This window comes from Acomys russatus, chromosome 3 (assembly GCF_903995435.1).
Source record: "Acomys russatus chromosome 3, mAcoRus1.1, whole genome shotgun sequence".
NCBI classification, from domain to species: Eukaryota; Metazoa; Chordata; class Mammalia; order Rodentia; family Muridae; genus Acomys; species Acomys russatus.
In genome coordinates this window covers 5,849,194-6,984,523 of record NC_067139.1, presented here as the reverse complement: position 1 = coordinate 6,984,523, position 1,135,330 = coordinate 5,849,194, and the positions used below count along the sequence as shown (strand labels likewise).

General features: G+C 42.9%; 6 protein-coding genes, 1 non-coding gene and 1 pseudogene across 14 annotated transcripts in view; 3 read left to right on the top strand and 5 right to left on the bottom strand.

Annotated features, from left to right (window-relative positions):
* Aoah (acyloxyacyl hydrolase) overlaps positions 1–85,569 on the bottom strand; it is a 193,287-nt gene extending 107,718 nt beyond the window's left edge. The window contains exons 1-8 of the mRNA XM_051168326.1: positions 85,292–85,569; positions 61,511–61,606; positions 45,584–45,650; positions 35,472–35,571; positions 11,867–11,926; positions 6,179–6,249; positions 1,213–1,273; positions 113–183 (exon numbers count right to left, since the gene is read on the bottom strand). Of these exons, the coding sequence (XP_051024283.1) occupies positions 113–183; positions 1,213–1,273; positions 6,179–6,249; positions 11,867–11,926; positions 35,472–35,571; positions 45,584–45,650; positions 61,511–61,606; positions 85,292–85,418 (653 nt within the window). The 5' untranslated portion in view covers positions 85,419–85,569. The remainder of the gene's footprint in view (positions 1–112; positions 184–1,212; positions 1,274–6,178; positions 6,250–11,866; positions 11,927–35,471; positions 35,572–45,583; positions 45,651–61,510; positions 61,607–85,291) is intronic.
* Positions 85,570–210,728: 125,159 nt separating this feature from the next.
* Positions 210,729–721,334, bottom strand: Elmo1 (engulfment and cell motility 1). Of its 8 annotated transcripts, none has more exons than XM_051168294.1 (23): positions 721,164–721,334; positions 653,653–653,821; positions 621,001–621,151; positions 598,840–598,880; positions 597,677–597,749; positions 567,662–567,712; positions 557,794–557,963; positions 548,839–548,874; positions 535,819–535,918; positions 527,672–527,823; positions 525,096–525,174; positions 521,213–521,263; positions 519,921–520,043; positions 517,815–517,946; positions 468,104–468,208; positions 435,745–435,853; positions 358,892–359,028; positions 250,934–251,097; positions 243,138–243,250; positions 233,934–234,041; positions 226,114–226,196; positions 216,352–216,429; positions 210,730–211,060 (listed from the first exon to the last, which is right to left on the bottom strand). In XM_051168294.1, exons 3-23 carry the CDS (start codon positions 621,076–621,078, stop codon positions 210,860–210,862), a joined length of 2,184 nt encoding a protein of 727 aa, XP_051024251.1. In that variant the 5' UTR covers positions 621,079–621,151; positions 653,653–653,821; positions 721,164–721,334; the 3' UTR covers positions 210,730–210,859. The 8 variants fall into 8 exon arrangements, with proteins under 8 accessions (XP_051024267.1, XP_051024251.1, XP_051024231.1 ...); XM_051168274.1 differs by lacking the exon at positions 721,164–721,334 and adding an exon at positions 720,987–721,148; XM_051168265.1 differs by lacking the exon at positions 653,653–653,821.
* Positions 530,836–530,965, bottom strand: LOC127187277 (small nucleolar RNA SNORA17). The gene has a single exon (XR_007830437.1). It is a non-coding gene; the product is annotated as a small nucleolar RNA SNORA17 (small nucleolar RNA).
* A 224,623-nt stretch (positions 721,335–945,957) lies between the features above and the next one.
* Positions 945,958–950,120, bottom strand: LOC127186907 (26S proteasome non-ATPase regulatory subunit 14-like; annotated as a pseudogene).
* A 47,199-nt stretch (positions 950,121–997,319) lies between these two features.
* LOC127186980 (probable G-protein coupled receptor 141) lies at positions 997,320–998,479 on the top strand. The gene has a single exon (XM_051143241.1). The coding sequence runs from the start codon at positions 997,460–997,462 to the stop codon at positions 998,375–998,377; it is 918 nt and encodes a 305-aa protein (XP_050999198.1). The 5' UTR covers positions 997,320–997,459; the 3' UTR covers positions 998,378–998,479.
* A 33,360-nt stretch (positions 998,480–1,031,839) lies between these two features.
* LOC127186978 (probable G-protein coupled receptor 141) lies at positions 1,031,840–1,033,029 on the top strand. The gene has a single exon (XM_051143240.1). The coding sequence runs from the start codon at positions 1,031,841–1,031,843 to the stop codon at positions 1,032,738–1,032,740; it is 900 nt and encodes a 299-aa protein (XP_050999197.1). The 5' UTR covers position 1,031,840; the 3' UTR covers positions 1,032,741–1,033,029.
* Positions 1,033,030–1,061,406: 28,377 nt separating this feature from the next.
* Nme8 (NME/NM23 family member 8) lies at positions 1,061,407–1,098,315 on the top strand. Its single transcript, XM_051143188.1, has 15 exons — positions 1,061,407–1,061,439; positions 1,061,520–1,061,577; positions 1,061,776–1,061,882; positions 1,063,329–1,063,400; positions 1,066,527–1,066,643; positions 1,067,215–1,067,281; positions 1,068,433–1,068,506; positions 1,072,232–1,072,324; positions 1,074,637–1,074,830; positions 1,075,855–1,076,030; positions 1,091,306–1,091,450; positions 1,092,149–1,092,256; positions 1,092,908–1,093,059; positions 1,096,791–1,096,935; positions 1,098,087–1,098,315. The coding sequence occupies exons 1-15, from the start codon at positions 1,061,407–1,061,409 to the stop codon at positions 1,098,313–1,098,315; spliced, it is 1,770 nt and encodes a 589-aa protein (XP_050999145.1).
* Positions 1,098,316–1,121,698: 23,383 nt separating this feature from the next.
* On the bottom strand, positions 1,121,699–1,132,000 carry Sfrp4 (secreted frizzled related protein 4). Its single transcript, XM_051143239.1, has 6 exons — positions 1,131,196–1,132,000; positions 1,129,890–1,129,970; positions 1,129,160–1,129,225; positions 1,127,111–1,127,309; positions 1,124,257–1,124,320; positions 1,121,699–1,122,089 (listed from the first exon to the last, which is right to left on the bottom strand). The coding sequence occupies exons 1-6, from the start codon at positions 1,131,638–1,131,640 to the stop codon at positions 1,121,898–1,121,900; spliced, it is 1,047 nt and encodes a 348-aa protein (XP_050999196.1). The 5' UTR covers positions 1,131,641–1,132,000; the 3' UTR covers positions 1,121,699–1,121,897.
* Between the last annotated feature and the right edge of the window lie 3,330 nt (positions 1,132,001–1,135,330).

The following is a 1,135,330-nucleotide window of genomic DNA, read 5'->3' as shown; positions in this document are numbered from 1 at the left end:
TTGGTAACCATATTCAGACAAACAACTGTGCGCATGAATAAATGCAGGACTCTTTTTCTGCAACTGGGGTTCCCATGCTGGGGAAGCTGTTGTTCACTCCAATAAGAGTTACCTTCTGCCCGGGTACACTGTCTTGTCACTGTCATTACAGTCTCTCCCTCGCCAGTGGTATCCCCGCAGCGTCTGAAATTGAAGAGCACGCACAGGAGGAGGTTAGCCCTGCTATGATGCTGCCCACAGCGAAGGTTAATCAGGGCTGTCTAAGGGATATTGACGTCTGCGGATTTTAACTCAAATATTGAAGATCAGTATGGAAATTAAGATTGCTATAAGACAAGCTGTGTGAGGGAAAATGTAACATAACACCAAACTCAGAAAAGGGCGGGAATGTATGTATAAGTGAATGTGTGTTTATGGGTGACATTAGGTGTGTGCCTGTGTCTGGAGGTGTTAGAGTGTGTGTATATACATGTATTTACATGTGTGTGTGTCTATATGTATGTGTGTGTGTGTGTGTGTGCCCTTGCATGTGTGTGTGTGGCAGGTGTATGTGTGTGCGATCATATGTCTGTGGATGTCTCTCTCTATATATGTATTAATGTTCATGCGTACTCTAAGAAACAGCAGGACTATCAAAGTGCCCAAGTTATTCTGTTAATCAAGTCTTCTCAGAGTATGAAATATTTCATCCATTTGGCCAGTGATGAATTTTTTTGTTGGATAATTTAAAATTAAGTCTATGCAAACTGCCAGTCACTTGGATTCCTATGTTGCTGAAACAACCAGAAATCAAAATTCCATCAGAAAATGTTTCTTCCCAAGTTTCTCATCCTGTGGGGGGAGGGGTCAGGACAGACCCTTTGTTTGTTTGCTTTCCCAGAAACCTCGTTGGCATCATAACAACTCTAAACCCTACCGTCACGTGCACACAAGTTACCTAGTAAGCTCAAGCAGGCACCTGAGTTTCCAAAAAAAGTCACACCACCCTTTTAGATGGAGACAGTTCCTATGGAGAGCTGCAGCTGGGAATGGCAAGAGGAGGAAACAGAATGTCTGGGTCTATGGTTTACTTTTATGGGTGCTGTTTTTATGAAGTTGAAAAAGTCCTTAAAATTGTGAACCGACGTATGCGCATGAATGAAATTCAGGAGAGGAATTTGTAGGTGAAATATAATATGCAGCGAACACCTGTTCATTCACAGCAATACTCACTGGGAAGACACTGTATTTGTCTGAATCTACATCTTTGAATGGCACAGCCTTCTTTAAAGACCTAGAAAGGAAAACAAAACACCTGGTGAGCCAAGGGGGGAAAAAAAAAAAAGAAAAAAAGAAATGATGTTTGTGAAAATAGGCACATTCGGAGGCAGGATGTTTATGTAACAGAAGTTGATCTAAAAATAAAACCTGGAGTCTGTAGGCGTATGAGAGCATCAGCTATACTTCGCCAATCACTGCTCTTTATTCAACAGAACCATTTTTCTCTATTGTGTAACTTGAGCCATTTGGGGAGGTAAAATGAATGGATTAGAGTTGTAGGGGACATGGGATAGTGATGCTATGACACCCAGGAAACAGGAGACTCCATGTTGCGTCTAGTCAATGAACCCCAGCACTCCTGAAGTGGCTTGACTGAGAATGGCCCCCATAGGCTCATATATTTAAATGCTTGGTCGTTAGGGAGTGGTGATACTTGACAGAGACTAGGCAGTGTGGTCTAGGTGGAGAAAGTATGTCTCTGGGGGGTGGACTTTGGCATTTCAGAAGGTGAAGCTAGGTGGAATGTCTTTCTCTCTTCTTGCTGCCTGTGGATCCAGATGTAGAACCCTCGGTGTCTTCAGCGCCATGCATGTCAGCCCTCTCCTTCTTGTGATCCTGGAAGTAAGCCCCAGCTAAATGCTTTTCTCTGTTAGAGTTGCTATGGCCATGCTGTTCTTCACAGCAATAGATCACCAACTAAGATCACTCCAATTGTCTGTGTACCCTTTGCACACTCTGTTAAGAAAATTCTTGCATTTAACCACTCACTGTAGGAATCTCAGGCACTTAATGGACATTAGCTGGTAACTTATACTCTTCCTTATGAGACTGAGTGGCCAAGGCCACAGACATGATGGCCAACATAAACCAGATCAAAGTTATGGATACTCTGAATGGAAGGGCATTCCTGTGCCTTGCTACCAGATGCTTCCTTCTTCAAATGGCAGCACTGGTCCTCCATCTGTTTTGGGGGGGAATCAGACATAGAAGAGCAGAAGAATGCAGTCATGGGGGCAGGAGGAGGCTGTGCCTAGATTCTGAAGTTTAGGGTTAGTAACAGGGGATTGTCTGGGATTTTGTAATGGTCTTCTGAATCCAGGGCATCTCTTGAGATCCTTGAGGCAAATGAATGGAGTTCAACATAAGTGGGGTGGGCATTTATAATCTAGTCATTCACCTAAAGAAGAGGACTAGGAGTCTAGAGGGCCAGAAAGAGAAGAGGTTGAGCCCAACTCTCAGATTCGTCCTTTGCCACATGTGTGGCCACTGGAGAGTAACTTTACTTGTCTGAAAGGGGACAGTAATAGTGTCTACCTCATCGTATACAGTGGTCTTTGATGCATAGAAATCACAGCTAGTTTTGTTATGACAATGATTACTGAGCCACACGTTGGTTTAAAGAGCAAAGAAGGTTGCACTTATGTGTAGTTTGTAGGTTGTAAATTACCAAATACTTTATGGTATGGTGTAAATTATAATTGAAGCACAAAGATTTTTTTAAAGACTAAAACATGCCGATTTTACTTTTATTGTAAAGGAATAATTTCCTTTTTAAAGTTGGGCCAAGAAAATCCATGGCCCAGATGCTCCTGAATTCAAGCTTTCAAAGGTGATTTCATTACAGAGTTGTCACTTGAATGTCATGGGAAACTTCAATGGTGCCTTTAAAGAAGAGATGTGGGTCCCACTCCAGCAGGGAACGATGCAAGGATTGGACACCTGGGAATCTGACTGCACCCCAGCCTTGAAGCATCTTTTTTCACGTCTTACGGTCCCTTCTTCTCATAAGCTGAGGCTCCCTGCACCTACGTGGAGCTACTGGTTCTGGGATCCAGGCCAGCTGGCTGCCAGGGTTTTTTGGCAGATGAGCTAGAAAAAGTTTGTAACTCTTAAGAGACCCTGAATGTGGGTCAGATTATATCTGCCACCTCCTTTCTCCAGCTATGCTAATAGTGATCTAGAGACCTTCAGCAAATGTAGTCCCCAAGAAGCTCAAGAGATGATGATGGTGCAACATGGGAAAACTTTCATTATGGCTTAAATTATATTCATTGAAAATGTAAGTTAAAGTTTTACCTCCCAGAAACAGTGAGCCTGGATTTAATCTACATGGGTCTTTGCAGATGTAATCAGGTTAATGTGAGTCCTTCATCAAATATGACTGGCAGGTTATAAGAGGTAAAACAATCACCCAGGGGCAGGGGGAATGATCCTATGAGAATTGAAGGTGGAGATTGGAGGGTTGCAGCTATAAAGATTGATGGCTGCCACAGCATCCAGGAAAACGCAAGAAGGACTCTACCCAGAGCGTTGTCAGAGACGCATTGTAGGGAGAATTTTGGTTTCTTAAAAAAAAACCCATTATGTTATGTGAATATGTTTTTTGTTTTAATACCAAGTGTGGGATAGGGTCTGCTTCAGATTGTCCACAGCCGCTAACTAGGCTTTGTCTTGTGCTATAGGAGGGGCATGATTTTTGCCAGCTGCAGATAGTTTGGAATATGAGGATTCTTGGGAGAGTATAAATATGAGAGCCCTGAGAAGGCCTATGGTGGCTGCTGTGCCCCCTCTTGCTGCTTTTGCTATTGCTAGATTGCTGGTTCCTGGATTGCTGGTATTCTGACAATGAAAAATTGAATTTGCCCCAAGGAATTTGATTCCTCTAACCAGGGAGAAATAGTCTAAATAGGTTTATGCCCCCTTTCCCCTCTAGCCTTCTTTATCACCTGCCTAGTGTTGGGGGGATGGAAGGGGTGGGGGTATAGAAGTGTGGTAGGTAAAAGAACCCATTAAAGTAGCCAAAAAGCCTGGTAACAGAGCATAGCCCCGATGTCCTTGGTTTTGAATTTAGTTTCCAGGCCTAAGACAGCATACATTGTGACATATTTTTATAGCAGCAGCACAAAACTTATAACAGCCCCTGAGAGAGCACCTGAAGCCTGAGACTTGTGAGCATCCCACGTCTCCCCTTCTCTTCCTATGACAGCTGGAGCAGCATGGAATAAAGTAACAGGAGCTTCCACAGTAAATCAAGAGAAACAGATGCCAGGGCAGATGTAGTTATGGCCTAAATGAATAGCTCACATCCATAAAAGCATTGCTTGTACATGTAATATATTAGCTCTGTCTTCTGAACTGCAGGCAATTGTTGGACATAGACAGCCAGGGGTCAGATTTCGGGACATATTGTCCAAGACTCACCTGGAGAATGCTTGGGAAAATGTAGTGCTCTCTCACTAGGGCGGGGGGTCAAGAAATCTGGCTTTTAAAGTTCTTAGGTGGTTTTGAGGTAGCAAGGATTCAATTTACAGTTTGATTTTAGATAAAAGAAAACACACTCAAAGACATTAAGTGGCTCAAGTCCTTTAAATCAATTCAAGAAAAAAAAATAATCTCTGAAAGAGAGTAAAAAGGATGTAGGGAACTAAATATACTCGGGGAGTGTAGGTGGTGGTGGGGTGCTGGGGGAAGTACTTCTTTAAGGGTTGGTGTTGTGCTGTAGACACAAAATGTCCCCAGAGGCTTCTGTGTAGAAGGCTTGGGTGCCAGCTGCTGGCGTTGTTAAAGGCTGAGTGGATGGGGCCTCATCAGAGTTGGCCTTTGAAAGGTGTTTATTTTCCCTAGAGTGGTCTCCTCTTCTCACTAATGGAGAGAAAAAAAAAAGCTAAACTATTTTGTTTCTCAAGTTACTATTTGTCTTACTGTTGGGAATATTAATTCTACGATTTTTCATTTAAGCACAGACAGAGAGCGGAGCTAAGACCCAGCATGGTTTTGCTGCTGTCATTTCCAACAGTGGAGACTGAACCCAGGCCTCGATGCTAGCTAAGATAATGGACTAATATTGAGCTTCATCTCTCAGCCTGGAAAATGGCATTGATGTGAGTGTGTCGGGGCTAGGGGTTATGGAATTTGGGGCAGTGTCTTTCAGTGGTTACAGCCATGACCAGGGTTGACGGTGGGGCTTGGAGGGACACCCGAGTGAGAGGAGTCCTGAGTAAATGTGTGCTGCTGTCATGGGCTCAGCCGTGCAAAAGGCCATAGCCTCAGACTCATGGGAAAATGGCAGAGCCTTCTCCCTGGGGTGAGGCTTACAGAGAGAGAGAGAGAGTAAAGCCTTTCTTTGGTCATGTGCAAATATTGATTGATAGTGTGTGCAGATGTATCATCCTTTCCTCCACCTTGACATTTACTGCTGAAGGCTGCTACCTTTCACCCCCTGCTCCTACAGAGATCCACTAAACCTGTCTTCTTGATCCACCTGTACACCAAAAACTGCCTCCTTGTTTCACTGTATGCATTCACACCTCTTCCCTGTTCAGCTGTATAATGCAATAGCACACCTCCCTGTTCAACTCTGTATAATGATCACACTGAGCTGTAGGGGTCCTGAGTTTTCTCCACCAGAGAGCCAGGTCTACTCGACCCCAGCTTCTCTGTCTTTCTATCTCTCTGTCTCTCTCTTTGTCTCTCTGTTTCTCTGTGTCTCTGTCTCTGTCTGTCTGTCTGTCTGTCTGTCTGTCTGTCTGTCTCTGTGTGTGTGTGTGTACCTGTTTGTTTTTCTTCATTCCTTCACCACCCCAGTCAGGTAAAATCCCCCCACTGTGCTAGAATGTGGCAGCCTACCTCATCCACATGTCACGCAGCAAGAAGGGGCTTTCCCCAAGTGTCAAACAATGGTTGTTGGAATGCCTACTGGGACGAGCTTGCTCGTGCTGAGATTGCCCGTGATATACTTCTGAAATTATTTTGTTTAAAGAAGGTTTGTCTTTTAGTTTTTATATAAATCATGTTTTGATAAAAAAAAATGATCAATTTTAGGATGACGTCTTTTAAATATGAACAGTGGTTTAGTCCCTCCAAAGCAATGACAAACAAAGAGATATCATATCTGATTGAACATTAGAAATATACGTACAATTCAACTTTCTGGCAGATCTTGGACAAAAATGGCAGTGAGCAAATATTTGCGCCACTTCTAGGATATTTCTGAGGAGATAAAAAAGACAACAAAAAGAGAGTTGGTTAACTCAAGGTACGGCTCCCACCCAAAGACTCCTCTGAAGTCTGCATGGCTGGACCTGGATCTGATTCCTTTTGTTTATCCAGATGTAGTTCTTACCATTGCTTCTACATTGCAAGCTCATTCTGCCTTCTGTACAGAGCCCCATACTGTTTCCTGGGACTGGAATCCAGTTTTCCCCTTCACCCAGCCATCTGCTCCCATCTTCATAATCACCCCCAGGTTTCTTCCCAAATGTGTCTTGCCTGCTTTGGTCAGGTACTTATGCATTTCTCTTCTCGAATGCTTTGAAAATAGGCTAAAAAACACTTTCAAATAAAATAATTCTACCCTATTGGGGCAGACAGGGAGAAACAGTTGCTTCCCCACCATTCCAGAATCCTTCAGGTGGCTATGAGGTGTACCTGTGGGCAATCACGTTATTTTAACTCTGACCAAGAAGAAGTATTAAAACTTTCATAATATAGATGAGGGATCGTAAGGGTCTCTGCAATACCTTCCCAGTGTTCTAGGAATAGAGGAGTAACCTTGATGAGAGACCCCTCCCCCCGAGGTCTGTGCATAGCAGAGATGTCTTTAGGTCACCGTGGGGGTGAGGGTCCAAAGCAGAGGCTCTGAGAGGGCTCTTTGGGAAGCCTATCAGGGAATGCCAATGGCTTAGAGAGGAGATGGTGGAAAGTAAGGCAGAAATGCAGGAGGCTTTATAACTCAGGGTACAGCCTCTAGCCTATCTGATATACACATCTTCATCCTGGATGTGCTGAATTTGGCACCCCAGGGTGGATCCTGGCGATCTGTCCTTCCTCATGTTTTTATGCAATCTTCATGCCCGCTCTCTTGGGTCAGTCTTCTGAACATTAAGGCCTGAGAAACACTATTCCAGGTCCTAGCCACTCAACGTATGGCCATCATGTCAGTGTCACCTGGAGCCCTGAAGAAATGCACAGCTCTCCTTCCAACATATTGTAAGACAGTCCATATTTCAACAAGATGCTCCACGTCCACACCAAAGCTTAAGAAGTCTCAATCCTGACTCAGGAGGCATGCTGCCCCATGCTGTGGACCTATGTAAAGGGTTGGCATATTAGGGGATGATAAAACATTTCAGAGTTCTGGAGCATTGGGATCCACAGAACTCCATGAACTAGGCAAGAAATAATACATTATGACATCTTAGACTGCATCTTCCTATCACCCTGAGGACCGTGAATAATTCTTGAAGGAGTCAGGCAGGGGACTATATTTGTGTCTCATAAGATATCTTGGGATGCTTTGCCTAGAGGAGGAAGAAGGGGAAGAGTTTATAGGAGATGCGAGTCTGGGCTTCCTAACCTTTGGCTGCCTTGTATGCTATGTGACAGCCTCTGCTTGCTAGATGCCAGCAGCACAAATCAATCTGTAGGCTCTACCAAGTGTCCCCTATAATGGACTGGCAGTGAGGAACAAAACTATACCAGTTAGGAACCACATTGATGTGAAATGTGGTACAAGGCAGTAGCAGAGAAAGAATGGGCTCTTTAGAAGGTTAAATTCAAACACTGATTGAGATTAGAACTGTAGGCATATAATAAAGCAAATATGAGCATGACCTTATCCAAATCATTGGTGGAAGCATAGAAACATTTCGAGACTTAAGTCAGTTGCATCCAGATGTTGGAGCTAGTTCTCTTCGTATTTACTTTAGTCTGAAAGCCTGCCTAATTATTCTAATGACAAAGTAGAGCTCAACATCGGTGAGCACCAACACATAAAAATTATATGAACAGTCTTATAATTACCACACAAGAGGTACAATAGAATAAAATTTTATAATTGTACAACTGTTCATTGTCAAAAATCCAGCTGGAAGGCTGCAGCTGCCTTTGAAATTCATTGAGGAGACACCGGGATCAGGAAGGATGCACGGGATCAGGAAGGATGCATGGGATCAGGAAGGATGCACGGGATGGGGAAGGATGCAGTAGACAGCGCAGCACGTCCAGAGTTCTCCTGCTTCTTCTGTCCAGACACAGCTGTTCTTATCTGACCTTTGGCCCCAAGAAAGACCCATCACATTAGCTCCCATCACTCTGCCTCTCTGTTGTGGGTATTGAGCCTGCACCCACCATGTTGAGGCTTTTGGGCTTGCCAGAGCTCAGAACACAGCATTAGGAGTTCAGGCAGCTCTGGATGTGTTGCCAGTTTGATTTAGACAGGAGACTCCCAGCTGCAAGCACCTGGCTCCATGGACAGAGCTGGTGTACATGGCTCTGTTGGTTTTCTTGTGGAGCTCTTGTCACCTCTAGGTCCTTTTATCCTTCTCCTCCACTCTCCAGATTTTTAAACAGATAATTCTTTTTTTTTTTACTCTTTTTTATTATGCTTCTTTTTAATGTATACATTTATATTATTACACACAAATAAAATAAACTGCACACAGCAGGAGGAACCACAAGATAATCAGGAATTATATAAATGTTACATTCATAGGGATTTGGCTATTTGTATTTGGCAAACTTGAAGTAAACATCTTTCCTATCTTATTGGGTCTAAATTTCTGAATGAAGATCAATATCTATCATATCTCATCTCTATTAACTTAAAACATCTATCTTGATCTAAAAACATCTTAACCCCTAACCTACTAAGCTTAATTGTAAGACTAAACTATCTGGTCTTCAACCCCATCAGAGATTTGAGAAGGAATAAAAGTTAAATACTCAAGTGAACTGGAAGTGCAGGTTAGCAGCTTCCAAAATGAAAAAGTGACCGAGACATTTTACTGCCTGAACAGTCAGCCAACACTCTCTATAACATTGGAGCATCATCTTTGGCCTTCTGGCCCAATATATCTGACAGACATATTTGCAAGGCAGGAACTATTGAGGACTTGCTTACCCTGTCTTGGCAAAGTTTGGCTGTCGACTCTGCCTGCATCTAAGCTTGCCCATTTTTAGGCAGAATTCTGTCTATAGCAGAAAGGAGCACATTTTGCCCAGTGTCTGGTTTGCCACATTTCAAGCCAACTCCATAAGGAGGTTCTTTGATGTTCATCATCTTCTTTGAGACAGGATGGATGTTGCCAGGAGTTAACTTATCTTATTATGAAAGAATCTTTAAAATAATAAAAAACATCTTTAAATGCCATATTCTGTAGGTCCTGAGGCTTTTGAAGACCTTATTTAACTATTTTACCTTATATATCCATAGAATCATATCTAACTATTAGACCTAGAATATATATTCTTGTGATAAAATTAGACTAGTATTTGACATGACCATGATTTGCATCAATATACAAAATCCAATACCATTGAATTAAAAATAACATTATTTGTGAGTAAAAATTAAGGCCTTGAGATGAGGAGTAGATTCAATAATCTACCTTTTTTTCTACCCTCTCTCTCTATTTCTATATCCCCCCTTCTTTTCAGCTCCTATCTCCTTACCTACAAAAGAAAGATAAGGAAAAAGAGAGATGTTCCTGAGTCCAACCTAGTTTTCTCTATATATAAGACCAATAATAACTTATAACCAACTCCCAATGAAAATAAGCAAAACAATTTTTTTAGTAAAGATTTAGTAAATCTATGTTTGGGTTTGTACTTGAGAGTGCAATTCCCTCAGAGGCCAGAAGAGGTCGTTAGAGTCCCTGGAGCTGGAGTTACAGGGCATTATAAGGCGGGACTGAGTTCTGGTCCTCTGCAGGAGCAGTGCATCCTGCTCTTCACCCCTGAGCCTTGTCTTCAGCTCCTTCCTGGCCAGGCTGCCACAGGAGAAGGCTGGGAAGGACAGATAATGCCATTTGCTGCACATCACTAGGTGGGGCGGAGCTCACAGGCTCACAGGTCCCAGTCACGCTGGCCAGCAGTTACAGCCAGTATCTCCTGAGCAGACTGTCAAAGACACTCACATTTTTTCTCCTTGGTAATTTTAATGTGGAGTGGAAATACGTTGGGAGAAGCTTCTGCAGAAGATTTCTTCTGTTTTCTTAATTGTTGTAACATTCAATAGGATTTTTTTTTCCTTTTTTCTTTTTCTTTCTTTCTTTTTCTATTCTTTTTTCTGGCTCTGTGAAATTAGAACTGTGCCTCACTAATTATGCTTTCAAGTCTAGTGACAGAAATTTTAAAAAAAATTGTAAAATCCTAATTAGCCTTTGAGTTCGTGCCAAAGCAGTTTGTGCCAGTAAAATAAACAATGCCTTAAAATAAGTCTTAAACTCTTGCTGAGAGGAACAAAAGACAAATTGTATTGTCCTCTGTTCTGCTCAGATTTCTGAAGGTTCTGCTCATGGAGGTTGTGTGGTGCTCAACTTCTTACCTAACATATTAAGCAGACCAGATGAACTGGCTACTATCAACCTTTAATGGTTCTGTGAATTAAGCAATAGGTGGTGAGGCTGACATCAAGATGCATTAGTTAATTACGTAGAAATATCTCAGTGTTATCATCTCACCTGGATTGGCCTTGGACACCAAAACGGCAGGACCCCTGTAGGTTTCCACATGAAATTATTGTTATAGGGTACACAGTTGTATAAGTCGATCGATTGTTTATTATTTAAATTTAACTGGACTTCCTATAATTTTACTTGCTGAGTCTGGTTAGCCTTGAGATAAGTGATTTCCCTTTCCTTTGTTTCTATGTTGCTAAATCAATAATACTTAGACACATTGCGCGGTGGTGAGTGATGAGGTAAGCCAGCCGGGAGGAGACAAAGCGAGGTCTGTGCACCCCGACTGCTGGGGAATGTATCCGTACTGTCACCGTCCTCAGCATCCAGCCTACTTTCCCGCTTCCCTCTCAACTGGCACCCTCTCAACTTGCCCCACTTACAAGAATTGAAAGTGTAATTGCTGAGGCAGGATCCCAACAATACCTTAGCAAAGGAGCCTCAGTCAAACACTTCACTGGCTGATTTGAGCTAAGCATTCTCTCTGTTCAGAAAGAGTCATTATGAAGAGGGCAAGTGGAGCTGAGCAGCAGAGGTGGTGGTTCCTAGGTCCTCAGGCCTCGGCAGGGTAGCAGGTGCTTTGAATATATAAGTCGATTAGTCCTTTTACAGAGAATATTACCACTGTCCTACTCCCACAGCCGGGAACGCAGAGGTTCAGCCAAGTGAGACCCTACCTGACACTGTGCTTTAGAAAGTGGAGGAGGGGTGCCGCTAGTTTCCCTATAATAGTCTGTCAGAAAGTAGGGGTTCTCTGCTTGGCCGTGTCATGAGACATCTCTGGTCATCTCAGCGGGGGAGGGAGGGATAGTGCTGCTGGCACGCCGTGGGTAGACACTAGAGACAGTGTTTGAGATAGCACAGAACACGTGACAGCTCCTACCGAAGGGGCAGCCCTAAATGTCAGAGTACAGGGGGTGAGGTGGGGTGAGGGGTGGGGGCGGAGTGCGGTGCTGATATAGCTGCCACAGAGTGAAGACAGGAGGGCAAGAGGAAAACTGGAAAGGAGCTCATATTCTCCTACTTCTGTCCAAAGAGGCTGCGGCGTTGCTGGGCTTTGTCCAGAGAAGCCTCTGGCTTTTGGAGTGTGAGCGCAGGAGAGCACACAGAGTTTGAAAAGGCTGGCCTGCTCCCAGCTGATTGCTTACCGTGGTGGAGGACCTCTTGAGGATTTGTCTCGCCTTCTCCAGTGTAAACTTCCAGGCCTCCTATGGAAGCAGAATAACTTTTATTTCACCCATGATTTACATGTCTTTTCTAAAATTAGATTCAAAGCCTACACATATGCAATAAATTCATCGCTCCACTAATTTTGATAACATAATTTAGAGAAAGGCAATTTCTTGGTACTAGCTTTAAGACTTTACTCCATGTGCGATGCTAATGACTTTGCAGACATTACCTTATGCAGTTTTACAACAGCCCTGAGAGGCGGGACCATGGCAGTGGATGAAGAAGGCAAATGCATCAAAGCAAAGAAGCTGGCTCCACATCAGTAAGCAGGGACTGGCAGACAGTCACTCTGAACCTCTGCTCCTTGACAGCCATGGTGCAGTGATATCCCTGGGTGTGGGGCCCCTCTGTAAATCCTGTCCTCACCAGAGCATCAACAGCCCTGTAGAACCTTGCAGCCCTGCAGGCACAACTAGCGCCCAGTGAACTCCGTCTATCTCTCACCTTCCTACTCTTCTCTATACCTGCTGTTGTCTTCCATCCATCCCTAGAGTATTTAACCGCATCTTAGAAGTATACATACATTGCAAAGATAAAGCATTAACTAATTGCCAGTAAAGATGGTTATGAAAAAGTTCCAAAGGACCACTGTATTTGTGACAGGCAGAGACACACAACTTGAGGTGTGTGTGTGTGTGTGTGTGTGTGTGTGTGTGTATCTCCATCCACTGCTTCCCAACACTAGTATTCCACACTCAGTATACATGTGCCAGTCCCCCTGTTCTCATCCTTGGTCTGCCGCTGGGCAGCTCTGAAATTTGCTCAGGAACTGACATATTCACTGTAAAACCCCATTTCTTACTCTCACTTGTATCTCATCTGAAACTGGCGTTGGGGTTAAGTGCCAGCTCCGGGTCTCTTGATAAGGTCATCACTGTCTTGAAGCAGTGACCATACATGGAGGGAGGAGAATTCTGAGATGGCAGCAAGAGCAAGAGCAAGCCTCATGGGAGATGCGGGCCTTAGCGTTTTAACAGACATTCAGGACAAGGGGCACTGTTTGACTTTGGTCTGTTGTTCCCATGAACTCCTTTCCTTCTTTGTGGGCCTGGGTGGGGTGGGGGGGGGCAGGAGGAGAGGAGGAGTAGAACAACTTCCCAATTTGAACTGGAGTCAGAGGGAACCTTCCAGAAGGAGCTGCCACAAAGAAGCCAGCTCCACTCATCCTCCATGGGTGGACGATGAACCCTGACCCTTACCCGCATCCCAGAGTGTCTTCCCGAAATCATGCTCCTTTGGCTCAAGTTCAGAGAACAGCAAACATGTGCCTGGGGCCAGAGGCAAGAGGCTGGTGGGTGACAAAGAGTGCACAGGATTGACCTAAAGAAAGATGACCTTCTACAGCTGGTCTTGGTGGCCGGGGTAGCTGGTACAAGGTGTGCTTCTTAGAAAACTAAAATGCCACTGTGCAGAAAATCCAACCCTACAATACCAAGGCACTGAGCATGGTCTGTGCTATTCCTATGGCCACCTAGCCTCCATCCTAACCTCCTTGTGAGAGGTCAGGTAAGGCCTTAGCATGATGGAACCATATAGTAGGCCTCTCTAGGAAGCAGGCCAATGCTATACTCACTGTTCTTTTGTGTCTGTTGGCAACAGGGGCAATAGAAATGATAATCACCCTCACTTTTAAAACATGATCCCTCTGGGATGGCCCACTAAAAACTAACCTTACTGAATTACCTTGGGCAGCCTTTTTGTGGAAATTCTGGAAAACCCTGGAAACTGTACCCTTGTTTAAAGTAATCCTCTCGGATGTGGCCAGCATGATAGACAGCAGATCTGCACGGCTTCTTTTTTTTGGCCACTCTTGTTAGCCTCCAGCGCGTTCTCTCCATGTGATGCTTCCAGGCCATGCCCAACCTTCTGCATGTGCCCAGATTTTCTCTGGGATGGATTCCTTTGCATGCTGAGAACCATTTAAACATCTCCATGGCCCAAACACAACGTCTCATTCACATGGCAGGTGTTCAAGAGATAGTGAAATAGAAACCCAAGGAAAACATTTATGTGGACTGTATGCTCAGTAACAGAGAGGTGAAGGGGAAAGGGATACAGAGAGGGAGGGAGGGGGGAGAAAGAGGGAGGCAGAGAGAGAGAGAGTGAGGGAAAGAGAAAGGATAAGGGAGGGAGAGGGAGGGAAAGAAGAGGGAGGAAAGGAAAGGAAAGGGAGACGGGAGGAAGTGGAGAGGGAGAGGAGAAAGTATATCGAAGTGAAAATGAGGGAGAATCTCTACCTTTGGCAGCTTCCGAGGAAGGAAAGACACCTCAGGAAAACCCCAGCACATGACCAGAGCAGCCTGGAGACATCATACTGTTTGATTTAAAGCTCTCTATTATTTGATAGTGTCATAGTTTTACATATTACATTTTACTCTTTTTTTACCCCCATTTCCCTCTTACCTGCTCCCTTCCCTGATAAATCTCTTCTTCCCAGTAAGTCCCTTCCTACTTTCATGGTTTCTTCTTCTGCTTTCTTTCTTCTAATTTGACCCTCTTAATTTAATTAGAGTTTCTTGACTGCTCATGGGTGGGAGGTTATTGACTGACAAGGGTAACTTATCAGTGGCTACAGCACTGAAGAAAATCAAGCCCTCACCCCAACAGTCATTAACATTTCACAGCCCTTCTCACTAGCTCCAGGTTCTTATGCTATTTCTATTTCCTCCATAATTAAGGAAGTGAAAGACCTTTATAATGAAAACTTTAAACTACCAAAGGAAAACCAGAAGACACTAAAAGGTGGAAAGATCTCCAGTGACCATAGATTGGAGTAACTAATATTGTGAAAGTTGCTGTACTGCCAAAAAAAAAAAAAAAAAAAAAAAAAAAAAAAAAAAATACTCTGTAGGTTCAATGAAATCTCCATCAAAATCCCAAAGTTTCTATCTTCAAAAATAAGGAGTTTTAAAAAAATTTATATTGAAACACAAAAGATCCCTGATAATATAGTGATAACGAGCAAAAATACTACTGTTAGAGGTATCACCATGCCTGATCTCAAGTTATTCTGCAACAATAACAACAACAACAACAACAAAGCTGGTGCTGGAAGAAAACATAATGGAATAGAAGTCTCAGATTAAGTCTATGTAGGCACAACCACCGGATTTTGACAAGGACACCTGAAAAGATGCATTGGAGAAAAGACTGCTACATCAGCAAATGGTTCTGGGACAGTTATCTACATGTAGATACATGCAGAAGAAATTAAAGTAGGCACAGATCTCTTACCCTGTACAAAAATCAACTGCAGCTGGCTCAAAGACCTTAATGCAACAGTGGTAACTTCTAAATCATTAGAGGAAAAAAATAGGTGAAACTCTTCAAGATACGGACACAGGCAAGTACTTTCTGAATGTAGTCTGATTGCCTAAGAAATAAGGCCAATAATTGATAAAGTCTGCGTGAAACTGAAAAGTTTCTGTACAGCACAGAGAGACAGCCTGCAGCATGTGGGAGAGTTTTTTCTAGCTTTTAATCTGATACAGACTATGTAGAATGTACAGAGCACTCAAAAACTCAGGCAGGAAGAAGGCAAGCCACTCAGTCACCAACAGGCTAAAAGTATGAACTGGGAGTTAAAAAGGAAGAAAGAAAGAAAAAACTACAAATGGCCAATAAATGCTTTTTAACAGTGTTCAATATCCTTTACCACTGGGAAAATGGAAATTAAAACTGCATTGATATCCTGTCTCACCAATGTCAAAATGAGAGTCACTAAGAAAACACATGAAAAGCATTGACAAGGATCTGTGCAAAAGGAGTCCCTTCTACACTGCTGGTGTGGGATGACAAGCTAGTCCTGCCACCTTGGAGCTCCATATAGAAATTCAGCAGAAAATTCAAAGCAGGCATTTTGTATGACCTAGCTGTACCAGTTTGGGTACCAGGCCAATACCTCACGGAGATCTGGAGTATCTACTGCAGCACTGTCAGCAACAGCTAAGCTATGGAAACAGTCCACTAGCCATCAGAGCACTGGATAAAGAAAGAAATATTTAGGATTTGTCAGTCACGGAGCAGTAAAGTTATATTATTTGCAGGATGATGGATGCAACTGGAGATAGCAAGTGGCTCCTAGATTTTAAGTAGGTACATAAATCATGTATAGATGGCATGACTATGTAGGGAACAAAGGGGACTAAGGGAAGGATACAGGGACATAGGGGAGAAAATGTGTCCAACGTGCTGTACATACTCATGTTAAAATGCCCTTAAGCCACATATTACAGTGTACAATTAATGTATACTATTAAAAATTTTTATTTAAGAAAGTATCACTCTTATGTTAAGCAAGAAAAATAGAGTTCCTGATTTTACATATACAGAAAATCAATACCACAATAATGGTGGGGTTAGCATTCTGGTTTTTTTTTTTTTTTTTAAGATTTATTTATTATTATGTATACAGTGCTCTGCCACCTGCAGGCCAGAAGAGGGCACCAGATTCATTATAGATGGCTGTGAGCCACCATGTGGTTGCTGGGAATTGAACTCAGGACCTCTGGAAGAGCAGCCAGTGCTCTTAACCACTGAGCCATCTCTCCTGCCCCTCTTTCTTTTGTTCTTTTTTGTGCTTTCTAACTTTAAGAATGAGGACCATTCTATCAATACACGTTTATTATCATTGTTGTTGTCCCTATGTATGGCATGGCAGGTGCTGCATCAACGGCCCCAATTCCAGAGAGTTCTGTGCTGATTCTGTGATCCTCCCATGAGGCCAAGGGCAAGTTCATCAGGACGTGGTTGCATGGGGTGACAGGGGAAGGTGAGATAAGGGGACGCAGGGAGTGGGAGTTGGGCTGTAGGCATAGGCACCAGCTTTTTCTAAGGAGGGCGTGAGAACATCCAAGAATAGACAGATACAGACTCTAATTTGCCCACTTGCTTAGTACCCACTTCAAGCTTCTAGCTACATGGACCAGAAGGGAAGCCCACATTTCTTCCGAAAATTGGGAAAGGGTAGGCTCCAGAAATTAGACATTTGACGCATTCCTTTGAGACATGGGCTGAGTAACACCGTAATGATGCAAAGAGGGAAGGGTCTAGCTTTCAACACCTTTATGGGGAATAAGAGAAGGGATTTAGGCTTGAACCCCATAGGCATCCTAGGTTCAGGTGTGCATAGAGGGCATTGGGTACAAGCTTCAGTGCTACAGTGATGTGGAGACAGAGCCTCTGATTAAGTCTTCTGGGCCATGGGCACGGTTGCAATCATGCTGCCTCTTGACAGAGACTGCCTCTGGAATTCCTGGGGGACCACTGTGACTAACAGCTCTGATAGATGTTTCTGCATGAGGTCCAGACAGCGGTGAGCTACTTCATTCAGCAATGAAGAGTGTGGGGAAGCTTCAGAAGATGCTCTGGATCCCACCCCTGAGCATCACCCAAGGACAGAGAAGGCCTCTCCTGAGAATTTGAGGCACAGATAAGGGCCCTAACTAAAGGTCAGGCAGTGCACGAACAAGTAAATCTGCCATTTGTTCTAGGGATAGGGCAGCTGTGTGTAACACTTGGGAGCCAGGAAGTGCAGAGACTGTTTACATTATTATACTGTGGGCTTGAGGAGGCTTCCCAGTGGTCTGCAGGTGAAGATGGGCTCTTGCTCAAATCTCTCATCATTCCCAGAAAGTACCATCATATATTTTTTGAAATTTTTATTAATTTATTCATATTACATCTCAATGGTTATCCCATCCCTTGTATCTGCCCATTCCTCCCTCCCTCCCATTTTCCCCTTACTCCCCTTCCCTATGACTGTGACTAAGGGGAATCTCCTCCCTTTTAATATGATCATAGGGTATCAAATCTCTTCTTGGTAGCCTGCTATCCTTCCTCTGAGTACCACCAGGTCTCCCCATCCAGCTATTCCACTCCTTGGAATATACCCAGAAGATGCTCCAGCACACAACAAGAAAACTGGCTCAACCATGTTCATAGCAGCCTTATTCATAATAGCCAGATCATGGAAACAGCGTAAGTGTCCCTCAGTACCATCATATCTGATTCACAGTGTGGTACACTCTCAAGGGCAGGCATCTTTTCTAGGGTTACAAAGCTCATAGGCTGTCTGGCAACGGAAGAGCCCAGAGCTTTCAGACCTCAAAGCCTAGTTACACTTTCACTATTGTACAGTGCTACTAATGATGACAAAACCCCAAGTCTCTGGATTTTGAAGGAAAAATCATAGATTCAGGATACACCTAGAACTCATTCTGGAGGGTACCCCCTATTGGACTGATGTCTCCTACCTTTGATGGCTCAGAGCTACCATGTTGGGTCTCCACTGACGTCACTAATAGTAGGGCAGCAACAAAGACATGTTGACATGAATTCTGAGTTGACTGAGATGAGGACTCCTGAATGGAGACTGGGAACTCGGGGTACATTGCAGGTGTCTACTCTTCCCACTATCCAGCCAGTGCTACTGCTTCCAAGGCACCACAGAAGATGCCAAGCTAGGACTGCATGGTTGGAGAGCTGTGTGGGAAAAGCTGTTACCTCCTCACCTATTTGAATTTTGACATTTAGTTGGGGAATAAGACATGCACACACTGCAGTGTGTTACAATTAGGGAAATAAAGGAAACCAGAAAGGATGTTTCTACTGGGGAAAAAGGAATGCTGAACTGGCTTCCGGAAGAAGCAGTCTTGCCCTGTGTTTTCACAGGTGGAAGTAGGTGGAAAGACAGTGAGTATTTTAGTTGTCAGGAATGTCACAAGGGTCCAGAGATATAGTATATAGGTTAGTAAGCTGAATAATACAGACATTTGGCTACAAAAGAAACCTGGACAAGTGGATGACAGAAGATTGAGAGTAGAAGATGTTGGGGCATAATTGCTCGTGCCTTTAATCCCAGCACTGGGGAAGCAGAGGCAGGCAGATTGCCATGAGTTCAAGGCCAGCATGAACAGCAGGGATACACAGTGAGACCTTGTCTTTATTCTTGAGTTAGACATTGGTGTTTGAGAGCTTTAAGAAAGGCTCTTCTTCTAGTCCTCTTTCTTACTTCCCACCTTGACACAAGTGATCTGATAGGAAAAATGGGAAAAGGAGGTGCTCTTCAGGGAAGAGGGAGGGAGGTAAAAACAAAAACAAAACAAAACAAAACAGGATATAAGGAGGAATGGCAAGATACAAGGGATCTGATGGTGAAATGGGAAACCAGGGGTCCTTTAGGGGAGGAAGAAGGAGATCAGCACAGATGAAGGGAGGTGGGAAACATAACAATAAGAATGGCTGGAAAAACCCACAAGGAAGCAAACTATTAACTATTTACCAAAACAAACTACTAAAAACTATAATGTATGCAATTCTGTGTGTGAATATAAATATAGCATTAGTAACTGTCCTCATCTGAATGGCTCGTACTCCCTCCAAGAGCCAAGGACCACGTAGCAAATAGTGCAACACCAGACATGAGAACATACGGCCTAGTGCTGTTGCCTTTGATTACCCCCCAGTAGTGGAGGGGAAGTATCATTGCTGAAGACAATCGTACTTCAGAAACAGGGCCCAGAGACTTGTAGCTTGAAGTGACCTTGAAAGCCCCTCCCTGAGGACTACCTAGCCACTCAGTGCTAGCGAAATGACAGTCACTGGAGGAGACTCTGCAAGCACTAATTCACTAACCAGGCACACTTTCTGAAAACAACCTGTAAACGCTTGTCCTTATGCCCACAGAAGGTGAAGTCCCCACCCGTCAGCAAGGAAACTTCTCTTTGCAACAAAGACCATTACAGAAACCCACAACCAATGAAAATGCAGAGTTGTGGAGCCCAGCCCCAGTAGATACACCCACAAAACATTCCTACCCCCAAGGCTCGGGGAACATGGTAGAAGGGATCATGAAGTTTGCTGTGTCTCCTAATAATATCAAAAGCTACACTCAGACGATTTCATCAATGTGAATGCTCGGAAGTGAGCTAAACAAGAATGACACGAACGGACATGCCAAACTCGATGGAGAAAACCCCACGAGGTCTCAGACTTACACAAAGAACTATAGACAATGGAGGAAAAGTGGGAGCAGGAGAGGTGGTCTCCTACAGGAAGGAGCACACCAGCTGCTTGTCCAGTGTCAAGTGGTCAACCTTGACATACATATGAGTAACATTATACATACTTAGTAGGTTATATTTAGGAATGCATATGTATATACCAATACATACATCCACGCAATAACAATGAGTGAAAAAGAGGCCATGAATTTTAAAAAGAGCAAGGGAGGAAATATGAGAGGGTTCATAGGAGGAAAGTGAAGGGAGACATGTCCTAATTAAATTCTAACTTCAAAAATCAATCAATCATGGAAATAAAAAATAATATATCAGATTTAATGATAAACCCAAGTTAAAATTAAAAATCGGGGCTGGAGATGGCATGGCAGTTAAGGCACTGAATGTTCTTCCAGAGGCCTTTGTTAAGTCCTCACTGTCTACATGGTACCCTATGTGGTGCACAGACATACAAAATACCCATACATATAAAATAAAATATTAAAAATATTACTAGAAATTAGAAATGAAGAAAGATCAAGCTGCCATAGTCTCTCATATTTACTAATTAAAATTGAACTTTTGCCAAAATAAAGCAGAAAATTTAAAATAAAATTTTTCACCCAGAGGAAAAAATGATGTGAAAAGTTACAGACATTTAGGGAAGTATCCTGGTTTATTTCTCCTAATGACAAGCACAGTATAAGTAAAGATAAAAACAACTAGGAGCTTAGGGTCATTACCATCAGTTTCATGGGCAAAGGGTGACATGATGGGACTCTGACCAGCCACAGATGGAAAGGAGCAGAAGGGAAAGCAAATGGAACACTCTTTAAGCCCTGAGGTGACAAAATGTCCATCTTCAGTGCAGTCCAAAGCACCATGCTGATAAGAGGCCATGATTCCATTGCTTTTTGCCTCTTACCATGAATATGCAACAGACAGTGTTTTTAAGTTTGAGACTCATCACACTGGCCAGTTGTGGAACGTTGGACAAGTAACTCTAGCATCTTGTCCTCCATTCTTTTCCTCTGTATGATGGAGATAGTAACAACAAGATAGTAAACATGACATTAGTCTGGCATCAGTGCTAATGACAGCCGTGGCTCTTATTTGCAGTTGTTATGACACCAATATACAACTGGAAGAATGACAATGATTATGTCAATGTATGTAAACTCATGCTGGTTTTTTTCAATGCTCCTAAAGCTACTTAGAAACCAGTATTATAGCCTGTGTTTTAAATGAGTAAAAAGAGACACAAAAGATTTTAAAATTTAATGAGTATCTTTCTGTAGGAAGAGGCAAGATTGACACTCAGGTTTCTATAGCCCAGCATCTTTCCCACCACTACCATACTGTTTCTCAAGAATACAATTTTAGCTGACATTTTAACTCTAGCATGAAAACAGAACCCATGGTGAATGTCAAGTGCAACTCCTAGGGAGTAAGAATGGTCTAGAGCAAAGAGCAGAGAGGCAAGGGAGAAGCTCGGTTTCCTTTGTCAAGAAGCCATGCCCATGGGTAGAAATTCATGTGACCCAAATGGCAGCTAGCACGTGGATGAGGGTGAAAGGAAGGCAGCTCTCTTCATTTCTTATATACTCACTCACTCCATTCACCCATCTCATAGATACTCATTGAATACCTGTGCTATGTTGTAGCATGAACTATTTCTTGGTGCCATAATGAGGCATCTAAGATTTTGTAATATGGGGGAGAGATTGACTGTAGACTGCCATTCGAATACACTATGGTGCGTGGTAAGCAGTAGTGTTAGTATTTCTATTTTATAATGAGGGAAGCTGAGACTTAGAGTGAATAAAAGCTTTATCCAAAGGCATGGAGATGATGAACAGCACAGTCAAATCCTATTTGGACTTGCTTTGTGTTCACCTCATTCTTTCCACGTTGCTTTGGGAGATGTTAATAGGTCAGCTAAGAAAGAAAAGAAAAGACAGTTTAGGAACTCTGGGAACTAGATCCTCTTCCTAGAGCGATCGCGTATGCTAACATGTTCATGGTCTTGCATTGCTTTGTGGGAATAGATATTATAGGAGTTGAGCATTTCCCCAACTGGAAGGTTCATCCGGGAGCACTAGGCCACATCAACTGTGATGGGAACATATAGAGAGAGGACAGTGAACAGGGCGTCTTAGGCATCTGTGCTGCACTCCTCCACATGGCAAAAGCATCGATGCATTAGACAAGATGAGGTCTCCAACTCATTTTTCTTCTCTTCCATGATGTCAGAGGACTAGACTCCAGGATATGAGAGAGAAGGAAGTAAAGACAAACAGGGCTGTTAGGCACAAGTTTCCTCAATTTGAAGTGACTTAGTTCTGTGCGATCAATTATAGCAGCAGTAGATTTGAAAAGTACCCAAAGTGCCTTTTGTTCACTTCATGCCTTTGACAGCAGTGACAGATTTCCACAGAGGAGAAAGCCCCTGGGAAGGGAAGTGATGGTGATTGAGATGGATGATTGTTTTTTTTTTTTTTAATTGTCAAGAGCATACTGCAAAGAAGAGATTTTGAGGTGGGGAATGATCACTCATTTACTCTGAATGTTATTATTTTCTAAAAGCCTATGAGAACAGGTTGTTCCTTACATCCAAGTTAAATGTACTAGTTTACCTTTAAAGCAGTGCAACACTTAGAAGATGCTATATCTTGGGTGATCATGGTTCCCTCGAGGAGAGAGATGAGCACACGGATGACTATGGCATAACGCAGCTTGGCATACGGAATGCTTGCACGTTCTCTGCTCTAACCCACAGGTTGAAACTGTCCTTCCACTTTGGAGATTTAACCCACAGGTTGAAACTGTTCTTCCACTTTGGAGACAGAGCTCTGTGGCTGTGATTAAGTCACAACACTGCAGCTGACATGGAGATATGTGACCCAAGAAGACATTTAGTTGTGGTGGCTCTCACCTGTAGTCCCAGCACTTAGGTGGTAGATGAGGCAGGATCCTGAGTTTGAGGCCAGCCTGGGCTACACAGGGAGATCTTATCTTCAAAGAAGAACACCAAATAAACAATGTTGGAGAGGATTCTGTCAAGCTACATTTCTCTCCCCAACATGATGATGCAGCAAGGATCTGCATGGTTAAGACCCAGCCCTTCTGAGCTGGCATCTTGATACAGGACTTGCGGATCCCATAACTAAGAAGTAGATTTCTGTAATTTATAATGGATGATGACCTGTAAATGATAGTTTTAGTTAATCATTTGAAAACTTTATACTTATATGCAATCACAATTTGTTTCTATCCTAAATGGCAACCCAAAAATGATTAAGACAGACGGAGGAGAAACAGCCAACCAACAAAGCTCAAAAAAATGGCTTTGAGGTGATTTCCGCTAAGTAGAAATACAAAGGCAAGGCATTACATACTTGTGAGTTTCAGTCACGCATGGGCAACCTGGCTTTTGTGCAGAATTTGCAGGTGTACTTACACCTGTGTGTATTTGCCAACAGCTAGGTAGGATTTAACGTCAGCAAAGCCCAGTTCCATGTTCTGACATTTTCCAGCTCAGATAGACATTTATAGCTTTAAGATAAATAGAAAGAGGAGAGTCAACTTTGTGTTGTTTTCATCCAGGATAAAGAAACACAAAAGACAAAAGGCCACTTCTTTTAAAATGTATTCTCTTCATCCCACAATGCCTTGTCTTCATACAAATGTCATCAACGCCCACGCTTGCTTCTTTCCTGCCCGTGTTGTACTGTACAGCTAGTTATGCGTACCACTGGCATATTTAGCCATGGCTATTGCTTTCTTTCCTTAAGCAATGCCTTAAAAACTATTTTAATTATTATGTGTAGTGTTTTGCCTGCATGTATGTCTGCCCCCCAGGAGAGGACACCAGATCTCATTATAGATGACAATGAGTTGCTGGGAATTGAACTCAAGACCTTCAGAAGAGCAGCTAGTGCTCTTAACCCCTGAGGCACCTCTCCCAGCCTTGCTGTATGTAGTTTATTGTATTTATGTGTAATAATGTGAATGTATATGTAAAAGATAATAACATTTTAAAATCTATTTTACTTAGCACTCTATCTACCCTACTCATTTTTAATTATTCATTGACTGCATCACTATTACCTCTGTGATGGGTAATCTATAGTGTCTACCTGGCTGTTTGTAGAATTGCCCAGAAGAACATCTCCGTGTGTCTATGAGGAACCTTCTTCAGAGGTATAACAGAGGAGTAAAGATTTGCCATTTTATTGGCTAGCCTCCCAGACTAAATGAAATAGGGGAAGGGAACAGCCTAATAATGAACAGCATTCATCTCTCTCTCTCTCTCTCTCTCTCTCTCTCTCTCTCTCTCTCTCTTCTCCTCCTCCTCCTCTCTCCCTCCCTCCTCTCCTCTCTCTCTCCTCCCTCCTCTCTCTCTCCTCCTCTCGCCTCCCTCCTCCCCCTGTTCCTCCATCCCTATCTCCTTCCCTCCTTCTCTCTCTCTCTCTCTGCCTCCTGATTGCTAACAAAATCAAAAGCTCCCTCATGCTCCCCAAAGCCATGTCTTCCCTGCCACAACAGGACAAAGCTTACCAAGCCATGGACCAAAAGAACCCCCTCCTTTCTTAAAGAGGAGCTTAGAAATGAGAAAAGTGAGTGACAGAACTGCCAGTCCAGTTGATTTCAACTTTGCCATAGACTGCCTTCCCCACTTTTATGACTCTAGAACAATGTTTATTTTAAATTCTATGTGTAGTGTGTGTGTGTGTGTGTGTGTGTGTGTGTGTGTGTGTGTGTGTGTGTGTTATTTGTATGTGAGTGTGAGCATGTGCATGTGTGGAGGTCAGAGGAGAACTTTTGGGAGTTGGTTTTCTCCTTCCACCATGAATTCTCGCGGTCGAGCTCAGGTCACTGGGCCTGCATAGCAGACATTCTTATCCACAGAGCCATTGTCCAGGCCCTGCTTCCAGTTCTGTTACAAACATGGCATGCATTTTATCACTAAACTTTGTGTTAACTTGGCAAAGGCAGAAGAAACAATTCTCAGCCCCACTTTGCAGATGAGACCGTGAGGACCCACTGCGGCCCAGGGGATTGTCAAAGGCTCTGCAGGCAACAATCTCTGTGTCCTTTGGCTCCTGCTCCAGTGGCTGGGAGTGCAGACAGCTCCTCCGTGTGATTCCAAGGTCTAGCCATATGTCTAGGATGCTGGTATGTTCCTCAGACAAATGATTTCTGGTTAATAAATGGGTTAGTCAGATTGTGAATGTGTTCTATCATGGTTTCATAAGAGGATTATTATTTTATTATTATTATTATTATTATTATTATTATTATTTTATACCATTTTCTATTTGCCCTCAATTTGTTAAACAAATCTTTCACAGTGTTACACAGCTAAGCTGTTTGTGCTCATATTCTTTTCTTATTAACGAGGTTCACATGTACAGTTCAGAGGAAAACTTGCTGGAGTCAGTTCACCTCTCCCATCACGTGGGTCCTGCGGATAATCAGGCTGGAGGCCTGCAGCAAGCACCTTTCCCTGCTGAGCCATCTCCCTGGTGGTGTAGTCTTTAAAAAAAAAATTGTAACAAATTATTTAACTTATTCTGTTGCTGTCCCTGAGGTCAGAAGTCCAGGCTAAGTTAGGGCATCAGCAAGGCAAGTAAGTAAGCGAATAACTACCCAGGAAGAATGTTTTCTTTTCATCTTCCTGTTATTATTGTTGACATCTTTTTGTCGGATGGCCTTGTCACTTCATTCCCTCCCTCTATTGTCACTTTTCCCTTCCCTTCCCTATTCTCCCTCTCTTTTCTTTTATTTTCTTGTGTGTGTGTATGTGTATATGTATCTGTGTGTGCCTGTTCATGTGTCTGTGCGTGTAGAGGCTGAGGACAACCTTGGTCCTCAGGAGTGTCTGCTTTGGTGTCTCAGTGGATGGGACTCATGATTATGCTGGGCTTCCTGGCCAGTGAGCGCCAGGGAATCCTTGTTCCTGCCTCTGCAGTGTCAGGATTGCAGGCACACACCACTGTACCTGGTTTACATGCATTCTCAGGCTCTCACTTTTATGTGGTAAACATTTTCCCAACTCCGCCACCTCTGCAATCCCTATAGTTAGAGCTACTTTTCCTGCTCTGATCCTAATGTTTGTCGCTTGTAAGGATCCTGTGATTACATGGGACTCACACAGATAATCCACACACTGTGTTGAGATCAGTTTCACAAGCATTTTCACACCTCAACTATTTATGGAGAAGTTTAATTTAGCGGCCATTGGTATTTCTGTGATAACTTATTGCTTAGTGACCAGCAAAGTCTTTTATGGCAGCAAATACATGAGAAATACAGAGAATCTCATTTAAAATTTTGCCTTTTTAATGATGAAAAAGGTGAATCTTTACTCCTGTTTGGTTTCTTTGACTTTTTTTCTTCTTCCTGTAAATGACCTGGTCCTTAGTCAATGTTTTTCTTGTTGATTTTTAAATAGTGCTTTGAATCTTAGGAAAAATGATTCTTTGTGTGGTCTATTAGAAAAACATCTTTCAAGTTTTCCATTTGCCTTTTGGCTTTGTGTACATGGTAGATATATTAATATTTTCCTTCCAGACTTCTTGGTCATAAAATATATGTAAAACTATTTAGGTTTTTTTCTTTTGTTTGTGGTATGGCCCCAATCTTTAATTCAAAGTGTAGCTTGTCTGAAGTTTGTTTTGATGTCATGAACAAGTAAACATCTACGTCTAGTTGAACACCCCCCAACACACACACACACACACACACACACACACACACACACACACACACACACACTACATCTAGGTCTAAAACGTAAGTGACGTATCCATGTTTTATCACTGACTTCAAATGCCATTTTAATAAAGAGTAAGATGTCCAAAACATATTCAAGTTTAGTTCTTGACACCATATTCTGTTCCATTTTAGGCTGACCTTCTGCTTGTAAATGCCATTCTTTTGTCTATTACACTGTTTAAAAATCCTTGGGTGTTTAAGCAGGAAGTTTTAAATATTGTCAATTAAATCATTCAGCAAACAACTTTCTCATCCTTTCCTTGTATATAAAATTAGGATATTGGAAACCATATGGAAGATTTTGGTGAGCCACGGCTGTCTTGTCTCTTATTACTGACCCCTAATGTGTACCTCTCATGAAGTAACAGCTTTGGAAACCTGTGTTGTATGAATAAAATATGACTGCCTATATCTTGAAACCTGTCAGCTTCTTCCAATATGCTTCTGATTAGTATTTTTTCTGGTCTTGGTACCCAAAGGCCTAGTGATCATTCAGGCAAAGCCATAGATTTAGTTAATTAGGTTTAATTTAATTTTAAGAACTTTGACTCATCTAGAATATTAAGGTACCAAAATGAAGTCTAAGAGTAGTAAATTGTTCTTTTTTTTTCTTTCAGAAAGAACATTGAATTTCTTAATATTTTGCCAACAGTAGTGATCAGCTGCTATTCACAGAGGAAACTTTTCTGACTCTAGCACTGATGGTAACATCCGTAGCTTTCCCCTCATTTAATACTGTATATGCTCATCGTTTAGATGCATAAAAAATCCTGCTCAGACACTACACACAGTTTAGGCCAAGCAAACACAAGCCAGGGAGGGCCACCAAATAGCAAATGGACAGACAAAATGCTTCTTTGTACTTTGAGGTTGCAACTATTATCTTCTAAAATTGTGGGAGGAGGCTCCAGTGAGATGCTGATGATAGGAGTGATTCAGTTTCCTTGACACAGGGATTCTGTTAACCTGAGAGCATTTAATGCTCTTTTTTTGCTCAGTACCCATCACAAAAATGGTGAGCCTTGATTGCAGTGATGAAGAGACATATGCAAACTCAAGAGCGACGTGGGTCTTAGAAGACACAAGTTAGAGAAACACAGCAACACACACACACAATAAAATTGATTTTGGGGTGGGAGATGGGCTTTCTTCATAAAGAATAAGGGACAGCTGCTGAGGGCTTGAAGAGTCTTTGGTTGTGAATAGCCAGAAATGTATAAGCCAATCCTCTTCCAATTTCATTTTACTTTTTTTTTTTTTTTTTTTAACTCTTAACCCATGGATTCATTTCTTCATCCACCATTTATCGAATACCTATTTGATTCCAAGCGCTACTGTAGGTCTGAGAATAACGCCCTCAGAGGGTTCTCGTTCAAGTGCTGGACTCCTAGTGCACTGGCTGTCACAACAGGGAATTAGCTAGGACATCCATTCCCAAGGTGTGACAGTGGCTTGGGTCAGAAAGGCTTATAGGGAAGAATGGGTGCTCACAATGAATCTTCTGGGAGCTTCGCAGCAGTAAGGCACAAATAAACAACATGGACAAAACATTTCCTGGGCCACACTGAGTCTATGAAAATGAAGGACTGGTGCCGGGAGGGTAAATGGTGTCGGGGAGGGGGCAGTTAGTAATAGACGGGGGAGAACAGACAGGTCTTTCTTTCTTTTTTTCTTTCTTTCTTTCTTTTTTTTTTTTTTTTTTTTTTTTTTTTTTTTGGTGATTTTATTTATTTATTTTTAAAATTAATTTATTCATATTACATCTTGATTGTTAGCCCTTCCCCTGTTTCCTCCCATTCTTCCCTCCCTCCCACTTCCCCTCTTCTCCCCTCTCCTATGTCTGTGACTGAGGGAGACCTCCTCCCCCTATATATGCTCTTAGAATATCGAGTCTCTTCTTGGTAACTTTCTATCCTTCCTCTGAGTGCCACCAGGCGCTCCCTGTCCAGGGGACATGGTCAGAGAAGGGGCACCAGGGTTCGTGTGAGAGTCAGATCTCACTCTTCACTCAACGGTGGAGAATATCATGTTCCAGACAGGTCTTTCAACAGAGAGTTCAGGGAGGAAAAGGGGGCATGTAGAGGAAGGGTGAGCTCTCCAGAGAGAGTAGGAGATCAGGCTGCTAGGTTCTCCTACAGGGAGCCAGGAATCTTAAAAGGAGAGTAAGAGTTGCCCTCTACCTCCCCCACCCACCTAACCTGCTATAGTACCTGAGTGTGTGATGGCACGGGCAGTGCTTTATCTAGAAATCTCTTGCTCCCAGCTTAGCAGACACTGTGTTCTGTAGCTGTGTGCTACCCCACCACACCACCTGTTTAGGAAAAAAATCTAATTCTTTCCCTCCACAATTTGCATCTCTATGGCTTGCCACATCTGTTGGAAAACTGCTCTACATAATTCCTTTTCCATCAATAATTTTTGGCTGCAGTAAAGGAAAAAATTATTTTTTTTAGACATTAAGAGACTTTAGGGAAATCTTTATTTATGAAACAGAAATCATATCTGTCCTGTGTACTGGTGATGGTAAAAAGGTACCTGGATCACCATCCAGGCATGTGGTAAGTTCTTAAGAAATGTCCCTTGATGCATTACTAAGGGGAGGAAAGGCTGTGTAGACTCATAGTACTGAGCCTTAGTGCACTTGGGTAAGATCACTAAAAAATGAGCTCTTCTGTACATTTCCTGATAACTGAAGCTAAAGTTGCCTCTGGCTCTGAGCAGCCATCACTCTGAATGTGCTCCCGTCAATGCTAGACAAGGCAGGCTGGCTTCACTTCCTACTTGCAAGTCATGTTTCTTGAATCAAGACTTTCAGTCTCAACTGTGAAATATGATTGGAAATAAATTCCTATAAGATTGGCCCTGTGAAACCGGATTTAAATTGTAGAGAGTGGTATGAATTCAAATATACACACAGGAACACACATGTGAAAGACAGATAGAAACAGACCATTGTGGTTTTGTGCGAATTTCTGATCTATTCCTTGGCACCCCACTGAGAAGGGCTAGAAGCAAAGGACAGATTATGTGTCCAGATCTTGGCTTCTAAATATCATTGTGAAAGAAAGAAAGAAAGAAAGAAAGAAAGAAAGAAAGAAAGAAAGAAAGAAAGAAAGAAAGAAAGAAAAGAGAAAGAAGCTAAAGTTTCTTGATAGAAATGGCTGGTTCTAAGGGGCATGTAATGCCAATCTCTGCTCATCTGAAGGAACCAGAAGGAAGGGAATGTTAATACATGCATGATGTACTGTGGTCATCACTTTCTTCCCACTGCCCTCTTTTCTGTTATCCCCATGGATCCCCCTTCCCATTCCCAATAGTCCTCTTTCTATATCTGTGTCTCAAATATACACCACATATATTATTAACTTAGAATTCTAGATTAGTTTTACCATCTTCCAATGAGTATATAGGCAACACAAATTGGATTTGGTGGCTTTTGGGGGTGTGTGTGCAAGGATGGGAGGGTGAACCTGGGAGGAATGGGAAGTGGGTGTGGTCGGGGTTCATTGTTCAAAATCCCCCAAATAATTAATAAAATTATTATGTTGGGTAAAATGATTGGAAAAAGTGATTATGGCCAAAAAAAAAAAAAAAAAAAAAAAAAGGGAAGACATGCAAAGGGATATAGGTGCCAATCCAAAGAGTTCAAAATGATGGCAAAACTAAAAAAATTGAGCCGTAAAACACATAATCCAGATTTAGACAGTAACACAGAGTATAAAATACAAATACAGCAGTCTACACTTATAAATAAATGGTTTGCTGAATTAGGAGGAAGAGACGTTTCTTTCCAGAAGAATTTCAAACAATATAACAGGTGATTTTGTTTTCCCACAAGGCTAGGCTTGGTCTTCCTTGGTTGCCTTGAGTATAGGCTAAACTGACTTCTAAATAATGGAACAAGAGGAATAGGGAAGTCATGGCCATACACTGGGGACAATTGGCCAACAGCACCAATCCAAGTGATATGGCATCAGGCACCCCTCACAGGATGTGAGAAGAGGGTCATTTACCATCTGCTATTTTCTTTTAGAAAACCTATATCCCTGTCTACCAAGAGAAAAACATCAAACATATCCAATTTGAGTGAGGTGCATGTCACAAATGTCTCAAAACTGTCAAGGCTATAAAAAGCACAGAAAGACTAAGAAGTTGTCACCAACCAAAGGACACTATGGAGACATGAGAACTGTCTTAGTTACTGTTCTATAGCAGTGAAGAGATAAGACCAAGGCAAGCTGTATGAAAGAAAGCATTTAAACTGCTTAGAGCTTCAGAGATTTAGTCCACTATCATCATGATGGGGAGCTTCATGGGTGCTGCAATAGTAGCTGAGAGCTATGTTTTGGTCTGGAGAGAGAGAGAGAGAGAGAGAGAGAGAGAGAGAGAGAGAGAGAGAGAGAGAGAGAGAGAGAGAGAGAGAGAGAGAAACTAGCTTTGCTTGAGCTTTTAAAGCCTCAGAGCCCACCACTAGTGGCACACTCTTCCTCCAACATGACCACACCTCCTAATCCTTCTAATCCTTTCAAGTAGTGCCACTCCCTGGTAACCAGGCATTCAAACATGTGAGTTTATGGGAGATAGTCTTATTCAAACCACCTTAAGAATTAAGTGCAATGTGTATCAAGAACAGATCCTGCCATAGGATGCTAGTGGGAAAAAAAACTGATGATCTCCCTAATCAAAGCTGGAATTTAGCTAATAGTCATGCAAATAAAGTAGTATAGTGATGTTTTCTTTAGTTTTGACTAAGTGATAATATGCTTACACTGGAGAGAATGAATTCAGGTGAGAAGTGGCTCATCTGTGTTATTTTAGCAACTCTTTGTAAATTTGATATTGTTACTGGAAATTTTGACAAGACCCACCTGGATTTCCATACATTACCAAGAAAATTGAGGGCTTTTAGTCTTGTTAACCAAATAATTTGAGAACTAATTTAGAACAAAGTTTGAGGAAAAAAATTGTATTAAAGTTAAAAAAAGAGCCTAGGTCACAAAAGCTGTAAATCTCAGTAGCTGCCTAGAGGATGGAGATGAGGAAGAGATAAAGTCAGTAAGCAAACAGGCAGATATGTGGCAAAGGAGCGGGGGAACTTCAGAAAAAGAGGGAGGGAACCCAGAGTATCTGGGAAAGTATGCCCAAGCTTTGCCAAGTATTTAAGAGAAGAAAAAAGAAATAAAAAATATTAATTTTCTGAGTAATTCAGAACAGCTAGCTGGCAGGCTTAACCCAGCCACGTGGATGATTCCCGCTCTATAAGTGATGGCAAGAGGTGTGAGGTTTCTGGGAAGGAAATGTTTGTTATCTCATTAAAGGTATAATTATTCCTCCCATTTCACCTTAGCACAGCTTAATATGCATCAAACTTCCTGAGGAATATTCTCTTAATCAGGTGCTTGACCAGTTCAGTTGGATAAATGCTGATGTTTTGGTTAGCTTGGCCTGTTAGAGCTCCATCCAGACCAGAGAAATATATTTTCCTTAATAGGCTTCCAGAGAGATCTAAACATAACTACTGTAACAAAACTGTTAAAAAATAGAAAGCTGGTTAAGAAAAGAAGAGCTTGAGGAAGAGCAGATATTAACATCTGAAAGTGTGGCTTGGCCTTACAGGATAAGGGCAGCACTGTGAGCAGAAGGGCCCTGTCACCTGCATAGGACAGAAGCTACTAAGGAACAAATCTCAGAAAGAGTTCTGCTTTTGTCCTTGAAATTTTACCCTAAATCTGTGCTGCTGAAGACCTTGAATTAGAAGAGATGGCAGATTTTTTTTTTTTACATAAACTAAAGTCTTAAAGCAACTTGTTTATTTTCCAGCCACACAAGAATTTGTCACGTGTCACGTTCATATAATTAAAGTTCAGAACCACTGTGCCCCATAGCCATGTATGCCAGCTCTCTAGGAACCAGATCCCAGCACACATGCCTCCTCTCATGCCAGAGAGCTTCTGGCTGTTATGGAACTGGATCCCCATGGCAGCTTCTTTGAAGTCTGCCTGCTTCCTAAGAGTGGTCTTCCTCCAGGCAGATTTGGTGTCTTGGAAGCCTGAAAGAATGAGAAGGACCTAGCTCCATGGAATGTACTATTTAAACACAATTTTCTTTCAGTATGGATTGGAGTCGGGGGACAGGGGCAAACAATCTCGCATGCACCCTTGGGGTGCTGGTAAACATGGAAGGTATCTGTGAGCCCTAATTAGTTTCATATTGTAATCTGATCTACAATGTGTGAACAGAATTATGTCAACATTTACAGCCTTGTCTGACCATAATTGAGCTAAAAATTACCCAAAAAGAGATGACAGAGGAGATTTTTAAAAACCACCTCAAGTAATCATGATGCTGACAATAATCTTATTAGATGTCATTTTACTGATACTTTGAATGTATTAAAGTGTGTGTATGTGTATTGTAGGTATTATGTTAGTAGTTACATATATATTTGCTTGCCTTGCTTAACAAGCTTGTGAGGAGCCAAGAGTGGTGGTGGCCCACGTCTGCAATCCCAGCACTCAGGGAGACAGAGGCAGGCAGCTTTCTGTGAGTTGGAGGTCAGCCTGGTCTACAAAGTGAGTCCAGGACAACCAAGACTACGCAGGGAAACATTGTCTCAGAAAAAAAAGAAGCTTGTGAAGGTGATATTTTATTATATTCATCTTCTGGGCAAGGGCAGACAAGCTTAGATGAAAGCAACCAGCTGACCAGATGTTCTTAGCATGTGGGAGCTTTAGTGCTGATCCCTGAGATGCTCTGGATGTGTTGAGATGTGTTGCTGTTCCTGTGATTGCAACTCATTCGATTTTTGAGGGGTAGAGGCAGATGTGAACCCCCGACTTCCCTATTTATTTGGTTCTCCTCTCCATCTCAAAATTGTTGTTACTAGTAGAACAACCTAGACCTTCTCTCCATGGGAAGAGGGATCAAGGGTGAACTAAAGCAGTATCCTTTTAATTGAAAATATCATCTAATAAGCACTTTTAAATATCAGTAGCTTTTATATGGAGCAGAGACAACGCATACTGAAAAAAGAAAACAGCAAAACAGTCCCATTCACAATACCCACAAAAGTAAAAAGAAAATACCTGGGAATAAATCTAGTCAAGGAAATGATAAAGCTTTCCAACGAATACTTAAAGACATCAAAGAAATTGAAGAAGACACTAGAAGATAGTAAGACATCCCCCTCTCTACCACACTCACGGGTTAGAAGGATCAATAGTATGAAAATGGCTCTCCTACAGATTTGATGTCATCTCAAGCAAGATCCCAGATAGGTGTAAGTTCTATATGAAAATACAGAAGACCCAGGATATCTAGAGCAATCCTGAACAAAAGAACACTTGCCGTGCTTATTGCCATATCTAATTTCAAATTATGCTACAGACGCAGAGCAGTGAAACCAGCACGATGCTGGCACAGACACAGATATTTAGATCAATGATATACAATAGTTACCCAGAAATGAATCCTCACGACAATAGGTATCTTAGGAATGGGAGGATGCAAGGGATGGGATAAACATTGAGATGTAACAAGAATAAATTAATAAAAAAAATAATGTTAAAAAAAATAAATAAAATAAAAATTAAAAAAAAAAAAAGAAAAGAAAAAAAAAAAGATTCCAAAAATATACTTTGGAGAAGATAGCATCCTTAACAAATGGTTTTGGGAAACCTGGGCATTGACATTTAAAAGAATGAAATGTAATCCCTATATTTCACCCTGCAAAAAACTTAATTAAAAATGAATTAAATTCTTCAGTGAAGGATTTGATTCCCAAAAATTGCTAGCAGGGGAAGTAGGGGATGAAATTCAGTATGTATGTATAGGTAAGAAATTTCTAAATAGGACTCTGGTAGCATAGGGAAAAAATGAACAATTGACAAATGGGATCTCATTAAACTAAAAAGGTTCTGCACAACAAAGGAAACTGCTACGTGAAGATGCAACTCGTAGAAGAAACTATTTGTCAGCTGTACATATAATAAAAGATTAGTAACTAGAATATACCAGGGAAAAAGAAGCTTCCAAGAAATAAACAGCCTAACTTGAAGAAGGATATGAAACTAAATAGTTCTCAAAAGAAATTCCTGAGGAACATTGTAAAAAGTGTTCACTATCCTTTGCCACCACAGGACTTCGGAGCAAAACTGCTTTAAGATCCTACCTCACCTCAGTCAGAACAAAAGGGTACAAATGGCAACAAATGCCAGCATGATGTGAAAAGAAGGGGACCTTATACACTTCTGGCAGTACTGTAATCTAGTGCATCCACTTTGGAAATCACTCTAGATGGTCCGCAGAACACTAGAATTAGTTCTAGCACATGACTCAGGCATTACTCTTGGATGTATGCTCAAAGGACCTGAGACCCTACTACAGAGACATCTGCACGTCCGTGGTCACTGCTGCTCTATGTACAATAGCTAGGGAACAGAAACATTCTCGACATCCATCAACTAATGGATGGATATGGAAAACATGGTACATATATAAAACAGAGACTTATTCACCTATAAAAAACTAAATTGTAAAATTTACAGGAAAAATATACTGAGTGGGGATAACCTAGGCTCAGAAGGATAAATCCAGCATATTTTCTTACACATGCAGTTTCTTGACTCATCAGTTTCCAGTCCACAAACCGCTGAGCAAATGAAGCTGAGTCTCCCTTTATAACATCTCCAGAGCGCCTAAAGGCTCCTGGAAAGTGACATTCAGAGCAGAACCCACTCACCTGGGGAAGTGGGTAGAGATGGCACTGTGATTGGACAGCATCCTGCTTGCAAAATTCCAGAGCATGGCATACCACATCAGCATTCATGGCTTCATCGAGTCTGGCAGGAAATGGAGCAAAGCGAAAGCCATTAAGATCTCTCTGGCATTAGGAAGCAGAAGCTCTATCAAAGAAAGTTAACCCCCCAGGATTCTGATGCTCTTGCTACCGGGCCTTAGAGCTTCACTTGGTACAGCTACTGGACTGTGATTTCCTACTGTACTTATCCCTCCTGCCTCTTGTCTAAGGTCCTGAGAACAGGATAGCAGACACAATCCCTGAGCTATGACTTAGCCTCTCAGAAGAACTCCCTAGTGTTTGGAGAAGAAGCCACTAAAACAGCTGGTAAAAGGGAAAAAATATGATTAGATGGAAATAATATTTAAAGTTTACAGAAGCTAATAGAAAAAAACCTACTTTACTATATATAGTTTTACACACTAAAATTATTTTCTTAGATATAGTCCAAATCACCTCTTTTCTTTTAATTAAACATATATCTCATTATTGTGGAAGAAAAACATTATTGTTGATTTGATTCTTTTCTGGGAGATGTTATAAAGACAGTGATCTTCAAATACTGTGGTTGTGTCTGGATTCGAAGGAGGTGAAACAAAGTGTGATGGTTCATCTTCATTGTCAAGCTTATAGCCTTAAAATTATCTAGGAGAAGCATCCGCCATGAGGCCATTCACAGAGAGGTTGCAGAGTGGTGCTGTCTGATGGGCTGGTGGTCAAGACTTAACGAGAAAGGCAAAGGGAGAAAGCGTGTGAGCACTAACAGCCCCCACCTCTCTCTGCCTAATACCCAAAAATGCAACATGACCTTGACTTATGCTTTCACTACAGTTACTAACTGTATCCCTCCAAACCATGAGCCAAAGTCATTCCTTCTCCCTTAAGTTGCTTCTGCCCAGGTATCTGGGCAGAGCAACAAGAAAAGTAACTAAAACAGAAAAAATTGTTATGGAGAAGTGGGTTCATTACTGTGACTTCCTGACCGTGTAGCTCATAGGCCTTCTGAACTTGTTTATAGGAGAAATGAACAAGAGTTAGAGCTGTGGGATAGAGGGAACAGAGAGTAATAGGTAACTCTCACGCAAGTGTGGATGACAAGAAGGCTTATAGAAATGGAGTGAGTCAGAAAAGACTAGTTGTAAGGCATCAAAGAGGAGTAAGAACTACATGAAGTCAGGTTAAAAGTCATTTATAGTATATTCTAACAAATAATCTGGCTGGGTTTTTGTCCATCCCCTACAATATGAGTCAGGCTGAATTCGAAAGTAATGAAATAAATTGTCTGGTGGAGGAAATGTCGTTATTTCATTCAGGCTGTGGTGCGGTTATTGCTCTCCGCGTTTAGTGAGGTTTAGAGTTCAAAGCAGAATGATGAAAATATTCAGGTTGATGAAGGAAGGAATGTGAGAAAGCTTACAGTTGAAGTAAAGCTGGTTGTGGACAAAGCATCTTTAATTGTTAGAATAGCATTAAATATGAGTTTATTTTCAGGAAAGGTGTCAAGAGTCCATCTATTAAAAGCTCCAGGGTATAACAATGCAAATTCATTTTAAAAGAAGTCTTCTGACAATATAGAGACTTCAGGTTATTATTCTGAAAACAAGGGCAGCCTAGGGAAGTCTTTTTCTAGGTTCACCCATCTACTATACATTGCTGCGGCTGTGGTCCAAGGGGGCTAGGTTACATTTTAAACTGCGGCTGTGGTCCAAGGGGGCTAGGTTACATTTTAAACTGTGGCTGTGGTCCAAGGGGGCTAGGTTACATTTTAAACTGGCAACAGAACTTGGTGTTGTTTGCATGCACAACACACTAGCTATGGAGTCATAAAACCTTGTACCAAGATCCTAGAAAGGCACCAAGGTCAGACAACAAATAGAAGGGTCAGATGACTAACATAGACTCATGAATAAGCTGTGTATGATACGGTGAAAGCTAATTTGTGATGGAGTCTCCAGGATATGGGAAAGACCAATATGGTACCTATGACACTTGCCAAGGAAATGAGCAGGCATTGAGGAGAGGCTGGTCTAAGTGAGAGGTCACAGTTGCCCCAGGCAATGGGCCTTGAAGGTAATGGGAGTGAGTCTAGCCAATTCCACTGGATCACCGACGATATTTAAGAATTGTTTGCTTTAGATCTTCCTTAAAGTTTTGGTAGAATTTAACGTGAATCTGTCTAGTTCTAGGATTTTCTTTTGGGGAGACTTTTAGTAGCTGCCTAGTCTTGCTATGGATCGCCTATGATGTTTCTTCTTTCTGTGTGTTCCACTTGGGTTTGGTTTCTAATTTTTCTAGCGCCTTGAAGTATATCATTAGATTATTTTTGAGATCTCTCTGATTTTTAAGAAATATAATAATTTAGAGGCACAGACTCTTGTATGTATCCCAGAGGATCTGGTAGGCTGTACTTGCATTTTCATCTAATTTAGAAATTTAAAAAATTTCTTCCCTGGTTTTCTTCCATAGCATATGGTTCATTTAAAATGGTAGTGTTCAGTCTTCAGGTATTTATGTACTGCCTGAGACTGGCAATGCTATTGCTTTCCAGTTTTATTCCACTGTGGTTTTGTAAGATACCAGTAATTATTTCAGTTATTATGTGTAGCATAAGGCTTGCTTTTGAAGATTCTATTGTGAACAGTTTGGAGAGTTGTCTATGTGTCCGTGAGAAAAATGTTTAGTCCCTATTACTGTGAAGAATGCTTATTTCCTACTCATTGCAAGGCATGTTCTATAGATATTTAAATTTTGTTGATGTGTGGTATACTTAGTTATAAAGCTTATTTTCTAGTTTTTTAATTTTAAAGACATATCTAGATGTGAGAGTGAGGTATTTGAAGCCTTCACTTATTACTGTGTTACAACACACGCTTATGCCCTTTAGTGTTCAATTGAAAGACAATGGGTCCCCAGGAGTGGGTGCAAACATATTTATAGTGACCATACCATCTTAATGAATTGTTCCTTTTACTAATATGCCATAGTCATCTTCTCTCTAAACTAGCTTTGGTTTACAGACTACTCTATTAGACATGAGAATCAGAACAGCTTAGATTCAGCTTCTATTTGTTTGGTAGGCTGTTTTCCAACCTTTAATTCTCAATTTTTGGATATCTTGCTTAGTTTTGTGAGTTTCAAGGATAAAACTATTGGTTGTATCCAGTCCATAATTCATATAAGGCCATTTACATTAAAGGTTATTATTAAGCTGTTGCTATTATTGGGTCAATGCGCCACTCAATTTTAGTAATAGAAGCTTCTTGGAGTAGATGGAAATTAACCTAGAGACCCACAACCAGACAACATGAAGACCATGAGAGACCTTGGAGCACTCAATTCTACATGGAATATCTTTATTAAAACCTTCTTCTCAAGGCTAGGGAACCTCTGCAGAAGAGATGACAGAAATAATGTAAGATCCAGAGGTAAAGTATGATGTCTAAAAGAGACCTTACCTGAGCCCACTAGTGGGGGAAAATAGGGCTGAGGAAGGATCCTACCTCTGTAGCGCCTATTTTATCAATATGGCTTAATAATGTTTATTATTAGGCATATAATTATTATTACGGCGGTATTTTCTAACCTGCTCGCAGTCAATGAAGACACACACACCTGTTATATTTTAAAATAGCCTTACTTAACTTGGAGCAGGGTGGATATTAATCCCCTAAACTACAATCCCGTATTTGGGCAGGTATGGGAGACCTGCCCCAATCCCATGCCATCTGGTTCTAACAGTTTCTATCAAGCTACCTCCCATCTATAATCCCAAATACTTGCTAGTGTTCTTCATCTGAGCCAAATCCTCCATCCATGCCGGCCATGTGCTTCTTCCTTTTTCTAACTTACAGTGTGACCTTCTCCTTCCTCCCTTTCTCCAGTCTCCTCTCCTTCCCAAAATTCGCTCTGTCTTCCCAAGCCTTGGAAACTTAGCCACGCCTATCCTATTTGCCCTGCCCAGGTATGATGGCCCTTTATTGGTCAGACAGGAAGTTCCTTAGGCAACATTACATAGCAGTCTTGGGGCACAGAGACAGCAAGCAGTAATTAGCATCAAATCCTCATTTGGAAGATTCAGCTTCACCTTTTCTTCCTTTCTTTCTTTCTTTCTTTTTTTTTTTTTTTTTAATGTTTATTGATTCTTTGTGACCTTGACATCATGCATTCCAGTCTCACTCATTTCCCCATCCCTCTGTATCTGCCCTCTATACTTACAACCTCCCCCCAAAAGGAAACAAAAAGAAGATAGAATAATAATGTGTTTTTTTAAATCTTGGCATGGAAGCTATAGTGTGTCATAATGTGTCACACGATATACCCTTTTGTCCACATATCTTTACTTGCAACGGTTCATTGTAATGAGTCATTGGTCCGGTCCAAGGCCTCTGGCTTCTGCTACACTGCCAATACTGGATCCTCACCAGGACTCCTCTTGGACATCTTGTTGTTGCCCTGGGTCATGAAGGTCCTGCAACTTTGGATCTTCAGGACTGGCCCTTTCACATGCTTTAGCAGATCATAAATGGGTTGGATCTTGCTGTTGGCCAGCTTATTTTCTGGATCTGGACCTAGGCAGTAGCTGAGTTGGTTAGCCTACCAGCTCTCTTGTACCCCTACTACCAGGTTGAGCTTTTTAGCACTGTTCCAGCTAGCTCATCCAATGCCATAGCTGGCCAGCTATACTGTGGTGCCCAAGTAAAGGGCAGGGCCTGCTCTCCCGCTTTCATGATCTCTGGGCCAGCTCTCCACCTGCTGCAGGCAGTGAGGGGTGAGGGAGGGACAGTATCTCTCCCTTGCCCATGCTACCCGCCCCCAGCAGACAAGGGACAGGATCAGTTCTCCCGAGGCCATCCCTTGTGGTTGGTTTACCTGCACCTCTGCGACCAAGGTCAGCTTTACTGCACTGCCCAGGGGAGGTGCAGGGGCTGCTCTTCCAAGTTTGCAGCCAGTGAGGGACAAGGAGACCTCTCCTGCTCTCATAGTCTCAGGGACAGCTCTCTTGCCTGCCACAGGTGGTGAGGGACTCAGGGAGGCATTTCTCTCTCATCCAAGCCACCCCATAGCAGTCTAGGGGTGGGGCCAGCTGTCTTGAGCTCAGACTCTGGGGCTGGTTCATGCATATCCTGCCATTGGGTTATCTCTACTGTGCTGCCCAGGTGAAGGGTAGGGCCATCTCAGTACAGTGCCTCAGGGAGCACTCCAGACCAAGGACACCTGCGTGGCCTTTGGTGGTAACACTGACCTTGGACATGAGCATAGACCCCAGCTGCCATAGGACCACAGACCCAGACATGGCCCCCAGTATCAGCAAGGGCCCAGATGTCCCCATACCCTTAGGTGACACAGGCCACTCACATCAGTGTGTCCCCCATAGGCAGCATGGCCCTCAGCTACCCTTATAGTCTCTGGTGGCAGCCCAGACCATTGACATCCACTTGGCTTTTGGTGGTAACTTGGGCCACAGACATTGACACAGACCCCAGCTGCAGCAGGATCACAGATCCAAAGACAGTCCTTGGTGGCAGGCAGGGCCAGCACTTTACCATGGTCTCCTCATAGCTGGCTGTTCCTCACTACCTCAAGTCTCCAGTTCCACCTTTCTTCATAGCATATGAGCTCACATCTCTCTACCACATACTCTGTTTTCCCATCTCTCCATCACACATTCATTCATCATAGTGATGCCTGCAGCAGGCTCTTGAGCGTCTTTCTTCTGTGGCAGGTGCTTGGGTATATTTCTTCAGATAGCCTAAACAGCATGATTGGGCTGGATGCTTAGATGTCTTTCTTCAGGCTACCATGGGCTGGCCTGCCAGGGTCTTTATGAGTCTTTATTGTGAATCTTTGATTTTTTTGTGTGTGTGTTTTAAAAAATTGTTTGTTTGTTTTTATAACAGGGACATGGTAAACACATCGCTCCACTTTCACAAATTATGCAATTGGCTTTCTCACATTTGAGGAAACCTCAGGGCTGAGCACATCCACATTACAGTTGGTGAATGGCACTCTGGGAAAATTGTCTTCATGATCATGGCCTCTCCCTATCTGGGAAATATTGTGGGTTTTTTTTTTCCTTTTTCTCATTGTGTAATCCTAGTTGACCTGGAACTTGATATGTAGACCAGGCTAGCCCTGAACTCACAGAAGGAGCTTTCCTTACCCTGTAGGAGCTAGAATACATGTGTGAGCCACTACACCTGGTTTGAATCTAATCAACTCTGTAATCACTTTGTGAAGAACATAGTTAAAATGCTTTGTATTTTTTATGTCAACAAAAGGCATTATGTTTAAGCTATACCATAGTTATTATAATTTCTGGTTTTTAGTCTTCTTACTAAGACATTGTGCTTTCCTGGTCTCTGAGGATTACCGGACCTGGGATAAAGGGATTTGTGATTTACAGGGATGCAACAGTAAGTACCAGGAAGCAGGATGAGACTAAGATGGCCCACAGTTTCTGAAGCAGCGTTGTGAAAGTGGAGGTCAGGACCAGATAGGGGACGTTGCACCTGGATCCTGCCTATGACGGATTTCTACCTAGATAGCCTCTTCTTGCATCCCACGGCCTCACACTTGCTCCTCCAACACTTCCATGTTAAATCTGATCTTCATGAAGCATCCTGAGAAGTAGGACACTTTGGGGCTCATCTTCTAAATGGCATCAGTCCCTGTTAGAGAGGAGGCCCAAGGAACTGCTTTGCTCATTTTATCTCAAGAATTTACACCCTCCCCTCCCCAAAAAAAACTCACTAAAAAGCAGTATCTGTGAAGCCAAGAGCGGACCGTATCAGACATCTAACCTGCTGGTGCCTTGATGTTGTAGTCCAAGCCTCCAGATCCATGTGGGGGAAAGTGATATTGTTTTAAAATTTTTCCAGTATCAGGTTTTCTCTTTTAAAATAAAATTTCAAATAGATCAAGACACCAAGTGGCAAGTTTTGGAGGAAATGTCTTATTTCATGGGTTCCTTCTTTCTTTACAGAATCCTATTGGCTATTTCTGTGGATAGAAAATGTAATTGCTCCATAATTAGTCCATGAATTATTAAGAACTGACTCATATGAGATAATAGGAAGAATGCCCTCCAGGTCAGGGAATGCATTTAATATTGGAAGGCAGCTATTCAGGTAAAATTAAATCATGGGGTTGTCATTTTTCAGGGACTGAATCAACTCAAAGCTCTTTCTGACAGTTTAAAAGAAGGTGCAAGATGAGGATGCCTGTAAGGAGAGATCCCTGTCGGCATGGAGCTGACAGGGCACTGGCACTGACAGGATGCTGCTGCTGACAGCTCGCTGGCACTGACAGCACCGCTCGCATGGATAGGACCCTGGAGCTGACAGGTGCTAGTGCTGACACAGTGCTAGTGAGAGCAGGGTGCTGGCACTGACAGGGTGCTAAGGCTTTTGTGGGCAAACAAGTGGTGGACAGAACCATTCGTTTTGTCTGTCTTTCTGTAAAATCGCCTATCCATCTTTGCTTCCTTCCCTCCCCCCACCCCATTTCCACCCTTCCTTTGACAGACAGTCCAGATTTTGCTGAATATCTTGAAATACACATAGAGTGAAATGTAGCCCTAGGATTTTGAAAGCTGTCAACTTAGCAGGGACAGTAGAGTGGTAATTAAATTACAAGCACATGTCCGAGGTGCTGTTCTAGCAGTTGGCACAGCATGCTGTTTGTGTATCTGTGAGTGTGTGTGAGTGTATGTGTGTGTGTGTGTATGTGTGTGTGTGTGTGTGTATTTGCTTATTTGTGGTAGAAGTGAATGTCCATATTCGCTTGCAGAGGATCAGGGAAACTTCTAGAAGAACTGACTGGGAGCTAGGGTCCTAAATAGTAGGGTGATGTGTCTGGGATAGGATTTAGATGTATGAAACACAGGAAACAAACTATAAAAGTCTTTAGGCAAAACCCACCCGTGGTGTGAACAAGCCACTGTGGCGTGTGGTGCGCTGTGAGGTAGCAATGGATGATGAGTTTGAAGGGCTGTTAGGATGTCAGGGCCAGTTCATGGAGAATCTTGCGTATGAGGCCAGACTCTGAGAAGAAAGCGTGTGTCTGGGAAAATGTTATGTAAGAGGATATCACAGTTAGGTTTGAATGCAAATAACACTATTTTTTCCCCCTGGAAATTGGTAAAATTTGAAATTTAAGGACAGCTAGCAAGCCCACAGGCCTGACTTTAATTCATAGGCCATGAGAATAATTGGAGCACTGTGTAAAAGATAGGGTCCCTGCCACACTTATAGTCAGAGTCCAGAACAAACCACTTCGGGTAACAGATAAGCTCAGCATCAATATAGACAGGCACACAAGCAGCACCGCTTATCCCCCAGGTCTGTGTAGTTTTAAATTTCTCTGGCTCTAGGCTACGCTATTGTAGAGGGCGTCGCTGTCTTTCTAGCATCTCCATTATGCATCCAACCCTCAGGCTAATGACACATTCATTATAGGAATATTCAGGAGACTCCTACATACAAGGAAGGATCCAGAAAACAACCTGCATGGCCATTACTGGGAGAGGACATGCCCAATATCACACAGTTCGAGTGACTGTGCTATATGACAAGGTGAGTTTATGAGTATATGAGATGGTATATAAAATGTGAAACCATGTAAAGAACTAAAATATGTATTTTAAAGATTATACGTAATACATATTATGTCATATATGTATACATATGGTCATTATTATTATCTATGTGTGCGTGATGAGGGGTTTGTGCCATGGCACAGGTATGGAGGTCAAAAGACAAGTTTATGGGATCAGTTCTCTCCTTCAACCTTTACGTGGGTCCCAGGAATTTGGGTATTCTGGCTTATGTGGTAACTATCTTTATCGGCTAAGCCATCTTCCTGGCATGTAGATACACACCACACACACACACACACACACACACACACACACACACACACACACACACCGTAAAAGTGCATTGAGCAAAGGATGAATACAGAATCTGGGATGATGTTCATGGAAGTGGGCAAGATAAAAGAATCTGTAAGTTTAGACTCAGTTGGTCATCAACGGGGCGTGGTTTTTGGTGCACGCTATATAATTCAAAGTGAGTAAATAACTAAGTCACAAACATAAGAAAACTATATATGGATGTAAACCGGCCGAAATGAAGCTACTTTAAAGGAACACTTGTGTCCTTCAATATGACCAGTAGACTACTAAAAAGATGCGTCCCAGTGATGGGAATTTCCCCAGGAATCCGATTCTGGGAGGAGGAAAAGACTGGTAGCTTGGCTGTAGTGAGAGGAGACCCTTGTTTCCTGGAAAAGAGATGCCACAGTTCTCAGCACTTGTTAGAATGCTGCACAGAATGAGACTGACACCCAAATAGTGATGGGTCAATGGCTGGGCCAACTGTGGCCAGCGTAGACATTCATATCATTGGCCCTCTATTTTAAGTTTCTTCTCACTTCAGAGCAGAAGATGAACTGGACAAACCTCCCTTTCTACATTTTACTGTTAATATGGCCATGTACTTGGTTTCCTGGGGGCAGATGGCCTGGACCAGTGACTGCACCTGGCTTTCTAGCGTGAAGATTGTGATCTCAAGTTGGGTACTATGGACCATTGTCGAGAGAGTGTGATAACCATGAATGTGACTGCTTCTATCCAGTGCCACAAAGAGTGGTCAAAGCAGAGAAAAACAAGAGTGAGAAAGAAAACAAGGAAACAGATGGTGATGACACAGAGGGGGCTAGATAGCAATAGGCCAGGGACCCTGGAGCACAGAGAACTGGAGTCAGAGTCAATCACGCGTCAGTGGACAGTATAGAGTTGTAAATATGTGGAAAGTGCTTGGGAAGAAATGAAGCCAGGTTCCCACATCACACTTCTAGAGGAGCCTCTCTCTATCAGAGGGAGTGACAGCATCAGAATCTGGTGTCAGTCTCCCTCTGCTAGTGGTGACAGGAAAGCAAGACAAAACCTTCTCATTAAGTACAGTAGGCAGAAAGCTGCCCTCTGCCCTCTGCCCTGTGCCCTGCGCCCTCTGCCCTGTGCCAGCAAGTGAGTCAGAAGCGTTCACTATACTCACAGTTTTATGATGTCTGATCCAAATGTCTCAACCAAGAAATAGCAGGAGGTTTTCAAGAACAGCTTTTCTAAGAAAAATAAAAAGGTGAATAGGATACATTTTGCTATCACAGCTTAGAACAGAAGAGTTTGTCTCTACAAAGAACTAAGGCCCAATGGTTAGCTAAGGATTGAGTGCTAGTTTTAAGGGTTCAATAATTTTAAAGTAGCCATGGCTATTAAAAGATCACTTCTAGGGGTCAAAGCAGTGGCTCTAGAGGACTTGAGTTAAATTCCCAGAATCCACATTGTGACTTACAATCAGCTGTAACTCCAGAGCCAGGGGATCAGATGCCCACTTCTGGACTCCTTAAGCGCCAGGCACACAAGTGATACGCATGCACGCAGGCAAAACACTCCTGCCTATAAAAAATAACCTTTCCCACACAAGACCATGGGAATACCATTTTTCTGCAGATGTTTGAAGATCATTAGTTTGTTATAAAGGTATAGGTTTCATTTTCTTTTATTTACAGCAAGGATTATTAGAATGCTGGCTAGAATCTCTTTTGTTGAATGACAAACATATTGAGAAAGGGTCAGATAAACTACTTTTTGCAACAGTCTCAGAAAATGAAATCTCTTGAGATAACACTGGCCATGCAAGTGTAAACTTAAAGACACTAAAAAAAAGAAACTGAAAAATACACCAGAAGATGGAAAGATCTCCCTTGCTTGGTATATTGTGAAAATGGCCATCCTACCAAAATCAATCTATGACTTCAATACAATCCTCATAAAAAATTCCAACACAATTCCAACAAGTTCACAGAAAATTTTTTTTTTATTAATTTATTCTTGTTACATCTCAATGTTTATCCCATCCCTTGTATCCTCCCATTCCTCCCCCCCCCCCCCGCCCCATTTTCCCATTATTCCCCTCCCCTATGACTGTTCCTGAGGGGGATTACGTCCCCCTATATATTCTCATAGGGTATCAAGTCTCTTCTTGGCTACCTGCTGTCCTTCCTCTGAGTGCCACCAGGTCTCCCCCTCCAGGGGACATGGTCAAATGTGAGGCACCAGAGTACGTGAGAAAGTCGTATCACACTCTCCACTCAACTGTGGAGAATATTCTGACCATTGGCTAGATCTGGGAAGGGGTTTAAAGTTTACCTCCTGTATTGTCCTTGGCTGGTGCCTTAGTTTGAGCGGGACCCCTGGGCCCAAATCTGCCTATCATATTTTTAAAAAGCTTCAACTTCATATGGAAACACAAAAAACTATAGGATAGGTAAAACAGTCCTGAATAAGAAAAAAACTGTTGGAGGTATCACCCCCCTCAATTCCAAGTTATACTATAGAGCTATAGTAATAAAAACAGCATGGTAGTGCATAAAAACAGAAATATTGATCAATAGAGTTGAATTGAAGACTGAGATGTAATTCCACACACAAATAGAAAAAAAATCATGTTGAGGAAAAAATGGCATTGTCAAAAAATGATGCTGATAAGAATTATAGCTGCATGTGCAAAATGCAAATAGACACATATCTTTCACTTTGCAGAAAAGTCAACCCCAAATGGATCAAAGACCTCAACATAAGACCAGATACCCCAAACTTGATAGAGGAGAAGGGAATACACTTGGACTTATTGTCACAGGAAAGGACTTTCTGAACAAAACATGGATAGCACAAGTATTATGTCCAACAATTAATACATGGGACCTCATGAAGTAAAAAATTCTGTACAGCAAAGGACTTTATGATTAGATCAAAATGGCAGCCTGCAGAATGGGGAAAATCTTTACTAATTATTCATCTGATAAAGAATTAGGATCTAGAAAATACAAAGTTCTTAGGTCCTGAATATCAAGAAAGCAACCTACTTTTAAAATGGGGTATAGAACTAAACAGAGTACTCAAAAAATAAAACACAAATGGCCAAGAAACAAAAGATGTTCCACATCTTTAGCCACCAGGAAAATGCATATTAAAACTACTTGATATTTCATGTTATCCCAGTCAGAAAGACCAAGATCAATGAGACCATCAGTGATGGTGAGGATATAGGGAAAGGGCGACATTTATTCGTTGTTAGTGGGAGTGCAAATGGTTGTTGCCATTATGGGAATCAATGTGGCGGTTATTTAAAAAGCTGAAAATTGATATGACACTGAATGAGAGATAAACATGTTTTTGTTTAGATCTCAAGTGTGGGATGAGGAACAGACTTGTGAGAGAGCAGGTGATGTTTATCCCCTTAGAAGTTGAACCATCTTGTGGGGGAGATTGGTTGTTACCAGATGAAAAACATCCTTGAACAAATTCCTAGAGGTGCTATAAATGTGAGCCAATGACAGGAGGCAGGGCCTTTGGAGACATGGGATAGTTTTGGCTGTTCATTGCTCCACTTGGAGATGCTCCTAGAGAGGGAAGGCTTCAGGGCTCCAGGCTCTGGCTGAGGCTCCAGGTTCCAGCTGCTCCAGGTTCCAGCAGAAGAAATCCTGCTGACTATGCCAGGAGAATCATTCCTAGGAACTGATACCCAGTTCTTGTGTTCTTTAATCTCCTTTTCCTTTTGTTTAGATTAGTCAGGTTATAAGTGAGGTATGCTCGGTTAATAAGTTCATAATGAAAAATAATTGTTAATAAAATTGAGCCTACATGATATAAGATCCAGCTATGCCATTCTTAGGTAATAAACCTAAAAGACTGCACCATGCAACAGAAATACTTGCTCACCCACATTCATTGCTGCTCTACTCATAATAGCCAGAAATTCGAAATACCCTAGATATTCATCAACTGATGAATGGATAATGAAAATGTGGCCCATTTGTACAATGATATATTATTCAGTTATTAAGAAAAACTAAATTATCAATTTTTCAGATAAATGATGGAGCTAGAAACAATTATCTTGAGGGACATAACCTAAACTCAAAAAAAGACAAATATTGGATGTTTTATTTTATATGTGGATGTCAGCCTTCTAACTTTAGATATGTGTGTTTCAATTTCAATAACCACAGATGTTAGGTAGCTGGTAAGGGACTAGGAAGGAGGAGGAGAGGATCTTCCAAGGAGGGGGTAATGAGTTGAGTGTTACAAGCAGGCAAAGGGGAAAGTAGACAGGAAGATTAAACACAACGAGGATGGGAGGGCACGATACAGCAGGAAATATAGGGAAGGAATAACATAACACTAAAGCTTATTTTTGAAAACCTGCATGGAAACATACACTGTAGAAGCCTCCTAAAAATATACATATTTGAAAAGAAAACAAATGGAGTCACCATATAGTAGAGGGAACAACTAGTTATCTTTTGCCACCAAGTAAAATTTTCAGTACCAGGGATGGGTTATATTTTATTGGGTTGTTAGCTAACGGGATCCCATAGATGTCTTATTCAAACATCATGGGTTATTTTCAAGGTTACTAGTTATCCTCCAAAATCTGAAGGTAAGACCCTATTGGCGAAGACACAACTTACTTACGTCATCAAACATGGAGAAATTGAGCTGGTCCCCAGTTAGGAGCGTAACCACTACTTGGTTGCAGGAAAAGTAAATAACTTTTCTCAGCTGAGAATCCTGTGACCTACAACAGTGACCTGCCTGCAAGATATACTGGTGCAATAGTGGCACATATGTCATAGGAGTAACCAGCCAATTTTAGGTCAGATGTAAGGCACATTCTATATGCTGAATCTCATATATGATGCTACTAAAGTGGCCAAGAAGCTGACACTACATAGAACACGGGCCTAGGGGGAAACCAATATTATTATTCTGCTCAATAAACATAGAAGAAAATTAATACTAGTCGCGTACTGCTATGTACATAGACAGCATCAGTCAGTACTTATCAGAGAAGCTTCTTGCAGTAGAGGATAATTATCACAGATAGCCACAACCTGGCAATGTGTAGAGAGTCAGAGACCTTGGAACGCATCACAGCAAAGACAAGGGAAAACAAAGTCCCAGCCCTAAGCAAGAAACTATTTGTAATTGCTGCCTGTTGGGAAAGGAAGTATCAGCTTACTCCACTGAAGTTTCACTTGGAAGTTTAGCCCTTGGGAAAGACTTGTACCCAGGAGTAGCTGGCCAATACAAACCAGACTTGAGTGTGTGTGTGTGTGTGTGTGTGTGTGTGTGTGTGTGTGTGTGTATACTTAAAAAGTTTTTTTATCTTACTGATTTTCTTTTTGTTTTAAGTGTCCTAATCATCCTTTTTTGAGTTTTCATTGTTGCAGGGTTTTTCCTGGTTTTTGTTTTGTTTTGAGAATGAACTTGAAATTGCATGGGTAGGTAAGATAGGGAGGATCTGGGAGGGGTTTGGGGAGGAGAAATAAGAAAATCAAAATGCACTGTATGAAAAAATTAAATAAAATTTTAAAAAGATATCTTTTAGAGTTAAAAAGAAGCACAGCTTGTACTTCTTTTTGCTGCTCATTTGAAGGATGAGTTGAACTTGGCTGATTAGTTTTTTACTATAGAGCAAAAGAAGACTCTGCTATGGTTATTATTTTACTTTTAACAAAACTGTGTTTGTTTCTCTGTTTCTCTTATAACCCAGATATCACACAAATAATTGAGACTGTATTATTTTATTCAAACAAGCTTCACAGAACAAGGACTGAGCAGTTATTAACTCTATTCCTTTAACCCTGTAAGATAATTTGGCTTCTCTCCTGGGCCTCTCCCACGGCTGAATCCCCTTCTTCCTCCTCCCCTGGCTGGCAGGAAGTCCAGCCCTATTCTTTCACCTGCTCAGTGGGTGGCTGTAAGCTGATTTATTGGCCTATCAGGGGGCAACTGGAGAGCAGTGTTTATACAACGTTGAGACAGGAAATTATCAGAACAAGGATTACAGCCAGATATGGGAGTGTGTACAAAAATCAGCACTGGAATTACAGAGTAACCTTATGCCTACAAGACCCACTTTTATAGGTGCTGCTGAACTACATCAATGTTTAAGAACCCAGACAGCAGATACACAAGCCCATGATACCCTCTGTGCTGGCTTTTTTGTTGTTGTTTCTTGTCAACTTGCCATGTTAGAATCATCTTACAGGAAGGACCCATGGCTGAGAAAATGCCTCCATCATATTTGCCTTTATTGAACCCTATAGAACACTCACTGGATTAATGATTGACATAGAAGAGCTCAGATCATGGCGGGTGGGGCCATGCCTGGGTAGGTGTCCCTGGGGTATGTAAGAAAGCGGACTGAGCAAGCCAGTGGTCCTCCATTGCTTCTGTCCTGGTCCTGACTCCAGGTTCCTGCTGTGACTTCCTGTCCTGACTTCCTTTAATGATCGACTGTGCCATGGAATTGTAAGCCACATCAAGCCTTTATTCCCATGTAGCCCTTGCACATATTGGTTTATTGCAGCATTAGAGACCATAAGACAACCTCATCCTGCCTTCTGAGAACTCAGTGGAGTTTGGTGCACAACGTAACATGTTAAGTCCATGTCTCTACCTTGTGGGCCTACAGTGGAACCCTAGTGGTTCAGCTTAGGATCTGAGGATATCTACGGACAGGCTTGCTGTCCTTAGAAGAAACTGAATCCTCACATAAAACTTTATTTTGCCAAATTAGATCTTAAACTAGGTGACCTAGGCCTAGCGGGGAGGGTGAGGTAATAACAGAATAAAAGTGGGAAACTCTCCCTAGTATTTCCATTTTCTTGGTAAATAAGGTTAAAATCTTCTATTAAAATAATTATGCCAGTCATGTTTTTTATTTTACAACAAGGCATAAGACTTCAAACATGCTGTTCTCTTGAAGAGAGCAGTTAGAACCACATCCCACATCGACACTGAGCTTAATGAAGCAAAGAATTACATGGCAGCAGCAGAGCAAAAAATAGATAGAGTAGAAAGATCCCCAGAAAGACATAAGAAACCAAATTGGACTTGAGACTAAGTGGACATACAGCACATAGAGAGACTGAAACAGTCATCTAAAGCTTCTCCAAAGAAACTCTCAAAGGATGAGGAAGGACCACCTGTACATCCCAACTCAGCACAGCTCTGAGAATATTTTTTTAAATTTTATTAATTTATTCATATTACATCTCAATTGTTAGCCCTTCCCCTGTTTCCTCCCATTCTTCCCTCCCTCCCGTTTCTCTCCTTCTCCCCTCCCCTATGTCTGTGACTGAGGGAGACCTCCTCCCCCTATATATGCTCTTAGAATATCAAGTCTCTTCTTGGTAACTAGCTATCCTTCCTCTGAATGCCACCAGGTCTCCCCATCCAGGGGACATGGTCAGAAAAGGGGCATCAGAGTTCGTGTGAGAGTCAGATCTCACTGTCCACTCAACGGTGGAGAATATCCTACACGATGGAATACTACTCAGCTATTAAAAACAAGGAATTCCCAAAATTTGTGGACAAATGGATTGATCTAGAAATTATCATAATGAGTGAGTTCACCCAGAAGCAAAAAGAGACAAACGGTATATACTCACTTATATCAAAACACTAGTCCAAGGGATATGTACCATGAAAATCTTTACTTACCAAGAAAGTGGGTCAGAGGAGAGGACATCTGATTGAGACTTTAGGCAAGAGTAGCATGGAAGAAAGAGGAAATAGTAGGACCCACAGGGTCCTGGAAACCTACAAGAAGAACTTTATGACAGGCAGATCTGGATCCTGGGGTCCTCCTCAAACTAAGGCACCAGCCAAGGAGAATATAGGCAGTAAGCTTCGAACCCCTACCAAGACCTAGCCGACGAACAGAGAATATTTCTTAACTTATTCTGTGAGACTAGTATTAAAATACATCATCTCTTCAAAAACTATATCCCCCACATCTCTTATAAATATAACCCCAAAGATCCTCAGCAAAACGATACAAATCAAACACAGCAATGGGTAAAAGAGTTGTACTTTGACCAAGTGAGATTTGTCCCAAGGTGTAACATTTGGACTCATCTGTCGTATCACACCACATCAATAAAGAACAGGACTCAGATGATCATCTAATAGACAAAGAAGATATTGATGGGGAACTATTCCCATGCTTGATACCGCCACACCCTGCAAGAGAAGCCCACCGAACCCTAACGAGTTATTAAAGGAAAAGTCTTCAATTCGATAAAGGCTATTCACAGCACTCCCAGACTTACATGACATCTAATGACAAAAGCCAGGACACTTTTCCCATAAGATAAGAAAAAGGAGAATGTCTGCATCACTATTTGTTTTCAGCATTACAGTGGCAATAGCAGCCAGAATAATGAGTTAACTAAAAGACATGCAAGGAATTCAAATTAGAATGAACAAAAGAAGCCTTTACACAGATGATATGAACATAAAGGTAGCCAACCCTAAGGAACTCATTAATAAACTATGAGAATGAATGAATGAATTTATTGACATTGCATGATAAAAAATCAATAATGCAAAATTAATTGTTTTTCTATGAAGCAGAAATGAGCAAATAAGAATGAAATTAAGAAAACTATTTTGTTTATGATAGCATCAAAAAGAATTAAATACTTAGAAATAAATTGGACAAAATAAAGGAATTTGACAATAAAACAAAATAAAACCAAGCAGTCCGGTGTGGAGCCCACACCTCTAACTCCAGCACACGAAGGAAGGAGCACCACAGTTCTGAAGCCCAATGTGAGCTACATAGTGAGTTCCAGGCTGCCTGGGCTACAGTGCGAGATGCTTTCTTAAAAACATGCAGATATATTCTTTGAAATGATATTACTAAAAGAAGTTAAAGAAGGCCTGACAGCACTCAGAGGAAGGATAGCAGGCTACCAAGAAGAGACTTGATACCCTATGAGCATATACAGGGGGAGGAGGTCCCCCTCAGGAACAGTCATAGGGGAGGGGCATAAGGAGAAAATGGGAGGGAGGGAGGAATGGGAGGATACAAGGGATGGGATAACCATTGAGATGTAACAAGAATAAATTAATAAAATATATTTTAAAAAGAAGACTCAAATAGGCGTGGTGGCACACGCCTTTAATTCCAGCACTCGGGAGGCAGAGGCAGGTGGATTTCTGTGAGTTCACGCCAGCCTGGTCTACAAAACAAGTCCAGGACAGGCAAGGCTAACACAGAGAGATCTTGTCTTGAAAAACAAAAAACAAACAAAGACAAAAACAAAAACAAAAAGAAAGAAAGAAAGAAAGAGAAAGAAAGAAAGATGTTGATAGTAATTCGAAATTCTACATGGCACCAGAATACAGGTTCAAACACTGATGGTGACATTGTTTATTCCAGTCCCTCAACTGCTCATGAACTAACAGGCTGATAACCAAAATACTGATGTGCATTCACTGGAAAATTCGGCTATAAAAAATAATGAAGCTCTGATGCATGTGACATGAATTTAATACTAAAAGCATGTTTAAAGTTATGCAAAGTGAAACCTCTGTGCTAGGCAAAAGACGTCAATCACAAAAGAGCAAACACCGTCGTATCATTTAGTTTATATAAAATATTTAGTTTATATAAAATATCTGTAATAGATTAACATGAAAGACAGGACGTGGATGGGTCAGTCAATTTGAAGTGTCAGGGAGGCTAGGTGCTGGAGCATGGTAGCTAAGGAGTGTGGAGTTTATAGTTGTGGTGGTTTGGATATAAATGGCCCATAGGCTTATAGAGCTGAGTGCTTAGTCACCAGGGAGCCAACTGTTTGATAAGGGTTAGAAGGACTAGGAGGGCGTGGTCATGCTGGAGTAGCGTGGCTCTGTGCAGAAAGTGTGTCCCTGGAGGTGGGCTTTGAGGTCTCAAAATCTCATTGACAGGCCCCGTCTCCTTTGTCTGTCTGTCTGTCTGTCTGTCTGTCTGTCTGTCTGTCTGTCTCTCTCTCTCTCTCTCTCTCTCTCTCTCTCACACACACACACACACACACACACACACACACACACACACACCCCCCTCCTGCCTGCAGAACAGGATGTAAAACTTAACAGTTCCTGCTGTAGTGCCATCCCTGTCTGCTGAACTAAACCTCTGAAACTGTAAGTAAGGCCCCAGTTAAATGCCATCCTTCACGAGCTTTGCCGTGGTCACAGTGCCTCGTCACAGCAACAGAACAACAACCAAGACATTACTATAAAGAAAATGTTCCGAAACCATGGTGGTGGACTACAACTCTGAACACATGGAAAGCCACTGTGATTACACCTCTAATCAATGACTTGGAATACTGTCAATTTTATCTCAATACAGTGGTCAAAACCCATGTTCCTCCCCGCTATGCTGCTCCTTTTGAGGGTTACTACTGTGGAGAGAGGGTCAAGACATTCTGACGTCACTGGACTCAAGAGACTTGGATTCTAGCAGCAGCTCACTGACCTTGGCCTGGGGTAAGTGTCTTTCGTTCCAGGGACTTTGCCTTCTTTTCTGACAATATGGCTGTGCCAGGCATTGCGGCACACCCTTTAATTTTACTGCTCAGAGGCAGATGGAACTCTATGATTTCAGGTCAGCCTGTCCTACATAGCAAGCTCCAAAACAGCTAAGGCTAAACAGAGAACCCCTGTCTGAAGAAAAAGAAAGGAAAGAAAAAGAATTAATAATTAAACAAATAAATGAAAATGGGACCATGGCATTAGGTTGTTTTCGCTGCCTCATCATACGGTTTAACGAATTTTTAAAGAGAAGTTTGTAATTAAGTGAGGATGGAGGCATCTTGGAAATGTTTAAAGTAATGCTAATGCTGCAGTCGCTCCGCCTGGAGCAGAGCAATTTTAAAAATGACATTAGTGTGTTCTTTGATTAACTTGCATTACCGGCTGAGAGGCAGAGAAAATCCATCTTCCTTTGGTTTGATGAGAATCATCGTGAGCGTGTTTCCGTGATTGCTTTGCTCCACTCAAAGCGAAGGGCTGCAGGGTCCTCGTTGGGAGCAGGCCCCGCTGCAATCTCTTTCTTCAGCTGGATTCTGTGACACTAAATCACGAGGCTGCTGGAGCGCTGGTGGATGTGGGCAAAGTGAGGGCGATCCCAGAGCTAAAGTGTAAGCTCAGCATGGGAAAATAAGGCGCAGGGACACAGAACACCTCTGGGAAAGAGAGAGATATACCCAGGAAACTGCAATTAGATCGCAGCCCAACTGCCACTGCGGCCCGAGTGGTGACAGGCCCAGGAGTTTTGATAGGAATCAGCTATGGTTCTAATGTGTCCTTGAAGTTCCTGTGTCAGGAAGTTAGTCCTCGTGCCACAGGGTTGGGATCTGGGGCCTAATAAGAGGTTATTGCCCCTGCGAATGGATTCCTTTTACAGGATGATGCAGCAGGAAACATGGCACTCAGCTCATCCACTTGGACTGTAGGCCTCCAGGACTCTAAGACAAATACACTTCTGCTTATTATAGCCTGTATTGTTTTGTTTTTGGTATCACCAGATAGCGGAGGACGCTTTAGGCAAGTACTGTGAGGCGTGCGTGCGTGCGTGTGTGTTTACTAGGCCCAAACCCAGGACCTCATGCATGCTAGGCAAATTTTTCTCTCATTGAGCAACAGTCCCAGCTCTGAAAACAGGTCTAAAGCAGAACCCTTGCTATTGGATCATTCTTGTGAGCTGGCAGGTGCAAGAATATTTCTACAGATCAAGAGGATGGAGGCTTGGAATAGCACATGGATAATAGAAAATATAGCCACTGTAAAGGGGAAAGAAGGGTTTTTTTTTTTCCCTCATCAGACTCATCTAAGCTGGTGAGTGGCTTTACCCTGCCTCTGTAAGCAGGAACACCAAGGGTGAGAGAGGCAAGGCCATAGGAGTAGTCAACAGATCAGCTGACGCTAAAGACTTTTCCTTTCCTAAAGGCCTTTCTAAAGATTCTGAAAGCCAATGTTATTTGTAATATACATTTCAATATGCTGAGGACATTTTATTTGTCGCCCTAGCTACCTCAGGCAGAGCAGGTATTGTTAAACACTAACTGTTAATGAGTGCCTTGAAACACAGAGAGACCAATTAGCCGTGTTGCTAGCTCCGTGGCTGTGTATTCCAGGGTGTGCGTGCTGCTTTCCTCTTTCTAAGACTACTCAAGTCATTAACTATCATATTTAATGGAGATAGATTTCTGAATGGATGAACAGAGAAATGAAGTCCTCGTATGACACTCAGAGTGTGAGATTCTGTTGCCTGCTGGCCACAATGATTCCATTAACCATTAACCAATTGATGATTATGAGATTATTCTGGTGTTTACTAATGAGAATCATGTTAGGTTTCAAACCTGGGACAAATGGCTGACGTGCCTATTTAATATATCAAAGAGGACCTGGTTTTCAGACCTTCGCAGCATCCCCCAGTCCCTACCTGTTACAGGGCCGTCCTGGCTGCCATAACCTACCTCCTAACCTGAACTCTCCAGTCCAGGGGCCTGGGCTGCTCTTCCCTACATAGTCTAACAGTTTTGGTAATTCACCCTGTTTGTGCCTTTGGGCCTCCTGGCTTCTGTGACCACTTCCGCTGCTCTCCTTTCTCCCTTTCCTGCCCCCTGTCCCCACATGGCTCAGCTCAGTCTGGTCATGCGCACTCCGGACTGTCTGTCCCAGATGCCCCTGCCTTTGGCTGTGCTCTCCCTCCTATCTAGAATAAGCTTTCTCCTCCACCCTACCTAGGACCAACCGTGTTCCTTTTTCTTTTATTCTTTTATTTATTTTCTTTTCAATCAGATCATAGGTAAGAGCTAGGGTGGAAGTGGACATCAGAAACATGTTTCACAATTTGAAAACATTGATCTTCTCAGGCCTTGAAAGGGCAGTGTGACCTAGCCAGAGATCATTCTCTGGAGCGTAGCTAACAGGCAGTGTCCACTGAGACTTAGGATTTTGTGCTTGTTTAGCTTTATGGGAAAAAAGAATACTTGGAAATGATTTTTAATGAATGTTTGTGTACACAATTTCATCTCCCTCTCTCTATTCCTTCTGCTGCACAAAAGTAACAAAGACGGCGCTCTGAGCATTCAGAAACACCCTCCTGTGCCACCTCTTTCTATGAGTTTTTGAAGACTAATTTCACAAGAAAATTAAGCAACAGAAATGTATCTAGGTCAACTCCCATACAAAGCTATTATAATAAGAAATAACATTCTACAGATAGTAAAAGCATGCTGGAAATCATGCCAAAAGAACAGAGGAAAATTGTATCAAAATGAGAGAAGTTGTTAATAAAATAATACTAGACATGAAAGAAAAGAAGAAATCCAACTTAGGAAAATTCTAGTGTGGGATAAAAGAAATCAGGGAAGAATAGAAATTATAAAAGAAATGAAGTTTAAACTGGAATGAACACAGAACAAACAGAAAGAATGGACAATGTCTTCAGAGAAATCAGGGATGAACGGAGGGAGGAATTTAACGAGGAGACATGAAGAAAATAGTGGCTACAGCTCAGTGAGAGCACTTGGCTAGTGTATATGGCATCCTGGGTTCCACCCTAGCATTCAGCACGCCCACAAAGAGAGAGACAGAAGGGGATTCAAGAGGGAGGTAAAGTATTAGACAGGCAATGAAGAGTCAACATATGGATAAGAGAAAATCCCTGAAGAAACCCAAACCAAGGAAATAGAAGAAATAAAAAGTCCTTTCTTCAATTAGTTAAAAACATACTTGAAACTACAGCATGCTTGAGAACATGAATATTCAGTAATGAACATAGAAACATTTTCTGCTTAGATAACTAGCCAGATCATAGAAAACTATTCATTGAAATGCTTGGCAAACATACGAGGTGGCTTGCAAGAAGAAAAAAGAAAAACAAAACTACACCGACATATTTATTTTCCTTTTTGTGTATGAGTGTTTTGCCATGTGTATGTACCATGTGTGTGCCTGGTGCCCGGGGAACTGGAGTTACAGACAGTTATGACCTGCCCGGTACAGGCTGAGAACCAAGCCTGGGAGGACTGCAAGAGCAGCAAGTGCTCTGACTGCCGGGCCACCCCTCCAGCCACACGCTAGGCTCTTTTGTAATTAAGAGTTTCATGGAAATAAATTGTATACCAGGAGTTTTAGTGTATATATGTATGTGGGGGCATGTACGGATAGGCATGTGCTTTCTATCCCTGGCCACAGAGAAGGCTTAGAAAGATTGACCGCGCAGGATAATTAAGATTCCCAAGCACCCAGGCTTTAGTTTTAATATAGGACCTGTCACAAAACAACAACAACAACAACAACAACAACAACAACAACCTACCAAATGACAACAAAACCCAGATTCCCAAGAAAAATGACTTATTTCAAGCCTCAGGAATGTACAAGCCATGGCTGGAATACCTGGCTATTCCAGTTACTGAGGAAGCCCTGTGAGGTTAGTTGAGCTCACGGTGAAATTGAAGAGGAGGTTCTGACCTTCTGGTCCAAGGAGGGGTTATTTGACTTCAATAGGGTGACGGTCACAATTGGCTGGAATATCTCTGGTATGCTTTAATCATGACTTGGTAGCATTTTAAAGAAAAGGATTACTTTGGGATGATAATAGAAAACGAATGCACTCACTTGAAAACTCTTGAATAAAGAAAAAGACTAATTTGTCCTGATTTTTAAAAATTGAACTAGGTACTATAGGAAAATATTTAAATAAGAGATGAGCGAATGGGTCAAATATACTTCAATTAAGAAATGCCGAGGCAGGAGATATCCATGGGCGGTATCTCCTTCTCTGAGGAAAACGGGAAGGGGCATGTGGGGGGAGTGTAGGGGAGAGGGAAGAACTGGGAGGGGAGGACAGAGGGGGAGCTTTGACTGGATGTAAAGGAAATATATTAATTAATGAAAAAAATGATCAGTTGAAATGTTCCAGTGATGACTTTCACATGAACTCTGGTGCCCCATATTTGGTCATGTCCCCTTGATGGGGAGGCCCGAAGGCACTCAGAGGGAGGATAGCAGACTACCAAGAAGAGACTTGATACCCTAACATCATATTCAGGGGGAGGAGGTCCCCCTTAGTCACAGTCATAGGGAAGAGGAATGGGGTGAAAGCGGTAGGGAGGGAGGAATGGGAGAAAGCACGGGGTGGGATAGCAATTAAGATGTAATAGGAATGATTTTATTTTTCAATTAAAAAAAAAAACAGGAAAAAAAGAAATGTTCCAGTGATATACCATTCAATAAGGTCCATGAAGCATCATCAACTATAATATCAGAGAAAGGAAAGTAGAGGGGACTGAGGGAATTGGGGGGAGAGAATATCATGTATCATTTTGGCCAAAGGAATCAAGCTGCCGTGTCCCAGCCTCTGGACCTAGGTCCCAATATTGAGAAACTGTAGCACTGAGGGCAAGAATGGTCAATTACACTGTAGGTTTTCACCAAGTCAGTAAATCCCAGGCTGTGGAAAACATTACGGGACAAATTTTCACAGCTAAATTTTATGACAAAGGAAAAGATGAAAGGCTAAGTTGTAGATTGGAATAGACCCGAGGGACACATCAGAAGTGTAAAACGAGGGCAAGAAGATAGCCATGCTAAAACTGTTTAAAAAAGAATGAAGCTGGAGAGATAGCTCAGAGGTTAAGACCACTGACTGCTCTTCCAAAGGTCATGAGTTCAATTCCCAGCAACCACATGTTGGCTCACAACCATCTATAACAAAGTCTGTATACAGAATAAAATAAATAAATCTTTTTTTAAAATGGAGAAACAATTACTACAAAGTTTAGATGTTTTTCTTTGCAGGTAGGTAGAGGGGCCATGACTGTACGGAACATGTGGGTGGGACCTCTGCAGAGGCTGATTATCTGTCCTTTCCAACTATTTACACAAGGAGCTTACCTTTCAGAAACAGAAAACTACATACTCACCTTACATGGTCTCTACATCTGCTTTGTTGTTGTTGTTGTTCAGAAAATGGCTTTAAAAATTGGTATCAAAATAACTGTAGTTTACTCACAGATTCATACGAGTGAATGTGTAAATATTAAATCCTGCAAAACCCGATACTCACGAAGTTCATTTCTCCTTCTAGGGAGTTGGTGGAAAATAAAACTGGGGCAGACAAAGCCAGAAGGTGTTTCAAGTTTATCTGCCATGATTTAATTTTACTAAAGACTTGAAATAAATACACGGAGATCTTAACAATGATCCATCTGGGACGTTATAAGCAGGTGTGTATATGCTATTCTCTCCAGGTCTTTCTTTTTGAGTTCCAAATGTTTTACTATGTAAATGGATATTATGAACAATACAATTCTTGGGAAATGATATTTTTTTGCTATTGACGGGGGGGGTGATACTAAAGAAATCAAAGATATAATCATTGTTAGTCTCGATGTTATACTTCACAGAGAAAAAAAGAGTGTCAGCCTTCTTAATGAATTAGTTACTACTATGAGAAAAAAATTGATTCTCCAATACACAACTATTGTGTATACAGAAAATAGAGTAAATATTTTCCTTCTGCTGAGTCTGAAAAACAAACACACAGCTTTCCAAAAGCACTTATCGGTTCCTTGGTTTGCAGGGTGAGTGAGAAAGTGAACCGAGATTCAGGAGAAATGAATGGGGTGTCCTGGATATCTCCCTACTGCGGTTTCAAGGTGAGGAATCCTCCCAGCCTAATGTCTGTATTAGTAGAACTATGTGCATCTGTGAATGTGTGTACAAGTAAACATAATTGTTCACTATTTTGACTTCTTAATATCTAAGATGATTATTATTGGGTGGGAAAATCATTATTATTGTAGCACGCTAATAATAACCATTCACCATTTTCTCCCTACATGGACACAGTGATGTCTTCCATGAGAGAGTATGTCAGACAGAAACTACCTTGAGAGGACATTTATTTCATTTATATTCTATAAATACAATGAGAATATAAACCCATGGAACACACAGCCAAATTTTGCTCTGTAAGACTCCACAGGGAGCGAACTACATCTTGGTGACTCAAGGAGGAGACAAGCAGACACAGAGCCCCGGGCCCTTGCAGACTTACCAGGAAGGTAGCTGCAGAGTCTCTCCATAGCCACTTGGACCGAAGAGTTGTGAACTTCAGCCAGCTGCTCAATCACAGATATCACCACCACACACCCTGTGGGAAGCAGAAGAGCACGTCAGCAGGCCACCCGGGGCCGGAGGGGCTAGGGAAGGAACGTGGAAAAGTTGGGTGTTTCCGGACACCGAGCATGGCACAAAACTTCCTTTCCTTTAGTCCTTAAATGTCTGTCGCACACCTAAACCTACTAGCCTTGGGGGAAGTAGTTCATCTGGCTTATTCTCCAGAGAAACTAAGAGAAAGGAATGTTGTTTAAAGGAGGTAGGGAGAGGAAAGTTGCACATAACACAAAGGCACTAGCTTCTCAGTTCTGTACTTGCTCCTCAGCAGTAGGTGTCTTTATTATCAGTGGATCCTTCCTATCTCTCGAAATCCGGGCCTGTGACTTAGAGTCAGATTTCTAATTTTGGAACAGTAGTGGAAATTTCCCAGAAGACCTAGGATTGAGTCCTGACTTTAGAACCTTGGACTCAATATCTTCCCTCTTTAAGTCTTGGTTTCCTTATAACAAAGGAAATAAGACTTTTTTTTTTTTTTTTTTTTTTTAATATTGAAACTGGGAGGCTTAATTAGGAAGCTGATGCAGCTGAGTCTGCCTTTGAACTAGAACACCCTGTGAAGCGTCATAGGCTGCACAGCTACTCCTACAAAGTACGGAGCAAATATGCTACATGTCCAGAAGAAAATTTGAGCATGTTAGGAATGTATTTTCTCCCTTACTTTGATACGAGATAAATATGACTCCCCTGGGTCACTAAGTTCACAGTTCTAGAAGGTTCTATCACTTGTCTCAATCCCCCCAAGCTGCTGGAGGTATAGAAACATCCCTTTCCTAAAAGACATGTAAATGGTTGAGAAGTTGCTAGACTTCCTTCCCGTAAGAAAAGTGGGCACGTGTTAGCAGATTTGTAGCACAGATGTCCCACATGAAGAGGCTGACTAGAAGTCAGAAGAAGAAGATGACTAAGCAGAGCCACAGCATTCTAGTGTCATTAAAGCCAAATTCTCACCATGGCTGCTGCTTGAAGGTGAACAATGTCACCAGGAACTTCTAAACAGAAAGAAGTAAAACCTTCCCTAAAATTAGAGGAAGAAACGAGAGGCATCACCTCTGGATATTGAAGTGCGAATAGCACTTGGCTTACAGTTGCTCTGTCTCCTCAGGGGGAGGTGAGGACCACTAGACTTGAGATACTGAGGCCTGAGCACCTGACATCTCCCTGGGCTGCTAGCACCTATTTGCTGCTATGTTTGGTAGCATCAACCATCAAGATTGACTGGCTGTATTATCTAATGAATTCATCACCTTTGAGGATTTTCTTAAGTTGCCATGAATTTAGTAGCTAATACTGATGAACATTCTACGGCCTACAAAGCATTCTCATGTCTATTTGTTCTGTTTTTAAAATATAAACACAATGTAATCTCATTTTAGAAAACAGTTAGGATATGAAAGAAGATAGCAAGATAATAAACCACTCGACTTACCTGGAATGACCAATTGAACTTTCATTTTGAGTGTATAAAGTATATTAAAAATTTTAAACTGAAAATGGAAAATAATAAGTCCCACAGTGTAGTAAGAGGCTGCAGTGCAGTTGAAAAGGAAAAGTCTTCGAACAAAACAAATCAGAAATACTAGTTTAAATCCCGCATTAGCCATTAGCAGATGCTGTGACGTTGAGCTGTCTACCTTTCAGAACTCCAGTCTTGAGTTTAGAGTGGACTCTTCATTCCTTAACAATGGAGGAGGGGTCTCCCTCGCTTTGTGACTGGCACAGTGCCTATTTATACCATAGAGGCCAGAGTTCTTTACTGGCCTGAAGTGAAGTGAAGAGCTTGTGTGTTTTGCTGGGCAGTGGTTAGTGGTTCTTTCTACAGCGGTTGCCAGCTCCACTAGCTTACTGGTGATTTCAGTTCCATTTCTGGACAGCTGGTGGCATCCCCTGAGCCAAAGAGCACATTCCACTGGAAACATACACATTGTGCAGCTCCCAATAAGCCAGCATGAGGTAGAACATGCTCTGAATCACCTCCTGAGGCATCCCATCAGTGGGCTGCATTGACTGACGCTCAGAATGGACTAAAAGCAGGGTGCACATGGGCATCTGGCAGTGTTACTAGGAGGCCTGGTACTGGTGCCAAGCCGAGATTTCATGGGGTAGGGGAGGAGTTGTTTCCAATACTCAGACTGTTGCTATTATAATTCCAGATACCTTAACAGCAACAAAATTCTCTTACCTCCAAATAATTTGCTATAGGGTTCATGAAAAACATTTTCAGTCAGAACCCATAAGCAGATGACAAAGGAGCATGGGAGATATTCATGACTAAAGTGGGCTAGGAGTATTTAGAAGTTAGACTAGACCCACTGTGAGGGTAAGGATTAATGATAAGAACCATCTTAGTATGATAGAATTTTTTTGTTAAAAACAAGATGAAAAAAGAGCATAAAATATTTGGGAGTTGTCATGTTGCCTTGGTTTTCCTTAAGACACCATTTTTTGAAATATTGAATCTTTTTTTCTTCTTTTTGTTTTTTGTTTTGTTTTGTTTTGTTTTTTTCAAGACAGGGTTTTTTGTATAGCCTTGGCTGTCCTGGACTTGCTTTGTAGAACAGGCTGGCCTCAAACTCACAGCAATCCACCTGCCTCTGTGTCCCGAGTGCTGGGATTAAAGGCGTGCGCCACCACACCCAATTCAATATATTGAATCTTAAGAGGGATCCGAAATTAGCACATTACCCCCCTCTAATACATCTATATCATGATGTAAGCTCATTTTAGCCCTACTCCTTCCTCAAAAGGCTCTGGTTTCATAAGCTGTTTCCCCTCCCTTCCCTTGTTGATGGTCACGTCCTCTTCTCTGCGCACTCAGTCTCTTCTCCCTTATCTCAGAACTCTATACAGACATCTGTCTTATCTGTGATAGACACACTCTAGAACGCCACTAGGGTACCAAAATCTGTAGGTGCTCAAGACCCTTAACCTATATATACTGTCCTAGATCCTTTACGTTACCACTTGGTTATTTATAACGGCTAATGCGATGTGTACAGCTTCCAAATAGTTGTTATACCTCATTGCTCAGGAAATTGACAAGAGAAATCGTCTGTATCTATTCAAGGCAGACAATTACAACACATTGTGATCAGAGGTTGGCTGGATACACAGGACTGAGCCAGGGACATACAGGGCCCACTGTACTAGTGACCTTGGACTGGCATTAGGTATCAGCTGCCTAGAGAGCAGAGTCGGTTATGTTTTTCTTCCACTCCAGGGACAGCACCCTTCGAAAGCACCACACATGTTTACTAAGAAAGTGAGGGAAAAAAAACAGTCTTAGGAAACATCTTCTACCCTGTGGGGTGAGGGGCTCCCTCTCCAAGGAGACCCCTACATCATGCCGTTTTGCAGCTAGAAACATTAGCTCACTGCCTCCTTTTTCCAAGTACTGGTCGGGCAGGAGAGGGAAGATGACAAAACTCTGCATATAGTTTCTCCCAAATGAGAGGAGTCTTGTAACACTGGCTTTTTAACAAAGGAATCACGCATTCAACTGCTGATATGCTCCCAGGTAAACAGCAGTATGATCCCTGTCTCTGGGGCGTTCACAATTTACTTCCCCAGTGTCTACCAACTCAATGGTTATTAGCAGCTGAAGGATTACTAGGTGACTTTGCAGGAGACAGCACAGAGCATTCTCAGCAGAGAAACAAGACCTGCACCCGAGAGAGCATGGTAGAAGGGTCCATACTTTTCACAATTTAATTAGCAGCAAGTTTTCTTTCTCTGCTATAACTACAAATTATGGTTTGTTACAACTAATGGCCTAATAGCCAGGCTAGGACGAAAGGTGTGGACACCAGACGTTCACTTAGCTCTGCAGGAATGTTGGGGGAACTTGGGACATAAAGAGGTGCTTCTTGGAGTCTGATTTTTCAGAACGTCCATTCTTGTGGACCGTGGATTGGGATTTCTCTCTCTTGAAAAATCCACTCTACTGCTTACTTGCATTTGTTCTAAACCATGGCTTAAAGGGAGGCATGCAAAGCGCCCTGGGCTCCTGGAGACCAGTCTGCTTCTTTGTAGTCCAGGTACCAGCTTTCCTTCTGACTTTGACTCAGAGAAAGCCCATTAAAGCTGAGAATTGCAGTCCCGTCCCACTGGTGGCTAAAATTGGAAAATCCATTAGCTAGATAAAAAGGGGCCAGGCCCTGGAGATGGGGAGAAAAAAGACAGAGACAGAGAAAAACCAGTTGTCGATGAAGACCAAGTGTACCCTCCCTCTCTCATCCCTTTGCTCTGTGAGAAGGTATGATCAAAGGGACCCCACAGATGTGCAGGTAATGGAGTGTGAAGCACTGAACACCTTGCTGGGAACAGCTTTGATGTGGGGACCAACTTTACCTCCATCCAGTAGGCTGCACTCCCCTTCAATTGAATTGTTAATCAGCATTTGCAGTGGGATGTGCATTGCATTCTTCAGCAGCAGGAATAAAGGGATGGGAGTTTGTCCATGCTCCAGTGAGTCTGTGGGCAACACCAATTGGGCCCGGTGCACTTTGAATAGGGTCACACGGGTGAGAAGGTGGATCCGGAAGTAATGGAAAGCAAGTGTGACCAGGGCACATTGTTCGAAATTTCCAAATAATCAATAAGATATTATGTTGGGAAAAGAAGGACGGAGGGATCCTCTACAGTTTAACAAGAGTGTTCCCTGCCTTGACAAGCTAACAATTGCTTTCTGGGGAGAGCTGAGAGCTGAGTAATCCCTCCCAATACAGATAACTCTCTGGCCACTAATAAAATGCCTGGTTTTTTCAAAGTGTGTTTGTCCAAGCAGGTGTTGAATTTAGCATTGAGGACAGGGGAGGACTATGCATTTTTTCCCCTGTGTCACTATCTGAGATCCCATATATGGGAAATCCCTTCATACCTGGAGTCTGAAAATAGTGCGTGCAGTAGAAGCAGACCCCCTGATCTCATGACGAGAGACGCAAATGGGCCTGGGTGTAACTGCCTGCCACAGGGACCCACTTCTGGCCATACACCTTGGGTAGACTGCTCACTGCGGCCTGGAACTCTTCCTGTGTGGGACAGTAAAAATGCTGACCAGAGCTATAAACATATCTGCTTTTCATGAGGGGTGGAATTTCTTTCACATCCCTTTGGAATGTTCAAGAAGTGGCAACTGCTTGGGATGAAACCCACCCCTCAAGAGGCTTGGTGGCTCTTGATGACATTTGATTTCTTTTAGGTGGCAGCCATGAGTGCGAGTTAACATGCTGGCAGGGAAATCAAGGCACCCCAACCTGAGACCGGCCAGCTAACAGTTTTATGAATGAGGCCGTTCTGTATTCTGCATCATTCATTCCTGCCACGTCCCCATCTACCAGCTGTGTACAGCTGCCCAAGTGGGCCCAGGGTGTTTCAGCTGCAGGCATCCAATGGGACCCAGCCCACAGAATCCTGAGCAAGCAAATGATCCCAGCGTGTTTGTAAGATAGAGTGTCAGGGCTACAGTGATGCAGCCAATACACAAACACGGTGCCTGCAGCAGAGACACATTTAACAAATGTTACTTCCCCTCTCACCTACTAGGGCATTCACAGAGGGCAGACAGACAGACAGACAGACAGACAGACTTTTCATGAACACTTTTGGAGACCAAAGTTTCATCTTATCTATGAAAAATGTGTGGTATTGAGAATGCTTTTACTTTCCTAGGGCTGAAATTACGTTTGTTGCAGATATCTAATATTTTTCTACATTTGGGAAGATTCTAAGGCTCCGTGTCCCAACCCAACTGCCACTTGGAATATTGCCTTTGATGAGAAAATGCTCAGCAAATTCCAAACTGACAACTGTTCCTCGAACACTGGAAATAAGAGAGCATCATATTAGGTAGTTACTGGTGAAAACAAGAGCTTTGGGCGTGGAAGAGCAAGAAAAGGCCAAGCAAGGCAATGAGAAAACTCAGGTCACGCTGAGAGACACAGGGCAATGCTGTAATAAGTTACGAAGGCTCAAACTATTGCACTAACGAAAGACAATACAAGTAGTAAACACTGAATCTGTACTCTGATCTAGCCAATGGACAGGACATTCTTCACAGTTATGTGAAGAGCAGGGACTAACTCTGACATGAACTCTGGTGCTCCATGTTTGACGACCTCCCCTTGGTGGGGAGCCCTGGTGGCATTCAAAGAAAGAATAGACAGGCTACCAAGATGAGACTTGATAGCCTATGACCATAAAGTAGGGGAGGAGATCTTCCTCAATCATGGACGTAGGGGAGAGGAATACGGTGGGGGTGGGAGGGAGGGAGGAACGGGTGGATACAAGTGATGGGAGAACAATGAGTTGTAATCGCAATAAATTAATTAATAAAAAAGTGAGTCATAAAGACATGAAGTTAAGACACTACGCACCATCACCCCCTTACATACATAACACACACAGAGTACCTGCACAATGTGCTCACAGCCTAGAGAATATGTGACTGAGTGAAGCTTATGCATCTATGTTTATAAAATAACATTCTGTTAATTTCTTACTTTGTGACATCTGTTGGATTTGACACTGGGTCAAACTGGGATGTATTTCTTTCCTTTTGATTTTATGAAATTACATTTATTGGAATTATTTCCTTCTTAATATTTTATGAGACTCACTAGTAAGACCGTCCAGCCTTTGAGATTTTCTGTGTTTGGGTGAGTATTATCCCCTAAACGCATGCTCTCCCCAGAGGCGTGGGGCTGAGAAAGAAGAGTGTGACTCACGGTGAGCATTCAGGGAAAGGAGTGAGAAGAGTTAGGTGGGCAGGTGGGGAAGAGTTTCGGGCCTAAGGTAGAACACATTTTATTGATATTAAAAATTACTAGCGTAGCTGTCAATGTAATTAGTTGCAAAGTATGTGATTCAGGACAGATTGTAAATATGGTATCAGAACTGTGAAACTAATCTTTCAAGTGGGTGTAAATAAACATGAACATCAGTGGCTTGTGCTTATGCACATTCACTTAAAAATATACAACTAAGCTCTCCTTTGCTGGCAATTCTTTATCTTGGATTCTATTTAAATCAGTTCTCCTTCCATTATATATTTTATCCCGATGAAATATGTTTTAATGGTAAAAAACTTTATTGATCTCATTATTATAATTTTTACATTAAATTTTTGTAAATTTAAATAAAAATTTTAATAAATATGACTTAAAATTGTTCTAGATTGTGTTTCTTTATTAGTAAAGCTAACATATAAACAAAATGCATTCCCAATATACTAGAAATTATCGAATGTTAAGGTAAACTTTTATTATAATTATATATCCTAATGAAATGGGTGGGTCACCTGAATTAATACCTATATGCATTAATCAATATTATTTATCTACAGAGAAAATTTATCATAACTTTTGTTTCTGTGCTTTTATCTTTACACATGCAAGTGCAGAGAAAGATATTTACATAAATAGATGGGAATGGTTATATTTTTTATACAGAAAAATCAGTCAGTCCTTTGATCTTCCTCTGAGTTAAATACCAAAATTCTAGAATGATCTATCATTGAAAATTATTTGGAATGATTTATAACCTGACAAATTTATTGTCTTCTCTAGTTTTTCTGAAGGAGCTAAAAGTCAACCGACTTGAAAAACTGTGTTGTTAATCGATAGAGTCTTCCACTTTTTTTTGTTTTGGGTAAATATATCCTTAAATTAACCAACACCTAGATTTTACTATATTTACTATTATTTTGCTTACCCCTGTTAAAACTAAAAAAAAAAAAAAAAAAAAAATTAGTTGGATATTCCCTCAATCTCTGTTCTATTTATCCTATCTTTATTCCTGCATGTCTTGTAGGCAGGGTGAGTTTTGGGTTGAAGTTTTTGTGGGTGTTGGTGTTCCCCTCCCTCAACTAGGAGGGTGCTCTCTTCGACCCCTGGTACTATGAGTCTTTGCTAGAGTTCCCCTCATATCCTCCCAGGATCCTACCCTGACTTAGGTCTCCAGCTTGTCACAGAGATGCTCCCATAGACAGTTTCTCTTTTCTCTACAGGTCTTCTGTCCCCGCACCCCTGCTTTCCCCAAGACCCACCCCATGGGAGAGAGCCAACCCCTAACACTACTGAAGATACTCAACTATGCTTGCAGACAGGAGCCTAGCAGAGTTATCTTCTGAGGTGCTCCACCCAGCAGCGCTTTGAAACAGATGCTGAGACTCACAGCCAAGCCTTGGGCAATGCATAGGAAAAAGTGGGCAAAGGGGGGCAGGGGGAGGGGGCGTGTATGGACTGGAGCAGACAAAAACACCACAAGAAGACCAACAGAGCCAACTAACCAGGGCCCAGAGGGATTTGCTGAGATTGAAGGACCATTCATGGACTGAAATTAGGCTTCCTATAAAGATGTAGCTGATGGGCAGCTCAGGCTTCATGTGGGTCGTCTAGTAAGGGGAAGAGGGGCTTTCTCTGACATTGGTTCTGTTGCCAGCTTTTTGATCACTTGTCCCTGGTGGGACTGCCTTGTCAGGCTACAGCGAGAGAGAAGGCGTTCAGTCCTGGATGCAACTTGATGAGCAGGAATGGATTGGAAGTGGGGCTCCCCTGTTTTGAGGAATAGGGAGAAGGTGGGACTGGGAGGTGAGGAGGGATGGAACTATGATCAGGATGTAGAGTGAATAAATACATTAATTAAAAAAAACAGCAAATATTTATGTTTTCCATTCATTTTTACCTATGACTTTAACAAGCGTTTTTCATGTGTGTGTCATTGGGGATGGTGTGTGTGTTGGGGGCGGGGGAGATGTTAGCTTGCTCCTGACCTTGGAAGGAAATATAGTTAAATCTGCAGTGAACATTAGAGTTTTCATAGATGTCTTTTATCAAGTCGGTGGAACCCATTTTTCTTTCATAATTTGTTGATCTATCTTAATGGATCTTATCAAATAATTCATATGTCTGCTGGACTGACAATTTAATTATACCCTTTACTTTGTTAATTTGGTGCATTCTATTAATCAACATTTAGACCATGAGTCAGCCAAGTATGTCTAGCAAAGAGACCATTTGGTCATAGGGCATCACTCATTTAATTTTATAAATTGCTGGATTTATTTTGTATTTTAAGAGATTTTTAATCCATGTTCATAGCATAATGTTCTGTTAACTTCTTTCTAGTGATGTCTATCTGGATTTAACACTGGGGCAAAATATAACACAAGCTGGGATATATTCCTTTCTCTTATATTTTATGAAAGGAATTACATTTCATTGAAATTATTTCCTTCTTAACATTTTATGGGACTCATTAGTGAGAACAGTTGGTCTTGAGATGTCATGAACTTGGCTAGTATTTCCTAACTGCATGTTCTTCTTGGAGTTTGATCATATGCCTTATTTGGAAATGGGGGTATTAGTGCTGTAATTAATGGAGATAAGATCATGCTAGCACAGAGCAGGCCCATAGTCAATATAGAAAGCATTCTTACAAGAAGAGGCAACCATATATACAGAGGAAACCACATGACCACAAACTCACAATTACACAGCTATAAGACAAAGAACAGGATGACACTTTGCAACCTCAGAACCCTGGAGACAAACATAGGCAACTTTAGACCCTGACTCCAGAATTGTAAGAGAATCCATTCTGGTGGTTGTCACCTGTCTAGTTTTGTTTTGTTTTTGTCTGTAGCCCAAAATCACTAATTCAACTTCTAATTATTAATATGAGTTTTGACTTGATACAGGTCTATTCAAGCCTTTTATTTCATTCATTTTTCAGTATTCTGGTCCTGTACAATTTTCCATTGCATCTCAAATTCTTGACTTTCATGACACAAAGTTGTCCATAATATCTTATTATAATCACTTTAATTTCTTTTTGTGTTATGTTTTTCTTGAAATTTATAGAATTTCATTTACTCACTTTAAATGGTAAGGTCACCTTAAAGTCCATTGATTTTGTTCATTTTCTCTAAGAATAGTACCTGGCTTTCATTAGTGCACTTGTTTTTATTTTATTATTCTTTCTGATATTTATATTCTTTCTTTTCACTTAGTTGGATTCTTGAAGCAGAATTCAAGGTACTGATTTAAAATATTTTTTCTAAAAATTACACAATTTTCTTCAAGTATGATTTATCTGGCATCATAAGCCAGCTTCTTTCATCATGTTTTAGAAATAAAATGTTATTTTGCTTTCACGTTTTCTCATTATTGAATTTTAATTTGATAGATAAGTATATTATTTTAATCTTTTTAAATAAATTTATGCTTGCTTTACTGAATAACCTGTGCTTTATCACGGGAATGTCCCTAACAGTACCATCAGCAACAGCCTCAAACTGTATCCCAGAAGAAATCTAACGAAGAGAATGCAGTAAAAACTTTAAGCTATTGAGAAAAGAAGATGAAAAGATGTAAACCCTCTCCTACTCATGGATTGGTAGGATTAATACGAAAATGGCCATCCTACTAAAACCATCTACAGATTCAATGGAGTCCTCCTCAAGACTCCAATGAAGGTCTTCACATAAATTGAAAGCATAATCTTAAATTTAATATAGAATTACAAAGTTCTAGGATGGCCAAAACAATCTTAAACATCAACGCACAAAACATCCAAAAGACTATAGGAAGTATCACCATTCCAGATTTCACGTTATCCTAGAGTTATAGTGATGAAACTTGCATGGCAATGGTATAAACACGGACACACAGATCAATGGAGTAGAATGAAGGACACATGTATGTAAGTCCACAGTACCATAGCCACTTCATCTTGGCAGAGCCAACACTACATATCGGAGGAAAGAGAACATCCTTAACATATCATGGTGGTAAGCCTGAAGACTTACATGTAGAATAAAGAAGCTAGGTACTCATCTCTCATCCTGCACAAAATTCATCTCCGAGGGCATCAAGGACCTCAACATAAGACCTGATACTTTAAATCTAACAGAGAAGAAAGTAGACAATATTTGTTTGCTCACTGACATGGGAAAGAACTTTCTGAATAGCATCCTCATAGCACAAACTTTAAGACCAACTGCTAAAAATTGGAACTTTGTGGAACTAAAAAGCTTCTGTACACAAAGGAAACTGTCGTTTCAATAAGAGGCAACTTACAAAATGGGAAAAAAACTTTACCAGATAAATATGATAGAGGGTTTGTATCTAAACTATACAAAACCAAAACCCAAAATAAATAAGCAAACAAGGAAAACAACCCAAGAAACTAAATATCAAGAAAGCAAAGAGTCCAATTTAAAACTGGGGCATAGAACTAAGCAGAGTTTTCAAACGAAGGACTGCAAACTGCTGAGAAACATTTTTGAAAATGTTTGGCATCCTTATCTCTTGAAAGAATGAGAATTAAAACTACTTTGTGATCTTATCTTTCTCCAGTCAGAATGCTAAGATCAAAGACAAATGATGACAAAAGCTGACACGGATGGAGTGGACAGGGAGCACTTATTCCCTATGGGCGGGGATGCGAACTGCTGCAGCCAATATGGCAACCAGTGTAGAGGTGTCTCAATAAGCTAGAAATGCATCTACGCCACGGTCTGTCTATACCACGGTCTGTCTATACCACAGTCTGTCTATACCATGGTCTGTCTATACCACGGTCTGTCTATACCACACAGTACGCAAAGGGGTCCATGTTCTACTCTAGAGATTGCGGTGCGTCCACGTTCATTGGTGCGCCAATACATAATAGTCAGGAAATTGAAACAGGCTAGATGTCCATCAGCTGATGAGTGAACTATGAAAATGTGGTATATTTACACAATGAAATGTCAGTCATCTTTTAATAAAAATGAAATTGTAGACTCCTGAGGTAAACAAATGGAGCTGGGAACAATCATTATGCATGAGGCAAGCCAGGCTCAGAAAGACTACTCTTACATATATTCCCTCATGGTGGATGCTAGCTTTGAACCTTCAAATATGTGTGTTTTGTTTTAAATACCCATATATGTTAGGAAAATCATAACCCTGAAAGGTTGCATGGAAGGGCTTTCAAGAACAAGGATGTAAAACACAGTGGCATAAAGTGTGAGAAAGAAATAGTGGAATAGAAAGGCTGGGTTGGGAGGAGAGCAAGGTAGAGAAGAAAATATAGGGAGGGATAAATAACACGAGAGACTTTTCAAAAAGTCATATGAGGGCTGGAGAGATGGCTCAGAGGTTAAGAGCACTGTCTGTTCCTCCAGAGGTCCTGAGTTCAATTCCCAGTAACCACATGGTGGCTCACAACCATCCATGAAGCGATTTGATCCCTCTTCTGCCCTGCAGGTGTATATGCAGGCAGAACACTGTATACATAATAAATTAAAAAAGTCATATGAAAATGTACTACTGTAGAAGCTTCCATATGTATGCAGGTACAGGCACACATACACACACATATATATGTGAATTTAAATTTTAAGATAGAGTTACCTTATAAATGGGCAACATTGCTGCTACTAGACACCAGAGACTAACAACTAAAAAGCCCAGTGCTGAGAATGGGCTATGTCTTTTGATAGAGCTGTTGGCCAATGAGGTTCCCTAGACCCAAACTTCACATGTTATTGCCAATGTACTTGCTTATCCTCCAGAACATAATGGTAAGACTGTGTTTCTGAAGTCACTGCATAGAACATGGAGAAATCAAGCGGTTATAAGCTGGTAAGTTTCATCCCTTCTGGGACACAGGGACAAAAGACAGAGAGACCAGGGGGAGAAGAGGGAGGGGCCTATGATTGGGATGTAAAGTGAATATACAAATTAAAAATACATTTAAAAACAAAACAAAACAAAATTGACTATACACAGTAGCTTTGAGCCAGAATAAACATACCTTTCTTAAGTTACATTTACCAGGTATTTTTATAATAAAAATGAGAAAGGTAGTTAATATAATTATCTGTCTAGTTAAGTATGTCTTTATTAAAAAAATATATGGTCATGCTTAAAACTTAACAACAGGCCCAAAGCTTTCTGAAGGCATTACACTTAAAATCTATAGGAAGTTATAAAACTACTTAGCCTTCTGATTTGCATTGTCATCTTCAAACTATTAAAACTCTAAGTTCTCTAAAAATATTTTTCAGGGATCCATATGGAGTATTTTATATCAGTAGGTTTTTAAAATATTTTTATTGGAAATTTTTATACAATACATTCTGATTTATTTTTAGGACAGGGTTTCATTCCAGGATGGACTGGAAGTTTTTATGTAGGCTGAGCTGGCCAGCAACTCACAGCTATCCATCTCCCTCTACTTCCTGAGAGCTGGGATTAAAGCGATTTACTATCATGCCCAGTTTAGGGATTCATGCAAAATTTTACATTTTTTTTTAATCTTATCACATTTTTTCACTGATTCTATTTTTAAGTTAATTTGTTTTTATAGGCACATGTTAATCATATCAAAATATTAAATAAATATTATAGCTAATTGTTGAATTTCAGTCCCTGTATTATGTATAAAGCATTAATAAGAACATAAAATTATCTTAAAGTAATTGACATTTTTTCATTTATAAACTTATAATAATAAATGTACAAACTTACAGGCCCATTATTACCAGGAGCAGAGACGAACTTCTTAATGATAGGTCACCATCTATTTTTATATAAAATCTAGAATGCTTAAGCATAACTAAAGAGCTATGCATGGAACTGTATAAAACGCTGCTTTAATCATACTTTCTTCTGAGTAGAACAGTTGCCACTTAATGCAACAGTATAAATCAGAATAGATATAAATCAGATCAGATGTAAAATAAAGGAAAGCAAAGGGCCAGAGAAGAAACAATAAAAGAAGCCTAAGGGAGGAGGTTGTACAGACACCCACGCAGTGACCTTCAATATCAGTGAGATCACTGAGCATAGGCTTCCCCCAAAAGTATCAGAGCAAAATTAAACTTCCAAAAGGACTTTGTGTGCCTTGGATACAATTTATTAAAACCCAAGAGTTGGGTTTTAACCAATAAATTATTTTTAAGTGCACATTATTAAAAACAAGGAGTATATAGCTATGTTTTAATTTAGTTAGATTTCATTCTTCCAGAAACCCGATTGTTCATTTCTGCCAAGCCATAGAGTCCCTATAAGTTAAATAATGATTATAAGAGAAATAGAACAATAATCTTGGAACTTAAAAAAGAAGTTATTAAGGAACTAATGATAACTTTTAGAGTTCAAAATGGGACTGGAAGATGATTAGCTTGGTAAAGTGCTCTCTGTGTTAGCATGCTGTCCTGAGGTTGATTCCTGGAACCTATATTATAAATAAGTACATAGCCTGTCCTGAACCGTGCCTACTTTGCTGTTATTAGGTGAAGTACTCTGAGAGATTAGCAAGTTCTTTTGTATTGTCCAGATTCTTATTTACTCACTTTTGTCTAGTTCTACCTTTTAAGATGTAAGCAATGTTCGAACCTTGTTACAAAATTGCATAATCTTGTTTCTAGTTCTGTAACTGTTTGTTTCTTATATTTAAAGCTCTTTTTTTTTTTTTACATAGGAACAATACAATGTGCAAGAGTAATATATAACGACTTACCTCTTGTTCCTATAATGGTTCCCATATCATTATAAAACATAATTCTTTGTTTTTATACTTCTCCATAGTTTAAAGCACCTGCGTCTCACAGTAAGAAGCCTTGGAGTTCCTCTTCCTTTGTCAGATATTTCTTCATCCTTTTATTTTCAACGTAGGTAAGCCTTTAGATGTAGGTATGCTTTTGAGTATATAGAACGTAGTTGGATTTTACTTTAGAAAGAGCAATATCACTCTGATTATCTTGGCTTTTGAGTGGCTTGTGTGGTCCCTGCAGAGAATGTTCCTGATCTTTCTGTTTGCCTGTGATACTCACTCGCGCTCTTGTTTGGTCTTCTGTCTTTGCTGCTTTCCCACCGTTTTGTGCTTGAAAACAAGTGTCTTTTAGTATTATTTTATCTCTTGCAACTTTTTATTGGTGTTTTACTTGAATATTTGCCTTCCCTGAGGTCCCTGAATTGTAATGTGCAGCTCCAATCTATCAAAATTAATATGAGACTAGTAGCAATTTTCATAAGCTTACGACTTTGTTCCTACACTGGTTCATTTCCTCCCCTCTCCTTTGGGCTAGTGCTCTCATGTTGTAGACCAAACCATGCAGTGCTTTAATTACTGTTTTACCATTTGCATCGCACATACTCAGAAATGTATTTGTGTATATAATTGTATCTCCTTTCATATGTACCATGGTCCATGCTTTCCATCTCTTCCTATAACTCTAAGTTATGACCTAGTATGCTTTCTTTCTGAAAGGTTTCTCTCCTAGTCCTTTTAAATTTTAATATATATCTGTATGTATATTATATATGTGTGTGTGAGTATATGGTGCATGAGTATTTTCATATATGTAGAAAATGTGCATATAAGGTTGAATATGTACATGTATGTATCCATGTGTGCACGCACACATGCAGGGGCCAGAGGTTGACCTTGGGTAGCTACTTTGATGGTGCTCCATATTTCATGTTGAAGTAGGGCCTCTCTTATAAACCTAGAGTTCAAGGATTTCGCTCAAGTAGGTAATTGATTTGCTCTGGGGATCTGAGGCAGGCCACCACACTTGCCCAATATCTACGCAGGTACTAGAGATGAATTATGGTCTGGGCATGTGTGTGTCAAGAGCTTTACTCACTGAGCCATCTCTTCAGCCATTATAGCACTTCTTCCTATCTTTTTAGAATGACTTATTTTTATTTTTACCTGTTTTGCCTGCATGTGTGTATGTACAGTATATGTGTGCCTGGTGTCTATATGTTGTGAACCACCATCTGGGTGCTGAAAATTGAACTTGGGCCCTCTGCAAAAGCAGTAAGTGTTCTTAACCACTGAGCCATCTTTCCAGGTCCCTTTTAGTACTTCTTAGATGACAAACTTACTAGCAGTGCTTCTCTGTTTTATTCAGCAGGAAATTCGTTTATATTTTATGTCCATCTTAAGTTATAGTTTAATATGGCATGGAATTCTGAGTTAATAGCTTTTTGCCCCCTCTCAGCACCTTATGTTGTTCTACCACCTTCTGCCTGCACAGCTCGGAAGTGAGGCAAGACACCAGCTATACTGCATGCCTGTAGAGAATATGTCATGTTTCTGTTGTTGTGTTCAAAGGATTTACGTTATATTTGGTTTCAGAAGACTGGCTATGAGGTGTCAGGATTTGTATTTATTCTTCTTGAAGTTTGTGAAGAGTATTGGATTAGTAGGCTAACATTCTTCTCCATTTTTGAGGCAGTGTTGGCTTTTATCTTTTTCTCCGGTAGCTTTACAAACTTCCTCTTTCCTTCCTCTCCTCTTAGTATACCCATTTCACAGATGTTGAGATACTGGACATTGTAGCACACATTTCTAAGGCTTGGATTATTTTCCTTCAAGTCCAGTTTTCCTCTAGCATTGTTTTGAATAATTTCCATTGATCTGTGTTCAAATTTGTGGCTTTTTTTCCTCCTTTAAATTCAAATCTGCCCAACCTATCTAGTGATAATAACTGTTATTGGTTTTTCAAGTCTAGACTTCTCATTTGGCCCTTTATTATCGCCTTATATGTCTGTTCAAAGTCTGTTTGCTAAACATTGGCAAAATGTGTTCAATTTAGTTCTTTCCTATGGTTTTCTGTGATTAGTTTGCAGTCCTTGCTAAAGCTGGTCCAAGATAAGGTAATTGGCCTCTGGACCCGAAACCTTCCAATCTCTCCACAGTGCTGAACTTCTAATCAATCTGTGGCTGCATTCACAGCCTCTTTCTTTGAGTTTTGCTCATACCCTGAGAGTTGTAAAACAGTAAGCTTTTCTCAGTAAAAAGGCTTTGGCATTGGAGCAATGTGTTTTTCTTTCCACATTTGCAGCATGAAGTTAATGAGTAAAAGCTTAAACATAAAACTCTCTGTCTTAGTAAGGGTTGCATTGTTGCAACAGATACCGTGACCAAAAAGCAAGTTGGGCGAGAAGGGTTTATTCAGCTTACAACTTTCATAGTGCTGTACATTATGGAAGAAAGTCAGGATAGGAACTCAATCAGGGCAGGAACCCAGAGGCAGGAGCTGATGCAGAAGTCATGGAGGGGTGCTGCTTACTGGTTTGCTCCACATAGATTGCTCAGCCTAATTTCTTATAGAACCCAGGACTACCAGCTCAAGGACAGCACCACCCACAGTGGGCTGGCCTCTCTGCCACTGATCACTAATTGAGAAAATGCCTTACAGCTGGATTTCATGGAGGCATTTCCTCAACTGAGGTTCTTTCCTCTCTGCTGGCTGTAGCTTGTGTCAAGTTGACATGCAAAACCAGCCAGCACAGTCTACAAAACTGAAAAAAAAAAAACAAAAACATAAAATACACAAAAATCTCACCAGACAGAAATAATTTTCTCTGTACTCTACTGATCTCTGTTACATGTGCCAGGCTATTCATGACTATTTGGAAAATGAATTTGGGCATAAGTCAGGGATGCTTTTATAGGATATGAACACAGGCTTCCATTTGGTGGCCTTTCCCTTTCCTTTTGAGCATTTCAATGTCCGTTAGGCAGAATGATAAGGCCTGTTGGTCCTGGTGTGGTCCTCTGGTGTGTGTGTGTGTGTGTGTGTGTGTGTGTGTGTGTGTGTGTGTGTGTGACATTTGATGTTACTTGGCCCACAATAACAAAGGAATTGTGTATGTAATTGGGATGTTAACCAATTTACTTTGACTTACTATTTTTTCCTGAGTGGGCCTGAAATACTAATCAGCAAATCCTCTGAAATGCAGAGCTTTCTCTAGATGGCGCTGCACAGAAGAGAAACACTATGCTGCTGACTTCTTTTGCTGAACAACAGCTCATAGTAAGCAAAGGGCCCCTGATCCTGCAAATGGAAGGTGCTGAATACTGTCTACAACCAGTGAAAGTTAGGACCTGAGTCCTAAGTGAGAGATCACTTCTGCAGTGGTTTGAATTAGAATGCTCCAGAAGATTCATAAATTTGGATTTTTGGTAGCAAAGATTAGGAGGGGTGTGGCCTTTTTTTAGGGGAGGTGTGTCCCAAGGGGTGGGCTTTGAAGTTACAAAAGCCTATACCACAACCAGTAGTCCTTTCTTTCTGCCTCCGCTTGCAGATCAGAATGTAAGCTCTCATCTACCGCTCCAGGGACATGCCTTCCTGCCTGCTGCCGTGTTCCCTGCCTTGAAAGTCCTGACTCACCCTGTGAAAGTGTAAGGAGGTCTCCAGTCAAATGCTCTTTTTAAAAATATACATTGCTATGGTCACGGTGTTTCTTCACAGCAATAGAACAGTATCTAAGACAAGACTTGTCTCACATCTCAACTTCAACCCTTTCAATTCTGAGCGAAGAACCCAATTACATCACATCCAGACTTCTGGTATACAGAAACGGAGACTACAAATACGTGTAAATTTGAGCTTATTGGTGGCTTGTAGAAAGCCATGCTGTGAAATCACTTCACTATTTATTTTTAATTTTTCTTAGTGTATATTCATTGGACATAGTACTGTGTTATGTCGGTACATTTTTATACCATAGCCTGTGTACAGAGGTCAGAGGAAAACGTGGGTGAATCAATTCTTTCTTTCCAGCATGTGGGTCCTGAGGATCAGACTACAGGTTACTCCTCCTCCCCCATCACACACACAGGTTCTTTTTAAAACATCTTCTGCCCACCATTTCTGCTGAGTACCTAGGGGAGATGAGGCTACCAGATCAGCTTCTGTCTTCCATTGTCCTTCTTTTCTATTTAAAACATTGCCGCTGGGAGTCTCCTAAGGGCTTTCTGAGGCGCTGTCCTAAGTGGCTCTGGTCATTTCCTCTCACTGGGATGGGGAAGAGCCTTGGAGAGGCTGAACGGCGGGGTGGGGCTGCAGCGCTGCTGTTCCAACTCCAGAGCCTGACTGCAGCTCTAGCATCTGAGGACTGAGCTCTGAGCCCACCTTAAAGTCTGGGATCTGTGACTCGTGGGGTGATTTGAGAACTAAAGCAATTATGAGAGAGGAAGAAAGGTAGAGGAGGACCCCTGCTCCCCATAGGGAACCCGAATCGGAAGAAGTCATCGGAAATGCTTCCCGCTACCCGCAGAAAAGGTGTCTATGAACTATTGCCCAGTTACAGAGGAACAGACTGAAATCTGGGTGTATCTGAATGAGGACCATGTCCCTGCACGCTTCCCTGCCACCTCTGTCCGAACCTTCCCTGCTTCTGTTAAGGACACTCTTTCCCGTTCACACAGCTTTGAGACCACAGAAGCACTTTGGTCTCTTATTCCAAGCAGAGTTTGCAAGCACCCCGCGGTGTGTGCAGGAGGGGAGAGGGCCTGCTCTGAGGGCGCGCTTACTTAAGACGTAAATGAGCATGAGTGAAGCTGTAAAACCCTTAACTGGCTTCATCAGCGTCAAGCGGTACCTTATCATCCACGAAACTCAATGAATTAGTTTAAGTGTCAATGAAGAAGCATAAGGACTCTCTGGCCTGTAACTCATTCTGTACTGAAATTGCTGTTTCACACATCGGAACCTGGCTCTTTACTGATTTCATAACCTTGGAAAGTTGACACACAGTCCAGTGAGCACTTGTTCAGAGCGCAGATGGGACAGCTAGGGAATTGCAAATGACATGGAATTCCCATAGCTTTCCGACTCAGGTTGAGGTCAAGACCCGTTCGTTTCTCAGGCTTAGAGTTCAGTTCCCCAACTCAAGGCTCCTGGTTGGGAGCCAGGATTGTTCGCTTGCAATGGGATGTTGCTTAGTAACCTGGCACCTTCTGTGCGCGGTCCTTTTGGAAGTGTCTTCTCAGTTGCAGCAACTGTGTCTACACCGAGGGATGGCTTTCCTGACTGCCGCTTGCCTCCTGTTCAGTGGTGTGGTGACAGCCCGGGTCCTCTCTGCCATAAAACTGGGATTGGCAACCAGATGGAGGACCCAGAAATCTGTGAGCTCTACCACCACACAAAGGTGACCGAAGCTCAGAAATCAATGAAGCCAGCTCATCTGCAGGACAGAATTAGAGCCAGGACTGAGAGGCCAGAAGAGAGGCTACCCCAGCTTCCTGGAGCTTACCGTTTCCTGATGCCTGGCTGGAGTTTTAGGATTTACTGTTTCTCTGACTTTTGAGTCTAAACTTCATTCCTTGACTTATCCTAAGAAAGTTTTCTCCTTTTCATAGTCCTCTTAAATCAGTTGTATTCCTATTTATTTATTTATTTATTTGGGGCAGTGGGAACTGAATCTAGGGCTACACACCTGCAAACATGCATCTGGGCCCTGAACTTGTCTCAGGCCTAATTTGACTCTTCTCACCTGCAATCTTAGTAGGGATTTCATACCCTGTCACCATATGCTGCTTAGGGATTCGGTGTCTGGGAAATAAGAAAAAGGAATGCATATGCAGAAAATAGAGTGATATACTAACAACAGCAACAATTGGATATGACCCCAGAAGCACAAGAAATAAAAGTCATAGAGGCTCATCAAATAAAAAAGAATTTCTTGTAGAGGGGACACAGTTATGAAAGTGAAGAAAAACTCACAGAATAGGAAAAAAAATTAGCCAGACATAGATTTGACATGGGATCTGTATCTAGGGAACACACACACACACACACACACACACACACACACACACACACACACACACACACTATAAACTCAAAAAGAAAAAGAAAACTGTGTTGAAAATCATAAAATTTGGGGGTAAATGGATGGAACTAGAACATATTATTCTGACTGGAATACCCCAGACTCAGAAAAACAAACATTGAAGGTTCTTACTTGTGATTTTGAGCTCCAAATCTATAGATGCAAACATGAAAACTCAAGTAGCCACTGGAACTAGGAAAGTAAAAAGGGACAAAGAAGGGGGAAGTTGTAAAGTGGGGAACATCAGACCATAGGTGACAGGAAGGGGGAAACAGGGAAGTCGGGGAGGGGGGCAGACTTTAACTGGGAGGGAGAATAGAGGGCAATACAGAAGGAGAGGGAAGAAGGACAGATAAATACATTAAGGATCCTGGAAAAAAAGACACCAGGAATCCTAATTTATATTTACAAAATCACATATGTTACACACATATAGTACATGTAGAGTACATATATTTGGTGAAGTGCTGGGGAGTTGCAAACTATGGCTGCAGAACAAGATCAGTGTCTAGCTTTTTCTCTAAATTTTGTGATAACCTCTCTAAAGACAGATACTTCTAAGATCAATAACACAAATGAAATCACGTGCTGGTGAGGATGTGCCACAAGGGGGGGGGGGGTGCCAACTTGTAGTCACTATAGAATTCAATGTGGCAGTTCCTCAGAAAATTGGTAATCAATCTACCTCAAGATCCACCTAGACCACTCTTGGGCACACACCCAAAGAATGCTCCATCCTACCACAAGGACAAGTGCTCAACTATGTTCATAAAGTCTTTATGAATAATAGCCAGAAACTAGAAACAACCTGGATGTCCCTTAGCTGTATAAGGGAAAGGTGGTACGTTTATACAATGGAGTATTATTCAGTGGTTTTAAAAACAATGACATCAAGAAATTTGCAGGCAGATAGATGGAACTAGAAAAAAAAAATATCTGGAGTGAGGTAACGTAGACCCAGAAAGACAAATATGGTATTATTCGCTTATAATTGGATATTACCTGTTAAATAAATGGTATTCAGGCTACATTCCACAGACCCAGAGGGGCTAGGAAAAGAGGAAGGATCTAGCAGGAATGCATGGACACCCCCCCCCCCCACCACATCCATGGAAAGGGAAATAAAATGGATTTTTGAAGTGGACTGAGAGTGAGCGGGGAGGGAGAAGCTACCTTAGTATCGGGCCCATCAACCCACCATTTTGAGATCACCTATCAACCTAGTTAATCCTACATAGAACAGAAAATTACCATCGAGGCTCTGTCCACATTCCTTACCTAGAAAATCATGCTGCAACAAAATGGTTGTTATTTTCATTTGCTCTGCGTGAGTAGATAAATCTCTGGGATTCTCTTAATATCGCTTTCAACTTCCCCTATCCTTGCTTGGGACCTGTTGGGGGAAAAAACCAGGAAGCTTGGGTCCATTCTATTGGTGTGAAGCCTCGGGGAGCTCGTGGTAGACAGTTGGACTAAACCCAGGAAGCTCTTTTGCAGCCTCCCTGGAACTGACTCTCGGGAGCTTTTCCCTGACAGGTTTCTGGGTTTGCTGTGAGAAAATGGAATGACAGTAAGTCGTGATTTTAGGCAACTAAACACCAAGTAAAGCTGACGCCTCACCCTCCTAGATCTGGTCACAAAGGAAACAATGAATCTAGTTCTTTGGGTTTTATTTTTGAAAAGGAGTCTTTGGGTCCAGAGATGTGTTCCCTGGTGGTCATCCTTAATAAGATTGTGGCTTTGGCAAAGCATGCCTGACTAATCCAGACTTTCAGATTGACCTCCACACAGAATTCCTACATGTCAGACCATGTTCCCAGGTAGTCTGTGTGTAGTATAGGCCTAGTGTTATTTTTGGCCAGGATTCCATATTGACGTCTGTTTACTGATAATTGTTTCTTAATTCCGAGTCTATGTGGTTCCACTGCCCATGCCATCTCAGCTTCCTCTTCTGATACACGCTCCATGCATACTATGAATATGGAAGGTGTCCTAGCTAGGGTTACTGTTGCTGTGATGAAACACCATGACCAAAGCAACTCGAGGTGGAAAGGGTTTAATTCACTCCATATTCCACTTCACCCCTATTCCAGGTGACAGTACATCACTGAGGGAAGTCATGGCAGGATTTCAAACAAGGCAGGAACCTGGAGGCAGGAACTGATGCAGAGGTCATGGAAGGGTGCTGCTTACTGACTTGCTCCTCATAGCTTCCTCAGCCCAGCACCTGACCACAATGAACCAGCCTCTCCTCCATCAATCCCTAATTAAGAAAATGTCCTACAGGCTTTCCAAGTTCATGGAGGCATTTTTCTTAATTGAGGTTCTCTCCTCTCAGATGATTTCAGTGTGTGTCAAGTTGACAGAAAACTGGCCAGCATAGAAGGTCTCATCTTATTCCCTACTGTCCTCATGAGACACAAAGCAAAGACAAAGAGAACATGGAAATAAAATGTTCATATGAAGGAGGAGTCACAAAACTGTATGTCAGCCAGAGGTCAGAGTTTCTGCTTGGCCGCCATAGCTAAATTCCCTAAAGAATGAAGATAGTTGAGGGGCTGAACCCTCACTGTGTACAGATGTCACAGACATACATGAATAATCTTAGTTCTCAGTTTCCCAGTGAAGTATGTTATTAGCCCTGCCCACTAAGATGAATACAAAGGTAGGGAGAGGGCTAGGTAAGAGCCAGTACCAGGTCAGGGAGAGGAGGAGGAGGACGAGGAGGAGCAGGGCAGCAAGTCAAGCCAGATGTCTGAAGTCAGCACCATGAAGAGAAGTGAGGATTTCAGACTATTAGGGGAGCTGACCCAGAAGAAAACCTTTCCAATCACAGAAGAAGGCTCTTTGTTTGCTTTTGAGGCAGGGTCTCAGTAATCAGGCCAGGCCATCTTCCGTCTGGGAGATATGCCCTTATGCACCAGGAGTACAAACAGGTCCATGCTACCACATCTAACGCTGAGATTGAGGAATCATTGTGCAAGCAAAGTGTCAGACCCCATTGTTATGAACAGATAAGAAAAAAAAAAGGTACGTACCTACACAGCTGTGGGCATCGGAGTAGCTGGCACCTGGCTGGTTCTCATAGGGCACAGAGGCCAGTGAGTGAGACAGCAGGAGGAGAAACAGAAGGGTGGCCTGGAGGACTTTCCAGGGGGCTGTCATCCTGAGCTGTGTGCCAGGGGCCACGAACTTGGTCCACACGATCACTCTACTTCTCAACCCTCTTTGGCCCCTCAGCAGTTACCACACCCCAATGCACACTGCCATAAACAGACTTTGCAGAAAGTGTGATGCAAGAGCATGTGAACACACACACACACACACACAAACACACACACACACACCCGGGGGGGGGGGAGGGAGGCTCAGATGTCCAGGTCTGAGAAGAGCTGGAAAAGTCTTTGGTGAGCAGTCCCTCTAAGCAAAGACTTCAGGAAAAAGAAATACCCGAGTTGCACAGTGACAGCAACGGCACTTCCGGCATCTGGCTGGAGTCAGTGACCATAAACCGCGTGAACCTTGAGGTTTGCCCAAAGCATGCTGTTGAGTTGGAAGAGAGAGGCCCTTCCCCTTTCATTCTTGTAAAACAAAATAAAATGAAAACTAAAACCAGACATCACATCACTGGCACACAGCCCTTCAGCAATCTGATCAGCAGATGCCCATTGTGAAGAAGTTATTGCTAAAGAGTAACTATGGTCATAAGATATAATGCAGAATTATATTTAAATGTATTCAGCTTTCTTTTAAACAGCTGTATATTCAAGGATGGGCTTCTTGCTTTGTCAGGGAACCTTCTGGTCAGTGGTAACTTTCCACTGGCAAGGAGAAACTATTCCTTGTGGGGCCCAGCTCTCCTAAAACCCTTTATTTGGTATGCAGAAAACAATGAGCTGTCAGCAGGGCTAGCTCTTAAATCTAATAAGAAAAAAGATGTGAGAGCTAGCTACTTCGTATTTACTTGCCTGGGCAGGTGGCATTGTTTTCCCTCAGATTTTGAGGATGTGTTTGTTTTCCACCTGTGGGGGATTTTTTCACTTTTAAGAGACTGATTTTTCTGCTTTGAAAGTGAGGATTCGGCACTGGTTTTTTTGTTTTTGTTTTTTTGGGTTTTTTTTTTGTTTTTTGTTTTTTGTTTTTTTTTTTTTTGAGAAAGCAAAATGAAAGATATGTAGTCTGAATGCTATGGTATTAAAAAAACAGGAACAGCAAAGTTGTACGCAACACTCAGACAAGCTCAGAGGCTAAAGTGCCTTCATCTAGATAAGGGTGAAAGGTTATATGACCATTTCTTCTTGCTTTGGCTCTGAGGAAAAAAAGAACTTATTACTGACTTAGAGCTACATAAATTAAATTGGTTAGCAATTTTTGTTTAATAGAATAGCCATAGCTTTTTTTTTTTTTTTTTTTTTTTTTTACAATTTCACACATGTATTCAATGCACTGTGACCATATCGAGCCTCAATCCTCCAACACGCACACACACACACACACAGTGGCCACCTACTACCATGTCCTCTTCTCACCTTCCTTTCCTCTCCTGAAGACAATTAGCACTGCCTGTTGAATGCTGATTTGACCTTGTGTGCAGGTGTTTTGTTTGACCAAGGTGCAGTTGCTTTGACCTCGTGGTCAAGGGAAGTTTTAGATAGAGTGACAAAGTGAATGAACAACAGAGGGCAATGCTTGGCTTTCACATCTACCATTATGTGAGGAATGTATCAGGCGAGTGAGCCAACTTCCACCCTCCAGTTTCCTCAGTTACCCTGGGTAATGGTAATGGCAGAATTGCCTCATAGGGTTTCTGCAAGGATCCACGTGTGGTTGACCCCAAAGTACCATGCCAGGCCAGAAGTAAATTTGTAGTAAATTAAAGCGTTGGCTGTGTTCCAGGTGAAGATACAACCATATCTGTAGCCCAGGCCAAGCTTAGAGAGAATTCCAAGGCCCGTGATAGTTACAGGGCAACATGTAATGTCTGGGGAAAAGTCAAAACCACAAAAAGACAGAATTTACTGAACATTTATTCAGGGCCAGTCCATTCTCTTCAAGAGTACAAAATCAGGCCTGTCTGGTGCAGAGACTGAAGACATGTTGCAGAAAAGCTTTTAGAGTAGCCTTAAGGCCTCAATGCGCAGCTGCATGCAGGCACGGACAACCCCTCAGGGTCAGGGGCTCTGTGAGTTATAAATGCTTCATCACCCACGTGTGATCCAGTCAACTCCACTCACAACCATCCCAGCTTTGAACACGTCTAGTGGGCTCAGGCTTAGACCTGGCAAATAACTGACCCTGACTTATCTCTTCAGCTGTGAGCAAGACCCTTACCCTCTCAGTGGGTGGCATGCCTTTGCTAAAAAAAGGAGTTAAGATGATTTCTTTCAGAGAGGTATGGCTGAGTAGTATCTACTATATGGCAGGCATCCTATACATGACAGTGCTTTTCCCACGTGACAGCTGGGTTCTTAGTGGGCAACGCCAAAGGAACTCAGAAATGGGTGAGTGATGTTACCAAGTGATACTAGAAGCAACATATACACGCACACACCATCACTAACGAAACCTCAGAGGTCCTCCTCACAAAAGTGGCGCCTCTCAGACTGGTGGCATCATCTCCTACAAGGATTTGGGATCCTGAAAAGCAAATCAGTGATTCAGGCTTGTGCAGTATGAATCCCCTTTCTGATTACATCTGACCTTTATTGGCCTCTGCCTCTCACTCATAGCAAGGTCTTCATCAGGTAAAGAAATATAAAAAGATGGGGTAAAGAAAAACAGGATAGAAGCTGGCGTTGCTATTAGGCACTCCTGGCCTTGGCCTTCTCCCTCTGTGCCCAAGGTCATACTGCCCTCTCCTTGGTCTGGTTCCAGACTTGGCCGTGCTGCTTGGCTAGACTGAGAACTTTCTCCCCTAGAATGAGCCCCATTCTGTACCATGTCTGCTCTGTTCAGGAACTAGTAAATAATCTTGACAAGGAAGCATGTGGATAACTACGCACCCCAAGACAATCTATTTATTAACTATAAAAATTTATGCATTCATATTTTATGTATATGAGTGTGTGCCTGCATATATGTCTGTGCACCACATGTAGGCCAGAAGAGGGTGTTGGATGCCCTGGAGTCTCAGGTGGCTGTTATCTAGCAGGTATGGATGCTGGGAACCAAACCTTGGCGTGCTAGAGCAGCAAATGCTCTTACAGAGTCATCTTTCCAGCCCTTTATTTAACTATAAAATGCTGTTTATCATGCCACTATTACAGTAAATTATGAGCATTAAGAGAGTATATTTATTCTAAAAAGCTAAAATTTAATGCTGGATAATATAAAGCTACCAACAAAAAGATGAGAAAAACCTGAGATGATATATATGCCAGCTACCAGGATGTGGTCATCACACATCATAAACCCATATTGAAATGTCACTTGACACCCTAAAAGCATATGCAAATTGCTATGCATCAATTAAAAAGTATTATTTTAAAATGTAGAGCTGACAGCGAATCGGCATTGCCTTTCTCCAGTGATATACTGAATTTTAATATCTCACTTGCACATTAACTCAGGCCATTTCAAAATCTTTGTGTTGATAATATAGGCACAAAATCACAATGTATAACAGGAATTCAGAAAAACCCAGAGAAATGTGTTTCCAGTAAGTGAGAGTTATCCTCTTGCTTGACAGGTGAGTTCTTATTGACAAGTTCATGGCTGTCAACTGTGGGTACTCTTACTGGGGGAAGTGTGGAGACCAGCGCACCCCGCTCTTATGAGGCACACCAGTGGCTTATTGGGAAGAGCCAGCTACCAGAAATGAGCCAGGGCTCCTCCATGCCTTGTGAATGTTGCAGTAGTCTTCAGGCCCTGCAAACTAGCCAATAGGATTTTTGCTCTGATCCTCCTGTCCTGTCCCACCCTCCAACTTACTACTCACCTACTCATTCACTATGAGATTTTAGAGATTTAGAAAAAGAGGTGCATCTACTTAAAAATGGAGGTTTTATGATGCTTCAATCAGTTTTCAGAAACATGTACATCAGAGGGAGCTGGGGACATGGCTCAGTGGGTAAGAGTGCTTGCCATGAAAGCATGAGGACCTAAGTTCAAATCCACAGCACATACATAAGGTCTGGGCATAATTATGCTTTCCCAGAAGCCCAGCATTGGGGGACAGATGGAGATAACCAGCTGGTGCTGGGAGATCAATGGCCAGCCTCCCTGGCCAACCGGCAGGGCCTGTCGGAGGAGCTTCAGCTTCACTGAGAAAGGCTAGAGTGTAGATAGAGAAAGACAGTTGATATCTTCCTCCGTGTGTGTGTGTGTGTGTGTGTGTGTGTGTGTGTGTGTGTGCACCCTCTCACCTCCCTGGAAATATGCCTTTGAGAAAAGTGTGTCATTTATAACAACACTGCCTCTAAGGAGGATCAATTCAATTAAGTAGAAACTTTTTCATCTTCTGGCCACTAGTTTAAGGAAAAGGGGCTGAGGTAGAATGGAGAGAGGGGAGCAAGGATGGAGGACACACTGTTGTTGTGCTCTTGACTAGATGGAGTTTGCATGGTCGTGCTTGAAGGTGAATTTGCCAAAGTCAGTGCTAACGGCAGCCTGCTGGATATGTGGTGTTACTTTGTGTGTGTTAGAGAGATGGTGAGGTGCCTAGGCCTTGTGTGCAGTGTGTGGAAATTGCTGAGTAGCTGACTTTCCTGTTTGGGACAGAGCAAGACAGAGCTAAGGGTGACTAGCAGAAGCAAATCTAGAGGTGGGCAAGCTATGCAAACACAGGCCTCAGGGGTTACACAGATTATCTTAGGAGGACTTCAGAGTCTCATAAGTGACACATCAAGACTAGTTCGGTTGAAACCACCTTTACCTGGACCTCTGGGCTATAAAGGAAAGTGTGAATGCTCATAATTAAATAAAATAAACACAGCTTCACTGAGAATGAAGTTCATTCAATCCACTTCAGATAAAGGAAATCCAGAAGTTATCCTATTACCCTAGGACTGGCTTTTGTCCTCAGGAGTAGCTCACAGCTTTAAATGACTGCTAACACCCCCGCCACCCTGATTATGTTGCAGGCCAGCAGCAGCAGCAGCAGAAAGCAGAGTAAAGAGTGATATCATATGTTCCCTTACGAAAAAGATCTCTTTTAACGTTTCTGCTTACATTTCACTGGGCACATCTGGTTGCAAAGGATGCTAGGAAATGGAGTAACGTCTTTACTCACAACTGCAAGGGAAGTGGGCATGAGTGATCTTTAGACTGTGGATAATGTGGTCGGAAAGCATCAGGCTTTGAAAATGTGATATTTGTACTCAACTGCACCATATGAACCATATGTAAGTATATGGTTCATTTCTGAATTATATTTGTATTATTTTTTCCTATAAGTTTTAGGAAGTTGAGTGGAAACATAGTTTTGCCTATTTTTTATACAGTTTTAATACTGATTTTTATTTTAACAATGATTAGATATTGACGCTCCCTGGAAGCATTTTAACCCACATCCTGGGTTGTTCACAGAAATGAAGCTGTCAAGAGCCCCGGTGAAAACCTCAGCTCAGGCTAGGCTGCTGAGGCTCACCTGGGTGGGGCCATGTGTGTAAACACACCCCTGACTTACTGAGGGTTTTCATCTACATTTCAAAAAATAAACCTGAGGATCAGCTACATGCTTTGCGGCCATTCACAGAAAAAGCTGCAAAATGAGGACGAACGGAATGCTACAACATCCTTTGTGTTTCCGGTAGATGACAAAGAACCTGCAGTTGTGTGGGAGCCTTAAATTACTTGACCAAAGTAGTGATGGTCAGGAGGTCTGTGCAGTCCAGCATCTAGACAGATGGAGAAATGTCTGCACTCCAGGGGACATTGACTATGTCACTTCGTCTGCCCGAATGCTAATGTGAGCTTGGACTAGTGGGCCACAGGCTGCTTCCCTGGTTTTTTACAAGTCCTTGTGATTGGATTTAGACAAGGTAAGATGGTCACAAAACTGCTTTGCAAGGTGGATAACAGAGAACAGGTGGCCACAAGGCAGAAATCAAGTCCGTGTCTGTGCACCTGGGAGGAAATGTTGAAGGAAGTGGGGGTAGGTACGATAAACTCATAGGACTGGGAAAGTCTATATCCTTTATGGAGACCTCCCCACATGCTCTCCTGCTGGGGCAATACAGGCTCTGGGAGAAAGAGAGCCACGGGAACACAACCAAAGACGAAACTGGAGTGAAAGAAAAATGGGCATTTCAGCCTAAAGGACCTGCCGCACAGCCCGTTGTTTCAGACCTTAGTTCCCTGGTGCTCCTCTCGTCAGCAGTGGAGGTTTCAGACAGTCCTCCGTGTCATTCAGAGCCTGCTTACGTCCCCACTCACTCTTCTAATCACTTTTCTCTTGAATTTTGCTTTCTCGTCGTACTGAGTTATGTGTGATGCCCGAGACGGGACCAGATAGCCATGCCCCACTGACTGTGCGTGTGCCGCCTCTGGCTGCAGTATGCCTGTCCTGGTCTTGCAGGCTGCTCCTGTCCCTTCAATGTCATTTTTTAAGAAGGGCTCCCTATGCTTTGTCAATCGTACTTTGCTCCACTCTCAGTGTTCCCCAGACACTTTGGCCTCAGTGCACATCTGTATTTCCTGGTGGCTGCAGGTTCCTGGATGGCAGGGTATTTGGTACCACCCCTAAAGAGTGTATATTTGACTCTAGGCAGATACTCAGGGACTATTAGTGGGACAAAAGTGAGCAAAATAAAGAATGTATATTAGATTTTATAATCAGCAAAGTAGGGGAAATAGACTTTTTTGTTGCTGCTTTGGGGTGTATTATGTAAAAGAAAAACATTTGAGGCAGTAAAGTTGGGCCTCTGAACTAAAGCTTAGAGTCAATGCTGAGAAAAAGGTCAGCATTGGAGGCAGAACTGGCTAAGCATCAAGCGGGGATTCCAGAGGCAGCCCCGGGACTGTGCAAAGAGAAAACAGGAAGCCAGAGGGCAGTGCCTCTGGCCGTAAAATCCTCACTTATGTAATTTCCTGCAGGTCTGTCACACTTTTTGTATCAAGACTGCAACATTCAGGGGTGGGGGTGGGACGGGGGACTGGGGTTGGGGTTTGGGGGTTGCGGGGTGTCAAAGTGGACACACACACACACACACACACACACACACACACACACACACACACAGACACACAGGTGGAACCCAGGGCCTTGTACATGCTTGGCAAGTGCTCTGTCACTGCCTACACCTCTAGCCATGGACTAATGTATTTTAAAAAGAGAATAAGGGAAGTCAGAGGACGAAGATGAGGGATGGCAGAGGCAGGGAAGTGAAAAATTGCCAAAGGGACAGGAGTCCAGTTCACATGGAGTCCATCTACTATGTACACTAAAACGAAACAAATCCTCCAGGCAGCCTTGCTCTTTCCTAGCAGGCACCTACTTAAGGGAGCTAGTACATAGTTAAGGCCGCCCTGTGGATGAAGCTTTGAGCTGTCAGTCTGTGCTACCGTTGGCTTAAGCCTTTAGGCCAAGATGTAGGTGTGACATGGGTCTCAGAGGAACCTGGTTATCTTTGGTAAAGAACAGAATCTGTCACCATGTGTGTTCCTGTTAAGAATTCGCTATTCAAAAAAAATTAAAAAAAAAAAAAAAAAAAAAGAATTCGCTATTCCACTCCTTGGAATATACCCAGAAGATGCTCCAGCACTCAACAAGAAAATTTGCTCAACCATGTTCATAGCAGCCTTATTCATAATAGCCAGAACATGGAAACAGCCTAAGTGTCCCTCAGTAGAAGAGTGGATAAAGAAACTGTGGTACATATACACTATGGAATACTACTCAGCTATTAAAAACAAGGAATTCCCGAAATTTGTGGATAAATGGATTGAGCTAGAAATGATCATAATGAATGAGTTAACCCAGAAGCAGAAAGAATCAAATGGTATATACTCACTTATATCTGCATACTAGCCCAAGGGGCATGCCCCACGAAAGCCTTCACTTACCAGGAAACTGGGACAGAGGGGAAGGCATCCTATTGGGACTCTAAATGAGAGACACATGGGAGAATAGCAAAATAAAAGGATACAGAGGGTCCTAGAAATCTACAAGTAGAACAATATTATAGGCAGATTAGGGCCCAGGGGTTCCGCTCAAACTAAGGCACCAGCCAAGGACAGTACAGGAGGTAAACTTTAAACCCCTTCCCAGATCTAGCCAATGGTCAGAATATTCTCCACACTTGAGTGGAGAGTGTGATATGACTTTCTCACGTACTCTGGTGCCTCACATTTGACCATGTCCCCTGGAGGGGGAGACCTGGTGGCACTCAGAGGAAGGACAGCAAGTAGCCAAGAAAAGACTTGATACCCTATGAGAATATATAGGGGGACGTAATCCCCCTCAGGAACAGTCATAGGGGAGGGGAATAATGGGAAAATGGGGGAGGGAGGAATGGGAGGATACAAGGGATGGGATAAACATTGAGATGTAACAAGAATAAATTAATTAAAAAAAAAAAAGAATTCGCCTTGTTTCATGGTCCTTCTTGCTGTATGTAGTTTATTGTATATATGTGTAATAATATAAATGTATATGTAAAAGTAAAAAAAAAACTGTGAGTCAAAATTTTCTAAAATGCTCAACATACTTAGTCATCAGTGAAATACAAATCAAAACAACTGTGAGATTCCATCTTAAAAAAAAAAGAATTCGCCTTTCCCCAAGTCTGGCCAGGGCAGTGACCAAATGCCTAAGTTTGTGCAAGGCCTCACCTTTGATATTTTTCCCATGGAGAGCTAAAACATTTATTTTTAATTAGATAATTAATTAGTTAAATTTGCATTACATCCTGATCATAGCCCCCTCCCTCCTCTCCTCCTGGTCCCACCCTCCCTCCTTTTTCTCCCTATACCCCTCCCCTACTGGTCAGAAAAGGGGAGGGCCCCCAATCCATATGGTCTCTGAAATAGACAGACTTTATATACAAAATCTGGACTCCCAAACATCAAGATGAAGGCTTCTACATCTCTTAAAGATGAGGCCTCCCATCAATGCACTCAGAGACCATATGGACTCTGAAGTGGCAGGAAAAAGGAGAAAGCCCTGCTGGCCTGACCTCTCAGCAATGCCTGCAAAGGAATCTGGTGTGTGACTGAATTCTGCCTTTGACTCCCACCACCACCAGCACCAGAGAGAATCCATTTCTGACTCTGTTTTGACTGACTGAGTTGCCAGGACATACCATTCAGGTCCCTAGTTAATTCTAATAGGATCCAAGAATCGTGCAGTTGAGCTCAGGTAACACAATACAGTGTAAAACTCGCACTTGTTTTATTTCCTTGTCTTCTGGGAACATTTGTGTATAACAACAGATAATGAGCACGGGGTGCAGCCTTGGCATCAGGTAGGGTTTGCCAGTCTGTGCCACATCCCGATTATTAAGGTTTTTACTCAGTCAGGCCTGTTTCTTCAATGCTGCGCTAAAAAGGGAGCACTAATGTGATTCATTTAATTAAGCCAATCTCAAAACACAGGCTATGTCTAGTAATCAGAGGTGACCTTGCACGTCCCAAAGAGATAATAAGCCAGACTCAGGAAAGAATTGTATGTATAGATCTCCAAAGACAAACATTGTCAAACAGATCTCTCACCCTTCCAGACTCCTGATAGCACTGCTATTGCTTGCCATTGCCAGGAAGGGAAGGAGGAAGGTCACAAGGTCACGTGACCGGGGCTCTTCAGCGGGTTGCAGCTGGAGCGGAAACTGACAGTTACCTACAATCGCACAGTGATGGTGATGTCCCACCCCCACGTTGGCAAGGGAGCCGTATGCCTTGACTCCGTTCTCTGCAGGGCTCAAGGAGACCACGACTCCAGACTCCAGACATGCGCAGGCTGCTGCAGGAGCGGATTTGAGAGAGTTTGCGGTGATGGCCTGGGGCCCCAGCACAGGCTGGAAGCCCTGTGTCGGATTCCGAAGCCAGGGTCACTCTGCTGTGTCCTTTCATGTTCCTTCAAGAACTCTCACTTCCCACTCTTTGCAAAAGACCAATAAGATATTAGTCATTCACATCTCAATTGAATAAATGTTTTGCAAAAGCATGTAAAAGTAAGATCGAAATTGTTGGATGAATAGAAATCCCGTTCCAAATTATAATCAGAATGAAATAAGTTTTTAAAAAAAATCTACATGACTGTTAAATGTCACAATTTGGAAAGTCATTCTTGTGATATGCCTTGCTAAAACAACTGCCAATTCATTTTCTTTCTTTGACTTCTATATATGTAGGCTGGGATTTTTACCACTAGGTATAGGTCAAGGTTTGGCTATCCTCATCTGTTAGACAGAGGTAGAAAAGGCGTCCCCAAGGCCCTCATCTGATACATCCCGGAGCAGGAGGGCATGCCAGCTTAGTCATGCTAGAGAGGTCTGAACTCAGCACCTGGGTATGACTGCTTCATCTCTGGCCAAACAGGTCCAACCCTCCTTTTAGTAGGTCTCTACCGCCATCAAACTCTCGTCCTTTCTTATGAAGCTAGGACGGCTACCCTCTGCCTCAAGTGTTGTGGGAGTCTCATTGGAGGGGCCTGACCTCTCAAACCACATCTTCCTGCACGCTTATCTTTTCATGTGTTCTACTTTGCTTTCTGTTGACGCGATGAATACCATGAGCAAGCCCCCCTGAAAGCAACTTGGAGGAGGGAAGGTTTCTTTAACTTTTAGGTTCTAGTCCTTCACCAAGGGAAGCCAAAGCCGGAACTCAAGGTAAGAGCCTGATGCACAAAATGGGGAGAAACACTGCTTCCTGGCTCACCTGGGGGGTGATACTGTGCCCAGCCCAGGTGATGCTGTGCCCAGTGGGATGGGCACCCGTGCATCAATTAGCAAGAAAAAATGTCCCACAGACATGACCACAGGGCAGTCTGAGCTACGTAATTCTTAACTGAGACTCCTTCAGATAATGCTTGGCTGTGATGGAGTCTACCTCAGCAGCAGTATTGAGGTGATCTCTACTTTGTCCCCTTGGGCTTATGATCTTAATTTTCACAGCTGAAGTCCAGGTGATACCTGGATTCCCTTCCCCCTTTTATTCCAGCTCATACTATCTGAGTTAGGATGTCGCAAAAACTGGAGTCACCCCAAGTTGTAGACATAACTTGGGGTTTTGTAGTGAAGTCTCAACAGTCAGCCAGTGTTTTGCTTATGACGCGGTAGGTCAGGCTAACGGCAGCAGCACTTTGCTGGAACACTGTCAAGCTGCTGTTCCTGGCCAACGCCATGGCTTCTGTGACTTCACTCTCCCTAGATCAGGAAAAGATGACCGCTCATTTGATGTTTTCCAGAGAGGGACTCTTAGGAAGATGTCCCCTTGCAAACGGAGCGGTGTGAGTGAAAACGCCCAACCAGATATTCTGTTCAGATATTTGAGGTTTCTCTTCTGTCCCGGTGAAGAATGCCTGCAGCATCAGCCTTAAAATACGAAATCTTATTTGGCGTTTAGAAGGTTTTCTGCCGTTCTTTGATACGAGGAATTGCTTAGATTTCAAAAAACATAGATTGGAAGGCTGCTTTCTGGAGGGGCCCGCATGAAGATCCGCGTGTAAAAGCGGTCTATACCAGCTTATACCAACCACCCAAGAGGCCAAATCAGAATAGCTTTCAGAGCTCAACACTGATGTGACGAGACGCCTAAGAGTGGCGCACTGAAACAAAGTATTTCAGCTTTTAGACTTTGAATATTAAAATTATTATGTGTAAAAGTGTAATTTTCTGTTTGATGTCAGTATATATACTTATAAGATATATATACACATAAGTATAATATATGTAAATGTCATATATCCCTTATATATTTTATATACATATAGGTATAGATGTATTTATATATACATATATGCCTTATATAAAAATATAATATACATACTAATGGGAATAGAAACTGAAAAGCGGCGCTAACTTACTTGGCTCAATAGTCTTCACCGGGGGCTAGACAACTGCATAGATTCATCTATCCAATGCACATTTATTGATTATCACCAGGCAGGCAACGTTACAACATGGAAGTTTAAGAAAATTTGCCTAGATTTCTGCCATTATTGCTGACTACCGGTGCCATGTGGCAAATTGATTGATTTAAATATAGTCGAAGCCCTTTGGCATTTTGTCACTACTTAGCCACACGATCAGAGCTGGCAGATACATGCAAATCCTGACCAGGGAACACTGGGGAGTCCACACTGCCATAGACAGCAAGCTGAATTTGGACTGCATGATCTTCTGCTGTGGCTGGGGCAGGCCTCCAGCACCTGGGCACAGGGGGATTCCTGTGCTGATTGCAGCATGTGCTAGAATGAAACACGAGAGCCTCTTGCAAAAAACTAATCACAAGGCATTTTAATCTGTTCATAATTATTCATAAAAAGCATTTTATATTTTAGAGTCACAAACCACTCTGACAATATTATGAAAGCTATCTGTCTTTTTTTCTGGAAAAATGAGTATAATATAAGCACATTAAATTTTAAAATAATTTAAAATTATCCTTTGATAATTTCACATATGTATATAAACATTATAGTAATTTATTATATTTTGTTTATATTCACTGAATATTTCCTTTTTTCTCTCTCTCTTTCCTACTCTCACTGGAGGCCTCCTTTCAACACATTTTGCCTCCCACTTTTGTGTCTTTTCACCCATAGACTTTAGTTTCTAGCAAGTGCCTGTCTCGTGTGGTTATTTACTAGATTACGGGCAGCGTGCCAGTGGCTACACCTCTGAAGTAAAATTCTTTCCCCTTCCCTGCCTGTTACTCACTGCAATAGCTACTCAGCTGAGGGGATGGCCTCACCTGCCCTCCCCCATCGATGATGGACCATGGATGGGCATCTCCTGCAGATCGCCACAGCTGCCGTGAGGTCATGAGCGTGATGACCGCGAATCCTCTAGCAGACAGCGTTCCATGTCGCACTTCTCTGTCCTCCGGCTCTTACACTCTTTCCTCCTCCTCTTCCGTGATGTTTCCCAGGTGTTGGGGTGAGTTAGGGCTGAGCATTCAACAGTCACTTCTCATCATTCCACCGGGTATGAGTCCCTGCATCAACTGCTATCAACTGAGAAGAGCATCTTCTCGGCATGGCAGATGCAGTATTATCTAAGGCTAACATTAAATATTTAGAAGGCAATTGATGACATTTTTGTCCATCACAACAACAGATGTACACTTTTCCATACAGCCTATAACTTTCCCAGCCATAGCTCTTGGACAGATTTATAGTGCCAGGCATGAGTGAACCCTACTCAAACTCAAGCAAGTTTCTCCTGTAAGCTTCAAATCCAAATGGAAAATGTCTGGTTACTCCCATAACATCCATGCTACTATTTAATTGTAGACATCTTGCCCAGTACGTAAACACTGTAGCATTCTGGCATTTGGGGTCCACTACTGAGGAAGCTCACAGGTGAGTTTCTTCCTTCGTGGCCTACATAGCACCTCCCTGCACAGTGAAAGCTACCAGCAAGGAGGAAGTGGCCAGGTCATTTCCAGTTTGCTTTCTGTATGTCTTGAAACCAAAGTTACACACAAATTTTAAAATCTTAACTTCTAAGGCAGTCGTTCTTAGCTCTCCTAGTGCTGTGTGGCCCTTTAATATGGTTGCTCATGTAACGGTGACCCCAATCATAAAATTATTTTGTTGCTACTTCACAACTGTATCTTGTTAATTTCATGAATCATAAAGTAGTCTCTGATATGCAGGATTCTGACTTGTGATCCCTGAGGGGGTTTCAACCCACAGAATGAGACCCACTGTCTAAGCGTTCAGGGACCTCACCTAGCCGAAAACTGTTGTCCCGGGAGGCTTAAGTACCTTTCCTCTACGTCACAGATGTGAAACGTCCATGAATTAAATTCTCTCTCTTATAAGTTAGGAATTTGGGTGAAGACATTGTGTGAAATCCCTTGGCATGCTGTTAGGTTGTGAAATATGCTTTTCTTGTTAAGCAAGATCACCGGAGCGTAAGCACACGGTGATGCCTGCATTGATGAGATGGTTTGATGTGCAGGCCCTGCCACCCAAGTGCTGGTTTTTGTTTTGCAAGCTAGATGCCCTGCACTTGGATTCACTTCATCTCTTCTTTCTCGGTTTGGGCAATATAAACCATGTTCCTCTCTATATTTATTTCACATACTGAACATACTCTTCTGTGAAAGCTTATATTCCTCTTTTTGGTTTTGAGGAAGGCTTGTGGCTGCCTACCACTGTAGGCTGTCTCAGTTTCCAAGGCTGTTGTGCAATACTTTCTTGGGGTGGAATGGTGACAAGAACTTAGAACTGGTTATGGAAGTTATTTGCCAATGTGATAACCTTATATCGGCTCCCTAAAGATGTTTATGTACTAACCGGGAATCTACAAACATTTTTGCTTCTCTGGCAAAAAAAAAAAAAAAAAAAAAAAAAAAAAGGCTTATTTGTTGATTTTAGGTTGATATCTGTCTTGAAGTCAGGAGACTATCCTGGACCTATGATTTTCAAGTGTTATTGTTTCAGCAGTTCTGGGAATTGAACACAGGACCATGGGTGTGTTAAGTAGGAGTTCCACCCCTGAGCCACATCAGTGGCACAAATGGCATCAACAAAGAGGCCGAAGAGCCTCAGTAAAAGTAGGAGATGAGGTCAGGAGAACAGAACTTGGAACATGGAGAAGAAGGCTCTGTGAGCCAACAAATACGAGTGGCCTCTGGAAGCTGGAAAAGCAGTATAGTCCTTCCCCTAACCTCCCAGGGGAACACAGACCTGCCAATACTTTGATTTTGGTCTTCAAGACCCTTTCATATTTCAGACATCCAAATGTGTAAGATAAGATATTTTAGTTTTAGCATAATTTTGTAATTTATTGTGGCAACACTCATATGGTCACTAATGATCTAATTTTGGAAGGCTAACATGTTAAACTAGAAGATTCAATGTGCAGGCTGCCTGATAGGTATCATTTCCTCATTTCATGGATGAAGAGACAGATTGGCCCGCAAGAACACAGGGGCAGGATTCAAACCCATGGATGCAAGATTCTCAAGGCTGTTCACTACCTACCGGGCATCTGGGCTCCTCCTCCCCCCAGGCCTGGCTGCTATGTGGATCATGTTCAATTAGTATTGACTAAGTAAATGATGAATGAACGTGTGAAGAAATTGCTATAAAAAAGCCTACAAGAGCTTTACTTAATATATGCCTAACAAACAGCAGTGTCCAGCAAAGCTTCCATAGTGACTTGTAATAACAAGTGTTATTATGTCCCATTTATACGCGTACCCTTCACGCAGGCTGCCTACAAGAGGAAAGAAAGACTATTATCACCGGCAGGAAATAAAGAAGCCACATCTTACTAACCTGAGCACCCAGGCCATTTATAGGATTTCTGAGCTCAGAAGCAAAAACTAGGTATCCAGAACGGATAAGCCCTGCCCTCAAGCCTCATCTCTTGGTTAGATTTCCGAGTCACTGAGTCTAGAGGGATGAGGCTCCTGACAGAAACCCACAAAGAAAGACAGGAACAAGGAACCGGAAGAGGCTGTTTAACTCAAGAACTGTGAGCAGGGGGAAACCCACAGAGGATGACTGGGTTACTCAGCAAGGAGCATGCTCAGATGTTAAGGATGTGAGGGTTACCTAAGCATAAAACCAAGTGCAGACGTCTGGAGCCTTTTCCAGGCAGGCTACCAGCAAGTTACAGAAACATTGTTTCAGGAAAATCTAAGTCTAAGTGGAAAAACGGCACACAAACTCATGGTTTCTAAGAACAGAGAGACCATTAGGTTGGGTGGGCACGTGGGCGCCTAATGAAGGTGCAAGACCGGAGTTGTCCAAGATCAGTGTGGTCGTTAACCTGCTATGAGTGCAGACAGCAGCTTGTGGGCTGGGGTCCAGGGCAGAGTACAACTGAAGAAACAAGCAGAGCAGCAGTGTTCTCTCGTTGAATGCACGTGCAACGGGACCGCGGGTCTCAGATCACTGCTGCTCCAGGTAGAGCCATTCTTTCAAGGACACCTTTTCCTCCACAACGACAGACTGTTCCCTTAAACTGTGAGCCACAACGACACCTTCTTCCTAAAGTTTCCTTTGTCGTATTTTGTCTCAGCAATGAGAAAAGTAACTGATACAGAAAATTGGTACCAAGGAGCCGCCATCTTTGTACTAAGCCTCAGTGTGTGCGGCTCACAAGCCCTTCGAGCTGCCTTTGAGGCAGGGGAGGCGGTTTGGAAGAATTTGAAACTGTGGGCTGGAGAAGCCTGCGTGCTGTAAACAGATGTAAATGTCCATTCTGGTAGGGATTTGAACTGCCAGGACTGGACAGACAAGCAGAGGACTGTTTCTTGAAGTTTTAGAGGGGATGAGGACTTGGGAACTGAGCTAAAATCCATTTAGATTACATTCTAGTTACACTGCCAGCTGGACTTTGACCATGTCCTGAAATTTTGATTGAGACTAAATTCAAAAATAATGGACTAAGTTGTTGGCAGAAGAAATGTCAAGAAAATAGTATGCAAGCTGCAACGTGGTTATTGCTGACTGCTCTCGGTCATAGTTACAAAGAGAAGAAGCACAAATATTAAAAAAAAAAAAATACTTTTTTTATTTAATAGGGTGTTTGAGCAAGTTTAAAGTTGCAGATAAGGCAAGTGAAGAGAAACCTGATGTAATTATTTAAAAGATTAGCATATATTAGGTAATGAATTTCCTCTAAATTAAAATATCCACTCCTAGAGGGAAAGGGGGAGGCCAATCACACTTAGGAAGTTTAAAAAAAAAAAAAAGGAAGAAAGAAAGAAAGAAAGAAAGAAAGAAAGAAAGAAAGAAAAGAAAAGAAAAAGAAAAAAATAAAACCAAATAAACCTCGCAGGCTTCAGGAGTTTAGTGACACTTACAAAATTCACAAAGCCCTTTTCCAAGGCTGTGCAAGCATTTAACTGTCACTGAGGGGAGAAGACGCTCAGCCAAGCTGTCTGCAAATCCTGCCAGGATCTCCAGGGATGTAGTGCTCACAAGTGTTATCACCAATACGGGGCGGGCATCCCAGTGGTACAGCTATCTTTGAGCCATCCGTGCTCCTGTAAGTATCCCTCACCCATGCTCTGAACGTGAGCCCGGGAGCTCACTGGCTTGCCGATTTAGACTTGGTAGAAGCATGACTTTGCTCTATTGTTAGTGCCACATCTGGATAAATAGACATTTGTTCAGGTTTCCCCAAGGAAAGTCACACAACAGTATCATTAATGGAACTCTTTGTGGTCTGCACTGGGATACAAATAAGGACCCCTAAGGGCAAGCCGACCACCCTTCAAAGGCTCCGTGTCAAGTCTATTCGACCACAGAGAGAACGCTACTGAAGGGACTCCGCGCTCAAAACAACAGCTTCGGGAATGTTTTTGACATTCAGCTAGTAAGACACTCAGGGGTCAGCATGGCTGTTGCAGAAGGGAACTGGAGAACATTCTGGAATAGCACCAGCCTTACAGTTCTGCAGGTGTGCAAAACGTAGGAGATGCAAACTCATCGAGGCTTGGACTAAGCTAAGGACGCCATAGAGGCTAGGAAATGTGTAGCTGGGTTGTGTTTTTTGCAGGAAGGCTCCGTGGGGCTAGTGCACAAATGTGTAAAGTGAACCCTAAATTGCAATGGAGACCGCAAAGATATTGAAGATGTTAGGACCCAAACAGGTCTGTTAAGGAAAGCTGCAGACACCAACTGCAGTTGGCTCCAAAGGAGACTATACGTACTGCAGGGAGCAGATCCGGAGGATCAGGGACTGCCAAGCCCAGTGGAGTCCAGACATGGCCACCATAAGCAGTCAGTATTGCACATGGACTGAAGAGTTTGGCATTTCCTCTACTGGTTCAATATTGATTTAGTCTGATATTCTCTCTCTCTCTCTCTCTTTCTCTCTCTCTCTTTCTCTCTCTCTCTTTCTCGCTCTCTTTTCCTGGCCCTCCTTTTTTTTTTAATGGTCTATTATGTTCCAATATATATTAGAAGTACATGATTTTTAAATTGTATTTTATACGGGATCACAGTTAGGGGCTCTCAGGAGAGACTTTGGACTTTTGAGCGGCATTGGAACATTTAGACCGGGGATTCTCAAACTGCGGCTTTTATCTTCTGGAGCAGGGAGAGGAGTCACGAGACCTTTTCCCAGGGGTCACCTAAGACCATCCAGCATATCAAATATTTAATTAATATTTATAACAGTAGCAAAATCACAATTATGAAGTAGCAATAAAAATAATTTTATGGTTGGGGTCACCACAACATGAGAAACTGTATTAAAGGGTCACAGCATCAGTGAGGCTGAGAACCACTATTTGAGACAGTGCATGAAAAGTTTGATTGGAATAAAAACATTTTTCATGTATGAGATGGCCATGAGACTATGGGAGCAGGAGTGAGATACAAAGGTTTAAAAATTATGTGTTTGGGTGTAAACAAAGAGCTTGCTTGTGATGGTTGTTATTCATTGTCAACATGACTAAATTTTAGATACACCCAGGAGACATACCTCTGGGTATGTGTGTGTGGCTATTTCCAGAGAAGTCTAATTGAGGAGAGAAAACTCTCAAGCCAAATGTGGGTGACACCAGGGGTTCCAGACTAGAGAAACAGAAAACAGAGGGCTGAGTAGAAACGTTTCTCTCTTTTGGCTTCTCTTTGACAGTGGGTGCAATGTGAACAGCTGCCCAGGTTCCTGTCAACAGACCTAATACACGAGGCCATGATCCAGAATAGAGCCTGTGTTCCTTACCTTGATTTTTCAGAATATGTTACCACAACACTAGGCAAAGAAACCAGCTCAAAGAAAGTCCTCTGTGGTGTCTTCTGACCTTCTGCTTTGTTTTTCTCTTAGACTTTGAACTATCTAGTGCTTTGAGCCACAGTAGCTTGTAAGTTTGCATGTTTCAGGGCCAACATTTTCCATCTTAGTTTACATTTCTCAAAAAGAGATTGGCTGGCCTCTGCCACACTGATCAGCTCTGGACAGGAGAAAGGGGGAGTCAAGACCACATGTCTGCTTTCGAAGCCACACTATAAGAGTGTTTGGGGTGTGAGTAAGGCAGTCTGTGCTCCTTCCCCAGGACGCTCGAAGGGGCTGGCATCCTCCACAGAGCATTAGACAAATTCTAGAGAGAAAGGAGGAGAGGGAATGGGGATAAGTAGAAGAAATTCAGGATCTTCTTCTTGGTCTTGAACTCGGGAGAGCTGAGTCAGCACTCTCCTGGCTGGTTAGTCAAGAAACAGAGCTGCAGCAGGAGGGGCAGCTTGGCTCACTGAGCGCCATCCTCTCACACTTTCATTATATTGCTGTATGTAAATTAAGGAAAAATGGCAAGGAAAAAGACAACAAATGGTGGAGGTATTACTCAAAAGCAGAAAATTGGTTAACCATTCCACTGGGATTTCACAACAGGTGGCCATACTGATTTCTTCTCATCTCCTTAATGAGTCTTAGGGGAGCAATTATTATTTTAATGTGGTTTTGATTGCCTTATTCTCAGGTCAGCTTGAGAATTTTCTTATGCTATTAAATTATTCCGGTTCTTTAAGAAACACATATGAATAGAAGTGAAGTACCTAAGGGTCTATTGTGGCATTTAAATATCTCAGGGGAGGGGAAAGGAGAAGGTGACAATAAAGCAAAGAGGACACATGGCTAGATAGAGAGGCTTTCATCAGCTCCTGGATCATGACATTGCAGAGAGCTGACCTCAAGTGACCTGGGCGCTTTGGCACACTCATCAGCACCCTTCTGCCAAGACCACCCAGACCATAGCTGTGGTCCACAATGCAAGACCCATTAGCATAGCTGCAAGGCACACTGCACACCTTGGGAGCCCAGGGCCTTTCCAAAGGAAGGAGCAGGCAAGTGCTGTACAGCTGGGGGTGGGGTGGGGGTGTGTGTGTTGGTGCTAATTGGCACAGTTTGGCCAAGTTTTGTAAGTTGGGGGATTTCTGGAACGCAAGAAATCCTGTCTTTGAGACAATGGCTTTGTGAAGTAGCCACTGGATCAACTACTCTTGGGTCCTATCTTGGGACACATGGGTCTACAAGGGCTGGCATTTAAGCACCTGGGGATGTAGATTGCCTATCGTGCTCACCATGGGATGGTCTGCATAACTCTTCTGGTTTGTGAGTTGTGTGGGCTTATATTTTCAAAAGTGTAGCTTCAGCTTCATCAAGCCCTCATTCTCAGCTCTCATAAGCCCATTACTCCAGGCTAGCTGCCACATGGTCTGTTTTTACTACTTAGTCACCATTTTGTCATTGTTCTTGTTCTGGATAATTGGCTATGGTCATTCTTCTGAAATCCCACATGGGTTGCACAAGTGTCTCTAAAGTCTCGTAGCATCCTTCTGTAATTTTCTCATTCAGAAATGCCTAGCACTCAGTAAGTCACCTTATTATCTCCTTCCAAGTTCTGCACTGGAGCTGTGCATGACAGAGGTTCTTAGTTCTGACAAACAGTGCAGCTCAACAGATGACAATATCAAAAACATAGGATGAACTCCAAGGATCACTCTCGCTCACCTCCACTCCACTCAGACTCTTTCTGGAGGTCCAGCCAGGGCACCAGCAGGGCAGGCTGCTTCCCGGGAGTGTGTCCTGTGGCGTGGGAGTCACCCAAGGAGTCAGGGGAACAACACTACCATGCACCCATTGCCAGGATTGATACTCTAAAAAGACACAAAAACAAAAAGCAAAACAAACAAACAAACAAAAACCCCACAGCCATTGGAAATGATTTGAAGGAATTGGAGCCACTGTAAACTGTTTGGGAAGAATGCAAAGTGGCTGCTAATGAAAACAGTGTGGCTGCTCTTCAAAAATCACGAGTAAAATTGGCGCATGGCCGAACAGCAGCATTCTGAGTTTTCGGAAACAGAGCTGAGGTGGGATCTTGAAGAGATACGTTCTCATTCACACTAACAGTAAATAGTTCCACTATCCAACAGCCAAACAGTGGGCAAAGGAGGGTTGGTTTTTGAATAGATCAACAAAGTGCAGAATAGCCGTACAGGGGAAGTCCAGTCACTTCAACAAGGGAGTGGGGATATTGCAGCATATAGGCACCTTGAGGACATTGTGCTAAGTGAGATGAGCCAGTTGCAAAAGACAAATATGTGAGCTTACATAAAGGAGGCACACAGGACAGGTGAATGCCCAGGCAGAGAGAATGGTGATTGCCAGGGCCAAGGAAGGGGAGACAAGAGCGTTATGATCAGGTGCAGAATTTCATTTGTTGAAGATGTCCTTGAGATGAAAGCTGATGATGGCTGGGCAATAATGAGCAATACTTCATGACAACAGGCTGGAGACCAAAGAACAGTAAACATGGTAACTTTCATGCTATCTGCCTTTCACCGTCAGTGTAAAGCTTAACAGAAACAAGCTGCACATGGTGGCACACACCTGTAATTCTGTCCCCTCAGGCGGCTGAGTCAGGGGAATTGCAACTTCAACCACTACCTGAGCAAGAGTAAGTTCAAGGGTTCAAGGATACTCTGGGAAACTAGTGAGACCCTGTCTCAAAAATAAGTGTTTGGTGGACATAGCTCACTGGAGATCACTTTCTTAGCATGCATCGAGACCTGAGTTCAATTTCCAATACTGAAAACAAAACAAACAAACAAAAAAAAAAATCCACGAAGTCCAGCTGAGGAACTGCAATTACCAGAAGAAGATGATGAGTACCCGGGGGCTGAGGAAACCACATTTGTATGCCAGGTCAAGGAACATCACTAAAAGTGCTAGAATAAAGTAATTTAAGGGGTGCTTCTCTAAGGGATGCTTCTCTGGGGGGCAGCTAAAGCTGCTGTAGAGTTGGGGGGTAGTCAGTGTGAAGGACAGAAAAATCAAACAGGTAAAAGTCAACTTTCTCCTCTTTTCACCTTCAAGAATGTTCAGTGAACTTGAGTGTATTGGATACTGTATCTAAGGGGCAGAGTGAAGAAATGCTGAAATGGCCACTCCATTCTTGTGAGTGTGCTGATATGGATAAGGGAGGGAAAACAGAGCGTATCTGGGCTCTGGAGGCTGGTACGGAAGAGCGCAGACAGAGAGAAAGAGAAATGGGCTGGACATGGCTGGGGCTATGCAAGCAAGGACAGCAGAGAATAGCAAGAGATAGCAAGAGAGAGAAGCATAGCGAGACGGTGAGAGAGCAAGAGAGTGAATAGTGGAGAATCCTGAGTTATAAGAAGGATGGGTAGCTGAGGAGGGGGTGAATCTGTGAGCTGGAACAGGCTCTGGAGTTTAGGTAAGGGGTAGGAGTCAAAGGAGCCATGATGCTCCCATGGGAGCTTTGACGTATATACCAAGCATGCTGCTCCTGAGGAGCCTGGAGGCCAGTATAGACTTTGATATAAAACCACAGGTATGTCAGTTGAGAGCCATATGTCCCTTTTTCCGGAGGCAAGGAAAGTTACTCCTTTTGGAGAATAGAGACCTGCTTCATGAGTTCCTGAGGAATGCTGGGTCGTATCTAATAAAAATTCCAGAGTATTTCTATAGTCCAGCTTGAGCTCACTTATGTATACATGGACTGCCTGAGACCTGCTAGCCACGTTTCTGTTGCTGGGATAAAACACCAGGACCAAAAGCAACTTAAGGAAGAAAGGGCTTATTATGACTCCCAGTTCCACAGGGGCAGAGTCTGTCATGGTGGGAAAGAGTGCCTTGGCAGCAGGACAGGAAGCCGGCGTATCACATTCTCAGCCTCACAAGAAACAGAGAGAGGACAGGAAGTAGGGTGGGGTTATAAAGCCTTTCTACAGTGACTTAGTTCATCCCATAAGACTACTCCTCATAAAGGCCCCACAAGCTCCCTAAACACCACCAACCAGGTAGCAAGTGTTTAAATATGTGACTTTTGGGGACATGTCTTGCACATACCATAACAGTAGCTATAGGAAATGAAGTCAGTATATTAACATGCAATCTATGCTTCCATATCCACTGCACCATTAATCACCAGGTCCAAGCTATGACAACAATCCAAATGTCCATCGATGGATAAATACCACCTAATGGGACTGTGGTATCCATACTTAATGGCCTTACTATAGCCTTTTGAGGGGAGAAGCCTGTTGTTTGTGACAACATAGACGAACCTGAAGGACATAACCTAAGTAAAGCAAGCATCAAGGCACATTCTACGTGATTCCATACATGGAATTCAACAAAGTTAAGCTGAGACGAGGAAGGAGTAGAGAGTGGCGGTCACCAAGAGCCGAGACAAGAGGGCGGAAGTGGTGATCACAGAGTCCACGGGTGCATCTGGACGAGAACAGGTTTTCACAGAAAGACATTAGTTAATAAGGGACTATCATTTATTTCAAACTAACTAGAACAGATTTCAAATGCCTCAAGGTAAAAAGTAATAGGTGAGATGATTGATACATTAGCTTGTTTTAATAACAAAAATGAACTGAAACACAGCTTATAGGTTTAAGTTTGTTAGTTTGTAATGATGTCACATGAAAAGTTTTATGCTCTGGGGAGGGGGAAAAAAAAAAGAATGTTCAGTGAAGATTTTACACAGGCTACAGTTCTCCAGTAACATGGACTGAGAGGTTATCGGTTGTGCACTCCTAGTGGATCTCAACCTTCCTAACACTGTGACCCTTTAAGATAGTTGCTCAATGTTGTGGTGACCCCCAACCATAAAGTTACTTTCACTGCTACTTCATAACTGTAACCCTGCTAATGTTATGAATCATCATACAAATATCTGATATGCAGGATGTCTGATTTGCGACCTCATTGGTTGAGGACCACTGCTCGAGGCTCCTTCGGCTTCCCCCCCCCCCACACACACACACACACTGAGCAGTGGGAGGTGGAAGTGAGCTTGTGTGAAGAGGAAGCTACTGGAAAGGCTGTATCAGCTGATGGATCAAAGTTGTGATACTAATGTTATTCTCATTTTATGTTTCTCTTCAGTATTATTTCTTTGAGACACTTCTCCCTTTCTTTTTGGATGAATAAGTAGCTTACATGTTATAGTTACAAATTCGGTTAGTCCTTAAGCTATACGCTCATTTATTATTCTTTTACTGACTATGAGAAGCAAGACTTTTCAACCTTAAGAATGTTGAACTTTTGAGCCAGGGGACTATGTTGTGAGGGCCACTGTGTGTCCTATAGCATGTAAAGCAATTCCTCTACCTCTACCCAGTAAGCGCCCTCTGCAGTCTCACTGCTCCTTCCACCCACCACTAAATGTGACAGTTGCAGTCTGTAAACATTTTAAAACAACCCTTGAAGAGCAAATGTGCCCTTGAGAGCTATTGATTGTGATATACATTAATTCCTACTTATGTCACTTTTTATCTGATACAAGGACATTTTACTTTACTAACCCAATTTTGCCTCTCCTTCCTCTTGTTCTTGTCGCAGGGACATTCATTAAATGCTGCATTATATTAAATTATATATATAATTATACGTATATATAATACTGAGTATTATACATTGGCATTAGTTTAAGCAACATTCACTGAGGTGACCCTGAGTGCAGCTTTATTAATATGAAATCATTTTTACTCTGCCTGAAGGTTTACCCTTAATACATGTCAACTTGCTCATGTTGAATTCTACCAGGTTTTACCAATGTTATTGTAATCTCTATTTTGAAGGAAATCTCCTGCCAGTTATTTTCTTCTTTTTTTTTTTTTTTTTTTTTTCTTTTTTTCTTAAAGATCTATTTATTACATATACAGTGTTTTTCTTGCATGTATGTCTGCACACCAGAAGAGGGCACCAAATATCATTATAGATGATTATGAGCCACCATGTGGTTGCTGGGAATTGAACTCAGGACCTCTGGAAGAGCAGTCAGTGCTCTTAACCTCTGAGCCATCTCTCCAGCCCCGGTGCTCAGTTATTTTCTTGTGGATTTTTAAAGATATTGTCCAAGCGTGTTTTGAGTTCCAGCTTCTATTGAAAATAGCTACAGACTAGTTGTAATTCACTTGGAATCAAGGCCTCTTTTATTCTTGACTGTTTTGAAGATTTTTGCTATGTCTGCGATATCCCACAGTTTATATGTGTGGGTATGGGCCTGGGTTTTGTTGTGTCGATCCTACTTGGGGGCTGCTGGACTTTACAAAGCTAATTTTATTTTTTAAATTCATTTTGTTGTTGTTTTTGTTGTTTGATTTTTTTTTTTTCAAATCACCAATTTTGGGAAATGGTTTTAGCAAAGCCTTCAAATATCCTATCTGCTCATTTTATCGCTCAGTGTTTGGCATCAGTTATACATGTCCTGAGGGTAGTTTTCTAGGTTTTATTTCCCCTTTCCTCCTTCTTGTCCTTTTCAATTTGGGTATTTTCTGCTGACCAGCTTCCTGGTATCTGCTTCCTTCTTTTGTTCCTGCTATGTTTCTAAACTCTTAGCAGAGCCCATGTTTTCCAATCCTAAGATTTCCACTTGAATTTTCCTGTACATTCTAATACTGTGAGAAAATTCTCCACGTTTCCTTTTTTCCCGTTTCTTCTCCTTCTTCTTCTTCTTTTTAAAGATTTATTTATTAGCACATATACACTTCTCTACCTGCAGGCCAGAAGAGGGGATTAGATCACATTATAGATGGTTGTGAGCCACCAGGTGGTTGCTGGGAATTGAACTCAGGACCTCTGGAAGAGCAAGCAGCTGTGTTAACCTCTGAGCCATCTCTCCAGCCGCTTCTTCTTATGTAGTCTCACACTTTAAGGGCAGTCAATGTCTTGAGGGATGTTTTTGCAAAGAAAGGCTTTCCCTCATCTAGAGCCAAGGAAACTCAGCTTCCTTGACATCTCTCCAACATCTTCAGGTGAGCTATTTTCTTCTGCTCAGTCTTTGTAATTATTTTCAGAGGATTGTTCATCAGCAATCAACCGCTCCATCACAGTCAGAAGCGAAAGTTTCCCTGCACTTGTAATTGAATCAATATAGTAGACTTAGAAATGCATTAAAGATTTTAAGCAAAAAGTAAGGATACTTTGTGTCATTTGTACACATGTTCTTGTCTGCCTTCACATTTCTGAGTTATGTTGTACATAGCAAAATGTGTAGATCTTAAATTAATTTTTGACAGATGTGTGTACTCATGTAAATATTTCACTTTAATTTTAAAGGAATTTTCTTTGTGTTAATTAACTTATTCAACACTAAAATAGCTTAGTATCATAGTCAAATTCACAAAATAAAAAAAAAAATCATACATTGGATTTTATGCTCTTTACTTAAGCAATTGTGAGTCGCCATCTTAACCCAAATTTATATGCCTGGCTTTTGATCAGGAGAATAAATGTTTTTTAGATTTAAGCCCATTTCTGACTTTATTTTTAAATTAAGTCTCTCAAGTCTTTGCTTTCAGTAATGACTCTAAATCTGGAAATTTTGTGTATTTTTTAAACTTCTTTTTACCATATAGTAAATCATTTGATTGTTCACAAAATAAAGAAAAACATAGTCAGAATGTCCTCAGATATCTTCATCAGTAAGTCTATTCTGAAAATAACCAATATTTACAGATCAACATGTTCTTCTTGATACTTTTTATGCATATAGTTTTTAAACATAAAAATAGTTTCATAAATGTGTATAAACTATTGTCTCTTAAAGTTTTCCATTAATAATTTCTCTCATGTCAAAACTATATTTCTAATTTAAATGAGAATTTAAATTCAAGAATCGTACTAGTGTTTTCTTTAAGAGTACTCTGGTTTTTAAAATGTGTATTATTTCCAGTAATTGGGTTGTCCATTTCCAAACTGAAAACAAAACAAAACAAAACAAAACCTCTGGTTCTACTGTTTCTTAAGACATGTGTCTGTGGGACTGCTTAGTCAAGAATATGTATACTTATCTTTTAAATCATGAAGGTTGAACTTCGCCAAAAAATTTAAGCAGTGATTCATATGACCATGTGTTCTCTTTTCAACCTGTTCAAACGATCACTCATATTGGTTGAGTTTTTTCTAATATGGAAATAGGTTTATTTCCATACAATAAGCTAGGTTTAACTATGCTATATGATTCTACATTCTGTTGAATATAATTTTATAAGAACTTATTGAATCATATGTCTGTAATCTTGAGTGATACTGGTGGGTCGTTTTTTTTTTCTTTTTGTGATCTTGTTTTGAGTATAATAGACATAAACACTTTAAAAGACTTTTTTGTTTTTATATTTGGAGGTTACTTATGAGAAATTCTTTGCCAGTTAGTACTACTTAGCTTGTAGGAAAGGTTTTATTTTCTTCCTCATTCCATCAACACAGTCATAAAATATTCCATCACTGTTGTCTTTACTGTTGAGGTTGGGTCTCTTTTTCTTTTCTTTTCTTTTTGTTTATTTTTACCTCATATGTATGCAGATATACTTCAAAAGATTTGAATGCCTGCTTGTGTCTTTTATGCATTTTGGAAGCCCATGGTTTTAATTTGTCAAAACACTTTCTATATTCAGATTTAAAAGTTCATGCTCACTACAGACACCATTTCCTGATGGTCATTTGTCTTCTCAGGTTGCATGACATAGCCATAACAGCTCCAGTGGGCCTAGGCACTCAGCTGAAGAGTTGTCTCAGGCCAGCCCACCTAAGCGCTGGCTGCTCACACAAAGTACTGCAGATGTTTTACTGATCAGAGAGTGGAGCCTTTGAGTTCTACTGGCTGACAAGAAGTATGTGAGAGAAAAGTGTGACACCCATGGACAATGTCAAGGAGCCTGGCCTAGGCCCTGTGCTGACTCCTGGTGCCCTGAAATGAGCATGAATTTCCATGTGAAAGTTGCTGGGCACAGTCCCTGAGACCTAGTTAGCTGTCAAGTAAAAACTGAAACAAATTTTTAAAAATCAAAAGGATTCTCCAACCAGACCCCACTAGGTACTGTTCTCCTCCTTTCCTTTTGGATATCTGACTGAGGGGTTTGTAGTTGGTTGGGTTCCTGTGATCCCAGAAAGCGGCACTCAGTTATTGTCAACAAAGGGTGAGATGCTCATGAAGGAATTGTTTTGAGCTTAGGTGAATGATGCAGCTGCTAGGGATGGACCACTCTGATTGGCATTGAAGTTAGACCCCGTGACTACACAGGAGGATGTGGGGGGTGCTCCACAGAATCCAGCTTAAAGTTAGTGGGCAAGAGACTCTGAAAGTTATAAGAAAACAAAGGCAGGGCTGTCGTGGGGTGGGAGTAGCTGGAGTGACGCCAAGGAAGAACCTCAACAGAAAACTCAGAGGAAAAACTTCGTCTCCATCCTGTCATTCCCAATCCTCAGAGCTATTAAAAAGTTCACATTTGACTAATTTCACAAGTCATTAATCACCCACTATGGACTCTATTGGAAGTGTGGTCACATGAGAGCCCCACAAGCTATTAAAATTCCTCCCTCTTGTGTAGCAAGGCCTGCAAACATGGCCATAAGCCTGAAGTAGCTGGCCCATGTAGGCCAAGCTGCTGTACTCGCGCTGCACATGCAATCCCTAAGATGCACGCCCATGTTGATCTCTATCTACCCTTCCCCTTCTATCTACCCCTGCAAAGAGCTGAAGATCTTACACATCCTGATAAAACTGTTCTGGTTCCTTAGAGGCTGAGTAAGGAAGTATTATGAGCTGCCCAAAAGCAAATGTTTGCAGCCCCCATTTTTCACACCGCTCCTTCTTTTTTTATTCATACTCAAACCATTATCAGGAGCCTTATTCAGGGTTCACCTTACCAAACCTGGGTAATTACAAAGTGAAGGAAGCCAGCCTTTGCTCAGGAGAAGCCAAACTGGCACTTCTATCATAATGTAAAAGTGGATGCTGTTGTTGTGATACAGACATATCTACTGACCGAAGTCCTGCGAGGCCACACAAGAGGATGCCCATAAGTGCACTGGGGCACCGCAAGGGGCTTTGCAGAACTGTCCGCAGGATTTTCAGCAGTAGTCAAGTCTGAAAGGATGCTGGGAAATGGGGAACAAGAGGATGTACAGAGGTACACCGGGATCCTGAGTTCGTGGCTGGAACCAAAGCTTCCTAGCATGAAAGCACAGAGCTGAGGCTAGCTGTGGGGGAAGAAACAGTTTGAGAAGTCAGGACGCACGCGTGTATGGAGTTTTAATTGAAAATCCCAGATCATTCTATTTTACCAATAAAGACTTGGGAGCCAGATGCTGGGGTGAAAACTTGCTAGCTCAGAGAGGCAGAGAGAAAGCACCCAGCTGATCTTCCTACTCAGCTCATGTCTCGATGGAGAAGATCCAAAAGGCTCACTAGTTCAGCTGACAGCTCAGGAAGAAAGGCCAAAAGACCTAAGGCCAAAGGCTTGCTAGCTCAAAGCCCAAAAAGCCAAAGGCCAAGGAGCTGAGGAGCTCAAGAGCTAGAGAGCTAAGAGCCAAAGAGCTAAAGAGCTCAAGCTAAAACCCCAAGTCTAAAGAGCTAAAGCGCTGAAAGCCCCTTCTACTTGCTCATGCTGTCTTAGATACCCTCAACCCAAAGTCCTTCCTACTCTTTAATTCCTGTCAGCTGGTTTCTTGCTCTGCCTCTTGACCTAGGGTTAACTTTATTAAATCCTGTGTACAAATAGCTCTTGGATTAAAGGTGTGTGTAAGGCTGGCTGAGCCACACCATAATCACCTACTTACAATAAACAAAAAGTTCTTGGATTAAAAGTGTCAGAGCTCAACCACAAGAAACAGGGTTGACAGTTCGATCTCATTGATCACATTGAGATCCAATATCCTGCAACATGTGTATTTTCTTCTACAGAAAAGCAGGGCTCCTCCGGTTATACTGCCTTGTAGGACAGAACCGGAATATAGGATAAGGAAGTACGCTGGGGACCTCAGGTTCACAATCTTAAATTCCATTTCATTAGGTAACATCAGATGATTCTGCTCAACCAATTCACAGTGCCTTTCGCTTACACTCAGACACAGGGTAGACGCTTTCAAACTTATCCACAAGGCTTTGGGATGTTCTTTCATTGTGATGACATCTTACTGCATTGGCCTTTACAATATATTTGACCGTGACTCAATGTAGGAAACATGCTTTGTGCTTCATCCAGACACCATACAGTAACTGTGCTGAGAAGTTATAACAGGATACTATCATATCCTATTATATCCTATTTATCCAAAAAGGTTAGTCACTGGCCCTTCTAAATTGATTTCACGCCCCACGTTGGACTGAAATTTCCTCTCTACCATGTACTTGAGGGGAAGATGTAGCTGAAAGCATGAGATTACAGCAGGGGCGACATGGCAGGTGTGCCTGTGGAGGAAGGCAGTGTAGCCCAAAGGAAATTCCTGAACACACAGCGAGACAAGATGAGCAAGGAGCATCACTAAGAAAGGAAAATTGATCTGCCCCAAATTATAAAGAAAAACAGTGTCTAGTAAAAGTATAAAATAGTACAGATGAAACTGTTACATAAGAGATTCTGAAATAACAATAAATACTCCTTTAGATTGTTGAGTAGCAAAATCAAGTCTGAAGTATGCTAAAAATTGTGTTCCCAGTATAGATTGAAATTAATATTTACTGACTGTTGCATAGTAACAGAATCAGCTTGCCTCTCTCCTTCCTTTGAGACAAATTCTTACTTTGTAGGCCAAGCTGTCCTGGAACTCAGTATGTAGCTGTCTTAGTTATGGTTTTGTTGCTATGATGAAACACGATGACCAGAGCAACTCGGGGAGAAAATGGTTTACTCGGCTTACTCTTCAACATCATAGTTCATCAACAAAGGAAGTCAAAGTAAGGATTCAAGCAGGGCAGGAACCAGGAGGCAGGAGTTGATGCACAGGCCATGGAGGGTGCTGCTTATTGGCTTTACCATGACTTGCCCAGCTTGCTTTCTCAGTACAACCAGTTCAGGGGTGTTCTCACCCACAATGGCCCGGTCCTTCCCCCATAAATCACTAATTAAGAAACTGCTCTACAGGTATGTCCACATCCAGATCTCATGAAGGCATTTTCTCAAATGAGAGTTTGTCTTCTCTGACTACTCAAGCTTGTGTCAAGTTGACATAAACCCAGCAAGTCCTGTAGCCTAGGTCCCCTGGAAAGTGGGACTCAAGTCTAGCAGGAAAGTGACTGGCTACTCCATGACATTTATGTAATTGTTGCACCATTGGACATATCTTGCCATACCTGTCAGTGTTGTAGATCACAGGTTTCTCAGCGAGGCAAGACAGGTTAATTCCTTTCTCCCTCCAGCAGCAGGTCTAGTACTTTCCTGCATTGTGGAAGCTAGCTAATAGCTTCTGAGTGAGCACTGGCTTGATTCCATTGATTTCATGGTGTTCAGTGTTTCAGAGGTGTGGTGTGTCCCATTATAGGATCTTAATGTCAAGTCCTGGAAAGCAACTGCCAATAGACTGGACTGTTTGTGGACCTGTGGGGCCATGGACCAACAGTTTCAAAGGAGCTAATCAATTTTTGGCACTGAAGTTTATATGTCTTAGTCATATTGTCTACTAGGAACATTGTTACCCTGTTAAAGAGTAACTCAATTTAAAATTATACACACACACACACACACACACACACACACACACACACACACACACACATATATAGTTTAAGAACATTATGCAGCAGTAGGTTTCCACACAACCTTTTCAAAAGGTCTTTAGTGTTAGTTGTCCCTTGCCATAATTCCTCTTCTACCCTGCCCTTCCATCCCCTTCCTCATTAAACCCTTCCTGTACCATTTTTTTTTCCTTTTGCTACTATATATCACTGTGTTTTAACTCCCCTCCCTTGAAATTCCTCCACTGGAGCCCCTTTGTAATTTTGTGGTCTCCGTGGGTATACCTAACGGAACACACAGATCTGAAGACTCGAGGCTAACATCCACGAATGAAGGAAAGCACTCAACGTTTGCCATTCTGGGATTAGGGTGCTTTGTTCACTTGACACTGTAGCGCCCGTCCATTGCCTCACAATTCCATTTCAGTAAGAGCCGAACAGCATTCCACTGTGCAAATGTGCTACATTTTATTATCTGCTTAGCGGCTGATAGGCATTTAGGTTGCTTCCATTTCCTATCATTGTGACGAGAGTAGTGATGAGCAGAGGTGAGCAGGCATCTCACCTGCAGAGGATGTGGAGTCCTTTGGTTTATGCTCATAGTGGTGCGGCTAGATCTCATAGCAGATTTATTCCTAGCTTTTCTGAGAAAATTTCACACTGGTTTCCACGGTTTTTGTACCAGTTTGCACTCCCATGACCAGTGAATACGTGCTCCTGTTACCCCACAACCATGACACATTTATCACTTGTATTTTGGATCTTAAACATTCTGGTTGGATTAAGATGGTATCTCAAATTAGTTTTTAATTTGCATTTCCCTGACAGGTAGGGGATGTTGAACATTTTCAAAAGCATTTCTCAGCAATTTGTATTTTATCGTTTGAAAACAGTTTCATGACATGCTTTAGTTATTTGTTTCCTTGATGTTGAGTTGTTTTGGTTTGTATGTCGAGACACTAACCCTCTGCCAGATGTTTAGATAGTAAAGATATTCCTCCCATTCTGTGGGCTGCCTCTTCACTTTACTATGTAGATTTTTAGTTTCATACATTTCCATTTATTAATGGTTGGTCTTAATGACTACGTCACTAGGATCCTATTCAGAAAGTCCTTTTCTGTGTCAATTGGTTCAAATGTATTCCTTGCTTTCTCTTCTATGAGATTCAGGGCATCAGGTCTTATGTTAAAGTCCTTGATCCATTTGGAGTTGAGCTTTGGGCAGGGTGATAAATACGAATCTGTTTGCATTCTTTTACATGAAGCCGTCCATTGACCAGCATTGTTTGTTGAAGACGCTGTCTTTTTACATGCATTGTTCATGTCTTAGTAAAAGATGAGGTAACTGCATTCGTGTGGGCTTTACATGTGCGTCCTCAATTTTATTTCATCAGACACACTGGTCTGTAATTTTATCTATTTTTTGTTGGTTACTTACCTAATTATGGTATCAGGATTATCTTGTCTTTGTAGAGAGAAATTAAAATGTGCCTTCATTTTTTTAATTTATTTTGTTAAATAATTTGAGGGGTATTGGTTTTCTTCTTTGACAATCTGGCAGAATTCTGTGCTGAATTCATCTGGCCTGGGGCTTTTCTAGTTTGGAAATTTAAAATTACTTCTCCTATTTCGCTGGATGTCACAAGTCTATTTAAGTTGCTTGGTTTATCTCAATTTACCTTTGAAAGGCGTGTTGGCTAGGTTTTATGTCAAATTGGAAAAATCTGGGGTCATCTAGAAAGAAGGACTATTAATTGAAAAAAAATGACTTTATAGAATGGCTTGTCAGTAAGGGCATTTTTAAAGTTGATGTTTGGAAGAGCCCAGCATATGGTGGGCAGCGCTACTCCTGAGTTGGTGGTCCTGTGTCCTATGAAGAAGCAGGCTGAGCAAGCCACGAGGAGCACACAAGCAAGCAGCACTCCTCTGTGGCTCCTGCAACTGTTTCCGTCTTGAGTTCCTGGCCTGCCTTCTCTAGATGATGAATTACAAGCCGTAAAATAAGATGAACCTTTTACTTCCCAAGTTGCTTTTGGCGGTGTTTGGGGGTATCGCTTGGTTGGTACCAAGTCATGGAGTATTGCTGTCATAGACCTGACCATTTGTTTTGGTGGCATTTGAAATTTGGGCTGGGAAATCTGTTACACGCTCAGAGTTTAATGAGTTGTTTTGTGGGGGCTTAGAAAATAATCCTGAAAGCACTGCACATGACATAGTCGGGGGTTTTTAAAAATTTCAATGATAAGTAAATACTCTACTATTTGCCTTTTTTGTAATATTTTGAATTAAGAAGTTGTGGTCCAGGCCAGCTGGGGCTGAAGAAATGGTTGTGATTAACAAGAAGCCAGCACTATTGAAGAAAAACCTTTGCTTTGCTGCAACAACTGATGTTGGCCATCGAGGGCCAGAGAATAAGCACTAATTAAGGAGAAGCCTACATCATTAAGGCAGGCTCTTTGGGGCATTATTTCATCAATGTCAATACATAAAAGCTGTAATCCAGAGGAAGCTGACTCCTGCCCTCTAGACTTTGAAAACACTATTCTTTTGGTCTATAGATGCCACCCTGGGTACCCCTGAAGAAAGTTTTTATAAGCTTCTAAGATAATGTAATCCTTATTACCTGTGGAACATGGCACTTTTCTTTTATATGTTAGCACATATCTGTGATGTAATTATGTTTGGAAGTTTATTGAAAACACACATATGCAGACATATATGTTTATGTCCATGTGGAATGTTTTGAGAACTATAGAGCTCTTGGTATACAATAACTCAGACTCAACTTCTATATAAGACACACCAAACAGTAGTTTGGCTTCTAGTATTATTATACAGAGGCCCCCAGAGAAGACCACTTAGACACAGTTTATAGACAATTCAGAATCCTTAATCCAGCCAGCTAGGACTTAAGTGTAGCACAGAGTTTAGAGGAAAGAGCTTTTAAAGGCAGAAAAGCAAATAAACAAACAAAACACCTGGTAGTTGCAAGGGGAGGTTTTGTGCAAACAAGCAGCTTAGTGGAAGCTAAGATAAGCAGTTAGCTTGATTTGAGGGTTGCATAAGCAGGCAGTTTAACAGAAGCCAAGATATGTTATTTGGGGCATCTTGACCTCAGGTTCCAAGAGTAGGGTTGAGGAACTTTTCATGAAACTTTTCATCAAGGAGATCAAATTCTAGTCAAACTGAAAATGGCCCCAGAAAGAATACAAGATGAAGGAACCTCTGCACTGTCTTGCCCTGTGACAATATCTATCTGCCCAGTACCACTTAGCTTTTCTGTAAATTCCTGCTAGGGGAAGCTCAGAGTCACTGAGAAAATTTACTTCCTGCTCTGATGAAACTTTCAGCTGTGATCCTCCTTTCTTAGAACACTTTGTGGGAAGAGCTTCAATGTGTGCACCCTACAGGTTCAGCATGAGGACCATGGTTAATAAATGGAGTGACATACTCAGGTTTTCTACCTCATGAGAAGATTGATCGTACCAAAATTAAAATAGGCAATATGATTGCTATTACTTTATTTCATCATCTTAACATTTTATATACATAAATATACATATGTATCTCATAAGATCATATAGATATTCAGTATGTACAATACATGTATTGAAAAGATAAGAATAACAAAGAGGGAAAAAAAATAAAGACCTTACATTTGTGGCTTTAAATCCCCTGCAATGCTGGAAAAATCACTTCAGGACCTGAGAGACATTTCTTTGAAAAGTGCTCATCAGGAAAGATAGTGCTCTCTGCAGCCTTAGTAGAACATTAGAGTTCTAACTTTCACAATTGCCAGCTCAGGGACATCGCTTCTTAGTAGCATTTCATTGACCAACCTGTTGCGATGTTTGCTTCCCTCTACACTGAGCCTCTGTTTGCCCTGCTCTCTATGCGTTCACTCTTCCCTTTAAGGAGGCCATCCATCCATGGAAATCCATGTGGCGCTCAGCTCATTCTCTACAGTAGTAGTTCCTGAATACAATGTTTCTGCATTTTAACAAATGTCCAGTTGAGTTAGACAATACTTTCTTAGATAATAGGCATACACACTTGTATTTGAATATCTGTGGTATACACATGACTTTACAGAAGACCAGAAAAGAGAAAGCAAACCCACCTAAGGGGGACTGAGAGGATTTATTGGGGTTCCATGCAAAGGATGTCAGGTAGCAAAGAACTAAGGAGAAAAAAAAATACATACATGCTGATAATTAAATTCCTTAAGGAAATAAGCCAGCTTGTTTTGTGAGGCAGATCATCTTGATGAGACACTACGATCCACCAGGACAAATAATCAACTGTAGTGATTCAAGGAGGAAGTAATTCTTCTGCTAGCAATTGGAAATGGTTTCTGTTTTCAAAGGCCATTCAAGAAAGAAGTGAGGTAAACAGGAACAGGCTGAGTCCCTAAGAAGAGGCCTGCAGTGAGGCTTCAAAAAGGTCAGAAGGCTAAGAGAAAAGTACCCAGCGACAGATTGGATCAAAGCTCCTAAACAGCAGAGATCAATCACTTCTCCTGAAGTTCACTGTTGTATGAGAATCCTAGCCCCGAATATGAAAGTTGTAACCTGTCTGCCAGTGTCCCTGCTTCTGCATATATTTTTGTCCCTCATGAGGCCTAAAACATGACTCAGCAATGAGTCACATCCCCCAACCCCCAAAGGAAAGCTGAGGCACAAAAACACCTTCAGCTTCAGTGGAAGACTGTGAAAAGGATTTTGCATTAAGCAGAGCTTTCATTAACCCCCTCCTCAGCACCTCCTTCCCCCCCTTTTCACAGACCTTACTTACATGCTCTGTCTGCTGCTGACAGGATGTTGAATGGCTTTTCCTGGGCAGACACAAATAGGCATCCATTCATCCCAGATAGGGTACAAATAACAGACCAAAGGAACAATTTTACCAAGGTCCTACTTGATGAGTCAATGAGTTTATTGGGGCTATTTACAGTAGTATGGGGTGAGGGGTTACTAACTGGAATATAGATGACTCAAAGGTAGCTGCGTCATTGAAAAGTCCACTCCAGCACTGGGGATGACTTATGAAAGCTACATCCTTAAAGCCCTCTGCATGACTTCCAGGCATCTCCAAAAGGCAGAAAGTCTCCTACCCACAGCAATTCTTACTGTTTATGTGACCTTAATAAAGAAGGGTCCTTGTAAGTCTGGTAAGTTTCAGGACTTCCTAAGACTTGTGAATTGTTCACTTCATGTGCTAGTTAGTTTTTGTCAAAAACTAGAATTAAATGGTGAGAAGTGTCAGTTGAGAAACTGTATCCATCAGACTGGTTTGTGGGGCATCTTCTTATTTGGGGCTTGATGTACAGATTTCTGTAAGTGCTGCCAATCTTGGGCAAGTAAGCCTGAAGTATACAAGAAATGTAGCTTAGCAAGCCAGAAGATCAAGCTAAAAAAGAATACGTCACCTTATAACTAGACAGGACTCCTAGTGGAGGGAGGGAAACACCAACCTACACACAAATCTTCTATCTAAAATTTACCCTGCATACAAGATGTGTAGGGATTAAATATAGAGCAGAGATTGAGGAATGTCCAACCAATGCCTGGCCCAACCTGAGACCCACCCCATGGGAGAGAGCCAACCCCTGACACTAAAATGATACTCTGCAATGCTCACAGACATAGAGCCTAGAATAGCTATCATCTGAGAGGCTCCACCCAGCAGCAGATCAAAACAGATGCTGAGACTAACAGCCAACCATTGGCTGGAGTGCAAGGAAGCCTTTGGAAGAGTGAGGGGAAGGATAGAAGGGAGGAGACAGGAGCTCCACAAGAGGACCAACAGAGCCAACTAACCACAGCCCAGAGGAGCATACAGAGACTGAAGTACCAACCAAGGACCTTGCATGAAGTGGACCTAGTCCTCCCCCTCCACAAATATAGCCAATGGGTAGTGTAGTAGAGTTTTAGTTTCTATAAAAATCTAAGTTATGAAATATAAACAGGGTTTTGTTGTAATCCCAAGTATGGAATATGGAGCTTCTTTTAGTTTGTCCATAGCTAATAGCCTCATATGACTCAGAGAGGGGTGTGGTATGGTCTTTGCCAGCTGAAGATAGTTTAACTCTGAGGACTCTGAAAGGATATAAATACCAGAACCAAGAGAAAGGAAGGACACTTGGGGTGGGGGTGGGAGAGAGAGAGAGAGAGAGAGAGAGAGAGAGAGAGAGAGAGAGAGAGAGAGAGAGAGAGAGAGAGAAGGAGAGAGAGAGGAGGACTCTTCAAGCTCCAAGAAGAAAGAAGGCTGCTGCTGTGTTTGGTTAGCTGGATTGCTGGATATCCTGACAATTGAGGTTGATATTTTACCAAAGAACTCAGCAATCCTAATCAGCCAGGGGAAGCAGATACACTCATTCCTGAAGCAACATGATGTGCTGGGGTGAGCTAGGAGGGGGGCTCTCCTTTTCTGAGGAGTAGGGGAGGGGGAAGACGGGAAAAGGGGGAAGGATAGGACCTGAAAGAGAGGAGGGAGGGGGCTACAATCAGAATGTAAAGTGAATTTTAAAAAAATTTCCCCATGGTCTCTGCTTCAATTCTTACCTCCAAGTTCCCTGCACTAACTTATGAAATCAGCCCTTTCACTCCCACTTTGCTTTTGGTCAGTGATTTTCATGGCAAAAGAAAGCAAACTAGGACACTCCCTAAATTTTAATGAGCTTGCTTACAAGATACATGGTTCAGTTCAATTCAGGAGAAGTTGCTACCCAACTTAGAAGAGAGGTGAGAGGTGTCACCTTCTATAACCTGTGCAGTCACATAGAGATTGCAGCTCAAGAAGCCACTATGGGAGACTTAGGGTTGCCATTGTATGCTCTTAAAATTATGAATAATTTTGATTTTGAGCACTGTTTTATGAGTAAGGTCTATGGGATCCTCAAGAACGTGTAGTCACATGGAGGATACATGTGACATGAACGTGCTCTGTTTTTTTCCTTAACATCACACAGCGTGGCAATACATCACCAGCACAGCATGCCAGGGACTCATTCTGTGGGAGTTTAGTAAGACTCAGAGTGAGGGCAAAGGAGGAATGTCACAGTGACCACTGAACAAGCAAAGCACTCATGGTGCCACTTTCCAGTCACACCTGAGCTTATATTCAACACAGAAAAAGTCAGCAAAGCTCTGAGAAACACCAGTGACAAAGATTACTGTAAGCTTCCCTAGAAACCAGATGTTAGTTGGTGTGTCAGTGAGCCAAGAAGCCTAGCTATAAGTATGACAGTATTTCAGCCTTTGAAGTCAGATGTCAAGGAGGCTGCAACTTGCTGAAGGACACCTGGGTTACGACTGTGTCATCATTCCCAGATTGAGAGTGAGTGACCGTTGTTAGAAATCAGTCCATGAGCGTAATAAATGTTTATTTATTCCTGAGGTAGAGCCCACACAAAGTGATCCTTACCATCAGTAAGTGGCTCTCCATGTGGTGATGGAAGAATCTAGATGGCTTCCTTCCCACAGCCTCTACTCCATGGCATTCTGGTAGGTTTCAGGATTTGCTGGCACCTAAAATCTAGGAAAAGAAGAGCTTGGAGCACTTGAGGTGGGAGGTCCAGGTGAGCCAGAGAGTTCTGCTACTCACATTCTATGGACTGGAACTCGGTCACGTGGCCACCCCAATAGCTGGGGGGCTTGAAAACACGCTCTTTTCTGTGTAGCCTAGAAGATGAAATCGGTTAGACAAACAACAGTCAGTGAAGAGTAGAAGGAAAATCCAAGCAGTTCCAATGTGGAAAGCAGCGTGGCAAAGGATGCAAAGTGGGGGATTCAGTGGTGTAGGCAGGAACTATGTAGGAAAGGAGAGGTGTAGACAGAACGTCATAGTGCTCTGTCCCCCTCCCTAGTATGAGACCAGCAATGGCTGGAACATTTAATGAAAAAGAGGAAAATAAAAGCATGTATGAGCTGTTAATTAGTGATGTCTTATGTAGCAACCAGCCACATACAGGAGGCTGGTCCCACGGGATTATAGCAGAGCTGGAAATTCCTGGCACCTAGTGATATTACAGCTGCCCCGTGATCACAGCATAACATCCCATACATGTGTCGGTGATGGCTGTGAAAACAAACCCACCCCGGAAGCCGCTATATAGAAGTATTGTGTTGTACATAATGCTGGATAATAATCACAAATGACCGTTTATTTAGAATATATTCCCACTTATAGAAAAGGTTTATGGTAAAAATAATCTGTTGTTCTATGCTGCTGGCAAGCTCGTGTGTGTGTATCTGTGTGTGTGTGTGTGTGTGTGTGTGTGTGTATCTGTGTGTGTGTGTGTGTGTAATGTTTGCTACACCTCTTGATTGCTTCAGAGGTCCACATTGAGTGACTGGCCTAAGCCATCCATGTTAGTGTCAGTGCTCTCATGGTCATACGCTGAAACTGTATGACACAATGCTCAGGATGCAGTTTCATCCTAAATGACACTTGGCTGTGTATGTGGGGGAAGGGTGGGGTCTGTCCTTTCCCTTTTCCCCTTCTGCTTTCAAACTATGAAGATGAGAAAGAGAGTGCTGTTGAGGAGGGTTCCTCCCTTCCCCGAGCTCCCAGAATAATGACTCATGAGACTCAAAATATTTTTTACAAATACCTAGGCCATATAGCTAGGTTTTTCTCTGACTAGTTTATAATTTAATAACCCACCTATATCGACATTTTGCCACATGGTTGGTTACCTGTGCTTGGGTATCATGCATCTGTTCTCACATCTTGCTGCCTGAATTTCCCATGTCTGGATCTATCCCAGAATCCCTTCCACCTGCCGGATGTCCCACCTTCTATTTCCTGCCATAGAATTTAGCCATTTTTAAATTGACAGGTGTTGCATCCATACAATACACAAGCTATTTCTCCTACAGAGTGGGAGCAGGGAACAGGAGGCCTGGAACAGAGGGCAGACTGTCGCTAAGTCTCTGTCTGCATGCTTTCTAGCAGCTCAGCCCTGCAGACACTCAGAATGGGAGTTGGCCCTCCAGGTGTGAAGAATCAACAGGCAATGGAGTGTTCTTTGTGTTCATCTCTTTATGTGCACTGGCAGATGTAGCGTTTGTGACTGGCCAGGAAATGGCAGCAGGATTCCCACTTTAGCATGATGCCCAGCAGGCACGTTACTAACCTAACTGTTCATCCAGTCACACTCAGCCCCTGTCAGTGTGTTTCACGGCACTGTCTAATCTCTTCTTCAAAATGCCTAAAGAAAGAGCCCAGGGCCTTCTGCTGAAACAGTGGCATCCTCCTGGGAGTGCGAGGTGTATTAAAGGGTAAAGGAACTAGCCATCTGCATTAACTAAGTCTAGCTAAGGAAATCGTTTCTGTCTGCCCAGGCTTGACAAATCAATTGATCTATTGTATCATTCCTTGGGTTTCCTGGGAGCAAGCGTGTCAGCTTTTCTGCAGAAATGCATTCCTGTATTGAGCCTGAGTAATCGACATGAGGTTCTCAAGTGATCATAAGAGAAGTCTCTCTCCAGCATTACTTCTTAGATGAAATTGCTCTACCCCAAGCTAATGGGGGGAAACTAATCTTTACAGGAGCTTCCCTCAGTTTGTCTTGCTGTCCTTTATTGTTCCTTGCAGCCTGTCCGACGTGCACTGCAAACGGACACTGGCTAATGCCACCCTCCTGACTGATTTCCTCCTTTCTGCAAACCCTTTATAATGTTCACATGACTTCTGAACCTCCTCATATCGGGGCTCAAGTGTCTTAAAGCCCCGTGAACTGAAGTCTGTCTGTCCATGGGCACTGTCTGCCTGTCTAATGGACAGTTCCCAGCAAAAAAAGAAAAACATGGGGAGGAGAAAGAAAATGTATCATTAAAATTCTACAATGAGGGCTGGGTGGTGGTGGTGCACGCCTTTAATCTCAGCACTGGAGACAGAGGCAGGTAGATTTCCATGAGTTCAAGGCCAGCTTGGACTACAGAGGGAGTTCCAGAACAGCCAGAGCTGTTGTACAAAGAAACCCTGTCTTGAAAAAAACAAAACAACAAAAACACAATCTAATGAAAGCCTTTTTTTCTTCTATAGTTTATCTTCTGTCTTGTTAGCATTTTTGAAAAATTTGTTTGTTTAGTATTATTCTAAAGCTAAATAAATATTAAAGTTTTCCATTGTTACCTTGAGTTTTTGCCATCTGTATTTGTTTATGTAATAAATCTTTAAATGTAATTATAAGATGCAAATGCTAATAGAAGAACATGCTTAAGTTTATGGAATCTCCAAAATTATAATCCAAGCTTCATAGTATATACTTGCATAGATCCTGCTTTCCTGACACACTGCACAACAGAAACAAAGAAAAAAACTGTTTTTATTCTGCTTCTTAAAAAGCATGTTCCACCAGCATCATCCCCCAATCTACTGGCAAAGAAGGCAAGACTAAAAAGAAAGAGGACTCTTGTCTTACTGTCCCCTTCCTTTTGAGGTCACCATCTTTCAGCATGTGATCATCTACGGTAGGAAAATACAGAGGGCAGGAAAATGTTGACAGAGCCCCTGGGCTATTCATATTTCTTAGAAAGTCATTGTCTTCTTTCTCTTTCATAGCAAGCTCTGAGTGGAAGGGGAGCATGCTCTCCTGAGGCTGTCTGCATCTCATCCACTCAGCTGTACACACAGCCCTTACCCTGTACTCCCTTCTGTCTGATGCCTCCCCAAGCATGTGGAACCTCTAGGAGTCTCTGTTCATGGTGCACCTCAGAAGCCTCTACACTGTGTTTACTGCCCATGCTCCAGTGTACCACTAGGTGTGCAAAACACAAGTTCAGAAAAAAATATTAAGCAATTCAGGATGGCTATAGCAGAGCAGGAGACAAAGTGTGGGTCTTTCTGGACTTGGCTCTTGGCTGTCTGCCAGGGAAGTCAGCCCTGCTGGTGGAGCATGCCCAGACAGAAAGAGGCTCCATGCAGAGCCATTCCTGTGTGCTTGCTTTTCCTGAGCTGCAGTTGGGGTGTTTATATATCTCACATTACCTAGCTTCTTTCTTAAACCGTAGTGTGTTTATTAAACGCATTAGTGATTAACTCCGAGTCATCAATAATGCATCTGTGTTGCACTGAGTGAGGGAAGAAAAGAAAAAGGAACACCTCCCCCTCAGACTGGTTTAACCAAGAGAGTCAAGATTTTAATTCTCCAATTCATGCTTCCTGTGTCTTCTGTTCTCCACGTGTCCTTTGCTGAAGTCTGAATCTGCTCCTGCCTAGAGGCTGTCTTGTAAATCTGTCCCTGTATCCCTATGTATCTCTCTGTCCCTCTCCCTCTCCTTCCCTCCCTCCCTCCCCCCCCCCTCTCTCTGTGTGTGTGTGTGTATTGCTACCAAAGTCCTTTTCTCTGTCTTTATTAAACAGAACAGGGGTCATCACATGGGAAGGAATAAGGGCTACTTTACAGAAATATTTAACAGAGTTTTACAAGGGATTAAGTCTTTGACTGCACCTGACCCCAAATGACCCAGATAACAAACAGTACTACAAACGTTGTTGTTTCTCAAGCAGTATATTCAACATTTGTGAATGTAACATGTATGGCAGATACTTACTTTAGAAGGCGCTTTCAACCTCGGCATTTGCTGCTTTCAGCATTATAAGTGCTGGAAGTACATTATAAGATTACAGCCATGCATTAACTTAGGTTGTAAAAGCTGATTATAAGGGAACCACAAGACAAGTGTGGTTGGCTGTTACATTGTTATCTTATAAAGCAGGTTAAACAAAAAAGGCCTGATACTCAGTAGGCTAGCAGTCTTATGTTTCAAGTGACCTCAAGGTATACTGTTATCTCTGGCTGTGAGGTCCAGCCAAAATTCCAGTCTCTTAGAATGTAATCAATATTTTTATCTTAATGCATTGCCATACTGTTGGATTTAGTGGATACAATAAAAGCAAAGCAATGAAAATAACATACAGTTATGTCGTTGTAACGTAGACATCATTGTGCTCAATACTTTTTTTAGAAGACCATTAATATAACTTTAATATTCATTTCACTGAAGAACTGGTGAAAATCCATAGTCTAGCATTACCAGGGGGATGATGTGGTCTGTTACAAATGGTCTTTGGTCTCTAAGGTCAAATTCTGTCCTTGTTTCAAAACAGTTACTGGCAGACTAACCGTCCATTGATCAAGACCGCACATTTCCCCTCTGTTCCTCTTGCATACTGGTTCATTTTCCAGGACTCAACAGTTAAACATGCTTCACTTATGGAAGCTGAGGTTTTATAAGAACGTAAAAGAGAATTAATTCTTGGGCAGAAGTTGGATTTGGAGGGAAGACTTTGAGGCTACTATAGAACCATGTATAAAATATTCTTGATATCCAACATGGTTCTGACTAACTCAAGCACAAGAAGAGTGATAATATCTCAGGAGGCGGGTGATCACCAAACTTTGCAAAGTCTAAGGGTGTAGTATGCCTGCAGATTTCATAGGTGGGACTTGAAAAAGGAATTGTTTGGGTAGTGCCAATGTCTTCTATACTGTCCTCTCTCTCTCTCTCTCTCTCTCTCTCTCTCTCTCTCTCTCTCTCTCTCTCTCTCTCTCTCTGTGTGTGTGTGTGTGTGTGTGTGTGTGTGTGTGAGAGAGAGAGAGAGAGAGAGAGAGAGAGAGAGAGAGAGAGAGAGAGAGACACTTTGAGTGGAGCTATAGGCTTATCTTAGGGATACCATGGTGTGGATTTAGCCATGCCACACTTACAGGGAAAAGTTTAATGACTTTTTTTCATTGAAAATAGATTTTATTTATACAATATGTTCAGATTATGGTTTTACATCCCTGAACTCCTCCAAGCCAAAGCATTGTGAAACAAAACCCTCCAAAACAATCAAGGCATTTGTTTTGTGTGGAGCTTGGCATGGGGCTTCTCTTAAGTGTTATTTGTATATCCAGAAGAGTCCATTGGAGAAAGCTAGTTCTTCCTTGGTGAGCGGTCATCAGTCGGAGATAGCCCCTGGGTTAGTGATGGGGCTGTGTCTCCTTTCCCTCTCAGCACTGGAACCCCGTCTAAGGTCCCCTTTTTGTCACCAGCCTGCTATAACAAGACAGCAGACTCTGAGTTGTTTAAACAACAGATATTTCTTTGCCCAGCATCAGAGTTGGCAGTTTGCTTTCTTCCATGCAAGTGACCAGCTGCCCTCTTACTACTCTGACACAGCCCGTCCTCTATGCCTGTGTCCCTCTTATTTCCTTTAAGGACATCAGCTGTAGTGAGTTAGAGTTCCACCCTCATTACCTCATTTATTACCTCGTTACCTCACATTGGGAAGAAATGTGTTAACCTGCAAACCTGGAGGGGGCACAATTAAATCCATAATGTTCTCTAGGTAACATATGCCATCATCTCTAAATGAAGAGCAGGACTTGCCAGGCAGGCGAGAGCGGTAGGTACCTTTTATCGTGTTTCCATAGCTGTCATGATAGGCACAAAGGTTCTTGTCTCACCTGTGCCCTTATATTATTGGCAGCTTTTTGTTTTCCTGTCATATGTATATTCAGTTTGTGAGAGGTAGCAAACTGCAGGAGTGATGTCTTTCCAAGGACTTCCATCCTGTTTGCTCCCCATGTGTACCCCTCCCCAGACTATCAGCTGAGCAAAGGGGAAGGAGACATCGAGAAAAATGGGACCAGAAGAACACTTGGGGGGAAAGAGAACTCAGAATAATTTCACTGGCCGTGTGGCCCACTTCAATGCTGGTCAGATTCCTTCAGTGCCTCCTCGGCTTAACTCCAGTGCAGTTGTCTAGAAACAAGCCACACGAGTCCTGCGTCTCTCCCCTAAACTAAATGTCTCCTGGTGCTTCCTTCATTTTCTCCTCTTTGCCCTTTTTTTTTCTAACTCCCAGAACAACTAGAAAATAAGGGCTATAACTCTAGCTCATCATAAAGTCCTTGTGCATGACTCTCTTTGCCTACCAACCATTCACCAGTTTTATTCAGCATTACATATTTATGGACTACCTACTGTGTGTCAGTCACTGATCTAGGCCCTTTGGAAGTGTCTGGGAACAAAATGAGTAAGTAGGTCTGTACTAGGAAGGCAAGCTTTCCATATGAGAGACAGGGAGACGATGCAGCATGGCATAGACAAACACAGACTGGTTACATTTGCAGATAAGTGTCCATGAATGTCCTAGGGAGGTAGAGCCAATGAGGTTGGGGAGTGACAGAGTGCTCAGGGGCAACCTCTTGGAGGAAGATGTACCGATCACTTCTTTTGGTACCTCCAGACCTATCTGGTCTCCACATGCACACATTACACACACACACACACACACACACATACACACACACACACACGTAGTGAGAATAATTTTGGTGTCTTAAAAAACCCAGTTATGTTTTGTAAACATGTTTTTGTCTTAATCCCAGGTGTGAGTTATGGGGCTGCTTCAGATTGTCTATGTCAGCAGACTATTTGCCTCTGGTGTGCTCTGGCAGGGGTGTGATTCTGCCACCTGAAGACAGAGTCTCCAGTTCTGGGGACTCTAGAGAGGGTATAAAAAGACCAGAGGCCAAAGAGAGGGGACACCGCTGTTCCTCCTGCTGTCTCCTGCTCCTGTGCTTGCTGCTGTTGCTGGCTTGTCAATTGTTCATGAGCAGAAAGACAAGAAGAAGCTGGAGACGTCCTGATGATGAAGATTTGGACTTGCCCCTGGGGAACTCAACACCCCTCATAGGCAGGAAGTAGCCTATAGAGGTCCATACACCCTTTCCCCTCTAACCTTTCTAACCTTCCACTAGTGTGGGGATGTTGGAAGGGATTGGGGTAGATATAAGAACCCCAATAAAGTAAATAAAGTAACAAACAAATGTGCCAACACACACACACACACACACACACACACACACACACACACACCTGAACAAAAACAATAAAAGATAGTAGCACACTAAAATCAGGGTGTTAACTCTAGTGTAAATACACTCCTGTCACTAAGTTATTTCCTTGATAGGCCACAGGTAGGGCAATGGATACAATCCCTAGCGAGGGCTACAAAGCTTTCTGAGCTCCAGTAATTTTTCCCTCAGCTCCATTGATGTTGACCACATGGCACTTCTCCAACCTTTATTGGTTTTCTTTAAGTGTACTATTATTTGTAAAATTTCCTTTTGTGAAACACTCAGATTACCATTTGAACAGACTACCTGCTTCCCACTGGACTCATCATGTATACAGTGGTTAGTCCTGTGTAGAATGGCCCTAGAATATAACATTCCTCCAGTACTAGGGTACCTACTTTGGGAGGCGAGAAGACATGGAGCTACCATGATTTCTCCACATGTGATGTTCATGGTGTGTTTCTCTGTTACATTTATTGTGACCAGAATACTCAAGAACAACTTAGATGGAGAAAATGTTATTTGACTTACATTATCAGAGGTGTTGTCTTGAAGGCCTGTCATCACAGAAAAAAAAATTATAGCATTGAAACCAGGAAACAGAGAAGACATGGGTCTGGGGGGTCTGGGAACTCGGTATAACAATCAAAAGTATGCCTCCTGTCACTGCTTCCTTTAGCTAGGACTGTGTCCTCAAATACCCACCACCTCCTAAGCTAGGTTTATCAGCTGGGGTCCAGATATTCCTGATGTGGCTCCTGAGGGGCATTTCCTGCTCAAGCCCAACAGCATGATAAGGTACTGAATTTTACTGGGTTCTTGTGCTTTCCTTACTTCTACACTCAGATCAACACAACCCGAAGAGTGTCACACCATAGTTCAACAATGGACAGCAATGACTTTACCTCAGATTAGTCATTACAACTTCCTGTTGTTATTTCTTTTTATGCCTCCATGAAAAAGCATGCTTTTGCCACATGCGGTTTGTCCTTGTGGTTATTTACAACTTGAACTCATGAGAAATCTACACAGGTGAACTTTCTCAACCCTCAGTGTCTAAACTGTCTGATACTCTAAATAAATTGACTGTTTCATGAGACTTTAGTCCACCTCATTTTTAGGTTCAGTTCTCCCATTCTAGAGCAGTAAACAGCAGAGTCCTCACTTCGTGCCCCATGCCGAGGAATAGAACTTGTAGCTATGCAAAGACCCAAACAGAAGTTCCAAATCAGTATGAGATCTCTAGAGACACTGAAATGGATTAGTCCACCACTGGGGGCCGGAGACAGGCCAAGACGAATATTCTCTCCACAACCCGATCCCACTTTTCGTTTGGCTGCTACAAAAGGCAGCTGGGTCTCTGAGAATAGCTGAGGATTGTCCCAGGCTTAACTCGGTGATTACAGCAACCACAGCTGAGGCTTTGCATATAATAATGTCATTGGAGCAAATTAAAATCCAGTTCTGTCACCTGGTCTTCAACTATTGGTTTGGGAACATTCTCAAAAAAAAAAAACAAAAACAAAACAAAACAGGCAGGATATGGGACTCTCAGCCAGCTCCCTTTCTCAGCCCCAGTGGTGTTTGTTTAACAAGGCACAACTACAGTGGCCAAAGATACAAAGATGAAGGCTTGATATGGAATTTTTCTCCTTGCAGCCAGTTGGCTAGAACCACTGTTCACTGTCCAGCATCCCAATAGCTGAGACCAACTGTCTCTAATAAAACACCATTCCATGAAGTAGGACAATTTGTTCTCATGAAAAGAAATCGTATCATAAATACGCATTTTTCAATGCTTAAAATTATTTTTCTTAAGGTCAGTTGCTTCTTTAAAGTGTGTGTTTGTGTGTGGGGGGGGGGAGAGAAAGAGAGAGAGAGAGAGAGAGAGAGAGAGAGAGAGAGAGAGAGAGAGAGAGAGAGAGAGAGAGAGATATGCATGAGGGTTCTATCAAGGCCCGAGGAGGATGTTTGGTCCCTAGATCTGGAGTTAGAGTCAGTTGTGAGCTGCCATGAGAGTGCTGGCAGCTGAAGTCGGACATTCTCCAAGGATGACAAGCATTGTTAACCTTTGCTCCATCTGTCTATCCCTTCTCAGAAGTCTTAGACAATCATTTCTGCTTGTGAACCTACAAATGGGTTATCCTTTGATGTGGTTACAGGATGCTGTGACCGTCTAAGCCTCTGATATGGTGGTGAAAGTGGTAATGCTTTTTTTAACTTGTAGCATTGACTGTTCTCTTCTAACTCCCTGGAGCTGATCATTGGAACAGCCTGCTGAAGAGAACTCATATAAACTTATGACTTGTACCAGCAGGCAACATCTAGCATACAAGGTGTATAATACAAGAGAAATAAGAGAGGTTGGGTTAATGTTTGATGTAGTAAGAGTTAAGCCTACTTCTAGGCCATATGGAGGCTCCTCATGTCACTGAACTGACAAAGAGGCTGATGGTCTATGTTGGCCAGACTGGACAATACAATGAAGTCATTAAACTTCTGAATAATACTATAAGTCAACAACCAACTGAAAAATACATTTAAATAAAGCATAGTCATCAATGTATCAGAAAAAGAGGTTGTTGAAGGTAAAGGTACATTTTATCATCTGTGATTTCTCCTTCAAAGAAGTAGAGGACAAACATCCTAAGAGTTAGTAAATAATTACTTTACTCCATCTCTTCCAAGGGCAGCTTCTGCCAAGATGGTCTTCCATCTTGGCCCTTGTTCTTTAGAATCTGTAAGGCTTCCATAGTCATCTCTGTAATTTGTTTTTCATATTCTACATAATCTTTATTCATAGTCACATCAGGGTTTCATGATTGGTCCATAAAGAAAACTCAAGCCAAAAATCATATATGCTTTAGCCAAGACTAAAACAATTGCCAAGGCGTTTTTGTTTGAGGAAGTAGGCGTTCTTTTCTATTTGCCACACTTTTTCACTGCAGTCTATTTCAGGATGCTTTAAACACCATGATGTTGCACTAACACAATGTTGACTTGACAATTAACAAAAATCACCGCCAAATTCTCCATCCTATTGGGTCCTCCAGATATACCATGGCCACAGTTCAATCGTGTCAATATCATAGGGTCAGGAGTGGTAGAGTTGGAATGGCAAAGCAGTGATGTGATTGGATTGCTGCATTTTTATCCATTGCCAAAGCCAGAGGGCTTGGCAAGAGGGACGTCCAGCTGCCCTTTTTCTGAGGGTAAAGACCGGCATCCAGGAAACCTGCAAAGCTACACTAGAAACCAAGGGCAAAAGAGGTGTGTGATTATGTCAGCTGGACTGACCTTCAGCTGCAGGCTGTAGTGGCTGGAGGGCTACTGCTAGTTTTAAGATGGTGCTATACCTGTTCAGCTTTGTCCTCATTGGTCAGATCCTATGAGTTTAAATGGTCTTCACTAGTTTTTTCCTTCCTACAAAGGCAGTATTGCTAGTTGTTTAGTGCTTTAAAGTGCATACCACTTATTCTGGCTTCTGTTAGCTATGCTGCCATCTTAGGTCTATTGCTGCAATAAACACCATGACCAGTACTAACCTGGGGAGAAATGAGTTTAGTTGGCTTATGTATCTGAGATCGCTGTCCACTGAGGAAAACTAAGGCAGGAACTCAAGCAGGGCAGGAACCTGGAGGCAGGAACTTAAGGAGAGGCAACGGAGGAGGGTTGCTATGTTCTCTGAGAGGCTCCACCTGAAAGTGGAGTGAAACAGATGCTGAGACTCAGAGACAAACATTGGGCAGAATCCAGGGAGTCTTATGGAAGAATGGGCAAAGGGACAGAAGGACCTGGAGGTGAAGGGAGCTCCACAAGAAAACCAACAGAGCCACCTAACTAGGTCCCAGAAGGGCTTGCAGAGACTGAAACACCAACCAAGGACCATGAATGGACTGGACCTAGGCCCCTTACACAGATGTAGCCAATGGGCATCTTGGTCTCCAAATGGGTCCTCTAGTAAGGAGAGCAGGAACTGTCTCTACCATGGACTCTGCTACCTGCTTTTGAACATCACTTCCCCTCACCAGGCCACAGGGGAAGCGGATGCACTCAGTCCTGATGCGATTTGATGTGCTAGGGTGATTTGGTGGTGGTAGGGTCTCCCTTTTAATGAAATGGTAGGGGAGGGGATTAAGGGAAAGAGGGAGGGAGGGTGGGACTGGGAGGACAAGAGGAAGGAAGCTGTGATCAAGATGTAAATTAAAACAAACAAGCAAGCAAGCAAGCAAGCAAAAATAATAAATTATAAGCCAAATGGAAAAAAAAAATTCCCTTGAATATAAACTCTGGATCTTACGTGCTTCAAACACAAAGTAGGACAGCAAAGTTCAACTTTTGTAGTTGATTCAGGTGGATGCGGCTGCAGACATCTTGCAAATGTTGGATCACCCCCTCTCTTCTCTCTCATCATCTCTACCTCATGCACAGCTTTAGAGTTCTCAGTAGGATTGCATGTATTTTTTACTTGAGCCAATAACATTTAGTACAAAAGTCTGTTCTCCAGATATATTAAAGATTAATTTCTATATTCCTTGGTCAAGACCCATATACTTAAATCCTATCTTTCTCTTTCAAATCTTTTTCACTATGAGGGCTTCATCATCATTATCATCATCTCTGCCATCACCATCGAGTGTCTGGTTTTCTGGATAAGTGCCATTTGCAGGTACTGACATGTGACGTGGCCGTCTCAGAGGCCTTCACTCTGCAGGCCCTCGCCAGGAATCGGAAATGCTTCTGTGAGGGTTTGGATCTCACATGCTCTCCCAAAGGCCCACATGCTAATGGCTCCATTGGCAGCTTGTGCATAGACAGGGTGGAGCCTTTAGATGTTAAAGCCTAGACTGAAGCAGCTGTTAGGATGCAAGCTTCTCCTCACTCCGTCTCTCTCCTGATGCCCTGGACCAGCAGCCTTCTTCCCTCATGGTCTTGCTATGATGTTCTTGGCTACCACAGTCCCTAAGCAGTGTGGCCAAGTGCCCTGAATGAAACCCTTAAACCAAAGTCAATCTTTCTACTTTCACCCAAGGACTCCTCCTTGGCACGTGGCAGAGCTGGACATTGATCCCGGACTTCTGATTCTAGGCCTCCTTTTCTCCTACTCTGACATTTTTCTCTATTTTTTTCTGTTTTCCTCATGTTGGGATATTTGCCCAAGGACTCTTCATGACTTTCTAGTGTTTTGCAGCATTTCTTTCTGTTTCAATAAACATAATCTCACTTTGAATGACTGAGATCCACCAAGATGGCTCAGAGTACTTGCCACCAAACCTGATGACCTAAGTTCAAACCTCAGAAATTGTATCATAGAAATAGAGTCTGGAGAGGTGGCTCAGAGGTTAAGGGCACTGGCTGTTCTTCCAAAGATTTTGAGTTCAATTCCCAACAACCACACGGTGGCTCACAACCATCTATAATGAGATTTGGTGCTGGCTTCTGGCCTGCAGGCACACATGTAGGCATGATACTGTATAAACAATAAATACATAAGTAAATAGAATCTTTTAGGCCTCACTACCTTCAAATATGTATTGTGGCAGAGGTATGTCAACACTTACACAGACAAAACAAATACAAACATTAAATAAATGTTTAAAATAGAAGATTTCAGAGATCAGTTGGCTCATATACCATGAAGGAGGTAGTGGCATCAGGCAACAGCTGGGCAAATGGCTTTGCGTTCTCATTAGAAAGGCCTCTTCATCCCTTCTCCTGCCTCTTTCTGGCCTCTGACCTCTTTTAATATTGGCAGATTGCTTCCACGGTGAAAGCAAGAGTGGCCGGAAACAGACTCCATCCACAACTCCACATGTACTGCTCCAGAGCAAAAGAGAGAAAGTCACTTCCTACATCTGAATGTATGAAAGTAGATCTGTTTGTCAGTTCAAGGGACCAAGCACCAATCAGGGTCCACTCAAAGATCTGTTTCTTTAACCAGTAGGAAAGTTTCCATGTCTGGCTCCTCTCAAGGTCAGGTAGTCGGAATGGGGGATACCTATGTCAAACCTTAAGGAAGGGGATGCCAGAGAGCAAAACAGAGCAGACCAAGAGCCCAGAGATTTGCCCACCAACCGGCTATTCTCAATTGTCACAGATGACTCAAGTTCCAATTTAAAACCACAGAGGGATTTTTCTGAATTTTCACAAGGTTTTATTCTTCACAGTAAAGAGATTATTCACTGAAAATTCATGTGATTTAATATCCCTAAAAACCTTTATATAAAAATAAATTAGAACTTGTGAGAGAAAGTATTTGTCAGACCACACATCCTGATTTAGAGCTCAGAAAATGTGGTCGTTGTCATAGGTAAAGACAGCCGGCCACAGGCAGCTGGGTGTCTGTCATCTATCCACCTGCCCACCTACAGGGCTCTGCTTCTTGGCAGAAAAGGCAGCCTGCTTGAGCACTCATGAATATATGTTTAATGATGCAACATTTATATGATGCCAAGGAGACTTTGAAATGACTAAATTTAAAATAAATCTTAATACCTACAGCAAGAAGGGAAGCAGAAAGGAGTGAAGACTGTTGTGTGAGTTGGTTAAGCAGACAAATTGTGAAAAAGCAAAAACCAAGTATGTCAAGACCCCTGTCTCTCTCCCCTCTGTGCAGTGAGAGCAGGTCACAGCCATTTTAGACTTCCAGCTTAAGGGAGGAGAAAACGAAAAGATTTAGACCATACCATTTGTGATTAGGCAAATAAACTGCATACTCTACCATGTTGCTGTTACTAAACTGAAGGAAATTTTTCTTGTTATTTGGACAAGACCAATAGAAAAGAGTGAATTGGACACTGGGGGACATTTTGTCACAGTATGAGAGGAAGAACTGATTAGGTTTCTAGTGGATGTCATGTAACATAAATTGAAACATTATCTTTAAATTAATGTGATGTCATTAATAAGTGACAGATTTAGGACTGGAGAAGTGACTAAGTGGTAAAATACAGGGCAAGTGTGAAGACCCGGGTTCAAATCCTCAGAAACCATATAGAGCTGGGCACAGAAATTCTAGGCTATAGTCTCACTCTTTCTAGGCAACAGGAGAAGTAAGTGCAGGAGAAACTACCAGATAGCCTGCAAACACAGTGGGAGAGCCAAAACAGGGACCTTGTATCACACAAGGAAAGGACCGACACTTCAGGTGGCCCTTTGATTTTCACCTGTGTGCACTGTATATGACCACACACACGTGTATGTACACACACACAGACACACACACACATGCACACACACACTTCACTCACTCACACAGGGTGGCTATTTCAAAGATATAAGATACCTAATCAGAAGTAATAATCTGTTGAAGTGGTGGCGCATGTAAGATGCATTTTGCTATAATGCTGGCTCTTGGAAAATTGAAGAAAAAGAAAAATTCAGTGAAATTTAGAGCTCTTTAGGAAGTCCACATGGTTTCATGTTCACCTGCTTGTGGGGATGTGTTGACTCTGATTCCTTAAGGATTCTATTTTATTAGGAATTTATTAAAGGCATGTACCTCCCTTACAACCTGACTACCCTAAATAGGAGGGAAAGGGGATTAAGGAGAACAAGAATGAAACCTTCTGGGTATCACTTCCACAGGGCAAATTCCCTGGTGTAATTCTCAGGAGTCTAGCAGATCCCCTATCCGACAGAAGAAGCTGTACTGTCCACAGGCAGAACCTGGAGGAATCCACTGAGCTGGCTGCCAGGCACCAAATCCTCCAACACCCTGCGCCTTGGCCAGGAATCTCTGATCGCTCTCACCCTTGTCCCTCTCTCTCTTTCCTGCTTCCTCCTTTGGCTTCCTATTCCTAAATGATGGTCCTTTTGCAATACAATACCTAGGGCAGAGTTGCCAGGTAGAGCCTGCCTTTTTTTTTTTTTTAATTGAAAAATGAAATCATTCATATTACATCTCATTTACTATTCCATCCCTTGTATCCTCCCATTCCTCCCTCCCTCCCATTTTCCCCTTACTCTCCTCCCCTATGACTGTGGCTGAGGGGGAACTTCTCCCCCTGTATATGTGCATAGGGTATCAAGTCTCTTCTTGGTAGCCTGCTATCCTTCCTCTGAGTGCCATCGGGCCTCCCCATCAAGGGGACATGGCCAAATATGGGGCACCAGAGTTTGTGTGAAAGTCAATCCCCAGTCTCCACTCAACTGTGGAGAATATTCTCTCCCTTGGCTAGATATGGGTAAGGGTTTGATGCTGACTGCACTTATTGTCCTTGGTTGGTGCCATAGATTGAGCAGAACCCTGGGTCCAGATCTGCCCTTCATAGTGTTCTTCTTGTAGGTTTCTAGGACCCTCTGGATCCATCTATTTCCCCATTCTCCTATATTTCTCTCACCTAGAGTCCCATTAGGATGTCCTCACCTCTATCCCACTTTCCTGGTAGGTGAAGACTTTCATGAGACATGCCCCTTGGGCTAGTGTCCAGTTATAAGTGAGTATATACCATGTGAGACTCTCTGCTTCTGGGTTAGCTCACTCATTATGATCATTTCTAGTTCAATCCATTTGTCCACAAATTTCAGAAATTCCTTGTTTTTAATAGCTGAGTAGTATTCCATAGTGTAAATGTACCACAGTTTCTTTATCCATTCTTCTACTGAGGGATACTTAGGCTATTTCCATGTTCTAGCTATTATGAATAAGGCTGCTATAACATGGTTGAGCATATGTCCCTATTGTATGCTGGAGCATCTTCTACAGCATGGTACTAGCACAGCAATAGGCTGGTTGATTAATGGAATTGAATTGAAGACCCAGATATGAATCCACACACATATAGTCACCTGATTTTTGACAAAGAAGCCAAATCTATTCAATGGAAAAAGGATAGCATCTTCAACAAATGGTGCTGGTCTAACTGGATTTCTACATGTAGAAAAATGCAACTAGACCCATACTTGTCACCATGCACAAAACTCAAGTCCAAGTGGATTAAAGACCTCAACATAAAACCAGAGACACTAAATCGGTTAGAAGAAAAAGTGGGGAAGGGCCTGGAACACATTGGCACAGGAGACAACTTCCTGAACAGAACATCAACAGCCTAGGCCTTAAGGTCAACAATTAATAAATGGGACTTCATGAGGCTGAGAAGCTTCTGTAAGGCAGGAGACACTGTCAACAGAACAAAGTAACAGCCTACAGACTGGGAAAAGATCTTCACCAACCCTGCATCTGACAAAGGTCTAATATCCAAACTGTATAAAGAACTCAAGAAATTAAACACCATCAAACCAAATAATCCAAATGAGAAATGGGGCTCAGAATTAAACAGAGAATTCTCAACAAAGGAATATCAAATGGATGAAAAACACTTAAAAATGCTCAACGTCTTTAGTCATCAGAGAAACGCAAATCAAAACAACTCTGAGATTCCATCGTACACCCATCAGAATGGCTAAGATCAAAAATTAAAGCGACACCACATGCTGGAGAGGATGTAGAAAAAGAGGAACATTACTTCATTGCTGGTGGGAATGCAAACTAATGCAGGCACTCTGGAAATCTGTCTGGCACTATCTCAGAAAACTGGGAATAAGGCTTCCTCAAGACCCATCTATTCCACTCCTTAGAGCCGGACTTTTGTCTTGGGCTGAAACTTCCTCTCTCTCTGAGTCTAAGATCTTGATCAGTTTGTAGAGACAAAGTCTCAGTGGAGTCAAGCCACCCAAGACTGCTTTCACCTTGGGCCCAGCCTAAGGCAAGGTCACATTCTCTTCACAAGGATGGAGGTAGAAAGAACAGTTAGGGGGCGGGATCCTAATGGTCCTGAGCAAAAAAGGGTGAATAAAAGTGGCATTCACCAAGACATCAAATACAAATGGGAACATAAGTGTTGTATAAAAGGAAAAGCTACCGAGTCAATTAATTTTCCCCCTTTGAGCTGCAGAGAAGTATCATCTTGAGATACAAAAGGGAGCATGCCCAAGATGGCAGTTATCCCTGAAACACTGTTACTATCAAGTGAGCGAAACAAGCATAACAACACACTGCAGAAGAAAAAGAAGGGAAGTTGGAGACTTTGAAGACAATGGGGCATCACATGTGAAGGCCAGAGCTGACAGAGACACAGCAGTAAGGAGGAACAGACAGAAGTCCGGCCTCCATGGGCTCCAGCACCTCACTTTAGTCTTTGCTCGGTCACTTCTTTTTTTTTAATCATGTTTTGGATTTTTTTCTGAGGGGTTGTTTCATACAACAATAAGAATCTAGACTGACAGATTTCTTTCTGTTCATCTATGCTCTGTCATTCCCTTTGGTAATTCAAACAGGCGGGAATTAAAAAAAAAAAAAAAAAAAAAAAAAAAAGATCAGATCCTGTCTTTAATTTGTAGATTTTAAAATTCGTATCATTTTTGCTACCTAGGTTTCTTACTTTGTCATTTACTGCTTATTCATTTTTCCTTTTCTTCACTATCTGAGCTATGAGCCTCTGCTTCTAATCCTTGGCTGAATTACAGTGTACGGATAGTCTGAAGGGTCGGTATCCATTGATATTTCCCTTTTCTTGAGATTGTACCATTTCTTTTGACTATTGGCATGGTTTTGATAACTTTGCATTGCATCCTAGACACGGTGACTTTAAAATTACGGAGTCTATGATTTGCTATCAGCACCAGGGAAGGAAACACCCAGTGGGGCAGCTAACCTTTGCTACCTACCCATCCTGTCTCCGTTCCCCAGCGCCTTCTCATCCACACCACGCATGCGTGGCTCAGGACTCAGACAGAGCCTAGGGTTCCGCACTTGGGATGCGCTCTGATCCTTTTCCTTCCAGCATCCCCGCCCTCCCCAGTAGCTTTGATTCATTTGGATCTAGCTTCAAGGACTGTAATTTTTCTTTCTGCTCATGTTCAGCTATCCTGTGGGTCGCATTGAACGCGATAGACTGAAAATGTAGTAAATTCTGTTCCTCTGCTCATCCAAATCTGCCCATTTTGCTTCTTCTCGAATGACTAAAAGGGGCTGGTTTTGGTATTTTCTCTGAAGCGTATCCTTATTATATTCAGAAAGGTCAGTCTGGAGAGGATCAATAAAGTCTTTGCTAGCAGCAAGTTAAAAAAAAATTCATTGACATGAGATGTATTCGAACCAGGAATCAGCCTCACAGAAGAGGGGGAAAGGAAGTAAGGGACCCAGCACTGCCTACTTCACATCTTCCAACCTTTCCAAAGACTCCGCTCTTTTCTTACAGTCTCTGTGGGCAGGCTCAGACTTCTCTCCTCATACAGCTGAGATCGCTGAACTGCACAGAATGTTAATTTGCTAAATCTCACATAGCTGGATGTGTGGAGTACTCGAATGTAAGAGTGCAGCTCTCCAAATTTATTTTGCTTCCTTGGCACCACACTGCACGCCACTCTTCACAAACCTATAAACGCACCAGTCTAAATTGGAATGGCTTCTTTTTTTTCCCCCTGAAATATAAAAATTGAAACTTTTCCAATGAAAATTATATTCCTGAAGAGTAGTCAAACTACCTTGGCCAAGTCTTTTAAATTTTTCTATTATAGGTTTTCCTGTTTTGCTAGGAAGAAATATTTAAAATCCTACACATATCAGATTTAATTAAGCCAAGAAAGCAGGGAACCAGAAAAGTATAGGAAATAAAATTCGTATTTCTTTATTATGGAAATAAAACTGAAACGCAGAAGGAGGAGCAAGGCTAAGATGGTATTTTCCAAGTACTGCCTCACATTGCTTTTCCACTGAAACACTGCAGGGTATGGTGCCTCCTCATGTGTGCTCACCATCATGCCTAAGAATAATGGTCCAAGGCTACACTTAAGTTTCTCTTGAAATATCTGTGCAGTTCACCTTACTCTCTGGGCCTCTAGCAAGAACAGAAAAGAAACCAAAAGAAGACTATATCCCAGGCAGTCGAGAAACACTAAGGAGGACAGATTGTCACTGAGACAGTGACAGGTCAAAATAGTCATGAACTTCTAGCCGAGTCACTTGTTTTGTGAAGAGCGCACTATTGACTGTGGTCACCAGAGAGCACCCAGGGAAGGGAGTCCCAAGCCGTGTTGGAGTTATATGCTTCAGGAAGAATGAAGCAAACTTCAGAGAGTGCCATCTTTATTGTCTGCAGGGCTCAACTTTTGTCACTTTTGCTTCTCGGCCCACTGATGTCGTTTGGATATGGATTGTGTCTCCCAGCATCCCATTGTTAAAGACTTGGTTGATAAAGTTGTGCCCTATGGTGGAAGGTTTAGGAGGTGGAGTCTAATGGAATGTCTTTCTGAAAGCATGTCCTCCAAAATGATTTTGAGGTCCCTGTCTCTTCCTGCTTCCTGGCTTATGATGTCAGGGTCTTAATCTAGCACAAGCTCCTGCCATATCTTGCTTTTATAAGTGATCCAAAGCAATGGGGCCCCTCTATCTCGACTTGAACCTCTGAAAAAGTTAGCAAGCCTTTTCTCCTTGTAAGTAAATAGCCTCACATACTTACAGTTACACAAAACTGCCTGAGACAATTGATTCTGCTTTCACGTCCCTTTCCCTACAGATCTTTACACTTCGTGGCAGCTTGAGGCTCTGTTGGTAGTTTAGTCTCCAGGAGTCCTGCCTTCCCTCCCTCATCACACAAACAAGAGACATAATGCTACCACGAGTTGCCACTTACATGGTGCCTACTCTGTGCCACTCACTGTTCCAAGTGCTTTGCATAAGTAAGTCTTTTAATTAGTCATTTGGATGTGAGCCTGGGGACAGGAACTTGTTATTCCTTCCTCACATTGTAACCTGAGCACTTCCCACAGCTTTAGACACACAGAAGCTGCTCTTTAAATACATATTTTTTGAAATATATGTGTCTCTGGTATATTTTGAATGGAAATTTCCAGTCATTTTAATTAACCTCATTGCCACTCACATGGCAACACCCATTACTAGCTGGGGTTTTTCTGTAAAGCCACTCTCTGAGCCTCAGGCCAGAAGTCGAGATTGGATTTTTTTTTTTCCCAGTGACCCTCTGGATTGCTGGGCTGTGATCACATTAATGTGGCAAGATTACAAAACAGATATGACCTACAATTTCTTGGACAGAAACTGACAGTGGCATGAATAATGCAATGGGGGACGGCAACCAAGCACATATCTACTCTCGGTCTTATTTATGAATGGCATAACACTTACATGGCTCATAGGTGAGTATGAACAAAATCAGAAAAGATTTTATATCTCCATGTTGTTGTTAGTACTCATGAGGGGGAAAAAGCATTAATTAATGTTAACTAATGATGAAGGATTAATGCTGCAGAATGTGGGGAACAGGTTCTTCCTACTAGAATAATCCAGCTTCCACAGAGGCACTGAGATGGGATGCATTCCTTCAGATTCAGTAAACACTGTAATCCCAGCGTTTCGGTGGGTTCCCTCCCTATTAACTCCGAGACGTAAATAAGGAAGGTAGGAGACGCTTGCATCCATAGCACCGAAAAGATCCAGGCATGCCAATGATTCTGCAACGGAACCTGGGAGTAGTTAGGAAGAAATCTTTTAAAGTGTCATTTCAAATGAGGAATTCTAGAAAGAGTCTACGTCTCTAGTGGCAGGGAGTTGGATAGAAAAGCCATGAAAAATTCATACAATCAAGTGTTTTTCAGAAATAAAAAATGATAGGTAGAGGTGGGCAATTACCTGGAAAGATATTAAAACACATTGTTAAATGAAAACAGTGAGTTATAAAATGTACATTTGATTAGCTTTCCCCTAGAAAATATCCACCTTTCATCTTCTCCCCTGCTAGGACATCAATCATGTGTCAGTTCAGGTCTGCATAGGCAACTGCAAACCCTGATTATCTCAGTATGCCAAGAGTATGGGCCATTTTAGGTTTTATTCTCCTTTTCCTTTGTAATCTTGTCTTATCTTTATTCCCTTTATCCATCTTTCTTAATATATATATATATATATGTATATGTATATACACATATATATGTGCATGTGTATACGTGTGTGTGTGTGTGTGCCCTGTTGAACGTGTTGTACTTTTAGAGAAAAAAAAATAGAATGAATCCTAATGAGCTAGAGTGAGGTGGAGAGAGAGATTTCTGGGAAGAGAATTTCATTCTGACACCCAGAGTCGCCACGAAAGTAATCCCACAGAACTAAAGTAGTGCAAACCTGTGTCTTCATAGATTTGGCTATCGGGTTCTTCAAACTGCCTTGTCATCGGAAACCAGCATGTGTCTATGTCATAGTACTGCTCAGAACCCCCACCTTTTAAAACCAAGCCACTGGGACAGGGCAACAGAAGCAGGTAGCTGATGGTCTCTCTTTCCACCCTCCTGCTTCTCCTGACGGAATCCTGGGGAACAGCACCCAGGAAGTGCCCCAGAAGGATGCAAAGCCCCAGGGCCAGGATGGATGGGAGGTGAACGGAGGGAGGACAGCAAAAGGGGAAATAAAGAGGGAACGATGGGCCTGTTCAGCTTATTCATTCATGGATCGTTTCCCAGAGACTGCTATGTCCCAGACACTAAGGAGCGATGTGCTTGATTCAACAAGCTCTGCTTGGGGTTTGTAAGATCAGTCAGGCAAGGCCCTCAAGGCAGCGTCTTCTTTCTGGAGAATATTCTTTCTATTTACAGCGTTTCAATAGCGGCAGCTCTGTGTGGATTAGACTGCTGGTGAGGGTGACTACATCTTGCATCTGCTCGCTGCTCTGCATAATGGAGCACTCTGGAAAGCCTGACCTACAGAAGGGCACAAATCCTTATAATTAAACCTGGGGTAAAAACACAGATGAATTTTAGAACTTTACATAAGGGGCTTCTTTACGTTCTTTGTTGGCAGAAATAAGACGTGACACAGGAGAGGTGACAGGAGGCAGGGACAAACACAAATAGCTTAATGAGCTCTTCAAAAGAAAATTCACAAACTGCTTCCTGAAGCCTTACTTGAAAGATGGAGGCAATCAAGCAATTGAGTGGAGAACAAGAATTATTTCTGCGACTTGGGGTGTGGACAGAGGCAATAGATTACCGAAGACAGAACAATTGGAGGTCAAGGATTCCAGAACATGCTTGGTAATTCTGAGAGTGTCCTAACGCAGCCACTCTGTAGAGTCCAGGTGAAGTTCATGTGTGTAAAAGGAATTAGTTATTCCATACATATATTAATTAATTGCAGGAAATTATTATAGCAAAAGTTACCCCTAAACCAGCTGAACTGATGGTAAAACACGTTCCCTTAAGTAGCCAAAAACATATGGACTGGACACTGTGAAGGGAATACATATATGTGGTTTTTCTGATTGTTTTACAATTGATCTCACTGCATGTAATATATATCTGAGCCTTTTACTGGACTAAAACGGAGAGATCTTGGAGGAGAGAGAGTCTTGTGCACTGTATTCTCAGATGCTGATATCACTGCCCTGAGATCTGGGTACCACCCTGCCATGGGCATTGTTATGTATGTTGATTCATCTCCTGTATCCATTTGATATAAGGGACACTCCCCAATTATCCCTGATAATGCTGAAGCCTGTGACTGGGCAGAAGAGAGGTAGTTGGGGCTGAGGTTCATGGGAGCTTGGAGGCTGAGAAAAACCACTAGAGGAATAGAAGGAGGAGGACGTGGGGGTGGGGGGGGGACAGGAGGGACAGGAGGTAGCTGTGGGGATAACCAGGAGCACGTGGCCAAAAGCAGCTTGCTCTGAGGACTAGCCTGATGAAAGGGAAGCAGCCCAAATGGAACATGTATTTGTGATTTTGCATGGGAAGCAGACTAGACACTGTGGAGGGTAAATATCTGGCCAGATCTAGTGCTTTAAGGCTTATCATAAATCTAACAAGTTTCTGTGTCTTTTAATGGGAAAATAGCTGGTTTAAGAATAACTGCTGCCATAATAATTTCCTGCAAACATTACTGTTATTAATCATTTTACACATGTGTTTTTCCCTCTTCTCTTCTCTGGCCACATTAAAGGTCATTTTCGTGCTCAGATATGTAGCTTTCTTTAGAGGTCAAGCAGAGGATTTTGAATAACAGTAGTGTGTCCTTTGGCCCACAGCAGGTTAGCTCCTTTAGTGCTTTGAGTGTGTTAGTATTTCTAATCAAATGCATAAGGCTGGGAATCTGGGACATTTGTTTTCTGTGTAAACTTTGAGCAAAGTCAGTTTCTTTTTCAGGACCTTAATTTTCTCCTCTGTGACATGGGAGTAGTGGGACAGAACAGAGAAGGCTTGAGGAAGTCATTGACTGTGAAGTCACGGAGAAACACCTGCATCTGTCTTGGACCACACAGCAGCATGCTCTTCTAGATGCCCTAAGATCTCTTGTCAGCTTTCTGGGGAACTCAGAAAGGAGGCGCAGCTCCCCACTGTAACACTCAGCTGCCTGAGGAGTCTCCCTTGATGCTTAGGGACCTTGACTCAGACCAAACATAAAGAAGACTCTTGGGAGTATCCTGTTGACAAAGCAAAGATGGTGTTTAGTAAAGACATTTTTATACTGGCTTAAGCACAAGAGTCAAGGCAAAGGGTCAGCACATAGAGTGAAGAGTGTGGGTGTGGACTTCCCAAGCAAGAGTCACGGAAAGTAAGACATACCTAAGTGTGGGCACAGGTTGATAGTTTTTAACAATAATCATATATAGGATGTGAGTGGGGTTTGAAGTTTAAAGGCAAGATTATAAATGATAAGACTCCCAAGACACAGAAAGGCAGTTTTTTTTTTTTACTATAACAACATTAAAACTGCTGTTTATAGTCATAGGTATGTGTGTGTTGGGAGGGAAAAGGCCCTCCCTCAAGGTCATATGCTTTGAGGCCTCGAACCTGGTTCACTGTTGCTCTAACATAAAGTAAGTCTATGTGGAAGGAATATGTGGTCATATAGTGAATACTGCCACTCTGAAACTTGCTTCTCAGCTGGTGAGAAGCTTCACCAGACTCCCAGGCGAGGGTCTCTTTTCCTCCTGCGCAGTAGTTGCCCATTCTCTCTATCCTATCCTCTCTCCTCTATCTTTGTCCTCTCTCTATCTCTATGACTCCTAACAGAACAGCACAAATCAAATCCCCGCGAGACTAGACAAGCTCTAATTTAAATGAAGCTGCTGTAACTTTCACTGAAACAGGTTTCAGAATAGTCCCATGTCCTTGAGTTACCAGTGACAGTGTCATTGCTAATCCCAGGCTTAACTGCTCACTCTCTCCTCAGTTGTGATGATCTATAGACAAATAAGCAACAGCTTGATGAAGAGAAACACCAACAGATATTTCAGAAGCATTGGAGTTTAGAAGACCACTTTTGGGCTAGTGCCCAATTATAAATGAGTACATACCATGTGAGTCTTTCTGCTTCTGGGTTAACTCACTCAGCATGATCATTTCTAGTCCCATCCATTTGTCCACAAATTTTGGGATTTCCTTGTTTTTATTAGCTGAGTAGTATTCCATAGTGTAAATGTACCACAGTTTCTTTATCCATTCTTCTACTGAGGGACACTTAGGCTGTTTCCAGGTTCTGGCTATTATGAATAAGGTTACTATGAACATGGCTGAGCATATGTCCTTGTTGTGTGGTGTACCATCTTCTGGGTATATTCCAAGGAGTGGAATAGCTTGGTCTTGAGGAAGCCCTATTCCCAGTTTTCTGAGAATGTACCAGATAGATTTCCAAAATGGTTGTACAAGTTTGCATTCCCACCAGCAATGAAGGAGTATTCCGCTTTCTCTATATCCTCACCAACATGTGGTGTCAGTTGAATTTTTGATCTTAGCCATTCTGATGGGTGTAAGATGGAATTTCAGAGTTGTTTTGATTTGCATTTCTCTGATGACTAAGGAGGTTGAGCATTTCTTTAAGTGTTTCTCAGCCATTCAATATTCTTCTGCTGAGAATTCTCTGTTTAGTTCTGAACCCTATTTCTCAATTGGGTCATTTGGTTTGGTGGTGTTTAGTTTCTTAAGTTCTTTATATATTTTGCATATTAGACCTTTGTCAGATGTAGGGTTGGTGAAGATCTTTTCCCAGTCATGTCCCATGAAAGTTTTCACTTACCAGGAGGTTGGGATATATGTGAGGACCTCCCACTGGGTCCCTAGGTAAGACAAATATAGGAGATGTGGAAATAGAAGTACCCAGAGAGTCCTAGAAACCTACAAGAAGAACATCATGATGGGTGGATCAGGACCCAGAGGGGTCTGCTCAAGCTATTGCACTATCCAAGGACAATACAAGTAGTAAACATCGTACCCCTACTCTGATCTACCCAATGGACAGGACATTCTCCACAGTTATGTGCAGAGCATGAACTGACTTTGACATGAACTCTGGTGCCCCATATTTGAGCACCTCCCCTTGGTGGGGAGGCCTGATGACACTCAAAGAAAGAATAAGCAGGCTACCAAGATGAGACCTGATAGCCTATGACCATATAGTGGAGGAGGAGGTCCCCCTTGGTTATAGACCTAGGGGAGGGGAATAGGGTGAAAGCAGGAAGGAGGGAGGAATGAGGGGATATAAGTGATGGCATAACAATTGAGTTGTAATCTGAATAAGTTAATAGAAAAGAAGACTACTTTTTTTTTATGTTGTACAGAGTTTATTAAATGAGCATTGGGGGAGAGGAAAGGGGGCAGGGGGCACCCCAGAGAGAGAGAGAGGAAGAGAGAGAGAGAAGGAGGGTGGTAGAGGAGATAAAGAGAGGAGAGGAAGTAGAGAAGTAAGAGAGCAAGAAGACCACTTTTATAGTGTGAATATGTATGTCTTATTAATCTACATAACTAAGCTACATATTTAATATTTGGTTTGCCATGGCATGAAAAGGGTTTACAGCATGACTGTATCAAGACTTCCCTGGTAGATCTTCCTTTGACTTACCTTTCCAAAGAACTTCTGAGATGATGAAAATACTTTTATTCTTGGGCCACATCTGACTATTGATCGCTTGAAATGTGGCTAATCCAACTGAGGAACACATTTCAAGTCTCATTTTATTTTAACTAATTTGAATGTAAATTAATTTTGGACAGCACATGCTTAGAGAGTCAGCACTATTCCCATTAGAATCAGAAAATCCAGTCTGCTTTCTAAACAAGATTTTTAAAAAATGTTTTATCGATAATTTCATGCGTGTATGTGATGAATTTCAAACATTGTCATCCCCCATTATCCTCCCTCATCCCGTCTCTCTCCTCCTGAAACCCTTCTTCTTTCCAGCAAGTTCCCCTCAGTCTTAGTCACTGTTCCATTGTTCTGAAAACACCATGACCAAGACTGCTTATGGAAGAAAGCATGATTAGGGGCTTCTTACATTTTCATAGGGTGAGTCTGTGGTCATCATGGCAGGGTGCATGGCAGCAGGCAGTCAACCATGGTGCATAGCTGAGGGATTCTATCTGATCCACAGATGCGGGGGGGCGGGTGGGGGGAGAGAGACAGATAGACAGACAGACAGACACAGAGTGACAGATGGAGACAGAGAGACAGAGACAGACAGAAGGAGACAGAGAGATGAGACAGAGAGATAGACAGAGACGGAGTAACAGAGGGAGGCAAAGAGACAGAGACAGAGAGAAAGAGACAGATACTGAGCCTGGCATGGGCTTTTGAAACCTCAAAGCCTGCACCCAGGGATACAACTCCTCCAATCAGATACCCCCTAATCTTTCCTAAACAGTTCCAACAGCTGAGAATCAAACAGTCAAATATATGAATCTATGGGGATGCATTCTTGTCCACATCATCACACTCTGCTGCTCCCTGTCACCTTAGGCTTGGTAGCCATATCACAATGCAAAATGCATTCAGTCTAACTTCAAAATCCCCCATAGTCCTTCACAGTCTCAACATTGTTTAAAATCCCAAGGTCCTTTCTGAAACTCAAGGCAATCTCTTAACTTTAACCTACTATAAAATCAAAATCAAATCACATACGTCCAATCTACAATGGGATAATATATATCTATAGCTACGTAGATATACCTATAGATATAAAACCTTCCAAAAGAGAGGAGAGAGGGCACAATGTAGAAACACGGGGCCAAAGCAAGACTGGAATACAGCACAGCAAACTCCAAATCCCAAGTTAGTTGGCTCTTTTGATCTCCCATTCCACCCAGCTTTGTTGATTACAACACACTTCCTTCTCTTGTGCTGGTTCCACACTTTGTCTGCATCTCTCCTTGGAAGGTATCCATGACTCTGGCATCTCCGGCATCATGGGAGGACCAACACAATACAGGCTTCATTATCACAGCTTCACACAATGGCCTCTGCAGACCTCCATGTCAATGCTACATGTCTGGTATCCACAGCTTTCCTTAAACATGGAGGAATGTTCCATGTCCCCTTTACTCCCGTATCCTTGACTTTAAAGCAGAACAATGTGGAGGAAACTTCCTAATTCTTCTGCTGGAGCTGATCTTCTTCATAATTTAGATTTGCACAAGCTTTGACTTGTTGATGGTTTCCTTTGTTAAGTTAGCAGGGCTGAGGTCTTGCCCTGATGGCACTATTCCTTTATTCCATTTTGAGTCAGGCCTTTCTTTAAACTTATTTTTTTTAATCTCCTTCAGCAAAGGCATTGATTCCAAGAACACATTTCTTGGTTCTCTTCATCTCTTTAAACTGAACATTTTGTGTTTCTCTTTGCCTAGCTTGCTCCATTTCACTGTAGATCTGCATAAGAGTGATCGCTAATAGCCACATGTCAGAATCTACATTAAGCTGTCTTGAAATCTCCTCTGCTAATGACCTTAGTCCAACACCCTTTGACTTAACCTCTAAGAGATGTTTTGGACAAAGACAGAAAACAGAGACATACTTTGCCAAAATGTAACAAATATGGTCTCTAGTTTACTTTCTCTGTAAAACCTCTTGAGCTGTACTGTCACAGTCCACATTGCTCTCCACACTACTGTTTTCCAAACTTCTACAAGAACTGCCCATTAAGCCCCACTAACAATCTTCAGCCATGTTTCTAGTCCAGAGTCCCAAAATCTTCTACACTCCTCCCCCAAACAGCATAGTCAGGCCCATCACAGCAACATACCAGTCCTTGGTACCAATTTCTGTCTTAGTCACTGTTTTATTGCTATGAAAAGACACCATGACCAACGCCAACTCTTACAAGAGAAAGAATTTAGTTGAGAGCTTGCTTACACTTTCAGAAATTTAGTTCATTATCATGAAAATGGGGAGCATTGGCAGCAAGTAGGCTGGAGCCTACACAGATATAATCTGATCCATAGTCAGAGAGAGAGAGAGAGAGACAGACAGACAGACAGACAGACAGGCAGGCAGACAGAGACACACAGAGAGACAGAGACACAGAGATGACAGAGGCAGAGAGACACAGAGAGAAAGAAAGCACACAGAGACATACTTCCAAAGTAGAAAGGGGCTATGGACTTCAAAGCTCAAGTCTGTCTGGCAAAGCCAAAATTGGCTTTATGTTTGGTGATAAGAATGACTTCCTTTCCCCCCTAGAACTGGCTGTAACTGGTGATTTGAACAATCATAGGGAATTGGAAAATACACCCAAAAAATAGGTGGGGAATTGTCATACAGTCTAGAAATGATATAGTCTAGGGGTCTTGGTTAGGTTTGTTTTCTCTGCCAGTTAAAGAATGAAAAGGTGGGAAAATCTGAAGTGCAACAGGGAGCAGCAGAGAAATCTCACACCTAGCGGGCAGAATTGGCGGGTAAGAAAGGCAGTTACTAGGGATGGGTAAACACGTACATGAAGCAGACACAGAAAAAAGATCCTTCAAGAGGCAGAATTGGAGACTCAGGAAGACAAAGAATCCAGTCTCTTCTCAATGGCTGGGGTTTTTTAAGCTCCTGAAGAGTATTCACCCTCTAACTTAGGGATGGTCGGAAAGAAGGTTGGATGATGAAATGGCCTAGATGCTGCACCTAGAACAGGCCTTGAACTTGTTGAGCCAGCTGGTGAGAGACGGAAGACTACAAAGTTTCTGCCAGGCTTCTGTCTCGAGTCAGGAGGATGACAAGGAAGCTGCCATCATGGAGATTCATCACCTTTATTACCTAACCATGGTCACTCTTCCTATCTGTCTGCCTACCAGAGAGTCTGTTGAATTCCTAGTCCCTCAGGTCTCACCACAGGAGTCATCTCCTCATTGTGGGAGATTTGAAAGTTTCATCAAACAGTTCCCACAGTGGAAAAGCCCACCAAGCCTGGAGTAGGCCATCTTAGAAGTATAAATGAAGAAAACACCAACCCACCGACTGCCTGCTTCCCCGTCTCTACTGGGGCACTGTATGACTCTTGCGCCCTGGTTTGCACTTGAAGTAACTCTGGCAAGCTATTTGCTATAGAAGTAAGTGAGACTAAATTAGTCTGTTAGTGTGAGTTCTAAAATGAGAGAAATGGGGTCTCCTACCTTTCTCAGAGTGAGCTGCGTGAGAGTTTGCAAGTTGGTTAGTGCTTTGTTTTTCAGCTTTTTCACATATAACAGGAATGATTACAGTAAAAAGAGATGTTTGGAATTAAATACAGCAACATCTATAAAATGCTTACCTTTTATTAGTAACAATGATAAGGATAGTAATAATAACATGCTACTTTATTCATTACCTCAATTATTATTAAATATGGTTTTGTTGATAATTAATTTATTTGATGAATAAAATATGATGATGCTCACATCTTCTGCCCAATGTAGGCTTGGTGAATGGGAAAAAAAAAGATAACTGTATACAGAGAAATATTTCCACACACAAATAGTATCATGCTTTTACTATGTGTCTTAGGGCTCCAGGCATGTTGTGTTGTCTAGTTTTATGATTACTTAACACAGACTTTAGCCATTGTGTAGGAAAGAACCTCAACTGAGAAAATATTCCCACTAGATTGGCCTGTGGGGAAAGCCTATTTTCTTAATTGATGATTGATGTGGGAGGACCTAGCCCACTATGGTAAGTACCATCCCTGGACTGGTGGTCCTGGGTATTACAGGAAAGCAGGCAGAATGAAATACCTTGGGAGGAAAGCTGTAAGCATCACTCCTCCAGCACCTCTCAGTTCCTAACCTCTGAGTTCTATCTTGACTCCTTTCAGTGAGAGTGACCTCAGAGTTGTAGGATAAAATAAACCCTTCCTTTCCCAAGTTGCTATTGGCCATAGTGTTTCATCACAGCAATAGAAGCCCTAACTAAGACAGAAACTGATACCAGAAGTGAGGTATTGCTGTGACAGACCTAGCCATGTCTTGGGAGGATTATAGAAGGACTTTGAAATTTTGGCCTAGAAAGCCACTGAGTGTTTAGAGATGAATGGGTTACTGTGGGAACTTGGAAGATGAACACGGTAAGAGCAATTCAGATGATGAGGGCCTGCACTGTGACATTTCAGAAGGATGGTTGAGAGTCTCTTAAAAATTTACAAAAGGGCAATTCCTGTAATGTTTTGAGTTGAAAGCCTTTAAAGCACAATCTTTGCTTTACTGGGACAATTAATGGTTTTCTGTGGCCAAAAAATTAGTAGTGGGTAAGAAGAACCTTGCATCATTGAGGTGAAATCTTCTGGGGGTATTTCATCAGAGTTTGCACAGCAAAGCTATGCTTCAGACTGAGTCAGGTCTGCATCTAATGTTTGCAGCTGAACTAGTAATATGTAAGAGTCTCCTAAGAGGTCCTTGTTTTGAAGGCTGGGAGGAGTCATAAAGAGCAGCTCAGGCTTGACATTGTAGAGTCTCTGAAAAGAGATTGGAAGAAGTGATTGTTAAAGGCACAGCCACAGCTTCAGTAGAAGTCTCAGGATTGAAAGAATGATGAGAAAGTTGAGGCTTAGCATCAAGTAGCAGGACTGGAGTCCCTGAAAAAAGCCCAGGAGAGGCTATTGTTGAAGATTTAAAAAAAGTACATTGGTTTTGGAAAAGCCAGTGTCACATGAGACATGAAAGACAGCAGTAGCCATGGAGTAGAGTTGGCCTAAGCCTAGAAGACAAGCTGTATGTACCATGAATGGCAGAATCAGAGATCTGGCCAGTCCTTTGGAGCCTCGAGGTTCACGAGTGACTCTAAGATGTCTGTTAGAGTTTGGCTTGGCTTTGCTTTGATTGTGATTGTGCTCTGGCTCTTCTTCCTTGGAGTAAGAAAACATTTAACTCATTTTTTTTTATTTAGAGGAGCCCATAGTTAAGAGACTTTATAATTTTAGAAACTTGAAGCTTTACCAAAATTTGGAGATTTGAGAGAGACTATGGATATTTTAGGGACTGGGTATTTTAGGGGCTTTTGATAATTTAGACAAAATGGATATTTTAAAGAGTCTTGAACTTTGAATCTTTAAAGAGAATGAACTTACAAAGTGCTTGAATTTTTAAATACTATGAGACTTTTAAAAGTTGGAATATCTTCCTGGGGATAAAAAAAAAAGGAAAGGTTATGGTCTAATAGCAATGTGTGTATCAAGCTGACAAGATATCAACTGTGCTACACAGTTTTACATCAACTTGAAACAAACCAGAGTCAATAGGGAAGATGAAACTTTAATTGAGAAAATATTCCCCCCATATCCCCAAATTACCTTATAGGGAAGGCTTATTGATGTGGGAAACCTATCTCCCTGTGCATAATGCAATCTCTAAGCTGGTGGTTCTAGTAGCTGTAAGAAAGTAGGTTGAGCAAGCTATAGGTGCAAGCCAGTAAGACGTACTTCTCTATGGCCTCTGCATCAGCTCCTCACATCAGGTTTCTGCCCTGCTTGAGTTCCTGCCCTGATTTCCCTCTGTGATGACTGTTCTGTAGAACTATAAGATAAAATAAACACTTTGCTCTCCAAGTTTCTTTTGGTAATGGTGTTTTAATCACAGCAATAGAAACCCTAAAATAGGTTTTTTTAAATATAGTAACCAGGTGAATTTTATATAGTAATCAGGGCTCGACACAACCATAAAGAGATAATGGAAAGGTATGAAAGACAGGGAAGCCACAATCCAAGATCCAGGGCCTGACATGCTAAATCCAGGAGTTCCTACGGAGGTCCATGATCCTTCTAAAGTCTCATTTGCTCAGGTACCTACATACAGAGCCATCTCAGCAGGATGAGAGCTGCTATTCCTGTGCATCCTTGGATGTCTCTGACTGACCTACGGTAAGGAGACCTGTGTGGGGTAGGTAGAGATGCTGAATTAATATAGGAGAGTCATCCAGTCACCAAACTGTAGGTGGGAAGGTGGTACACGGGAAAGGCTCTATCACAGATGGAACCTTCAGCACCAGTGGGTACCAGTTGGCAAGCTGTTTTGCCTCTTGGGTTCTTTGATTATCAATATCAAACAAAGTAACCATTGTTAAATGTTTCTCACACCAGAAGCACAGTGAAGACTTGTCTAGCATTGTTCTTATACCTCCACTCATAAATACATAGTATTTATTGAAATTTGTAATAGAACAACTGGACATATTTATAGGATACAGTGTACTATTTCAATGGGTGTATCAAACATTTATTTTGAGCACTAGCTGTTCTCCAAGCTCTTTGACGTTTTCATGAAAATGGTTTTGGTGGAGCTGAAATTGCTTGATGCCCCTTGATGTTCACACTTTTTTAAAACCACAATATCAAAAAGTCTTATGATGGCCCAAGTGAAGGCATTTCTGCCCTCTTGAGCCTAGATATGGTGATTACCTGTAGCTGTGAATGGAGAGGATGCCTATACATCTAGGTCTCACCTGTTATAGGAAACAGGCCTGTGTTGCCCTTCCACTGTCTCCTTCCTCATGGCTGGAATGGGTCATGTTGCTGAGAACTGTTTTAGATCACAAGTTGATTGTCATAAAGGAACTGGGCTCTTTGTCCCCCTAGACTGAAAGTTCAGTCATGAGGGCATGGCCTCACATCATGAGGTAAAGAGAAATAAACTGTGTTTGCTTGCAACCCCCGACATCTATTTTGCTGCCCAGCAGCTTGGCTTGCCTTCTAATTTGTGCCATTGGATTCAGAACCTCCTACAGAATTTCTCAATTATGCTATTAAAGCATCTTATTGCAGGGGTGTGAAAGTGAGCTTGAGGCAGATTTCAAGTCAGAAAGGCCAAGTTCCCACCCAGCTGGCTAATTTTAGTTTGAAAGACAGGGATTGAAAGTGGTGGGTGAGCCAAACAAGAATAAGAGTGGGGAGAGGCCTGATTGTCAGACACCAGCTGTTGGGGGATATTCCACAGGAGAAGCAAGCAGCTTTGGAATGGAGCAGGGTAACTTGCCCAGGCTTAAAGGAGGGATGATGAGAAATGCTTCAGATGCAGAAGGCAGTGGCATTTCTTGGCTTTCGTGAGCAGTGCTAGTATTAAAGGCAAACAAAGTTGACAAATGGAGCAATACTTCCCACAGCCGATTCCAGGGCGATCGCTTGTGTTCAGCAGAGCTGTGTGCATGCTTCCATCAATAACCATAATTTAAAGATTCCAAGCCATAAAGGCATCATGCTGAAATATCTGTCTACCTTGAGTGCAGACACATAGAACTATAGAACTAGAAGGCTCTGCCACCATCATTGGGGTCCCAGCATGCATGTTTACTGCTGCATTTCCTGCTCCACCAACTCATCAATTGAATGGATGTTCTTCCTTTGGACTGTGAGACACTATAAATTATTTGTCTTTACACTTTCTGCTCTTAGGATAACCAATAAATATTTAAATGAGCGAATCTAGTCCAGCTTCTTCACTTTGCAGTGAATCGTTCAAAGTCAGAATTAATTAACAGTAGGGGAAAGCTACTGCTTGTTTGTCTTGTGAGCTGAAAGGTTTATTTTTCCTAGGCCCTAGTTGTAAAGCAAAATGGTTTATTAGGAGCTTTGTAACCCAGAGCTACATTAAACACATAAATATACATACATAAAACACATACATAAATGCACAAACACATGCTTAGATATGCAAAAGTGCTCAAGAAAACACAGAACACATGTAACCTATACACACAACATACACAAACATAATCTCACACATTAAAACTTCATATGACAATGAATAATTATTTGACATGTAAATCATCTCTGAATATGGTACATATGGTATGTACATATACTAAAAGGATTGTTTGGGGCAGGGAGATGGCTCAGTCAGTAAGGTGATTTCTGCATAAGGATGAGAACCTGAGGTCAAGACTCCAGTACCCATAGAAGAGGTCAGGCATGGCAGCACATGCCTGTAATCCCAGCACTGTGCAACAGACAAGAGGTCCCCTGCGATTTGTCAGCCAGACAGTCTAGCTAATCGGTGAGGCTCAAGTTCAGGGAGAGACTCTATCCAAAAAACATAAGGTGGAGAAGCAGTTAAGGAGGACACTGATGTCAAACTCCGGCCTCTATATGCACTTACATGCATACATATAGAGGAACATGCATGCCTGCATGTGTCTACACCACACATGAACACACACACAGAGCTACTGGATAGTTATTACATAAAAGCCCAGTTTAGCCATGCAGCCTGCATTTTTTTCCTTTGCTATATTTGCCAGCTATTATGCAAACACACATTCAAAGATCAGCAGAAATGTAAGATTATGAATTCAAATATAGACATAAATACATGCTCAAAGTATAGATTTTTTGAACATCCTGCCATTACCAAAGTATTCATTAGAATATTAGTTCCTGCTTCACATCAGACAGCTGGGGAAATTCCTAGGAGGGATGAAGGAAACAGGGGATGATGTGGTTGGAAATGGATGCAGAAGCCTCCGTTTCCCGTGGCCCTGTGTTGTAGAGAAAAACAGCTCAATTCTGCAGTGACATGAGTAGTTACTCTAAGAAGAACACCCCCACCCGACACACACACAAACCACAGACTTTGCAATCATTAGCATTAGTAGGAATAGGCTTTTTTTTCCCCCCCCACATGGTTTTGTAAAGATATCTGGACTTCACCCAGCAAGCTTCATTCTCTAAAAATCAGATGTGAAGTTTACAAATACCCTTGGCGAATGATGATGTATTAACCAACGTTTCCTAGAGAAACAGACCAATAAACAAATGTACATACTTACGTACGTACATACATACGTACATACATACATACACACACACACATCCAGAAACGCATGCACGTAAAGAATATATACATATTCGTGCATGTAGGATGTATCCAGTGTGTGTGTGTGTGTGTGTGTGTGTGTGTGTGTGTGTGTGTGTATTGAATCTGCTTATGTTAAAATAGCAGCAATAGCTGAGTCACACCTGAGAAGCTCAGGATGCAGTAGTTGCTCGGTCCACAAGGCTGGATGCTTCAGCAATCCCAGGCTAACCCTGAAAGCCTGGACGCTTCCTAGAAAGCTGATGGTCCTCAGGCTGGGACCTCTATGCTGTTGCTTCATCATCAAAGGAGGAAGCAGCATCAGGTAAGGAAGGCTAGTGAGCAAAGGGAGTATTTTATCATGTCTTTCTTCTTCCATACCCTTTTTATCTGACAGCTGCTACCTGAGCGTGCAGCCCACAATCAGGGTGGCTCTTCCAGATAAATGGAAGCAATCAGGACAGTGCTTCCTTTGAGGATCCCTGCTCACGTGATACTAATTCATAATGAGTCCTTATTAGAACCAACAATAATAGATGGAATGCGGTAGTTTAACATCCCGCTTATCCCTTTACGTGGATTCTTGAGTTTCCTTTCTTTTGCTATGCCTCTTACCTTATGATCATCATATGCCTGTCAATGTCCCTTTAGATCATAACAAAAGTTCTTAGACATGCTTGCTAAGTTGCTTTTGGTAAATGGTCGTTCATGGCCCCTTACCTGGATGTTCACCTCATTTGTATTGTCTCACACAAAATCTATCAAATAGCTCATTATTTGAGGAATTTCTAGAATGAGACACTTTACCACCAGAACTCATTTGGGCTGTAGTCTCCATCTTTCTGCCTTCTGTAGTCATTCTAGTCTACCTGAGTTATTTTCCCCACACCACCCAGCCACTTCCATAGCTCGGCTTTCCTCACACCACTCTCTATGCAGGAAGCGTTCTCCTCTTTCCCTGACTAGTGAATTAATTATCCTTCAGATCTACTTCAAATATACTCTCTGACCTCATCTCTCACTGCCCTCCAGCCATGTAGAATTAATCACGCCTCCTCTGTGCATCCCTGGCACTTTGCATACAGTGAATTCTCTCTTATCATCATAGTAATTTATTGACATTTGTGAGACTCTTAACAAACTCGTGACCCCTTCTGGGGCAGGGTTAAACTCTTATTCTTACGTATAGACATCCTAGACTCCCACACCGAAGAGAGTGGGTACCACTTGGCAAGATGTTACTGGCAGAGTGTTAATGCTGGTCTTTTGCACTGCAGTTAATAGCTGGGGTTTTTCAATAAAAAAAAAAAAATCAGTGTTCAAATCTAGAAAAATTCTACTTACCATTTCCAAGTTTGTAATTATTCTCTGGTAGGCAAAAGAATACTGTAGGCTTAACTTTTTCAAACCTACTTTATTTGGGGTTCTTTAATGCGTATAGCTCCCTTCCAACCCACCTACTCTAGATAGGAGAGAAAAGAGGTTAATGGGAACAGGAGAAGTAGACCTTTTTTAGACTCGGTTCCTTGAAGTGAGTTCACTGGTGTAGCCAAGATTCCAGCAGATCTGTTTACACAACAACACCAGCAATTCAGCAAAGGTGACTGCAATCGCAGCGGCCGGAACCTGGAGCAGCAGCAGCAGCAGCAGCAGGAACCTCAAAGCTTTCTTTGGAGGGGTTCTTCCTCCTAAGAGTGCCTCCAAGCAGAAAGATGAAGAACCAAACAATAAGAAACGATACCAAGACCAAAAAGCCTAAAAAGCAAAAACTATTGTTTTGGGATATATATCCTATCAGAGTGCATATTAGGATGTCCATCAACAAATGAATGAGTAAAAAATATGTGAGAGGACAAGTTTAGCTTTACCCCTCATCAAGGAAACTTCTTTTTGCAGCAGACAGAGCCCTGACAGGGCCCCACAGCCAATCAAATCGCAGGACTATGGAGCATAATCCCAACTAATGCATCTACAACACAACTCTTGAACCTAGGCCACCGGGATCATTGCATAATGTGGGGTGGGATTAAGAACAAGAGAAACTTGAAACTTGCTGTGAGACTGTGTCTACCGGAACTGTTCAAAGATGCACCCCTGAAGTTTAACCAACACGGCTGCCTAAAAAATGATCGGAACAAGGATAGCACCAAAACTAACTTGGGAAAACAGAAAACTCATGAGGCCTCAACTCTAGACAAAGTTTAAACAACTATAAACAACCAAGGAAAGCTAAAAGCAGGAGACATAGTCTTACCCCGGGAAGAGCTCATCAATTGGTCATCTGATACCAAGTGGTTAGCCTTGAAAATATGTACACACAAGTAACATTACACGAACAAAGTAGATCTTCAGCAATAGAAACTTAACCTCAACTTCTGGGAGGCAAGAAAGGGCAACAGCAATAGTGTGTATTGTTTTAGGAGTCCCTTGGATTAGCCTGACCTACAACTTGGAATATATATATATACATATATATATATATATATTCATATGAGAATGAGAATGAGAAAAAAAGGGACAACCAGTAGTAGAGCAGAGGAATAGTAAAGGACAATGAGGAAGGTAAATACAACTAAAATAAGAAATATATGTATGAAAATCTCATATCAAAACTCATTGTTTTATATAATACATATATGCTATCCCTCCCTTTCAAAGGTCTGTTTGTAGTATCTTTTTTCCAGTGTTACTTTATTTTTAATTTAAATTTATTTTTTACATTTATTCACTTTACATTCCAATCATATCTCCCTCCCTTGTATCCTCCCAGTCCCACCTTCCCTCCCTCTTTCTCACTGTACCCCTCCGCTAGTCCTCAGAAAGGAGGAACCCTTCTCCCCTGACCTCAGCCTATAATGCCTCATTAGGACTGCCTGATATGATATCCCTCTGTTGAGAATTCTTTGTTTAGTTCTATTTTTAACCCATTTTTATTGGGTTATTAGGTTTGCTGGTGTTTAATTTTTTGAGTTTGTTTTAATATTTTGGATATTAGCCCTCAGTCAGATGCAGGGTTGATGAAGATTTTTCCCAGTCTGTAAGCTGTCATTTTGTTCTGTTGACAATGTTTTTTGCTTTAGAGAAGCTTTTTAGTTTCATGTGGTTCCATTTATTAACTGTTGATCTTAGGGTCTGAGCTGAAGGCGTGGTACCAGGAGAGTCCAGGAGAGGCTGCTGGTGAAGGTACAGCCTCAGTTGCGGTGGAAACCCCAAGATTGAAGGGGCCATGGAGAGTGCCTGAGATTTGGAAGTATATGTCAGGATGAGAGACGCAGAACGAGATACTAGGAGCCCATTGATGAAGGAGCAGTATGTGGAGACCTGTCTTAGTTAGGGTTACTATTACTATGAGGAAATACCATGAGGAAGAAAGGGTTTAGTCAGCTTACACTTCCATGCTGCTGCTCATCTCCAAAGAAGTCAGGACAGGAACTCAAGCAGGGCAGGAACCTGGAAGCAGGAACTGATTCAAAGGCTTTTGTAAATAGTGCTGCAGTGGGCATGTATATGCAAGTACGTGTGTATGCTGACTTAGAGTCCTTCAAGTATGCAGTCATAAGTGGGATAGCTGTATCATATGGTAGCTGGAAAGTCACATTTTGTTTTTGTCTTGTTTGGTTGCTTTTGCTTTTGCTTTTGTTTTTTGTTTTGAGAAAAAAAACTCACTATATAACCCTGGTTAGTCTTGAACTTTCTATGTATCTTAGTATGGCCTCAAACTGCCCTTGCCTCTCAAGTGCTGGGGACACAGGCATGCACCACCACACAGAGATAATGGTTTTCTGGAAGAAAAAAAAAAACCTCCCATACTGATATACTGATTTTCAGGCTTTAGTTTTATACATATCAAATCTGAACTTTGAATTGTAGGCACCATCACAATAGTTCTATTGTGACACATTGCTGTAGGACATGAGGATCGGCTCTGTGCTCATCCAATAAGAAACTGTTAATTTTCTCTCTTGCTATGCACACCCCCGTCAAGCCCATGTTTACAATGATGAGAGAGAGACAGAGAGAGAGAGAGAGAGAGAGAGACAGAGACAGAGAGACAGAGAGACAGAGAGAGACAGAGGGACAGAGAGACAGAGAGAGACAGAGACAGAGAGACAGAGAGACAGAGATAGTTTCTTTTTACTCAATACTAGTATACAGAATTATGGCTGCACAGCTGTTAGATATCTGCAACGCATGGGTAATCATATGAACTTGTAACTCATAGAATGAAGAGCCATTCATTGACTCTCAATGATTTTTCTTCTATAAACATTTTACTAGTAAAATTTTGTCTCTTTTCTTTTAAGAATATTTAGACTTTTGCATAGAACATGAATCAAGAGTCTCATAATAGTGGAGGAGCTTGAAGCCATCATTTCAGTGAGAGATTCTGTGAATGTTGAATAATAATGGGCCACATTATTATTATAGTTACCATTGCTCCACAGGAATTGAAATATGTGTTCAGGGAAATAAGCTACATTCCATTAGCCAGCTTACCCATCATGTACTTGAAATAAACTTAGAGTGCACTGTCGTAATATGACTTCTGAGGTTAAAAGTCTTTGCCAAAGTCAATGCCATCAGAAAACAGATAAACATCCTCCTGAAATATCTATTTCATTACAGTTGCAAATTAGGATTTTTTTTTTTAATCCTTGACTCTACACGTATCCTAACTTGTAACTGCACAAGCACACCACGTGCCAACCTTTAGACATGGCTCTGGTGGCCAGAGACATTTATGCTATAATAAAGGTCACAAAAACCCTTAACTGAATGTTTCGTGCTGTGGTAAGCTCCCATTCTACCAGTTCATTAGTTGTCTGATAAAGCCATAGAAAGCTTTCTTAAATCCAGGCTTTGCATCTTTTCTCACGATCTGTCTCAGTCTCATTTGGATGTGCCATGGAACAACAGAGTGGCCAAAGGAAACAAGAAAAAGAAGCAGTGAGGGAGCTGGGAGGAGTGTGTGGGCCGGAAGGGGATAACTGTGGGTCATACTCACTCTTGGAAAATGTTAACAGCCTGAAAGCTCTTTCATAGTGGAACACTATATTAGTTACTTTATTGTGATAACATACCTGACGGAAATAATTTAAGAGAAAAAGAATTTATCTGTCTCATTATTTTTGCCCATCACAGCAGAGAAGGCACTGTGGGGTTAATTCATAGTGGTAGGAATATGTGTTGAAGGCTGTTCACATCTTGGTGAACCGGAAAGCAGAACACTGAAAGGGGACTAGCCACAGGTCTGAGCTTTCACTGAGCTCCTTGTAACCCATTTCTTGGAGCCAGGCTCCACAACATCCCAAAACAGTGATGCCAGATAGGGACCAGCCATTAAACATGAACCTGTGAAGATCATTTCAGATTCAAGCCCCACAGGAAGGAAACGCCTTTTTAAGTTTTAGAATGATTGTGTTCATCGCTGGGTTAGTTACTGCTAAGTTGTTGTGATAATACAGCATGACCAAAAGCAGCTAATGGGCAAAGGGGTTTATTTTAGCTTACAGTTCCAGAGGGCAATTTCATAAACCCGGGGGAGGCATGGCAGCAGATGACGGAAGCAGGAAGTTAAAATGATCACATCTCCAACCACAGTCAGAAAACAGAGTGAGCTGGGAGGCCGATGATGCTATAAATTCTTAAAGCCCGTTTTCAGTGACAGACTTTCTACATCAAGGCTCCACATCCAAAAGGCTCTACAACCACCAAAGCATCACTGCCAATCGAAGATAAAGTATCCAAACAGATGGGCCCATGAGGGGCACTTTTCATTCCAGCCACCACAATCACTCTATATCCAGACAGACAGAGAGACACACACATGCGCCCACACACACCTCTGACTTGGGGGGGGGGGCGTGGAGGGAGATCAAATGACTTGAAACAGTGGTACAGACAGCAATGGAGTTGAGTAAGGGTACCAAGGCTGCCTGAAGTGCGAAGCCCTTTATATGCAAACCCACAGCAAACCCACAACTGGGTAACTACACACTGGACACTCACAGACACCTACATTGCAACATGGGGAGCTAGGGTATGAGGGGATCTTTCCATGACATAATGGCTTCACTCACAATGCGCAGGGTTCTGGGTGCATCTGCAAGAGTAGAGCTGGCTGATTGTGGAAAGAAATAGAGAGTTTCAGAAGTGAAGCCATGACCTGTACTTCTGCTCCCTCCCGCCCTGCGTCTTTCACTTAACACACATTCCAACTAGAATGTGACAGTTCTGCACCACCAAGCCCACAACTTTGCTGACTAAGTCTTGATTACAACTTCTTTGCAGTCATTCCCAGCAGGTCTCATGTAGTACATACAAGATTAGGGCTCAGAAAGCTCACTGAGATTCTATGCCTCAGTACACATTTGTATGCTACAGCTACAATCACTGAATAAGCAAGAAATATACAAAGAAGGTGTAATTGAAAAACACCACTTCAGAAATCATGAGCAAGTCAACAGTTTTGCATTATACACCTGAGAATGACTTAAAATACAGGAAATAAGGCTGCCAATGGCTCTTTGCCTGGGACTTCCTGAGTTAATTTTCAAGGAGGAAATGAAAAATATGAATAGCACAATAAATCTCAAGCATTTTCTCAAATATGTATATATCATTTTTCATTAATAGAGTTCAGTCCTGAAAAACTAAAGTAAAAACACATGTGAGATTCAAAATTCTGCATACTATTGGTTTTATTATTCATTCATTTGTTTATTGGGCTTTTTGTGTGTATATACCCTTGTGTGTGTGTGTGTGTGTGTGTGTGTGTGTGTGTGTGTGTCAGAAGTCAACTTATAGGAGTCAATTGTCCACTCCACCATCCACCCCAGGAGCTGAAATAAGGTCATCAAGCTTGTCATTAAGTTTCTTTACCTGCTGAGCTATCTCATTAGCCCATGACTATTATTATCTTTTTAATAAGCAGATGAATCACCAAAAATGTCACAAAATCACATCTGAGATTTTGATGATAATTTCAGATGTGAGTATGCACCTGTCCATATCTACTCTTAAAAGTATGTTATAGAATTATTTTCTTATGCCTTTCAGAAAATGGTTTCCTTGTATTTTTTATTAAGTCTTCAGAATTTTATGTTTGTATTGTATTTTCCATATTGATAGTATTGTCTATTTTCAGAAAGGCTAGGTGTTTTTATTAGTATTCATAACTGCTCTACTAAATTTTCATATTTTTATTGATTCCTATGGTTTTTCCAAAGTGGTAAGTATAGTTTATGAAAATAATGTTTTGTTTACTCCAATCATCAATTTATACTTATTTTTCTATCAAGTTAGATTACTCTGCACTCAAAGAACAAGGTTTGCTAACAGAGGCCGTTGAGTTGTAAAGGAAGAACATCAACACCTCATAAAAACTTCAACCCAAATCTTACCTTGCCTACAAGACATGCAGGGATAAAGACAGAACAGATAGAGCAGAGATTGAGGGAATGAGTGTTCAACCAATGCCTGACCCAACCAAAGACCTAGTCCCCTGAAGAGAACCAACCCCTGACACTATTAATGATACTCTGTTATGCTTGCAGACAGGAGCCTAGCAGAGTTGTCCTCTGAGAAGCTCCACCCAGCAGCAGTTCAAAACAGATGCTGAGACTCACAGTCAAATATTGGGTGAAGTAGGGGAATGGAAAAGTCGGGGGCGGGATAAAAGGGCCTAGAGGTGACAAGAGCTCTACAAGAAGACCAATAGAGTCAACTAACCAGGTCCTATAGGAGCTTATAGAGTCTGAAGCACCAATCAAGGACCATGCACCAACTGTTGGTCCTAGGTCATCTACATGGATGTAGCCGATGGACAGCTCAGGTTTCACGTGGGTCCTCTAGTAAGGGGAACAGGAGCTGTCTCTGACATGTACTCTGTTGCCTGCTTTTTAATCACTTTGCCCAGGTGAGACTGCCTTGCCAGGCCACAGGGAGAAAGGACATGCTCAATCATGACACAATCCAATGAGTGGGGCTCCCCTTTTCTGAAGAAAAGAGTAGGGGGGATGAGGGAGAGAGGGTGAGACTGGGAGGATAGGAGAGAAGGAGCTACAACTAGGATATAAAATGAATAAATAAATTAATTAATAGAAAAAGAAAAGGTTGACAAATTCTCAAGACTGAGCCCTGGCTTTCCTTTCATGATTCTTTCACATATTCCTATGGGGAGACTAGGGCATCTCAACGTATGACTCACACAAGACTGTGGCAATGTATGGATACATTTCCAGATCAGTGTTTTTATTAATTAGTTAGTTGTAGTTAAGGGAAATACTTCATTTACTTATTTATGCCTTGCTTCTTTAATAATGAAAGCATTAAATGCTATGAATTTCCCCTAAGGACAGTTTTCACTAGAAAGTATTATAATTAATATTTTCGAAGTAGCTTATAACTGCAATTTGATTCATTCGTTAATTCTGGCTATTTTGTAGAAATAATTTTTAGATCCACAGGCTTAAAAGAGGAGTTTTAAATTTTAATTTTCCCCAAAAGTTTAACTTTTTTTTCTGCCTTCATTATCAGTATTTAGCATACTGCTTGGCAACTGATAGTTTCCCTTATTTTTAAAAAAAAAAATTTTTTATTAATTGTTACATCTCAATGGTTATCCCATCCCTTGTGTCCTCCCATTCTTCCCTCCCTCCCATTTTCCCCTTATTCCCCTCCCCTATGACTGTTACCTCCCCCTGTATATGCTCACAGGGTATCAAGTCTCTTCTTGGTAACCTGCTGTCCTTCCTCTGAGTGCCACCAGGTCTCCCCATCCAGGGGACATGGTCAAATGTGAGGCATCAGAGTATGTGAGAAAGTCATATCCCACTCTCCACTCAACTGTGGAGAATGTTCTGACCATTGACTAGATCTGGGTAGAGGTTTGAAGTTTACTGCCTGTATTGTCCTTGGCTGGTGCCATAGTTTGAGCGGGACCACTGGGCCCAAATCTGCCTATCATAATGTTCTACTTGTAGGTTTCTAGGACCCTCTGGATCCTTCTACTTTGCTATTCTCCCATGCTTCTCTCATCTAGAGTCCCAATAGGATGTCCTCCCCTCTGTCCCAGTTTCCTGGTAAGTGAAGACTTTCACGGGACATGCCCCTTGGGCTAGTATGCAGATATAAGTGAGTATATACCATTTGAGTCTTTCTGCTTCTGGGTTAACTCACTCATTATGATAATTTCTAGCTCAATCCATTTATCCACAAATTTCAGGAATTTCTTGTTTTTAATAGCTGCGTGAATCAGACAGAAGAGAGCTCATAGAATTTCAACTTTTAAATTTATTAATGTTATATTTGTGCCTCGCTTTGGTTCACTTTTGTGTTTCAGAAATAATTTTAGAAATGATTTCATAAATAATTTTAATAGAGCACTTTTTAATATGACAAAGAGCCCGATCTTTATTTATTTATCAGAATAGTGTGTTTCAGAGCCTCTAAACTGGTATGTGATTTTGCCTACTTGGTCTTCACAAGTTTACGGAGAAACCTATTTTACAATCTTCCCTTATGTTTTAAATCTTGCTAAAAATGAGACGTTGTTTCTTTGAGCTGGTTGTTATTTTGAGTCTTCTAAAAGTAATAAGATGAATGTGGGCAGCCTCAAAACACAGAATGCAACCAACACAAGCCTAATGGATATTCACATGTTACCCCGAGTGTTCTCATCCTTCTGCTAAGGAGAGAGATTTGGTGAGTTTCTTTCTTCCTGCTTCCATGTGTTTCCGAGGTTTCACGTTTGTCAGGTTTTCCTTGAGTCCAAGGGGGACTTAGAGAAGTCTGCTGTGGATGAAGGACTACCGGCTGGGTTGGTGGGGTCTACCCGGCAGCTGGCTCTGAGGGAGCATGGCATGCTTTCTTTTCCTCTTCCTCCTGATGTGGAGCTAGAGCATCCAAAGATACCAGCAAGTCCTATGCTGTTACATTTGAAATGCAAAGGGACGGGCTTGATTTGTTTGTTTGTTCTTTGTCTCAGGAAGAAACATCAAACAGCAAGCAAGCGTCATTTCCACACAGAGAGAGTGCTTGAAGGCGTTCTGTTAGCATTTCATGGTCTCTCTGGGAAGGAATATGAGATTTGGAAGCGCTGCTACAGTTTATTAGTTCCATTTGTTTTCAAAGAGCATGTTGGGTTGTTTTACATGGCAATGCTAAAGAGCCTAGCTAAAACAAAAGCAAAAGCAAAAACAAAGTTTTGCCAGTGTTTCCCTATGGCTATCACATTGTCGGTGCTTTGTGTGTGTTTGTTCTGTTTTCTTTCTTTCTAGAACATGTAAAGTGCGTACGTGCCTGTTATATTTCCATTGTAAATTCTATTCTTGTTCATTAAAAAAAAAAACTTCTTTATTTAATGCATTCATACCTGATTAAACATATGTCTCCCTCTAGCTCTTTACATATTTTTCTTTCCTTAGCTAATCTCTGACTCACTGTTTCATTCCAATCTTTCTGGTTATTTGGTATTAGATGTGTTTCTTGTAAAAAAACAAACAAAAGCAAACTTACATGACCCGATGGCTGTTGTCCGTAGCTGAGAATGTAATCTGTGCTCTGCCTATAACCTCCTCCTTATCCTCGCCAATAAATGTAACTTTTTCTTTTTCCACAGTCATAGGTGCTTCTCTTTCTTAATATATATTTATATATTTATGTTCCATCTTTTTATTTTAGCCTTGTCAAAAATTAAAACTCTTTCTTTTGCAAAGTTATAAATTGCAATGTCTATGTCTATTGTGCATTCTCTTGTTAAAAAGCATAAACCATACATTTTAGTTTTTTATGAATTATCTTTTTTGTTTTAACTAAACTTTTTTTTTTTAAATGGGAACCAAAGATACAGTTACAATTACAGTACTCTCACCACATCCTATTGACTTACCCTTCATTTTGCCAGTTTCTCTTTTGTCTTAATAATTCCAATCTATTGGAAGTAATCAGCCACAAAATCAATCGTAACATTCTCACCCAAGCCGTGCACAAAGATGGTATTGACGTCTGAATAATCTTGTTTGGAATTGTGATGTGTTCCTTGATCTAGAGGCCAGCCAGACTTACTGAAGCCATCATGGCCACTTCTGCCCATGCCACCTCCACCTCTGTGGCCTTTGGGTTCATAGCCACTTCTGCTGTGGTTGCTGTCACCTCCATCAGGCCCTATCCACACCCCTGCTATCCTGCTGGTGTCACCTGTAGCCACACCCACTGGTACTCTGGTCTTGATTGCCCTTACTACTACTGTAACTACTACTGTAACTACAAGGAATACTCTTGGCCATAGTTGCCTCCATCACTTTCTTCCACTGTTACTGTTGTGCTGCTTCTGCTGCCTACAACCCTAAAGCAGGATACAGGAGCTTTACTGCCACCCATAACTTTGTTGCTGTCTGTTCGCCTTGGACTGTTGGTCATAGCCTCGACTCCAGGGCTGTCCACAGGCCCTGCTCTTAGAACTGCCATCATAACTTTCCCGGGATGCTGGTTAGATCTGGCTGTTGGCCATAGACAGGGTAAGAGGACTGCTTTCCTGCCCATAAAATTAGGGAACTTAAGGTGCTGCCATAGTTTCCAATGGAGTCATGTTCTGGGGGGCTGACTATTATAGCCGTGTTCTGTGTCTGTCCATAAGAAGCGTAGGTGCTCTACCTCTACTGTAGCTCTACTGGCCAAAGGGCCGGCTGGCTGCTGTGTTGGGGATAGCCCTGCCTGGGCTGGGTAGGACAGGACGCATAGCTAGCTTTCAGCTACTTGTTGGGTATAATTGTTTGAAGCCACACCTGCACACCTATGCTCAGGCTTCCAAGCTACAAAATTCCAGACAACAGTGAGCTGATACAATAAGGACTGAGCTATGAAGTTTTTTTCCTATAATTATTTAGATGTGAGGTTCATGTTTGAGGTGATAACCGCTCTCTCAGGCATCCTTATCTCTGTTGTTAATTTCTTACTTGATTCTATTGCTTAGCAATTTTTTTTTCAGTTTGTAAATAACTGTTTTTAAAAGCCAGTATGTTGATAAGTTGCCATTTTTTTGAGATATTTGGTTGATGTTATAATTCTTTTGGAATTATTGAGATCTGTTTTTCTAGCCTAAGAAATTGGCTTTCAAAAATAAATTATTATGGATGACTTTAATAATTGTAACTCAGAACAGCTAGCTAGCTTGAGATATGAAGTTATTAAGGACATTAATTTTAAAAATCTATTCTAATTTATTTTTCTATATCAAAGTTCACTATTAATGCTTTATTTGAAATCAACTTCTCCTGTTTCTAATAGGTTCTTTAATATTTTAATGTTATGTGATTCTGTAGATAGATCCAACATCACTTAAGACTATTTTATATTTATTGTAGTTGTGTTCAAAAACATAAAGCAATTGTTTATCACACTTGGTACTTCTCTGTATTTCAGCCTTACTTGAGATATTACTCTTATTGCCATCTCTACTCTGTTTTTATGTTTAGTGAATCTTCATTATCGCTTTGTTTTGTTTTGTTTTGTTTTCTTGCTTTTTACTTCTCTTTCGATCCACCTTATTATTTTTTAACTTTTATCAATTTTAGTTGAGTTTCTGAAAAGTAATCATATATAATTGTGATTTGTTTAATAAAGATGTATTTTTCATTTCTAATGCTTAAGTTCATTTACTAGCATTCATTTAATAATTAATTGAGTTCACTCTGATTTTGTCTATTTATTATATACTTAAAATATTTTATGCTTTATACTTCATATATAAAGTATATGCTATATACTTTAATACATTTCATACTTATAAACATTTTCCTAATCTTTCCTAGTTTATTGTACTTTTTTAAATTACCTTGGTAAATTATTCTGATGCTTTCCTGATTATTTTTGGAAATTGAATTTTCATTTGTCAATGATAATCTGGGAAACCTCTCATGTTTTTAAAATGTCTTTCTAAATACAAGGAATTTAACAAATCCGTACTTCTGTCTTCCTTCCTTTGTCCTATATTTCAATTCCCTTCATGTTTTACCAATAAACATTGGACTTTTGTTTGGATCACTAATAGTAGGGATTCTTTTTATGTTGTGAACATTAACTTTACTTTAAAACTAATGAGAGCTATTCAATCAAGTTTCTCTTTAAGTTAATATTAGTTGCTTATACCAATGTGCTCATTCTAACAGGATCACTATTAATTCTTTAGCTGATGTGGTTTGGATGTGTTTCCTTCCCCACAGTGTTGGATTCATGCTTAAAGATTGATGCTCAGTGTGGAAGTCCTCAAGTGGGGAACCTTTAAGTTGTAGGATCTACAAATTCATAAAGACAAAACCATCACATTCCTTATCATATGCAGATTCTGGCCTGTGGGGTGTGTGTGTGTGTGTGTGTGTGTGTGTGTGTGTGAGTGTGTGTGTGTGTGTAGATGTGGGTTTAGCCTGAAAAACTAGAAAGGAGACCAACAGGATAACAAAAAGGTGAGGTGTTGGAAGACCGTGCTGTTTTACATCATAGTCCACCATGTCTGGACAGCTCTCCTGAGCTCCACTCAGAATGGAGGCCTCCCTTTCTCAAAAACGAGCTTCTTTCTATCTGCTTGAATCCATCTGGAGAGTGTCTCTAAGTGCAATCCTCACCCTGTGGGAAATCAAGAAGCCCATGGCCAAAATGCACATCCCTTTCTTCCAATAAGAAAGTATCTGGAATGCCCGGAATGTGAATAAAGCATCCCCAGCACCTCAAGCCCCTGCCAATAGTATACAGCTACCCAGGGGACCCTCCACCCGTCCCCACGAACTATACAACACTTGTCCATGCTGAATAAAATTGAGCCCTCTCACTGAAGCTGGTCCCAAAGAGTTATTTTGTCATATTCGGATGCCATCCACCCTCCATCAGTCACTTCTGCTCCTCTTTCCCCTTGTCCTCATGGACTGACTTTAGCCAACAATGGAGGAGAGGGCGCGGGGCACAGTGATGAGGAAGAAGGGAGTGTGAGGGAGGACACATAGGACATGAGAGAGGAAATGAGATTTGGCAGGGGTGGGGGGTACAAGGGGAGACTAGGGGCAGTAGGAGGATGGACTAGAAGAGGATGGAGAATTTACAACATCAATTTGTTCAAACATGCCACAATGATAAATAATATTCTGTATCTTTATTTACAACAAATAATTCTTTTAAGTCAGTCTAACAGAAGAGAATGGGGTCATTAGGGTTTCTGCTCATAAGAAGGTGTTAATTTAGTGCTGTGACAGTCTGCTTTTTCAGGGGAACCAGCTCTTCCTAGCTATCAAGTCTCATCTGGGTAGCCTGCTTATTCTTCCTTTGAGTGCCATCAGGTCTCTCTTATATTATCCTTCCATGATGGTATTTTCTTTTCAACTGCAATGGTACTTCTTTTTAAATCTTGGCATTGGATCTTTTTTAATTCTTCTGTCAAATGAGCTAATTTATACTCAGAAAATCCTTAGTTTTAATTTCTAGATGTGTATAAGATTTTCTTTCATATCTTTTGGGCTTGCCTTGTGAATCTAGGGACTGGAGTCCAATCTTCAGAATCCATATTTTAAAACCTGGGTATGGCCTTTGTAATTCCAGTGCTAAGAAACAGAGATGGGCAGATCATTGGGTCTTCCCAGCTGGTCTTTCTAGGGTTGGTTTTTTTTGTTTTTTTTTTTTTTTTTTTTTTTTTTTTTTTTTTTTTTGAGAACTCCAGGCCAGTGAGAGACCCTGCCTCAAAAAAAAAAAAAAAAAAAAAAGTGGATAAAAATGACACCTGAGATTGTCCTTTGGCCTCCATATAGATATGCACACAGCTGTTCACTAACTTGACAATTCCTATGTACACACACACACACACACACACACACACACACACACACAAGTGGACATATTGTAGTACTTTATCTGAGCATTCACATGCATAAAATAAATACATGCTTTTGTTTTTCCATTATTTGTAAGGAAACTTTCTGCTCATACTATTTGTTAAATTTACTTTCTTCATTCAGCAGTAGATCATTGAGGTCATTCCTTGATAGCTTATGTTTCCTGGGAAACAGCAGCTGAGATGGAGATTTGAGAGTATAAGGCTTATTGCCCCCTGAATTTTGAAATAACATGTGTGGAAGGTAAGACCAATTGCAATGCTCACAAAAAGAGCTTCAGCCACCTCATGAAGATGGCGGATGCCTTCAGACATATTTTATATGGACACACATACCTCTTTGTTCCTATGTGGATTTTAGAAACTGAATTGTAAAGTGCTGGTGTGGAAAGGTCATGACGTCACACAAGGTATCCCCTTGGCCAAGGTCTGTTTTGGGACCTCAGGAGAAAGCCTCCTGGGGAAATCTCTCTTTCTTAAAGGGACACATACAGCAAAGCACCCAGTACCCAGTATCCATAGACCTCATGGTATAGAATTTATATATGATAATTTTCAGAACAGAAGATTCAAAAACTGTGCCATAGTAGCTGCCTGTGTGGAGCAGGGTATCAGATGGTGAATATGATGTCCGTCATCCATCCCTTAGGTGCCATGATACAATGTGAAAAATATTATTTGACTGTTTTCATGCATTCTCAACTTTTAATGTGTACAGTAGACTACCAAGCGAAGCCCTATAATTACATATTGTGTCAGCTTCTCTTTTGAATACAATGCAGACTTTCTCACTCCAGAGCCACACTCAGTAACTTTGATTCTGTAGTTCTGCCTCCTCCAGCCCCTCAAAATGGCCAGTTTAGGTATCTGCTGTCTACCTACCTCATGGTAGGAGTTCTGTTTGTGCTAGCAGAATATTGCCTGCTTAACTCACCCCCACTGTTCCACATGCTCTACACAGACACCAATGTGGTCATCTGTCAGTCAAAGTGACCCTGTGGCCCTGGACTTGTGTTACTTCACGTATCCCCCCAGGAAAAGCTGTCTGTCTCAGTCCCTTGCCTTTTCTTTCTCTTTGATCCTTACTGGTTGGCTGAACAATCACATTTTAGACAGCTGAGCTTCTTTTGTCTTCACGGCACATTACTGCTGTCTCACTAATCCATGGTAGCGTGCTGCCATTGCTGTTTCGTGTATCTCGTTAATGCCCCCTACTCTCACCTGGCTGACTCGCTCTGAACCTTCATCCTTAGACCTCTCATGGACAATGGCCATCTGTGTAGGAAGAAACAGGATGTTTAAGGCAAGAGTCATAGGAACATCTGCCTGTAAAACAAGCTCCTCCAGAGGGATCAGGGTCATGGTTGAACACTTGGACACCTATGACCATCAAGAGCATATCAGGATGAAAGAACCTCAAAAACAACTTAGAGAAAAAAATACACTCCCTTAGTACTAGCACCTAGATTCAACAATAATCAAGTTTTATGTAATATTTAAGAAACATTGTTCCTTTTGTTTTTGTTTGATATACTTTAAAGTACTCTCAGACATTCTATAAATTTTACCCTTAAATTCTGAAGTCTGGGTGTCTAAAATAAGTGGGAGTTTCTTACATTGCCGCCATGCCACCATCAGACCTAATAAACCTGACAAAAGATTGTTGGTATCAGAGAATATTCAAAGTTCTGATCTGGCTCTTCCGAATATTTCTAAAAGTCTCTTCTGCCACCTTCCCATGTGGTCATTCTTCTCACAATACTCAGTCCGGGTGTCCTCACAGCCTCCTGGCCTTTTGCTTTATGACACCTGGCAGCCTTATAAATGTCTGTACTCGGTTTTGCAGCCTTTTATCTGCTAGCTAATCATCCTGCTTCCTGCTCTATAAACGGTTAGCTCTAAAGGGCCAAACCGATGTTCACTCACCATTTATGGCACATACATCAGGCGGGGCTGCAAGCCTCCCACTGGGAGCATCCGCATGGGTGGTTGTGAACAGCACTATAGAGGCACTCCTGCCCTGGCTAACACAGTGGTTCCACTGCTGGAGCTATTGTCAGTCTGAGATGGCCCTTCACAGAGTCTCTGTTTGAAAGTGATGATAACAATTGCCCACCATCACCCAAATCAGCTCATATGCGAGAACTCCACTAACCAGAAGTTTTCATGGCTAAGGAACCCTTTTTGCTTACTGTCTGGATTGCTTTTCAAGGTGCAGAATTTTCTTCAGCCCCATTAAGACTCCAAGCATGCTTTTCAAATATGCTATCTGTATTTGGTCTTTGTCAGACTCTTCTATAGGGAGAGATTCCTCCTATAAATTTCTATTTTGAACCACAAAGATGTATTGACTGACTGGATTTGTTTTTCACTTGCTTACTCGAACCAAGACAAGTACATCTTTTCAGCTTTGTCTCTTATGTGAAAGATAGACACACATGACAGGGATAAGACTTACGGTTAAAGCATGAGCAGGCTAAATTCAAACTGTTCACAGGCTGAGGGTGTCTCCTCCGGATAGACTCTGGGGACAGCCCTGGCTTCCAGCTCCTCACTCCTGAGACTGTGGGAGCCTCAGGGGCTTGTGTGGGGAGGTCAGGTTAGTGTAGAGATGGGTTTGAGTTCACCCTCTCCACCAGCAAGATGATTTCCTCATATTTATTTTGTTGTCATCAAAATTAGGGAAGGAGCAAGCTTAAACATGAAGTCTTCCATATACTTTTTCAAGTCTTAAAGGTTAGACAAGAAAACATCATTTACACAAATGTGAGGCAATTTGTAAGCTGTGCCTTTGGCTACAGGGGCATGCAGTACCACAATCAGAATATGGGTCAAAAGAGCAAAACCATCTGGGGTACAGTAAGTTCTGTTGTTAACTTAGCCATTTAAATGTCTTGTAAACATTGACTCATTCATCTTTTTCATTCCTCCCCTCCCACCCCCCATTTCAGGCTCTGCTGGGGTTTTTCGCATTCTTTCCCCGTTGTAGCAAGATGAACATTCACTGAGGAGCAGGGGTCTTCACTAAGTCCTTTATATATTTCCGTTCATCACTGTCGTAGGTTGAATATAAATGCCCCCATAGGTTCATGGAGTTGAATGTTTGGTCACCAGGGAGTGGCACTGTTAGGAGGTGTGGCCTTGGAGCAGGTGTGGCTTTCTTTGTTGGAGGGCGTGTGTGGTTAAGAGGTTGGACTTTGATGTCTCTGAAGCGTGAGCCACGCCTCCGAGCCACGCCTCTTCCTGCTGCCTGCAGGTGGAGAAGTACAACTCTCAGTTCCCTCCCGGGCACCATGTCTGCCTGCTTCCTGCCATGATGATAATGGACTAAATCTCTGAACTGTAAGCCAGCCCCAATTAAATGTTTTCCTTTGTAAGAGTTGCAGTGGCCATGGTGTCTCTTCACAGCAATAAAACCCAAACTAAGACATTCACGAAGCTGTAAAATCTTTAGCAGTTCTAGTCTTCCTCCCAGAAGTGGCATCCTTTGGGAGGGACCAGAAGGCTCACTTCTTGGCTGAGGTTCCTCCCTGTCTCTTTCTTAGTGATGTCTAAATACCCTTAAAGTACCTTTTGTTTTACTTGCTTCTTCTGTGGCACTAGCTATCAAATCCTAGACCTAAAGTTTTCCAGAAAACATTCTACAATTTATGTACAACTATAGCCCTAAGCATCCTATTATGTAAAACAAATGCCTATTTCCAATAGCTCCTGATGTAGATTCTATTTCATATTAGTAATCACACAACCTGTCAATTAAAAGACAACCTGCCTACCTAATAGTCATGAGACATCCTTGAACCACTGAGGAGAGGGAAACAGAGATTTCACCAGGGTAAGCCTCTGATTCCCGGCTCCCCATCACAGTACAGTGCCTGGAAAATACTCTGCTTTGGGTCTTGTTCTCCTGAGGGCCCCCCCCCATAAAGCTATTTAATTTCAACTCCTGGTACCTACTTCAGAAAGTCCCATCATCATGTTATTTCACAGTGTGAATGTGGTTGGTGGATACACAAATCAAGAAGTTGTGGGGCCAACCACTCTGTGCTCAATCAAAGCTGGGCATGCACCAACCCCCAAGGAGAAGAGATGTGCAAGGAAACCTATTTAAAACTCCTGCTGGAGGGTGAACTTGAGAAATGGAAGCTGAGTGAGCTTGGCATCAATCTTCTTCTCCTATTTCAGCTTTGCTGAGTCTCCGGTTTCTCATTTATAGAGTGATAATAACAATATCGCTCTGGGTGTTACAGAAGAGTCACAGCTAAATGTTCACCCAAATCCCCACACCGCAGTACCTCTCAAAGTTTCTCCTTTGCAAATCATTTGTTAGAATCTGCCTTTCCACTGTGAAACTGGATCAGAAGAGTAACTGTGAGCGCATGGTAAAGTTGTACTTTAAGGACTTTCCATTACTGTGCTGATGCTGTGACAAGCTCGTGAAGCTGGCATTATTATCTTGTACAGCTTAATGGAGCCCCTCCACACTCAGCCTACTCAGGGGCCACTATAGCAAGAGTTTCTGCTGGTGGGCGGAGACACAAAGGCACACAAGAAGGGGGAAGCTGTAGATGAGGCAGCTTCTGGTGTTGGGCTGGATTGGAAAAACAGATGGCGGTCTATACGGGTGACTTGTTTCGGTGTGTTTGCTTTTCTCGGGCTGTTCTGAGGCGGAGGGTAGCTGAGGCAGTGCCACTTACTGTCCATGGTCTGTCATGTGCATTTCCTACAGAGTTTTTGTTAATCCTGTGATTGGCCAGAAAAAAAACCAACTCTACTATCTTGGGCCAAACTTAAAGCAAGCATTTATTAAATATTGAATACTGACCAAGGGATGGACTTTGAGCAGGACCATCCCAGATAGAGTGACCCTGATTCATGTGTTGCAGGGTGTCATAAGGACAAACTTGTAGGCCTTCTTCGTACCTTCCTATGACGCTTTATTATTTCCCAAGAACAATTCCCAGCATTCCAGGAAGTTACCTGGTTCCTGGGAAAGTGAGGCTTAGAGATTAATTTTGGAAATTACAGATTGACTTTCTACGTTGGTTGTCAGGGAGCTGGAGAGTCAGCACCCCCGTGTCATATTCTGTCTGGCCATGCCCATTTTATCTCTCATTCCCTGTAATGCTGCGTGTGCCTCAGCGCCTTCCACAGCAGTGGTGAGGATGGCAGACTTCCTCAGTGGCTTCAGACCCAGTGATCCAAATACAGCTGGAGTATCCACTCGGATGGCAGATGATGCTCTCTGACCTCATCTTCCACTGCCTTCCCTTGCTGAGTGTAGCAACCACATCAAGGGCCTTTGCCCCTCTGCCACTATGCCCGAATCTAAAAGGAAAACAGCAATGAGAAGACAAAAGCCAGTTCTCTGACAGAGCCTTTCTAGGAGCCAAGCAGATAAGGCCTGTAATGGGCCTGGCACAGACAAGACCTACTGAATATGGATTTTATGTCTTTAGAGAGAACAAGCCCTGTACCTTGTAAACAAAGGCCACATATGGAAGGCTAGGAGCTCGTGGCTGGACATCTAGCTGGTGATTTATGTCCCCGTATCTTTTTGTTGTTGTTTGCTTTTGACAAGGGGGTTGGAGATACTTGCCTGAAACGTCTCCAAGGCAGCTAGCTGTCTTCTGAGTGAGGTGTTACGGGTGTATCTGCTCCCTCCTAATTATAGGAAAGTGTCTGAAGCCTTGTACATTATTTCTCCAATTTCTTTTCTTTGAGATTGCTACAGCTCCAAGTCCTTTCTGCTGTTTTCCTTCTCCTGGCAGCCCCTACAGTGGCATCTGCTTTCTATTTACAGAGCCAAGCCCACAGACAGTTAGCTGGTCTGATTAATCAGAAATTGCCATAGGAGGATACACTGCCCCCCGCCAGCCCCCTGTGCCTCATCCCTGAACACAACAGTGAAGCTTTTATACTCAGCTCACGTCCCCCAAATGAAAGCATTTGGCCTTCACAGTCAGTGCATTTTAGGCCCACTCAGAAGCTGATAGCGTGGCTGATGGCGTTCCTGGTCACTGGTGTGTTTTCCCGGATTATGTTGGGGTGTGGCTGGCCCAAACCCAATTTTCAAGGAGGAGTAGGCCAATGGGAACACTGGAATAAAGGTGCCTTTGAGTGATATTCCCAAGGAAGCTGCACCAGCTTGGAAGGTTGGAGACCTCTGGGGAATAAAGGCTGAAACTCAGCATGTTACTCAGAAGAGCGATCTGGCACTGCACGCACCTTCCGTGCAAACTACGAATGGTTCCAGCTTTGGAGAGGACATTGCTCAGTCACTGGGGTTCCACTGTTTAAAGGAAAAACAAATATGAATTGTACTGGTAAGACTCTAGCCATCCTGCTTTTTTCCCCTAACCAATGTCCTAGCCAGCAGTGCAAGGATCTCATAGCTGTGATGCGTTAGAGCCAGGATCGTAGATGTAGCTTAATCATTGTCAAAACTCTGGTCTTGAGACTCTAGGGATCATGCTGCTGACCCCAGCTGCTTCTGTTCTGAAGCTCTCCAACACGGGGTCTTCCCATCCTCATGGTGTCTGGGCAGGAGGCTGAGTGAGTTGTGTGCGCTTGAGGCTGTTCCCCAGGTTTTTTGTTTGTTTGTTTGGTTTGGTTGTTGTTGTTTGTTTTTGTTGTCTTACAGTCTCATTTGTTACGGTCTGCGGGGTTTAGAGGCAGGGAATTGCCTAGGTTTCAACGTGAACTTAGAACAACTCTCTAAGCCTGTGGTCTGTGGCACACTGGCCTTGGGAGTAATCATCTGACCAAACCATCAAGAATGAAAATAATGTGTTTTCTCGTTTGTGTCCTCCAATTCTTACCACCACCCAAGAGTGACCCTCCCCAGTCAAGCAATCAAATGGCAGGACATATAGCCAGGTCTGGCTTGTCTCCAGAGCAACTGTATCTCCTTCTATTTTATTTTTTTAATTTATTTACTTTACATCCTAATTGGAGCCCCTCCCTTGCAACTGTATCTCTTAACTACCTCACGTGGAACGGAGACCTAAAACGAGAGACTCAGTCTGCTCAGAATCCATGAACCCCTGATGGGACTGCCTTGCCAGGCCACAGGGGAAGAGGATGTGCTCAGTCCTGATGCAACTTGACAAGCTGGGGTGGGTGGGTAGGGCATCCCCTTTTCTGAGGTATAGGGGAGGGAATAGCGGGGGGGAAACGAAGGGAGGGTGGGATTGCGAGGAGAGAAGGGAGGGGGCTATAAGCAGAATGTAAAATGAATAAATTAATTTTTAAAAAAGAAAGAAAGAGAAGGGAAACCAAAAAAAAAAAAGTACTTGGCACTGAAACATAAGTAGTTGCTGACACACTACCTACAGAAGAAATAAAAATACTGAGTATCAAAAAAAAAAAAAAAAAAAAAAGTCTTGGCTATAGTAGTTCTCAAGGAGAGGAGCTGGCAGGGGTGGGGCTGGCAGGGGTGGGGCTGGCAGGGGTGGGGCTGGCAGGGGTGGGGCACTGGCAGAAAGCTCTTTTGTTGACCCTTATTGAATTATCTTTTATTATGTCACTATTAAGCCTCCACATATCACTTCCTATTTTGCAGCACCTGAGAGCTCTTGAGCACAGGGATGTCCATTTTCTTCTTAAAGATCGGGGCAGGAGGTCTACACATAACATGTTTCTCGTGTAGGAATTCAGATGTTTGTGCAAAGAGATCTCCTCCTAAAGGAAAGCTGGCAAGTTGTTCCCAAGCGGTCTTACACAGCTTATCTTGTCCCACCTCGAAACTCCTTAGCTCCTCGCCTAACCTTGGACATGACAGGGGCAACCACGAACAGGGTATCCGAGCAGCCTTTCCCTTCAAGTAAATGTCTTACTCCACAAATCCACATGGCTTATTCCTTCATCTTCAAGTCTTAATTTAAATATTGACTTATTTTTTAAATGTTTTTACATTATTTATCTTCACATTTTGTGTATGTGCATGCGTGCACGCGTGCATGTGTGCGTGTGTCATTTCTTTCCTTTTACTAGGTGAGTACTGGGGAGTGAACTCTTGTCTTCAGGCCCTGTTGCCTGCTGAGCCACCTCACCATCCCTAAAGGTTAGCTCCATGTAATTTCCATGGCCTTTGATATATCCAAGCATAGTGTCAAAGAGGACTCGCACGACCTCCTTAACTTACCTCTCCCAATCCACATGTGTAACAATTTACGTTACTCTATTATTTCCCATGACACCTTGTAAAGCAAAAGTTCTTATTTGTAACAGTCACAGATTATTATGATTTCTCCCTTTCTCATTAAACAAAAAATTCCCAAAGGAAAGAATTTCAGTCTGTTTGCTCACTTTACAAATTCTGTACCCCAAACAATATCTGTAGTAAATGCTCAAATATTTAGTCAATTGATTGACTAAATACATTGGCACAGCCTTTGGGATTGCTCTCAAGTTCTACCTCCATTTTTGACATAAGGCATGACATTTAGTCAGCAGATACCACACTCATAAAATATAGAGGGCAGACTATTTGGAAATATGAAAAGTAGCCCATGAACTTTGCATAAGCTGACCACATGACTGCCAGCCTGGTTCAGTTAGGAGAGGCGGGGCTCTTGGAAAGGAGTCCATTTGTGCCCTCCTTGGTGCTTCACACTAGATGTATAAATTGACAACATTAGCATTACATGGTATGGGTAAAAGGAAGGTTTTCTGTTTTGTTTTGTTTTGATTTGAATTTTCAGATAGAAGAGAGAGAAAGAGAAAACAGAGGCATCTGGAAGAATCCAAAGAAGAGGGAGAAAGAAGGGAGAACATAGCCAGCAGGCTGGACACGGCCAGGGTTATCTGTAAGAGAGGGGAGAATAGCAAGGATTGAAAATAGAGAAAAAGAGAAACAGGAGTACACAAACACACACACACACACACACACACACACAGAGAGAGAGAGAGAGAGAGAGAGAGAAGATAATGAGAGACAGAGAGGACAATGGGATAGGAGAGAGCCAGGAGATACGAGAGACAAGACATCCAGAGAGACAGAGCCAGAGATAGGACGAGAGAGAGAGGAGAGAGAGATGAGAGAGAGAGGAGCGAGAGAGAAGGAGGGGAGCGAGAGAGAGAGAGAGAGAGGAGAGAGAGAGGAGAGTGAGAGAGAGAGAGGAGAGGGAGAGAGCCGGAGATGGGGGGAGAGAGAGAGAGAGAGAGAGTTGGGTTATAAGGAGAATGAATAGTTGGGGGAGAGAAATCTATGAGCTGCTAAGGGCTAGGATGCTAGCAGGGACCCTGAAATATGTAAAGATACTTGTGATAGAGAGAGCCTGGAGGCCAGTATGGGCTTTGCTAGGCTAATAGGCAGCCCAGGGTAGCCACGCGTCCCTTCTGCCAGAGGTAAGGGACCTGACTCCTCTTGATAGAGGGGAACTGACTTCACAAGTTCCTGAGGAATGCTGGCTTTTTTCTAACCACCAGATCCTCTTATAATCCAGGTTGAGCCCATTTCTGGATATTTGGCCTGCCTTTTAGAGTTTGGGGAATTGGAGTTTCATTCAAACCTAACAAATTCAGTGTTCTTTTTTGTTAGATTTTGAAGTTGTTAGTTTGGTTTCTTTGTTTATTTGTTTGTTTGTTTGTTTTTGCAAGTATACCTTTAAATTTCACGAAGGTTAGAAAAATGTATCTTTTTCTGTTTTTTGTTCATTTGTTTGTTTAGTTTTGTTTTTTCGAGACAGGGTTTCTCTGTGTAGCCTTGGCTGTCCTAGACTCACTTTGTAGACCAGGCTGGCCTCAAACTCACAGTGTGTACAGAACAGCAGAAAGAACAGATTTCTGCATCAGACTTGAATCCAAAGTCCAAAGATGCTACTCACTAGTTGTGTGATATCATGGTACAAAACTTCAGCTTTTCCATGTAAAATGGTTTGCCACTGCTCAGTATTTTCCAAAAAAACATTCAGTAAAAACTGTTTTCTGACAGGTGATCCTTGAAAAATGTATTTCCTGGCTACAGAGACGGTTTGGCCTTTAAGAGTGCTTAGTAGTGCTCTGTTTGCATTCTTTAACTTTCTTTCTTATAATTTGAATTAACATGTAGCACTAGTATTTAGTGTGCCAGGGCACTCAAGTTTGGGTCCTAGCATCTACAAAACGCAGCTCCCAAATGCCTATAATTCCAGGAGATCTAAGGCCTTTTTCTGGCTTCCACAGATACCTGCACACACACACACACACACACACACACACACACAAATACTATAAAATATTTTTCAAAAAAAGGAAAGATAAATATAATAGATATCTGCATTTAGAGAAATGTGGATTGAACAAAATCACACAGGTTTCTTTATCTGTAGGATCTTAGAGGCATTAATATATTTACCCCTACTGCCCACTATCAATATGGTGCAGTATTTCCCATATGTAATTGACTGTTGAATATTTATTTTCATTACAATATTTCTTTCATTACAATATTTCCATTTGGAAAACTACTTTTAATGGTTTTTAAAACTATTGTACTATTTAAATGTTTGTTTTCATTTTTGACAGAGAGACAAATACTATACTATCTCACATGAGACTCTATTAAAACTGAACATTTAAAAGTAAAAAGCGAGCTTGGTCTGGTCACAAAGGCCTTTAGTCCCAGGTACTTGGGAGGCTAAAGCAGAGAGTAAAATGTAAGGCTTGTGTGGCCTGTGAAGTGAGTTCAAGGTTGACCTGGGGAACTTAATGACACCCTATTGCAAAGTAAAAAGTAAAAGAGGGCTAGGGATTTATCTCAGCGCTAGAGTACCTTCATGAGCTCGTGGGTTCAAACCCCCAGTAGTGAAGTAAACACACCTCATGGAAATTTGAATGTACCAAGGAGGGATTAGAGAAATACTGGTCAATGGATACAAAATATAACTTAAACAGGAGTAATTTGTAGAGATCGATTGTACAATAACTAAGTTTAGTAACAGTCCATTGCACACTCTACCTCCTTATGATTCTAACTGATACAGTTTCTACTTAGAAAAATGCCAAGAGGAGATTTCTGGTGTTTTCACTACAAAACATATAGTAAATGTATAAAGTCATATCTATTTTAAGTACCTAAATTTTCCTATGTCATAATATATATATACACCCAAAATAACAAGTTGTTCAAGTTTTATTTTAAAGGAAAGACACAAAGAAGGAAGAAAGGAAGGAAGAAAGGGAGGAGAGAAAAGGAAAATGTTTTAGAACTACTAAATAATTGGAATGAATCAAGAAAGAACAATATATATTTTTAAACTTTATTTTATGGCCAAATACCTAGAAATGAATCAAAACACTACACATAATTTGTTCTTAAAATGCTACTGAAAGGCAAAGAAATGAGCTGTTTGATCAGTAAAATTGACAAACCATTATCTAAATTGAGCAAGAAAAGAGACAATACAGTAGTTACTAAAATTATGAAAGAAAGCAGTGATACAAATTCATACAAAGAAAAGGGACTAGAAGATAATATCATGAGCAATTATAGGAATCACAGGAGACTGTGAACAACTCTATGCCAAAAAGTAAAATTGTGCTAAAGAAATGGACAAGTTCCTAAAAACACACAGACTTACAAAGCTGACTCAAGAAGACAAAGAAAATTATGAATAGATGTAAGGAAAGCAACTCCATTTACCATTTAAAAACTTCCCACAGAGGGAAGACCAGGTTGGCAAGATCTTTCTAGTGAGTTCTAGTTAATGATAAATAATAATAATAATAATAATAATAATAATAATAATAATAATAGTGAGTCCAGTTCTAAAACTGCTCCAGAAAGATGAGAAAGGAACATGTTCTAACCCATTCTATTTATCTAGCTCTGCATTGGTACCAAAACACAGATGTTATATGAAAAAAAAAAAAAATAGAATGACAATCTAGTACACTTTATGAATTTAAATGCAAAAACCTCAACAAAATACTAGTAAATCAGGTTCAGTAGTATATTAAGAAGATCACAGGCTCATGACAAAATGTTAATTCTTCTGATGACACAAGGATAACTAAACATAGGGAAATCAATATGATATACTATATTAGGAGAATAGAAAAATCCATACATAGAAAAATAATTGAAAAAATACGGAACTCTGGCATGGTTAAAAAAAGCACTAAACACATTAGAAACATGGTCTTAAAAAAAAAAAAAAGTCCTAAAGAAGTCATAATGATAACAAATTAAAGATACTGGAAAGATGGTTCAGTAAGTAAAGCACTTGGCACAGGAGTGTGGAGACCTGACTTCAAATCCCCAGAACCCATGTGCGGTGCATGTCTGTGACTCCAGAACCTCTACAGTGACCTGAGAGACTGGAGAACCCCAGGAAGCTCAGGGGCCAGGCAGATCTGTCTTTTCAGGAGCAAACACTAGCAGCAACACCAAGTGGGCAGGCTTGCTTGGGCTTGAAGATGGACTGCAAACAGCGCACACATGCCCCATCTTCCGTACTCCTTTTATTCCTACAGTCCACCCTTGGATATGTGTTCCCATTTTCTACAAAACCAATGATATTACTGCTTTGCCATGGTTTTTAATTCTCTTTCTTCATTCTCATATCCCCAACAATGAATACATTACTTGCTCCCTAACATGATTGGTACTTGAGGAGTGACAGTTCTGTAGTTGAGTACTGCTCTATTTTCATGTTAGTCTACTGTGGGCTTTGATTTTTCACAAACCTACTTCATTTAGGGTTGTTAAACACCTTTACCTCCCTTCCAACCTCCCAACTCTTGGAAAGAGAGGAAAAAGGTTAGAGAGAAGGAAACAGGGGACATAGTCCTCTTTACTTCTTCTGGGTGGGTAGTGGTGTTGGCTTCTTTTGAGGTATTGCCAATCTTATCTGTCAGCAGCGAAGCAGCAGGCAGTCCTCCAGTGGTCTCCTCCAAACCGCCACCTTCTCGCTTTATGCTCTCTCATTTATACCCCCTCAGAGTCCTCAGAATCCAACTAACTCCAGCTGGCAAAGACCACGCCCCTCATGAGACAATTATCAGCTGTGGACAAGCTAAAGCCCCAACTAAATCCCACACTTGGGATTAAAACAGAAACATATTTACATGACTGAGCTTACAAAGAAACCAAAACTTTCATTATGGTATACTTTTTGAAAATGACTCTTATTTCAGATAGTACTCTGCTCTTAGGAGGAACGCTAGAACTAGAGCCTGGCGCTATGGTAAAGTCTAACAGAAGAAATGATGGGCAAAACCTACTACAACCTCGGCCGTCCTGCACACTACAAATATTTCCACTGTAAAAGACGACAAATGAAAAGGAAGTTCACTAATGGTCTAACTCCAGATACGCACATCCTAATGAAAATGCACAGCAACCATGAAAAGCCAAGATAGGACATATCACTTCCGAATTACCAGTCTAGTATTAACAGTGCACTATGCGAGTGTCTTAGGTGAAATTTCAGACAAAAATTTCCAAAGAATTATAAAGATATTAAAAAGAAATTAAATTATGATGGGACATCTGGGCCCAGGGGTTATCCACAAACTATGGCACCAACCAAGGATAATATGTGCAGTAAACATTGAACCTCTACCCAGATCTAGCCAAGGGACAGGACATTCTCCACAGCTGAGTGGAGAGTGGGGACTGACTTTCACATGAACTCTGGTGCCCCATATTTGACCATGTCCCCTGGATGAGGAAGCCTGGAGGAAGGATAGCAGGTTACCAAGAAGAGATGTGATACCATATACAGGGAGAGGAGGTCCCCCTCAGTCACAGTCATAAAGGAAGGGAGTAAGGGGAAAGCAGGAGGGAGGGAGGAATGGGAGGATACAATGGATGGGATAACAATTGAGGTATAATACGAATGAATTAATAAGTAAAATAAATAAATAAATCTTTAAAAAAAGAAATGAAAAGCGAACAAAATATTTTTTAAAGATTTATTTATTATGTATACAATGTTCTACCCACATGCCAGAACAGGGCACCAGATCTCATTACAGATGGCTGTGAGCCACCATGTGGTTGCTGGGAATTGAACTCAGGACATTTTGGAGGAACAGACAGTGCTCTTAACCTCTGAGCCATCTCTTCAGCCCTCAAAATCTTAAATACACAAAAGAGCTTACTAAAATAAAGAAGTCAACGCCTGATATGAAATTGGAATTAAAGAGACAGATAGTGAAGAAAAGCCAAACTGAAATCTGGAAAACTTAGTGAGTTATGCACGAACCTCAGTGAAAACCCCCACCAATACAATGGATTGTGGAAAGGACAGAATTTATTTTTATAATTATGACACTACATATTAAAACAAAAAGCAACCAAAGAAAGCATATTGAAAGCTGCAAGAACAAAACACAGAGTCATATATCAAGGCGGTTGCATCAGAATAACAACTGATTTCTCAACAGAAACATTTAAAGCCAAAGAGCTTGGAACAACATATTTTAGCTTTTCAAAGACTCCAACTTCCAAGCCAGGCTATCTTGTGCAGCAAAACTGTCTGCCATGATTGAAGGAAAAAAGAAAAACTTTGCACAATAAAAGCAGACTTAAGTAATTTATGACTATGAAGTTTGCTCTATAGTGATTACTGGAAAGAACTCCTCAGGTTGAAAATAATAAATAAATCCAAAAGGCTACTGAGGGAAAAAAAGCAAGAGATTCTAGAAGGGAATTTAAAGAAGCAAGGATTAGCAAAACTCTAGACACTATAAAATCAGCAAACTGACATGCCTTTTGATAATAACTCTGAATATTAGCGGTCCTAATTTCCCAATAAAACGATACAGACCAGCTAATTGGCTCAAAAAACAAGGTCCACTTATTTGCTCCCTTCAAGAAACATGTCTCACCAGCAAAGAGAATACCTTATAGTGCAAGAATGGAAAAATGTATTTCAAGCAAATGGGATCAGGAAACAAATGCACATCATTATAACATCTGACAAAATAGATGGTAGACAGGAGCAATTTAGAAGAAATAAAGAGTCTCACGTCATATTGACTAAGGGAACAACCATCAAGAACACAGCATAATTATAAATATATACTCACCCATCATAGGTGTGTCCAATTAGATAAAAGAAATACTTCTACATATAAAGGAAGATTAACCCAAAACAGTAGTGAGTGGCTTTACTCTCTGATCCTTGCCAATAGACAGCTCATCGTGTCAAAAATGTTAGAGAAGCATTGGAGCTGAATGGCATCATATATGTGCTGCCCCTTAAAAGGGCACATTCCATTCTCACACTGTAGGATATGCCTTCTCAGTAGCCTTAGCCCTTTCTCTAAAAGCGATCATGTAACAGGGCAGAAAAGCAAGTCTCAACAAACACAAGGAAATTGAAGTAACTTCTTATATCCTACGTGATCACAACTGAATAATGCTAGACGTGTTGTCACACATACACACACACACACACACACAGAGAGAGAGAGAGAGAGAGACAGACAGACAGACAGACAGACAGACAGACAGAGACACAGAGACAGAGACAGAGAGATGGAGAGACAGAGACAGACAACAGAGACACAGAGAGAGACACAGAGAGAGAGAGAGACTGTGTACTTTATGTATATTAAACAGCACATGTTAGGACAATGGATCGGGTAATTTAAAAATCAAGAAAGGGCTGCCGTTTTCTAAAGTAAAAATATTTCAGTGCACATTTCATCGGCTCAACTTTATAATAATTACAGATCTGTTTTAAAATTTTAAAATCAAGAAGTGGCTAAAAATTCTTAGTATTGAATGAAAATGGAAAAGCAACAACAGCATAAGGAAACCCGATACCTACAACAATCAGAGATCTCAGAGACACAACTTGAGGATGTCCCTTAGAGCACGGGGTAAGAACAAGCCAAACCAAGAACAGTGAGATCAAGAACAGCTGCGTCCCTTCTCTGCGTAGCTGTTAAATACAGTGCTTGAAGTCTTAGCTAGAGCAGTAAGAGAAGAGAGGGAAATACAAAGATATAAACGGGAAAGGAAAAAGTCAAAGTGTCTTCATTGGTGGATGATATAATTCCATAGTAAGAGACATCGTGGAAGAGCAGTGACTCTCAGCCTGTGGGTTGTGATCCAGCCTGTGGGAGTTACAGAGGTTTTCAAGGCAACTCTTATAAGAGAAAGCATTAATTGGGCCTTGGTAACAGTTTCAAATGTTTAGTCCGTTATCACCATGGCAAGGAAGATGGCAACATTCAGGCAGGCATTGGAGCAGCAGTTGAGAGCTACATCCCAATCAGAAGGCAGAGAGAGAGCCTGGGTCTGACATGGGTTTTTGAAACCTCAAATCCCACACTCCCAGTGACATATTGCCTTCCAAAGAGATCACAGCTTGCAATACCTCTAATCCTTCCAAATAGTGCCACTTCTTGGTAACTAAGCACTCAAATATAGGAGCCTATAGGAACCATTCTTATTCAAACCACGACAATAGTTAGAACAATATTAAGAAAAAGAGAATTGCTGGAGGCATCACTGTACCTGACTTCAAGGTACCTTACAAAGCCATAGTAATAAAGGCAGCTTTATTCACTTACCTGCATATTTCACTTTTCTTATAGCTGAATACATTTTCATTGTATGCCCTTTGCATTTTCATTATCCTGTCATCAGCCAATGAACATCTAGGCTGATTCCATTTCCAGCTCCTGTGAATCCAGCTGCAATGAACATGGATGTACAAATGTCTCTTTAGAAGAATCTAAAGTCCTTTGGGTATATGTTCACGTGGTATAGCTGGATCACATGGGAATCCTAGTCTATCTTTTAAAAGAATGTTCACACTGATTTCCATAGTGTGCGTGCCTGTTTACACTCCCACAACAGTGAATAAGGATAGGGAGATGAGAGGTAGCAGTGAGGACATGGAAAGACATATTCACTGTTGAAACAGTGGAAAGTCTGTTATGAGAGTAACCATGTAAAAAACTGTTTGGTTTCCTAAATTGGACTCGAGACCCTTCCAACGGGATGCTATTCACATCTGGAATATAGATCTAGTCAAATGTCTATGACTATTAAAGTCATAAGTCCTAATGGGGAAGTTTTAGCAAATAGACATGTGCCCATCAAATCGCCTTCCAAAGAATTATGTTAGGTCCACAGACTAGATTGGTTTTGCTGTCAGTTTTGGTCAACGAACCTTCTTTTAGCTATGAGCAGTAGTGGTGGCAGATATTAATAACTGATCAAAATGATTTTAAAAACCCAAGTGAATGTTGAATGTTCATCCATAAATGTTTAGACTCCATGAGCTTCTCCCATGAGTTTTTTTTTAGCATGTCTGTTGGTGTCATTCTTGCTCAGGTCGTGTTTAGGCAGTCACAGTGATGGGACTTTGACATTTCTAGGAGACACAATCTCACTGCAAATTGCATAAGTGATAAGGTGATATTTATTTGTTTTGTTTTGGTTTGGCTTTTTGAGACAGGGTTTTTCTGTATAGCCATGGCTGTCCTGAACTCACTTTGTAGACCACGTTGGCCTCGAACTCACAGCGATCTGCTGCCTCTGCCTCCCGAGTGCTGGGATTAAAGGCGTGCGCCACCATGCCCGGCCTCGATAATGTGATATTTATAAGAAGACGTTTCAGAGGCTCTGCCGGTTCTTATCATCCTGTTAACCGCTTGAGCCACTGCTCCAGAGGCAGCTGTGTCCCTAACAGTGTCTCAGAGAGGCGGACACTGAGATAAATCACAGCAGCAGCACAGAGAAGCTCTTGAATGAGTCCTGATATCACCGTATGTTCTTCAGAAATGGCAGTCCCTTCTGACCATAATCTCGTGTGAGATGCAGAGGAACAGGCATCTAGACATCCCTGAGTCTCAGACCCTCAGAAACTGAGAAAAGAAAGTATTGGCTTCACCTGGTAAGCGTTAGAGTCATTTATCACAAGGAATTGGGCAACTAGGACAGCATTCTGACTTCACAGTAGAAATGTCTGTCTCCGCACCTTGTAGTGTAGCAATGCTTTGGTCAGTTTAAAGTATAGCATTTATTAAAATATTGGTCTTTAATTTTCAATCGTATTTTTGTCACTGTCTCTCATTATTGCCACAAATACAAAATCACCAAGAGCGTGTGGCCCTGTTTTTAGGCTTCAAGAGCAGAGCAGTGAACCAGTGGCAAAGTTCATACCTCATGCAGGGTTCAGGCAGACTGCAAGTTCATGGACGCTTGTATTTGGTGATAACTTTGAAGCAATAAATAAACGATTGGTCTGCATGAGTGTAACTAGTTGTGAGACTACAGCAAAGTAACATCTCCTCCATGTGGGTCAAGAAGGCCTCTGTGAGGAATGGCATGTGAGTTGTTGTCTGCAAGGGAAGAGTCCATGGTGCGAAGTCTGTGCAGATGAGAGCAGGGCAAAGCCCTAAGGTGGCAAAGCAAACCAGAAAGGAGCTGTTTCAAGGAGCTACTGTGCCAGCCCTCTGCCTCCTTCCTGGCACTTCCAGGGTCCTGGTGGGCAGGTGGGCAGCTGTGCCTCGAACAGGGAATTCACCCAGTCTTGTAGCCTTGCTATCCTCCCTCTGCCTTCAACATCTCTCACCCCTTTTTTGAAAAGCAATAGAAAATACTCCTGCAAATTAACTTGTTGAAATGTTACATGGTCTAGGAGAGATATATTAGGTAATAATTGAGAAATCCTTAGTCTTTCATAAGTGATAGCTTTTTAATATGCATCTCTTATCATCTTTGCTCCTTATCTGCCAGTTTCTGCTGAATCCTAAGAAAGTCATGCTGCGGCGGGGGCGGGGGATGAGGAGATCAAAACATGTTTCATCACATCTTCCTGGACCATTCTCCAACCCAAGAGTATAGGACAGTGATCTAAGGTCCTCAGTCTCACAATCTCATACCTGCGGTGTGGATTTTGGAGTGCTTCTGGGGCTTTTTTGACTGTTTCCCACAGTCCTAATCCTCCAAGCAACCATGTCTTTGTGGGATTTGCCATGATCCTTAATAGAGTGTGTTACAAAAGCCCCCCAAAAAGCTTCCATAGTGAAGATATGTTGATGCTGTGCTCCACAGGGCATGGGCCTCTCTGCTGCTCTGCTGCTCTGAGCACCCACCAAGAGATCCTTCTCCCATCACCTTGTTGTAACTGCTTAAAGCTTCTGTTTCAAAGAAATTAATAATAAATCAATAATTAACAATAGCAGAGTCAGTTACCACTGTCAGTCTGATGTCAGTACTGTGTGTACTGGGTTGAGCTATGAAAGGCATTGTGACCCTTGAATAAGGGATGACATGTGAGCGAGCCCTTCTGTTTCATACGACAGTGCAAAGCCATTGAAAAGCTGGCTAATTTCTATTTCCTGTCCCCTGGACTCTCTACCACATAAATTATGATGCTGTATTGTCACCAGATTGGTAATTGTAAGAACACTTGGCAGCTTCAGATGGGGCAATAAATCTAGCTGAACATTGCAAACTGCCCTTCCCAGAAAGCTCCTTGCTCCTGCCTGGACCAGTTACAAACTGAGTCATGAAGTGTGATTTCTCCTTCTATGAAAAGACAGAGATTAATGAATCAAAAACTAATTGTTGCCGCAAAGAGGCTGTTCCCCAGCTGGGGAGGAAGCCGAGGCATAAGGCGGGTGCTAGTTGAGATGACTGGATAATGTTTCCTTAAACACAGCATCAGAGAGGGCTCTGTAGAGGCCTGAGGGAGCTGACATTCTGCACGAGAGGAAATAGCTCTTTGCTTTTATTTTCTCAAAACAGCAAACTCGTGATCGGAGGAGGAAAATTTTCTTAAATGAAGCATTTTTAAAAAAAATCATTAATCATAATAGGGAAACTGATAAGATGGGCTGCATTCAAATTGAGGATCATTTCAGAAGATAATATTGAGAGGATACGTGGGCGATGGCACAATAAAATACATTTGTAACATATATACCACCCCCACATGACTCAGATCTGGGGTATATGAAATTCTACAAATTAATTGGGATGAACAACCTACTTTGAATGAACACCGCGGGAATAGTGGGCTTCCAAAGGACAGCAGCTATGTGAAAACGTGCTGAGCATAAGTAGTCACTAGGTAAATACTTTCTCACTGCAAAGCTGGTAGGAAACTTACCCTAGAATAGCTAACTTGAAATAGCCAAGCAGACCTTAATGCTGGTGATGATGGAACTGTGTCACATATGCATTGCTGAGGAGAAAGTCATAATTTTTTTTTTTTGAAACTATCATCAGTAGCTACTCAACCGAGCATAGGAATTAGTTAAGGGTTAATGATTTTACTCCCATACAAACATTTAAAAATGTGTATATAGTCACTGAGTGACATATAGGAGAATTCAGAGTGACACCAGTAAGAATACCTTTAAAAAAATAAAACCAAATATTCATCAACAGTTGATGGTGAAAGTCTGGGGCGCACAATATAAACCAGAGAGCACCGAAATAGAATTGGCCACAGCTACACAAGCCAATAATGATCTCACATGTGTGGAGCAGAGCAAAGAAACTGAGTGCAAAGGACCACAAAACCCGCGGCTCCATCTGTAAAAGACTTCGCAAAGGTCAAGACTGACACAGCATTAGAAGCGATTGTCGCTGAAGAATGGCAAGAGACTAAAAGAGGGCTCTGCGGGCTGTGAGCAGTCTGCGAACATCCTGTGTCTGGATTTGGGTGCTGGGGACTCTCTTGGCAAAGATTCTACAAGAGATGAATTTATGACTGACATTCTTTTCTGCACGAATTCTATACTTTAAAACTTGGACTAAAAATACTCATGGCTGGAGAGATGGCTCAGTGGTTAAGAGCACTTGCTCCTCGTGTAGGAGACCCAGGTTCTGTTCCCAACACCTATGTGGCAGTTATTCCTAACTCTAGTTCCTGGTGATCTTTTTCTCTCTTTTGGCCTCCGCATGTGCTATTCTTCCATATGCATAGGCAAATATTTATACACATACACATATGATGTGTATATGAGAAAATCACTTTTTAAAAATCTCTGTGGCTTGAGATGTAGCTCAGTTAGTGGAGAGCTTGCCCAACGTGTGTGCATCCCTGTGCTTCTCCCCAGCATCAACATGAACTGAACGTGGTAGCACTGGCTACATCCCAGCACTCTTGACGTGGAGGCAGGAGATTGAAATTTCAAGATCATCTTTAGCTCCCTGGTACTGAGAGTGACTGGTAATGGCAATAAAGTTTCCTTGTGGAGATGATCAAAATATTCTGGAGTTAGATAATGGTGATGGTTTACAACATTGTTGGTATCCTAAAAACCATTGAATTGTCCTTATGAAAGAGTATAAATTGAAACAATTTATAAAAGTCTTTTCTAGTGCTAGAGGCTACAGTATTTACATTTAAAGCCTTGCTTTTCCACAACCATCAAGACATGGATTTTTTTATCAGTTGGCATAGGCTAGATCATATAGATTAGATGTACAGATTTGTTTAGGTATCCTGGGTCAAAAATAATCATCTTTTACACTGAGCATGGCTTTGCCTCCTAAAGCTCTGTCAACCAGCAGTGAGCAAATACTTTAAAACAGACTAAGCCACTATGTTTGGGGTAAATGGACTTTAATATACATTATAGAATATTAAAGCTCCCCTGTTCTTTAATAGTGTCGCTAAACGCATGTCTGTTTCAGAAAATTTGTCTATAGTAGGCCTTTCATTAGGGAAAAGCTAATATTTGCCAAATGAATGGACATGAATCAATGATCTCATGTTCTTGGACCTAGCAATGCATTTATGCTGTTTATATAGGTAAGTTATAAATGGTTGATTCATCCCAGTGAAACAAAGGTGTGCAAAGGATGAGAGTGTGGAAACAGGGAATCACTGAGCACAGAGGTGACCCTGGTACAGAATCTAGGGGTGTTAGCTTACCCTTCTAGAACGTTCCTGGAGAACAGAAAAGTATTGATAATGGGATAGTATAAAACTAAACCATATCTAACAAAGCCAGCACTCCAGGTGGTCTGTTGCTCCCATGAGTGCACTTTCCCCTGTCTCATCCCTTTTCTTCTCTCATCTCTGTTCATCTTTCTGTACTTCCTCTTGGTGCGCAGAGCCTGACTCTAGATAAAAATCCCAAGAGAGAACACTGTTCAGTGTACGACCTTGACCAATTGAAATTGTCTAGGGAGGTTGGATCTGGGAAACCTCTCTCTAAGTGGTGTGGGGCTGCATAAATAGACTTGGAAAGTAGGACAAAGCAAACAGTCGGACTGTTAAAACAAGGCCATCCTCACTCACTTGCACCACCGAGTTCTCTCCAAAACGTCTGCTCTATCCTGTAAATTTGCTAGCAAAGAGACAGGAGGGATGAGGGAGAGAAACTGGGCCACTTTGCCCCTCGTTGATTACCTATCAATTCTTTGGAGAGGAACATGGCGAGCAAGAACAGGTGTTTTTCCTTTAGTGGAATTCCACATAATTAGCTTCTGTCTTAATGCAGTGGGAGACAGCCTCAGTGTTTAGAGCTTGTGTTCTTATAACTTGTTCTTTCTGACTTAAAGTCCAAAGAGATTCAGGCATAACAGGAAAATATCTACGGAAGTTGCATAATAACGCTTAAAGTCATTTCCTATTAGAAGAAATAGCAGAGGTTTGGCACTCCTGACCCTAAATCTTGTCCCCAGGACAAGCACTCATGATAACTTCAATTCTTTTACATTTGCATAGAAGAATAGGCAGACATACTTAAGTACAGTGGAGCAGTTGTTCTCAAACTGGATTACTCAGTCCTAAAATGCTTGTCCGAAATGCAGATGGAACACTGGTTTTTGTTTGACAGACATAATGATGAGGTGTTGGCTCTGTTTCTTAGCAATTAAACTTTAACATACAACCCAACTAGCTTACACAAAAGGGAAAAAAGGTTAAAGGGAAACAAGAGTGAACCTTCCAGTATCTGGTCCATGGGACAGGTCCCTAGGTGTCTCTGGTCCGGCCTGTTCGCTGATCCTCTTCCCCATCCACATACGCTCAATCTCTGTCTGAAACTGCTGCTCTCCACATGCCTGTCTCTCATGTGCATGGGGCGGTCGCCCTCTCCCATTGAGGGTCGATTAGAAACACAATAATCCAGGTGGAGTCCCTTGGTCCCCTTCCTGAATTCCAGGCCCAGGATGGCTCCACCCAGTCTATCTCAAGGTTAATCTCAGGGAGTATCCATGGGGTGTCCGAGGGCAAAGCCTGCCAAGACTGCTTTCACCTGTGACAAAGCTTGCAATCCTTCCCACAATGAGGTTTGTTGCAGAACAGTCTCCCAGTTGCCCATGTGGCTGTCCACGTCTCTCATTCCCAGTGATGCATGCCCTGTGGTTCCCTTCCCATCATGAACAGGGCTGCCTTTTATAACCAGCAGAAAAGACAGATGCCATTACTGAACCTTCTACATTGTATGCCCTTGGATTTTTCTCTGGACAAAGTCAGCTGTCATGCCCTGGGGACACTCAGGAATTTTATAGATCCCTATTGAAAGAAGCTGAGGACCCTCACCAACAGTAAGTATAGGTTGTCAGTCTCATGAATGAGCCACATGGGAGGTTGTTCCTGGGCCCCAGTCAAACCCATGGATGGCAGTAGCCCCATCTTATGTGTGGTGTTCAGCTCCCACTACATTGCTGCCCCCCTAGAGACTTTGAAATATCAAATGTGGTCATTTGAGGGGGAATAACAGATAAACCATGAGAATACGACTCTGAAACATACTATTGCTCCCACTGGCCACTCTTTCAAAACAGTCCAGTGTCTCACACTGGAACACAGGTTGACACTGCAGATAGTCTATTGGCAGCATCGATATATAAAAAGCAGACGTTTAATTATTTTTTTATACAATGTTCTGCCTGCATGTACACCTGCACACCAGAAGAGGGTATTAGATCGCAGTATAGATGGTGATACCCTATGAGAACATATAGGGGGAGGAAATCCCCCTCAGGAACAGTCATAGGGGAGGGGAATAATGGAAAAATGGGGGGGGGGGTAGGAATGGGAGGATACAAGGGATGGGATAAACGTTGAGATGTAACAAGAATAAATTAATTAAAAAAATGTTAACAACAACAACAACAAAAGCAGAAGTTTCACTTAGTAAAGTGTACTAAGCATTAACAAAATAGAAAGATGACTTCTGCTAACCATGCTATATACTTAAACATAGATCTCCTCATAACCCTCAGTGGTTTTCTTGAGTCTCCTTATGAAAAAAAAAATGTTTATGGTTCTAGGGATACACCCCGGGGCTTCCTACATGCACAGCACATTCTGTACCACTGACTATATGCCTTGGGCAAGTTTGTTTTTAAGTCAGCAACAGGGCAAACATCTTTAGATAAGTAATTCACTCCACATCAAATCTCCAAATGAAACTATAGCTCAGAGAAGTGGATCAAACAAACACCTGCACACTGCTTAGGCACAGGTTTTTTTGTTTGGTTGGTTTTTGTTTTTGTTTTTCGAGACAGGGTTTCTCTGTGTAGCCTTGGCTGTCCTGGACTCACTTTGTAGACCAGGCTGGCCTTGAACTCACAGTGATCGCCTGCCTCTACCTCCTGAGTGCTGGGATTAAAGGCGTGTGCCAGCACCACCTATTTTAGGCACAGTTTTTATCGACTTTGACTTATTCTTGTGGCCACAGGCCACTGCAATGCTCTCTCTATGAATACAGCAACCATATGGTTGGGAATTATTTTTGAGTACTTGCTGGATGCCAGGCACAAAGTTGAGCCCTGGGTCGTTTCAAGTGGAGCAGTGAACCTGGGCTGTGCTTTTACAAACACATTAGCTGAATTACCCACAGCTTATCCTTATTTATTTATTTATTTATTTATTTATTTGGTTAAAAATCAGAAAAGCTAAAAAAAAAAAACAAAAACAAAAACCTGTTGGAGAAGATACCTGGTACTTGCAAACAGTGAGTTCAGAAGGTGTTTTTAGTAGCATAAATAGTACTTAGAACACATCTAGGCCATCTATCTCCTTTTCTAGAAGAATCCAAGGTTCACAAAGCAATAGCTAATGAAAAATAAGTTGAACCTACACCTACGTGAGAAACAGAAGCCAGAGCTTTCCCCCATATAGTAAAATAGCTTCTCAGATCCTGAGACTTGTGACTTAAGATTATCCCTAATATTTAATATTTAACTGGCTGCTTACCTCAGCCTGCTGCCACACTGGGGTCGGAAGCAAACTTTAACCCTGAAATAAAAGAGGCTTTGCCTCGTGGGGTAAGAAGTGTGACTGTACTATTGGGCTTCATTTCTACAACCCTATGGGGAAAAGCTACTGATGACATCACAGAGAAACCAAGTGACCAGTAAAAGGTGAAAGACGTCTATTCTGTCCTCATGCTGGAACTGGGTAAATGACAGCCAGAACTTTTATTCAAAATGCTAATTGTTATAGTTTGTCATGTGACCTGAGAGTGAAAATGCTGTAACAGTACGCTTTTTCCATATTTTTATAGAAAGCCATATTTTTTAGTGGCTTTTTCGTTCTTTCTTTCTTTCTTTCTTTCTTTCTTTTTTAAGAGAGAAAGAATGTGGACTTGAGTGGGGAAGATATGGGAAGAGCTGGGAAACATAAAAGAGTATGCAGAAGTATATAAAATTATCAAAGAATACATTTTAAAAAGGGTACAAAAATTGAAAATATAGGAGGTTGAAGAATGAATGGAGACATACTTCAGTAAGAAGACATCTTATAGCAGGAAAATAAAAATGAACAAAAACTAATTAATAAATTAAATCAAAAGGATAAAACTCATTAAGATGTAAACTTGAAATATTAAAAAGAATGATAATGGTGAAAGTCATTTTTTAAAAAAAAAAAATGCCATTGTTTACAAAGGCCATGGAAACTTCTGAGTCTGGATGGTTCTTCAAGGGCCAAAACTGAGGTCCTTTCCTGAGCTTGGAGGTCAAGGCCACAGCTCAGCCACTTTCCCAGAACTTAAAGGTGGGTCTACAAGTAGAGAGCTGAACACAGGAGCTTGCTCTCAAGCTCCCTACTTCCTATGCTGCCAAGCATCCTATTGTATGCCTGGCTTGTTCCTTTTCCTTATAGGCCATTCTACGGCTTGGGTTTGGCTTATCCCCAAAGGTCCCTATGCTGAGAGCTTGTTCTCTGTGGTGTCACTGCAATGGTAGAACTTTTAAGAGGCAGGTCCTATGTCACTGTACTATCCCATAACTTGGTGCCGTCACTGGAGCATTTTAGACAGTAGAAAGTGGCTGGCCGTTCCTTCCACTGGTTGACATGGGTCTACAGAGGCCAGACTTCACAAATGCTGTCTTGCTTAACACATGTTTTATTCAAAGAAAGGCTGGACGATCTGAGACAGAGTGGAAGGCTTTAGGGCCAAGAGGCTACTTAATAATCCTTGTCAATCCCTCTCTGCCTTTATCCCTCCGCAAGGGAGCAGAGCAAGCCATACAGTACTTTTATTAATACAGGAGAGTTTCAGTCAAGGGAGCTCAGGCCCTGGCCCCGAAGCCTTTTCTCTCACTAATCTCATTAGATGCTCAGTCTTCTGTTGCCATCTTGACGCCGGCCAGCACTAAAATGCGCAGTGTTTCTGGGCTCTTGAGAGATGCACTAGGGTTTTCCTTGCATCAAAGCATTTTGAGCTTAACACGCTGTGAACTGACAGTTCTGGATGGGCTTACCAAGGTGGGGCAGGAGACGTGTCTGCAGAGACCTCTGGCAGCAGGCTCTGCCCTGGCATTCCTGGGACCATCACTGGTGCTTGTGTGAAAGCAGCTTCAAGTGGATGCCTTGCTGACAGTAATCAGATTTAAAATTAGCCCTAATGCGCTTTCATCAAGGAAGACATAATTGCAGAGCCCAATCAGCACGCGAAATACTCCAATGACAATTTTGCTGACAGTATAATTTTAAACAAACTGGTGGATTTCGACACGTGGGTAAAATCTTCTCTGTGGAAGCACTGAGTTTTTGTTGTCACATAAGCCTGCTTTCATTTATGCCCATCTCCTCCTGCTCTAAGCTTTCTGTTCTAAGTTGTATACACCGAGAACTGGTGAGCTATGCCTACCCCATGGCAATATCTTTCTGGATGGATAGACCATTGTAGAGGAAAGGACATCAGTTTGCTTGCTATGTGATGGATCTGGGAGAAGACTCATTTTCTCTGAGCACCAGTTTCCACACCTTTAATGAGAGGGAACAAGGCTGACCTTCAGAGATTGTCAAGAGGACTAGGTTGTAAGTTATGCTCCATCTGTATTTCCTGTCTTCCCAGAACCAGAGAAAGCTGTGCCTCTGAGCTCTAGCCTTCTCAAAAATGCTGCCGACATGCCTGTGATTTGCGTGGCTTGCCTGTCTAGTTGAATGGCTCTCAACTTGAGGTGATTCTTGCCTCTCCAGGGACAACTGGCAATGTTGAGAGTCATTTTAATGATCACAACTAAAGGACGAAGGGCTAGTGGTACCAGCATGGTGGGTGGAGGGCCTGGATGCTGCCAAACATCCTTGAGGTACTGGCTATCTTCTCATCTACATTAACCCAGTGAAGACAGTTCCTCACAGGCATGCCCACTCCATTTTTAGACTCCCTTCCTAGGTGATTTCATATGTGTCAAGTGGACAATCAGGAGCAACCATCAAGGAAGCATCAAGAAGACAGATACAACTTCAGCCCAATTCAGGTTCTAAATAAATTCACTCCTTCTTTCCAAATGGGGGTGCACCCTGCATTCTCTCAGCTCCTTTGGACTCAGAGCCTTTCATTCACATTTCCCTCATGTAACACACAGCCTTTACTAATTTTGATATTCTTCTCATATGTCAATACTAAATGTTGACACATGAGATACTTTGCATGTGAAGGTGAGTTTTCAGAAGGACCCGGTGCATGGTCTTGTGGAAGGAGGTCTGGAGGCAACTCGCTAAGGTCACTGCTGTCATCCCAGGACATTTGTTTAAAGAAGGCCATTGTGATGCCTTTCAGTTGGTGACACAAACACATAAAAATATAGACTGTGGTCTCAACTTGAAACCCCAGGAAGGAGAATATATTAAAATATTAAATGATATCTTAATTTCAAGCAAGTCTTCTGTGGGTGTCTGTTTTTAGATTCTCCAAAATCTTGAGGTTTAAATAAATATTAAAGTGCAATGGGCACTTTAAAAAGGGAATTAAAGAGCCATTTCTTCTATATCTTCTTGGATTTTTTTTTTTTTTCTTCTGAAGATTTCGCCTCAAGAGTGGCAGGTTAGGTGTTGGCAAGCTGCTGCTAAGAGATAAATTGCACTCCTACCCCCCCCCCCCCAGCTGCGATGCTCGTCTGGTAACAGCTGCTTCGATAATGACTTTATTTGTGATAGATGGCTTCTTGCTTTCCCGATGCTGAAATAACTTGGACCAAATGCAATTGCGTGTTTGACTGTTCATTTCTCCTCTTTCTACTCACAGCAGGTGCCAGGATAGATGGCCATGGGACAGGTAGGAGGATGAGGTGACATTGTTTTCCTCTTCACACAGGCAAAGTCAGTCAGCCATGGGCTCCTGGAGAGCCCTGTGTATGGATGACCAATTCACAGCGGCAGTACCGCCCACCTAGCAGCATGTAAGGTGAAGGCTGAAGCCTGATCACACCCCTTGCACTCTTTGTCTTTGCATTTTGTTGATATAACAGTTAGAAATCTAGTCCTGAGAAAGACTGTTCTCACCTGGAAAAGAGTTACTAGTTAGCAGTAGGGGAAATGGAGAGAATTATTTAAGAACTCTATATATTCTTTGTCACAATGGAATGACTGGGGGGGGGGGCACTTACTCTATTTTGGAATTATAACTTTTATATTCACTTATCTACATTTATCATCTATTTACCACCTATCTATCATCTATCTATCTATCTATTATCTATCATCTATCATCAAATCTATCTTATCTATTATTTATTTATCATCTATTATCTATCATTTATCTCATCTATCATTTATATCTAGTATTTATAATCTATCGTTATCTTCTGTCTGCCTGATCTATCCATCCATTTATAAATCTATCAATCACCTCTTATGAGTTACTTTATTTTTAATTCTGTGTATATGTGTGTGGGTGTGTGTGGATTAGGATGAATTCAAGTGCATGAGGATGGCAGAGGCATCAGAGAGCCCTGGAGCTGCAGTCAGTTGTGAGCCACCTGATAGAGGTACTCAACAAGGGTAGCACATATACCTGAGCATATATTTTTTGACTCTAACTGTATAAGAAAGCTTATAGACATCCATAAACTGCAACGATCCCAAAGAGGGTGGAGAAGTGCCTAGAGAAATTATCCAAGGGAGACAGGACAGCAGCACCAAGAAGAGAAGAGTTGAGAGAACAGAATATATCAAGATTTGTACGAGATAGAATGGTGAGCAGATGAGGCATAGAGCCAAGGTGTTAGCTATCTAGGGGGTCTTTTTTGGGTTCCTTTTCTCTAACAGTTGAAGAATTAAAAGGCAGGGAGATTATTGAGTGCCACAGGTAGCAGTGGAGGCATCTCAAAGGCTGCACACAGGAGCAGTAGACTCATCAGTTGAAAAAAAGACTTTTATTGCAGGTGAGGAAACACATAGGCATCGGACACTCAGAGAAAAAAAGCCCACTGCAAAGGAGGGGCAGGGGGGGGGTGGCTTGCGAAGCTGAACACTCCAGCTTTTTCTTGAGGGCTAGAGTTTTTAGGTTTCTGAAGGGTCTTCCTCCGCTCATTTAGGGTTGGTCAGTTTGAAGAAAGACAGGGTAGCTGATTGGCCAAGAATTGCCGTGTACCAATTGAGCCAATCCATCCAGCAGGGAACCTGTTGGCTGGAGAAAAAGCCCACAGGTCATAGATCTAGAGAGAAGAAAGCAGCTATGTTGGAAGTCAACCATCTTTATTATGTAGTCAGGGCCCCTCTGTCTATCTGTCTGTCTATCAAGGGATAACTCCTAGTGCTACTAGAACTAGTGGCAGAGCTCAACACCCATCACAATCTCATGTCCAACAAAGGTGAGCTGTCAAGATTTTACAACTGCTTTTGGCAGCGGATAGAGTACCCTGTAGACACTATCTATATTGTCTTTTCTGGTTCTGTTTGACCTTTGTACATTGACTCAGTTTACGTATTTAGCTTTATCTTTGCAGATTGGACCACTGATCCTGTTTTTTCAGGTCACATCCAAAGCCTGACCCACCTGTTTGACACATGACAGGATGATACTATCCATAAGAGGACGGGGATAAGAATTAGATAGGGAAACAAGACTTTAATTCATACTTGCAAGAACGAATAGGATTTTATCTTAGTCTCAAATTCATAAGAACTTCAAAGTGGACATGTGCCTGTCTTTGGACATCAGAAAGGTCTAACTGAAAATATCTAGTATGAATTATTTACTGAATATTTACTGTATGTCAAACATTATCCACGGTGACTAATAAATGAATAAATGTGATATAATCTAATCATTAAACATCCTGTCGTTTTAAAATGATTGTACAGAAGTTATTTGAGAATTTCATAGAATTTTGGTTCTACCTTCCCACTCCTCTCAGACCCACTGACACCTCCTATCCCAGTCCCAATGTCACCTCCTCCTTTTCTTTTGAATTACCTATCAAGTCCAATGTGCGCTATCCATAGCTGACCTATCAAGGACCACACGACTCTCCCTGTCCCCAAAACCATCAACTTAAAGGTTGACATGTACCGTTTTTTTATAAATGTTTTATTAATTTATTCTTGTTACATCTCAATGGTTATCCCATCCCTTGTATCCTCCCATTCTTCCCTCCCTCCCATTTTGACATGTACCCTTAAAGGCTTGGTTTAATGAAAGCCACTAAATGTAATGAATGTTTTTATGTCCTTGTATATATTTGGATTCATCTGTAAATAAAGGAAACATTTTGGTGAGTGCCGGAGTTTTGGGAGCTATGGTTCTAGCCACAGCTGACTTAAGAATGATTTTTTTTTTTTGCATGTGGATGGTGATTTAAATTAATGATAACTCAGAGTATATTAAAATAATTATACTAGGGACTGAGTGACTGCTCAGAGAGGGTAGGAGGAAGAAAAAGAGAGCACAGCTGAGACCAGCAGAACTTAAGGGGAGTAACTAGGTTTAGCTGTGGGTGGTGGTCAACCTAGGCCTGAGGACTGGGAGACAGCATGGAGCAGGAGGCGCCAGTGCTGAGGAAGACAGGTAATCTATTGGCCAAGGGCTCATCTTCCTGTTTTGTCATGTTTTTATATTTTCTTTTATTGAAAATAGATTTGGGGGGGCATATGCAGTATATACTGATTATAGTTTCCAGTCCCCCTTCTCCTCTCAGTCCCTCCTTAACTTCTTTCTTGTCTGGATCTATACCCTTTCTGATTGAGGAGTGTAAAGGCGATGCAGGCAGAGGCCCTGGAGAGTTGGCTCAGTGACTGGGAGTGCTTGCTGCACAATCATGAGGACCTGAGTTCAAATCCCAGCACCTACTTACACAACTGCGCATGGCTTCGCAGGCCTATAACCCCAAGGCTGCAGCCGGGAGAGGCAGGAGGAGTTAAAGAACTGTAGTCATTTTCCCCTCTGTCACCTGACTGTATTCTGATGATTCTTCTGAATGAAAAAAATAAGCCTTGGGCTCTAAGCAATTATTTTACATAGCCACACTCAGCAGACAAGAAATTACATAACAATTCTTAGGTCTAATTATATCTTCATATAGGGCACTCATCCTTCTCTCCTGAACTTAGTTTACATTGTAGCTTTATTGTTTTATCTCAGATCTTTCGTTAATAGGTTGAGTGGTAATTTTCCATTTTTTTCCTCTCTCCTCCTCATAAAAACAGCCTGGATTGGTTAAAAACACGTCATTTAGCTCAGCCGTGATAAAGACCCTGGACTCAGACTGTTATGCATAACAAAAGAGGGAGACCTGGAAGGGAGGCTACTTCTTGAGTCCTGATGGTTTGCAGACATCTCATTTATGCTCCCAGTAGATGAGAATTCCACTTTAAAAGTGAAGTAAGAGACTCACAATGGCTAAGTGACTTGCCCCAGATCTTATTTTTCTGCTTGGAGAAGACAACAAATCCAACTATTTCATTATCTCATTTCATTGTCCCTTCCTAAGATCTGCCTTTCCACTGTTCCTCTTGATTTTAGATATGGGCCCAGCACTGCTTCCTGCTTACTCATGCATTATTCCAGAAGCCCAGGAGTCCTCTGCACTTTCTCTCCATCACTCCCTGCTTAATTAAGTCTCCGCTTCCCGCTCACGCTGCCTCTTTGATGACTTCATCCTTCTCCCCATTCCAATTGCAGATCTGAGCGTCTGGGCCCAAAAGGTTCTTGCTGGGGACTATTTCAATAACATCTTTGCTCTTATGTCTGCTTCCAATTCCTCTGACTCTAATCTTTTTCTGACATAGCTGTTTTATGATATTTCTGAATGCTAAAATGGACAACATCACTCCTAATGCATTTTCTTTTGTCCTCAAGTAGAAGGGCCTTGCCAACTCTCTGCCACTGAATTCTCGCTCCATGCCTTTCTTTGGCTATAGTATTAGAGCCTTTTGCTCTGTCCTACCCACCAGGCACAGAGAGGCTTGAAGATTCCTGAGTGGCCACAGCTGTTCCTGCCTCCCGACTCTATACTCTTTGTTTTACCGAGCAGATTCATTTCTTCCACAATGAATATCTTTTCTCATGGTGACTATCTTCAGTATAAAACCTAAATTGATTTTCTACCACTCACTTTCCATTACCACAGTATTTGATTTTTTTTTTTTTTTTTTTAACATTTTGATATAGGGTCTCACTACGTAGTCCAGGCTGACCTTGAATGTGGGCTTCTCATCTCTGTAGGCCTGGCTGGGTGGAGCTCACTATGCAGACCACACTAGGCTTGATCTCATGGAGATCAGCCTGCCTCCCTCCTGAATGCTGGGATTTGAGACATGTGCCACCATGTGACAATTGAGCATGTTCTGTAATATTGCTTCACCTTAAACAGAGTCCAGAATTTCACTGACTGCACTGGGCTGGAACTTTCTGGATTTATGACTAAATAACTTACAAAAGTTATGTCATTGCTAGTTGGAAGACTTGCAGAGGTTGAGGGAACATTTAGGGATTGTACATTTTTGGTTGGAGTAACCATTGGCATTTCCTGCTCTCAAATGTGATCACGGAGATTACTATGGCAAGTAAAATATTAGCAAATTCAGATGAAATATTTTCTTTCACGTGAAGCTGGATTGAAGAACTTGAATTTCATGAGAAACAGGTTCTTGTTTCTTTTCTGCATTACATGGACCTTGCTTGCTTGGGCTTAGAGAGCTGAGGCTAGAAAGACTCAAGTTGAGGTACTGGGCTCATTGTAGGTGAGAAACGCCTTCAGCAGCCTCAGGAGAGGTGAGATGGCGGATATGCACAAAAACCCTTTCCCACTGTGTCTCAAAGTAGACAAAGAACAATGACAGTGTGTTTTTAAGATGCTGTCAGTCTGCGGAGGTATGTCCTGAGTCTGTACAAAAACACAAAGGCTTACAGGAGAAACCTGCAAAGGCTAGGTGCTGTGGCTCCGACTGCAGGGTCCACCAACAGGTGTGGTAGTGTAGACAACAATCCATTGTCTACACATCCATAAAAAGATAAAATCCAGTTACTTTTTTTTTTTCCCCCAGTTACTTTCAACACCGTGGATGGAACTGAGAGACATTAAATGAAATAAGATCAAGGGCAGAAAGCAAAACATCTCCTGAAATCCAGAAGCTCCTGAGAGAATGGTGAGTAAATATTGGAGGCTGGAGGGAGTAGAAGGCAGCGTATAGAATATGGATTGATCAGTGGGCACAATGACAGCTTGAAATATCCTGGGGTTACAGCCCAGGAGTGCAGCTACAGTTCACGAGGTGTCATATATCCCGAGCTCACTAGAAGAGAGGATTTCCAGTGTATTCACGATAAAGACAGGATAACAAGTTACAGCAACAGAGAAGCTTTCTCAATATGCAGTGTAACATGAATCAAAACACTGTAGTGCACCACAAATATGCAGTTATTATATATCAACAGAAAAGAAAAGTCCCCCCAAATTTCTAATTAATAACCCAACATAGGAATACCAGAAGATGAACTCTCCTCAGCCAGGCCACAGGACAGGTGGCTCTCTTAAACCTCGAAGTAGAAAGTGGTTTGCCTCTATCCACTTTCTTCTGCCTGACTTATCACACAGCAGGTAGAACAAACAGATGACCCTGGCAGCAAGGACAGGCATGTTAATAAGACTCACGCCTACGGATGGAAAAAATGTCAACCTGACACTCAGGTGTGGGCACTCTGGTGGAAAGAATGACCCCCGAGAATGCCGACTATGGATTTTGCAATTCATGGTGTGCTCTGGACTGTGTCACTCGAGAGCCCAGGCCAATCTGTAATTGACCATCTTGACAGGCACAAAGAGCAGTCCCCTGCGTGCACCTACAGCTCGGCTGCCAGTTCAGAGTGGCTTAGCTGCATTGCACTGAGTCTGACAGCCTTCCCAACCCTTAGAGTTTATGATCCATATGACATTTGCAGGGAAGCTGACCTAAGAAGAGGCCCCGTTGTGCTCTGACCATAACTTATGAATTCACAGCTAGATTGGTTTCGGCATAACTGATTTCAGGTGTGTGGGTTTATAGTCCTTTTCCATGGTTAAACATGTTCCCTTGGTGTCAGTAGCATCTTTAATTGGACTGGCTCTGTAAATCATGAAAAGGTAAGGACGACACAATGGGGAAGTATGCTGAGGAGGCAGCAATATAAAAAAAATAGATTATAGTTTTGTACAGTTGAGTCTCATTTCCTTGGGGAGTTGGGATGCGCTTCCTAGAAATGATATCAGCAATGCTTAGAGCTGACGATCGGTGCTTCCCAAATTAACACGTACTCAGACATCCCAGCGCAGAAGTCTGGAGGGGCTGTCTGATCTTGCATCCCTAACAAGTTCCCACCCAGGTGATGCTAATGACTGAGTAGCAAGCACCCACATTACTAAATCAAAACACCAGCTCCCCAACTCATCACATTTAATTTTATTCCACAGCATGTTTAAGGGAATGTTATTTTCAGGAAGATGTTTGGGATTAAAATAATTAAAAAAAAAAAACTGGAAAGTACACACATTTAACACATTTATGTATCTCTTCTTTTCATTAAATATATATCTGTTTGGCAAAAAAATGTTAGACTCTTTTATACAAAAACAAAGCCAACAAAACAAAATAACCCCAAACCCTTGTAAATTTGTAAAGACCTATAATAATTACAACGATGTAAACTTAGATGTCTGACAGCTTGACCACCCTGGAGAACCTGGGTTGTAGTAAGAGCCCCAGGGAGAAGGTGACACAGAACCGCTGGATAGCGACAGCCGCCTTAGAGGCGGTTAGCTTTAGTCCACTAGAGATGGAGCAGGGCTATGACTTCACTTGTGCTTTCTGCTAAGGGCTGGGAGCTTGAAGAAACAGAGAACGCAGGTCTGAGCTGGGGCAAAGAGACAAAGCCTGCAACTAGATAGTGTGAAGGAGAGGTTGGTCATGGTCAGGGTCACAGTGCAGACAAGGAGCAGGCATGTGGGCTGTTTGGGAGATCTGTTGCTGTAGAGGACTATAGTGAGGCTGCTGCTGCTGCTGCTGCTGCTGCTGCTGCTGCTGCTGCTGCTGCTGCTACACATGGGGCCAGAGTGGACCAGAGCAAGGCCAAGGCAGGGAATGGAGGGAGAGGAGCTGTGAAAATGATCTCAACTCACATAGAGCTGATGATGAGAGATGAGCCTAGAGAAAAAGAGGGTAGGAGGTGGTGGCCTTTGGTCTTCCAGAGCTTTCTTACCCAACCCTGGTCTTTAGGCAATTCTCTCGAGTTGGTAAGTAAATTTGGGGCTAACTGGCTGTCCTACCCCAGGGTAGGAGGAAGGAACAAATGCCTGCAGCAGGTTAGAATGAGGGGACCCTTTGACTTTCTTACTAGTGGCCACTTTTGCTCATGATCTATTACTGAGCTGTAGCAGTGGGAATTGATCTAAAATACTGAGTCAGGAAGTAGTTTCGAGGAGATGGTAAGATGCCAAGAAATGGTAAAAAAAAAAAAAAAAAAGAAAAAAAGAAAGAAAAGAAAAGAAAAAACAAAACCAACAACAACAACAACAAAACCCTAGGGCTTAAAAGGAGGCCAAAGGAAGGGTTGGCCCGCAGCTTCCCTCCACTGAAGGACAGTCCCAACATGTGGGTGTGTTTGCACTCCTCTCTACTGATAGCTACATCTTCCAGTTTGGGAGGAATGTGTCCGGGCCCAGCCACTTCAGTTACAGTCATAGACGAAGTCATAGTTGCTGGGCTCCTTCGGGATGGGCGGAGGCGCATCTGGGATCTGGATGTTTTCCAGGTCCAACAGGCGGAGCTTGATCTCCATGCTCAGCAGGGTGTCCAGGTCATTCCGGGTCAGGTCACTCATCATGTCCTTCCCAAGCAGTGCATTCAGGCCGTCTGTCCAGATGCAATACTGGTGGCAAAAGAGGTGGCAGTGAACATCGCTGATGATGATGATGACAGGGATAGCAACTATGGGAATTTTGTACACAGCACATGTGCAAGGCTGCCCTAGGTGTTCATTAGTACCCACACCCTCTCTATACCTTCTATCTAACAGAGGCAGAGGCTTCCGGTAACACATGTTTTTCAAGTTAAGAAAACCAAAGCACAGAGGATGGAGTGACATAGGAGAAGGTGGAGTGGGTAGGATTGGAAATTGGGCAACCTGATTCTAGAAGCTTGCTCTTACGTGTAAGAATGTTTCCCTATGGGACACAAAAAACTAGATTTCCTTGACTCTACAGTATGATATTGCTAATTAAGATACTGTGGGATGCATCCCAATAGTTATACACTTAGCAGCAGGCCAAGCTTTCCTTTTCTTGACGCCCACCACAGTTCCCTGCTACCGTGTATCTATTATAAAGCATAGACACTGACAGCTCAGTTTCACCTTAAAGCCAAGGTGGCCTTTGTGTTTTGTAGTAAAACAAGAGCTGGACAGTAGCCTTCAGTTGCTGAGTGTTTGATAAGCAGAAGGTCTAACACCATTGGTCATCATAGGAAGATGTAGTTGACTGCCTGTCTGGACCTCCTGTGTCCCGGGATCTAATGCCCAAGGCTTCTGGTGATTGGTCCCTAGGGATATCATCTCTTTTGGAAAATATCCTAGAGGACATTATTAAGCAGACTTTTTTTCTTTTTAAAATGAATGATAGTCTTTGCCTTTTCAGTAGACTATGAAGTTCTGGGGACAAGAATTTATGTCTCATTTATCTGAAGTCGTATAGTGTTCTTGGCCAATTCCTCTTCAGAAGGTAAGAGCTCTGATCTAACTTCAAAGGAGAAGCTCTGGCACCTAGAAAAAGAGCCAAGATCTCAGAAAACTGCCTGTATATTGGATGCTGCTCATTCACCTGTTAAGTGGTTCCTGGGCCTATACAGGACTCTATGCTGACAATGTGTTTTGCCCCTTGCTGGCTTGGAATTCCTCCTAACATTTTGTTCTGGATTCCATGCTTTCTAGATTCCATCCTTTCCTGTACTCTCTGGGTCAAGTTTTAATTCCAGACCCCAATGAGCCTAAGCACTGCATTTGTGGTCACCTAGGGTGTGCTCTATGGTGTGTGGGAAGATTTCATCAGGAGCAATAGCTACCTACGACTACTGTGATGCAAAGAAAACCTACAACACACGTCAACGCACAGGTGTGTGCCATGCCTGAAGAGAGCAGCGTTGGGCTGTAAAGACTTCTTTCTACCTCAGCGATATGATCTTAGCCAAAACATGTAGCCCAGCCTGTCAAAACTCACGTGTGGTGCTAAAACATTTCTGGAATCGTAAGTGGGCTCATGAAAGTCTCAACCATTTTCTGACCACATCCAACCAGCAGTCTGCTCACAAATAAAGGGTAGAAGTAGGGACCTAGTTCGCAGTCTGGAGAGAACTGATGGTGTTGGGCAGAGGTTGGAGACTTTGTTTGCAAGAGTTTCCCAGGTGGTTCTGACAAACACCCAGGTATGGGCACTACTGAGTGCTGCGCTCCAGAAGGCCTTCCCAGCTCTGGCAGCACGTCATAGTGATCCCATGTCCCAGTCCTTTGAACAAAGCCTTCCCAGCCTTGGCCAACTTCCTGGCACAGATTAACCTACAGGAACATTGCTTTTGAGAATCAGCAGGCAGTGACCTTTTCATCAAAAATTACATTGACCAATAAAACAAAACTCTTGTACTACTGAATTGGAGTTGAAATTCTCGGCACTAATACATGATAGATTTTATGGTAAAAAAAAAATCTCACTTTTAGCTCTGTTTTCTGAAAAGCCTAAATATTATAACCAAATTGCAATAAGTTTTATCAATATTCTGGTTATTAATTAATTAATTCCTATTAAAAGTAAGTAGGCTTGATAGAAAAAAATACGCGGGAAACATACAAGCTGAACCTGGACTTTCCTATCCTACCAGAAAGCCAGGAAGTCATTAAAGGCATGGGACTGTGTCATTAGGATTCATAAGCCAACTTGATGATGCACTTATTATCCAGGATCGGGTAATCTGGATACTAGTAAAGATGACAACAACCTATGACGACACATGTATTTTTAAATTCTGACTTCATAATGATATTTAAACACCAAACACATCTTCTTTATCTTCTCTAGGACATGCTTATCATTTTTAAAAATTTGGCAAAGGAATCAAGTATTTGTCCTGCCATCATGTATTCCAACTTTAGGAATATAAGCAATTGTTAAGACTTGCTTCTGTTTATCTCAATAATAAATAAAAATGAGATGATGGAATTGAAGCAAAGCCTTTCTCAAACTCTAGTGGATTCACAGTTTAGACAGAAATCAGCCATCCGTGGATGCTAACTTTTAAACAAGTGGCAAAGTGACAAAAAAGAAAACGTCGCTAGGGTTACTTGAAAGCTGAATTTGAAGTAGATTCGACTTCTGGCTACCAGTTATAGGAACTCTTGGGAAAGAAAGATGCCACAATGATTGTTAGGACTCTGCTTCAGTCCGCCTACCTGTGACATCACTGCTTACCTGCCACAGGGGCGTGGCCCTGCCTAGGGCCATATAAAAGACAGAGCCTCCATGTGGCTCCTTCTCTACCTCTCTCCACTCTCTCTCTCTTTCTACTCTCCCTCTCTCCCCTTTCTCTTTCTACTCTTTCTCTCTCTGGGGTACCCCTTGCCCCTTTCCTCCTCTCATGCTCATTTAATAAACGCTGTATAACATAATATCTGCCTGGTACCTTGTATTCTATCATCTGTCTTTAATTTGGATATATAACAATGATGCTGCAGTTTAGGGTAGACAGAAAACTTTCCTGTAAACCATATTTCTACTCCAGGACCCAGGGACAAGGCTATTGTCTATTGACCACAACAGAGAGAGATTATTTTGATTATCTGGGTGACCCAATATAATTCCAATGGTCTTCAATGTCAGAGAGAGGGGAAAGGTCAGAAGGCAATGATTTCACTGTGGAACAGGATGTGACAATGGTCTGCAGAGAGAGCTAAACTTGTCATTGATGAAACCCATGGAGGCCAAGGCTGCTGCTGATCTCTGAGATGGAATGCAGCCCGCTGCCATGTTGATGGTACGCTAGGGAGACTCATATTAGACAGCCACTCTCCAGAATGACTGTAAGTTTGTAGAGTCCTTAACTGGGCCAGATATAGAGTAGGGCAAGTTAGTTACAATTATCCTGTGTGTGTGTGTGCACACATGTGTGCATGCGTGCGTGCATGTACATATGTGTGTACCACAGGGTGGAAATATCAGTCTTCATCTTGCTTTTTGTTTGAGACAGGGACTGTTTTTTGCTGTCCACTGCCTTGCACGCCAGGCTAGCTGGCCCATGAACTTCTGTAAAAACTTCCTCACAGTCAGGTTTCCAGGTTTGGGAGGCCTCTTTCCCTCTACTTGCTAAAGGAGGCTATCTGCACAAGAATCTTCTATTTTGATAGCAATTATGAAAATAAAATGATACTACTTGAAGAAATTGAAAGTTCTCATAAGCATATATATAGTCTATAAGAAGCGGCAGCTATGTTCAAAAGAAAAAAGAAAAACCTTGGCAGTGCCAGAGCATTTAGCCTTATCTGGAATTAATGCACACACTGGGGAAAATAGCTTGGCACTGACTTAAGTAACAGTTCAACTCCTATTTTTGGTCGTTTTCTGTCTCTTGTATATCTTGGATATGTTGGCCTGTTCATAACCACAACGCTATTTAAAAAACAGAAATAGGAGGATATGCTATCTATTTTCAGAGAGATGAAGACAAAGTCTTACCCCTCTGCAAACTAAATGTCAAGTGACACAGAATTATATTTAAGCACCATTCTAAATGCAGGATTTGTGTCTAATCTTTTCTCTTTCTTTAGGATGGATAATTTTATTCAAACCCTTCAAACCAGTGAAAACCAGACACTAAGTACCTTTTAAACTAACTGAATCTCCTCGGGGAAATGAGAACAAAAGTCAGATTTTATTAAAATGTTCCCTTCCTCCTAAATGCTGTTTGTGCAGTTACATGAAAAACAAAATTTGAATGGTATTATCTAAAAATAAAGTTGCAAGCATGACGTTGGGGCCTGATTTACAAGAGAAAAAGTTAAATCAGCCATAACCGCTACTTTATTTTACAAATGCATTTTCCTAGACTTATGCTAAATATTTTAAATATAGCTGACAGTGTGCTTCAAGAAGAGGAGCAAATTATACATATAACAAGATGTCAAAAAGGAATGAAAGCATCTTGGAAATAAGATTCCAACAGCAGAGGCAGCCCTAAACTTCTTAAAATAGCTTCAGGAGACTTGGTGGAGAAACTACTTCATCAGACAGTCCCACGAATAAGAGAGAGAGATACCAGTTTATCTGGGGGAAGCTCTAGAACAAAAATTAAATATTCAGTATGCATCAAGGCCCTAGCCAGGGCTGCCTCTTTCTCCAGATTAGTTAAGCCTTTGCTGAGCCTGAGTCATTGGCACATCAACACTTTCTGTCTTTTGACCATTCTACAGTTTAGACTCTGACTATCCTCCAAAGGCCGTGTGAATGGAGAACTCTTGGGAGATGCTGGATGTTTCAGGAGGTGGGCCCAGTGGAAAGAGTCTTTGGAGGGTATATCCTAATGAGGAATACTTAAAACACTGGCCCATTCCCCTCTGCATCCTTGTTGCTAAGAAGCAAGCAGGCTCCTCCTCCATTTGCACCTGGTACTCATCTATAGGCAACTGACCATAAATTCAAGCTTCTGAAAAAAGGAGTCAGATGTAAACCGCTATTCTAAATGGCTGCAGGCATTTCATTATAGTAGAGGAAATGAGGGCAGAACACACGGCTGCTAAGACGTGTGGGTTGTAGCTGGTGGGTGCTTAGGAGGCTTCTGTTCCATGTCAACAAGACATCATTCTTTTTCTTCTTCTTTTTTAAAAAAGATTTATTATTTATTATTATGTATAGTGTCCTGCCTGCATGTACACCTGCAGTCCAGAAGAGGGCATCAGATCACGTTATAGACAGTTGTGAGCCACCATGTGGTTGCTGGGAATTGAACTCAGGACCTTTGGAGGAGCAGGTGGTGCTCTTAACCTCTGAGCCATCTATCTCTCCAGCCCCGACATCATTATTTTTTAAAAGCAGGTTTCTACAAGAAGTGACATTTCTTCTTTTCTACGACATGTCCTTCTTGTTTTTATCTTATCACTTAACCCTTACCAAGACCCTAACTTACCTCATGCTTGTCAGGAGCGATAAAATTCAGTTGACAATTTGAGTCATATAAGATGGAGAACGCAAGTTCAAGCACCTCCTAGGAGAGAGCAGAGAAAACACCACGTGAAACGAGATCACCGTTTGGAGAACGGGAACACCTGCGAGGTTGGCAAAAGGAAGGGGTTCACCAGCATGAGTCTTCTTCTTCATCCAGCACAGGCCTGCTCGAACCATCTCAATGTCATGAGATCAGGGCACCAGCCTTATCATTGCTTTTTATGGGGCAGGGTTTGGAGAGATTGATGGGGCATGGCCAAAGCTGTGTATCTCCCTTCCAAGAAGGCGGGGAGGTGGTAAGCCCTTCAGTCAGCAGCACTGAGGGCTGATCAATCTTAGTCACTTCTAGCAGACAGAATCCCATAGAGATATGGACTCCCCAAAATATACATGCTATTCAGAGGTAATGAGACATCTGGGTAGGCCTATATCTTGATATCTATCCTTGGATCTTTGTACCACTGTCAGCAAAGGATACATACATCCAAGACTTATCCAGTAGAGGATATAGGATGCAGAAGAGAAGCACAGATGCCAGTGTCAGAAGACAGACTCGATCATTGGTGTGAACTTACTGAGTGCAGACAATGGGCCAGTGCCACAGTGCCAAGGGCCAAAGGACACTTTCATTTCACTGTGCCTGGATACAGTTGGCTGAAATACCTAGTGCCATATCTAATGCATAGGTTATAAAACACTTATCAGAGGGTGTGCCATACCCATATTGGGTACCACAGTCACTCTACTGGTTTGAGAAGTCAGCAGAGTAGAGCACCTGGAAGCTAACAACCAATAGCCCACATTAGAACCCCCCCTGGCTCCTAATCTGGACAGGAAGAGTCAAGTTCATCCATACCAGTATCCTGTACTGTGATAATGCATGCCCTAGCATACCTTCTTTGCACTTTTATTAGGTACCACTGATTGCAACCTCTGCCCTATTATGAACTGGGAACAGCATTGCTGAGAAACTGACCACAAAACACTTTTCTTCTAGGAAGCCAAACCTCTCCATATCATTTCCTACCTCGATATCTGAGAGGATTTGCCTTTGGCAAGTGACTCATCACAATGCCCCAGAAAGAATATTTCATATGAATTAAAGAATTCTTCCAAAACAAACCCCGAAGACCTTGTGTTAGCTGGCCCCACTCTGAACACAGCTTACTGCTGAGCTATTCTGGCTCCTGTGGGGTTCTCTGTCTGGCTCACCTCCAATTGTCCTCTCACTAGGAGGGGCAGCTGCGCTCTGAGGCTAGGCTGCGATGCAGCTCACACTCAAAGGGTCCCCTCACTCTGCCAGAAATAGAAACCCTGGAAGGAAAGGATGCTGAGTCATGGATGCTCGCCTGCATAAACTCGTCTCTTCACTTCTTATTCACTTTCTTCCTCAGCCCCCCCATTCAAGCTTCAGTGAAGTTATGCAACAATCAAGCAAGTAAGAAAGTACATTTTCCTAGGAGTTTGGCACTTGTTTTCATAACACTGTCTCAAGGCCTTTAGATTTATAATCAAATGGCAATAGTTATACTAGTGTTACCGTAAATTTATGTCATCTTTTTTAAAAAGTCAATAAAACAACATATATCAGCAACCATGAATTCCACTCCTGGGAGTATTTTAAAAAATCCCCAAGTAAGCCAAAGCTACACATTATTACTTGTAAGAAAGTTATGAAATATTAAATCTCTCCCGCTCCCTTGAGTATTAAAAACAATCACAAATAGTTAAGATGATCATGAAGGAGAGTCTAATGTTACATGAAGGAAAAAAAACCCAGGAGAAATGTTCCTATTGATCACACTTGTGATAATGCAGCCTGTAGACACTGGAAATTAGCACATAAAGGGAGAATTAGTAGGTGCTAGCTATGGGTCATTATTTGGCCTTAAAATAGGTTTCTGATAAAATTCTTCTTAGACAGAAATGACATTTTCCTTTTTGATGTGAGAGTCATTCAATTGGAGGACTCTGACTCATTCTTGAAAGAGTGGAGGAGAAGGAGGGGTGGCTTTGCTTTGGAACTCTAGCTACAAGGAGGTCCCTTCCCAAATTGACAGGATGAGGTGAATTTCACCAAGGTCTTTCTGCCCTACCTACCCCTGTGACAACAGCTGGTGTGAGCAGCACCTAGCCAAGACCCATGCCCTTGACAAGGTGCTGCAGCCATCGGCAATGGGGCTGTTGGAACTGAGATGTTGTCTCTGCTGCAGAGAGCCGGAGGGCAGACAGGAAGGAGCACGGTGACCTTGGGCTTTGCCCTCCTTTGGCTCACACTTCTCAGGACATGAAGGATCTGAGCTGTCGTGACCTAGATTCCTGATAAATACAGGCAGGAAATGGGAAATTTGTGAGAATGTCAATTCCCACTCTAATCTCACCAGGGCTGCCTGGGAGGGGTGGGAGGAATTAATTCTCTGAGCTGCATGCCTGCATGAAAGGGTGCTATCATTTTTAATGGGTTTTATTGACATCCCTGGCTTGCTGTCACTGAGTCATCTGGTGAAGGTCGTCTCTCCAGCACTTCAAGAAGGGAGGATGTGGAGCTGGGAGCAATGGCATGCTTCAGGCCAACTCTCCAGAAACTGCCACCTGTCCAAACTGCCCATAAGGAAGACAGGCTCCAGGTGGCAGCTGAATAGGCTGACACACACACACACACACACACACACACACACACACACACACACACACACACACACACACCACTCACAGATAGCTAACACCTCGAGGCTTTGTTGCTCGATGTTGAAAGTCTGTTCTTTCTGGATTTAATTACATGGAAAACTAGATCTCATAGCAGCCCATCTCCATCTTGCTCCACTGAGTGCCTCTTTGTCCTGTCCAGGAAGGCTTTGAACAGGCCTTGCTGTGGGGAAAGAGGGACCAGGAGAAGCCAAACTTTCTCCACCCACTTAGGCCTCTGAACTCATAAGCTCACACTCAGTGCTCTAGCTCTGAGACTTGTCCCAAGACGGGCAGAGTGAGGAGACACTCAGAAAGAGTGCTTAGCATTAGGAGGCATTTGAGTATGCATTCTGCCATGGGTAAATGATGGGCTTACAATATGAGAGTACAGTTTTACACAACGTATCTTTAGTGTACAGCGTTGGCTGCCATCTTTCATATTGTTTTGGGTAACAACACATTGGCCATTTTCACCAGAGCTCATTTAACTATGTGAGTTCTCCATCGATCCAGTCACATTAAGGGTGGAATGTTTGTATGAAAGATACATGATATAGTTTGGCATATATGTAGATGTTAAATATGACCATAGATATAGGCAGCAGATTTCACAGCATCGCATCTACACACCTCGGAACCTGAGTTTCTATTTTTTTTTTTTTTTTTTTTTGAGACAAGGTTTCTCTGTGTAGCCTTGGCTGGCCTCGAGCTCACAGGGATCCACCTGCCTCTGCCTCCCGAGTGCTGGGATTAAAGGCATGTGCCACTACGCCCGGCCTGAGTTTCTATTTTAAAAGGAAAAAGACTGTCTCTTATTCATGTAGCGCAGAGCCTGCCCCCTTCACAAAGATAGACCTCTCAAACCTTCTGGCTGCAGCGTATCTGAACATCTCAAGAGTTCAGTTGTCTAGCTGTGCTGTGAACTCTTCCTCAGGCAGAGCAGCCCCTCCCATAAGCACATGCACCTCAGCCTCTTCGTGTCCCCTTCACCTGGAAGGCCAGCTCAGGTGCCATTCGCTCTTGACCTCGTCTCAGCTTTCCCTTGGTAACATATGTGTTTCCTTTTTGTTAAGATGTATGATAAATAATAACTATGTTTATCCATAAATCTTAGTTCACTGGATACCCAGAACTTGGGAATGGACCATACTAACCTCTGTACTTCTGGTGCCTGGCAACAAAGGAGAGGCTCAGTACACTCAATGAATGGATCATGATGAATGAAGTCAACCAAATGGCAGGAATTTTAGTTAAGATAAGAGCTTTTTAAATGATACATTGAGTTCTAGCAGAATCTGCCTCTTATCTTGGTTAGAGAGTCTCGTGGCAAGACAGAAGCTGAGCTCTGTAAAGCAGTAAAGGAGACACTGGTAGACACAGGAAGTAGAACAGGCCACTGCAATGGTGGCTTCCTATTCCCACGAGACACTGCAAAGGGAAATGGTGGGAAGGCATGGAAGTGGCTATTTAAATAGGACAAATAGGGGAAAGGGGAGGGGATGAAGAAGCCTCATAAAATACCCAAGCCAGTGTTCACTTGCTGGCCTCCCAGCCTCAGGATCTGCTCATCGTGACGGGACAAAGCAGCGACTTTCCCTTTCTCCATAACATGGTCCTCTGTCTTTGTCCAAGCCAGACAATGAATGCAGTAACCCCCTAGACTACCAACAGCCCCACTTCATTACTTTCTGAGCATGGCAATGAGGTAGCGTCTCTTACCAGAAATGCGTTCTATCTGAACCTGTAGGAGCCACCGAAGTCTATCTTTTGGTAACGTTGGTGGCAGAACTCCAAGCCCCTTGTCTAGGGAGACAAGCCCCAGGGATACCTGACCAAAACACACAGCAAACTACCACAGACTTTCACAGTTACAGAAAATGAACTTAGAAATCCCATACCTTTAAAATCAAGTCTTGCATTGAGTTTTTTTTCCCCACCTGTGGTAATTCGACTGTCAGGAAACTTCTGTACTATGAAGAACCACCTACTTCTTGTCTCCACAGACATTTTCCTGTTGTCCTGACCTCTGTTAAATGTTTCAGACTCTCACTCAGTGGTTCTCAACCTGTGGTCCACAAACCTTTTGGCAATTCTCTAGCTCCAAAAACATTTGCAATATGATTCATAACAGTAGCAAAATTACAGTTATGAAGTAGCAAGGAAAATAACCTTATGGCCTGGGGTCACCACAACACGAGGAACTGCACTAATGGGTCGCAGCACTGGGAAGTTTGGGAACCACTGCTCGAGGGCAAGAGGTTGGGCCACATCTGCCCTGGCCACCACTCTTTGCTAGAGCCCATCAGATCTCTGATGCTTAGTGCTGACTGACCGAATGCACAGACACCTCAAGGGAAGGAGCAACTCCCTTGACATTTCCATGCTATGCCTTGGGTTATGCCAGACACCAGCAAATGCTAAATGCATGACAAGACTAAGTCACTAGCAGTTTTCTATGAGCAAAGCTTCCTACTTCTTCATGCTGATAAATAAGATGGCCTTGTCCAGCAGTTAAGCTCACAGAGAACCCTGCTGCACAAAATCTCAGAAGCTGCTCATTAGCTGTAAAAACTGTCTGAAAGGCATGTGGCCTGAAAGAAGAAGGCGAACTCGTCTCCACGGCTGTGCCCACGTTGGCGATTGGGATTTTCACCCTCTCTCTCTTTCCGTCAAGCTACATAGTCAATTTTCTTCATCTTTTTAACTTGGGTTTTGTTGAGTCCTCTCCCATTTTCAGTTTTATTATCTTTAATTTCTATTGATTTATTTCTTACTGAGTCTCTCCTCTTTTCTAGTGTTTTATGATAGGGACATCAATGATTCAGTGCTTGCTTCTCTTCTAAGCACCTAATATAAATTTCCTTATAAACGATGCTTTCACTGCATCCAACATAAGCTGTTGGTTTAAAAAAAAATTTTATTTAGCCTGAGACACATAATTCCTCTTATGACTTCTTTAAATTATCAGTTATTTAGAAGTGTGTTGTTAAATTTTCAAATATTTGCATTTTTGCTGTTGGTTTCTGTTTTAAATTTGTTGTGAACCAAGAACATGCTTTCAAGATTACTGTTATGAAAAAATAAAACATCTTATTTTTGTCACGATGAAAACTGAACAAAACGGTTTTATGGACCAATGTATGTCTTGGTGAATGTTTCTGTGAGCCCAAGAAGAACATGTATTGTGCTGGCTGGCTGGATTATTCTATTGAGGTCAATTAGATCAAGCTGATTGGTGGCGCTGTTCATACCACTGGAATCCATTTGACTGTCCATTGGCTGATTTCTATTGGTTACCAAGGAGGGATGCTGAGGTCCCTTTTTGCTCTAGTAGTTTCTGGACGCATGTATTTTGATGCTTCTTGTCAAATTCACATGTGCGTCAGGGAAGGTTGTTGTGCCTTCTGGAAAAAATAGTTCCTTGATAATTTCCTCTCTTCTGAGGTCTGGTTTGTATAAGGTTAATAGAGGGACCCCCAGCTTTCCTTTGATTGGAATTAACATATGATCCTTCACTTAACGACTATGAGTTTGTAGTTGCTGTGTACTGCCCATGTTCCTGTTGCCATGGCAGCTGCTTGGGGATGGCTTCCCCGAATCACTACGCAGACACTGCCAGCATCCACAAATGGGGTGCCACCTGGGACCCTGTGGGCAAAAGCCCACAACAGGCGCTGATGCCCCTCAGACTGTCTAGTGATAAGGGAGTTTCTGGGCTCTCTGAATCAGACAACCTTTCCAAATGGACAGGGGCCATCTGTAGAGCACATGCCAGCTGTGAAGAGCTGAGGTATAAACTCTCTCTAGAGTTCTCCATATGCTATCTTTATAATCACCCGGTGTTCCCCACTCCCCATCTCAGACATCCGGGGCAACATCTGCCTGGACATCCTCAAGGTTAAGTGGTCTGCCCTGTATGGGGTCAGGCGCATTTTGATCTTTATCCAGAACCTGCTAGGAGAACCCAACACAGCACTTAGAACATAATGCTCCCGAGCCGTAGTAAACTCCCACAGCAAAGAGCCTGGACCCCAGCCATCCAGTCTCTCTCCTGTGTCGTCATCATTGTCGTTTTCCTTAGATGGTCCATCCTTTATTTCTGTATAGGTTTCTGTTTCTTGAGCTGTAGTGCTATTTTTGTTTTATTTCTTAAAAACCAAACCAAACCGTTTGCTTGAGCTTTTACAATGCATTGTTAAAACGTATACTTTCGTCATTTTTGTGTAAGAAATCAGTTTGGAAACGGTTGTCTCTTAATTGCTGTGCTTAGACTGTTTATACTGAAAGTGATCGGTGATGCGTTTAGATAAACATGACCATGTTGGGGACAGTACCTACTTGTTCTGTCCCTTTCCTTCCACTCCTCTTTTGCCTTCTTTTCAAATGTGAGCATGGTAATTACTCCTTCCTGTCTCTTTAATGTAGCTTCCATTTGCTCCACTCGTCCAGTTGCTTTAACCACTCAACACACTCTTACTACCATGGTCGTCAGCAACACATAGCAAGCTTTTGCATGGCTGACTAAAAAACTAATATTTGCATTTTATCTGCGCCTTTTCTTTCTCTGATACTACTCCTGCTTTCTTTCTTTCTTTCTTTTTTTTTTTTCTATTTTTTGATCTAAGCGTCTAGTCCTTATCGTTTCTACTCTGACAGAACCAATTCATTTGAACACTTCTCGTATAATGTTGACTTTTCCTATTGTAGCCCATAACATTTGAAATCACAGTTATTACTTTCCAATCCGACAAGCTCTATATCTGTGTCATTCTGGTAAAAGGCAAATGATTTACACAATTTACAGAGAAACCAGAGCCTTGGTTCTGATGATTGTTTTGTAGGCTTTTCCACCTCACCCTCCTTTTCAGGGTAAGAGGAGGTGTGCCTCTAATTTCCTTGGAACATATTAGTAATAAGAAATGAGTTAGTCAGGTCGAGATTGATAATTTATGTTAATATAACAAGAGAATTGGGCTATGGTTTTTCTTGCATGAAAGTGTGTGTGTGTGTGTGTGTGTGTGTGTGTGTGTGTGTGTGAGAGAGAGAGAGAGAGAGAGAGAAATGTATGAGTATCTGTGAATGTATAAGTGTTCACATGTTTGGGCTCACATGTGTGTACATGTGAGTATCCATGCATGTGTGTCCCCATGCGTCTGTAGGCTCAAAGTTGACATCAGTTATCTTTCTAGATCACTTTCTATTTCATTTACTGCTACAGGGTCTCTTGCCAAACCTGCCATTTTGTTCAGCTCAGGAAGAGAGTGACAGTTCTCAAGACCTTCACGTGCTGGGGGGAGACAGGAAACCTCTGAAAATATTTTTCAGAATTTCCAGTGCCTAGTCAGCATACTCAAATCCCAGCAGACTGCTCTCCTGCCAGCCAACCCTCCTAGTTGAGCCCTCTGGGTTAGACTCTTATGCTGTCAATTTCTTCACATGGCTTCCTGCTCAGCTCAAGTGTTATCTAAGCAGGAACCTCTGTGGAGCTGAGCTGAGCCTGTGCGCCCCGAGACTGCAGAGGGAACACCTGACATGTGGAACATATGGCGATCCCTGCTGGTGTTGAAGGAAGTCGGCACCGTAAGAGGCAAAGCATGAAGGCTGGCATTCGTTGCCACAGCTTACAATGCTCCTTGGAGTTTATGAGCAGCACAGCCCTTGTCTCTCTGACATGGAAGCTCCCACAGGGGTTATACAACAGGTTACCCAGATTGTAGTCTTCCCAACATTCCTCTGTAGGATTATGCCTGTCGTGGAATGCTCTAGAGGCTAGTGCTGTGGCTCGCTTAGCAATGACGGAATGCATGTGGATTTGAGTTGAATTGTAGCCATGTAACACAAGGAGCAAGCATCTTGCAAACAGCATCCTTGCCTGTTCTTTCCCTTCTGACATTTTGAACCATACCTCCACAGTACCTTTTGTTTTCCTGGAGCATAGTCGTAGGGCAATGACCTTTTATCTTTATTTAGAATCAGGAAACAGGGATTATTTATGGTAACCCTGACTGATGAGCAAGATATCTGAAGGTTTATTTTTTCTGTTCGTCTTAGACACTATTTTTAGAATCAAAGAAATAAATTATTGATTCATGTGACATCTGGCACATGTCTACAGCAGCCAGGTAAATCTAAACTTTTTTTTTTTTTTTTTTTTTTTTTTTTTTTATACAGGATCTTGATATGTAGGCCATGCTGTCTCATGATTTTCTTGCCTCTTCCTCCTTTATGTTAGGGTTACATGTACAATAACCACATACAGCCAAAACACGTTGTTGATGTACGGTATATAACACAGAATACCAAGGGGTATAAGCAAGGAACTGGCTCCTTAACGTACCCTCTGACCCAGAAACGGAGGAGACTTTCATTCTTTCTAAATCATGTTACCATTTTGTTTCCTCATAAAACAACATAGGAACCTAGTTAGTAAACTGTAAAGGCATGGAGAGAAATGCATTGTTCATGGGTACCTAAACATGTACTTCTGGGCATTGCTTTCCTTAAGCTGCATTTGGATACGTAGTAGTCTCTTTTCTATGATGCTGAAGGGTATGGGGCCCTTAATGCTTTCTAATATTCTTTGACTCAGCTGGTGTTTGCCTGTGTTAGGCTTCACTGAGACTCTAGTGAGGCTGCGTAGGGGAGGGGATCCCACGAACACGAGGTGAGAAGAGGTCTGTAGAATGGATGGCGATGAGTAGAGGAAGACATACAAAGACAGAGGGAGAACAGCCATTGTAGTTTCCAGGGTTAGAAGCAGACACAGAGTGGGAGAACAAGAGACAGCGAGCACTAGAAAAGTGGCCATGTAGAGAAAGAGTAAAGGCATTAGAAAAGGAAAGAAATGGATCAGGAAGGAGGAAAGGAAAGTGGAGATGCTCTCTACATAAAATGCACACATCTCCCTACTCTACATAAAATATCCATTGGTTCCACAGTGAGCCCTCCAACGCACGCATAAGTGAAAGCTATCACCACCATGGTGGCGCTCTGCATTGTACAGACACAACCATTTACAATGAGCTAGAAGCCATACCTTGTTTTGTTTAAGGGCACCTTTTTCTTTCATATGAGGGCAGTCCTTTCCCGTCACCACTGCTTTGATATCTGCCACCGGCACTGCAATTCATAAAAACAATGAACGTTACTACACCGTTGAAAGGTTTAATGTCAATAAAGCAGCAAAGGTACTCGTTGAGTGTGCTACTGTGGCTGGCACTGCCTGAAGCCTCAACACGAAGAAGAGGAGGAGGAGGAGGAGGGACAAGAGGAAGACAAGCCGGGTAGTGTTCAGAAAGTAGACACTAACACACATTATATTCTGATGAAAAGTATCTCTAGCATGCTAGTTCCACAAATATAATTTGGTTCGCTAAAACCTACAATAATACCCATCACAGTGCTGTTACAAGTGATGGTATTATAATAGATGCCCAGTAGGTAACAGTAGTTATGGCAAGATAGGTGATTCTACTGCTAACACTGTAAGGGCTTCTGTGTGCCAGGAGCAATGCCGAGTGCTTTAGATGTGTTGATACCCCCAGCATTTGCATCTATGTTGTTTGTTTCTGAGTGTTGCATAAACAGAATAAGCAGATCCGGCTCTGACTCCAAACAGCTCTGAACTCTCCTCCAGAACCTCTCCCTTTCCCACACCATTAATTCTCACAACAATTCTGTAAGGTGGATTTGGCTCTCCCTGTTCAATGGGAAATGGAAATAAACTCAATAAAATAAACGACACTCTCCTTTCTGATAGAGCCTTTGGAAAGTAATGCTGCTCCACAGAATGATGCTATCGTGTGCTTTGTTCAGGCGTAGGGAGGAGATAAGAAACAGAAAGGGCTCTGCATTCAAAATTTTCTTTAAGAGCAGATGCGAGAGACAAGGGCAAGTGGCCTGGCTCAGAACCTTGATATAAAAACAAAAATAAACTCTAAGATATTTATCCTTCTTCAATACCAATTCATCCAGTCCCACAAAGGATTGCGAATCTAGCTGCACATGCTGACTAGCTTGGCTTTGTCAAAGGACGGTTGGAAGCCATCACTTCCTTACACTTTCCTGAACGTGAGGGCAGCTTTCATAGTTAAAGCCTGCAGATTTCCACAGAAGAAACTGACTGCAGTGTTGATAAGGACAAAATTATGAATTTATGATATATTAAAACAATAGTATAAAAGCTAAGCTCCCGAGAATACTAAGCCTCTGCCTGTCTGGTAACATGCCCTGAGCTCTCAAGCCCAGAGAAGTGTGTGTGTGTGTTTGTGTGTGTGTGTGTGTGTGTGTGTGTGTGTGTGTGTGTGTATGTGTGTCTGATGAGCTCCAATCTCTGCAGGATTCCCTGCCATCTACTTCCCAGTCTCTGCTCCTCCACCACACAGTCCTGATTCTAGTACACTCTGTCCAGAGTCCTTGTATTCGATTTCAATATCAACATCTGGCTTCTCATTCTGGGCACAAGGAGACTACGCTTCCCAGCAACCTTTGCAGTTAGCTGGAGTCTTGTAACTAGCTCTGGCCAGTGAAATGTAAGAGAAAGTACTTATCCAGACCAAGGTGCTAAAGTGTGTCCCTGTCTGCCATTTTTTCCTCCCATGTTCCACCCAGATGAAACAGGTATGTATGACAAAGGAGAAATTAGCTTGTGGCTCTAAGTGACTGGAGCAGTCCTTCATCAACGTAATGGGGTAAGAAACCTTTTGCTGTGCTAAGCTACTAGCTGTGGGGCTGCTTGCTTGTGCACCTCGGTGTAGCACCTCGGCCTCTCCCTACTGGCTCAGCCCTGTATCTCAGAGTCCTTCTCTTTCTGGCCCTCTCCTGGTCTCCTTTGATTGGGAATCCTGTAAGTGGACACTATGGTTCCTGAGTCTATCTGTGAGACCTGAAGTCAGTCCTTGAACACTGATCTTAGATCTCACCAAGGCCTGGCCTTGCTGCCTTGGTGTCCGGTCTGTCTGCAGAGCATAGCTCAACACTTGGAGAAGTTGGTTACTTTTGCAACGGAGACACTGAAGGGAATTTTTAAATCGAATTAGAAAAGCAATTTTAAAAAACCTCCTAATGCTGGGTGTGGTGGCACACACCTTTAATCCCAGCACTTGGGACGCAGACGCAGGGGGACCCCTGTTAGTTCGAGGCCAGCCTGCTCTCCAAAGCTAGTCCAGGACAGTCAAGGCTTGACTGTCTTGAAAAACCAAAAGGAAAAGCAAAGCAAAGCAAACCAAAAACCTCCTAAGGTTTAGCCCAGCTTTTGAGTCACAAGTACATTGTAGAGATGTGAAATGTTTAATGAACTCCACAGTGTCTTTCTTCTACAAAATTAAGTCACCCCCTGGCTTTGAAAACATGTAGAATGGAACTGCCAGGATCAGTCTTTTGAACCTTAATACAAAGGCTTCACAGGAGAAAATCTCTTTTCACTAGATATTGTGGCTATCCATATTTTATTTTTAAATATCCATTGTCCATATGAGGGAGATAAGCTGCTGTGTCGCTCATGAGATTATGACTAAAAAGAAAACACAAAATTCTAAAAATACAGTCATTTTGAAAAGCTGTTTTCTTTTCTTTTTCATTTTTTCCCCCATAGCTTTTCCTCTGGATATACTGGAAGATTAGACCTGGGGAGAACTTAAAGCAGGGCCCTCTCCAGTCCAGGGCAGAAACAGAGGGGGCCATGCTCACACAGTGGGGAGCGCCCCAGGATAGCAAAGCCAAGCTAACTTTTTGATTTGTTCTTTTTTACACGGGAGAATAAAGCAGTGGGCCACACAGCTGGGAGAAGCAGGAGGTGACCAGAGAAAGAAGTGATGCCCTTACTCTGGGGCACATCTTCATCCCTCACAGTTGCTCGGGTAAAAAGGGTCTGTATGATTTAGTTCAACACCGCCATCCTGCGGATGGCAAGCCTAAGCTTCAAGAGGAAGAATCCCTTATACATCATCACACAGCTGGCCAGGGGCACATGTGGTCTTAGTGCCATGCTTCCTTTGTAGGCTCTGCCCCTTTGTGTTTGGAAGGTATCAGTACCTACATCATAATAAGAACATCCACAAATGTGGTCTTCACTCCAAACACAGTTAGGACACTCATTGCTAGTATTTTGGAAGAAACTTTAATTATGATTTAAATGAAAAATATTATTAAAAACCAACTGTGGCCACTAAACACTTTTAGCTCCCCCCCGCCCTGGGTGGGGAGGCAAGGCAAGGCAAGGCAAGGCAAGGCAAGGCAAGGCAAGGCAAGGCAAGGCAAAACACCTCAAGGAAGTGGCTCTGTGCCTTGAGTCTGTGTTGTTTACAGACACTGCTGTGTGCAGATATTGCCAGTAGAAGCTTCAGAGGCAGGAGGCAGGCTGCTCCAACAGTTAGGACAGAGTTCTGCTCTCCCTAACCCAGCACGTCCACTTCACAGCACTGAGTGATGGGCCGTACTGTGTCTTTGGAACCAGAAACTAAGTCTTTGTGGGCTTGGTCAATGTCTTGTTCTACCGCTTTGGGCTTGTCCCAGATCATTTTTAGCCCAGGCAGAAAAATAGTGAATTAAAATTGGTCCCAAAGCTGATTTGGCTGCCTGCAAGTACCTCTGTCTTACTGTTTACGAACCCATAACTGTCAACTAGTTATACTTAATGCGTCTCTACTTCGCTTTTCTTAGCTATAAAATATGGATGGAATGCACCTTCATGTTGCACAGCAGATAACTTATATAAGCTCTGAGCACAGTGCCAAGCATACCTTATGCACTTAGCAACTGCCTCCTGCCATTATTCTCATTACTAATAATCTGCATTAATTCTCTCAGTGGATGGAAGCACCTGCATTTTTCACTGTGCTTCCATGACCCAAATCCCTCATTTTGTCTGGCCATCAGCTGCTCTCTCCATCCTCTATAATAGGCTTAATCTTTGAGCGGGGGCATCGGCTTGTGCTTTCCTCCCTGTCCCTCTGATGTGGGGGAGCGAAGAAAACTGGCCTAGATTCTTTCAAACAGAGGCCTTGAGGGGCACTGGGCATGACTGAAAAGCAAATGAGTCTCCTGTTTGATAGGGGTGATGGCGATGAGAGCCTGAAGCCCTGGGACGGAAGCCGAGTGGAAGGAGATGCAAGGGAATGCGGGTTTTTCCTTTCTGATTTCCTGGCAATCAGAATGGATATGAAAAGCAAGAGCTCACAGAAGACGAAGCGTCCTTCAAGCCTCACTAGTACCTGCTGCGGCAAAGGGCGCAGTTAAACTGTGGTTCACCAACACCTGACTGTTCAGCCCTGGTTAACTCAAGACAGTCCCCCTGGCCTCAAGAGAGGACAGAAATTTGTGGCAAGGCAATGACTCTTACCACTGATTAAGGGTAACTCCTTTTTCTGTCATTGAAGCATAACATTTTTTTAATAAGACATATCTTGACTATAGCTTCCCCTCCCTCTACCCATCCCAGTTCATCCCCACCTCCCCTCTTATCTGGATCCATCCCTTTTCTTTCTCTCATTAGAAAGCAAATGGGCATCTAAAGAATGAAAACGAAATGAAATAAAGCAAAAACAGATACATTGGGATAGGATAAAACAAACAGAAACAAAAGAGTCCAAGAAAAGGCACAAGAGACAGATTTAAACACAGAGACCCATCATTTATACACGCAGGATCCTATAAAAAAACAAAACAAGAAGCCACAATAGATACACAGGAGACCTAAGTGGGCGAGGGGTGGGGAGGGAAGATGGGATTGTAAAAGACAAGAAAAGGAAAAGTCCTGACATAATATTATCGAGACAAGGACCCGTCAAAGATGACATCGAATTAATTTTCAATTGGCCATCTACTGCTGGGCATGCAGCCTAGCCCCAGTTAGGCTCCCTTGGAGAAAAGTAACATTTCATTTGCAAACGGTTGTCATTTGGAGATGGCTTCTGGGTTAGGGGTGGGAGCATTGTCCACTCTTTTCAGCTCTAGGACCCCATCAGTCTCCGTGAGATCATATACACTTTGGCTCTGTTGTGTTTAGAAGGCCTTGTTTCTTTGGTGTCATCCATCTCCTCTGGCTCATACTCTTTTCTCTTCCTCTTTTGCAGGGTTCCCTGAGCCCTGAGGGGAGGGGTATGGTGGAGATTTCCCTTTTAGGGCCGAATGTTTCAAGATCTCTCTCTCTCTCTCTCTCTCTCTCTCTCTCTCTCTCTCTCTCTCTCTCACTTTTTCTAGTGGAATACATTTTCTGCTTCTAAGACCCCAGGCAGAATATAGACTTGGAACAGAAGGTAAGCTAGGCATGTGCTTGAAGCTCCAAACTGCAGTTTCCTGAACAGCGCAGTGCCTTCTTAGGTACTCAGTTTCATTTCACGTTATTATATGAGTGTGCCCCCTTCTCCGATTCTCTGCACAGATAGATGCAGTCTCATCAACACACACTCCGCACTCCCATTCTTAAAATCATAAGATGTCTACCTATCTTGCAAGGGATAAAGTGCGAGATGGCCTTAGAAATTCTGCATCCCTGGACCTTAAGGCTGCAGAGGAAAAGGAGGGACAAGACCCCTAGAATCATCTTCAGGAGGAAGAATGCTGCTTTCTCCCAGAACCAGTGTCAGCCACGGCCACTGCCTAACCCAGTGTGGAGGACGGAGACACCACCACTCTGTCTGTGGTCTTCTGTGACCACACAGGCCAGGTACTCTCCCTGCATGCCTACTTTTCTCTGGAGCTTTGGAGGTGATGGCGCAGTGTATTGTGGAAAAGGCCAGCAACTGCCCTTTTTAGGGCTTGGGTGCTAGTCATCCTCCACACCTTTTTTCTCTTGCAGGGCTGCTAATTTCCTAGGCAATCGGGCATACCGCACGTAAAACTGACCAACTGGCAGTTACATGCCTGCGCTCACGTTGAGAAGTGGATTAGACATCTGTAGGGATGAGGATAAATGATGCACTCCGTAAGAGAGAGCAGATTCTCGGGGTGGGGTCAGGAGTGTGGGGATTCTCCTGCACAGTTCACTTTCTCCATCTCTTGGCCAGGTGAAGAAGGTTCTGGGAGATGAACCCTGTGTGTGTGTGTGTGTGTGTGTGTGTGTGTGTGTGTGTGTGTGTGTGTGAGAGAGAGAGAGAGAGAGAGAGAGAGAGAGAGAGAGAGAGAGAGGGAAGACCAAGAATATTTTCCTGTATAAAACAACAGTGATACTAAATATTAGTTAATTTCTATTTCTGTAACAATCTTTTTTCCAAAAATTACAAATTGACAGCATATTCTCACTTCATGTTTAAAAAGAACTTTTTTGTAAAAGCCATGTTTGTAAAATACCATGGAGTGTTTAGCGATATCCACACTAACATTTCTAAAACTTGAGAGTACACCTGCGTCACCGAGGCTCCAGTTCTTACCCCAGGGTTTCTGATTTATGAGGTCTGAGGTGGCCACCTGAATTCCAACTAACTCCTTTCCTTCCCACCTCCTTCTCTCCCTTCCTCCCCCTCTCTTCCTCTCCCCTCTTTCTGCTTCTTTTCCTTTTTTCTTTCTTTTTAGACAGGGTTTCTTGGTGTGGCCCTGGCTGTCCTGGAACTCACTCTGTAGAACAGGTTGGCCTTGAACTCAGAGATCTCCTGCCTCTGCCTCCCTAGTGGTGCAGTTAAAGTTGTGCACCACCACCACCTGGCTCTGAGTTTCAGTTTTACACAGCTGGAATCCCATGTGTGTGTGTATGTGTGTAGGGGAGTGTGGGGAGTGCCTAGGCACAACCTCCAGCTTTGAGTTTCACATCAGCACATTACTTTTTCCTGCTATGGGCTGTCAATAATACATGCTGGCAAAGCAGTTCTCCTATAGCCAGGAATGAACTATGACACTACAAAGACCAGGCTGTCCCATTTTTAAACTGGAGGAAGAGAAACTGTTGTAGGCTCTCTGCCTGAGATGTCAACGCAGAGCCTGAAAGTGTCAGGAAGTTTCCTGCTCATGGTTTGTGTTTGCTTCCTGTGGTCCTGAGTTGTATAGCAAGCAGTCCAGATCTGACTTTCATGGGCCCTGGGGTGAAGGGAGCCAGATGTGAGACGGCAGGGGGTAGGAGGTCGAAGAAACTGCCTGGGATGTGGTTATCTAAACGCAGCAGGACCAACGTTACTTTCAAAGGTTATTTAAGCATGTCCTGACAACTAGCCCCTGGTTGCTTTCTCTGACTGGAGTGTCCTCCAAGGATGTATTACTTCTGTCTCATTTCTCTTTCAATTTAATTCACCATCCTGGCATCTTTTCAATGTTGTTCTACTAATTTTTAGACTCGACACTTAGCACTGCTCCCTGTACTTGGTACCTGGCTTGGTATTTGGTTAAAAGGATCTCTTCAGAATCATGTGTTAGAACAAAGCCCATGAAAAGGGCAAATATAAGAAAGAATACATATCTTGCAGGCCTATTGAGTTCCTGGAAAGTCATTTATCATAAGTTCCCAAGTTTCTGAGTCCGCAGAAGCGGTACTTGATTCTTTCACTAAGCCTGTGCTCTGATTCCAGAGCGCATTGAACCATATGTGGTGGGGTTTGTCGCACATGTTATTGGAGAATAAATTGATAGAATCAGGGTTACATATGGTTCTAGGTCTTAAAAATAGCTCTAGTTTAAAGCAGGCACTTGAGCTCCTACGTTCCTCCTCCAGGCAAGGTATCGAAGCATCACTAGACTTCCGCCCTGAGCATCCCTGAGCCTCACATTCTTCCAGGCTGTACACTTGATGGGGATGCACTGGTTAAAATTGCAGGAAGAGTCAAGTTCAAAGGGTTTATTTAAGCGAATAGTTTCCTGTACCATATGCTATGAATAAGAAGTAACTAACCAACCAAGACCCATGTGTCCTACACAAGGAAGGAAGCCACTTACATTTGTCCTGCAGGGAATCGTGGGGCACTTCTCCTTGGGGACTCTCTTCCAAGTCGCCATAATGTAAGACCTTGTGATTTGGTGAAAGCCGGCAATACCAAAACTTGTCTGAAGAGAAAAACCATATGTTTAAAAGGTTAATGATCCTGTTCTTCACAAACATTGCCATGTTGTTTCTTAGCAGTGCTTCCCCGAGGAGGAAAGCCACTCATTTTATTTAGACAGTGGTTCTCAGCTTTCCTAGTGCTGTGGCCCTTTAATAGGTTGCCAAAGGGGTCGTGAACCACATGTTGAGAACCACTGGTGTGGACCTTAAGAAATAATGGATTTTCATGTCCTGGTGGTAACAATCTTATACAATAAAAGATCCTCAGGGGGAATCTCCATATCTGATCTCAAGCTGTACTATAGAGCAATAGTAATTAAAACAGCATGGTACTGGCACAGAAATAGGCTGGTTGATCAGTGGAATCGAATTGAAGACCCAGATATGAATCCACACACATATAGTCACCTGATTTTTGACATAGAAGCCAAATCTATTCAATGGAAAAAGGATAGCATCTTCAACAAATGGTGCTGGTCTAACTGGATGTCTACATGTAGAAAAATGCAATTGGACCCATATTTATCACCATGCACAAAACTCACGTCCAAGTGAATTAAAGACCTCAAAATAAAACCAGACACTAAATTGGTTAGAAGAAAAAGTAGGGAAGAGCCTGGAACACATTGGCACAGGAGACAACTTCCTGAACAGAACCCTCCTTCTGATTTTGGTAGTTCAGTATCACTCACCCTGCTCTTCAACATTAGTGACCACTGGGAATGTCACTGGAAAAGTATTTTCTAAGAGGGTGGTTTCCATGGATATTCCGTGAGTGTCTGTAATAACCACAGGGGCTAGTCCTTTAGCCACAAAAGCTTGACAAAGTGGGAGAGAGGTGAAGGAAGGATCGCTGCTGGAGCCTTGAGGTGCTGCCATTCTGGTTCAGCCTGCTTGGACACTGCACACAAGGCCATGCTTCTTTCAGCACACACAGTTGTCCTTCAATGCTAACAGATCACATGCATGATCTGTGAGTAAACTATCGGGGCATTGGTGATAGTCACAGCAGTGGGATCCAGGAGAAATCATCTGAATAATTCAGGAATCAGTGAAAGAGTAAAGAAACGCACAAGCGTTCCTAACCCCTTCAGTCTGGGCCTGAGTGGAAATGACTAAGCCTGAGGGTTATTCTTACACTGGCCTCCCATGATTTTGTCCCTCCAGCTCCGAAGTGTGATGAGAAGATGTGAGCAAGTCTGAGGCAGGGAGAAGGAGGCAAGTGACCCTTGTAGACCTATAGATTCACAGACTTGGAAGTTGACTGCAGTGTTTGTACAGCTATGAAGGTTCAATTAGATGGTGGCTTCCCCAGAAAGGCTTCTTTGCTCTCAATTATGACCAGACCGTCTCCAGAAATTATCTGCACCACTCACAACGTGGCCCGACCTTATTGCTATATACACATTAACCATCTTAATGTTCCCTACTGTAAAATCCAAGGGAAGCAGCCTTCCCTAGTGGTTGTACCATGAACAGTTGCTGATCAGACAAGAGAGTCTGGGGTCTTCATTAGTCTGGACAGTGTGTGGAAGCCAGCCAACTGTCTTCACAACAGCTATGGTCCCAATGCCTTGGTACAGTGCCGGATGGTGAATGTTTGCACAGTTGGTGCTGGCTAAACTGGAAAATGAAGATTTAAGGAGATTTTGTTGATGCACATCTGCCATACAGCAGCTGTGCCCTCCAGCCCCTTGGTACTTTCATGCACCTGGTCTCCCCTCTGGTCTTGGTTGAGTAACCTCTATTGTACCCGCAGTCCAAAATTGTTTTTAAAACTACTCTGGCCAAACTCCATTACAATTTAATAAAAGGAGTTTTTAAACCTAAAATTGCTCTCACTGGGAAAAAACACCACTTAACCATAATTCATTTAATCAACAGAAAGCTTTAAGAATGGAAGTAAAAGCCACATATTGAACAATGAAAATGCCCGACTTGACCCACAAGAGGAAATTGTGCCTGTGACTCTTGTCTTCCTAGTGTATAAGAGAATTTTAGAATTGTTCGAGAAATCCTGGCCATCCATGAGAAGGATGCATTTGGGGAAACAAAGCTGGAATTACAATAGGAATTGTCAAGTCTAGAGGGTATCAGTGTTCTAAGCACCACAGAACTGTTAGGGGCTTGAAATAACAGGACATGGTGGCCCTCCCTGCACACAAGGACGACATGTTGCCAATGGTTGTCTGTAAAGTGTGCTATCTCTGAGGGCTAATGGGAAGGAGGCTGGTGGGGTGTGACACTGGGACACTTAGTTCTTCTGTTGACGAAGACCTGCCTGTTCTTTACAGAGATGCCTTCTTTGCCAGCTGGGGCTAGCCTGTGACTCAGTGGTGCGATGTGAAGGCAAGAGGTCTATATGCTGCAGTGATCGTTTATACTCAGTATGGCCTGATGGGGAGAATTAAGAAACAGAACTAGCTAGTATAATATGGAAGGAGCTGTGCAATGTATATTCATCTACAAAATATGTTAATTTTGTGTTGCTGCTTACATTTCCAGGATAAATTTATTCACCTAAAAGTATTTGCAGTACGTTTGCAATGTACCCAGTATTCCACAGGAGCAACAAGAAGTCATTAAATGAATGGCAGACATGAAAGACTGACACTCAGGTAAAAGGTGTTCTCTTAATTCATGGTGGCAGTAGAAAGACTTCACAAACACTTATGTCCAGGACTGGGAAGTAGGGACAAAGACAATGTAGGATAGGAACAGAGAACTTTTCTTGCTTATGAATTATTCTTAATTCACAAACCACTACTTATTGCGTGTCAGAAATGACTACCTACTTTACAAAGTTGGATGGAAGCTTATTTAGCAGAAACACAAGAGGCCACCTGGAACTCTGGCCTGACTGTCTGCTTTGTAACTGAAGAGAACCTGTTACAAGACCTCACCCTCAACTGCATTGTGTACAGGACTTCATCTTGCCCTGATTTTCCTCCTGCCTCCAGCTGACTCTTCTGTTACTCTACACAAGTTCCCCTACTCTGTCCACTACTACAATCGTCAAGAGCCAAAGGGTCTTGTGCATGCCCGATGGGAGCACCGTGTTCTTCTCTTCCTCAGCAAGTAGGAAGTTTTGGATGGATTACAGATTGATGAAGGAGGGGCTGACGTGGCTGAAAACTTGTCTTGAGCAGTGATAAAGGTGGTAGCATCTTCTTTGAAATAGATACTACAGACCTTAGGGTGGGAGGCATCATGATCTTGCATAATTCTGTCTCAGAGGTAGGGCTGCTATAGACAAAGGGGAAGCTGCCCACACCCCCTAGCACAGCACACAGGCACAGTGTGGTAGAGACATCTGTGTCAGTCAACAGCAGCAGCAGCTTGATTTGTAGTATTCTTTTGTGGGGGAAAATGTGCGTTTTCCTTTTAAGACTCAGCATGATGCTATGAGTTCCTCAATCCCTTTGGGCAAGAGAAGAGTGGATCTCATCATTAAAAGCAATTAGCAAGAAGCAATGAGAACATTATCAAAGACTGTTTACTAGCATCTATGGAGGAGGATGTGAGCACTAATGTGGAGGACTTGTAGTCAATTACAAAGCACAATATATTAACAGTTGTCTTTCCGTTGCCAGACTAAAAAAAAATATGGAGACAATTTTATACTTCAATCTTTTCCTTAGTTCTTACTCATTCTTGAAGTCTCTCCCCTTTTCTCCTCGCCTTTGTCATTGATCCTTCCTTCCCTTCCTCCCAGCATGCCATTGCCCCTACCAACATTAAAGGAACAGAGGGACTTCACAACTCATGTTTTCATTTCTTTTCTGTGCTGTAGTAGCTCTAACCAAAAGCAGCCTGGACTTGAGTGGTAGGGCTTTATTTGGCTTGCATTTCCAAGGTACAATCCATCATTGAGGAAAGTTGATGGCAGGAAGAACTCATAGAGAAACTGTTTCCTCCCTTGCTCTCTGGCTTGCTCATAGGCTCATGTTTAAGCTACTGTTCTCACACAGCCTACGACTACCTTCCTGCCTAGGGATGGGGTTGCTCATGGTGGGCTGAGCTCTCCTGCATCAACGACTAATAAGGACAATCCCCCACAGACATCACAGGCCAGTTTGATCTAGGTGATTCTCCAAGTGAGGGGTTATTCTCAAATGGTTCTAGGCTATGTCAGGCGGACAGTTAATGCTATCTAGGACAGCCCATAATTTTGGGTAAAAGGTCCAATCAAAGCTATTTATGATGTCACATGGATAAGTAAAAAATTTTACAATACTGTCTAGCAGAACTTTCTGCAATGATGCAAATTATCTGTAACTGCTTTATGCAATAAGAAAACAAACAAAAATTTCTTCCATTTTGCCAGCTTGGCCACAGGTAAGCATGCCTCTTGGTCTTTAGAGGGGACTAGAACATCCAGTGATAGTTACTACCACTAGTGTGACATGCTGGCTATTCAGGAGGTATGAGAATTGAGTCTGACCAACTCTGCTTTGGAAGCAGGAGACATCTGGAGATAGGTGCAGAGCCATATTTGGTAGCAGGCCCTGGGAGTCCCTTGTCACAGAGGTGGAGAAGCATTTGCTAATCTATGTTGTTAGAACACTCCCATAAGGATGCCCCATTTTGTTAAGATGCCCTAAACGATACCAAATCATCATTGTGTCCAGAAAGTTCACATCTTGTCTAAGACTCAACTCAAACTGTCCAAGTCAAATAGCAGGTCTGGACAGTGCCTTGAAAAGGCATGCCACTTTCCCAGCGATCAGATGCACATGTTTCTTGCTGGGTCAGGAGGCGGGAGGCGGGATGGTAGCCATGGTGGCAGTGAAGACTACTCTGCCTTCCAAATACTTCTTTCTGAATTCACTGAACGTCTTCAAAGCCAGAGACTTGTTTTGATTTTGAATTCTGCCTCCTTGGAGGTAGTGTGTCTTTTTCTAGCTCACGGTTCCAGGACTCTCATACACGCAGGAAGGTGACTGGACCTTGATGATGCACCTGGTCCTGACACTCAGCTAGAGCCCTTAGCAAAATTATAGCCTGAAAGATGTTCGTTCTTCACTTGTAAAGGGACAGGCTTATCTGCATGAGTAAAACATACATGAAGCATCCACCCTGCATTCTCCATGGGGCTGACTACAAGCACTCGTTCATTCAGTTAGAGAACGTGTCCCTATCACTCTACTGTTCACCCTTCCCCATTTTTGAAATGTCAATTATCTGTTATCATGACCCATTGAATGCCTTTTCCAAAACTCAACTGTTTCTCCTTCATTTGGAAGTACATGCTTATTTGTACCTACCTTTTTGTTAAAATCGGCTGATTAGGTTTCATGAAACACCAAAAGAGAAATGTAATTAAAACAAGAAAGCAGCAGCTTGTTGCCCAGAGGGTTGATGGAGTGGCTGCGCCTGAGTGATCCACTCAGCTCCACGTCTCTGACTTAGTTACAAGACTTCTGTGAGCTACAAGGCCTCAAAGTGGGAAGACAAGTTTGACCTGGAACAGAATTCTTCTGAGATAGCGTTTGCACTTAAATACCGGAAGCTACGAAGCGTCTTCGGTGAGAAGTAAGTTTTATGGTGTCATTTGTTGAAATGGCTGTCTGGTGTCTAACCCGGGGGTTTTTCAATACCATTGAATGCAAACGAGTCTGAGAGAACTGAATTTTCAAAATGTAGCAAGTAGAGAAAAATGTTGGAGGCTGCAGTCTTATGACGCGACTGTGGCTGTACCACAGACAACCTCCAGGAATTTATCTTCACTCTCTACTCTAGGAGGATGTGGGACAGGGAAGCGTGGTCAGGCTTTACAGTGTGTAGTCAGTAGAAAGAGGAGAGCAAGCCTGAGACATCCAATAGCAGTCTGCTTCCAGTGTTTAAAAATTACATGCCAAGAAGCTACAACCCAAAATAGTCATAAGAGTCCTCTTGAATGCTTGATAACCTCCATACTCAGCACTACAGAGCTTCTCCTTAACCACTGAAAGTACCACTTGGTGTAGGGAAGCAACAGCATCCTTGAGTGACAGAAGAGGAAAGGAGCAGATTGTGAGCAGATTGTCAACTGCTACCCAGCCGGGAATGGGGAGGCTGGTCCTTAAGCCACATGACTTTCTGCCTCCCAGGTCTAACTGGGTCCAGACATTCCAGAACCCCAGACTACTATGGTTTGCATTGGACTGTCCAAGTGTCAGAGTCATGGATGAGATAGGATGATAGGCAAATGCCAACTGCGGGTATTCTGAGAAAATGTAACAAAGGAGAAGATGTTTTGCAAACTCTTCTACTTCCAGTTCTGTGGGACTAGAAGCGTTCACAATTTCCCCTGTAACTGTAATTAGTGAATCTGCTCATCTGTGTCCGCCCCACTATTAGACAAGGTGGAAGGGACATAGCTATGGTTCCTACACAGGGAGTACCAGATCTAATCTGTGATGAAGTCTCCTTGAACGTGCATGTACTTGAAGGGGTGGTGATTGATTTTACACTCTGGCCCACTAGGCCGTGCGAAATGTAAACACAGTCTTTTGATGGAGTGGTGGGAAACCACATGCAGCACAGGCAGAGAGCTGGTTACCAGACTTAGCCAGCAGGCCTCTCTGCTCACAGGAGAATCTTGTACTGAATTCAAGTGGCTCCACTCTGTCCAGGTGTTTGCTAACTCATCCACTGGCTAGATGCTAATGCTTTTGTCCATTTGGAAGTTCACCAACAATAAGGGATACATATTTTTTTAAAAACACAAATCTGTAATGATCTTATTTAGAAAGGAAGACTCTGGTAGAGGTAATCCATTTCAGCCTAGAAAGGAATATTAAGTCATGCAGTGGCCTGAAGATCTGGTGTAAGTGTAGGTCCTAGGACTCAGCTGGCCTCAGTGAAAGATTGCAGGGTCTCTATGTGTTTTCTGGACTCTAACTACTTGAGTCTCTTGCCCAATGCCAGGTAAAAAAAAGAAAACGTTTTAAGTTACATTAACTGGCCTATATACCCTGGATATTGATCTACCCAGAGCCAATAGGGAGGTGAGGGCAAACAGCTAGCTACCTGGCTAATAAATAGCTCTCAGATTGTACACTTCCAGACTCCCATGTGGAAGTGTTTTCAGACATCAAATGTCTTGCCTGAAGGCACTAAGGGGGCTGGCTGCACAGCTGAGAAGGCCACGGCAAGCTCTCTCACTCTCAGACGTGTTTTTTTTTTTTTTTTAAACACAGTCTTCCACAAGAGCAGTGACTCCTGGCTTGGCTCCTAGAAGCTACCTTCCTAACCACCTTTATTTCTTGCAGAAATCTTAGGAAACAGGTATTGATACTAACTGAAAACGGTACACATTCATGTAGCTGGACAAGGGCAACCAGCCCTGTGCATTATAGCACAGTGTCTTCTTGGAGTGGCATAGACTTGAACAGGAAGAGCAGGAAAAGAAACTCAGAGAGAAAGGAGGAAGTGAAGTCATTCTTCAAGGGCTGGACGTAGATGGGCTCTCTCTTCCATTACTTTTACAATGCTAGCCTTTCTTAGGTCCCCGTTGGCTGCACCCCGCCCCCTTCCTAGGCCTAGTGTAAAGCTCTCTGTCAAGCTTCAAGTCCCCTCCCAATAACCCACACTTACTGAAGTCCTTCAGTGTGCTTTTCAATGGTAACATCAACATATTTCAATTACTGAACACTCGGCAGAGAGCGGTTAAACTAAATGGCCAGGGAGATGGGCACAAACATAAATTGATTACTGTCATTAGTAGGCGAGTGCTGTGTCCCAGCAAGGCATCCGTCGGGTTTCAGCACTACCTGCCAGCAGTTCTCCCAGCTCATAACTAATATTTGTTCTCAGCACAGTTGTGAATGCCGCTGCTTATGCCTCGCTCTTTCTCAATTTCTTCACCTCTTCCCAAATCTCATTTCTCAGATCCGCTTCCCAGCTGTTTTCTTCTAGGACGGTCTGATATGAACACTTTGTGTAATCAGAGCATGTCAAGAGAACAAGAGAACCACCAAGGCAGAGAAACATCTAGGACCACTGCCTACCTAGTGTACCTGGTCTACTGCCACCTTTTTGGTACGACATTTCGAGGCCAGAAATAAGTGACAATTCAGAAGTCTGTCTTGAAAGATTTGGAAAATAGATTAAACGTCATCTTAAACACTTTGCTTATATCCCCAATAAAATAACAGCATCAGCACAGGAAATTTGTGACTATGAACCATCCATGCTGCAAGTACCAAGATCCAACCAGACAGTGGGCGCCAGTTTTTTATTTTTGATGGTGCAAGAGAGTCATGAAAAGGAAGGATGCGGGATCGGTAAGATGGTCCGTGGGTAAAAAGCATTTGCCGTGCGAGCCTAATGGCATGGGTTTAATTCCCTGAACTTACGGTGAGGGAATAGACGCACATCAGTCAGTGATCTCCATTTGTATACCACAACACGTGTATACCTTCACCCACACACAAATCGTACAGACACAGACACAATACAGATAAATAAAATAGACATTTTGGAAGTAAAAACTAGAAGGAAGGGCTTGTAGCTTTTGAGGGCAAGCCCTTGCTACTCCGTATCTTCACAAGTTACTCAACCCTCAGGACCCCTGGGCTGTTCTGTGCAAGTGTGTGTGACTACACTAAGTACTTCCCAGGGCTACTCTGGAGATGAGTTTCATTAACCTAGTCATGAATTATTCAACAATAGGGATATACCCCAATAAACGCATGATTCCATCATGTGACTGTCATAAAGTACATTTCAACACAAACCAAGGTGGTACAATGCTCCTAGTTGCCACCGTTGTATGTGTGGCCCTCTGTTGACTGATATACAATCCACGGCTGTGTATGTAACACATTGAGAGAACAGCCTTGCACACTGTCAAGTCATAGCATGTACGAGTGGCTGTTGGCACCACCACGATTAGCCTTGTGCCACTAAATGGCAAAAGACAACTCTTTAGCTCCATGGATCTTTTGGTCATTTTGGACTTCGGTTCTTCCTACCCATAAAACAAGGATGGACCCAGATTGCCATTTGTGTCTCAAGCACAGTGCTGTCCTGGAATGACACTATGCCCTTGTGAGTACCCAGAAGCAAGCTCCTGTTGTCCCTGTGTGTGTGTGGAGGTCCCTAAGCAATACCTTGTCTCCGACGAGCGTTGAGCTTCCTAAAGCAGGTCCCTTCCACGAGGCGGTTCAGGCGCTGCTGTTTGATCAGCTCTAAGATTTCTGGCTGGATCTTCTCCTTCAGTTCCCTGGTGGAGGACAAACACATTGTGTTTCACAGTGCACCTTGAGAAGCAGCCACAGTGGGTAGCCCTGTGGGCCGATGGGTGGGAGCACGGAACCAGCCACAGTGGGTAGCCCTGTGGGCCGATGGGCGGGAGCATGGAACCAGCCACAGTGGGTAGCACTGTGGGCCGATGGGCGGGAGCACGGGCAGCCTCCTGCTGTGAACATGCCAGGACTTCCCCAGCTGGTGCTTTGGAAAATCATTTAGAGATTTTTTTTTCCTAAGTGCTGTTTGGGAAATCTAGGCCAGGGTTCCCCGTTGAAACATCTCTACCGGGTCTCTGACATTTGCAGACTATCCACAGAAGTGTCGGCCGCTTTTGTGGTTTTTTCTCCAGAACAAAGGCTTCTGAGAAATTCCATATTTTACAGAGTCATAAATGTAGCTTAGGCAAAAGTCCAAGAAAATAGATTCCTGGGTCTTAGTTTTTCCCCTATAGCAACAAAACAAACAAACAAAAACAAAACAACCCCCCTACATTAGTTTTGTGGGTGACCAAGCAGGAATATTGGGGGACTGTGCAGTTGCTACATCCCATAACTGTCTCTTGAGCAAGGACCACTTTTAGCTTTCTATGTCATCTCTCACAAATGAGAACTATAATGCTGTCCCAGATTCTAGCCCACAGAGGTTGAGATAATGATGGGATGAATTAAAATTATTTGTAACTTGTCTCAGGCTAATAGGATGTAATTTAGTTTTAGATGATCTATGCTGCAAAGATTCTGGGATAGAGTGCAGTGGTTTCTATACCTTTAAGGGATTTGTATGTTATGAAGCTTTATTAGCCCCCTGGCATTTGAGGCTAGTAAAGTCATCAGTATTCTAGTCAAAGCTGTCGAGAGAACCGCAGAGGTTAGAGATTAGCACAGGGATTAGAATCCTTCCAGAGAAAATGCTGTGACTCCTAAGGGAGACAGTGTGAGCATAAGTCCTTATGAACACTGGACAGCGATGGAAGCATTACTGAATCTACCTCGGTGATCATCTCTCTTTTGCTCAAATGACCACTGTGACATGCACTCAAGACTCCCATATTCATCAGCTTTGATCTTGATTCTGTGCTTGCCTTGGCAGTGGGCAGACATCTGCTTCTGCCTGCTCCTGCCCTGCAGGTGGGGAAGGCACTTTTCATTGGCAGGTACCCGCAACACTAGAAGTACATTGTGTGATTTTTACCTCATTTGATTTCACTTCCCCCAGACTAACACAAATTTGGAGGATGAATATTTAATATCACCACTCCCATTCTACAGATGTGGAAACTCCTCAGGAAGGTAAGAGTAGAACAAAGTAAAGACCTCAAACTTTCTTGTGCTAATATGAAGAACCACACAGAAAGAGAGAAGGATGGGGGCGCGGGGCTGAAGAGATGGCTTGGCAGTTATGAACACTCGTTGCTCTTGCAGAAGACCCAGGTTTGGGTCCTAGCACCCACCTGGTGGCTCACAACTATCTGTAACTCCAGTTCGAGGGGATCTGGTGTCTTCCACTAGCCACTGTGGGCAGCTGGCACGCATAGGATGCACACAAATACATGCATGCAAAATACTTGTATGCATAAAATAACTAAATTTAAAATCTTATTGTATAAAAGAAAGAACGACATAAGAAGGACTAATATGACAGTTAAACTTAATTTTCAGCTTGATGAGATCATCTGGTAATAGATTTCTGGATATGGTTTTAGGAGATTATCTTGATTAGATTAATTGAGGTGGGAAGAGTAGGTGGTACCAGTCCCTGCGCTAAGACCTTAGACTGCATATTTTGAAAAAGTTAGCTGGGCACAAATATTCATCATTCTCTGCCAAGCTTGCACTGCTGTAACTTCTAAGGCGTATTGTGCATTAACCTTGAACTATGAGCCAACATAAATCCTCTGTCCTCTTAAGTTGCTTTTGTCTGAATATTTTGTCATAGCCATGGGAAAAGTCACAAGGACAACTAATCCACATTTGGGAGCTGAAATGGCCTTTAAATCCTGTGTGATATGGAAATGCTGCACTAATGATACAGCTTGGAGCATGTTCAAGGCCTTCCATCCACAGGCCTCGGAGGGGCTCAGCTCAGGCTTTCAGATCACCATCCTAACAGTTTATTACAAATGCTCATATTTTATAAAACAGGCTCAGCAAATCACAGCTTTGAGGAACCCTGCGTGGGATGGAGAAGGAGTTGAGTACCACATGGGCAGCTGTTCGTGGCAATAAATCACTGCGTCTGACTTCTATGTCTGCGCAACTGGGCAGAGAGGGAAAGATCCTCCAGGGATGGAAAGAACACAGGAGGAAGAAGCTTGAAATTCATCAATTTTGAGGGAAGTTTTGATAGTCTGTGGCTATGGTATTCAAGTGGAGAGATGTGAAACGAAACATGAGGAGGAAATTCCAAGCTATTTTAATGATGTCTCAAGATATTTTGGGAAAAACTTGGATATACTTATCATCATCACACATGCCTTCACCAAATCCAGTGGGTGTACTAAAAGAAGTGAATCTATATCTCTCCAAGAGAATTTATAAAAAATAAAAAAAAAATAAAAGTCTAAGGACTCCAAACATGATTGGGCAAAGGAAAATAAGAAATCCTTATTTTAATTTTTTTACTTCTTCTATTTCCTTGCAAACAGACTCAGTAGCCATATAGTCCCACATATGAACAAAGCTCAGACTACTCTTACAGTATGTATGGGTGACTAATATATATGGCCTCTTAGGCATGCCAAGTAAGAAGACCCTGAGCCACATATGAAATGTGTAGCTTGTGTCATTGAGGTCGAGGTGGTGGGGTCACTGGCTGACTTGTACATGAAGGAGAGAGATTAAAGCAGGGAGGGTTAAGTGAGTGTACATAAAGCAGCTCAGTCTAGTACCTTCTCTGGAAAACAATTCTAGCCCAGGCTCAGCAAGGGCAGAGCAGTGTACAGAAGACAGACAGCACCTCTCGAATGAGGTTAACGCTTAGCTTGGGACTGTCCAGCTGAGCTACCATCCCCATTGGTCATCTCGAGCCTGGTATGGCAAATGTTTTCTATAAACCAGCAGGTAGTAAATGTTTTAGGTTTGTAGGATTTTAGGCCAATGGAAAAAAATGAATGAATATGGCTGAATTTTAATAAGATGCTCTTACAGAAACTGGTAGTGGGTAGATTTGGCCCAAGAACTATGGCTCTATGTACCAAGTTTGTTCTGTCAGATCTCAGATTTGTATTTCCAACTGAGATCTGTCTGCTGCCCTCTACATGACCATACATGACCACCATCTGGATGTTTCTGTTCCAGAGTGCTACCCTTTAGTTGTTTAGGTTCCAAATCTAGAGCCCACCCTTGATTCTTCTCTTTGTAAAACTGCATTTAATCCATCAGGAAATACCATTTCCCTTCTCTTCAAAATATACCTAATGCAGAGCAAAAACTAATCCTATTATACCTTGCTTCAGTTATTACAGCGGCATCCTAATGATCTTGCTTCTGAATGTGCCTCCTTGTGACGTTTCCAAGGCAGCGCTCCATGGTAGTTGTCCACTCAAAACCCCAAAGGGTTCAGCAAAGCCCCCATGAACTACCGTTCCCGATACCTTCCTAGAATCACCTCCTATTGCTGCCGTCCTCAATTATTCTCATCCTGACCCATTACGTCATTGTTCACTGAAAACCTAGATATACTCTACCTCAGGGTGAATGTGCAAGCAACTCTTTCTGCTTGGGGTGCCCTTCATCCAAATATCTGAGTCCCTAATATATCACCATTCAAATGTCATCATTATCATTAAAGGCGTCTTTCTACCATCTTTATAATTGTATTTCATTCCTCTTATCCTGCCCTATGTACACATTCTATCCGTATGGTCGTTTTGTCACCACTGAACTTGCTGTCATCTTGCCTATATTATATATGGATAGTATGTGTCCCCGCTCTGAAATTGAACACCACAAGGGTTGGAGCTGTTTATGCTCTACTCATTATTTAACCACAGATCAAAAGAACAATGACCAGCATGTGTCAGGTATTGATACATATTTGTCAGATGTTTGAACGCTGGACATGGTATACCTGTATAGACTGACCTACAAGAATAGGATTTGAGTGAAATGCTAGGCTAGTAGGATGGTCTTTAGGAAAGCTGCAGGTGTGTGTGTGTGTGTGTGTGTGTGTGTGTGTGTGTGTGTGTGTGTGTGTAAATGAGCCTTATTTCTGGCTTTTTAAAAAAATAATTTTTCTCGTTTATTTCTCTTGTATATTCTCTGACAATGTGAAAAATATACAAAAAACACTCAGTGTCAAGTTTTCCATTTACATATACTACTAACGTCACAACATGTTAAGTTCTGTGGGGCTTTTTTTTTTTTTGTTTGCTTGTTTGTTTGTTTATTTTTCAAGACAAGGTTTCTCTGTGTAGCCTTGGCTGTCCTGGACTCACTTTGTAGACCAGGCTGGGGTTGAACTCACAGAGATAAGCTTGCCTTTGCCTCCCCAAGTGCTGAGATTACAGATGTGCGCCACTGAGCTCAGCTAAGTTCTGTGCATATCATGAGCATGCGCTGGTTGCTTTTCATATGCTATTGTGTTGAATCCTTGTAGCAGCCTAATGATATGAGAGTGCTCACTGTTTTCATTTCCCGGAGAGGGCGGCAAAGGCAGGCTTAGGGTGGACTTCTCCAGAAGGCACGCTGCAAATGGTTTCAGCACATCTTCCTTCAAAGGCAGGCTTAGGGTGGACTTCTCCAGAAGGCACGCTGCAAATGGTTTCAGCACATCTTCCTTGCCTGTTGTGCCGCTCTGTTGTTTGTCTCCTCTTCTCTCCCAACTCAGTACTAGATGACCCATTTCTGGACTGGTTAAGCCATTTCTATCCATTAGCATGTACCAATAATGAGGATAGATTTATCTTCTCTGTTAAGTGGCAAATAAAAAGCATCTCCTCTTTGAAACCATTCGTCAGGAACCAGGAAATGAGCCAGGGCTGCTCTCCAGCCATAGCTAATCCCCAAACATTTGTTCACGTGGAGTTAGCTTTTCTCTTCTTGGGATACGCGATCATTTTTATCAAGCCAAGGCTGATGTGGTTTGCATGGAACTGAGGTTTGCCACTTTGTTGTGTGTGACATGTGGGCAGCCACGGGCAGGAGAGAACGCTATGGAGTTGGAAGTGCCAGCGAGCCAGCGGAAGGGCAGTGGACTGGTGCCACTGTGCTTAGCAGGGCTGCTGTCCCTGCTTGCAAAGCTAAGGCTTGAGTTAGACAGCCTTGACGGTGCCTTTTGGTCTCCTGAGCTTGGAACCATGCAGTTCCTGCAGGCTTTGTGGAGATCCAGGTGCGTTTCCTGTAGCTAGGCAGCTAGCAGTCTGTTATTACCCCTAACAACCCCCAACTTCTGAAGTCTGGATAGTGATGCACCCTAGTGCTTCTCAGCACCTTGGGCTGAGCCTACCATGGAGGGACTGCTTAATATGTGTTTGTTAAACTAATAAAAGACAGAAAGAAAACAAACATGTACAACAATCCTCCTGTTTCTCTTGAGTGACTTTGTCCATTGGGAGTCGTATTGGCAGCCCTTATAATTCATCCAGTCCAGCAATACGTTCCCCGTCTAAGAGGTCACAGTAAGACAAAACAGATGCCCGGGTGCACAGGTCCCTCTAATAGACCAACTATATCTTGCTTTCTACCTGCTGGTAACAGAGGCTGTAGCTACAGGCCTCACTGGAATTTTTGTCCATATGACTGCAGCAAAGTTAGGTACAAGAAGACACTTTGCTGCAGTCATATGGACAAAAATTCCAGTGAGGCCTAGTGCTTTCCAGTCTTTTCCATGCAGGAGATAATCTTTCCGTTGGCTCTGGGTCTTCTCACTCAAGGAGCTCCAAGGTAAGAGCTTCTTGCAATAAAGGAAACGGAAGCTCCAGCATGTAGGGGCAGCGTCTTGCAGGTAAAGAAAGAAAGGCATGGCGGCGGGGTAGGCTCAGCCTCGCTAGAGCTGACATTCTCCTCCGCAACAGTCAAGATGAAGCACGGAGAGAGTGGCTTGGCTTGGCTGAAGTGGTGGTAATTGGGAAGCACTTGGCCTTCACTTAATCACCTCTTCACTTCTCCAGTTAGGTTTTTAAGAATTGTCAAATGCATGATGAAGTGTCCTCGTGTTGGCACATTTGCTGGAACAGGGCATTTAACATCCAGCGTTTTGTGAAGGTAGGTCCTGAAAGGGTGTGGCAGCACACATCCTTCGTGTAGGTGAGCAACTGCACCATCCAGGAGCTAGCTACTTATTCCAATGACTCTGTGCTTGGTATTTCTGACTGTGACTATCTCCTGGTTGAGGATCAAGTAAAAAAAAAAAAAAAAAAAAAAAAAAGAAAGAAAGAAAGAAAGAAAAAAGAAAAAGAAAATTTGTGTTTTTTTATAAGGGCCAGTATTAGATGATGTATCTTATAACAACGTGAGCTTCTAAGTCCTTAGAAGCATTTTCTGGCCCCTGCTGATAAACTTCACGCCCACTGAAGCCTACAGTTCTAATGTATGTTGTTTAGTGGTGCTTAAGATTCAAAAGCAAGTCGTGAATTTCAGCACATGGCTACTGTCTTTTCTAACCTATGTACTCTCTTAACTTCCTCTCAGGCCTGCACACGCAGAACCCGTCTGATGGGGTGGATGGAGCAGTAGCTGAGAGCTCAGCAGGTTCAAGGCCAGGTTCCTCCCTGAGCTACTTCTCCCGCTTTGAGAATAGCCCTTGCCTACCTCAAGTGACGTAAAGAAATGAACTAGAATAAACGGTGCTCTGTGGATTGTCATCCACTGAAAGTATCATGTATATGCAAGCAACACACATACACACACACACACACACAAGACAGGGAAGGAGATGGGGGAGGGGAGAGGGAGAGAGAACAGTAATAGATAATACATACAAAAGCACAGAATTTCCAGTCTTTTGGTTATGGAATTGCAATTCCTGTTGACCCCCTTTCCCGCATCCCATCTTTACTCCTATGTCCTTTTCTATAAAATATAAAGGCAATAAATCTAATCTGGTTTGAAGCAAAGAAAAACAGACTAGGTCTCAGAGGAAACGGTGTGAACAAAAGCGCTCTTATTTTCCAGATTCCTGAGTATTTTAGAGATGGAGGTACACAAAGTTTTGAAATAGTTGCAAGTGACATTTAATGCAAAGCCCTGTAAAGGGGAGGCCTGCTGTCTCTCCACTGGGAGCCTGTAGATTCACAGTCATACAGGTGACAGGAGATACTACTGGCCACTGGCCGACCCCGGGGAGGGGGAGGGCTGTTCCTCCTTGTCCTCTACAGCTCTCACTGGAACTTATGCTACATTGCTTTAAAAATTGGGGTGCCTCTCTCTGCATAGCGTAACATTTTGCCACTCCAAAAGGTAACTGTGTAAAATACAGTGTCACAGGAGAAAAAAAAAAAAAAAAAAAAGGACACCCACTGCACACACCATTTTGTCAAGTGCATTCCCCGAGGGATGGTCTAGTAGCAGTTGCTGGCCCCCACAAGTCCCACTCCAAGGAGTTACTGAAAGGCCTCCCTTAAAGGCTACTTTTGGAAGGTCTCTCGTGTTCACAACCTAGCCCTGCTGTTACTTAGGGGGTCAGTGGCAGAGAAGGAGGTCACAGGCGGGCCACTTACAAAATCGGGCGAGACTGGAAATCTTCCTGGTTCATCCTCTCAGACTGGCGGATTTTCAGGATCTCGGTGTAGCTCAGGTTCTGCAGTTTGCTCTTGAACTGGTCCAGGGAGCTAGGCTTGGTTGTAAGCGCTCTCATAACCTGCTCCTTCACCACCTGCATTACCTGTCAGTGAAAGGAAGAACATTATAGTCCCAGGACCAAGGTTTCCTGTTCTGGAAAGACTCCTGTGTTATAGGCCGCTTGTTCCCTGGCTGGTTCCCAGCATGAGCTCTGGGCCCCAAACGTGAGTGTGCTTCTGAAAAGATAAATGTTCATTCTGTATGCATCTGTCTGCTCTTTTAAAAAAATTATACGTAATTTATTTATTTTTAATTCTATGTGCACTGGTGTTATGCCTGCATGCATGTCTCTGGAAGGGTGTCAGATCTCAGAGTTACACGCAGTTGTGAGCTGCCATGTGGATGCTGGGAACAGAACCTGGGTCCTTTAGAAGAGCAGTCATTGCTATTAACCACTAAGCCATCTCTCCAGCCTCTTCTTTCTGCTCTTACACTGTAGGGACCACAGGGATGAAAACGGACTAAGTTGGAGTGAGGGGCAGGGTCGGTACCTGTTTGCTCTATATAGTATGTGACAGCTACTGATATGGCCCCATAAACAGTACAAACTCAAGAGTCAGAGAGGAGCAAAGGCCAAACCACAGCTAAAAGCCAGCATATTAATTATTACGTCCAGAAGGAAATTGCTGTGATGCAATTAACCGTGAGGTTTGGCTGGCACAAACTCAAATGGATAGATACCCACCCCTCCCAGACCTCTTCCCCATGTTATTAGGGCCTAAGTGTTCATACAGATTATGCATTTAGAAATAGGCATATGCTCTTTCTCTCTGAGCCAGCCACTAGTGGGGGGGGGGTAGGTTCATTGTATTAGACCAGACATGTCGCATTGGAAACTTCAAGGAAAAAAAGAACATGGTAATTTATGCTTCTGGCCTTGTCTAGCTCACATGGGGCCATTAACCATTGCTTCTGTTAATGTAGATTCATCTTCATCAAAACCATAAAGCAAAAAAGGGGTCAGAGGACCCACAGAGTCATCCAAAGGGCTTATAGTCTTGCTGCTGCCCTTCATCCTCCATTACAAACGAGAGCCTTTATTACAAATGTTACCCTTTATTGCATATGCACCAAACACCTGATGCCCTGATAGATGCTTCTTATGTGTGTGTGTGCTACATCTTCTCTTCCTTACACACTTAAATCTACAAGCAGACAGTGCTCACATTTCTACACTGTGAAGAAACGGAAGCTTCAGAATTAATAAATCAGCTTAGAATTAATAAATCATGCACAGTTCCCAAGTGCATGACTAAGATTTGGTCTCAAGTTTGTAAACACCCTAACACCTCTTAGGCCACCCTTCCTTAATGCTATTTAGGATTTTGAAAAATAGAACAAAAGTATGTACGAGCATCTGCTTCATGATGAATTTGGTCCAAGTACTTTGCTATGCGCCACCTCATTCAATCCTCTCTCCAACAGAGGAGGACATGGTATGAGCATTGTCCTGGTAACGGATCTGAGGGAAGGTGGGTGACTTGCCTAATGTGCGTATCCAGAAGACCCCCAAAGGACCAAATGTGATGGCCATCTATAGACTTGATGCTGAACAAAGGGGAATCAGATACAGACTCTGCCTTCTATGAGGGATAAGAACAAGGCCCAAGATCATCAGAACGGAAGTGTAGAAAGGATGGTCAGTTTGGTTGCACTGGCAGGTGGGCGACATTTATTCAAGACACGTTCGATTTCATCGTTCTAGTAAGAGTAGGGGCTCAGCTGGTACACACTCAGACAAATAACTCAGGACACCTCCGCACGCTAACAGCTCTGAAGCTGAGCCACAATTAAATTGGAATCGACTACCTACGCTCCACTCCCTGCTCCAAGGATGCTGAGATAGGACACTCTCCAACTGATCCCCAAATGCACTGCGAACTTGAGATGCTTGACAAACTTTGAAATTCTAAACACTTCATGTCATGAAGCATTGTCAATGGCTGAATGTGGTTAAGATAGAATTGTTATGCTTTGCCACTTGGGGGGCAGGTAACCCTTTCCCCAATTAGGAAGCCTCTGAGTGGAGCCAGTGATGTAATGGTTTCCCAGTGCTATTTGCTCTTGCTCCTCTGGTAGGTTGATGGGGCGTGGAAGAGAAAAAAAAGGGTTCAGTGATTAAAATAAAAAAGTGGCATTTTAAATAGGACCAGGACACACTGCGACCATTTGAAGCTAGCTCCAACTCCTTTGTTGTACAAATGAAAAACTGAAAGTTCAGAGAGTGACTTGCCCATTGCATATATTTAAGGGGGTGTCCTAAGAGACAGTAATTTCCATAACATAGCTGCCTAGACTCCCGCTAGGGCTCAGAGGTGATGATGTCATCCAAATTGCTCCATCAACACCCTTGTCCAGATCGTTCCAATTTAATGTGAGATACAGGCCAGGCCTGCTCTTTCTCGGATTGAGAAATACAAGAACATGCTCCTTAACATAGAGGACGATGGGAGGTAGAGACAACGCAGCAGAATGAGGGGCAAGATAAAAACGCCATTGTGGAGATAGTGGTTGTGCTCCGTTCAATCAGAAAGTCTCTTTAACTTTACATTCTAGTGTTCTGTGTACATGAATCAAATTCTGTTTTCTTGAGTTGATACACACGAGATGCTTGCCATTTGCAACCAGATTCCCAACATATACGTCTAAGAAGAACAGCACAATGTAGGTCTGAGGTAGCCCCGTCAGATGGAGAAACGGGTGCATGCACGCGCGTGCGCGCACGTGTGTGTGTGTGTGTGTGTGTGTGTGTGTGAGAGAGAGAGAGAGAGAGAGAGAGAGAGAGAGAGAGAGAGAGAGAGAGGTAGGGAGAGAGAGAGAGAGAGAGAGAGATAGGGAGGAGAGCTAGAGCTAGAAAGCAGCTGCATCCGCTTATGGCACTACTCACTCAGACGACCCATCAGACCGGAGAGATGGCTCAGTGGCTAAGGGAAATGGCTGCTTATCCATAGGACTTGGGTTTGTTTCCCAGCACACAGATGATGTCTCACAACCATCTGTGACCCCAGTCGTAGGAAACCTAATACTCTCTGAACTCTGTGCATAAGCCATGCAAGTAGTACATGAACACATATGCAGGCAAAAACAAGGCACGCATAAAATAAACTTTAAACTTAAAAAAGAAAATGACTTAAAAATCCAGCTTTCATTACATTTCACAGCTGTGTGTTTGCTTGGAAACAACGAGCGTCTTACCAAATTCATAGATGCATTCCTAGTCACCTCTGATGCTCAGAGCGTCACTGAGTCCCTGCAACAAGACTACTATCCCTGCTGGGGGCAAGACTATTTAGTAGAAAAGCCCTTTAAAATTTCCTTTCAACTTGAAAAAGAGAAGCATAAAACTTTCCCTAGAAGTAGGTGGGCTGACTGGCATCTGCAGCCAGGAGGAGGAATAAAAGAAGTGGGTATGAAACACAGAACAGCAGTTGGTAGAGCCCAATACTAGCCTGCCCACTCATGGCCCACTTTCATTTGGTGCTAGCCCTACTAAGTTCTACTGTTACTCCATATGATGAACAAAAGACGAAAGAGTCCATAAGCTGGTTTTTTGTTTGTTTGTTTAAGATGATAAAAAATAAGTTAAACATCTTTCTGGGTCTTTGCAAAATAGCTTCTAGCTTCTGTACATTTTTCTATTATTAATGGTGGGAATTCTTAACACGTCATGTATAAAACATTTTCAGTTGCCATTGTTGACTGTTTCTTCTTTGAGAACCATGGAACCATTTGCCACTTATTTGAAAAATCTGCAGATGATGTGGTAGAGCCATCAGAAAATGCACGGTAAAACATTTTGCTTAAGGTGTCTGTAGCAGTGTGTGCACCCTAAGCAAAATGGGCCAATGCCAACAGCAAATACAAGCTCCTAGAATCTATATTTGCTATTGGCATTGGCCCATTACTCAAGCAATGTCTGCAGCATGCTGGTAGTAGGGGTCAGGTAGCTTCCTTAGCACAGGTTGTTCTCTGTATGGTCTTATTGAATAAAAAAGTAGAGGATCTCCATAGGCTCCTTGAAAGACTTCTTTAAAAAAAACTAAACAAAACGGGCTTCAGGTAAGTCAGTCTAACTACTGAGCCTCTCTTGTTCCTAGTCTCATCTCCTCAGGCCTTGACTTTAAGCCTACAACTTTTATACCAGTCATTCTCTCATCCATCAAATGTTTTTAAGCGCTTATTCAGGGCAAGGTGCTGAGGGACACTGGGAGCCTTGTGGTAAATGAGCTCTCTCGGAAGTGACGTCACAGCACAGCAAGGACCCACACATCATTCCACGAACACCGAGCCACTCTCAAGTGATGTCAGCACAAGGACTTCAGCTGCAGATTGAGAAGTGGCCACATGCAGACACGCTGTGATGCAGAGAGGCCATTCTCGAGAGAAATAGCAAGAGGGAAGCTTTGGAGGCCGAAGGGAGCATTGCTGAGGATGGAGAAGAGGGTGTGGCAGCCTCTTGAGGCAATTTGCTAACCAGGGCTAACAGAGGAAAAGCATTCGGCTTCAGAGTCGGCAGCGTTTATTGCAGAGTCTGGCCCCGCCACCACTCAGCAGCTGGTCTGGGCAAAAGGCTCAGCCTCTCTGCATTTGTTTCCTTAGCCCCTGAGCAGAGACATCACCTGGCCTCCTTAGGGTTGTCACTGCTGTGATGAAACATACTGAGCGAGGCAACTCGAGGAGGAAAGGGTTTATCTGGCTTATGCTTCCACGTCACTGTCCATCACTGCAGGAAGTGAGGAAACGCACTCAAACAGGACAGGGACCTGAAGGCAGGAGCTAGTAGAGAGACCATGGAGGGAGTTTCTTACTGGCTTGCTCCCCATGGCTTGCTCAGCCTGCCCTCTTATAGAAACCCAGGACCACTAGCACACCCACAAAAGGCTGGATCCTCCCCCATCAACCACTAACTAAGCAAATGTCTTATAAACTTGTCTATGGCCCGACTCTACGAAGGCATTTTCTCAATAGCTTGTGTCAAGTTGACATAAAACTGGCCAGCACGGTATCTGTGGTCAGATTTAGGAGATGCTGAACATGGAAGGCAGAATCTTATGAGGCTCCCTCTGAGTTAAAACTTAAAAGATAGCTCACACAGAAAATGTATTCTCTCTTTTAGCCTGCAAACCCGCACATCTCCCGTGGTGACTGTATGTATACATAGCTCTTAGAGCAGTTCACGATGACATTCAGGTCACATTGCACAGAACTGGTTCTGACAGATTCCACTGGGATATTTTCTTTAAATAGTGTGCATTTTCACCCTGAGAGGTTTCACGGCGTTAGCAGATCCTCTGGCCTGTTTCTCCCCTTCTGCTATGTGTCCTGGCCTGGTGTGAGCACGCTAGTCCTCTGTTGTGAAGCCCTGCTTGCCTAAATAAAGCTCTGCCGGTCAGACTTACTGTAAATAGAGGAGTGCCCTGGAGTAACAGAGGCCCCGTGTCACCCTCTGGCCTCTCACCGTTTCATCACGTGTCCTCAATTACATCAGATGAATCAGAAATGCTTTCTTCACTGATAAATGCAAACTTTTCTTCTCCATCTCACAAAGGATATGATTTCCTTTGATGTCATTAACCACACTTGGCTTCCATTTCTTCAGTGCAGCCCTCACGGTTCTCTGAGACCTCACATTCACTGCATCTGTCTAGAGGAGCAGTAAGGCCTAAGTTGTAGCCAAAAGCCAGTCTGTGTTTGATGTGGACAGGGAGAGCCTTGCACTTCTTTCTCTACACAGCGTCATTTCATTGGCACATCCTATCAAGGACCTAAGGAAAATTTAGTTTTCTGAGACTCAATCTTACCAGTGGTTTTACTATTTCCCACTTAGAGTTTTGGGATCTCATTAATCCATAAGCCAAGGCCTGTTCTTTAGGGCCCAGATACCTGTACTCGTGACTGTCAAGCAACCCTGATGACACAATCTGAACCAATGACCATAAACATGGAACCATTAGGGCTTCCTGCTCAGGACAGCTGGAAATGTCACTCTGGGGTCACAGCTATCAAGTGCAGGGTCATGAGATGCCAACTCTGGCTTCTGACTATGCCTGCTGTTAATTTCTCATCATTTGCACCGACCCCTCCTAGAACTGCTGCCCCAGTACCTGTCCTGGTTTAGACAGTAGACTTTGACCTTGAACTCTGTCCTTCCCAGCCTCTCCTCCCAACTGCCACCTCCTCTCAAAATGTCAAGCCAAGTCAATCACTTGCTACAGTGACCCAGGAGTACCTTTGGAGTGCAGTCCCTACAGTCTAACGTGGCACTGGCTATGATAGTTAGTGTTATTGTCAATAGAATGGAAGTCTAGAATCACCTGGGAGATGGGCCTCTGGGCATCACTGTTGGGTATGTTTATTACATTAATTAAGGTGGAATGGTCCATCCTCATGAGTGGCAGAAAAATACGCAGGCAGAATATTCTGGATTGTGTATGGATGGAGAAAATGAAGTGAGCATGGGTGTGCAGAAACCGTTGCTCTGTTTCTCATTAAGGCTGTGATGCGACCAGTCCTCTCATGTACCTGTGGCTTTCCAGGTATAATGAAACTGTGAGCCAAAAGAAACCCTTCTGCCCTCAATTGCCTTTGTTCTAGAACTTTATCACAGCAACAGAAAGGAAGCGAAGACACTGTCCATCTTCCCACATAACACACCATCTTTACTGGGCCCAGTAGGTGGATTCCATGACCTCACCACACCAAGGACCTCACAGCAGCCTGACGCTAACTCTTTTCCTCTCCTCCCCAATCTCCTTCCTCCTGCCATGGACACATTCCTTTTAAGACCTTGCTCTCCTTCAGATATGTCTTCCCTCCTCCTGCACAACTGGGATTCAAGCCTAGTGTGGCATACAGATGCCAGCTGAGGGCTTGAGTCATTATCTACTCCTGTCTACCAGTCCCCTAAAATGGATGGCATCAGTGCTCTTGCCAAGGGCACTCATGTACCAAGAGAAATCAGCTATAACAAGGTAACTATCTGCTCCCAGCCTGCTTGGGCAGGTTCCTCAGATGCGGTTCTTCACTGAGCTTATACATACACCTTGTTTCCTGGACGGTTTCTGTCTAAGGTAGCTGCAGGGCCCATGTTGAAGGCATCTGGATATTTCAGTCAGGAATGTTTATCAAGGGCAGCCAACGGCTTCCCACGACACTCACACTTCCTTGGGCAGCAGTCAAGGATGGCGTTCTCAAATGCTTGGTAGGAGCAGGGCACCACTGTCTAGCAATCTTGCGTAGGCAAGCTTGTGGCTGGCAGAGTCCAGGCAGGGCCCAGGGAGGGCAACTGTGAGACTATCCAAGGCGGTTTTTCAAGTGTACCCCAATAGCAACACAGATGGGGAGCTGCAGTTTAGCTTCTGCACTGTCTCTAGTTTTGTGCTTCTGATAAAGTACAACAGCTTCAAACATCCTGCCAATAAGACTGACTAGAGCTCTCCGAGGACCTTGGCGTTACCCTCAACCTTGTCGTTCCATTCAGATGCTAATACAGCGATGCCAGGTTCTGAAGACTAAGGTGGACACAAAGGTGGACAACACTCACAGCCGCTCTGCTCTCTCTGAGAAGGCCTTTTAATTTAAGGTTTAAGGCATTTTTATAGCAGGCAAAAATAGTAAACCTTTCAACCAGTGATTCATGTAAAAATCAATCAGCTCTAGGTTCAAAGAAGAGAAGCAAACAGGAAAAAGCCCGCGCCTCTCCTTTTCCTCATCCTTAGCAGGAAGCTCATCCGTGGAAGAAGCACGTGCAGGAGAGGGGATGTCTGGAACCACAGCCTTCTCTCTGCAGCTCGTCCTCGAGCCCAGTGTGATCAGGAGGCAAGTACCTGTGTAACAAACACTTTGCCCCATTGAAACAGGGAGCCAAATTAACATGGGCAATCAGGCTGGGCTTGTTGGTTAGCTAATTGAAGGCCCCAGTGGACAGGAGAAAGCTATTTTCACCAGTATTTGATAGAATCAGCCTCAGGCAAAGAGGGACCTGTGCCAATCACATCAGAGAATGGCATTTAATTCATAGCTTTAAATAAACTGACAGGTCAAGCAAGTCAGTCAAAACCTAAGAGTGTGTGTATGGGGGGGGGGGAGGTAGAGAGGTTCTTGTCTTTTTTTCCTCTATTGGGATTGGGGTAGCATATTTTTAGTAACCACACTGCATTTTGGACCTCTAACGCCTGCTCACAAATCTCCTGTGTGCACTGCCAGCATGAAGCCGCAGCGCGGTCTGTGCAGGGCTTTTTGGATTTACAGAGAACACTCAGGGCTGGGAGTCTGTTGAGTGGGAGCTGCTGGGAGTTGGGGTCTGTACCCTTTAAACTACGGCTGCCTGGTGATGGGGGATGAGGAGTAATGGTGATGACTTTGCTGAGATCCCCCAAATTAACCAAAGGAGTAAGCAGATTATTTTCTTCTCTCTCTCTCTCTCTCTCTCTCTCTCTCTCTCTCTCTCTCTCTCTCTCGTGTGTGTGTGTGTGTGTGTGTGTGTGTGTGTGTGTGTCTGTGTGTGTGTGTGTGTAAGAGCACACACGTGTACATGCATATAGAAACCACAGGTCACTGTCAGGTGTTTTCCTCAGTCTCTCTCCACATTCTTTGTTGAAACATGGTCTCTCACTGAACCCAGGGTTCAGTACTTCACTAGATTGGCTGGCCAGTGATTTCCAAAGAGCTACCTGTCTGTGTCTATTCCTTGGAGACTTGGAGCTACCAATTTGGGCTGTCACACCCACCATTTATAAAGATGTTTGGGATTCTGGATCCCATGCTGGCTCAGGATGCATCTTTACCGTGTTGAGACATCAGCTCCTCAGCATCTCTGCACACATAGTCGAGGTACCAAAATAAAAGGTGACTGAAAATAATGAAGAATTCCTGATATTCTTGTTTGGGATTAAATGGTTTGGACAGCACCTCTCTCAGCATTACAGCCATTTGTCAGAACATCTGAGATCCATGGCTGCCTCTTTCTCACTTCATTTCCAAGGCCTGAAAAAGGGAGCTAACGGCCACTGTACTACTCCTTTAAGGCTTCAACAGCTGAAAGTTGGGGCATCACTTAATTCATCTTTAGGTTTCTGACACCTTGTTGTCAATTTTATAAACATTTATGGAATAAAGGAAAGAGAAGAGGAACACAGCGGGCACAGGTAAAAACAGCCTCCTACGACGCTGAGGCTAGTCACCGCTCTGAAGTAAAGGAAAGTGTCTCCCGTCTCATTTTGAGGGTAAAACCTGAAGCCGTGCCTGTTTAAATCTCTCAGCCTGTTTTGAATTCAATTTTAAATGGTGACAAATGAAAGGGGACAACCTGCCCCACTGGAAAGGAGATTTAATAAACTTTAAAAACAGTCTGCTTAAGCGCAAACTCGGGGGAAATGGAGTGAGAAGGAAAAGCCTGCCTCCCCCCCCCCCCCAAAAAAAAAAAACCCTGCTATCAGGCAAGACTGCAGGCTTGACTTAGCAAGTCCTCTTTGCAGGTGGGGAGTGAGGGCTCAGTAGTCAATACCAGGTACACAACAGTCACCCTTCAGTGTCTGTGAGGGACTGCTCCCAGGACCCTGTGGACACTCGAGTTTGACGATCCGCATCTCTTACATAAAGTGGTGTAGTGTTTGCAAACGCCTACCTTCCCTCTACTGCAGATCACATGCAAATGAGGTACTGTACCTAACAGAAGATACAGAAGATCAGTGCTGTTCATTAGCTTTCCTAACATACAAGGAGAAAGCGGCATATACTCAGAGCCGAGACACCCCTCACCCCCCCCCCCCGCATGCTCAAATAGATTTGATTCCCGACTGGCTGACTATGGATGCCACATCCGTGGATATGGAGGGCTGGCTGCCCTCCATCCGTCTCCAAATACCTCCTCCCCCTTGAGAAAACCCGAGGCTGATTGTGAAATAGTAAATGCCCGAGTCCTGGTTGGAACACTGAGAAGAGCAAGATATGTGACTCAGTTTCCAGATCCAGCTGATTCATCCTATGGGTGAACACATTTTGGTTGTAAGTTTGTCTCGTAAGCATTGCCTTCTGGTGCTGGTATTAGATGATTTGGCTGGTTTTGGCAGTGTCTGCTGGTATGAAATGCTGAAGGGGCGAGGCAAGAGATCACAAACCTGAGGCTAGCCTGCGCCACACGTTTAGAGTATCAAACATAGGAGGAATTGGAGGGGTGTATGGTGATGTAATACTCATGTGTGATACTCACGTATAAAGTTCTAAAAGAAAAACAACTAAAAAAGTAATTTTAGAACTATAGTCAATCCTGCATCTGCTCAGGTAGCGTTTCCTATGCTCTGAACACAGACACACACACACACACACACACACACACACACACACACACACACACACCCGTTCATCACTAGGCGAGGGGCTGGCAGTGCTAAGAACTAGACTCTAGACCTAGTGGGCACCCAGAGAAACCAGAGCAGGGAAGACGGTATGTAACAAGTCACGGTGACCTCAGAAAGTGCTTCATGGATATGGGCTCTGTACAATTTCAGAGAAGAGCAGTCAAAGCATATTAAATGTATTCCTGGTTTCCTCATCAAACCAACTTCTAATCTTACCCAAGGCTTCCACAGAACACACTGAGGAGAAAGCTGTAGCTCATTAGTGTATACACACACACACACACACACACACACACACACACACACACACACACACACACACACTGGGTTTTAAAATCTTTCCTACCTAGAAAAACTCCCCGTGGTTTAGTAAATTGAAAGTTAACTGGACTGTATTTCTAGAGTTACATGAAACAAATGCTGTCGAGGCAGTCTCTGTGAAAGCCAGGGACAAATCTCTGTGATGGTCTTGGGCAGGAGAGAGGAGGGCTCCTAGCAGAAGCATGACAGATGAACTCCGTAAGCACGCGGCCACCCTGCCATAGCGCTGTATTTCTCCCAGACGGTTGCAATGGAGACATCTCATAAATCCCGAGGCCCTTTCTTTCCTTTTGCAGGTTATTATAGTGTCCCAGGGCAGAAGAGCACTCTCCAAAGTAAAGTAATTGTGAGCCATTTATTATGTTTAAAGGAGAGCCTGTCATCCAGTACAGCCACAATGCGCAGACAATTAAAGTGCTGGAAGTGACTATGCAAAACTTGCTGTCACTTGGTGTCTGAACTCCCTGAGTGCATGCAGAGCTGAAATGGCTCTGGGTTTTGCTGTTGTTGGCTTTTTTCCAGCTCAATATCTCTTTCTGTTCTTTGTCCATACTCACAGGTATGAAGCAAACTGTCCCTGTGGCTTCCAAAACCTCTGCTATGCTCCCCCCTGCCCCCAGCTCCATGCAGCTGCTCTGTTTGCTGGTGCATCCAAAGCAAGGAACAGCATCGATGGCAATGACTGACGTGGCACGTACACTGGCATTCTTCTTTACCATGCGAGTGGCAGACATCAGTAACTAATGACCACACCTTTTCCTGCTGAACCAGGGTGCTGCATGCAAAAAATTGCTACCTGTCAATTGAATTTCGTGTACAAAGGCAAAACACTAGTTAATCTTAACGCACAGGACTGATTAATAACTTGGGATCAGATTTCCTTAAAAGTTCCAGTGTCTACTAACTAAAATTTCTTATGGATTGGTCAAAAGACTATTAGAGCCTAATTTAATGCATTTTTATGTGCTCATGAATATTGGTTGTTTAGTGCACTAGCTAATTGGTAATTCTACACCATCGGCATCTTTGTCACTGAAGCTCATATTCTTGTCTATGGAAATGGTATAATATTTGGGGCAAGGACACATTCCTGGGTGACACCAACCACCCAGGAGGGGCTGAGGAATAGCGCTGAAAGGATGAAGCTATAAGCACGCATTAGGTCAAACTATAAATCTTCTGATACCTAGAATGGCTATCTTTACATTTTAAAAAATTTCAGTGTTTTGTACTACTAGGGAATGTAGTGTATTTAATTTCTAAGAAAGTGTGAGAATTATAATTAGAGTAAAATTAAGTTTTTAAACACATGTTTATTCATATAACAGAGACGGTCTTGTTCCTGTTCATTAAAAGATTGCTGGAATTAGAGGTCTTAGAAAAAAGAAAGAAAGGAAGGAAGGAAGGAAGGAAGGAAGGAAGGAAGAAAAAGAAAAACAGGAAAAATCCAACAACCCCACAAAAATCAAAATTAACCAATAAATGAAAAACACAAACAAATAAGCAAACAAAACAAATAAAGTGACTATGTCCAAAGGGATGTAATTCACAGAGAGCTCAGATACATGTGTGCTATTGAGAAGGACCGTGCATATGACAGTGTCCTGCAAAGCTGGGTCTCCTGGTGGCAGCAGAGCTGCTTTAGTGTAAGTGCATTCCAATGATGAATCACCTAACTGCTTTCCCAGAAGTTGTCCTTGCCGTTAGTCAACACATTGCTCGAGAGAATCCATGTCATGTTAAATGTTGGTATGTTTTAAAGAAGAAGAGGATCAAAGAAGGATGTTTTGTAAAAAAGGCACACTTTGTAAAAAGTGACAACTACAGCAAGCTTTGGGAATAACTATATGTCAAACTACACCATGGTAACTCCAAATTTCTTCCCCCACCCCTTGCATTTGTTTTCTAGTAATTTCATGCATGCTGTAATGCATCTTGACCACATCTATGGCAAGTCCTTCCTCCCACTCCCCCACACATGCCCGTCTCATTCTTAACTAGAAAATACCTTAAACCAAGAAGAAATTCAATACCAACCCCTTTCATCTACATAACTAGGCAGTAATGAATGTTCAATAAATGTGTGCATGTGTGCATGTGTGCATGTACACATGTACATGTGTATTGAATGGAGGTGTAGATGTCCATATCTGTGCATGGAGAGAAGAGAGCATGGGTCTTTTTTTTTTTTTTTTTTATTCTTGTTACATCTCAATGTTTATCCCATCCCTTGTATCCTCCCATTCTTCCCTCCCTCCCATTTTCCCATTATTCCCCTCCCCTATGACTGTTCCTGAGGGGGATTACCTCCCCCTGTATATTCTCATAGGGTATCAAGTCTCTTCTTGGCAACCTGCTATCTTCCTCTGAGTGCCACCAGGTCTCCCCCTCCAGGGGACATGGTCAAATGTGAGGCACCAGAGTACGTGAGAAAGTCATATCACACTCTCCACTCAACTGTGGAGAATATTCTGACCATTGGCTAGATCTGGGAAGGGGTTTAAAGTTTACCTCCTGTATTGTCCTTGGCTGGTGCCTTAGTTTGAGCAGGACCCCTGGTCCCAAATCTGCCTATCATAATGTTCTACTTGTAGATTTCTAGGACCCTCTGTATCCTTTTATTTGAGCATGGGTGTCTTTCTCTGTTAGTTTCCACATTATTCCCTTGAGACAGGTACTCTCACTGAATGTGAAGTTATGTTGGTAGCCAGCAAGCCTCAGCAATCCTTCTGTCCCTGCCCAGTCTTCGCTGGGGTTACAGGTATGCATGTAGTCAGACCTCAAACTTTGCGGTGGGTGTCTGGGATTGAACCCTGGTCCTCATGTGTGCACACCAAGTGATCTTACCCACTAAGCTGCCGTCCCAGCTCACAAACACAACAACAACAACTAACCAACCAACCAACCAACACCCCACCCTGCAACCATGTTCTTGTCACAGATAACAGCACAGTGACTGCTAACATTTACTGGCACCTACATTCCAAACGCATAATGTGGTAAGTATAAACACATATCTTCATCATAACCCTCCCAAGTAGATATGCTCTATTTTTCTCAGTTCCAGAAACAAAGCTTGGGTAGTTTCCTCTGGTAGATAATAGGGGGCTCCTGTGAATCCTGTACTCTGGAAGCCCATGGATTAAATGTTAGAGTGTAAGTTTTGAGTTACGGTTGATTTTGGAATAGTAGAGTTGAATGAAAAACCCCTTTCACTTTAACTTGTAGTGAACAGATGCCTCTATACTAAGTAGTTGACAAGATTAGTGAGTAATACATACCAAACAAGAAAAGCAGCCACCATAAATAAGAGCCGCCCAGCAGTGTGTTTTACTTTTGCTGTTACTGTTAAGGCAGACTCTTGGAATTAGCATGACTATTTGACATGGGAAATTACTGTGCAAAGATTTGGGAAGAGCAAACATGATTCTTCCTTTACAAAATGGTGTTACAAAGATGCTTCTTCCCAAAGGGCATGCCTGAGCACCCGTGGAAGTGAAAATGGAGCAAAGCCCAGGGGTGATACACTCTGGGGCTACCATAGCACTGCAGCGTTGTCAATGGTGGCCACTCTTCTGAGACTACCATAGCACTGCAGCGTTGTCAATGGTGGCCACTCTTCTGAGACTACCAATCATAGCACTGTAGCGTTGTCAATGGTGGCCACTCTTCTGAGACTACCATAGCACTGCAGCGTTGTCAATGGTGGCCACTCTTCTGAGACTACCAATCATAGCACTGTAGCGTTGCCAATAGTAGCCACTCATTTTTCTATTCAGATTGGTGACTGTGGGCTTGCACACATAGCTACCTGAGGATGGAGGGAAGGCTGGAAAATCTCCAAGTGCTTGCTGGTGTTTGAAATCTCATACTATTTTGTTCTGAACACATAATTTCTCACAAGTATTATACACTTCTAACATTCTAATTGTGAGAGGTGTGCGGGATGCCCAGAACAATTAAAGCTAGTTTTCTGGTCATTGTATGGGTCGACGTAGGCATTTACAAATCTTCCTTCTTGCCTTACTAGTAGTGGCCTAAAAATGACTTTTATTTGTCTTTGTTGTATGTACAACATCTTCATTCCCCGAAAGACTTACTCCAAATAAGTGACTGTCCTTCCCCAAAGCAGAGCGAGGCCCCGAAAATGTTCAGGAAGAGCCTTGGAAAGTAGAAGGAATATTCTATTTCAGCAACAAATGAAAGTGTGAGAGAGTAAAGCAACAAGCAAATAAATACGGGTGGGATTTGGAACTGAAGAGCAAATGGTTCTCACAACCTATTTAATTGCTCTTCTTCCTGAACATTCTACCAGACACTGGGAAAGAAGAGGTGAAAGTAGCACAGGTCAGATAACTGTATCATATGCCTATACGTATGCGTGTCTCTGATAAGTTGAGAATCCTGGAATTTGGGGCTGATGTTAGCATGGGGAGGCAGGATGTAGCAACTCAGAAGCAGAATTCAGTGACTTACTCAAAATTTATTTCTAGAAGGTGGAAAAGCAATGATATGAACCTGAAGTTAGCAACTCTCGTGCTTTCTACAGTGTTCTGGGCAGGGACTGATGCCCAGGGATCACCCCAATGCTCTGAGCACTAGAGGAAGAGATCTGCCCAGTTGGAATGTACAGGAAAGCTCTGTGAGCTGAGCAGGTTCCTGAAAGTGGGTAAGACTTCCTTCAAAAAGGAAGAGAGGTGGTTAGGCTGTTGCTCTGCGCAATTTGACTTCAGAAGAAAAGTCCAAGGGAAGTGTTGAGATCCAGAGTCGGGCAAAGTGGATGTAGTTCCAAACTCCCTCACTTGTGATCAAATATCTGACTCTCTCAGATTCACAATAAACTAGAAAGTGCAGTATTACACATACACACCCATAAAACACACACACACACACACACACACACACACACACACACATACACGAGATTAAAAGAGAGAATCTTATCAAGAGTCCTGAGGGTGTTGGGTATAAATAAATGGTGGTTGCCTATTTTCCATTTAGGAAGAAGGAAGAACTTGAAGACAGGTTAAGATCAAATCATGGATACTTGTATCAGCTACATGCAAAGATGCAGTTTGGACTCTATCTTGAAGATGATGGTGGAAATGCAAATCTTCAGCTATAAGGATGGATGATAAAAGTCAAAGGTCACCAGTGAGGTTGTTCTTTCCCAAATGAGCTTGTGTTTTCATATGACTTTTAATCTGAGTACTGTTAATGCATTTGTGAGAAATGCCATTTCCAAACAAGAGCCATTTTGTCTTTAGGAAATATTCTTATAGCCCTTGGTCCTGCATTGTCACTGAAATATAACACTAAAACAGAGGAAAGTGTTTCTGCCAGGGACAAACATCCATGTGGTGGTAAAGAGGAAAGGTTTTATTTTGTAAAGTAAATAACTTTCTGTACTTACTTTGGGAGTTTCTCAATCATCCTATCTTCTTCTTATGCCCTACCTAAATGAGAGACAGCGAGCAAAGAGAGAACACTAGAGCAAATAAATGATGGCCAAACAACCTAGTGCATGGGAAAATAAAACAAGAAGGCAAGGTACAAGGAAAGCAGGAGGTTGGCACAGTTCCGTGCCAGTGTGGAGTACGTTTGTAAAGAAAAGACAGGGCTACAAAGCTTCCAGTTGTGGCACAAGATGTTTCCAAGTATCTCAAGTAGAAGCTTTGTTTGAATTTTATCTTTTCCTGGGTTCATGGTATGTGTCATAGCACTCTGCCTTGATACCGGGCAGTGACAAGCCTGCCACAGCTGCCAGTCAATTGTGGGACCATGAGATACTACACAGGGTATTATGCCAGTAACATATGCTATTTGTATAGATTAAGTGAATTTAATGCATTTTTAAAATAGGGCTTCATTATGTTGCCCAAGGTAGCCTCAAATTCTAGGCTCAAGTAATTTTCTCTCCTGAGTCGCTAGGATTGCAGGTATACACCACTGTCCTCAGCTAAATTTACTTTTGGCCTGTGGTGTTAACTTGATATTAACTTACAATGAGTATCTTAGAAGAAAGCTTTGCCATAAGTCAGTGAGTACCTGTACATTAATAACATGCCTAAGAAATATACTGAGGACCTACCACACAACTAGACCCCAGAGCACGATCAGTGGCAGGATAGGCCTTCCTCTAGTTAGATAACTGAAAGTTATGCTGGTGTCTCTGAATGACCCCACTACTACAAAGCCCACTCCCCCTTACTTCTCAGCCAACTCTCGGCTATTTGTCTTCGGTTAAGTGGGTTTCTAAGGTGGCTCTGCACACCGCTTGCTCCTTGCCCGTCATTAATCAGTGCCAAACTTAGCAGGCTCTGGGCCCAGCTGAGAATACAAGCAGCTTGGCTCATCACCCCAACACCTCATGAACAAACATGAGTGATGACTGTTGGGTAAACACCTCCCAGGGAATTCGGGTAAGCTAAATGAGTATTGCTCTAGATGTTACGCCGAGGAAGGACGTATGACAAATATTGATATCCAAGCTGTTTTAGACATACAGTAATTTTCCAATGCGCTGACGCTTGCTGGCATTTAGTTAGAGTGTTAAATTGTGAGAGCGATGAAATTTGGGTCATTCAGTGAGGACAACCAGAAACTTTTGTGATACCAAATAGATCTGTCAGAGCCATGATAGTCATCTTCCAGAAGTGGAGCCTCCAGAGAGTTTGTTCCCAGCTTTGTTAAAAAGGACAAGGGAGCTCCTGGATTGTGGGAGGGGAGTTCTCCCATTTCTATGTCTCCCGAGGACATGCTCCTACTTAGAAAGCCACCAGGGGTGTGCAGGGAACACCACGAGAGACTCAGGGAGCCACGTCCAAATGGAGTTATTCTGGAATTCCTAGAATGTTCCTTCTAGTCAGAGCTGCTCCGGGATAATAAGCCTAAGGGAGGTTGTAGGGTGTCTGCTTATCTATGATGGGCAGGAGGAAAGAGAAAAATGAAAGGAGACTAGTGAGGTGCAGATAGCAACTGTCGCACTCTTTCCTGCTTTATTTCTTATCTCTCCTGAGGCATTTTCAGCGATATGCAGTAAAAACAACCCAATTTTAAAAGCAAGGTCTTTAGTACCTTCAGACTTCTGAACCTCTGTAAAAACTGAGGTGGTATCTACTTCAAAGACCAGGGAAGGGCTAAATTAGGTGATACAGGTTGGTTGTTAGGATTCGGCCCCACTCTGCCTACCTGTGATGTCATTGCCTACCTGCCACTGGGTGTGGCCCTGCCCAGGATATAAAAAGGACAGATCCATCTCATTCCTCTCTCTTACCATCTTCCTCCCTCTTCCTCTTTTCCTTCTCTCTGGGGTAGGCTTCTCCCCTTTCCTTCTCTGCCTCTGCTCATATAACAAACTTCTCCATATAATGTTGCCCGGCATCTTACATTTTAATCATTAAAACACGTGAAAGTACAAAATGTATGTCTGTGCATGCAGTATGTGCTTCGTAAATATCCGGGAATGTTTTCGCCTTTGTTTTTCTATTTATGGTTAATATAACATCCACCACGTCATAGGAGTCATTCTGAATATTTTAATTAAGCTGAGGAAGTATCTCAAATTCAACGTTTGTCTCTGAAACCCTTAGCACACTGCTCAGAAGAGATATAGCTTTGGAAAAAGCACTTTTTTTTCCTCCCCAAAGGTGCTTGAGGAAGGGACAGCATAGCAAACACATCATGGATCTTGAAGCTGGATTCTCTGCTGTTGAGTCATTTGTCGGCTTCATGAGCTTGGAGCCATTAAAGGGATAGCGAGCATACACACGTGCTCAGTAGACACTGTGTGACAGAGCAACACCGCTATGTATGCATTGGAAGACCTTTGATTCAAGGGCGGCGGCTGCATTGGAGCAGAAGAATACCAATAAGCTATGTGCTTGGGAGAATACAATGTGTACTTTATTTTGGGGAGACTTATATAGGGCTTGTGGAAAAAGTATCGAAACTTACAGGTATGAAAGGTGTGAAAACTGTAGAGTGCGTATATTGTTGGGACAACAAAACCAATTGAGTTCTGAGAGTTTGACCAATTTGTGAGTGGAGGAGACAGTGGGCACATGGCATTGTTGTTTCCTTCATGCCAAGGTCCCTGCCACTTAAAATGAACGGGGACAGAAAAAGATCGCATACAAGCTACTAAAAACCAGCAGAGTCTGCTGCTGTCCCTACCCAGGAGAGGGGTCTCGGAGCACTTGGTGAGAATGGAGTGTGAGGAATGCGCAGGTGAGCTTGTGTGCTACAGCGTACAGGCAGTGCAGTCATCAGCTCATCTGCTGGCTGTGCTGACCTTACATCATGAGACTGTAGCGAGGTACCTCCCTATCAGGAGCAGCTGAGAAGATCCTTCCCAGCCTTTCAACACAGAACTTGGCAGCTCTAAAGTCTGTCTGGAGCTTGAAAACACCATGTCACAGTTTAAGCAAGGATTACTACTGAATGAGGCGTTATACCTGAAACTCAGATACTCTCTCAACAGCACGTACATGGGTTTCCTCCGCTGGGAGCTTCCCGGGGTCTAAAGGAAGCAGGCCTGTGGAGGCTCTTCTGAAGGAAAGGATATGGAGGTTCCCAAGGAAGAGCCTTCACAGACGAGGGTGCAAAGCCCTTCCTTATCCCCTGAATCCAGCTCCTCTCACAGCAACAGATCATTTGCATGCGCTGGGCCTGGGTTAATCCCTTCAGTGTCCTGAACACTTTTGGTTTTCAAAATAATGCTTTGATTGTAAAGTTGGGGGCTTTTGTGCCTGAATCTGTTTGCGTGGAATACAAATGCTAAAATTGACCCTGGAGTTATAACAATGCTTATAAAGAGCTGCAGCAGCTTGAAGGTGCTAAAGGAATGCACATTTTTATCCTCTATTGTTTTAGAACCATCAGAAACATTCGAGTAAACTGCCTCCTGGCATAAAATACAAGCTCCTCTCAGTTCAAGTAGGGGAAACAGTCACTTTCATTTGCTAGAGCGGCGGCTTAGCAGCAGCCCTAATACAGTCCCCCTGCAGGTAGCTGTTTTGTCTGGCTTAGGATGCTCATCATAATCTATGCACAAGTGAAAGAAAACTTCTCAGGCATGCATTTCAGTGTGCTTACTCATCTAAGACAGGAAGAGCCGAGAAGGACTCCAGACCTTGCTGGATTCTAGTTGAAGAGTTAAAACAAAGGCAACTCCAACTAGAAGTACAAAAGGAGTTCATGAAGGAGGAGAGCAGGCCAAGCAGCGATGGTGCCTCAGCAGAGCAGAGCAGAGCAGAGCGCCACGGGGCTGCAGGGCCATCTCCCAATCTCCTTATCTGAGACAAGTTAAAAATAGAACCAGCCTGTTGTTGTTGCCGACTCAAGAAATCAAAGGCGGGGAGGATGCCTCCAGCTGAGTCATGGCAAGTGACCTCAGGGATAAGGAGGATGGATGTAGCTGTGGGTGACAGGCGACAGGGCAGGAGGGAAGGACTGCATGACTGGAAGGGATGGCAGCATCAAGCAGATGCCCAGTGAGAGCCTGAAGTGCTTCCTACCAAGGTCTTCCTTTTGAAACTGCAACCGCTTCAATAAAGTTCCCAGGAGGCTAGTTTCCGTGAGGCTTATGCTCAGTCATGAGCCAGAAGTTGAAATAGGCCCAGTGTTGGAGCTGGACAAGATGGGGGGGGGGGCACAGTGACATCTATGAGGCTCTGCTCCCTCTCTTTGACAGGCCTCCCCCTCCCTGGGAAGCCCTAAAGATGCAATGAAATGAGGCGGGGGTTGGGGTGGGTGGGTGGGGGCATCAAACAGAACAGCTCTTTGATAAACGGGTGGAGTCTTTCCTCCCAAGAGACCCATTTTACCCTAGTCTTTCCGTGATCTTTTCCTTCCCGTCACTTCCAGACATAAGGTCTTTGCACAGGCAGAGGGATTAGAGGTGCAACTTCCACAGTGCTAGCCTTCAGCCTTCTGCTGGAATGGAGTCTGTACTACACAGACTTAATTATAAGCTGAATTTGCCACCGATGTTAAAACAAGCCTGTCTTGTGAGGTATTATAAATTGAACTGATGTAACTTTTTCTATAGTAAATCACTACACAAATATGAGTGAGTGAGTGAGTGTGTGTGTGTGTGTGTGTGTGTGTGTGTGTGTGTGTGTGGTTGCTATTAAGTAGCTTAGTTCTTTGTTGATGCAGTATTTCTCACCTCTCCCCACCCCTACAAGGGACAACGGGCTCTTTCCTCACAGAGATTGTACGTACTACCTAATACATACCACCAGCAAGGGCAGCATTTGTGTGAAGGAGTTTCAGCAAGGGGCAAGGGCAGCATTTGTGTGGAGGAGTTTCAGCAAGGGGCAAGGGCAGCATTTGTGTGGAGGAGTTTCAGCAAGGGGCAAGGGCAGCATTTGTGCGGAGGAGTTTCAGCAAGGGGCTTACGTGCAGCCTCCTCTCTGCTTCCCCAGCCTTCGCATTCCTGTAGCCTTGGGGAGCACGGAGGGTTCAGTGGAGAAACAGGAGCCGCACCACTCATGTGTCACCTCTGTTCTTTCTTGGACAGGCAGAAGCACCACAGAGAAGGAATACTCAGGAATACTCACGCTGCTTGAGCGAAATGGCTCCATTTGGGTACAAATAGTAATTAGCTTAATGAAAGCCAAAGCTGTAATTTCAACTAGCTTGGTTGTAGCACAATTTAAGACACTTTGCAAGAATTTAGGGTCAGAAAGGAAAATCCAGTGGAACTGAATGAGAGGCTACAGGGAAATTTTTGAGAAAACTTTGAGTACAACTCAGAAAACATTTTCAGTGCACACAGTATCTGATGGCTTAAAAAATGTCATGAATATCATGATCTAAGTTGTGAGCAGTTGATTATTGAATTTCAAGTCATGTTTCCAACTGAATAGCGTGAAATAATAATTTCCTCATTTACAGTAAAGAATCCAAACCTTTATTTGGAGTAGAAATTATTTCCTAAAAATGACCCTGGAGTCACTAACCACTAAGTATAAGAATGCTACACTTGCCTGCTTGGCATAGTATGTTTGGCAAAAAGATATCATTGATAAATTATCATAGTACAAATTGGGAATTAATTATTGTTGCATTTGAAACTAACATAGGATTTATACTGAGAGTATTGTGAATTTAAAATAGATAAAAGACATAAGACATTGATTTGCAGAAAGGAAAGCTAGATTTTTTTTTTTTAATGTGAAAATCTGCCCCAATGAGCTATCCAAGGAATGAAAACCAAAACAGTGGCATAGCACTTTCAGCTGTCAGACTAACCTAGAGGCGTTTCAAGTCAGATACTGGTGCATAGGCAAGGAGATGGGACCTCTCACACACTGCTTCCATTCTGGGGGCCAATCCGAAATTAAATGTGCATATATCACATGGCCCAAGGATCTAACTCCTGTGCAAGTCTAAGAAATAATTCCACATAGATCTTCAAAGGTCACCATGGGGGGATGTCAGTTGTGGAGTTTTTTGTGGCTGGAGTAAGCTAAAGAGAGCATGAATGCTTACCAACCGGGGAAAATAGAAACAAAAACGGGATGCAAGCAGACAGCGGAACAGAGAGGGGGACAGTGCTGAAAATCTGCCCAGCAACAGAGCCATTTCCCAAAACATAATGAGAATGAGCAGTAGCAGTTTAGTAAGAGAAACAATTACAAAATAAAAGGAGGGTCTGGGTGGACTTGTGGCAGACTCTAAGCTGACCCGTCCCTATAGCTCACTCCCTTATCTGAGAGCCAGTTTGTTCTTTAAATCCCATGACTTCCTGTGAAGATTAAATGCCATGCTCTGTAAGTCATTTCCTGGCAACAGTAGGACTTATTCAACACACATTGCTTTCCTACAGGTCTGAGAAAATGAAAGGGTGGAGTTTCATTTTTCGCTGCTTTATGGATGAAAATACAAGCTCAAGAAAACGAAGTGTTTAGAGGACACTCACAGGTGGGTGCACATCAGTAGCACTCAGTGGCTTCACAAAAGGACACAGATGGCCAGGCTCGGTCCAGCCACAGCCTGCCCCAGCCCAGGACAAAGCAGACTGTCTGTGTGAGTGGGAAGAGGTGAGCTTGCGGGCTCTGGCTAAGCCTGAGGGTTTGTCCGTTTGAATTCCAGCCACTGGTGCTTCTCCCAATTGGCGCTTTCAAATTTTTCAAGCTTTTGCTACATTTGAGTTTCTCAAAAAGAAAACTATTTCAAATCACAATAAGTGTAGACAGCATGGTGCCCTGCCTGCTCTCCCTACACACTTGAATTGTAGAAAATAACGCTGCAGATAGGGCTATAAAATTGCTACCTCTTACTAAAGTAGACATGCTCTAAGGGGTGGGGGAAAATTATTTTTCCTTTGGTTCGTCTTTATTAAGAGAGCTAACATATGGCAGTAAGCAAGTACACCTCTATTCTGCTGTCAGGCGGCACCTGGGAGAGGATGGTTTAACCTGAGTTTGGACTTATCGTTCACAATAGTGGTAACTTCCAGAAACTTGGCAACTGTCCTTCTAATAGCTCAACATTCCAACAAACAAATGTGCACCTCCAGTTGGAAAATGGAATGCTTCCTGTTGGATGTCACTCTGTGCTCCACGGTATCTGCCACACAGTGAGTATCAGCAAGGATATCCCTTCCAACCACAGCCCCGCCGCCCCCCCCAGCATTCAGCACACACCAGTCTTTGTCTCTGTTGTGCTGCTTGGATACCGAGAGACAACTGAGATAAGTTCCTCAGCCAATGTCTCTGGACAGCGATTCAAGCCTGGCTCATCTCATAAGAAAGTGGTTTAGGGAAAATATGCCCTTTGAGGCTATGCAGGGCATGGACTTTGGCTCTGTTGCCTGCTGGCTCAATTTCGGTTTCTTCTGTAAAGTGCGACAATGACCTCAACCTTGCTGGGTTGCTGTGAGAAACAGACACTGTCCATATTGTGCCAAGCAAACAGAGGGCCTGGAAATTGGGCACAAAACTGCTCCTGGCTCAAGTGGGTTGCTGCAAAGCCAGTGTTGGAGTCCCATGGGCGCTCCAATCCTACGCGATCATAAAGCTGTGGTTCACGTCTCTACTTGGTGATGGATGCTGTGCGCAGAAGGAATGCTTCTGCAGCCACAGTTCTCATGAGAACTGGAGCTCTTCTTACAATCCATCGTCAGACAGCCTAACTGATCCTATCCAGCCCCTGGCCGTGAAGCCCGAGCCCATATCACTAAATCACCAGCTTATGCCCAAAATGGCTTAAATTCTGTGCATTGGTAAGAGCTGATGGACAGTTACTGGGAACTCCTGGTAAGGGTTCAAAAGTCTGTCCTTTGACATTGACAGTTCTTGAACGTATGCTTTGGCTCTTCCCCAGAATGCTCTATTTTGGACTCCCAAGAGCTTTCTATTCCAAGGACTGGACCAAGACTCCATTCCTCTAGGCTGGTCAGGGGCATCATCTGCCCCTACCTCCTCTGCCCCGGCTAATGTGCTTTTTGGCCAAGCCACACAAGAGTCAACCTACAGGGACCGTGACATACTATAATTTTTGTTAAATGAAGAAGTCAGTGAAAAGGAATAAAGTATGCTACTTTTCATCTCTGAGTCCTATTTGGGTTGATTGGATGTGGGATTATTGCCCAGGGTGGCAGCCAACACCTGGCACTGCTTATGGAGAGACAGGCTAAATGCAGAGACTTCCTGGTTCTCATTCAGCTGATTTGTGGACATTGAAGAACTGCTACAATGTCCCAAACAATAAAGTCTTTAAGTTTTAATCAGAATATGGATTCTGGTTATGTCATAAGAAATCATCATCATCAAATATGTTAATTTATATATGTACATAATGGGATTCATGTATATATACACAAATTTTAACAGATCCTAATATATCACTATAGTTTTACCTAGTTAAAATCTTGGCATAAAGCATCCATACTGAATCATTTTTTTCAAAATGGTAATAATGGACTTGTCCACGGTATTCTCAATTGCCCACGTTATTTTCTGCTGTGTGACCACGTTTCCTCTTATCTGATTCCTTCTTGTTTGATTCGCCCTTTGGCGTCTCTGTTATGTCACCTCCCAGGCTTCCAGGAGCACATTCAGTCCATCAGTGTTGAGATCTGCAATGGTCTGAATGTTGCCGTCTTGCCCAAATATGCTGAAATCTAACCCCAGTGCAACAGTAGGAAGCCATGGGGTCTTGGGAAGGCAATTAGGAGGGTTTAGTGCTATTATAGATGAGGCCCACGGGACCTTGCCACCACTTCTGCTAAGTGGAGATGCAGAAAGGTGCCATTTGAAGAAAATACGTGTTGTCAGACTCTGAACTTAGCTGCTCAAGAAGCTGTGGTCAAGAACAGGCCCACTGGATTGGACCTTTTTTTAGAATTTGGCTCTGCCATTTGATAGTCACGGGGATTTAGTCATAAAACATAGATAATAACAGTACCATATCTCAAAGGAGTGTGGGAATGACATGTCATGGTGTGTAGAAACAGCAGCAAGCACAGTGTCAATGATTTTATTATTGCTACAACCTCTGTCTTTCTGAGTCTGGGAAACCTGCAAAAGTCTCCTTCCTGTAGCTGACTTAGAAGTCAGGTGGAGGTGTCCTTGGACTGAGAGCACTCGGGAGCTACTAATGCATTCTGCGGAACCCATCAGTGTACAAATAGAAAATCTATATGTGCAAAATGTTCTTCAGGGGACCTGGGTTGGGACAGGATTCACCACCTCAGCTTCATTACCGTGGCAGTCTGTTAGCTTTGAGACTGTCCACCAGAGAAGGTCCCCTGAGACAGGACTGTACCCAGGGCAGTTCCATAATACTTGGATTGTGGGGAGGTGAAGTCCGACCACTTAGAGGAGTGGCCTTCTCTCAACTTGCCTGGTTCTCAGTGTCCAGAACTGTTTCTTTCTTGTGGAACTTTCTCTAAACACTTGAAATTCTAACTATTTGCTATCTTCTAATTTTGATTAATTTTCTTACGAGAATCAGGCAAATTTTAGGAAAACAAAAGTGTAGTAAGCTAATTAACATTCAACTAATAACAAGCCCATTGCCTCACCTGAAGTAATTTGACACAGAGGAGAAGGGGGTTGTATAACAGATGCAGTTTTTCAAAGCAAGCCTAAAGATTCCTTAACTGACTTACTATGAATCTATTTTCTATCAACCTAAAAATTCACAAAGCTCATGGAATTCTGTTACTATTTTGTGCTATATCCTTAAACATTTTGCTATCTTGTTTCATTTTGCATTCACATATTATTGACTTAAAATATTCAGCAGACAATTAAATTTCTTTTATCAGCCTCCTCCACCAGGTATTTTAAGAGACATTTTATTTATTTCATGGCTTTGGGGAAAATTTCGGCCCACAGATTATTTTTCTCATTTTTGTCAATTTGTCATTGTAATTAGTTTTATTCTTAGGTAGTGGGATCTTTTGCCTTTGAAATTAAGAAATCATCTTCAAAATGACTTTACAGAGAAGGAAAAGTGAGATAAAGGAAAGAATGATCATCTCCATTTTATAGGTAAATTCGTCTTAACCATGGATTTGCTGTAGTTGAGGTGGGACATAGCTACCGGAAAGGACCTGGATTCCAAGCGGGCATAAGTGTGCCTGTTTGGATGCTAGACTTGGCTGCCAGCACCAACCAACGTCCAGAACCTCTTTCCCATCCACCTTCCACGGGTGCTTTTAAACAAATGACAGGTTTTATTTTAAAGGTTTACTCTAATGACATACTTCCTGTGGATGGCCTGTACATTGCCCTTCATTGTACCTTATGCCATTCTTAGAGATGATCATGACAGGGAATGACCATCGTCAATACAGCCAGACAGGGTGAATGGCAAGGGTGAACCAGGGTCCAGTGGTTAATATTGTCAATTTGACACAATCTATAATTACCTAGAAGATGAACCTATAGGTGTGAGATTGTCTAGATTAGGTCAACTGAGGTGGGAAGGTACGCCCCAAATGCAGACAGTACCATTCCACACGATGGGCGCCCAGGTTGAGTAAAGAGGAGAAAGCAGAGTGGACAGTAGCGTTCATCTCTTCTTCCTGACTGCAGAGCCAATGTGACCAGCTGCCTCAAGCTGCTGGAGCTATGGCATCCCTTCATGACGAGCTGTAACCTTGACCTGTGAACTCACACAGACCCTCCTTTCCCCCTTAAGTTGCTTCTTGTCATCCACCTATGTCCTGCTCCAGCACCGTCTCTCTTCTTGCACTTCTTGAATATTCCATCTCCCTTGATGGTGGGTTGTGAATAAGGAATGTTAGGTGATGTAACTCCCCTTGTGTTGTGAGCTCCTTGGGACAGTTATAGTTTGTCTACATCTCTGTGATGGCCCTTAATTAAAGAGTGAAAAGATATACAGGAAATAGCTCAAAGAGATTCAAATTTATAGGGTAGAAGATGCCCTAAGATAACTAATGAGTTGGTCAACTTAGCAATGGGTGAAATTCTTTCTGAAACTGGGCCCACGCCATGTTTGCCAAAGCTGCATGCTCATGGGGGAAGAGTAGAGAATAAGAGGAAACACAGCTAACGTTAGAGAAAACAGCTTCAAGGTGCCACAGACACTGGGACACTCACACAGAAGGACCTTGACAAACACATCCTGCAGGCTGGTGCCAGCAGCAGAGAGCCACATACACAGGGTTGGGACTGGGCAGAGGTCTCTGAAACCCTGGGAAAGCCTTTGCTAGGGTGGCAAATCTAAGTCACCTCTGTGAGATTGGGCCCAGGCCCCAGTCCACTTGTCCATGCAGAGAACAACCACTCGGGACCCGGATGAGAAATTCACAGAAGAGCCGCAACAAGCAGTTCTATTATTTCATGAGCTGCGGCAGCCATTACAGCATCGGCACATCAAAGAGATGTGTATCAGGACAAGAGTAAGTAGGAATTTCCCAGGCACGAGAGAAGAGTGGGACTCTCCAGGTAAAGGTGAGAAAGAGTCTGGTATGTCTGCAAACTGAGAGGGATTGCTCACCATATCTATCGGGCTGTGAGGAAAGGAAGTCAGTACTCAGGTAAAGCAGGCATTGAGCACATGCGCAGGCTGACAGAGGCCTTGCAACCCAGGCAAGCAGGAGCGCTCAGGGGCTCAAGGCAAGCACACACACTGTCATCATTAGAGCAGCCGTGTATTACGATACTGCTCTCCTAACTATTTCTGGTTCCTTCCAGATTCTAAATTTAGATCTCAATTCCGGCCTTGACTTCATGGATTACTTTGCCTTTCCTAAGAAAATCATCTATCTTCTTTGGGCATATGCCGAAGGGCAGTGGGTGTTGGCCTCTTACATGCAGAGGCTGGGGGCTGCCCACTAGGTACACTATGTTTCAAGGGAGTATAGAGGTGCTTTGACTCAAAGTCCCCACAAAAGCAAACTATGTCTCTCTGTCTCCTTCCAGGAGTCCAAATATTGGGAAGGAGAATGTCCAGAACAGCAGAACAGCAGCCTAGTGTGCACGGTCAGCTTTAAAACCCACACCCACTCAAGTGGCCTGGGTAAATCCAGTGGGCCCCAGAACACAAACTAAACAAAACAGAGAGACATGGAACTGGTGGGGACCTGTTGACAGGGGAGTAGGGGGGAGGGACAGGAGAAGGTTATGGGGGTGTCCATGATCAGAATGCATTATTCCCACATATGATATCATCAAAGAATAAATTAACAACAACCAATCACATAACTAGCACTGCTGTGGCCTGAGGATGAATGTGGCCTCTGGGCCATGCCTTTGAACACACACGTAAACACACGCAGCAGAAAACACTGGGTCCAAATGTGTGCCTCCAGCTGATGCGGCATATTTAGCCAACTTTCCCTCAACAGGAATACGGTTGGTAGATGCAATGTAAACAGGGGATGGTAGGAAGGGAGATGCTTTCCTTATGCTGGAGGCCAGCGGAAGACCGGGAACAGTACCCTCAGGGGAGGTGACACACGGGACTGGAAGGAAAGAGGACCTGAGAGACACCAGCGTGTGAAGATACAGCTGACACCAGAAAAGCAGCAATGCAGGGGCTGTGGGAAAGATGCACTGTTAACTATGTTGAAGACAGAATATCAGTGGTGAAATGACTTCAAATTTAGAGCTGTGGCTTTAAGTAGGGCTAATTCGGCCCCCAGGGGACAACTGCACTATGTGGCCCTCCCGGCTGGAGAAGGGATGCTTAGAATCTAGTGGGCAGATGTAGGGAATGCTGTTTCACATCACGAGATGCACGCGGCAGCCCCTCCCCAACCCAGGACTGTTGAGCCCCGCAAATGATAGGGGTGTTGAGACAGAGGCAGGTCATCCTCTGAGGGGTTCCTGCCTGTGCCCACCTCTGTGCATTATTCCACTTCCCCTGGCTGCCTCTGAAGACAGCTGTCAGGAGATTAAAAAAAAAAAAAAAAAACACAGTCATGTCTAAAAATAAAACCATTTTTATACTTCAAGGAACAAACAGAGCGATCATTTCTTCGTGACTCTCGGAGCGCTTGAAGGTTTCCAGAGTCTGGGAAACCAAAGCCCTGCTGTCTATACATAGCCTTGCCTCAGATCCACCCTCCCCCTCCCCTCCCTCCACACCCCTCCCCACGCCTGTCCCCACCTCCGAGGCTAGCTGCTGCACAGAAGATAAAACCTTAATTTATGAAAGGAGGCTATTCTCAGCATGAAATGGCAGGAACTTGTAGTGAAGGGTCTGCTCTTCCTCATGAGCACTGTCTCCCAGCTCATCTTTCTGTCCCTTCCGTTTGGTCCCAAGGTTACCCGCACCTCATTTCAACCCTCCTAGGCCTCAGCGCAGGACTTGAAAGCTCAGTGTTTGATCCTTTTCTTTTTCTTTTGCTCTGACCCTTCCAACAGAGATTGCTAAGATAGTCTGGAAAATGAATTTTCTAACAAGCACTTTTTTTTTTTAAAGCAAAAGGTGCAAATGCTATTAAGAACCCAGAAGTAGCCTGGTGATTGCTTCAGACAAATCATTTACCGGTGATTCTCTTGCAGCGCGTGTCTGTGAAGGCTGCTCGGATGCAGCCAAATGTATTTAATGACAGGCTCTGGCAAACTGAACACTGAGCAATGGTGTTGTGTGTGCGTCTCCTGCACACCCTCCATGGGGGCTCCTGGTCTTAGTGTGGCCCCAGCAGTGACCAGGAAGGACAAGCAGAGACCAATGCTAGAGTGAGGGGAATCCATCTCTGCTGTCTGTTCGCTCCATCTATTCCTTTCTCCTTCCCTTTGGGTCTCCTTCGTTTTCATTCTTCCATCCCCAGAACCCAACTCTGGGGTAATATTTTTACCTTGCTGTCCTCCTTTTGCTGGGCTCGTTACATAAGGGAGATCCCAGCTGCCCAAGGGAAAGCGGTGGAGGGAGGGAAGAGCTCTGGATTCCGCATGCACAGTCCATTCCCAAGTCTCTACAAGTCCCCGTGGTCAGCAGAAATGAAACGAAGAGCCGGACTGAATCTGCCTGACTTGTACATGCTCACACATGGTGACAAGGCTAGGAAGCAGGCTTTATTGGACTTCCAATTCCCTACAGGGCACAGCTGTGCATTTGTCATGCGTGTGGGTGCGGGTAGCAGTAGGGTCGGCTAGCCTTTATATTGCTGCTGAGAGCCACAGGGAAGACAGCCCAGCCACACTGTGCTCAGGCCTGGTTTCACCATTCTTCTCTAGAACTTGCTCAGAATTATACTTAAGTGTTTGGGTTACTGGGTTGTTCCCCGTCCCCCTCGGAGTAGGATGACAGCTACCATGGCTGACACCAGGCTGATGGTCTGCCCATGCACTGCCAAAAGCCAAAAGCCAACACCCATCCTCCACTGCTCTCAAGTACAACGTTCAATTTCTTATTTGACTCTTAGGACTCATATTTCTGTATTTAGCATGTAAATTAGTGCAGTAATTCACAAAGTAACGGAGTGTCATAGTTTAGTGTGTGCTTCCTATTTTTGCAATTAATTGTGCCTTAGTTCCATATTGTACTAAAGGAAAAATAAAATCCTATATCTTACTTTTAAGAACAAGAGCGAGGCATGGTGGCACATGCCTGTAATGCCAGCACTTGGGGAGGCAGAAGCAGGAGGATTGCTGTGAGTTCGAGGCCAGCCTGGTCTACAAAGCGAGTACAGGACAGCCAAGGCTACACAGGGAAACCCTGTCTCAATAAACCAAAAATAAAATAAAGAACATGTACTTTGCCCTGAAAATTCTAGATCACATAGGAGCTGTGGGTTGATGCACAGCATCGATTAAGAAGATAAACAGCTTTGGACTTTAAACAGCGACCCAAGCAGGCAGAGAGCGGCTACCTGCCATCTGCGCAGTGCTACAGCAATGCTTCTGGTACCCTACAGAGCTCGCTTCACTCAATTACTTCAAAACATTAGTGACTGTCATTACTTCCCCCACCACAGCTGAGGGGAAACTGAGGGCAAAGCAGCGGTGAGTGGCAGAGCAGGAAGTGGAGATCCTTATTCCTGGGGCAGCTCTTAATCAAGAGGTGTTTGGTGAACAAGGGAGGATGTCAAGGGAACACTGGAGATTCACAAACTACTGAGTTTAGGATTCTTGCTAACATGTACAGGTCAGATATGTTGGGCCCCAGAGCACTTTGATGTGTTATACTTATTAACAGTACTGTGAACGTGTTTCATGGAATATTATAATGTATAAGATCCTTGTTTATTTACACACACACACACACACACACATATATGTATGTATATATGTGTGTGTGTATATATATATATATAAAACCTCTAGGGGATTAAACTTGAAGGAATTTTTCCTACTAAAGTATGAATGGCCCACGAAGCTCAAGTACCACTTATATACCCAAAGGAATCGATTGCTTCCAAGATGATCTGCTATTAAGCACTACAGTAGACTCTGGCAGAAGAGATTTTTGGAGTTCAGAGTCACATAATCGGTGATGCATCTCACACTGTTCCAGTAAGCCAGACTTGCATCTACTCCATGTTTAATCCAGGCTAGTTAACCTCTGCTTGTCCAGACACCCAACCTGACCTTAATTGTTGGCACGTCTCTGTGGAACACAAAAGGTAGCAGAGGAAACGGAAGGTCTCAAAGTTTCATTGCTTGTGCAGTTGTAATGAGATGAGTGACTTAGGGTCAAGTGGAGGGCTAACCCCAGAGCTCAAAAACACAAAGTCCACCTATCCAAGAAACAGGAAGCCTGTAACAACTTAACTGCTACCCCAGGACAGCACCATTGTCAGTCCTGGATCTCCTCCCAACCCCTTGCCTGCAGCTGTGGCAGGGCTTTGACAGCAAGGCTTGCCCCTCCCTACCAATCGATAAGACTTTAAGTCAACAGGCACCAGCAAGTGCAGAAGGCAATTACAGGAGCATCGGCCACACGGGGATGGCACCGGGTAGCTGAAAAGCTACCATCTGATAAGAATGGTATAATATTCCATCTTCTCTCACCAGCCATCCAGGAAGCACTAACAAGAAAAGCCAGAGGCGGCAACATTCTGCTACCAACAGTGAGAGTTGACATCTATGCCCAGCCCTGTCGATCTACTGCTGCTGGGTGACTAACGGTCACCACTAAGAAGCCAGACAGGTCGCCTTTCGCCCAGCCCTGTCACAGTCCACACTGAAAGTATAAACTATAGCTTCAAATGCAGTTATCCAGCCCACCTATGGAGTCTGCTGGGAGAGGATTCCAGGAATCAGACAGCCCGCAGGGAAACTGGGAGCCCTTCTCTACCAGATGGGGTGTGAAAAGGAATTTTTCTGAGTGCTTCAAATCGCACACATACTCCTGCACACACAGGAGTGTTCACGACAAACATTGTGACAAACAGGATAGGGGTGACTGAGAACAGCATAACGTAACAGCTGTGGGCAGCTGCCAGCTACAAAATATTTGTTTTAGCCAGCCACCAAGTTAAAGGCTATATGTACCTAAGTACTCAGTGGCTGGGAAGGAGCCTACAGGGAGCCCAGAGGAGAGACAGAAGACAGTCAGGCTTTACCGCTGTCTCCCTGGGAAATGCTAACTGGGGTGAGGAATACCACAAGTTCATTTCATTCCCAGAGTCCTGAGGCTGGTCACACCATTAGTCCCAAACCACCTCTTTTATTCACACAGGGACAGGGCTTAGCTTTGCACCCCGTCCTGTGTGAATGAAAGAGATGGTATGGTGTTGCCATAACTCTTGGGTATCTGGAGCGATTTCTCTGCCTCTTTAGGTCTTAGCTGGTGCATGCATGTCAAGACACTAGCAGAAAGCTCTAAGTGGGAATTAAAATGTCTACATAACTTCTTCTTAATGGACAAATATACCAGTACTCTTACCATCATAAGGAAAGAGCCACAAAGCACCACAATGGTCTTTTAGCATGAGCCATTCTAGAATGTTCATCTCCCAGAAAGATATTTGTTGAGTGAATGAACAATGACTGTTCAAGCAACAGGTGGCCTTTTTTTTTTTTTTTTTTTAAGTCTTAAGAGTTTCTAAACAAGATCATTATAAGCATTGTAGGCAACACTGTACAGAAACAAGAAACATTAAAGGCTGTGATACCCAGGTCATTTGTGGTGGTTTTTACAGGCGCTAAGCAACGAATTCCTCTGGATTTGGGCCAGAGCCTTTCTGGTCATTGAGTTGTGCCCAAAGTGTAAGTAAGGAGCTGCCTCTGCCTTGTACACTCTTTGGGAGTGATTGAGAAAATGAAGAGTTTGCTGCTCCAAGAGATACAAGTGGCCTAATGAAATAATGCATCTCCGCAAGGGCCTGAAGCATGATGAGAGATGATATTCCTCATTAGGTAGCATCCTGCTGTGAGGAGATCTGGGCATCCCACAGCAAAGAGATGTGGGGGAGCGGCCAACGTGGAGCAATCACAAGCTCTCTTTACATGCAGTACAACTGAATTAACTTACTGTTCAGCACTGTCCCACCCAGGGCAGCTAGCATTGCCTGGGGACTAGGAATGCCCACTGCACATGCCTAGAAACTCTAAGGTGGCTCAGGACAGTTAATGTTAATAAAGCCAATAACAGACCAGTGTTACAATAACTCAAAAGCTGTATTATGCTTCAAATTACAGATTTGGTGAATTTTATTCCACATGTATATATTGTAATATTTTAGGAGGTGCCTTTTTAAGATTAAAAGAGTAGAAAGTCTGGCTTCATGCAATGCCCCCAAGTGAAAGCTGAAATATCCCAGCCTTTGAAGGTTGAGTTCTCTTAGGCTGTCATTAAAATCACTTATGCCTGTGATTGGCCGGGCTGGGTTTAGCAGGATGTCTCCCAAGTCGCATGCTGTGCCCGTGCCCTCGCTTGCCCCAACGCTTCAGTGGCACAGCTGACATACCCCAGGAGATAGGAGAAAGCCCCCCACAGAGCATGTGCAGGCACATCATTTTTACTGCTCTGTTTTCAGAAACACTTGACTGATTTTTTTAAAAAAATAAACTTGGCTGGATTCTTCCCTCTCGACGCACAAGTCAGGTTTGCAGTTCGTTTTTTGAGACAGGAGCTTATGCAGCTGAGGTTGACTTCAGATTTATTATGCAACAAAAGATGACCTTGAACTCCTGATCCACCTGCCTCTACCTCCCCAGTAGAGAGGGGCTACTATCTTGTACCCCTTGCTTTGGTTTCACAACTTCCTACAGTGCGTCAAGGGCGTTCACAAAGACACCCTTCTGACATCAGTTCCTTTTCTTAATCCCATAAGAAAACACCATACAAAAGCAACTTAATGAAAGAAGAGTTCCTTTTGGCTCATGGTTTGTGGGGGAGCGTCCCTCATGGTGGGGGAACCATGGGGGAGGGAGCTTGAGAGAAATGGCCATATTAGAGCTGCAGCCAGGAAGCAGAGATTCAAAAGGTTAGTGGTTGGCTCACTCCAGCATTCTAGCCCATAGAATGGAACCATCCAGATGTAGGGTAGACTTTCCCACCTCAGCTCACTCTAAAAACTCCCTAACAGATATAGCCAAAGGTTTGCCACTGTGGTAGCTTTTAATGTCAAACTGATAATAATATTAATCATTGCAGACAAGAAAGCATTTTTTGCCCAGGGAATCCCAGATAGGAATGTCAGGTGGCTTTCTCCTAGAACGTCCATGTGACTTTCTAGGCGAAGCTTTGCAAGGACTCTAGGTCCATGCTCTTCTCTTAGCACTTGAGTGTGGTGGTTTCTGTCAAGCCTCCTCAGTGAGCAATGAGCTACAGAATCTCAATAACATAAGAAGTGCTTTAAAAATGGGGCGTAAAAATCCTTTGGGTTGGGATGCCCCCATGAGAGGCCTGTGGTGAACAGATATCTAGGGCCAGGGAAAAGAGATAAAGAGAACAGTCTCTGGCAGAGGATAAGATGGCTCTAGGGGACAGTCCCTTCTGGATACATGGCAAAATCTAGAGCTTGGAGTCTTCAGCAGAGGAGGCAGGAGTTGAAGAACGGAACACAAGAGCAGCTGGGAGTTGTAGTCCGATGGGCTGTATCCATGGGATTTCAGCTCTGTGCCTTTTCACAGTATTTGAAGGAGACAGAGGAATCCCAAAGGAGTGATGTGGGCTGGGACTCACTTCAGAGAGCCAAGGGGCAGGACTTCTTTGTCCCTTCCATCAGAATGACAACAGTAACCCTCTAGGAATGAAGCTGAGAGGTTTAAGGCTAAGCACAGGTCTAAGGCTGTGCAGAGCACATGTACAGAGCAGATGAAGTCCTGAGAAAAGCCACATCAAGGACCCCAGTGCCTCAGACCCATGGGAGTGACAGAGCCTTTCCTGTGGTGAGGCCCACGGACATCATAAAGCCTTACAATGTTCGCAGTACACATTCTGACAGTGTATGTAGAAACCATCAACCTCAGCTTCCTCCTCTTCCAGGATGACCACAGTTTGAGACCCGTCCCTTACAGAGACCTCCTACAGAGGTTGGCAAAACCAGTCTCCTTCTTCAGTTGTATCCAACAAGTCCACCTCCTCAATTCAGATGTACAGTTCTGTGTCCATGCTGTGGTCAGTGCCCTCAGTCAGAGCAAGTGCAGATCACTGGAGGCCAGATCTTCTGTATATGGGTCTACCTTTTCTTCATTCCCCCATCATCTTAGTTAGGTCCATCCCTGAAGCCGTGTAGAGAGCTGCAGCAAGCCAGGCCTGGTGAGCAAGGTTTCAAAGCAATTGGGCAAACAGGGCAAAGAGCACATGGCCAAGGAGGAACCCAAATAGCACGTGTCCTTCCAGGCAACCCAAGCACTTAAGCTGGAATAAGGTTGGGAGCACTTTCTGAAGAAGCTCAGGAATGGGAGTGGCCGAGGAATGACTTCCGGAGAATTACAACCTTCGTCTTGGATTCAGAGGCCCTGTAGGTCAGAAAGGACATATTGTCCACCCTTGATGTCACTCTTCTGCACTCACCTGGCATTGTGTATGGCCTTCTAAGGCAAGTGGGAACGTTTTAGTCACGTCAGGGGAGGCTCAGAGCTGTTTACTTCTGGCCATTAGAGAAGACAATAAAATTGGTATTGCTTCTGCTTAGGATGTAAATAACGGAAATGACTGAAATGGAAATGAAATCATGAGCTTTTGATGATTAGGAGACAATTAGCTTAAAGGTTAATAAATAAGCAAGACACTCCTTTCTTCCTTCCCCCTCTCTCCGTCCCTCTATCCCTCTCTCCCTCCATCCCATTTCTTGACACATAACAGAATGCCGTGAAATATCCTTGAAAAGCTTGTGGGTTTTGCAGGCCTCCTCTAGTGACTCTAGAAAATGTTTCAGACAGCCAAGGGCCAGAGTTCTGAGGAGCCTAGCCTTGCTCTGGAGCACTCTCTCCTCTTGACCCAGTTGACCCAACACAAAGTTGGGCGACGCCGCCCCCCCCCCTTCATCATGCCACCTTTCCTGGAGTCCCGGCATATCTGATGCCTTGATCAAATGGAACCATGGCTCATTGGGAAATGTCTATCCCAGTGGCCGGGAGCATCCCCATAATTCTGTCCCACCCCTCAGTGACACTGCATTCCATACTCTGATCTTGTTAGAAACACAAATCCTAGGGTTTTTTAAGATCAAGTTTCTAATACACTGCAACTGTGAAACTACTCCCCCACCCATAGGAGGTGGCTGGTCGTTCTATCTCACACATGATGAGGTGGTGACACACAGATGAAAAAAAAAAAAATCAAAGCCCACGTCTGTGAATGTTGATCTAACACTTAGGAGCCACGTGCTTTTGCAAAGAGGTGCCCGGTTCCCGAATCTGGGTGATTTCATCTCGATGCCGGGATGCCGCTGCTAGTGACTGGTCCTCTTCCTTCCTTGGTGAACATTTTTATTCCCTCCATCTGTCAGTCAGTCCCAGAGCCAGAGTGATGCCAACCCCTAGTCCCCATTTCCAACTCGGTGTAGACCTAATTGGTCCACCAGTTCCTGTCCCTTTGATGGTATTGGCGTTTAATGTGAGTGTGGGAAGACAAGCGGGCTGACTGCGTGCTTCTATGAAGGTTCTTGCTCCTTCTAGGTGCTGCTGCATTCCCTGGGGTGGGGCAGTATGCAAATGCCCCCCCCCCCCACTGCTGCCATTACTCCCTAACAGTTGGGTGATAAAGCTGCTGCAGGAGGGAAGGACTCCGGGGAGCACACTGCCAGCTGCTGGCCCTGCATAAAGCTAGTGCCAACGCCTGCCCCATGGTTATAGTAGTACCGAAGTCTATCATATTTTTGATTTCTGCTTAATTAGCAACACTGAATTTTTCTACTTAAAGACAATGTGTTTTCTGTTACTTGTAAATGAATGCATATGGCATGACAATTACACCTGTTATGACTCTGGCGAATGAAAAAAGTTAACAACGAAATGCAGGTTGTGTTTGTTTCGCACATGACTGAGCAAAAAGTAAACGACAGGAGATTTCTTTTCCTCACTGAAGTTTCTCTTTCTGGGCTTTATCACGTGATCTTAGCTTGAGGATCCTCCAGAAAATGTATTAAGGTTCTACCCAGACTCTGGCATTACAAATATTAATGTCATTCAGTGGAAGTCTTGAGGACTCGAAAGTGCTGGGTCCCCGAGGCAGAACTAGTCACTGCAGAGGTAAGAGCTGAAGGTGAGGTCTCCTGACTGTTTAAAAAATAGTGTCACATTCAAGGTGCTGGGGTCAAGAATCCCAATCTCTCTTTTGTAGAATGCTATTCAGTTCACACAAGGTGTTAAAGACTTGGGTTTTTAGTGTGCACTGATCCCTGGCCCCTATAGTCGGTTTCAAGGACTACCAAAGGCTGCTAACCAATCATAAGAAGTCCCCAGGAGGCCAGGAAAGATTCCCCCGCAGGACTTGGAGGCCCCATGGCCTTGCAGGCCCTGTGATGTTAGACTTTTAGCTTCTAGACTGTGAAATGACATATTTTAAGCCACTTGTTATTTTAAGCCACCAACTCCCCGTTCCCCGCCGTACTCTGTCACAGTAGCCCTAGGAAAACCACCCCAGTGCCAACCCAGAAACAATGGAATGAGAGCAGGTGCCAAAGAGACAATTTACATCATGTGCCTTTATAGAAAAATTTAAAACTGCTACCAGGTGTCCTCTACCAGCAGCAATGTGTACCCAGCTGCTAACAGACCAAGATTTCCTCGCCAATGAGTGCTCTATGCATTGTTTAAACCACTCATCTTTTAAGTATTTTTTTTTTTTTAAAGAAGATAAACACAGCTCCTACAGGATCCCAGGGCCTCTCTTGGTGTTGAAGGGAGCTGATAAGATTCGTACCTGTCGTTCTCTGAGGAACTCTCTGGGCTCCAGGGAATCTACTGGGAAATACTTTCTTATCACTACATTCAGGAATGCAGTAGGAATTCTCTTAATTTAGCTGACTTGCCTGAGTAAGAAACAGACTCACTTCTTTCTGTAAAATGTGTCGGCTGATGCCCAAGCTGACACGCCAAGCTAACAGTCAAGCTCCGGGAGTGTCCCACACTTCTGCTTCCGCCAGCTGTGACGCGATACTTAGGAGTCTCTGTTTTCAAACATGACTCTGACAGCTACACTTGTCATCGTAAGTATGTAACGTGATCGCATGTTAGACACGATGATGAAATATGAATCTGAAAAGAAAAGGCTCTTACTTGAATGAGTGGGGATGCTTTCAAAGGCAAGAAAGAAGCTGCAAGAGCCCAATCAAAGCCATGGTGGGTGGGTCAACCACCGAAGGTTAGAAGATTAGCTAAGTTGTAGTACTTATAAAGGATGATTAAGAAGGCTAAGAACATGCCTTGGCCCACATTAAGGAAAAACAAAACCTTTGTGGCTTAATATATGCTTAAATGCTTTGCATTCAAGTAAATTATTTAAGGAGGCCACGATCCATGACCATTGTTACGGCTGAATATTGTTTGTCCTTTCTAAAGCTTATGCTGAACTTCAGTTGATTTTGGTAGCTGGTGGGTGTTGCTTTGATGAGGGTAATTAGCTTTGTGGGGAGTAACCCTTCCTGTGTAAGTTCTCACTCCAAGGCCTGGATTACACACCTTGAGAGTCCGTTGTTATGAAATGAGTACAGGTCCTGGTTTTGTACGCTCGCAAGTGCTGTCTTGCCTTTCTCTGATGACTAACAAGGATGAGCATTTCTTTAAGTGTTTCTCAGCCATTTGATACTCTGTTGAGAATTCTCTGTTTAGTCCTGAGCCCCATTTCTCAATTGGGTTATTTGGTTTGGTGGTGTTTAATTTCTTGAGTTCTTTATATATTTTGGATATTAGACCTTTGTCAGATGAAGGGTTGGTGAAGATCTTTTCCCAGTCTGTAGGCTGTCGCTGTGTTCTGTTGACAGTGTCTCCTGCCTTACAGAAGCTTCTCAGCCTCATGAGGTCCCATTTATTAATGGTTGACATTAAGGCCTGGGCTGTTGGTGTACTGTTCAGGAAGTTGTCTCCTGTACCAATGTGTTCCATGCTCTTCTCCACTTTTTCCTCTAACCGATTTAATGTCTCTGGTTTTATGTTGAGGTCTGGCTCCTATCATGTTTAAAGTAATGCAGGATGTGGCTGCACACTTCGGGCTTCCCGTCCTCTAGAACCCTGTCTTGGGGTATTATGCTATAGAGACAAAAAGCAGACCAAGAATTTCTGTCAACTTTTCAACTAAGGACCTGCCTGGGCTAAGATGGACAGACTCTCCTGCAGTCAGTTTCATCTTAGATAGACAAATGTCACATTTTATCCCTTTGTTGTCAAGAGTGGTAATTTTCCAAACTGGAATCATTCGGAAAAAGAGAATCTCAAAAAAAAAAAAAAAAAAAAAAAAAAAAAAAAAAAAACTTCTATCAGATTGCCCTGTGGGCAAGTGTAAATGGGGCATTTCTTGATTAATGACTGATGTGGGAAAGGCCAGACCACTGCAAGTGGTGTCATTCCTGGACAGGTGATCTTGGGCGAGATAGGAAAGCATGCTGAGCAAGGCATGGAGAGGAAGCCAGTAAGATGATTCTTTCATGGCCTCCACTTCAGTGCCTTACCTGAATTCCCTTCATGATGAGTCCTAAGCTGTAAGGTAAAATAAGTCCTTTCCTCCCTCAGATGTTTCTGTCCGTGGTGTTCATCACAGCAACAGCAAGCTAGAACAGTGCTTGCTTGCTTTGTTCAATGACATTACTTATAAAAATTTCTGACTCACAGCATCATACACATTATGATATGTTAGAGATGCAAACATGCATTTGTTTGCCTATGTCGTTAAAAGCAGAAATGCTGTGTTATAAGCGGATATGTGGATATAAGTGTATATGTGACACACCTCAGGCAGGATTTGGACTTCTTGGCTGTACTGCATCTGGGCCAAAAACTCAGGTACTCACCAGAGAAAAGGCCAGGGCCCTAGAGGCTGAGAAACCAGGCACCAGCTTTTCCTGCAGGCTCTGGCCCACCTGTTGACAATGTCTACAGAGTGGCCTCTATTCCAAAGTATATTTCTGGTTTGATTTCACTTCCATATTAAGACGTCCATTTTCTGGACATTTTGAGATGAACTGGTAGGGGAGACGTCTCAGCAGCCTTGCATCACTGAGTGCAAACAGGGAGCACCATGCAGATTTAGAATGCAGGAGAACCTTTCCTTGGGGAGGTCTCTCCTTGGCTGTTTTAGGCAAGAAAGACACGGAAGCAGTAATCCATTCTTCTGCTTTTACTGCTACTGCGATGTTGAGCCTGGGGAACCAAATGGCTGCCTTGTGGCATGCTAACAATGGTTATCTGACTTAGAGCAATAGCTCAAAATCCAGTTTTACTCATCACCACGCTGCATTTCCAAACAGGAGCAAACTATGAACAAGAGAGAGTGTGAATGACTTCACTGCCCACCCTACCCTTAGTGCAGATGTGTGCCCAGGAAGCCTGGCTGACTTGACTTCCTGATCCCATAGACGGCCACGGACCAAATCACAAGTGTGGAAACCATCAAGCCCGTGTGAATGAGAAGAATCTGGAGAGGCAGATGTTGTTGGCATCCTTGTAACCCCATCAGCAGTTGGGAAAACAGAAAACCACCTCCCAGTTCAGATGCTGTGCTCTCTGGAGGGGCATTCCAAACGTGAACACTGCTGAAATTGGCAATTAACCCAAGCTTAACAAGGTTCAGAGTCACAGTCGTTAGACCCAGTGAAAAAACCTTCCACAAATAGGCCTAGGAAAGCGGTCCACATTCAGACCATCTGGGAAAAGCGGTTGGTGTGACTCATGGTATTGACTCTAGTGAGACTTTCAAGGAATGGAGAACCTCAGAGTTCCTGTGAGGCCACACTCATGGATTGTGAGTATTCATGTTCCTTTAACTTGAGGGCAGTAAACTTTGTGATTAGAGGGTGAGCTGGGTGAATCAAAGCAAGGTCAGAATGCTGGTAATGATACTAAGTAAGCTATTTACGGTTAGTTAAAGTCTCTGTTTCTTTGTGAGCTAAGGGAAGGACTATCGACTTCAGAGTATTGTTCTGAATGAAATAACCAATTCAAATTGACTAGCACAATAGTGATGAACAAATAGAAGCTAGTTAATAATACCAATAAAAATGGGAACTGAAACTGGAGAAGCTCACTGACCAGTTATTCCTCTGAGTATCTAGATACCACCTGAGTGTCCAGCTCAATGCTGAGTTCTGTGCTAGACATTGTAGAATCCTGTGACATGGTTTTTGTTTTTTTTTTTTGTTTTGTTTTGTTTTTTTGTTTTTTACCAGCAGAGGAAGTAAGCCATGTGCATTTTACAGCAGAAAGTTTTAAGTGTGCAAAGGAAGAAAGATACATTAAAATATAGTAATTGGTCAGAAGGAAACAAACCAACCTCTCCCCCTTTTTGCTGAGTGTGTGTGTGTGTGTGTGCGTGCACACTCTTACACATGCTGGGGATTGGATCCATAGTCTTGCATGCTCTACACAAATGTTCTGTCACTCGCTAAGCCCCATTCCTGAGCGCACTTCAATGTCTGTACTAATAACAGTATTAAGAGCTGAGAGCAGTTTTGTTGGAATTCCTAACCTGCATTTTTCAGACAAAGTTCTGTGCTGTAGCAACCCACAAAATGCTGAGAAGTGGGCGCGGGGGGAAGAAGTTGATGACACCAACTTCTAAGAAACTGTCTCCTGAAGGCTTACTACGTTTATCAGCAACCTGTATCAGTCATATCCACGCAACGTCTTCAACTGAGCATATTACAATCACATTTGGCCTCATGAAATGTTGATCCCCTAGCAGGTTAAGAGCCATTAAATGATTTACTTTCCAGCTCACCTTGGAAACTGCTGCTTTGATAACTGGGACAGTGCTGACGAAAACATCAGGCCAAACCCAAAGCCTTCCTGGCAATCTGGACACCAGGAAGATCTGCCCACTGGGTTACCTGAACTTTACCTTTAGATGGAACTATCTACTTCCCAATAGGATCCTTCTGTGTTCTGTCACAACACTCAGTGACGTGGGTGTCACGCCCCTCTATTCACAGATCACCCTAGGGAAGCTCAGCAAGGTGAGCCACCTGGCCCAAGCCTACACATCTGGGAAGTGGCAGGAACTGAATTCTTTTTGCAATGCTTCCCTGTTCACCCCAGCCTAGCCATCTCAGGACACAACGACATTAGGAAGTTGCCGTAATGATTGGTTTCAGAAAGCCACAACTTGAGCATAAAGAAAAGGAAGCATCGATGTGAAACTCTCATCACAAGCCAATGGAATAGACAGTCACCTCGCCAACAGGCACACGAAGCGATTCTTTGTACCCATGCTGAGAGGCACGGGCTTTCACAGCACCCACTTGGTAGGTCAGAGTCTATGCAGTGGTTCATAGACTGGCGGGCCCCTAAACAAAGAGCTGCAGAGAGCACTGAGTCTGACTCACTGTGTAGCCCCTCCCCTCAGCCACAGCTGGAAGAAAAGTCTCTCCCCACTTCTACCACAAGGTGTAGCTGGATGTTACTTCTAAGACCCCTTTTGGCTGTACCTGGGGGAAACAATGTGATTTTACTGGAGCATGTCAACAAAACTTAAAATAGAATCATGAAGTAATTGCAAATGACAGCTCTTGACATGTGGAAAGGCTCAAAACGTTGAGTTCTCTGTCTCTCGAGACAGGTTAGTGAAGCTGCTGGCCTCTGAGGAAGCTGACAACACAAGAGGCCAGGAACTCTGACTCATCTGAAAGATGGTCATGGACAACACTCCCCAGGGGAACAGGAAGTGGAAATCTAGGGTCCACAGGTTGCATCTGTCTGGGTCCTAGTGCACTAGGACCCACACTAGCCTGCTGCTACTTTGATGTCAAGGAAGTTGGTCACGACTACTTAGTTTCTTTCATGAGGACTGTGCCTTTTACATTGAGAGAAAACAGGCTGGGACAAAAGTCATGATTTCACCCGCCTGAGGGAAGTTCTCACTTTGACGATGGAGTCACTGCTGCTTCAGCCCAGAGGAACTGGTACTTGAGACCACCCGAGGCTTTGCACGCTAACCAAGAGATTTAATGCTCTAGCCAAAGAATGTTTTAGGTTCCGTGGAAACATTCTACAGGTACACAAATCACTTCCTGAGAAATGGAAGGCAGAACTCAGCGAAGCCACCAGCTGCTACAGTGATCTTAGGAAGGAGACATCAAGGGGCCAGAAGGACAAAAGACGGTAGTGCGGCACGCCACTGACCTGCGCAGTTAGGATGAGTTAATCAGTGTCAAAGTGAAACCCACTCAGCACAGCACCTGACGCTCAGTAGATACCGTATACAAAACAAGAGCCTTCGGAGTATTCTCGCAACAGAACATCATCATGACCAACCACCTTGTGACCGTAGTAGCAGTGGGCTGCTGTGTGAGACCTTAATACCTAGGGTGATAGAATTAGGAAAAGATCCTTTAGTTGTTATGGGGGCGTTAGTATATACAAGAGATTGTGAAGGGTGTGCCCCAGGCTACTGGCCCTCCCATCTCTGTGTCATGTGAGGTTATAGCAAGGAATCATATTGGAAATGGAATAATTCTTGAGGAGGCACCAGACTTGCTATTGCTTTGCTCTTAGACTCTGTAGCCTCTGGAGCTGTGAGAAATACATTCCTGGTCCTTATAAGCTACCCAAATGGTGATATTTTATTTTAGTAGCAGGAACTGACTAAGACAGTTTTTCCATCATATGTATTCTTTGTCATGTAATCACTTTGCCTTTGAAGTTCTGAGATTGTCAACAATTACCTTCTCTCCCATTTGTACCTACAGAAGGAACTCAGGGCAACATTGGTGTTTGTATAAACTCAGTCTTCCTTTCCCATCTCTTCTGGTAGGAGCTGCTTTAGCTACTGTCGTGGTCCTAGCACAAAGCTAACTGATTTCCTATTGTTTGTGCTCTCCCTGTGTGTATCTTGATCTTCATTCATAAACAGACTATTGCTTAACTTCCCGTAGCATCAATATTCATTCATAGTTGTTTTTTTTTTTTTTACCAGTTTGATTAGATTTAAGATCCTATTTCTACCCAAATTCCCAAATAGGACTAAACGTACAATTACTATACAAGAAGTTTGGAATGAATGAGTGAAAAAGTGGAGTCTTGTTCTGCCATCTTGAGAGGTGGAGGTGAACTAGCTTCAGTCTCCTAGCCCAGTCACGGCTCATTCAGTAAACACGGAGAGCACTTTCATTTTCAGGACACCATGCACTCATTTTCTTCTGCTGCAATTTAAGAATTTATTTTCTCAAGCACAAAAAGAAAGAAAACTTTAACCACCACTCTGCCCAAGACCACTCATCTTGTTCTGTCTCCTGAGGCCCCGAGGGCCTCCTTCCTGGTTCTGTGTGGAGCCAGCACAAGTCTCCCTCTTAGGGAAGCGACATTAAGTAATATCATGTATAATCCTTTACGAACGGGATAATACACGTGGTTCCACAATTCTAATGTGGCCCAGAAGCTCCTTAGAAAGCATGAGAGTGAAACGTCTGTGGTGGAGAAGGGTCTTCTTGGTGCCACCTGACAGAGCACAGGTGAAACGTGTCAGTGTTCAAAGAATGCCACCACGTTAACTAATGCTTACAGCCACTTTATGCATTTACTTAGCTGTGTTTGGGATTTAACACAGGGCCATGCTCTTCCACTAAAGCCGCACGCCACACTTAGCCCACTTTAAAGTTGGGCTCAGAAAATAACGCCATTTGCTATGCAGTACTCTGTAGTAAGCATTAAAGTGCAGATCCGAACCTGGCACGGTAGTCTCTGATTCCTTCTTTGCATCTCTACAATTTATAGCAGTTTTGGATCTGGCAAACAGGAGAGTTCAATTATTTCTGCCTATATCATAAAAATGAAGAATTCAAAGAGCCAAAGTTGACCAAAGTCCATCAGTTCACATTGAAGAGTGCATACGTCATAATGAAAGTCAGGGTTGACCTCAAACTCCCACGGACTTTTTACCATACCACTGGGCCTCCTGCCAGCAGTTTATTATTATTTTTTTCTTTATCACACATTTAGTTGGTTTTGAAGCTCTAACATTACCCTTGGAGATGTTCTCTGGTTGCTTCTTTAATGTGGAAGTTATATTTCCTGATAATGAGGACTCGCTGAGGTCACTTCCTTTCCACACACATTGATCTGCTCCCAGCCGTATGCCAAGCGCTGTGTAAAATAGCCACTTGTGTGCAAAGTGCCCACAGGCTAATGCTTTTCCTTCTCAACATGGAGCTACAGCCACCAAGTGTCCCTCAGCAGAAAAACGAGGGAGCATGCGCTGATGTGGTCCACTGCCCAAGAGTGGGAACTGAGTGAGCTCAGAGCATGCGTGAGGACATGTTCCTGTGCTACACTCGCCAGTGGCCAGTGCTGTCCTCCTCTCTTCTTAGTGTGGCTCCACTATTACTCCATTTCCCATGGGTGCTCCCCGACTCCAGTTCTCAGCACTGCCTTTTGATTTTCTACCCGTGTCATCTGAATGCTCACTACCCACTGACACTCTGTGCTTCAGCCTTGGTAGGGGCTGTTCTCTGATCATTATTGTCGCCTTGGACATCTCTAAAGTCACTTGCCTCAGACTTTTGTCTGCCTTTTAAAGGGCTTAAAGGGGCTTATGATAAAGTAAACTAGACCAACAAGCCAAAGAAATAATCAGAAGCAGAAGATGAACACTAAGGAGGGAGGGAAGGAGGGAGGGAGGGAAGTACAAAACCCTAGCCAGGGACTGGCCTCAGAAGGACAGGAGGAGTATTTACTCACCACCAGCTTAGTGTGTCTCCTAGGAAGCTCACTTACTGCTATTTCACTCAGCTTTATCCCCATTTGGGGCTTTTAACAAGAGGTGAAGAATCCTTCTCTATTTTACCTAGAATGCCTCGCCACACTCCCCTCCGCCTTCCAGATGGAGTGACATGGCCACTGGGCAAATATCCTCACTGGAGTGAGTCTCTGACATGACGGGCTTCATACCCCAATGCATCCCATGGGCTGGAGTCCACCATGTGCCACATTCAATAGTCTGACATTCTTTTCAGAGTCTTCGAAACCACTATTTTTAGCCTTCCAAGCCATATGGTGCACGGTCCACGATGACTGTGCCTCATTCCTCCTCATTTTCTTTTCATTAAGGTCGACATTAATTAAAAGAGGCCAATAAATCCTCAGATTAGACAACTTCTCACATTGACTGTAAAACCCAAGGAAGTGACATTTTGAGAAAAAACCCCTTGGAATTGAGGAACGGAAGGCGCTGCAGGGAGGTTGCAGAATGATTGATCTCTACGTGTCTTGTGTCTGTCTGCCATGTCTCTGGGGCATGGGCAGTCTGCTGCAGCTCGGCACAGGGGCCTTGGCTCTAGCAAGAGCAGCGAAGCTGACAGCTGTGCCTTTCTGCACTGAGCATTCTGGGAAAAATCAACGCTTGGGCAGTCCTGCTGCCATCTGTGGGCTTTCTACAGCAGATAGGTTATTTATAGAAACTTGTTTGTGCAAAGCCAATATTTACCTGTCGGGGTTGTCAAAATCTACAATTCATCTGTGCCATTAGCCTGCAGTTTCCCTGTCAATAATGGAAATTTCCCTCACCAGGAAGGAATCCAGGGGCAACCGGGAGGACTGCACTGCCCTCCCAGGAGGTGAGAGAACGGGTGGTATTAACGGTCGGAGGCTAAGTGTATCTGTCATCCATGAGGCCACTGGATCCTCCCACTAGACTGTGAAGATAAAAGGTATCAAGGACTTCAAAGCGGAATTCTCCCTATCACTTCCTTGTGGCTGAATCCATAAAGCCACCCTTGGCTAAACTAGAATGATAGTTCTGAGACAGTGTTTGTTTTTCCATGCCTTCTATAAGAAGACAGTATCTATGACAAGTAGCTGGGTGGTCTTCATAAACAGCCACCTACTGAAGCCATCAGCATCCAAGATTTTTCCCTGCAAACAGCCATCCCCTTCCTCTGATTTTCCTATGAGTCCTTGGGAGGCCATTTTCTTCTGCATGCCTCTTAAGAGAAGGTGCAGAGGCTGAGACTCTTTCCTTTCTCTTTGCCTTCTGTCTCAACGATGCAATCCATTCAAACAGCTCAGTTTTCTTTAATGCCTGCATCTCTAGGAAATTTGTGCTCTCTAGATTCTCCAGATTCAAGAAGGAGAAATTCTCTACTTGCACAAACACATCCCCTCTCAAGCCTGGTTTGTTCTTGCTCCTCCTGTCTCCACTACAAGCACAGGATTGAGCATTTCTTATCTATAATTTCTGGAACTAGAAATTGTCTCAGATGTCAAATCATTAGCATCTTATAGCATTTTCATGTACCATTAATTACATAGTGAAATATTTTAAGGATGGGACTTAAGTTTTTAAAAAGTCTTTGTGTTTCCTATAATCCTTGTACACATGGAATGAAGGTAATTGTATACAGGATATTAAATGAACCAGCATTTTGGTTGTGATTTATCAACTGAGGTCAGGATAAAAGAAATCCACTTGTAAAAAAAAAGAAAAAGAAAAAGAAATCCACTTGTGACTCTGTATTAGCACTGAAATGTTTTGGAATTGGGAGCATTTTGAGTTTGAATTAGTCTCTGGATGCTTAGTCTATTCCAAAGTTTACAAAGAAACCACTTTCAATTTCTAATCATTTAGTTTTATCTCGACAAGTGATCAGTTATTGAGTCCATAGTCTAAGAAATCCATTGACTCCATGATAATTTTTGGCCACTACTTTGATTTAGACACTTTTAGCTCTGGCTCAGACTGGACAACAGACTCCTAAATTGGTCTCTTTTCAGCAATCCAGGTCTTTTGTCTAGATCACCATCTCTCTGCAGTGCAAATCTCAGCACATTTCTCCTAGGCTTAAGTTTTTTTCTTTGGTCCAATAGAGAAACATTTCCACAATCCTGGGTCAAAGCCTCAACTTCACAGCACCTCACAGGGCCCTTCCCAAGCTATGGCTCAACTCACGCACACTCTGACAGGGCCCTGAGGCTGTGGTTCTCTCCTTTGGCTTCCACACAGAAGTTCACTGGACTTTATCTGCCTATAAGCCCCATACTTCCTCTGTTCTGGTGAATCTTCTCATGGCTACCTGTGTCTTCCTTCAGGGCACAGAACAAGTATATTTACTGAAATAATATAGTAGAGTTCATGAAGATGCATGTCAAATTACAGAGCACGAGAAAACACTTGGCATTTTGATTTGTTATGCCTAATTTCCTACAACTCTTCCTAGCAAGCAGGAGATGCTCAGTAAGTGCAGCCTGAATAGACAGGTGGACAAGAGTTGTAAGTAGGATCAAGAGGAACTTGATTGTATATGAAATAATTATTCATCTCAAATTGACTAATAAGCACACGTTAAGCCTCTCTGGTAAGATGATAACCCTAACCCTAACCCTAACCCTAACCCTAACCCTAACCCTAACCCTAACCCTAACCCTAACCCTGGAGGAGACCTGGTTTCCCTGTGGTGACTGGGAAGGTGAAGCATGCTAGGTTACCACTCAGGCCCAGGCTTTGAATAATTATACAGAATCACGAGTCTGTGGACGAAACTCCGATACGAGAAGACTTAATGTGCACAACTAGATCACCATTGCACATGTAATCAGAAGTTCTGAAAAATTAATACACTCCACTAACAGAGAAGTAGGTGCTAGGGGCTGTTTGAACCATTCTAGACGATTTTATTTGTTCTCAATGTAATCCTATGGCTATCTCTTTCCTATGAAGAAGGGAATTGGAGACTCAAAGCCAGTTCTTTTCTTTTCCCAAATCCATATTCTTCTTCACACCATATCAAGATGAAAATACATGCATGTGCGTATGCATGTACAAGCGCACGTGCGCGCGCGCGCACACACACACGCACGCGCACACACACACACACACACACACACACACACACACACACACACACACACTATGGCTTAGAGACATCCCCACTCACAACAAAGCCTCTAGGACATGTTCTCAACAGAAGGCTCTGGTCACTCACTCTACTTTGCATAAGTAGAAATCCATCCTTGGGTTATAAGCTCCATGAGGATGTCCACCACCTTTTATTCCATTATGTTTCCATGCCTCACCTTGCCTGCTGCCTTGTAAACAAGAAAGGAAAGTAGTAAATAATGTTTGATTTCAGTAAGACTTACACAAGCACTAAAATTACAGTTGGATCCGAATGTGCTTCTTCCTCTGCTCCCTGTCATGACAAGGCTGAGGTGTGTCATCAGTAAGGCTATATCCACTCTTGGTGGCAAGGAACAGCCTATACTTTGTGGGTCTTTCCTTCGCACAGGGTCTAGCCCAAGACTTCCCTGCATTTGCACTACTGATGTGGTGCAGACCATTCTCTGTGGTGGGTTTCCTATGCCTACTAGGATGCTTAGCAGCAGCCCTGGCCTCTGCTCACTGGATGTCAATGGCTTCCTCTGTCCACTCAGCTGCAGTAAACAGAAGTATATCAAGATATTGCTAAATTTTCTACCCTCTCCTGTCATTTGAAAATTGCTGGTGTAGCCTGATGCCACTCACACAGACATTATAAATACCTTCTAGAACAAATTCTCAAGGTTCTCTGGTCAGGCTGGATCAGCTCCTCAGATTCACCTTCTTTGCCTTGTTGATGACAACTCTTCACTATTGTGAAAGTGTTGTGTGTGGAGGTTACATCTAAAAGACACAGGCTCTTTATCTGGGAACTGACACTGATAAACAATGAACGAAGAAGTACCATCTTAATAAAGCAGTCTGGACGACTGGAGAGGACCAACTCCTGAGTGGTCAAGTTGGCATACCCATGGCTGATGGACACAGCATCTTGGTGAGACTGAGGAACTGCAGGGCTCCCACATGGCCTTTGGAGCTACCATCCTAGTTTTTTCTGTAGGAGGTGAGTTTAAAAATCTGTCCTCCTGGCTATTTCTTCCTGCAATTTCCTCTGTACAGTAATAAGTGGTCACAAAGTCATTTGCCATGGAGCACAGATTCCTCTAGCCTCCTCCTGGCTGTCACCTCTATATCTGCTTCTGGCTTTTCATTGAATACCCATTGGATGTTTGGGCAGTCTTTGCTTCACTGCCTTAGGCAATTTATCTCTCTTCTTTACTTTTCTATTTCCTAAGGTGAAGAAACCCCTCAAGGAAGGCTGACAACGTTCAATCCCTTTAAAACAGGAAGACAGCTGCCCCTTCTTGTAGCACAGCCCTGCAACTGGTCCTTAAATGGCTTGCCCTACTGTGCTCTTGGACTCAGTTTCCTGGATAAGCCACGCTTTTTGTGGTCTTTGGTTTTCTTCACTCTGAGGAAAGTGCACTTTTACATTTACATGGCTTCCTCCTTGCCATCACACAGACACAGCCCAAATCAGTGTTTTCCAGACTGGTGTGGGCTCCAGAATCTTCTGGAGTGTCTGTCTGAGTCAAGACTAATGTATGTGGGAGACAAAGTCTGAGAGTTCCAGACAATGCTGATGATGCTGGATGCGGGACCACAAGCATTCTCTCAGGCCGCTATAGTATATGTAACCACCCATATCTAGTAAATTTTGTGTCTGCCCTTTTTTGTCCCCTCACAGCACTTCTTAGACTTGAGGACACATCTGCTCTTTTGTTCTGCCTTCACATGTCCTCCCTGCTACAGTGAGAGACATACAAGGTCAGAATTACGCATCTTTGACTTAGTATTGTGTCCTGGTTCAGAACCAGGCACATAATAGGTACTTTATAAATACGTACTGAAGATTGACTAATTGAAGGTTTAGAGACAAGAACACTGATGTGCACTGAGCCTGAAGCTGTCTTTGTTGAAACTGGGTAGTGAGTACATTGAGAAGGAGCTGGCTGGGGACCAAGGGGCGAGGTCTGTCAACAGCATGACATCCCTAGCTTGGAGGGAGGATGACTGACGAGCAGAGGTGTCCTACTGGGAAAGCCTGCACACAGATGCTCAGTAATACACTGAGGTCGTCTGCACCCCTGGGGGCTGCCATTTGGCACAGCGCTGAACACAAATCCTGAGATGAGCCTTCCAGACGATCCAAGGATCTGAAAGGAAATCTGTCAAAAAGGCCATCATAGGCCTTGTAATTAAATGTTCTGCTTAATAACCTCTTAGTGATCTTTTCCTACACCCAAGAGGCCAAGCACAGAGCATGACTGGGGAGGTGAGAGATGGGGAGAAGAGAAGCCAGAGACCAAAGCGACGGTGGCATTTTAATGAATGCTGCAGAGAGCAGGCATGGTGGGGAGAGACGTGCTATGGAAGATGACACTAATGAATCTCACCCAGCTGTGTGGGTCGTGTGATTAATGCTGAACAGAACAAACACCTGATTAATAAGCAGGAGCCCCAAGTCATCAGTCTAACCTTCTGAAGTTCCCAGGTGGCAGTGACTGGGACACTGCGCAGGGTTCACCAAGAAAGAAATCACTCTAGACTCACTTAGGAAAACAAATGGAGGGAAAGAGGAAAATGTATTAACTCTCCCAAAGAGCAAACACAACACTTTCTTTTCCATCACATGTCTCAAGAAAGTCTACTTCCTTTGAGAAATTCTACTGTCCTAGGAACAGTGGGAGAGAAAAACAAACAAACAACAACAACAACAACAAAAAAAAAAAAAAAAACAAAAAACAAAAAAAAAACAAAAAAACACAGAGGGCACCAGAAAGGTGAGAACAGTATTTTCTTTTACTAATGTCAGGTCTCTTTCTTGGGATACCCACAGGGCAGTGGTCCAGCCCGAGGACATCTGAATGACAGGAAGTCAGGATACAAGAGAATGCAGCTTTACTGGCGTTGAGAAGGGCATCACTCAAAGCCCACAATTTTCTGGGAAAATAATTTTAGTCCTTCAGCTACAATAAGAACCCTGGTCTGGAAATACATACGGCTCAGCAGATAAAGGCATTTGCTGCCAAGACTGATGAGGTGAGTTCAATACCTGGGAGCTACAGAGTTGAAATGAGCCCTGAATTCTGCTGGTTGTCTTCTGACCTTCACACACATACTATGGCATCTGAGAACCCACCAGAAATATTTTAAAAAATGAATAAGAACCCCCAACTAACACAGTCTGTCACACATATTTGTTTATCACATAAGTATATTAAATTTGATAGAATATATTATAAGTAAGCAATAGTTTTAAATGATTTCTAATTCTATCACTGGGAGGAAACTTTTGGCAAATATCTAAGAGTATTTCTAAAGATAGTTTTAGCATTCGGTACTCTCTCTCGTTCTCTCTCTCTGTGTGTATGTGTGTGTAGTGTATATTTCTGTGTGTTTCTGTTTCACTGTGTGTGCACATGTGCATGCATATTGGTTCTTTCAAAAGAAAATTTGAAAGGAAGAGAGTTAAATGGCACAATTAAATGATATCATTGTGACTCAGAAGCTAATACTACAGTCCCCTCTGCAGCTTCAGTGACCCATAAACAGCCATGTCCCAAACATAGCAAGTGAACAATTCCTCAAATAAATGGGTTTATACAATGTCTCTTATAGTATTCTATCAGGATTGTTCTACTTATTAGTTTTTGTTATTCACCTATTACTGTGCTTAGTTTACAAATAAAACTTTGTTATGTCTACATAGGCAGCAGATTATAAGGAAGAAGAGAACCTGAGAACCTGTAGGCTTTGGTGCTATCTGGATTCAGGTACCCACTAGGGTCTTGGCACATATCCCCAAGCATAAAAAGAACTAACAGTCTTTTAGCAAATTCCAAATGCTGTTTTTGTTTGTTTGTTTTGCTTTCATCCTTTTATCTAAAATTTGCTCCCTCATTCTGACTTCAAAAAGTGCATCATCCATACCCAAGGTCAGAGTTCATCATGGCCTGAAGAGCAGATACAACACAGCAGCTCATATACAACACCCCCCATACACACACACACACACACACACACACACACACACACACACACACACACTGCTTCATCATCACAAAAATGCTACAAGCTACTAATGTCATCCTTAGTTACAGTTGAGCAAATAGAGACTCGAAGAGCAAGGCAATGGCCTGAGGTCACAGTAAGCACTGAGCATCATGATTAGGGTTCAAGCATCTCGACTGCATCATAGCTGTCCCTTGAGGTAGAACACGGGAGGAAGCAAAGGGAAGGGCAGGCCTTGGGAAGGTAGAGTGATTCTTCCCAGGGGGCACTGCTACCAGCGAAGTGAGAGTTCTGGAAGAGGAGGCTTTGAGCCCCTGCTGCCACTGCAAAGGCACTCAAGTCAGAAGCAGGCACAGCTCCGATCTTTCTTACCACACCCAACGCGAGTTCAGAGTTTAAACTTGATTTTATCTGGAGCAAGATGACATAACCAAGCTCCAACAGTGGTGCATGTCAAAGAAGACCCTAAGACGCTAAAGGGGGCATCTTAGCTTTTTCTCAGATGACAATCCAAGGTTTATTAATGGGTTGGGCAATTAATGGGTTGGGTTGTCATTACTGAGTAAACTAACCTTTTCCCTTAAGATTTTTGGGCCAGTTTCTTTGAAATATTCCCTTTATTGTGAACTGTCATGGGGTGTTTACTAAACATGCACTGAGCGCAACTGCAGTTCTATTGGGTCAGAAAGCCAGGAGGAGGTCCTAGGGACTTGGCATTCGTACAAGCGTCCCAGCTAAGCCATGCTTCTGGGTGCCAAAGCTTCTGGGTCTTTCTTAAATTCACTCCACAACCTGTTCCAGTGAGGTGTCCATAGTGGAAAGTCTAGAGGCTGCACCAAGATATTAGGATCACTGTTGGTCCCCAATCCTGAGATGCCTGGTGGGACCCAGAGGAGTACCTGTGTCGTGACACCTCAGGAGTCACAGAAAAACCTAAGACCCCGCTACGGGGAGGAAGGAAAAGTTCCCAATGGAGTGCAAGCCACAGGCAACAGGCCGGTAAACAGCATGTCCCCGCAGCCCTCCCTGCCCCATAGCTCCTGCTCCTGCCTCTGGGATCCCTCTGTGCTCCTGGCTGGGCTTCCCCTGACAATAGACTAGAACCTGGAACCCAATAACCACCCTTACTTCCCTCCCCCAGTGAAAAGCTCCCAACTGGTCTCACCTGGAAATAAACTCTTCTTAGGGTTTTCCTTTCTCCCTTCTGCTTCTATTACTTTATTACCTTGCTTTTTTCTTTCTCTCTAGTATGCTCCATGGTCTCCCCACCCTACCCCCAATGAATAGAGAATTCATTGTTGAAAAAGACTCATAGACGATGTACTACAGTTTGAAGAGCACCACACCGAGCATGTGTAAAGTCTTCCTTTGCAGAAACACCCACCAGCTAATTAGACTCACTGTGAGGAAGGCTCCCATTCCACTGTTAGTGCATTGCAACAGCCTGATCCATGGATGCCTCGGGACCTAAGTAACAAAAGCGAATGCTCTCCATAGCATTTTGGAAACATGGACATCTTTTTATCCTCTCTAAATCTGTAAAGGATGGTGTTTGAGAAACCTCAGTCAACATTTCTCCAGGGCTGCGACTGTAGCACAGTGGTAGCATCCTCATAAACAAATACAAGGACCTCAGTTTGACCCATCAACACTGCAACAAATAATGAATATAAAACTCTTTTCCACATGTAACGACCCGATTCACCAGGGCCTTACTGATCTCAAGGGTTCCAAAGGCTCCTTATCTGCTCATACTGCTGACCCATCCTGACTCCCCTTCTTGATGTCCTCTGTCTTACTCTATGCAAAATTAGGTGATCAATATTAATTTCTACCCATATAGGTGATGAATTCCTAATTATCTATCAAAATTCACTTCAGACAACTCCATTCTCTGTTAATTCCAAGCTCTTCCTCCTTCCCTCAAGCCCAGCTTTCTCTCCTTCCTCTCCAAGACAGCAAGCCATCCATACCCCCCTCTACAATGGAAGTCTACTGCCATCCCCACCCCCTCTATAATGCAACTCTACTGCCATCCCTGCCCCCTCAATTACAGACGTCTACTGCTAACTCAGCAGGGTTCATCACTAGCTTCTTCCCTGAGCTGGACTATGTGCACACGTTCTTGTGCATAGCAGGGCCCACGTCAGATTTATTCGTCTCAGTATCTGTTCTTTTTCTAAAACCCTTATTTAGGGTATCTGGGTGACTCAAAACATTCACTCTGGAGCAGGTCAGAATGAAATCTGTACTTCTTTACAAATTCTGAATTTGCCTTCTTTTCTGAAAGAAAATCATTAGGTCAGAAACTTTCAAAAACAAGGCCTTGTTCTATTCCAAATCTAAGAAGTAATTTTAGACCCAAATGTCATCAAATCAATCAATGTTTTATATGTTTGTAAAGGACATTTCTGAAATACGTGATTGCACTCAGGAAAAAAGGTCAACAAGGTTTATTTCACAGCCCAAAAAGGCACCCAGGATTCAGGAAAACTAATTAGACTTTAAGATGACCAAGTGGGTCTATTTCATGACAGCCTATAATGACAAAGTTTTTAGCAGTTCTACGACAGTTATCAAAATTGTGTGTTATGATTTACACTGACTATAACTTGACACAATCTAGAATGCAGTAGGAACAGGCCAAGGGACTGTCTAGACTACATTAGCTCCTGAGGTACCCTGAAGCTAGGTGGCATCCTGCCTTGTGTCTGTGTTCTGGACTGCAGAAAAGAAGCTCATTGGCTGAGTAGCAGCTGACGGCATCTGCTCAGGCTCCTGTTGCTGAGATTGCTCTGTCATGATGGACTCATCCCTTGAGCCAGGAGCCAAAAGGCATGCTCCTTCCTTGAAGCTGTCTTTGTCAGGGCATTTTATCACGGCTACAGGCAAGTCACAAAGCCATCATATTCTTTCCATATAAAAATTATCAGTTGATCCATTTTTTTCTTTCTTTCTTTTTATTCACTTGACATGCTGGTCATAGCCACATTCCTCCTTTCCTTTCAGTCCCACCCTCCCTCCTGCCTCCCCTACTCCTCAGAAAAGGGGAGCCCCCCTTCCCATCCACTCCAGCTTATCAAGTCACATCAGGGCTGTATGTGTCCTCTTTCCTTTTGGCTTGGCAAGGCAGTCCCCCCAGGGGGAAGTGATTACAACACTGGCATCAGAGTCCATATCCAAGACATCTCCCACTCCCCTTACTAGAGGACACACATGAAGCCTGAGCTGCCTATCAGCTACATCCGTGTAGGGGCCCAGGTTCATTCCATGCATGGTCCTTGGTTGGTGCTTCAGTCTCAGCAAACCCCTCTGGGCCCTGGTTAGTTGGTTCTGTTGGTCTTCTTGTGGACTGCCTGTCACCTCCAGGTCCTTTTCTCCTTCCCCCAATTTCCCACAAGACTCCCTACACATCTCCCAGTGTTTGGTCATGAGTCTCAGCATCTGTTTCAAACCATTGCTGGGTGGAGCCTCACAGGCGGCAACTCGGCTAGGCTCCTTTTAAAATGAATACTTTGGGGAAAGCAAGGGAAATGATGAGGAATCACGACGAGAAGTGTGTGCCCTTCACCAGGACTGCTCACGAAATAATCCAGGATCGCCCAGCGAGAAGGGTGTGCCCTTCACCAGGACTGCTCACGAAATAAGCCAGGATCGCCCAGCAGGAGACACTTAGCTGGCAGAGCGAGCTTCCCAAGTTCAAAAATGTTCAAAGGAGAGCAAAGAATGTCATTTCCAAGTTACGCTTCGTGGTAATGTTGTAGAGCTTGCTCCAGCCATGCTCTCCCCCAAAAGACAGCCAAAGCTACTTAGGGACCACCAGCCTTGCATCTGAGGAGAAGCCATACCAGCTCTTTTATAATGTTAACATGGCATGTTCTCCGTGAAAACAGTGTTTCTTGAATCTTTCAACCAACTGAGGAATTCTTAAATACCTTTGGGCAAAGGCTCCATTCCATCCGTGGTGTTTTTCTAATCTAGTCCTTTCTGAAAGCCTTATGGTTACCCTCAACAAAAAGACAATGTTGAAGCAAAAACCCAGGTCTTGGCAGCTTGGTGCCTGCCTTCAGCTGCAGCCACTAGTCCTCCTTCAACCCTCCCCACCTCTTCGCCAGCATGAGTAGACCGTGCAGCTCTTTAGCATACAGTATATAACTCTCATTCCTCCTTGCCCCTAACACTGGAGCAGGAAGCCAGGACTTTACTTGGTCTATCCTGCAGCAATGAAAATATTACAGATCTACACACCCAGAGGCTCTGCTTAGTCCCTCATCTAAGTACCTGCCCTCCTTCTTCCCCCAGAGTGTCCTCTGGGAACCCGGGCCTCCAATCAGTCAATTCTGCATCTTCTCTGAACACTGGCTGCTTTTTCTGGTCCTGGTATAAGCCTGGATGACTTTCTAGGGTACGGCTCTTATTTCACTGTCTTCTCCGGCTTTCCTCCAACAGCCTGGGTACTCCTCATCTTACTGTTTGGCCTTCTTGGTCTTCAGTGCTAATTCTTGACTGAAGCCTTCTAGTCCCTAAATCCCTGTTCATTTCTTAGACCCTTTTCCATGAGAGAACACTAACTCACTTCTCCTGTGTTCTTCTGGCCCTCCTGACCATGCCAGTTCTTTGGAGATTTTCTTGCCCTTCCTTCCCCTCTTGGGAACTACAAAACACTCAAGATGTAAGTCCTCCCAGTTTCTCATTCTGTGTTTCCTTAGCCAAATGATTTTGCCCTTTAAAAGTCCCTTTGTTCACTGTTACTAGCCATTGTATCCTAAGCCCTGGCATTACCAATACAACGTCAAATGTTTTTAATCAAACCATCCAAACATCAAGTCATTGCCAAACTTTTATCTTTCAGCCATGTCTTTCCAAGTTACTCTTTCTTTCATCTCTATTTAAAAAAAATATCTTTGATCTTACTGATCTTTGATCCTACTGCCATTTCTTCCTTGTCAACCTATCCACGTCTCTGCCTTCTGTTCGTTCTAATACAATCACTGCTTCATGTTCATTTCCAAAGCCCCAGCGTGCTTCCCACCACGGTTAGACATACATTGATTTTACTTCAATCTTGTTCTCTGCTTCCACTCATCTGAGGAGCTTAATATGCTTAGGAAGACTATAGAATGCATAATGCTTTCATTTTAAATTTATAACCTTAACTACCAAGAGAATTCTTAGTTTATCCAAAAGTCTTATTGTGTTTCTGAGAGGATTTGTTCTTCAGATTAGTATGCTATGGTTTTTCTGTTTACAGAATTGAAAAAGCCTCTACCTGCCTCCTTGGTTTTCACGAGATAACTTTAACTCTCCTTTCGCTAAGAAACTAAGCAATTACAGGAGGGCTCTTCTAATCAAGCAATGTGTTGGGGCTGAAGCTGCTCTGATGATAGGCACCAAGGACTTCCATATGGCCAAATCTGATCCTTCATAATCTTCATTTCACAGCAGTGCTTGAAGGTCTGGTTCCCACGGCTTTTCTTCTCTTGGAGTTCAGAAAACAAATATTCCAGTCTTTGTATGTTTCTTATGCCCAGCCTCCCCTCCTCCACCTCGCCTTGCTAAGTTTTTTCCCTTTTCTTCTAATCAGCCTCCTGGTTTCCATCTATTGAAATGCCCTGCATCTTGTGCTTGGGGCTCTACTCTGTAATGTTTAGGTGATCTGATCCAAAGCAATCCAAGTGTGGATACTTCTTCCTATGACTCCGGGGCATGTCTCCCTCCTTCTCCATAGGTACGCCTTGATGTCTGTTAGGCATTCCATTGCCAATGCTTCCAAACTCCATTCTTCTTCCTTCCTTCCTTCCTTCAGTACCCCTCATCTCCATGAATGGTGTCGTGAAAGCTAATGTGCTCTGGACGTCATTCATTCTCTCCCACCCCATCCCCCATCTAGTATGCCTTATCTTATCTGCCTTTAAAATGCTTCAGAATAGTTATACCCATTACATTACACTAACATGGCGGCCTAAACATCACCTGAACAAAGACAACTGCAATAAACAAGCTTCTGTGGGAAATTAAAAGTTCACAGATGTCTCAAACCTAAACAAGGAGTTACAGGCAACAAAGAAAGGATAAGAATGGAAAAAAGAGTCTTCCCCGGAGAATAGCACATGGATTTGGTTATCTAACAGCAAACTGTCAGCCCTAAAAACATGTCCATACAGGTAACATTATACAGACTGTGTTTAGGAATACACACACACACACACACACACACACACACACACACACACACACACACACACAAGAACAGTTAAAGAGGCCATGAATTTGAATGAGAACAAGTGGGGAAGCATCGAAGCATTTGGAGAGAGAAAAGAAAACAGGGAAATAATACAATTATATTATCTCAAAAAAATAAAAGTATTTTAAACAGTAAAAGCTCAGAATGTACCAATAAGAAGCTATCGCCATTATCAGCCTATCCACATTGGTCTAAGACATCACTCCATCCATGCTGAGATACAGTAGTGTTCTCCCTTGCCTCATCTCACCCACACTCTCCTGTAGTCACAGGGACTCCTTCAGACCTGTCAGGTCATGCATCAAACCTCCAATGGCTCCTTACCTCATTAAAAACAAAGCAAAGAACTTTACATAGCTCAGGAGGCCCTGAAAAGTCTGGCCCCTTGTTAACTCTCTAATCTAATTTCCTGCAGCTCTTTCTTGTCCATTATTCCCCCCCAGGCAAAATGAAAGCTTGCTTTGAGGTGTTTTATGCATTAGTAAAAATTTAAATTAAATCAAAGTTTTGCCTTGCTTTTCTTGATTTACCCTCAAGCATATCTACCTACCTCTCCCAGCCCCTCTCTCTGCATACAATATGTATGCACCACCCCAGTCTCCAAATGTGAACAAGTCCACGCTACAGTGCATATATGGAGGCTAGAGACACCTGCTCCTTGTCTTCCTTGAGACAATCTCTCTGTGATTTCCTGCTGAATACACTAGGCTAGGAGTGCCCATGAGTTCCTGGGGATTCTCCTGTCTCTGACGCCCATTTCCCCACAAGAACTTGATGAATTCTTGAAATTAAAACCCAGGTCTTCATGCTTACATGGCATGCCCACTACCCATCTCTGCAGGCCCCTGCTTCATTATTTTTATAATTTCTTTGTCTTCGAGATATAATATATCATTTTTCCTTCCCTTTCCTACCTCCAAAAACTCCCTAATAGCTTTCTTTGCTCTTGTTCAAATTCATAGCCTCCTTTTTCATTAACTGTACACACACACACACACACACACACACACACACACACACACACACACACACACACACACACCCCTGTATAATGTTACTCATCTGTACATTTTCAGGGTTGACCATTTTGTACTGGATAAATAATTGGTGTGTTCTTCTTTATGGAAGACTATGTCTCTCGCTCAGCATTCCTCAGCTGCCTATAGTTCTTTGTGTAGGGCTGAGGCATTGTGGGCTTTTCCCATCCACTTCAGCTTCTCTCTTGATGTTGTCCTTGTTCAGCTCATGTTTAGGCAACCAGGTGTGAGAGTGTTTTGCAGATGTGTTTGTTGGAACTGGGCTCCACAAGTCTTCATTATGATTAGTTGTGGGTTTTTGGAACGGTCTCTGTCTGTTTCAAAGAGAAGTTTCCCCAGTGAGGTATGAGAAATACCCTTACCTATGCACATGAGGACAAATATTTAAATGTAGTTAGGCATTATGCTGGGTTCTTATCCAAGCTTGATAACTTTATTAGCCGCAGGTAGATGGCTTCTAGCACCAAGCATGAGTGCTCTCTTGTTGAGCAGGACTAAAGTCCAAGTAGAGAGCTGTTGGTTACTTTGAAGGTGTGTGTGTGTGCTAATGTTGCACTCTTAGGATTATTGTGCCACACTGGTAATGTATATGTGCTAATATTGCCCTCTTAGGGTTACTGAGCCACACTGGTAAGGTGTACATGCTAATATTGCACTCTTAGGGTTACTGTGCCATGCTAGTAGTTGTTATGGTTCATAGGCCTAAAAGCTGGATAGGACTATTGGTTGCTTCCCTCCTCTGGAAGCTTGCATGGCTCCTTTCATGAAAGTTAGTCCTCAGGGAGGAGGCACTCAGGTCAGTTCTAGCTCAGGGGTCTCTGGGCTCTACATCTGAAGTACGTGGTGTCTTCACCAAAGAGACTTCCCTTTTCCCTCTGTTGGGCAAGCAAGAGCTATGGCAGTAGCCTGTAGTGGTTTGAGAGTCTCCTGGACACCTCTGAGCAACAGCTCAGGGGAGGGTTTCTCAGGCCTGGTGTTAGGGTCCTTGTTAGATGCTGGCTCTTCTTTCTTTAGAGGATGCTCCTGCTGAAGCTAGACTTCTGCAGCTGTAGACTCAAGATCAAGTGTCTCCACTCAGAGGAAACCACAGTTTTAATAGACAGAACGTGGAATCACTGAGGAGTCTCAATGACTGGTCTATAGGAATGGGAGTATCTCGGTTATAGTAATCGGTGTGGGAGACCCAGTCCACTGTGGGTGGCACTACTTCCTAGGAGATCCTGGATTGTATGAGAGTAGAGCAAACTGGCGGTACAGTGAGAGTGGTGTGCTCATTTCTCTTTGCTCTTGACTGTGGATGAGATTGGACCAGCTGCCTCAAGCTCCTGCCACTGGGACTTCCTGCTATGAGAGACTGTCACTTGGAATTGTACGTTAAAATAAACCATTTCTTACTTAACTTGCTTTTTGTTAAGACTTTTTTTTTTTATCATAGTAACAGAAGTGAAACTAGGACACGACCTATAAGCCCTCTGATGCCTAAAGTATCTCCTACCCTACCTCAGGGCCATACATAACGTCCTCTGTCCATCTGTATCTTCCAAAATTATGTATATCCTAAATATTAAGAAAGAACTATTCAACAAATGTAAACTGATCCCCTTAAGAAGCAGTTTGGAGTTTTGTTTTGTTTTATTAGATGAATTTTTTTTTTTGGTGACTTCTGTGTAACGGATTAGTGCTGCTCCATCAGCTTGCACATGAACGCAAGCCTGTCTCTGCCATTTTCATACAGAAGGTCCAATCTGGGAAGTATATTACTGGCTGGACTCAGCACTCTGGTCTAGGCTGACTCACGTTCTGTGAAAGCTCCCTTGTCTGTGGCAAAACACTTTCACGGAGCTCATGGCCATGCCTGGGGAGCTCCTCTCTACCTATGATGTTGAAAACTAATTTTTAATTTCTTACCATACTTGGAGATGACTTACTTGACCCTACAATGCACATATACATGACTTACATATCTGTGACAAGTATGGAACACACGAGTTGAGAATATGCATGAAGCATGAAGAGAAAATACAGCCATATAAGAAAACAAAATAGATCTTTAGTTAAAAAAAAATCTCTTTGACAATGTGCATGACATAATAATAATTTGACATACCAGGTAGGTGGGTATTAGAATAAAGAAGTATCTGTTTCCGTTACAAGTTTCTCTTAGGTCAAGGGTCAATTCCTTTGCCTTCATACCTCCTCGAAAGAGTGCAAGCATGCACTATGCAGACTTTTTTTTCACCCTGTGTCTACCACAAAATAGGCACTGAGGACACTGTGAAAAAGACACAGGGTCCCTTTGTGGAAATGGTATCCACAGGGTGGGAAGCGACACAACAAAAATTGTCTTAAAATCTCATCACTATTTTTTAGGATGGTATTAGCACCTCTGGTGTTCATATTACATGACATAAAATGAGAGATCTTTAACCCATTAAAGTACCTCAAGATAAGTGACCAAAGTAAAATACTTCACCACTAATTTCAAAGAAACAGGACAGTTTACATTTGTTTTTCTTTTTCACAACAGTTTGGTGGTATGTGTGTACTTCCTTTCTTAGTGTTAGAACACATCTGTATCTTTAGGCCAGCGTCCACTGTCTGATCTGGGCTTAAGCCTCCCTGAAGTTCTCTCAAGTAGGCAACATATACGGTGACTTGACAACTTACGGTACTGGCTTTTCCGTGTTCCTTGTCATGTGTGCTGTGCTGAACTGTATCATGTGATGTAAAAGCTGAGATGACCCCTACAAGGTCATAACAGGTCAGGCCTTCCCTTTGCTGTGGGGATTGGTCTGTTGGTGCCTCAAGCGGCTGCTTCTGAGGATGCTCTACAGCTTGCTTGTGAAGGCGCCCACCTCCTGCTGCCCTTCCTCTCCTCAACTGCTCCCTCTCCTCCTCACTCTTAATGAAGCATCTCTTGAAAAGCTTGAAAAGGAAGCCTTGCCATGGTTAGATCTCCATTTTGTATTGTCTTTGATGTTTTCTCACCTCAGAGCCCAGTCATGCCCTGGAAGTCTCTTGGTGCTAAGGAGCTTCCTTCCTGAAGGGAATTAGGAATTACACACTCACTTTCTGAACAGACCGCTAATGGTTTTCAGGCTTTTTTCTTTCTTTCTTTTTTTTAAAGAGCCTGACATTTAAATGTCTCAACTGAAAACTCAGAACTTAATGCTTTAGCAAAATGTATACAAAATAGCCTCTTGCCCCTCAGCATGGGGAACATTGGTGCGGTGGCCATGGTGATGGCCAGGTGGATATGTAGGAATCTCTTGGAGTCTGTTTCTTTTTCCACTACCTGTTTTACATTAGCAGAGAGGCGCACACAGTTAAATAAGAATAAAAGAATCCTGACCTGGCAGGAAAAGCTTTACTACCTCAAAAATCGTGTCACTTAATTAAATTAGGCTTCCTAAATAGAAACGATCCTCTAATCTATACTTGAAAACAGGCTGCTTTTTGGTAGAACGCTTTTGAAAATTTTCCTAAAATAACCACACTGTGCTGGGTAATTTTGAGCCTTGGCTGGGGGATGCCTCCAGCTGTAGCTGGCTCTTGCATCCTAGAGAGGACTCCAAGCCGATCAGCATGTCCTTGGTTCCTGCTTTGGGACCCACAAGGGATCCAGATGCTTGCCCTAAAACCAGAGAGGAGGTGTGAAAACCCCAGATTCTGTGACCTAAGCCCAATGACCTGACCCAGAGATAAAGGCCCCTGTGTTACTGTGAGGAATTTGAAGTTTATCTAGAGAAGCATCTGGCGCCATTAAAAGCTCTGAGGCCTGGTGCACTATTACCCAGTTGACTTTCCAATGAGATACCGCAGGTGGCTTGGAACAGAAACTAAGACCCAAAGAAAGGAAGGGAGTACTTAGGAGGTCCTGCAGTCACCTGGGGAAGGTGACCGGACCACACGGGCATTGTGGGGGAAAGGCAAGCATGTATATGCAGGGCTTCTTCGGAGATACAACTCAAAGACCTTGGTAACTATTGGACATGGTAAGTGTTGGGTAAGGAGGACGAATGAAATGCTACCTATGTTCTGGCCCGGCCTACTCACTTAGAGAAATTGATGGAGGCTTGGATGGCAAGACAGGAAAAACAAATGAGAATGCTAAGTGCTTTGAGGTACCACTTCTGGAAAAAAAAAAAAAAAGTAGCTTAGCATTTCTACAGCTATAGTCAATCAGTAAAGGTCTTAAATAAAAGCTCTGGGAAGGAGTGTGACTCATAACAGGTAGAAGTAAAAATCACTGCCCTGTGTAGACATAGGTAAGCGCTATAGAAATGAGAAGAGTGGGAGGAAATGGCTTCAGACAATGCTTGTTGCAGTATTGCACCTAGGTAAAAAGCGGGGGGGGGGGGGGGGGGGGGCGAGCAATCTCTATGTTCACTGTGAATACTGCGCCCATGGCTGCTGGTACACAGACATAGCCGAACGCACATCAGCGAAAGGCATCTCAAAGCAAATGGAGCTGAGGAACAGGCCGCTTATGCAGTGCTCAAGAGTGTAGGATCGTAGGGTGGACACTGTACCTTTTCCTTTTGTTATGTCTGTGTTTTGTAATTTCTACCCAGAATGTATTCCACATGAGTATATGTTTAAATAGGGGGGGAAAGCACTAATTAATTTTCATAAGGTTGATTTGTCCTGGGCTCTTGGCGGTGTGTCAAGTGTGAATTGAATGGGCATCATCTTCTTCATCTGCTCCAACTGCTGTCCCAGGGGAACTAAGCGCACATGCTCCTGGGTACTCATGCTCAGTTCTGACTATAAAATACCTGCAAACCTGGCTGGCTACTTTCTTTCCTCTCACATTGCAATGGGCTAGACTCATGCTTGTAAGCTCCATCTGTGCCTGAGAGTGTCATGAAAGTCAATGTCTACAGACACCAACAAGTCTGTTTATACCTCCTGCTTTGGGTAGTTTTTGTGCATGTTCACTGTGTACCCCACTAAAGTGCAAGCTCTCAGATGGCAGAATGTATGTCTGAGTAGGGTTTGTAAATCCCCAGTTTGCATATATTAAGCATTCAATATTCATAAAGAGAATTATTGATATCGCTTACATAAGGCCCAGTGTAAAACATTATATTTAGGATTCAGCACGAGGCATTTCTTCCCTCAAGAACACCGTGCCTTTTTGATGAGTCACAATTATGTAAGGCATCATTTCACTGTCTTCTCCCCACCCCCTCTCTTTCTACCTGGACTGTGAGAAAATGCTTTTTTTTTTTTTTTCATTTGCTTTAATTTTTTTTTTATTGTACCTGCAAACATTCTACACCTGTCAGCCCCCTGTCCCTTGCCCCTTATTTCAAGATCCTAGAATGAAAAGTCTGTCATTAACTCTGTAATGCTGCTGCCAAAAATGTCTCTGGGAGAAACTACTTTTTAAAATCCTCACTTGCGCTATCTAAAGCATACAGTAATTTTTAAGATACAACTACTTCCTTCTCCTTTCTATGGCTTTGAGCTTTTAATTAAAAAAAAAAAAAAAAAAAAAAAAAAAAGGCCTGCAATACACACCCTGTATAGCAGTTACCTCAAACTCTTTTTTAGATATTGACATTGACAGGAGAAGAATGTAAAGAATTCAATCCTATATAGTCCTTTGTGGTTTAATAGTTTAACACAATAAGTGGACATTAAAAGCTGTTTTACAGCACAACTAGAAGCAGTGACTTTCCATCACACATACTAGATAGTCCATTAAGTGGCCTGGTCCAAGCCTAGGCCCCAAGGATGAGAACCTGACGGGAATGGATATCTTCCCAAGAGACACTTGTGCGCTTCTCTCTGGCTGCCAGACTACAGAAACAGTGGGTCCAAGACCTGAGCCTCTTGCCCAGGAGTCTCCAGCTGGAGAGTAAAGTTGCTGCCCTGGAGGCTACAAAAGGAAGAACTGGGGGCAGAGCTACAACTTGTCAGCTGGCCTTGCAGCAGAGACTGACCTTGCAGCTGAGCCTTGGAGCTAAGAAATGATAAGTGGGGTGAGATCGCGGCAGGGCCGCTCACATAAGCGCATCTCCTACCTTCTATTTACACTCTCATCAGGACCCCAAAGATGAACGTGTACCTTTGTGGATCTCTTTGTCCCTCTTTCCAATGGAGCCACAGTGAAAAATACCCACCCCGTGTTTTTCACTGGCCACCTGGCTCTTTCAGTTGCTTTATCGAAGACAGGTGGCCCAACCTGGCCTTGCTGAGGTGTAGGCAGTAACCGCAAACCCTGTAACAGCACTGGAACGTTCCTTCCTGGGGACTTTCAGAAACTTTCTATCTAGAACATTCCTTCTAAAGCTTTTTACACAGGCTCTCTTCTCAACATGTGAGTTTCTGTGTTGGGCCTTCCCTGATGATTCTCTAAGTGGGATGTCCTGTTGGGTTCCTCTCTATGACCCCCTCCCCCATCTTCTTTAGAGGAGCACCCATCCACACCTCCATTGACTGCAGCCCTCTGATCAGGACAGGCAGTGTCCTTTCCTTTTACAGCTTTACTCCTAGTGCCCAGAAGAGCAAGAGGGTCTGCCTCATCACAGGCACTGAAGCAATATTTGATAACCAGTGACCGCTGAAGCGTTTCCTCTCAGGTCACAGAGTAAACTATTCCCTTAGCTTGCTTACCGAGGGAAAGAGACCGGCCCTAGGAAACCAGCCCAGCAGGCAAATCCTTGAGCTACCTACCCTGCCTTCCCTTAGAGACACATCCCATGTGCTTTCTGTGTGGCATTCCACTCTGTGTTTGTAATAAAGCTTTTGCAGCTAAAATAAAATTTGAAAAGCAATGATGAACATATAAGATAGCCTGGAGGGCGAGGAGCGCATCTCTAAGTCAGTACTAAAAAATCAGCATTAGGTTTCTACTAAAATCCCGGTCCCAGTCACTGTGTGATTCAGTCCATAAAGATGACAGGAGGGAGGTACAACTGAGAGCAGAGCTCATTCAAAATGTCATTGCGTCAGCATCACCTATCAGATCCCTAACGTTGCTCGCCTGGATGATCTGGCTTTAATTGGAAGCATGCACATCCCCCACATAAGGGTACACCTGCTGGATACACAGCGCACATTTTTATGTCTTGATTGCCGCATTCTGCTCATGTTAGTGCTTCTTCTTCTTCTTCTTTTCTTTTTTTCTTCTTCTTCTTTACAAACTTCCTTTAAAGCAAAATTCTAAAGGAAAAAAAACTGAATACACTTCATTTATTTTTAAACTCTGTGAAATCATCTCAGGCAGGCAATAGAAAGGAAGAGGCAAGTGTGTGCTGTAATAGAGCTGTATTTTTCTTTTCCTGTGGCTCTGCCATTAACTCTCAGAACCTCTGGCCGCCTGCGTTACCTTGCTTCCTTTCAGCCATTCATTACTGTGGAAGCCTTGCCCCGTGGCATTCTGCCAATGTGCATTCTAATGTCACTTCAATTTGAACTGACTGTATACCTGGGAAACCATTTGTGGGGTGGGAATCAGACCGAATCTACAGTCAGCTCAGCCATTTAGACTTAGAATCCATCGTCATAATGTGGATCATTGATTAAGACCACAGACTTTTAAGTGAGATTCCTAAAAACGGGAATCTCTATACTGATTCCCACAAGACACTGCTTCCTGTGACAAGGGCTCTTCTTCCTGAGGCAGAAGCTGCAATGGGAAGACATTGCCAATCGGTGACTACACAAGACAAAGGTTCTTTCCTTCCTCAGTCAGCAATGCTGGCAAACCTAGTCTCTAGAACTTCACGAGCAAACAATAGGCAACCAGGACTGCGTGTTGATATGAACTTGAGCGCTTTCCTCGTCTCTGAGTGCACGAGTCACACCAGCGAGTGGAATTAGTGCGCCACTTGACAGTTGTGAACAAAGAAGTATTCCTCCGAAGGCTACGGAGAAATAACGGAAGGAAAACTTTGACCACAAAGCAAATTATTCGGCAAAAGGCACAAGAATAGAAACACCAGATGCAATTAGGGCCAGTGTTATTTAAGGGACCCATTAACCATCTGGAAAACATGACAAGAAGCATGTTGATTAAATCAGTGGGCTTTTTCACATGGGAAAATCCAAGGTGATGAGGCTTAGAAATGTGCAGGGAGACTAAAGGAACAATGCCCTGGCCCGGCTGGCCTTTCTGTGACCGACACAGCCTAAACAGGACTCAGCAGAAGCAATATTCCCCACGAGACTTCACTGTAGGAAACCAACACCTTCTTAGTTTACAAGAGCTCCTTCTCATCTCTCCTCTAAAACATAGTATACAATCCTGGTCATTAGATGACAACTTGAATATTTCATCACCTGCACTATTTGTTGAAAAAAGTACATATATTTCTGGGCCATAATCAGAAGTTGGAGTCTGATCAAAACATTATTAATAAGTGACTCAGTTTACCCGTCTAGCTTCAGGTCTCTGTCCAGGTGTTGGGGTAGGCTAGTCCAGGATATTTCCTAAACGGCCAGTTGGGGGAGTATTGGCCAAACTTTGTGCATCTGGGAAAAGAAGAGTGTTACTGCTGTGGGACCCTCAGACTCACAGAAAGGATGGGCAGGCAAAAGGAGGAAATAACCCCTGTTCCTGGGCAGGTGTATAGTATAGACCCATGTTTCTGATAATAAACATCTGAATGTCTTCTTAGCTTAATAAAAGACTCATAATAAAAACAAGGAGTGGAGAGTGGGGTCTGACTTTCCCATGAACTCTGGTGCCCCATATTTGACCATGTCTCCTGGATGAGGAGGCCTGGTGGCACTCAGAGGAAGGATAGCAGGCTACCAAGAAGAGACTTGATACCCTATGAGCATATACAGGGGGAGGAGGCCTCCCTCAGGAACAGTCATAGGGGAGGGGAGTAAGGGGAAAATGGGAGGGAGAGAGGAGTGGGAGGATATAAGAGATGGGATAACAACTGAGATGTAATATGAATAAATTAATAAAATATATTTTAACAAAAGAAAGAAAACAAGGTGATTGCCAAAGACCCGACGGTTTTGCATTGAGACAGTGTTCGGCTCATATCTCTCCCAAACTTTGCCTCTTGGCCAAACTCTTGCAAGGAATGGAAGCCAGATAAACCACTCAGGGAACAAAGAGAGTTAGTAACACCCTCAGTTTGTCACACTGTGTGCAATGCTTTGTGTATGCTCTTTCCCAGCTAGTAAAACTCTCCTATTATTGTATATTCAATTCTTCATTTGCTTTAGCACCCATTTGTTATAATTTAGGGACTGCAGAGATGGGTCAGAGGCTAAGAGCACCGGATGTTCTTCAAGAGGACCCGGATTCAATTCTCAGCTCCCACATGGGAGCTCACTATTGTCTGTATCTTCAGTTCTAGAGGATATGACGCCCTCTCTGGCCTCAATGGGTATCACATGCATGTGGTACATAAACATGCAGGCAAAACATGCTACACATAAACATTCTAGAGTAAAATCTTTTAAAATTTATAATACTATTAGATATTTGGACTATTTAAAATTACAAGAAGGCAAAAAAAATTTTTTTTTAATTACAAGAAGGCAAAAATCACTTATGATCCCTACATTTAAAAGTTATTTGTTAGCATTACGGTCTGGAGTCTTCCAGAATTAATTTTGTTTATAATTGCACAGTTTTGTGTCTAGATGAAACCAACGTATTGTTTTATCTCTAGCCACAAATTTCAGTATAATTGGTATGCTCCAATAGCATTAGTGGTCTGAAATTGGCATGTCTTAAATAACAGAATACATATTCTACATTGATGGTTTTCCTGGGATAAATTCTTTTACTTAAAATTAAAGGTCAAAGGTCAAAGAACATTTAAAATTTTTGAAAGCTACTGCCATTTTCTGTAAGACTGCATTCATCCATATGTGGGACAGCGAAGCAGGAAACGACTTTACTAAGATTTACATCTTTCAGGGCTGGTGAGATGGTTGTGTGGAGAGAGGCCTGAGTTTAATGACCAGATCACACAAGGTAGCAGGAGGAACCCAATTCCTGGGAGCTGTTCCATATCCATATGTGTGCTACACACACACACACACACACACACACACACACACACACACCACACACCACACACACACCACCACACACACACACACACCACACATACACATACACACACATACACACACCACACACACACATACACACACATACCACACATACACACCACACACACACACACCACACACACACACCACACATACACACACACATACACACACATACACACACCACACACACATACACACACATACACACACATACACACACACATACACACACATACACACCACAACAACACACAACACACACACCACACACACATACACACACCACACACACACATACACACACATACACATACACACCACACACACACACACCACACACATACACACACCACACACAGACACACTTTTTAATGTACATTTTGCGTCAAATACTGTGTATTCATAAAAGGCCTGTAGTTACTTTGCTTGTGTGTAACACACACCTACATGAGCTCAACAACCTTGTCAAGTTCAGTGGCATAGTGGCATCCACTGGAATCATTGATGATCTTTGCTTACCTCTTATTTCACATTTCTATTCTAAGGTCCTTGTTCTTTGTGTTTTGGTAGCCTTCCCAGTGTTTTATCTATACTGATGCATTCCACAGATGCAGTTCTTAGAGTCACTTCCTGAGTCTGTTCTTCACTTCTGCGGAGAGCTCGGCATGCGCCCTTCCTCTTGTGTCCTTTAGGTGCTTTTGTTGTTAGTTCCTAACATGAGTTCAACATTAGTTTACTTTTTTACTCTTTCTAAACGTCATTTTAAAAACCAGTGGCTTCAGGGCTATCAGTGGAAGGCAGCTTTGGCTGCACCATTGAGTTCCGTTTTTTTTTTCCAAATGGTCTGTAGTAGCAGTTTGGATTGCTTCTGTGACTCAACAAAAACTAACTTTAACCAAGTAAGTTACATATTTTTTTCCTGAAGGCTGTGTGAACACTGAGGCATGCTCTCAATGTTTGGTTGGTATTAACTCACTATGCATCTAGTTGTGCTTATAAACCACAAAAATCTACATATTTGTAGCATAATACTATGCCTATTAAACAATAAGTCACCACAGGCATCTCGTGTTTGTCTCCTTATAGTTCCGTCTTCACTGATATTTTGATGAAGGTTTTTGTAAGTGAGGATTCATTTTTATCTCACAGTTTGCAATTTGTAATCTACAAGACGACTCTTTCTCACTCTTAGAGCATTTGGGTTTCATGATGTCCATATTATTCCTCCAATTCCTGCTACTTTCATTTGTTAGCTGTAGCTCTTCCCAAGGGGACTGCTGTGTGCGGCAAAGGGTGGTAATCATTGCTTTAAACATGGCCCGAATAAACCCCTATGTATGCTTTTCCAATTATTAAAGTCACCAACGAAAGGCCCACCTTTAAAACATCTTCATTCTCCTTTGTATCATCGTTTGTAGGGGTTTTGTTTTATATAATTACTTTTTAAAAATACATTTCAAGAACTGACTTTGACAATTAAAAGTATTAAAATGTTAGTACATACTGAAAGTACAGAGGACAATTCCCCACAAGACATGCTCACAAGCCAACCTGATCTAGACAACCCCCTGACTATGTCAAGTTGACAATTAAAACTGTGTGTCGGTAATGGGTACACAGGTTGCCTATACTGTGTTAGTGACATGGCAGACTTGGCCCGGAGGTGAGCAGCAAGCAACACTCACTGGGTGTGGCACCTGTACTGCAGGAGAAAGGTGAACTCCCAGCTGTAATGCTCTGCTTCATGACAGACCCCAAAGCCACAGGGCCAACTCGCCATGTCCAAGCCTTCCGAACTGTAATTTTGCAAGTAAGGCCGTTCAGGTACAAGGGAGCGCGGCCAGTTGTATTTAAACCCAGGTGCTCAGGTTTGATCTCTGCTGTTCCGTTAAGCTCTGCACTCAGGAGCAGGAGGGAGGCTGGGGGCTAGAACACTGTGTCCTGAAGGGCAGTAAGTGCACATATAGTGCTAATACACCACCAGGCTTAGGAAAGCATAGAACCTATGCTTTCAGGATCACTGTGGCTGCCTGCTAAGGAAGCATGATAAAGATGGCGGACCGTGGAAGCAGCCACTCTGAAGGCCTGAGATCAGGGTGTCGGCAAGGCTGGCTCCATTTGAGGGTTATCGGGGAGACCCTGGACTTTTCTCCTCAAAGTAGCAGACAGCTGTGCTCTCCCTACATCTCTTCATATCAATGCAGGTCTCAAAAGCCACACTTGTCTGTCTGTCTGTCTATCTATCTATCTATCTATCTATCTATCTATCTATAATACTGTGAACTAGAGGCCATCTTCTGACTTCACTCTAACTTAATCTCAAAGTTCTATCATTCAAAGGTCAAGACTCCAGCACATCAACCTGTCGCATACATCCAGATTACAAAATAGGTTTTAAACATCCACTCAATGCTGGAGTCCACAGCACCGGTTCCCACCAGTTCTGAAACGTACACGACACCAGATTCTACTTCCTGGAAAGCTGCTCTTAACCCAACACCTCAGACCCCACCCGGGTCCACATCGGCTACTTGTCCAAGCTGCAGAAAATCAGCTTCACAGAGACCCACGGGACTCGTGAGACCTTTGATTTACTGTGTTAGAAACAGACAAGCTCCTGCCCCTTAGGATGGCCTTGAACTCTGGGAGTCACGTATTCAACTGCCTTTTAGGGTAGTGACCTCCCAACTCCCTAGTCTTAAAAAATCAGTGTACCCCTTTGTCTTAGTTTCTCTTCTTGTTGATGTGTCAAAATGTTGCAACAAAAGCAACGGCAGGGAGAAAGGTCAGATTGTGACCACAGTTCTAGGTCCATCACGGCAGGAACATCAAAGTGGCGGGAGCTGAAGGGACTGGTCACATTGCACAGGCAGAAAAGAAACAGAATGACAAAGGCCCAGTGCTGCTCATCTCCCCTTCTCCATGTCTGGGGTGACAAATCCCAGCCAAGAAATGCTGCCATCCACAGTGGGCAGGCCTTCCTGCTTCAATGAATGAATGAAAAAACCCACCCCTGACCAGGGACGCCTACCAGCGGCCCGTCTCCCAGATGGGTGTAGACTCTGTCAAGCTGACAATTAACACTGCCCACCGTATCCTTATACACGTCACAGACAATGAGATTTAAAAAAAAAACTTCATTGAAATTAAAACAATTTTAAATAACATGATTTTTATTATGCTCTAATTTTGGTATTTTATAAAGAAAATGCCATGCCATTCTCTGAAATGTAACCTTGCATATATTTACAGTAATGATCAGAGGTCTATACTCACTCATTTAAAAAAAAAAAGTGCAAATAAGCCTATCAAAGCAGATGGATATAGTGCATCAGTGTTTTCCACCTTGAATAAGATTAGGTTTTTGGTTTTGTTTTTAATGTAAAAACCTTAATACTAAACACTGACTGCGTAAGCGATCACTGTTGCATCTGTTCAACCATGCTTCTGAAGTTACAGCCTGGGTGTAGGACATGGGTGGACATGAGCTTCGGTGTATTTATCAGATGTAGAACAAATGAAGCCAGTGCTTTTCCATGCCACTTTCCGTATTTCAGGAGACAGCGGGCCTTTTAACACTGCTTTTAAACTCTGGGGAGAGAGCAAGAACTGGAGGCTTCTCATTCCAGGCCTTGCTGCTTTCAATATATGCTGTTCATAAGACACTGTCGCCTGCCATACTGTGGCCCATGATGTTTTAAAAGCATATCTACGCTAAACGTTTCTTAAAAATAATTTGTACAATCTACTAGTAGATCGTTGCATATGTAATATGCCCAGCACACACTCAACAGAATTCTCCTAGCCTCGGGCTATGTTTCTGACATGGGTCTAGCCTTGAAGCTAGTGACATGGATTAAACCTATAAAGGACAGTTATACCAGGCATGGGAGAGACAAGGGCCACAGACAGTTGGTGGGCTGGCTGTTCATTTAGTGGCAATGCTCAAACATTGCGCCTGGAGTCTTTCATGCCCGTTGTTGTTTACCCTTTCCGGGTAGTATGGAACCTCAACAGTTCTGCATCACCATGGCTATAAATGTTTCCTCAAGACAGTTTTTAATTAACAATCTCGACAGCTCAGCAGAGTTTGGTATAGTGGGAAACTCTGGGTTCACCCAGGCTTCATCCCATAGGCTGCTATGTAAAACATGTGCGTAGATGACTCAAGTTCGCTTTCATAGTTTAATGCCTTAGTTACTCGGAAGGGGAGGCAGAGGCAAGAACAGCTATTAGCCAGCTTCTTCACCTATCACTTTTAAGTTGGTTTCTAATAACTCTTACCAGGGCCCTTTTTATTCATGTAGGTATTTTTTTCTATTGTTTAAGTGGGAAGGAAATGAATACATTAGCAAATATGCAGATGCCTTAGGGATTGTATAAACAAGTGTGGCTTGCTGGACCTTTTTTCTCATCATAGCCACCATCTTCTGGCAAGTCTGAATGGTAAAGCTGATTGTCTTGAAAAACTAAATCTCAGAGGTGGGATAATCCGGAGACATTCGCAACCTCCAATCCTGAGGTTAGAACACTTGATAAGTGGTTGGTTGTTATTAGGCAAATACCAGCTGTTGAATAAATTAAAAGGGAAATACTGTGAACTTTGCTGCTATTGACAGTGCTATGCCATTAACTTATCTAGGCTGTTCTTCCTTCCACTGTAATAAGGGAATACCTGCCCCTTCCTGCCCGCAGGCCCACTGGGTCTGGGTTAGAGGGACGCAGGCTATCAAAACAAGTGGGTGGACTCGAGTACTCTATGTTGCTCTTCCCCCATCTCAGGCTTCTTTAAGGGCTTATATTAAAGAGATTAGGCTAGATGGAAGAGCTAGAAATCACCTCTTCTCCTCTCTCAACAGATGCATAAATCAGGGATGGGCTTATGTAACAGATGAGGTTGGCGGGGGGGGGGGTGGGGGTGGGGAGTTGCATGAAAGAAGGGGCTGGAAACCTGGACACAGAACAACTAAAAATGTATATACATTTTCAAAGCCTGATTTTGCCTTCAAGAAGAAGAAAGACGCAGGTAGACTAGGATGGCCAAGGCTGGGCTATCACCATAGATTTACGGGCTCTCTGCAGAGACCAAGAACACATTGACTTACCAATGCACAAGCCACTGATTTTATTTACTGCAGGGCGTAGCGCCTTGGAATGTCACATGGCATCTCCCTAAGAACACAAGCCTGGTTGATCTTGACTGGCTTCCAAAGTCAGGAAGGAAAGCATCACCAGCCCTGAGCGTTTGCTGTTTTGGCTCCACAAACAGGCTTCTAATAATTCCACTGCAACAAGCAAGGGCCAGTTTTCTTGAAGACAGAAGATGTGGGGAAAATATAAATAGTCCACAAGACATGTGGCATGTGTCACTCTCTAAACACCCCTGCATGCCACTTAAAGCAGTAAGAGCAGAGCAGCAACATGAGAAAAAGACATTACAGATTAGAAAGGCAATGATGGAGGAATCCAAATCCTATCTGATGACTAAATTCAGATTTGATCCCAGGGTATCGTAAGTTTGATTCTTGCTCTTTCTGGGTGGCCTCCAGTGATGTTTTGGGTAGGGGTCTTCTATGGGGGTGTAGAAAAATGATCAGAGGAATGACAGTCTTCTACAACAAAGGCAGCCAGCCATTCTTCAAGGTCTGAACAAATAAGCAGCTTCGAGCCCTGAGTGTGATCGACCCTGAGAGTGACTTGACCCAACACAGCGCACTCACAACTGCTTCCTAATCGCTCGCACAGACATAACTTCTCTTTAGCTCTTTTGTTCTTCCTCCCCATGAGAAATGTGGCTTTGCTTCCACTTTTACAGGTAAGGATGCTAAAGTTTTAGAGAATTTACACAGCCTATCTACACAGATCTCAGGACATTTCAGAGAGGGCAGAAGACATCCCTGAAGATGTTCTTTATAAAGATTTTTTGGTCTTTCCTTTACAGAGATGTCTGACCAAGGCCCAAGGAATCAAAGATGAGGTTCTTGTGCCTGGGCCTCAACTCTCAAGTGCAGAGCCCTTGGCACTAAGTGGTTTTGGTCCAGGGAATGTGAGCAGTATGGCTGGATTGCAGAACCGTTTTGACACCACTCTCTATGTTCATGGTAAAGTCTCTGAAATACACAGTCCAAAAGGTTGGTCCACAGGACACCATAGGTTTTACTACACATGCTGGGATGTGGCCTCAGTGGCTCTGGTGTTTGAAATGCATTGCTCTGAGGGCCTTTGACTTGGGCTGCCAGTAGGAAGGTCCAAGACCCATTAGTTAATTAATGAGTGCTTCTTTCCAACCAGGAGAGCGGATGCTAGAACCACTGCAGATGCTCTCTTCAGTGTTCAGCAGCAAGAATTCCAACTGAGTCAGAAGGAAACTTTATTTCATTGTGCTTCCAGGTCTGGGAGTGATGCCAGCGAGCCGCTTTCCTTGACAGGCCCTCTCATCACTTTCAGCTCAAAGGCAAAGTAAAGTGAACTCCCCAAGTGCCAGGCTCTACCCTCCCTGTCAAGTTGCAGCACCTCTCCAGAGCAGACAAGCAGGGGGAGAGCTGACACTGCCTTCTCTCTGAAGCATGGTGCTGATGAACTGTCCCCATGTGCTCTGATGCAAAGTCTTGACCAAGGCATGGAGTGGAGAAAGGGGGACGGGAAGAGGCTTCTTCAGCTATCAGCCAATGCTTATCTCAGCTACAGCCGGCTTGGTTCCGTGTTAGGAAGGATTTCAAGGCTCTATCTGGCTACCCTGGAAAAGATGACTAGCACCACTGTGACACAGGCCCAGAGTGTTCATAGATGTGACACCTAATTAGCATGTATGTCATGAAATCTAAACATGATCCACATGAAGATGTGAAAGAAGGCAAAGGCTGAGTGAGTACCCTGGGGGTACAACTGGAGGCATAGATCGTACATTCCTGCTCGTAAGCACTTGTGTAGTCCTGGATACAAGACTCCCTCACGTTGCTCAAGATAAATTAGCAAATAAGTAGACTTCAAAACCTTGTAGTGGTTCCAAGATAGGTGTTGTAGCACTCATCTTATGAGTGTGATAGACCATTGTATCTCAGTGCCTCTTAAACTCCAAACGACTTTATTCCATCATTTTAGCCCTTGGGTTGGTCAAATACCAGCAGGTATGCAAAGTGACTCATTCTGCAGTTAGGGTCAACCCTACCCAAAGTCTCCTCTGAGTGGCCTTCTGGTGCTGCCTCAGGGAATAAGGTTCAGTTAGGTCATAATGATAAACAAGTCATAAGGAACGCATACAATTCCCTTTTAAAAAAAAAAACCTGCTGAGTGTTAAAGCACACTAGACACCTCCTTGAAGATTCTGTGCCACATGCAGGGGATGGGGAGATTTGGACCAGAAGTATAATTTTTACTTTATTATTACAGAGTTTGATGATTCCAGGTTAGTTTTACATTTAAAATATCTTCTGAGAGGAGATAAAGACACAGGGAACTAGCTGGTGCTGAAGGTAAGAATTTTAAGGCCATGTCAATAGTGTCAATATTTTCCATCTGAACAAACTGTGCAGAATTGGAAAGAGTGACAGCAATTAAACCGCTCTTGGTCTTCATTTATATTCACCATTGCAAAGAATTATCTGTTTGCCATAGAGTTACCTTCTCAAGGATGGTTTGCAAATAATTGAAGTTAAATCCACATTCTATCCTGAATTGAGAAATGCTATGGCTTGAACGTGTCTACCAAGTTTTTGTGTTACAAATTTTAATCCTCAATTTCATATAATTAATCTTCTAATTTTTTTTCTAAGTTGGTATTATTTGGGTCCTGGGGAGGTAACTCAAGCTGAGCAAGGACATATGTGATAGGAATGGCTGGACAGAAGAAGGGAGAATTGTCTGTGCATGCGCTGTCATGTGATGGCCTCACCAAATGCTGGCACCTCATTGCAGTTTTACAGTTGTACACTTTATTTCTTTTCTTTATAAATTACACATATCTTGGGTGTTCTGCAGTAAAGGCAGGGAAAACACACGGCAAGGGAGGCATCATTAAACACCAAAGTGAAGGTATTTAGGGGCTGAAAAAGCTACAGAAGGAGTGGTGTTGACTTTCTACATAAGGAAGTGGGATACTTTCAACTGCCGGTGTCCACAGTACAGTAGAGATCAAGGTGACGCTACATGTTTATGAAAGCCTGGCTTAAGCCTCTGTTACCAGAGGAGTCTTCCAGATGCCTCATGGTAAGAGAAGATGCACACTATACCATGGTGGCTTCATAGCAGTGAATGGCTTAGTGTCTGCTCAGAGTGCTATGAGGCTCCAGTCTTAATTGTGCCTCCGCGCAGAGTGGCGTGGAGGCTACCATGACTGAAAATAAATTTCTCCTTCATCTGATTTTGGCTAGTTTAAAGAAAAAAAGGATACTCCAAACAAACAAACAAAGGCCACCAGGTAGTCAATTCATTTACTAGGAAATGTGCATGTAATAACTTATATACAAATCTACTTTTCATACTATAAATTTTAAGAAACAAAAAAGTTACAATCCAATATTCAAATTGGGCTGGACTACATTAATTCAAAGAAAACATCTAACATGAAAACTTCAATATAAATATTTGCTAATAATTTTATAGTTATACTAGAATGACATGTCAGACATAATGGGTTCAGTAATATCTTACTGAAACTATCTGACCAGTTTTTTAACGTGCCTACAAAAAACTTTTAACACATACTTAACTTGCATATACTGTGTATTGGAGACTACTAGTCCAGAAAGAGATCTGCCAACATAGTTTTTGTGGAATTATTAAAACGTTCACACATACATAATATGCATACTAGAATGTGCAGAATATTAGGCATGGATAGCAGCTAGGCCAGGTTTGAAAGCAAACCTCTATAGAGACCCATCCCACTTGGCACAGCAAGCTTCCTCATAGCTACTGACTCTCTATTGCTTTATATGTTGAATGAAAAATCTTGACACGATCAATAGTTTTTCTTTTTCCTCATGGTAAGCTAACCTTTTCTTTTTCATTTTTTATTAATGCAGTTCCACTGTGAATGTTAGTTTGAAAACAAAAGTGGAGAAACTCTGTGGGTGTGGGAGTGGAGGATCCACCTGCCCCTCGGCTCCACAATAAACAAGAAGCCATCAGTTCTCCCTAAAGCCCTGTGGAATGTGCTTTGGAAACAATTTTTATCAAATGATTTCCAAGGCTAATCTATGGGGCCTTGGTCACTTCAACAGTGTGTGTGTGTGATTACCATGGAAAGCTGATTTGTAAGTTGAGTCCACTGCTTCTATTCATGGGTCTTTACAAAGCTTGGGAGCTCAGTAGACTCCCGAGCACAGTACAAGGCCAGCCCCAGGCTTCCTGCTCCATTCCCACAGCTGTGCTCCCCACTGAATGTCATTTCTGGAGCATGCAAGCTAAGAGGAAACGGGCAACACTGGGGCCCTGGAGCTTCTCCCCATCCGTCCAGTAGAGCTTGTTTCCTACATCAGCGAATCCAATCAGGTGCACAGGGCAGCAGCTGTGCAACATACAATAGTATAAGGAGAGTAACCAGAGGGCACTCGGTGACAGTTCTTACTTGGCTTGTTTAGCTCAAACTTTTTTCCTTAATAGTATTAGTAGCATTTCATCCAGCCACCACAGAGTAGTCTTTTCTTTTGATTTAAATTACCGTGATGACAGTTTAATTCAATCATAAGCAGCCTGACTCCAATCAGGCAGACTGGCAAACTGTTCTCTCTCTCTCTCTCTCTCTCTCTCTCTCTCTCTCTCTCTCTCTCTCTCTCTCTCTCCCTCTTCTCATTTCTCTCATCTACTCACTCTCTTTCCATTTGTGAATGCAGCACTCAATAAACCAGCGTGTTAAACCAAGAACTTACCAGCTTTTAGAAGGACAAACTGGGCCAGTTCTATAGCATCTTGCTGGTTCAATATCTTCATCTATGAAAGAGGCATTAAAAATAGTCCAGGCTGGGCATGGCGGCACACATCAATAATCCCAGTACTCGGATAGTTAAAGGTAGGTGGGTCTCTATGAGTTTGCGTTTGTCTACAGAGAAAGGGAGACACTGTCTCTGCTCCCCACCCCCAAAAGTCTAGTTAGGCCCCTGGGGTGAGGTTACTACTGTTATTTTGCTAAATGGACATAGTATCAAATGGGTCTCTTACTTTGTCAGTCTATCCCCAGAGTTAATGCAACTCACAGGTCTCATCAGAGAAGTTTATGCAACCGACAACAGCTAATGCAGACATTCACAGCTCATCAAAGTAATGTGAATGTCAGTGGAGTACCTGTGTACTCACTCACAAATGGTGCATTGCTACATCTGCATCACGCCTGGACCAAGGCTCAAGTACACTGAGGAAGAGGGAGCAGAAAGATTGTAAAAGCCAAAGATGAGGACCACAGTGAAATAGCATCTTCTTGACCTGACAGGAACCCACTCTACTCATGAATCCACAGTAGCTGTTCTCACCTGCACAAGACCTTCAAAAGAGCAAGCCAGTCAACTTCTAGCATGGGACGGGGAAGGGCTCATGATCTGCAGTCCTCAACTGAAGAGCTGCAAGGCAGTTGACTTTCTTTAAGAAAAGTCAATTTTCTCTAAGGACATGGGCCTTAGTAGGTCAACCATGCTCCAAAGGATGGCTTCACATTTGTGAAAATATGTGTGGAGCAAAACTGGATTCAGGAGTCATCGCAGTGACAATCACAGGTTAGGCAGCATATTGTGATTAGTTTTATTACAATTTCTGGGGGAAAGCAAAGAATTCTTGTTTTAACTCTCCATATTTAACTACGTATTCTCTTAGGCTCTTACTGTGTAACTTTGAGTTCTTCAAAACATTAAATAAATTTATTGTATTTTATCTTTACCTTTATCTTTCCAATATTCCATAGTCTACAAATGGCAGGAAGAAGCAATGGAAAGCAGATTTCTCTTTCAGAAGTGAGCAGAACTGTCACAAGGCATGGTCCCCATCCTAACAGTTTGCAGCACAAATCCAATAACTGCAGTTTGTCAACAACTCACTGAGCTTAGGAGCTTAGGAGACAGAAAACCATCATGGGCATCAGATCTAGAGCCTCACACGCACTAGGCTAGCCCTCTGCCGCTGCTGTAGCTCTAGCCTCAAGACTTTTAATTCTAGCCATCGCTGATGGTATTAAGAGCCCCACTCAGAAGCCAGTCTCACTGCTAACTACAGTTAAGGTTGGTGGACAGGAGATGGGGATGTAGTAGAATTTAGTCCTCACACTCGTAAAAAAAGTTCATGAAGGTGTTGTGCATACACATTGTTTGCTATTCCTCAGGACAGGAATCTCCTTCTCCCTAGAAACAGCTTGTTATCAACGTGTAAGAGAATTATGCAAAATATATTTTCCTGGGGGCAGGTAGGAGGTTCAGAGCTTTCTTAAAGAGTTCCAGGATCCCAAAATAGGCCTGTGAATTACACTTTTAGAATGTTTGGAACATTTTTGCTTCTTCCATAAAAGGCTGTTTCTTCTCTTATTCTTGCCAACAGGTGCCTGCCTTTGCCTCATGTAGAGTGACACTCTGGGAGGGTGGGGGGTGGGGGTCAAAGGTGGAAGAAAAATCACTCTAAGATGACTGTTCCTGAAGGTGTATCCAGGAGAATCCAGACTTCTTCAAACCTGTGCCGGCACTGGAGCTGGTGGCAGAGTGAGCCACTGTGCTAAGAATTCACTCAGAGAAATGCAGCTCTGATCAGGTAGGAGGCTCAATGACTCTAACCACCTGGGGCCTCCTGGGACCAGAGGCCAGCCTGCCTGCCTAGAGAGGACATCAGCTAAGGGACATCACTGCTCTGCTGGATGACCAGGTCCTTGGTGCACTGTCACTCACAGTCAGGAAATCCTGCCTGTCCCCCTGCACCAGCCTGCTTCTGTCATGGACAGAGTAGAAGATCTGTCTGATCCCAACGCCCTCTCCCAAGACTCAGACAGGCAAAGCCTACCTATTGCCTTTGTGTTTTCAGTTCATCAGATTCCCACTTAGGACACAGCAAATTCCATTTGACATCCATGTAAAGAGCCACAATACTCTTCAAGTCAAAGGACACTCTTTTTGAGGGGCTAATCAATGAATTCCCATGTACCACTGTTTCTCATGATTTTCTTTATAAATTTAATGATCATGCTTTATTCCCCCACCTCCATAAAAGATTCCAAGGATACTATGATGCTTTCCTCACATAAGATAGGAAATCACATTCTTATAAAAAGCCACAGTGATGAAGCTGAGAACACCAAAGACAAAAACGGATCTTCAGCAGAGGTGGTAACTCAAGTTCAGCCTCTGCTCTCTGCAACCAAGCTGAAGGCAACACCTTCCCTCTCGGACTTGCCAAGATCATAGCTCCTGTGGAATTCTGCATTGGGCCTGGGCTTCCTCTTGATACATATATTTTTAAGTTTGCAGCTAGGAGGTCGGCAAGAGCAGTGACCTTTCCTCTCCCTGTGTTGATCTTCACTGCTTATTCACAGTATTGTTCTCTTGTCTGTCTGTGACTACTGAACACTGCACATTTCATCACTAGCACCAGAAAATAAAACCCCAACGAGCAGAGCAATAGCTCAGAACACTCTGTCTCTGGTCCAGAGCCAACGCTTAAACGTAACTTTGCAAACCCCCTGGGTTTTAGAGGATTGGAGCGGTGTAACACAGAGACCTTTCACACCATGCTTTCTGGCTGCTAAAATCTTTCTGCCTGCATCTCAACTCATCTCTGAAATTGATTTGAAAAAGCACATTTCAATTTGGATGCTTGTTTCCTGACAGAGGGCAAGGACATGACCTAGCCCGGTTGCACATTTCTGAAACTGAGAACAGCCGGGCACGGGGAAGAGATTCTTCCTTCTGTGGCCAAGGGTCCGACGAGTGACAGACCATTCTAATGGCATCCCTCTTCTCAATGCGAACACCAGCTATACACGCTGGCAGCTTCAAGCCCTGTGCCAGCACCGTTTTCTCCCTCTCACTATTGCACAGGGTTAATTCTTAGTAATTTAGTTTTTTAACACATTTTCTTTGAAATGAGTCAATACCCAGGAAGACAGGACACAACTCCGCTCCTCACACTAATCCTAACTAGACTGCCAACATCCAAATATAATTTACAATCAACTACAAATCCGACCAGAAGCAAACAAAGCAGGCAGCCTTTTGAAACAGTCTCCCACATCACAGGAACCCTTGCATGGGTGTTCTTCCGTGTGCTCCCTGCAAGTCGGCTTTCTTGGCAGACAATAGAACAAAGCTACATTCTATCTCAGCCTGCTAATACCAGTGCACAGATGTGTAAGACAAAGATTTACTCACCAAGCTTCCGTAAGTCCATCTTCCCCAATGACATGCACTGCTTCTAAGCTGCTGCCACCGATAGGACTTAGAGTCGTGCCCCCCTGGTAGGACAGTGTGCCGGAAGACCAGATGGCTCCCCAGTAAGCTTGATCAAGAAACAGGTTTCCAGTTGAGCCATGTGAACAGAGACCCACTGCACACCTCCGAATGGAATACACTCCAAGTCCAGAAGAATAAGCATGTAGCTTTGCTTATGTTTATGGAGCTGAAGCCCAGGGGTGCTCCGATTGGCAGGAGTTGTGGGAAGATCAGCCAATCAAAGGGAGCTTCCATTTCAGGGAAACTCCTGCTCATTTATTTAGCATCTTCAGAGCTCATCGGCTTTTCTGGGAAGAGCTTTTCTCTGCTCTGATAGTATCACAAGGAAAAAGATCGCTTTCAATTTAATTTCTTACGGTCTTTATCGAGACACGGATAGCTCCCTTTCTTAGCTCTCCTCAGTGCTTCTACTTTTTCCTATGAAGGACCAGAGAGAGAGAGAGAGAGAGAGAGAGAGAGAGAGAGAGAGAGAGAGAGAAAGAGAGAGAGAGAGAGAGAAAGAGAGAGAAGAGGAGAGAGAGAGAGAGAGAGAGAGAGAGAGAGAGAGAGAGAGAAAGAGAGAGAGAGAGAGAGAAAGAGAGAGAAGAGGAGCAAGAAGGAGCTGGAGATAGTTCACATTCATCAGCCTCCACCTTGGTGGGAAGGAGGGTGGGGGGAGTGCCAGGGCTCAATAATTACTGATTCTGTTGCCATGGAAACAGACTGGCTGCAGCGAGTTGGATTCGTGTAGAACATCTGCTGCCAGACCCATAATCAACTACAATCTCATCTCTGCCCCCCTCTACTTTTATTTGATTGTAACGCATGCTTCCACCTTCTCTCCACATACAGTTTCTAAAGAGAAATGCTCCGAAATGTCTGGCTCGGTAAAATACCGCATGTGCACCCCGGATGTTCACACATAGAGAGAGAGGAGCATTCATCCCAGCAGGGGTCCCACGAGAGAATCCACACTCTGATTCCCACAAGATGCAGACGAACATAAACGGCCTCCACCCTTAACTCAAACCCATAGAAACCTTTAACCTAACGAATGGGTGTGGTGTCTTGAAGATTGAATTATTACTTAATAGCCCTGGAAAACCTCAAATAAAAGTTCGCACTGGTGTCTCTCACAAAGTGTTGCTGTGGTTCCTAGCAAGCCTTTAAATATTGCGATGGCTGAATCTGGAGGATTTTGTGAGCATGAAGTCTTTAGGGTAAGTTCTTTCCTGCATCAGCGTTTCACCAAAGCATCTTGGACACGAGAGACCTTCCTTAATTTTCTCAGCACATTTTCATCCCTCCCATCTCTTCCCCTCCTGCTTGCTTTAAAATCTCCTGGCTGCATGAATGGCATGATCAGAATTAATGCCAGGCTCTGTATTGCTGCAGTCTTTCTCCTTAGCAGCAGGGGCCGCCACTGAGCAATGAATGGCGGCATGAATGGCCCTGTCAAGTTTCTTGAGGAATGGAATACAAAGCATCAATCTCTCACATACATGTCTATGTATACAGAAAATTACAAACATGGGGGGGGGCGAAGCTATGCTCTGATACACATGTCTACATATATAGAAAACGACAAACATGAAAAGAAAAAAAAAAGCTAAGATCTAAGCAGATCTGCTGTCAACATCAGCATCAGCACATCTTCAAGGGAAACTATCTATCCCACAAAGTTCTTTGCAAGTGTGAAACCTCTTGACAGGGCTGAGACTGAGATAGCCCATTGCATGTCTCTGGCCCTGGCAGCCAAGGTGACTTGTCTGCTTAGCACACACCCTCTTTTCACCAACGGTTGCCCTGAGCTCCCTTTATTCTTAAAGTGACAGTGACAGCTGGCCCAAAGCCCATCTGTACCACCCATTCCCTGGTGTTCAGCTCTGTCCTATGGATCACAACAGTACTGGCAATTTCCTCCCCTGTTTTCATATTCCCTGGGCTGTGGACAGTGCAGCTTTCCTGGTAATCAGTCTTGCAGAGTCCTCTATTCTAAGGACAGTGACCCATTCTTACCCTCTTACCTTGTTGAAAACACCCAAATGTCCATTTAAAAAAAAAAAAGGCAGAAACATGTTATTCCACCCAGGTCCCCCATCAAACAAAATTCAGTGTTTTCAGTAGCCATTTACTGCGTCAGGAAGTTAGACTAGTGACACAGTCAAGTGACATGGCTTCTGTCGTACAGCCCTCAGCCTTGAGCACAGCAGACTAACACATAGTAGAGTGTACCTGTGGGTGTGCAGGAGCGCTGTGAGCTACACATACAAGGAACACAGACAGGGTGTCTGCCTTATTGAGATCAGAAAGGATGTCTTGGAAGCAGTGCTATCTGAGACAATAAGCAAAGTAGGAGCCAAAGTTAATAAACTAAAAACAAGAGGAAGTGTAGCCCTGATATAAGGAACATACCTACCCAGGGCTTGGGTGAGGAGTTTGGCATCTGGGAAAAGTTGAGGGAACGCACATGAGGCCACATGCAGTGACGCACTGAGAATGAGAAGGCCAGTATGAGTTGAGACAAGTACAGACCCAGACACCAGAAGAAAGGTCAGCTTTTTTTTTTTTTTTTTTTTTTTTTTTTTTTTTCTTTTCTTTCTTTTTTTTTTTTTTTTGGTTTTTGAGACAGAGTTTCTCTGTGTATCCCTGGCTGTCCTGGATTCGCTTTGTAGACCAGGCTGGCCTCAAACTCACAATGATCCACCTGCCTCTGCCTCCCAAGTGCTGGGATTGAAGGCGTGTGCCACCACGCCCGGCAAAAGGTCAGCTTTTATTCTGAAAGCAACATGGTGCTAATCAGCTGTGGTACTCCATCAAATGATTTATTGCTCACCAGTGTATCAACTCCACAGATCCTCAGTTGAAGTTCAATGATGTATTAACAGAATATCAATATGATTAAAAATAATCTGTTCCAGGATGTTCTTCATTTGTTGGTTTGGCCTCAGTAGCATGGCTAAGCTTAATGAACACTTTGGGAAAGTCTTGAGCATTTCACCTGGATTAACCAGGTGTAGTTCTTACTATAGCCCTGAGACATAGTGTTATCCCTGTTACAGCAATGGATCAGTAACAGCCCATAGAACAGCCGCTTGGCTTCTCCTTAGTTACAAGGAAAGACAATCATAAACAGAGCATACAAAACCTGATACTGTGTCACTGTATCATTGGGTCCCAGGCCAGAAAGCTCTTTGTGACAGGCCTAGATATCTTTAGGATCACAGACTTATCAACACGTTTTTTTTTTTTTTCCCACAAGGTAATATCATAAAGTCTCCATTTCCAAATGGAAACTATGATGCTCAGTACACTTCAGTACCTCGTTTTCAACCAATATCTCGTAGTAGGGGACTGTCAGATCAAAGACTCAGAAATCTGTCTGAGAAGATAGTGTCCCATGGCCCGAGAACTCTCAGAGCAAGCAGCTAGGGCAGGACCACCCTCACAGCATCTAAGGTCAAGTTATGCAAAATGGGACGCTAACCTGGTTATTATTTCTTCAGACTTTGCTATAATGATATTTCCCACAAAAAAATGTCTAATGTGTAGGCAAATTCTACGAGCTCTGTGAAATAAAACCGCATCCATAAAATACAAACCCATTTTACAACCCCCACGCTCCTTCATTCCTCTTCCAAAATGACAGGTGATTTTCACTGATAGGGGTAGAGTGCAGTGATGGGATTTGGGCCACTGCAAACTTGACAAAATGGAATGGGCTGGTCTGAGGACCATGCGAGAGAAAAGGAAGGCCTGCCTGCTGTGACACATTTCTAACAATCCTGCATGGCTTGGAAAGGAAAGCTGGGAAAATTCAGAGTTCAGCATCTTGCCAATTCAAGTATTCCAAATATGCTAGGGAAACGTGTCCCAGAATTGAGTGCTGAAGAGACTCGTGCCAAAAGGAAAAAGTGAAAAGGCCCCAAATTCTCAGTTCAGCGTTGCCAAGCGTGTCCCTGGCAATATGGTGGCAAAAAGCTACTGGGTCAACAGTAGGGTACTCTATAAATGGTGCAAGCATGTAAAAAGCTTCTGTGCCATTGTGAAAAGGGGATCTTAAGGCTCTCCCCACACTCTTGATAGTTTTCAGGCCTTTGTGAGAGTCTATCTCTCCTAACCCCGAAACATATCAATATCCCATGGGAGCAATTCCATCTTTTGAGGAAAGAAAACACTAGTTTTTGACACTCTCATTCTGAAGACTAATTTCACCCAAAACGTTAAAAGAGATTAAATCTTGGCTGCTCTGTTCCATCAAAGGCTTAAGCACTAGAGGCTACTACTTCCGCTGCTTTTCTGCTGCAGGTTGACAGACACGGTCGGCACATGAACAGGCCAGATGCCTCTGCATCCTGGTCTCCTGTTGCTGGGTGCATCAGAGAAGGCAAGCTAGGCATGGGGGAAGGTGAATAGTGCCGAGCAAAAGAGGAACAAGAAGACTTACTCTCTGCCCTGCAGTTAAAGACTAGTCCCGCACATACCAGGGACTTAGGCAGCCAGAATCAGTGAGGTCAAGTGTGAGCTGTAGAAGAGTGTATGTGTCTGGAGATGCGCTGAGTAGCAGCGGTAGCTCTCAGCACTCTAGAAACATAATCCCAACAGTATGCTCATAGTGAAGCAGTGTGGCTCTTCTTAAGACCAACCCTTCTCTGATTAAAACGACCACATGGCTTCAAATTGTCCCCCATTCCACTTTCAGCTAAAGGCAACTGTGGGTCATGACCCCGGAAACAAATCCTCCTTACAGGGAGCAGGGCTTACGACCTCAACTGTACAGAAATTAAATGCAGATAAAAAACATAATTGCTACTCATTTGCATATTTACGTTTCTAACTTCAGAAAGTAGTTATTAAGTTGATGATGGAGAGTAAAAAAAAAAAAGGCTCCAAGGGCAGTAACTAATCCTCTAATATGCAATGCAAAAATGCCCCTCTGCCTTTACCAAATCATCCCAGGGAGAACAGGGAGGGAGCATGGCTTCCTAATAGCCTGTCCACAGCTCCACCAGCACACAGCAGGCAGGCATGAGAGTCATGAAGCAAACAGCTCCGACTAGCACCACTGCTGCATCATGGGTAAATGCTCCTCCTTGTGCTGTTGTGGAATCTACTTTATACTAGGCATCTAGGCTCTTCAGGAAATACACTGAAAAGAGGACATTTCGCCAAAACTTTCAGTTTGAAAATTCAGTCAGGTGTCTGTTTACTAAACTAATATTTAGAAAGCACATATGTTGGGATGTGCTCCTTTCAAGTCTTCACAGTTAGCACCTGCAACTTAATAAAGTTCTATTCATTAATTTTTTCCTCGTGTGTTCCATTATATTTCACCCTTTCCCGAACGCCTCTCAGACTTTGCTTTCCTCCCCTGAGCTCTGAGTCATAGGCCAAAGCTCTGCTGAATGTAGCCCTTTCTGTAACTTTGGGTGACTTCTGCACTTTGGCTACGCTATAGCTTTGCCCATGCATTCTACGGCAAAGTTACACTCACGCAGAGCTGCCCTCGTCAGTCACACTGTAGAACTGACTTTATTATCTAAACCCGAGCAAAGAGAAACACCTCTAGGTGCCTGGCGGGCAATGCTTCAGGCACAGGATGGAAGGTTTTAGGGTACTCTGTTGTTCTCCCCAGTACCATGCACACTTAGGAAATGAGGCGTTCTCAAAACACTCTGGAAACTTCCCCCTGCCACAGCTAGACTGAAGCCCAAGCAGGAGGAAACTGTCCTGGAAGGATCGTGCCCACCTCTCAGGGCTGAGACCCAGCAGTACATGCTCCTCGAGACTTGCACATCTGCGCAGCACTTCCTTCCCGTTAGTGACTATCCTCTGAGTCCAGTCTCCGATGATTTCTGATTTTAGTCTCAATCAATTTCAGGTCAAGGTCAAGAAACTCTCCACAATTTGCTGCACCACCGATTGGACCACACCCGAAGCCTAGTAACAGTTCTGCTCCCACAGAGACAAATCTTTCTTTTCCCTTACAGAGTCTAAGAGCATGCGTGTTCTGTGAAATGCGTGATCTTGAAGAGAAACTTAAAAATAAATACAATGTAGAAAAACCATTGTTAAAATTACATAAAGGTCTGTGTTTTTACTTAGTTGAGATATAATTTTGCATGCTGCTGCCTATATTCCTCATAAATAAAAAGTATTTTCTGACATTTAGTAACACATACTGTGAATGATGAAAAATTCTGAAATAGAAATGTGAATTCATATATTACTTTAATATGCTTGCTGCTGAATAGGGCAATTTTCTTTTTTTTTTTTTTTTCTCTACAACTCATAATGAAATGAATAACTGTGTGATACCTTCGCTTCATACCCCTTCCCGGCTCCAGCCATATTCATGACTACAGACCTATTTTGTACTTAATGGCTTTGCAATGGAGACATCAGCTGCTGGTGAATTTCCCAACAAAAACGTGGCCCAAAAGATTTTTTTTTACAAGTTTAATGAAATATCTGGACTTGAAGGCAAGTCTGGCTAAATTAGTGAAACATTCAAATAAAAAATAAAGATGGACCATGCATGTAGCCGAGTAGGGGGATCCCTTAACTAGCATGCGCAAGGACTTGGCTCCAATCCCAGTACACTATGACAAAAATGACACGTACTTCCGAAGGAACAGCCACTGCTGCTTCAAGGGAAGGACCTGCAGAACCTGAAGAAGAGACATCAAAGAAAAGATTGACAGGGCTTGACAGCAAGAGGGCCATGGTCAAGGATGGAGATCTGGAGGGGCAAAGCATGCTTAAGAAAAAAATAAAGATGATAAATTATAGGTTAGCAGGGACTGTGTGTTTGGGTGTGGCAGGCACACCGTTTGGGACAGAATGTCTGGTTTTTTTATGCTACAAGAAGAAGGAATTGAAGTGTTTTAGGGTGTGTTTTAGAATGTATTTTAGTGTGTATGTGTGTGTGTGTTGGCTATGTGTATGTGTACTACATTTGCCTGGTGCCTATGAAAGTCAGAGCAGGGTATCAGATGCTCTGGAACTGAGGTGACAGATGGTTGTAAGCCACCATGTGGCTACTGGGAATATAACCTGGATCCTCTACAAGAAAACCAAGTGCTCTTAACCTCTGAGCCTTCTCTCTAGCCCCCAGAGAGTATTGAGTATGGACATATTATGCCATAAACCTTGCTTTTAAAAGGTGCTTCTGGAACCCAGGGACAAGACAGTCTGCAGAAGGCCTGGGAGCATCTATAAAGTCCCAGCAGCAGATGGCAGATGGGCCTTTTTCAGATGCTAGCAGGGTGGTAGGACTAAGGGACCGACTACAAAGAAGTATGAAAGTCGGATCAACGCGGGGTTTGAAGTCAAGGAGGTGGGTAGATCAGAGAGGACCTCTTAGAGTTAGAAAACCCAAAGACCCAGCTGAGAGGAGATTAAAAATGACAAGACTTACTTTAGACTTATCCAGCTTGAAGGGTCTGTGGGTTAGTCATGCAAAGCAGAGTTTGGGGTGGGGGGGGCACGGGGGGCAGGGCGGACTTCAACTTATCTTCTATAATGGTTAAAATCAAGGGACTTTGAATGGACAGGAGGACATCATACAAAAATGCAGTAACAACAAAAAGTTATATTTAGGGAATGCTTATGCTCAAGAGGTCACAGAGGGACAGTGGCAGCATTGTCAGAGTCCAACATGCCAAGGACCCCAGGATCCAGGGGTGGAACAACCATGCTTTAAGGCAATGCGATGGTACTAGCTCTGTGGGGAGGAACAGCCAGGAACTGACTGCTACTCCAGACAAGCAACCATAGCAGGTAGGAGAGTGACGTTAGGCCATGGCAAGAGTGAGAGGCAGTAAGGACAGCATTGTCTCCTGGAGGATTTGTCAGCACAGGGGCAGAGTAACAAGGTGAACGTTTTGTGCAGGCGTTGGGGTGACTTGGCTACATGTTCAGGATGAAGAAAGGGGATCAGGTTAGGAGAGATGAGAGCGATCATGGTGATACGAGGTTTATTTCTATGATTTGCTATGACTATCTTTTTATCAGAACTTTACTCGAACCTTACATTTAGAACAAGTGTGAAACTCCACTCCCATTTTCACCTTAGAAAGCATGTGTCGGGGAACACCATCCTCTGGGCATAGGATGGCTCTCCAGAGCCCTCAGCATCATTGATTACTTACATTCCACTCACAGACCATTGGACAGATTAGCTTTCTGTAATAAGGCTGGGGGAGGAGTCACAAGGCCCCACCTCCTTTGGGAGGGATATCTATTTAGTTAGCAGTTGCTGGGAGCAACAGACCTTTCTTTGGTGGTTTACATATAAATTGCTCACATTCCTGTAGGCATTTCTCACCCATTTTTCCATAAGAAACCTCAATTAAACTCATTGCTTTACAAAGCATGACTTGAGTAGAATCTTCTCTCTGGTCAGCTGTTGGAGTCCTACCAAGGGTGAGTAGACATTTGTTTATATTTACTCAGGAAAAGCTTTTGGTGTTTGTTTGTTTGTTTTTTGTTTTGTTTTTGTTTTTGTTTTTCCTGTGACAGGGTTTCTCTGGGAAGCCTTGGCTTTCCTGGACTCACTCTGTAGACCAGGCTGACCTCGAACTCACAGCGATCCACCAGCCTCTGCCTCCCTGAGTGCTGGGACTAAAGGTGTGCGCCACCACCGCTCGATGTATTTGGGAGAAGTTAAGCAGCAGCATTTCATACTTTTTGTGACTAAGGAGTTTTTTTTGGTGTTAAATATGCACTACTGAAATTTAAAGCCATGCTCCTATTTGTGTGTGTGTGTGTGTGTGTGTGTTTAATTGGAGCTCTGCTTATCTTTCATTTTTCTAAAGGTTACACTAGTAACTGAGGCAACAATGATTATTTCATGTCCTGCATGTACTTTTCTCAGTGTAGGTTGACCCCTGCGTGTGTATGTGTTCTGTGCATCCCTTGTGCATATGTGCACTCTGCAAACCACCATGAGACGGTCTTCACAAGGAGATACAAGTGTCCAATGGGGTCAAAGTGCTGTAAAGAAGCAAATAAGAAGCCTGAAATTTGGATCTGTTCATCAGAGGCCTCTGCATTTGTCAAAACTGGTAGATTTTGTGAGTAAAAAGATTTTCAAGGCCTAGCAATATATTTTATAACCAGACTTCTCCTTTGCTGCGATAGATTCTTAGTGAACATAGGATGGAGTTCTCAGTAGATGAATGAGTGAAGAGTAAAGGAGGTGGATGAAGGTACCCTTCGCGGATGCCCGGCTTGAAGTGATGCAGATGTTAAATGGGGGCTTCAGTGCATTCTTATGGTGTTGAGAGGAAGAGATTGACAACGTGATGCTTAAAGCTGATCACTGGCAGAGCAGCATCCCAGAGCTGGCCAAGAAGGACACAGTTCAAAGCACAGCAGCACTGGCTGTGCAGGTGTCTGGGAACAAAAGCTCTGCCTGGGAGACAGGTAAGTGCATACGCTGAGTGAATCTGAGGAGAGTTGGGTAGAGCCATGCTTCCCTGTGCAGCCTCTGGGGCCCTTACAGTTCCAGAATGCACTGCTTTACAAACATTAGGATGTGCCAGAGCAAATGGCTAATTTTGCATTTCACAAATGGTTGAATATTGGCCATTTCAGGTGGTCATTTAACACTCATGGCTATTCTATTAAGGTTTATTCTTGACAGACAAAGAGACAAATAACCAGACAGGTTAATCACCCAAAAAGGAAATACTGAATCTGGGGCTGTGCCCTATTCCACGGGCTCAGAGTCAGTACTGCTAGACTTTATGATAATTTATTGAATCAGTTAAATGATCACAGAACAGGCTATGAGGAAAGCGTACTGTGGAAAACTCAGGACGACTGATGGGAACTGGTGGTCAGTTCTGGAGGTTACCTACCTCTGCTCCTATATGACATACAATTACAAAGTTGAACCATTTCATGTTGCTGGGTTCTGAAAACACACATACAAGTAACATCATACAGCCTGGGAGGGCTGGTGGGCTTTTTAAAAAATGTATTTAGGAATGTGTGTGTGTGTGTGTGTGTGTGTATGTGTGTGTGCGCGTGTGTGTAAAACAACAATTAATGAAAAAAGAGGCAATGAATTTGAAAGAGAACAAGGAGAGGTACTGGAGAGTTTGGAAGGAGGACAGGCAAGGACAAAGTGTTGTAATTATAATCTCAAAAGTAAAAGAAATAATTTTCAAATCACCAAGTGTAAGGAAATTTCATAGGGATCTTTCTAATCCTCTTTTTGGGAAATCTTCATATTTCCCTTGGATCCTCAGTGAGAGGATAGGCAGGAGAGGAGACAGGGCTGAGTGTGTGAGTGATAGTGTCAGGTCTCCAGCACAGGTAGCTCTATTGTGAAGTGTTTCATAATTTGAAACTTCTAGCAAATACAATATTGTGTCAAACTGCATCCCCTAAACACAGGCATCTTCTATTCTGTCTATTTCTGGTGCATGCACAAGTAACTTCTAACTGTCTGAAAACTTACAAAACAACCATACCTCACTGGCGTCTATTCAGCTAAGGCTCGGGGGCCAACGTCCTGCTCACTCAGTGACCACAGTAAAACAAGCCACACCTGAGGGCTTTGGCATGTCCATTTCTAGCAGATTTTTCATCATGATAAATCACCTACATAGAAGCTGCACACCTGGAAGACACAGCATTTGCTCACTTCTGCTTTAAGGGCACATTGCAGCCAGGAAGCCTTCAGACAGAATTCCACGCTCTGTGACTCACAAAATGGAAATCTGGCATTCTATGCCAATAACATTTCCTTCTGTGGCAGTTCAAGCAGCAAAAAGCCATATGCCATCTACGTCAGATCCAGCCATGCCATACCAATGGGTATGTAAACTAGAAATGAGGAACACAGGGACCACAGACCTCCAGCTCCACCTGGACAAAACTGCATCCTTAGGGGTCCTCCTGTGTTATGCCACTCCCAATTTAAGAGAACTTTGTGGTAAATGGAAAAACACAGTGGTAGGTTTTATGATGAGTTCAACATGCTCCTGTGTCTCATCCATGAAGCCTGACCCTCATCGTGCATTGTCAGGTCTGCTTGGGTAGCACCTGTCCCTTCAAAGGATGGATATCCAGAAGCTGCATCCATCTTCTGCACCGGAACATCTCCTGACAGCATCGTAGGAAAGGGTAAATGCTATTACTGACAGCATTCACCCTCAATGGCCCGAACACCTGACAAACAGGAGACTAAAGGGATCCCTGAGTTGACAAGGTGTGTGGGTTAAGCATGACTCACAGGGATATAATAAATGGGTGGGGCCGGAAAATGAGAACACAGTTCCAACTGTGCTGCTGGGAAAAGAGAAACTGGGTTTATTCTGCAGTGCCTCAGATTCTCTGAAACTTCGCATCACTTTACATAAGGCTACACTGGGAGAAGAAAATGATTATTACTGTGACTTTAAGTAACAAATGGCAAGATTATTTTATAAGTTTCTCAAAGCATTGCTATCTGAAGAAGGCTTTTTGAAGGACAGATTTAGAAGGATTTCCCAATAGAGAATACTGACACCTTGGGCACGATGGGTTACTTTGTTTGTTGACTGGCTTTTGTGTTGCTTTTGATGAAGTGCTCAGTCTGGCTTCAGACTTGCTGGCTTTGGACACTTGATCCTCCTGCTGCCACAAGCAGACTGCTGGCATTACGGCATGTGCTATCGTGCCTAACTAAGACAATTCTTTAGTCAGGAGAACTTCAAAATATTCAGTATCTCTCACTCCTATAGGGGTGAGCAACAGTAGCCATTCTACATCGAAATGATGTAAACCAGTTCAACTTTTGTCCAGAAGGACCATTTTAAATGATGAATCAGATATTTCTGGCCATCAATTCAGGATCAAATACAAATTAATTGAGCAGATGTAGGCAAAATACCTAGAGGATACTGAGATATGAAAGTTCTGCATCCAGTGATACACAGGCTTAATTTGGAAAGGTAAGTTTATAATTAAACAGCTACTGTAGAGCTGCAAGGTATTTTCCGATAGAAAATTTGAATTCCACATTTTGGAGGCAGAGGTGCAAAGCTTCAAACTGAATTGAAAGGGAGTTAGTAACTCTCACACTGAGGTGGCACTTGTGTAAAATCCTAAAGGATAAGTAGACTCTCAACAGGCAGATGGGAGAAGACGTTTCTGGCAGAGAGAATGAGGATGAGCTAACGCCGAGAGAGGAAAGTGTTACAGAGCCTACAAAAATTGGTGGGCATTCGGGATGTGCTGGCAGCCTCGGAAAGGTGGAGAGTGAATGCACGTGGTAGAGGCAGGAAAAGCATGTTACCAGGAAACTTTCTGAGCCAGGTAACAGACAGCCACAGGAAGCTCAGAAGCAGGAATAATATGGTCAGATTTGTGACTGAAAAAAACACTTGTAGCATAAGAAGTTTTCAAAGACAGAAGCTAGGTAAGTGTAAAAGTTGGTATCTTAGTAATTGCCATATATATGCTGCGTAACAAGCAATCGGAAATGTTAAGATGTGGTCCTTATACTCACGGGGATATGGGTCAGCTGAAATGGCTATTTGGCCATACTTTGACATCCCTAGCTTTGTGAGCTGACTATAGAAAACTGTACCCCATATGTCTTAGCCTGGGCTTGCACTGAGTCAGCAGCAGCTCCCAATAGCACACAGTTCTCAAGCGCTCTGCTCACTGCACATGTAAGCATACCCCAGTTGCGCAAGAAAGCCAGCTGACCGAGTCAACGGGGAATATAGACAGGCTTTGTCGGCGTAACTACTGCTGCAAAAGGCAGGTACTGTGAGTAGTTATCAGACTGACCACATCTGGCGTGGGATCAGCGCAATGATGAAAGGATAAAGAATTATCCTGTGATTATGTGACTCTGGCTGGTGATTGGTTTCAAACAGAGAGACCAGTGCATGACGCTTCAAAGAGAACTTTACTGCATGTCTGCCCTCAGAGAGCAGAGAGTATCTTGTTCTGTCATTTCATATTCTGGTATAGACACAAAGATTTATGGAAAGAATGGCTTGCACTGAAAATGTAGCATAGACAATGGCTTGGCTACCCAAGATGTACACATAGACGTGACCGTGCCATGTATTTGTATAGTGGTTGTGAGATAATTCTGAATATTTATTAAATGCCAGGCACAGTGCAAGACTCTAAGAATAGAGGCAATTCAAGGTTCTACTCTCAGGGAACTTGAGAACCAACAGCTTACCGCCAGATTGTAGACAATAGGTATTCACTGTGACAGAGCAAGTTGGCAGACACCCCACTGCCTTATGGTTGTAGAAAATAAGTCTTCACGGGGATGGTGCAGGATGAAGGGCACCCAGGAACACCTGAGTGAGTTGTTGTGAGTGAGCAACAGTCATGGACTTTATCTTCCCTGAAGAAGATGTTGGCCCAACTGGGGAAATGATAATTGAGCTGACTGCCTCCTTAATTATTTCTTTCCACCCAGATGCACTAAGGACCACTTCCTTCTATCATTACAGTCAGCAAAGCACGTACAGGCAACAAAAGATGGAGACGGCAGAGGGAGGATAAACAGGCAATTAGGAGCCCATAGCTCGCAAATTCATGTTTCAATATTCATTTTTCTCCCTTTAACACTTGCTACTGAGGGGCAAAACGAACTACTGAGAGATTTAGTCCTCCCCTTTGGCCTGTTTCTGCCTTTCAAACTCTGTTGCTCATTCTAGCTTCTTGACTCACAGGCTTAGGTAACAGGTAACAGGAGGCAGGCTGGTGTGGGGGCTGGATGAGGCTGGTCAAAAATTATTGATTTTATGTGCATGGTGATTTTGCCTGAATGTATGCCTATGCACCATGTGTAAGCCTGGTGCCCGTGAAGGCCAGAAGAGAACATCAGGCCCTCCAAGGACTGGATTAGGGTCATAGAACACAACATATGTGTTCTGGGGATCAAACCTAGATCCCCTGGCAAAGTAGCCAGTGTCCTTTACTACTGAGCCACCTCTCCAGCCTCAGACCTGGCGTCTTTGTTGATGGCATCTAGAGAGCTCCCTTGGGTTTCCTAACTTCTCACAGCTCTTGTTTTGCATTGTTGCAAACGTTTTCTGGCCGCCATCTTCCACTCTGACTCTGTGGTGAGTAAGTGACAAATGCCTCTCATAGGGCCCTGTGTTTGCACACTTGGGATCTACAGTTGGTGGCACTGCTCGGAGAGGGTATGGAACCGGTGGAGGGGGGCCAGCCTTGCTGGTGGAAGGACATCTCTGGAGGTGGGCTTTGAGGGCTTAGCGCTTCATCTCACTTCCAGGTTGTGATGACTGATCTTGGTTGCCAACTCAACCATATATGGATTCAGCTATAAGCCAAGCAGCTAGGCACAGCTGTGGGGTATATTTATTGATTAGATCGTCTGAAGTGAGAGGACCTACCCTAAAGCTGGACCACACCCTCTGGAGGCAGCCCTCGTGCCAGGACGTGGAAAGTGGAAGCTTTTGCTCTCTGCCTGCTTGCCCTCACTCTCGCTATCAGGCTTTCCCATCCTGTTCCCGAATCATTCCTCCACTGGGATTAGAACCTGCTCCCTCAGGATTCTAACGCAGACTGAAGATTAGCAGCTCTCTAGGACTTCCCTGGGACTGGGACTGCTGGGACATCCAGTCTCATGGAAGAAACAACTTCCAGACCTTTGACCTTTCTGTTAGGAGACAGGTGCTGATGGACTACCACGGCCTGTGTATAAGTCAGTCTAACAAATTACACACAAAAATACACACACACACACACGCATGCATGCACGCACCTATCACTTCCTTTTCCTTTAGAGAGCCTTGACTAATACACTCTTCTCTCCTTCCTGGGTGTGGACAAAGAAGGAATTTTGAAATTTTTTGCTCCTTCTGCCATGCCATCTCTGTCCTTATGGACACCTAGCCCTCTGGCACACTAAGGGAAATTGGTTATGGTATTTCATCACAGCAGCAGAACAGTAACTAATACAGACTCTTTATGTCTCCTCTTTACCCTCAATCCCAACCAATCACACCTGGCACTTTAGGCGACAATAGGGAGCGACTACATGATATAGCCATGCTCTTTTCTCTGCTGTACTCTCTACAGCTGCATTTTTAATCTCCCACTAAACGTAATTTACTTTACAATTACAAGATAAATATTTTTTTTGATCAATGAAGACTTATATATTATGAGAGATCAGTACCCAATGGGACCCTTCCTAGCTAGGCAACTCTGATTCCTAGCTGCCCTTTAATTTAAAATGCTTTCATCTCATTATGTCTTACTTAAGATGCAGGTGATTTTCTGTTAATTGGATATATACTAATAAAATGGTTTCTCTGCCATTATTAAATCTCTCATATAACCCACAATGGAGTCTGGAATTCAAGTCACAGGAACTTGTTAAGCACTCATACAGAACCCCAAAGCACAGTTAATAGAAGGGAAAGAAGTTCCAGAAGAGGCTGAATAGCGTTACACAAAGCAATCAGCTTGGCGAGTAGTGACTGTTCTCCTGCTAAGCGATGGTCTATAATTGAACCAAGGGGCTGATGGATTGTGTTGTTGTTGAGCAAAAGAACCTGCTAATTGTTTCCTTCTCTCAGGTGCCAGATCAAGACACAGCAACTAAAGTTATACAGGCCTGGGACAGACTTCGGCAGTGAGAACTCTCTGCCAGACTTGGATTATGAAGGAATACTCTCTGAATATATTAGCCAGGTTTATCTAGAACCATTTGTGAAACTCATGAATTTTATACTACACACATTCAGTGGTACACAATGTCCATGAGGCAAAGGACAATAGCCGTGGCTTCAGCAGACTGTGGTCATAACTAGCCTTCCAAACACATGTTAATCAAGCTAAGTATTTTTACCATAATTATATAAACAGCAGCAACAAAATGACTTCTCAGAGGACTCTAGGTCTCCCTGCATTCTCAGTTGTAAGTGCGGGAGCAGTTGTGTGCAGGAAGTGCCGAGCACCTGGGAAAGGTGCTATCTAGGTTCTTCATGAATGAGGCGTGCTCCCTGTGAAACCGGACCCATGGCAACCAGTGTTCTATTCAGAAATCATACTGTCCTAGCAAGGAGCTTGCCCATTTTTCCTGGAGACATTTGGAGTTAAGACCTTATGCCATGTCACCTCCCACCGCCACATTACCATTGCCTGGTGCTGGCTCCTGTGCAGATCTGAGACACACAGCTCACCTACCTGACCCCAGGAGAGCACGGAGTCATCCTGAGTGATAGGTAGTGTCCCTGCTCCTATCTCACAGATAGAAATCTGAAGCCCCAGGTACAGGAAAGGGAGAGTGGCGCCTTTAGTCACCGCTATGAACAGCACCACCGAGTCACCTAAGGTGCATCTGGAGGTGAGCTGGGGAAGGGAGGCTTTCAAAACCAGGAACCCAAAAAAGGTTCTTTCACTTAGGAACGCATTTCCACAGTGGCCAAATCTCCCTCGTTAGTAAGCCAGATGTTACTGGCTCTCTGTATAAGGCAGGAGAAAGTATATAATATTGATATTTGAAAATCTATCCTGGGTACAAATATATAGTACTCAATATTTCTATAATAACAATTTCAGGGGGTGGGGGAATGCGATTAGGGAAGGAAAGTGACCTTAAAAGTCTAAAGAGGGTATAACCAAAAGAGGCCGCAAAACATAGCATTACACTGTCATTGCCTGCCTGACTCAGGCAGCCCCATGTCGGTTGCTATCAACACAGTTCTTTTTTTATAAAGCAAATACCCTATAGTCAATTTCAACAAATGCTTTGCACAAAACCAGTTAGCAAAGGCACTCTTGGTCTTTCTGCAGTCCCAAGATAGTGTAATTGTGACTGATGAGGACCCTCTAAGGAAAAGTGGCAAAGCCCACGAACAAAGCCCAACACCACCTTAAATTAGCAGCTGAAAACTACAAGCGCAGGGACCCACTTGACACTATTCAGCGGGGAAGCATGTAAAGGAAAACTACATCTCTTCATACAGTGCAGTTGGTTCTAGAGGAGGTCTGGCTGCTTGCAGTGCGAACGCACAAACCTATTGTGGCAGATGAGAAGGCTTTTGAATAAATACTTGTTAATAGCCTGGACAGCTAAAAATACTACATAATTTCATTGCATGACATAAGGGTTCTTTAAAAGACGGCTCCTCTACTTAAATATTCATGTTTCAATTAAAATGTACACCTACTTTATTAGCCACACCAGGTCCAGTTCAGATCAATAACAGCAGCACTAGATGGAATTCTAATGAAGATAAACAACTCTGAGTCCTCCCAGCTCCCCCTGGGCACTGACACACAAAGCTTCCTTTCATGACTTGCTGCAAGATATTTTACAGTCACCTGCCTCATGCAAATGAGGCTCATGTTTATTCATGATGAGAGTTACAGACTACCTTTCATTCCATAGGCTGCCTCAGTAAACCTAAAGAGTGCCTTTTGCCCAGCTATGGAGCTTGAGCACGCCTAGGAAGAGGACTTCTGAATATGCAATTATCTTCTGCAAAGCACACACTGAAAGTCAGTAAGCCAAAAGCAATGCAGAAAGTGAGCCTTCCCCCTTTGAGCTGGCTTTAACGTTTTAAGCACCATCCCATTTTGTGCCACACCATGACCCATTAGAGGTAGATTATTTTCTGTGGATCCTCTTCAGGGGGTTTTCATGAATGTTTGCTTCTGGCCCATTTTCCAGTTCTTCCTAATTGGGATTTTTCTCCCATGGACACAAATGAAGCTCACAGCTTGGCCATGGGGCAACCGCTTTGCTGGGCCAGGCTTGTCTCAGCGCAGTCTCTGATATTTTAAACATTCACAGTTTTTCATCTGTGTGCCTAAGGTTCCAAACCCCAGCAAGTGTGCCGAGCTTGTTTGGCAGTTGGATACAATTCCAAAACAAGCCTGTTATTCCACAGTAAGGCCACTTTTTAAATTGTCACTTCTGTTTTGGTAGAGTGGAGCACACAAAGTTGTGTAGTCTTGGTTATAATGCTGATTCTGACAGCGCTGTCAATGCCATAAAAACAGATAGTTGATGGTTCCTGGAATGACTTAAGCACCACCAAATATGTCTGGGCAAGTAGGTAATTGTAGGAGAGGCTTTAATTCTCAACAGCTGTTAAGGACAGAGGATTCCTGTTTTCTGTTCGGCTGTTATCATGGTGTGCCAACATGGGAAAACAAGGAAGTTCATAGCATCACTTGCAAACAAATTGCTGGAACCAGCTTAAGTCTGCCTTTGCCACCGCTGGATAAGTCATTCAGTTCAGAACTTAACGTAAAGTTCTCGGGCATCTTTGGCACTCACCACCATTTTAACATAACATGCTAAAAAGATTTCTTTGCTTGTTTTGAGACAGGGTTTCTCTGTGTAGCCTTGGCTATCTTGGACTTGCTTTGTAGGCCAGGCTGGCCTCGAACTCACAGCAATCTGCCTACCTCTTCCTCTCCTAGTGCTGGGCTTACAGGCATGTACCAGCACTTCCGGCTTAAAAAAAGACTTTAAAAGAGCTGTTTACTCATATTTTGCAAATGAGACTTATATTATGATTTCTTTTTTTAAAAAGCCATGTTACATCTGCATATAATTTTGTTTCCTCAAAGTATTTTTTATATTTATTACTTCAATTACTCTAACAGCACCATAAGAGAGGATGAGATAACATCTCCATTTTTATTTTTGTTAACTTGAAGGCATGGAGTTTTTGAGTAGCACTCTACCAATGCAGGCATTCTGTATTAGTTGGAGATATGTGTGGTACATGTCATCAGATGGAAATTCCATTGATACAGATCATTGTTAGTGATCAGTTCTAATTTCATAAAAGCATCCGTGGCTAGCTTTTACCCAGCCTGTGGCTTCACTGGCCTGTAGGTCAACTGCCCACTGGGATAAGAGGCCCCCAGCTGCTCCAAATGTACCCAATGTTGAGCAACGCTGCCACATAGATCCACAGTCCACATGCAAACCTTTGTTAGAATATTTAAAGTGCAAACAATAATAACCCACACAAGCATAAATAAGTTTCTTGTATCCAAAACATCATAAATAAAGGCTTCAAGTGGTGGTTGGGCCGCTTGTGTTGGGAGGTAACTGGCAACAGTTATCTTTTCCGTGACGCCCATAAAAATGAATAATACATACTCAAAAATATTGGTAGTAAAACGAAAAAACACAGAATACAAACTCAGTGGCTTGAATCAATGGATTACTCTGTAGACTGCTATGTTGAGAAAGTGAAAGTGCTTTCCAAAACATAAATATTTTAATCACTCTCCAGTTCTACTTCTCTTACATAAATAAGAAAAACATCCCACTGGCTGCTTATTAAGCTGAAAGAGCAGTAGTGAGCTGCTCTTCCAAACACCTCCTCCCAGCAGCGGCTCTAACTAGCGCATTGACTAGCAAGGTTCAGGGATGTCCGGAGGAGTTCAAGCCAAGTGGGTAGCAAATGCCATCCCTGCCTCTGCTACAACATGGTGTGTGTAGTGTGTTGGTGAAATTAAAATTTTGAATTAAGGGTCCTAGGTAGGCAATTCAATCTCCCTTCCCTGTGGTATACAAACTGACCAGAGCCTGAGATACTACCCAAAATATTTCAAAAGCAATGGTGTTTCCTGTTGGGTTCTTTTTAATAATATTCCTGAATTTGAAATTAGACAGCCTCAAGAACATGAGATCATTTAAATCGACCAGTATCTCCGACGCCACATTTGTTCTATCTAATTCAATCTCCTCTGCTACCGAGTTAATAGCAAGAAGAAAAGGAAACTGATTTCAATCTCAGCACTTTTCTCTCCTTCCATTTATTACTGGGTAAAGCAGCACAGTGGCTGCTGGGCAGGAAGAAAAAACAGGAGAGACTGTCTTCAAATTGTAGTAGTGGTTCTCTCACAGTGCACCCTCCCTGTGTTCCCACCCCCCACTCCAATTAAAAATGCTACCGCAGGCAGATCAGGGACACAAAAGAAAAGGGACTAGCAGAATGCTGGGATTGTGTTTGCCAGTAAAAATAACAAGTAAAAGGGCTTATCTATCAATGTTACATTAAACTTTGTTATTAACACTTAAAAATCAAACACAGACAGAAATAAAATGTAGACTAAGATGGGGGAAAAAAGCACCCTCTAAGGATGCCCGTGTTTTAATCCCCAAGACTTGTAACTGCTACATGGCAAAGTGTGATTACATTTACAAAGAGAATTAAGGTTACTTTTTAACCAACCTTAAGACAGGGAGATTATCATCCTGGATTACCCAACTTCCAAACAATCTCTGGGAATTTAAAAGATGGCATTGACATTAGAGGGATGGGATGACATCAGAGAGGACTGGACCCATGGCTGTTGGCTTTGGAGAAGGAGAAACGGAATGCAAACCAAGGAATATGGGAGCTTCTAGAAGTTAAAGGATGGGAGGCTACAAATTCTTCTCTAGAACTGCCGGATAGAAATATAGCTCTGCTGAAGCCTTAAGTGGGGCCCAATGAGACACCATCAGCCTCTGATTACAGAACAGTCAGATAAGAAATTTGCACTGTTTAAACTACTAATTCTGTAGTCATTCACTGTAGTCACGATAGAAAATGAATACTAATGTTACTGTTGCTCTATATCTATCTGTCTATTTATATCTCAATATACCCATGTCTGTATTTATATATGTATTTCTGATATGCTTTTCTGAAAGAAGCAGAGGAAGAGCAGACCATTATGGAAAGTTAAAATTCCTCGTCTTTCCCACGCTTGACCCCTCTCTGACACTCATTCTTAACCAGTGTTAATATACATCATAGATGGTGAGTTTGTCTTCCCCCAGGAGTAAGTGTCCTCACACACAATGCCGAGGCTTCGATGGCTGTCCCCCACAGCCTGTGAGGAGTCATGCTGATCCAGGGCAGAGTGGCCGCAGCCACTTTGAAAGGCTATTGATTTCAATCTCTTCTGGTGGCTTGAGTGTGGAAGGCCTCATCTCACTGAGGTGATTTGCACCTGAATAGCAAAGTCTCTCATAATCAAGTGAAGTACACAGAGGAGGCTGTGGCTATGATTGCAATCGAATTAATGGCTCCTTTCTTCCCCAGTCCTCTTTGAATCATGCCTTCTCAGACAATGCTGAGCAGATACACAGCGGCTCTAAACTGCAACCCGCAGATCTGTGCTCAAGGTGGGGCACATTAGCCTGGCTGGATTTCAGCACCCAGTGCCAGGTGCAAAGGAGAGCTGGTAGGTACCACAGAGGGAAATGTCTAGCTGAGGGAGATGGGCAGGGCAGTGCCTGGCTGAAGCTTCTGCCTTTTTCCCTGCGTTTTCTTTCTTTTCAACCTATAGTGGTTCAAGATGCCACAAACCAGAACTTGCAAATAAAACAAAATGGAGGTGACATGAATTCAGACAGAAGGTAACAGGGAGGCAAGTGCAGTTGTAAGTTAGATTTTTATCTATGCACGAAAGCTACAGAAGTAGCACGCCAAATTCTTCGCTTCTTAAAAACAGTTATGATCCTTAGGACCAGGAGAGAAGCTTGAGAAATGGGCCACTGCCTTATTTAGAAGCATGTTACGAGTGTTATGGGTTTGTCTAGACCCTAAAACTAGTCACAATTAGCCATGGCATCACTCCTACACATGCCTGTTGCAAGGATAAAGATGCCTTTTGTCCGTAAAAGCAGGAACTCTGCTTCTAACTCCTCTAAGTTGGCCAAGAAATTTCTTTTTTTTAAATTAATTTATTCATATTACATCTCGATTGTTAGCCCTTCCCCTGTTTCCTCCCATTCTTCCCTCCCTCCCATTTCTCCCCTTCTCCCCTCTGCTATGTCTGTGACTGAGGGAGACCTCCTCCCCCTATATATGCTCTCAGAATATCAAGTCTCTTCTTGGTAACTAGCTATCCTTCCTCTGAGTGCCACCAGGTCTCCCCATCCAGGGGACATGGTCAGAAAAGGGGCACCAGAGTTCGTGTGAGAGTCAGATCTCACTCTCCACTCAACGGTGGACAGTATCATGTTCGTCGGCTAGGTCTTCGTAGGGGTTCAAAGCTTACTGCCTATATTCTCCTTGGCTGGTGCCTTAGTTTGAGGAGGACCCCAGGATCCAGATCTGCCTGTCATAAAGTTCTTCTTGTAGATTTCCAGGACCCTGTGGGTCCTACTATTTCCTCTTTCTTCCATGCTACTCTTGCCTAAAGTCTCAATCGGATATCCTCTCCTCTGACCCACTTTCTTGGTAAGTAAAGATTTTCATGGTACGTATCCCTTGGACTAGTATTTTGATATAAGTGAGTATATACCGTTTGTCTCTTTTTGCTTCTGGGTGAACTCACTCATTATGATAATTTCTAGATCAATCCATTTGTCCACAAATTTCGGGAATTCCTCATTTTTAATAGCTGAGTAGTATTCTATCGGGTAAATATACCACAGTTTCTTAGTCCATTCTTCTACTGAGGGACACTTAGGCTGTTTCCATGTTCTGGCTATTATGTATAGAGCAGCTATGAACATGGTTGAGCATAGGTCCCTGTTATGTGGTAGGACATTTTCTGGGTATATTCCAAGGAGTGGGATAGCTGGGTCTTGAGGAAGCCCTATTCCCATTTTTCTGAGAAAGCACCAGATAGCTTTCCAAAGTGGTTGTACTAGTTTGCATCCCCACCAGCAATGAAGGAGTGTTCCTCTCTCTCCACATCCTCAACAACATGTGGTGTCATGGCCAAGAAATTTCAATGAACATTCTCACACCCATGGACATGGGAAAGTCATATTCTTGCAAGTAATGGCAGCATAAGAACAAACAAACAAGTGCTGGTGAGATAGCTCAGCAGATAAAGGCACCTGCTACCAAGCCTAGTGTCCTGAGTTCAAGACCCTGGACCAACACAGTGAAAGGAAAGAACTGATTCCTGTAGGTTGTCCTCTGTGTATGTTACACACAATCTTACACACACACACACACACACACACACACACACACACACACTCCCCAAATACATGGAATAAAAACATTTAAATTAAAAGTCCCACAGCATCTTCATTCAAATAATCAAATACATCAATGCTCTACACCAAGACATGGTACATGTAGTGCTGTTTCCTGAGGGGGGCAGGAGGGAGAGGGAGAAACAGAGAGAGACAGAGATATCTCCGTTATCATGGGAATAACTTGTGTTTGGACACAGAAGAAACAGATGACCTTATGCCATCACACTACATAAAGATACCAGTGGACCAGAGAGTCATCTTCCTGGTTGTATCATGTCTGTACTTATCTTCTACACAGGTGGAGCAATGACACTTTACCTAATAACCTCACACCAGGGACAAGGCATTCCATACCAAAATTTCAAAGGGAAAAACTCATGTTTCTCCAGAAAGGATCTCAGTTGGTGGCCTTGGTTTAGACAAAGGAACCAAAACCGGCCCAAGCAGATACCTAGTGGTCTCTTCCATTTTTTGGTACAATTTAAAATCACCCCTTTCCTTCTCTTCCCTTGGCCACTACTTCCATGCACAGTGATGACGCACAGCGTACCATGGCAGAGGCCATGAACCCCAAACCCGTCGGGCGGCATGCCGTGCGCCAGGCCACAGCAAACCCTTTACCTTGTTGAAGTCTTCGGAAGTTGCCCTCATTTCCTTCCATGTTTTGTTCAGAAGCTGGATACAAATGCAGAAGAACTCCTCGAAGGCTCTGTCATGGGTGAAGAACATCGGGTGGAAGTCATTGCAGGTCTCACTAGCTGGAGGAAAGAGATAGGGAAAGAGACAGACGTATTAATATAGTAAAATGTGGAATCAAACTCACATTAGGTGTCCATGGCGACAAAGTGACATAGTTTTGATTATGTGACTATGGGGAAAAGTAATTTTAAAAAGGCACCGAAGGCCAGCTCCCACCCTTAAAAGCCTAAGATCAGAGGGTCAGACCTATTCTTAGGTACATATTTTGACTGTAAAATGTCACATACTAATTCTCTCCAGGATGTGACCCTCAGAGCTTTGTTCCAGGAGTTCTGGGATAGGTGACCTTTGAGAAACTATTCCAACTGTTTTCTGAAACACAATGCCTCCCTCATCCTAATAGAATAATTGGCAGAAGATGGGCTTTCCTGAATATTCAATTAATTCTATCTTTGAAAATAGCATCTATGATTATGTCTCCAGGGGGCATTTCTCCCCCTCTTAAGGCAGTGAGCAGGGACTGGCTGTGGTCATTCGCCATCTGATGGCACTGACCATTTCACTTTACAGGCCAGACACAGATGGCTGGAGGTCAAAGCAACCCAAATGCTCTGAATGCTGCAGCATTCAGTTTTCACAGGCAACCAGAAAATTAGCTTAGATGGTTTCCAAGCCCAGAAAGGGTGAGCTTCCTTGGGATAGATCCAGGTTAGCCACCTTCTTCCCTTCCCTCAGACCAGACCCCAGCCCAAGCCCCTCCTCACATCTCAGCAGTCTTCCAAGCGCGCATTTTATAGTCCCTTAAAAAAACAAAAAGATTTTTTTATGTGTCTGAGTACTTCAGCTGCATGTATATAAGTACCGTGTGTGTATTTGTGTTTGTGTTTGTGTGTGTGTGTGTGTGTGTGTGTGTGTGTGTGTGTGTGTGTGTGTCCAGAAGAAGTAGCCAGATGTGGAACTGGAGTTACAGGCAGCTGTGGATGCTCAGAACAGAACCTGGGTCCTCATCAAGAACAATAAGCACTCCTAACTCTCGAGCCGTTTCAAGCCCCAAATACAGAATATAGTCCTTTTATAAATGTGACAACTTGTTTGATCACTGAATAATCTCTTATTAACTGTGTCATGGAGAAAAGTTGTAGAGGAAATTCAGCATTGTGACCAGCCTCACAGAAAGAAAATCCAAGGTTTACACACACACACACACACACACACACAGAGAGAGAGAGAGAGAGAGAGAGAGAGAGAGAGAGAGAGAGAGAGAGAGAGAGAGAGGGGCAGACAGACAGACAGAGAGACAGAGAGAGAAGAAGAAAGAAGAAGAAGAAGAAGAAGAAGAAGAAGAGAAGAAGAAGAAGAAGAAGAAGAAAGAAGAAGAAAAGAAAAAAGAAGAAGAAGAAGAAGAAGAAGAAGAAGAAGAAGAAGAAGAAGAAGAAGAAGAAGAAGAAAGAAGAAGAAGGATGAGGAGGAGGAGGAGGAGGAGGAGGAGAAGGAGGAGGAGGAGGAGGAGGAGGAGGAGGAGGAACCAACTATAATGAGTGCGCCTATACACAGTGAAGGTGAATGCTTCTATTGTATTGGAATCTCTTCAAAGCTTGAGTACTCTTCTAGGCCTGAGGTGGTACAATTTCAGGCTTTGGAAATACAGGAGGGGAGTGATGGGAGGGTCAGGAGTGGAGCTTGCAGCAGAGAGCTCCTGCAGAGAGCCATGCTGCTTGCCATGCATATGAATATCCACTTCATTTCTGGTATGAAACCAGCTGGTTGTGAACCGTAGTGTTGGGAACCAGCTAGTGAATCCCAGCACTGGTAGAATGAGTGTGTTCTGCCCCGGCACAGTTGTTATATGCCAACTCCATCCATCCACAGGCCTTGCAAGTACAGTGATTCTGGACCTCCAGCCATCTAAAGCAGTGGCAAACGGGTGTGCATTTGTACAGCTCACCCTTTCTGAAAGGACAACTTGATATGAAGATACATAAATGCCACCATCTCCCAGACAGCACAAGTACGCAGGCTACCTGCCGCGCAGTCAGGCAGAAAAGACCTAGAAGCCCAGATGTGGATTCATGTCCAGCTCATGCCAAGCAAGGGAATGACACTTTGCATTTCTTAGGCTGCGTTTTAACTAAAATGAAGAAATGAAATTCAGTCTGCCTTCACTCTAGGCTTCAGAGAGGATCACGTGGCACAATTCATAGAAAACCTGCCCTGGAAGAGAGAAAAGGTAACGCAAACATGGAGAGAGGTGCTGGTCATGGCAAGGAGTCTCAGCTGCCAGTAGCAGCGCTCTGTTCCAAGGAATGTCCTCTGTTTCCTGGTCAAGCTTGGCCACACATCAGCAAAGAAAAGCAAGAGGACACAAGTAAAGCCACTCCACCCCAGAGGGACTCCAGCAAATGTGAAGCTTTGACCCAAGACACAAAGCTATTTAGGGAGTGTGCAACACCAGTGCAGGTGAGCTGCTCAGCCCGCCGCCCTGGCCAATGAGCCCTCAGTCTCACCTCCACAAGCACTGGAGCCCATGACATTTACAAGTCTACAGAAGCAACTTAAGATGCTATTACTGTCCAAGAACTCATTATTAATCACATTATCACAGTATCATTTTTGGAGCTAGTGTGATTATATGTGTACTTTATGCCCTAGTTAAATTTTTATAGCATTCCTGGAGCTGAGATGGCTCCAAAACCCATGAGTCCCGTTTTTGATTGGGTGTAGAGAAAGGGAAGCAAGCTCATAATAATTGGCCGTATTTGTTGGATGCACAGGCTCGACAGGAAGTATCTTCATAAGAAGCCAGGGAGGTGGGCGTGATGGGTATCTTCATTTTATATATGGGGAGAGCAAAAGTTGTAGGAATGAAACCTTCCATCATGAGCTGTTTCTAGGTGGCCCTAAGTAAGCATTTGAAACCTCCAATTTAGCTGAGCCAGCAGTACGCTTCCAGCCTTCACTGACATTAAGAGCACAGGGACTTTCCTGGTGGCTGCTGCTTCGAAAACTAATTTCGCCTCGCACTTTTCTGGACCTCCTGTACTCCTCCTTCAGCAAGAACCCAGATCATGGTCTGCAGTGCTAAGGGGCTCCAAGTAAGTGCACAGTTCGTGCCTGCTGGGTGAGAACACATGGCCTTGTGATCATAGCACTAAAGCCAGCAGTCCCACCACTGTGGGCCATGCACTGGACGGTGGCTTTGTCTAAGTTATAATCACTTATTGGCAATCACATGAGAGGTGTATTAGTTTCTTCCCCCCCCCCCATTCCCATTGTTTCCTTTTTGAAAAATAGGAAATAGCAGATTCAGAAAGATGAGATGACTTTTCAAATTGCACGATGTCTCAGTTATTTTTCTATTGCCATGACAAAGCGCCATAACCAAAGTAAATTAGAGACGAGTTGAATGGGGGCTGATGGTTCAAAGAGTAAGTCTGTGAGCACAATGGCGACAGGAGCACAGGAGCATGCAGGCAGACATGGCCTTGGAGCAGAGGCTGAGAGCTTGCACCCTGATCAGCAAATTGGAGTTAGAAAAGGCTAAACTGGAGAGATGGCTCAGTGGGCTCTTCCAAAGGTCCTGAGTTCAATTCCGGGCAACCACATGGTGGCTCACAACTACCTATACTGAGATCTGGTGCCCCTCTACTGGCGTGCAAGCTAACATGCATGCAGAACACTGTATAAATAAATAAATAAATAAATAAATAAATAAATAAATAAATAAATCTTAAAAAAAAAAAAAAGAAAAGAAAAAAGAAAAAGAAAAGGCTAACTGGGAATGGCTTCGGCTTTTGAAATTAGTAGCCCAACCCCTCCAGAAAGGCCACACCTCCTCCAGAAAGGCCACACCTCTTAATCCTTCCCAAATATTTCTGTCAACTGAGGACCAAGCATTCAAATATATGAGATTTGGCGGGGGGGGAGGCGGGGAGGGGTGGTGGTGGTGGGGGGGCATTCTCATTCAGACATGGATCACAAATTGTAACTCCAGGATTAAAACCTGGGTAAGCATGACTCCAAAGGCCATCACTGCTGCCCTATTGTGTTCTACTTCCTCACCTGTGTGTGTTTGTTAACTGCCTTTGCTGAACCTCCCAAACACACTTCTAACGCAAAGACTTCTTTATTCATCACACACTTACAAAGTAAACTCTTGCAAGGGGGTCAACTCTAAGTGTTTAAAGCACACTTCAGAGCTATGATTTCTCTGCTTTTGCCCATGGCCCAAGAAGATTTTCCTCTCTTTCCTGAGGCCAGGCAAAGGTACCTCTTGACAGCTCTCCTGAGCTCTCCTAAGTACCAAGAAAATCAACCTAGTTCCAAGTTTTTGTTGCAGAAAGATACACTTGGCATCTACCACATATCAACTTACTCCCAGGTAGTTAGTCACTAACGAAGTCTCCCCCTTTCCACACAAATGATGTATTTCAAGAAACTCACAACTTCATGTCCATGTAAGCAGAAACCCAACTTTGGATCTTGATAATAATGAAGGCAGTTATACCTTCAGCCTCTCTTAACTGAGAGAAGTCACATGAACAAATCATAGCCAGTAACAGAAAAGTAGAAGTTTCTTAGTAGAGTTTCCAGGAAGGAAGGGGAATCAGAAGGCTTGATTAGCTTACCCTCCTTTGTTCCTGCTTTCCTGATTTAACTCTTTTGTGTCTGGAATGTAGGATGATGACTGTGTTCCTACAACCATTTTATTTGCTTAAAAACGAAGGCTGTATCCTCAATAGTTACAAAGAGCTCTGTGTGCCACTGTGGAGACACCATAAGAACCCAAGCTTGTTCTCTGGAATTCTGTACTTAAATCACTGTTTTTGGATTTTTTTTTTTTACACTATGCTTAGACACATAATTATTGATATGAAAGGTTAAGGGACAGGAGGCACATGGATAGTAACCTAAGAAAACATGTGCTTAAAATTATGGGGGGGCTTATAAGATGAGGAAGGAGGCAGTAAGTACAAGGGTTACGGTGAAACATGTTTGCATGTAAACATTAAATTTGACATTTCTTCACGTACTGTATAACCTTAGATGATAAAGACCCTGGAGCCTGTTACATCAACTGTGAAATGTAATCATATGATGTTCGAAAGTGTTAAATTAGATCCTTTCTACAAAGTACATGGTGAAGAGCTCAGTGCATACTCTTTACTATTCCAGCCACCAGTGCACTCCATAGCTGCATTGTAAGACTCCAACAATGTTAGAGAAGACTCTGGGGAGTAGCACTGGGCCCCAGTAGATACACAGGGGATGGAGCCAATAACTCTTATTGATTGTGCTGAAACCTGTGTGATCTCAATGGTGAATTTCACATGAAGAGAAATCATTGGGCTGTGAGCTCTTAACTCAGACTTTCCCGCCTGAAGATACCCCTAACCCTACCATCTGCACTGCACACACAGAAGCCTAAGGGAGTTAAGTGTGGTGAAGGGCCAGAGACCCATGTTCGGTCTCTGGAGTCAGTATTTTCAGACTCTCCGTGAAAGGACAGCTTTGCTGTCACCCTACCCTCCTGTTTTGTTTTACTCTGCTTTGTTTGAGGTGGGGTCCCTCACTGTTCCTCAGGACGGCTTTCCACTCGTGTTCTTCTTAACTCAGCTTCCTAGGAACACAAGTGTGCACTATCATGCACAGTTCATCCTGCAGTTCTTCAAGGCTTTTCCCTTTCACCTAGGAGTAGGTAGACAACAAACCAGTCCATCCCACGATGCACAAGATACAATTAAAGGGCTTCTGTGGACATGTCACTCTTTAAGGATCTCCTTATATTAAAAGAAAAAAAAAAGTCAGATTATTTACTAGTAGAGTTTTTTTTTCTCTGAAAGTTTCAAAATGTAGACATTCAGGGTCTGCCCTAGTTTGCCTTCTGTCGCTGTAGATAAATACCATGACCAAAAACAGTTTAGGGGAGAAAAGGGTTTATTTCATTTTATGAGAGACAGCCCATCATCCAGAGACTCCATGGCAGGAGGTTGAAACAGAAACCCCAGAACAAAGCTTACTGGCTTCCTCTCTCGCTTATTCCTGCTTAGACACCTTTCTTATATAACCAGGGTCCATCTGCAAAGGCGTGTCTGTAGGCCAATCTTGATGGGGGCAGTCCTTCAGCTAGGTCTCTGTTTCCCCCGGGGTGTCCCATCGCCAAGGAGATTGGTTATCACAGAATCTGAATAGTCCAAATACACGTGAAGCAAGAGCTATCAGAAAGGCAAAGTGGTTCACTCAAGACTCCAGGATAACAGATGCTTTAAGTTAAAGTACTGAGGTTCAAATCCTAGCTCTAGCACCTGGGTTACACAGGAAAGTCTTTCCATCATCTATGCCATGCTCTTCTCATCTGCGACACTAAAAAGAATTGCATCAAGTCGCTGGGGTGGGGGTGGGGTTGGTAAGCACAAGAGGACACTCAGTGTAGTTTTGGTCAAAAGTATTATGGTATACATGTCAAAGGCCACATATTTAAATATGAGAGTTTATGGGTGACCACGAGGAAGCACTGGGTCTCAATAACAGCCTTTAACTCAGAGATTAAAACAAACAAACAAAAAACAATTACAGGGAGGGTGAGTTTATTATTTTCTTTAAAAAACCAGCAAGGCTTATTAAAGAAAAACACTGAAGTAGCAGGCAATGACTTTATAAATGAAATCTGGAGAGAAGCATTCAATGAGACAAAAATAGTAAGACATTTAAAAAGCCAAATTGTTCATAAGCACACTATTTTTAACCCAGTGAGATTCTATTTTATACAAGAGAATTGACTCACTGGTCTTTTAAGTTTGCAATCTAAAGCTATTTTCAGGGTTAGGTTGGAATGTGAATTTGCCAATATGTAATTCATTTATTAGTAACTATAATCTACACATGTAAGATCTGGGAATAAAGTAAGAACAAGGCTCACTTGTGTAGCAGTGCTATCACCCCATTTGCTAGTGCTGGAAGAAAATGCTGGAGGCTGGAGGCTTTCTATAGAGAAGATGTCGATACCACTCACAGGTTTGAGGGTCCAAACACATTGTGCCAGCACCTGCCTTTGGCTTTTTTATTTTGCTAAGGCCGTTTGGCTGCATGAAAACAGAAAAAAAAAATTGTGGGACTGTTTTAAGAAGGAAAGATTACCTCCTAGGATAAAAAGATAACTCTGCTTTTCTAACAACCTATTCATATGAGAGAGCTTACTCTAAGAACCAGCAATAAGCCTAAGCACAGCAACGCCCCAGTGACTAGCCAGCCTCTGTCTCTTCACTTAATACAGTTACACTGGGGTCTTAGCCTCCAGTACAAGAACCCATAGGCCACAAAAGTCACCTAAAGCAGCAGCACCTGCCAAAGGGACGTGTTCTTATTTTCTATTGGATAATATGATGTGAGGTCCATATTGTCATGAGGTTCTAAAAAAAAGAATGGCCAATGCACTGCAGCAAACACACTATGAGCAGGAAGAACTGGTTCTAAAAATGACCTGAGACCTTATAACCTGCCACTTACCAATACCAGGAGATAGGGTGACAGATTAATAAGTCGAAAATCTCATCTTTCCACCCCCGTCCTCACATACTCCCCCTCCCCCACCACACATCCATGTAAGGTTGTGAATCTTTTCATATTTTTGCTCTCTAATGCTCATCAGAAGTTATAGAACTCGGAGACTGTGTCTGCACTGAACTTCGCGGCTCCTATCTCTCCCTTTCGAGACAGGATGACCGCACCTTCCGCCTGTACATTTTACTCAGGGTGTTAAGGCATCAAAGTGGCATTTACTGGGTTGGCTTAATGTTTCCTGTGCTCGTCTTTACTCTTCTTAAGAAAATTGCTGGTTGTTTTTATACCTTTCACACCAGCTTATGTAGACCATTACATTAAAAAAAAGTAGCTGACTGAAGATGAGGTAACAAGATGACACAGGCAAGTAGAGACCAATTTTGCTCTTTCATGGTAATTTTCTCCCTCACTTGTAATTTTTAAGACGCTAAAAAGCTTTCTATGGCCCGAGTTATGCAAAGAGTCTTTGAACTTGTCCGTGATAACTGTGAGGCACGAGCTCGGGAAGCAGTGGGCAAATTATACTATTTCTACCATGACACTGTGAGCCATTTGACTAGCAATGATCTTTGAAAATGTGCTCTTTGAAAGACTAATAAGTAGGGCTAAGACATACGGGAGTTTGCTGTAAAATTATGCATTACAAGGAAGAGGTGATGAATCATGTACACTCACAAGAATTTAACTCACGACAACTGCCAGCGAAATGATAAAATGCCAGCACTCATCCATGGGACACAAACTCACCTGAGGACTAGCTGTGCCTCTACGCAACTCCATATTACACATCTATGAATTCTAAGATGCAAATGCATAGATGTAGATCTTTGCAAGAAACCGTCTAGCTGTCCCCCAGAAGACATTGGGTTTTCTATTTTTAGACCTGGTATTCCTTAGCTGTTTGAGTTTGCAGAACAGCACTGTGTGGGAAGATGCTTAAAGTTCAGAACCTTTTGTAGGGAGGAGAGGTGAGGCAGGCCATGGCAAAGAACTTGCAGCTCCCTCATATCCATAAGTTCAGCCCATATAGAAGCTACTCCTCCACCCCTGCTATCTCAGAGACAGAATTAGAGGCTCTAAACTTTTTCAGCATTCGAGGCTCCTGAAGTCATTTAATAGAACTGTAGGTAGTCCTTTTTATCGTCTACCAGCCTAAAAATCAATAATGGATAGACAGACACGGAAGCAAATCCAATGTTTCACACTGCTCACTTTCCTTGTAGGCCTTTCTCCAGGATCTGGAGAAAGAGGGAAAAAATACCAAACCAGTGTTAATGATGAAAATCAAGATACACAACACAGCAAGACACCCATGTCACCAAAAATCGACGGAGGCGGTGGCCAGGCATGCAGACTGTAGTTACAGACCAGAGAGACTGAAGAAGGTTGCTATGGGTGCCCATCCTGGTGTTTCCACTAAGCAGCAGCATGACCTTGAGTGCTCTATGGTTGTACTGGACCTAGTCCTTATTAAAATTAAAACACAATACTTCTGATCTCACTGAGTTGTTAGGATTAGACATGAATGTAAAATGATTCATACATTTTCAGATATAAACATTACAACAGTATTAGTTGATATTAGCTTTAATAAATCAATTAATATATATAGGTCAAATGGCAAATTCAGAAGACCCAATGCCATCAAATACAAAGACTTACAAAACTACAGTACAGAGTAATTATGTAAAGATACTACTAGCATATGGATGGAAAAATAAGAGATGCAAAAAATCCTGGGTCTCCAAAAAGAAAACTGTATATCCACTCACTGGATTTAGGACATAAAAGGAGTGGGGAGGAGAAATGAGGGACATTTGTCATGTATTAAGTGCTCTGTACATGCTAGCCATATACTGCACAGGATATAAGTATGGCATACACACACACACACACACACACACACTTATTTTTTTTTTTTTTTTTTTTTTTTTTTTTTTACCAAAATACCTTTGGTTTAAATTGTGATAAAGTCTTACATAGCCAGCTTCCCATGACTTAGCCCTGGTTCTTTTGTGAAGTCATACAGGAGTGTTGTCAAGGTCATCTTGTGAGCTAGTTAGCCAAGAGCAAACATAGGGAAATTCTAGTAAATAAAGATTTCTGATAACAGGAGTGAAGTGACCCCTGGGGGTTTGCTTATAATTATAAAATGATCCTGCTGATATGAGCTTGTTCCTTTCCTTTGTCCTCTAACTCAGATCAAGAAAAGTTGGAAACAGATTTTTCACCCCTGGGACCTTATCTGTTGGAGGTGTGTGTGTGTGTGTGTGTGTGTGTGTGTGTGTGTGTGTGTGGTGAGGGTGTGTGTGTGTGGAAATCATCATTTCTGGAGCCACCTTCAGGGACGAGACTGCACATTCATATTCTTGGCTCAAGGATGGAAAGGGGGCCACAGGGAAAGCATTTGCTGGAAAGCAGAATCAATCCTGTGGCCCTGCAATACCCATCAGACTGCCGTGCACTCAGCCTGCGAAATACAGGACATCCCCGTTAGAATTACTATACTGCAGATCGCCCTATCCAGTGTGGGTGGGCTCCCATCCAGGCCCAATAGGACAAAATGTTAGAAGCAGGAGGAATCTGGTCCTTTTTTTTTTTTATTTCCACCTAACTGCTTGATCTAGGACATGTCAGCTCAGCTTCCTCAATTCCCGACTTCTCAGGCCCTCAGTGTAAACCAAATAGTATCATCAGTTCTATCGGGCTCCCTGTTCCCACATGCTACATACTGGGACTTCTGGGCCTCCAAGGACTCTGCCAGTTAATTCCTCATAATAAGCTTCATGAATATTTGTATATTCATGAATACAGAAGAGTTTTCAATGAATATTATGTATAATATTCATTTTTCTGTGATTAATATTATATATAATATCCATTACGTGTGTGTGTGTGTGTGTGTGTGTGTGTGTGTGTGTGTGCGTGTGTGTGTGTGTGTGTGTGTGTGTTTGCTGATTTGTTTTTCTTGAAGGACCTAAAGAATAGTAAGAGATTAAGGAGAATGCTCTTGTAGGGTAGGAAGCAGTCCAAGGTAGCCAGTGTGAGTAGCACATGTCACAAGTACCTTCAGTACCCTCTTTTTAAACATTATTTGAAGAAATTTAACACGAGAGATGGCACGTTAAGGCTGGAAAGACTGGTGAGATGGCTCAGCGCTTGAGCACTTGCTGCTCTTGCAGAGGACCCACGCCCATGTTGTGGCTCACAACCAGCTGCAACTCCCATCCACCCACGCGGTGTGCAGTAACACACATAAACTATATATAAAAACAGAGACTCATGGATCAAACTTAGCATGGCTATCAACAGTGCCCTTTCTCACCAGGCCAGCTGGGCGCTTGGGGTTATAACGGGTGAGGTTGACCAATCTGCAGGTGTATCTCACTGACTGCATCACTCTGCAGGGCCATCCTGAGACTGAGATGGCCTCTGACCTGAAGCTGATGGTATGAATGAGGAGCGGGCAAAAACAGGTTAAAAATAAGCAGGTCTGTGTAGGATACCTGCGAATTAAAGGACCAATGGGTCAAGGCTTGCTCATATCACATGTGCTTACTTACCATTGCCCAGCCAATGCCTCCCCTGAAGTGACCTATCAGTGACCACCTACAGGTGTCACTAATTGAAATACAAAGACCTCAGTGAGGCAGCCAACTACGACTCTCCTCATACTGCCATGTGCAGCATTTTTCTGACCACCGAGCAAACTCTTAAGAGTCATCACAATAGATATTTTTTTATCAGGCAGCCGCCTACCCCACCCCCCCATGCTCAGCTCCTGGTTTTCCTCTGTGTGAAGCCCACTAAGTTAGTTCCATTTTCCAGAGAAGCCCATGGCTATAGGCACTTCACCCGCTACAATTCCATAGATTTCTGTCTTCGGTACCTGCCAGAGTCCCTCTGAGCAATGAGCTCATGAGGAACGGGATTATGATTTAGTCGTGTCTGGTCTCTTCACGGCTCCCTCTTTCTCAGCCTTTCAGGAGCATGGTACTTTACACCTCACACTTTTCTTCTCTGTGGTCTTTCTATGCCACCCATTACTCTACAGGACACAAAGCATATCCCCCAGATTTTGTGCAGTCAACTCCACTGGGGCCCTCCTGCAGTGGGGCCGCAGACAGAAGGGGACTTCCTTATGAAGGTGCCACATCACATATACCTTTACCCGATGCCTCAAAATAGTCCATCCTTCAAAAATGATCCAGTGTATGGCTACCCACCTCAACTTTCTGCAATCAACCTTAGATGTTCTCTTAGAAGACAGCAGGTCATAAGTACGATTGGGCAGCACTTTGACAACTCTTGGTGTAGTTTATGTTCATTCCTTAGAGCAGTGAATTGTTTTTATTGTAATAATGTAGCTCACAGTTGCTGGGGTCTGCCTGACATACTTTGTCCTATCGCTGTATCTCAGGCTTCCTGTCCAGTTTGTTCTAATCTGGCCTTCTAAACACTGTAGGGATCCAGCATAAAACAAAGCAAAGAATATTGTAAAAAAAAAAAAAAAGTATAAATTCTGTAGCAATCTTGCAAACTTGATTCTGAGAAAAGGACAGTGGAGACTATTATAAACACTGTAGAGGCCAGGCATGGGGGCGCACGCCTTTAATCCCAGCACTTGGGAGGCAGAGGCAGACGGATTGCTGTGAGTTCGAGGCCATCCTGCTCTACAAAGTGAGTCCAGGACTGTCAAGGCTACACAGAGAGACCCTGTCTCGAAAAACCAAAATAAATAAATAAATAAATAAATAAATAAATAATAAAATAAAAAAAAATAAACACTGTAGAGCTCCCCTCAAAAAAAAAAAGGCAAAAATATTATAAATACTGTAAAGACCCCCTCAAGAAAGAGAATGATGAAGATTATTATAAGGAATACTATGAAGACTGTAGCGATCCTCTCAAAAAATAAAGGATATTATAATGTAAGCAAACTTACTATACAATTTCAACAGAAAAAATCTGATTATGTTCCTGAAATACAGAGATGCCTCCTCCCTTTTCTGCAGGTCAGTCGGCATCAGGGGATTCTGCATTGGCCGTTCTCAGCTCTGCACAGGAGCATGGAGTTTCCTGCTCATTGCAGGTTCTTCTTAGCCTCGCTTACAGCCTCAAGGCTTGCTTAACAGTGTTAACAGCACCTTAATCTTGGGGGGTAGGATTAAGGGAAGCACAGGTGAGTTTAAGGGAGTAATCTGCTGACAAGCATGCTTTGCCTTTGTGGGATTTGGGAGGATAGAGATTCATATCAGTAAATAAGCAACAGCCTAAATCCCTAACATTTTTACCTCAAACAGTTGTGCTCAGTACCTTAAACAGAAGCACATAAGGACCACGCTCTGTGGCCAAGGATCATGTGAGAAAGCCTGGGAGGAGGGCAGGCAAACAGAGGGACACAGTAACAGTTGGCTGAAATGTTTGAAAAGGACATAATCTTAATTCCACGATACTTGGGACATTAGATATGGCCAAGTAGTAAAGCTGTCTGGAAAGACAAGTGCCAGGAATTTGTTATCTTACACAGATTTTCATTCATCTTCATAACAACTCCGTGGGCGGGGGGGGGCTTCTGGTGTCAGTCTTACTGTCCAAGGCAAGGAGAAGTTGTCTTGGTTAGTTTTAGTTGTAAATTTGATACAATGTCAATCATTTGAGAAACTCTCAAAGGAGAAATTTCCGGGGGCAGAATGGCCCATGGACATGTCTGTAGGAGATGTCTTGATTGTTAACTGGTGTAGAAGAGCCCACTGTGGGTGGCACCATCCCTAGGCAGGTGGCACTGAACTGTATCAGCAAGTTAGCTGAACATAAGGTATCTTCCTCCACGGCTCCTGCTGCACGTAATGGCTCTGAAATGAGTTCACAGGTCTGAGGTAATGAGTGTGGTGGGAACAGCAAGCAGGCCTGTCTTCAAGTTTCTGCCTTGATTTCCCTTAATGATGGACTATGACTTGGGATTGTAAGGCTTAAATAAACTCTTTCTTGCCCCATTTTTTGATTTTGGTCAGGGAGCTTTAGAACAGAAACAAACGCCAGATGCTCACCCGGCTCGCTCACCAGCAATAAGAGGAGCTGCAGCTTCACATTATCTTGGGATCAGGGTTCTGACACCAGTGAGAAAGAGAGTTCTCACCATGGGAAAAAGGTAGGGTCCTGACACTAGTGAGAAAGAGAGCTCCCACATGGGAAAAAACTAAAGATCAGGGTCCTGACACCAGCGAGAAAGAGAGTTCCCACCATGAGGAAAAAGCTAAGATTTCTTAGGATGCTTATCTGAAGTGTCTTAATAACAACCAAAGAAATAATTATTAAACCAGGTGGATACAGTGACCGAGGTAGGAGTACTTGTCATGAGGTCCACACTAGACTAGACTATATAGCGAATTCCAAGCTAGCCTTGGCTACACAGTGTGACCCTGTCTCAAAAATCCAAGACTAAACAAAAATTCTCTGATTGACCAATTTTCTGAAGATTAACCTCTTCATTTCAGATGGGTTTGGAATACTCAGTGCTTAGATGTGGCAGCACAGCCTGATGTTTTCTAATCTTACTATGCTAATGATTAGAAAAAATTAACTTCCTACAATCTCAATTTCAGAGACATTAATTTCTTCATTTGCCTAATAGTGATGACACAAAATGTGCCCCTCTTAATACAAGGTTAATACACTGAAAGATTAACAAAATCAACCTAATCCAACCATTGTATTTTCATTACATAATCATGTAGTCTCTCATATATACCAGCCTCTGTTTTTGGAACTTTACAGTTTATTTAATTCTCCCAGGACCCCCATGGGACAGCTTAAATCCTTTTTGTTTGCTTGTTTTGATTGATAGAGACATGGTCTCACTAAGTATCTCTGGCTGTCTTGCCTCTCTTTGTGTAGATCAGGGTGGCCTCAAGCTCATAGCAATCCCACTGCCTCTGTGACACACTCCACCAAGTGCTGGGATTAAAAGCATATGCCATCATGCTTGGTCTCAGACTAAGTTCTTGAGTCATGGAGACACAGGAAGCTGTGTACCTTGCCTGGGTCACAAAGCCAAAGAGGCAGAGCCAAAGTAATTCTAGAAAGCAATTGGCCTGCAGATGCTTTTAACCAAACTGATCCATGCACAGTGGACTCAGGGCTCTTGGGCCCAGCATTGCCACTGCTCCTAGCCAGTTGCTCAATAAATGATGTGGTTTTGCCCAGACTCAGCATAATAAAGCACAGCCTCTTTTATTTTGACTAATCCTATATATCTACAATTGTCCCATCTTTCTTGGGTATTAGAATATCTCATCAATAAGTGGCCAGGCTGATAGCCATTTACCCTACATTGAACATTTTATACATTGCATGCATGTACTGAAGTGTTACACCACACCACATGGATATGTACAAGTATTGTGTAACAATTAAAGATAAAACTAGACAAATTATATTACACCAACTCACTGAAAACAATTCTATTTATTCTCTGATTTTTTTTTTAAACAAAAGATCCCACTGCTTTACAGAAATCAATACTAGGGTTTTGGTGATATGCTGTCAGCTTTGTTGAGGAGACCATGGACTATCCAGGTGCGATCCCCGATTGCAATGAAGTGTTTTGAACACAAAGACATCATAGAAGAGAGTATGGTTTGCAGCTGATAAAAATTACTTGCATTATAAAAAGCAGTGGTGAGATTAGGTTAATTTCCTGCTGGAGAGAGAGTGCCTTTCATCCCATGCATCTGTATGTCACCTCCTCCAACAAACAAAACATGGCTTGCTTGTTGCTGGACCACAAACACAGGTGTACCTGTGAATTATGCCTTACATGTGAGAAAGTTAGCCTTAAATTGATGGGAAAAGATTTTTTAAAACTTAGTTATTGCCCACCTTCTTTTTTAAAATTTTGTTTATTTATATGAGTGCTCTGTCCTCGTGTACATCTGTATGTCAAAAGAGGGCATCGGATCCCATTATAGAGGGTTGTGAGCCACCATGAGGTTGCTGGGAATTGAACTCAGTACCTCTGGAAGAGAAGACAGTGCTCTTACCTGCTGAGCCATCTCTCCAGCCCACTGCCGTCTCCCCTTCCCCCACTTCTTGCTAACTCACAAGAGTAAACTCCTGTGGTGTTATTACTATCTCTAAGTCTTCTAGGGAATGCACGATCCCATCACAGGCTTTGCCTCCAGCAGAAGTGGCCCTAACCTAAGTTCCGTAAGGGCCACTCCGGCTTCCAGAGTCTTGATGTCACTCCTCTTTCTGTTTAAGCCCTTACCAGGACAAAGCTCTTTTAGATAATAACACATCTTAGTGAAAAAAAGTAACTAAGGAAGAGACTAAAAATGAGATGGCTTAACCTCATTTGGAAGGTATAGTTGAAACTTACCAGAGCTTTCTTATACATGAGCAAACGTTATGTTCAAAGACACACTCATTCCCATGCCTTGCAGAGAGTTTTACTTTATGTCTTAAGTCACTCAGTTTTATAACAGATTTTAAAACTGTTCTCTGACAAATGCATTTTGTGTCATTCATTGTTCTCTCTCTCTCTCTCTCTCTCTCTCTCTCTGCATGTGTGTGTGTGTGTGTGTTATAGAGTGAGACCTGAGGTCAGAAAATAACTTGAAGAAGTTGGTTCTCTCCCTCCACACTGTGGATTCTGGGGATGGTATCGAATGCCTTAAAAGTTAAACACTTTTACTGTATAGAAACTTCACCATTAAAAGAAAAATCACCCCCACAACAAACAAGGTCTTACTATGTACCCAAGCCTGAACTCTAACACTTGATGCCCCTGGCTTAGTCACCTCACCATTGAGACCCCAGCCATAAATACTACACCAGCTCCAAAGAGATCACATCACCGTTATTAGCATTCTCTTACGCACATAATCAATTGACCTGTCACAGTTACTGTCAGCTGGGATGCACCACAAGTCACCTGGTAAGACACCAAGTTTCTTACAGGATAGCTAGTGTGTTTAACTGACGTGGAGGCCATGTGTACCCATCACAATTATTGGACAGCTCCGAAAGCCTCAGAGAGCAAAACCTAACAGCTTAAGAAATTGTTGGGTACCTGTTTGCCCAAAATGGACCAATGAGGCACATTGACCCCTAGTGAGGAGCACATTATAACCTAACTACACCAACATATTCCCCTTGTCTAAAATCCTTCAATAAGCTCTTAACTTATTATTCTTCTCAAAGTGGACCCTGCCAACCCCTTAGTGAGCCAACTTCAGGGCCAGTTTTTGTTGTCCTCTTTCTTTCTCCATTTTCTTTTCCCTTCTTTAAAAGAGAGGGAAGAACAGATTTAGTCAGCTCACAATTCCAGTTTACAGTCCAGGCAGGGAAGGGAAGGTGGCAGGCACTCAAATCAGGTAGTCAAAGTACATCCCTAGTGATGAGCACAGAGCAGTGAGTTCATTGACAAATGTTAGTGTTCTGCTCACACTCTCTAGTCTTATATAGTACAAGACCCCCTTCTCCTTCAACGACGCCATTCACAGAGGATAAGCCTCCCCACTTCGACTAACACAATCAAGACTATGCCCTCAAACATGCCGCCAATCCTAATCCAGATGCTCCTCCACTGGATTTAGGAAATTTACAGATAAATTCATGCAACTGGCAACAATCCTCCTGAGTGGGGCAACTCAGATCTGGAAGACAAAACACTGCATGCTTTTGTTCATATGGACATTACTTTGAAGCATCAAACGTGAGTGCTTCATTTGGAATACTCATGGAGGTTAGGATGCTAGGATGGAAGAGGAAAGATCGTCTAAGAGGGGAGGTAGAATACAGTCTTCCAAGACTAAAACTTCTAGAATGAGAATGCCAGGGGGATAGAAACAAGCAATTTGGGGGTATTTTGAACATCATAGAATGAGCCCACCTATAAAAGTGTTTACGTGGCTTCTCTATTTCACAATGGCCTTTCCCTCTGCCTTAACTAACTGTCTTCACTTTGCTGCCTTCCTCAGCAGCAGCGAGTGCGGCTCTCCCCAGAGCTGGTGCATGCACGTCCACCTCCTGTGGGTCTGTTTAATTCATCACCATAGGCTGATCTTCCTAAGTGTTTCCATCACCCATGTTTTCCAAGTTTCACAGTCTGCTTGCTTTTCCTTCCCATGTACCTCTGTAGAATGTCTAAGCATCTTGGGGCTCGGGTTATTAATAATCTGGCATGTCCAGTGCAGAGTCAGAGGAGCAAAGTCAGCGGAATCCCTACATTAGAAGTTCTTCATCTGCTGATGTGGACGTGTTGCCCTGGAGTATCGCCTTCCTTCTAGTGCTGGTTAATCGTTAAACGCCCCCTTTAAACATAGAAAAACAAAATGCAAGCAGCACCAGAGAAGGCTCTTTGGAGACCATGCCCACACATTTTAGGGCCTGGCTTAAAATAAGCCAGCAAGTGTGTGGGCCTCACCACCATATTGTCCTAGGAAATGTTCCCTCCCATATTCAAAAATATACTTGTTTGGTTTGCTTCGGGCTCCTATTGCAGGCCTGCATGAGTCACTGGAAACATCCCATTAGACTGCTCCCTGCTGATTGGCTTCCTTTGTATGTTCCAGGTGAGTCAGAACGGATGACTCTTGGTTCATGCTTATGACAAAAGGAGCGTGCTCCTTTTTCCTCTCTATTATCCATGTTTTTTAGACGTTACTGGCATCATGAAAAAACATCCAAGGGAGCAACGGAAAGGGAAACACAGGGGCAGCTTGAGACCTGACAGTACTTATTTTTAACAGGCAGCTCTATTTAAAGCATCTTTTATTGAAGCAGCAGAGGCATTTGGAAGACTGAGCCATGCAATGCTGCTCACCGTGGCCTTGGTAGGTCAGTTCCTGGCTGTGGACACTCTGCTGTGTCCATCCAAGGGGGAAAGTTTGCAGGAGGTAAAGGCAAACTCAGCACTCGCCATGCAGGCTGACACCTGCTGCTCTGGGAGAAGCTGCTGAGAAAGTGGCTGGTTGGATCCAAGTCTTCAATACAGTCCAGCAGTGAGCCAGCAGAGAGGGCAAAGAGAGCAATCTTCTGCATGCCTCTCAAGGGACTCAGGATCTCCCAACAAGATGACAGTTAAAATGCTGGAGATCAACTCCTTTCTTTCTACTCCTGAAAACATTTTGGGGTACTTAGCCACAGAGGTGAAAATGGCACCACCTCTATGTAGATGAATAACAACAAAGTAACAAAGTACCCCCTCATTAGTGAGGGGCACGTTTCTGGCAGGAACTTGAGAACACGGATGCTATCAAACCATGCAGACAGTGCATGTTTTCTTTTGGCACATGTATGTGATAAAGTCAAGGACATTATTTTTTTTTTTTCACTTAAAGGAAGCATCCCAATTGTCAGGTTTAGTGACTTGGGCCATTCTGAAGGAAAGTAAAGGTTATTCTGAGCACAAGCACTGTGACACTATGAGTCAATATGACAACTGAAACAGCCACTCCATGACTAACATGAGGACAGCATACACTGTAAGGATACACTGAGCAAAGGGAGGATCCTAGGGAGGAAGCACTGGGATGCTGCAAATGATCACTGTTACTATTGACAGGGCGTGACTTAAAAACCTTTCAATGTCTATTTCTGTGGGGCATATATTTGTGTAGTGTATGTAAATGCTGCGTGTGTATGGTATGTGTGTATGGCGTGTGTGCATGTTTGTGTGTGTGAGCGCTCAGACATGTGTATGCACATGTGCGTGGATGCAAGACATTAAGACAGATTGCTTTTCTTTACTGTTTCCTACCTTGTTCTTTTGAGGCAAGATAGCTTACTGACTCTTACTGAGCGCACATGATTGGCTAGGCTGGCAAAGATGCAAGCTCCGGGGATCTGGCTGGTTCAGTAATCCCCACCCCCACATTAGAGTTACAAATGTATACACTCTCATTTACCTCTTTCACGTGGGTGCTAGGGATCTGAATTCAAGTGTTCGAGGTTGCACCGACATGCATTTTACCAACTGAGCCATCTCCCCAGCACCTGTAATTTTCTATTTAATATTTTTGGAGCATTGCTGCTCATGGGGAAACAATATTGCACAATGCAAAACCAAGGGTAACAGGAACAACTGTACCACAAAAGAAGAACAGATAAAGGATTCAGAGGCAGGGGAGGGAAGCCTTGTTTCTACAGACCTGGTATTTCAATTGCATCGAAAGACAGGTGGCCCCTAATCTGTCTAATTCATAGCTCTGAGTGTGTTGCTCTTTCAGAGCCATTTCCAAGTCAAGCTCACCTCACATTCCACTGACATTTGAACCCCACAGTTCTAAAGTCACTGTTACCCAGAAGCTTTTTAACTGAATGCATATATATATATATATGTATATATATATATATATTCTTTGCAAAGGATGCACTTCTGTCCGCGGTCTGTTCTGTTTGTCGACAGGGAGCTGATGACAGTGGATAAAACATGCAGAGCAGAGGCTGGCTAAGTGCAAGCTGCTCAGCCTTCCAGGGGACTGTTGTGCAGTGTACTCTGCCTCTGCTTTAATAAAAGAGGGTAAAAATACTTGCCACCTACTCCTCTACAGGCACACTGCACACACAGAGCATGCTCGCAGCACTCTGAATTTTTCAGGAGGTGGAGAGCTTCATGAAAGCAATGCTTTCCTTTCAGGGATGCTGGGTGGAAAGGAAGCGGAGGCCAGCGCCTGAAACACACATCATGAAAGAAAACCTCACAGGCACAGGACTGCAAGTCAGCATTAGCCACTCAAGGCTGAAATGTCTATTCTTGAGAAGCAAGGGTACAAGGGCCTATGGATACATGGAGAAAGAAATGAGGCCTAGAGAGGAATCAGAGGGCAAATCTTGCCCAGGATTCAGCACCGGGAACCATAATATTGAGGAAATTGAGAAGAGGACACACAAGGGACAGATAGTGAATGACTGCTCGGCACCCAGGGCAGGAAGGGACTGGTGCATAGTGTATTCAGTGGTGCTGAACAAACACATTGGGCAGTAAAGGGAAGGCACAATGGTCCAGGTGTAAGTCTGAGTTAGATTTCAGGTGAGAGCAGTGATGTGTAGGACAATTGCCTTGAGCATCAGAGGGCCCCAGTCATAACTCTGATCTGACTCAAAATAGGTGTAGTTTGGAGTAGGAGGCACTTAATTTCCCAACACCTCACACAGTTAAGAGTGGAGAGGCAAAATGCGTAACAACATGACAGAGTTATGGCTCCTGAAAGGCATAGATTCCGGATTACTAGCCGCTTCTCCTCCTCCAGTACTTCAGAAAGAACTATTTCAGGAGATGGAATATGTAAAGAGATGCTTGAGAAAAAAAAAAGGACACTCTAATCTAATGTGATTGGTGTTCTAATAGGAAAAGGAGATCAGGGCCCTGGTACAAAGGGGGAGGCATTGGGAAGCCTCGGGAAGAAGACAGCGCGTAAACCCAGGAGGAAGGCTTGACAGAAGAAATCCAGCCCTCCTCAAGTCCTGCTCCCAGCTGCCTGGCGTTTGGCATCCTGAAATGATAAATATAAGATACTGAGTCTATTGAGTTTCATCATGCCAACTTTAAGAAAATTATATATCTGAGTTGTTGGCTGAGAGGGTCTCATGGCGATCCACAAGCAACCAAGGCTGATGCTAAGACAGACGGTTGTTCTCTGCAAACTGACAGCCAGGTTCCATCACCAAGGACAACATCCACACAGCTTTTTGAATGTGCACAGGTCGATCTGAGGCCTGCATAGAGCCTGGTCACCTAGCTATAAAACCACTGACCTACAATCTGTCCTACCTGCAAGATGTGTTGGAGCAATGGTGAGAGTGGCATGAGCCTAGGAGTGGCCAACCAATGTCTGATTTAATCTGAGGCTCACTCCAGTAGAGGGAGTCCATGCTTGGATGGCTAAGAACAGGAGACTGGATAGCCCAGAGACCTAGGATAGAAGAAAACAGGACTGGAAAAAGAAAAAAGAAAGGAATGATTCCTAATGATATTCTGCAATTCTCATGGATTGGTGTCTTATCCGGGTGCCATGAGAGAGATTTCCTGTCAGCAGATGGGAGCGGGTGCAGAGACCCATAATGAAAATTATGCAGAGAGAGAGAGAGAGAGAGAGAGAGTCTAAATTGGATGTTTTAATCCAGCCCCTCCCCTCAGAGAGCTGAGAATCCCACAGAAGAGGAAGTGCAAAGACTGTAGGAGGCCAGAGGGGATGAAAGACACCAGGAGAATACAGACCATTGCATCAACCAAGCAGGGCACATAATGGCTCACAAAGACGGAAGCAGCAAGCATGGGGCCTGAGTGGGTCTGCACCACGTCCTCTGCATGCAAGTTGTGGCTTTTAGCTTGGTGTTTTTTGTTTGTTTGTTTGTTTGTTTTGTGAGACTCCTGACCGTGGGAGCGAGTGTGTCTGACCCATTTGCCTGATCTTGGAACTCTTCTCCTTCAGTTGGGTTGCCTTGTCCAGTTTTGGTGTGAGGGTTTTCTCCTTATTGTACTGTACTGTTTCGTCATGTTTGGTTGTTGTCTTTGGTTGGCCTGTTCTTTCCTGAAGACTACATGGAGGAAGAGTGGATCGGGGGTAGAGGGGAGGGGAGGGGGCAGCTGGGAGGAGTGGAGGAAGGAAAAACTGGTCCAGATATATTGTATGAATGAAGAATCTATTTTTAAAACCTTACATATCAGCAGTTCCTCTAGAGAGGTCTGATAGCTAACAAATGCCAGGGCAGTTATAATTTGAGCTCAAATCTAAGAATGACAGAAAATCAAGAGAGTGTCCATACATGGGAGACACAAATATATATATGTATTAGCTATTGAATTTCCTTTTAAAAACAAGACACAAAACTTTGAAGTCAGATGAAGCTTATGCCATAAGTCTGGTAACCCACTGGTGATATCACCAAGGTCTCACACCATAGCAGGAGGTAATCAAAACAGTTTTTCAATAACTTTTATGTGGATGAGAAAACAAAAGGAACAAAGTTAACCTTGCAGGCAGAGTTTCTTGACATCACAGAAGACTAGGAACAAGAAAGGCCATGATGAAATGGGGAAACGTGAAGGTACCACTGCCAATGAATGCCAGTTGGCCAGGGCAGAACAGCCCATGTGCTCCTAATAAAATAATAGAGTGAGGACTGATTATTAATTTATGGAAGCTTTCTATATTCATGAGTTAAACTCACAACACTTGACATGGCAGCTTTCCACTATAGAGGGTAGAACATGTCTTTTAATATTTTAACAACAACAACAACAACAACAACAAATCTGCAGTGAAATGCAGATTTCAAAGAAATGTATCTGATGCCAGAAGTTCCTATGTACCACACAGGAGGGTCACACAGGATTTCCAGTTATTTTCAATGACCTTAAAAGCTTATTCCACATTGATAGTTATGTTTCCATTTCCTTACTTGGGTCCAATAAACTGATTAGCTGCCCCCTGCCTGGGCCCCAGCCAATTCTGTCCATTCACCCCTAAGGAAGCAGGTAGATTGTTGCTAGCTGCAGCCAGGGAATTACCAGGCAGCGCTCCACATCATGCTATGGAACAACACAGGCGTACTGGTGATGAAGACAGAAGGCCTGGTCGAAAACACAGACTCTCTTACTGGCCAGACCTCTCACCAATCAAAACTGCACTCTGGGGGATTGTTGTTTTGTCTAAATACATGATTAGGGTGCACAAGAAGAAGGAGTAATGGCTGGCTGAAGGTCGGGTTAGGGTGAGCAGGTCTCTAGAGGTCCCTAGAAAGATTGACACCAAATAAAAGATCCACAGACATTTTAAACAAGTAAGGTTTTTTTTTTTTTTTTTCCAGATATTTGAATGACAGACCTGTAAAGTACAATTGAGAGTACATTTTTCTCCAAAGACCACAGCTTAAGCACCTAGTGGTTTAGAAGGACTCCTCTGCCCATGGCAGCTATCCCCCACACCCCATACCAGGTTAGAATGGCCCCACATGCTTTGACTAGTACACCCCATATCCTAAACAAGACTAGATCCACATGATCCGGCAACCACCCGCCTCTACCCACATTCTGAACCAGGTTTGGGTAGACATACATGCTCTGACCACCAGAGCCAGGTTAGAGTCGATGGCTCTGTTGTAGCCACCACCCCCTAACACACACATGTTAGACTCGGTCATAGTGGCCCACTTGCCCTGACTATACAGCCCACCATCCTAAATAAGATTAGAATGGAGCTATCTGCTCTGGCCTCCTCTTATCCCTATGACCTAATACACATTCCTTAGCTGTGTGCCATGGCTCTGTGCTTTCCTACCAAAGAACTAGTGTGCACAGCTACATTGGAAGGCAAACAGGACAAGCATCTGGCACAAGTCCCTGGGAAACAGCTATCCCGAAGCCTCCAGCTCACCTACATCATGCTTAGCCCTCTGTTGGCTCCAGCATCTCTGATTAAAACATTCTGGACTTTTCTCTTGTGTATGTAGCTCTCATCTCATCTTGCACGCATTCCAAACTGCCCTGTGTTCATGCCACTTTTGGGTATTTCTGCTTTCAGACCCACCTATGCCAGCTCCTGTAACCCTGGCACTGCACCCACATTGTGCCCTTACCCCCATAACTACTGTGTTTACTTTATTAGCTGGCTCTGAGTGGGAGGAACTCAGTCCACACCAGTGTCATAAAGGACGCTCACATTAGTGTGTGGTGCACTTTTTCATGTCCTTTGTTTATTTGCACAAAAATGCTACTTTGCCTGCACACTAAACATCACTTGCACTTTGAATTCTCAGAGAACTAACTCTCTCTCTCTCTCTCTCTCTCTCTCTCTCTCTCTCTCTCTCTCTCTCTCTCTCTCTCCATTTGCATTCTCAACTAGAGATAGAAAAACAAGTGGCAAGCATCTTCCTTGCTTGGAGAGTTCCTTCTAATATCATGCTGTTGGATTCCCTGCATCAGCCTTGTGTGACAACATTCGGGGCTCCTGAGGGCTCTCCTCCTAGCTTACAGAGAGCTGGTTTTGAGGGGAGCCTTATTGCCACTCAGCAAGCATTCTAACCCTGATGTACAGTCTCCATCCTGTTCATGGCATCCTTCTTGCTGTGTGTTCCCCTGGTGATGGAGAAAGGCAGAGTACACATACTGCTTCTTTATATATCTTTTTGTGAGGGACATACTCTTGTGATTTCATCTAGCCCTGTAACAATTCCCTCCTAAAGGCTCCATCTTCAGATGCCATTGTCCTGTGGGTTTAGCCTTCAACACATGCACTGGGTGAAGTATGTGGAGGGGGAGAGGGGAAGAGGGAGGGACTTCTGTAGTACTTGGGAAAACCCAGGGCTCACATACTACCTTCAGAGAAATGGTAAAGGTTCCAAATAGCATTTAATAGAATGACTTAATGCCACTATAAATAATCACCGTTTAGTTCACAAGGGCAGCCATGTGGATCTACACAAGCTGACAAATGGGTGACACTTTACATCATATACCTATCAAGGGAGCAGGACAGACAGACTATGACATGCTGTGGTCTATGGTAAATGGTTTAATTTGCTTCAAGATACTGGCATTCTTTCGTAGGAGGACCCACATTGCTTCTCTCCTCCAATACCCTGTTGTGACTCTGACTCAGGGTCACAGATCAAAAGGGATGTCACGCTGCTTCTATTCCGGTGGGCTCCATACAGTAAGCAGCATGTTCTGGGTCCAGCTGACTTGGGCAGAAAGGCACTTAGCACTGCGTCTGGCCCTTTCTCCATAGAAACGGAGAACAGATTCACCAATTTAGAGAGTCTTAACACACACATAAGAGGAGAAACAGACAGCAAGGAGGGCCGTTTGGTTTTCCAGCTACCCGAGTGTTAACCGTCACCGCATGAGATTGGAGGACTGTTCTACATCATCATGAGAGAAACAAGCAAGCAAAACGCTATGGCCATCTTGCATGGCTCCTCATGGAAGATTTTTCTCATTAGCTTGAATCCAGCTGACGGTAACCCAGCATGTACTTCATTCTGCTTCCTAAGTATCGGCAGCACCCACAATCCACATGGTTTAGATGAGTGCATTTTTGAATTTTACTTACTGACATAAATTCCTCTCCTTGTGTGATCAACACATTGGAGATTTAACAGAAAATGTATGCACTAATCCAAAATAATTAAAAAGTTCAAAAACATTGTTTTTACCTCAGCAAAGCCATTATATGATACTACTGCCCAGTTTAACTTTCTGTGATGATGGGAGTGTGTGTGTGTGTGTGTATGTGTGTGTGTGTGTGTGTGTGTGTGTGTGTGTGTGTGTGTAATACCCCTGCAATAGTTCTAGTGAGGCCAGCTGGATTTTAAATTTTTATTTATCTCTACTTAGTTCCTATTTAAATAGCCACTGGGAGTAGGATCTGATGTGGCTGGCAGCACAGTTTTAAGATTTGACATACACAAAAACATTAAATCATCCTCAAAGAAATAGCTTAGGATTATTTTCCCCACCATTAACCCCTGGGGTAATGGTTGTACACGTATCTTGGTTAGGGGGCATAGAGAGCTATACAAACAGTTCTTGTAGAATGCAAGATGGACAGAAAAGAAGCCATAAGTAAAGGAAATCATAATGATGAAAACATGCATGGAGACAGAAAGAGCAATGGAAACAGCAAGTGTGGCTGTTAGTGGCATGGCTCCAAGTTGGCCATTCAGAAGTTTATGGATGATGCATCCCTCATGCTCTCCCATGTGATAACACCATATATAGTGGTTCTCAGAAGAGGAACAGCAATTGCAGACATGAAGTAGTACACGCTTTCCATACCTCGCTACTCTATTAGTGAAGACCAGCAGCCGGCATGGCAGGTAGAAGAAACATGTCTCCCTTGTGTTTATATATTTGGGACTCTACAACTATCAAATCTATACTGGAATAGGAATTTGGATAAATGAGAGAAAAATAATACATATAATAGGTTGTGTCAACACACTGCACGGAAGGAGAAAAACTGTGCTCAGGTCAGATTGCTGCACTGACCTTGGTTGTCCCTATAATGACCACAGGGGAAAGAAACAACACCAAGATTAATGTTACCATTTGTCATTTTCTTGCCACAAGCCTGAGACTTTTGAAGGCCATATTCATCACAGACAGATTACAGGACCCTGAAATATAAACAGGAAAGCCTTTGCCTACCTGGATGACTTAGTGTGGGTTCCTCAGTTGACTGTAAGAGAGGTCTGTGGGGTCGGGGAAGGCAGAGAGGGCCAAGAGTCTTCTGCGGCAGACCTTCGTCATGAGGCGAGAGTCTGTCATAGCAGTTAGATTTCGTTCTGTGCATATCATTTTCTACTTCATATCTTCTTCCTTCTATGTGTGTGTTGTTGTCCACTGCCCTCCTCCACTAATTTTCAATACTTCAGTCAAGTGTTTACTAGGGCTCATGTCTAGATATCTATAGCTAGAATGACGGGACGGGGACCAAGGCAGACATGCTGCCTGGACAGCATGGCCAAAGAGACAAAACGATGATATCCTTTCGTATATTTAAAATATCTGCACATTGGGTACTGAAGAAATGGTAGGATGCTGGAGTCTGTTCCTAGCACCCACATAGCAACTCACAACCATCTGTAATGCCAGTTCCAGAGGCTCTGTTGCCCTCTGCTGCCATTACAGGCACATGGTGCACAAACATACATGTTGGCAAAACACCCATACACTTAAAATAAAAACAAATAACACCACAAAAATAATTTTTGAAATATACGTGCGTATCTTTACAATGAAGTTGCATTCTCTTGAAACTGGCTAAAACTGGGATAAGGAAAAATACCAGCATCCAGCTCTGAATGGCAGTGAGCTTACAGCCAAGGTACATCTTAAGAGGTGGAAACCCAGCCCCGCGCAGGGGCAGCCAACAGGGAAATGACTGGCTTCTCACCTAGGGCACAGATCTGGTCGCACATTTCCTGGATTTTATTCTCAATGTGGATGGAACACACAAAGCTAATTACGCTTTTGAAAATAAAGAGACTCATGGGTTTTGTTTCACAACACATGTAATTGTTTTCACATACTCTTGACAGCTTTAGTTTATTGAAAAGAGTTACATATTAGCTGGCAATATGAGTCTCCTACTTTCCTGTTTACTGCATTAGAAAGTCATATGCAGGGCCATGTCTTTTGAAAAAACAAAACCAAAAGCAACCAAACATATTTTCTTTGGTATATACTAGTTATTAATTGCAGATTTCTATATTTTACACAATTAATGCTGCTAGGAACAAAGAAATCCCTGAGCCTGATGTCTTCCTTCCTGTGTTTATTTACAATGGGGCCATAATCCAAAGCGAAGATGCCCAACTGCCTTGTGCCTGTGGCTTCTTATCCACGGTCTTAGCAGGCAGGAATCCCAACTAGACAGTGGAAACCTGTGTGGAAAAGATGTGGGTTCTATGGGGTGAGGACAGTGGAGATCCATCACAAGTGAACAGAAGATGCCAAAATGGGAGAGGTGTTGAATTCCACTCTCCCTCATGCCTCCATCACCAGCAAGGCCAAATCACATTTCAACACATCTCTGAAGTACCCCATCAGGCCACTGCCATCTCTTGACCTGGGTGCATTACCTTACCAGCATTGTAACTCATTTTCTAGTGACTAGTCAGGCCTATTCTTTTATCTGTCATGGAAGAAACCAAAAGAGTCAGGTGCCCTAGAGAAGGTTAAATAAGAGGGGCACTGGGTGATAGCCTAGCTGACCAAAGTAAGAAAAGATTCTGGCAAAAATAAAAAATAAGGCCAGTCTTTGTAGACTAGGTCTGGGACCCGGTCAGAGCCTCCCAAGGGCCACTTGCAAGCCATTACTAATTGTCCTCTCCCCAGTGAACTTCTTATTTTTATGAGTAGTTACACCGATACTTATTCTTTCATCTAATTATAAGAGACTGAACACTAAGGACACTGTCTAAAATACCTCCCCCTCCTCCAGGAAGAAGACTAGCCCCAACCATTCTGCTGTGAGAAAGTGGGTATGAACCACTAGATTGGATTTGTCAATCCAGAGACCGCAGGTAGTCCCCTGCTGCTGCCTCTGTGCCTAGCCCACTCTAGCCTGAAGAGTGTACTTACTTTCCATGTTCACTTCTCACCTGATAAAATAAACCATGATCACTTGTTTGCTCTACCCACACCCTGGAGGGCATTCTTTTGAAGCCCAAGAGCAAGCAAGCACTTCTGGGGCTGGGATAGGAGGGAATGCAGCATGGGAGCTCTCTGCTTATTTTCAACCAATCTCCAACAGCATAGTCTCCACATAGTAGCCACAGTCGTGTTCCGTAGAATAACTAACACATTATTTTCTGGCATCAGATCCTATGCCTGTTGACTTAGATGAAATCTCCTTCGATGGTTCTGAGAGTCCCAGGAGAGGTGGCCTCTGCCTGCTTCTCCCTCTTACCTCCCCCACTCTGCCTTTGCCTGTCAGCAGGCACATAGGCTTGCTTTCTGTCCTAATGCTCACAAATCCCACTTCCAATACCATCTTCCTCTTGTGGGTTCTGAAATATTTCTTGATTCTGCATGGCCACTATCCTCAGGGGACATTCAAGTCTCAGCTTAAAGGAGATGGAGAGACATGTCCTGAGCCACCAAGTGGAAAGCAGCCCCACACTTTACCTGTCATTTTACTCAGGGCAGCTATGTGTGTGATAGTTCCTAATCGTTCTTCGGAATGTACTGATCATCACTGGCCAGCTCATACTCCCTTTAAATCAGTCCCATCTGGACAGAGGTGTTATACTAATGATTCACCATTGTATCGCGGTACTGTGGCAAACAGTGCTAGCCACCAGGGAAGACTTCACACAGGCACAGTGCCTCCAGTGTTCTGCAGACAATGCCTTGGAGTTTCCCATTCGCCCCATTTCTTCCTGCCCTGGAACCACTGTGCTAAAAGAATGTCTCAACCTGAGTCAATAACAGAGCTGTCCTCTCTCAACTAATGGTCACAAAGCAGTCGTAAGGCTGAGATGACAGACACCCAGCAGCTTTCATCCCCTGCACACTAATATTCTATACAGGCTGCCTTCCTGTCTGCATATCACACGTACCCCCTTTAAAAATGCTAATACCACAAGCAGATAGATGGAGGAGAGGTCCTCGGGGCCTAGGATAACCAACACAAGGCTGTTTGGAGTGACACAAAGGCCTGAAATTTGGCTGTGATGTTGTCTGCATAACTAAAATTTGCTAAAGCCTAGCTGTACACTAAGGGAAAACACCACCGTGTAGAAACTACATCTCAAGAACTAAATTTTAAAAACCATCATGCTATCTGGCCATAACGCTAAATAAATCAAGTCAGAAAGGCGAAGGCAGAGTCTGGAAAGGAGTATTGTTTTAATGTTCCCAAGGGACTCCATATATAGCCAGGATCGAGATGCATAAATATAAAACTCCTTACAACCGCAGCGGTCAGAGAGGGTGCAAACAGGGCCCGTGGCTGGCTCTGCAGGCTGATCTACACACAGAGCTCAGGGGCCTTGCTTTTCAAGTTAGAGTCCCTCTCTTGCTCTGTTCAAACATGGACTCGGAATTGTTCACCCTCTAAAGAGGAGAATGTGTAAAGCTCACCCATCTGGTGTGAAATGCTCCAGGAGGCATGGGCTGAGAACTAGTACCCCAGCCTCTGCGAGCACCCTCACTTATGAGCATGGACAACGACAGCTATGGCTTGCCTTTGCCTCCAGATCAATCACCCTGGAGGCTCAGAACAGCCATCACACATGGAAGTGATGTCTGAACTTTACTCTGTTATGGCAGCTGATATGAACAGAACATTAATTGTGCCAACAGTCAATCTCCATTGCCTATTTATCCTCGCAACATTACAGGCTAACACTCTACACTGTCAAATATACGGTACATGGTGAGTGTTGCTGCACACTGCCTATGCTAGGGTTTGAGCCGGTGATCACCTTTGTCTTTGCAGGTAAGCAATCCTGCCCTTTGGGCTCTTGTTCAGCTTGGCTGTCTGCTACCCTGATTCATCCTCCCACTCTTAACCACAGTCCTGTGGGTGGTCTACACTGCATTCCTATCCCCTCTTTGGGTAGAGAACTTTCATCCATGCCCATGGAACATGAGGCGTCTCCCACTCACCAAGGAAAGACTTCTAAACGCCTGCCAATATTTCCATTCCGAGGGTCTAAATTCAGTACCCAAGACAGCACTTTTGAATACCATTCTCCTACATCCATCTACGTGTTTCTAATCAAATTGATCGAAGACCTTGAAGCATCTCTGGCTCCTCAAATGCCACATACAACTGAAGCCCTACTACCTGCCAGTACCGCCTAAAACCAAACTGCCATGCCTCCTGCCCAATGGGGGTTCCTTACTGTTTCGTTTCACTCTTAGTGCCATGAAGAATCCAAAGCAATCCTTTTTACAGTATTAATAAAATGCTGCTGCTGTCACTTTGTCTCATGAATGTTCCAGTCAGAGAAACAATCACAAATCCTTATCTGGCTCTTGGCCCACCAAGTCCTCACCTTGCCTCTGGTCACCTGAACTCCTGGTTCTGCTCTGCACATGCTAAAAAAAAAAAAAAAAAAAAAAAAAAAAAAAAAAAAAAAAAAGCAGCTCCTGGCTCTGCATCTCAGAATCCATGCTTTCTAAGAGACTTTCCTGCTTGTGTTCCTCCCTCTTCTGCCCTACTGGGTGTCATAGTATCACAGAGACCCCTCAGGCCACGCTATGTCCATAGATATCCTTTGCCCTGCTCCTCTGATCTTGTTGGCTCTGGCTGCCACCAAATGCCAGGTATTCATCCATCCATGTATAGCGCAAGAGAACAGAAGGTGGACTCCGTGAGATGGGCCTGTCCTCTCATCAGCCTCTCCTGATGTTGCATACAGTGGCATGGATGAGCTCACAGCAGTGAACACACACACACACACACACACACACACACACACACACACACACACGGCCTAACAGATCATGATGGCATAGCTGCACATCTGCCTGGGGGTCTGTTGGCTGGCACTTGTAGCTTACTGCTGAGGCAATATCACTTCTTGGGTAAAAGAGTTACAATTAATTATCTGATGACCCCTCTTGATGTTATCGTTCATTTAAAACCACCTATCAGTGTTAATCTTTCTGAGTTATGCAGAGCTGGGGGTTGGGCATAGCTCTTCACTCTTTCCACAAACACACATATGGCACTATCCTATAATCAGCACTTGCATTCTTACTGTGATGCTGGACACAGGGCGCTTAAAATTAAGAAAAGAAAAAAGAAAAAAGAAAACACACACTGTATTTTTAGTCTTTTGTCTCCAAGGTTTATTCTACAATTTCAATTAAATGTCAGCTGCTATGGATAGGAACTCATTTTGAAACTTAAGCATCAAAATATTTAATGTTAACAAAATGGTTAAAAAGACATGTAAAATATGTATAAAGTCAGCATGTATAAATTAGAAAAGTAAAGCTACCAGTACTGTACATGAATATAGCTAATGCTGTCATTTGCTCTGCCTCCTCTGTGGTGTGTGTTGCCTAGGTTTTGCAGCTGAGCTCTGGGATAGAGGTGCTATTATTAATCAGGGTGAGGCCCTGAATGCTTTACTAGCGAGATCAATAAAGACCTGTGAGAAGAATAACCAATTGATCCATAGGCCTGCCCTGCAACCTGAGACTGAGTGTGTATCAGTGACTGATCCAGGAACTGGAAAAATGCATTACATAAAAACTGAGTATGGCCTTACTTAATGTAGCTACTATTAATGGTAACAAATGTATTAAATAAAACTGCTATTAACGTTAACAAATGTAACAAACTAACTTAGAGTAGTCAATCAAGGCAGAAACTTCACGTAAGGCTTTTTATGTTCTCTGAGCTACCTTCCCATTTCTCTTTAGATCTATGCTGCACTAATACTTCGCTTTATCTACTGCTGCTCCAAACATATGATGTGGGCTTATTGAAACAAAAGCAAACAATCCCTCACCCCCTCTCCAAGTTCTGTTAGTTCAGACTGCTTATTTTTTGTTGTCCCTTGCCCACTGCTTTTGCTCAACGGCAATTGCTTTCTTTTCTTCTCTATGAAACTTTAGTGTAGCAAATATAAAAATATCACTTATTTGAAGAGGAGAAAAACGTATGTTCTTATTGGTTTATGCACCTGCCTCATCCCAGAAAAGGACGGGAGGGAGAAGACAGAGTCAGTAACCATCCTCCCTGATCCCTACAGTAGCTGAAGATTATGAAACAGCCATGGGCGTCTCGTGTGCAGAGTGCAGTGCACAGTGCAGAAAGCATCTCCTACCTACTTCACATTTTTCTAATTTTGACTATGAGATTCAGAACTAATCCCCTCTCAGGGCCTCTGAGACGTGAGGTAACCCTTTCTAGTGATGTAGAACTATGCCCTTCCTGCATCCGCCACAGTCTGATCCCCCTCATGACTCTCGAACTAACAGCCATCTCATGGGAAACAGCCATGAGTTGAGAATGTCCACACATACCCTCCTCCTATCCAAAGCAGTCCTGAGCTTCTTATTGTTATGCCCACCTTTATATCCACCCAGATTTCCTTGCTTGTCAAATATAGACAAGCCCTGGGGCCAGCTGGCCTTTTCTTGTCACTTATATTTTTCTTACCACCTCAAGAACTATAGATCCTGCATGACTGTCCTGCAGTTATACACAGTTCTAAGACTATTCAAGGTCAGCTTTTTAAAAAGAGAAACTGTTTCTACAAATATACAATGGAGTTTATTAGACATCAGACCAACATAGATAACTCCATCAGAAAGACCAACCATTCTTTGTACTTTTCCCCACACGAAATCCCAAGATATTAGCACTTACTAACGTGAGGGAAAAGTGGAAGGGCCCAGGCCGAATGACCTACTTTTTGAAGAATGACAGCATGGAAATGCCCCCCTCAGCGTTGTACTCAGGGTTTTGGGCTAGATTAGGAAAGAACCCCACTGTGGCTGCTCTCATTAGACCAGGGGTCGGACTCTGTGTTTTGATATTTAATAATCACGGATGAATCAAGCGGATGAACAGGAATGATGAAAACAATGCAAGACAAAAAGGAATCAAAGTGTGAGGCAATCAAAGGACAAAGCCTGTGTCTGCTGTTACCCCTAATGCTCTGCAACTCACTGAGGGATAAGGGGAAAGCAACAATATGTACCTCGCTCAGATTGTCTCAGACTGACAAACAGGCCTCTGGAAGATCAAGGGGGTATCTGGACTGGTAACAGCTGCGGTAAATTCACTTCCTGATCTTATAAAGGGAACCTGGGAACGCTAAACAAATCCAGTACAAAGCTCGAGTGGGTTTGCAACATTCTTTCAAGCTTTTGGAGACTGGAAGATGACTGGAACTCACTGTGTGCTGTTCACTGATGAAACAGGAATGGAGCTCAGTGTTTATAAGCCACAGGTTCCTGTCAAAGGAAACTGTAACCCAGTATAAATCAAACACCAGGCTTTTAAAAGGACTTCATCTTAGGCAGTTGCTACCGTTGCTTACCTAATTTGCAGAGGAGAAAGAGCAAGAGTGGAGCCACATAAGTGCATGTCTCCAGGAGCTCACTCACCTTCTGGCTCCAGCCTTTAACACTGGCTGAAGTATGTTTGCTGAATACAAACGACCTAGTCATTTTATAGGCTAATTTGGGGGTAGAGGAGCTTGTTAAAGACGGAAATAGCTCATTAATTGATGTTGCCTTCCAGTAGCAGCCTCTCCTCTCTACTGGCTGATGTTTATGTAACTATGTGAGCTTTAAAAACTGTTAAGAGAGCAGCTGGAGTGACCACAGAAGGTTCTAAACAGTCAAGAATAACAGGTTGGCCTCCATGAGGTTGGTGAGAATTTCAACATACCAAAGTGAACATTTATTCACAGAAGTAGATGTATCCAAGTGTCATTTGCTTCCTGTGGGATTAATACACCACATCTTTCAAGGAGGAACATTCTGGCTGAATCACAGCTACAAATCTTCCTGATGATATCTCCACTAAAAATAGTCCAAGTGCAGTCTTCTAAATAAAGTGTATGGACTTTAGTGCCTAAATCTAAAGTTTCCTATTCTTCAGAAAGAGAGATTTGTGCCATTATTTGAGGCTATTGATTAGGCATCACCAAGAAAGATTTTGTATTACAGATGTTTTAAGAAGGAAATGGGAATAAAAAAAAAAAAAAAGAAAAGAAAAAGAAACAAACAAATATTAAAACAGAAAATAACAAGATGGCTTAGTAGGTAAACACCATTAACACCAAGGCTGATGAACTGAATTTGATCCCAGGAATACATAAGGTAGAGGGAACTGACTCCCACAAGTTGTCCCTTGATATTGACACAATGCTGTACACATGCAGGCGCACCCCGCCCCGACACACACACTGTATCAGTGTTTTTAAAAACAAAATTAGCAAGCTCTACTTTCATTGATCTTCTAGCAGCTGTTTGAAATAATGCTCTGACAATTAGGCACACACATCCTCCTACTTTATTACAATCACCTGGTTTGCCTTGTACAACTGAATCTGCTCACTGTGAGGTTTCTGACAGAGCTGGTTCAGAGCCTGAGACCAGGGTCACTCAACCTCAGCACTGCTGAGCACTGCTGAGGGGGAACTGTCTAGATCACCGAGAATGTCCAGGGCTTCTTGGTCTTCCCCCACTTGGATGCCTATATCATGCTACGCCCTCTAACATGAAATTAGCACACACTCTCCACTGATATATGCAAAGTCTTTACCATGCTAGGTTGTATAGCATATATACTGTATTGTTTAAGTGTGTTATTCATATGGTAAAAATAATAAAACCACTACCCTATTTGACAGACACGGAAACCAAGTTCAGAGCTTGACTAACGTGTTTTATCACAAACTTATCTCAACTTCAGTGGAAGAAAATCAAACATTTGTTACTGCCATGTAGCCTGCCCTTACTGGGCTTTAACTACTGTCCAGGGAGGCAATTTCAGCACAGAACACAGTGCAGACAGAGGCCCTGGTTTGCTTTGTGGATGCCCTGTTGCAACTGTGGAATTTCCCGAGGGAATTCTTCCCTTGCTATGCGTGCCTTCCTTCCTTCTTGAGAAAGTACATGGGGCTTGATCCTAGCCATTCTGTGAAACCATGGACTGAATACTGTTTTCTGTCTGAGTGGAACCGAGGAGCAGAACAGCTTTGGAAGCAACTGCAATGCTAAAAGTACAAGAAAACAAGGAGAAATGGACTTTGTCTACTTGGGCCCCTGAGCATGCTGGGTAAAATATGACCACGTGAACTTTTCAAATGAACACCTTAGCTCTGAAGAATTTTCCTGAATGACACCAAAAAACTTACTGAACCAATGAGCTACATCTTCAGTGACTATTTCCGAAGTCAGATCATCTTTCCAGGATGACTAAATCTGACTTGAGCTTGGACACTTGATTAAAAGATGATTTAAATTATAAACTAGCATGAATTCTTTCACTCTTAAAGTTCCTTATAAAAATCTTTCCCAGTCACAGAGTCACACTTGATGAATCTAGAGGAATGAATGTTTATCTTGTTTTATTTCCTGCATTTTGTTTTTTATTTCCCCCTGTAGTTTGAAGAGATTACTTTCCTTAAGCTTGCATGAATTATGGAAAATATTTACTAATTGTATAATTGAGTGTAGCAATGGTCTATCAATTATAACTACTGAGTTATTTCTCGATACACATTTTACTCACAGAATTCTGTCACTAAAACCGGCTATATAATTGATGAGTCTGAAATGGCCTGTCTTCTGGGCAGATCGTTATATAATCTAAATGTCACTAAATATGGAATTCTGTCCTCCCTTTCCCATACAATCCATGCTCTTGCTTTCAATATATTGTCCTTCCTCCCAGCCCCCTCTTAATTCTGAGATTTCCAAGATCTCCTCACTTGAGGTCTTTGTCATTTCAGGATGGTTCTCTGTCTTCACAGAAGCAATCCTTACAGCAGTGAATTTCTCTCTGACTGCTGCGAGCTGCCGGAGCGCACAAGCACCCCTCTTAGCCCATCTATCAGCTCCCTCCTCGCTTCTGCTGAGCTGTCTATTATGCCACCTCAAGGTGAGTGGATCTCTGGTGTTGTTACAAAGACATTCTGTCAATGCAGCTCTTCTAAGTTCTCACATGGTGACCTTTACTCAAAGAGTTTTCACTTTATGCAAAGCATGTTAGAGAACTGACATTCAAGTCACCCATAACTATGCTTTGCATATGTGACATTAACATATAACCATAAGGGGAAAATATAATTCTCATATCTAGCCTATCAGTGGCCTCATCAAACCCTTAAAATTATCTTCCTCAGGCAAAGTCCATCATATCAATGTTTGCTTTCAAGTCTGTGTTTTGTAAGTGCATCAACATATAAGATGCAATGACTTTAAGATTTACAATAAATATAACTGCTGAATGTATCAACATAGATCTACAAATGCGCCATCTTCCTGCTGTATCTTCCTTCCTCTCAAATCTCTTCAACGTGTCAACTTTCTTGAGATACAGGTTAGAAGTGCCAACAGGACTCAGGAAAAGGCAAACATTATCGGAAAACTTGGTGAGAGTACGCCATTCAGATTCCATAGCACGGAGTGTGATGATATAGCAAGAGGTGTGACTTCCACTGTCGCAGGGGGAAAAGTGAGCTTTAGCCTGCGAGGAGGCGCAAAGGACTGTGCCTTGGTTCAGCACCAAGGAGAGCGCCAATGCCACCCCTGCCTCCATTCATGGCTGACCAGTCTTCTCTCTGCCAGTCTTCCCTTTGAAATATCACTTCCTCCTGTATTGTCCTTGGAGTTGAGTGGAGAGTGTGATACGACTTTCTCACGTACTCTGGTGCCTCACATTTGACCATGTCCCCTGGAGGGGGAGACCTGGTGGCACTCAGAGGAAGGACAGCAAGTAGCCAAGAAGAGACTTGATACCCTATGAGAATATACAGGGGGACGTAATCCCCCTCAGGAACAGTCATAGGGGAGGGGATAATGAGAAAATGGGGGGGGGGGGGAGGAATGGGAGGATACAAGGGATGGGATAAACATTGAGATGTAACAAGAATAAATTAATAAAAAAAAAAAAAAAAAGAAATATCACTTCCTTCTTTTCCAAGTGTGTTGTTTCCTTCTTTACATTGCACACCAGAGTGTTTTCTGGCACACTAGCTATGGTTTGAGGGGGATGTATTTCCCACAGGACTACTAACTAACTGCTTCCTTGGATCTGGAAACTGTACTGTGAGTGGTGCATGACACTTCAGTGCTTTTACTCAGTTTTAATCAGTTTCCATAATACGGCTTGATGTTGTCACCAAATACTCAGTATTTTTATGCAAGCATACTGATCAAAGCCTCCTAAGCTCTCCTCCTGTGCAACTGACATACAGTCTTAGCACACAATTCTGTCAAAATGAGGATAACCTTGATAGTTGTCTCAGCTTCAGTTTGTGAGGACATAAAAATTCTTTAATTATGAAATACTCCCTTCTTCGTTTGTGGGGTCTTCTAAAAGTAAAATCTGTTGATTACATTCTGCATGCTTTCATGCAGATTGTGGATAAAATCTTTTTATTTTTCAAAAAATGCAGCTAATGAAATTCTAAGATATTCTTCAAACACGTGATCATGCTAAAAATTTAGATGTACCATTACACTTGTGTATTTTATCTTATTAAAATTTTTGAGAGAATAGAGTGGTTTGAGTAGAAACTATATTTTTAGAACCCAAGATGGTTCTCCATATAGATGCATTTGTTTCATAAACATCGGGCATTAGAATTTTCAATAATCCATTTAAAATTTTGTGATGGATATGTATTTTAAAATCCACTTTTAAAGTGTGTGAGGATAACTTTCACTATCACTTCCCTGACACACAGGATTGACTACCACAAAGATGCTTATGCAACCATAAGCTTTGTTTTCAAATATCTGAGAGGAGTGGTTTGTAAGGTGGATTGGGTATGGATCCAAACGTCCCACTTCATGAACAGAAATGACATTTGCCATGACAAAGTAATAAATGTTCAAGGACTCATTTTCTGTGGAGATTAGTGATAACAGGTCAAATGTGCCAACGTCTTATTAATACTTTAGAAAAACGTATTGAAAGCTTCTTATCTTTTGCATAATCCTAATCCAAGGCAATTTAATTTAAAAACTTGTGTTTTTTTTTTCATAGTGGTTTGTTGCACACAACAAATACTTTGTTGTATTGTTGAACCAGGATTTCAAGATTAGCATCCATTTATCTACCTGCTTACAGTAGTTCAAAGGGGGACCTCACTGGGTAAGCAATTCCAGCTCCTGTACCTCTCCCACCTTCAAGGAAATGCACCAAAGTAATTTCCGTTTCAATTGGCTATTAATGTGAAAGAGGCAAGTTTCTTTGACTCAAACATCATCCCAATCACTCATGCACACATTAGCATATGTATTACACTTCCTGTCCTAGCAGGAACGCCACTGCTTACAAACAATAGAGGTGAGCATATTTCACCACTTAGAGATGGATTTCTAAGGAGTTTAATCATTTAGCCCCCCAGGGTACCCATGTCTTCCTGTCAGCCATGTCAAAATGCACTTTCAACTTATCCCAAAACATAAACACCAAATATTAAAATGAACATGAGCATGTGGTTCCTGTGACCATTGGACTACGAAGCAGAAATTATTATAAGAAAGCTCAAAGATTAAATACGTGAATATGGACAGGTTCCTTCTTGTAGCCCCAATTGCTTCCTCTTTTAGCAATTGATACTATAACAAAAACCCAAAAAGGAGGGGTGGGGGCTTCTGGAATGACAATAATGATAGATATGTATATGAAACTATAGTCAAAGTATTAGCAATCATGACCCTTATCCCCCACCAGCTCACTACCCAGATATTGTCATAGGAGTCAATGAAATGTGCTCTCAAGCTACCCATTTGCTCAACCAACTTATGAGATGATGTCCACAGGTGTTGGTCCTAGCCCTCCAGTAGGTGGAATCTCTTATTAGCTCTATCTCCTAAAATAACATGTGAATAAATTAAGATACGATAAGATAAGGGACTGCCTGAGGCTGTGCATGTCACTACAACTTATCTATATGACCTGGGTATCACAAGTAGGCTTGGACCCTGGTGAGTGGTGCAGGCCCTCATAGTTTTTATGAAGAATGCAGCTTAGCTGTGAGTGGACACAGACAGTGGGCTACCTCCATTGGTTTAAAGTAGGTATTCCACTGAAGCCTGGCCTGTAGTCCATGGCAATTTAACACTGAGCTTAGCCTTAACCAGAAACCAGTTAACCATAAAATAGCTGATAAACATTGGTGCTTTGGGGAAACAATGTAAGTGAAAAACATAATTCTACCCAGAAAACCAAAACCAAACAATCAATTAAAGTGGCTTAGCTTGGCTTCTTTCTTCCTTCCTTTTTAAAAATTTTATTATTATTATTATTATTATTATTATTATTATTATTATTATTATTATTATTATTATTATTATTTTGCTTTTTTAAGACAGAGTTTCTCTGTGTGTACCCTTGGCTGTCCTGGACTTGCTTTGTAGACCAAGCTGGTCTCAAACTCACAGAGGCCCACCTGTCTCTGCCTCCCAGAGTGCCGGAATTGCAGGTGTGGACCACCACACCCACCTAGCCTGCTTTTCTTTGAGATTTTCGTTTTAGTAAAATTTGTGAAAAGATTTTTACACTTAAAGTAAGAATTATTTTTAAGCATAAGCTTTTTTATTGACTATAGATTTTTAGCCAATTCTTTACAAGGGCCTGTGTACCCAGGAGCAAATGTATGCAGTGATTAAAAAGCCAGTGCAGTCACCATTTCTTCTAAGTGATTTTCTTGACAGGGGCACACAGCCAGGCCATCTTTTCATGCATCAGTTCACAATGATATAAATAATTCTGGGCACATCATCTTTCAGAACTCTTACTGTAGCCATTTTGCTCAGAACAAACCCAGCTCCTCTGAACATTGTAAACAAACTGACAGGCCATCAGAATTGAGTGCCTATGCCTGTTGGGAAACCAGACATGGAGACTAGAGTACAGCTCGGCAGTGGAGTATTTGTCTGGCATGTGTAAAGCCCTGGGTTCAATACACATCACTGAAAAAACAAAACAAGCTAACAAAAACAAAGGGACACAAACTGAAAATTTCAAATCTGTCTTTTGTTTGTTTGGTTGGTTTTCAGGAAGGATGTGATACAGGAAATAGGAGTGAAGGGGGCTGAGTCCTAATAATATCCCACCCCCAAGTGCATACCTCCAATGCCCAAACTCATCCCAATAGGTCCCGCCTCTTAAAGGTTCTACCACCTCCCAGAGCCCCACAGTTTGGCAGCAAGTCTTTGACATGCTGGGGGGGGGGGGCATTTCAGATGCCATTGGTAGCCACCTGTTTCATAAGATGAATTAAGAATTAAATGACATAATAAATGCAATATTTCTTAGCAGAATTTCCAACAAATGGTAAGTACTAAAACATATCTAATCCTTGTTTTTCGTATTATGCACATAACACAGAAGAGGAAAATGATGATACTTAATAAATGAGTGGTAGATAGATTTAAACAAGCATGTAATAAGACAGACATTAATTATAACCATTTTGAAGAAAATTATATTACCAGTAGAGTTTTTGCACAGTATTTTATTCTTTTTATATAATCTTTGATGGGCTTTGCCTCTGGAGTCCTAATAAATTAAAATCACTTATATCATGCTAGATAGCTGTCTTGATCTTAAAAAATAAAATATTTTAATAGCCTCTTATGCCAAGACCTAATTTCATGGGATCAAAGAAAAGGAAGCGTTCATTAGAGGACTGTCTGTCCTTAATCACACGGTGCCACCTTCTGTGCAGGTGCGATGTGCTGTACTCTCACGAGTGGTAGATAATGGCAAAACCTTTTGGGAGCTGAAGTCAAGTTTTCTCTAGCTATGAGGCTCTTGTGAAATTCTCGCCAAAAGAAATTCTTTCATCACCTTTTCTTTAGCAAGACACTAATCATTCCATCTTTTAGATGTGCCCAAAACGTTAAGACTGTGTATAGATCAGCAAGGGCACATCAGCTCTATGAACTCACCATTGTGGAAAAGTTTGTGTCAGCCTCTGAAGCTAATGCATGGGCACAGGTGTACACACACATACACACACACACACACACACACACACACACACACCATGCGCTTGCCTCTTGTCTCAGCTTCTGAAGCCCACACATGTGCACAGGTGTACACACGCATGCACACACACATGCATGCGCGCACACACACACACACACACACACACACACACCATGAGCTCACCTCTGGTCTCAGCTTCTGAAGCCCATGCATGTGCACAGGTATACAGACACACACACACACACACACACACACACACACACACACACCATGAGTTCACCTCTTGTCTCAGTTTCTGAAGCCCATGCATGTGCACAGGTGTATACACACCATGAGCTTGTCTCTTGTCTCAGCTTCTGAAGCCCACACATGTGCACAAGTGTACACACACACACATGCATGCACACATACACACATACACACCATGAGCTCACCTCTTGTCTCAGCTTCTGAAGCCCACACATGTGCACAGGTGCGCGTGCTCGCGCACACACACACACACACACACACACACACACACACACACTATGAGCTTCTGAAGCCCACGCATGTGCACATGTGTACACACACACACACACATACACACACCATGAGCTCACCTCTTGTCTCAGCTTCTGAAGCCCACGCATGTGCACAGGTGTACATGTACCCATCATGAGCTTTGCCCCCTTGGATGGTCCATCAGTCAGACTATTCTCTTCACATTAGAAGCTGACAGAAAACTGACAGGGGAGGATTCTATTGGCGAATGGCCTCTACCTGAGGAGTTTTCAAATTGGAAACTCTTCAATTTGGCTACTGATGAGGCTATTAACTCCTTATTGTGTCTAAAAACATCAAGTAAAAATTTGCCTCCCGTAACCACATTAATGGAAGAATAAGTCTGGTAAGATGTCAGAGCACAATTCCAGAAGCAATGCTTAAGTGCTACAAAGGAAATGAAAAATGAAGTGTTCTCCAAGCAAGCACATGCATCTGCCCATGTATATACCTAAAGTGTACAAACAAACATTTTCCATTTGTCATATGCCACTGGGTGCCTGAGAATTCTCTCCCAGGCCAGTGGGACATCAGCCTGGAGCTCTGCAATCTGCTTTCATGCTACAGTCAAGTTTTCTTCTCACTTTCTTTCACTCCATGGGGGCTGTTTTCATATACATTGTCAATACTCAAGCAGGTATCACTCAAGTCAAAGCAATATTTTAGCTGCCTTATTATATTTTCATTGTAGACTTTACAGTTCACTTAAAAATGCTACTTTTCCTTCTGCCCACAGGTCACAGCTCTGCTATCCTGGGGCATGAGGTGTCAACACTCAGCCGGAAGGAGTAAGGAAGAAGGCAGGGGATAGAACTCCTACCAACCTTTCGCCAGACCCATTGAGAACTGGTAGAATTTAATTTTGTGGACATCATCATGATGGTAAATTAAATACCACCGAAAGTTTGAGAAGGGCTCACCTCCTATTAACAAAATACAGTCCCTCACCCCCGACTCTTAATTAAGAGATATCTAGGATAAACAGCCTAGCACAAGGTAGTGACTTGGTATGGGGATTATTTGAGAAAGTCCATAGCTAACAGTTTAATTTCATACACAACCTACAAAGATTTTCTGGGGGGAGTTTAAACTCATTCTTGTTTCCTTACTTCCATGGAGGGTATCTGTGATCTATGAAAGAACTGAGGACCGTGGGGAGAGGTTAATGACCTGCCTGTTCTAGTATTACTGTCCAGATGCTCTGCACTGGCTCAGGATCTCCATTAAGGTCTTGGAAGGTGATTCAAAGTCTCTGTGTGGCTATAGCTTCAAGTTAGACCTGGATGTTGGAGCCTTTTCAGACCCCGTGGAGCTGCTATGACAGGTCCTTTTCATCCTCCATATTGATGAATTCTCTCAATGAACTGAAGGTAGGCAATTCCAATGCATCCCTTAACCACAGTAGATGCTCAATGCCTGCCTCTCTGAATGTGAGTTTTCTTGTTCCCCTCATCCTGTGATGTACCACAGGCATCTCTAACACTGACATCCTTCCTTGGGCAAGTCATGTGTTCATCATCTCTTCCTCTTTACCCATTCCCTGCTCAGATTGGAGCTGTAAATTGGATCCAGAGGGAGCAAATGATAAAATGGAAAGCACTGTCACTGCTATATTGCTCTGATGCCATGGGGTCTCTTGGGAAAGACCAGATGGGGAGTGCCAGCAAGTCACGACCATCTGCTACAGCACCCATCAAGACCGGGGGCCTAAAATGACTGCAAAGCAAGAGAGCAGGAGGTAGGCTATGAATTGCTTTTTGATAGAATACCATAAAAAGCAGACAACTTCTTATGGAAAACTAATAATATGTGTGTCAAACTTGCAGTGTATAGCAATAGAAACTATTTCATGGTCTATTAATTAGCTGTTGTATTTTCTTCTTTCATTGTGTGGCAGAAGCCATTTCAATGTTTCCCTGCGTTTTCAGTGGGAAACACCATCAATGGTATCTCACAGAGCCCAGCAATGATTTACTATTATGTTAATCATTAGGAATTATTTCTAATGGCAAGGAGATTAAGCCTTTCACTCCTACTTAAAGAAACACAGCTTTGAAGTCATGTGCGGGAGGCCCTAGAAGGCACAGCTTAAAGCTAGGCAGGCGTCTTTTTTTTCCTTTATTATCCTTTTCCTCCCTCAAATGTCCCCACCAGAGATCTCATGGCACCAGAGCAATAATGGTAACAATGCCTTTCATTTTCTCATTAGTTCACACTGGCTTCAAATTACACATCTGAGCTGGGAAGAGAGGGGGGGGGGAAGGAATGATAAATAAATGACTTGCCTAAGGGTAGGTACAGACCTTTGGGTATTTTAGTTATGACAGTCATCAGTGTACAGAATGTCACGACTCCGTTGCAGGAAGGGTGTGTAAAAAAGAAAAGGGACCTCAGAGAAAGGCATGCACTGAGCGCCTGGTTTGGGCCCCACCCTCTGTTAGGGACTTTCCTACCTGATTCCTTTGACCTTTGTGACACACCCTTGGTTTAGTAACTATCATCCATGTTATTAAGGCCAGTTAAGAGTTTAAATTAAGTAACTCGTCAGATGTCACAGAAACCAGTGAAGAGTAGGGCTGCTGCTGAGAAACCAGTAGAATTCGCTTTTTAAAAAGCATTTCTTTTTCTGTGTTGGTTAGAAAGATGACAGAACTCTACGAGTGAACCAGAGCATACAATTTTTAGTCAAGTTTGAGTTTTACTGTTTATGAAACTGTGTCATTGTCCTTACTTTGTTATAATTAAGCCATGTAGTGATTTTTTTCCCCAAGAGTGTGGACTATGGGCCCCAGACCACCTGACTCTAACCCTATGCACCAAAAAGTTGACTCGAAATTCCCCTAGCCGAGATCCAGATTTTAAAGCACATAATTGTTTTCATCAATGTGTAGTCTTTTTCTCTCCTAAACTTGATCAATATTTATACTGTGGTTTTGCAATGGGAGATACTTGCCATAACACCAGGTTTGTTTTAGCATAAAATCTGCTCCATTCAGCTGTCGTTGAGTGATCACAGGTACTTGGTGAACCAGAATCACTTGGATGAATAGAAATCGGAAGGAGGGGAAAGGGCAGGCACTGTATGGACGCCAAGCAGGAGCGGAAAAAGTAATTTGTAGAGGTGTAAGGAGTGAGAAAGGAACAGATTGAAATATCGACAAAGATGAAGTGGTTGGGAGTCTTCTGTTTACTAACAGGCAATATCTGCATACAGGCAGCCTCCTTTCAAAGCACCACGCAGCAAAATTAATATGACTATTTTATGGGGAGAAATGTACTCAGGAGATTTGGTTTTTACTAAAGCATGGAGGAAGATGACAAATTTCCTCCTTCCTGCCCACTCTTCTTTCATGTTTCCTACTCCCATACATAGTGAGGTAGACTCGTGGAAAACAAGATGATGAGTCAGCAGGTGCTTGTTCAGAGACCAGAAAGGGCAGCAAGCTTCTAGCAAAGAGCGGTGCTGTTTGTCAATAGCGTATGCTGTAGTTCTAGTGCATTCCTCCAGCATTCATATGTCGCAAACTTAATGCCTACCGCAGAAGTGCTGGCAGCTGGGAACTGCGAAAGGTGGAAAAGTGTAATGACATCATAGCTACACCGTAGGAGTGGGCCATATAAAAGGACAAGCTCTCTCTCCCTCTCCTCTTCCCTCCCCTCCCATTCCCTTCTTTCCTCTCTCTCTCTCCCTCTTGCTCTTTACTCCCTCTGTCTTGGGATAGGAAACACAAAAGTGTTGGCCAGATGCCAATGACATGCGCTTCTATTTTCAAATTTTCAGAACGATAAGCCAAACAAAACTGTGTTCTCTGTTCTTTATAAATTACTCAGTCTGAGGAATTATGCCATAGTAGCAAAAATGGGCAATGGAAGTGTACTTAAGGAGGCCATACTGTCTGCTGCTGCAGTGATAAAACAATAGCAAATAAAGAAAAATATAAATTATACTCAAAAGAACAAAGTAAAAGACATTAAAATTTTTCTCTGTGAGTCAAATATCTGAGCTAATCACTATCCAAAAGATTCTTATTTTATATATTTTATTCAGAATATCATTTTAGTTCCTGGAACTCAGTGGCTTGATTGACCCCAAATATGCTTAATATAACATAGTCATACATAAAGAAATAAAGAAAGACCCATGACTGTGGATGGAAATAGATACCTTGCCCGGGTTATATTTCATCTTGCGTAAAGTGTTCAGCATTCAACCTGCAGTGTCCTAGTTGACACAGCACAATCCTGTAATTACCCCTAAAGGCCATTTGATTTGGTAATTTATTCACCACCATGTTTAATTTACATAATGTTTTACAATTAACTATTAATATGCAAATGCTAGGCTAAAGATTACATGGCCTAGAAATGCAATGCAAGTACTTCTCTGCCAATCACACTCTATGGCTATATAGATATCCAAGCTTAAAGGCCTTTCTGTTTTATGGAAGAAATGAGTGATCACGACATTTTAAATATGCAGCTCACTTAGCATAGTATAGAAAGCTAAGTTGAGGTTCAATAAATAGTGTGAAGATGAGCATTTTCTCTCTAACTTTCTGCATGAATCTCATCTGAAAAGTCCATCAACACTTGTACCAAAGATGAGAAGTGAAGTTTAGACACATGCCCATGTAATTATGAAAATAAGACCCTGGATGAATACACACAAGTCAGATAAACTAGCCTGTGAAATTAAATCTACATTCCTCAACAATAATCTATCCAACAAGGGGAAAGAAAATAAAAGTAGGAAAAGGAAGAAGTATTTTTGTGGCTGTGGCATCCTTGTTGATCTAGTAAATGTACAGAAGCCAGGAAACTCGGTACAGTTTCCATAGCAATTGTAGCTTGCCTCCTGGACTTGGTAAATTGAGTTATGAAAATTAATCCCACTTAGGGTATAAGAAAACAAGACTCTGAAACACAGGAAGCTACAGTCAGGCTAAGCTTTGTATTAACTGAGCAGCAAACTCTTTCTTGGAGAGACGATGCAAAGGTAACAGCATTTGCATTCACAATGTGCTGCTGGCTATTTTTCAGGAAGAAAAATGGCTTCTCTGACTGGCACTTCCTCCAGGGAATGGTAGAGGCAGTGAGAGCCCAGACCTTGCAGAGGGATCAAAAGAGGAATAACAGATGCATTTCCTCTGTGCACAAAGACAAGGTACATGAATTTATTTCACCCAGCTGAGAAGGAAAGAGGGTATGATACACATTGTGTAACTTACTATGACTTATAAATGCCATTTTCCCCCTTTTAGGTTTCAGGGAAAGAACAGGAGGGAAAACAAATGGAGATCTGGAAGCTATGTGAAGGTCAAAGTTGTGGAATTGCCATTCAAATTGATGAGGTTCAGCTTGGACCGAGTCTGACTGTACTACTGAGGCAGGGCTGCAAACTATTTCACTCAGTAAGCAGCCTTCAGCAAATGCCTGCATGTAATGAACACTACACAATTAGGACTTATTCACTGTGCCTCATTTTGCACTCATTTTCAGGCTTGACAAGAAATCTAAATCTTCAAAAGAATATCTGCCTGAAGATCTTGAACTTTGGTATTAAACACAATTTATATGGATACTTGTCCTCTTTAACAACTATAACAAAGTTACACACAAAACGAACTGCAAAGGCTGTTGCGTCACAAAAAGAACTCAAATGGCTCATTATTTAATAGTAAACATTCTAGAAAATATCCGTGGTCATAAGCTTTCTCTTCCTTGAAATTTCTGTCATCACGCTGGACTATTTTTAAACCTATTTGTATGGCCTTGGAGCTCATCTTCAATGATGACTGTTTCCATTTACTGCTTTTGAGACACACACTGAATGCAGGGTATGGGGAAATGCACTGTCACCAAATTTGATAGACTTCAGTGCTCGTGTTTTCAAACGTGGCCTCTCCTCCTATCTCCTTATTCAACTCTTCCAAAAACTGTAATTCTTTTGCCCCATCAAAGGCTCAAGTTCAACCAACTCCTCTGCTTTCACAACTGTGCAGACTCTCAGGCCAATGGTCGTTCTTTTTCTTCCCAGTTCCTCAATTCGTAAATTTCTTCAGCTTCCCTTAGATCAGTCCCAGCCCAAGTAGAGGAGCCTTCCGGGCTCCTTTCTCTTCACCTACACAGAGCAACTGAGGAGCCTGTCAGAGCACAACCCCTCCCTCCCAGTAGTCTCCTTATTTCTAAAGAATCCTAACTACCGCCAAGGTCCTTAGCACTACCTGGACACTTTCTCCTGTGTCTCTGACCACGCCCCAAGTGTCTCAACATTATCTCAGACTTGTTGTACTGCCGTCTCTTACTGTCTTACCTCAGTCTAAAGGTATGTTGTTGCATTATTCTTAAAGAAAACAGAAATCTTCAGCAAGCAACCCAGGGTAACTACATGCCAGAGAATCTTCAATTTCTTCGGGATTAGGGTAGATGGTAGGTATGAGGGCTGGGACATCTGGTCACAGGATGTAAAGCTTGTCTTTGTATTTTGACAGTTGTGCAGCTTTGGGAAAACTACGCTGTGAGTCTGACTGCTCATTCATGAGCACATAATGCCTCTCCTTGCTGCCATGCTGTGGCTGCTATAGGAGTTAAGCCAGGTGGAGCACAAAGAACACTGTTTCACACACAACGGGTCCCCAGGGTCGTTAGCTTAATGATCATCATCAGTCTGGATCTTGACTCTCTCCTCTAACTCCTCTCTCTTCTCTTAAATCCTTCCTCTTCTCAGGAGCCAGCCTCCATATATCAGTCAATCCCTTTCCGCACCCTCAGCGCCAGACCATTGGCACAACCTCCCTCTCATCCATCATGAGTCATGTGACTCTCTCATGGATCCTGTCAGCCATTAGACGTGGTCATCAGTATTCTGATCAGTGTTGATTGACTAGCTTTTGATGTCTATGACAGAGGTAAAGTGTGTTGACCAGTTTCAGTGGTTTTAGTCCTCTCACTATTGTCATGTCAAACATTTTGCAACTGGCTACCAAATTTTCCAAAAATTTGCTTAAAAATGTAAAACCACCAGGAATAAAAATAAAATAAAGGTTCTTCCAGGATTCAAATCCTTCATCTTAGCTTACCTCACAGTGACTGTTCTCTTTTTACCCCACTTGGCTGCTAATTTGAACAAAAGTGCCACCATCTTGGAAAGGGGTACTTCCATCAGTCTGAGATATCCATGATGGGGTCTCACTTCATTCTGTCTCCTTTCTGTCTCTCCTTGAAGATTACTCTTGCTCCCGGCTCCAGCATGCTTCAGGACATATATCAATCCTCTGCTAGCCTGACTCCACAGTGGTTGTTTGTCTCTGGAGCTTCTGCCTCAAATAGGCCTTCATGTGGCCCTCCCCTTCTTCCTCTCCCTCTATGGAAGTTTCCCCTAGGGCAGCATTCTGGACCTTTATGCTTCTTGCTCTAAATTCTTTAATTCTCTCTACACAATGTTAACTGTTTTCATGACCTCAGTGCACTGCAGGCAAGGCATGTTAATTCGTTTTCCTCTGCCAGAGGCACTCCCTCTGTGTCCTCTCATCTGAATATGTATCTACTGGGAAAGTCAAAACACTCCTCGTAGGCTACAGGAGAATGGAGACAAGCATAGGAATATTCCCAGTCTTGAACAGTATGCAGGCCATCTTGGAAGAACATATTCTATAATCCTCAAAGGCAGCCAACCACGAAGATCAATAGCACACAAAGAAGAGCTAAAGGCAGCTTGCTGGCCACTGTGGCATGGCCATTAACACAAACATACACACCTACCTCTTTGAACTCAGTAATTGGCAATTTAAGGACAATATCTATACTGCAGAACTAAATTCCCTCAGTACAAAGTGACCCTACAGAAACAAATGCAGATCCCTGGCTATAGATTTGCATTTCTAGCAGGTCACTAAAGTGACCTCAGCACCCAATGCCTAGGCCTTCTAAGCTTATTATTTAGAGCAGCTATGGTGGTTATGGGTCAGTGGGCTTCAGTGCCTCAAAGAGCTTTTGATACAAAGAAAGCTGAACTCAAATGCTCATCTCAGTTTTAGACGAGAGAAATTTTAATTTGTAAGACAGATAAATTGGAGAGCTCTTTGTAATTTGTTTTGCTACTTGGAAATTCACTTGAATTTGAGAGAGGTTGCACTGCTAAACGAGAAAAGCAGGCACGCTGCAACACTCCATGAGGTTTTTGGCCGATTACAAAGATATTAGTCCAAAGGACTTGAAAACAAATTATCTGGGTAATTTTAGAGACAAAGACCATGCTGTATCATCTGCATTTAGAAAGCAGAGTTGGCAGAATTTAAGGAAGACCGCATGAAACGCAGGCTCTTGGCGGCACAGCTCAACATGGATGTGGAGGTGGGCGCTATGGAAGGAATCATCTATCAGACAATGTTAAGGCTACACCACCGACATCGCATCAGCAGTGAGTGATCAGCCAGCCCGCACTCCAGGGCGAGTGTCTCCCTCCTTCAGGAGGCCCGTCAGCTGCTGGGTACAATAAATGAAGAAGGTTTCTAAAGCAGACGCACAGCAGAAGCTGGCAGAGATGCGAATCCTGGTGTTTATCCCATTTTATAGGCCCAATTTTCTAATTGTTTAATTGTATAAAGTGTCCATTTCAGTACCAGAAAAAGAAAAAAAACAAAAAAACAAAAAAAAACAACAACAACAACAACAAAAAAAAACCACAGTCTTGCCTACAGAGAAAAATGTCAAAAGAGAAATAATGTCAATAATGGTTGTAGACTGCTAAAAGACTCAACCATTTTTTATTCTCTCTGAGCCATCTCTATTAACTATATAACCTCAAAATTAACAAACCAGAAATAGAAACTGTAAGTCTGGAACAGCTTGAAGATGCGTATCATTTTTTAAGCCTGACTTTTCCTGCTATCAGCCCTGTGAAGGTTAAAGAGTCCCTGGAACTGGAGGCTGTACAGCTGATGGCTGTGTTCCCACGTGCTCCCCTCGCACTAGATTCATTCACAAATCTCCAGAGTATCTGAGTATGAGCTCCATGCATGCTTTCCACAATCATGCTGAAGCAGTTCAAATTCTCCTTGATGTGCGATGAGGACCCCAAATTCAGTCATTATAGAGACTCACAGAAAATACACATTTGGATATCACAGATAAATTACTGGCCCGAGAGAATGGACAGGGAGCCGCACGGTGCCTTGGTGCCTGTCAGCTGACACTGAAGAGGAACTGATGAGGCCCCGTCCTATGATGGACCATATGTGATGGTCACAGATCACACTCTACCACAGGTGGGCTCTAAATTAAGCCTGCAAGCCAAAAGATGGGTTAGACAATTATCCGTGACTCTAGCAGCCCAAGTGACAGTCAGTTCTGTTGTCTTCTTGAGAAGCAATGTTAGCCAGTAAGAGGGGTCACTCGAAGAATAGTTCTTGAACCTTCATTAAGAGGACTCTGCAAGCTTAGAACTTGGATTAGTGTTAGTAGAAAATTAGGAGGCCCATATCAATACAGAGGATACACTTTAACTCATGCCTGAGTAAAACATAAATAAGAAAGTCAACTTTTTGGAAGGTCAAAACTTTTATGATGCATGTAAGTCTGGAATTAATACACTACACAGCATTTTAACCTAAGGGACTTGATAAGGAAGGTGGCTACACTGGTTCACTACAGGATATAACAAAACTAAGAGCGCCTTAGGCGGGTTTACAAAAGATGGGTGCTAATTGCCACTAAGCATTGCTATGTTGAGGGGTCCCTACAGAAATCTCCTGTAGAGGGCCTGACCCTTCCAGGCATCCTTCTTGCTCCTGGGATACCATCAGATGGTCACCCAGATTATGACTTCAAAATAATGGATACAAGTTAATGTGAGAATACAGTTTGATCTTAGCAACAATCGTACCTCTAAAATATAAACGTGTTAGTAGCTTGGTGGATCATTTGCCCCTAAATGTCTATTCTGTCCTAGGAGTCAGGGCTGTGTCACTCTAGCAGCCATGCAGTGACTTTCCAGGTAGCCTGAGATAGCCTGCCTTCTCACTGTAGCCTGAGATAGCCTTCTCACTGTAGCTGCTGCTGCCCAAGGAGGCTCATCACGATCCATTCGCACTACGTGGTGTTATGCACGTGCCTCATCCTGACTTCTTTGGACCAAGTGACTCCTCTTCTCCCATCCTGCATCTACCAAAGATCAACAGGAATCCGTAACAACCCCGCGCCTCACCAGCACCCAGCAAGGCTGTTCTTAGACTGATCTGTTGTGAAGAACCCGCCTCTACATGGAAACCCCACGCTCCACAGAGAAATGCCAACTCAGCAGAAGGAAGAGCAGGGGCCACACAAATCCCTCGGAGGAGGAATTCTCGACTTGCACCAAGAATGAGTCACCAGCAGGAGCTCAACTCTGGAGCCTCACATTTCATAATACACCCAATTTTAAACTTATTTCATTTTTAGTTGAATGTTTGGGGGATCCTTTTAAAATGGACTCCATCTCCAATTTTATACTAAAAGTTAATGAGAAAATGGGTCTCAGACTTAGTAATCAAGTCTGGGAGAGCATTTCCCCAGGCTGCTGAGTCTCACAAACGGAGGAATTCTGGGATTTAATTCTGAATTATCATCTATTTTGTTCCCGCTTACTTTCATGACTTGAAATTTTTCTTATATGACATTACTCCAAAATCCACCCCTCTACCCCCTGATTTTAACTTTGAGAACACGAGTCAATTTTTGTGCTCACTCTGCATATTTATATCTAAATCCTTGATTCACTAAAAAAAAAAAAATGTGAATTTTATCAACTGTCAGAGGGAATTTACCACAGGATGATGACAGAGGGAGAAAAATCAAATATATTCCAGTGAAACTTAAGCTAGTTCCCATCTGGCTAAACGTCAAGCTTAAAATAAATGCAATTTTCCATTTTCTACCTCATCCTACTAGACATGGAAGATATTTTTGTAGGGGGTGAGAAGAGAAGACAGCAATCGGGGGAGGTGTAAACAAGTAGACTGGAAGTTTGTCACTTTCCATCCTCTGACCATGCCGCCCTGGGACCAGCTGAGACCAGAGAGCCTGCTAAACTCCCCTCACCTGCAGCACCTCATCAACCTCCCTGTGCTACAGGGGTGTTATACCGGGGATCGAGTGGGCTGAGTGAACGCCACGTGAAGGCATGCTCTTTTTGATTTCTTTTTCACTTGCAGTGGAGGGCTGTGACCTAAAACAGGACTTGTCAGCCTGGCTAGCCGATTGAAAAAAAAAAATTCCCCTTAGTTTCTACCTAAATCTATGGACTCTGATCATGTGTTTTACTCAGTGGTTTTGTGGGTTAATTTGAGATCGTACCTATAGATTGGAAGAGAATAGTACCAAATATCGAAGGCTTGCCAATCTCACCCCATCCTGACTTCCTGCGTGCTCCTCGCTGATCCCTTGTGTCCCTTAGCTGTCCTTCCTGACCTCTATGTGGCCCTGGCTAGTTCTGACATGGTGATTGGCAGGGTCAGAATGAGGCGTAGCAGCTTTGCTCTGCGGCCAGTGAACTGTGTGGAAGTGACTATCGTAGGGAATCCAGGTAAGGGGGGCGTCTCCCTAGGAAGTGTTTTCTCTGCTGCTGAATTTTTCCCCACATAATTCACAGGACAGGGCACAGTCACTTTAAGAGCAAGATGTGTAGTCCTGAAAAGCTGGATGGATGAGGTTAGGGTCAAAGTCACTGTGTCCTGTGACCTTCCCAGGGCTGAGAACTACTAGTTAGATGGGCAAAGCACATTGTCAAGAGGACGCTTTGAGGGATATAGAAAGTGTAAACCTAATAGCAGGAGCGAGTATATAAGCAGGGACACATTTACCAAAACAAAGAGAAAAGTGTACCCTGAAAAGTAGCAAACTTTACTGGACTGAAATATACTTCAAAAAAGTGTCATTAAAAGGAAGGAAAAAAAAAAAAAAAGATTAACCTAAAGCTCACTGGGCAGTAGCCACTCACAACCTCAGAGGCTGCAATGCATCCTTACCATGAATGGGAGAAGCAGAAACACGAGGCTTCGCACTGCAAGGTTCCAAAGAGAACAGAGAGTAATGCCTTCATCTCCAGAACACTCCTTAACACACACAACTTGGGCCATTCTTTACCATACTCCCAATATCAGGAAACGGCAAAAACAGAATAGACTTTTCCAAAGTTTGCCCCTGTTTCCAAGGGGGGAAATACTAGTAAGAAAATCATTTTAGAATCTTGGGTGAGAAGATTCAAGAACAGAATAGGTCCTAGATGCTTTGAGATTGACCCCCGCCAAAGTGCAGTTAGTTGGCACCCCACCACAATTGAATCGTCTGCAAATTTTAAATAAATATATCAAACAGAGAGGACAATTAAAGTTGGTAACAGTGTCTTTTCTTTGGTGTGACTTGAAAGGCAAACAAATAAACACTAAAACCAAGGCATTCTAGTGTACTACATTGCATCCGTACTAACACTGGGTGGAAGGATCAGCTTCCCAGCCCTCTCATTTCTCAAGATATAGTAAACAAAATTCTTTGGAGGTAAAACTTTGTGTTCACATTTCAAACATTTTAGGTCACAAACTCATCTATAAATGTTACCCAGCTATTAAAAATAACAACTTTATAATAAGAGAGAGAGGTGTTATATTGTACATGGGATGGAAGAAAATGACGTAGGCGATCCCATTAACTCAGCACTGCAACTCAATAAGAAACGTCAGTGAGGAAGGGCACTCTGGATTTTAAATATCCGTCATCATTTAAAATGCTTTTCCAATGTCATAAGATACGTCAATAAAATTTTTGAATAAAAATACCCAGCCATTTTAAATGTTAAATGCCAACCAAGCTACTCAGCAGGCACTTCAATAACAGGAAGTGTTAAGTGTCTGAAGTGGCACAGCAGGGCCCTTGAACAAAGGATTCTACTGTGATCTGATGTACAATCCAATGAGCATGTGATGTAAACTTAATTTCCAAAGTCAAATCTGATGGCATCTTTGAGGGGAGTTGGTAATCAGGGTTAGAGAAAACATGAAGGCAAATTCCCATGATGCCTCTTGTTAGCAGGAGAAGGAAGAGGAGGTGGCAGAGAGGATGGCTGAGTGAGCACATTGACTCCTTGTGCTATATGATGCCCATTATGGAAAAACTCTTGGTCCAGAGAAGAAAATCTCTGGCCTCAGTAGAGACCATACATTGTAAGGACCGGCTCTTAGATAGGTAGGTTCATCTTAAGCTTTGCTAAAGAGATAAGTAGAATAATCATTCCTTTAATAAGATAATCTTTCCCCAATCCCCAGCTGTCTAGAGCAGTTCCTACAAGCTGAGTGGCCATGAGGTTCAGCTGAGCCATCCCAGCTCACTGAGTCCCAACTCACACAGGTGATTTTTCCTTTTCTTTTTCCATTGGATGTGGAGAAGAACCTAACTCTGGTCTCTCTGGTGATTTGGACTTACTTGTTCCTTCTCTAAAGCCCCTCCCTACCACATAGCTGACGTCCATGGCAGCTTGATGCAAAGGGCGTGCCTTTTTTTTCTTGTCTCCATCATCTCTTCCTCTGAGCAGATGCTGAGGTTAACAGCTGGCCTGCACTGGGAGGTTTTCTTTCCAGCTCTAATAATACTATCCTCGGGCTTCCATTAGAGTCTACCCTTAAGCTGAGTTATTAATGAGAATAGGTACCCCAAGAAGGAACCCTGATTTATTGAGCATCAGTTATAGGCAGCAAGGAGCCTCCAGATGCAGCAGTCTGGACCTCATATTCCCCAGCACTGTTTTCTACAGTAACAAGGAATGATCTCCTGCATCTCAAGTTCTTAGGAGAATTCCAATCAACATAGCTCCTTGGTTTTAATGTTTCAGAACACTCTAAATTATTTAAGTAAAATAGATGCTCTGAAGGTGCTCCAAATGAGCGTCACTCAAGCACCAAATTATTTTTAAAGAAAGAACCTTCCTAGTTCCAGTATCAATAATTATTCACTGGAGCTTGCCATGGAGGAATATTCCTGTTTTTTTTCTTATTTATAAAATGTAAGGCATGTGCCACTGTCATGCAGTTAGAAAAGAACCAACCATTTTCATAGAAAAACTGGCCAATACATACATAAAAATGTCATTTCTCATGCATCCGATGTTGCATACTTTGCTATATGAATTGGGGTTGAGGAAAGAGGGTCTGTATTCTGCTGTGCTTTTTATGATTACACTTGGTATGGTGAAGTAGCCACTGCCTCCGTCTCCTGATACACGCAGGATGCTTTTGAGAGCATAGCAGCATAGTAGATCCATTAAGGACGGACACATCTACTGAATAGAAAATTCAATTCTAGAAGTCTTTTCCACGTAAAAGATAAAGGACGAATTCTCTGAATTCATTCTGGCAGTAAATCTAAGAAGTTTTTGTAATAGGCTATAACCTCAGTACAGAAAAGCATACATCTGTTAAAGAGGAATTATGGTATATCTATAGGCTGCAATGCTGTCTGCTCATTAAGATTATTTCCCTGAAGGAAGTTACTGATGTAATAATTCTGAGTAAATGAAATTCTGAACTACAGCAGGCAGTGTGGTCCCATATATGCATGTGTGGTAAGTGTCTGTATACGGGAAATAGAGAGAGCATAGGCCAGAAGGGAACCCAGCCCAATGCCTACTTCAGCCCCTTAGCGGCAGTTGCTCTGCACCAGCACAATGACTTCAGTGAGGGCTCCTGAAGTTTTTGTGGCAGGAGAGAGCATGCACAGTTGGAGAGAACCAGGGCCAAGGCAGGCATGCAGTGATCTGACTTGCTTAGGTAGTGGCGAATGGGAGCAGCCGGGGAAACAAAACATAAACTGATTCTGGTCTTTGGTTTAGCTTTTTAAAAAGTCTTCTTAGAAACTTAATGTAGAAAAGCAAATAGACGCTAGGTTAGGGAGCTATGCAAGGCCCAGGGCCAGAGGGGCTCTCCACAGACCTGCCTTGTGTGGGAGTGAATGCCTATTCAACAATTTCCTTATTGCTGGGGACCTCGAGATTGCTTTCTCATGCCCCACTTACTCGCTTTCCCTTGACTGTGTGTGAAAGAGTTCAGAGGACGGTGGGTATTTATCACTTAACCAGCCATTTCTGCCTGTGTTTGGACATGGGGCTTTTAACTTGTGGCTTTTCATTTTGAAATATATGAAACAGAATACTCTCTTCCACACAAAACAGTGAAGTGAACAAGAAACACAAAAGCTGTTTTAAAGTCAAGTTTTTGTAGGATGACTCTGCAAGCTAAACAATGAATATGGCCCCATTATTTAAAGATACAGCTTGTGGCTCCCTCCACAGTACATGTGGAACACGTCATATGAACGTTTTCTAATCTAGAAGTTCTCTCAAATCAGGAACCACCTTGGGAATCGAGGCTGTCACTCAGAAACCCAGAGACCTGTCAGCAGATACCTGTGACGAGAGCCAGCCTCACTGGATCACAGCGTGGCAAGTAACCCACGCCCAAAGATAAACTCTGATGGAAAATTTTGTTTGAGCCAAGAAAAGAAAGAAAGAAAGAAAGAGAGAGAGAGAGAGAGAGAGAGAGAGAGAGAGAGAGAGAAAGAAAGAAAGAAAGAAAGAAAGAAAGAAAGAAAGAAAGAAAGAAAGAAAGAAAGAAAGAAAGACCAAACCAAAACCAAAAAACCAAAACCAAAACCAAAACACAACACCACCTAACTATACATTACGGTGGGAGCAGACAGGGCCCTACGGAGTAATTTCAAGTTGAACTGCTTGTAATGGGCAAGGGTGGGGGAACTTCTGTAACTCATCAGCCACGACCTACAGCACAAACCATTCTGTACACACTAGTACAGATGCAGATGGATGGGAAGCTAACTTAATGAAACACGTGCCTTGGCTGCTTGTACACACTCTGACAGTTATTTTACTTCGTCTTTTAAAAACACTATTCAGAATTCACTAAAGTGATTTCCTTTATCACACACCCCACCCCATGAGTCACTATTTGCAATTTCTTCCAAAGAGCTAGCCACCTGACTGCCTCATTCCAGATACTGCTTTTTTCTTCTTCCTTGAGGAAAAAAAAAAAAAATGCTCCAAAGCACATCTCGTGTACTATTCAAAGTCAGAAATCAAATGATTCAAGGTCGTGACTCAAGAGGAATATTTTTAAAATGATAGAAAATATGCTATTATCTAAGTCTAAATTCAAACGACCCATGGAACAGGATGTGATAAAATGAAAAAGTCCAACAAAGGGCCCTTCTAACCTCACAGCTACAAAGAGACAGTGCAGCATGCCGAGGATAAAGCAATAGTAGTCACTAATGAGAGAGTAAATTTACTGTGACACTGGTGTGTGTGTGTGTGTGTGTGTGTGTGTGTGTGTGTGTGTTGTGCACATGTGTGCATATGTGTATGCTTATGCTTCAACACTTGAAAACCCTGAATTTTCTCTAGCTCTGATTACAACTTTTCCCTAAAACTAGGAACAGCAAAGAAAGTTGGGCCCCAGTCTCAAGCAGAGGGAACAAAGACCCAAACCCTACTGGTTAGAATCATCATCATCATCATCATCACTGCCTCTACCACCACACCACCACCACCACCACAGCGCCACACCATCACACCACCACCATCACCACAGCGCCACACCATCACACCATCACCACCACCACAGCGCCACACCATCACACCATCACCACCACAGCGCACACCATCCACACCATCACCACCACCACAGCGCCACACCATCACACCACCACCATCACCACAGCACCACACCATCACACCATCACCACCACCACAGCACCACACCACCACACCACCACCACCACCACAGCACCACACCACCACACCACCATCACCACCACAGCACCACACCATCACACCACATCATCACCACCACAGCACCACACCATCACACCATCACCACCACCACAGCACCACACCAAACAGCGCACACCACCCAGCACCACACCATCATACCACAGCACCACAGCACCATCACACACACATCACCACCACAGCAACCACACACCACACCATCCACCACCACCACAGCACCACACCACCACACACCATCATCACCACAAGCACCACACCATCACAACCATCACACAGCACCACAACACAGCGCCACACCATCACCACCACCACCACCACACCATCACACCATCACCATCACCACAGCACCACACCATCACCATCACCACATCACCACCACCACAGCACCACACCATGACCACCATCACACATCACCCATATCACACCACACCATCCCACCATCACCACACCATCACACCACCACCACACCATCACACCATCACCACCACAGCACCACACCATGACCACCATGACCACCACACTATTACCACCACCACCACCACACCATTACCATAAGGACCACCACAACCACCACTACCATCACCATTATCACCATCACCATCGCCACCAAAGCAGCAGCCGCTGCTTAATTAATTTTAGGTTGAAAGGAAAACAATAATAGCATCACATGTATAATAGTGAACTCAGCCTGGGACACGGTGTTTATAACAGTACAGTCATTATATAAAACACCAAGCTTAGTAATGTCTCAGAAACACAAGAGCATCTGACACCCACCAAGGCTGTGGCAAGGCTATGGCTAGATGCACACATAGACCTCTACTGTGTCCACAGCTGTAGATCCCTGTTGGTATCTGTTAGTTACTCACCTGCCATCTCAGTTTCTTACTACAAATGATCTCCATCTCAGTGAGACCTATACCTGCCCACCATGTGATCAGTCGTTAAAGCCTGTATCAGAGCAGGGACTAGATGCAGAGGTCTGCTGCTTAGCAGAGGACGGATTCAGCTGCACGTCTAGAAAGTAAACTGGGTTAAGCAACGAAAGAGCCTTAAACTATTGGGCCCTTTAAACTAGCTTTGTCTTCTATGAATTAGTCCTCAGTAAATAACCAGATGAAACTATGAGGGCAGTCACCACAGGGCGGTTCGCACTAAATAGGGAAACAGGCCAGAATAGAGCTGACGAAAAGAGGTCTAGTAAATTAATTACTGTAGATCGAGCCATGAAATAATGATACCATTATATCTCTGTTGTTGTGGGAACAAATACAGGCATAATATTGTAATATGACATAGAACGCCTTTCGGCGGGAATGTAGTAATATATGTTGATATTATATAAATATATTAAATATAAATATATAAAAATATTACAATTTAATTCTATCTTAAAACCAAAAAAAAAAAAATAGTTTAGAAAGAAACATGATTTTATCTTAGTGGCAGAATAATTGATCTTAGTTTTGCTTCTCTGCATTTTAAGAATTTCCAGAAATGAGCAATGGTTAGTCTGGAATTTAAAAAGATGCTAAGAATATATTCTGTCTGGTTCACAGTACTCCACAGACTTTCTCTGTGGAAATCACTAAAGATAAGTGAAAAGATACAGCTATGAGTGACTAGTTAGGTGGGCAGGGCAGTGCTTGCCTCCATACACAGCACTTGAGAAGATGAAGCAGAAAAATCATACATTTGAGGCTACCCTCAATCTCCTTCATGTAGAGACTCTGTCTCAACTCAACATGATGTAGTTGCTTAAGGCAGCCCTTCCTTCAAAAAGCAACTAAAAAACAAGAGGTTATATAGAAACGGCTCTTATGCAAAGTGACCCATCACTATCTGCCTGTGTTCCTACTTAGATTTTGTTTACCTTTTTTAAGTTTACAAGGACACAGACAATTTAAACAAGATAGGGGGGAGTTTAGAGAATGGCGAAGAAATGTAACCCAAGCTATTCAGGCAGAGGATGGATAGGAGAAATGGATTTTATGTAATATTATAAAGGGACAGGTGCCTACCTTCTTGGCTACCTGACTGTCGAAACAGTATAAATTAGACTCTCCTGCTGGGAGAGAAACATGGCTGACGGGACCTTCTGACTGGCCCAGAGCAACAGGAGGACCGAATGTCTGTAGGCGGAGATCTAACCTTAAGGACAGTCTTGACACAGACAGTGGTGGGCGATGGACCACACTTTGATGTACTGTTTAATTAGACACATCTCTTAATTCTTATTTAAACCTCACTGGCACGTCAAGAGTAAGAAAAAGAAAGAAGGAGGGGAGGTGCATGCTGGATCTTTCCATCCCTTTTCCCAAAAGAGGCCACATTGATCATCAAGTCTAAGTCCTCGATAGCTCTATCTCGCGTCTGCTCTATCGGCTTCGCGCCTCTCTCTCTCTCTCTCCTCTATCCCTCTCGACACTCCCGCCCCCTCTCTCGCTCTCTCTCTCTCTTCTCTCTCTCTCTCTCATCTCTCTCTCTCTACTCTCTCTCCCTCTCTCTCCTAATTTTCCTTAATTAAAAAAAAGATAAGCTATGGATGCACAGTTCTCCCTCACTGTCAGATCTGTTTCATCTGTTATGAGCATATAAATACACACTGAACTTTCCACCCCCTACTTGATGGTAATATTCGTCCACTTTTGTTTTGCATGCTGTGTAACTACTCCCCTTTAAACAGCCATCCATGGTACCTGGGAGAAATGCTGGTTTGTTTCACTTTTTCTAACATGTTTTAAAAAATACTATTTTAAAACAGAGCAAGAACTCGTCACTGGAAAGCATATCGTGTGTTTAAGAGCACCAGCAGTATCAAAATGATCTAGCATCTCCTGAGAGCTTGCTCCACGAACCCTCCTCACAGGGACCTTCGCATATACAGGGCAGCCCTCATCTGTATGCCATCCCATTATCTCTTTCTATTACTCTTTTCCATCTCGTTAGGTTTCAGAAAAGATCCCCATAGGCAGCCCATTCTACCACTCTGCCAAAAGCTTCCAGGACCCAACCTACAGAACGTGTAGGTGTGAGAATGTCTAGGGGACAATGTGTCCAGCAGAGAGGAGCAAAGGGAACTGGTCAGCATTCTTTGGTGGGTGGCTCACATGAGTAAGGCTCGGGATCAATCTGCAGCACACACACACACACAAAGCAGGGGTTGAGGGTGAGCGTGGGGGAGGTGGGGCAGGTGGGGGAATGGAGGGTGGGGGGTTGGGACGGTTGGGGAGTGGGGGGTGAATTGTGAAACCAAAGCTTAATTACTCTGAAATGACTCTTGCTGGCAGGCAGTAAAGTTGAAACAGAAATGCCCAGTTCTCAAAACATGCTGGTTAACTGTATCAGATCACAGTAGAAAATTCCATAATGTGAAACTTTTATGGATAAAATTATTAAGACCATTATATGAAATTATATTCAAGCTCTGTGAGTAGTGTGTATGCATAACATGAATGAATTTCATATTTATACTTGGGCCCCATCTCTAAGATATTTCATTATCTACTTACAGATACACAAGTGTTTCAAGATCTAAAAATATCCTAAATCCTAAACACTTCTGGTCCAAGTACTTCATAAAAGTGATACTGAGTTTATATTTTCAACAAGGAAAATTTTCAGCATGAGAAAGCTACCACAATTTACTTAATTCTCTGCCCAAATAGTGAGGGAATCAAACCTGCCTGGGAAGAAGTCCTTTGCCCATATGCTAGGTCTTGAAATCAACCCATATCTTTTCTTATCAAATTATTTCCATTAGTCTCTCACAAAGAGTCTGGTAGACAACCTAGGCGAGGAACATACTTTAGAGCAGATGGTGTGGCACAGGTGGGGACAGAGCACATGGGCAGAGCACTTGCCCAGCATGCATGTTATCCTGGGTTCAATATTCAACCCCGCCACTCACCCACCAATCAACAAATAAATCAGAACCCTTGAATTGTTTAAATGTAACATATCCTATAGGCTAGTGTGTTGAACACTTAGTCTCCAGATCATGTTTTTATTTCAACAAGTTCTAGGTAGCAAGGAGGTCCTGGTTGGAGGCAGCAGGTCCCTGGTATCTTACAAGGGTGCATCTTGCCCTGGACTCTTCCCTTCTGTTTCTTGTCCAGGGGTCAAAACCATCCTGGGCCATCCATTCCCACATCAGCGAAACTCAGCAGTAGTGCCCAGAGCCATGCAGCCAGGGACTGACTTTCTGGAACCTCCTTCAAGTTGTTCTTGCAGATATTTTTGACATGATAAAAAGTTAGCCAATACTTTCACCATATAATCAGATGGTGGAAAATTTCTAGTATTACTGGTTTAGTAGTCAGGATAAGCATATTAATTAAATTAAAAATAAGTCTCCACTTCATAGCCACTTTACAGCTAGAGGCACCTGGGCATTTGGAGTACATGACGACAGAGGACCATGAGGACCACACTGACACTGGTCCAGAGCTGCTCAGTACTGAGCTATACACAGAAACCCAGGTTTTCCAAGTGCCTTTCAAGAGCTGTGCACACTAAGGAAATGCATATTTAAGCACAGTCCGAATCACCACAGGAAAATACAGCAAACTCTTGACACACCCCCAGTCCTGTGCCTAGGAGTCATCTGGAGAGTGTATTTGACAGAGCAGCCTCTGGACATCTCCCCAGAAGTTCCTGATGCACACAGTCAAGGTCAGGAATCAATAGACTAGGTTATGTAAGACAGAAGAGCAAAGAAACCAGACTTCCATTTTTAAAAAAGATGCAAGTCATTCTTCTTACTCACTCTACGAGGGGAAAAAAAAAAAAAAAAAAAAAAAACCACAACATGGGGATATGCAATTATAAAGCTCAAAATAGCTTCTTCAGAAGGAAAAATATGATTCACACTTCTAAAGATGCTCAGGCCACAGCTGCAATCTGTTCTTGTGGCCCAATCTCTTGAAAATCCAAATTAAGGGAAGCCACCACAGGCTTGAGTGCTTCCTGACCTCTGATCTACCCTGCTCTACTCCCCCACAAAGGGCAGAAATCCTCTTTGGGAAGCAAGGAGCAAGCGTGCTCAAAGAGACAGTCCTGTATCTGTGTGGACCTACAAGTGACTACACTGGGTAACCTCGGCTCCCGTGGCTCACAGCCACCCTTGCACACGCTTCTAGATGGCTGCTCATGCACCTGCTGGAGGTGTGGGCATCTGCGGAGAAAGTTTGTTTTTCATTGGTCCTCCAAAACTTTCCTGGAGCTCTGGCCCTAATCAGAGGGAAATCTTGGTGCTAAAGTCTGAGCTGTTCCATCTAAGGCAAACTCAGGACTGTCTAGACGGAGTTGGGGACATAACAGACTGGGAGGTCAGACCATTGTATATTGTGAAATACAAGATTAATAATAGATCACGTTTCCCCTTATGGAGACCACATTGTAGTGTTGATTTTTTTTTCTAATTCACATGTGACCCAATAGCCCCTCAGCAGATTACTCTGAAGGGGAGAGGGGCAATGGTAGCCCACTGCCAGCTAGGTTGGAACAAAAAAAAAAAAAAGTGTTTGAGAGGTCATATGGAAGATGCAAAGTTCAGAAAAAAATAGTGATGTGGTTTTTGTTAGTTTTGCACACCTGGGACACCTGGCTGAGGTGCCTATTTAATATGTCAGAGCAGACTGGCTGCCAGGTTTCTCACAGAATCATCAGTCACTACCTGGTAAAAAGTTGACTCCCCTCTCACTCGCCTCATCTCTCTCCCCCTCTCCCAGTGTGGCACATCTCAGTCTGGCCATGACCACTCAGGACTCGCCCACGAGTCCTTGCCTCTAACTACTCTCTCTATTTTATCTACGATAAACTTTCTTCTCCACCATACTAAGGCGGGGCATGTTTCGATTGCATCCGTTCTTCTGCATTCTCGTCTGATGCCTCCGCCTCTGCTCCTCTTACTCCTTTGCTCGTCTCCTCCCTCTTCTCGCCTCTTCCTCCTTTCTTCTTGTTCATGTATCTTTTCTTTCCCGTTTTATTTCATTTCTTTTCTTACTCATCTATAATTAATCATGAAGCAAACAGAAAGCTACTCTAACCCTGCAATAAGTGCTTGCTGGATGTAGACTGCTTGAACCGCTAGGGTGAGGACGGGAATTGGTTCGCTGGGAGACAAGTTTTCAAGGAGCTTACAGTCCGTAAGGGGCACAGGACAATAAAGGAAAACAAGGAAAGTGGCTGACAGAGCATTGCACAGAAGTCAATAGAATAAGAAACGGGGTCTTGTCTGTCCCATTACTTGGACCTTGTTCTGTCTCACTCTTATCTGTGTCTCTGGTTTCTCATTTTTAAGTGTAAATTATTAAAGTTTCCAGTGGCAATTTGGGCTTAGTGTTGACCCCAGGGAATTCTCTGCTTCTTTCGAAACCACCATGAGCGGAGGTGGAAACAGAAAGATTAAGAGCGATGAGAGTTACAATGACGAGGTCAATGTGAATTAAATTATATATAAATAAGTTCAATAGATAAATTCAAAAATTAAAAAAAGAAAAAAGAAAAGAAAACATCCAATGGATCACAATCTTTTAGAGAGTAAAATCTAATCTACCACACCCACAAGGCAGTGCTCCAGCCTGTGAGGCTGCAGGCTAATGAAAGAAAGGGCATTCCAGAGCCTCTCAGAGGCTGCTCCCCCAAGCACGGGGGACTCTCTGTGGGCCCAAGGGGACAGACCTTCCAGAGTGCCAAAGACTTCACAATGAGCACCCTTCTTTTCTGCTGTGCTCTGCTTTTTTTTTTTTTTTTTTTTTTTTTTTTTTTTTGTTTTTTGCTTTAAAACTGTAAAGTTTTTAGTATTTGTCATCATTTCAGTACCATATCTGTAATTTTATTGTCTGGTTTTGTTGTTGTTGTTTTGTTTTTAAATCTATTTAAACCTTACAGCCTTCAGCTCTGCTCTGTTTTTTCTACATTCCCTTCCATGTTAATGTAAATTTTATAACTCGGACTTTGGAGGCCATGGTCTGGTCTAAATGATCCTACAATAAATGCTGGGAGGATGCCTGTGGCTCTGGAAGAAAGAAGCAAGCAAACCAGTGGAAGACCCTGTAGCTCCAAGCCTGGGGGTTTATTTGAAGCAGCTGGCATCTCTGTGATGAGGAAAGGAGGATTCAACAACACTCCTTTTTTTGTTTTTCGAGTAACCATAAAACGATTAATTTTGTAGAGGGAGTATGATGGCAATATTCATGCAAACAGCTTCTTTGGGGACTGCAATCTATTAATTTTATGTTTTTCATTTATGTTTTCCCCTTCATAAGAAGCCTCATGTCCTAGATCACAGCTGCTCATGTGTATAGCCATAGATTTTAGGCAAGCCACGCCATACCCGCTGAGGTGTGGCAGTCCAGAAGGGAAGGTGGGGTACATTATCAAAAGAAGGGTCCAGAAAGGCACTTCTGATGCCAAGGAGGAGGCAGAGGGCATCTCTCTAACTTGTGGCCAGAAAGTTGCCAACCTCACCCTTATCGTGCCTTCAGCAAGCAGTCTTGCGCCTTTCTTTCCTTCTCTCAAGCTCTTGGAGGGGCCCTGGCCAGGCAGGTACGTCCCTCACAGAGAAGAGGCCACGAACCAAGTCTAATCCGAAGGTGTTTGTCAGTTCATCTCCTTTTGTGGAGAGTCTACGTGTCCTTACATAGGGTCATGTGTCTTCACTGACCCTGGGCTGCATTCCCAGCCTTTGAAGGGCTTATTTTTATATTTATCTTTATCTTTCTGTTTCTTCACATGTTTTGAAAGCCTTTTTTTCTGCTTTCTATAAGAAACATATTTTTCATAATCCAATCACCAGGTATGTGTGTGTGTGTGTGTGTGTTTAAGTTCTATTTTGTGACTTTGTGAAAGGTCTATTGTTTGGCAGTGTCTCCAAGGGTGATTTGTTGGGAACTGGACACATAGTGCAATAACGTCCTGAGGTAGGTAAGGCCTTTTAGAGCTGGTTTCTAACTCATACTGTTACCAGGCAGTCAGGTGGTCGTCTTTGTAGGCCCTGGGCCATGCTGAACTTGGCCCCTTCACACCCCCCAGCTGTCATCTGCAGCTCTCTGGCCTCCTCCACTTTCTAATCTAGGGAATCTCCAGAAAGCCTGTGCCAGATATGACCTCTTGGTTTTGAACTTCACAAATGCTAGGACTGTGAGAAGAAATGTATCTGTCCTTTATAAGTTATTTGGTCTCAGGGGTTCTGCTATAATAGCTTAGAGAGGACCTCCATGGGCTTGAAGGGGAGGCTGCTGCAATCTCTTTATTGAATCTTTTCAAATGGTCTTCTTTCACTAGTCCACTACTAGTTTTGGCCTTTTTCTTTCCAATGAGCTCTTTATTCTGTGACATTTCTCCACCAGTTCCCACTGCTACTCCAGGGTGACATGAACCAGCACAGTGACCTGGGGCAACTGACATACTTGTCACATATTAATGTTTTCCTATGAGAAATCTGTGTGCTGTTTTTGAGTGAAGCCTTATAGTTTCCTCTAGCCTTCTGAGGGGCTTTCTGCTGGGGTTGTTTCCATTGCCTCCTCCTCCGCAATACTTTCTTCCACTTTATAATGACTTGAGCATCAGTGAAATACAGAAAAGCTACTAAGTGTTGTTTTTTCCTGTCTCATTTAGGTCAGTTCTAACAGCTTTCCCTTCAGTTCAGCGGACAGTAGATAGAAAGCCTTGTTATCCGCAACTTAAGACACAGCTGCTATTGATGAACTCTACCTCTGCTCTGTTCTCCTGACGACGGTAAAATAATATATGAGAATATCAGCATCTCATAGCATCCCATTTTGGTTCTTAAAACTTTTTTCAGTTTTAAATATGATGCTAGTTTGTTGGTTCAGAGCAGCTTTGTTTTTTTAATGACAAAAAGATGATCCTGAGGCTACAGAGACACCCCAGTTGTTAAAGTGCTTGCCTTGCAAACAGGAAGAAAAGACTTCCTCCCTCAGAACCCACAGAAGAAGAAAGTCAGGAGCAATGGGGCAGGCCTGTGATCCCAGGTCTCAGGAGGCAGAGATGGGCAGAGCCCTGGACTCACTGATCAGACAGCTCAGTTCACCTGGTGTTTGCCAGGCTGGTGAGAGACCAGGTTTAAAAAGCAAAATGGGGCCAGAGAGATGGCTCAGCTCTTCTAGAGGACTCAGGTTAGGCTCCCAGCACTCACATAGGACATAAAAACCCTCTTTTCTGGCCACCTTGGGCACACACATGGGGTATATAAAAATATATGCAAGCGAATATGAATATACATAAAATAAAAATAAGCAAACCTTAGGAATTAAACCTTAGGAATTAAAAAATAGGAAGACGGCCCCCTGAGGCATAATACCTGAGGTTGTCCTTGGACTTCCACCTTGTTTATACACACACACACACACACACACACACACACACAGAGAGAGAGAGAGAGAGAGAGAGAGAGAGAGAGAGAGAGAGAGAGAGAGAGAGACAGAGAGACACAGAGAGACAGAGAGAGAGAGAAACACACACACACACACACACACACACACACACAGAGAGAGAGACAGAGAGAGAGAGAGAGACAGAGAGAGACAGACAGAGACAGAGACAGAGACAGAGACAGAGAGACAGAAATCCTATTACAACATTCTTCATACCTGGGACTAAATGTCAACAAGTATTAATTTAACATTAAATAAAATTAGTGTTTGGATTTCTGTGGAGCTTATTCCTGTGAGATGGTGCACTGTTCTGTTTTATAAAACTAGATACACAAACACATGCATGACACTTTTAGTCAAATCCAGTGTCCATTTAGAGGTAAACACAAAGGCTTTTTTAACATGTACTTCGCAAACACAAGTCACCAGCACTTTCAGTTTGTTTCTATGTGTTGATTGTTTTTTCTTTTAAAATCTTAATGTTTTTGAAAAAGAAACCATTTTCAACTATCAAGGGAAATGGGACCACAACAAACAACCAAACAATCAAAAACAAGTATCAAGAAGAAGCCAGGAGTGGAACAAAAGAGACAAAGATAAGATGCTACCAGCCTTTCAAGGAGAGTAATGCCTTACAGGGCAGAGCAGGGAGGGGTCAGGAGAGCCAAGTGCAGCAGGGGCTGGAGATGCATCCAGAGAGGAAGGAGCAGGCAGTGGGAGGCCAGGCTTTTTCAATACGCCTGTATTGCTCTTCTCTACAGGGCTGGGCAAACCAGCAGGCTCACTTCACAATCCAAAATACACTCAAACAGGCAATGGCAAGAGACCCTGGTTGTTTCCAGTTCACATATCATTTCACACACAGCAGAAAAGGAAGTAAGTGCTAATAAAAAGCCTAGGATAAAATTAATTACTGTCCTCTATTTATAAAGGAGGTATGTTAGATATAATGTCCTTATAAACTGTCAAGTTTCTCTTCACAATCAAGTCTCATGAGGATGGACACTGCATTGCCATTTCTCTATAACAACGTCTTTGCAAAGCTGAACAAAACATAGAGGTGAAAGGTTATGAAACCTAGAGTGTGCAGAAGAGCTGGCTTTGCTGTCAGACGTGCCTCCATGTCTCCTAGTCTGTGGACAACCCAATGAAGATCATCCCCTGCACATGAGGACATCACAGTCAACCAAGTCCTCTATTACAGTCCTCCCCACCTCAATTATCAAATGGGGGCAGAAGAGGAAGAAGAGATGGGGAAGAGGATGATGACAATGACGATGACGATGATTGCATATCCCAGATGGAGAGGGGAAAGGGGGAGACAGGTTAACCACCTTGACAGGAGTCTACATGCTTACTCAGGGATTTGGGCTCTGAATGCCAAAATTACTGCTGGAATAAAGTGCCATACTTTATAATGATAGCATTATAAATCCTGCCATGACTTGTATAATTATTCTAGAGAACCATCTCAATCACTTGGATGTTTTTCCCCAAGGACCAAACTACACACAATTCTCTCAAGCCTTATTTGAATTTAAATACTTATTTTGTCTTTCCTTTTTACTTTGAAGGTTGAAATTTAATAAGAAAGCTGGGTACAATATAAAAATTCTAGGCACAATGAAGACCAGAGAGTCAGCTTTCTAAGGGTTAAGAGCAGAAGCTAAGATTAAGAGAGGGAAATGTCCTTAATAGGTTTAATTGCTAAAATCTAATTTTCTTGTCCTTTTCTCAACTAGAATGTTGTGACTAAGAATGAAAGTGATGGATTGTAGCTCTCAGCGTTCGCAAACACCAATGTCCCAGAGTTAAGTGCCTGCTCTAATTGCCACTGCATGCCGAAGAGCCCCTCCACGTGCTCAGTGTGTTATTTTTACTTGCTAAAGCAGAAGTGTCTAGGTGATAAATGGAGCAAGGTGCTCCACTCAGCACCACTCCTGCCTTATAATAAATACAGCCCCAAAAGACAAAGTCTGGAAGTGATTATTGTTTGCATGGTATGATGTTAAGTTTCTTCCTCGTTAATTTTTTTCTAAATAGAATGTGTTATTTGGTCTACTTGTAAGTGGTTAAAGACGGAAAGAGGGCAAAACTGAAGGAACTGTGGGACCTCTCAACACACACGTGTTCATTCTGTCCTTCAGAACACACCTTGGACTGACATACAGAGCACATGCGAGGAAACAGGAATAGCCCTTTGCTAATGCGGGCATAATGTAGCAGAGCCCCAGTCCTCGAATCTTGGTGATGAAAAAGAAACCTCAATATCCGTGTTTCTGCAACCTTTAATATTGTCATATGAAAAATAAAAACCCTAATGCATTTGACCAATTCCCAGCAAAGATGATACAGGGCAGTAATCTGGCCATAATTTGTTATAGTTTTCTGCATCACAAAGAAAAATGCGGAAAAGCCTTTTCAAATACAAGGGTTCCAAGACATCATTTCTCCATCCAATCAGAACTCTGATGCTCTTAGCTATGGTGAGCATCTGGGAGTCACACACAAAGAGAAAGCGTGCTGTACTTCTGGTCTAATTAGCAGTGATGACTGGTGTGCCCTGGTCTGTCCCCTTTCCCTGTTCCACCACCTGGGTTAGGCAGAGGCCAAGGTGGCAGCCATTGGTACATACAAGGGAGTTTGTGGGGTTGCTTCAGAAGTGACCCTCAGGGGCAAAGGCAGCCAGCCATACATGTTTCTGGACGTTCTGCTACTAGCCAAGCACAAATGGAAAGAACTTGGGTATGCTGAAGGCACAAGCTAACAGGCTAACCATCCCTGGGGCCTGATTGGACCTGCCCTCGTGCAATCAGCTGGGATTTCTATTGGCTGTAGCTGAAATCATCATCAATGCTGCGTTACCAGGGTGAGGCTTGTTGGATGTCAGCTTGGCCCTGGTCCTGGCTCTACACATTATCATGCTTAAAGTCCTCCAGTAAACAACCCAACTCTGGAATATAATGTTCATGTCCAGGATACTCTTCTGTGAGTCGAAGTCCTTCTATTGGTCCCCAGGGCCTTTATGGTCAGATCCCAACCCTCTGCATGACAAATGCTTATGTTTGTCTTCTGCATTTGCTTGTTCCCCCAAACCCTCCTTTTCAACTACACAGAACTAGAGTTCTCTGAACCCTCAGATCTTCCACCTACAGTTTCCGCTTGATGGCATTTTCAACAGCCACTCACACTATCCCCCTAGCCAGGCTTACTTAGAGTACTTCTCTGAATTTTTATGATCCCCACATGTGCTAGCTCTTATTCCTCGCCAGCACACCTTACCCAAAAGAATAACAGAAAAACAGAAAAAAGACTGCCGCCTAGAGACATTAGTCAGCTGTCAATGAAATAGTATAGATGGCAAAGGATTTTAACCATCATTATTAGTTGATGTGATGTGTCCTCCAGGTAGCCTGTGGGCATCCTGAGGATACAGAAAGTGTTCTAAGTTCATGTCCCAGTGACTCTAGCATGCAGAGAAGGTGCCCACTGCTAGTGGAGAAAAGTATAGGCATGGTGTTACAAGTTCAACAGGTAAGCAAGTACTCCATTTGTATCAGAAATTAAGTTTACATTCATTATTTATTTGTGGAAAGGGTTATAACAACAACAACAGCAACAACAACAAAACACAGCTGTCGCTTTATTTCTCTGTACTTGGGAACTAATATGTTTTCAGGGACTCAATTCTGCAGCAATCACATGGATTTACTTACATGCTTCCTCCTATACCACCCATCCCGCCACCTTAACACACTCCAAGCAAATGAACGCACACTTCCTATCCTGAAAGCATACTTCTCTTGCCCCCTCAGTTTTACTGTTTTCTCTGGGAATGCCAAGAATACAGGCCTGACTCTGGGCATGTGTGGTTGCATCCAGCTTTGGAAAGAGCCTCTGTAGTTCTGAAAGAGCCCCATGGAGAAGGCGGGCTAAGAGAACGCACTTGTTCATCTCTGCCCATGGGTTAGAGTGTCCTAAAGCTACCCAAACCCAAATCCTAGGATGCCTCAGCCTTACACAAATGATGCAGTGTTAGGATACAACCTATACATAGCTGCCCATATACTTGAAATGATTTCTAGATAGCCTATAATAATTAATACACTGTAAATGATGCACAGTCATTGTATCAGACAACAATGAGAAAGGGAAAAGTTTGTGTATGTCCAGTATGGACAAAATTTATTTTCCATAATTTAAATCCAGAGTCGTATGATTCTGTGGATCCAGACTCCACATCCACGGAGGGCTGACTACAGTAAGTTTGAGCAATATGTAAAGTGAAGAAACAGAGTCATTGTACCAGCCCCCATTAGCGTAGACTCACCATCCCCCACTCACTTACCTCCCATTTCCTTATGGAAAGTAAAACTAGGCCACTTACAAAGGAGAAAAAAAAAAAAAAAAAAAAAAAAAAAGAACCCTACTGCTGTTTCAACTACAGCAATGTGCATTATTTCATTTAAGCTCCAACAACTGCATTTGTTTTGTTGTTTTTCAAGACAGGGTTTCTCTGTATCCTGGACTCACTTTGTAGATCAGGCTGGCCTCGAACTCACAGAGATCCACGTGCCTCTGCATCCCGAGTGCTGGGATTAAAGGCGTGCGCCACCACACCCCGCTAATAGGTTGTTATTTTATAGGTAAGGGACTAGAAGCTCAAAATGGTGGAGAAGCATGAGGAGACACCTAACGGTGGCTGAGCTGTGTTCCAAGTTGGTCCCTTCAGTCCTGCGAAGGTTGCAATTGTCTTTCCCTACCTCTGCCTGCACAGTTCCCTGGGCATCCTGAGAGCAGTTTAGTGAGTGACTGCACACAATATCATCAGAGCAGGACCTCCCTTCATTAATAAACATAGATATTATTGATCTTGAGGGCTACAGACTTCAGCTAAATAACCTTGACAAAGTACTCTGAGAATAGAAGTAGATGTTACTTTAAACCACACTATTAGAGATAATATTTGCCTTTTGACATCCCGATAAGTAGGAAGCAGAACAGTGTTTGTGTGTACTTAAGCAAGCTGGAAAGAACATGTTCACGCACATTTGGTATCTGTAATTTAATGTTTGCTTTAGATACCAAATTATAATTGGCACTTCCAAACCAGATTTCCTCAAGAGACCTAAAATTGAAATCAAAGGAGAAATCATTTCTAGAAAATTAAATCTTTCTACATGTAAACATCCTTTTCCCCCTTCTGGTTAAATTAACTGGCACTTCTTTAAGCTCAGCATCTGCTAACAGAGTTAAACTGACCATGGTTTTCAAGGTCAATTATTCACACAAAACTGAGAAGCACTCAGAACTGTGAACTTAGGAGTGAGAAGGGGAAAACGTAAATAAACCAAAAGCAGATGAATTTGCACACGAAACTAATTTGCCTTAGGAGAAAAATAGGTATCTCCTTCAATATAAGGGTGCATTCAAATTTGTTTTTCATATTAGTAATGTATTTAATATGGCATTGGGCAGAAGGCAATCCATTTTTAAAAAAGCAATTTTCCTCTTACCATGGGGTGTTTTATCATCTGATGTCTAGCATTCAATCAGAGTGCAGCCGTCCCTTTATAGTTTATGACCAGAAAACAACTCATTTGGGCATGTTTCACTTCAGAGAAGTGAAAACATTCTGTAAGCCTTGAAAGATGCCCAGAACGGCCCTTGCAGATGACAGCAAACAGGAGGTCAAATTGAAAAGTTAAACATGAAACTATCAAAATATTGGAAAACTTGTTCTGTATCACAAACAGACATTATTTTTTTTAAACATAATAAGTTTAAAAAATCACAGGATAAGCTATCAGTCCCAGATCATCTGTTCACTTTCTGAGGTTTAAGAAAATTCTGGAAGTTTCTGTGGAGCTTCACCTCTAGATGCAGCATGTGACATTATATAAATGTTCAGTAGATTTTTACTGAGCAAATGGGTACAAGTACCTCATCTGAGGTGAAAGGACAGTATTGCCTCTCTGCCACTTAAGTCCAGCCACAGTGCAGAGGCGCTGGAGCACCTCTTCACTAGAAGGCGGGAGATACAAGAAGAGCAGATACACCACCATGCCAGGTCCAAGGAACACTCGCCTTCATCTTTATCCTAGTATCTCAGGCCATAGGGGAGGGATACCAGTCATTGTCTCAAACGCAAAGGCAAGTCCTCACACAGAAACATCAACTCTCCACTGCAAGAGGCTAGAACCTGTGCTTTCCTCCAAGTCAACCTTGGTGACAATCACAGAGCAGAAACTTGCTAGATGGCTGTGACCTTAGACTCTTGTCCACCTTGGTTCCTTTGAGGGCCAGCTCAGACCAGGCCCACATTTACCCTACCCACAGCCCAGTCCAGAATCCAACCATGCCTCCTTAGGCAGCACCTTCAAGTTGAGTATCTTATCTCTCAACAGGCTCTTCATACTGATGTTTCTGCATTTTCTGTTACAAAGTTGATGACACCTCTCAGATCTTCACCCCAACTGTTACCAGGTGTTCTGTCCCGGGGACCAGGCATGGCTAGCGGAGTAATTGCCCATAGACACCTTGTTACCAGAGAGAATGCAGCTCCTCTGTGTCACCAGCATCTCCTTCCCTGCCATGGTGCCACTTTTCAGGAAGCTATGACATCAGGGCAAAGGAGAGAGACAGAAAGCCATGCAGGGGACCTCACAGCACAAGAGTATTCCTCCCGTTTCCCTCACAATGAGATGAAGATGCCAACATATCGCCTTGGGAAGGTGGAAAGGGCGAGTGAAGAAGAGGCAATGCAGTTCAGTAATGTGAACACAGAAATCCTGGTGTCTCTACGCTTTCTAGAAACGGGAAGATTCCGATAGGCTTCTTAGTAAGTGACCTTCAACAACTCCCTCCACGGAACTGAGATAAACAAGAAACTGTTACCAGATAGAGAGAGTACATGGGGGCTGTTTGATTTAGGACTTATATACTTAAGCTGAACAAACAGCAAGTGATACCCAAGATAACAATCTCCAATATGGAGGGGGCAGACGACTCACACCAAGGATGCCTGCCAGCTGAAATCTCAACTCTCAGTGCCGGGCACACAGTAACAGGCTGCCCTGGGTATGCGACGCCAGTCCTCATGCACCTGTGTGGTGCTGGACCCTCAGACATAATGGCCTTCCTTGGCCGTTCCATGCCAGGCTTGGCTTCCCTACCCAACTGGCAGTCCTCAAAAGATTGGCTCCTGTGCGGCCCAATAGCCCAACTTGTCAATTTTTTTCTTTATTAATTCCTAAATTTTCTCATTTTTTTCTCAACAGTACCTGTAGTTTGCCCTACAATGTAAGTAAAACATAATTCCCTTTTCAATGTAATTATCAGGCTCCTTCCCACTCATCACCCCACATTATTTTAAGCTCTCCAAACAGGTGGTCACATATCCGTGTTTTTCACGACAGGGAGCACATACCACTCCCCCCCTTTTCCTGATACAAACAGTCTTCTGTGACACTCATGTTATTAAGCCTAGGAGGAAGGGTTTGTATGTGTGTGCCAGTTCCATTGATGGTAGAAGTGAGAGTCGGCTTTTTTAAGGGGACCTGACATTGGCGAGGACAATGGGAAAAGAGAAAAGATAAAGTCATACTCGCCTTCATGCTAAAGTGAGAATGAACCAATGAGCGAACAGGCAAGGATGTTATTACCTCTTTTTCTGGATATGCTTTCATAAATTTTGTAATGTGAGTAAGAAAAAGAGCCCAAAGGATATCTCTGACCAATTTTTCATTTTCGGCTACTCGTTTTCTTCAATAATTCTTTCTTTATAGAGTAAATATTACTCACAACTGGAACATTGGTAGCAAGAGAATTTCATTAAAGTATTCAATTTTTCTTTATAGAGAAAAATTGTTTCAAAAGAAAGTAAAGGAAATGGTCTACAGAAAGACTGGAAACTAGAATACAAGAAAGAAACCCACAAATCTTTTACCTAACCAACAGTGCGGGGGTTGTAATAGCTACTCATTTTTATAATACTGGAAACAGCCACAATAACTGGCAAGTTCTCTCTGATTGTAGCCTTTAATGTTTCTATACAGAGCAGACATGTGGGTGCGCGCGCGCACACACACACACACACACACACACACACACACACACACACACACAAAGCCTGAGCCAGAGAATGGACCCCCCCCACACACACAGCGAAGGCATGTGAAGGTGTCAGCACCTGGGAATTTGTCATACAAACAAGCGGGGGTTCAAGCTCGGAAGCTGAGGGTCTGCCAGGCTCTCCACCCAGAGGGTGGATGCATATGCACTTACGCAGCTCGCCCACTTTCAGGATCTCGCAGAGCATCTTGGTCAGCTCTATGCTGCTGCGGCCGAATGGACACTCGTGCTTATCTTCCCGGCTGCTGTTCTCAAGCACAATCTGCACAGAGACAGGGGGTTGGTCAGAAGAGAGGTACTATGACCAAACTCTGGGCCCACTTCCTATGAAGCCATAGGAGGGTTGTCCCAACCTATGAGTGGCCCCCCAACTATGACTGTCGAGGCCAGGACTAAATAGAACAAAGAGAATGTAGAACATAATATTTGATATTTTTCAAGCCTTTTCCAGTTCCCTGGCCTTTAGGAAGATTTTTGCTTAGCTTGATGCTTTTTATCTACACAGAGGTGCCTCAGAATGTTTTTTTTTTAATTTATTCATTTTACATCCTGATTGTAGGCCCCTATCTTGTCTCCTCCCTCCCTATCTCCCTCTTCTAGTCCTCAGAAAGGGCGAGCCCTCCTTCCCTCCTCTCTGATCCTAGCCTATCAAGTCTCATCAGGACTGCCTGCTTCCTTTTCCTCTGTGGCCTGGCAAGGCTTCCGGCCAGGGGGAAGTGATCAAAGAGCTGTCAACAGAGTCCATGACAGAGACAGCCCCTGCTCTACACATTAGGGGACCCACATGGAGACTGAGCTGCCTATCGACTACATCTGATGAGGGGGGGAGTCTAGGTCCTCTCCATGCATGGTCCTTGGTTGGTGCATCAGTCTCTGAAGCTCCACCCCCCAACCCCTGGGACCAGATTTGTTGGTTCTGTTGATCTCCTTGTGGAGCTCCTGTCCCCTCTGGGTCCTTCTATCCCCCAACTCTTCCATAAGACTCCCTGCACTCTGCCTAAAGTTTGGCTGTGAGTCTCAGCATCTGCTTCGATCCCCTGCTGGGTAGAGTCTTTCAGAGGACCTCTATGGTAGGCCCAATCCTGTTCCCTCTCTTCAACTGCTTCCAGTGTCTATTCCATTGCTCCATTTGAATGAGAACCAAGCATCCTCCCTAGGGTTCTTGTTTTTGAGCTTTCTTAGGTCTGTGGATTGCAGTATGGTTTTCCTGTATTATATGGCTAAAATCTGCTTATAAATGAGTATGTATCATGCGTGTCCTTCTGGGTCTGAGTTAACTCATTCAGGATGATCATTTCTAGTTCCACCAATTTGTCTGAAAATTTCATGATTTCCTTCTTTTTAACAGTTGAGTAGTATTCCATTGTGTAAATGTACTACAGTTTCTTTATCCATTCTTCAGCTGAGGGACATCTAGGTTATTTCCAGATTCTAGTTACTGTGAATAAAGTTGCTACGAACATAGTTAAGCAAATGTCCTTGTTGTACGGTGGAGCGTATTTCGGGTATATGCCCAGGACTGATATGGCTGGGTCTTGAGGTACAGCTATTCTCAATTTTCTGAGAAAATGCCAGGTTGATTTCCAAGGTGGTTGTATAACTTTGCACTCTGACCAGCAATGGAGGAGTGTTCCCCTTTCACCACATCCTCCCCAGCATGTGCTGTCACACGAGTTTCTGATCTTAGCCATTCTGACTGGTGTAAGATGGAATCTCAGAGTTGTTTTGATTTGCATTTCCCTGATGACTAAGGACACTGAGCATGTCTTTAAGTGTTTCTTGGCCATGTGATATTCCTCTGTTGTGAAGTGCTTTTCAAGACGAAACAATATAGAATTACTGCGTAAGTGACAGGACTTCACCCTCGTCTCTTATGCCATCTCTCTTCCTTAGGGACGGCAACTCTGGGCAACTTCAGCATCAACATTTCCATGGCTTATTTCTTGCTAAAAGTGATCTCACTGTGTTATGCCTGGGGAACAGGTGAACTGAGCCAAATAAGTACCTCTCTGAGACTTCCCCAACTAAATAAGTGCTTTACTTTTTTTAACAGCTTGATTGGATCATAAACCACCTGGGTGCAGGGCCACAGATCTGGATGTGTCCACAAAGGCATTTCTGGAAATGATTACATCACAAGTCTCTGATGTAATCAGTGGGTAGGTCCCTTGATGCAGCCACAAGAGGACAGGGGTTTTAAAGGTGGTGAAAATGGCAGAGGTGGGACCTATCAGGGTGAAGCAGGGTACTGGGGGGGGGGTGTAGATGTGGGCTGGTGATCTTCCCCTGGACACTTCCTGTATTCTTTTTTCTCCTCTGCTATGATGTCATCCACTTTGCTTTGTCATGTGCTCTGACCCCATGCTAGCCTGACACCAGTGTAGCCATGAGGCAGAAAAAAAGCCGTCTTTCCTTCAGGTCTTTCAGTCAGACAGTAGGTAAGTCATAGTGACAAGAGAAGTAGCTAACATAATAGGAAAAACAGTCCTGTCCGTGCTGACAGCATCCCCAGGGTATGAGCTCAGGAATTACAGGGAAGCTAGTGACAAAGAAAAAAAAACACAGGGAGTGTCTATGAATCCCAGGTCTCCTGTTTTTCATACAGAAGGTACTATAGTCAGCGTTTGGACCCTCAGTCCATCTTCCGAAAATTGTGCTTTCTATAAGAAATTCTCTTGTCTCCTATAGCTAGCTCAGAATGATCTCACTACTTAAACCTAAGGGCACCATTCTTTACATAGATAGAACAAAGCAGAACACACTAGCTCTCCAAAGTAAATAAAGTCCAAAGCCGTATGTCAACAAAAGCAATGATACTTGAGGAGGCTGCTTACTTTACACACATACAAAACCGTATTAGACATTTCTGAAGCTATGGTTGAAACTCTGTGGCCAGACTGCTATTCCCTTAGCGAGCACACGGCTTCAGAACCTGGCCTCCCAGGAGCATCTGTAACGATGCTGTGCAGTGATTATGTCCCCTTTATTATAGTTTGGAGACAGCCTGAGTGTCCCCCAAGGCTGTGCTGAAATTTAATCCCCTCTGTGAAAGATTAAGACTGGTGTTTAGGAGAGGGGCCTGTGTGGGTGATCTGGACCAGGTCAGGTTATCAGGGCACTAAACATGACTGAATACTGATTTATTTATAAAGGGGTTGGGGAGAACAGACAGGAAAAAGAGGAAGGACAGACCAAACCCTGTGTGTGTGTGCTTCTTGTCTCTTGCCATGTACGTCCTGCACCACCTCTGGACTCTGACAGAGAAAGGTCTTTGCTTTGTAGTCTAAGAATTGTGAGCCAAAATAACCCTTTTTACTGTGCAGAGCTACTCTTCCTCAGATATGTTGTTAAAATAGCACAAAACAGACTAATGGGCCTCTCTAGACTATTGGTGACAGGGGTGGTATTTTCTCTAGACTATGCCCTCATCGGTGGCAGAGGTGGTATTTTCTTCACTTAACCAACAATATTAACTGAGCACCTATTAGCTCCCAGGAAAATGGCTAGACTTCTTCAAGTAAGGAACAAGGCACATAAGGGCGCTGACCTCACTGTGCGTTTTCCGATGAAGAAAAGATTGAAAAAAAAAAACTGTAATAGGCAGTTGCAGTCCATCTCCCATGCTATGAAGAGAGAACGTGCGGGGATCTGTGTGTCTGAAGGTCAAGGATGTTTCCCTGGTTGTTAAAGAGTCTGGGGCAGGTCAAGGCCTGGCTGTGAGCAGGAGCACATCCCCAGCAGAAGGCTAAGGGTCGTAGTCCCTCAGGTGAGTAGGTGTGCAGGAGAACACCAGCACAGTCTGGTGTGTGGAGTGGCAAGGTCGGAACCTGCAGGGCAGCCTCTGGAGCCCGGAATCCAAGGAGGCCAAGCTGGAGCTGAGTGGCTACAGAAACCCACATGTCAGGAGAGAGGCCACCGGCAAGCAAATGAAGGGGGCACTGAAAGAGGCCGCTGCCAAGAACGCAGTGATGTGGACCCTCAGGGCAGTGGCCCTTCCACACAGGGTCATCTCCTGAGTCCTTGAAGCCTGGCTCAGTGGCCAGGGAACGCTGGGGCTGGGAAGAGTATCCTCAGACCTCAGGCCTAACTGCTCCCCACCCCGCCCCCCACTTCCTCCTGCCTCCCACTTCCTTTAGCAGACTTCTTTCTGGTTCACAGCACAAACTCCACTTTGGGAACGCAGGAAAGGGGGGAACAGCTGCATTCCCATCCATCAGAAAAGTCTTATTTCTCTTTCTTAAAAATTGTATCTGAGACAGCAGATCAGGGGAAACCGTGAATTTCCTGATTACCAGGAAACAAACGGAAGAAAACTGGCAAGGAGACAGGACATAAAGCAAAGCCAGAGACAGGTAGCTCGCATCTCGCTCCAGGCTCCTGGTGAGCGCATTCTCTTGTATTTCACATTAACATTCTATTAACATTTCATGAGTGCCATCAATATTTAATGAGGATGTGGTCCCGCATTCGCTAGGTAGAATTACTGCAGCCAATAAATGTTCAGGAAACATTTCCAAGGTGCAGTTTATTAGCAGGCACTAAATTAAGTAGCAATTTAAGTAATCAATGTATAAATCGTTCAGAGAAGCCCTTGTCTTTATTTTTTAATGCATTGTCTATCTTCTCATACTTACCTGCCCGAAGGAAAACAAACCTTCGTTCCTGATTCTTGTAGTCAAAGCCGACACAGTATTTAAAATTCCTTGTTCAGAGTATCAAGGTGGAAAATTTTGCAGGAATAATTTAGAAACTATTATGACAACTATTACTAATGGGGTTTTACTAGAGTGAGAGATGCTTAAACAAGGCAGTAGCTTATATTTTTTAAACACACCTCTATAACTATATTCAATGTCAATATTTTGAAGTAAGTTGTATCTATGTAAGCCATTTAGAAAAGCTCTATTTAGAAAAATCATCAACCCAGGCATGGCACTATGCACAATAGCCTCAGCTTTCTCCTCTCAGTCACTAAAGACATGCCAGTTGGGGATGGTGGCACACGTCTGAGATCCCAGCACTTGGGAGGCAGAGGCGGGCACATCTCTGAGTTCCAGGGTAGCCTGATGTATAGTGGGAGTTCTAGCCAGGACTATACTGAGAAACCCTAGAAAAACAACCAAACAAAAGACAGAAAAACAATCCCACACTGGAGTCTCAGGGAGGCGCTGTCTCAACTGAAGTTCCTTTCAGACAATTCTACCTTCTGTCAGCTTGACTTAAAGTAGCCAGCACAGAGAGAAACCAAAATAAAGTCTAAAGATTTCATTATTTATTTATTTATTTTGGTTTTAATTATATGAGCACAGGTGAGGGAGGTGGCACATATGTGCACATGAGTGCAATGCTTGTGACGGCCAGAAGAGGGCACTGGATTCCGTAAAGCTGGAGTTTTAGGAGGCTGTGAGGCACCCAGTGTGGATGCTGGGAGCTGGACTCGGGGGTCCTCCGCAAGAGCAGTGTTAGCTCCCAATGAATGAAATCTTAAACTTAGTATTATCGCCCATCTTAGAATATGTCACAAACCAAATAAAGTTGTAACCATCTGCGTTTCTTACAAAATAAGAATACTGGATACCTCTGTGTACTACTAAATGAACGTTATACAATATTTTGTACAACACAGGCTGCCTTTACTTGTTGTCCATCAGCTGATCCCCAACATGCCCACAGGACTAACGGGGAATGTATTAATTAATATTATCTTCTCAAGACTGTTGCGATAAAAGGAAGAGGTGTGTTCTCAGATCGCAGCTAGCTTCTGCCCAGCCTAGAATTCAATTTTTAAAGTGTTAGCTGGGTATGGTGGTACAAGCTACTTGTAATCCCAGCACCCAGGAGCCTTAAGCAGGAGTATTTGGAGTTCAAAGACTGCCTGGGCTACACAGATAGACTCTCATTAATCTTCCATTACCACATCTCGCCTGGCCCCGTAAGAGCAGAAACCGGCTTCACACAGCTGGCATGAAAGTCAGTGCACTTAGCCCAAGTAGGCCAATGGAAGTTTTTGTGGGGTGCTTGTTTGTCTGTTTGTTTTTTCTGTGTCTCAGTGAAGTAGTTCTAGGAACCCCAGTGCCCCTAAAATAAAGTAGATACTTCTCATCCATCTCCTTAGTCCCTCAAGATGAGCATCTGTTCTTCAGGGTGCGTCACCAAAGTGGCTGTGGCACCCACACAGACTTCTACACATCCCCCTCCCTGGGCATGCTCAGTACCAGGTAGTCACACATGTCCATTTCACCTGACAGGACTGCCCGTGCACGCCCTCTGCTCTCAGAATCTCTTTGCAGCTGAACACTCAGTGTGCTGTCTCTGATACCCTCACTTCCGCTTGCTGCTGAGGCTCTTTCCGCTAGGCTAAGTACAACCCATTCAGTGGCTCTTGAGGCCTGCCCTGGAGCAAGCCGCTTGTGTGTTAATGTTCTTCTCGCCATGGGAGGCTGTTCTTCCACTCTCAGTCTTGCTGCTTTGACTCTACCGAGAGTGTGAGTAAGCATAATGCTGTCCTCACTGGCCAGGAAAGCGGAAAGTCCGACTCTGCTCTCTCCAAAGAGCAGGGATTTGTCACTATTGCCCAATTCTGACACAGGGTCAGGATAACGAAGTGGTTACTCTCCCACGGTGGCTTCCACAAGGCACTGCACCTCCAAGGTCTACAGACATTCCACAACACTCATATTATGGGATGGCTGTGCCTATGAGGTCACATTTTGGAAGCAACGGGCCTGAGACAAGCTTCACAGAATCAGAATTCATTCTCTCTCTATTGCGCCTCCCCTTCCCATACCTCTGTGGTTCTTGGCCAACATTTCATGTAACCCTTTTTACCAGCAATGAGACTAAAATCATGACTGTAAAAGATTACCTCCAGGCCTCTGGGATACATGAACGCAAGCCAGAAGCCTTCTTGTTCTTTTAGCATAGTCTAGAGAGCTACCTGTGCTCTTACCAACTTACACCGGAAGTGCAGAGTAGGAAGTCCTATGCTCAAGTTAAGCAGAAACCCACCCCCAGACATACAAGGAGCTAGAGCAAAGATGGGCAAAGAACCCTAGAGCAAGTCACCTCATGGCACCCTGCTTCTGGCACTAAAATCTTACCACTAATCTACTACTGTAGAACCACCATAGAACAGTCATTCTCGGAACCCTTCGTGACATGGGGGAAAAAAACTTTAAAAACGCATCTTCTGCCTAGATAGAGAAATGCCTGTCTTACCCAATGATAGACCAAGGAGTACAAGACAATCTTAATTTGTAGCAATCGGCTTTCATGTACCATAACGCAAGCATCTTTTTGCAGTAGTGACAGAACCAGCAGACACCCTGAATAATGTTACATTGTATCTCCCAAATTCCTACAAGAGCAAAGAGGAAGTAACTTTGCCTCCTCTTGAAGAGACTAAGCAGCCAGGCGAGAATCACTTCGCCTCTTGTCTCCAAAGAAATGATGATTGGTCCCCAGTAACACAGGGATAAATACTCAGGAGAGCGCCACCCCCCTTCAGTAAGGCTGCATGAGAGGCCAGTTGTGATCATGAACCTTAAGCAAGTCCACAGGATTAAACAAACCCACTGAAGTCCTAAAAGGATGATGTTAAGTGGGCAAAACAAGCAGAAGGGATGGAAACCAGCACACCACAGCAAGTCAGCATCCAGGGCTGCCAGCCCACTAGAGTCACACGGCCTCCAGACCTGCAGGTGAGGGGAGTGAGGCTCCAGGGAAGACAGACCTGAAAGGAAACAGCCTTGCGGAGGCAGTCAAGACAGCAACAGAAGGTGACGTTTCGACCATGGAGCTTACCTCCCAGGCCTCGGCCTAAGCGCTTCACTCTGAGTGATTGCTGTCATTCACTCACAGACGCATAACGGAAGCATGACCCCGCGTCACTTCACAGATAGGGACACATGCAAAGAGATGCTGTTCAATTTTTCCAAGGTCACACAGCACAAAAACAAACAGACCTCACTGGGCACTTCTGTGGCCTGGCCCCAGAGGACACAGTCTTTGCTAAGGAGCCCTACTAAAAGTCAAAGATGAAATACTCGGCAGCCTTGACTGTAAGAAAGAGCTTCACACACTCAGCATTATGGCCCTGGATGGGAACTACCCGAGGATAACGTCGGACGCATTCTACTTCTGACATTGTGAAAATTTCCTCATCTGTTTTCTCATGTAAAAGCAGGACAGAATGTCTAACACAAAAGCTTGTAAAGATTAACAGACAATAAACATGGAAGTGAAGCTCTTCATGCCCCAAAGACCACAGACGGGATGGCAGCAATGGTGATGCTATAATGCTGTGCCAACCATGGGTGATTACCACTTGCATTTTTGAACTATTCTTAAAGCTCAAGGGCAAAGTGGTCTCAAAAGATAACAGTAGGCAAAATGCGGCTGCCTGCCGTGATGCTATTAACTGCTTTGCTTAACTGCAAAGCAAGGACTTGGAACAGCCACCATCTCTGAATTAGGCAGTTCTCTTCAAAGTCTTTTAGCATGTATTTAGACCAGTAGTTCATAAAGTAGTGTGTGCCAGAACCTGCTAGTCATCTGATTTAATACAGGTGCTGGTTGGTGTCCATAAGACTTCATGCCATTGGTCTAGAATGTTCAACCCAAGAAACTATGCAAGTCAGAAAAGCAAACAGTAAGCTTTCTGAAGCACTGAAGGAATAGGGACTAGTAGAAGAATATTTAAGAGATTATTTTCATAATATTTCTTAAGAGTATAGGCCTAGAGACAAAAAGACAAACCAGAAAAACAACAAACTTCCCTGAGCCATGGAGACAGCCTGTGAAGTCAGGGGCTGAAATTCAAAAGGTTAGAAGCAACCATGTTAAGAGTGAGTGTAACTGCCTGTTACGGAGCTTCTTTAGGTCTGTCAGTTGTAGTATGATTATTCTATATTATATGGCTAATAGCCATGTATAAGTGAGTATATTCCATGTATGTCCTTCTGGGTCTGGGCTGCCTTACTCAAGGAGGACCCTAAGGAGGATGCTTAATTCTCATTCAGAAGAGCACATAGAATAGACACTGGAAGCTGTTGAAGAGAGGGAACAGGATGGGAGCCTACCATAGTTGTCTTCTGAAAGACTCCACCCAGCAGGGGATCAAAGCAGAAGCTGAATTTCATAGCTAAACTTTGAACAGAGTGCAGGGAGTCCTATGGATGAATGGAGGGATAGAAGGTCCTGGAGGGGACAGGAGCTCCACAAGAAGACCAACAGAACCAACAAATCTGGGCCCAGGCCAGGCAGTGAACACTGATGCACCAAACAAGGACCATGAATGGAGAGGACTTAGCCCCCCCCTCCCTCCGCCAGATGTAGCTGATACAGATGTAGCTGATAGGCAACTCAGTCTCCATAGGGATCCCCTAGTAAGGGGAGCAGAGCCTGTCCCCGCCATGGACTCTGTTGTCTGCATTTAGATCACTTTCCCCTGGCAGGGTGCCTTACCAGGCCGCAGAGGAAGAGGATGCAGGCAGTCCTGATGAGACTTGATAGACTGGGGTCTGTTGGTAGGAGAGAAGGGCTCCTCCTCTCAGAGGACCAGGGGAGGGGAATGGAGAGAGGACGGTGGGACCAGGAGGAAATGAGAGAGGGGGCTACAACTGGGATGTAAAGCAAATAAAAATTTCAAAATAAATTCAATTTTTTAAAAAAGAGAGTGAATATAACTGACTGCCTGGGCAGAGAATTCCCAGCGCAGTGTCCAGGAAGTTTAGGAGCTTTGTCTAAGGGCAAGAGGAGGGAATACAACCCAGGGAGGGAAAAGAGCAAGAAAATTCACGAGAGATCAGATTGATGAAAAAGCAAAAGCAGAAAATACACACAGGGTACTGAGATAAATAACAATCTGGACAAATGAGAAAAATGGAACAAAACCCAGTTAATGAGGTAAAATGCATTTAGAATAAAATTAGGCAGTTGCACATACCAAGGCATAATAAAGGCCATAAATATAAAATGGCAAGGAATCGACTGGGTAATAGTGTAGTAATTAAAGCCTGGAGGTTTATAATAGACCTCGAATTGAACATTAATCAACCAAAAAGAAACGCTCCCTGCACTTTAGTATAGTGCAACAAAAGGCAGACGTGTGGAATACATGAAGCAATCACAGCCTTCGCTGCTGGCTGGTCCTCCTCTGTGAACAAGGTGGGGGAGGGGATTAGGTAGTAATGATGGGATACGGTGTGGTTGTGTGTCCTCTGACCTCAGCGTCAATGAGGGAAGCCAAGAAACGGGGCCTCTTGACCACCTGCAAGCTAGCAGTGACAGATGCTTTGGTAGCGTTCCTCTGGAGTATTTGGTCTTCATTGCAAGTATTGCTGTGCCCAAGGATGGGCACAGGTGTGCTGGGCACCTATAAGCATCATCCCATGTTTGTTTCTTTGAAACAGTGATTTGGTTACTTGTTCCTGCACTAGAATCCTCTAGAAGCTTATGAAAACACCAATTTGTAAACCCTATCTCCAGAACTGTGTTCCATTGATTCTGAGGTGGACCTGGGAACCTGTAATCAGGACAAGTTCCTGTACAAGAGGAGTGTCGCTGGTTTGCGTCTATATTTGGGGAATCCATGGCTTAAAGCAGTTCTTGTGGGGCTCGGAGTGGACTCAGTCGTACATCACTGGCTTAGCATGAATGAGGTGCTGCATTGGATCCTTGCCCCACACACAAAATACTAAACAAACAAACAAGGTGGCCCTACACCTATCAGCTGTGTTCCTCTCCTTAATAATAGTCTTATCTTAAGAGACATTCAAAGCAAAGAGAGTAGATGAAAAAGCAGTACATCTGCTTTTTTCTATAACTAATATAAAATGTCACTAAGGAGAGAAGAGCCCTGGGGAGGGCATGTGAACTCAAGGCTGGGGCTAAGGAGGACGGGAAGTAGCAGCAATTGCTTACGGCCATTTGTGGGCAGTGATAATGTCATGGAATTAGACAGGGATGGTGAGTGTGTGACATTACAAATGTGTGGCTCATTCTTAAAATGACCCATGCCTGATTTTATGGCACGTGAATTTCACCTCAGTTTTTAAAAGGACTACTACATATCAAATGATTGACATGCACAAACTCACACATGTTCAGCTTATTTGTCCTCACAAGCCTTGGGAATAGTAAGACTGACGAGGAAACAATCCCTTTGAACAAGCTACCTGAAGTTCAGGAGTAACCAGATGAGTGGCCATAGATGGCCATTCAGATGAGTCCTGCAGAAGGTCAAAAGGCAGGGACAGGGTGCTTGGGGGAGTGAAGGACACACAAACTTGCTACTTTTGACAGCTCATGTGTTCAACTGTTTCATAGACATTCGCCATCACAGACTCATCAAACTTTCAAAGTATTCCCAGACCATTGGGAGACCTTGTGAAAACATGGATTTGATTCAGCAGTGGGACTCGTGGTGAGCAATCCTACCAAACCCTCATGCAGTGCTGATGCTCAAAGTCCAAGGACTGTGGTCTGAAACACAAAACCTTGTAACCACAGGCTAGTAGCTGAATCCCAGCTTCACACCTTCCCACTTCCTGACCAGACCATTCGTCACTCTTTGATCCATTCACAAAAAGCATTTTAAGCATTTCAACTTGCTAGGCATGAGAAAGAAAAAAAAAGAAAAAGAAAAGGCATATATGAAGAAAATATCGTGCCGAGGGTTTCAGCCGATTTTGAAGACAGAAGAGTAAGACAGAATGGGCAGATTTACTTCCTGGCCTTTGCATTGACATACTTAGCTGGTTACATTGCTTATGAGGCAAGGTGGTAGCATTTTTTGTAGTAGAGGTGCATGCGAGATGTAGAGGGCAGGCCGGGAGAGCCACATGCAGAGGGGAACCCCAAGTTTATTATCAGAGGAGAAGAAAGGTTGTCAGTATCTCCCTTAAGGTATCCCTTTGGTTCCTAAACCAAGGTGAGCAACAGAAAGGTTCATTACAACTGGAAAGTGGGGACGGCAGCTGAGGCTCCCTGCATCCTGGCAAAATATTGGTGATTTAAGATCACAGGGTAGAACTGTGACTTGTTCATACTATGTGACTCAGTAGAAATGCCTCTATGGCTGTCACCTGAAAGGAAAAACGGCACAAGATGGCACAATGGAGTTTGTCTGCGGATGTTGTTTGGTGAAAAAGGAAGCCTGACGTTTCTGAAGGCCTATTCTGTACTGTCACCAACATGTTAGCATTACAGACCTCTGAAAGCTCAGCTACATTCTAGCATTCCTGTCAGGAGTACGTTTGGACAGAACTTGCTTGACTAAAGGGGCCTTTTGTGGGAGACTCAGCTGTGAGACGCGTTCCTGTCAGTCAGCTTCCACCTCACTTCTCAGTACAGAGGCTACATTCAGAAAGCCACTTGGGTTCAGGAGAGTGGATCTGAGGGCATAGGTACACGGGAGAAAAATAGCATTTTTTCTTCTTCTGGACAGACAAGCTGGACCAAGCAGAAACACATCTTTAAACATTCAGGTTTCTTCTGTACATGGATATATACTTTAGGGAGCTTCAAGAGTAGTAGGTTTCCACATGGCTTTTCATATTCTCCTGTGCCAGAATTCCAGAGCTGGGAAATTCTGCTGAAGAAAGGATCCTGGCCCAACGGTCCACTCTGAGAGGAGCTATCCTAGATATGGGCCCCTCTTACAGAAATCACATTAACCCTTCTCCCACACCTTCCCCTTAGATATAACTCAAATGACAGTCAATAAATCTTTCTATAACTCCTTCCTCTAAAACTCTGTCGTTCTTTATATTTCTTTTTCCTAAAGTATTACTTATATCTCTTTTCCTGGAGTATTCTGTCCCCAGTCAGGATGAGGATAAGTCTTGTCTTTCTTGGTGGGATCAAGACCTTGGCAGAGCCATCTTACCCATGAGCTTCGCATCCCAGCAGAGTGGTGTGTCTAGTAGACACCTGGTAATTTAGCTACCATACAAGTGAGTGGGAAACGGAGACAACAGTTGTAGCCTCTGGTGGGGCCAGCTGTGCATGGAGCCAGCTGTGCAGGGAGCCAGCTGTCCCGCCATTCACAAGGAGCCCTCCTACACTCGATTTCCCCATCATCTCCCATGATTTGCTATTTCTGTACGTTCCCTGCATCGTTATCACAGGGAGATACAGCCACCTTCCCGTCTGTTGCTTTCCCTAGTCCCCTTTCTCTTTCACCTGTGGAGTGTGCCTGGGCCACAGACTTCCAACATTACCCTTCATCACGAGGCTGCCTCAGGGATCGGGTGTCACTCATTAGGGCACAAGCCCACAGGCAGGGTCCAAGCTCTGGAGAAGAATCCAGACTGCCTGTGCCTGTTGCGCTCCCAGGGTGAAGGCTCTTGGTAGAAGAAAAAACTCACAAGCAGACCCCCACTTAGCCAAAGCCTACACCTCAAAGTTCATGGATGCTGTGCGCAACTGCCTTTAGGTATTGTGAAGAAATAAACATTTACGTAAGGCTGGGATGTGTGGAAATGTCCTAGTTGTGAGTTTCTGGAAAACACTTGACCAGCATTTGCTATAAATGGTTCCTGTAAATGCTGAGTGGGAAGCAGAACAAAACATGAGATGATGGGAGGCAGCTCCCATGCCAAGGAGGTGTCCCCAACACATCCCACCCGCTGCCTCCACAGCAGCACCCAGCCACCCACTGAGGACATCACAGTGGGGTTGAGGGAATCATGATTTGTAAAAGGACATTTGGGAATTGATCCCAGGCATGAAGTGAAGAATGTGAGAGTCACTTGGTTCCTATGGGAAGACACCCATGGGCTTTCCTGCCCCTTCACACACAGGAGGGCTCTTAGGTACCACTGCCCCCATCTGAGCTAGAATTCACCCTACGCTCACTCTGCTTTCCTGGGCTGGTGATTGCTTTTCTGGCTGAAGAGTGAAAACACTCAAGAGATTTCTAAAGACCTGGGTTAGTGGGGAGATTTCTTCGCATTCCTCCATAAAGGATGAGAACCTCTAAGGACCTATGCAGAGAGAGCGTGCTCCAGGCCAGAGCAATGGATACCTCTGAGGACCGATGCAGAGCAGAGAGTGCTGCAGGCCAGAGCAATGGATACCTGTGGCTTTCCTGGGAAGCATGCCCTCAGGAAAGAACCCCAGTATCTTCAATCTTCCACACTCTGGCATCCCCCAAGAAGCCATCAATACCAAAAGAGTATTGAGATATTAGGGAAGGTAAGTATCTCAGTCTCATATATCAAAATGTCTTCCAATTTTTTCATTTCCGATCCTTTCTTTACTTATGACCCCCCAAAAAGTTAAGCCAGCTACCATGGCAAAGAGGTCATGCTGACTGATGTACACCTATTTATTTATACAGCACTGGATATGGGATTTGGGGTTCCCAACAGGCTCGGGTCAGGACCTGCCTCGGCTGACATTCCTCACAGGTGTGCCTCACCAGAGCCTAATAATAGGACTCTTCCATAGCAGTTCCATATTGCTTAATGTCTTGCCTCTCAAACCTCAGCTGTGTGATAGTCTCACGTGCTCATCAAGGCATAGTCCTTCTTGCCTGCATGTGCAAATGTCCTGGGGCACACAAGCATCACTATTCAAAAATTAAAAGATTGCCAGGTCACTACCTTGTGGTTGGTAATAGCAAATTTATGGACAGGTGCTGCAAAGGTTAATCATGTGGGTCAGATTGGCCAGAATAAACTATGAGACAAGCCACTGGGCACATCTGTGTTTGAGTTTCTTGATTGAGTTAGCCAGCATGAAAACACCTATCCTTAATGTGGGCAGCGTCCTCCAGTGGCAGTCTGGATAAAAGGTCCAAAGGAGACACTTGCTCTTTGCCTTCTTGCCTTGGCATCTCACTGGCAAGTTCATCCACCCCATTTGTTGTTGTTGCTGCTGCTGCTGCTGCTGCTGCTGCTGCTTCATTCCTTCACTGGTGAGAACCCAGCTTCCACATTGCAGACTGGCAGCTCTCCAGGGGTTCCCTGGCTCTTCAAGCTTCCTGCTTCATGGACTCAGCAACTTCTAAGTTCTCGGCCTCTCCAGAGTGATAGAGCCATTGATGGAGTACCCAGAGAGCACTGTGGGAGCTGGCCTACTAGTCCCCTTTTACTGTGTGTTCGTTCTATCAGGTCTCCTAAAAAATCCTAATGGCAGTGTAAGTGGCAAATGCCAGCACCCTGGGTTCTAAGGGCCCCAATGCAGAAGAGCATATGACAAACTAGCTAAACTGAAGTTAGTTGGCAGCGCTGTTACATCTGTGACTAAAATGGTTTGAATATGTTTTATATATTATACACACACACACACACACACACACACACACACACACACACACACACACACATATATATATGAAAACAGGGCTGGAGAGATGTCTCAGCATTTAAGAGCACTGACTTTTCTTCCAGAGGACCTGGGTTCAATTGTCAGCATCCACATGGCAACTCACAACTGTCTGTAACTCTAAGATCTGTCATCCGCAGACATACATGTAGGCAAAACCTCAGCGCACATAAAATAAAAATAAATTATAAAAAATGCAAAAATACCGCCCATGATTTATGATTTCATACTAAATTTTTGGAGTCTTGAGCTGTATCAATGGAGGACAAAAATCTGATAAAAATTAAGGTCAATTTAAAAATAAAATTACCTGGCAATGTCACACACTCCTAGGTATTGTAAGACTATTTCATAGTTCCTGAGTTAGGGGAGCTATTTTTAACTAATATAATGGGGGAACATTACCACCTCTACTTTATAGCACCAATACAACATGATTTCTGCTTTGGCAGGCAGGTTGCTGATACTAGCTGGGCCAGTATTACATGGTCACATGAATACAATACAAAAATGGAAGTCAGCAGTGAGTCACCCGAGGGTGAGTGCCAGCATATCTGGGCCAAGGCCATCTTGCATCACACCAATAGCGCTTTCTCTTTGGTTCCCATGCCAAGTAAGGCACAGGCCAGAAGGGCGGCTGCAGCCAGAGAGGGTAGACCTCCAGATAGACACCCATTTCATGGCTTCCCTCTTGGGGGTAAATCCTGCCAGGAGGCATGACACCAGAACTTCATGGGAGGGCCTGCCACTGATTTGGTTCAGGCACTCATTTGTAAACAAGTGTTAATGTCACTGCTCTGAGCTGCAGTAATGACGCTGGCAGCTGAGATCCTCTGCACCCACATGGGGCTTCCAGGTTCTTGAGGGCCACCAGAAAATAAAATGGGCAATAAATACTGAGAAGGGGGGAGCGCTAGACCTGTAGAAAAACAAAGGAGGAACAGACAGAAAACAAAGGGATGGGACTTCTATGAGATTCTCTAAAACAGAAGAGGTGGAAGTAGAGCACATGTCTAACCACGGGACAAATGCACAAGACAGAAAGCCAGAAGAAGGCTCACAGGGCCTAGGCAAAGCATGCTCAAGGTCAGAAAGGATGTGAGAGAGTGAATTGTGCCTCTCCATTCATACCAAAGGCCCTAATACTAGTCTCAGCACATGATTACATTTGGAGCAATGGCCAGTAAACAAGCAAGTGAGGGATTGAGGGCATCAGGGTGGGATGCTAATCCTGGCATTCTTATGGGAACTGACACTGGGATGTACCTTTCCCAGAGGATGACTATGTAGGGAGCCAGCAAGAGGGCCACCATCTATATGACAGTGACAGAAAAAGACCTCAAGAGAATGTGACCCTGTTGACACCTTGATCCTACACTTCTGCCCTTCAGAGCTGTGTGGAAACACATTTCTGTCCTTTAAGCCACCCAGCCTGTGATTATTTAGCTATGTGACCTCCAACTGACTAGTACAAAGTATCAGTGGCTGGAGTTGCATGGGACAGACGTAGAGGACACACAGCCACAGAATGCTGCTCTGCAGCGATTTTCTCTGAATCCAAACAGTTCACTCTTAGAGGAGGAGGGAAGGCCCAGGAAGTAATAAAACCTCACAAATCTGGAAAAGTTGAAATTGACAAGAACCTTAACAGCCACAATAGCAGAAATGAACAACTGCTGAGCAAGGAGACTGATTTGTCTAGATGCCCACATCTAGATGACCTGTCTACATAACTTGTCTAGATGCCTACATCTAGATGACCTGTCTAAATGGCCTGTCTACATGACTTGTCCAGATACCTATAGCTAGTTGACCTGCCTAGCTACCTACATCTAGATGACGTGTCTAGATAAGCTGTCTAGATACCTACATCTAGATGACCTGTCTACATAACTTGTCTAGATGCCTACATCTACATGACCTGTCTAGACGACCTGTGTAAATGACCTAACTAGATACCTACATTTAGTTGACCTGTCTAGATGACTCGTCTAAATGACCTGTTCAGATGACCTGTCTAGATACCTACATCTAGTTGACCTGTCTAGATTACCTGTCAAGATGACCTGTCTAGATGCCTACCTCTAGATGACCTGTCTAGATGACCTGTCTAGATGATCTGTCTAGATGCAGAAAGCTGCAGGATTGCAGCTTCCATAAGTCAGGACCCATGTTGGGATGAGCTGTTCAGTAATGTAGTTACTTTTGAGCCATCTGTGCTCCTGTAAATAACCTTTCATCCCTATTCCTGTAAGTAATGCCAAGCTCATTGGTTTGCCACATTGGACTTTAGCACAATCTCTTCTGTTGTCAGTTACCTATCTTGGGTGAGTAGACACTTGTGTTGTTCCCTAGGAAAAGCACACATCAGATGTAGATGAGCTACAGTTGACATTCTAGACTGTATTCTACATTAGATGGGAACCATTGAGGATTATGATCATGATAGAAGCATTCTTTGGCCAGGCTGCTAAGGACATTACCAAATCTTAGCAGTGTGATTAACATGTTGAGAGCAGACAAGGGTATGAAAGCTAGACAGAGTCAAAGCTGACTATTGAGTTGTTAAAGGATAGTAAGAGAGATGGTGTGATGCATTATTTCAGTAATGGGCGGGAGGGGTGTGTGTAAAAGTAGGCTGTGATCCTCGTTGGAGGGTAAGGCCAATAGGCCTTGCTGGCGGACAGTCAAGGAGCAGTTCTTAGCTTTGAGTGACCTGAGACAGACATCCAACTCAGTGGGAAGGTATAGTAAAGCAAGCCATATTCACGACCATGAAACAAATCTCAAAGAGGGTTAGCTAAGCCAGAATCCTGCAGGAGGAACAACACCTTCTAAAACTTCACCTTAGGAAAAAAAGAAGAAAGATTAAAACCCAAGGAAAGAAAAAGAAAGGAATAAAAGGGGGAGTAGAAATCTATGAAATTAAAAACAAACACAGTAGAGAAAGACCAAGGAAATCAAAAGTTGATTCAGAGAACAATTATAACATACCAACTAGGCTAAGGAAAAGGGAGACAAAACTAATTACAGTTTCACGTAGAAAGTGAAAAAGACACCATGCTGTAGAAACCATGGACCTGATAACAGAATCTCAGACAACTCTATGCTCACGTACTTGACAATTTAGAGCAAAGAACTAATTCCCTGAGTGACACAAGGAACCAACACAAATTGTTTAAGTACTTCCAGATCTACTAAAGGAACTGGATCAATAATTAATAGCCTCCCTAACCAGAAAGCATCAGGCATAGATGGTCTCATTGGTAAAGTTTATCAAACAGCTAAGGAATGACACCAACTACTACCCTACAGTTTATTCTAAAGGTCAGAAGCAAAAGACTCCTTCCTAAAATCTGCTGAGGCTAGATCACCCTAACACCAAAACCAAAGGCATAACAAAGAATGGGGACTTCAGACCGATGAATCTTTTAATATAGATGCAATATTCTCCATAACATTTATCACAGAGAACTGGGAACTCAGTATTTACACAGACAGCTGCATGTGCATGTTCATAGTGGGTTTACTCTTAATAGTCCAAGCCACAAATGAATCATGTTTGTCAATGAGCAAGCAGTAAAACAAACTGTCATATGAATTCATTGAACATTACTTAGGAAAAACACAAGGGAATGTCCTTGTCACAGATAACCTGAACTCCTTAGAGAATTGTGCCCAGTGTGGGAATCTAGTCCCCAAACACTAAATGCACATGGCTCTGTCTACATGACGTTTTTTAACATCACAAAAGCACAGACAAGAGGGTAACATGTTGCTGATTGCTACAGTAAAGGGCAGGGTGGCAGTGGGGAAGAGCTGGGTAGCTACAACAACACAACATGAGGAGGAAAAGCACGCCACGCCTGGCTTCAGTGGAGATGTCAACTGTATGCAAAATGAATATCATGCAAAGTGTAGCATAACGGCATTTTATAACTAAGGGAGCTACGAAACATTAAGTAAAATCTAACTGTGACTCAAAAGAATTAGATGTCACAATAAATGGAAACTCAAGTGGTATATCCCATATTATTAACAAGTTCAAGATATACTAATACCAATAAAGAATAAAAAAGAGAACAATACACAATACTAACCCATGACAACACTCTCATGAAATTAAAAACAGAAGGAAACTTTATCAATCTGGTAAAGACCATCTACAAGAAAATAACATCCTCTTACATCATACTTAGGGGTAAGACACCTTTGTCCTTTAAAATTAGATGCAATGGTGTTTCTTACCACTCCTATTTAGTCTTTACTGGTAGCTCTAGAGGATAAAATAAGGTGATAAAAAGAAAAGCTGCTACAGATTAGGAAGGAACAAACAACCCTGCTGCATTTGTTCAAAGCTGACATGATTTCCCACAGCAAATCTCCCTGTAACTGCTAAGCAATTCCAGCCAGGCAACAGGATGGTAAATTCTTCTCTAGGCCTAAAAATGCCCTCAAATACAAAGGCCACCAATGAGAAAAAAAAAGTCACGAAGGCCTGTAACCCTTCCATCTCTCTATAAAGCCTTTCCCACTCCAAGGACTAGGCAGGAGTGGGTTGCTACTCTCTGAGCCCCCACACTGCAACTATAGCACCATTTAATCAAATCACCAAGTAAGAATGTAAAACAGGCCAGGCCGACTCATCGTGGAGGATGGGTTTGCAGAAATAAGGAGAACTAAGCTCCTGAAAATCAGTAGAGAGAGAGTGCCACCAGACAGGGTCATGAGGGTGGCAGCCATACACAAGGCAAGCAGAGTTAGTTTATCATAGGGTAAGGAGTTTATTTCAAATAACACCCCAATAATTTAGCCTCCGCTGCTTCTGTTTGTTGCTGCAGGCTTAACCCAGGGCTTCCCACATGGTAAACGAGTGTAAGCTTCACGCCAGCCCTTTCTCTTGCTTTAAAGTTAACAGGAAGACCGCATAAAACTGAGTGCAAAACGCTGAACCTGTAATGCAGCTTGGTCTGGAACCGAGAAAGACTAAATCAGGAAAGGACCCACGTTGAGACAGAACTCCTGAGATTTCAGACACTGAGAGGAGTGTTCAGGAAGGCAGGTGGAACAGCAGGTGGCAAGGCTTGCGAGGCAGCACATACCCATTGCACCCCACAAAATATTCTTGTGTGTCTGCCCTCCCTCCCAGAAGGACCCATCCATCCTGTGAAATAAGCCAGACCCATGTTTAACAATGATCTCATCCTAAGGGCTGAAGCATTCCATTCAAATCGTTGGCTTTGGAAGTCAAAATGTGTGCTTTCCAGCCCAATTAGTAAATCTAATCACATGCATTCACACTCTCAAGGGGTCCCGAGTGTTTGGCAGTAACAGCTTGCATCCTCACAATCAACAAAATTAATGCTGCTATTTTTAAAGCATGAAAAAAAAATCAACTATACATAAAAACAGGCCTCTGAGCCATGGCCCTTGGTCAGAGAAAGAATGAAAATAAGAGGAGAAAGAAGCAGGAATAAAGTATTTACATGAATTATTAGACAAAGAATCATTTTTTAAAACAGATCCTGCAAGGCTGTAGTGTGGGGTCCTTGCTATTCTAAGCTGAATCTTCGCTCCACATCACCTAGAAGGAAAATGTCACTCAAATAAAAAAGGTTCCTTTACATGAAACTGCGTGTTTAACTGGCAACATATAATTTTATTTTTTTAAAAAAAATTAGGAGCAATTGCTGCTGAAGCTGCTTCAGGGACAAGGGGAGGGGAAGATCTGTCAGTGCTATGGGAACAAAAAAAAAAAAAAAAAAAAAAAATGATGTTCCAGCAAGCTGTATTCCAATCATTTGCTTCATAGTTAAGTTTAATTACACATTACACACTGTCCTGTAATTATGCTGCTTGGAAAACTGCCAATTTCCCCCTTTGAAATGTGAAAAGTTCCTTAATTTACTTTGAAGAGTCAGCATCCCCCCCCCCACCTCCCCCCCCCCCCGCAGCATCCGCCTTAGAGCACCCGCACTGCTGGCTTCTGCTTCCTACCAGGTCGGACTGACTGGTGGACAGCAACTATGGGCTTCTGTTTCTTGCAGCCACCAGGGGGCTGATGATGCTCCCAGCTCCCCGAACACAAGCCAGAAATTCTCCATTGACTGGTTGGGGTGCTTTCCTTCCTTTTAAATTTACCACGGGAGAACTTGGGAGGCATAACCCTCCCCAACCCTTCGCCCAGGAGCCTGGAGTTCCGTCCTTTATTTTTCAGGAAGGAAATAAACACCCAGGACAGGCTGAAGCTCTGGTCTCTGGGAGTTGACAAGGATGGGAAAAACAGGCAACATGAGGAGACTGAGAATCCATTCAGCCCAACCTGAGTCGTGGCAAAGAGCAAACCCAGGTACAGTCATATGAAGCCCTCCCAGCTGTCAGCAGCGAGCTGAGAAGCTCAGTCAGCTGGTCTGGCCACCAATATAGGCAACAACCAGAAGTACTGAGCAGATGCAGAAGGCAAAAAGAAGCTGAACAGAGTCAGGTAAGGAGTCCAGGTGACTAGTTAACAAAACGAGTCTAAGTCACTTCCAGGCAAATCAAATCCCCTTTCCTCAGAAAATGCTGGGTTTAGTGGAGCAAAGAATGTCAGTAGGGTCATCTGAAGTATGGCTGAAACCTCCTCATAATTCTTCTAGCCACCCCAGAAAAACAAAACTAGGTTTTCTAGATGCAACTGATGTAGCCACTCTGAAAATCAGTATGGGAATACGCAGAAAATGAAAAATAACTCTATCATATGACCCAGCTATACCACCACGTGATGTGTGCCCAAAGTACTCAATTTCATACTCCATGGATGCCCACTTGGCCATGTTCTTGCTGCCTATACACAATAGCCAGGAAAGGAAAACAGTCCAGCTGTCCCTTAACAGTGAAAGGGTAAGGGAAATGTGGTACATATACACATCAGAATGCTACTGAGCTGAAAAGACAGACAAAGAACACACACTCAGATGACCCCTCCAGGCTTTGACCAGGAAGCCTCTTTCCTGCAGTCTAGCTTGGAAAGAGGGAAAAAATGTAAGAGTTCTGTCCAAAACCTGTGAGCCACAACAATGACAGTGTGGTAAGATAAAGGTGCAAGAAGGGGCACACTCAAGTTAGTGGTGAGCATTTCAGGCTCACGCGATAGAAGGTAAATCATGGTTGGTAATGGAAATCTCGCCAGATTCGCAGGGCTGGTGAGGCCATAAGCCTCAGAAAAGAATCCATCACTGCTGGTTTGCTAGACCAGCACAAGCCTAACTCCATTCTAAATCTTACCCTTATGCTCAGAGACAACTGTAGCTATAGCCCCTCATCCACCCTACAGCACACGAGAAGCACCACACTAAACCTCAACTGGATGCAATGCAGACATCAGTGGCTCATGGGGTTCCTGGCCCCAGGAAAGAGTCTATGTCATAGTTCCTGCATGTGTAGCTCAGGGAACATTCTGGAAGGGAAGGCAGGAAGACGTTTTAAGAGTTAGAATATCGGGATACCTGCTGTGAAGCAGTCTCCCTCTCTAGGGGTGAGGCCCCTTTCCACGTTAGCCTATGTGTTGACATGGACATGTGCTGGTCTTGCTTATACAGCCATTTCTATGAGACTCTGTTCCATGAGCTAGGTTATATGTTATATATGCACACATGTATATACATATATATATGTATGTATTACAATAGTCCAAGAAAAGAGGCTATCAACTTGAGAGTACAGGAGGGGCTGGAAAGGGGAAGTAAAGTTATATTTTAATACAAATATATTAAAAATCATAAATGTTTACATCTCATGGCTGATACATCTCTAGCTCTGTGACCTCGGGCACCCTCTCTGAATGTGAGTTCCCTCAGGCATAAATACTGAATGTTCCAACTGCAGAAAAGTGTTGTGAGCCATTAATGAAAGCCTTGCAGGCACCTCCATCAAGCTCAGGTCCTAAGTAAGTGTTCACTGTTATAACTGTGCCGGTGCTCTCTGACAGTGCACAGAGAAAACCTGACATGAGCCGCCCCTGTTAAATTGAGGGAAACTTCTACTAACAGTGCAGAGCCACCTGCATGTGGAGGACAAGGTAAGGAGTCACCTGATCTTCCTGTCCTGAGAAGCGGATCGCAATGTACTTTAAGGCTTCAGATTGACACTTCTCCTAGTAGGGCATCCAGCAGTACTCCCTAAGCTTTCTTTTGTAATAGCCCCAGATCAGCATCTAACCAGTCTCTCCCTTCATTCTCTATTTTGTTCCTCCCTCCCTCCCTCCCTCCCTCTCTCCCTCCCCCCTTTGCTTACTTCCTTTATGCTTTTGAGACACTGTCACATACCTGAGACCACCCTTATACAACCTACTGCTTCTACCTCCCTAAGGGCTAAGGGAGCAGAGATTTGCCACCATTCCTGGCTCAGCCAACCAGATATAAAAAGAACTACAGAACAAGCAGGTAACCTGTATTGCTAATCCTGTTACATGGGATTAACTGTGAGACTGGCTGAGGCATGAATGTCTATGGATAGCCACTGTTTCTTGTTAGTTACAGGATGCCTATGACATATTATTACATGCCATTCTTTGTGCTGTATGAGTGAAGATTTACAGATGTCTTTCTTCTGCTCATACAAAGAGCAGAGAATCAGCCTTGATTGTTCTGAGCATCCTGTACCCCTCAACCATTTAGAGTTCTAGGACTGTATAATGCTTGTGAAAAATTATGTCTTCAGAACAAGAGAACCAGACACTGATGCTGGATCAAAGCTGACAAGATTCATCCTCCAGCATGCTGAGATACTGACATCACACATCCTTCATGCTGCAGCCACAAGTGCTTCGGCTGCTGTTCCTCATCAGAAAAGAACAGCTCCCAGGACAGCTTCCAAGGAAGCCCCTGATTCCAATTGGTCCAGCATTCCAGACTGTCCCACACAGGACCTCTATTAAGCCTGGAATTTTTCAACACTTAGCGACTGGACCACAAATGGTATCCCTAGCTTGTTTCACCATTTTACAAATTTTATTTCGGCCCCCTACAAAGGTATTATTTGTCCCAAATCAGCTTGAGAAAGCCCATTTCCCTTAAGGGGGCGTTGAGTAAGGTTTTGGTTGTTTTCTTGGGCTATGGATGTCTATTTTCATTGGAAGTTTGTTATGTTATTATTGGTCTTATTCAGAGAGAAAATGAGATTGGATTCAAGGATTTCTCTCTTTTCCTTTATCTTTCTTTCTTAGGTATGGGGGTAGGGGTTTAAAAGAAAGAAGGTGGAATATATGAAACCTGATAGGCTATCATTCATACGATCGAGAAGGAGGTCCCCTTCTGTCACAGGCTAGACAAGAGGGACAGGGTGAAAGAGGGAGGAAGGTGGGGGGTACAGAACAGGAAGGTACAAGTGAGGGGATAACAATCGAGATGTAACCTGAGTAAATTATTTAAATAAAAAAATAAAACCCAAAAAATATATAGGGATGAAGGGACAAAATGTAGATTATTGTATCTACTCAACTTAAGGCCTTAATTGTTAGTCACAAATAGAGTGATATTTAATTCATTGGAATAGAATTTTATATATTGATGCAAAATAAGTTTAATTTTGATACATTGTATATAATTCAAACAAGATTTTTCATCACACACATTATATATTTCTACCATAATATGAGGCATTGTACCCATTATAACTCAATTGTGATACAGAGTTTATTTCCAATACTTTGAAAATTCTATTGTAGGCTGTTTAGGATAATTAGTAATGCAAGTTAATTTTTAGTTGATCAACTAATGATCATGTCAAGTACTACTCTAATTTTATCACAAGTTTAGCAGACATGAGGAGATAAGGTAAATAGTTAGATAAGGTCTTCAAAAGCCTCAGAGACCTACAGAATATGGCATTTTAAGATGTGTTTATTGCCTTGAGGATTCTTTCACAACGACACAGGTTAACTCCTGGCAATACCCAGCCTGCCTCAAAGAAGATGATGAACATCAAGGAACCTGCATATGGAGATAGCTTCAGATGTGGCAAACCAGCCACTGGGCAAAACTGTCCTTATTTTCTGCCACAGACAGAATTCTGACTGAAATGGGCAAGTTTGGATGCAGATGGAGTTGGTGGCCAAACTCTGCCAAGACAGGGAAGCAAGTCCTCAATAGTCCCTGCTTCACAAACATGTCTGTTAGATATATTGGGCCAGAAGGCTGAAGATGATGCTCCAACGTGTTAGAGAGAGAATTTTGAGTGACTGTTCAAGCAGCAAACTATCTCTGTCATTTTTTTTTTTTTTTTTCGTTTTGGAAGCTGCTAACCTACACTTCTTGCTTACTCAAGTAATTAATTTCACTTCTTCTCAAGTCTCTGATAGGGTTGAAGACAGATAGTTTAGTTTACAATTAAGCTTAGTTGTTTAGGAGTTAAGATGTTTTTAGGTTGATAGAGATTGATTATGTTCAGAATTTTAGATTCAACAAGATAGGAAAGATGTTTTCTTCAAGGTTGCCAAATACAAATAAGCAAAACATTCTGAATGTAGCATTTATATAATTCCTGGGTTTTTTTTTGTGTGTGTGTGTGTGTGTGTGTGTGTGTGTGTGTGTGTGTGTGTGTGTATGTGTGTGTGTGTGGTTCTTCTTGCTGTATGTAGTTTATTGTACACACATGTAATAATATAAATGTATAGGTAAAGAGGGGCTTTTTATTAGATTAAAAAGGGGGAGTTGTGGAGGAATGCCTTGACTGGATGTAACATTTGTCAATAAAGTGCTGTTTGAACAGTCAGCTGGGCAGAAGGACAGGAAGCAGAAGGCAAATCTTCCGAGAGGAGGTTGGAAGATCCAACAACTGGACAGTTGACAGTTGGGAAAGAAGCCACCCCAGGAGTCATCAGATGGGCAAGTTATTGGTATATATGTAGGTTGTGAGGCCATAGAATTAAAGTAGTTTAGGTTCTTCCCAGTGTAGTGGTTGCAGCTTTGAAATACACTATAATCTCAAGGTGTTGGTTATTAGCGCCCTAGGCCATACTGAAAAGTTAATTGCAACAGTTTGGTAGGTATAGAAGAAGACCCCATTTAGACATTTTTAATTAATATGAATATACTTTACATTTTTCATCTCTGGGAAAAGATGACTCTAATGAAAAGGACCTTAATAAACCCATTCTTACATGGAGATACTTAACCTTTCCCACAATCTCTTACTTGACCAACTATCAATGGTTTTTGTTCCGATTTGAAAAAACAGTGTGTGTGTGTGTGTGTGTGTGTCTACAATATGTGTACCCTTGTCTAAAATTGTGTAAAAATATTGTAATTAATCTTATTTTTAGAAAGCATTTCTATATTCCTTGCATCAGGAAATTCTCCTACTACAATCACCTAGTACCCCAGGATAGTACAGAGGATAAAATGCTAGTCATAAATTAGAGGAGACGATGAAGCAAGAATTGCACAAGAATTACAGGGTACCTCACCAAATTGCATACATTAATTATGCAAATTGTTTATGTATACCGATTACATCACAATTAAAAAAAAGATTGTAAGTTAGATAAAGAACAAACTGTTGCCAGGATTAAGTTTGCATTTTGTTCCTGGAAGCCTCCAGATTTTAAAAATTCTGTTGAGTAACAGCTTTGTGGGTAAGAGTCTATAAATTGGTGAGGTAGCATGTTCATTAGGAAAACCTATATTTACAGTAGAGCCTTACAGGAACTGAAGCTAAACAAAGGGTCAGGTGCGCGCTGTCCCACACTGACCAACCACTACCAGGTTTCTGTAGGAAGCCAATCCATTCGTAAGGTCACAGGAAGAAGGAAATCCCGAGTGATTCTGATGTAAGTAAGCAATATAAACTTCATAAAATTGTGGGAAACTTTACAAGCTATCAAACAGACTTTTTATGAGTTGTTAGGCGTTCCTAGTACAGTGTACATCTAAAAGCCCCAAAGGAAACAAGGAATTTCCCATATAGAAAGCAATTATTACTACTGCTCACTGTGTGTGTGTGTGTGTGTGTGAGAGCCAAATCTTAGCTTTTCCCTTGCTATCACATCTGCTGTACATAGTACCATGTCTGCTAGGTGTTTGCTAGTATTCTTGCATGAGTTATTGAATGAATAATTGTAACTCTTATGGGAGTTTTCTTCAACTTTTTTTTTTAAAGAATCTAAGGACATAGGCTTTCCCCCCATACCTTTTGAACTCTCTATCAATATACAAGCAACCATAGAAGAACCTCATTTTCATGCATTTGGTTTTGATTGTTGTGCATTTAAAGTTTAACTGGGTTTTGTCAGGGTCAGTCTGAAGACTGACAATAGGTCCTGAATATCTGCATTGCTTCTTCGTGTTACTTTTTATGTCATGAGTCTGAAACAAAAGATCAGTCAAGAATTATCTGCTCTGACACCATTACCAGGCTCTCTTACTCCTTGAAATAACATTGATTGGTATTAGCCAAATATTTGATAACACGATGGATGATTTATATCTGAATTCACACGGTGATTTCACACCACACACAGTGCGATGCTTAGAGCTGCTATTTCTCCTTGGGTTCTGTGCCCATCCAACTGTGGGGTAATTTAATTACACCCACAGCTTTCACTAGAACAGTTACTGCAGTTTGTTTAAGTATTACATAAGAAGCATAGCCACTCATCAAGAAATTCATGTGGCAAACAATATCCTTAGAAGTGTTATAAGCACGGAGGCCATGAATTTCAGATGAGAAGAAAAATATATATAAAGCTAAGAAAATTCCATTTTTTTTTTTTCAGAGCCAGGTGGTGGTGGTGCATGTCTTTGATCCTAGCACTCAGGGTTGGGGTTGTGGGTAGGCAGAGGCCAACTCTATGTGAGTTTGAGGCCAGCCTGTTTTACAGAGCAAGTTCCTGGCCATCTGAGACTACACAGAGAAACTGTGTCTCAAGAAACAAAACAAAACAAAACAAAATTTATACAATATGTTTTAATCATGTATTCCTCTTCCCCCTACAGCTCCCTCCCTACACAAACTCATGTTCTTTCTCTCTCTATCTTTCAAAGGCCAAGAATCAAACAAACAATAAGACAAAAAATACCAAAACAAAACATTTTAAAAGCATACAGAAACAAACAAACATGGAGTCCATTTTGTGCTGGCTAACTATTTTTTTATTTCCTTAGTTAATAAGAAATTTTTGGAAGTTACTAGGCATGGGCCAAGAACTGAGGACATAAGTGAACTTTGGTGTCTGCTCACACAGTTTATTTTAGTCAAGTACAGGAGACAGGTGACACAGGTAAATACATTCAAAGCTATAAAAGGCCACAGGAATTCGACTTGAGTATTCAAGGTTCAGGGTGAATAGTATCTTCCTGGGAGATGGCCACAAGACTTTTTTTTTTAAAAAGATGAGCGTTTCCTTGAGAGCTGTCCATCTGGGAGATGGCATGAAACATTCAAACATAGGGTGTCACACAAACTCAAATGGGGGACCTGCCTGGCTAACCTGTGACCAGCCATTACTTTATCGGGACAAAGGGTTAGGTGGCAGTGCACAGGACAAAGAGAAAGGTTTGGGTAGTGAGAGAGAAAAGCACAGCGGTGATGGGAGAGACCTCAGCAGTCATTCAGATGCATTGACTAGGGAGGGTACAGGCCCTGGAGAGAAGAAATACGAAGAATGCCAAACCCAGTGGCTGTCAGCTCTGCTCCTCAATCTCATCGACTGTTTCATAGAGACACTCAGGCAGATGGTGCAAAAGCACAGATCAGGAAGAGGAAAAATGGGGCTCCAAATGGCCAAAGATACCACTGTCCCCTTGAGGCCTCAAGGGCACTCAGATCAAAAGTTGCACCCTCTTCCTTGGGTAGCCAAATTTACTTAAGCTCCAACCAAATTGCTTCTTCCCATTGGCACACCCCATACTTTGGTTGGGTTACCATCAATCCTCGACAGTTTGTCAGTTTCTACGCTCTCTTTCTCCACCATAGCTACGGCCTTATTTCTCACTGCCCGCACCCCTTGCTTTCTTCACTTGCCTCCAGCCTCTATTGCTCATGTTGGTTCTCTGAAAAGAGAGTGATTTTTGTAAAATAATATCTTTGTTTAATTCACTGAGGAAAATGTTTGGGTTTCTTGTTTGGAAATTGTTATATCTGCCTAAGAGTAATGTTTAGGTTCAAAAAAGCACCTTAGTATGGTTTCAAATGTCTTGAATGACATGTGCCTACTTTGCCTGTTGCATTAGGACCTTCTGTGCCACTCCCATATTAAGGTCTGGCGGCGGCTCCATGAACAAAGCACACACCATAACACCTCACCTTCATTTCTCCCTTTACTTGACACACTCATCTCGGGCTTGCCTTCTCCTGGCATGAGGGCTGAAGTTGTCAAATTGACAGAATGTTGAGTTGCACCAGCGTGTTTGGGAAGGATTACCTTGACTGGGCTAATGGAGGAGGCGTACCTACCTACCCTAGAAGTGGATCCTTGACTGACTGAAAGGGAAGAAGCCAGTGGATTCCTAACATTTATTGCCAGCTTCTTGGCTACAGCAATGTAACCTGCTACATCAAGCTCCTGACATCACAACTTCCTTGTCATAGTGGACGGTATTCAGTGGAGTTGTGAACTGAAATAAGCCCTCCCCCATCAAATTGCTTTTTTTTGTTTTTGTTTTTGTTTTTGTTTTTTTGTTTTTTTTTCTTTTTTTTTATTAATTTATTCTTGTTACATCTCAATGTTTATCCCATCCCTTGTATCCTCCCATTCCTCCCCCCCCCCCATTTTCCCATTATTTCCCTCCCCTATGACTGTTCTTGAGGGGGATTACATCCCCCTGTATATTCTCATAGGGTATCAAGTCTCTTCTTGGCTACTTGCTGTCCTTCCTCTTTGTCAAGGTATTTTATCACAGAAACATGTAAAATAGCTAAAACACCTAGTTAGTCCCGTACAGTGGCTTGACAATGAATGGCCTTTGTAGGCTCATATAGTTGAATGTTTGGTTCCCAGTCAGTGGAACTATCTGGGAGGGACTAGGAGGCGTGGCCCTGTTGGAGGAGGTGTGTCGCTGAGAACAGGTTTTGGGGTTTCTAAAGCCTGCACCACTCCCAGTGTCACATTCTCTCTGCCTGCTACGGGGGGATCATATTCCCAGGCAGACCTTACTCCCTGAGTCAGCACAAACTGGACTGGATGAGGAAGTGGGGAGAGAACAAGAGGATCTAGGGAGTTGTGGGGAAGAGTGAATATGATTAAAATCTTAAGGAATTAATAAAATATCATTAAAAAAATCACTCTCAATGTTTTGGAAGGAGCCTCCCAGGTCACGGATCAAAGCCAGCTGACTGGAGTCACTCTGTGCTCTAGAGGACATAAGGTTCACTGCCCCAGTGTCAACCTTCATAGTCACCAAGCTCCTGCTGGCAGAAAACCTCCAAGTTTACACAAGTAAGTAGCATTTATACATGTAGCTTTGGCTTTCCATCTAGTAGTCAATGCCTCAAAGTTGTTGAAACCTAGAAAGCACCATGGGAGGGACTCTCACAAGAAAATGTGACAGTCTCGGAGCTACATGTATCTCAGTCCCTACAGACAACTGCAGAAGAACAAAAAGAGCAGCCTGGCTCTGCACCTGGGCGTCTCCTCAAGCCTCCATTAGATAGAAAGTTCTTTCAGGTTGCCATGGTATTAGTTTCACTCATCACAGTTTAGAAAACGCATTGAGAAATCAGGCTTAAAACATTAAATTACTTTTCATAAGACATATGCTTCTTATGCAATTAACAATACATTTGGCACTAGCAAGCTCTAATCTTAGAGGCATTTTTCTGCAACCATCAATCAGTTGATGGGAAATTAAATTTCTACTTGGCTTCTACTTTTCACATTCAATTCTCCAAGGCTAGATGTTGTATGATCTCCCTAAATACTAGTTTGCCTGTGATGAAAAGAGATTACACCCACAGAAAATCCTTGCACAGTAGATACATGTGTGTGTGTTTGTGTGTGTGAGAGAAGGGGTGGGGAGGGGAGGGAGAGAGAGATTAAGATTAAAAGGTTTTGTGGGAGGTCTTTTTGTTTGATTTGGATGCAAGCTCTCACTGTGTAGCCTTGGCTGGCATGGGACTCACTATGTCGACCCTGCTGGATGGTGCATTTTCTCACTGCGGACCATCCAATACACCCAGCATCTTCTTGTGGCATAGCAACACTCGTCTCCAAGCACCCGCGGAGGAAGCACCATCATGGCAAAAGCCCCAGACACTTCCCTTGTTTAACAGAAGAAAACTTGAGTCCAGCCAATGGAATTCCCCACACTTAAATCACTAACCAGTAACAGTGTCAGGTCACACCTTCAGAAACCAATGAAACTGGGAGTCCAGCAGAGAATGTTCCAGAACTCAGAGGACATGCTCAAGTTTCAGCTCAGTCTAACCTTTGGCCTAGCTGCCATTTTCCATTTCCCTCGTATCACTCCTTGACTTCAGTCTTGCACCTGTTCCACCTCAATTACATCTGAGCTCTCCTCCCCAAAGACATAGACATGGGTCATCACAGGGCTTCGGATGTGCAACCCAACGGGCAAGTTTTTATGTCATTGTCACCCACTCTCTTCTCTACAGTACACTGCCCAGGCAGCAGGTGGCAGCTGCTATTTCACAGAAGCACAGAGATGTCCACTTCCTTCTGCCTCCCACCACCAACCTAACATAGTGCCCAGAGTATGTCCAGACTATTATGAAATGTAGAAAGATGTCTCTCCACAAATTTTCCATTTTTCTCTGTATTTTTGCTTATTGTGTTGCATCTCTTAACATAAGACTGAAATGATCGATGTAGCTCTGAGGAACCTGGGCCACTTTCTAACCGCAGGAATAAGCCTAAAGGGAGTCTCTACCAAACTTGAGGTTTTGCAGGATTTGAGTATATAGTTCATTTCTGTCCCTTTGTTACTTAAGAGATTGTCCTCATACTTTAATATTAAACTAAGAAAAAATTTCCCAGTACCAAACTTTATTGTTTAAATATGATGTATAAAACACTTAACAAGTTAGGAATTCTTATTTCAGCCCCTTGGTCAATGTCATGTCTTTAGTTTACCACTAATAAGAGGAAACACACTGGGTGACTCATATAATAACCATCTCCCTCTGTGCGTGGCTTTGAAAAGAGGTCCAAAGGACAGTATCTGAGAAGAGCCGGCATGCTTACCCGGATATACGCATCCTGGTGGTGCTTAGCGAAATACAGCATGTTGTCCAGGGCCAGCATCCCAGGGGGGGTCTGCGTGAAGTCCATGGCAGGGTTGACATGATTCTGTGTAGAGAACAAAGATTTCTACCATTAGTTCGTCAGCAGATGTCATCAACACCAAAGAACCGAGATCTCAAGACTGAAGTGTCACGGGGTGAATGCCAAATAATAAAAAATGACGGCATTGCCTGCTTCCACGCCAATCTACGTGCACGGGAATTCTCCCAGCTCTTTAGGTCCAGGAAAGAACCAGCTTTTATTCATGGAGTTGACGGACCCAGTTAGAGATGAAATATTAAACTATAAAAGTAACACATTAAGAAAAAATAATTCGTGAGTTCTATTTATGATGGCGATACTGAAGTGAAACCGATGGCATTTGGGAGGGAAGATGTGGGGTGAAGCCACAGTCCTGTCATTTATGATAGAAGATGAATGATCCCAGGAAGCCACAACCTCCACTCATCTTAATCCTCATATGTGAGGCCAAGTAGGTTTGTGAACTGTCCAGGGGTAGACAGGACTCTAAGTCCAGGCAGTGGGCACAGTGTAGATGGGCACAGGGTTCTGATATTTGCTTGCCCCCAAGAAGTGTATCTAGCATGAGCTGCCACACACGACATGGGATGGCTTCATACAGTTATCCATAGGCGGGGTTGGAGCCTGACTGATCCACTCTCTAACATTAGTCACCACAAACAGCCCAGACCACATAGATCCAAGAAAACTATGGTTTAAAAAAATTTATACTAAAAAAAAGAATATTGCTAAAGACAAGCTGTTCTTACTGTGTAAAGATGCTGGCTTTTGTACACTGATTTTATAACCTTCAACCTTGCTGCATTCATATAGTACTGACAGGTAGGTTAGGGTTGGTGGTTGCTTTGTCTTCAGAGTTTTCTACTATAGGTGATAAACGACGTCATTTTCAAACTTAGAGAATATAACCTCTACTTTTCCAATATGAATGACTTCCTTTCTCTTACCTAATTGTTCCTGTTGGTACATCCAGTACCTTGTTGGATAAGAACTATGGAAATGGGTATACTGATCCACAAAATAAATTATAGTCATATGAGCTAATGTATTTGTTGAATCACTAGAATTAACGTTCCACAATTTATAACTACTTCTGAACATCATGTTGTGTGTGATAAAAATCACAGAGTATTGTCAGTGCAGAACATTTGCACAGAACCTATGGGAGTAGCCAACCAATATATCATCTATCCCAAGGCCCAACTGATGAGAAGAACCCACACATGACACTGCTTGGGCAACCAAGAACCAGAGACTAGATAGCCCAGAGACCTAGGGTAAAACAAAACACTACTGGTATGTATAAATAAATAAGTAAATAAATAAATAAAATATCAATAAAGTGGTTCCTAATGATATTCTGCTTTACTCATAGATCAGTGCCTTGTCCAGTCTTCATCAGAGAGGCTTTCTTCTGGCAGCAGATGGGAGCAGATGCAGAGCCCCTCCCCGCACCCAGACAGACATTATGCAGAGAGAGTCTAAATTGGATGTCTCCATCAAGTCTTTCCCTTCAGAGTTCAGGGGATTCCACGGAACAGGAGGCAGAAAGCTTGTATGAGCCGGAGGGGATGGAGGACACCAGGAGGACAAGGCCCTCTGAATCAACTAAGCAAGGCTCATAGGAGCTCACAGAAAAAGAAGCAGCAAAAACAGGGCCTACACGGGTCTGCACCGGGTCTTCTGTATACATATTATAGCTAATCACTTAGTATTTTTATGGGACTCCTGACTGTGAGAATGAATGCGTCTCTGACTCTTTTGTCTACTCTTGGGACGTTTTTCCTCCTGTAATGTTGCTGTGTTCAACTTCAATATGATAGATTTTTCTTCTTCTTCTTCTTCTTCTTCTTCTTCTTCTTCTTCTTCTTCTTCTTCTTCTTCTTCTTCTTCTTCTTCTTCTCCTCCGTTTCTTATTATGTTTTATTTTGTCCTGTTTGGGTATCTCTTAGAGGCCTGTCCTTTTTTAATGAAAGAACAGAAAGGAAGTGGATCAGAGGAGAGGGGAGGTGGGGAGGACCTGGGAGGAGTTGAAGGAGGGGAAACTATAATCAAGATACATTGTATGAGAATCTATTTCAATAAAAATTTTTTAAAGAAAGAAAAATTAAATTCAATCTCCAAATCATCAAATATAGTGGCTTTTTTTTTTTTTTTTTTTTTTTTTTTTTGCCTTGGTGTCAGTCTTGGCCTCCTTAAAATCTATGTAATTTGCATGAAACAATTATTTTCACAGTATATCTGAATACTTTCTAATAAAAAGTTTTACTAGGGAAACTTTGGTCGATAGTGAGTCCTTCTAACCTTAGTATCAGAAAACCTTCTTTCTGCGTCAAGGTTCAAACCACCTACAGTTCCCCACATTTGAATAATGTGTTCATTTGAACAAGAGTTCATGTCACCTGTCTTTCCCAGGATGATCTGACGTTTAATGTAAGAACTAATAAAGAACATCTAAAATCTCGGGAGAGTGGTTCTGCCTGTAGCCCAGAGTTCCTGTTTCAAAGCGTCTAGTGCATCATGTGTATGCAGTGGGCTGTATTATCACAATGGTTTGGATGTTATTATGACATTCCATCCTGATTCATGTGATAAAACATTGTCAAGCTTGTAAAATACTGAGGATCAACTACTGATGAGAAAGATGTACCTAGCTAATGAAATTAATATGACTAAAAATCATTTAGCATTTCAAACAGTGCAGTTCAGGCGTATTTTTTAGTTATGTCTTTTTCTATATCTATGTATGGCTTTGTGCACTTGTGAGTGCCGGTGACTTCAGAGGACAGAAGGCATTGGAACGCCTAGAGCTGGCATGGCAGCCGGTTATGAGCCACCCAATATGGTGCTGGGAACTGAACCCTAGCCTTAGAAAGAGCAGCTCACACTCCTCTAACCACTGAGCCATCTTTCCAACTCCAGTTCAGTCATAATTTGATATTTATTGGCATGAGAGGGTCCAACTAATATCCAACTGAAAAAAAATCAAAGTACCTGAAATAACTCAAAAAATATTTCAACAAATTTAGTTATTTAATTAAAAATAGTAGAACTTAGCCCATGTAGACAAACTGATTACTCTGACACTGCTGGTTTTCCTGAGCCTGGGTGACATCACACGGACTGCGACTCTCTGAGTAGTTTAAGGTGCCACTGCCATCTACACTTGGTGAACCTTGAATTTTACCACATCCTCATCAAGCAGATGCTGTGCTGTCCTTGTGGACTTATGAGAAACAGGCTAGATGCCTCCAGAAGCCTAGCAGGACCTCAAAGCATGGCTTTAGCCAAGTCTTGGTAATGTCTTTTTTGGACACTATACCTCAACCACGTTCTGTTCCTGCATTTTCTCTTTCCTGGTGAACACATTTACTTTGCTACTTCTGGCATTTGGACTAAAAGGAGTTTCTTTCACAAAGGTATAGGCTATCCAGTTTTAGCCGCGATGTAGCACAGGCTAGCCAACAAGGCAGAGTGGTACAAAAGAGAACAAAACGCAATACTCACTTCATAGCTACTTCTAGTATTCATCTATCCATCCATTGTAATGGTAGATAAATAGGAAAGCAAGTTCTGCCTGGCTGTGCAATCTCAGTTACTCAGGTGGTTGAGGCAGGAGGATCCCAAGGTTAAGGTTTGTCTGGCCTATAGAGGGAATTCAAAGCCATCTTGAACAACTGAATGAGGCCTGTCTCAGAAGCATTATAGAGAGTTAAGAACTTACCTGAGTGTTAGGATACTTGCCTAGAATGTATGAAGCCCCCCTCCAATCTCTAATACTAAAGAAAAGGAACTCAACTGAAAGAAAAATAACTTCTCTGAATTCTGAATCTAATCCTAACAGCCTGCTAGAAGTATTATTAAGGGAGTTGACTAAGAGAATCCTCCAATAACGTAAGAGTCATCACTCTCGCTTAAATTTTACATCTAGGACCCTTGATGCTTGCTTACTCCCATCAATCAATCATCTTCTTTCTTGGCCATATAACGTGCCCACTACATAGAGTGCTGGTATTCAGAGGGTCCTCATAGTGAAAGGAAGAGAGGGGGATGGAGGGAAGCAGTCAGAGATGGAGCAGAGAGCTGTATAAACCTACGCACAGTTTCAGCTTCCTTCCATCACCTCCAGATTACTTTTGTATTACCTAATCTAATGCCAACACTATGAAAAAGCGCTGTAATGTGTTGTTAGCGAAGAAAGTAAAAGGGTCTATTTATGTTTGGTACAGAATAAACTCCCTTCAAGCATTTTCAACCCATGGCTGACTGAATCTGTGGACAAGCAACCCATGGGTGCAGAGGGCTGACTGCAATCGATGTTTAGAGCTCCTTTAAGGCTCCATGTAGCCAGGTGGTAGATAACAAAGTCACACATCACGCTGCAGATGTTGCGCAAAGTGTCCCCATCACACCTTCACCGGGTCCGTGAGGTTATGATCTATCTTCTTGCAAGGCCGCAACAGTTTGAGTAGATTGTCAGTTCCAGAGCCAGAGGCGGAACCCAGGGTGTAAATATGAGGCAGAATCTTGTGTGGTCAGGATGCTGGTCAATCTGACATTGCTGCAGATTTCACAAAGACATCCAGTGCAGGTCCCTCACTGTCAGCGCTTCTCAGGGCACATTATCCCCTCAGGCAGAATGGGCCTGTGGTGTATCCTATTTAAGCAGGAACTATGTTTCCATCCCTCCTGGACTCTGTAGCAGACCAGATTCTCTGTGCCCTGCTGGTCTTCAACAAATAGACTCTTGCTACACAGAAGACAATTAGAAAATTGCTTTTGATTACTCAGCAAATTTTTCTAATTAAGAAACATCACTGTACTTTACATGAAGAATATTCTATTTTGTAGACGGATGAACTGATTCCAGGTGAGATGGTTCCAGTCTCCTGATGATATGTTGGTGTCTGTTCTTTTTTTTTTTTTTTAATATATTTTATTTATTCATATTACATCTCAATTGTTATCCCACCCCTTGTATCCTCCCATTCCTCCCTCCCTCCCTCCCATTTTCCCCTTACTCCCCTCCCCTATGACTGTGACTGAGGGGGACCTCCTCCCCCTGTGTATGCTCATAGGGTAGCAAGTCTCTTCTTGGTAGCCTGGTGTCTGTTCTTTAATAGGGAGTAAAATCATTTTACATCCATAGAATTTTTTGATAACAAGAAAAGGAATGGAACTACAGGCCTAAATATTTGAAAGTTTTCTGTATTGTCACAAAAAAAGAAAAAAAAAGAAAAAAGAAATATGCAAGACCTCAGCAAGGCCAAAAGCTGGGCCACTCCTTCCTCATTGATGAGACGCTCTGCGTATAGATTTATTTTCTTTTCTTGTTCTACGTTATTTCTTCCACCTGCCTTGAAAAGGAAGGCATAAGGCTTTGATGAATAGCCTGCTAGTTCCTCTTGTTTTACTGCAAGGAGTGTGCACCTCTGTGCCTTCTTCTGGGATGTCATGTGTTAGCTCCCGAGGAAGTGGTGCCCTGTGAGGCACAGCAGACCGCACTCAGCTCCCAGCGGATGTGTGAATACCTTTGGCACATGCACTTCTACCGTGTACCTACACTTGGGGCCAGCAGGCCTTGTGCTCTCCCAAGGGCCTTACTAGAGAACCGGCGGCTGGATTCACAACCACCAGAATCCAATTTGTTAGCACTGTCTGAGTCAAGAACTTGCAACTATAACAAATTCTCTGGCAATCTCCCTGCTGCTGGTTGGGGGACCTCACTTGGAGACCTGCTGGAAGGTACAATAGCTCATCTCCAACTACACAGGCAGGATTGGAAGATGGGAAACTGGTTCTCCCAATATCCGGAATCCCATACACGATCTACTACATCACATTGAATTCACTGGATCAACATGAATCCACATGCCTTGCACCTGGTATGTGTTTAGGCTGTTCATTTTTAAATGAATTTTTTAACACCTTGACCGGAAGTGGTAATCGGTCAATATTGTCTACCCTCAGCTGCCTCCTGGTTGGGGAGACAGAGCTGGTAAGAGCCTGAATGATTTTTAAATGATCTGTGTTTTTCAATTACCAATGCCATGCGAGTCCTTCATTAGTGCGGATAATAAAGAGATGATTACAATAATGCCTGCCAGATGGCATATCATGGGGAAAACCTTGGAGGATTTAGGAGTTAATATTTGTGCTATACGAGGGTCTACATTTGTTCAACAAATATAGCATTATAAGCAACCTTTAAAACAAATCACATTGAGTGAATATTCATTCAGGCATAGAACATTCAGACATTGTTTAATCAGGCAGTAGAAGGGCATGCTCTCCAGGGGGAAGGAGGGTCACACAGGAGCTGGAAGCAATATGCTGCTCTCTTCACCTCCTCACTCAGGAGCACTAAATGCATGATATTTCATCAAGCTCTGTAGGCTAGAAGAGAGCCCAGAATATAGCTGGAAATTCACTGGGGGGAGCTGTTAAAAATCCCAATGTGCAGCATATACTCCAAATTAGAGAGAAGCTAACTGGGAGCTAAGCAATTAGATTCTTAAACTTCACGCGTGATTATGATGCCCCAAAGACACTAACAGCCACTTTTCCAGACCACTGATTCTCAAACTGGAGGGAATGTCAGAACCTCCCTGAGGCTGGGGTAAAGGCTGCTGTTTCTGGTTCAGTGGGATCGGGCAGAGCTCAAGAACGGCATAAAAATGAAGCTGTGTGGAAAGGTATGATGACCCCATCCTGAGGAAAGTAATGTAAGTGGTAGAGGGGCTACTGACGACATGCGAGAAAGACAGGAGTTCATAAGACTAAAGGTTTAAGTGGAGATATAGCGATTGGGGAGAGGAGAAGGTATGGAGTAGGTTAGCCAAAGCTCAATATATATAAAGAAACCTTATTGAAATGAGTATATATGCTAATGTAATTTCTTTATCAAAAAGTAGTTTAAACAAAAGGACCCTACATGGATGGACTATGCCGATCGCAGAAGACAGGGTTGTTAGCTGAAAATCTCACAGCCAGGCACAGGAGACCCCACTACAGGCTATTGGTCAGAGTGGCTCCAGAGGTACCCAAAATAGCACACAGGCTACCGCTATTGCTCTTGGCTATACACCGTAACTACATGATTAGACCTTTTTTTCGCTGAAGACACCACTCACTTTGGCTTCATGCTGACCAGGAAACTCTCTTCCTGCCAGAAACAGCATCTTACTCAGCGCTGGGCCTTACCTTCTGCAACCCTGACCTGCCTGGAAAGCTATCCTCTGGTGAAATAGTGGTAGGACATTTGTGAAGATAACCAACTGCTTTCTGCCTGAATATATGTCTGCTCTACAAGAGAGGTGTCTGTCACTGTAAATCTGGTGAAAAGGTGATGACAAGGGAGATCACAGGCCTTAGGGAAGAAACTACTGTTTTTTTTTTTCTTCTAAATGTTCACACTGTCATACTGTCTACTAAATATTTATGTTTATAGTCATAGTTTTATTCTGTCAACTTTTGTCAGAGAAGTTTCTTTAGACATAAGAAAATGGTTATTTCAGAGATTCATAACTAGTCAAAGCACTGTGAGTGTTCAACAGTGGGTGGGTGACCCACATCAGCCTCGTTTCAGCCACGGCTCAGAGAAAACACACGAGTCAGAGCTGAGACGGGGAGGAGAGGGCTGTGCAGTCCTGGCCTGTAGACATGACATGGCTATTCACAGCAGCTGGGAATGTCTGAACAAGATGGAGGGGACTCTCCCCTTGGCAAAGGAGCAACTGACGGCTGCTGAGGGAGGAGGGGCCACTCTCCTTTGAGGATGTGGTGGCTGGCAGGTTGTCCATGTCCACTGGACAGTATTAATTGGACTTGGGGGGTTAGTAATAGAATAAGGAGGGCATGATGTCGGGGAAGAGACGAGTGGGTGGAGGGAGTCAGTGGGAAATGAATATGATTAAAATTCACTGTATGAACGTATAAAAATCTCTAAGAATAAATAAAAATATTACTAAAAATAAAAGTTTTTAAATCAAATGAAAAGTTAAAAGTATTTTCTCTTTATCAAAACAATTCAGGTTTCTTGTTAACAAACGGGAAAAATGCCTAAGAACAAAAACGAATAAATAAAGCTCTCAATCTCACAACTCAAAAGAATTATGTTAAATTTCGCTGTATATTTTCCAAATACATTGTGATGGTTTGAATAGGGATGGTCCCCATAGAGTCATGTATTTGAATGCTTGGCCCATAGGGAGTGGCACTTAGGAGGCGTGGCCTTGTTGGAGTAGTTGTGGCCTTGTTGGATGAAGTGTGTCACTGTGGGGGCAGGCTATGCCCAGTGTGGCAGTCTCCGTCTGCCGCCTGTGGCTCCTCTAGCACATGTCTGCCCACACGCTGCCATGCTTCACACCATGATGACAATGGACTAACCGTATGCAACTGTAAGCCAGCCTCAATTAAATGTTTTCCTTTGTAAGAGTTGCCTTGGTCCTCTCCTAACCCTATGAGCATATACAGGGGGAGGAGGTCCCCCTCAGTCACAGTCATAGGGGAGAGAGTAAGGGGAAAATGGGAGGGAGGAAGGGAGGATACAAGGGATGAGAAAACAATTGAGATGTAATATGAATAAATTAATAAAATATATTAAAAAATGTTGCCTTGGTCATGGTGTCACTTCACAACAATAAACTAAGACATATATATATGTGTATTGTTTAAAGTTTCCAGGTGTGCAGGTGTACTGAAATAAAATTCAGCAACATGTACTTTGAAAAGTACTTATTAATTCACAACTGAAATGCAAATTGTAAAACAAGAGCTAAATCCTTTTATGATCAGCAGTGTTCTAAAACCACCCTAACCAAATGCAGGGAGGCAGGGATCTCTGTCCTTGCTGATGTAGTTGGACCCTCCATGTCCTGTATCAGATACTGGGACAGGCAGCAACTTTTACCGCAATGGCTGCTCTAGGCAAGGCAGAACACACACTCAGAGCACAGCTCACAACTCTGTTGGTTTCAATCATTTGCATAATGCGACTCTTAAAAGTGTTTGACCTCACAATTTCCGACATAGGCCAGTGTCTCCAACAAGTATCATTGAGGGATTTTCTATTCTAGTCTTGACCCCTCTCCATTAAATGTAGGAAGAGTTTTGCTGGTGGTAGCTCATGATTGTGATGGCAGCAAGTTCGAGGCCAGCCTGGACTGCAAAAGGACTCTCAGGCCAGCACGGATAAATAAACAAAAACTCAACAAGAAGATAGCGTAAAAGACAGCCTGTCTAATCTTACAGTGGGAGAGAGCAAACATGAAGAGAAACAGAAACATGGCTGACCTGGTGTGGGCACTGAGAATGGGGCATCGTGCCGGGAGCTGAATTCAGGATTTCAGATAATCCTCCAAGTCCCCTGACACGGTTAGAAAAGGGGATGAGTGCTAGTCTCATCTTCCGGGTGAGGGTCAGGACTTGAGACTGCGGCAAAGTCTCAGTTACTAAAGGTGACCACCTTGGCAATTTCTTAGGGATTTTTTTTTTTACATTTTTTTCTAACTTAGGTTCAAAAAAGCTTCAGAAAATAGGAAGCAAAAAGGACTTGATGAGAGAAATGTAACAACAGTCTTGAGAAACTGAAGCATATCCCTACAGAACAGAGGAAATCTGGCCTACGAATAATTCATGAGAACCCAGTTCCTCATCATTAAAATTTGATTCTTTGAGTAACTCACAAAGGATCCTCATGAAAGAAACACCCAGGATGAAGCCAAAGATCCAGGCTCCAGCATTTCCACCTCACGTAGCCCCTCTCCCCTTCTCTCAGTTGCTGCTCCTTCCCTTCGTGCCTGGACTCCTGAGGACCTCTGCAGACCTCTTGAAGTCTCCCCACCCAGAAGCCACCTCCAGGCCTCAACTCCGGCTCTACATCCCCTTGATAACTTCAAACTAAACTGTTGGACAATGAAGTCTAGTTGAGCTGATCTGCGGATTGTCTCCAGTTACCACGGAACCAAGAAAGCCTCCTCCCTTGGGGATGCTGCCCAGCCCAAGGAGCTCTATATCCACACACAGTGCTAAGAGTTAAAACTACAGGGGAGGCTCTACATCTAGAAAGGTACTGACATGCACACATATATGTGTATACGCATATGCACTCACACACGACTTGCATCTTGTGACCACATGTATAAGACTCTTCATCAAGGGACTGGGAAGACGTCTCTATGGTTAAGAACATGCACTGCTCTTGCAAAGGACATGAGTTCGGTCCCCAACACCCACATCAGGCAGTTCACCGCTACCTGTGACTCTAGCTCTAGGGGATCACATGCCTGCATTTGTGTGCATATACTCATCCCATATATACACACATGATAAAAAATAAAACATTTTTTAAAAGAACCCTTCATCAAAAATATCCATATTTGGGGCCAGTGGCATGGCTCAGTGGGTAAAGGTGCCTCTCAGCAGGACTGCTGAACCAAGTTCCATCTCCGGGACCCTCAAGTTAGAATAAAGAACTAATCCCCTGAGTTGTCCTCTACCTTCCACGTGTGTGTGCATGTAAGTACACATACTAAACACAAACAAATACACATTTAAAATCTGTACTTCAGGTAAAAAAAAATGTTGATTTAAATTAGTTGTAAAACATCAAGAAAAGCTCCACTCTCTTATGCATACAATTCAGGAGACCCTGGGTTGACTCACTTCATTATCTCGAAGACACGGGTAGACACTGACTAGAAAGATAAACAGAAGCACAGTTTATTTGGTGTGTTGATTCAATAAGCAACACACAGAATCACCATAAAAACTCAATTAAAATGCCTTGGGAATAAATTTCCTTTAAAATGAAGCTGGATAAAGGTTTTTTAAAAAAGCCTTCATGAATAAGGAAATTGCTGTCAGGGTTTATAAAGATACCCACATTTTTTTTTCTACTCAGTCAAGCACATATGGGAGTATGAACAATCCAAAGAAGACTGTGCATTCTGGGTAACATCCCTCTCTCTCATCTGTCCTCACCTCCAAGCTCCTTTTTGCCCCGTTTTCTTTCACAAGCATGTCTTCATCACTTCAAAACCAGGGGTGGAGTAGGAGTGGTCTCCAGTCCTGTTCAGTTTCTCCACCTCATCTCCAGGATGGGCACAGGCTAAGCCAGGCAGCAAAGAACACACTACCGAGTAGCCATCATCACAGAACAGGCCTTGTCTATCCATCGCCAACCCCTCTTCTGTCCATCTGTCTTGGCAGCTTCTGGTACAGAAAAGCCATTGGCATGAGAAACCAAACCTGCCGAGAGGGACCCAGGAGCCCATCGTGCCCCAGCTGCTATCTATACCAAGACATCCTTCCAGGCTTTGGTTATGATAGCAGAAAGGCTTGGATGGTGCCAACAGCAGGGACATCATTGTGGGAGCAGATGTTGAAACATTCTTAGCATGTTCATGGCTGCCAAGCACTGATCCAAGATGGAGGGGTGGAGTGGAGACAGAATGTAGCTCAAGAGCCTAACTGGGTCCATTATTTGTTTTATACAGATGTGCATCTAGGTTCCTTTTTTTCCATTTATACTTTTAAATAGATTTTTTTAAAAAATAGATCAGAGAAAAAATCTGTGGTCTGCAGATTACATGGAATTCAATTCCCATGTCTATAATGACAGTGTTTTTGGAACTCAATCACGCTCATTTGTCTAGGGATGATTTGTAATGAAGACCGTCACATGGCTAACAAAGCCTAAACATTTGTCACCTGGCCTTTATGGAAAGCATTAGCCAGGCATTGTTATAAACACTGGGTCTTCAGAAACAGAAGACAAAACCACACACAGTTCTCTCTAATGAAAAATTAAAATTCTAGTATTTCACTCACCAGAATCCTGGTTCTCCTGTAAGAGTCCAGAGTGTTTACCAAGTACTGTAATGACAGCACACATTCCCAGGCGTTTAACTAGACACACTCTAGACTGAAAATGCTACTCTGAAAGGAATGGTTTTGGCATCCCTCCCCGTCACTGAAGGCCCCTTCCTTTCCCCTGCCAGCTACCGTCATGGTGTCTTGAGCACCCAGCCAAGTGTGTCTGAACCCATTTCCAATGCTGTCTGAAAGGGAACTTCAGATAGAAAAGACTGCCTGTAACTTGTTAGGTTTAGGTTGTGTCCGGTAAGCACTCTCCTCATGTATCCTTTTGTAGAACTTCCCAAACATGGCAGAGTTTGGTTCCTTTCCCACAACAAGCTCATTTTAAATATTAACAAACCCTGGAGTAGAGAGGTTAACCATCGTGCCCACAGTCACATTAAGCAGAGTCCTGGGATTTGAATCAATGACACATGGTCTATGTGCTAAAATCACACCTTATAGAAAGCATCCGTTAGCCACACAGTGGAGTAGCTATTTCCAGATGTCTGACCTTTTTCTGTTAATGTTCATAGAGTGGTTGTTACATCTGATAAAGCAGAAGGGTAAATTGATGTTTACTATATTTCTGTACAATTTCTATAGTGGTACATGTTACTTCTTATGTGTTTTATCCATAATTTGTTTCTATTCTTATTATATAAATCAAGATAGATATTTCATAATTTTACTTTAAATGCATAAAAAAGATAAGGGGAATTCACCAGGATACTAATAATGACAGGAAGATGGAAAATGTCTTGGGGTCCATATTTTCCTAATGAAGGTACATTGATTTTTTTTTAACTTATCTTTGACTAGGGTGTTACACAGCATTCTAACAAGAAAACAAATTCATTCCACAGCAGAACATGAAAAATAGCCTGGCTCTCCAGCTGCCTCCTTCCTGCTCCAGTCTTTCCTGAGAACTTCTCTGCGGGTCAGTATCCAACTGTACCAGAGAGACGTGCTTTGTCAGAAAGTGGCACAGATGCAAACAGCATTTCAGTCACCATGGGTGGACAGGATGTCTTTGTGTGTGTGTGTGTCTGTGTGTGTGTGTGTGTGTGTGTGTGTGTGTGTGTGTGTGTGTGTGAGAAAGAGGGGGGGACCTCTATAGGATCACCACCCTCACCATAAGCGCAATCCCAGATCCCCTCTTCACTTGGGCTGTACCAGGATGTCTGTCAATTTGCATGACCTGCCAGGGTATATGGCCCAAGAGAAATGAAGGGACCACCATCCTGTATCCTGACCCTTTCAGCCAGCCCATCCGGACAGGTCCCAGTTCATCCAGTTAATCAGAACCGTAAGATCAGGGCTCCAGCCTGGGGTATCACTACAACACCAACAATACACTCTTGCTCCAGCTTCCAGGGATGGCCTGGAAGTGCTGGGAACTAACAACAGGATCCTGCTGTCACTTTCCAACTCCAGAGCTCTCCAACCTATAAGTACACAGGGCTCACAAGCATGTAGAGGGAAGCAACCAAGCCACCAGGCAGTGGCTGACTGGTGAGGCCAAAGCAACTGCAAAGGGAATCAGTCAGGCAAGGCTGCGAGTAAAAGACCAGGGAGATGGGCTGGAGAGATGGCTCAGTGGTTAAGAGCACTGTCTGCTCTTCCAAAGGTCCTGAGTTCAATTCCCAGCAACCACATGGTGGCTCACAACCATCTATACTGAGATCTGGTGCTCTCTACTGGTGTGTGCAAGCTAACATGAAGGCAGAACACTATAAATAATAAATAAATAAATCTTAAAAAAAAAAAAAAAAAAAAAAGACCAGGGAGACTGCCATGGTTTTAGATTGATCATCAGAATGATCTGTAAGTTGACTTTTTAAACTGCACTTGTGATACCACACTATAAAACTAGCATTCTGGGAGGAAGGCCTCGAAGTTCTGTCTTGTGATCATGACCTGGCTATTGCACTCTCGCACTCACCGCAGCAGCCGTGGCTACTACATGAGGCTTATACAAGACTGGGCCGATGTCCACTCAGTTCTGGGTGGAGAATGGATACATAAGGTCAGTGGTGGTTAGTCAGTTTGATGTGACTGGAAAGACAGAGTCTCTATTAAAGGGCTGCCTCCAACAGGCCAGCCTGTGGGCACATCTGTAGTGTACTAATTGATGGTTCCAGTACTGGTGGAACCATCCCTAACAGCTGGGCATGAGCTATGTAAAAAAAAGAGGAAGTTGACTGTGAGCTTGAGAGCCAGCGCATGATTTCTGCTTCCAGTACTGCCCCCGCTTCTTCCCAAGGTCAGCGATAATCCTGTAAACCAAAGTGAACCCTTTCCTCCCATGCTGGTTTTGCTTAGCATTTTATCACGGCAACAGAAACTAACCTAGGACAAGGTCCAATCACTCCCCCAGGAACCACTGGCAGCTATCGGGTGCTAACGAGCAGAACAGACACTGGAGAGTGAGACAAGTGGATAGGATCGTACTCATTCTCAGGCGGGCAGCCCTGGCTAAACTTGTAAATTGCAAACGATAAAGACATGATAGTGGGGGCAGGACTTGTTGGGAAGATGGGGGATCAGGTGAAGCGGATGAGAAAAGCTGAAGGTGGGGACATGAGTGTCACCAGAGTGGGTTATATGCCTCTAAGAAGTTGTCAAAGGATGCATTGAAAATAAACGCAGCAGAGAGGGCCAAGGCCAGCAGTTGTGTTTCACCCCATAAAAATCTGCCCAGCCACACATAGAGCCGTGCACCTTCCTCAGGCTGGGAGTAAGATCTGAGACAACTACCAACAGAAGCAATAAATCCCCCCAAAAGAATGAGAAGTGTTGGAAATGTTAAGTAAATACCATGGAGATGCCAAGTGGCCCCTAACCTTAGCAAGAGGATTAAATGGAATTAAGAACTACTATTTACTTTAAAGCTTTCGTTTGTATTGGTGACCCTCCTGTGATCATGGCTCCAGGCAGAATAGAATGTAGCCTTAGAACCTGGACCAGAAATGAGACAGTACAAGCTACGAGGGGTCTGAGAAGGTCTGAAAAATTCTTCTGAGCACCCATGGATTAGTTCTCAGATGGACAGAAGGGAGCTTCACTGGAACCGGAGACACAGGGGAAAGAAGCCTGTACAAAGGGCTGAGTGACAGCTCTGGTTCAGCTGGGTCCCTTAGGGTACCTTGTACTGGGTTCCTTAAGGCTTTCTCTGTAGAATGCTTTAACATTGTTTTCTAAATATCAGCAGTAATAGCAAGTTCAAATACAGAATGCAACAAGTGATGCAGTTTTCCCTATCCCTTTTGGTACAGCTGAGACCATATGGACCCAAGCACGTGTGTGCATTATCATGTGTTCATCAGCAGGCAAGAGCGGGAGAGCCCTTAGAAATGGTAGGCAGAGCAGGCACCAGGTGGACTGCTGTCCTACTGGAGAGCAGGGAGTGTGCGGAGAGGAAAATGACCTTATCTGGTGGTATGAAGGAGGAGAGGCTACATGCACAAAAAGACTGTGAAATGAGCAGAGTGTGTGATGGGAACTTATATACAGGTGGGTTAGAAAGGATCTGCACACATGCACACACTGTGAGCATGCCCACGATATGTTGAAAATCAAAGACGTAAGCTTCGGTGTAACACATATAAGCTGGTCGTACAGGGATGAAAACAGAGCAAAGGAAACAATGGCTTTCTGTGTGTGTGCTCATGCAGGTGCACCTGCCAAAGGGCCACCCACATAGAGTGTGTGCAGAGGGTCTGCCTGCAGCCAGAACATGACAAAGGTGGGGAGGGGGGGGACAGAAGCCACCTTCCTAGAGGCCAGCTGACTTTCTGGGTCGTTATTTTACTAAAACAAACTCTCACAAGCGGGCACTTCAATAATTAAATCTTACAGAAGATTTACTTTAAATTATTCTTATGGCTCTAAATTGATAACATTACTGTGCAATTAAGTTAGTGAGAGAAATTCTCCCAGTGCTGCCAATCGGTTTTCAAAGTGTGCAATCATGCAGGAGAACAACACACATCAATGGCAAAAACAAGTGCAAGAAGAAAACCAGAGGGCTGAATGCCATCGGCAGCCATCTTGTTCCTCTTCCTTAGCTACCATAAAATAGTCACATTTGTAGACAGTTTGAGTAGCGAGCACAAACACCATCACTGGTATTCTATTTTGTCCAAAGTTCAAAATAATAATGAATGAAAAATCTTAATTTAGAAATACAGACTTTATTGTGTATTTGAAGCTTAAAGCATAATTAAACATTATGACCATAGCGACTTTGGGTAGTTTGAATTACTTCAGGACTTTGCACTTTAAATATCACTGAACAATACACTCAGACGAAAATCGAAAGGCGGTTGGTGCTCGAAGCTCAAATGTGTGTTTACTCTCAATAATACTTCAGAGCTGAATGGAGAGCCTTTCCCTCTGCTTTGCGCCAGCAAATAAAGGGTAGCTTGATTTTCAGCTTTAACATCGAAAGTGGAAGTAAGACACTGAAGAGGACTTTGGGGACCAGTTTTCATAGCACATTTTGTGACATCCAGGAGATGCCTCTGTTCCTCTCAGATAAGGAATATTAATAGCTGTCTACAAATGAGTCCTTTGCACATGTGAGCAGCTCTGGTAAGGCCGCCTTTATACATCACACACCCTTCCCTCCACACTTTCTAGTCAAGGGTTCTGTTTTCCCTTTGGCACCTGATGGAAGAAGGAGGAAAGTTGCTGGAATAAATAAGTCAAGGGAGAACCCAAAAAAGCACAGGTGGACTCTGGTCGACACTGAGAGGAATCCCTTCTCTGGGCCTTGGGCTTCCAGGGTTTCCATGGCCTTAGCCATTCCAGAGACACTGGCCCTCAAGGCCTGGTGGTCTCTCTCAGGAAAGCCGCTGGCTGATGTGCATAATCTGTCATAGCGCGTAAGGAGGCAGCAGAGTGTCAGCCTCAAAGTCCTACCCCACTTCCAGGGTAATCTTTTATATTAGCTAATAATCTTAGAAAAGAAAGCTCACTCAGCTAGAAATTTCACCTCCACTTTCTTCTTTGCCTGGTTTGCGGAGGCTGGGTAAGGGGCGGGGGGTGGCAGGGATTCCTCTCAGTGTCCTGGCATGCAGGCAAAACCAGAAGATGCATAGAGCACCAGGTAGGCCCTAGAGAAACTTTACCAGTGGACCAATAACCTTCAATTCACAATCCTCTGCCACTCTCAGCATTGTTCCCCAGGGAGCGAATTGTGGTCCTAGCCTTAAGCCCGGAATCCTTCAGGATCTCAAACAACTGTCTAGACATTCCATGTCAATGTAAAGTTGGCTTTTTCACTGAATTCAAAGTTCCAATTCCAGGAGTTGTTCTGAGCCTACACTGAGTCCTGGACCTTGCAAACATCTTCCTCAAAGACCCCTGCTGTCCAATTTCATGTCATCATCTTCCATCCCCAGGCTGCTGCCAAAAGGACAAGACAGAAACTGACTAACAATCAAAACCCCCTCAAAGGTGGTGGATATAGTCTACCTTCCTTGACTCCCTGCACTCAAGCCTGGAAATTTCCACTGTCCCATGAGGAAGGTAACTTGTTCTATTTATAAGGATTTCTCACGAAGAAGACTCAGTAACATTTCTCAGTTTTGACACACGTACTTCACCTAACTTCTAGGTGCCAAGTTATGTAAGGCACTGTGGTACTGTGCTTGGAGTAATCTCTCAGACCAAAATCAGAGAACTAAGTTACTTTTGTCATGGTACCCCAGGCCAGGTATCCCAGAGCTGGCAACCCAGAACCTGAAGTTAGAAAATTTTAAAGCACCAACATATCACTCAAAGAGTTTTGGAGTTGTGGATTATATCAGACTTAAAATTAAGGATGGTCAGGGAATAAAAGCTATGCAAATATCCTAAAAATCCCCAAATTTCTGGGTTCTGAAGCCCTTCTGGCCCCAAGAATATCAATAATAGATGTTCAAACTACGCAATCCTGGGGAAATGGCTCGGTAACTAGATAAAACTACTGCAATAAAAAAAAAAAAAAAAATAAGGAATTTCTTACTTGTTTTTCTGCATTTCACTGTAGAGGATTTTTACCAAGGTACTACAGAAAACTTTCAAATGACAAAATAAACATATAACTCAGGTAAACACAATATCATCTTTTACAGCCTTCCACATGAGGCATCACATGACAGAAGAGAGGGACAGAGAGGAGATAGAGATGGAGGGGGATATAGACATGGGAGTCACAAAAGAGCAAGAAGCCTGCCATCAGTGTGTGAGGGGTGTAGAGGTCGGGCTGAGGTTCATGCCGCAGAGCCCTCTCCTGAAGAAGTCATCCTGAGGGGCTGGAGAGATGGCTCAGCGGTTAAGAGCACTGCCTGCTCTTCCAGAGGTCCTGAGTTCAATTCCCAGCAACCATATGGTGGCTCACAACCATCTATAATGAGATCTGGTGCCCTCTTCCGGTGTGCAGGTGTATATACAAGCAGAACACTGTATGTGTAATAAATAAATCTTTAAAAAAAAGAAGAAGAAGAAGTCATCCTGAAGCACCAGCTCATGAGTTTCAGGGGGCTCAGAAAACAGCATGGCCCCCGACTCCGTGAAAAGCAAGTGGTAACTGTGAGGAAGCACTACAAACAGGAAGTGAAATGCCCCACTGCAGAAGATAGAACACTGTCCCACGAGGAAGGTAACAATTAAAGGCTTACGGTACTTACCTTGAATTCATTAATAATAAACTCCCTTTGCTTGTTTTTGCCCATTCACAAGGAATATGCAAACAAAATATCCAAGCATGTGTGCCCATATATATTTAAAATTGAATCATCTAACAATTTTTAAAATATCGTATTCCGACACTTGGAGAAAAAAGCTTACATTGATCACCTGCCTTGAGTGGTTTTAGCTCTTGATACTGCAGATACTCTCCCAGGCTGCCTGCATGCCCACATTGCTAACTCCTGAAGAAGCTGTCCCAGTTCTGGATGTCCCTCCATACACCTCCCATGGCTAGCTCCTGAAACTCTTTCATCCACACAGGGAGAATCACTGATAAATCACATTTGAACCACTAGGTAAAGTCTAACCTAAGCACAGTCCCGGACAACCACTTCTGAGCATGCTAAAAGAGCATCACAATTTCAGGTTCCGGTGACCTGCTACAGGGGGCACCAGCCACAGGTGGCAGCCTGCATATGTGGATCCTCATAAGTGGAAACTCTATATGACTTGAAGAGTTTAATGCTAGATAGAGCAAAAGTTTCTAAGAGTTAAACGCAGGATTCATAAAGACAATAAACAGGAATAATGATTTGTGTAATGTAATATTGAAATACCTGGAAAGACGGTAAGGAGGCTCGCTGTTCAAAGACCAGTTCACGTACAAGAGTGTTCACTGTATTACCAGAGGGAACGTGACTGCGGGGTTGCTAGGTTACCTGGAAAGCTACAGTGTTGTAAGGAGCACTACAGTCTCTTTGGTTAGCCTTCCTGTCCTAGCAGTCAAGTGTCCTGGCTTTGACAGTCAACTGCTGGCAGGCTGCTCAGTGAACAAGTGACAACAAAGTCAGATATTAGAGAGAATTAAGTAATTCTCGAGTGGCCTTATTAAAAATGCCTCAGTGAGATCTTGAGAGGAAATGCCATGCTACCTTAATTTGCTCAACTTCCATTTCTAAAATGATGATAGGCCATGGCTACTAAATTCAACATTCCTGAGAAGGGAACGCAGCTATGAGTTGGGCTGTGTAGGATTGTGAGAGCAGGATCTCTCTGGTTCTTCCTGTTCCTAATTAAAAGAACATCTTTAAGTAGGACCTCTTATACTAAAAGCAAGCGGCTGACTCGTTAAGAAAGAAGTTTTAATCTTCCATTTAGATATTCAAACTGAGTCACTCCACATGTTTTGAAGACCTTGTTAATATTTGTGATCATCACAGGACAAAGGCGCTTTACATTAGGACATGGAGATACTTAAACCCTCAAAGCCGGTCACTTACAGTTGTGATGAATGACTGCTACAAAACTCCACAATTTACAGACGATTCCCAGCTCACATGGAAAGTTCTGTAAGTTCGATTTTTACATAGTAGGACTCAGAATTAACATTGCCATCTTTCATTGATCGTAAAGAAGTCTTTTCTCGCTCCTCCATATTTTGGAGGTTCTAAGCTTGGAGGAGAGAGAGAAATCTGCAAATTACTTGCTGTCAGAGAGACAGCCATCATCATTTTGTCTGAGTGGCCATGTGTGAATATTAAAGATGTCAGCAGCAAATTAACAGAATGGGTGCCAGGGTCAAGATGCTAATCAGAGAGCATGCACAATAGCTTTTAACGCGGATATCCAAATGGCTGAAAGCCTGTTTCTCTCCATTGCTAGCCCAGAGGTTGTCAGAAACGTGCTGCTGTAGAGTCACTCGAGTGTGTAGCTTAAACACTCTTGGCTCCTGCTCTGATTCAGATTCTTTAAAAACTATACCACAAAATCACAGCAACAGGGACAAACAATGCAGCTATGCTGGGCTACTCAAAAGTACTGGACTCCAAAGGCAGGAATGTCAGAAACAGAGATGGAGAGATGGCTCAGTGGTTAAGAGCTCTTACTGCTCTTGCAGAGGACCAGGGTCTGGTTCCCAGCACCTACAAGGCAGCTTCACATTCCACAGGATGCAATGCTTTCCTCTGGCTTTCAGGGTCTCCTGCCTAAGCATGGTACATATAAACACAGCATCACAAACACACACACACACACACACACACACACACACACACACACACACGCATGCACACATGCACATAAAAATTAGAGATCTACAAAATGGTTTTGTTTTTGTTTGTTTGAGACAGGTTTTGTTTGTTTGAGAAAAGGTTTCTCGGTATAGCCTTGGCTGTCATGGATTCACTTTTAGACCAGGCTAAGCTCAATAAAATGTTTTAAAAATACAACAAAGCAGTGTCAGCAACATACTGCAGCTGAGTATTTCCCTCATGCTATCGCTGAGCTTACAGAAGTGCTAAACATAGAAGTCCATGTATCACTTAGCCCACCGGACCTCACTCGATGAACATCAACACTTTTTCAAGATCTAAACAATAGAAGGCATTGGGTAATAGTTCAAAAGATTAGGGTTGAGCATAATGTGTCCTTTATTCAGCGGCATGCTGCACAAGGACATATGGCCATCTCCATGTAGATACAGAAAGAAGATCAACTTATTAACTACAAATAATTCATTAGTTTACTCCTAAAGCCAGGTCTTGCTTTTTCTTCTAGTACCTCTTCAATTTACCAGAACTTATAAAGTGTATGTAGTTTAAAGAGTATTTATACCTCACCTTCCCCTGAGTAAGATCAGACCTAAATAAAAAAAAAACCTGAAATTTAACAACAACAACACTGGGAATAATCCTTACCTCTATAAAAGAGAAAAAGAAGTCCAAAGGGAAAGTGCTGAGGGACACTTACTGCGTTGTACCTTTAGAACTGTGTCCTATTGTCTGCTCAGGAAAAGTACAGTTACTGACCACACTAACTATAAGAGTAATCGCTTTCTATCTCAAAGACATTTCTACCACATAGAGCACACAGAGGCTACAAATAATCAGACAGCAATAGGAGCTGGAGTGACAAAAGCCTCCAGTAACCACCCTGAAGACAATTCCCAGACAGTGACTCCGTCACAGTGAAGACAACATCAGCAAAAATGAAAACCGTCATTCCCCATGGACGGCGTTCAGTCTAAATGGTGTCTCTCGCCACCTTCATCTCTTGGTCTCCTCCTTTGAAATGCCCTTGTAAAGGCTGGTAATGGGGAGATTGTCTGGGGTTTCATTTCAAACTGATGTGCTCTTCTGAGCCATTCAAGATATGCCAAAAAACAAAACTAACTTGTAATGTCCAGGAAACACTCTCTTGGTAGTTAACTAAAGACTGAAAGACCTTTCAACAGGTCTTCATTTGTCTGCCTCTCTGGGGATCCATCCAAACACTGTAACATCAAGATTGCTGATTATATTTCTTTCTTTCAGAGGGTTCATCATTAATAAAAAAGTAAACTTTGGCCCAAGATTCATAAGCTGTGAGGAGCTAAGCTCTGTAAGTCTACATGTCAAGTGGCCCAGTGACTTTCTTAGTTGAAACGTCATCAATACTACAAGATCTGGAGGTCAAGTCAAATGTTCAATCACCAAGCAGTTAGTGGACTACAAGCACATCCATGCTGAGAAAAAACAAACAAACAGTATGCTTGTTGGGAAACTCCAGGCAAACCAATGGATGAGCTCTTGGTATGCCTGTATGTACCTCATTCTCAGCAAACTGAGGCTCCAGTGACAATGTCCACAGAAGCCACCCTGCTCCCCAGTGCAGCAAGCTCTGTGAAGACTGAATTTCTACTATGGGGGAGGGGTAGGTGGGGCATAGCAGGGAACCTGGGGTCTGAAAATGAGGAGGAAAGTGGATGAGGACAAGCAGAAGGTTCTGCTACAGTAAACAAATATCACCAGACTTTCCTCCTCAATGAAATGTGAAATGCTATTTCTGTATCATAACTTAATCTTCCCAATAAAATGTCTCTAGAAATTTCATCTACAGTAGCTAAGAAAATTTTCCCCCTGAGACAGGATTTTTCTGTGTAACAGCCCTGGCTGTCCTGGAACTCTCTTTGTAGACCAGGTTGACCTTAAACTTGCTTCTGCCTTCAGAGTTCTGAGATTAAAGGTGTGCGCCACCACACCTGGCTAGTAGCCCAGAATTTAAATTTTATTATTTTATTCTAGAGACATGCTCTGAAGTTAGAGCAGTGTGACATCCTGTTTTCTGACCTCATCAGTAGGGGTACCAGGACGGTAGCTCTTCTTGTGTGTGTGTGACTCCACCTGCTGGCCTGAATGACCAGTTTCCAAGAAGATTAACAGAGAAGACAGGCCACAGTGAATACTGATGGAAGAACGCAACTGATTCAATGTCTGAAACTCCCTTTATTTCCATTGGAATGTGTTATTTCAAATATGACTGTCATTGTAAACAGGAACGCTTATCATAGAATTTACTTCAAGTGGAATAGAGGAACTATATTTCAAAATCTCAAACAGCCATGATGATATTTTTGAGCTAATAACTAAAGCCGTATGTCTGAAAGGAGCTGTGACAGCACTGGTCTCCCATTTTCTCTGGTCTCTTCAAGGCTTGTGGCAACATTTTGCCTCAGCTGCCTTCAGGGGATAAACGCTGAGAGCTGTGTTCCTTTGGTATCATATACATTTAAACCTGTAGAGACCCTGTGCCTGAAAGTTAACATGGCCTGTGTCCGTGGCTTTGGAAAGGCCAAAGGCCGACTGCCACGGTGGCAACCATTCGCAGCCTATAAGGTCCCGTCTGCATATCCTTTGGTAAAATGTAGGTTACCCGGTTTGTGTTGTATATAAAGCCTTATAGCTAAGAGAAGACAGTACACACACAGCTCCGCATAAGTCCTGGGTCTGTTCAAAGCACTACTCACCCAATTCTTTAGCTCAGAGCATGAGATCCTGACTAGCTCAACTCTTTTGTGCTTTGTTGCCCAGCTTACCCTAACTTAAATACACGTCTCAAGTAAATGTGTTATCCATCCCAGGCTCCATGCTGTTACCCCCAAGAATGTGCTTTCAGCTAACTCATTTGTTTCTGCTGTTCAGTGTACAACACAGAAGCCGTATAAAGGTCTGACTTCACTGAGACACCCATGACAGGAGGGGAGCTTACTTCAATGCACAGAGCTCTGTTTATGAATCCTGGAGCCTGGGGAAATATATTTAGCCATCCAGTTTAATCATCAAAACTTGAACCCCTAAGCTTCAGTTGAAAAATAAATTGAAATTGCTTCTGATAATTTTCTAAAGTCAGCACAGACACGGTACATGAAAAGAAAAGGATCACGTTCACCTCTGGGCATCTGGACGTGTCAGCCTGAGGCTTCAGAGCTCATCAGCCATCTGTAGTGAGCAGCTGTCTGGGGACTGGTGTCAGAGCTCTCATAATCCCGCATCAAGTGATTGTGGTTAAATGTCACTCCTGGCTACAGAGTCGAGGGTGCCCTGAGCCCACTGCATCCCTTGGGTAAGAAATTCTAGACACTAGCACCTGATAATATTCATTGGACAGCAGTCACTTTATGATTTGTGGCTGGAAAACTGTTAATTACATGGCAGGGAGAGGTCAGCATCCAGCTGAAATGGCACCAGCTACCCCACAACACAGTCACGTCTACCCAAGACCCTGAATTACAACCCTTCAATCCCTCCCATGGTACCTCATATACAGCCCTGCTTCTGTCAATAGCCTCATAATACAAGCCCCGAATGCTGTAGTTATATATATATTTTTTTAAATCACATATTTTGGATGCCCACAAACAAGGAACAGTGGGCCTGAAAGTTAAGAGTAGAAAGAATGTACAGAAAGGCGATGCTGCAAAGGGCAAAAGGGGTAAGGAAAACAGCACATTCAATTCCAGGGAAAGGAATACAGGATAAAAATGGAAAGGCCAGGCGTAGTATGCAGCTGGATACAGTCAGGTTTGCTCCACCAAGTTTTCAAGCTGGGCTTCAGCGCGGGCTGTCCCCTGAAGTCACCACCTCATGGCACGAACTGGCCACTGGTGAGAACGGGAATATATCAGAGATGGTGTTGTCAGCCTTGGAGCAGGTCCTCCTGCCAGGGCAAGGGGAGCAATAGCTGTGTGCCCCAACTGCCCTGCCACAGACTCAAACACAGAGCCATAAACAGTTCCCACACCTTTGCCTTCACTCTTCCCAGGGACCAACTCAAAACCCAACAAATGGTCCGTGATTGCATTAGAACGGACGCCATCTCTATTCTCAGTGCAGAAGGATACTCCCACTTTTAACTGAAACTTAGGCAGTGATGTTTGAAATGACTGTCGATGACAGCAGGTGACAGATTAGACGTATGCCTTCTGAGTAATGTTTGGAAAGGCAGAGCAGAGTACAATGTTAGGGACTGGGTACAGGAGAGAATGCAATATATCTACTTTTTCTTTTTTACTGGAAACAGCTTCTGAGAGAGTCCAGCAGGATGGCCCTTTGACAACTTTGCACTTGGACAAGCTCCCACAGGCTCCCGGACACCATCCCCTCATGGCCATGTTCTATTAGAAACTTCCTGAGGGTGCCAAGATAGCATCACATGAGATGGCGACTTCCAAAGAGACTGCCTGGTTCCCACTCAATCCTTGGTCAATGATAAAGTACCTTCATAGAAATGACACTGCTGAAAAAAACAAACATAAAACGCAGAAGGCAACATCCAGGCTAAGAGCCATAGACAACCTCAAACACTCAAGCAATGCAACTGGGAAAGGCAGACTGTTGAGAGCAAACATGCTTGGTTGAATTATGTTTATAAATGGAAAAACACGGAAGTGTAATGTATCAAGGAAGTACAAATATCCAAGTTGGGCTGGAGAGATGAGATGAGATGGTTCCGTGGCTGAGAGTACTTGTTGCTCTTTCCCAGGACCCATGCTAGACAGCTCACAGCTGCCTGTGATTCCAGCTTCAGGGTATCTGACGCCTTCTCCCAACCTCAGAAGACACCTGTACTTATGTGTACATTTCCACATATAGGCACGCAAGGTGCACATGATTAAAAATAAATCTAGTATTTTTTTTTAAATATCAAAATTTTTGGCAAAGTATGAACCCAGTGAGGGGAACAACCATCAGGACTCTCATGATACAAGATGAGGAAGAGCCATGACATTACGTGTCAAGGAAAACACGACGTCTCTTCTGGTGATAACAAAACCGAGAAAGAGCCAGAGAGTAGACGCAGTAATGGAAACCTAGAACTGACCTCTGTCTTGCCACTGATATTGGTACAAAATACAAATAGAGCAAGAACTACTAAAGAAAGCTAAAAAACCTACTTCATGGCTTTCCAAAGTATGTACAGTTGACCTCAAATGGTTCTGAAATGTCCTTGGAAATGTACAGTTCAAGGACAAGACACAGAGCTTCTGTCACAGCAGAAAGCACTTGGGGGGGAAATTTGGGTGCATATTTCAGTGAGGGATGAAGCCCCACACAGACCCAGACACATCTAGCATGTTCACAACCAGGTAGGAAATGGGTGAAAATTTCTCAATGGGATTGAAATTAAAGCCTCAATGAATTACAGGGTGCCCTCCCAACTGGGTACTTGATAGTCAGTCGCCTAAACAAAGCTTGTGGCTGAATCAAATTAACTTACTTTTCTCTGCCCTGCCTGGAAGTCTTCTGCACATATGGGGCTTGGGAAAGCTCCTGACGCTCTGGCACTGGCTGCCAACCACGCATGCGCAAGATACGGCGGCAACAATTAAAAGCAGCAGAGTCGCGCAGAGCGCAGGAAGTGGTATGGGATCAGGGCTTGTTCCCATAGTTCTCGAGCTCCAATGCAGACCAGTTTTCCTTTCCAACTGGAAGCATGAATGATAGTCAAGTCACAGCACACTAATTTCAAGAGCATGCCAGGAATCATAAGCAGAATTAAATCTCAGGAAACAAACAAAGGTGACCTTCTAAATATTAGCCTCATTTTTAAAAAGCCTACCCATATTTGTTTTTGTCTGCTGTGTTTTATGTCATTCTTGTCACTGCACTGAGAACATCACTACGACAGTTTTCCAAGGTGCATTGCTAATGAGTAACTATCTCACTGTGACAGTTTTCCAAGGTGCATTGCTAATGAGTAACTATCTCAGCTGCTGGGTGGTTACACACCTAATAGTTTATAGACTGCTCCAGACCTTTAATTTAGCTTTTGTTTAATACTCAGTGCATATACTGAGGCCAAGTGAATGAAACAGTAGAAATCCATGTCTATTTTACTTCTATCTCAGGTGCATATATATTAAATTCAAATCAGTTTCCAAGCAGGCTCGGCGACCCACGCCTGTAATCCCAGCATTCCGGAAGGCAGAAGCAGGCATATGTCTGTGACCTTGAGGCCAGCCTGGTCTACAAAGCAAGTCCGCGACAGCCAACACTACACAGAGAAACCCTGTCTAGAAAAAAAAAAATTCAGTTTCCAGAACAACCCACAGACACAGAAATAAATTCCCACCTCTCAGAATCAGTGCAGGTAGTGTCCCTAGGGTGGGAAGGGAGACACCTGAGGGCTCGCCCCAGTAGGGTGGTTAATGGGACAGTTAATGCCTTCATCATTTTTCTACTCTTGTAATGGAATATGACTGACTGAATAAATTATAAATTATAAAAGCTAATTTGGCCCACTATTCCAGAGACGTGGAAGTTCAAGCCTGACAGGGCTCTCATACAGTAAGGGCTGCCTCGTAAGTGGTGTGGTGAGAGGGCAACAGTAGAGCGGTGGGCATTAGTCTTTAGTAAAGACGCAGATCAAAAAGGCAGAGGGAAACAAAGCTTTCACTTGCCTACTTAGGCCAGGGCACAGGCCTTCTGTCCCCAGGCTCTTATTTCCTCAGCTTCCACTCAGTGAACGCAGACCATCAGCTCTGAGTGCCCAGGCCTTCTGACCACAGGACAGTCTGCCCTGGATCTCCATCCTCTGGAGCCAGATCAGGAATTTCTGAGACCCTTAACCCTTGTGAGGCAATTCCATGTAATCAGCCAGCCCCTCTCACTCATCCCATAACTAATACTGGAGATTCCTTCCTGCCCTGTGCTATCTGTAGGAGTTCAGCTCAGGGCTCACGAAGAGTCCCCTGGAAGCCGTGGAGGAGCACTCGAGACATGGTAAATCTTGTCCAAGAGTCTTTCAATATTTTTCCAAAGTAACATATCCATGCTTTTCAAGTAGAGGTTAAAACTTACAAAAGGACTTGGGGAGTTGTGCGGGAGGGAAACAATGTTCTGATGTGATATTCTGACATGGAGTTTCCCCATTTTATATACATAATTAAAAGCATAGATGACTAAGCAACACATCCACAGCATCTCACGTAAAAAACAAAACCAACTGAACCACAAACTACGGAGCAGAGGAAGACCATAAGAAGAATGCTATAGTCAAGAGACAGCATGTGTTCCTCCATGCCGTGATGGGAAGGGCAGCTTACCTCTGTGCTGCTCTTTAAAAGACCCAACTGGGGTCTAATCATAAGAAAATATCAAGCAAACTCAAGCAGAAGAATGGTTTCTAAGCTACCTGACCAGAATTCATTACCACAAAGAACCATGAGGTGTTTGCCCAGGTAGAAGGAGACTGAGGCATGGCCGTTAACACAGCGGGGATTGCGGAAGGGAAAGGAGGCATTAGTACAAAGCCCAGTGCAACTAGCCAGCTCCCCGTGCCTCACAATGTCACAGAGCTTTAACCTTTAGTTAAAAATTGACTGCTCTGGTTGTATAAGAGATTAGTTAATCACGTATCAGTCCCCAAATAAAATCTTATAAAAATCAGAGCAACGGAGAGCTTCTCCTTAGTCGGAACGAAAAGGGCTGTGGATGTTTGTCCTTGGGTTGTCACCTGCCTGTGGTGCATTTTGTTTTTGCATTTCCCCTTTACAATGAAAGCAGAAACAATTTTCATGAGAGGCCATCAGATTCAACAGGCTGGGTCAGAAGATGCAAATCTTTGGGAGAGGATGGGGGAGGGGCCTGAGAGGGGAGGGGCAGGGCCGCGGCACTGCTTCAACCACCTACTCCTGTTGTTAGCTGGAAAATAACAAGCCATCCTGAGAAACTGGCTGCATATCAAAGCTGGGACCAACTTTTTCTCTGGTCTTGGCAGGGTTCTGCTCAGCAGGGGAAATTCAGACTGATGCAGTGATCTATCCTGCCTGGAAAGAGAGCCCAGTCAGTGGCCTCAGGAGTTCACGTACCGCCGAAGACTGACCTAGTTATCACAGCGAACTCCTTGGTGACCCATTAAGAACAGTGGCTTTACTCGGAGCACAGCACGGCAGGCCTTTCCATTCGGCCTAGGGGTCCTGATGCCATAAGACTCTAGTCACAGACTCTTGAATACAAAGTTCAGGTCCAAATTCTCAATGGGCTCCTGGAAAAATGAAAGCTGCTATCGCATGGTAAAGCTAAAACCGATCAACCAAACGGGTGTTTGGAGGAATAGTGTAGTTAACAGTGTTTCTAAGGTTAATGCTGAACATCAGGACTCATTTCCACAGAGTGAGGACAGCCTGAGGTAATAGGGACCTGAAGGTGAGCGAGGCGGGCAGTGAAGTGAGCAACTGAAATGGAGAGGACTGCCCTCCTCAGGACGCAGCAAGGTCAAGATACACAAAGAAAAGCAGTCCTCAGGGTTGGGTGGACACTGAGAACAACAGCCAGGAGGGCGTGTGCGTGCGTGCGTGCGCATGTGTGTGTGTGTGTGTGTGTGTGTGTGTGCGTGTGTGTACATATGAGACACTTGGTGAAACTTGAGAAAGGTTGTGGCTGGACTGGACCACAATACTGTATTCACAGGAGATTTTCAGGGTTTTAGAACTGTGTGATCGGCCCTGCTAGGGAAGTGTGTAAGCCACAGTCTTCAGTGACACAGCGTCCGGGGCCTCATCAGGCCTACAAAGTTTCAGGGTGGAGAAGAACTACATGTATCTACATACACATGAAGAGACCCAAAGACAGACAATACCAAGCAATGAATGAGCCACAGCAATGAAAAGGATGCATTTGGTTGACAGTTATGAAAGAGTTCCCCCTCAGAATATCCTTTTCTCCTACTTAAAGTTATATCGAAATGACAAGCTAAACTATGGTGACAATTGTTGGTACTCTACACTGTGAGTACAAGAATGAATTCTTTACTTTAAAATGGCTGCATTGTGTGAAGCTTTCTAAAAACAGTTTTTAATTTTAATGTTATTTTATGTTTATTTTTGTGAGGGTGTCAGATCCTCAAGAAGTGGAGTTACAGACAGTTGAGAGCTGCCATATGGGTGCTGGGAATTGAACCCAGGTCCTCTGGAAGAATATCCAGTGCTCTTAACTACTGGGCCATCTCTCCAGCCCTAACAATATAATATTTTGTTTTGTTTTGGGTTTTTTTTTTGTTGTTGTTGTTGTTGTTGCTTTGGTTTTTGAGCCAGGGTTTCTCTGTGTAGCCTTGGCTGTCCTGGACTCACTTTGTAGACCAGGTTGGCCTCGAACTCACAGAGATCTGCCTGCCTCTGCATTATGTGAAGTTTATCTCAATAAAAACAATGATCACAACCACCACATCACAAAGCTCACAACTTCCTGTAACTACAACTCGAGGGGATCAGACACCTCTGGCCTCCAGAGGCTCCTGCACTCATGTGCACACACCCACATACAGACACACACAGGTACATATAATTAAAAACAATATGATCAATTCTTTAAAAAATGAAAGTGGTGAGAGACTCAAAATCCTTAATTTGGGAGACCATGGTTGTCCAAACTCCAAATGGGTACAAATAGCACAAATAAAATTCCATGGAAAGACGTCAGCCTGCCCAATGACTAGTGACATGCTTAAAACAGACCCAGCTCAGAAGCTAACATGTTCTCCAATGACGTCCAGATTTGATAAGCTATAAAGTATGGGTGTGGGGAGTGGTTGTGCCTCACGCCTTAATCATGGGCGGAGTTTACCAAGCCGCTCTTTTAGTGGTCATCCACCTCACTTGCGCCACCATAAGCAGCCTTTGCTGGAAGCATTGTTGCCCTACACACATGCCTGTGTGTTCTCCATATCAGCCAGGGATGCTGACAGAAATACAAACCTCGTTAACAAACAAGATGCCAATTGATTTTAATGTAAACTGAGAGGTAAACATAAAGACTTGTATCTAGACACAACACTGCATTCCACATAGAAGAAAAGTGCTTATGAGTGGGATGGGTATTGAACACAGCAGCCAGGACAGAGAGAAGAGCCGGTTGTTTCTTCAGAGAAAAGAGTACTAAATGTACACTAAGCAGCTGTTTCCATAACGTTTAGAATGTATATGCTAACACGCAATATACCTCTTCTCCCTCTCATGCAACCCATCCCTTACAAACAAAAGCAAAGATGGTAGCTGGCACGCGCTTGGCTTACCCAAATTGGAGCAGTGAAGCAGGAAGGGCTTAGTGTTAGCCTCTTGTCTGCTCTTAACACTGTTCTCAGGCTCGAAGAGTGCACACAAAACTATGCGAAGATGCTGCCCTCTGGTGGCAGCAGCAGGCAATGCGCTCCACATAGAAGGACCATTTACATCTTTCTCTAAGCAGTGTGGGAATGCGGTTGTGGGGTGTGGGTGTGTGCTACATACAGGCATGGTAGAGTAGCTTCAAAGCAACCACTACATACCCGTACCGACTGTATTGTGGAGACCTGGTTGGAAGCTGGCAAAGAATAGGCCTCAGGCAGGAAATAGGGTGCACACTGAAATGTCGCCCTTGACTATTCCAGTAAGAATAAAGATGACAAGGATGGGTGTGGTGGCGCATGCCTTTAATCCCAGCACTCGGGAGGCAGAGGCAGGTGGGTCACTGGGAGTTCGAGACCAGTCTGGTCTACAAAGCGAGTCCAGGACAGCTAAGGCTGCCCAAGAAACGCTGCCTCGAAAAACCGAAAAACAAACAAACAAACAAAAGAATAAAGATGACAGTGACAACATAGGAAGGTACAGAGGCCACTCTCTCTCTATAAGTGCTTTTCCTTGGCACTTCTGAACTCTCTCAACTTTCTGTTTTGAAGAGAGTTAGTATCCTTAATGAAGAAGAAAAGGAGAAAGAAGAGGAGGAAAGGAGGAGAAGAGAAGAGGAAAGAAGAAGGAGGAGGAGGAGTTGGAAGAAGGAGGAGGAGGAGGAGGAGGAAGAATCATCATCCAGAGGCACCTTCATCAGTGAACCCTGAAGCCCTTTCTTGCTGTGGGTGATGCTCACACAGCACTTGCAAACTTAAGCCAAAGGACAAAACACCCTTTTGCCAGAAACTGCACATGGAGAAGTGTACCAAACACCTAAGACAGCCTTGCCATTCAATCATAAACACACATAAAAACATTAGTCCCCTTTTCTCTCTGACGGTCCGCAGCGGATCTTTTAGTCACATAAGCCTTCAAAAATGTCAGGAAGGGTGAACACATGAAAGAGACTGATAGCACGCCGAGCCTAAGATGCTTATGGTACAGTTGAGGCTGACACAACACATTTATCAAAAGTTGAAAGATACTCTAATGTATAATAGTTTTTAAAGAGGGAATGTTTAGGGGTGAGTGTCATAAGAATCCTCCTGAATGGCAAACTAAATAATTAAAATTGTTGCCAGGTGGTGGTGGCCCAAGCCTTTAATCCCAGCACTCGGGAGGCAGAGGCAGGTGGATCGCTGTGAGTTTGAGGCCAGCCTGGTCTACAGAGTCTAGGACAGCCAGGGCTACACAGAGAAACCCTGTCTCAAAAAACAAAACAAAACAAAAAATAAAGCCGGGCGTGGTGGCACACGCCTTTAATCCCAGCACTCGGGAGGCAGAGGCAGGCGGATCGCTGTGAGTTCGAGGCCAGCCTGGTCTACAAAGTGAGTCCAGGATGGCCAAGGCTACACAGAGAAACCCCGTCTTGAAAAAACCAAAAAAAAACAAAACAAAACAAAATAAAAAAAACAAAAAATAAATAATTAAAAGTGTCAAGGAAAATGTTTAACACAAAAGTAGAGATCATGTGAGATAGGACATGTCTACTTATTTCATTTTTAGGGATATATATGTATATACATATATATGTATATACATGTGTGTATATACGAATACACACACACATACATACATATATATACACAGACACATATATATATATATATAACCTGATTGATGGAAATAGTTAAATAATTTTCATCATAGTCAGTAAATAATGTGTTAGGAAGTAACACAGTTTCTTATTTCCAAACTGCTTTCCACGAGGCTGCAGAGAATGAGATCTATCAGATGGGCAGAATTGTCCTGTCCGTGTCTGTTTCTTCAGTACAAGTGAACTGAGACAGAGGAAAGCCATCTTGCTTCTCCTTATGCATGATGGGAGTTTACGCTTACCAACTTATCATACACCGTGGAATTTCTGACCCTACACTGTTCACTTCCTGAGTTTCCCCTTGGAAGCTTCCCACTGTTTCTGTTTCTCTACTGATATTTCTCATGGCTCCTTTAAGATTCCCACTGATGAAAACAGTTCGTTTCTGGTGCAGATACTTTGCAGGTGGATTTACACCCTTCAGCTGCCACTTTCAAAACCTGGCTCACCATGGAGTGAGATGCACTTGGGTTTTTGGTCTTTGCTCTTCATGTGTCAGAGCATTCTGGAACATGCTGCAGATGTTTTGAGTGTCCAGTTGTGGAGATCCTGAATTCTGTTTGCTGTCTCTGGTGAGCAATGCTTTCGTTGGTTTGGTGGGTGAGTTCTCCTCTGGGCTCAAAGTGAGGACTGTTTCTGGGGCTGCTGCCTTGCCTCAGTTGAGATCTTTTGTCTATAGCCGGATGTTCTGAGTCTGCCTGCATCAGTGAGGTAGGCGGTAGGAGTTTTGGTAACATTGGAATGCCCTCCATAGGCAGGGTTGAAAACATACACTTGTGCACTGTGACACTGTGTGTAATGGTTTCTAAACAGGCACATACATGTAAAAGTAAGGAACTGTTTGAAAGAACATGGTACGTGATGTGTGGAGCGATGCTGCTTTAGCTACTCACATTGGATTAGTCATGACATGAAACAGGTTCAAAACAAGCTGCAATAGAAATAACTAGTTCCTAAGTCAAAGGGCATGATGAGCAGACAGCAGATGTGCCAGAGACCTTAGAAGAAGCCAGACCGTGGTTTCTGTCTGTCTCCCTGTCTCTCTGTCTCTCTCTCTCTCCCTTTGTCTCTCCCTCTGTCTCTCTCTCTTCCCCCTCTCTCCTTCCCTCCCTCCCTCCCTGATTACCTCTTATTCCCTCTCCTACCATGCTGGGGACTAAACCCAGGGCCATGCTCTTGCAAAGCAACCACTCTACCATGGAACGAAATCCCCAAGCTCCAGACTTCCTTTTCTGAGAGGATGGAAATCCTAATATGAATACATTTTCTGCAACACAGGGAAGACTTCCGCACCCCTGAATGGATCCACCGGCCTCATGCAAAGAAGACGTTTACCTGCACCCCGAATCAAACAACAAACAGGCCCCATAGTGTGTGCAATCATTCAAAAAAGACACAGGGAATATCAAAGGACCCGAGGACAGATGTGAACACAGACCTATGGGGACTGAAGCTCAGCAGGGAGATGGCGGATGGGTGCTCTGGGAGGCCACCAGTTTACACAATGTGCTCCCTGAGGAAGCTGGTTTTCAGTGACCACATGAATACGTCTGTCGCTTAGATACGTGCTTATCTCCTAAACGGAGGAAGAGCCTGATTTCCAGGGAAGAATGTCAAAATCTTTTTCAGTCAATTACTGCTAAAATGTAAAAATAAGATAAATGGCGGGAGATTTCTGTGGAATGAGTCGAGCTTGTTTTTAGCATGTTCCTTGGTCTTTTATAATCTAGTCGTGCTGACGTACGTCACACGTCACAGTGCTGAGTGAAATGCTGAGTAAAGGGACAGGGCAGCTTGGAATTTATGAATCGAGCAGAACTTGAGCCTCTAGAGCCAGGCGTGGTGGCACATACCTTAATCCCAGGACCTGGGAGACAGAGGCAGATGGATCACTGTGAGTTCGAGGCCAGCCTGGTCTACAAAGTGAGTCCAGAATAGCCAAGGCTACACAGAGAAACCCTGTCTCAAAAAAGAAAAAGCCTCTAAAAAAGCTTGGAGATATTTACGTAGACAGAGCATCTCGCACTGTAGATCATCACCTACAACCATAGAAAGCATTCCTACCTAGGGATTGCTTTCCTGTTTTGTCCTTCACCTGTGTAACAGAGAAATGATGGTACTTATCAGACTTTCTCACGGGAGACAGGGGAGCAGAAAAGGTCAATAGGTTAATATTCATAAACTGCAATTCAGGTGATAAAAGGTCCGCAGGAGCACAAAGCAAACATTATGCTAACGACAGGCCGGTGGTGATAAAGAACAGCTGTGCTCAGAGAGACATCGCGTGCACTTGCTCGGTTGGCTGCATGGACGCTGATCTCAGGTGGACATTACAGACAAGCAATAGTCATCCGTCACTAGCTCCAAGCCCAGCAGGAGGGCAGAGCCTGAGTATGCTTGTTGCAGGAGGGGGAAAGGAGCCATAAACACACCCAGACATCTGTTCCGCTTGTCTGATAAAGCTATGGCCACAGAGCGGTCCTCACCTATTCTAGCTCTTCTCTTGAAAAATGGATAGTTTATTTTCATTTGCTTTAAAATACCCACTATAATCACATTTATATTTTAGTGGAGTTATAATTATTTCCATAGTCAAGAAGAATATCTGAAAGACATATATCAAACGTGTGTGTGTGTGTGTGTATGTGTGTGTGTGTGTGTGTGTATGTGTGTGTGTGTGTGTATGTGTGTGTGTGTGTGTGTGTATGTGTGTGTATGTGTGTTATGTAGAGGATTATGCCTGGCTTTTCTCTGGGTCATCTGTTATCTAGAGTTTGGAGTCCTTTACAATAAGTGCCACTTTCAGAATTAAAACAATTCAAGAGGAGATATGAAATACCATGATTAGGGGCTGCATAGAGCACTCAGTGGTTAAAAGTGCTCCTTGCTCTCATGGAGGACCAGCGTTCAGCTCCCAGCACCCCCATGGGGAGCTCACAGCAGCATGTAACATCAGCTCCAGCCCTATTCCGGCCACTACAGCAACCATCACCCATGTACTTATAAGCACACATATGCATGGCACACATATGCGCACGCACACGCACGAGCACCTGCACACACACACACACACACACACACACACACAAGTTGCCTTAAATATTTAATTAAAAGCACAAACCCAGATTCAAGGTATACAAAACTATGACTAAAAACCTACATTGTATTAGGCAGGAAGAATAATTTTAAATTAAATGTACAAATAGTTTAAATTTCATTTATAATAAGAGTTTCACAAACATTCTCCCATTTTTGACCCAAGTCTATGATTAATCTTGCCTAAGGAAATAATCCTAATTTTACACAAATTTACCCAGAAATGCTTACAGTATCTTTATGTGAAATGTACAAGTTCCTCATCTATGCACAGGTATGGGAAAATTCTTCCCTAAATCATGGGCCAACCTTGTCATGAAACCCTTGCTACCAAAACTTACTATAACATATGGACATTTGGGATGCACAGTTCAGTAAGCTAGTTGTGGTGGGACAAAAAGCTACAGAGTCGGCACTCATGGGCTGAGGCAGGAAGCCAGCCTGGGCTCCATATAAAAACCCTGAGAAGCAAACACACACAAACACACACACACACACACACATGGGTAGGCATGGTGGCTCATACCTTTATTTTCAGAACTCAAGAAGTATGAAGCAGGTGAACCACTGTTAGGTTCAGGCCAGCTAGGGCTACATAAGAAAACCCTGTCTCCAGCAAAGAACAAAAACCCACCACCACTACCAACAAAACTCCACACCTGTGGAGTGAAGGAAAGACTTAGGCCTGCTGCCCTGCGTGCTCCTTGACGCTGCAGTATTTTCCTGAGTGTTTGTTTTGCTTTTTCACAATCTCCTCTCCAAAGCTTCCCTTGTAGGGACATCATCATATTGATTCCCAAAAAAAAAAATGTTGTTAGAAAGTGTAAAGAAAACAGTCGCCACTGGCTAAGCACACAACAAACCAAAACCGCACGTGTGCATTCAGACGTGATTTTGTGAGGGATCTGAAAACCTTAAAACCTGACAGAGTTCCCTGGGTGAGTACCATGTGTGACTCCCCCCCGCACCTCAGCTGCCTCTGCCTCAGTATCTCTGGGATGGAAGCAAAGACTGACTATGAGAAGAGAGACTCGGAGAGGGCAAGGCCCTGTACCAGGTAGAGCCTACAGTACCAACCCCACACAGAGATGCTTATCCAACCAGTCCTAGCTGCGTGCTCCTGCCCCAGCCTAGAGCTTACTTCTTGCATGCAAACTGAGCTGCAGTGAAGGGTGGGGGTTGAGGGACGACACACTATTACACAATGTGGCAGGCAGGGAGGAGAGATGAAGGTGGTAACCACAAGGGACCCTTTTCCAGCTGAGCAAGGAAGCTCCTTAAGGAGGTCTGCAACCTCATGGAACTGGGAAGCCGTGTTTTGTTCCTATCTACTCCAAATACCTACGCCTTGCATCTCTGAGACAAAGTGGGATATTACTATTCCAGAGCTATAGGACTAGGGTCTTGAAAGGCAACTGAAATGCTACTGCTCCGAGGGCAGCAGGTGTAACTCCTTAGTGACATAAACCCCGCCCCCCATGGACCACCTGAAGAGCTACATCAAGTGGGCTAGCCACTTGGGGAATGTAATAATTTAAAGAATAAGGGCAAAGGCAGTAAGGTCAAATATGTACCCTTGGACCTTGTCACTATGCTGTCCTTCCTACGCACCATCTCTGGATGGCCATTCAAATGTTAGCACGTCTTCAGGAGCGCATGGAGCAGTTCTTCCATACCCCACTGTCTGCTTCCGAATGAATAAGAACGGAACAGAGAGTGAGCGAGACGCCCGCACGGGGATGGCTCTTACGTAACCATGTGATTCTCAAATTGGTTCTGTCCCTTCCCATTGGAAAGGCTTTGACAGTCTTCCTACACACCCAAAATGCCATCCCCAGAATTAGAATCCCACGCCATAGATCCAGCTCCCGGCTCCCACTTCCTCGCAGACATGAAACAGATATGTCCAAGTGAATACGGCCAGTAAGTTCACAGCACACAGAGTTCAGTTGCGAAGGACACTATCGAATGAATGGTGAGCACGTGGCAAACAAAATAAAGTGTGCTGTGACTGTGCAGTGTCCCAGGAGAGGGGGAAAACCAAGAGGCGTGCTCAGATCATGTTTCACTCCTCAAGATGGTCAAACTCAAAGCCAATGGTAAGCTGTTGGCTCAGTTATGAGCCTCTACTCTGGCCATTCCATCAGCTCTTGCCTGGTCCCAAAAATGACCAGCTGTGTCCTCTAGGATGCCTTGATATGGTCCCCGGGAGTCCAGACACCACCCAGGTACCTACAGCAAAGGGTAAGAGAAGGAAGAACTTGACCTTATGATCTGGAACCTCTCAACTGCACACCCTGAGTTAGACTCTAACCGTGTACACTGGTCCAAGTGCTGTCCATCCTTGGTCCTAGGTGTCCCCAACGGGGTACCATGGAGGCTGAGTGTGATGGTGCAAGCCTATGCACCTGTAATCTTAGCACGTGGTAGGTGAATCATGACTATGAAATTGAGGTTAGCCTGGACAACACAGCAAGACCACAGATATATGATGCAGAGAGTCATTCAATTCAAAGCTCTGTATTTTATGCAGCAAAATCAATTTAGTGTGTGCTGTGGTTTTCAGTCTCCCTTGCTTTTATAAATCTCTCCTCCGTGAGAGCAGACACTCTGTGGTAGAATGGGTCTATATAGACATGCTGAGTGATATGCCTAATGTTAGGGTCTGACTATTATTAAAAATGCAGAGAAATTATGTTGGAGCATCTTCTTCAGCCTTGCCCAGTATATCTGACAGACATACTTGTGAAGCAGGAACTACTGAGGACTTGCTTAGCCTATCTTGGTAGAGTTTGGCCTCTGACTTTGCCTTCATCCAAACTTGCCCTTTTTGAGTCAGAATCGAGGACACTTTCCCCAGTGACTGGCTTGCCACATTTGAAGCCATCTCCATAAGGAGGTTCTTCGATGCTCATCATCCTCCTGGAGGTAAGCTGGGTGTTGCCGGGAGTTACCCTGTCTCAGTGTCAGTGACTCTCTAAACTAATAAAAATATCTTTAAATGCCGTATTCTGCATGTCTCTGAGGTGTCTGAAGACCTTATCTAACTATCCTACCTTATCTTTCTATAGAATCGTATCTATCTGCCACACCTAAGATGTGTATTTGTGGGAAAGAATAAGCCTTGTCACAGGTGGGAGCAGTCTTGGCGGGCTTTACCCTTGGGGCACTCCATGAATACCTTGTGACAGACTGAGTGGAGCCATCCTGGGTCTGGAATTCAGGAAGCAGACCTGGGAACCCCACCTGGACTATTGTCTTTCTAATTGACCCTCACCGGGAGAAGGAGACGGTCCTTCCCATGTGACTCAGGGAGTTGGGGAAGAGAGAACAACAAAGTCAGCTGGGCGGGAGAGCGTGGAGAGAGCTTGTAGAGCAGCGGACCAGCTGGACCAGCACGCGGGCCAGAGAGACACCTAAGGACCCGTCCTGTGGAACGGCTACCGGAAGGTTCACTCTTTTGTCCCTTTAACCTTTTTCCTTCTTGTATAAGCTAGTTGGGTTGTATAATAAAGTTTAATTGCTAAGAAACAGAGTCAACATATATTCTTGTGATAAAATTAGACTACCAATTGACATGACCATGATTTGATCAGCTAGCAATTAACTTGTATAACTTATTTATCCTAAACAGCCTGTAATAGAGAGTTGTGGGTGACTGTTCAGGTAGCAAACTGTCTCTGTCATCTTCTCATTTGGAAAGCTACTAACCTGCACTCCCAGTATACTCAAGTAATCAAGTTAACTCCTTCTCAAGTCTCTGATGGAACTGAAGACCAGGTACCTTAGTTTTACAACGAAGCTTAGTTGTTTAGGGGTTAAGATGTTTTTAGGTCTAGATAGGTATTTTAAGTTGATAATGACAAGATGTGATGGAGACTGATTTACATTCAGAATTTTAGATGCACCAAGATAGGAAAGATGTTTTCTTCAAGGCTGTCAAACACAAATAGCCAAAACACTAAGATGTAACATTTATATAATTCCTGATTATATCATGGTTCTTCTTGCTATAGGTAGTTTATTGTATATATGTGTAATAATATAAATGTATGTATAAAAACAAAAAAATGTTTCGTTAATAAAGAAAAAAGGAAAAAAGATATTAAACAAGTGTATGCTCGATTTTGTCAACCTAAAAGAAATGCAGAGAAATAATAAGATCAACTCTTTCATCACAAAAGATGTCTGTTACATGGCAAAAAGATAACGTCCTCCCTTATAAACATTCGCAGGAAAACTCCCTAAAACCCGTGGATTTGGGAATGTGTTATCCCAGGATGGGGTCTGGTCTCGAAGCCTCCTGCTTTTACTCCTCATCGCACGTGGCTATCATCAGATAAAGAACTGTTCCAGCCATCCAGCGGGGGCAGGGCGGGCCCCAGCTCATTTCAGCCGTCAGCTACATACAACAGTGTATGGAGGAGACTATGTTAGAGTTGGGGTCGGGGAGTAGCTCAGTGAGTGAACTGCCTACTGAACAAGCGCCAGGTTCTGAGCTGATCGATCACCAGTTCCCATATAAAAGGTGAACGAGGCAGCATATGTGTGCTTGTGGCCAATTCAACTAAGGCTCCGTGCTGAGGAGGCAGAGACAGAAGGATCCCCGGGGCTCAATGGCCAGACACCCGAGTCGAATTAGTGAGCCCCAGATACCAGTGAGAGACCTTAACTGAAGAAAAAAAAAAAAAGATAGCAATATATAAGTCAATAAAGTGGCCATGACACCAGCAGGTTACCTGTGGCCTCCAAATGCACACACCCTTGTCCACATGGGTGATGAGAAAATAAATTAAGATCTGTTTAGTGTGAGGCAAGTTTCTGGTCTCTTAACTCATTAGTCTCCACTCCAAGCCTAAGTAGAATGCCTAGTGTTCTCTCCTTGCTAATGAACTGTTGAAATGTTAGATAACCTGGGCAAGGTCAACAATTAACATGCCATGGACCAGAGATGCAAAAACCTGGAGTCTGGTGCCAGAGGCTGTGGGGGAAGTGGGACCGATCAAAACATACAAACAAACAAACAAACAAACAACAACAACAAAAACCATAATGCTAGTATCCAGTAAAATTGTATTGTTTCCAAGAACACCTCTATCCCCTCCTATTTTCTTGTTTTCATCCCCCATTCGCCATCCCTTCATTTGCTGGATGGTACCTTTTGGCTCCAGAATTCCATATATCAAAGACAAAAAAGAGTGCCAAGAAAGTTTATATGAAACATAAGAGGTGAGTAATGGATCCTGTTAATAAGTTTGCCTTCTGTCACAACCATGTTATTAGCGGGAGGTGAGGGGTGGGGGAGGGAGATTCTTTTAGATTTAAAGCTAAAAAGAGAAGAAGGAAGATCCTGCTGAGCCCTTTAGAGCCACATACATCTCAGGTTAAACACTGCTCAAACACATGGAGCTGCACTTCTCATCCTTGGAGTTGACTATTTACATGACTGTGTTCCGGTGCGCCACCTAGTGGGCAGAAACCATCTCACCGCTACAAAGAGAAAATACAGTCCAAGGCCTTCCTAAACAGAAGGAAGCTGGAAAACCAGCAGTAGGAATGAGCTTGTTTCATCTTCCCACCCGCTGAGATACTTTTCCCAGAGCTAAAGTTAATTTTAAAAACTTAAAACTACCAGAAGAATGAAACTCAGATATTTACTAGCTCCCTTCAAAACGTGCCAAGGCTACACAGAGCCACTCTGTCTTAAAAAAAAAAAAAAAAAAAAAAAAAAATTCTTAGCAGTGCAATTATCCAGGCGTTCTCTCTCCACTCAGTGTCTATTGCAGGTTGCAGGTGACCCTGAAATAGACTTATTCCTCCTTGTCTCTACTGCTCTATTCTCTCCTGTGCCGAGTCAGGAAGAGAGAGGAGCATATCGCATGGATAAAATCACTGGGTGGACAGAAACAGTAATGGCAACGGATGTCTGCAACCAAAGGAGCTGTGGTCACTTCAGACAGTGACGATCTGGTCCACTGCGTTTCGGAGCAGTGGGACAGCAAAGCTAGATCAGAAAAGGGCAGATCTGCAAGTGTTGTGAGTGGTTGTCTGTTGTCTGCACCCCGGAATATAGATACTGTTACCCTGTGGCTGAACCGCCTTGCTAGAGCTCAGAGCACTAGTGTGTGGTGCTCTGGGCAGAGCCCTGCAGGCGATGAACTGCGCTTGCTTGGTTCCTTGATGGGAAGTGAAGCTCTTGGGTTCTGAATGACAACTTTCCACTCTCACTTTCCTCTACTGTGGTCTCTGCACAGGAAACTGAACAGGAAGCCAGGGTAAGGCACGTTCTATGTGACTATGCCAAAGCCACAGAGAGACCAGAGAAGGAACCTTGGCCCACACAGCTTATAGGAAAACATTGAAATGTAATTGTCAAGAGGTGCTACTTAGACCAGAGATGCCATCAGAGAGACCAAGCTTCCCAGAGCGCTGTTCAGCTCCCCAGAAAGCTCTCTCATTTTGACTCCACCCTCTGACCTCCCCATGGCATTACTGTCATATGGTTTAAGGAAATATGTTTCAAAACCTCAAAATGTATTATTGTTGCTGTGAGACTGTTTCCATTTCAAGTGCATCCTCCTGCGCTCCATGGTAACTAGGCGCACTGTGCCACACTTAGAAGGCTTTCCTAGCAGCAGAGAGAGAAATGATTGGAAATGAGACTCCAGACACAAGGGTGCTGACGAAACTCGTCTCCCGGGTGCAGCTGACACATTCCATTTCACAAGGAGGACAGTCAGACATCTTAGAACACTTCTAGCCCCTTCCAGGTGCCAGCGCAGCCTTGGTGGCCCTGAGGACCCTGACTTGCTCCTATACCTGCTATCTCTACATGCTCTCAAGCAGTGAAGGAGGCACAGAGTCCAGGCGGCGGTGGGAGGGTGGCCGGAAGCTAATGGCTGTGGCTTTGCACCACCTGGTGGCTAGGGCAGCTTTGGCATGACGAGTGACTACAGTCGCCAGGTTTTCCTGTTGTTGCTGCTTTGTTTTGATATGATATGTTTGGATCATGTCTTTCCTCTGTCCTAAGCCCTCACAGACCTCTCTTCTCTATCCATCCAAATGCATGCTCTTGGTAAGCCTATGTTGTATCGGTTTGAAACAATAGTGTACCTAGAACTCATCAGCACTGGGGTACAGAGCACACAGGATGGGAAAGAGGGTGCATGATCAGAGGGAAGCATCGTGGAGGTTGAGAGAGGAAAGAACCATTCCCCCCAAGGACCAGGCCCACACATTACCTGCTTGTGGGTTCACAAGAACCATACACCTAGCCGGGCATGGCGCTGCATGCCTTAAACCCCAGCATTCCAGAGGGTGACAAGCCAATCTCTAAGAGTTTAAGGCCATCCTGGTCTAGAGAGCAAGTTCCCAGCCAGTCATGACTACCTAGTCAGACCTTGTCTAAAACCAAAAAAGAAAGAAAGAAAAAAAAATAAAAGAATAAAAGGAAATAAAGAAACACAGGAACCACACATTGGTCTAGATTTCTGGAAATCCCTCTGCCTGTGCCGCCATCGGCTCCCTGGATGGAAAGAACTACATAGAGCTCAGATCCACGCTAGCATTAGCCAGGATTTCCTTCCTCTGGAGTTCCATAGAGTGCACAGAGATTTAGGAAATATGCTGGGCCTGTGTCGTTTGGCTTTTGAGACCTGTTCTTTATGGGTACACCTGTAACTAAGATGCAAGCTAGGGACAGGCTAGTGATGCCACCCACTTATCCCGTTATCCCGGTGGGAAAGCGGTTCTGTTCTCAGCAAAGCTCATGTTGCTCCGTGCCTTCCATCAACTCCTTCATGCGAGAGGGAGGCACACACCACAGAAGGGAGGCCAGTGTCACTTTGACCCATTTCTTTGACCCATAATGTGCTATCCACTCATACTAACGCTGTCCTTGCATTCACAGACTGAGTCTCACTGGCAGTAAGCATAACAGATAATACCCTGTTGGGCACTGTGCTAAGCCAGACACCAGGCTGCACTATAAGCTCTCAGGCTACAGTCATTTTAGAGAAAATGCACCCTGTTCCGTGGGCGTGATATTAGGTTAGCCTCAATTCCATGGAACTGCACTTCAAAATATCTCGATCAATCCACTCTGAGGTATTAGCGTCCTCCCCACCCCACACTCCTGTACTAGTCCAAGAGCACAGAGTCTAGGCAGACACCCTGTACCTCAGGAAGGGGTTTCCTCCTCTCCACTTTCCACGGGCAGGACCCTCCGCAGGGACAACCGAGCACATCAGATTCTCCTTATTAGGAGTGCTTACAATTTTTTTAATTTAAAAATTCATTAAATATACTTGCCTGTGCATGTACATGTGTGTGCGGCAGCACACATATAAAGGTCTTAGAACAACCTGCGAGTGAGCCACTCCTCTCCTTGTGGGTCCAGAGGCTCCCACTCAGGTGTGCAGGTTCCTATGCTTTGCTCCACTAAGCAATCTCACCGTCTCTAAATTCACAACTGCATGGCTCCTTGGGGCAGCACAGGACTAGATTCATGTGAGTTTCTGGCCACAAATTCTTGTTATTGTTGCAACTACACAGTCCTATATAGCCAAGCTTAAGTGCATTTCTATTTAAAGACACCCTATGGTTCATTCGTTTCATCAGCATGTAGCCAAGTGCACTGAAACCCATACATGAAACTTGCCTCAAACATACATCCTGCATTTTCTTCCTATGGCACATCACAGTCTCCTTCTACTGAGGAACCCCAGCCAAAACTTCAGTGTTGTGCCATTTCAAACAGACACATTCAAGACGGAAATGAGAGAGTGCAAGCTGAGATCAGCTGCAGAAAGCTGGCCTGCAGAGTGAGGGCTGACACAGGAGTCTGTTCAGTGCCTGCGGTGTTCCATCAAGACATGAGTTAAGTGGCTTGGTGGCATTTGTGTACGTCCAAATATGACACTGAAATGTACCTTGAATGTTCATGTTGCAGTTACAAGTAAATTTGGACAAATAGGAGAATTTTCAAGCATGGGATCCATGAGTAACAATGATTGACTATGTATTTAACCCCCTTTATAATGTAAAAGTCTTTATAATCTTTCCCTCGCTCTCAAAGCTAGCTCTGCTTTTTTCTTTCTATGTAACCTAAATATCAGCCATACAACAGACCAACAGTTTACCAACGGAATAGTGCAATCTCTCCCTAACCCCAGGACAACCTACAGGTTGCACACTTTCCTGCCACCATCTTTCACAGTATCACGAGTCACTGGGCACCATTTCTACAGCAGCATTAGTAGCTTTCAAAACCTCCTAATAAAAACATCTAGATGCACACACTGTTTCCATGACAACCCAATGCTCTGAACAGTTCACTAAGTATCTGATATTTCAGTATATATAACTTATTGATAGAGATAGTCATTATGCCCTCCTTATTTTTATTTATGTATTTACTAATTAGAAGATTGGGGGGATTGAGCCCAAGGCATTTAAACACTCCGATCAAAAATGCTCTACCATTGAGCTCTACCGAAGTACCCTATTGGAAGACTTAAAGAGAGAAAGGGGAACCAGTTTGCACTAGTCACTCCGTCTAAGTGGGAGAGTGAGAAACAGTCTGAGCAGCCTGAATGCAGACCCCATGCTTAATCTTGACGTGGCAGTCCTGTAACAGTTACATCGAAAGGCATTTTAAAAAGCAGAAACGCAGCCTTCTGCAGTGTGGGGAGGAAGTACAAATAAACAGAGTCCATGCCATTCCCTGCCATCTACTCTCAGGAAGATTTATCAAGATGACAGCAGGCACTGCACCTGGACTTATGTGTAATCATATTTGCAACTGCATACTTGCTTCCTGTCACTTAAGAAGACGAGATTCTCCTGAATCCGAACACGGATCTTAATTCTGAAGAAATCTATTTCCTATCCCTTATTATTTTTCTACCTTATTTTATTCTTTTGTTAAATGATTATTCTGAAAAAAAGAGTTAAAGAAAATGTCTAAAATTTCTCACATAAAAGCAAATTACAGAGGATGAAAACCAGATTTTTTAATTTCAATTATTTAGTTTAGTTCCTTAGTCAAGGTAAATGAAATGGGGAGGCACTAGAAAAAAAGTTTTAATCAATTTTATCATCTGCTCTGGCTGAGAAGAAAGCAGGAAGAAACACTAATGACAGCTACTAACGCTTCCCCCAAAGACTGACCGCAGCAAATTCTCAGTTTACAAACCCACAACTTCAACATCAAGAGAGAAATGAACTGGCCCAGCCCTGGCCCAGGGCGCCACCATCACCACGTACAGTCCTTGCTGGCAGTGAGGAACAGCTTGTGCCCAGCTGGGCATTCTACAGATGGCCTCCTGGCTCCTTCACTGCAGCACAAACCATGCAAGCCATGGAGGAACTTTAAATCAAGATCCTGGAACTTGAGACTATATAGTGAGACCTCGTGTTAGTGTGTGTGTGTTTGTGTGTGTTTATCTATGCATGTGCGCACATATATGCGTGTGTGTGCATGTGTGTTTGTATGTGTACGTGTGTTCCGGGGTTACTTTATTAGGAAAACCCTTTTCTTTGGGGTGCTGGGCTAAGGAGTCAGAAGTCTGTCTACTTCTTCCATCAAATTGTCATCCTTTTTTTTTTTTTTTTTTTTTTTTAGAAACTGTCCTTTCAGCCTTGTTGGAGCAGCAGCTCCTTCTATCCTGTTATCACTGTTGGTTTTAATGTCAACTTGCCACACGTGAGAACCACTGGCATACCTGTCCCGGTGTCCTTGCCTGCTGTGGGGACAACGCCCCCTCCCTGTGGGCAGCACTGTCTGGTAGGGGCCCAGATGAAAAGGCTGAGCCTTTGGCTGGGCTGCCTCCTCCCTGGGGCTGGGCTGATTTGCCCAGGTACTTTTCTGCTGGTGGCTTGCCTGACAGCAGAACAAGGATTTTCAATAGCTTTCATCATGGATGTGGGGCCAGCGGGCTCTCCCGGATCCTGTCAGTCTTCTGGGGCTAGACTGGTACCTCAGCCTGTAAAATTAATGACTGTTGGCTATCACCGCTCCAGCGAAAGACAACTACACTATTAGACTGTTAAGACACTAGCCTCTAGGACTAAGTAAACTGTCAGGCTCTCAGCTTCTTAGATATGACTTGGCTATAGTTTTAAAGATGACAATAAATTCACACACACGCACGCATGCACACGGCCTATACTATTCCCTTGATTAATATACCGGGAAAACTCAAACCCCTGACTAGTTTCCAAGAGATGTGCTTCCCAAAATAAAGACAGCTCTAGTATGGCTTAGCTCTCTGTTGGAGCAATAGACAGTCTTGCCAGAGCTTTGAGTAACCTTGAAACAAAAAGTTGTGCCCAGTTTGCAGCTAAGTGGCCCGATCACACACATGTTCAAAGACAGGCATCACAGCCCATGGCTCAGATGCAGGAAAACACGCTGACGTAATGGCCTGCATGGCTCTAAGAACCTATCAACTTATTGATTCCTGAGAAGTCCACTTGGGAGAAACAAAGTGAGAAATTAAATTCCTTTTATAAATTCAATTTTTACTCAAAGAGATCCAAATATTATCCAAACTTCTCACTCAGCTTTCGAGTTTGACAGGCAGATTGGTCTGTTTGGGAAGCAGAGAAAGAATAGAACACGGGTCCGAGGCGCTTCTGCAGGACGCCCACTAAGTGGCAGAAGAATGGAGCGCAGGTCGGAAGCGCTTCTGCAGAATGCCCACTAGGTGGCAGAAGGAGCCCGCGCGTCCACAGCTAGGCCTCGTGGTCTATGAAACATCATCTTGTCAAGATTGCTGGCTCATTTTCAGCATAGATCATTACTCAACAGTCTTTCCAATTTTTCAATTCTCTGATGCAAGACCATGGCTGAGGCCTAGGGAGAAGCTGCTAGGGGAGTTTTTAAAATGAAAATTAAAGAACTGTGGAACAAAATCGAGGACACCAGTGTTTCCCTTGGGCTATTCTCCAGCGAACGTTTCCCGTCCCCCCTGCGTCCCCCTTAAAATAACTTTTGAGTCCTCAGGGAAAGTGCCACATAAATTTGAAAGTCCTTAGAATCACATAAAATTGACCTTCAATGAAAAAGCTCTATCCATCCTTGCTCATTGCATAATTGGGAAACAAAACACTCCAAGACAGAAGGTCAAGAACCTCCTACACCTGAAGTCAGAAGTGGGTCAGGATTTACCAATAATGCTAGGACAGATTACACAAACACTGAGGGAGATCGATCACACATCCTTGGCTCATGATGTAAGCACATGGGCTGGAAACACTAAGGATGATTCCCCATGTCTCCCATCCCCTCACTTTCAGAGAAACCCAGCATCCTCGCTTTCCTCTTTCCTCTGGCCTCCATGCTGCATTTTGGGTCTGCCAAGGCCTTGGGCAGATCAACAGTACACAGAGAGAGTGCTTAGTTCATGTGCTGTGCCTCATTCAAGAGAAGTCAATGCCGAATAGTGCCAGGCTGGGTTCCACATGGCAATTTAGATGACTTGTGGGTAAAAAAAGGACCACATGATTCCGCACCACTTCCAAGCAAACTAGATATCTGCCTTACTCTTTCAACACAGAAGGAAAGCTTGGAAGCAGTGGAGGTGAAATGGGAGGCGGATGCTGTCCACCTTCCATCTCGCAGAAAGGACCGACACAAGGTGACGTCTTAGATACCAAGACACAGCAAAGTCTCACCAGTCAGCTCAATTCATCTGTCAAGACCAAAGACGAGATGGGGGAATGAACACTTCCAGAAAATATTGTTAAGCATGTTGCAAAGCTGAACGTGGTAGCAATAAATACTCTTATTCGGAAAGACAGTAACACTATAAAAATCAAGAACTTGGACCTTTTTAATTAAAGAGACATTATTAAAAAGTTGAAAACTGGGCACTTTGGCTCATTCAAGATAAAAAGCTAACTACTGCATACTTATTGAAAGCAATTTGGCATAATCAAAACCCTACTTGAGATCCCCCACCAGCACCAAGGGAAAGCTGTTTTCTGGCAATTTCTAGCCACTAAAGCCAAAAATCTTATTTGTGTCATTTATGATGGGGGTTAAAATGGAAACCTAAATTTACAACTGCAAAATTTCAAGTTAGCTAAAGGTCGCTCCCAAACCGGTGATGCCATGAGTAAGAGCAGAATGCAGGCAACAAACAGTACAGCACGTTAGATCCAGGACAGGTTGTGCTCTGATTTGTCAAGTAAGTCTGTCTGTCTGTCTGTCTGTCTGTCTGTCTGTCTGTCTCTGTGTGTGTGTGTGTGTGTATGTGTCTGTCTGTCTGTCTGTCTGTCTGTCTGTCTCTCTCTCTCTCTCTCTCTCTCTCTCTCTCTCTCTCTCTTCTCTTTCTGTGTGTGTGTGTGTGTATGTAAGAAATAACCCACTCACATTTGTTGCTAAATGTCTGTCTGTCTGTCTGTCTGTCTGTCTCTCTCTCTCTCTCTCTCTCTGTGTATGTAAGAAACAACCCACTCACATTTGTTGCTAAATAAGGCTTTAAAAAAAAAAAACATCCTATATATAAATCTCATCATGACTCAATTCCAGGAGACCTCCAGATTTCTTTACATATATGAAATCAACACGAATGAGTAATCCAGTCACCAGACCAATAATAAGATGCCTCCTAGAACTGTCATCATTCATTCTCCTCAGGAGAACCACAGAGCCTCTCAAAGGATCTCAGGGAGGCTCGGTCCGTTCCAGGCTAACTACTTTCCATTACACTTAATCAGAACTGGATAAACAAGCAAAGTATTAGTCACACTTGTGCAACTTATTCCATTTTGCCGCAGCCAGAAGAGCTTTTCATGTGATCCTACTTAAACCAGCTCAACATCTGGAAATGTGGAAACTATTCTGTAAAGCACAAGAGGACCACACGTTCGATGTGGCTGAGGTCAGATGGGGCGGGTGGGAGGAGATCGCTTACTGGGGAGGGAGTACTTACAATGAAGCCAAGTTTCTTATAATCCCGCGTGTACATGGACTTGCGTTTCTCCATGCTGCCACTGCTGTTGCTAGGTTCTGACTCCGCATCAAAGGCGATTCTTCGAAGTTCAAATATGATGTCTCTTTGAGCCTGAAGGAAGAAAAAAGGCAAAGAGGAAAAAAAAAAAGCTGCATTCACACTGTGCGATGTGACATAAGACTCCCCCACTCCCCGGAGTCTACATGAATCATTGCATTCAGGCAAGGCAGAAGAGAGAAAAGACAAGCCATGTCCTAAGTCAGAATTCTGTCAACTCCTCTCTCTGCTGCTTAGGCTTGGCAGTGATCTACAGTCATCCTTCAGCCAAGTCATTGGAGTATTGATAAGCATTATCCAGGGCAGTAATGTATGAAGCCCCCAATACAATGGAAGGGCTGTGATTAGCGGAGGCTAAGTCGGCGAGTGTGTGTGTGTGTGTGTGTGTGTGTGTGTGTGTGTGATGTCCTGCTTGAAGCACTTAAGAGGAACACAAGGTTCTTGAGGACTGTTTGAGCTACAGAGGATCTCTCTCTCCACCGGGGCTTGACTTCAGGGAAACTAGCACAGGACAAAAATAAAAGGGAGATCCTAAGGGCAGAGAGGATGACTGACTCGCCCAAGGGCAGAGAGGATGACTGACTCACCCAAGGGCGAGTGTGGCTCAGACAGACGGAGGATCATTGTGCAGCCTTAGATAGGAGCAGTTTCCAACGTCACCATTAGGAAGAACCTTACAAATAGGCAGCAAGACTGTGTCTCCTAGGAATGTCAGGGGACTGCACATATAAAGTGTCACCAACATGGCTGCCTAAAGAACACTGGGACAACGATGGCACCAGTAGACATGCTAATGTGGGGGTAATAATGTAATTAATTATATTATAATCTAAAATATAAAAAAAATGATAAAAATTAAATGTGCTGAGTAGAATAGACCAGATACAAAGTGACAAATACTTTCCCCCCTCCTCCTACTTAATGGGCCTTTCTAGAATAGTCAAATTAATAGAAGCAGAATGCAGGGAGATGATGTAGAAGGAGCCAGAAGGGAAGGGAGAAATGAGGAGGAAAGCAAATATGGTTTAGTGGGCACAGAAATTCAGGTTGGCAACATAGAGAGGCCTCGGGATGAAAGCAGTGAGATCTACAGCACTGTGAATGGAGTTGGTGGTTAAAGTGATAAATTAGGTTGTGTGTTTTTTGTTTTTTAATAAACAAGAGCAAAAGTTTACACACAAAGAGTGTTGGTCTGTATTGGGAGCACCCATCTCCCTTACTCCAAGTGGCATGATAACTGTCTTGTCTCCCTGGGGTGACCATACTTGGGCTGGTGACAAAACATAGGGCATAGCCATTTACACTTCCCCACCGCTGTTAATCACATGGCCTCTCCCCATGAATGGAGAGCCGCCACGGCCACACACGCCACATGTGCAGCGCAGCATCTGCAGTGCATCGGGCCGTCACGTGCCAGTAGTGAATGTTTTCCTTCCCAAAGCTGCAGCTCTGTTTGAGTTGAAAATGTGCATAGCGGAGGCTGGGCTCCCAGCTGTTCCCTCTCACTCTACCCTCCGACAGGAAGGCTCCCCCAAAGCCTTCTGGGTGGAAATAGAATGTTTTAAACAGCGAGAGAGGCAGCAGAGAGTTAGAGGAAGCATCTAGCCAACTAAAACAGCAGCCCAGAAATGAGGGTTCACCGGGGAAAAGAGGTCCTGTCTTTGCTCTCAGTTGTTGGAGAATGGAAACCATTCCCCACTTGTGGAACTGATGCCACACGTAACCTTCCTTGTCCACGGTTGTCTGGGAATTTGACTCCGCTCAGTGTATTATGGTTGAGAGCCCAGGGGATTTAACCTCAAGCTCTTAACTATAAAGGAAAAATATGGATGTGTTTGGGGCCTCCTGGGAGAACTCACTCATCTTGTTCTCTGATCCTGGGCTCACCTAAACTTTAAAGCCATTTACCCAAGTTCTGAGATGACAATTATTACACCCTATAAAGATCCTGATTTTAGGGTAGTTCAAGGAGAGTCATTTGACGACACTGTGTGTCTCTGCTTACATTTCTGGGGATCATCCACCCACCTGGTCCTGGGGGTCCATCTTGGTCATCATCCTGTCTTCCAGAAGGTTAAAGGTCAGCACTTGCAGAACATACAGCTGGTGTGCCATCTCGTTGTTGATGGCCCGCTGTGCTCGGATGACGTGCTAGAGACACGGTTGACAAATCACATTTTTTAAAAGTTATTAAAGAAAGGATTCAGATCACAAAGTTAACTCACGGCATGATCTGAGGCCCTGACATGTCAGACCTTCCTCACCCTGAAGAACCCACACCCAGGCCCTAGGCCCAGACAACACAGGAGAACTACTTTCGTATGCAAACTAGGAGCCATATGTCTACAGTCCTTGTGTCCCAAACATCCCGGAGCCAGGGACCCCGAGACTAGACACAACCCATAAACACCATAGCCTGCTGGAATCATGAAGCTAGCCAATCCTGAGCCAGAGTAGCCACCTTGCTGGAGTGTGTTCTCCGAAGCACCCGTTCCCTAGGAAACCATAGCACAGGCTCTGGCCCACGTCTTCCTATGGCTCTCTTATTTCCTGTGTCCTCCTTCTTACGTGACTCCCATGCTGTGTCACACTCCTTCTTGTAGGGCACACCACCCCTTTGGTGAATTTTAAGTCCCAAGCTTTCTTTTCAGTGGCAACGGCCTTTTGACCTGTTCTTTTCTCCATACCTAAATAATGGTAAAACTTATATTTCAAACATGAGTGTGCATGTGTGTGTGCATGTGAAAGTGTGTGTGTGTGTGTGTGTGTGTGTGTGTGTGTGTGTGTGTGTGTGGCTTGCTGAACAACATCACAACATCAGGCTGGGTTGTTGTTTGCTGGTTTGGTAAACATTAGACTGGCTTGCTTCCCATAACTGGTAAGGAACCTATTCTGTTTGGCTCATCTCTAAACATTCGCCAGGTGACGCTGCAAGCTTCTTTTCCGCTGACGTTCCAGATCCTTCTCGAAGACCCTTCCAACTAGCTTCCTCATCAAAATACGACAAGCTCATATTCGTGGATTTTTTTTTTCTTGAGCCAAGAAGTTCCTGATTTTCTTTGCCTGCAAAACTAAGCCAAGGTGCCTGTGGTGCATGGCGCTGGGTATGTTCTCCTTGACTTCCCCCAGCAGGTGAAGACTGTCCTCCAGCCACAGGGCCAGCCGCTGCAGCAGAGCACTGTTTGTGCCAATCTTAAAACACACCCTCCCCTCCTGGACTAGGCCTACTCTGCACACTCCAGTGTCGAATCACAGAACAACCCACCGCAACACTAGGCCATTTCTCCCCAACATAGTGGCTTCAGCACACAGGTACTCACTGTTAAAATGATGTAGCGCAGCTGCTTCTGAGCCAAAATATTAGCCATCTCCTGTGAAAGAAAAACACGCCCACCATAGGCTTCAGTTGCATATGGCCAGCAATGACTCCATGCTGGAGTGTGTGGCTTAACTGTATATCAGCAGTATTTCTTGGGAAATAGCCAGTTCAAATCAGTTTTTGTACAGTCCACTTGGATTATAAAAATCCAGGTCCAAAAGCAAAGTAGAATTTTTTTCCCTTTTAATTTCTGTTCTTGTTAGAAAGGAATTAAAACCTCAAATACCCCAAACTGGTCCTGTGTCTCTATGTCTTCCACATCTCTTCTCATCACCTCTGCTAACTTTATACATTTACTTATGAAGAAACTACCATACAATAAGCAGACAAAGCAAGAAAAAGGGGGAAAAGTCAAATGTTTAGTCTGCTAAAAGCCAGTTCACTTACTATGTGCAAAATAAGAATGAGGAGACGGGCCCTAGACTCCGAGGAGGCTGTCTATGCATGTGAGCTGAGTCAGGATTATCTGTCTGTCTGTCTGTCTATCTATCTATTTATCTATCTATCTATCTATCTATCTATCTATCTATCTATCTAGTTTTTCGAGACAAGGCTCCTCTTGTAGCCCTGGTTGTCCTGGACTGGCTTTGTAGACCAGGTTGGCCTCGAACCCACAGTGATCTGCCTGCCTCTGCCTCCCGAGTACTGGGATCAAAGTCATGTGCCACCACACCTGGTTGAGTCAGGATTATGGAAGGCAGCTGAGGGCCCTGGAGTTGACACTCCCTTAGCTTGGCCCAGCCTCTTTTCTGTACTTCATGCTGTGGCATCTCCAATGGTATGGAGGATTGGGGATGGTTTAGTTAAATGCTCAGTTGTGGCACACGTAGGAAAAGGGAACCTTAGCTGGATAACTGCTGCAACCAGATTTACCTTTGGGCATGTGTGGCGGCAGGGGGGGGGGGGTGGGGGGGGGTGGGCAGGGGAGGTACGGTTTCTTGATTGCTATCTGAGGAAGGTAGGAGGCGCTGGGCACTAGCTGATGACGAGCTTGGAAGCAAGCCAGTGAGGAGAACTTCCCCATGGTTCCTGCCCTGGTTTCCCTCAACAATGGACTGTAACTTATAAACAGGAATAAACCCTTTCCTCCGCAAGATACTTTTGGTGATGGTACTCATCACAGACACAGGAAGGAAACTGGAAGAGGGCTGACTCATAGACCGTCCTTCTGAGTACTGACCAGCAGGTGCTAAGGGGAAATCAATCAAAACAGCCTTGATATGAAAATACTGCTTATATACAGGAAGACACCAAAATATTCTCTTTATTGTGGTTGCTGGGGAGTATTTCTGGCATTGCAGTTCTCACTAAGTAGAGAAGGCACTAAACTACTGCTACAAAGCAAAACTATAAATTCTACTGAGATTAAAGAAAACTTGCAGAAAGCTGAGCGAATCAAGAGCATGGAGAGAGAAGCTAACATGGGGCAAACAGGCAAGGAGGCGAAAGCGGGATGGGAGGGCGGGGACCATGTGTCTAGGCTGACAAAGGAAATGCGGGTGACTTACAGTGAGAGGACAATCAAGGATGTCAACATTGCTCTCTACATCAGCCTAAGAGCGCCATCGCCACCACAGAAAGGAGAGCGAGCAGGAGAGAAGAGGGGATGGAAATTCAGAGCGCTCTGTTAGACACGGGCAGACCCTCTTGCACTAGAAGGGTGGGCATTCTGTCAGGAGACCCTAAGTGGCACAGTGACATTAAAGTCCAAATCCAGAATGAGGTCCTCTTCTGAGCTCTTAAAGCCAAGAGTGCTAGCCAAGGACACCTCCAAAAGCAAGCCAAATGACAAGCCAGATCACGAGCCCTTCCACACCGGAAAAAGCAGGAGGGCCGTTACTGGCTTCTTCTGTTTCATATTTCTTCTCTTGGGCCAGATAACAAACAGAAGGACCAAAGGATACCACAGTGCTTTTCACTATTTTTTTTTTTTTTTTTACGTTATAAAATTATTTTCAAAGTGCTGTTCGATAATCAGACCAACAAAAACAGGAAAAGAAAATGCAGCTCACTGGTCTATACAATTGAAAGGTGAGTGAGAAGGAACACGACAATGTCATCATCTAATAACTATTAATTATTTGTTTATAGTATTTTCTGATCGGGCTCCTCAAGACACAGAGGACGCCACATCCTTTGCCTTCCAAGCCCGAGGGATGATGTCTAGCACAGAGCAGACAAAAAGAGTTTAACAAAAAGATCAAACATATTTTATAAAATTCTCCTTAAGAAGAGGAGCTAGATTAGAGAGAACACAAACAAATCTTTGTCTTCCTTACGGATATATGCCTAATATTAGTGAATTATTTGGATACCCGTGAGAGTTCACAGGGAGCTTAGCCTTCAATGGCACAAACACGGAGTCCTGGTGTACCGACATCGGAACACGGCCATGCATCTCTGTTGGTTTTCAGAATAGGTTTGTAAACAAAATTAATGCACATGGTATGGCTCACTTTGTGGTAAAATGCACGTGGAAGAAATGTACACAGAATAAAGGAAGAACAGAGCCATGAAGGTGTCTGAGCAGCGAGGACTGCAAGGGTCTGCCTGGAAACCCAAAGAAAGACCCTTTCAACCTTCTTCATTTGAAATTCGTCTTTTTTGAATTTGTTAACTAAAAGTCACTTTGAAATAATGCTTAAAAAACCATTAAGTATTTGTAGAGAAAATTGGAAGACATCTTCTCAACACGTCTTCCCTGAAAACAGTAGCAAAGGAAAAGATCCATCTGCCCGCTGAGCATCAGTGTCTTCCCGACAAAATCAAAATACATACTTCCTTCATCTGTGCAGCAGGAAAAGGACACCCCAAGGGGAAGGGACAGCACAACCACTACCCCAAGGGGAACATTAAAGCTCAGTCACTGCAAAGTCATTTCATATACTTAGATAAATAATAAAATCCTGACAGTGGAGTGCTATGAGCATGTCTGGCCCAGAGCAGGAAAGAGGAGAAGGTAAATTATTCAATAGTAGGAGAATTGATCCAATGTCTCAGACTTAATCATCAATATTTTTAAAAGAGGGTATTCTATAAAATTCAAGGTACAAATACTTAGGTAATATTTTAATCTAATTGGAGTGAGAAAGTGGCCCTCATCTCCCAGTGGCTTCTGGGAAATGTAGTGTAGCAGACCAGCTCTAGCTGTCACCATTATGGTGACCTGGCCAGGTTCTTTACTTCCATGGAGCCACAGTTTCCTCATTTGTAAAATAGAAATAATATGCTTTCATTTAATATGAAAATTTTGCTAGTAAAAATTCCAATAGCAAATATAGACCAGTTCAAATGCTATTTGACATCTAAGCTCAAGTCTAGATAAAGGTGTACACCCTCATCTGTGATACAGTCTACAGAAATCCAAGTAAGCAGTCAGTGTGACTCACATACCACAGGCCTGCTCTGAGCATGCCAAAACAGGTCATCATAAACTTCAATCTTGAGCTTCAGGGTTCACTCTCCTAACTCACTCAGATAGTTTTAATTCAAAAACTATAACGCTACTGCTGTTCTGATGAGCAAATCTTAAATTCGATGGCTAATAGAGTCAACATTAACTTTCCATAAGAAACTGCATAACTCATGGCTAATTTATTTCAAAGACTGAGTTAGTCTGATGAATTATATTGCTAGTTAGATTGGCTTATTAAGTGATTTCTTCATCAACTTTCTCCTTCCCGCCCCAGGCAGCCTTCAAGGCCTGGCTGTTCTGTGGTACCCAGCTATAGATAGAGCTGCCAGAGTGTAAGATGTTATCTCTGCAAGGAGAGCTCCTAACTTCATCCTGATCACAGTCTTGGGACTAGAGACCTCCGACTTACCTGCCTCCTGTCATCGGGGGCCTTCAGGAAAAGTGCATTGATCACAGCAATGGTGTAAGTCTGGATTTCTTGGTCTGTCCTAGAAGGACCCAAACAACACAGGAAATCAGAAGAGGCTAGCCCCATGGTAAGGCTCAGAATCACACATAAACACAGGAAATCAGAAACGGCTAGCCCCGTGGCAAGGCTCAGAATCACACATAAACACAGAAGTCTTTGCACAGATGAGAAAGGCGAGACCTAGATGCCGCAGATGGCACTGGTAACATAGTAATGCATTCTCACAATCCCTGGGTTGGACAGAGTAGATGCACAGTTGCAATTACACTAGTTGATCAAAGGCGATCACCCAGAAATACATGAGGCCAGTTGGCTAACTTTCTCTTCTTTATCTGAATTAAAAGCAAGTACCTAGATAACACGGGGAGTGTGTGTGTGTGTGTGTGTGTGTGTGTGTGTGTGTGTGTGTGCGCGCGCGCGCGTGTGAGATTTTTTCAGTTCAATGCCTGATATGTGTGTGGGGGCAGTTGTAGATGTCTCGGCATTCCTGGGCTTATCAAAAAGAAAACAGCTTTGTTCCCATAGCAACTTTACATATTCTAAAAGCTGTTGGCAAACAGAAACACTGTAACAATAATAAGTGTTGGAACTTTTGCTTCACATTTTGCTCTTCACTGGAAAGTGGACAGAAATTGCAAAGTAAGCAAAGTTCTGAGGAAAGCGGAGGGGTAAACAGTAAACAGGGGCTCAAGGCAGCAGCCCAGGGCCTCACAGCTACACTTAGGGAAGATACTGTTTCCTAGGGTTACTGTACAGAAGATAGAGCTACACACTGTGCCTTCATCCTTAGCACAGTACTTGGTGAACTATAGGCTCATGTGTGTGTGTGTGTGTGTGTGTGTGTGTGTGTGTGTGTACTTGTTCATGTGTTCATGCGTGCATGTGCATGTATGAAATGTAGTGTAAATGAACATTTGTGATAAAAGTTCAGGTACTGATGTCAACAGCGCTCACATTCAGAGATAGCGAACCCCGTGTGATTTGAACTGAAGGCACAGAGGAAGCGCAGCCTTCCGGAGCAGGAGCTAAGTCACTGAGGCCAAAGCCCACAGTTTCTCTGATTTCAAATCTAAATTCTGCCCACCCCACTACCTCCAAATGAATGAAACATTGAATGTACTTTTGTACTTTATACTATAATCATAAGCCAACGTCTTCAGTGTTCTGAGAACTGCTGGATTAGCCCTGCTATTCCCATCGACCAATCCTCCTAGACCTCCACTCTACATAGGTCAATCAGGTTTGTTATTAAGGATAAGCAAATGTGACCTGAGAGAACGGAGGTGGGAGTCATTGGGAACCGAATCAGGTCACCTTGATGCCAGTCAAAGTGTTTGCTAAAATGCATCTCCTTAAACTGTTTCTGGCCTCTCGAAGGCATCCTCATGTCCTTCTAACCAACTCCTTCTTATGTGAGTTAGCTCACAGTGTCTCAACATTTAAACAGAACAAGCACTTCCATAACAGAGTCTCTCTCAGTGTTAGCATCAGAAGCACCCTTCTAGTTTGCCTAGGAGCAGAAAAATGGGGAGACCCCCCCAAAGATGGCAGAGTCTGAGAGCATTTGTCTAATTCCCACGTCAGGTTCTTAAGGAAAATATGCATGTCTTCTATTCATTCGTTATTTGGTTCATCAAACCCGCAGATTGATGATGGAAGATGCCTGCCTTTCAAAAATCCTAGCTAAGGTAAGCCAGACTCAAGAGGACAAATGCCACAGGTTCTCTCTCATGTATGGATCCTAGATCCAAAACATTAGATTTCAATATATAACGACATAACTATAAAATTCAGGAAAGTAGAAAGGATTGTGAGAAGAAGAGGAAAGTAGATCTGGACTCAAACACACACACACACACACACACACACACACAGAGAGAGAGAGAGAGAGAGAGAGAGAGAGAGAGAGAGAGAGAGAGAGAGAGAGGAGAGAGGAGAGAGAGGGGAGATGAGAGACGAGGAGAGAGAGGAGCGAGAGGAGAGAGAGAGAGAGAGAGAGCTAGCATAAAGTAGGGTGGGTAGCCAAGGAAAGATGTCGGTGGAGTTGGAAGAAGAGAATAATATAACCAAAAATACATTGTATGAAATTCCCAAAAGATTCATAAAAACATATTTTAAAACATCTAGAAAATCCTTACTTAAAATGGCAAAATAGTAGTAAAATATTCATAGTACCACAGAAAATAGTATAGGTAATATTATGGGTAATACAGACTCTGTTGAGAACCTAAGAGGAGAAAGTATCCTAGTATGTCTTATAAAAAAGTAAAACTCAACCAGTGTCTTCCAAAATTTCCCAACACTGAACGCAGTCTATTGCCTAGGCACTGGGGGATAGGTGTATGCCACCGGGGACATGGAGAAGGGAGAGTCACTGTGCCATTTCAGGGTTATGACCAATTAGAGTAAATCACGACGTTCTGTACTTGAAGCTGAACCACTATAGTGCTTCCCAGGCCACCACAGTGGCTGTTTTCCAGAATCAAGGCACGCACAAGAGTGCCTAGCATGCTTACCCTTGAAGATGAGGAATGAGTTGGCCAATGGTGATCTCCTGTGCTACCTTCTGGTAGAGGTCATGGCTGTTGAGAACCATTGACTCCAAAATGGCCAAGGACCGCTGCAGGATTGAGATGTCTATGGCGGACTTGTTCACAAAGCTCGCTATCTGCAAACACAATTAGGGCACAAATGACTCCTCACGCATGGATGGCAAGCCCAACAAAGAGGGAAAGAAGAGAGCAAACAAAGCAAGCTGAGAACGCAGTGAAAACAAAGGCAGCGAGAATGCAACATACCGCAAAAGAGCAAGAAATGCATGGAGTTGACAATGTTCGTGAATCATGACAAAACACAGTCACCCATTTTATGATTCAGCCATAACTGTCTGCTGGGACATCTTCAAAGCACCACATTGCCTGGCTTCCCCGGGATTATTATTCTGAGTTTCAGCTTTCAGGAAACAGATTTCCTGTTAAGATATCAATTCCTCTCTTTTCTGAATCATAGGCTGCTGCTTCCTCACATAATCTAGACCCAAGACGTGATACGTGATGCTCTTACTGGGTTCCTGTTATGTTCTTAAGGAACTCGCATAAATTGTACTTGTCAATATAATTCAACAGGCAATGCTCTGCACCTGCCCACTTTTCTGCCTACGTGTGTATGTGTGTGTGTGTGTTTTATATATATATATACCCCCAAGTAGTCAATTTCCTGTAGCTAAAGGAAAGTCTTCTCTTCCCTCTGTGATGCAGCAAACAGATGTCATCTAAATTAGCAATGGTAGAATAATAGTTTTATAGGTAAAACAAACACATTCTCTAAGAAATTAATCAGCAAAAGCCTAAATACAATAAATCACAGTGTAAGAGGGAAATAGAACACAGGGTTAGAATAATGGCTCACAGCAATCTTAACACATGAACACCATAAAGGCTTTATTTCTGAGATCCCATTGAAAGTTATTACTGTCTGTTGACAACTCGTACTAAAAAGTGATTATTACACCAGCACAAGGATGGTTTAAAAGCTGCCTGGCTCAGCTCTGCGATGGGTCTGTGATGGGTAACCACTCGCTTCCTCTGCCAGCCCCAGTTTCTCCCTTTGTACCATGCCACGTACTCCCTTTCCTCAAACCCCCTCCATTTCTGAACCTGATAAAATGCAAACGCACCCAGGCAACTTCGAGCTACCACCACGCCATAGTCTCTATCTCAGGGCTCACTGGTGAAGGCAGGAATGGCACTCACGCTGCTAGATCCATGTGGACCTCAGGCTATAGGAAGTAATGAAGCCGTTCAGCGACGGGAGGTTTATACTCCACAAACCATGTTTTTATAGCACAAGCTACAGGAAGTGTGTGGGAAATGTAAGATCCTTAAAAGGCCATCTCAGCTCCTCTCACGCAAATGTGTTTACTGTCCCTGGCAAGCTCTTGCCTCAGTTCTCACAACTGTTCCAACCTACAAAATCTACAGTGTGAATACCACCTCTCTTCCTTTAAACCCACTGCTAATTGACCAAAGTCCAGCTGCCCTTACAGCTTTCCTGGCTGTCTACTTAAGATAGGTCCCTTGGGAACAGAGTATAAATGCCTTGGCTTCCCTTTCAGGCCCCATCACTTGGTATTATCCTAGAATAACTCTTCAAACTGGTATTAGAAAACTCATAAAGGGAGATTTTTTTTTCAATGCTTCTTATTGTCTTTTCACTAATCCGCTTATTCCTGGCTACACTTCTTGCTTCCCTTTGTTGAGATGAACCTTAGGGTCCAGGGACTGTGCCACTTGGCAACCTGGTGCTGATACAGTCAAATCCCTCCAATCTCACTCTTCATCTTCCTTTTTCTGTCCCTCCTTCCCTCCCTCCCTCCCTCCCTCCCTCCCTCCCTCCCTCCCTTCCTCCTTCTCTCCCTTTGTTCCTTGCTTCCTTATTTTCTTTCTTTCTTTCTTTCTTTCTTTCTTCTTTCTTTTGTGACAGAGGGTACTCCTTTTTGGAACTTCAAAAAATCTTTCTATTGATTCCTTATACATTTCACATCATACATTCCAATCCCACTTATCTTCCCTTCCTTCATACCCGCCCTCCAGCCCTCCACCTTCGTGTCACCCCCCCCACCCCTGCCAACAGAGAAAAAAATTCTCATTGTGGAAGCTGCAGTGTGTCACAGCGTGTCCCATGGAGTACCCATTTGTCCACACTTCTTTGCTTGCAAATGTTCATTGCGATGAGTCACCGGTCTGGCACAAGGCCTCTGGCTTCTGCTACACTGTCAATACAGGAACCTCACTGGGACTCCCCTTGGACATCCTGTTATTGCCTTGTGTCATGGAGACCTTGTAGTTTTGGATCTGTAGGACAGGCCCCTTCAGCCCTCCAGTAGTTCATAGATGGGGCAGATGTTGAGGTGAGCTAGTTCAAGGCCCTGCATCTGGGAGGTATCTGAGCTGGTCAGTCCATCAGCTTTCCCAGTCTTACATCCTCTGGGCCAGATCACCAAAAAAACCCACAACCAGGGCCAGCTCTCCTGAGTGTTGCAGCTAGTGAGGGACATGACCAGATCTTTCATTTGCCATAGATGGCGAGGAACAGGGTAGGAAAGGAGGGAGTCTGTTCCTCATCTGTACCACTCCCCAGCAGACAAGAGGTACGACCAACTCCCCCATGCTTGTATCCTCAAGCTAGCTCACCCACAAGTTCTGCAAATGTGCCAGGCCTGCTCTCCCAAGTACTGCAGCTGGCTAGGGGCAGGGGCAGCTGTCCAGCTCTCATGCCCTCAGGGTCAGCTCTCCCATGATGCCTAGATGAGGGGTGGGGCCAGGTCTGCACAGCCCTCAAACATCAACAAGTCCCAGGAGGGCATCTGCCTGGCCTTTGGTGGTAACAGGACCCCTGCTGGTTCAGGGCCCAAAGACCCAGACATGGCCCCAGATGGCAGGCCAGGCCAGGACCCCACCATGGTCCCAGGTGACGTCAGCAGCTCCTTGCAAGGTCGTTGGTCTCAGGCTCACTCCTACCTGGGATCCATGGCTTGTTCCCTATCCTGGGAGCGCATCTGGGCCTGCTGGGTGCTGGACTACTAATTGTCTCAGGCTAGCTCCCTGTCCAGACCCCCTGGCTCCGGACTGGCGGTTCTCTCAAGCTCATTTTGTTGTTGTTGTTTTTTGTTTTTTGAGGGAATGTTAGGCTACTAATCATTCAGATGTTCATAGGTCAGAACACTGAGCACAGACATGGCCTCTCTCCTCTCTGCCACCTACTGATGCACATGTGACAGCAGCCACAGTTGCAGTGCTTCTAGGGAAAAGTCATCTTTTTTTTTTTTTTCTTCAGTATTTATTCATTCGTTACATTACTACATTCAATTACAACAGATTTGATCTGACCTACAGACTCAGAACTATACAAACAAACAGGACTCAACCCAGTCTTAGCTTTAGGTTCCTTATAATCCTGTAGGGATAGACAAAAGCTCATGTACCATGAAGCACATTGCTTACTCTTGGCACTCAAAAGGTCATGTCCTTTGGATATTGCAATGGAGCCAAATATTAAATGGTGTGGAAACCTTCACATTATCTCCTGACTTCTTCCTCCTCACCAACTATCACACTTCCCAAACTTCCACAGTCATTCCTGGTTAACCTCCTTAGTTCCCTCTCCTCCACCCCTCTGAACACATCTCCCTCTGACACACTCTCACGTGTGCACACACCACCGATCCACTGCTCCCAAAGCAGCACCTTCAGTGTCCTCTGTGCTCTGATGTCCTCCCCTTCTCCTCCCCGCCATGCTTCCTCCCCACCCCTTTCTCTGTGTTGAGACAAGGTCTTGCTGTGTAGTTCAAGGTTCCCAGGAACTCACCATGCAGCCCAGGTGAATGCCAAACTCACAGAAATCATCTTGCCCTCGCCTCTCAAATGCTGGTGTTACAAAGCATGGTCCACCATGCCTGGCTTGCAGTGCTCAAGCATTTCTTTTTTTAACTTTTAATTTTCTTTTGACGTGTATGGGTGATTTGTGTGCACATGTGTCTATGTACCACTTGTGTACCTGATGCCCATAGAGGCCAGAAAGGGTGTCAGATCCCCTGGAATTGGGGTTACAGGTGGCTGTGAGCAGCAGCGTGGGTACTGGGAGTTGAACCCAAGTCCTCTAGAATGGCACCCAGTCTCTCAACTGCTCAGCTATCTCTCTAGCACCTGCAAATTTTTTTCAATAAATGGAAATTGACAGCATACTTCAGTAAATATCATTTGACAATAACGACTTCCTCAAAATACTCAATTAGTATTCCCAAATGTTTTCTAAGATGAAGTACACCTTCTTAAAATAGGTTTTAAGTTCTTCACAGAATATTAATTCTCTCCTAACCGTGGGACACTGAGTGGGGGTACAAATCACCTGCGACCTTTGCTTTCATTTAAGGGCATTAGCATCTTCACCCATACTTTACCTTGAGATGCCATGTCTTCGCACCTCTCATCCATGACATTAATCGTACACAATCATAGAAGTACTCTTTGTGCTCTTTGTGGTTTGTTTCTACTAAATCACCTCTCCTTTGACAAAGAGGATCAATCATTTCTGCAACTCTAAAACATTTCACCCAATGAGCATTTTACACAAAGCCAGCGTTGGGAACAGGCTCGACGGAAAGCACGTGCCCAGTTTGCCAGAGTCCTCACACAGCTCTGAGGTAAGCACCTGTCGGTTTTGAGAGTGACAGCTTCCTTTTGTTGTTAGCCATCAAGGGTTGGAACCAGGCATTTAAATGGTCCAATACTTTCAGTAGGGTGTGATCTAAGCATATGCAATAACTGGGTTCCTCTAGGAAACTAACTCCTTAATAGTGAAGGTACAAGCATCTCGCGTATCCTGTTCGTAAATTATAGATGAGAGGGTATGGTGATAGGAGGTGAAAGACCGCCTGGCTACATTTTCTCCAGCTTTCTGTGCTCACAAGAATAACAGCACCGTTCAGCTTCTCACCACCCCCGTGGGCATTCACTAAGGCAGGTGAGCCAGCTCAGCCAGGCACAGCACAGACTGGTGAGAGCTAGTCCACGTCCAGAAGACAGAGGAGTTAGAAATAAGTATGCATTCCACTTCCTCCTGCCACTCATTCATGCAAATCAGTAAGTAAGAGGACTCTGTGGGCGACTTTTGAGAAGCTCGGGGTAGGGAGGGAGCAATAGCTCCCTTGGTAGCATGTCTGCCTCACAAGCACAGCGACCTGTGTTTGTTTCCCAGCTCCCAGGTGTCAAGTCAAGTGTACTGGGGTGGACCTGTCATTCTGTTGCTGGAGAAAGGGAAAGAAGTGGATCCCTGAGGCAAGCTTCGGGCCCTAGTAAGACATCCAGTCTAAAAACCCAAGATGGCTGGCTCCAGAGGAACAACACTCAAAGATGACCTCTGACCTCCCTGCAACACATATGCATACACGCCCACATGCATGTACTAACCCCTCCAACACACACACACACACACACACACACACACAGAATGTAGGGGACGTCAACAGTATGTAAACCAGTGATAGCAGAAATACTTTTAAAATCTCAAATCTCCTGAGTATTATCCAAACTTTAAAAGGCCATTCATAGTCAGCAAAAAGCTGCACTGTCAAATTTGCAATTATCCTAGTACAGGCTCATGAATCAATCCAGGTTCCAAAAGGCAAAACTCGTTGGGCCAATGAAGAGAAATGCCTGAATGGTTGCCTCAGCATGGAAATTATCTGTGGTGTGAGCCAGGTCCTCAGAGCCTGGGTTTGAGGCTTTTTCCCTCCAAGGAAAAGCACTGGTATCTTATTTGGGTGAGGGCGCGTGGGGAAATGACCAACCCCTGGCACAGAATGCTCTATTCTTTCCTTTCTTTCCACCCTTTCTCTAAGTATCAATTCTTTGCAAAACAGCCATGGTATACATGTTAGTACCGACGGATCCCAAGTGTGAGAGCAGTGATATAATGCTATCTTCTGCGGCAACCACGATTTGTAAACCAGAGCCTAGAGCCACGCTGACAAAGATAAAGCCCTGGAAAAAAGAGGCAGAGGCTGGCATGGCAAAGCTACTTCTGCAAACTGGTGTAAATTTGGCATTAAGAAGCCAACCATATACCACAGAGAAAATCATCTTCCTGTGTTGTCTAGCTGAATTTTCTTGAGCTAAATCTCTACATAGAACAGGTCCCTGTACACAAATCCATGTGCTCAGAATGCTGAATTTGGCTCAGCTAATGAATAGAAAGGGTTAACTTTACACAGTAAGTAACTCTCTGCTGTTTGTTCAAATTTTCCTGTCTAAGTAGGAATACCATAGAAATTAGAATAAGAATATATTAAATATGCTGCCTCTAAAAATATTTCAATTTTGATATAAAATGTCAAGAAAATTAGCTTCTGCTTCCTTTAGTTTTAATGTGACTTTTAAATTTAATTTAAAGTGAATTGAAATCATCTTAACTAGTTAGAAAACTAAATTACTTCCATTGTCTCTGAACACGTAACTCACATCATGTAAAGAAACAAAGCATTGTTATCATTTACTCCTGACACTGAGCATTTTCCTTGAAAATCTGTTTAAATCTAGTTTCACCACGCTCCTTGTATTTTTCAACTTCTATGGTTTTCTTTTACCAATAAAGGCTCCTCGGGCTCTGGAGGTGGCTCAAATGGAAGCAAGAATCCCTGAGCCCTGCTGTGTAAGTCAGAGAGGGCAGCACAGGCATCAGTGCTGCGCAGGCAATCACCTACTAGCTCTGTGTCTGTGGGGAAGCACACGTATGTCTGAGGAGAAAAAATTCTAGCACAGGCCGCTGAGGAGAGTTCCCTTTACCATGACCTTGCTGACCCCAAGCCTCCTTGAGAAAGGCTTATCCTCAGCCCCTCTCTCCTTTCTCTCTCTCTCTCTCTCTCTCTCTCTCTCTCTCTCTCTCTCTCTCTCTCTCTCTCTCTCTCTCTCTCACACACACACACACACACACACACACACACACACGAAGAAAGAAGAGATGGCAGGAGGAGGAGGAGACTACAGTAACCCAGAAAGCTAACCCAGTGAGTACGCATAATTTCCAGGAACCCCTACTCAGAACAGTTTTATCACTCTCCAGCAAGAGGGTCTCTGACACATGGTGAACAGGACATTTGGATTAGGAAAGAAGGGCCTGCTATAAAAATTTTAAAGTATTAAAACTTTTAAGTATAAAGTTCTAGAAAACCTAGTAGCTTCATGTGTGGATTTGTTTCTCTGGAACTGATTCTAGAAAGACGAGGCATAGCAGTTCATGTTCTATTCTCATAAGATATTGCCTGTAGCCCCTGCCACGACCAGATGAATGCTCTTTGTAGCACCTTAGTGTGGTTTTGGCTTTATTGTTTATAATGGTTTTCTCCTGAGCAATTTAGCCTACAGACAAAGGCATGATCCTCTTTTGCTTACCTATACTTCTGGGTTCATAGCCGTAGAAAAAGATTTGAAAATATGTCAAGAAAGCCCTTAGTTTCCAATTCACTCTTACCTTAAACAAACATGCAATGACATGCAGACATGGGACCTATGGAGCCGCCATTGCCAATACCCTTGTTCCTTTAATTTAAAGTAGTTCCCCAAGATGAATGTCAAATAGAAAACCCATAACATTATCCTTTAAGCAGGTGTGGTGCTTTGAATGAAAACAGTCCCCAAAGACAATGTATTTGCTTTCTTAGTCATCTGTCCACCACCATCTGTTGTCATTCGGTGTGTCATCACCCCACCCTCACTCCTTACCCCATCCAGGGCATTGGTGGACTGTTTGGAAAAGATTAGGAGGTGTATCAATGAAAGTGAATTTCAAGATTTCAAAAGCCCGCACCATTCCCAGTTAACCCTATCTCTGCCTTGTGCTTAGATCTTATATAGTTACACTGTGCAAACTGGAACAGAACACTTTAATTTCTCCTTAATTCTCGGGTTTCACATGCTACTTTTTATGATCTCTGTAGGGGCAAAATGCAATTTTCCCACAGCATTTGGGGACCATATATATGTATATGGAACAAATTATACACTTTTCAACATAAAACTCTAGAGGAATCAATTATAAAATACCCAGAATGCAGAGAGCTATGTATTTAAAAAGAAACAGTGCCAACATTAGGGAAGCACTACATTACCTTCTTAATGAACGCCACGGAGAATGTATCCCATGACACGATGCCATGGTCCATTAGCTCCACAAAGGCTGTGAGAGTGAAGGACAACATGTCTCCAAAGCTGCAAAAGAAGAGGCATCAATGTCACAGACCCAAAACTGAGCACCAGGAAAGATGGAGAAGTGGGAAGGTTTAGGAAAGCCAAATTTTCAAAAACTACAACTGTTTAGGAAGCTGGATACAAACAAGAAAGTATTCATATACAAGTTATGGGAAAGAACAGAAACTCAAAATAACCAAGTTGAGTCAGAGACTGGGCAGGTTTGTCCCATGCACAAGTCACTTAACCCCTCTGAGACTCTGTTTATTCCACTGGGAATCTGGATAGTTGCTATATAACCACAAAGCTGCACACAGCACACTTTAAAAGTGTGAAGAGTATAAGCTTTCAGTAATAATAACTTAACCAACTTCTCAGCAATGACAGACGAACTAAGAGAGGAATGTTATGGCATATAGGAATCAAGAAGAAAAAAAATCAAAACAATACTATTAAGAATACTAACGTGACAGACCAAAACAATACAGAGGCCCCTCCATCTTTTATTCTTGTTGAAGCCATTTCATGTTTAACTAAAATTGGATCTCCTTGATTTAGAATCCCGTGGAAAATAAAATAACCCAACTCTTTCCTAGGAGCCTGAGGAGAAAATGCCCCAGCTAACTTATCTTAGCCTCTGTTAAACTGCTTGCTTGTGCAAGCCTCCCGTGCAGCGGATGACCAACATAACAGGATGTGGGTTTTTTATTTTTCCTTTAAAAACCCTTTGGTCTAAATGTTCAGAGCTTCATGAAGATCCAAACACCTGAATACAGTCCCAGCCAGCTGGAATAAAGACTTTCAGTTGGCTACAAATTGAGTCTGAGTGGTCATAACTGGTGGGCTCCCTATAACACTAGCCCTTAAGAAAGGATTCAAAGGCACTGAAAAGGTGGCTCAGTGGTTAAGTGCTCCCGTCGTTCCTGGAGAGGACCACAGTTCAGTTCCCAGCACCCATTTCAGGTGGCTCACAACAACCTGTAGTGTAAAACCAGCTCCCAGGGATCTGAAGCCCTTTTCTGGACTCTATAGGCTCTTGTACCCACAAGTCAAAAGATATCTCAAAAGGGATTCATGTGCTCTCTATATTTGTATGTATATACATATGCAAATAAGTATGTAAGTAAACCCACTTTTTTTTTTTTACATGAGTTGGATTCTATATGTAGTTATTGGGTTTTAAGGAATGTCGATGTGTGGGAGGCATGGAGGCTTAGTTCACAGATAAGTACTAGGGGATGTTGCCCACCCTCCGGCTCCCTGCCCTTATCATGTGTGTCCTTCTCAGTCTACAAACCTGAAGAGATGGGGCTTAGTGAGCAGCTGTCTTGACATCACTGGGGTCATGCTGCTGAAGAGGGCAGTGAACCCTGGCCTCTCCCTCTTTCTAGTGGGAGAAAGGGTTTGTGCTCAATACCACCTTCCTGCCATGATAAAGCTACCTCCACAAAGCAACTATCACAGAACGCCTGTCAGGATTTCTACACTACATTACACAGTAATGTGGATGCCCACACTCAAGTTTTACTTGGCTGTTCAGACTTTTCATCTACAGAATAACACATCGCATTATTTCTCCACTTCAAAGTCTCAAAACAAATTTAGGCTGAGGTTCCCTATTTTCAACTAATATAATAAAAAATGGGTTTGGAGCTCATGTACAGCTTTTTCTCCATGCCCCTCCCTGCTGTGGTTCTGCCCAGTCCAGCTTTAAAAAGCAACTTTCATCTTGGAAGCCATCATGCTGAAAGGAGCCCATCAGAGAGGAAGGGACTCTCACAAGAGGACAATAATGCAGAGAGAAAGAGCTCGCTCAAAAGAAGCAATTGGGAGGCCGTAAGTCATATGGCAAAGGTTTGGCCTCCAGCTCCACATGGCAAGTTACGTCACTGTCGTCCTGGCTTTGGTGTGTTCGTTTATTGGAAGTGAGTGAAGAGAGAGTAATGGTGGTGACGGTGGTTCTACTCCTGGGGCTATTTAGGAAAAGCAAGGCAGCCAACACGCCTCCAGCCCTTCCAACAGCACGGAGAGCCGGTGTGAACAGAAGGAAGCGGGTAAGGGTTGGCTAATGGCAGCACACACTGTTAGCATTTTGAAGAGCAAAGGAAGCTCAGGGTTTCAAACATTCCATGTGCCACTGTGGAAAATGCAGTCTGTTCTTAGAAACAGGAAAAACACAGGGATCCCAAATCTTGCAGGTGCCCCCTAGGTGGCATCAGAGGATTGTGCCTCAAAAGGAAACTCCAAAACAGACTGGGCAAAACTATTGGAAAGAGCAAAAAGCTAGAGTTTAAAAAAAAAAAAGAACCAAGGAAGTCTAAATAAAACTGTAAAAGTAACACTATATACATTGAATCTGGAGAAAGTCCATTACCAGCCCCTAAAAGAGTAAATGCCTCAGGAAATAAGAGGCAGGTAACCTATTCAATTAGTAAGATTTATAACTAGACTGGGTAGCTTTCTATGTTGCTGTGAAAACATTATTGTGCATGTATTATTCGGAAGTAATACTGGCTATTTGGTTTATTTGCTAAGAGAGTAAAATGTTGGCATTTGCTTACACCTGATGTGCTAAATGTTCACAGACAAGAGAAGAAAAGAGAAGGGTCTGCCATACGTCATATCCCTCATACAATGATGTCACAGCCCCTACTCAGCACTAAAATGCCTGCCTTGGTGACATCAATAAGGGAACCAACAAAAGAACAGGCAGTGGCCCCAGGAATCATCCATTGCTGGCTCAACTCTTCCCTTCCAGTCAGCTACCCGAGCCCAGGAACACACATGGCCTTAGGCTCCACATCCATTTCCATTAGGTTCTTTAAAAACAGCAGATAAATCATGACATATTTTCTTCTAAAGGAATCTAAAGGCAAACTGACTCAGCTCCACAGGTAGCTAAGCTACTCAGTACAATCCCAACCCAAATGGCCCGAGGGAGAGAATCATTCTCTTTTAAAGTGTTTGAGAAATCTGTCTACAGAGTCTTCCAGCAGGCTTCAAGGACCCAGGGAAGGGAGATGGATGGAGGGAAGTGTGCTGGTTTCTGAGTCTCCAAATTGAGCTGTCTGATGCTTTAATCTGCATAGCTATTAAGGAGCAAGAGCAGAAATTCCCAGGTTGCAGATAGCAAGCTCTGTACTTGTCACTTATCATCACCAATGATAGCCAACAAGTAACAGAAAGGCTGTGTCTCATACCATGACTATCAGGATGATGCTCTCGGGTCAGAACTGGCTCAACAGCTAGATGATTGACAGGTTGATAGAAAGAGTCATATAACACGACCTCCTCCTGATGCATTCAATGTTAACATGGTATTGTGCTGTGTGTGTTATATGGTACAGTATATAGCACACATACACGATACACATTATAGTGTGTGTGTGTGTGTGTGTGTGTGTGTGTGTGTGTGTGTGTGTGTATTCCACAGAGTACATATAATTCATTGACTAATTGCATAGGTGTTTCCATGAAAACTTTTTCACAATTCAACCTTAAAACATCAGCTGCAAGGAAAAGACACCATGCTAAACTTTTATTCTATTTTAAATCAAAAGACCTCTTTCAAATGAGGTGGAGAGAGCAGCTTTTATTGAACTCTGATGTCAATATTTGCTTCCTCTCCTGCAGGAGTGACTCAGACTCCACAGAGGAAAGGCAAAGGCCCAGGATCTACTTTTTAAATCAATGCTGAGGGGAGGATCAAGCCTTAAAAGAATTACAAACATAAAGAAATCACATGACACCTTCCAGGAAATTTTTACTTATTTCAGCTTTTTTCTTTATTATTAATAAAGTGCTAGGCTAAAGGTTTTGCAGTACCGACTGCTGCAAATGAAGATGTCTGCAAACTGCATGGGCTGGGTGACAGCCACTCTCACAGCTGACACACCATGTGTGCTGGAGTGATTCAAGTAAACGTTTCTCATCGACTTGTAGATGGAGCCTTCATTCCAGCAAAACCCAGCCAAAAAACAAGCATGTAAACTTCAGATGCTAATTTTGCAAGAGCATAGGCCTTCCAGATGTCTCCATAGAATGTTGTGCCCAATGCAGAACAAGAGAAACGATAAACATAAAGGCTATTCTTAAAGCTATTCATGAGCAGTGGCAAATAGATCCTTAACGGTCAAAAGCTACAGTTCCTCCACTGTGCAGGCTCTGCATGAACTTTCTATCAAATACGGGAACATGAACCTTCACTGGAAGTTGCAGATAACTAATGCCCCAATTAGACACTCCACTTATCCTCCAAAATCAGTTTGACCTCTATCAGTAGGCATGCTCATGACTTCTTCCCTGAACACTGAAATTGGTTACATATCTATTGACCTATCTGCCTCCCTTCCTTATGTCAATACCGTGCTGTCCTGATAACCAGTCCTACAGTAGACCTTATGGACACCCTTTGGAATTCTCCAAGTTTGTTGTTGCCTACTTTATATTTTCGCCTAAACTTTAAATTCGTCTCATTTTTTGTCCATTTTTTATTGTGTATATAGTTTTGGAGGAGGTGATTTTTTGGTTTGGTTGGTTGGTTTGTGTGCAAGTGCATGCACACATGTGCATGTGTGTAAATGCCATAGCACACATATGGAGGGGGTTTGTGTGTGTGTGTGTGTGTGTGTGTGTGTGTGTTTAAGATACTAATTCTCCACAAATCATAGTTTAATGCTATCTAAATCACTGGGGAAAAAAAAAGAACTTGTGAGATGGCTCACTGGGTAGGGCACTTTCCTGATGCAGTTCCTGGAATTTTCATGGTGAAAGGAAAGAACTGACTCCTGCAAGTTAAGTTGTCCTTCAACCTCCATATGTGTGCTATGGCATTTACACACACACACACACACACACACACACACACACACACACAGTATATAGTCTTCGTCGGGTTGATGTAGTTCTTTATGCTGGGAACTTTTAAAAAATGTTTTCTGAGACAGAGTTTCTCTGTGTAGCCTTGGCTGTCCTGGACTCACTCTGTAGACCAGGCTGGCCTTGAATTCACAGAGATCCACCTGCTTCTGCCTCCTGAGTGCTAGGATTACAGGCACATGCCACTGCATCTGGAGGGAACTTTTAATATGAATGAATATTGGGTTTTATGGTCTTTATCCTTTAAAAGTGATTTCATCTGACCTATCATGTATTTTGTTAAATGTTTAAACTGATTGATTTTCAAGTGTTAAGCTGCTTCTGGTACAAATCACACTGGCCAATGCGTTAGACTCTTGGTTGCTGTGGGAAATATCTGATGACGCAATAGAAGGGAAGGAAGAATTACACTGGCTCACAGTTTTACACGAAGGGTTGTTTACCTCAGAGTGGCAAACAAAGAGAGAAGTGGGTGAGTGTGTGAGTGAGTGTGTGTGTGTGTGTGTGTGTGTGTGTGTGTGTGTGTGTGTAGAAAGATGGAGACAGATGAATGACTATGCTAACCACTTCCGTCTTTCCATTTCGTTCTACCTGGCTTCTAAGCTTACTGGTCTAGTTCCCCTCTCACTCTCACCAGTACTTCTCTCTGGAAATTACGTTACACACACACACACACACACACACACACACACACTCAAGCAATAGCATGTGCATGCACATGCACACACAGGGAGCGGGAGGGAGGAGGAAGAGAGGAAAACGGAGAAGGAGGAGAGAGAGAAGGGTAGGAAAGGACATTAGAGTTTACTTATCTCCTAAGTAGCTCTCAATTCAATCAAATTGAAAATAAAAAATAACTATGCTCCCCATGTGACTAGAGGCTACTGCGAAAGAACAGCCTTAACTTTAAGCTGGCATCAGACAAGATGCATTACTCTTTTATGTATTTCTTGGCTTTATGTTAATATTTTTCCAGAGTCTCTGTACCTCTGTTCATTGGTGAACGGGTGCATAATTTTTTAGTTCTTGTATTGTCATAGTTGGATTGGGGTATTAGAGTGACACAAGCCACCGAAAATTTCTGTGAAGTCTTCCCCCTGTTTGTTACACATTTGGTAATTCTTCCCCAAATATCCCACACAGGTAAATAGAATTTACCTACATGATCAGTTTTCACACCAGCAAGGTTGTTTTGTAATGATCTTAATTCCCGAGGAAACATGAACGCCCGCAGCTATTATTTATCAGGAGTCAGTTTTAATATATAGGTTTTATTTCTTTAAGAAGCAGGAGCTGAGACAGAGTTAGGAGACTGAGGGGTTTATTGGAAAACTAGGTAATACCGATGAAGAACAAAGGCCTGGGCCTGGGGTGGCTCACTGAGTAAGGTGCTGGGCTTTGAGGTGAAAGCACCTGGGTTTGCCATACATGCATGAAATGTTGGGGATGGTGGGTGGTACATGAAACCCCAAGGCTAAGGAAGCAGACAGGAGAGCCCCTGGGGCTCACGAACCAGCTAACGTAGCCTAGTTGGTAAGTTTCAGGCCAATAAGAGTCTCTGTGTCAAAGGAAGTAGACATCATTTCTGAGGATAACACCCAACGTTTGCCTCTGGCTTCTGAATGCGCGCACACACACACACACACACACACACACACACACACACACACACACACCACTTATGTGCATGCACAGCCACACACAGATGCAAAGACCTGCACACAATTGAAGAAAATGATAAAGTAGAAGGAGGATTAGGTATGGAAAGATAGACATCTGAGAGAGGAAGCAGACAGTGACCTAACAATCAACTAATGGAAAACTCTAGAACAGGCGAGTAATAAGCTGCAGAACAAACAATGGCTGTTGGAAGAGTCCCACGATGGGCAGAAAGAGGCAGGGCCTAGTATGTTTCCCAGGCTCAGTGACTAGGGGCTGCGGGGAAATAAGAGCCTTGGCTTAGAGCTGGCATAGATGTAAACTGTGCTGTCGCTGAAAGCTGTCCCAGAGCTGCACTTCTTGGGACTGAGCAGCAAGTTGTTTTTGAAAGGAGATCAAAGCCATTCATTTCTATAGCAGGTACACATAGTGATTTCTACTTCATAAGGGCTTTGTGCATTTGATCTGAATTTTAAATTGTACTAGCAGAGAACTATTCACGGTATGCCTTCGTTTTGCTTTTAAAATCACCAGGCTCTGCAGTGATATACTCTCTGTAGTCCCTAGTGTTCACCTCTGTGATGACATTCTGCTCTCAGGAAGAGCTCCACATAGCGTATTTTCCTAAATTTCTTTATTATTTCTCTTTCACAGTTCACTGATTACCATTTTTATTCTTTTCTTTACTTAATAAGTTCAGATGTTTCCTACCCCCTAAGTATAAACTTATAGCTCTTATTTTTGCTTTTAATTTAATTTTTTTTCACACAATATATTTTGATCATATTCTTTATGCTCCTTCAACTCCTCGCAGGCCCTCCTCACCATCTCTGAAAAGCTCATGTTGTTTCTCTGTGTTTCAAAAACAAAACAAAACGAAACAAAGCCAAAAACCAAAACTACAAATTATGGCCCACTCCACGAAATGGAACCCATACCTGACACTGCTAAAGTAGCCAAGAACCTGAGATAGGGCATGGGCTTAGGAGACAACTTATTCTGCTAGGGAAGCATAGCAATAAAACGATTCCTAATGATATGTTGCTCTACCCATCAATAAGTGCCTTGGTTGGCCCTTATCGGAGAAGTTCCGTCTTGCTGTTGATGGGAATTAATACAGAAAACCACAACTAGACAACATGCAGATGGTGAAAGATATTAGGGCTGTAAATGTAATCCAAAAAAGCGACTGGTTACACCAATACCATATGTGTAGCTATTGCACCAGTGGATCTAAGAGGACTGATCCGCACATGAATGCACAGACACTGTGACAGCATACACAAGAAAAGTAAGTACAGGTTAAAGCCAGTTTTAGGATTTGTAACTGGATAATTATACAATGACTTCCAGCTCCATGAACGCTAGTTAGTGGAGGTGGAGCTCCTAACTCAATACTAGTTCAGTTTCTCTATATTTGATGACATAAGAAAGTGTTATCTTCAGCAATAGGGGCCTGCTTATCAGATTATGATGAATAAGCAAGAGCCTTGGCAAGAGCCTGTAATGTCTGTAAGTGTTTATGGGACCCCTTTGGCCAACAACTCAACAAGTTGTAACCCATTCTTGTCACTGGACGTTTTATTTGGTGGGAAAAGAAGTCTAGTTAGGCCATTATCCTATCCCACCCCCATTATATGATGACTCCATCTAAATTCCTTTCATATATGTATTTGTTTTAGAAAGCTTCTACAGTAGTAGGTTTCCACGTGGCTTTTCAAAAGGCCTTTAGTGTTAATTGTTCTTACCCATATTCCTTTCTCCATACTGCCTTCCCATCCTCCCCCACTTAATCCTCTACTTCTGGGTTATCTCTGATCATCACCACCATCTTCTTTTCCTTCCTCGTCCTCGTCCTCTTCCTCTACCTTCTTCTCAAAATAAGCATCTAAGAGTGTACACTCCCCTCTAAACGCTGCCTCTACCTGAACACACAAGTTTTGGTACCATCGCTTAAAATTATTTTGCACTTTCAACCATGTTATTGTTCCTCAACTCTTAGATAAATAAGCATGTTTTCTAATTTCCAAGCATCTGCATATTTTCAGCTATTTATTAACGACTTTCTTATAAATGTCCTTGGGATGAAAAACATAATCTGCATAGTTCAAATTACTTTAAAATTCCTGAGATTCATTACGCACTGCATCTGATGAACGTTTCACATATACTGGGATCTGGATTCTTATGATGATAACTATAACACTCCATAAACAATATTCAGTAATGTTAATTACAGCCTCTTTACCTTACTGGCTTTACTTAGTTTTCCTATGCATTAGGAGACTGTGCTCTTTAGATCCTCAACTAGGAGAATGGGTTTATTTACTTCTTTTGCTTTTTATGTACTTCATGTGTTTTGCATCTTAGGTTAGATTCATGCATATTTAGTATTATGTTTTCTGATGACTTATTTTTATTATTAGTTACATCATTTTTCCTGACAAAATATTACCTTTCACTCTATTTCCTGATATTAATAAAATTACTCAATATAATACTATTAGCATATGTAAGAGAAGTATTTTTCATTAACTTTCAAATTTTATATTCCTCTCTTACATTTTATAAATTGTCTATACCTTGGGTCAACCTTTGCTCTGACAATTCTAACCTTTTAAATAAAGTATATAGCCCTTTATATTTACTATATTGCTAATATTAAAATATCAATTTATAATAGGTTTCTATCAGTCTCAGCTATATTTTTTTCTCTGTTTTTCTTTCATGACCTTGCTTTTGAATTAATCAAATATAGTTTAGTAGCTCAATTTAATTTTTCCAATAGAATTTGAGCTGTGCAACTTTATAATTTTGTGGATCACAAAGTGAACTATTAACCCAGTAAGGTCTACTTACATGGAAGATTATATAATTGGAAGCTTGTTAGAGTATCCATTTTTATGCCCCACCCCATCTGTTGTGCTCCTAGTATCATATATTCTAAATCAACATATATCATAAATCCTAAAATAAAACAGCATTTAACTTCAATTTATATGGTTACATGTCTTCAAACAAAAACATAAATTGTATTTTATCTTCATACAGTTAAGCACTTAACAGTTTCTAGCATTCTTCGTACTTCCTGATAGAGCCAGATTTCCATCTGCTTTTAAGTCTTTTCAGTTTGAAGAACTTGTTATTTATTTATTTATTTATTATGTATAAAATGTTTTGCCTCATGTGTGCCTGCTTGCTGAAAGAGGGCACTGGTCTTATTCTAGATGGTTGTGAGCCACCATGTAGTTGCTGGGAAGTGAACTCAGGACAGTGCTCTTAACCTCTCGAGCCATCTCTCCATCCCAGAATTTGTCTTTTTATCTCATATAATGTATGTATGTTGACAATAAGCTGTCTTTTTAGGTAGCTGACAATTTCATATAATGCATTCTAGTTAATCTCTTCCCTCTAGAAAACAACTAATTATTCAGTTCACCTACATTTCCAGGGAGGGTTTTATCAAATACAAAATTCTGGTGTTCACAGTTCTTTTTCCTTAACATGCTGCCTTCCAGTCTTCATAATTTCTAGTGAGAACTCAGCCTTCACCTTACTTTTATTACTGCAATGTACTCAGTTCTCTTTCCCTGGCTGCCCTGAAGCTTTACATTTTAACTTAGATTTCAGAAGTTATTATGTGTCCAGGTATAATTTTCTTTGTATTCATCTTTCATAGGCTTCATGAGTTTCTTAACTGTGAATTTATATATCTCTATGATTTTTTTTCTGTAATGATTTACACATATTTTTCCTGTCCCATATTTTTTTCTCTTTTTGAGAGTCCTTTTGAAACTCTAATTAAGTATACTTTAAGTCACTTTTTTTTTTTTTAACCTCATAGGTCAAGTGTTTACTATTCCCCGACTCTATGGCTTCTTATTAACATTCTAGCTGCTGCTAGCCCCAAATTAATAACAAGCTAACACCAAGGACGCTTGCTGTTACCTCTTACACTGAGCCCAGCAGGCGTTCTGCAACAAACAGAAGCAAGCACACAAATCTCACTGAAGCCCATTTGTGCCCCCCCTCCCGCCCCAGTGTTGATTCCTTCTATGTTCTTCCATTAGCATCATCAAACAGCTATTTCTAGATGTTTTGATTGTAACATTTAATCTAAGTTTTCTCATCATTGCCTGTGCTAGTCTGATTATATTACTCTGTCATAGCAGAACCAGGGCCCTCCCTGCTGGGAGATTTGTGTCCATAAATGACAAAGGAACACCATCAGGTTGTTCAGCAATTCAACAGAACAAAAGTTAAAATGGGCTGGCAAATTTTAAAGAAAATATATTGCTTAAGAACCTAACTTCCCCTACCTTGGCAAATTGTAGGAAGCGAAAGGCAAATTTTCATCCCAGCTCTGCCATATGTTTTAACCTCTGCATCACAGACCTGAGGCTCACCCTGCAGGCCTTATATGGCGGTCTTAAATGTAGGTTAAAAGTAGTGGTTTTAACACTGAGATGGCATACTCAAGATACATCATAAGAGATGCTTTCTGCTGCTTTACCTAAGTGTTTCTACTGTACTAAAGATGTGTATGAAAATAAAATTTAGAAGCTTTACGCCAGAAACACATTATCCCATTCCACCATATTATAGTTTCATATAAATGAGTTCCCAAACTAACACTTTTCTGTTGTGGAAGCACTGGGAAGAGATGACTGGCCCGAAATCACACTACAGGACTAGCCTTACAATATTCTGTCTGGAGGCTTGAAATTTGAGGTAAAGCTGGAATGTGCTGGTGCACACCTTTAATTCCATCACTTGGGAGGTAGAGGCACGGAGATCTAGTTTATTTTTATTTGTTTGCTATTTATTTATGCTTGTTTTATTCATGCGTACCTGTGGATGTCTATGTGAGTATCTGTCATGTGTGTGTCACTGCCAGTAGGAGTCAGAAGAGGGAGGGTGTTAGGCCCCATGGATCTGGAGTTACAGGCAATTGTGACCTTGCCCAGCATGGGTGCTGGGAACGGAGCTCCGGTGAATAGAAGAGCAGCTTGTATCCGCACTCTTACCTGCTGAGCTATCTCACCAGCTCCCAATAGTGAAGTTTAATTGTAGAGACGGTAGAATAAACGTGACATGAAAGAAGTGGAGATAAAAGACTAAGCTGGCATGGGGTGCGGGAGAAGGGAAAAGAGGCAGTTGTGGGTGGGTTAGCCAAAACTAAGCATCTACGGAAACGCCTGATGGAAACAGACTAGTTAGTAAGCTAATTGCAAAATACAGTTTCAAAAACAGTTCCAACAGAATTACCCTGTGTGGGTGGACAGTGCTCATCCAAAAGACATGGGTTATTAAGTGAGAATGACAGTGCAAAGCATCGGTTCTCTCTCCATTACTGGTCACGGAGGCACCAGAAGTCTCCAAAACAACACAGCCCATTGCCATAGCCTTCAGTCACCCACCATAACTACATGGTAAGACTACAGAGTTTGGCTGAAAGACAGAGAAAGCAATTTCAGACTGAAACCCTCTCCCTGCTCTGGCTGGCGTTCACAGAGCCAAAAGATGCTATGCAAATTCTGTTGGACAGAAGACATCCATGGTCATACCCAGCATTGGAATCTAAATGCTTGCTGGTTGGGCTTGACACATGCTCTACTGGAGGGAGGTTTTCCATGTTCCAGTGGATGACCTTCTCTGTATGTATGGACAGCACTAATTGGACTGAGTGGTTATTAAAGCAAACATACAAACAAGCAAACATGAAACAAACTGGGAAATAGTTGTGTCAGGGCACACAGCTGGTGGGGTATCATGGGTGCAAATGATCATAATTCATTGTATACATGTATGAAATTCTCAATAATAAAGAAAATGTATTTTTAAAAGTAGATCTAGTTTATTTTTATTTGTTTGATGTTTATTTATGTTTATTTTATTCATGTGTACCTGTGTATGTCAGATGTCTAACATTTGCGGAGATGACTGTAACTCAGGTGACATAATACAGAGGAGATGGGTGAGCAAAATTTTTTTTCAGACCGAAATAGTTTTCATTCTGTGTACAAATTTTGTTGTTTTGTTTTAATATGGATCTTTTGCTTTCCGAGACACTGAAGAAAGTCAAAGACTCTAACTCTGAATGTCACATAGGCCACAAAAGAGAACATTTTATTTTAAGTAATGCATAAAATTATGCCTATCATCACTCGAGGAAGAGAGAAATTCACCTTTGATCATTTAGCGGTAACAATCACAAAATACCCTTCCTGCCACAAGAAAATCGCAAAAGGAAAAGTTTTTTTTTAAGTTGTTTAAAATAACATCAAACAAAAAGGAGAAACACTGTAAATATCTAGATGTCCAACTGTAAAACAAGAGGCCAAGATTCAATCATGCACAGTAAATAAAGTATGAAATCACATCAATAGATGATGTGTCCTTACCATGGCTTCATAATCTTCTGCAACTTCTGGTATCGCCTGCAAAATTAAAAACAACCGTATGAGCTTCAAAATGATGGTTTTTACCCGAGGAACTCATCTTAAAGAAAATTCAAGATTAGATACATGCCAATTGAAGAGGAGCATCCAATAAATGATACAAGTGACAGAGGACAACAGAGCAATAAAGGGTCAGCTTGGTTATAAAGACTAATGTGGCCATAGAGCTTAAGAACAAAACCTCTGAGCTGGTAAAAAAAACAAAAACAAAAACTGATTTATATCAATTATGATCCTCTATCGTTTCACTGTGCTAACGATGGCCAATCTGGAATACCAACATGGTATCATCTCTGAGCTCATATCTAGAATGGTTGAACAAAAATGACAAGCAGCCAGCCAAGCATCTCATTAGAAGCCAAGGGTTGAACCAAATGAACACCAGCGCGTAGAGTCAGTACCACAGGATGGAAGGTAACTACCAGTGGCAGAGACAATAGCGCCGCAAAGCACTCATAGGGGAACCATCACAGACACAGGTGACTCAGACAAGAACGTCAAAACTGGAGGGGAAATTGAGGTGAGGGGTTCAATGGTGCATGATCTCAGAGTATTTTCCTACAAATTATTTAAGAATCAATTACAAATTTTGAGAAAAATGTCACAATGAAGAAACCTAGACCTAATCACGTGGCCAAGTGTAAAATGATCAGTAAAACAATGACACATCATGTGGCAACAAGAGGATAAAAATTTAAGAGACCCAGCAAGCAGTTGTGATAAAGGCAGAGAGTCTGGGTCTGATCCTGAAAAAACAGTAGATAAAGCCAGAGGAAAAGCATGGGTTTGCATGGACAACTCTGCATGCGTGTGCAACACAGCCATCGGCTCCATCAGGCTCTCGCAGGCTGACTGGAAGGCTTTTTACGACTCTGCAAACTCTAGATAACTAATGATGCTATTGTCCTGTCTGGTGGTAATTTAATTGGCTTCCTCCCTGCTTGTGGAAAACCAGTTTTGTGTCCATTGGCAATTCATCTCAACATTCCTTTGCTCCCTATAAATCTGTGCTCTTTTCACTTTTCTCTGAAAATAATACAGCCTGTCTGCTTCCCTCATATTCTATGGGTAAATTCTTTTAGCGCATGGTCATGTCTATGTCTACATGAGAGTCATAATGTCATGAATGCCATCTTTAACAAACTACCATTGAGCCAGTCCTATTGGTGAATACCATAGGAGGTTCCTGGAAAGAAGCTGCACTGTCCACTAAACCAGCTGCAAGACTCATCCACCCAATAGCCCACTACCAGCCATTCCCTTCTCTTGTCTGAGTCTGATCTAATGTCCTTGTGACTATCAGGTGAAACATTTTCAAATGAATTGACTTGGCAGACCAGCAGTCTCTGCCAATCCCCAAGCTAAGGGCGGCATCAGCTCACCTAGGAGGCCTCTAACAGGCTCTCCAGCTATACCGTCACCTGCCTCCCTGATTATTCCACCAATGCGTGTAGAAATTATTTTAATTGATGTTTTCCTGTTCTGTTACCATGAAAGATCATGCAACTGCTTCCACACTGGAGCATGGACTTGGGGTGATCTAAGTCTGTGTTACTAGGCCATGGTCACTAGTATTTGGCCCTTGGATAAAGTGTCTTTTGTTCCCTTTGAGGGGAGAGTTGTGTTTTTGTGTTGATGCTGATAAGCTATCATATTAAAATACATCCATCATGCAAGAAAGGATGACTAGAAAACTCTTCCAGATTACAGAAGACTGTCAGGAGATAGAATAATTGGGTAGCGAAAGCTACATCAAGTTAGATTCTACAATTAAAAGATGCAACTAGTCCAGCACGGGAGTACACACAGGAAGTCCCAGCAACAGTGAGCTGCGCTCAGAGGATTGCCAAGTGTGAGGCCAACCTGGGCTATATTCCCAGAAAATACAGGGGCTTAGAGTACAGCTCAGGGGTGGAACATTTGCACAGCACATTCTACCACACACTGTGCCTTATATCCAGTGACACACACACACAAGCACACACATACAGTATAGAAAGACAGACAGGTAGGAAGGTAGAAGGATGGTGGATGGATAGTAGATAGAGAGATAGATAGATAGATAGATAGGTGATTATTAAATAACTATATGCAAAGTCTCAGAACCAAACATCTTTAGGTTTTTCATGTGTCCCACTGTTATCAAACTAACTTGGAGTTATAGTCTGAACCCCAAGTTCACCTACCTGTCTTTGAAACATCAAATGAGAGCAAGGGGATGAGCAAACAAGATGGGGGGAGGGGAAGGAGAACACAGGCATAAGAGACCGTCTCAGAGAAAGGCTCAGAGGTAGTCGGAAATAGATTGCCTCAGAAGGAGGATGTATAAATGAATGAATGAATGAATGTATGAATGACAGGTAAGTAATTAGGTAGGCAGACAGACAGACAGATAGATGGAACTATACTGCAAGGTCTTATCCATTCTTCCCACGGGCAGAAGATGCTCTCTTCTTTAAGAAGCTGCATGACTCCTCTCATTTCCATCCCCAATCAGATGGACAAAGACAGAAAGAAAGCAAAGGAGGATGAGGAGAGATGATGCTGTTTAAGGAATTCTCTGCCTCACAACCTCTGACAAAGCCCAGGGAAGGCTGGCCTATTGCGCTTATGTGATGCATATTAACCAGAGGGCTCCTGGAGGGCTGCTGGGGGTGGGGGGTAAACTGTCTAGGCCACACTAAGGGAATGCTACAGGAGTACCAGGCAAGGTACTGAGATGGCAGAAGCCTCCTCAGCCAGGGCTGAAGGCAGGGCCACACCATGGCCTCACAAGAGGTTAAAGTCAAAACCTGTAACTGGGCTAACTAACCCATTGGGCCTGCCTAGACTTCCCCAAAACAGCCAGAGCTTATGAAACACATACCAAGTTGTCAGGGGTTCAAACTGTCCCCTTGTGACTGTTTTTAAAAATTATCTTTTGACTGAAGACGAAATTTTAGAAAAGATCATGGACAAAACTGTCATAGATATCAGAGCATTCCCCACACGTAGCTCCTTACACACACACACAAACACACACACACAAACACACACACACATATACAAATACATGCACATGTATGCATACACACACAAATGCATAGGTACACACACACACACACACACACACACACACTGCTCTGTGTCATGAGTCCTGTGAAGCCCTTCAAGAGCACATATTTGATTAAAGGACTAAGGCCTACATCCCTCCTCAGTGTGGGCGCCAGCAACTCCAAAGCTACAGCGCCATCCCTGTGCACAGTTCTACCTCACTCTCACTAAACTCATCAGCAGAAACAGCTCCAGTTCCAGGAAGGAAAAACAGCCTGTATAACAAACAGAAGCTCACTCTGCCGCTACAGTAGCAAGTCCTACACAGCACGTACCCACACAGCACCTGTGTTTCCTCCACGGCATCACATAGATGACAAAGGGGGAGGCTAAAAGATATATGATGTTGATTATTTTAAAGGTAATTGCATAAGGGCTTTCCATGTCATTAAGTGATTGTGAAACTGTTCTTTAAAAAAAAAAAAAATTCATAAGAAATGATCTCAGCTCAACAAATTTGTTAGCACTTGTTAATTCCCCAGTTTAGAGAGAACTCCGGGAATGTCTCAACATTCTAAGGAACACTAGAAAGTGTACGGGCTACCAGCTCAGCTGTGACCAGAAACAGATATGTGTCCAAAGTAACAATAAAGTATCAGGACATCTCACAAGCTGCTGAACTGTTCTTACTTGGAAACAGTTTAAAATCCCCACATCCTCTGAGACAGCAGTCTTATTCTACAAAGTAATTTAAAGATTTTTTTTTTGTGGGGGCGCATAATGTGCACATATGTGTGCTTGCTTGAGTTTATGTGCACCACATGTATGAGAGTGCCCAGAGGCCAGAAAGCATCCGAATCTCTAGAACTGCACTAACAGGCAGTTGTGAGCTTCCTGATGTGGTGCTGGGAACTGAACCGGGGGTCCTCAGTAAGGCTAAGGTCTTATCTCTTCACCCCCACAAAGTATTTAAATAGTCACAGTTAGGGGTACAAGAAAGGTAATAGAAAATGATCCCAGAACCCCCTGAAAAGGACAGCAAGCCCAAATGATATGGACACAACAAACGTCATGGGAACCCTTTGAAGCAGTGCACCATCTGTCTATGGGCTGTATTTCAACTAGTCTCTAAAAATGAAAGCATATGTGGAAAATTACACTAAAGGAAAGAACAACATTTAGTGATGTGAGTGTAAAAAAAATCATATTGTGAAAGAAATGCCTGTAATTCTACTTTCATAAATCTTAATGCATGTATGTATTTAAAATAACGTGAGGATAGTAAATGTATTTACTTCTAAGCATTCTTATCTTTTCCCTTCTGTGGAGTTTTATACATTTAACGATAAGTATAATTTCATAAGGAATAACGATTAATTTTAATAAAGACTGGGTTCTCCAGAATTGCTTTCTTCAGCCTTGGCTTTGCTGTGCAGGGCGGTGCTCTGGCTTACTCATGTGCTTATGGTGTCATGCACCCTTCAAGCTGCCAAGTAAGAAGGAAACTGTACGTGTCCTGCCCTCTATTCTTGGAAAAGTCCTCTGTTGTCTGTCCCCAGTGAGCACTGGCCACTTAGTAGTTGGGGGGAGGAGGGATAATGAGTGACTTGCACTGTGTGTGTGTGTGTGTGCTGGACTTGAGTGAATGGCACATTTTTTCCATCTCTGGAATCAAGTCAGAGATATTATCTGCAGTCTCTGACTAGCCATCTTTTGTTTTCCACCATTCGTTAACATCCCTCCCCTTGTGTGTACGGGCAACACATTTTCCCACAATGCTATTTGTTTCCATATTGTTTCCACACCTGGTCCAGTTAGAATCCAGGGACAAAAATATCAATACTGCACAAGGATGGAAACATGCACCTCAGGCTTTCCGTGCTGCTCCGTGCCAGGGTGACACTGTGTTGCTCGCTGTTGCTCATTTCACCCTGAGGCCTCTCCTGGTACCAGTCGGGAGGAAGCCTTAAAGAAGCCTTGGGAGTAGCTAGTAGCTGGGAGTGTCTGAGGGTCATCATTGCTAACAGTAAGGAGGGAATTTTCAGTGGTTTTTCTTCAGTATTTCCTACCACTTTCCATAAGCCCTGCTAGGAAAACATCCCACGTCCTGGCAGGCCCTCTGCCCAGGAGTTTTTACTCCAAAGCCTCCTGGTAATTAATTAAAGTCTTGCTCTACGTTTAACCAAGAATCCACTTTACCTATAAGAAAAATAGCTTTTTTTCCTTTTCTTTGTCATTTGAGCAAAAGATCAGAAAAGTGCCTGGGGCGCCAATGAGCCACCTGAGATGCGGGACTGGTAAAAGGGAGAAAAAAGGCCTTGGGGCTGGAGGCCTAGCTCCTCAGCCTTCAGAACCAGTGTGGGTTTTGGGTTTGAATTTATGCAAAACAGCAAAGAAAAGCAGAAGGAATCCCAAGAGATGTTCTCCCTTCCCAGGAGAGTGGCATGATGGGAAGAAGGAAGAAAAATACAAAAGAGAATTCATCAGAGATCTGGCCTCCTGCTGCTTAAACTGTCAGGAACTTGACAGTTCCAGTCGAGTTGCAGTGGTTGAATACAAACGATTATTGTGTTAATTAGTATGACATTCTTTTGAAAATAAAAAACGAGGACTAAAATGTATTGTTTGCTCACAAGGGACATCTGGTGTTGACATTCTCTCTCAGTGCATATGAGCAATGTGATAATGATTAAGACCTGCCTTTGACAACCTGGAGCTGGGCATCGGGCTATTCGGAATAAGTCCAGGTTATGATAAGCTACAGAGAAAGGCAGTGGCATAGATGAGGAGAAAGAATCTTACAAGGTAAGGACGTGCTACCCATTTGTACCTTCCTTTCTTGTAATACAAAAGCAGAAGTGATCTTGTGATAAGGGGTACAGGCTGACCCAGGTCAGGTCCTCTCCAAAACTCATATGTGGGAGCTGTAACCTCCAGCACTTTAGGATGAAACTGCAGTTGGAGACAGAACCTTTAAAGGCCTGATTAGTTTGGGTCTAATGGGTCTAACCCAATCTCACAGGTGTCTCTTTAAGAGGAGCAAATCCAAATATGCGGAGATACTGGGATGTGCAGGCACACGGAAAAGGCACATAAGAACACGGGGAAAAGGCAGCCATTTGCACATTAATGATAGCTCTCCCAGGAAAGAAAACCCCCTCTGACACCTTCCAGCATTCAGAACAGTGGGGGGGAGGTTTGAGGGGGAACATTATTCTTGATTAAGCTGCTAGCCTCTGGAATTGTGTTATGGCATCCTTAGCAGAACAATGCCAGGGGAAACTAGCATGGAAAAGGTCTGGATATACAGGCCTCATTGACCAAACACAATAATATTCAAAATCTAAAGTTCCTGGACACCTAGGCATATAGAGAAGAACCACTGGCACTAGAACAGTCCCCTTGATGTGTAAGTGGCTAAGACTGGAAAATATCAGCAAACACGGTGACAGCTTTATACTTTAATTTAGCATGTTAGCAAATGTCCCTGAAGCAGAAGCCCCAAAGGCTTGCTGTCCCAGGAGGATTAGTGGCCTTCTGGGGAGGACATGTGGTAAGGACATGCCAGTCAAAAGGGATTCTCCACTGTTCACTGGAAACCGAAATGAAGGGATGGGTAAACCTGTGATGGTCAAGGTCAACTTGATGAGCTTTATAATCACCCTGGAGATGGGTCTCCGGGCACGCCTTTGAGGCATTACCTTGATCAGATTATTTGATATACAAAGGCCTACCCACTGTGGTAGGTACTTTTCCCACAGCCAGGATCCTGGAGAAAGTAAGCTGAGCACTAGTGTTTCCCACTTTAAACTTCCTGACACAGACACAGGGGAGGGGAATAGGGTGAAAGTGGGAGGTAGGGAGGAACGGGAGGACACAAGGGATGGGATAACAATTGAGATGTAATATGAATAAATTAATAAAAAAAGGAAAACTAAAAAAAAAAAGACTTTATTTTTATTTTTAATTATGTACTCATGTGTGGGGGCAGGGTGGGTGCCCTCAGAATCCAGAAGAAGGTCTCAGATCCCATGGAACTGGGCAGCCTGAAATGGGTCCTCTATAAGAGTCCTACATGCTCTTAACAGCTGAGCAATCTCTCCAGCCCTTCAGTTGCTTTTTGTCAGTGTCACAGCAACAGAAAGGTAACTATGACAACACCCCGCCCTACATTTCCTCTGGGGCACTTTCTTTTCCTGGTCAAATCCGTTGCTGCCAACTCATTCTCACTTTCCTCCTGGCTGTAGCAGCCCTTGTCCACATCACCAACACTTGTTGGTGTTTTTATATTTGATTTGATTTCCTTATTTGGTCTTAGAAATTTATTCTACTTGTCTGCAAGACAAGATTTCCAATTTTTTTAAACTTATTTTTTAAAAATTTAGTCACTTTACATCCCAATTGAATTCCCCTCCCTCATTTCCTCCCAGTCCCACCCTCCCTCCTTCCTCCCCCTCTTCCCCTCCCCTCGTCCGCCAAGAGGGGGAGCCCTTCTCCCCTACCGTCTGACCCCAGCCTATCAAGTCTCAACAGGACTGCCTGCCTCTTCTTTGGCATTGTAAGGCCAAGGAGGAGTGATCAAAGTGTAGGCAACAGAGTCTGTGACAGGCACAGCCCCTGCTTCCCTTAATAATAGGGGACCCCTATGGAGACTGAGCTGAAGAACCCCAATTCGAAAGAATAGTATTATATGGGAGATGCTAGTGTTACTGTAACAACGCATACTGTCCTTGAGGAAAAAACAAACATTCTTTCACCAAGGCTAACTGCAAAGGTTAAATGATGCCACCTGTGGGGGGAAGGAGAGCGCAAGAGGGAGGAAGCAGACAGGTCTCCAATGTGTACAATCATCCATTTGTTCTTTGTAAGGAAGGAGGAGTTAGATGACCAGACTTAACTCAGTTCCTGTCCTTACTCCTTCTCAGTGTACTGATACGTCCTTAACTAAAGCACTGTTGCCATGTGCTGTCTATGCCACCAGCAGCCGACCCCCTAGGCCATCATGCTGATCCTCCTCCCTCCAACTGGCACCTGATGATGACACCTGGTCACTCTCCCGCACAGGTGGGGGCTGGGCTAACCTTGCTCTTTATTTCCCCAGTCACACCGGAGACAATGGTCTTCATCTAACCGGTCAACTCCACTAGAAATGCCACTCCTTCCTCCTTTATGGGAACGCAAGCTCCCTCCAGGCCTCACTCACTATCTCATCCCCTGTAAGGCCCATTAAGATCTAATTGGCCCAGCCTCAAGCCTTTTGCCCTCAGCAGGAATTAATACCCATTTGAATTCTGACTATATAATAATAATCAATTTTGGGAAGACAAGGCTCACATTCAAAATGGTTGCCAATTGTCACCACTCTGCATATAACAGGTACCCAATAAATACTTATACTTTACATTTTAAATTAGGTGTGTTTTAATTTTTAAAGTGCTCCTTTAAAAAGGGATTTTAAGAGTGCTCTAAGTGCCTTAAAACATATGATCACATTCTGATTTTTATTCCAGGCAGAGGAAAGAAGTTCCCTTGGAAAATCAAGAAGTTTGAGGGATTAAAAGTCTAGAGAATTACAGTCTTAAGGTGGGCTAGGCCTTTCAAGGCAATGACTTAATGTTTTTTCCTCAGTATCCTGAAAATTCAGATACTCAGGGATGCTGAGCATGCTCCACCATGTAGCTGGTGTGTGGAGGACACGGCTACGGGAATCACAAACCCACAGCCTGCCCATGTGTTTGAGCCACTTTTCACAGAGTCTGGCCAAAGTCTGGCCTCTAAAGCTGGAAACTGCTGGACTAGAGGAGGAAGTAGCCACCAAGGTCCTAGAGAGGGACAGGGGGAGACATGAGGGTGGGATCCGCTTACTCAGTGCCACTTTCCACCATCTGCGTGAGGAGTGAGATGCCGTCCAGGTTAATGAACTCCTGAGCAAAGGTAACGTCCCGGGAGAGGCTGGCCAAGTCCTTCAGGGCTTCCAGCTTTGCATCCATGCTTGACGACTGTATTCGTTCATGGAGTTGCTGGGCGTTTTGAGCCTGGAGGAGAGAAGAAAAACCGAGAAAGAAGATAAGTCCATGCTATCAGTTTGCCCTTTTTTGTGTGTTTAAATACAATAGCACAAAAAAAAAAAAAAAAAAAAAAAAATCACTGAGTCCCTGGGAAATAAATGTGCGCAGGCCAGAAGCATAGGCTAGGTGCGTATTAAATCAGGTTGCCATCAGAACGACTCCTCCCTCCAGGGCCCCCATCCCGCCTTCCAGGAGGAAAATAATGGGGCCCTTTTCATAGAAGAACGAAGAACATGGGTAAGTGTGCATAAATATTAAAGCTGGGAAACTGATAGGGTGTGACAGACGGGAAGAGAAAGGGGGCTGTTTACTTTTTCAATAAAATTATTATCTAGAAGTGACAAAAAGCTACTTGCTTAGTTAAGCAATTACACAAATTTATACATCATGATTACCCATTCAGTCACAGCTCTGAGTAATAAGCGCCTGCACTCGGAAGCTTCATTAACCACACAAATGAGTCCCCGCTGCCGCCGTCGCCACTGCCACCAGCAGCCAGCAGCACGGGTTTCTCACGCACTGGCTACCTACTGTACGAATGGGAAACAGAATAGCTGAAGTCCAATTAAGAGAGCTCTTCCTAGGGCTAATGTTCTCCGTGCTGAGGCCTTTGCATTTGTGTGCTGCATGCAGGGCAAAGAGGACTAGAAATGCGAGGCAGGGCTGAACTTCCGAGCTACAGCAAGAAGGGGACACTGTGGTTTGGAAGCGATTTGTCCCTCAGTCGCTCGTGTGTTGGGACACTGATGTCCAGTGTCGGCAATTCAAGAGGTGGCAGCGCCTTAAGCGGCGAGGCTTAGCTGTGGGAGGTGGATGTTCTTTCTGGTCCCTGCCTGTTGACACTCTGGTTTTCTGCTACACACCTCACCTCTCTCCCTCATAGGCATGCCCTGCCACTGCTTCCACAGTGAGGGCCTGCACAGAGTTGAGCTGATAATACTGCCAGTACTTGAACCTCTAGAACTATAAACTAAACAAACTCCTTGTTCTTATAAATCACCTAGCCTCAGGTATTTCATTATAATAACAGGAAGAACATGTAATACATGGTATTGGACATGAACATGAACAGAAATTAGTTCCAGAAAAAACGAAGAACACCCTGAGCTCTACAATAGAGCTGGGGTAGAGGGCAGTGCCCTGCAGAGAGAAGGACAGCCCCAAGGAGTTTTTCCTTGAAGCCAGACAGAAGAACACGCATTGTATCATGTAGTCTGAGCACACCAGGATTCCCCATTACATCACAGTCAACAGGAAAAATCAGGAAAGAACAAAGCCATTGGACAGGGGTGGAAGATGAAAACTCGTTCCCAGGCAACAGACAAGCCACAAGTCACTAAAAGTCATAAGTCACACTGTCCAACAGCATTCAACAGAGGCTCCCAGACCGCACCTGACCCAGACAGCTTCTAAAACCACAGATCCTTTGTCCACACACACAACTTTTTGATTTGAAAGCCTGGTCTCTAGAAACATCAGCCGAAGAAGCTAGGCTTCCATGCTGCCTCTTCCCAACCCCAGTGTGAAATGGCTTCCACATCAACCTGACTCCGTCTTGCAACAATGGTGGGACCGAGCAACATTGGCTCTCCCACGCAGTCACCCGTGTCCTTCCTGGCTAGGCCACTGCGAAGCCTCCCAGCTCTACTGCACTAAGGAGAAAAATCTTCCCATTAAAGTTGTGCAGTCTTCAGCAAAGACCTTTTGCTGAGAAGGAATTCTGCTACTCTTTCTCATGCATCCATATGCCTTTGATAAGGACCTACTTTAGGTAAATTAATTAATTAGCTAGTGTAAAATAAGGGAAGAGGGACAAGCACCAAAACTTGGGCAGAGAAGTCAAGATTGACGAGTCTCAGATTCTAAGACCATGAGGTGATGCTTCTACAGATGGAAACTATGTTACCTATGGAATCACACATGGCCGCAGCACAGCAGTGCCTGGCTGATGTCGGGTCCAGGAGAGGACTGTCCACCGGGAGCATGGAAACTCCTACAGATTGTGTCAAATGTTCACATTCCATAGATTCCTCAGACTCCAAGGCCCTGTACGTTTCTCTAGGACAGTCCTCTGTCCTCACCAGTACAAAGACTTGCCAACTGCATGCTGGTCCTGGGTGGTGTTCTTTCCTTGAGGCGGGCCATACTCCTTCCCTGGAATTTTCTGAAGGAGCAAGTCTTCATAAAGCTCAGAGTGGTACCCTCGCCTTTCCATGTGTGCATTTGGGAAGTCGTCATCTTCATCTCAGGATTCACGTACAACATTGGAGGGGGCACAGAGAGAACTTGTATGGCTGGAGGAATGCAATGTGACTTAGTACAAAGCTCCTGGCTAGCTGTGGCGTCATCTCCAGGTGAGCCAGTAAGCCAGTGAGCTTTCCTTCATCTCTCTTGACCTCATTTTCCTATCAGCAGATCCATCCAGGAACTGTGGTGGGATGACATGAAAGATTCCCTCCAACCCTCAAAGTGACAGATTGCTTCTCAGCTGAGCAGGAAGCTCCATCATGCGTCAGCCAGGAAAAGGGCGCTCTACATGTGAGTCCCAGATGTGCCCTCCCATCAAAATACTACGCAGTACTGACAGGACACTGCCTGTGCAGCATCCATGCAGTTGGAGCCAGAAGAGGTCGGATAGGTACTCAGTTTCTCCAATCTCTAAATGATCTGTATACAAAACTTTCATTCTACAGAATAAAGCTGAATAAATGTCTGTAATGTTAAAGCTGGGTTTTAGAAAAGGAAATTTCTAGTCTGGATATCAATTAATGCCAGAAAAAAACTGGCACACAATTTTGTTTAGATATAATTATCTGTTTTAAAGCAAAGCTAATCCTAATCCTTATTCACTGACTCATAGATACTTCTAGAAAGTTCATTCTGAGTCATGAACATTCAAGAGACAGCAACAAAGGAGGCTTACCCACATTGGGTTGAGGGAAGGCCACTGTCAAATAATAGGGATAAAAGTTAAATACTGTGTTGCTAATGGGAAACACTACAATGGAGAGCCGTGATAGAAAGCAACTGGTGGACTCTTTAGATGATCTAAGAACAAACTGCCGAAGGCTGTGTCCTCCACGCAGAGATGAGACAGCCACCAGCATACTGGGATGGGAGAATACAGTAGGCAACAGGGCTAGAGAGTGCAAAAGCTGTACAAGGAAAGCAAGCCAGGAGTGTGTGGCGGGACAGACAAAGACGCCTGGAAAAATAAGATGAAGATGGAAGGAGGTGGGGACGGAAGAGGTGACGGGACAGGAAGCCTTTGTTGTCCAGGACAACACGCTGGACTTCTTGGGTGGTGGTGTGCCGCTCTGAAAGGAAGCATTTGGACATCTGAAGCAGGCGTCCACTGCACTGATGGGGAGACCTCAAAGAAGTGGTTACGTCCACACACCAGATACTCTTGCTCAGCATGTGATTCGGGATGAAGTAAGTGAACTTATAAACCAAAGCCAAAGAAAATGTGAGGCTAGGTGTGTCTTTTGATAAGAGTATTAAGGGCAACGGGCAGTGTACAAATAAGTTAACATTTGTGAAGGCGGGACACACGCATTCAAGTATGTGTGTCTCAAAGAGCACACCAGGACATGAAGTGTGTTAGACTTGCTAGCTAGCATTTCTAGAATCTGGAACAGTATCTGACACTCACCAGGAGTTTTTTAAAAAATGGCAGTAAATGACTATATTTATATAGTCATGTATGCGAACATGCATGTAGATACATATATTTGTATATAAAAAGCCAAGTGTGGCAAATTAAAATGTGACTTATGTTTAATGATGATAATCTTCTTTGTACCACACTTGGTTTTATTTTTCTATAATGATTCTGTACTGCTTTTATATTTCAGAGGAAAAAAACCATGATTATTAAAAGTAAAAGGGCCTTGTTTCTGAGTTTTCCGGGCTCAGCACAGAGTACAGGGTTTAACAGCTGTAGGAGGGACCATATCCAATAGTGAATTTTATTTCTTTGTAGTGTTTCCAGGGACAGAAAAGAAAGTTTCCCTTCACGTCACTCAAACAGTTCAGATGGATGGAGAGGTTCAGAGCTTGACTTGGGAGCAGTTGGACCATTGAGTGGAGACCAGGGAAGGGAACCAGGGCTGTGAGCGCACAGAACTGGCCAGCTGTGAGCGCACAGAACTGGCCATCTCTGTTCCTGAAGTCAAAAGTCATGCAGCCCCAAACATTCAGCATAATTCCAGGCCCATGTGTCAATTAAAAGGTGAAGTTTTTTTTAAGTTTCTGAACACTCTTTAAATTCATTAATTTTTCAGATATTCCAAAATGTGTATCTGCATGTCCACGTGGATGACCCAAGAAGCACCTGGCCTGTCACTTGCTGACCTTACAATCTCTTCTCTCCACTGGCTGCCTCTCCAGGGTTAGGCCTCTAAAGCAATGGGAAAAACAGAGTATAGACATTTGTAACATTTTCCCCCCTTCGGTTTTTTGTGTAGGAGGCTGGGGTCTTGGTCTTTGTGCTTGCAGAGAAGCTCCAGGGCAACCTGTGGCCTTAAGTACACAGGGCTGTTCACTCAAGGGAAGGAACGCCACACCTGTGGTCTTCTCAGAGGCTGGGAGCAGATACACTTTCCAGTCCAGTGACCTTTGCACTATCTGTGTGGCCAGAGACAACACTGGGCCCTCCCCCAGACTTGTCATGAGCCTGTTTTTCTCAGCGAGCCTATAGACCCTCTGTATAGAAGGTGTCAAGTGCGCTTCACAAGGAGTTTGAATGTAGTCACATCTGATTTTTATTTAGTGTGTTTTGTTCCTCAAAGAGTTTTATGTATGCTTTGTTGTGCATGCACAATTAATTATCACCAGAGACGTTTCACCAGATTGTGCTACGCTTAAATATGCCTAAAATAAACCACTCTGGGTCAGACTCCAGAAGCTTGGACCAACACCAGCTACTGGCTCCTACTACACGTCACTGCCCTCTTGCCTCCCATGGCCAACTCTCTCTGCAAGCTTATCACCATTGCAGAGACCACCTCATTTTTCAAACCAGCACAGATTTAACAATCCTCATCTGTTAGTAATCTAATAATTCTTCTGATAAAAATCTTTGATAGCCTCAATCTACGGAATGACTGGTGCAGTGGATGGGAACATGTTTTTTTCTGTTGTTGTTTTTTTGGGTTTTTTTTTTTTTTTTTTTAAATCCCAAGTGTGGGATGGGGAACAGACTTGTGAGAGAACAGGTGATGTTTATCCACAAAGAAATTGAACCACCTCCTGGGTGTGCTTGGTTTTTGCCAGCTGAAACACATCTTAGTATGGATTCTGAGTGTGTGTATGTGTGTGTGTGTGAGTGTGTGTGTGTCTGTGTGAGTGTTTGTGTGTGTGTGTGTGTGTGTGTGTGTGTGTGTGTGTGTGCGTGTGTGTGTGTGTGTGGACACATATGCCTCAAAGAAGAGGCTAGGGCTTTTGGGGTCTAACTATTGTTTGGATGTTCATTGCTCTATTTCAAGACACTCCTAGAGAGAACTGCTCCAGACAAGGCTTTGAGGCTCCAGGCTCTGGCTGCTGTTCCAGGGTCCAGCAGCAATTTCAGTGGAATTGCTCGTCTGCTGAAACCCTACAGACTAGGCCAGGGGAATCACTCCCAGGAACTGAGTCCAAAAAGGTCTACTTCTCCTGTTCCCATTAACCTCCTTTCTCTCCTATCTAGGGTAGGTGGGTTGGAAGGGAGGTGTAATCATTAAAGAACCCCAAATAAAGTAGGTTTGGAAAAGATGAAGCCTACAGACTAGCATATCAACAACTTTTTTATCACCACAAGAACTAGGCCCCCCCAAATCACTGGGACCGACCGGCCTGCTGAGCTAGATGGCTCTCACAGCTGCTCTGCAGCAGCGGAGAACAGTGCGGAGGGTTACACCTGGAGATGGCACTGATGATGGGTGCTTAAAAAGCAGCTTGGGTTTCTCTGTGTACAAGGAAGGAAATGAGAAAGCAGGAGGAAGAGGAACTCATCCATATGCCTTAATGGCTCATCACATAGTTGCATAACCTTTTAAACAGACATGTTTTTAGCTGCAGATGTGCTGGTTCACGATGACGTCATAGTACTCACTTAATGAAAAGTGGTATCGGCACACGAGACACAAAGAAGCGCATAAGTACGTTGAGAGACCACAAAGCAAAAAGCTAGTGTGCTGCTAAGTACTTCCGGTGGTATCCTCTGAGAGACATTTGGTCTTTTTATCAGGATACATTTATTTTCATTTCTATAATCAGAATAGTCACTGTGGTACATACACTGTTCTGCCAGCCACTTTTGCACTTAGTAATGTTCTTTGGAGAAACCTCCAGTGTGCTACATACCAAACTCTTATAAATGATGATTGGTTTCTAGCGTTTGTTCACTAGAAGAAATGATGTCTATAGCCGTGCTTGGATGCACATGTTGTGAGTGGTGCAAATGTCCTGTTGTTTTGTGAATCTACTTATCAAATAAATTCCTAACAGGAGAATTAAGACAAAGGTTAATGTGTATAATATACTTGGGTGGAAACAGCAAGGTTCCCTGCCAAGGTTGCACCAGTTCATACTCTGAGCCACAGTATCCTTGGCTCACACTAATTACTAAGAACATAAACTCCATCCCTTTAAGGAGATGAAGACCTCTCTACATATATACATGAAATGATGTACACATGCGCATACGTACGTATGGATATATATTTCCCCCTCTTTTTGCTTCCCTTCCACTATACCTATGACCACACGTATTGAGGCAGGGTTCTATAGCCATTCAGGAAAGATTCTGTGAATTCCAGAACCATCCCCAGGCAATGCAAATTACCACCTGCTTTTTCTAGTGCACCATTCTTGACACTGTGTTTGGAGTTATTTCCAAGGACAAAGGTTTTGAAGATTTTATCTTGGGGTAGTTAAATGTATCGACCTTGTTTTTATAAAATGACTTCTGGGGTTTATAGCACTTATACAGAGTTTCTATCCATTCCAAGAATATCCAGATATTCATTATGAGAAAATTTTCGGTTGCTTTTCTGAAACAAGGTCTCTCTGTATAGCCCTGACTGACCTGGAACTCACTGTGTAGACCAGGCTGGCCTCACACTCAGAGAGATCTGCCTGCCCCCGCCACCCACATACAGGGATTAAATGAATACAGCATCATGCCCAGCTCATTATGAAGAAATTTTTAAAAACTAAAATTCCGAGAAGACGAAAACAATGATCTGACGATCTAAAATTTTCTAATAGAAACATTTCAAAAATGTGCTTCGTGCAGTGCATGACCTCAGAGTCAGGTCCTGGCTATGACCAGAGCAGGTGCACAGAGGCACTACTCACTTTCCCCTAAGCTCTCAGGGCTGCTCTGGAGCTCACAGAAATGCACACATACAGTCTGGACCTCACCTGAAACTAGAGTGTGTGTATGTGTGTGTGTCCATTGTACAATCATATATACATGTCTATATGTAGCTCTGTATACACTTGTATGTCTTGTTATCTATCTGCAGGGAGAAGTCAACCAACATAGAAAAGGAACTTTGTGTAGGAGGTAGTACAAAAACATCTACTGGGTTCTTTATGGCACTCTAATACTCCCTAACAAATTTGATGAAGACACTTCTTTACACCTTTATTATATACATTAAAAAAGCAAGTTAGGTCAGGCATGGCAATGCGTGCCTTTAATTCTATTATTTGGGAGGCAGAAGTAGGCAGATAGATGTCTATGAGTCCAGCCTACTTTATATAGGGAGTTCCAGGACAACATAGAAAGATCCCATCTAAAAACATAAATAAATTTTTTTAAAGTGTTGGCCTGTCTGACTCATTTCATTTAAACACAAAATACAAAAAAATAATCCACCAATGAATGAAGCTTTCCATTTCCATATAAGCTGCTGTGTGGTGTCACCCAGTTATAGACCCTGTGGCTTCAGCCAACCACAAGAGGCTCCTTCAAGTGCGATGCCTGGGTCCAGTTCCCAGACACTGTCACCCAGTCTGACGTCAGGATCTCTAAGTCCTACAGCTGGTCCTAGTGTGGAGGCCACTGCTGTAGGAAGAGCAAAGTGGTCTCCTGTGAGTGGACGCCTGTGTCATAACAGCGCCCTGTACGCTGTCTTACCCATCTTTCCCTTTACCGAACCCAGAGTGTGAGAATCATTCACTGTCTCTGATGACAACTTACATTCTCTTCCTGGGAAAGAATTCTCCCGTACATTATTTTATTTGTTTATTTTTATTGCATGGGGTTATCTTCATGGAAGTACATAATGTACTTTGAGACTATTTCTCTCCACGCCCTACAACTCCCCCCCCCCCCCCTCAGGAGTGCCCTCTGTTGCCCAATTTTGTTTCCCTTTCCATGTCAGTCATCAGTACATATGGACTTCTGTTAGGAACCCAGGGCAATAGCACAGAGGCAAGTCTTCCTTGACATAGAGCCAGCCTACATGAAACACCGAGCCTCACTACAGGTGGTAGTTAGCAGACGAACTAGGAGACACAAAAAGCCTGATGAGACAGTAGCCTCCAAGAGTCAAGTTAACAGCAATTCGACCTCGTGAATGAAGAAGGCCTGAGAAAGGCCCACAGCAATGTGCTCAGCTCGTCTTGCACCCACTCAAGCCCACATGCAAACTGTCATTCCTATGCCCTGGCATGAAGGCACCGGAAAATGGCTCCACCAAGTCCAGCAGGCAGTCCACACCAAGTCCGCAGTCACCACTGTGTTAGGTTCAAGATGTTACAGGGCAAGATGGTTGCGTTTTTAAGGCTCTAATGCAATTTTCCATAAGAAGAGTTTGTGGTAGCTACGGTACCCACACTTTAATTCTAGCCAGATGCTTTCCCCAATTTTTAATTTTATTTTTAGCCTAACACATGGCTTCGGTGGAAGCTGAAAAATGATAGATAGATACACATTTCATCACATTTTGCAGTGTGAAAATAGTAACACTTGCAGTATTTTGAGCATGATATTTTTTCAGGAAAGCAAGGAAGCGTACTCGGCAGGGATATACTTTAAATATGCTGTTGTTGTTATGCAGAATCTCTAGACATGAGAAAGATCACCATCCCAGCCACAGTCTAAATATGTTTCGGCATCCTATTTAGCAGCGTTTATTCAGAGGCCTTCAAAGGCTTTATACAGAGTCAGCTGAGAGGAAAACGGCATAAGCAGGTAGTGCCCTTCAGCTGATTTTAGAAAATGTTTTAATAACAGATCCAGGCTAGAAAATGATCAAATACCCATCCACCCATCCTACACACACACACACACAAACACACACACACACACACACACACACACAGGAAAGGCCGTAGGAGGCTATGGTTTTTTTCACTGCCTGAATCTGTTCAATGGCATCAGGTGACAGTGACCAGACAGTCACTATCCCATTTGTACTGTGAGAACTGCCACTGGATTGACTACCACAAATTTCAAGTCTTCACCATCCATTTACCATCACGAGACAATGTCACCCTCCCATTGTGGAAAAGAAAGGGCAGCATGTTCCTGTGACTCTGGAGTCGGCCTGGGAGGGTACTGCACCCTGAGTTCTGCAGAAGTCCTTCTCAGTGGTCTGTACCCACGGTCACATACAGCAGGCCTGGCTGGGAAGGTTTTAATGAGAAGCAATAAACGAATGTCAACTTACTGGAGATGTAGTTAGTCGGAGGATAGTGCCATTTTTTATTTCATTGCGATTCTGCAAAAGATGAAGGAAAAGCTTTAGTAAATCTCTAAGAAGAAGCTGGATGAAAGAGGAGAACAAAAGCAAACACAGTTCAGACTTGAGTCTATGCAACGAATGTTCTTACGAGTCCCTCTGTTCTCATTTGTGTAATTTTCAATTACTTCTACAAAGATGCTTAACTCAAACAATAGGAATATGAGACCTCAAAATAGGAAAGCATAATAATAACCGTAAAAGTGTATTCAGAGAAGATGGCCTCAAAGTTCTCTACCTGATAAAATTGAAAACATGTCCGCACAAAAACTTGTACACTAATATTCACAGAAATGTGTACTCTTTTTTTCCCATTTTTAAAATTAATTTATTCTTGTTACATCTCAATGGTTATCCCATCCCTTGTATCCTCCCATTCTTCCCTCCCTCCCATTTTCCCCTTATTCCTTTCCCCTATGACTGTGACTGAGGGAGACTTCCTCCCCCTGTATATGCTCATAGGGTATCAAGTCTCTTCTTGGTAGCCTGCTATCCTTCCTCTGAGTGCCACCAGGTCTCCCCATGCAGGGGACATGGTCAAATATGAGGCACCAGAGTACGTGTGAAAGTCACACCCAACTCTCCATTCAACTGTGGAGAATGTCCTGTCCATTGGCTAGATCTGGGTAGGGGTTTGACGTTTACCTCCTGTATTGTCCTTGGCTGATGCCATAGTTTGAGCGGGACCACTGGGCCCAAATCTGCCTATCATAATGTTCTTCTTGTAGGTTTCTAGGACCCTCTGGATCCTTGTACTTTGCTATTCTCCCATGCTTCTCTCATCTAGAGTCCCAATAGGATGTCCTCCCCTCTGTCCCAGTTTCCTGGTAAGTGAAGACTTTCATGGGACATGCCCCTTGGGCTAGTATGCAGATATAAGTGAGTATATACCATTTGAGTCTTTCTGCTTCTGGGTTAACTCACTCATTATGATCATTTCTAGCTCAATCCACTTGTCCACAAGTTTTGGGAATTTCTTGTTTTTAATAGCTGAGTAGCATTCCATAGTGTAAATGTACCACAGTTTCTTTATCCATTCTTCCGCTGAGGGACACTTAGGCTGTTTCCATGTTCTGGCTATTATGAATAAGGCTGCTATGAACATGGTTGAGCAAAGTTTTTTGTTGTGTGCTGGAGCATCTTCTGGGTATATTCCAAGGAGTGGAATAGCTGGGTCTTGAGGAAGCCCTATTCCCATTTTTCTGAGATAACACCAGATAGATTTCCAAAGTGGCAGTACTAGTTTGCATTCCCACCAGCAATGAAGGAGTGTTTCTCTATCTCCACATCCTCGCCAGCATGTGGTGTTGCTTGAATTTTTGATCTTAGCCATTCTGATGGGTGTAAGATGGAATCTCAGAGTTGTTTTAATTTGCATTTCCCTGATGACTAAGGAGGTTGAGCATTTCTTTAAGTGTTTCTCAGCCATTTGATAATATCCAAAATATATAAAGAACTCAAGAAATTAAACACCACCATACCAAATAACCCAATTGAGAAATGGGGCTTGGAACTAAACAGAGAATTCTCAACAGAGAAATGTGTAATCTTAAGTCAGAGAAATTTTCAAAATTAATTGCCGTAATAGTTGTTCAACCCTCCCCCTAAATAAAGTTAAAATAATCAAACTGATCATATCTAAAATGCTTAATTTTTGTCCTGCAAAGTTGTGTGTCTCAACAAAGCTGTGAATTTTAAAGGGTTTCTTGGCATTGGCTGGTTAATTGTGCATGGTCCCTTAAAGTAAGGAACGAGCAGCCTGATGAGCAGATCCCAGATCAGACTGTGAGCATGGAGCCTCCCTGGGCATCCTTAACACTGAGGATTGAATTTCACTGCCCATTCCAGTTCCTTCCAACAGAGTATGCACCAGGCTCAGCCTCCAGAAGGTGGTAACCTGGCAGGACTCACACTGGTTGTGGCCACAAGCAGCTCTGAGTCTAGGAGGCTCACTGGCCACATCCTTTGAAACAAGCCACAGGCTATGAGGCCGCAGGTGCAGAGGTGGTAGGAAATTCCTCCCTCACGTGCCAAAGGCCCATCCATCATTTGGTCCCATGGTCAATCCTCACTAGTTACAGTCAATAAACTCCCTGCATAAAGCAAGCTGTCAGGAGCCAGCTTGAGCACTCCCTATTAAGAAAATGTACTTCTGGGTACTTTACACCATGCATGGTCAAGCCTGAAACCCATCCCCAGTGAGAAAAGCCCAAGGTGGGCCACAGCAGTGGCCACAGAGCATGCTGGATGGGAGCAGCAGTGTAAACTCAGCCTGTTTCAAGCTTAATGAGTCTACACTTCTATGAGGCTGAAGGGAAGTCAGCGAACACTGGTTACAGAGTACTGAAGAAGCTGGATGCACACAGTGCCTCCCGACAGTGCCTCCTTCGCGACCAGCTTCGGAACACACTGAGGAATCGGGGTCAGAAGATGGAGAACTGAAATTCTTCTTACTTAGGTATTCTGGAGAGCAGGCAGCCTCATGAAGTAAGCCCTCAGATCAGGCAAGACAGAGCCAGAGCGGGCACCCTCTAAAGACAGGAGAGTGTGCTCTCTCTACCTGAACCTTCCATTTTGGGAATCAAAGAAGCAGAAATGTTTAGCACTCTCTTATTATGAAAAATTGGAGTGGGGAATTAGGTATCTTATTCGTATCAGCGCCAGTACTCTGGCACTGAGCTGGAGACCATTTTAACGTTTATGCCATCACCATAATAACTCTTGGTCCACCTTAAAGATCAGAAACCAAAGCTCATCTTGACTCAACATCAGGGTCAAGGCCGGAAGGGTTCTGACCTATGTGACCTGGCATTGTTCTACCGTCAGTCCTGTCTGTTTCCTTCCCGGGGCAGCCCTACAAAGACGTGAGAATGAAGTTAAGGGAAGCCCTGTGGCTCCCCAGAGCTTCCCTTCCCACAACAGGACAACACGGTGACGTGGGTTCTACTAGGAGCTGGCCTGGCAGAGAAGGGACACTGCCTCCTGTCACCTATGTGGATCCCTCACTTTCTGCAATCAGAGCGGGAACTTCTGTGAAGAATAAAGCAGAGGTTGGTGTGTCCTCTTGCTTAAAGGCAAAGAAGTGTTATAGGCAGGGCTGGGTTCCACTGCCTGGCTAACTATTCTGACCTATTCCTCTGCCCTATGCTGGGGACAATAGGTCCTTGCCTGGATAGCATAGAAAGAGCCAGAGCTGATCCTGGGCCTAGCCTGGGGCTGTGTAGAAAGAAAGCACTTTCTGCTGTTCTTACAACGCCAGCCATCACTCTGCCCACATCCCTGGGTCAACAGCTAACTCTCCTTCTCTGTGTAATCAGTGATTTGTATTTTGGATAGAGACGAGTGGACTTCAAGGGAAGTGAGGGCAGGGGAGAGGAGGGCAGGGGAGAGCAGGGGAGGGGAGGGGAGGGCAGGGGAGAGCAGGGGAGGGGAGGGGAGGGCAGGGGAGAGCAGGGGAGGGGAGGGGAGAGCGGGGGAGGGGGAGGGGAGGGGAGGGCAGGGGAGAGCAGGGGAGGGCAGGGGAGAGTGGGGGAGGGGAGGGGAGGGGAGGGGAGGAGAGAGCAGGGGAGGGGAGGGCAGGGGAGGGGAGAGCAGGGGAGGGGAGGGGAGGCAGGGGAGGGGAGGAAGAGGCAGAAGAGCTATCGCAATAATCATTATAAATGTTTAGCTCCTGAGAGATGGCAAATTGAGCTCAGAGAGAATGACAGTGGTACAGCCTTGCTTCCCCGGCTATGTCCTATCAGGAAGCTCCACCTCAGCACACCTCTTTCATCCTGGCTGTAAACCTCATTAACAAGGGAAAGGTTGAGTTGCTCTGGTTCCCACCAGGGTGGTGCAGTCAATCACTTAGCAGCAGTCTGCCAGGAGTGGAGCACACTTCACTTCCTAGCTGGGAACCCTGCTGCAAGAAAGGCATGGATGGCAGCTGGCCCATCTTCCCCAGGCCATTGTAAAGATTCAATAGTTAATCCACTGATGCTGCTTAGAATAGGAATCACTCACTGAAAATGCAAAAAAAAAAAAAAAAAAAAAGCCAAATGTTTATTATTAAACACAAAGATAGCATCCACAAATCTACTGTTGTGGATTGGACCCCCATAGGCTCATGCGTTTGAACACTTGATGCCCAGTTGGTCCTGCTGTTTGAGAAGGTTATGGACCATGAAGAGGTTCAATATTACTAGAAGAAGTACATCAAGGCAGTAGGGAGCTGCAGTTTTACAGCCTAAGCCCACTTCCTGTTATCTACTTCCGAGATAAGCACGAAATGTGGCCATTCCGCTTCCTGAATGCCAAGCCATGCAGCGGCTGCCCTGCCTTCACGGCCATGATGACCCGAATGCCCTCTGGAACTGTAAGAGCCGAAATAAAGTCTTTCTTCCCTGGCTTGTGTTTAGCCAGCTAGGGAACTGGCAACTGAAAAATGACAAACATAGCCTGATTGGTAAGTTTCACAGTACTCTGCGTTACCCTAAAGACATCAGCACATTCCAGCAGAGAAGCCCATGCCCCGCCCCCCACCCATAAGCAGATCAGCATGGCCTCTGGCCTTGCAGGAATTGCTGCTTCACCTCGGAGGCTGGGAATTTATCACTCTCTCTTTTACTCTACGCAGTCCTCCTTGATTCACTCTTCCAAGAACCAGTTGTGAGTGTGTGTGTGTGTGTGTGTGTGAGTGTGTATGAGTGTGTGAGTGTGTGTGTGAGTGTGTGAGTGTGTGAGTGTGTATGTGTGAGTGTGTGTGTGCGCGAGTGTGTGTGTGCACATGTGTGAGTGTGCGTGCGTGTGTGAGTGTGCGTGCGTGTGTGAGTGTGCGTGTGTGAGTGTGTGTGTGAGTGTGTGTGCGCGTGTGTGTGAGTGTGTGTGTGTAAGTGTGTGTGAGTGTGTGTGCGTGTGTGAGTGTGTGTGTGAGTGTGTGTGAGTGTGTGTGTGAGTGTGTGTGTGAGTGTGTGTGAGTGTGTGTGAGTGTGTGTGAGTGTGTGTGAGTGTGTGTGCGTGTGTGCGTGTGTAATATTTTACCTATCTACGTGTTCATGTTGTTCATTAGTCACGTCACTTTACTGGAGAGTGGTAGTGGGTGTATCGTGATAGCACAGCTCCGCCCAGAACAAGGCCTTGCATGGCCTGGCCCACGTCAGTGCTCAGTAAGCATCTAATGAATCAATGGCTACATTACTGTCTTCTGGGTCATAAATGAAGCACTGAGACAGATCCAAAATGAAACAGGACTAATTCTCATTCTCCAGGAAGTCAAATAAAAAAATTCCGGTCGATACAACTTCATTCTTCCAGGAGTCTCCTGCTGGGGTCAAAAGCGTGAGTGAGCTCTCTAAGAACTTCCTGAACAGCCCAGGAGCTCTAAAACGGAAAGCATCCATTGTTTTCAACCCAAGATTCTTTTGACTCCAATTCAAAACTTCTGTTTCTACCAGTCCTGGAGTGTGTGCAGCAGCACGATCCACATGTTTTAAATCTAAGCCTAAGCTCTAACCCTCAGTAGATTCTGTCCTTCTCCGATGGCCCTGTCGACTTGTCTAGGCTCTCTGATGGATGCCAAGTGGACAGAACACCATTCAATACCATGGTGTTGCTGTGAGGTCTTTAACAAATGCTCAGTATAACGAACCATCATGGGAAGGTCAGTCAAAAGCACAGTGATTTACTCCCTCACTCCGATAACAATGGCTACTACAGTAAAGACTACCCAGGCATGGTGGTGCACACCTTTAATTCCAGCACTCAGGAGACAGAGGAAAGTAGATCTTTGAGTTCAAGGCCAGCATGGTCTACAAAGTGAGTTCCAGTACAGCCAAGGCTACACAGAGAAACCCTGCCTCAAAAAACCCAAAAGAAAAAAGAAAGACTAAAATGCTGGCAATAATTAGAAAAACAATTAATATAGTTACAGAGAAAACAGTAGAGGTTCCTCAAAAACTTAGAAGAACATCTCCCTTACAGCCTTGCAACACACACATAAGTATATAACTAAAGACAATGAAATCACTGTGTGGAAGAAACATCCGCACTTTGAGTTTTCCTGTAATTATATTCTTGGTAGCCAAAAATGGAAGCAACCTAAATGTCCATCAGGTGATGAATAGATATAGAAACACAATGGAAGACCAATCAGCTAGGGGGAAATGGAATTACATTATTTTATTTACAAGGATAGAGCCAAAGTCATTACACCAAGGGAAATAAATGAGGTACAGAATGACAAATAGCCTGTGACCTCGTTCATATGCAAAATATAGAAAAGCAACCATTACAGGGGTTGAGAATGGTGGTTCCCAGAGGCTGTGGGGGAGGGGAAAGCAAGTCAGTGAGGAAGTGAACGAAGAAACGGTCTAAAGAGGAGCCATGCCACAGCTGTATGGAGTCAGGACTTACGGTGTATAATTATATACAGGGCCACTCTGTATAACTATTACATACTGTGTATCTCAAAGAGCTAGGAAAGGACTTTGCATATCGTCACCGTTCAGAAATGAAAGCTTCTGAGGAAATGGATGGTGTAGGAGCTAGGGAGATAGTCCTGTCAGTAATGTGTGCACTTAGCAATCATGACAACCTCACCTCAGTCCGCAGCAGCTATGTATAAAAGTCAGCAGCAGCAGCCTGTGCTTGAAATATTAGCACTGGGTGATAGACACCAGTCTAGAGTCACCAATAAGCCCCAAGGCAGGATCAGGCCTGCCAGAAATACAGGTGGTAAATGTCTCATGAGAAATGACATTCAAGGCTGACCTCTGGCCTCTCCACACATTGATACACATGCCCACAGATCTGCACACCAAGATGAACTCATCCAAACACACACACACACACACACACACACACACACACACACACACACACACACAGAGACACACCCTAAACCAAAGCCAAACAAACAAACAAAAACCACAGGGGGAGAGGGAGAAAAAAGACAGCCCACTGCAGTCTACAGTGGCCCCTGACACTTACAGGCATCAGGACAGGATCTCTGTGTTTCTTTATGTGCCTACCTTGTCCATTCAGCCTCTGTGAGGCCCGGATGATGGGATACTGAGGAAGGATGCTGTTGCTGTCCTGTCCTCCCCTCCACAACCTGCTTTCCTCTGTAGGCCAGCATTCTACTTAGCCTAATCCAGAACTGCATCTGGTTAAAACCAAAGATGCTCCCTCTTCCATGGCTTACCAATGGTAGCAGAGAACCTCAGGGGTGGGGACACTACCAATACTAGAACTCTTGGCCATTAGCAGGCTTTACCATCTCCTTCCTCTATCACTGCCTCTCTTAGTTGTGAGGAGCCCCTAGCTGTAGATGTTCTGCTCCAAGACAACAGAACCATTGCTTAAGCATCAGACAGAGCAACTCTGCGTGAAAACATCACCCCATCAATCCATCATCTGTCCATTTGCTCCACTGTCCCATCTTGAGGCCAATGAAGCCACACTGGTTGCTAAGCTACAGAGCACTGTCTGTAGATGGAACACTACAGATAATCTATAAAAAAGAGTGTTAAAAATACCCTAAAGTAAGATCTGAACCCCACTCCCAATGATTTGGGGGAAGGAAATGGTGGAGGGTGAAGGATAAAGAAGTGCATTTTCTACAACTAACATGCTCCACAGTTATCGGTCAGAGATTCTGTGCTTCCCACGCCAGCAGCCCAGGGGTGTCCCAGGACAACGCAAATCCAAGTGGACAAACAGAAGGAGACTGCCTGCCCCCTTAGGTGTTTTAATCGAAGCCAAAAACAGATATAAAGAACAGTATGTTTTTCTGAAGACAGACAAGCTTTTCTTAAAGGCACAGGCACTATTCAATGTCCACAAATGCCCCCAAGTGGGAAAGGACACTTATTTTCACAGAGCAGGAAGTACCCAGGTCCTAGAACTAAAATTCAGGTTGAACGTACTCCAAACCCCTGTTTTTCTAACACCCAGATATGTTATCCACTACTATTTGTTCAATAGAGGTGGGATGTGACTGTGAAAACACTTAAGTGGGTGTAGGCAGGGTGTACATGCAGAGGCTTAGGGCACAGTGATAGCATTCCATCCAGTTGAGTGGCACCAGCAAAGGCAGAGTGTGAGCACCAGGAGGTGAGGTCAAGTGTCAGGGAGAGCTCTTTAGGGGCAGGTGCTGTGGTGAGGACAGTGGAGGGATTAGGAAGCTGGACCAGCAGTGGCCTGGACAGGACAATGGAGTGAGAGGAAGGAAGTTCCAGCCTGGGCCTGGGCCAGCTGCTGTCCATTGCTGGTTTCCGTATCGGCAGGAGGAGGCGAGGGCCCAGTGCCAAATGTCAATACTTTCTATCTTATTCTTAGTACAACGAACAGAAAGGAAATATTTAAGGCCCTTGAGAGCAGGATTGCTGATATGATGAAGGAATCTCAGGGAAGCAAATCTGTCACATGTGGTAAATTAGACCAGGAGGGGGAAATTCAGGAAGCTAGGAGACAGTGGAATTGAGCAACTGTGTACAGATTCCACCTCCAGAGATGGAGGCCCTGAGTACCTCCCACTGTCAAAATGAAACAATCAAGAGGTAATGCCAAGATCCCAAGAGTGAACACAGTGGGTCCCATGACAACGCCATGTGCCTTTCCTTCCATATACAACATGAAGGATAAGCAACAGAGACACGATTCTTGGTGTATGATTTTTTGTCATGTCTGACAGAGGCCTTTAAAATGCTCAAATCCAACATCTATTCAAAGTTTTACCTTACAGAAAAATCAATGGTGCGGGTAATATTTCACAAAAGATGTCCCTGTCCCAGTAGTTAAAGCAGAGTAAGAAGGTAAGGTCCAACCTGCATAGACCAGTCATTTCCTTGTCTCAACTCAAAACCTTGGCCCTACTTTAAGGCACTGAGGCTGGACCTGAGCCTTTCCCTTGGCCAGCTGAAGGAAATGTGATACTTTACCAGTAGAGGGCGACAAAATGGCCCTCTTCCCATATTACTCCAAGAGAATGCTCTCTCAGGTCTTGCTTGCCTCCACATCCCTGGCCAGACTTTTTTTTTTTTTTTTTTTTTTTTTACCAGAAACCAGTTCTAACCAGTTCTGCAACCCAACTGGCCACCTTGCTTTCTTCTGACCAGTCTGTGAATGCTAGGCAGCTGGAGATGGCTCTGTGATAGTCATACTGGTTAGCATGCAGGTGGTCCAACTAGCCTGCCTTTCAGGGGCCTAGTAACCCTTGATGTCATCACCTGCCATCCATGGGCATGCCAGGTATGTGCTGGATAACCTGCTTTATACCAGATTCATCATTATTGTAATCACACCCTCTTCCAAGAGCTGCACAGGGAGAGGCAGCGCTCACTCCTGAGTTAAGTTTCTACACTGTCTTCTTCCCCAGACTAAGGGCCAGAGCTACTTTTCTGCAAGGATTCCATCTAGGCTCGTCAGAGTCCTTGTCACCCTGATACCCATAGTTACCCAGGTTTTACTAACAGCCAGCTATGTAAATTGAATTTCTACAATTCAATACAGATACAGGCTCTGTACACTGATTTCTGACTGATATTGTAAGTCTTCTAAGTGTTCCTCAAGACAAAGGAAAGTGTAAAGAGATGACAGCTAAGCAGCCTAGTTGTGTAATATGGTCGTCAAAATCCTACTGTAGAAGAATGTTTGGTGTTTGAGAATACAGGGTTTTCTATTGTGTGAGAATATGGGAAGTGACAGCAAGCCACACTGGAGTATGACTCTAAATGCAGACCACCCATCACACACACACTAAAGAAATACTGATGCACTATTGGGTGACCCTAAGTATGCTGTTCTCCATCTGCAATATGGGAAAGATGGCAGTAAGATGAATGCTTGACATGCAAAGCTTTGCCCATATTTTTAAGACAGAGAGTGACTGTCAAGGCTTAAGACAAAAAAAAAAAATTCGCATGAACTCTGTGACAACATGAAGCAGTCTAATACCACTGGAATAGAGACCCAACCACCAGCCCCTGCTGCTACCATCATTTTTAATCTACCTTCAACCCGCAGGCACAGGCTCAGGTTAAAACCTGAGTTACGATGGACAAGTCAGAGCCTGCAGTCCCAGAAAAACTACACAAGTTCTACAGCCACGTCTAGAAGAAAGAAACTCATGCTCGGAAAAAGCATTTTTAAAATGGCAATTCCAGCGGCACTAGCAGTCACTATAGGAACTCTTAACAGTTTGGCAAGTGCCAACTCCACAGCCTCTTGTGCCAACGAGTCTGCTTGCAGAAAATGTTATACCAACCTTCACCCTGGAGACCTGGGAAACAAAAGGATGGACACACTTAGGAAGAGAAGAGTGTCCGTCCACGTGTGAGCCAGTGTGCTGCCAAGTGAAATTCTGAGCATTAGAAATATGCCTTGTTACCCGCCTAGATGCAGGTGTCAGGCAGGCTCTTTGGTGACTGTAGCTTTGTCATCTGAGCATTTGCTACTCCTGGCACACAGAGGACGCACAGGAGACGCGTGGCATGCTGCTTAGTTTTATTGTTGTTTGGAATTTAATTATTTTAATCATATGGGTGTTTTGCTCGCATATGTATCTGTGCATCACATGCAGGCCTGGTGCCCACAGAGGCCACAGGAGTGTTTGGGAGCCCCTGGAGTCCAGATCACCTTGAAGAGCAGCCAGGACTCCTAACTAGCTGAGTGATCTCCCCAGCCCCGGCTGGATAGTTTGTCTACTTGACATAACTTCGAGTCACCTGATAAGAAGAAACCTCAGCGAGGAACTGCCTACATAGCATCAGCAGGTGTCAAAGGCCATCAGAGAATGTCGCGATTGGTGACTGATTTGGGATGACGTAGGACATCCTTCAGACACGTGGCCTATCAGGCTCAGGTCCCTTATGCTAAAGGGGGCATGGTGTTTGCAACTTAGCTCAGCATATCTCTTGTATACCTTAAACTAAGATTAGTTACGACCCACAACGCAATGTTGAAGCTATGAAAATTGCTGTTAGACTGCACTGTGTAGAGGACAGAGATGAGGGAGGAAGGGCTGCACAAGAGGCTTCAGAAGAGCCATACGCTGTGAGTTGTTTGGACGCAACGGATGCAGAGAACATAGGTAGGAACTGATGATGACTGCACATGCGTGTAACATTTCCTCAGGGCTACAGGAAGATAACCACAATGACACTGCATTAGAGCCGCTGCTGCGTTTAAACCAGCCCTCAGACTGGCATGCTCAGCACGGGTACAATGACTCAGCTGTAGTCACAAACACGTAGTTTTTGGTGACAGAGCCTGAAGAAATGGAAGAGCTGCCACAGAAGAGGGCACGAATCTCAGGTGGAATAACCAAGCACAGGTCAGCCCATTCGTTTGAAGCTTCCGCCTAAGGCGTGTGCGAGGGTACTTCTACCTGTCTTCACCTTCTGTGACCTTGGATGTCTCAGGAGTCTGAAGTCTCTGGATCTGCTGTCTGAACAATGTTTTTAGGGTGTTTGTGAGTGCATGCAAGAAAACATGTAAGCTTGTAAGCAAGTCAAATGGCTATTTGAATATTTTTAAATTGTATTGTAGTGGTACAAGCTGTACTTTATCAGTGCAAGGGTGGGCAAGCATCTTCTATAAAGAGCCAGACAGTATTTTATGCATTGTGGGCCAGAAAGTGCCAATGGCAAGAGAGACACATAGAAGAAAGGGTGCAGGAATCCTAACGTGCAAAGATGGGTTTAGTTCATAGGCTTCAGTTACTGACCTCTGAACCCTGGTATTTAAAAAAAAAGTCGCTTTAGATCTAAGAGCTACCACGCTTTCCAATGATGTACAGCGATCATGAATGATACTTTAAGATTGCTATGATGAGAGTAGCAGCTAGCTATATGGTTCCTGCTGCTTCCAAAGGCTCAGCTGCTGCTTCTATGGTGATAACGGCTTGCGGGGGGGTACCTTCCAGACAAAGTGATGTAAAGCTGACTTTTAGATACAGTTGCAACTTTCGTCCCATTCAACTTCATGGACAACAGGTTAAAAGAACGGCCCTCCATAATCATTACAAATCCCTACCATGGCTTTAAAAGACTCAGCCTGGTGTGTCCCTGGCCAATATTTCCACTCATATCTGACACCCCGCCCACGCCATCCCAATGTCCTGTTATTCCCTTTTGTTCACTAACACACGGAGTTCTTTCATGCTCCAGGGCGTCAGCACTGCCTGTTCTGTGCTCTACAGTGCGGTGAGCTGGCTCCCTTTTGTTCTTTTTAAAGAGGCAGCCCTTTGTGCTTTGCCAGGGTGGACAGTCAGTGCCTTCCAGGGGAATATAAGTTACTCTAGGGTTGGCATAAACAGTCAGAGAGCCTGGGCCTGGGCCGCAGGAGGCACCCAGCCTGAGAGCAGAATCCCCTCCTCAGTCAGGCTGCAAGAATGTCTCCTAGCATCATGTGTTTAGAGAACTAAGAGTTGTGAGTCCCCAAAACTCAGAACCAGGTGCATCCATCTGTGTCCTTCCTTTATTTATACTTGCATCATTGTAAACTTGAAGCTAGCCAAGTCTTAATTTGGGTCCATTCTTAAATATGTGCTCTCACAGCCATGCTCTCAGAGTAAACTAAAATAGACACACACACACACCATACTCTACCCACATAACTGTTTTACGCCAACTCTAGATAAAAATGACTATTTTGTTCATTTTCTAAAAACTACTGGTCTCGTTCCACACCCACAGGAATATGTGTTTCAGGAGAGTGGGCATCTTCCATGTTTAACTCATCACCAAAGCCTAGAATACACTCAGCATATGCTTTCTCAATGAATAGGATTGATATTTTAATCATGGCAGAACCTGGAGGAAAAGGTAAAAAATACACCTAAGAACTAAAGCTAATAGGCAACTTAGGACTTCAAAGCAGTAATAATAATCTTTCTTCCCACAACCTAAGTCTTAAAGCCTTCCCTAAGCCATAATCCTCTGTTATCTAATGAATATTTACTTTATAGGGCACAGATATCATTGAAAACTGAGCTCATGCCCCACCACTGTGGTATATTTCTACGGTGAGTCCCAAATACAAACGAGTCATACTTCACCATGCTGTAAGGCTAAGTCACAAAGAGACATCTGCCTCTTCTGGGCTTTCAGCCTCAAACTCTGTCTATATCTGTTCCCAGAAAATCACCAGTTCCAGCCCTCAAGAAAAGCTCCCTTATGCAAGAAGAGGCCAGAGAGATGATTTTCAGGAGAATAGGATATAGACTCAGGGCTAGAACTGACCAGCCCGGGAACCCACATCAGGAATCAGGCTTTCACAGACGCCCACTCCAGCCTTCCTCCTTCCATTTTCCTGTTCCTCTGACACAGTTAGAGACACTTCTATCAATTCATACAGATAGCACATGTAAAGAGAGTTAAATAGTGCCAGTTTTTAAAGTATTAATATTTAAATGAAAGTCAAAACCACAGTGAGGGACTAACTCATCTCAATAGGCTATTTTCTTTCTTTCTTCATTTATTTTTTATTTATTTCATCTATCTATCTATCTATCTATCTATCTATCTATCTATCTATCTATCTATCTACCTATCTATCTATCGACAGAGTCTCACTATGTACCTCTGGCTTTCCTGGAACTTACTATATAGACCAGGGTGGCTGCAAGCTTACAGAGGTCGCCCTATCTTTGCCCCCAAGCGCAGGGATTAAAGGTGTAGGCCGCCATGCCCAGCTTCTGCAATAGCTATTTTCAAAACAACACAAACTGGCAAAGGCTGCAAAGGCTATGAATCAAAGGAAACTTCAACACCACTGGGAGAGATGTCATATTAGAGCAGACACTACGGAAAACTGTTTGGAAGTTTCTCAAAACGCTAGAAATAGAGCTACCATATGCTCCAGCAATTTCACTCCTGAGTACATATCCAAAGGAAATGAAGCTGGCGTGTTTAAAAGACATCTGCACTCTCATACTTAGGGCAGCACAATTCACAGTAGCCATGATACCAACCGTCACGGCGTCTATCGAGGCCTGAGTGCATAAAGAAAATGGGATGTAGATTATAGATACATAGTACTCAGCCATAAAAAGAACAATTGTACACAATGAAATATGATATTTTAACCACCAATAAGAAAATGGTTGTATGGCAATTAAAGGGCCATAAAAGCATTTAAAAGTCACGGATAAGTCAGCACACCTTAATGTGAGCACTTCCTCTTTTCTCTGGGGAGGAAACTCACTTCCCTAAACACTGAGTGCTAAGATGAGTCTCCCCAGCTGCCTGTCACTAAGCGACTTTGACCCTCCATGTGCCTGAGTACCAGTAATGCGGGTGTATAAAATTTTTAAAAGCTAATTTAATTAGGACTGCTGTTTTCCTTAGGAGCCCAGCTAAAGGTAATGGCCAGAGAAAGCATTTATTTGCTAGGCTTATTCTTTGCTGTGAATGTGCCTGGCCAAATAAATTAGCTAATTGTTATTAAGGATGTCTATTTACTAAATTAAATGCCTTATTCACAGAGGGCATGGAATGAGATTTGAGTTTCTTACTATAAAAAGATCCTGTTAAACAAGGTAACATGAATCTGCAAAACTCTAGCCAATCTGAAAATAAAAGATGGTAGCAAAAGAATCAGACTTAGATAAAACTGAGTAAAAAATGCAGAAAGTGCAGCTAGTTAGCTGTCCGCACAGATGCAGAGTCAGTTACTTCATGTCTCTGATACTTGAGTTTGTTATTCTATACATAGAGGAAAATGGATTCATACAAATATTTCTGTATTTGCAGAGCTTAAAAGAATTTCTTCAGAAAAAAACAAACAAACAAACAAACACTCAACAAGTGGTACACAAATAGCTAAGAAAGAAACCATGGTCACAAAAATATGAGCTAGCTAAGCAAAATAGACAAGACCTTTACAGAAAAAGAAATGATTTATTAATCAATATCCTACGAAGTGTCATCATGGTGATACAGTCAATAACCTCAAGAAAGCAATTTCCCCAAAAAGTTAAGCCATAAGTTCAATCCTATTTTAAGCAAAATACTAATGGGATTTGGCAAGCACCTGTTAAAATGTATATAGTAAAGGATTAAGTGACTTGATTTGCTATGAAAGAGGAAGAAAATGAAGAGGAAAATAGGGTAAGGGGGGATGTGAGGATAGACCCGAAGAGCAGATTCCATCTCCTGGAAATAAAGACTTGTTACCAAGTCCCAGGCAATCAAACCTACATGGTAATAGAGCAAAACAGAGAGGCACAGGGAGCCCTGATTCACAAAAACCTGCCTTGCTGCGCCAGGGACAAGGCAAGCCAAGTGCAGGAGGTGACTGGCTGTCTCCATCCCGAAGGATTTTAAGTCTCAGGATTTAAGCCTCAGCGTCATTCGTTTGCACACATGACACAGAGTACCAAACTGATTAATGCCTTATATGAAAATTGAAACTCTCAAGTTTGTGAAAGAAAACGTAAGATAATAGCTTTAAAGGGCATGAAAAAAGAAAGTGATTTGAAAATACTGAAGGCAAAGGATGAAGGAAAGAGGCAAATATGATCATGTGAAAATGGTTTTTATAAAGGTCTGTTTGACAACACCATAGCCAACTCTTTTAACCAGCTAGGAGGACAAAGAGCTCCCACACCACAAATGGACAAAGATTGTGCTGGTCATTTTAGAAGAGAAATCCGGGTAGAAAATAAATATGGAAAAGTATGCCCAACCACAGCAGTTGGTAAATGCAGCTTAAAGCCACAGAAAGTCCCATCCAGCTGGCTTAGGAGAGCAGGAGAGTGACCACACTTGCTTCATATCAAGGAATAGAGAGTAGCCGCCTTGTGGGTATGGCTGGAGGCTGGCAGACCCAAACTGCAAAGCATTTTAGCACTCCATGTTGTAGCACTGACCTAATATGTTTCTGCATTCCACTCTAGAAGAGCTTTTAAATGGTTCCAGACAAACACATTTTTAGCACAGCACTGTGACAACAAAAGGGAAGAAGCAACTGGTTTTCTGTAAGAAAATGGGTAGATCAACTGCTTTGTTCATTCCATAGAACACCACGCATTGTTCACCTCGCAAATACTAACAAAGAAAAAAACCCAGTTACAAAAGATACTTCTAGGAGATAGCAATTCTTTTTAATATTTGTTTGTTTTTCAATGTGTGTCAATGTTTTGCCTGAATGTATTTATGTGCATCATGTACCCAGAGAAGTTGGAAGAAGATGTCAATCCCATGGAATTGAAGTTAAAGTTCTGGGCCAACATATGGGTTTAGAAAAACCAAAACCAGGTCATCTGGAAGAGCAGCGCATGCTCTGGATTGTGGAGACACCTTCCTATCCTCCATCCCCCAAATTATTTAAAGCAATACAGTATATATATGATTGTACAGATATGCAGAGAACCTATCAAGTATGCAGAGAATGCCCATCACCTCCAGGCTAGTGTTTACTTCTGCGGAGGGGAGAAAAGAGGAGGAGACAGGGAAAATGATAAGAGACAGAGCGGGGCTGAGGCAAATAGTCCAAGTCTTAACATCTATTATCAGATAGGTGGCAGCACGTAAGGGTGTCCATTTTTCCATTTTATATACTTTTGCTATATTTGGCCCATTGAAAAGTTTCAAACTACCCTTAGAGTAACTTCAACTCTTAAGGAAACCACTATTACTCATGCAAAACTCCTGTCTGAATCAACGTGGGTAGGTTTCTTATATCTATACATTATTTGGAATGTAACGAAAGAACAATTAAAGATAAACATATATTTCAAAACAATGTGCTGACTCTAAGGTAGCCTCATACAGTCCTGCTCATCTTTCCTCTGCCAACAGCCACATTCTTGAAATGCCACAAATGCAGTCTTTTTGCAAAGTGCCTATTAGCCAGACAGTGGTTTTCAAATAACGGAACCCATTTTATTTCAAAATAGGGAAAGAAAAAGGAATCTCAGATGATGCCCCAGAAACAAAAATAGACAAAGAAGCATTGCACTAGCACCAGTCAGTGTGTGCTGATGGGCTCATAAATGCATGTTTTATTGAGGTAATCAACAGACATAGTCAGACCTTCTTATTAACATAAAAATTCAACAACCAGCAATACAGCTGATCGTTATAATCACATACCAACATTCTGCATGCAGTTTGCCTTTGTGTTATGTTGTCTGGCTCGGGTGGAGGAGCTCTGAATTCCCTTCTTGGTGTCCTAGTTTTCTAAGACTCCCTTATAAATTAGGCCAGTTTCTATTGGCCTGAAAGACTTGCCTGCCTGAGAGGGATGCTCTCCTCTGGAGACTCTAGGGACTCTGAGGCTGAAACCAGTACATGAGGTGACACTGAGCTGTCCCCTATCTGGAACTCGAATCTTCATCAGAATTCACTTCCTCTGCCTGCATGGATAAGTCCTGATGGATCGCCCCATGCCCCAGCTCCTAGCTCTTATCCAGGGAAAACTCATGACTTAGAGGCAGGACTCTCAAGATTCTGCAGGCCTTGCCTTCTGAAGTCACCCTGTCTGCAACATGCAGTGCATTCCTCCTCAGAAGACTTCCTCAAACTTTTCTCTTCTACAGGCCCACAGGGCCATCGCCCTTCAGACTTATCCACAGCTAACGGATTGTGGACCTTAATTACTCTAGCAATACTTCATGTGATATGTCGCATGACCACAGTAGCGACAGCCCTTCGTACTTTTTAGTCCATTCAGAGTTAGGGCAAGAGCATCACACATGGCCTTTAACAGCAGGGCTGAGAATACTGGAGCTATGCACACGGAAATTGGCTACTGGCTACGGTAACTATTTATAGCCACTTACCCGAGGCCTCCAGACACTTGGAAATAAAGGAACGGATCTACTTTGGTCTCTCTTCCTCCCTCTCCATCCCTGTCCCTCCTTTCTCCCCTCTCCTTTCCCAATGCACTCTCCCATCCTCTCCAGAGTCTCACTATATAGTACAGGCTAGGCTCAAACTCTCCAATATTTCCCACTGCCATCATGGGCATTTTTGGGTCAGGACCCTTTTTCCTTTACATTTGCATAACTAACTTCCAATCACGAATCTTATTCTTTATAGCACATACAGGAAACCTGACAAAAACTACTGAACCCTTATAGGAAGTAGTGCAGGCTGGTTTTCACCTTTACTGGACATCTGGCATGACCCCAAGCCAACAAGCTCCAAGCATCCCCATCTACCTCACAGTCGCCAAGGGTATCAAGAACTGCAGGTAACTGGCTTGGACTATTTCTTTTGAGAGGATGAAGGTCTCCCTTAAAATAAAAGCAATCTTTCCAGTCATGCACACGTTCGTAGAAGGTGGAAATGCATGCACCAGGGAGGAGAAAACGAACGCCTTGCTACTGAAGCAGATGAAATCAATGTGATCAGATCATTGCCTTTCAGAGCGCATGCCTGCACGGAGCCGCTGTCTAGCGTTAGGTTGGTCTGTTGCTGGAGCTCCAGTTGGTTATTTTACTTGTGCTTAAGCAACGCAAAGCGGTATCTTAGAAGATGCTATTAATAAAATTCTATGGTTCCTCAAAGGTTTGGAAAGACTGAGGATCCTACATTTGGTTCTAATTTCTGACACTGCACCTGTGTGGCCTGAAATCCCCAAAGGCCTAGGATTTCTAAGTCCTCAAAGGCAATAATTCATAGAAGACGGACTGGCACCTAAGGGTCTGCCAGTGAATGAGCACAACAGATGATGCTGGGTGACATAGTTGCTTGCGAGTCAGCATTCAACCTCCACCTATAGTTCATAAGCAGAATTAACAAAGTGCATTATAAACTGAATACTTCAGCGTTGTCTTTAAAAGGCAGAGAGAAAGAACAAAACAGAGTGGACCAGCTCAGAAGTACAGATACAGATAAGGTCTCACTGAAGTTGAATGGGACATTGTTTAGCCTTTGCAAAGCCTCAGAGCGGCAAACATGACTCACTCTGAGAGGACTAAGGGCGAATATACGAGGCTATTTTGCTGCCATCCCTTCATTTAATCTTTATTACATAATGGAATAGACTCTGTATGCTAACTGGCATGTTAAATGCCTATTATATATTACATAAAAATGCAATCTATGAACATATGTGTAAAGCATTTTAAACACTTTACAAATACAAATATACTCGTTATGTCAAGTATTTCAGGGTATATACCAAAATGCCAGTTTTTTCCTAATAATTTGATAAGTAAGATTTTTGAATTTTAAAGCTTGTTCTCCTTTAATGTGTCTTATCTGCATAAATGTTTGAGAAATATAGTGAGATTTCATATCCATTTGCTTAAGAGCTGAAAATCCTGGGGAAAATTTTTACATTAGCTGTTTTAAATTGGAAAGGTGGTATGTCATTTTTGTTCGGCATCAGAAACCATGAGCCTAACTATTGTGCTTTGGGGTTGCAAAAGATGGTGTCCCAGACCAAGGAAGGAAGAGGCGCCAGTGTGATGGCTACATGGGATTTCTGGAGCTGTCCAGAATGCTGAAGGTTTGAGTTTGACCCCTGGGACCCACACAGTAGGAGAGAACTCATTTGCTCATTGTCTTTTGACCACTACACAATCACTATAGTAGGGTGCACACCCCCACACATATAAATAAATAAAAGCAAAAAGAAAATCTCTTTTTAAAGGAGGAGACTGGGGACCTAGCTCAGCAGTAAAGCACAGCCTAGGCACATGCTGGGCTCAAAGTTCTAGCCTAAGCACACACACAAAAGAAGCAGCAGTGGCAGCACTCATTGGACAGAGTAGGAAGAGGTTTCTGGTTGGTTGGTTTGCTTTTTTTTTTAATAAAGCTGGTAACCCAATATAGCAGACAGCAGGGAAGAACTGTGAAAAAGAGTGAAATATGAAGGAAGTCATAGAGAAAGGAAAGGTAAACAGAGTCTAAGGAAAAGAGTCAGGAAAGAATGAGAATATTATAGAATAGAGGAGACCAGGAAAAGACAAGAAATATATTAACAGAATACTCAGGAGGTAGGTCAGTTAGTGAAATCAATTGCCATGCAAGCACACACACACACACACACACACACACACACACACACAGAGAGAGAGAGAGAGAGAGAGAGAGAGAGAGAGAGAGAGAGGACACAAATACAATTAAATGAAACAATTGAGCAGGAAGTTATCTCTCTCCATCTCACTCAATAAAATAGAAATTTTGGAGTAAGATCTCTCTCTCCTCTCTCTCTCTCTCTCTCTCTCTCTCTCTCTCTCTCTCTCTCTCTCTCTCTCTCTCTCTCTCTCTCTCTCTCACACACACACACACACACACAGCTTTTCTTAAAGACAGGATCTCACTGTGTCACCTTGCCCAGCCTTGAACTTCTATGTAGACTCAGCTGTCTTGAGCTCACAGAGATCTGCTTGCTTCTGCTTCCCAATCCTGTGACTAAAGGTGTGCTCCACAAAATCCAGCACAAACGCATGAACTCATTGCCTCCTCCCCCCATGTCCATAAAAGCACAAGGTGCAGTTTACTATATTTGATAACCAAGGTTACTATGACCTCTGTCACACCCACAGAGTGGAAAGGCTTACAGCTGGCCCACTTTTCCTCCTGTCAGTCAAAGCACCAAGGGACACAGTGAAAAGCAGTTATTGAAACAAAAACAGAGGGAAGTACCATGGTAACTAACTTCCTCCATGTCTATACTCAAATCAAAGGGCCCAATAAATGCTGCTGAGAATGCATGACGTTGCTGTCTTCCCTCCGCCCCAGGTAAGAAAGAAGAGCAGGTATCTTCCCTGTGTTTTTAACTTTTTCAAAATTATCTACTTATTTATATCTGTATGAGTGTCTTGTTTGCATGTATGCCCATATGTCATATGTATGCCTGCTGTCCAAGGAGGCCTAGAAGGCATCGTGTCCCCTGGAACTGGAGTTACAGGCAGTTGTGATCCATCATATGGATGCCAGGGATCAAACCCAGGTTCTCTGCAAGAGCAGCAAGTGCTCTTAACCACTGAGCCACCTCTCCAGCCCCAAGGATCTTTTCTTATGTGTCCTTCTTCTACATGGAAATGTGGTTCATTGCTACCCTACATTTTTATGGCGCATACTTTCTTCTGTTTTTTTTTTTTCTTCATTCTTCTTTCTCTTCTCTGCTTAAGCAGTTAACATCTGGCAAAGGCAGAAGCTAGTTTCTTCTCTAACAGCCCCTGTAAAGGAGATGCCTACGTCATAACTTTCCCTGCTAGAAAGGTCAAGGATGGAAGGACGTCTTATCACAAAGCTCTCTAGATCCTAGGTTCTTTTCGACTCCTTCCATGGGTAGCAATAGCAAAAGTCTAGATCTTGACCCTTGAATCTGGGCAGGCCATGAGTGTTCAGGCAAACAGAGCATGGTGCAGTGACTAAAAGGGTCTCTGAGGATGTGCCACAAGAAGCCACACAGGCGCTGTTTTAGTCTCTGCAAACAGTCTCTCTCTCCCATAAAGCTGCCCAGGAGAACTCCACTGCCATGCTAAGAAGAAGCCTAGACTATACAGGAATGCTAGGGGCTAGACCTCAGTTTACCACCTCCTCTAAGGCCAGTCTTTTGAGTCACCATAGCCTATGAATAAAGATTCTAAATGACTCCAGCCACATGTCTTCCAAACTGTGTCCCAGGCACCAGGTAGTGAAAAGCCATTGGCTCTGTCTTGTCACATCGAAATTCCTGACCAGAAACCTCAGCGAACACACCCAATCGCTGTCACCAGGAATGAGTTCCTATTTCAAGTTACTAATTGTGTATGGTTTTTGAAAACAGCAAGAGAGCGATAACTGCAGCAATAGAAATCAGGAAAGAAAAAGACATTATACAATAATTATCATATTTTAACTGACCATGGTGGAAATAATAGCAACCCAGTGGCCCATATGCCACCTCCATAATGCTGTACGCACACTGCTTTTCATGGGACAGACACAATCACATTCCTCTGCCCTCCCCACAGGCTCCGGATCTAACTACCTGTCTTCCTTCCATCCTCTCCCTTATGCTCCTATCCACGCCTATCTCTTACGCCTGACCTCAGGTTACTGCATTATGACAGTAGCCGATACCCCCTTTCTTCTCTCAATTATCCATTGGGGTATTACACAGGTAGATGGCATCTAGCTTTGGTTTTGATCGTAGAGAGCAGAAAATAATGAAATGGTTGCCCAACTGTTAAACACAACCATTAGTAATCTTAAAAGCCTTTTAAATATTTATGTTTAAAAGTATAACTATTTTTATATTTAAAAATACAAAGCAAGGTAGAAATAATACACTAAAAACAACAACAAGCAAAAAAAAAGCAACAAGGCATCTAATGTTGCATGAATTTTTAATTTCTTCTTCACACACACACCTCACACACACACCTCACAAATACGCATGAACATACACTGAGCTTCCATCCCCAAACTGAGGAAGAAAATCTAATAGTTACTTAAACTAAATCTTTTGTATAAAGCATAAAAACATGAGCTCGGTTGTGCTTAGAAGCCTTCTGATAAGACCCTGGCTTTGGAACACATGACAACACACAAGGGCCACGCTTGGAACACATAGCTTCAATAACGAACTTGTATGTCTGTCTCACTTTTGTCTGTTTGGGTTTGGAAAGGGTAGTGATACCTCCAGGGCCATTTGCAGTCAGGGAAAAACCTGACTTTGGAAAAAGTCAGGGAGGAATTGTGTCTTTGGAGGAAGTCCACGCATCCTTCATTGTGCTGCTGAGCAGCATACAGTTAAATGTTTCAGCAACCGAGTCAGTCTATTCCCTGGTTTAATTGCCGAGCTGGAGAGCATGGCATTTATCTTTGCCTGTAATTCTAGAAGCAGCCATATCTTACCAAACACAAGCCACAGAGCCTGGGCAAACAAGGCATCCATCGATGTAATCATCCACGAGTCAGTGGTGAACTTAAATAACATGTCACAGAACCCACTGCTAGCTGAGGAATGCTGGAGGATCGCTGCCCCTCTCGCTCACACCCCTCTCGTTTACGTGACTCAACTTAGACTGTCTGTTTTCCTCATCTTGGAGTTTATGCACTTCCAAATCCTTGCTAAAGGAAAAACACTGAGTAATTCAAAATGAGGCCTTCTATCCAGTTCTCAAACTATAATTACAAAGTTCCAAAACCACTCAAAAATGTTTTCAGAGATTTCAAATGTCTACTGCCAATTTCAGTTTGAGTCACTAAGAGCAAAGGCACCAGAATATAGGTGGGTGCCCCTGACAGCAAAGGCACTGGCTGGCTAGAGACAATGTGAGGGCTGGATAAAGGCAGGGCAATCTGAAGTGTGTGTGTGTGTGTGTGTGTGTGTGTGTGTGTGTGTACAAATCCCTCTGTGTGTGTGGTGCGTAAGTGTGTACATGTATGTATTGTGTGTGGTATGTATGTATTCATGTGTATATGGTGTATGAGAGGGTGTGTGTATGGTATATGCATATGTGGTATGTGTGCATGTGTGCCCATGTATGTAGTGTGTGGTATGTTTGAGGTGTGTGTATGTGGCATGTGCATGTGTGCATGTGTGCATGTATGTGTCTGTGCATGTGTGCCCATGTATGTAGTGTGTGGTATGTTTGAGGTGTGTGTATGTGGCATGTGCATGTGTGCATGTGTGCATGTATGTGTCTGTGCATGTGTGCCCATGTATGTAGTGTGTGGTATGTTTGAGGTGTGTGTATATGGCATGTGCATGTATGTGTCTGTGCATGTGTGTCCATGTATGTGGTGTGTGGTATGTTTGAGGTGTGTGTATATGGCATGTGCATGTGTGCATGTATGTGTCTGTGCATGTGTGTCCATGTATGTGGTGTGTGGTATGTTTGAGGTGTGTGTATGTGGCATGTGCATGTGTGCATGTATGTGTCTGTGCATGTGTGTCCATGTATGTGGTGTGAATGGTGTGGGGTGGGCATCTGTATGTGATGTATGATGTGTCTGAGGGTGTATGTATAATGTGTGCATGTGTGTGGTGTGTATGCTATGTGTGTGTTTGTATATGTGTGCCCATGTATGTGGTGTGATAAGAGTGTGTGTGGTTTGTGTGTGTAGTGTGTGTGTATGTGTGGTGTGTGCATGTGTGGGTAGCATGTGCGTGTGTGTGTTTGTCCATGTACGCCCATGTATGTGGGGTGTGGGGTGTGTATGAGGGTGTGTGTGCTCGTGTGTGGTTGTATGAGTGTATACGGGTGTGTGATATGGGGTGTGTGTGCACGTGCTCATGAGTTTCAATATTTCTAGGTCATGCTTGATGGATTCAGAACGGTGGATAGAGTCCAACAGTAGTAGTTAGTTCTACTCCACTGCAGCCATCCTTCCAGAACCAAGCACTAGACACATTCTGTAACTAGCATTTCACCCCTGATTGAACCCTGCCTTTGATCCTCAACTATTGAACTGGGGAAAAGATCCAATATGCTCTTAAAGTAAATATTAATACTAACAATCTTTGGGATTTCCAATTAGAGAAACTCAAAGTGTAGAGCTTGGGGTAGGGGTGACAGGCTAATTCTTGGCTCACATTTCACATGTTGCAAACAACTTACAAGGGGACGTGTTTCCAGCTGCTTCTCCTGTGGCTGGCTCCAATAAACAATGTGTCCAAATGTCCCATGGTTGTTGGACTATGTCACAGAGCGTATTGTGACTTTCCCTTCATTTAATGAAAAATAGGACGTGTGGCTTCTCTATCCTCAGAGTCAGAATCTATACTCTATGCCTCAGGGTGTACATGATCCTGATAGACCTACACTAGTTAGAAGTGCCAGAGTCTTCGCTATGGCCTGATGGAAGTAAATCTCTAGTTTCTGCCTTTTAAGTCTGAAGGCTACTGTTTTAGAAAACAGAAATATCCTGCATAAGAACATCACAACCTTGCTACCCTAAAAATGACGAAGCATGGTAGAAAAACCACTGCATTGCTCACTTGTGTAGCTGTCTGGTCATCTGAGTGAGAATGGTCCCCATAGGCTCACATATTTCAATGTTCCTGCTCCAGTTGGTGGAGCTATTTGGGAAGGATGAGGAGGTGTGGCCTTGATAGCCAAGCGTGTCACTGAGGGCGGGCTTTGAGGTTTCAAAAGCCCATTCCATTCCCAGTCATCATGCACCTCAGGCTCCGTGTCTCTCTGTCTCCTCTCCCTCCTCCCTCTCTCCCACCAACCTTCCCTCCTTTTCTCTCTCTTTCTCCCTAGTGCCTGTGGATGAGATGTAAGCCCTCGGCTACTGCTCCAGTGAAATGCCTGCCTGTCTGCTGCCACGGCCCTACCATGATGGTCATAAACTCATGTTCTGAAACCATAAACCCTAAACAAATTCTCTTCTCTAAGTTGTCTTGGTCACAATAAAAGAAAAATAACTAAGGCAGTTATATTTTAGGGCATATGAGCTATAGCTCCATAGTAACGATAGAGAAAGAGAGTAGAAGTGTTGCATTCCGCACAGCAGTGTTCTAATAAGGTACAGAATTACAATGGTTCAATTATAAACCTACATAACTCAGATTATATCCACAACAATCTTTTCACATGCAAAGCCTTTCAGTCATCAAGTGATATCAACTAATCTATGGAATCTTCAATGGAGACAAAGACTGTGTCTTATTTATCTTGCTCCATCCAGCACACACTAAGCTTTAAAAAAATCTAAGGGAAAAATCCCCCTTCCTATATTCTGCACAGTGATCAATGGAAAATATTGCATATATATTTTCAACTTTTTCCTAATAAAAGTTTCCTCATAAATGTAATAAATGTACATACACACACACATATAATACTCCTGTATGTGTATACATAGCTGTATACAAAGTAATGCTAACCAGTAGGTTGAAGTTGGTATGTTAATTGGGGAAGTAAGCACTGGCATTTTATCTGGCTATAAAAATAGACTTATTAAGAAGACATCATCTGAAACAAGTAAAGAGCACTTTGGTTCAAGTACTCATGAACCGAGGGTTTTATGAGCATTGTTAAATTGCCAAGGAGATGATGAATCATGCACTTTATGAAGACAGATATTTCTTTCTCTAAAAAGAAGAAACAGCATGGTATTGGTAGGTAGCCCTAGCTCTCAACATAGACCAGGCCGCCTCTGCCTCCTGAGTGCTGGATTAAAGGCATATGCTACCACAGGCTGATGAAAACAGATATTTCAACTCTGCTATCTGGTCCCATTTTCTAGCTGGATTCAAGAATAAAAATCAGCATTTGTGTCAGTCTCTGTGTTTATTCAAGCCAACACTGAATTCTTTTCCTATCCACAATGAATTGGTTTTTTCATAATTTCTACCATAGACTGACTTATGTGTCCAACACAACCAATCAGGGCAATAATAGCCCAAACATTTGTGGTCAAGTTCAGCTTCAAATTACCTCGGAGCCTCCATATAGTTTTAGAATAAAGCTAAAAGTCTTAAAGCATCCTTAAGGGCCTGAAAAGTTGTGGCTTATGCAAAACTGCACAGCCATATTTAGTTCACCTCAGTCTTGGCTCTTTCCGCCTCTCTTCGTAAGTAAATAACCCTGGCCTGTTTTGTTTGTGTGGTTTCATTATTTGATTAAGTTTGGCTTGGCTTATCTGAGACAGAGTCTCACTACGTAGACCAGGCTAGCCTCAACCACATGGCAATAATCTCGCCATGGCCTCCCAAGTTCTGAGAGTTGACATCTAGCTACTAATCTGGGCCACTTTACTGCTGCCCCTACCTCTACACTTGGTTTTCTTTAGACCTTACCTAAATGCCACTTGCCAAAGACTTTATAGTCCAGGCACATTTTTCCACTGTGGCACTTACTGTCCTTGTAATCAAGTGACCTGGGGTAGTGGCTGTGTGTGAGAACCAGGAAGGCTGGCACTGTGCAACTATACCCAAAACTTAGCACAATGCCTGGTACACATATGCACGTAGCTAACATGGCGTCTGTAGAGAACTTTTAACAAATGTCCAGTTTGGTCACAAGGCAAGCAAAGAATTCAGCAGCCTGTGCTCTGCAGTGGAGACAACAGCGTGGGGTGTCAGAAGGAAGAAGAGGCCAAGGAGACAAATGTCTGGTGTCAGGAAACCCATAAGGGCTGAAGGATCAGGAAAGTGGGGTGCAGGAGCCGTTCCCCTCACTCACACATGCTTGCTAAGGGCGAGTCCTGGAGGAGCTGGCCAAGGCTGCAGGTGTGAACACACCCTGTTCATACTTGTCTGAGATGTAAAGTTTGCTGAGGAGACAACATTTACTCCTTAACGAAAGAATCCTCTTCTGGAAGAACCTTGCTGGGCCACAAAATGTATAACCTCCCTGGGCTTGGGTTTGCTTACGCTGAAATCCCTAACTTTGAGAAGGTTCTTGACCTGTCAGTCACAAAAATCAGTCCTCTGTGGCTGCAGTCAGGGGCGGGGCTGACAGGCCTCTGACAAGGGTGATAACACAGGAAAGAGGAACCTGAGACGAAATCTGGGCAGGCAGCTTTGCTCCTCTCTGCATAGCATGGAGTCACTGCTTTCTGGGTGCTGGTTTTACTCTGGTGACTTATGACAAAGGCCTGACAATGATCTCCTGGGGCAGCATGCCCTGCCCCAGAGGCTACACAGAGCTTTCTGTCAGAAATTCTGGAATGCAGAGCACTTAGGAGAAGGGGGTGGCAGAGCACAGGTGTTCCGCCAACAATCCCACTTCCGCCCAGAGGCTCCAGGGGCAGCTTTGCAGAGCGCCCTCCTTCAAGCTCAGCAAATCTGTGATTGAGTTGGTCTCAGCAGAGAGGAGCCAAGCACCATTCTGCCAATACAGCATGGTCTCAGTTATCCAAAAGGACATAGCTCATAGAGCTTTCTCCGGTGTCTACAGTTCAGAGGGGTCCACTGCTTTCTGCATACTTAGAGTTAAAGATAGCAAGGCAATTTACTCATTTCCCTTAAGAAGAAAAACACCACTGGTGTGACCACAGTACTTATCCCTGATGGTCACGTAATCTACAGCAAAGGCAGGTAAAAAAAGGTCTGTAACTCTCTAGTGAGTTAATGGAAGTTACTCCTGATGTAAATTCCCCTAATAGACCGGCGTGAAAAATTCACACAGCGACCCTGCTAGTGACTGTGTTGTCCTGTGATTCCTGAGGCTACAGGGATCAGGCTCACCAGGCAGATGTCAGCAAGGAAAGGCCACTGTAAACACACAGGAATCCAGACAGCAGAACAGAGGGACCCCACAGTTCTGCCAGTGGAGCTAGCGGCACCAGGGTGGCCTTGATCCCTTCTGGTGTGTCTCGCCCACACAAATTGTCTTGTAACTTCCCTTGGTCTCACTTCCCCATTTAAATGAAGCTGCTTACCTCATTCGATAAAGGCAACGACCAAAAAAAAAAAAAGCACTCTCACTACCATTCATACAGTCACACATGCGTGTTTGTATGCACGCACGCACACACACACACACACACACACACACACACACACACACACACACCATTAATTTATCCTGCAATGTATGTTTCTGAGCCAAAACTAGAATTTGCACATAGCTGCGTCTTAAAGTCCGCTGCAACTTTTCATATTATACTTCTACAAAACACACCTTACAATGGCGCCGTCTCTGCCTCCCCGAAAACCCTGTTAATTGCCCAATAAGCCAATGAGAACTGTTTTAGAAAATGGGTAGAGGAGAGACTCCTTCCTGAAGATCTTTGGGGAGAAACCCAAACATCCCTCAGTGGCCTCATGTGTTCCCGCGTTGAGCCGGGGGCTAGAGAGTATTTTCACTTTCAAACTATAGGTGATTTTTGTCGAGGGAAGGAAAGCCATCTCACAGCAAGTGAAAGTCAGAAACTAATGGCATGAACAAGCTTCACAAATTAGTCACTGGTTACCATGGTGATGCAGATATTACCTAACAACTCACTGGGCTGTAAGTAACAAGAGGACATTAGCTAATGCTATTTTAAGAAAGGAAAGGGGTCTCTGTTTTTGGAGAGAACTAATTTACAAGCATTTAGGTGCAGGCCGAGGGTAGCCCGGGTTTGAGCCCAAGGGGGTCAAGGTGGACTGCAGCCTCCTACGCTGTGCGTGCGTGCGTGTCTAGCTCGGTGCCTCGCACAGGCACATGGAGGAGGAGAGCGGTCACATGTTATTTACAAACAAAGGACAAAGACTGAGAGGAACAGTTTTCTCACTCTCTAAACTCTTAATCAAAGGCTAATCTCTGTGACTGTGGAGGAAGAACTGGCGGCAGACAGACCGGGCGGCCCTTTCGAAAGCCAGCAGTGAGAATTTCTCAGACAAACAAGATTCCCCTCCAAAGATGATTAGATGACTCAAAAAAGAATGAAGGTTCCCTATGCTTTGCAGTTTGTATTTTCGGAGTGTATATGACTTTTAACTCAAAAAAGATGGCACAGTGTTGTATGATGCTATTGGTAGTAGTTTTTTTTTTAATCACTCTAAGAGATGGCTGTACAAGCATCTATATATATATTCCTTAATCTAACCTTATAACAGCTTCGGGTCAGAGCACGCCATGCCCCGTGGGTATAGGTCCAGTTCTTTAGAGAGGAAACCTGTCTGTCCCTGAAGCACAAGAGCTCTTTCTGCTTTAAGAAATACCTGGCTCTCCTTTGCCAGCCTTCCCTGGAGAATTCCTTAAATGGAAACTTCCAGAACCCATCCAAAGCTTACCAACTTAGTCTAGGGTATTAACACTTGAAAATCTGCCCTTGGGAAAGGCTCTCTCTCTGTAGCCCTGCCCATCCTAGAACTCTTTACGTAGACCAGGCTGGCCTCGAACTCACAGAACTCCACCTACCTCTGCCTCTTAAGTGCTGGGGTTAATAAACTTCACTCCTGAATGTGCTAAGCAGCATCTTTTTAGTACTAAAGTCACATTTTGGCTTTAGAGGCCGTATTGTCACAGAGGGTGAAGATGTGAAATTTTGATCATCCCTAGACAGGGGAAACAGCAGTGACCTCCTTCCCTTCAGTACACGTGGCCCACATTAAAGGACAGTTGCCTACCTTTTCTGTGATGTAGAAGTTTGAACTGTCAGCATGCTGCAGAGCAAAATATTCATGGTTGGCAAGAGACCACCTTTAAAACACAAGCACAGGTCATCAGAAGCGTAAGAGTGGCTATTTTTTAGTTTTACAGAGTTCAGAGGAATTAAACTCCCTAGAATTAGAATTGGGCCAGTGCAGTACTTCTACAAGGCAGTTTCCAAGACAAAGCACACAGCCTCACTACCTCACTAGGTGGACAGGTGGACTGATTAGGGCTCGTCCTGCTTTGACTGTTTCATGGCCAACACAGTTGGGGTGGGTATAATTTGAAATTTAACCTTCCTTCCTCTTTTAAAAGATTGAAGCAAAGAGATTTTTTAAAAAAGGACATAGACACAATTTCCATTTTAGATGATTAATATTCTTCAAGTGTCTCTGAATTCTAAATTCTCATTTGGTATACCTGACACCGAGTATTCCAGGTCTCAGGCAATTTATCAGGAAAAGACCAGATTCCCGGTTCTGCTGTGCCAGTCAACCATGTCATATAACTTTCCAATGTGTTCCCCCGCCCCTTGAATTGTCAGCTCGGGCAGAAAAGTGGGAGAGCCTCACAGCACCACATGCTTCTTTGGCCCGTGAGTCCTTTCAGCGTCTTCGGATGGAGTGTGTGATTAACCCCAGGGTCCTTTAGACTGCTCCCTGCTTGGAAAGCCAAAAGGAGCACAGCTTCATAAAGAAAAGGCAAGCCTGCAGGGCAGAGCCCCGTCTCCTTCACTCTCTGCTCTTGGAGGAAGAGCAGTTAAGCCCGGTAGAATGGGGTGCAACTTGCACACAGGAGTTGAGTGACTTTGCGCAGATTGAGCACGAGTTGGGAGCACGTGCACGGTTAGCACTGGAGCTGAGTGACTTTGCGCAGATTGAGCATGAGTTGGGAGCATGTGCATGGTTAGCACTGGAGCTGAGTGACTTTGCGCAGATTGAGCACGAGTTGGGAGCACGTGCACGGTTAGCACTGGAGTTGAGTGACTTTGCGCAGATTGAGCACAAGTTGGGAGCACGTGCACGGTTAGCACTTGCCGACAGGGCTGTGAGTAATACTCGCCACGCCACAGCAAGTGTTTTATTTGCTTAGTATGTACAGACTAGAGAGCTTTGGCCAAACTCAGAGCTACACTTACCCATCACAGACTTCCTTTATTATTGCAGACAGAGGTTTTTTCTGCAAAAAGAGGAAAAAGGAAATACGGTTAGTTTCATTTCATTATTTTAAACAAAATAAAAAGAGAGAAACTACTACTAAAAACAGTTTAAGTAAAGAAAATTTACATTTGCTACTCTTAGCTGGCAATGGGTCTCTTACTTTTCTCAAGCTGTCACCATTGAATTTATTAATTGTTCATTACTGTTGTGGTCCTTGTTTCTATACTTAGCATTACCATCATATTTTAATTTGATTTGTCTTATTAAACCAAATGGGAGCCTGCAAAGTCAAGGTGGACCCAGAGCTCCTCATGCAATGCGTGAGTCAAGCAAGCTGCCCATTCGCTTTATGCGAAGAAACTTTGATTCTCTGATTCGTGACCACTCTTTAAGATTTATTTTTAAATATGTGTCTATGTGGGGGAATGAGGGTGCATGTGCACACAGAGAGGTGACTGTAGCCTGCGGAACTAGAGTTACATGTGGTTATGGACCACTTAGTGTGAGTGCTAGGAACAGAGCTCTAAAGAACAGTAGGGGATTTTAACTACTGCGCTATCTCTCCGACCCCTGACCCATGATATTTTTATGAGAACGTGTGGCAGATGGGAAGGTGGGGAGATGAGCAATTGTTCTCACAGGTATGTAAACTTTCCACCCAACTGTGGCACCAGTAAATGCCACTTGAAGCATGTTTGAGGCACCAGAGAAATTTGATCGTGACACCATGTGCCCCTGCGTCAACTGCTGGCTGGCCACAGCTGTGCTCGCGCCCCAACTGCCGCAGCTGTGCCCTGCCTGGCCCCAGATACAAGGAATGCAGTGAGAGATGCAAGCAGACACTGCCTGTCAGCAAGAGAAGGGGAATGAGAGGCCGGTGTCAAGCGAAACAAATCCCAGACGAGGAACATATAGAGGAAACAGAGGAAGGCAAACCATAACACACAATTATGGGGCTGTCAGATGTGCCCATTAAAAAAACCTAGTGCTTGCTCCCCTCTGAAGATGGAGCGGCATGGTACTCAGGTAGAAATCCTGACTCAGCCTGGCAAGCCCAGACACCGGAAGCCTACCGTGCCTGCAGTGTAAACCGTTGTTATCTTAATCTTCTAAACATCGCTAGCTGATCTGTAAGTGAGGGTAGCTGCTGCTCACCCCCTAAAGGCTGTTATGAAAACTCAATGGTTGTAACGGAATAGTAAGTACTTTAAGAGAGCAAGAGACTCTTAAAATAGCTAGGCTCCTAGTCCTCCAGCGTTGCGGACAAAGCTCATCCTTGGCCCTGTGCCAGAAGCTGCCTGTCTACAGCTGGTCCTGTGGCCGCCCTCGGCAGGCTTCGGTAGCCCCCTGAAGGGCTGAGATGATATGCAGTACCCACAAAAACTTCACCACACTCCTCCATGAGTGCAAAGTAGGGTCTGTCTCTGCCTACAGCTGCGCACATAGTGTCTAGGGAAACAGAACCAGCCTGTCCTTAAGTTTACATATTGGTTCTGTTATTTAGATACAGTTGAAGTGACACATGGCACCTGTACACGTTTATGGGATGCAGCATGGCATTTCACTACAGGGTGCGCGGTGTGTAGAAATTGGATAACTAGGTATCTACTTTCTTAGGCATATATCATTTCTTTGTGATGAGAACACTCAAAATCATTTCTATAAGCTTTCAAAATTTTCAAGTAATTATTTTTGAACAGTTATTCTATTGGCCTTCAAAACATTAGTAATTGATTTTTTCCCCCTGGGCTAGAGGATGGATTAGTGACACATCATCACATACTTGGGATGGGTGAAGCCCTGGGTTCAATACCCAGTGCACCATCAAAATTAGTCCCTCCTCTCCAACTGCACCCCCTCCCCATTAACCGTCCCCTCTGTAGTGTACATATACCCCATTCTAGGTTCCAGTAAACAATATCTAATTCTCAACTTAAGGTTATTTTAGTGTCCTCATAAAATTTAAAACTTATATTTGGCTTTTTGAGTCCTGCTTATTTCACTTAACATAATGTCCAGGGGAACCAAGATTTTTGAGAAATGCCCAGAGTCTGGTATTTTTTGACATCCTGAGTTGATTGTCTTTTAGAATAAGAAATGTTGACTGATGTCTATAGCTAAGTTACATGCTGGGCCTTTGCCAGGGCCTGTCCACTGACTGATCTGTGTCAGTGCAAATGTGTTCTTACAATCAAGTGGCAAGAACCTTTAGGAACAAAATTTTCATGGCTATAGGCCTATCCTTTGAGGATTCTGGAGGCAGAGGAATTCAAACTTAAGATCAGCATGGGTTACACCGTAAGACTGTCTCAAAAAAAATAATAAAAAATAAAAACAGGCACTATCAAACAAACAAAACTTTTCTAATAAGATAACAATTCTGGAGAGCCCTACAAGATATGAGGGTGTAAGATGGGTCCTGTCAGAGAGTCCCATAGCCCCAAATCTTACTTTTTGTGCTCTCAAAGATAAGACATTAATAACAAGGCCAGGCTTCAGTCTTAAATCATACTAGAGGCAGATAAAGCCAAAAGAACGCATGATGCTGCAACAGGGCAAGGTTTCCAAAACCCCTGTTCTGAACCAAACCAAAGCTCTAAATCCAGGTCTTAGACAATCACTTGGGTTTAAATTCACATCTGACTCATAGACGTAGAAGTCAGCTTAAAAAGAAAGGCATCTCTGGGTTACCATTATACATTCTGAAGTGAGACGTATGAAAAGAAAAAAGACCATGAAGCCAAAAAGGCTTAGAAACTCAATACAGAAAGAGTAGACAGAAATTCACCACCACAGAGAGAAAGGAACAATGGTGAGCTGAACGTTCAAAATGCATCTCAGCCTATTAAAATGACTGTTACACAAGGCTGGGGCTGGCCCCATGGCCCGCCCACTTTCTGACCCTTCTCCTATCTGCTCTAATCAAACCTTAACCCAATGGCCTAAGGCAGTTCACATCTTCCTTTTCCTGTCAGCTTCATTCAATGTTGTTTCTGTTTCTTCCATTGGTGACATCTTTGTAGAGCATCTGGGCTATACAACCTTTCAATAAAGTCCAAGAACTGCCTCTTCCCTCCCTTTATCTCAGGTTTCCCAACTCCCAAGTTCTGTTCTTGTCTTCTTTGCTCTTCTTCATCAACCCTTCTTGGAGCTCACCGACTTCAACAATCCCACATGCAGTGCAAGCAAATGTGGCTTGTCTTTTCCTTCCTTCCTTCCTTCCTTCCTTCCTTCTTTCTTTCTTTCTTTCGTTTATTATTATGTATACAGTGCTCTGCCTGCATGTACACCTGCAGGCCAGAAGAGGGCATCATATCCCATTATAGATGGTTGTGAGCCACCATGTGGATGCTGGGAATTGAACTCAGGACCTCTGGAAGAGCAGTCAATGCTCTTAACATTTGAGCCATCTCTCCAGCCCCATTGCTCTGATTCGAAAGATCCTCTCAAAAATATGTTGCATAGGTCATGTCCACACCACTTCAGATGATATGGTGACGGAAAAGAAGGCTTCACTGGGAATTCCCTACCCAGCTCTGCATCTAGATGAGTGTTCCACGCCCCCTCATATCCTTCCTGCCCTACTGTGACATGACCCTTCCGTCACCTTCACTATGGCCCACAACCCTCTGTGACCCTTCACCCTCACTGCAGCACCTCATCCACTATGACCCTTTACCCTCACTTTGGGACCAACGGAAACACTTCACCCTCCTCACTGGGGCACTTCACCCCCTATGGTCACTCATTCTCACTGTAGCATCTATCGCTCTGTGACCTTTCACCCTCACTGTAACACCCTGCTCTCTGTGACCCTTCACTCTCACTGTGGTACCCAGCCTATGACCCTTCACCCTCACTGTGGCATCCATGCCTCTATGACCCTTCTTCATCCTCACCTTCGCACCGCCACTTCTGTGGTTCTTCACCGTATTATGGTATCCAGCCCACAATGATCCTTTGGCTTTGGCTCCTACTTTATGTGACCCTTCACCTCACTGTGCTACCAGTCTAATATGACTCTTCACTGTCAGTGTGGCACCCATCCTACTACGACTCTGTACCCTCAAGGAGGCACCTCACCCTCTGGGACCCTTCACCCACTCCATGGAACCCCATCCGCCATGACCCATCACCCTCTCTATGGCTTACACCCTCTGTGGTCCTTCACTTTCCCTGTGGCAACACTGTTGCCCTTTGAACGTATTAGCTTCAAACCCACCAAATCTGATATAGGGTTGCAGGTACGAGTTGTGTGATGGTCACAGCACTACCTCACTCAATCACCTTCTCCTCTACCTCCTCCTCCCTTTCAGAACTCCTGACTCCTCAACCCAACTTCACCCTCAGATGAAGCCTCCAATATCACCTGCCACTGTGGCATCCTGAATTCTCCTTCTCCAACCCAAGAAACTTCTGTATCAACCCTTAATTAGCAACTGTTTCCATAAATTTGCAATCCGATGCTGGACTGCAAACTCAAACTTTTTGTCTATGAATCCCTACAGTCCGTGTACTTACTTTTGGCAGGTCTTCCAGGCACATTCAGAGAACTTATCCACGACACGAACATTTACAAGATCCACTTCTCATTGTGTCATCATCAAAACCACATCCTCTTTCTCTATTCAAGTTGTGCCTACAACTTTGTTCTTGGATTGTCACCCCAGTTCCCTGTAAGTTAAGTCTCTACGTCTGCAGTCTCATTGTCTAATTACCATGCCGATTGAAATTAAACAAAATTCAACTTTTCTCTCATATTTTACACATCTGTCTCCTCTAATATCTTCATGGATTTTCAGTGATCATTATCACCTGTGAAGTGTATAAGTCCCTACGTTTGAGATGCAAAGCCTTCCAGAGTCTGCTGTCAAGAAATTCTATTCTGTGCAAATAACCCCTGCTTCTGAATTTTGTGTCTGACTAAACTAAATATGCTACATCTACATTTTCACTGTGTTGTGTGCTCTGCTGGTGCCCACTTTCTCTTTGTTCTACCTTTAACAATTGAGATCTTACTAATTATTCATCATCCATGTCAAAGGCGCCTTCTCCAAGTACATGTCCCTGATCTCTCCAGAAAGACATAATTATGCTCTCTCCTCACCTGGAACAAGAATGACTCATTCCTGAGTATTTTGCAGATTATCTTTTCTTCTTGTCCCTTGAGAAAAAGGCATCTTAGCACATCTATCACTCCCCATTCTGTACCCTCAGTGTTGGCATCACTCTATGTAGGTGCTAGTAGAACCTAAAAGGAGACTCAATGTTTCTATTAAATCAAAACCCATAAACCTAACTGCCCTTAAAAAGCCCAAAATGTGCTCATAGTGCATTTTGCCTGCTTAAACAACACCCTGGATTCACTTCCAAAATCAGTATTCAAGTAATTAAGAAATGATTTAAGAAACAAGAGCATTTCTTAGTAAGGAGCAAACCATTATAAAGGAGAGACTGGGGTAGTGGGATGGTTTTCTGCTTCTAACAACATATTCCCCTGCTGGGTGGCTCTTTGCAGCTGCTGGCCATAAGCTCACAGATCCATGAAAGCTGCCAAGTGACTCTGCACAAGTTCAGTCTCAGGAGAAATGAAATGCATGGCTTGGAGCCAGCCAGCTGATGAGGACAACTCTGCAGATGATAAAAGACACGCAGGCCATGGGCGAGCACCATCAGTCAGCAGCAGCCAAGAGGCAAGGCAAGCTACTCCCAGGTCAAATTAAGATACCAAACTGGAAAGCACAGGGCTGGTGTCATAGATCTCTCACTTCCTGTATGAACCTTTGATTTCGGCATCAGCTGAATGGATTTGACGTGAGCTCTAGGCTAATCACTGTCTTTGCCAACGGTCTAACTACATAACACTTGTCCAAGATGTTCCATGAACTATGTCTGTCTTTGTCCGGTTCTTCAAGATTGGGAGTACAGTACAGAGAACCCTGCCCATGCTGAGCAACACATCCACCGAGAGCTTCCTAAGATTCACTGAACAACTCTCCTTTCACTCGCTGTCCTAGTTTCCTTATTGTTGCCATGATAACACTATGACCAAAATCAAGTTGAGGAGGAAAGGGTTTTTGGCTCCCACTTCAGATCTTAGTCCATATTGAGAAAAGTCAGGGAAGGAACTCAAGAAAAGAACCTAGAGGCAGGAACCAGGAAGGAATGCAGCTTGCTGGCTTGTTTATAACCTTATGAACTTGTTTTCTTAAACAGCACAGGCCACCTGGCTAAGGATGGTGCCACCAAGACGTGCACTCCCCCCGCATCAACTAGGAATCAAGACAATTCACACAGACATGTCCATAGGCCAGTCTGACCCAGGCAGCGCCTCACGTGAGGCTTTCCTCTTGAGTTAAGAGACTCTGTTAACTTAACAGTCAAAGCTAACTAGAAAAGTCTTTGAAAGAAAAAGCGTAAAAGCAAATAACCTTAGGTCTAAAATATAATGGCAAAACTATCCAAAGAACTCAAAATCAGTTTTAGACTGTATTGGAAACACTTAGATTCAAATGTAAAGCATTCCAACTGCTTAAGTATGGCTTTATAATATATATATATATATATACCATATAAAGTTAAATTTCTGAAGTTTTTGTTGTTGTTGTTGGTTTGAAGTTAAAAGTACCTTTCACAACTACACAGTGCACCGAGGTCAAAAGAGCATGTCTGCGCTTCAGAACAATCCAGGGCACCAGACCATGACCACATCTCTACATGCACAGGGCCCCGAGACACGGCCGTTTCTCCTTTTCCTGTAGCCACAGTGAACAGACCTTTTTACTATTTTTAGCACATATTCATGTGTTAAGTGAGCTATACATTTCCATAAGAACCTTGGCCTGATGACATACACCAATACATATAGCTAAGGACTTGGCTAGGACCTTTTCTATCTTCTCCCTGTGTGTGCTTAGATTTGTACCTAGGCCCCTTATACTGAGACTTGAACCTAGAACCCTGCCCATGCTAGGCACGTGCTCTGCCACTGAGTTATGATGCCAGTAGAACTTAGCCTCCTTTTAATGGCCTTTTCTTCTCATTCCATCTTTTATTCTCCCAGAGAGTGCTTTCGTTTCATTGACTTGATCCAAATCTGTAAATCCAGAAAGCAAATTCCCCATTAAAAGACTTCTATTCATTTTTTCATAAAATAAGCTAAATTCCTGAAATGGCTCATTTTCTTGCAGTTCATTTCTAGCCTGATCTCTGGCACAGCTCTGGATACCTGTGTGCTGGTTCTCTCTCTCCTCTCTCTTCCTCTTTATCTCCCCCACTTCCTTTAGAAAAATGCAGGATCACAAATGGCTCAGAGTCCTCATCTCCTTTTCTGATGCTTCTTCTAAGGTCTGGTTCTGAAAGTAACCCCGGTGCAGATCCATGGCTCTACAAAGCATGTCCTGCCACCCCTTAAAATTCAACCTTTCTCCTTACAAAACAAGCTTTCTCCTTTTTTCTTTAAAACAAAATGACCAAAAAAAAAAAAAAAACAAAAAACAAAAAAAACACTCTGTGGACTCAGGGCATATGTCCCTTTAAGGCATGAGAGACCGCTGGGGACTGTTGATTTAGGAGGGAGCCAGATGAGGCTGCCAGGAGGCTCTTTCCCAGAAGACCCCTCAGCTGTTATCCCTCATCAGAGCCCCTCCCAGTCCAGCACAGGATGATGCTGGCAGCTCCTGGCTACTCAGCCACCTGCTCCTGAGTGCCAGCCAACGCGCCAGGCTTGGGGACTTTACGCAGCAGCCTCTTGTTCACCTTCGAGTTCTCCAATCTGTTGCTGTCCACGTTTCCGCCTTGCCACCTGCCTGCTGCAGTTGGCAGCAGCCTAGCGGATGTGCCCATACACCTGTCAATGACAGGCACTGTGAGCTGCAGTTCTCTACCCTGACAGCCACACTTCAGGGTCAAGAGTGACCCGTGCACCACAAGTATCTCCCAGGAACAACACTCTATCCATCAGAAGCACGTCCACTTGGAATATTTTTATGGCAGAAAAACATCCTCAGGGGAGGAGATTATGTGAAAAGACCTCTGACAATCACTTGCGATGGTGGTTCCTGCTTAGGTCTCCCAACTTTCTCTCACCTGGGACCTTCTGAGCAGCTCCTGGAAGAGCACTCCATCTTCCGCAGTCCCCGGTTTTGTGAAGTTAGGTACATTATTTCTTTTCTCGGTGTCTGTTTACTCTTCCAAAAGCCATAGTAAAAGCTATCCCTTGCACACATTAATATCATGAGAACTGAGACAATGTCACAAGACCCTGGGGACAGCACATGGCACATAGTGAGCTATAAATGTCACCTGCAAATAGGTTCAATCAACGTAATCTCCCTGTTTCAACATTCACAGGTGTGTAGAAAAAAAAAATAATAATAACGACAAACCCTGGTTAAAGAAAGTAAATTCCTAAACATCCAAGCCTTTCTCCTGCTCTCAAGTGACACTAACCTGTGGTGAGACATCATTATCTTTATTCTTAGAGGGATTTTTATGTATCTGACCAACAAGAGTCTATTTGCTTTGAAGATAGTTGCCTCCAAGGCCCTCTGGCAGTTCCCAGGTACACAGGCCTTCACAGTATGCAGTTTATGAACCCTGAAGCATTTAACTTCTCTTTGTCTGTGGCCTCTGACTATTCATGAAGTTCAGACAGGTAGCTGAGGAGGCGACACAGTAAGACAACAAAGCAAGCTCTGGTCCTATCAGTCACTGACTCTCCCATCACAGCAAACAGGAAATAGGAAAACTATTTTCCACCAAGATCTAAAGTTTTGGGTCCTAGATTCTTAATCCTTTCTGCAGTGCTTTAAAGGAATCTGGCAGCCACTTCATTCTGACACTTTGAAACAATACTGCACAGTGCCGGGGATTTTCCTGTGCTTTATAGATGGAAACTCATTGAACAGATTCCGCACAGCAGTTATGCGTAATGTTGGCCCAGAAAGAAAAGAAACCAGCTTCCAAATGTCAGGGTACCACAGAGAAAGCATTCGCATGTTGCCTGAAACTCGCACAATATGACTTGGAGAAACTTTAATGTACAATGGCCCATGTAATTCCCAGGGTGCCTCGACACTGGGTCAGTGACACCAGTTACTCTGTTAGCTTTATTGTCCCCCAGAGATCTTTTGACTGCTCCTCACTTCAGAGCTGCAAGGTTAGGATGCAGGTGTGTGGTGTGTTCTGAGAGGGGTGTGTGTGTGTACACTGCCTGCTTTCATAACAGTACCTGAACTAATCTGAAAGGAAACAACAAAATTCACACTTCCAAGATGCAGATTAGCTGCTTCTTGCAAAAATAAGTATTTGACAAGACTTACAGCATGAGTCACTGGAACAAAATTCCAGTAATCAAAAATAAGATGACAAATCCTGCTTGCCATTTCTTCATAAATAATGATTTACTTCAAAAATGATTTATTAAAAGGGACTTGTTTCAAGACTCATGAATTAATAATATATTCTTTTACCATTGGGAAGTAAAATAGTTGTTTCACACACACACACACACACACACACACAAATCACTGGTCTGTGAAGATAAGCAAAGACATACATAATTAGCACCCCAGTGTATTAGTAGACTAACAATAAACAATTATCTCTTAAAAAGAAAAAGAAAAACCAGTTATCTCTCTTAGAGGCTCTAATGCATTCTGTAGAAGCTGGATTTCACACACACACACACATACACACACACACAAATAAAAAAGAAACTCCATTTTATAAAAGAAAACCAAATTACAACACACAAGCTCTCATGTCATCTATAACCTCCTGCTTACTATTTTATTTTGCTCATATTAATATTCCATAAATTTCATCGTCTCTGACAACAGGAACCAATTTCTTACTTCCTCTGTCTTCCTCTACTTTGCTCAGTATAAAGCTTTCCAAGAATTGCTTCAAGATGGCTCCAGCCTCCCTGGACGGCTGTCCCACTCTGCCCCACCCTTAGCACCAAATGTTCTTTCCCATATGGAAAGGAACGATTCAAGTCTTATGGTCTGCTTACCTGCCTCCATGTCAAATAATCTACTTATGTGTATCAAGCTTATATACTGGAGGTTAACCATATTTATGTACAGTTTGAAAATAAGGGGCCAGAATGACAAGGGCTGCCTGTCCACCTCATGGACGGGAAGTGACTGGACTGAGGGACTAGATGGGGAAAAGCCAGAGAAGCTCTCAAGGCAAAGTAGGATCCAGGTTCAGTTTAAACACAGGGTTGCGAAAGCTTTGTCAACTGCAAAGAAGGTGGAAGGAAGATGGCACTTGTCTTAGGTAGGGTTTCTATTGCTGTGGTGAAACACCATGACTGAAGCAACTTGGGGAAGAAAGGCTTTACTTGGCTCATATTTCCAAATCACAGTTCATCATCAAAGAAAGTCAGGACAGGAACTCAAACAAGACAGAGATCTGGAGGCAGGAGCTGGTATAGCAGCCACGGAGGGTGCTGCTTACTGGCTTGCTCCCCCTGGCTTGCTCTGCCTGCTTTCTTGTAGAACCCAGGTCCCCCAGAGCATGGGTCACACCACCCACAATGAGCAGGGCCCTCCCACAGGAAGCATTAATTAAGACAGCCCCATAGGCCTGCATATTTGCCCATATCATGGAAGCATTTTCCTAATGGCAATTCTCTCCTCTCAGATAACTTTAGCTTCTGTTAAGGTGACATAAAACTACCTTGCCCATGGCACTCCAAAGAATACAGGAGTGAACTGATGGTGATGACAATTTTAAGAGTCAAGTTCACATTCCTGTAGGTTTCCCATCCTCTGTCTTGTACACTAGACAACTAATCCACATTCTTTGTGAGTGGACACACTACACCAACTTATCTTTCCTTAATTCTAATGGGTTTGCTGAGATATCTGCCAGCAGGCACTGGAGACTTCAGGCTTCTTAATCTGAGACAAATGTCCCGTTAATGTGAGGGTGACAACCTAAGGCAGCACTGAAGGCTTGAAGGATATTAAAACAACCTTTGCAGGGGAAACCTAACACGCACAGATAATGGCCACAAAGTTCTCATAGTCCTGTACCTCCTATAAAGCAGACTTTTACTGTCTATCCTGAGTTGACCGCTATGGCTGCTTCAAAGGCCACATATTCAGGTCAGAGGATGTTACTAAGCTTACTGTACTGTTGAGAAGACTGTATGAGGCTGTGTAAGTGAAGCTGCTCAAAGCCATGCAGCACAGGTGACGTGCTCAGAATGGAAGGACACCCTGTGACTCTGGTACCTTGGTGCTTAATCTTGGTGATAAATGCTACTTGATTTGTGACCTCTTAGCATGTCCATGAGACCAGTGGACGGTCCTTCTTTTATGCGCCATCCACAGGGACCAGGATAAAACTTAATGCTAGCTCTGGAACTGTACACCAGCTTCTCCGCTCCAGTTGACTTTCTGCTGCTAATACCCCAATCACCACCTCTAAGGCAGCATCCCTGTGGCCTTTCCTTGTCTTAGGTGACCACAGATGTGTGTATATTCATCCACAAGTGCAGACTCGGCTTATTCCCTCCAGACTCTCAGTTTTCAACACGCATTTATGTTCTTCTAGGTCGCCAAAATACAGACCTACAACCTCTATCCTTCACGTTGCGTGTCGGGTCCCAATTGTGTCAGTTCCCTTCCAGGACACACCTCAAACCTTCCTCTTTATTCTGCCTATAGATAGAGAGGAGTAATTGACAACAGGTATCTTGTGAAGCTCCACGGGCATTTTCGCCTGGAGGGACCACAAATGAAAAGGAAGAGCTAAGTGGACTCCTACAGCGAATACGGAGAAGCTAACAGCACTACAAGATTTTGAGAGGTTAAGAAGACAAGCTGGGAGCAGAAACAGCCTACATCATATACCAGAACTCTCGGAAACTTGGTGCATCACGGGCTTGTAGATGGGAAAAGTGTCATAATTAGGGATGCAGTCTCAAACAGCAGATCTTTCTGGAGGATGAGAGGCCAGTGAAAACCCAGGGGAGACTTGAAAGACACAGGCACTGAACAAGGCCAAACTCTGAGTCACACTTAGCAGAAGGAAGAACACTGCCCATCATCAGGGGGTAGGGACAGGGCGCACAGCAGTGGTTCTGCCATCCCTCTAGGAGACTATCTTTCGATTCTTTTGACCTCCCCTGTTACCAGGCTGGGCTGCTGCAGTACCACGCTAAGAATTCTCATTCCATTTTGCTATTCATGAAACAATTACCAAATTGGGACCATCTGAAAGGACAAAGAAGCATGTCATCCCCCTGTTTATGCCTTTTGATTTTCCATTTCTTGGGCAGAGAACTATGTCCCTGAGGCTCCTCATGGGAAAGGCCTTGACTCATCCAGTCACCCAAAAGCTGTAGTTTCTCATGGTCAAATGTTCTTCAACTCCAAAGGGGTAAAATACTAGGTAGAGTTTCTTTAAATATCATCTCTCTTCCATTCTTCCATTCTCTTTTGATTAGTAGGCATGACCATGGATCATGAGTTGGGACTTTGCCAGTAGAGCCTGACATTCCTAATTTTCATCCTTTTTTCTTTAAGGCTATCTTTTGGATGAATTCTTACTTTTGTTCTCTATTACCAATTATCCCTTTAGTTAAACCATTTTGTGTATTTTATTGTTTTAAATAAGTGGTATACTAAGCCTTTTATTTTATTTGCTATTTCCAGTGTTTCATTTCTAAGGTTTCTAGTCAGTTTTTTTCCCAAGCCCACTTGTTCTTGGTTTACAACAACCTTCTTTGTGTTCATTGCCTTTATTTTTGTAGTTATTACTGCCTCTCTTATAAAAATTTTCTCAACACTGACAAGCAAGAGTGGAAGCAGCAGGCTTAAAAACAAGAGATCACAAACAGGTGTGGTGGTGCACGCCTTTAATCCCAACACTCGGAGGCAGAGGCAGGTGGATCGCTGTGAGTTCAAGGTCTACAAAGCAAGTCTAGGACAGCCAAGGCTACACAGGGAAACCTTGTCTCAAAAAACAAAAATAAATAAATAAATAAATAAATAAAATTAAATTAATAAATAAAAACAAGAGATCACAATGGAAAGAAAAACTTCCATAATGGCTGAGTGGGTAGAATGCTGAGAAAGAAGGGAATCTAGGAAAACACACAGTTTCAGGTTAAGCAGAGAGGACAAGGCAACCTTTTACCCAGGGACGAGAAAGAGAATAAAACTTCATAGGAGCAGAAGAAAATTTGATATGAAGAATATTTAAAACTGAAGTTCCAGAGATGTCTGGAAGGGGAAGACAAACGGGCAGATGTATAGTCATCTATATGGACTAGGAGTTTGGGGGTTGACAGCTAGAAATTAGAAGCACTATATGTCCAAACATATGACCACAAAATTGTCCTACAATCATGATGAGAAGACATGCTGTTGGTCCTCATAAGACCTCATAAATATATGTCCTTAATGAGGACAAGGAAAGTGGTACCTGCTGAAAAGCCATTCCCTTTCATGATTGTACTACGTTGTTTATCAATAAAGACAGAACGCTAACATCATCCGTCTCCTTTACTCAACTGACACAGCTTAGAGCTTTGCCATGTGCCAGACACTGCGCAGACACAAGGCACACTCTGGGACAATGTAGAACATCACACAATGGGCTTCAGGGTGGGCAAGGGGAGTCCTTCATAATGTTAGAGGTGCACATGACAAAAGGCCTCCTCTATCCTGTCTGAGAAGCAGAAATGACCTCCTCTCAGGAATTTATGCTCCACCTAAGACGTGGTAAGAATGAATGTCAATAGGCAGGGAATAAGGAGTGTGATTTTAAGTGAAGAAAAGTGGTTTTTATAAAGGTTCTAAAGAGAGAAGGGCTCTGTATTGAGACAGGAAGAACTATAGCATATGATGACAGATATAAGGAAGCCACAGTGACCCTAAAAGGGCTGGCAAAGGCCATAAAGGACGAGTACCCAGGTACCAGAAACTACGGAAAGGACATAGGATGGGCAGAGTCCTGGACCATTAGGAACAAGGCTCTCCAGCCCTGATTTCTTTGAGGAACCATCAGAAACGGAAGGACTTGTCACCATGAGAGAGACAGCATCGACTGAAAGGATGTACATAGCAACTGATGGGTTGCTAGAAGCAAAGAAGGGCGAGCAGGAGTTTACTTCCTGTGACTGCCTCCCCTCCCCAGAGCTCCGGACACGCTTCTCCTTAGTCATATGCCCCTAGGGATGAAGTGCATGCTGTCTTTATTTATAGAGTGCAGGCTTCATCATTCTGGGGACACAGAGTCCTTCACAATGAAGTGTATGTGTGTTCTGTGTGTTCTCTTTCTGTGTGTGTGTGTGTGTGTGTGTGTGTGTGTGTGTGTGTGTTTGTAGGTGTGTGTGCATGTGTGCATGTGTGCGTGTGTGTGTGTCCCACAACACACTAATTTCTAACTGATCTATTTTTAAAAAGGGAAAACAAGACATGACATATATATAACACTGAAGAAATGAAGGACGTTTTAGTCACAAAGTTTCAATCAAATACTATTGATTCAAAACTCTGCTCCAAGTTGCCAAAATTTCACTAAGCAAAGATCCTATGGGAGGAGGCAGGTCAGCAGAACACCCTTTTACCTACCTAGAAATCATCTAAAATATAAACTTTTCTTCAAAAGCAAGAGCAGAATAGATGCTGGGGTTCAGTCTTGCTCAATTAAAGTCTGCTTTTAGTTGAAGAGAGAAATATATTAGCTGTCTTTCTTTTCCTATGCATGTAATATTCTAAGAACATATAAGGTTCTACAGACAATCCTATGAGAAAGAAAGGGAAGAAAGAGGAGAGAGAGGAGGGAGAGAGAGAGAGAGAGAGAGAGAGAGAGAGAGAGAGAGAGAGAGAGAGAAGGAACTACCCTAATCACTTTATTTTAAAGGAAGTTTAAGAAACAGCTGCTACGTTACCAAGACCAAACACTGCAACAATCAGATGAGGAATAACTTCCCCCACAAACAGCATCCCAGCTCAGTCATCTGCTTTAAGGGAGACACTGAAATTTACTGTGGGACCAGAGGCATGGCCAGCAGAGTTAGTAAGTGCCCAGGATCTCACAACAGTCTTGTCCAAATGCAATTCTAACCATGAGATCACTCCCCAAGGGTGTTTGAGAAAAACAGTAATCCATGGGCCTGAGCCACTCATCCATCCTCTTGGTATTTTCAATGGCTCCTGGGCACTCCTGATGTAATGTCAAGCAAGGCAGCTCTCATTTGGTTCATTTTCAACAGGAGGATATTCTATCGACCGCCCAAAGGATATTTGGCACTTGTCTAGACATTTCTGCTCATCACACTGCAGGAGAGGTGCTACTGGCATCTAATGAGTAAATCCAGGATGTCCTTAAAAAGCCCAGGAGGCGCAGGACAGCCCCATACCAAGGGTCATCAGGCTCAAAGCTCCACAGTTAAGCTTCTGACCTAGGAGTTTGAGGGAAACGCTGCAAGGAAATCTATGGCTTCTAGTTTCTGCAGCACAGGTTCTGTCTGATTTTCTTCATGTCATGTTATCTTAAGCGCCCCATCTGAATTCAGATGTTTTTACTTGGAGCTCGGTATCTATTGGTTGCCTTTGACCAGAAAGTCAACACTTAAGCACCTTGGTGGTTTAACATATTCAAGGAGAAGTTTTTAATTATTGGTTCCAGATTTGCCTAAAATATGAGACTCTCATTCTATTCTGTGCTACAGGAGAACGAGAACTGGCTGCATCATTAAGCAGAGAGCTGAATGCTTATCTCACCATACCCCTGCAGGCAAGGAAGGACTTAGGAACATCTCCAGCTCTTCATTACAAAACTGGAAACTCCTCCTGGTCACACCCCGGGGAAGTGCTGGCTTTGAGTCCAATCAGTCCCCATTAAGTCTGTAATCTTAAGAGCCCTGTTAATCTGCCTGCTCAGGAGCCCAGCTCCTGCATAACAGCCTGCCAGGCCCAATGCGGCCTTGCCTGGTCTCTACTGTAATAAGCCAGCCCAGTGGACATACACGGCTTTTGGTTTTCAGGAAAATGTCGTCTTTGCTTTCTTACCTAACAGGTTCCTGAAATTGTCAGGGATAGCAGTGAAGCAGGCACACCTGTGATGGCATGTGCTTCTGTTCAAATCAGACTGGCTGTCACTGGGAAGAATCACTAAGGAGGAGCACAAAAATAAATAAATAAATAAATAAATAAGGCTAAAGCAGAACCAGCCGACAGAGAGACCTAGACTGACTAACAATTGCCTGAGCAGCGGTGCTGAACACTGCTGGATTCAGTGTAGCACCTTCCTAGGAGAATATTTGCAGCCAAATTAATGACCCTTGGCTAAGAAAGAAACAGGAAATCTACATAGCACTCTTAGGGCTATAGAAATGTGACAAAACGCTGCACGCAGAGCACTTACACTGCCTGGCACAGCACATGCTGACTAGATGGCAGCCATTACTAATACTATTGTTCCTGTTATGGGAAGAATCAGCAAACGTCTTGAAACACCGAGTACAAAATGAGAATGCGTTTTACTCAACTAATGAGCTTTTAAATGGCTAACTCATATTTGCATATACGCTATAAAAATATGATTAATGACTGAGGTGAAGACATAGACAAGCTGCACATGGTTACCAAAAAAAAGTATATATTTGTGTTTCTACTGGGGAGACGAACTTCCCATCAATATACGGAAGTGTAACAAATGGGGCCTATCAAAATGTTATTTTTATCTTAGCTGCTCAAAATTAAAGTCTATGGTAGACACACAGACAAGGTATCAGTGTGCTGGGCCCCAGGTCACAAACACCCTACACCACAGACTGACCACTAGTAGCTTCTAATCAATCTCAAGAGACGTGTATACACAAGAGGAACGTAAATTACATTGCATACAGCTAATGTACCAACTGCAAATAAATCAACAGGCAATGAAAATGACTCAAAAAAAAAAATAGAGGGCTGGAAAAAAGGACTGTATTACAACGTGTTCAGAAAAGGGCTGGGTGAGGAGGTGGATCTCAGCAGGAGCTGGGACTCCCAGGAGATGGGAGCAAGGCAAAACACCGGGAGGATTTCCGGGCAATAAGCTGCCAGAGGGAAACTTGGAGAGATGAGAAAGCCTATGAATGCACAGGGGCACACGCCTAATGAACTGGCATTCATTAAATAGAAGGGGACTTCAATCCTGCAGACAGCCTGGACAGAGACTGCTTGGGGAAATTACAGGAGGCAAGGAAGCTGTGCTTAGGATTTGATGTGAGACTCGGGATCACTAGAAAATCCCATAATCAGTCATGAGCTTTCCTTTTCTTTAGGATATTACACTTTTCTCAAACAAAATACTTCTCTAAATCATCCAAACAGAAAAATGGGGCAATATAAATTTGACCTGACAGAAATGAGCAAGGAAGCCCTGAAAATCCAGGAACCAATTAAAAACCAGCCAAAGGAAGTCTGGGGAGCCATGACCATCTTTCCTTCTATTGGGTAGCAGTTTCCTTGAGGTGGGAACATGCCAGCCTACAGGGAAGCTCCTTAAGACAGGAAGTAGTAAACAACTCAAAAGACTTTCAGGAAGTGCCTGAAACTGACCAGATTCACCAAGCCCCTCCCTCCCCAGGGGTAGACACTAAAAGACTGCTTGAGAGTTCTCTCAGAGGAGGCAAGCTGCAGAGAAAACTGTGAGCCAAGCCTAGCAGCCTGGAGGAAGCAAGGAGTAGTCAAACTCCCTAGAAGAAACAACCACAGCTGAGGCTGCCTAGAAGAGACTCAGACCAACTGAGCTACCAGAAGAGGACACTCTCCAACCTGTTGAGCTGCCTTCATGCTGTGCAGTGAGGTCAGGTTTCTAGCTTTTAGGAGCTGGCATTGGCCTTAGTGGTGCAGCGGTCTTTGGGTCAAGATGAACCCCTCACCCATATTCCTATAAAGTAACCCTAATAAAACTTACTGTTGTACCAAGTTGGACTTTGGTGGTATCTCTACTTGGGTCTGTCATGGGTTATCTATCTGGGCTGAGTAGATGTGTGTGCTGTTTCCCCAGGAAAAGTTTGTCACATATCACCACCCTCTGGGCCTCGATAAGTCAGGAAGCAATTCTCTGACACACACTTAGTGAAGATGACTGGCCCCTCACCTGACCTGCACACAAAGTGCGGCCTATGTACAAAGTGATCCCCAGAGATCTTTTTCTTCACTATTGGGGAATTCCATCTCCATTTGTATGTGAATGCCTGGGCATGAAAATCATGCCTCCATCAAACAGAGATTTGAAAGTGGTACCAGATAAGGGCCCACATTGGTCGTGGGAGCAGGTATCACTTAGACAGGGATACTGTTTAAGTATCTAGAGATCATGGAGTTAGGATCAAAATTGTTCATCCAGGGCGAGCATACAAGCCACGGGGCTGAGGATAGAAAAGATCAGGACAGAAGTAGACTGGGATCAAGGTGGGCAAATCAGTAACCCAGCAGTGAAGCCTCACAGTAATCACTGATGTTTGAGGATAGGATTTCAGGAGGATTCTGTGCAGTATTACCAAGAGGAGGGGAAAGCCTTTGGTAAGCCACAGGTCCTACCAGATCCTCAACCACTGTTGCCTTGATCTTGAACTTCCAGCCTCCAAAAATGGGAGCAACAAGGTTCTGTTTATTACTCCATCTAAAGAAGTTTGCTAATGCAGCGGAAACACAAAGCAAAGACTCCTAATAGGTCTCAGTGCTCTTGGTCCGACCCCAGCATACGTCTATACTGCACCACCACCTCCACCCCATGTACTGCACCGACACTCCGGAAGCACCTCTGGCCAGATGCTCAGATACCACAGACATGCAGTGTACTAGGTGAAAGGTAACTTAAAACAGAAAATGTGGCAGCACTGGAGCATCTCTGTGTGTCCTGACAGCCACCCTCCTCGGCCTCACATGGCCTGGCTGGAACAGAGTCAAGGACCAAGATAGTGGATGACATCGGAAATGTGTCCTGTGGGGCAGCAAAGTCCATTCACAAAAAGATGCTAGGCATTCTTCCTGCTGAGTAAGAACACAGAAGAATCTGCTCACGACTTCCGAAGAATGTAAACAAGTCCACTGTGAGCAGATGTCCTCACAAACAGGTGCCCTTACAGGACAGCTGAGCTCCCAATGGGGGAAATGCCTCCTCCACGGCGTACTGGTGAAACGTCCTTCCGTCAAGTAAAGACAGGTCACGAGAGACTTGGGAGAAGCAGCATTTAGAGGCAAGCCCACGCCGGAGTCCCGCAGCTATTTTCCAACATGTAGGAAACCAGTATAGATTTGCCGGTGCTTATTATATTAAGCATGTCCCTACCCTTGTTGACAGACTGCAATTCTCTGCTGTTCGGCACTGCATGTTTGTGTAAACTTCCCGGATGATTCTAGGACAAGGTTCAAGGAACCGCTACTCACAGTTGAGATAACGACAGCATGGTGTGATAGGAGGAAGACAACAAACCAGCCATGCCTAACCCAACCTTTGAAAAAAAAATCCTGTCAGTGAAATAGCAGTTATCCAGGTTTAAAGCAATGTGCTCTCTAATGCTTCTGCTAGCTCCAGTGGGCACGAGGCGGGGCAGACAATGTGGACCTTACCCAAATGCTGCAGATAAGCAAGAGAAACTCCAGGTAGTCATCGCTTCCACTCAGCGCATATGAACATGTGTTTCCACGTCCCATGCCAAGTTCTCATTTTACCAGGAAGCAGCATCTGACAGAAACACTGCTATGTATCTGCTGTAAACACAGCCACGCAGGAAGAGCCTGGCTTCCTCATTCTTCGTCTGCCTCAGTATGGAATTGCCATGAGGACTATGATTTAAAAGTTAAGTCTTAAGAGGAAAGGGAGCTTGCGGTCCTGGCCTGGCCTATCACTGACTGACAGACAGGTAACGTGGCCTCTCTGAACATCCATGTTCTCATCCGTGACACTGGAATGATGAACAAGAATGAAACTGAGCAGTGGGAGATCTCTCTGACATGTCACTCCAAAAAGGACACAGTGCCATTTCTCTGGCGCTTTATCCTAACATGCAAAAGTCAAGCCTAGTAGATAGGGTGTGCCAGGGAACCTCAAGCTGAAGTGCTTTCCATAAAACAGCTGTCAGAAATGACTAAAGAATTATTTCAGACACTGCAGACCAAACAGATAGAATAATCAATGTAGTACATGATTTCAGATGGGGTATTAGACAGCATAGAAAATGGCAATAAATTACTTTACTGGGACAACTGGTAAGATATAAATATTGACTGTATGCTATATTTTATGTGATTATGGAGCAAGCACATTCATTGTCTAAAATTATGTGACGATGTTCATGTTAGGGTATACTAAACACAAAGGAACAGATGTAAAAGCATAGAATCTTTGCAGTTCTTCATAAATCTAAACTTGTTCCAAAATACAAATATTTTCTTTAAAAAGTGTTGACTCTCATGCACACAGTGAAGGACAACTCCAAAGAAGAGACATTACATTGACTCCTCCAGGCTGCTGGACTATGCATCAAAGGTTGTCCTATCACAGAAGACCGCCAATTCCACCAACCATGGTCACATCATAATTACACCATTCATTAGAAACACTAAATGAGACTCTTAGAATAAACCAGTGACTCCTGTGACTCTAATGTGTACCGTGGGTTGGACACCACGCGTCACTTAGCTAGGCTACACACACGGGTACAATGCAAGTCTTGTTATGTTGCATATCTAGGTCAGTGGTCTAGATAAGGCCAGGGACTCTGCATTTCTAAGACCCAAGCACCTACCTGTTCCTGAGCTCCACATGCTGAAAAAGCAAAACCATGAAGCAGAATGGGCCTCAGCCCATGCCTCAGCAGAGCACAGGACTGTGTAAGTAACGGGCCAGCTTTTACCTTGGTTGCCATTCCTTTGGACTGACCACACCTAGTCCCATCCCCATTGAGTCTCTGTCAGATATCACTAGACAGTCTTTTTAAAGGTAAATGGTAGACTGTAACTGGTCCTGTACAAGCCTCATGGGAGGAAGGGTGAGTGCAGGCTGCCTGACACCTGCCTGCATCAGGACCATGCTATGGGGCATAGATACTTTACTTGCAAGAGTTGTTTCTCCAGTGACCTCAGAGGACAGTTAAAATGACAGTGAGGTGCTGGTCTGACGGCCAGTTTTTAACAATCTGCACAATGTAACCTTTCTTACACGCAAATTTAAGCCCACTCATTCTGATTTGACCTGTGGAGTTTGTTTTGATTACTCCTTTGAGTCTATACAATGCCATGTAACTCTTGCAGTGATCTTCAATCTGATAATAAAATCTGAGCAGAAAAAGGACTGTGAATATAATTATAACATAGTACCAAGAACATAATGGTTAAGAGTTGCCAAGGCATTCTAATTAAAATTATAAATGCCACTATGCTTCTTGAACCCTGTAAGTATAAATGAAGTCTCGCTTTTTCTTCCCTCCAATCACTTGTTCTAGAAGGATTTCAGTGAAATGAGAACAGAAACAAATTCCCTGGACAATCTGTAATCAAAGAGTGAGAGCCATATCACATGACTGTCAATCATCCAGGCTCACAAATGAAATGATTCTTATGAACCCCCTTGATAACCAGCACACGTTTTCTGACTCTATTATATTCCAGATAATGTTCCAGACACATGGGGAATTTTATGCCACTAATAAAACTGTGATTGACTGGGATTCAAGACTGAGCTCCTCTGTACTAATTTTATTATAGAGCTGTTACAATATAAAAATACTTGTTGGCCCCTCTGGAGATAAATAAGTTTTTTAAGAGTAAGTTTTATGTTGCCCATATTAGACTTATCTGCCCACCCACGAGTCCCGGCAGGTGAGGTAGGTCAGCCCGTCTGTCCTGATGCTCAGAATCCAATCAGCTTGTTCCTCTGGCTGGAGTCACTACTGCTTCAGACAGGAACCTTGTATTTACACAATCCAGCAGATGGGGCAAGACTATAAAAGCCTCATCCATTGCCACTGTAGATGTACAGACTACACTGCAGCAAGTACTGCCCAAATTTTATAGCCCCTTAGAGTAGGGAGAAGAGGCTATCCAAAGTCTGCAACCATTCAGTGCAGAGTGGAACACTGCTGTGAGCTCTCCAGTCCTGGCGGCTTTACTCACCTGGTCAATCTCCATGAGTTTAGGGTAGGCACCAGGCCATTCTATGGCCACCTTCACGATGTCGGCGGGTGGCGGCATTGTGGGACCAGAGGAAGTCCGAAGCCGGTGGAAGTGGGGGTCCTAGTGTGTGGACGGTCACACGTGTCTATACCTAACGAGCAATGACAAAAAGAAAGAAGTAGTTCAGCGCAGATGCAAGGCGAACTGGCTTCATCACTTCCTGTTTTCACTGGCGTATGAGAAATGCTCCCCTTGGCGCCGTGGGACTGAAGCCACAGGGGCAACAGCCAAAGGCACCACAGGTCTCCAAAGAAAGAACGGAGGCTGTGCTAAAGCATTGGAGGGGTTCAGCTTGCCATGTTTCCAGGAGCCAAAGAGCAGCCTGCTTACCACAGGATGGAACCCAGCTCTCAAATGGTGCTCCGGCCTGAGTGAGCAGGGATCACGCCCAGACTGCATGTAAACCTTGGCGCTCAGCAGTCTCCGGAAGAACACATTGCCCAGGAAGTCATGGTCAGGAAGTAGGTTTTATTTAAAGCATTTTCTGTGTGTCGCAAATAGATCCGCGCTATAGCAACCAGGATATCTTGAGGAAGGAGAAATTCCCCAGGAGTTCACACACGCTTGCTCCCACTCCCTCCCCAAGGCTAGTCTTCCAGAGGGAGCTTATACAGGTGGCTTGGGCAGAAGAGCCTTGAATTCTATCACAAAGGAAGTAATGGTTGCCCTCTCCTGCCTCTCCATTTCTGTATCTCGCTGATCATTTAATGTGTGCATAAATATACAATATGGAGACTCCCCAAATGTCACCCCGCCCAACAGCCCTTTCCTCTAGCCCTACAGCTGTTCAGTTATTGGTTCTTTCTTTCTTTTTCTTCCTTCCTTTCTTTTCCTTTTTTTTTTTTAATGTGCATTGATGTTTAGCCTGCATGTATGTCTGTGTGAGAGTGGCAGCTCTTGGGGTTACAGACAGTTGTGAACTGCCATGTTAGTGCCGGGAATTGAACCAGGGTCCTCTGGAAGAGAGCAGTCAGTGCTCTTAATGACTGAGCGATCTCTCCAGCCCCCAGATATTGCTTCTTGATGCTCATGTCCTTATGGATGTCAAACGAACACAAAATACATTCTGACGATTTCTCCTTTCTTTACACAAAGGCACCAAGCACCCTGGGCCCTTTTTGATTGAGTGCATCTTCTGGGTCTCTGGGTGCTACAACAATGGAGTATACTCATTGTTTCCACAGCTGGTTATCTGGGTGTATCCTCTCTAAACAGCCAGGCCCCTGCTGTGGCTTGACTCCATGCTTTCTTTCCTACCTTTGCTGTTACAAACCAAGCCTGCAAGTCATAAACGTATGCATATGTAATTTTTTTCACATGTAAAAGTTTTTCTCTACATTATAATCACAGATGTAAAATTGCTGCCCCAAAGAGAAGATACTGTTTAAAATTCTGCTAGGCATCTCCAAAGTCCCCCTCCCCCTTCAGGTTCTACCAACTTGCCCTCCCTCTAGCAATGCCTGAGGCAGCCTGCTTGCACACAGCCTCGCCAACAGATGGAGTGTATGCCAGCCTGAAAACCTGACAGGCTGAAAGTTCACACCTCAACATACTTTTTAGCTTGTATTCTTCTCATTGCTAAACACAGCGGTGGAAATTCACAGGTTCCCTTCCTTATCCACTGTCCAAATTCTGCCTGTTTCTATGGATCCTTGGTCTTTTTTTTTTTTTTTTTTTTTTTAAGGAAATACAAGTCTATATAAAGACTTTAATCAAACATGTCTTTGGTTCATTATCAGACCATCACAAGTCTTGTTCATTGCCAATGACCATCACATCACAGTGATATGACAAAGATGACAGAGTTAATGGTGACACCTCAGTGATACCCACAGTTGTGTGCAAAACTACCTTCAGTGGAGCTGACCAGCAAATGAAGTAAACCCAAACAAAGCTCTTGCTCCTGGCTAAGGATGATGAGGAACCCTGTTGTGCTAAGCAGTGTTGCCCAGCAAGGACCAGCCCACAAGGCACCGGTTTATCCTTTCCTTCACAAATCATTATTGGACCTCTGTTAGGTGCCAGGCTTGCTCTCTGTGTTGAGGACACAGTGGAAGACCTGGGTGTTAGATGCCAACAAGATACAAGAAGAGCGAGGCAGGGGTAGGGGCCCATCAGCACACACTGGTGTTGGTGATTTTCAGGTGGCAGGGAGGTGGCCTAAACAAAGGGACCACAACTGCAAACAGGAAATGCAGGGAAAGCCTGGCTGAACCTGCAGTGCAGCCAGTGTCTGAGTGAAGACCTGGGAGAAGTGTGACAGTGGGCCCTGTGGACAGCTGAGAAATCACTCTCCAGACTAGGAAAAAGTACGTGCAAAAGCTCGGAGGCAGAGATATTCCTGGAATATTCTTAAGATAGGCAAGACAGACCCTGAAAGCAATTAAGACCAGGAAAAAGAAGAAAAAGAAAGCTTCAGGGAGCAGTGGGTTCCCTGTGTGTGCTCCTTCACCATTGGCTGGCTCATGACTGCTAGGCAAGAAGTTCATGTACAGCTGCTGAGAAGGTGTTCAGCCAACTATATTGCTGAAGAGATGGCTCAACAGTTAAGAGCACGGTCTGCTCTTCCAGAGGTCCTGAGTTGAATCCCCAACAACCACATGATAGCTCACAACCATCTATAATGTGATCTGATGTCCTCTTCTGGCCTGCAGGTACACATGCAGATACACAAAATTAATAAATAAATCTTTTTTTAAGCCCTAATGGTTTGCATTATGTTTCAGTAACTTTAATTTTCTAGGATACTATCCCGAAGAAATAATTATGAAAACAACACAAAGTCTTCTTCTGTTTAAAACTGCTCAAAGTTGGAAAAACAATAGGGGCTTATTAAATAAGTCCAGTGTCTCAATCTGCACTGGGACTGGCTCTGTAAGGTCTTTGCCCTGCTATACTTGAGACCATTCGGAACACAAACCCTATCAGCACCAAATCACTTCAACTCAGGATCCACATCCAAATACATGCCCCAGAATAAAAACTAAGAAAGAAGCTCTGACGTGAACCCAGGCTGTGTGTGTCTCAGGTAACTCAGTTCAAAACAAAGAGCACCCAATCCTGGCGGTCGGGAGAATAGATCACAGCAATAAAAATGCATTGAGCACCCCTCCACCTCTCCTCAAAACAGTCTACAATTACAGAAAGAAGTGACTTAACTTTCTAGGCATCAAAAGGCGGGCCTTGTTCTCTTTTCATTTTAACTGTTCCTTATTTCTGGGAAAGAAACTTGCTGAACAGGTGAGAACACAATGGGCTGGCACTGCAGAGCCTCCCCTGGAGAGCAGAAGGGCAGCTTGCACAAAGCAGCCATTGAAGGCAAAAGCCAGGCACTTCTCTGGCTCCCTTCCCAGGCCAACCAGGCCTCATGGGCCCTCCCTGTAGTGACAACAGCAGGGCAGACAGAGAGCACCAAGGCTCCCAGGGAGTGGAGTTGGAGGCATAGTGGCAGAGTGAGCAATCCTTCCCACATTTTCCTCCTCAGAGGAAGTCACCCTGGCCTTGAATGCACTGTGTCTCCTGCTCCCAGAAGAGCTTAGGGCAGAATCTCAGTAGCTTTAGCTTTCTGAGGCTTGACCAAGGTCAGATCTCGGCCCTGTATACTGCAACGGGGTTGGCAGCATCTCTGATCTCTCCTCACTACTAAAAGGTAACAGCCCCCTAACCGCCAACCCCACCCCTGACCCCGCTTCATGAAAAGTTCTGAGGCAGCACACACTCTGGGAAGATCACTGGTAGTCAGGGCAGTGCCACTAGAGCTACACAGGTAAATGGTCTTTCTGTATCTGCAGTGAATATTAACACATAGGCCAAACTGGCCCAATTCTTGGTCAGTCATAACAGATAGAAATATACTCTGTCGGGTGTGGTGGCACACACCTTTAATCCCAGCACTCGGGAGGCAGCGGCAGGCAGAACTCTGTAAGTTTGAGGCCAGCCTGGTTTACAAAGTGAGTCCAGGACAGCCAAGGCTACACAGAGAAATCCTGTCTCAAAAAAAAAAAAAAAGAAAAGAAAAGAAAAGAAAAGAAAAAAGAAAAAGAAAAAAAGAAAGAAAGAAAGAAAGAAAAGAAAAAGAAAGAGAAAGAGAAAGAGAAAGAAATATACTTTGAAGACTTTACCCAAAAAGTCTGGTCTCCTGGTACCCTTTGCTTCCCCTAGCAGAACACGTGTGACACCTGCCTCTTGTCAGTTTTTTCCAACATGCCGGAACACCGTAAAGGAAGATGCACAGCACGTGCATCCAGGACCAGGTCAGCATTTTCATTGCTGGCTGTCAGATGACTAACCTTTCATGAGAGCTACCAACAAAGGGAAAACTAAGTGCACCACACCCCACAACTCCCAAGTAATGTGCAGGTTTCCTGACATTGCCTAGTTAATGCAATCAGCCCAGACAGTCTGGTATAATAATTCTTACACAGACTGAAATCTGAGGACTACTGAGGGCAGAAACAATAGGGGAAGCAGCCGGTGCATCTGGCAAGACATCCTGACCACTGCTTTCCAAAGTAACCATAAATCTCTGGAGGCGGGCGGGGGGGGGGGGGGAGAATCCTAAGGTGACCCTGCTTGCCTGCTAGATTCACTTCATCCCATGTATAATACCAAGAGTCTGCAATCTTACTACGATGTTCAGTAGCTTGTTTACACTTGAGTGTATGAGATAAAAGAGGCCCTTTTCACTAGCCAAACAGTTACTAAACTCTACGTCTCGGTTACATGTGGCTCTATACACCCCTGATAGGTCCATTCTACTGCTGAAAGTCTCCCTGAGTCATGTTTCCAAGGGACAGAAGTCGCTCCATCCCTAACTAGATGTCTATCTTGCTGTCCGATTCATTGCAGTGTGAAAGAACCGGACACTGGACCCCACGGTAGAACAGAGGGACAAAACCATGAAACAGCAGAAGGGCATGCCTGATCCCTTCATTCCTTTTCTCTGACCTACATGGATATTATTGCTGGTGATGGAAAATGGCTTTACAGTAAAGCCTATGGGATAGCAGAGAAGGAGCCACTGGCCTTGTTCTTAAAATGTTGAGTAATTCCCATCTCCCTGTGCCTCAGGCTGTGGGAAGAGGAAGGGGCTGCCACTGAAAGCAGACCTCGGGTCACTCTGAGGCTGACCTCATCTTCCTGGGGCTCTCTAGCTTCCATGTGTGAGGTTGCTGCATTAGGTGAGCACTGGACCATGAGAAGGCTCATGGCAGGCCGACTAGGTTGGAGAAATCTTTGTTCCCGGTGTTCCATCATTCCGTTCCAAGCCCACGGATAGAATCTTGTTATCTGCTATGGATTAAATAACCACAGACTTATATGCTAGGGACACTGGCCCCAGCTGGTGACACTATCGGGGGGGGGGGCAGTAGGACGAGGTGGTGCTTAGGGAGAGGAATTGGGTGACTGAAGGCGTGACTTGGAAGTTCATACATAATCTCCTCACTCTCACTCACTTGCCTCATCTGCCCCTTTCTCTCTTCTACCACTCTGGCTCTTAGGGAGGGAGCAATTTTGTTCCACTATGACATTCTGCCAACAGAGCCAAGTGACTGGGAACTGAAACCTCTAAAGCTGTGACTCAAAATCAAAAGGAGAAGAAAAATCTTACCTCATTAATTGTTTAGCTCATGCACTTGTCAGAGTGGCTGAAAGTCTGACTAGCAACATCCATACTCTACAACTGCAGTGATGCAGTGGCGCAGTGGTGCAGTGGTGCAGTGGTGTAGTTATGCAGTAATGCGGCGATGCAGTGGTACAGTGATGCAGTGGTACAATGTTACAATAATGCAGTGGCACAGTTATACAGTGGTGTAGTGGTGCAGTGGTACAGTGATGCGGTAATGCAGTGGTGCAGTGGCACAGTGGTGCAGTAATGCAGTGGTGCAGTGGTACAGTGATGAAGGGATGCGGTAGTACAGTAGTATAGTAATGTGGTGGTACACTAATGCAGTGGTACAGTGATACAGTAATGCAATGGCACAGTTATGCAGTGGTGCAGTAATGCAGTGGTGCAGTGGTACGGTGATACAGAGGGAGCAGAGTCTGTCACCCAGCCTGAGTTAAGGTTGTGATTCCCAGACTTGCTGAGCCCTGACTTTGTTTCTTTTTCTGAAACATATTTCACAAAGAACAATCTTTTAAATAAATCATATGGAAGGGCAGGCCATGGGGACATGAAAGTCCATGTGGAATGTGTCCCCCTGCACTGGAGGGTTTCCCTGAACCACATATGATAGAGGTTGGTTCTGTAGATTGAGTCTATCTCTGTCTGCACCTGATGGCCATTCTTGGGTCCTGGGAGGCCAAAAGGAAACTAGTGAGCCTTAGAGACCAAGGAGCATTTTAGAATATGTAAACATTCAGGAGAAACTGAAGAAAGGGAGAAACTGAATCAAAGCCGCAAGCCCAATGCTTCATTTTATGTAAATACTGTTGACAAACACCAGTCATTTTAGTAATAACTAGGGCTATTTACTTGCCATGAGAGGAAATGTGCTATTTGCTATGATTACCCTGAAATTTGATGGAAACTTGGACAGAAAATCTTTTTTCCAGCATCTTCACTTGTCACTGTGAATGGTATAGGACAGGTGTCAGAAGGGACAGGATGGTGGACAGGATCTAAGAAGAGGCAAAGGCGAAGCCCAGTCTTCTATTTACTCTTTGTCACAACTGTGTGATGGAACTAGTTATTTTCTGTAAATAGTGAACAACTGACATCTTGGTCAGTTTAAATTATTTCGTCCAAATGTTTCCACATTGTGAGGAAGAGAAGCCTCTTTAGCAGTAACTGTAATGGACCATGAACCCTCCATGATGGCTCCTCTGATGATGCTCTCACTCCCACAACCTCAGGGTGTGACTGTATGTGGAGGCAGGGCTTCTGAATAGGTGAGGAAGTAAAAAGTGAGATTTGTGGGGTAAGCTTTAGCCAAGCACGGCTGGTAACCTGACAAGAGAGGACAGGGGCAGGCAACAGGGAAAAGCACAAGAGGCTTCAAGCTCACATGCGAGGCCTCAGAGGAATCAACTCTACAGACACTGTGACCCTAAGGCTGGGTCCTCAAGAACTGTGGGACGTAAGTAAGGACTTCATAGGAAGAAGCTGAAACAGCACAGTATTCAAAACCCACTGTGAGGCCTTAAGTAAAGGAACAATCCGAGAAAACACTTGGACCAAAGAGGACCCAACCTGCCGCAACACTCCTCTATAATAATCTCTCCGGAGTTTATTAGGAAAACACTGGTATAGCCTAAAGACAATGAACAAAGCAATTTCTGAAGGAGGAGATGCATTATTAATACATATACAATAGAAGAAATAAAGGGACGAGAATTAAAATCATGAAGGATGCTTGTCGATTATATTGATTAAAAAGTTTATTGATTGGCAAGACTATAAAAACCTTAAAAATAGTGTCATACATTTATTTATTTATTTATTTATTTATAGGTAAGGTCTCACGCAGCCCAGGCGAGCTTAAATTCACTACATAGCCAAGAATGGCCTTGAACTGCTAATCTTTCCCCTTGTAACCATGTGCCTTGGTGCCGCTTTGGGCAGTGCTAGGGGTGAAACTTAGGGCACTACGGTGCTCAGTAAGCACCCTACCAAGTGGGCGATGGCCCTGTTCACACACTCCTCAAGGGGGAAAAAATCACAAGCAAAAGCTTTTTGAAAAAGAAGTACAAATTTTAACAGCCACACAATTCGGAGTAACAAATTTAGCTTTAAAATAATTTCTATTCTCACAAAGTATCTGCTGCAGCAGGGCTTCGCAGCCACAGCACCTCAGGCGTTTGGCACCACATGACTCTTGATTAAGAAACACATCAGTGCACTGTGAGCTGTTGACAGTGTGCTCCACCAGAGGCCAGTAGCACCTCGGGGGTCATGGCATAACAAAATGTCTTCAGACCCTGACAACTGCCCCTTACAGTTGGGTGGAGGAGACATGAGACTCCCCTGATTAAAGACTAGGCCACTAAAGGAGGTTAAATCTAATCTTACTTTTAAAAACCTCATTAGACAGACTACCTTCACAAGTGGACACTAATAGACTGAAGTGAATTAAGAGAGAGATGTGATGTAGAGAAAGAATTTGTTTTTATGCTGCTAAAAGCCAATAGGAAAATAAATTCAATGTGAAACCATGAACACCTACACAATATGTGGGAACAGTCATCTAAGCAAGCATTTTCTGACACACACGGCTATGAGGAACTCTGCACACCCAATTTCTCTACTGTCCCTTTAGGGTAGTAGGACTCACCCCATGGGCTACTGCCCGACAGATGACGACATGTGGGCCCTATCTTTGGCACCAGGAACAGGCATCCAAACCAAATGGGACCCAAACAAGGCTGTTTCTGGTGACTGCCCACGAGGTATGGAAAGACAGGGTTCTCTCTCTTCCCACTAAGGACTGAAAAGCTAAAGCTGTCTGTAGACTTGTGCCCTTCGAGTGCGTAGGAGTCTGCAATGAAAAGGAAAAAGGCAAGAGGACAGAAGCCAATGAAAGGAGGGCAGGCAAAAATAAAAAAACAAAACAGGTGTGAGGACAGCATCCTAGCAGCTAAGTTTCTGGTTTCTACCACTTTGCCAACCCTGATGCCCGTCCTAGATGCAGGAACAAATGAACTCCCTGCCTTTCTGTGAGTTTAAGCAATGGTTCTCCTACTTGTAATTGAACCACTGTTAATCCATGAACCCTGCCCCGTTTTTTTATTGCCCTGGGCTATTATTATCTTGTCATTAGATGACTGGCATAAAACATAGTCCAGTTGCACAACTGAAGTTTGCCACCCAGTGGTAAGTGACTTCAGAGTTCCAACCTCACCTGGTCCTCAGGGCTCAGGGAGCTGTTTCACTCAAGGATGCTAGCTGAAGTCATGCATGGATTTCTGGAATTAGTCTCACTTAAGCATCTCTTGTACAACATGCCTTCTCTGAGATTTTAATGGATGCAATGCAAAGAAAGAAAAAAGGAGAGCCAAGTCTCTTGGAAAACACTGAATCAAATAGTAGTTACCAATAACTGCTGCACGTACCATATACTTTTCCTAACAGTGTTCTGAAAGAAGTACCGTTACAGAAAAGGCAGCATGTCCTCCATCTCCATATGTAGCCCAGACAGTCAGAACACAGGCCACACTTGCCTGAGTCAACAACCCATGATACAGTCACTAGTGCACTCCTTTTTTAAAGGGGGTAGAGGGTGGCTTTACTGCAGGACATCTCGGGGCTCAAATACAACATGTGTATACTGTGAAGTCTCCATATCCAATGTACAGTATTTTCAATTGTATCTGTCCAGACCATGATCCTATGACACTGGCTTCTCGTGGGATATTAGGAGACAATGAATCGAGGCTGTTTGCCTCCTTGGTTTCTCAATAAAGAGAACTGCTGAAGGTATTTGGGCAGAAATTAATGGAACATGGCAGAGGAAACTTTTTTCCAAAATCCATACTGAATTACCATCCCCTGGTGGAGAGACTGTCTCCAGGAAAGCCTCCCAAATCATCTGTACAACAGTTTCCAATTCTCATAACACAGCCAAAAGTCAGCTGAGTGCAGCTTCTTGGGTGCAAATGAGCAGAAGATAAAATGACAAAACAAAAACAGGATACGTGTGTTAGCATATCAGCAGTCAGCTAGCCCACCCCTAAAATCCTAGAAACCTGTGATGTCATTACCTGTTGCTGCCAGGTGTATGCCAGATGTGCGCCTGATAAAAGGGTCCCATACTCCAACCATCCCTTTCTCTCAGTCTCTCTTTCTCTTTCTCTCTCTCTCTGTCTCTCTGTCTCTCTCTCTCTCTCTCTCTCTCTCTCTCTCTCTCTCTCTCTCTCTCTCTCTCTCTCTCTCTCTCTCTCTCTGTGTGTGTGTGTGTGTGTGTCTCCCTGTCTCTCTCTCTCTCTCTCTCTCCTCTCCTCCCTTCCCTTCCCTCAGATAAACTTCCTTGTATCAGACCTGTTTGTGGAGTGCAATTCCTCACATATATGGTATAACAACATTTACTTGTGGTCTACATGAATCTGAGCCTCTCACATCCTACTTTGATTGTGTGACTGCGACTCGAGACCTGGACATAGACCTTTCACAGACTGCTTTCAAGGAGCCACCCCTGTTCTCCACCGGTACATACTCCAAGGGGTTGCAAGTCAGTGTGCCAGGTAGGTGTCCCCTTAAGATCAACAACAGTTCGTTTGCAGTGTCTGCTGGCTGTGGAGCCTGAAGCAGACAAATCTCTTGTCCAGCCCGTTGGGGTCATTCCCAGGTGCGGTGACGAGTAACAGAACTGTGGCAAAGGTTTGCTGTTTGTATCCCCTTAAGATCAACAACAGTTCGTTTGCAGTGTCTGCTGGCTGTGGAGCCTGAAGCAGGCAAATCTCTTGTCCAGCCCGTTGGGGTCATTCCCCGGTGCGGTGACGAGTAACAGAACTGTGGCAAAGGTTTGCTGTTTGTATCCTCACCAAAAGGCTGCTGTTTCCTGAGCTGGCCTGTTCACTTCCTTTTGCCCTGTATCTGCTTCAAAGAAGCCCACCCAGAAGTCAGCGCCAGAGGTAGACAGCAGCTCCCTGCAGAAAGTGGACTTCACAGTCATTGATGTTAGAAACTGCCAGAAGACATGTTCTCGGGTGCTTAGAAAGACCCATGACACCAGAGCTCCTCTCTACCCTTACTCTGTTTGTGCCACTTGCCCTAGTGGGGGACTCTTTCCTCCTGCACCTCTGCAGTTCTAGGCTGGCCCAGATGGCACAGCTTAGAACCGCTCAACATTTTCCAGACAAACGAATGAACGAATGAATCACTTGCTACTTAAACACAATTGCAGAGACTGTTGAAGAAAATTATGCAGGAATACTCAAGCCAATGATTTGTTTTTAAAATCCAGGAAACCTCCAAGCATTTTTTTTTTAAAAACAGCAGCTATTCCTTGGACAGAAATAGAAAGGGAGCCAGAAGCTCAGGGGTAAGATGGCCTATTCCAGATTCTTTCCTCCTGGAGAAATTCGATGGAAAACAGGATGAGACTGACCCAGGCTGCTGGGCTCTCTTCCCCTCACTCTGGGCTCCCAGCTTTGGGAATCAGAATTTCTACTGGAAAGCTCATTACTCTGCAAACTAATGCACACACCTCCTCTCCTGTTCTGCTTTTTTGGATATTTGCTTTTCACATTCCTTTTCCTCTACTGTAATGCCAGCGCTGCTCGCTTCCTCCCCGCAAGGCCTGTCCCTTGGTGACAGGCACACATTCCCCAGCAAGAGGCAGAGCCAAGGCCCCAATTCCCTATCTCAGAAGCCAGACTGACAGCCACAGGAAATGCTGCAGCCCTTCCATCAGCTCGAAGCCAAACACTCAAAGTTTCCAAACCTGCTGATCAAAAAACAATACATGAGACTCTGCCGTTCTCCGCTTCACTCAGCTACACAGAACTCGAGGGCCAGCCTAGAAATTCGTTTGACTTAGATTGGTGGGGAGGGCTATGTGGACCACAGTGCTGATTAGCCCCGCCCACCCCACACACAAACACAAACACACACAATAGTCTGCCGCAGCAGCAAAGGCAATCAGGCAGCACACAGGTACACTTCGGCTCTGGCCTCACCTCTTCCCCTTCTCCCTCAGGAGTTTGAGTTTCATTCTGCTCATAGGTGCAGGTTTATCCAGGGTCAGAGAGTGGTCTGGGTGTTAGCACAAAGCTCCAGGACTCTAAACAAGTTACACAATGTCTCACAGTCTGCCTCATCGGCAAACTGGACCGGCAATGGCAGTGCTGGTCAGAGATGCACACCCCAAGTATGTTACTCTGCACGCCCTGTGGACTTAGATTCGAAGGCCATTGGTGTACATCGGCACCTGCGCTTCTATCTCTGCTTCCTCTGTCCCCGGAAGCAGGCCACAGAAACCAAGAATCCTCTTCCCTCAGCAAGTCACAGGCACTAGGACTTGTTGCCAGCAAACTAACAGAGGCAATTCTGAAAGTCACTCTTCTCTCCTGTCTCTTTTCTTCCGAGCAATGGTTGCCTTCCTTTGCTTCTTGTAACTGGAATAATAATACCCTGACCAAAAGCAACCCAGGGAGGAAAAGGTTTAGTTCATCTTACACTTCAAAGCGGCAGGTCATTGTCATGGAAGGAGAAACAGAAGCCGACATGGAGAAACACAGCTCCCTGGCCTGCTCTTCATGACATGCTCAGCGTGCAGTCTTGTGCAGTCTACCCACTAATCACAAAATGCCCCACAGCCATGCACATGGGCCAATGTGATGGAGCCATTTCCTCAGCTTGACCTTTTCTCAGGTCTGTGCCAAGTTGGCAACAGCTAGCCACGAAAACCATCATTCCAGAGGGAGGCCTTCCTTAAACCCAAGAGGAAGGGAAGCTGAAGAGAATCTGGAGAGTTCTGCTGGGTCCTGCCCATTGCCAGCAAGGCAAACACTCATCCTCAGTCACATTTCACAAGCTCTCCATCCTCCTTCGAGCTTTCCTTTGGTCCTTGGGTCTAGATTTTTGAACATGCCTATGGCACAGACAAGTTTGATTAAACAAGTGTCATATTTTTTCTCTCTTTGTTACTTCTTTGTTTTTATATGCATGCCAGCTGTGGTCAATCAGAGGTGAGAAAAGGCACCCCTCTCATGAGACAGCTATAAAGATGAAATATTTATAAAGCAATGGAGTAGCTTTTATTTTTATTTTTTTAATTTGCCAGTCTCGGGGAACCTGAATGACTTGTAACCTGGACACATATAGTGTCATCTTATGGAGTCACAGAGTCACCACTGCCCAGGAGCTCTTCTCCTCTAAAAAAGAATCACAACAGACGCAGACATGACAGGGTTGCAAACCACAAGAGGAAAGGATGATGTCACCCTAAGTCCAGGAAGGTTTGTAAGATTTGGAGAGAATTTCTTCAGAGTTTTAGGAGATGCAGAATGTTCTAGGAGAAGAGCTGTACTGAGGTAAATGGGAGGGTGGATATTATGGGTAAGATACTGTGAGGACTACCCCTTTCCTTGCAGAGAATTGCCTGAACAGCTGCATGATAGACCATGGGACCCATTGTCTCTGCTGGTTCAGAACCAAGTGCCTCAGGACGACTCTCTGTGAGAGACGTGACCTGGACACAACATCTTAGAGCCTTCCTCCCTGGGAAATGCATAGAGTCAGATGCAACTGAATACCTGGAGGAGCAACAAGTACACAGAGGCAACCTGCCACACAACTGTTGCACAACTTCCGCAATTATGTTCTTCCGGCTTCCCATAATGCCATCTGCTTTCTTGTGTCAGACCATCCCAACAAGAAGACAGAGGGTAAACATAGCCTATTTGTGCCTGCTTAGTTCTGATGCCCAGAAACTGTGGATACTGCAGGGACTAAAAGTGTCGTGAGTACTCAGCTCTGTCTAGAAGCCATCGAAAACTCTTTCAGAAAAGACCAGAAAGAAAACACAAATCTCCCTGATGCTCAGAACTTGGAAGTTCTCCACTCACGGGTGGTCCTACTGTAGACTGAAAATATTTTAACTACATTTTTTAAAGAAAAAAAATAGAATACAGCAGCTATTTATATGACACATATACTATGCGAAGACTTGTACGTACCTAGAGGTGATTTAACCTAAGTGTGTGTGTGTGTGTGTGTGTGTGTGTGTGTGTGTGTGTGTATAGGCTATATACAATGTCATCCGTTTTTATATAAGAGACTTCAGCATGGGTGCCAGTGAGAGCCCCTGAGACCAATTTTCTGAGGGACAACTGTATTTTATCCACGTGGTTATGAGGCACAACCCCACACCCACCAGAACAAACAGATCCTGTGGATGTCCCCTCTTCTCTCACTATGGGAAGCTCTCACACAAATCTGTGGCTTACAGTTTTGAATCTGCACTCCCTTACCGGAGCCACACTGGTGTAATTTGCCATGAGATAAACCCTGTGAGGGCCTGTGTTACTGCTATACACATGGAGGCATCCTTTGGGGGAGTTTTTACACAAATAGCCCAGTAACAGTGGATTGTGACTGCCATGTTTAAGGCAAACAAAATATGGTTCTTCTAGACTTATGGGAGAGGGAGATGTGGGAATTGATGGAAACCCAGGATTCAGCTTTCGAATGTGTATGAATAGGATTGTCCCTTCCTAGACAGAATCTAGACTCTCAGACAGTATGGTAACCAGCGTCAATGGGTGCAGGGACTTCCTGGGAGACCCAGTGGGAAAGCCCAAGCAGTTAGTACAAGACTGGCCCCTCTTAGTTTCCTGTTCTTTGTTCTGGTAGAGATTGCATGTAAAGGCATGGCCATTTCCTCCTCAGTCAGGAGAAAAGCAGAAGGCGGCCAGTAACAGGCACAGACTACACTCAACCTGCCCTCCCCTTCCTCCTTCTCTTCTGCATCCTCCTCCTTCTCCTCCATTTCTTCTTCTTTCTGTTTCTAAACGACAGAACTATATGTCCTCATGGGTCATTAATCTAAATAGGAAATGAAACTGGTTGATTTCTTCTGAGACCTCTCTTCTTGGCGTACAGATATTTCTATTGTTCCTCTATCTTCATAAGGCATTTTAATTGATCTGTTCAACAACTTCACACATGTATACAGTGCGTTCAGTTTACTCTCACACCCTCCCCCACACACCCTCTCTTGTCTCCTGTCCGCCATTGTCATCCCCTCTTTCTCCCTGCAGGTCCCTTTCCTATGTTCATGCTGTTCTGTTTTAGTCTTTGAGTCACTGATTTTAACTAGGACCATCTGTGTGTATCTAGTAATGTCTGACAGGCTTACTGTTGGGTACCCAACTGAAGACAATAAATGTCATCGTCCCCTAAGAATCGATCACTAGCCAGCAGTTCAGTGGAGACGGGTAGAGCCCCCAGAGTCTCCTCCTAGATCCAGGACTGACAGGTCCAGTCTTATAGGGGCCCCAGTGCACAGCCTGCCTGTCCTCTGAGTTTTACCACCTTCCAGAAAATGGATGCTTTCACATTGTTTTTTTACTCAAATGCAAAATGAAAAAATAAATAAATAAAACTCATAGCATCTATCACACAGGTTCTTCAGGATGAATACTGACGAACACTAAGATGACAGTGACGGAAGCCACACTATATAACTGTTAGCAGCGCACACATATTGCACACTTTGTCCACACAACAGCCAGGACATAAGTGCTGTTCTCAACCTCACTCTAAGAATGAGGAAATGGATTCCCTGAGAATTGCAGTGAGCAGGGCGTGCCAGTCAAAAGCTCATGCTAAACCACCACACTAAACTTCCTCTAACCTTCACACACCACAGTGAAGGCAGCCCTGGCCCAAAGCAAGGACGGCCACCACCCTGAGCCCCACAATGGTGCAGCAAGCCAGCCATCAACCTGTCTCTCAGGAGAGAGGCCAGGAGGTCTGGCACATTTTTATGACATGTCTGGCACATTTTTATGACGTACCAGTCCTCATTCTAATGCAATAGGCATTGCAACCTCTGAACCACGCTTTCTCTTTTCTTTTCTTTTTCCTTTTCTTTTTCTTTTTTTCCTTTCGACATTTTGGACATTTGAAATCAGTTCTGGTGTGGGATTTTGATGCTTAACAACGACTCAATTCTCAATGCTGTGATAGAATTTGCAACTTACTACCATCTCAGAGAGACAGTTCTGTAGGAAAGATGTCCCCAAACACCCCCACAGTTCAGATCAGTTGCAACTGTGATAAAAAAAACAAGGATCATTTCACAACCCCTTCCATAGCACCCCTCTTCACTCAATAAGGGGATGAACTTTTTTTTTATCTGAGTCGAATCTGCTTCCTCACCTGGAGAAAGAACAGAGAGATTCTTTTATAAGCAGATAACATGGTTTTATTCCCACTACTAAGAAATAATCTTAATTGACATCTAGCTCTTGGGAGCACAGCCACAGAACAAGTACTCAAAACCGAAATACCCATAATAAGCATTTAATGAGTTTATTATGGAAAAGAACCTAAACAGCAAATCAATTCAGTGGGGCACAAGAGAGTTCACTGGGAAGTTGCGCTATTTAAAATGGAAGTTTATAAAAAACTGACTGAAATCGGAGGGGGAAAAGACACAGTTGACATTTCAAACAACTACTTAAAATTTTTTCCAAGCAAAAATTAATTCAACCATACATACAGAGCACACAAGTCTCTGGGCAAAGCAGACCCAAGTGACATTTTTAGGAGGAAAAAAAAAAAATCCAGCATCTGCCTGTGGGTATTTACCAGTTCTATTCGAAGGAGATAAAGCAGCCATCTATTAAAAATGGGATCAAATTAGGCTGCATAAATTTCAAAGGGATTTCAGCCAACACCCAGCTCAGCCAACCAGCAGGACCTATGTGATGAACTGCCTGCCGAACGGGCAGAATAGTTGCCTGCTGCACTTGTATGTGTAAGCACCGCCCTGACTTCACCGCTATTCACAACGCTAGTGGCTGCAATTTCTTTCCTAGGGAAATTGTATTAACACACTTAACATTTAAAGACAGGAAATCTGTGTGAAAAATGTACGGTAAAACCCTAAGATGAGATAAGCAAGCATTTTAGAATGACATTAAAAAAAAAATCAATGACTGGGCTGGAAAGATGGCTCAGTAATTAAGAGTGCTTACTGATCTTACGGAGGACGCTGCTAGTTGAATTCGCAGCACCCACATGAGGTAGCTCACCATCTATAATTTCAGCTCTACGGGGTCTAATGCCTCTGTCTCCCTCGGGCACTGGCATGTGGATATACTACACAAGCAGATACACAAACATACATATAATAAAATAAATACTTGAAAAGTCAAAGTAATCAGTGACATCAGACAATAGTCACAACATATTTTCATTCATAATTTGCATCTACTAGTGTTTACATAATCATTCAGTGCAAATGTGCCACAATGACAAGAGCTTAGAATGTTCATATATTACTGGTTTTAAAAAATGGAATAAAAATTTTTACTTTCTAATAATATTAATGTTTATTCTCTGACCTAGAAATTCTACTTCTATGGATTTACCTAAACACAGTGAGACATATGTTTACACAGCACATGTATATCAATGACCTAACCATCCTTACCCATAAATGCCAATAACTAGACACATCTCAAATGCTCACCAAGTAATGGATGGATCAACAAATTACAGAGTGGCAGACACACAATGGACAATGACTCAGCAACTCCAAAATAATGAATTATTGATGAATATGGTGTTAAAAGTAACTTCTGCCCAGTATAGAGTCATGCTGACTCTGTAATAAATTGTTGGGCTCAAAAAATATTACCCCAGGGCTTAGCGGTTAAGAGCACTGACTGCTCTTCCAGAGGATCTGGGTTCAATTCCCTGAACCCACATGGCAATCTGACAGCCTGACACAGACGTACATTCAGGCAAAACATCAATTCACATAAAATAAATAAATGTAAAGATATCACCCCAGCTTCAATATTTAGTTATGCTTATTAGTAGCAACAAAGGGAGCAAGCCAGGCTGAGCGGCCAAGATCTTCTGACTTCACCTATCTTCCTGTCCTGGAAATTAGACATTTTTTTTTCTGTTTTGTTTCTTTGTTTGTTTGTTTCCTTGGAGGCTGCTTATATGTACCAGAACTGCAGTCCTCCCAAATTGTCCTTACATCCATAAATGTCATTCTCTCCCTTTTATATCTTTGAACGTCGCTCACCCTAGAGAATGGAGTCCTACCCAGAAAGAAGCAATGTCTTTCAGAAAGGCTGAGAAGAAACCAAGTGGCCAGCTCACCTCACTGCTCTACCTCTCAGTCTACTGCCAACAGGGTGGATTCTCTGGTCCAGTTAAATGTCTACCCACTCTTCACCAGGCCTGAGCATAAAGGTGCTTCTCTTGTCGTCTTTGGGACATTTTGATGGCTCCTGTACCATGAACATTTTTAGTTAAACAAATAAGCTGTTAAGCCATCTTTTATTCTATAATTTGTACTGCCTGAGAAACTTATCATTGGTAAAGCAAGGCAACACACCTTCCCGAACCACAGTATTGTCTAACTCCATCTTCAGCACAGATGACACAGTTGGAGGTTTCAACAAAGACCATATTTCTATAAGCCTCACATATTTCCTACCAGGTCTCTTTGAGGAAAGTTTGTTAATCAACAACAGAAGCCAGACATACATATTGTATAATTCTATTTAGAGAATACTCTGGGAAAAAAATCAAAATTACATTGCTATAAAGCATATTCATGATTACAAAAGCAACCACTTTGCGTGGAGAACAAGGGACCTCCCCTCCCCAAAATTTATTTTTTTAATTAATTTATTTTTATTTTATGTGCATTGGTGTTTTACCTGCATGTATGTCTGTTTAAAAATGTAGGATCACCTAGAACTGGAGCTCAGAGAGTTATGAGCTGCTGTATAGGTGCCGGGAATTGAACCTGGGTCTTCTGGAAGAGCAGTTAGTGCTCCCAACCACAGAGCCATCTCTCCAGCCCCTGAAAAGGGAATTTTAGAGACTGATAAAAAGCCAGTGTCTTGGCTCTGATGATGGTCATGTAACTATATGTATTTGTTGGTACTCAATGAAAACTGAGCCCCTTTACTATTCTTCGATAAAGCCATCCAAAAATGAATAATGAGATGAATCATAATATGTAATTTATAAACAGCCACCTCCTTCCAGGTGTCCTTTCAGGTAGTAGGGATATAACACAAGAAAAGTGTGTGACATTTTTTACCAAATGGAGCAGTTATGCTTTTGGGGGGCCTCACACTAACCCATAACACATGAGTAAGTCTGTGGGCCCACCAGTTGTTAAGATCACACAGACCCAATAAGTGCTAAGCCAAGCTTAACTAATGTAGATCTCACATGTAAGACCTCAACATTTTCTAGACTGTCTAAGCAATCATGTATAACATATATATATGTATATATATGTGTGTATACATACATACATGTATTTATGTGTGTATATGTGTGTGTGTATATACATATATATCTATATATATACATATATATATATATATATATATATATATATATAATCCTATACTATCTACTTGATTTTCTCCCTCACTTCCTTGTGTCCCTTCTTCTCTCCTACTCAAGTGTCACACTGTCCACTTAACACAGCTACTTAGCATCTCAAATATTACTAATTTTTATAATAAAGACATATTATCAAATATACTATCAAATAGTATCTTTATTATCAGTTTCTCCTTCAGAGCTTCTCACATTAAAAATGGGGGTTGTGATCAAGCTTGACACCAGCCTTTCTGTTTCTCCTTCTCTAGGGACACCGGAGGATTGTACTTCTAGCCTCTGGTTGGCTGGAACATCAGTGAATATACAACTAACTGTGATCAAAGACATGTGAGTAAAAGTACCATGGGCTCTGGAAGGTGCCCGGTGTTTTTGCTTCCTTGGCACAGGGAGCACACCAGAACCTATGTGGAAATGCTGTCAGCCTACACCATGGTGTAGGAGGTCACACAGACCTGCGGTGGATTTTGTAGAGCCTAAAATCCTGTTGTGTTGGCATACAGCTTTGAGAATACTGTTAGCATAGCTGATTTAGCCTTTTAGCACACTCTGGGGACCTCTGGTTCTCATGTCAGTATAAGGAAGTCCCTTTTCACACTCTTCCCTTCCCTTCCACATGACCCCACCACAATCCAGCTACACTCCCACCACCGACTTTAGCAGGCCAAAGCAACAACTCACTCTCATGTGGACTCTCAAAACACTCCTCCCACCTACCCTCCATAGAGACACACAACAGAAACTCCAGGGACTTCCAAATAGCACCCCAGCTAAAATACGCCCACTGCTCTGGGCCTTAAATACAAACAAAGGCCCCCACAGTCCAAGCAGGGCCCCTGTCCAGGCCGCTCTGCCCCTCCTCACCATCACCCACCCTGCTGTAGAGACCTCTACTCAGGCTAAGCAAGTACATGGAACTTATTCTCTTCTCTTATGCTTTTTGCCCTCAACTACTTTTAGAAAGTTTATATCCAGACTTTAATGAAAAAGAAGCAGAAACACCTTAGCTCTCTTGTCTTTTCTCCCTTTGTGTTTTTTTATATTCCTTAGCATACAAGAGGAGAATTGACCTTTGAAAGAAATCTCCTGAAGGCCATGCTCTTCCCTTACAGCCAGAAGATGAAAGCCTTTGTCATGCACTAAATACCAGAATTCCTAGCAATGTGGCAGAGGCAGGCAGATCTCAGCCTGGTCTAGACTGAGTTCCAAGACAGCCAGGGCTACCCAGATAAACCCTGTCTCAAAAAACCGTAAAGAAATAAAAACATCTAACCACACCCATAGTGAAAACAGCAACAGAAGACACACCTCCAGGTCCTGGGAATTCCAAATTCCAGAAATGACTTAGAAATGACTAAGAATTTTTTTTAAAAAAATCAAGGAGCAGTTTTCCATGGAAAATCACACTATACAAAGGAGACAGCTGACCACAAGGAAACAGCTACCCAACTCTGTCCTGGGGAAAGCAGTATCTCCTTTAATTCCGTTCCAACTAAAACCATGCCCTGGACCAGTACACCGTGATACAAGGTGTTGCTGTTCCACAGAAGAACAGGCAACATCCATACAAGCCCACCTCACGTCCATCCATCACAGGAAAGCAAAACGTCCAACTCCCTTTCTCTTTAGAACTGGAATGGGAAAGCATTTTCAACTATCTCTTTATTAACACAAGATAGAACTTCAGAGATAAGGACATCTCACACGGTGGCATCTCTAATATACAGTCTGTCAAATATAACATTAAATATAAGGTTGAATGGGTTCTTGGCTCACATAACAAGCTAGAATGTTGACATACTTGTTCTGAAATCACGACTCTCCTAAACAGCTTTAATTCAGACACAATTTTTCCCTCAACCTAAACATTAATTAATCCAACTAGATAACAAGACTTACTTTCTTCCTTTTTTTAAAAACCTCTAACTACCTTGGGAAAAAAATAACTCATACATTCTATACAACACAATTTAGCTCTGGTTTGATATTTTTCACAATAATTATCTTTGATAATTAAGAGGACCCAATCCAAGTCACACCGAATTTCTTCTTGTCATTTCACTGGCTCAAATTATCTTATGATCTGACAGGTTTAGTTGGAGGAAGAGAGCAGACACACACACACACACACACACACACACACACACACACACACACACACACACACACACCAGAGGGCATCTGTGTTCACACTCTGCCCCTGCAGCCCCTGGCAGCTCAGGACATTCATTTGCTTTCCTGGCACCTTTGATGGAAAAATGACCTACAAAAGGCAGGTCAGAAGCGACCCCTACTGAAGCTCAGGAGGTTTTTATGAGTTCTGTATGTCAAGGCACTTGGGACATACTGAAGATTATCTGTAGATGTTGTTCAGACATCTTTATATTTGACAGGAGTGGCCAACCTAATCAAAAAGGTAAGGCTTGGGGGTGCATACAATTTTTAGGGTTTTTTTTTCTATCAACAATAGCTCTTTGCCATCTCAGGTTTACTCTGAGGTTACATAGACCAGGAAAGCAATCAAATTGTTCTGTCTGCTCCAAACAGGAGTCACAGAAGTCACTTCTAACGGCAGGCCACGTTTCCACTTTATGTCCAATTTTTTAAGATGATCAAAGCCTGGCAAACTTAGCAGACTGAAGAATTTTTTCAAAGGGATGTTGGCAGTGAAAGGAGTTGGTGAGCCGTGGTCAATGCTGCTTGCTACAGGGGACTCCATTCAAGTGTGGCTGAAGTCAGAGCAAAGCAAGAAGCTGCAGATTTTCCCCAGGGGCAGCTGGTACCCAAGCTCCCTCTGGTCAGTGCTGGCCAACCCCAAAGCAGCTGCTGGCAAGAAAGGGCCACCAGCAGCCTGCTCTGCAGTGTGCCTCCCAGTGAAGCTCTCTTCAGGAGTGAGGATGGAGGAAGGACAGACCGACTCCCTCAGACGTGCCAAGAGGGCCAGCCTCTATCTCAGAAATGCCGAAAGGTCAAACCCAGGGGCAAATGCAGCTTCTGAGATGATGCAGCAGGCTGAATAATGCACTAACCAATAGCTTCGCCATGGCAGACAGTCTGAGGAGCCCTCTTTCTCTCAGGAGGAGTTCTCTGCACTCAGCTCACTCCTTGTCTCTCCCCAGGCAGAGACACAGTCAGGTATCACCACAAGGGCTGTCACGCATCGATCTTAAGTGCCATAATATGAAGACGTGAAATGACTAGTTGTCATTATAAGACCTACAAATATCACAACCACTGCATTGGTAAGAACGTATCTGGCAGCTGAGTCACCGAGCTTAGACTACACTTCAGAGGGGGATCCAAAGGTCAACAACCCACAAGCTGCCAAAGGATAAGACATTCAGAGGATGCTTTTCTTTCTACCCTTAGTGTCCCTATGCTATTCTTCCATGCTGTTTGTCGAGGGTTTTTCTCTACTCAGAGGAAAATTATGTTGTATATCACAAAACCAAACACTATTAGTCAGCATCATCTGAAAAAGAGTATAATAAAGAAACCCCAGAGAACAGAAACTGCGCGTAACATGAGAACCCCAAGTGCCAGCAAGCATCGAAAGCAACAGGGACTCCTGTCTACTCCTAGTAAGAGGGAAACTGGCACAACAGTTCTGCTGGAAATTGCTGGCACTGCCTAGTGGAACCAAAGTGTGGATGGTTTTCATGGTCTCTGGACAGAGCCCCATCCCTTGTGTACACATAAGAGAGACACTGTACGGCCTGGGCTCTAAGGTAGTGGTTCTCAACCTGTGGATTGTGACCACTTTGACAGCCCTCTATCTCCAAAAATATTTACACCACAATTCATAACAGTAGCAAAATTACAGCTTATAGTACAAGAAAAATGTTTTTATGGTTGGGGGAGGTCGCCACAGCATGAGGAACTGTACTAAAGGGCTACACGTCAGGAAGGCTGACAAGAACCACTGCTCTAGGTGGCAGACCAAGGAGTACCCATCTCCAGCAGCAAGAGACTATACAAGACGCAACTGTAGGAGAAATGAAGCATTCTCTGGTCATACACACGGTGTACGCTTTAAAGAGTGAAAACAAACCCTTGGTATAGTCACACGAGTGACATCAAAAACAGGATGATGCTCTTAAACCACTGGAAGTTTCAGGAGGAAAAAAATGTATTTTTATGAAGTTAAAAAGTATATTATTTATATTTATGTAACATTAAAGAAAATAAAGAAGTCACTGAGAGTATTCTGAATTAATTTTTACTAGAATGAGGAATAAAAATGAGATCTGTGCTTCACTGACTGGTGATAATCTATTTATTAGGCTGAGTGGCTAGAATCTGCCTATGTGTTTCTTTATTCTACTGGGTACCCACTGAAAATTCAAATTCCATCATCATTTATTATCAGCTGTGGCTTTTGGTTTTCATTTGCCAGAAAAGTTTACTTATATAAAACACAGCAGAGAACAAGGCCTCCCTACACTAATAAATACGAAAACCCATGAAATTTCCTTGAACATACTTAAATTAGCAGTAGCATTGTCTTAAGGGCACTCTGAACCATGCAGAGGACTCCGTAATGGGCTAAAGCGTCACTCCCTTCCTAAAGGGGTGAGGTGCACGGTTCCTAGGGATGTACAGCTGCACAGCACTGGATAGCTGCCGTCTCTCCAGGCACATCTCCCTGTTTCTGTCCCTGAGGTGCCCTTACGGTCTACATTCAGTCCTAACTGCCTTGAGGAGTTACTTGGAGCACCCAGTCCTTGGCTTGCTTTGAAGTCACTGGGTAGCTCTAGGGAGGTGACAGTGATGGGGACTAAGGTGTAGTAGGCCCAGAAATGTCTTCTCTCCAAGCCCCTGTTACTAAAACTAATGAAAATAATTATCAAAGATAAAATGCTGCAATGACTTAAGTTGCCACAAACATGAGCGGGGATCATCGCTCAGTCATCATCCTCATGACCTTTATAAAGGGCGTGTAAAGAACAGTGGCTGTGGGACTTTCCGTTTAAAAAGAAAAGGGAAAAGGCAAGGGGCTGCCTCCCAAGTTCTGAGTTATTACAAGGACGCTGTTCCTAATACCACATTGTAAAAATTATAATAAAGTTATACAATGAATGGAAATGAAAAAATGAGGGGATGAGCTCTGGGGTGAGAAGGCCTCGGTATGCACAGGTAACTGTGTAAGTCCCTTAGGCTTAGTTTCCCCATCTGTACAATGGAAGCAAAACTGACACCTCATAAGGTTGTTCAAAGAACAACTGAACCCAAGTATTTCAAATGCATCCTTGAGGTACAATAGCAACTCAATGCATGATTGCTTTTACTTTCTGAGATTACAAAGCCTAGCGGGCCTCAAGCAGAATGTTCCAGAGATACATTTTTGTATTTACCCATCACCTACACATCTAGTCTTGAGTGTCCTCCCAATTGAGTAATTAGCCCTCGGTATGCCTTCAAATTGTGCTAAGAAGCATCTTGCTTCTCCTCAGAGCCGAGAGAGACATATGCAAGCATCTTTCAAAGTAGTAAGAACACAAATATTCAGCAGAAAACTGTCCCTCTCCCTTCTGCTCATCAGATCAACTGGTTTGCACATTTAATCAAAAATTTCCACTGTAATTCCAGATATACCCCTCACTCATTAGGGCATCTGGCACGTGGCCCTCCCCCTACCCCCGCCCCGCCCCCAGCTTGCTTTCTTTCCAACCTGGCATGGGGCAGAGCGGAGTGACTGGCATGAGACAACATCTTTCCCACTCAGGCAGGCTGGTAATGATGCCCAGTTGATGCTGGAAGCAACCATACGGCCCGGGCTTGTAAAGGCAAGAGCAGGCAGCCGCACTGGAGGAGCAGTGGCATGCGAGCCTCGACACCTGTAGGACGACATCACCACACAAGTAGCTCCTCCTGAAAGACCACACTTGCCTGGACCTTAAAAGTGCAGCAGGGGACCGGACCAGGTGAACAATTGAGACGCTCCTGGTGGAGATGTGTGCCAAAGCACTTACCTCTCAGAGGCCATGAGCAAGCCATCTCAGCCATCCAACGGGCAAGGCGACGGAGTAAAATATACACATGCTTGTTCATGTGGAAAATCCCTATGCAGAATATTATGTTCCCTGCTTCATTAAAAGAAGTACAAGGTATATTATTTCCTGGAACTTCTTTCACTTAGCAGGGTTTTCCTCCTAAGAGGCTCAACATGTTATCAAAAAAACCCTTAATGGCTGTGCAAACAGTACTTGCTGTCAGCCAACACACCTACTGATATTGAGAAGCCCAAGATGTAAACAGAATCAAGCCAGAATTCCCAGTGCCTTCCTCTGCCAGCTGCCTTCGGAGGCCTGCTCTCAGCTCACCCGCAACACACCGGAAGCGGGAGCGCCCAGTCAGTGAGTAAACAGCACATAAGTTGTTGCTTAGTATTTCCAGACCCATACTGAAGCCATTATCATGGGAACAATCGGCACTGCACTGCGCTTCTTTACGCCTATTTTCTAATTGTTTTTCATTTTACTAATCTGTGGGTAAGGGCACGATGCATAGTTCCCAAACAGCTAATGTGGCAGAGGCTCCGATTCCTTCTGCTTTTCCCACAAGTTCTGCTTTATTGTTCTCTGAGACTAGCCCAGCTTGGCGCATGCAGTGTTCAATCGGAATGGATGCTGACAGGTATATTCCAGTTTGTTCTGACTGCACACTAGCTCAGGACAGAGGAGGGCTGTGCCTAAGTCTTTGCGGTTGGTAGACATTCATTTATTCTCCCATTTCTGTGTGTTGTCCAAAAACTACCTGTGAATTCCTGGTAGTCTCTCTAAGAACTCAATATACTATCCCCAAAGCATCACCGCCACCAGACACATGAAAAGACCGCGTTCGCTAATGAAAGCCCTAAAGCTACTGCTGTTTGCTCTGTGCTCCCATCTCCCTGGCTCCTGACATCTCCTTTCCACGAAAGCATAACAGCGCTCAAGGCAGCAGCATAACAACCTCCACACAGTATGTTTAGTTCCCTGCTAAAATCTCAGTTACCAAAAATAGCAGCGAGAAGTTCCCATCCTATGAGCCAGGAAACAAACAGTGAATGTTCCTTACCCCGAAAGCCCCAGTTCAGACCACACAGAGGAAGGCATGAAGGGACTCTGAGCCACTGCGGGATGGTGGGCCCTTCCCTTGTTTCAGTTTGGGTGCCTGGTCATTTTGTTTTTCTTCCCTTACTGATTCTCAAAGATTTGCATGAAATCTGTGAACCAGGGCTCACAGCACCCCTTAAGTGTCCCTTAGCTAGAGATGCCCGTCCCCACAGCACGGGGCAGTTCTTACAGTTCTGAGTGCCCATCTTAGGGTTACCAGGAATAATTTCGCAGAGCTGGCCTCACAAGGCTGTGCGAAAGCGGTGAACAAGAAGCCCCGTAAGCCGAGAGGGTAAATCCCTGTCTGCTTAAACCAGTACTGCCTCTTGGAAAGCCCCACCCCAGGGGATACAGCAGGTTCTGGAAGAGAGCCTGGCCTACCTGCACAGGACAGATGAGCTCAGGAGACCCTCCCTTCCTTTTGCCCTTTAACCTGATTTGGTTCTAACCGGAAGGGAAACTTGAGCCTTGAAGGGACTGATGGCTCAGTGGTACGAAGGGCCCTTTAAACTGAGAAGGTCCTAACAGGCCACAGGAGGAAAGGCGCGGCCTTCTGGGCTTAAGTGTAGACCCTGAGAAGCACAGCAGCAGGTTCTCAGGTTTGGGAGAGGAGCACTCCCACTTAGCACCAGGAGGTACTCACAACTCAGCTGTCCTCAGCATCAAAAAGCCACACCTGGCCCTGGAGACACAGTAGGCAATGCTAGCTACTCAGGAGGCTGAGACAGGAGGATTAGAAGTTCAAAGCCAACCTGGGCAACGCGTTGAGATCCTGTCTCAAAAGAAAAGAGGAGAAAAATGTTCCGGGCTGGACATACTGTTGAGTAGTGCAGCAATTCTCTAATAATCACAGAGCCTCGGTTATGTTCCCAGTACTGGGGAAAAAAAGAGTAAAGAAAAAGTCCATTGGGACCTTTCATTCTACTTCACAAAAGCCCTAAACTATGTGGGTTTGGTTTCTGTTTGTTTGCTTAATTAATTAAAGGTGCGAGGTTGAGAGAAGGCTCAGTTGTTGGTTCCTGCAAGGACCCAAGTTTTGTTCCCAAGATTCACAATTAGCGGTTCACAAGCACCTGGAAATCAGGGCTTCAGGAGGTCTCACAGTCCCCTCCTAGCCTCTGAGGGCACCTGGCCCATGTGCACATAGACACACAAATATAATTAACAATAAAACAAAAAATTAATAATAAGCCTTTCCCTCTGGCTCTTGAGCTTGCCCTCACTGAGCATTCTAGTATGTGTGTACAAACAAACCTGGCAGTTTCGTTGGTCAGTTGGTTTCCTGTCAGTTGATTCAGTTCCTGTGTCCCAAACCATTGACATCTATGGACAGAGAAGAGTCTCCTCCTGGCAAGTGTCAAAGGCCTGAGGAGTTAGCAGTACAAGCAAAATTCAGAGACAACACGTAGGAGCACGTGTCGGCAAGTGGGTTTGCAGGTAGTCCAGCAGGGGCCCAGATCTGCCCAAATCCCAGCGGGGCCATGGTCCAGAGCAGAGCCAGCTCTGGGATGCTCTCACCTCAGGAGAAGGATGCTTGGGCACTGTCTGGCCTTGCAGGGACCAAGCACAGAGGAGGTCCACATTCCTCTTTCCTGATACCCTGAAGCGAATGCAAAACTTGCACCTCAAACCCTGAAGAAGCTTGCAAACAGGCAAAACTGTGAGGCGGCTGGTATCTCCCTAGTCAATGATGAGACAAATATTCGGAAAGCTGATGGGAGAGTGAGCAGGTATGTCTTCCAGTTAACACAGATCCACCGGGGAAAGGACAAAGAAAGAAACACACATCAAGGGCAAAAAGAACCCCCCACTGCCAGGACCAAGCGTCAAACCACCTTCTAGTCATGGATGGGTTTCTGTGCCAATACATGTACCTAATTTGACAAAGTGTTGTTGCTGCCTCTTCACAATCTACTTCTCCAATATTTCCCCTTCAGAAAATGGCATCCCTACGCGAGCCGTCTCACACTCAAGCCCAGTGTGTCTTGTCTCATCCTGAACATTGATGCTTGCTGCCAAGACCCTCAAGTGCAACATCCTATGTCCTGTCCAAACCTGTCAATCTCTTCTCACCTCCACTGACACTGTGTGCACCCGGGGCCACCAAAGCAGGCTCCAGCTGGTGCCTCACACTTCATGTCCTCCCTCCGCTCCCAGCCTCAGAGACTGCACAGGGCGAAACAGCCCTTCTCCCTCAGTCTCCCTGTGGGTTTCCAGTGCTCTCAAATCCTCCACAGGCCCCTGCCTTCCAGATCGCCTGCTCACACTTGCCAGGCACTAAGGCCTCCTCTGCAGGCCAGCCTCTCAGGACTGAAAAGCTCATCTGCCCCCTCAGAGTAAATGGCATCTTTTCAGAGAAATTGTCCCTGATTCACCTGCCAGGTCCTCAGACACCCATTCTGCTTCCAGCTTGTTCTTTTCCTTTCTAGAACCAACCAATATGCAGAGCTCTATATTTCATTTGTGTGTCTGATCATTTTGTACCCTCCTTTTCTAATAGACTGTAATCTCCATGAAGTCAGGGTACGTGCTGGTTCTCTCTCCTTCTGATATGCACTGCACAGCACAGAGCCCGGAACCATGGGCGGTGAAATTATTTGCTGAATGCTATTAAAAGGAAGTAATTTAACTTCCCTAACAGCTGTGACAAGAAGATCATATGACCAACATAACCAACACAGTCCTTAACTGTACCTAGGCCCTGGTATATTGATGACAAGGTCTCACTTTGATTTTCCTGGGCTGTATGATAATTAATATAGTCACCATGCCTCTCAGGAAGCCATGACTCAGAGACAATAAATACAGTCTGTCCTCACTCATCAAGACAGGTATGGACAACTGAGTTCCCAACAACCCTGGCCCGATTCGCTAAGGCAAGCACAGAGCTGGCCTCTGGAGGAGTAAGGACACAGCATTATTTTTTAAACTAATCAACATTCAACTTTATGCCCATGCTTATGTAAATGTTGGGATGGCTAATCATAATTGTCTGACAGGGCATTTCCAGGGTGGAGTAATCAGTTAGGGGAGTCATCCCCCAGCATGAGTGCCACCTTCCAGTAGAGACCCAGGCCCAGGCAGAAAGAGCTCTGAGGAGAAAGCCGCATTGCCCACCAGACTGCCTTCGGTTCGCTGTGATGATGGTGGATGTGAGGAAGGCATCACTGTGCCTGATAGCGTTCACAGTCATAGGTGTGTTTGGGTACCAATATGGTACCCTCCATTGCCTATGCATCCGATCCTGCCTCCAGGTTCCTGCCCTACTTGAGTTCCTGTCCTCACTTTCATCAATGATTAGCAGTACTGTGGAAGTGTAAGGTCCAGTGATTCTTCCAGAACCTTCCAGGACAGGAGCCCCAGAGCAGAACTGTTAAGCATCTGGTTCGATGTACTGAGCAGCTACTGGAGTCTCAGCCTCTCCAGCGTGCAGATCTTGACTATTGGACTACCCACCCTGAATCATGTAAGCCAGCCTAGTAAATCTCCTTTTGCAACATATATTCATTCTATTAGTTGTGATCCTCTGAGAACCTTACTAATACAGAGACCATATATACATGAATTGATGACCAAGAGCTCTGCAGCTCATGCTTCCATCAATGTAACACAGCCTTGTGTATCCAGGAGCATTAAACAGTACTCCAGAACCACCACTGTGGCCCTTTTACACACTCAAATCACAGGCTGAAATATAATTGGGTGTTCATACACCTGCTATCATGCATGGGTTCAATTTCCAGTACTGAAGGGGTTGGGGGGATAAGAGTTAAAACTAAATACAATACATGTCATTGTGCTGAATAGTTTCATGTCAACTTGACATGGCTAAAGTTATCTAAAAGGAGGAAACTTCAACTGAGAAAATGCTTTCATAAGGTCCAGCTGTAGAGCATTTCCTTAATTAGCGGTTGATGGGGAAGACCCAGCCCACTGTGTGTGGTGTCATGCCTGGTCTTGTGGTCCTAGATTCTTTAAGAAGCAGGTTGAGCAAGCAATGGGGAACAAGTCAGTAAGCAGCGCCCCTCCATGGCCTCTGCATCAGGTCCTGCCTCCAGGTTCCTGCCCTGTTTGCATTCCTGTCCTCACTTTCATCAAGGATAAGCAGTATTGTGGAAGTGTAAGGCAAACAAGCCCTATCCTCACCAAGGTGCTTTGTCCATAGCGGTCCATCGCAGCAACTGGAATCCTAAGACAGTCCAAATAGGCAAAAACACCACTTGCTTGGTACCTAAGGGACGAAACAGGAAGACCAAGTACAGCTCTGTTCAGCCTCTGATGGGGATCAACTATTAGGAGATACAGACTTGTGGCTGCTCTGTTCATGTGCACGTGACTACAAGAGCACAACAGGCACTGCTTTGATGGTTACAAGTAAATAATAAAGGACTTCTTCCATCTGCCTGTCTAGCTTGCAGGTTGCTGAAGGAAGCAGCAGGCCGAGACAGAGTGAAATTCAAGCTGGTCCTGGGAGTCCCACAGACAGTAAGTTGCAGATGAATCCATTTTGTTGTAAATGGTTTTAGTTATCGAAGTTCACAATATTTAGTGCACAAATAAGAATTCTTAAGACTTAAAGGAAAATACCAGCAAGTAGTGGAATTCTTAAAAATACAGGGCTTTCATAAATACAGAGAGTGACTTGTCTAATGTTTGTGGTTGATGGAAACAGAGCCCAGGTGTGAGAATTTCACAAACAGCCCATCCAATAGACAAGTCTTATCAAGAAAACGAGGGCTCTTTCAAATGTAGTGTACACTGTTTGGTAATGTTATCATTACTGTGAGGGGAAAAAAACCAACCAAACCAAATCACTAGTCTACCAAAGATTGAGGAGAAAGTAGAACTTGGGAAAGAAAACTTCATGCAGTGGGCAAAAGTCTAATAAGTCAGTACGCATTCTATCACCCTGCACTATTGAAGACATAAAACACAGGAACCAGCAGCTAACACCTCTTCTGAGGTATCATTGCATCCCTTGATATGTATGTTAGAGACTTACATCCCTATGAGCATTGGGAGGTGGGGACTAATGTTTAAGTCTTTAGAACTCCACCGTCAGGAATGTGTTAATGTTAAATTGTAAAGGGGACTTTGAAGTTAGCCACTTGTCTCTTACCCAAAGATGCCTTTTACCATGTCACATGCAGAAAGATGGCTCCTCACCAGGTGCAGCCCTCAGTCTTAGATATCTTAGGTTTTTAGAAATATAAAACAAACTACGTTCTTTAAAAATGACTGAGTCTTATGCATCCTACTTTAAGAACTGTGATGCTTCATCTTGACTGTCAGCCCTATGGTATTTAGAATCACCATGGAAACAAACCCTTGGGCATGTGAGGGATTTTTCCAGATTTGATTCATTGAGGTGAGATGATCAATCCTAAATGTAGGTAGTAGCACCTACCTAACTACAGTGGGTTCAAGTCCTGGACTGGATGAAAAGGAGAAAGGGAGCAGAGAACAGCACAAGATTCATTATTGCCTGCTTCCTGACAAGGTGTCCACTGTGACCAGAGGCCTCACATGCTACAACTACTATGCCTCCCCCCCCCCCCATGGCAGACCCTATACCTTCAAACTGTGAGCCAAGGTAAACCCACCATCTCCCCCTGCCTCCCTCCCTGCTTTCCTCCCTCCCTCCCTCTTTCCCTCCCTCCCTCCCTCTCTTCCTTCCTTCCTTCCTTAAATTGCCTTTGTAAGGTATTTTGTTAAAACAAGAAGTATCTAGTATAGTAACACAAAACAGACTAAGGCAACACCTTAAGTGATGATTAATGAGGTAACACCAAATTGAATGTAACAATGGGATCTCACAATAAAATGGAAGCTCTATTAGCACAGGGGTAAAAACAAGAGAAAATGAAATTGTTTAAGAGTCAACATTTGACCCATCTACAAGTCAATCTCCAGGCATGTTTATAGCCATACATAAGAAATGCAGAATTTATTCACACTTTTTCCTGGGAATTTCTTCGCAAGTGAGTTTCTTCTTAGTAAAGTTTTGTTTCTTCTTTTAAAACGTGTTCAATAATAATGGTTTGTAACCCTCTGCAAGTTGCTGAGTGCTGTGTATTAAATATTTTAAATTGCATATTAGCTTTCTCTACCAACTGAGTGAATTATGCATGTAAGCTTCCGAAGCCCCACTGTATTCCACAGGTTCTTTAAGTGTATCAGAACTCACATCACTCCAAGGACAAAAGATAATGTTTGCAAGTATTTTTAGGTTCTTGGTATAATGAATTTAAAACAATTTGAGAAACACTTGCCTTTCTTTACAAACAAAAACAAAAAAGAAAAATTACCCTCTTCTATTTAGAAACTACTAGTTTTTTTTGTTTTGTTTTGTTTTTTTTTTGTCTGAAATTTTAAGAAAATAAAATGTCCTGTTTTGAACTAAATTTAGAGCTGATAAATGCAAAATAACTTCAGACATACAGGAGAAGGTGTTGTGAAGGGTACCTGTCCCAGGTGTTGCTTCCTGTTGCTGTGATAAGCATCATGACCAAAAGCAGACCAGGGAGGACAGGGATCCGTCATCTTACAGCTCAGCACTCAGCACTGACGGAAGTGAGAGATGCGCTCAAGGCAGGGTCCTGGACTCAGACTGTGGAGGAACAGTGCTTATCGGCTTGGTCCCCACAGCTTGCGCCGCCCGCTTTTCCACACAACCCAGGACCACGTGCATGCCCCGGGGTGGCACTGTCCCCAGTGGCTTGGGCCCTCCCTCATCCATCATCACTTGCCTACAGCAAACCTGAGCCTAACAGGGACATTTTCTCAATTGAGGTTCTCCTGTCCCAGATGGCTCCAGCCTGGGTCAAGTTGACTGAAAACTAACTCCCACAAGACTTCCCGACATTTCCCCTAGTTGCAGCTTTACCTCCTCCTGTCGTGTCAAGTTTCTCTGAACTAGGAAGGGGTCCAGAGTATGTCTTCCTCAAATACACATGGCAGACATAAAGACTTTTTTTTTAATAGCCACAGGACAAGCTTTCTTCTCTCCTATGACCTGCCTGAAAACAGAAGGTAAAGGCCCCCTCTTAAAATCTCCAGGCATCTCTCTCAGGAAAAAGATCACCTCCTTATCATGTGAGATGAGGTGGCTTAAAGACAGACTTGCGCCAGCTATTATTATTTCTAGACTAAGCTTGTCTTCTGTTCTCACCCCACATACTTCCCTTCCCATAGCCTCCACGCATGGAAACCTAAAGTCTCCCCTTTGTTTTGTCCCACCTCCATTTATTGTCCCATGGCAAGATGCTCTATGGGCCAAAGTTCTGACCTGCCCTTAGCTGTCATCACTGAGGGTGCCCTGCAGGTACCCACATGGCTGACCTTAATAAGCCTTGTGTTTTACTCTTGTCAATTGCCAGGTACCTACAGAGAACCTGCAAGGGTAATAGGAAGCAGGATAGCTTTCCCTCCCTGCAGCGGGACATACACAAGTTGCGGCTGTGGTGCCCTTTGCTCTCCTAGCTCCTCCATGTCCTCTTACAGCCACAGCGCCGTTGCCATTGCCACAGCCGGACCACAGTACCGTTGCCATAATCAGGAAATAAAGGTTGATGCGTGCTATTACAGGATCCTTCTAAGTTTCAAAAAATTGTCACAATAATTCCCTTTCTTATAGCAGAAAACTAATTTGTCTGAATGTTAACCAACATGGAGGTGCACACCTAGAATCTATGCAATCTCGTGGGGCTGAGGCAGAAGGATTTTCAGTTCAATCCAGTCTGGGTTATCAGTCAAGAGCATGTTTAAAAAGTAACAAAGATAATTTGTTTCCCTGGTCCAGAGCAAATAATCCAGGGTTGCTTGTGGCCTTGAGCAGTTAACATGTATCTTTGATTATTTTTTAAAGCTTTATTTTATTATTTATTATGTATACAAAGCTCTGCCTGCATGTGTGCCTGCCTGCCAGAAGAGGGCACCAGATCTCATTATGGATGGTTGTGAGCCACCATGTGGTGGCTGGGAATTGAACTCAGGACTCTGGAAGAGCAGCCTGTGCTCTTAACCTCTGAGCCACCTCTCCAGCCCCCCTCGTTGATTTTTTAGTGAGACAATTCATCCTTTCTTGGGGGTTGTTGCCTTTATTTTTGGTTTGTTGAGATAGCCTTATCTCTATGTTGCCCAGGCTGGCCTTAGGATCCTTCTGGCTTAGTTCTCTGAGTGCTAGGATCACAGGTGTACACCACAATCTGAAATTCACTATCCCCTGACGCATACGTTTTCATAATCTGGACATACATGAAATACACTGGGAAAACCTACTAAGATTATTTTATAAGATGCCCCTCCAATCAGGGTAGTCTACCAGCAGTCTGCAGTGAGATTTTGGTTACAACTTAGGATAGAAATATCAGAAGAGTGACAGTACACCTCCTATCAGGAGGCACAGTTTATTGGTTTATCTTATTAACGAAGATATAAGCTGTGAACACTTTGTAAAGAAGTGTTCTGTCTTGTGTGTACATGAACTTTGACATCTCATTTAAATTAAATTTACATGGCACTCCAGACCTAAAACTTAAGACTTCACTTATATAGTTTCTACTGTTTGCAGTCTGTATTTTTAAAGATTTTTTTTTGGAACTTTGATTTCCATTTTCTGCTTACTTAATTATTCATGTCTTTTCACAAGTTTCCTGTCTCCTGTTTATCTTATGCCATGTGTTGCAAGAATGAGTCTAATCTTGGATTCTTCAGGCAACATTTAAATCAGTGCAAGTGTGGAGTGGATTTTCAAACATGGATGTATTGGTGGCTTCTGTGTTTTCCTTGTAGCATGGAGTCAATTGTGGAAACACTGTCTCCTCAGTGCTACTTGAGTAATATTTCATATTGAGTAATGTCATATCATTCTCTTGGATCGCACAATCTGAAACCTCAGGGAAAGATTTAAGATGGTACTATACATATTTGATTACTTAGAATCAAACAAGATCAATGAAGTGAGACAGCTCCAAATAAGAGCACGAGTCAAAATGACACAACAATTGTAGGCAACAGTGATCAAAATAATTAGAAAAGAGAAAAGGGGAAGAGTTTCTATTTTATTGCCAGGAAATCACTAAGTTCAAGATCTATTCAAGCACAGGTCTCAGAAATTTGAGCCTGACAAATGTCCTCTTCCATGCCTATCTCTAATAAACTTCAGAGGTTGTACACAAAAACACAGGAATAAAATATACACAGAAACTCATTTGAATGTATGACCATGTTCACGTGGCATTGCAAATATTGTATATGAAAACAGACAGCAAAAAGCATTGGGCTCATATATTGTGGGGGGCTTGGCTTTGAGGTTTTGCTTTGGTTTGGTTTGCTGTTTTTTGTTTGTTTGTTTGTTTGTTTTGGTTTATTGAGACAGAGTTTCTCAATGTAGTCCTGGCAGGCCTTGAACTCACTCTGTAGACCAGGCTGGCCTAGAACTTAGAGACTGCTATGACTCTATCTCTCAAGTTCTGAGATTAAAGGCATGCACTACCACACCCCACATTCATATATTGTTTTTAAGTTCAGCATAATAAACATGGCCTTGGACATACTCTGAAGGCTATTTTGACTTACTATTTACCTGGTGTGGTAATGGGGCCCCTTGGCTGACTCTTGAGTCTCACCCAAAGCCACTAATTCTCCAGAGTGAACCATGGAAACATCAGTCAGACCATGTCATTCCCTGTTAAGAGTCTTCAGAGGCATCCCACCCCATTCAGAAAAATGCTCACAGCCCTGCTGGCAGCCCACTGGCCTCTGTGTGCACTCCTCATTGACAATCCTCTGGCTAACTGCTAAACTCTCGTTGGTCCCCTCCATCGCCACCACAGTCCCTTGCCAACACACACAGCTCAGTCCTGCTTCTTTAGCAGCAGATGGAGAGATTTTAAAGAAAGTATCTAGGGACTGGAAAATGGGTAAGAGAACTCACTCTGCAAACATGAGGACCTACGTCCAAATGCTCAAAAACTCCTGTAAACAGCTGGACACAGCTAGACATTTCTGTAATTTAAGCATTGAGAGATGGAGACAGCCAGAGCCAAGAGGTCACTGGCCAACCAGCCTAACCAAATGGCGAGCTTCCTGGTCAGTGGCAGAGCCCATCTCAAAACAATACGGCAGTGAGCAACAGAGGAAGGCACGCACAGCCTATGTCCTCTGGCCTTCACATGCATACACACTCACCCACTCCTTGTTTGCTACTCCCAGAGGTTAACCAAGAACTGGCCTAGGATGAGATGAGATATCTGTGAGAAAAGCCTGGTTCAGAAGCATCTAGAACAGGGATATGGTCTTGGCCCGCTTTAAACTCAAGCCAAGAGGGAAAGTGTGTTTTCAGGGACTGACCTTCAAGACACCACAGCTGTGGCTTAAACAGCAGTGCTTTACTGGTTTACGTTGGGTGGACCAGAGCACACTATTGAGGTGTCAGCAGGGCTGAGCTCCCGCTGTAGGAGCTAGAACAGACCTGCCTGGGCCCTCTGCTTGGTCCTTTCGGCAGGCCAATCTTTGGTTCAACCCATACATGCTTCTATTTGTCTATTGTTTCCCTTAAGGACGCCAATCAGAGTGGATCTGAAGCCCGCTGAACGCCAGGACAACACCACCTTAAATAACTGCAATGACACAAGTAATCTACAATCACATCCTGGAGAGATATTCATTCATACAGCCCTTGTGTGGGACACAACTCAAACCAGGAATGGCAAGAAGAGCCAGAAATGTCCCCCCAAGATGTACTTAGTTTCACAGAAAGAGAATAGGAGAGGGAATAAGGAGAGAAGGGGGGAATGGGGGATAGAAAGGGAGGAGCAGAAGGAGGAGGCATAAAAGAAACAAAAATGATGTTGAGGACAGATGCAACGGAAGCCTAGCAAGGGCAGCAGTACCAGCCATGATGGCTTCGGAGTGAGCGGTTGGCCTGGAGGCTGAACAGCATTCAAGGATACTCAAAAGCTAACTCACTGCGGCCAAAAAAAGAGTAATTTCACAGTGCTGTAGCAAACAGTACACCCAGTTGCTTTCTACTTGGGGTTTTGGGTGGGTGGGAGTTGTTTTGTTTTGTTTTGATTGACCCCCATAGGGCCTGTTGCCTGTTAATCGTTTTACCTCTGACTCACACCCAGCCCAGATCCTGGCTTCTGATACCCACTTTGGGAACCTGGTGTTTTGTGATACTACAATCCGTGTGCCAACACAGCATCAGAGAAGGCCACTGGAACTCTCTGAGAAGTTAAGACAGGAGAAAGGGATGCTGGGGTATAGTTTGGGGCAGAGCATGCTGTGGTTGAGGAAGCCAAACACCATTCCTGCCCTCATCAATATCAGACCATCATCGGGAACTAAACAAACTCTGAGAAAGTGACTCTGATCTCATTCACTCCTCTACACCCATCAGGAATGTTCACACAAGGTCCGCAATATGGCGCCTCGTGCCCAGAAGAGACGGACAGCAAGCACACCGCTGCCAACTGTGCACACAGTGCCACAGGAGAGGTACTTAAAACCGCACACGAAATAGTCTGATGCTGGTTTGAGAAATGTGACTCCCAAAATAACAGCATGTCATTTACATGTGTTTGAGGCAGGACTTCCTCTAACAACCCAAAGCACAGGGAACTACCGGAACACTCCCATACCACAAAGTGTTTTTTCTTCCCAGGTTTTTCTCTTTTCATGAAAGTATGTTTTCTTTTTAAAACTTGAATTCAAGGAAAGAACTTGGAATGCAAGCCCAAGGCACTACTTTCCACAGCAGCAAATTAGAGAGGGCTAATCCGTGGCCACACGATGCCCTGTTATCTGTGTCTTGTCACTTTAATTTAGCACAACCCAAGCCCAGCAATGCCATTTTTTTTGCTTCTCCACACAGTAGAATTTTAGCCTTCATACTGAATTTCAAAGAGTCCAGAATAAAACAAGCCCACATTAAGCAAAACAGCCACATAAAACCTTCCCTTTATATATGGAGAAAAATACTTTCAAGGTTCAGAAGAGAACTTTTTTTAAGCACCAAGCGGCTTTGGTGACATTTTAAAAGGGTATACTTCAAGGGGTTGAATTCTTGCCTCCACCAGCACGTGTGTTTCTCCTCTGTCAGAGCCGAGGTGCCGATTACTGGAAGCGTGCACACTATATTACACCGCTAAGACATCTCAGGTGTGGGAGAGTCTCCAAAGCAAGAACTGGCAAGCCGGAAGACTAGCTCCTGGTTTTGCTACATTATGGAGTGTTAAAAGGCACAAGTGGCGGCTTGGACCCTGGGACAAGGACATACTAGTTTCAAGATCCTAAAACCCAGCCTTTGTAATTGGCAATCTAGCTATCCCTCGACCATAGGAAGCAGGCTGTCCAGACTGTAGCTGAGCCAAACACATCATGTCCATCTATGAGGGTGCATCAGAGCACCAAGCACAGGCATTTCAAGCTCACACATTACCCCTCAGCCATGTGCAAACTCCTTAACAGAGAAAGGCTCCCTGGAAAAGAATTCATCATTATAAACCATCTCCCGGGTGTCACCCAACTTGCAAATTTTCATAGCCTTCCCATCGCACTTCCTGCATTCATCTCCTAAAATTGAGAAGAAATGCCCCAGCGTTTCCAGCTCCTACAGAGCTGCATGTTAAGTACACAGCTGAGCTCTCACTCTGCAAATCATGTGGTGGGAAATATCAGCGATGGGCTAGCTGTACGGAGTCTATCACAGCAGCGAGCAGCACCGGCACCACGCCAGCATGAAAATGCAGACTTTAAAGATGCAAACGGTGGTTGGAATTCAGAACTGGTGGTCCCGTGCAAATCAGCACTTATCAGCTGTCACCGGGAGCAAGAAGGTGATCCTTTGACTACGCTGAACAGACGCCCCTTTCAAGGAGCAAGTCCTTGCAGCGCTGTCAGCTCCTGGCCACTTGCATGAAGTGCACACACTGCTGGCATCAGACAGCAGAACTCCTTATCCAATGGCAAAGGAGACTGGGCAAGGAAGAGCTGAGCCTCAAGAAATACATCGCTTATTACACCCTGTCTTGATTTGCCCCGACCCTCAAATGCACAGAATCCCAGATAAAAAGGAAAGTGACAGCCACAGTCCTGACCTCAGGGCCCAACTACTCTGAACAGTCTGTGTCTGGCGACTCTATTTCTAACCCTGTTCACAGGTCCTAGGCTTGGGACTCACCACAGTCCCCAACTCAAGAAGAGACAAGCAGACGTCAGAGACTCACTCCAGGGTCCACACAGAGCCTGCTGTCTTGTTTCCTTCGCAAATGGAAAGCAAATCTCTAAGGATTGAGCCTTGCCACTGCTTACTGTCCCACTCTCTAGGCCAAGGCTCTATCCCTGGATGCCCAGGGCCAGGAGCCCCTCAGGAAGGGGCACTGTAAAAAGGAGATCAGACTGTTTGCCAGCACCAACCTTCAGAGCCCAGGCGGTCAAAACGTGTTACCAAGCTGAGCTAGTGACCTGGACAGAGATGCTGTCTCCCTCTACAACCAAACAGTGGAGGAGAACGGGGGTGCCTACTTCAAGTTTGGAACTTGGGGTCAAAGTACACAGCATAGAAAGGCCAAGCCAGGCACAGGAGCAGCTACCTGTAAAGGCATTGGCATGAAGGTATACAGTGATATACACAGGGCAAAGTTCTCTCTCTCTCTCTCTCTCTCTCTCTCTCTCTCTCTCTCTCTCTCTCTCTCTCTTGCTCTCTCTCTCTCGCTCTCTCTTGCTCTGTGGCCCTCCTACCTCTCTCTGTGTGTGTATGTGTGCATGCCTCTCTCTCCCTTCCGTCTCCCATCTCTGTCTGGTCTCTAACCACTGAGCCACACCATGCCCTCAGATGCGGGCTCACTTCCAGGTCACAGTTTCCATTATCAGGCTCCAAATCTCCAGCATCCATGGAACAAATGGCTTTTATCTCAAAGCCCTTAGGGGACCATAGACTCCAAGTCTCAGTACTCAGGCCTAAGGCAGGAGATGTGGCCATCTGTTCAGAGAACACAAGAATCCCAAAAGAGGGGTCCAGTGGACTGCTGGAGGGTGGGGGTTTCAGCTGAGAGAGCACCAAACTACAAAAAGTACTGTAATCGCCACACACAAACATCAAGCAGCACAAACTTGCCACTGGGGAATTGACAACCTCAGGTTATCAGGGAGGGGCAGTGTCCCTGATAAAGGTATTTATTTTGATTAAATCTCTCAAGATCGGGTGAGACCCAAGAAAATTAAGGGTTTTTGGAGGAAATAAAATATTTCAGTACAAGAAGAAACAAGTTAGTCGTGGCCCCAAAGCCAAAGCTCTCTATAACTGAAGCCCCCACTGAGTCAGACAGCCGAACATGGCAAGGAGTAACTCCACAGACCTAGAAATAAGCCACCTCTGAGAGTTAACACATACCCAACTCAGAAAGAGCAAGGGCACAATTGCAAACCCGCAAAGACATGTATGTGTCTTACCTAGGGTGACTACTGCTGTGGTGAACGCTGTAACCAGAGCGTTTGGGGAGGAAAGAGATTATTTGGCTTACACTGCCACCCCACAATTCATCATCAAAGGAAGTCCGGACAGGAAGTCAAGCAGGGCAGAAATGTGGAGGCAGGAGCAGATGCAGAGGCCATGGAGGGGTGTTGCTTACTGGCTTGCTCAGGCTGCTTTCCAATAAAACCCAAGACCCACATCAATCGTTAATTAAGAAAATGCCCTACAGGCTCCAGATCTTTGGAAGACTTTGGGGGGGGGGGGCAGAAAAAAGGTTTCTCTGTGTAGCCCTGGCTCCTGGACTTGCTTTGTAGACCAGGCTGTCCAGGAACTCACAGTGATCTGCCTGCCTCCCAGAGTGCTGGGATTACAGGCGTGCACCACCACACGCAGCTTAGAGGCCTTTTCTTAACTGAGGTTCTCAGATAAGTCTAGCTTGTTTCAAGTTGACATAAAACCAGCCAGCATAACCTTTGAGAGACGTGGGCACTACAATCATCAAACAGAAACTGTTAAGAGGTACTGCTCTCTGAGTCTATGACCACACCTAGACAAAGAGCATGCAGAGAGAGAGAGAGAGAGAGAGAGAGAGAGAGAGAGAGAGAGAGAGAGAGAGAGAGATGGCCATGAGTTAAAGCAGACAAAATGGGAGCCTGTTTGGCCACCCCTGCTCTATCCCAGGTAGGGTGAAGCCCAGCATCTCTTAATTCATGCCCAGTTTCCACATCCCATAGGCAAGCTAAAGCCTATCAAAATGGTGGACTCCAGCGGCCCCGGCTCCATGCCTGTGTGTTCCTGACCACCATGGTCAGCTCCTGTTTACCCAGCAGTCTCCAGGCTTCCATTCAGCCTCGTTTGAAGGTGGCCTAGAGGCAGAAGATTTGCCAGCTGGAACAATGAGCCATCCGTTTGTTTCTTGTTGCCTAGTTCCAGGAAGCATGTGAATTACACCTGATCTTGGAGTTGCCGTGCTCCGGAGCGGCAGTACTGTCTCAGAGCCTGATGCAGGCCGGTAGTAAAAGTTGACTTGTAACTCATCCCAAGGTCTACTCAGGCCCCAGCTGCACACAGCCCATGAGCATAAACGCAGGACATCCCACCATGAGGACAATCCACGTCGATATATTGATTTTTTTTTCTTTAAAATTCTTTGCAGCGGTCTCAAATTTAAAAAAATAAAATAAAATAGAATAAAAAGCACAACTACAGTACAAAGAGCCATCATTTATCTTGGACCATGTAAGAGTAACCTGCCAATCAGATGCCTCATCGGCCACAAGCACATTAATGCACATTCCATTAAAACCACAACATGGCCATCAAAATAGGAAAAGAGACATTACTACACGTTCCATTTGCTCCTCGGCTCCCATTCAAATTCCACGCAAAGCCTGCAACCACACCTGGCAACAAAAGGATGCAGCTTAGATCCACCTAGCGCTTTTCGCTGCTTGGTCTCTAGCTTTGAGCCGAAACATTTCTCTAGATCTTCCTTTGGCTTTTCTGGCCTTGACATGTGTGAAGGCTGGAGGCTGGTTATTTTGCATAATGCCTCTCAAGTTGAGTTTGTTGAATGGTTTCTCCACGCCCCCCCATCCCCCCTGCTCCCGCTTGGATTCGGAGAGTGCATTTTGGGAAGGAACACACAGAAAAGGGAAGTGGCGAACTTTTCCTTGCGTGTTCTCAGGTGGTGCCTGGCTTTGATTCCCCTCGCTGTGGATAGTGTTCGTTTGCTCTCCAGCTTTTGCTATGCTCAAATTCTGGAAAGCCCAAGGAGCCTGGCCATGAGCAGATAGAACAGAGAGGGCCTGCGGTATATATCTTGTCTGCATTCCTCTGCCTTGGGTGATGCAGATCTGGGGAGGAAAAATTGACAGAGCATGCTTTGGGAAGAAGATGGAGGAAAGTTATACTCCCTTCATATTCATTTATTCATACCACAGACAGGTGTGTTTTTTGATCCCTTAGGTACAATGACACTAGTGCACACTGCAGAGCCTGCTGAACCTAACTCGCTGTATGGGGGACAGCACTGAGAAAGGGTGCTTGACCCAGACCAGCTTGAAAGAGAAAGAGTCCAACACAAGGGAGAGTCCAATGCTTTTTAAATTGAAAATGGAACTGGAATATACACAGGGACCTGAGAGGAGACATAAACAGAAAAGTAGGTCTGACTATGCGCAAAGGTAGGCCTAATTCCATCTTCACAGGAACCTCCACAGGGGTAGAAGCAACATGCCCAGGCCACGTGTTTGTAGTCTGACTGAAGAACCCAGCAGAAGAAAGTAAAAGGAAAAGCAAGGTTTACAAGCACATATGTGAATGGACGTCTGAATGGATTTCTTCCAGGTCAAAGGTCAACAAGGGTTAATCGGGGATAGGAACAATAGAGCAGAGCCAGGGCCCAGCATCATGGAAATGCATGATCCACAGGCTTGTACAGGGGACAGAGAGACATCAGGAGAGCCGAGAGGGCTTCTGTGCCAACTACCTAGTGTGAGGAGCCTTGAACTACAGAAAGAAGAGAACATGAGAATAATTTAATACTTCCATATATAAAAACCAACCCCTCCGTCTCTTAAACACAGGAGTGGCATCTCTCCCTGACAACTAGACTACCTCAGGGTCAAGTCTGAGCTATGGAGGGACATCCTGGCGTACTGGGTGCTTATGATTTCATTCCATCTGTGTCCCTCGGCGACATCATTGCAGTAAGTACCTTGGGCAGAGCTAGACGCACTTTCATAACACTGTAAAAGGGGAGAGTGCTGAGAGACATGTTGACCCTTGCTGTCCCTCTCCCCCTGCCATCTGCTTGTATTTCCTTAATAGTTAGTTCCAGCAGCACCAGAGTTGAAGCAGCCTATGGATGGTCAGGTTTTATATCATCCACCTCACATATTTTCTTTTGAGCAAAGTTATGTTCAATTTTGCATGATTTTACAAGATCCCTGTAAAATACCTGCAAACACACTAGGGTGTTAAAAAAAAAAAAAAAAAAAGCTAAAGTGGCAACTCTACATATTTTCATTTTGATTACTTATTGGAAAGTGAGAGTCTCACATTTGGTGAGACTCCAGAGGCACTTATAGCTCCTCTCCTCTCCCGGCATAATGTGTGTGTGATTTTGTTCGTGGAAAGCAAGAGCGTCTGTTATTTCTTATTTTAAGTCACTTCTCTTCACACACCCAATAATCATATATTTAAGTCTGAGCCTGAGAATGACAGCATTCTTTTCAACTCTACATGAGATGTGAAAGAAACAACCATGTGGACACTTGCATGCTGTATTTGAACTGGACGGAGAAAAGCACCATAGGATCATACATAGTTCTTGAGCAATTCCAGCCTTTTCCCTCCTTGAATTTCATCCTTTGAGTCTTGTCTTTTCACATGTACATGATCCGGAGCTGTAGTTTACCACTGCAGATGTGGGGGTGAGGACACCTTGTGCTTTCACAGTTCTGCAGCACACGGTGGCCAACAGGGGGCCTTGCTTCAGCTAGGACTGTCTATCTCTCCTGCATTAAGTCACCTGAACACCTTTCGGCTCCCACTCTCCCTAAGTACAGTGGAGGCCACGCTAACTCTCCCAAGAAGACTGACCAGAATATCAACTGCAGGCTGCAAATGAAGGCTTCTAACCTGGGCCTAAGTGCAATTTTACAATTCTCAAAAGTTAAACACCTGAGGCCAGGTACACCGGACTGTGACAGGGAGAGCATCTTTAATCTCTACACCTCAGGAGACAGATCTGTCTCTGGGTTCGAGGCTAGCATGCTCTAGAGAGCAAGTTCCAGGACAGCCAGGGCTACACAGAAAAACACTGTCTCAAGGAATAAAACAAAACAAAACTTGAGGCCAGGAAAATTGCTCAGCAGGTATAGAGGGTCATGCTGGGCAAGCCTAGTGACCTTAGTTCAGTCCTCAGAACCCACTGTTTAAAAGAAAAAAAAAAAAGCTGTGTGCAGAGAATGAGCAGGAGTGTGTATAAGCCCTGCAGTGGCAGGAACAGTAGAGAAGCTGCCTTGAAAACCAAGATAAAAGAATCACCAACTCCCAGGAAGCTGTCCTTTGACTCCCACATGTATCATGGCACGCACAAAGGTGAATTTACACAACTGTACACACCACACAGACACACAAACACGCACACACACGCACACACGCGCATACACACACAAGAGTTAAAGGCTTAACTCATACAAACATAAAATGAGCACTCATTAAAGACCTATTCAGTTCAATGAGATGGCATCATTGGCAGACTAGAGAAATGGGTTGAAGGCATTACAAGAGAAAAGACTGTTTTTAAAAGAAAAAAAATGATGGAACCAGATTATTGATGTGACATAAACAAGGTGTTAGACCTGCACTTCGTGTCTCTTCTCGTGGACAAGAATGATTGGTACTGCAGATACTCCTTGCAGACTTACAACTCAAATCAAGGACACAGCCAGAAAAGTTCACACTGATGGACAAATAGGAAATCTTGGGAGAGCGGTGAAGCGATGTTTTATACAAATACAAAATCCCATGGGTCAGACAAGGGAGTAAGAAGAGGGAAAATTCATAGCAATGGATGCACTACTATGACACACAAAAAAGGAACTGATCGCATCATGTTCTAGAGAATCATTATCCATACCTAACAGCTGAGCTGAGAGAAAACAAGAGGGTACTGCTGAAGACAGAGCAGTGCCTCAGAAGACAGAGCTGACTGGGAAGTCAACCATGACACTGACTCTAATGAACAAGCTAGATTAGCTGAAAAATACAGTCATCTGAATTAATTGATTTTTTTTTTTTTCTGTACATGAAAATCTGAAATAGTACAAGACCCAGGAGAAGCTTGGAATGCTTTTTTCATGGCCTCCTTGAAAGTACTTTCTTAAATTCATTTGTCTTTTGTCTTTCTGCTCTTTAAAACCAAAAATGCTTTCGAAAGAAATGCTTTTTAAATATCCCACAGTGAAAATGGGAAGACTCAATTATCAAAGATTTCACAGAAATGCCTAGAAAAGGCCTCACCATCCTTGACGCACATACACCAGGAATATGAAGGGGAAGAGCAAATGCCATCAACAGCATCTGTAAGAAGACTGTTGGGCACATTCCTGCCCACACAGTGACACAGCAGCGTGGGTCCTGATGCCCAGCGACCTCCCTGTGTACAGCCCCATCTCCTCTGAGAGAGCACAGCACACAATACACATTCATGAGGGCTGTCAGGAGAATTAGCCTCGGATTTGCAGTGCCCAGCACAGTGTCTGCCAACACAAGAGAGGCATTGTTTACGGCCCTTTTCTATTGCCAGGGTTATTTTTTTATTAGCGTATATACATGTAAAATATAGTGAAAGGCTTTTGAGGTCAATTCTCAGACACCTAGAAAGTAAAAATATTCGTATTTTCTTTGCTCTCTGTCAGGATGTTAATCTTTCCTCTGTAATCTCAGTCCATACACCATTTAAAAGCAAGCACCCAATTACTGCGTCACTTCCGAAGCTATCTTCTCTGTTTCCGTCAAGAAACAGGATAAGAAACTGAGGTAGGGAATAAGAAAGGACCATTTGCTGACTCTGTTCACATTTCTGCCACGTTAGTTTCTTCTGTGGTTCCCTCTCAGCGAGCGTTTCCTGGATCCTTGAAACAACGGGAAACCTTGCTAGAGAGCAGTAAGGAACCAAGAACACACGTTCCCTCCTGAGAACAGTGAGGGCTCAGAGAACAGGAGGTCCTGCTACCCTGTCGCAGCCCACTGTGTCCACCTTGCTGCCACCTGTTGTGTCAATCAGCCTCCCATCACTGACACAATAGATGAGATGGTCAATCTAAAGGAGGAAGGGTTCAATTAAGTCAGGGTTTCAGTCCCTGGTTGTTTGCCTTCCGTCAAGTTGGGTCCATGGAGAAGGCAAACAGCATGGTAGGGGAACCCATGTCAGAGCAAAGCCGCTCACGTCAGGACAAGGAGTCAGACAGCAGGGAAGGTAGGAAGAGGGCACACCCACAATGACCTAGTCACTGTCATTAGGCCTCACCTCCCAATCGGTGGCGTCATCTGTACCCAAGTCTTCACCATGGGTACTTTGGGGAGACATTAGTGGTCCAACCACAGCACCCACCAACTCTTCTTGGATGATAGAAGGAAGACCATGGACAGTTCACTTTGATAAACTCATGTGTCACTACATGCCAGATGCATTCTAAGATGGGTCACTAGGTAAGCTGGTCTCTATGGAGTATCCTGGACATACATACATCAGACATGCATACATACATACATACATACATACATACATACATACATACGCCTCCACATAGTCTCTGAAGGTGATGGAGAGACTTGGTATCCAAGACGCACACTATGAGTGCTCTCTAAAATGATGAGTGAAAGGATAAGATAGGAAGGGCTGGAGAGGTGACCCAGTGGTTAAGAGTGCTTGCTGCTCTGTCAGAAAACCTGGATTTGGTTCCAAGCACCCTCGTGGCAACTCACAACTGCCTGAAACTCCTGTTCCAATGCCTGTTTCTGACCTGCGTGGGCTCCTGCACACGTGCATACATGCACACAGGCATAAGGAAAGACAAGACAAGGAAATATACTACAGTAAATATTTAACCAATAATGTAAGTTTCTAAAGTACTTTGATGCAACTGTCAGCACACAGTCTACTGACAGCAACATCACAAGCACGGTGACCTCAGACTACAACGTCACTGAGGCAGAGGAATTCTCAGTACCAATCTTATATTTCAGGCTCACTGATACATATGCATTCTGTCACTGGTCAAATTGTCACATGTGCAGATAACTGTACCTCTAGACTGGGTCTTTGCTCAACTAGATAAACAGGTGTGCACTCATGTGTGAGGTCTTCGCCCCGTCACAGGAAGGCTTCCTTCCTAGTTCCTGTCTTCTTACAGTGCCTCCTACACAGCACAGGCTCAAAGGACAGGGACCTGCTGTAACATGAATGATGAAATATATTCACCCATTCAAGTCACACGCCCACGGGAAAGCCTGTAATGGCGACCTCCAGTCAGGATACCCAAGCCTGTGTCTTGACTGAACAAAGATCTCCCCTTCAGAGTTTGACCTGAGTGTGTTCTCTTAACCCAGAAGTTCCTTAGACCAAGTTGATGTTCCAGGTTCTGACTCCTGCTTTGATACCCTGTCTAGAGTCGGCCTAGAACTGACAGATACTGAGGGCTGGTGTCAAGATCTATATTTAACTCACTCAGCAAATTCTTAGGGTGAGGGAATTCCTCCCCCCTCCCCCCCACCCCCCCCCCCAGAGGGCTGTGATTTTCTTGCCTATCAATCTGAATCCTATGTAAATGCTTCCAGGTCAAGAGCTCCTGCTGGAAAACCACCAGGGCTTATGCAAAGCCACTGCACACCAACACAAGCGCCTCCTCCATCTAACACCTAATGCTTGCCCAGCCCAGGGAGAAGGGGAGCACAGTACAGCAGCTTCCTTACCCATGGGCTCCACTCCAACCAACTGCTGTTCACAGTATTGGGGGTTAAAACTGTGACTGTGCTGAACTTGTAAAAAAAATAATCGTATTATTATTACCTAAATTATACAGTGCAACAACGATTTACATAGTATTTGCATTGCGTTAGGTATTACAAGTCGTGTAGAGATGATTTCAAGAGTCCCAGAGGGTGTGCATAGGTTACATGCAAATTCTCCACCATTTCTAGGCACGCCCTGGAGCATCAAAGGCCTTTGCTATCTGAGGGGTTCCTGGAACCAATTCTAAACATGAGAGATGATTGTGCTTGCTGTTGGCCACTAGGCAAGTACACAGGAAAGCAGGGAAGAAAGGGCCTGCTCTGCTTTCTTCTGGTAGACAGTCACCATCCTTTCCGATAAGGCATGAGACTGTCACAGCTGAAACAGCAAGAAGCTACTCGGATGAGAAACGTACACATTCACAAAGAGACCAAATGCACCAGTGGTAAAGTCACCTGCAGCGCCACCACTCTATCCCACTCAGGAGCTTCCGGCAAACCCTGAAAGGGCGCTCATTCTTGAGCTTTCAACCCTCAACCTTCTGTGTTATATGTGGGGATAATAAAGTCCTTTCTGCCACGCACCGACACATACCCACGTAAATCCCTTCGTCCCGGACTCCTCAGAAAGATTAAGTAAATGCACATCTGCAAGCTATTTGATCCAGAGTATGTGTCCCCAAACTTGCTGCTCCCTTCTTCCCACGTCATGTGCTGAATGCCAAGTAATTGTACAGAAGCAGAGCTATTGATTTAGTGACAGACGCATGGGCTTCTGGGGACACTAGCTCCAACCCTGCCTCTTCCTAGCTATTTAATATGGCACAAGTTCAGTGTGTCACTGTCTTCCACAGCAAAACGGGATAGCACTCAGCTTCCGGGGGAGTTAGGTGCTGTCAGCGAAGAACATCAGACAGCATACGCTCCATGAGTTCTGAGGCCCTTTAGCTGTCACTCGGCAAGATTCTTGACTTAAATATGGCCCCAGTGGGCCTGGGAAACCATCATTCCGCGCCCCCACCCCATGACAAGATCAGAATGACTGTTAGTATATTGCCCATATATCACAGATGCCGTGTAAACAAACTGTGAAGCCACTGGGGTCAGCTCCAAAAAATAAAAATAAAAAAGGCTTCCGTTCCACACAGCCGCACATTCACCCTTAGGAAGCACATCGCTAAGTGTTATTTTTTATTTTCGTGTGTTTACCTATTCCTAAAAGTTCATAAAAATCACTTTGGGGCATAAACACCAATTACAAGGCATTTTAACTAAAATATGTTTTTAAAGCCACAGGCATTTCCTAGCACAAATTAGATACTACATCAAACGCAGAGTGCTCATTTGGAAAGTCTGCAGATTTCTCATAAACGTACAAGAGAAGCGGGAAAGGAAGGAAGACAGCACAAACCCCCCGCTGCCAGCACTGGATAAGCTCCCTGTTAACAGACCCCAGGGAAAAACAAGACTGCAACTGGCACATGAACTCAGTCCAAATCCTTATCTTGCCTTCCAGACCAATGCCTTGTCAAGGAAGAGCTATGATTTAAACCACTTTAAAGATGGCACAAAATCTTCTGTTTTTACAGTATGAGACAAACACAGTCTCCGTTGGGTTTCAGCACAGGACTAATCAGACCTCATTTCCCGCAGCTGTACAGAGGCTAAGCCAGCACCCACGCTGGGAACGGGTCTGCGAAATTGTCTTTCCACCTGGGCTTAAATGGGCAAAGTCTTCCAGAGAAGGCTCATAAAGATGTTTACAAAGACTTAGAAGAGGACCAAGAGCCTTGGCACTCCCCCTTATCCAGAAGGTTCCACCTCAAACGGGACTTCCGTCTACCTGGAAGCGATAGCTCTAGCTGGAGTTACAACAGCCTCATGCAGAGGAGATCAAGGAGCACCGCGGGCTGAAGAGGCAAGGGGAGCAAGCATGACCAGTAGGAAATGGGGAAGCTGAGCCTAGCGCTCTCTAGCCATCAGAGACGCTAGAAGGTAGGCACATTCCCTGGTAGGAAGGCAGACAGGGAGAGGAACCCTGAGTAGGTAATAGCGGCCATCCTCTTCATCACCTTCCTGCCTTGAGACAAAAGCCTATTGAATGAAAAAATAAAATAAAATAAAAAGAGAGACACGGCTGTTCCTAGATATGGTGGAAGAGAAGGTTTATTGTAGATTTTAAGAAGACTACAGAAAGGTACCCAGGCAGTGACACCCGAGTGTCCAGAGTTAACATGGCCAGACTGAGCCAGGCCATGTGAGGAGAGAAGGGTCAGGAGAGCAAGAGAGGAGCAGCCAAGCAAGATGGAGAAAGGATTGGGCCATGAGACTGGGCAAGAGTTAAAATCTCATGGCCAAAATGGCTGAGTTATATAGGGGTCAGAGCTGGGCAAAGTACCTGGGCTGGAGAAGTTCAGGGGGGCGGGTATGGGTATGCCAGCCAGGAGGGCCGGTCACTGAAGGATGCTGGGAGAACCTGGCCATCAGGATCTGCTTTGATATGTTAATAGGCATCTCAGCCGTTTGTCCTGAGTTTGAGACCTAACACCTGACAGCTGGAAACAGAGATCTGGTGTGCTTAGTCCCAACCAGCAGGCTGGACTGGCTCAACAAATTCAAGTCCTGACCATGCAGTTGTCAGCCAATCAACCATCCTGCCTTTCTTCAACCTGACCAACCCTAAATTATGGAGGGAAAACTCTTCAGAGAATTTATAAGTAAACAAAACAACAACAACAAACAGCCTTGGAGAAGAGACTGGAATTTTTGGTGTCCCTGTTCTTCTTTGCAGAGGGTCTTTTTCTCTGAGTACTTCTGTATCCTTCTGTCTCCTCACCCCGCCCCCCCTACTCCACCCCCCACCCCCGGCCCTGAGAAACACCTTTCCTTAACTGCTGACTCCAGCAGCTGCAGTGTTTGAGGTTTCTCCCCTGCTACCTGTTGCTCTTGAGATTTTCCGCAGCCTTTTAATTCTTTAATTAGCAGAGAAAGCAAACCTGATCCAGACCCCTAATCTGTACCTTCCGCTTACTTCCTGCAGGAACCCCTAAACTCATGCATGTCTGAAACATGAGGTGATGGGTTCTGGACACACTGCCCCAAAATTGTCACAGCAGAAGCAGGAAGGTCACTCACACCCACTGCTCCTGAAATGGGCCATAAAACTTGGAAATACTTTTCAGACCTCCCTTGAACAAAGTCATATGATTCCCCCCAGTGGGAGGGGCCTCTCTGTGCTCAGGGGAGGGGCCTGAAGCTGCCCAGTGACAAGAGACTGAACAAACAGGCCTGGTGAAGTCTCCCCAGTCACTACAGCTAGATCATACTCCGTGCAACCACAATCCATAGGCTGTCCAGTCACTGGTGTTCGAGTCTAGCCTCTACTTATCGGCAGCAGCTGTCCCCCTGACACATACCACAGGCACACACTGGGGGTCCCTTGCTAACAGACAAGCCCAGTGTCAGGATTTCTCACCTGGGAAGTGAGTGAACATCAAAGGAGATGCCTGCTCTCTTGCTAAGGAGGACACACCCTGCTCCCAACTCCTTCCAGCCTGGGGCTCAGGGTTTGGCTGCAGGCTCTTGCTGTGAAACCCCCCACATTCTCACAAAGGTCTAAGATCAGTCTCCCACCTTTGCCATATGGGCTCTTATTTCTCTCTTCAGAGACCCATGGCCAAGCTGGCTGTCTCTGAGTACTGGAGCACCCCCAACACACACACACACACACACACACACACACACACACACACACACACACACAGAGTCATACAGTTGTCTCTCTGTCCATGGTGTTATTACGTCTTCTAATACACACCTTAGTCCCCAGTAGCCCACCTCAGTGACCTCTTAAATTCCCCCTGCCATCCAAAGCTTAACAATCTGTCCTCAAACCTATTCACAGACTTGCCTGCATCTTCACGTCATAACCTAAGCCCACAGTAAATAACTATGATTAGTCGGCCTCTTGTTGCAGGGAGTTCTAACAGAAAGCTGGAGGCAGGTGTGAGAAACCTGTTTTCTCTCTGCAATACCGCCCTGGTGAAAATAGGAGGCGAGGTTGTTGGTGAAAATAATCTTTGCTATCTAAAATGGTCTCAAAAAGGCGCATACACTGACCAAAGCTTTAAGAAACCTAATGTGAGAAAAGTGGATTAATGCAGATGTGTGCTACCTATGTCTTCCTGTTCCTGGAGTTTGTGTTTACTTCTCTATGCCATGAGGTTGGCAGGTGAATGCTGAGCAATATGCTGAGTGCCATAAGGTAACTGTGGTAACCAGCGTCCTCAAAACTAGCCATGGACTGAAACCTCTAAAGCCATGAACCAAATAAACCTTTTCTCTTCCCAGCTGATCATCTCAGGGACATCATTTGAGTAGCAGACTGTGGGCTAACACATCCTCATAGTGAGAAACTGTGAGCAGACACTAGAGAGATTCAGAAAGAACTGCTGACGGCCCTCTATACAGCTAGAACGACCGTAAGACCCATTTGAGTGGAATGTGGCATCACAAGATAACTAGCTGCTGGGGAATTTTGGGTGGGGTTTCCACTTTCCTCGTTAAGGTGACAGGCTAAAATGAAGCCCACTGGTATTTCCTTCACGTTAGGTATATAAAGACATGACATGTGATGGTAAACCCTCATACAGTGGGAGGACAGAAGGAAAAGAAAGGCTCGCATCTTTGATGACATCCTCCAACTACTTAATGTATGTGCCCTGGTACTTCTGGTTCAGTTAGCAGTAAGAACTGTATAGCAACAGACACCTCGGGTCTTTGCTCACTCAGTCTTTCACACCAGGGTGCTAGACACTAAGCGGCACCTGTGTTCTTCCACAAACTATATCTAAGGCTCCTCGGTGAAAGCCATCAAGAGGCCAAGGGGAAGGAAACAGTCATGCTGGAAGACAATCTGGCATTTCTTACACAATAAATATGGTGTACCCACAGCCCAGCAATTGTGTTCCTAGGTGCTTACCTAAATGAGTTGAACGTGTATGTCCACAAGAAAACAACAAAAACAAACAAACAAAAATCTGTTAGGTGATGTGTCTAGCACAAGTCCCCCAAACTAGAAGCCACCAACATGTCCTTCAATCGGCAGCTGGATGAGCTGTGGAACAAAGCACCCCTCTGGGGCTGGAGAGATGGCGCAGTGGTTAAGAGCACTGTCTGCTCTTCCAGAGGTCCTGAGTTCAACTCCCAGCAATCACATGGTGGCTCATAACTATCTATAATGAAATGTGGTGCCCTTTTCTGGTCTGCAGGCACAATACTGTATGTGTGATGAATAAATAAATCTTTTTCGGGGGAAAGGGGGGTTGGTTTTTGAGACAGGGTTTCTCTGTGTAGGCTTGGCTATCCTGGACTCACTTTATAGATCAGGCAGGCCTCAAACTCACAGAGATCTGCCTGCCTCTGCCTCTGCCTCTGCCTCTGCCTCTGCCTCCACCTCTGCCTCCCAAGTGCTGGGATTAAAGGTGTGTGCCACCACCACCCAGCTAAATAAATCTTTGAAAGAAAGAAAGAAAGAAAGAAAGAAAGAAAGAAAGAAAGAAAGAAAGAAAGAAAGAAAGGAAGGAAGGAAGGAAGGAAGAAAGAAAGAAAGAAAGAAAGAGAAAGAAAGCCAGTCTGAGAAAGCTGCATATTGTACAATGCTGAATGTTTGGCATTCTAGAAGACTCAGGAATGGTCATTGCCAGGGGTCTAGAGGCCAGAAGGAAGGGGTGTGAGCAGACAGAACAGAGACAATGTTCAAGACAAAAATATTCTTTCTGACATTGTACAGGTGGACACGTGATACACAGCGTGAGTGTAGAAACCCATGATTTCCCTGTAACAGGAAGAGCAGCCACACCTCCAGACTCATCTCTGAGCTGATGGCTTCCTGTTCCCTGCTACCCTTATTGAAGACCTCAGGAGGAGTGTGGGGGCTCCCACAGCTTCCTTTCTCCTGCCCTCTCACTTTTGCTTTCGGCCATTCCCTCAGCTGGCTCGCACATCGTAAGGGGTCCCACCAATAACGACAAGGGCTGCAGGAAAAGAATCCTTTCAGAGGCTTCTTTGGTTTCTGGAAGTATAAACATCCATGATGGCTTCTGCAGAGGTCCTGAGGATGCAGTGCCTATTTCAGCACGCCCACCTGTGAGGCCCGGGGCTGCACAGGCCCAAGGCACTTCCTCTGTTGTGGAGGGTAGCTAAGTCTTCAAGCTCACTAAAAAAAAAGAAGGTATCCTGGTTCAAAACGCTTCGTGGACCCTTTCTCATGTACTTTTCTTTGGAATTCAGAATGCAGCTGCAAACAGTTTTAAAAATGAATTATTGCTTGGCTATGTCTCCTGTCCTTTTTTTTTTTTTTTTTTTTTTTCCTGAATAAAAAGCAAATGGCATATGACCAGGAGACCTCACTGAGAGTCACGGCTCCTTGAGATATGCCGGAAGAAAGCATTTGCTGATCAAAGTTCTCTGAAGAGGCGTCACTGGGGCCTGATCAAGGAAGCAATGGTAAGGGAGCTACCAGCGGGGCACTGACATGGTTTGAGAGAGCATCATTCTGAGAAATAATGAGATTCTATTGCCATGAATCACCCCCAAGAGTAGGGCATATGGGTGTTCTGAGTACCTCAGACTAAAGGATCACCCAAACCCAGTAAGACACAGTTTCTCTCCTAAGTCAGCAGTTGCCTCACCCCCTCCACCCCCACCCCACCCCACCCTCCCCACCCCCCCAACCCCCGCCTTTAACAGCCAGCCTCTCCCTGCTCTGTCCTCCCCTACAGGCCTCACCCTGCCCCCACTCCGTGGGTCACAGCCACAGGCATTATTCGGGATACAGCAGGGGAGTTCCTCCAATTGGAAGCCTTTCCAGTTTCCCCAGACTGCTTATTCAGTTCTTCCTCTCTGCCCGAGACTGCCTGGTACCTCCCTTCTCTGTTTGCAGGGAGCTGGCGAGGACAGGGCCTCTCTGTGACAGTATGCTGCAGAACATAGGTCACCCGCAGATGTCTGCTCAATACACAGATCACAGAAGCAACACAAGAAGCTCTCCAACAGGCCCGTGTGCAGCAGGCTTTAAAAGTCCATTAGGAAAGTCCTTTTCAGCAAGAAATATTTTTAAGTTTGATAAAATATTTGCACAGATCACATCTACCATTTAGCACAAAAATGAGGCCACAAAGTTTAGAACTATGAAAGGCCTGCTTATCGGTCCCATAGAAACTGAAGAATAACAGGTCTTTCAAGTAAAATAAATACGCTTTTAGTTTGCTTGGACTGACACAAATGCCAATGATGAAATAAAATGCTCAAGCTCACTAAGGCTGCCCCCTCAGCATTGTATTCCTTTATCTCTCAGCTTTGGCCACCATAAACCAATGGAGCATGAGCGTGTGCCCAGGGCACTGCAATCGAGTAGGGAGACTGGCTGGGATGAAGGGCAGCTTCCACAGCAGTGAGGGTGGAGAGCTGGTGGCACACGCAGTGTACATGCAGACTGGCTAACTCACGGCCTGCCAGCCCTTGCCAATATCCAGAATCTTTACAGAGAAAAAAACCAAGTGTCCCGCTAGCTCCAGCCATGAAAGTTCCAACAGCTGGCCTCAAGAAGCTAGCCTCCATCCTCCCAAGGAAAATATCAATCCTTTGTTCTCTTATCAGTAATTCCAGTCTGCTGCCGCTGCAGGTGAGGAAATCACGAGCTGCTATGAAGCCGTGGATTGTAGGTATGCTCAAGCAGCCTTCAGGATGGCCCTCCTCCACCTGCTGCCTCTCAGGACTCATCCCACCCTTCACGCAAGCACCAGGGTCCGGGAAGCAATTGGGAAATGGACCAGAGAGATGGCTGCAGAGTTGAGTGCACCTGCTGCTGTTCTTGATGAGGTTTGGTTCCCCCACTTGAAGGCTTAGTTCTACCTCCGGGGGATCCAACTCTCTCTTCAGGCTTTTATGGGCATCAGGCAAACTCACACACGGTATATATACATGCAGGCAGGCAAAACACTCATAAAATAAGAATGTTGAAACCTTTTTTTTTTTAATTGTGAAAGGGGACAGATTTGTGCTGTTAACATTCTTCATCATTTTTTTTTCTCTGCTATGACCCTTGTTGCACATGTCTGTTTTATGAGATGTCAAATCAGTGTGATGAAACAAAAAGGGACAGCAAACAATGAAACAATGGCATTCCAAAGAAAGACAAGAAAAGAAAAGAGCGAAAATAAGAAAAACATTCTAAAGTTTTGGTTTTGGGTTGGTTTTTCTTTGTTTGTTTGTTTGGTTGGTTGGTTGGTTGGTTGGTTTTTGTTTGTTTGTTTGTTTGTTTGTTTTGATTTGTTTTGTTTTTTGCATGTTTAAAATGTATGGCTGAATATAAGGTCTCAAGAGTCCTTCTCAGAAGACAAGATGATGATGGCATGCAGTAGTCATCAGAAATCATAACAAAGCAACAATAAAATAGCATGTCACTCTTCAAACAGGCAAAGAGTGTGAAACACCAACAATGATAAAGAGTCAACAGGGCCACACACACACACACACACACACACACACACACACACTGCGGGAGGGAAGTCTAAAAGGACAAAGTTTCAGGAAAGCAACACGCTTGGTCATGTATAATAAAATTGAATAAATCTTACAGTGTTTCTTCTTTCAGTATCCAGAATTATCACACATATGTTCAGACTTCCGTACAAAAGAAATATTCATTGAAGAATGATGTTTTTATAGGGAAAGTAGAAGCGAAGGGTGTGTGTGTGTGTGTGTGTGTGTGTGTGTGTGTGTGTGTGTAGCAACAGATAAAGTATAATGCAGTCTTGAAGTGTCTCAACTTGTTAGGACACTAACAAGCTGTCAGTTACACTAACAAATACCAGAGATAAGGGCTGAAGGCCCTGTTGGTTGGTCCTATTATCTCTTGGTGCTTAACAAGGCAGTGGAAGTGGTATGTTTTGATGGAGCATGGAAGACAGAAGACTAGGCTAGGCTAGGGTCTCAAGAGATCCTTCAAGGCACACCCAGTGACTTTCCCCTCCTAAAGGTTCAGCTATCTCCACAGAGTCCACCAGCGAGAGACTTAACCTTTGCTACATATTAAAGGACAATTCAGACACAAGCTAGCACCTAGTGCAGCGCAGCTAAAAGTATAAACTATACTATACACATGACTGAATCACAAATACAATGAATGGACAAAACAAGATAAAGAACGCCATCTAAGCACCAAATCTTTATTGTAAATTTGAGGGGAAAAAAAGTCACTTACTGCACACGCATACACACACACACACACACGTGTGTGTGTGTGTGTGTGTTAAGTGAGTGGTTCCTACACAGAAGTGATTTTTCCTACCCACTGGGGAACAGTTGATAATACCTACAGACATTTTTTTCACTAGAACTCTGGCAGAGTTGCTGGTGGAAACCAGTGCATATTGGCCAGCAACGCTGATAATGGCCCTATAATACAAACAGTTCCCACTACAATGATTGACCTTAAATATCAACTTGACGAGACGCAAAGATGCCTAAGAGGTGACTAAAGGGCACTTTTGGGAGCCCAGTGAATATGTGAGCAGAGACAGCTGGCGTGTGAGACAACCCTGAGGTTGAGACTCACTGTGCTTTGAGGCCCCATCACCTTACAGGCTGGAACATGGCTGGAGCAACAGAGAAGAGGAAGGCTATGGAGTTTCTGCTTCCTGGCTGCCCTGCGATGAGCAGCCTGCTCTGCCGTGCACTCCTTCCAAGGATGCTCTACACCACCCAGCCAGCCACAGGCTGGGACCTGCAGAGCAGGAGCCAAAACACATCCTTCCCAAGTTTTCTTAGTTATTTTTCACACTCACAGAAGACTAATACACTCACCCAAAAAAGATCTATCTGGCCCAAAGCATAGATAGCACTGAGGTTGAAAAACCATGCTCTAGAATGCTCTGGAGTAAAGTTGCTCTTGACAATGTAACTACACAGTTTTCTGGCATGAACATTGCCTTCCAACATTGTGTTTACACTATACAAGCTGGAGGATGGGCATGTGTGGTACATCCTCAAAGTGCAGCGGGCCACTTCTACTCTTCCTTTCATAGGCATGTCCTGTTGGCACTCCATGTGCATTGCTATGCCCTCTGAGCACCCAACAGTTAGAATCATCCTGGTGTCCTATGTCTTTCTTGCCTACACCATGACGATTGAATGAATTTCGTACTTCCAAATGCACAATGGGCGCGATCAACATCTCAGTGTCCCCCCCACCACCCCCACCCCCCACCCCCCACCCCGCTCCCAGCTCATTTATACCTTCTCCTTTTTCTAGTTCTTAACCACATGATCATTTGCTGGTTAGTGAATACAAATTGCGATTCCCTCTAAGAATTTATTTGCGCATTTTCTTTTGGTACATTGAATCGTGTTTTAAATGAACTAAAGTGGGTCATTCTTTAAAGGAATTCGCTAATGAACCTTGTGCAAGTTCCCTATCATATAATAATCTCAGACTCAGCTATCTGCTGCATTAACACTAATAACTGCGTGTCAGGTTCTGCAGGAAATATACTCAGATTGCAACTTCTTTATAACCAACTTCTGGTGGGTGGGCGTGATGGGGGGGAGCTCCCTGTTTTACAGATGTGTGTGCTCATTCAAGCCAACCTGAGAGGAAGGAGCCTCAGAAACACAAGAAGCATAAAAGAAAAATCAATAAATATCCCTCAGATGATGAAGATGATGAGGAACAAAACTGGATTAGTGGCTCCCAAGACAGTTTTTAAAAACATATGTCACCAGTGTAAAAGGCCGGGGCTAGGGAGCATGGGTTCTGAAGGGGCAGCTCCAGCCAGTTTCTTTGTGGACTAAAACAGCTCAGAATCTTGATTAGGTTGGCAGTTAAGAAGAGCACACAAATAGTAAAATTTCATACAACTACAAACACTCAAATATAGAAGAGGTATGGGTAAAAATGGATGAAACACTAGTAAGGCTCATAATCTGGCTGATTATATTGTGAAGTGTAACTTTCCTGGTCTTTAAAATGTTATGTAAAATGTCATTATTGCAAAATCTTGGGTTTAAGGGATATTTTTCTCTCCTCCCCCACTCTCATGTGAGGAGTGTGTGTGTGTTTGTGCGTATGTGTGGAAATGTTTACAGCAGCCTTACCCATAATTTCTCAAACTCAGAAGTGACCAAAGTGGCCTTCAATAAAGAAACAAACTATGGGTACCTGCACACAATGAGACAGTACTAAGCAAGAGAGAAGAAGCTATCAAAGTGCGGACAAAAACATGAATTAATCTCAAAGACCCATTTCTGAAGAAAGGAAGCAGTTTTTCTACAAAGTCTGTGGAAAGTCTGATCATAACTTCGCTGACAGGGGGATGCACAGAAGGCAGCGGAATTCCCCAGCACTAGGGGTCTCTACAGCACCTGAGCTCTCAGTCCTGAGAATGGATCTTCTAGAAAGGGCTGACTGTCATCCTGGTCAACTCCATGTAAGCACAGACAGGGAATGCCCACCCAGTCCTGCCCAGAAGTACAGTTTCAGGAACAAAATCAAACCTTTGTTGCTGGGTATGGTGGCTGACATCTGTAATCCAAGTACATAGGAGCTAAGGAACAGGAAGATCAAGGTCATTTACAGTTACAAAGCAAGTATGGGGTTAGCCTGGGCTGCATGACATCTCATCTTCAGAGAGCATAAACCAAACAGATGATAAATCAACAAACAAACATGGTTGGTTTAGAAGCCACTGATTTTCAGGGTTGTCTTTATATATCGACAGGTCACTAGGAAAAGTTGATACATCGGCACACACTAGGTCTCTACCCATGACAACTCAGGGAAGCTATTTCATGGAGACCAACATCAGTGCACTGTGAGATAACATGCACCCATGAACTTCTTGTGTCCGGCAGATTTCAGGGAACTGGTACAGTGCGGGGGTTAGCTTTCAATCAGGGAAGCCCGTTGTGCTGACAAACCCTGGAGTTGCCTTCCACGGCTCAGTTAGTTACTTAGGCTCATGCTGAGCTCAGCAGCTTCAGCAAGACCAGGGATTGCTGGCCTCCCAGGCTCCATCTAGTTCACAAACTTCCAGGCTGTGCTAGAAAAATCACAAATCACACCCTGCTATTATTTTAATTAAAAATATTTATGTTGCTGTGTGTGGTGGTGGCAGTGGTGCTTTTAATTCTAGCCTTGAGGAGGCAGAGGCAGATGGATCTTTGCGTGCTCCAGGCAGCTGTGGTCTACATAGCAACTTCCAGTTCAGCCAGGGCTACGTAGTGAGACCAGGCAGGCTGCTTGTTTTCCTTTCCCTCTTCCTTCGTTCCATTCCAAACCCCTAGTCCTGGGGAAATATTGAAAACCAGTGGGTCACATGGCAAGAGAAACAATAAAAATACAAATAAAGAAGTCTGAGGGAGTTTTGAACTCAGTGGAGCCAAGGGTGCACTTCCTGAGCCTGAGTACCTGCTCGGATGCCGAGGTCAGAGTGTAAAGGAAGGACAGGTGCCTGGCCCATGTCTGCTTTGGCTTCACCTTTTTTTTTTTTTTTAAATAACAGAACACTGGCAGCCGGAACAGGAAGTTGGAGGTGTAGTTTTTGGCTAGCTTTAGAAAACTGCTTTAAGAAACAATTACCAAGATACAGGAATTCCACCTGGCTAATAATCTAAGTGAGAAATCCCACGGGTGTGGTGGTAAGTTAATGGGCAGCCTTCCCCACACACCTCTGTAAGTAAGCTCTCTTTTCCACCAGCCACTGCCCGTCCCCTCCCCCCCCCCCCCCCCCCCCCCCCCCATGCTTTCCAAACACAGCATTGTGGTTTTTTTTTTTTTTTGCAATTTATTCTGATTATGGTTTCTTTTTATTAATTTATTCATATTCCATCTCAATTGTTATCCCATCCCTTGTATCCTCCCATTCCTCCCTCCCTCCTGCTTCCCTTCTACTCCCCTCCCCTATGTCGGTGACTGAGGGGGACCTCCTCCCCCTGTATATGCTCATAGGGTATCGAGTCTCTTCTTGGTGACCTGTTATCCTTCCTCTGAGTGCCAGCACGCCTCCCCATCAAGGGGACATGGTTATGGTTTCTTATACCCCAATTCCTCCAAGATCCTCTCAACTTTCCCAACCAACCAAGTCCACACTTTCTTTCTCTCTCTCATTATAAGGTAAATATGCACCTGAAAATATTAGTTTTATTTCCCCAGTGAACTTACACTCGATATAAAAGCCACACTTAAGAGAAACTTGAGTGCAGGTCCCATGTCTAATAGTTAATGACCAACACAACACAAACTCAATGATAATGATGGAAGATGTTTTTTCTTTTGTCTTATAATGTTTTTTCTGGGCTTATTCTTGCCTTTTCTTACAGATTTTTTTTTACTTACCTATTATGGTAGCTAATTTTGTTTGTATGGTGCATGTGTGTGTGTGTGTGTGTGTGTGTGTGTGTGTGTGTGTGTGTCTGTATGTGTTTCTTCTGCTTTTTCTTTGTTTCTTTGTCCTACCTATTGCGTGTTTGTTCCTTCCGTCCTATTTTTGATTTGTTATTATTTTATTTATTTGATTTTGTTATTTTCAGATGCATATTTACCTTATAATGAGAGAGCATTGTGTATTTAAAGGGAAACCACCACAGTGCTTTCTTTCCCAGGAACAAGTGGGCACCGTGAATTGTCGCAGTGAAAATACAGAAAATGATAGTGGCAGAGACACTAACACTCTTACTCTTTTCAACCTCAATACTCTTTAAATAACGTGCTGCCTTTTTCTGCAAGTGTGTTAAACAAGAGAGGCAACATGCGCTAGAGGATCATTTCTTGTATTTCAGGGTCTCTTCTTTTTTTCATTTAAATGTATTTTTTGTTTGTTTCTTTGTTCATTATGTGTATTGGTGTTGTGTCTGCATGTATGTCTGTGATGGCATTGAGTTGCTTGGAGCTGGAGTTACAGACAGTTGTGAGCTGCCTTGTGGGTGCTGGAAATTGAACCCTGGTCCTCTGGAAGAGCAGGCAGTGCTCTTATCCACTGGGAATGTTACTCAGAAGAATACTGTTATTCTGAGAGAATTTATATTCATTTGTGAGATAAATGAACCTATTTCCCTTATCTGGTTGATAAAATTTTCCTCTTCCTTCTGGTTATTATGAAAGATATTTATGCAAAGCATTTGTTAGAACACTGCCTTCCCGCTCCACACACACCATAATGCTGTGACACAACACTCACGGCCACTGGAATGCTACCATTACTGACAGGGCGGGACACAGTTTTCTCAGCCACAATCACAGCTCTGTGATTCAGTCTCATGGACAGTCATGAGCTGAGCTGCATGACAAATCTACTGTGCTGAGCTGGCATAAAAACACAACACACATAAAGAAGCACATTACACTAGATAATGATACACACACACACACACACACACACATACACACCCCTCCCTGACCTTACTGTGTACCTGGGCTGTCCTCAGACTCATTCACAATCCTCCTCCCACTATCACCATGAACTGGGATAAGAGGAGTGTGGCACCATGCCCAGGTTCCTGCCTCCCTTGATTACATCAAGAGGCCACTTAAAGTGACTGACTTATGTCACCTTGATTCACACAAGGACATACTATGATGTTCACACAATGGCACCAATGCCTTATGCACCATCACCAAAAGTTATCCCGTTGTGACGTGAGGTATGACCATGTTTTTAATATGTGCTCCACAGAAGAAAGCAGCTCACCGAACTTAAATCCCGGCATCACTCTCAACTGCTTCTGTTCAATAAAGAAACACTGTCGACAATCATTCAAGGCTATGGCTCAGTGTGCTATCTAAAACAGCGGAATTAATTGTTATGACAAGGATAGGGTGTGGGAAAGAATAAGCCTTGTCACAGGTGGGAGCAGTCTTGGCGGGTTTTACCCTTGGGGCACCCCATGAATACCTTGTGACAGACTGAGTGGAGCCATCCTGGGTCTGGAATTCAAGAAACAGACCTGGGAACCCCACCTGAACTATTGTCTTTCTAATGGACCCTCAATGGGAGAAGGAGACAGTCCTTCCCATGTGACTCAGGGAGTTGAGAAAGAGAGAACAACAAAGTCAGCTGGGCGAGAGAGCGTGAGAGCAGCGGGCCAGCTGGACCAACACACAGGCCAGAGAGACACCTAAAGACCTGTCCCGTGGAACGGCTACCAGAAGGTTGACTCTTTTGTCCCTTTAACCTTTTTACTCCTTGTATAAGCTAGTTGGGTTGTATAATAAAGTTTAATTGCTAAAAAACAGAGTCAACAATAGGGTTTGCAAAGCAGCATGATATCCTTGAATAGGAATGAGTTCTTCAGAAGAGCAAGCCAGGCCCCCAAGGAGAAGCACCAAAGAGATGCATGCATGGATCCACAGAGTGCCTTTTAGGCAATCCCAGTCTTGGGGCTCCAGGGGTTTGTGGCACTAAGCTGGGCACTGAAGAAAGCTCCCCTCAGCCCCAACCATGTTTCTAGTATGTACTACAGTGCCACGTTCCCAGCCTTACAAAGCTTCAGCTGTAAAATGTTTTAATATATTATCATTTAAAAAAGCAAGTAGTTTGGTAGATGAAGACATTGTTTGTACCATGGTTTGCCAACCAAAAAAAGCCACAGTACTGAACTAATTATGAATATCCGTGTAGAAACAGTTTAAAGAAAAAGCAACTGCGGGTATTTTGTTTCTGTCCTGGTGCAAGGATGTTTTTGATTTTGCAAGGTGTCTGCATTCTTTCAGGCCTGTCCTTTTAAAAGGAAGTGCTAATTCCTTGTCTTCCTCGGCCTACTTTAGCAGCTGCTGTGTCTGGATATTAACTGACCCCATAAAGGCCCATAGTGGAAGGCTGCAGACCCAGCCACGGCACCGCGGAGGGTGTGGAATCTTCCTGAAGTGGGACCTTGTGGAAAGAAGTTCGGTGCCTGGAGACACTGGCTCACCCTTCCTCCCTCTTGGATCCTCGGGCACTGTGGGTCTGCACACTTCCCCGCCCCATGCACAGAAGCAACAGGGCCAACTGACCATGGACTTGAACCTCTACAACTGTGAACTTACAAAATTGATTGGTTCGAGTATGGTATCAGGTGATAGGAAGGTGGCTGACTCTGTGAGTCTTTCCTAACACGTGGGATGTTTGGGGAGAGATCCCTGTGATCCCCAAGACTAAGGCAGTAGAGTATACAGTCACCAACAGACATTTTCTTCTCCAGAGAAGGCAAGCTGCTATGCCCCAGGATGTTCAAGCAGCGACTTCCGTCAACACAGCTTCACAAGCACAGCTGTGAGCCTCTCCCTCGGGAGTGACTCTGCAATCCCTGGACCACCTACCCTTCAGATGATTGAGCCCCAGTGACAACACACTGCCTCCTGATAAGTAAGAGACCCTTAGGGGGAAGCACCTGGCTCAGTTACCCCTAGATTAATGACCCCCTAGAGCTGTGAATACAAACAGAAGCTGGCTACTGGTTAAGCCGCTAAACCTTGAGGGTGACTGGTTCTATAAGGATAAATCACTACTTGTATAATCATTTGATTATTTCCTTTCTGTTTTAACTGCTTTACAACATTTGGTCTCTAGCCAAACAAAGTTACTCTTTTCTGAAAAACTGTGACTAGGATGAATGACCAGGAAGATTACAGTTCTCCTTCGACTTTGAACCCACACAAAATACCTCACCCACAACCAGGATTGAACCGATGCCTTGAACAACCGAGTTCAGAAATACAAGCAGCCAAATGAGGTGAGTGATCTGCAGACAGTATTCACTTCTCCAAAGAAATCCCCATGGCCAAAAGCGAATACTCATATGGCATGCAAACTGCTGCTGAAAGCCCCAGCCTATGGTACAGTAAAGCACCCTGCAGCATTTCCCTCAGATCTGAGAAACACTGTGCCAACAGTGGAAGATAATAACAAAAAGTCAACTCATATCCACTAAGGTGCTTTATTAGAAATTAATAGCATGTACAAATACCAATGACACAGCAATGAGGCATGACACTCATTTTACTAAGAAAATTAAAACTAAAACTTGCTTCTGGTGTGAGGAACTGACACTAATTGCCTTACAGTTGCTCATGGCAGGCTGAAGTGTGCCCACTGGCAACCTGCCGATCCCACCAGGAATCACTTTGACACGGGGTAACCACTGAAAGATTCACCAATAAACACCTCACAGGGATGGGGGAAGACAGAAATCTGATACAAATCACATGCAGTACTTTCTGTTGTTTGTGATGGTGATCGTTTTGTTTTGTTTTGTTTCAGATTTTGGTGGTTCACTTGATTGAACGTAGGGCTCAGTGGGCAAGGTCTTTACCAACGAGACACATTCTCAGCCCTACATGGAAGATAGTAACTGTTAAACTTGAAAATTGCAAGGAGAAAGACCAAATCCATAATTGTCAGATAAAAGCAAGCTTTATTAAATACTGGCCAGGAATATGGACCCTCACTAGGTCCATACCTGGGGTTCCCAGAGAGTGGTGCTGAATTAGGTTACTCAGGTGCTCAGAGAGGCAAACCCCACAGTATTTCCCATCTTCACTCAATGAGGACATGCATGCGCATATCCTGACGTACTCTCTGCCTACGTACCTCCCACCTATGTGTGATGGTGCACATCCTTGTTCACTGAAGTGAAACCAAGTGACTTGTCATCTTACATGAGAAACAGCCTCCAGCACTACAGGAAGTTATCTGTCCTTAGGCAAGTGAGGCTTATGGGTTAACGCTAGCCCTTACAGTGGCAGACATAAGACAGAGGAAAGGGCCATTGGTGCATCCATTTATCTAGTTTACATTTATCCAGAATTGGGAGTCAGCTCAATAAGGGAAGTGCTTGCTGCAGAAGCATAAAAACTTGAACTCGGATCCCCAACACCCATGTAGGAGGCATGCACCAGTAAGCCTAGCTCGGTGACGGCCAAAATGGAGGTAGGCATCTCTGGAGTTTTCAAGCCAGTTAGTTTCAATCAATCAGTGAGCTACAAGCTAAAAGAGAGACCCTGACTCAAATTGAATGGTGGAGTGAGAGGAAAGCATCCAAAGCCAGTCTCTGGTCTCCTCACATATATGCGCACACATACATATGAATACACCACACACAAATAAATTAATGGCTCTTATTCAAGTGACCAGCTATCGCAGACACTTGCTGCCACATCTCCAACAACCATGCAACATCTGTTCTTCCAAAAACGTATCAGACTTTTGTTCTGGCAATAAACTACTTTGCTTATTTGCTGGGAAATTTACCCACGATCAGCTCCAAGGTTCAACCTTGCCTGGCAGAGACAGAAACTCAGAAAGAAACCAAACCCTAAACGACCTAGAGAGTGGCTGAGCCAGCTGATCCTGCAGCTTACCCCGCCTTTAACCTTTTCCTGTACAAACTTCTATTGCTTAAGTCAATCAGCACTGGGTTTCCTGTCAGTTACCTTCAAATGCATCCTAAGCACTCTGCTGGAAAATTCCACAGTAACACCTTCCTAAGTGCAGACAATGAATCTCATCCTGCCAGAATAAAGAGAACAATCAAACACACAAACAGCCATCAGAATCACTTGAAAAAACATAGATGCACCTTTTGTTTTCTCTCTTGGGGCCTATGTAGCATACAGCATGTATGAAAAACCTTGAGAGAGGCCTGCAGCTAAAAAAAAAATTATTTTTTTAAGCTAGTTATCTAAATTGCTTTGACCTTAGTGTTATTTACTTCACAAACTCAAGTACCAAGTGACATTCTGAGACAAACACTCTGGGCCACAGTGTTCCTCTTGGTTGCAACTGAGTCAACTGTCCTTTATCTGGGTGTGTGGCCTGTGAATCGTTCTAAGGTCACAATAATTTCTCTTGCAACCTGGAGGCCTAGTGGACTAATACCCACTGATTTTTAGTCAGTGCCTAGATAAATTAGCACAAATGTCCTCCCTGAGCCAAACAACTTTGGCTAAAAACAAAACAAAACAAAACAAAAAAAGAACATGCTCTAAAATTCATGCTCCACAGCAGTGCAGAGCCGACACAAACCGCTGAGAAGCTCTGGTTTACACTTATATTTCTCCCCTGAAATACAAAGATTCACCAGGTCTACTAAAGTACAGAGTGCGGGAGCTAAGGGGTCAGAATCGCATCAGCTATGCTCACGTTCTGGGCCGACCATTTATAGACACACAGACTAAGCAAGCTTGTCCAATAAGACCAGGTCATTATTGCCAGATCCAAGGACTGCTTCCCCAAAATGGTAGTGCTGGCGACACGGTCCCAAACAGAAGGACTCTAGCTAGAAAATTGAAAGATTGCTATCAGGTAAACAAACCTAAAGTCTTCTTAGAAAAACATGTCTCTTAAGGTAGTTTCTGTCACAGAGAACCTCCCTTTATCTAGGACAACGCCGCTCTCCCCACCCAACCCCTGAGCCCCAAGTCTTCCCCCAAAGGTCAACTACCTCTGACAAAGATAACTAGTTCTGAGTCAGCCCAGGGTCTGTATCACAGCAGACCCAACCTCGCTGTCATATAAAATCTGCTTGCTTTCCTGCCATTATGCTCTTCCCTCTGCCCTACCCTACCTCCATCCTCTCTGCTCCTCTGAGTTTGCTCCCCAATAAATATGTCTTTCTGCCCACAGAGCAGTCTAGTCCAGTTGTTTCTCTGCATCACCACTTATGTCCATCACATAATGCAAGTTACAAAAGAAATGCTTGAAATCTGTCAAACAATAGGACCAGGCTTGGTGACACACGCCTTTAATCCCAGCACTTAAGGTGCAGAAGTTCAAGGCCAATTTAGTCTACTTAACTTTTATAGTTTCAAACTAACAAAGGTTACAGATCCTGTCTCAAAACAAAAATTAAATAATAATAGCAATCTATCTAAAATATTCTATCAGTACTAACACACAATAAGCGCTAGGACTGTACCATCCGAACTGAGAAGGAAAATAATGAATATGTTAATACATGAGCAGTATATCTTCCAAAAGATCAGAAAGACTACAGGAAAAAAATACAAATTAAAGTGATGATAATTCTCATGTAGAGTGAATGGATACAACTTACACATTAATTCTTGATTGTTCTCCTGGGGAAGAAAACAAACCAGAGTGTGTTAGCATAAGTAACACTTCAATAACTCATAAACTATGAGTTTCACCTCTCCACCATGTTTCAGAATAAAATTTCCAGAAAAGAAATAATCAAGTTAAAATCCATCTCATAATGAAATCTATACTCCTCTTAATCTAAGGCCCTAGATTATTTGTTTGTTTGTTTGTTTGTTTTTATGCATACAGTGCTCTGCCTGCATGTACACCTGCAGGCCAGAAGAGGGCATCAGATCACATTGTAGATGGTTAGGAGCCACCATGTGGTTGCTGGGAATTGAACTCAGAACCTCTGATAGGGCAGTCAGTGCTCTTAACCTCTGAGCCATCTCTCCAGCCTCAGGTCCTAGATAGTTTTCAATGAAATCTTCAAAGTGCTGTTCCACTTCTCAGCACCAGTGAATGAGCATGCAAAACCGGGGCTCTGTTTTAAGATCTACAATTGATTTCTAAGGAACACAAAGGAACTGCTGAGAGCTCCTTAACTAGGCTCCAGTAGACGAAGTTTTACTTAGGTCTTCAACTGTAGCAACTGTTCTCGCCATCGCATATGCCATATTTTTGTCAACCATCTGTAAAGCGGATCATGTGAGCCTCACCAAGACAGAGCAGGGAAGAGGCTAGCCTGGCCCTCGGTAGGTGCCTAGGCTTAAACAATGCTATGGAATATGTGGTTTCGAATCAGGAATCTCGCTCCCACTACATAATTCAGCAAGCAGATCACCACTCACGGTTCAAGAGCTGCACGGTAACAAGCCCACCCTTAACCTTACTGAACCCCAGGAAGGACCCCTACAGTCTGATCTGGCAGTGCAGCTGGGGCTCCACACACAGAGCAGCACTTGAGTGGTAGACCTGCAATAAGAGTGCACAGTACACATGCCAGATTCTCTGGCATCGACTTTAAAGAGAAGCTGAAGAGCTAGATCCCTAACACCCAAATGTATGATAAGTGCTGACAATAAGCTCGTAGCAGAATTTGAGTGCAGAAGAGAAAAAAATAACAACTGTGTCATAGTATGGAAAGGGTTAATGTCTGGCTCCGTCTCAGCATTAATGCTTGTGTGTGGTCCACTGACTTACACATTCCCTTGTGAAACCAAAAGACTAGAAGGGTGTGGGTGCTAAGGCCCGCCTTCTTAACATGACAGCCACTGAGGCAAACATGATCTCACTTAAGTCTCAAAGCAACCCCTAAGAAGACACCATTATTACCTACACATATAGCCAAGGAATCTCTGTTTTGCTAATGGCCATACAACTGAAGATGAGATAAGAAGACCAAGTCACAGGCTGCTGATAGGTTAAATTTTGTGTAAGAAAAGATGTCTTCAAGTCCTAACCCTCTATCTGTGAGCATGACTCTCCAGACACTATCAGATTAAAATGTGGACAGGAGGGTTGGTCCTATCCTACCCAGACAAGTGTGCTTATTAAAAACAACTGGCACTACATAGAGACACAGACACACTGGAGACAGCCGAGAGGCCTCTGCATAGCCAGCAAACATCAGAGGCTCCCGGGGATGTCTCACCTAGCTTCCAGGGCTGTGGCAGTTGCAATTTCTATCAGGTTAAGTTATTCCATTTCCTGCATTTTTTTTTTTTATAAAGGTGAATGTACTGTCCCAGAGATCTCATCAACTAGCCTTTCCTGTTATGTGAACCACTCAACATAATCTCTATACTACCGGAAACTAAAGCATGTCTTTCCTGCCTGCCCGTTTTCTGGACTCCATCTACAGACCAAATGCTCAATGCACTTTGAACTGTCTGTGACATTAGTGGGTTTGCTTGAAGTGTTTGACTCCTGAGTGTAGAACAGCTCAGTCACCCCTGCCTCCCCACAGCAGCCTATAACTCCACCAGTGTCTAGTGGCCTGGCCCAGTTCACTGTAATGAGGTGAGGCCCATGGGGAGATTTCAGCACCTGGAATTGAGTCTGTTCAGGTCCCTGAGCTGGGCCTCTCACAAGGAGAGTGAGCTCCACCATCTGGGAGCACATATGCTGCCCCAGTGGAGCTCTAGATGGAGCACATCAGGCCCTTGGACGTGCCAGAGTCAGCTCAGTCAGTAGCCAAGCCAGCAGCAGTAGGCCTGAAATAAGAACAATCGGTCAGAGTCAGGCATGGAGATGGCAGATCCAGCAATATACTGTATTTCCACACACAGGCAGGAAGAAGATTCATGAGTCTCCATGGAGGCCCTACAAAGGTCATTGGTTGCCAAGCTGAGATTCAAGGTCAAGGGTTACTTACCGGGCAGAGAAATCGGTAAGAGCCAAGGGCTCTGATGCTAGACTTCTAATATTTGGCCAAAGACTAAGCAAGGGACAGAGTGCCAACCAAGTTTAGTAAGACATATAGGGGCATCAGAGATATCTCTGGAGTTACTACACAGTCCTACAGATTTCCCAGAAAGTCTGTTTTTCGATGGTAGAGTTGAGCATACTGGGTAGGGTAGGAGGAGTAGGGTCAGACACTCAGAAACTAGCATCCTCTGCCCCATCATGCACTTCTAAAGCATTTCAGTAGGCTTTGCCATCACTATAGTGGAGTACCAGAGGTGACTTCTGTTATACAGAGACAATAATTTTAGTTATCTCACAGTTTTGGATGCTAGTCCAAACACCAGGGTACAGGCTCTGACAGGGGTCTGCCTCGATCATATTTCACTGTAGTAGAAGCACGTGTGTCTCTGTCTGTGGTCTCTGTTTACCAGAGCGTCAGTCATGAGAGCTCTACACAAATGGCCATCTAATCTAGTCACTTCTGAATGCTACCTTGTCTTCAAGTTTTAACCCTTTTGGTGCCACTAATAATAGACTCTAGGGGAACTAAACTTCAACCTGAGTTCTGGGGAACAAACCATCTTCAAACACAGAATGCACTAAGTCATCTTCTAGAACCTGCATACAAAACAGGCTGAATAAATGCTGCCACATTCCCTGGACTTAAGCTCTATTGAAAGGAGACCCACACTGCCCTGTGTTAGGATGCTTGGTGAAGAACAGGTTAATTAGGGAACAGAAGGAAGAAGAGGTAAGGTCTACATTGAAGCTTCCTGGGGATTTCAAGTCAATGTTTTTAATGGTTAGATGAGTCGGTTTTATCCTCTTTTTTTCTATTTTAAAATGCAATGTTTGCGCCAGGCCCTGGTGGCACAAGCCTTTAATCCCAGCACTTAGGAGGCAGAGGCAGGCGTATCTCTGTGAGTTCCAGGACAGTCTGCTCTACAGAGTGAGTCCCAGGACAGCCAGAGCGACACAGAGAAACCTTGTCTCAAAATAAAAACAAAAAAAGTAACTAAATAAAATACAATGTTTTCCTTCTTTGTTGTCTTTGCTGGGTCTCTGTAAATATGGAAATATGACGATGTTCTAGCACTTTATAAGTAGCGCAGTTGGTCGTTGCATGGTTGGCTTCACTTTTTCCTATACGACTAAATGCAAAGCAAACATCTTTGAACATAATCTTTGTCTAGAGCAAGTGATGACCCAAGAAGTACTTGTTAGGTCCCAGGCACTCCGTTGTGCCTTAGGTCCTGACTATGCAGATCCCAAGCATCCTAGACCCCAGCAGGGACATGCTCTGGCTACATCTATTCCAGACCGGAGGGGAGATTTGTGTTTAGAGGAAGGGAAGGAACTGTGGGCTTCACATCTCCTGGGGCACTGTCTGACATCCCCCCACAGGCGACCAGAGCAGGTAGTCATGACTGTTCAGACACACTCCCAAATTGTTTCCCAGAAAAGCTAGAACAGTTTTCACTCTGAAGGACAAAGTGAGATGGCTGTCCCCAGCATACCCTGCCAGCACTGAGTGCTCTGCTGGGCCACCGGGCAAGGACACTTTTATTAGGGTATGAATCAGGGAAAATGAACTTTATATTTGGACATCAAGAAGCAGAGATGCATCTACCAAGCAGCTAAAAAAAAAAAAAAAAACTTTCACATGACTGAGCCCAGCTCATCCTCATTATAAACAAGCATTGGTTTTTAATACCTACTTTCTTTATTGTCTTTATTAAAATAACATTTTTATCATATTTATCACTCCACCTTCCCACAACTTCTCTCAGATCCATCCCCTCCTTCCTATCCTCCCCAATTTCCTGTCCTCCTACCTTTAGTTTTTAGAAACAGACTGTCTTAAAGGGGGCTGGAGAGATGGCTCAGCAGTTAACAGCTCTGGCTGCTCCCAGGCTTGAGTCCTAACATCCACGTGGTGGTTCACTGCCAGCTGTAACTCTGATTCCAGAAGATTCAATGTCCTCTTCTAGGCTCTCACACATGTTCCAGCAAACTGATATGGTACCCAGACACACATCAGACAAAACACCAATACGTACAAAATAAAAATAAATACATCTTTAAAAAAAAAAAAAAAAGACTATATTAAAGTAGATGTCCTGGTCCTCTGGCTCTTACAGTCTTTCCACCCTCTTCTGTGATGTTCCCTGATCCTCAGGCATAGCGGTTGTTTTGTAAATGTGTTATCCAGGGGTGGGCACCCAACAGTCACTTGATCTCTCCATTTTGACCACTTATGGCTTTCTGCAGTGATCTTTGACCACTGCAAAAAGAAAATTATTTGATGAAGGGTGAGAGCTACACACCATGAATATAAGGACAAGCATTTGTGCTGTTTCTTTTCTTTTTCTTTTTTTTTTTTTTTTAAGATTTATTATGTATACAGTACACATTAAATCACATTATAGATGGTTATGAGCCACCATGTGGTTGCTGGGAGTTGAACTCAGGACATCTGGAAGAGCAGTCAGTGTTCTTAACCACTGAGCCATCTCTCTAGCCCCTTGTGCTGTTTCTTTAAGTGAATCAACAACCCCAGATTCACTATGGTTTAGAAAAATATTTGCAGTGGGGCAGAGACAACAGGACACATTCAATAGATCAATGGCATTTTTTACAAACATACTGATAAACTTTGTTTCCCAGCATCATCTTCATTTGCCACAAATGTGATTGACTAAAAGAGCAGAGGGTGGAGTGCACGTGAGCATCGTTACCCAGGGCAAACCATCTGACTAGCAGTAGATGTTAAAGAGATCAAACACTGCATCCTACTGCATTACCATATTCATATTTGGGGGTCATTTATATTGAATAAAATGTTTGGGAGACCTCTGCATGAAACCATGATCCCACACTGGCCCTAACAGATCAAAACAGTAGGTAGTCACTCATGCTAAATAAACTTACTAAGTTAGGAATAGACTTTAGTGAATGCCTATTTTGGACAGCTGTGCTTCAGTTAATTGCAGAAGGCCAGCTAATTTGAATAATGTAAAATAGCGAGCTATAACTAATTAACCAATTTTGCTATAACCAATTAGATCTTCTCTGTGTCTAACTTCTGTTTTCTGTCTCTAAGCGTGGTCTGATCGTATTGGCCTGAATTCTCCTCTTGTTTTGCATCTGAGGACTAACCAATTCACTAATCGTTTTGTTTTGCTTTGCTTTGCTTTTAATTGCTCTGCACTACACTCTGTTGAATTTAATTAGTCTAAGAGATTTTCCTTTTAACATTCGTAACAGCATTTAGCATTAACTAAGTGACTAAGAAAGCAAAGGCTTCCAAGAACATGTCACTCAAGTTTTACATATCCTTATGGCTCCCTCTGCCACGTCTGCACCCCAATTACCTTGCTAACTTGGCATCTTCTGTTCTTATTTCCAACCTAGGAACAGAGTGTGCACACGTGAACCAGTGGTTTCGAATTTTGCTGTTGGAAACTAGAGTTTGCTGGAACACGCAGTAACAAAAAATAAAATAAAATAAAATAAAAAGCAAACAAAACCCCACAGCATCCCGGAATGCTTGTCACCCATCCCTTGTAGGAGTCCACTTTGAATAGAGGCTTGGCTCCTCTAATGAGGAGGCAGAGTGAGTGGTGGCAGCATTACACCATTTCTACCACACAGCTTAGAACCTCGAGCTTTCTGCAAAAAAGCACAGATGTTCATATCTCTGACAACAGCCAGAAGCGGCTGCCAACACATCAGCCTATTTCAAGAGAAAAACAGACACAAATACCAAATGTATGCCAAGTTCTCTCCCAAACAGTTTTCCCCCCTATTTTCTTAATCCATTCAGCTTGACTCTCTTTTTACCTTGCCCACCAAATACTTTCTGATCTCCAGGCACACATATTTAGTAATCACCAGCCGTCAGGGCTCAACTCCGTGTGCACCCTTCACAAACCCACTCTGTTCTATCTCCAAGTCTTAGCAAAATATCAAGGTTCATTTGGGGTCACACTCCATGTTCTCGCCCCAGATGAGATCCATCTTTGCCTATGCAGACAGGCCCCCAGATATCAAAGCTGAGAACACTTGAGCCGAGAGCTTCTGGCATATAATCAGGACTTCTGAACTCAAGGCCGTTTTGAAGCTGCCATCTCACTTCAGCCCTGGCTTCTTTGGGATTTGAATATGAAGCAAGGTGGATGAAAGCTTCAAAGGAAGAGGTGGTAAATTAAAGTCTTTATTGAAATAGGGATTGCTCTGGGTTTCAGTGAGTGTTCTTCCAACAGCGAGGATGAGAACACCCTTGTCTCTTCAGAGGCGAGGGATAGCCACAACAGTCAGCCAGTTCCTCTGGCCCAAATCACTTCCACTGCTCAGAGTGGACATCTGCAATGAAATTAACTTCAAGGGCACGGAGCCAAGCATGGTGTTTCTGCAGTGTCCTGGGCGAGACCAGAGACCACGTGTCCCCCTCAGATGCCGGCATGTGGTGCCTCTGTCCCCATAAAAATGGTGACCTTTAAAGAATGAGGGTCACAGTCCAATTGCATTGTGCAACAGAGATAACTGTGGCTCGTCGGGCCACTCGGCTCTGATGCTCAGAACATCTGGCAAACAATGCCGGCATGAGAAAATCAGCTTCCCTCTATGTCAACACTGTAGACTTCTCACCCCAACTTGATTCACTAAACAGGCACACAGTATTTACATGCTCAACATGGGGAAATACAAATGTGGCATGGAAACAAGCCGGCATTACTCATCAAAGTCGTTTTCAGCCCGGGAAGAGTCTTATTTATGAGTTTAAACAGAGAATTTACATCTTGCTGGCTGTGGAGCTGGATATTATAGCCTTAATTCATCCATCCCACCCCTGCTTCCGATCTGTGCTTTGCTTTGGCCTCGGGGACCAGGGTACAAGCCACAGCCCATGAGCGGCATTAATGCAGATGCTCTCGTAACTTGCCTGGTTCTTTTGAAGGGTCCAGCTGCTGGCAGGAATGTGCCAAACAGGATTTTGTTTACTCATGAGGCTTGGCTTTCAGCATTTTAAATGTTCTGTTGGGTTTTATTAGCAATGCAGCGGGTGTATAAGGACAGAGGGGGCTGGCGACATTTATGAATCTATGAAGAGTTTTAGAATGAGTAAAGAGGTTCCAGAGTCATGGGCCCCGGGGCAAGAACCAAAACTCACTAAAGTATCACGTCACACAGGCGGAGGTCACTCAGCCTGGGGGCAGCTCAAAGAGCTTTTCAGAGCTCCTTTGGGGAGGGGGCTGGCAAGGGCCTGACTGCCTAGGCTTCATAGTTAAAGCTACCGTTTGTTGGACCCTCCCATAGGCCACATATGTTCAGCACTGCATGGCCAAGTCTACTCTCCCTATTATTACCCCCACTTTACAGGGGAGGAAAGCGAAAGTGCACAACACTCCGTAACTCACTTAAACCGACAGCTAACTAAACTGAAAGGAGATCCAGTGCCAACTCTCTCAGGCTCCAGGTCCCACGCTCTTTGTCCTGAACCTAGCCTCCCCCATTACAAGTTATTTCCCAACTGTACATAACGAGAAAGCCTGCACTGGTCCTCTTCAGTAGCGCATGGCCCCCATCTAATGAGACAACCCGATACAAACCACAATTAAGACCAAACCCGCATCTCTCTTCCCAACTTCTAAAAGCTCTCCATGCCGAAGCTGGCGATAACTGACAGCTTTCCATTCACTGCATCATTTAGACATTACTCCAAGGATACACATCTAATGCTCTATGGTCTTTAGAGCCGTGAACGATGAAACTGTTCCTCCTCAGGGAAGTCCCCTCTTGAGGAAGGAAACTTCCAAAAGAACCCTAGCAACGATTCTGACAGCTGGTGTCAGGTTCGCTTCCCTCTCTCTTCTAAATGATAAGTGTCCTCTACCAGAGAGAATGCACTGGCAATCTCTAAAATACCACCCTCGGAAGCTGACGGCACCTCTCGCTCAGCTAAATGAGCTGCTTTCCCCAGTTTCTGCCCAGGATTTTACCACTCTGCTCTGCTGTGTGGGGATCCATGGACCTTGTGTGGAGAAGACTTGCTGAGGAAGAGAGTCCCCCGTAAAGTGAAGACCAAGGTCCAAGGACGACGGAAAAGGCCACTTCACGAGGCAACGCAACCTGTAGAGGACACTCAGGTTTATCTACTTTTCCTGCTAGCACCGGCCATGTGGGATGCTCAGAACTTCTAACACACCAGCTAGCTCACAGTTCTCTCCTACTGGAATAGCATTAGCATTTTCCTACCACACACAGGGGAAGGGGATGTGCAACCTTCTATGAGTCCTTAATATTCATGGGGAAATCTTCAAAATGCACTTTCAGAAAAATTGCCAGCTGGACGTAGTGCCTAGTATTCTGTAATTTAGCCCACAAAAGACTGGCTTCCCCTTAAGTTTCTGGCTTCCACTGACATTTGAATAAATTATATTATACTCCCCACCAACAGGTTGATATCAGCAAGTTGGGTGAGGCCTTGAAGACTGATGATTTAGCAATGTGGCCAAATTCTAGGAAATAAAAATAAGAAATAAAATGTGACCTAAAAGTAACACAAACTAGCAATCTAGAGAACTCTATAAAGATGACATTCAAATATAACTTGTTACACAAACAACCTGTCCTCCAATGAGTTTCTAAGGTCAACACTATTTAGAACTGGGCTTCTCAAAAGTTGTGGCCATCAGACTAACCTATCTTAATATGTGGGCCTCTAAAATAATTTGTCTCTTCAATTTTCAAAAGAATAACACATTCTCAAACAAATACCTTATTATCGTTACTATTAAGTTCACTTCAATTACAGAAGGAATGGAAGCAGATCCTACCTCATCAACAGATTATTAATTTATTCAATAAATATTTATTCAAGCTCACACAAGGGGCTGGGAAATGAAGATGAAAGATGAGAGGGCACAGCCTCCATCCTGAGAACGTTAAGTGTGGCTCTTTCCAACCTCTCTCTCTCTCTCTCTCTCTCTCTCTCTCTCTCTCTCTCTCTCTCTCTCTCTCTCTCCTGAGTGCCTGTGTGGTCAAGTTCCAGAGACTCTCCTACAGTGTGAGCACTAAAAACTCCAGAGAGATAACAAGGGTTATCTGGGATCCCTCCCTGAAGGGCCATATCACCCCCCAAGCCCCACCTTCTAACACTGTCACGTCAGCAGTTCTGACTTGAACTAGAAACTGTGGTAGTAGAGAGGCCGTGGCGCAGCAAACACCAACTGCAGCTATCAAAAGCCAAAAGGTTTCTATATTTTTCTTGTTTGTTTTTTCATTGTGGCTCCTAGAATATCTGGCACATGGGAAACAGTAGATGTGGATCTGCTGGAGGGACAAACAATGAAACTCTGACAACAGCTAGGTGTGATTGTCACCAGGGTATCCGGGCACCTTTGATAGTCCATGTGTAAAATGAGTTAAAAAGGCTAGACTGTCCTAAATGGATTTGTCATAGAATATAAAGGCTGTGATCACACCAAGTTTAACTGGAGGACAAAAGAAAGGCTAGGGTTAAACAAGGTTGAAAACTGTAATTATTGCAAGAATCGTGGCTGTAGGCAATCCCCACCGGCAGCATGCTAATTGATAGAATTCCCCTAAGGGTGCTTTATGCAACCTACCACTCTGATTGGGTGACAAGCCCTAGTTTCACAAGAGGCTCCAGCACGTGTCTGAGGTCTCTAGCACCTGTAACAGTTTAGCACACTTTGTAAGCCCTTAATAAATATTTGTTCCCAAGGGCCTCTCTAATCACTTAACAAAGGAACCATTCTTAACGGTCTCCTTTGATGTTAGCTGCTGCCACTGAGCTAGGGTGGATGTCTTTCCATTCCACCCAGCCTCCTCCACAACCTGGCCTGTGGAAAGTGCCTCGCTGTCTCTAGCCTTCAGTTTCCTCATCTATGGGAACAAGAATCCTAGTAATTAAAGGATAGTGATGAGGAAAATGGTGCAACATAAAGAGATCACAGCATCCTTCCAACAAGGGTGCCACAGAGGGCGGTCCATGCTAATCAGCAACACTGTCCCTCTCCGGCTTCCCAGCTTTGGCTGACATCGGTGCCTCCCCAAACTCTCCTTGAAACACCATTTTTCCAGACCAATTCTACTTAATACGTCTCTTAAAATTAGTGTAGCCTGGTCTCATCTCACGCAAGAAGCTGATGAAATCACAGCTTTAATGTGCTTCTTATACTTGTTCAAATGCACATGACAATGAACACAGAATTACATGATCATTCCTTTAAAGCCAGTCTCAGTGCCTAACTCTTTCCTGACATATCCTGAAAAGCATTACCGTGGGGTTCCCATCCGCCATCTTGTCTCCAGGGTGTCTGTGTCTTCTCTGAAGACTCAAACTCACCTTCGAGAACACTCGCATGGCCCTCCCCTGTCAGCACAGTGGTCCTCACCAACTAGGGGTTCTGGTTAGAAGATCCATGAAAGTCATTTACTATCTAAGAAATACATCACTATCAGTTAGTTCTTGAATGTCACCATAGGCCTATGTTGTCAGCCAGTGACATCACGCGGAGGCACCGGAAGGACCATGAAGATCTCAGCCTTGTGATTGACAGGGACATAGAGACTCCAGCAGCTGCCGCGGTCCTCTCACCCACCCCTCCTCCATCCCTCCCCACTCTCGTTCTCTGGCTGCCATGAGGTAAACGGCTCTGCCCTGTTCTGTGTCCCCAACTGTGTTGTGCTGCTTCTCCCAAGACAAAAGGCAACAGGTGCCCGGTCCTATGGACACCTCTGGAAATGTGAGCCACAACAAATCTTTATGCCTTTAAGTTGACCGCTACAGGCATTTTGTCACAGGAAGGCCAACTAGCACGGTTCCAGAAATGACTCATGGATTTCCAAAGAAAGAATGCCATGCCTAGTTCTCCCTTAAGCTCAAATGCTTAAAGCATTTTCCGGTCAAGCAAATTAGCATAGGCAATTACTTGGATTAACTGGTTTGACTAAATGGACAGCTTTCCTGACGTGAAATTGACGGAATAAAGCAACATCTCTATAATGGGCTAAATTAGCTGAGAGGTAAGGCATTTTTTTAAAAATTGGGTATGTGTGCATGGATGTTCATGTGTGTGCTCTCCAGTGTCTGCCTCAGTCACTCTCTGTGGTAGTTTGGGTGGGAACGATCCCCCATAGATAGGCTCATGTGTTTGAATGCTGCGGCAGTTGTACTGTGTGAGAAGATGAGGGGATATGGTCCTGGTAGAGTAGGTGTGGCTTTGTTGAAGAAGCATGTCACCGGAGGTGGGCAGAAGTGTGTCACTGGAGGTGGGTTTTGGGTTTCCAAATGCTCAAGCCAGGCCCAGAGCCAGCTCCTACCCCAGAGCCATGTCTGCCTGTGTGCCACTATGTTCCTGGCCATAACAGTGGTAGACTAAACCTCTGAAACAGCCCCACTAACATGCTTTCCTTTATAAGAGCTGCTGTGATTACAGTGTCTATTCACAGCAATAGAACATTGGCTAAGACACTCTCTTGTAAAAAGATTTCCTAATTATAATACTCATTATGTAAGTGTTTTGCCTGCGTGTACGTATACACATCACATGAGCGCGGTATTTGAGGGACCAGAAGAGACCGGTCACTAGAACCCTGTAAGCAGAAACATCATTTTTTTTTCAAAGCTGGAGTTTGAACGCTTTCACATTTTAAAAGCCTCAAAATGCATGTGGCAAACATAGTGGCACCTGGACAAGAACAGGAGACCTTTCTTGCCCAGCAAAAGCAGAGGCAAACAGCCCAGCCACCTCGGGTCCGCAGTACTCAGACTACCAGAGCCTACACCAATAGACGGTCATTCTGCTTCAGACGTCCACAAAACAGCAGAGAAGAACAGTTACTACTAGTCACGTATGAACTGACTTAGAATGATATTTTGCATGCATTGATGGACTCCAAATATTTAGCCCCTCTATCGATTAAAAAAAAAAAGAGTGTAAGTGTAGTTGATAATATCTTCGCTTTTAACGGCAATTATTCCAGAGCCCTTTTAATAGCTGCCACTTACCCATTCCAGGCTGTAGCAAATTATAGTCAGAGGAGACAGAAGCTGACAGCTCTTTTCTCCTGTGAATGGCAGGCTCTTCCATCGCACGAGGCCCCTGAGCCTCCATGTAGGTACATCCACCCTGGGCACACACAAATGCTGCTACAGGAAACAATAGTGACAATACCCAGACCAGTCAGCTGATCCAAGGACACACCCCCAGGTGTTCCTAAGGCATTTGCCAACGTAAAGGATACTCATAGTGTGTGGGTGGGTGGGGGAAGGGTTCATTTGAAAGGAATTAATAAGCAGACATTATTAATATTATAAACTTCATCTTTTGAGGACACACAGCCCAGGGAACAGAGAATTGGGTCAAAGACACACAGTAACCATAAAATTTAAATTATTTTTCAAGCTAAATTAGGGCCTAATGAAAGAAAAAAAAATAGAAGCTAGAATGATCGCTTTTAGCACCTGGAAAGTGGTACAGCCTGTCCCCAAATATTAAAATTGTATGAACACAAAAATAACTTGTAAGAGCTTGCAAAACTCAAAGTAACGAAGCCCGTTGTGTTGCTGGTTAGAATTGTGACTACAAGGAACATTCTATTCCAGACAGGGACCAAGCAGAACCAGCTAACAAGCATGTGTACGCTCAGAGCCCAGGAGCTCCTGCCATGTGAACAGTGATCAGGACCCAGAGTCTCTGGATAAATTCCTTCCTACAAGGCTGCTCTTTTTCAAGCAAAAGATCAAAACAATAAAATAAAACGGCGCATTAGAAAGACCCCTAGGAGATACATTTCACACTTTGTGTTTTCAAAAATTCAACAATTCAACAGACAAAAGGAGAGCAACACACAAATTAATCGCTGCTCAGAAGCTGTTTTTTAATTAACATTCTGTCCTTAATCCAAAAGCAGAGGCGAAACACAGACGTGGCACTTAACGCCTCTTGCAGGGAAGTGTTACCTTTCCCCCGAGGCTCTCTCTATTCTTGTTCGAATGTGTTTAAATCTTAGACGCAAAGCCTCGGCAGTGTGTGGAGCTCTATTACGCAAACAGCGTGGGATGGTGCCACCCAGAACTGTGCTTGTGGGAGGACACACGGAAGTCAGTCTTCCCTCTCCCGGTGAGGTTCTGACCATCTCGGGGAGGATGAGCGCGCGCACACACTTAGGGCTCTTCCTCAGTGGGAACGAGGGAGGTATGGAGAAGGGACTGCCAAGAGATAATGTAGGAGTTGCAAAGCAGCAAAACGCCTAATTTAAAATGTTGGCACTTCACATGTCTTGGTCCCCAGTGGCTTTGTGATTGTACGTCCTTTCTGGGGGTTCTGATAAACAGATGGAATGCGGTTGCTTACCTTTGTGACAGTCACATATCGAGGAAGAAGAAGAAGAAGAAGCAGCTAGAAGACAGCACCTCTCAGTGGTCAGTAGATAAGAAATTTGAGATGTTTCTTACTTGATCGCTTGTTTAGTGAGGTCAGGGTCCCCTGCTAGAGAAGCTCTCCACTGAGCTACAGCCCTTGTCCTACCTGGAACGTTGAAGTCTTTCCTAGAGGCGATGCTGTGGTGTAGATACGGTTTAAGTCTTCTAAAATGCCCATATTGGGAGCTTGGTGGCCCAGGTGGTGAGGTTAAACAGTATTAAGACCTTTAAGGTCTCTGGGGTCACTGACCTTGGAAAGGTTCTCATGGGTGAGCTCTGCTTTTCTGTCCTGCCGTTCATTCCTGCCACTCTTTGTGACTCAGTAGGGCCTAATCTAGAGACTAAGAGGCAGCGAAGGGGCTGATCAGTTGCAGCATGCTCCCATTTGGCCTTTGAAAATCCCTTTGTGGTTAGATGCTCTGTGCCAGGAAGTGGGCGTGCACAGCAGATTAAAAGATGATTGACAGGGCACCATGGTTAGGTTCATGTGCTCCAAGGCCAGCTGCGGAAACGAGGAAGAGGCCAAACACATGAACTGCGCTTTCTCTTTCTTTTTGTTTCCCTTCTTTTTTCTTTTTTCTTTTTTTTTAATTAATTTATTCTTGTTACATCTCAATGTTTATCCCATCCCTTGTATCCTCCCATTCCTTCCCCCCCCCCCCTTTCCCTTTCCCTTTCTTTACACAGAAGCATGGCATGATCCATTAGGGAGAGCTGCCTATCCACGAGGTCAGCACGGCTTTAGGAAGAAGACTCCAAAGACAGAAGTGAGTAGAATAAAGGATGAGGAAAGATCTAGAAGTCATCCAAAGATCTGCAGAAGGGGCTTCTTGCCACAATCACCTGGGGCTGTGCATAAACACGGATTCTGGGAACTCTCCCGGCATCAGAATTTCTGGTGCCAAGACTCAAGCTTAGTGTTTTCGTACTGCTCGGTGGCTTCTGGCGAGCTCTGAGTCTATTGGTGGCTTCATACTCCCAAGCATCTAAGCAATCTACTGATCCCTCCTTGCTACGCACTAGCCTCGTCTAGCCGTCTCTCTCAGCACTGACCGTCAACATGAAGCAGGACACAGGCAACAGTCAGTGGTGGCCCTGATTTTAAGTCATCTTTATCTCTTATTTATCTCTTAAGCACTAGACACCACAGGGCTCCATCAAGAACACCTTTGGCCTGCAGGAGAGCATCAACCACAGACTCTAGCTGAGTCCTCAGGGCTCCTTCTTCCCCAGGAGGGCAAATCACTCCCATATCCCTAGTTCTCAGCTTGGCTTTCAGCGCTCAAAGAATAAGTTGGTGAACGAAGTCCATAAAGGAGGCCACCTGTCTGTCCCACTTAGACTCAGGGAGCAAGTTCTGGCACTAGAAAAGCCAGCAATCTTGAAATCTGAACCATTGTGCAAAGAGAAGAACATGCTATGAATTTTTTGATTGTCATGAGCTTCCAAGTGATGACAGCATCGTTTTCCTATGGAAATTAAAATAGCATGTGTTTAAGACTGTCAGAAAACTTGAAGAACATAAGAAACAGTCACAAATGGTCTGCACTGTAAGGCCACTGGTGACTTATAACCAATAACGGCCTTAGACACAATTTTATAGGACAAGTAAAAAAATATTTTTTACATACATATCGATTACATACATACACACTTTTATATAAAATGTACCTTTGGCAAGGCCAAAGAACTCTCCTATTAGGTAATGACATTTTTCTTTTATCTTGATCTCACATGGGCAAAATTTTTACTTATACACTAGAAAACAAAACCTTTAAGAGTTTATAAATGTACCCTAAACAACTGGTCAGCAATTACAACCAGGATCTGTATAAGCCAAGACCCTCAAATACTTTTAAAGGAATTACACGACAGAGTCATGGGGTCAGGGCTCACAATTGACAGTTACAACATGGATGGTAGTGTCACCATAGCCAGGAGAACAGTGTTAAGTCACACAGGCCTGAAGGTCTAGCTGGTTCATCACGCTATTCTACCATCAAAAACCATGAGAAGCTCCGGAGACCACTGCTATTTGAATATGACTGGGGACTGTTCTAAGGGTCCTTTTAAAATGTAACCCCACTGCAAAGTGACAACAGTGTAGAAAGCTAATCTAACTGTAGTATTTAAAAGCAGAGATAGTGGAAGATCGTTAGCATTAGATAGGTCACAGGGTGGAGCTCCCATGACTGAACACTGGTTGTTTCTTAGAAGGCGAGGCCAAAATGGGCACGCGTGTACTCTCTTTCTCCTCCCATGTGATGGCCTGAACCAGCATGGAAATCATCGGGCATACCAGATACAGGCCCTCTGCCCGGGACTCCAGAACAGGGAGGCAAAGTAAACTTCTTCATAACGTTACCTAGCCTTAGGCATTTTCTTACAGCACGCTCACTTGGTCTGTATGAACAGAAGTGTTTCGGAGCAACTGAATGAAGGTAAAGTCTAAATCATAAGAACAAAGTTTTGGCCTCTCAACCAGTTCCCAGCCTACAGACCCAGAATAAAGACAAGGTCAGTTTCCTTTGGAAGTAAATCCTTCTATACTGCCAAAAGGGTAGCCTGCCAATGTTTCGCTTCTCCTAATGCACCAACACACAGCGTTTGTTCAGAGTGTCTGTTTAACGGAGAAAGGGAACAAGTCAGGCGCTTCAGGGACTGCTGGACAATGGTTTTGATGACACCAATTCCAAGAGACCCAAAAGTCTATGATAGCCCCAGCTAGAGAAGGAGCTCATGGGTGCCAAGTGGTCTGTGGAGTCTTGGGCTCCTCTCTCTCTCTCTCTCTCTGTGCCCCTGACACCATCCTGTGGCTATCTCTCAACGTCTGCGGTGGACAACCAGAGCTGATGTCTACAGCGACTGGCGGTGTCCTCCCACTGAGGAAGCAAGGGGTTGTCTGTTTTTCCTGCAGGGGAGAAGCTGGCTGGAGAGGGTTGGAGCATATGGTTCCCAAGGCCCAGTTCTGCTTCGTGACTTCCAAAGAGAGCTCAGCACTTAAGTTGAAAGTGGCTATGTGGGCATTATTTGCTCAGCTCAGCACTTGGACATCAGGATAAACCATTCCAACAAGGAAGAGCGCAGGCACTATCACATTTCAATTGCTAGCTGAAAAACCCTGATAGCTGCTCCAGATATAATATGTAATTATAGCCCAGAAACATAAATTATCAAGGTCACGGTCCTTCCATAATATAATAAATGGAGTATGGGCCACCACATATGTGGTCACGATCCCCACCCCACCAGTGTGTGTCACAGATGCCTGGTCACCCACAGGAGCTGGGGGAGAATGAAAAGAGAAGAAACTGGACTCTCCAAGTTCAACACGGGCTGTCCTGAGGACAAAAGTGAAGGGGACAGAAATGCTAAGGGCTGACCCATAAAAAAGCTTCGACATTCTTGCCAGATGCAGCCTTCTCTGTTTATGCCCCAAGGGTTCTGTGTGGTAGGAGATAATTACAAGGAGGCAGACAAGTACTGAACCTTCAGCAGACTATAATACAACCAGAGAAGGGCAGTGCTCTCCTCTGGCAAGCTCCTCAAGTCTGAGGTAGATCTGGGCCCAACGGAATGACACCGAGACAGTAACTGTTGCCTCCAGGGGATGGGATACTCCACAGCCAAAACCATGTGCCTTCCCACATCTGACACAATCTTTGACCCACAGCTAGGAGCTCTTCTGTCACAGTGACCTCAGGCAAGGGTGGTTGGTCTTCAACAAACTTTGGGGACAAGGAGAGTCACATGTCAATCATTACTGAATGTATTGCCTCTGGGGCCCTGACTCAGCCCATCCAAAAAGGGCATTTGGAAGTCTCTCCCAAAAGGATTGTAGAAGAACACAGAGCAAGCACACATGGATAACAACGCCTCTACACATCACCATTGGTGCCCCTTATGGGCTTAGTGTGGCACATCTACTTAAATCTTAAGGACAAAAGTCATTAAGCAGAAAGTAAGGTGACATAGGCACTGCCAGCACGGGGACAAGTGCATCCTGGAAGCCAGCGCTGGGGAATGCCAGATGTCTCCCACAAGACAGGACCACCTAGCGGCACTATGTGTACAGAGGGAGATGTGTGCTCAGGCACTTTTGAGTCCCTTTCTGTCACCAGCCCTACAGACTACACGATTATTTTTGTGTGATTTCTCTTCTGCCTGGCATTTGCCCTTCACATTCAACTTTCCCTGATTGCAGCTAAGCAGAAACTCTGAGCTCTGTTATCTGCTTGCTGGAAAAGAGCTATGTGTAGTCCCTTTCTGTCCCTCTGGAGACGAGCATAGGAAACAGGAAAGTAAAAAGGAGGCCATACCCTCCCCAGCTAGGTCTCCCCATGTCCCTTCTTGTCTGCACACAGCCCTCTCTTGTGGCGGTTGTGAACTGAGCTCCTCCTGTACACTGAGAGCAGCCTCCAGCTGCAGGGCAAATCAGGCCACAGCCAGAGAGATGCCTCTCCACATCACACAGGCTACTTCTCACACCTACCCGCCAACTGAACCCAGGACTCACAGAGAAACGGTCTCACTAAACACCGACAAAATGAAACAAGACAGCAAACACAGACTGGGTGAGCCAGTGTGGTGCACAGAGCCACATATGAAAGGATTAGGAAATAAATTAGACGAAACTTGAAGGATTTAGAATCCGTTTCAAGTGCACTGGAAGAAAATCCCTCCAGAATGGGAGACGGAGCTCAGGCTGACACCTGGGCAGCCTCTGGTCCCACCCTCTGCTGGCTGCCTCCTGAGGTTTGAGGCTTGCAGTTCCTGGTTCTCTCCTGGCTTCCTACCAGAAGACTGGTCCTCTGGTTCAGAACCAGCCAGAATCTGGCCAAGCAGCAGTCTTTGGATCCCCAAGACTCTGAGGCCCTCTCAAAAACTGAGCACCACACATCCAGGCCCTCTGTCATTCCTAGAGGCTGCCAGACCCGCAGCAAATCACTCCTTTAAATTGCTGCTTAAAACCTGAAGGATTTAAGCTAGGCACTAAATGGATTCTTTTAGAAATGGCTGCGTCTGTCTGTCTTATAGAAATTCTGAAAGTAGTAGTAGCAGCCATATTGTGCCTAATGTGAAATGACGTGTGATTTCCAGTTCAGGAAGAGCTTTTCACAGCATTGATTCTGCCCTGTCTGTCCTTAGGGTAAAGACATGGGTGAATTCTCATTGCCCATGAATAAAGGCCCAGACCCATGCTCCCTGTCAGCCTACCTCCCCAATTTAACACTGGGCTACAGAGCTCTGGACTTTACATCCTTCAAAACCGAAGTCCATCCTCCTCACTGCCTTCGGGAAGACCATTTCTTCACCACTTCCCCCAACCCCAGCCCCCAGGAAAATCCTTTATATATTTTTTCATCATCTCATGCTGACAACATTAATGCTTCTACTACAGGCCCTCACCGCACCAATAATTTCACATCACATGCCTCAGACCATTTGAAATGCCCCACGTAGGAGCTAGAGAGATGTTTCACTGGCTAAGAGCAGTGGCGCTGGTGTTCCACGGCCAGCATACATATGGTGGTGCACAACCAAATGCAATTCCAGTTTCAGAAGATGCCGGCACCTCTTCTAGACCTCGGCAGGTCTGTAGATGGTGCACTGGCATGCATGCCAGCAGAACACTCATACACAAAGAATAAAATAAATAAATCTTTTTTAAAAATTATTTTTAAGAAACACATATATGTAGTTTTGGAACTCCATGGTGAATGCACATTTCTTGCCTAGAAACTGTGTGTGCAAACTTGTATGTGTGTGCTGTTCTGGAAGCTTCATAATGATGCAGAGCTGGGATTCAACATGTGTGAGTGAACGAATGAATTTAAAATAAACTCCAGTCAAACCCTGGGGGCAAATCTGAATTCAGAAACAATTAAGAATTTAAGGTAGCCAGGCCTGGCGGCACACTCCTTTAATCTCAGCACTCGGGAGGTAAAGGCAAGCAGATTTCTCTCTGAGTTCATGCCCAGCCTGGTCTATAGACTAAGTTCCAGGACAGCCAGGGCTACACAGAAAAACCCTGTCGGGGGGGGGGGCTGTTTGTCCCTTTCCTGAAAGTCAAAGGCTCTGATGTCTTTCTAGCAATAAGGGCTGGTGTGCCACAGGGGCTTCTCCGCCGCACACGATCCTAAGCACTTTCTTTGGCATGTGTTTCAAATGCATGGACCCCTTCTTTCCACACTGGTTCTTCATTTGAAAAGAAGAAATCCATTATTAGGCCTGTTATCAGTCCATTTCTCTGGGCCTTGGTTTGATCTGGTTATGAATCATTGCCTTAAAGTCAGCTGTTCATTGTCTGACAGAGATATGTACTTTGAAATAAAAACTGACCATGAACTTTTCACAGTGACCCTCGCAGGCCTTAACTGACCTCAGACTTTTTCATTGTATACTTTCATATGCAAGAATTATTAGCAGCGCATTTGAAAAGATTTTAAATGAACCTCAGTCAGCAATAAATACAACAAAATGTCTACTACACAGAACGGTGTCTCCTGTAAATGGGATCACCATTCTGCTCTCTTCTCTCTGCCTTCTTGCAAGCAGCTAGCTATAGATTAGGCAGCCAAGACTGAGACTCACATGACTGCCCTTCCACATGCTCCTGAGAGGACAAACTGCTCCTCATCTGTGCTCACCAAGTACTGTGACCCACTCCACACAGTGTTCCAAAGCCACACGCTCAACCGAGGCAATCCTGAGCATCAGAAACGGAGGGCACACTGACAGCTGGAGGTGTCTCCAAAGACAGAGCTGCAGAAGAGGGCATCGCTGTGGGGTGGGAAAGGGAGGCAAAGCTCTCGGGAACTTTGAACTGTTGGTTTACGTGGTGCATGAGCACAATTATCCGGTTTCACCAGAACTCTGCATCCTAGGACACAGACATTTCAGAGACTCTTTAAATATGTCTGACACTGCAGGCACCAAGCCTGATGGGCAGGAAGGAGCAACCGCTGCTCATTCAGAAGCTGAAGGTTCACACCACTCTTCTTATAGACCAAGGGTAGTTTGTAATTTGTTGGGTCCAACCAAGATCTTCATAAAATTGGTGCTCCGATGAGCGGCCATTCGTGACTGCAGCAATGGTCTTGCATCCACAGTAAAGTCCGGAGGAGTCCTTTCCACTGGCACTCACCCCCCCTCGAGCCTAGGTTTCCATCCGTGATAGTTTAGTGTCTAAAGCTGTCTATCTTTCTTCTAATCCACTCGCAAAAGCCATTACCAAATGACCATTGGATGGGCACCTGAGCTACTGTGTAAGAAGTTAGTATGCCTGTGTGCTAGTTGCTGCCTTCCTGGAGGAGCTTACAGAGCAGAGCAATTCCCCCAAACAAGCAATGGCCAGAAATAACAAGCAGAAATGGGAACAGTAGCATGGCTTCAAGTGGACATGGAATGAAACGTCTTACATGGAACATTTTGAAAAGTGAGAAAGTTGGTACCGTTAACTCTGCTAGAATAGTGAAGCTGTTATGGGTCCCTTCCTTCGGGCCATGACCCTCCTCTTCTTCCCTTTCTGTCTTACGCTTAGAGTAACTTTGAATCTGTCTGGCAGTCTAACGAGCCAGTGCAGGTTAAAGGAGAAAGTTGAACACTTGACACCCACCCACCTTCCACTGAAACTTTAAGCAGTCAGGGACTTTCAAGAAGGTTCTAAGTGATTCACAGGGGATGTTTATGAAGTGTTTGGGGACCACTGAGCTTCCTTTACAAACAGCATAATTTTTTTTAAAAACATAGTGCATCTGAAGTAAATACCCACACATTGCTACACACTACTTTAGGGGTTTCTCACAGAGCTCACATCTGTAGTTGGACAGGTATAAACAGCTCTTTTCCAGAAAGCTAGGACTGAAGGACAGGAAGAGCCCTGAACAGCAACCTCCATTCTCTTTCCCCAGTGGAAAGTAACCGTAAAGGGAAATTCCAGGCTAGCTGAGATTGAACTAGGAGATACATATGGACTTACATGCGCTTTCATTGGGCACATCAAATTGGTAGCATCATCTATTATATTGGTTCACTGAACTTACAGCTGATGATATTTATCCTAATGTGGCTGTTCAAGCTTCTGTTTCTGAAGCAAAGGTGTGTGAAGCAAAGTCTAGTTGTGCTTTTAAGAGGAATGAATGGCTCAGGCCCCTTAATGAAAATTAAATAGCCTGGCGTGGTGGCGCACACCTTTAATCCCAGCACTTGGGAGGCAGAGGCAGGTGGATCACTGAGTTCGAGGCCAGCCTGGTCTACAAAGCAAGTCCAGGAGAGCCAAGGCTAACACAGAGAGACCCTTTCTCAGAAAACCAAAAAGAAAAAAGAAAAGAAGAAAAGAAAGAAAATTAAACAATCAATGTTGACTCTTTAATGAGTATAACAAGATGACGGTGCTAAAATACCTCCACCGAAAACACTGACAATATCAATGACATCAACAACAAGAACAGCGAAACTGAGGCACCAACCCCACTTTGCAGCCAGGACTAAAGCTACCATCTGACAGATGTGAAAATTGAAGCTGACCAAGATAATGCATTTATCCCACCCATCTGACTCTTGAAAATCAGCTAGAAACCTCCATTAGCACGTCCATGTTTATTTAGTTCCAAACTTCAAAGAACCATTCTTTTCCTTTCCCCAAATCCAATCAGTCCTCAAATCTTCCATTTGTTTTCTTTAGTGGGTGGCTGCAACACTGTCCCCCTTCCCCTCTGTCTGCTCTGGCTGGCAGCCAGCTGTGGGGTCTCAGTTGGGAAGTGGGGGGTGGGGCAGCCTTTCCTCACAGCAAGCTCACTGCTGTACTTATTTATTGCTTTCCCCAAGACCCCAAGTGTTTACTTGTGTCAATTTAGTAGACAGAGCAGGGAAGTGTCAACCTTCCTCAGATCCTCTTCCTTGCTTAGTGTCAAGTCTTTTGTCCAGGCTGAGGCAATGGGACAGAGTCCTCATTAAACTGGATTGACTGTTTTGCTTGCCCGAAGAGACTTCTTCAGCTTTCCTACCCATTCAACCCAATTTCTAGCTCTAGGCGGAAATGAGTCCAGCCCTCACCCAAGCATTCCTCCACCATAGACTGCTGAGTGATCTTTCTTTAATAATAAGTTTTCTACATCTTTCTCAAATGATTATCTGTGTACTCCTTTCCCTGTGATCTGCCAGCTTGCAGTACTGGTGGTTACAATTATCTCCTAACTGATCTTCTCTTTCTCCCCTGGCGAAGCTCCCAGTGTGGGGGGCCTTGAGCACAGGACACACAGAGCTGCCAACATGGCTGTGGCACGGCTGACTGAGGGAATGGTGAAGTGGGTGAAGTACTGTGAAGGGTTAAGCCTACAAGTAACAGTTCAATTCACAAGTCTTTATATGTATTAAAGACCCATATTTATTGATATTTTGTGTGTGCATGTGCGCACGCATGCGCGTACGCACATGTACACACAAATTCTGTTCAAATGCCAAGTACGGAATTCAAGGTTTTGTCCACACTGAACCTGCACTTTATTACTTACCTACATCTACTCCACATTGCTTTTTAAAAATATTATTTAAAAATAAAGCTTTTTTAATGCTTCTTTTATGCAAATCCAGGCAGATGTTTTTTTTCAAATACTCTGAGCCAAAGAACAAATGATGATTGAGAAAACAGTTCCAGTGAGCCTAAGTCACTCACTGCAGTGGAGCAGGTCCAAGGAGGATGGGAACGTATTCATTCCTTGATAAAAATGTAGCTTTAACATGGTTCCCACTCAGTGAAGGTGATGAGTGTTAGAGAAAATGGAATTTAGCAGCTAACAGCAGCCCTCTGTTTCAAAGCACCTTTCACTATTAGGTAAGACACGCCTCTTTCTGTCTCTCTGTCTCTCTCTCTCTCTTGTGTATGTGTGTGCATGCATGCACGTGCGTGCGTGCATGTGTGCATGACACTTACTACTTACTACAGGAAAGAATAGGCCCCATTTCCCCCAAGCCAACATGTTTACCTAGTAGTCATTTCCGCCAAGTGGCCTGTAACTGGAGTAACTAAAGTACCGGTCCACTGTAAAAATCTAGGGCATGGTAGGGCAGAGCAGTGTCGGGGTGGGCAGGAGTCAAGTTGAAACCATCCTTACTGAGTGTTATTGGAATTCACTCTTCACTCAGCCAAAAAAAAAAGTACAGTCTGACCAAAGCACTCCCTGGCTCAACCTCCCAAGCCACACGCCTTCTGAAGGCCACAGGCAAAGCCAGCTGCGGTTTATACATTTGGGTTAAAGAGCCCCAACACAGAAAAAAAATATTTTGAAATGCATTATGCTTCAAAATTAAGGGTAATTGTGTGTAGCAGCCTGGAAAATATAGCTCATGTAGTACATTCGGCCACTGAACCCCACAGAACTCTGGTGCTCCAGATGCAATCTTAAACTGAAAATAAAAGGTACAAAGGGCGGAAGGAAGGGTGGAGGGTTGCTCCAGAGCTGTGGCTCAGCGGAGGCTGCTGCCTTGGGGAGACACAGCTAATACTCAATGCAGAGGTGGGTTCTGTGCAGCGTAAGCCACTGGCTACAGCTCTCAACACTGTAGCAGCCGGAGGGGGCAAGGAGAAGGTTGGCATAGAATTACATAAGAAAACAATGCCACAAGATTGTGCAGAAATCTAATACAGAGAGTGGGAAAGGACTTCTTCCTGTCCTGCTACAAGGTCCTAGCGCCCTGAGAGAACATCCATTATCCTTTACCAGCTGATCAGCCAAGGGGCAGGTGCCAAGCACAGGGGCAGATTGTCCTCAGTTACAGACTCCAAGTAGACATTTCTTTACCCTGTGACCAGGCCTCTAACTGAGCCAAGCTGATGCTTGCTAGCACCCCGACTCCGTTTACCCTCTAACTGTTATGTAAAGGTCACAGTGATTGCTGTAACTGGTAGCCAAACTCAAAACCTTGCTAGAACTGGGACAGGAACTCGCTGTGTAGCTTTCTTCAGCCTGGGCTGCAGGAAGGCGAGTCAAGTCAGACTTATAACCGGTTGACTTAGGAAGACAATTGCAACTTAGCAGTGAGGGAAGTTAGGGAGGAGACTAAAGCAAACAAATGGACATAAGGGGTGAGTTTTCCACCTGTGAGTACACTGCCTTAGTTTAGCCCCCAAACAATAACCAGTGACAGAAAACTGGGGCACTTAAAACCGAGGTTGAAAGTCTGGTCAGATTGCTCTTCAGAAACTAAAGCAGAGGTTCTCAACCAGGCAGGGGAGGGGAAGGGAGGGCTGGGGTTGGCACCCCCAAGCCACACCTGCAAAATGGGGCTACAATTTTGGTTGTTCCTGAATGCCAATGGTGGTAGCTAGTGAACAGAGAGCCAGGAAAGTTGGTGGGCATCCTGCAATGGATGGAAAAGTCCTCAAAAGACAGAATTAACTAGTTCAAAATGGCACCAAAATAAAGGGCAAATAAAAGGGGGAAAGGTCTGTAAGTAGAAAAATAAAAGCAGCAACCCCTGCACTGTCCAAGGAAGAGTCATCCTTCTTAATAGACTCAGTTCTCCAGTTCCCTCAGTGAGTATTAATCCGTGGTCAGAAGAAGCAATGCAATGACAAACTGACAAGTGCACCACAAAGTATATCCCCCTGCCAACTGGTTCCCTCCCACTGGGTTCCACAATTTTGCCTGCACAATAACTCATCCACAATTTAAGTGCTTTTGTCTAAAGAATCTGTTATCCTTGCAAAGTTTCTCTCTCTCTCTCTCTCTCTCTCTCTCTCTCTCTCTCTCTCTCTCTCTCTCTCTCTCTCTCTCTCTCTCTCTCTCTCTCTCTCTCTCTCTCACACATTAAAAATTGACTCCAATATCATGACCTTGGCTGACAGGTAAATGAGAGCCCACAGAGAGATCTGGATTCAAGGCTACAGGCAACTTGAGAATGCAGCATCCAGAGAAGGATCAATTCTGAAAGTCTCCATCTCCAGCGGTAGGAGAGACATCCCAAGCTGGATGTCATGGCAACCTGGGGCACATCCAGCTGAACTAAGGAGAGTTCTTCTGTTGCTTTTCTCTTTACGGCACTGAGACTCAAACACAAGATCTCACAAAGGTCAAGCACATGTTGTGTCACTGAGCAGAGCCCCTATGAAGCGAGGTCGTATGTGTGTACATGTGTGCTCATGCATGTGGAGGCCAGAGGACAACTGCGGGTGTCATTCTTAAGGTACTCCTCACCTATTTTTTCGTCAGCATTTCTTGCTGACCTACAATTTGCCAATTTCACAAGCTCTACAAGGGACCAGTAGGTTCTGAGTCTCCCTCCATGGCCCCCACCCACCTCTCAGCTTCCTTATATGGGTTCTAGGGATCAAACTCAGGGCCCTGTGTCATAAACGCAGGTACTTTATCAACTAAGTCATACCCTTATCCAGCTCTGGTTTGTTTGTTTCTTTGTTTGTTTGTTTGTTTGTTTGTGAGAGTGGTTGGCTTTTTTACTTTTGTTGTTGTTGTTGCGGTGGTGGAGGTGGTGGTTGGTTATTGGTTCGTTTTGGTGTTGGTTTTAGATGGGGCTGTCTATAATACCTACACTGGCCTCACAAACATCCGGTTCCCAATATCTCAAGATCTGGTGTCATAGGCAGAAGCCACCATGCTTGTTAAGTCACGGGCACTCCTAACACGCAGGAGTGGAGATATCTCCTGATAACATTGTGCCAACAAGATGAGCAGCTAACCACCATGGTGTTGGAAAAAAGAAATGAAAGTAGAAGAGAAATCAGAAGAGTTAAATAAAGCTCAGAGGCAGTGTCCAAACACCCCTGTGGCATGCCATTGCTCTAGATAACACCACCATGCTGATGGCTCCTTTTCCTTCCAAAACAGTATGCCATGGGAAAGGGCGTTGGCCGTGGGATGAAGGGTCACACCCACTTCATGGCCTAGTCGTACAGGAACAATGCTTCATGCTGCCTCACCGTGGCATCCATCCCCTAGCTTACTGGTGCTTATCTGGAAACATCGCCACGCCCCTCCTGCACAGCCATCCCAGAGAGGAGCAAGTAGTAAGCTGCCAGCACTATTCTACTGAGAAAAGTTGCATCCCCCACATTAACTGTTAGAACTAAAATAGTCCAACTGTAGCATCAATTCCTAAAACTGAGGCTCCAATTATAATCTTGCTCAGCTTCTGGAAACCGGTGTTTGTGGGGGCTCAGAATGCGAAGGAGCACCTCCTTCCATTTATACATGTGACTAAGTTCTCTACTCAGCGCGGGGCCAGGTTGCTGCTGTGGCTAATTCCATTTGCTGAGACAGAGTTCCTTCACCCACACATATGCCTACCTCAGTACTTCACTGTGGGCCTCACTTTAGTCTGCTAACAATATTCTGCTCCAGTTGCGCCTGCACCTATGGAGGCCAAAACACAAGCAGCTAATTTAATCATTGATGGTGGCATGGCGGGGCTTGGCAGGCTTCAGTTCCGCCTACTACAGATAAAGCTGCCATTCTTAACACTCAGACAACTTCGATTATCCAGGAAATTGAATACAGCAGCCAATGTGTGAATGCGGTATACAGAGTGGCTTTGCTGAGCCTACGAATGCCATGTTGCACACCGGAGCGCTTTCTAGGACCACACACATACCGCAGAAGCCACACCTTGTCTGCATGGCTGGCCTTCATGGCCCTTCTGATTCAGATGCTGGTGAGGTTCTCGCCCTTTGGCTTTGTTCTTTGGCTAGCCAGTCTTAAGCTCAAGTCAGCAGGAATACCTAATCTAATAACCCATCGCAGCAGTGCGGCTACTACCGAAACAGCATGGCTGCTGCCGTAAAACTCCAAAGGTAATTAGAATCATGCACACAGGGAATACCGGGGGGTAAAATAGGAGAGGAAAGGTCCAGCAGAGTAAACTTCCAGAAGCTCAAAGCTAACACTTGGCCGCAAAACAGTGGCTGCTTTTGATTTCCTTCTGAGTACAGCGAGAGCTACCTGGGGATGGCTCGACGCTGCATCATTGGAGTAAAGACTTGGTCACTTGGGTCCCCTGTCCCTCTGAGATGGTTGTGGTGTCTAGGCCTGGCACAACGTCAAATTCTATAAACAGTAGCATTTTTAAGGTGAAGGCAAAGGCTGACACTGCACACGGCTCGTCTGGAAACAGCATCTTTCACAAGAAATTAAACTAACAATATTTTGTGAAAGGGAAACAGCTAGACGCTTCTGAAAGCATGGCCCCATGGATTTTTTTCCATGAGAATTCCTGGCAAGTTGGTGGAAGAATTCTTAAAACCTCTAGTATTATTAAAGCATATTTTTAAAAACTCAAACCTATGTGGAGTATATAAGACTCAGAGTCTGTTCTGGGTGGCTCCTAAGGACATGTGCATGTATATACATGTATGCGAATAGGCATATGCATATGTGCATATGTGTGCATATATGTGTATATACATGGATATATATATGTATGTATATGTCCTTCCAGCCCTTGTTTCTATGAAACAGCATCTTGCTATGTATTTCTAGCTGGTCTTGAACTAGCTATTAACCCAGGCTTACCTCTAATTCAAGATCCTTTAACCTCCCCCTCCCCTGAGGACTGGCCTTCTGCTTGCTTCTGTTTGTGTTGTATATAGCTGATCTGAACCTGCTAAGTGGGTATCAGGCTCTCCTCCTGGGCTTCAACCTTAAGCAAACAAAGCACTATGTTCGTTGACTTGAATTGACATTACACAACTCTTGCAGCAAACACTCGAGGCTTTGTAAGGCAGAGAGGTTTAGTAACCTCCCCCACCTTCTCCAAACTCAACAGGATGTCTAAACCAAGCTATCTACTTGGATGGCTGCAGGCACTAAAGAGTGGTTGCCAACTTCGGTGAGAAATCTTCCGGCCCACCAGCCCACCATTCCGGATCAGGAATGGTCCCTCGGAAGCTTCAGGGCTGGGCCACATCGTGAAACGTGCACCGGTGCACTGCTTGCCATGCCCCCAGCCACATCCTCTGGGCCAGAGCTTGAAAGCCCTCCCTTCCTGCACACACCTCTCCCCGCCCACTCACACCAAATACCCAAAGCAAGCAAAGTCCTTGAAAGAGACTCTAGTGCTGACCTTCATTGGTGCTGAAGTTTCAGAAAGGCTACCACTCAGCAGATCTTGGGGAAGTCCCTCATCTGTCTGCTTCCTTTTCTTTATCTTCCCCCTTTCCCAGGACTTTCTCTTGCTTCTCCTCTTCATGTGTCTCCCAGCTTTTCCCTCTGCCTCCCTCTCCTGGCCCTGCTACCAACCTCTTCCCCTCTGTCTTCAATTCAGCTTCATCTCTTTGAGAGAGGGAAGGATGGGGTGCATATGCGGGCCACTTGCTGCTGCTGATAATGCCCATCATCCTGAGGAGTACTTCTTTGGCTTAAAGCAACTCGGGCTTTGAAAAGACATCCTCCAAGGAGAGAGGGGGCTACAGCAGATCAGGAACAGTTGGGCTTTTAATAAAATGCCTTGGTTTTCCTATGCTGGCCCAAGCAATGGCCTCTTTGAACCTTTCCCCAGCCTGCAGTTCTTAGTGAGGGATCTAACCAGGGCAGAATAGAGTGGTCTGAGTAGAGTGGGGGGAAGGAGACCAGAATATGGTAAAAAGCCTGGCTTCCCACTCAGTACTAACACTGTGGGGTTTTCTTAGTATGCTTCCCCAGTGGCCTCTCCCGGCATAGACAACTCTCTGTCCATCAGTCAACAAAACCTTTACAGAGCACATCACTGCCCTGTGCCGGAAGTGAACCTAACGCTGTGAACAAGGTCACCAACCTGCTCAGACTTCCATCCTAATGGCAGAGACAACAACAAGATAATCAGGTGACTAAAGAATGACAAGAAGTAATAAATAGTGGGAGGGAACCACGGGTAATACCAGAGGACTCAGGCTTTTAAACTGACAACTGAGTACAAAGGCCTAAAGGAAGCCAAGGATGAGTCATCTGAACATGCACGGAAAAGATCCTCTGGCAGAAGAAAAGCATGTGCAAAGGTCCTGGGGAGAGAAAGCAGCAAACAAGGAAAATGTAAGGGAAGTCAGAACTGCTGCTGTGTGGGGCATGGCCATCAACTATATGACCACCCACCCTGTGGCCCAGTTACTGTCCGGGCACTGAGTTTCCACAGACTGTGGTCTCCCCAAGCTTCCTGTTCCCCATCTAACTCTCCCCTCTCACCATAAGGCCCCACAGTTGGGAGGCGTTCCGTCAGTTTGCCACTCCATCTAACTAAACAAGAACCGAGTAGCAAAGAGAGTAAGAAAGGCCATATGCACATATCACCACAACTCTGAAAAGACAGCAACTGTGCCATAGTAAAGAGCAGAAGATCAAAAGGTCAGCTAGGAAGGAAGGAGGAGGAGGAAGGGAGAGACGGAAGGAGGAAGAAAAGGCAGGCAAGAGAAAATAAATATGGACTCGTCTGTACAAGCCTGCAAGTGACCTGGCTCTAAACTCACTAGAATCCCCAGTCCTGTGAATTGAGGGAATGGAGGAGCAAACCTTGAAATCACCTTGGGAAGCTGCTGAAGAGGGCCGGCACGTGGAGGCCATGACCAGAAGCATTTAATGGCCTGCCTCTATCGCCAGCTTTCCTAACCTAACAGTCATTGCAAGTAAACTGGATCTTCCAGTCTCAAGTTGCTCTCAAAGATTTTTGGTATGCAAACGCTGGTTATTTTTATATTGTACAAAAAAGAAAATAAAATTCAGAGATTCTTCCCTGGTGTCCCTCAAGTCACAATCTATTCTCTGTATCCTATGTTGTAGGGACTGGCCAGGGGCAGGTGGCTTGGCTCGGAGTCTCTGGGTGCATTTCATTGAGCTCACTGGGCCTCGGGAGCTGTCCAGAGGCCCTCGGAGCTGTCCCTGCTGGGGGCGGGGGAGGGGGTCCAAACTCTGCAGAGTCGGGTCAGTTCAAGTCTTGGATCAGCTGCCTAGTTCAAATGGTAAGAGAGTAGGTGGGAAACAAGCCCCATCCCCGAGGGTCAATGGGAGAGCGCCCTCACCACCATGATGCGCGCGAGCACACACACACACACACACACACACACACACACACACACACACAGACACACACACACAGACACACACACACACACACGCCTGGCGCGCGCCCGCGACACAGCCGACTTCTTTACCCCACACAAGCGCACCGCGGCCGGCTGAGTTCAGGGTTTCCTCTTCCTCAAAGCCGCCGGGCCACCGCGGCCACCGCGGCGCTGGTTCCCTCCCCAGCGCCCTAAGCCCGCGGCTCTCCCTGGAAGTCGCGCTGTACGCCCTCTCCCACGCCAGCCTCTCCTTCGAAGCCCCCACCGCCCTCCCTGGCCCCAGAGGAAAGCCCGGCGTAGCCGGGGAGGCGGGTCTTCCTTAGCGAATGCCTGCTGGGGGTCCCCACAACCCACCGCGCCCCATCCCAGGCGCGCGCTCTCCGGGGATCCCCCTCCCGTCTGCGGCACCCGAGGAAGCCGGGGAGTCCTCGCCGCCCGCTTGGACTCCGCGCAGCTCTCCGGCTTCAAGACTGCCGGCCGCTAGGTCCCGGGAGCACTCTGCTAGGTCCCAGCACCCCTACGCCGGTGGCGCAGCCCGCCGGCGCCCCCTCCAGCCGACCCTGCCCCGGTTGTTTCCACGAGTCTCGACCCCGTGCCCCATTCGGCGCCGCCCCCAGTGTCCGTTGCCCCCATGCCCCTAGTCACCCGGGACCACCATCCCACCCTACCCCACCCCCGCCTCTGCCCAGACCTCCCAACTGCAGCGCGCCCGCAGCCCCCACCCGCCCGCGCCGCGGGGCCCCGTGAGGAAACAAAAGTGTTTCCGCGGCGCCCTCCTCTTGCCCCGGCCCCCGCCCGGGCCGCCGAGGTCAGCGAGCCCGGCGCCGCGCCAGCCTAGCAAACTTTACAAACCTGCCCGGGGTCGCTGGACGCGGCGAGAGGGCTCCCAGAGGCCGGAGCGCCGGCACCCGGGCCGTAAACCGGTGCCCGAGGCTCTGTCGCCCCTCTCGGGGCTGCGGACGCCGGTGGCTCTGCCTCTATCTCTTGCCCATCCTCGCCCGCTGCCGCTGCCCGAACGCACGCACTTACACTCGGGTCGCCGGCCGCTGCCGCCGGCTGCCGCTGCTCTCACTTCCTCTTCCTTCCTCCTGCTGGCCAGAGACACATCTTGCATCTAGGAGCATCCCGCGAGCTGCTGCGAACTCTCCTCCCGGGCAGCCGCCTCCGAGGAGTTGCCGCTGCCGCCCCCGGCACCTGCGCGCGGACACGCGTGGTTGGCGCGCTTGCTTCCCGCCCCCCACACTGCTGCCCTCCTCCCCCCCAACCCCCCGCACAATCCCTAGGACAGGGTGCCCACGACTTTTTGAAGTCCCCCTACTTAAAAAGAGGGAAATGTCACACAGTATGCACACCTCAGCTCTGCTATAAATAATGTGTGCTGAGCATGACTTCTCTGATGAGCTCAGAAACTGCGTTTTTCAGGCACTAATTAACTCCGTCACCCTCGTAGCGCCACCTCTGCGGGACCAAGAGCGCCTGGTACCTTTTTTAAGCTTTCATTTTGGACACCTTATTTGAGATTTTCCACCGAAGGGGAAACTTGGGTGGGCTGTTTTAAAACAAGTCCTCGAAGAAGCTGCTGTGTATGTGTCGCCGACACAGGATGGCAAAAATAACACCATTTCTTCTCCTCCATTGCCTGTGACTTTATTATCATAGGCTAAACTCCAACAGAGTCCCTTGTGTGGTATAGCATGGCATAAAGCAAGGTGTTCTAGCCTAAATTTGTTATTTGTGGTTATGGTATTATTACTGAAGTCATGAAATGTACCTCAGTAATTTTCAAAGCAGAAAGCAAACACAGTTTACTCCCAACCTAACCTGCCAGGCAGGAGGGAAATGATAGTTGGAAAGTTCAGGAGAAACGCCTGTCCATTCGGAATTCCTCCCTGGAGAGGGCAGGGAGATGCTGTACACGTCCTATCTCTAGAAAAGAGGGAGGGGCTGGGGCACACCGTAGAAGATAGCAGAATCTAAGGCAGGAAGCAACACTCCCTTTAAGATTAGTCACCAGAATATTTAAATACTAACCCAGTGCTAACTGTCCATTAGCAGCCATTAGGGAGTTAGCATGAAAAAGAAAATAAAATAGCTTCATTGTTTTCATATTGACTTTATACTTTCAGCAACTAAAAGTTCTACATGTTCTACGTTATAAATTAATTGGATAGTGTATCGAGTTAGGATATCTGTATAGGATTAAAATGAATATCATCAGTTTCTTTTTACTGAAATTTGTTTTCATATAGTATATGCCAATCATATTTTTCCCATCTAAGGGACTCCCCACCCCACCCCCACCCACTGAATTCTACACCCCTTCTTTCTCTCTCTAAGAAATAAACAAGCAACCAAAAAAGAAAAAAGAAAACCAAACATAATAATAATAATAATAATAATAATAATAATAATAATAATAAACAGAAAACACACACTTGTATTAAAAATACAAAAATAGGAACTAAAACATACAAGCAAAGACAAATAAAGCAAAAATTCCCAAACGAAGCAGTTTGAGACCAAAAGTCTAACTAAAATATGGCTGAATACATGTAGTGTCGGTCATCTAGTGCTAGGCAAGGGGCCTACCCTGGAGAATGACTAGAGTGGGCTGTGGGAATCCATCAGAGAAAACTAATTTTCCTTTGTAAACAGGTGTCAATTCAGAGAGCTTCTTGGTTAGGAGAGCGTGTGCCCACTTCCGCTCTCCGTGCTGGGAACCCATCCGGCTTCAGCCTGTGTAGGCCCGCGCATAATGCCCCCGCCTCTGTGGACTCATATGCATTGGTTCTGTGGTGTCTGAAAGACAGTTTCCTTGGCATCATCTATACCCTGTGGCTGTCACATTCTTCCTGCCCGCTGCTCTTCTGCTAATTCCCTAAACCCCGAGGGGAGGGTTTGAAGAAGACGCCCCATTTGGGAATAAGTGCTCCAAAATCTCTCACTCTTTGCATGTTGTGCAGCTGTGGGTCTCTGTTAGTTTCCATCTATTGCAAACAGAGGCTTCACTGATGACGGCTGAGTGAGGCGCTGATCTGTGATTATAGCGGAATGTCCTTAGGAGTAATGGTATTGCTGTGTTCTTTGCCGGAACAATACTATTTGGTTTTTTTCCCCAAGCATATGCAGTCACCTTAGAAGTGTCAGGTATGCATGCCATCTCTTGGAGTGAGCCTTAAATCCAATCACAGAGCAGCTAATTCCACGTTTGTGACTGTATTGCACCAGCATGTCTCGCAGGCAGGGCACCGTTGTAGATCACAGTTTTTGTAACTGGGTTGATTGTCACCTCTCTCTTCTAGTAACATACAGAGTTTCTTCCAGCGCCGTGAACACTAGTCAAGAGGGACAAAACCTCTGGTTAGGCACCAGCTCAACTTCTCCTTGTTCACTGAGATACTTATGTGCTGTCTTCAGCAATAGGACCTTACACCCATCCATAGAGAGCAGCCAACAGCAGCCTTGACAACCACCCTGTTCCCAATGAGTAAAAATAGATGGAACCCATTCTCAGCCCTGGATGTTTTATTGATGGAGTAATATTGTCTGTCTAGTGACTTCATTGAGATTTTTTTCATGTATATGTATATTTCTAGGAGGCTTCTACTGTACGAGGTTTCAATATGGTCCTTCAAATGGCCTTAGTGTTAGATGTCCCCGCCCCGCCCCACCCCACCCACCCCCATAGGTCTCTTCCCCTTCTCATTTCACACTCCCACTCCAGCCTCTGCTCTGTCTCTTCTTAGCAACAAATTCCGGTGCCCCTTCCTTGGGAGATCCTCTCCTCCTCCCCAACCTCTGTGGTTATCCAACAGTAGCACTCATATCACGGGCTCAAAAGCTAACATGCACATATGAAAGAAAACATGCAATGTTTGTATTTTAGGATTTGGGTCACTTCACTCAGAATGATTTTTCTCTCTCTCCCGTTCCATCCACTCACCTACAAATTTTATAGTTTCATTTTCTTAAACAACTGAACAATATTCCATTGCATAAATGGGCCACATTTTCATCATCCATTCATCAGTTAATGGGCATCTAGGCTGTTTCCAATTTCTGCCTATTATGGGCTGTTGATTTGTTGTTGTTGTTGGGTTTTGTTTGTTTGTTGTTTTCTAGACAGGGTTTCTGTGTGTGTAGTCTTGGCTGTCCTAGACTCGCTTTGTAGACCAGGCTGGTTATTATGAATAGAGCAGCAATGAGCATGTATGAGCAAATATCTCTGTAGTAGAATAGAATCCACTGGGTATATGCCTAAGAGTGTTATAGCCGGATCCTTTTCAAGCTTCCTGAGGAACTGTCACACTGATTTCCATAGTGGCTGTACAAGTTTGCACGCCCACCCAGCAATGGATGAGTGTTTCCCTCCCCTCACATCCTTGTCAGCATGAGCTGTCATTTGTTTTATTGATCTTGGGCCATTCTGTCTGGTGCAAGATGAAATCTCAAAGTAGTTTTAATTTGAATTTCCCTGGTGCCTAATGACAGTGAACATTTCTTTAACTGTTTCTCACTCATTTATATTTTATCTTTTGAGAACTCACTACTTAGTTCTGTATCCTATTTTTAAATTTAATTTAATTATTTAATGAGCATTGGTGTGTCAGATACCCTGAAACTGGAGTTACAAACATTGTGAGCTTTCATGTGGGTGCAGGGAATTGAACCCAGGTCCTTTGGAAGAACATACAGTACACTTAACCACTGAGCTATCTCTGCAGTCCCTGTATCCTATTTTTTAACTAGGTTATTTGTTTGTTTGAAGTCTAGGGTTTTGAGTTCTTTATGTATTTTAAATACTAATCCTCTATCAGATGCATAATTGGTAAAAATATTTTCCTGCTGTATAGCGTACTACTTCACTGGGATGATAGTGTCCTTTGTTTGATTTCAGTTTCAGTTTCATGAGGTCCCACTCACTAATTATTGCTCTTGGTGACTGTGCTATTGGTGTTTTGTTAAGGTCTTTTCCTGTGCCAATGAGTTCAAGACTATACCCTCACTTTCTCTTCAATCAGATCCAAGGTATCTGATCTAAAGGGTTTAGGCCCTTGATCCATTTGGAATTGCAGAGTTATTTGTCATCTGTTTGCATTTTCTATGTGCAGCCATCCAGTCTGACCACCATGATACCATTTTTTGAAAGTGCTGTCTTTTCTCCAATTGTATTTTTGTCTTATTTGAAAAAAAAAATCAGTGTACAGGGCTGTCTGGATTTATGTCTGGGTCTTCAGTTCTATTCCCACGATCCACATGTTTGTTTTATGCAATGTTATAACTGTGTGTTATTCCATACTTTGTAGTACAGCCTGAAGTCTGGAGTGGTCATACCTCCAACAGCACTTTTACTGTTCAGGAGTGTTTTAGCCATGCTGGTTTCTGTTTCCATATGAGGCTGAAAATTGTTTTCTTTCAACTTACATAAAGAATTGTGTCAAAATTCTGATGGGGTTTGCATTGAATCTGCAAATTGCTTTTGATAGGATGGCTATTTTTAGCATATTAATCCTACTGATATATGCACATGGGAGAGCTTTTCATCTTCTGATTTTTTTCTGTTTCTTTGTTTGTTTGTTTGTTTGCTTTGACAACATCTTTTTATATAGTTTTAGGGCCTGGAACTCATTATGTAGAGGAAACCAGTGTCAAACTCACAGAGATCCCCACCTGCCTCTGGCACAGGAGTGTGCTGCCATGTACAGCTTTCTTCAGTATCTTAAAATTTTTGTTACACAAGTCTTTCACTTGTTTGATTAGAGTTATTCTGAGATTTTTAAGGTTGTTGTGAATGATACTGTTTCCTTGATTTCTTTTCAGTCTGTCATATCTATAAGAGAGAGCTACTGATTTTTGCATGCTAATTTTATAAATGCTATGTTACTAAGAGTGTTTATCAGCTGTGGAGGTTTCCTGGTGGAGGTTTTATGGTCTTTTATGTGTAAACCCATATTGTCATAAAAAAGGATATACTTTGACTTCTTCCCTTTCTATGTGCATTGATTTGATTTTCAGTTGTCTGTCATATTGCTCAAAGACTGAACTGCCATATTGAACAGACATGTGCCAGGTTGTAGTGAGAACGCTTTGAGTTTCTCTCCAGTTAGGCTGATGTTGCCTGTGATCTTCCTGCATACTGCCTTTATTATGCGTCCCTAGTCTCCCCAGGACTTTTATCATGAAGGGATGTTGGATTTTGTCAAAGACTTTTCTTCATCTAATGAAATGATCATGTGGTTTTTGTCTTTCAGTCTGTTTACGTGGTGGATTTACATTTCTCAGTTTGCATATGTTGAACAATCTCACATCTCTGGGATGAAGCCAACTGAATGATGGTGGATAATCATTTTGATATGTCTGCAAGTATTTTTGGGAATTTTTGCATCTATAAGAGATATTGATCTACAATTTTCTTTTGGGGAGGCGGCTCTTTTTTTTTTTTTTTTTTTTTTTTTTTTTTTTTTTTTTTGGTTTAGGTATCAGGGTGATTGTGGCACCCTAAAAAGAATTAGAAAATATTCCTTCACTTCTATTTTGCAGCATGAGTTTAGAAGTATTTGGTGTTAATTCTTCTTTGTTAATCTGATATAATTCTGCACTGAATTGATCTAGCCCTGGGCTGTTTTGGGTTGGGAAATGTTTAATTACTGCTTCTGCTTCACTAGGATTTATGAGTCTCTTTAAATTGCTGCTCTGTTCTTGATTTAACTTTGGTAGGTTTTATATATCTAGAAATTCAGCTATTTCTTAGGTTTTCTACTTTGATGGAGCACAGAATTTTTAAGTGTGTCCTTATGATTCGCTGGATGCCCTCAGTGTCTTTTGTAACATGCCCCCCTACACACACACACACACACACACACACACACACACACGTTCATCTATTTTGTCAGGTATCAAAATGGCTACATCTGCTTGCTCTTTAGGTCCCAATTTCTTGGAATACAGTTTTCTATCTTTCTACCCTGAGATGTCTATCCTTGATGATGAGGTGGGGTTTTGTTTTTTTTGTTTTGTTTTCTTTTGTTTTTTGATGCAGCAGAAAGATGGATTCAGTCTTCTATTCCAATATGTTAGTCTGTGTCTTTTTACAGGGACCATTGAGACCATTAATATTGAGAGTTTTCATTGAGAGGTGTTTGTGATTCCTGTTATTTTGTTGTTATGGTATAGGGTTTTTGTCCTGTCCTTTTTCATTTACTGTTCTGGGAATATTTATTCTTTGTCTTTTCTTGGATGTGCTTAACCTATTCACACTGTAGTTTTTATTCTAATGTCTTCTATAGAGCTGGCCTGGTAGATAGCTACTTATTAAATTTAGTTTTATTGTAGAATGTTTTTCATTCTCCATTGTTTAACATTAATAGTTTTTCTGAGTAGAGTACTGACATCTATAGTCTCTCCAAGTTCGGGCATGCCTTTATAAGATTTGATATTTTTCAATTGCAAATTTTAATGTTCTTTCCCTGTTCTATATATTTACTATTTTGATTATTATGTGTTGTAGAGGATTTCTTCCCTGGTTCAGTATAGCTGGTGTTCTCTAGGCTTCTTGAACCTTGAGAGGCACCTTTTTCTTTCAGTTAGGAAAATCTTTTAAAAAATATTTTGTTGCAAATATTTTTTGTGCCTCTTCTCCTTTTTCTATGTCTACTACTCATAGATTTACTCTCTCTGTGGTGTTACAGATTTCCTGGATGCTTTGCGCCTGGATTTTTTTTTCATTTAACATTTTTTGACTGAGGAGTCCATTTCTTATACCTTATCTTCAATACTTGGGATTCTTTTGTCCAAGTCTTATAATCTGTTGGTGAGGCTTACCTCTGAAGTTTTCGTTATACATCCTATAGTTTTTATTTTCCAGTTTGGGCTTTCTTTGGTGGCTACATTTCTTTTTTAAAGTCTATTTTCATGTCTTAAAGTGTTCTCATTATTTTATTCAACAGTTCGTGTGGTGGTTTGAGTAGGCATGGGCCCCATAGATTCATGTGTTTGAATACTTGGCTATAAGCAGTGGTGCTATTAGGAGGTGTGCCCTTGTTGGAGGAAGTGTGTCACTGGGGAGGTGGGCTTCGAGCTCCTATATGCCTAAGCTATGCCCACAGCTATGGCACACAGTGTCCTTCTGCTGCCTTTGCGCCAACATCTAGAAGTCAGCTCCTTCTCCAGCACCGTGTCTGCCTACACGCTGCCATGCTCGTTGCCATAATGATAATGGGCTAAATCTCTAAGACAGCCAGTTCAAAGTAAATCTTCTCCTTTATAAGAGTTACTGTAGGTTTTTTTGGAGTAATAAAACCCAAACTAAGACAGTTTGTATTGTGTTTCGACGGTTTTCATTCAGAGATTTATTCATGGCCTCCTTAAGGTCCTGGAACATATTCACAGCTACTGTTTTGAAGTCCTTGTCTTGTGCTTCAGCTCTGTTGCCTTTTCCAGGGCCTTCTGTAGTAAGGTCACTGGTTTCTTATAGAGACATATTATCTTGGTTGTTCATGCTTCTATTTCTGTGTTGGGGTCTAGGCATCTGGAATTATGATGGGTGAGATGTTTCGAGATCTTTGTTGGTTGAGTGCTCCATTCTTTGGCAACTGATACCTTCCTGAGATCTTAGGCATTGCCATAGCTCTGGGGGCCTTCAAAGAATACTTCTGCAATTCAGTGGGTGACAGAGAGAAATAGAGATGCGCTAGGGCTCAAGGTTGAGAAGGGTGTGATAAAGAGCACGAGGGATCCAGGCCACACAATGAGGTAGAGTCCCCTGGGAGTGAAGATGTGACAGGAGGAGGGGCATCTTGAAAGTAGGCCACAGTAGGACTAAGAATAAGCCTGGAGGGACATGAATTAAAGGGTTATAAGATCCTGGGTCTGTAGCAAGTAGTAGAGTCTCCAGTGAATGGATTTGGGGCCGGGGTTGGGGGCACCCATAGGCAGCCTGCAACAGGACTTCAGGTGAGACTGTGGAGATTGTAATAGAGGAAAGGAAGGGAATGGAAATTGCCTACCTATGGTTCAGCCTGGTGTAGCCACTGGGAGCTCCTAGAAGAACATGGTTCTGGACATCAGCAACTGGCACAAAGCAACGAAGATGGCTGGAAAGGAAGGCCCAGAGGATCCCAGGGAATGAGCTAAGCTGGCCTCTCACTGGTTTCTTTTTCTACAATTTAGCATGGCTAATAGGAAATGCGAGATGTCCCATATGGCTGTCGTTAGTTGCTCACATTATATTTCTAAGGAACAGCCCTGATTTTAGCCCTTATTATAAGCAAACTCTGTAAGAAGCTGGAATAACTGTGCCCAGATGGTGGTAAGCTATTAGTTTAAAGAAAGGTCATTCTAGGAAGGTGGCTGAGGTTCTCTATTTCATCATCTCCACAATAGTAAAGGCATTTAATATGAGGTCACTTAATAAGCACTCAGTAAGTGGAATCTCATCTTCTGATGCAATGGCATGGCTGCGGTGTTAATGGTGATCTACAACTTCTAGTGAAGACATACAGAGACCTCAACTTCAGTGCACATTGGGGGCAGTCAGTATGTATGAGAGGATATAATTGTTCCCAGTCACCAGCAAAGAGCAATGAGATAAATTCACTGCCATATAACCCGTGACTCCAGCTTTGCTCATTACAGTAAACATGGAGTAAGTTCTAACCTTCCTCTACGAGATGGTATTTCAGGTCTTTTACTGTAGCCCCTCACATGCTGCATAAACATTTTCCCAAAGTAAAACATTTTGTTACTATGATTTCTTATGAGATGTAGCTTCAGATTTTTTAAAAATAATTTTCTTAAACATACTTAGCCCTTCACAAACACAGTACATCCTATGCTGGCTGGTTTCTGTTAACTTGACAAAAGCTCACTATAACTGAGAAGAAGGAATCCCAGTTTAGGAATTGCCTCCATCACAATGGCCAGTAGGCATGTCCAGTGAGGCACGGTAGGCTCCATTTCAGTGTGGGTAGAAACGCCACTCGGCAGGTAGTCCTGGGTTTTATAAGAAAACCAGTACAGCACGGAAAGTACACACAGGAAAAGTAAGCCAGTCAACAGCATTACTCTGTAGCATCCGTTTTCATTCCTGCCTCAAGTACCTGTCTTGGCTTCCCTCCAGGATGGACTATAACTTGTAAAGAAAATAAACCCTTTTCTCCCCGAAGTTGCCTTTGCTCAGTGGAAAGGGACATAAACTAGGATGTAGCCTGAACTTTTCCTCCACTTGCCATGTTCATCTCATCATAGAACCAACTGCATGGAGAGGACTAGAAATTGTTTGCTGTGCTGCTGTTAGGAAACATCCATTCTCGTGGTGTTGGTCTTTGGGTCCAATGTCCCTGTTCTGGCATCCTTAAGTCACCTTGGATTCAACTCAAGTATCCTGTATCTTCCTGTATCCACAGATTAGGTAATACAAGGGCCTCTTGTAGCACCCTGTGCCACGGTGAGAAACAATATCCTTGAGTTTCTTGCTCATGTAGTTGTTAACAACTATGTGATGCATGCAATCTACAAACCTCATTTTCCTATTTCATTCATTGTCATCAAGTGCTTTATAGGAATACACTAGTGGCCAGTAGTGTGGACAGTGTGATTTGATAGATAATGGACCTATCTCTGGACCTGGCTTTTGTGATAAATCATAGCTTTGACATTTACTCACTGTGTTTCCTTATGAAAACCACTGAGCTTATGGAATTAAAACCAGTTTTACCTGGCATGACTGACTAAAGATTAAAGGAATTAGTTAATATCAAATTCCTATTACAGGGTCCAACACACACACACACACACACACACACACACACACACACACACACACACATTCTATGTGACTTTTGCTATTGGTGATGCCCACAACAGCTAATAGCTAATGGACGTTGCATGGGCAGATTTCACCGAAGAAAAACCACCCTCCTCTTTCCACATGGCAGCCTCTGCCCACAGTGGAAGGAAAGTTCCAGTATCCCTGGGCCCTTACAGCCTGTGGTTGATCATCGGCTCTAGCTTTAGTAGAAAGAAAGTCTACTGTGTGGAAGGAAACAGAGTCCACGTGCTGCCCTCCAATTACATTCTCAAGAAGTCGGCCTGGGAAGGGTCTGGAACCTGCGCAAATGGACCAGCTTCAGTGACATCTCAAGTGGTTAGGGGCCTGTGCTCAAGAGCTCATCTCTAGGACACCTCTCAGTCTCAGGATAAGAGAGAACAGGACAGTGGCAGATGATTAGAAGGAAACTGAGTGAGCTCATGACCTCAGGACTGATTGTGTGTAGACGGAGGGTTCTTTAGAGGAGTTTCCCAGACTTCATGGACTCCATGCAGTGTTACCCAAACCTTTACCTTTCTTTGTGTGTTCAGAACCCAAAGATGGGAGGGGTTAGAGTGAGCTTTATCATATCGCCACTATGAAACTCCTGGGTGCAAAAGTGCCCTCTTGTATTTTTAATCAACAATGACTCATGTTGGCCAACTCTGTTCTTACCATGTGCTCACAGTATTAATTTGTAACCCATTAAATAGAAACACTTACTGAACTCCAAATGGCTCCTGTGTATTATTTAGGGATTTGTTTCAGAATTCTGCCCCAAATCAGCAATCAGGTTCTTTGGTCTATATATTGGAGAAATGATTCCTTTTTACTGCGTGGGAATCAGGCCCCTGATGGTCTTCCTAGTGTCATCAACAGCTTTGGTGCATAAAGTATGGGTCACAGTTCCAGAAAGTCACTGCCCCGAGGATAATGAGTTCTAGACATGAGGCAGATACTTGGAATTCAAGGCCACTAGGCTCAGCCCTAGGGCAAGCAGAGCAGCACAGGAGTCTGCAAGAGGCATTCCTTCACTGGTCCTTAGCTCAGTATGCATAGAACCTCTTACAGTGAGCTCAAATGTGATTAAGAAAGACTTACACGGTACAAGAGAAACACCATGTGCACCTTTCTGACACTCCCATTCTACCCATGAGGGTTGACTTACATCAACTTGACACGGGCTAGAAGAATTTGGGAACAGAGAAGCTCAACTGAGAAAATGCCCCCATCAGACTGTCCTGTCTTGGAGTGCTCAGCTCACTGTGGGTAGCTGTCCTGCATGCCACAACAAAGCAGGCTGAGCAAGCCATGAGAAACAAGGCGGCGAGCAACATTCCTTCATGGCCTGTGATTCAGTTCCTCCATCCAGGTCCCTGTCCTGTTTAATCTCCCTCTGGCATGGACTGTGATGTGAAACTGTAAGCTGAAACAAGCCCTTTCCCTCCCAAATTACTTTTTAAAATTTTTTTCCTTAATTTATTCATATTACATCTAAATTGTTATCCCATCCCTTGTATCCTCCCATTCCTCCCTTCCTCCTGCTTTCCCCCTTCTCCCCTCCCCTATGACCATGACTGAGGGGGACCTCATCACCCTGTATATGCTCATAGGGTATCAAGTCTCTTCTTGGTAGCCTGCTATCCTTCCTCTGAGTGCCATCAGGCCTCCCCATCCAAGGGACGTGGTCAAATATGGGGCACCAGAGTTTGTGTGAAAGTCAGTCCCCACTCTCCACTCAACTGTGGAGAATGTCCTGTCCATTGGCTAGATCTAGGTAGGGATTCAAAGTTTACTGCACATATTGTCCTTGGCCGGTGCCATAGTTTGAACAGGACCCCTGGGCCCAGATCTGCTCGTCATAATGTTCTTCTTGTAGGTTTCTAGGACCCTCCGGATCCTTCTATTTCCCCATTCTCCCATGCTTCTCTCACCTAAAGTCCCAATAGGATGTCCTCTCTTCTGTCCCACTTTCCTGGTAAGTGAAGACTTTCATGGGACATGCCCCTTGGGCTAGTATGCAGATATAAGTGAGTACATACCATTTGACTATTTCTGCTCTGGGCTAACTCACTCATTATGATCAATTCTAGTTCAATGCATTTGTCCACAAATTTCGGGAATTCCTTGTTTTTAATAGTTAAGTAGTATTCCATAGTGTAAATGTACTATAATTTCTTTATTCATTCTTCTACTGAGGGACACTTATGCTGTTTCCATAGTCTTTATCACAGCAATAGGAAAGCAATGAAGACTACTAAGAAAGGGATTTTTCACAAACACAATAGCAGCTAGGGAATGTGTTATCTATGGACAGGCTTGCAGTACATATTAAGACAGGGATACCGACCTGATCTGCAAATCAGGTATGAAGGACACACCCTTCCTCTAGGTCCTCATGACAGTGTGAGTGATGGGTGAATTATAAGCAGAGGATGGATGTGGATTGGCCACAGAAGATGGTTTTAAGCCCCAAATTTCCTTTGTGTGAAGGTCTGTAGAAATTATAGTGTAAGGGAAGCTTTGAAATCTATGTAGCTAAAGCGTGGAGTATCAAAGTGATATTAATAAAAGCAGAAGGTGGGGGCTGGAGAGATGGCTCAGCGGTTAAGAGCACTGACTGCTCTTCTAGAGGTCATGAGTTCAATTCCCAGCAACCACATGGTGGCTCTCAACCATCCACAATGAGATACGGTGCCCTCTTCTGGCCTGCAGGTGTATATGCAGGCAGAACATTGTATACATAATAAACAAATAAATATTTAAAAAAATAAAAGCAGGGGGCAACAGTCAAAATGTTGAAATCACTGAGGATCCTTTCACAGAATCCAGGCACCGTGAGGTAACAGAACTGTGCTTGGAAGTTTTCCAGGCTTGTTCTGCTTTCCTGAGATGCTGGCAGCAAGAGGTTGTCATGGTCAGTTTTGTCCTGGGCTGTCGTCAGACAGACAAAGGAAAGAAAGTGAGAGAAACCAAGCATTTTGGAGGGAGGTCTCTTACTGTGCTCAGGATGCCATAACAGAGTCTTATAGACCAGGCTGTGCAAACAAGAGATACGTATTTTCACACATCTCTAGGGTTATTACTTTTTCTTTTTAATTATTCTTCTCTCATACAATACATCCTGACTAAAGCCTCCCCTTCCTCCACTCCTCCCAATCTTTCCACACCTCTATCCTCTCCTAGACCCACTGCTCCTCATGTGCCTTCAGAAAAGAGCAGGCCTCCCAGTGACTATCGACTGAACACAGTATAACAAGATACAAATACCCTCACGTCGAACCCTCATATCAAAGCTGCATGAGGCAACCCAATAGGAGATAAAGAAAAGGCAGAAGACTCAGAGATACGGGGATGGAGAGATGGCTCAGCAGTTAAGAGAACCACCTGCTCTCCCAGAGGTTCTGAGTTCGATTCCCAGCCACCACTTGGTGGCTCACAACCATCTATAGTATAGTCCGATGTCCTCTTCTGGCATGCAGGTTAAATAAATAAATTTAAAACAAAATGAGACAAACAAACAAACAAACAAACAAACAAAAAAGACTCAGAGACAGCCATAGTCTTACTGTTAGGAGTTCCACAACAACTCCAAGCTAAACAAGCACTTCATATAGGCTCTATGACTGAGCTCCTAGGAGCCCTGCTTGCTTGTGCCCCGTGGTGTCCTTCATCCCTCACTCCTGCAATCCTCCCTGTCCTCCACAGGCAGGGCTGATTCTTATAGCTATATATTCTTTGACAAATCATTTCTGTTTTTCTGAATCTATAATGGGATAATGATACTTCTTTGAAACAAAGCTCAATACACACTAACTGCTCAGTAAATACAGCAAAAAAAAAAAAAAAAAAAAAAGAATGCTAATTTCTATGTACTTATAATGTTATTAACATGTTACATGGCAGGTTAAAATATTACTAATATTTATTTTAAATTATCTAAAATATATGTATCTTTTTATTTTAAAATGTAAAACAACAAATGGAAAGCAAACTTTACCCAAGCTTATCACAAGTTCCAGTTCCTAGCATTGAAGATACTTAATCTTCTCTGTTTTGAATTCTTTTAGTAATTATCAACATAATTCTAAATGGCTTGCACATTTTTTAAATTAACACATTACCTTTTACTTCCTTCTAAATTTCTTTAACTTTTACTTTTACTTCTTATCCCTCTTTCCCAATTTTTTTAAAATTACAATCTTCTATTTTAAATTTTCTGTTGCATGGGTCACATAGATATTATTATTATCAAAATTTTCTGTTTGCTCTGTTCCTAATTTTCTTACTGTCCTTTGAGAAAATTCCATTACTCTCCTTCATATTTGTATATTTCTATGATTTGTTTTTGCTTTGCTGGTTATAATTTTAAATTTTCTCTTTTCTTCTTTTAATATTATATTTTTATTTTTTATGTGTGTGTTTATGTCTGGGCGTGTCTACCGCGTGTGTGGGGTGTGTGTGTGGTGTGTGTGTGTGTGTGTGTGTGTGTGTGGGTGGGTGTGTGTGTGTGTGTGTGTGTACCTGAGTGCAGGTGTCCACGAAGGCCAGCAAAAGGTAGATGTACTAGAACTAGAGTTTGGAGGCAGTTATGAGCTGCCTGGTGTGGGTGCTGGGAGCCGAACCCTGCTCCTGTGCCAGAACTCTATGAGCCCTTCCCTGCTAAGCCATCTCACTAGCCCCTCGCTGCAATTTTTCTGTAAGCACTTCTTTGGGCTATGTGCACCATCCAGACTGTTCCTTCTGCGACCAGCCCCACAGCACTGCCTCTGGCTGCTGCCAGAGTACTGAGCACTGAGCTCATGCCTGTGCACACAGCTCCAGCGCTCTTAGAGTGTAACCAGCCTTAGCTCTGTTGTGAGATCTTCTTTCCTCCACTCTTCTCTGCCCTTTCAACCTCCTGACACTAGATATGGGAGAAAAGCATAGAGAAGGAGGGGAGAAGATCCCTGAATAAAATCAGAGGTCAGGAAGGGGCCAACACTACTGTTAGACTACTTCCTTCTCGTTAAAGGCATCACGCTCCTTGGGGAAAGTTTGATCTTCATCCCCAGGACATCTAATTTCTTGTTGTTGTTTCTTCTTTGTACAGTACTATTTAACAAACTGTGACCAACAGTAACCAACAGCCCACCCTGTCTCTCTGTGGGCCCTAGTATTTATAAACCCTCTGAAAATTTCCCAGAATTCCAAAGGTCACACAACCACAGAAACTATCTGAACCTGATAAAAATCATGCCTCTGCTGGAGCATGAGGCAAATCATAGTCAGCTGATGTGGACAACCTGAAGCAGCCCCATATCCCACACTTGGGATTAAAGCAAAAACATGATCTTATAATCCTTCTCTCTCTCTCTCTCTCTCTCTCTCTCTCTCTCTCTCTCTCTCTCTCTCTCTCTCTCTCTCTCTCTGTGTGTGTGTGTGTGTGTGTGTGTGTGTGTGTGCGCGCGCGCTTATGGGTTTTAAGAAACCAAACTCAAAAAAAAAAAAAAAAAAAAAAGAAGCCAAACTCCAAAATTCTCACTACACTTAGCTGTCAGCTTCTGTAGTGACTGTGTCACATCTTAACTCCTTCTTCTGTCACTCTTTGTTTTAAATTCTTTAATATCAGTATTCATGTGTCTTAGTGTTTCTGATTGTTTCCTTTTTCCACAGCATCTTATTAGTTTTTTAAAGACACCATAGACTTGGAATTTCTTTGGAGATTTTAATTAAAAGTCATTGGCATGTTTTGTTATTGTTTCTATTTTTAATTTTTGTTTTGCTTTCTAAATGATCAGTGAGTTAGTTATAGGACCATTTTCTTTGGCCTATTAGCCTTGCTTTTTATCTCTGCCACTGATGGCTTCTTGATAGTCTCCTGTTCCTGGATCATTAGTTTATAAGCCTCATATTTTTAGCTGTGAATATAGACAGTGCCTGTGTGGGTGTTTTCTGCTGTTATGAAATTCCATTTTCCCCAGGAAACTTCTCTCGCAGTGTAAGAATTACCTGGCAGCCCTGTAGGTGGGTGTTGAACAATACTCTCTTTTTAAACTAAACTGTGTCATTGCTAGCCACCTTCTCAGTGCAGACAGAACCCTCTCACTACCTTCTAAGACAATCATTTCGTGGTCCATTCTTGTCCCCGGTTGCAGGCTATGTGCTGGCAGTCACGTGGGATAGTTGCCCCATGCTTAATTACATTTTATAAGCAGCATACAGAGAACTCTGATCTTCAGCTCCACTTTTGCTCTCACTGAGCAGTTGGCCTGGGGCTGCATGGAAACTCTTTAGTTATCAGTTTCTAACTTGTTAATTTTAGGTCTCTAATATTAGAACTGAACTCCTAACACCTATGACTAATAACTTGTATGGGGTCCGGGTGTATCTTTTAACGGAACATCACACACTCTAGATTTTCCTGACTTTTCTTTTCACCACTGCGGATATTATGCTGTGTTTGTATTTCAGTAGAAGCTGGCTTTGGTGAGCTTCAGGTGAAATCTATCTGGCAAGAGCAAGTCATGGTGATGAACTCACTGCATCCACACCAGACCTCCTTGTCTTAGTCCCCACCGTCTGAATGCCAGTTTCACACCCCTCAGCGTAACACCACCAAGTCTCTTGAGTAAAAACATATGTGTTTCCCTCACATTCCTAACAAAACAAGTAGGAGGCCATTTTATTCTGTGCAGAGATTAGTCTTTATTGACTATTCCAATGTTGTTCCATATAGTTTTCTCTCCTTTTCCATTGTTTTATTTGTATTGTATGTGCATGTATATTTGGTTGCATGTATCTCTGTGTACCCTATGTGTGCCTGGTACCTGCAGAGGACAGAGGAGTGTGTCATAACCCTGGAAGTGGAGTTTCAGATGGTTGCGAACTGCCCTGTGGGTACTGGGTATTGAACACAGGTCCTTAGGAAAAGCTTGTCATGTGAGGTTTCTCTTTCTGGCCCTGTTTCCTATTTATTCTCACTTACTTCTCCAAGTCGGACTTCCAGTAGCCATATTTCATTTCACTACCAGTTTCCAGGCTTTCTGGAATGTTCCGCTGTGCCTGTGCCTCGACTTTTGCTGTGCTCTCACATACTCTGTCTATGCCTCTAACCAAAAAAGCAGGAGCTTCTCATAGTTCCCGTTTTAGTTTCTCACCCTACACTACTCAGGCAGGTGCCCCTCTTTCAGAGACAGAGGGAACTTGGGCATATTGCAACAAAAGAGCTTATCTGTGTCTGAGAGTGCCATTAGCTGTTACATTATAGACTTTTTTGGTGGCATAGTAAGTGCTTGCAGCAGGCTATCAGTAGAATATGTCACTTTATTCTGTCATGAAAGTGTCCGAAGAGAAGAATACAATCGCTTCTCTTGGCTCTTTGCTAGTACGATGTACTAGAAGGGTGCAGTGAAATATTGGATACTGGAACATTATATGGAAAAGATGTTTGTTTAATCTCCTTCAGTGGATGAAAGCTGAAAGACATAGTGGTGACTCTGATGATCAACTCCCCCTGCCCCTACAATGATATACAGAGAGTATCATCACAGTGGCAGCTCATGTGAAAGCAACAGATTACGTGGTACTCTGGTTGGTTGGTTGGTTGGTTGGTTGGTTGGTTGGTTGGTAGGTTGGTTGGTTGGTTGGTTGGTTGGTTGGTAGGTTGGTTGGTAGGTTGGTTGGTTGGTTGGTTGGTTGGTTGGTTGGTTGGTAGGTTGGTTGGTAGGTTGGTTGGTTGGTTGGTTGGTTGGTAGGTTGGTTGGTAGGTTGGTTGGTTGGTTGGTTGGTTGACGGTTGTTGTCGTCATTGTCAAGTTGACATGTTAAGATCATCTTAGAAGGAAAAAAAACCTCAACTGTGAAAATGTCTCCCTAAGATTGGCCTGAAGTTAAGGTTGTGGGAGCATTTTCTTGATTAATGATTGATGGGGGAAGGCCATGTGTGGTATAGGAAACCAGGTTGAGCAAGCCAATAAGGAAGATTTCTCATGACCTTTGCTTCAGTTTCTGCCTCCAGGTTCTTGCCTTGAGCACCTTTCCTGATTTCCCTTTATGATAGACTGTGATCAACACGAGCAAGCCCACCAGCCCTTTCCTCCCCAAGATGCTTTTGGTCATGGCATTTTATCACAGCAATAGAGAGCCAACGAAGACATGTGACAAGACAAGAATCCAGAAGCAAGAGCCAGTCTTGTTCTCTGGTAGCCACTCTTTCTGAAGAACGAATCAGAATGTGGTGTCCGTGTTCTACCTCAATCTCTTCTGATGATGATATCCTGGTGACAGATGCTTTGAGCTGCGCTGCATCTCACACAGGTTTTACTGCTCTGTGTGCTGCTGTGCCAGGGAGCAGCCTTCTATCACATAGTCCCACAGGGACACTCTTAGACCACATAGAAACCGTAGTGTAGAGCTGACTTCATGTCTTACCAGTTGCAGGATGATGCAGGACTTTGCCGTTAATGCTTATTTCTTACATCTCATTCTTTGTTCCTTGTACATTTACTGAATCAGATTTTCCTATTGGGCCTCAGGTCAACATGCACAGCTGTGTAAAGACCACAGACCACATAAGGGACTTGCAGTCAAACTTGCTGGCACCTGGGTCTCTAGTACTGCGTTACCCCAATCAGCTTTTTGAAACAAACAATATTCATCACTTTGCTCCAATCACCCTTTATTTTCACCTCTGTGGTTCCTTAGCCTTCATGCCTTGGCTCTTTGAACCTTTATTACTTCTACTTTCATTTTAAAAAATCTTTTATAAATATATTTATTTTCTGCCAGTTTCTAATTTTCTGGGAAAGTAAGATCACACATTCTTTCCCTACTTAGAGGTTTATTGTATTAGTCGTAGATGAAATCTATCCCTGGTAGTCAGTCAGCACATCCACCCTTGTCCACTCACTCTGCCCCACGTAGTCACTGATGTGCTCCTGACACCATAAATGGATTGGACCTTCTCTGGAAGCTCCACCAAAACACACATGGAATCATAGGGCAAATGTGCTTTCATGTTCTCTTTCCTCTGGAGTTTTGAGATTCATCCATTGTTTGTTACTGCTAACTAGAATTACATTGTACGGACGCATTGTGATTTATTCATGGAATTATATAGTCAGTGATTGGACCTTTGGGTGCCTTCCAGTTTTTAGGTATTGCCAATTAATGTGCCCAAAGCCCAGACGTAGCTTGTGTGAACGTCCGTTTTCAGTCTTCTTGAGAAAACGCCTTATCCTTTGAGTGTAGTGATGATTGTTGGCTGACAAAATGCTTCAAAAATGGAAACTTTAAGTGAGTAAATTTGGTCTTTCTGTGGATTCCTGATTAAATAAATATGGCGCATCACACCATGGGATAGTATACAGAAATAAAAGTAACAAACTACATAGAAATTAAGTGAATTTCTAGGGAATTAAGTTGAATGAAAAACATCCTACTTTAGAAACTATGTGGACTACATGGCTTTACTAGATAGTATTACTGAAGTTTAAAAAAAACCCGTAGAAATGGAGAGTTGACGGGCGATCTCCAAGGGTAAGTGACAGTCACACAAGGAAGAGCATGTCAGTATGATGAGCACAGAAGAAGCCTCAGAGTGATGGACCAGCCAGGATCCTGGTGGTGTCATTTCAATACAATGACACCACAACCCTGCCTCTGATATCATACTTTAGTTTTACCATGGGAGGAACCGGTGCAAATGTTACATAGGTCTTTTCACTATCATTTTTCTCTACCATACTTTCACATGAACACATACATGAAAAGCCTAGCATTTTGTTTCAGGTGTGGTGGTGCACACATGACATCCCAGCTCCTCGAGGGCCTAAAATAGATTCTTATTAGGGCCCAGGAGTTTAGGGCAAGCTTGAGCATTATGAAAAGAAAGTGCCTCAGAAACAGTGATAACTCCGTTAAGTATTGTTTAAAATTCTTTCCAAGTGTGGAGTGCCTCCTCACCCCGAAGGTCACTCTTGGGTTCCCTGTAAAGGAAGTCTCTCTTTGCAGGCACATAGCACTGAAATCAGTTACCTGAGAAATTTTGTTTCTCCCACATACTCCCCAGGAATCACAGGCACTTCTTGGAGCTTCCCTTCCTAGATCACTGCACACACTGCAGGGAGTGACTCCGCACACCCGAGTCAGACGGGTCTCTCCAAAGACATGGACACCAAAAGAAGTCAGCTCATCTTCTAATGCCGTGAGCACAGGCTCTGTACTTTTTTATTTTTGCCTTTTGAATTTAGAGCACAAATTCCTAAATTCTCAACAGCAAGGTATCAATTTTATTTGAATATCAATGTCTCAGTGTTTGCAATTTTTTTGTCAATAACCTGTACTGTTTGCCTCCAAACATGACCTTATCTCTTGTTTATTTCCAAAGGAAAATAATTGAGTAGCAAAAAATTAAAATAAAAAATTTAAGTTAAAAGAAACTTTAACAATGGGGAAATATGTTATTTTACTGCTAAATTTCTACCCTAAGGCATATGACTAAGTGGTCTTTAATGCTGTACAAAGAAAGGAAAATACTTTACTACGTATTTGTATAAAATTTATGGGCATAACATTATGCCATGTGCGAATGAAAATAGCTTTTATGAACAAGACAGTAGATGCCCACTTACAAGCAGATGCATCTGTTCCCAGAGGACTCTAGTACTTAGTGCATGAACACGGAACGTATAAGGTTAGTAAAATTCCCAACTTCTTAGCCGGAAGGCAGAAATTCTAAATAACACTTCCTACCCATGAGCAAAATGTTTCAGTCAAACCAAAAGATGTTTCAGAAGAAAAATATATACCATGAATTTGAATAAAAGATTGAGAGAAGTTAAAGGAATAAAGTGATTTTGCTCTCTTAAGCACTCATAATTGAAGTGGGATCTTCCTTAATTTGCATGAGAGTTTATGAAAAGAGAAAAGTTTTATAATATCTGGGAAGGGCAGTTCTCTGGTTTATTCTAGAGGGACTAATTATAAATAAAATGTTTTAGCATGTAGGCAGGTGTTTGTGAATATGCTACTTTTTGATTAATGTAAAAAATATTCTAATTAGATACTGGCATTTTTTCCCACACCTGGAGAGGCAAAAAATTAAGTAGAGAACGGATTCTTTCTACATTTAATTTCACAATTACCAAATAAAAAGGTTTAAAAGCCTCATCTTACAGAAGAGACAGTCAAAGGGTGATGTGGTTTGCCAGAGTCACACACCAGTTAAGTGGCTGATCAGGGCTGGAAGCTGATCCCCTCATCTGGGACTCATGGTCATTCTTTTAAAGTAGAAACCCAAGGGACCAACTCCTGCAGCCACAGCCCGGGGAACTTCCCAGAGCAGGGAGGAAAGACTGCACGAGCCTGAGGAACAAGAAATCTGCTACGAGATTAGTGGTATCCTGCAATATGGCTTACCTAAGTAAGACCTGAACAAGGGCAATACCAACCATGGAAAGCTCAGAGGACTCTACACCTGGACGAAGAATTCTAGGCACCTAAGGGATGCTGAGAACGGGAGAAGAGTCGCTCCTCATGAGGAAACTTTTAACTTACTATCCAACAGTAGTGGTCAGCCTTGAAATCATGTCCGTGCAACACTGGACAGACATGGCAGGATGTGTCGATATCTTTATGCTTATGTCTGTAACAATAACAAAGAAGAGGAGCCGAGGAGTTTGAGAGGGACTGAGGGCATGGGAGGAGTTAGAAGAAGTTACAGGAAAGGGGGGAAGTGATGTGACCACATCATTATCGTCTTCTTCATCATCTTCTTCATCATCTTCATCATCATAGTCATCATGACGACTCGTCCTAGGGGACTACGGTGGACTCGAATTCAAAGACTGTCACTTGGTTAAGGGAATTTTCAAAAGAGTGTCTTTGCAGTCGCAGAACTGATCAGAACTGGCAAAGTGCTGCACATTATAGGCCTAAGCAATGCTGAGCATGCGTTAATTTCATGTTAGTTAGATGCATACTTGCTGAGTGCCACTCGGGAGCACAGACTGTGCTTGGATGAAAATTGGCCTCTGTGGCTTTACTGAGGTCTCTATAGGAAGGAATGTGAAGAAGTAGGTACTTTTCACGGGGGGGGGGGGGGTGGAGGGGGGGGGGGGGCTAAGTTTAAATAAAATGTGCTTCGGGAACTACAAAGTGTGATGACAAGGACTGTAGGCCTACGAAAACACGGGCATTTGACCCTAAGAGCCTGGGTATTAAGGTTTGCTCTGCAGCCTGCAGCACTGTTGAAAGGTAATGGAATCTCAGGAGATCAGTGCCAAGTAGATGACTGGGGACTCATTTTTCTCTCACAAAGCCATAGGGACCAGTTCCACAGGTCCACTTCTGAGCAGCAACTGAAGAGGACCTGAAACCAGGAGCCAAAGGAAGCCTTTTTGTGTGTGTGTGTGTTGTTAGCTTCAGGTATTTGGTCACAGCCATAGAAGGCTGCTAACACAGCTGGCATAGGTGGGTTACTGCAAAGGCACACTAAATGTACTGTTTTTCATTTGCATTTTATTTGTATTTATTACAAAAGCACTCCAAGGTGAACAAACAGAAATGCGTATCATTAAACTTAATTGCCTCACAGTGTTTTATCTAACGATACCTACTTAATTGTGTTTCATCTCTTGAATTGCTTTGGATGTTTAGTTTACCCTGTTTCGCTGTCATAAGTAGTAACGCAATTGACACTCTTGTACACACTTGAAAAACTTTTCCTTGCGTCATACTTGCCTACCATGTGGGAGGCTCCGAGTTCAGTTCTTCGTGTCACAATCTGTGACATTTGCAAGTAAATTACTAGGAATGAGGTTGTTGGGCCCAAACACGGATGTGTGGCATTGGTTGCTGCCTGTTCCTAAACTGTCCCTTCTGGGAGTGTATCAAAGCCATGGGGACTGAAGGGAATTCTGACTCCTTTCCCACTCTGTTTTCAATCCCCGCTGCTCATCTGCTGGTTGATATTTTCAGAAAGGAAGTTGTTTTTTTTTTTTTTTTAATGAATAAAATTTAAACTTCCTAACTGCAAGTGATTCCATCCAAACTTAGATTACTCTGCACCCTATAGCTTTAGCTCTCCAGCTTTGCTAGAGTATTTCCTGGATCTGGTCGAATAGATTCACCACACAGGAGAAGCAGGGCCTGTCTTCCTTTAGTATCAGCCATACAAACTCCGACTACGTAGATAACATCAGTTGTCTCACAGCTCATCGCTCTGCACTAACAGAGACCCCAAACACTAACTGTTCTCAGCCCTCGGGACTTTAGGTTTCCAGCCTGACCTCCAGTTACTGAGTCTACCCTGCTCAAGCCCTCCTCATCTCCAAAACCACCAGACGTCTCTGTGCATCTCGGCCTTGCTTCTGGGTGACCTTCTGATTAAAACCAGGGAAATTAAAAATTAGGCCAGCAGCAAGGAAGATATTTGGAAATACTTCCTATGGATGGGAGTGGCTTGCGGTGTTGACATATAATAACCTCACAGCACTAAAACACTAAACCTCTGAAACCTCAAGCGAACAGGATACAATAACAGATAATTAAAAAAAGGAAAAGAAATGTGGGTGGCTTACATAACACCAGAATGCTTCAATACAAACTCCAGATAACAATTAAGTGAATTAAGTGCTGTTTCATACATCACATTAATAAACATATTAGCTTAAAAATTACAAATACACCAGTCCAGTGTTCAGTGAAGTGGATAAACTTATGCTATAGATGGAGAAATTGCTGTTGTCTTCCCGGAAGGCAATTTGACAGGGTCGTTCTTTTCACATAGCTGTTTCCTCACTCCCGGCCACAGAAGGAAAGGAAGTCACGGATGAGGTAAAGATGAGCCACACAGAAGTGTCTACCCCTAGCTTACTTTATCAGCAATCACAAGCTGCATGGGCGTGGTGTGTGCATCCAGAAATGGCTCCGGAGATAGCAGCGCTCGCTGCTCTGGCCGTTCCCAACACCCAGTTGGCAGCTCACAAATGTCTGTGACTCCAGTTCCAAGTGAACGGACACTTCTTTTGGCCTCTATGTATATACTCATACACATAAAATAATACATATTTTTTTCAAGTATAGATATCACTTTAAATAAAAACAAATGTACTAGAAATCATGTGGAAATAGCTTCACCTGTTTTCTGAAGGAAAACTTTCACAAATTCCAAAAGGCCAAGAGTAGAGAAATGTTTAAACAATAATTTGAGTGGTATGGGCTTCCGGAACCTTTTAATAAGGTTGGGAAGCATACAATATAGTATGAAATATCAAATATTACTGGGGGAACAAAAGGAAGTTTGCTATACACTCTACATCACCCAGACAGATGCATACCTGGGGAAATCAAGGCACTGCAAATACATTGTGTGTGTTTGTTCTACTTCTTTTCTTTGTAATTGACTAATAGGCATGTATATTGTTTTAAAATTACAAAATAAAATTATATTACAGGTTTGCCAGAAATCTTGCGTGGATCATCACCTCTCTCTTCTGTTTTCTCTTCTCCCTATGTTTTGGCATCTGTCCTGGTTAGTCTCCTTGTCAGCTTGACACAAACTTAGACATGCGTGAGAGCAGGATATTTTAACTGAGAAAAATGCCTCAATAAGACTGGCCTGTAGGTGGGTCTCTGAGGTGTTATCTCCATTACTGATCGATGTGGCAGGGTCTAGTCTGTTGCGGGCAGTGCCAACCTGGCCTGATGTCCCTGGAGTGTATAAGAAAGTCCGCTAACCAAGCCATAGAACGCAAACCAGTAAGTACCACACCCCATAGCCTCTGCATCATCAGTTCCTGCCTCCAGGGTGCTGCACTGAGCTTCTGCCTGACTTCCCTGAATGATGGAGTACAAGCTGCAAGAGGAAATGAAATCCTTTCCTTCTCGAGTTGCTTTTGGGCCATGGTGCCCTATCGCAGCAACAGAAACCCTAACTATCACATGGCACATGGCCACTGAACTGACAAACTATTTTCCTGTGAAGAGCACATGTTTCTCAAAAGTACGAGCTGCTGTTCTTGCAATGCTGGGACATGTAAGAGTCAAACTTAGATGCAAGATGACTAAATTCAGGGATAACCGCATACTTGCAAATATCAAAGGTTTCATTGAGTTGGTTTCCATTGTTTTTGTTTTGTTTTGTTGAATAGACAAATGTCTTAGTTACTGTTCTATTTCTTCGAAGGGGCATCATGACCAAGGCAGCTCTTACAGAAGCTGTCTTATGAAAGAGAGCGCTTCGCTGCTTACAGTTTCAGAGGGCTGGTCCATGGTCATCATCGTGGGAAGTGTGGCAGCTCGCAGCATGCACGGCGCAGGAGAAGTAACTGAGAGCTTTACATTCTGATCCACAGGCAGAAGGCAGAGGGGCGGGGGAGAAGACTGAGTTGAGCTTGGTATGGGTTTTTGAAACCTTAAAGCCCACTCCCATTAACACATCTACTACAACAAGACCACGCCTTCTAAGCCTTCCTAAGCAGTTCCTTTAGCTAGCCACCAAGCTTTCAGATGTGTGGGTGTATGCTCATCCAAACCACCACAGCCAGCTGTTGGTACGGGGCTGAACGGGTCTTCTGCGGCATCTGTCCAATGCAGAACTCGCTATTGATGCTGTGTCTCTCTTGCTAAGGTATATTTATACTTTAGTGGATCTCTCGGCTGAAGAATGAGTCTCAGTTTTTCCCACTTGGAACTTGTCTTCATCACTGATGTGAAACAGTACTTTGGTTAGTCAAATGTTTGGGGAGCTTTTCTTTTTTTGTTCTTTAACATGCCAAAGTCTATTTCAGTAAAGCACATTTTCGCGTATCTGATAGCCCAGAACAGTCTACTTTCATTCAGACACTTCCTCTATGACTTCCTTGGGCATGTTGTCAGAGACCTCATTTAGAACATTTAGTCTTAAATATTCTAGATTCAGTAGCAGTTGATTGCATTTCCTCCATCCTCTTCCCACTTGTATATTTTTTTAAAAATCACACCTACAGCCTGCATGCATTTATTCTCAGATACCAGCAAAATCACCTAAATTACGTCTGAAGATTACTCATCAAAGAAATGTATTCTCTTATGAAATTATTAATAGTTTGAGAATGACCATTTATAAATGAAGATGGTTATGATTCTAGTTTTTATTTTAAGTAATGAATGCTCTCTCTCCCTCCCTCCCTCCCTCCCCCCCTCTCTCTCCTTAGCTCTTATTTTATAAGGGGTGGGACTGTGGTCAGAGGTTGGGTCCCCGTTCTGATCTGCGGAGTGGTACTTGAAGCCTCATGGCGTCTCTCTTACCTTCCCAATGCTTTGGTTCGTCATCTACAAAGGTAGGTAATCAGAACATCTTCCTCCAGGATAGCTTCAGGTAGTGAACAAACCAAAATATTTTAGCTGGAAAATTTTAATTGCTCACAGAATGTCAACTATTATTAGTTCAGCCGCAGTACAAAGATTAGCAAAAAAGTAAAATAAATGAGCAGATTTCTCCCACACTCTTCCCTTTATTATAAATGTTACTATTTCGTTGTTGGATCTTACACTGGGAGTGGGCTTGAGAAAGAAGCACTGTGGATTGTTCAAAACAGCTTGGTGAGGTGTGTGGCACAAGCCTGTAACTTCTCTGCTGACTCTGTGGCCAACCGGTGCTATGGTAGCAAACTCTGTATTAAAATAACAGCAGAGAAACAAACAAATAAATAAAAACAAAGGTTGTATGCTTCGTTGGAAGTGACAAAAATAGTTGTGTCAGCAGAACTTCTGTCAAGGTCCAAGTCCTTCCTGACCTCTCCCTCCACAGCTGCCCTGCTAGGACTGTTAGCCACACACCTCTTCCCACCATCTCACTGAAACTGCCCTGGCCAGGCTATCAACAGCTTCTAACTCCCAAGCATTCCCAGGGCCTTGCTTTGCTAACTTTCCTAGAATGAGCCACACAGTGGGCTATTGTTCCTTCCGACATTACTATTCTCCTTTTTGTTTTCCTCAGGCCACATCCCTCCACCTCATAGACCCCTTCTTCATGAGGCCATCTGTGGGTTCCTCTGTCCTCTGTCTGACCTCCCACTGTTTGGAGTGTCTCAGACATTGTCCTGGGTTTTGTTGTGTTCCTTCAGAGTCATCTATCTGTTCCTAGCCACAGTGTCCCGTACCAGTTTAATATAAGTAAATATCTCTCAGATTAAATCTCTTGGTGTTTCCACAAAATATAAACTCATTTTTCCCCAAAGCCCATATACTTGCCTGTTATCTGGAGCTTTTTATGTTCCACTGTACCATATCTAAACCCAACTACCTGTAAATCTCATATTCCATTTTCCTCCTGTCTTACTAAATGGTACTTCTAGGCCATTAAAAGGTCACACACTAGTCCACTCTCACATCAGTCTTGTAAAAGCAGAAACACGGTTATGTCACACCCATACTTACATTCCTGACTAGTAACTCATTTGTGATGGATTGTATACCACCAGCCGCAGGGCTAGGACCGTCTATATCTGGATTGTCTAGCTGGCTCGGCCCCAACTAGTCTTTCTCCTTATTGAAGCCATCATCCATTGGTCCAGACACACCTACCTTTTATTTCCTTTGAGCAGAATAGCCCATGTCTTTGCCAGGGCTGGAATGCACTTAACGTGGCCCCCCACCAAGTCCCTCCCACTTCAGAATGTGGCTTAGTTTCCCTTCTAATAGGACTGCCCTGACTGCCCTATGTCACATAGTTCTTTGTGTACTGTGTGTACACAGTTGCATTTATTTACGTCAAAACTCTGTCAGTTGTCCTCTGGGGGCTGAAGAGATGGCTCAGAGGTTAAGAGCACTGTCTCCTTTTCCAGAGGTCCTGAGTTCAATTCCTAGCAACCACATGATGCCTCACAACTATTTATAATTAAATCTGGTGCCGTCTTCTGACATGCAGGCATACATGCAGGCAGAGCACTGTATATGTAATAAATAAATAAATCCTTAAAAAAAAAAAACAAAAAAAAACCTCTGTCAAAATGAATTGTCTCAAGCAGTCGATGAGATTGGGGACTCTATGAGGACAGCTACATTCAGAAGGGTATAAATCTGATGGGAGGCAGATTAGGGGTGAGAAAGGCTGTGTGGGGCAGGTATGCTCTGTTAGCCAAGGCCTGGGTGCATAAAGGGATGTACCATCTTTAAATTTTTATACACTTTCCAAAACAGCAAAATAAAGTACCAGAAAATGGCAATTAAGACCTAAATAAAAGCAGAAGACGTAGAAAGTGTTTAAATTTAAGTAAAAAATGAAATTCCACAACTAGAGCTTTTTGTAGCCACTGGTACACAAAGCATATATAATAAGAAGTATCACCCGGCTGTGAGCAGCTTGAAATGGCCCAATGTACAACGAGAGAATTCTGAGTCAGAGTCCCATGCTCTTTGACATGGTGACAGTCAACATCCTAGTGGCGTTAACCATCTCACAGAATGATCTCATCGCTTTCAGTTCACTGCACTTCAGTGTGACAACCGTATTCCTGTGTTCTGTGCTAGGGGGTGAGCTTAACAAAGAAACAATCTCTGGCCTCCTCCACGAGCGCAGAGCCTGACAAAACACAGGTACATGAGGAGTTGTCCTCTAGGATTAAAAAAAAACATATTTAATGTGAGTAAAAATTATGTATTAAGTTGTATAAGGAAATGCCTGCTACTTATTAAAAGCACTCCGACTGGAAGTGTGCAGGGACTCAGCCCCTTTCTGAGTGTTGTCCAGTTGAGTGTAACAGTAAGAGGTGCCCTCTGACAGTGAATCTTAGAGGGCAAACAAGTACGGACCACCGGGAATAGGAAAAATGCTTGTGTCTCTCTTTTAATTTATGTGTATGCATCTTTAACTTGTTTTCTATTTAAAGTTGATACATGCTTATTTTAGGAAACACTTAAAACTAAAGAGAAAAGAAATGAAAATATCCCACCTGTTACATGTAGATTTTTGTTAGGTGTTAAAACCTAAGGTAGGACTAATTATTTTTCTGTACTGTGTGGCTTCTTCTTAAGAATTATTTTGAGATTTGTTTTGGTGGTGTATGGAAATCTCTGGCATTGGTTGTCAGCAACCCAACTCTGACACGAAATTATTATATCTTGAACTCTTTTCAATTTCAGTTTTCTCTTTCATTCAGGTGGAATGCATATTTTAAAATAAGAGAAAAGGCTAATATATCTTCAGAATCGGTGTAAATCTGGGTGTGGTTTTTTTGTTGATTTCACACTATAAGACACCATCCTGCATGTGACAAAATTCCTGTTACCATTTTCTTCCTCAAAATCCTGCCAACATTTTGTCTTTGTCATTTAGTGTCACCTAGGAAAAGATGGGCCCAGCTGGATTTTATCCTTTGAGCATGACTCACATGTCTTCTTCCAGGGTTGTTTTTCCTTTCTCTGCGGTTGTTATAAATCAAGTATTTGTCAGAATATAATCTGATTTTTGTGGGAATATGTGGTGCGACTTACTGAGATGTATTTCCTAGTGACTTCTTTTCTTTTCTTTGTCTAAGAAAAACTTCCATATTTCATTTCTGACTCTTGCTTGTGGCCCCCCATTCTAACTCTTTAATAGGCATCTCAGGTACTTTCTCAGCATTTTCAACTCTACAGGACACACTGATCATCTCTGTCTGCCTTATTTTTCATTTCTTTATTCTCCCTCTATCTAGACCGGACGTCTGATTTGCTTTTCCAGACTGTCCCTGTTGTGTTTGTTTGTTTGTTTGTTTGTTTTGTTTTGTTTGCCATAGCTGGGTTTCCCAGGCCTGCTACTGCATCCTATTTCTCTAATGGCTTCCATGTCCTCCACATTTTCCTTCTCCCTTCATAGTCTGTCCTGTCGTCACTGCATGCACTCTTTCCCAGTCTGTTGAGGCTGCATCTTTCAGCAATAACTCAATTGAAGCCATATCTGGTTTCTGCTCCCGCCCCCACCAGCCTACTCCTCCCCAGAGAGAGGGGATCTGCAGAGGGCCAGCCTCAGGGTTCCAGCAACTAGGAGAGAAAGGAGTCCAAAAGAAGGCACACTTGTTATGTCATGATACCTTGGCATCTGTTGCTGAGGCATGAATGCACTTTCTGACCCAATCCCAATAGCTTGATAGTCACAGAAGGATCTTCAATAAGCTTAGTAGAAGGCCATCGGAGAGTCCTTCGATAGGATTGTGTGCCCTCCCTCACCGTTTCACATGTATTTTGCTTTTGTAAGTTAGGGAAAGCCACTTTGGTCCAATAACCAGATGGGATTTTGTTCTTCTCAGCCTTGGACTTTTCATTATTGTGACAAATACTCACACAAATGGCTTAAAAGAGGGACATCTTTTAGCTCATGATGTCAGGGGTTTCAGTCCACAGTCTGCAGAGTCTCTTATTTTGGCACATAGTGAAATCAAAGTAGTGGTGGGATGGTATGGAGGAAGGTTTGTCATCTCTAGGCAGTTAAAATGCAGAGGAGAGAGACTGCCAGAGGTTAGGGACACAATACAGCTACCAAAGACACACACACTTCAGTGACCTATGTTTGTCCCGAAAGTTTCCACCCTCCCCATGTAGTACCACCAGGTGAGAATAGCCTTCCAGTAGATGAGCCCTTGGAGGGGACACCTTATATCCACCTCAGACCCATGTGCTCCACGGAAATAACTTTCTGCACAGTTGTTCCTTGAAGCTGTTGGGCTTTTCCTGAGGGTGAGCAGCCCATGACGTAACACATTGGCTCTCCACCATCAGATGCATCTCCCTGCTGTCATCAGTGGTCCTATGCCGTTTTCCTCTTAGAGTCCTTCTGTTCCCTCGCCAGGACCAAAAGCCCTTCCAGGCTGTGGGAATAGTTCACTCACCTTCAGTGTGGCACTCCTCTTCTTGCTTTTGAGTTTACACTGGCCTGGACTTTCAATTCTAAAGACCCATGCTTTGACCGAGGTCACCAAGGGAAACAGTCGGTTTACTAACATGGTAAACATCCCACACAAATGTCTTCATAAGGAACTAAAAATGCTCCTGTCTACTACACCGTGGCTACCTTCCAGAGCTAAGGAAAGGAAGAAATAAAGCAATAAATACTCTTCATTAAAGATTCTCTGATGATGGGGCTAGAGAGATGGGCTCAGCGGTTAAGAGTGTTGGCTGCTCTTCCAGATGACCCAGGTTCAATTCCCAGCATCCACATGGCAGCTTACAATTGTCTGTAACCCCAGTTCCAGGAGATCCAACACCCTCACACAGACATACATGCAGGTAAAACATCAATCGATGCTCATAAAATTAAAATAAATGAATCACTCACGCACATACACAGACACATACACACACAGACGCATACGAACACATACACACAGATACATACACACAGACACATACATACACATACACTCAGACACATACACACATATACACACAGACACACAGACACACACACAGAGAAACATACACACACATACACACATACACACACAGACACATACACAAACACACACATACACACACATATACACACAGACACAAACACATACATATACACACACATACACACACACACATATATACATACATAAATTCTCTCATAGGATTTGTCTGGGAGCTAGCTAAAGACTAAGGTGCAAGAGTCCAGGCTTTCCAGTTTTTTTTAACTGTATGTTCTTGGTCAAACTACCTAACCTCTCTATGCTTCAGTCTCCTCCATTTGTTAAATGGGAGGAATACCTGCCTCACAGAATTGTGGGATTAACAAGGATGGTGTCTATAAATCACTTAGGTTCTTGAAGAACCAAGGCACTATATAAATATAAAATACATAAATATATTAAAATAGTCTCCATTAAATTTGATTTATTTGTGAAAAAAGAATGTAAATAAAATGTAGGAACCATGGCAGTTGGGTACAGGGAGAAAGATAAGGGTCTCAGAGCTGCCTTCCATGCCTTGGGCATCCAAGCCTCCAGCCTGTGCTCCCCTAAAGCAAGGAAGCTGCTACTGCTAGAATCAGTTCCAGGCAATCAGTGAGCATCCCCCACCCTGCTTGACCAGAGCCGGAAAGAGGATGTTGGTGAGCAGAGAACAGCAGCTAGTGTCCAGGTGTAACTAGCCATCTGCAACGGGAAGATGGCCTCCCTGCCTCCCTCTTGGAGTCAGCTTGCCATCTGCCACGGACTTCACCCTGCTTACAAAATTCCCAGCTCTCATCCTCTTCCCTAACATTAAACACCTTGCTTTCATTCCTACTTAATTTTTCATTTTCTATAAATAGGTTTTCCCAAGCGCATGATCTAAAGCATGCATGACCTTGAGAAGTGACTATGTCTTCCTTGCTGTGGTGTCAAGAGCCTTGCTCTGCCCTGACACAGGAGCCAGCTGGTTGGTGCTCACTGTGTTGGAGGGACAATGGTGCCGAAGGCCTCAATGGGCCAGGGCCACCCTGTTTCTCTGTCTTCAAACAGACCATCCTCTATCCCAGCAAGTGCCTGTGTTCATAACTTCAACCTTCTGAAGAATTACATGATACAAATTTGTATGACATTACTGACTGTGCAATTATTAAACAATTCCGTGACAAAATATTTCTAAAGGATGAAGTGCACATATAAATTGGATTCATTTCTGGGTCATGTGATCTTTAAAACTATGTCTAAGCATTCAAACACAAACATTAATTGAGTACCCTCTATGTGCCACACAGTTCCTCGGGCACTGGGTAATATGTACCAGCGAACAAAATAGAATTCCTATTACTATAGTTTAAACTTAGAATACTGCTCACCACTGTACAGGAACTCTCTTCTGAAAGCCTGGCTCTCAGGAGGAGCCATTGCTGGTTGTAGGTACCATCTAACTGGCAGTCTGCTTTGCCTTACCCAGCTCCCCAGGAAACTCGTCTCGTGACGTGGGGCATGAGGATGCCTCAGTCACTCAGCCATCTCAGACAGGCAGAGCAACTAATACAAACCCCACATAGACCCATATCAAAGCAATACTTCCAGAATATAATAATAAAACATCTAAAGGTTTAATCTTTTCGACCCAGTTCTCGTGACTTTGTTTTTGAGGCCGTGGAACTGAACCCAGGGCTCCCCCTTACTCTTAGCTCATCCTCTGCCGCGAGCTGCACTCGCAGCTAAGGCTCCTTTGGCTACCCCGAATGGGCAAAGCAGAAGGACGCGCGTTATGAAATGGGCGATGAAGAAGGCTGTGGCCGGACAGACACCGGCCCTGAGCTGAGAAAGGGGAGTGCAATTCTTCCAAATGCACAGCTGGTTTGGGCTCAACAAATGTGGACTCCTCTTGCAAGTTGGTATGACTGCACACCATGTCCAGGCATGAAATAGGCTGTCTATCTGCTGGGGGCACCTGTCTCAGGTGTCCTCGTTCCCCAAGTCCTGTGGGGTGTTTCAGCAGGCGCCGCTGGGTAAGGCCAAGGCAGCGTCTATTAGGTACCATATGAAACCGGCAAGAATTCATTCTGAGAGCTAGATTTTCAGAAGCCTCTTTCTTCTACAAACAAGCTAAAAGCTTAAGTTTTGATACCCTATAATCAAAAAGAGAAAGAAGAAAGAAAAAAAATCTGACTTTGTCTTTGACCTAAGCAGGAAAGAGGGTTTTTTCTTTCTTTCTCTCTCTCTCTCATTTTTTTTTCTTTATGTATTCTCCTGGGCTTGTGCAGGGTCACTGGGAGTTAGGCACAGCGGGAATCATGTTTCCTCCAGCGAGATACTAAGGCACATGTGTTTTTAAATAAGTAGGACAATGAGATTTGGAAGACACACTGCTGCTCATGGTTGGAGGTGGTGATCTTTCTGATAAAGAGTGGAGGTCAGAGGGGAGGGCAGGACAGAGATCCCTCACCAAGGCAGATGCTTGGGTTGTGTGATGCTTGCCTAAGGTGTAAGTGGTGATTTGTCCTTGAGCCTACACAAAGGTACTAAAGGATGCTTTAAGATACTCCCAGGAACACACGGCACAGGGTTCCTTTATAGGTAAGTCTCCAGGGGACTTAGGAGATTTCTTATGTGAATGACGTTCAGTACTGAACGCAACCCTCTTTCATTTGTTTATTTATTTAGCTAAAATCATTGTGAGGTTGGAGCAACTGAAGATGTGTCTGGATGTTAAGATGGTTTAGATCTGCAGGCATATTTTCATGCCACCTATGTTCGTTCCATAAGCAGAAGCTGGGTGTTAAAATGGGTGGAAGTGAGCTTGCTTTAGTCAGTGGCAAAGCAGAGAACTCAGTAGTTTCTCTCTTTCCAGGAATCTTGAGAGTCTGGGAGCAACAGACGTCTGGGAGCAACAGACTTGGGGATCCTTCTGAGTTATTTACACGTAATGTGAACGTACTGAAATTTATCCGGTGCTTTCCTTTGCTATGCCTGATCTCAGGGCCAGCTATGGGAGCTCTCTCTCTTGACGCAATGATTGCCTAATCAAATTCTACATTCTTAGCTTCTTACAACAGAGGAAAAAAAATACAACCTCTGAAGGGACTAGTCACAGTGACAATCCATCATATAGTCTATTATTTGACACTTTTATATTGGGCCTTCAAAATCTCAAGACAAATATATGGAGGATCAAAGTTCTATCTGTGATGAATAGGGTCTAGGGATGCAATACCCCTGCATGCTCTCTAGTCAACAATATAGTGGTATACATTTCTAGTTGTTTTTGAGATAGGGGCTCTGTACACAGCCCAGGCTATCCTGGAACCCACTATGTAGATTAGGCTGGCTTTGAATTTACAGATATGGGCCTGCCTCTACCACTCAATGCTGGGATTAACGATGTGGGCCACTATACCTGGTAGTACAAACGGTAGCATTGGGGTATTCTTAACAATTTAGGAGGGTAGGTAGTTTGTTGCAATGTTACTACCAAATCATGGGTAGGTAGGTGGATGGATGGATGGATGAATGGATGGATGGATGGATGGATGATAGGGACAAATACATGGGCAGGAGAAAACTTCTGGAGACTTCGTACAATGAACTCCTACAGTCTCTTTGCAGGGATTATGAGCCTGTCACATACGGCCTGGCTTCATTATGCTTTCTGAAACCATGGAGTAAGAGTCCATGAGTCTCTCAGTTTTGGGCCTTTCACGCCTGCAAAACTAGTGCCACACAGACAATGCTGACATGCTCTGCTGCCGGCCTGGGGTGGACACAATGCCCTTGCACACCCCCACACTCCCACTCCCCACCCTCAGCCGCAGCAACTGCAGTGTGCTGAGCCTTAAGCAGAACAGGTAGCTGATTTCGAGGGGCTGGGAACCCCTTAAGCCTATAGCTTCATTTGAGTATATGGGCTGTCCCTTGGGATGTGTTTGATGGTTTCAAAACAGAGTTCCTCATGTGTAGTGGATGTATACTTTTTTTTTTTCTTTTTTACTCCCAAGTGTGGAATGGGGAAGAGACTTGTGAGAGAACAGGTGATGTTTATCCACTAGAAGACAAATCACCTCATGTGGGGACTTGGTTTTTGTCAGCTGAAACACATCTTAGCACAGACTCTGAGAGGAGATATGTATAGGAGCCAAAAACAGGAGGCTGGGGCTTTTTGGGTCTTGGTATTGTTTGGCTGTTCATTGCTCTACTTCAAGATGTTCCTAGAGAGAATCGTTCCAGAGAACAGTTCAGGGTTCTGGGTTCCGGCTGCTGCTGCAGATTCCTGCAGCAACTTTGGTTGAATTTCTAGTCTGCTGAATCCTGCTGACTATGCCAGGGCAATCGCTCCCAGGAACTGAGTCCAGAAAGATCTACTTCTCCTGTTCCCATTAACCTCTTTTCTCTCCTATCTAGCGTAGGTGGGTTGGAAGGGAGGTGTAAGCATTAAAGGACCTCAAGGTCAAAGCCTACACTGATGAGTCAAATCTTGCCCTCAGGACCTTTCCAGATGTCCCACGGTAGTTCAGGACATTTCTCTTCAGTACTGCTGACTTTTTTTGCTGTCCTGTCTTGACATTTCCTTTACCAAACAAATCAGCTTCATTCCACCTCCCAGGAACTAGCAGAGTCAAACCAGATTCTTAGCCAAAATATCATTCAAAGGTCCCTTAGCCAGGTTCCCTATAGATCTTGGTGGCCTTTGAAAGCTCACGAGCCAGGCCTCCATGCGCACCACTCTCTCAGCATTCTTTTCTTTCAATCTTCTACCACAATGGCCTCTCAAGTTCTGTTTCCAGCAAACTCAGGCTTTTTTCAGTTCCCAGGCATCACACTGTTCCACACCCTAGACACAAAACAATTCCCAAAGCCCAAGAACCATGTGGTCAGGTATATTACAAGAAAATATTTTTTGTTCCAATTGGCCCTTGGTACAGTTTAGCTGTTGAAGTTTTCATTATTGTTGTTGTTGACTTTTTGTTTTGAAAACCTATTTGAAGACAATTATGTAAAAGACTTATTTTACCAGAACCTCTGTGCCCTTTCATGCCTATTAGTGTTTGTTTTATGAGACTGGGACCCCACCACAACATGTGTGGAATAAATAATTACACTTGCTATATTTCTTGATGAGTTGCTTCCTTTATTTCCTTTATTAGTATGTGGTGTCGCCCCCCCCACCTCCCTTTTCAAAAATCAGATTTAGAAAAGTTGTACCAGCTTGTTTTTGCATTAAATTTTCTTGGTTAGTTGATTTCTGCCCTGTACTCTAAGTTTGTAAGTCTTTGCCAGTGAAATGTGTTTCTTAGAGAAAACACATAGTTGGATTTTGTTTTTAATCTGGTCAGTCAGTCTCATCTTTGAATAGTGAATTGAGGATATTTGCATCTAAGAACAATTTCATTTACTTCTTTGCTAACTTTATGTGCTGAACTGGTTACTTTATATAGCTGTTTATTTGACTCATCTATATAGTCACTAAATCTTTTTTAAACCAGGACTCTGAAATATTTATCTGTCCGTTCAGCAATCTCATTATCTTTGGCTTCCCATACTGATGAATTATTAGTTTGTGGAATCATCATAGTGGCTTGTTTTCTCATATACATGTGTGTGTATAATAGTGTGGTGGTGTGTAATACGTGTATGCGCATACAAGCATGTTTCTTTCTTGCGTTTATTTAAGTTTTTGATAGATATATCTTCCATTCTTTATTTTTTTTATTTCCATGTTATCCTGTGTCTTTGTGTGCTGTATGCATCTGCATGTGTTCAAGTGTGTGCAGGTATGTAGAAGGCAGAAGTGGATATTGGATATCTTCCACAATTATTTCACACCTTAATTTTGGGGGGAGAGGGTCTCTCCACTGAACCTGGGGTTAACTGGTTGGCTTGACTAACTGGATGGTGAGAAGCAGGGAGGGGCTTGTTTCCATTGCCAGTGCTGGGGTTGTAGACAGGAATGGCTGCCCCCCTTTATATGCAGGTGCTAGGAATCTGAGCCCGGGTCATCAGGCTTGTGCGGAAAGCACTTCAGACTGATCCATCTGCCCAGCCCCAGCGTCTAGTTTTTCCTTTTTCCTTACTCTTTTTGTTTGCTTGATTTTATATGACTCTTCCAGTGAGCTGTCTCAAGTTGGGTTTATATTGCCTGCTACTATTTTGGGGAAAGCTGACCACAGTAAGGGACAGAATAATTTGAAAGCATGTCTGGTTTTTATGTGTAATAGAATAAATGTGTGTACTTCACATGTGTTCCTGGCCAGGTTCAGAGACAGCAGCTTTAGAACACTGATTTGAAAAATATAACTTAGGGTTCTGGTTTCTTTCTTTCTTTTCTTTTTTTTTTTTTAACAGATTAAGGTATTAATAATTTAGTGATAAGATGAAAATGAATAAGAAAGGAGCAATATCAAGGTATGAATGAAAGAGGAAATTTATATGTATAAAGTATAAAATAATTGAGAAAATGTTGTAGTGTAGGTACGGAAGAAGAGAGGGCAGCTGGGGCCTGAGCTGGCTCAGCAGGTAAAGGCACTCACTGCCAAGCTGCACGCAGCTCCATCTCTGGAAGCCACATGATCAAAGGAGAGAACCAACTCTTTCCTGCAAGTTAGCAGTTTTGGCAAGTTGTTCTTTGACCTACACACTCCCACTGTAGCACATGCCTCTGCATACACACACACACACACACACACACACACACACACACACACACACACACACTAATTTTTTAAAAGAAGGAGCAGTCATAAAAGCCTACTTAGATATACAAGTTAGAACAAAAAATTTTAATGAAGTAAAAAATAAATAAAGTAGAAAATGTGGGGGGAAGTGAAGTAGAAGAAAGAACCTCAGTATTTTTTCTTAGTTGAAAGGAACATAACTGTCCCCACTCTTGATTGTCTTTTGTGGGAGCTTATGGGGTGGGCTCAAAAGTACTAGTCTTCGGGTAATCAAACACATCCTTCCTGATGAGAGGGATTTTTGAGTGATGGTGTTATCTTCTCTTACTAAACGCAGGAGGTCTTGGAACCCCTGCCTGCCATTGACTACTTTTGTCTTTGGGGTTTGGGATTAATTCTTCCCAGGCAGGGGAGCTTAGAGCTGTTGATCCAGAATACCAACCCCCCTCACCTGTGTTTACCTCTGTTCCCTGGGTGGTCTTTTCCCATCCTCCACCAATAGCATGCTCTCACTGTGCTGTCACTATGCAGGAGGTGAGGTTGGGGTGGGTTGGCTTCCTCTGCAGTGTCCTTGCAGCGTCTCAGTGTCAGTTTCCCCCATCACCCTTCTGTAGCTCTCTGTCTCCCTGACGGTGTGCCCAGCCCTTGGTCATTCTTGCACAGTGCAATGGGTGCTACCCAGCTCTCTGTTTTTCGGAGCTTTGTGTCCGCAAAGGGAGTGAACCTCCCTCTGTAGCTGGCAGTCGCTTCCACTACCTCTTTGTCAAGATCTCACCTTGACAAAACTCTTTTCCTGTCAAGTCTTTCTCTCCTAGGAATGTGGCCTATTGGTTTTTCCCTGGCATCTTTCTCCTCTGGTGTCACATAGGTAGTTTCTAATCAGCCATCTTGCCTCAACATGTGCTTTTTATGAGGATTTAAATATGGTTCCTATATTTAACAAAAACATTTTAAGGTTTCTCCATAGTGTAACATTTCTCAAAAGTTCATTGCACCCCTTCAGTGATATTCCATTGTATGAATCCACCAGGGTTTTATTTATCCTGATGATATTGTAAATTTGGGTCATTTCAACCAATTTACTCTTACGAGTATGAGGGCACAAATATTCATGTACAGGTTTTTAATATGGACAAATGCTTCCATTTCCCTTGGATTTCTACTAAGAATTAGTAGAAATTTGGGGTCAAATGTTAATTCTATTTTTTGACTATTTGCTGAATTCGTAGACTGTTTCCTGAACTGCTTATAATATTTTTCAATTCCGACCGGAAAAGTCTGTGTGTTCCAGTCTGTTCACTCCTCACTACCATTTGTGATTATTGTATTTTCTTCTTCTTATCTCTCTAGTGGGTACAATGTCTTGTCATACTGTGGTTTCAGTTTCCTAAGGAGAACTGATTTTGAGCATCCTTTTTATTGGATCTGTTTATCTATGAAGAAAATATGTTGAGACCTTTGATCCATTGTTAAAGTTGGTTCTCTGTAGCTTGCTGTCATTACCTGTAAGGGCACTTATTCTATGTACCCTCTAGATATGTTATCACTAGTAGGTATGTGATTTGAAAGTATTTTATCCCATCCCCTGATCTGTTTACATTTATTTAATGTGTTGAAACACACAAGATATATATCTGATCCAGTGCAACTTGTCTTTCTACAATTTCTTTTGTCATTTATATTTTTTGTTGTTATTGGTGGTGATTTTTGGTTTCGTCATTTCATAAGAATCTATAGTCAACCCAAGGTACTGGAGAATTTTCCTTATGTTTTCTTGTAAAAGGCTTATAGTTAGGGCTTTGATCATTTGGATTTGATTTCCTTTTAAAACTTGTATGTGTGCCCATACACACACTACCATGTACCATAGCATGCCTGTGGATGTCAGAGAACAGCTTACATGAGTCACTTCTCTTCTACTGTGTGAGGTCTGAACATTCAATGTAAGTTGTCAGGTTTGGAAGCAAAAGCCTTTACCTGCTGACCCATTTTACTGGCCCAAGGATTAAATTTTTTGTAAAGTTCTTACCTTTTCGTTGTCCCCCCCCTTTACTTTTAGGTTTTGAGATATGAATTAATCAAAACTATGTGAAGAAAATTAAACAAAGAATGGAAATATTAATAAACTAGTTATTGTATTGAAGAATTTTAAAATTTAAGCCAAAAGAGTGCTGCGATTTTGTGGCATGTTCTGTGCTCTACACAGTGCTTCCTGGGTAATATCAAGCTCAAACAAAACTCACAATTCCATCTCTAGTTCTTCCTCACAAGTGAGCACTTCTTCAGTTTTTCCTTATGAATATTCATACCTTGTTTCTATTCTTGTTATACAAGCAATTCAGTGTTGCTTACATAACCCAGCTTTTTGTTCGCCATTTATTAATAAAATCTCCTTCCTCCACAGCCATGCAGTCCCCTCTCCTCCTCCTCTCTCTTTTTCCTCTCACTCTCTCACATATACATGCACACTCACACACAGAGACACATATTCACGTGCACACACACACACACACACACACTTATGCACATGAGCCCTTATTGCTTACTATGTCTCAATGTCTGTGTACATTAACAACACAAGGTCGTATAATTTACCTTCTCTCACACCCATCCAATTTTCAACTTCTAAACACACATGACATTTCACAATTGTTTCACAGACACATTTCAGTCATCTGCGTGATTTTTTTTTAGAGTCACAATGGAAAGGCAAAGTAAAATAATGTATCGATACCATTTAGTCATTCCTTCAAGTCTTAGTATAAAAACGTAAGATGTGGCTACAGAGCAAACTTGATGTATAATTATCACATTGGGATGCTAAACACAGACAGTGGGTTTACTCTGTGCACAGAGATCCGGTTCACTCTAGAAATGCAGGTTTTACTTTTTTTTTTTCTCCCAGCAAAATAAATGTGTGGGTGTGGAGGGAGACTGACATTCTGAGGGTTCTTTCAGAATACTAATGCCTGCAGAGGCGGTGGCAGTGTGGCGGTGACCAGCTTCCTCTGCGTTGTACTGGGTGAAGCTTTCTTTACTCTTTGTGGTTAGATTCCTTTTATGGCAACAGCCCAACAGGTCCTTCGGATTCTCCAACAAGCAATCCTTTTGCTTTTCTGTGGAAGCAAGCATTGTTTTTAATCTCCTGTGATGACACCCATGTCATGCCTGTGCCACAAAAGAACATCAGCTGAGCAACTTTCTACGTGGTCTGAGTGCGAGGCTTGCAGAGGAGGAGGTCCGTGAGCCTTGGTGGTGGAGGGACAAGGGGCTGCCCAAAAGGCCGTGGACATGTGGGCTGCGTCTGGATTGCAGAGAATGAAAACAATTTCTAAAGGCACAAAGGGACAAGTGGGAGGTTATGTCCAGTCACATGCAAGATGGACAGAAATGGTACCCTAGCACAGCAGTCTTGTTATGACTTGATTTACACATTTTCAAATTCTGGAAAAGGGTGCCCTTATTTTTTTGAGGAGTTTTGTGACTTGGTCGTAGTGTTAAACCTTCTAAGCAGTGATATGATTATTGGATGAAAAGCTGGGAATCTTTTTTTTTTCTCCAGAAACACACCATAGCGGTGCTGGCTGGCCAGTTTGGAACTGGAATTACTGCCAATTATTTCCGCGCCAGCTCTGATCACATTTGCCTGCAGCTTTTCCAGATTGCTGTGCAACTTTGTAATGGGGAACCAACGTTTCAGATCAGTGGGTTCCAGACTTTTTATCCTTGGTATCAGCTCAGAAGTTTAAAAAAATGTACATAAATGTGGCTTCCAGTACAGACTTTACAATGCTGAATATTTCCAGATGAGCTTTTTAGATCAATTCTGATTTCCTGAAGACCCCGCCTCCCACCTTTGTCAGAGTAAGCACCACACACACCTCCTATTGGTTGAATGCTGTCGGGAGCCGGTCCGCCATTACGAGATGGCGCTGACTTCCCGTTACCTGATTCTTCGCGGAAGCCCTTATGGCCAGTGCGCATGCACAAACACGTCACTCTTACATAACCCGCTTACGCAGGCGGTATGCTAATTAGGTATTCTCTAGAGCACCAATGACGGGAGGACACGTCCCTCTACGCCTCGATATTTCCTATATAAGCCAGGGATTTTACGGGGAGTGAGTCCTTCTCCATCAGTCTGCAGAGAGCTGTACAATAAAATCGCTGTCAGAAGAATCCTGAGTTGCCGCGTCTCCTTTATCGGCGAAAGGTGCGCGCGACAGAATGCATGGACCATGAACACATTCTCCAGACCATTTGTTCACCTGTTGCCTTGGTGACTGAGCTCCCTGTCACCTTGCTCCATTATTCTGCATTATGAGAAAAATGGGGTTTGTGGGTTTTTCACAGACAAGAAGCCATGTTGAACAACACAAAGAGCATTTGACTGGGACTGGTGGACGGGAAAACACCCATCTCCAGGCCCCAAGAGAAGATGGATACGAACTCCAATTCTCTTCTCCCTGCATATCTGACTGTCCTCTGTCCTGATCTCAGTCTCTTTGTAAAGCCCAGCTAGGATGTTCCTCTTTTCTTCCATTAAAGATCAATGCTTTAAGCATTCTTTACAACTGTTGTTTTATGGAAATGGAGGATGATGGATGGACCCTTGATGACTGCCCAAAAGCAATGGCTGCCAAGAGCTGGGATATAGAAGATGAAGGCAGGTAGGCAAATCAACAACATGCCTTCTATTGATTAGTTCCATTTGTAACATTCTTCAAAGTTAATTTGCTTTGGGTGGATTGTGTTGGTCAGAAAATTTAAAACACTATTTGCTTTAGTTTTGAACTGAAGTGCTTGGTAAAGAACTCCCGTGGTTGTTCCTTCTCCTTCCTTCTCGGGGCACTGTCTGCTCTCAGAGAGCTGTAGTGACACGATCAGAAATGCTGGTGCCCTCCAAACGGAAGTGCGCTTGAGCTGTAGACACAATTATTCCTGCAATGGAAGAGGGAAAGCCTCAATGACATTCACCCTTGAAGTATCCGAGGGATGGAGCTGGACTTCGCTCATGTTTTGCTTCTGCATTTATTATTCTATTATTATAAAATGTCACTTTGCCTATACAATATTTTCCCCTGCTGTCAGGTTTTATTTGATTCAGCTTTTAAGTCAGGAACATTTGCGACTGAATATTCCTATGTGCGCCAAAGGAATTTTCCAGACTGTAGTTTTTTTTTTTGTTCCATAAACAACACACTTCCCAATCCCCCCGCCCTCCCCCAGGCTGAGAACAAACATTTACTAACAAGCAAACAAATTAACCCCCACCCCAAAGCACCCACAACACGCAAAAAACAAAAACAAAAACAAAAACAAAAAACAAAAAACAAAAAAACAAATAGAATTTGACTCCAGTCTGATAGGAACACCTTGTATTACAAAAAGCAAAATGTAAAAATTGCAATTAGAATTTATTTGGGTGGGAGATGAAAACGGACAGTTCATCCCTGCGAATCATGGGCCAGTCACTCACCAGAGAGAAGCCACTGCTTGAAGTGCAGAGTTCTTTATAGCACTGACACTTGGGAGAACGCCTTGCCATATTATCCAGCTAGCTCCATATTTCTGCCCACCTTCGGTTTCATGGACCTTTCCCTCATCATCCATCCTTCAACCCTTTTATTCATGTTTCCGATGCTTCGGCAGATGCCAAGATGCCAGCCAGCCTGGCAGAGGCTGCCGTCCGACCTTCCTGCAGCTTCCTTCTCAGTCAAAACTCTTGGTTTGGTGAATTCTGCCCATGTGAGTCGATGGGCAGCAGCCCTGGGCCAGGCTGAGAAGAGGGGGAAGGAAAGAGCATGCCAACCGTTTTGAGAGGAGAACGGGTTTGAGTAAAAATAATGTAGAAGAGCTCCAGTTAACTGACATCTAAAAGAAGATGCTCTTGTTTCTGGTCTTTACAGCTGTGTCCTGCATGCATGAGACTAGACATGAATTATTTTTTAAGAGATAAAAATAATTCTTATATAAATTCAATTTTCAGGCGTTTGGATAAAAGACAATTGATTTTTCCATTGCCTGCAAAGACATACATGCTTATGATAACTACAATGGCAGTTTCTTTTCCCCTTGGGAAGGGGTTTGGATTCGACAGGTTTCCTCTTGGCTGAACCTGTCACGGATGGAATTCCTACCTTTGTCACAGTCCTGAGTGTGCTGCTTAGACCACCCCTTTGGAACACCTCACAATAATAGCTAGTCGGTTTTCAGTAGAGACAACAGATGAGGACCAGTGGTTCGTGGCAAGTGACATAGTGCCTGCACATAGTTAACAAAATGTAGACCATCTGATGCAGCAGCATCTGTGTGTCTCAGAAACGCACCCAAGCTGTGGGCAGTTTGTCCTGAGAAGCTTTTCAATTGGTCTGTACCTGAGCCAAACTTTGGTCAATAGAATAGGAGCTGATAGGTATCAGATTTTTTAGAAAGGAAGAAAAAAAGAAGTGGGGCAGCTGGCTGAAGGAAGGAAAATTGTTTGAGAGGGCTTAATGGAATAAAGAAACACATAAGGTGCAAAATAATTGGCCTAAGGGCCATTGAGCTCCTGAATTTACATAATCCCTAAGTTGAATGCCTTTGAAACCAGAAGGGAAGGTGAGGAGAAGGAATTACCTTTTGCTAGAGACTGCTGCAAAGAGAAAATGAATACTTCCGAGAAGAGTTAAAATGTCACAGGCAGCCGACATCACTAGCTCACTCAGCCCCTTTAATGGCAATTTACAAAGGTGGTTTTTGAACTAGGTCCAGTTGTCTTGATAAATAGTAGAGCTGGTGAAAACCTCCTGGCAAGGAACCTATGGTAATTGAATAGATCTCCAGGCTGGCTGCCATCTGGGAATATACTCCCAGATGCCTGTGCCTGCTTGGCAGGGCCACCAGCTGCTCACCCTGTCCACCAGGCCTCTTCTTTCAGGACCAAGGGGCTCCACTCTCCCTTTGGAGGAGTCCCGTTCCCTACTTTCTAAGAACAATCACATTCAGCCCTCAGTGTGCCTGCAAAGCGGCTAAGCTGGCTTCCTGCAATTCTCCCATGCATGGAATAGACTAATTCAGTGTGGATTTTCATTTCTGACTCAACAGAATGGTTTTGGGACATGAATCATCTTGACTGTGGTTTTATCCTGGACCACTTAGTCATGTAATAAATGATCTTTTTGAGGTACAAGATAAGTCTTTTAACCCATTGACTTACCTATCTATAAACCAATAAATAAATAAATAAATAAATAAAAATCAAGCTTACATTGTTATCTGTTTTTATTGTCACCAACAAGGTTTTTGGTAAGAAGATGATGGAGGACAGATGAGGGCTTCCCAGGCCATCTGCAAATGGCTTGGATGACCTGTCATCCCTTGGATGTCCCTTGGATTCTCTCTACCTTGTTTCACTGCAGAAATTCTGCTAACAGATCTTCTACCCCTAAGTCCATGCTGTGACTTTCAACCTTTTTCTCAATACTTGCCCTATACATATTTTTGCCCAGTTGTGACTGTGATGAGGAAGGTGCTTTTATTTTTGCTTTCTCTGACATTTCTGGCCACTTCTGACTGGAGTAAATTTCAGAGGTTTTCTGGATCTTCCTCATTAATGAAGCTAAGCAGTTTGACTCTCCTAAGGAACAAACAGTATAAAGACTGCTGTAGGTGCCTTCAGGGCGAGTGGTCATGTCAGTGTTTCATTTTCAAAAGGTTTATAGTAGTGTGACAGGGTAAGACAGTGCAGAGGTTCCTTCGTCTTGTATTGTTGCTGAGGCCATTTTAGGTTTAACTGATATTTGACCTCCATGATGGAAAGCCTTATGGAAAACAACTTAAGTCTATTCCAGGAACCCAAGGTAACCTTTCTTTTGCTAAACTGCCTGTTTGTGCAAACCACCTTCTCCAGTTAAACACTTAGCTTCTGTTAAACTGCTTGCTTGCGGAAAACCTCCTGAAGTAGCTGCTAATCGAGATACCAGGCTGTGGTTTTTGCGTTTAAAACCCCTTGTCTTAAACAGTCAGCACTACACTTGAGTCCAGCTGGAAGAAAGACTTTCAAATGGCTATAAACTGTGTCTGATCAGTCATCTCTGGTGGACTTCCTGTAACAATTGCTCAAAGGATTTTTTTTTTTTTTAATCAATAACAGATTTCTCAGGCAAACTTTGAAGACCCTATTTCTTCTTGGAGCTCTGCTCTGAGCTGGCCTTGCTCAGCAGCGGAGGCTACTCTGCTTTTCTCTCTGTGGCATATGCCCTTCTTGGAACCTGCTACTCTTATGGTCCTTCCAGTCAGAATCCAGCACCAAAACCTGTCAGTCACTATCCACAGCATAACCAGATGAGAATTACAGCCGATTCTATCACACCCGAGGAAGGTCTCATCTTGTCTCCTATTGCATTCCTCTTGTAAAGGGAGATTAGCACCAGCACAGGGACATAGGATTCTTCAACAGGCTGACTTTCATTTTGTGTGGCTTAGGTATGTATGGTATGTGTGCATGTGTACACATGTGGATGCCAAAGGTCAAAGTTGGCATCTTTATTGATCATCCTCTACCTTACGTTTTGAGAGATGGCCTCTCAAGTGCAGAAGACTTGACTGGCCAGGGAGTTCCAGAGATCCACTTGTCTCGGTCTCCCTAAGGCTAGGATTACCTGTGAGCTCCATCATTCCTGGCCATATTACTAGGGTGCTGGGAATACAAGTGCAGGTCCTTGTATCTGCACAACAAAGTGCTTCTCTAACCAAGCCACCTCCTTAGCCTCATAACACTCATTTTTTTGAAAAAACATTTTAAAAAAATACTTAGTTTAAAGCCGGGCGTGGTGGCGCACGCCTTTATTCCCAGCACTCGGGAGGCAGAGGCAGGCGGATCGCTGTGAGTTCGAGGCCAGCCTGGTCTACAAAGTGAGTCCAGGATGGCCAAGGCTACACAGAGAAACCCAGTCTCGAAAAACCAAAAAAAAATAAAAAAATAAAAAATAACTTAGTTTATTATTTTATGAGCATCACTATTTGCTTTTGTGCATCTCTACACACCACATGCATGCTTGGTGACTGTAGACACCAGGAGAAGGCACTGGATTCCCTGTACCTGGTGTGACAAGTAGTTTGGGGCTGTCATGTGGGAACTGTGAGCCAAATCTGTGTCCACTGGAGGAACCAGTTCTCTTAACCACAGAGCTCTCTCTCTCCAGTCCTAAACTTTCATTTTTTTAGTGGAAGTTTTTCAGAAGCACTTGGCCTCCAGATGGATTCCCTGGTGGACTATGAATAGTTGAGCCCTGGCCCACGTCAATGTAGCTCACTGTTCCCTGTGTAATAATAAGCAGTGCCCATTTCACAGGCTTGCTTCCTCAAAGCGACAGCGACTCCCCAAGAGGAAACAAGCTTGGTTCTAAATTACCAAATGAAAAACATGGGTTCCTTTCCCCTTGCAAGATGAAATTTGATAGTAGTTGAAAACTTTTATTTTTGTGTTTTTACAGACTCATGAGCAATTGCCAAAAACAGGACAGAGAGGTCCCATGCTCTTACCCCCAGCCTTTCCCAGCAGTAACATCTCACAGGATACAGAACATTTACACACACAGGAGACCGACAAGAGAGAATAAGCAGGGAAAAGCAGACGTGCCCCTAGTCTTGAGGATTTTGGTTTGCTAGCTGCATCAGGACCAGTTGAAAATGACTGTGCGTTACGGTGCTTCTGTGGTTCACAAAAAAAGAATCTCAGAGGAAGCTTCCTAGGCCATGTTGAACTCTGCTTCCATACAGCAAAAGTTTTACACAAATGGTGACTAGGTGCCGCTGAGGAAGAGAGGCTATCAAAGGTATGGGACTTCATCAACTTTAGTTGCCTACAACACGTCCTTGCCTTACGGAGACACCGCTGTCATAGTTTTATATTTTGAATGATGTGTTGACTGATTTAAGAACTTTGGGGCAGATAGAAGAATTGACCCAGCTTTGGAAGTGGGTTTGTTAGCAAAATGTGTCAATGTTTGTTTATCCTATAGAAGTTGAGAGCTTAGGTCTTGAATTCAAACAGGCTGATTCTGTTTTCAAGCCTAACCAGAGGGGTGACGCGCAGCAAGTGACCCCACTGCCTTCAGGCTCAATAGAGCTGCTTCCTCAGCTCCTTGGACTTATTTTCAATGTTGACTCAGATAAAATTAAAAATATTTCTAATCCTGTGCTATGAGATGAAGTAACTGCTAGTTATATGTAGAAAATCATTTTGCTTTCTACTGTAGTTAGTATTTTTAAACAGAAATTGCTCAATATCCCATAACACGTTATAAGTCATTTTATATATAACCTTCCAATTAGTAGCTGTTTGTTGATAAATTACTTGTGGCAAAAATAGTTTAATACAGGATCTTAAACAGCTGCAGAATTGTAAAGCCTAAAATAATAAAACCTGTGCTGCTGGGCTTATCCAACTAAAATCAGTTTAATGAGTGTTACTGTTGCCTGGATAGTTTGTTTTTTGGTTTTTTGGTTTTTTTTTTAAAGGCATCAGGGGCTACTGGAAAAGCTTGTAACAAAAAGTCAGTCATCCATGTATATGTGTAGCTATGAACAAATATTAACTGGTCTTGGAAAATTGTATTTGTTGTAAAAAATGTATCTATTGGTTACCATGGCTGCTTGTATCTTGTTCATAATTGCTGGTTTCGTCTTCCGAGCTGCTATAGACTGTGTTAGCAAGCAATATCAAATCAACTCTTCCTAACACCATCCCAACCTTGGCTAATAATTAATTAACAAATTCCTGAAATTTGAATGTCAGCAATTTCAAGCTTAAAATTTTCAGGTTGATGGAGCAGCCATGTGCGGTGTCCCTGAAACATGGGCTGTGCTTCTTTTCAGTAGGCTATTACACTCCTGGTGGTTTGTTGTCCTGCACATTAGTACACTGAAAACAAAGTGGCTCCTCTCAAAGCTTGAATGCCAAGAGTTATCAGCCAACTACCCCTGACAGAACCTACCTATGGAGCCCTGATTGCAGCAGCATTTGGCCGTTCCCTTGCCAGATAATCAGATAGTGCTGAGCTCTGTAGACATGGGATCCAGTTCAGAAAGCAGGCCTCCTGGCTAAAAAGCTGTCCTTTTTTCCCTTTGGATGTGAATAGTAATACCTCATGAGTTAATCTTTGGTTTCTTAGGCTGAGACTCAACTCAAATAAACTGTAGGGTCAGATAAGGAGCTTACGATGGTGTCGCCTAAGCTCATGTGGTTATCCTCTGATGAGTGACCATCCTTGTCGTCTTCACTAGATTGCCATCACCTAGGAGACGGTGAGGTACACCTCTGAGTGTGTCTGTGAGGGCAGTGGGTGGGCCCATCCATAGGCTGCTGCTTGAACAGAATTAGAGACGCTAAAGGATGAAGCCAGTTGGGCTCCAGGCTCCTTTTTCTCCATCCTAAATCACCCGGAACTGCTCTGCTCTGCCGTCATTGCCCCCCCCCTCCCCCCACCGCTGAACCTTTGAGATGAAAACAGAGCCTTCCTTCTTGAAGTTATTTCTGTCAGTTCTTCAGCGCAGCGGCGTGGAAGTAACCGACACACAACACTTTCTTTCCCATTTTTTTTTTTTTGTGAGAGGTTGAAGAGAACAAAACTTGTTGCTTTGAAATTTCTATTTACAGGGCACCAGAAATGTCAGAAAGTGTTTGTTTCCAATTTGTTATAATAGCGAAGTCTCAGACAGGTAGGAGCGGGAGGCTGGTGATAGGCTTTGGGGTAGAGCAGGCAGGCGGATGAACACAGGGAAAGAGTTTTCAGAGGTTCATATTGATTAGCTCTTCAGTTAGAGAATGGCTCTCTCACCACAAAATCCTAGGAAGAGAATCACAGAGAGAAATAACAATGTATTTGACTGCACTGAAGTGAAGAAATCTCCTATGCTCAAAGTGTACAAATAACTAAATGTCAAATGGGAACAAAATTTAGCCACTATTCAGAGCCAAGGATGAATGTTTTAGCATTTAACAAATTTATATAATAGGAGTTAGTCAACAGCAAATAAGGAGCGAGATGATTCACTCTGGAGGAAATATAACCGGCCAGTAACTGTCAGAGAAGTAGCTAATGTTGAAAGCACTAACTTCAAAACAGCTATGAGATACTGTTTTCTTTTATCAAAGTGCCCAACATTTAAATCGTGTGGCCAGTAAGTATCGGCAAGCCTCCCCCAGGCTCAAAAACTTAGTAATTGAGTTTACACCCTGATCATGTGGCCTTGGGAGAAACCTATTTGTATCTACCTTAGTGTTTCATCAGTCAAGTAGGGTTAAGAGACTCTATGTCCTATCGCTGTGAATGCTGTTGGGTGAGATGACACAGGACACAGTAAACATGATGCCTGGCATAGAGTAAAACTCCAAGAAAAACATAGTGACCTGGTTCCTCTAGGAGCCACATACATTGCTAAAAGAGCCTTAGTTGACAAATACATAGTCAGACTGGAAGGCTGTGTAATAACACACACATACACACACACACACACACACATCTGCCCTAAAGAAACTTTTCTAAAAAACTCACACATATTATGTATGATAACAATCACCAAAACACAGTACCCCAAATGATTCATTAAATTTATTATGTTTTCAAGAAACTTTAAAGATACAGGATTGCTTAGTAAATAGCATTACAGTAAAAAAGCAGAGCAGAAAACATGTAGCATCTCCATTGTGTAAATTTGGATCTGAGTTAAAGACAAATACAGAAGCTGGGCTAGTGGTGCACACTTTTAATTCCACCAGAGGCAGACGGAGATCTAGAGTGTGAGGCCAGGTCTACATAGGCCAACCAAGGCTACATAGTGAGACCCTGACTAAAAAAACAAAGACAAAACAAAACAACCAACAAACAAATATTCAGTGAGACTGTGCACATTTTAAAAAATATACCTTTCCTTCCACTTTTTCAGGAGCTCGGCTTTCTTACTTTTCTACACCTAAAAATAAAATGATATCAGAAAAGACTTAAAACACTGTAATATGATACCTACTTCTCATTAATTTTAAATGTCCTTTCAATGCCTTTAAGATGAACTTAGCTATCATTAGCAGACACAAAGATTTTTACACTATACGGCTCTAACTTATCCTTTCGCCCCACCAACAAATAAGTTTCCATTCGTAAGTTTCCATTGTAAGCTAGCCTACTCCAGGCGTGAGGCCAAGTTAGGAAGACCACTACTGAGTCTGTCGTCAGGCTAGCCTTACAAATTCCAGAAAGAGAAGTCTCCACAAAAGAGCCAGACTCTGCATTTACACACTGGTATCATTCATAAATTAAAAATATAAACACTATGCACCTCTGTTCCCTGGGAGGAGGTGTTTAGGACCTTTAGGGAAAGCCCTTTCCATGTGTGTGAGGTATTGGGTGTGGATGTGGTGGAGGGAGTATTTCTCAGGGCGAGTGCGAGAGGAGACGAGGGGTTGAGAGCCCGCACTGACAGCTGGGCTGCAGGTCACAGAGAAGCCCATTGTTGCTCAGGGAAGCTGTTGCTTTTGTTTGTCACCTCCTCCGCCCTGCCCCAGAGCCAGCAGACAAACAGTCACAGTGCTCAGAACTGTTTCTTTGTGAAGTATCATCTTTTCTCTTTTGTTAGCATTTCTTCCATTAAATGACCTTGATAAAGATAATTAAGCAATAAAAATAACTCAAGAAGAATGCATCCAAGTACAAAAAAGCTTTGCCCACAAGTGAGAGTAAGCCCTTTCCCTCAGGGCAGATCCACACTGATGTGTACATTTTCGTCTGTATGCCATGTATAGTGATCATGCCTTATTCATGGCTGCAATGTCCAAGTGTTAAGTAAGTGATTTGAAAATACAGGACAGAAAATTCCAGATATAAATTATTCACAAGATTTTTTTTGTTGTTATTAGTGTTTTTGTTTTTTGACACAGGGTAGCTCTGGCTGTCCTGAAACTCACTTTATAGACCGGAATGGCCTCCAATGTATAGATCTGCCACCTTCTTCTGCCTTCTGAGTGTGGGATTAAAGGCTTGCATCACCAGATCCAGCTCAATTCACAAATTTTAAAGAAACTATATTACAATATATTGTTGTGCTGTTTTAGCCCAGGCTGTTGTTCTCTTAACATGTCCAATTTCTAACAAGGTTTGTCATGGGTAGATGAAGTGGGAAATACCATACAGTGAGGTTTGGTGGTGGCCAAGGTTTCAGTTCTCCCTGAGCATCTTGGAAAATGTTTTTTCTGAACAGAACAGGCCTGCCCACATACATGTGGAAGGCAGTGTAGATAGATATATGCATTGCAGCCTTTAACTGGAGTTCACTAACACAGTCAGACATCTCTGTGAACAACAAAAGAAATACCCTGAGCTCCCATTAGCACTGAAGAAAAAAAAAAAAAAAAACAGATTTCAGCTTTCTATAACTTGGGGGACCCACAGAGCTTTTCTACAAGTGCTATTATTATTGCTACAAGTAGAACTAAATTAGAAAGATTTGTTCGAAATAATAGTTCAAATACTCACGAGGCGATCACCTGCAGTTTTACCTTTTGGGAAACAATTAGAAGAGAGAGCATAATTAAAAAGCAGAGGCAGAGGAGGCAGCACACAGTTGCTTCCATGGTGTGTGCAGATCAAGTCCTTTGTCTACAGGCCTGTTCACCACCATCTGCCACTCACTTCTGACAACCAAAGCTGACTGACAGCCTTCAAGGACCCTGCAGGTAAAGGCCCGAGGAGAAGGAGGGCCTCCTTACCTCTTCCCATAGTTTAGCGTCCCAAAATAACATGTGCAAGGAAGGGGAGAATGGGAAAAGCATGAAGTCTAAGGACACCATTCATAGAGCAAAGCTGCCTGGGTTTCCATGGTATAGTCCAGAGCAGTGCTTCCCAAGCTGTCCTCAGTGCCTGGCTGGGCAAAAGGCATCTCTGCTTCCCAACACTGTGTGGGGATCCACGGTCTTGCTGTCTTAAATAAATGTCTGAATTTATTTTCACTCAGTTGAAATTAGAGTGTGGGAAATATAGTTTAGAATCCTGACTCCCCCTCCCCCAACCTGAAAATATTTTTAAATGAACTAACTTAAAGGAGTAAGATTTGAATTTTTTTTTTCAAAAGGTTAAAAACCATAAAATTGATTTAAGGTGTTTTGAAAGCCCATTTGTACAATGCACACTCAAGCATGCACACTCAAGCATGCACACATACAAGCATGCACACATACAAGCATGCACACATACAAGCATGCACACACAAGCATGCACACATACAAGCATGCACACATACAAGCATGCACACTCAAGCATGCACACACACAAGCATGCACACATACAAGCATGCACACTCAAGCATGCACACACACAAGCATGCACACACACAAGCATGCACACACACAAGCATGCACACTCAAGCATGCACACACACAAGCATGCACACACACAAGCATGCACACACACAAGCATGCACACTCAAGCATGCACACATACAAGCATGCACACATACAAACATGCACACACACAAGCATGCACACTCAAGCATGCACACACACAAGCATGCACACACAAACATAAACTAGTATATGAGCACAATAACCAGAGGTACTTCAGGAAGATGTTTCCTTTGTGAATCAAACTTAAGAGGAAACAAATTGCTTGTGTTAAAAAAAAAGAGGAGGAAGAGGAAGGAAGGAAGGAGAAGAAAGGAGGAGGAGGAGGAAAGAGGAGGAGGAGTAGAAGAAGAAGAAGAAGAAGAAGAAGAAGAAGAGAGAAGAAGAGAAGAAGAAAGAGAAGAAAGAGGAGAGAAGAAGAAGAAGAAGAAGAAGAAGAAGAAGAAGAAGAAGAAGAAGAAGAAGAAGAAGAAGACCCTTGAAAGCATCCACAGGGCATGAGTAATGCATTTCTATAGACTCCAGAGATCAATGCAGTTTAAGTTTTGAATATCTAACATGGATACCACCCTTCCTTCCCAGAAGAGAGCCACTTCTAGTTCATTGTACAAAATATATCTTCCCCTCGCACAGAGCTGCAACAACTGTCCAAATGCCCCATCACGTATATGATTCAGTCTGCTACTCTGAATTTTCTTGGACCATTAGTTACAATGATTAATCAGGAGACTTCCCCTGTGAAATCTGTGACTCACGCCCTGCTGTCAAAACACTTTCCAAGCATGAGGAACTTACACACTAGCCAGACTTTTTGTTTGTTTGTTTGTTTGTTTCTGAGACAGGGTTTCTCTGTGTAGCATTAGCTGTTATAGACTCTCTCTTTTAGACCAGGCTGACCTGGAACTTACAGCGATCCTCCTGCCTCTGCCACCCTGACTGCTGGGACTAAAGGCATGCCACCACACCTGGCTTAACTGGACTTTTTTACCATAAGAATTACTGAACAATCTGAATTCACCTCTCATGGTTTGCATACAAATCAAATGTCTGTTAGGAAGAGGCACTGGGCTTGCACTGAGTCTCCTTAAGCTGGTTGGTACCTTCTGTGTTGGAGGGTGGGGCAGCATGCCTGGTCTTTATTGGCATTTCTAGTGGCGATTGACCTGTTGAGAAATTGTGGTTGTTGGAGGAGCCCTTTCCTTTATCAACACCTCTTAGTCTGTTTTCTTTATTGAATGCATTGGATATAAAATAGTCACCTCTTTTCACATTTAGAATTACCCTCTTCTGTTTTTCTGACCTTGTGACAAGAATGCGTCCAGATATTTGACTGCTTTCTTAAACTTGAGCACGCCACCTAGCGAGAAGAGACATAACTGCAGGCTCTTCTGAGTGCAGAGTGATTCAGTTGCTTCTGTAAATCAAGGACGACTGGGTAATCCTGTTTTTCTGTTCAGCATGCCACAGATGATATGCACTATCTCTAATCTCCTCGAGGCACCTTTAAGGCTGAAGCATTAATCAAAAATGTGTATTTAGTCAAATGCTTAAAACAATTTGTTGTTGAACAAATGTTTTGTTTAGGATAGCATTTCTTAAATATTTATACTTTTATTTAGCTGCTTTTCTTTGTGATAGACACATATTTCATTCTCTATAGGGAACTCTTGTAGTATTATTATGTTCAACATGCACACAATGTTGTCTGAAAGTCTTTCTACTTTCAGTGTTGAAACACAGGACAGCAGTGTTTTAATTTGCTGAGTTACTTCCAGCCTGTCATTACATCTTTGCTTTTGTGGGAGGAAGACCATCGAGCTGGTTTGATCTGTGCTCAGTGGTGTTATAAACCCTGACTCTCAGATCATTTTGCGTCTTGTGAGACAACTCAGGTGATGTGGTACAGCATGCTTTTAAAGGCAGTGCTTTCAAGGGAGTCAGGAAATAATAGCCTTAAAAGCTTACTTGACAAATGACATCAGATAGAAAACTTAATTTTATGCTGAATATAAAGCCACAAGCATAAATGGATACTGCAGCATTTCCTGTGCTAAGATTCTATGAATAAAATAGGAGAAGCCAAGTGTGTCCTTATTCTATATAGCATCATAAATTAAAAGTGCATTTTTACAGACACTCTCAAAACTATGCCTTATTTTTAAAGAGACCATTTAAAGGTGATGCCGTCACAAATGCGTTTGATGAACATGATATTATAAATAACTTTGAGACCATGAAGAAGAGGCATGAGCCATTATATTCTCCTGAGTTGTCTTAATTAACTGCCACCCATGAGCACAGCATGGCTGTAGTCACAGATGGGTGTTATTCAAAACTGCTAGCAATTCATTTATATGTATCCCCAAGGGGGAAATCCTTATTTATTGAATTAAAAGAGGGATTGGGGCTTTAGTTCACTGGTAGAGTGCTTGACCAGCATGCACTAGGTCCTAGGTTCAATTCTAGTAGTAGAAAAAACAATTCTGGGGACTGGAGTGATCTTTCAATAGCTAAGAATGTTTGCTACTCCGCCATGTGGACCAAAGTGTGGATACCATATCCGTGACAGGTGACTCACAAGTGACTGTAACTCCAAGGGAGCTGACACTCTCTTCTGCCCTCTACATGTCTGTACACACATGTACACCTAAACACACACACACACACACACAAACAAACTAAAACTAAAATTTTCAAGGGCTGCCTGTGAAAGACACGTGCTTTGTTGTGGAAAAGAGGGAGAGATCTTAGGGCCATCCACCCTATTTGGCACCATGCTCTATGGGTTGGTGAGCTAGAAAATCCCCCCACAGGACTGCCCACAGGCTAAGCTGGCAGTGGCATTTTCTCAATTGAAGTTTCCTCTTCCCAAATGACTCTAGCTTATGCTAAGATCATATAAAAATTAGCCAGCACAGCTTTTCATCCCAGCCTTGATTAACTGAGGAAGATGGCCCTTTCCTCATAGATGGACAGATGGGTTTTGCTGGGGACTGGGAGGAGGAGTGACCTGTCACAAAATTATGAAGCGTCAGTGACATGACAGGGAACTGTAATGTGAGGGTGACAATGGAAGGTCTGTCCTCAGTGTCGTATTTTGATGAGTCTGTACCATAAATACTCCTACTTGCTCTTGCAAGGATGATGCTGGCCTTCCAGTTGTTTTGACCTCCCACAAGTCTCTGCCCTTGCCCACAACAGCTTCAAGCCTTTCCATTGTCCTTTGAGGAAACTGTCCCAACTTCAAAGTTTAGTGTCTCTCCAACTTCATCCATACTTCTCTATCTATGCCCCCCCTTTCTGAGTGGAGGTCCGCCCTGGGAAGGCTGACGTGGATGCATGTGTTGTGAGGACAGTTACTTTTCCATGAATAGCTTAAAATCCCCCAGCTTTTAAAGTTTAATAAGTGTCACTCCAAATTTTTGTATTTGCGTTTTCAGCACAATACATGTATAATGGCATCATGGAAACAGTATAGTAGATATTTTATAGTTCAGTTTTAAGCTTAACTGTGTGCCATAGACACTTATTACTCCAAAACATGGACACTCCTTAGTGGTCCTGTGTAACTCCTTTGTGTATGTGAACCATTAATACCAAGTTTCATCCTGATGGATGAAGACCATATTGCTCATTGTTGTGTAGTGAGTATAGGTCCTTAAATACATACTCTTCTGGCACTTGGAATATTAATATTTCATTCATCCAAGATGGAGTAACAGCTTATGAAGGGCGTGTGCCTTTAAGAATAATCTTGCTCAGAGAAAGGTCTGTCTAAATGGATGTAACCAACAGGCATGCAGGAGTCACCTCACAAGCTTTCTGTCACTTCTAATGCTGACTGTGGCATCTGGAGTAACTGGATAATTACACTGTGTTCAGAGACTCTGGATGTGCACGTGTTAAGAGGCTACTTGGCTCATTTTGTGTATATATAGACATCCTTTACTCTCTATTGCTCCTGTAATCCTTCTAATCCTTGTGATATTTCCCAAGTTCACCACTCATTCTCTTTAAACAAAGTAAATTAGCTCTGAATGACTTGCAAGTCTTTTACCTGCCACTTTCCCAACCTACTCAGAGGCCATTGTGTCATATGCACCATGTCACCTGAGTGGCAGTCCCTAAACCCTCGGAGCTTGATTACAGGCATCAAATGTGCTCATGCAGAAAATTTTTTATATTTTTCCTAGTGATCTCCAAAATATTTTAGCACATATTTGAATACTTTTCTTAACATTGGACATTTAAAATCTTTGATAGATGGAGATATGCTAGTAGTTAAATAAAAAGCTGGTATTGGTTTTTTGGTTTTTTTTTTTTTTTTTTTTTTTGGCACTCATTGCTACTTATTACTGCCTTATTACATTGATGATTTAAAAACCTTATTGTTTTTTGAGACAAGGTCTCACTATGTTGCCCTGACTTGCCTGGATATACTGTATAGAACAAGCTGGCCTTGAACTCACAGAGACCCGCCTGCCTCTGCAGAGTACTGGGATTGGAGGTTTGCATCACCATGCCTGAGTGCTCATCATCATCATCATCATCATCATCATCATCATCATCATCATCATCACCACTACTACTATGTTGTTGTTGTCTACTTTGGCTTTTTGAGACAGGATTACTCTGTGTACCCTTGACTGTCTTGGACTCTCTTTGTAGACCAGGCTGGCTCGAACTCCCAGAGATCCACAAGTCTCTGCTTCCCTGAGTGCTGAGATTACAGGTGTGTGCCAGTGTGCCTGGCACCTGGGTGCTTAATTTTTAAGTTAGCATACAGAGCAATGGAATTTTCATAAATACGTCATTAAGCTCTGTTCTTCCTCTCCTCTCTCCTCCTTACTGTTTCTAGCCTGTTCTCCTTTTTTCCAAAGCCTCCCCGTCTGCTTCCATGCCATATATTTCCCACTATCCCCTATTACTGCCTTTCCCTTTCCTTTACATCACTTCCTCCACTCTCTGGGATTTCTTTTTACTATCATATCCTTCATATATTATATATATATATATGGATCTAGACTGTATATCTGAGAGACAATTGACAGTATTTATCTCTTTGATTCTGGGTTATTTTATTTTCATTTTCCTGCAAATGTCACAATTTCATACTTTTTTTAAAATGGCTGAATACATTTCCAGTTTGTATATAAACCTCTCTCTCTCTCTCTCTCTCTCTCTCTCTCTCTCTCTCTCTCTCTCCTTTCTTTGTTTTTTGTTTTGTTTTTCTTGTCAACCCAAAGTCTCTCTGCCACAGCTGTCCTGGAACTCATTCTGTAGACCAGGCTGGTCTCAAATGCAGAGATCCCCTTGACTTCGCTTTCTGAGTGCTGGGACTAAAGATATGCCCCACTGTCACCCAGAGAAGCACGTTTTATTTGCCCATTCATATGACTTAGTTACTGTGAATATTATAGCTATAAGTACCTCTACAATAGACTGACTTATAGGCCAATTTTCATGATGACTACAAAGCAAAAACTCAATAAAATACTTAAAACCAGAGTTGCAAGTTTGGTTCAACATGTGTAAATCAATAATTGTAATAGAGTACATAAACTGATTTAAAGACAGTATTCACACAGCCATCTCAATAGACATAGGAAGGCCTTTGACAAAGTCCAACATCCCTTTATAGATAAACAGATATAAAAAGCCTTGGAGATAGGCACAGAAGGAAATGAAAAAAAATAAGGAAATATGCAACAAATTGACCAGCAGCATTATATTTAATGGGGGGCATTGAAGATGCCCACTCTGTTCCTGTGTCATACATAGTGCGCTCCATGTGTTAGCTACAGCAAGAGATAGGAAAAATACTTTTTTCCTAAAAAAAAAAAAAAGCACCTATACAGCTTCTCTATAACTTGTTTAAAAAATAATGGGGCTGAAGATACAGCTCAGTAGTTACAAGTGTGCACTGCTCTTAAAGATGAGCAGAGTTCAGCTCCCAGAATTCATAGCTGGTGGCTTACTCCTGCCTGTAATTCCAGCTCCAGCACAACAACAACAACAACAACAACAACACCTTTAAGCTTCAGAAAAGTGAGTAAGAAGTATTAAATGACACATCTGTAACATTCATGTGCAAATGTGTCGGTCATATGATACACAGAGCGTTTACGCTTGGGATGAGGATGACTGTTTTAGGGTTACTATTGCTGTGATGAAAACACCATGACTAAAAAAAACTTAGGGAAGAAAGGGTTTATTTGGCTTATGTATCAAGAGTCACAGTCCATTGAGGGGAGGCAAGGCAGGAACTCAAACTGAGCAGGAACCTGGAGGCAGGAGCTGATGCAGACGCTATAGAGGATGGATCCTTATTGGCTTGTTCAGCCTGCTTTCTTTCGTTCTTGTTTATTTATTCATTCACTTTACATCCTGGTCATAGCCCCATCCCTTCTCACCTCCCAGTCCCATCCTCTCTTCCTCCCCTCCCCCCACCACCCTCCCCAGTTCCTTAGAGAAGGGGAGCTCCAGTTCAATTACACCCTAGCTCATCAAGTTGCATTACTGAGCCTGCTTTCTTATAGAACCTAGAACCATCCCAGAGATGGCACTACCCACAGTGGGCTGGGCACTCCCCCATCAATTATTAATTCAAAAAATGCCCCACAGGCATGCTTATAACCTGTTCTTAAGGAAGCTTTTCCTCAGTTGAGGTTCCCTCCTTTCAAATGACTCTAGTTTGTATCAACTTGACATAAAACTAGCCAGGGCAATGACTACAATGAATTGGGTGGGAAATAGAGTTGAAAATGTCATGGATATTTATTACAAAGAGATACACAATATATTTAAAACTACATTGCAAATGAAGTATGAATATATATGATATTTTAAAACTCTTGCACTTTAAAAATTATAAATAAAGGTAAAAACTATATTATATGTTCAGGGAGACACTTTTAGTCTCCCTTAAAATAAAGAAGGATTATATCTAATAAGTGAGAAGGATGATTAATGAAAATGAATAAGAAACCAACAGAGAAATGACCTAAGGATATTTAGACACATTTTACATGTACTGATTAAAGGAATGACCAGCAATAGGACTCCATTTTCGTAGAAATTTTAAGAAAATTGTGAAGGTATCAGGAAGCATTTCTGGTGCCTAATAGGACAATCATTCTAAAAGGCCACTTAGTAAGTCATAATCCTGTAACTTGGGTGTATTGTTTAGCGCAGAAAGTTGCATGACATTTCTAACTATTTACTCATCCCACTTAAAATATTGGGATACTCTCAAACCCATCACACCTGTTGTCAGCCTCGACTCTCTTACTTTTTCTGGGAATTGTGCATGTTCAGCATTTCTTTATACAACGCCATTAATTACTTAATGGTATTCATGTAACTCAACTCTGTAAGAGAAGATAAATTTATCCTCATGTTTTACTAGTAGAGGACTAACTATGACATGGATTAAGAAATTGGTCCCCAGTGATAATCAAGTAAGATTTGAGCTCAGGTATCCTAGCACCCCATGAAGACCAGCTCTTACTGTTTTCTTTAGTAAAGCATTCAGAAAACTGTGATTTAATTAGATATTAAGGATATTTCCTTTCTCTTGTATGTGTATATGTATATATAAATATATGTATATATATATTCCTCCTCTTTTCTACTTTGTTTATCATCAGATTTAAAATGTCCCAGTGTAGCCTGGTGCCATGGTGCACATATGTAAGCCCAGCACTCAGCGAGCCAGAGGCAAGGGGATCTCTGTGAGTTTGAGGCCAAACCAGTCTACCAACCGAGTCCAGGACAGCCAAGCCTACGTAAAGAAACCCTGTCTTGAAAAAAAACAAAAAACAAACACAAACAAAAACAAACAAGCAAACAAACACACAAATAAAATGCCCTAGTGGTTGGTTGTCAACATTCGGTCTGCAGAGAGGCCCTTGCACACTGCTCGTACCTTCTGACATGGTGATCCTGTCTCACAGTCCTGAGGAAGACTTCTTAGACTGCTGGGCTTTCGTTTAGAGAACTTTTGCTGCATTGAGATTCCCTGACACGCTGAGCAAGTTTTACCAATGTGGGGCCTCCTTGTCGCCTCTACTTCTTCAGTATGCTGAGCACAAGCTGCCTGAGGGTGCAGAGAGGGGAGGTTCCATGAAGCGCATCGTGATACCTCAGCATCTCAACAAACTCTGCCCAAGTGCTGATGGGACAGCGGAGTGGAAATCCGATTCAGGAGGTTGAAACTGAATAGGATGAGGTTCATGTAGCCCAGTGGTCCTCAACCTTCCTAAGTTTGCGACACTTTAATACAGCTCCTCCTGCTGTGGGAACCTCCAGCCACAACATTATTTTGTTGCTACAGTTATGAATTGTAATGTAAGTATCTGATATGCAGGATATCTGATATGTGGCCCTTGTGAAAAGAGGTATTCAACCTCCAAAGTGTGGTGACCCACTGGCTGAGAGCCACTGATGTAGTCTATTTCACAGTGGAGGCCTCTGTTGTTTCAAGAAACAGAACAGCCTTTACCAGTCACCCTGTTTGAATCAGCTGATTTTGACCTTGGAGTTAGAAGAAATCATCCTAGATTCTGTCAGAGTTCTAGGAATTTATATACATATATTTAAGAAGTATTGTGACTGTTGTTAATTTTTTATGTATCTGGAATGATAAAACAGTTCTTTGGAACATTTTTTTTCCAAGACAGGGTTTCTCTGTGTAGTCCTGGCTGTCCTAGACTAACTATGTAGACCAGGCTGGTCTTGAACTCACAGCGATAGGCCTGCTTCTGCCTCCCGAGTGCTGGGATTAAAGGCGTGCACCACCACATCCAGCCTTCTTTGGGTAAAGCTGCCTTTTAAAAGATGTTTCATTTGTAAAGCGGTGTATCTGCCTTGAAACAAACACAGCTAGCTACTTGCTGGTTTCTACATGAGAAGCTTGGCTTTCAGAAGTGTCGTGTCAAAGGATATCCGTCCAGCCAGCTCTCAACTCTAGTGTTTACATTCACTTGGTCCTTGTTGTAACAGTTCTGAAGTTGGCGGCTACACAGATGGATCACATAATTTCCCCCCAAGAAAGTCTGCAAGGGTGGGGAGAATTCTCTACAAAAGACTGTGTACATGCATGTGAATGTGCCTAGGAGGTGACACTTCATGAAATCTTGATGAAATTAACAGAGAAATAGAGATCACTGAAGATTACCTGACCCAAAAAGGAGGCCACAGTCAGCCAATTTCTGTCCATAAACATGTCAGGCACTCTGGCTACAGCTATGAAAACAACAAGGACAAAATATTAAGTACACAATGTTCCTGGAGAGTAATGCTGTTTTGCAAGGTCAAGGGCACCCTCGAGCAGCTGCTGTTGTCTTTCAGTCAAGACCTGGCTCTGTTGTGACTTCAGTCTGTTAAAACAGGTCTGTCTCTAAAGCATCAGTATTAACGTAGGCTGCAGCCGTAGGGTGACTCAGGATGAGTGTCAGCTTGGCGGTCCCTAGAGGTAAGGACACATGTATTCTTTCCTGTTGTTTCTAAGTTTAAACACCATCCCTTTCCTCTTGGATCAAATGAATAACATGCCAACTTACTGAGAAGTTTGCACTGTATTGAAACGATTTTTATCTAAATAAACCAAGTTTTATAAACTGCCGGGTTCATGGCCCGTGCCTTCAGAGGAATTGGCATGGGATGGAGATGGAGCATGTTCAGACCCTGGAAATCTCAAACGTGAGGCTTAAAATCACATCCTGAGAATGGAAACCATGGGACAAAGCTCTCTCCTTGTTTCTATGCCTGCCTCAGGAGCAGGTGACCCAGCCCCCAGGTGGTTACAGGTAGTCAGTCACTTAAGCTGTCACCTGATATCTTTTCCCATATAAATAGAGCATCACTAGCTCCTAGCCCTAGCCAATCAAATGCATTCATCCTCAAAACCCTTCCCCATTGCCCGAGGTTTATAATGTTGCTGTTCAGGAAATAAAACACACCATCTATTCCATCAAAGATCATCTGACACTTGACGTTTATTCTGGGGAAAGAAGAGCTCCCCTCCTCCCTAAAGAATTCACCACTGGATCCCACCCCCCCAAGTCTTGACCTCTGACCAGGTAGCTACAGCAGAACTGCCTAGGTCACCACTGGAGCTCAGTGCTCAGTGCTCATCTTCTGGAGCGAGCTGCTGGCACCCCAGAGCAGCTGTTCGATTTATCCAAGTCAGGTCAGGCCTCTCCGAACCCCAGGCTTCTGCCACTTGCATCAAACCCATTCTAACTGTAACCGGATCAGGCATGGGCATTTGCCCACACCCCCTGTTGCTAAGAAGCCACCTCCTCTGCTCTCGGAACTCAGTTTTCGCTGTCATCTGGTACCGGCAATCTCATTAAAAGAGCTAACTGTAACACCCTATGGGAAAAACTCTTTTCCACATCCCCGGTGATAACATAAGTCTTGTCACATGGACCTCATTCAGCCCACTCCAGCCGTTCCTGAGGGAAGTGTAACCTAGGCCCACGCTTCACCCTTTTCCACCCAGAAGCCACAGCTCTCGGACTTCTGGCTAAGAATAGAAGACTTCCAGCACAGTGCCCCAGTGGTGCTCTGCAGCAGCAGTGGGAGACAGGTAACCACAAAAAAACCAAATGACTTTTATTCCCAGTTCACTTGGATATAATGCAGTTTATGGTATAACATGTATCAATTAGACAACACTGTCATTTCTCTTTACAGCTGAGGAAAGTGGACCAGCAGAGCCAAGCAGTTGGTTGGTGGAACAGTAGATAACATCCTTGTTGTGTCATTAGAGAGGTGTTTGGGCTCCTTCTACTCCAACAATTTCTCAGTCTAGAATGTTCTAGAACATTCCTCTCTGGTATTGAAGAGCCTTCCTGTCTCAGTTTATGCAGTAACAACTTAGAAAATTCTACTTTACTTGGACTGCCTAACAGTGCAGTTGTAGAGTTACTGTGGTAGGTGGCCTTCAATGTCACCACCCCAATCACGCTTTTATGAGTTTGTATGTTCAAATCTAGTTTCCTTCCTAGATGCATCCCATAGTAAGTGTATCAGCTCTTTCACAGATAGTTATTCTATTTGGTGGAATAGCTTTGGGTCCTACCCAGTGCTAGCAACTGAAATAAACTTTTTGTATTTTAGCTTGTTAATTTTTTTCGACTCTGTAAGTTAGATGTCAGAGTTGGCATTTTTCAAATGAAAAACTGGAACTTTAGGATTGCTAATTAGTTTGCCAAATTCAACACAGCCAATTAGCAAAATCATGTTGGAAGCCTTGCTTTTCTTCACAATAAACAATTTGGTTGTGACACACAGTTCAGACACAAACTCCTATAATATACTTAACACTGTTGTTCACATATTAGTTTGATTTGGTGGCAATAAATAAGACCTGTATGCGTTTTCCTATTATTTGCATCACTTCTTTAGGATATGTGCTCAGAATCCTTGTATTAGCTAGTTTACCTCCATTGTAGTGTAGTATCTGATGGGGTTAACTTATAAAGAGATGAAGTCATTTTGGCTCACGGATCTGGTGGTTTCTGTATAAGATTGAGCTGCCCCACTCTTGGGGATGTTGTCAAGGACTGCACAGAATTTGATGGGAGTGAACCACACAATCAATTCACCTCATCACTCAGGTGCCAGAGAAGTGGGACAGAAAGATATTGTGGTCCCATAAACTCCCTTGAGGGCGTGCCCCTGGTGATGTAAACCCCTCCCCAAACATGCCACCCCTTAAAGGTTCTACCCCAGCTTAATAGTTTCACCCTAAGGACCTTGGGGAGACATTCTGCATTTGAATCCCAGCAGTGCTTCTCTTGATAAAACGAATATAAATACACAGTTCTTAAGCCAAACACGCACACTTTTACGGTTCTTAATACATAGTCTCAAGTTGCTTTTCAGTTTGTGCCATAGCCACTGTTGATGCCAAGCTCTGCGTTGTCCTATCTTTTTCCTAAAGCTGCTTCTGGAGGGTTATGGTTACAAAACAAAGTGTAAGAATCCATGGGGAGGTTTGGGAAATCACTCCACAGACAGCACCCAACTGGCACAGAAGCAGGAAAGAGTGGAAGGCAGTTCCATCCATGTATCATTGTCTGTTTATCATGCAGATGCGGTGTCCGGATAGAGATGACACCCATGTCTGTGATATAAGATAATACCACTGTCCCAGTGCATCCCTCCGCAGCGAGGTTCATGTTGGGGTTTACATGTTTGGGCAAAAATTTGAAAACTGTTTAAGATAGAACTTGCATTATGGAATCAAGGAAAATTCATGCATCCAGGTTCAAAGATGGAAAGTGACTGAGCTAGGATGAGTTATTAGCATCTCTGGGTGATGTATAGCAGAGGGTCACACTTTTGGACCCAGGATGAAATAAAAAGGGGCTGAGTCTCAAATAAGAGCAAAGTCAAATTGCTTCGCTCTTCAACCCATTCTCTGCATGAGTTTGATCAAAGAGTGACACTCCTGACCCTCTGTTTCCTAATCAGTGGAGTGGGCATGAAACCCAACTCAGAGTTGTCACAAGTACCAAAAGAAACAAAATGGTGACCTAGTTCCAGGACAGGTGATAGCGCACTGGGGTGGTGGGAGGAAGGGAGGAGAAGGACCGAGGAGGGCAGCCAGGGAAGCTTTAAACTTAACTGGCCTAGTTTGCATTTTTTCCCCCATGCAAATTCAAAAGGTCTGAAGCAAGTACAACAAACTACGGTCACAAAGATCTCTGTATTTTCCTATGTTGTTAATTATGAGAGCTAGCAGTTGGTACATTCAGAACACCCAATTCTGATGTAGATTCTTTCTCTCATTCTTCATCAGGAGCTAAAAGGCAAAAAGCCGTCTTTGCTAATGCAGACAGCAAGCCAAGTGACATGTGACCTAGGAGCTAGGTGCCTGCCTTCCATGATAGAGGCCCACAGGGACATACCCATCCTCCTCCTGGATGCTGCTGAGCCTATCCTAACACTGCTCGCGTTAGCCTGCCTGCCTGTGATCTGGGCTCTGCAGTAGGATGCCTTTCCTCCGTGGCCTCTTCTGCCACCAAACGCTGTTTACATTTCAGTTTTGCTGTGCCTTACAGCTGCTGCCAATGTGTGTGTCACCATGATTTCCATGTTGGAGCCACATGGATGTTTATTTAGTCTATAGTCTGCTTAGGTTTTCCGCAGGGAAACTGGGTTTAGGGCTGTGAGAATAACTTCCTGAAAGCTTGCTTCCTCCAAGTTTGCCATGAGCAAATTGCAATGCGAAAAGGCAACTGATGGATAATTTCTCATAGGCAAGACAGATACGTTTTTAATGTTGCAGCAGATATCCACATATTAAACAGTACACGATTGATTCATTTACCCTGACAAGATTTTCAAATACCGCAATTGCAAGGCTGTTTAGTTGTTGCGTTGTTCTGTTTTTTGATCACCCATCTTCTGGTCTCTCCTCTCCTCACCTGATTTTTAGTATTGACAAGGGAGCATGTTTGGAGACAGAAATTAAGTGAATTACGTCTGTCCTGGTGTGCATTGTTAAAACCACTGCCATTTCTCTAGGGAAATGCTCATTGTTCAAGCATGCTATCTTTGAGAGCAGAATTCCTCTACTGCCCAAGGAAGAGGAAAATCATCTCCCGCCTCTTTTTATTTATTTATTTATTCATATATATTTGCAGTGTTAATGCAAGGAACACATTGCAATCAGCTCACTCAGGAATATGCAAGAGGGATTTCAGAATGTTTTCAATGTAATATAATTGCACATAAACAGCAGACAGGTACTTTTGGAAATGAGGCAGCCTTTCAAAGCACTTATCAGAGCGCTTACACTTCCCATTTCAAGACAGGTGAAATAATAATGGCCACTTGGGACTTGCACACATTCAGTGCACTAAAGAGAAAGGCTGCCTGAACCTAAATGGTTTGGCTAAATGGAAGAACCAGGGTTGACCGGGCAGAGTCTGCAGTTACCATCAGTGCCATTTCACTTGAGCAGTGAGTAGTGGTCCAGGGACCAGGCAAAGAGAGATGATGTTCATATCCATTAACCAGAACCTTCCACATGGACCTACAGGCAGATTCCAAGCTGTTTGGAATGAGAAGTCACAAACAAAAATAAAAACCTCCAAATAATTTTGGAGCTTAAATGAGACAACACAGCTTTGGCTTCTGGACCGGGGGCGGGGGGAGAGGAGGGGAGGGAAGGAGGGACGGAAGTGGGGGGAGAGACAGAGAGAGGGGGGGGGGAGACCCTATCATTAAAACACAGCTTTCTTCCTTGACTGTGTCTCCTTGGTTCTCTAATATAATAAAACAGCAATGTTCTTTCAAGCCACAAAACAATCTCCTTGACGTAATTATAGTGCAGCAAGGCTAACTTAACAATATATTCTAGAAAATCAAGGTTAAAGAACAAGTCAAGGGAAGGCGGAATCTTTTCTGTTAGTGCCGATGTGAATGTCAGCCCTTTGATGGGCTTTGGTCTTGGCAGCATTCCTTAGTTGTGAGAAGACCACCAAAATCCTGAGTTCCACTACACACATTACAGTGCTCCAGCAGATTTCGCATGGAGAATAAACACAAATTTTAGTGTCCGTTTGTGGGAATGTCAGTAAAATTATTTGTAGCATACTTTGCAGCACGGTCTGGTAAATGATGTACAGTCAAATTAAAGCAAAGACGACCAGTTTAGTCAGAGCTGCATTATCACCACAAAACCCAGCTCCACTGAGCAATGGCTTTTATGTGATAATTAAAATTATGTGATAATTTAGCTAACATATTTTGTGGAAAAGTCATTTGTTCTCTGTCCTCTAACGTAGCTCTCTTAGAAACAGTTTCCCTTGGGGGAGGAAAAAACATTAAATTAAGACAGCAAATTAAGGGGCTGGAGAGATGGCTCAGCAGGTATGAGCACTTGCTGCTCTGGGGTCAGTTTCCAGAATCCACAACATCTGGCTCACCACAGACTGTAACTTGAGAGCCCTCTTCTGGCAGCCATAGGCACCTGTTTGCTTGTATGTGGCACACACACATACACTTAAGCACATACACATAACACAAAAACAAATACTTATTTTTTTACATATACAGCGTAATTTTTAAAATGGCAAATTAGAAAAACAACCAACCCTTTTCCTAAACAGACCCCCTCCACACATCACACTAAGGGAGTTTGTGTTGGGCATTGGGAAAGTTGTAGCACTTTGACTCTCTTCTTCCTTCTCTTGGGATTGCTTACATATCCTGTAAGTTAGAAAGAAAGAAAGAAAGAAAGAAAGAAAGAAAGAAAGAAAGAAAGAAAGAAAGAAAGAAAAAGAAACAGATGTGTGTGGGGGAATGTGTGTTTATCTCTGCAAATTATTCTTAGAGGGCAGAGTTTAGTGTATCTGGATGTGAAAAGCGTTTTTATTCTGGTGGTTTATTCTGAGAGTGAGTTAGATATTTATTTTTCTTAATCTATTTTAAAATTTGTGATGACATATATTTAAGTGTAGATATGACAGAAAAAGTGCCATTTTAACTGCCCTGAAGTAGCACTGTGTTTACCTAAATTGTTGGGAAACTGCCACTAAGATTCATCCTCAGAATGTTCTTTGCCCTAAGAGACTGACATTCCAGACATCAGAAAGCTCTCTCCGTTCTTCCTCCCTGGGAATCGCACCCTTTGTGTCTGTGAGCTTGGACACTCTGACTTCACGCTGGAGAGATCATGAGTGCAGTGGTCTCAATGAGAGTGACCCCCATAGACTCATATATTTGAGGGCTTGGTCCCCAGGTGGCAGAGGATTAGGAGCTGTGTCACTTTATTGGAGAAGGCACACGCCTTAGGGGTGGATTTTGGGGTTTCAAAAGCCCACAACTTCCCCAGGTAGCTCTCTCTCTCTGTCTTTGTGTCTGTCTCTGTGTCTGTCTGTCTCTGGGTGTCTGTCTCTGTCTCTCTCACACACTACTGCATTGTCTTAGTTACTTTTCTATTGCTCTGGTAAGATACTGTGACCAATACAACTTACAGAAGAAAGAGTTTATTTGAAGCTTACAGTTTCAGAGGGTGAGTCCATGACCATCATAGCAGGGAGTGTAATATCAGGCAGTCATGGTGCTGTAGTAGTAGCTGAGAGCTTGTATCCCTTTCCCCAAGCAGGATGGAGGGAGAGAGAGACAGACAGACAGACAGACAGACAAACAGACAGACAGACAGACAGAGACACACAGAGAGAGACAGAGACACACAGAGAAAGAGAGACACACAGAGACACAGAGAGATATTCATATTTAAAGCAATAATAAAACACTAAGGGATTCATGAATTCAGGAACATGCAAGAGCTTGGGGACAAACATAAAGGAGGACACAGAAACCCTGTGCAAAGTAGAAAGAGGAGGGCTGGAGAGAGATGGCTCAGTGGTAAAGAAAACTGCCTTCTTTTCCAGAGGCCCCAGGTTCGAGTCCCAGCACCCACATGTCAGTTACATGTCTGTAACTCCAGTTCATGGGAATCTGACACCCTCTTCTGGCATCTGTGGGCACTAGGCTCACAGGTAGTAATCAGACATACATGCTGGCAAAAAAATCTTTACACATTTTTTAATTTTAAAAAAAGCAGTGTAAGTAATCCTGGCAGTGTGCTTCTCTGTTAAAAATTCCATAGTCTGAAATAAACACAGAGTAAATGAGCAGCATAGGCCAAGCAACCACCACAAAAGAGATTCTATCCTTTCTGGTTGCAGTTTTATCACATTGGTGTCCATCTAGTAACTGATATTTGAAACAATAAGTACAGGAAATTTTTAGGAAATATATTTTATTATTGTTAACGGCATGTGCGGGGTGGAGGGAGGTATGTGCATTTACATGAGTGAGTGTGGGTGCCGTGGGAAAGAGGTCATCAGCCCTTCTGACGTTAGGATTAGAGGTAATTGTGATCTCCTTCATGTGTGCAGAGAAACAAACTCACAAGCTCTAGAAGAGCAGTCTCCCCAAAGGAATGTTAAGAAACACCCATACCTATATTTTCTCAAGCATACAGTCACTTAACAGTTAATTTTCATGTATGCGAACCTTCACAGGGGACTTCAACTATCTGTTTCTCCTATTTTGGAAACATCACAATTACCCAATGCATGACCTCACTTAAGGCCTGAGGATACGCCTGTACTTGTCACTCGGTTGTACCTCATTTAGGTAAGACTTTGACGGGTACCTGAAGTTCTTCAAAAGTGGAAATTTGCCTAATTGTCTAAGGGATGAGTGGGGACAAACTAAAATCACACTGTGCTTCTTTTCCTAGGCACAGATGTCACCAACAGCCCAACACCGGGAGGAAGACACACTCATCTTTATGTGGCTACTGACAGCTTGGTGTGGCACCAAAGAGCATCAGGGCTATACTACTAGGTATTACAGCACAGGTGTAATGGCACAGTGCTCTGCATTCTGCCACCTCCCTTGACACTGACACTCTGCTTTAGTCAGGAGCCCTGGCATCCGGATGGATGTGCACTGATTTCCTTTCCTAAGCAGGCTTTATGTTTGTACCCAGTCTACAGCCGTTGTTATAGGCAGTGTTCCCACTATCTAGCTGTTGATTCCTTCTTCTTTTCCTTTCTGTAGTGCCCGCAGTCAGCGGAGAGGTGACATTCTCATTCTGCACATCTATTGGTTATTAAACACAAGCAAAAGAGCAGAGCATCCTTCTCATTGTTGCTGCTGGCAGGGTTGGATGGGATGAGTGACACACTGCCAGACTGGTGGGATGACAAAAGTTCTAGTCTGGAAGAGTCAGTTCTCAGCCTTGATGAGCTGGCCGGTGGCTTCATGACCATGGTCCCTGCCCACTAGCAACTGATTTTGTACCTTAGTCATAGCTAGTGGTTCAGAACCCAAGCTCTGATCTTCCACAGAAAACTCTTCCTGTGGTACTTGACTTTCTATTACTACAACAGAATTCCAGAGACAATTTACATGGAGAAAAGGGTTACTTCAGCTCACAGCATTGGAGTATGTTGTAGGATATCTGATCATACTGTGAATCCTTAGACTGAGTTGTTTTACTGGAAAAAAAATCTGTTTCTGGTTGTGGTGTGGCTCATCCCTATCACACACCTTTAATCCAAGAGCTTTCTGCTAGAGCATTCTGAACTGGATTAAATAAAGTTAACTGAAGGTCAAGAGGTGGAGCAAGCAACCAGTTGACAGGGAGTGAACATAGGAAAAAGCCTTGGAGAGTAAGAGGAAGTCTGGAGGATGGATAGAGAGACACACAGGAAGTAGAACGAAGAACAGTCAGTGTGGAGATGGTGAGCGGGAAGGAGCCTTTTGGGTATGTCTGCTGAGTAGAAAGGTCAGTCGGGTGCTTTCTTTGTCTCTCTGAGCTAGTAAGCTTTCACCCTAGCAGCTAGCTTCTGAGTCTTTATTGGTAAAATTGAATGATTGAGATTTTGTTAAAAGTAACAAAAATGGCTAGTCCATGATAGCTTGGCTTCTTGCCTTTAGCACGTGGTAAGGTAGCACGTCACGCGAACAGATGAGAGAGAAAAAAATTCCAGAACGAAGAGAGAAATGGAATAAATGGGATTCCCATAGCCCCTTCTACAATCATGCCCTCAGTGACCTTAGCCATCTCACTAGGCCTCAGTTCCTTAAAATCCCATCACTTCCCCAGAGTATCTTGCAGGGACATTCAAAATCCAAATCAGCGGGCACTGAGTTACAAAGGTCTCTGGCAAGTTCCTTCTTAGAGGTGTTGGCAACGATCCCAGGAGGAGGTGACCAGAAAAGCAGCTCAGTTTCTCCTCCCCTGCTCTAATAGTGACTGCCATTATACTCTGCAAGGGGGCTGGACTCAAGGCTGGGCACTGTCACTGAGTTCCATCTCGAATGCTGGTTTTGTTTTTCTTGGTGAATTCATCCAGTACTGGGTTAACCTTTGAAAGACACATTATTTTGTTATCACATCTTTGCCTATCAACTTCCAACATGCTTGAGATTTTCCAGAATAAAATGATCTTTAAAAAAAATAGCCTGAAAAGCAGCAACATTTCATTACTTGGGTTCCCATTATAATTCTATCTTTCAGGATTGCTGTTTTGCTTGAGAAAGTATGCTGGTTGTTTGTTTGTTTTGTTTTGTTTCACTTACCTCTATAAAGTGGGGATAGTAACAGTGATGCATAGGTCCCCATTGGGAGTTATGAACCAAATACACAATCACTTTGAAACAGTATTTGGCTCAGTAACTGAACATCATCATCACCGTCATCCTCAATCACCAGCATCATCATCAGCATCACCCTCATTATCATTACTGAGATAGGTTCATGTAGCTCAAATTTACCTTGGACTTGCTATGTATCTCAGGAGGATGACCTTGAACTCTTTGCCCTCCTGCCATTTGTCCTCTAAGTGCTGGGATTACAAGAATGCTAAGCAAGCACTCTGCCAATTGAGATACATACTTAGCCCTATCTGCAAATTTCTTTCTTAATTTTGGTGCTGGATTGACTTGTTATGAGTGAAATGGGGTATATAGAATATAGGAACAGAAGAAAAACAAAGTAGGAGCACTTTGGTCCCCAGGAGGATCCACGTGGAACTTGATACTTTTGAGTAGCATACAGAGCCTTAGCGGTCCCCAGCACGGGTCTGAATCACTCAAGAAGTTACAGCTTTGTCCTCCTTCCTTTCCTAATCAGAACTGTATGTAACAGCCTTTCAGAGAAACTTGTCCAGAAACCTTCCATGCCCATGACAATGAAAGGAGATTAGAAGATGCCAGAACACCTTGGCTTTGCTAAGGAAGAAGCTCAGTCAAGGGAATCCATTTTAAAGAAGCATTCCAAGAGTAGAGGGACTTCCTCGTTTCTGAGCACCCAGGCAGGTGACAGCCTTCCTTCTTTCCAGGTTACAGGGGACTCAGTGTGAAGACCACCTGCATATCTCCACCCCATGTGGCCCTGCCAACTTCCTGAGCTTCTAGGTCCTCATCTGTGAAATGCAAATAGGTATTAACTATTTGAGCCAAATGAAGATGAGAGAAATGGATTGGCATATGTCAAGGATGGGGTGAACCAGAAGAGCATTCTAAGGGGAAGGGCTGCGACTTTTGTCGTGACAATAGTACAGGCTGCAGAATATTTACAAGTACTTAAGGTCTACTTATTTTCTGAAAACTATCTCCTACAACACAGCATAGGTTATAAAATAAAGATAAAACAAAACAAAAATAAAACACACCACTGAAGAGACACCTTCTCCAGGGCCGCCATAAAAGTGATGTGTGTATTTACTACTGAAGCCAGCTGAGCCCGCTCCGGTAAATGCTCTTCTGAGTTCCAGGAGCATCTCCACAGCTTTGTAACGTAGATCACTCCTCCCAGCAGAAAGCTATGGCTTCACAGCGCTCATGTTCTCTCCATTTATAGCTGGCCTACTTTTTTCTTTAGAGAAAGCTGTACACAGCCATGGCAGTCGGTGTGTGGAAGCAGGGGCCAAGTGCATGGGCTGCCAGGGCTACGACCCTCCTACCTGGCCAGGTGGGAGTGTAGAACAGAGAACTTACTCCCTTAGCAGGTGTTCTAGAACTCCTTGTGAGAGTCCCCCGTGTTGAGAGAGGTTTTTAATGACTTCTGTTGGTTTTTATGACGTCTGTATGCATAGTGGCATATGCTGGGATTCTAAGCACTTGGGAAGCAGAGATAGGAGGAGCCCTGCAAGTTTAAAGCCAGCCTGTTACATAGTGAGTATAGTCCAGAGAAAGTTACAGTGAGACCCTATCTAAGACTTCAAAAGACTTCCATATATTTATTTATATATTTATTAGAGAGGTTTAGAGGTAGTGGTATCTCAGTCTTCCAACAATGGTTGTCTTCCAATAGAAATGGCCAAATAAATAAATAAATAAATAAATAAATAAATAAATAAATAAATAAATCCAGTAGTTATTTAGTCCCTGAAACTGGATGTCTCCACAGTCCCAGTCTTGTACTCGAGGCTGAGCAAACTGCTGAAGAACTCCCCGTGATCAGTCTACATGGAGTCTGGAAGAAGTAGGTTCTAATGCCAGCGAAAGGATGGGTCAGTAACAGGACAGATGATCTTGCATTGGGAATGAGGACAGGTGGGCACAAGGCAAAAGCTTCCTTCTTCCACTTCTTTTCATGTGGGCTGCCTCCAGGGAAGTATGCCCCCAGATTTAGGATGGGTCACCCCACCTCAGATGAGCCATTTGAGAAAATCCCTCATCAGCATGCCTAGTGTTTTGGCTTTTAGTTGATTCCAGACATAGTCAAGTTGACAGACAAAATTATCCATCGCAGAGTGAGGGAGGGAGGGAGGGACAGGCAGACGGACAGACAGATGGAGGGAGAGAGAGAGAAGGGGGTTTTGATTGAGGTAGAGGCCATAAGCAAGAGAGGGAGAAAGGGCAGTGCCATGGGATGGATAATTCTGACCCTTTCTCTGAGTAACTAAACCTTTTATTTAAAAATTTAAAATTTATTTATTTATTTATTTATCTATTTATTTATGTGTGCCCTTTCCTTTACACACATGCTCCTATGTATTTGTAACCCCTGAAGAAGAGAACACCCTAACAGGTAAGAGTAGACAGTGGCCAAGGCACAGCTTTAAAAAGCGATAGGGAAAAATGGCCAAAGTGATCATTATTCTAGCCTATATATTTAGGTAGGCTTTATATAAGTATATAATTTCTGAACGCTCCTAGAGCAGGTGCCTTTCCTGGGGAATGTTTTCCTGTCTGCATGGTTGACATGCTCATTCTGATTAACTCTTGGGAGAGTTCCTTTTGTCCTCCAGAAAACCTCTGCTAGGCTAGATAATAATCTTCTGTTCTTTGGGGCAATTTAAAATGGCATTGTCTCCACACAGGGCAAGGGAAGACCCTCAGATCCCATGCCTTTGGGGGTTCAGGTTCTGTTTTTTACACGTTTCTGAATATGAGGCTCCACCGTCAAGTATCGGCAAGCCTGATCTCGCTGCCTGGCTGCCTGGCACTGCTGGCCTGCAGCATCAGGGTGCGTGTGTTAGCTGTTGCTTCCTCTATGCTAGAACGGTCACTGTCTGGGTTACCTCCCTGTTCTCATCTCAATAGGGCTCAAACTGGGAGCCCCGCCTTAGGAGAGCTCAGTCAGGGGGTCTGCCTTTGTACCCATGACCACATGCTGAAGCTATGCTGCCTCTGACTACCATAGAGGAGATACTGTATATTCTAAAGAAGATGCTTTTGTTCTTTTGTTTTCAAAAGGCACCCAGGAGTCTGAGCTCAAGTCTGACCTCCAAAGAAACAACACAGAAGACTTCATCGTCCTGCCTATCAAAGGAACGGGCTTCAGGGCAAAGCACTCTGCCAGGCCCAGGACAGGTGGGGAATTCTTATCCACCATCCTATGGGAATCTTGGTATACTTCTCTCTTTTAAAAACGGAAGATGTTTAAGACAGAACACTCGTCCATTCTTGGACTTGGAAAAAAATCTGTCTCCATGACAGAGAATGGGGCCCAAGTCAACCTTCTCTAGGAAACCACGGGTTAATTTGTCTCATGGCTGAATTTGCATTCTTTCTGACTTGTCTCCTAATTTTCTATAAACTACAGGATGATCACAGGCACAGTGGGGAGGAAATTAAATTTCTCCCCAGCCCACCCCTACTGTTTGACCAAACTGTAAACAAGTCCATTTTCACTTTTTAATTTCTGTTTCCTGATTCATTGCAGACTAGAGGGAAACTAAGGCAGTGGTTAGGGCCTTGCTGCCCTGGAACAGAACAGCAGTGGGTGCTTTTCTCAAGGGCAGCTGCTGACATTGAAGATTTTGTTATTATCTCATGACTCTTTCTCTATGCTGTCGCTGCTGACAAGCTTTCTGAGTTGATACCTTGAGACCGCTTTCTTGGGATCTGTTCTCAGGCTCCTTCCTGTAGTACACAGGCCACATTGTTTCCAGTCTCCACCCCCTGGGCCCCACACTGCCTAGAATTTGCTTGGCTGGTGTGATGTTTCGTTCTTGACAGAATATAGAAACACCTAGAAGACAAACCTCTTGGCTTGTTGATGAGGGAGTTTCCTGACTCTATTCAACGAAATGGGAATGTCTGTCCACCTAACTGTGGGAGACAGCATTTCATGGCTGGAAAAAAAAAAAAAAAAAAAAAAAAAAAAGCAAGTGTAGCCAGGCAGAGGTGGATGGATCTCTGTGAGTTCAAGGCCAGCCTGGTGTAAATAGCGAGTTCCAGGACAGCTAAGGCTACACAGAGAAACCCAGTCTAGAACCTTCTCTCCCCACAAAAAAGAGCAAGTGAGCTGAGGGCTAGCATCCAAGAGTCTCTGCTCCCTGACTACTGATACAATGTTTACAGTTGCCTTAGGGTCCTGCTACTGTGCCTTCCCACCTTGATAGATTGTACACTGGAACTGTGAGCCAAGATAAAGCTTTCTTATGTTTAAATTGCATCACAGGAGACAATTAACTAGTACATTTGGGCCCTGGTAGCTTTCAAGGACCCCCTGCCTTCTGGTGAGGAACATGCTGTTTGGAGGTGATTGGGTCTAGATTTGAATTCTGTCTCTTCCAATTGGCTGGGACTATAGAAAATGATTATTTTGAGTCTCAGTTTCCAACTACAGGAAATGGTGAAGATTTTGCCAGTGTGAAGGGGTGAGGCTCTGGACAATATATCCTGCATGTATACCCAGGAATCTACAGAGTCAGGGGCATTTGTTTTCATTCAGCCTCTGGAGGGCCCACCCGTCATGGCTCATGAGCAGTTCCAGTAAGAAAACTGGAGCAAAGGTGGTGTGCAGGATGTATATTCCTTTACAAAATCTCCCTGTGACATACTGTGACACTGGCCAGACCTGTCTGGGGCCACCTAAGCCTGTTTCCATGGTGCTCCAAGGTTGCTGTCCCCCTTTACATGCCTACTAGCAAGTCTAGTCACCTTCCTGTTCTTGTTCCTAAGAAGATGAGCTTCCAGAACAATCAAAGAGGAAGAACAAAGTCCCATTTTTTCCCCCAAGCCATCCACAAGCAGATTCTGAGGCAACAACTTGGCCACTAGTGGCAGGTCAGGAGGTGGAATGGACAGAGAAGTGGTGAGGGGGTATATATTATGCAGGGTCTTTCTTATGGGTGTAGCTGAAGCTTGGTCCCTCTGGGGACTGTCTAAGAACATGGAGTTTACTCCGGAACTCAAAGGCAAGCTGTGGAGACATGTTGATGTACAGGCTTCCAGTTCCCGGATCGTACCTTTGGAAGACCTGGGCTGAAGCAGAGACAGTAGATGCTGTCAGCTGTCAGCTCTCAGTTTGCCACATCCACACCATGGCTGCCGCAGAACTCAGAGACGGGGTGACAGACACAGTGTGAAGCTTTGTCACAGGCTGTGCTTCCAGATAGAAGTTAGCAGATGGGGGCTATTTTCAGAAGCATTCTTGGGGTCAACATCTGTAGGGCAAAGGGATGGAAGCAGGTTGGGCTGACACTTGTTTGGTTGCTATGCAGTCCCAAGGAAGGTCTTAGCTAACCCCGCAGAGAGATTTGAAGCACAGATATCTTGAGTTGGAGCAAAGAGGTGAGGTTTTTATGTCCCCTTATGTACAGTCACTGGCGCAGGACTGCCTTGGGCAGGGAAGTTCCCTGTAGCCTAGGAAATGCCCCAAGTGATTGAGAGCCAAACAAAGGCTATTTTGTCCCGTAGCTACAAAGGCAACAGAAGCAAAGAATGTCCGTTCTGAAGGGATCCCATGCTAGCACACCGTCCTATCTACTGCAGACATCGACAGTGCCTTTGCCATGTGGCTTGCGTGGGAGAGTGGAGGTGAAGATAGCTGCAAGGCTCCAGGGAGCAATCCTTCCCCATTAATCTGAGGGGAGCTCAGCAGTGGAGCACTTGCTCTTAATTAGGGAAATAAAATTACCAAGCTATATCCAACCACAACAAAAGCCCCACTCGAATCTTACGTCTAAATTTGCTCATCCTTCAAGGGCTTGTGACATGAATGTGGCACAGTGTTCGGTGTGATATACAAGCATGGCTTTTCCTAATCCATGTCTGTGGTGGCAGTTATGGCAAAATGTCCCAAGAAACTCACAGCTGCTAAGAGTGGGGACCATCCCACCTCAGATCAAACTGGGATAGCTCTCAACAAATACGTATCTGGTGGCCATTGAAGGCTTTAGAGTGAGGACCTAGACTAAACAGACAAGTGGGTTTGGAGAGTGAAGAGTTCATGCCAGTGGAACTGGGCACTCACGGTGTGGTACCTGATTAACAGGCTGTGGGGAGGGTCTTGGGGTATCTCTGTGTTTGGCCACATAGAGGAGATTAAAGAAAACTTACATTTCTTTGAGTTTTCTCCTGATGCCCTCCAAACCAGACTGAACTGATACAAATTAGAGGCCATTTTAAGCATCTTATTATTGGGTAAGAACAAGCTACTTTTGTTGATAGAACCTCCTTATGGAGATGGCTTCAAATGTGGCAAACAAACCACTGAGCAAAATGTTCTTATTTCTACCACAGACAGAATTCTGCCTAAAAATAGGCAAGCTTGGATGCAGCAAAGTCGAGAGCCAAACTCTGCCAAGACATGGTAAGCAAGTCCTCAATAGTTCCTGCCTCACAAATATGTCTGTCAGATATATTGGGCCAGAAGACTGAAGATGATGCTCCAATGTTATAGAGAGTTTTGGGTGATTTTTTAGGTAGCAAACTGTCTCTGTCATCTTCTCATTTTGGAAGCTGTTAACCTGTACTTCCTGTTTACTCAGGTAATTAATTTTATTCCTTCACAAGTCTCTGATGGGGTTGAAGACCAGATAGTTTAGTTATAAAATTAAGGTTAGCTGTTTAGGGGTTAAGATGCTTTTAGTTCTAGATAGATGTTTTCAGTTGATAATGACAAGATATGACAGATACTGATTTACATTCAGAATTTTAGATGTGCAGAGGTAGGAAAGATGTTTTCTTCAAGGTTGCCACATACAAATAGTCAAAACACTATGAATGTAACATTCATATAATTCCTGATTGTTTCATGGTTCTTTTTGCTATAGGTAGTTTATTGGTTTTTTTTTTTTAGGGTAGTTTATTGTTTATACGAGTAATAATATAAATGTGTATGTAAAAAATAAAAAAATACTTAATAAGAAAGAAAACAAACAAAAAAAACAGTCTTTAAAAAAAAAGAAAGAAAGGATTGCAGTGACAATTCTAGTTTCAGTGAAAATCCTAGTTTGGGCTTTTGGGTTTGGGCCTTTCAGCATCCAGCTGTCTGGGAATCCCATACTGTCACACACTGTCCTTCATGCCCCTCTGTGCAGAGCACATTTATAGTTCTATGCCACATTAATGGGATTCTTTGGTTCTCCATTGCCTTGATTCCTTGTACTGAAAAAGCAGTTGACAAACTTGCTAAGATAAGGAACCACCATAAAGAGAGAAGCTCTCTTTTACCATCTGTGATTCATTCTGTGAGGCCTTGACCAAAGTGCCATGCCATAGGTGAGTGGGCACAACTGGAAAGGATGGTCAGGAGATGTGCTTTATTAATAATTGCACATTGGAGAGACGAGAATTTGGGCATGCTAGGAGAGAACATGTATTTGTAAAAATTAGGCTTTTTGTTTAGATAAGATCCTTGGATATCATCATTAAAATTCTTGGTCCTTGAGGCAGAAAGTATTTTACTACCCTGGAGGGAGAGGGTGGAGAAGAAGTGAACAGTTGTCTGCCATTGGTTATTTTAGTGGCGAGCCCAGCACTGTACGGTTTAGCGGTACTCTGGGCCTTGGCTACTATGTCCTCAGAGATATTACAATGACTTTCATGTCTATTTTATTTTAGCATTTGTGTCCATATTGGCAATGCAACTTTGGGGTAGTAAAGGACAAATGTCTGGACTGTAGTAGGGAGGTGATGCAAATATTCTTGGCTCTGGAAAGTCTCCCCCAAGGGGCTTCAAGGGAAACAAACAACCCAGAGTCATTGAAAAGGCCCAGCACACAGCAGGAGTGCCTTTGGCAAAGGAGGGTTAGGAAGTGGTAATGCCCATCAAGGCTCTTTCCACCCTCATAACTCCTTATGCTTGTCCTTTAAGAGATTTGTGACCCACTATGGGAGTTGGTTTTATTCCACCAGCTTGAGTGGTTATGGAATGGTGATCCTGGATGTGGCTCAATTTTGTTTCTAATGTGTCCATGAGAATGCTGAGGGATGAGACTAGCATTTACATGGGAAAGAACAATGCACTTGCTCATTCTGGGTGTCATCCATCAGTATTCAAAGGGTCTTAATGGAATACAAAGCAAGGAAAGAAGATTTCAGCCTTCTGGCTGATCATTTGGGCAGGAGCATCTCTCTTTTCCAGTCTCGTGACTGAGACACTCTTCCCTTCCCTGGTCTCAGCCATCACTCAGCATTACAGGCTGCCACCAGCTGTCTCATGCCTCTGTCTAGCGGATGACAAACACAACCAAACAAGCCATGCATTTTTTTTTTCAACTTCGATTGTTGTATGAGCCAATTCCTCACATTCTCACCCTCCCTCTCTCTTCTGCTTTTGTTTTGCTGGAGAGTCTTGACTAATAAAGATTCAGTGCTTTGTACTGAATATTTTTGTCCTTCACCCAAATTAATACATTAAAGCGCTAATCCCCAGTGTGATGCTGGTTGTGACTGTAGCCTGTGGGAGGTTATAAAGGAGGAGACTTCATGACATTAGTCATGTCCTTATATTAAGAGTCACGAGAAAGCAGCCCTTTCTCTACCATGTAACAAAACAACACAAGGCAGCTCTTCATACGCCAGGACTGGACTAGACAGCAGACCAGCTGACATGGTGATCTTAGCCTTCCCATACTCAACTGGCGAAATGAGCAAACAATCTCACAGGTGATCATATTTAAGGCAGCCAGCTCACACACTTTTACTGTAGTGTTCCTATATTGTTATAACCATTTTAGGATCTCAATACTGCATCCATGCAGTGTCATGTGGGGTGGGGGTGGGGGTAGGGTGCCGCTCCCCAATGCTGATACAGAAGCTGGCCTGCAGCATTGGGAGGTCACAGGTCCGACTCTGTGTCATGCTCTCTCCTAAGAAGCAGAAGTGACAGCAGTGACAGCAGTGACTTGTCCCTTGAGTTTTCAGCCAAGCCTTCTCTTTGTACATTCTCAGAGCTTTCTTTCTACACTTCCTGCCTAACTTTTTTCTTTCTTGCCACCCTTCCTAGTCTCTCTCTCTCTCTCTCTCTCTCTCTCCAGGAGTAGACATGGCATGTAAGTTTGTCTTTTAAAGAAAGATTTGACTGTTGGATAGTAGCCAAATAGCTTCAGCTGGTAGAGCATGACAAATCAAAACAAACAATAACAAAGCAACCCAGTACCAGGAATGGGTTGTCTCCTTTTGAGTTGTTGGCCAACGGGGTCCTGTAGACCTGCAAACATTGCCATCGCTTGTGGTTATTCTTCTGAATGTGATGATAAGTTCTTATTGCTGAAACTATCATATGCTTGGGTCATAAGCATGGAGAAATTAAACAGGCACTGACCTGGAGGCTTCATCCTCACTGGCTAGCTTTCATAGTGCCAGAAGGTGCTACACAAACGACTGAAGGAGAAAATAATCATTAATCGTTCTTGGCTCTGAATCCTGTGAACTACAATAAGTACCAGTCTGGCAAGATATTCCCAATGGTGCAATAGTGGCAGGAATCTGTAACTAGATAGGCCATAAACCCTGGGAGAGAACTTACAACTATTACTCTGCTAAGTGGGTAGAGCATTGAAATAATCCCTTAAGAACTTACTGCTATACCTATATGTCAGTGCACCCATTGGCTCTCACCAAAGAAGCTTCTTCCTGCAGTCACTCGCAATTAACACAGAGACCCTCAATTGGTCCATAAGCAGAGAATATGAGTCTACAGACTGCTCAACCCTAAATGATGTCTGCATTACACCCCTATCTTCAAGGATCAGGGATCATCATTGCCAGAGAAGAATGAGGGAAGATTGTAAGAGGTGGTGGGTGTCTACAAGGTGACAGTGTTTCCCAGACACAACAAGGCAGCTGCACACATGAACTTCCAGAGATTGTGAAATCATGCGGAAGGACCACACAAACTCAAGCCGGACAAAATTCCAGCATTGGGGAAAAGTAGGGGTGGCATGGGGTTTAAAGTCCCACTTTTAGCTATGGAAATACTAGTGTTCGATAGCCTTTGGTAGAGGGAGAAGACTGCATTTCATTTTATTTCATTTCTCTTCCTCCTCCTCCTCCTCCTCCTCCTCCTCCTCCTCCTTTTTCTTTGGTTTCTTTTGACATAGGGTTTCTCTGTTTAGTCCTGATGTCTTGGTACTCAACCCTCAAACTCTGTCTCCTGAGTCCTGGGATAAATGTGTGTACCACCCCACCTGGTTGAGAATTGGTTTTCTTTCATGGTGTGACCCCTAGTGGACTGACCATGCTGTAGAGACAATCCTCACACCAGAATATTTGGATGACACAAATTAGACTCAGTGGTAAAGAAGAAGGAGAAAGAAGAAGAGAAAGAGGAAGGAGAAAGAGGAGGAGCAGAAGAAGAAGAAAGATGTTGGAGCTTGGTCTGATATATTTTGATTCTAATTACTGCTTGCTGTCTCTGTACCCCAAGGCTGCTGTGTAAGGTGGCCTAGGGAACTTCCTGTTTGACCAATAAAGGGCCATCACACCTGGGCAAGGCAGATAGGATAGGCATGGCTAAAGTTCCCAGGATTGGGAAGACAAAGGGAATCTTGAGGTGGTGGGGTTGGGTGGGGTGGGGTGGAGGGTGGGGTGGGTGGGTGGTGCAGGGTTGAGGGGTGATGGGGTAGGGGGTAGGGGTGGGGAGAGGAGAAAGCAGAAGACTGGTGAGGTGGGGTAAGCAAGAAGAAGCACATGGCCAGTGTGGATAGAGATTTAGCCCAGATGATGATAATTAGCAAGTAATTGGGATTATGGAGGGGAGGTGGCTCAATAGAGATTATTAGAAGCAGGTGGCGTGGGATTGGGGCACATCTGCCCTGCCCCGGTTAACTAAGGCTATTTTAAAAATAGAACAGGTGTTTATGTTTTTATTCATTGCTAGCAGGTTAGAAAATGCAGCCCTAATAATAATAGTTTAGGGCTAATGATAACCATTGTTAAGCATACTGATAAAATAACCGCAAGAAGAAGAAGAAGAAGAAGAAGAAGAAGAAGAAGAAGAAGAAGAAGAAGAAGAAGAAGAAGAAGAAGAAGAAGGAGAAAGAGATTAGAAATTGAATTGGGTGGGTAAGGAGGTGGGGGTGGGTCTTGGAAAAGGAGATGAATATGTTCAAAACATATTATGTAAAAGTCTCAAAGAGTTAATAAAACATTAGCACTTTTTTGGGAAATACGTAAGTTATCTATTGAAATGCTAATGAAAATTCAGTAAAAAAGAGCAGTTTTAACTTAATCATTTAAGAACCGTAGGCCTTGAAGTCACACAGTGTTCATTGCTGTATGTGAAGAACGAATGGGCTAAATACTGTGTCCATTCCTTCTTCTTAGGAAGGCCTTCATTAGGAAACATTTTCTTGATTGGCCATTTGAGGAACTCTATTTACTTAAGCAGAACATCTTTTTAGGTGAAAATGAACTTGAGAAGATGGTTATTCTTAGAAATGGCAGGGCATATTGGCCCCCTTATCATCAGACCTCAGAGAAATCAAGCTCTACAATACTGTGAAATGACTTGCTTTTATTTCCAGGGTGGAGCACAGGAGCTCCCCACTTCTCCACAGGAATCATTATCACAGGCCAGAGACAGGCTCTGAGGGTAGAGTTCTTTGTGTGTCACAACATGGCCGTGGCACTTACTGAGAGGAAGTGATTCAAAAAAGAGGGAGGCGGGGTGAGGCAGAGCCTGTGACATCTTGTCCGACAGCCATAGTTTGTCACTCTAGAGTTTATGTGCTGATGACTTGGTCTTCGATATGGCATTATTAAGAGGTGATGGGACCTTTAAGGGGTAGGGTCTTGGGAGGGGTGGGCGGCTCAATGGAGAGACAGGATTGATAGAGCGGCTACCCCAGAAATGGATTAATAGGGTTCCCTGGGACCCACTGAGTTTTTATGTGCGTGGTTGTTATGAAAAGAGCAAGGCTGACATCTTTTGTATCTCTTCCTTGCAGCATATGATCTCTCTGTCACAGGTGCCCTCCCTACAGAGCCATCAACCATGCTGTGACACAGCCAGGGGGACCTTGGCAGAGCAGATCATTCTCTGGAATTCACAAAACTGTAAACTTAACTAAACTGCATATCTTTAGAAATTGTATAACCTCAGGGACTTTGTCATAATGATAGAAAATCCGAATACAGTGATATAGTCTCAGAAGTCACATGCCATTTCAACTACCCTACTTTATTAACCATAGTTTAGTTATGTGAATGACTGTTCATAGAAACTGCCCTTTCTGCTGGACGCTCTGCTGTCATTTAGCCAATTAGAACTCCAGGCACCATAGAAAGGTTGGAATGGTTGGAGGCCCAGAACATAGTTAAAATTCATCTTGGGATATCTTTGACCTTTTCACCTCTGGGTCTGATCTAACATCCCGTGACTATCAGGGGAGACCTTATGATCTAAGCAGGCCAGGCCACCAGCTTTCATAAACCTCCCAAGCTCAGAGTGCCATTAAATAGGATCCGAAGCCTTATAACACAGCTTTTCCCATTTTGCTATAACCCCCTACCGGATGTTCCCTCCAGTTTATTTGAAAAGTATCTTGACTTGTGACCTTTGTTCGGTCTCTATAAAAATGTCATGGAGTTGCTACTTCACTGCAGCACGGTATTTCGGGCAACCTAAGTCTAAGTTCCTGGGCCACGGTCACATATATTTTGCTCCAGAATAAACCGTTTGTTTTATTCCTTTGAGGCCAGAGGTGTTTCTTTCTTTGACAGTTCTTGGCAGTCCAACACGAAGCCCCGAAGAACAATCCATTTTTCATTTGCAGGGATCAGCTGGCTCAGTGCCAGGTAGCAGCGCAGGGCTCCCTTGCTGAGCCCTTTTGGCTCTGTTTCCTTCCATGGAACTTGATGAGTTCCCCTGTGGGGCTTGAACCTGCCTGAATTTGGTTGGTGGTTTATTGGTTTGTCCTGTGGTGGATGTTTTTGTTTGTTTGCTTTCAGATTGTTCGCTTTAAAGTGTCCATTTTGTTTACTTTGGAGGGACTATGGTTTCTGATTGTTGTGTTTGTTTTTATTTGGGTGGTTTTTGGACCTTTGAAGGTATTTTGGTTTCTATCTGGTTTATCTGTGTTTTGTTTGCTTGTCCAGCATTTGATTGATCACCATTTGACCGTTGTCTCCCTGCACTCCTCTACTACCTAAGTCTACACTTTCCCGTGGCTGCTGCTTGTTGCAACCTTCTGCCCTTAGCCTGGGAATTTTATGAGCACCTGCTTATAAAAGTGTCGAAGATTATGGTAATTGCCCTCGGTCAGAAGGAACGTTATTGGTTCATCTTGGAAAACATGAATGAGGCTTTGATCATCCAGTGTCTTGAGCACCCTTAAGTTTTCATCAACATGCAGGATAGCTAAGCCTGAGGCCCAGTGGGAGAAGATGGTCAATCCCATAGCAGGACACAAACTTGATGTAAAGTACCATCCCTGAGCTAGCACAGAGAGGCTTGCAAATCTTTAGGGGGGAAAGTGGGTAAATGGGGGTGGGGTGGGGAAGATGGGTGGCAGACACAAGGTTTAAAGGAGGAAGTGCTTGGAGAATACACTGTCATCTGGCACTCTAGCCAACTCTACATGTGACAGTTACAGACTTTCCACTTGCAACTATTTAGAAAAACGGGGAGATCTAGCTAAAGAGAATATGGTTTTATGGTTCTTCAATGTATATTTTCACATACAAAACAAGAAATTCTAGGCAGTAAGGAATGATAATGAATGGGCAGCTCACTTTAATTGAAATGTAGACACCAAATAGAAAAAAATGACATGTCCAATTTTACAGGAAATGAGTAAGAGTTCTGGAAACAATATCAGGATTACAGAAAGACATCAAAGAACTGGAGATTAACAAAACCATACATTGTACTAAAACTAAAGATAAATCCCAAACATCCTTACACTTTTTTTACCTTGTGCTCCACCTGTCCTGCTATGCTCCACCTATCCTGCTGTGCTCCACCTATCCTGTTGTGCTCTACCTATCCTGCTGTGTTCCACCTATCCTGCTGTGCTCCACCTATCCTGCTGTGCTCTACCTATTATGTTATGCTTCACCTATCCGGTTGTGCTCCACCTATTCTGTCATGCCCCATTTATCCTACTGTGCTCCACCTAGCCTTCTGTGCTCCACCTATCTTGATGTGCTCCACCTATCCTGTTGTGTTCCACCTATCCTGCTGTGCTCCACCTATCCTGCTGTGTTCCACCTATCCTGCTGTGCTTCACTTATCTTGCTATGCTCTACCTATCCTACTGTGCTCCACCTATCCTACTGTGCTCCACCTATCCTACTGTGCTCCACCTATCCTGCTGTGTACCACCTATCCCGCTGTGCTATACCTATTATGTTATGTTCCACCTATCCTGCTGTGCTCCACTAATCCTGCTGTGCTCCACCTATCCCACTTCTCCACCCTATACTCCACCTGTGCCTCCTCTATCAGCTTCTTCCTTCACTACCTCACCCTCTTACTCTTCTCCCTGGTACTTCTAAAGAGAACTTTTAAACAATTCCCAACAGGGTTTAAAGAATTCCTAGGGGAACAAAATTCTATATTAAAAGCAAAAATGTTATGGCTTGTTTTCAGATAAAACCCAGAGGGATGGGGACCCAGATACTCTCCCTGGACCAAAAAAAAAAAAAAAATCACTTACAGGCTTCCTTGACCAATGTCTAGGATTTACTTTTTAAAAAAATTTTCAGATTATCCTACTGAGAAATGAGCCAAGGTTTTTTGGCTTATACCAGTGAATTCAGTTTTGGCTTCAGGAAGCAAAGCACAGGATGGTTTTGCTTGGAAGAACAGAGGAAACCCCTTGAGGACTTTAATAAAAATAGATGCTGATTCTAAAACTGCCTGCTGTGAGCCGGGCACCTGCCTCTCTACTATGATATTGAAAGTGTCCCCACAAATTATTGACTGAACCAAAATACAGCACTGTAAGATAAGATCAGAGTGACTGCTTCTGGCTTTCAGACAGGATTTGCAACACATTTAAATAGCGCTCAGGAGTTTCTTGAAGGGCTTGGAGGACCACAGAAATGCTGCTGTGTTAAATTCTGCATAGTTGGCAAAGCAGGAGGAAGATTTAGCCACATTGGTCAAATGGAATCATAGAGCACTGACCTTATTTTCCACAGATGCTTCTATTACTTTAGAGGAACAACTTTAAGAACTACTGCAAAGAAAGGAAAGGCACATCACTCCAAAAACTATGAGCTTCCACTTGGAGGCGGTAAGCTTCGAGGCAAAGAGAGCTACCAGCTAGCTCTGTCTGGGAAAAGACAAAGCTCTTCTTAACTACTGTTAAGTGGCCTGGCCGTATTAAAGAGGTTATAAGGAACCAAAATGGATGCTTTCTTAAAAGCGACAATGCGTCCCGAGCGAGACTTAAAAGAAAATTCAGGTAGAATAGGTGAAGGGCTTGAGCAGGCCAGAGCATGGCAAACATGGCGCAGACAGGCTTTTCCCTTTACCTTTCTTCCCTAGATTACATTCCTAAGGCCCAGGTCTATTCCCTTGTTTGGCCACTGACTCATCACTAAGACTGATCACCAAGGTCCAACTATCAAAAGATCAAGGTCCAGCTATCAGCATTCATTATTTTGACTATCCTAATGAAAAAAAAAAAAAAAAACCCAATCAGAACTTTCCAACATTTCCCAACTAACACCCTAGGATACATAGAGGTAATGTAATCATTAATAAGAGGACACATCTCTTTGTGGATGTTGGGCTAGTCTTTACTCATCTGTTTTGAATCTCACCATATTTACAACTTTCTTCCTTGGTATAAAAACAAAATTCAGGTGCTAGGAATTTCCAGTGTAACCACAGCTCTCTTTAAGAAAACTCTGTAAAACCTCACTTTCAAGAAAATGTGGGTGTCACATTTTTCTAATATGGAGTTGTGTCCCTGTCCATTTGTTAGGATGCCATGTTGTAGAAACACAAAATACCCATATCTCCTTTCAAGAGATCTTATGCTAACGGGTTGAGAACCCCCATCCTCCATTTTTTTTTTCATGTTACCTGTGGAGGTGTCAGAAAGGACCCTACATGAGAAAATTAACATCTTGTCTAAGTGTTACTACCTAGGTCCTGGACCAGGTTCATTTTCTCTGCCAAGTAATGGATCAAAAGTCGCATTCACTGAGGCCACACCTACTCCAACAAGGCCACACCTCCTAATAGTGCCACTCCCTATGGGCCTATGGAGACTAGTTTTATTCAAACCACCACAGTAGCCCACTAAGTCTTTGTCCAGTGTGAAGGAGCAGCCAGAGAGGCCACACCTACTCCAACAAGCCCACACCTCCTAATAGTGTTCCCCATTGGCCTATGGGGACCATTTTCATTCAAACCACCACAGAAGCCCAGTAAGTCTTTGTCCAGTGTGAAGAAGCATCCAGAAGTTTCCTATCTTGTTAATTATGGACTCTGTCTGCCCTCCAGGGTGCTGTCTGATTCTTCTCTCATCAGCCCCTCTCAGAGGCTTGAGGGTAAAGAATGCTCTGGTTGTCCTCTGCTAACAAAATGGGATATACTGGGAAAAACTGTAGTCAAAGTGCCTCTGATGAGGGCCAATCCAAGAAGCCACAGGACAGCTTAAGCAATGGCAGAGATCTGGAATGAAGTACAGCCATTTCATGTCAACGTGTTTCCAAAGACAGTGTGTTATGGAGGGGAGGTAGCATCTGCAACATAAATAAAGTGAGATCATTAGTATAAATTATACTAAAAGCTTTGCTAAGCTGCCAGTGAGGCTAATGATATCTTTGTTACTGTTGTTAAGGTGGACATTGCAAAGAAGGCTGTTTGCTCAAGAGCTTGGGGAGTCTTCCATCACTTAGTTTAATTGGGAAGACGCCCAATGGGTCTCTTCTATCGCAACCTCAAAAGAAACATGGAGAGGTGAGGTTAATGAGACTTTTTCCCCATCATGGTTAATATAGACTTGTTTCATTGGGTGGAATGTGATTGTACAATTGGTTGAACCATGCACCAGAGTCGTGTAGAGCAGAGGGAATGTTTAGAAACCTCAGTGGGAGCAGAAGTATCATCGACCATGCCCTGCTGACAAAGCCATGACACTTCCCACAAAGCAGAGATAATTCTTGGTGGGATCAGACACTGGGAGAACATGCCCATGTGAGTTTAGGTCCAAGTTTTCTTGTTGGCAGAGTACATGCCATTTTTAAATTGAAAATATGAGAGAGAAATGTCATTCCACTGGGTTTTTGCTTTGTAGGCTTGCTAGTGATGCCTTATGGGCATGGCACAGGTGCTCTGAGTAGGTTCTCCCAATCCTGTGAGTTTGAGGACAGGGTACTTGATCATCTCATTCAGTCAAGGAACATGGCCAATCAGGACACAGTTAAAAGAGACCATTTTGCAACTCCCTCCGCCCCCAAGGCAGTGCACATGTTGCTAGATTTAGCCTCAGCATTTACAAAGTTGGACCCTTGGCCCACAGCCAATTCAGATCACATTCGAATTAGGATGCCAAGCAGGCCTATTGAACCTGGATCTGTTTCTGAGATCACCATGGAGACAGTCTCAGATCTACACTGTAGATGCTCTCCATTCCTTTTACCCTGACTTTTCTTTAGTTGGGGGTGTTCTAGCTCATTCTTCCTCTCAGAATAAATAAGCCAACTTTAAAGTCTGTTGCAGATAGGGGGTTCTACAGTTACAGCTGCAGTTCTGTTGCTGTGAAGAGGCACTATGACCCAAACAACTCTTAAAAAGAAAGCATGTAATTGCGGGATTGCTTATAGTTTCAGAGGCTTAGTTCATGATTATCATGGCAGAGAACATGGTAGTAGACAGGCAGGCAAGAATGGTGTTGGGGAAGAAGCTGACCCTCAGGCAGCAGACACAGAGAGAGGGTGGGACAAGGAGTGGGGTGGCATGGGCTTTTGAAACAAAGAAGTCTAATTTAGTGACACATCTCCAACAAGTCCATACCACCCAATCTTTCCCTGACAGCTATTCAACTGGGCACTAAGTGTGTAACTATATGCATCTATGTGGGGGAGCTGTCTCACTCAAACTACCACTAAGTCCTTTTCAATAAATGTGTCTCCTCTGAAGCTGCCCATTATAATTATCCTAGACCAGTTCTGACTCTCCAGGGTAGTTTCCTTTTGCTATTGAAGGTAGGCCTTGGTTATGGTTTCCTTGGACTGTGACCACCACCTGTGGGTCCACCTGGTTATATCCAACCTGACCTACAAGGTGAAGTTGGTCTTTGGAGGCCTGTGAGTCCACAAAGTCATTCTTAGAAATTGAGATCATTTATCAGAGAACTCCAGAGTATCCTATAAGTGCGGGACAGGGAGCCCTTGAGACAGTTTCTGTGTTGTAGTGAATCTAACATAGCTGATCAAGTTTGTGGATTTTATATGTAGATATTCCTGACAGAGAATAGACCTTACAGCTATTAGCAAGCTGAGGCCAGGAGCACTCATCATATTAGCAATAACACAGACAGGGACTCAATAGTGTTGGTACTTAAAATATGTATCATTAAGGAAGGGACTGGATGAAATGCCCTAAAATATGTATTATTGAGGAAGGGACAAGATGAAATACCCTTGTTTGCGTCAAGGAAGATAGGAGTGACACAGGAGAATAGTTCAAAGATGGATTGTCCTTTTAAAGGTCTAGAGTCTTTGTTTGTAAAGGCCTAGTGTGGTCCTTTTCTACGTAAGAGCAAAAGCTTCTCCCTAAAGAATGAGGAGTGAGGCAAGAAACTAGTATGTGTCCCTTATGAGGTATCGGTATTGGAATAAATGCCCAATGGGACCAGAATCAGTGATGTTATAATGAACAGCACTTCCACCAGTCCATGGTTAAGGGACACACCAGAACGAATACGGTACTGCATATGGTACCCAAAGGGCATGAATGATGACAGAGACAGTGAGAAATGCAATGTCTCAACACATGGCTCAGTCAGGCGGACTTATCTGAGTCTGCAGAAAAGCAGCCTGTGATTCCAGCACTCAGGGAGGCAGAGGCAGGTGGATTTCTGAGAGTTCGAAAGCCAGCCTGGTCTACTGGTCTACAAAGGAAGTCCAGGACATCCAGGGCTGCGCAAAGAAACCCTGTCTCAAAGAGCCAAAAAATTTAGGAATTGGTCTTGATTTGAGGTTTGAATACATAGAAGTCAGTGACTAGTCCATATCTTATATATTAGATTCCTTCATGTGTAGAAGAACTTCCATCAACATAGAGGACTAGATCTGGGTTTTCTAAGAGTTGGTCAGAGAGATCAGGATGAGTCTGCACAGCCTTCCATCATCACAGGAGTGGAGAGGATCCTCCTCTTCCGCTGGTAGAGAGGTAGCTGGATTCTGGATTTTTAAAAAATTATCATTTTAAAGTTATGCATGTGTGTTTTGCCTGTGTGAATGTCTGTGTGTAGCATATGTTTGTAATGCTCAGAAGAAGGTGTCAGGTCTCCTAGGACAGAAGCTATAGATGGTGGTAAGCTTTCATTTGGGTGTGGGAATCAAACCAGCATCCTCCACAAAAGCAGTCAGTGCTCTAATCCATTAAGCCATCCCAGGTTGTACCAGGTTACCCAGCTTAATTCCTTCCTCAGGTGTATCCTCCAGGAAGTGAAGAAGGACCTAACTACCTAATTGCCTCATTACTTCTAGAGCAGAGCTTCATCTTTTATCTATGTATCTATGCATCTATCTATCTATCTATCTATCTATCTATCTATCTATCTATCTATCTAAGTATCTATCTATCTATGTATCTATCTATGTATCTATCCAGCCATCATCTATCTATCTATCTATCTATCTATCACATGTCTATATCTATATCTATATAAACTATCTATCAACCTATTTACCTTTAAGATAAAGCTTCTCTGTGCAGCCCTGGCTATTCTGAAACTCTCTCTGTAGACCAGGTTGGCCTTGAACCCTTGAACTCCTCTCCAAGCTGGCTGATTCAAACTGTTTTCTCTTAGCTTCTGACTGAATTGCTCTGCTTGGCCACATACTAACTTTGGCAATCTTTTCTAATATTCTGGTTCCTTCTCATTCTCTGGCTCATTCTGTCTTCACTCATGTCTGGCTTGTTCTTACCCTACATCCTATCTCCATAAAACTGTCTTGGTAAAACTCTCTCTCTCTCTCTCTCTCTCTCTCTCTCTCTCTCTCTCTCTCTCTCTCTCCCCTCCCTCCTCTGTGTTGCTATATCTCAAATAGCCTCTCTTCCCTGTCTGTTCTCATGAGAATTGGACCCTACATATCCTATTTGGTCAATTCTTTCTCTGATTAGTCACTTTGTCTGCCTCTCAATTAGCCATCATCTTCAAACATGGGTGCTTCGTTCTATAAATTAACTTTACTTTTATTGTTTGGGATTAAAAGTGTATACTAAGTATGTGTCAGCATTCTGGCCAGATGACACAGATTTAGAGGGTCTTGGATATGATCAGAGCAGCCACGTTGCTGGATTAAAATTCCTCTACTGAACAATAGGGTAGATACCCAGGGACTTTTATTTCCTGACCAGAATTTCTTAGGAGAAAAAGAGAGAGACTTTTTCTTCTAGTTTTTGTCTCCCTTTTATGACATCTCTTCCTAGGCTTAAGAATGCTCTGGCTGAAGTCTGTGACCCCATCCTCCAGAATGTTCTGGATGAGCTTGCAGATAAAAGAAGATTAGATTGGAAGTTTCAGTAGTCTTTCCTTCTCACTTAAGTCTAATTGGAGAATGATATTATAATGCAAGGTTCCTTTCAGGGGCCATTTTCTCATTCCCTAGAGGTCATTTAGACCTCTAAAAATGGAAGTAGAGGCTGCCTCTGACTCTGTTTCCTGCCTCTGGATCCCTTTCTTCTATCTGGACTGTCATGTCTGGCCTCAGTGGAAGAGGATGTGCTTAGTCCTGTTGTGACTTGAGGTGCAAGGGTGGGTTGGTACCCTTTAGTACCCCCTTTCTCTGAAAAGACATAGAGGGGGAAATAGATGGAGGAGGACATGAGGGCAGGACTGGGTGGAGAGGAGAGAGGACACTGATACCAAGCTGTATCAGATAAGGAATAAAAAATATTATCAGTCTCTCTCTCTCTCTCTCTCTCTCTCTCTCTCTCTCTCTCTCCTCATCTCCTCTCTCTCTCTCTCTCTCTCCTCTCTCTCTCTCTCTCTCTCTCTCTCTCTCTCTCTCTGTGTGTGTGTGTGTGTGTGTGTGTGTGTGTGTGTGTGTGTGTGCATGTGTGGTTTCCCTGTTCCAGAGTAAAGAAGAAGCCCAGAACAATCCAACCGCTTTCTCCTCTCTCATGGTTTGGCTTGGTTTACACTGACCTTAATGACCTAGTGATCCTCAGAATACTCCTAGATGAGGACCTGTCCACCCGCCTATCCCCCAAGTTTTATCATCTAGTTGCTTGAATTGGGTTAATTTCTTTCTCTGTAGAAAGGCAGCAAAATTTGCAGTCCTATCCAATGAGTGAAGTGAACACACACACACACAAACACAGACACCCCACACCTAGAACAAGTGAGAAGGGCATCTAGAATCAGCAATCAATTTTCCTAGGAGGGCTTGAGTTTTTATGGTTTGTTGGTGACATGGGATGAGTCCCTTCCCCTTGTTTTAGGTTGATCTGCTTGAATGCAAGGGAGTATGCTCATTGGCTCACAGCCCATGCAAACTTAGACATGCCCAGAGCCTGCCAAAAATATGTCTAGACAAGTCATCAGAAAGGGATTTGCTGACATAAAAAGAAGCCCATGAACTGTTTGTCCTAGGCAAAGAAGAAGCTGGAAGTTTGCCATCTGGTTTATTTGTGACCCCCTTCCTTATCTCTCAGGTGTCACTTGACTCTTATGTCCCCTAACACTAGTAGCAGAGAGGTTATAGACAAAATCCTTAATAGACACAGGACAAATAAGATCAGCTGCCCTTTGCTGGCTAGTTTTATAGCAACTTGACACAAGCCGGAGTCATTTGGGAAGAATGAACCTCTGTTTAGGAAATGCTCTGGCCAGACTGGCTTGTTGGCAAACCTGTGGGGGCATTTTCTTGATTGATTATTGATGTGAATGGGCCTAGCTCACTGGGGGGAGGGATTCTCCTGGGCAAGTGGTTTTCCTGGATGGTGTAAGAAAAAATTATGAACAATTGACAGGGAACAAGCCAGTTAGTAGAGATCCTCCTTGGCCTCTGCTTCATTTCCTGCCGTGACTTCTGTTTTGATTTTTCTCCATGGATGCTCTGTGATTAAGAATAGAAGTTAAAATAAGCTGTTTACTTCCAGGATGCTTTTGGTTATGCCGGGGTTTTGTTTTGTTTTTTATACTTTTCTTGAATGTCTGTGATTTACACGTCATGCACCAAAATCCCTCTCCTTCCCTTAGTAAAATAAAACAAACAGACAAACAAAAAGGCTTGTCACAGAAGCTGTAGTGTATCACACAGTACAGCCTTTTGTCCACATATGTTTACTTTCAAATGTTCATTGCTATGAGTCATGGGTCTGGTTGGAGGCCTACACTATTGTTACTGGATCCTCACTGGGACTGTTGTCAGATATCCCATTGTTGCTATGTGTCAAGGAGATTTTTATTCTTTGAATCCAAAGGTATGGCCCCCTCATGGGTTCCAGCAGGTCATACATGGGATAGACGTTGGGGTGAGGTTCACTCAGAACCCTGGATCATGGCCCACCAACCTGCCCTCAGGGCATGGCCCTTTCTCCCACCTCCACGCCATCAGGGCAGGGCCACCTCACCCACTCCCGTGTCCTCTGGGCAGAGCCTGCTCTCCTGCTCCTGTGTCCTCAGGACAGGGCCAGCTCACCTGCTCCCATGTCCTCAGGGCAGGGACAGCTCTCCAGCTCCTGCATCCTCAAGGCAGGGCCAGCTTTCAGGCTCCCATGTTCCCAGGGCTGGCTCACCTGCTCCCCTTCAATTTGTCAGATTGTTGGTGGCTGTCAAGGCCTGGATGGCCTCCTACTCCTGCGGATACTGGATCTTGCGGGCCATCAATCAGGTGGCAAGTGAATGCCCCTCAAAATCTTCATTGAGTAGCTCGCAGGAACCATTGATGTTGGCCCAGCTCAGCTTCTTGTCCCGGGGGAACTTGTGGCTCTGTTGGTTCCATTGTGTGCTCCACCCACCATGGCCACCCCATCTTCCCCTTCTCCCCATTCTCCTCACCTCAATGCTGTCCCTAGTATCCACTTCTGCTTGATACAGCTCTCAGCACTGAGCATGTCCCTGGCCTATAAGAGGAGGTCTGTGAGGCCTGTGGTGTGGGCGGTTCAGTCCTTGTTCAGGCTGGACTGAAACAGCACCCCCTCATCGAACACCGTCTCCTTGGCTTGCACTGCACCTGGCCACAACTCTAAAATCGGCAGCAGTAGTGGTGGCCCAGGGTCCCTGGGAGCTCACCGGAGCGTGATCTCATGGTTCTGCAGTAGGAGGGCATGGATGATCGACATTACAGAATTTCTTTCTTTCTGGGGAACACCAGAACTGTGTTGGAGCTCTCAGTATGGTCCTTTGGTGGCTGTACAGTCACTGCTGTTCTGGGAATCAGACACAGTGTGCGATCGACACCATCTTGGATGATCTCGGTTTGGGTATTTCTAATACATTGCACTAAGTGTTTCCTCCCAATCAGGCCACTCTCAGGGGTGAACATTTCTGTGTAACTCTGGAACACAATCATCCTTCTCAGTTTGCATTGAGAAGCTCATCTTTCAAACCCACAGCCCTGCGCCTGCCGTGCAGAGATCGGTCATGGCGTTTTATCAGAGTAATAGAAATCCTAATTAAAATGTGCTTGATTGGGATAACAGTGGAGAAAAGTATGAACTTGCCAAATGGAAAGCAATACCTCCCAATACAGAAGTTCTGACAGAAATCAAACTCATCATAAAAGAATGCAAGAAAGAAACTTAGAGTCTCTTGCATCTGCTCTTAACAAAATGAAAGAGGGTGGAGATTTGTGCAAGAGTTCTGGGCCAAAAATGATACAGCCATCCCAGGACATCCAGTTGTGCCTAATCCACACACCTTGTTATCTAGTATTCCTCTAAATACAACCTATTTTTTTCAGGTTGCTTGCAGTGACATTTTTAAAGCATCCTTGTTGCATCAAACAGCTTTTGTCTGTTTACATTCACACAAGAAGAGAGGTGGTGTACGAAGTGGTGATGTCACAGGGATACACTGAGGAGTCCGCCTAGTTTCTCAAATTCATAAAACTGATTTATAAGAGATACATTTTACATAAATGGCTTGCTGTTGTGTTCTCCCTCATGTGATGCCTGTCTTAAAGATATAATCTTATTGCAGAAAGCACATAAAAGGAGCCACAAGGTATCAAGAGATAAAGTGCAACTTAGCTAACAGAAAGGTAAATTCCTGTGTCACAGAGGGAAACCCTCAAGGCAGCTCCTAAATCCTTACTGCAAGGCTGTTGGAAAATTTCCTACCTCCCAAACAACAAAGAGAAACCATTAAAGGGCTTCTTAGAACTAAGTATTTACTGTTGACACTGCATTCCAAATGATTCCTTAATTGCCAACCCCTACATAAGAAGCTCAAAGAAGGCCAACCAGATACCATACAACTAGGCCTGGAGGAAGAGATGACAGGCAAGACTCTAAAGATAGCTTTAAAGGGAATTCTTGCCCTTGGGAACCCAAATAATCTTTCCTTCTTCCTTTCATTCAAGAGGAAGGAAGGAAATTCATTAGGCCTGCTGACTCTCTAGGTCCTAGGGTCATTCAGTCAGCCTTAGAACCAGCAGCCAGAGTACATCCCCCTCATAGGTGCCATCTCTGCTACTGCTGGTCCCCTTAAAACAGCCAGAGAAGTTACTTTGGGTTTTTCCCCCCACTGATAGACCCTGCTAAGCTCCCGTCACATCCAGTGTTACTCTGTGAGTTGTCTAACTTCTAATGAGCTACTTCTGCTGCCACCTCCTAATGCTTCCTTGGTACAGGGCAGCTCTGTTAATCTTGTTATCTTACTCACTTTACTAGATGAGATAAAGGAGGATGAGCGTGTCTGAGCTCAAATAGCTGATAGACTCCGTTCCCCTTGGAGAGACCTATGGGGAACTCCTATAGAAAATGCAGAACTGGCCTTGTTTATGGTTGGTTCCTAATTAGGAGATGAACAGGGAATTTTCAGGAACCTTATGCAGTTCCTTCCACTCTTGATACAATCGAGAGTGCCTAATTGCTTTGTATTAAACCTGCTCAGATGGCTGGACTCAGTGCCTTAATGAGAGACATTTATGCGTACAGTCACTATGCATTTGGAGTGGCACATAGCCATGGGACATCTTGGAAACAAGAGGGATTCTGACTTCCTGTGGACAATCTATTCAAAATAATCAGTGAATCTCAGCATTATTAGATGCTTTCCATTTGCCCAAACAGTTAGCCATAGTTACAATCCTAGAACATTCTGAACCAAACACTGAAGAAACAAGGGTGATAATTTGACAGATAAAGCAGTAAAAAGAGCTGCTCTGCACAGAATGGCTTGCTCTGAGAGGGTGTGTCCTATTCCCTGTGAATACTCTATCTCTGTCCTCTTCCTCCAGATCAACAGATGGCACAACAAGAAATGGATTCCTGGCAAAGCAAGGGTTGCAATGTCAGCCTGCGGAGTAGTCTTTGTTTGGGTTCTAATGGGAAGACCATAATACCCCCCAAGTGCTCAATTGCCTCTTCTGGAATATATACATAATTTAGCTCATCAGGATCCCTAATCTGTGATCTCTCAGAATAAGTAATGTTTTTGGAAGCTGTCCCTGGCAATAGCTCACAAGGTATACTCAAAATAGTCTATCCCGAACACAGCCCATGGACATTTTACCTTGCCAAATGGGACATTTGAAACTTGGTAGTTAGTCTTCATCCAAATGCCTCCGACACAAGGAGAGAAAGAGGTCTTAGTGAGGTTTAGTGGTCAAGGGCACTGACTCTTCATTCAGAGAACCCTGATTTGATTTTCAGTGCCTATCTAGCAACTCACAGCCATCTCTAACTCCATTCCTAGGGGAACTGACACCCTCTTCTTGCCTCCTTGGGTACTGAACACATGTATATGCACCCATTCACATAAAAATAATAAAAATATGTTTTAGTGCTAATTTATATGTTTTCTCATTTAGGTGAAGCTTTCTCTTGCCACAGGAAAAATTCTGTTAAAATGAATTATTCCTACTTGGATAGTGATCATGGAACTCATTCGGTAGGACAAGTGTTTAAAGCTATCATAAAACTTGGCTTGTTGTACTACGTTGTCACCATGCCTACCATCCTTAATCTCCTGGAATTGTCGAGTGAACAACTGGCACCATGAAAAAACAGTTGGCAAAGTTAACTGAAGCTTTCAGCCTCCCTTGTCCAAAAGCACTCTCATTAGTTCTCCTAACTCTTAGATCTATCCCCTTTGAAAAATATCAATTGTCTCCTTTTGACATAGCCAAAGGTGCCTTATGAGAATGGACGAAGAGTTACATGAGCCGTCTCTGCTAATGGGAGGTATTCTGCATGATAGTAAGTGATTCTTTGAAAATGATAATTAAAAAATCAAATTGGTTGTATACTTTTCATACATCAAACTCCCAGGAGATGAAGAACTGGGTGAACTAAAACCAGGATATTTCATCCATTGGAAAAGATGCTATATCAAGGACTCCCTTTGGCCTCACTGAAGAAGACTTTATCAGGCACTTTTAGCTATAGACCTTCAGGGTGTAGAGTCTTACATTCACATTTCCCACCTCAGCATGCACTGCCTCCTGCTGAGGACATACCTACCTCAATTTCAGAACAGAAGGATGATTCTAGCCTTTAATCTTACTGTCTATTAAAAATCACAAGTAAATGAATTCAAATATATATTGTATGTTAGAAAATTTCTCAGAAATTTAAGTTTTATTTAGTGTATTTCTATAGGTGATATAAATAATGACATAATGCTGATCTTAAAGACTGTAACAATAGTATGCCATTTTGTTAACTACAGTTTTGTTACAATGGCTTGCTTACCCAAATTCCCATTTCATTTGAACCATGTATATATGCTTTAAAGTATTAAAAAATTTCACTACTTCCAGGAACAGATTCCTGTAATATTCAGTATAATTTCAATAAAGAAAAAACCCCCAGGTTTTGACTAGCAGAGTTTTAATTTAAATTTCAGGGTATTTCCTTTTGGGGGAGCATCCTTCTTCAAGATAGATAACTGTTATTTGTAAAGCACTAAAAATTTTTCCAGGAAGGAAAAGGGAATATTTTTAACTGGGTCTATCCAATTAAATAACTGTGTCACCAGTGATATTGGGAATAAGATACAACAGATTCCTGGATTTAATGGTTAATCTGTGGCAAATGCCTGTCTTTGCTGTCACAGTATAGTCTGGCCTGATAACTATTTGCCCCACAATGTGGCTGTAGATATGGCTATTGATCTCACAGTATGAGACATAATGATACCTGCCGACTGCATGAAGTCCAATTCATAGAAGTAATTTGGTCGACCCAGTTCCACATGATGTAGCTATTGCTATCAGGCCCTTTGGGAAGCCTTGTGGCACATTCAGTGTCTGCCCACACTGGAGTAGCTTTTACTCTACTGATTTTTACATGGGGCATCCAGAGGTTTTGGGTTGACTCTTTATCCAAATTGTACAGAAGCTATCAGTCTCCTGTGGCAACAGGATTCATTGCAGATGAGTCAAATTTGACCAGCTGTTAGAGCCTAGAGCCTTACTAGATGTAAGAGTCCCGGATCATGAATTCTAGAACAAGCTGCATTTATTGCAAAGGAGGAATGACATTCCTTAGAAAGTGACTCACTTTCTAAAACAGGGCATATGGAGGGAATGCTACTTCAAGAGAAGGAAAGGGATAGGAACTCCATTAAAAGATTATAGTATATTTCAATTGTTCTGAAATATTCCCAAACTCAGAGATGGGAATAGCCTGCATTGTAACTCAGCAGTTACAGATAGAGTCTGAGATAGCTATGAAGCCATGCACCATCCCTCCCCCCGCCACCCCCTCTGCAAACTACACACTTCCTTCAAGAAGGCCACACCTATTCCAATATGACCACGTCTCCTAATAGTATGGTGATCAAGTGTTTAAGTCTATGAGCTAATGTCTGTAGGGGAGGGCATTTCTATTCAAACTACACAGTGCTGAAGACCAGTCTTTCCTGGAAACAGAGCTAGCCACTCCACATGATTGGTTCTAACTCACGGAATCAATGAGGATAGAAGAAACTGAAATTAAAAGGCAATGAGCTATTTCAAATGCTCCAAACATCAAATAAAATGTTTCATTGAGTGTAAATGACTGTTGATATTGGTCAGGACAGTCTGGTTAAGAAGTAGGATAATGCACGAGAAATCCATGAGCCCTCTTCAAACTCATGAAGATAGGTATAGAGTACTCCAATTCCCTAAACAATGAAAAGTTATATAGAGAGTGTCTATGGAGGTTTACTCCTAGGTTCAGAAAGTGTGCCAATCCCTGGCTGAAGTGAGACCAATCCTGGCTTATCATCAGCAAACCAACACAGTAGCCCCACAGCTGAACACCAAGAGCCACTCAGCTGGTCCACAAGTTGACAAGTTGGGATCATAGCGACACTCAACAAAAAAGGAGCCCAAGAATCCACATTAAGAAACACTGCAAAACAAAAAACAAAACAAAACAAAACAAACAAAAAAGAAACACTGCAAAGACACCCATTCATGTTTAAAGTTTTGGAGTGATCGGGAATACAAGGCACATACCTAAACATAATAAAGGCTATATACAGCAAGCCAATAGCCAACATCAAATTAAATGGAGAGATACTCAAGGAAATTCCTCTAAAATCGGGGACCAGACAAAGCTGCCCACTTTTCGCATATCTCTTCAATATAGTTCTTGAAGTTCTAACTAGGGCAATAAGACAACAAAAAGAGATCAAGGGGATCCAAATGGGAAAGGAGGAAGTCAAATTATCCCTATTTGCAGATGATATGATAGTGTACATAAGTGACCCCCAAAATTCCACCAGAGACCTCCTACAGCTGATAAACACCTTCAGCAAATTGGCTGGATACAAAATTAACTACAAAAATCAGTAGCCTTCCTATATACAAATGACAATCATGCAGAAGAAGAAATTAGGAAAACTACACCCTTCATGATAGCCACAAGCAATATAAAATATCTAGGAGTAACTCTAAGCAAGCAAGTGAAGGACTTGTTTGAAAAAACTTCAAATCTCTGAAGAAAGAGATTGAAGACAACATCAGAAAACGGAAGGATCTCCCTTGTTAATGGATCAGGAGAATTAACATAGTAAAAATGGCCATCTTACCAAAAGAAGTTTACTGATTAAATGCAATCCTTATCAAAATGCCTACATAATTTTTTAAAGACATTGAAAGATCAATTCTCAACTTCACATGGAAAAACAAAAAACCCAGAATAGCTAAAACAATCCTATACAATAAAAGATCCTCTGGAGGAATCTCCATACTCAATCTCAAGCTGTACTATAGAGCAACAGTAATTAAAACAGCATGGTACTAACACAGAAATAGGCTGGTTGATCAATGGAATCTAATTGAAGACCCAGAAATGAATCCACACACATATGGTCACTTGGTTTTTGACAAAGAAGCCGAATCTATTCAATGGAAAAAGGATAGCATCTTCAACGAATGGTGCTGGCCTAACTGGATGTCTACTTGTAGAAAAATGCAATTAGACCCATATTTGTCACCATGCACAAAACTCAAATCCAAGTGGATCAAAGACCACAACATAAAACAAGAGGTAGTAAATCGGTTAGAAGAAAAAGTGAGGAGGAGCCTGGAACACATTGTCACAAGAGACAACTTCCTAAACAGAACACCAATAGCCCAGACCTTAAGGTCAACAGTTAATAAATATGACCTCATGAGGCTGAGAAACTTCTGTAAGGCAGCTGACACTGTCAACAGAACAAAGGGACAGCCTACAGACTGGGAAAAGATCTTCACCAATCCTACATCTGACAAAGGTCTTATACCCAAAATGTATAAAGAATTCAAGAAATTAAACACCACCAAACCAAATAATCTAATTGAGAAATGGAGCTCAGAACGAAACAGAGATTTTTCAACAGAGGAATACAGAATGGCTGAGAAACACTTAAAGAAATGTTCAATGTCTTTAGTCATCAGAGAAATGCAAATCAAAACAACTCTGAGATTCCATCTTACACCCATCAGAATGGCTAAGATCAAAAACTCAAGTGACACCACATGCTGGCAAGGATGTGGAGAAAGAGGAACAATCCTTCATTGCTGTTGGGAATGCAAACCTGTACAACCACTTTGGAAATCTATCTGGTACTTTCTCAGAAAACTGAGAATAGGGCTTCCTCAAGACCCAGCTATTCCACTCCTTGGAATATACCTAGAAAATGCTCCACCACACAACAGGGACATATGCTCAACCATGTTCATAACAGCCTTATTCATAACAGCCAGAACCTGGAAATAGCCTAAATGTACCTCAGTTGAAGAATGGAAAGAAACTGGTACATTTATACTATGGAATACTCTCAGGTATTAAAAACAAGGAAATCCTGAAGTTTGTGGACAAATGGGTGGAACTAGAAATGACCATACTGAGTGAGTTAACCCAGAAGCAGAAGGACTTACATGGTATATACTCACTTACTGGACACTAGCCCAAAATGCATGTCCCACAAAAGTCTTCACTTACCAGGGGATTGGGATAGATGTGAGGACATACTACTGGGACTCTAGGTAAAAGAAATATAGGAGATGGGGGACGAGAAGGATCCAGACGGTCCTAGAAACCTACAAGAAGAACAACATGAGGGGTAAATTGGGGCCCAGGGGAGTCTGCTCAAACTATTACACTAACCAAGGACAATACAAGTAGTAAAGATCGAACCCCTACTCTGATCTACCCAATGAACAGGACATTCTCCACAGTTATGTGGAGAGCGGGGACTGACTCTGACATGAACTCTGGTGCCCCATATTTGACCACCTCCCCTTGGTGAGGAGGCGTAAGGCCACTCAAAGAAAGAATAATCAGGCTACTAACATGAGACTTGGTAGCCTATGACCATATAGTGGGGGAGGAGGTGCCCTCGGTCATAGACCTAGGAGTGGGGAATAGGGTGAAAGAAGGAGGTAGGGAGCCACTACAGTGTACAAGTGTGTGGTGGACAGATGGAAGCGAAAGAAAAGCAACACAGTTTGAGCACTGCCAAGGGAAGTGACACAAGATGTGAGAAGGGAGAGAAACAGTGTGTTGTAGGTAGCCAGTGTCACCACCTGAGACCATGGCCACCCGAGGCCACAGTGAAGTCCTAGCCCGTGCTGCTGTTGAAGGCCTTGTCTGGGTTCACGATCATGTGACAGCAGGAGGGACGGTGTTGATGTTTGTGGCTCACGTTATCTGTAGAGACCATGTGGACACTCTTGGTCTGGGCAGCCTCCTGGGACCACGCTGTCCAAGGGCTGTGCAAAACTCGCCCTACTCATCACTGGTTGTGATAGTCTGGAGTGCTGGCCATACCTCTCACAGGTGGCAGCACTCAGGACAGTAGGCCCTGAGTCTCACCGTTGCCCAGGCAGCACAGAGAACCTGACCCCAGAGCACAGGAGAGCTGGATCCACCACTCACCTGCTGTGGGAGTGGAATGGGTCGGGGTGATGTTTCCACCCTCTTCTCCCCTTGCCACCTGAGGCAGTCAGGAGTCATGAGAGAGAATGAACTGGCCCCATCTCTCAGCAGCTGAGGCACTTGGGAAAGAAAGCCCTGCACCTCACCTGAGCAGCATAATAGAGCTGGCCCTGGTGAATGGGGTGCAGGTGAGCCAGACCCATGAGCATGATCATGGAAGAACTGGTCCCTCCACTCATTTGCTCTGAGGTGGAGTGGGCACTGTAGAGGATAGGGGGTGGGGAGGGGTGATGTCCCCCTTGCACCTTGTCACTTGTGGTAGTCAGGAGAGCTGGCCTTGAGGTCACAGGAGTAGGATAGCTATCTCTGCGTGTCACTGGTGGGAGAGCAGGCCCTTCACCTCTCCTGGCCAACACAGTGGAGCAAGCCCTGATGGTGAAGGCATGGGTAAGGCAGAGCCAATGGTATGAGAATAGAAAACTGTCCTGCCTGTCACCAGCTGCAGCACTTGGGAGAGTGGACCCTGTGCCTCAACTGGGCAGCACAATGGAATTGGCTCTGGAGGTATGGGTGAGGGTGAGGGTGAGCTGCCTCCTGCTGTTGGTGGTGGCATTGAGTGGCCTAGCCAGAACAGTGCTGGAGATCTCACCCTGGTGCTTCGGATAAAGAAGAGCCATCGGGCTGACCAGCTCAGCCACCACCCAGGCCCAGATCCTGGGTTTTGAGGTGGCCCACCCTGAAAATGACATCATTGGTGAAGTGTTAGGGACTGTGAAAGGGCTGGTCCTGTTGATGCAAAGCTGCAGGATCTTCGTGATACAGGACATCAACAGGATAACCGGGAGGAGTCCCAATTAGATCCAATATTGATGGTGTCACAGAAGCCAGAGACCTCGAGCCAGACCAATGACTTATTGCAATGAACATCTGCAAGTGAAGATGTGTAGACAGAGGGAGACACTGTGACACCCTACAGCTGCCATGATGAGATGTTTTCAAGGCTTTGTCTTTGTGTGTTTGTGTGTTGTTTATTTGGGGAGAGGGGAAGTTGCAAGGGAGGATGGTGGATACTAGGGGGAGGATAATGAGTGGGACTGGGGTTCATGATGTGAACCTCACAAAGAATCAATAAAAAGTTAAAAAAAAAAAAAAAAGAAACCTTGATCAAAGCCATAGAAAATATTTTCAACAAAAGTATAGAGTAATATTCTCCATCTAAAAAAAGAGAGGCCCATTCAGGTCTAAGAGGCATACAGAATGCCAAATAGACAGGACCAGGAAGTAAAATCCCCACATCCCATAATAAAACACTAAGTGTACAAAACAAAGAAAGAATATTGAGAATAACAAGAAAGACTACACTATATATAAAGACAGACTCATCGGGATGACACTTGACTTTTCAATGGAAACTCTGAAAGCCTGAAGATCCTGACCTGATGTTCCAGAAGTCATAAATGATCACAGATGGCATCCCAAACTACTGTACCCAGCAAAAATATCAGTCATAATCAAAGGAGAATAAAAAACTTTCCATCATAAAAACACTTAATTTGCTGTATATATGTGTTCTACATATGTGCAGTGCCCACAAAGGCCAGAAGAGGGAGACATATAAAACCAGCTTGACAGGGAGTAATAGGAGAACTACTTTGGTTTGAAAATTAAACATACCAAAGAGGACACACAGAATATATAATCCCTGAACAGTTTTCCCAAAAGATGACTAAGAACACAAAACAACCACAACAAAAATAATGGTAGTTAGTAAGCATTATTCAAGAATAGCCCTTAGTACTAAAGGTATCAATTCTCCAACAAAGGACACTGAGAGATTGGATTAGAAAACAGGGTCCATTGTTTTTATGCCTCAAAAAAAAAAAAAAAAAAAAAAAAAAAAAACATACTGAGTTTCTATTAGTGATAGAAACTTCTTTAAGTAATGGGCTGGAAAAAGGTATTCCAAGCAAATGGAACAAAGAATCAATCATGGTAGCTATTCCAATAACTGAAAAATGTAAGTAACCAAACTTTGCTAAAAGAGACAGGGAAAGATGTTTCACGGTCATTAAAGCTACTATAATTCTAATATTAATGCACCAAATACAGGGCATGTGGTTTCATAAAACAAATATTGTCAGATCTAAAATCACAGATGGACTCCCACCTAGTGGTAGTGGGAGACTCCAGTGTTCTGTTCATGGGCCACCCAGACAAAAACTGAACAGAGAAACCCTGGAGCTACATTAGCTCATAAACCAAGTAGATCTAGCAGACATTTCTAGAACATTCCATTCAGATATGAAATAAAGCATGTTCTTCTCAGCAGCTCATGGAACTTTGTCCAAACTCAACCACATATTAGGACACAAAGCAAGTCTCAACAAATTTAGGGAAATTAAAATCACATCATGCATTTTATCTTATGGCAAAAGAGTAAAGCTAAATAGCCACAACAATACAAATGACACAGAGCACCCACATTCATGTAAGCTAAACAACACACTGCTGAATGAAGCATGAGGGAAGGGAGAGATCAAGAAGGAGCATTAAAAATTCCTAGAATTGAACAAAAATGAAAATATAACATACCAAAAATCTATGGGACACAATGAATCAGTCCTAATATGAATGTTTACAGCACTAAGTGCATTCATAAAAAACTAGAGAGATCACATAGTAATAATTAATGTTTCACCTGAAAACAAGCACTGGCAGCATCCAAAATGAGAAGACTGGAAAGAACAGACAATAAAAGTCAGGGCTGAAATAAGTTAAATAGAAATAGAAAGAATCAATAGAGCTGAGATTTTTTTTTTTGAAAGATTACCAATACTGACAGAGCTCTAGCTAAATTAAGCAAAAAAGAGAAGACTCAAATGAATAAAATCAGAGATTAAAATGGAAACATAAACAACCACAAATAATGAGGAAATCCTAAGAAGGGTAAAGACACACTTCAATGATAGATGCTTCATAGCCTGGCAGTGGTGATGCACACCTTTATCCCAGTACTCAGGAGGCAGAAGCAGGCTGGTCTCTGAGGTCCAGCCCAGCTTGGTCTGTGGAGCAAGCTCCAAGATATCCAGGACAAACAGAGAAGCCCTGCCTCTTTAAAAACCCACCAACCAACCAAACACACACACAAAACAACTTTTTTAAACTGAAAAATCTAAAAGATATGGATAAATTCCTTGATACATATCACCTATAATATTAAATAAAGATAAAACAAATAATTTAAACTGAACCATAATAACCAATGAAATAGAAGCAGTAATTTAAAAATCCCAATTTTAAAATCCCAGGCACACTTAAGGTCAACAATTAATAAATGGGACCTCATGAGGCTTCTGCAAGGCAGGAGACACTGTCAACAGAACAAAGCGACAGCCTACAGACTGGGAAAAGATCTTCACCAACCCTTCATCTGACAAAGGTCTAATATCCAAAATATATAAAGAATTCAAGAAATTAAACACCATCAAACCAAATAACCCAATTGAGAAATGGGGCTCAGAACTAAACAGACAATTCTCAGCAGAGGAATATCAAATGGCTGAGAGACACTTACAGAAATGCTCAGCCTCTTTAGTCATCAGAGAAATGCATATCAAAATGACACTGAGACCCATCAGAATGGCTAAGATCAAAAACTCAAGTGACACCACATGTTGGCGAGGATGTGGAGAGAGAGGAACAATCCTTCATTGCTGGTGGGAATGCAAACTAGTACAACCACTTTGGAAATCTATCTGGTGCTTTCTCAGAAAAATGGGAATAGATCTTCCTCAACCCAGCTATTCCACTCCTTGGAATATACCCAGAAAATGCTCTATCACACAACAGGGACATATGCTCAACCATGTTCATAGCTGCCTTATTCATAATAGCCAGAACATGGAAACAGCCGACGTGTCCCTCAGTAGAAGAATGGATAAAGAAACTGTGGTACATTTACAATATGGAATACTATTCAGCTACTAAAAACAAGGAATTCCCGAAATTTGTGGACAAATGGATTGAACTAGAAATTATCATAATGAGTGAGTTCACACAGAAGCAAAAAGAGACAAATGGTATATACTCACTTATATTGAGACACTAGCCCAAGGGGTATGTCCCATGAAAGACTTTACTTACCAGGAAAGTGGGTCAGAGGGGAGGACATCCTATTGGGACTTTAGGTGAGAGAAGCACAGGAGAATGGGGAAATAGAAGGATCCAGAGGGTCCGGGAAATCTGCAAGAAGAACGTTATGATGGGTGGATCTGGGTCCTGGGGTCCTTCCTGCTCAAACTATGGCACCAGCCAAGGAAAATATAGGCAGTAAACTTCAAACCCCTACCCAGACCTAGCTGATGGACAGGACCTTCTCCACCATTGAGTGGTGAGTGAGGTCTGACTTTCATACAAACTCTGGGGCCCCATTTCTGACCATGTCCCCTTGATATTGAAGTCTGGTGGCACTCAGAGGAAGGATAACAGGTCACCAAGAAGAGACTTAATACCATATGAGCATATACAGGGGGAGGAGGACCCCTCAGTCACAGACACAGGTTAGGGGAATAGGGGGAAAGCGGGAGGGAGGGAGGAATAGGAGGACACAAGGGTTTGACTAACAATTGAGATGTTATATGAATAAATTAATAAAAAAAGAGCTGGAGAAAAAAATAATAAAATAAAATAAAATCACAGGCACAGAGCTGGGTGTGGTGGCGCACTCCTTTAATCCCAGCACTCAGGAGGTAGAGGCAGGGTGATCATTGTGAATTAAAGGGCAGCCTCGTTTACAAAGTGAGTCCAGGACAGTCAAGGCTACACAGAGAAACCCTGTCTTGAAAAAAAAAAAAACAAAAAGAAAGAAAGAAAGAAAGAATGAAAGACAGAAAGAAAGAAAAATCCCAGGTACAGGTAGGCTCATCACAAAATTCTGTCAGACCTTCAAAGAAGAGCTAACATTAATGCTCCTCATATGATTCTATAAAATACAAAAAGAAGGAACACTTCCAATTTCTTTCATGTAATCAATATTATGCTGATACCAAAACCACACAAAGATCTTCTCAACCACAAAAATGAAAATTATTGGCCAATTTCTCTCAATAAAATGTATATATATATATATATATATATATATATATATATATATATATATATATATATATATATATATATATAAACAGAATTCAAGAACACATAAGATTACCCACCATGATCAAGCTGTCTTTATTCCAGAGATATAGGGATGGTTTACCATATATAAATCAATATAAATGTAATTCACCACATAAATAGACTCCAGGACAGAAGCCACATGATCCTCTCATTAGATGCAGGAAAGAAAGTTTTTGACAAAATCCAACATCCCTTCATCATAAAAGTAAAGCAGAGACAAGAGCTCTGAGGGACTTCTCTAACTATAATAAGGGTGGCATACACGCTCACAGGCAGCTTCAAAGCATTTGTAGAAGAGCAAGGAACAAGACAAGAATGTCTACTCCTTACATTCCAGCACAACACGGTGCTGAAGATCAATAAGACAAGTCAAATGGATAAGGGGAGTACAAATAGGAAAAGAAATAAAAATCCCACTTACAGATGATATCATTTTATACATAAAAGATCACTAAAGACTCTATCAGAAAATTCCTAACAACTAAGAAATGCTAAAGTCATGCAGCAAAGTAGCAGGATACAAAATTAGCACACAAGTATCAGTGGGCTTACTATGTACAAGTAGAATATACCTACCAAGAGAGAAATCAGGAAATCTACCCCATTCACAGTTGCCTCAAAAAAGTAGACTAACTCCAACTAGGGATGGAAAAGATATACTGCAAAAACATCAAGACGTTTACAAATATATCAGAAGATGGAAACAGCTATGATGAGCACAGTTTGATAAGACTGATATTGTGAGAATGGTCATTCTACCAAAGTCAACTTACAGATTCAACACAATTCCCACAAAAACTTGGACTCAATTCTTCACAGAAAAACAAATCTTATATTTTACTTGGAAACACAAGAAATGACCAGTCTAGTTAAAACAATCCCAAGCAATAAAAGAATTAGTGACCTTGAGTTTAAGCTGTAGCCCAGAGCTCTAGAAATAAAAAACAGTATATAGTATTGACATAAAACAGAATTATCAGTGGAATGGAATTGAGGACCCAGACATTAGTCCACACAGCAACTATATACTATATCTACCACTGCTACTTTCTTTCTTCTTCTTCTTCTTCTTCTTCTTCTTCTTCTTCTTCTTCTTCTTTTTCTTCTTCTCCTCCTCCTTCTCCACCCCCTTTTTCCTTCTTCTCAAAGAATCACATGAAGAAAAGACAGCAATCAACAAACTGTGCCGCTCAAACTAGTTAATTACTTGAAGAGGAATAAGACAGGTCCTATCTCTCACCCTGCACAAAAATCAACTATAAACGGATAAAAGATCCTGATGAAAGATCTGATATCCCGAATCTTACGGAAAAGAAGGAAAATCTTCCTGAACTCACAGATACAGGAAAGGACGTTCTGAAGAGGATTTTTTAATAACATAGGCATAAAAATAAACAATCAACAAATGGAACCACATTAACCTAAAACAGAACAGAAAATGACACCATAACTGGAGAGAGGTATCTTACACAATGAGGAAAAATCTTTACTAGCTACACATCTGTCAGTGGGTTAGATATAGAACAACGAAAGAGCAACAACAACTACAACACCCAAAACAAACAAAAATGAAATGAAATGGAAGAGTCATCAAAAGGTCGAGAAACACTTTTTAAAATGTGTAAAACCCTTAGCCCTCAGGGAATTGAAAATTAAAAGTACGTTGTGACTTTTTAAATCTTATCTTCCCTCAGAATGGCCAAAAGAAACAAATGACTCCAGATGCTGGCATAGATGTGAGGGAAGAGAAATACTTATCCTGCTGTCAGGAGTACAACTTGTGCAGCCACTGTGAAAACCAAGTGGAGGATCTTCAAAAAGCTGAAACAGATTTATCACAAGGTACAGGCATACCACCCATATAACCGAAGGATGTTTATATTTCAGTACAGAGATACCGGCTCATCCATGTTTGGTGCGGCTTTATTCACAATAGCCAGGCAATAAAATGACAAATATGTTTACCAACTATTGAATAGATAATGAAAATACGGTATATTTTCATGTTGAATATTTTTCAGCTGTTAAGAAAAAATAAATTATAAAATTAATAGGTATATGGTTGGAGCTAGAAACAATAATCCTGAACAAGATAAACCAGGCAGAGGATAAACACTAAATGTTTTCTCTCATTTCTGTATATTAGAGTTCAATCTTCATATATTCCATTTGGAATATCCAGATGTTAGGAATTCAGAAAAGGGCTACTGAGGGAAGGTGCTTTAATGGAGGTAAAATAGAATAGGTTTTCAAGGGGCGTAATGAGTCAGTAAGGGTTAAATTGGGTAGGGCATAGATGGCTGCTGCCCAGTTTCTGCTTCCCCTTGGGGTATCCAAGGCTCATTGCACATGGATCTGGGTGGGAGGAAGGGAAGCTAAGCCAGGGCAGGAGGGTGCAATTCAAGATCTCATACTTAATAAACATTCTTCTCTGGAGACAGCTTCAGTGAGACAGCTTGTTTAATTGCTGGTAACAAAAACTATTTAAATCTTTGGGGAGTGGGTAGAGGCCTTTGGGGGTTAAGTGTACATCATTGGCTTGGGCAAGGTGCAGGCAATGCCTTATTTGAATGAAGAGGAATTCCAGGTGCTTGCTGGGCATGACCTTGTAAGGAGAGAGGAAGTTTGGCCTGTAACCTGCTGCCAGGCTTTGACCACATTAAAGGTGGCCTAGGTGGGGCCCAGAAGGCTTCATGTGCCAGGAAAGGCATGCCCAGTGCAGAGAGGGAACAGTCCTACTCTTGCTGATCTCAGGATGAGATTTTGGGGGTTTGGATACACCTCAACTTCACTCTTGCTCCCATGGTTTATGTGGATCCCTGGCCCAACAGAACGCAGAGCAGAGGAGGAAATGTGGGGAGGAATAAGCAATATTAAAGTCTTTTTGTAAACAACCTAGGGAAACACTTTACTGTCAAAAGCTTCCTAAAATATATACCTATATGTATACGTACATATATACATATACACATATGAAGAGGTGTAATGAAGCTATTCTTCAACTAAATAGTTCACGCTAGTAAATGAAAGCCCTTAGTACCAGAAGCAAGTTTCCTCTTTTTGAGTTGTCACATATACTCCCATGCGTCTTAGGCATTGCCATACTCTTGGAAAGCTTTCCAGAATTTTACGGTTAGACATTATTCTTTGGTGAACGAGAAGGGTTTGGAGGGTGGTTCTGGGAGGAGGTGGGGGTGGAGGGGGGTGGGGGAGGAGGGGGGAGGAGGTGGAGGTTCTGGGAGGAGGTGGGGGTGGAAGGGGGGAGGAGGAGGTGGAGGTTCTGGGAGGAGGTGGGGGTGGAAGGGGGAGGGGGAGGAGGGGGGAGGAGGAGGTGGAAGTTCTGGGAGGAGGTGGGGGTGGATAGGTTCACAGCACATTCTGATGAATTTCTTAAAGAATAAAGAATATTGAATAAATAATTTTGGGCTATCTTATTAGCCATTTCTTTTCAAGTTTTGTGCCTGCTCTAACATTCCTGTGGTGATCAGGTGAAACCTTTTGAAATGTATTAATTTAGCAGATCACCAGGTTCTGTTAACTTCAAAGCTAAGAATGTCAAGAGATGACACTAGAAACCTGTAACAGAGGTTTCTCCTAGTTGCTGTAACGCACCCAGTCTCATGTCTCCTGAAATGTATTTGAAGAGTATCACGATTTATGACTTCTTTTTTCTGTTTCTATAAAAAACTTCATTAAATTACTATGTAATTGAAGCACAATATTGGAAGAAATCTAAATCTGTCTTCCTGGGTCACACTCACTCATCTTTGGCTCTAGAGTAAACCGCCTCTTTTAATCCTTTGTGGTGAAACCTGTTTCTTCCATTGACAGTCACATTAGGATTCGTGCCCACACTCAGAGCAGGAAAACTGCAGTCTCCCCTTTGAAGGGGAGTAGATCAGAGAGTCTGTGGATGCATCTTACAATGACTATACACTCCAAAGTCTACAAATATTTGCAGCTTATGCTTGTTTTAGGGAACATGGCTACATTTTACTTATTTTTCAATTAACTGGGACTCTCTGATTAGAATCGACTGAACTGAACACGCACAGAAGTGATGCTCACTTCTTTTTATGCCTGATCTGCAAAGACTCGTGTCATTCACCGCCCCTTTCTTTTTGTTGTGTCTTTGGAAATATGGCGCTGATGTGGCTCCAGAACACCTTGTGTCATAAACTGGAGAGGCCTGGGGGTGACAGGCAGAATCTTTTGCTGACAGCAACAATTTGACCTCTAAAGAGGTCTAAAGGTCCTAGTATTTCAACATAGTTTTCTGGGCTCATCTTTTTTTTTTTTTTATTTTTTTATTTTTTTTTTATTAATTTATTCTTGTTACATCTCAATGTTTATCCCATCCCTTGTATCCTCCCATTCCTCCCCCCCATCCCCCCATTTTCCCATTATTCCCCTCCCCTATGACTGTTCCTGAGGGGGATTACGTCCCCCTATATATTCTCATAGGGTATCAAGTCTCTTCTTGGCTACTTGCTGTCCTTCCTCTGAGTGCCACCAGGTCTCCCCCTCCAGGGGACATGGTCAAATGTGAGGCACCAGAGTACGTGAGAATGTCGTATCACACTCTCCACTCAACTGTGGAGAATGTTCTGACCATTGGCTAGATCTGGGAAGGGGTTTAAAGTTTACCTCCTGTATTGTCCTTGGCTGGTGCCTTAGTTTGAGCGGGACCCCTGGGCCCAAATCTGCCTATCATATTGTTCTACTTGTAGATTTCTAGGACCCTCTGGATCCTTTTATTTTGCTGTTCTCCCATGCGTCTCTCATTTAGAGTCCCAATAGGATGCCTTCCCCTCTGTCCCAGTTTCCTGGTAAGTGAAGGCTTTTGTTTGACATGCCCCGAACAATGACTCTGGGCTCATCTTTTAAAGCAGTTAGATTTAATTGCTTTACTAGAATGCCACCAATAAAGGTGTAAAGAAACAGTGTAGGCATGTGGTTGAATGTGGGGTTTGCATGGAATTTTTTTTTTTTAAACAATCTTAAGGTTACAAGGGGTAATCAAATGTGGCAAACAAGCCAATGGGCAACCGCTGACAGAATTCTGCCTAAAACGGGGGCAAGTTTGGATGCGGGTAGAGTTGACAGCCAAACTCTGCCAAGACAGGGTAAGCCAGTCCTCAATAGTTCCTGCCTCACAAATATGTCTGTCAGATATATTGGACCAGAAGTATGAAGATGATGCTCCAACGTTATAGAGAATTTTGGGTGTCAGTTCAGGCAGCAAACTGTCTCTGTCATTTTTGTTTTCAATTTGGAAACTGCTAACCTGCACTTCCTGTTTACTCAGGTAATTAATTTTATTCTTTCTCAAGTCTATGATGGGGTTGAAGACAAAATAGGTTGGTTCCACAACTAAGCTTAGTTGTTTGGGGTTGAGATGTTTTTAGGTCTAGATGTTTTAAGTTTGTAGAGATGAGATATGATAGATATTGATTTACATTCAGAATTTTTGACTCACAAAGATAGGAAAATGTTTTCTTCAAGGTTGCCAAATACAGATAGCCAAAACACTATGAATGTAACATTAATATAATTCCTGATTGTTCCGTGTTTTAAAAAAAATCTCCATTTGAACGTCTTACTTCAAAGCTTCTTTCTTTGGGCTTTATTTAGCTTAATTAAATGAGTATATTCCTCTTATAAATTTTTAAGAGAATTTAATAAATAGCCATTTAAAATTTTAAAAATTACCTGAAAAAAGTGGTAATTTAGTTTTAAAATTTTAATGCCTGCTTTGGGATATTTAAAAAATTTAAATGCTTATAATAAACATAACTTTTACTATCTTAAAATTGCAAAATACATATTTATGAGAGAAATGGATCATGGTCCCTAATTTTACTTATATTGCTACTTTTACTTTTGTTTCTTTTGTACTGTAAGAACTGAAAGTTGAAGAAGTGGTTTAGAAGGGCAGATAAAAGAAATACTGGGCAATCTGTAGGCTAGCTTGAGCAGGAGGGAGAAGTCAGGGTCTGATGTGCAAGAAGTGAGAGATTGTTTTTTAAAAATTATTTTGATTTTTGTGTGTGTGGGTGGGTGTTTTTCCTGCATGTATATCTGCATCCTATATATGTCCTTGTTGCCAGTAGAGGCCAGAAGACGGCACCAGAGCCTCTGAAACTGGAGTTATTGATGGTTCTGAGCCACCATGTAGGTGCTGGGAATTGAACCTGGGTCTTATAGAAGTTCAGCCAATGCTCTTAATTGCTGAACCATCTCTCCAGCCTGAGAGATCATTTTTTTTGGGTGGGGGCTCCTTTTAAGTCTTGGTTTTATATTTGAAATTTGTCTTTTGGTGTTTTCAAGTTTCATAGTCTCCCATGACAGCTCTGTTTTCTTCTCTTCTGTCTTTGTGTTATTTTGGTTCTGTTTCCTCAAAGTCACACTCTTACTGTACTTTTGACCAAGATATACATTAAAATATTGTCTTTTATTTCTCCCAGTTTTTTGTAATCCCTTCCTTCCTTCTGCTATTGAAGACTGTTCTTAGTTACTCTTTTCTAAGTTTAAAATGGTATTTCCAATATTTTAAAATATTTTCTGAACTAATGCATAATTTTCATTTATTTGTTTGTATGTTCAATCTGGGGCTATGAGGTGAAACTGTGTGTAAGCACTGAGTACCTACAGCAGAGTGCCTATAAAGGATATGGGTGAATACAGGGAGCAGAGGGCATTGGCAGAGACTCTTTGGGCATGCTAAGACTTGTAGATTGTGTACAGAAAAAAAAGGGGGGTGGAGGAGTGGGAGAACATGTGGAAATTTTGACTTTGGAAAACTCCTGGTAGCAAGGGATCACCACAGAGTGTGAACAAGAGGAAAGTCCAGGACCAGTGTGATTTCACATACTACTTGGGGGACTTTAGGAGATTCTTGGGCACAACAACCAGATGCTGCCAATTACAAACGTTCTCCTTTCTGAGGACGTATAGACAGGATGTAATGATAGTCAGTGGAGACAGCTCATGAGGTCCTGCTCCTTCTGAGGGTCTGTCTATAGGTAGTCAGCCATAATAGGATATGAGGAGATATTCTCTTTAGTTGTATAACCACTGTTACAGAGCCTACATTGACCTAGGATACTGTAAGAAACCCTAATAAAATACCAGTTACCCAAAACAAAAGAAGACAAAGAAAAGAAAAGAAAAAACCCCCAACCATCCAACCAAACAACAGTAAGAACAACAGTAGGAAGAATCCCATACCAAACAACCATGAAAGTAGAAGGGGACTGGGCTAGGGGGTCTATTGAGAAGGAAGTTATCAACAGGAGACTCGGTGTGGGAGGAGAACAAGATAGGAAAATGAGGGATGGGAGCAATATATATATATATATATATATGAAAATGCCTTAGTAAGACTCACTATAGTGTATGATTAATATATATTAATAAAAGTGCTGAATATACAACGTAATGAGCATAATAATACAGCCTGTGTTATGTTCAGCGTGCTTATGTGAGCCTACAGCTGGGCACAGTCCTCCCACTTTAATACGGAACTTGTCACGCACTAAAGCAGAATGGCTATATCCACTTATAAGGCTGACAGTCTCTACTGTAGATATGTGATGGTCATTCAGAAGAATCCATTGGATCACTTTCCTTCCTCCTACTTAAAACTAAATCTTTTCTTTACAGGAAACATTTGCAATATCCTTAGATTGATCTTTTAGTTAAAGGTCAATGTCTTAGTTAGGTTTCTGTTGCTTTCATAATGGACACAATTAAAACCAACTTCAGGAAGAAGTAGTTGACCTGGCTTACATATCACTGGTCACAGTCTATTGAGAGAAGCCAAGTCAGGAAGTGAGGTAGGACCTGAAGTAGAGCCATGGAGGAACACTGCTTTCTGTCTTGCTTTGCAAGGCTTGTTCAGCCTTCTTGTACTATCCAGAACCACCTGCCCAGTGGTAGCGCCACCCAGTGAGCTGGGCCTTTGCGCGTTGATCATTAATCAAGAAGATGCCCCAAAGACTTGCTTACAGATCAGCTGTACGGAGGAATTTTCTCAGTTGATGCCCCTCCCCCTCAATAACTCTAGCTTGTGTCAAGTTGGCAAACAAACCAGAACAACTGATTCTAGGAGCTTGTAACTTGTTTACAAGGCTGTCTTTGCCTTGCAACAACCCAAAACTCTACCCTCACAAAGAGATGTATGTTGCTTTACTTCAAAACCCTCCAGCCATGTCTGGTGGTGCACATCTGTAATGCTAGTTCTAGAGGAATTAACGAGAAGGGCCATGAGTTCAAGGCCAGCTTGGGCTGCATAGCAAGACTGTCTTCCAAACACCAAAACCAAAAAACCGAAGCAGCATACTTGCACATGGCTTTGTCCTTTGTCTTTTGAGGTTTTTCTCTCTCTGCAGTTTTTAGACATTAGCATGCAGCTCAGTTTGTGTCTGTTGACTGCTGTCTGCCTGCTAGGAATTGGAGAAGTGCACAAGCCTGTCAGTCCACTTTTCAAAGGCTGGAATCTGCAAGCATATTATGACATCTGCCAAGTCGTTTGTTCACTGGGCCTCTTGGTAGCTCTTTTTGCCTGTGAAAATAGGATAATTTTTTCTTCTATTGAAAATAGATTCTTTTTTTCACACAGTATATCTTGATTATAGTTTTCCCTCCCTCCACTCCTAATTCCTCCCTACCTCCCCTCCCTTCTGGAACTCTCTTTCTGTTTCACATTAGAAAAGAACAGACTTCTAAGAGACAAGAACCAAATACGACAAGGCAAAACATAATAAGATAAAGCAAAAACTATCATATCAAAATTGAACAAGGCAACGCAAAAGAAGGAAGAAGAGTTCCAAGAACGTGCGCAAAAATCAGAGACCCACTCAGGAGTCCCATACAAATACTAAGCTATAAGCACTAATACATAATCAGAGGATCTGGTGCAGATTGGTGTAGGCCCCGTGCTTGCTGCTTCTACCTCTGTGAGCTCATATGTGCCTTGCTTAGTTGATGCAGAGGGCCTTGTCCTCATGATGCCCTCCATTTCCTCTGGCTCTTGCATTTTTTTCTCCTCTTCTTCCATGGGGTTCCCTAAGCTTTGAGGGGAAGGATTTGATGGAGACATCCCAGTTAGACTCTGTCTCTGGGTCTCTGCATCTTTTCCCTCTACTGTCAGAGAAGGCTTCTCTGCTGATGACTGGATAAGGTGTTGGGGACAGTAGGCCATATGGCCAGTGTTCAGCCATCTTGTCAGAGCCTATACCTTTAGGCTCCTATTTCTCCTGCTGTCTGTCACTTGCCAGAAACCAGCTGACCCTGTTGTGGTTCAGCAGTTAGACACCTGTTGTGGCTTATTGTGGGGGACCGTCATTTTAAGACCCCCGAGCTCATAGTAAGAGCTACTCCTTTCTGGCTATAAACTAGCTTTTCCAGTAAGACTACTGGTAAAATCAGATTAAAGGCCAGCTGCCTGTGAGCAGCAGTCCTGGGAACTTTTCCTTTTTCTTTTTTCTTTTCCTTTTTCTTTTTTTAGTTTTTCGAGACAGGGTTTCTATGTGTAGCTTTGGCTGTCCTGGACTCGAACTCACACGATCCACCAGCCTCTGCCTCCTGAGTGCTGGGATTAAAGGCGTGCCCCACCACTGCCCGGCGTCCGGGAACATTTTCCTGACTTACCAGATCTTTTACAACTTCCCTTTCTCTCTGGAATTTCTCCCTATTCTGTGATAATATCAGCTGTAAAGGTAGACACCTACTGGAGCATTCCAGAGTTAGGCATCCATAGCAACCCTCGCTTACACACATAACCATGCCCCCATGCCTATAAAAACTCTGAAAATTGTCAATAAACGGGGTTTGATCAGAATCTAGACTTGTCCCCATTTCTTCATGTCTTGTGTTTTGTCTTTCATACAGGTTGGTTCTCCTCCGGAGCTTTAGTCGAAACCCGGCAGGCCGGGGCAATAAGGTCCTGATCTATAGTGCTTGGTTTTACCAGAGTTCTCTGTGCTATCTAGTCTCTGGTTCTTGGTTGCCTAAGCAGTGTCCAGAATGGGTTCCATGTTGTGGAGTAGGCGTTAAATCAAATCAGGCTCTGTGTGGCTATTCCCACATGTTCTGTACCATCACTGCCATGGCATTTTTTTTTTGTAAGCAGGATTGGTTGTAAGTCAAAAGTCTTGTGGCTGTGTAGATGTTTATATTCCTCTTTTGACTGCCTTCAGAGTACCTTCCTGCAATAAAAACACTAGAATGTAGGGGTGAAGGCTGCATATAGGCACCAGCTCATCTCCATATTCAATGAGTTGTGTGGATCTTGTCTTCAGCAGTAGGGCCTACTGTCAGCTTGCAGAGAGCAACCCATTGTCTTAGCAACAGCCTGGGTTGTTTGGGAATTTTCATGGCAATCCCTCGGCCAACTACTCAGTTTAATGAAACCCAGTTCCACTACTGGAATCCTCCTTTGGTGACAAAAGATGGCCAGTTGAGACTCCATATACCCTATTATCAGGAGATCTCATAAGGATTACCTTCACATATTTTTGGAAGTTTCCACTGCACTACTATGTTTCTATACCAACCCTCAAATGCCTCTCAATTCCAGCAGTCTCTCCTCTCTATCCCTCCCACAAACACTCTCACATTCCCTTCCTCACCTACCTCCAGTCCACCTGTAAAGTCTATTCTGTTCCTTCCTCCCAGGAAGATGCATATGTCCCCATAAAGCCTTTCTCTATACCTAATATCTCTGGTTCTATGGAGTGTAGCTAGGTTATCATTTACCTAATGGCTAGTATTCACATATAAGCAAATGCGTGCTATATTTAATCTTTCCAGGTTTGGGTTCCCTTACTCAGGATGATGATGGCTGCAGTGGTGTGTGTGTGATTTTGAGTGTGTGTGTGTGTGTGTGTGTGTGTGTGTAGGAACCAGGCCCGACTGGGCTGCTGGCCTGTCTTGCTGTTTCATGTCCTGTTTCTAGCAGCTTCCATGTCTGTGTTTATCTTGGTTAGCTAGTCATGTTTACTGCTCTGAGAATGCGCCCCTCCCTTCCTCGAGACTTGTCCTCCTGTGTGCAATCACCTCTTGAGGGATTTCACCTGGGAGGAGGATTCGTGTTTTGCCACCTATAAGAAGGTTCTTTGGAATTCTGGGGAGGAATATAATAAACTGCTGCCGCGGCTGTTGCTGTGGCTGCTGCTTTCTTAGCATGAAGGACCCGCTGTGTTAGTGTGTGTGTGTGTGTGTGTGTGTGTGTGTGTGTGTGTGTGTGTGTTACCCTTCTTTTGACTTTCCTGGACTGAGATTATTTTCTGTGTTTTTATGGCTGTGGTTACCCTCATTAGATTGGAACTTTCCTTCTTGCACCTTTGTAGAGCTGGATTTGTAGACAGATATTGTTTGAATTTCTCTTTATCACAGGCTGACACTATCACCTCTTATAGTTTCCAACACATCTCAAGTCCACGCCTGTCAGCTCTTAGAGTCTCTGTTGAGAAGTACAATTCTAATAGGTCTGCCTCTGTACGTTAGTTTGTCTTTTTTCCTTGTCGCTTTTAACACTCTTTATTAGGTATGTATGTTTAGTAGCTTGATTATTATGTGAGAGGAGGACTCCCTTTTCTGCTCCAACCTATTTGGTGTTCTGGACACTTTTTGTATCTTTATAGCCATTTCATTCTTTAGGTTAGGAAGTTTTTCTTCTATAGTTTTGTTGAAAATATTTTTTGGGCTATTAAGCTGGGATTTTTCTCTTTCTTATATTTCTATTATTCTTATTTTTGGTCTTTTTCACAATGTCCCAGATTTCCTAAATTGTTTTATCAGGAGTTTTTTATATTTTAATATTTTCTCTGACTGATGTATCTATGCCTTCTATCCTATCTTCAGCAACTGAGATTCTTTATTCTGTCTCTTGTACTCTATTGGTGAAGCTTGACACTGTAGTTCCTACTTGAATTCCTAAATTTTTCATTTCTAGAATCTTCTCAATTTTTGTTTTCCTTATTGATTCTATTTCCATTTCAGGTCTTCATGAGTCTTATTCATTTCTCTCCACTGTATTTTCTTGGATTTCTTTAAGATATTTATTCATTTCCTCTAATTGCTTGTGTTTAAGTAAATTTCATTTACTTTTTCTCCTTACGGACCTCTGTCATCTTCATGTAGTAAGTTTTAACATCTTTTTCTTTTGCTTCAGCTATGTTGGAATAATCAGGGTGTGCTGTGATAGGATAGCTAGGATAATAGAGACATATTTCCCTTGCTTGTGGCAAGATCACACAGTGAACACAGACCTGTTTCTAGTTGTGGTATGGCTCAGCCCCTGCACACACCTTTAATCCAAGAGTTTTCTGTAAACAGGATTAAATAAAGCCAACCATTGTTCAAGAGGCAGAGCAAGAAACCAATTGACAGAAAGTGAACATAGGATAAAAACCATAGAGAGTGAGGGGAAATCTGGAGGACTTCATAGAGACTTCCATAGAGAGTGTCATAGGAAGTAGAACGGAGGGGTTCAATGTGAAGTGTTTATAAGACAGCATGGAGAAGAAGGACTTTTTCCTTCTGGGATGTTGGCTGAGTAGGCAGATCACCTGGGTGCTTTCTCTGCCTCTTTGACCTCGTAGGCTTTCACCCCAGCATCTGGCTCCAGAGTAAAGTCGAATGCTTGGGATTGTGTTTAAAAATACCACCGGTTGATGTTGATTATGTTTGCATGATGGCATCTGGGTTAGGGTGGTTATAGATCAAGGTGCTAACTTCTGGATTTGCCCACGTTGAATAAGCGTTTTGTTCCTTGGTTTCTGTTTCCTTTGTGGAGTTCTGGAGAGTATGATGGCTGCGTGGTGCCTGGACCTGACAGTTATGGCCATTAAGAATTGCACCCAAGTCCCCGCAAGGGGTCTCCCAATGCCAGATGTCCTAATGTCCATATGGTCTAACTTGATAAGCAACCCCACCTGCTTTGCGGTTTTAGCCTTTAAAACTAGCCTGTAACAGTCACTGGAAGTCCTTGGCCTCTCGAGTGCTGAGGGTCCCTGGCGCGTCAGCAATAAACCTTTGCTTTTGCATCAGTGCGTTGTGTCTCGAGTGGTCTCTCACACCGACCCCCTTCCCGAGTTGGGAGTGAGGGTCCAACACAATCAAACAAACAAAATATCCCACAAATACTACACAAGAGACAAATGAATGCTCCCACCATTGTGGTTGTGTCTGGTGGCTGCAGCACAGGAAAACAAAAGTCCTCGAGGGGTTTCTTGGTCCTATGGGGAGGATTTCTGTGGCTGATGCGAAGTATCTTCTCTCTCACTAGTACTCACGGTACCACAGGATGCTCACAGGCAGCAGTCTTTGGGATGTAGAAGCAAATCACAAGTCATCAGGGACAAAACAATGGGCAAAGGAAGACCTAGAGATGAATTTTTATGAGGGGGCTGATGGAAGACGTTTTCCTGCACTCTTCCCTCCGCTGGCTCATTTTCTGTTTTTGTTTGTTTTTTAAATGGAGAGGTATCACTATTTGTGGGAAGCCATGCCAAATTCTGCCATGCCAGAAATCCCGTGCTTAGGCTGCATGCTGTGACCTTACAGCTGCTGATCTCTGAGGGAGGTGGTCTTCGTGGTCCAGGTCATCCTTGGACTATTTACCTTTGAAAGAAGTGGGGAAATCGCTACTGAGAAACACCTGGAGGGTTAAGGAAGTTCTTACAGAGAGCTATTCAGGCTATTGTGTTCTTCTTGCCTTGGGAGCTAGGGAGAGGGGGATCAGAACAGATCCTATTGACCTTACTATATAAAGTCTTACTAGTCCACATTAAAGAGGAATCTTGATCAGAAATTTCCTGACTTGATTCACTATTTCTCACCTCTTTGTATCCTACTTTCAATCCCCACTCCCTCTTTCAGGTGAACCCTGATTCAATTTTTCCCCGCAGGCTGGGACCCAACAACTATTTAGTCCCAGCTGGCCTAACACTAGGACTTGTGATTCTCTTGGGTCTGTCTGCCTTCTGAGTGCTGGGACTGCAGGCCTATGCCACCACCATGCCGGGCTAGGTTTCTTTTAATAGTGCACATCACAGTATCCTTTTGGACATCATCAGTGTGGGCTGTGCTAACAAGACAAGGGAGACTAGGAGACTTAGGTTAGTCATGAGAGTCTCTGGAAACTCAAGGTCAAGGTGTCAGAAACTTTGGTTTCTCCAGAGACTTGTAGATGGCTGCATTTCTTTCTGTCCTCCTGTGGTATTAGGACCTAGCCCTCACGTCAGCTTCTAACCCGAATCACCACTTTGCAAGCCTTATCTTCAGATACAGTCATGTTGGGAAGTAGGGATTCAACACAGGAATTGAGTTGGGTGCAATTCAGTCCACAGCTTGGCTTGCCCGGAGAAATGGGCTTGGAGGCCTGGAAGGCCCAGGCCTAGGGATTTGCGTTTGGATGGTTTGTGGTCCTGGAAATTCTTCACCAATCCTAAGCACAGATTATTTCCTACTTTCCCCAGAGATTCTGCTTAGAAGAGAGTTCTGTTAGTCCTCAGCAGGGCCCAAAGGGACTGCTGCTAGGACACCATATGTCCCTGAGTACAAAGGCTCCTCTCCAGAGACGAAGAGATGGAGACCATTGTGGATAGGAGGCCTCTCTCTCAGAGTTCAGAGAAGCGCTCTCTTCACCTGCCTTTCTTGCCTCTTTTAGATCATAGCTCTATCCGTGAGCTCTGTGGGGTCCTTGTAATGGCTTAGACTTTCTCGTGTCTCTCTTTCTCTTTCTTGCCTTCTGGCAAGGAGAGACCTTGCATTTTCTTACATGGTGAAATGTTAAAGAAAAATTGAAAAGATTTCAAATATATTATATCTATTCTTAACTACTGCTTGAAAGATCTTTCTCTGGTGTTATTCTTTTGGGGAGAAAATGTATTCTACTTCTATAGAAATAGCCATGCAGTGAATCAGGGGTCATGTTTTCCAAAGAGCAGTTTCTAAAAATTGGGTCCTAAAGTTCTGGAAAAAGGAATTTTTTAGAGAAATTATCTGAGAGAAGGGAGGGTTTTTAAAAAATATAGACATTAACACTGTCACAAAGTGAAAACTTGAAAAATATTGCAACAAGGAAAAAGAAACCAAGATCTTTTAAACGTTCCACGCAAATGTCCTAAAAATTATATACCCAATGAGACTCCATTTCTTAAGAGTAGAATTTCCATTGGAAATAGTTTTTTATAATTCTTCTGGTTATATTGGAAAGTATAGAAAATATTAAAATACAAGCAATAAATATCACTAAGTGGAAACTATAGGTTCTGGGAACATTTCTATGGTCCTATAAAGTATGTCCCTCCTGCAGAGCCCTAAGCAATCTCAGGTGATGGAAGTGGTCCCTTATTTAAGCATTGAAAGTGCCTGAAGCTCTCCTTCATAACCCTTTTCCTCTGTCGTCATGTCTGTGCCGCAGATTGCTCTGAAGCAAGCCCTCGGGAATAGTGTTGGGAAACATTTCTTTTCTCTCCATCCTAAACTTAAAAACAGAAACATTTTGTCCTAATCAAGTTGCTGGTTAAGGGCCCTCTGAGTGATTGAAGTTGAAAGCTGTGATTTGAGTGGCTACCGAGGTCTCTCTGCTCATGCTAAGAAAGGTCATATCCAGTCTTTTTTTGGGGGGTGGGATGGGGTCATGGTTTGTCTGTATTCCCTGATGTCTGTGTTCCCTCATCTTCTAATGGGGCAGTTAGTCATGTTAGCATTGCCTGTCTCCAAGGTTACCAGCTAAGACAATTCTTAACAATAAAACACAGAAAGCCCTTGTTTGCGAAAGAAGTATAAATATGCTAGGGGGTCTAGTTACCTTAAGAGAATGTCAGGGCATGCCCCAATCCAGCAGAGATTCAAGATCGGACATAAGCCTTGAGTCTGTTACCCTGGATGGACAAAGAATTGAATCTCCTGGAGATACAGAAGACAAAGCTGTGGAAAAAAGGAACAATGACAGCCTTGTCTCTTTGGGATGGGAGTGGCCCCAACCCTGGGAATCTGCTAACCAGGCCCTAGCTTGGGTATTTTAGAGGGCCTGTGGGTCCTCCCTTTGCCTTACTGATTCTGTTCAGGTACGTGCCCCGGTGCCTTCTGGCTCTCTGTGCAATGTTTTTTAGGTACAAGAGGCCATTATCTCAGAATCTGGCACTTCCTTGTTTACCTATGTCCTATAACTCTCCTTCTTAGGAGAGACAGCGTGTGATGGGGAATATGGGGGTGTGGAAGTGGAGGGGGATCCCAGACTATGGACAGGCCAATGACCTGATGATTGAGATCCTAGGTATAAACAGAAGAAGCTGTTTTTGGTAAATTTTTGGCAACACTAGGGAGCCTAAAAGTACTTTAGAATTCTGTCCTAATTACTCTTGAATGTCAGCTTATTGCCGCCTAAATTCTTCTGAGAGATAATTTTCATAGAGGAGTTTGCCTTGTGGGCATGTTTGTGGGGGAATTGTCCTAAAGACTAATTGACTTAGGAGGACCCAGCTCACTGTGGCCAGTCCTGTTCTCTGAGCAGGTGCCCCTGGGCCGTGTAAGAGCACTAGCTCAACACTGGTCTGTGAGCAACTCAGCTAGCAGCAATCCTCTATGCTTTCTGATTCGAGATCCTTCCCCGATTTCACTCAATAACAGATTATAGCCTGTAAACTGAAGTGACCCCACCCTTCCCCTATGCTGTTTTGGTGAGAGTGATGGAAACAAACAGGTTCTCAGTGAACATGAAAGGACACAGCCAGACAGTCACTTGCTTTGTACTGTAAATGATGGCTCTGGTGGATTAAGAGAATAACATTGTTGTCATGCTAATGACAACCATGATGCCTTTTCGAGCCTCATCTGAAGTACTGAGAACCCAGGTGAATAGAATTTCAAATATTATAACAACTGTGACATTTCAAAGGCTTTCTTGAAATAAACAGACCGAGAAGAAGCTTAGCAGCTGGTGTCAATTCCGCAAAGAAAGTGGTAGAAAGCTAATTAAGGAACAATCATTACTCTTAACATGACCCTATTTTGAGCTTCAGGCTTTATTCTAGCCTTGAAAAAGCACAAATTATAAATTTATCTACACAATTTGACTATGTATGTATGTTTATATGTATCACACTTCCATGATAATCTAAAAGGGAAAATAACTAAGCTGTAACAGGTATTTTTTGTCCATTCTTTTTTAAAACAGGTCGTGTAAGTGCAGCTTGTGAGTTCTTTCTGAATCTGTTGATGTACCCACTAACATAGGTTTACATACGTGCCCAAGAACATTTATATTCTTACATCATAAATCCTCTATTGTTCCTGATTTCGATAAATTACGTAATCTGTATAATCTTCATTTTCTTTATCTGTGGAATGGGAAACAAGTAGACAAAATGCTATGAGGATTCGCAGAAAGGGGCTGAATGTGACCGTGACAGGCTCTCTGCAGTGTGTTCTCAGCTGGTGGAGGAGTACAGCTAAAGGGAAACAGAACAGGGAGGCTGGAGCGAGCTCTGACAAGACCAAGGATTCCTTTCCAAAAGTTTTCATAAGCTCTGAACAATCCTAATGTATGTTTCTTTTTCAGTAAGGAAGGAGGTACCAACTAAACTCCAGGCACCGATTTCTCTGATCTGTCTATATATGCAGCAAGGAGAAAGGGGTCCATTATTCACAAGGTATAATGGAGTTATGCACCATTTACCTAGAAATGTGCTGTTCAAAGCTTCCAAAACCACTGTGAAACCACCAGAATGATACAGGAAATTGCTATCTCGTGGTGTTTCATCTGTCTTTAGCAAGACAGCTATGGAACTCCCCTAGGCTCCTCTCCTCCCTCCCCTCACCCACCTACCAATTCATTCATCCAGTCATGCAACTCTCTACTAGGGGCCAGGCTCTGCTGAGGGTGCTGGAGACTACATACAAATAAAAAGCAATTTCGACCCCAAGGAAGGCATAGTCCATTTGGAAGATGGTACATATAAGTAGATACAAGAGCTATGACCTCGTAGGCCAAGTGCTTCCTGGGAGCTAGGAACAGAGTAGTGGGGCCATGAGAGGAAATAGAGAGGCATCACTGGAGTGGACATTTCACCTGGGTCCTGAGGGGTGAACACAGTTTTCTGTGGTTTTCATATAAATGGGAATTGTGTACAGAATAACACAACTTGCTTATTTACATTGGCTGCCTTCTGGCAAATGAGAGGAAGCGCCTTGTATTTTCTTAAGCCTTAGCTGAGGAAGCAAAGACTGAGCAATAACAAATTTACTATTGCAAGCATTGGTTAATAAGGAAATAAAGTTGGCTTGAGGCTTCTAACTGGGTTTAGATAATTCCCACAGAAATCCTAACATAATGAACTGTTTAATAAGATATAATTTATGGGACCCTTGATTTGTGTTAGCCATGTTTCCTAAGACTACATATTAATATGAAACATTATATAATCATATTATTCTTAAATGTATACTAAGCTGTAAGTGAAATTATAAATAGTTTCCCATTAGGTATGAGGAAATGGAGTCAGACAGTTAAAATGATTTACATGGTTTCACTTCCTGAGATCGGCACAATTAGGACTGTATCCCTGGAGTGCAGTGGCAGAAGCTATGTCCCTAATCTAGGTGACATAATCTAAACCAGGGCAGAGAACAGAAAGGGTAACCTGAAAGGCACCTGCACCGTGTTCGCCAGTCCGTGCTCAGTGAGAATGCAAGGAAAACTGCATCACAGGAGAGACTAGAAAATGCAGCAAAAAGTCATTTGTACACAAAGATGTGGTAACAGGTCTGACAGAGTTACAGATGACTTTAGCTAATTTTGCCCCATGTCCCTTAAAATGTGTGTGTGTGTGTGTGTGTGTGTGTGTGTGTGTGTGTGTGTGTCCATGTGCGTGGAACTGCTTAATGACCCTACTGCCCTCTACCTTGTTTTCAGAGACAGAGACTTACACTGAATCCTGACCTCACCAGCTGGCCGCATGGATGGCAATGACTCTCCGAAAGCACTTGTCTCTGCAAACCCCAGCACTAGAAATTCAGGGGTGTGCCACCATGTCTAGCTTTCATGCAAATGCTGGGGACTCAAACTCATTCCTCATCCTCTGTAGCAGGCTCTTGATCCACTGAGCCATCTCTGCAGGCCCTGTGTTCTCCCCCCTACCCCTGCTCAAAGCTGCCATTTTGAGTTCTCTCTGCCTCTCCATTGACTCAGGGCGGTAAATAATGATTTTCGCTCACTTTAGAGTAGGAATGTATTTTAACGGCATATGGTCATTGTGCACAATGCTGCTACCATTTGGGCTTTAGGACTGTTTATTCTATTCTGTGAGTATTCTGAGAATTTTGATGGTCATTATGTTGAATATGGGATTGCTTTGACAGTATAGTCCTTTTTCCATTATTAATTTTGCTGATCCGTGAGCACGGAGTGGCTTTCCATCTAACGCCTTTTTTGAATTTTTCTTCAGGGTTTTAAAATATTCACTGTAGAAATCTTTTACTTTCTCAGTTAAGTTTATTTCAAGGTATTTTCTGAAGCTATTTCATGTGGCTGTTTTCCTAATGTCTTCCTCAGTGTGCTTGTTATTGGTATATAAGAAGGTTACCAGTTTTCCTATGTTGATTTTTGTGTTCTGCTAGTTTGCTGCAAATGTTTCTTGGCTTTAAGAGTTCTTTGGTTATGTCTTCAGGGCCGTTTTCATCTTGTATCATCGCCCTGTCTGTGAGATAAGACACTTCCATGTCTTACTTTCAATTAATGCCTGTTTTATTTCCTTCTGCTGTCTAGTTGCTCTAGCTAAGACTTAAAGCACTGTATCGCAGGAGAGAGAAATCGTAGTCTTCTTCCAGATTCTAGTGGAAAAGTTTTTCCACCTTATAGGATAATGTGGACTCTAGGTTTCTTGCATATAGATTTATTATATTAAGATATAATTTTCTACTCTTAGTTTATTCACAGATATTTTAATCACAAAAGGTATTAGACTTTGTAAAAAATATTTTTCTTCATCTATTGAACTGACTATGTGATCTTGTTCTTGGGTCCATTTCTGTGATATGCTGCATTTATTGATGTAACTATGCTGAGCCATCCTTGCATTCTTAGAGTGAGGCCAAATTGATCCTGGTGTGTGTGTGTGTGTGTGTCCGTGTCTGTGTGTGTGTGTGTCTGTGTGTGTGTGTTTCAGGTATTCTTGAGCCCAGGTGTAAACATTTTACTGAGACTCTTTGTATCTATGGTCACTGGAAAGATTGGCTTCTAATTTTGTTATTGTTGTGTGGTTTTGTTTTGTTTTGTTTTCTTGTATTGTGACTTTGTCTGGCTTTAGTATCAGGATAATGCTGGTTTTATATCAAGAGTTTGGGAATATTCCTTCCACTTTATATTATGAAATTGAGAAACACTGGCGTTTCTTCTTCAAAAACAGGTCTGACAATCTGACAGAATTTACCAATGAATATGTCTGAACCTAGTTATTTTTAAAGTTGGAAGTCTTTTCTTTTATTGCTTCAATCTTAGAGAAGTAGTTGTATAGACATTTTTAGTATCTGTTGCTCACATATGGCTATAAATTAATCCATTATTTTAGATTTTGTTAACTTATTGAAATACAGATCTTTAAGGTATGTCTTAATGGTATTTTGAATTTCATTAAACTGTGTTATAATTTCTGTTTTCATCTTTAATCTTACTAATTTTCTCTATTTTGAATAGTTTGGTTAAAAGCTTGTTAATCTTGCTTATTTTTTCAAAACTAGCTCTGTGTTTCATTGATTCATTGTATTTTTTCACTTTAATTTTTATCCTGATCTTTCTTATATTCGAATTTGGTTTGTTTTATTTTTCCAAGGTCCCTAGTTTCATCATTAAGGTATTTATGAATAATCATTTTGATTTTTATAAAAAATGTAGACATATAGTTATACACATTCCTCTTAGGACTACTTTCATTTTGTCTGATTTTAGAATATTGTGCTTTTAAAAAATTCTCTTTTGATTTCTTTAAGGACTCATTTCTCACTTAACAGTATATTGTTCAGTCCCTATAAGTTTGTACAGTTTCTGTCTTATCTTTTGGTCTTGGTTTCTGATTTGTGATGAGAAAGAATATAGTAAATTATGTCAATTTTTCTGTATTTGTTGAGTTTTAATTTGCATCTTACAGTATGATCTATTTTGGAAAACGCCTTTTTGAGAAGAATATATATTCTGCAAGGTTTTGTTGGAATGTTCTATATATATGTTAGGTCCATTTTATCTTGAATATTACTTAACTCAGGTATTTATGATATTGTTTGGGTGACTTGTCAGTCGGTAAGAGTAGAGTATTGAAATCATTCACTATTGTGTATTGTGATTAATGTGTGTATTTACATAATCAGTGTTTGTTTTATGAAATTAAGTATGCTGATGTTTGGTGAGTATATGTTTAGACTTTTTATACCCATTGATGGGTTATTTTTTCTTAATCAATATAACATGATCTTTATATCTTCCGACTAACTTGAATTTAAACTTTGTATGATGCTAGAACAGGGACACCTACTTTCTTTCCTGTTCCACTTGTTTGGAATGTGTTTTTCCATCTGTTCACCCTAGGGACGTTTGTCTGTGGTGGTAAGGCACATTTCTTTGAGGTAACAAATAGATGAATTCTATTTTTAACTCAATTTGATAGTCTGTTTCTTTTGATTGGAGGATTGAGACCACTAGAGTCCAGCTATTGAAAAATATATATTGTGAAATATATATTTATGTACTTTGTTGATTTTGAAAAAGTTTTGTGCTCCTAATTTGCTTATCTACTGTTCTAGCATGTTTTTTCCTTTTCTGTAGTCTGATGGATATGTTTATCTTAAATCTTTTGCAGTGCTGACTTAGTGATACTTAGTGATACTTTACTTACATCATTAAGAAAAGTTTTTGTTTGCCTTTCAATTACAATGGATAGTTTTGATGAATATAATAATTTGGGTTTGGGGATCCAAGATGGCGGCGAGCAGTGTGGACCGTGTTTGGAGGATCCAGTGAACAATTCAGGGAATTGCACAGATTTCTGAGCCAGGAACACTGAGGTCCCCACCCCACGGCAGCGGGAGTGCTCCACAGTTCGGAGGGACTAGGGTGCAGAGGACCTGTGTGCCCCTGCACACTGGAGGAGCACAGATTTTCTCAGATCTGAGCAGCAGCGGCAAAGGCAGCAGCAGTGGCACCAGCGGCAGCGGCAGTGGTGGCTAAGGTTTGCAGCTCAGAGCCTTCTGGTGGAGGCGATTGGTGTAGTGGCCGGTGGGAGTTGCTGTGGGAGAGGGGACTCTGGGCAGGATTTGGGTCGCATGGTGCCTTGGGACCCAGACTGGACTTGGTGGACAGTTCGGCCCCAAAGTGCTGGGTTCAGCTCAGTGCGCAGTGCCATGGAGATGCTGGCTCAACTCAGCAAGCATTTCTGCCTGAGGCACTAGCTCAGTGGAGCCACAGCTCCCCTGATGTGACACAGGCTGGGCAGAGCGCTCAGCTCCACCGGAGGTGCTAGCTCAGCGCAGCCTCAGTTCTCCTGTTGTGGCGCAGGCTGGGCAGAGTGCTCGGTTCCACCAGAGGCACTGGCTCGGCTCAGCAAGCAGTTCTGCCCGAGACACTAGCTCAGCTCGGCGGGCCGTTCTGGGGCGCTGACTCAGGCTGAGGTCAGCACGTATTTTCAGCCCAGAGACCCTAGCTGGATTTGCTGGGCATGTTGGGCTCAGAGACTCTAGCTGAGCTGTGCGCACAGGCTCAGCGGCCCTAAGACTCTGGCTGGACTATCCACGCAGTTTAGGCCCAGAGTCCCGGGCTGAACTCAGCATGGAGTGTGAGTCCACAGTTCCTGGCTGAGCTCAGTGCACAATTCTGCCCCGTAGACTCAGGTAGAGCTCAGCGTGAAGTTTGGGGCCAGAGTCCCTAACTGTGCTTGGCAAACAGATTGGGCCCAGTGACTCTAGTTGAGCTTTAGGCACAGTCCTGGCTTGAAGACTCTGCTTGGACACAGTGTGCAGTTTGAATCCAGAATTCCTGGCTGAGCTTGGTGGACGGTTCGGGTCCTGAGTCTCTAGCTGACCACAGCACGTGCTTTGGGCCAAAAGCCCCTAGCTGAGCTTGGTGCGCAGTCCCAGCCCAAAAATTCTGGATGGACCCTGTGTGCATTTTGGGCCCAGAATCCCTAGCTGAGCTTGGCAGATGGTTCAGGCCCAGTGAATCTACCTGAGTTCGGCCCGTGGTTTGGGCCCAGTGTTCCTGGCTGGACTTGGCAGGGGACACAGAAGGCTATGGATACCTTGGCCTGACCCAACGCTCATTCAGAGACCCAGAACGATTGCAGGACCCACAGCACAAGGGAGCTGAGGATCACTGGCTGTGAGAGTCCAAAACGACAGGGCTAACCTCCTACCATCCCCACCAGTGAAGCATTAGAACTCCCAGCCTAGGGAAATCATGAGAAAACAAGTGAATCTATCATCAGACTCCCTCCATCCAACTCTGGAAGCTACCCAACAAAAACAAGGATGGCAAGATGTCTAGAGGACAGCGAAAAAGCATACGCAAAAAAAAAAAAACCAAAACAGCATGGCATCTCCAGTTTCCAGCTATCCCAATGAAAACAACCCAGAGAACTCAAATACAACAGAAATACAAGAAAATGACCTCAAATCCTTAGTAATGAGGATGATAATGGAGGAAACAAATAAAATTCGTAATCAAAACCAAGAAGACGCAGCCAAACAGGTGAGAGACATAAAAGAAGCACATAGAGTGGAATTGGAAAAATTGCAGGAAAATGCAAACAACCAGATGAAAGAAATAAATAAAACGGTTCAAGCTCTGAAGACCTATAAAGAGGCAATGGAAGAAACTCAGGAATATACAATCAGATGAAAGATATCAAAAAATCAGTTCAAGATCTGAAAATGAAAATGGATTCAATGATAAACACACAGACAGAAGAAAAATGAGAACGTGAGACCTCAGAGAAGAAGGCGAGCAACACAGAGGTGAGCTTTTCTAACAGAATCCAAGAGATGGAAGAACGAATCTCAGGTCTAGAAGATACATTCACAGATTTTGAAACAACCATTAAAGAAAATGCCAAATCAGGAAAACTCCTGACACAAACATCCAAGAAATCAAGGACAGCATGAAAAGAAGAAATCTGAGGATAATAGGCATTGAAGAAAGAGAAGATATCAGACTCCAAGGCCCAGAAACTATTGTCAACAAAATCATAGAAGAAAATTTCCCCAATCTAAAGAAAGAGATGGCTATAAACATACAAGAGGCCTACAGAACACCAAATAGAATTGACCAGAAAAGAAAAACTGCCCGCCACATAATAATCAAAACACAAAACATACAGAACAAAGAAAAAATATTAAAAGCTGCGAGGGAAAAGGGCCAAATAACATTTAATGGCAAACCTATCAGAATTACACCTGACTTCTCAGCAGAGACCATCAAAGCTAGAAGGGCCTGGACAGAGATCCTACAAACCCTAAGAGACCACAGATGCCAGGCCAGACTACTTTACTCAGCAAAACTATCAATAACCATTGATGGAGAAAACAAAATATTCCATGACAAAAACAAATTCAAACAGTACCTATCCACAAATCCAGCTTTACAGAAGGTACTAGAAGGAAAACTCCATCCCAAAGGGTCAAGCTACAACCAAAACTACTCAGGAAATAGATAACTATCCCATGGCAAAAACACAACTACACAAATGCTCCACTGGAAAGAACATCAAAATTAAGACTCTTAACAGTCACTGGTCATTAATATCTCTTAACATCAATGGTCTCAATTCTCCAATAAAAAGACACAGACTAACTGAATGGGTGCATAAACAAGATCCAACATTCTTCCGCATTCAAGAAAAACATCTCACCCTTAATGATAGCCATTACCTCAGGGAAAAAGGTTGGAAAATAATATTCCAATCATATGGTCACAAAAAGCAAGCAGGCATAGCCCTTTTAGTATCGAACAAAATAGACTTTCAACCAAAATTAATCAAAAGGGATGAGGAAGGACACTTCATACTCATCAAAGGTAAAGTCAACCAAGATGACATCACAATTCTGAACATCTATGCTCCCAATACAAGGGCTCCCACATTTGTAAAAGATCCGCTAAAAAAGCTTAAACCACACCTCGATCCCCACACAATAATAGTGGGAGACTTCAACACCCCACTCTCACTAAAGGATAAGTCATTGAAACAGAAACTAAGCCAAGAAATAACATCATTAACCAATGCCATGGGTCAAATGGATCTAACAGATATCTATAGAACCTTTCACCCAAACAAGAAAGAATATACCTTCTTCTCTGCACCCATGGAATCTTCTCCAAAATCGATCACATCGTAGGTCACAAAGCAAGCCTCAATAGATACAAGAGGATTGAAATAATACCTTGTATCCTATCAGATCACCATGCTCTTAGGCTGCAATTCAACAACAACAGAAATAACAAAAAGCCTACACGTACGTGGAAACTACACAACTCTCTGCTAAATGACACCTGGGTCAGGGAAGAAATAAAGAAATCAAGGAGTTTCTGAAATTCAATGAAAATGAGGGAATAACATACCCAAATTTGTGGGATACATTGAAAGCAGTATTAAGAGGAAAATTCATAGCACTATGTGCCTTAAAAAGAAATTGGAAACATCGCACATAAGCATCTTAACGACACAACTGGAAGCCCTAGAAAAGAAAAAAAATAGAAGCAGAAACACCAAAAAGGAGTAAACGTCTGGAAATAATCAAACTCAGGGATGAAATTAACTAATTAGAAACTAAGAAAACAGTTCAAAGAATCAACAAAACCAAGAGTTGGTTCTTTGAGAAAATCAACAAGATAGACAGACCGTTAGCCAAACTAACTAACAGGCAAAGAGACAGTATTGAAATCAACAAAATCAGAAATGAAAAGGGAGACATAACAACAGACACTGAAGAAATAAAGAGTCATAAGATCCTACTTTGAAGGCATATACGCCACAAAATTTGAAAATCTAAGGGAAATGGACGATTTTCTTGATCAATTTCACTTGACAAAGTTGAGTGAAGAACAGATAAACAAGCTAAATAGTCTCATTTCCCCTACAGAAATAGAAGCAGTCATTGATAGTCTCCCAATCAAAAAAAGCCCAAGGCCAGATGGTTTCAGTGCAGAATTCTACCAGACCTTCAAGGGCGAGCTAATACCGATACTCTTCAAGCTACTCCAAAAGATAGAAATGGATGGAATATTACCAAATTCATTCTATGAGGCCATAGTCACATTGATACCTAAACCTCACAAAGACTCAACAAAGAAAGAGAATTTCAGACCAATTTATTTTATTTATTTTATTTATTTTTTATTTTTTTCTTCTTTTTTTCCAATTTCTCTTATGAACATCGATGCAAAAATACTAAATAAAATACTTGCAAAATGAATACAAGAACACATCAAAGATATCATTCATCATGACCAAGCAGGCTTCATTCCAGGCATGCAGGGATGGTTTAATATACGGAAATCCATCAATGTAATCCACCATATAAACAAACTGAAAATAAAAAACCACATGATCATCTCTTTAGATGCAGAGAGAGCATTTGATAAAATCCAATACCCATTCATGTTTAAAGTTTTAGAGAGGTCGGGGATACAAGGCACTTTCCTCAACATAACAAAGGCTATATACAGCAAGCCAATAGCCAAAATCAAAGTAAATGGTGAGATACTCAAGGAAATTCCTCTAAAATCAGGAACAAGGCAAGGCTGCCCACTCTCTCCATATCTCTTCAATATAGTACTCGAAGCTCTAGCTAGAGCAATAAGACAACAGACAGAGATCAAGGGTATCCAAATGGGAAAGGAGGAAGTCAAATTATTCCTATTTGCAGATGATATGATATTGTACATAAGTGACCTTCAAAATTCCACCAGAGAACTCCTACAGCTGATAAACACCTTCAGCAAATTGGCTGGCTACAAAATTAACTCAAAAAAGTCTGTAGCCTTCCTATACACAAATGACAAGCTTGCAGAGGAGGAAATTAGGAAAGCCACACCCTTCACCTTAGCCACAAGCAATATAAAATATTTAGGAGTTACTCTAACTAAGCAAATGAAGGACTTGTTTGAAAAAAATTCAAAACTCTGAAGAAAGAGATTGAAGATGACATGAGAAGATGGCATGATCTTCCTTGCTCATGGATTGGGAGAATTAACATAGTAAAAATGGCCATCCTACCAATAGCAACCTACAGATTCAATGCAATCCCTATCAAAATACCTACACAACTTTTTAAAGACATTGAAAGTTCAATTCTGAACTTCATATGGAAAAACAAAAAACCCAGAATAGCTAAAACAATCTTGTACAATGAAAGGGGCTCCGGAGGAATCTCCATACCTGATCTCAAACTGTACTATAAAGCAATAGTAATTAAAACAGCATGGTACTGGCACAGCAACAGGCTGGTTGATCAATGGAATCGAATCGAAGACCCAGATATGAATCCACATACATCTGGTCCCTTGATTTTTGACAGAGAAGCCAAATCCATTCAATGGAAAAAGGATAGCATCTTCAACAAACGGTGCTGGTCTAAGTGGAGGTCTATGTGTAAAAAAATGCAACTGGACCCATATTTGTCACCTTGCACAAAACTCAAATCCAAGTGGATTAAAGACTTCAACATAAAACCAGAGACACTAAATCACTTAGAAGAAAAAGGGGGGAAGAGCCTGGAACATATTGGCACAGGAGACAACTTCCTGAACAGAACACCAATGGCGCAGGCCTTAATGTCAACCATTAATAAATGGGACCTCATGAGGCTGAGAAGCTTCTGCAAGGCAGGAGATACTGTCAAGAGAACAAAGCGATAGCCTACAGACTGGGAAAAGATCTTCACCAACCCCAAATCTGACAAAGGTCTAATATCCAAAATATATAAGGAACTCAAGAAATTAAACACCACCAAACCAAATAACCCAATTGAGAAATGGGGCTTGGAACTAAACAGAGAATTCTCAACAGAGGAATATCAAATGGCTGAGAAACACTTAAAGAAATGCTCAACCTCCTTAGTCATCAGGGAAATGCAAATAAAAACAACTCTGAGATTCCATCTTACATCCATCAGAATGACTAAGATCAAAAATTCAAGTGACACCACATGCTGGTGAGGATGTGGGGAGAGAGGAACATTCCTTCATTGCTGGTGGGAATGCAAACTAGTACAGCCACTTTGGAAATCTATTTGGTGCTATTTCAAAAAACTGGGAATAGGGCTTCCTCAAGACCCAGCTATTTCACTCCTTGGAATATACCCAGAAGATGCTCCAGCACACAACAAGAAAATTTTCTCAACCATGTTCATAGCCGCCTTATTCATACTAGCCAGAACATGGAAACAGCCTAAGTGTCCCTCAGTAGAAGAATGGATAAAGAAACTGTGGTACATATACACTATGGAATACTACTCAGCTATTAAAAACAAGAAATTCCCGAAATTTGTGGATAAATGGATTGAGCTAGAAATGATCATACTGAATGAGTTAACCTAGAAGCAGAAAGACTTAAATGGTATATACTCACTTATATCTGCTTACTAGCCCAAGGGGCATGTCCCACGAAAGCCTTCACTTACCAGGAAACTGGGACAGAGGGGAAGACATTCTATTGGGACTCTAGATGAGAGAAGCATGGGAGAATAGCAAAGTAGAAGGATCCAGATGGTCCTAGAAACCTACAAGTAGAACAATATGATAGGCAGATTTGGGCCCAGGGGTCCCACTCAAAATAAGGCACCAGCCAAGGATAATACAGGCGGTAGATAAACTTTAAACCCCTACCCAGGTCTAGCCAATGGTCAGAACATTCTCCACAGTTAAGTGGAGAGTGGGATATGACTTTCTCACGTACTCTGGTGCCTCACATTTGACCATGTCCCCTGGAGGGGGGGACCCGGTGGCACTCAGAGGAAGGACAGCAGGTTACTGAGAAGAGACTTGATACCCTATGAGCAAATACAGGGGGAGGTAATCCCCCTCAGGAACAGTCATAGGGGAGGGGAATAAGGGGAAAATAGGAGGGAGGGAAGAATGGGAGGATACAAGGGATGGGATAACCATTGAGATGTAACAAGAATAAATTAATAATAATAAAAAATTAAATAAATAAAAATAAAAAGATAATAATTTGGGTTGACAATTGTGCACTAGGATTATAGTTTAGTAGCTACACCCTTAGTCTTCATTCTTAGGCACAAACCATGAATATTACTATCACTTCAAATGTATAATATTAACTATATAAGCAGCCACCACTATGGGCTGACTTAGTATGTAAATAGCATGCTAATTAGTTGAATGGATTTTTTTTAACCCCAACTACTATAGGAGATAAAACAACATGGATAGTATGGTATACATCAAGGTATTTGTCACTAAGGCGAAGAATGGAAGGAAAATGGGCTGAGTAAAGATAGTGATTAGTATTATGTCCATCAAGATAAAAAGCGTAGGGAAGATAATGTAGATGAAAGTAAGAAGTTGGTGTCTTAGTCAATGTTTTATTGCTGTGACCATGGCAACTCTTATTGAGGAAAGAACTGAATTGGGGTTTGCTTACAGATTTAGAGGTTTTTCCCATTATCATCATGGTGGCATACAGGTAGGGAGGGAGGGGGAGAAAGAGAAAGAGAGAGAGAGAGAGAGAGAGAGAGAGAGAGAGAGAGAGAGAGAGAGAGAGAGAGAGAGAGAGACTGAGCCTGGTTTGGGCTTCTGATATTTCAAAGCCCACACACAACCTAGTGACACACTTCCTCCAACAGTATCACACCTGCTCCAACAAGACCACACCTGCTCCAACAAGACCACACCTGCTCCAACAAGACCCCACCTGCTCCAACAAGACCCCACCTGCTCCAACAAGACCACACCTACTCCAACAAGACCACACCTGCTCTAACAAGACCACACCTGCTCCAACAAGACCACACCTGCTCCAACAAGACCACACCTGCTCTAACAAGACCACACCTGCTCCAACAAGACCACACCTGCTCCAACAAGACCACACCTGCTCCAACAAGACCACACCTGCTCCAACAAGACCACACCTACTCCAACAAGACCACACCTGCTCCAACAAGACCACACCTGCTCTAACAAGACCACACCTACTCCAACAAGACCACACCTACTCCAACAAGACCACACCTGCTCTAACAAGACCACACCTGCTCCAACAAGACCACACCTGCTCTAACAAGACCACACCTGCTCCAACAAGACCACACCTGCTCCAACAAGACCACACCTACTCCAACAAGGCCACACTTGCTAATTCCTCTCAAGTAGCACCATTCCCTATTGATAAAGCATTCAAATGTATGAGCCTATGGGTGCCATCCTTATTGAAACCACTGCAGTTGGGGTATTGTAAAAGATAAAGGATTTTATTAAAGTTATGGGAAATTACAGTTAAGAAATAAAAAGATGGGTTATAGGGAAGTTAGCATGAAGATGAGTTAGCAATGTAGGGGAAATGTATGGGTTGTAGATAGGAAAAATAGTAGATAGTGCACAGAAGAAGAGGTGTAGAAAACTAAGGAATGGTCAGAAGACCTAATAGGATAATACGAAGACTAAAGTAAGACCATTTACTGATATTATACAAGAGTTAAGATGAAAAAGAAAGACAAAGTGAAATAAAAGTAAAATCAGTTTTACAAAAAGTAGCAGCACCTTCCGCATCTCCTTTCTGGTCTGTGGGTTTAGAGTCTCTCCCACCCCCATGATGTTATGTCATCTAGCAAATTGCAGCTTGAAGCCCCAGTTCAAACCATAAATCCAGATTTGTGAATGTGTAGTCTCTCAGTGAAATTCAAATAAATTACCTTTAGGGTTGACCCAGGACAGAGAATTTGCAAGAGGAAAGGAAGCTCTCCTTCTTCCCAGAGTCCACAGTCCACTTTCAACAAGCACACACCTATTTGCCAATCTCTTCCTTCCTTCCTTCCTTCCTTCCTTCCTTCCTTCCTTCCTTTCTTTCTTTCGTTCTTTTTTTCTCCCCTTCTCTTTTTTTTCTTGTTTGTTTGTTTCAATACAGGTCTTCTCTGTGTAGCCCTGGCTGCCCTAGAACTCACTCTGTAGACCAAGCTGGCCTTGAGTTCAGAGATCCACTTGCCTCTGCCTTCTGAGTACTAAGTCTAAAGTTGTGGGCCACCACTTCCCGACCTTTTGACTTTTCTTTCATAGAATTTAATTCCTAACATAATTAGCTATTGCTTAACTTGTAATTTTGTTTACTCATGGCTATCTTCTAGGGACTAGAACAGTTCCTGGTACACATTAGGAGTTCAGCAAACACTACAAGAATCAAATGACATATATTTAAGACTTAACCTTGACCTACCAAATTCTAAGGCAGCAGTATAATGTTTAACTTCACCCTCTAAGGGCTGTGCAAGTCAAGTGTGAGTTTTTTCTTCTTTGTCACCACTATACTTTCCTGTTCTCACGCTCAATTTTGTTGGTTGAAAACAAAATTTTCCCATTTTAAGATGCATCTTTCTACTCCTTTTTTCATCTCTGGCTTTTAATACAAAATTTTAGTATACCCTCTACCTGCCCCCCTCCCACTGCCCCTGCAACATTTCTTTTAGGAGAGAGGTTATTTCCCAGAAGTGATTTCTCTCTCTTTGGGAATGAGATTAGCACAGTGGTACATTGTCATCTCTCCTTTGGAACTCCACGTCCTGGGTCAGGTGGTCCTCCTGACTCTGTAACACAGAGCCAGAAAAACAGCAAGCCTCCAAGAACAGTAAAAACATTGTGTCCTTGAGAACAGTTTGAAGGCAAACCACTTCCAACAGAAGTTGCTGTTGTTTATCATGGTATTATCAAAATGCATGGAGTGGGAACAGGAAACAGGAAGCTCATTCACAAAGAGAAAGGCCTCAACCTGAGCCCTCTGGCTGATGCTTCAACTTCCCCAGTCAGTTCCTGCTGGTGTTTTACAGTCATGACGGAAAGACATTACCTTTACTGGCTCACTCCATCGGGCGACTCTACTCTTGGCTGTTGGCTGTCCTAGACTCCTCCCGATGTCATGTTTTGCTTCATATTTTTCTTTGTTATTTGTAATTTGTTCTTTCACTTTTGCACACTATATACTTAATAAACCCACTCATTCAAAGTCCAAAGTGTAGCTAATCTAGACCATTCTCCAGGGGTGGGTAAAGAATTGTGTGCACAGTATGTGTGTGTATTATAGATGACTATATATGTGTGGAAGGCTTCACAAGTAAGGCAGAATTTGAGCACAAATGAAATTGTAGGAAAGAAAGAACCAAATCACTCTGGAGAAAGCCTGTTTGAGGCAGAAAAATCCAGACTTGCACCAGGTAGAGCCAAACAGCAAGTATAAAGTCTGTGGAGTTGGAGGATGGTTGAACGACAAATGCTTTTATTTTTTTGGCTAAAAATGCCACAACAACTTTATCTCTTGAATTTGTTGTTCAGTTTTTTTTTTTTTTTTTTTTTTTTTTTTTAAGTTTTGTGAGTTTTCTTCAGTGACTTGCTTTTCCTGTTACTTTGTATGCTGCCTTTTATGTTCACTGGCACTTATGCATACCTGTAGGTCACTAATTTTTCCCTGCTGCATTTTGTTTCATCAAATCAGATTTACTGCTCTGTTGAAGTGGGCGCTGGGCATGTAGTGTGTTCACTCTTGGGGAGGTGGCGATGCTGTTATGAATAGTCTTGATCAGGTTTTATGCAAAAAATGTTCACAGGCCAGACACGTCAAGGCACAACAGAAAATAGCTCCATTTGGCCTGAATGAATGGGTCAGTTGGAGGGAAATATGGAGTTTTTTCATAAGCCTTCATGATAAAAGAGAAATTTTTGTATTTGATAACTGTAATAAAAAAGTGAATTTGAAAAAAAGGAAATGAATTTGTGTGAAACTTCCAAACAGAACTTTTTATTTTATGTTATGTTTTTATTTGCAACTAAAAAAAAAAAAAAAATCAAACCTCTTTAATTTAATCATTTCTGCCCTTCCTCTCCTCCCTCCAATGACTCCCATGTTTCCCCTTTGCTCCCTCTCAATTTATGGACTTTAAGTCTTATCATATATGTGATACACGTGATTAAGCATATATCTTTTATGTTTAGTATATAGTTATTGTATATATAAATATAAAATCTACTGAGTCTATTTAGTGTTGTTTGTATGTTCTCTGGGCTGACCAACTGACATCCTAGTTGGATAACCATTAGGAGGCTCATCTTATGAGAAAACAGATTATGGCTCTCTCAGCAGCATTAATTGCTTATAACTCTTTATCTTGGCGTGGGCCTTGTGAGATCTCCCCGTCCAGAGTCACACTGGTGCTATCACTATTCAGATCGTGTTTTGGCAGCTACGTTGTTGAGATTTCAAGCTTGCAGCTTCCCTGCCATATATATCACACATAGTCTGGCGGAAATCATCCAGATTTTTGTCTCTTCCAAGTTTTCCATTGGCTCTCCTGGATGTTACCAGGCCGTAGGTGTAGGAGTTGTGTTGCACACGTATCAGCCGAGCGAGGGCGCTCCATGGTCAGTTGTTCTCTGCATTTTGATCAGTTGCGTTTTTTTCTGTGATAGTCTTTGTCTTCTGCAAAGAGGAGGAAGCTTTGTTGACAAAGGAAGAGAGTTGGATTTATTTGTGGGTGTAAGGATAAATATGTAGAATGAAGTTAAGAATTATGTTGGGTTAGTAATAGATTCTCCTGTGAGATCCATGACTTCACTTACTCATGGAGAGTTGTCCAGGTTTGCAGCAGGAGGCACAGTTCCCCACTTGTTAAACGTACCTTGCATCCAATTACACATGTTTTAGTTACCTCCAAATACCAGAGCTGCTATTGCACTTGTAGGGCTCTCTGGCCGTTGATGTGGTTCGTAGGCATACAGCCGGGGGATTGGTTTCCCTCCGTGGGCAGCTTGCACAGCACCCTCTGGCACTGTGAATGTTAGTCCTCAAGGAGAGGTTTTCGCATTTTAAAAATATATGAGCTTTATCTTTGAACATACTTTTAAAGGACAGGCTTTAGGAGCTGGAGAGGTGACTCAGTGACTGAGAGCAGAGAGCGTACTGCATTTACAGGGACAGTAGGTTAGCTCTGAACTCCCAAGTTGGGAGGCCCACAACCGCCTATACCTCCAGCTCCAAGGGATCCCCTCTCCTGGCCTGATGCACAAGTACGTCTCTTCCCTTCCTTACTCATACATAGTTAAAACTAATAAAAATAAATATTAGGAAATCAAGCTTTATGCATGAAATAGTTACATGACATTTTTAGTTAAGATTTTAAATGATGATCTCTCTAGGTCTTTGATAGTTGCCACTGTAAACAAATCATTGCCTTTAAGATAGGTATAATTTTTTACCTAATTAATTAAATAAGTGTGTGTGTGTGTGTGTGTGTGTGTGTGTGTGTGTGTGTGTGTGTGTGTGTTTGCGTGTTTGCCATGATATACATGTGATTGGATGTCAGGGGAAATTTGCTGGAGTCAGTTTTATCTTTCTACATGTAGCCTTGGGGATTGAACTCAGGTCCTCAAACTTATTACCAAACCCTTTTTACCTACTGAGTCATCCTTTTGGCCTGGTAGTAAAAATTTTAAAGCTTGGGGAGAAGCCATAAGGGAAAGCAGTGGTGGAGGCAAAAAATGAGAACAAGGCATAAAAATACATAGGTAGGCATGAACATTCCCTGTAAAAAATCCCTTATTTTTACCTTAACTAAAAAAATTACTAAAAAATTTAAAACTACTTAATAATTAACGATTACACTTAACAAACTGCACATTAAAAAAAACCTGAATATCTCTTCCTTTTCTTCTGTTGAAACATTTTAGGTTGAAAATATCCTATTAATGAAATTAGATTTCACAAACCAATAAAAACTTTTTAATTGACTGAAGATATGAGAAAGCTTCTGCTCGCTAAGTAGGCTTTCATGGTCAGAGCACACCGCCATTCCAAACGGGTGGCCATGGACTACTAGAAGCACCCAGTTTAGACATCTAACTAAAGCTACCTTTCTAGAAAGCCTGGCTGACTTCTCTGTGCCTTGGGCTTCAGTCCAGGAAGGCCGTTCGAACCACCTGGTTTGGGCAGCACTACCCAGCTGGTATTTGGGAAGCAGGCTATGACCATGCCTTGGGACAAAGAGCTTGAGAAATTCCTCTTTATGTGACAAAAGAGGTGACACCAGGGTGATGCTAACCTCTGTTCTGTATACAGTGCGTGGACAAAAAGCATGTCCAGGACCCACTTCTCATGCTTCACATGTGCTGAGTGTTCCATCAATCCTGGACCTACTCCACTTTAATATCCACTAGAGAGGCCAAAGACAAGGCCAGACATGGCATGTCCCTGTGCATTAGATTTATCTAACTGTATTAGAAAATATCCGTATTTACCTAGTGTTGGTGCCATCTAAGCTCTGGGACTTCTAAAAACACTGCAAGTGATTGTGCTGTGTAACTACGTTTGGGAATTATCTTAGGAACGGTCTTTCTGGGTTGTATGGTTATGTATTTCTGTCACTACTTGGCAGGACTAATATTTTACCGATTGGGCCTGTGGACTTACCTGCAGGGCATCTGTGCTCCTGCCCTCTACTTCCCTTCTTCCCCTGTGTTGGTACTTCATCCACATGTGCCTGTGAAATGACATTCCCTTGTAATTTGAATGTGCATTGCTTTCTCTACATCGAGCCTATTTCATGAGGACTGTCCTCTCCCATTTCCTTCTGAAGAGTATCTGACCTGTTCAGGTCTTACGCCCATTCTTTATTAGTATATTTGGGTTTTTTTTTGTTTTTTGTTTTTTGTTTTTTTTTTTTTTGACAATTCATAGGCACTCTTTCTTTCCAGATAGTAATCTTTTGTCTGATGAGTAAGCTACAAGTATGTTCTCATATTGGGTGCCTATTTTTAAAAGTTTTTTTTAAAAATATGCATTTCTTAATATTAACATAGCTGAATTTGGTAATAGAGTTTAAAAATGTTTTTCAACACAGAGACCATAATACTATACATTTATATTTTCTTACAATTGAACTATTTAGTTTATTATAGCCTACTGTTGGTTTTGTGTGTGCACTGGAGACTAAAACCACAGCCTCCTGGTGCTAAGCATGTTAAGTGAGTCTGATCTCTGCCCTGCCCCCTGGGGTTGACTTTTGGGTATCTTAACATAGAAGACTCATTCTTTCTCTAAAAATCACCAACCACACCCAAACTTTGATTAATTTTGGCATCTTTTTCTGATCTGCAGTAGCTAGTTTCTCAAGTCAAGTAATGGGGCCTTGCAAATTGGGGTGGTGGCACCTACTTTACAAATTCATGCCTCATACATTTGATTAGAGCTATCACATAATCCTATTCATCACCTGGGAGAGATGCTCTGTGTCCACTCCATTTTGTAAATGGGGAAACTAAGGCCCAGGAAGACTACATAGTGTTGCTTACGATTACCCAGGCAGAGTTTAAACACAGGCTGTCTTCAGTCTATTCTGCAGCCACTGACAAGAGCTGCCCACTAAAATGGCTACATGTTCCTCAATATTAATTTTAATCATGATGTTTCTAAAGTACTGATGAACTGAAGGCTAAACGGAGTGGTATAGTATAGTCCGTATGTAATCTCAGATTACCTATGATCCATAATATAATGCACACACCTCTAAATAGTGGTAGGGAAATGGTAGGGGGAATGGTAGGGAAAGTCTACATATCCAGTACATAAGCAATTATTTTCCATTACAAGTTGTTTGAATTTATAGATGTAGACTCTAGAGACATAGAGGGTTACCTGAATATATATTAAGACACATAAAGTAGTTAAATTATTCCTAATGATCCCCTTCAAAAACATTCTATTTTTAAACATTTAAAAACATTCTATTTGAATTATTCAGAAATTCTATCTTAACTACTTAAAAAACATTAAGAAATTCGTAGAGAGGTCTTCAAGTCTCCAGTGTCATCTAAAACTGCAAACAGCTTGTCACTCAAGCTTGCAGGCCATAGAGTTTACAACTAGTGTTCAGTAGTCCAAGTTCACCTTGAGAATTAGCACTAAGTTTCTGATTTTTTGAAAACACACCACATTTCTTTTCCAAATAAAGACAACAGGACAGAAGAGACCAGGTTCCTTTGAAGTACTGACTGATAAGGAGATTAGGACCCTGAGGGTTTCTAGATACCCATGTGGCTTCAGATCAGGAGACTACTGTTTGAGAGACTGTGGGGTCCAAAGTCAGTGCCCAGGAATATCTGCCCCTTTCTCTTTTATGAAAGCAATCAAGTGAGTGACCTAGTAGGGGACACATGATATTTGGCTGTGGTAAATGGCTTCTCTTGTAGATTAGTAGGCACTGAACATGACTGTAATGCTAATGAGTCTTTCTTGAGCACAGAGATATAGCCAAAGGCTCCGCATGCTCCGTGTATCCTGATCTCTTTGTCAGTTCCCTTTCTGGCAGTGTTTCTTAAGAACAAATAGGGGAGGACATCCTGTTGGGACTCTAGGTGACAGAAGTATGGAAGAATGGGGGAAATAGAGGGATCCAGAGGGTCCTGGAAACCTACAAGAACATTATGATGGGCAGATCTGGGCCCAGGGGTCCTGCTCAAACTATGACACCAGCCAAGGAATATATGTGCAGTAAACATCGAACCTTGACCCAGATCTAGCCAATGGTCAGGACATTCTCCATAGTTTGGCTGCAGAGCAGAGTCTGACTTTCACATAAACCCTGGTGCCCCATATTTGACCACATCCCCTGGATGGGGAGACCTGGTGGCACTCAGAGGAAGAACAACAGGTCACCAAGGAGAGACTTGATACCTTATGAGCATATACAGGGGGAGGAGGTCCCCCTCAGTCACAGTCATAGGGGAGGGGAGTAGGGGGAAAGCGGGAGGGAGGGAGGGAGGAATGGGAGGATACAAGGGGTGGGATAACTACTGAGATGTAAAAAAGGAGAGGTCTTCTTGTTTTTTTTCCCCCATTAGGTTGGAAAGAAATATTTCCTTTTATGCAGCGGGGAAAGGATTTTGTGAAGAAGAAAGGGCGCTCAGCTTTGGAAAGAGGAGAGCATGACGTGAACCGTGGAAGAGGGGAGTCCCGCCCTCAGCTCGCTGATTGGAATAGGCGTGTACGTGAAGCTAATGCAGTTTCGGTTCTTTTTAATTGAGACAGTTGATTTGAGATTTAACACACTGTGATTTGATATGCATGTTTGTCAGATTATTTCACCCTCAAAATGTACAAGTCTTTTCAAAAATTAATTTATTCACATGACAACTCAATTGTTATCCCATCGCTTGTATCCTCCTGTTCCTCCCTCCCTCTCGTTTTCACCCTATTCCCCTCTCCCTAGGTCTAAGACCAAAACATACAAGTCTTATCCGATACAAATGATGTGAATTGGTTTAGGAAACGTGGATGGCACATTCACCCAGGTTCTCCTGTCCAGGAGCTAATGCTGGGTTGTCCCGGCACCCGGTGGCAATCAAGGCATTCCTTACCTCACTTGCCTACTGGGATTGGAGTGCAGGAAGGCGTAGATTAGAACAAGGCGAGGCTACTAAAGCTGAGACAAATGGGTACTGGGTAAGCAGCCGCATATGCTCTAGCATTAGGCCTAGAAGTATACGGGAACTCAGAAAAGGCAAGATCTAGCGGCCAGCAGGTACGGGACTCCTGGCTTGAGGTTCTCGGGGCATGACAGACGACCACTGTAAAAAGAGCAGGCAAACGTTCAATGACTTTCCTTTGGCATTCTGCTAGCTTTACAATTAAAAAAAAAAAAAAATATATATATATATATATATATATATATATATATATATATATATATATATATATATAACCATTTGCTATCGGGAATAGGTGTTCCTGGATTTCCAGTTCTATGTTTCCAGGAAGGAGAACTACAGATAGAAGAGCCAGAACAAAGAGCTAGAAAGCCCAAGACTCCCTGTCCCTGGTCGCTAGGACACCACACTGCTGAGCATCTGACGGCCGTGTTCTACCTTCGGGTCATTTTGATTTAGTAGCTGAGAACACACACAGGGGTGACAGGCCTATTCTCGTGGCTGGGGACAGAGAGGCCCAGAGAGTACATGATAAAGGTCATGTTTCCTTTGCGGGAAGCTCAGAGATGTGTCTAGGCGAGGAGAGGGAAGAAAATGAAGGCCAAGGAGCAGAGAAATGCCCATGGGCTGTTCACACAGTGATCCTCACCAGGCCGACCTCTGAGGAGGCTCATGCATCTCCCATCCGCTGCAGCTTGTCTCCTCTGCCGCTTTCACTTTATGATTTTTCAATACCGAAGAAGCTTTTGCTACGAAGTACAGTGGCCCTTGGTGCAGAGTTGACTGATGTAATTGGAAATAATATAACAGAAAATATCGACAACTTCTTTATCGGTTGATCAATTTTGAAGAGTAAAACATAGATCTTCCAAATTAAAGACCATTTTTAAAACGCACTTGGTTTCAAACAGGACCAATATGGTTGTATGCCGTTTGCAGTGTTGCCAATTCAGCAGGCTGGTAAACGCACTCTACCAGTGGCTGGAAGTGGAGGTCAGTCTTAGGTCTAAAGGCACCAAAATTTCTGCAAGGGATTTTGTTCACTCTTGTACTATTTTAATATTCATTGCTACTTAAAAATGTAAAGCTTTTTATATCACATACATCATCCAAGATGTCATTTGATCATAACGCTGTGCTTGTGGTAAAAAAAAAAAAAATTATGTTGGAAACCAATAGCTTTGTAACTGGAGTTACATAAAATGCCGCTCTACAAGCTAAAGCCCACTGAAAAAGGCCAGGAAGCAACTTTAAATGAATTTCCAGAGGAAATGTCAGATAAAACACTTAGAAACAAAGAAGTCTTTTTTTTTTCTTTTTATTAATTTATTCTTGTTACATCTCAATATTTATCCCATCCCTTGTATCCTCCCATTCCTCCCCCCCCCCCATTTTCCCATTATTCCCCTCCCCTATGACTGTTCCTGAGGGGGATTACCTCCCCCTGTATATGTACATAGGGTATCAAGTCTCTTCTTGGCAACCTGCTGTCCTTCCTCTGAGTGCCACCAGGTCTCCCCCTCCAGGGGACATGGTCAAATGTGAGGCACCAGAGTACGTGAGAAAGCCATAGCCCACTCTCCACTCAAGTGTGGAGAATGTTCTGACCATTGGCTAGATCTGGGAAGGGGTTTAAAGTTTACCTCCTGTATTGTCCTTGGCTGGTGCCTTAGTTTGAGCGGGTCCCCTGGGCCCAAATCTGCCTATCATATTGTTCTACTTGTAGGTTTCTAGGACCCTCTGTATCCTTTTATTTTGCTATTCTCCTGTGCGTCTCTCATTTAGAGTCCCAATAGGATGCCCTCCCCTCTGTCCCAGTTTCCTGGTAAGTGAAGGCTTCAGATATAAGTGAGTATATACCATTTGATTCTTTCTGCTTCTGGGTTAACTCACTCATTATGATCATTTCTAGCTCAATCCATTTATCCACAAATTTCGGGAATTCCTTGTTTTTAATAGCTGAGTAGTGTTCCGTAGTGTATATGTACCACAGTTTCTTTATCCACTCTTCTACTGAGGGACACTTAGGCTGTTTCCATGTTTTGGCTATTATGAATAAGGCTGCTATGAACATGGTTGAGCAAATTTTCTTGTTGTGTGCTGGAGCGTCTGCTGGGTATATTCCAAGGAGTGGAATAGCTGGGTCTTGAGGAAGCCCTATTCCCAGTTTTCTGAGATAGCACCAGTTAGATTTCCAAAGTGGCTGTACTAGTTTGCATTCCCACCAGCAATAAAGGAGTGTTCCTCTCTCCCCACATCCTCGCCAGAATGTGGTGTCACTTGAATTTTTGATCTTAGCCATTCTGATGGGTGTAAGATGGAATCTCAGAGTTGTTTTTATTTGCATTTCCCTGATGACTAAGGAGGTTGAGCATTTCTTTAAGTGTTTCTCAGCCATTTGATATTCCTCTGTTGAGAATTCTCTATTTAGTTCCAAGCCCCATTTCTCAATTGGGTTATTCGGTTTGGTGGTGTTTAATTTCTTGAATTCTTTATATATTTTGGATATTAGATCTTTGTCAGATGTAGGGTTGGTGAAGATTTTTTCCCAGTCTGTAGGCTGTCGCTTTGTTCTCTTGACAGTGTCTCCTGCTTTACAGAAACTTCTCAGCCTCATGAGGTCCCATTTATTAATGGTTGACATTAAGGCCTGGGCCGTTGGTGTTCTGTTCAGAAACAAAGAAGTCTTAAAGGACAAACACATTGTTCACTTGTGTATGAAGACATTCAAATATTGATCCTTCTGCCCTGATGTATTGTAGCCATTTTTTATTCTTTTATTTAAAAGTACTGTTGTGCTATAAAAATTTTAAATTATTAAATTATTCAGATATTTATGCTCACACAATGATAATATGTTGTGCTGAAGCATTAAGGGCTGAATTGTCTATTTCCACCAGATGTTGGAGTCCTTACCTCAGGTGCCTGTGAAATAAGATATTTGCTTATCAGGGTAAGCTGAGGCCTGTTGGGGCTTGGTCTGGTGCTATGTATTCTTTTTTTATTTTAAAATTTTTATTTATTCATAATACAACTCAATTATTATCCCATCACTTGTATCTTCCCATTCTTCCCTCCCTCTATTCCCCTCCCCTAGGTCTAAGACTGAGGGGGACCTCCTCCTCTACTCTATGGTCACAGGCTGTAAAGCCTCATCTTGGTAGCCTGCTTATTCTTTCTTTGTGTGCCATGAGGCCTCTCCACCAAGGGGAGGTGGTCAAATATGGAGCACCAGAGTTCATGTCAGAGTCAATGCCTGCTCTCCACATAACTGTGGAGAATGTCCTGTCCATTGGGTAGATCAGAGTAGAGGTTCGATGTTTACTACTTGTTTTGTCCTTGGTTAATGCAATAGTTTGAGCAGACACCCCTGGGCAGAGATAGCAAGATGACTAAGGGTGCTATGTATTCTAATGATAATTCCTGACCCCCAAGATCTGGCTGCTGTCCAGACAAGTACATTCTCACAAACATCTGTCTTTGTTGTGTAAAGCTTGCTCTACCTAATTTAAAGTTGATTGTTTAGTAAAGTTTCTGACGCTTGTGACCGGGCAGAAGAAAAAGTAGGTGGAGCTTAGGTTTCTGGGCTTGGAGTGAGATAGGGACCAGGAGGCTGGGAAGAGAGAGGAAACCAGGAAAGTCACCATGAGGCTATATGGACAGTGAACAGGTGGCCATGAGGGATGGCCTTATTGAACAGAAGAAGCCCAGGCAGGAAAAATTATGGCAGGTAACTTGGGGTGTGTAGCTAGGAAATAGCAAAATAGCTTAGAGGGCTGATATCTGCCCAGTTATAGTGCCTTAAAACTTTTATAAAAACCAAAGGGTCTCTGTCTTGATTATTTGGGAACTAGCTGGGCTGGAGAAGCCCTCTAGAGTCTAAATAACCTTTACACTACAGAGGCCAATACAGTGGACATTCATTCATGATGCCTATTATGGCTGATGTTTCACTCAGGGGCCTATTTGGTCATAGATTCTTACACATCTCGACGGGGATGATGCAAACACTGGAAAATACCATCTTAAATCCAAGAAGTGACCAGGACTCCCAGGAACCTGAGGGAGCTCTGAAATAAGTTGCTCTTCTTTGATCCAGAATAACCTAATTGCACAGAAACCCTGATCCCAGAGTGTACCTTTCATACCTGTCTGACAATACGTTTCTTTATTTGGTACTTTGTGTGACTGACCTAAGATGACGTAGCACATTTTAAGGTTGGTACTACAGTTATGGTCTCATCAGCTGCCACCATGCCAGAGTGCATAGTTCCTCAGTGTTTCCAAGAGGTTGGCTCCCTTGAAGGTGAAGACTGGGGGATTTGGAATAGCCTTTACATAGAGATTGGAGGATCACCCCAACGGAGATGATCAGGATGCTTCCCAGTGGTCCCTGCTTGTAACCAAGCAGAGATAAATGGGTGTGAACAATCTGTGGAGTTGCAGCTTCTCTATGGGTCAGAGACAAAATTTACCACCTGTACTTTTCTTGTGAGGCAGAGGGCTGAACAGAAGGGCACGGCCAGAGGCAGAGGTAGATGATTTAAGAGGATGAGTGAGGGGCAGAGAGGAGGGGCCATCACAGAGGCAGGAAGGAATACGGAGAGAAACAGTGGAGGGCAAAGCACCACACAGAGCCGGGACCCTAAGGAGAACCGGGATATGTTTTCAACGGGTGTACAGTGAGGCTAACAGACAGATGAAGATCCTACCTCTACATGTAGCCTGAGAAAATGGTTAACCCCAGCTAGAGGGAAAATTCAGGTAGTCTGCACCAGGCAGTGTTGAGAATATTATGTTTGGTCATTCATAAAAAAAGATGATTTCATGAGTAATTTTGGATACACAGCCAAGAGCCAATTAACTTGTCATAAATTCTGGCTGCTATGGAGCTTTCTTTTTCTTCTTTTTCTGAGCAAAAATGTCTAATGATTATTCTGTACAGAAGACAAAAGAGTAAAAGTAAAATTATTGAGAAACAAATGCAACCCTTAGTCTTTCAATGGCTAAGCAGGAACAAAACTTTGATTATATTTCTTCATTCATTCCTCGATTGTTCATTGACTACATCTGAACAGGAGTGTAAGTCCTCTGTTTGTAGTGACTTTGGTTGGTGCATCAGTTTGTGCAGGCCCCCGTGGGGTCCAGATCTGCCAGCTTTGATGGAGGTCCTTGTGGAGCTCCTGCCAACCGCCCACCCTTCCATCCCCCAACTCTTCCGTACTATTCATAGCTCTTTGCCCAGAGTCCAGCTGCGAGTCCTGGTATCTGTCCAGGTCCCATGCTGGGAGGAGTCTTTCAGAGAACATCTATGTTGGGCTAATATCCACTTATAAGTGAGTATATACCATGCATGTCCTTTTGAGTCTGAGTCACATAACTCAGGATGATCTTTTCTAGTTCCATCCATTTGCCTGCAGATTTCACGATTTCCTTGTGTTTGATTGCGGAAAAGTATTTCATTGTGTAAATGTACCACAGTTTCTTTATCCATTCTTTGTTTGAAGGACATCTAGGTTGTTTCCAGATTCTGGCTATTAAGAAGAAAGCTATTATGAACATAGTTGAGCAAATGTTCTTGTTCGAAGGTGGGGCATCTTTTGGGCATTTGCCCAGGAGTGAAATACCTGGGTCTTTAGATAGCAATATTCCCAATATTCTGAGGAAGCACCAGATTGATTTCCAAAGTGGCTGTACTAGTTTGCACTCCCACCAGCAATGGAGGAGTGTTCCCCTTTCGCCACGTTCTTGCCAGCATGTGCTGTCATTTGAGTTTTTTTTTATCTTAGCCATTCTGACCATGTGTAAGATGGAATCTCAGAGTCATTCTGATTTGCATTTCCTGATGACTAAGGAGGCTGAGCATCTCTTTAAGTGTTTCTCAGCCATTCCATATTTCTCTGTTGAGAATTCTGTTTAATTCTGAGCTCCATTTCTCAATTGGGTTGTTTGGTTTGGTGGTGTTTAATTTCTTGAGTATTTTATATATTTTGGATATTAGACCTTTGTTGGATGTAGGATTGGTGAAGATCTTCTCCCAGACTGTAGGCTGTCATTTTGTTCTGTTGACAGTGCCCTTTGATTTACAGAAGCTTTTCAGTTTCGTGAGGTCCCATTTATTAATTGTTGATCTTAGTGCCTGAACTGTTGGTGTTCTGTTCAGGAAATTGTCTCTTGTGCCAATGAGTTCAAGGCTCTTCCCTACTTTTTCTTCTGACAGATTTAGTCTATCTGTTTTTATGTTGAGGTCTTTAATCCACTTGGACTTTAGTTTTGTGCAGGGTGATAAATATGGATCTATTTGCAATTTTCTACATGAAGACATCTGGTTAGACCAGCACCATTTGTTGAAGATGCTATCTTTTCTCCCATTATATGGGTTTGGCCTCTTCGTCAAAAAATCAAGTATCCATAGCTTTGGGGATTTATTTCTGGGTCTTCAATTTGATTCCATTGATCAACCAGCCTATTTCTATGCCAGTACCATGCTACTTTAATTACTGTTGCTCTATAGTACAGCTTGAGATCCAGGATGGAGATTACTCCAGAGGACCTTTTATTGTACAAGATTGTTTTTAGCTATTCTGGGTTTTTTGTTTTTCCAAATGAAGTTGAGTATTGATCTTTCAAAGTCTGTAAAGAATTATGTAGGAATTTTGATGGGAGTTGATTGACTCTATAGATTGCTTCTGGTAAGATGGCCATTTTTACTATGTTGATTTTCTCAATCCATGAGCATGGGAGATCTTTCCATCTTCTGATATCTTCTTCAATTTCTTTCTTCAGAAACTTGAAGTTTTTTTTTCATACAAGTCTTTCACTTGCTTGGTTAGAGTTACAGCAAGATACTTTTATTATTCATGGATACTATGAAGGGTATAGTTTCACCATTTTTTTCTCAGCCCATTTGTCATTTGTATATAGGAGGTCTACTCATTTTTTTTGAGCTGATTTTGTATCCAGTCTCTTTGCTGAAGGTGTTTATCAACTGTAGGAGTTCCTTGCTAGAAATTTTGGGGGGTCATTCATATTCTTAAAGACCAAAAGTAATTTTTAAAAAGTTAAAGGTATCTTTTTAAAAAGTGAAGAGTGTCTAAGCAAGATACCTGAAGTGAACCTCTGGCCTTCACATACATGTATACATATGTACTATGCACATATGCACATGCACATGCCCATGCACACATGAACACACACACACACACACACACACACACACACTAATGAAAGGCAAAGCTGGGGGTGGTAGTGATGCATGCCTGTAATCCTAGTAGTTAGTTCAAGACCAGCCTAGGCTACATAGTACATTGCAGGTTATTTTCAAACAAACATGACCACCATTTTCCTGGACTCATGACAGATTTGGTCATGTGATACACAATGGCATTTGGACAGTGTGTAGGACAGTCATTCTATAATTATTGTTTTGCCTACTGATATCATAGCCATCTTTGTTTATGTGAATGCACACTATATGTCCACACAATTGCCAAATCATTTGTTGGTACACTTCTCAGAACATATAGCTGTTAAGTGATACGTGGCTGTATTAATGATCAATCCAGAGAGAGCATTTATGTGCCATCCTGACTGACTGTAGGATGTTCATATATCAGTTTAAGTACTTTTTTTTTCTAGGTGTGTCTTCGAGTGTTTTCAGAAGAAGTTAGAATTCAAATCAGGAGACTCAGTAAAGCGATGGTCTTTGGCAATGTTCTCACCTGCTGGAGGTTGCCGAAGGAGTGCTGTTTCCATCCTCTCTCCGCCTGTGTGCTTGATTTGCAGAAGGTGCTCTGCCCTCAGTGATCCTGGATCTCAAACCTTCAGATCAGCCCGGAAACTATGCCATCAGCACCCAGCCCTGAGCTGCCTTTGCGAGTCTCCATCTTACAGGTGATAGATTATAATACTGAGCTTTGTAAATGTGGATCAATATATAACAATAAATCACACACAGGCACATACAGTTTTTTATTAATTTCTTTAGAAATCAGACTAATGTAGACCCTCGGGCTTCCCAGGTGGTCTCCAAGGCAGTCACTTGCATGGGCTATATAGATATTGCACATGGGATGAAAAATTGTCCATGATTAACTCAAAACAAATATCATTTGACAAATGAGAAAACTTTGCCAACTATGAGATAATTGAACATGCTTTTCTATCCAATGCATATCTTAGCATCTTACGTCCTGTCTTAAAATTACCTAGATTAACATCTTCCAGGCCTGTAAATTATGATTTTTTTTCACCCCAAGTACATCTAACTAGTAACCTAATTTTCTTTATACATTTTAACTGCTCCCCAAGCTATACAGACTCATGGACTCTGCCATCCTGCTAATGTGACTTACAACGCTGTATAGCCATTCTGCTCAATAGCTTTCAGGCCCATCTGTTAGCTCATATAAAACAGAATTTATATTAAATGAGATTTAAAAAACACTGTCACAGACCAAATTGAACATCATTTGATGGAAGAAAAGAACCATATGCTGGCAATTTTGCTTTGGATCCTTGGCCTGAGGCTATTTGGGTTCTAGAGGAGGTGAGACCTTATTATTGGCCTGCTGTAGCGGTACTCCTCACACCTCCAGCTTCTCGGAGCAGCTGCATCTGAGCGGTGAGTTGCTGAGCTGCTTCTTCCTTAGAGGAGTCATTTGAATTTTCCTACTCAGACCTGTTGCTTAAAGAGAGCAGTCCGACAGCATCGCCCACAATTCAGCATGCACCCTATCAGGCTTTGCTTTATCTCATTGTTTTGTAGCTGCTACAGTTTAGGAGATGATTTGCAGCATTATCCAGGCAAAGGCTGAAAGAACAGGAATGGACATTTGAAAACTTGGAAAAGCACAACAAAATGGAGGCCCAATCGGTCTTGAATGTGGGTTAGTCTCTAAGGAAAACAGCCGTCAGATGCTAGGTGGGTATGAAGCAGAGAGAGTTATGATTTACAATGACACGTCAGGGCTGCAGGTGTCTTACACGATGCCCTCAGATACCAAAGGTGAGGAAATTCATTTTCCTAAATTCAGCTAGTGAAGGGCAGGTGAAAATTTCCATCACTGATGTCCAATTAAGCAAAGGATTGTATGAATTACCCATGGTAACAGATGATGCTTTTTCTTCTTGATGGGGGTATTTCCCAGGGTAAAACCTGTAAGTAAATTACATAGTTCCATGCACCAAAGGGAAAATTGTGGGAAGATTCTCACACAAACAAGTCAACACCCAAAGTGAGTTGGGGCATCATAAACTGTATCACTTCCACTCCCAAACTCCTGCGACTAGCATTGAATATATTTTGACCATATTATATGAAATGATTGTGATGTCTGTCATAGCTAGCTTTAGTTGTCAATTTGACATACCTAGGAAGGGGGAAATCTGAACAGAGGGATTACCTCTATCTTCTGGACCTATTGGCACTCTAATTGATGTAGGAGGGCACAATGCAGCACGGGTACCATCCTTGGGCAGATGGTCTTGAGTTGCATAAGGAAGATCAGAGTTCCTCGTGTTTTCTGATTAAGGTTCCTTCCCTGACATCCCTCAGGAATGAACTGTTATCTGGAAGTGTAAGATGAAATAAACCCGTATCTCCTATATAAGTTGCTTTTGGTCAGTGTTTTACCATAGCAACAGAGAAGCAAACTAGGACAATGTCCATACTCACTGCTTGGCCACACTTAAGGTCACACACACCAATTTTAATCCTATTCACTTGGGGAGGGGGTTTGGGATGGAATTTGATAGCATTTCCATTCGAAAGATTAGGAAGTACATGCAAAAAGCTGCATAATTCATGGCCCTAGGACAGATGTGTATCAGGCCCCCAGACCTTAGCACAACTGACATGTTAGAATTACCATTCTTCCTTTAAAACTCATGGAAACAAAGACCTAATCCATTAAAGACCTAGTCTATAGTTCCAGAAATATGTACTAACCTTGCTTTCCTGCTTCTGTACCTCTGTCTGCTTCTTGCTCACTAAATTATGAAAACTAGGATGTGGGTTTTGTGCATAAACAAAATAGAGCTGTGAGTTTCAGGGCTGCATGATTTGGGCAAGCTCCCTATGCAGCCGCTGGCTAAGAATAAAGGCATTCTTCTTGGCTTTAAAAGCATCTATGTGGTAGTATCAGGGGGCTTACCCCACAATAGAAGTGGGCAACAGTCCCAATGCTAACTCTCCAGCATTATCTCTGTGACATCTTCCGGTGTGGCACTCCTCTGAGTATCTCAGTTTTTTGTTTTGTCTCCTTTCCTTTCTTCAAGGGATATTGTCATCAATGCATTTCTTTCTTTGCTCTCTGCTGACCTTGGCTCTTGAATAGCCACAGTCCTAATATTTCATTTTGGTTTGGATTTCAATCAATTGAAACATAATCCCCAATACTATTAGCTGAGAGAAAGAGCATCAGATATTAATCCTTCAGGACAATGTACTTTGCCGAAGACTCTGAAGGTGCAAAGGCCTTGGCCAGCCAGGCCACTCTGTCTAGTAATGGGAATCAAAGCAGTGTGATAGAGAAGATCATTTTGAAAGAGGGGAGGAGCTAGTTTCAAACTTCAGGAGAAAAAGTTCATGAGCTAGCATGACGTGGGAGCACATTGGAAATGTAGAATCTCAGACCTGTGGTCTGCAGGCAATTTGGGGCTCATCAGCCTGTAGTCTGTAGGTAATTTGAGGTGCAGTAAATGCACTAAATGCATTTCAAATGGTTTCATCCATTCTCTGAGTTTATTTTGTTTGAACTCAGGCTGTGGCTGAGCTCAGTGCTAGAGGCAAGAGGTTAAATCTCGGCAGTGAATAGGGGAGAGACTAGATCAGACTAAGAGAAAATCAGATCTGGCCATTTAAGAATTTGGCAGTTTCCTGGGAACTACAGTAGGCAGACCTAAAACAGAACAAACAAGTGCATAGCTGCTGAGTCAGTAAAAACCACCAGATCCAATCAAATTCTAAGTGTTTTGGTTTAGACAAGCAGCGTCTAAGCACTCACCCATGAGGGCAAATATAAAGTGCCTGGATATTTGTATTACCAGTGGGGATTTCCAAATCGGTAGCCCCCAAGAGCCAGCACAGACCTTCTTCCCCTGACAGCTCAGTTCACACATTAACTATTTCCCTTGAAATTGAAATTGGAAGAGTTTCCCTGAGCAGAAAGCAGTTTTGTTCCCCTCTTATTTTTTTTTTTTCCTAAGTGCAGGTGAACTTGAAGATTGGTGATGCTCTACTCAGCGTAGATGCTCTCAGCAATGTCACCTTACAGATGGACTGGAGTCTCTGACTCAGGGGATAAAAGCAGTCCCAGGACTTGGCGTTTTCTCAGCTTATCATACTGAGTTTTTGGCAAGTCTTTCAAACGTTAAGTGTTTCCAATTTTCCCTAATATAATTTACCTTGTCATGTGCTCCAGGAGTGGGGAGTGAAGGTTAATGAGATGATGCAGCTGCTTTGATGTCCTGGCAAAGATAAGCATGTAAATATATCAAACGCGATGGTGAGATCTAGATACCTTTGAAAAACAGGAAGTGATATATATGCATTGACCATGCTGTTACTAGGGCAATTCTATTGTAGGTCCAGCCCTAGGAGACATTCTGATGAGCATGCGAAGAAGGGGAAGATTGCTCTGCCCACCCCATCCGTAGCTGTTTTCAAAAGCTATAGTAGACCCCATAATGACATTCTGTTGCTCCATAAGTGAATTATATGTCAAAATGTCAAGTTTTGTGTTTTGAAATTTTTTTTCCTACTCCAAGTTTATCACCTCCTGTCTTTCCTCCACTGTAATATTTTCCCCCTTTGCTTTTAATCTTTTCCCATGTTCCATGTTTTCTGCTTTCAGGGTACTGTCCTGTGTATTTACTTTCTGTTCTTTTTACTTGTAAGGCTTGTCTACCATTTCTCCTAAGTAGTTGTCATGAACTGTCGGGTTTCTGCTGAGATATTCCTCTGGAAAAGGCTTTGTGGTCCCTTAAACCTGGACTGAGAGGGTTTCATGTCTGTCTATTTGTGCTTTTGTTTTTTGAGTGATTCCATAGACCAGTGGCTCTCAACCTCAGCTGCACACTAGAATTACCTGATACACACACACACACACACACACACACACACACACACACACACACACACACACACACACGTCCAATGCACCTACCCACTTGCAATGTTCAAAGACAAGCATTTTGTGACACTCTCTACATGAATCCTGGTCACAAATCAAATTGAGAGTCACTATGCTGGACCTTATACACCTAAGTGCGGGAAGAGTCATGCCCAGAATAAACAGAAAGCTTGTGTACTATTGGCATGTAAACACTGGCATGCAATCTCATGCTGTTCGTTGGGTAAGTGCATGTGGTGATATAAATTTTTTACATCCTGAACTACTCTCTATTTGAGGGTCAGGCCTTTGGGTATCTGTGGCCTCTTAATATTATTTAATAAATTAATTTGGCTAATATAAGGTGAGTTTGGTACATGCCTATGGTCCTAACACTTTGGGAGACTGATGCAAGAGATCATAAATTTGAGTGCCCTCTAGGTGACAGAGGGAAACCCTGGCTCAAACAGAATAAAACAAAACTAATAATGTATTTTTAGAAAATTAAATGATGTTGACAAATATTTTTCCCATATTTCATTTTCCTGAGTTCTCTACCACTGCCTCACTCATATTCAGTAAAGAGGCTATTTATATAGCCAGATCCAGACTACATAAAAAGGAAATGACTTAATGCCTTTTGCTCTGACATGGCGACTGTTGATGCACAGACCCTCAACTGGATAGTCCTAACATTTGACAGAGTTTGTTGAAAGGCTTTGACATCATTGAACAGAATATCACTGAATAGCATTTATTCTCACCATGAGTCTCTCCAGAGCCTTTAATGATTGTGCTGGACAGTAGCCGGACAAGCCAAGGACAGGGAGTTTCTGTCCTGCAACTCAGGAAGGGAAGCTGCCCACCTTCCTCCTCCAGGCTCTGACATTGCTGTTCATCCCATCTCTCCAATGCCTGACACCAGTTCTGGCATACAGTCATGATGTGTGTGTGATTAACTGATACAGTGATTAAACTCTAGGTGATCCGTCAGTTATCCTCCGACTTTGTTGTAATAAAAAGTTGCTTGAGTCTGTTGAAGCAAAACAAGATTCACTGCAGGGATCACTGTAGCTCATAAAGTAAAGACTAACCCCAGCAGGGCAAAACCAGTCCATTCCCTCAGCCTCCCAGCAGAACTCTGGGAGGTGTCACCCTGGCTCTTTTGAGAACTCTTAATGCTGTTAGCTCTCTTGCTGTCACTCACCTCTGCTTCTCTCATAGGTGAGCTGGAGACATGACGTGCACACAGAGATGTCTGGTGCCACTGGACCTATGACTTTTCAACTCTTTCCTCGAGAGAAGAAAGGCCAGCACCTTCCCATCTTCTGCTGTACAGGTCCATAGGAAGAAGTCTGGTGGACCCGGGATGAAAGTTGCCAACTCAGGATTGGCTACAGATGCTGAGTGACTACATGGCTGTGCCTGTAAGAACTTGGCCAGGGAGGAAGGTTCTTTGAAAAATAGCCCTATCACTTCTATAGTGGTACCAAGGTATACTATGTCATTGTTCCTGGAGACCTCCTGACTCCATCAGAGTCGATGAGTAAATAGACTGTTGCAGAAATCCAATGATATAGAAATGACCTGTAGATAGATTAAATTACAATAACAAAGGTGAACGCATGGCTGTGGCAAATCACAGATTGCAAGCTCACATTTAGACATATTCACCTGATCTATAATTCTACTAGAGTTATGATTAAATTTATTCCCAGGTGTCTCAAAGCTGGTAAGGTAAGTTTCTGATAGTAATATTTGGTCCAAATGAAATAACCAGTGTGTGGAGGTGGCTGTGCTGCTTGGGACAGGTCTCACTGACTGACTGCTCTTCCAGGTTTCGTGGCTTTGCCCACAGACAGCAGTGTGTGCAATTCGGGGACCAGATGACCCTGTGGGTGAAGAACATGTCTCTATGTGGGGGTTCATGTGCAGTTGTCTGAGTACTTCTGACGCTTTACGTAATGGGATAGGAAGCATTTAGACTCTGGAGTAATTTTCTTTCTCTTTTTGCCCTGAAGTTTTCATTGCATTGCAAATGGAAGGTTCTATGACAATCTTGCTCAGAATAAAGAGGCCTTTGGGTGGTTTTAGACCATGAATATTTTGATACCTTTTTCTGGTAACCCAAATTTCCAAAAGCTGGGCAGAAAGAGAGAGAGGAGGCCCTGGCCTTCTCCAAGATAGAAAGGTCAGATTATCTTCCCTCTAAGAAGCACCTGTGACAGCTGGTTTGAGAAATGTCATGGCAGGATCAAATGACAGAAATGATACCTAGGACAGGCCTGGCTCATACAATATGAGCACTGGGGACAACGCAGAGGAAGCCAAGGTTCCTGGAAGAAGGAGCCCAGAGGGATCCTGAATCTAGCAGAGAAGTGAACAAAGTAGATCTTTTCAGGGGAGTTGAGACCTGGGTCTAAAAAGACTGGATTGAGCTGTCAGCTGGAAGGGCGAGTGAGGACTGCAAATGAAGCTGGGTAGATAACAGGGCTGAAACCGGGGTGGAGGTAGACCTCTTTACATCATCTCAATTGTTCTTTTTCAAGCCAGTCACCCTGAAAATGCAGTGACAGTAGCATTCTTCCAACTTGTTTTCAGTTAGGACTGCCTTCCTGTGGCAGCTTGGCAGACAGTTTCCATACAAATTGCCCCTGTGCGCCTGTCACATTTTAAATAGGGCTGTTTGGTGAAGCTACAGTTCAGAGTAGCAAGAATTTTAAAAATTGCTTTAAAACAAGCACTTCACCAGTGCTTCTGCCCTCTGCTAGCGTAATTGCTCTCAAGGGCCAAATGAATTTTCACTTAACCAAATGAATTAATAGATATGTAGCAGCTATGGGGACAGCCTCCCCTAACATATGCACAGATCTGTGATTTAGAGGCAGAGGGCAGAATCCAGAGAGAACTGGAGGGCTCTGCATACGGAATTGAGTTGAATTCAGAATGCATGTACAGGGGAGAGGGAAGAGGCAGAGGAGAGGGAGCCAAGTGAGCCGAACGGTAGGGCAGAGGTTGCCTGCTGAGAAGAAATGACCAGGAGAAAACCAACAAGGGGCCTGGCTCTTCTCCTGAAGGAGTCAGTAGGGACTTCTAAAAAGTCTTCTTGTCCTTTCTGGTAGAGGGGGACTGTAAGAAGAAAGTGCTGAGTTATGTCATTCATGTAAAACCACAAGGGCAAATTGAGTTTTAGTAACGTTAGGTTTCAAAACACATGAATGCTTTATGTATCTAAATTGAACCATCGTTGGAATAAAAATATTTGGGGTGAATTTCTATGTATGTGGAATATTTACAATGCAAATTTTCTCTTGGCATTATTCCCTAGTCTACTATAGCAACTATTTATTTAACATTTATGTTGTATTTAGTATAACTAAGAGAGAGGATATTTAAAAGGCACAGGATGGTAGGGTACAGTAAATACTGCTCCATTTTATTTATAACCTTGAACAACCACGGAACTTTGGTATCCACAGGGGCCTGGGACAAAGCTCCTGCAGACACTGGGGGATGACTGCATTCAGTTTTCATTTCTTCTTTAGAGGTGTGCAAAAGAAATCTACCCCCTAATCTTTGCTGAGCAAGGAAGTAAACTGCCTGCAGTGAGTGTTTATATGACTGGGTGGAAAAGCCACTGTATTCCATGTTTAAGTTAGTGTGGCATGAAGGGAAGGCAGCATGGGCAAACACGAGACAAGAGTGAAGGTGCAGGCAAGGTGACTCTGTAAACTGCTTAAAACTCCAAATAGGAGCACAAGCAGTGGCAGGAAGGAGGAGCAGGTGTAGCATCAGGGAGGAGGAGCAGGTGTAGCATCAGGGAGGAGGAGCAGGTGTAGGAATGGCAAGGAGGAGGAGCAGGTGGAATGGGCCCCACCATCTCCAGGAAAGTGGCTGCATTTTCTCTTTTCTACCTCTTTATTTTACAGGTTCTAAATCCCAAGTTTAAAAACATAATTTAGAATTTTAACTCACAGGATAATTACATCTATTTCTGCAATTATTTTTATCAGTGAAGAGCTCAAGCATCCTGAAGTGCTGAGAGAATAGAACTGTCTTCCCACTGTGTAGCCAAGCATGATTACTATCCTGTCATATTTGTTTTTCTGTCCTGGTATATATTTTTAAATTTTTATTATTTATTATATTATGTATTGTTTTCTGGATATTTGCATATAAGTTGCAGAGTATTGTGCCACTTGACAATGGGAGGCATAGACATCTGTTTCTAATTGCAAGCCACAATCACTTAAAGTTTAAAGGGGCAGTGACCAAGGCTGAGGCACTCAGGTGTCTTGGGTGGCTGATGTCATAATTACAGGAACCATAGGGACAGGCATCCGGATCTCCAGAAGCACAGTGCAGGGGAGGTGCAGCTCACACATATGCTGCTCCCGTCAGCATAACTCCAGAGTGTGAAAACGGCGTCCCAGAACTGTTAACACCATGCTTGCATTCTTTCTCCCTTTTCCTCTCCCCAGGGATTTACCCCTTTCTTTCTTTCTTTCTTTCTTTCTTTCTTTCTTTCTTTCTTTCTTTCTTTCTTTCTTTCCTTTTGTCTATTTGCTATTCTCTTACTGATGCTGGGTCCCATACCATGCTGGGTCCCTCTTAAAGAGGAGAGAAGGAGGAAGGAGGAAGAGTAAGCAAGTGATATTCTGGAGGAAAAAAATATTACCTTAGATGACGTTTAGCCCAGAGGAGGCCCAGTTCGGGCATGGCTGGAGGCAGTCCTTGGCTGGCCTGATGTCTTTCTGCCAATCTGCTCTGCCAGGTGGTCCACACTCTTCTGTACAGCACATCATTTTATTTCTGTAGAAACTTCAGGCTCGATCTCACTTGCTGTCTTTCTATCTGGCTCATTTTCATCCATCATGTTCAAATGATATAGAACTTTAAGGAGCCTTTTGAGGAAGGAATAGGACACAACAGTCAGCAGTATCTACTCTTTTGTTAGGGTTGATTGTGTTCAGAGAAGCACTTTGGAGCATTTTAAAGGAAGGCAGTGTAGGCTTGGAAGAATAATGTTGGCAGTATAAATATGAAAAAGGACATAAACCTCTTAGTAATTTTGTTTATTTTCAAATGGGTATAGTATGTACAGAATAAATATGATACTTTATGTACCAACATATTCTTTCATTTTAATATGAGCTTTCTGGGAGGATGGAATCCTCTCTGTGCCAATTAAGGCATCAGGGAGAGGCAGGCACTAAGCATGTCTGTCACCCTGAGTTTTGTGTGAAAAAGACCTTGGCTAAGAAACTGAAAATCCCATGTATGTCCCCCAACTTCTGTTGTGTGTCCATCAAGTCTGTTACTTACCTCAGAAACAGAATTCAATATAGAGATGGCAAATGAGTGCTGGGGGATAAAGTGAGGTCATTGGCATTTCTGTTGTGTATTATTTTTTTGTGCTTTGTAGGTACAGGCACAAGCTTTACAGGAGTGACTTAGAAGACCGTACTGGCAACATCTGAGTGCAACCTTAGGTCATTCTGATGTGATTTTGTCTTTTTGGGGAGAAATTCCACAAGGCCATCTCATCTTTGGCTCACAGGTTGCATGCAGACAAGGGAAGATATAAACCAACTTTCCAATAAACCAACATGTTAAATGAATTACCGATTGTTGGCTGGGGCTGTACCTTAGTGATAGACTTTGCCTGGCATGTATGAGGCATTGGGTTCAGTACCCAAAACTCAGGAAAGAAAGAAAGAAAGAAAGAAAGAAAGAAAGAAAGAAAGAAAGAAAGAAAGAAAATCTAAGAATTAAAATATTTTTTAAATTCCACTGCAATTTTCAACACTGAACTTTATAGACGACAATGTCTTGTTACAACGTCCCTCCCTCTGAGAGGGAACATTTGACATTACAAATGTGTTTTAATTTTTTAAAGACTCTATACTAAGCATTGAACCCATGGCCTTATTCATTCAAAGCAAAAGCTCTACCATTGAGGCATACCCAATAAAGTAAGTGCTTTGTCAAGAGTTACTTAGGTCTACTGCAAGTAATGCCAAAGCCACATCATCTTTATATTCTCAGTGATGGGTATCTATTAGCAGCTGATTATGTCCCCACCCTATGTATATTTAAAGGGGCACACCAATGACAGAAGATGAGAGAGACACAGAAACAAACAAAGGTATGCCCATGGAGTGAGAACAGTTGAGATCTCTTTCCACACGGGTGGGGGTGATTCAAGTAGAGCTTTGAAAATGAATATAGATTTGCTCGTCCAAAAAGAGGGACAAAGGGAAGTGTAAAGGAAGACTGTCTAAATAAAGTGAAACAGACTAGACTGTTCTAGAAGGTGGAAAGAAATGTTAAACTAATGGTCTCAAATATTTCTGTGGGAGGCCAGAAGAGTTTGAGTGGGACGTTTGAGTGGGAGCCATTAAAGTTTCCTTTGTAATAAAGTTGACGTGTTGGATGGCACTAAAAGTCCATGTGTTGAGGGCTTGGCCTCCAGAATATAACTAGCTAGGAGATGTTATGGACTTTTAGGAGTTAGGGGGTCTTCTAGGACTTTACTAGTTCCCTCAAAGAAGATTGGGGAGACCAGGGACCATCAACTTTCTTTTTGCTTCTTGGCTATTTTGGTAAATGTTTCAATCTGCTACATGCTGCCACCATGACGCCCTGCCATTCTAGAAGTTAAAGCAATGAGACCAATAGGCTATGAATTGGAACCTCAAACTGTGAGCCTAAATATACTCTGTGTGTGTGTGTGTGTGTGTGTGTGTGTGAGAGAGAGAGAGAGAGAGAGAGAGAGAGAGAGAGAGAGAGAGAGAGAGAGAGAGAGAGAGAGAGAGAGAGAGAGAGAGAGATTGGGGGAAGTTTGTTTGGGCATTTCCATCGGACCCCCTCCCCATTGGAAGACTATATGTTGCTCTCTACAAACTGATTGTTAGGCCCCATTGCTGAAGACAACATCTACATAACTCATTTAACATGGACCTTCACCTCTGTGTCCTAGCATTTTTGGAATAAGAAGGTACTCTGCAGGCTGCCAAGGAAGAAACCCAACCACAAACCGTTTCATCTACAATGGTGTCCTGCCTGCACGATGTGCTAGTACAACGGTGACACAAAGCCTGAGGAAGTAACCAATCAGCATCTTATTTGGCTTAAGACCCACTCCACTCATATAGGACACTGCTTGGGCGATCAAGAACCTGAGACATCTTGTAGCAGAAGTTTAGCAGAACCGTTGTATCTGGCATGACTTCCAGAGTGATGCCACCTAGGCCTCGAAGAAGTCTTTTGTCAATGATAGGCATCTGAGATTTTAAGGGGCTGGATTTTTTTGAAGGTTTCTTGGAGCCTTTTGCATAATTTAATCTTGAGACAGGCCTGACAAACCTGGAAGTCTTGTATGACTGGGGATTGCTTAAGAGGATGGTTTCAAGACAAACCCTAGATCAGATAAGAAGTTTTGGAATGTGGAAATTGACTCGCTAAAGGTGCCTTCCATGTAACAATAAAGAGGCTGGGCAAAAAGGGCGTGGTGTTCAGCCCTTGAGAGGCTGATTCCGCTACTTCTTGAGAGGCCTAAATTCATCCAACGATGTCTCTTTTTCTTCAATCAATCCTGCAGTGTAACCCAGAATACCAACAACATTTGGCCCAGGGACCTAGGGTAAAACCAAATACTGTACTTAAATGACAACTTAGCAATAAAATGACTCCTGCTAATATTCTGTCTAAGATTTTGATTAAAAACAGAATTTATGACTCATAGACCTATAGACAATTTTGTGATTTACAAGGTAATTATAGCATTAAAGTTTGACTTACAACCCACTCCACAAGATAGAACCCGTATCTGACACTACCTCTATGACCAACAACTTGAGACTAGATAGCCCAGAGACCTATGATATAACCAAATACACTTGGTCTAAAGAAGAAAAATGTGAAAACAATTACTCCTAATGATAGGCTACTATATTCATACATCAGTGCTTTATTCAATCATCATCAAAGAAGCTTCCTCCTGTAGCAGATAGAAACAGATATAGAGACCCACAGTCAGGCATATTGCGTAGAATGAGAGACCTTGGAACAATCAGCCCTAAATGGGGTGTCTCCTTCCAACCCCTTGCTTCAGGGTTCAGGGATTCCAGCAGAAGAGGAGGTGGACAGAGTATAAGAGGCAGAGAGGATGGACCACACCACAGAAACCAGGCCTTCTAAGTCAACAGGATCAATACACAGACACTGAGGTAACAATCATAGGCCTGCACAGGCCTGCACCAGTTGGGGGTCCTAGAGCTGAAAGGAGAAGTGGACACATGTCCCAGCCCTAACTCAGAAACTATCTCCAATTGATAGCCACTTGCAAATAAACGTTGATTTTTTTTTCCAACAGAGTCTCACAGGCAAACCAAATATTATTTCTCTCTCTGTCTCTGTTTTTTGAGACAGGGTTTCTCTGCGTAGCCTTAGCTGTCCTGGAAATACTTTGTAGACCAGGCCGGCCTCATATTGATAGAGACCTGCCTGCTTCTGCCTCCCTGAGTGCTGGGATTACAGGTGTGCCCACCGTGCCCAGTTAACCCACCTACTCTGAAGGGCAGGCTGCATGCCCAGCAGTAGATACCAACAGAAAATGAACTCAATGGCATCTTTGGAGGTTCCTTGTCTCACAATGTTGTGCCAGAGCTTTAAAATAAAACTCTCTTTTCTAGCCCTATAGATTCTTTCTGTATATATTGTGGCTTCCAGTTTGGTGTTTTTATGAGATTCTTGAGTGTGAGAAAGAGTGGGTCTCTGCATCTATATGGGTTTCTTGTGACTTTTCTTGGGCTTTTTCCCTTCTGTTTTTTCATTTTTTTCCTATTCTGATATGTTAGATATTGTACTATATTATATCATATCTCTTAGAAGCCTGCTTGTTTTCTAGTGAGAGACAAAAGGGCTGCATGATCATGGGAGGGGGGGTGGAGAGGACCTGGGGGGAGTACAGAAAGGGGAACTCATACTCAGATATGTTATTTGAGAAAAAGGCCTATTTTCAATAATGGAAAAACTAAATGAACAAAATATAAAAAAAGTTATAGGAAGGAGAATGGAAAGAAAACATTAAATCTTATCTATCATATGGTTTCTTTGTATGTATTTTATATCTATATGTATATTTTTCAATTATGGATATTGTGTATAATTGCATGCTACTCACAGGGTATTAAAAACAGAGAAAGAACAAAGAATATGAACAAAGAGAACATTTGAGATTAGACCGGTTATACAGCAAGACTTTGCCTTTAAAAAATCATGACCTTGTGGTTAGAGACAGGTTCAATTCTGGAACTTTTCGTATAATACGGAATAAACAACCATGTCGGGCATATTGCTCACTTGCTTTTCCCCTCCCTTCCTTGTGTTCCCCTTTCTTTACTCTCTCTTCTTAAATTTCATCTCCTCTCCACAATGTCTAGGGCATTAGAACCTTAGCGCTCGGCCTGATGCTCGGCACATTCCACTGAAATGACTGGCCCTCTTCAACCGGGTCACCTCCCCAGTTTCGGCATCTGTCCATGCTGGGCACCAGCCTAGATATCGGACTCAGTCCTTGACTGGTTCCCTGCGACAAACCCATTAATGGGAAAGCACTGGAGGCCAATTCAGACATCATTGAAGAGTCCTAGTGGACAGAGTGAGATGTTTATATCAGATATACCCAAGCAATAACTTTAAATCTCCCCATTAGATACTTTGGTTCTTTAAAGCCTCTTGCTTGAAAAATGGTTCCTTGAGCCCAGCTTCATTTCCCTTGACATAACATCCACATCCTCTCAGTTTTTCCTCATCGTTTCCTTCCATTAGGAGAATCTCCCCTCAACCTTGCCGCAGCCTTTAGCTGATGTCTGTGTACCTAGGCACTAGGTGACTCTAATCCAGGTCTAGCAGCATCTTTTGTTCTCCGAGTATGTAATGACAGCTGTGAAATAATGCTTCAATGGGGAGATAACCTGTAAAACTTCATGACAGTAATTAGGTTTGTAGAGCTTGAGTGTGGCGCTATAGATCACTCAACCCCTCACATTTTTAAATGAAGAACCGACCTTACTCTAGGGCAGGAACTGAGCACAGATTGCTTGTTCTATAGTCATGCGAGAGGTTTGATAACAACGCTCTGACCCTGCCCACAGTGCGACATGTGTCTGAGGAAGGTTGTTTCAGTCTGTGTCTGTGCCTTGTGGGCACTGCGCTTACTTGGATGCCCAGGCTTGTTTTGAGCACATTGGAGAGAAAAAATGGGCAGGCAAGGAGCTGTGCAAATGCAAGCTTCCATCAGCTTTTCCTGCGCTGGGTGTTTGATTGGTGGCAGTGGCTGGCGGCAGGGAGAGGGTGACAAGTGGAACCTTATAGTTTTGTAAGTTTCTTGTTCCCTTAGTGACTCTGCTTGGTGGTACCCAGAGCAATTGCCCAGCCGTGCTTGATGAGAGCGCTCTGAAGCTACTGATGACAAGGGCACGCAGCAGAGTCTCTTTCCAGGCTACTTAGACCTTTTGTCTGTCATTAGTTTCCATTTTCCACTTTCTTATTGTATCTGTAGTTCCTCTTCTCCCTCTCCTGCCCTAGACATTCTAGAACTGTCAGATGGAAAACTTGGGTACCTGACTCTGCATGGACCATGCTTACGAGACAGGAACCCTAGAAGCTGGTGCTACTTAGGAGCAAGTGCTCGATGCTTTGAGTGCCTAGTAGATGGTGGTACTTGAGAGCTGGGGAACAGAGGTGAGCAGCCCACTACTTCTTCAGCAGTCAATTAGAGGCCTGCCTGTGTACAGTTTCCATCTACTGACTGCTTAGCAATAATGGTTATTCCTGTCTGATGCCCTCCCACCACTGTTCTGTGTTACCAGACTCATTGAGGCTGAGCATCCTTATGTTTTTTGATATGAGATGTTTAGGCCAATCAGATCAAATTGCTAGCACCAATTCTAGCTGTTCTGGGTGTATCATCACCATTTGGGGGATGGGGCAGGGGAGAGTAAGGAGACACTCACACCCTAGCCTCTTAGCATCAACCGTAGCAGTTCATCTGCTGGACCATTTGTGGACTGTCCCACCCTCTGGCCAAGGCACTCATTGATGGTTGTTGGGTCACTGAGGCTTGGGGTAGCAGGAAACCCCAAACAAAATGTTTTAAATAGCCTGGCTGGGCTGCATCTTCAGGTGCCATGGAATCAGCTGCCGTCTTTATACAGTTGCCTTAAAGCATCCATGGAATATTCATGGTCCAGTGGTACAAGGACAGTTCAGCTGGCTGTTAGACTGATAGTCCTTTCGCTCAAGGCAGCCAGAAAATCCTGGAATAGCCCAACCACTGCTAACTAGGAACTCAAATTGTTCCATCCCCAATATCTTTGCTTACTATAGGAGCTTGTAATATAAAATAAAAACCTTGCCATTTGTACCAACAGTGATCTAAACAGATTTACCAGTGCTTTTGTAGTGCTTGACACTTACCTGGTGCCCATGGAGAGGTGGGCCCCTCTAACCTGCCTTGGTATTGCTTCTGACATTGCTCAGGAATATCTTCTTGCCTTCTTATCCTTTGCAAATCTTTGTTAGGTTTGAAAATGGATGGTGATGCTGCAGCCCACTTATCCTCCTCCCAGTTTCTGGTGTTTGCTGTGACTCAAGCAGCTAAGTCCTTGGAATCAGAGTTCTGCATGCCCCTCAGAGAGACTGGGGAGATTAAGATCAAAGGAAGTCTTCTAAGTGAATAAATTTCTGATGGTGCTGAGGAATAGCACCAAATTCCATCCCCTTCCTGTTGTAGAAGGTTTAGAAATGACAGTGCAAAAATGACAGGCTGAATGCTCACTGGCTTACTGAGCCATATGACCTTGATTCTGAGTATCTGCTCATCTGTAAACAAAGTGGTCATAATAGAGGTTTATATAGTTTTCTATGTATTATAGCTATAGTTATAATTCTTTCACTGTTATGCAAGTATCTTATAAACTAGTGTATATTTACATATATTCTTTATCATAAACCCCATTCTCTGCAAATACCAAGTTAATTTTACAACACAATTTATCACAACATCCATTGAGGACACAGAAGTATAAAGAGAATGTAACCTTGCCTTAGGCTGGGCCCAAGGTGAAAGCAATCCTGGGTGGCTTGACCCCACTGAGACTTTGTCTCTACAAACTGATCAAGATCTTAGATATTCTCAGAGAGAGAGAGAGAGAGAGAGAGAGAGAGAGAGAGAGAGAGAGAGAGAGAGAGAGAGAGAGAGAGAGAGAGAGAGAGAGAGGAAGTTTCAGCACAAGACAAAAGACAGGCTTTGGCGACTCTGGCCCGGGTACTGTATTGCAAAAAGGACCATGATTTGGAGGAGGAGGACAATGGGGAATCAGTGAGAGAGAGAGAGAGAGACCAGAGGTTCCTGCCCAACTCCTGACCAAGGAGTTGGAGGACTTGGTGGTGGGCAACGAGCTCAGTGGATTCCTCCAGGTTTGGTCCATGGATGGTGCTTTTTCTTCTGTCAGATAGAGGATCTGCTAGACTCCTGAGATTTATGCCAGGGGATTTGCCCCACAGAACTGATACCCAGAAGGTTTCATTCTTTTTCTCCTTAATCTCCTTTCCCTCCTGTTTAGGGTAGTGAGGTTGTAAGGGAGGTACACGCCTTTAATAAATTCCTAGTAAAGTAGAATCGTTAAGGAATCAGAGCCAACACAGAGGGATCAGGCAAATAAACTGATATTTTAGATACACAATGCACATTATGAAAATCAAGTTAAAAACTAGAGGAAGGTGGGAGAGCTTCGGAGAAGACACAGGATGCTTTTGATGAAAAAGATAGAGTGCTCACTCATCTGGATTCTAAGTCAACAGTTACTGGCTGGAGAACAAGAAGAGCCACTGTGCAGGCCTCCCTTTCACTCTGAAGACAACCACTTATGTTGCTGTGACCAGAGAACACGGAACCTTCCAGTCTTCATCCAGGTTTCTATTTGTGGGTCTTTCTCACTATAAAAGAATGCTAAATGTTTGCTATGTGTACAACCTCAACATTTTCTCCTCCAAACAATGACATGTACAGACCTCTGGGGGACTTGGAATTTAGAGCGTGTCCAGAGCCAAGTGACCTTGGCCAAGTGTTGAGTTCTGGTTTTCAGTGACTCTGATAGTCATAGCTGAACTTTTCACACGGTGGCACTGTTACCACCTACAAGTCTCTATTGGGCTTATTTTCTCTGTCAGTTAAATAATTAAAAGGGAGGGAAAAATCCTGACTACAACAGGGAGCGGCAGGGGAAAAAAACCTCAGATACAGAGGACAGAATCAACTGGTGAAGAAAGACTTATTAGGGCTGAGACAAAACCACACAGCAGGCACACAGAGAGAAAGACCTTCCGTGGAGCAGAGGAGGGACTTAGGGAGGTGAGGTCCCATCTCTCCTTGAAGGCTGAGGATTTAAAGAGATTTCGAGGGGGTCTTTGTTCCCAAACTTAGGGTTGGTCAGTTTGAACCAAGATCAGGAGGTTGACAGGCCCACAACTTTTAGGGAAACATGGACTGATCTGACCTTGAACTTACAGGATTGGTTCACTGGTAGCAGGGTCTGTACGAGCAGAAGGAAAGGAACACCAGGCCTTTAGACCTTTGTCTTGGGACAGGAGTATGAGGAAGAAATGGGAAATTTGCCATCGTATCTGTTTGCAGCCTTTCTTCCTATCCGTCTGCCTACCAGGTGTATGTCTAACTGCTAGGCTCTCAATGTGATTTTTGTCATCTGCAAAGTTCAAATTTGAGAACCATGCAATCAAGTTACAGTCAGTAAACAAATAACAAAAATTCTGATATTTTAATAAGTATAATTTTGCATTGGATTATATTCATAGCTGTCTTTTGGTGTATGGACCTTGCATGCTGCAGGTTGGTTATGCCTGTGTGCAAGACGTTACATAACCCCATGAAAAGTCACTCAGCACCACTATATGACATCATTAGAACTTAAGTTTGAACAGCTATCCACCAAGGACAATATCTGCCTAGAGGATCTGTATTTACTAAAATGTCTTTTAAAAACATTATTCTATTTCTTGGCTTAAACTATTCCAAGATGACCCTGAACACCCTGCTTTATCTATCTTTCCCTAATGTTTCTAATAAATTATGTACAATTTACATAAAAAATGCATGTGTATGTGCATGTCTGAGTGCGTGTGTGTGTGTGTGTGTGTGTGTGTGTGTGTGTGTGTGTGTGTGTGTGAAGATGCAAAGGCCATTTACTCATGAGCCATAATGAAATGTGGCAGCTTGTGGAAGAATGCCTGGTCAATACTGCTGAATTCCGAGACCCATCCACATGGCATCACCACTGCTCTCTTTCCTCTCCTGATGATGAACATGCCTTCACTCTGGACTGCGCTCTCCACATGAAGCAGTGGCAGGTGGGCAGCTGCTTCAGCAAGGATGTGGCATTTCGTGTCTGCAGTTGTGATGTGTTGCCTTGCCAACAGTAGAAGCAGAAGCCTTTCTAAGTGGACAGAACACCAAATGTGTAAAGTCAGGCCACGTTAGGTCTAGCGTGTTCTTCATCTCAAGCATCAGTAGGGAAAATGTCTGGAGATGAGTGGAGGCACAGAAGGCGTCTCACAGAGCTTTCTGACGTCATGACCCCAGGATTTGTTTCATCTACAAAATGTAAAGCTTTCTCTGCATGTTGGATGTGATCTGTGCACATAAACATAGGTGTGCATGTATCACTACACACATGTGGAGGTGAGAGGCTCGGTTAGTGGAGCTAGATCTCCCCTCTCTTTATGTGGGTTCTGGGCATCAAACTCAGCCCGCGGGGCTTGCACACAGGGGCTTTTACTCGACGACCCATCTTGCCTGTCTAGTTCTAGGATGTGAAGGAACAAGTGCCTGAGTTGACCTGGTAACTCTTTCCTCCTTACACCTCAGCTGTTTGTCGCCGCCCGGGGAAGATGTTATGCCTGTGTCCTCCTTCCCTGGGGCACTTAGCTCAGTTTGCAATGGTGCATCCTTTAATGTAACATCCTCAAGTTTCTCCTACATCGCTGTCCCAGTCACATTGAGGACAGTGTCTAGAACAGCACTTGGCACTCAGAGGCCTTCCACTGCAGAAGGGAAAAGAAGAAGAAGAAAAAAGAATACTTACTAATGTGCATTTATAACTTAGTGCTGACTGAATGCTAAGAGGAGACAAGTGAATCATCATCAGATGTAGCCTGGGCTGAACATTACTAATATCTGTGTAGCATGCATTCATAAACTCACAGTAAATACAAATTAACTTTTCTCATCTACTTTGTATTCTAAAGAAAATCTGCTTGTTTGGAGTTTGAGCCTGTTGCGATGCTCCAGCAAGCACCTGATGTGCAGCTGCCATTTGCAGACGGGATGTGGCATGCACTGCTGTGCAAAACACAAAGCATAGGCTGGCCCATTAAAAAACAAGACAGTTAATTATTCTTTAGTCTGTCTCTCTTCTCTACGGTAGCACAGCTACAGGCCTATTTTTGTAGAAGGTGAAATAAATGAAACACAGTGGCCACACGAATGAACCACAGATCTCTTGGAATTTGAAGAATATTAAAGGTGTGGAACAAAAGGGATGATTAGGGCAAGAAAAATACTTCGGTTCCATTGATTCGCCACTGAATGAGAAGGCAAGTGCTCTGACATAAATGCCGCCTCGCCTCGTTGACAAAGCCTGAGAGCGACTGGGGTAGATGGGAAAGCAGGGTCTGGAATTGAATACAATTCCCCTGTGCTGAAAAACAACCTGCAGTGGCAATGTTTCACGGCATGGTTAAATAGAAAATAAATCATTATTTGAACAGAGAAGAAAGCATCGCTTATTACAACACATCAATAATGTATTTGCTTGGCGCTCATCACAGCACATTCTACAAAGGCCAAGTAACAGAGAGAAACCACTCTTTACGTCTGTCGCTGTCTTCATGCCTAAGAATTCAGCTGACTACTGTTTTAGTTCAACTTTCAAAAACTCTCAAGGGGTTTGTTTTAATGCAGATGAATCCAATCACTGCAGGTAGCTGTCTGAGGCTTTCAGAATTGAAGTGGAAAGGTAAACAGATAGTTCCTATTTCTTTAAAATAATTTTTGTCAATTATTTGAAGATGTTATTCTTTGGGGTGAGTTTAGAGACAGGGTTTCTCTTTGTAGTCCTGGACTCACTTTGTAGACCAGGATGGCCTCAAACTCACAGAGCTCTGCCTGCCTCTGGCCCAGAGAGTTCTGGGATTACAGGCATGTGCCACCACAGCCGGCTTTTAAAAAAAATTCCCAATTTTTACTTGGCTTAGAACAAATGTATCTTAAGAAATGCAAGTTCTTATTAAGAAGAGATTACAGTCAAGGTATGCCTAAATACGTGAGCTATATGAAGTAATATAGGACATTTTGTGCTACTGTGTGGTGGTAAAGATAAAACCATTGACCAAGGCCTCAATGCTTCACAAAGAGCTACAAGCTCTACCAGTTCTAACCACTGAGAGCAATTCTGTCCAATTGTGGACTATAGTAGAGGAGGTGAAAAGAGAGTTGGTTTGATGTGAGCAAGAACCAGATAATTATGAGTTTTCTAATAAAGCCTGGACTCTAATGTAAGAGCAGCAATAGTACCTCAGTCTTAGATTAAGCCTGTTCAGTGTAAGGAGTCACAGAAAACACGAAACGAAATGAGAGTGCCCCATATGCATTTCACCTAGAGGTAACTGGTATTATTGATGTAATTTTGTTTGTGCTTGTAATCATTCATCACATTGGCTTTTGTTATTACAAGCATTGCATATTCATTGTGTAAAAAACAGGAAAATGCAGACTATTGAAACCAAAAAAGAGCACTAAAATTTTAGACAGCAACTATACAGAGCTGTAGCATCAAGAAGGAAAACTGTGGCTTTTTACCTAAAAATGGAGGTGGTGCAAGCAATTAATTTATGTCAGGGAAAAGATAAGCCTAACACCTGTAAGAATTTTTTTTCTAAGGGTAGAAGAAAATAGAATGGAGAATACAGTGTTGGAAAACAGACATTTTAGCATGCTCTTATTATGAGACTTAACTTTGGGTTTATAAATATTCCTTATATAATTATAAGAAAATTAATATAAAGAGATGCAAAATAACACGAATGTGTGGAAATTTAGACTGAGGTGGAGAAAAAAATGATTCAAATACTTTTAAAACAATGTCTTACTAGCATATTCCCTGTGGAAAGATAGATCCCAAGGAGCACAATCACAACTGAGGAATTTAAAACACTGCCTAGTAGCCATAGTGTTAATAATATCGTCCTACTGAAATGGTAAATCAATATGCATATATGTGTATGTGCTGTGTGTGCACGCAAATGTACACATGCTTATAATCATGTATGTGTTACAGTAAAGGAAATTATGTTAGCTATGCTAATGACAAGATATAAATAAATATTTTTAGTGTATGAGGAAAGAGATTCAAATATGAAGTGAAAGAAATTTCACGGCTGTGCATGCTACTGCGTTTGACTTGTAAATACCACTGGAAATGTCTACCAGCAACTTGAAGAAAATGGGTCTTCCAGTGCAGGCCTGAAGTCCTCATGAGGAATCCAAGCTCTCTTGACACAGGACCAGGGCCATGTCTGTGGAGGCCATCATGCAAAATAAGCCTGGAACCTCAGGCTGGCAGGGGAGGAGGTCACTGGAAACCACTTGAGTCACATCTTAAAGATCTGAGAGCCTGCTTACTTTAAAAAAGGGATAACTGGGCTGTTGATATGGATGTTAATGGTAATAACTTGAAACATATCAAACATTTTAAATCCATGTGTCCATAGTGGTACTACCAACTACAACTTAAACACAATGAATACCACTGGAAGATGGGAAGGAATCGCCCTAACAATTGAAAAACAAAAGGAAAATGTTTATTGTGCCATTCTTATGTTAACTGTAAGTCAGAGTACCAAATGTATACCCGTACACTCACACACAGAAAATGCTCAGATTGACAATGACCCTTTCAAGGTGAATCTGATTATGGATTTTATTACAGAAAAAAATACAACCAAGAGATATTATGTATCTTTTAATATGACATGAAGCACAAGCTATGAAATATTCTGTCTAGGTATCAACTCTAAATCCCTTCCAGCCTGCAACTGCTCAGGGAGCATCAGAGACAGGAAAGCAAGTGAACCAGTGTGCTGTGCCTCATCCAGAACGTCTACTGAGAACCACTGGTCCATTTGCATCACATGATGAACCACAAAGGAACATGCTGGGGAATGGGGCAGGGCTGTGCTGTGCCCCTCAGGATAAAGGGTGGCCTGCTTGGATTTTGATTCAAACAAGCCAGCAGCCAAGAAGAACACAATAAAATCCAGCCACCACCAACAACAACAAAAAAAAACTTTATGCAGTATTTTGGAAAAGCTGAGTTCTAACTGGATATTTCAAGATGCTAAGACTACCAAGAATTCTAAGATCCTGTTCTTTTCAGAAAAGGAAATGGAGAGGAGTGGATCTGGGGGAGAGGAAAAATGGGAGGAGCTAGAAGTGGAGGGAGGGGAAACTGTGGTTGGGACATATTGTACGATAGACGAATCTGTTTTAAATTTTAAAAAAATTTAAAGATACTAAGAAACTATGATTTTTGGTGTGAAAATAATATATTATGTCAAAAGAGAATTTTTATATTCATGACTGACATATTTACGAATAAAGTGCTATAATATACGTGATTTTCTTCAAAAATGTAATTTTAGAAGAAGAAATAATGGAGACGTAAATGAAACAAGACATGTCTCATATTTAGAATTATTGATGCTTAAACAATGAATGTGTATTTTTATACTTATTTATAATTTTCCATTGTGAACAATCTCACACTCAGACTCATACTCACAGACACACAGACACAAACACACACACACACACACACACACACACACACATACACACACACTGAATATGAAGGGATCCCCCAGAGTGTGTTTTTAGAGGCCTCCCTATAACAAGTTTCCATTTATCTCAACCCATTGGAGACTGGAGAGTTTACTTTTGCATAGTTAGCTAACAACATGTTTTAGTGACTAGCACGGGTTCCTGATTGTGTGTTTGCAGGTGCTATTTTTTAGTACTATTTTAATTGGTTTTCCTTTAGCCTCTACCTCCCTTCCACCCCTCGACCCTAGGCAGGAGAGAATGATTAAAGGGAAAGAGGACATAGACCTCTTTAGACTTAGTTCCAGCTGGTTAGGGTCATTGGGTTCTTTGGGAATAGACCAGTATCAGTTGTCAGGATGTCTAGCAGTCCACTAACAGCAAAGGGCAAACTCAGCAGGACAGATGAGTAGCTGTCTTCCTCCTCTGCCCATATCCTGGAAGCCCTCTCTAGTACTCTCTTGGGTCTGGTGTATCTATTCTCTCAGAGTCCTCAGAATTACGCTAAGTCCAGCTGGCAAAGGCCACACCCCTCTCCTCTCCGAGCCTCATGAGGCTCTTACCAGCTGGCATAGACTAAGGCAGTCCCATATCCCACACTTGGGCTTAAAACCATAACATATTTACATAAAGAAACCAAAATTTCCACTGTGCACGCACGTGTGTGTGTGTGTGTGTGTGTGTGTGTGTGTGTGTGTGTGTATTATGTGTTCATGCCACAGTGTACATGTGGAGGTCATGGGACAACTTTGGATATTGGTCATCACCTTTTACCTTGTTTGTGACATGGTCTTCTTATTGTTTGCTGTTGTATATGTTAAGGTAGCTAGCATCTACTTGCCCTGCACTGTACAGTAGAATCTCTACGTCAGGAGATTCGGTCTGCACCTCCTTTCTCACTGCAGAAGCACAAGTAGTACAGATTCACGCTACCACACACAGGGTTTTCATGGCTTCTAGGGATTCAAACTTGGGTCCTTATGCTTGCTTGGTAAGCATTTCTCCCATTGAGCCCGCTCTCCAGCCCCCAAACACTTTTGATTTCATCACTTTCTGGTGTAGCACTAAGAATTCTGTTTTTCAGTGTTATAATTTGACTCTAGTTACTGTTTTCTTCAGGAATCATGTAAATACAAAACACATCCTTATACATCTGCAGTTGCCCACATGCCGTACACGCAGTGGTGTGACAAGTGCTAGGGAGTGGTCACAGAACCACCTGCCGTGTACTCTAGACTGACAGGTGCTCTAGGGAATACGCACAAGTGGACACCAGGTCTTTTTGTTGCCGAAAGGGGCACATAGGACATGCTTGTAACATTGGAGGCTGACACGCTTTCCTCGCTGGGCGCCTGTTGTCTAAAAGAGAAGGCTGAAGTCATGGCACGAAGAGAACGGTTAATATTCTTCTGGGCATTGTGGATGCATGTAAGCCCCAGGCATAAGTGTGGAAAATGGGCTTTTAAAGACATGGATTGACCAGGATTGAGTTTAACAACTCAGCCTTTCCCTAAGACCATGGCTACCTTACATACTGCTCTATTGTATTGGCGTGTACTCGGCATTTTCTTAGGTAGCTGAGGTCAGGAATGTTTATCTAAATGATTCATTCTGCTGGGCCATTACTGAAAATGCACTCTTCAGCACATGTATATGATGTGTGCACTGTGTGCCAGGCATAGTATTCAAAGCACGGTGACCCACTGGAGAAGTCACATACTGTTTGAGCATTCTAAGCAATGGGCTATGAGAACGATGGTTATTTTTCAAATACACACACATATGCACACCAATGCGAGCTACAGCACATGACTTACAATAATAGAACATCTCTTTGACGGGGGGACTGTGTAACAAGAAAACCCAGTGATCCCAAAAAGTGGCTGAGATCTGAAAGCTGATCTGCCTTACTTAGGGGGTAGAGCTGTGCATGGGCAGAGAGCCACAGACTTGACTCCAAAGGTTCCCCACTGGGATTTCCAGGCTCGGGTAAGTGGTAGAAACAGGAAACGATCCTTTGTTCTGCTCATTTGCTGCTAGATGTCATCCGTGGGGAAGGACTTTCCAGTTGGGCCTCTGCCTACTGGCTGATTTTGTTTTTGCGGTCACCCTTCTGTCCTGTTGTCACAGTCATTCATAGGCTTTGAGGTATGAAGGCAGCAGTGTGAACCCTGAAGCAAAGGAGGGTCGGACTTGGTTCAGTGCCACCCAGCATCACACACTGTAAAGAGCAAATAACAGGCTTATCTTTAGGGAAAGGAATATGGCCCAAACATAGGGCAACAGTGCAGAGCAATAAACACCCTCCGAGTAAGGAAGTGCTGCAGGCTGCTCAGCAAATATGGCTGGAGGAGACACTGGAACTGCCAGACAGTGGAGCACAGCCAGGGCAGCGCTGTTGCTTGGCTCTTGGTTTTGCTCCTGTGTCTGAGGCTTGCAAGGTGAGGTAATGACCCAAGGAAGCTGCTGAGCCCATTTGCTTACCTTCTTAAGAGGAAGGGTGCAGAGCTCACAGAGGCATTTACTGCCTATTCAAGTAGCAGGCAACAGATTTCTTTAACCCTTGGAGATGTGCTTTAAATACAAAATAGGAAAAGAGATTCAGAGAATTTGAGGGAAAATCAAGTTGAGATAAAGAAGAGAGAGCAGAGCAAAAAACCTTAGTCAGCCAGCATCCGAACGAATGTGTAAATAATGTGTTAAGTGTTCTGTATAAACAGAAAATATATACTTTACCTATATATGTAAATATCTATTATGTGGGTATACTATATGTGGTCTCTTTTGATAATTTCATATATGAGTATTATATTTATATTCTTTCTCCCCGCCTCCAACTCCTTAATGTTGCCCCCATCAGATTCACGGTCTCTAATTTTTTAAATCATTGTTATATATACACATAGATTATATGTATGTTGCACATACATATAAATTCATACATATTTCCCATTGTGTTTATTTAGTGCTGTGCATGTGTATGTATATTTAGAGCTGACCACTGGGATTAACCTCTCCCAGGGCTCATCACTGGACAAGACTGAGTCTGCCTCTTTCGGTAGCTGTTATTGTTTGTGGTTCTTCCTCTGAGGGCTTTGTGAGGTTTCCCCCATCCACGTCAGTTAGTATTAGCTTTATTCAGGTGTCCTTTAGGCAACCTCATTGCTGAAATTTCTTGGGTGCAGCTTCCCGCTCATGCACAGAAGGCACAGTCTCACAGAAGGCATCCCAATTCTTTGGCTCTCAGACTCTACCCTTCTCTTCCAAGATGTTCCCTGAGCCTTACGCGTAGGGGATGTGATACAGCAATCCATGGTCAGTTGGTCCCTTCATTCTGGCCAGTTGTGGTTTCCTGTAATGGTCTCTACTTGCTCCAAAAAGAAGCTTCTTGATGAGGGGACAGAGCTGCACTTACCTGTGGGTGTAAAGACGAGGATTTAGAATGGAGTTAGGAATCAGACTGGTTTAGGGAAGTGGCAGTAATAGGTTGTCCTCTGGGGCGCCTGGCCTCACCAGCATGGGTAGCGGGCTGGGCTTACACTGTCAAGCATACATTTCTTCCTGTTGAGCAGATAGCGGTTGCACAGCCCCCAGGATATAAATGCCTCTATTGAACCTTTCAAGATATCTTGTCATTCTGGGGTTTGCTGTTGTTTGCAGGCAGTACAGCTGGGTGGGACTATCAGTTGCTTTTCTCCCTTGGCAGCTTGCATAGCTCCTCCCATACAGTGACAGCTGCTTAGATCTCAGAGAAGAAGTGTCCAGGTCAGTTCCAGCTCTATTTGTCCCAGTCCTCTGTCTGTCATGTGTGGTGTCTTCTTACCCAAAGTTTCTGGAAGGTGACTAGAAGCAAAGGCTATAGCCTAGATTGTTTTGGGGGATTCTTGTGTTCCTCTGACCAACATCTTGGAAAGAGGTTTCCCATGTTTGGCATTGGAAGTTTTGTTACCTAGTCTATGTCTTTGGTGGGGAGCATTGTCACCTCAAATGACACAACTTTACTTAAACTGTATGAATATATTTGTATGCATACATAATATTCATTATATATGTAATTTTAAGTGAACATGAAATTATGGTTCCCTGTGGCTTTTACGAACATCCATAGTGTTATTTAACCCTTTTGCCTCCTTCTCCCTTCCCCAGTTAAGTCTCTTTTTCCCTGTTTTTCCCTTCTTATTTTACTTGTTTCTTCTCTAGACATGTGTGAATTTTAAAATGCCCCACAGTGAAAATGCCTCATATAGCTCATGAGGAAGAAACATGCATTTTCACTCACAGCTCGGTGTGCTTTCACTGCGCCCTGTTGTTTTGGTTTTCTGATGTCATGGTGTGTCATAGTGGAAACTCATGGGAGAGAAATCCTATTCCCTTAGTGGTATCAAAAAACAGAGAGAAAGAATCAGGGTCCTAATATCCCTAATATCCCAATAGCATAACTCTTGTAGGTTAGACACCACCTCTTTAAGGTTCTATCACCACCCACTAGCATCACAGACTGAATAGTGTGTGTGTGTGTGTGTGTGTGTGTGCGCGCGTGTGCATGTGTGTGTGTGTTTTGCATTGTATTGTATTTGTATCTATCGTGTGTACAAATATATTTTCTTTAAATCCATCAGTAAGACTTGTAAGTACATTGTAGTCGCTGTTATTAATTTTTATCTTTATCTTATTAATCATGAAGACTAAATCATTCCAATGCCTGGGTCAATGTTTGTGCCATTTTTACTAAGACACACACACACACACACACACACACACACACACACACACACAAACAGATTATATAAACGTCCTTAGGTGTTCCATCTGCCTCCTCCATTTCGGTTGCTAGAGTTCAGTTCAGAGCATCATCGGTGCTGCTCTCTCCACTGTGACAGCTTTCTTTAGCCACGTCGTATTCAGCCACATCAGTGTTCTTCTTTGCTGAGCTGGGTGAGCAGCCAGCCTTCATCTTCATGCTGTTCATTACTTGTGCAGGTGTTTGGACCAGGGAGCTGGATTGTATCCAGATCCTGCTTTTTCAAAGCTCTCCTACTTTCCCCTTGACTCTCACAGGGGCGTGCAGCACACACTGTACCTGAACCCTTTATGGTACATTTTTGTGAGGTTTCTATATCTTTGGAGAGACCGGTTTTTTTTTTATAAGCAGCATTTTTATCCCTCAAAGGCATATTTCATTAAAAAAAACTTTAACAAATATAAACAATAAAACAAACAAAAATCCCGAGAAGGAATAGCTCCCCCTGCGATACCATCACTGGCCTTTGTAGGAAAAGAGGCAATGTTTCTACCAAGCAGTGGTCTCCCTTTTCGATACTGGGAGGCCAGCTTTGAATAAGGTCATAAAAGCTTGACCAGCAGTGAAATTACTAGGGCTAATTTGAGCTTCTCACTGTTAGGAACACTCCAGAGAAATAAGACGACTCAGAGCCAGGAGCCGTGATTTTTGGCTCTCTCATTGACTGTGTGAGAAGACAACAGGCCAACAGATTCTTGTAATTCTATCGCCTCCACATGTACGGTACAGAAAGGGGTTGGTGTCTGGGGTCGTCATGGATTTCTCTCCACCTGTGTATTGAGGCTGAGCCATTTACTCATGTCGAGAACTCACCAGTTTGGCTGGTCTGCCCACCTGTTCTGGGGTTCTTGTGTGTGCCCATCTAGTGGTGAGAGTATAGGGACCATATTGATACTGTGTCTTAGGAGCCAAGGATCTAAGCTCCCACTGTTGGACCCTAGAGTCCACTCGGGTGGGGGGTCGTCGTGAGAGACCACTCGAGTACCACAACGTTGATGCAAAAGCACAAGGTTTATTGCTGACGCGTCAGGGAACCTCAGCACTCGAGAGGCGGAGGAACCCCGAGTTACTGTCACAGGCTATTTTTAAAGGCTAAAACCGCAAGGTTAGGAGAGGCTGAGTGCCCCGTGTGAGGATTGGCTCTTGGCAGTTGCTAGGGATACTTGTTTAAAAGTTATTGGCTACTCAGGGTCCATAGGTATGGGCGGGCTATTCTTGGCAAGGAAGGGTGTTGGGGAATTTAGGAAATTTCCAGATGGGTTTTTCTGAGAATTGTTTACCAAAGTTGGTTGATCTGACTCTGGGAACAAATTCTTTTCTGGGTCACATCCCCAGGCTTGTCTGGGTCATGTTCCCAGGCTTAGGCTGAGAAAGCCTTTCACCACCATCACACTTAGGTAGCAGGGACTCTACACTGAGCCATAGCTCCAGCCTGTTGAGGTTTTGTTTTGCTCTTTTAGAAGACATTGCTCTTTCCCCCCCCCCCTACACATTGATTACTAGAATTCTTAAGTGTAAAGATCATTCTCCAATATCAAATTTGTAATGTCTCTAAGGACCCCATCAAACTTGAATATGTGAGCTTTCTGAGCTCTTTATATAAAATAATATTTAGCTCAAATGAGATTGTGTGTTTAAAACATAATATCACATCTAAGAGTAAACACATTTACATCCAGTAAATCTTTCCTTTATAATTGTTAACATAAGACAAATGGACTTTGTATAGTTTAATAGCCACTAGTATCCTCATCGCTCATTTTAGAGAAATAAATCATTTTTATGGTGAAACATGACTAATAATGTAATATAATAATGTAATGTAGTAGAGACAGTTAAGCCTGGGTTAAAATTTCTGCTGTGCTTTGCTCTTTGGACGTTTTAAAAATGAGGACACAGTTCTGCTGTGAACATTAAATTTTGCCAAGCACCAGATAGAGTGTTTGGTGCAGACGTTGTATATATTCAGCAAGTGGAGATTTCTGGCTACTTACCCACCTACCCACCCACCAGGTGTTTGTCCTGCAGTGCAGTCCCTGCACGGTGCCTCTTTCAGACTGGAAATGTTGACCCTCTGCCTCCAGGGCATCATTCCTTTCCCAAGAAAGATATGAAAATAAGAAACTGCAACAAAAATGTCCCTGCCCTGCCTGAAATGCTAGGAGAGCAAGGCATAGGAGACAGGTGTCTGTACTGCACTGGGGAGTGCCCGCTATGGCGTCGTGTGTGGGAGTAATTAGGAACATTTTATCTCAGTTTCTTTGCATGCTCTCAAATCTTTGAGACATATCTTGGAGCTTCCTATTTCAGCGTGGCCGAGAATTTTGGAGATAACCGTGTAGCTCAGCCAGATACAGCTGCGGAGGGGAAAATGAAGTTTTTGCTGTTCTAAATTTGAAATCAACTTATAGACTAGGGACCAAGAACTCTGATAAACCCAAAATGACTTTTAATGTTCTTTCCTCTTCTAACTTATTTGGTTGCAAAGGAAAACTCTGTAGAGTGATTTAATGTAAAGTGCTATTTTCCAAATGGGTAGGATCTTGCTTCCATAGGTAAAACAAGTATGACTGTAACTGGAATCTACTGAAATGTGTATATGTACACTCACCCCTGCACACGCACACACACACACACACACATGCATACACATTTTGCAATCAGATATATAAAGTGTTTCATTTAAAAATTTTTCCACTGTGTTTTGTAAGAACCTAATATTTGCCCTTTAAAACTATTATCAACTTTTTCCTTGATTTTTCCGTATCTGTAATCTGTTTATCCACCTTTGTTATATTTTTGTAAGCTACACTAAAATTGTTCATTGCAGCGACAGCTACTTGGCTTGCGGATACCTGCTTTTCAACCCTGAATGTTCTAGGTACACTTTGCAGAGCTCATTACGTTAAAAAGTCTTTCATTCTATTAATGCTAAAGCACAAATATCAATTAGAATAATACACTAGTTTTGATATTGGTATCAAGTTATGGGTAAGAAAGAAAACAAAGTGCTAGCTGGTCGACTACAACAGAAAACTGGCCTTGGGTTCAGTCATATAAAAGCCGGGGATGGCCAAAATTTACTAAAATGTTTAAGAATCCTTATCAACTGTACTTTCAAGTTTAGAATGTTACTTTCCAAATACTTTTCCCACTGTTAGCTTAGCAAAAACTTTTGTCTTTAGGCTATCTAATTGTGCAAACATGCTAAACCAGATATTGGAATGATGCCCCATCACATGAGTTCCAAATGAGACGATCTCAGGTACACACAACAGACGCAGTAGACCGTGTAAAGAAAGCAATGATGAGAAAGTCATACATTAAAACGATGACTTTTGTCATTGGGACGGCAGTCAACATGCTTGCTTATAAATTAGCAATTACAGTTTCTTTTTTCTTTGCTGCCTACATGGAAAATGTGAAGCAAATAATTACTTGAAATATAGGCCTCCACTTTTAAAATCCTTTAGTATCAGCTCTGAAATAAAAGGCATGCTGTTTGTTATGAGGCATCACGAACACCCATGTTGGTTTTCTTACCCTAAGCCTCTGACAGGGACTCTGCTTTAGGAAGTAGGCTTTAGAAGGTACAGCAAGATATCTTGCCTCACAATAAAACAATTAAATGAGATTTTCTGAGCAGTTGCCAAGAGCAATCAAGAAAGATACAGCTTTTTAAGCAGAACATTTGCTGAATAGCTTTGCATCTTAGTCAAAGCGGCCCATTCTCATTATTTATTTAGACTTATCTGGCAGTTATTCTCTGAAGAGCTAATTAGAGTAAATTATTCCAATACCATGTACACTTACAGACTGCTTTTATTTATCCCTATGCTTGTTTCTATATTTTACAGATTTTTCCACAGTACAAATCTTTTGAATCTAGTCACATCTGTCCACCTGTGCCTCTGCCTGCTTCCCCAGGCTCTCAGTGTCCCTTAGTTGAGTGAAGTTGAGTGTGCTCTGATCCCACCTCTGTTCTTGCTTGCTGTAGCTGTCTGCTGGCCTGCAGTCTCCTGGTGAGCTTTGTTGAGATGTGATGTGTACACTAAACCATCCAATAGCTTTTCTGTTTAGTTACAGTCACACAGATATCACCACAAGTGAATTATAGATTGCTTATTATCTCTCAAATATATTTTTACTTTTTAGTGCATTTGATGTTATGGCTACGAACTATTGTCCTGAGCCAAGATTAGAAATCAATAAAAAGTTAAAATTCAGAAGCAATACACAATGAGTTTAGCAGGTTTTATTGATATATTTATATCAGTGTGTGTGTGTGTGTGTGTGTGTGTATGTGTGTGTGTGTTTAGAGCAGTGGTTCTCAGCCTTCCTAATGCTGTGACCCTTTTATAGAGTTCCCTGTGTAGTGGTGACCTCCTACTATAAAATTATGTTTGTTGTGAATTCGTGACTGTAATATTGCTACTGAGTGGTATCTCAGTTCCTAAGACCACAGGAAATATGTTGATAACCACTGGTTTAGAGAGAGAAGAGAGAGGGAGAAAAGGGTATAAATACAGTAGGTATATATGAAAAAAAAATTCACATATTCACCATTTTAAATTATTTTGTTACATTTATTTGTTTATATACTTTAATACAACATATTTTGATAATATTCTTCCCCCAACTCCTCTCAGATTCCCCCTCCCACCTAACTTCATGTTCTTTCTCTCTCTCAAAAAAACAAAAATAAAAAAACCAAAAACTCAAGCCCAAAACAAAGAAACACACACACACACACACACACACACACACACACACACACACACACATACACACACACAGCTGGGTGACCAGTTACTGGTGAGTGAGTGTGAGGCCTGCCCTGGAGTGCAGGGTCAGATATCCAGTGCCACTTCTTTAGAGAAAATTGATTTGTCCTTTCCCAAAAGGTAGCAATTACAAATAGCTTCTTTAAAGAGAACGTAGCTATTTAACATAAACAAAGAAACACCAAAATAATAAAATTCTCACCCCAAATTTCCCCCAATAAATGACACACCTTTTCTTTTTATATTAGTGTAAAACTTATGGGAAAAATTAGATAGTTTGCTGCAAATTGATCAATGAAAATTTTACTGAGTTTCCCCCCATTCATAGTAATAGATGTTTAATCTTTTGAAATTGATGTGTCAGAATAAAGCCTGGCACATAGCTCTGTGGTAGAGCCCTTGCCTAGCATATGCAAGGCCTGGATTCATCTTTTCGGCATGAAGAGAAAGAAATGGAAGTGAAGAGAAGAAACTGTAAAAAATCATATTAGTTGATACGGACGAGTGTGTATTTAGTAAGTGTGCTTGCTGGTCTTATCACAACTTGACACACAAACTGAGTTATCTGAAGGAAGGAAGCCTCAGTTGAGAAAATACCTTTATAAAGTCCAGCTGTAAAGCATTTTTGTAATTAGTGATTGATAGAGAAGGGTCCAGCCTATTGTAGGTGGTTCCATCCCTGGCCTGGTGGCCCTGAGATCTATGAAAAAGCAGGCTGAGAAAGTCATGGGAAGCAAGCTAGTAAACAGCACCCTTCGTGGCCTCTGTGCCAGCTTCTGTACTCAGGTTACTGCCCTGTTTGAATTCCTGCCCTGACTTCCTTTAGTGATGAACAGCAATGTGGAAATGTAAGCTGAAAAAAATAAAAAACCAAAAAAACCTTTCCTCCTTAGATACTTTTGCTCGTGGTATTTCATTGGAGCAATAGAAACCCTAAACAAGACAGTAAGATAATATGATGTTTTGATTCATAAAAAGAATTCAGTAGTGGTAAACATGGACAGTATAATTTTTATTAAAAAATAAAATGAACTCTTCTGACTGCATCAACAGAAAATAGAAAAAGCAATGGAGAGAAAAACCAATTGTGTAAATGTTTTCATCATTAGAATGTAATATATATATATATATAGTGTGTGTGTGTGTGTGTGTGTGTGTGTGTGTGTGTGTGTGTGTTTCAAGACAGGGTTTCTCTTGTAGTGCCAGCTGTCCTGGACTCAATTTGTAGGCCAGGCTGGCCTTGCACTCACAGAGATCCACCTGCCTCTGCCTCTTGAGTGCTGGGATTAGAGGTGTGTGCTACTACCACCCGGTTAGAGTATAATTATAAAGATAAAGGGCGTTTGTGTTCATATTAAGAACCTTAGGGCTGTGTGTGCAGCCTAGGAGGATGTGCTTGCCACACACACACTAAGTCTTCAGACCAATTACCAGCACCAATATTTATGGGATGAATGATTGAAAAAGGAAGAAATGAGAAGACTCTGGAGACACAAGCCAATGAGCCACACGGCACACCCAATTACAGTCTTTAATCTAGTATCCTGTAGGTATTTGCCCAAGTTGAAACATTCCCTCCTTGAGGGAGGAGGAAAGCTCTTCCCCAAGGTTACGAAAACAGTAAACAGTTGCTGGTCAGCACTCTGGCATGGAAGACAGCAAGAAATGCAGAGGGCTCCACAGATGGAGCTGTTGGGAGCCATCAACCCTGTAGGAGTGGTCTTATCACTGACGTGGCTACCCTTGAAACATCCAGGCTTGCCTGACTACCTGCAGCAATACTCACTGGTCCACGGAGGGTGGGGGATGAACTTTGGTGCATTGTTTCTTTGGTCTGTTGAGGCCTTCTCGAAGGTAAATAGACATTTGTTCATATCTCCTCAAGTTCGCCATTTTATCTGATGACTCCTGGGCGGCTCTGCTCCATGGGTTCCTATAGCCATGTGCTCATCCACTCCTCCCCCTACTTCCTATTCTCTCGTGGCATACTCTACTCTCTCTCTCCCCCATATCCTCCTCCCTCTAAGCCCCAAACCCTGCACCCCCACAAATAGCTTCTTGGTTTTCTTCCGTTGCCCACTTCCCCTTCTTGGTGCTGGATTTTTGTCTGGCCTGAATGTGTGCAGGTCTTGTGCATGCTGGCACAGCCCTGTTGTATCTGGAAGACTCTGTTTCCTTGCTGTCATTCATCACTTCTGGCTCTTACAATCTTTCTGTAGATCCCTGAGCCTTGAGGGATGAGGTCTCATAGAGACATTCTGTTGAGGGCTTAGTGCTCCAAAGCTTTTCACTTGAAAAAAAAAATGGTTCTTTGAGAATTTTATGCCATAAATTTTGATCATATTTCCCAATTCCTTCACTCCTCCTGGATCCAAACCCTCTCCTCTATGTATCCAACGTTGCACCAGGGTCTGCATCCATAAAGAAATCTTACCCTCAGCCTCCAGTAGCTATCAATAGTCACTTCCTTCTTAGGTCGGGATGAGACTTTATGCCCTCTTCCATTCCCCACGCAGGGATTCCGCATGGCCCGAGGAAATGGAAGCACCCAACTGCATATCAACTGATGACTACATGATGAAAATGTGATACACTTACATGAAGGGCTATCATTGGTCTGTTAGTAACAATCAAAGTGTGACCTTTGCAGGTAAATGGATTGGACTGGAAACAATTGTTCTGAGTGAGGTAGCCCAGACCCAAAAGAAAGAATGTATGTTTTCTCTCACTTGGCGATGTTAGTTTTGAATCTTCTGATGTGTGTGTTTCATTTGCGTTAACCATAAAGTTCAGGAAAATAGTCAGAAGCCATGGGTGGGAGACCAGGCATGGGAGAGAGAATGCAGCAGTATAAAATGGAAGAGTAAATGGTGCAGGACCAGTTTAATGGCCGTGGGCAGGACAAGCTCATTGAGGGATACAGGGAAAGATAATAAGTACTGAAGACACTGAGAAAAATCACACAGAAATCCACTACTGTAGAAGCGTCCACAAACATATGAGTTTAAACAACAGAATTCTCACTTTAAATGTTTATATGTGGGTCTTAACATTCCCACATTGTTTACATTTATCAATACTATTTTTAGAATACCTTTGCCATTTCAAAAACAAGCCCCATGCCTGCTAGCTCGTATGCTCTATTTCTACCGACTGGTCTACTCCAGCTTTGTGTAGTGCAGACATGCCACGTAGGTGGAATTAATCCAAACATGAGGCTTTCTGTGTCTCCTCACTTTAACTTAACATTAGGGCTTACTCATGCTTCCATGTGTGTCAGCATTACGTTCCTTTTTATAGGTAAGCAATACTCTGCTAGCTGAACAGTCCATGCTTTGTGTAATTCATCTCCAGTTGACGACACTTGGCTTAGTTGCAGTTTGAGCTGCTATGAGTAACGATGCTATATGCATCCACACACACAGTTTTTAGTGCCCACGTGTGCTCGCTAATTTTATGTCGGCTTGACACAGGCTAGAATCATCTGAGAGGAGGAAGCCTAAAAATTGAGACAATGTCTCCGTAAGATTGGGCTGCAATCAAGCATGTTGAGCATTTTCTTTATGAATGATTGATGGGGCCACTGTGGGTGGTGCCGTGCCTGGGCTGGTGGTCCTGGCTTCTATATGAAGGAAGGCTGAGCAAGCTACAAGGAGCAAGCTAGTAAGCAGCACCCCTCTGTGGCCTCTGCATCAGCTCCTGCCTTCAGGTTTCAGCCCTGTTTGAGTTTCTGCCCCGATTTCCTTCTGTGGTGGACTATGATGTAGAAACATAAGTCAAATAAAACCTTCCCTCCCCTAGTTGCTGTGGTCAAGGTGTTTCATCACAGCAATAGTACCCCCAAACTAAGACACCATGCTTCTGCACACATTTAAGAAAGAATTGCCTAACTATAGATATATATGACAATTTTTGTCTGTAAGTTTTATAGGGTTTTTTGTTTGTTTGTTTGTTTGTTTGTTTATGGGGTTTTTTTTTGTTTTTTGTTTTTTGTTTTTTTTTTTTTTTTTGAGGTAGGATTTCTCTATGTAGCCCCCTGCTGTCTTGGAGCTTGCTAAGAAGAGCAGGCTGGCCGTGAACTCAGAGAGATCCACCTCCTCTGACTCTTAAATGCTGGAATTAAAGATGAGAAGCATCATGCTAGCCCAGTTTTATAGTTTTAATGCTTTATTTTGTTTTTTAGAAAATTAATGTTTGTGTGTGTGTGTGTGTGTGTGTGTGTGTGTGTGTGTGTGTGTATGTGTAGGACAAGGGTCCATTTCTTCTCCATTGTATAATGGCAGTCACCACTCCATTACTTTACTCTATCATGTTCCTTCCTGCACATACTTGTAAATATTGATTGGGTGTAAATATAAGAGTTTAATTTTAGATTATTAATTCCACTTTCTTGATCCATATCTCTTATCTGTATCTCACATATCAAAGTAAGTTTTGAAATTGGGGAATTTCCCTTGTTCGGATTTTGAGGAGTTTGGGACCTTTTCATTTCCCTGTGAATTTCATGATGGGCTTGCCAATTTACAAATAAGACATCTTGGTTTTTCACATGCATTGCATTGAGGGAACATCAAGATGACTCAGCATATTATGTCAGCTGCCACCAAGTCTGATGATGTGAGTTAGATGCCTGGGCATGTAGCAGAAGGAGAGAACCCACTTCAGAAAGCTGTCCTCTGTGCGTCATACATTTGATTTGGCACACATACAACGCAAACAAGATGTAATTTATAAAGACTGCACTGAATTGGTGGACCAATTTGAGGAGCATTGGCATCTTAACAGTGTTTTAGCTTCTGAGCCCTAGACATTAGATATTTTCCATCGTTGTGGACTTTTCTACTTGATTTTAATACTATTCCATAGTTTTACCGTTTCATTGACTTGTTATTTTACACTACAAAAGCTCCCACAAACAGTATAAGTTTTACATTTCCTTTTCCACATCTACACACATTTTATTCTTGGTGAGCTTTTATATTCATAATTTTCTCAATTTCATATTTGTAGTATTCATTTCTATGGTGTGAAAACACCCTTAAATTTTGTAGGTTCATCTTGTATTCTGCAACATAGCTTAAGTCTTTAATTAGGCATTTCTTAGAAGAGTTTTCTGTTAAAAAAAAAAAAGCTCATGTTCCTTGAAACCAAGGCTGCTTTTTCTTTTTTGAGTCAGTGTGTCATCTATATACACCAGGCTTGCCTTGAAATCACTAAGTATTCTGATTAAAGGAGTACGTCACCACACCCAGTTCCTAAAATGATTTTATAAATTTCTTCATAATCATGTGCTTTATTATCTTTGTCATTATTACTATTATTATGTGTCTAGACTCTCTGGTGCAGTGTTTGGAAGAGGTCTTGAGAGAGCAGCCATTTTATCCGGCTTGTGCCCTTTGGAGGAAGCGCTCAGCTTCACAGCATTTGGCATGACCCCAGCTGTTGTCAGTTAGAGAGGATACTCTTCTCCGCTCTGTTGAGTGTTTGTGGTGGGACGGTGGACACTGCAGAATGCTTTTGCTGTGGTTACTGAGATGTTAATGCAATTTTTATTTTCCTTCTCTTTGTTCTTCCGTTTATGCTGTCTTTACTGATGTATCTTGATGTTTGCAGATTTTTTGTTTGTTTTTTTTAGACAGGGTTTCTCTGTGTAGCCTTGGCCATCCTGGACTCACTTTGTAGACCAGGCTGGCCTCGAACTCACAGCGATCCGCCTGCCTCTGCCTCCCAAGTGCTGGGATTAAAGGTGCGCCACCACGTCCAGCTCTGCAGATTTTTTTGAACTTGTACACTAAGCTAATTTCAGTTATTTTACCTTTCAAATCCAGAGCTTGAGTTCCGGCTTTTTACCTCTTATATCTCTTGATAGTCTGACTTGATGAGGGGTCATCATCACATTTTTATTTACTCTGGAAACAAGCATCATTTTACACTTTTGATATTATAACAGTTATTTTGAAGTCTTCTTCACGTAGGATCAACATGGAGGCCCCTGAGAGGATTTTCATTGGCTTCTCTTTTTCTTGTTTATGCACAGTCTTGTCTTGTATATTTTCATTATTTCACTGATATCCTTTTTGTATAAAATAGATGCTTTGATAATCTATTTGGGCAACTGTGAATCTGATGCCTTCCCTCCCACTCTCCTGAGAATGTTTTCTGTACGTCCAGTTGCTTGCGTATTTATTTAATGACTTAGGTAGGGGAGCTCTTTTGCAGCATTTAAGGTCTGAGTTTGATTCTTGCAGCACAGCTTCCCTGGCTCCCTTTCCCAAGCATCATCGCAATGGTTTGTAGCTGACTACAGTCATGCTTGTCTTTCTCTGACTACTACACTGAGACTTAGGCTCATGTCACTCTCAGCTCCTAGCTCCACTAGTATATGGTTGGCTATTAGTTTGGTAGTAACTCAGGCTGCCATTGCTCATAGTCTTGTTCAGTTTAGGTGAAACAACATTGCAGGCATGTGGTTAAGTCCTGAAGGGCTCTTCTTAGCAAATGTGTTTCTTGGTTCTCTGTTAAACTTCTAGGTGATTTACCATTCTTTTATTGTTATATAAGAACCTTGATAACTCTGCTGTATTTTTCATTCCTTGAGCTTGAAAGTCCCCAGGCTCTATTAGCAGCAAGGAGTTCTCTGTTTAAAGTATCATCACTTGTCACTCCTTATTTGCTTCACTAATTCTTCTCTATAGAATGTACACTTATCTGACAAGGAACATCTGTACCTCAAAAAAAAAAAAAAAAAAAAAAAAAAGCAAAACTACAATTCACAGCTAGAGCTCTGTTTTTACATACATATGGCTATTTTATAAAACTCTCTAAGTCTATAGATAAACAACAGTGTTGGTGTAGGTTATGTTAATGTAATGCTCTAAACAGAGAATAAATTAATAACATTTATTATGGTACACATACCACAAATGCAGTAGATATGGATTTAATGCTTACAGTTGGCTGGCACTGTGCAGCTTGCATTCATTCTCTTATTTAATGAAGTGATTTCTTGAGGAGGGCACACTTGAGATTTTTTTTTCATAGCCCCCTGGATTCCAAAGTAAGTGGGTGCTCGACGCCCTCATATGACGTATAGTAGTGTTTGTACTTGGCCTTTACACCTCCTACTGCAAGATGCAAATCACTTGCAAGTTGCTTGTCATGCCCAACGCCATGCCGATGACATGTAAGTAGAGTTATACTGTACTGTTTAGAGGACAATGACAAGAAAAGCCTGTGTGTGACATTGACAAAAGGAACTTTCAATTGTCAGTTGATAGAATCCACAGTGGATGCAGAAACCACCATTACAGAGGGACAATTGTATTATTCAGTAGAAGCTTTAGTGGATACAAAAAAGCTAATCAGCTAAATGCGGGGCAGAAACAAAACTAGCAAATACCAACACTGGATATCTAGAAGGACAATCAGACTCTGAGCTACTTTATCAAGGAAGCTGTGGTATTATCCATTAACACTTCTATTAAAATTCAGACACATGGCTAAACTAAAGCCAGAGTTAGAAGACCCCCATAGCTAGAGTCCAAAGTGAAGCCATGCTATTTATTCTCAGATTGTTTTGGCTCTTTGCCTTATTTCTTGGAACATGGCTTTGGTCTGCTAGGAAATCCATTTTCTCCAGAAAATTCTGAAGGAATGCTGTGAGGCACCTCATCTGTGCGCATAGCATTGCAACTGTGTACTAAATACAGCTGACACCATACAAAAACATTCCCTTTGTTGCCACCATTTCTTAGTGATCTTCATGGACTCCATGGTATGACGTCACTGCCATGGCCTGTGGAGGTTATCACCTGAGGCTATCTCTGTCTAGAGGATGGAAGTCATATAAAAATAGCTTTCTGAGATTGCATCCAGAGACAGTGAGGTCTCACCTGTGACACAGAGGGATAAAATATCATCCTGAAGCAATAGAAGTCCAGTCTAGTTGGAACAAATCATTAAAAATAGATAAAAGCCTGCATAAATTTCCCTAATTAGTTGATAAGGTGTAGCATATATTTCCTTTATGAGTTAAAAATTAAATTAAAAAACTCACATCTATAAAATAGAATAAGTAATAAGAGTGTATCAGGAGGATGCACAGATACATGTAATAGATTATGTATAACACATAATATATATCATATATTATATATATGAAAAAGAACAATATAGCAGATCCATGTTTCTCATCCAAGAGTTGTTTTCTGTTGACAAGAACAAATGAACTCTTAAAATATCTCTTTTAGATGGCAGACACAGCACGTACAATTATTTCTTTTTCTGTCCCAAATTTCATTGACATAACTGAAAGTTGTGTTTTAAAAGATATCAACCCTAACAGTGTCAGAAAAAAAAAATATGAACTGGTACAGTCATGGGAGCAGAAATCACATACATTACAATCCTGAAGGACCAGAGCTGAAAATAACACAGTGCTAATATATGCTGGAGAAAAAGTATGTCACTTGGGAATCTTCTTTCTCTAGAGAGGTTTGAAAGGCAGTGGACAAAGGCAGTCAGTTGTCACCTGTGAGTAACCGTCAGTGAAAGACCTTCTTGGAAAGCAGCCGGTCCAGGCAGGCCCTCTGCTCACCCACTTTACCTGCCACCGTGGCTGGGTCTGTGCCGAGAGCTAAGACAGGCAGCACCTTGAGTGAAGACGTAATTAGAGATGAAAGAGGCTTAAGAGCTCCTGCTGCCTGCCCCAAGATGGAAGCCCAGGTGAGGATCTAATGATACAAAAACACCAAGGAAGAACTAGTTAGGCATAAAGAATGGAGAGTGTGGTTCTCTTCCCGTGGCCGCCCACCCGCACTGCCACTGTGTCTCATCCCAACTGCACTGCCACCGTGTGCCATCCCTTAGCCTCTCCCCTCAACGAACAGCACCTGTCCAAAACCAATGCTTCCCACTGCATTAGATGACATGGGGTTATCTTTAGAATAATGAAAATAAACTTGTGACAGAAAAGTATTTTAACCTGAACTCAACTGAAAAGGTAGTGTAGATTTCCACAACTTGAAAATAAAAAACAACAGTTTGAAACAGACAAGAATACTAGAAACAAAGGCCCAGGAGTGTGTGAGGACGCTGAGTTTCTTGGTAGAGCAAAGGGAAACATTATTAAAAAGGGTCCCTGAATCATGACAATTAGTAGAAATTAAAAAAGAACAACAGATGCTTTAGACTGTGAGGATGACCCAACTAAAGATGCGTCAGTAGTTCTAAAGAAAACAAGGAATACAGTCAAGAAGACACAAGCTGACAGATTGGTGCCCAAGTGAGTCAGCTTTCTGTAACTGCAACAAAATACCCGAGGCAGTAAACTTATAGGAAAGAAAAGCTTCCTTCGGCTCAGGGTTTCACGGGTTTCAGCCATTGGCTACACTGCTTGTGGTCCTGTGAGGCGCAGCATTGCAGTGGCAGCTGAGGGGAAAGGACACGCTCAGCTCTGGGAAGCCAAGGACCAAAGACAGAGAAAGAAAAGGCAAGGCTGGATTTTCTTTCTGAGTTCATGCTCCTAATTACCCACTTTCCTAAAGATTCTGCTATGTCCTAGTAGTGCCTTCAGCTGGGGACTCATCCAAAAGGTATTAGTTCCCAATCATTTGCAAGGAAAATTATTGTCTGGGTCATTGATACTATCAACAAAGTCATTGTGCTGTTTATATTCAGACTGCTGTGTACAGGTAAACAGTGGGAAGCCCTAGTGGAGGCGGGCTTTATGTATTGAGTGTTGCCATAGCAATGCATTTTATAGGAATTAATCTTTTCATGTTGCTCTTTTTATGTTAAGGTTTTGCAGCTGGACCAAGCAAATGGAAGTATAGGTGTGTTATACAGTTTGAATGGATCATTAGCCTCCACTACCTGTTGCTTGCTGTTCCCCCCACCCCCACCCCCACCCCCTAACATTGGTGTGGCGATTTGTGAAATGAATGACAAAGAACCCCTGTGACTGGTTATTTCTAAGTGTCTTCTGGTGATGCTTTATAATTCACATAAGCCAGGACCTAGGACCAACTGAAGAAAAGGCAAGTTCTAAATCCCTGCTCTGCTGTGGTTACTGTAGGAGATCAAATGCAGAGGTCATGTCTTACCAGCAAAGCGGCTGATTTGGCCATCACAACTCTCAACTATTTACAAGACAAAAAAATGCATACAGGTGTTTGAAACAATCCCCTGCTCCAGTCTGATGCACTGGCAGATGTTGTGGGAATGTCCTGATGGATCATCAAGGCAGATATTGGTAGGAGATTATGTCCCCAGGGAGCCACCTGTCCAAAGCAGCTGCGCTGAAGACTTGTTTGGGCCTGTCTGTTGGAGTGGCGCAACAAATAGGTACTTTCATATTTTGAAAAGGTGAAGTAAGGAGATTGGTTATTTGGCACCATTACCTAAATTGACTATAGCATAGACATTTTGAAAGAGTATTATTGTTTTAGGGTGGCCACCAGCAGCTAAAATGGGATGTCACTTTTGGGGGGGGGGAGACCATTTGAGGAACCGAATAGGAAATTGACTAGGGAATATGTTTCAAAATCTTCATAGGTTTTTCAAAGACTGTGTAATGATGTCACTTTGCAGTGTCCTGGTCAAAGTCGGCAATGCCACACGGTTTAACAAGACTCTGACTTAGATGGGTAAGTTTAAGTGTCTGCCAGCATTTCATACCTGACTACAGACATTCACCTTCACAGGTAACTGTGATAACTGTAACGGATTACTCAGGGAACTTCTCTAAAGGCTTGGGAGCTTTTGTTCCTCCTGGTTAGAGACGGAGGTGAATGCTGGACCAATCATGAGTATCTGCCGAATAGTTAGGCAACTTTAAGTTAAATGAGAAATTTTGAAAGGGCTCAGAGTAACACTTTGATGGCGTGTTCACTCTGGCAACGTTTTTAACCATGGACTGTGTAGGCTTAGAGAGACCAAATTAAATAGTAGAAACAAGCCCAGAGGAAACAGTCCATGCTTCCAAGACACCAAGAAGGCCAATGTGGTAGTGAAGTGTCTAGGTTGTCCCACAGAGCTTAACAATCAGACAAAGTTCAACAATTCCGATTTTTTTTTAGCAGTCTGAAGGTTAATGATGCTGAACAGTATCACACACAGAGCCCATGCAGGCAAAAAAGACAACATTATCTATTTTATGGTTAGTTACAGAGACCATTTTCTGACACCTTTCTACAATATCCCAGAGCATGTTCCCTGAAGATTCAAATGCAAAAGAATGGCAGGTGAAAATCCTGTGCAGAATGTGAACGGGTCCATTGGCGTGGGCTCATTCAGGCTGCAACCTAATGAGGTTAATTTCTATTAGCTGAGCCTCACTGTGGTCCAGTCCAGAGAGGAGCCTATAACTGAGATCATGACCACTCCCTCGTGAATACTATGGACTATACTCTGGTCCTTCTTAGGAGTGTATCTGTGGAAGCTGAGCCTGTTGGCAGCATAGCTATGATGGTCAGTCCTGCACACATCTCCAGTGTAGATTCCTTATGGCTAGGGTGTAGCCTGCACTAGGTGGAGACTTCCCTGTGTCAGGGCCTGGTCGAGCCTCCCTTTTCACAAGTCTCACCATGGCTGCTAAGCAGCCCCCCTTTCAGCATTGCCACTATCACAAACAAGGCTGAGCATTATTAAGACTTGTACATGGAAATGTGGACCACTTAACAGAAGGAAGATGGGATTTTCTAAGAAGAGTAGAATTTTGTGCCAGTTGCCTGTGAGTTTATATGTTAGTCAAGGTTCCCTAAAGGAACAAAAGTGATAGAGTGAATGTGTGTGTGTGTGTATATATATATATATATATATATATACATACAAATACATATATGTATGCATATATATATATTATTTACTAAGATGGCTTATAGGCTGTGGTCTACGTGATTCAACAACAATGACTGTCTCCAGACGTAAAGGCCAAGCATCCGGCAGTTGCTCGGTCCATGAGGCTCCATGTCTCAGCCGCTCTTCAGTCTGTGTTGGAGCCCCAAAGAAGTAGGTTCTAAGAGCAGTGAAGGAGTGCCTCAGGGACAGGATAGATGAACTTGCCTGTGAGCGTGAGGGCAAGGTGGCAGAAAGCCAAGCTTCCTTCTTCAATGTCCCTTCATGTGAGTGCCACCAGAAGGTGTGGCCCAGATTTAGGTGGTCACCCCACCTCAGGTGAGCCAAGAATATCTCCCACAGGCATGCCCAGCTGCTTGGTTTTAGCTGATTCTAGATGTAGTCAAGGTGACACCAAGATCAGCCCTCACCACCATATCAAAGCGTCTGAGTCAGGCTTGGAAGAGCATACAGTGTGGCAGCCATGTCTGCTCTGGACCTTTGCAGAAATGTAGAAAACTCCTAGGAAAACCAAGCGAGGCTGGCCATCTGAGAGGCAGGTGTTTTTAAAAGGAAACATTTGAGATCACTAACAAAGCAGGAAAAACAATCCTGTGGAGACCTGAAGGTGTGACTGAGAAAAGCGACTCCAATGAAAGAAGCAGGAAGGGGGTGGGCAGAACTGAGGCGTTCTGATGTGGCTTAGAGAGTTTGAACATCAGAAGGACAAAAACTCCAAAGTGAGTGAGCTCCATTGCAGACTTCACAGGGAGAGAAAGGTGGAAGAGAGGAGACCCTCACAGGAGCAGTTGCTGAGTGTGCCTCAGTCAACTGGAACAGATATGCCAGAACACCGTAGGCTGAACTCTTTGTTGCCTCCTAAGCTACTTCTTATCAGGTATTTGGTCACAGCAAGGAGAAAAATAACTAATATAGAGTTCAGTATATGAATTAGTATGTGTGTAGGAATTATTCAGTGTACAGAAACAGATCTCACTTCTGGGATAAAGTAAATGAAAAAACAAAAAAACTTCATGAAAATGTCTTGTATATTGAAGTCCTGATTTTGGATTTTGATCTTTTTGAAAATGCAGCTCATGTACTCACATTGGGAAAAGTTTCAATTTGTTTCCAGAAAATGGGAATATCATTTCACTCTGAGAAGTGATCTGGTTCCGTCCCATAGGGAAGTGTGGCCTAGGAGCATGAGCCGGCTCGCTGGGTAAAAACACTTGCCAGTATGCCTGATGACCAGACTTTGGAACCCAGACGGTGGAAGGAGAAGAACCAGGTTATCTTCTGACCATGACATGTGTGCTGTCAGAAAGGAAAGGAAGAGAGAGAGGGAAGGAGGGAGGGAGGGAGAGATAGACAGAGAGAGAGAGAGAGAGATAGATAGAGAGAGAGAGAGAGAGAGAGAGAGAGAGAGAGAGAGAGAGAGAGAGAACAAGCAGTGATGAAGTGTGATCAGTCTATACCTATCTCCATGCTAATCTTTGTAGTGACTTATGAGTGTGCCCTTCATCTCAGCTGTACCCAAACAGCCGCAGTGCTCACACACATTTAGCCAGACACCACATGGCAGTCTGTTGGTCACTCCTGGAATTCTGACCTTTGCCTTGGGACTTTTAGTTGATAGGACATTGGTGATGGGAGTCAGTCTTGGGAAAGGCCTTCACATTGTATTGGCTTTCTCTGCCACTGTGTGAAGAAGCCAGGCCTGACCTCCATAAGTGTGACTGAGCAGAGGAGAAACGCAATCCCCCCTGCAGACTTGGTGACACTAGCAGGGCTCTGTAGTGAGAGTTTTGGTTCCTTTAAAAACCCAGTTATGTTATGTGAATATGTTTTCATTCTAATCCCAGGTGTAGGATAAGAGTCTGCTTCACAGTTGGTGATTGTGATTTTCCTTATGAACTAGCAGGGGCGTGATCTTTGCCAGCTGCAGACAATTTAATTCTGGGGGCTTCATTTAATAGCAAGTTTTGATCACATGTCATAACATTATTATTTTCTATGGCTGAAGAAGACTCTTCATCCATCATCTGTTGATGGCCACTTCTATTATTTCCAAGAGAATGCCTGGCTTCACACTAGCTACTACATAGGCCTCTGTCCCCATGAAGTACATCAGATAATCTTTTTTCTTATAAAACCCAAGCAAAACAAACACTAATCATGAACTACCAACAGGCCTCAGCACTCTACCACGAATGCAGCCCTTCTGCGCCTCTGTGAGGATTCAGTGGATTTCATTGGAAATCTGCCTTCAACAAAGCTTGGTACTTACTAGGAAGACACACTGATGTTCAGTTTACATCATGGGACCCAAATATGTAAGTAGGGAAACCTGCCTATGAGCTACCTGCTAATGGGTACTGAGGCTAGTGATGTCACCACTGGGAGTACTTACTGTCAGAATTCTCTTAACTCTCATCAGATTCTTGTCTTGAGTTCAGGTCCCCAGATGGAGAATCAGAATGCTCCACAGAACGCAGGTTACAGGACTGCACCAAGGCAGCAGGGAGAATCCATGTAGATTCAAAGGGTGAGTGGACGACTGCATTTTATGACTGTCCACTGAACCCTGCTGTGCTATCCAGAGTACAGTCCCCTGCATCAGATGGCAGCTGAAGCACAGATGGACTTCTCGGAGATGTTGCTGTGTGACAATGATTGTTTAGAGTGTTTTAGACACTGGTAATGTTACCTGAAGACCAAACAGACTATTTTATGAGTTAGGTGTCATTGCCCTGGAATTGAAATTCACAGGCAATATTTAATCCACTTTCTCAGTGCACCACCCAGTAAGAGATGGTCTAGTGAGGGGGTTTGGTTATCTGTGAACCCAGGAGCTAAAAAGTTATTACAACTGTTAAGAGAGAATTATCAACTACTGAGTTCTAACTCTAGGAAGAATGTTCTCATTTATCTTCCAAACGAATATTAATGGTGCATATCCTGTTTGTAGGAATAAAATTTTATGGGAACACAACTGCACCCATTAATTTATTGTCTGAGTGCTGTCATCCTTTGGTGGCCAAGCTTGCTAGTCTAGGCTCTGCAAAGCTTAAAATAGCTATTATCTGGTACTTAAGACAAAAAGTCTATAACCCTTACTTTGTACTCGTCTTGATCCAGTTGATAATAACAAGTAGTCATTGTTAGTTATGTTAGTTCATTTGTCATTACTAGATCAAAATGCCTGAGGCAGACTGCTTTATAAGAAAGCAGCTGTATTTAGACTGGGTTTGGAAGCCACAAGTCTAAGCAGCACAGAACAGGCTGTGGTCAGGGCCCTGCCTGGCTGCATTGCATCACGACAGAGCAGGTTATTTCTTTGTGTGGTCTCTTTCTTCCTAATAAATCCAGCACATGTCAGCCATGAAAACCCCACCAGAATCTAATCTAATTCAATCTAATCATTTCTCAAAGGTCACAACTTGGATTAACCTTTCACTCTCTTGGAGTAATTAATGAGTGTCTGTGGGAATTCAATTCTTGCTTGGTCCTTGGCTGGGGAAAACAAACTTCCTTCAAACCATAGCTTACTTTTAACGTCTAACCCAGCATTCCCACCCCTTCTCCCCCATCCTGCGGCTACCAGTACTTCCCCTGTCTGTTTATCTGCTTCTTCCTCCTTTTTCTGTACTAATCAGTCTTTGCATACCAGTCTTCTTTTCAGTCAAAGCTTGATATTTCCCAGTGAGCACCGTATTATCCTTCACAGTGTTGGGCATCTGACGAAGATCGTCTGCCTTGTCACTTACGGTATGCTTACTCTGGCTGAGGGTTCTCTGAACATAGAAGCTGGAGAGCACAGTTCTGTTAAGATCCTTATTGTCAACACCCACCCCACCCTCACCTCCACTCCCACTTAGAGTTGTCACTTAGCTGTGCCCAGTTCGTTGGCAAACCTAGAGCAAATCCCCATTTTCAGGGATAGAAGCTTGATGTTCCTGCTGTTGGTAAGGTGTTGAGACAGGGTCCCATGTGCATATAGCTGAGGATGACCTAGAACCCTTTGTTGTCCCCCCACCCCCACCTTTGTTTGTTTGTTTCTATGTTTGTTTTTTAGTTCCATCAGCTTTTTCTTACTTTCAGAATTGTAACCCAGTGTGCACCCTGAGAATATTTCTTTCCTGAGTGCTGAGGGAAGTCTGAAGGGTTGGGATCATAGACTCTGTTAACTTATCAGGTACACCAGCGCCGATGTTCTCTGTTTCAGGATATTTAGAAAAGTAATTCCAAAGGTCTGGTCCTCTCATGTAGCAGGATCTGCTGCCAGGTGGGCTCAGGAGTGGGCGGGGCTCTTAGCTGTGGATGTGTAATGTTTTGAAGTCTTCGGAAAGAGAATTCATTGTCTTTCAAGGAAGCACAAGTAAGTCTATCCCAGTTACTGCGCAGCCTGGGCTCCTAGCTATGTTCAGGTCTCCTGGGGTGGGCTGAATGATGGCTGCCAAAGGAAAGGGTGTCTACTCACAGCCTCAAAGTGTAATGTATTTGAAATAAGAGTCTCTGCAGATAAAATTAGGTAAAGATACCGAGGGGAGGTCATCGAGAGATGGTATCTTGGTGAGAGACAAAAGGAGAAGGCCCCAAAGTGATGGCCATGTGAAGTGGAGAAAAATAGACACTTCCACAACTCAGGGAGCCTGGGGTATCCCACAGCTGGAGCAGACAAGGGAAGGTTTTCCCAAAGCTCCTGCTGCTGCCCTGAGTTTAAACTCCAGACTGTAGAAATATTGGAGAGTTTATCTAGTCTTTCAAACCACCCAGTTTATGGCAATTTGTGTCAGAAGTAAGTTTGGAAGCTCTGGTGGCATCATTCAAGGATTTCAGAAAGAAGAATGCCTGCGTCACCATTGTCTGTGGGATCATGGTTATCCCACAGTATTTTCTTTTCTTTTTAAATTTCTGTCTTTAGTTTATGGTAATTATGTACACGTAACAACTTAACAACAACAACAACAAATAACCAATGAATGGGAAAGGAAGTATGATTAAAGCAAAATAGTCATGATTTCACAATGGAATACAAGCCAAACTGAAATTTTTCTAAATTGGTTTATAGAAACAATAGGGCTGGCTTTCACTATCTATGTTCTCTATGCTTGGCCATATGGTAGGACTCTGCATACCTTAACATTCTAAATGCTCCAACAAAATATTATTTTAAAAATGAACAGTGCTCGATGATGGAGGACGGTCTTTTGGGTGTGCTTAGTGATGTCCTTTTTTAAAGAATCACACCAGATCGACAGGACCAAGCATGTGAGTTTTTCCCCTTAAATCTAATAAGAAAGGGGTTGGTTCTCCCCACAGCATTGGTGCCATTTATGTTCGTGGACTTATCTCGACATGCCAGTCTTTGTTGTAGTTCGCAGCATTTATAGATATGTAAGGCTGTTGGCCTGCTCCACCCCCACCCCAGCACTCTGCATAGCACTTTCCAGCACTGTGAGAGCTGGCTAGCAGAGATGGGGCGTCTCCATGTTCTGTGACCAAGGTGCACGGTGTTTTAGCAACCAGGTCTTGCCATCAACTTCTGTTAGGCAACCAAGAGCAGCGACAATAACCTGTGTTGTTTTGGAATGCCTCTGGGACATCTCTGACCAACAACTCAAGAGGGAGGTAGCTCATACCTGGCATTGGTCTTGGAGAGTTCACAGGCCCCAGAGAGGCAACCTATTGCTACTGTTTCGCTAAATGGACAAACTTTCAAACTGTCCTGTAAATTTATATCTCTTTACCCATAGATTAGTGTGACTTTCAGGCTTCATCAGTGTTCTCTTGGTCAGTTTTGTATAAAAACCAGTTGCCTTGGGCTAACCAAACTAAGTTGTAAGAGGAAATGCTTAACAGCCTTTTAATTATGTTTGTTGGAGATGACTCACTGCCTGCTTTCGTCATATGGTGTGTTTCCAGGAGTCATAGAGTTTTATCACAAACAACAGCATGCGCGCACACACACACATATTTTCAAATACTTTTTAGACTTAGGTGCCTTTTTGGGGAAGTAAGCCAGCTGAATTCTTTAAGCCTTCAACACCAAGATGGGTACTGGTTTCAGGTTTGCCTACCATTTCTGATCCTGATGAGAATGTTAACTTTGCTGGACTAAGACCTCTTGGGGTCAGTCTCTGTAATGTCTCTCCAGGCACCAACCCACTAGTCAGTTCGCCCAGGAAACCCAGCTGCTAAAACAGCAGGCACCTTGGCCACAGACATAGAGAAACTCCATCCGGCTAGCCAGTTCTCACAGTGATGGAAGGTGCTACGCAGACTGCAGGGGGCTGGCGGGGCCAACGATCTTACCCAGCTATAAATGCTGTGTAACTGCATTTGAACAGCTGGGGAACAGCTGGGAACTGCAGCAATGGCTGCCACACTGTGATATGTCCATTTGGCACAAATGTTATAGGAAGAACCAACCGCTGTATTATTAGATTTAAGGAAGAAACCCATCAGCTGCAGGATGGGCCCGGTCTCTTCGATGCTAGAAATGGAATCTTTTGCTACTGATTAGCAGATTAATGTAGACAGTCAAGCATACTATGGTTCTGTATAGAATCTAAGCAGACAATGCTAGCTTATGCGCTCTTCTGTATTAGGTAAGTAACTAAAATTGAAATCAGCTTTCTAACAAATCATAGTGGTTTAGGCTGGCACCAGCACATAGCACTAGAGAGAGAAAAGAGGAAGTGGTCAAGCCTTGTAGCTGTATCTGTTTATGCTAAGGAGTCCCTGTAAAGCCTTAATAGTTAGACACATTTACAGCCTAGTGGGATGAGAAACTGCCTACCAGTCTTCCTCCTGCGGGTTCTCATACATCTGTTAGGAATTCAAAACAAATCCTCCATGGAGTGATAATCCTCAGGGTATTTGGGATTTCTGGCTTAAAGGCGTGTGCATCTGGGAAAATGACAAAGCCCTTGTTTATGGCTTAGGTGTGGCCGCAGATGTCACTGAAGAATCCCTTGCCAATTTCTTTTAAATGTCAGACTTCTTAAGTGGCAGTATCTGAAGCAGGCTCCTTGTGAGCACAGCTCTGTGCTCCTGTGGTTACACATGCTCTGCCTGGGGCCAGCCTCTCAGCGCAGCAAAGTGGAAGGTGGTTTGCATGCCGCTGGTCACAATGTGGAAGCCGGGGGCAGCTCTGCCTTCGACAACCCCAAATGAGATTTCTGAAGATCTTCAAAGTCAATAGGATTTGTTTGCATCTCTTGTACAAGTAGTTCTTGGTCTTCCATACAGAAGATACGAATGTCTAAGACATGAATGTGACTTCATGATACAGACATAGTCCTTGAGTCTACCCGAGGACTCCGAGATTGGCTGTGAAAGTAGGAATAAGCCTTTCAGGCAGAGCCACCTTAGCCATGAAGTTCTAAAAATACAGCTTTGAAGCATTTGCTTGCTGCACACTTTGTTTTACTCCAGAAAAGGGCTGCTTTATGACTACTAATTCTGGATAATACTGTGTTTTAGTTACTGTGTACAGTGTAAAATATAGAATACTACATTGTGCCTGTCCCAGTTGTCAAAACGACACCAGGTCCACAGAGAGCAGGCTCTGCCCTCCCTTGCCCCTCAGCTCTCACTGTTGCTGATGTTAGCAGGCACAGCTGGGCACCGACTCATGTTCTGCTCCACATCAGCAGCATCGGCTAGACATGCCGAAGTATCTATCTCCCCCATCCACAGCCTGTGAGGAGAGGATTGTTTAAACTTCCTTAATGACATAGCTATCCATAATTATCCTCATGAAACTCGTACACCAGTCTCCATTTAGCATGTCCATGGCTTCTTGAAATGGTATCCTAGGTATGTTTACAAAGAAAAGTTTAGTACTTATTGTAATAGTTCAACATTTGGGCACCTCTACCAAGACTAGGTGCTCTTAAAGCCTGTTTTCTTGCTGTCATTTTAACCTCATTCCTTCTTCACAGGATCAATCCAGAACCTTCTGTTGCAGGTATTTTACCAGCATGGCCTAGTAATGTTTATTACTAGGCCTATAATTATTATTACAGCAGTATTTTCTAACCCGCTAGCAACCAATCCAGACACAGACACCTGTATTTTAAAATAGCCTCAGTTAACTTGGGGCAGGGCAGATATTAATCCCCTGAACTACTTCCCATAGTGGGGCAGGTATCCCATTTGCTTCTAATAATTTCTATCAACCTACCTCCTGTCCATAATCCCAAATACTTGCTAATTACCATCATCTGGGCCAAGTCTCCATCCATGCCTGCCACGTGCTTCTCCTCCACCTAACCCGTGGTGCAGCCTTCTTCCTCCTGTCCTCTCCTCCAGTCCCTCTTCTCTCCCAAGATTCTCCCTGTCTCCCAAGTCCTGGAACCTTAGCCACACCTATCCCATTTTCCCGGCCCCAGGTGTGATGGCCTTCTATTGGTCAAACAGGTTAGGCTCTTAGGCAAAGTATAGGTGGGCCAGAGACAACAAGCAGTAATTAGCATCAAAATACATCAGACCAACTTCCAACAACCTTCGCTCGGTTTCCCCAGTGAGCTTTTGTTGGGATGGTGTGTGGAGTAGAACTCTTAGAGAGGTGTGCTCTTTCTGCAGCGTCTCTGTCACTTAGTTGCAGCTGCAGGGAAACCAGGTATTGGAGGTGGTGAGCAGGGCGTGAAAATTCCTCTATTCCTGTATGGGTGGTGAGCAGTGATGTTGGAGGCTGACTCCCTCCTGCTGAAGCTTCCTCTGGTCTGTACTAAATATTGGCATTAATACAGCTACAATATCTCAAATTCATGGGTGAGTCAGAATTGCATTACTGCTCCTGTATTTTGTTATTTTAGGCATACAGTGCTGGGATGGAGCCCAGGACCTTAGCCTGCTGAGCTGAAGTTCCGCCATTGAGCTATACCTCACTTCAGTAGCCTTTAAAACCCATGTAAACCCCCAGCGTTATCACAAGTAGATCTTGGAATAACTTGTTGTTCTTTGGCTTGATTTTTTTTCTTTTCTTCACCATGCCACTTTGATTACAATATAAAATATTGATGCATGGATTTCAAGTTTAGAATACTGTAAACATCTATGTTTACGATCTATGACGTCACCACTTCCAAGTTTCAGTTTCTGATAGTGGGACTCTGTTCTGATGCTGTGTTTTTGCTGTAGCTTTTCTAGCATTTATGCAAAAGACCACAGTGGCCATGAGCTCTGGGCATAGTTGTGTAAAGGAGCAATGTGTGGCTGCTCTTTCTTACAGTAAAATAAATCACAAAGCCCTAGTTTTCAAATTCTAAACAGTCTAAACCCGCACTTGAAAAAGAAGACAATGTCAATGAAAATAACACAGTAAACATAGTGAATGCACCGTCTCCTCCCCGTGCAGTAAGTCTGCATCCCCGTGTCTCATGTAGGTGTCTTGTACAAGGCACAGACAGGTGCATCTTCCCCCTCAGAGTCTTCAGATGTACTTCAAGCAAGGCTTTGTGTGCAAGGGTGTTCTTGGATTAATTTTTGTAGAATTTTACTTACATACTATTGCTATTTACTTACCTTTGCTAATATAACACTGAAAAGAAATTTACATTTTAAAATGTGCATGAAGAAAATGTGAAGATTCTTTTTTTAACCTCTGAAATCTCATTTTAACTTCTAATGCTGTTACCTATATGTATAATTTTACATAAGTAGATGTAGACTCTCAGAAATTTTAACTTTTCACACGGGTAATAGTTCATTATAAGTAATCACTATGACTTATTCCTTTTTGTTTCAATGAAGTATATTTTTATTATCTTTATACAAGAATCTGCTTCATTTTAGAAATAAGAAATGTATTTGAATGTTTATCATTTCTCTAACCTTTTAAAACTGAATATTAGGCTATAATTTGTGAGTAGAGAGAGACGAACTTGAATTTAAGCTATAAACCCAACTGAGTTTGACAAAAGGACTTGCCTCTCTATGTTTTAGTTTCCACAACAAATATTTTACCAGTCACTTAAAATTTGCCATTGAGAAGAAGAGACTTGATATCCTATGAGCATATACAGGGGGAGGAGGTCCCCCTCAGTCACAGTCATAGGGGAGGGGAGTAAAGGGCAAAGTAGGAGGGAGGGAGGAATGAGAGGATACAAGGGAGGGGATAATAATTGAGATGTAATATGAATAAATTAATAAAACATTTAAAAAAATTTCCATTGAGAATGGCAAACCTTGATACATGAATTGCACTGACTTCCAGGTAAGATGAGAGATCATAGGCTACCCTAGGTAAGCTGGTAAAAGAGCCAGAAGAGGAAAACAATGGTGTGTATTCCAAAGAAAGAAATAGAGGAGGAGCTTTAGAAATTCTTGAAATAAATAAAAATCACACACACACACACACACACACACACACACACACACACACACACACACACACACACAAAAGGCTGAAGAAGAGAAGTAAGCTGACCAGAACCTAGAAGAGCAGCTTCCTAGTGGACAGCTGTCTGTAGGACAAGCCCACATCCCTCAAAGGTCCTGAATTCTTCCGTAAGTTTTAGTGACATAATGATTCCTCTAACCATTTCTTTCATTTCCTGCAAATAATTGGGAGTCTACAATTTTTGAAGACCTAGACAGAAGCTGCTCCAATGTGTGTTATCCTTGACCCATGTGACTTCCTTGTTCAAAGACAGACAGAAGTCTATGTTTTTAAACAGAAACGGAGAACAAAATGGTATTGCTATTGTGATATATGATCAATAGATTTCATATAAAAATTCACTAGAATAGATGAAGAGGGCCACTGCAGATCAATTAATGGAACAACTCAATAAAAAATGTAACAATTATAAAACCTTCCAAATGTTGGCATTTCCAGTTTCATAAAACAAACGCTAATGGATATAAAAAAGGACAGATAAACTAATCTGTGATTTCAATGCCCCTCCTCATCTTCAGATCAGCTAAACTAAAATTAAACTAAGAAACTGTAGTCAAGCTACATTCTAGATTAAATGCAGGCGCGCGCACGCGCACACACACACACACACACACACACACACACACACGCACACATGCGCGTGCGCATACACACACACATACACACACGCACACATGCACGCATGCACACACACACACACACACACACACACACACACACACAGAGTTTCCAACCAAAATACACAAAGCTCTTAGAAACTTCTCTATTACCATTCTAGGCTATGAATAAAGTCTTATTAAATAATAGAATAAAAAAGCCTCTTGTTTCATGAGACCACGGCGCAGTAGGAGGACTGTGGCCTCTGGTGCTGCCGAGCCTGTTGTTCCTTTGAGAACTTGCTGTACTTTAGGCCATTTTGTAGATGATGCAACCTCATGCCACCCTCCCTTACATGGGCTTAGCTTTGGGTACTGAGGAAGAGCAGAAAGACTCAAACAAGTAAATGCTAGCTGTTCAGATGCATGTGGACAGAATAGGAACAGGTCCTGTGGTAGATTAAGCCAGGGTGACTGGGCTTCCTGTCACGGGGCTGTCAAGGAAAGGCTTTCTGAAGAGGTGACCATGAGATTGAGAACAAGAGCCTATCAACGTGGGACTGCAGTTGGAGCAGTGGACATGACAGGCCCAGGATGGGAATCCTGCCAAGGCTATTGATGACATGGCTGTTGTCAAGCCTGTGGAGAGCCATTTGTAATAATCATTCCAGCGGGTCATGTGCCTTCTCAACTGGCTGCCTTTGTCATCCTCATGTCTCCCCTTGAGATATCACAGCTGTAGCAGCTTAGTTCTCACCTTTCTCATTTAATGCCTCCTTTCATTTCTTGTTCAGGGTCATGACTTTGTAAACATAGATAAAAATGGCTCTCATCTTAAAGGAGTATGACAGAACTCATTCATGGCTCTGAGTGGCAGCACAGATTTAGTTTTGCCCAATACCGTGTTCCAACGACCTAACTGCTTCATGAAGTTCCATAGTAACAGGACAGATGAAAGCCATAATTCAAGGCATTTTCAAGTACATTTGGCTGGACTAGAAATATATATATCCATCTGTCTAATAAAGCCCTCCACTTGGAAGTCGAATGGGCGTGTCCTACTTAAGATGTTCAGAGTCAGACTCTTACTGTTTTCCCAGCTCAACCTACCTGCAGACTGTCTCACCTCCGTGAAGGATGATGCTGAGAACTTAAGTGAGAAGCTATGCACTGGCCTTGTCTCCTCCTTGCACATATGATGTACCTGCTCTACTTTCCAGTAGTTCCGAATCTGTCTGCTCTTACCATCTCCATGGCTCCCACCCCGGTTTAGGCATTATAACCCTCTATATCATATTTCCGTTTACTTCTTACTCTTCTCTACCTTGGACCATTTTCAGTCCCTAAGCAGCTACAGTTGCCATGTCATCACAGGCTCTAAGCTGGTGACAGACCAGACCATCATTCTGTCCAAAACCCTCCATGGCTTCCTATCTCACCCAGAGTGCAATAAAAAGTTCTCACTATGACTCAGTGTGAATCACAAGGTCTTCACAGTCTGGCAGGATGCCGCAGTAGAATGCCACAAACTGCATGACTTTACAAAGGCATTTAAAAAAAAATAGTTCTGGAGGGCTGGGAGTCCAGTGCCACGGTTGTGTTGATTTGGCCCACAGTCCGGGGCCTCGTCCTGGAGTCTTGCTTTGTCCTTCTGTGGTAGAGAACAAGCGCTGATCTCATTTATCCCAGGGATAAGGCCACTATCTCTACTTTCAAACAGCATCATGTTGGGGTTGGGTCTTCACATACTGATTTTGGGGCACACAAACACACAGTTCGTGGCACAGTCCAATGGAACTGAGGAGATCCCCTAGCTAACGGTGTGCGGAGGTTCACAGTTTTTAGTGAAGACGAGTTAGTGGTCCACAGAACTTTCTTTCCAATAATGAGGAACTAGAGTAACTGATGAGATAGAAAGAGATTGTATTTTGGTCAGACTGTTTCCAGGAACACAGAAGCTTTTTCTGTTTGTTTACTTCCTCAGCTGACTAGGGTTGGAGAAGTGTGAAGAAGTGAGAAGAGACTTCTTATTGTCTCCAATTCATGCTGTCATAGTCACGGGACACCTGGGTATAGTGTTAAAGGGCACGTCATGGGACACCTGGGTATAGTGTTAAAGGGCACACAAAATGAACGCAGGAAGCCACTACCTTCCAGGGTTGCCTGAGGACAGCATAAGACAGCACTGATTCAAGAAATACCAGATAATTGGACATGAATGTCATTAGTATGACTGGCTAATACAATACTAAGTTATAATATTGTCTGTTAATGATGTTTTGGATAGACTATCACAATGTTTTAGTTTATTTTCTCCTCTATAAAACAAGACTGATGATTCACACCCATAAAATTGTTATGGTGACAGTATTAAAAAACATGGAAATTTTAGCTTTCTCTTGGCATACAGTTAGTATTTATCTAACTATCCATTCAATAAAAAAACACTGATTATATATAATATGCAATGAGTTTGTGTTGCTGTCTGTCAGTGGTACATAAATCATGGTCATTAACTTCCTAGAACCCTTTCTAGTGAAATGCAAATGTTGCATGGATGTAAAATTGAAACAGACTATAATGTTTTTTTTGTAGTGTTGGGGCTGGAGCTCGGGATACTGTTCATGTTATGTCCACTGACATACATGTACAGCCCACAAATGAGGTGGGTTTTTTTTTGTGGTACATAAATTAAGATTTATTGTGTAGTTTGGGACCTGATGTAAATGATGAAATGGGAAATGAAAGACAAAGAGACTGTTTATCAAAGTGATGGCCTGCTCAGGGAGGCCCATGCGTGATGGTACACAGCAGATGACAATTCTCTAGCCAGAGCAGAATTGAGCCCATGGGCAGCACCGAAGCATGTTAGTACAATGGCTGGAAAGAAGCATCATCTGAATTAATTAATAATTCATCATCCTTAGATGGAATGTACTCTGGTACTACAGTACTGAAAATAAAGGAAAAAGGAGAATGTGTGTGTGTGTGTGTGTGTGTGTGTGTGTACAAGAAAATTAGGGAAGACTAATGAAAAACCCTCTATAACCATTATATTTCTCTAGAAGGAGATAATGACCCTCAGAGTAAGTCCGGAGCCTCTCATTTGAAGATGTGCTAGGCTTAAGGGAATTGTCTCTGAAAATGAGCTCCAGGATGGGGCCCCGTCAGGTAAGGAGGCTGAAATCTCTCACCAATCCATACAGCTAGCAAGTTTTAATGTAAGGCAACAAAAGGCTGTGGGAATGCATTGCCTATGTGGTTTGGGGCCAGGCTTTGGCCAGCTGCTGCCGGCCATGGCAATCTGGTAGAAACTCCGTCTATATGATGCCATACATGGACTGGCACTCAAGCGGAAGCTTTAGAGGGCCAGAGCAAGACTTGAACCTGAGGCAAATTATGTTTGACATATTTCACATTTAATGTAAGTGCAATGGTCAGAGTTTAGTGTTAAAAACTCCTGAAAAACTTGGAACAGGGTAAGTTTCATAAGGATGAGTCTAATGGTATACATATAGATCCACAAACACAGGGTAGTGGAAGGCACGCTTACATAAGATCTTTTTAAAAATACTATATAACAAAAGACGCCCTTCACTTGGTGGGTTAGACAACAGTGGAGGCATTTGGCATGACTCTAGAGGAACCTTGTGAGAAGGAAGAACTTGACAGCAGAGGCCAGGAATATGGAACTTGACAGCAGAGGCCAGGCCTATGGAGGCACTCACTGAAGACCCTACCACTTTCTTTTGTTTTTACACATGTTCCACATGTAGGGGTAAAGAAGACTCAGGTCAGACAAGACCAATGCTACTGGGACTTATAAGGGAAACAGGATATAGTGTTATAAAGAGATAAAGAGGAAACTAGAGTAAGAGAATTTAATGGTGATAAAATTAAAAGAGCATGGTAAAGGAAGAAGTACAGGGAGGGACAACCAATGCCAAAGGCTTTGAGAAGTCATATGGAAACCTAGCACTGTAGAAGCTTCCTGAATAGATACGTATTTTAAATGAATTAAAATAAAATCACTATATAATGGGGAAAACAATACTACAACTTGACATCTTATGCTACCAAGTAAAACATCCAGTGCCAGGAATGAATGTGTTAAAATGTGATGATCCATTGGTCAAAGGTGCCCCTTAGACCCCCTAAATACCACCAGCTGCTGCCAAGGCTACTAGTTTCTCTCCATAACCTGATAGCAAGGCTCTGTTGCTGAAGATACCACTTACTCATGCCATCAAACAAAAAGAAATCAAACTGGCTCCCAAGCAGAAGCTGCACCCCAGCTGGTGCTAGAAGGTTCTCTTCATGCTACCAGCAGAGAAAAGTAGTCATCAATATTACCCAGCTACAAACCTTGAGACCTACAATAGTGACCTGCTTATAAGACAGATTGGTTACAATAGTGGCATAAATGTTGTGGGAGTAACCAAGCACTTTTAACAATTGGATTTAAGGCCAATTCTGTGAGATGGAACACATTTACATTTGGCCAAGAACCTGACCAAATGTGTTGTAGGGGAAAATGTACTACTGCTATTTTGCTAAAGGAACATAGCAATAAATGACTTCTAATGACACATTGCTCATAGGTTAGTACACAACTAAACACTCATAAGATAAGCTTCCTTTCACAGTAGATGATGAAAATTAACACAGAGACTCACAACTGGCCAGTGTGCACAGAGTAAGACACTGTGTACCACTCAGCCTGAACGGATGTCTATGGTAACCTTTCTGCAGAGGTCCTGGCATCTGTGTGGGAGAGGTAACAGGAAGAATGGAAGAACCAGCCGGGGCATGGTGGCGCACGCCTTTAGTCCCAGTACTCGGGAGGCAGAGGCAGGCGGATCACTGTGAGTTCGAAGCCAGCCTGGTCTACAAAGTGAGTCCAGGCCAGCAAAGGATACACAGAGAAACCCTGTCTCCATAAACAAACAAACAAACAAAAAGAATGGAAGAGCCAGAGGTTGTAGGCAACTCCAAGGGAACTGCTTTGGTTTTCTGACTGTTGATGCTCATATGAAATCTAGAGACTGTGGCAACATGCATAAGACCTGCACACATTCCAGCAACGCAAAATCCCAGCACAGAGAAGAGGAAATGTATACAGCACCCCACTGTTTGCAACTGCTATCTGTTGGGAAAGGGGGAAATCACTTTTCTCCAACAAAGTGTGACTGGGTATGTGACCCACACTCCAGGAGAGGCGCCATGCCCGGGAGCAGCTGGCTAAGACAAAATAGACTCCATGTTGTTTTGTGGACAGTTTGTTTGATTTTTAGTCTTACATTTTTTTTTGTTCGATTAGTTTTTTTTCCTTCCTTCTTCCTTTTCCCCACCACCCTCCGTCCTTCCTTTTTTTATTTCTTTCTTAAAAAGAGAGAGGGAAGAAATGCAGTTTGGTGGGTAGGGAGATGGGGATAATCTGGGAGGAAGTGGAAAAAGGAAAAAAAGTGTAGTTAAAGTATATTATATGAAAAATATTTTTAAAGGAAAAAGAGAATTAAAACATTTACAGCCCTGCACATGGAGAAGAGAAGATTCAGGTCACACAAGACCAGTGCTCCTGGGACTTTTAGGCCTGTCACGCAGGCCTAACTTTTTCTCTGCGGTTGTAAGTTAGAGGTTAGCAAGGAGGTCAAGATGTGCATCTCATCTTTCAGGCAATTAAAACCTTTAAGTGCCAGGGTCATGGCAAGATCAAGCAGAAATAGGGCAAGTGCTTATGTACGAGCGCCAAAGAGCACGGAAGCTCTGTGCTGCACAGATCGTCCCCTGGCCAGGCATGATGTCACCATGCCCACTTCTGCATGGAGCCAGTGTTGGAAGCCATTCCTTCTATGTGACTGAAATGGCCTTGAAGATCTGCCGCCGCGGAGCTCAGCCACAGTCTGCTTCACATCCTGAATTAAAGGCTGAGAGCTGGAAGCCTACAGATGCCACACGCAAACTTGTTCCAAACCTGACTCTCAATATAGATTTGGAGCTAATTGTTTTAGCACTTATTTCAGCAAAGGTAGAGCACAAGTCCAGCCTATTTCAAAATGAGGAAGGGCATGTTTCAAGCTCCGGAACATAAGCTTGGCATGCAAGACATCTGGAAAAGGAAGACAGTTGATTGCAAGCCTCTCCGGGAGGAAAAGAATGTTGGCTGGACCCCACCTTAGCACTGATGGGACTGTGAAATAGTCACTTATTGAACTGCCAAATTTTCATTGCGACTCATTAAAAGATCTTTCATTATTTAAGTATAATGTATCAATAGAAAAGTGGCCAATGGCCAGGGCCCAAGACAAGCAGCCACCAATTCAGACACGGCACTGAGCCCCCATCATCTGTTTTGTCCCTTATTCCTCCCACTAGTCTCCAGGGGTGCTCATTACGGGCTGCAATACAGCACCTCCGTTTTGTTTGTGATTAAGCTACATAGACATTTTCTCCCACAAGAAGTTCTCTGGTGTCTTGATTCTTTTACACAATATAAAAGTCCCAAGTGTTTGTATATGTTTTCTCTTGCTACCCATCGCCTTCTGCATACAGTCAGCATCCAGGATGGGCTTTGTGTATACAATGAACATTCTTAACTGATTAACTAGAAATTAGTACTTTCACCTGCTCCATGAAGATGTGTAGATTTGAGAACATTTCGTTCAATTCTCTTTTTCTTTGGTCATTTCCTGTTGCACTAGTTATTGTAGTGCTGCCTGTGTTGGAAACCGTGCTGGTGAGTATTTCTACCATTACCTTACATTTTCACCACCTTAAGGTTTACCCTGCATCTGCTTCCTCTTATACTTTATCAGCTCCACACGTTTTCCTGGCTTCCGCCTTAGATCTCCTTTGCTCATCCCAAACTGCTTGTTTGTTTGTTGTCTCCCTGACTGCCTGTCAGTACGGCACAAGTTGTTATTATTTTTGATTCACATGAATCGTTTGGTAGACAGTAAATATTTTCAGTAGAAAAAATACTCTTAAGCTGGCAGTTATTCTCATCCATAATTTGAATAATGCTATTCCATATTCCCTGGGTCTCATTACTATTTATTTTTTAAAGACATCTATTTTCATTGTTAATTGTTATTCACTTGAAAGTGTTTTGAGCGGTGCAGACACATAATTCAGCCAGTAAAGTGTTTGCCTTACATTCATGAGAAATTCAGTTTGGTTCTCAGCGCCCACGGGAAAAGCTGGCATGTTAAGATATGTTCACATATCCAGTCCCAGGGAGTTGAAGACAGGTGGGTCCTGGAGGCTCTCTGGTCAGTCTAAATAGAAATTCCCAGATCTCTGTAAGAAAATTTGTCCATGCAAAAAAGGTGGATGATGCACACAGAACAATACTGTAGACCTCCAGTCTACACACACACACACACACACACACACACACACACACACACACACACACACACAGTACCTGTGCAATTTTGAAATGGTATACTTATTCCCACGTTATCCAGATATACAAATAGTTTTCAACCTTCAATTTATTTTACGATTTTTTAAAAAATGTTAGCTCTCAATAACTCTGATCTGTACACTATTTTTTTTTATTGTTTTCCCCACTCAGTTTGGGATCCGCCTGATCCTTCACCAACGCAGCTTTTAGCAACACTGCGCCTTCCAAGCTCTTTCTCAGGTACCAATCACAGGCATGACGAACTCTTTTGTATCACTTGTGTAATTTTAACATCATTGTTAATTTTTCTCTACAATTGTTCTTCAATATATTGCTTTCTGTAGACTTGTATTCTGGCTTCTCTTCCATGTGTATCCGCTACCTCCCATAAATTGAGTATTTTATTTTAGTTGCATTATTTTTTAATTTTCAAAATTACTTTTTTGTTCATAAAGCAGAGTCCAGTTTAAACTTTTTTTGTTTCTTTTTCTTTCTTCAAACTAGTAATTATAATTATTTTCAAGCTAATCACTCCCAGACCTCTCCAAGCATTTGCTTCTTTTTTTTTTTTTTTTTTTTTTGTCTTCATGATTTTGTAAGAACAAGATGGGCTGACCCATTTGGTGTGTGGTGCAGTCAATAAAAACAAGGAGGAAGTAGGAGAGGGAAGAAGGCTGGGGTGTAACTCAGTGGTAGAGGCCCTGTGGTTAACCATCAGAACACGCACACACACACACTCACACACATTCACACGCACGTTCACACTCACACACACGCACACACACTCATATACACATTCACTCAATATTCACATGCACACACAGTCACACACACGCACACACACGTTCACATGCACGTTCACACTCACACACATACACACACACTCATATACACATTCACTCAATATTCACATGCACACACATACACACTCACATCACACATACACACTTATACACACACTCACACACACACAGCCACACACATTCACACACACGCACACACACTCATACACACACAAACACTCACACTATTTGTAGCAAGTAAGAAGAGGGCAGATGAGTAGAGACCCTCCTAAAGCAATGTCTCTGAAGGAAACAAAACCAGTTTTTGCTGACCTAGGTACTTCAGTACAGGAGAGACTGGTCATCTCACGGAGTTACAGGCATGTTCATGCGCATTGCATGTTTAAAAACATTAGTCACAAATGTCTCCAGGCCAGAGAGTTTAATATTAGAATTAAAATTCCACGAACAAAGTGTACTTACTGAGCAGATGCACTCCATGGTCTAAGCTAGCTTAAACATGTTCATTCTGATTTTCTTTAGAGGGGCCTTTCTGAGACAAATAAATAAGAAACAAAGCAAATGAAACCAAAACAAAGAGCCAGTTCGGAAGGATGTTAGCAGTCATCACAGGCGGCAGCTCTTCTGCACAGGCGCCGTGCTTGTCCTAAAGCTCCTGTGCATCAGCTACGTGTCCTGGTTGATGTTACAGAAGACCAAGGATTGACTAATGTGGATAATGTCATCATTCAGAGAGCAGGTGTTTCATGGTGGGCAAGTGCTGCGGTATCAAGGCCCTAACCTTTCCAGCTCTCACATAATTATCTAACTTGCCCAGTACATTTGGGATTGGGATTTACATACATGGTGATATGCTATTTCTGGTCCATGTCTTCTCAGAGGGTAGCATCTCAGAGTTCCATACGGTTCCTGTGAACTCTTGTATTGTCCCTCAGCTGACGTCTTTTCTACCCAGTGCCTCTGCCCCCTTTTTGCTCTGGTCCTCGGTCCTGAGCCTAGAGTCAGCACTTCCTTGAGGCGAGAAGCATGTTTGTAAATCAGGCACCTGTTTATGCCTTGCACTGCAGGTCTTGTTCCTTAAATTAATAGTGCATAAATAACTTGCTAAAGCTTGCTCCCTCCAGCTCCCTCCCTCCCCCATTAATCTACAGATTCTACAAGTACCAAAAAATGGAAATCCCTTTACAATGAGGTGTTTTAATGTTTAACATTTCTCCTCATGTACAGAGACGGCACATAGATGCTGAAATCCAAGACTTTCCTGGGTAAATTCCCTTCAAATTGCAAAGTTAGACCACTTATCCGTGAGCACTAGAACTGTAAACGCACTGCCATAAGCTGGACCACAATACCAACATCCCAGCACTGTGCCAGAGACCAGAATCTACCAGAAATCATCAAATTTGTCTAACTAGGGCCTTCAAAATAAAGAGAACCCAAGGCTAGTATCAACTTGATGCCTTGTAATGGCTTTTAAAATACAAATACACACACATAGAGGGGCCTCATGTTGACCACAGATTCCCTGTGACCTACTATTAGAGGCCACTACTAGTAAGGCATGAAGAAAGATTTGCAAAAGCCTTACGTCGACCCATACAATGACCAGAAAACCAGCTTTAATTATTCTGTGCATCCCGCACACCTAGTACAATTATAATGTTAGAACTGTATAATACTTGTGAGAAACTATGTTTTCAAAATAAAATAAAGAGCTGGATCAAACCTGACAGAATTCATTCCTCCCAGCACGATGGACACTGACATCCTCCATCATCTTAGTTCCAGCCCTGGATGATTCTGTTGCTTTTACCCATCAGATTTGGACAGCTTCCAGGACAACGTTGTAGAAAACATCTGATCCAATTTGGACCACCATTTCACTCTCCTACTAATCCTGGAATCTCTTAACATTTAAAAACTGAACCACAAATACAATCACTAGATTGCTTAACCATTCTCTCCAATTTTGGGGGGCCCATTCCAAGGTATTATTTACCCCAATTGAACCTGAAGAAACCTTAAGCAAACGATGCCCCATTCCCTCAAAGGGGGTGGGGTCAGGTTGTATAGGTTGCTGTTTGCTCACTTGATCTAAAAATTCTCATCAGGAGGTGGTCATAAGTCATTATGGATCTTATACAGAGAAAAAAATAGGGGAAATGCAGGAATGTCTTTCTCTGCCTTTATCTTGCATACACAGGCAAGGATATGGGAGCTGAAAGGAAAGAAAGGGAGATTTAGGAACATAGAGGGAGGATAGAACAAACGCTAGATGATTGAACCTACTCTTTAACTCAAGGCCTTAATTGTTACTTATAAAGAAATGCACTCTTAACCTAATGCTAGAATATATTTAGATTTCAAATTTTCTTTCTCTTAATTCTGTGATATGGCTATAGTATTTATTTTGGTCACTGATGTATATTAATAACATCAAGAAAAGAGCTGACCAATAAAGTTAAAAGAGAAGGAGCCCTGGGTCACCTGTGTAGGAAATATTACACACACACACACACACACACACACACACACACACACACACACATTCGCAAAACACAACACAGTCTACCTCTTGTTTCTGTTTTGACAATATTAACTTTATCTCTTATTCTCTACAAAGTTTGGTAAGAAATATTTAACTCAGAGTAATCAATAGGCCTTAAATATTTCTTGACGGTTGGCCTTTGTGTCATGTTTGCCATGTTGGACTGTTCATCCTTAAAAGCTTGGCTTGTTTGGTCTGTGTGCTTGAAATGGCTTTGAGGTTTTGTGGTCTAATGACACCTTGAGAAAAGCAGCACCCTTGAGCTTCCTTTTGTTTGGTGGCCAGTCTGGGGCCTCTACGCACACAGAGGGTGGAGCACTGAAGTACTCTGCTGCTGGAAAGAACTCTGCCTGGAGCACAGACCTGTGGCCCCGACTCTATAGCTCACACTAGAAATCTGCCTTTTCAAGGTAAGTGTTGAAGCCTTGGGTGGAAGCTCCTGCAATGACAGCACTGAGAAGAGAGACCTCTAATTTGGAATCATTAGAACCAGATAGTGTGAAAAGAACGTACCTTGTCTTTCTTTCTTCCTTCCTTTCTTTCTTTCTTTCTTTTTCCACAAACCCCCATTATAAAGAGAATTGCCTTATCCATCCTGTGTGAGGCACATGCTTCTGAAGATAAAACCTAGCTTGTAGTAATATTAAATATGGACAAAGTTATTTCAGAATTAAGGCCACCCCCCCCCCCAAAAAAAACCCTGAAGTGAATTCTGGTTACAGCACCATAGAGCACTTGGTGTTCGGTTTATATCCAGTTATTCAGATAGTTGTCTTTGAAATCCTGTGGTTTTCAGTATTGAAGCCCTTTAGCCCTGCTATTGGCAATATCATCATGTTTCATTTGGAAGCATTCTGGTTACCCTAATCAATTCAGAGAAATTATGATAGCAGCCACATTCTGAGGACATTCTAAAGATGTCTGCTCAAAACAATCCCTGAGGTAAGACTTGTTTTAAGTCCTTTCTATTGTTTTCCTTTTGTACTTCTGGAGCTCACCCCCAGGGCCTGCTTTGACTAGGCAACTGAGCCCTCAGCATGTTGCAAGTGCTGTCATTCTAATTTTAAGTTATATGACAGAAAGACTCCAATACTCATTTTAAAAATCATAAATAAAACTTATGAATACCTGTTCAAGGAATTTTATTTAAAAAGTCCTTTTATGTCACTGTCTCCTATCTACAACTAATGGCATATTTCCAATATGTGGAATGAAAGATGATACAATTTAAATATAAGTCACTATCACACTAGTTGGCTCTAAGAAGCCAGCCCAGCCTTTTCTGTAAACATGCTCTAAACATGAAAACAAGTCACCAAATTCACCGTGTTTCAGTTTCCTCACAGCTGTAGAACCTGATTGAGAAATCACTTCTTTAGTTTTACAACTCCTTATCCTGGTTTCTAAATGTGTTCATAAGTCAGCACTTTAGCCAATAAGAGGCCCGGGAAGCCCAGGAGGGGATCCATCAGGGGAAGGCAATTTTGTTCGTCAGAATTCTGCTAAGTTAGAGAAATAGAATCTAAACCTTCTAGGCCAGAAACCTGACAGACTTTTCTATAAGGGATGCAGAGTAATTATTTTAGGCTCTGAAGGTTTAGAGGTAAAGTTGGAAGCAACATGTTAGTGTTCCCATAACTATTTAAATGCAACATTAAAACATACAATTATTCTTAGTTCATAGGATACAAAAGTGAGAAGTGAGGTGGATCTGGTTTAGAACATTGTTTGTTCGCCCCCCCGACCCCTGCCATGTCCCCCATTCTAGACTATCATTTTTCACAATTATAATGTAAGAAGTCATCAGAGTTGTTCATTTTAGCACCTGCTTGTCTTTGGGGTGATCTACCAGTCTCCTGAATTTGTCTACAAAAGTTTGCGTGGATGCAAAACTGGTTATTTAAATGGGAAAGAAGGGCATACAGATTCCATTGACTTCCACGGTGGCCTTAATTCCAGCTCAGGTAAAGAAAATCAGACTTCACATTCATGAAAGTGCCCTCCAAACATAAAAGCCGGCAGGCTCTGCAGTGTCTTCTGGGGTCTACTATGAATGATCCGTGGTCTTAGCACCCTAAGGAGCATTGAATGTTGTTCCTGAAATAACAGGTCCAAATATGTTAAAGAATATTATAACCTCTTTAAATTAATGATACCCTTCAAGGAGGCCAGAAAAAAAATCCTAAAGCTGCTCAAACACTTCTCTTTTTTTTTTATTGTAAACATACTTTATTTTGTAGTCAGTAATCAAAATTTGTGTTACTGTTTTTTTTTTCAAATATTAAATGAGATCTTAGAAAACTTTGTTCATGTTGATGTGTTCTTACACAACTTTAGAATCTGCAAAACTCTGACTAAAGAAACAGAAGTAACAATTGTGTTACTGAGAACAGAGGTGTCACAGTGCTGAAATGACCCCACATGTCTTACACTTCACCAAATGCACTTTCACAGTTCTCTTGATTGAGAACATTAGGAACAATAGAACGCTATCCACAGAGTGTATTGCTGCTGGCTTTCTTTGTTTCTTTATTTAAATGCAACAGTATGCAACATTGTTGCAAAGCACTGGACAATATTTGAAGCCATAAGTACATCCAGATTTTCATCCAACCAGTGTTTGGGATCCTGCTTGCTAGCATTCTTTATTATAGCTTTTTCAGGTGTTATCTTTTCATTTCCCTCCCTATCATTCTTGGTTAATTCCCTCATCTCTTTTGCCAGGGACATAGTTTGTGTACAGTGTTCCCTGTAATTCTGAGGCGTCAAACCTTCCACCCAACTCTTCTTAGGCAAATTTAAGTTCATTTTTACTGATAACTAATAGTGATAAAGTAGTGATGTCAGTTTGATCTGTGAATTAATGCGTGGAGAGATAGAGTATTTCATGGACCCAATTTGAAGTTGTCTTGGTTCATGATCTAAGACCATCAACATATTGGAACTAGGCATTAATAGCAGCCTTTCCCTTCATGCCCTGAATGGGAGTCACAACCACTGTCGCAGCTCTTTCTGGAAAAGCGTCAGAGCTCTGTGGAGTGTTGATACTCACGACAGAATGCCAACAGTCAAAGCCAGGGTGACTACATACCAGCCAACAGCCATGTCAGAATGCCAGCGGCGTGTTTTGGCATATCTGACATTTTGGGTTGGAACACTGGATCAACAGTTTCTGTGCTGACACCCGTTCCTGACTGTGGCGTAACCAATACATCAATCACTCTGATGTACTTACTCGTCAACAAATCCCCCAAGAGTTAGACCTGTAAGTTCCATGGACCCCTTAGCACAGCTATGTTTTACTGTCTTTGGCAACATTAGGGAGGAGATGCAAACTTGTTCTGCTGTGCCCACCACAGCAGGCAGCTCTGGGGGTGACCTTGGCCCAGTCCAGCCACCCTTTCGCCACATCTGAGGAGTCCTTCCGTGTTTCTACTTAACAACTATAACCCTTATATTGGTAAGCTTCATTTTTAAAAAAAATTTTGGTAATTTTTCATTAACTCAAACTCTTGCTAAACTCTAGCAGGTATAATTTTTCCTAAGTAGCCCGCCCTTCCCCCCCCCCCCCCCCCGCACGTTATTTCCTGACTTTTCAACAACATGGCTTTCAGTGGTGAGGATCTGGCTCAGAGACTATGCCACAAGTCAGCTTGAGTCCACTGTAAGGGTCAGCCCATCTGCAAGTATTCCTAACATACTAATTTTTAAGTATCTGAAAAGCTAGTTTGCAACTACCTGTCTTGTTTTATATTGGATGCCAATGCTATTATTCATGATAACCACAATCAAGTTTCATGTGACCTGAGTCTCTTTTGTATAACATATTTATTGTTTTGCAGAAGGGACCATTCTCCCACCTTTGTGTTCTAGAACAGTATTTGGTGCTCACTAAGTTAGCAGCATCCTTCAAATAGCTGAGTGAGCAAGAAGGTAAAGATGTCATGGTGGGGAACATGCTAGATAAACACTGAAGGCCTGGAACTCCAAGGCTAAAAAAAAAAAACCAAAAAAAAAAACTAGCTGCAGAGCTCGAAGGCTGCTTCTCCTTTCAGATTTGGCTGTAACTGTCATTTTGAAATATGTGGTTGCCTGAAGATCACAGTTCCTGCAGGTTATGGTCACTTAAAAAAAAAAGAGTGTCATTTGCAGCACTTGACTCACACAGGAGAAAGAAACAGACATTGCAAAGTTGCTGGCACCATGATTTCAGGGCTGGGCTGGGGAGGGAAGTTTTGTTGATCGCTTTCTGCCTGCCCTGTGGGGAGTGGATAGAAAGTGTCACCTGTGAAGGAAGCATTGTGCATAAACAGCAGGCTTTCCCCTTCCCCATACAGGCCAAATGTCAGACAGATGGGTGCCGCTCTGCTCCTTGACGAAGATGCTCAAACTGAGTTCCACCATCTGCTCTTCTGGTGGTGCCTGCTGGCCAGGGCTTTCTCACAGCTGCATGGTTCAGAGAGGGACTTGGGGTATATGGTACTTCTTGCTTCAAGAATAATCCCATTTTTTAAAAGAACACATTCAATATTTAGCAGCTGGTTTATTTACTTCTCAGAGGAAATTTAAATTTTATTTATATATTATATATTATATATATTATTTATTTAACAAATATATAATATTGTTAAAATACTGTACTTATATATTAACTATTAATAACAGTATAGTAAGTAATTTGATATGGTTTTAAACAGGAAAAAAGGGGAAATATTTCAGGTTACTAATTCCTTTAAATCTTAAGATGAAAAAATGTTAGGAGATACAGTGAGAATTTGTCTCATATTTTTTCAGGAAATAATAGCAAAAGGCAGTTATTTCTGATGCCTTCTTGTAGGAAATGAGGCATCTAAACTATCACTGGCTGCTACTTCTCCAACCTAGGGGGAAAAGCAGAATTGTACAGCTTTGTGGCCGACTTGTGCTGTGTGCACCTCATCGTTTGTTGTTGCTAGGCTTAGCAATTGTACTGAAGACATTTTTGAATATCCTTAAAAGATACTCGCTCTTGGATGCTGCTTTCTCCTCCCACGTGACTTTGCTGCCTCCTGCTTGGAAATACTTCCTTGCTCTCACGTCCACAAATATGGGCTCTCCTTCTGACCTCTGCTTATGTGTGACGCCGAGTACAGGCTTTCAGAAACAGGCCATCTCTGGCAGGAGGAACCATTGAACAGACCGTAGCCTCTCCAGGTCTGAGTCAGCTGCAGTGGTTGCAACTTGCTCCTACTTTTCAGGCACCATGTGGTCGGCAGGCCCACTCTTTCCTGGCCAAGGGGAGGTTCTGTGCAGAAGACAAATCCCTTTTCACTGCTTTTAAAATTACAGTTATAGTGATGTACACAAAATTTTCCTCTTTGCACGTTTTTAAATATAGTTCAGTTGCTTATTATATTCATGTTGTTGGGCAAACACAGCAATTACTCATTTCCAGAAGATTTTTTTTTTAATCTTCCCCAAGTTAAACTGTATGTATGAAATAATTTCCTTGAGTCCCTTTGTCTCCGAGTCCTCCAGAACCTCTATTTTATGTTAGGTTTCTATGAACTTGATAGAATTAGGGCATTTGTATGTAATATTGGGTGTTTTGTATAAATGAAAAAATTCTTGCTTCCGAGAGTCACGTAAAAATAACTGAGCTACAGATGCGGGACCTCCTTCAGTGACGGTTGCGTGAGTGGGCTGTAGTCTGAAGGGACCTCCTTCAGTGACGGTTGCGTGAGTGGGCTGTAGTCTGAAGGGACCTCCTTCAGTGACGGTTGCGTGAGTGGGCTGTAGTCTGAAGGGATTCTACCAGGAACATCTCACACAGCACCTACCACCCTTCTCCAGCCCGCTGCCCTGCATGCACTGCACTCAACTTTCTCCTCTCCACAATGTTCCAATCAAGAGAAATTGGAAATTTAGTGTCAAATTTTCTGTGTGGGCAGAGATCAGAAACAGGCCCATTAAAATCTTTGCTCTTGGCGGAGACATTTATAGAAAAACAAAGTGGTTATGTAATCCTTGCCAGGCTAATGTTTGTTAGCATAATATTGGTTAGAATAAATACAAAGAGCATGGAACAAAACATCACTAGCCAAATGACTGGGTAAGTGCCTAGTTTGTAGTCTGTTTCCCGGAACACTTTTTCCTTCTTATCTTTAGTTATTTGATATTTCATACAGTGCATTTTGATTATTATCAGTCTCCATTACCCAAATTTTCCTAGGTCCACTCACCTTTCCCCTATTGCCCGATATGTGCCCCCTTTTTTCTTTCAAGGCCAATCTGTGCTGCTCAAATACTTTCCAATGGAACGTGGTCAATTTATTGGCTTTCTTAGTTTCTTTCTTTCTTTCTTTCTTTCTTTCTTTCTTTCTTTCTTTCTTTCTTTTTTTTCTGCCCTTTCCTCTCTCAGCTAAAATTGTTAATCCCTCCTTGGCTTTCGGTGGAACCATGCCAACCTCCTCTCTCGATGCTGGCATTTGGTCCGGCTTAGGCTTGCACAGGTCTTGTGCACGCTGCTGCAACTGCAGTGAGGTCCCGTGTGCATCTGCGATGTTGGAGCAGAAGACAGCGCTGCCTTGGAGTCGTCCGCTGCCTCTGGCTCTGACTCTCCTTCTGTGCCCTCTTCTGTCCTAATCCCTGAACACTGGAAGCAGGGCGTGAGGTATATGTGATTCATTCAGATCGAAGCATTCTCCATTCTCTCATTCCCTGTCCATTGGCAGGCTGTGGACTCCTATATTATGTGCCATCTACTGAGAATAGAAGCCTCTCTAATGAATGTTGAGACATGTATTTATCTATGGTTTAAGAAGAGGTCACTAGCAATCAGTTTAGTACTATGTAAAATTTAATACATTTAGTAGAATAACAGTAATAAGTTCTTCCCTGGGGCCTGTGACCTCAGTATAGCTGGAGGTTCTTGGCCTGATGTGGAATTGCACTTAAATCCAGGGAGTGGTTTATTACTCCCGTGTTGCTTGTACCACTACTGTACCAGTAGGATATATATATATATATATATTTCTCCAGTACCAGGTTCCCATATGGCTCTTTTGAAAAGTTCTTAGTGTTATTCATCCCAGTCACTCTCCCTCTTCTGCCCTGCTATCCCTTATCCCGTCCCAATTTATCTACCTACTAACTTTTTTAAAGATTTATTTGTATTTTGTGTGCATTGGTGTTTTGCCTGCATGTACGTCGGTGTGAGGGTGCCGGATCCCTTAAAGCTGGAGGAACAGATAGGCTGTATGCTGCTACGTGGGTTCTGGGAATTGAACCCAGGTCTTCTGGAAGAGCAGCCAGTGCTCTTAACTACTGAGCCCCATAATTACATTTTAACACTTTGTACCAACACATTCTATTTTCTGTCCCTTGAAAGCCCCTCCCCTACAGGGATCTATGTGACCTTCACTGGCAGCAGAGAGATGACCCATGGGAGGCCTGAAGACAGTTTGGCGCAACATGACTCAGTAGCCAGTGTTGTTTCAAACTCTGAAAGTCTGACCCTGATTGTCCTATTATAGGCTTATTTAAATACAGCACAATCGGGTGAAAACTATTTTTGTAGTGACTAACCCAATCCCACATGTACAAAAAAGCATGCCTAAATCTAATAGATCAGGTGCGACTACTTCAAAACTCCTTGTAAAGTACACGTGACACCTTTCAGAAAATTAGATTGTATAGACTGATGGAAAAAACCAAGTTTATGAGAGAGTGGGTCTGGACGAGGGTCTTCAGCCACACATATTGTGCAAAGGTTCCCAGGCTAGAAAACAGGTCGGCTTCAGGCTTCTGGATGAAGTTCTACACGGTTAACATTTCAGGTTCCCCTAGCGCAGGTGTCTTCAACCTGAGGGTCATGATCCCTTTGGAGGTCGAATGACCCTTTCATGGGAATCACCTTAGATCACTGGAAAATACAGACATTAGCGGTACGATTCATAACAGTAGCAAAAGTTATGAAGTAGCAGCAAAAATAATTTTATGGTTGGGGGTCACCACAATATGAGGAATTGTACTAAAGGGTCTCACAGCATTAGGAAGGGTGAGAGCCACTGCCCTAGTGCATGTCTGTGAGCACAAAATCCCTCTGTGCCTCCCACACTCCCCACAGGCTCTTAGTCATTTACTGACCTCTGTGGCTTTGTCAAATGAAACGTGCGCATCTGGAAGTTCAAAGCCAACATCTACAAAGAGGAAAAATAAGCAATACTTATTTGTCTTTCTAGGTCTGAGTTACTTCACTCGGGATGACCCATTTACTTGAAAATTTTATCATTTCAATTTTCTTAATAGCTGAGTAATATTCCATTGTGTTAATGAACCATATTTTCATTATCCATTCATCAGCTTACAGACATCGGGTGTGTTTCCATTTCCTGGTATTGTGACTAGAGCAGTAATGACCATGGATGGGCAAGCAAGCATCTTTGTAGTAGGATACAGAGTCATTTAGCTATCTGCCCAAGCTTGGTGTCGATGGATCGTGTAGCTCTGTTTTCAGCTGTTTGAAGCACCTTCACACTGATACCCATAGCCTCTTGCTCTATCTCCATCTCTCACCTGAGGTGACACAATGCTTGGAAAACATTTAAATGAGTATGAATTCACCAGCAGCTCAAGTAGTGCCCAAAGCAAGGCAGTGGCTGCCAGCTGGAAAGGTAGGAAAGGTTAGGTGGGCCTTGACACTTCGTGTCCACGGAAGCCTGTGAGACCTTTGGGAGGATTAAGGCACAGCTTGATGTGAGTGCTCTGTAAATGTTCAGTCTCTTTACTGCGGGAGCCTGAGCTCCTCAGCTCCTTTTTTTTTTTTTACACGCTCCTTTGTATAAGGCAGTATGGTGGGTCAGCTGCAAAACTCCCTAACCCTGCCATGTCAGTCCCACCGGTGCTTACGTTGGAGGGAGACATTTTGAGCAGTGCAGGAAGATGTTCACTGCTCTGCTGAGCTCTTGCTGTGTCCAAAGACCTTTCTATTAAAGTGTCCTGCTGTGCCGCTGTGGAATACATGCTGTGTGTACTGTGATTTATACCTGAGTACTTACGACCCAATGCTATGAATGAATTTAAACAACCTCCTAGTCTAGCAATGCATATGTTACTTTAGGATGTATGCTGTTCCTGCATCTTTCCTAAATGCATTGACTCTGGTAGGCTCGCTAGCATTGTCTGTAAGTTGGGAGCTTGAGGAGATGATAAATTACTGCAGCATTGGCGTGGGGCTAACAGAGAGGGTGCTCACCTTGTGGGAGGGTGGGTGCTCACAAATGTTGGCCAGATGCTTGTTTCTTTTTTACATTTTCCTGAAGCTTTTCTCAAATCTCCCCTGACCTGTCTGGAAAAATCAGTTTTTCCCACCGAAGACCCTACCTTTCCAAAGACATCAGTTTCCACGGTTGGCTTAAGGTCTCTTCAGTAATAATTTCTTTGGGTCTCACTTGTCAGTTTTATATTTTAATTATTTTTCTTCTAAGCATTTTGATTTTTAGTATTTATTTATAGAAAACTGGTTTAGATTTATTCATGTATGTGCAGCTTAACGTTTTTGCTTTATAGCTTAGATTGTCTTTCTTGTATGATTTTCTTTCTTTCTTGGATATGGCCTCTATGTTTTTTCTTTAGTGAAGGTACATGATTATTCTCTTTCAATTTTGTTTGCATGGCACCAGCCAAGGAAAATATGTGCAGTAAACTTTGAACTCCTACCCAGATCTAGCCAATGGACAGGACATTCTCCACAGTTGAGTGAAGAGTGGGGTCTGACTTTCACACGAACTCTGGTGCCCCATATTTGACCATGTCCCCTGGATGGGGAGGCCTGGTGGCACTCAGAGGAAGGATAGCAGGTTACCAAGAAGAGACTTGATACCCTATGAGCATATACAGGGTGAAGAGGTCCCCTCAGTCACAGTCACAGGGGAGGGGAGTAAGGGGAAAATGGGAGGGAGGAAGGAATGGGAGGATACAAGAGATGGGATAACCATTGAGATGTAATATGAATAAATTAATAAAAGATAAAAAAACCCAAATGAACAAAAAACAAACAAACAAACAAAAAAAAAGGCATTACGTTGCTCACAGTCCTCAATGACAGCTCTACCGGTACCCCTTGTAGCTGATGGTTGTCTTCCCTTTTGTTAGAATGATAACCTGCCTGTCACCTGGCTTCCAGTACTGCCTAAGAAGCCCACTGCTTTTACAAAGGGTTTCGTTTTATCAATTTGTCTTCTTTAAAGGGCTGTCTTTGTGGCCAACATCTGTTTCCTTACAATTCTGGGGTTCACTGGTCTGTGCCTGGATAGGATTTCTTTCTGACTTCCGTCAAATTCTACTTAAAAATTTTGACTTTTATCAAATTGAATGATTGATGCTTTCCTTCAATTATGGAGAACTTTTAGTCATCATCTCTCTAAAAAAAAAAAAAAAGTTATTTGCTTCACTTTCACTATTGCTTATTCTGGGACAAATTTAACCTCGATGGGACTCCTCTTTAATAATTTCCGTTTTCCTGACAGAATCGCAGGGCAGTTGCTAGGAAACAGAACTCAAGCCCAGTTCTACAGGCTGGAAGTTGGGTGAGTTCCTTAGCTTTTCTGTGCCATCGTGTGCTCAGTTCTACAAATTCTTGAAGCTCTATTGAACTTCATGGCGTCTCCATGACTTAGGAGAGGCTGCAGCGTGATAAAGAATACAATGTATGCGTTCCAATGTTTCTTTCTCTGCTATGTTTGGAAGAATTCTTATTCTTTATTGTATGTAATTCACCAAATTTTATCCTGTGTATTTAATATTTCCCTTGAGATTTTAGTTCTACCACTATACTTTTTTTATTTTCAAAAGTAAACTTCAAGAAAAGTAATAGTTTATTGTATACAATTCACCAAATTTTATTCTCTGTATTTAATATTTCCCTTGAGATTTCAGTTTTTCCACCACACTTTTTTATTTTCAAAAGTAAACTTTAAAAAAAAGCAACTTCTGTTTTTAAAAAGAAGCTTAAACAAATGATTTTTCGTACCCTAAGCTTCTTAACATTGCTTCAAATATGCTCTTTTATTGTTTCATTTATTTCATCAGACTTAGAACTTTCCTCCCACGTGCGTTCAGCCAGATACTTAGAGCCCCTTGGCCAGCTCAGCCTAAGATTTCATTATGGTTCTTAGGGGCACCTGGATAAAGCAAGGTCCTTTCTCTCAATTGGGAACTTTTAGGTGGAATTGTTTAAGGGGAATTTATTTCTCATCTCCTGAAAACAAGAACTGGAACACGAAGGTGTTCTATGTATTGCACCACAGAGGGACGCTCTCTAAGTTTCTTGTTACTCCTGCGTCAGCTTTGTATAGTTGAATACAGTTTGCTCTAACCCTGCCTTGGACCCTGGTTTTGTATGCTGTGTTCTCTGAGTACTGGCCCACTAGCCTTACCAAACTACACTTCTGGATTCTGCCCCCCCCAATGGGAAGTTCTGTTTATTTCATATTCATCCATGAATTTTAAAAGCATTTTTAAGAAGCATGGTTGTGGCTAGTGCAAGAGAGCTTCCCTAGCGTGCACAAGGCATTGGGTTCAACATCAGCAATGTACTTCCAAAACGGAGAGAAGACAGCTTTTTCAAAATGATGGTTGGCAGCTTAAGATAGTTTATACAGTTAACAAAAGATCATCCTTAATTTACAGGCATCATTAGGCTATCAATAACCAGCTTTCTGTCAATGATTTTAAAACAAAGAACACATGTATATTGTCGAACATAACCTTACTATTACTTAGATTCTTCTCTAAGGGGACCCAGAACGTTATCATTTTCATACCTTAAACAGACTACTTAACAATGTTCTACTCAGAGCCTAGTGTCCGGGCTCTCACTAGAATTCGTGGTCACTACTTGCTGCCGTGAGTCTTTTCCAGTTACACAGAAGCATAGCAGAGCTTAGGGATGGGATAAGCCCCAAAAGACTTTTTCAAAGGCACAGTCAGCCACGCATATCAACAAGTTTCATAGTCATCAGCTCACCCAACCAGTGCAAATTGAATTTATTCAGAAAAAAAATCTTTGTGCGGAACAGGGAGTTTTCCTTGTCTTTGCTCCCTAAATGGGATTGAAACTATTTTCAAAGAACTTATATAAAGTCAGAAAAGTGACACAGAGATCACTAGAATTATATGAGCAGGCTATGGAGTTTGTGCCCCCTGGGAAAAGACTGAATTCAATTATAATTAAAAGATTTATTGATTAGCTGGTAGCAGCGTGCAAACCTTTGCATACTAGGGACAAATAAGAACCTAAAGGTCTTGGTGCAGCGATTTGCCGGCCTCGCTCAGCAGAGTCTCTGGCAAAGTGCTATTCAAGTAGAGAGGGGAAAATGTGACCTGAATCAAAGGGAAACCATGACTGATGTCAAAGTTCCTGTTCTTTGCACTGTTGCCCCTATAAGCAAGGAACGAGTGGATTTTATGACGTGTTTTTCTTTTCGTATAGTTTGTAATGACTGATTATTAGGCTGTACACAACAACAGGATATGAAACATGATTCCTGTGTGAGTGACTTTCCAACTGCTCCCTGCTTTCAAAAACAACCACTCATCCACCTGCCTGCTCCCCACTTCTCTTTCACGTACCCTCCTCTCTGTCCCTCATGCCTCCCTAATTCATTTCTTCTCTTTTTCCATTTGTCCCTCTCCTGTGAAAGAGTCTAGGGGTAGACTCAGGTGGACTGTGAACAGCTCTGGATGGATGTTCTTGGGATCAGGATGCACCTGGCAGCTTCATGTCACTAGCTGCCAAGAGAACCATAAACTTTTGTGAATTTGGTTCTATATCTAGGACTTGCACATATTTAGTATATTATAAGGCAGAGATTTTCATCTGATTGTATAGAAGAGGAATCTATAGGCGTGGGAGGCCAAATAGAGATCCAGATCAACTGCAAGGCATCCATCACCTGTATTCTGGTTTTCCTAACTATAACTGTTTATGTCTCTAATTTTGGCAGTATGATTTATAAGGATTACTGACAAGCCAAGCTATCCAAATAGGATAGACACGTGGTAGAACACCTTCCTTCTCGTTCTCACCAGTAACCAACATTTGTAAAATGTCTGATCTGTTTTAGGTAGATTCTCTACATGCATTTATAAAACACACAATAGGAAAATTTAAAGATGAAAGAAGGATTATGGTCACCTGAATTAATATGTTAAAATGGACATGTCATGTCAGTTTTGCAATATAGCTCAGCTAGCAAACGAAAGCAGCAAAACTTCAGTTAAGTCTGTAATCACATCCCATTCTAAAAACTTCCTTTTCTTGGAAATGAAGAAGGGCAGAATTCAAAGGACGACAGAGGTTGGGAGCAAATCAAGAAGACAGGAGAATTCAGTTGATGAGGAAACAGTGCTTGGAAAAAACAAAAAATGACTATGATTGGAAAGCTCCTGAGACTAGAACCACAGTGAGCTTGCTGCCTAGGAGTCAATTACCTTTTGTCTAACAATGCCACAGACTGCTTCTGAAAACAAAGTGAGTCCTCTGGCCCTGGAAGTGTCTAGATACTAGGAAAATCTTCTAAACTGAAGAGAACATGGGTGTATTTGTGACTTCTGAGCTAAAAGGTGACCTCTCAGGTGCTTTGCTGTAGATATTATTGGCTCGTTGGAGCTGCCACAGCAGACCAGCAGATGTAGACGTCTGATTTTATAAGAGCTTGGAGTAAAGCATAATGAGAACAGATGTTGAATTTGGGTAAAGAACTACTTTCACTGTGGAAGTAAGTCCCAAGTCTAGTCTCTAGTGCTACAGCCATTCAAAACAAAACAAACCCATCAACCAACCAAACCAAAACCAAAACCAAAAACCTCTTCCCTGATAATGTCCTTGGAGGAAAAAGCTGTCCCAGAGAAGCCTCTGTTGTAATTAAGTAAAGAGTTGCCTTTTAATTTAGTCTTACACTTGGAATAGGCTTTTCTTACTTCTTTTGCAAGTACTAGCAAGTAGGCAGCCGACTAAGATGCCATCCTCAGAGAGTAGTCAAACCCAAACCAACTGATAACATTGGGACCATGAACGCTGTGCTGCCTGGGAGGTAGATGCTCCCCAACTGCCAGCAGAAACATCCTGTGTTGCTCCTGGGGAAAGACAGGGTGAGGGAAGCAGAGGCAATTGCAGGGTGCTAATTCCATACATACGGGGTCCATGTCTTGCAAAGCATCGGGAGTGACAAGAATCTCCATGCAGGAAGATGTGAAAGCTACAAGGCCTTGCCTAGGAAATTTATTCAAATATGTCATGCTAATGGCTCTTATTTTTCTTTTCTTTATATTGATACATCTAATGGATTCTGATGACTCTTCCACCTTGTCCTCTTATCTTGCTCCTATCTCTATTATCTTCTTTTCATCCTTACCCCTCTGTTTCCTAGAATTGAATCTTTTGTTTTGTCACCACTTTGGTTTCCCCAGTGCTATCTGGGTGACATTTAGGTTGAAACTATCCATTGACTTCTGATGGAGTCAGCAGTGGGAATACAGTTGAAAACAATGGATGACTCCCACCCTCCGAATCTATTAGTAGCAAATAGTTCAGCAGTGAGGAGTGGAGCTCTTGAGGCCACTCTGTATCCATGCCTTACTGTTGGTGGGCTCATTCTTGTAAAGACCCAGTGCAGGCATCCATAACTGCTGTGAGTTTGTGACTGTAATGGCTGTGTCTTACCCAGAAGATGGCATCACTCAGCCTTTCTCATTATCTAATATTCTTTCCTTCCCATCTTCTGCAACATTCTATAAGCTTTAGAGAGGATTGTACAAATGTCTTGTTTAGGGCTGAACACTTGTCCATCACTGGTCTCAGCATCTTTTTTTGTTTTGTTTTTTGGTTTTTCGAGACAAGGTTTCTCTGTGTAACCTTGGCTGTCCTGGACTCACTTTGTAGACCAGGCTGGCCTCGAAGTCACAGCGATCCACCTGCCTCTGCCTCCCGAGTGCTGGGATTAAAGGCGTGTGCCCCCACGCCCGGCTTCAGCATCTTTTATAGCTATGAGTCTTAGCACTCGCCACCTTTATTTACCTGGAGAGGCTTCTTTGATTAGGTCTGAAACAGTATTTGTGAATGGATATTAGCGTAAGTATTCATTTCATTAGGCAGTTTGGCAACATTTAGCTCAGCAACATTATTCAGTTCCCTGCTAGGACCTACAATCCTTCACCAGCCATGGATTCCCTTCTGTAGAGATAATCTCATATCCAATCAGAGAGGCGCTGGTTACCCTTGCAGCAATAGCTCTGCTATTGCATAAGTGGGTGACTTTTGCCTGGCAGGCTGCTCTCCTAGATTGTAGGTTTCATGGATGAGTGACACCATTGATGCCTTTCTCTCCCAGCAGTCTGCGTAGCACAGTCGAGGACTATGAAAGCTAGCTGGCAGCGAGGAAGCTTCCATCTCAGCCCTAACTTCATTTTTCTCCACCACGCACCATGGGGCATCATGGTTCCTTCAGCAATAGGGACTTCCTGGCTAGTTTATCTTTGAAATTTTCTTCAAATGGAGAGTTTATCAAACCATATTTAAGCAAACCCACAAAAATCTATATAGAGATATGAATTCTACACTATATGCAAGAATATTGTTTTCTTAATGACCATCAAAGTTATTGCCATTAATAGAGAAATTCAGGGCAATTTTGTGTGGTTGAGAACTGTTGTTCTTGATCCCTCCTGTCCCCCACCCCCTTCTCCCACACAGCTCCTTCACTCCATCTACCTCCAATGTCTACTTTATTTCCCCTTCTGAGTGAGCTTCAGGCATCCTCCATTGGCCCTCCTTGTTGTTGAACGTCTTTGGGCCTGTGGATTGCAGCATGGTTATCCTGTACCATGTGGCTAATATCTACTTTGAGTATTTTTAAATTGAGGGAACAGTCAGGAAATGCCTGCTGGAACCCCACACAGGCATTGAGCATCCTCCTACATTTGTTTCATGAGATGAGGCCTCAGTTTCCCAAGTCTGTTCTGCAGATGGTAAAGAAAGAAGGTTCCAAGCAGAGAACTAGCCTGCGTGTTGGCCTAGTCGGAGCCCTCACATAACGCCTCTCTTGGCGGTATTTGCCAAAGTCATATTTTACTGTCCATGCTTCAGGAAAGAAAATGGAGTTTTCTCTGTCTTTATTTCATCAGTTTGGGCTTTCGTGTTTTGTTTTGACATGTTTTCTGCCCTTATTTGTCTGTTTTCAGAGTGCTAATCTGAAAGTGCTAGTATGAGGTGGCTCTGCAGCTGCCGCACTCCCTGTTCTCTTTGCAGTGTGCTAACGAAATGTGTTTTCTTCCTCAAAAGATATGCTCATGGAACATTTGGAACTTCAGACTAGGAACACTATCCCGCTGTTGTTCAGTTTTACTCAGCTGCAGGGATGAGTTTTTACGACACTCAGGTTTTGATTCACCCCATTTCCTCTCTAGCCCTTGTAACCACATCATTGTAAAGAAAACCCCAGAAAAACAGAGCTGATCATTTTACCCTCCACATATCTATCTATCTGTATCTAGATAGCTAGATATAGACATGTAAAAGATGAAATGAAAACTAGATTATATACCTAAAATAATTGTTTAAAAATCATTACGTAGCTACAATTCAAAATTTCTCAATCATCTCATCACCTCAGCATTTGCTTCTTAAGTGAGGGTGAAAACAAGATCTAATATATTATAGTAGTTGATTTACTGTTTACGTATATAATTTTAATATAGCCAGGACTCATCTGAAAGGCTTGTGACTGTGCTTAGGGTGGAGCTGTTGTGACACGGTGCCACTGCCTTGACTCATGGGCAGTGGGCTACATGTTACCTATTGAGCAAGCACAGTGAGCACCTTCTTGGCTCGACACCTTCTGAAGTACTGCTGGACCATTTTGAGTAACCCAAGAGCAGATGCTGAAACCCTGGAATCAGGAAGCCCGAATCCATGGGTTGAGTCAGGGCATCCCTGTCTAACACAATGTAAGGAAGGATTCAAATGCCTTTATGAATCTATTTAGGAGCCTTCAATTTTTTTTTTAAATCAGGGATTCAGTCTTTTTAGGGTAGCTGCTCTTGGAAAGTCAAATAAAAAAATAAAAGCTCTACTTGTCTAATGAATTTTTAAACTATCATTGAGCTTTATGAGTCTCCTGGCTTTAACCACCCTCTCTGTGAAATCCTATGTGTCTGGTTCTTCTGCTCTACTGGTCATGAATGTATCCTACAGGATTTGCTCAGACATTCTCAAACGGGAAGCAGTATGACAAACTATCGCTCTCAGGGACACAGATTTTTCAGTTTCATAGAAAAGACTACACGTTTCCTGGAATACTGGCTCTGAGGTTTGATGAAATAAAACAGGAAGTGCCAGAGGACTAAGATGACCAGGCCTCTCTGTATTGTAGAAACAGGTCATAAGCAACACAGAAATTTCCGTCTAAGAACCATGTTTAGACTTTGAAGTTTCTGGAAGCTTAGTAACTTTTCTGGAGAACCATCTCCCTCATAGCTACCCTGTTATTTGTTTAGCAGTAAAATCTATAGCCCAAATGATTAGGTCTTAGAAAGACAAAATATTCCCCAGAGAAGTCCCAAGGGGAAGAGCATATGGAACAGGACTAGGGGACCAAGACACCACTGGACTTTTAGACACGAGGAAATAAAGGGACATTGTCTTCTTGGCTATGACCCTTCTGGGTATGGTGCCTTAACTGTGTGCTCTGGGCTTGACCTCATAGGCCATATATGCTCTTGTAGAAAAACAAACGACTCAAAGATTAGAAGCCAGCGGTTAAGGGACTCTCGAGGTATATGGCTGAGGAATAGGTTGACTGGAAACTACAAAGGTTGGAAAAATATGATGACCACCTGTGCATATTTAATATTGTTTTTAATACTGCCCACTGAAGCTAGATGGAAATTTACTGCCCACCTCACTGTGTCTGTATCTTTAAGTGATATCATTATGGTACCAGGTTATGACTCACAGTGTTTTTAAGGAAATCTGATGTTTGAAAGATGGCAGACTGGGCTTTTTTTTTTTTTTTTTCTTCCTTTTATATGAGCAGATGGAGAAAATAATTTAAAAAATGGTTAACAACGTTCTGTTCCATTAAGCACTGATGGAATGCTGTGTACTAAGTCATTAGAAGACTCACATCCTAAGGAGTGATGACTTATCTTTAGAGACCCATGCAGGGGTTGGGTTTCAGCCGCTAGGTTTGACACTGTCGTGTGCCTCTGCAGATCTCTATGGAGTCTGCTTCCCTGACTGATGTTTGTTCCAGAAGGCTTAGATCTACTGCGTGTTGTCTTTCTTCTCAGGGCAGCATGCTTTCCTCCTGGTAATGATGAAGACGTGGGGGAAGTGCATAAAAATCCACATCTAATGCGGAGTTTAGAACTGACACACTCTTTTCTGCCTTCATGTATTCAACAAGGCAAGAGAGCCAGCCTAACAGCAAGTCAGGGAGCCACAAACACAGCCTGTTCCTTCAGGGGAAGGAGCCATATGGCCGCTTGTGCTGGTGATGGGCTGTGAGTAAAAGGCAGGATAAAGAATTGGGCCAATGAAGTTCTTAACACAGTACACAAATATGTGTGTCATTTATCAGTCAAGTTCAATGTTGTTACATATAAGAAAATTGGGTTAATTTATAAAAGTTTTAATGTGGATAACTGTGAAACTAATTTCAGTCAATGTGTTCATTTTTATTTGGTCTTGTTTAGATTTCTTTTCTTCTTTTGTTATCAAGATGCTTCTCGATTTTTCTGAGTTTCTCTTGGTTCCAATGATGTACTTGTCTCCATTAAACTGTATTAGCCAGGAAAACATCTCAGACTTTGTATCAGTAATTGTGAAATCACTGGAAATACATGCTGTCTTCCACTTGGCTACTAAGGAGCCTCCATTTCACTTTCCAAAATGCTGGTCAGTTACATATCATATGAATAAAACCTTATATCATTCTTTGAGTATTCCTATTTCAGTTAGTAGTTATTAAGAACCTTTGTATGCAAGGCTCTAAACAGAGTTCTGTATTGTAACCTTTATGCTTCACAATAATCTTGTGATACTGATGACACGATCTTTTATATTAAATTGTACTGGGAGAGCAACTGATAGTATAGGAATATAGAGGTGTGCTGTGTTTGCAAAGTCAGCTCCTCCTCCTCCTCCTCCAACCCCCCTCCTCCCCCCTCCTCCTTCTTCATGTCTTCTGATTCAGTGATTCCCCTACCCTATACACACATTTTGACTTTTAGATTTTCTGAGCTACTGAGAGTAGAATGGATCTCATGCTGATAGTTCGTTGGAAAACTGTGACTGGCATCCTGTTTTACAGTCTCGGGAAGATGTGGGTGTAGCAAGGCTTGTATCACTATTCTCCAGAAAGTTGAGAGACCTGATAGTTTGAAGTAAAGGGACTTGTAGAAAGTCATTAAGTGGTAAGGCTGGGACATGGGCTCATTATTTTTTCCTGCCGTATCATTCAAACTATTATATTTCATCATGACAACTGGTGAAATATGGCATGGATATTAGGGAACCAACAAACCACTTATTTTTATTGGACTTAAGACCCACCCTTTGGGATAGTGCCCATACCTGATACTGTTAATAAGACAAGAACCTGAGATTAGATAATTCATGGGCCTTGAGGGAAAACCTACTACTATTATTCTGCTAAATTAACATAGCAATACAATAATCCTAATGGCATATTACTATACCTGTAGAACAGTACATTACTCAGCTTTCATCAGAAAATCTTCTTTTTGTAGTAGATAGTAATTAGCACCCAGACATACAACTAAACAATGTAATCATGGTAATTGTTCTACAATTTTACTGATGGGACTAGTCAATTAACTTGGACTCTAAGGAGTACATTTCCCCCAAGGTTTCAGAATTTGTAAATAATAAGTGGGGATATTTTCACAGTCTGACAACATAAAAATAAACCAGTAGAGAATTACCATGTAGCCCCATTGTCTTAGTTTGGGTTTCATTGCTATGAAGAGACACCATGACCAAGGCAATTCTTATAAAGGAAAGCATTTAATTGGGGCTGGCTTACAGTTTCAGAGGTTTAGTCTATAATCATCACGGCAGGAAGCATGATGGTGTGCAGGCAGACACAGTGCTGGAAGAGCTAAGAGTTCTATATCCTGATCCACAGGCAGTGGGAGTCTGGCTTTCACACTGGGTATAGCCTGAGCATATGAGGAACCTCAAAGCCTAGTTCCACAGTATCACACTTCCTCCAACAAGGCCACACCTACTCCAATGAGACCACACCTACTCCAACAAGGCCACACCTACTCCAACAAGGCCACACCTTCCAATAGTGCCACTCCCTATGAGCCAAGCATTCAAACACATGAGTCTATGGGGGGGCCATTCCTGTTCAAACCACCATAGCCATAGTATATATATATATATACTAGGTTCTAGTGTGTTAGTTTAGAGCAAGAATTATAAATAACTTGGTTCTCTTAGTAACTAGTTGCCAGTTACAATTTTTTTTTTTTTTTGTCTTTCCCCCCATTTTTTTGCTTGTGTATTGTATGGCTGTGTGTATATGCCTGTTTCTGCCTACGTGTCAGGTGTATGTGCATGTGGAGGCCAAAAGTTGATATAGGAAATCATCTGCAATCCATCTTATTCACTGAGGCAGGGTCCTCAATCAAACCCAGAGCTTGTTGATAAGCTAGCCAGCTTGTTCTGGGAGTTCCTGTCTGTCTTCTAAGGCTGGAATTACAGAAGGAATGCTGTACTTACTTGAAATTTATGCACGTTTCTGAGGATTTAAACCTGGGCCCTCCAGATTGTGTGACAAACATTTTAATTGCTCAGCCATCTACTCAGACCATACATAACTTTGAAAAATTAAAGGGAAATCTTAACAGCGTTCAATTTAACTTACATTTATTAAAGTAACCTTGAAGAAAGGAGTTGATGTTATGCTCATTTTTCAAGGAACACCTTTCATTTTCAAGAAACGGTCCACGACATCAAACCCCTTTTGCCATGTGCCGTTGTGATCTGCCCCTTGTGTAGCAAGTTGCATTACACCATGCTGTGTTGCTTCAGGGTGCAGAAATGGCTTGTAAGCTCTTATGTCTTTTACAGTGGCTGCCCATTAGTCTGTACCTCAAGCAGGAGGGATTTCAGAGCACCCAGGGAGCTCTCATCTGTGTTAGTTTTAAAATGCACCACTATAAGATTTCGTTTTAAAGACTAAGGCCTCTAGATGTGGAATGAAGTGCTGGTTTGTGGAGTGATTGCCCAGCTGTGCCAGCCTTTGATGCCATGTGCCACATTACAGATGGAGACACCACAGCAATTTCAACTGGTGTTATCAGGGCAGAAGTCTGATTTAACTGCCTTTTATGTTGTAATCAGACTTTGACAGATTCAAACCTTAGTAGGGGATTTTTTTTCCATCCTACTTTATTTCCCATTAAGACACAGTAGCTATAGAAGACACCAGAGGCATTAGCACCCTGAGGTGACTGCTAGCTTCACATGCCGACCTTGGCTGAAACAGTATGACTGCCGCATCTCTGGACCATGAGTGAACACATCTCACTAATCAAAACAGGAGAGTTCCCCATCATCCAGCATCCTGGGAAAGAGCCATGAAACTCACTCTGATTGCTCATTTCAGGTCATATGTCCATGACAAGATGATGTTAAGAATGAGGTACGAGTGAAGACACCCTGTTTAGTTTGTCCTGGAGCATGTTTGGAACTTAACCCTGGAAGCTGAGACATGAAGTCATTTTCTTCATATGGTACAAATCTTGGGATGGAAACAGCATTCGAGGAGGCAGGAATTGAGTCTGGGGATGTGACACAAGATGACAGTTCACCTTGTCATTCCTCCAGTGGAGCAACTAGACAGCAGACAGTTGCTAAGAGCTGTGGTGGAAACAGAAAAGAACTACAATTCTTGCCCTGGATGTCTATCCCTCATTGTGGAGAGAGATGGCAGCTAATAGCTCTAGTCAGAACACGAAATGATGTGACAGTGTAGATGTTGTGCCGTTGTGAGCTAAGGTGGTTACTCACTGGGAGGAATAATGGATGAGCTCCAAAGACGGTGAACAGGAGAAGCCAGGAAGGAATGTTTTCAAGCCTGTGTGATAAAATGGGACACAGAAAAAAAAATAACCTTGTTAGGCAACAAGAGGAACCGAGAAATGAGATGGCTAATGCCCAGGGCTGTGGTAGAAAACACAGGGCTCTGAAGGCAATAAGTAAATAAACAAGCAAACAAACAAATAAACAAATAAGCAAATAAATAAATAACCCCCCCATTTCATCATCTAATTCCAATTCATTTCTCCACACAAGCCCTGTTTGCTCAGGAAACCTTCAGTGTATATGGCTTCTCCTCAGAAATTTCTATTTTAAAGTGAAGTTTCGATGTACACACTTATTTCTGTTTTGTTTTAATAGAGGACAGAGGGTGGCAGAGTGTTCAATTAAGTTTTCAACTGACATTCTTTGTTTCCAGTGGCGGAGGAGAGAATTTTCATTTACACCCTACAGGTAAAGCACCTGTGGTGAGGACCCAAGGATGCTGTGAGGACTGCTTAGGTACTGCCTCTGTATAAGTTACGTGAGAGGCTCAGCTAGACAGTGAGCTTCAATTTTCTATCACAGATATTAATTTTTTAAAGCTGTGTCAAAACCCAAGGGAGCAACTGATGTCCAAGAGCCTTGCTCATTATGAATACCTGAATTAAGGTTCACACGCATGTAACTTGTCATACATGCACTGGAAAGGCTGAGCACTAGGATAGAGACAAGGCACTGTTGTGAGAAAAAAAAGTGAATGTCAAATGCAGCGAAGAGAAATCTCTCCTCTTGTTTACTCTGAGATACAGAGCCCAAAACTAAACTACAAAGAGAACTGAATATACTTCTTACTGGCAGTTAGGGCTGTTGTGGACATATCTGAAAAAAACTCGAGCTAGGTTGTCAAAGTCTACAGAGGTTGTGAATTTGCTGCATGGTGCTTTCCCGATCATAACAGAGGAGAACATCTGGCCACTAGCAAACATCTCAGGGCTGGCATTTGTCCTTTGTGGCTAATTCTGTTCCATGTCCTGACCCTTCTCCACATTCTTTTTTTCTTTCATGCCTCTGTTTGCCCAATACGTTCTGCCCTTCAGTTCTACTTAAGTGCAGTTTCTGTTGTGTTGCTCTCTCCCCGCTGCGCTTATTTTCCCAGCTAGGCTTTTATTGCACAATCTTTTATCCGCATTTTCACTCATGTCATGTCTTCTTCATTGAACTGCTTGAGGAATTTGGCTGCATTTTATCTTGAGTTCTTAACTTATTACCATGCAATCAATTACTTTAACTGGGACTAGGACAAAATACCTAACAAAGGTCAGAAAGAAAGAAAATGCACCCTTAAAAGGGGAGGCGGTATTTTCATTCATGGTTTGGGGGAATTCTATCGGTACAAGGGAAGGCTTGACAGGAACCGTGAGGCAGCTGATCACATTTTGGTCACAGTCAGGAAACAGAAGCAAGAAACGCTCACGTTCAGCTGGATTTCTCCTTCTGGTTTCACCTGGAACCCCATAGGATGGTGCCATCTGAAGTCAATGTGGGTCTTTCCATCCCAGTTGTCCTAATCTACACAACGCCCAGAGGACCTGTCTCTTAGGTGATCATATATTTTGCCAGGTTGATGATATTAATGATTGCAACAGTTTTTACTCACCTCTTGGGTAAATGGGTGCATTTATAAATTAAATGTAAGTTTTCCTATTGTTCAGAAGGAGAATTTACAATGAATATAGCAAGGAATGGACACCCTGGTCTCTAGATATGGCAGAGTATTTCTTCATCTCTGGGCTGAAGTAAAATTATATGGAAAAGTTATGTCATTCAAAAGCATAGAAATAGCAAAAGAGATAAAAAATAAAATCTTAAATTAAGCAAATAGCTCACAAAGTATGCAGCATTTTCTATGTACCCAGCATCCTATGAGCTAAAATGTCATGGTGGCTGCTCTCATGGAGATTCTATTCTGTAAAGCAAGAAAAAAATTACAGTTAAACATCATGTTCAGTGACATGAAGAAAGTAAAACAGCAATTCAACAGAAGACAGTTTTTAAGAAATAGGTTTAAACGCTTAACTGGCTGGTGATAACACTGGTTACCAAGCATCTATTTAAAACAAATTCAGGAACCAACGCTGCCCGGCATCAGTTTGTTGACAGGGGCCATTTGGAGGCAAAAGAATAGATTTCTTGTTTACACATGCTTCATTGGTAGATCTTAGTTTTCTTCTATAATCTGGAAAGATTATGATACCGAGGATAGCTAGTTTGTTTTTTGAATTGTCCACAGAGATCTGGGTAGTTCAGTTGTCTCAGAATCAGAAGAGAGGCGGAGATTATTGGTTGCTTAGCAACTGGTACAATACAGAACAGTTATGTTATCTGAGTTTAAGGAGGCACCCAATGTGGACTAAGAAATGGAACAAAATAGAACTGTAAAACCCAGGTTTCTATCGACATGTAGAATCTCAGGATTGACCATCTTATTGGCTCACAGTCCAATGTGCTGTTTCTTTTCTCTCTTTAATTTGTATTTATTTTTCTATCATTCAATATATCTCGGCCACAGCTTCCCCTCCCTACACACCTCCCAGCCTCACCTCTCCTCTCCCCTGGTGCACTCCATCCATATCCCTCCAGGAAAGACGAGGCCTCTCAGGGACATCAACCAGACATGGCACAACAAGATACAACAAGACCAGGCAAAACACCTCACATCGAGACTGGGTAAAGCCAAGAAAAGCATCCCAAGAGCAAGCAAATGAATTGGAGACACCCCCACTTGCTCTGTCAGGCGTCCCACAAAAACACCATGCCTGTAATCATAACATAACAAGGAGGACCTAGTACAGACCCATGCAGGCTCTGTGACTGCTTCAGTCTTTGTGAGTCTTGCTTAGTTTCTTCTGTGGGCCATGTTCACCTTTCTGCCTCCCACAATTCCTTTTCCTCCTCTTCTGCTGGGTTCGCTGAGCTCTAAGGAGAGGTACCTGATGAAGACCTCCAACCTGGGCTTTATCTCCACATAATGTTTGGCTACGGGTGTCTGTTCCTATCAGCTACTGGAGACAGACTCTTTAATGATGACTGGACTAGGCAGAAATTCATTAGGAATCATTTCATTGATTTTTTTTCCCCAGTTATGTTTGGTTCCATCTTAAATTTCTGGGCTATCCAGCCTTTGGTTCCTGGCCATCCAGGCAGTGTCAGGCATGGGCTTTTGTAGGTGGTGTGGACCTCAAATTAGACAAGTTGTTGGTTGGCCATTCCTACACATTCTGAACCACCATCGACCCAGTATAACCTGTAGGCAGGACAGATTGTAGGCTGAAGGTTTGGTGCCTGCGTTGATGTCCCAATCCAACTGCTGAAGGTACTGCCTGATTACAGAAGATGGCTGGTTCAGGTTCAGCATCTTCCATTACCAGGAGTCCTTACTAGGGTCACTTTCATAGATTCTAAGGAATTCCCCCTAGAGTAGGTTTTCACACTGTCCCTCAAATGCTCTCCAATTCCAGATGATTCCTCCCATACTTTCTCCCTCCACACCTGATCCCTCCTATTCCCATACCCACCCATACTCAGTTCATCTGTAAAATCTATTTTATTTCCCCTTCCCAGGGAGATCCATGCACCATAGAACTTTCCTTGTTATCTAGCCTCTCCTAAAGAATATGATGCATTCACTGTGTCTAGTTTTATGTTGAGGACTTTGATCCACCCCGACTTGAGTTTTGTGCAGGGTAATAGATATGGATCCATTTGTATTCTTCTACATCCAGACGGGCCAGCACTATTTGTTGAAAATGCATTCTGGTTCTTTATAAAAAAAAAAATAGGTGTTCATAGGTGTGTGGGTTTATGTCTACGTCTTTAATTTGATTCCATTGATCAACATGTCTGATTTTATGCCAATACCATGCAGTTTTTATTATTATAGTTCTGTAGTGTAGCTTGAATTCAGGGATGGTGAGACCTCTGGAAGTTCTTTTATTGTACAGGATTGTTTTACTGTCCTGGCTTTTTTGTTTTTCTATATGAAGTTGAGTATCATCTTTTTCAGATCTGTAAAGAATTGTGCTTGAACTTTGATGAGGATTGCTTTGAATCTGTAGATTGCTTTTGATAGGATGGCTTTTTTTATTATGCTAATCCTCCCGGTCCATGAGCATGGCAGATCTTTCCATCTTCTGATATTTCTTTAGTTTATTTCTTCAAATCTGTTTTTATGCACACATTTGCCAAGAAAAGTCTTAGCAGAGGTTTGGATGGCTGTATTTCTTCTTTCTTCACTCAACGTTGGTAGTCCGTACTTTCTCTTGGTCACTCTAACTTCTGTAACAGAAACCTCGCCCTGTTTCACAATAGAGAAACAGGCTTTAGTTTCTCGTGTAGATGATGTGAAAATCCCCAGCAGTAAGATTCCCTTCCTCAGAATATCAACATTCATACTTTGCTGCAATTTATGCGAGCTGTGAGTCAGTGTTCCATGAAGGGCCTAGATGCTCGATCTTGGAGAACCCGGAGATCACCCCAGCCAGGCAGAGAGTAAACCAGATAAAAGACCTGAAGACGTGATAGGACACTGAGGTAATTTACATCCCAACTTCTCTCATTTGGGGGAACTTATGTGGGAAAAAAATTCCTACCACTTGTAGAATGAGACAGGAAATAAACTTGTTTGGGGGGAAAAAAAGAGGGGAGGGGATAAGGGTGAAAGGTGGGGCTCGAATTTTATAGAAGCTTAATGAGGGATGGGTGGGGTCCATCAGGAGGTGCCGAAGACGCACCTCTGAGGAGTAGCAGAGCCAGGCTGGAACAAGAGTCTAAGGCAAGGCTGCTCCCATGGGGGTCGTGTTTTCACTGAGGTGCGTCTAACTACTGCTGAAGCCCTGCAGTATGAGAGGGGAGCGTTGAGTGAAGGGAGATGGCTGGGCTTCACGGAGGCTTGGGCCACAGAAGGAGCATGGAGCTAGTCAGAAGCAGTCAGAGGAAAGGCGTGGTAAGACTCAAGTATGGTCCTTCCAGAAGAGAACCACAACTGGCTGTGCTTCTGGGCATTGCTGGGACAGGACAGAAAACACTTAGAGATGCCATCCTGGGAGCCCCTTGATGGCGAGGCATGCACTGCCTTGGGCACAGTCGTCTGGGGCAGAGAATGTGTACAGGCCCCACTCTAAGACATTCTCAGCCTGATTTCCCATTTCAAACAAATGTCTTTCTTTTGAAAGAAAGATGAAGGGTTCCGAAGAGTTACAGAAATTTTAGAAGAACTCCAGATTCCTTCAGGGACAAATTAAATTTTGGTAATTAAGTTCTGAATGCAGTGTTTGCCACCCCAGCATTGCAACCTGCAAAAGATGAACTTTTTATTCATCTTAGAGAACATTGAGTGGGCCCATTTAAATGATTTCTCTGGGTCTTCTGCTAGTATGCAAATGAATTGCCTTCAGGTATCCTAGCAACTGGTCACAGAGCTATAAGCAGTGCCAAGGAAATCTGGGGGCCGTTGGTTCTCTAGAATTCTCAGCTCAGGAAAGTATGGTGGTTCAGTGGAGGTCTGCAATGCTGTCCCTCATGATATGGTGCTGAGACCCAAATCAGTCCTGTTAGTTAGCTGAGGGACCTGCTAATTTCCAGGACCTTTCATATCCCAGCACTTGGGTGATAAATATTTATATACCAGAATCCTTGGGAACATTATAACAAATGTATATATCAATCTTCACTCAGTTTCAGAACTGGAATATGGACTCAAAACCTGGAGCCCGGGAGAGCAGCAATCGTAGTAAACACGCTTAGTATTAGTGAGAAAGAAGGACCCAGAAGCTCCTGGGACTGAAGATGGAATGTGGGTCCAGTTCACAGGCCTGTTGGATATTTTGTGAGTCACTGATTTGAAGGGGGTGAGCCTGGTATTCTGTCTTAGCTGGCAGGTCAAGTTCACTTTGGAATTAGGATACTTTCTAAGCATGGATATTAATTCAGTCTCCAAATGAAACACCATTGCTCCCTTAATAAATAGACCCCACGTTTTTTTTTTTTTTTTTTTTTTTCATTTTAAAATGCAAGCTTTGTTGGCAGAACACAGCATGAGTAGTGTAAAGCAAAAGCAAAAATCCAACCTTAACCTGATTAACCCACCCAGGAAAAGCAGCACATCCAGCTCTTCCGGGAGCTGCCCTATTTCTGCGGTCTCTTGCTGCTGTTCTTGCTGCTCTTGGGCTTTGATGCCAGGGTCATGGCTGAACTACTTGGCAGATTATATTCACTATCAAGATGGGAGTCAGTGATTTCTTCAAGGCTCTGCTTGGGTAAGAAGGGGAACTAAGGGAACAGAAGGGGCCCGCAGAACCCCTTTTGTAAGTAGAGGTTTCCCTTACAGACAGATTAGCTCACAACATTGCAAGTTAGCACATGGCTCATGGGGTGATGACAGCACTTCTCTCAAAACTTCATCTTGTGGATTTCAGAAATATGTCTACACACACAGCAAGCGAAGGCTGTTAGCTTACTGAAGATATCTGGACTTAAAATAACTTAAGTTTGCTCACTAGGAAAGGATTAATTGGAAAAGTAGGAATAAACTTTTGACCTTAAGCAATATTTGGTATATATTTCCAGGTAAATTAGTTTAGTACTATAAATATATATTAATAAATATTCCCCCATAATTTTCTATATATCACCTAGAAATGACATAAAATATAAACAAAACACAGTTCAGAAAGCATTTGTCATGATTATTTATGACTGTTAGAAATGTGCCACCATTAAGCAGTTGGCTGAACAGTTCTGTGAAACACTGAGCCGTCATTTAAGGGTGGACAAGTCAAGGGCCAGCACCTTTGATACATCGCTGTTGAAAACTGAAGTGCTATAGGCCAGACTAACACAGATTCATAAAAGATACTAAGAAATATGCAGAAGTGTTTAAGACGTATGCTAAATGGATTATTCTTCTATTTCTTTTAGTTGATTTTCTTACAATGAGATAAAACGACAAAAGCATTGAGAAAAGAAAAGGAAACAGAATGCTGTTAGTGTCTAGGAGGAAGTAAAGCTAATGTCGGGCTAGATGAGGCTGTAGATAGTAACACATTGTGTGGTGGTGAGGAATGCAGGTCTACTCGATGCTGTAAGTGAAACAGACTCAGAGTGAGGTGGGATGAGCACATGCCGGCAGCCATCTTGCCCAGTTTCTGCTTCTTGCTTTATAATGGCTTGATGCTGCATCAAGTCACCAGCGCCGCGGACTGCAGCAGCTCAGTTCATCCTTGAAGACACGCTCTGTGACCACCGCACTGCGCGGCTGAATCCGCAGGCAGCGCCACATGCTCTGGCTTCACCGCATTTCCTTCTAAGCCTGGTGTTTATCGCGCTCTGCAGCTATAACTTCTGCATTTTGAATACGACAGCAAACCCAGCGTGCTTCTTCCTTCTTCACAGTCTTAGACACAAAACGCTTTCTTTCCATGGACTTTCAGCAAGCGTCTATGATACCTTCCTTATCTTTAGGTCAATCATCGCCGTCTTTTTAATCACAGGAAACACATTGTAGCTTCTCTTTGGCTTATTGTGATTTCCAGTTACTGCTTTGTGGCTGTCATTTGGTAAAACAAAGGCTAGGAGAAGAAAAACCCGGAGACACTGCAGTAGTGGAGCCGACAACTAGTCGTTTCTCCGTGAGAACGTGAGAGTAGTGCCACGGCGCGGACACACCGCATACAGGGATGCTTCCTGTCCTAGGAGGGAAGGAGATGACAAGAGATTTCATGGCACAGAATGGAAGGTAGCGAAAATCATGATCTTATTTAATAGACCGTGGGTGAGTGAAAGCACTGTGAAGGCAGATGACTGGGTGAAGTTATGTTCAGTCCCTTAACTGCTCACACATGCTTGCTTGTCTGTCATTCTGTTTTTCTGTTTGTGGCACTAGAACGCTCCCCCGGAAGGGTGGCAAGACAGCTAGGCAGCTCTGCACACTCAGGAATAGAAGGCACTGCACTTCACAGGCTTTTTTTTTTTTTTTTTTAAAGCAAAATACAATCGCTGGATAGGAAATGTGTTTGAAGCAAAGGGGCGGGGAGCACCTGTGAGGATCAGAACGCACAGGGCATCTCAATAAGGAGACCTGAGTCTGTGCGGAGTTCTCCCTGAAATGGGAAAAACTGGGCTGCTGTTTCTGCTTGTTGAGAAGGGGGCCATGGGGAGCCAGGCTGTGGTGACTCACGCCTTTAATCCTAGCACTCGGGAGGCAGAGGCAGAGGCAGGTGGATCGCTGGGAGTTCGAGGCCAGCCTGGTCTACAAAGCAAGTCCAGGAGAGAGAGACAGACAGACAGACAGACAGACAGACACAGAGAGAAGCGGTGTGGGGCTTGGGGGGACAACACCATGACAATGACGACGACAGTGTGGCTCTTGCCTTGCACAGAACACAAAGCCCACGGCTTTCAAATTCATGGAGCTTTACCTCACTTCCATTTACCTTCTAGGTAACCAGAGGTGTCTTCACAGTGGCAAAAAAAAAAAAAAAAAAAAAAAAAAAAAAAAACCAATCAAACAAAAAAACAAAAACAAAAACAAAAAAACCAACCCACATTTAACCTGTCAAATGAGAGAGGTAATAGTTTGAACCAGAGTTGCTTTCTTTACCTGCAATGGAAATTTTTAAATTATTTTGTTGTTTAACAATTTTAGAGATGTATGTAACTCACCCTGGTTTCATTCGTCCCTCCCACCATTTCTACCCCCAACCACCCGCAGTCCAGCCCTTCCAGCCTCCCTCCAGTCTTCACTCCCTTTTCACATCTTTCTGTTGTTTCTTCTGTTTACACTGGAATTGTGTGGGTTCTGAAGGCTCCAAGCCTCATTTCACCGGAAGCTGTTTGGGAGATTTCTCCTTATAGCTGTTGATTTTGAAAAGCCAGGTGATTAGTTTCAGCTTGCAGAGGAAAATGACCACGAGAGAGTGGAAATCTAAAAACAGAACGTGAGATGGAGACGGGAGCGGGGGTTAAATATGCTACTTTCGTAAGGGATTTCCTCAAATGGGTTTCTCTAGATTGATCTGGTGTTGTGTTGTGGTTCACCTACTCTTGTTTTTTTTTTTTTTTTTTTTTTTTTTTTTTTTTTTTTTTTTTAAGATAGCGTTGGGTTTTTGGTTTTGTTGTCATGCTGGAGGTTTCCTCGGCACATTTTGGATAGGCTACTGCTCATTTTCCAAAAGATATTAAAGTGACTGCTGTTGTGCCTTTCCAACAAATATTGGAATCTGGATGGCAAAGGTGGAGGACTAGCTTCTTTGCGGAAGCCCTTTCTGTGCCTTCTCGCTGAGCTCCAGAACCACGCATGCTCATAACTCACTAGCGCCCTACAGCTTGTGGGGGTTTAAGGCAGGACACTGCCATGGGGATTTTGCCTCGGGAATAGAACAGAGCTCTGAGATCAGCCAGCGAGCGGCTGGCTCTCTTCTGAAGGTCTTTGTGTGAGTCTCCGTGCCTTCTGCAGTCTAATCCATTATTTCAACACAAGGATCTCCGTTTTCACAAAACACTGTGGTCCTGTGTTCTTTGTTCTCTGGTCTGCCGTGCATGTGTGCCTCCAGCTCTAGAGATGCAGTAGGTAAGGCTGAGTGGAGAAAGGTGGGGGGCGGGGGAGGCGGGGAGAGAAGATGCAGTGAGAAGCGCTACTCAGAAAACGACTGGCCAGGGCTGAATCCCTGCAGCTGAACTGTCGAGAAGCTGAAGGCAAGGCCGTACAGAAGAGACTCCGGGGATGAAGCAAGAGCGAAGAGGAGTGAGAGAGATAAGATCACAGGGCTGGGACGAGTCCCCAGGGCTCTGTTACTGAAGTAAGAGCCAATGAGAGCTTGGATGAGCGCAGCTGAAGTCAGCAGTGGCCTGGTCTGCCTCACAGCAGGAAGCAGTCACCTGCTCCACCACAACCCCGGCTTTGGTACCCGTTGGGGTGCGGGTGAAGAGATGGATCCCAGGCCTACCTGCGTTAAGCATACACTGCACCGCTGCACTAACACCAGGCATCTGTTCAGTACTTACCCCGCCTTTCTCACCGCCGAGCCAAAGCTCCGCGTAGGCACAACCTCCCTACCTTTTTACCTTTATTTATTTATTTAAAAATATTCTTTTCTCATACTATACATCCCATCTACAGTTTCCTTTTAGCCACTCCTCCCAGCCCCCCTCCTCCAATCCACTTCTCCTCTGTTTCCATTCAGAAAAAAGCAGGCATCCCAGGGATACCAACCCAATGGCCTAAGAAATTACAATATGACTAGGCATAAACCCTCATACAGGGCTGGATGAGGCAACCCAGTAGGAGGAAAAGGGCTCAAAGAGCAGGAGAAAGAGTCAGAGACACCCTCATTCCCACTGTTAGGAGTCCCATAAGAACACTAAACTAGACTACCATAACATATTTGCAGAGGACATAGTGCAGACCCACGCAGGCTGCTCAGTGATTGCACCTTCAGTCTCTGTGAGCTCCTATGAGCCTTGCTCAGTTGATTCTGTGGTTAGTGTTTTTCTGGTGTCCTCTGGCTTGTTTTTTTAAGTAATGGCTTTATGGGATGATTCACCAAGTATATAATTTATCATTTTAAAATTCAGTTATTTTTTTTCTATATTACATTATTCTATGAATAATTTCTCTAAAAGAAAATAACAGAATAAATCATACATAATTTATACTGGTCAGAATTTTTGGCTTGTTAACTTTTCGGCTGTAGTTTGAGACAGAGTCTCATTTTGTAGCTCAGGGTAACTCCAAACCCTGGCTGTGTCAGTTTCTCAAGTGCTCGGATTATAGGCATATAATACTTAGCCAGGGTTGTTGATTTATTATTGTTATTATTAATATTAATTATTGTTGTTCCTGTTGTTGTTTGTTTTTCGAGTCAGAGTTTCTCTGTGTAGCCTTGGCTGTCCTGGACTCACTTTGTAGATCAGACTGGCCTCAAACTCACAGAGATCCACCTACCTCTGCCCCCCTAGTGCTGGGATTAATGGTGTGCGCCACCACACCCAGCCAATTTTTTATTATTTTATGGTGTTAGCTTTTTTCCTTCCTGCCTTTGTTCCTTCTCATGGTTTGCATGCGGCATCTTTTATTGATTATGTAGTGGGTTTGTGCTTGACTAGAATTTACTCGTTAAACATTTATTTATCAAGAAAATGACATGCACAAAGCCCCAGTCCAAACTCTGGAGGTTAAAATGGGAACAAAGCAGATTTGTTTTTGTCTTCAACTTTCTTAGATTCTGGTGCAGTGAGCATTAGGACAAACAGGCAAACAAACAAGGTACCTACGTAACACACAAACAAAGCAACAGGACAGCCAGGCAAGTGACATGAAAAGCATTAATACATGCTGTGGAGACTATTAACTCCAGTAGGTGCGTGCATGTGGGCAGCATCCTTACCTCTGAGCAAGGACTTGAAGCCAAAGCACAAAAGAAGCAAGCATGCTCAGCAGCTCTGTGGGGAACAGCCCTAAAGAAAGGTCCCTATTTATGTACAGGAGGCCTGAGGTGGGAGCGTGTCTGTGGTCATGTTCAGTTGCCATATATTGATGAGCGAGGAAATTGCTGGTGAGATTAAAGGCATAGCTAAGCGGAAGGACTCCCCACAGGTTGATGGAGAACACTTCTAAGTTTGGTGTGGTTCTGAGTAAGGAGAGAGGCCCCTGGAGAACTGTGGGAGGAGTGGTCTGACCTTCTTTAGCGGGTGGCTCTGCCAGCTGAGCTGAGGCTGGACTGTAGGAGAGGCAGCGAAGAAGACCGAATTCATGATTCATTGTGAAGATTCAGTTGAAAGATGAATTTCAACCTCTCAGTCATAACCGTGTGAGTGGCGAGAAATGTACCTACCCCAGATTTCCCTTGCTTAATTAAAACACCATTTATTTATAGATAATTCTTTATTGACCATTTACAAAAATTTTATAAAAAGATGTAAACTCTAATTTTTGGTTAGTCCAGAGTCCTCTATTATATTTTACTGCATTGGTTTTTCATATCTTTAAAATATAAGCATGGTACAATGTTTTATTGTTAGCATATTTATAATTATTAGTATAATTATGGGTTTCATTATGACATTTTAAAAACCGTGTTTATTGCATACTTGCTAATCTTAACCCCATTTTACCCTCTCTCATCTCCTCCTGCCTTCTGCTGATCATTTTCTTTGTCCAAAGAGCTCTTTACTCTCATATTATATGCATGCGTATGTACATATTTGTATGTGAACATGTGTGCATCTGTGTATATGTACGCATGTGTGCATGTATGTGCACGTGTGCATGTGCATATATGTTTAAAGCTAGATTTTGCAAAGGAAATAAAACACATTTGTCTTCCAAATCTAGTTTACTTTGATTATCTTGATGGTTTCTAGTTCCATTCATTTTTCTTGCAAATGGCATGAATTCCTTCTTCTTTGCACAGTTCCCCAAGGACTTGTGGCACACCTTACTCGTCCTTTCACAAAGGCTGTCCCCCATGGCTTGGCTACTGTGGCCACTGCCGTTGGCTGTGTCTGTGGTTTTTTGACTTCTGCTGCACATTCAGGGGTAGTGAAGCTGCTTTCATGACTGGTGCTCTTTTTGTCTTATTTGTTGGTGTTTGGTTTTGGTTTTATTGAGACAGGGTCTCTCTGTGTAGCCCTGGCTGTCCCGGAGCTTGCTCTGTAGGCCAGGTTGCCCTCGAACTCACAGAGATCTACCTGCCTCTGCGTTCTGCGTGCTGAGTCTAAAGGCGTGTGCCACCACAGCCTGGCTTAGTTTGAGTGTTTTGAGGCTTCTTAATGCTGACTTGTTCCCTGGTGACTGCGCTAATTTGCATTCTCACCAGGAGTGTATAGTTGTCCTACCTTTCCTACACCATTTTCAGCATTTGTTTTCACTTACTTCTTTTAGGTAGCCATTCTGACCAGGGTAAGGTGGAGCTCCAGTGTTCTCTCTGTGTGGATATGTGTGCTTATTTTTGTTGTAAATTTTTTTCATATTTTGAAATTAAAGTATAATTGCATCATTTGCCCCTTCCTTTTCCTCCCTCCAGCCCCTTGCATGTTCACTCTTTGTACTCTCAGATTCATGACCTTCCTTGTGGTCATATACACACTTCCACCCACACCCCCATGCTGCCCACATGTACACGTGCATGCGTGCACGCACACACCCGCTAGAGTTGGTGTAATGTTTCTTGTATGTATAGTCCCCCCCTGGAATAACAGAGAGCCCATTTCCACTCTTCATGAGATAGTATCTCCCGCCCTCCTAAGAATCTGCTCAGGATGACATTTTAGCTATAATTGACAAAATGTCAACAGAGCCTGAAGACTAAGTGCTACAACCACACTGGTGTTGCCTTATAACTTTGTGACCAACAGAAGAATACCTTTTGAGGAAGTATATGCTGAACACCGCAAAGATAAATAAGCTAGAGCTGCTAAAATAAATAAACCAATCAATTAATGGGCTGATGAGTAGAACAGTCAAGTAAAATAGATAAGAATATATGAAAAAAGTTCAAGATTTTTCGCCATCAGGGAAAGTAAAACTAATAGAACATTGAACTATAGGCAACTAAGGAATGCTGAGTGTGAGACATGGACATCCAATACCAGGTAGCCAACCCTGAAATCACATACATGCTCACACTCATACACATAGAATAAAATAAATAAATATTCAAAACATTATTTTTGTGAATGGGTGTTATGCCGACATATATGCCTCTCCACCACCTGACTTGTTGGTGTCTGCTGAAGCCAGAAGAGGCCACAGAGGCTTTGCAACCGGAGTTATGGTTGCTGTGTTGAAGCTGAGAAATGAACCTGGGACCTCCAAGAGAGCATCCAGCCTTCCCCCAACCCAGAGTCTTTTTCACATCTCATTCTTCTTTCTGATGACTTTTAAAATGACATTTTCCATGTTAGGAAACTAAGTAACAGCATAGTTCTTTTGCCTGAGGAATTTGGTGTTTTTGTAATATAATTTATTGTCCCAAAGTGTTCAAGAACCAGATCTTGTTTTTTTCATGTTTGTGTCTTGGCATGACGTTGTCATGGAAGTTCTTGAAGCACACAGCATTCATTCTCTTCAACCCATTCTCAACTCTTGTTCAGTAAAAGGGCACACTCTCCTGGGTCATCCTGACCTTTGCCAAGCCTTATATTATTTAAACTTGACCAACAGAATATCCATTCAGTGATATGGTCTTGTCTACCTGGCCTTTCTCTAACTTTCATTCCATTGCCAAAAAAATAGCTTTAAAGGTGAAAACATGGAAATGTCATTTGGTGATCTAAAATTCTCTGTGTCTTTCGTAATTCCAGGCTAAAATAGGAAAAACTCACATGGCCACACATTGAGCATTTGGTGAGACTCCTTAGCAGACACCTGTGCTCTCTTCTCTTATCTGACTGAGGTGCCAGACATATCAAGTGACTAGTAACCTCCAATAGATGCATCCAAATCTTTGTTCAGAGCCTCATCTTTACCCACAATGCTTTATTTCTGCCTCTGTTCAACCAGAACTTCAAAGTATTCCTTAAAATCCAGCACCTGTTACAGATTTAGATATTTAAATATTTATTTTAAATTCATATATATTTGAAATTATAATTACATAATTTCTCCTTTCCGCTTGGCTCAACAAACCCTCCCATATACCTTCCTTGCTCCCCTTTGAATTCATGGCTTGCCCCTCCCATTAATTATTATTGTATGCATAAGAGCATATGCATATTCATATGTATTACTAATATAACCTGCTCAGTGCATATAATGTTACTTGGATGCACATTTTCCGGTATGACCATCTAGCACTAGATAACCAATTAGTGTACCCTTTCCTAGGGACAGCCACCTCTCCCTCTTCCAGCTTTTCTCAATTGCTCATAGTTCTTTGTGTAAGGTTAAGGCCTCAGGTGCATTTCCCTGCCCACAGGCTTGTGCATTGGTGTTGCCCTTATTCAGCGCATACTTGGACAGTCGTGTTAGTGAGACTTTATGGGTGTAGCTTCTGAAGTTACTAGGGGACACAATCTCGCAGCTTACTCCTTCATCCTGTGGCTGTTACGATTTTTCTGCCCCTCTTTTCCACTTGACACCTTTCCTTTTTTATCTTTCACTTGCAACTTTTCTTTTAAAATTCCATGCACTTTTCATACCTGTGGGGATCCTGTTAAGTTATTTATCTTCCTTTAAATATAGAGATGTGAAACCCTTTGTTCATGCTGAATCTGTGTTACCTACTCTACAGTAAACACTTAAAATAATACTGTTTAACAACTGAGATGAGAAGCTGCACTGTAGATCCTACTCCCTAGCCTTTCTGTAATGGAAAGGTGTCCTGGAAACAGGCTATACACCTGCGAGGATAGGGGACTGAATCACATTACTTTGTAAAATGTGACAACATCTCCAGGAGTCTTATTTTTGTAGGCTACTCGCTAGTGTTAGTCCTATCAGGTATTCTTTAAAATACAGTCATAGAAACCACTTCCAAGTTTCACTTCTGATTTTGTGTCATTCCTTCTGAGTTTGGCAATAACCACACAGCCCAAGTGAGGTTGTGGCAAAGCATCAGGAGGGAACTGGCAAGATACAAGGAAGTTGCCAGCAGCTGAGCTTCAGGCAAACCTGCATAGATGGAAGTTTAAGAAATACTGTAAAGAGTGCAGGAGAATTCTCATGCTCTATTTGGGAGGTGGTGGGAGGGGGCTGGCTTAGGCTTGCAAAAGCCAGGGGCTCCTGGTCTAGTATATCTTTTTAATAAGATATCTATATCTATATCTATATCTATATCTATATCTATATCTATATCTATATCTATATCTATCTATCTATCTATATATATATATATATATATATATATATATATATATATATATATTCATTCCCCAGACATAACAGAAGGCTGGGGAAAGTTTTTAAGAGGAGAATTGGAATAATTTGTGATGCACTTTGGACTTCAGTCTCTTTGTCTAGCTGGGCATTTGGACTGCATAGGGCAAAGAAAGAACCTGGACGTACGAAAGAGAATATTCTTGGATTGGTAAGCCTGGGAGTAGGAAGAAGATGAAAGAAGTGGGTATGAGAAAGGATGTGACTTAGCTGGACCGCAAAGGACAGAAATGACAGGACGGGTTAGGCACTCTGATCTCATTTGTTCACTGAACGAGATCAAAGAAGAATTTTCAAGTAGGAAAATGAGAGGGCAGGGGATGAGAGTTTGTGACAAGGCTTCAGGCTGGTTCTTTTGGGCCAATCAGGGGCGGAGAAGGGGTCCCTGGCCAGGACACGTAGTCACTGCACAGAGTGGAGCCTACACTCCTTGGGAGAGCTTTCACAGGGGCCATAGACTGCGTCCATGACCCTGACCTCTGTTACTGCTCTAGAGTAAATGACGAGTCCATCAGAGAAAGGTCCAATAAGGGCACTGAAATCCTCACATCATCTCACCCATTTAGTGAGCATCACACCAATGTTAAAAGTAATCAAAGTTTAAAACAAACTAGTACATAAATAACCAAAGTACGGAGTTAAATTGAGGATTAATGACACAAGGACGGCATGACTGTCAGACAAATGCAAATCATCCTGAGAAGCAGCTGAGAATGTGCACATTAACAAGACAAGCAAGCATTTCTGGAGAGATGACCCTGAGGAAGCACAGGAACATGGGAGAGGTGGATTCCTGGGGAAGAAGAGGCCTGACGAAGAGGCCTGGGGGAGACATCAGACCTCCATAACTGTTGTTCATGTTGCCGGGCAGCTGGCATGGCTGCTTCTATCAGGGAAGCAGAAATGCCATGGTTTACTTTCCAGGAGCTCATCAGGGATCAGCTGCCTTGGTGGCAAATAGTTTATGTTTTATTAAACAACAGCCAGCTAGGTACATAAATAATTTTTCAGCCTTTCCTGGAGGAAAAACCTGGACCCAGAAAGCTGCCACAGCTGACACCAAGCTTATAGATGACAATGGCTCTCCTGCCAGGGACCAATTCTCTCCTCCTCCTCACTTGGTCTCTCTGTTTGCCTTTTTTCTGATTTCATCTTCGTCCTCTTTCCCTAACATATTTTCTTAACATACTGTTTTATTTTCATGAGTGTATTGCATCATTACAGATAGAGTAACTATGCCCCTTTTTTCTATAGCATTCATATGTGAGATGGTATCTTTAACTAACATTAACTACTATATTCCAATCATTCTATCCGGGTGTCTTTTAGGTTTGTTGTTGTTGTTATTGTTATTGTTGCTGTTTTCCTGTCCAAAGTGTCTGTGGAATGGATCTCATCCCCTAATCTGTTTGGGTACTCAAGTCTCACAGGCAAACCCAATAGAGGACTAAGTGTTTAGTAAGTCTAGAGTCATGCAAATGACTTCGGTTCCCTTTGGCTAGGTAATGCCACTGTTATGCCTTGTTCAGAGAAAACACTGTGTAAAGAAATGAGGTCTGTAGGGTGGATGCTCACCAATGCTAAATCCAAACCCGACAGGAGGGTTGTCACAGACTTCAATGTTTCTGCTTCAGTCTGGATGGGATGTACAATTCTTAAGTGTGATATTGATGTAAGAATTTGGTCCACCATGCTATTGTTTCTCATATATCAAAATGATCTGCTGCTATGGATATAAAGTCACGACATTTCTCTTACACAAGTGATGATGTCACTCTTGAACTCTGCTGGTATGGCACTGAGCATGCACAGCCATGGCTGTGAGCTAGCTACACATCCGCATGGGATAATAAATCACCTTCAGGAGGAAAAAAGAAAACATTTAGGTCATTTAGTGTAAAAGTCCCGGCATCCTTATAGCTATTCTATACACTCTGTATAGGGAGACTTCTCTCTCCTCCCTCCCCCCTTCTCCTCTTCTTCTTCTTCTTCTTCTTCTTCTTCTTCTTCTTCTTCTTCTTCTTCTTCTCTCTTCTTCTTCTCCTTCTTCTTCTGTTTTCCTTCTTCTTCTTCTCTTCTTTTCGCTTCTTCTTCTTTCTTTCTCTTCTTTCTTCTTCTTCTTCTTCTTCTCCTTCTTCTTCTTCTCCTTCTTCTTCTTCTCCTTCTTCTTCTTCTTCTCCCTCTCTCTCTCTCTCTCTCCCTTCCCCTTCTATCTCTGTCCTGAAGAAAATGGGCTCTAACTGCTGTGCTCTCAAAACCTTTCATCAGTTCATCATCATCTTCCCTTGGTATCAAAGACTGTCTTTGGCATCAACCGGGTAAACTGAGGGAGGGGCATGGATCTGGGTGCTGGCTGGTGACACTGCAGACTTTCTCTGAGGGCAACCTTGCAGGCTGGAGCTGATCATTACTAGCAATGGCTTCCACTGATAGTGGCGAACTGAGGGGCCAGAATTAAATTGTTGTGTGTGGTCTGATAGCTTCTTGGTGAGGGCTCACAGCTACCAAGTAAGTGGGGTCTAGAGCTCATGGCTTCTAGTGGGGGCTCTCACTGGTGGTGACAGGTGCCTAAAAGAGGAAGGAAAGAAAGAGAGAATAGAACCACACATTTACACTTGGTGATGAAGTAAGACAGACTCTAGCAGTTAGGTTCCAACAAGCTTCTTCTCTCGAGTGTCTCTTATTTTACACAATCACACACACACACACACACACACACACACACACACACACACACACACACACCTTAGTGGATGGAACAAACTCTGAGGAGCAAGTTCCAACCCAACCAACTACTGTACATATGCACATACACACACATACAAATATTTGGTGGATGGAACAAACTCCGAGGAGCGAGTTCCAACAACTTTCTTAGTTCTCTCACAGCTTATAATATCCCAGCAAGATCTTTCAAACTGTACAAAACTCACAAAGTGGTCACAATCTATCTTTTTTTAAGTGAATGATCACAATGAGTATACATAAGAAAAATATATTCCTCAGTACCTTCACATGATCAAATGTTTTACATATTATGGATGAAAAACAAGTTATTTCCAAGAATATTTAAACATTTGTAACTAACCAAGTTGTTATGTGTAGGCTCAATTTTCTTAACCAATATATTTTATTACAACTTATTAACCAAGCGTACGTCACTTATAACCCGACTAACCAAAACAATACTAAAAGAGGATTAAGGAACACAATAACAAAACCATAAGGATATCAGTTCCAAGGAATGATTCTCCTGATGTAGTCAGCAGGATTTCTTCTGCTGGAGTCTATAGTAACCAGAACCCGGAACCTCAGCAGGAGCCGGAGCCCTGAAGCCTTCCCTCGAGTGGTTCTCTCTAGGAGCGTCTCGAAGTGGAGCAATGAACAGCCAAAACTATCCCAAGTCTCCAACAAGCCTCCTCTTCAGTTCTGGGCTCATTTATATATCTCCTCCCAGAGTCTGTTCATGGAATCTTTTCAGCTGGCAACAGTTATGTATTAACAGAGAATAAGCAAACAAGGTAATTTCTCAGCCAGCTTTTCTTCACTGGCAGTCTGTAATTTGTGGTTACAAAGAAAGAATCAATTATCTTAAAAAGTAATATTATAAAAATCTTAAAAGAATTACAAATCTAAGCTTCTATATAAAAAATCAGCCATTTTTACTAAGTCCTAAATGTACTCATCTATTTATTAATATTTTTATTAAATCATATCAGGAAGCTGAGAGCAAAACTAAGTGTAAGAAATTAGTCACCTTGAAGTCCAGCTTCACTGAGAGTCATGTCAGCTGGTGTTAATTGGGGGTGCTGTCTTTACCAACCTCAAAAAGTCCCTAGCTTTAACAATTAAGAGTGTACTTTTCCTTAACCTGAAACTGTTCCCTAAGATTTCCTGCATCAGAGCCAATAACAAAAACGTCTTAACCTAACCTTGTTAAACAATCTAATTTTCCAAATTCTTTCTAAGGGTAACGATCATTGTTAGCCATCTACATCTGCAAGTTCTTTTCAAGTGTGATGGCTGAATCATTAATGTGCTCCAGCAGCAACGCCTGAAAGAGATCGAGCCTTGTTATTGTGTGTGTGTGTGTGTGTGTGTGTGTGTGTGTGTGTGTGTGTGTGTGTGTGAGTGGCACTGCCCAGGGAGGGGCTGGAAGACCCCTTTCTAGTACTCACACAATTCATGTATTAGGGGGATTCTGAGGACTGCAAGGGTAACATGCAGAGCTGTGCTCCATAACAGCATGAAGTCCTCAGGACGCTAGTTCTCCGGGCTAGGCCTCACCCAGACACGCCCATGGTGGGTCTGCTAACCTGTGGGTCGGATTCCATGAGTTCTAGAGCTGTTGTTTTGCTGTTCCCTCTGTGTGGTCCCCACCACGTTGGTCTGATAATTGTTTAGTTTTCAAAGGCTGGTGGCCAGTTTGGAGATAGGTACTCATTACATTGGCTCGGGGCCTCTTTAAGAGAAGAGCAAAAGAGTAAGTGCCTCGGAGAGAGAGGTAAAGAGGAAGGAAGTTTTCGGGGGGACTTTGTTTTGTTTTGTTTTGTTTCACACACAGGACAGAGGTTTTTAGCTTCTGTTTTCTCCTTGCCTTACACGGGTTCCTCAAGGCCTGGTGGTTGAGTATGGTGTGAAGTGGAAGTGCGCCCCCAGCAGGCACATTGAGAGGGAGCAGCAGCAGTTTAATGCCAGGGGCGATTAGCAGATTAGCAGATTAGCAGGGTCGATTGGCAGAATGGAGAAGCTCTAGATTGAGCGAGACCATCTGGGAAATCTAACGCAATCTCCTGATTACCCAGGAGCAAAGGACAGTAGCAATGAGATCATAAACTGGCAAAAAGCTGGGTGCGGGGAGCAAGCATATCGAGAGAGCCCCAGCAAAGTCCCTCAGGGCCAGTTTCCTAGCTGGGTAGGTGTTATTGATAGGTAGATCGAGAAAGTTTGTGTATCAAGAATACTCGCAGGGCAGCGGTTGCGGGTGGAGGGGCAGCCAATATACTATAGCACTGATGGTCCAGCACAGGCCAGGAGTGCAAGCAGTCCTGGGAGTGGAGCTGGGCAAAGAAGCAGAATGAGACTGGAAAAGAAAGGACTGCTGGAGCCGGGCTGAGGACAGGATGGAGCAGGAAGTGGTTTAACAGGATCTCCAGGCTTGTCAATGAACAGCTTCTGATTGGGAAATGCTTGGCCCCGAAACTTAAGGTTAGAACTGAAATCACTGGCAAGAAGGCTGAGGGATAGGGCTGAGCTTAGAGGAAGAGAGATTCCTGAAGAGAAAAGCAGATGCCCACATCAGGCTGATGGGAGATATTGCCACATCGACTTCTTTGCGAAACAACCAAGGAGGTCAGAAAAGTGGCCGCTGAGTCAGGGGACTACAGGCTGGGGGTGAGCCAAAGTGTCAAGTGAGGCGGGGAACACAAAGGATGTTTGTGGCAAGGCAAGAATGAGCAGTCGTGCGGATGGGCGTGGGCAGCGCGGGAAGATGCAGCATTCCCTGCTGTTCTTTTCTAGCGCATCAGTTTCCAGCTGTGGTTAGACTGCTTTCCTCCGCAGGCTGCTTGGCGAGGAATGTCATTGTAGCAGCTTGGACTCCAGTTCTGAGCGCAGGGAAAGCCTTACGTCATTGCAGTAGCTGGTGTCACCATACTACAACGCATGTCTGCAGAACACGGGCTGAGAACCGTGGTGAAGAAAGTCATGGAAAGACGCAGCTCTGCTCAGCACCGTTGACTCTTCCTGCTTCAGCTGTCCTCAGACCACTTTCCTGGGCCACTCAGAAACCCGGGAGGTAGCAGGACTTTTAGAGGATGCTTAGGATATTCTGGGAAAACATTTCTACTTCATGCTTTTAGGTGTTTTCTTTCTCTTAAACTAATTGATATTACTGATCATGTACTATTATTGCTTATTACTATCTTGCATCTTCCCATATTTATATAACTTGTCTTGATTATTTGAGACAGAAAAAAGATTACATTTTAGGTGAGAAAATAAGCCTCACAGAAACTGATTATTTTTCCTATACTAACTTTGAAAACAGAGAAAAACAAGGAATGAAATAATCTGCTGTGCTCTTAGACATTTAGTTATTCCTCAACTTAATATTTAGGACAATACTTTGTGTTGGTAACTCTGTCAATACAGCAGGGGAAATGAATAAAAGTGTATACCATCTCATCTTCTTGGAATTTGTAACCTGGAAGTTTGGGTGAGGAGAAATAAAAAAACAGTATTCGTTTGCCCAAGTAATTGCTTAGGCACATAAGTGAAGAACCTAGAGCATTCTGGAAGAAAAGGCCAGGCAGACCTGACCTATTCAGGAATGCAAAGCAGCCTACCTAAAGCAATGACAACAAACTTGAGTTCTAAAGACTTAGTGGATAACTGGATAATGGGATTCAAATGGGAATTCTAGGTGAAAAAAGTTTGGGCACTGCAGAACTTGGAATAAGGTCACTGTAACCAAGACATGCAGGGTGACTAACGAATATTAAGGGGTATACTCACTTATGCAGGCATTACGTAATGTGCTTCCAAATGTACAATTCACAACATCATCCATAATTTACCATTCATAATGGAATTATTTAAGTCATAGTAGAACATTGACACAGTTAGGAAGTGAATCTGCATGTTTAGAAGGATGTTACCTTTCTCTCGGGTAGAAAGTATTCATCAGTTCTAATGCAGTATTTACTGTGCTACCAAAACACTCTAGATTGCACTGGCATCTGGATCATCACAGGATGGAATGGCTATCAGATGATCAGATATTTCAACAAGAACAATCTAAAAGGCCAAATTTGATAAAAACACAGGCTGAAGATAAAAACGAATTGGGAATACTTACCTAGCATGGACTAGGCCCTTGTTTTAAGCCCCAGCACCAAACTTAACTAAGTTAAATAAAATGCAGAATTTCTTTGCCTGAATATGTAGTCAAAGCATTGAGTAAAGTAGGCAAGCCTGCTGAGGAACTCAAACAAGTTACCTAGGCAACTTCTTTTCCATTTTGACATTTTCTAACCCAGGGCTACAAATTCAAATTCTTCCTTAATATGATGGATTCTGGCGCGGGAGAGAGACCCACAGTCTTAAAATCGAAAATTTCTATAAAGTATGGCAGAGAGGTAAAAGGCTTTGCAAGAAAAGATGTGAGGTCAGCCTAGTGCAGTGGTTCTCAACCTTCCTCATGCTGTGTCCGTTTTACACAGTTCCTCATATTGTAGTATCCTCAACCATAGTTATTTCATTGCTATTTCATAATTGCAATTTTTCTACTGTTATGAATCATCATGTAAACATCAAGATATCAGATATGTAACCTCCAGTGCGGTTGAGACCCACAGGTTGAGAGCTGCTGGCCTAGATCATTCTCTAAAGGGACCCAGAATAACACTTTTGACTGTTACTGAAAATGTCTGATGAATAAAGTGGCAGACTAAGCCGTACTAGGACTGAGGAAACTGTTACGACTTTCCTTGGAGAGATAGGAAGACGCTTTTACTCCCCATAGATAGGGAACCAATGACAGGTCAAATACATGATCCTAGCCACATCTAGTGAGTTTGCAGAAGCTACTCAAAAAACTATGGGTGAGGGGTTATGGACTGAGGATGAAAGTCTCAAAGGTAGCTGTGCCATTGAAAACTCAACAGCGTGGACAATGACTCACAAAGGCTGCTGCCCTGAAATGCTCTCCAGGACTTGCTGCATCTCTATAGACTGGAGAGTGTCATCTCATGTTTACTGCCTATGTAGCCTTGGAGGGAAGCCAGGTGAATATTGTAAGTTTCAAGAGCTTCCTGAGCTTTGTAAATTGTTATGTTTTTTCTTCTAGGTTGCAATGCATCCACTGGAGAAAATTGGTATATAGTGCAAGCCATGAGTCAAAGTAATCTATTTTGGAGTTAAAGGTAATTTCAACTTCTAAAGAAAAAAACATTATATGGAAACTTTACATATGAAAAACTAAATTCCAGAAGTTAATATTAAATTACTAGATATAAAAATATTAGAATCATATAATAGAAAAACAAGAGAAAAATCACATATAAATGTATTATAATTGCCAGTACCAAGACTTTTAAAATAAACTGGTTAAAATATTTAAGAATTAGAAAAAAATATAAAGTCAAATTAATTTATGCAAAAGTGTCATAAGCAAGGTAAAATTTTAAATTGATGTAAGCACAGTCCAGAACTAAAAGTGTTTCACTATGAACTCATCTGTTTTATTTGATAAGACACAGCTAGTTATAAAAGAACTGAACAAGAACAACCGAAAATACCCAGATAGAAGAAGAAAAGGATAAAATAGAGATAAGAGAAACAACAAAACTGCCTAGCTTAACTGTAACTGAGCTGTGAAGGGAAAGAGTGAATTGGAAGAAAACAGCATCTCTAGGGCCAGTGGTAAGACTTGCCCTAAGGTCACCAAGGATATCAACCAGTTCACTTAAAAAAAAACAAAGAGAGATACCAAGCCAGATAGTCGGAGGAGAACCCACAGTCATGAGACTATGCCCAGCACAAAGAAAACCACCTACTTGGCACAAAGCTTAAGAAACAAGATGTACAATCTTAGCAGATGCAGGAGGTGCATCAACAGCCAAAGTACCAACTATGAAGGCTATAGTGTGATGACACAACATCTTTAAAGTGCTGGAAGAAAGCATTATCCTATGCTGCTACACCGTGAAAATCTATCTCCCAATGAAGATGAAATGAAGACATATCTTCCGATGCACTCACAAAAAGACTAAGAATACATAGTCTTTCACTAGAGGAAATACTACATGGAGTTTCTCAGCAGAAGCAAACTTACCCTAGATGGAGGAGCGTGAGGATATAACAAACAGTGGATAAGGAGACTGAGTAGATAAATATAAAGTTATGGATGAAACAGTTACAATAAAGTTGCACAAGGTATAACACATGTGCAGAACTTGATTCTTTCACATATGAGATGGTTGCAGCCAAAGCCAGTGCTAAGGCCAAACTGACATGCGAGCTCTCTGTCCAGAGGAAGGAAACCCAATTCCTAGCATCAGAGTGACTCAGTTTTGAGAAGAATGGATGAGTCTCACCTAAGGGTTGCAGGACCCAAGCACTTATGATTCTAGAAGTAGTCCCAGCTTCACCCTGAAACAGTGGCTTCTTGTTTCATACCAAGAAAGATTAAAAGAAAACTGCAGACACCCATGGGAGTAAGCAAAGTGGAGGTGAGGTTTATTTAGGAAAGTTAGGGAAAGACACTTCTGAGGATACCAGGGGTTTCCAAGAGAGGGACCCTAGAGACTTTCTGGTAGAAACTGGACAAAGACAAACAGACTTTCTGTTGAGACTGGCTAGTATTCTGGGCCATCATGGGCTGAGCAGAAGGGAAGTATACACGCTCTATGCAGGTAGCCTTGGTACACATGACAGGTGAGCATGCTCTGTTCGTGTTCTTCACCCAGTTAGGGGTGGGTGAACCTCCCCTTTCATCAGTCTCTAAACCTGTTTGTTAGCTGGTGACATTGACTGTCTGTGAGTTGCTTCCCAGTAGCCACCAACCTGCCTGGTGTTCTGTCAGCTGTAAACTATTGTATGCTATGTTTGCTCACACATTTCTGAGATCAACCTGTAGCTTCATCACGAGTGAGGGTGACCCCTATCACGGCTACCACGAGAGAGCTGTGATTGTTCTTGGTTACCTAATAGTTAACTCTTTCTCTTTTCCTAAAATAGATGCGGGCTTTCTAAGACTCCATCCTTATTACTGAGCCTGTTCCTCTAAGCTGCATCAGAAGCAAGAGTGTGCAGGAAAGCAGGGGAGGCCTTCATGTGCTCTTTGGGGAGCCAGCCAGCCAGCTGACACCAGACCAGTACCCCTGCCCTCGCCTTATCTGCTCCTGTGGTTGTTTCACTCGCAGCCTCAAACTCTTTTATCTCTCAGCCTTAGTATTCTTGATGTCACCATTTTAACCGGGACCTTCCTTTTGAGCCGCAGATCTGCCTTCCTGAAACAATTGTCACTGATAAACAGTTTTGACTGTGGCCCTTTTCCCTTACTACCTTTGGTGAGGTAGCTCCTGACACAAAAGCAAATCAGAGGAAAGTGAGACTTCTTATTTCCATGCGGTTATCAATAGAGCCCAGAATTCCCTTTTTGAAGGCAGAATTTTTAAACTTGAGGTATTTCTTCCAGAAGACCTCAACATAGAACCCGAAGTCTATTTTATGACCAAAATTTATCATCCTGTTACATACAAGTTAGGAAGAACATGTGTAGATACTTGAAATCTAGGAATGCTCTGCCTTGATATTCCATAAAGACTTCCAAATACCTTTAACTAGATGATTCAATAGCAAACATCCCAGGAGGGTGTAGGCTTCAACCTTTTCCAAGCCTACTTTATCTGGGGTCCTTTAATGCTTATACCTCCCTTCCAACCCACCTACCCTAGATAGGAGTGAAAGAAGGTTTATGGGAACTGGAGAAGTAGATCTTTTTTTATACTTAGTTCTTGGGAGCGATTCCTCTGGTGTAGTTGGTAGGATTTCAGCAGACCAGCAATTCAACCAAAGATGCTGCTGGATCCTGGAACAGCAGCCAAAACCAAGAACAGCAGCTGGAGCTAGGAGCCTCGAAGCCTTCTAGGGAGGGGCTCTCTCTTGGAGCATCTCGAAGTTGAGTGATGAATAGCCAAGCAATACCAAGACTCAAAAAACTCCCAGTTTATGTTTTTGCATGTGTGTGTGTGTGTGTGTGTGTGTGTGTGTGTGTGCATGTACATATACTCTCAGAGTCTGTACTAAGATATGTTTCAGCTGGCAATAACCAAGCCCTCACATGAGGTGGTTCATCTTCTAGTGGATAAACATCACCTGTTCTCTCACAAATCTGTTCCCCACCCCACACTTGGGATCAAAACAAAAACATGATTACATCTATTACATATCCCATGCTTGGGATAAAAACAAAAACAGGTTTATGTCCACCACAGAAAGGCATGAAATAAGAAGGTCCCCTCCAAAGCACAGAACTCCATGGAATAGACTTTACACAAGAGTGCCGTTTAAGCTGATCACATCGTCAGGCACATACCACTTCTGATCTGTCAAGTTTTCCTCCTTTTATTGTCTGCAGTTAGTGGGCACAATCTTAGAAACACAACAGGAAAAATATCCAGTCATCCTCCATCTTTGGTGATTAAATACATATTGGCAGATTTCTATTCTGTCTTGGCTGTTTGGAATGTGTGACCAAAAGTTAGAAGTATCATGATCAATGCAAAATGTTAGGATGCAGTGGCTTTCTTTGTTTATCCATTTCCCCAATCATTGTCTAACCAAAAAGCACTGTGAATGAATGTGGATATTTTCATTTATTTATTTATGTTTTGATGATTACAATTATTAGTATTTTAATATAATTTTTTAAAATACAAAATTTAAGTGTATTATAATGCTACCCTGGATTTTAAAATAGCTCTTCCAAAAGAGGTCTTTAGTGTTAGTTGCCTGCCCCAATTTAGCTATTTCATTTAAGAAGGATGGTATCTTATTTTAGTCTTATCATCACATTTCCCACATTTCTTATTACCTAGTTGTGATGGCTAAAATCTGCAACCACTCCATTAGAATACACTCTCTAGCTAATCTAACTTTGTTTAGTTGTAGAAGACGGAGAAGTGTGATACTTTTAACCCAAATTGGAACATTAAACCTTGTAGCTAGGCCAGGCGTGGTGGCGCACGCCTTTAATCCCAGCACTCGGGAGGCAGAGGCAGGCGGATCGCTGTGAGTTCGAGGCCAGCCTGGTCTACAAAGTGAGTCCAGGATGGCCAAGGCTACACAGAGAAACCCTGTCTCGAAAAACCAAAAAAAAAAAAAAAAAAAAAAAAAAAAAAAAAAAAAAAAAAACCTTGTAGCTAATACCAATGTGATTTTTCTTTTTCTTTTTTTTTTTTTTTCAATGTGACTTTTCTGACATGGATCATTTTGTATAGTTTGTCTAAGAATTTTTACAAGCCGTGTGTTTAAGTTGTTTATTCTAGGATAATAAAGCATACATAAACTTAAAATTCATGAAAACAGTAATGTGAAAGGAAGGGGTAAATCAATCCAAAGTATTCTGAATACGTAGTACTACAACAGAAAAGACAAACACATTTTTTGTTTAAAAGTATACATTTTAAATCTCTGAATCCTTAAGCCTATAAGCAAAGAGACTGAAAAAAGCTACAAAATATAGACTCTCAGCCAATGGTTCTCAGCTTTCCTAATGCTGCAAACCTTTAATACAGTTCCTCATGTCCCAACCATAAATTTATTTCATTACTAATTCATAATTGTAGCTTTGCTACTGCTATGAATAGTAACGTAAATACATGATATACAGGATATCTGATATGTGACTCGCAAAGGGGTCACAACCCACAGGCTAAGAACCACTGTAAACAAAACAGGTTCAAGAACATCAGAAAAGGTAGATTTTTAAAGAAAATTATTATTAGAAACATTGAAGTCAGAGCCAGGTATGGTGGTGCATATTCATAATTTGAGTAGTTGGCATGCCACTCTGAGCCTAGCATTGACTCTGTCCTGGTTTGCTTTTCTGTTGCTACGATAAAACACAAACCAAAAGCATCTTGGGAGAGAAGGAGACTTACGTAATCTTAAAAGTTACAGCCTACCACTGAGGGATGCCAGGTCAGTGGCTCAGGCGGGGCAGCAACTTGAAGCTGATACCGCTGAATAACTCCGTTTGCTGGCGCATGCCCAGACAGGTGCCATATGCAGCCAGAACACCTGGGTAGGGATGGTACCGCCAGCCATAGCCTGGGATCTCCCACATCCATCAAGATGGTCTCACAGGCGTGGCCACAGGGCACACTGAGCTCAGCAAGTCCTCAGCCGATGTTCTCTCATCCCAGGGGGCTCTAGTTGTGTCAAGTTGACAACAAAAACTAATTGCACAGGCCTGATAGACTCTGTTTCCAAAACAAAAAGACATGTTGCAGGCATTCGACACTGAGTACAGTTTTCTATCGGCTCTTGAATTTAAAGATTGGCATTCGTAAATACCGAGGAGCAGACCCCTTCCTTAACTCAGCCTGAAAAGCCCCGTCTCTTGATTTGACTCTTTACTGCTTCACTCCGTTTACACCAGATAAAATGCATGATGGCTGTTTAACATGCCTTGATGTCTGAGGTCCAGAACTTACAGCTCTGAACCCCGGAATTCTGCCATAGCTGTCCCAGAGTAAATGGATCGCCCCGCTGCTGTGTTATCAGATAAAGTAATGCTTTTGCATACTGGCATCTATCACGGTCCAACTCTTGGCTCCATCCGCAGTCACATTCAGGGACTAGAGCATCAGAAAGTCTGCAACCATGAAGGAAGCAAGAAAGAGTGAAAAGCTCTACAGGATCTGGCACGTGGTCTCCCCTCCTTCTTATGGAGAGGCAGTGAGGGAGGCCTTGGGGCTGTTTCACCTCCTTAAATTCCATGTAACAATGGTGTTATGCAGCTGGGATCCTACTGTAAGAATAAATCACCCAATATGGTATAGTCCTGGCACATAGAAATTGTTTAACATATGTTTCTGATATTTGAAAGACAATGATCTTGGAGGTTTAAAAGGAGATTGATTCAAGCGACAGACCACTGACTTTACTTTTTTCTTTCAGGAATCAGACTTACCACACCAACAGCTGGAGGAAATGGTGAACAGATGTGTTGGTGGCACATCCATGCTTGACTCAGATGACAACAAGGCCATTTCCACTCCATAGAACTGCTCTTCTACTGAGAAAAAAGTAAAGGCAAGTAGTGAGATTACACAACGCAACAGCAAACTTTCAGGGCTTCCAAGGAGATACAGTTAGGTGCGCTCCAGCTTTCTGAAATGTGTGCTGTGCCCACAAAAGCAAAGACTTTCTGGAAGGGGCCAGGGCATCATGTTTTAATGGTGGTAAAGAGAATACATGAGCACTCATCATTTTAAGTGTGTAGCTCTGTGATGACATCAGACACCCATGCCCCAATGCTCTATATACAACTTTAACTAAAGCCTACCTCTCCCCCTACACATTAGGCTACACTTATCTTTTTCCTCTCACATTAGTTTTTACTTTTCTATAATACATATACTTTGTGTCACTTTGTATTACTGCAGAATTTCTCAACTTTTTAGAAATCATTATTTTCCTACAAAATATTTTAGAGATCTTTTTTCTAATTGTCTTCCCTGTTCCTCTGAAAATTTAGTATATCTCTGTGTCTGGTTAGTTAGTATACATGCATCTCTATTTGATACATAGAATAATATTCCTTACCCTTAATTAACCTTCTTTGTACCTTTAGAATCACTGTGACCTCGCTGAGAATTTATGTGATTTATACAAAGTTTTTGACATTTATGGACACGAAGTATATCATTTGGTTTAGTGATTAGTTTATAATTTCAGTAAGCATGCGCTGTTTGAAGAGGTGTTCAGAAAGCTTTAAGAACAATTGCAAATGTGTTACGAAAGTCAGGTACTCAGTGAATCACTCAATCACTGTTCTTCCTCAGTTCCAGTTTTCCTAATGTCAGTAAACAAATATCTTAAATGTTTTCATTATTATGCAACTGTTCAAGTCAGAACACTAGGCATGACCAAACTTATTTTCCTCCCTTTAACCAAGAAAACTTGGGCACTGTAACCCAGCACATTCTGGATTTTTAAAAATATGTTTTAATTTCTTGAGAATTTCATACTGGGCTTATGGTTATTATTGATCTTTTGGGAGAGAAACCACTGGGATATTTAAATAGGAAATTAGATTTAGCTTGTGCAGTGAAATCCATTCTTACTAATAACTAATGGAAAATGTGGAGCGCTGGCGAGATGGCTTAGCAGTTGAGAACAACACTGGCTGCTCTTCTAGAGGACCCAGGTTCATTTCTCAGCACCCACCATCTGTGCCTCCATTCCCAGAGTTATCTGACATCCTCTTCTGGCCTCTTTGATCACCAAGCACTCCTGTGGTGAACACATATGGATACAGGCAAAATACCCGTACCTTTGTATCCTGGTCTACAAAATGAGTCTAGGACAGCCAAGGCTACACAAAGAAACCCTGTCTCAAGAAACAAAATAAAATAAATAATAAAAATAAGAATTCAGAGAATGGATTGTTCTCCATTTGGAAAATGGAGGACTGAGTATTCATAAAGAGGGATTTTCAGGAGTCCTAAGAAGAAGTGAGAGTGGGTCTTCTTAAATTTGCAAGCATTTGGAGACACAAGATGGCATATTGGGAGCCATGTCACATTTCTGGAAAAGGACTTACCCAAAGCCTCATAGGGGATAATGTAAAACTATCATAAGGAAAGCAGATTTGTGTAGTTCTCTATGGCCTTGACTTCCCTGGGCTTTGGTCAAGGTAGTCAGCATTCTTAAGGAGTTAAGTACGAATATCCTTGGGTCATTTGCTAATTACTTGGAAGGACTTTGAGAAATAGAACCATGCTAAGAATATTTTGTATCACTTCATCAACCACTCAGCATGTCTCTGGGGTAGAATCCTCATAAATCCTGATGTTTTTGTGGAAAGAGGGGAAGAGATTAAAAGAGATGCATTCACATCACAGTCCCTGGGCTCTGTTTCCTTCCTACAACCCTGTCAGAAAGAAGACCGTCATCAAGCATGGCCCTTGACCTTGAGCTTTCAGAACCATGAAGCTCTTTTTAAAGTCCATCTGCAGCATTGTTATTATCAATATCAAACATACTAATGAAATGGCTTGCTGTTTTAGGTGTAGCAGCTGCAGAGAGTGCTGTCTTCATTTTTAGAGCATATAAAGTCTACGCCACGAAGACAGATAAACTACAGAGCCACACTGTCAGTACATTGGAGGAGCTGTGAACAAAGGTCTGGAAGTTTGTCCAGGTGTGCTGGTGTTTATTTGTTTGTGCAGGCGATGTTTGAAGAATGGATGGATACAATACCTCCAAGAATTCCACCTGTGATCCTATACTGGTGCACCATTTAACTCCGCTTTACTTCATGGTGCTCATTGGAGGACTGGCAGGCGTCATCTCCATCCTGTTCTTGCTGGTGAAAATGAACTCACGTTCAGTGACCACTATGGCAGTCATTAACCTTGTGGTGGTCCATGGGGTATTCCTACTGACCGTGCCTTTCCGTTTGGCGTACTTCATCAAGGGGACCTGGACATTTGGATTACCCTTCTGCAAATTCGTGAGCGCCATGGTGCACATCCACATGTACCTCACCTTCCTCTTCTACGTGGTGATCCTGGTCATCAGGTACCTCATCTTCTTTAAGCGTAGAGACAAAGTCGAATTCTACAGAAAATTGCACGCAGTTGCTGCTAGCACTGCCATGTGGCTTTTGGTCATTGTCATTGTGGTGCCTGTGGTAGTTTCTCAGTACGGAAATAATGAAGAATACAATGAACAACAGTGCTTCAGATTCCATAAAGAGCTTGCCCACGATTACGTCCAAGTTGTCAACTATATGATAGTCATTGTTGTCATAACCATTGCGATGGTTCTCCTGGGTTTCCAGGTCTTCATCACATTGTCCATGGTGCAGAAGTTTCGCCACTCCTTGCTGTCCCACCAGGAGTTCTGGGCACAGCTGAAGAATCTTTTCTTCATAGGCATAATCCTGATTTGTTTCATTCCGTACCAGTTCTTCAGGATTTATTACTTGTACGTAGTGGCACATTCCAAGAGTTGTAAGAACAAAGTTGCATTTTACAATGAAATCTTCCTGAGCACAACAGCAATCAGCTGCTATGATTTGCTGCTCTTTGTCTTCGGGGGAAGCCATTGGGTTAAACAAAAGATTACTGACCTATGGAATTGTCTTTTATGCCGCTAGCCGGGTACTACAGTATTCATTTCATCCTGTTGTGGATGAGAACAAGCAAGGGAGGTGAGAGTGGTTTTGCACTGCTTGATCAGCCAAAGAAAAAGAATAAGAAGTGTCATTATTCTATCCCCTTTGTTTGTGAGGGATGCCCGTGCAAAGATGAGTTATGGTTAAACCTACATGGAATTGCAACACAGCATGATTTTCCAGCATACGGTGTCTGCTCGGCCCATCCAGAAACCATGTCTACTGGGTTCTGGGGTTTTGTTAGGGCCTGGTGACTTCCTGGGTTTGAAACATGGTTTTCCTACTAGGCTTTGGGCTGCAGTTAGCTAAAGACTTATTTTCACTCAATTTCCCCTTCGTAAAGCTAATCCTGGTTATCAACCAGCCACAATGAGGCAAACTCCGCTTGGCTTACCAGACTAGTTGGCACAGTTAACACACACCGTGGGAAGAAAGCAGGAAAGTTTAGGAGTGAAAAACTTTTCTGTATCATCCTAACTTTTGAGGAAACATCAAAACTCCTGCTCTAACAAGCTTTTCGGGCTGTGTCCTTTTAACGGTTATGTGTAGGGACCTGGGGATGTGACTGCACAAAATCGTAGACCATACTCTTCTCTCTGAACATTCCCTGTAACTTTCCTAAAATGCACACGTCAGAGTGAAAGTCTAACTCGGAGAATGCTCCAGGCCAGTGCTCTACAACACAGAACAATTACATTTTTTTCTTTCTTTCTTTCTTTCTTTCTTTTTTTTTTTTAAGGATTTTTGCATGTCTGGGGCCACAGTTAATGCATTTCTCCCCTTACTGACTTCTTTAAGTTGCACACCACTCTTAAAGTCGTATGTTTTTAAGTAAACAAAAATTCTATTTTCAACAGAAAGAAATTTGGAGAAGATATGGGATGATCCTTAATTTAGAATATATAAGACTAGGTTGGGTTAAGAGAGTTTTAGAAAACATTTAAAAATGAATGAATAAATAGGCTGGAAAGTCACACCATTCCATCCTTTAAAATATTAAACCATATGGTTATTGTTGCCAAATTCTTACTAGCATTTTGCAATTTGGTTCCTAACTCATGGCATATGTCATATTAAACTGCATTAAATTTTTATTTCAATACTGATTCAAGAATAAGCTCACGTACAGGTTTATGGTTTGTACTTAATTGGCTTAAAAAAATTTTTTTTTTGCTTATTCTTCTTATTCCTGCTTCTGGCTCCCTCAGTTTCACAATCTTGAAACTTTTCAGGCAAGTGGGCCATGTCCAAATGTAAGGTTTCGGAAAACCCGGAGTTATTAGTGATGTGAGTAGAAGAGCAGGTGGGTCAGGTGGGCCAGGTGTGCCACGGGGGTCAGGAGAGTCAGGTGGGTCAGGTGTGCCAGGTGTGCCACAGGGGTCAGGAGAGTCAGGTGGGTCAGGTGGGCCAGGTGTGCCACGGGGGTCAGGAGAGTCAGGTGGGTCAGGTGTGCTGGGGGGGCAGTCAGGTGGGTCAGGAGAGTCAGATGGGTCAGGTGGATCAGGTGTGCTGGGTTGGGGGGGGTCAGGTGGGTCAAATGGGTCAGGAGAACTCTTCTTCTCAGAAGGGACATCCTTACATCTAAAGGCTGTCATGACTTGATGCTGTTTGATGGATCCCACCTTAATCTGAGGGGCAAGAAGGGCCCTATGAGGCTCTAGTTTCAATAAAATTACTAAGGCATAGCAACTAATCCTAAAGAAAAAGATGTAGCAACACACTGAAACATGACTGTTTCTAACTTTTCCTCTTTAAAATTTCATCTCTCCTTTCCCATCTCCTTAAAAAAAAGCATTTATTTCATTTATTATTAGTTTTCTTTTCTTATTTATTTTCTAAGTTTTTCCTCACTTTTATTTATAAAGTTTACAAGATCATTACTAACTCACATAAACATTTTAAGAAAACGTGTAACGTCTACAAAATGTATAAGAAAGTAAAGAGCATAAATCATTTAAAATTCTTTTTACTTCTGAGGGTTTCCTTGAAGGTTTTCTTCTTATGGCGACTGTAGTTATAGACTGTGCATCTTACTTTTATAGACTGGATTATATTTTCCAGGTTTCGGATATGCTCATGCAAAACAGCTATGCAGTTTTCAATATTACAATAAAGGGCCCATCTATTTCTATGGCCTACATGTGTCTGTTACCTAGAATATAGACGTGCAACATTCTGTAATTTATAATACCTTATTGATCAAGTGCCACAGAATAAATGAAACGTTTTCAAGTTGTCTGGTCTTTTGATTTGGTGGCCATAAATGTGGGTGGCCTATGGGAATGGAAAGGACATTAGCCTCAAAGGCCACTTTGGATGTCACCACCACAAGGCTACTACTAGTAGGATCTGGTGGTGAGATTGAGGTTTAAACATGTGGCCTTGCACAAAAAAGGGTCATTTGTCTTGCAGTGTAGTTGAATAATCTGCCAGACACATAGGAAGGGGAATATATGTGGGTGATTATGGGAGCCAATGGGTTTCACTCAGCATTCATAAGCATATAATATTTTTTGACATGAGTTTTTTGAAACTACAATTACCACAGATATCAAGGAAAGTTGGGAAAGATTTTATTCCATTTCCCACAGAACTTTACTAAGAGTAGTTTATTGTTTAAAACAAAAATCACATGATGAACAAGCAAAACCATTTATGATATTAAAATATACCACAATATTACCATAAGTGATAAGTTTAGCTGCTGTGTTCAGGTGAGGATTATATAGAGATGCCAATATCAGATTGCCTTGTTTTGTCTCTCTTGTTAGTACACACTAAAATATGTATTTTCATATATATGTTATCACAGGAAAGTTATGAAATTCATTATCTTCAAACTCCGTTATAGAATGAGAAAGTGTTATTTAATATTGTGATACAAAGCTAAGCTTGTTTGGATCTAGGAGTTGAGAGCCACTGATCGACCATGAACAGGATCAGTTGTAAAGTGAGATCTGTCTGTGTAAATGTTAGGACCATGGAAAAGTATGTTAATGTCTTGGGAATACTCCTTTCAAGTTGATAAAATCCTCAATTGTTTCCTTCCTCTATTAAGTGTGATCTTTAGGAAGATAACAGAAACATCTCTGTCTATGCTTTCTTTGTTGATAAGGAAAAGCCATTTCTTTTAGTGTCATCATTGTCTGATTGGCTTATAGTCAAGTCCAATAGAATCTAGACCCAAAGGCAAGATAGTAGCTGAGATGCAGGTAGAGGTAGAAATATTGCTCTAGCAACCATTAAGAGTTGCACCAGTTAACAAGGTGTTCTTTACTTACTTTTCTTGTGAAAGGACCATGGAATTAGAGAGAAAGCCACTCTATTTGCAATGGGATGAGTTTTGTGTGGCGAGAATCAAGAGGTCTAGAAAATATATATACCTTCCAAGATGCTACTCCAAGAAATTGCCATTAAATCTCTATTCCTGCCTTGATGCCTATTTTTCTGAAGATGAGTGTCTGTCACCAGCTTTGGGGTCTAAGTCAGCAAGAGAAACATTTGCGGTGCTGGCATCTTAGATTGCACAATTTTTGCTTACTTACAATAAGATGAGGGACAAGGCCCAGAACAATACTGTCCCACCACCCATCAGCACTGTTGAACAAAGAACATCTCCTTGTAGTAGGGTCTCATTGAAGATCCTCTACACAGCTTGTGGAGAGAAGTCAATGGTAAAGGGCAACAGTGATGCTGTGCTGTTCTGATAATGCCAAGAAACCTCACCATGCAAAGGGCTTAACCTGTATCAGATGGCAGGGGAATCTGAGAAGTAGAGGCAGATGTTTGGGAAAATGAGACCTTTTCTGGAGAGCTGCAAGCTGAAGGCATCAGAGCTTGGGGTGCCTTGTTCAGTCATTCCAGGCAAGCATGCAGGTGCACCTGAATGGCAGACGCAGAGGACAGCAAGAGGGACGCACAAGAGAGAAGTTTCAGTGAAGGTAAAATGATGTTGGGGGAATATTTTTTTGTTTTAGGTATATCATAATATTTCATGTCATTACCAATGAGTGATTTAATTTCCTTCCTTCTTTTCTTTCACTTTGAACCATAGCTCTTACAGATGGCATGGTATTGGCACAAAGATGTGACTATTGCCAGTTTGGCTGGTCGATTTAGATAGGAATCTTCATCCCGTCCCTGCATGAGGAAGAGTCACTTAAAATCTAGATGAGTCAAGACTGTCTCTTTTGTTCTTAGGAAAAAGAAAACACTGTCTTAAGTGTCAAGAGTAAACACCTGCCTCCCAGAATCACATCTTCAGGTCTGCCCAACTTCTGCAGGCCTACAGAGTCTCAAACTCAGAAATGCCAAGGAAGTCTTGCATGGTTTCCAATTCTGTACACAAAACACATGATTCATGACAACCCACTTCTCTCCCATACCCCTTGACCTGTCCATTTCCTTTCGCCAACCATAAAGAGCATTCTTCTTGGCAATGGACCTTACACTGAACACAGGCAATGACTCAGTTAAATTTATATGGTTTTCAAGATTAGTTGTTAATACTTAGAAAGTTTGATATACATAATAGCAACCTTGACATGCAAGAATTGAGCACATGGAGGAAGTTAAAGAATAGACAGCATGAAAGAGTATCCAGGGCACATCTGCACAAAGATGGTAGTCCATCTACCACAGCAGAGAAAAGTACCATTGATTTCCATGAATGTAGAGCATTCACTGCTAAAGGAAAAATAATTAGGAAAAGAACTATGTTCTCTTACAGTGTGCAGGCCAGAGAATGAAAGGTTGGAGTAGAAAGTGGGGAGATTAATATCTGTTTGGGTTTTGATGTAAAATATAGTTACAATCTCCACAAGCAGGTAAGTTGTTGTGTATGTTCATATGCTAATAAAGGTACTTTTGGACCACTCTCCTCTAAATCTCAAAGGCAATGACCCCACAAACATGCTTCTCCAACACCAGGGTCTTCTCCAGCAGAAGGCCAACTCTACTTCCTCACCAGTCATCCTTTAGGTGGCAAATTGCTAGCAAATCCACCATTTTTTTACAGTATACCGCATTGACCATCAAGTCTAGAACAGTTCTTCCACAGTTCTTGCAGCAGAAAGGCTATCTCCCTAGTGCTCCATTTCTTGTACTCGTCTTTTGTGCCTCCCCCGACTCCTAACCATGCTATTGTGTCCTTGTGTGTATCAGTTAGAATCAGAAAACATCCGGATACATGCTCTAAATTATCTTCCCCTTTGTTTTTGAACCAGCACCAAAATCTTTTATAAATTTTTTTGGTTTTCTCACTTATTTTTATTTTTTACATATATATTCATATTATTACACAAATATACAATAAGCTACCTATATCAAGAAGAATTATGAAACAATCAGGAATTATATAAATATTACATTCATAATGTTTTGGCTGTTTGTATTTGGCAACCTTAAAGAAAGCATTTTTCCTATCATGAGGAGTCTAAAATTCTGAATGTAAATCAACATCTATCGTATCTCATCATTATCAACTTAAAACATCTATCTAGACATAAAAATATCTTAACCCCTAAACAACTAAGCTTAATTATAAAACTAAACTATTTGGTATTCAACCCCATCAGAGACTTGAGGGGGAATAAAATTAATTACCTGAGTAACAGCTTCCAGAGTGAGAAGATGACAAAGACAGTTTGCTGTAAGTGCTTACCCTGTCTGGGCAGTTTAGCCATCAACTCTGCCTGCATCCAAGCTTGCACATTTTTAGGCAGAATTCTGTCTGTGGTATAAACAAGAACATTTTGCCCAGTGGCTAGTTTGCCATATTTGAAGCTATCTCCATAAGGAGGTTCTTTGATGTTCATCATCTTCTTTGAGGTAGGCTGGGTGTTGCCAAGAGTTTACCCATCTCATTGTCAACAAATCTTTAAAATAATAACAGCATCTTTAAATGCCATATTCTGTACATCTCTGAGGTTTTTTTGAAGACCTTCTCCATTTTACTTTATCTTTCATTCTTAGGTTTGGACATAGGGGTTGAGAAGAAAGAAGGGGGAATATAGAAATAGATAGATAGATAGATAGATAGATAGATAGATAGATAGATAGATAGAACAAAAAGTAGATTAGTGAATCTACACCTCAACGTAATGCCTTAATTGTTACTCACAAGGTTAATTTTATTTTATTGCTATAGAATTGTGTATGTAGATGCAAAATAAGTTTAATTTTTGATGCATTGGTATAGAATTCAAATTTATGATTATTCTTCAGACATTATATATATCTCTACTCTAATTTGAGGTATTGTACCCATACAACTCAATTATAATACAAGATTTACTTCCAATACTTTGAAACTGCTATTGCAGGCTGTTTAGGATAAGTAAGTTATACAGGTTAATTGCTAGTTGATCAAATCATGGTCATGTCAATTACCAGTCTATTTTGTCACAAGAATATACATCCTTACATCCTAGGTGTAACAGATAGATATGATTCTATAGAAAGATAAGGTAAAAATAATTAAATAAAGTCTTTTATGATTTTTTATTACATGTTTACTTTCCTAACGTTGCTTTCTTTCACCATCTCAAATTGTATCACAAACTACTGGCTTGTAATTTTGGCTTTAATTTCCTATCCTACAAGAGACATATACTTTGAATTTTCTGACTAGTTCAAAACTTTCCAATCCTGCCTGCTTTTTTTTTTTTTTTTTTTTTTTCTCTGTCACCGAGAATTCTTTTCAAAGCGCTTTCCTTCACCATTCGAGGAGGTCACATGACTCTATCCTGGCTGCTTTTTGTCCACGTTGACATATTCTCAGTGGCTTCTTAGCAAGGCAGGAAGCTGATTGCAAATCAGCAGCAACCAGAGGGATTATAGAAAACTGCCCCAGGTCCCAGGCCTCCTGTTTATGGTCATTAATAGTGCGGTGTTCAGTGGACAGCTCTGTTAATCTAGAATGACTTGAGTTCTTTTATCCAAGCCCCCTCTACTCAATGACAGTGAACTTCTAAGTAGCGTATGGATCTGCAGATGAGAGGTGCTTGTCCATAGTGAGTGTTCCATTTATCTATTGAGGATACTGAGAAATATAAGAACCGTTCAGTGAGTCTTCTAATGGTAAAATATGTTGAATGCCGTCTTATAAAATAGTTTTGATAATTCATGGTATTTGCATCACAGAACTGTAGAAATATAATAAATACAAATTATGAGATTTTAACTATGTGACTTTTGGGATGGTGGCTGTGGAAAGAACCATAGATGGATGTTGACAATGACAGTTAGAAAAGAAATATTTAGCTTTGATACCCTTTGCCCAATCTTAGGATTCAGTGGCTATAAAAAGAACCCGTGTCTGTTGTTACTGTTAGCAACATTATCCTTGCTTCAGACACACTGCTTCAGAAAGTCTGCCGATGTTTTATATATAAAACAGAAACATTTTATGTGAGATTGAATATCATTGTAAACATTCAAAGAATATCGTTGTAAACATTCAAAGACTGAACATATGCTGAACTGCTTTGGAATAATCGACTTGTGATATTTTCATGTTAGATATAAAGTCTGCCTCTTGTCAATAGTAAAAGATTAAGAATATCATGCCTGTCAGAGTGTGGTTTGTTCCAGCTGGCGTGCAGTGTGTGGATGCTCTTTAAAAGGCCTGGCCGGGTGAGAATGTGCTCACCGTGAACTGTGCTATGGGTGGGTTCACAGGAGGGCGTGTCCAGAACAATATCCAGCTTGGCAAGGAGCAGACTTACTGGAAATGCAGTGCTCACAGTTCACACATTTGTCTCGGATTTATTAAGTTAAATGAAAACAATTAAACAGCCATAATGCATGATGCAGATGGATTGCTCTACTCTGATGCTTTGAGGAAATACAACTTTTTGTATCCATAAACATAATACACAGATCCAAAAGATCAATGTGGGTCATTCTTTTAAATTAAAAATGCTCTAAAATATGAAATCACAAAATTATTAATGTTGTACCAACACCTCCATTGTTTTATTATTCCTGGTGCTTCTTCATCAAGTTCTTGGAACATTATGCTACCCCCTCCTCCATATTTGAATTTCAACATCTGTATAAAGAATGCACGAAATGCAACTACTCCAGACTCAGTGTTGGGTCACTGCCTTGCTTTTCTTCATAAGCTTTGCAAAACAAAAATTTCAAAAGCACTGTGTGCCTTCTGTGTCTGGCTCCTTACCGCCTATCACTTCTTTGGCTCAGTCCCATTGTTTTTGGACACCCAGCTCCACTATTAGATGTGTCAATGTTTTTGGTTGACATCAGTTTACAAATCTGCTGGTTAACTATGAGTCTTCATCTTAGCCTCAAAGAAAGCAATGATAAAATGAGCAGTCTCTACCACTGAAATACTTCCTTCCGTTATTAGCTCTTGTTCTTAAGTGCTTTTGCCCCATACCATTTGAGTTATTTTATTTTAATTTCTATCTATCCTCTCTTTAAAGTGTAGAGTGTCATTGAGCTCAGTCTTCAGTGGTATTATTTCCTCTTTCTACAAACTTCCAGAAGAGAGAGACCATACAATCTCGTGGCAAAAAAATGTCAAATATATACTGATTTCTCCAGGATATAGCTCTTTCCTTGTCTTCTTTCCTGAATTTTAGCCACAAAGATGGAAGAGCCAACTTGAAACCATCACTTATAATCAAAGGAAGCTTCGGTCTAAAATTGCCAGAGCAGAACACTTGATTTCTTCCCTCTTGTGGCCTTGCTCATCTCAGAAATTGGCACTATGCTTTACTGATTTTCTCAGACCAAATACCAAGAAACCACTCTTAATTTTCCTTATGTCCATCAAGGTCCAGTCAGGAAATGGAGACCACATGTACTTCATCAGAGGAAATTTAATATAATGAGTCATTAGGAATTATAGAAGACTGGACTAATAAAGAGATTAACTACTAAGAAGTAAAATACTAGAGAAGACAGTAGATAGGAGATATGGCTGCTGTTTTCAAGTGTATGCTGGAGAATGTAAGAGGAAACACATTTGTTTAAGGGCTGCCGCTCCCATCACCACCACCACAGGTTGAAATTAAGGCCTTGATTGAAAGAGTGTAGCATAGGGTTTCTGCAATAACCATTGAATAAGGAAAAGTTCTCGGTGTCATGCTGATGGAAGCATCTAGAAAACCACAAAGAAAGGTGTTATAGCAGCATGTAACAGGAGATAAAGTAGAGACCACTCTGGGAATCTGCCCAAGGCACTGGATATCCCTGCATTGGGGTAAAGGGGAGGCAGCCCAGAGATACTGTGCATATGGTTACAGTAGCCTGCTCCAAGAGCCAGATACGAGAGCAGAGAGGCAGCCACTTCCTCCCCAGTTCCTCAGCAGCATCTTGTAGTGGAGATACCGAGCTTAGCACCGTGTCTATTGGCAGAGGAAAGATATTCTAGCTTCACCACAGGACAGGGGTGGATCTGCGACTAAGAGGCAACAGACCCCGCCGCCCTGACAGTACCTTTGTTTTACCCCTAAACAGATTTTACTTACCATTTCTGACTCTGTCTTGCGTCATCACTTCCCGACAAGTTTGCTGTTACTGCCTATGTGTACCAGCCTCCTCTCAGTTTTGACTGTTGTAATTCCTCTGAAAATAATCACTTATTATTTCAAAGTATAAATCAAACCTGGTTAGTGTTCACTGAAAATTTCCTAATTTCCCAACCAACTTTGCCTCTCTCCCACTGAATCCCATTATATTCTGTTTGTTCTCGTGGTTGTTTGGTCCTACACGCTTTCCATTTGCTTCTGCCCTGATGACGTGGATTTCTGACTGGGTCCTTCACATCGTCCACATACATTCAGCGCCATGTCCACAAACACAACTTCTGATCGGTCTCTCTACAACTCCAATTCCTCATTCCCACCCCTTCTGCCTACTTTGCCCCCAAGTTACAGTATCTATCCCTTACTTCCTGATTTTTTTTTCTGTCCCATTTACTACTATTAAAATATCCTGAGAGAAAGTTTGGATTAGTTTTCCATTTTATTTTAAACTCCAGGAGTTATTATTATATAGTGGCAGTCAATAAACACATTGAAGGAATGGATGGATGGAAGAAAGGATGACTCTGGTTTGTATCTTCTCTCAGCTGTTTCTCAATGTGAATTACCAGCCAGTTAATGAATTTCTCAGAACCTTAAACTCCTTTTCTTCATGATAGTAGCCGAAAGCAATCAAACTTCCAGCATCATTATGGAAATTCATTACCAGTCAGAATTACTAGTTTATCAAAGGAAGCCAGTGCTTGAGTCTGGATGGCATCTGCAAAAGGGAATCTTGGGCTTAAGGTTTATATTCTAAAAGTATGGATGGCTTTCAGAGGGCCTGTGAGTGTGCAGAACGGGTGCATCAGGCAGAAGTACTGAACACTTCATTTTGCAGACACAGTAAGATGAGGCAATAAAAAACCTTAGATGGGCGAGCTGTTAGCATTAGCATATGAATATTTATATCTGAGTGTATTTATGACTTATCCTTCAGCTAACAATGCAGCATTTGTTCAGATAAAACTATAATGCTTAGGCTTCCTTGGGAAGCTCTTTCCACTATAATTTTTTTCTTTCTCTTATGAAAGATTTTAAGATTATTCTTTCACAGAAGGTAAACCATTTTCCCGGAGAAATCCTATAATTTTTTCAAGAGATTGTAATTATTTCTTTTGACTTTTTGAGTTAGTTCAATAGAGCACTAATCTGAAAAAAATCCTCTCAGTCTTAATAAACTAGGTTCTTGCTTTAATAACTTTAACAAAAATGTTGAGGTCATTTTAATTAGAGTCTTTCTCTTTCGGTGAATTTGATTAAAAACTGAAATTAATAGCATCTCTATGTACACAAATTCAAAATGTTAAAAGGCAGAGAGGTCCACATATTCCTAGTCAGGTCTGCTCCCCAGGAAACGTGATGCTTCTCACCCTGTTACAAGACTTGGTGATTGCATCAGTTACCCAAGATATCAAAAACTGTTCATCTTTGTCTCTTGTCACCCACAACCATTGCTCAGTATGACTTTTTATACGCATAGGAAGGAAGAGGATGATAAACAAGACAATTTGGAGTGATGAAGATCTTGATAATAATTAATGTTGGTTCTGAAAATAGTTGATAACGCAAAGTTCATCTTGACGACACTGGAAAGGCTCTGTTTGCCTGGATGGCTTTCTTGGGGCTTATAATGCTTCTCTGGTCTGGATGAGAAAGGGAGCTGTGACATAGGGAATGAACTTCGGGTGGTAATTTGCATGCAAATTGTATAAATATTGTATAAAGTATATGTATACATAGATCCTAAGACAAATTTTCTCTTTTTAGATATACATTTTACTATTCACCTATTCCGGGTGTTACAGGTAAAAGCCAGAGTAGTTGAGTCACTAGTGTGAGGACATAGCCAGAAACGGCCGAGACCCAATCTGTGTCTCACATTCTGCACCACTGTCGGAGGAAAATCACTTGTTATGAAGGAAAAGAAAATCTCACACACACAGGGAAGCAGGAACCACGTAGAAAAGGAAGACCACTCTCTTTGGTCAGACCCAGTTTGCTGAGGAATAGATGCTTATGGCCAAGATTTGCTGATGGTCGGACTTGAAACATTACAGGCCCTCTAAAGATTCTGCCTCTCCTCGGTTTATCTACAGGATCCAGAGTGGTGCTCTGCTATATACCCTTAGTGTTCTCATAGCAGATGCTGATCACTGAAGACCAAGCTTTCAGAAGGAATAACAGCAGACGTCAAACACAGGGTCAGGTTTGATGTGCCTGTTATATTGGGGGTGGGAGTGGGCTGATCTCCTAGCATACTCAAGTTTCTATTTTGTAAAACTGTCTTAAATTAAAAAACATCAGTAAAAAATAATTAAATAAATAAAAAAAACTTTGGTCACCATGTGACATAATTATTTTTCCTGTTTAGGTGGCAAGGCTCTCCCCCCGCCCCTCTGTGTGTGTGTGTGTGTGTGTGTCTCCTCCCTTCCAGCTTTCTTTTTTATTTATATATTCATTTACCTTACATCCTGATCATAGCCTTCTCCCTCTTCCCCCTGTACCCCTTCTCCTACTCCTCAGATAAGAGAGCCCTCCCTACCAACCCACATCAGTATATCAAGACACATCAGGACTGAGCACATCTTCCCCTGTGGCCTGGCAAGGCAGCCCTGCCAGGGTGAAGTGATCGAAAAGCAGACAACAGAATCCATGTCAGAGACAGCCCTTTTTCTAGGGGACCCACAGGAAAACCATGCTGCTGGTATGTGTAGGGGACCCAGGTCAAGTCGATACACAGCCCTTGGTTGGTACATCAGTCTTTCTTTCTTTCTTTTTTTCTTTCTACTTACTCTTCTTTCATATAATACATCCTGGCTGCAATTCCCCTCCCTCAACTCCTCCCATTCTCAGTGCTGCCGCCCACCCCTCGCCCCCTCCTCTCTACTATATCCACTGTTTCATTTCCCTTCAGAAAAGAGCAGGCCTCCCAGTGATATCAACCAAACACTGCATAACAAGACTCAGTAAGATTAGGCACAAGCTATCACACCAAGGCTGTATGAAGCAACCCAGCAGGAGGAAAGAGGGTCCCAAAAGCAGGCAAAGAAGTAAAAAATACTCTCACTCCCACTGTTAAGAGTCCCACAAACATACCCAAGATAAACAACCACAGCATGTGTGCAGAGCACTTAGTGCAGATCCAGGCAGATTCTGTAATCGCTGCCTTAGTCTGTATGAGCCCCTATGAGGCATGCTAGCCTGTGGGAGCCCCTATGAGCCATGCTAGTTGATCCAATGGGCTGTGTTCTGGTGCCCTCTGTAAGACTGAGACCTCTAGAGAGATCTCTAGTCTATTTTCAGAGTCCCCACTAAGAGACAGAGTCCGTTGTCGATGCAAACACATAGGAATTTATTGAGCGGACTCGATGGGATCTGTCCAGATCTTTCGAGCTGCAGAGCCCAAGAAACAAAGGCAAGAGCATTTTATAGGTTTTCAACAAAGAAATGAGTTTTACAGTATGTGATTGGTTGGCATTTGGGCAGAAAAGCTGTAGGCAGGGAGTTACAAGCCTTGGCGTTTTGTGGTTGGGTAATGGGTGGAGGGATTAAGTTGACCTATGGAGAAGATTGGTTGAAGCAGTCACAGGGGGCGTGAGGAACTTTCTTAGTTGGAAGGGGTAAGTACACTCCTGGGAAAGTGGAAAATTTTAAACACAAGCTGTAACACAAACTCCTTGTCCTTGAGTTAAACTGGACTCTCATCACAGGCAGGCTGTCCTTGGGACAAACTGGACTCTTTAAACAGATAAGATTTATAGATTTTGGCGTTAATGGGAGTCCTTAAGGGAGGACTGAGTAGGTCAGCTTTTACATTTCCCCAGACTTTGGCCTTAATGGGGGCCCTTAAGGAGGCTGGTTCCTCACCTCCACCTCTCTGGCTCCTACAGTCGTTCTCCCTCTCCTCTGTGGGGTTCCCTGAGCTCTGCCTAATGTTTAACTGTGAGTCTCTTCATCTGTTCCCACCAGCTGCTGGAGGAAGCCTCTCTGATGACAATTGGGTTAGGCATCAATCTGTAATATGGAGAGGGGAGAAATCACTGCTAGTCAAGAAATCAGAATGATCAATTCTGTTTTTCCTCTTCACTTTTCTTCTTTTTAAGGGGATTCTTTATTTTTTTTTCATATATGAGTATTCATGCATATGTATGTTTGGGCACCATTTGAGTGTCTAGTACCCAGGAAGGCAGGAAGAGAGCATCATATTCTCCTGCAACTGAAGTTATAGGCAGCTGTGAGTGGACATGTTGGTGCTGGAAACAACGTGAGACTTTCAAAATTGCAGTAAGCACTCTTAACTACTAAGTCACCTCCACAGCTCCAGTCTTTCCTCTTCCTCTTATTTCTCTGTCTTAGAAAAAGCAAAGTGGAAAAGAATCACAGGGGAAGCAACTCTGGATCCTACCAGCCTACCTTGCAGCTATTTCCTCTGGTTATGTAGAATATAAAGTTCTTATTCTTAGCTTTGTGTAAGATACATCTCTTGATTGCAATCACTAACTGGGGCTATTGTCCCCATCATGCATGCCCATAACCTAGACTTTTCCAAGGTTATTTCTGTCTCTTAGGTCTGCACCTTGTGCCATGATTCTCAGACTGCAGCTAAGGCAGGACATATATGGCATGGACACATTTTGCGAGCTTCCAAGTTAATGGTTTTCATCTACCAAGATCTGACTCTACTTTTACTTTGCTCTAGAGTTTAGAATGCCATCTTCTTGTAGGTGTCCCTGCAGATAGGTCTGGCCCTTTTGTGTGGTACCCTAATGCTTAGAAGGATGAGGCCTTCTAAGAAGAGGTCTTCCGGCATTATAGGAACATGATCTGATCAATAGCGTTCCTCACAGGTGACAAGGAAGTGCCATGCTGGGAGCCACGCACGTGGATTAACTTGGGTCAAAGCTTTGAAGTTTTGCTCAATCTGCTGCCTATTCTTTTACCTCCCTGTGCAACAGAAGTGTTTTTCTCTATCTGCCACCAATGGCTACCATCTTGTTGCCATCTACTTTCTTCCTCTTCCCAGATCTGGCCTCTCTGGGTCTGTCACTCTGAACCTTCCTCCCTTCTATTTAGCTGCTTCTCTGAGGAGCAGCTCCTGGAGGCTTCTCTTTTGTGCAGTCTATTTCCTTAGGCTCTGCTTCCTGTCCCTCTCTCTCTTTCTCTCTAGTGCCTACTTTTGAGCCTAACTTAGCTATGGCATTCCCATGGGCCTTCTAGAACCATCACTTCATCATGAGTCATATGGATGTTTCTTAATTCCTTACCAAAAAAACAGCACCACTAGCTGTACACTTAAGGAAGGCTTGGAGAATGAGCTAGGGCGATACCACATTTTCGTCTTAGGAGGCCAAGACATGTTTGTTGTATCTGTCAGTTTCACAGTTTCATCTCTTGGCGGGGGGACTTTCTTAGCATAGGAAACAGGATTATGAACTGCCTGTGGGGTGGGAGGGAGTTTTCTTAGTATAGGAAACAAGATTATAAACTGTCTGTTTTTAAAATGAAAGGATTCAAAGATCCTGTGTTTTGTGCAAAATCACACAGTACCTATCTGAGCCCAAGTTCCAGTTGTCCCGTTTCCTCAAGAGTACAATGTAAGTGGCATGTCAAGTAGTCTGTTGTATAACACAGTGACGCAGTGGTCTGGTAGGAATTTGGAGCTATAGAGAAGGCAGTGCTCTGAGAGTATCTGAGGCAGCACACTGCCCCAGGGAAATTAAACCCTGCCTCCCCGTGATGAGGCCAGTGCTCTTCAGTGGCCTTCCATGCTGCAGCACTTGGAAAATGTGATTCACCCTGCTTGTCACCCAGGCCTACAAGCTTTGCTGTGCCTTTACATTTACTAATAAAAGGACAAATAAAGTGATTTTTAAAGAAATCTTATTTCCTTTCAAAGGAGGCAGGTCTGTGTACTTAATTAAAAGAGCTTTTAACACTCTGAACAAGGTGTCCAGGTTAGATTGGCAAAATCCCACAGGGTTAGGGCTTCCCTTGAAAAGAAGGCTTATTTTAAAGGGACTTGTGAAATTTTGAATTAAATGTGATTAGTGAAATCGTTCTTCATTCCAACTGAAGGGTAAAAAGGGACCCAGAGTTCTGTAGTCACTGTTGTAATCAAGACACAGCAATTATTTTTCTACTTAGAAGGAACAGGGAGATTTCTCTGAAAGCTCAGGACATGCAGGATTGAAGATGGGGTCCTTAATGGATGAGGGTATTTCGACTGAATTACCGATCTAGAAATAGGTCACTACCACAGGGCCTATTTTGATTGGATAACCCACACTGACCCCTATGGCTTATATAAGACAGGCATCTTTTTTTTTAGTTTTATCGTATAAATAAGCAAAAAGCTTCCATTTTAAAAATCCCTTGTGTGAAGCCTATATATTTTATAGCTATGACGCCTCTTTTACCCTGAGCACATCTCCATTCTCCGTGGATGGTTTTTAACCTAGCGGGTGGTTTCACCTTACCAACAATGTTCTGTGTTGATCACATCCATCGAGACAGTGCTCCTTCTCCGGATGCTTTAAGACCCTCATTGCTCTAGGGGTGTGAAGGGCGGTCATAGAGACTAGGAATTACTTCATAAGTTGTACTTTGCAGGCTGAGGAGATGGCTCCGTACTTAAGAGCGTTCGCTGCTCTTGCAGAGGACCTAGGTGCGGTTCCCAGTGGCCCCAAGACTGCTCACCACTGCCTGTTACTTCAGTGACTGTGGATCCAGTGCCTTCTCCTGGCCGCATGGACACCAGCATGAACATGGTGCACATACAGGCACAACATTCACATACAGAAAATTAAAAATAAATAAATACATAAATAAATCATGCTTTCTTAAAAAATATATTCAATAGAATTTTCTTTGAGAGAGCACTTGAAATGTGTCTGGTGTGACTAAATATGTGAATTCTTATATATTGCTTGGTTATTTAAACTACGTGTGCCAATGGCTACCATATGCAGAGTGAGGTGCACTCTCACTGCACAAGGTGTGCTCTGTGGAGCAGTAAGTACTCTTGGGTGTGAGTTAGAGGTGCAGGGCCTCAGGACCCAGAGCGCTGCCGAGTCATATTCTCCACGTTAATTAGACCCCAGATGATTCACAAGCACAGCAAACACTGAGAAGTGTTGCTTTTGGAGGTTGAGCTTTTAAAAGCGCTGCAGTGATGCACGTGTTTCTATTCTCGGCACTTCTGAGTGTACCCTTAAAGAGGCACTGCGACTTTCCCTGTCTCCCTTGGCGCCTTAGATTAGGTACACCGTGAGTCATATCTCAACTGAACTCCCTCTCCCTAATAAACTCTCAAGATCGTTGTCATCTCAAGAAACTGTTGGCTTTAATCTTTTGATCAGAGCTACATCTCATGTGGTAGCTAGACTGCGCATTCCTCTCCTGTGATCTTCTCTGAAGAAATAATAATCTCCCTTTCAAAAAGGGGCAGAATCAAAGATGAAGGGGATTACACAAATCCCACAGTCCCTTTTAAGAGGTGAGCTTCATTTTCTCAGACCGGAGTCCTCAGGCACAGAGATAACTCTCACAAACCTCTAAGGACCTGAAATTGAAAAGAATCATAAAAGTCTCTGTTGAATCCAACACTTCTTCACTGTTTACTGAAAATGTTAAGAGGTATAGTAGCCTCCAAGACAGAAAAAGTCTTTTGGACTATGGCGTGACCTTCTGCTACAGTGGCTTTGAGGTCACTCTATCGGGCAGCAGTGAGTCACTAAGGAAAAGTGAATGTAGGAACCTCTGAACCTCCTCAGTCTTGACTCAAGCTGCCTCTCTAGCTCAGATCCTCCCTCTAAGTGAGGAATTTAACAAAAAGCAGGGGCTTCCCAATCCAAGATGGCGGCACCCATCGCACACGGCATCTGATTAACAGGAAATCCAGGAGTGAACAGCGACCTAAAGACCAAACTGAGAACTACAAAACACCAGTGCTGGTGATTCTCAGGTGAGAGGGATCCAAATGGTGTGGGACACGAGTGGGTCCGACCCCTGGACACCCAGCTAACCCACAGAAAAATCCCTGGGGACAGTCCACATTAGCAGCCATCTTAGGAAGGGCTGTGGGAAATCCCTGCAGCTCCGGGACCTCATTGCCAGCTACCGCTTGTTGGATCCAGGACAGAAAAACTGTGGGACATAATTGCAGCACTGGACTCTCACTCAGGCCCCCAGCCCCCGTCCTCTGCTTTCTGGATCCTGGATAGGGAGCGAACAGGCAGAGCTTAGTCCTTGCACAGGACACAATCCTCATTAGATGCCTCCCAAGAAAAGAGCGCAGGCACCCAAGTACCTCTGAGCCCTGAGCTATCTCAGACCCCCAGCTGCCTGCTGGTCTAGACTGGATGGGTCATGGAGCAGATAAATACACCCCTGCCATCCCAAGAGGACCTGTGGAACTTATGAGCAGCTTGGAGACCCGATCTCTTACAACACTCCCAACTGCCTACTAGCTGGGAACAAACTTTGTGGCTGGCGGAGCTGAATCCAGGCTCTGGCCACAGTCCGCATTAGCCGCCATCATAAGAGCAACTTAAGGCCTTGGTCTGTATATGCACACCCACCTGAATCATACCACTCAAACACAGCTAAGACATAAGGCAAGCACCCTGAACAGAAACCAGCTTGGGCCACATTACTCATTAACTGCAGTCCTGTTACCAGCTGCTGGCCCTGGTCTCACCTCACCACCTACAGCCTATTGGCCAGATCCACCTAGAGATTTGTGCAGGCCATACCCCACATTTACTGCTGTTCTGTGAAAGCTTGGAGCTCTAATCTCTCTCCCTTGGCCTTACCCAAAGAGAGCACAGAGAACCATCTGTAACACAGCAGATAGACAGAGCCCTGCCATGTCAAAAAGGACTGTAGGATTCCTGAGCAACTTTGGGGATAGAAATAGATCAACTCAATCCTCCCCTGCGTGAGCCAACTGGAATATAGTCAGGGAACCCAACTGAGCTGAGCTGGGTGCAGGCTCTAACACCCACTGTCCAACAGCCTGAGGAGGCTCTGCAAACAACCTATGACTTAGAGTTCTCCTTACTTTCTCTCAATCTGTGTGGCCAACCTGGGGCACAGATAGCTACCTCATTAGAGGAACCCCTATACCTGTTAATACCAGAGACAACCAGATGACTAGAGGACAGCACAAGAAGACTATCAACAAACTGAGAGCCATACAACAACACAGGAAACCAGTGATCCTAACACAGCAAGCCCTGGGGATATGAACACCCACAAAATGCACAAAGAAGACTTTAAATCTGAGGTGATGACAATGATAGAAGTTTTGAAAGAGGAAAATAAATCACCCAATGAAACAAAGGAAAATACACTCAATCAGATGAAGGAATCAAAAAATCCTATTTAAGAAAACTACAGGAAAATAGATCTAAAGAGATGAAGGAATTGAATAAATCATATAAAGAACTAAAGGAAAATTCAATCAAATGGGAGAAATAAATGAATAAGACTATTCAAGACCTAAAGAGGTAATTAGAAGCGACAAAGAAAGCACAAGCTGAGGCAATCTTAGATTTGGAAATAGGGAAGAGAACAGGAACTATGGACACAAACCATGCCAACCGAATACAAGAAATGGAAGAGAGAACCTTAAGTGTGGAAGATACGACTGAAGTTATAAATACATCAGTCAAAGAAAATGCTAAAACAAAAAAGTTCCTGACACAAAACACCCAAGAAATCTGGGACACTATAAAAAGGCCAAATCTAAGAATAATAGGACTAGAAGAAGAAGAGGACTCCAAGTTCCCAGTCCCAGAAAACATTTTCAACAAAATCATAGAAGAAAATTTCCCTAACCTAAAGAAAGAAATGCCCATTAGCATACAAGAAGCCTGCAGAACTCCAAATAGATTCAAGCAGAAAAGAAAATCCTCCTGCCACATAATAATCAAAACATTAAATGTGCAAAGAAAGAATATTAAAAAGTGCAAGAGAAAAAAGTCAGGTCACATATAAAGGCAAACCCATCAGAATTACACCTGACTTCTCAACAGAGACTATGAAAGCTAGAAGGGCCTGGAAAGATGTCATGCACACATTAAGAGACCCCAGATGCCAATGCAGACTATACCCAGCAAAACTTCCAATCACCATAGATGGTGAAAACAAGATATTCCATGACAAAACCAAGTTTAATCAGTACCTAACCACAAATCCAGCCCTACAGAAGGTACTAGAAGGAAAACTCCAGCCTGAGAAGGCTAACTACACACAGGAAAACACAAGAAATAAATAACTTCACATCCACAAATCCAAAACACAGAAACACACACTCTACCACCACTAACATCAAAACAAAAGGGACTAACAAACACTGGTCATTAATATCTCTTAACATCAATGGCCTCAACTCCCCAGTAAAAATACAAAGGCTGACAGAATGGATGCGAAAACTGGATCCATCATTCTGCTGCATACAGGAAACATACCTTAGCAATAAAGATAAACATTACCTCAGAGTAAAGAGTTGGAAAACTGTTTTCCAAGCAAACAGACCTAAGAAACAAGCTGGAGTAGCCATTCTAGTATTTGGCAAAATAGACTTTCAACCAAAACTAATCAAAAGAGATGAGGAAGGTCATTACATCCTCATCAAAGGAAAAATATGCCAAGATGATTTCTCAATTCTGAATAGCTAAGCCCTAAACACAGGAGCACCCACATTTGTAAAAGAAACATTACTAAAACTTATGCCACACATCGAACCTCACACAATAATAGTGGAAGACTTCAACACCCCATACTCACCAATAGACAGATCATCAAGACAGAAACTAAATGGAGAAACAAGGAAACTAATAGATACCATGGGACAAATGGACCTAATGGACATTTCACCCAAACACAAAAGATTACACCTTCTTTTCAGCACCTCATGGAACCTTCTTCAAAACTGATCACATACTTGGTCACAAAAAAAACCTCAACAGATACAAAAAAATCGAAATAATCTCTTGCACCTTATCAGACCACGGTGGATTAAAGATGGAACTCAACAACCAAAGAAACAACCAAACACCTACAAACTCATGGAGACTGAACAACTCCCTACTCAATGACATCTGGGTAAGGGACAAAATAAAAAGAGAAATTAAGAACTTCTAGAATTCAAAAAAATAGGAGGCACAACACTCTCAAACCTGTGAGACACAATGAAAACAATGTTAAGAGGAAAGCTCATAGCACTAAGTGCTTTTATAAAGAAACTGCAGAGATCCCATACTAGCAACTTAACACCACAGCTAAAAGTTCTAGAACAAAAGTAAGATGGCACACCCAAGAGGAGTAGACATCTGGAAATCTTCAAACTTGGGGCTGAAATCAATAAATTGGAAACAAAGAAAACAATTCAAAGAATCAATGAAACCAAGAGCTGGTTCTTCGACAAAATCAACAAGATTGACAAACCTTTAGCCAAACTAATTAAAAGGCAGAGGGAGAGTATTCAAATCAACAAAACCAGAAAGGAAAAGGAAGAGCTAATGGCAGACACTGAAGAAATCCAAATAATCATCAGATCTTACTTCAAAAGCCTATATGCCACAAAATTTTAAAAACCTAAATGAAATGGACAATTTTCTTGATAGCTAACAACTACAAAAATTGAATCAAGATCGGGTAAACAAATTGAATAGTCCTATCACACCTGAGGAAATAGAGTCAGTCATCAAAAGTCTCCCAACCAAAAAATGCCAGGACAAGATGGATTCAGAGCAGAATTATACCAAACCTTCAGAGAAGAGCTAACACCAATTCTCTCCAAACTATTCTGTAAAATAGAAACAGAAGGAACATTATCAAACTCATTCTATGAGGCCACAATCACCTTGATACCTAAACCACAGAAAGACTCAACAAAGAAAGAGAATTTCAGACCAATTTCTCTTGTGAACATTGATGAAAAAATACTCAATAAAGTACTCGCAAACTGAATTCAAGAACACAAGAACACATCAAAACTCTCATTCGCCATTACCAAGTAGTCTTCATCCCAGGCATACAAGGGTGGTTCAATATATGAAAATCCATCAATGTAATTCATCATATCAACAAACTGGAAGGAAAAACACGTGATCATCTCCTTAGATGCTGAAAAAGCATTTGACAAAATCCAACACCCATTCATGTTAAAAGTCCTGGAGAGAGCAGGTATACAAGGCACATACCTAAGCATAATAAAGGCAATACACAGCAAGCCTATGGCCAACATAAAACTAAATGAAGAGAAACTTAAATCAATTCCACTGAAATTAGGGACAAGACATGGCTGTCCACTCTCTCCATATCTCTTCAATATAGTACTTGAAGTCCTAGCTAGAGGAATAAGATTACTAAAGGAGATCAAGGGTAAACAAATCAGAAAAGTTAAATTAGCACTATTTGCAGATGATGTGATAGTTTACATAAGTGACCCCAAAAATTCTATCAAGGAACTCCTACAGCTGACAAACAACTTCAGCAAAGTGGCTGGATACAAAATCAACTTAAAAAAAAAAAGTCAGTAGCCCTCCTGTATACAAATGAAAAGAGGCTGAGAAAGAAGTTGGGGAAACAACACTGTTCATAATAGCCACAAATAATATAAAATATCTTGGTGTAACTCTAAGCAAGAAAGTGAAAGATTTGTATGAAAAAAACTTCAAATCTCTGAAGAAAGAATATGAAGATTTCAGAAGATGGAAAGATCCCTCATGCTCATGGATCAGGAGAATCAACATAGTAAAAATGGCCATCTTGCCAAAAGCAATCTACAGATTCAATACAATTCCCATCAAAATACCCACACAATTCTTTACCAACCTTGAAAGATCAATTCTCAACTTCGTATGGAAAAACAGAGAACCCAGAATAGTTAAAATGATCCTGTACAATAAAAGATCTTCTGGAGGAATCTCCATCACGGATCTCAAGCTATACTATAGAGCAACAGTAATAAAAACAGCATGGTGCTGTCATAGAAATAGGCTGGTTGATCAATGGAATCAAATTGAAGACCCAGAAATAAACCCACATACCTATGGACACTTGATTTTTGACAAAGAAGCCTAATACATACAATGGAAAAACGATGGCATCTTCAACAAATGGTGCTGGTCTAACTGGACGGCTGCATGTGGAAAAATGAAAATAGATCCATATCTATCACCCTGTGCAAAACTGATGTCCAAATGGATTAAAAACCTCAACATAAATCCAGACACACTAAATCTGTTAGAAGAAAAAGTGAGTAAAAGCCTTGATCTCATAGGAGACAACTTCCTGAACAGAACACCAACAGCTCAGACCCTAAGATCAACCATCAATAAGAGCTTCTATAAGGCAAAGGACACTGTCAACAGAACAAAATGACAGCCTACAGACTTGGAAAAGATCTTCACCAACCCAACATCAAACAAAGGGCTAATATCCAAAATATATAAAGAACTGAAGAAATTAAACACCACCAAATAATCCAATTAAAAATGGGGTACAGAACTAAACAGAGAATTCCCTATAGGGGAATATTGAATAACCAAGAAACACTTAAGGAAATGCTTAACATTTCTAGTTATCAGAGAAATGCAAGTCAAAACAACTCTGAGATTTCATCTTACACCTATCTGAATGGCTAGGATCAAAAACTCAGGTGACCGTACATGCTGGTGAGCATGTAGAGAAAGGGGAACACTCCTCCATTGCTGGTGGGAGTGCAAACTTGTACAACCACTTTGGAAACCAATCTAGTCCTTTCTCAGGAAATTTGCATTAACTCTACCTCAAGACCCAACCATAACCACTCTTGGGAATATACCCAAACTATGATCCACCATACAACAAGGACATTTGCTCAACAATGTTCATAGCAGCTTTATTTGTAATAGGCAGAATCTGGAAACAACCTAGATGTCCCTTAACCAAAGAATGGATAAAGAAACTGTAGTACATCTACACAATGGAATAGTATTCAGCTATTAAAAACAAGAAAATCTTGAAATTTGCAGGCAAATGGATGGAACTGGAAAAGATCATCCTGAGTGAGGTAACCCAGACATAGAAATACACGCATGGTATATCCTCACTCATAATCGGACATTAGCCACATAACACAGGATAACTATACTACAAAACAGAGTCAGAAACATCAACCAAGGACCATATATGATGTGGACCTAGACCCACCGCTGGGATGTAGTAGCACAGTCTCCTTGTGGATCCCAAGTCTGGAGAATAGGGACTACTTCAGGCATGCTCTCTGGCCACTGAACTTAGATCACTTCCCCATGGCAAGATGACCATGCCAGGCTACAGAGGAAGTGGTTACAGCTAATACAGATGAGACTTGATAGGCTGAGGTCAGATAGTAGGGGAAGAGGGCGCCCCTGTCTGAATACTAAGGGAGGGAGGGAGATCAAGAGGCAATGAAGGAGGGGGCTACAATCAGGATGTGAAGAATTTAAACTGCAGAACAAACAGGTAACTTATACTGTTAATCCCACCATATGGGACTAGCTCTGAGACTGGCTGAAACGTGAATGTCTAGGCATAGACAATGCTTCTTGTTGACTACAGAACTCCTATGAATTACTATTAGATGCCATTCTTCACATAGCATGAATGAAGATTTACAGAGGTCTTCTTTTCTTGCTTACACAAAGAGCAGAAATCCAGCATTAATTGTTTCATGCATCACACACACCTTTTATACACTTATAATTTTAGGACTGTATAATGCTTGTGAGAAAGTATATGCTTCCAGAACAAAAGAACCAGGCAATAACATTGGATCAGACCTGAGGATGCATTCCTCACAATATACTGGACATTGACATCCTGTTTGGAGAAAGTGGTTGAAAAGAAAGAAGGGGGAATATAGAAATGTACAGGGAAGATAGAACAAAAAGTAGATTAGTGAATCTACTCCTCAACTTAATGCCTCAATTGTCACTCACAAGATATTTTTAATTCGCTGATACAGAATTTTGTACATAGATGCAAAATAAGTTTTAGATACAGTGGTATAGAATTCAAATGTAAGATTATTCTCCACACACACATACTATATATATGTGTATATTATATATATATTCTCTATACTCTCTCTATATATACACTATATATATATACTCTAATATAAGTTATTACACCCATATAACTCAATTATAATATAAGGTTCACTTCCAGTGCTTTGAAAGTGGTATCAAGCTGTTTAGGAGAAATAAATTATACAAATTAAATCATGGTCATGTCAATTGCTAGTCTACTTTTGTCACAAGAGTATACATCTTAGGTGCAGCAGATATATATGACTCTATAGAAAGATAATGTCTTCAAAAGTCCCAGATACATGCAGAATATGGCATTTAAAATGTTTTTATTACTTCAAAGATTCATTGACGATGAGACAGGTTAACTCCTGACAACACCTAGCCTACCTCAAAGAAGATGATGAGCATCAAAGAATCTTCTTATGGCAATGGCTTCAAATGTGGCAAACAAGCCACTGGGAAAAGGTCCTCATTTCTATCACAGACAAAATTCTGCCTAAAAAAGGGCAAGCTTGTATGCAGGAAGAGTTGACAGCCAAACTCTGCCAAGACAGGGTAAGCAAGTCCTCAATAGTTCCTGCCTCACAAATATGTCTGTCAGATATATTGGGCCAGAAGGCTGAAGATTATAGAGAGTTTAGGGTGACTATTCAGGTAGAAAACTGTCTCTGTCATGTTTTCATTTGGAAACTACTAACCTGCACTCCTGGCATACTCAGATAATCAAGTTTACTCTTTCTTAAGTCTCTGAGGGAGCTGAAGAGCAGGTAGCTTAGTTTTACAATGAAGCTTAATTGTTTAGGGGTTAAGATATTTTTAGATCTAGATAGGTAATCTAAGTTGATAATGACAATATGTGATGAAGATTGATTTACATTCAGAATTTAGACACACCAAGATAGGAAAGATGTCTTCTTCAAGGCTGTCAAATACGAGTAGCCAAAACACTAAGAATGTAACATTGATTTAATTCCTGATTGTGTCATGGTTCTTCTTGCCATAGGTAATCTATTGTATATATGTGTACTAATATAAATGTATATGTACAAAAATAAATTAATTTTTAAAAGAATTATTATAATATAGAGAATAAGAACATAATGTGTATAATATATGAATTTATAAGGATAAGAGTATGTAAAAATAATAAAAATTGTTATTTATGTAGAAAAAAGAACAAAAAGCTGGGTTGGTAGAAATAAGAAAGTTAGTGGAGGGGAAGACATGGCCAAACTATAGTGTCTGAAAAAACTTTCACAAAATATAACAAAAGAAAAAATGAGTAATGTTGATATGATAGAGTCTCTTACAAACCAACGCCAAATCTCAGATTCATCTCTAACCCCGGGAAAGTTGTAAAAATTAAGGGAGAAATTATTAAATCATCACTAAAAGAGATTATCCCACAACCACTCTTTAAAAGTCACATATAGTTATATATTCATTTAGATTATTGAATTATTGTAGGAATTCTATGCAAGATTCTAAGCTGATCACTCGGAAACAGTAAGCAGTATGCTTAATGTCCTGTGAAATGTACATCTGTCTAGGAGTGTGGTAGATAAACCACCTTTCCTTATTCTCAAAACTTTGATGGGGTCTCATGCTTTAAAATGCCAGAGGCCAAGCCCATGGAACCTGAGGGCAGAGCGGTTCAGGAGAAAAAGGGGGCCAATCAACCCTAAGAGAGCAGTTGGGACTCATTCATAAAGGAACTGAACAGGCCGGTGTGACAGAGACCCAAGCAGCCTCCCAACACTGTGACTGTCCGGGATGGGTGGGGTGGGGGAATCCCCACGGCGGGGGATCCCCTGGGTGGGGGGATCCCCAAGGAAGTGACATCAGTGAAACCAGAATGACAAAGCACAGCCTAACACACTCAGGAGAGAAACAACACCTCTCCAGGCTGAGGCAGGTGACAAAGGCACAATGCATAAAGACCTGAGGGTACTCCAGGAGCAGAAAAATCCAGGGACCTCATGGCATCCTGCAACTGAGGTCTTTCTTTCAGCAGAGTTTTTCCTCAGGTATAAGCTCAAATTTCTCTCTTCCTGTACTTAAATCTTTTCCCTAGACTGAGTCCACAGTTCCGTCAGTGGGTCTAAGCACTCGCCACAGAAATGTGTGGCACTGAGTCTGAATCGCCAGAACATGTGCCAGCTGAGGGGGGAGGTGGAGACTTGAGGGTGCCCTGAAGCCTTTTGGCCAGCTGGCCCGGCATACACAGTGCCTAACAACAGCAACAGAGGCCCTATCTCAAACAAGGTGGACCCTGAGGACCAGCACCAGAGGTTGTCCTTTGACGTCCATGGTATATTTGCACCTACACTCATATGTGTATAAGCACTAATGGCACACATACATACACCACATGCATAAATCGAAGTAAAAATTTAAGACTATATTTTTTTCCTTTTAGTTGTAAAGAGCACTTTGCCAGGAAAAGACACCCAGCTAGCCTGCAGTCTTCATGGAAGATTTGCCCCTCATAGAAACCTTTGAGGTCAAAATCTACGGTTCTCATTTCTCTTGATTGTTAAACAAAATAGAGTAGTGTTACTATGTCACCATCTCCTTTCCATCTAATCAATACCTACTACAATGTAAAAGCTACCAAAATAGTTATGGTTTTAGAGAACAATGACACAAAAAATACAAATATTTAGTGTATATAGCTTCTCCCAAATAGTTTCTCTGGTCCTGAAATCTGCTCATGTGACACCCTAAATGGTGAGAGAAAGTTGGACCGGTCCACGTGTTTAAGAAGGGCTATCCAAGACTCTCGACTACTGAAAAACTTTGTGTGCCAGGTGTACTTTTATTATTTAAATCTCTAAATATGAGAAAGTCAGCCTGAGAATATACTTTTTCAAAATAGACTTCGGTTGACTCCTAAGGATACTAGAAAGTTCTGCCTTGGTCATCTCCCCCCTAAGAGGAGGAGTTAGAGGGACACTTTAATTCTTCTTCATTGCAAATCTCATGTCTTTATAATAGAAAATCTGTTTTTGTCTATGAAAGCATGAGGGAGAATGGGCATGCAGATACCATTAAAGACCTACATGAACAGAAACCAGGAACACAGATACTCGCATGGAGAGTGCTTGAAATCCCGCACACTGTACCCAGCATCCAGGATGACCTAGTCTCTGGAATGTATGAGTCGATGCATTTTCCAGGACTTTACGATGTAAGAATGTAAATATGTTTGAGAGGGAGTAGTTTCTGGCTTTGTTATCAATTGCCCAAGGACATTTCCCAATAGCTGCAGTCTAGCAACTATAAAGATAATAGTCAATTTCCATCCCATTTTTTAGGAGCAGAGACCCATCAAGAGACCTCTCAAAAGACACCTTCCATAGAAAGGTACACAGTAGCTCCTCCGGCAACATCTGCTTCCTGTGTGTACATGACGAGGACATCTTCTGAAAGATAACAGGCTAATAATTAATGTACATGTCAGACTTCATCCTGTGAGATGAGGATGGACTGTACAGGTGAGTTTTGAGGGCCGGGGAGGCAGCTCGGTAATTAAAAGGATGTATTGCTGTTCCTGAGGAACTTGCGTTTAGTTCCATGTCAGATGTCTTATAACCACCTGAAACTCCAGTGTCAGGGGACCCAACACTCTCTGCTGGTCTTCACGTGTGCCTGCACTCATATGGGAGCACACTCATAAACACGTGTGAATAAAAATAAATATGTCTTTAAAATTGGATCTTCTGGGATTTTAAAGGTATTTCTATATCAATGTTTAGTTCCATTCTGAAACCATAGTTTCAGAGATTATCTCAAACTTCCCACAGCCCTCAAGAAAACAAACACGTGCATGCTAGCAGGAATGCTGAGGGGAAAGAATCCTTAAATGCTGGTGCAGCCGCCATGGACATCTGTGGAGAGATCCCTCAGAAAGCTAAAAATGGGCCGAACAAGTGATGGGCATCCCGCTCTGACCACGCTGGAAGGGGTGCCGTCCGTGGTGCTGCTGAGACGCGTGTGCAACCCTACTTCTAGCCGCAGTGTTCACAGCAGCCAGGAGGTTGCAGCAGCCCACACGTTCGCCAGCTGATGATGGATAAAGAAAATGCAGCACATATACAACAGTGTTTTGGTAACAAAGAATAAAACCATGTCAGCTTCAGGAGATGAGTGGGATTGAGAATCATTACGGTGAGAGAAGTAAGCTGGAGTCAGAAAGGCAGGTCCTGTGTTTTCTTTGAATACACATATAGCCTGTGCATTTGGGAGGGAGGAGACAAAGAAAGAGGAGAAAGAACACCAGAAAAACGAATCTCGGAAGATCTAAGAAAAATGCATAATATAGGTGTATTAAAATGTCAAAAAGCATCCCTTTTTAGTGAATGAAGGTTAATTCAAATAAAAATATAAACAGTAGAAAACATATTAGCTGTTACGCTAATAGCAACCCTCTAACATGTGCATCCTGGAGGTGAGAGGCTGGTATTTTGGAACAAGAACCACAGTTTCCCCCTTGATAATTGTCCTCAGCTGTGAGCTTTGGTTGACTAGGAAGACTGTATTATCCTGAAGTAAATCACATGAAGGCTTTCTTGTTAGGGTGTGCTGTTTCTTTTTGAAGAGTTAGCGTGTCTGCACGGAAAAAAAGGCTGAGTCTGACTGCGAGCGGAGACAGTGTGTGGTTGCTGTGCTCTTCCTGCCATGAAGGGACACGCACACATTTTAGCAGAAATCCATGCCATCAGTGTGAACGCTGGGTGCACGGTGCTCAATTCGCAGTTACCATTGTCTTAGTTTTATTCCCTGCTGTTGGTTGCAACTAACTTATTTCCCAGTTTTCCTTCCTCATACAAGCAACCTCTAAACATAGCACCGTTTCTATGGGAACATACTTTAGCGTACAGATTCCAGAAACACACTTTATTTGAAAAATAAAAATTGTTAGATTAATACATCCAAATCTAGGCTGTGACGCAGATTTTGTATTTTATGAATTAATTTGACTTAAAAAGAGATGCTTAAAATTGGTTGAAAATTGTTTCCATTTGATTTTTTTTTCTAGCTGAATTGAGCTGCTTAATTTTTACTTTCTTAGTAAGAGTCAAATTTTTGTCTTTTGTTTAAACTTTATTCAAATAATTAAGTAGATGGGTTTGTTACAAGAAGATCCTGTTATTTTACATCTTCAAATTAATCAGCACTGTTGGCTGATTGAGAAGCAGATGGCACAGGTACAGGCAACGCTTATCTTTTCAAATGCAGTTTGAAAATAGTCTCCATTGGTGCTCGGAGGCCGTAAGGAGCTTGCCTTATAGTCAATAACTTTTCAGATGTTTGCAGTTTCTGTAGCTGGACATTGGTCCGATTTGGGGCAGGTGTGCCCGCAACTGTTGAAGGTGGGTTGGCCCCTTTTATCTTCCCGTGGGAGTGTACTAAGTTGACACTTCATTTACACCATGTTTTGGTGTCTTAGGATGTCTGTGAGGTTAGGACAGAAGGGAGAAAGCTCATGTAAGGAGATGGGACCTTTGGAAGATGCGAACCCTCCGTAGAAGCAACATCAGCGGAAGGCCGATCTTCAAAAGAACCAGCTCTTCAAAAAGCAGCCCGCCTGGGAGACAGGTGCCTGTGAGGTAAGCCCATCAGAGAGAAAACTGTCCAGAAAGGATTTCCCCGTACCCCATTCTGTGTACAGAACACTTGGGGTGGTACATATAAGTGGGAAGAAACGGCACTGAAAAATTCCTCTACCGGTTTCATTTTAATTTTGCAAATAAGTCATTGGGAGTGAAAACAAAAGTCTCGACCCGAGGAGCTGTTTCGAATCTGCCCCACTGTAGAGATAATGTCCGCCTGAGGTCAGAGGACTTGCTTATCACGGTTCTGCATCTTGACTGTTGGACTTCCTGAGTATTCAGGGTAACGCTTGAGCAGGTCACTCGCTTCATCACTCCACCCGTGGGTCCTGACTGTACTCAGGGCAGTCTTGGTTCCAGCAGCTGCTTTTCCTGCCTGCTCTGATGAAGAGCAACAGATGACCACGCTGCCTTGAGTTTCCCACCGCCATCAATCACGACAGGGAAGGAGCAGGCAAGTACTTTTTGGTGGTTAAGTTATTCTTTTTGTTTTGTTTTAGTGGAAGGCGTATCTAGAAATTTTTGGTACTTGGTTTTAATAAGCAAAGAAAATACTTAGAATTAACTACAGGCATTTGAAGGATAATGTTAGAAATGGGCTTGTAATCTTAAAGTCAATTTTTACAAAAGATGAGGTAGGGCTCTCGTGTCCTGTTAAACATCTTTGTGTGCATAACAGAGGAGGAAATTTTAAGATGCCAGAAAATCTATTAGGCTATTTGATTTACCAGTTTACTAGTTTCTAAGTTAGCCCACAAGTTACTTTTTGGTACAGCATTTTCAACCATGTGCATAATTACACGGTTCTGAGTCATCGTCCCCTCCCCCACTCTCTCCCATTTCCTCTGCTCACCTCTGTCTGGCTGTCTCTCTATCCTCGAGTTGCTCGCCTTTTTTAATGCAGTACTTCTATTTTTCCTTTCTTTTAATATCTCTTTCTCTATTGTCATGCTCTCTTTTCTAATTTTGTGACTCACCATACACATATGTCTATATGTGAAGATACACACACACACACACACACACACAGAGATCATTTTATGCCTAGGTTCTATTTGCTCTACATGTCTTTTTGAGTTTTTTCCTGCAAATGTCATGATTTTTATTTTCTATATGGATGCAATCCAAATTAATTTTTGAATGGAGGCATCATTCAACTTTTTTACAGCTAGAGGGAATGTTTAATTACCTGCCCTATCGAAGCTGCTTAGCGGGGCAGCTATGGGACTTGTCTTTTCCCAGATTCTCTCCTCTGCCTTAGCACATTCCCACTAAAGCTGTGGAGCTGCGCCATCATTTAGGCTTAGTTAGTTTCAAATTAAATTAAAAATTAATGTAAATTTTAAAATACTTTAAATTAATTTCAATCCTAAATCATATACTTAGATTTGGAAAAGATCAAAAGAATTTTATATTGTTGATTTTAATATCATATAAAATATAGTATCACATAAAAGCAGGTAAATATTACAGACTTAATGTATATGCCTCCTTAAAATGCTTACTTTGACTATAAGCATTTAGATTGTTATGGAAGTTGTAATGTTTTTAAGTTAACATAAAATCTTATTGAGGGCAATAACTGTGCTAGAGCACCTGAATTTTTAAAAAAGCTCTTCTTTCCAGGAAACACATTTGCAGGATGACTTCACACTCAGACACAAATAATTCTACGGTGTTTCTCACCAAGTGGGCAAGAGGCACACGAGGGCAAGCTGAAGCTGTCAACGTCTGCGCCTCGTCACGGTAGAACATAAGTCTTGAGAAATTGTTATCATTTAAAATAGTGAGATATTAATTAAACACATATTCGTGCAGTATGAGTCTCAAATACCCTCATTATCTATCATGACACTTAGAGTAAAAGTCAAGAGCTGAAACTGCCTCTACGGTTTAATATTAAAATTTATGATGTTTGTGTCTTAGTCATAAAGTTTTCTGGAGCAAACTAGCTCGCTGAATGTCTAAATGAGCACTGACCACAACCACCATAGCCTTCCTCCCTCTGCAGCTGACGCCCCTGAAACTGCAGTGGCTCCTGCTCCCTCTGGGGCCTCTAGAAACCGGACTGCACTCAGTGCATTTTCTGGATGGCCGAAAGCCACCTCGGCTTTAACTGAGCACTGCACCTGCCCTTCATGCTATCACACTTGAAAAACTTAAATAACAACCAAGCAAACCACCCTCCAGTAGCATTTCACCAAAAGCTAACACACCAGTGCATGAAAGTATTCTGATTTAAGCAGAAAGAGGTCCAGGGATGGGCACATACCAGGGAGCTTCTTGCTTCAAAACTGCTCCCAGGAAATTATCCCAAATGTCACCTGACCCGTCTACCTATGATAGTGACTGGATTTGTGTAGATTTTTCTCTACTTTGCTGTAAATCATTTGCATAAAATTTGAGGGGTCACATTTACAAATCTGATCTCGATGTGCATTGGGTTCTACCGATTTCAACTTCATTTAAATTTGGTTGTTTTGTGTATCATAAATATGTTGCCTTTAAGTACTATTTATGGGCTGGGAGAGGCTCAGTGCAAGACCTGAGTCTGCATTGTCAGGGCCCCTGTAAAAGCTAGGCCTGGAGGCATTTGTCTGTGACCCAGCACAGAGAGGCAGAGGAAGTGTGTGGAGACAGACAGATCTCAAGGTCTGGACGGCCAATGAAACTGGCTGAGATGAAAAGTTCAAGGTTCACTGAGAAACTATGTCTCACGAACTAAAGTGGAAAGCCCCTGGGGAAGGCACCTTGTTGCTAACTGACCTCCGCACATGTGGGCACATGTAAGTGTGTGCACACAGGCACAGCACACACAATTCAATTCAATTACTAAAGGAGTTTGGGGCTGTTAGGTTTTGCGTCTGATGTAGACATTTCTCTCTCATGATACTCCACTTGTCCTGACATATGAGCATATCTGTTTGTAGAGTACCTAAGGGCATAGCCCCTATGTATGTATGTACTTATGTATGTATGTATGTATTATGCATGTATTATGCATGTATGTATGTATGTACATACATTTGAATTACTGAATGGAATCTCCAACAGTACTTCTTTTGTACAATTTCATGTTTTTAAAAGAGTCCTTAAGGATTGAAAAGTTCAATATTTGCACACGATTGCATAGTTTCACTACGTCAATGATAATTTCATAAAACTTTTGATTTGACAGTTTGTGATGTAATTTTTTTCATAAGGAACCATGGACGTGATGAATGTCACCTTTGTGCCAAATGGCTCAAGCATGCTGATGCCTACTGCAAGACAATTCTGTGATGCCTACTGCAGGGCAGTTCTGACAACAGCCTATAGTGTGGTTTTATTTGGAGGCACCGCTGGAGCAGTTATGATGTCCCACATGATGCTGAAAAGAAATAGCCAATCAGCAATTGCCACGATCATCATTAATATCATTGTCCTTCACTGCCTCCTCCTGATCAGCCTGCCGCTCCGTCTCAGCTACTATCTCTCCACAGTCTGGAAGCTTGGGTCTTTTACCTGCCGAGTGGTTAGTGGTGTCATCTATGGCCACATGTACCTTACCTTTGTTTTCTATGTGGCCATTGTAATACTTCGGTTGCTCGCCTATTTTAAGAGACTCCAAATGCAACAGTTACAGAAGTTCCATGCTGTGGCTCTGAGTGCTATTATTTGGATGGCAGGAAGCCTCATCTTCTTGCCGATATTTTTCTTACAGTATGGCACTGATCCAATTTACACAGACCAACAACGATGCTTTGAGTTTTATAGATCTCTCAACTGCAGGGAAATCATCATTATAAACTACTCTATAATTGTCATTATGATGACAACAGTTCTGGTCCTCTTTCTGCTACAGCTGTCTGTCATTCTTCATTTGATAAAAGCCTATTGGCCTGATATGTGGGCCCATCAAGAGTACAGAGCCCAAATCAAGAGTTTCTTCTTCCTGGTAGTTATAGTTCTCTGCTTTATACCCCACCATGCATTCAGGGTGTACTTCATTCAAAATTATCCAGAACAAGAAAACTCTAAGCTAATACTTTGCAATGAAATCTGTCTGGCTTTAACGGCCTTCTGCTGCCTGGATATGTTATGTTTCATAGGTGGTGTCATCCACTAGACTTTCCCATGTTTGTGTGTGTGACTGGTTTATAGAACGTCAGGGTTAAAAACATTTCTACTGAATAGATGAAGTGCTGTTAATCATCTTTAAACTTCAAGCTCTCTGCTCCTGAATAGAAAACGGATTTCACTTAGTCAAAATTGTTTTCCTACACAAACTTAATTGACCCTAGTCATCTGGTTTTCCTTTGCAAATGCTTACAGGTTCCAAAGGTGTCCCCAGAATATGTTTTACTTCTTAGCCTTATAGCAAGCAAGCACACCATGCCCTTCTTTTTCCATTCCATTCAGCATTCACTTCAGCCAAGCATGTTTAGGTTCTTCCTGGACTCCTGAGGCGTTTAGTCTACCAAGTTTTGCTCTGGATGTTTGTTCCTCCCGTTCCTGTCCACCAAGAGCTAGAGAGTCCTATAGGTAGGGGCTCTACAGATAGACAGGGCCCTAAAATAGTTTTAATTTATGCAACTTAAAATTTCCTGCTGGCATGGGCATTGGGAGAGGAGCATTTGTTTGAACAGGGTGGTCAAGAGAGTGTGAGAGGAAACTCTTCCAGGAGACTGGGCAGTGGCATGGCTTTTTTTTTTTAAACCACAGTAGGACTTGGAAGCCAGAGGCCATCTCCCAATGGACCTCCACTATAACTTCAGTAAAAGACATTGAAAAACATAGAAAACCTGGACCTAGGCTGAACTTGCCAGCAAATTCTTTGGGCACAACCTCTGAGGCCACAGAGCACTTTTTATGGTTTTCCAAAGACATCCTATACTTTCAAGAACCATTATGTAATTAGGATGAGCATCTGCGTCTGCCATACTCAATAAAAGCAATCAAGATAGTTAACTTGGTGCCTGTTTGTATCATATAGAAATTGACATATACTTTTCTTTTAATAATGCATCCTTGAAGAATTATTTAATCAACGCCATAGTCAAACAATGTTCTAGTGGCTAATAGATGAGCATAGTTAATACAAAGGAATTTTAGAGTCATATGGAGACCTGGTGGGGTCAGGGTAAGATCTATCTGTGTTCAGAAATCATTGAACTTTGGCTCAGCTATCTGGAAATTCTCCCCATGGACCCTGTGACAGAAAAGAGTGCTCAGTATGTAGGACTTGGAGTGTTAGCTCTTTGCTTCCCTAATTCAGTGGCATCTTGAACAATGCAATTTGAAGATAGGCTGTTATGGTTTGATGATGGTGTATACCCTGAAACGGCTCATGTATTGAAGTTTGGTCCCCATGTTGATGTTCTGGAAACTTTGGGAAGCAAGCCCTACCCAAGAGGAAGTTGGTCAATGGTTCTTCTTCTCTTACTTTCTGCTTCCTGTTTTCCATAGAGGAAGAAAGAAGGGTCTTTGCCACAACCCCTTTCTAGGTTTAAAATTTACCCACGTGCATAGTATCAAAATGTGAGTTTAAATAAATCCTCCTTTGGGTTGTTCTGTTAGTAACTTGGTATCAGATCAGACTCATTGTTTCTTGGGGCTTTGGAACTGATTTGTGGCTAGATTGTGGAATAGTTAGGAAATGTAGGTTAAAGCAGTTCTGAAGCTATGTAAGCAGTGTTGCTTCTAGTGGTAGCTCAGAAGACCAAATGTCGATAGAAAATCGGCTTTTATGAGCATGTTTATGAAGTTGCAGGGGAGACTAGGACCTTTCTGGGAATTGCACCCAATGCCATCTATGCTGGTTATGACAAAGCTATATTTTGTTTATATGCTGAAATTATGTGTCATAGTGATTAAATATGAAGTACTAATAAATTTTGTGAGTGAAATGTCAATACAGCATAACCTTCAGGCAATGGCATCTTGTTTCTGAATGCTTTTAGCCAGTTTACAGTAAATACTGGCGTTTTGCGCTTCCACAAGACAAGAGTTATGGGACAATGAGATTTCTACCAAGATTCAAAAGCAAGCTCTGGAATCCAGTCAATTTGTGACAGGTCACACAGCCTATAAGATGCTACAAGGTCAAGTCTGAGCTTCTGTGGAGACCTCAGGATTTGAGGGATGCCAGGAATGTTGAATATGTGTCCAGAAAAACTGGAAGCAACAAGAGGAGCAAGACAAGAGGGAAGCTGTGTGGTCAAATGTGGCGCTACATTCTAGGAGGATATGTCGAGGAGTCAAAGGCAAGAGGATCACAAGTTCAAGGCCAGACAGGTCTACACCCTTAACAAGGCTGGAAAGATGGCTCAGCAGGTAAAGGTGCTGCTACAAAAATCTGAGCAATTGAGCTCGATCCTCAGAACCTGCCTACTTGTGCCCCTCTTCACATACACATATGCCACACCATGTACTCACTCACATCACACATTACACGCACACATAAAGACACAAACCACACTACATATACACACCCATACACTACACATACCAAACTAAACAAACACACACACAATACTACACACATACACATGACACATACACAGCATAAAACTAAAAACTAAATGAGAAAAAGATCCATGATCATCTATGTGGATTTCTCTTGTAAGGCCATGGGCAGAGGACTGCTCACGCCTTTGGAGATTACATCACGCCAGCACATGCCCTGGGTACTTGAAATGGAATATAGAATTTAGTGTTTGTTCTACTGGGATTTAGTTTTACTTGGGCTCTATCCTTCTTGCTATCATCCCATTTATTCCTTTTGGAGTGGATTATTTATTCTATACCAACCAATATACCTTCAAAAATGTAACTTAAAAAATAATTCAACAGACGCTCAAAGCTAAAAGTTTAAGTCTCAGAAGAGATGTTTAACCTAAGATTTTAAAAAAATAGATTAATTAATTTGTGTGTGTGTGTGTGTGTGTGTGTGTGTGTGTGTGTGTGTGTGTGTGTACGTGTGGGTACATATGCCACATATAGAAACCAGTTCTCTCCTTCCACTGTCTAGGTCCAGGGATCTAACTCAGGTAATCAGACCTCAAGTATATTTATTCATGGAGCCATTTTGTCAGTAACTGTGAAGACTTTGGAACCTCTCAAAGATGAGCAGAATATATTTCCATCATGACATGGACACAAGACTTTTGGGGGGCAAGAGAAAATCTGGTTTAGATATGAATGAAACATTCCCTTCAAAGGCTTATGGGTTAAACTTTTGGCCTTTGCTTGATGAAATTCTGGAAAGAGGAACAGTCAAACCAAGCTGGAGGAAATGGGTTATTGGGTGTGTTTTCTTGAGGATGTAGCACCTCTATCCCCACAAACACCTCAGTATCTCTTGGCCATCTTTCCCCTCTCTTCTCTTACCATTCCTGGCCTCTGTAAGCATATTCCATTTTCTACATCCTAGCAGTCAACTCTTTTGCTTGTCTGGGCTTGGTTTTTTTTGTTTTGTTTTGTTTTGTTTGTTTGTTTGTTTTTGTTTGCCAATTAGGAAAGACACATCCTTGCTGTCTGCTCCTGCCTCCATGTGCTCTTCCCAAGGGCATTGAACCAAGAGACCATGGAGAAGTCTCAGAATCTGAGAACCTCCCTTAGGTTATCTTATTGGGTATTGGTCACAATGATGCCAAAGGAACACTAATACAAGAGCCAAAATCCCAGAGGATGCTAACCCATGTAGAAATACACTTTAGAGACTCGCAATCTTTTTGATAAATGTTTATATCATGCTTTACTATTAAATTCATTATTAAATCAAGACATAAATGCTTATTTTTGTCCATAAAACTTGTCATTATTAACACTATGATTACCAATTGCACTTCAAAATACTATAGTCCAAATGTCTTATTTTGCTACAGAACAAGATTAGAATCAGCACTCTTAAATTAAACTTAATTACTCTTTTTTTTATAAGATTGATATGTCTTAATAGCTAGTCTCTTCAAAATGGTTGTGGTTGATTCGGATGGCACTCAAATGACTAGTACATTCGCTTCCATGCCTTTTTAATATGATAGACAGCCTGTAAGAGCTGCCTACAAATATTTCCACCACTGCACAAGCTCTTCCACCTCATCTCCTCTATTGGCTTGCAAATAGAGTAGGCATTGTGAAGAGGTGTCACTTCCCACTATGGGACTTGGCTTCCATTTTGGACATCCTTTCTTTTTCTCATTTTGGTTATTTTTTTTATGGAGAAACCCATATCATGATATAGGCCTGTAGAAAGGCCTATATGGCAAAGAACTGAGATTTCTTAACAGCCCTATGAATGAACCTAGTTGTGAATCCTTTTTCCATTAAACCATAAAATAACTGCTTACTAGGCCGGAACTTTCATTGTTGCTTCACGAGAGACCCCAAGACAGAAGAACGAAGTTAAGCCACTTGTAGACTTTGATATGGAACTCTAAGTGATTCATTTGAACACTGTGGGTTAGGCGATGTAGGATGTTTTAAAGCAAATTAATCACATGTACAAAATTCTTCTGTGTAAGGCACTGTGTCTGAATTTTATAACTCAATGCTGGTTTCTACTTTCCCAGTTACTGGTAAAAACAATCTTTGCCTATTCTCCGAGATAGTAAGAACTGTGTGTTACTACATCAGAAGCTTGCATGGTAGGGTGTAAGCATGTGACAGTACATGGAAACAGATCTTGGTAGTTTAGGATACACTGCAAGGGGGGCAATGGAATAAGAACTCACAGTCAATGCTAAGTATAGAGCATTCGTTCTTCGTATATGGATTCTCAATCACTATCAGCTTTTCTGTCTGCGGTTTGTGTCTTAGTCTATTTTGTGTTGCTACAATTGGATACCACAGACTATAAAACTTACAAATAAATATGTCATTGTGAGACAATAAAATATTATATTCTTGAATAATTTGTTATACAGCAACAGATGATTACCACATAGATAATTTAATTTTTTGATGCCATTTATCTAATTGTGCTGTTGGCTAAATGAGGACCCATGGGAATCCCCAGGCAACCCAAGTTGTTGCCAAGACCCTTAGATTGCTCTCCACAAACTGACAGCAAGGCTGCATTGCTGAAGATAACACCTACACAACTCATTAACAATGAAGATGTCATGTTTGTGCTCACATAGAGCCTTCACCCACACTTCCAGTGTCTTCGGTACAGGGACATACTCTTTACACTCTCAAAAGAGAGACAGAAACAACAAGCTAGATACAACCCCTTTACCTAAAATGGTATACGGCCTGCAAAACATGCTAAGGCAATTGTGGCACAAAGCTTATGGGAAAAGCCAATAATTGATTTTACTTAAGACCCACTCCACAAGATGGAATCCATACCCAGCACATCTTGGATGACAAACAGCCTCAGACTAGTTATCCCAGAAACCTACAGTCAAACTAAACACTACTGGTCTAAAAAATGACGAAAAATGTAGTAGTAAACCAACTCCTAATGATACTCTGCAATACTTATAGATCAATGCCTTGTTCGTCTATCAAAAGATACGCTTCCTCCTGCAGCTGAGGGGAACAAATATAGAGACCCATAGTCAGACATTAGAGGTATGGCTGCTGCTAGAATTGCTCACGTGTTACTAGAAGACCCCACACCTACCCACATATGGCATCACTGAGTGGGCTCACTGTGGTTTTATTTATAACAACCGTAAACAAGGAGAGCCTGAGGTGGGGAGGGAGTTGGATGAGAGGCCGTGGAGGAAGTTGCGTAGAGGTGGTGGTAGATGGAGAACATCAGGATGAAAATGTCAGCGAATAAGTTAAAACATTAAAGTGCCTCAACACAGAGGTAATAGTTTGGCAGGTTGATCACCATTCTACTCAAAACAGAGACAAAAATGGAACCGGCCTACATGTCAGTCAGCTGGTGAGAAGATAGTGAAGATGTGATGTGTTTGCAGGGGAATTTTACTCAACCGCAAAGAAGAATGAAATCTGCAGTTAGATGGGTCGATTGGAAAACAACACACTGAGTAAGGTAAACCAGATCCAGAAAGACAACTTCTCTCTCTCTCTCTCTCTCTCTCTCTCTCTCTCTCTCTCTCTCTCTCTCTCTCTCTCTCTCTCTCTCTCTCTCTCTCTCTCTCTCTGTCTCTCTCTCTCTCCTCTCTCTCTCCTCTCTCTCTCTGTCTCTCTCTCTGTCTCTCTCTCTCCTCTCTCTCTGTCTCTCTCTGTGTCTCTCCTCTCTCTCTCTCTCTCTCTCTCTCTCTCTCTGTCTCTCTGTCTCTCTGTCTCTCTCCCTGAATATTGAGATTTGAATATATAAATTGGGGTAGACACAGAAATGAGTAAGAAAGCACGGGGTGAGAGTAGAAGGAGCGCTGAAGCAGGGCGTAGAAGGTTACAGGCACTGTGAAGAGGGAAAGCAGGAAGTGGATGGAGAAGACAACTGATGCACAGGAGGGAAGATAACACAGAAGAAGGAGGAGGAGGAGGAAGAGAAATAACACTAAGAATGTTGGAAAAAGTAAAATGTTGGGTATCATCTTACAAGCTTCCTTGAAAATACATATAATAAGGCTAAAGAGATGGCTCATCAACTACAAGCACTGGCTGCTTTTCCAGTGGACCTGGGCTTAATTCTCAGCACCCAATGGAGACTTATTAGTCTATAACTTCAGTTACAGGCTGTCTGAAGCCTTCCTCTTGTCTTTGCATACCCCAGGCACACAGTGATACACAGACATACCTGCAGGCAAATCATCTATGTTCATCAAATTTTTATTTTTTTAAATATATTTTATTAAGTTATTCATATCACATCTCAATTGTTATCCCATCCCTGTATCCTCCCATTCCTCCCTCCCTCCCATTTCCCCTTACTCCCTTCCCCTATGACTGTGGCTAAGGGGGACCTCCTCCCCCTGTGTATGCTCATAGGATATCAAGTCTCTTCTTGGTAGCCTGCTATCCTTCTTCTGAGTGCCACCAGGCCTCCCCATCCATGGGACATGGTCAAATATGGGGCACCAGAGTTCGTGTGAAAGTCAGTCTCCACTCTCCACTCAACTGTGGAGAATGTCCTCTCCATTGGGTAGATCTGGGTAGGGGTTTGAAGTTTATTGCACGTATTGTCCTTGGCTGGTGCTATAGTTTGAGCGGGACCCCTGGGCCCAGATCTGCCCATCATAATGTTCTTTTTGTAGGTTTCTAGGACCCTCTGGATCATTCTATTTCCCCATCTCCTATATTTCTCTCACCTAGAGTCCCAGTAGGAAGTCTTCCCCTCTGTCCCACTTTCCTAGTAAGTGAAGACTTTCATGGGACATGCCCTTTGTTCATAAAATTTTTAAATGCATAGCGTGTGTGTGTCTGTGTGTCTGTGTGCCTGTGTGTGCATTATTTAAGTAGAGCTTTCCTACAGGGGGTGATAAAGTTAACCCTACTATCCACAGACTGCCTAAAAAAATCTCTAGTGCCAGGCAGAGGACTCCTCCCTTGGAGTTGTTGGTCAGATAGGTTCCAAGAGACTCCTAAAAAAATACAGGATATTGCTGTTTCCCCTGGTCACTGCCCAGACTTGAAGATGAGAGCATATTGCTTAAGGTACCATACACTTTGGACACAAGGCTTAGATGAATCAAACTGGTATGATGTAGAGGCCTCCGCCCTAGGGACTATCATAGTATTGGAAGGTGTTAGCAAGCAGCTAAAGGGGAAATGCAGTGAACAGTTATCCCCAGATGCGAAGCCTCCGAATCACAATGAGGCCTAGCCCAGCAAATTATTCTTAGTGGTTCAATAATGGCACTCTGTCTTGGTGGTAACCAATAACTGTCTGATTGGACTTTAGTCCTGCTCAATAGGCAGAAACTCATGCCTGTGACTACTCTAAACCTAGTCAGGAACTTGTGATTGAAGAGATCACAGACCCTATGGGAGAGCCTACGACTTTCATTTTCCTAATCAATAATCAATATAACTTCCATTTGTATTGTAAATACTTAGCCTTAGATCCAGAGCAAAATGTAGCTCTTACTCCTTACGAGAGAAGCTTCTTTTTGCAATAACGGGAACCGCCACAAAGACTCACAACTGATCAAAATGCAAGAATAAACGAGTGAAAGTTCCAACTTGTACATCTATATAAAGCCCTTGCACTTAAGATTCAGAGAACATAGGGGGTAGAAAGACTGTGAAAACCAGGAGGACTGCTGGGAGCTAGTGTCTTCTGCACAAGACATGTTGCCGTGCCCTTAAACTGTCAGCAATATGGCTGCTTGCACATGGTGTGTTTCATGACTACGCCAGTTACAACACGCTCCTAGTTGGAGCACTATGGGCAGCCAGTGGCTGCCACCGTAGAGATAATCATTTTTCTCCAGGGTAGAGACCCCTGGTAAGATTCCCAACCCTAAAAACATGTACATATGAGCAACTCTGATGGGACTCAGTCAGCTATAGATTACAACACACACACACACACACACACACACACGAGGTCACAAATTTGAGAGGAGTTTTTTAGGAGGGTATGGGAGGATTTGGAGCAAGAATGGAGAATTACACAAAAAAATGTATGAGGCAGCTCTCGCCGTAACCATAAGGTTCTGATTTACAGAGGGAACCTGAGAAACAGTTTTCTTTTCCGAACCCCTTGGATGGACTCCAAGGCACTTCTGTTTGGCCCAGGAGTCTCATAAGCTTGTTTTCGGAGCCATTAGCTTTTGACCTTCGTCTCACGGGCAGAATATCAGCCAGTCTTTTGATGAGTGTGCTTGAACAGTTCTGATTATGAGCCTTCTGGCTATAAGTGGTCCTTTGCTCCATGCCAGCTTTTAGGCACTATTTCTGTCCTGCCCTGCTCTGAGCAGTAGGCTGGCCCTCATGCCTGACTTAGGGTTTTTTTTTTTTTTTTCTGACATCTTGTTTGATTGGACCACTGTCAGGAGGTGCCATCTAGTGGGAGGAGAGAGACTGAGAATTCCTCTTCCCTTCTTGCTCATCAAAGCTCAGATTCTACCTACATCCTTTCCAGAAGACTCCTACAGGCAGCCTGGCTCTCGTTGGTTCTTTTACCACTGAGTCTTTTCTTGCCTCTTCAGAACAGGTGGTGCTAACACCAGGGTACACCATGTCACTTGATGATGCGCCTATTCTTGCTCACATTTCTAGAAAGAGCAGCATCCTTAAGTGCATGCATCTAAGTTATACTATTAACACAACCTGTATTCCACTATTCCACTTCTTCTTTAAAAAGCTGCCTGGGGTTCTACAGAGCTTAAACCTATGTCTCAAGACAGGAGGAGTAGACCCCTCTCTACCTGCTCATGACCTCCCCCTTCCCCTGGAGGAAACGCTTTGCGAATGCCACCATACTTAAACAAATGACAGGGCAGGAAGAGGAGGTGAATTTTCTGTGGTAACAAACTCTTGGTTTTAGATGAAAGATAAGCAGGGTATTTTATGCGTGCCTTGAAGAGGACACACCTGCTTCCTCTCCTTCCCCAGGGTACAAGACTATAAGGATTTAATTCTGGTGTAAATTCCAGAGCACTGAAGAATCTAGCGTGTCTCCAGCATGTCCCCACTCCTGTCTTAATTTTTCTTTTTCTATCAAATACAGGGAACGAGTAAAAAATTTCTATTTGCAAACATTTTACTATAAAAATATGCATCCATTTTATGATCCATTTAAGTTCATCTTTCTTAAATTGCAACCTTCTGCTTTAGTAGTAAATATCTCCACATAGCTTACTTTTATGCAATGAGTGCTATTTCCCTCTTTACACTACTACTTTTACAAAAGGTCCCTTTAAATTACACTGGGGGAATATTTCTCTAACTAACACTGGGTTTGAAGAAGGCTAAGGAAACATTCTGCTGGCCTGTAGAGATGACTCAAAGGTTAAAACAACGCAGTGCTCTTGCAGAGGACCCGAGTTTAGTTCCCGATACCGACATCACGTGGCTTACAGATTAGACACCTCTGCTCTCTGCCGCAGGCCCGGGCACTCATGCATGCGCACACATGCACGCAGCACTTAAATAACAGCAAAATGAAATCTATTTATTTTAAAAATAAAACTTACTGCATCTACCGCTTCAAATGTGCATGTACTTTGGAGATGGCTTTAGAGTTTCTATTTCCATAAGGTTTCTTCATTAAGCTCACCAAGCAGAAAGATCACATAAGTTATTTTAAAGGAAAACAATCCCAAGAGAAAAGCACGCAGTGCCTAAAGCACACCGCACCGCGCGGCCAACACCGCACTCCTGTTGCATGGAGAGTGGGAGCCTGTGAGAGAACAATTTGTTGCTGTGCTAGGGGAGACATTCCACATGAAGACCCTTGTGTCCCTTCTTTAACCTGCCAGACTATTGAAGCAATGGTCCCCAAGGAATTGCAATTTACCCAGGAACCCCAGGCTGAGGGGGGTGAGAAACTGCAGTCTTTGCCAGCTGGAGGAGAAACTTGTCCCTCTGAAAGAGATTTCACACAGTTGTGACAATCTGTTAGACCTCATTGCCAGAGAGTCTGGAGCTGAGACAGTAAGGGGACAGCGAGGAGCAGGAGCTCACTGCGACAGGACTGCTTGGCTGTACATGCCTCTTGCCCTATGTTTAAACCTTAGCCTGTATCAGGACCCTGGCAAGAAACCTGGAGTCACGCAACCTCTATTTGCTCCTCCTCATGTGCCTGCATTGAACATGTTTCCCTTTTTGGCTTTTTTCTCATTGGTCCACTGATAGCCAGACCAGCTTGTAAGGCTACAAACACCCAGGTTTAGACCTTAGCAAGCCTGATAACAGCATAGTACTGATACTGTATATGTGGGATATCATTGGCATGAGGATATAACTATGAATAAATATATTTAGTGGGATTGTATGTTCATATTCAAATGATGCAGTTATATGGTAAGATACTATGAAGCCCTCTGTTCTAGAAGACTTGTAGCAATAACATTATTCTCTGTGGACATGCTTTACTCTCAAGGGAACAACTGTTATCAGTGTAGGGAGGTATCCTGATAGAAGTTTCTGATAGAGAAAGCAGCTTTACTTTCTCCGTTAGCTTAGAAGAAGTTGGAAGTGGCAGACATTTGAATGTTGCCTCTGAAGGTTTAAGAAGGGACTTGGGGGCCTGGAGAGATGGCTCAGTGGTTAAGAGCACTGGCTGCTCTTTCAAAGGTCCTGAGTTCAATTCCCTGTAACTACATGGTGGCTCACAACCATCTATAATGAGATCTGGTGCCCTCTTCTGGTGTGCATGTGTACTTGCAGACAGAACACTGTATACTTAATAAATAAATAAATCGTTAAAAAGTAAAATTAAAAAAAAAAAAAAAAAAAAAAGAAGGGACTTGGGGGATCTGGGAACAATCATTCTGAGTGAGGTAATCCAGAACCAGAGGGACACACATGGTATATACCCACTTATAAGCAGTTATTGCCATATAATACAGGATAGCCATACTACAATCCACAGACCTAAAGAAGCTAAGTAACAAGGAGGACCCTAGGGAGGATGCTTAATTCTCACTCAGAAGGGCAAACTGAATAAAAACAGGAAGCAGTTGAAGAGAGGGAACAGGACAGGAGCCTACCATAGATGTCCTCCAAAAGACTCTACCTAGCAGATGATCAAAGCCAATTCTGAGATTCATAACCAAACATTGGGCAGAACACAGGGAGTCTTATGGAAGAGTGGGGAGGATAGAAGGGCCCAGAGGGGACAGGAGCTCCATGAGTAGACAAACAGAGCCAAAAAATCCAGGCCAAGAGGGGACCTGAAGAGACTGATACACTAACCAAGGACTATGCATGCAAAGGACCCAGGCCCCCTGCTCAGATGTAGTCCATAGGCTGCACAGTCTCCATGTGGGTCCCTTAGTAAGGGTAGCAGGGGCTGTGTCTGCCATCAACTCTGTTGCCTGTTCTTCTATCACTTCCCCCTGGCAGGGCAGCCTTGCCAGGCCACAGAGGAAGAGGATGCAGGCAATTCTGATGAGACTTAATAGGCAGGGGTCAGTTAGTACGGGAGGAAGACTCCCCTTTCTGAGGACTAAGGGAGGGGGTAAAAGGAGAGAAGGAGGGAGGATGGGGCTTGCGGAAACAAGGGAGGGGCTATGATCTGATGAATAAATTATAAAAAGTAAATTTAAATTTTAGAAAAGGTGCGGGGGATGGGGGCTTGGGGAGGAAACCAAAGCTAGTGACCATCTATTCAGTGGAGAGGTACCATCACTTCTATTATTGCCAGGCCTGGGAGAATAGCAGGTGCAGGGCATGGTCCATGAGACATGGGGATATGTGTTTCATATAAATCCTTTTGCTTAATTGGGAATATGTTTGGAGCAGTTTCCAGTTGAAAGACCCTTAAGGAGGATAGTGGCGCCATGTACCACTTACTCCTGAAAATTCACACCCTACCCTACACTAACATCCTTTCTCAGACTGGAACCTTTACCACATCAATGCATCCATATAGCTTTCAGAATCACTCAAAGTCTACAGTTGGCATTAGCGTTCAGTTGTGGTTTTGTATATTCCACAAGCTTTTGAGACTGCGTGATGGCATGCACACACTGTTATGGCTACATAGAGAAAAGTTTCAAAGCAAGTGCAAGAAGCCTTCTGGCTCTCTCTATCTGTCCCTCCTTTTTGCTCTTACCTTTTTGCTGCCTCCATAGCTTTGTAATTTTCACACTTACATGATTGGAGCCATAGAGCACACAGTCTTATAGTATGTGCTTAAGTTTTCCTGGCAGCTTTTTGTGGCAGGCAGTTATCACACACTATTCCACCATTTTGATGACTGTCTACTCATCTTCCAGAGAATATTGCTTTCCAAGCTACTATAGGTATTCCATATAGGGTTTTATGTGGCTGTAATCCTTCTGCAACCTACGAAAATACTAAGGAATAGGATTGCTGTATCACAGGGCCAAGTGACCTTTGTTTTGTAACAAGATGCTTACAGTGTCTTCCATGTTTACTGTTATCAGAATCAGGCCACACCATTTTACACCCCATGAGCAATGAGCAAGTTCTTGTGGTTAGAGTTCTGGATTTTTGCCATTGTAATAGCTGTCAGTTAGCATGTGACACAGAACATCTTTTAATGCACTTATTTGTATTCTGGGTGTCTTTTTATGAAGAATGGGATTAAGTTTTGGGCTCATTCAAAAATATTTTTATTGTTGATTTAAAAAAATTGTTGTCTACTGAAGTTGAGAATATTTAATCAACTGTATCTAGTACAAATATCCTCTCCCAGTCTTTACTTGACTCTTTATTCTCTTTCAGGGTAGAGTGTTTTTACCTTAGTGAATCCCAGCTTACCCATTATTTTCTCTTGCCTTTAAAGACCATTTAATTAGTCCAGGGTTGCCCAGAGTCTCTCTCATGTTCACTTTTAGGTTCTGATTCTGTGTTTTATGTTTTGGTCTGTGATCTGTTTTGAGTTAATATATGTAAGAGGTATTGGCCTTCCTGATTGGATGAGAGGGTATCCTGGAAACCCACAACTCCGAGGCCTGGGAAGGTATCCCAGCTCTGAAGTAGGGCAGTGTCCCAGTGGAAGGGTATCCGGAGGCACAGAGGCCCAGGAGCACACAGCTCTGTGATGAGGCCTCCTCAGCCGAGATGTCTCAACAGCCGGGGAGGCTTTCCCCAGCACCCGATGAGCTGAGCAATTAGGAGCCTGAGTGCACACCTTCATTGCTTCTTCTCTTCTGGGCTTTTTGGCTTCTTTTGATGAGAGAGTTACATGTAGTCTTCACCTTTTCCAAACTTACTTTATTTGTTTTTTATAAAATGCTTATACCTCCCCTTCCAACCCACCTACCCTAGATGGGAAAGAAAAGAGGTTAATGGGAACAGGAGAAGTAGACCTTGTTGAATTCAGTTCCTAGGAGCGATTCCCCTGGCGTGGTCGGCAGGATTTCAGCAGACCAGAATTCCGCCAAAGTTGCTGCTGGAACCTGGAACAGCAGCCAGAACCCAGATCAGCGGCCGAAGTCCAGCATAGCCGCCAGAACCTGGAGGCTCAAAGCCTTTGCTGGAGCCATTTTCTCTAGGAGTGTCCCGAAGTGAAGCGATGAACAGCCATAAAATACCAAGACGCAAAAAGCCCCAGCCTCCTGTTTTGGATACACACACAAACACACACACACACACACACACACACACACACACACACACGTATATATACATACATATATGTCCTCTCAGAGTCTGTACTAGGATGTGTTTCAGTGGGAAAAAAACAAGCCCCCCCCCCCATGAAGTGGTTTGACTTCTAGTGAATAAACATCACCTGTTCTCTCACAACTCTGTTCCCCATCCCACATGTGGGCTCAAAACAATAACATGTTTACATCCCTACATATGGGATCATAATAAAAACACGAATGCATCCACTACACCTTTCTGTCCTCTGAAGGGACCAGGTATATAAGTGGTATGTAGACATACATACGTATATACACTTAATAAACTATATCTTATTTTATTATAAATAAGTACATAAAATAATAAAAAAGAAATGAAGTAACATGACCTACAAAGAAAAATAAGACCCTCAGCAGTGGCATCTTTGTTGATACACGGGGCTTCAGAGATTGATCAAAGCCGGAGTGAGTAGCCCTGTCTCAGGCTAAGTAATCAGTGTGTCCCTGTGCATCATGTCTGCATGTTAGATTCTAGAAACTGATTACATATGTGTTTTGTCATGGGATATTTCTGTGGGTGAACGCTATGTCTGTGCCTGGAATCATTTTAAAGTTACAAAATCTTAAGTTACTTTAGGCAAATAAATGCAACAGAGGACAGTGAGGTGGAGAGAAGAAGGCGAGAGCTGTGACACAAAAGAGACACTCTGTTTAGTCCACAACTCAGAACATACAGCATCTGAGAAATTATGAAATTGAGAAAAATGTTGGAAGTATTTAAAAAGGAACAGAATTGCCAGAGGCCAAGTACAGAAAGTAATCGCACCATTTCTTTGCCTGTGAAGGATGCCAAAACGGTGGATAATTTAGATACGACCAGGTAACTCACTGAACATGAAATGACAAAAAGACCTGGCTTTGGAATGCTGTAGAAGCTGATTCTGTAGCTCTCACAGCGTGAATGGAATATATTCCAGAGATTTGGTCTCCAGTGTCGCTATCTTCAACTTCTTCTTAAAGAGTTCCCCTTCTCCGCCTTGCTTTTGGAAAGGCTTTCTCACTACCTATTTGCTTTTCTCCTTTTATTCCCCTTTGTTTTCCCACTCAAGCCTATAAAAAACCAATAAGCGCTTTAGTAGCTATGTGTAAAGTTCAGAGTTGAGACAGTTTCCGCCTACAGAATTCAAGGAAGAGGAGGCAGAGGTTGCACACCGCCAGCTCTGCCTGGTCTCAAGTCCAAGGGAGTCTGTTACACTCAGTTGGGTGTGATCTTCAGCTGACGGACAGCCAGCCAGCTGTATGCGCCAGTTACCTGACAGGTTCTCGGTAGATTTTACCTTTTAAAGGTTTCTCCACCTCTTGGTAGCAACACTGGCCAGAGGTCAGGACTTTACCAAGTGGGCTCTTGGGAGGCATTTAAGTTCCAAGCGACAGGAATGACCTTATCCACTGGGTCTCAGAATTGATGTCACTTCCGGGTCAGCTACACTTGATTGGCTGTGCTTCTCACTGTGGTCCTTTCCTGCTTATTCTGCTTATCTGTCATCTAAAAAAAGGTTTTAGTGTGTGTGTGTGTGTGTGTGTGTGTGTGTGTGTGTGTGTGTGTGTGTGTGTGTGTTTTCACACGTGCGCCAGGGTTATGGGTATTTGTGGATGCCCATGAAAACCAGAAGCAAATGACAGGTCCCCTAAAACTGGAGATCCAGACAGTTGTGAACCTCCTGTTATGGGATCGGAACTCTGGTCCTCTGGGAGAGCTGCCAAACTGCTGAGCCCTTTTAACTCAATGGCATTGAGTGAAAATTCTATCTAGTTGGATATTGGTATCTTGTGCTTTTATAATTTCGTGGGTTTTCCCCCCCTAGGATGTAGTTTGGTTCTTTTAGATGTTTCTAAGGTTTGTTAAGCAGGTTCACAGCACTGTTTAAGCTCATGTGACTAGTTCACCAGTACTCAGCAGGTGTTTTTTTTTTTTTAATTTTATTAATCTATTCAGACTACAACTCAGTTGTAATCCTCCCGTTCTTCCCTCCCTCCTGCTTTCACCCTATTCCCCTCCCCTAGGGAGACCTCCTCCCCCACTATATGGTCATAGGCTATCAAGTCTCATCTTGGTAGCCTGCTTATTCTTCTTTGGGTGCCATCAGACCTCCCCACCCAGAGGAGGTGCTCAAATATGGATCACTAGAGTTCATGTCAGAGTCAGTCCCCGCTCTCCACATAACTGTGGGGAATGTCCTGTCCATTGGGTAGATCAGAGTAAGGGTTCAATGTTTATTACTTGTATTGTCCTTGGTTAGTGCAAAAGTTTGAACAGACCTCCCCCCCCTAGGCCCCAACGAGGAATTCCCAAGATTTGTGGACAAATGGATGGAACTAGAAATGATCATACTGAGTGAGTTAACCCAGAAACAGAAAGACTAACATGGCATATACTCACTTATAATTGGGCACTAGGCCAAAAGGCATGTCCCATAGAAGTCTTCACTTACCAGGAGACTGGGATAGATGTGAGGACATTCCACTGGGACTCTAGGTAAGACAAATATAGGAAGAACACCATGTCAGCCAGTGTTTTTTGAGAACTCCTCCCAACACCCACTAAGCTAAGTACTTTTGTTTGCCTGGTGGGAGCATGCACTGCTCACAACTCCCTGAGAAATAAGTGAGCTTCTGCGCTTCTCTGTTCTCCTTTCCCTAGCTTGTTAGGACCCACAGAGTGTGGAACTGCAGCGGGAAGGGGGGAAGGGAAGAGAAGTGGAGGGGGCAGGAGTGCAAGGGGAGGAGTGCAGGGGGAGGAGTGCAGGAAGGAGTGCAGGGGAGGAGTGCAGAGGAGGAGTGCAGGGGAGGGGTGCAGGGGGAGTAGTGCAGGAGAGAAGAGTGAGGGGGGAGTGCAGGGGGAGGAGGGCAGGGAGGAGGAGTGCAGAGGAGGAGTGCAGGGGAGGAGTGCAGGGGAGGAGTGCAGGAAGGAGTGCAGGGGAGGAGTGCAGGGAAGGGGTGTAGGGGGAGGAGTTCAGGGGAAGGGTGCAGGGGGAGAAGTTCAGGGGGGAGGAGTGCAGGGGAGGAGTGCAGGGGAGGGCTGCAGAGGGAGGAGCACATCTCATTTGGTTGCTGTTTCCCATGGACCATTGCCTTTCTTTACTTATGCCTATTTAAAATCTTAAAAGCCATTGTTTCTTCTATTTCATCATTTTTTTTCTATTGTATTAGGCCAGGGACCGAATCCAACTCTATTCTCTATCTCTGTGAGAACCACAAACTATTTACTTCAGAACAGTATGTCATGGATATTCATGACCCTTTTTATTCTGTGGAAAGAGCGATTTGTCTCAGATGACACAATGGTGTTAAGATGACCTAAAACCAGACGCTGTAGTCAAATGTTGTTTTCTCCTTTAGCGTAACAGGACATCAGCAGTGGCAGAGAAGCCCATCCCCTGAGCACACCTCCCCCATACAGTCTTTTCCCCTCACTGGCTCTGCCGCCTCACTTTTATTCTAGCTTTAGTAATCTAGAATAGAAACATTTGTGAAATGACACTTTTGCACTTTTGAAAAAAGAAAATAAGTCTGCACAGAAAAATAGTATGAAATAATATCTCTGCACAAAAATATGTAATAATTACAGAATATTCACCATACAGTGGGGGAGTGTATATTTCAATCATTCAATCTTTAGAGAATTCATCAACTAAAATGTATTACAAACTTCAGGAAAAACATTGGTGAGATTGGAGATCAGGAAATTTGGCCAAGCTGATAGAAACCATGGTCACTCCATACGGCTTCATGGAGACATCATAGGAACATGTCCGGAGGCAGAAGATTACCAAAAACACAGCCTCAAGTGCAAAGAAGTTAACTGACTTGTTTCCTATGCATAAAAGAAAGCAACCCCCACTCACCTGGGTATCTGAACTTCTAACAGAGCAAATCTCAGGTTGCTTTCTGCTAGTAATATTTGTGTTTTCACTGAAATGTCACAAACATGACAGTTTGGTGAACTCACTTGATGAATGATGTGTGCAGAACACAAATAAAATGTTTGCAGCAGAGATGACATAAATATATACACACAGGAATATTGAAGAAAGTGTGAGAGGATAAAACTATAAATTCTATAAATTGGCAGTCATGCATAGATCTATCCATTGATGTCTGAAATTATTTTGTCTAATAATTGTATAACAATATGCTATTTTTATTTTGTATTTATATGAGCATTATGTGGATAACTTAATCTTTTTTATTTATCTTGCATTCTAAAGTAATTTTAAATAATTGAGATTATAGACTGGTTACAATTCAGCTTTTATGCACAGATTTTTTTACAGGTAGCATGTGTCCACCATAAGGTGTCTTTTAAAGAAATAATCTGCATAAATATACTAGAAATAAATACAGTGGATAAGGTAGAGTATATAGACATTAGGGGTTTGTTTGCTGCTGTTTTGGATCTTGCTAGCAGAAATGTTCTCCCTCTCGTCTGAGGCTGGCCCCTCCATCAATGCTCTCTCATCTCCTGTCTCCCAGCTCATCGGCCTCTCCTCCAGTGACTGCTAAATGACCATTCAGATAGTCAAGCTGATGCCACCTTATTAATTACTAGACAAGCCCTCTAGCACCTCCTTTCCTTGGTGATGGACTCTTCTTCTCCTCCATCCATCACTCTTTAGACTGTAGAAGGCACTTTAGGTTCCGGTTCCATCTCCTACCTTTACTTTCACTCCTTGGGCTGCTTCTTGTGGGACTCAGCTGCAAGCACACCACTATTGCGACCTTCTTGCTCAGGCCGCCCAGGTCATGCCTTCCTGTACCTGGCTATACTTAAGACTGGACCGTTGTCGAAGTTTTCTTCTTTATCATTCTTCACTGCCGACATCATCCTCTTCTACCCCTCTTGCTGGCTTTTTGGTCATTTCATGTAGTTTCCTTTTATAAATTCCATGGATTCTATCTGTTCCTAAATCTTAATCTTCCTGTTTACTCACCTGGATGCTCTCATCCTCAAACTACATATTTTGCTCGGCTATGTCTTCTACTGCCCTCACATGCCGATTGCATGCACAGACAGTTTCAATTTTGTAAACACGATTTCTTCGAGTTCTCTGGGTCTATAAACCAGGCTCCAAAGGTAAAGAAAGGAAGTCAGGCGGCTGGAGAATAGGCCCCCTGGTTAAGAGCACTGGCTGCTCTTCCATAAGACCAGGGTTCAATGTGCCGTACCTACATGGCAGCTCACACCATGTGTAACCCCATTTCCGGGATATCTAACATCTTCTTCTGGCCTCCCTGGGTACTAGGCACAGACTAGGTATACAGACATATATGCAGACAAATCACTCACATACAAAATAAAATTTAAAATTAGACATTATTAATTTTGCACATTTTTATCTGACACATGGGAAAGACATTATCACTATACCTGCATATTTATTTTAAGGGATGTCCTCTTAGGTTTCTTTGTCCTACAATTTCTGAATAATAGAAAACACACTCGTCTAAAGCTCTTCAAACACTATATGTGTGCAAAGCTGCCAGAAAGCTCAATATCTATTGAGTGTCTCTTGTCAGGAATTTGTCACACAGTCACATCCCACTTTTGCAACTTTCCCCAAACTTTTTCATCCTTCGTTACAGCAAAACCAGGTGATAGATATCTTGGCTAATTTAAATATTATCATGCTCAAATAACTACAGATTTGTATGTCCCCTTTAAACAAATCACAGACATATAATTGCAGAATATCACTCATTTTGAATCTGTCCCTTAGTGCTAGCCAATCCTGAATTAACAGTGGAAACAAGCCATATGTATGCTGTGGTTTCAATGAATTCTTTCAAGTTTCATGTACTGGGATGTGTCCACCACCAGTGTGCTAGTGTGGAGAGGTCGTTAGCTCTTGAGGGCTCCACCCTAGGTGAATGGACTTCTGCTATTTGAGTATAGCCTTGAATTACCCAGGGTGGTTCCTTAAGAAAGTCTAGATTCAAGCCCTCACCCTGCAGGCCTGTGGGCTTGTGATTGCACATGCTCTCCCTTATCAACCATATAAGGTTGCCATAGCAATGTCCCTAATCCCCAGCTAGCACCTTGGTATTGGTCTTGCAAGACTCCCAAACTGTAGAAAACAAGTGTATTTTCTTCACAAATTGACCAGTCTCCTACTGCAGTGGCACAAGACGATAACGTCAACTTATTACCTACCTCAAATTTTGACAAGTAAGAATACTTTCAATAATAAACTGCCAGGCTGGTGAGATGGCTCGGTGAGGAAAAGTACTTGACACGTCTGACTTGAGTTTGATCTTTGCAGTGCACATGGTGGAAGCAGAAAACCAAGTCCTGCAGTTTGTCCTCTGACCCACCTCCCTACACACCGCCCTCAGCTCTATCGTGCACACACATTCACACAAGCAAACAAAAGAAATGAATATACTTAAAGTAATTAAAATTGTAAAAAGACAAGTATTTTTTATTCTCTCAAAAAAAATCCCCAAATGACCTGATTCCCACCATTACTGTCCATGATTTGCTAACTATAAAGCACCCTGATGAACTGAGTAGAAAAGCCTACTGAGATCTGTGATAGGTCCAGCCGCAGGCCCTGGTTGGCACGCCTGCCCTCTACCTAGGGGCGGGGCTTTCCCTCTCTCAGAGACTCACTATATAAACCAGACAGTTTGGATTCACTGGCCTTTTTGCCCCTTTTGTCCACCCTTGTCCTTCTCCCACTTCCCTGTCCTCCCTCTTTCTCTCCCTCCACCCCCTAGCGTGTGTGCTCGTGCTCCCCTTTCTCCTCCTCCTCCTCCTCCCCCTCCTGGGCTGTTTCCAATAAATCTGCATTTATATAAAACAGCTTTGTCACCATTAGCTCATTGCAATTAATCACTCAATCTGAACTACTGGAAGAAGTCAGGGCAATTTTCTGACAATACTGAGTATCTTCTGTATTATGATAGGGTAAGCACAACCAACCTTTCCTCCTTTTCTTTTAAAGCCTCATTCTCCTGTGAAGAAGTATTTCCAGCATTGAAATAACTCAAAAAAAAAAAAAAAAAAAAAAAAGAAAAAAAGAAAGAAAAAAAAAAAAATAGAAAAGAAAAGAAAAGAAAGGAAGGAAGGAAGGAAGAAAGAAAGAAACTTGTCCAGGCATTTGAATCATTCTCTCATGCAAAGATTAAGCCAGTATTTAAAAATCAAGCATTCAATCACATTCTTTATTAAAAATTAACAATATTATACTTTGTACACACTGATGTTAATACATCTTGCAGGTAAGAAATAAAAGCATATCTCTTCACAAAATGATATTATTAAAATTTTAAGAAACCCATAAGAATTTTGAACTTAAAAAATCACTTAAGATGAAATATTTTACTCGTGTAACCAGATTACAGCCTGGCCCAGTGTTTGCTTTTATTTAATCTTTCCTCTATGAAGAAATTCTCAATAATAAATTATATAATGTAACCATCTGATTTGAGACACATGATTAAATAAATTTACTGTACCCCAATTTTTTTTTTTTTTTTTTTTTTTTACAAATTGAATGCTCTGGCATTCCTGAATGGGCTGTCTATGCAACTGTTCAAGTACTCCAGATAATCATTAACTTAAAAATGTAGTTTTGGGCTACTACAAATAGAGCTGCTATGAACATAGTTGAGTAAGTGTCCTTGTTGTGTGGTGGAGCATCTTTTGGGTATATGTCCAGGAGTGGAATAGCTGAGACTTGAGGTAGAACTATTCCCAGTTTCCGGAGAAACTGCCAGATTGATTTCCAAAGTGGTTGTACAAGTTTGCACTCCCACCAGCAATAAAGGAGTGTTCCCCTTTCTCCACATCCTCGCCAGCATGTGCTGTCTCTTGAGTTTTTGATCTTAGTCATTCTGACGGGTGTAAGATGGAATCTCAGAGCGGTTTTGATTTGCATTTCTCTGATAAACATTTCTTTAAGTGCTTCTCAGCCGTTAAAAATTCTTCTCTTGAGAATTCTCTAGCACTATATCCCATTTTTACAAATTGGGTTATCTGGTTTGCTGGTGTTTAATTCCTTAAGTTCTTTATCTATTTTGCATATTAAGCCTCTGTCAAATATAGGGCTGGTAAAGATCTTTTCCCAATCTGTAGGCTGCCATTTTGTTCTATTGACAGTGTCCTTTGCCTTACAGAAGCTTTTCAGTTTCAGGACGACCTACTTATTAATTGTTGATCTTAGAGCTGGAGTTGTTGGTGTTCAGTTCAGGAAGTTGTCTCCTGTACCAGTGTTTTCAAGGCTCTTCCTCACTTTCTCTTCTATTAGATTTAGTGTCTCTGGTTTTATGTTGAGGTCTTTGATCCACTTGGACTTGAGTTTTGTGCAGGGTGATAAATATGATTGGTTTACAATTTTTCTACATGTACATATTCAGTAAGATCAACACTATTTGTTGAAGCCGCTTTCCAGCAGCTCATGGAAACAAGTGCGGAGACCCACGGCCACACAACAAGCAGAAATCAGTGGGTCTAATGGAAGAGTGGGGGAAGGATTAGGGGATCCAGAAGGGTCAAGGATACCATAAGAAGACCTACAGAGTGAATTTACCTAGGCCCATGGAGGCTCACAGAGACTGAACCACTAACCCAAGAGCAAGAATGGGCTAGTCCTAGGCCCCTACACACACGTAGCAGATGTGCAGCTTGTTCTCCAAGCAATTAGAATGGGGGCTGTCTCTGACTCTGTTGCCTGCCCTTGGATCCCTTTCACATAGCTGGGCTGCCTTATCTGGCCTCAGTGGGAGAGGATGTGTCTAGTCTTCCTGGGACTTGATATACCAGGGTAGGTTGATTCTCATAAGGGGGAGCCTCCTGTTCATTGAGGATAAGAAGATAAGGAAGGGAGGGAGAGAGTGTGAGAGATGGACTGGAAGGAGAGGCTGTAATCAGGCTGTGAAATGAATTAAATTTTTTTCTAGATGCTTTATTCTGCTCCACTGATCTGTGTCTACTCCATTGTGCTCAGTTTCCTCCTTAATAGTTTTATTAATTTTTTGAACATTCCATACAATGTATTCTGAAAACATCCATCCCCAACCTCCCATACAATCACCATTATCACTGTGTTGCCCCATTAGCATTTGGAGTGTGGCTGGCTGTGGTCAGCCTACCAGGAGTCACATCTTAAAGGAAACTGACTATTCTTACCCAGAAGCCAAAAAAAAAAAAAAAAAAAAAAAAAAAAAAAAAAAAAAAAAAAAAAAAACCATCACCTTCTCAACTACTGGTAGTTTTCTCAAACTCCCTTGGCCCAGCTCCCATGCTAAGACTTTGTCTGCCTGGAGCTTGTATAGGTCTATGCATGCAGTCACAATCATTGTAAGTTTACTTGGCACCATTTCTTTGATGTTCTTGGTCATCACTAGCTCTTAAAATATGTCTGCCGCCTATTCTACAGAGACCCCTGAGGGTCCCACTTAGGGATCAGCATTCCATAGTCCCTGACTCTATTTACATTGACCAGCTGAGGCTCTCTGAGTTAACTGTCACCCACTGCCAGGAGAAGCATTTCTGAAGAGGGTTGAGAGGTGCTCTGATCATCTGTGGGTATAGCACTAAGTCACCAGGAGCCATTTTAACACGATGCGTGATGGTGGCGTTGGGTTCTTTCCTGGAGCCATCTAGCTACAGGTGCCTGGCTCCTTCAGTGAGGTCAGGTCTGGGTCCCATTTCATAGGTTAGAACCAATCAGAAAATAACCAACTTCTGATAGTAACATTTATGTCACAAGAAAACATTACCATTTACTGACAATAAGATATCATAAATTAAGCTATTCACATTGTTTATAAAAACATAATGTTTTTGCATGTTTAATAAACTATAATAAAAAATAAAAAAATAAACTATAATATGCAAACACAATTTTAAACGTTTTGAGAAACAAAGGCAAAATTCCAGTACTTTGCTTCACTGCAATTGTCTGGAATTGAAATGGCACCTTGGCATCCCAGAAACCCCAGGGGCACACCAGGCCTCTGCTATAAAGGGCTGCCTGTCTGCAGCTTTACTTTCCTTGTTGCCTCCTTCACAGGAGATAGTCTTTCTCACATTGGTTGCCCTTGTACCTCCCCTGGCTGTGCTTTTTTCACCTCTTCCAGTTCTCTGGTTCCTAGGCAGAATAGATTTTTTTTTTTCAAACATATGTGCATTTACTTTTCAATTTGAAAAGACTGCCCATTTTTTCTCTTCTTTTTTAAAAATTTTAATTTATTATAATGTATTCAGATTACATCCCAGTTGTTATCCCCAGGTTAGCCCCTTTTTAGCATAGTCTTTTCGTGTCATTTTTCTCTTCAAAATATGCAATAAACTGCACACTCCATGTTTAAATATATTATTATGTGTGCTAACCTGGGGTACAGTACATAGTGAGGTTCACCCTCCAGCAAGCAAGTAAACAAACAAGTGACAAAAGACTGGGACCATGGAGGCTCAGCACAAGTTGAGTAAGCAAACTGCTAGAAAGTCTTGCTCCTCCAACTACTGTCATTTTATTACAGAGCTCCGCAACAGGGTAATCCACACAAAGCCCAGGGCTAGGAGCCCAGAGCTCTTGGTATCTTTGCTATCCCAGGTAGTGGTTGATCCTCACTGTACGATAGACAGGGAAACTTCAGAGTCCTGGAGACAGCAGGCAATCAGAATTTTATGGGATTTCCTCCTGTGCAAAGTCTGTTTTAGCCGAAGAAGTGCATACTGCCACCTGGTGGACATGCTAAGAAGTTGCAGTTATGTGTTTTTAATTGTGAAATTCAACAAGAAGACACAATAAACAAAATGTTCTTATAAACATGCAAAAGTGAAAAATTCCTATAAGGACTTCAGGAAGAATATACTGAGATGAAAATATTGAAATTTTTGTTGAGTAAGTTAGCTAGCATTAGCAAGCCAAAATTTGTCAAAGCTCTTACCATTTTAGTATTTTAGGAACTAGGGGTCCGTGAACATCTGTGAAAGCTTTGTTAGAAAATTCACTTTCAGTTAGCACAATAGTTGGTAGTCTGATTTTTGATTGCACCAAGTTCCAGACTAGGCACGATGATTGTGTGGCAAGCACTCTGCTGAGCTACGGCCCTCCTGGCACGTTTCATAGCTTTGGAAGTCATCCTCTGTCATCAGGTCGTGTCTCAAGAGAAAACGAGAGAAAATAGGAGAGAGGCAAACACGCATGCCCACTTAGCAGACTTCTTGGCCTAGTCCTTTACAATATGGCACTCACACACACATGGATATCTGTGACAACAGTGGCGCTGGAAGGAGTATATGGCAATGCTTGGAGGTCAACCCATGAGGTTGTGCCCTTTCTCCAAAGATAGAAAAACAATATTTTGAAGAAAAGGCACATGCCATGGGCGGTGGGGAGGCTTAGGGGGAACGACATGTTAATGTAGGAGAGGAGCCACACAAGGTTCATCTGCTGGAAGTTGAAATGTATCTGGAAAAGATTTTGTGGACAATCAAAAAGAATTGGAGACAATATCAAGATGAGCATTTCATAGGTTCGCCTTTCACTGCAAAGACTGACGTCCCTTTCAGTGTGTACACCACAATTCTAATCTTAATCCACCTTTCAATGTGAGCACCCTTCGGTAGCATCCTCTTCTCTTTCTGCATCATTTATGCTGTTTTTGATTGATTTCCTGAGAGATAATATGTTTCATTATATGAGTAACTGTGTCATTTCTATGTCAGTGTTCCAATGCTGCAGATCCTCATAATAGCTTTTCTGATCCACTACTTACTATACGCTGCAACTCCAGATGAAAGCTGTATTCCTGTAAACACACGTAGTTCCATTACACAGTCAATACTTTGATTTGCTTGGCACATGGAATATGAAAAGGTATTGAGAGAATAAGTGTATAAATAGCACAGTTCTCTAAAGAAATAGGCAAGATTTGGGTTGATAATTCATAAATGTTGTAGTGATATGTATTGTAAAGCCTTTATGATCGGCTTTAAGTAAAAAGTATAGTAAAGCCCTGTGTCTGGCTTTGCGTGAAATGTTTCACCAAAACCTTTGCTATGTTTAGATTTGTCAGTAGAGGCTGAGAAATTGTTTCCAGACTGTTTGAGCCTTGAAGGGATGTTGTCTCCCTAGAAAGTCTGCACTTGGTACTATGAGAGAGCTTGCAGCTGCACAAATCTTGGTCCTAAGACACTCCTGGCGAATCTGGAGTGTCTATGGGTAGCCATGGTCAAAAGGACTGAGATTTGTGTGGGTCTTCTGCTCTCTCGGGCGACAGAGGCAAGATAACTTTGGTAGTTGGAACTTTTCCTAGCTCCAATTAATTTTGTGAGATGATTGAATAAAAGTAACTAGAGTGAGCTAGCTGGGGTCAGGCCTTCTCAAGAAGGCTGAATCCCTCTGTTCCTTTGGAAAATGAAGGCTTAGCATCTTACTGAGGCACCTACTCCCAACATCAAGCAATACAGTGTCATCCCTCACAGCACTCCTCTGTCATCATTTCCTCCTCCTCCTCCTTCCCCTCCTCCCCCTCCTCCCCTCCTCCTCCTCCTCTGCCTCCTCCTCCTTAAACAAAATAAGTTGGTAGTGTTTTGGTTCAGTACCTGTAGACACCAATAGCAGTATGTAACACTACACAAACATTGGTTCACTACTTAATGATGCGGGTTTGCCATGTTTTATTCACTGTTCTGTTGTTGATGATACTGAAATAAGCAATATTGAAATGCACACATCTTTGACTGTACTTGGGCTCTGTACTGGATCCAGGTCCAAAGGAAGCTGCCTTGGTAGTGAAACTACAGACTTGGGATTAAAGTCTACATGATAATTGAGTACTGGATTGATATAGCTCACTTTCCATGGTTGGTTACATTATGCCTAGAAAATCCTTAATCTTGAGCTGAGGGAATGCTGCATGGAAACGCTGGATATCATTTTGGCAACATATTTGTAAGTCTAAAAAATCTAAATAGTTAGCCTGGGGCAGTGGTGCACTCTTGTAATCCTAGCACTCCGCGGGGAGGCAAAGGAAGGCAGATCTCTGTGAGTTTGAGGCCAGCATGGTCTACAATCAAGTCCAGGATAGCCAAGACACTGTCTCGAAAAACCAAAACCCCCCAAACAACAACAACAACAACAACAAAAATTAAGTAGTTAAAAATAACAACTCTGGGAGCCTGGTTCCTAGGTGGTAACGGGTAGAAGAAGAGGGTTAGGAGAAGACCACCATGTTAGATCCAGCAAAGGTGGGCACCACCTCAGCCGGCGGCTCTTTCTGCTCCACTTTGAGGAATCTGCATCATTTACTCCAAGGCGTGGCCAGTCACAAAGGCTTCAAAGGCTAGGAAAGTGAGACTTAATCAGGTCCACTCTTGAGAAACCTCTCTTGCTTGCTGGGAATCTGAAATGCTGAGGTGCACCGGGTTGTGGGGTTGGGGGTGGGAGCACCATGGGCAGGCTCAGAGGCCGCCACTCAGCAGGAGGCAGTGGAGGGAGGGGTCTTGAGGAGGCGGAACCCTTCTTTCCAGAGCTACACACCAGGAGTAGTAAAGGATTTTTAGGAGTCAATTGCCCTTGGGTTTGGTGCCCTGTTCTACTTGCTGCGAGCAAGAGCCTCGAGCCTCCACCACAGGAAGGGAAGGCCAGGCTGGGTCTCGCGAGGGCTGAACGTTGGCGTCCCCGCCCTTCATCTTGCAGGGGGTGATAGCAGGCATCTGTCATCCCCTCCTTTAGCTGGACCTGCTGGGAAGAAGGAAGAGCAGCAGCCCTGCCCTCCTCCACCTGGGCCTAACCCAGCGGTCCAGGTACTGAACTTCCGGAGTTCATACTCCCGAGGGTATAGACTCCGGCAAAGGAGCCACTTTACATGGTCTTTAGCAGAGGGGCCAGTTTTGCTACGGTGTACAGCAACTTTGTTGGGAGGTGGTCTTAGGAGCTATTCCTTTCTACTACCCATCCTTTATGTTAGCGCTCATGGAATAGTTATGTTGTGCTCCAGAGAACGCTAGAGGTTTTGCTCTAAAAATCTCAATAACCTTAGAAAGAGCATATCTAAAATGTATGTTTACGGATAATAAATATGTTCTGCTGGTGTAGGAAAAATGTACAATATTCAAAAAAAGGAACACCACAGTCTGACATTGCAATATTAATACAGAGAGAGAGAGAGAGAGAGAGAGAGAGAGAGAGAGAGAGAGAGAGAGAGAGAGAGAGAGAGAGAGAGAGAATATGACTTTAACCAAAAGCCCCTGACATTCTTACATTGGTTTGTAGGGACAGTCTGCCCAGCATGCACTTGTCTGCCTGTGACATTCACTCCGCTCTAGAGGCAAGTCTAAGCAGGCTAGTATTTTCTAGAAGGAATTGGACAGTGCATCAAGATGTTCTTTGGGCTGGGAATCCCAGCACTCGGGAGGCAGAGGCAGGTGGATCGCTGTGAGTTCGAGGCCAGCCTGGTCTACAAAGTGAGTCCAGGACAGCCAAGGCTACACAGAGAAACCCTGTCTCGAAAAAAACAAAACAAAACAAAAACAAAAACAAGATGTTCTTTGGGTATACAAAGAGACCAGTGTTTAAACTTGCTCGTGTTTTCTATTTCCTTTCCTTTCTCACGCAGAAGTAGAAAATGGCCAGCAAAAAGCGTGAAGTCCAGCTACAGGTGGGTCGGTACTGCCAGCAGGCCCTTCTTCCGGTGCGGTGACACTTGCTACATCTTAGCCGTGCTTTGTGTTTTCCCAGGCAGTCATCAATACTCAGAACTTGTGGGATGAGATGCTGCTGAACAAAGGGTTAACAGGTACTTGGGGGGAGGTGGGGGGGGTCTCTGCTGTCTTCATCCAGGGTTTGCTCCCTAAGCGCCTGGGAGCACCTTGCAGGAACACAACTTCCTGTTTCAAAGCTGCCTTCCTCCCGCGGCCCCCTCACCCGGGGTGGGAACATGCCCTCCTCTGGATTCTCTGACGCTGCCTTTTCATACACGCCTCCCAATCTCCAGTGATTGATGTTTACCAAGCCTGGTGCGGACCGTGCAAAGCCGTGCAACCTTTATTCAGAAAACTGAAAAACGAGCTGAACGAAGATGAGATTCTCCATTTCGTGGTTGTAAGCTTTTCCATTTCACCTAAGTTGTTCACTGCTACATTGGGGCGGAAGGAGACCCTAGTCTTCAAGTATTGTCTTACCTTACGCAGCCTGTCACTCGTCACTTTAAACAGCTGTGCTAGACAGCTTTACTATACGTTTAGTTCTACTAGGTTTGAGAATTAGTGGCTTTTTACATTTTTTTTTACCTAATTCCTGCGATACTGAGATAATTCATCATGACTGAAAAGCTCATAAAAATATAAATATGGACATGTATCTGTTGCTATGACCTCATGACATGGTCAATATGTGTCCCTGAGCTAAGATCAGGGGAACCGGTTTCTTGGGTGCTGTGTGGTAGATCACTGGGCACTCATTTATGTGCAAATAGTTTAAAGTAAGTAATTTCTCCTTTGGCTGTTAGTTAACAAAAGTGATGAATATTATAGCCAAATTCATTTGACTCAATTGATTGATTATTCAACCTATATCCAGTTAACAATTGGTTAGAATATTATTGTCTAATATGCCTTTATGCATAAACAGAACATTTGAGAAATATGTAGACCAACTGCAGAAATGCATTTTCATTTTTAATTGATTTAAAATTTAAAAACTAATGGCTGTTGAGATAGCTCAGTATGTAAATGCACTTGCTGGCAAGGCCTGGTGGCAAGAGTTTGATCCCTGGGACTCCAGTGACAGAAGCAGAGAAAGATTTCCCTCCTTTCCCTGCGTGCCTGTGTGCCTGTGTGCCTGTCTGCCTGTGTGCCTGTCTCTTTCTGTCTCTGTCTCTCTCTGTCTTTGTCTCTGTCTCTCTGTGTGTGTGTTTCTCTCTCTCTCTCTCTCTCTCTCTCTGTGTGTGTGTGTGTGCGTTTCTCTGTGTGTGTCTGTCTCTCTCTCTCTCATAGCTTCTCTTTTCTGTCCATTCCTGTGAGAGTTGGACATATCCTATCTCTGACTCATCCTGTTAAATCTCTCCTTGACTCATCACTTTGCCTACACCTCAATTAGACTTCACTGTCTGAGATTAAAGGTGTGCCCTGTCTATATTCCAGCCAGAGAGATTAAAGGTGAGTACTAAGGATGTGTCTGCATTCCATCCAGATCACACAGATCTTTGGATGTGATCTTGTGCCAGAGTAGCTATTTTGCTGGATTAAAATTCCTCTCCACATGCTGTTGGATCCCCTGGAGCTGAAGTTCCATGTTGTTGGAAAATCATTGCTTTTCTGACAAACTCTTGGTAAAGGAGAACACTGAACGGTCCAGTTGGCACCAAGCAACACAGGCCTTCGGTTGCTAATGCATGAAATTTGACCCTTAATACAATTATCACAAACCCAGACATGTTTCGGTCCCCAGGGAAACTGGGCATACCTCTGCATCATTTGAACATAGCACACAGAATAGTATCGATAGTGCGTTCTCATTATTGAATAAAATATTTACAATATCCTTCAGGCTGAAGCTGACAACATTGTGACTCTGCAGCCATTTAGAGAGAAATGTGAGCCTGTGTTCCTCTTTAGTCTTGTAAGTATAGCATTCCTCATCTTATTATCTGACCCACGTGAAGGAGCAGGTAGCACTGACAATTACCACGGGGCTGTTTGCTGGTGCTAGTAATTGCACCGTGTTTGCCTTACCTCTATTTATCTGATAATAAATTTAATAATTTGCCTTCAGGGAGCTTGTTAAGACCATCACACACTGAGCTGAGTAGAAACAAGACAAATAAGACAGCATTTACGAGAGTGAGGGACCATTCTCAGAGGAGCTACAGAGGAGAATTAGTTCTAAGTATTCATGGAGTTGTGCAAAAATGTCTGTCTGATAATTCTTTCTAATGTATTTACTTCCACCTCTGTGTTTACAAATGTTTCAAAATCATGTAGAAAGTTTATTCCCAAAGTTACCATCATTGTTTTCTAGGTGGGGTGGGGGAATTGATCTTTTTTTTATTACACTTGCCTGTAGTTTACCTATATTTTGCAATGGACATACAACTGCAATAGTCATAAAACAACATAGTAAACATTGTTTTCTAAAACCAGTCTTCAGTTGAGTACTCAGCCATGTGTTAGTCAAGAGAAACTTCAGTGGAAGCAAATACCACTGGTGCAGGGCAGTGATTTTTCAAGAGTAGAAATAATTATTAATAGTACTTCTTGATTATAAGTTCTTGGTCCTGTTAAATAAAACTCTTGCAACTATTTCAAGGAAATGAGTTATTGAGTTAGTTGAACTTAAAAAAGTATCATGTTCAATGTATAGAGTTTGATGTATAGTATTTTCAGCTTTGGAAAAAAATATGGTTTTTGTTTAGAGTGATGGTTTGATGCCACCTAGCCCACTTGTAGTTTAAGGAATCTGAATGAGAAACTACACAAAGGAGAGAATTGGTTCCTTTAGGGCATTCTGCCCACAGCCTGGAAGTGTTGATTTTTTTCTCTCAGATTTGTCAGGTCTATGAGCAAAATCAATGTCTTTCATACTTCCTACCCCTCATAGATTAGTTGCTTTATTTTCCTTTGTTGCTTAGAATCCTTCGCATTTAATTAATTTTCTTTTTCTTGCACCTCAATCCTGGCACTTCAGATCTTAGAGTCATTTCTGCTCATAAATGCACAGTTGGCACGTGGCTTAAAGTCTGATTTTCAAGTCCAGGTTCTCCTGTCCCTATTGCAGTTTCATTAGCTACATTGACACCTCACTGTTCCGTGACTTATGAATTCTTCCTCTCTTTCCCATCGAAGAGCTTTCTTTCCAAAACGCCTTATCCACTAAGCCTCGTGTTCAGGCCTCCAGCACTGTTAGTTGAACATACTACATTGATGGCCACTTCTGAAAGATTAAGACTCCCTAACCTCAAAACTTCCCTCCAGTGCTTGCTCATTTATTTAAGTACTTCCATCCCAACCTCTTTTATTAGGTGGCATTCTTAGCTGACAAAAAACTTCATTCTAGCACTTTCAGCGGGACTAGCTCTTCTCAGGAGACTTGTCGGGGTGGCATCGACTTGAGACTGCTAAGGCCTACAACTGAATTGCAGACAGACATCCTCTATGGCTCCCTGCAGTTTTTCCCACCAAATAGGAAAAATAACCTTCACAATTGGATTTGCTTGTTTGTTTGTTTGTTTGTTTGTTTGTTTGAGACAGGGTTTTATTGTGTAGTCGTGGCTATGCCAGACTCACTCTGAAGACAAGACTGACCTTGAACTCACAAATATCTGCCTCCCTCTGTCTCCCTGAGTACTGGGATTAAAGGCATGAGGCACCACACCCATCTCACAATTGGAGTTTTAGTTGGGATGCTAGGGACTGGCCCAGCAGTTAAGTCTATATCACCCACAACAGTGTTTCACAACCGCATGTAACTTCAGTTACAGGCGTTCCCCATGTACACACACATACACACACACACACACACACACACACACACACACACACACACACACACACACCAGAGAGGGAGAGGCCTTCTCTTTCCCCAGTGCCCACGGTCCCATATGGTCTGGATTTCTCTGGGTGTTGAGACCATGAATGCTGGCTTCAGCTTCCCTTTCCCAGAGATTTCTTCACTTGTCAGCTCTCCTACAGCTCCTGTGGCCTTGCAGTCTGTTATTCCTTCCGTACTGTATATTTCCTCTTTTCCAATTTCCCTTCATGGCTTCTTACTCATCTTTGATATCTTAAAGTAAGAAACATTTCCTGATATTGAGAAATACCTAATTCTAATCCTGTCTTCATCGCTCCCACTATGCTTGCTATTCCACATGTCTCTGTGCTTTCATGGGTCTTTGGAGGTTTTTGTTTGCTATTTAATAGGGTTAGACACAGGCCTCTCTTTTCCATGCTGTCAGGCCTGCTTCCTTGTCCATAACCTGTTGTTTGTAAATATAAGTTGAAAGACAGACAAGAGGGAGTGGCATCTGTCTTAGTTTTCAACTTCGATTGGAGACAATTTAGTCATCTAACAGGAGAGTCTTCATTGAGGAATCATCTAAATCAGACTGGGCTGTGGGCATATTTGTAAGTGCTTCTCATGATTAACAGCTGATGTAGAAGGGCCCAGCCCCCAGTAGACGGCACCATCCTTAGGCATGTAGTCCTAGACTGTATAAAGAAAGCCTGAGGGCAAGCCAGCAAGCAGTGTTACTCTATGGCTTCTACTTCAAGTTCCTGCCCTGATTCCCCTCAGTGATGGACTGTGATGGAGAAGTATAGTCCCGATGAACCCCTTCCTCTCCCAATCGCCTTTGACCAGTGTGTTTTATCACCAGCAACAGAAAGGAAGCCAGAGTATCATTAGAGCTAATCAAACTCCCTGTCTAGCAAGGATGAGTCAGGCAGGCACCGTGTGGGCGCTAGGGTGGTGATGTGCTGTAAGTAAAGGGGGTACAGCTGGACCTGGGTAGGTAAGGATGCTGCAAGCAGACGGGGACACCGCCATGGCTTATGTAGAAGATGAAGTGTGGGACTCTAATTGCTGATGTTAGCAAACCCAAGTGAACTTTCCCCTCAGTACTACTTTCCAATGGGCTGAGGACAGTCGCTGAGAGAGGGTTGGTAGGAGCTGGGAGTGAGGAGTCCAGAGTAAATGTTAATTAATGACTTAGAAGGAAATAAAAATTTTCTTTATAACTTTCCCTTCTAGAATGGTAAAATCATCGCGAAGATTCAGGGTGCAAATGCGCCACTTATCAATAAAAAAGTCCTTTCCTTGATAGATGAAGAGAGGAAAATTGGAGCAGGTGAAATGGCTCGTCCTCAGGTAACAAATACTATTGGAGAATGGCTATGTTTTAAATGCATCATGGTTTATGTTTTCCGAAGCCATTTTCCCTAGCTATACGTGTTAGTGTTGTGTCACTGGGATAAAATACCTACAGCTTACAAAGAGGAAGGGTGTGTGTTGGCTCCCTGTTTCACAGGTGTCGCTCCTGGTTTCACAGGTGTCGCTCCACTTCCTTCCTGTTGCTTTAGGAATGTGGTTTGACAGCACATCCTGGCAGTTGTTTAACTTGGTAGGGGCCAAGAAATGAAAAAGAAAGAGGAGAGGAGGAGATCCTTCCAGGGCATGTCCCCAAATCGTGCCTTACTTTAAAAGTTTCCACACCTCCCCCACTAGCACCACTTTATGTAAAGTACAGCACTCTCTATCTAGCGAGGCGCTGGCATGTCACAGCTTCCTCCCTCAGGAAACACGGGGCCAATGCAAATCAAAGGAGCCTTTGCACCTTACCTTCTGTTCCTCCGGCTTTTGCTTACTACAAACAAAATTTCTAGGCACTCTTTCACTATTACGCTAAAGTAACTGTTTTGCTTTCATTTCTCTTTCACAGTATGTGGAAATTCCACTTGTAGATCTATCCACAGAAGAAGGCGGGGAAGGACATTATGAAAACGCTGGTAAGCGACTGTTTCTGCGCATGCTCCCTCACAATACTGTTGTAGCAACCAAGAACTGCTGTATCAGCAGTAGTTCAGGGCTGTCCTGATTCATAAGGGCTCATACCTTGAGACTTGGCTCCCCCACCCCCTCCTTGCCTCTTGCCTTTGATTTCTGGCTAAAGACCCTTCAAGGGTTACCCAGGGACGTGCGCTTCTGTCTCCTGCAACAGATCTGGGCAGCCTATTCCTAGCTCACTTTTCATCTCCTAACTTTGTGAAAATAATTTCGCCTTTGGATTTGGTATTTTTTACTTACATCTCAGTTGAGAATTCCATGCCTTTACTGGATTCTCTATGTGTATGCGTGTGTATATGTTTGACCGTGTGCCCATATTTGTGTGTTTGTATTATGTTCATGAGCACATGCGCACTCGTGAGTGTGTATGTTTATTTCCTGGAGGGCAGTAAAGGCAAAGTGTTACTTACATGCAGCGGTCTGATGTGACGCTCGGTGTTAACTGTCATTTTGACAGAATCTACGATCATCCTTGGCAGAAGTGTCTGTGGATGCTGTAAGATATAGAATTACTTTGATCAGGTTATTAGAGGTGGGAAGGTCCGCCCACTTGTGGGCGGTACCGTTCCCCCAATTGGACCCTGAAGTGCATAAAAAAGTACCCAATAGCTGGGTAGCAGCTCTCAGTCATCACTCTGTGCATCTGCATCTATCTTTACTGTGGATGAGATATGAGCATCCTGCTACCTCAACTTCCGCACCATGGGGATGGGGGGCGGTGTGTGAGTTCATTGATTTGTGAGCCAGAATAAACCCTCTCTCCTGAGTTCCTTTTGTCAGGTATATTTTATCATAGTAACAGGAAAGGTACAGGAAGTCTGCGGTAAGAGAGCACTTCTTACAAGGTAGCTCTGCTGGCTTGTGATTGGTATTTGCACAGTGAATGGCGGAAGCATCACTCATGGTTAGTGCTGAGTGGTAGGAGCCATGGTGTGATTCTAATGTAGGAGAATGCTATCAGAACGACAGCCTATATACTCATATCATGTCTACTTAAAAACCCAGACATTATCAATTCATGTTTCTTCGGCTAGACCTCTCATTATCCTGGTTTTGAGCCAAAAAAAATTTAATTTTTTTGTTTTTCTCTTAGGAGACATTTACAATATGGCTATTATCAAACCTGATGCCGTACTCAGAAGAAAAAATATAGTAATTAAGGAAAAAGTAAGTAATACTTATCAAATGTTGTTTAAATTAATTGCAAAATAATAGGACCCTTAGCTAGTTTATCTAAACTTATTACCTCTTCCTCGTGCGGCCAGCTCTACCTCTCTGCTCTGTCCCCGTTTCCTTCCGGTTCTGCTTCAAATCTCTCCCATCTGCTTGCCTCCCCTGTCACTCTCTCCTCCTGGAAGTTCTACCCCGTACCATCTGCACAAGCTATTGGCCAGCATTGGCTTTCGTCCTTAACAATTAAGTTTATTATGAATTCATTAATCAAAGGTATCTTCCTTACAACCCGACTGCTTTAAACAAGAGGGAAAGGAAGTTAAAAAAGAACAAGAATAAACCTTCCAGGAATCAGTTCCCACAGGGCGAGTTCCTTAGTGTCTGCGCAGCTTGGAAGCAATCGCACCGCTGCAGCTTTATCTCTCCTCTGTCACCTCCCCTTCACCTCGCCCAGTCTGCCATCAAGCCCCTATACTCTCCCCATGTTCCCTCCTCCCTTCGGTGGTCAATTTGCAACACAAAAGCCTGGTTAGAGTCTCCGGTTCTTTTCCCTAATTCCGGACCCAGGATGGCTCCTCTCAGTTCAATGACAAAGTCCGTCTCAGTGGGGTCTCCGCGATGTTTGCAGAGGGCAAAGCCTGCTAAGAGTTCCCTCGCCTGAGGCAAAGGCTGCCACCCTTGCACTGCCAGCAGATCTTTCTTATGACCAATCAGCAGGGGGATAACCTCTGACACGTCTCTAGCTCGCCTTACAAAGGCGGGGAAGCACGAATATTTACAAAATAGAAAACCCAGTGATGGGCAACAGATAAAACAATACCAAAATCCTGCCAGCACTTAGCACTCTGCTGGTACAGAATTGAGAACTGAAAATACAGAGACACACCTTCATACAAAGTGAAGAAAGGTTACCCCGACAATAGGGTTCCCCCTGATTTTTTTTTGGGGGGGGGCCAGGATTGTTATCAGTAGATAGCAGCAACACTCTTGCTTTTTTTTAATGTTGATTTTGCACACTACTACTTTGCTGAAGTTTATCAGTTCTTAATTTTCTGGTACGGTCCACAAGAGTGTTTAGTATAGGGCCAAGTCATTGGCAAATGAGGGCGACTTGGCTTCCTTCCTTTTTGTAGGCCTCTTGTTTCTTTCTCAAGTCTTCTTGCTTTATTTAAGATTTCTAGCGATAGATGTCTAGCACTACATTGAATGAGAGTAAGGAGAAAGAGGTCTCGTTTGTCATTCCAGAGTTTACAGGCCATGCTGTGACTCTCTGAGGCTAGTGTAGGTTGGCTTTGGGTCCATCAGAGTTAATCCATATTATGTTTGGATGCGCTGCTCCTTCAATCGCTAGTTTCTTTAAGGCTTTTTTTTTTTTTTTTTAAGGAAGGGATTTTAAACTTTGTCAAAACCTTCTCTATTCTGATTGAAATGGCTATGTCTGACTTTTATTCTATTCATGTGCTGAATTACGCTTATCAATTTGTGTCTATAAAATAAACTTAAACTTCTGTAGTGAAATCAACTTGACCATGGTGTGTGATCTTCTTAATGTACTGTGGAATTTGGTTTGCCAGACTTGGACTGAGAATTTTTGTGTTTATGTTCACCGGGGAAAGCGATAGGTAGGTTTGTTTCGTTGTTGTGTCCTAATCTTGCTTTGGTGTCAGGGTGACGCACGCAGGCTTCAGAGACTGGACTTTCTGATACTATGCTTTCCTTTTCTGTTGTATGGAACACTCTGAGGCACATTAGTTTTCACTCTTTTTTGAAGGTTTGGCAGACTTCAACACTGAATTCATCTGGACCTAAACTTGTATTTTTGAGAGTTTTTGTTTGTTTGTTTGGTTGTTGGTTTTGGTTTTGTTTTGGGGGGTTTGTTTTGTTTGCTTGTTTTGTGTGTGTGTGTGGTTTTTGTTTTTTGTTTTTTCTTTAGCCATGCTGACCTATAGATCATCTAAGTTATCTATATCTTCTTGATTGAATTTTTGCAGATAATACATGTCCAGAAAATTAACTTCTAGATTTTTGCTTTTTCAAAATATAAATTTTCAATGCACTCACTAATGTTTCTCTGTATTTCAGTGGATTCTGTATTAAATTCCCCATCTCTTAGTTACTAATTTAAGTCTTCTTTCTCTCAGTTGTTTTAAGAAGATGCCTTCCCATCTTATTTTATCAAAGAGCTGAGTCTTTGCTTGACTCCATTTACTGTTTTAGGCTACAATTTGATAGCATCTATCCTGATTCTTATTATTTCTTACTATCACTTAGACTGCACTTGGGGCCCAACTGTGAGTTATTTTCGTGAGAATTCTCAGTTAACCTCTTTTTCTCCCTTCACCAGATGCTTGTCCTGTAAGCATCCATAGCTATAAAGTTTCCTCCTACACCTGCCCTAGCTTTATCCCAAATGTGTTGGTACCTTGTGCCGTTAATGGCATTTGTTTCCAGGAAGTTTTTACATTCCTGTTTGGTTGTTTCAATGACTCACTAACATTTAAGGGTGTATTGTTTAGTCTCAATGAATTTATTAGTTTCATTTCTTTCTTACTATGGGTTTTTTGTTTGAAAGGACTATGATCTGATAAAACATTGTTAGTTTGTCTATCTTATTGATTTTCTCAAAGAACCAGCTCCTGGTTTTGTTGATACTTTGAATTGTTCTCTTTGTTCCTAATTTATTGATTTCAGCCCTGAGTTTGAGTATTTCCAGACATCTACTCCAATTGAGTGTTTCTGCTTCTTCCCCCCCCCCCACCCCAGGGCTTCCAGATGTGTCATTAAGTTGCCTATATGAGATGTTCCCAATTTCTTTATGAAGGCACTTAGTGCCATGAATTTTCTTCTTAGCACCCCTTTCAATGTGTCTCATAAATTTGGGTATGTTGATCATTTATTTTCATTGAATTTTAGGAAGTCCTTAATTTCTTTCTTTATTTCTTCCATGACCCATTTATCATTAAGTAGAGAGTTGTTTAGTTAGTTTCCATGTGTGTGTAGGGTTTTTGTTATTTCTGTTGATTTCTTGGATATTTTGTGTCAGGAATTTTTCACATTTAACATTTTCTTTGATGGTTGCATGAAGTTCCACAATTGTATCTTCTATTCCTGATATTCTTTCTTCCATCTCTTGAATTCTGTTAGAGAAGCTTACCTCTGCATTTCCTGCTTTCTTCTCTAAGTTCTCTCATTCCCGGCTTTCTTCTGTCTGTGCTTTTATCATTGTTTCCGTTTTCATCTTTAGATCTTGAGCTGTTTTATTGATTTACTCCATCTGATTGTTATTATTTTCCTTAAATTTCTTCCAGTGCCTCTCTATAGGCCTCTTTTTCAATCTGTTTGGTTGCATCTCTCTGCATTTGTTTATGGATTATATTAATTTCCTCCATTATCATCTTCATTACATATATATTTCTTTGGCATTATGTTTTGTTTTCCTCATACTTTTGTGTTAGCATTTTAGATTCTGAGATGGTCCGTTCTAATAAAAATATTTTAAAATCTTTTGTTGAAGTTTTAAAAATATGGACATGTATGAAGTATCAGTGGAAACTTTTTATGCATTTCCGAGCCACTCCAAACCCTATGGATTTTCTTGTCGCCTTTATCTGAAAATGTGAAAACCCAGGTAGTTTAGTAAGTTCTGAAGTAAAGAGCTCTAATTTGTTTTATATATTTTTTCTTTGTCATGTTTGCTTCTGACCTGACCTGAATTGAAGATTACCAAAGAAGGATTTGTCATAGAAATACAGGAAAACATGTTTCTCCCTGAAGAGGTAGTGAGAGAATTCTACATTCATATAGCAGACCAGGTAAGAAGTGCGTGCGCGCGCGCGCATACACACACACACACACACACACACACACACACACACACACACACACACACACCTAAAACTATTGATGCAAGATTAGGTTTACAGATTAGAAAACTAATAATTCTTGCCAAGGGAATAAACTTATGGTATCATAATGTCCACATCTTGGAGATGCTAGAGACAGTAGCTCTGGGGATATCTCACCCAGGAAAGATGATTGGATGCTCTGTTTTGTTGAAGACTTCTTTCTGTTGTGTTTTCGGGAAGTGTGTAGCAGCCCTCATCTATCAATTTTCAGCCTTGGCTGAAGATACTCCTTTCCATCCAGTACACTGTGATACTGTAGCCCACTCTTTATCTGATCACTTTTCTAAAGCTGTACTCCAGCAAGTCTGGTTCTTCCTGGAAGAACATGGTAAAAACAATGTTTCAAAAAAAGGTTTAAAGTGGGTATGTGACTTGGAGATCAGGAGAATGATTTTCTTTTTTAAAAAACTTATTTATTTATTTATTATGTGTACAGTGTTCTGTCTGCATGTACACTTTCACGCCAGAAGAGGGCATCAGATCATATTATAGATAGTTGTGAGCCACCATGTGGTTGCTGGGAATTGAACTCAGGACCTTCGGAAGAGCAGGTAGTACTCTTACACCTTGAGCCATCTCTCCAGCTCAGGAGAACTGTCTTCTAAAAACACTCAGCCAATAGGATGGATAGTAAATACATGTGGCTACTTGAATTTAAATTTATTCTAACTAAAGTACATAACCAGACAGTGGTGGCTCACATAAGCAGTCACTCTGGAGGCAGAGGCAGGCAAATATTTGTGAGTTTGAGGCCAGCCCGGTCTACAGAGTGAGTTCCAGGACAACCGGGCCTGTCTTGAAAAACAAACAAACAATGACAAAAACAAAAAGTAAACTAAATAGCAATTATCCTCATTTCAGGTGATTGGAGCCAAAACCAGGAATATTGTTAGAGAGAGCAGAGTGTGTTACCCACACAGAAAGTTCTACTAGTCAACACTTTTATAACTGATCTACCAGTCCAGTTATCTCTCTTGGTCCCAGTTTTCATGTTTATAAAAAATAATAAAGAATTTGGTCAGCTGTGTCACCATATGTGTGTACTTTTATGAAAATCCACCTTAGGAATGTCACCCAGAAGTTATTGTGTCCCTCAGATTTCTATCACTGTGACAAATATACCAAGGAAAGTCAACTGAAAAGGAGGAAAGTTCCATTTTGTCTCATGGCTTCAGACACTGCATTCCACAGCAGCCTGGACTCATAACTTTGGTGTCTGTGTTGAGGCAGAACACCACATTCGAGAGATCATGGTGAACTAAGCTGCTGACTTTATGAGCCCGGCAACAAAAGTGGTAGAGAGGAGATGTCAGGGTCCTGATAACTGTTTCAAGGAAATACCCAGGACAGTACAGCATTCCCCTTAAGTGTGCCATTGCTTTCAGTAGTGATTACATGTTGGTGATGAACCCTTCAGCACACAGCCACTGTGGAACATTTTGGATCCAACTGTGACAGGTACTGAATTAGAAATTTAAGGATTGAACACCAAAATACTCTCTCTCTCTCTCTCTCTCTCTCTCTCTCTCTCTCTCTCTCTCTCTCTCTCTCCCTTCCTCCCTCCCTCCTTCATTCCCTCTCCTTTGTGTGTGTATCATGTTTTACTTTGGAGATTTTGTACAATGTATTTAATCATCTTCCTTGTTTCTCCCAGCTCCTTCCATGTTTTCCCCCTCTTCCCTACCCACCTTAATTTGTGCCCTATTTAAAAAGACAAAGCAAAACAAACAAAACAAAACCCATCAAATTTCATTGTGACACCATGTGTAAGACCTGCTCAAACTGAAGCCAGTCAAAATCCCAGCATGGAGAGGGGAAGAGAGCACCAAGTCCATCCTTTAGCTGAGGACCTATTGGCAATGAGAGCTGCTGGGAGAGAATCAGTTTTCTTTATGTTAGGGTCCCTGGACCATGCTCTAGTGCAGGACCTCATGTCCAAGAGTCTGTGGACAGTGAGGATAGTCTTTTAACCAGCCCTTCACATGAGTTAACAACACCCTGGTGTGGGAAGGAGTTGTGATCCACGTCTTTAAAATCATCTGCTGACTGTAAATGTCTATTGTACAAAATGTTTCTGCAAACGGAAGGTTTATAAGGACAACATAACATTGCTGGTGACTGTGAAAATGAAATAGTTCACTTTTTTTCCCCACAGTGCCTGCCATTCTCAATCACCTGCATCAGGGGCCTGAGGGAAAGTTTCTCATTTTCTTTTGTAGCCTGACTTTGAAGAGTTTGTATCTTTTGTAACAAATGGCCTAAGCTGTGTGCTCATTATATCTCAAGGAGAGGAAGAGTTTATCCAGGAAGAAATTCAACCTCAGTCTGAAGCGGCAGAGGAAGAATTACCTGAGAATCCGGAAGAGCCACATGTTAGGTTTGCACCTATGGTGACAAAGAAGAAACGGGACAGGTAGCTAGAACAAGTGCTTTATCCCTTATGATACATCACTAGGTGATGGAGCATAATGCCCAAATGTCTCAATGTTTTTACATAGATACTACAAGTTTTCTTTTTAGTCAACCTAGAATAGTATATGTCAGGAAATGGGGGAGGGGTGTACCTTGAATATTTATAACAAGAAAATTAGGAATAGAATAACTTGCCCTGCCTACCTTTCTAAGCCTGATACACCATCTGAACTCATTGTCTCAGGCTTGGGAGGTATAACAGAACCATGAGTTGTGTGAGCCAACCCTGTCCATCCTCCAGCACCAGCCATTTTCTTCCATCTTCTACGGTCTCTATTTTATTTAAGACACTTACTGGTATAAAATTTCTGGTGCCAAAAATAAGTGTATAGTTTGGTAATGCATTTTTAAATATTCCAAAATGAGCAAGCAGTTTTCGGAACGTTGGCTCTGTGTGCTGCTGTTTGTGACTTTTATTCTGCTAAAGACTAAGAGCCAGAGTTTGGTATGACAGTTTTGCAGCACGTGCCTGAAGGAGCCTGGTGAGTAAGAAGTTATGTCTGTACTTGACTATGAAGACTTTGTGGCTAAGTCTGCTGCTTCTCTGTACCCTGGTGCCATTGCATTTTCTGCAGGGAACTGCCAAGATGTTTTCTCCTTTCTTTATAAACTATGGTGTTTTCTTGTGGTTTTGGGGCACTGCATATTTTTTAGGTAGCAGGAAATTGTACAATGTGTTTTGCAGGGCATTCTACATGCTATCTAAGTGTGCTAACCCTGAGCAATGTTATGAAGTTATTTAGTTTCAAGTTTTAGGCAGGATAGAGCAACACAAAAAGGAATTCCCTGGATGCCAAAGAGCTTTAGAAACAGTGGGAGTGACTTTCAGAATGATAACATGTGGGCAGAAAGAAACATTGTATTTTCTTATTACATTCTAAGTTATTCATTAATATAAACATTTCAGGCATAGCTCTTACACTTTAGCTCATAATAATCTTAAATTATACTTTGGATTTCAACAGTTTGCAAGAATATTTGGAACGACAACACATATCTGAGTTTTGCGATATTGAGGATGATGTAACTAAGGTGTCTAAGTTCATTGATATCTTATTCCCTGATTTTAAAACCATGAAAAGCATGAATATACAAAGGACTCTGGCATTGCTGCATCCGGAAGTCTATGAAGAAAGGAAAGGTAGGAAGGAAAGCACAAAATAAGAATTTGCTGGGTGGGATTTGAATATTGATTTATCACTTTCTCAATAATAATGGATAAAACATCTTTAGCTATAGAACTTACGAAGCATTTTCTAACCTGTGACTTTGCTAGAGTATGTCTCAGCATTGCTAATGCCTTAAAGGATACAAGGAGACAGGGCAACAGTCACATGTGTGCAGTGCCTCGGCACAGAACTTGGGAGAGTCTGAGCACTAGTGTGACCTGAAGAAGATATTGTACCTCGTCTATTTTATTTATAAAAACCAGAATAGTAAGACGAGAAGGCATACACAAAGCGCCCAGTGCCCTGACTGTTAGTTTTTATTTGCTTGTTTGTTTTTCAGTCCTGGGCATGGTGCCCAGGCTCTCATACTTGTAGCTGAGCAAACTGACACCAAGCTACAGCCAAATCCCTAAGTGCTGGTTATTTTATTCATTCATTCATTTATTTTATCATTTTGCTTTTCAAGACAGGGCTTCTGTGTGTACCAGCCCTGGCTGTCCTGGACTCACTTTGTAGACCAGGCTGCCCTCGAACTCACAGAGATCCACCTGCCTCTGCTGGGATTAAAGGCCTGTGCCACCATGCCCAGCTAGTGCTAGTCATTATAAACACCATCCCATCATCACCCAACAAGGCAAATGTTCCAGAAAATGGGGATACTATGTACCATCATTCATCCATCCATCCATCCATCCATTCATTCATCTGAAAACACCATTAACATTTGTATAAAAGCTTTGGCACAGTATCAGGAATATCATTGCAGAACACTATACTGTGACCCTAGCTCTATTTGTATTTGGGCCAGGTAATTTAATTTGGGGTGTGTGTGGGTGTGCAGCTCATCATATGCTACATTACCCAAAGCTTATCATCACTCTTGGTTTCTAGATGTATGTAGCACTCCTCCTAAGCTAAACTGTAACAACTACAAATGTCTAGACCTTGATTGTCAAATGCCCTGAACAGGACTGAGAATCATTGATAGTGTCATGCGTCATCTGCCTTGGGATACATGTAAACTCTCACTTTCCATTGGTGTATCTCGATTTCTTTTGCTTTTTTCTCCTTGGACAAGCTTACGTGTCTGTGTGATGCTGATTAAGACCTGTACAGGAATAGTGATACACCGTATCTTAAAGCAACAAGGTCAGTTTCTGTAACATGAAGTGCAACATTATCTATTGATGTTCTTTCTCAGGTTAAGGAAATTTCCACATAGTATGTATGTTAAAGTGAATTTTTTGTTGTTGTTAATGCTTGTATTTTTTATTTTATTGTGCACTACTGGAGACTGAGTCTGTCTTATTGTAAATAAATGTTGTCATTTGGTAAACAATTTATTCTTTTTCTACTGCAATTGCATATTTTTCTGTATTTGACAATATGGTCAATTACTTTAATTTTTGAAGATTGAACCAACCTTGCACAACTGCATGCTTGTGTGTTCTTGAATGCTTGTGTTTTCTTTTATGATAATCTGGTTTGGGTGTCAAAATAATGCAGGACTCACAAAATAAGAAAAAACATGATCTTTCCTCTCATATTTTTCTGGAAGAGTTAGAATGTTAATCGCTTAAAGTGTTTGGAAAATACTTTTGGAGATTTGTTAGGGGAGTCACCTGGGCCTGGAGTTTTTTGTTTCAGAGGCTTGTATGGTTTTTGTATTTTGTCATTTTGGATCTTTTATCATGAACATGTTGTTTTTTAATTAATAGACTTTGTGTTTTAGAACATTTTTATCAAATGAGTAGCCTATCCCATAGCTACCATGTACAGAGCTATGCTCCTGTCTGCTTTTTTTGTTGTAACCATCTTGTATCATTGTGACATATGTAACTAATATGATATATTATAATTAATGCTGCCATATTATTACTATGCTTGAACTAAAGTTCATAGTTTGTATTAAGCTTCACTCTTGGTTTTGAACATCCCAAGTGTTGAGACAAATGTATGACGTCATTCGTTCTTTTGCAGATTAGGCCTGCATAGAATCTCAGGCCTGAAAGTACCCATGCTTCTCCTCCTAGTGCATGCCCCGCTAGATCTGAGCACTTTCTGTCTTTTCTGTTTATCTTTCCAGAATGATACCATTGAAACCACACAGCATACAGTCCTTTCATACTGGCTTCTTCCACTTAGCAACATCCATCAGGATTCCTCATGACTTTGGAGTTTCATAGCTCATTGATTTTTCTTGATGAATAATATTCCGTTGTAGGAATGCAGTGAGGTTCAGCAGGTGATTTTTTTTTTAAAGAACATTTTTCCCAGTTTCAATTTCTTTCATTTTTATGAATGAACTGTAGACACTCATACAGAGAAGTTCCTGTGCTGACATAAGCTTTCAACTTAACTAACTAGCTGGGAGCTTGATTCCTGGATCATGTGTGAAGTTGTCTTTAACTATGTAAGAAGCTCCCAAAGTGCATTTCAAGGTAGCGGTACTATTTTTGTATTTATCCATCATCAAATAAGAATTGTTCTTCGTATGCATCCCCATCAGCCTCTGCATTGTCAGTTTTCATTTGAACTAGAAGGATACACGAAGACATTTATTGCTGCCCTTATTTGAGGTTCCTCGTGATGTGTATGTGGCTTTTTGACACATATAACAGTGATGTCTATACCTTCATGGTGTGTCTCTTTAGTTTTTTTATATTAGCTATAGGAATGTATTTCGAATGTGTCTGACCAGTCACGAGGGTATGCTTCACATTTCAAATAATAAAAAAAGTTCTAATTTAATCATTTTTATAGGATCTTTAACTTGTATCTCAAGGTTTTGTTTCCTAATTAGTAAACTTTCTGATTTCTTTGTGTATTTTAAATCTAAGTCCTTTTCATATTTCTGGCTTATGAATATTTTCCCTGAGTATTTGTTTGAAGATTTTGGCATTAATGTATTTTATATAAAAATATTTTAATTTTTTTCAACTTAAATGTCATATTACCACCATTTTTATTATTATAAAGTGATTATAGATAAAGCCAGTGAATATGTATCATGTTTGTAATTGATTTTTATTCTTTGCAATTTTTCTTGGTTTCTTTCATTTTAAATGAGAATTTAAAGACTTTTCTCTCTTCTCTTAGCATATTATAAGAGAATATTTCATATTTCCCACCTCTAAAGTCTGACTATATATGGTGACAAGGCCTTTAAGAACGTTGTTCATAGCCAGGCATGGTGATGCATGACTGTTTTCCCAGCACTCTGGGAGGCAGAGGCTGGCTGGTCTCTGTGAGTCCAGGACAGCCAAGGCTACACAGAGAAACAACAACAACAAAAGAAAGAATAAAAGGAAGGAAGGAAGGAAGGAAGGAAGAAAGGAAGGAAGGAAGGAAGGAAGGAAGGAAGGAAGGAAAGAAGGTTAAGTAAGATCATAAAGTAGAGTCTATATAGGAAATGATGTCAGGACTCTCTACAGAAAATGCTGTTGTGATATGATGGGACATGAAAAGCTGCTCCTCTCCACCCACACATACACACAACTGCTCATGCATATCCATAAGAAAAGTGTACACATTGCTAAGCCAGAAAGGGAGACCTCAGCAAAAATCAAACTTTCTGGCATCTTGATCTTCCACTTCTATTAGAGCTCCTAAAACTATGAGTGTATAAAGAATATCTTGTGTACTGTTGTATGGAGGTAGAACCTGTCAATAATAAATCTGATGGCCTATACTTTAGGCAGGAAATCAGAGGTGTGACATCTGGCAGGCAGAAAGGATTCTGGGATAGAGCCAGGTGCACAAGTTTCAGCTGGCAAGATATGACGAGGATGAAAATGTGATATCTGAGTCCAGGTAAACAGCCATGTGACAGAGTACAAAATAGTATAAAAGGGTTGTTTTAAGTTATGAGCTAGTCAGAAAATAGCCTAGCTATATGGCCAAAGTATTTGTATAATATTTAATGAGTCTCATGAGTCATTATTCCGGAAGCTTGGGGAAGGGAGGGAAAACCTCCTTATACATAATGTCATCCAACATGGGGTGCCATTATGTAGCTTGTGGGTTTTCCTCCTGCCCCTAAACTCCCTGAATAAAGATTCATGAGACCCAAAATATATTTACAAATACCTAGCCCATATAGGCAGGCTCTTCTCTGACTAGCTCATAACTTAAAATAAACCCTGAATCCTAATCTACATTCTGCCATGAAGCTGGTTACCTGTGCTCAGGCACCATGCATCTGTGTCCTCTGCAAAACTTCTTTCCTGGCTTTCTCCCAGGATCCTTTCTGCCTACTGGATGTTCCACCTTCTATTTGCTGCTTAAGCTGTAAGCTATCAGATTTACTATTGACAGATTCTACATATATACAACACACAAGATATTTCTTCAACACTCTAGGTAAATTATTTTGGATACTTCCTCAAGATTTTCTTGTTATGTGTTGATTTTTCTACAGATTTGAAGAGAGTATGCATAGATGTAAATACTTTGGAATTTACCACATTCTGTGTCACCAGCTTGCAAACATTAATTAAACAATGTGCTTAGCTATTATAATTTAATCTTTTTTCTAGTTCTTTCTTCTGGTTCTTTCTTTTTATTCTGGTACTGCCATTATGGGTTTGTTTCACTTTATAATTTCCAACAGTTCTTGAATATTGTCCTCTGTTTCTTCATTTACCTCACTTCAGTTTGGGATGTTTTTATTAATGTAGAACTGATGTATCTTTGCTTGTGACACAACACTACCAGTTCTGGTGATCCTTTGATATTTTCAAATCCTGTACAATCGGTCCACTTTAGATGCCTATTCCTTTCCTATTCATATTCCCCCTTCCTTTTTTAATTACTTTGATTTTCTTTATTGTCATTAAAAGCCAAACAAGTAGGAACTTTGGCAACAAGGCTTTTAGTTGACTTTGTTGTTGTTGTTGTTGATATGGCCAGGAACTGGGCTTTGGTTCTTTCCTCATGGATTGGGTGCTTCAGCATTCTTTACTTTAGTTAGTTAGGCTTCCCTACATACTCTTTAAATGGAGTTTGTGTCTGTAGCTCTCAACTGGAAGGAACTGCAAGCACTGGGCGTCTATTAATGATCTTCTGGAAGAAGAAGAAGAAAGGAGGAGGAGAGGGAGGAGAAGGAGGAGGAGGAGAAGGAGAAGGAGAAGTACTCAATCACCTTTGAATGAAAATTAAGGTTTTATTGGACTTGAGTCCTTGGACTGAACGACTCAAAGTCTTTCGTATAACCTTTCTCTTTTTTTTAAATTTAAATTTTATTAATTTATTCAGATTACAACTCAATTGTTGTCCCATCACTCGTATCCTCCCATTCCTCCCTCCCTTCTGCTTTCACCCTATTCCCTTCCCCTAGGTCTGTGGCCGAGGGGGACCTCCTTCCCCACTTTATGGTCATAGGCTATCAAGTCTCATCTTGGCAGCCTGCTTATTCTTTCTTTGAGGGCCACCAGGCCTCCGCACCAAGATAGCTCAGCTGGTAAAGGCTAGGCTCACAACCATAAGCATAAGAGCTCAGTAACCTTTCTCTTATGTGAGAAAGGAGGACAGTGGATACCAGAAGGAAGATAGCACATGCTAAGTAGAGGACAGAGCACACTACAGTTATTTGAATGCCCTTTCCTGGATTGGATAAGTCTATGATCAATTGGTTTCCTATAAAAACTTGTTTTGGACAATTCTCTGAATATATTTCAAAATGATTAATTTTTCCCTTGGGCATAGTTTGGTGCATTCAGTTTTCCAGTACTGCCTGCCATCTAGTCTTTCAGTGGTCATCTCAGATATCAGCTGAAATATTTTAGTGAGCACTGTGCATAAATGTATTTAGAGACAAAGCACTTATAAGTAACATTTATACCACTGATAATAAGTTGTTAAATACTTTATTCTATTTTAGTTAGGTGTGGCAGCTAATTCAACAAATCCTAGCACTTTGGAACCCAAGGCAAGAAGATTACTTACCATGAGTTCAAGGCCATTGTGGGCCTTGACTTCTCAGAGCCCACCCTCCCCTAAATATAATTATTCTACTTTATAATTAGTGTTTTCTAATCTCTTATATGTATACATGCAGGAAGTGGTGCACAGGTTTCAGGTATCCACAGATGTTGCATGACTTCCCCTAAGCATCCTGTTTCCCTTTGTCCCTGGTGGAGAGAGCAATTATAGCCAGAGGAAGTGCTTACACAGAAGGGAACGGTTATGTCTAGGAACGACTTTGAGTTGTTCGTCCCTGGGATTCGGCTCCAACAAAACGTTAGTTTTCATTAGAAAGTGATCAAGTGCTTCTTCTTCCAGAAAACCATCAGTGCTTGCAGTACCTTCCAGTAGAAAGCTACAGGCATAAACTCCATTTAAGGAGTTCTTAAGGAAACCTAACTAACTAAAGTAAAGAAAAACAAAAAATGTTTCTTACTCAAGTCTAACTTGGCGTACGAAAGTGGTTTCCTTTGGTGCTAGCTACAGAAAGACTGGTGACTTGTGTGCAACTAGACCAAGAGAGTCTCCCTTTCCCTAGAATCTGTTGACTACTTAAAGTAGAATCTTTCAGTAGAGGGATCTCATGTACCCTGTGAACCTCATGGGTCTCTTGAATGTTGTTAGACTTCCCTGTTCCACAAGGGGATATCAGTGGTCCAGTCTTATGAAAGTCTTGTGTTGGTGACCTCTGTGCTCTGAGTCCAAGGAAGTGTAAAGCAGCTAAGGCTGAGATTAGCAAGAGACAAGTGCGGTAACATAAATGTTAAAAGCAGACCTTACTGTTTCTTTCATCTGCTTCATTTCCTCAGAGACACCACAGCCCTTTCTCTACATGTCCTACCTAAGCTCGCCAGTCATTTCTATCATCATTTCGTTTCTTCATCAGTAATTAGCACAGAATATAGTCTTAAAACCAAATTGAGTCTGAACATCTGTGTTTTAATTGCTGTGTTCATGGCTTTTAAATTAAATGTCATTATCACTTTGGAATTGCCTCTTTGCTGCTTTCTTTTAAAATTTGGATGATTCTATAAGTGCCTCATTTTAATTTAACTGTAAGCATGTATGTATGATTTATATGTTTCTTTCAGTGATTCATTTATGGATTATATAAAACAATATTAAAATGACTAACAGTTTGTATATCTCCACTTGAGATGGAATGAAATAATGTCAAAAACAACTGTGTCCTTTTCAAAGGCTTCTCATTTGTTTTCACCATGTATGCACAATGAAACATACTGTGATTTTTGCTTTTCATTTGACAGAACTTATGAGGAAGGAGGTGTATCTCTCCTACCTCTGTGGACCTCACTTTGGTTCCAGCAGTAAGCCAGCATTTGTCTCGAATGCTTTTTGGTTTTGTCTTGACTTTCAATGCTCAATTGTTAGATTTCATCTGAGAGAGCACAGACTAATCCCAGGAAACTCATCTCAGTCTTTGGTTTTCTTTGAGGTTTTAGTTTTATTGCCTTAAACTTTTACATATATTTTGTTCATATTATTTCCTCTCCCCCAACCCCTTCTAGATCCTCCCTGCCTCCCTACTCACCCAATGTCATTTTCTATTGCTCTCTTTCTAAGCAACAACCATCAAAACAAACAAACTAGTTTAAAAAATACCCCCCAAAGCACACAAGTGTATGTATTTTGTATATAATATTATGTATAATATATTATATATAGTGTGTATGTGAATATAAGTACATAAGTATTATGTATTACATATTTGCAAGCAAATAAATATGCATTTGCATTGTCCAACTACTCCTGAGCATGGAGCACACTCTGAAGTGTGCACCCACTGGGGAGCACTGCTTAGTTGGTTCCCAGCCCCAAGCATCTGCAATTGTTTAACTTCTAATGTTCTCAGAGAGTTCCTATATGCGTTCTGGGTGTGTTTTAGTAAAACTAGTAGAAGTGTGCTTAATATCTGACCTAGACGTTCTGCAAGCTCCTGCTTTAAATAATGGAAGAGTAGAGTGTATTCTTCCTATTAAGAAAGTAACAACTGCTGTTGAGGATGTGGGAAATGTGAACTGATATAGGCATCCTATAAAGGGGTCCCAGGGAGTGGAGAGGTGGCTCAGCGATTAGCAGTGTGTGCTGCTCTTGCAGAGGACCCCGATTCACTTCCCCAAATAAACACTGGGAAGTTCACAACTGTCTGTAACTCCAACTCCAGAGAGATCCTACACATATGACCTTCTGAGAACCTGAACTCACATGCACAAACCCATACACAGACATACATACGTAAACATAATAAAACATAGCAGGCTACCAAGAAGAGACTAGATACCCTATAAGCATATACAGAGGGAGGAGGTCCCCCTCAGTCACAGTCATAGGGGAGAGGAATAAGGGGAAAATGGGAGGGAGGGAGGGAGGGAGGAATGGGAGGATACAAGGGATGGGATAACAATTGAGATGTAACAAGAATAAAATAATAAAATATATTTTTAAAATTACATTTTTAAGTTTAAAAATTGGAAGTAATGCCTTATGATCCTGAAATCCACTCCTGTGTATATATCCAGGAGAAAGGAAATGAGTATGTCAAAGAGTCAAACGTACTTTTGTGTTATTACAGCACTGCTCACAAGAGCCAAGAAATGGAAGCAGCTGTCCATAAAATGATTGATGGATAAAAAAAAAAATGCAGCACACACACACACACACACACACACCACACCATACACTAGTACTTATCTGTTCAAAGAATAAAAGTGTGTCACTTACAAGAGCATGGATGAAGGTAGAGCTCATTATGTTAAGTGAAACAAGCCCAGCATGGGAAGACAGGTGCAGAGGAATCTCATTTGTATATGGTATCGTAAATAGCTGGCTGACCTTTCAGAAACAGTGGAGAGTAGTGACTCTCGGAGGAGAACGGCTTAGGAAAGCTCTATGGAGTTGTAGTTAGGAATGAGGCCACATGAGAGATGGCCTGGTGGGGGGCAACAGACAACACTGGGCCTTGTGTCCCGAAGAACACTAGAAGCAAGTGTTAGATAGTGAAGGCTTAGCCTGATTATGCGATGTATATACAAACTGGGTCATCACATGGTACCCATTGGTGCATGTAACAAAATCTCACCATGTATCATTTTCAGCTACCTCCAATAGACAGCTGGAGGAATGCTCGAGTGTGCTTTAAACAAGTGCCTTAGCATGTGTGACCCTGGATAGTGTGCCTTAGCATGTGTGACCCTGGATGGTCACCCAGAGGGTCCTGCTTCTACACCGCCCTGACCTGCTTCTGCAACACACATTCTGTATTTTAAAAAAAAAATCTTCAAAGACTGTTTGAAACATGAACAATGTCACTTAATAACACTTGGAAGAAAACAACCTTAAAAGGAATAATAGTTTTCATAAACTTCACAAGCAGTTTGGAAAACTTCCTTTTGGAATGTACATACACTTACACACGCACACACACACACACACACACACACACACACACACAGAGAGAGATTAATACATTCATTTTCAGTTTTACATTATAATAAAAATTTGTCTTTATTCTTTTAAAATAAATAAATTATTTAAAATATTTTAAAAATATATTTTAAAAATTAAATTATTTATAGACTTTTACAAAAGTCTATATAGTTCATATTCTTTGCTATGTGAATGGTTATCTGCATGCTTATGTATGCAGGTGCACTGTGTCTATACACCTACACACATGTAAGCGTGCGTGTGTGCATGTGTGCATGTGCTTGTGCACACATGCATTACACATAGAACAGCCTTAGCTGTGACTGTCCTCCTCAGGACTTGCTTACCTTTAATTGTGAGACGGGGTCTCCCACCAGTCTGGAAAATGCAGAGTAGGGGAGGCAGTCTGGCCAGTGAACCCTGTGATCCTCCTCTTTCTGTTCCCCCAGTGCTGGGATCACAACCAAGCCTGGTTTGTTTTCTGTGGGTCCTTGAGGTCAAACTCGAGTATTTATGTTTGCAAAGCAAGCGCTTTGCCAAGCAAGCTTTCCCTCCAGCCCTTCAGGCATTTATGTGCTCCTCCATTGTGTCAGATTTCTTTGAGAATCAATGCTATGATGAATATCTTTAAGGATCACTTGGTACATTTCTGATCTATGCCTAAAAGTGAAAGATTGCTGTGTATAAGTGACCATTGATAAAGAGCATTATGTGTACTTTCAAACCCTTTTTGAAGTGTACTGTTAAGGCATTTATCACTCTTCAAGAATATGTAGAGTACCTATCAAGATATGTTACCTATTAGCATTATAATTCTTGCTATTTTTATTGGTAGTTTTGTGACGTGAAAAACCAGGACCTTATGCATGTTATAATTTATCTCTATGATCATTAACAACTTAATTGGCATAAGTTGTTTTTCATTTAATAATTAAATAGCATTATTCTGTGCAATTTAATTTATCTATCTTTATATTGATTGATTGACTGATTGCAGTGCTAGAATTTGGATCCAATTGTTGAACAACTGTTTTACCAATGAACTTCCAGTCCCTTTCATGCCACTGGAAATAATTTAAATTGCTTTCTTTATTTTTACTTTATGCATATGGGTGTTTGTCTTGCATATCTGTCTATGCATCAATTCTATGTAGTACCCATGGAGGTAGATGGGGTGTTTGGTCTCAGGGAACTTGAGTTACAGACAGTTGTGAGCTGCCATTGATTCTGGGCATCAAACCCAGGTCCTCTATTAACCACTGGGCCGGCTCACCAGACTCTACATAGAATTTTTATGTCAGTTTGTTGATAATTTTCAATTACTGAGAAGCTAATATTTCTCATTGGTTTGAAAAGGGTTTTTGTTTGTTTGTTTGTTTGTTTGTTTGATACAGTGTTTCTCTGTGTAGTCTTGGCTGTCCTGCAACTCTCTCTGTAGACCAGGCTGGCCTCAAACTGAGTGATGCATGTACCTCTGCCTCCCAAATTCTGGGATTAAAGGCATGCGCAACCACCACCTGGCTGCTATTTTTTCTTTTTATTCTAACGATGCTTATCCAGTTATTTTTAGAACACATATTTCAGGTCAGTTGTTAATTTAATTTTTTTACTCCGCCTACATTTGGTACTGTCTTAACCTTTATGAAATTACGTCTCTGATTTTTGAGGTTATAATATAATTACACCATTTCTCTCCGCTCTTATCTTTCTCCAAGCCCCCCCCCCCACCCAACACTCTGAAAGCCATGGCCTCCTTTTTAAATCAATTATTTCTACATACATATGTGATATGTACATAAATACATTTTAAAGCATCTTTTTTAAAAAAAGATAAGATCTTCATACCACACAACTCCCCCTCCAGAACTCCTTCTCACTTATGTTCCTCAAGCTGCAGTCAGGTGTTTGTTAAATGTTATATTCTAAGGCCATTTCTCCTTTAGTGTTTTCAAGGGTTAGCTTCAGAGCTGCTCTGAATGCTAAAGCCCAGGCCACTCAAGCCCACACATAAGTAGTATAGCTTTTTCATGAGGTGTATATCCATGCCATTGGATATGTACTTCGGAAGATCTCGATTCTGTGACTTGCAATATATAATACAATGTAAAAACAACTATGTAAATTAGTCTTATGTTTTGCTTAAAGAATAACAACAAAATTATGTATGTATTTGATATGCACCCAGGAGCCCCGCAGGCCTACCCACCTGCACTTACAAGTTGCATTTGGCCGAGCCTGTAGATGTAGAGCCTTGGAGGACCAATCACACTTGGTGTTTGGTACTTTCCTAGGTAGCAGGAATATTCTGAAAAGTTTAGTGCTGTGTGATTGGATCTGCGGTGTGCTTCACCAGGATGCTGTGCTCCCCGTCATACCATCCATCCTGGCGTTACACTTTTCAGTCCTTTGCATTTGAACTGTGCCTTGTGATTCATTAGCTGAAGGACTGTCCGTGAATAGAGCCAGGAAGAAATTATTTCAGTAGCAGAGATGAGAGGGTTAGCCTTGAAAAGAAGAGGAAGAGAGAGAGAGAGAGAGAGAGAGAGAGAGAGAGAGAGAGAGAGAGAGATGCCCAGGATCTTCAGATCAGACTAGTGCTGGAGGCAGGAAGCTGAGGGAGCTCTCATTTATTATTATTAATGCTTTATTGGTCTATACATGAAAAGGCATCATTCCTGGCTGAGAAAGATAGCTCTTGGCTGAATATGAGCCATCAAATGCCTAGCACTTTCTTATTCCATGTATGTCATTTCTGCTGCCCATGCACTGTCCAACCTGCGGATGCCCCTTATTTCTTTCCATCATCGCCTTCTCTCACAAAACTGAAGTTTTCTGGTTATTACAGAGATATACTCCAATATGTTAATAAACATAATTCAACACACACACACACACACACACACACACACACACACGCACGCACACACCAAAACGAAAACCTCCCTTAGATCTTTGTACTCTTCGCTGGTAGGTTACTTCTGCGTTCTCTGCCTCTTCAACAGAGCATTTCTGAAAGCTTCTCCGCCTTCCCACTCCTCACTCCTCCTGTGTGTGTGTTTTCTGCCAGAACTCCTGGTCATGCTTGTCTTCTAGATTGCTAAAGCCAGATTCAAATGACTCTTCTCCCCCTCCCTCCCTTCTCCTCCCTCTCTCCCTCCCTCCCTCTGTCTCTCTCCCCTTCTCTCTTCTCCTCTCCCTCCCTCCCCCTCCCTCTCTCCCCCCTCTCTCTCTTCTCTCTTTCTCCCTCTCCATCTCTTTCCTTTCCTTCCCTCCCCACTTCTCTCTCTTCTCCGTCTATGACTGAGGCTTTGGTTTGGAGTGCACATGAGAGAGCACCAGACTCTCAACTGGGCACCTGAGACATTCTTTCTTTTTTTCTAAAGAAGATATACTCCAGTCTGTTCCAGAACCTCACCCTTTTGAACAGTCTATGAAATGTTTTCTTTCCTTTATGGATTGAATAGAAGCTAAGAGAGTAACAGGTTGCTCTCATGGCTCAGGAACTTAAGTGCTGCCTACGCTGCTGGTCCTTGTTTTGACTGTAGCCTCAATTTTTATCATTTTAGGTTTATATGATTGGCAGTTGATAGTTTCAATCTATCATGCTTCTTTTTCAATAAAGTTCTGTTAAATTTTGTTACTTTATTGTTCTGGATCACTTCAAGAAATTCTAAAGTAAAGGCCATTTAGGTAGCATTGGCATAGGTGGGGCTGGGATGCTAGCCCAGTCAGTAAAGTGCTTGCTGGGTAAGCCTAAGGACCTCTGGTCCCCAGCACCTATAGAAAAAGTCAGGTGTGGTGGTCCATTCTTGTAGTCTCAGCACTAGAAAGATAGAGACAGATGCGTCCCTAGGACACACTGGTCATCCAGCCTGGCCTACTTGGTGAGCCCCAGGTCCCAGTGACACATCTGTTTCAAAAAGCAATGTGGACAGCTCCTGAGGAACAACACCAAAGGACGACCTCCAGTCTTCACAGGCATGCGCACATATAGTCACACACACATATGAACGCACATAAGTGCTTGAACATGCACACCTGCACATACAAGTGCAAAATAAATAAAATTATCATTTTCAATATTCTCATCATTTCAAAAAACATAATGTACCTCTATTTGATATATATATACATATATAGTTGGCATATACATGTACATATATGTATATATGGTATATATATGTATATGTACATAGAAGATATATATCTTCTATTTAATATGATTTTTTAAAATATTTTATTAACTTATATTTTAGGCAAACAGAGTCAAATGATTTGCTCCAAAGTATGGCCTCAGTAAATATCAGTTATTTTGTGGTTGTTGCTGTTTTAGTGCATAGATGTGTCTATTTAGGATTGTTCGCTGTTTGGATTATTGCTAACTTCCCTCTCCTATTTGTGGTTTCTGTATAAGAAAGATAGTGACTTCTGTATTTGCTTTTCTTCCCAACATTAAGCATAAGGCTCAGACCAAGATCAAGCACATGCATCTGATATGTTACCTCTTCCACGGTGAACAGAAAATAAATCTAATAAACTAGAGTGCAACAAACAATTGTTAGGCAAGAATAAAGCATGTCAGATATCCTGCATATTAGTGTAGCTTGATTTACTTAACAATGACACTTCTTAGGTAACTGGCATGTCATAGCTTCTTATAATGTCTTGTGAACAAAGCTGAGGGAAGCCATTCTGGGAAAGTGAGATGCTGCAGCTGATGAAACTTCATTTACCTGAAGAAGAACGGTGGTTGGTCCTTGTGTTTGCCATCCTTAGTTTATACTGTGAATCAGATGGCTGTAAAAAAGATTATCAACCAAGCATAATACTGACTGGGCTCTGAGTTAAGATTTGTATTTTTGGTTTAGCCAGTGGTATCTGAAGATCCAGTGTTCTTAACTGTTAAAACAGAAAGCCAGTGTAGAGGAGGAAGATTTCCCTAGGTCCTTCTTTGAGAAACATTTGAGCCTTTTTTTTTTTTTTTTTTTTTTCACATCATATACCACATCTGGAGCAGTTTTCACAGTGTCCAAAAGAAAGGATGACAAGGTGTTTCGCTTTCTGTTTTTCAACTGAGAGAAAGAAGCAGGCTAGTGAGAGGAGGCAGAGAAACACTTTTGGATATTCAGCCAAATTATTTCTCTCCAAATAGACAAATAAAATAATAGCTTGCCTTTTATAAAGACTTATACTTGAATTGGTTAAATATTTAGGCTGCTATCTTACCCTAGTTATTTTTCTGTTGCGGTGGAAAGACACTATGACCAAAGTAGCTCCTAAAAGGAAGTATTTCATTGGCTGCTTGCTTAGTGTTTCAGAGGGAGAGTCCATGATTATCATGGCAGCAGACAGGCAGGCATGGTGCTCGAGAAACAGCCGAGAGCATACATCTGATCCTCAAATTGGAGGATGAGAAAGAAGGAACTACCTGGCAGCAGCATGAGCTGTTTAAACCCCCAAGCCCACTCAATGACACGCCTCCTCCAACAAGGCCACACCTCCTAATCCTTCCCAAACAGTCTCACCAACCTGGAACCAAGAATTTAAACATATGAGCCAACAGGGGCCCTGTCCATTCGAGCCGCCCCAAATTATCGTGCACACAGAGTATGTGCAGCAGAAGAAATTATTTCCCGAGGTTCCTTTGTGTGTTTGTGAATAACTACAGTGTGGTAGGAAAACTTGAAGCAACCTTACAGTTGATGTATTAAGATGCATCTTGGAACCTAAGAAGCCTTTTATGTGAACTTATACAGTTCATTGGACAGTTAGACACATAAGAGAGCTTCCATCTTCACATTTCAAATTTAACCTTGTCATAACTGTTTTTCCTTAGATGATGTCTTTAACATTATCCAGAATGAAGGATTTACCATACTGATGCAGAGGCAAATATCATTATCAGAGGAGGAAGCAAAGACAATATGCAAGAACTATGAGAATGAAGAGTACTTTGCTAAACTCGTAGCTTACATGAGCAGGTGAAGCAATGTTCAGGGTTTTAAAGGGCTGTGATTGTTTCTGGCTCATCTCAGCCCTTTTATAAGCTTCATTTTCATTAGGCTGGGAAGCTTCGAAGTTCTATAAGCACGTTCTTGGTCTGTATCTTTGTCAGTCTTGTTACTGTCCTCATTCTCTCCTCAAACGTCTGCCTCCTCTCCCCTTCAGAAATATTGTTACAGCAAATAACAGTTCCCTTGGACATGCCAGTTTCCAGTTGAGTTGGATGCAGAATTCCAGAGTGGGCAACACCACCAAGTCCAAACAGAGAACTGTCAGACCCCTTGGGCGGCCTGATTACTGTTTTGGGGGTTTTGATGATCATCGATGTCACGTGTCCTAGAGGAGAGATGGGATACTAGAAAGCTGCCCAATAGCTAGAGGAGTAACCAAAATGCAGCTGAAACCAAAAGCCAGCAAGATTACATAAACCAAGCAGAGAATGAAAGCTTGGAAGGAACCACGCTTAAGAACTGGGATCCTACTTTTCCCTTCCTGATTTTCTTCCCAGATCATCTAAGTGTACTCTTGAGTGCGTGCCAACATATGTTAATGGTGGACCCATTATAGATCATTTGATGTACTGCGGTCAGATTAACAATGCGCGCTTGTGTTCTCTGAAGGCCATTAACTCCTAAGGCATTTTTTCATTAACCTTCGGTTTTGCTTTTTCTAACAGTAATCCATCTTGTGTCCTTGTTCTATTGAGGGAGAATGGTTTGCAGCATTGGCAAGAGTTAATGGGACCAAAAACCCTTGAGGAAGCTTTCACATACTATCCAGAGAGGTATCGCTTACCCCATGGCTCTCTGCCCATCTTCATGCAATGCAGTTTTACTTTGGGAGCACCTATTACTGGGGAAGACACTGACTGCATATTGTGGATGTCTGGTCTTGATCTAATGTAAGCTTCCAGACAGCTACAGTTTTTCAAGAAAAGATGGGATGCTTGACATAGGCCTCTTGTCTCTACTTACAGGAAGAAATAATCCACCGTAATCACAATTTATAACAAATCACCCTGAGAAGAGATGTGATCATGCTTGCAACATCTTTAAGTGATCATAAGAGTTTTTGGAATACTGATAAGAAAAAGTCAAGATTAACCTCAATATCACTGTACAGAGAACTTTATTCTTACCAGTTGAGGTCACACAGCTAGGCAGGATTTTTCACTACAGGATATTTTGTTTTCCTTGGTTATAGCCACAGTGGGATGTAAACGTTCACATATTTTCTCCCTAATGTCTGCTACCTCTATGAAAGGACATAGCATGTCCAAGTCACTGGCTGATTGCATCCATTTGTACAGTACTTAGATCTGGAATGGGTGCCGTTGCTTGATTTTTTTTTTTTTACCAACTTAAATAAGTAGTGTAATATTACATTTGATTGTTATGTTACATTTGACTTTTAACTTGGCTTTTTTTTTTCAAAGTTTATGTGCAAGGTTTGCCACAGAAAGTTTCCCTATCAACCTGTTCTATGGAAGCCCTTCAAAAGAGGAAGCTGAGAAGGAGATCGAGCATTTTTTTCCTCCTCAGAGCACGCTGGCACTGATCAAGCCTCATGTGTCACCCGAGCAAAGAAGTAAGCATCCACTCTTTGTTCAAGTCCCAGCCGTCAATCTTCTGCTTGACTCACTCTACAGAGAGCTTTCCTCCTAGATTTTCTAATTGGGATACTAAGGGTTTTTTTTTTTCCTTTCAATTTTATCTTTATTTTGGCTTTTGTTCTCCTCAGTGTTTCTCTGTATTGAATTCAGTCTTCAAATCCAGACTAATCTCCGTTCTTTCACTCTGTTGTCCATTTATATTTTCTTGGACATTGCTCAAGCACTTATTTTTAGCTGCATAGCGTTCAGCAAAGTATTTGTTCATGTCTTCTTTAAGTTCACTGAGTTTTTTGATAGAGTTTATGATTGGTCTTCTAAACTTTGCCTTCTTGGTTCTCCTGTAGAAGTAGTGGGGTTTGGTGAGAAACTTACCTGTTTTGGCCATCCATGGTTTTTTTGTTTGTTTTTTGTTGTTTGCTGTTTTTTGTTTTTGCTTTTTTGTGATGTAATCTCTGAATGTGGAAATCTTTCTTTGGTGATGTGTCTGATATGATAGTCTAGACTTCCTTAGATTGGGCCAGAGCAGGAAATGTGTGACTTGAGCTAGGCCAGGGAAAGCTCGTTGATGAGTTGCTTAATGGACCGAGAAAAATGGCTTCCAAACCATGGGTCTAACAGGCAAAGGATGTTCACAGATAAAAAGAGTTCAAGAATCCAGGTCTGGTACTAGGATTGTTGGTTTTAGATGGCAGAGGGCTTTGGTGAGGGATGCCAAAGGGAAGAAGCAACTTTCCTAGGAAAGCCAGCCCTGGCACAGTGAGGGATCCAGGACCTAACTAGCAAAGTAGGTCCTTGGGTTGTGGGTCTGGAACCAGACCAGGAAAGATGGCTTATGCGTGAAGAACCATTTTCTTGACTAATTATTGAGGTAAGTGAGACTGTCTTGCTGAGGGCATTTCCATTCCTGGGCAGGTGGTCCTGGACCGCACATGAAAGCAGGATGAGCAAGCTATAAAGATCAAGTAAGGAAGCCATGTTGTTCTAGGGCTTCTTCTTCACTTCCTGCCTCTTGAGTTCCTGCCCTAACTTCCTCCAATGACGGACTGTGATACGGAAGATTATGATGAAATAAAACTTTCCATCCCATTTATAATCATTGTGTTTTTATAACAGCAGTATAAACCCTAACTAAGACAGAGATTGGTACCAGAGAGAGTGGACTATTGATTTGACAAAACTGACCATGATTTGGGAAGGATTGTGGAAGGACCTTGGACCTTGAGGATGTAGAAACCTTCAAGACCTCAGAGTTTAGTGACCCACCCGTTCTGTGGCATTTTGGCAGATCAGAATGTTGAGAGCAATGCAGATGATGAAGGTCTGGCTTGTGACGCTTCAGAAGGAAGCAGTGTCCCTTTCTGTGGCTGTTTGTATGATAACTGTATTAAGAATCAGCTGTGATTAACAAGAGCTCAGAAGTACTAAAATAAAACCGTAGACAGCTGAAGTTGATCAGCTGGTGCTAAGAAACTAGAAGAGAGATTAAGAGAAGAGGCCAGCAGTTTTTGAGGTGAAATCTTATGGGAGGCACTTCCTTAGGGTCAGCACACAAAAGCCGTGGTCCAGAAGTGGCCAAATCTTTACCTTGTGTTGGCAGCCACACTTGGTAATGTGTACGAGCATCCCAGGTGTTACTGATTGTGAAAGCATGAAAGGATTATGGAGAACGGTTGAGGCGAGGCACCGTGTGGCAAAGTCAGAGTCCCTGAAAGGCTATTACTGCATGTGCAACCCAGTTTCAGGGAAGACCCCAGCATTCTGAAGATCAGTACCATTGGACAAGCACCAAGGACAGCAGCATGTGTGGCATGGAATGTCCCTGAGCCTATGAGAGAAGCTGTCCCGAGCTGCAAGCAAACAGCAATTCTGAAGGAATCTGTCTCTGTAGAGCCCAGAAGATTGTGAATAGGTCTTAGACACCAAACACTGAGACTTTCACACTGTTAAACTTTGTTTTGCCTTGGTTTGATTTGTAACTGTGACCTGATTCTTCCTTCTTGGAGTAAGAAAGTATTTACCTTGTTTTTTATTTCAATAGGAGCTTACTGTTGACTTTGAACAGTCTTACTGTTGACTTTTTAAAGAGACTTTGGAGTTTAGAGGGACTTTAAAGTTTTAGAGATACTGGCTATTTTAGAGATGCTTGGAGTTTGAGACTTTAGATCTTTTTTAAAGCCTGTTTTTTTTTTAATTGGAAGTTTTAAAGGGTGGGATGTTTGCTATTGTGATATTAATATGAACATGACATCTGGAGGACAAGCGAGACAAGAAATGTTGTAGTTGAATAATGATGTGTTTGTGGGTCAAGTTGACAAGTGGTTGGTTGTGCTGACTAGTGTCTTCTCAACTTGACACAAGTGAAACTCATTCAAGAAAATGGAATCTAATTGAGAAAAGTATCCCTGCCGTGTTGGATTGCAAGCAAGTCTGTAAGGCATTTTTTGATGATTTATGATGATTGACGATTCGTGTGGGAGGGCATAACCCACCATGGGAAGTGCCATTCCTAGGCAGATGGTCCTAGGTTGTATGCGAAACTAGACTGAGGAAGTTACTGGGGGGAAGGTCGGTAAGCAACACATCTTCACAGCTTCTGCTTCATGTTCTGCCTCTTGAATTCCTGCCCTAACTTCCTTCAACGATGCACTGTGATGAGGAAGTAGGACATGAAATAACCCCCATCCTCTCCAAGTTGTTCTCAATCTTGAGGTTTTATGGAGACATTCTGCTTGTCTGCTTTGTGACAACACCTTGCTCTGACCACCGTGCCTAACACAAAGGCCAACATTTCTAAAAATACACATCAGCCAGACTCCAGAGAGAATTGTTTACTGGCTTGCTGTTGAGGAGCCATGCATATTATTCTTTATAATATCATCTTGGCATGGTAAATTAACTGGATTGGCTCATTTCTGATGTATGCTTTGTAGCTTTGTATCTGTTCACATTTATTACTAGAAGGCCCATCCGGGTTATCCTTGCTGGCAGGAAAGGCCAAGCTTTCCTTAGTTGTTTGTTTTTTGTTTTGTTTTGTTTTGTTTTTTTGTTTTTGTTTTTTTTTTTGTAGGTTGGGTCTCACTCACCTTTCTTCCCAGCCACACGCCTCTGAGTGTTTTTTATTTGGTGAAAAAAGAAAAAAAATCTCTTTCTTTTTTTTCCTTACCCCTTACCCCTTTCCCAGGCATCATACCATCTCCCCCCTCCTCTTCTTCCTTTGCCAGAAAGCTCCAATTCTTTCAGTTGGTTCCCCTTGGTCTGGAGAATGCAGACTTCAACACTGAGGCTGTTGGTGCGATTCTGCAGGATCCAATGTATTGTTGCACTCAGCCGTGACATTTGCTTCAGGAAAGAATGCTTGCCTTGGCTCTCCCTACCCCTCCCACAACCCCCACCCTGGCACAGATCACATAAGACATTCGTGGGCATCTGGGGCATAAAGATGAAATCATGTCTTCATGTTTAGCGTGTCAGTAGATCTCCTTTTCCCTTTGATGCTCCCTCAGTTGACCAAAGTGGGACATCCGTGCTAACACCCTCAAGGTCTTCTGGCTGTGAATTTGGTGCTTTTGATTTTACATGATTTTGTACATATAAACCATAAGACGCAAGTTAAACTATTGTTTTCCTCTGGCATTTTGATCTCCTTGAATACACCATGAACACAGAACTAATGATCTACAGAGGTACCCAATGTTTGTTTCTTTAGAGGAGATCCTGAAGGCCATTAAAGAGGCTGGATTTGAGCTGACCATGCTGAAGGAAATAGTCCTGACTCCAGAGCACGCAAACAAAGTTTATTTCAAGATAACAGGAAAAGATTTTTATAAAAATGTATTGGAAGTCTTATCTATGTAAGTTTCTGACATGCAATTGTTTGTACTGTAGAAGTGGTTACTGTATATTATAGAGACCGTGGGAAACACAAATTATTTTTTTGAACAATTTTCTATTTGACTCATGGAGGGACACCTTGTTAATATTTATAGTTTATTTATTTTTACAAGCCTTTCTCCTTTCCCTTCCTCTTCATTTGTTCTTCCTTCTACTTCTTTAGTTTCCCATACTATATATATAGAGTCTGTTAGGCCTTAAATTCATGTTAAGTCAATGTAATAGTATGCTAAAATCTCTTTATCTGTACAAGAAAGACCTAAGAGCTGCCTCCCAGGAAGCGAAAGGACTGAGAACCCGCATCACAAATACTAAGAAAGCAAAGCTCCAGGCAACTCTGTTGCAGGTTCCATTTCCTATAGGTTACATCAAAAAGTTCATGGTTTAGCCTTTGTAGTTAGAATATTATGTGGAGGGGAGAAAAAAAAGAGGTAACAGGAGGATGAGGTCAAGATGCTTTAGAGAGGACCAAAGTCTCCACTGACCAACTAGGGTCATCCAAGTGGTAATGCAGTGAGCTGAGGTAAGACATCTTTATAACTTTAACCAGCCAATAACTGGATAAAATATATCTTGGTAATGAGCATAGTCTGGTTATGGTGGCCTTCTGCAGTGGAAGCAATCCATAAATGTCTAGACAGTGTTTCTCAGCCTATGGGTCATGACCCTTTTGGAAGTCACATCTGATAGCCTGAATATCAGAAATTTACATTATAATTCATAATAGTAGCAAAACTGAGATTAGGAAATAGCAGGGAAATAATTTTATGGTTGTGGGTCACCACATGAGGAACTTTCTTAAAGGGCCCCAGCATTAGCTAGGTTGAGAACCACTGGGCTAGAGGCTGAAGGGTGAACATGAAGTACAAGCCTGGGTCCATAACAATGTTTGTGTGGTCCCCAAAGCAGTAAAAAAGATGAATCCACTCACATTCATTCACTAGAATTAAACCACAGCACTCAAACACCAACCCCGTGAAAAGGAAGAAAGCACATGATCACATAGATTGGGGAAAATGCTCCGGATGCACCAGAGGCACTCTGTCTTTGCAGTGTGTGTAAGCGATGCCCCGTGAAGGAGCCTGCCTTCTGAAAGAGTTACCATTTGCAGGGGCCCGTCTACAGTCATGATTCTGACCAAGTGGAATGCTGTTGTGGAATGGAGACGCATGGTTGGCCCAGTAGACCCAGAAGAAGCAAAACTGCTCTCCCCAGATTGCCTCCGAGCCAGATATGGGGTGGACATTTTGAGAAATGCTGTCCATGGGGCATCTAACACGTATGAAGCATCAGTCGGCATCAGTAATGTGTTCACAGAAGATAATCCTGAGGATGCCTAACTAGAGTACGTACTATAAAGCATATGCCACTTTGATAAATGTTGTTTTCTTTTTTGATTTTATTTTTGAGATTATGATATAATTACATTTCTCACATCGCTTCCCTCCCTACAAGCCCTCCCACATACCTACCCCCACTTTCCTTCAAACTCATGCCTCCTTTTCAACTAATTGGTATTGTATGTGTATATATGTATATATACATGTATACATGTCTATATATTTATACATATGTGTGTATATTTCCTAAATATAACCTGTTTAGTCCATATAGTGTCAACTTGTATGTGTTTTCAGGGCTGATCATTTGGCACTGAACAATCAGTTGACGTGAGACAGACTCTCACAGCAAACCCCCTGATCCTCCACTCCCTCTTTCACAATGCTTCCTGAGCCTTAGGTCCAAGAGCATTTTGTAGACGTATCCATTGGGGGCTAGGCTCCGCAACTCTGCATCGTGATTGGTTGTGGTTTTCAGTAGTGGGAGTTTCCCCCACTTTGCTTGATGATTAGTGAAGACTGCCCTTATCTGTTGGTATAAAGACAAATGCTTATAAACTGTTGTTGGAGATTATGCTCCTTTAAAACATTAGTGGTTGTAGATCCTCCTTCAACAATCAAGAGTTCACCAGCACTGAGCAGTTAGCTAGGCTTTCAGTACCAGGCACGGCTTCCCTCCTGTTAAGCAGGTCTTAAATCCAGTTAGCAGGCTATGGTGTTTGCTGCCAAGGCATGAACAACCATCTCTGATACCTATGGACCACACCAATGGCTGACATGACATGATAATCCTAAGGGTACACTACCTCATGTTAGATACGGAGTGGGAAATGAGTGACACTTCCCATCAAACCTATTCTTCTTCCTTATATTGAAAAGTAGACTTTACATTATCTACTGTATGTCTTTGGCTCCGGACTTTCCAATAACAAACCTATGTGTGGAATGTTGTCCTCACATACCTGACCCAAGATGAAGTTTAGTGTCCACAAGAAAAGGAGAAAACTGAAATTGATAAAAAAAAAAAAAAAAAAAAAAAAAAAAAAAAAAAAAAAAAAAAAAAAAAAACCTTTCAGCAAGAGATAGAAGAGAATACTGTTTGTCTTAGTTTGGGGTTGGTATTGCTGTGATGAAACACCATGACCAAAGCAACTTGGGGAGGAAAAAAAGGGTTTACCTGGCTTACACTTCCACATCATAGTCCATCACTGAAGGGAGCCAGGACAGAAACTCAAACGGGACTGGATCCTGGAAGCAGGAGCTGATACAGAGGCCATGGAGGATGTGCTGCTTATGGCTTGTTCATCATGGCTTGCCCACCCTGCTTCCCACAATGGCTGGACACTTCCCCATCAATTGTCTAATTTTAAGATGTTCTGCAGGTTGGCTTACAGCCCCATGTTATGAAAGCATTTTCTTAATTGAGGTTTCCTCTTTTCAGATGACTTTAGCTTGTGTCAAATTGACATAAAACTATCCAGCACACCGTTCCATGTTCTATTTAGCCAGTAGAACCCAGAATCAAAGTACCAAGTGTAAAAGTAGTTTTATAAATGAAGGCATAATTTCATGCCTCAAGAATGTTCATGTTTTGGAGCTATGAAATATATCTATATACACTATGCTTGGATAAAGTTTGCTACTTGCAGGCAAATGTAAAACCCATTGGGAACAACTGAGGGAGTGGTGGAAGTGAGGTTTCTCAGCAGACCTACAGTCTACACGTAGCTACTCTTGGCTTCCTCCTAACATCTGTACTGCCCTCCTTTTGTGCCACGGGCATCATTATCACTGGATTTGGAGGTTCCCGTTTAGTGTATAATTCAGTGCTGAACCGGGAGGTCTATATGTCTCATGGGTAGGAGCCAGACAAGTTAGAAATTGAAATGTACCTGGAAATATGGGCTGCTGCCCTACCAAAGAAATGAGAAAAGTTACTTTTCTAGCTGTAGCCACAACTAGTTATCCTCGGACAGAAGATTCAAAGGAGATAAGCGATTTAGAAAGCACCATGCATTCTGTGTTGGTCACATTGGGTAAATGATATCCAGAATTGAAGAGAAATAAGGTTATAGGAGCTTAGGGAGGTTAAAAAGACCCCTGTGTGGTGGCAGCAGCAGTAAGATGGTGGAGCATGTGCCCATCCTCTTCCTGGGACATAAGAAGAATATAGCCAGAAACTGCCAGACAGAGATTTTTCCGGGATTTTAAAGGTAAAGATTTGTGGGAACCCAAAAAATGACGATTCAGTAAAAGAGCAACATAAAATGATGTGGAAGCCTTGTGGATGCATTCCCAAGGTCAGCCCCATGTCTCTGGGTTTAAAGAGAAGAGCAGATTTTACAAATTACTGTTTTTGCCTGCTTTCACATTTCTGAGTACCATCTGTATAAGAATTGCATATAATACACACACACACACACACACACACACACACACACACACCAAATCATGGCCAGGTTGGCTTTATCTCAGAGATAAAGAAACCTCGAATTGATAAACACTTTCAGCAAAGTTTCAGGATACAAAATTATCATACGTTGCTTTCTCTTATACCAATGTAAATTCAATGAGAAGGAAATCAGGGAAACAATCCAGTTTACAATAGACAAAAAAAAAAAAAAAAAAAAAAAAAAAAAGAAAGAAAGAAAGAAAACACATTAGGGCAAATCTAATTAAGGTAGTAAAGGCCCTTTATGATGAAAATTTTAAAACTGAGGAGGAAGAAATCAAGGAAGACACTAAAAGATGAAAGGACTCTCATGTTCATGGATTGCTACAAATGATACTGTTAAAATGACCTTCATGCCCCAACATGTTCATATATTCAATGAAATTCCAATAAAAATTTCTGTGCCATTTATCACAGAAATAGAAATAATGATCTTAAATTCATATGGAAATACAAAGGATCACAGATAGTCAAAGCAATCTTGAGTCAAAAGAACGATGTTTCAGGCATTATTATTATACCTTTCTTCAGTTGTACAACTAATAAAAAGGACACTTGTATAGTACTTGAAGAAAAAAACCAACACACACACATATCACTTGCTGTGCGTGTGTGTGTGTGTGTGTGTGTGTGTGTGTGTGTGTGTGTGTGTGCGTGTGTGTAATTTGAATAGTAGATTCAGACCTAAGCGACCATAGCAACATAATTTTTTGACAAAAATACACACTGGAAAAAGAAATCCTTTTCAACAAATACTGTTAGGCATATTGGATGACTACATGTAGGTGAGTGAAACTTGATTCTTGGCTCCCATCCTGAACAAAAGCCAACTTCAAGTGGATCAAAGACCTCAACGTAAAACCTAAAGCTGAGAGGGCTAGAAGCAAAGTCATAGAGCACACTACAATGTAAGCAGACATAAGGACCTTCTGAGTGGGACTCCTGGTACTTATGAAATAGGACCAACAACTGATAAATGGTATCTCATGAAACAAAAAGGCTTCTAGTACAACAAAGGAAACAATAAGTTAAGAAGTAAATGAGAGAAAATCTTTGCTAGCCATTCATCTAACAGGATTAATATCTACAGCATACAAAATAACCCTAAAAAAAAAAAAAAAAAAAAAAACCAAGTAAATGAACTACTTAATAAAAAAATGAGCTACAGATTTGAACAAAGATAAGATATATATCTTTACATATCTTAAAAGAAGCTATATGGATGTCTAACACTTTACAATGTTTAATAGACCTAACTATTTTAAAAATAAAAATACTTTGAAATTTTATCTATAAGGAAGGTTATTATCTTAAATTTTTTAATCAATCTGACATGTGGAGTACCCTCATTCCCTGTTGATAGGAATGCAAGCTGGTACAGCCACTATGGGAAAACAGCATGGAAAAATTTTTCAATAACATAGAAATAGAACTACCGTAAGATGCCATTGTCCTACCCCTGAGCACATAGCAAAAAACCGTATAACTTACTGCCAAGACTCTTGCTCATCCATGCTTATTGATGCTTTTATTCAAATTAGCTAGAAAATGAAGTCAGTTTAGATGTTTAGCTGATGAGTGGATAATGAAACTGTGGTATGCGTACAGGATAGAACTTTTATCTAGCTGTAAACGAATATGAAAATTGCAGACAAATTGGTGAAACCGGAAAAAATTATACTGAGTGAAGTAACCCAGACATAGTAAAACAAATGACTATTCTCTCTCATCTTTGAATTTCAGCTTTATATTACTAGTTTGGGGTGTTCAATTTAGTTTCTGTAGATGACACGAGTAGAAAAGAGCCACTGAGAAGGGGTACTTTAAGGAGACTGGATCATAGGTAATGTGCGAGCAGAGAAAATAATCCTGGGGTTGGAAAATTTTAAACTGGGAAAGGGTGGGAAAATAGGGGAGAGATGAGGATAGGGAGAGAGTCAACCAAAATGAAGGGATCTGAAAGACCTACAATCTTATAACAAACAAACCGCTCAAATATTAGTCTATCACGCTGCCATTTATCTTATGAAGCTTATTTTTTCTATTCGCAGGAGTTTGAGAAGACAAGGGAGGTTTCATTAACATAAAACCATGAGTCACAACTTTCTGTGAAGAGTAATAAAAATCCCTCCAAGGAAAGCAAACACCAAGATGGAAGCTCACAAGCCTGTGCACGGTAACAATAAAAACTGTAACCACCAAGTGGATTCGCGTGCTTATTTTTCAACAATGATGTAAAATGGATCAAATAAAGCTGTACAGCTCAATACAACAAAAGGTGAGGAGAAACACAAACCAAGAAATAGTCCAGAGTGGATGCAGCCTGCAGAGGAATAACTTGACCAAGGATGCTGCAAGGCCCCAACACTCACAAGTTGGTCATGGGTTTGACCCTAAAACCGTTGACATTAACCAGCCAGAAAGTCTAAGAAGGTGGAAGATAGAAATACTTATTTTATCTTTCAGTTTTTAAAAGATTTGTTTTATTTTGTGTGTGTGACGATTTTGGGTTGCATGCATGTATGTCCATCATGTACAGGCCTGGTGCTGGCAGAAGTCAGGAAAGGGTGCCCGTCCCCTGAAGCTGGAATTATAAACGGTTGTCTGGGGGGTGCTGAGATCCAAACCCAGGTCACCTGCAAGAGCAACTAACATGAGCTCCTAAGCCCTGAGGCATCCCCTTAGCCTCGAGGACTTGCTGATTGGCAGTCTCACTGTGGGACTGTGCAGATCATGCTTCTAGCTCCCCACAGTATCATGCTGACCCCATCCACAAGAAAGGATCAGGAGTAGAAGTTTTTGTCAGTTTTATCTTTTCCTCTCTTGGGTGAAACTGCACAATGTTTCTTGGGATCAAAGGATCCCAAGCTCACACCCAGGTTCATATGCAGTTCCCACACTATGTCACCTCCTTCTCAGTCTACTCAAGAATGTGCTGTGTCTGGCAAGTGAGCTAAGACAGTCAGTGACTTGTTCCATCTGATGCTAGTGATAATTTACTCCTTTGAAAACTGTAGTGTCCCAACACTGCTTGATACTATAGACTGACGCTTGTGACTGGTTCTTAATTATGTGAATTCTAGTTGCATGCGAAGTGTAAAGAAAGACATTTCTCATTTTTTAAAAATTTCAAGTGATTTTTAATGTTCTTAATTATATTTTTAGAATATCACGTGAGCCCTGTATTTAGGTAATTTTGTCCACTCCCTCTTCTGCCTCCAACTCCTCTTGTGTTAGACCAACTTCATCTTAGATTTCATAACTTCTATGATTTTTGTACATACTTATATATATAATCCACGGATTCCATTTTGATATCACTCTAATGTATATGTGTTTGGGACTGACCATTTAAGATTGGATTACATGCCAGTGTCCTTGCACCTGTAGAATATTGATGCTCTCTCTCCCCAAAGCCATTAAAAGCATGTGCTCTCCCATCTGGGCTAGAACATCTGGGACTTCCCTCAGATACATTCGCTTGTCAGTTGGTGTAATTTTTCAGGTCTAGTTTAGGCGACCATGCTATTGTGGTTTCATGGATACAGAATCTTTGTTGTATAGGGAAGGCAAAATCTTCCAGTGGGCCTTTGGTCCTTTGGCTCATAGCGAGCATTCCACTCTCTCTTCTGAGGTGTTCCCAGAGTCGTCAGCATAGGGACTGTGTTGCAGATCAGTTGGTGTTGGCATCCACATCATTACTTATTAACTGCATTTTTTTTTTTTTTTTTTTTTTTTTTTTTTTTTTTTTTACCAGTTGAGGATTTCTGTAATGGTCTCCATCTTCTGCAAGAAAAAAAAAAAAAAAAAGCTTCATTCGTGAGGAGTAGCAATAGGTTCACTTATCTATGTGCATAAACACACATATTTAGACTGCAGTTAGAAAGTATACTGACTTAGGAGAGTGCCAATAAGAGGTACTCCTCTGGGGGCTGTGATTTGTCCAGCTGCAAGTTCCTGCCTACGTTTGCAGCTCCAAGCATTAATTCCCACCTATTAAGTGGGTTTTAAGTTTAATTAATTGGCTGCTGGTTATCCCCAAGATATAAGTGCCATTATCACACGCCTGAGGACAGATGGTTCTGTGGATTCGTTTTCTCCCTTGGAAGCTTGCATGGCATCTTTAGAGACTATGAGAGTTCTCAGGGTGGAGGTTTCCATGTCAGTTACTGCTCAGTTGCTCCAAATCCTAGGTCAGATGTTTGTAGTGTCTTCAACCTTAAGAGCTTCCTTTCAAGTTCTAGCAGGAAGTCAAAGACAGTGACAATAACGTACATTGTCTGTGGAGTCTCCTGGATCCCCCTGATCACAACTGGAAGGAATGGTTTCTCTATATGTAACAGAAGCTTTTGTTAGATAGTCAATGGCTTTGGGGGAGCATTATCACTCCAAGTTTTATAACTTTATTTAAATATACGTTTTATATATAATACACACACTGATTAATATGTATTTTCAAGTAAACATAAAATAATTTTCCCTATGGCCTTTGTCAAACATCCTTAGTGTTTCTTATTTTCATTCTTTCCCTATCCTTCTGTCTTACTCCCCCTCCCCCCATCCAGGTAAATGCCCTCACTTCCATTTCTCCCATCATAGCACCTGTGTCCTAATATCCCCTGGTCCCTTTATACTTTCCTGATCCTGCAGTTACTCCAGGTTGTATGTTCACATCAAAATATTCAGAGCAAATGTCTTAGTTAGGGTAATTATTAGCCTGATGAAACACCATGTCTAAAAGCAACTTGGGGGTGAAAGAATTTACTTTGCTTTCATATCCTGAATAACAGTCCACCCAGGGAAGCCAAGGCAGGAACTCAAACAGGGGTTGAACCTGAAGCCAGGAGCTGATGCAAAGGCCAGGAAGAGTCATGCTTACTGGTTTGCTCCTCATGGCTTGATAGGAAAGTCTTTTATGCAGGCAATTTCTCAACTGAGGCTCCCTCTATGAGATGATTTCAGCTAGGATCCACAAACAAGAGAGAACACATGGTGTTCGTCTTTTTGGGTCTGGGTTACCTCAGTGTAATATTTTCTAGTTCTATGCATTCCCTTGCAAATTTCATGATTCATTTTTCTTTACGGCTGAATAGTATTTCATTGTGTATATGAACCACGTGTTCATTATCAATTCATCAGATGAAAAACATTTAGGTTGTTTCCATTTTTTAGTTATTGTAAAAAGAATAAAAATGAACATAGCTGAGCAAGTATCTGTGAAGTGGGATGCTGAGTCCTTTGGGCATATGCCAAGAATCGTTACAGCTGGGTGATGTAGCAGATCTACTTTTGGCTTTGTGAGAATTCTCCATACTGATTTCCAGATTGGCTGTACCAGTTTGCAATCCCACCAACAGGCAATAATAGCAATGCTCCTTTACCCACATCCTTGCTAGAATTTTTGTCTTTTTAAGTATTTTTATCTTTTAAAATGTATTCACTTTACATCCCAGTCGTAGCTCCCTCCCTCATCTCCTCCAGGTCCCACCATCCTTCCCTCTTCTCCCCTACTCCCCTCCCCTAGTCCTAAGAGAGGGGGATCCCTCTTCTCTATCAACTGACTGACATCAGCCTACAAAGTCTTATAAGGACTTCCTGCATCATGGAGTCTGAGCAGCCTATCAGCTACACCTGAGCATGGTCCTTGTTTGATGCATCAATCTCTGCAGGGTCCCCTGGGCCCATATTTGTTGGCTCTGTTTGTCTTCATGTGGAGCTAAGCTCCTGTTCTCTCCGGATCCTTCTATCCCACAACTCTTTCATTAGACTCCCTGAGCTCCTTCCAAAGTTTGGCTATGAGTCTCAGCTTCTGCTTTGATCCATTGCTAGATGGAGTCTTTCAAGGACCTCTATGGTATGCTCCCTTCCTGTTCTCTCTCTTCAACAGCTTACAGTGTCTCTTCTATTTGCCCTTCTGAATGAGAATTAAGCATCCTCCCTAGGGTCCTCCTTGTTACTTAGCTTCTTTAGGTCTGTGGATTGTAATATGGCTATCTTGTATCATATGGCTAATATCTGCTTACAAGTGAGTATGTACCATGCATGTCCTTCTGGGTCTGGGTTACTTCATTCAGGATTTTTGTTTCCAGCTCCATTCATTTGCCTGCAAGTTTCATGATGTCCTTGTTTTGATAGCTGAATAGTGTTCCATTGTGTAGATGTACCATAGTTTCTTTATTCATTCTTAGGTTGAGGGACATCTGGGTTGCTTCCAGTTTCTGGCTGTTACTAGTAGGGCTGCTATGAACATAGGTGAGCAAATGTCCTTGTTGTATGGTGGAGCATCTTTTGGGTTTAGCTCTGTACCCCATTTTTAATTGGATTATTTGGTTTGTTGATGTTTAATTTATTGAATTTTTTAATGTATTTTGGGTATTAGCTCTCTGTTGAATGTAGAGTTGGTGAAGATCTTTTCCCCAGGCTGCAGGCTGTCATCTTGTTATTGACAGTGTTCTTTGCCTTACAGAAGTTTTTCAGTTTCATGAGGTCTCATTTATTAATTGTTGATCTTAGAGCTTGAGCTGTTGGTGTTCTGTTCAGAAGGATCCTAGGGAGGATGCTTGATTCTCATTCAGAAGGGCAAATAGAATAGACACCAGAAGAAGATGAAGAGAGGGAACAGAATGGTAATAGATGTCCTCTGACATTAAGTTTTTTTCAAGTCTTTCACTTCCTTGGCTAGAGTTACACCAAGATACTTTGTTTTTTGAGGCTATTGTGAAAGGTGTTGTTTCCCTAATTTCTTTCTCAGCCCATTTGTATTTTGTATACAGGAGGACTCCTGTTTTATTTAGTTAATTTTGTATCCAGCCACTTTGCTGAAGGTATTTATAAGGTGTAGGAGATCCCTGGTAGAATTTTGGAGTCACTTATATCATGTCATCAGTGAATAGTGATACTTTGATTTCTTCTCTTCCAATGTGTATCCCCTTGATATTTTTTAGCTTTCTTATGCTCTAGCTAAGACTTCAAGTATTACATTGAAGAGATATGTAAAGAATGGGTAGCCTTGTCTAGTCCATGATTTTAGTGGAATTTCTTTGAGATTCTCTCCATTTAATTTGTGTTGGCTATCATCTTGCTGCATATTGCCTTTATTATGTAAACATATGTGCCTTGTATCCCTGATCTCTCCTAGACTTTTATCATGAAAAGTTGCTGAATTTTATCAAATGCTTTCTTGACACCTAAGAGGATGATCATGTGGATTGTTTTGCCTTTCGGTTTGTTGATATGATAGATTACATTGATGGATTACCATATATCAAACCACTTCTGCATGCCTGGGAATGAGGCCTACTTGTTCATGATGGATGACATTTTTTGATGTGTTCTTGGATTCAGTTTGTGAGTATTTTATTGAGAATTTTTGCATTAATGTTCATGAAGGAAATTGGTCTAAAATTCTCTTTCTTTTTTGGGTCTTTGTGTGGTTTAGCTATCAAAGTAACTGTGGCCTCATAGAATGAGTTTGGTAATGTTTCTTCCATTTACATTTTGTGGAATAATTTGAAGAGTATTGGTATTAGCTCTTCTTTGAAGGTCTGGTAGAATTCTGTGCTGAGGTTTTTTGTTTGGTTGTTTTTTTTTTTTTTTTTTTTTTTTTTTTTTTTTTTGTTTTTTTTGTTTTTCCTTTTTTGGTTGACAGACTTTTAATGACTTTCTATATCTTTAAGAGACATAGGAGTATTTAATCTGTTTCCCTGATATTAATTCAACTTTGGTAAGTGGAATCTATCATAAAATTTATCCATTTCATTTAGATTTTTACATTTTGTGGCATATAGTTTTTTGAAGTAAGAACTAATGATTCTTTGGATTTCCTCTGTGTCTGTTGTTATGTCTCCCTTTTCATTTCTGATTTTATTCATTTGGATAGTGTCTCTTTGTCTTTTGGTTAGTTTGGCTAAGGGTTTCTCTATCTTGCTGATTTTCTCAGAGAACCAGCTCTTAGCTTCATTGATTCTTTGAATTGCTCTTTTTGTTTCTAATTTGTTGACTTCAGTCCTGAGTTTGATTATTTTCAGCTATATATTGCTCTTTGGTGTGTCTGCTTCTTATTTTTTCCCTAGGGCCTTCAGCTGTGCTATTAATTTGCTTGTATGAGATGTCTCCAATTTCTTTATGAAGGCACTTAGTGCTATGAAGTTTCCTCTTAGCACTGCTTTCATTATGTCCCATAATTTTACGTATGCTATGCCCTCATTTTCATTGAATTTTAGGACATCTTTAATTTCTTTATTTCCTCCCTGACTCAGTTGTCATTAAGTAGAGAGTTGTTCAGTTTCTATGCAGGTATAGGCTTTTTGTTATTGTTGCGGCCCAGTTTTACTCCATGATAAGATACAGGGATAATTTCAATCTTCTTGTATCTATTGAGGCTTGTTTTGCAACTGACTGTATGGTCAATTTGGGGAAGGTCTTGTGAGGTGCTGAGAAGATGGTATATTATTTTGTGTTTGGGCATAAGATTCTGCAGATATCTGTTTCATCCATTTGATTCATGACATCAGTTAGTGTCATTATTTCTATGTGTAGTTTCTGTTTTGTTGCCATGTCCTTTGGTGAGTATAGGGTGTTCAAGTCCCCCACTATTGATGTGTGAGGATTGATGTGTGGTTTAAGCTTTATCAATGTTTCTTTTACAAATGTGGGTATCCTTGCATTTGGGGAATAGATGTTCAGAATTGAAATGTCATCATTGTGGATTTTTCCTTTGATGAGTACGGAGTATCCTTCCTCATCTCTTTTGATCAATTTTGGTTGAAAGTCTATTTTACTAGATTTTAGAATGGCTATTCCAGTTTGATTCTTGGGTCCATTTGATTGGAAAACATTTTTCCAGCCCTTTACTCTCAGGTAATGTCTTTGTGGTTGAAGTGTGTTTCTTGTATACAGCAGAATGATGGGTCCTGTTTATTCATCCAGTCTGTTAGTCTGTGTTATTTTATTGGAGCACTGTGACCATTGATGTCAAGAGCTATTAATGACCAGTGACTGTTAGTTCCTTTTATTTTGATGTTGGTTGTGGTAGTGTGCTTCTGTGCTTGTCTTCTTTTGGTTTTGCTGTGGTGAAGTTATTGATATCCTGTATTGTGTTTTTTGGGGGGTGGGGTGTAGTTGACCTCCTAAGTTGGGAGTTTTCCTTCTAGTATTTTCTGTAGGGCTGGTTTTGTACATAGACGTTTTTAAAATTTGGTTCTGTCGTGGAATATCTTGTTTTCTCTTTGGTGATTGAAATTTTTGCTGAGCATAGTAGTCTGCATTGGTATCTGTGGTCTCTTAGGGTTTGTAAGATGTCTGCCCTGGCCCTTCTGGGATTTATGGTCTCTGGTGAAAAGTTAGGTGTGATTCTGAGAAGTTTGCCATTACACTTTACTTGGTCTTTTTCCACTGGAGTTTTTAATGTGTTCTTTGTTCTTTACATTTAGTGTTTTGATTATTATGTTGTGGGAGGATTTTCTTTTCTGGTCCAATCTGTTTGTAGGCCTTTTGGCATCTCTTTCTTTAGATTGAGAAAATTATCTTCTATAATTTTGTTGAAAATATTTTATGGGTCTTGCGGCCAGGAATCTTTTCTTTCTTCTATTCCTATTATTCTTAGGTTTTGTTTTTTCATGGTGTCATTGAATTCTTGGATGTTTTGTGTCATGGATTTTTTTTTTTTTTTTTTTTTTAGATTTACCATTTTCTTTGACAGTTGCATCAATTTTTAAATTGTATCTTCTATACCTGAGGTTCTTTCCCCAATTTCTTTTATTTTGTTGTCTGTGCTTACCTCTGTAGTTCCTGTTTCCTTCCCTAAGTTCTCTCTCTCTCCAGGGTTTCCTTAGTTTGTGCTTTCTTTATTGTGCCCATTTACCTCTTCAGATCTTGAACCATTTTATTGATTTCCTTCTCCTGTTTATATTTTCCTATATTTCTTTGAGTGATTTTTTTCATTTTCTCTTTTAAAGCCTCAATCTATTTGACTCTATCTTCTTGCATTTTTTAAGGGCTTCCTCTTTAAAGGCAGGGTTATCATCATTAGCCTAGCTTTAATACCATTTTCTTGTGCTTCAGTTATAGTATGGTATCCAGGGATGTTTGTTGATAGAAAACTGGGTTTTGGAGATCTCATATCCCTCTGTTTTTTTTTATTGTGTCTTTATGCTGGTCTTGAGCCATCTTGTTGTCTCTGGCATTGGTTGATAGATCCTGGAGCCTTCTGGAGCTCTTAGGGGTACAGGAAGAGCCCTAGGCAGGAAGCTGGATGTTTCTGCAGGAGCCCTGTTTGGATTGGTGGGTATGGTCTCTTATTGGCAGGTGGTTCTCAGGGAATTGCCCACGTTTCTCCTCTGATACATGATCTTCAGAATGGACTGGGTTCCTCAGGATCCTGGGGCCCCTCCTCTCACCAGGAGAAGTCCTATGGTCAGCTGCCCTGCTACTGGCCTTCCTCTGAGATTAATGAGCTCCAGCTTTCCAGAAACTGTGCTGGCTGGGAGCAGCCATTTTTGAGAACCTGTGAACTTAGAGGTCTAGTTTTTCTCCTTGTGGAGATTGGTTGTACTCTAGAGTGGCAGATGCTGCTGTTTTAGTGGATCCTGGACAACAGGGCACCCAAGGTTGGAGCTGTGTACCTCAGTACCCAGACAGTATCCATCTAAAGGACAGTGGGAGTACGTGGATAGACAGATGTTGATACCGAGCTCCATCTGAATGCGGAGACTTTTCTGAGGATTAGTCAGGAGACCTGAGTTTCCTTTACCATCGGCATTCTTGTCACCTGGGAAACACAGACAGTCTGCCTGTCATTCTGTAATCACTGTTGTTGCAATGATCTGACACTATGCTTGATTGGCACTGCCATCTTTTATCTCATCTTTTTTTTTTTTTTTCTTCTTTTTATCTTAGCTACCCTGACTAGGATGAGATGAAATCTCAAAATCGTTTTAATTTGCATTTCCCTGATAGCTAAGAGTTCTGAACACACTTAAAAAATATATTTCTTAGCCATTTTTTTTTCTTTTGAGTACTTGTATTTTGATCTATCGCTCTCTGCTGTTGTTTTTCAAGACAGGGTTTCTCTGTGTGGCCACAGCTGTCTTGGAACTCACTTTGTAGACCAGGCTGGCCTCAAACTTAGAGATTGGCCTGCCTCTGTCTTTCAAGTGCTGGGATTAAAGGCATACACTTCCATGCCCAAGGTTGGAGCTGTGTACCTCAGTACCCAGACAGTATCCACCTAAGGGACAGTGGGAGTATGTGGATGGACAGACGTTGATATACTTGTCTTTTAATTGGGTTTAGAGTTAATTTTTGTTTGTTTGTTTCAGTTTTTGTTGATTTCTTTGTAAATTCAGGATACTAATCCTCTATCAAACATATAGCTGACAAGGAATGTTTCCTACTCATGAGCTGCATAATTTAACAGATAAGCAATTGACAAACATTTATAATGAAATGAGTTAATTAATAAATTTTGGGACATGGTAAGAAATATGAACTTGTAAGCACAACATTTTTATCAATCTATTCAAAGATTCAGAGTTGCTCTTTAAACAAAATTATGAAGAGAACCGGAATTCCAACACTTAGATCTATATAACCCGTGTGTATAATCACTACAGTTATATAATATTTGACAAAGATGCTAAAAATACACATCAGAGAAAGACAGCATCTTTAATAAATGGTTCAGGGCAACTGGATGTCCACAAGTAGAAGGATGACATTAAACATATCTAAATATATCAAAGATCTCACATGCATTTTAAAAGATTCATTTTAGCCTAGCATTGGTGGCAAATGCCTTTATTCTCAGCACTTGGGATGCAGGTGGACCCTCAGTTTAAGGACAGCCTGATCTATAGTGAGAGTTCCAGGACATTCAGGGCTACCCAGAGAAACTGTGCCTCAAAAGTAAAATAAGTAAATAAATAAACACAAGTGCCAGGAACAGAACTTGTTTCTTCTGCATTAAGCGCCAAAAGCTCTCAACTGCAGAACCACCTCTTCAGATCCCCAAGTACATTATAAAAATGTAAAATATCCATTGCCTTTATATGGATGCACTGAGAAACACATATAACAAGAATCTCACCTTCATTACTTCCTTTATACTTCCACTCCATCAGACTGGGTACCACTGGCTTTAGTTTCATTGGCCTGGCTCTGTTCAGGTGCTTATTAAATGATTGGCATATTGTAATTGCCTGGAAGGAGGTCCAGAACTTTGAAAATATGAGCGCTCCCCTAGAAGTATTATTACATTCTGCCAGCAGATGGCAAGCTATGCTCACTTGCATACATACATGCTTCTGTACAAAGATTACATATGCAGTACATAGACAGAGCATTTCTTCTTGTGCTTTTACTGTGTGATATTTTGTCATTTGGTGTTTTGTTTGTTTTCTTTTCTTCTTTTTTTTTTTTTTTTTTTTTTTTTGGTCAACTTTAAGTAATCTAGAGTCATCTTAAATGAGTGATCCTCAATGAAGAAGAGGCCTCCATCATATTGGCTTGTGGGGCTCTGTTTTGATTGATGATTGATGTGTGAGGGGCCAGCCCACTGTGGGAGGTGTCACCAATGTGCAGGTAGTTGTAGGTTACATAAACATTCAAGCTGAATAATCGATGGAGGAGAAATATAGCAAGCAGCATTCCTCCCTGGCCTCTGCATCAATTCCTCCCTCCCCTTCCCTCTCTTCTTCCCCCATCCTTCTAGCATTCTGCTGAGCAGAGTGTCCTCATGTAGCCTACCTGCAATATCAAGAGGTCCGTTCTTTTATAACACAGAACAAATTGTTTTAGCCCACTAGAGCTTTTAAAATCTTTGATAACAGACACTTTTGAAACTTCTGAGCAGTGCATGGTATAACATAACTGGTTTTAGAAACCCTACTCTGCCTCTCTCCTAGGTGGAGAGTCCTGTCAAGCATGAGCCTGCTCTTCATTGCTAACATGGGATGGACTCTTAGCCTGGCCTCCATTGAGTGGCATTCTCTTGTACTGGAGCAAACCCTCTGCTTTATAGGGACAATGGGTGCTGGTTAGCTGGGGATAAAAACCTAGTGTGATTAGCAAGAGACCAGCATCCCTGAGCTCAACTCTTCTAGAAGTATTTCCTTGCAGTCAGCACAGAGCTGTAGCCTACAGGGAGCCAATGCTGCATCTCAAGCTGGCAGATCAATGGGGTGGTGTGTGCACATTTTGGTGATGTGAGAGTTGCAGAACTGAAGGGGCCATGCAGAGCATCACTGTGAGAGGTCAAGGGAGACCATTCATGATCATGAAACCTCAGTAATGGCGGAGACCGCAGAAGCTGAAACTTAGCAGGGTGTGCCAGGATAGGATGCCCTGCAGAGAAGACAGGGTGCAGGTGCAGCCTCAGGTTTAGTGGAGGTCAAGGATGTGAGGGGGCCCCGGACAGGCATGATTTCCCTTTGCCTGCTTGTCAGTTTTGCAGTGACTTGAAGCTTAGTGTGCTTTATCCTTCACCCTGGGTGAAGCCAGAGGATGCTGGGAAGGACACGTGTCACTAGTCACATCCTGGGATGCTCCCATTGGCCTCATTACACCTGACTGTTCAATGTGACTAGAGGCATTGGAGAAAGCTAAGAGCATTTCAGTAGACTCAAGCTGCACAAGTTAGTGTGAAAACTGAAGACCCAGCATATTTCCAAGGAATAGAATATCTGAGGGAGGGATAGGGTTGGCACCAGAGGAGGCTATGACCAGGTTGGCCAATAGCGTGAACTGATATGATCAGATATCTTCCGTGGCTGGGCATCATGAGTGTCAGCTCATTCATTGGTTCGAGCTTAAGTTGTGTTCAAGGATAAATAGACCCTAGCTTTGAACATTCACTCTCCAGAATGGCTGTCATGTTCATGCTATTGAGTACGGGTTCACACCTGGACACATTTCTCAAACAGGCTGCTACTGGGCACATTTTCCTAGTGTCCAAGGTAGCAGTGTTAATTTTCTGGCCAGTTTCACCCTACCTTTCTACATGTGGACAGCGGTCACTGAGTGCAAAAAGACCTTTCTGGGTGACCTGGTCTGCTTCCATACCTGGCTCTTGTTGACTACCTAACCCCTCTATTCTGGGCTATGGGGTACAAAAGACAGAGCTGTTGTTCAGACAGACCCACTTAGTAGCCCTTCATGCTTGGGTACCCTTAGTGCTTTCCTACCACCTGGCAATTTGGACATTGTGAGACAGTGAGATGGGAGGGTAGATAATGATCCTGTTGATTCATGGATGGCCCTGTCACTCGGGTAACACAGGCTCCAGGTTGTTGCTGTAGGTGACAGACTGCCACCATTGGAAGGTGGGTTTTTCCGCATACACTTGAGGATGTGGAAAGTCAGGTGTGAGCCATGTAGCAGAGTGGAGACACTTGAGTTAGGTAAGTAGGTGAGCTGAAGACAAGGAGAGAAACAGTTTGCCACTCTCGGGGATCCCTGTTGATGGCTGCACAGGTCTGAGTGTTTGGGTCTGCTGTTAAACAGGCAAGGTCATAGCAATGGAGCTCGTTTAGACCTCTGTGTCCCTCCTCATGATGTGCTTACATTATTTTCTCATGTTGGTGGGATGACTTTGCTGAAGAAAGCAAAGTCCTGTTCTCTTTTACTGCTGGCAACTCGCAGGGATTTGTAGCATACTGTGGTGCCTGGTCCAGACTCTTGGGAGCTTGGAAATATCTTCCTAGACCTGAAGTAGAAAAAAAGTCAAGAGACTGAATGCACTCATGAGTGCTAAAAGAGAAGGGCTAGAGGAAGGGGCTGCTTCACCTTGCAGGTGTTTCTCTCCCACCTGAGCTAAAAGATGGCAATGATGCAGGTATGAGCAGGCACACAGAGATGGTCCTTCAGAAGGATGCTGAACTGAGATGAAGGCTCCATCCTCAACACTGTGGGCTACTGTTCTCTTGCAGAGGTGTATTGGTTTCCCTGGTTCTCCCCAGCACCAGCACCCACTCCCGCTTGTCCTTTTAAAAAAGTTAAGTAATTAACTATTTAATTAAATTGAATTTACATCCCCATCTCAGCGTCCCCTCCCTCCTCTCATTCCAGTACTTGCCTCTCCCTTTTCCTCCCCTCATCATGCTTTCCTTTTCTCCTCAGGAAAGGGGAGGCCTCCTATGGATCTCCACTTGCCTTTGCATATCAAGTTGCAGTAAGTTGCATCAAGTTGCATCTTCTTCTATTGAGGCTAGACAAGGTAGCCTAGTTAGGAAAAGAGGCTCTAAAGACAGGCCATGTAGCCAGAGACAATCCCTGCTTTATCTTAACAGAGTCTCACATGAAGACCAAGTCGCACAACTGTTACAGATATGCAGAGAGCCTAGGTCTGTCCCATGCATGCTGTCTGGTGCTTCTGTCTCTGAACCACCTATGGGCACCTGTGGGGCCCAGGTTAGTTGATTCTGTAGGTTTTCTTGTTGTGTCCTTGATCTCTCTGGCTCCTTTAATCCCTCCTCTCCCTTTTTGGCAGGATGCCCCAAGCTCCGCCTGATGCTTGGCTATGGGACTTTGCATCCATTTTCATGAGCTGCTGGGTGAAACAGTTGACTTGTTTGAGTCCATACCAGAGTTCAGGACCCTCTCATCCTCTGCACCCCACTGCCTTGCTTTCTTAGCTGACTTGGGGATAGCATCTTCCCTACAAATATCTCCCCCAAGACTCAGATCTTTGTCCCTCACTCTTTCTGGGATTGTATTTTTCTTCCTGGGACCTTAATGGCAGAGGTCCCCTTTCACTTCTATCTGGGTCCTTGGGATCACATGTCTTCCAGCTTTCTCGCTTTCTGATGGGTGAGTACAACCACTGCCCCATGCTTCTTGCATTCTGCAACCCGCTCATGGTTGTTGTAAGACTGAAATGTGGCTTTGTCTTTGGAGGCCCGTGCCTTTCAGGATTCCTGTAGCATCTGTGCTGGCGTCCCTGCTTCATGTTCTTGGGAAAGGACCTTAAAAAGACTCCTGCTAGGAGAGGACAGTTCAGTTGGGGGAAAAAAAAGTAAAAAACAAAACAAAATTAAACCAAAAAACCCTTAAAACCCTGGGGATTAGCTGATTTAGGTTCTGTGAGAATCTCTCAGGGTGTAAGACAGTCACCATGCAATACAATCCTAAGGGAATGCCACTGCATATACATTTCCCTGGTTAAAATCGTGTTGTGTAGTGCATGACTGAAAATCACTTCTCCCCAGCTATGGAAATAGAATGATATCAAGTTCAATGTCTCAGTCAGCTTTTCCCAGAGTCTTCCTTTGCCCTCCTGCCTCACACTGACTCCATTTGGTAAGGTCTATTGACTGAGCCTTTGCAATAAACCCAGAATCTCAGGCCTCCTTTGGTTGTCTTTATTGGAAAATTGGAAGCTTGGGCCCCTTCTCCTCCTGACGGGACTGGTGCAGTGCTTGCTACTGACCTCCTGCCCCATCTATGCTACTCCTATAGTGTTCAGTAGAGACCGAGTGCTGATCCCCAGTGAGGCACGGGACACTCAGGGGTCACTCAGCATTTGGGTACAGTTTGTTTCTTGCAAGTCAGTGAATGAGAATTCTGAGGCAGAGAAAGAGAAATATTTTTTTTTTTTTTTTTGTGGTTTTCAGACATGATCTCACTGTACAACTCAGGCTGGACTAAAACTAGCTATGAGGCCAAGTCCAACTTTGAACTTGTATTCCTCTTGCTTCCACGGTTGAACTGCTAGGGCAGCAGCCAGAACCAGCTAGATTTTTACAGCTTTCTTTACACACACACACACACACACACACACACACACACACACACACACACACACACACACCCTCACTCTTTATAAGCCTTTTCTTGCAACAAGAATAGATTTAAAACTCCCTTATCACACCTGTCATTTATCTCTATCTAGAGTACATTCTGTTCACTGTCTTTTTAAAGATGGAGTCTCACTATATAGTCCAGGCTAGCCTCAAAGTCATAATCCTACTGCCTCATTCTCCTCAGTGTTGGCAAGTGTTAAAACTAAGATTTGCCAGAAAAACCAACTCCATCATTTTGGGCCAAATTTAAAGAACACTTTGTTAAAATTAAACACTATGCAAGAGACAGACATTTGTCAGGACACTTCCAGGAATTTCCCACTGAGAGTAGCCTTGGCCCACATGTTGCAGGAGGTTATAAGGACAACCCTATAAATCACTGTACTTTCCCATGAGGCTTTGTTATTTTCCAAGAACTACAATTCCCAGCATTCCAGGAAATTACCGGATACTTTGGTGCTTCCATATCAGGGGGACTCTATCTCTGCAGTCAAGTGTTGGTGGTTCCCTTCTCCTGACTATCTAGGGACAGACTCCATACTAAACTTCTCACTGTGAGAGCCACACTGCAGCATACAGCTTCCTCCCAGACATGGGTTAAAGATGTGCTGAATGTTATGATTAATAAAAAGAAAATAAGATGATACGATAGTAAAATGTCAGGCAACAGATATTATGTTCTAGAGGAGTTTATTAAATGGGGAGGAGAAGGAAAAGGGGAGGGTACCCAAGAAAGTGAGAAGAAGAGGGAGAAAGAGAAAGTAAGAGGGTAGAGCGGTAGAGGGGGAAGAGAGGGAGGGAAGGTCTGTTCTTTTATATGGCCATGGGCAGAGCCACGCCCCCATGGAAGGTCAGCAATGACATCACAAGTAGGTGGCCTGAAGCAGAATCCTAACACTCCATACTAAATTTTTCACCATGAGAGCCACACTACGGCAGACAGCTTCCTTCCAGACATGTGTTAAAGATGTGCTGAGGGCAGAGTTTCTTTTGCTCTGGAATTAGGCTATGTGCCCTGGACCCTCCAACTGATGTAATTCTCTGAGGTTCTGGAGTCCGGTTGACCCCCGGACCTTGACTCTGACAAAAGGGAAGAGTCAAGTTTGGAGATTCACATGCTTTTTCAGAAATGGGCCACTGGCTCTACCACCATGCCACAATGGGCTGCTCTACCACCGTGCTGCAGTGGGGAGCTTAATCAAACATCTTTTAGGAATACTGCAGTAATTCTGCAGGTTCGCAGTAACCTAGTGTGTGATTATCACTTGCCCTCATTAGCAAGTTGTTTCTGCGCCACGTTCCGAGGTGGGATGCAGAAGTAGGATGCCAGGGATGGTGGACTTTGTAATGAATTTGGCCAACTATTCTGAGGATTCCCCGGAAATCTGGCCCTAATACTGTCCAACCAGATGGTGGAAATGGCATTTGCTGGCCACCAGGTGGCAGCTGTGCTACGATGTCTCCAGTGCTCTAAAAGGACACACCATCTATTGCAAAGTAGCCTCAGACTGATTGTTCTCCTAAGGAGTCTTCCTCCTTGTGGCTTTTCTTGGCGCCCAACAGCATTCCCGAAGAGGTGGTAGCTGCTTCAGCCCTTCCTTTGGCAACTGTAAAGGAAATTGCCTGATACAATCCACAATGCCAATAGGATGGCCATAATGCTTAAGTGCTGGCTGTGGGCACATGTTTGACATCCTGCTTAGGAATGTGTGTATGTTGGGTATATCCACTTCTAATGGTCACCAAGATTTATACTTCACCCTTGAACTTGGAAATGGCCAACAAGGAGCCAAGGGCTTTCACCTTTCTTGCTGTGGAAGATCATGTCTTCCAAATGGCCTGCTTTGGGTCTGGTAGCCTTGCATAAGCAACAAAGTTCCAACCATGTTCCTGGGCTCAGAATTTTCTCTTCCATACTCTCTGGACCCTGAATGAAAGTGGTGTTTCTATTAGTGTTCAAGCCACCAATGAGGAAGAGGTAATATGGATCTTTAAGGAGCCAGAAAATCAATGACTAGGGAAAGAAGATGGAAAATGCTGAGAAAGGAGTGCCGTTTTCTTGGTGTGGTGGTTGGCCATCAAAGGGCATCATGATTCTGAGCCAGTTCTCTGCATGGGCGGTCATTGGTGGCTGTAACTCAGACTCGGTAGGTGGGCTGGAGACTCCGGGCCACTGGACTTCCTTCTGGCTTAGGGAGTTATTATATTTAGGGGAATAAGCTTCTTGATAGCCATCCTTGCAAACCTTGAAAGAGTTGCTGTCACTTACTCTACCACTGAGCATTTATATTGTCTACAGAACAACTGAGGTGTTTGCCAACAGCTGACAAGGTCAGAGAGATGAGATGTTTCTGTGCTGGTGCCAGAGGATCTGCCTGGTCTTCAACCCCCATAAGCCACAGGCTTATAAGCCTGGCTCCTCCCCAGCACTGGAATTACAAACACTGCTCACCAGGCCCAGCTAATTTACATGGGTTCTAAGGATCAAATTCAGGTCTCCATGCTTACACAGCTAGCACTCCACTGAATAATCTATCTCCACAAACCATAATTTAGTAATCTGTGCAATATTCATTACATAATTTCAGTTAAACATTTGACATAAATATTACTTAGATTTAAAAAGTTATTCCCCAACTTTTTAAAAAAGAATTTATTTTAATTTTACTTGCCTACATGTATGTCTGTATGAGAGTGTCAGATAAGACAGTTGTGAGCTGCCATGTGGGTGCTCAGAATTGAACCTGGGTCCTCTGAAAGAGCAGTCAGTCCTCTTAACCATTGAGCCATCTCTCCAGTCCCTCTCCAACTTGTATTGCATTTAGTTTTGCAATTAAAATATTTTTACTGAAGTCTTTTTCCTCCTTTTCCGCAGTGTGATGAGTTCTACTTCTAACTGTCCTTGGTCAGTCAGTCCTCCTGTGCTAACGGGCCGCATGGCCTATCTATCAGCAGTTCTTAGTGACTTGTCCAGAGATCCCAGAGTGTAGATGCTATGTGAAGTTCCTGTCAGGACTTCCTTAAGAGTCAGCGGGTCTGTTTGGTACAGTAGGCTTGTGTAACATGTAACTTATTGATGCTCTTGGGTTTCTTCAGCTGCCAGCTTGGCATCACACTGCAAGCAAAGTGAAGCCTCCAGGAGGCGGCTGGTGTGTACTTGATACTTCCCATAGAAGTGTTTCCCCCTCTTGCCCCCTTCTGTGTCCACCTCAGTTTTGTGTCTCAGTGACTGTGAATGTGATCTATCATTACCTTTCCTCTGACAATCAGGGATGATGGAAAAAATAGTTATATTAAGCATTCATATTGTTCTGCTAATTCCATGTGTAGTTCTGCTAAGTCCCTGTGTAGTAAGTAGATATCAAGTGGCCTCTGTTCCCTGTACCAAGTAAACAGTGAGCGTGGTGACTGTGGCATAGCACACTGGGAACCAGCTTCAGCAGGCTGCGAGTACCTGAAAGTGCACAGAGAATAGGCTGTCCTGGTTGTGACTGGAATCACCAAGAGACCCTGGAGTGAGATGAGTGCCCCAGTCTCTTGAAGGATTAGCCTGCTACTTGGTACCCCAGTCATAAAGGGGAAGAGAAACTCACAGGACACCAGTGAGGAGCATTCTGATCCGAGCATTTCAGCATCGTGTAGCAATCTAGACTATGACAACAAAGACATCAACAGTCTGCCTCTCCTTTTTATTTGTCATTTTTAGCTTAATTTTCAAAGCTTCTGGCTAAAGACAGAATTGCAGGTCTGAAAAACACACATCACCATTCCACACATCCCATCTCTCTAAAATTTCCAAAACCCCATTCACCAGAAAAACCTTTCTGCGGACAACAAACTCATGAAGATGTTTTAAGTATCATTCCTCCTCCCTTTGTCAAAAAGCATATTTTTAATCACATTTAATATACCACTAACTTCCTAACAGAAGTCAAAGGAAACCAATACTTTTGTCAAAAAGAAAAACAAAACACACCTGTTTTGTTTGACGTAGTATGAAAACTTTACAAAATACGTATTAGGTAAACTCTCAAAACAGAAGCACATTTCCTGCCACTTGACGGTCACAGAGAGTATGCACACAGGCCACTCTGGATGCAGAAACCTTTGCATCAGCTTTCTCTCTTACGCCTTTCATACCAGAGGACCAACCAGCAACAGAGCTGTGTGGCTTAAAGAGAAACAATGAAGCTATCATTAAGAAAAAAATGCTGCAACATGTGTCTATAAAGAGAACCACAGTTGGTCCTTAAGGCAAGTGGTGTGTGGCCTTCCATAGGCTGTCCGACGCAGTACTGCCTTATCTGTGGGGGTGGCTCCATCCTGGAAAGCAATTAGCTAGTGCTTTTCTTCAGGCTTGACGTTTTGGTGGCACTTCTGGCTTTGACATTCTTCTTAGAGGTGGCAGCTTTGGCAACAGGTGGCCTTCCCTTTGGCTTCGGGGGGTTACTGCGACCTGTGCGGCTCGCTGTGCGCTTCTTGTCTTGAACTGTCCTCTGCTGGTCACGAAGCCGCTCTTCCCACTGCTGGGAGGCAATTTGTAAGTGTAACTATCAAATACGTGGCACCCTTTTATGCTGTTCAGCTGATGCCAGCCCCAACCAGTGAGCTTTCACATCACTGCAGTTCCAGGACAGTATCATGCCAATTGCACAGATTCCCTGCATTGGACACTTACCATGCACCCAGTGATTAGAACCTGATTCGTATATAAAGAAGTCTCAACACTCACCATCTCATTGAAGCTTACAACATATGTGGGCACGGTTGCCCAAATCGATAAATGAGCATATAGAGGATATTTGCAGAGGTCCACAGGACTGCTAAAAGTTCTTGCCAGAATTCAACATCCTCCAACGGTTTCTAGAGCTCAAGCCCTCCCTGTGTGCTTCTGATGGCCAGCTTCAGTATCTCTACAGAACAAAGCTTTCTACGATAGTCTGGTTAAAACTAACAGCAGCAATCCATGTAGTCTCCCTGCAAAGCCAGTGACTTACTGCATTGAAGTAATTACTTATTATTATTATCATCATCATCATCATCATCACCATCATCATCATCACCATCACCATCATCATCCAAAGGAAAGCAAATCCAGTAGTCCTTCTCTGGGTCTTCTAAGAACCCATGTGCATAATGCTGACCATGCGTAAACTGCACTCCATTGATGCCTTGCCTTTTGTTGTACATATATATGTGCCTGCTGTAAGGCTTGGCTAATATGTTAAGGCACAGGAAAAGATAATATCAGGAATAAACTTACTACAGTCATGCACTATAATGAAACTGGTTTCTCTCAAAATGTCTTACTATATTGTGTTATATTTTTGATCTGCAATTGACTGCAGGAAAAAAACAAATCACACACACACACACACACACACACACACACACACACACACACACACACCAAAGCATGAGACAGCGAGGCAGATAAAGGGTAGTTGCTGTAACCCACTAAAGTGCCCAGACTACTGGGGAATGAGTCATCTTACAGATAATCAAGTTTATCTGAGAATAAACGTTATGGTATTTATTTATTTGTTTATTTCTTTATTTGGTGTGTATGCACACACACATGTGGAGTGTGGAGAGAGTGTGGAGAGCAGAGTTTGAGTTTATTTCTCCATTGATTTTTCAATTATAGTTTTGTCTTGGGCACTAGAAATGCAGAATACTGCTAGAATACTGTATCTCATAACAGTGAAAACACTGGCTAAGCAACTCCCGAGACTCTGATAGGAGCTTTCAGCACAGAGCCTTGTTTGTTCTATTTGTACGCATGCTCAGTGTTGGCTGTTTTCTCCATAAGTTACTTCTTAGTACAACCCCTTGCCCTGTCTAAGGAGTTTTATTCCTGAAATCTGAAGGAGTAATAATTTCTTTTGTGACACTAAAATATAAATTCTCTTCAATATGTCTCTTTATTTTGAGGCGCAAAGAGGCTTTAAAAGTTTGAAAGGCATTACCATTTTAATTGCAGATGACTTTCACCTAAGGAGGGAGAATTATTCGAGGTCTACTTATTAATATGGCATTGATAGTGCCATTACAGTTATGAGTTTGACCACAAGTCAACTACTTTTGCACAGAGAAATGCCTTACATTATTTTAAATGCTGTGTACTATGGTAGTTGTGGTATGTGTTTTAGAAGTAGCATATCTACAGGCATAAGTCCATCTTAACCTCAGTGAACACTAACTTTTTATACTGTTCACTGCATTATGTTGTAATACAATAAAGAAACAACAGGGTCTAATTTAACCTGGAAACAACTGGCACCTTATAACTGGGTACAACTGTGTCAACTCAGAAGTTGAACAACAGTTTCTGATAATAATTCCAATTAGGTGCGATACTTTTTTGTTTTCATTAATTAATTTACTTAATTACATTACAGCCTAATTGAAGCTTCCCTCCCTCTTTCTATCCAATTCTACCCTCATACCCTCTCCCCCATTTTCCTCTGGCTTTGTTCTCAAAGAAGGGGAGGCCCTCCTGCCCACCAATGGGTACCAACCCGCCTTGGCACATCAAGTCACAGCAGGACTAAGCACATCCTCTCGCAGTTGCTCTTGCCTTTACTGGCTCTTCTGAGAGCTAGAGAGAAGACAATGTAGGAAAGCCCCAGTCTGCAGAATTCTCTTGCCATCATCTCTGCCCATCCCCATCACTTTGCTAATTATACTTACTATGGACCTCCTACTAAGTTGATCTCTCCATTTTTCAACTAAACAATTTTCAAGAAGCATCATCCTGGGTTAAAAAAAAAAAGCAAGTTTATTGGCAGTTAAATTTTGATTATAAAAGTAAAACACCAATACAAAAAATCATACTTGTTCTCAAGAAGCCCTTATCCCTATAACCTGTATATCCACTCTTAACAATCTATGGATTTTTCTGGTTCCTATACATTTTTCTGATCACACTGTATATGTAAACAATACTTTATATTACTTTTCATTGTTATATTTTATTCTGCAATAATTAGACAAGCCGAAGTAAAATATAAACAATATAGAGTACAACTGGATATCCACTTAGCTGTTCTATACTCACCATTTGCTTAGCTAACACTGCTCTTATTGTATTAAATACCCTTGAATAAAATAGTGTGTGTTGGCTTATTGTTTCCTTTATAAGGGGGTTGAAATGAGAATACTGGAGAAAAGGGGCCTTTGTTTGTTTGCTTGCTTTTTGTTTTGAGAGGTGGAGCAGTGGTTAAGAGAACTGGCTGCTCTTGCAGAGGATCTGAGTTGAATTTCTAGCACCAACACAGACGCCAACAGAGCTGGTAACTCCAGTTTCAGAGGATTTAATGCCCTCTTCTGGCTTCCTTGGGGACTGCAATCATATGATGCACAGACATACATACAGCAAACAACCACAAACATAAAGATAAATCAATGTTTTTTTTTTTAAGTGGATTTCAACACTACCAATCATTTTAAAAATAGTCTCATTTTCATCTAATTCACTGACATTAAAATATTAATTAAAAGTAGACTCTTCTGTTTAACTGAGCTTTGGAAATACAAAGGTAAATTTTAATGCTCATTTACTATTTGTCTTCTGGAAATTTTCTGTGTGGATTTATTTAGACACTTATGCATTGTGCTCATAAGACTTTAAATGCTAATTTTAGAGAATACCTCCACTTTTATCATATCCATTTCAGAGGCAGGTCCCATTCTCTTTGCTTTTATGACTGATGTGCACATAACACCATCCAGTAAAACGAATGACGTTTTCCCTTGTAATTTCTTATTTTATGCTTGTAGAGCATTTTATCTTTCAGGTGTCATATTTCCAATCATCTAATTTTGTCCTTTTTGACCATGGTTTTATAATATTCACCAATTTAATTCATTTAAATTTGTTTTATACTGCAGTGAGAAAATGAGCTGAAGGCTAAGACTTGACTAAGTGGCAAAAATCTTGGCTCACTGAGTGCTCAAGGCACTAGATACACTCCTCAGTTCGGGGGATAAAGAAAATAAGAGGAAGGCATTTCCTTTGCTTTAACTGCATGCTTATTCTTAAGCTCCATGGTTGTTAAAAAAAAAAAAAAAGAGTAGCTTTATACTAGTTTTGTGTCTATCATAAGATAGATATCTAATTACTTTCCAAACCTTTTTTACATAAATCTCAGTCGTCTAAAAATATTTGCACTGGATGATTCTGTAATCCACTCAACTGCCCAGAAAAAAAAAATAATGCTTAATAACCCAGTATGTCCCCAAATGAACCCTGGTCTGCTACAGCACGTAGAAACAGAATGCAAGAGATGAGGCCAGAGCACTGGCCACTTCTTGAGAGAGACTGTTACAAGGAGAAGAATGGCTTGCAGGCTATGAATGTGCAGCATTGGGGAGAGGAATCAACGACTGTTGGAATACAGAACTAGGCACTGAAATTATGATATTTTCAAAACATGCATTTGCTTTTCTGTTTAGAGGAACAAAGTCCTGGGCTTTCTCACGAAGCTACATGTAAGCACGAATGCCGGAGAATGAAGGGGTGCTGGTTATTTCTTTTTTTTAATGCGTGATTTTTCTGGATCAAGCTACAGCAAGTTATGTAATCTGTCCTAGGATGTAAGCTGAACAATTCAAGGCTGCATCCTAAGGAATGAACTGATGTATGAGGGGCCAGGAGGAGGGCGTGTGAGAGAAAAACATGGCGCGACAAGTGCTCCCCGCCAGCGTCTGTGTGGGATTATTTAATTATGCTTCGCTTTGCAATGATTTAATCTGATGGTTATAGAGTCTCAGATCCAGAAGCCAACTTAAAGTTTCGGTGTGTGCGTGATCTCCGGTGCCCCATATTTGGCCATGTCCCCTTTTTGGGGAGGCCCAATGGCACTCGGAGGAAGGATAGCAGGCTACCAAGAAGAGACTTGATACCCTAGCACCATATTCAGGGGAGGAGGTCCCCCTCAGTCACAGTCATAGGGAAGGGGAATGGGGTGAAAGTGGGAGGGAGGGAGGAATGGGAGGATGCACGGGATGGGATAGCAAATGAGATGTAATATGAATTATTTTATTTTTCAATTAAAAATGTGTTTTAAAAAGTTTCGGTGTATGTTTGCGTGTATGTGTGTGTGTGTGTGTGTGTGTGTGTGTGTGTGTGTGTGTGTGAGATGGGTACATCTTAGGAAAACATGTAGAACTTCTGTCTGAGAGACCTGCTAGTAAACACCTAAGCTACTAATCAATCTTTAAAAATCAGCCCCTTTCTTGCTGAGACTGATACAATGACTTAAAAATAACAGCTCTTATTCAGAATAATGTACTTTTCACTGTGTTTTAGATCACCTGGTGGATTCTGAAGTAGGTTCTTAAAGATTCCATTTAAGTATTTTTCTAAACTTCCATCAACCCATTAACTGGACTATATTACTCAGACTGTGAATAAAGGGATGTTTAGGGACTGTAACATTCCAGGAGAAACAACTCCTAAAATAGTTTTAAATGACAACTAACACTACTTTGTTCTTTCAAACCGTGACCGGTGAGTGAGATTCAGGCTCTGTATGCAACCTACCTTGAGCGCCACTCATAACACATGATTAGAACGTCCTGATGGGGCAGGATATGTGGGCACTGGCAGGAGGAGTTGGTGATCAGGGGGACCTGTGTTCGAGGGATGGGCGAAGAGGACTTGAAGATCTCTTTTACGTCCACCACTGTTGTGACTTCGTTGCAGCCACTCCTCTGGACGGCTTTTATTTTGGCATGAATAACTGCAAGTTAAAAGTCAAGTAAGTACTGTTATCGAATCCTTTGGGAGAAACTAGAGACAGTGTTTTGGGGCCAAGTCCAGAGCCTCTTTTAAAGTGTTATTCCTGTAATTGTGGTCATGTCCAAGCAGCCCAGCACGGCAGAAAAGCCGCACTGCTAAATGCAAAGCATCCTATTTTGTCAACATTGTCCTAAAATTCAGGAAGCACACCACAAAACGAAAAGGCAATTAGAAGGTCGGTGTTAGCTTGGAACTGGGGTTATAGGTCAACCAAACTTTGATGTAAACATTTTTGTCTGTTTCTACGGTCCCTCTGCCGAGTTGGAGAATGGGCACATTATCAGCTGTGGAAGTCGCAGTAAAGCTTATATTCCTTCGGTCATCCTTCTTATGTTTAAATTTCTTTTTACTGAGGAATTCGTTAGTCAGAACTTCCAGGTCCCTGAAGACTTCTGGCTCTTATCTAAGCACCAAGGATCCTCCTAGAGTCCAGGCTGAGCTCATTTCTGGATATTTGGACAGCCTGACACCTAATATTGGCATACTCCTACTCCAAAGACTCGGTGAAAGCTGCTGCCCTCAGGCCATTAATTCCACAAATTGACTACACAAAGCCCAGGGTGAGTGGGGATGAGATTGTTGTTACAGACGGATGTTCAGCCGCCACCTTTGATCAGGGTTTTTTTGGATCCTCGCTATTACTTAATACTTGAGGTGGAGTTGCAGATCAGCCCAGCACAGGTCTGTTTTGGATTCCACCATAGGAAGCTGGCTTGAGGGGGAGCCAAAAGCACATCAACCGAACAACCCAGCACCAAGGTGGTTCCAAAGCCTGGCACCCCAGAGGTAATGGTAGCAAGTAATTCTGGTTACACCCAGGAGCTGGATCTTGACAGATGAAGAACTAACCAGAACTGATTAATACAACATCTACATGGAACATGATTCAAGGAAAAAAAAAGAGTACTTGAAAGAAAATGTGTTTTTCTCTTGTTGAATTATCCACATTGGTTAGTCATGATTCTCAAATCTGACAGCTGAACTAAAGGTCATCTCCCCAGAGTTCCATACTGCCCTACTTTGTAGATAATCTAAAGTTTCTTATGGATACATGATTTCAGTTAAAATATAATAATGAAATTGATAAAGAAACTATACCTTTTCTGTTACTTTTTTGCCCTTGTCATTTTGGGGAAATAAGATATGCAATAAAATATTGAATAGTCTAAGCAGACATTTGATTTGTTTTTTCCCTTTTTTCATGTATATGTGTGTATATGTGTCACATGTATGTACATGTATGTATGTACCAGTGCAAGCGCGCATGTACTCAGAACTCATGGACATGTTTTAAAAGAACAAAATTAAATTTAATTCCAAGTGATGATAGTAGAATTAAAAACTCTCAAAACTTTTAAAATAACATAGTTGATTTGTTTTTCCTTTGGAGGAAGTGCTAGATGGTTTGGCCAAGTAAAAGAGAGGAGGCTGCTCATCTGTAGCTGCTGATTCAGTCAGATCTTTATGCTCTGGTCTTCACATAAACAAGCCCTGGTACAAACCCTCGTCCTTCCCTTATGGAGGGACAGAGGGACCCAGGACAGAGTACAGTGGCCTCTGCCACTCTCTGCACAGCAGTTTTCACTGAGACTATTTTTATGTGAGTGATTTATTTTGTGTTTACCTTGATTTACCCAGAAAAACAAGAAGCTTCATAGTTGCTGAGCGGTCCAGAAAGCATGCAGTTATCTACCCGTCATCCTCTTCTCCTTGACTAGTACATCCAAGCTCATATGATTTCATTGCCTTGGTGTGCCAAGTCCCCAAAGCAAATGTTATCCGAAGACTTACCATAGCTGTAGTTTTTGCTCAGGTATGTTGCCAAAGTTGGTTTCACCTTTTTGCACTTGCACCGATCTGAAAGGGACACAAAATGCATGGAAAGTGGGGAATAGACATCAGTCAGGGCATGTGGGAAGTGGGGAAGAGACATCAGTCAGAGCATGTGGGAAGTGGGGAAGAGACATCAGTTAGGGCATGTGGGAAGTGGGGAGGAGACATCAGTCAGGGCATGTGGGAAGTGGGGAGGAGACATCACTCAGGGCATGTGGGAAGTGGGGAGGAGACATCACTCAGGGCATGTGGGAAGTGGGGAGGAGACATCACTCAGGGCATGTGGGAAGTGGGGAGGAGACATCACTCAGGGCATGTGGGAAGTGGGGAGGAGACATCACTCAGGGCATGTGGGAAGTGGGGAGGAGACATCACTCAGGGCATGTGGGAAGTGGGGAGGAGACATCACTCAGGGCATGTGGAAAGTGGGGAGGAGACATCACTCAGGGCATGTGGGAAGTGGGGAGGAGACATCACTCAGGGCATGTGGGAAGTGGGGAGGAGACATCACTCGGGGCATGTGGGAAGTGGGAAGGAGCCATCACTCGGGGCGTGTGGGAAGTGGGGAGGAGACATCACTCAGGGCATGTGGGAAGTGGGAAGGAGCCATCACTCGGGGCATGTGGGAAGTGGGGAGGAGACATCACTCGGGGCATAAAAGCAAGGGAAGTCCAAGGACAGAACTCACCCGGGCTCAGGCGTTTGCAGTCAGCATCAAAGGACCTCTCCTGCATCATCATATCTGGTGTGATGTCTATCCACTTCACATCTGAAACACAAACAGGCCGGAGGGGATGCAGTCAATAACTGGGTCCCCTCGTTCAAATGGACTGAAGAATCATTGGAGGCTACAAGCCAGTACAAACAACCAACACTGTATTACCATACTAAAAAGAACATGTGATCGTTACCTGCTTTTCTCATAGCATCTCAGGCTTAAGAAAGACAAATGTGAGTCAAGAATTCGCTTGAACTTGATGTGACTGACCATCCATGACAGCAACCTGGATCCATCTCATCCTCCCTCCCTCCCTAAGCCACCCTGATACTGATATTCCAAGTCAACAAGTTAGCAGGTCTCCAATCAGAATGACGAGATTGTTTCCACACGGCTGCCTCACACTGTAGTGCGGAAACAGTCCAGGGATGAGTTGCCAAAATTACTAAGCAAAACTTCCAGGCAGTTACGAAATTTAAGCATTTTTTTCTTATTTCTAATTTAAACTTTTCCCTAGTATTCCAAGTAAGAGAGGCATTTAAAACAAGATTCATAAATCATGCCACCCCCTTTGAGTCCCCATCCTAGACCCTGTCTCTTTAAATAAAGGATGATCAGACTTAGGAGAAGCCACAACAATGATGGTCTCAGGTTTCCTCTCAAGAAGTGAATACAGAGTGCTCCTTCCAGCAAAGACAGAAAACCAGCGCGAGAGAGAATGGCACGATGTGACCCAGTGCCTTGGTTAGCACACCATGGATACCGAGTGGCTTTTATCCAGAGCGGCTACATTTACCAACTTTTCTCCTGGTGGGGAGTAAGAATTACTATTGCTGTTTGAGAAAGAATGCCCAGTCAGTACTAAATAAGAGCTCATTAGCCACCACGTAGTGGGACTGATTCAAGCACGGGATAAGCTGAAGGAGGTGCCGTTAACACCAACCCACATCCACAGGAATATTTGCTTGCCTTGGCTATGTTTGTGCTATTTATCTTAAATAAAAACAGTTAAATGTTTTTAGTTTAGTTGTTTTTAGTTTACTTTTGTTTTGTTTTTCTTCAAGCAACCTTATTCTCCTTCAGGGAGCTCTGCCATGTTTCCCTGTCTTGAGAATTCTCTGTGAGGGGATCTTCCCTGCCCTTAACCTCCTCCAAGGCTCAGTGAGCTACAATGGGACAGGAGCTGGTCAGCTCTATGTGAAGCCACCTGGTTCTCACGTGATTGTGTCCGCCTCTGGAATCTCTTGGTTTCCCCCAATACCTCCTCTTGCCTTACCTTCCGGAAGATCAGTGACAATGGCCTCGGGAGAGATGCACACTCCACGGTCGTAAACGGGCAGCTCATCGCAGGCCAGGCTCTCTGGCCAGCTGTGGTTGTACATCTTCATGAGGGGCTCGCAGTCGTCGCGTGCGCGCTGGCACACAGACTTGCAGGGCTTGATGGGGTCGTGCAGGAACTCCAGGGTACAGATGGGTGCGTACATAGCGCAGAGGAAGAAGCGCAGCACGGAGCTGCAGTTCACGTCCACCAGCTCCTCGTATTGCTCGATGGCCAGGATGGCGTTCTCCTGAGTGCTGTGGTGCAGGTGGTTGGGCATCCGGGTGATGTTCCAGGGCATGTGCCTGCACATGGGGATGCGCACGGCTTCACAGGGCGCACCGCGCACGCCCAGCGCCAGGCGAAGCCACAGGCACAAGGCCACCAGGATGGACAGAAGCATGGCACCGTCCTCCTGCGCTGCCGTCGGCAGGAAGGACCCTTCTTTTCCAGCCCCGCTGCTCTCCTTATCTCTTCACCTAGGAGCAGCGCAGTGAGCTTTCCTGCTGGAGCTCGGGTCTGCACTGATGAGGAGTTCTGGAGTCTGGCCGCTGATCGCCCCTGGGCGCAGGGAGCATCAGCAGTGCCAGCACTCAGCCTCCAGGACACCGACCCGCGCAGGAAGCTCCAGTCTTGGACCCCGCAGCTCCGAGCGCAGCGGGTCACGGCCATTGTGGGACCCTATTTATCCAGAAGCGTCCCCTGACGTGGGCTCAGCAGCCTTGGCAGCTGCGAGCACAGCGCCGGCTCCCGCTCCGCTGCTCCACCCCCAGGCTCTTGTGCAGAAGTTGGTGACATCATCCCTGCCGCTCTGCAACCAAAGGCTACAGTCCTGCCTCCGCCCCCACCTAACTCCCTCCTTTTTAGGCTGGCTAGTCCTTTTTCTTCACATCAAGAAAAGGACCATCCTGCATTCAGTCATTTCGGACGTTCGATACAAGCAGGTGCAGGGGAGACTTTGAAGAGAGAAAACCACTCTTGGCTAGCTAAGTAGGCCTTAAAGTTTCCTGAAAGTATAGAGTTGGGGCAACGTGACCCAGTTGTCGCTCCTTAATTGTGAAACATTTTTGAGTTTTTTACCTCCTTCCTTTAGGGGGCGAGAGAGGCGCCTGAGTAGTGAGGAGTAGGGAAAGCTGAGCTCATTAGGTGTGGAAACCAGCACTGACAGCTATATAAGCCTCCTCAGCCCTCCCCCCATTGTGTGGGCTTTACTGTTGTTGTTGTTGCTACGGATGTTGTTTTGTGGCCAGTGGACTTAGTTCTGGCTCAAGTTTTACCAGGCATTTGGTTTGTGCCTGCTCCAGGAACTTGGAACTGCCCAGGGGTGCAAGAGCATCTTTGTGCTGGAGAAATTTCTCTATTTGTTTCTTTTCTCTAAACACTAACTCCTGAGCCCAGCACAAGTGGAAACCAAGAGAAAACAAAGACAACTTGAGAGGGGGCGCATTCTGAAAGATTTCTCCAATCCAACGGCCTGATTTTTTATAAACCGCAGGCAGGCTACTTTACTTAAGAATCCATTAGCTTTGGGAAGCAAGGGTGCGTGTTTACTTTCCTCTTCTCTGCATTAGGAAGAGGCAGCGAAATCAAGGCTGGTCTCACTTTTCACAGAGAAGAGGTGTGATTGTTGTCAGTTAAAATCGAAAGTCTGGCAGTCAGACCCCAAGACTCCTGATGTAAATTTGCTTTCCTCGTTAACAATAAGAAAACTACTTCCCTGAGTGTTAAAGTTGTGGTAAAACTTGAAATCTGGCTTTATGGAAGTTATTTTATCTCTTCAGAGCTGAGGCCCACAAGTTAGCTTTGGTGGAAAGCCGACTAAGGATTAAAACAGCTGGGCAAAATAGAACAAAACAAAAATAAATGCAATTGCCTTTGTCTCTGTTATTACGGAAGGCACAGAGATGAGCACTTTCAAGACATTAATGCTCTGAAGAGTTCTTATACTATTTGGAAGCTACCCAGAGTACCTAGGACACTCAGGCCAATCAGAAATGTGTTCTGGTTTCCAACAGAGTAAGTCTTAAGTCCCAAAGATGCTAAACCAAGACAGTAAAATATCAAGCAGAGAGGATGGCAGCAAAGACGTCTTAAGCCTTTTCCAGTAGTGAAATACCAAGTCTAACCACGCCCCCCCCCCCCCCCGCACCTGCACTGAGCAAAAAAAAGATCTTCAGATTAACTTTCTAATGAGATGGGGTGGGGGGACAGGGGCTAGGAGAGAGGGAGAGAGGAAGAGAGGGGGAGGGAACTCGAAAAATTTCCATCACTTTCCTTTTTCAGGGGAGGACATACTTGGAGAGGCTTGGTCTTAGGAGCCAATTTGCATTTATTGCATATTTAATTTTAACTATGCAGGCCCCTCACCACCACAGCTCAAAGTTTCCTGGGCTTCCCTAATGCTCTCCGATCCACTGTTCTTTAATAAAGGAAGGGCTACAGAGCCTGGTTCTGGGGTAGAGCACTTACCTAGCACAAATGACCTAAGTTCATCCCAACACGGAAAGAAAACAAGAACTAAATGAAGGAAAATGTTAGCATAGGTATTTGAGACAGAGGGTTAGAGGTCACTGACAATGAGCTCACCCCAAATTCACCCCCAGCCACAGGAAGCTGTCTTTCATGTTGTTTGTAACCCAGCTGAGGACTCACGGGACACTTCGTATAGTTCTTCCTCTTCCTGCTATCCAAAAAGCCTGTGACTCTGGCTTTAGGGCTAAAGCAGTTGTCCTAGCTGAGTGCTTCTCTGGGGGTGGCTCCCTTGGGTCACTCCATGTTGTCCTGAGTGCTTCTCTGGGGGTGGCTCCCTTGGGTCACTCCATGTTGTCCTGAGTGCTTCTCTGGGGGTGGCTCCCTTGGAGCCCTCCAGGCTGACTTATCTCTTTCCTAAATGCCTGGTGCTCTCCAGGATTTTGACCTAAGCCCTCATCTCACTCTCTACCCTGCACTCTTCTCAGGGTTTCCTCAATGGTGGCACTTTGGAAACTCAGGGGTGGAGAGCTCTTTGGCAAATATCCCCTGGGGAGATGGGGGCCAGGGGAGGGGGAGGCAAGACTCTTCCACGCACCAACCCCCAATCCCAGTGAGTGGCCATCTGTGTGCCCTTGGCTTCCAAATCTAAAATCTGTACTGCATTTCCAAGACACATTAGAACTGTCTCTGGTTATCTCCATCTGGGTATTCCACTGTCGTCTCAAAGCCCGTTAGCCTAAGTAGAATTTAGCTTCCTTCCTGACTCAGATTGAATGTTCATCTACCCAAATCAGAAACCTCTGCCTCCGATTTCAATCTGTTGCTGTATGTTCTAGCTCCATTCTAACCCACCTATTCCCATTGCCTTAACCCAGCCAGGCTCTGTACTGCAGCAGCTTCTTTCCTGCTGCCCAGCCACTGGCTGGCCCTGCATAGTCTCCTGGTGGCAACTGAGTGAGCTTTCTCCCTGGCTTGTTTATGGGCGGGTAGCCCCCCACAGTCCTCAGTATTCACAACAAAACACTTACCAGCTTTTAAGGCCCTACATGATCAGGCTCCAGCCTGGCCTTCTGATGCCTGCCTGAACTCCAGCACTGGACCCTCATGGAGGAACGCTGGCAACCATTTCTTTCCTACAGGCTCACTCTTCCTCGTATCTGATATCAAGTGCACATGTAAATAAAATTGTAAAGCAAGGAGCTTTAAAATCTTTCCTCATCTTGTATTTTCTCTATATTATAATGCTAACATTACTTAAACGCAAGCCTAATTTGTTTTTACAGATGTAAACCCAGGAAAAAAAAAAAAAAAAAAAAAAAAAACCTCTAAACTTGAATCCTGGCCATGTAGGGGCACAGTGAAATCTCACTGAATTGTGACTTAGAGGCAACGTAAAGGGCTGAGACTGGGAACTGTCCAGTGTCCACAGTAGCAATTAGTGTCATTTCTTCAGGAAGGACCCATCGTGACACTTTTAATTTGGAAAAATACAAAAAATAAAAGTCGCAATTTTACCAAGAAACAAGTCTCAGCAGCCAGAGAAAATGCCACAGCACCTCTACTTTCCTCTTCTCCTTCATGAAATCGCCCCCACTGAGGGTTTGCAGTTCTAGAAGAACCA

What these genes read in the sequence shown, in the direction of transcription:
- Elmo1 (XM_051168294.1), bottom strand. Translation starts at nt 621,078, where the DNA reads ATGCCGCCACCCGCCGACATCGTGAAGGTGGCCATAGAATGGCCTGGT. An exon ending in ATAAGAAACTTGGCTTCATT is followed by an intron (nt 468,209 to 517,814) that starts GTAAGTACTCCC and finishes TTCTCTACACAG; the next exon opens with AATCATGTCAACCCTGCCAT. An exon ending in TTCCAGTCTCGCCCGATTTT is followed by an intron (nt 243,251 to 250,933) that starts GTAAGTGGCCCG and finishes GTCCTCCACCAG; the next exon opens with GGAACTGAAGGAGAAGATCC.
- LOC127186980 (XM_051143241.1), top strand. Translation starts at nt 997,460, where the DNA reads ATGGATGGATACAATACCTCCAAGAATTCCACCTGTGATCCTATACTG.
- LOC127186978 (XM_051143240.1), top strand. Translation starts at nt 1,031,841, where the DNA reads ATGGACGTGATGAATGTCACCTTTGTGCCAAATGGCTCAAGCATGCTG.
- Nme8 (XM_051143188.1), top strand. Translation starts at nt 1,061,407, where the DNA reads ATGGCCAGCAAAAAGCGTGAAGTCCAGCTACAG. An exon ending in ATATAGTAATTAAGGAAAAA is followed by an intron (nt 1,068,507 to 1,072,231) that starts GTAAGTAATACT and finishes CCTGAATTGAAG; the next exon opens with ATTACCAAAGAAGGATTTGT. An exon ending in GTATTGGAAGTCTTATCTAT is followed by an intron (nt 1,096,936 to 1,098,086) that starts GTAAGTTTCTGA and finishes TACCATTTGCAG; the next exon opens with GGGCCCGTCTACAGTCATGA.
- Sfrp4 (XM_051143239.1), bottom strand. Translation starts at nt 1,131,640, where the DNA reads ATGCTTCTGTCCATCCTGGTGGCCTTGTGCCTGTGGCTTCGCCTGGCG. An exon ending in CTGCAAACGCCTGAGCCCGG is followed by an intron (nt 1,129,226 to 1,129,889) that starts GTGAGTTCTGTC and finishes TGTCCCTTTCAG; the next exon opens with ATCGGTGCAAGTGCAAAAAG. An exon ending in TGTTATGAGTGGCGCTCAAG is followed by an intron (nt 1,124,321 to 1,127,110) that starts GTAGGTTGCATA and finishes TTTTTAACCCAG; the next exon opens with GATGATGCTTCTTGAAAATT.